Genomic DNA, 1087601 nt, shown 5'->3' on the forward strand with positions numbered 1-1087601 from the left:
TTAAAGCCTGAGTATAATTTTCTCTTAATCAACAAAACTTGAGCTAATTATGTTGAATTGTTCTCTCCTCATTCATATTCTTTCCTTTACTTACTGAGATGATGTTTCTTCTTTCTGCACTCCTCCCAGCAACCATTCTTCCTCTGGTCACTGCTATGGATGCACAACCTGATTGCCAGTCTTGAGAAGCTGCAGTCATCTGCAAAGGATTCCCACATGGCAGGGCTGATGTTGCCCGTCTTCATACCACATTCGCAGACATCTTTGTAATGCAGAGTTGGTCTGCCAGTGGGCCTGGTGCCTGAGGTCAGCTCCCCATAGAGCACATCTTTGGGGGTCATGCCATCATTTTAGCATCATAAAAGCATGTCAGATTATTCACATAACAAAATGCATTAACAATATCCATATCCATAAACATAATATCAAAAATAAATAAAATCAGAGAGCACCACAAGGCTGTATAATATAAAATTTTAGTCAATGTCATGCATCCACTACCTCAAACACCAGCTCTATCAATTACTCATACACAAACCGCTCACTTGACAATACATACAAAGGGTCACTGCAAAGCATGTAGGAGAACTCTCCTAAGTGGCAATACTAGGGCAAGATAGGCTGGGCTAAGCAGCTTAGGATGGAGCAGGTCGCCAGTGCAGTTGGTGTGAAGCCCCCAAGCTTTGCTTAGCCAAAGATATGCCAGTGCTAGTCCCCAGAAAAGGGCAGGGTGGAGGCAGGACCAGCTTGGTCACTTGACCTGGCAACACGACGTAGAACAACATTGGAAAGGCATGTTTTCCTTCTGCCAGGCTTACCAGAGCATCAGCCCTGGTGCAACTTTACACCAGCTTAATTTGCACCAGCATGCTTTATGCCAGCCTCTTGTGCACAGGATGGCTCCCTAAATTGCAACCTGCAGTAAATTTTGTAGATTTTAAAGTTTGCATTTCAAAGGGAGTTATGTTCAAACTAAATGTTCTGCTTAAACTAAAAAGCAAAACACCAGCAACAAAGTAGATAACAAGCATTATCATATGCTTGTTTCCTAAATCCCTGCTTTGGGGTGCATTTTCTGTTCAGTTGAATGGAAGTTAAGAACTCAGTAATGGACACAGTGTGACCCTCATTGGACTGACAAATTATGCCCCTTCTGTGCAGGTCAGGAGCAACCTGCTGTACAACATTAGCCAGATCACCGGCAACGTTCAGTAGAAAATATATGCATCCTTGCAATAACATTCACCTTCGCTTTGTGTGCATGTGGATACATTCCCAAGACAACTTCATTGGGACATTGCATAGGAACTTGGCTTTGTGTGAGCAGAAAATTAGAAAGACTATAGAGAACAACTCTCCTTCTCCTAAGGAAAATTCTGCCCAGTAGTATTTCAGATTAATTTGAAGAACCAAATAAGATGCATTGTGTAGAAATGTTTAAAAAGAAGGGTGGGGAGGGACCAGGTTACTCATTTCCTCTGAATATTAGGAATCCAGGTTAAATGGTTTCCTCCTGCAACTGCTTTCCTTCTTCACCGTATTTAACAAATTGCATTATATAGTTTCACAAAAATGGGTATCTCCCTTCTTTGGAGTAAGATATGTCTTTTCCTTCTGAATATCATGGAATAAAGCTTTATACATTCTGATTTGATATTAACAGAGTGTGCCTGGTGATACTGATGATTTTTAGAAACCAAAAAACACTGTGTTTTTTCAAATGGAAAGTGTAATTTGTGAGTTTGGACCCCTTACGCCAACAGTTAGATGAAGTCCTGCCAAATTCACATTTTGACCCACATCACAATGGTCCTTGGCATCCAAACAGCAACAAAGACCCCTGTCTCACCCCAGCAACTCTCATGCCATGTTTGGCAATTGCAACTCAAATGGCAGTTGAAAAAAGGTGAAATCATGGTGAAGTGATGCTTTTGTTGTCCATTTTGATTAAGAAAGGAGCCTGGCATTTCCAAGGCAACAATGTCCACCCCACTCCCCGGGCACCCTGAGAACCCTCATGCCAAGTTTGGTGATGATATTTTGAGAAGTGGCCAAAACTCTGCCAGTAAGGAGTTGAAGTCGCATCAAAGTCACATCAAAGAACCCTTGTACCCATTTTGGAGACAATATATTGAGAGGCAGCTGAAGCTATGTCCAAATGTGAGCAAAGTCACACCAGAGAATTCTTGTAGAACAGGTGAGGCTCTTCAGACTGATGAGCTACACTCAAGAGTATGAAAGGAGCTTGTGAATGCAATATCAGAGCCTCTGTCAATAATCTTTGAGATTTCTTGGAGAACAGGTAATTTCACTGCAGACTGGAGGTGGGCAAATGTTGTCCCCATCTTCAAGGGGGGGGGGAGACCTAGGTAACTACTGACCAGTGAGCTTGACATTGATCCCAGGAAATGTCCTAGAACAGATAATTCAACAGTCAGTCTGTGAGCACTTAGAAAAGGATGCTGTGATTACGAAGACCTAGCATAGGTTTCTCAAGAATATGTAATGCCAGATGAATCTCATTTCTTTTTTTGATGGCGTTACAAGCTTGATAGATCATGGGAATGCTGTGGACATAGTGTATCTAGATTTCAGTAAGACTTTGGATTAAGTCCCCCATGATATTCTTGTGGAGAAGCTGGTAAAATGTGGGAATGTGGGGGTGGTTGACTGACCAACCCCAAATAGTTCTCACTAATGATTCCTCATTATCCTGGAAAAAATGACAAGTGGGGTGCTGCAAGGTTTTGTGCTTGGCCCTTTGTTGTTCAATGTCTTTATAATTGACTTGAATGAAGAAATTGAGGGAATGCTCATCAAATTTACAGATGACACCAAACTGTGAAGGGTAGCTAATGCTGAAAAAGACAGAATTGGGATCCAAGATGACTTTATCAGATTGGGTAACTAGGCCAAAACTAACAAAATGAATTTCCATAGGGACAAAAGTCAGGTTCTGCACTTAGGCAGGAAGAACTAGCTGCACAGATATAGGATTTGGGACACCTGGCTTGCCAGTAGTACATCTGAAAAGAATCTAGGGACCTTAGTAGACCACAAGCTGCAAGCGAGTCAATGGTGTGATGCAGCAGCAAAATAAAAAATGTTATTCTAGCCTGCATCAACAGAGGTATAGTGTCTGGATACTGGCTTGGGGCTTGTTTCTTTCCAAACAAACCACAAGTGGGAACCAAGGCTTGTTTAGCAGCAGGAGTAAGAGAGGAGCATTGTGGAAACTTTTGAGCAGCATACATTAGCATTAGCATGCTGCTCATTCAGATTAAACTGTAGTTTAACTAGACATGAGAACTGGCCCAATGTCACACGCCATGGACTGTGAATGCAGACTGCCAATTGAAAAACTGGTAACTATAGTGAAGCTTTCCCACTTGCTATTTCCATGATATGTCGCCCTATGTTTAGAATGCATTCCCTACATTAATAAAAATTGCCCTTTGTTTGATTCACATTTACAACCAAGCAAGTGAAACCCTGATAGAAAATCTGACACTTGAAATGGTGATTTTTGTTGGGCTATTATGGCAGCATTGTATGTCCCCAAACTGATTTAGTTGTAGTTTGGGGACTACTACATGCAGATACAAAAATTAGCCAAATAAGTAAGGTACACGGTAATGGACCTTATATTTAGAAATAATACCTTAAACATTTAAGGAATTGGGTGGGGGGAGGTGCTTTTGTTTGTACTGCCCTTCAAGGATATTTGTCATCCACATATATTTTCTTTTCATTTCCCTATGCATACTGTATTATAAGTATTAAAATGTATTAAAATTCAAGGCAAAAATTATATACCGTAGTTATGACCTTCACTGTGATAGACCTCAAATATTGATAGGATAAGTTTTAGAAGAAGACAATGACAAGTACACCTTGAAAATAAGGCAGTAGACATGGATGCTATTAAGGTGTACAGAAGGCAGCTCAGAAATTGAATATGACACAGGGAGGTCAGATCATGCAAGTCTTGCTTTTGGCAAAAAGTAATAGATTTGACAGCAAGAGGTATTCAGTACGACAAGGTAAAAGAAGGTGATGTGTCCACAAATGCAGCCCTACTCCCCCAAATCCTTCAATGTGATGAGTGGATTTTCACCAACAACACAGAATCGTATAGTCACAAGAGTCAGAAGGGGCCTCGAGGGTCATCTAGTCCAACCCCCTGTGATGCAGGAATCTCAGCTAAAGCATCCATGACAGGTGGCCATCCAACCTCTGCTTAAAAACCTCCAAGGAAGGAGAGCCCACAGCCTCCCGAGAAAGACTGTTCTACTGTCGAAAAGCTCTCTCTAATGATTTTAATCACACTTCTAAAAGCTTGCAGAGAGAGGAACCTATGGAGCTCAACCCATCAACCCACATATACCTTTCCATCCCTGCACTTCAGAAGAACGGGAAGAAAGTAAGGAACTTGGAGAATGAGAAGAAAGTGGCTTTATTTACTGCTAGCCTACCTGTAGATTCCCAATATGGTCCCTGTATCACTCACCTTTGAAATGAATTATTATGTAATGATCATGTAACAGAATCAGACATGAACAAGAATGAAGGGGCATGGTCTTCTGCAGTCTCTAGGATGCCTTGCACAATCAACTAAGATGCTTGGTTGGTTAGTTAGATAGATAGATAGATAGATAGATGATAGACAGATTGTAATGTGCACACAAATAGACCCATCCACACATGCCCACCTCCTTCTTCCTGCTAGTTCTAATTCTACCAACCTCTCTGCAAGTTTTGGAGTTATGGTAGTGAGCAAAACTCACACTCTTCAAGGGATTTCTCCCAACCCATTCAAACATGATCCATAATTTCAGCAAATGCTCTTGGGCACTATTAAATAGTAATAATGAACTTCACCTAAAGCCCTTAGTAATTTTGTTCCACATTTCCTTCTCTAATTATCCACTATTCCCTATTTATTATTGCTTCATTCCCTGCCTTGAGGCCTTCTAAAAATACTAGGAATGATAAATTAAACAATACATTTTGGCACACAGTTAACCGGTGGGAAGGGTTATAATTTAACGGGTTGTCTTCTGAATTAATTATTTCTGAATTATTTAATTGCAGCTACTTTTTTTTTTTAATCAGAGTATGGCACTGGATGCTCAAGCTCCCTTGCATGTTCTCCTCAGAATTCACAGAATGATATTAAAAACATATATGTTTAAACCAAATTCAAAATGGTCCCTCCATGCATATCTTCAACGGTCTTCTGTTTGTAATTGTATTTATATTTTTCCTAATGAGCATTGTCTACTGCAGAGAGCCATAATGATATTTTCCAGTGTAATCTCAGAAGTGTAATCAGGAAGCAATTGGCATTGCAGAGGTAATGCCATGCCCTCCCCATCTTTTAAAAGGGAAAACTATCATTGACTACACAGTATGTTCTTATGGGTTTCATTTACAAGTGGTTCTTTTAGATTAAGCCCTGACTTATTTGACTGTTAGAATACAATGTTCACTGGTTGCTTCCTCCCTTCTGTCTAATTAACGCATGGAATAATTGGCATTTTGGCTGAGATGCTACACTATGGAGTGTTTTTGTGGCAGGGCAGGGGAGGTTGAATGTGTGTGAAGATTGTACCATTTTGCAGGATGTTGATTACAAAGAGAAAGGAAATATTAATGGGCCATTTCTCTTTGAGGCCACAATCAAGTGGAAGGTATTTTGCTTTGCTCAATCTGTTACTAGAATCCTTCTATTCATGTGTCCCATGATGTTTCAGCTAAATTTAGAAGAAGCTCTGATTTGTGAGTTAGGAAAATAAGATGATAAGATTTTATTTCATTTAGGTGCATATCTGGGGGCATCATCACTATTGCAGCTGTGTGATCTTTCTGTACTTTCAGCGCTCATCTGTTTTATCTGATAAGCTCCATGGCCACTTTCCACGCAGGAGGGATTCCCTGAGGGTTCAATAGAACAACCATGCAAGTAGGAAGCATCGTTGCACTTTAGGAGGAATGGAAGGAGGCCATCTGCCCTCAGCTTTCTTGGAGGATGCTGCTCTTGCCCCAGCGCTGAAGAAAGGCTCAACCACTAAATGAAACTTTACCTCACAGGTGCCCCCTTGACTGCTTTGATCAGAGGGATTGGCACAGCTACGGCTGCCACACAACACCTGTTCCACATTTATAAGAAATCTTATCATTTACTATGGCAGCAACTGCACTTTGGAACTCCCTACCTGTTGAGGTCAAGCAGGTGCCTTCACTGTACCCTTTTTGGCACCGAGACCTGGAGGGGAGGGAAAAAAACTGGGACATTCCAGGATCAAATCATGAACTAGGATGGCTTGTGTCATTCTGGGACTGTCCCTGGAAAATTGGGGCACTTGGCAAAAGGCCAAGGCTTAAACATAAGATACTTAATGATATAAAAGAAAGAGGAGGCTTTGCCCTCCCAGATCTTAAACTGTACTATGAGGCTGCATGTTTGGTCTGGATTAGGGACTGGGTTAAACTGGAAAAGGAGGAAGCACTAGATTTGGAAGGTCATGATAACAGATAACTTTGTTACTCAAATTGCTTGGCAAAAAAGGGAAGTGGCCTACATATAGAGATTTACTGAGGGATAAAGATGGAAAATGGATATTAAAAGATTATGAGGAAATTAAAGAACATTTTCAGAGTTGGCTGCATTATAGACAGTTATATGAGATGTACAAGGAAGATAACAAAAACGGGTTTAGCTATACAATCTCAAGATTTCAAAAGGAGGTTATAGAAGAAGAAGGGAAACTGCTGAAGAAAGCGTATAGTATTCAGCTGGAATGGGAAACGAAAGATGAGGAGGTCAAATCAGTTATGATCAAATGGGCACAAGATATAGGACATAATATACATAATATACAATTTGATGGTATATTTGAAATTTACAGACTGTTCACTTTTGAACGAAAATTATATGAAAATGATGTATAGATGGTTTTACACCAGTAAAAAAGGCAAAAATGTATAAAACCGGATTAAATACATGTTGGAAGTGTAAAGAAAAAGAAGGCACTCTGTATCATATGTGGTGGGAATGTAGAGAAATTTAAAATTTTGGGGACATGATATATAATGAACTGAAAAAAATGTTTAAAATGACATTTGTAAAAAAAAAACCCAGAAGCATTTCTGTTAGGGATTTTAGGACAAAACCTGCCAAAAACAAACAAACAAAGAACCTATTTATGTATGCTACAACAGCAGCAAGAGCCTTGTTAGCACAAGGATGGAAGAATGAGGAAACCCCGATGAAAGAACAATGGCAAGAAAAACTGATGAGCTATGCAAAGTGGACATATAAATTGCTTGAGAAGGACAATCTTGACTTCAAGGAAGAATGGGAACTGTTTACAAACTATTTAAAAAGACAACAAAATGATTTGGACTCCTTGGCAGGTTTCAAATAAACACCCACAAATACATTAGTAGAACATATGATAAATATGTACAATTTTATAACATGCAGAGAATAATATGTATAAACAAATCACAGAAAGGAGCTGAGGGAAGTTTTTGGAGGGTGGGAGTGAGAGGGAAATGGAAAAATGTAATTGGATAATTCCCCCCCCCATTTCCCCCCCTTGATTTTCCAAAATTTTAAACAAACAAACAAACAAAAATCATAACTGATCTTAATCCAATCTTAGTAACATTGTTAGGTGACTTCCTCGAATCCCCCTAGCTGAATTTCAGTGTATATCATTGTAACAGTTTTCCAAAACCAATTTTTCTCGTTATATTAACTTATTCACTTATCACCTTCCTTTCTTTTCATTTTACCTTTAAACATATTATTCTCTAACATCACCTATTTAAATCCTAGGCCTACCTGGTATTTGCAAGTTTTCCCAATTAAGTTTGTTGTTGTTGTTTAGTCGTGTCCGACTCTTTGTGACCCCATGGACCAGAGCACGCCAGGCACTTTTGTCTTCCACTGCCTCCCGCAGTTTGGTCAGACTCATGTTTGTAGCTTCAAGAACACTGTCCAACCATCTCGTCCTCTGTTGTCCCCTTCTCCTTGTGCCCTCCATCTTTCCCAACATCAGGGTCTTTTCCAGGGAGTCTTCTCTTCTCATGAGGTGGCCAAAGTACTGGATCCTCAGCTTCACAATCTGTCCTTCTAGTGAGCACTCAGGGCTGATTTCCTTAAGAATGGATAGGTTTGATCTTCTTGCAGTCCATGGGACTCTCAAAAGTCTCCTCCAGCACCATAGTTCAAAAGCATCAATTCTTCGGCGATCAGCCTTCTTTATGGTCCAGCTCTCACTTCCATACATCACTACTGGGAAAACCATAGCTTTAACTATACGGACCTTTGTTGGCAAGGTTTTTAAGATGGTGTCTAGGTTTGCCATCGCCTTTCTCCCAAGGAGCAGGCGTCTTTTAATTTCGTGACTGCTGTCACCATCTGCAGTGATCATGGAGCCCAAGAAAGTAAAATCTCTCACTGCCTCCATTTCTTTCCCTTCTATTTGCCAGGAGGTGATGGGACCAGTGGCCATGATCTTCGTTTTTTTGATGTTGAGTTTCAGACCATATTTTGCACTCTCCTCTTTCACCCTCATTAAAAGGTTCTTTAATTCCTCCTCACTTTCTGCCATCAAGGTTGTATCATCTGCATATCTGAGGTTGTTGATATTTCTTCTGGCGATCTTAATTCCAGGTTGTGATTCATCCAGCCCAGCCTTTAGCATGATGAATTCTGCATATAAGTTAAATAAGCAGGGAGACAATAGACAGAATTGCCGTACTCCTTTCCCAACTGTAGCTTCTTGTCCCACATAGAGATTTCTCAGGAGACAGATGAGGTGATCAGGCACCCAATTAAGTTATCTTAACATAGTTAACTAAATAGTCTTTAAATTTCCTCCATTCTTCCTGGTACTCCTCCTTTTCTGGTCACAGACTCTTCCAGTAAGGTCGGCTAGCTCCGAAAAGTCCATCATCTTCATCTGCCATTCTTCCACTGTTGGGACTTCTTGTGATTTCCAATTCTTAGCTAACAAAATTCTAGTTGCTGTTGTGGCATAAAAAAACAATCTAACATCTTTCTTGGGCAATTCCAAACCAATTATTCCAAGTAGAAAGGCTTCTGGTTTCTTAATAAATGTATTTTTCAACATTTTCTTCATAGAATCATAGAATCATAGAATCATAGAATCATAGAGTTGGAAGAGACCACAAGGGCCATCGAGTCCAACCCCCTGCCAAGCAGGAAACACCATCAGAGCACTCCTGACATATGGTTGTCAAGCCTCTGCTTAAAGACCTCCAAAGAAGAAGACTCCACCACACTCCTTGGCAGCAAATTCCACTGTCGAACAGCTCTTACTGTCAGGAAGTTCTTCCTAATGTTTAGATGGAATCTTCTTTCTTGTAGTTTGGATCCATTGCTCCGTGTCCGCTTCTCTGGAGCAGCAGAAAACAACCTTTCTCCCTCCTCTATGTGACATCCTTTTATATATTTGAACATGGCTATCATATCACCCCTTAACCTGCTCTTCTCCAGGCTAAACATGCCCAGCTCCCTTAGCCGTTCCTCATAAGGCATCGTTTCCAGGCCTTTGACTATTTTGGTTGCCCTTCTCTGGACACGTTCCAGTTTGTCTGTGTCCTTCTTGAACTGTGGTGCCCAGAACTGGACACAGTACTCCAGGTAAGGTCTGATCAGAGCAGAATACAGTGGCACTATTACTCCCCTTGATCTAGATTCTATACTCCTATTGATGCAGCCCAGAATTGCATTGGCTTTTTTAGCTGCCGCGTCACACTGTTGGCTCATGTCAAGTTTGTGGTCAACCAAGACTCCTAGATCCTTTTCACATGTACTGCTCTCAAGCCAGGTGTCACCCATCTTGTATTTGTGCCTCTCATTTTTTTGCCCAAGTGCAATACTTTACATTTCTCCAAGCCATTGATAAAGATGTTGAATAAGACCGGGTCCAAGACAGAACCCTGTGGCATCCCACTAGTCACTCTTCTCCAGGATGAAGAGGAACCATTGATGAGCACCCTTTGGGTTCGGTCAGTCAGCCAGTTACAAATCCACTGAGTGGTAGCATAGTCAAGACCACATTTTACCAGCTTCTTTACAAGAATATCATGGGGCACCTTGTCAAATGCCTTGCTGAAATCAAGGTAGGCTACATCCACTGCGTTCCCTTCATCTACCAGGCTTGTAATTCTGTCAAAAAACGAGATCAGGTTAGTCTGACATGACTTATATTTCAGAAATCCATGCTGACTATTGGTGATCACAGCATTCCTTTCTAGGTGCTCACAGACTGTTTGCTTAATGATCTGCTCCAGAATCTTCCCTGGTATTGATGTCAGACTGACTGGGCGATAATTATTTGGGTCCTCTCTTTTCCCCTTTTTGAAAATAGGGACAACATTTGCCCTCCTCCAGTCTGCCGGGACTTCCCCTGTTCTCCAGGAATTCTCAAAGATGACTGCCAGTGGTTCTGAGATCACATCTGCCAGTTCTTTTAATACTCTTGGATGCAGTTCATCTGGCCCTGGAGACTTGAATACATCTAAACTAGCCAGGTATTCTTGTACTCTCTCCTTAGTTATTCTGGGCTGTGTTTCCTCTGCTGAATCTTTTGCTCCAAATTCTTCAGGTCGGGCATTGTTTTCCTTATCGGAGAAGACTGAGGCAAAGAAGGCATTGAGGAGTTCAGCCCTTTCTGTGTCCCCTGTTTGCATTTCACCATCTTCTCCTCTGAGTGACCCCACTGTTTCTTTGTTCTTCCTTTTGCTACAGACATACCCATAAAAGCCTTTTTTGTTGCTTTTAACCTCTATAGCAAGCCTGAGTTCATTCTGTGCTTTAGCTTTTCTGACTTTGTGTCTACACGTGCTGGCTATTTGTTTGAATTCCTCTTTGGTGGTTTCCCCCCTTTTCCATTTTTTGTACACATCCTTTTTTAATCTTAACTCAGTTTAAAGTTCTTTAGATAGCCGCCCTGGCTTCTTTAGGCACCTTCCGTGTTTCCGTCTCATTGGTATTGCCTGAAGTTGTGCTTTTACTATCTCCCTCTTAACAAACTCCCAGCCATCATGAACTCCCTTTCCTTTTAGTATTACTGTCCATGGGATCTCACCCAGCACTTCCCTAAGTTTTATGAAGTCGGCTTTCTTAAAGCCAAGAAATTGAGTCCTAGTATGCTTGGCTGCTCCTTTCCGCTGTATAGTAAACTTCAGAACTGGGTGAGGACTGCAGGGCCTGCTCCCTTCCAGGGCCTTCTCCAACTGGCCCAGGGGGCGTGGCCCAGGCCCTCTCTCCCGGCTATAAAGGGACTCCTGCTGCAGGAAAGCCTTGGACCATCGGCTGGGTGAGGACTGCAGGGCCTGCTCCCTTCCAGGGCCTTTTCCAACTGGCCCAGGGGGCGTGGCCCAGGCCCTCTTTCCCAGCTATAAAGGGACTCCTGCTGCGGGGAAGCCTCGGACCATCGGCTGGGTGAGGACTGCAGAGGCTGCTCCCTTCCAGGGCCTTTTCCAACTGGCCCAGGGGGCGTGGCCCAGGCCCTTATCTGGAACAAACTTTTGGGGAAGTGTGGGAAGTTTTCTGCCATTGCTTCCCTGTTCCAGGTGGTTAATGTGCTTTAAAATGTCCTCAAGCAGTCGGTGGTAATATAATTTTTTTTCCTTTTTTCTTTTTTCCTTTGTTGGGGGTGGGTGGGCAGGATGGATAGTTGGTTGGGGATTAATTTTAGTATAATTGTTCTGTTCCTTTTTGTTGTTGTTTTATTGGTTCTGTATAGTTTGTGTTTTGTTTTTAAGGGGTGGGATCAGGGCTGCCTGGGAGTGGCTCCCCAGCCAACACAATGGCTGGGACAAGTTCCACAGGGGGGAAAGCACTGGGACATCCGATCTCAGTGATCATGGGCAGGAGGCGGAGTTACGCTAAAACCAGACCATGTCATTACCAAGGAGGCAGGTTTAGTCGTTGTTTGAAGACTATCCCTGCCTCCGGGTCTGGCCTTGACCGGATGGATACTGGAATCAACAGGGGAAACCCACATGACCTGAAAGTGTTGCTGTGCAATGCCAGGTCAATGATGAATAAAACCACTGCCATCCACGACTTGATTGTGGATGGAGGATTTGACCTGGCATGTGTGACAGAGACCTGGTTGGAGGAAGCAGATGGGCCTGTCCTTGCCGCTGCTTGCCCACCAGGTTTCTCTTACGCACAGCAACCCAGGTCATGTGGGCGGGGAGGGGGGGGGTTGCAGTGATTTTTAGGAAGTCACTAGCTTGCACCAGGCATCTTACTGGGAAGATCCAGCTCTCTGAGTGCATATTCTGGAAGTTGGGCAATAGGGGCAGTACAGGATTCCTTTTGGTGTACCAACCTCCCCGCTGCACCAAGGATTCCCTGTCCGAGCTGCTTCAGGTCGTGGCGGATTTTCTCCTGGAGACACCTAGTTTGGTTGTCCTAGGGGATTTTAACATCCATGCCGACACGACCTTACAAGGGGCTGCTCGGGACTTCGTGGAGTTTGGCCCAACTCATAGTCATGGACATGCCTTAGACCTGGTGTTCACTTCTAGTGACGTGGGTGATCTGACACTAAGTAAAAGTGAAACAAAAGAAGTGCCGTGATCAGATCACTTCCTGGTGCAACTGGACTTCTCCACGACCCTTCCCCTCTGCAGGGAGGTGGGACCAATTCGGATGGTCCGCCCCCGCCACTTAATGGATCCAAATGGTTTCCAGAGAGTGGTAGGGGATGCTTTATCCCATGTTGATGGCCTTTCAGCTGATTCCCTGGTGGCCCGCTGGAATGCGGAGTTAACCAGGGCTATCAACTGTCTGGCTCCGAAGCGCCCTCTCCGATTGCATGGAGCCCGGACAGCCCCGTGGTTTTCTTCGGAGCTGAGGGCAACGAAACAATCGTTGAGACGGTTAGAGCGTCGGTGGCAGAAAACTCACTCCGAATCTGACCGGACATAGGTTAGAGCTCAACGTCAAGCCTACCAAGTGGCGATAGCGACGGCGAAGAAGACTTTCTTCACCGCCTCTATTGCATCTGCAGAAAATAGTAGCAGGAGACTCTTTCAGGTGGTCCGTAATTTAACGGAACCACCTTTACCACCGGGGCCTTGTAAAGACCCCAAGATCTCCTGCAACGATTTTGCAAAGTTTTTTGCAGATAAAATCACTCATATTCGGAAGGAGCTAGACACCACCGTGGGAGCAGGGCCAGGGCGGGAGAGTGCTAGAGCTCTGTCTGGTCAAGTTGCATGGAATCAATTTCATTCCGTTACCCCCAAGGATGTGGACAGGCTGCTTGGACACGTGAAACCAACCACCTGTCTCCTTGATCCTTGCCCATCCTGGCTAATAAAAGCAAGCTGGGAAGGGCTGGGCGATGGGCTCTGCGGGGTGGTGAATGCTTCCCTCTGTGAGGGAACATTCCCAGATCCGCTGAAAGAGGCGGTCATTAAACCACTTCTTAAAAAACCATCTTTAGACCCGGCCAGTATGGCCAAATATCGACCAGTCTCAAATCTTCCATTCTTGGGCAAGGTGATTGAGCGCGTGGTTGCTGAACAACTCCAGGCACGCCTGGAGGATGCGGACCATTTGGATCCCTTCCAATCGGGATTCAGGCCTCACCATGGGACTGAAACTGCCTTGGTCGCGCTGGTTGATGATCTCCGGCGAGCTAGGGACAAAGGTGAGAGTTGTTTCCTGGTTCTGCTGGATCTCTCAGCGGCCTTTGATACAATCGACCATAACATCCTTCTGGACCGTCTAGAGGGGCTGGGAGCTTGGGGCACTGTTATACAGTGGTTTCGCTCCTTCCTCCTGGGCCGTGTTCAGAAAGTGGTGGGGGGGGATGAGTGTTCAGACCCCTGGGCCCTCACTTGTGGGGTGCCTCAGGGTTCCGTCCTCTCCCCCATGCTTTTTAACATCTATATGAAGCCGCTGGGAGAGATCATCAGGGGGTTTGGACTGGGTGTCCATCAATATGCAGATGATACCCAACTCTACCTCTCAAATCAGAACCAGTGAAGGCGTTGAAGGTCCTGTGTGAGTGCCTGGAGGCGGTTGGAGGATGGATGGCGGCTAATGGATTGAAGTTGAATCCTGACAAGACAGAAGTACTGCTTTTGGGGGACAGGGGGCAGGCTGGTGTGGAGGACTCCCTGGTCCTGAATAGGGTAACTGTGCCCCTGAAGGACCAGGTGCGCAGCCTGGGAGTCATTTTGGATTCACAGCTGTCCATGGAGGCGCAGGTCAATTCTGTATCCAGGGCAGCTGTCTACCAACTCCACCTGGTACGCAGGCTGAGACCCTACCTGCCCGCGGACTGTCTCGCCAGAGTGGTGCATGCTCTGGTTATCTCCCGCTTGGACTACTGCAATGCGCTCTACGTGGGGCTACCTTTGAAGGTGACTCGGAAACTACAACTAATCCAGAATGCGGCAGCTAGATGGGGACTGGGGGCGGCCGCCGAGACCACATAACACCAGTCTTGAAAGACCTACATTGGCTCCCAGTACGTTTCCGAGCACAATTCAAAGTGCTGGTGTTGACCTTTAAAGCCCTAAACGGCCTCGGCCCAGTATACCTGAAGGAGCGTCTCCACCCCCATCGTTCTGCCCGGACACTGAGGTCCAGCTCTGAGGGCCTTCTGGCGGTTCCCTCATTGCGAGAAGCAAAGCTACAGGGAACCAGGCAGAGGGCCTTCTCGGTAGTGGCGCCCGCCCTGTGGAACGCCCTCCCAGCAGATGTCAAAGCGATAAATAACTACCTGACATTTAGAAGACATCTTAAGGCAGGCCTGTTCAGGGAAGTTTTTAATCTGTGATATTTTACTGTATTTTTTGTTTCTATGGAAGCCGCCCAGAGTGGCTGGGGAAACCCAGCCAGATGGGCGGGGTACAAATAATAAATTATTATTATTATTATTATTATTATTATTATTATTATTATTATTATATTCAGAAGAGCATGATCACTCGCGCCTAATGATCCTTCCACTTCTACCCTACTAACCAGGTCATCAACATTGGTTAGGACCAGATCTAAAATGGCTGTTCCTCTTGTTGCTTCTCCCACTTTCTGGACAATGAAGTTGTCTGCAAGGCCAGTGAGGAATCTGTTTGACCTTATGCTCTTGGCTGAGTTTGACATCCAACAAATATCCGGGTAATTGAAGTCCCCCATTACTACTATCACCCTTCCTTTTGCTTGCTTGGCCATCTGTTCCAGGAAGGCATCATCTATGTCCTCCGTTTGGCTTGGGGATCTATAGTAAACCCCCACAATGAGGTCACTGTTATTCTTCTCTCCCTTAATTTTGATCCAAATGCTCTCACTTTGGCTTTGAGGTTCTAAATCTTGGATCTCTTCACAGGTATACACATCCCTGACATATAACGCCACTCCTCCTCCTTTCTTGTCTGGTCTGTTTCTCTGAAATAGCTTGTATCCCTCCATTATTACATTCCAATCGTGGGACTTATCCCACCAGGTTTCAGTGATGCCTATTATGTCATATTTAGTTTGCTGTACCAAGAGCTCAAGCTCATCTTGTTTATTTCCCATGCTTTGCGCATTAGTGTACAGACATTGAAGTCCATTAATCATTCCCCAGTGTCTCCTATTTAAGGATTTTTTCCTCCCACCACTAGGTCTGCTTGCTGTTTGCTCCATTTGGTCTATGACATTTGGATGATCATCTTCATCAATTGATAGACACCTACCTTCAGGAGCACTGTCTCCCTCCCCCACATTAGTCAGTTTAAAGCCCTCCTGATGGGGTTTCTGAGATTTTTGGCAAAAACATTCCTCCCAACCGTTGTGAGGTGCAGCCCATCGCTTGCCAGAAGTCCATCTTCAAGAAACTGCAGTCCGTGATCTAAGAATCCAAACCGTTCCTGTTTACACCATTTGCGAAGCCAGCTGTTCACTTCCACTATTTTTCCCTCTCTCCCTGGGCCACGTCGTTCAACTGGGAGGACAGATGAGATGACAATTTGTGCATTTAATTGCTTCAATTTCCTGCCCAGAGCCTCGTAGTCTCTTTTGATCTGCTGGAGGCTATTGCTTGCAGTGTCATTGGTTCCCACATGAACCAAGAGGAAGGGGTATTTGCCAGTGGGTTTTATGATTCCTTGCAGTCGTTCAGTTACATCTTGGATCTTAGCCCCGGGGAGACAGCACACCTCCCGAGACATCTTGTCAGGCCCACAGAGCACTGCTTATGTTCCCCTCAGTAGGGAATCCCCTATCACCACTACACGCCTCCTCTTAGGTTTGGTCGGGGGTCGGGGTTTTCAATTCATTATAAATCTTCTCCCAGAAGTCTTTCACCTTGGGGCAGGCCCACCACATATGATAAAATGTAGTCTCCTTTTCTTTACAATTTCAACATAAATTATCACTGTTGTGGTAAATCTTTGCTAATTTTACAGGAGTTAAGCACCATCTATACATCATTTTCATAATATTTTCCTTTAACACTGTACATGCAATGAACTTGACCCCTTTCTTCCACAACCTTTCCCAGTCTTCCATCGTTATATTATGTCCAAAATCTCTTGCTCAATCTATCATCACAGATTTAACTTGTTCATCCTTTGTATGCCATTCCAACAATAAATTATACATTTTAGACAATTTTTTAACTTTAGAGTCCAACAATTCCGTTTCCAACTTGGTTTTTTCTGAAGCAAAACCATTTTTCTTATCTAATTTATACAATTCATTAATCAGGTGATAATGTAACCAATTTATCTTATCCTTAATTTGATCAAATGTTTTTAACTTATAGCCCTCTTTATCTTCCAATAGCAGGTCTGAATATCTCAACCACTTGGTTTCCATACTTAGCTTTTTCTGGGCCTTTGCCTCCATTGGTGAGATCCATCTGGGTGTCTTCCTTTCTAAGAGATCTTTATATTTTACCCAAACATTATAAAGAGATTTCCTGGTTACATGATTTCTAAAAGCATTATGGGCCTTTATCATTCCATAAATATTCATGCTTTATCATTCCATAAATATTCATGCCATCCAAACACATTGTCAAATCCCTCCAAATCTAAAACATCAGTATCTTCTAGTTGTATCCATTCTTTGATCCAGCAAAATGCTGCTGCTTCAAAACAGATCTTCAAATTTGGCAGGGAAAATCCCCCTCTTTCTTTGTAATCTGTTAGTAGTTTATATTTAATTCTGGGTTTCCCCCCCTGCCAGATAAATCTAGATAAAGCTTTCTGCCATTCTTTAAAACATTTCACATTGCCAATAATTGGGAGGGCATGAAACAAAAATAACATCTTTGGAAATACATTCATCTTGACCACTGAAATCCGGCCCATTAATGACAATTTTAAGTTCGACCATATCTCCAGATCTCTCTTAATTTCGTTCCATAATTATCATAGTTATCTTTATATAAGTTCAAATTTCCCCTGACAAATTAACTTCCAGATATTTAACTTTTTTCACAAAGACTAGGCCTGTCTTTTCTTGTAATAATTTTCTTTCCTCATTTTTCTCTAATACTTTGGTTTTGCTCTCATTTAGCTTAAATCCCACTACCTGTCCGAACTCCTGTATCAACTCCAGTGCTTTTACTGCACTGGAGTCTGGGTCCTGTAATGTCAATACTAAATCATCAGCAAAGGCTTTTAATTTATACTGTTTGGATCCTACTACAATACCTTTAATTTGTTCATCTTTTCTTATCATACTTATCAAGACCTCTGGGACTGAAATAAATAGCAGAGGGGAAAGTGGGCACCCTTGCCTGGTTCCCTTCTCAATTCTAATTTCCTCTGATACCACATTATTTACTATAATTTTAGCTTTTTGTTCATGATAGATCACATTGATACCATTTAGAAACTCATGACCCACCCCCATACTTTCTAAATTATGTAACATAAAATTCCAAGATACATTGTCAAAGGCTTTCTCTGCATCAGTAAACATTAACATTGCTTTACAGTACTTTCTTGCTTCCAACTTTTACAAAGTGTCTACAGTATTCCTGATATTATCGTTCTTATGTCTTCCAGGCAGAAAACCTGCCTGGTCCTTATGGATATATTCAGACATAACCTTCTTTAGCCTGTTGGCCAATATATTTGCAAAAAAATTATAATCCACATTGAGTAGGGAGATTGCTCTGTAATTCTTGACATTGGATCTATCTTGATCTTGTTTTGGGATCAGAATAATATAGGTTTCCTTCCAGGTTTCAGGTGCTCTGCCCCTTCCTATAATCTTATTGCAAACTTCTAGCAATGGTTGAATAAGCCAGTCTTTCAGAGTCTTATAATATTTTGCTGATAGACCATCTGGTCCCAGGGCCTTGCCAAGTTGCATTGAATTTATTGTGTATTCCACTTCCTGTCTTGTAATTAGTCCATTTAGTAGGATCTTTTTATCCTCGGGAATCTTCTGCAGACCGTTAGTTCTAATAAATTGCTCAATTTTAACATGATCTTCTTTCTCCTTTTTATACAGTTGTTTGTAATACTTATGAAAACATCTTCTTATGTCCACAGGGTTCTCCACAGACTTTCCTTCCATTACAATACTTGTAATAGTACTTTGTTTTTCTCTCTTTTTAATTGCTAAGCTAAAAGTTTCCCACATTTATGTGCAGATTCAAAGTTCCTTTGTCTCATTCTCCGCAATTTCCATTCTATTTCTTGATTAATGATCTGTGAGTACTGAGTCTGTAAGGCTTTAATTTGCTTTTGTGTCTGCAAATTCTTTGGGTTGCCTCTAAGGATCTTCTCTTTATCTTTTAGTTGTTCCAAAATTTTATCTTTTTCTCGTTCTGTGTCTTTATCTTAATTGAATTTTGTTGAATGAGAAATCCTCTCATTACTGCTTTACTGGCATCCCAAATAACCCATGATTCCATTCCCTGGTTCATATTGATTTCAAAATAGTCTTTTAAGGCTTTTGGGGCTTTATTTACAATTTGGGTACTTCTCAACAAATCATCATTCATTCTCTATCTGAAAGAGCCCTATAAGGACATTTTCAATTCCATAAAAACTGCTTTGTGGTCTGAGCAAGTTTTAGGGCAAATTTCCATTTTTGATACTTTAGGGACCAAGTCTCTGGATATCCATAAATAATCGATTCTCAAGAGTGAATAGTTTGCATCTGTAAAAAAAGTGAAATCTTTTTCAGTTTGATTCCTAACTCTCCATATGTCTGACAGGTTGAATTTGTCAGTTATTTCAAAAAAAGTCTTAGGTAATCTGCCAGCATTCAGTATTTTCTGTCTCTGTGTTCTGTCCAAGGTAGATGCCACTCCATTCAAATCTCCCATTAAAATTAATTTGTAATTCAAGTGTTCCAAAAGACTTGTTTCCAAGTTCTTAAAAAAATCTGATTTGCCATCATTTGATGCATAGATTCCCAATAACAAATATTTAACGCCTTGTGCTGTAATTTCCACTGCAATGTATCTTCCCTCCTCATCTTTAAGGATCAGTTTTGGATTCCAGTTTTCTTTGACATAGAAAACCACTTCTCTTTTTTTCACTTTATCTGTTTTTTTTTTTATAAATGTTTATTAGGTTTTACATAAACAATAAAAAACAACATAAACAACACATAAAACAGAAAAAATACACAAACATAAAACACAAAAACAACAGTAATAAAAAATAAAAATAAAGAAAATTAAAAAATACCCTTTTTGTCTTCATAAAAACCTTGCATTTACTTGTTTCTGCGACTTCCCCCAACCTCCCTGCTCTGTATTCCAAATCAAGTGTTCTGTCTGCAAATTCTTTCCCTTTATCATAATTTAATTTTCTCATCATCTTAAATCCATATCCCATAGTTATATTTCCTTCAATCTAGATTTTGGATCTTTTTCTGTTCACCTTTCTTGCTAAAAACCAGTCACCTTCAGTCCGATATCTTCAAATATTCGTTATCTTACAGTATTTCTGTAAATAGTCTTTAAATTTCCTCCAATCTTCCCTCACCGTCTCTTCTCCCTGGTCTCTAATCCTGCCGGTCATTTCTGCTGATTCCATGTAGTCGATGACTTTCGTCTGCCATTCTTCCAGAGTGGGTAACTCTTCTGTCTTCCAATACTGTGCAATAAGTATTCTTGCTGCTGCTGTAGCATACATAAAAAAAGTCCTATCCTTCTTATGCACCTGTTGGCCAACCATACCCAAGAGAAAGGCTTCTTCGGAAATGTGTATTTAAACACTTTTTTCAGCTCATTGTAAATCATCTCCCAGAATGCCTTAATCTTTGGGCACGTTCACCAAAGGTGAAAGAATGTGCCTTCAACTTCTTTACATTTCCAACACTTATTATCGGGCAGATGGTAAATTTTCGCAAGCTTGACTGGTGTCATGTACCACCTATATATCATTTTCATAATATTCTCTCTTAGGGCATTAGATGCCGTAAATTTTATACCAGTGGTCCATAACCGTTCCCAGTCAGCAAACATTATGTTATGACCCAAATCTTGTGCCCATTTAATCATCACTGATTTCACTTCCTCATCCTGTGTGTTCCATTTTAGCAGCAAGTAATACATTCTTGACAAAATCTTAGTTTTGGGTTCTAACAATTCTGTCTCCAATTTTGATTTTTCCACCTGGAAGCCAATTTTTCTATCCATTTTAAATGCTTCCATTATTTGGTAATAATGGAGCCAATCTCGAACTTTACTTTTTAATTTATCGAAACTCTGTAGTTTCAATTTGTCTCCATCTTGTTCTAAAATCTCCCAATATTTTGGCCAGTTTGCCTCCATATTGAGCTTTTTTAGTGCTTTTGCTTCCATTGGGGACAACCACCTTGGGGTCTTGGTTTCAAGCAAATCTTTATACCTCATCCAAACTTTAAACAATGCACTCCTAACAATGTGGATTTTAACCATTCTATGCACTTTAACCTTGTCATACCATAAATATGCATGCCAACCAAAGACATTATTAAATCCTTCTAGACCCAACATGTCAGTGTTTTCAAGAAGTAGCCATTCTTTTAACCAACAAAAGGCTGCCGCCTCATAATAAAGTTTCAGGTCTGGCAGGGCAAAGCCCCCTCTTTCTTTTGCATCGGTCAGTATTTTAAATTTTATCCTTGGCTTTTTGCCCTGCCAGACAAATCTGGATATATCTCTTTGCCACCTCTTGAAACAATCAATCTTGTCTATAATTTGCAGTGTCTGAAATAAAAACAACATTCTTGGCAATACATTCATCTTTATCACAGCAATACGACCCATTAAGGAGAGTTTCAAATTAGACCATATGTCTAGATCTTTCTTTATCTCCGACCAACTTTTCTCATAATTATCTTTATATAAATTTCCATTTTTAGCAGTCATAGTAATACCCAAATATTTCACTTTTTTCACTACTGTCAATCCTGTCTCATTCTGAAACCTTTCTTTCTCAATTTCTGTTAGATTCTTTGTCAAAACTTTAGTTTTTGTTTTGTTCAATTTAAACCCTGCCAATCGACCAAACTCTTGGATCAGTTCTAAGGCTCTTTTCACACTGGATTCTGGCTCCTGTAATGTCAAAACTAGGTCATCTGCAAATGCTCTTAATTTATATTGTTTAGCTCCGACCTGAATCCCTCTAACCAGTTGGTCCTTTCTAATCATATTCAGCAACACCTCCAGGACTGATATAAACAGCAAAGGGGAAATTGGGCAACCTTGTCGTGTACCTTTCTCTATTCTGAACTCCTCAGTAATTACACTGTTTACAATTAGCTTAGCTTTTTGTTCAGAATAGATTGCACCTATACCGTTTTCAAATTCCTGGCCTACCCCCATGCCTTGGAGATTCTTCTTCATAAAACTCCAAGAAATATTATCGAAGGCCTTCTCCGCATCCACAAATATTAAAACCGCCTTAGTATTTATTTTTTCTTGTAAAGATTCCAAAATGTCTATTATATTCCTTACGTTATCTGATAAATGTCTTCCTGGGAGAAAGCCTGCTTGGTCCTTATGAATCTCCTCTATTAAAACCTTCTTGAATCTTCTAGCCAAAATATCTGCAAAAATTTTGTAATCCACATTAAGTAATGATATTGGGCGGTAGTCTTTGAGTTGGTGTTTCTGAGTCTCTACCTTTGGTATAAGTGTAACAAAAGCTTCTTTCCACGTATCTGGTGCCTTTTCCCCCTGAAATATTTTATTACAAACTTCTTTCAATGGCTGAATTAACCAGTCTTTCAGTGCTTTATAATATCTAGCAGTCAGTCCATCGGGTCCTGGAGACTTGCCCAGTTGCATATTCTGAATGGCACTCTCAACCTCTTGATCTGTTATTCTATAATTCAATTTCAATCTGTTCTCTTGAGATATTTTCGGTAGCCCATTCACTTTCAGGAATTTCTCTATGTCTACTTCCTTCTGGGGTTGCTGGGAGTAAAGCTGTTTAAAATATTTTTGAAAAGCGGTCCTTATTTCTGTAGGGTTCTGAATAGTTTTTCCTTCCACTTCTAAATTTGTTATTGTATTCAGTTTTTGTCTCTTCTTAATTTGCCAAGCCAATAATTTCCCACACTTGTTTGCCGATTCAAAAGTTCTCTGTCTCATTTGTCTGATCTTCCACTCAATCTCTTGATTTACCATTTGCATATATTCCACTTGATATAATTTAATCTCTCTTAGAATTTCCTTTGAATTTGGCTTTAATCTCAATCTCTTTTCTCCTTCATTAATCTTTTCCAAGATCTTTTCCCTTCTTTCCTTTTGTATTCTCTTTTTAAGCGTATTTTGTTGTATCAAGCACCCTCTCATAACAGCTTTACTTGCATCCCATACGATTCTTTTCTCCACCGTCGTATTCAAATTTATCTCAAAATAGTCCTTCAAAGTTTTCTGGGCCTTTTTGTTCACTTCTTCATCCCTAAAGAGAGAGTCATTCATTCTCCATCTGAAAGAACCAGTTGGTAGTAAATTCATTCCCATCTTTACTGCATTATGGTCGGAGCAAGTTTTTGGGCAGATTTCCACCTTTTTTATATTTGGTGCCAGTCCTCGGGTGATCCATATTTGGTCGATTCGTGTCCAAGTCATTTTAGCTTCAGAATAGAAGGTTCCCTCTCTTCCTAACGGGTTTTTGGTTCTCCAGATGTCGATCAAGTCCAAGTTATCAGTCAATTCAAAAAAGGTTTTCGGTAGTCTACCATCCTTGGTGACCACCTGTCGTTGCGCCTTGTCCATATTTGTTGAAACAACTCCATTCATATCTCCCATCAAAATCACACTGTATTCCAAATATTCATTCAGTGTCTCATGCAGCTTCTTAAAAAACTCGGATTTTCCCTCATTTGGTGCATACACTCCTACTATCAGATACTTCTGTCCATGATACTGTATTTCAATTGCCAAATATCTTCCATGTTCATCCTTAAACATAAATTTTGGTATAAGGCTCTCTTTGGCATATATTACTACTCCTCTTTTTTTGACTTTATCAGATGAGATAAATTCTTGACCCAATCTTTTGTTAATTAAAATTTTTCTATGGAGCCTGGTCACATGTGTTTCTTGTAAGCAAATCAAGTCCAATTGTTCTTTCTTTAAAATATGAAATATCGATTTCCTCCTTCGAACCGAGTTGAGGCCATTACAATTCCAGCTTAGAAGTTGCAGAGACATGATGAATTTATTCTGTTATGTTCCTCCAGATGCTCCCTCTGTCTTGTCTTTATCTGTCGAATCCGGCGTTGTCCTTTTCTTTCTGTTTCGTTTCGGCTTTGCTCCTGTCGTGTCTTCCTCTCCCTCCTCTGGTGACTCCAAGGAATCTGCTACTTTTAATGTTCCTTTCTGTAGGTCCTCTCCATAAACTTCTAAAAATGCGTTCTTGTCTTCCACTGATCTTACTTTTGTCTTTCTTCCCTTGATACTGAAAGAAAGTCCTTCCGGAAATTCCCACCTAAAAATGATATTGTTTTTTCTTAATTGGATGACTAGGTCTTTATAATTCGATCTAAGGTCCAGAAGATGCTTTGGAATATCCTTGAAAATCTCGACTTTGGATTGATTAATTACCAATGATTTTTGAAAGTGTAGTCCCAAAATCTTGTCTCTTTCTTCTTTAGTTCTAAACGTAACCAAGCAGTCTCTAATTTTAATCTTCTTGCTTGTTCTTCCCAAACGAAAGGCACTCAGGATCTTAAATTCCTCCTTCTCAGGCTCCAAAGTCCAAAATTTCTGAAATTCTTGTGTCAGAAGGTCCCGCAGGCTTCCTTCCTCGATCTCTGGAACGTTTCTAATTCTCAAATTCATTTGTTTATCTTTTAATTCCAGCATAGAAAATCTTGCTCTATACTCCTCCAATTGCTTGCTCATCGGTGGCAATTTCTCCTCTCTAGCAGCTGCAGCCCCCCTTGCCTCCTCAGCAATTTTTCTTGTCTCAACCGACGCCTCAAATAGTTCCTTAATTGAAGCTGTATTCTGTTTTATACTGGCAGAGTTTTGTTCTATCTTTTGGAAGGCCTCTGTTACCCCTTTGTTTCTTCAACTTGACTTTTTATTTCCGCAACTTGTCTTTTAGTTTCTGACACTTCTTGTGTCAGTTTGTCTAGGGATCCCTGTACCCTTGCAAATCCTGCAGTAATAAGGTCTTCTGTCCCAGACATTTCTTTTACTTTGGGTATAGCAGAGGCACTTCCTGTAGGTTCAGGGAAGGATCCCCTCCTTCCCGTGTAAAAAGATTTACCAGATCTTGTTGTTTTGTCTTGAAATTGCTGTAATTTTCCTTTTCCCTCTGCCATAAGCCACCAGTTTCAAGGTTACTCTGCAGCTGCAACTTGTTTACCAGTTCAAGGGAAGAGAGTGGAATTTTCCTCTGTTACTTTGTATCTCTGCAGTAATTTCAGTAGCCACCAGGGGGACCTCGGAAGTATTACTATTAAAAATACAGTATATCACCTTCTCTCTTTTCACAACCAATTCGAAACAGTAATGTCCACAATTCCAAATTTCAAATAAAATTCTCTTGTCCTGATAGACTGGCTCCTTCAAACATTTAAATATTCCTTTAAATACTTTCACAGTCTTTCACAGTCTTTTAAGACTTCACTTTCAATTTTAGCAATCCAAAACGGCAGTCCGCGCAGCTTCCCTGCTGCCTGGGGGGGATTTTCTATTGTCCTTTATCCAAATCCAAATCTATTCGCAATCAAACGTCTAGGCAATGTATCTTAATCTTATGAGTCTCTTCAATCAGACAGAATGTCCCTCCATCTTCCCCCTCCCCTTCTAATGCCGGGGGGGGGCCTTTTAACGTCCTTTGACGGCTCAGGGCGATATTTCTCAATCACAAAGACCTTTCATGCAGGCAGAAATATCTTTTCTATCTTTTCCCCTCTCCTCTCCTGCTTCCGGAGAGGGGGTCTTGTCTTAAGATTTTCGGATTTTGTATCCTTTCAAAGACGTCTTTAAAGGTTTTAGTCCACAGAGTCTTTGCTTTAAACTATTTACACAGCGGAAGGCTGGCTTCCTGTTTGGACCTTACCGCTTCGGGTTCAAATTACTTCTCTCTTTTACTTCAAGTCCCAATTCTACTCCAGCATTCAAAATCTTGCTTTTCTTTAAAATTTTTACTTCCCCTACTCACAGGTACTTCTTTTTTTGTAATCCGAATTGTCTCAGGAAAAAGCCGGCGCTCTCTCGGTAACAGCTGCGCGACGTCACTCCAGAGAAGTAGCGATCGACTCTCAGTGCCTCGCCACCCCCGCCCCGCTCAGGAGCCTTTACCGGGCTCCTTTTACGTTTTGGGGGGGCGCAAATGGCACCCACCGAGTCCCACGGCCGTAGGCTTCCTCCGCCTACGGTTTCAAGGGTCCACCGCGTCGCCGAAGCGGTAAGACCCCAGTTTCTCTGGAGCTCTTCCCTCCGCAGATCAAAGGGAAGCCGCCATTACCGCCGGCGCTTGACTCCGGAAGTCCTTGGTGGGAGCAGTTCTTTGCCAGGTTTAATTTCAGAGTGCAATACGTAGCCGGTAGTCAGAACCAGGGATGCCCTTTTCAGGATGCTGGAGTATCAAGGAGGAGAGCTGGCTCCCATGGTTCACCATATCTTGATGCCTGATCCTGACAACTGCAGTTAGCAGCCGTCACGGTGGCAGAGACGACTGAGTTCCAACAGGAGATGACAGAAGATGAGTTTAAGGATCAGTTTTGGATTCCAGTTTTCTTTGACATAGAAAACCACTTCTCTTTTTTTCACTTTATCTGAAGCAATAAATTCTTGACCAAGTTTTTCATTTGATAATATTTTTCTATGTAGTCTAGTAATGTGTGTTTCCTGTAAACAAATTACATCCAAATTCTGTTTTTCCAAAACGTGGTAAACCTATCTCCTTTTCTGAGGAGAATCTAAGCCTTTAACATTCCAAGAATAAATTCTCAAAGCCATGATGTTAAATTAAGGGGTCGCCGCTCCTGCCCCTGGCAGTTGCGGGCTTTCCAGTCCAAGTTCCACCAGGTACTTCTGCAGAAATCTGTCCTTCTCTCCAACAGTCTTAATTCTTTGCTTTCTTCCTCCAGATTTAAAGGAGAGGCCTTCTGGAAATTCCCACCTGAAAAAAATATTTCTCCTCCTCAAGATGTTTGCCAATTCTGTGAAGTTGGATCTCAGGTTCAGGAGATCTAACGCCTGCCATACTGGGTGACCAACCAGAAGTCTCTGGATAAATTAATTTATAATTAACTGGAGCGCTTGCAGGCCAGTGTTTCCCAGTTGTCAGTGCTTATACTACATTTTTTTTAGATTTGCCTTGAGACAGTCTTTAAACCTCTTTTGTTGACCACCAGCATTATGCTTTCCATTTTTAAGTTTGGAATAGAGTAGTTGCTTTGGAAGACAATCATCAGGCATCCGCACAACATGACCAGTCCAACAAAGTTGATGTTGAAGAATCATTGCTTCAACACTGGTGATCCTTGCTTCTTCCAGTACACTGATATTAGTTTGCCTGTCTTCCCAAGTTATGTGTAAAAAATTTTGGAGACACTGTTGATGGAATCTTTCAAGGAGTTAGAGATGGCGTTTGTAAGTGGTCCATGTTTCACAAGCAGACAGTAAGGTTGGTAGTACAATAGCTTTGTAAACAAGCATTTTGGTAGCAGTGCACATTTGGACCAAGGAGTTCAGGGACCGCCGGGTCTATTTCTGGTCCGATAAGCAGGCAGCGATGAGCATTCTGGCAAAGCAGTCTTCACACTCCAAGCAGAGTCTCTGCCCTGTTACGCGCTTTTGTACTGCGCTGTTTAAGGGTCAATATTGTGTTTTCTGTCTGGTTCATCCCAGGAGCTTCTAATGACATTGCTGATGCTCTGTCCCATTTTCAGATGGAGTGCTTCAGATCCCTGGCTCTGGATGCACAGCAGCTGCCAGAGTTTTTCCCGGATCATCTATGGAACCTTGGCAGCATTTAGTTTTACAGGGAGTAGTGGCTTTCGTTTTCCCTTCTACACTTAGGTCTTATAGGAAGGCGTGGACTGATTTTTTAGCCTTTCCCTCACAGTCCTTGGCTATGGATAAGAGTTTGCCCCCATCTACTGAGCAGGTGCTGCAGTATTTGGTGCACCTGTTGCAGCTCAGTCATGCTACTAAGACTATCAGGATTCAGTCTGCTGCAATTTCATTTTTTAGCAAATCACTATTGTCAGGGGACTGCCATTGGGACAGGGGAGGGAGGCAGGGATGCCGTTGGGATACAGGGAGCCGCAGAAACTTCTGAGGAGCAGTTCCTCATCCAGCAGTGGGGAAAGCCACACCTCCAGTGGAGAAGAGAGGGAAGGGGCCAGCCAAGTGAGGAGAGGGCTCGAAGATGCTGCTGAGAGCCCAAGCGCCTCACCTAGCCCGGCTGGCCAGGAGGCACACACGCCACTTCCGTCACCCAGCTTGTGCAGAGGGGTGAAATGCAAGGAGGGGAGGTGGAGGTTTGGGGTGTCTAAGTTCTTATGATGGGGCAGAAGCCGGAAGGGGCCACTCCCGGATTCTGCAAGTGACTAAGACGTGCATGAACTTTGTGTATCAGCACTGTAAATAGTTTGCACAATAAAACCTGTAAAAGACAGGTCGGAGTCCTGCCTAGGAGCAACCACCACACAGCATTTGACAACTATTTTCTAAAGACCCTTGCACTAAGTTTATCGTGCACAAGGCTTTGGAAGGCTGGAGTAAGCTCCAACCTCCCAGAGCATTAGGAAGGAATCCTGTTATATTTGACTTTCTGTGCAGCATTCGCAGTAAGTTAAGACTTATCTGCTGGACAAAATATGAGGCTAGACTGCATTCCATCACATTTTCTGGAGCACTAAGGTTTGGTGAAGTGGTGCTGGAATCTGCCCAGGATCGAGTTTCCAGGGGTCTATTGCTGAAGGATGTATTGTTATCAGCAGCGGAGCTAGTCATTACTGTCAGGAATTCCAAGACCGACCAATTGGGCAGAGTTGCCATGGTTCGGCTGACTGCTACTGGAAGGGAAGGCCCTTGCCCAGTTAAGGATACCAGGAAATACATGGCTCTTCATCCCCCTGGTGCTGGCCTATTCTTAGTGCATGAGAATGGGACCCCACTAGCTAGGCATCAGTTTACATGGGTGATACGTAAAGCTATCACAGCCTGTGGCTTGTTAGCTGCTGAGGTGCTGTTATCTGCCATGCGGGCATTTCCTTCCTTGTACAGGCCAGATGGTGTACATCTTTCCAACGCCGGAAATGATGTTAGGCTGACCGAGGTATCAGGGGGATTGAAGGGTTGGTTGCAGGTGTGAGTGGTTTGGTGGCGAGCGTGGGTGCTCATGTGACAGTTAGGCACTGGTTCATTGGTGGTGGAGGGGATGTGGATAGGCTGTGCCCACCCCTCCAATGCTAGGGTATTCTGTTAAAGGAATCCAGGGGCTCGCCTTGCTTTTGTCCGATCTCCTTCCAGGGGTTAGAGCCACGCAAGAGCCCCTGGTAGCATTTGGGGTGAGCTTGAGTCTGAGCCTGGTCCAATGCCCCCCAGGATGTTTTCCCTTACTGACCTCTGCCGGAGTCCAGTTGTCAGTGCTGCCCTGCCAAGGTCAGATGCAGCTAGTTGGGAATCAATGCCTAAGCATGCCACTCACAATCTGTAATCAATAAAGTTGTGGCCAAAATTATGCCAATAACCTTAAACTAAATTCTGTTTAAATTGTGTCTTTATTTATTGGGGAAGGTCTTGGGATCTTAACACGCAAATAAGGGTTTTTGAAAATCCTTGGGATGATCTGGTGGTATTCATTAAACAAATTGAACTGGAGACTGTACACTGACATCCTCCTCCTCCTATAGCTTTCCTCAATGCTTTTATTTTATCTTCTTTTAACTTTCAGAGCAAGATTCATGAACCATGTGCTATTTCTGCATTTTTCATTATCCAGCTGTCATGCACCTGACATCCTCATGTTAATATAGGGAATGACCTGTTCCATTCAGAGTAATTCAGAGATAACTACTGCAGTTATTTAAAGGGAAGTGAAAAATATGAAGTGCTATTTGTGGACTTGACACAGAGGATTTAGTTTGGAAAAGGGGACAGCGAGAGGGGGTGTGATAGCCACCTTCAAATATCTCAAGAGCAGTCTCCTGCTCCAGAGGGCAGGACTTGAACCAATGGCTTCAAGTTACAAGAAAGGCGCTTCCAACTGAACACCAGGAAGAACTTCTTCATGGTAAGAGCCGTTCAACGGTGGAACAGTCTCCCTAGGTAGATTATGGATTCTCCTTCCTTGGAAGTTTTTAAGCAGAGGTTGGGTGGCCATTTGTGCAGGATGCTTTCGCTGAGATTCCTGCATTGCAGAGGGTTAGACTAGAGAACCCTTGGGGTCCCTTCCAACTCTACAGTTCTATGATTCTAACTTCAAAACTTTGATATCTTTGATCTTTACAGTTTCTCATTACAGATTATTAGTATACTTATCAAAGATAATTTTTTTTAATATTCTCTACTCTGTATGAATTGACCTCACTGTTCTTTTGTTCAGCCTTGAAGCTTTGGCTTTATGTTTGATTCCTACCCTTTTTCTCCTCGTATCCCATCTGTCATTGAGAATTTATATAGATGTAGCATTTTAAGGACAATCATAGTGGCTTGTTCAGTTGTGGCGAGACCCCAGCTTTGCAACCTGTGTTATAGTCAGCAAGTCAAATGGTGACTGGGCTTCTTCTGCCTGGGATGTTGTCTAAACTCTCATAATCCACTTTTTTATTTTTTAAAGCAGAATGTGAATGCTCATCTATATATTTCTTATCTCACAAAAGGGGAAGGAACCAGAGGGACATTGCTGGAACAACTTTGTGGTTGGGCAACTGGCTAAAATGTTTCAGAGTGTTTTAAATGTTTGTTTTTTTAATTTGTGGAGTTTTAATTTTGGTTGCTCTGTTTTGTTTGTGGGGTTGAGGTTGGATAATTTTTTTGTTACGGTTGGCCATTGTTTCAATTTGGGTATAATTATAAACAACTTGTTGTTGTTGCTGCTGTTTCTATTGACTTATTGGTTTATTTATGATCTATATAAGATATTATATTCTTTAATGTTTGATGCTTTATTATGTTTCTATATATGCTGTAAGCTGCACAGAGTGACTGGGGATACCCAGCCAGATGGGCGACATATTATTATTATTATTATTATTATTATTATTACTACTACTACTACTACTACAACTACATTTTTTTTTAATGAAAAAAAGCACTTCAAAGCATTTGCATGGATTGCTCAGGTGTGCTGTGTGATACCTTGAGAGCTAGCCAGGAGACACCTCAGCCAGCTTTTCTGTGGTCTGAACTGAACTATGTTGGAAATCTGTACAACCAATCCTTGCTGGAAAATAGAAAATGTCTTGTGTTTTCAGAGATCAATAATTGCACCATCAAACATCCACTATTCCAAGAGAATGACATCAGTCTTCAACATGTCACATCATTTCCCCCTAATCAATATTTCAAAAATTTATTGCTTGTTTCCACCCATTGACTAAATCTCTGGTTCACGAATACGGCCCAATCGGCTTCTCAATCCAGCCCAGGGATGGTCCAGGAATCGGCATGTTTTTACATGAGTAGAATGTGCCCTTTTATTTAAAATGCATCTCTGGGTTATTTGTGGGGCATAGGAATTCGTTCATCCCCCCCCCAAAAAAAAAATATAGTTCAGTCCACCACATGGTCTGAGGGATGGTGGAACGCCCCATGGCTGAAAAAGGTTACTGACCCCTTTTCCACATCTTTGGTCTGGGTCCTCACCTCCTTGCTGGGGGGGGGGCAGGGTGGCTCTGTTGCAACAGAAAAATATCTTCCTTGCTTTCTTCTACTGGCTCCTGCCTCTACCCATTCTTCTGACCAAGAACGGACTTGGGGATACTGTGTCCTTTGGGGGAGTTGGGCTGTAAAAGCCCACTCCAAATTTTCATAGAACAGGCTATGCCCCTATTTCAGTGGGCCCTTCAAGCTTGCTCCTAGTTGAACTGTGATTTGGTCCTGCCTCCACCATTTGCAGTTGGAGTTTAACATCCCAGGTGCTGCCAGGGGTCATCACCTTAGCTGACAAGCCAGTCCACCTCAGCCTGGTGGTGGAGTCTCCTGAACTGAATGCAGGGCTGGCTGCTTTCTGCTATGGGAGAGCCCTATAGAAAAGTGGCTTCCACAGCACGACTGCAATATTTAAAACAGATGTGGGGAACCTGTGGCTCTCCAGTCATTGCTGGACCCAACTCCCCTCAGTCCAGCCAGCCTGGACAATGGTCAGGGATAGGATGTGGTCCTGCAATAATTGGAGGGCTACAGATTCCCCACCCCTGATTTAAAGAGTGTTACTGATTCAGTCATTTTGAATGCCTCTGAATATATAAAGAGGATACCACTGGGCCGGAGACAGAGCTAGAGGCATAATTGTTTCATTTGACTTTGTGGGTGGTTTTTCTAATACTTAAAAACTGGAATAATGAGACTCTGTTTCCTTTGTTGAATGCTTTTCTTTGTGAAAGAAAAGTACAACATAAAACCATGGAACAGGGTGGTTATTATGAACTTGTGGAATCTGAAAAGCAATTTTTCACATGCATATAAAAGAAGCAGATGGACTCCAAAGTATTTTTATTATTTAGTTGGAAGCAGCATGCTCCAACAGGATTTCCAGGATACCAGACATGCCTGCTATTGACACATCTGCAGCTCTTACTGTATCATCCAAAAGCATCTTTTTGTTTAGGCCCCCAAGGGATGGAATATAGAGAACAATGAAGAGCAAGTGACTTTGTGCCACTGAACCCAGGCACATCGCAGGAACACTGGCTGGCTTTGGCTGTAAGGAAGACCACAGAAGGATTGTTTTATTATCTTCATTCACACCAGATGTTGCTGTGAATGCTAATGAAGGGCAGCTGCAGTAAGTTAAAGAAAACAGGAGAGAAAGCAGAGGGTAAGGGAAAGTAAATTCCCTGTCTCAGTGGAGGCTCTTTCCAGCACTAGACAAACTAACTGCTGCAAAACTGCCATTTGTTGGGGGCTGGGGGAATAGAGCTGGGTCCAGGGATTAGCCAATGTCTCACTGCAGGAATGAATTATGCCCACTGCCTTGAATGAGGTGTGGTGTGACCCCCCTCTTAGTGGACTGGGACAGCTGAAAATAATCTGGCAAACAATGTGCCACTTTGGTATCAGATAGAACATGGGTAGACAAGTCTAAAAATGCCAGGGCACAAATTTTCACAGCCCTCTAGCGGCTATGGTGGCTCATTGACCAGAAGTAATGTATTTAGCATTGACTCTGGATGTGTATCCTCGATTCTGACCAAACTAAGCCTCCTAGAGCAAAATATACATCCGGAGTAAAGCCCCCACCCCACTCCAAAATATCATACATTTTCCCCAAAGCTCTGGATCTCTTAGTAGGAGTCTGGGGGTGATGGATCCTTGCAGTGAGGATAGATATTTGTTGTTTCCATTGCTAAGAGCTGGGAGAAAAGCTGCAACCATATTTTTCCTTTCATGAAATTTCAAGGCCAATGTGGCCAATTCTGCAATGTGGAACTAATTGGCACTGCCGTGGCTCCTACATCACCATCATAAAATGAACGCTCAGAGTGAGACCCTATGCAGTGTACAGCCCTGCTATTTCACATGCGGCAACTAGCAAACACCATTTAAAGCTGCTGATAATGTATCATCAGAACATTTGCAGGTTTTTTTAATACATATGTTTAAGCAAAAGCACAAGCTCATTTCTGCTATTGCAGAGTACTGTGTTTAAATGTGTGTCATTAAGGTTCCAGCAGTGATCCCCGGTGTGAGAAAAAGAGGCTCTAAAAATATGACATTTTAATCTGTGAAATACTGGTGAGTTTGAAGATCCATAAGCAAAAAAGTATAAAAATTTACAATGCCAGCTGTGGGATCAAGTCCTGAAAAATGCTTATCCTGTCCGGTGATATTCAGAGTAACCAAAAAGAAAAGAAAGACGTGTGTGTGACTTTCTTCTGCAACTTGCTATGTGAAGTGTCATTCTGGCCTTTGGAATGGATTTAGATCACAACAACCACGTCTCTCCCCTTATTAGTATTTTACGGAGTTCAGTCAACTTTTCCAGCAGGATACACAAGCTTTTGATTAATAAAAAGATTATCCATGTGTTACTTTTAAAGTATGGCAGCCCATGTGGTGTAGAGTTTTGCAGCTGTAATAGAAACATATTGAAATTGACAAAAGTAAATTATATAATGGCTGAGATGAAAGCTGTGATCTGAATCGCTGAAGAGGATTTCCAATCTACTTAATTATCTCTCAACAAAAGCTCACATCATAGCAATAAAACATCTTCACTGAACCGATCACAACCCAACATTGCAAGACATTGGGTGGGGGGTTGTTTTAAAAAGCAGTTTATAAAACAGTTGATGCAAACTCTCAAAAATAAAAGCAGCACTTCGAAGGCAAAATAAATATGAGTTTTCACAGATTAAAGGCTAGCAGGAGGACCCAGGTTAATCAATTGCATGTTCAGACTCACAAATTCCCCCCCTAAAATAAATTCACACATGACTCAAATTTTGGCTTGGTTTTTGGCAGAATTTAGGCCACAACTTTATTGATTACAGAAAGTAATTGGTTGCATAGGCTCTGGGTTGAGTAGCTCACTGCCATGCAGGTAGTGCTGACCCAGGGTTCCAGCATAGGTCAGCCAAGGGTGAACACCTAGATAAGCGGAAAGCCAGGAATGGGCTAACTCCGACACCCAAATGTCCCCCTGGACTCAGGCACGGGCACAACCCCCTCTCAGGGGTTGACCAAACCACTGAATCCCTGGGTTCCTTTAACAGAATACCGCAATATGTGCCCTCTTTAAGGGAGGACCCATATGCAACATCAAAGGACTCGGGATAATTAATTCCTTTGCACTCAATAGAAGTGCTATCATTATTTATTTGTGTTTATGTTGTGTTCTGCTACTTGCAAATGACAGTTTATTGTGGGATTATCAGTGCTTTTTTCTATTAAAAAAAAACGTTTAGGGGAACTCTCATTTTCCTACTCATATTGAAATACTGCTCCTCAATGAGACCAAACTTAGATTCACAAAATGTTTAGAGGTATGCGTACCCCTGCGTCCCCCCAGAAAAAAAGCACTGTGGATTATTAATGGAATTCTCACAGTGAATTTCTATAGTAGCAGTCCTCTGTTAGGAAAGGGTTGTGCTGAGTGCTAAAACAGGTCCCAGGAGGGGGTTGTGGTGGGTCCCTGCAGCTGAGAAGAGGGGAGATGGAAATAGATGCCTTTGTTTTTGAAAAACAGCGCGCGCACACACACACACACACACACACACAAATATCCAAACCACTGAATGTTGAGGTTTTTTGCCAGGGAGCTCAAGCAGGAGAGAAAGGCACAGGCAGAAACCTTTGGAGCTGATAGTTGAAAGAAAGAAAGTGACTTGTTCATTGCTTCCATGAGCCTGCGGGCTAATTTGGGGTGGGAGGGGGGCTGGTCCCACAGGAACTGCATTTATTTCAGTTACAGGTTTGCTATGAAAGAAAGAGAGTTCTACAATACATTATCAAGTGGTGGAGCAGTTCCATGGAGCCAAGCCATGTAAAATGGCAGCAGGGGTTAAGAGGGATTAGATTGAAGGAAGAAAGAAAGGGTTCATTCTTTTCGTCTTGCCCTTCTCTCCTTCTGCACTTCTTTTTATAGGTCCACACCTAATTCACATTTTAAATTATTACAAATGGAATTTTAGCTGAATGAATGAACCTGAAGCTCCAATGTTTAATAGCTTATGGGGCTACACCATCTTTTTCGGACATGCTAGTTTTAGTTTCTGTTGTGCACAGCAACAAACAAGGGGTGCAGAAGTAACATCCCTGTCAAGGCAGATGCACCATGATGTCATTTTGGCAGTGGTGTTACATGCCTACTTTCTTCCTGAAGAAACCTACACATGTCACATCTCATCCATCCCATAGGTATTCTTTGCATTCTGAAAATGCACCTGTGTCTTATGCAATCAGCTTCTCCTCTCTGGTTTCCTTTTCTGTTTCTTTGGGGACATGTATTCTGATAAAGTCAATGGGGATGCTAGCAGTGTCTACGGAGGTGCTTTATGGGTATGCTCTGATTTGTCTGGGCATCTCCTGGGTTCTTTAAAGTGGAGCCTCAGATGCCAGGGCAGATGTTCTGCTTTTAATGGAATCACAGTAAAACAACCCAGATGTTCAGCACCATTTACCAACTCTGCAGTGTGCTGAGGTGTATAAAGATCAAATGAGCAGCAGCCAAAGTTTATTGTAATGTTACAATTAGTGTAGGCATGATGATTGACTCGCCAAAGCAACAGAAAATAAAAGCATCACTTTAGGAGAGCATTGCAACAGAAGGCATGTGGAATTCCACTTCAAAAACATTGCTTATCTTTTAACAGAAATTGAGACACTAACATGATTAAGAGGTGATAATCTGATTATATGTATTTAATTGTAAGACTGCAACCATACCGTATGTTATCCATAATGTAGTTGTATACCACCCCAATCTCTGAGGGGTGTGGGATTTCAGGAGTTTCAGGCGCTTGTCCAGGATTCGGTTTCTTTGGCAGGAAGCCAAAGGCTGTATGGTTAGGCTGTATGGTTTATTAACACATATGCACACCCTCAGCCTACAGGGGAGGGGCTCACAGCATGGACACCCTAAGAAGGTCTTGCTTCTCCCATCGCCACAGCCTTGGATTCCAGCAGAAATCAAGCATGGCTCTCCCTCTCCGACTTCTGCCTGCTTCTAGCTTCCTGCCTAGCTCTCTCACACACCAGATCTGGCCTTTCTCCTTCTCACTACCAGCCAGGTGTCCTCCAGCACAAAGCAACGGCCTTTCTTAAACTAAGGACCCATATTACCAAGAAGCTGGTCTGGCTGCTTCAACAACTGAATCCTCCATTAAATGTTAACCCTTGCTGGATCCAGGGATTGTAAGGGACTTGGGCAAAAAGCCTAACAGATGCCCCCCCCCTTCAAGCTCACAACAATATGTTGCTGTGCTTAAGACGTCCAATGAAACTGCAAAATTCTCATCCAGTAGGTAGAACCAGCATTCACATTCAACACCTCATACTCTACCACAATAATCAATTCCTTTCACAATAGGAGCAATGACATTTATATAATTTACTGAGGAAATCTGGAAACCTCGGACACCATTTTCACCATTTTCCTGACTGGTAAAGGTAAAGGGACCTCTGACCGTTAGGTCCAGTCATGAATGGCTCTGGGGTTGTGGTGCTCATCTCGCATTACTGGCTGAGGGAGCCAGCATACAGCTTCCGGGTCATGTGGCCAGCATGACTAAGCCGCTTCTGGCAAACCAGAGCAGCGCATGGAAACGCCGTTTACCTTCCCGCCAGAGCGGTACCTATTTATCTACTTGCACTTTGATGTGCTTTTGAACTGCTGGTTGGCAGGAGCTGGGGCTGAGCAATGGGAGCTCACCCCATTGCAGGGATTCAAACCGCCGACCTTCTGATCAGCAAGTCCAAGGCTCAGTGGTCTAACCCACAGCACCACCCACGTCCCTGTCTGGTACTGCAATCTAAATCCCTTTTGTGCTGGACTCAGGAAGTCAGTGCTGGATTGGGCAGAGGGACAACTCTGTCCGTCCAGACTTGCCTTCACCAGTCCCAGTTTGCCTGCCAAATGGGTGGGCAAAAGCCACTGGTGGGAAGCTCCAAAGTGTGGCATTTTTGGAGAGGGAAAGGGCCGAGCCAGTGCAGGATCCACTAAAGCCCAATCAGGCCCCACTGCCATTCCATAATGGCATTCAGCCTGATTGCTGCTCCAGGGTGGCACACCTACTTGTCAGGTTGAGGGTATGCCCAGCTACATGTGTTGGACCATTGATGTACCACTGAGACAGCCCCATGGTAATCATGAAGGTAAAGGGTAGGGACGTGGGTGGCGCTGTGGTCTAAACCATTGAGCCTCTTGAGCTTTCTGTTTGGAAGGTCGGCAGTTCAAATCCGTGAAGAAGAGTGAGCTCCTGTTGCTCTGTCCCAGCTTCTGCCAACCTTAGCAGTTTGAAAGCACACCAGTGCAAGCATAAATAGGTACCGCTGAGACTGGAAGGTAAACGGTGTTTCTGTGTGCTCTGGTTTCTGTCACGGTGTCCCGTTGCACCAGAAGTGGTTTAGTCCTGCTGGCCACATGACCCGCAAAGCTGTCTGGGGACAAATGACGGCTCCCTCGGCCTGAAGCGAAATGAGCACCTATAGTTGCCTTTGACTGGACTTAACCGTCCAGGGGTCCTTTACCTTTACCTTTTTACTTTTAGTCATGAAGGTCATGAAGTCCCAAGGTGAACCATTTGAGGCAAGGATATTGAATTCCCCCAACACCACTGTGTCATACCCTCCAACATTTTTCCAATGAAAATAGGAGCGTCCTATATAATAATAATAGTATTAATAATTTTAATATTTATACCCCACCCATCTGAATGGGTTGCCCCAGCCACTCTGGGCGGCTTCCATTAACATTAAACAAAACCAAAAACCATCCTTTCCTCATTCTTCCATCCTTGTGCTATTAAGACTCTCGCCTCCATTGTCGCATACATGAAGATATTTTTCAGCTTCCTTGGCAGGTCTTTTCCTACAATCCCTAACAAAAATGCTTCAGTTTCTTAACAAATGTTAGATGGAACATTTACTTCAGTTCATTGTATATCATTTCCCCAAACTTTTTAATTTCATTACAATCCCACCACATATGGTAAAACGTCCCCTCCTTTTCCTTACACTTCCAGCACATATTCGAGCTGGTTTTACACATTTTTTCTAACTGCACTGGTGTCATATACCATCTATACATCATCTTCATATAATTTTCTTTCAACAAAGAACAATCTGTAAATTTTAAATCAATTTTCCATAACCTTTCCCAATCTTCCAGCATAATGTTATGACCTATATCTTGTGCCCATTTAATCATGACTGATTTTACTTCTTCATCTTTTGTCTCCCACTCTAGCAGTATGCTGTATGCGGCCTTCGGTAGTTTCACTTTCTGTTCAATCACTTCCGTTTGAAACCTAGATTTTGTGTAGCTGAATCCTTTCTTAATTTAGGATGGAAGAACGAGGAAACCCCGACAAAAGAACTATGGCAAGAGAAACTGATGGACTACGCAGAATTGGCAAAATTGACACATAAACTATGGGACAAGGATAACTGTGACTTTAAAGATGAATGGGAAACTTTTACAAAGTACTTAAAGAAACAACAAACTGAATTGGACTCCTTGGCAGGTTTTGAATAAACACTCACAAACTTTTTATTGACAATAACCAGTCAGATAAATTAAGGATCTATACAGTTTTGTAACATGCAGAGAATAGCATCTGTAGAGAAACCAGAGATTGGAGCTGAGGGAAGTTGGGGGGGGAGGGGGGTCATTTTATGGGGGGAGGGGGGAAATGGCAGGGGGGAATCAATGCTTTAAGATGATATGTTTTGTTTAAATTCTTAATAAAATGTTTTTTTAAAAAAACCTTCACTATGCAGGGCTCCCTTCTAAAGGTTGTCTAGTCACTCATCTTCTTGGCTCAGGGGTCACATAACCAATGAAAATAGAGACATCCTACCATACCCTCCAAAATTTATCTGATGAAAATAGGGATGTCATCCTAAGGAAAAGCAGGACATTCTGGTATCAAATCAGAAACTGGGCCAGCTTCTGTAAATCTGAGACTGTCCCTGGAAAATAGGGGTGCTTGGAGGGTCTGCTGTATGAGGGTTCTCCAGCTCCACATCCAAGTCTGCCTGCATCAGAACAGCCAGGGAGACTGATCTGCACAGGTTTTGAGGGTTTGTGGTCTTGAGCCAGAGACACAGAACAGGGATTTGCTAGTGTACAGACCCACAGTAGCAACTTCCCTGTTCTGTGTCTCCTAATAAGAGAGAAGGGGTTTTGTATGGATGACTGTAGCCCCCCCCCCTGCCCCTCTGACTTGGAATGGTGCTGCACCACCCAAGGCATAATTTTAAATGCCAGGCTTGCCCCTCATCCATGATCAAATTATGGATGACTGATGGGGGGGGAGGGCAAAGCAGAAACACAGTGGGTGAGGCAGAGGGGGCACGGGCTTTGATATAACTAGCCCTCCCATCCTCACTCGTGTTTCCCTTCAGCCACCTCTGTATCTCCCCCTACCCCCCCACCAGCACAGCAGTCCCACTGCCATCCTCCCCGCTTGACCCCTGACTCACCTCAAAAACAACAGACACGCAGCAGAGGCCAATGTCGGGGGGCATGAAGCCTTTTGATTTTCTGTTGGAAAATGTATGTTGGCTGAAATCAAGGCAAAAACTGCTATTCACCATTACACAAATTAAAGTCTACTTTAATTATTATTATTTTTTGCTCAGCTTTGTAGTTTAGATAGCTTAATCCTTGTTTCCCAAGCAGCTGACAACACCGAGTAAAAGAAAAAAGAAAAAAGAAAGGCATGACAGCAGTTGCTGAAGCAGATAATATAGTCAAAAATGTGCTGCATATTTGCAAGGAACTGAGGCAACGTTATGCATTTTTTTACTCACTGGACTGAGAGAGCAATTTGATTCTTCATTTAAATGCTACAAAATACAAAGCACAATGCAGAGAAGTGCATAAATTTGATACAGCCAGAAAAGTCTACACATGTTAAGAAATTCATGCAAATTTGAAGAAGTAACAACGCAAATATAATACAAATGAGCTTTGCAAACATTTTTTTTTTAAAAAAATGTTTGTTGATACTCACTTGCTTCCAGTTTCTGACAAGATACTCAGAAATGGGGTGTTTACGTGGCCTATATACCATTCCTATTTTGCTTCTTCCTTACGTCCTGCTTCTCAAAATGGGCCATGTGGATGAGTGAGTTTTGGATCTAGGTCTGTTCAACTAGTCTGGTGTCTCACTGCCCCACTTTAGGCAACCTACAGTAAGTTGTGGGCTATCTGCAGAGAAGTAAAGGCTACACAGATCCAGAGCGGAGTCCCTAAGACAGTTGGGTGGCACCTCATATGCCTCCTTCAATAAAACCCTGCAGCCAAGCTGTTGCCAAACATCTTGCTCTGCTTTCCTTTGGACCCATCAGTGAGGCTGATACAGGGCAGCCCAGGACCCACAGACACACTGCCCAGGCCCCAGAGAGGTCACTTCAGTGCTGCCATTGCAGCAAAAAAAAGTGGGGGAGGCAGCCATTACATTGCAGCTACAGCGGGTGCTGTGATTCTCCAGTGGTTTAACTTCACCACTGGAGGTGTACTCCATTGTCACTTGAGAAAGGCACTGCCAAAAACAATCTAACTATAATGCAAATTTGCGCCAAGCCAGCCAAAATAATAAAACAATGCCAAAAGCAACAACTAATTCAACATGAGAAGAACTAAAACTAATTTGAAAGCCAACTACCACCAAACTGTGGAGATAATACTAAAAATGATGATAAAAGATACTAAAGGTTGCCTCTAAGTTATTACAGAGCCTGGAAGGATTGAAAAATAAACATTTGCCTGGTACGAATATGAGATTCATGTGGATGCCAGACAAGCCTTCCCAGGGAGTAGGGGGACCACTGAAAGGTCCCACCACTAGAAAGGATTTGTTTTTTGTTTTTTGCCCGGTATCTGCCACTTTGATCTTACTCTGATGCTCATTTGCTATTTGGATGCTAAGCCATCCATTTTGGAGCAATTCTTTTAGAAGTTTTCACATTCTAACATCAGATGTGTGAAATCAAAATTGACATGCTCATCTCAAAAATTATCTGGACTTTGTGAATGCTCACCAATCTTCTAGGGATTTTTGCAATTGAAAGCAATGGTGGCAAAATCCATTAAAAAGCTTTCTGTTTGCGAAGTGAGAATGGTGCCTACCAAACTCCAACAGGCTGCTGGCCTTGGACATGACACAAATCTTCCCTTTCCATCTGGTCAGATAAGACCACCTCTTACAATTCCTGCGGGGAATTCTAATTTTGTGCATTCTCAGAGCATTTATTCCCTACAGGAACTGCAGGATTTTAAACCTTCCCTGGAGAGCGAAGCCAGCCCTAGCAGGATGGGAAGTTTCTGAGCACATCCCAAACAGGGCTAAATGCTCCTTGAAAGTTCTGTAGCATTCAAACAGCGAAATAAAGGAAGTACTTAGCATGGACTTAAAGATTTGTGCAGATGTAGCATTTGTTGTCCTGCATTTACAGATGTCCTAAAAAGAGCTGGAATGTCATAAATAATCATTCATTGCTGACTACTAAACACATGTGATGCAACATTTCACAGTGTGATTGCTACAGCTTCAAAATTAAACTTGCAATCAATGTTAATTGCTGATACTAATTTGCTTTTTAGAGGCAGTGATGGCTTTGCTTAGACCTGCTATCTGTTAAAAGTGGGTGATTAACACTGAAAGCGTATGTTTACCTACTCAGAAGTAAATGCCACTGTGTTCAGCAGGGCTAACGGCCAGGAATGTGCGCACAGGACTGCACTGCAATGGGAGTGAGGCCCATTAAATCTAGTGGGACTTACTTCTGGGTAAAATGCATAAAACACACAGAGACTTGTTCTCATCCTCTTTGTATGTGATATACTAAAATGCATCAATAGAGATAAGGGGGAAATGCTGAGTTGCTGGTTTGACCAAAGCTTGTGAGAGTAATATACAACTTCATATTTAATGCACCTTAGTGAGGAAGTTGCTGCTCTTGATCTGAGAATTTTTTTTTTAAAGTACAACTGCAAGATGGATATTCTGAAATCAAATCTAAAATAAAAGAGAGGTAGTTAATTCTGTCAGTGGATATATAGGCAGCATCGATGAACCCATGACTTCATATTTAATGACTTTCTGCAGATTTAAATAACAGACTTTAATATATACTTTCAAATATTCTGCCTGGTGAATGAGCTAAGGGACCTGCTTACCCTTGCATTATATATTTTTATTTTGTCAGGCTGGTTAGATGAGAGTCATTAAAATTCAAGGCATCTCTGTGAGGAAAGGTTCATTTTTTGAAGCTACATTATTTAGCCATATCCTCTTCGATTCTTCTGTGAAAGATGCCAGAGGTCTAAACCTGGGGATTTGGGCAGCAGGATTCAGGTGCCTTGCATTCTGGATTTCTGCTGTAGCTCTTTGGTCCATTGTGGTGGATAGCAATGGGGTGGCTTTGTAGCCTCAAGGGCCCAGCAGGATTCCACAAGGTCCCATGGGGCTTGGTCTCTTTCTCCTGGCTCCTCCGTCTTTCTGAGTAAGCCTGGCTTCTGGCTCTCAGAGTGCACCTGACCAGCCAATGCTATTTTCTGCTCCCTTGTTTTCTGCTCTGACAACCTGGCCAGCTTGCTTCAAGGCAGCAGCCCAACCCCTAGTTGCCTACATTTCAACTGTAAACTCTTCAGGGTAGGTACTTATCTGTTTTATGTATGGTGTCCTGCAAAGAACCCCATAGCTATTATTGCTTGGTTTGCAACCCTATTAAACCAAACAAAACAATTTAAAACACTCAAACAATTTCAATATCATATCTTTCATTCACTTGTTTCACCGACCTCCTCACACCTCCCTTTTTGTATTCCACTTCTGTCAAATGTTTCAGCAATTCCTTTCCATCTTCCTCTGTTATCTGTCAAATAATTATCTTAACACATTCTAATCTTATTTTACTTTTAAAATTCCATTAATCTATTTATACTTAAATCCTTATAACATTTCTACTAAAGCCATATAACTTCATTCCAACATTTTAACATTCATTAATTTTGCAGTATTTTGTAAATAATCTTTAAACTTTTTCCAGTCTTCTTCCACCGACCCCTCTCCCTGGTCTCGGATTCTGCCAGTCATTTCCGCCAGTTCCATGTAGTCCATCAACTTCATCTGCCATTCTTCCCGGGTGGGTAGATCTTGTGTCTTCCAATACTTCGCAATAAGTATTCTTGCTGCTGTTGTTGCATACATAAAGAAAGTTCTGTCCTTCTTTAACACCAATTGGCCGACCATGCCCAGGAGAAAGGCCTCTGGTTTCTTCAGAAAGGTATATTTAAATACCTTTTTCATTTCATTATAGATCATCTTCCAGAATGTCTTAATCCTTGGGCATGTCCACCAAAGGTGAAAGAATGTACCTTCAATCTCTTTGCATTTCCAACATTTATTGTCGGGCAAATGATAAATTTTTTCAAGCTTGACTGGTGTCATGTACCACCTATAAATCATTTTCATTATGTTTTCTCTTAAGGCATTACATGTGGTAAATTTCATACCTGTGGTCCATAACTGTTCCCCATCAGCCATCATTATATTATGTCCAACATCTTGTGCCCATTTAATCATAGCTGATTTCACCATTTCATCCTGAGTGTTCCATTTCAACAGCAAATTATACATTCTTGAGAAATTCTTGGTCTTTGGATCTAACAATTCTGTTTCCAATTTTGATTTTTCCACCTGGAAACCAACTTTTTTGTCCAGATTGTATGCCTCCATTATTTGGTAATAATGGAGCCAATCTCGCACTTTGTTTTTCAATTTTTCAAAGCTCTGTAATTTTATTCTGTCTCCCTCCTGTTCCAGAGTTTACCAATACTTCGGCCATTTGGCCTCCATATTGAGTTTTTTCAGAGCCTTCACTTCCATTGGAGACAACCATCTTGGGGTTTTCTTTTCTAACAAATCCTTATATCTTATCCAAACATTAAACAATGCTTTCCTGACAATATGATTTTTAAATGCTTTATGTACTTTTACCTTATCGTACCACAAATATGCATGCCAACCAAATGTGTTATTAAAACCTTCTAAGTCCAAGACTTCAGTGTCTTCAAGAAACAGCCATTCTCTCAGCCAGCAAAAAGCAGCTGATTCATAATAAAGTTTAAAGTCTGGCGGGCAAATCCACCTCTTTCTTTAGCATCAGTTAATATCTTAAATTTTATTCGAGGCTTTTTGCCTAGATGGACTCGCGTCACTAGGAAACGCACCTCAAGGACTAGGCTGGAAGAGAGTCTAGATGAAGGCAGCCTGCCAAGGGGTTGGGTGACTCCGGAACCACAATCTAGTGAAAGTGATGGAGAGCTAATTAATGCTCTGAGTCTGAAGTCCCGACTTTGGGCACACCTCCAGAAAGAACATAAACACAGAGGCAGGCTTAAGGGGTTCTGGCTCCGATCTTGTTGGGGGCGTAACCGAGAAGAATCAGATTAGACCATCTTTGATGTGTGATGGATGTGTGTGAAAGCAGCTCTGAAATATGCTTGTAAATAAAGCATAATTGAACTGATAACCATTCCTGTGCTTGCTGGACTGTTTGATGCTAACGATCATTATAGTATCCCAGCAGCAATCACAGTGAGGTAAAAAGGCATCATTTCCCATTCCTAATGTTCATCAAACCACTGTTTCATTTTTTAAAAAAACGCACAGTGCCTACTGCTCATGACTATAAACTGAATTTCCAGTGGCTTCTGAGGTTGACAGGAGTGTGCATGGCATGCACTTGACACAATCTGGAATATCCACTGGGCCTGTAATGCTTCCCTATGTCTGTCGAAACATTAGCCTGTGACAGGAATTGTGATATGGCTCTCTCTAAAGCTCACAAACATTTGGCAGGTGTAGTATATCTATTCTTTTCCACTGAAGAGCAGTGGGAGCATTTTAATTCAAATCCTGCTGCATTGTCTCTTATACCCTGCATTGTAATACGAACAAATTTCTGGCTAACAACATTGGAGCTCTTTGTTTCTGAGCATCTAAATTCAAAGGGGTTGAATTAAAAGGCTTTGGCCATCAACCACAAATAATTGTATGTATGTACGGCAATTATTTATATTCTTTCTTTCAGAATATAAATCCTACCAAGGCAGCTTACAAGTAATATTCAAATACAAATTCTAAAAACACAATGGACAGTGTTAAGATGTTCGACTGCATACCCTCCAACATTTCTCTGATGAAAATAGGGACATTCTATTCCATAATTATAATTTTACTATTTATACCCCATACATCTTACTGGGTTGTTCCAGACACTCTGGGCAGCTTCCAATATATATAAAAACATGATAAAATATTAAACGTTTTAATTTTTTTTTAAAAAAAAAACTAACCCTATGCAGGATTGCCTTCAGACAGCTCAGAGGTCAGATAACTCCATACCCTCCAACATTTTTCCAATGAAAATAGGGATGTTCGAAAGCATGTCAAAGTGCAAGTAGATAAATAGGTACCACTCCGGCAGGAAGGTAAACGGCGTTTCCGTGTGCTGCTCTGGTTCGCCAGAAGCGGCTTAGTCATGCTGGCCACATGACCCGGAAGCTGTACGCCGGCTCCCTCGGCCAGTAAACCAAGATGAGCGCCGCAACCCCAGAGTCGGTCACGACTGGACCTAATGGTCAGGGGTCCCTTTACCTTTACCTTTAAGGAAAAATGGGACATTCTGGGATCAAATCAGAAACTGGGATGGCTTCTCTAAATCAGGGACTTCCCTGAAAAATAGGAACACTTGGAGGGTCTGTAACTTGGGGCTGTGTCCCTGCTTGCTCTGTTCTCCAGCCCCTGCCATACCCCCCACATTCCTCCTAGAGCTTCTCTCTCCCACCCCATGCAACTGCAAGCACGCTTTTCACAGCCCTGTGTATGAAGAAGTCTGCATGCACACAAAAGCTTATACTCAGAACAAACTTACTTGGTCTTTAAGGTGCTACTGTACAATTTTTTTAAAAAAAAATTATATATAAAATCTGTTTAAAACATACCGATAATTGCAATAAAAACTGCAGTTTGCTAGCCCTTTCATTGAAAGCAGTCAATTCCCAAAGGCCTGTGGGAGCAAGAAAGTCTTCGCCAAAAGCTGACAAAAGCTGACAGAATATGCTGAAGATGGTTTATCAGAAAAAATAAAGAATAAATCAAAACAGGAATTTGTTTCTAAATGGGAGGTTTTCAAAGAATATCTGAAAAATAAATATAGTAGTTTAAATTCTGTTGCAGCATTCGAGGAACTTCAGTAATAGTTGTAAGGTAGATATAAGAAATTAGATTTAATGAGAATAAGTTTAATTATAAGAAAAAATGTGTATGGGCAATAAGTAATATGAATTTGAAGTATGGAATGGACGGGAGGTCGGGTCTTTAGTGTTAAGAAAAATAGATGTTTTATTGTCTGCTTGGAGTATTGTGTGTCTATGGTTGTTTTTGTGATTAGTGTATGGTTTGGTATTTGTGTTCGGTGTTTGTTTGTTTGTCTTTCTTGTTGTATAAATAAAAAACTTTATATATTAAAAAAAAAAAAAAAGAAAGTCTTCACCTGCCAGTGGAAGGACAAGAAGGAAGGAGACAGTTTGGCTTCTCCAGGGAGGGAGTTCCTGAGCCAAAGAGCAGGTACCACCGAGAAGACTCTCTTCTGCGTCCCCACCAAGAGTGCCTGTGAGGGTGGCAGGACCACTTTTCCCCCTATCAGTGTTATTCCATACCTGCCAATAAATTGACTATGCTACCACTCAGTGGATTTGTAACTGGCTGACTGACCGGACCCAAAGGGTGCTCATCAATGGTTCCTCTTCATCCTGGAGAAGAGTGACTAGTGGGGTGCCACAGGGTTCTGTCTTGGGCCCGGTCTTATTCAACATCTTTATCAACGACTTGGATGATGGACTCAAGGGCATCCTGATCAAATTTGCAGATGACACCAAACTGGGAGGGGTGGCTAACACCCCAGAAGACAGGATCACACTTCAAAACGACCTTGACAGATTAGAGAACTGGGCCAAAACAAACAAGATGAATTTTAACAGGGAGAAATGTAAAGTATTGCACTTGGGCAAAAAAAATGAGAGGCACAAATACAAGATGGGTGACACCTGGCTTGAGAGCAGTACATGTGAAAAGGATCTAGGAGTCTTGGTTGACCACAAACTTAACATGAGCCAACAGTGTGACGTGGCAGCTGAAAAAGCCAATGCAATTCTGGGCTGCATCAATAGGAGTATAGCATCTAGATCAAGGGAAGTTATAGTGCCACTGTATTCTGCTCTGGTCAGACCTCACCTGGAGTACTGTGTCCAGTTCTGGGCACCACAGTTCAAGAAGGACACTGACAAACTAGAACATGTACAGAGGAGGGCAACCAAAATGGTCAAAGGCCTGGAAACAATGCCTTATGAGGATCGGCTAAGGGAGCTGGGCATGTTTAGCCTGGAGAAGAGGAGGTTAAGGGGTGATATGATAGCCATGTTCAAATATATAAAAGGATGTCACATAGAGGAGGGAGAAAGGTTGTTTTCTGCTGCTCCAGAGAAGCGGACACGGAGCAATGGATCCAAACTACAAGAAAGAAGATTCCACCTAAACATTAGGAAGAACTTCCTGACAGTAAGAGCTGTTCGACAGTGGAATTTGCTGCCAAGGAGTGTGGTGGAGTCTCCTTCTTTGGAGGTCTTTAAGCAGAGGCTTGACAACCATATGTCAGGAGTGCTCTGATGGTGTTTCCTGCTTGGCAGGGGGTTGGACTCGATGACCCTTGTGGTCTCTTCCAACTCTATGATTCTATGATTCTATGATTCTATGCTTTACTCAAACCTCTGCTATTTATTTATTTATTTATTTCTATCTATACCACTTTATGTTTTTAATAAAAATCTTAAAGTGATTTACAGAATATTAAATCAATAAAACATTAGCTGGGCGATGTTCCTCCGGCTTCATGTGGGGCTGGTGAGTCTGGACCCTGCCCCCTTTTCACCTGGCCCAGGGAGCGGCCTCCACGCCTCACAGCCGGGCGATCCCCAAGAAGTAGAAAAGTCTACTTCAGGAGTAGACTTCAGGAGAAGTACAACCCAATCCCCTACTCCCTTACTACCATGTAAAAAGGAAAAAGAAGAAGCACATCAATCATTCTGTGTGATCCCAGGGCAAGGAGCTGCAGGTGGAAATGTGTAGTTTGTGCATGCAATAATTTTCACACCTGTACACACACTTATGCGTCCTTGTAGGGGGCAGCAGCAGGGTTCCCCACACCCCACCTGCCCCACACCCTCTCAGAGCTCTTGGTGGCCCTGCAAAGCTAACCCTGGGGAGGTGGAGATGTGGAAAGAAATCCTCACCCAGGGGGCTGTATATCCAAGGGCCAGCCTTGGTTCCCCCCACCCTGGCTGGTGTTGAGACAAGAAGAACATGCTGGAAAAATTGGGTGTTTAAAACCTTAGACTAGGGCTGAGCCTTCTGAACCCCAGCCACCATGTTCAGTGGTCAGGGGTGATGGGGGCTTTGGTCCAACAACATAGGAAGGTTCAGTGGTTTCAGAATCTTGATGAAATATCCAACTCAGTTTAGTAGGATTGCTGTTGAGCAAACTGGATTTGTGCAATGGAATGTTTCGGTCATTTCCCCACAATCCTCTGTTTAACTCTTGTATAAAATCTTGCAGAATTTCATGCCAGTTGCAGACAAGCAAGCAAGCCCCTTCAGTGTGTCTAAAGATACATCCTCATTCATGATCTGCCCCCCATTGAAGCCACACACACACACACACACACACAAAGAGGAAGCTGGGGGAACTCCTCCCAAGGGCATGATCCTCTATGGTGGGCTCAGTGAACCAATAAAATAAATGGAAAGCCTGAGGCCATGTAAACAGTCGCTGGGGAAGATCAGGCAGCAAGCCATTGGGGAGAGGAACAGAAAGGGTAATGTGGGCAGGGTGGGCAGAAGCAATAGCAGGATAAAAACAAAGAGCTGCCTTGCCTCCTTTGTCAAAGACATGAACTCTAGCAATAATAATAATAATAATAATAATAATAATAATAATAATAATAATAATAATTTATTTATATCCCGCCCTCCCCAGCCGAAGCCGGGCTCAGGGCGGCTAACAACAATCAAATAATCCAACATTCTAAAAACATTCCATTATAAAAATTAATTAAAATCAAATTGATGGCAACCGTTAAGCAAAATTCTGTGCAGATTGCCAGAGGAGGGAGTCAGGCTGTGCCCTGGCCAAAGGCCTGGTGGAACAGCTCTGTCTTGCAGGCCCTGAGGAAAGATGTCAGGTCCCCCAGGGCCCTAGTCTCTTGTGACAGAGCGTTCCACCAGATCGGAGTCACAGCCGAGAAAGCCCTGGCTCTAATTGAGGCCAGCCTAACCTCTCTGTGGCCTGGGACCTTCAGGATGTTTTTATTTGCAGACCGTAAGTTCCTCTGTGGGACATACCAGGAGAGGCGGTCCCGTAGGTATGAGGGTCCTAGGCTGTATAGGGCTTTAAAGGTTAAAACCAGCACCTTAAACCTGATCCTGTACTCCACCGGGAGCCAGTGCAGCTGGTATAGTATCGGATGAATGTGATCTCGCAGTGAAGACCCCATAAGGAGTCTCGCCGCGGCATTCTGCACCCGCTGGAGTTTCTGGGTCAGTCTCAAGGGCAGCACCACGTAGAGTGCGTTACAATAAGCATTGGACTACCCCCCAAGACAGGAGCCCAGCATTGGGCTCTTTTCTATGATAAGGCTGTAGCGGTAAAGGTAAAGGACCGCTGACCGTTAAGTCCAGTCATGAACGACTCTGGGTTTGCAGCGCTTATCTCACTTTACTGGCCAAGGGAGCCGACATTTGTCCGCAGACAGTTTTTCCGGGTCATGTGGCTAGTATGACTAAGCCTCTTCTGACAAACCAGAGCAGTGCAGAAAAAGACATAGCACCGCATTAGGACATGCAATAACACTGCAAAGGGTGAGAGATTCCCTATGAGGCTGCCCTTTTCAGTGGTTTTTCTGAATTGCGCCCAGCCTTGACATGGTACCAGACATTCCCCACAGATCAAGGAACATGAGGAGCAGGCAGGCTCCCCTGGAATGAGTGTGCAGAGGATTCCATTGAGGGGCCTGCCAAGACAACACCTTCTGAACAACCCTTGGAGCTGTCAGAGTTGGTGGGAGACTCGTTCTCTAGTCCTTGAAAACAATGTGGTGTAAAGGTCTCGGTCTGGGCTGAAGACCAATCCCATAACCTAGAGTTGTAGTCAGTGGCTCGTGAGTAAGCAATTCCTGGAAACTCTTTCTCCCTCAGTGGATGTGCTTCAGGTGTGGGGCAGATGCCAGGGTATTTAAGGTCTCCCTCATGATCCACTCCTGAGCAACACAGTTCCCTGGCTCATTGTTTTCTAGCACCTGTTACTCCTTGTCTCCACTCCCTGTGATGTTGCCTGACCTTGCCTCTGGATCATGTTTTGTCCCTTGGCTGTTTTTCTGTGCTTGACCTTGGTTTGGCTGGACTGCAGCTGTAAATCTGCCATTGTCAGTGAGTATTTTGGCTCTCATCTTCTGAGACAGAGGCCTTAGCCCCAGAGAGCCCAAACTGGAGTGTGATGCTCCCCTGAGAGGCAGAACTCTAAGCCAGAAGGAGCTGGGCACTCACTAGGTACCTTTAGACAACCCAGTGTCTCCCATTCCTCTCACCAAACTGTGGAGATAATATCCTGACGTAAGGTACAGGGTTGCTGTAAGGATTATAGATATGCCGCAGGTGAAGTGTTTTGAATACTCATTGTAAAGGTTATTAGCATTAACTCAAATCCTAATAACCACAATCGGGCATAATCAGGCAATGAAGACCATGTGGAAAGAGCCACTTAGCAGCCCTGGCCATCTTGTTTCTTGATTCATGCTTGTTCTTCTCAGCTGCAGTGACAAGGAAGTTCATCACTATAAAGAAGACATGGTGGGAGGGTGGGAGACATTTTTTTTAAAACCTCCTGGCTAGATCTGTTGCTTCCCTTGCCACTTGTTCCTCTTAGGGCTTGTCCACACTTGTCCTTTGCCTGGAAAGCATCTTTTTCATGCCATGGGGGCTTCTTTCGGACAATGTTTTATTCTGTTTTCCAGACCCTTTCTTGCCTGATAACTTTGCTTTTTATATTATCTTTCACACAACAGAAAACCACTTCTGGGAATCTAATGAAAGTTTAGCTCTCATTTCTGTGTTAATTGCCTCCAGGAAAAAAAATATGTCAGCAACCCCATTAAGTCAGAGAATTATGGAAGTTTTGCAGTGTAATTTTAATGTGCTTCCATGATGGTGCTATTGCCACTCACTTGGTGGCATCTGGAGCGGCATCCCAGCATGCATTACTTTCCCACCACTTAAAATTTAGTGTGGCATTGGCATCCCAAAATGGAGCAAGCACTGCAGTGTAAAAGAAATGTTACACATAGGGATAGAAGCCCTAGTCTTAAAACCAGTAAAAGGCTGACTTGATATGTTTTCCCATTAAGGTCCTCCATCCACAGTGCTGAAAAATCTGCATGGTACTCTCAGAGGAGTTCAGGTGAATGCTGTGAAGCTGGTCAGGAATGTTTTGGGCAGTGCCGGATTTACCTATAAGCTATTTACATATAAGCTATAGCTTAGGGCCCCACTCTCTTGGAGGCCCCCCAAAAAAGTAAAGGAAAAAAAGAACTGGATGTACATTTCCAATATATAAGATAAAAAAACAAATAAAAGAAAGCCTACATACAACAGTGTTTTGTGTTGTGTAGGTTCCTATGATGTAAATAATGGGCCCTGTCTGCTAGCCTGCTCCCTAAAATATCACTGGTTTGCTCATTTCTGTATATAGGGTGCCTATATTCTGCATGTGCAAATGGCTTTAGATACATATTAGGTCCATAAATTACCATATAGCATATATTCAACACAAAAAACCAGCGACAATTTATTGTTGACAAAGGACAGCTGGGCCTCATCAAACGTAAATCTGGCCCTGGTTTGGGGGGTCCCAGGGGTGCCCTCTCAAGGTTCAGGTGATGGGGAGACTGCTATGGCCCCAGCACTCTCCCTCCTCTCCTTGTCTATTTTTCCTGCATGAGATGTTCTGTACCATCTACTGATTTCAAACCTCCCTCCCTTAGGGAAGAATATATTCTCTGCACTGGAATCCTAAATTCCCAAGTAAATCCATTGTGGGTATAATTTTTCATCAGAGCAGATATAAAAAAGTGGGAAAGAGTCAATTTTCCCCATCCTGTCAACATGTTCTTAATTTCTCATGATTAAGCACAGCATATGCAGGAAAATATTGCACTTGTGTGATTTACACATTTTAGAATGTAAAAGGATTATGGGACTGTGACGATGCTATTTTTGTAAATGTCTTGCTTTATCTCTGCATGCTTTTCTATTCTTCAAATATTTTTTTTCTTTGTCAGCTCAGAAGAAGCCCCGTCATATCCTGGAGGTTTGATAGTCATGATCTGTGTTAATTTGTTTACTCTCTCTTGTCTCTGAGATTCCAAATTTATCCTGCTAATAGGTACATTGACACTGCCAGCAAGTTTGCTCTGAATGCCCTCAGAGTGAGATGTAGTCAGAAATGAATCACGGTTTGAGGATTGTCGCAGATACCCAATAGGACCTGCTTTTCACAAATTATACATTCCCCTAAATCTCAGCAAATCAGATCAGATACCTAGTGTTGAAACTGATGGCTAGTATCTGATTCAAAGTAGATTTCCTCCTAAGTTGTCCCTGTCACATCCATTTACATCGCATTATGTCATGTCACATCAGTACACCAGATGTCATGCAAGCTGCATAACCCACAATGGAGAAAATGCAAAGATAACAGGTGACCTGGCTGAAAGTATCTGCTGTTATGGCCAGACCAAAAATATCTGTGGAATTGCCTGCATTAATTTTGAGACACTTTCACTAGCTAGATTTTTTTGGGTGGGGGTGGGTGTTGAGACTTTTGCATTTGCAGTGGGATTGATGCTGCTCAGTGAGAGGTGAAAGTTTCCTCTTCTTTCTCTGAGAACCCCATTGAAATGGAAGGCTGAAAAATAATGTATGGGTTAAATCTATATTGTAACGAGATTTGTGACCACGTGGTGTATTATTGACTACCAACTTGGTTGGGTTTAAAAGTTGTTTAGACAAATTCATGGAGGATAAGGCTACCTGTGTCTTTAGGCCACAGTTGATATGTCCTGCCTCCAGGACCAGAGACGGTCTGTCTCCAAACGCCATTTTTAGGGAAGCACAAGTGAAGAGAGTGTTGTCGCATTCGTCTCCTGCTTTCAGGCTTCCACAGGCTTGGGTGCTGAGAACAGGATTCTGGACTAATGGGCCTTTGGTCGGGCAGGGAGAACTAGGAAAGGTTAGTGTCATGCTTAGCTGGCCAATGCGCCAATGCTCTTCTGTGGACCTGATCATGGTTCAGGTTTAACCCAGTGAGACAGGGCTAACCAGTATTAAAGACCAGAAACTAAAGAGTGTGACTGAAGCAAATGAATATGTTTATTAATGTGCAATCCTTCATCCAAAGCACGCTATTCTCTTCATATAGAATGTTAAACAGGGCCAAAGGACAAATCATTTTAGACTCTTTTCAGTATACCTTTAAATAAATGTTTAAGGCTTGATTGATGCTAGAATTGCATGGCAAATATTTAAGTCTTATTATAACATTCAAACTATATTTTTAGAGCAGTGCAAATAATAATCCATGTTTAGATTAATTCATAAAGTGAGGCTTGGGATCTCTGGCTGGCCTCACCTAGCCTGACCTCCACACTTTCAAATTCCCATCTGCCCAGCAGTCTACAAATATATACCCCAATGTTTTGTATGCAGTTCTGTATACATGCCCCATGATTTTTACTCTCCACCATTCACATGTTCATTTGTACACCAGTTATGCATCTGCACACGGCTTGTAATTTTTTGTATATTTTCTTATTCAGGTAACACACTATGGTAAAGAGGAAGACTTTTACTAGAAGCTACCGAGCCATGGAATGAGTGAAGCTAACAACTTGTTGACATCACATCCTATTTATTCAATGCAAACAGCATTGTTCAGGTCTAGCCCGTGCTAATTCAGCTTCCATTACTGAATCCTTAACTCTTGGATGAAGTAATGATAATAAAAAGGGCATACATATTTCTTCTGTAACTCTAAGGTACAATTCTTTGAAACAGCTACAGACAATAACAGTATCTGAAGAGAAGTCTGAACATTCAGTTAATCAAATGCAAGAGTTTCATTTGTGTATGTGTTTGTATGTGTATACACACAGAAACACAGCTGTTGTGCACATCATTTGTTTACTAGATTATATGCCACCTTTTCTCCAAGGAACTCAAAAGGATATACAAAGTTCTCCATTTTATCCCCACAAAAATACTGTGAAATAGGTGAGACTGAGAGACAGGGACTGACCAAAGGTCACTCGGTGAGCTTCAGTGGTGGCTTCTCTGTCCCCATAAATCATGATATTATTGCTTTTATTTTCCTGAAGTATGCTAAATTTATTTCCTTTTTCACATTTGCATCACGTTTTAGGAGTTGGCTGGAAAAGAAATCCACATTGTGCTTTATGTCACCAGTACTCTTCATTAAGGCTATCTTTTCAGCAGTCACAGTATGTATTATATGACTGCCATTTTGCAGAAGTAAAATGCCATTAAAACTATATTTATGCCATTTATCAGTATATCAGAAGATGGGAGATTGGGGTGCTTTAAATAATCACCCTGTACTCTACAGAACTTCATTTACAGTGTAGTCCTATGCATGTCTAATGTAGGAACACAAGAAGTGCCTGCAGGATCAGGCCAATGGCCCATCTAGTCCAGCATCCCGTTCTCACAGTGGCTAACTAAATGCAAGCAGGATTTGAACACAAGAGCCCTGTCCGCACTGTGGCTCCCAGCAACTGGTAATCAGAAGCATTGCTGCCTCTGGAGCATAGCCATCAAGGCTCCTGGCTCCATGAATTTGCCTAATCCTCTTTCAAACCCATCGAGGTTGGTGGCTCTCCCTGGCTCCTGGGCATGAAGAAGGACTTCCTTTTTTCTGTCCTGGATCCTCCAACATTCAGCTTCATTGGATGCCCATGAGCTCCAGTGTTATGAGAAACGGAGAAAAACTTTTCTCTATCCACTTTCTCGCTGCCATAAATCTCTATCATGTCACCAGGAAGAGGGCCTTCTCAGTAGTGCCGCCTGCTCTGTGGAACGCCCTCCCATCAGATGTCAAGGAAACAACAACTATATTTTAGAAGACATCTGAAGGCAGCCCTGTCAAGTTTTTAATTTTTGATGTTTTATTGTGTTTTTAATAGTCTGTTGGGAGCCACCCAGAGTGGCTGGTGAAACACAGCCAGATGGGTGGGGTAGAAATATTATTATTATTATTATTATTATTATTATTCCTCTTCCTCACCTTTTCTCTAAACTCAAAAAGAGTTGTACTGGAACTCTTTTTGGAAAAGGGTTTTCTTTTTCTTTTTTAAAGTGATTGTGCAATTCCCAAAGGATAATAAACTGTAGATAAAGTATGACATCTGAGTAAGTGTTGGCCAAAGGGTTATGAGTGTTTTTCTTTCTCCTAAAATAGGGTTGTCATATTTCAAACAGTGATAATCTGGACAGATTGATCTTTTTTCTTTACCCCCCTCTTTTTTTGCCCAAAGTTGTTAAGCTTTTTTGGCAAAATTGTAATAAAAGACAATTTTTGATCTATTTTATGGGAAATCGGCACTGCTGACATGGGCTGCCATACACCAAGATTTTCCAGGTCATATTTTCTTTTTGCCTATTTCCGCCCAGACACTGCTTCCTACTGCAGTATTCCAGATATGTCTGGGAAATTCCAGACGTATGGCAACCCTACCAAAGACTCATCCACACTTCCATTTGCTGTTCTTCTTCTCTCCCAGGAAAACCCATGACTTAGTGCTGAATCAGAGCAAATAGTGATAGGGTTTTCTGCGGATTGCTGTTTGTTCTGACTAAAGAGAGGGGTTTTTTAGGAGGAATGGTGGGGCAAAGGGAAAACCACTCGGACTCACACCTAGACAAGCAGCAAACCATCTGTGCTCTGCAGTCACAGGACAAGCAGAAGTGTGAGACATTTCTCCAGGGCTTTTCAGCCTCCCAGCTGCCCACACATCTTGATCTGAAAAATCTCCCTGGGAGAGTTAGTTGATGATGCCCAGGAAGCTGAGAGGCTGGCTGTAAGTGCCTGAGATAATGAGGCTGGTGCACTGATTTTCTTTTTAAAGGATGCCCTGCCTTTTACATTTAAAAGAAATCCATACTGATTTCTTTAGTCATAATCAGACTTCCCTTAAACAAACCAAGAAGCCACAATTAACAGACTTCAGGCGCATGATATGCTGCCTCTCTTGCTTCTTGCACTTAAAGGTCATTCTGGAGTTTTCAGGAAGTGTGATGTACAGGAAGATGATGAATTTGTAGAAGGTTTTCTCTTTCTGAATATATTTATTTTCTCATGTGGACAGATGACTACAAGATAGTAGCATATTTAGCACACTGCTTGGAAACATAGGCTCTCTTCAGATGTTTAAATAAATGTGTGCAGGATAGGGGCAGAGAGTGCAGTTTTGATGCATCCATTCTATCCACTCTGTAGGGTTCTATGTAGCTTTGTAGCATATGGAGTGATGAAGCCTTTGGCAACAATGGGCTGAGCTGCCCTAATGCCACAGATGGACAGAAATTGGTTGTCGTAGCGTCATCAAGACACGTACATGTACAGTCAATTAAAAGTTGGTTTTATCGCAGAAAAAACATCCCACTTGTCTGGAGCTCTCTGCACCTGTGACTTAAGGCTACCCTGATGATGACTCAACTAAATCCTCAGCATTGTTCCTCTTCCTCTGGAAACAACACGTGAAAATGAATCTCTTCCATCGCTTCTGTGATGTCAATTTCCCCTTTTCTTGTACCCCTCCTGTGTTCTTGCATGCTGAGAGGTTTGCCAACTGGCTCAGACAAGCTATCATCTACTAAGTCCTGTGTTTCTCTGGGCTGAGAACTCCCCCCTGTACCTTCCTCTGGTCTTCCCATAACAAACCTCCCTTCGTCCCCTGGGCTGCCATCCAAGTCTGGCAGCTGCTGTTGCTCGCTTGCTGGCTCCAGCCTGATAGTTGTCTAGGCATTGGTTGAGCTGCTCTGACTCCACTGAGGAGAGGGCTCAGCAAAGCAGGAGCTGAAGTGGCAATGGAGCTGAGGAATGGAGAACACAGAAGTCCGAGGAGGCAGCAAGTCCAGCAGGTGGAAAAGAAGTTTGTGAGAGAGGGTGCTCGACAGCAATGTGAGAAAGAGGGAAAAGGTAGAGTGGGAGTGGGAGAAAAGGAAAACTGGCACACAGGACATGAACACATTGGGAGTTGCGCATGATCTAGAAATGTGGACACGATGCATCACACACATTCATAATAAGCAGCCAAAACTTTGACCAGCCAAATCTAGATAATTTTCTTGGCCTTAATTGTGATGGATTGTGTCTGTGATTGATTGTGAGCTAGAAAGCTGGCGTGTTGTATGGCATGCATGATGGTGGTGGTGGGGCCATCCAAATTGTCTCATAAATAGATCTAGAGTGGGAAGCAGCCCCCCTCCATGTATTTGATCTGAGAAGGGTAGCCTAATCGACCCCTGCCCACTCAATCACTGCCCTATTTATAGCATATATGCTGTAGCAGCTCAATTCTGGATGCTATTGATTAAACTGTTGATTATTTCACTTTTCAGAGTTTTGTTTTGTTTTTTGTTTGTTTTTTAAAAAGGGGGGATCTGAACTTGTCTGTCATAAAACATCACCATCATCTCCCTGCTGTGTCTTGCTCTAGGCAATGGACAAGCTGTTAGCCTGTTACTAATTTTAGTTTGCTTTATTCAGCTTCGTTTGATTTCTTGGGTCACTTGACTGAAGGTCTCTCTCTTTCGGTCATGACTCAAAACCACGTTGTACTTGCAAACTTATGTTTCCTCCTGGGATGTGAGTGTCCCAGCTGCTAACGCATAGCTCAGTTACAGAGGACAATGGAAAGGAACAATAGCTATTTATACTTTGGGCAAATATCTGCAGCTGACCTGCATATTTATCAAAAGGACAGAAAATTAAAAATTAAGGATGCTTACAGAATTCATCCAAATTCACCAGATTGCCCAGGCTTCTTTGCAGAACAGTACTGATGCATTAATAATCTGCCTTTTGGGTATTGTTGTTGATTAAACATGTAAGTTGGTATTGTCTAGGGATGTCCCAAATCAAGTGACAGCAAGGATCCATGACCAAGAGGAAGGATCTCCAGGGCCAGGTAGGAGGCAGAGGCAGGTGGAATAGTCTAAAGCACATCAAAAGAGAGCATCTAATAAGCAGATGGAGCAGAGGCAAGTGCCAGAGCTAGAGGCAGCCAAGTTCTAGAGGCAGGGTGTATGGAGGGAGGCAGTGAAAGTGCTTTGTCTGGTAGGAGCTCCTACTGCAGGGTGCAGCCCAGAGCCAAGGCTTTGTAGTAGGGGCTGCTACCCTGTAACCCTCCAAAAGTTGCTGAACTACAACCTCAGCCAGAATGGTCAATGATGAAGGAAGTTGTAGCTCAGCAACACCTGGAGGGCTGCAAATGGAACTACATTGGGAGTGAAGTCACCTGGCAGGCTGAATCACTTGTGCAGGAAATAAGGCAATGGAGCCTGGCTGCGGAGTCCTATTTTCAAGAGTTTGCTTCAATTTGTTTCCTGAAACATTTTGAAATCAAACACGTCATTTGCGGAATTTGGAGGCTCTGCAAATGAGAAACGTGACCGGTTTCAATGGATGCAAAAGCATTTTGAGAAGAATTGTGATGCCGGTCATATTCCTACTCTAAAGTCGTGTACCTCCTCCACATTCAGATGGGGCTGGGACCATCAGCATGTGGGGCCAGGTGCCTAGTGAAAAAAATATTATTACAAATCCCTGGTAATTACTCTGAGGCACCATCTCACCCTGGCAGCCGGCTCAGGGAGTGGGAGCTGGGGCACTTGGGCCCTGGGAGGCTGTGCCCTTCTGGTGGCGTGGGGAGGATTAAAAGGAGCCCCTTCTCACTCACCTTTATGGTGGATTGACAATAAAGCCTTGCAGTAGACAAAAGCCTGTTGTAGGAGCTTGAGCTGCTAAGGTGGTTCACCTACCTGAAGAAAGATGGGGTAGGCATGAATTGCTATCACTTTAGAGTGTTCTCTCTCTCTCTCTCTCTCTCTCTCTCTCTCTCTCTCTCTCTGCAAGCAGGTAGCCAAGATTGAGTTCTCTAAACTGCAGGTTCTTAAGCAGTTAATAAAGATGCAATCATTTAAGCATTCTTCATTCCTGGTGTTGGGGCTGTGAATAATTATTTAAGGTATGTACATGGTTAAACACCAAGGGATGTTATTTTCAAAGAATGTGAGGAAGGAATCACAAATGTTTGAGGAGAAACAGAAAGGAATCACTCAGTTAGTGGCATGAAAACAAACAAAATACAAATATTTTTGAATTTCCATTAGGCCATAAGGAAGGGCTCCTTGCACATGTAAGATAAAAAAGGCCTTAAGTGTGAGGCGTGTGTGTGTGTGTGTGTAACCCCTCTGCAGCGCCACAAACCTAACTCAGTGGTGTAACGTTGGAAAATGTTGATCACTTCTCCTACCTAGGCAGTTATCTTTCCACAAGGGTCAACACTGATGCCGAAATCCAGCATCGCCTGAGCTCTGTGAGTGCAGCTTTCTCCCGATTGAAGTGCAGAGTGTTTGAGGACCGGGACATTCACAGGGAAATCAAAATGCTCAATTACAAAGCTATTGTACTACCAACCTTACCACATGCTTGTGAAACATGGACCACTTACAAACGCCATCTCCAACTCCTCGAAAGATTCCATCTACAGTGTCTCTGTAAAATCTTACACATCACTTGGGAAACAGGCGAACTAATATCAGTGTATTGGATGAAGCAAAGATCACCAGCGTTGAAGCAAAGATTCTTCAACATCAACTTCGTTGAACTGGTCATGTTGTGCGGATGCCTGATGATTGTCTTCCAAAGCAACTACTCTATTCTGAACTTAAAAATGGAAAGCATAATGCTGGTGGTCAACAAAAGAGGTTTAAAGACTGTCTCAAGACAAATCTAAAAAAATGTAGTATAAACATCGACAACTGGGAAACACGGGCCAGCGAGCACTCCAATTGGAGAACAGCCTTTACCAAAGGTGTCATGGGCTTTGAAGACACTCGAACTCAGGACGCAAGGGAGAAATGTGTTAAGATGAAGGCACGCTTGGCAAATCCACACTGTAATCAACTCCTGCCCGAAAACCAATATCCCCACTGTGGAAGGACGTGTGGATCCAGAATTGGCCTCCACAGTCACTTACGGACTCATTGTTAAAACTGTGTTGATGGAAGACAATCTTACTCGGCTATGAGTGATCGCCAAAGAAGTGTGTGTGTGTGTGTGTGTGTGTGTGTGTGTGTGTGTGTGAACAGTAAAGGAACTGGCTCAGAGAACCTTAAAAACATCAGCTGATCAAAATTGCAAATCTGAATGCAAACAGACATGTAATTGAGGCTTATTTATCCAATATAAATGCCAATAAGTAGACCAACCATACCACTGTTATTTGCTGTTGGGTAAATCTCTGGACTCTGCAATGAGATGCCTTTTCTAAGAAGAAGCAGAGAATCTAATTGATACTAAAGGTTTAATTCATTTTCATAAAAATCAATAGTATTCTTCAGGGGAATAAAGGTGAAGCAATTGATTTATCTAGATCTTTAAAACTTATGCATAGTATACCTGGAATTTCTCAGAAAGCTTAAAGATTGCTTGTCAAGTATTTCAGATTGGTGTCATCTTTTGATTTGTTTGATTTTCTAGTACCACTAGGATCACTTAAATAGAATGGTCATGGCATCTCTTCAAATTATCCCAGGTGATCTGGATGCTAATATCTTCAAATATGCTGTGTGATTTTCTTCCTTGAAGCACTATGGTTTCCCTGGCATGCTTCTCCCATAACACAATGAAAATCCAAATTCTTCAGTGTGAAAATAAAACCTTTGCTATGAATACAGGAACACATGCCCCCCAAATAAGGACGTTTAAATCCTGTTCAAAGACATACTTAACTCTTTTACTTCAATTAATGGGACACCAAGATGCTTAACTTTTGTGGTTTAATAAACAAATGGAAAACAGAAGGCATGGCCACCCCTTCCACAGCCCTGCTTGGAAATGGGCATGCCACACTCGGTCTTATTCATTTTGTTGTCCCTCACAGGCCACATTGCAGTGTCTGCCAGTGGGCATGAAAACTGCAGCATGGTGGCAGACCAGGACAGATACGATACATAGAGAAAGAATTGATCTAGGGGTCTGGGAGTGTGTGTGGTTGTTTTGTTTTGTTATTATGCTATGCACTTTTTTGTTTTTAAACCACCCTGTGGTCTTTGGATGGAAGGAGGTATATAAATTTAACAAATTATCATTATTATGTCTGAATCCTCTGGTTTTTCATTGTTGCATATGAAAATGGATAGCAACTGTCCCTTCTTGACAGGTAACTTTGAAGTGTCAAATCTTCCTGAAAACAAAAAAAAATCTGCTCTTGATTCTTTCTGATAGTAGCAATGAACTGGGGTGGGTGGGTGTGTCTGCCCCCCCCCCCGTACCAACTAGAGTGAGGTTTGTATATTGTCTTTAAATTTATTCCACAATTTTATCAACCAGCTGCTTTCCTTCCTGCATTCTCACATAGTTTGTAGGTTTAACCATATGAGCGACATCCTGTATTCCATCCTGTATGACACTTTGAAGAAAAAAGGCAATAGTTCTTAAGTATTCTCTGCTATAGATTTCTTGCTCTCTGCATGCATACATGCACAGAATTCTGAATTCTGCACAAGCAATGCTAATATTTGCCAGAAAACAAGAAGAGAGAATGGATTTCTCCAGAAATAAATGCGCTTACTGTATTCCACAATTAACACATAAAGCCAAGGTCCAGGGGTGTACCAGAGCAGAATCAGTTTGGAGATATCTCCAGATAAATTCCTCATGACCCTTTTTGGTGTTGTATCTGACCCTTCTGCTTATTTTAAAGACAGGGGTGGGATTTGTGTGAATTACAAGTGGACCTGTAAAAATATATTGTGTTATGGAGTGCTCTAGCCAGCCAGCCAGTCCTTCTTTCAGGATAGTATGTTCCATTCACTCTGTAGCCACTTTAGCACATTCAGGGCATTGCACACCAGTGCTCACACGCAGTAGCCATTGGACAGCCATTGCTGCAACCCTTGCAGCAGAGAAGTGTGGTGTAGTGGTTAGAGTGCTGGAGCAGGATCTGGGAAATCAGAGTTCAAATTCCTATTGAGGCATAAAGCTTCCTAGGTGACTTTGGGCCAGTGGAGAGAGGAAGACTTGTTTACCCTGCATTGAGTACCCTGAAGAAAAGTTGGGATGTAACTGTAACAACAAGTAAGTAAATAAATGCCAAGATGGTGATAATCTGCTCTAGTGAACAGCTTCAAAGCCAGCCCCACATAGAGCACATTGCAGTATTCCAGTCTGGAGGTTACCAGCCATTTGGCAACAGTGGTCAGACCGTTGATGAGGCAAATAATAGATGTTTGCACTGTGGGCTGGAGTTGGACTTCACCCCTGGGACTTCCCTTTGCTCTGCTTTTCAGTTTCTACTCAGGCGGAAATAAAGAAGCATGTCTGCTTTCCTTACAAGGTGGTCTGTCATGGGCCAGGAGTCAGCTTCACCTACTGAGCAGCAGCCTGAAAGAGCAGAAGGCAAAATGACTCTACCTGCTGCTGATCAGCCTTCTTGCTCCTGATGAGAACCAGCTGGCTCCAGCTTTGTGAAGCAGGGTTTCCAGCCTCAGTCAGCTGCTGGAAACAACATTCGTCATTCCTGGACAGACCTTGCTGCTTCTTGCTTCTCGTGACCTTGGACCCTCAGCTTTTTTGACCCCCGGATCATCTGACTACATGAACTGAGATACTCCAGGACCTTGTCCCCCCCCCCCCCCCGAGACGAGACTAGTTGGCCGGCTTCTCCCTCCACTGAGCTCTGCTGTGACTGAGCAGCACAGGACTATGACATGGGCCTGCATGGGAGGGTTTTAGTCAGCAGTTGGATGGCTACCCATCCACCCATCTGAAGTTTATTGGTTGTGATTCTTGCAGTGCAGGGGGTTGGACTAGATGGCCCTTGGTGTCCCTTCCAACTCTGCAGTTCTATGGGTCTGTAAAGCTTTGGACCAGGATATATAAGATCATATTGCCCCTTACATCCCCAACTGATTGCTGTGCTCTTTTATCAGGCAGTCTCTTCTGAATGATAGGGGAAGTGGAATACAGTGTGTTTCCCACCCTACCCTTTGGAATGACTTCTTGGTCCATATCCCACAGGTGCTGTCTCTGTTGTCTTTGGGGCATGCATTGAAGACCTTCCATTTTCAACAAGCCTTTTAAGTGGAGACCTTTATCCCAGTATGCATCTGTGTTGGATATGAAATTGTTTTTATGTATGAAATTGTTCTTAATTGTTTTACATAACGTGTTTTTAATTGTTTCTTAATTGTTATAATTGACTTTTTTATATGACAATTGCAAAAAGAAACAATTATGTCACTGTTTTTACTGCTTTTGTTTTTGTTGTGAAATCACTTTGGGATGCTTTATGGGAAGTGTTTCATAATTGGAAGTAAATAAATATATAAATTGTAGAAGTTTAATTTTAACAGTGGGGACACAGAGTTAAAAAAAAAGAAGCAGCTTCCCATAAATTGTGTACAGATTACTTTTAGAGGAGCCCAAACAGCAAGTGATAGATTAAAGGGCTGTTGGGCAAGATATCTGCAGAAATGCTCAGAGGAAGCAGAGATCAAATTTTGGACCAATGTTTTTTGCAACCCAACTGGCTACTCTGCAAAAGTTTATGCTTCCAGTTGCTGCTCTCCTCCTGGATTCATGATGATATTCTCAAACTTGCTGCCTGCTCACTTCTCTGCAAAAAGGGATATATATGTCTGTGTTTTGTGGAGAAAGATCTGTCAAAAAATTGCAAGATCACAAATATTAACAGCATCCCTACATTTTTTTTGGGGGGGGGGTTATTTTATTAAAATGCAAACTCAAGTGTAGAACAAAATCATCACAGAAAACTGGTATGAAATATTGAATCAGAGACAGAAAGGGGACCAGAGGCATCAGGAATATATTACAGACTTTTGATATAAATTATAACAAGTCTGTAAATATAGCATTAGCATGGATTTCCCTTATTTTCCAAGGGTGAGCTGCATTTCCATCCATTTAAAGGCTGCGCCGTGGGGGGGGGGGAGTTGGCTATGGTCTGCCCTCCTCTGCTGTCAGTGCCTGCAGGTCCTGTTTCTGCTTCTCACCATCTGGCCCAGGGTGGGACCTGCTCAGGAGATCTCACAACAGCTCAGAGTTCTTTTTAAAATGTTTTTTATTTTTATGCCTTTTTACCTTTTTAAATTCTTTTTGGTGTGGGGGTTGGGATGGATGTTTAGTTGGGTTTGGGAATTTGTTTAATTTTGGTATGGTTGTAATTTTTACTGTGTTTTTTTGGTGTTGTTTTGTTTTTATATAGGTTTTATTTTATTTTAAGGGGAGGGGTCAGGGCTGCCTGGGAGTGGGTCCCAGCCAACAAAATGGCTGGGGCAGGTTCCATGGGGAGGATGCACTGGGACAACCGATTTCAGTGATCACGGGTAGGAGGAGGAGTTACGCTAAGACCAGACCATGTCATTACTAAGGAGGCAGGTTTAGTCGTTATTTGAGGACTATCCCTGCCTCCAGGTCTGGTCTTGTCCAGACGGATACTGGAATCAGCAAGGGATACCCACATGACCTGAAGGTGCTGCTGTGCAGGAGTCCTATTGGGAAGACCCAGTTTTCTGAGTGCATGTTCTGGAAGTTGGGCAATAGTGGCAGTACAGGATTCCTTTTGGTGTACCAACCTCCCCGCTGCACCAAGGATTCCCTGCCCGAGCTGCTTCAGGTTGTGGCGGATGTTCTCCTGGAGACACCTAGTTTGGTTGTCCTGGGGGATTTTAACATCCACACCGACACAACCTTACAAGGGGCCGCTCGGGACTTTGTGGAAAGCATGGCCTCCATGGGGCTGTCCCTGAATAAGTCTGACCCAACTCATAGCTGCGGACATGCCGTAGTCCTGGTGTTCACCTCTATGGATGTTGGTGATCTGAAACTAAGTAAAAGCGAAACTAAAGAAGTGCCATGGTCAGATCACTTCCTGGTGCAACTGGACTTCTCTGCGACCCTTCCCCTCTGCAGGGAGGTGGGACTGATTAGGATGGTCCGCCTCCAGCACCTAATGAATCTAAATGGTTTCCAGAGAGTGGTAGGGGATGCTTTATCCCATGTTAATGGCCTTTCAGCTGATTCCCTGGTAGCCCACTGGAATGTGGAGTTAACCAGGGCTACTGACTGTTTGGCTCCAAAGCGAATTCTCCGATTGCATGGAGCCCGGACAGCCCCATGGTTTTCCATGGCTCTGAGGGCAATGAAACAATCGTTGAGATGGCTAGAGCGCCAGTGGCAGGTAACTCATTCTGAAGCTGACTGGACATGGGTTAGAGTTCAATATCGAGCCTACCAAGTGGCGATGGAAATGGCGAATAAGACTTTCTTCACCACCTCTATTGCATCTGCAGAAAACAGCAGCAGGAGACTCTTTCAGGTGGTTCACAATTTAGCGAAACCACCTGCTCCATCGGGGCCCAGTATGGGCCACCTGATCTCCTGCAATGCTTTTGCAAAGTTTTTTGCAGATAAAGTTGCTCAGATTCAGGAAGAGGTAGACTCCACTGTGGGAGCAGGGCCAGGGCAGGAGAGTGCTAGAGTCCTGCCTAGTCAAGTTGTGTGGGATCAATTCCAATCCGTTACCTCCAAGGATGTGGACAAGCTGCTTGAAGGAGTGAAACCTGTCTCCTTGATCCTTCCCCAAACTGGCTTATAAAAGCTAGCTGGGAAGGGCTGGGCGACAGGCTTCACGGGGTAGTGAATGCTTCTCTCTGTGAGGGAGCCTTCCCAGACCTGCTGAAAGAGGCAGTCATTAAACCGCTTCTTAAAAAAACAACTCTAGACCTGGCCAATATGGCCAACTATTGCCCAGTCGCTGAACAACTCCAGGCACACCTGGAAGAAGCAGACCATTTGGATCCCTTCCAGTCAGGATTCAGGTCTCATCATGAGACTGAAACTGCCTTGGTCGCACTGGTCAATGATCTCTGGCAGGCGGTTCCCTCAGTGCAAGAAGCCAAGTTACAGGGAACCAGGCAGAGGGCCTTCTCGGTAGTGGCACCCGCCCTGTGGAACACCCTCCCACCAGACGTCAAAGAGAAGAACAACTACCAGACTTTTAGAAGACATCTGAAGGCAGCTCCCTTTAGGGAAGCTTTTAATTTTTAACAGGCTACTGTATTTTAATACTTTGTTGGAAGCCGCCCAGAGTGGCTGTTGTTGTTGTTGTTGTTGTTGTTGTTGTTGTTATCAATAACATCATAGCAAACAGAAATATATCTGTCATTTCTTTTTTGACCACTAGAACTTCTCAGCCAATAAACTGTTTTTTGTTTTGTTTTCCTAGTAGGCTGATTCCCTTAACTTTGTGTACCAGTAAGAAATACCTGCTTTGGCTAAATCCCTTCAGAATTGAGCTATTAGTGTCATATTTTATCTTTCTTTTTTATAATTAGGGAAAATTGGTTTTATATTTATTTGGAGAATCTTTTTATTTTATATTATTTATTTAAAAGAAATAGTATCGATGTAGAATACACAACAGAGCAAAAGAAAAAAAAAATGTATACTGTACTTCACAAAAAAAAGTTATTGTAGTTAACCAGGCCTTAACCTAACACAATATTTATAAAAATGAATTCCAAATATCATTACATTTGTCCATGGCAAGTCTACCTTTGTACGCAACTTGTTCATGTGTAGCAAGTTTGTACATATATTCAATCCAATCATGGAAGTGAGCTGCATTTTGCATGTCTCTGTGGTCTCTGCGACTGTAAAAGCGGCTGGTCTGTAAATGGCAGTTGCCTGGTGCTTTATCTGAAGATATTGACACTGAGTATTTAGAGGTAATTTGTCTTTGTCTGAGTTGTCTGAATATGCATAACATTCATCCTTCTTCTCTATAAATTGATCTAAAGTTAATGTACCCAAATTCATCCAACTCTTCCATACCACAATTTCTTTGCATGGACAGGCGGCGTCCCCCAAACCCTGGGCGGCCCCCATGTGGAATAAAGACTCAAGACAAATTGGCCACAACTTTATTATGTTTCAGATGTGGGTAGACCTTGGCTCAGGCATTGGGCCTCCCAGTCTCCCGCCAGAGATTTGAGGAACATCAGGGTTATCCAGTGGGGGGTGGGGGGTGGGCTGGCTCTGGAGAACATATTTTCAAGCAGAGAGAGCCCACCCCCATTACGCTGCTGTCGCAGGAGATAGCAATGACAACCTATAGGCGTATGGCCAGAGCCTCCCCTCAAAACAACCCCTTTAACTGGGAACCCTGGTATCGCCGCCGCAGAGGAGGGGGCATGGGTCACCGCTACACACCCACCCCTATTTAGGGAAGATAGACTAAAAGATTCCGCCCAAGGCGTGATACTGCCAAAGTTGTGATGTTTTGCTATGGGAAAGGCAAATCTGCCAATGCAGGAGAATTCCTTTCCGGCCCTTCAACAGTGACCTTGACATAGCAGTGCCCGCGTACGTGTGGAAGAAAGGTTAACCTGCAAAATAAGTCTTAACTGAGGGTGGATAGGGTAGGAGAAGCTCTGGAGCCAACTGACATTTCCCAGGTAAGATCCTCCCCCTATTGTGTGGGCAGGTGGTCCCTCCCACTACTGGCCTGATCATCTTGGCAATGCTTCCCCAGGCGAGATTGGGCAACTGGCTGAGGTAGGTGGAGACCTCCAGGTATCCCACCTGGGGAAGGCGAAGCCAAGCCTGTGCTAATGGTGCTGCATAGGGTCCAGGGGGCTTCATGTGACCACGCAAAGGGCGCCCCCCATTTAATGTGGGGAGTGGTGATTCGCTGTTTTTAGACTCGGGTTTCCCCACAAAGTCATTTTATTGTGGGCTAAAAGGTCATTTTATTATTATTATTATTATTATTATTATTATTATTATTATTAGACACGTGGTGCCATATCATTCAAACTGATGAAACTGTTTCTGTAGCGTCTTGGGCATTAATATGTTTGGATCTGAGGGCTGCCCATCTTTCCAGAGAGGTGCTACATAAAAGTATTCCAAGGTAGCCCAATATGGACAGTTATTATCAGTTGTGGGTCTCCAGAATTGTGTACTTGACAGTAAATATGCATGCTGATATAGTTCTAATTCTGGGATACCGAATCCTCCTTCCTTTAGTTGTACTTGCCTTTTCTGCATAAATATGCTCAGGGTTGAAAAGCCCCAAAGGCATTTTCTAAATAAAGATATAGAATCATAGAATCATAGAGTTGGAAGAGACCACAAGGGTCATCGAGTCCAACCCCCTGCCAAGCAGGAAACACCATCAGAGCACTCCTGACATATGGTTGTCAAGCCTCTGCTTAAAGACCTCCAAAGAAGGAGACTCCACCACACTCCTTGGCAGCAAATTCCACTGTCGAACAGCTCTTACTGTCAGGAAGTTCTTCCTAATGTTTAGGTGGAATCTTCTTTCTTGTAGTTTGTATCCATTGCTCCGTGTCCGCTTCTCTGGAGCAGCAGAAAACAACCTTTCTCCCTCCTCTATGTGACATCCTTTTATATATTTGAACATGGCTATCATATCACCCCTTAACCTCCTCTTCTCCAGGCTAAACATGCCCAGCTCCCTTAGCCGATCCTCATAAGGCATTGTTTCCAGGCCTTTGACCATTTTGGTTGCCCTCCTCTGGACACGTTCTAGTTTGTCAGTGTCCTTCTTGAACTGTGGTGCCCAGAACTGGACACAGTACTCCAGGTGAGGTCTGACCAGAGCAGAATACAGTGGCACTATAACTTCCCTTGATCTAGATGCTATACTCCTATTGATGCAGCCCAGAATTGCATTGGCTTTTTTAGCTGCCGCGTCACACTGTTGGCTCAGTTTGTGGTCAACCAAGACTCCTAGATCCTTTTCACATGTACTGCTCTCAAGCCAGGTGTCACCCATCTTGTATTTGTGCCTCTCATTTTTTTTGCCCAAGTGCAATACTTTACATTTCTCCCTGTTAAAATTCATCTTGTTTGTTTTGGCCCAGTTCTCTAATCTGTCAAGGTCGTTTTGAAGTGTGATCCTGTCTTCTGGGGTGTTAGCCACCCCTCCCAGTTTGGTGTCATCTGCAAATTTGATCAGGATGCCCTTGAGTCCATCATCCAAGTCGTTGATAAAGATGTTGAATAAGACCGGGCCCAAGACAGAACCCTGTGGCACCCCACTAGTCACTCTTCTCCAGGATGAAGAGGAACCATTGATGAGCACCCTTTGGGTCCGGTCAGTCAGCCAGTTACAAATCCACTGAGTGGTAGCATAGTCAAGACCGCATTTTACCAGCTTCTTTACAAGAATATCATGGGGCACCTTGTCAAATGCCTTGCTGAAATCAAGGTAGACTACATCCACTGCGTTCCCTTCATCTACCAGGCTTGTAATTCTGTCAAAAAATGAGATCAGGTTAGTCTGACATGACTTATTTTTCAGAAATCCATGCTGACTATTGGTGATCACAGCATTCCTTTCGAGGTGCTCACAGATTGTTTGCTTAATGATCTGCTCCAGAATCTTCCCTGGTATTGATGTTAGACTGACTGGGCGGTAATTATTTGGGTCCTCTCTTTTCCCCTTTTTGAAAATAGGGACAACATTTGCCCTCCTCCAGTCTGCCGGGACTTCGCCTGTTCTCCAGGAATTCTCAAAGATGACTGCCAGTGGTTCTGAGATCACATCTGCCAGTTCTTTTAATACTCTTGGATGCAGTTCATCTGGCCCTGGAGACTTGAATACATCTAAACTAGCCAAGTATTCTTGTACTATCTCCTTAGTTATTCTGGGCTGTGTTTCCTCTGCTGAATCATTTCCTCCAAATTCTTCAGGTCGGGCATTGTTTTCTTTATCGGAGAAGACTGAGGCAAAGAAGGTATTGAGGAGTTCAGCCCTTTCTGTGTCCCCTGTTTGCATTTCACCATCTTCTCCTCTGAGTGACCCCACTGTTTCTTTGTTCTTCCTTTTGCTACGAACATACCCATAGAAGCCTTTTTTGTTGCTTTTAACCTCTCTAGCAAGCCTGAGTTCATTCTGTGCTTTAGCTTTTCTGACTTTGTGTCTACACGTGCTGGCTATTTGTTTGAATTCCTCTTTGGTGGTTTCCCCCCTTTTCCATTTTTTGTACACATCCTTTTTTAATCTTAACTCAGTTAAAAGTTCTTTAGATAGCCACCCTGGCTTCTTTAGGCACCTTCCATGTTTCCGTCTCACTGGTATTGCCTGAAGTTGTGCTTTTACTATCTCCCTCTTAACAAACTCCCAGCCATCATGAACTCCCTTTCCTTTTAGTATTACTGTCCATGGGATCTCACCCAGCACTTCCCTAAGTTTTATGAAGTCGGCTTTCTTAAAGTCAAGAAATTGAGTCCTAGTATGCTTGGCTGCTCCTTTCCGTTGTATAGTAAACTTCAGAAGAGCATGATCACTTGCGCCTAATGATCCTTCCACTTCTACCCCATTAACCAGGTCATCGACATTGGTTAGGACCAGATCTAAAATGGCTGTTCCTCTTGTTGCTTCTCCCACTTTCTGGACAATGAAGTTGTCTGCAAGGCCAGTGAGGAATCTGTTTGACCTTATGCTCTTGGCTGAGTTTGACATCCAACAAATATCTGGGTAATTGAAGTCCCCCATTACTACTATCTCCCTTCCTTTTGCATGCTTGGCCATCTGTTCCAGGAAGGCATCATCTATGTCCTCCGTTTGGCTTGGGGATCTATAGTAAACTCCCACAATGAGGTCACTATTATTCTTCTCTCCCTTAATTTTGACCCAAATGCTCTCACTTTGGCTTTGAGGTTCTAAATCTTGGATCTCTTCACAGGTATACACATCCCTGACATATAACGCCACTCCTCCTCCTTTCTTGTCTGGTCTGTTTCTCTGAAATAGATTGTATCCCTCCATTTTTACATTCCAATCGTGGGACTTATCCCACCAGGTTTCAGTGATGCCTATTATGTCATATTTAGTTTGCTGTACCAAGAGCTCAAGCTCATCTTGTTTATTTCCCATGCTTTGTGCATTAGTGTACAGACATTGAAGTCCATTAGTCATTCCCCCGTGTCTCTTATTTAAGGATTTTTTCCTCCCACCACTAGGTCTGCTTGCTGCTTGCTCCATTTGGTCTATGACATTTGGATGATCATCTTCATCAATTAATAGACTCCTACCTTCAGGAGCACTGTCTCCCTCCCCCACATTAGTCAGTTTAAAGCCCTCCTGATGAGGTTTCTTAGTTTTTTGGCAAAAACATTCCTCCCAACCGTTGTGAGGTGCAGCCCATCGCTTGCCAGAAGTCCATCCTCAAGAAACGGCAGTCCGTGATCTAAGAATCCAAACCGTTCCTGTTTACACCATTTGCGAAGCCAGCTGTTTACTTCCACTATTTTCCTCTCTCTCCCTGGGCCACGTCGTTCAACTGGGAGGACAGATGAGATGACGATTTGTGTATTTAATTGCTTCAATTTCCTGCCCAGAGCCTCGTAGTCTCTTTTGATCTTCTGGAGGCTATTGCTTGCAGTGTCATTGGTTCCCAACACTTTTTTTGAAAGTGTTTGTTAGGTATTCCTCTTAAGATATAAACCAGTCTAGGAATTATATTCATTTTGGGAGCATTGACCTTTCCCCACAGCCAAGGTTCAACGACTCCCATCTGTCAATATCCATAGATATCTCATGACATATTTGGTTGTTGTTCAATGAGGCTAATTTAGAGAGATCTCATGGTATTAGTATGCCTAGAAACATAATATTGTCTGTACAAATACGAAATTGGAATTGTTTAAACAATTGAACCAAAATTTTTTCCCCTATTAACATCAACTCTGATTTGGACCAATTTATAGTCTATCCTGAGATATTGCCAAAAACATCTATATTTTTCAACAATGAGATTTTGTGAAAAACAAAAAAATGCCACCTGCAAACATTACCCATTTGTATTTGAGTGAGTTATGAATTGCACCAAATAGAATCATAGAATCATAGAGTTGGAAGAGACCACAAGGGCCATTGAGTCCAACCCCCTGCCAAGCAGGAAACACCATCAGAGCACTCCTGACATATGGTTGTCAAGCCTCTGCTTAAAGACCTCCAAAGAAGGTGACTCCACCACACTCCTTGGCAGCAAATTCCACTGTCGAACAGCTCTTACTGTCAGGAAGTTCTTCCTAATGTTTAGGTGGAATCTTCTTTCTTGTAGTTTGGATCCATTGCTCCGTGTCTGCTTCTCTGGAGCAGCAGAAAACAACCTTTCTCCCTCCTGTATGTGACATCCTTTTATATATTTGAACATGGCTATCATATCCGCCCTTAACCTCCTCTTCTTCAGGCTAAACATGCCCAGCTCCCTTAGCCGTTCCTCATAAGGCATCGTTTCCAGGCCTTGGACCATTTTGGTTGCCCTCCTCTGGACACGTTCCAGTTTGTCAGTGTCCTTCTTGAACTGTGGTGCCCAGAACTGGACACAATACTCCAGGTGAGGTCTGACCAGAGCAGAATACAGTGGCACTATTACTTCCCTTGATCTAGATGCTATACTCCTATTGATGCAGCCCAGAATTGCATTGGCTTTTTTAGCTGCCGCGTCACACTGTTGGCTCATGTCAAGTTTGTGGTCAACCAAGACTCCTAGATCCTTTTCACATGTACTGCTCTCAAGCCAGGTGTCACCCATCTTGTATTTGCGCCTCTCATTTTTTATTTTATTTTTTTGCCCAAGTGCAATACTTTACATTTCTCCCTGTTAAAATTCATCTTGTTTGTTTTGGCCCAGTTCTTTAATCTGTCAAGGTCGTTTTGAAGTGTGATCCTGTCCTCTGGGGTGTTAGCCACCCCTCCCAATTTGGTGTCATCTGCAAATTTGACCAGGATGCCCTTGAGTCCATCATCCAAGTCGTTGATAAAGATGTTGAATAAGACCGGGCCCAAGACAGAACCCTGTGGCACCCCACTAGCCATTCTTCTCCAAGATGAAGAGGAACCATTGATGAGCACCCTTTGGGTTCGGTCAGTCAGCCAGTTACAAATCCACTGAGTGGTAGCATAGTCAAGACCGCATTTTACTAGCTTCTTTACAAGAATATCATGGGGCACCTTGTCAAATGCCTTGCTGAAATCAAGGTAGGCTACATCCACTGCATTCCCTTCATCTACCAGGCTTGTAATTCTGTCAAAAAACGAGATCAGGTTCGTCTGACATGACTTATTTTTCAGAAATCCATGCTGACTATTGGTGATCACAGCATTCCTTTCTAGGTGCTCACAGACTGTTTGCTTGATGATCTGCTCCAGAATCTTCCCTGGTATTGATGTCAGACTGACTGGGCGGTAATTATTTGGGTCCTCTCTTTTCCCCTTTTTGAAAATAGGGACAACATTTACCCTCCTCCAGTCTGCCGGGACTTCGCCTGTTCTCCAGGAATTCTCAAAGATGACTGCCAGTGGTTCTGAGATCACATCTGCCAGTTCTTTTAATACTCTTGGATGCAGTTCATCTGGCCCTGGAGCCTTGAATACATCTAAACTAGCCAAGTATTCTTGTACTTTCTCCTTAGTTATTCTGGGCTGTGTTTCCTCTGCTGAATCTTTTGCTCCAAATTCTTCAGGTCGGGCATTGTTTTCCTTATCGGAGAAGACTGAGGCAAAGAAGGCATTGAGGAGTTCAGCCCTTTCTGTGTCCCCTGTTTGCATTTCACCATCTTCTCCTCTGAGTGACCCCACTGTTTCTTTGTTCTTCCTTTTGCTACGGACATACCCATAAAAGCTTTTTTTGTTGCTTTTAACCTCTCTAGCAAGCCTGGGTTCATTCTGTGCTTTAGCTTTTCTGACTTTGTGCCTACACGTGCTGGCTATTTGTTTGAATTCCTCTTTGGTGGTTTCCCCCCTTTTCCATTTTTTGTACACATCCTTTTTTAATCTTAACTCAGTTAAAAGTTCTTTAGATAGCCACCCTGGCTTCTTTAGGCACCTTCCGTGTTTCCATCTCATTGGTATTGCCTGCAGTTGTGCTTTTACTATCTCCCTCTTAACAAACTCCCAGCCATCATGAACTCCCTTTCCTTTTAGTATTACTGTCCATGGGGTCTCACCCAGCACTTCCCTAAGTTTTATGAAGTCGGCTTTCTTAAAGTCAAGAAATTGAGTCCTAGTATGCTTGGCTGCTCCTTTCCGCTGTATAGTAAACTTCAGAAGAGCATGATCACTCGCGCCTAATGATCCTTCCACTTCTACCCCACTAACCAGGTCATCAACATTGGTTAGGACCAGATCTAAAATGGCTGTTCCTCTTGTTGCTTCTCCCACTTTCTGGACAATGAAGTTGTCTGCAAGGCCAGTTTGACCTTATGCTCTTGGCTGAGTTTGACATCCAACAGATATCCGGGTAATTGAAGTCCCCCATTACTACTATCTCCCTTCCTTTTGCATGCTTGGCCATCTGTTCCAGGAAGGCATCATCTATGTCCTCCGTTTGGCTTGGGAATCTATAGTAAACTCCCACAATGAGGTCATCGTGGGACTTATCCCACCAGGTTTCAGTGATGCCTATTATGTCATATTTAGTTTGCTGTACCAAGAGCTCAAGCTCATCTTGTTTATGCTTTGCGCATTAGTGTACAGACATTGAAGTCCATTAATCGTTCCCCCGTGTCTCTTATTTAAGGATTTTTTCCTCCCACCACTTTCCTCCCACTCCCAATACTGATTTTACTGTTTTGTTTTTGTAAAACAGAAGCAACCATATATATATATTTATATACAGAGGTACATGTAAAACAGATTTTCTTTAGCCTGTTTCCTTTACAAACTTCTACAGGACTTCTGTAATCCCAGTGAACTTGTTTTAAGCTTTAGAAAAGGGCAGCATGGGATCTCTGCAACTGTCTAGCATCAAACCATAAATTAAACACTAAACTCAATGTGTGGAAGGTTAATAGGGCCGGTTCCTATTTAGGTAGTGCAGAGATGGGAAGTCCTCTCTCACGCTGAAGACTCATCCACACTTGTCCTGTGATTATGAGGCACAGGTCGGAGAGGTTTTCCTTTTGTCCTGCCACTTTCCCTGGGAAAACCCAGTGTTTACCACTGAATTGAAACAAACAACAATCTGCAGAAAACTGACGGTAAACAGCAGGTTTTCCTGGGGAAAGTGTTGGGGCAAAAGAAAAATCTCATGGAAATCCTGGGTCAAATGGAAGTGTGATGAGCCCTGATTGTGCAAAGTGATTGCTATCATACAGCCATAACACTGAGAAGAAGTTGATTGATAACTCCACTGAATCCTCATTTGAGACAAGGTGTCTGATAGCCAGTTCTTATAGGCAAATGCTGCCTCTAGATCCATTCTGATCTGGATTGGGGCCCAGCCATGGAAGTCATTTGGCCTTGGTTGACCTGAAGGAGGACCTTTGCAGAGAGCAGGTCTGAGGGAGTGCAACTTTGCTCCTTCTTCTCAATCTCTCATCAGCTTTTGATACCATTGGCCATGGTATCCTCTTGGGCTAGCTCCAGGGAATGGGAATTGGGCACCCTGCAATACAGTGGTTCCAATCCTAGCTTCAGGACCAAGTCTAGAGAGTAGCATTGGGAGAGTGCCTTTCAGCCCCCTGGCAGCTACATTATGGGGTGCCACATGGGGACTCTTGAAAGTATCTCAGGTGCTATTCAATTGTTACGATATAGAAGCAATGCGAGCTGCTTGCTTGAAAACAACATCACATGATGTTGGAAGTGTCCGTGGGAAACAGAGGGCACCAGAATTAGCTCAGAGTGTAATATGAGCTTTACAGGAAGTGTTTGTTCTGTCGACTGCTGGAGTTTGAAGAGAGCAGACATGTTTTTTGTAACGCTGCAAAGATAGAAATAAAGGCATGTAAATACGTTTCTGTCTATCTCTTTCCCCTGCCGGGGGGGGGGCAGGAAAGAGGGTGTATGTTCTTCTCACGCTGAGAAGGATCGCCTATCGCGACCTCTGCCTGGATCCTGCCGGGAAAGCAGACCTCCCGGTCAACAGGAGACCAAGCCGGGTGCCTGGGAGAGTTGCCAGTTTCTCCTGATAAAGGCTTGGATTTCCAACATCTGGTAGCAAAGAGCTGATGGTTTCGATCCATGATAGCAGCAAGAGAGGTTGATGGATCATACTTCATCCTCTGCAAGGAGATAAAGGAAGATATGGTAGCGAGCGGATGGAGGCTACAAGAACGGCTGAGCACCAGAGGAATCATTTTTGCTGATAAGCTAACGAGCAACGGAACCCCTAAGGTATGCTGATTTTATGGGCTAAAAGGATGAACACAGAATGAATCTTCTCTGGTTCACAAAAGCTGCTTTTTGGGTAAAAAAACAGCACTGCGAGAGAGCCACATTCTTCGCATTCCTGGGAATGATAAGGTTTGCTGCTCATGCTTGGAATGTCCAGTTGCTAAGCATCGAGACGTCAGTCTTTTCAGCTACTTCGGAGATAGGGTTGTGGCACCACCTTCCCTCTTTTAGCCTGGTCCTGCTGGATTGTAGGGTGAGGAAGGGGCGTGTGCCGCCAACTACAGAGCTAATGTCACAAAATATCCCAGAATGGCTTAGGTGGGCCAACACAGCTCTATTTCACTCTGTGCTAGAGCTAATATTTTAAGAGGAGAGAAGGAAAAATTAAGGGGAAATCTCTTCTTTTTTTTTAACAAATGGTTTAGGCAAGAGACAAGCTGAGGAATGGAGCAGGCATCTTTTATATATTTGGAAAGGCATGGCTACATCAAATGTATTGGAATTATCCTTAAAGAAAAGTTTATGCTTGTGAAAATTTTGTTGCTATGTTGCTGGCAAGGTCATTGTCAGTTTGGATTATCTGCTGCCTAAGTATCACTCAGGCAAATTACCGGTAGTTCTGCCTAGGGGCTTGTCTAACCTGGATGCTTAGCATTCCTAAACCTGTTTCCATCATAAATCAGCAGCATATTTTGAAGTCCTGTTTCCATTTTTCTTTAGATGCATAAAACATAATAATAATACATTGCTTGAAAGTTACATATTATAGAAAATTTTGGACTACATTCAAGACTTAGAAAACAGTAATTTAAAATCTTGTACAGTGGTACCTCAGGTTACATACGCTTCCGGTTACAGACCCTGAAATAATACCTCGGGTTAAGAACTTTGATTCAGGATGAGAACAGAAATCGTGCTTTGGCGGCGCAGCGGCAGCAGAAGGAGGCCCCATTAGCTAAAGTGGTGCTTCAGGTTAAGAACAGTTTCCGGTTGAGAGCTGACCTCCGGAACAAATTAAGTACTTAACCCGAGGTACCACTGTAGTCCAAAAATCCCTCTAATATGTGTGCATACACATACACAACACTTCCTAATGTTTTTTCACTGGAATGTCCCTAGAAAGAAAATACGTGAGATCATTTCAGAATTAAATTAACATTGGAGCAGGCATCTTTTATATAAAGCTTGCTGTGTTCCAGCCGCATATGATTTTTGGAAACTCAAAAACTCACTTCACAGAAGCCCAAAAATTATTCTCTGGCTCATGATTAATATCCAGAGCAGAGGAGAATTCCCAGTTTCTCTCGCAGACTCACAACTGTTCTCTTTGATCCCCAACCCCATTGTTCTCCAGCCCTGACAATCTGCAACTCTTCTTCTCCTTAAATGCATTATCAGCCAACAGTAGCGGCAGCACTCAAGGAGAAGAAAAGGAGGAGGCCTGTCCCTTCAGCTGGGGCACTTAGCAGAACACCTGACAAAAGAGACAATGGCCCAGGAAAGATAGAGCTCCTCTGAAGCAACAGGAATTTCACCCTGCTAAGCTGCTACCCAACGTGCCAGGGCACCAGAGAGAGGAAGGAGAATGGATCGGGCTGCCGCCGCCACCACTGCCTGGTAAGATGGTTCACACCTGTCTGCTTTGGAAGACAATGGAGGAGTGTGCCTTTGGAGAGTTACAGCACCTGCTGCAGCTGTAGGGACCAATATGGGAGAGACATATTTTGTTGCAGCTGGACAGATGAAGCTTGTGCCGCTGCAGATGCACTATGGTGGTTCTTCTCTCTGTGCTCCTCCCAGCAGTCATTTCTCCTCTAGTCACTGCTGTAGATACACAACCTGTCTGTCTCCAGGCACTGCAGCTGTCTGCAAGAGATTCCCGCATGGCGGGATTAATGTTGCCAGCCTTCATGTCAGGTTTGCAGCATGTGAGACATACCTGTATGGTCTGAAGGCACATGAGGCCACTAGGCAGCTGGCACTATGCAGCATGAGATGGAGGGAAGAAAGTTCCATGGTGGAAGAAAGGTGGTCTATAAATGTCAGGGGCAGGAGAGGCATAACCAAATGCTGGTGCCAATTTTCCTCTTTCAATAAGCCTTTTAAAGTGGGTATTTTTTTTCTCTCACTCAACTTCTGTATTAGATTTGAAATTGTTAGTACTGTTTTTGTATATGTATATATAAGCAACTGTTTTAAATATGTTTTATTGTATTGTAAAAGCTTCAAGGGAAGTGATTCATAAATGATATAAATAACTAAAACATGCACATATTTACCATGCATAAAGCAATGGTTGTCTAACCACACAACTCTTCCCACATCAAAAACGAAAAGGGCGAGGGGTTCAAATTTTTTTATGCTCATTTGCAGATCAACTAAATATGCTTACCACAGCAAAAGTAACTCTCCACAAACATGTCCAAGTAAAACACATGTGGGTCAAAACTTATGCTTATCTCATAATTTCTGATATTTTAGAACACACTGCCATCATATGTATCCACTTTTTATGTAGAAGTAGGTTGGATTCTAATAAGAAGCCCAGGTTTGACTTGCCTCCCCCCCTCCAGCCGCATTTTGTATTATATCTTGAGCTACCTAAACAAAAGTATACCCAATGATCATGAGGTCATCAACATCTTTTCCCTTAATTTCCCTTTTATTGTCTGCCACTTATTTATTTCTTCCTTTTTATAACTGTGTCTAAATGTCTTAGGAGAACTGGTGGAGGCTCTGAGCCATATATGAACCCTGGAATCCAGATGTTGTAACCAGCTGGCAACCTGTGTGCCTCTTCCAAAATAGCAAGCCAAGGCATGGGCAGAGCTGAGGAAGAAGCTGAGGAAGGAATTTTGGCTTCCAAGGCAAGGGATAACTTGCCTGTAAGGCTGGGTCAGCCACAAGTCCAGGAACTTCATCAATCCAGGGAAGAGAAAGGACAGAAGAAACATTCCAGGTGGCATATTTTGCACTTCTGCTCTCTGCTGCTCATGATGTCAATCCCAGCTATCCTAACTATACCTAAAAAGAGGCACAAGCAGCTGACAGGTATCAGGGTGTGAACTAAATAAGACACAGCAGTCTACTTTCTGCATTCAAAAGTGCATGACTTTCCTAATGGAGTTTACTGAGGTTCAAATAAATTTGAATTCTGTAGAGGTGAAGGAAGGAAGGAAGGAGCAAGCTTTTCTCCACTTCACAGGACATTTTTTCTTAACAGTAGTCCACCATTAATCTCACAAGTCTGCTGTAAGGGACACTGGCTTTGTTTGAGGTACAAGAAAATGTTAGTAAAATATTTTTGGAGAGAAATAATATGGAAACACTTGAATATATGAATGGGAAGCATATAAATCTTTTATTAGAGGTTGAATTTAGCATACACATCATGTAAAAATAAACTTAGAAATAGTAAAGGAGGTGGAATGAAAGAGGAATTAAAAGATTTATGGACATTAATAGTTAACAATCCAACTGATGAATTGTATAGTAATATATGAAAGAAGAAATTTGAGCTAAATGATACTGTCAGAGCTGGCTCCGGGTCCCAGCTCACCAAGGACCAACGCTAGCCGATCGTACAGTATCAAAGTCTTTATTGAAGAATAGTCTCCATTTACAAGTCTCAGCGTCCCAGCCCTACGTCTGGACTTTAGACCGGCGAAGCTCTGTCTGGATCTCCACCCCCTGTGCACCAGTTTAATACTCTAATCTTACTCCACCTCTTCCTTCTCTCTCTCTTCCTCTGGGTCTTACTACCCCCCGGGGTCTCATTCCTCCTGGACTCTTCCGACGCAGAGCTTGACCCCTCTGACTCCTCCCCCTCTCTTCGGCGGGCTTTAGGACCTGGCTCCCTACCCGGGCTGCCCACCTTGCCGCCCTCCTGTACATTTGAACTTGGCGCGCGCGCGCGTTTTACTTTCCGGATGACCGTTTCCTCGCTCCCTGACGAGGGTGTGGTCAGTCCTGCCTCACGTTCTCCCTCTGCCTGCGCGCTCCCTGATCCCGATGCCTTGGACTCCTCCCCCCTACTGCACTCTGGGGGGGACGCTGGCCCGGATTTCCAGCTGCTACTCTCTGAGTCCCCTCCTTCCCGAGGTGTCCCCCTGGGCACTCCCCTTGCCCTGACCATGGGGGCCCCTTTCTGTGAATCCTCCGAGTCACTGGAGAGGCTCAGAGACCTCGGACTACTGTCGCCGCTGACATTTCCTTCCGACTCCTCCCCCTCGCTCTCCGTTTCTTCCCTCTCCTGTGACTCTGCTCCTGAACCCCTGACAGATACATTATCCCAAGAAGTAAAATTCATGCTCATCTGTATGGAACAAAAGTATTGGGAAACAGGCAAAAGAGTGGGGGAAATCTGGGGAATCGACTTAAGCAAAAGAAAGAAAAGTCAATAATCTCCAAAGTAGAGGTGAACTAGGTGGTGTGTGCAAACCTCCAACAGAAATTAACCAGTTTTTTTTAAAAAAAATCTTACCTGAATAGTAAACCAGAAGAGGTATAGGAAGAAGCTATGGATTTATTTACTTTTTAAAATAAAACTACCAGGGTTAGGGAATACGAAAAAACAAACATTAATGTCCCCAACATCAGAAACTGAGATTTGGGAAATAATCTCAAATATGGCAAATGGTAAAGCACCAGGGCTAGACCAATTTCCTGTGGAATGGTACGAAACATATATTGATCTTTTGGCACCTAGGTTACATCGCTTATATGATATATTTAGAGAAGGAATTAGCTCAACATTATTCAATCAGGCTTACATTACTGATAATATCAGGCTGGGAGTGGATATGATAAATTTAAAGAGGAACAAAGATGACTTACGTAGCTATATTATCTCTAGATGCGGAAAAAACCTTTTGATTAGGTCCACAAAGAATACACGGAAAAAGTACTACCAAAAATTGGCTTTCCACTAGACTTTATACAATGCTCACAAATGTGTAGAGTGAAGACAAATGGCATAATGTATGCACCTTTTGTATTATCCAGAGGTACTAGGCAAGGCTGCCCACTTTCGCTTTTGCTTTTTAATATCTGTTTGGAACCCTTGGTATGTACTATTAGAAAGCATAATGAAATATTTGAAAAGGAGTTCATGATGGCTGGGAGTTTGTTAAGAGGGAGATAGTAAAAGCACAACTTCAGGCAATACCAATGAGACGGAAACATGGAAGGTGCCTAAAGAAGCCAGGGTGGCTATCTAAAGAACTTTTAACTGAGTTAAGATTAAAAAAGGATGTGTACAAAAAATGGAAAAGGGGGGGGAAACCACCAAAGAGGAATTCAAACAAATAGCCAGCATGTGTAGACACAAAATCAGAAAAGAATTTGGAGCAAATGATTCAGCAGAGGAAACACAGCCCAGAATAACTAAGGAGATAGTACAAGAATACTTGGCTAGTCTAGATGTATTCAAGTCTCCAGGGCCAGATGAACTGCATCCAAGAGTATTAAAAGAACTGGCAGATGTGATCTCAGAACCACTGGCAGTCATCTTTGAGAATTCCTGGAGAACAGGGGAAGTCCCGGCAGACTGGAGGAGGGCAAATGTTGTCCCTATTTTCAAAAAGGGGAAAAGAGAGGACCCAAATAATTACCGCCCAGTCAGTCTGACATCAATACCAGGGAAGATTCTGGAGCAGATCATCAAGCAAACAGTCTGTGAGCACCTAGAAAGGAATGCTGTGATCACCAATAGTCAGCATGGATTTCTGAAAAATAAGTCATGTCAGGCGAACCTGATCTTGTTTTTTGACAGAATTACAAGCCTGGTAGATGAACGGAATGCAGTGGATGTAGCCTACCTTGATTTCAGCAAGGCATTTGACAAGGTGCCCCATGATATTCTTGTAAAGAAGCTGGTAAAATGCGGTCTTGACTATGCTACCACTCAGTGGATTTGTAACTGGCTGACTGACCGGACCCAAAGGGTGCTCATCAATGGTTCCTCTTCATCCTGGAGAAGAGTGACTAGTGGGGTGCCACAGGGTTCTGTCTTGGGCCCGGTCTTATTCAACATCTTTATCAACGACTTGGATGATGGACTCAAGGGTATCCTGATCAAATTTGCAGATGACACCAAACTGGGAGGGGTGGCTAACACCCCAGAGGACAGGATCACACTTCAAAACGACCTTGACAGATTAGAGAACTGGGCCAAAACAAACAAGATGAATTTTAACAGGGAGAAATGTAAAGTATTGCACTTGGGCAAAAAAAATGAGAGGCACAAATACAAGATGGGTGATACCTGGCTTGAGAGCAGTACATGTGAAAAGGATCTAGGAGTCTTGGTTGACCACAAACTTGACATGAGCCAACAGTGTGACGCGGCAGCTAAAAAAGCCAATGCAATTCTGGGCTGCATCAATAGGAGTATAGCATCTAGATCAAGGGAAGTTATAGTGCCACTGTATTCTGCTCTGGTCAGACCTCACCTGGAGTACTGTGTCCAGTTCTGGGCACCACAGTTCAAGAAGGACACTGACAAACTGGAACGTGTCCAGAGGAGGGCAACCAAAATGCTCAAAGGCCTGGAAACGATGCCTTATGAGGAACGGCTAAGGGAGCTGGGCATGTTTAGCCTGGAGAAGAGGAGGTTAAGGGGTGATATGATAGCCATGTTCAAATATATAAAAGGATGTCACATAGAGGAGGGAGAAAGGTTGTTTTCTGCTGCTCCAGAGAAGCGGACACGGAGCAATGGATCCAAACTACAAGAAAGAAGATTCCACCTAAACATTAGGAAGAACTTCTTGACAGTAAGAGCTGTTCGACAGTGGAATTTGCTGCCAAGGAGTGTGGTGGAGTCTCCTTCTTTGGAGGTCTTTAAGCAGAGGCTTGACAACCATATGTCAGGAGTGCTCTGATGGTGTTTCCTGCTTGGCAGGGGGTTGGACTCGATGGCCCTTGTGGTCTCTTCCAACTATATGATTCTATGATTCTATGAGTATACCTGCCAAGAGCCTACCTTTTAATATTCTTTTTTTTTAAATGATATTTTATTAAGTTTTACAATCAATAGACACACAATACAAATAAACAAATACAAAAAAAGAAAACAATACAATAACATGCATACAATACAACAACAAATATAAAAAGGAAAGTATAAGAAATAAAGAAAAAATTAAAATCAATCAGTGTGTCCTTGTATTTTTTAACATTAACCTGGTTCTGCGACTTCCCCAGACCTTCCCACTCTGTATTCCAGATCTTATATTCTGACAGTAAATTCCTTCCCTCTGTCATATCTTAAATTCAACATAATCTTAATGTCTTAATATAGTTACATTTCCATATATCTTAAAACGTTAGTCTTTCTTAATCTTAAATTTTTATGCTAATAATCTTTTAGGTTCAATCTGGTGTCACAAACATTCATTATCTTATAGTGTTTCTGTAGTAGTCTTTAAACTTCCTCCAGTCTTCCTTCACCGTCTCTTCTCCCTGGTCTCTGATTCTGCCAGTCATTTCTGCTAATTCCATGTAGTCAATGACTTTCATCTGCCATTCTTCCAGCGTGGGTAATTCTTGTGTCTTCCAATACTGTGCGATGAGTATTCTTGCTGCTGTTGTGGCGTACATAAAGAATGTCCTGTCCTTCACATGAACCTGTTGGTTGACCATACCCAGGAGAAAGGCTTCTGGTTTCTTCAGAAATGTATATTTAAACACTTTTTTCAGTTCATTATAGATCATCTCCCAGAAGGTCTTAATCCTTGGGCACGTCCACCAAAGGTGGAAAAAAGTACCTTCAGTTTCTTTACATTTCCAACATTTATTATCGGGCATATGATAAATTTTTGCTAGCTTGACTGGTGTCATGTACCATCTGTATATGATTTTCATTATATTCTCTCTTAGGGCATTGCATGCCGTGAATTTCATACCAGTGGTCCATAACCGTTCCCAGTCAGCTAGCATTATATTATGACCAACATCTTGTGCCCACTTAATCATTACTGATTTCACTTCCTCATCCTGTGTGTTCCATTTCAGCAGCAAATTATACATTCTTGACAATGTCTTAGTTTTGGGTTCTAACAGTTCTGTTTCCAATTTTGTTTTTTCCACCTGGAAGCCAATTTTTCTATCCAATTTATATGCCTCCATTATCTGATGGTAATGGAGCCAATCACGGACTTTTTAATATTCTAAACTAGCTATTACTATTCAACATTTAACAAGGTTGTAGGCACGTTTTTCACATTCCTCTATAACCTTAATTATGCCCTTGTGTCTTAATTCCTTTTCCATGAACTGTCACATGATTGATGTTCCAGCTTCCATCAATCAAAGATTGAATAATGTCTCCAGAAAGGAGGAACACTTCACAGACCTGCCCCTTTCCCAGCTGAATTTTGGGAGATATATCAGGTGCACTCACTTTGAAATGTGAACCAAAGGAATTCCTTAGCCATCTCTCTCTCTATAACTGCATTCAAGATGATGATGATAGCTTGAAGCTTTATTTGCTTGATTAAATAAAAGTTAAGAAGAAAAACAAGAGGAAGAAAATTGCAAAGGTCTTCAAGTCTTTGTGAAAGGCATAATTGCTAGTTTTACTATAAAACACAATCCAAATCAGTTTGGAAGATGTCAACATGTTCAGGTCAATGAGCAGAAAATCAGTTTTTAAAAGGTATTCCTTTTAAAAGGAATGAACAGAAAAAATAAGTTTGTGTTATGCTAGAGAGAGCTAAACTCATAGTTAAACTTCCCAAATAGTGTAGGAGGCAAGGCAACAGGCCACAACTCAGTTGGAAAACACGTACTCTGCATCAGAAGGTATCAGGTACCAGCCTTGACCTCTCCCTTTAGAAGAAGATCAGGCACCAGGACTAGAAAAGGGCCAGTTAAGCAGCCCAAGCCTCTGCTCTTTAACAATAAAGCCTCAAAGAAGACCTGCCAGAAGACCTTTTGGGAAATCCAAGTATATCTTATCTACTTGACCACCCTTATATTTGTTAACACTTGCAATGAATTTGTAAGTGCTGATTAGTCAAGGCTTCTTATTGTAAAAGCCATGTTTATTGTTCCTCAGCATGGTTTGTTCTTCTAGGTGTTTGATAATTGTAAGTAAATTTGTGCATATAGAGTTTCTAAATTGCTTGTTTAATATTTGTAGTAAGAATTCATTTTTTGTCTGCCTTCTTGCCAGAACACTTATTTTGCCATAATTTGTGCTGTAGCTTCTTTTGCACATTTGGTGCCAAAGAAAAAAGTCTTCAAAGGATGTCTTTTTTTGTCCTGTGCTCTGAACTCTGCTCATTAACCATATTGGTATCTTCTTGGATTTTTTTTTGTACTTTGCCTAATCTGTGGTATAACTTTTATCTCAGCTTCTCTCTAGAACCCTAGTGAGAGTAAATCCTTCTGACGCTCCCTTTGAACCTGCATTTAAATAGCCCCCTCACTATTTCAGAATTAAGTATGGTCACACCATTGAACCATTTGAAATGTATACCAATTTTAATGTTGCTATTGTTTAGGGGTTCGTTTTCAGTTCTTAGGTTTACACCTTAGGTTCTAGTAGCTTTAGTAGGAGCAACAATGTGTAATTTTAATGTTATTACTAAAAATAAAAAATAAAAATACTCTACTTTAACATTATCTGCTTAAAATAGTGATCGCAGCAAGTTCCTTCATTTGTCTTGGTAGCTGTATTTTATTTAATAAAGCCCCTGTGAGGCTTGAAGATCTTTTCTTTTCTTCCTTTCCTTTAGTGTATGTAAGCAGAAACAAATGCATTTACTGCCTGTGAATTGCTAGACATTTGCTGAAATGTGACAGGGATCATATGCTTGCTGGGCTCGATACACATAAATCATTTATCACTCTCCCATGACTTGTATTAATGGCTCAGCTATATCAGTCTCGCCATTCTAACGGTGTCATCTTCTGAAACAATTCTGCTTCACTCTCACCTATGTGATCTGGCTTTCTTTTCAATGTTACTTAAAAAGACAGCTTCTTGTCACCCTTTGCAGACAAGTATCATAAGGCTTCTGCTTGATGTTTCTACAAGGTTCTACATTCTTCTGGATGTTTCTGTTAAAGTGGCTTTGCAACTTGATATCTTTTATTCTTCTAATATTGTTTGTGGCGTATGGACAATTGGTACATTCCAAAATGCTCGATTGAAGGCCACTTCAGACATCACCATGGCACTGGGGGAACCACTTCCCTGAGCATGCAGGAACAGCTAGATGCAGGATCAGGGAAATGGTTCCTTCACAAATCAGGGTCGCCTGCAATGGTCAACTCTGCTCCAGCTGTGGCTAAACTGATGTGGAAGTAGATTCCACTCTGCCGAGATCATTTCTGCATTGGCCCAGAGAGACCCTGAGGCTACATGAGGTGATGGCTTCAAGACTATAACTGAATGTCTCATCAGTTGAGGAGGAAATTAGCACACTGCTTTGGGGAAACAGCATGAATTAAAAGGTAATGAAAAGTACAGGGGGCAATTAATAGGTTAAATTATGGGGAAATGTATACTGAGAGGGGAAATGATGAGTCACAGAGTATTTCTCCCTCTTGAATTGTGCTCAGAACTTACCTGGCCCACAGTGAAATATGTTGTGAAACTGAGATTGTTTTGTTTTCTTCTATATCCCCAAATTGGAGGCAACTAATGCCTAACATTTTCGGTCTTTTGCTTTTATAAAGGCATTGTTTTTCACAGAATGTAAGCAAAAATCACATCAAATTTGCAAATGTCTGAATTCCTATAGTGCACTCGTGGGGAGCTTTGAGCCTGTAGGCCTAATGAGGCCTGGCAGGGGACCCTAATTTGGCCAGTGTTGCCATTTCCCCCAGCCAGCACACCTGCCCCACACCTGACATCAGCTTGATGAGGAAAGCAAGGTTTGCAAACAACCAGTGATCACTGGCACCTGCAAATGGAACTGGGTTGTGCCAAGGATAGTGGCCTCCCCCAGATGCTAGCTGCCGAGGCAGCCATCCCCACCCCAGAATGCCACTGGAAGCTTTATGGTCCGACTGTCCCACACTTGGCTTCTACTAATGGAGCCCTCTAATGGATTGCACCTCTAATGGATTGCCCCTGAGATTGCACCTGCTTTAGATTGGGGTGATGCACCCCTTCACCCAAACCTGGATGACTAGGATTTCTTAACAGTGTCTTAACTGTGAAAAGTTGTGACATTTTGCTATGAGAAAAGCAAAACCTCCAAATGGGCCCAATCTGTTTGCAGGGAACTTCCTTCCCGGCTTCATATACACCAACCATTGGGAAACCCTAGTAAAGTCAAACACAGAGTGCACTGGAAGAAAAACATGGTTAAGTCAAAATTAATAAAAAGCAGCATGAAGGGAGGGAGGGAGGTTTTGCTCTTCAGTCAACTGCACTGCAAACTGTACTGCAAAGTCGGCTTTCATCCTCAGTCAGTGAACCAGGCTGCTCCTGATGGGCAGTTTGAACTTTAGCTTTGGCAGGTGGGGAATTGAGAACAGCCAGCCACTGGGACATGACTCCACACACCCTGTGAATGGAGGGTGGTCCAAAAAAAATCTAATTGCAAGCAGATAAAAAAACGTCAGGAATAACTTTCTGATGATAAGAGCTGTTTGACAGTGGAATGGTCTCCCTTGTGAGTTTGCGGACTCTCCTTTCTTGGAGGTTTTTAAGAAGAGGTTGGATGGCCATCTGTCTTGGATGATCAAGTTGAGATTCCTGCATTGCAGGGGGTTGGACCAGATGACCTCCGGGGTACGGGTGACTGACCAGGAAAGAGATTTGAGGGTCATGCTGCCATAGTTAAGAAACAGGCAAATTCTACATTACAAAAGGGATTAAAAATGAACTTGCCAATATCATAAGGTCATTATTAGGAATGCAGAATTCTATCCTGTTTCAGTCTGTGGATGTCCTAAAGTATGTCACACCCCATAGCTGAGCAGATTTGTCAGGGAAACAGCTCAGTTCTGTTCTGGCCTCTGAATAAACAAGAGCTGTTTGAAGAATCGCTGTGTCGTCTGATATGTTCACCCACAACTTAACACATCTACCCTGAATGTTCATGGCCTTAACCAATTAGAACTTGGCAGTTTTCAGTCCACAGTGTCTGTATATAAAGGCAGAAATCGCAGAACTATTTTTGTTTTGGCCAAAATAAAGCGATGTTTGGATGAAGGACGGTATGTATAAATAAAATATATAAATGAAATAAAACTAAATGTGGCAATTAATTGCACATTCCAGCTATCTGCAGCCTCCCCTTTGCTACTTGCAGAAAAGCAAGCCAGTTTATAGACACATAGCCTTTGCATTCAAGTGTGTGAATTCCCTGATAACACTCTTTTAAAATAAAATTTTACCTATGAAATAAGATCTGATTTCTCTGTGAGGTGTGAGGAGCAAAATGCTTCCTTCCATTTGGAGAAAGCATTTGCTCATGGGAGATTAAGAGCACAATATGTTTCAATAAGTTCATTGGGACTTACTCCTAGCTCAGTGGCTATAGGATTGCAGTCTGTGACCTAGCAGTTTAAAATCATACCAGTGCAAGTAGCTAAATAGGTACTGCTGTAGCAGGAAGGTAAATGGTGTTTTCGTGCACTCTGGCACTCATAACAGTGTCCCATTGCCCCAGAGGCGGTTTAGACCTGCTGGCCACATGACCCAGAAAGCTGTCTGTGGACAAAGGCCGGCTCCCTTGGCCTGTAAAGCGAGATGAGTGCCGCAACCCCAGAGTCGCCTTTGACTGGGCTTAACCATCCAGCGGTCCTTTACCTTTACCCTTTTACCTGCAGTCTGTGAAGTGAGTAGTTTTTAATTTACACTTGTTTCAATGATACCCCAACTATTTTCTCTAAAAAAAAATAGCCACTTTGAAGCTTCAGAAGAAATACATTTCCAGAATTTAAATAATCAAGCCGCTTGATAAAGAAACAGGCATGGAGATATATGGTGCTATGTTTGGCTTCTTGCTTACATTTTTCTTTTAACCTCTCTCTTGATTATCAACACTAATCAATACTAAAAGAGGAGAGAGAAATCACAGAAGAAGATGGACTATCTGCAGCTTTAACCCAAAGAGTCAGACACGACTAAACGACTAAACAACAACAACAAATGGCAGCATCAAAAACATAACTATGACCTCTCACGACATACAGGCATGCAGGGACCAGCTCTCTCACCTTATGCACCACTGGGGGTTAGGATAAGTTTCATCCACCTTGAATTATTTTTGTGAATGATCTACCCATTTTTCTTGGTCATCTTATGCTCATTATGATCCCTGAAATCATAGAAAATATATTAATATGTGACTAGAAGAGAGACTTTCAGGAGGTATTGATGGCACCCCTTTGTCTTGCGAGAGAATGGAGTGTGCCTCCTGGGGTGAAGTCAAACTGCTGCATTAGCAGAACTGAAGTGACCTCTCTGGGGTGCAAGCCTGGGCAGTGTGCATGGAGGTCCTGGGCTATCCAGACGACAAGACCCCACTCTCAGCCTCACTGATGTGGTCCAAAGGAAAGCAGAGCAAGACGCTGGGCACCAGCTTGGCTGCAGGAGTTGCCAGGAGAAGGCATACAAGGCAGCATCCAACCACCTTAGGGACTCTGCTTTAGATTTGTAGCCCTTTCTTCTTCTGAAGATATGCTGCAAGGCAGTGGACGTCATGAAATCCCCTCTTCTGTCCACCTTTGACAAGTGCCGAAGCCTTTCCTCTTCCATTTGGCCACCCTATCACATTGGATTCTGCATTCTGATATGCATCTGATCTACGGACTGATCTACTGGTATATCATGTGCAGAAATACTGTATGAACTGAGCAAAAAACCCTCTCTCCCACCTGCTCAGCCTAAAGATGGATGACAACTATTGCTTTCAATGGGAAGCATACCTGCATGCATCCAAGTGTAGATGCTGTTCTTTGATTTTAGTGGGATGCAAATCTGGTTGCATTTTCCCATTCTTAAACCCATGGAGTTGTGCTTCCAGCCCCCTTTTTAAACCTCCTTGATAGAATTAGATCACCTCTACTAGATTTACAATGTCTACTGAGAAAAAAGACTTAATGAATTCAATGGGACTTACTCCTGGGTTAGTGAGCATAGGACTGCACTACCTTGAAATTAAAACTGGATTACCACATCATCCTAACTAGGGATAAGATTGTAAATTTCATATTAGATGAAATATAGTGAAATATCTACATAATAGCACCCCCATAGTAATACACAAAGGACATGCTTTTAAAAGCAATCCGAAAGCTTGTGTTCTTGGACTTCTGTTTAATGTGCTTCAATTTATATTTGCCTCTGAGTGTTTAGTCCATTGAAAATAGTGCTCATTCTATGTTTTTATTTTCTATTTTATACTGTAATCTGACTCATTTATTGTTCCATATTTCTTCTTCCTTTTTTACATTTGGTACTGATGAACCAACTAATTTTAAACCACATTGCTGTTCCTGTTCCTCAACTTGGATAAATTGTAAGAGTTGTAAACAAAGCCTTCAGACTGAGAGCCCTACGCTCATTGCATCTAATGAAAGAGTCTGGGTTACAATGACCATGGACTCATGAGGTTTACTGTGCTTCTTTCACATCCTGAGGTGCTGCGTTCAGAACAAGGAAGATGGGGGGGGGGGGACATCAATCATAGACTGGTCAGCATCCCAGCTGTAATAGGGCCATAACATGCTGGGTTACGCTTTAGCAACTGCACCATCATAACCTTTTCCACTGTCAATAAAGTAGCCTTTTCTCTCTCACTGTGGTAATTCAGTGGTTTTCTTACCCTTTCATATATTAATTTGCCTTCCCCAGAACATTTATGTACTGCAAAGAATTCTGGGATGTGTTTCAGGGCACACTCAGCTTACTGGGGGCTCCAAGCAGTCCTGATGAGCACTTCCATTGCTCCCCGTAAATTTGGAAAATGCTCCCCACACTCTCCTGAGTATTGCTGGTGCAAGTCAGTCATGGGGAACCCTGATCAACCTCTCTGAGGAAAGCCTTGTAGCCCGGGGGCGGGGGGGAGGTGCTTTTCATGCAAGGGGAAACCTAGCCAGATGGGTGGGGTATAAATAATAAGTGGTGGTGGTGGTGGTGGTGGTGATGTTCAGTCCCTGATATCTCCAGGTGGATCTAGGAGAACTAGGTGAGTTACTGACAGTCAGTGGAGATAACACTGAGATGAGCCACTCAGCATAAGGCAGCTTCCTATGTTCCTAAGCTGTTCCTTAAGTAAACCTGTCACTTATTATTGATCTTATTAACCCATTTACCGTATTTTTCGCACCATAGGGCGCACCGGACCTTAGGACGCACCTAGTTTTTTGAGGGGGAAATAAAGGGGAAAAAAATTTATTTCCCCCCCAGGTGCGCTGCACCAATCCCGAAGCTTGGGGCGTGCAGAGCTCAGCGCGCCCCAAGCTTCTGGGTGCCGGCAAGGTCTCCGCTAGCTGTGGGAGAGCCGCGTGGCTCTTCCACGGCTAGCGGGGTGCTGCGCCAATCCCGAAGCTTGGGGCGTGCGGAGCTCAGCGCGCCCCAAGCTTCTGGGTGCCGGCAAGGTCTCCGCTAGCCGTGGGAGAGCCGTGCGGCTTCGTGCGGCTCTCCCACGGCTAGCGGAGCGCTGCGCCAATCCCGAAGCTTGGGGCGTGCGGAGCTCAGCGCGCCCCAAGCTTCTGGATGCCAGCAAGGTGGGAGAGACGCGCTGCGCCTCCCCGCTGTCCCTGGAGCTAGCGGGGCAGGCGGCAGCGAGAAGCGCTCTTCTCCCCACCGCCTGCCTTCAGACCAGGTCCAGGAACAGCGGGAAGACGCGCTGTGCCTCCCCGCTGTCCCCGGAGCTTGCGAGGCAGGCAGCGGGGAGAAGCGCTCTTCTCCCCACCGCCTGCCTTCAGACCAGGTCCGGGAACAGCGGGAAGATGCGCTGCGCCTCCCCGCTGTCCCCGGAGCTTGCGGGGCAGGCAGCGGGGAGAAGCGCTCTTCTCCCCGCCGCCAGCCTTCGGATCAGGTCCGGGGACAGCGGGATGGCGGCGTTCCGCCTCCCCGCTGTCCCCCGACCTTGTGGGGCTGGCGCTGGGGCTCTCCTGAAGCCTGGAGAGCGAGAGGGGTCGATGCGCACCGACCCCTCTCACTCTCCAGGCTTCAGCGAAAGCCTGCATTCGCTCCATAGGACGCACACACATTTCCCCTTCATTTTTGGAGGGGAAAAAGTGCGTTCTATGGAGCGAAAAATACGGTAATATATTAATTGAACATACAAAGGCTTAAACCAAGGGAGAACCTTGGTCTATCTAGGAAATATATAAATTAAAGGAACTGTAAGAAATAACTGAATGAATTCATTAAAGACTTCAGAGAATTCATTGCTATGACCTTGCCTCCTTTCAATCAGCCATGTTTCCTGCATTGGGTGTGGTTAGATCATTGAATGACTTTTGATGCCAGGAACTGTGCTAAATGATCTTTACTTAAGAGCACAAGAAACCTTGCTTAAGAGCCTTATTTCTGAAAAAATATATTTGCAAGCATTTCCATAATCAGCAAAAACTTGGGAATCTCTTGGGAATTGTTCAGTGGTCTACTAGAAGACCAAAATGCCCTCCTCATCTTTGGAGGAATAGTATCACAATTGCCTACTCTCACAGAAACAGAACATTCATACTGAAAAAATTACCTAGCAAATGTGCATTACTTATGGCAGGAGAAAGGCAGTTTGGAGTAATGGTGGAACTGTGTGACTAAACTCTAGTAAATCCCCAAGACTTTAGCTTTGCCCATTTTTCTTGTTGTTTAATTCCATTGATGAATAAAGCTGGCAAGAGGGCTGCCTGCCAGAAAGGGCATTTTCATAGTTGCACAACATGAACATTTCCTTGTCAAGACCCATTACAACAAAAAAGGTAAGTGGCATTTCAGTAAAATTGCTCATATTTTAAAATGTATAAATATATGGGGCTCAAGAGTCTGTTACTAAGCCAGGTATCAATTTGGAGCACATAAAAGCACCTGCCGATCATCAACACAGAGGTATATAGCTAACTTGTAGCATATCCAACCAGTGGGTTCCTTCTTTATATTAAAAAAGCTTCTAAATTTTTGATACAGACATTGCAAGATATATCAGCTTGCATTAGGTTAAACATGTCTTGCAATGTGACATAATATGATGTGACCTGACAGAACCAGATGAAAATGTCATGTTGCATCACATATTTAAAAGAGGAATGTGTGCATGTTTGAAACATTCTAATGTAGTGGGGCTTGTTTTTGTTTTTATCTTAAACCCTGTGGATGAGTTACTGTTGTTTCCCACTACTATGATGAATAAATGTAATTTACGTGTTGTATTAATGAAGAACTACTCTCACCTTCCTAGCCAATAATTTAACACTACCATAGCATAATAACAATCGTTTAATAAACAAGCAAAACCAATATTATATCAGGCAAGTATCGGTAACATTCAATGGGTGCAGACTTTTCTTCTATCGCTGCTATGCATGTCACAAGAGTTCAATGAGTAGCTCCAAAAAGTACACTTTAATCCCTGTCCCAGGATGGCTCTAACATATGCACATACAGGTCCAAGCATAGCTGGTAGGGAAGGGTGACTCTTATCAGGGTCTGGAGATTTAGGGAAGGATGTCTGAGGCTTCTTGCAGCCCCACCGCCACAAGGAAAGAACCATCCAAGGCTAAATTAAATTCTAGATCACACTTGAATCGTTTGTTCTTTTCAGGTGGAAATCAAGCCTACTGCATTGATTTAAAGTATAAAATAACTAGGATTTTATGTTACAGCAGATGCACACACTTTTGCATTTACTGTATCTAATATGCATTTATGCTGGAGGCGTCATATATTACAAAAAGGATTTATATAAGCGGCATTATATATATATATTTTTAAATAATATTTATTGAAATTTTCCAACAGCATAACACCAAAACAAAACATATCCACAAAAAACAGTGAAAAGAAAAAAAAGAAAAAAGAAAAGACATTAAATAAAAAAAGAGAGAAAAAAGAAAAGAGAGAAAAAGGAAAAAAAACAAAGAACCCTCTTCCCCATCCCCCAACACAAAAATCCCAAAAAACAAAACACAAAAATACCCCACACAACACAAAGTCTTACATTCCCTTTTTTCCTTTAACTTGTTTCCATGGCTTCCTCCCACCTCCCTCTTTATATTCCTGATTTTAATCTAATCGGCAAATTCCATCCAACTTTTAATACTTTTTCCCTTATTTACCTTTACCCCTTTTAAAAAGAACGATAATAATAGAAAAAGAGAATTTATCTTAAAACTTCTCATCTTAAATTCTATAGTTATATACTTAGTATATATCTTAGTTTTTCATTTTCCTTATCTTACTCCCTGGAACCAGTTAACTTCCTTCCGTCATCCCCTCAAAATGCTTATTAAAACCATATTTTGTCAAATTTTACTTAATAATCTCCAATTTCCCCCCCCCCCCCCATCTCATCCCCCCGGTTTCGGGTGCTGCCAATCCTTTTTACAAATTTTTAAAGTCTTTCCAATCCATAAATTCAATCCATCAGCCAGGTTGTCTGGTGTCCGAGGCCTTTAAATCATCTTTCTGGCCTGTCTGGAGAGTCTTTTTCGAGCCTAAAATTATGTCCCAAACCACATTCCCCTCAACATCTCCTTTAACCTTTGTGAACAAGCTTGCCCGAACTCTGTAATTCCTCTTGTAGACCAAAGAATTGTCCAAAGCTTGCTCTACACTCTCTTTAAGGTTGCTAAAATTCACTTCTTCAAGCTTTCTCAGAGTGCCAATTTCCAAGGTAAATCTTATCAAACCTGTATCTCTTAGTCCATACATGGCACTCCTTTTCCAGAACTGTCCTTTAAACTCTTTACTCTCATAGTCCACTTTTTGTCCATCAACTTGAGGCTCTATTACTGTATTTTCCACCAGAGATTCCTCTTGTAAAGACGAAACCTGTTCTGTTTGATCCATATTCTTCTCAGTTGTCCTTCCTTGTTGGTTTAATTCCAGTCCTTGGGCCGAGTTTAATAATTTTTTTCCTTCTTGAGCCAGGCTGTGCACATTTTCCTTCAGATCAGAAATGCCAAATTCCAAAATAGACAGTTTTTTTTGAAATTGCTCAAACAGAGCTGCTATTCTTCCCTCCATGTTCCCAAGTCTGTTCTTTCAATATTATCTTACTGTCAAGGTCAGATGCTTATATTTAGTCTGTAAAGTTGCAGCCTGTGTGAAAGTTTCTATCCAAAAGTGTAACAATTGTAACAATCCAACATGAGTTTCTGTAACTTTCCACAGCCGCCTGATTACAGTGTCCTTTAGTTATTTTTCATCCACCTTTCAAAAACAGTTGTCATTTAACTCCTTTTTTCCTTTCCAACAAACAGTAGGCAAAAGATTCAGTTCTCTCTTAATCCTTTTCTTCTTAATAATTCTTAGTAATTATTTCTTGTTATAAAGATTCTTTTTCTTGTTTTGGCCGCCCGGTCCCGGGCTCGAGATGGTAAAAAATAAGTTCAAAGTACCCTGCTCTGCAGGACTATAAACTGTTGAAACAATCTCCCCCTCTTCCCTGCTTCAGAGGGGGGGTTTAAAGGGCTTAGGTGGCAGATTTGTTTCCTTGTAAAGTACTTTTTAAAGGCTCCAGTTCTCACACTTTTGCCTTGATCTTTCTACAAAGTGGAAGGTGGGCTTCCTGTTTTAACCTTCCATCTGATGCCGAATTTCAGTAATTTGTAATCCAATTTCCATTTACTTACGAGAGTTTCTTTAGTCCAAATGTCCACAGGAAAAGTTAGCACTTCCTGACAGCAGCTGTGCGGCTTCACTCCCCGAAAACAGTGATCGATCCAAAGTGCCGCGCCACTCACCCCACGTCGCTCCGGAGCCCGTAACCGGGTCTCCCCGCGAGTAAGGGAGGCGCTACTGGCACCAGCCGGATCCCAGGTCCACGGTCTTCCTCCGACCGTGGTTTTTAACGGGTCTCCGCCTCGCCGTAGGCGGTCAGACCCTTCTTTTCGGAGAGCAGTCTCCTCCGAGACGAAGGAGGTCCGCCATTGCCAGGCGCGCCAACCCGGAAGCTGTATATAAGCGGCATTATAGAACCTGTAACATGCTGGGGTGGGTGGGGGAAAGGGGATTCATTTTCAACCAAAAGGAAAGCAGTGCCCAGCCTACTGATAAATAATAAATAATGTAAGGAGGGAGCTGCAGCCCAAGATAGGAAAAAAAGGTGGTAAGGGAACATCTAGCTACTTTAAGAAGAAGAAGAAGAGTTTGGATTTGATATCCCACTTTATCACTACCCGAAGGAGTCTCAAAGCGGCTGACATTCTTCTTTCCCTTCCTCCCCCACAACAAACACTCTGTGAGGTGAGTGAGGCTGAGAGACTTCAAAGAAGTGTGACAAGCCCAAGGTCACCCAGCAGCTGCCTGTGGAGGAGCAGAGACACAAACCTGGTTCACCAGATTACGAGTCGACTGCTCTTAACCACTACTGGAGTTCAAATCTACAGGGCCTGGTGAGCTGCACCCAAGGGTACCAAAGGACCTTGCTGGTGTAATCTTGGAGCCTCTGTCTACAATCTATGAGAATTCTTGGAGAACAGGGGAGGTCCCTGCAGACTGGAGGCAGGCAAAGTGTGATGCAATAGCCAAAGAATGCTAATGCTATTCTTGGCTGCATCAACAGAAGTAGAGTGTCCAGATCAAGGGAAGTCATAGTATTGCTGTATTCTGCCTTGGTCAGACCCCACCTGGAGTACTATGTCCAGGTCTAGGCTCCACAGTTTAAGAAGTATTTTGACAGGCTGGTACATGTTCCAAGGAAGGCAACCAAGATGCTAAAGGGTCTGGAATATAAGCCTTATGAGGAACATTTGATGGAGTTGGGGGTGTTTAGCTTGGAAAAGAGGAAGTGAGAAGAGATATGATAGCAATCTTAGATCTCTCAGGGGCTGTCACATGGAAAATGGCATCAGGAAGAATTATCTGACAGTGAGAGCTGTTCGACAGTGGAACAGGTTCCCAGAAGAAATGGTTGGCTCTCCTTCCTTGGAAGTTTTTAAGCAGAGGTTACAGGGCCATTCAAGGACATCTGTGCTCAAACCCTGAAAGTGTCTCAGTAATATTTATGGAAAGCGGTGGAGTTCTGCAAGTCATACTTAATACTCCTAAAAGTTGTCAAAGGTCCCTTGTCCCTTATATTTGACACTTATGAGAGGGCCACATATAATCCAGCAACTCTTTAGCTCCCACATACACAGAGACAAGATGAAGTGACACCAGAGTTACAGAGGTTAATTTCATCACCTCTTCTGTAGGAAAGAGTGACATAGCAGGCCCTTATTTCCAACGGAAGTAATGGCTTGCTGCTATGGAAACATGATGAAATCACTTGATGGGGAGAAAATAAGCCTGTGTCACCAAAGGAAATGTCACAATATGAGAAATTCTATGTTAATTTCAAATAGCATTGGGGATGGTGGAGACGAACTTACCAGTTATATAAATATAGCTATGAAAATGAAGATAATTAGAGTGCTGTGTGAGAAACAGGCAGTAAAGTGCATTAAATGCCTGTTGCAGAATACAGCTATGGCAGTCTCTCTCTCTTCATCGATGTGGGTAGTGACAAACTCCGGTAGCTACTGACCCATGCAAAATACAAGTAGCAGTTTACTCTCAGCCACTGGTAACTGCTCCTCAAATGCACATGTACCTGGAGGTGAACCTGACAGGTTTTGACACACACAAAATACACCTGCAGTAGGAACACCGCATGAATTTCTGTGACATTCACACAGACGTCCTGAGTTTGGCATCTATTTGGTACTGAGGGCCTATTATTTTTATGACATTTACAGAGTAGCCAGGACAGCTCCTCAATGAAGGTGACATCTTCTCATGCCAGGTAGAAATGTTAAGCTTCACACAAAAGTCATCCTTTTATAAAAGGTGCCTGTGGAACTTGGTGTGCCAGCAACATGCTCAAATTTGATAGACATAAAGCAAGGGCTTCCCAACCCTTTCTCTTTCTCTTTCAAGTTCTCCTTCAGGCATTCAAGCCCACTTTGAGCCCTTCTCCAACAGTAACCCAACACATTTGCTCTTAAAGAGGGGTGTTTATTCATTTAACAACAAATGAAAAATTGAAACAATTGCTTGGGCAAAGTATTCAGTTTAGCTGAATTTTGTAGCGGGGGCTGGAGGGAGAGGGAATGCCCCCAATTATGGCCTTAATCTAAGCGGGTGGGTGAATTTTTATTATTTTCAGGGAGGGGTTCTTATGCAGCCATCGACAATTTTTCTCCTTTCTTTTTAAAGTCACAACATAGCCTTGATGTTCCTATGGAGAATTCTGTTCAGGAATGCTGCCAGGTTCCTTCTGTGGGCAGCTATGCCATGCCCTTTAATGATTGCAAGCTTGCTTCTAAATAAATAAATAAAAGGTTGAGGGTGGGGGGAGAAGAGAAACGCCATCAACCACCTTGTATTAAATAGGAAGACACCCACACTCCTCACTGCCAAATCTTCACCCCTAGATAACAGGACCAGTGATCACCCCTAGATAACAGGACCAGTGATCAGGGATGATGGGAGTTGTAGTCCCAAAACAGCTGGAGGGCCTATGCATGGAATAGCCATTCCCCTGGCCAGCTGCATGGCTATGCAGAGGGGTGGCCTGAGGTGAAACAGGCGGGTGCTGCCCCTGCTGCTCCCCACCTCCCACCGAAGCCTTGCTCGTCAGGGCTGCGTGGTGATGCAGCTGAAAGAGAGCCCCATGGGATACCCATTGAAAACTGGATCCCATTGGAACCCCATAGGATTCTGCCACCCAAGGCGGCTACTTCATTCCACCTCATAGGTGGGCCTGCCCTGCCACACCTCCATGTGGGGAAAATGGTGCCATGAAAGGGGAAGGGGAAGCCATTGGGCCTGGCCGACAGAAGGAGATTTAGTCACATCCTCTGGTGTGCAGTGGCAAAAATGGTAACTTTTGCCACTAACGTTCCTAGAGACATTTGTGCTGACTCTTGTAAGGTTCAAGAAGGTAGGTGAGCTAGAAGCAGATGAACAGCCTTATGTGGTAATAAATATTACATCTATTTTGCAGCAGTCTGCCATTAATATATGTTTAATATATGAAGTGGAACTGTTTAAAGAATAGGCAAATGGGCTTGTACAGTTCAGCTGATTTTGTAATGTAAGTATTCTGAAAACATACTGCTTGCTGGCCTTTCTTATGCCCTGTAGAGCACAGATGGGCAGAAAGTAAATTATGGTCAATATCTAGTAAACCACTATGTACCAGAGTTGCTGATCAGTTTTAAGATTATTTACAAGCTGCCGCCTCCACTAAAAAAAAAATATATTATTTGCTTACTAAAAGACAATGTACTCCTTTGGGAGTCTGTGATAGTAATAAATTCCAGTGTTTATGAACAGTGTATTCTTCTAAATCCTAATATTTTAATTTAAATGAATGAATTTTTTTTATTGATGGGCATGCTACAATGTGGGTTTTGAATGAACTACGAATAAATGGATGAATGGGTTTTGAATCTCAGAAACCTCATCAGGAGGGCTTTAAACTGACTAATGTGGGGGAAGGAGACAGTGCTCCTGAAGGTAGGAGTCTATCAATTGATGAAGATGATCATCCAAATGTCATAGACCAAATGGAGCAAACAGCACGCAGACCTAGTGGTGGAAGGAAAAAATCCTTAAATAAGAGACACGGGGGAATGATTAATGGACTTCAATGTCTGTACACTAATGCGCAAAGCATGGGAAATAAACAAGATGAGCTTGAGCTCTTGGTACAGCAAACTAAATATGACATAATAGGCATCACTGAAACCTGGTGGGATAAGTCCCAGAGAAACAGACCAGACAAGAAAGAAGGAGGAGTGGCGTTATATGTCAGGGATGTGTATATCTGTGAAGAGATCCAAGCTTTAGAACCTCAAAGCCAAAGTGAGAGCATTTGGGTCAAAATTAAGGGAGAGAAGAATAACAGTGACCTCATTGTGGGAGTTTACTATAGATTCCCAAGCCAAATGGAGGACATAGATGATGCCTTCCTGGAACAGATGGCCAAGCATGCAAAAGGAAGGGAGATAGTAGTAATGGGGGACTTCAATTACCCGGATATTTGTTGGATGTCAAACTCAGCCAAGAGCATAAGGTCAAACAGATTCCTCACTGGCCTTGCAGACAACTTCCTTGTCCAGAAAGTGGGAGAAGCAACAAGAGAAACAGCCATTTTAGATCTGGTCCTAACCAATGTTGATGACCTGGTTAGTAGGGTAGAAGTGGAAGGACCATTAGGCACGAGTGATCATGCTCTTCTGAAGTTTACTATACAGCGGAAAGGAGCAGCCAAGCATACTAGGACTCAATTTCTTGACTTTAAGAAAGCCGACTTCATAAAACTTAGGGAAGTGCTGGGTGAGATCCCATGGACAGTAATACTAAAAGGAAAGGGAGTTCATGATGGCTGGGAGTTTGTTAAGAGGGAGATAGTAAAAGCACAACTTCAGGCAATACCAATGAGACGGAAACATGGAAGGTGCCTAAAGAAGCCAGGGTGGCTATCTAAAGAACTTTTAACTGAGTTAAGATTAAAAAAAGGATGTGTACAAAAAATGGAAAAGGGAGGAAACCACCAAAGAGGAATTCAAACAAATAGCCAGCATGTGTAGACACAAAATCAGAAAAGAATTTGGAGCAAATGATTCAGCAGAGGAAACACAGCCCAGAATAACTAAGGAGATAGTACAAGAATACTTGGCTAGTCTAGATGTATTCAAGTCTCCAGGGCCAGATGAACTGCATCCAAGAGTATTAAAAGAACTGGCAGATGTGATCTCAGAACCACTGGCAGTCATGTCAGACGAACCTGATCTCGTTTTTTGACAGAATTACAAGCCTGGTAGATGAAGGGAACGCAGTGGATGTAGCCTACCTTGATTTCAGCAAGGCATTTGACAAGGTACCCCATGATATTCTTGTAAAGAAGCTGGTAAAATGCGGTCTTGACTATGCTACCACTCAGTGGATTTGTAACTGGCTGACTGACCAAACCCAAAGGGTGCTCATCAATGGTTCCTCTTCATCCTGGAGAAGAATGACTAGTGGGGTGCCACAGGGTTCTGTCTTGGGCCCAGTCTTATTCAACATCTTTATCAACGACTTGGATGATGGACTCAAGGGCATCCTGATCAAATTTGCAGATGACACCAAACTGGGAGGGGTGGCTAACACCCCAGAGGACAGAATCACACTTCAAAACGACCTTGACAGATTAGAGAACTGGGCCAAAACAAACAAGATGAATTTTAACAGGGAGAAATGTAAAGTATTGCACTTGGGCAAAAAAAATGAGAGGCACAAATACAAGATGGGTGACACCTGGCTTGAGAGCAGTACATGTGAAAAGGATCTAGGAGTCTTGGTTGACCACAAACTTGACATGAGCCAACAGTGTGATGCGGCAGCTAAAAAAGCCAATGCAATTCTGAGCTGCATCAATAGAGTATAGCATCTAGATCAAGGGAAGTAATAGTGCCACTGTATTCTGCTCTGGTCAGACCTCACCTGGAGTACTGTGTCCAGTTCTGGGCACCACACTTCAAGAAGGACACTGACAAACTGGAACGTGTCCAGAGGAGGGCAACCCAAATGGTCAAAGGCTTCCTGTGAAGCTAAACTTAATGCTCTGACGTATTCACTCATAGATGTTGAATGCTTGTTGCAATTGTGTAAAGACATGAGACTGAATGTGTCTTGTCCTGTACAAATTTACCAGGACAACAAATATTTCTGGGGTTTTCTAAATTTTGATGGTTTTAAGCAAAGAACCAAATACTTGCAAATCAAGTTATTTCATGCAAGAGACTGTATCAAGAGAAGATTGATAAATGTATCTTATAGGACGGGGGGGGGAATTCTTGCTGATCTTTTGTCGAAGGTTGTTAACAAGGAACAACTAGATGTGTTTGTACATATGTTGCAGATGGGCTAAATGCCACTGCGATAGTTGCTATGAAAAAAGGGGAGGATGTCCGTATTTTTCACTGCTACTATCACAGAGGTCACATGACCAGATGATTTCATTTGTTATGAATGTCTGTGTGAACGGAAGTCAGGCTGATAAACTTCTGCTCTTTGTTCATTCTCTCCAACAGAGAGGATGTGTGAGAAAGCAGCTCACACAACAGTTGTTTTCTTTCTTTGCTGTAAATAAAATGCTTTATGCTACAATTCCACCACAACTCTGCTTCTGCTGATCTCTGCTGATTTTACATGAACATATCTTTCTGAATGTGTGTTGATGTATTTACGGGACTCCAACATCAAGAGAGCATTCCAATAAGACCAGGTGATGACTTAATACCCGCAGAGGCCATAAAAAACAATTTGGACTTTTGGGCCCCTACCCTCACATCACTTTTCACCGGCATAGACATCTATGGACATATTCCTGAGGACTGGCGACTTTCAATCATTGTCTCAATATATAAAAAAGGAAAGAAAGATGATCCCGCCAACTGCAGACCAATCAGTCTCATCAACATAATTAGTAAACTGTATGCAAGACACCTGCAACAGAAATTTCAAGACTGGCTACAAGAAAACATACTTGCAGATGAACAAGCAGGATTCAGAGAAGGACGCTCGACCATTGACCAATGCTTAGTTCTCTAACATTAAGAGAGAGATAGTAAAAGCACAACTTCAGGCAATACCAATGAGACGGAAACATGGAAGGTGCCTAAAGAAGCCTGGGTGGCTATCAAAGAACTTTTAACTGAGTTAAGATTAAAAAAGGATGTGTACAAAAAATGGAAAAGGGGGGAAACCACCAAAGAGGAATTCAAACAAATAGCCAGCACATGTAGACACAAAGTCAGAAAAGCTAAAGCACAGAATGAACTCAGGCTTGCTAGAGAGGTTAAAAGCAACAAAAAAGGCTTTTATGGGTATGTTCGTAGCAAAAGGAAGAACAAAGAAATAGTGGGGTCACTCAGAGGAGAAGATGGTGAAATGCAAACAGGGGACACAGAAAGGGCTGAACTCCTCAATGCCTTCTTTGCCTCAGTCTTCTCCAACAAAGAAAACAATGCCCGACTTGAAGAATTTGGAGCAAACGATTCAGCAGAAGAAACACAGCCCAGAATAACTAAGGAGATAGTACAAGAATACTTGGCTAGTCTAGATGTATTCAAGTCTCCAGGGCCAGATGAACTGCACCCAAGAGTATTAAAAGAACTGGCAGATGTGATCTCAGAACCACTGGCAGTCATCTTTGAGAATTCCTGGAGAACAGGGGAAGTCCCGGCAGACTGGAGGAGGGCAAATGTTGTCGCTATTTTTAAAAAGGGGGAAAGAGAGGACCCAAATAATTACCGCCCAGTCAGTCTGACATCAATACCAGGGAAGATTCTGGAGCAGATCATTAAGCAAACAGGCTGTGAGCACCTAGAAAGGAATGCTGTGATCACCAATAGTCAGCATGGATTTCTGAAAAATAAGTCATGTCAGACGAACCTGATCTCGTTTTTTGACAGAATTACAAGCCTGGTAGATGAAGGGAACGCAGTGGATGTAGCCTACCTTGATTTCAGCAAGGCATTTGACAAGGTGCCCCATGATATTCTTGTAAAGAAGCTGGTAAAATGTGGTCTTGACTATGCTACCACTCAGTGGATTTGTAACTGGCTGACTGACCAAACCCAAAGGGTGCTCATCAATGGTTCCTCTTCATCCTGGAGAAGAATGACTAGTGGGGTGCCACAGGGTTCTGTCTTGGGCCCGGTCTTATTCAACATCTTTATCAACGACTTGGATGATGGACTCAAGGGCATCCTGGTCAAATTTGCAGATGACACCAAACTGGGAGGGGTGGCTAACACCCCAGAGGACAGAATCACACTTCAAAACGACCTTGACAGATTAGAGAACTGGGCCAAAACAAACAAGATGAATTTTAACAGGGAGAAATGTAAAGTATTGCACTTGGGCAAAAAAAATGAGAGGCACAAATACAAGATGGGTGACACCTGGCTTGAGAGCAGTACATGTGAAAAGGATCTAGGAGTCTTGGTTGACCACAAACTTGACATGAGCCAACAGTGTGATGCGGCAGCTAAAAAAGCCAATGCAATTCTGAGCTGCATCAATAGAGTATAGCATCTAGATCAAGGGAAGTAATAGTGCCACTGTATTCTGCTCTGGTCAGACCTCACCTGGAGTACTGTGTCCAGTTCTGGGCACCACACTTCAAGAAGGACACTGACAAACTGGAACGTGTCCAGAGGAGGGCAACCCAAATGGTCAAAGGCCTGGAAACAATGCCTTATGAGGAACGGCTAAGGGAGCTGGGCATGTTTAGCCTGGAGAAGAGGAGGTTAAGGGGTGATATGATAGCCATGTTCAAATATATAAAAGGATGTCACATACAGGAGGGAGAAAGGTTGTTTTCTGCTGCTCCAGAGAAGCGGACACGGAGCAATGGATCCAAACTACAAGAAAGAAGATTCCACCTAAACATTAGGAAGAACTTCCTGACAGTAAGAGCCGCTCGACAGTGGAATTTGCTGCCAAGGAGTGTGGTGGAGTTTCCTTCTTTGGAGGTCTTTAAGCAGAGGCTTGACAACCATATGTCAGGAGTGCTCTGATGGTGTTTCCTGCTTGGCAGGGGGTGGAAGACACAGAACGCCAGGCAGATCTAGCCAGGTCCCCAAAATTTCTAATTAGTGAAACCAGAAGATGCCTCACCTCCCAAATGCCATATATAACCAACCTTGAAATCCCAAAACAGTGATGGGCTTTCATTCTGGCCTGCTGTCAGGCCCTCCCCTCAGCCATTCAGGAAGGCCGTTATAGGAAGACACCATATGAGGAGAGGAAATGTCCATGTGGCTCTGGGCAGCAGGAAACAATGGAACGTGCCTTTTCCCACTGTCAGTATTATATAGACATACGGGCCAGGTTTATCCTGCCTATCCTACATAAATTCCCAGGATGTACAGAACAACTCAACATCTCCTTCCTACTCCAGGATGAAAACCCAGATGTTACATACTCATAAACTAATTTTCAACATGTGAATAGAATACGAGATTAAATGTGGATAATGGATGGATAAAAAATGGATAATTAAAAAAGATAAGATTTAAAAGGCATGCAGTTAAAACAAGTATAAGAGGTAAAACTGAAGGGAATACAGGTCTTGCAAGATGGGCCTTCAATTTAGGACATTATGCCCAGCAGGAAGGCTTCAGGCTTCTTAGGGAAAGAACATTTAAACATTTTTAAGTTCATTATATATTGTTTTCCAAAATTCCCTGGTTTTTTGTTATTGTTTTTGCAGTTCTACCACATATGGATCATAGTGCCTTCCGCCTCCCTGTATCTCCAACAGATGTTTGACCTAGATTTATACATTTTGGCCAGTTTTACAGGCGTTAAGTACCATCTATAGAGCATTTTCATGAAATTCTCTTTCAAATCATAGCACACAGTTCCAAATCTGGCAGTGAACTGCCCTTAACATCAATTAATAGTTCGTGCTTAATCCTGGGCTTTTTGCCCCACCAGATAAATCTTGAGATGTCCCTCTGCCAATCCTTGAAACAGCTTGCTCCCCCAATCATTGGAATTGACTGGAACACAAAGGTAATTCTTGGAAGCACATTCATTTTTATTGTAGAGATTCTTCCCCAAAAGGAGATGTTTAACCAGCTCCAAATCTCCAAATCTTTTTTAATGTCCTTCCAGGTTTTGACATAATTGTCCTGCAATAGATTGATGTTCTTTGTTGTGAGCCAAATACTCAGATACTTTGCTTTGTTTTTACTAATTTCCAGCTCACAAATTTGTTGTAATTCACTTTTCTCCTGACTCCCCACTTTTTTTTGCCAGTAGTTTCATTTTTTTTCTATTTAGTTTGAATCCCACCACCTGTCCAAATTACTTTTTTAGTTCCAGCACTCTTGGTAGACTTTCTTTCAAATTTTCTGTGGTAATAATAAGGTCATCCGTGAAGGCCTTTAAAATATCTACTGTTTGGAATTTATGCCTCCAATGTCGGCAAAGCAGAATTTTTTTAGAACTTGAAAACAAGACTTTTGGACTATTTGGATTATAAATTGATTTTAATGGGAGACTTGAATGGAGTTACATCAACATTAATGGATAGAACACAGAGACATAAAATAATGAATGCTGGCAGATTACCAAAGACATTATTTGACATGGTAGACAAATTTGATCTGTCAGACATATGGAGAGTAAGAAATAAAATAGAAAAAGACTTCACATTCTAATCAGATACAAATCAATCATTTTCTCGAATTGATTATTTATGGATATCCAGAGACTTGGTTCCTAGAGTAACTAAAACTGAAATCTGCCCAAAAATCTTGCTCAGATCACAATGCAGTGTTTATGGAGATGAAATTGTCTCTGCAGGGATCTTACAGATGGAGAATGAATGATGACTTGTTGAGGAATGAGCAAATAATTAATAAGGCTCAAAAGACTCTAAAGGATTATTTTGAGATAAATATGAATTCAGAGATGGAAATAAGAGTCGTTTGGGATGCAAGTAAGGCTGTGATGATTGTATCAGAAGGAAAGTCTGTGGAGAACCCTGCGGAGATAAGATGTTTCCAGAGATATTATAAACAACTGTATAAAAATGGTAAGAAAGATGAAGACAATATTGAGCAGTTTATCAAAGTAAATGGACTGCAAAAAAATTCTGACAATAAAAGGATCCTACTTAATGGACTAATTACACAACAAGAGGTGGACAAGGCGATAAATCAGATGTAACTTGGCAAAGCCCCAGGACCAGATGGCCTGTCAGCAAAGTATTAGAAGACCATGAAAGACTGGCTTATTCTTCCATTGGTTGAAGTTTGCAATAAGATATTAAGAGGGGACAAAGCACCCGAAACCTGGAAGGAAGCCTTTATAACTCTGATACCAAAACAAGATCAAGATAGATCCAATTATAGACCAATTAGATCGATTATAGACCAATCTCATTACTCAATGTGGATTACAAATTTTTTGCTCATATTTTGGCCAATAGACTGAAGAAGGTATTGTCAGATTATATTCATAAGCACCAGGCAGGATTTCTGCCTGGAAGGCACATGAAAGACAACATTAGGAATATAATTGATGTTTTGGAAAGGTTGGAAGTTAAAAAAAAAAGTAAAGTGATGTTAATGTTTATTGATGCAGAGAAGGCCTTTGACAACGTGTCTTGGAGATTTATGATAAAATTTTTAGAAAGTATTGGGGTTGGACAAGATTTTCTAAATGGTATTAATGTGATCTACTTTGAATAAAAAGCAAAAAATATAATTAATGTGGTGTCAGATGAAATTAGAATTGAAAAAGGTATCAGGCAAGGGTGCCCACTTTCCCCACTGCTTTTTATATCTGTTCTGTTAAGTATGCTAAGGAAAGAGGAAGAAGTTAAAGGTATAACAGTAGGTTCTAAACAATATAAACTAACAGCCTTTGCTGATGATTTGGTGTTAATAATTCAAGATCCAGACTCTTGTGCAGTAAAAGCACTGGGGCTGATGCAAGAGTTCGGGCAAGAGGCATGATTCAAGCTAAACAAGAGCAAAACCAAAGTACTGGGGGGGGGGGAATTAGATATTGAGGAGAAAAAAATTCTCCAATAAAAAAACCGGGCCTAGTTTTTGTGAAAAAGGTTAAATATCTGGGTGTCAATTTATCGTTGAAAAATCTGAATCTATATAAAGATAATTATGAAAACTTGAATACATCTAGACTAGCCAAGTATTCTTGTACTATCTCCTTAGTTATTCTGGGCTGTGTTTCTTCTGCTGAATCGTTTGCTCCAAATTATTCAGGTCGGGCATTGTTTTCTTTGTTGGAGAAGACTGAGGCAAAGAAGGCATTGAGGAGTTCAGCCCTTTCTGTGTCCCCTGTTTGCATTTCACCATCTTCTCCTCTGAGTGACCCCACTATTTCTTTGTTCTTCCTTTTGCTACGAACATACCCATAAAAGCCTTTTTTGTTGCTTTTAACCTCTCTAGCAAGCCTGAGTTCATTCTGTGCTTTAGCTTTTCTGACTTTGTGTCTACATGTGCTGGCTATTTGTTTGAATTCCTCTTTGGTGGTTTCCCCCCTTTTCCATTTTTTGTACACATCCTTTTTTAATCTTAACTCAGTTAAAAGTTCTTTGATAGCCACCCAGGCTTCTTTAGGCACCTTCCATGTTTCCGTCTCATTGGTATTGCCTGAAGTTGTGCTTTTACTATCTCTCTCTTAATGTTAGAGAACTAAGCATTGGTCAATGGTCGAACGTCCTTCTCTGAATCCTGCTTGTTCATCTGCAAGTATGTTTTCTTGTAGCCAGTCTTGAAATTTCTGTTGCAGGTGTCTTGCATACAGTTTACTAATTATGTTGATGAGACTGATTGGTCTGCAGTTGGCGGGATCATCTTTCTTTCCTTTTTTATATATTGAGACAATGATTGAAAGTCCCCAGTCCTCAGGAATATGTCCATAGATGTCTATGCCGGTGAAAAGTGATGTGAGGGTAGGGGCCCAAAAGTCCAAATTGTTTTTTATGGCCTCTGCGGGTATTAAGTCATCACCTGGTCTTATTGGAATGCTGTCTTGATGTTGGAGTCCCGTAAATACATCAACACACATTCAGAAAGATATGTTCATGTAAAATCAGCAGAGATCAGCAGAAGCAGAGTTGTGGTGGAATTGTAGCATAAAGCATTTTATTTACAGCAAAGAAAGAAAACAACTGTTGTGTGAGCTGCTTTCTCACACATCCTCTCTGTTGGAGAGAATGAACAAAGAGCAGAAGTTTATCAGCCTGACTTCCGTTCACACAGACATTCATAACAAATGAAATCATCTGGTCATGTGACCTCTGTGATAGTAGCAGTGAAAAATACGGACATCCTCCCCTTTTTTCATAGCAACTATCGCAGTGGCATTTAGCCCATCTGCAACATATGTACAAACACATCTAGTTGTTCCTTGTTAACAACCTTCGACAAAAGATCAGCAAGAATTCCCCCCCCCCGTCCTATAGGATACATTTATCAATCTTCTCTTGATACAGTCTCTTGCATGAAATAACTTGATTTGCAAGTATTTGGTTCTTTGCTTAAAACCATCAAAATTTAGAAAACCCCAGAAATATTTGTTGTCCTGGTAAATCTGTACAGGACAAGACACATTCAGTCTCGTGTCTTTACACAATTGCAACAAGCATTCAACATCTATGAATGAATACGTCAGAGCATTAAGTTTAGCTTCACAGGAACTTAAACTTACAGTGGTTTGCTTCTTGCATGACAAGTCAAACAAACAGCTGTTGTACACATAGTACATACCAGAAGTGCTTTTACCATCTATGGGATCACTTCCAAAACTTGCATCGGCATATATTTCAAGCTCTCCAGACTTCTGATTAGTAAATTTCAGTCTGTAATGGATTCTACCTTTGAGGTAGTGAGCAACGCGTTTCAGCTCTTTCCAATCTTTAACAGTGGGCTTGGTAGCATGTCTGCTTAACAAATTCATGCTGACTGCAATGTCTGGTCTTGTACATCTGGCAATGAAACTCAGTTTGCCTAAAACACTTTGGAACAAAGTGACATCAGAAAAGGTATCATCAGTATCATAAATCTGAAAACCAGTAACCATAGGTGCATCAACAGAATTAAGTAAAGGTAAAGGTACCCCTGCCCGTACGGGCCAGTCTTGACAGACTCTAGGGTTGTGCGCCCATCTCACTTAAGAGGCCGGGGGCCAGCGCTGTCCGGAGACACTTCCAGGTCACGTGGCCAGCGTGACATCGCTGCTCTGGCGAGCCAGAGCCGCACACGGAAACGCCGTTTACCTTCCCGCTGGTAAGCGGTCCCTATTTATCTACTTGCACCCGGGAGTGCTTTTGAACTGCTAGGTTGGCAGGCGCTGGGACCGAACAACGGGAGCGCAACCCGCCGCGGGGATTCGAACCGCCGACCTTTCGATCGGCAAGCCCTAGGCACTGAGGCTTTTACCCACAGCGCCACCCGCGTCCCTATCAACAGAATTAGCATCAATCAAATTTAGTTTAGTTATTACATCATTGGTTTTCTTTGTCTGGTGTACCAGAATATCACCTTCCTGGTTTCTCTCTATCTTGAGAGAGATATAATTGGTTCCCTCACCAAGATTCTTTATGTCAAAAAGCTCCTGTAATTTAGCTAAGGTGGCCTTGTACATGGCTTCATCCTTCCATAGGAAAAGGATATCATCAACAGATACAAAAGAGCTTGTGTTGCTTTCCCTCTTTGACAAACACACAAGGGTCACCTTGGTGAAAACCCAAAGAAAATAATACTGTCAATTTTGAGTGCCAATGAGTCTTTTGCTTCAGTCCATACATGGATTTTTTAATTTTTTAAAAAATATTTATTAATATTAACAACAAAATATAACAATACGCTAAAACAAAAAGAAACAATTCCAAATCTTACAGATTAAAACACAAAACAAAGAATGAAAGAAAAGAAAAAGAAAAAAGAAAAGAGACAAAGATAAAAGACAAAGAAAAAAGAAAGACAGACATATTCGCAACACCGTATTCATCATTACAAAACCAAAGCTGATAAAACTAAGACTTCCACTGACCTCACAACAATTCATTTCAGTCTTTTTATATCTTTCTGTATTTCCTTATTATCTCAATCCTAATTTATTTATGTATATTTTGTTGTTGTTTAGTCATTTAGTCGTGTCCGACTCTTCATGACCCCATGGACCAGAGCACGCCAGGCACTCCTGTCTCCCACTGCCTCCCGCAGTTTGGTCAAACTCATGTTGATAGCATCGAGAATAATATCCAACCATCTCGTCCTCTGTTGTCCCCTTCTCCTTGTGCCCTCCATCTTTCCCAACGTCAGGGAGTCTTCTCTTCTCATGAGGTGGCCAAAGTATTGGAGTCTCAGCTTCACAATCTGTCCTTCCAGTGAGCACTCAGGGCTGATTTCCTTCAGAATGGATAGGTTTGATCTCCTTGCAGTCCATGGGACTCTCAAGAGTCTCATCCAGCACCACAATTCAAAAGCATCAATTCTTCGGCGATCAGCCTTCTTTATGGTCCAGCTCTCACTTCTATACATCACTACTAGGAAAACCATGGCTTTAACTATATGGACCTTTGTTGGCAAGGTGATGTCTCTGCTTTATAAGATGCTGTCTAGGTTTGTCATTGCTTTTCTCCCAAGAAGCAGGCGTCTTTTAATTTCGTGGCTGCTGTCACCATCTGCAGTGATCATGGAGCCCAAGAAAGTAAAATCTCTCACTGCCTCCATTTCTTCCCCTTCTATTTGCCAGGAGGTGATGGGCCCAGTGGCCATGATCTTCTTTTTTTTTTGATGTTGAGCTTCAGACCATATTTTGTGCTCTCCTCTTTCACCCTCATTAAAAGGTTCTTTAATTCCTCCTCACTTTATGCCATCAAGGTTGAGTCATCTGCATATCTGAGGTTGTTGATATTTCTTCCGGCAATCTTAATTCCGGCTTGGGATTCATCCAGCCCAGCCTTTCACATGATGAATTCTGCATATAAGTTAAATAAGCAGGGACATACAGCAGGGACATACAGCCTTGTCGTACTCCTTTCCCAATTTTGAACCAATCACTTGTTCCATATCCAGTTTCTAACTAGAAAGGGAAAGGAATATGTGTCAATATTCCTTTGCTTTTCTATTCATGAGGTCATTCTAAACTCAACCAGATTTTTACCCTTGAACCTTGTTTTTTGAAGTATTCATTCAAACAGTCCCACTCCTTCTTCAGTAAACTTTTTGGCATTTATCTTATTATGTACATCAGTTTGGCTAACTCCAAGTATTCACAAAATTTACATAGCCATTGGAAATTCTGGGGCATGATCCATGAAGAGATAAAGAAATTACTAAGAATAACTTATAGTAAAAGTCCAGAGGCATTCCTATTAGGAATATTAAATGATGACATTCCAAAAGATAAAGTTAAAATATTCTTATATGCCACATCAGCGACAAGAATCCTGGTAGCTAAGGACTGGAAAGGGAAACAAATACCTACCAGGGAAGAATGGCTTCATACATGGATTTCTTAAGACTACACACCATTCCCTGATTCACCTGTATACCAGCAGGTGGTGAAGGAATGGGTTTCCCAAATCCCCAAAATCCCATTTTCCTTCTCCAAGGGTGCATTAGCTAAAACCATTAACTTGAGCTCTTGAGCAAATGTATAACAGGAACACAGCTGTATAAACAAAGCTCTCTCCTTTATCAGTCTGTGACGCCTAATGAATGGCCTTGCCAGTTCCAAAGTGGAGCAGGGATGACACATCCTGACCACACTGACGCACAGACCTTGTCAGCCCCCCGGGAACGCCAGGAGTGCTCTTAGAGTTGGTGACCTTCTTACACCAAGATAAGGAATACAGGAACAGGAACACCCTTTTATGGTCAAGAGCACAGGAACAGGAAACCCTTTTATGGTTAATAGTACAGGAGCAGGAACATCTGTGACGTCAACTTACATGTATAAGCTTACGTGTCTGGATTCCTGGGGAAGGGGGGAGAGGGTGCTTGGAGGATATATATACTGTCTGCAATTTCTCTTGCTTTTGTGCTTGCTGTGAACCGATTCATGCAGTGCCTTCTGCTATCCGGAGAGCAGAATAAACTCTTTCTCTGAACCAAGCCTTGGTGTCATTTGACTCCTTCCTCCCTGTTCTGGGAGCAACGCTCACCCTACCAATCAGTAAAGTCTAATAAGGCTACATTGTTAGCGTGTAAATATTTTCAGACAGTTCCCTGTACAAAAAAGTTGTGTTAACATTGTGATGAGAAACAGTCATTTTCTCCTTAGCAGCAATTTTAAGCATTAACCTTATGCTTTCAAACTTCACAGTTGGTGAATATACCTTATGGTAATCTTGATCTGGAATCTGTGAAAATCCATGAGCGACAAGTCTCACCTTGTGCCGAATTACCTTTCCATGTTGGTCAGTTTTGGCCTTAAAGACCCAACGGCTATCAGTTAACTTCATGTTGGGGTTTATTGGAACCAATTCCCAAGTATTGTTCTTCCTTAAGGAATCAAGTTCAGACTTCATGGGATTAAGCCAAGGCTCAGCATCCTCTGAGGACAAACCTTGAACTTCTTGGAAATTTGCAGGTTCAAAAACCTGTTTTGAGTTGCTAGCAACAGCCATGTCAGCAACAGCTGCGTTAGCAAACTCATCAGCATACCTTTTAGGAGGTTTACCTTTAGTAACTCTCCGAGTCCTGCATACAATACATATATCCTCAGGGTCAGGTCTTTCATTCTTTGGGGGAATTTGCCCCATAGTGAAAAGGGGTACCTCCAATTCAGTATCAAACTGATCATCTGGTTTGAGAGATATTTTGGTGCTTTTGTAATCAGCTGTGTCTGTATCACTATCAGAGCCGGTAGCAGCACCATCATCACCATCATCACCTTCACCATCAGCATCAGATTCATTACCGGTATCATCTGAAGCTGGGTGACACTGAAAAATCCCCATATTGTCCCATTTTGCATTGCATTCAACACTCCTAGTCAGCCTTATAGCATTGGTATCAGAGATTAACACATGATATGCACCTTTCTCATAACCTAGAAATGTACCATGTAAACCTCTTTTCTTAATTTGTTGTCTTGAGGTGTATGAACTCAGACATCTGAACCAAAAATTCTGAGGTGCTTGATAAAAGGCTTTTTTCTGGAACAGCTTTTCATAAGGAGTGCAGTAAATAGGCAAGCAAATATCTTTTCAAAATGCATAATAAAAGTGTTTTCCTAGGCCATAAACATTCACTCTCTAGACATTTTATGCCTGTAAAGAACTGTCATTTCACAATCACCTCATGTGCATTTTCTCTTTTCCCTATTGACATACAATGGTTTGTTTGTTTTTGTCATTGTTAAATATAAAAGAATCCTTTCTCCAGGACTATTTCAACTGAAATCACTGAACTTTTCCCTTTACTTACTTTTCATGCCTTTCAGGTAGGCATTATAGTCAGAGATGCAGAAATTTCACAATGTTACATGGTTCATTAAATAACTAACACTTTATTTTTTATATATGAAATGCCCAGTTATTTTTGGACAACTCCATCTCAGGGAACTTTCTGTTCCCTAAGGACTGTTCTGAGTGTTGAGGAATGGAAGACTTTTCTTTTGCCAAGTATCCCAAACCAGCAGAAAAGCAAAGGCATTCACTGCATTTTGAGAATGTCTGAACCGACTCAGTTGTGTTAGGCCCAAAGCAAAGATGAATTAAGAGTGTTTAAGAATCCAGGATTCACACCAGAGAAGCACTTCATTTCATTCAAAGGATGAACTCAGATATTCTCTGACCTTTTGACACTCACATTCATAATACAATTAAAAAGGTCTCAGTTCTCCTCCTTTCTTTGTCAGGAGCTGTAAATGAGTTTTAAAAGCCAGCTTGAGAAGAATTAAGCATATCTGATGGCATTTTTAGATCCTCACTGCCAGAGGGCCCTGCTGTGTGCAACACAAATTGAAGGCAGCAGCGGATGCCAATGTGTGATGTCTTTGACAATAGCTTTTAAAAAATTTAATGCTTTCTTTTGTGACTGGCAGTCCCAGGAGAGGAGACCTCAGCATCCTTTGCCTCACCTAACCTACATAACTTACAACTCATGACTTTCACACTTTTTACTGGTGGTGACAAGAATTATGGGTAGTCAAATATACCACCTAGTTCAGCCAACCTGAATAAAGCTGATTTTGTCAAATGAGCTTCAGAGGGACAGGATCTATTGGTATCTAAAAACAATGCAATTCTTTGTACTTTCATTCCAATTTTGTCTCTGCCCCCACTTCTTTCTGCCTCTGCCACCAGTTCTGTTTTCTGAAGCATCCCTATACATGCCAGTTCTCTCCTTTTATGGCTTTCAGGCATATGCTGGGAAACTTTGTTAGTGGTTGTGTAAGAGATGTTTCGAAAACAGTGGCTCATATTTGTGTGGGACCTAAGCCAAACTGGGTTCTCTATGAATAAAAGATTACATCTTCAGCACTAGAGATCATCAGTGACTGAATATTTGCAGATTCTATGGGTAATAAGTATTCAGCTAAAATGAGGACCATGGCAGCAAGCTGAATTCTGTGCCAGAGCAATCTTCATTTCTACTTGTGTATGCATCTGCATACACAGACAAAGTTTGCAACAGGTAGAGAAAAATAATTTGGAGTGCTTTGCAAACCTGTGCAAAAATCCAAACCTTACTGCACAGCGTTTATTTTTTTCACTACTCTGATCACCTCTGACCGATTAGTCATTCTGTTTGGGGCTGATCAGAGCTGTTCTTGTTGTTGTTGTTAGAATTTATATACCATCCTATACCGGGGGCCTCAGGGTGGTTCACAGAGTAAAATTAAGATATAAAACCACAAAATACCTAATAAAAATAAAAATACACCCCTCCCAAAAACCCCACACATTTTCAGACCAACCAAAGGCCTCATTAAGAAGGGAACTAGGCAAGGGTAGCCACTTTCCCCTCTGCTGTTTATTTCAGTCCTAGAGGTCTTGCTAAGTATGATTAGAAAAGATGAACAAATTAAAAGTATTACAGTAGGATCCAAACAATATAAATTAAAAGCCTTTGCTGATGATTTAGTATTGACACTACAAGACCCAGACTCCAGTGCAGTAAAAGCACTGGAGCTGATATAGGAATTCGGACAGGTAGCGAGATTTAGGCTAAACAAGAGCAAAACCAAAGTATTAGAGAAAAATCTGGATAATGATGAAAGAAAACTACTATAAGATTTAGTGAAAAAATCCTAGATTTAGTGAAAAAAGTTAAATATTTGGGGATGAACCTGTCTGGGGAAAAATTGAATTTGTACAAAGATAATTATGAGAAATATGGAGTGAAATCAAGAGAGATTTGGAGATATGGTCAAATTTAAAATTGTCATTAATGGGCTGGATTTCAGTGGTTAAGATGAATGTGTTGCCAAAGATGCTTTTTTTGTTTCAAGCCCTCCCAATTATAGACAATGTGAAATGTTATAAAGAATGGCAGAAAGCTTTATCTAGATTTATCTGGTAGGGAAAAAAACCCCAGAACTAAACACAAATTACTTACAGATTCTAAAGAAAGAGGGGGATTTTCCCTGCTAGATTTGAAAATTTATTTTGTTTTTTTTAAAAAATGATATTTATTAAAAGTTTTATAGTTACAAAGATAGAAGGGGGAAAAACACTATATATATATGAAAAAAATATAAAGTTAAAAAATTAAAAAATACATCAAAAAGCCAAAAAAGAAAACAATACCTCCACCCAACCAAAGAAAAAACACAAACATTTAAAAACACATCTTTTTTTCACATCTCTATCCTTCAATGACTTATTTCCTCGACCTCCACCCACCTCCCCTTTTTGTATTCCAGTTGATAATTAGGTCAGCAAATCCTTTCCATCTTTCACTGCTTACTATCTTTTAATTATCTTAATCTGTTTTAACCTTATCTTCCCATCAAAATCTTAAAATTTATCTATACTTCAATCTAGTAAGAAAAAAAACCTTAAATCTTAAACCCTTAAATCCTAAAATCTTAAATCCTTATCATATTTCAACTAAAGTCATATAAATTCATTCCACCATCTCCCAACATTCCTTAATTATACAATATTATACTAAATAATGTTTTAAAAATTTCCAATCTTCTTCCACCGTCTCTTCTCCCTGGTGTCGGATTTTGTCAGTCTTTTCTATCAGTTTGATATAGTTCATCAACCTGGTGCTCTTGTGTCCGAGGCTCTTAACTCTTCTCCCTGTCCTAGCTGCAATTTTCTTTTAGTGCCAAAAATTAAGTCCCAAAGGGCTTCCTTCTTAGCAGCTCCTTGGTCCCATCTCAGCAAATTTGCCCATACTCCATATTCAAAGTTGTAATCCAAAAAATGTTCCAGGGCATACTCCACAGGCCCTTTGAGACTGAAGAGCGCCACTTTTCCAGTCTCTCCCTCAGTGCCTCCCTCCATCAGAAAATCTGCCCATCTTCCCTTCTTCAGTACAAACGGGGCACAGTCTCTCCGATTCTGACTCTCAAACTCCATCTCCTCAAAATTCAACTTATGTCCATCAATTTGTTTCTGTGGGGCCAGGGCCTCCACTTGAGTTTCTTGAGGAGCCGAGACAGTTTGTTCCATCTTCTTCTCCCGAACTTGCTGTTTCAAAGTTGGTTCCTGAGTCACATCCTGAGTGGTTCCTGTTAAAATGTTCACTTTTTGTTCCATATCCAATACACTTTGTCCCAAAATGTCCATTTTCTTTACCATCAATTCCGTCTTCTCATGTAATTGTTCCAACAGAGCAGTTATTTTTTCAAATGCATTCACTAGAGCTTCTTGTTTTTCCATTCTTATCCAGAAACTTTCCAAGGTTGCCTCTTTCACAGCCCTTGATTCTTTAGTGGAAAGTTCCACTTCGCAGTTACAAATTGCAACAGTTTCAGAGGCTCCCTCTATAGGCAACAGTTTCTATTTGTATCTATTCTTATTATTCCAAATCAAAATCTAGTATCAAAGTTACTGTTCAACTTCTCTCCTTTTTAAGTACCACAAGGATAATGCAAAAAATATATGTCTCTTATTCAACCGTACATCAGGATGTATTCCATTCCCAGCTATTAATTTTCTCAGAATGAAGCTTTTTGACAGCCCGATCCCAGGCTCGAAACAGTGGTAAATTATCTCTTTTCCCTCAGTCTCTCGCAGGTTTAAACCGTCCACAAAAGATTCCCCCCTCTTCTCCTGCTTCCAAGGGGGTATTCAGTATCTTAAATGGTGAAAATATAATACTTTACAGGGTATTTTCCCTGGGCTTTAGCTTGCGACGTCTTTGCTTTGATCTGTTTACAAAATGGAAGGCAGACTTTCTGTTTAGACCTTCACGTTCAAATGCCAAATTTAGATATTTAGTAGTCCAATTTTCTGTTTACTTACGAATATTTACTTATAGTCCAAATGTCCACGGGAAAAGTCGGCACTTTCTGGCAACAGCAATGCGGCTTCACTCCTTGAAATAAGCGGTTGATTCGATGTACCGCGCCGCTCACCCCACATCGCTCCGGAGCCCCGAAACTGGGTCTCCCCATGAGTAGGGGAGGTGCAAAAGGTACCTGCCAAATCCCAAGTCCACGAGTTTCTTCCGCTCGTGGTTTCTAGCAGGTCTCCGCCTCACCGTGGCGGTCAGACCCTGAATTCCAAGGAGCGGATTCCTCTGAGACGGAGGAAATCCGCCATTACCAGAAGCGCCAACCTGGAAGTCCCCCAGCACTTTGCTGGATTAAAGAGTGGTTACAACTAGAAGATGGCACGCGGGTGGCACTGTGGGTAAAACCTCAGCGTCTAGGGCTTGCTGATCGCATGGTCGGTGGTTCGAATCCCCGCGGCGGGGTGAGCTCCCGTCTTTCAGTCCTGCCCACCTAGCAGTTCGAATGCACCCCTAAGTGCAAGTAGATAAATAGGTACTGCTTTATAGCGGGAAGGTAAACGGCATTTCCGTGTGCTGCTCTGGTGCTGGCTCACCAGAGCAGCTTCGTCACGCTGGCCACGTGACCTGGAAGTGTCTCCGGACAGCGCTGGCCCCCGGCCTCTTAAGTGAGATGGGCGCACAACCCTAGAGTCGGACACGACTGGCCCGTACGGGCAGGGGGTACCTTTAACTTTAGCTTTTACAACTAGAAGATACTGATGTATTAGATTTGGAGGGATTCGACAATGTGTTTGGATGGCATGAATATTTATGGAATGATAAAGTAAAGGCCCATAATGCTTTTAAAAATCATGTAATTAGGAAATTGTTGTACAATGTTTGTATAAAATATAAAGATCTTTTAGAAAGGAAGACGCCCAGATAGCTTTCACCAATGAAGGCGAAGGCCCAGAAAAAGTTAAATATGGATACCAAATGGTTGAGATATTCAGATTTATTATTGGAGGATAAAGAAGGATATAAGCTAAAACCATTTGATCAAGTTAAAGATAAGTTAAATTGGCTACATTATCACCAGATTAATGAACAGTATAAATTAGATAAGAAAAATGGTTTTGCTTCTGAAAAATCTAAGTTGAAGACGGAATTGGTGGACACTAAAGTTAAAAATCTGTCTAAAATGTATAAGTTACTTTTGGAGTGGCATACAAAGGATGAACAAGTTAAATCAGTGATGATTGATTGGGCAAGAAGAAGAAGAGTTTGGATTTGATATCCCGCTTTATCACCACCCGAAGGAGTCTCAAAGCGGCTGACATTCTCCTTTCCCTTCCTCCCCCACAACAAACACTCTGTGAGGTGAGTGGGGCTGAGAGACTTAGGAGAAGTGTGACTTGCCCAAGGTCACCCAGCAGCTGCATGTGGAGGAGCGGAGACGCGAACCCGGTTCACCAGATTATGAGTTTACCGCTCTTAACCACTACACCACACTAGTGTAGGACATAATATAATGTTTGAGGATTGGGAAAGATTGTGGAAGAGAGGGGTCAAGTTCACTGCATGTACAATGTTAAAGGAAAATAAAATGAAAATGATGTATAGATGCTATTTGACTCCTGTTAAATTAGCAAAGATTTTTCATAACTGTGATAATCTATGTTGGAAATCTAAAGAAAAAGAAGGAACTTTTTATCACAATTGGTGGACCTGCCCCAAGGTGAAAGACTTCTGGGAAAAGATTTATAATGAATTGAAAAAAATGTTGAAATATACATTTATAAGGAAACCAGAGGCCTTTCTTCTCAGAATAACAGGTTTGGAATTGCCGAAGAAAGATGTTATATTATTTTTGTATGCCACAACTGCTGCTTGAAATTTACTAGCTAAGAAGTGGAAAACGCAAGAAGTACAAACTGTGGAAGAATGGCAGATGAAGATGATTGACTTTTTGGAGTTAGCCGCCCTGACCGGAAAAGTCCGCTACCAGAATGAGGAGGAGTACCAGGAAGAATGGACGAAATTTAATGATTATTTAGTTAAATACGTTAAGTTAAATTAATTGGAAAAAGCTTGCAATTACCAGTTAGGCTTATGAATTAAGTAAGCAATGTGATGAATTATTATGTTTAATGCTGAATTGGGAAGAAAGAGTGATGTTAAGTGATTAAGTTAAGATTATATGAACTTTGATTTGGAAAACCGTTAAAATGGTATGCATTGAAATTCAATTAGGGGGATACGAAGAAGACACTTAACAATGTTAAGATTAGTTTTAATAAGGTTATGATTTATGTTTGTCTATTTGTTAGTGTGTTTTTAATTTTGTGAAAATCAATAAATTTTTTGAAGAAGAAAAAAGGAATGTTCTTCCTGGCGCCTAAAGGTAAACTTCCCTAAACTTCCCTGGGGAGAGCGTTCCACAGACGGGGAGCTACTGTAGAGAAGGCCCATTCTCATGTTGCCCTGGGACCTTAGGGTGAAGGGTGGTTAATAAATAAACATATAAACAAACAAATAATTCAGCCACACCTGGATAGCCACAGCTTAGCTATCCCCGGGGGAGCTGTTAATGGTGCCACAAGCATTCAGGTATCCCCACAAGATGAATTTTAACAGGGAGAAATGTAAAGTATTGCACTTGGGCAAAAAAAATGAGAGGCACAAATACAAGATGGGTGACACCTGGCTTGAGAGCAGTACATGTGAAAAGGATCTAGGAGTCTTGGTTGACCACAAACTTGACATGAGCCAACAGTGTGAAGCGGCAGCTAAAAAAGCCAATGCAATTCTGGGCTGCATCAATAGGAGTATAGCATCTAGATCAAGGGAAGTCATAGTGCCACTGTATTCTGCTCTGGTCAGACCTCACCTGGAGTACTGTGTCCAGTTCTGGGCACCACAGTTCAAGAAGGACACTGACAAACAAGAATGTGTCCAGAGGAGGGCAACCAAAATGGTCAAAGGCCTGGAAATGATGCCTTATGAGGAACGGCTAAGGGAGCTGGGCATGTTTAGCCTGAAGAAGAGGAGGTTAAGGGGGGATATGATAGCCATGTTCAAATATATAAAAGGATGTCACATAGAGGAGGGAGAAAGGTTGTTTTCTGCTGCTCCAGAGAAGCAGACACAGAGCAATGGATCCAAACTACAAGAAAGAAGATTCCACCTAAACATTAGGAAGAACTTCCTGACAGTAAGAGCTGTTCGTCAGTGGAATTTGCTGCCAAGGAGTGTGGTGGAGTCTCCTTCTAGTCTCCTTCTTTGGAGGTCTTTAAGCAGAGGCTTGACAACCATATGTCAGGAGTGCTCTGATGGTGTTTCCTGCTTGGCAGGGGGTTGGACTCGATGACCCTTGTGGTCTCTTCCAACTCTATGATTCTATGATTCTATGACCTAGGCATGGGGTTGCAAAAAGATTGAGAAATTCTGGAGTGCTATACATGAAGAGATAAAAAAAAATGCTTAAAATCTCTATAGAATAGAAACCAGAGGCGTATTTATTAGGTATACTAGGGAAGGATATCCCACAGGGGGAGAAAGATTTTTTCTGTATGCTATGGCAGCCGCCAGAATACTCCTTGCCAGTAAATGGAAAGGTGATATAATACCTACAAAAGAAGATTGAATATGTAAATTAAGTGAATTTATAGAACTGGCAAAGTTAACAGCTGCCATAAGGCTTCAGACAAATCAAAAATTAAAATTAGAATGGCAATGTTTTGAGGACTATATGGAAAAACATTGTTCTAAAGAGAATATGTTGATATGCATGGACAAGAATTTTACACTGGGCAAGAATTTTTTACTTTTTGAATGTTGTCTAGATTTCTACAACTGATTTACGGTATTTTTGCACTGCTGAATCAGGAAATGGCATCCATTTCTCTCCATCAGGTCAGGTTTTTGTATTATGCTGATTTGAAAAAAAACAGATCTTGTGACAAAATCGATTACATTTTTGTGGCATTATCAGCTGATTTTTGTCAACACAAATCATCCTAAAAATGTTTTTAAGAGAAAAAAATGTTTTTCCAACAACATATATTGATTACCTGATAAAAACATTGATTACTGTAAACTGAATGGTGATAAAGGTAAGTACACGTAAATTGCATGTTGCTTCACCATTTTTCAAACTTCAGGGCTTGAACTTCCATTTTTGGAACTCCTGGAATGCTCAGCGGCAGGGAGGTCTCTCTTCAGAGTCCAACAGTAGTCAGCCATCATGACTGCCTCCCAGTAACCCTGATACCTGGTCTCCATCTCTTTCATGTCCTGATGGAATCTCTCCCCCTGCTCATCACTCATTGAACCCAGGTTCTCAGGAAACCGGTCCATATGTGAAAATAGGTAGTGCATCTTGACGCTCATGTTGCAGCCCAGGTTTCTGAAAGCAGTCAGCATGTTGTTGACAAGATCTGCATAGTTTCTGGCCTTATTGTTGCCAATAAAGTTCTTCACTACCAGAACAAATGCCTTCCACGCTTCCAGTTCCACTTTGTTCATTGAGTTTCCGAACTCTGGATCTCTGATGAGCTGACGGATCTGAGGACCATCAAAGATGCCAGCTTTCAACTTTTCCATGGTCAATCCTGGAAAGGCCTGGCACAAGTAAGTGAAGCAGTCACCATCCTTGTCCAGAGCCTTGGTGAACGCCTTGATTAAGCCGAGCTTGATGTGCAGCGGTGGGAAGAGTATTCTGTCTCTGTCCACCAGAGGGTCGTTGATGATGTTCCTTTCTTTGCAAGGCACCAATTCCTCCCACACAGGCCAGTCCCTTATATCCCACATGCACAGAAAACATGGGTACTTGGTGAAGCCAGACTGTTGTCCCAACAAAAAGTTCACCATCTTCAGGTCAACGCAAATAAACCACTTATGCTGATCATAACCAATTTTCTCCAGCACATACTTCACCGCTTCATAGTTCTCCTTCATTGTACTCGAGTGAGCCAGGGGTATAGAGGCAAACTGGTTGCCGTTGTGTAGCAGAACACATTTCAGTGATTGCTTGCTGCTGTCAATGAACAGTCTCCAATCTTTGGGTTTGTACTGTGGCACTCTAAGCTTGAGCAGAAACTGCACAATATCTGCACAGTACACCAAGTCCTTCTGTTCCGAGAAAAAACAGAGGTACTCTTGATGCCTGTTGTGGAAGAAGCTGATGTGAGCACTGTCAGAGAGGAGGTTTTTTCCCTTCAATCTGGATGCCAACAGTTCGGCAGAGTCCTTTGACAAGCTGAGGTCATGAACTAGATCATTCAACTCCTTTTGGGAAAATGGATGTGGAGCATCATCTTCAAGAACCACTTCTTCTTCATGTCCTTCAACACTGGAGGCATCTTCGTCACTAATGTCAGGAAGTTCTCCGAAGATAGGCACTGGAATTTCATCACAATGAGCTACAGGACGACGTGCTGATTGAAGATCATAGAATCATAGAATCATAGAATCATGAGTTGGAAGAGACCACAAGGGCCATCGAGTCCAACCACCTGCCAAGCAGGAAACACCATCAGAGCACTCCTGACATATGGTTGTCAAGCCTCTGCTTAAAGACCTCCAAAGAAGGAGACTCCACCACACTCCTTGGCAGCAAATTCCACTGTCGAACAGCTCTTACTGTCAGGAAGTTCTTCCTAATGTTTAGGTGGAATCTTCTTTCTTGTAGTTTGGATCCATTGCTCCGTGTCCGCTTCTCTGGAGCAGCAGAAAACAACCTTTCTCCCTCCTCTATGTGACATCCTTTTATATATTTGAACATGGCTATCATATCCCCCCTTAACCTCCTCTTCTCCAGGCTAAACATGCCCAGCTCCCTTAGCCGTTCCTCATAAGGCATCGTTTCCAGGCCTTTGACCATTTTGGTTGCCCTCCTCTGGACACGTTCCAGTTTGTCAGTGTCCTTCTTGAACTGTGGTGCCCAGAACTGGACACAGTACTCCAGGTGAGGTCTGACCAGAGCAGAATACAGTGGCACTATAACTTCCCTTGATCTAGATGCTATACTCCTATTGATGCAGCCCAGAATTGCATTGGCTTTTTTAGCTGCCGCTTCACACTGTTGGCTCATGTCAAGTTTGTGGTCAACCAAGACTCCTAGATCCTTTTCACATGTACTGCTCTCAAGCCAGGTGTCACCCATCTTGTATTTGTGCCTCTCATTTTTTTTGCCCAAGTGCAATACTTTACATTTCTCCCTGTTAAAATTCATCTTGTTTGTTTTGGCCCAGTTCTCTAATCTGTCAAGGTCGTTTTGAAGTGTGATCCTGTCCTCTGGGGTGTTAGCCACCCCTCCCAGTTTGGTGTCATCTGCAAATTTGATCAGGATGCCCTTGAGTCCATCATCCAAGTCGTTGATAAAGATGTTGAATAAGACCGGGCCCAAGACAGAACCCTGTGGCACCCCACTAGTCACTCTTCTCCAGGATGAAGAGGAACCATTGATGAGCACCCTTTGGGTCCGGTCAGTCAGCCAGTTACAAATCCACTGAGTGGTAGCATGGTCAAGACCGCATTTTACCAGCTTCTTTAGAAGAATATCATGGGGCACCTTGTCAAATGCCTTGCTGAAGATCAGGATATCTGAGGCTGCTCCGGTTCTTTCTGTTGATCCCAGTCACATCAACAGCACAGAAGTAGCAGTCAGTGACATGGTTTGTCAGCTCCCTCCAAACCATGGGAATTCCAAAGTTCAGACTCCTCTTGCCATTGGTCCACCCTCGTAGAGTCTTGGTGCATGCCTTGCACACCATGTGTGGCGCCCAAGCTTTATCCTGGTCACCAAGTTTAATACCAAAATAAGCATGGTAAGCAACTTTATGCTTTGCTGCACCAATTTATGGAATATTTCGAGGTTTTATGACTTCAAACTGATCCCTTTTCGACATAATCACCCAGAACTATCAGACCTGAATACTTCTTGTCATTAAAATAATCATTTCCAATCAAAACAATTATTCGACATGGCATTTTACCCCCACCAACTTCTTCTAAAATGCTCCACACAAGCATACATGTGAACAAAAACGTAAAAAAATGACATGTGGCCATAGCTCAAAAACTTGACCTGATTGAGCAAAACCAATGTGATTTTTGGATTCAGTGCATCAGATTCATCCTAAATCAACTGAAAAAACGCAGACAACAAATTTGTTGTTTACCAGTGAAATGAAAATAATAATAATTAGAAATGGTTGTAAGAGATATACTATCCAAAGAATGCAATGATAACATTCATTTTATAATTTAAGGAAGTTGAGTTTGTGGTGGAGGGAATTCACAGGGATGCACAGGGTTTATGTTTGCACTGTAGGGTATATACATATTTTTTGTTTAAATCAGTGTTAATGTTTGTCTTATTTCTTTTGGTATTATTGGCAAACAAACAAACAAACAATCCCACCTAAGCAAACAGCCCTTTCCAAATGGCCACAGGCATGGCCAAGGCAGACACAAGGGTAGCCATGTGGTGTTTGCCCCAGACCTTGGAAGAAGAATAACAATACTAACAATGTAGCCAAGCAGAAGAGAAAACAGAGGTTGTGGTGGCAGGGCTTGCAGAGTGCATTTTCCTACCAAGGGTGCTGGGACTGGCAGTGCTTAGTTCCCCTGCCATGCTTTGGTGGAAAACGACACTGTGCTGAGATCTAGAAGAATGCCACCAACACCACCTCATTGGAATGTTGTAATTCAATTTATTTGTATTCTTTTTTTACTAGTAAAAAATGTGAACTGCTTTCCTATCAAAAGCCCTGAAAGTGAAAGGTTGCACGGCACTGCAATCTCCAAGTGGTGTGAGATTCCAGGGGTCCCAGGCATTCCTCAGAATGAGAGACAGCAGAACCTGTGATAGGAACCCAGGAAGGGGAAGGCCCAGGAGACCCTCCTATACCAGGCATTAGTCAGAGACCACAACTTGGCTCAAACACCAGCCTTTAGCCTTTTTGGTTCAGGAAGCAGCCTTTTGCAAGCAAAGCATAACTTTGGTCTCCCCAGTAACCTTTTAACCCAGCTCGAATGGGGAATAGTGAAAATTTCAGATCTTTCTGTCACTTTTTAACCCTCCTGACTTATCACTCTTCAAAAATAACACCACACTGCAATGGTCAGCAAAGGCTAACAAGAGGCTGCTGACACCCAACTCCCCTCTCTTGTAAGTATAGACCTTGCCCTTTTTGCCTCTGTCCTACTTCCCTAAAAATTATACTGACCAGCAACTAATCAATAGACTAAGGTAGGAAAAAACTGCCAAACTCCCCAGATCTTCCATCATACCCCCACTGCTGGCTTTGCAAGATGAGATAAGAAATGTCAGGAGTGCTCTGATGGTGTTTCCTGCTTGGCAGGGGGTTGGACTCGATGACCCTTGTGGTCTCTTCCAACTCTATGATTCTATGATTCTATGAAAAGAAAGAAAATATTACTGAAAATTTGTACTGTCACCTCAACAACAGGACACTTGTCCAAAACAACAGTGGTGTCTTCGGGGCCTTTTTTCAGCCAAAGCTCACTAGAATTCCATTCTGGTACCTTCTCAGGTGGGTGCCATTGCCATTAGAAAAGAACAACAGAGCCGCTCTTGGTGAGTTCCGGCACCACTTCTTCTTTTTTAAAAAATAGCACTGGGTGTCTTTATGATATAGGGGTATTTACACCTATATGCTACTTGACCCTCTGATGGAGGGGTTCACAGCATGGACACCCCAAGAGGGTCCTGCTTCCCCTATAGGCACAGCCTTGTATTCAAACAGAAATCAAACACTGTTCTGATTCTCCCTGGCTTCCCAGTCTGAAGCTTTTCTTCCAGCTTCTAGCTGACACACACACAATGCACCTCTGGCCTTTGTCTTTCCTAACTAACTACCAGCAGGTCGAGGGACGGGGACCTACCCATTTGTAGCCTGGCACAGAGCCACATCCTACGTTGTCTTAATGACTCATAAAATCATTAGATTTTAGCTCTTTCTGGATCCAAGAATTAAAAGGAGAGGGTCTTGGCATACAGAATATTCCCCCCGCAACTCATAACAGATAGTATACAACAAGGGGGAAGCATTAAGTAGCTGTAAGAAGACATTAAAATAAAATAATAAATCAACCATACTCCATACAACCACACTGAAAAGGTTGTGTGAACCTGAGAGGTTTTATCTAAAATTAAATAGCGATGTAGCCAGTCTCTTGTGTTTCATGGTTGTAGAGAATGACCGCTCCCCGCTTAAAACGAGGGGTGCCCTTTGCGTGGACGCGCACAGCCCCTGGATCTGGAGCGGCTCCATCAGCATAGGCTTGGCTTTGACTTCCCTCAGGTGGGATACCTGGAGGTCTCCACCTACCTCAGTCAGTTGTCCAATCCCACCTGGGGGAAGCGTTGCCAAGGAGACCAGGCCAGGTAGGGGAGGGATTACTTGCCCACACAATAGATGGAGGATCTTACCTGGGAATCCTCACTTGGCTCCAGAGCTTCTCCCACCCTACCCACCCTCAGTTAATGTCTTATTTTGCAGGTTAACCTTCCTTCACAGGTTTTGCAGGTTAACTTTTCTTCACAGCTATGCGGGCGCTGCTACGTTAAGGTTGCTGTTAAAGGGCCGGAACGGAATTTCCCTGCATTGGCAGGTTCCGCCTTTCCCGTAGCAAAACGTCACAACTTTGGCAGTATCAGGCCTTGGGCGGAATCCTTTAGTCCATCTTCCTCTTTGCGGCGGTGATACCAGGGTTCCCCGTTAAAGGGGTTTCTGAAGGGAGGCTTTGACCGTACGCTGAAAGGTTGTCATTGCTCTCCCCTGCGGCGACGGCATAACGGGGGCGGCTATCTCTGCTTGAACATATGTTCTCCAGAGCCGGCCCATCCCCCCCCCCCACACACACACTGGATAACCCTGATGCTCCCTAGGTCCCCGGCTGGGGACTGGGGAGGGAGAACGCCCAATGCCTGAGCCAAGGTCTACCCACATTTGAAATTTAATAAAGTTGTGGCCAATTTAATCCCATAGCACGTTGTCTTGAGTCGTTATTCCACATGACGGGGGGGGGGGACCGCTCGGGATTTGGGGACTCCGCCTGTCCACGCAATGAGTGTCCCATAATTCCAAATGTGGACACAGAACTTTTTTTTTTTCTGCACAGGGTGGGAAGAACAGGGAATGGTCCGCAATGAAAGTTCCTAGGAGGTTTGTGGAGAAAACCTACCTTTCGTTATCAGCAGTGATTTCAGTGAGTCTGTTTAAAAACAAACCTACTTAAGTTTTGTTTTTGATGCACAGAGCAAAAGTGACACCAGAAGTCTTTAAACTGGCTGCTACCTGCAGGCTGCCACTCTATTCCTCCCCCCCCCAAAAAAAAGGCTAGGGGAAATTGGCCATACTTGCTGGTGGCAGTAACAGTGATGCTCTCTGTGGCTTGTAACCCCCACCGCAAGGAATCCTTTTATTTTATGGTGTTACAACACCATGCAGCATTTTTTTGAGTGGTTTTTAGTGGGAGTGGCATCCATCATCTGCTTAGAGAGGCATTCTTGCTGTGAAACAGAGATGCAGTAAAAAAGTAAAAAAGAAAAGTTAAAAAAAATTACTTGAGTCTGTGGCAATAGTTTCAAGCCCGTCCCCCTCACCATTCTATCTGCCAAATAAGCAACCAGTTAAGTAGCACTTTGAGTACACAAATCTGTTGGCCTAAATCTGCTGGCCTAAATCTGTAGCCCTTTGAATTTCCCTATGGTAAACTGTTGGCTTAGCAGTCAGCAATAACAGGAGCATCACTTTCAGGTGAAAGAAGGTCTCCTCTCTGCCCTGAGTCTGGGGGCAATAAGTTCTTATCGTAATGTTTCTGAGACACTTGAAGCAGCATGACTGTCAATCGAGCTTTGAACCTTTCCCCCCTTTTCTATTTATACCTCGCATCTTGAGAACAACTGGAGTTCATATGAAGCAGACAGTGAGCTTCGGGCTGAGTCTCCTCTTCCTTTGTGAGAAACACCCTGCCCTGTCCTGAAACTGACAGGATCAGCTCTTAAATAAAGGGCACATGCCACAACTCTTCCTGATGACAATACTGCTTTGCCATAATTTTGTTTGCAGTCCAAAAGAATCACATTTTCATTGTCCCTCGTTGCTTGTTACAAGTACAAAATTATCCTGCTTTTTAAAATGCACTTTGAGTGGAAGCGACAAGGCTTTCCAGCAGAATGTAGATGTAAATATTGTTCTTGAAAGCAGTAAGCATAAACAGGGAGCTGGGGTGGGGTAGGTTTGGTTTGAGCTATTCTTTTGTTTTGTAGTTCCAAATATAGATTTGTTGCTCTTCAGCTTAGAGTGTTTATGAAGTCCTAATGAGAGAGCCCACAGACCGATTAGCTTCCTGCACTCCCCTTGGCTTTAGAGGGGTTCAAACAGTTTAAACACATCTTCTGAACTACACAGCTAAGTTAAGCCTCTGCAAACGTATTTTCCTAATTTTATGCTTCTAATACAGATATATGCATCTGAGAACAAAAGGAGCTATAGGCTCACTGTTAAAGATAGGGAAGAAATGGGGTGGTCATTTGAAAAGAACACTGCTGAATTTAGGCAGCAACACACTTGAAACTGAACAGAAAGTCTATGGAGGGGGTGCAATGTGTATGGCAGTTAAGAGCATGACCTGTGTGGTCTGGGATGCTGTGGCCTTAAGTCTGGTCTTAATAGTAACACTTTGAAAACCCCTGGGAACAGCACTTCCGGGTTGGCGCCATTGGTAATGGTGGACTCTCTCTGATCTTCTGAGGGACCAGCTCCGCGGAAATTGGGTCTGCACCGCTGCGGCGAAGCGGGGACCCTTTAAAATCACAGGTGGGTGAAGCCTGCGAACGTGGGACTCGGCGGGCACCTTTTGCGCCCCCCCAATCTGCAAGGGAACCCAGTTACGGGCTCCGGAGCGAGGTGGGGAGTGTGGCGCGGTGCTGTGAGTCGACTGCTTCTTCCTCGGAGCGAAGCCCCACAGCTGTTATCGGAGAGCGCTGACTTCTTCTTGTGACAATTCGGACTTAAAAGCAACTACCCGTGAGTAGGAAAAAAAATGGAAATAAAGAAGGAAAAAAGGGATTAATTTGGAACCGAAGCGGGAAGGTATAAACAGGAAGTCCGCCTTCCGCTTTTTGTAAATAGATGAAAGCAAAGAGACTTTGAGCTAAAATCCTGAAAGATGTTTGAAAAGGACTAAAATCCTAACGTCAAATAAGTGATCTCCCCTCCTGGTTGCAGGAGAGGAGGGGGGAAAAGGTTGGAACGATATTTTCCCTGCAGAAAAGAAGATAAAAGTTTTAATCCACCGCTTAAAAACCTGGAAACGGGCTGCCAATGGACAATAGCAATGCCGTATTGTGAAAAGCGCTAAAGTACTTTTTTGACAGCTAACACTGCAAGAGTGATACAGTGTCTCTGGCGGGCCTCTCCTGGTATCAAAGTAACTGGAAATTAAGGGAAATTGATATTATCGTCCATTTGGTGAATGGGGGACTAAAAAGGCTACTTTTATTAAAGCAACAAGTTTTGATTGATACTGTGTCCCCCTAGTGGAAGTTGGAAACTGTGACAATAACAACTGGGCTGGGGAAAATTTCCACTGCAAAACAAACTCCAGCCGTGGGACCGACCTTCAGCTTTATCTAGAATGTTATGGCAGATGGAAAAGAAAAGATAGAATTGCTTCAAGAAAAAATAACGAGGTCTGGTAGATCTTTTCGCACAGATATTGGGCAACAGCGAAGAGCTTCAACATCTGGCCCTTCTGTACCATCAGGGGGTGCTCCTGCACAACCCAAACCAAAAGGCATGACAACTGAGGAAGTTTTAGCTGCGGGATTAGCTAAAATTAATGAATCTTTGGATAACTTAACTGCAGAAGTAGCTGAAACAAATAAACGAGTTGCGGAAGCATCAGTTAAAATTGACCAAAATACTACAAGTATTAATAACTTGGGACAGAAGGTGATTACTAATACGGAGACTATACAGAAATTATTACAGGAATCTACCACGACCCGAAAGACGGCTGAAGAAGCTAAGGAGATAGCAGTGGCCACAGAAGAAAAGATACCACCGATCCACAGACAATTGGAAGACCATAGGTTAATGTTGTCTATGATTGAACTGAAGGAGAAACAAACAAAGCTGAGGGATCAGGGCTGTACCTGAACTTGAGAAAGATAATTTGAGTGACTTTCTTATGCAGGAATTTGCAGACTTTTGGAATTTAGATTTGGAGAAGGAAGAGTTCAAAATAGTGAGTGCATTTAGGCTCGGAAGAGGGGGAAAGAAGAACAAGGTGAGAGATTGTTTGATTACCCTCAGATCAAAAGAGAAGAGAGACAAAATCTTGGGTCTGCATTTCCAGAAGGCCCTGAAAATACATCAGTCAAGAGTAGAGATATTTAAGGACATTCCGAAATATCTTTTGGAACTCAGGTCTAATTACGGAGATTTGGTTGCCCTGCTGAGAAGCAAGAGGATTATCTTTAGGTGGGAATTCCCCCAGGGCCTATCTTTTAGTATCAAAGGAAGGAAGATTAAAATAAGATCAGTGGATGACAAAGACAGATTTCTGAAAGACTACGGCGAAGATCTACAGAAAGAATTTGGAGAGGAGCGAAGAGCACCGGAAAGAGGAATAATAGACAAAGCAAAATTACCTTTTGATTTGGACAGCTTGGAGAAGGTGACACCACTGACAGAGCAAGAAGAAACACTGGGTGCAGTTGGAGGAAAAGCAAGGTAATTACATCATGTCTCTGCAACTATTAAGCTGGAATTGTAATGGTCTGAACTCCCCTCAGAAAAGGAGAAAGATCTTTCATTTATTAAAAAAGGAATAATTGGACTTGATTTGTCTACAAGAAACTCATGTGATAAGGCTACATAGGAAAGTATTGATTAATAAAAGACTGGGTCAGGAGTTTATTTCATCGGATAAAGTCAAAAAAAGAGGAGTAGTGATCTATGCAAAGGAGAGCCTATCACCGAAATTTATTTTTAAAGATGACCAAGGAAGATTTGTGGCAATTGAAATTCAAATGCATGGAGAGAAGTTTTTGATAGAAGGAGTATATGCACCAAATGAGGGGAAATCTGAATTTTTTAAGAAGTTGCACGAGGCATTGACAGACTATTTGGACTATAATGTGATTTTGATGGGGGACATGAACGGAGTGGTTTCTACAAATATGGACAAGGCACAAAGACAGGTAGTTACTAAAGATGGTAGACTACCGAAAACCTTCTTCGAGATGACAGACAATTTGGATTTAGTTGATATTTGGAGAACGAAGAAACCCTTGGGGAGAGAGGGAACCTTCTTCTCTGAAGCCAAAATGACATGGACAAGAATTGACCAAATATGGATAACTAGAGGTATGGCACCAAAGACAAGAAAAGTGGAAATCTGCCCCAAAACTTGCTCCGACCATAACGCCGTGAAGATGGAGATGAATTTAACACCAATTGGCTCCTTCAGATGGAGGATGAATGACACCCTATTTAGAGATGAAGAAGTGATTAAGAAGGCCCAAAAAAACCTTGAGAGATTACTTTGAGATAAATATGAATACCACAGTTGAAAAAAGAGTAATCTGGGACGCAAGTAAAGCAGTTATGAGAGGGTTCTTGATACAACAGAACACATTAAAGAAGAGAGCTCAAAATGAAAAGAAAGACAAAATTTTGGAGAAAATAAAGGAAAATGAGAAGAGATTGAGAGCAAAACCAAAGTCACAAGAAATTTTGAGAGAAATAAAGTTATATCAAGTACAATATATGCAAATGATAAATCAAGAGATAGAATGGAAAATTAGACAAATGAGACAAAAGACATTTGAGTCGGCAAATAAGTGTGGGAAACTGCTAGCTTGGCAAATGAGAAAAAGACAGAAACTAAACACCATCACTAATTTAGAAGTGGAAGGAAAGGCCATACAGAACCCAGCTGAGATTAGAAATTGTTTTCAGAGGTATTTTAAACAATTATATACACAAGGGCCACAGAAAGAGACTGATATAGATTGATTTTTGAAAATAAATGGATTACAAAAAAATCTCTCAAGAAAACAAATTAAGGTTGAACTACAAAATAACTGAACAAGAGGTAGAAAGTGCCATTCAGAACATGCAATTAGGCAAATCTCCAGGGCCGGATGGACTGACTTCTAGATACTACAAATCATTGAAAGAATGGCTGGTACAACCTTTGAAGGAAGTCTGTAATGGAATACTGGAAGGGAGAAGGGCACCAGAGTCGTGGAAGGAAGCGTACATCACACTTATACCGAAAACAGAGACTGAAAAGATGCAGCTCAAGAACTACCGCCCCATATCATTGCTAAATGTGGATTACAATTTTTTTGCAGATATTTTGGCCAAAAGATTAAAAAAAGTTTTAGTAGAAGAGATTCATAAAGACCAAGCAGGCTTTCTCCCGGGCAGACATTTATCTGACAATATGAGAAACATAATTAAAGTTTTGGAATTGCTACAAGAGAATATTAATACCAAGGCAGTTTTGATTTTTGTGGACGCGGAGAAAGCCTTTGACAATATTTCTTGGAGTTTTATGAAGAAGAAACTCCAGGGGATGGGGGTAGGACAAGAGTTTGAAAATGGTATAGGTGCAATTTACTCTGAACAAAAGGCCAAATTAATTGTTAATAATGTTGTGACGGAGGAATTTAGGATAGAAAAAGGAACACGACAAGGTTGCCCAATCTCCCCATTGCTTTTTATATCGGCCCTGGAGGTCCTTTTGAACATGATCAGAAGGGACCAACTGGTTAAAGGTATACAGGTCGGAGCCAAACAATATAAATTAAGAGCATTTGCGGATGACTTAGTTTTGACATTACAGGAGCCAGAATCTAGTACTAAAAGAGTTTTGGAACTAATTCAAGAATTTGGTCAAGTTGCAGGATTTAAATTGAAGAAGTTAAAAACAAAGGTTTTAGAAAAAAAATTAACAAGGACCGAGAGAGAGAGGTTTCAGAATGAGACAGGTTTAACAGTGGTTAAGAAAGTGAAATATTTGGGGATCAATATTACAGCTGAGAACGGGAACTTATTTAAAGACAACTATGAAAAATGTTGGATGGAAGTGAAAAAAGATTTAGAAATCTGGTCAAATTTGAAGCTTTCACTGCTAGGCCGTATTGCTGCGATAAAAATGAATGTTTTGCCTAGAATGTTGTTTTTATTTCAAACATTGCAAGTTATTGACAAAATGGATTGTTTCAAGAAGTGGCAGAGAGACATTTCTAAATTTGTCTGGCATGGCAAGAAGCCAAGAATAAAATTTAAAATACTAACTGATGCAAAGGAAAGAGGTGGATTTGCCCTGCCAGACCTTAAACTTTATTATGAATCAGCAACTTTCTGCTGGTTGAAAGAATGGCTGCTTCTTGAAAACACAGACATTTTGGATTTAGAAGGATTCAATAACGCATTTGGATGGCATGCATATTTGTGGTATGAAAAGGTCAAAGTGCATAAAGCATTTAAAAATCATATTGTCAGGAAAGCACTGTTTAATGTCTGGATAAGATATAAAGACATACTTGAAAATAAAGCCCCAAGGTGGTTGTCACCGATGGAAGCAAAGGCTGTGAAAAAGCTCAATATGGAGGCCAAATGGCCAAAATATTGGGAAATTTTGGAACAAGAGGGAGATAAATTTAAATTGCAGAGTTTTGAAAAGCTAAAAAACAAAGTGTGAGACTGGCTTCATTATTATCAGATAATGGAGGCATATAAATTGGATAAGAAAATTGGCTTCCAGGTGGAAAAATCAAAATTGGAAACAGAACTGTTAGATTCCAAAACTAAAAATTTGTCAAGAATGTATAATCTGCTGTTGAAATGAAATCTCAGGATGAAACGGTAAAATCTGTTATGATTAAATGGGCACAAGATGTTGAACATAACATTATGATAGCTGACTGGGAACGGTTATGGACCACAGGTATGAAGTTTACGGCATGTAATGCCTTAAGAGAGAATATTATGAAAATGATATACAGGTGGTACATGACACCAGTCAAGCTTGCAGAAATCTATCATTTGCCCGATAACAAATGTTGGAAATGTAAAGAAATTGAAGGTACATTCTTTCACCTTTGGTGGACGTGTCCAAGGATTAAGGCTTTCTGGGAGATGATATATAATGAAATGAAAAAGGTATTTAAATATAGCTTCCTGAAGAAACCAGAGGCCTTTCTCCTGGGCATGGTTGGCCAATTGGTGCTAAAGAAGTATAGAACTTTCTTTATGTACGCTACAACAGCAGCAAGAATACTCATCGTGAAGTATTGGAAGACACAAGAACTACCCACTCTGGAAGAATGGCAGATGAAGGTAGTGGATTATATGGAATTGGCGGAAATGACCGGCAGAATCCGAGACCAGGGAGAAGAGTTGGTGGAAGAAGATTGGAAGAAATTTAAAGACTATCTACAGAAATATTGTAAAATTAATGAATGTTAGAATGATGTTGGATTGAGGTTAAGGGGTTTTTAGTAATAATATTATGAAGGAATATGAAAAAATGGATTGTTAACAGGTGAAAATTTAAAGTTATAATATATTAAGACCAAGATAAGGATAAAGGTAAAGAGGGAAAGGATTTGCTGAATTAACAAATTGAACTGGTATACAAAGAGGGGAGGTGTGGGGAGGTCTGGGAAACAAGCGAATGTAAGATATGTTATGAAAGATTGAACTGTTTTTAATTGTTTTTTTTTTGTTTTTTGTTTTTGTTTTTTATCTTTTTCTTTTTGTAATGCTTTGGAAAAATTTAATAAAATATTATTAAAAAGAAAAAAGAAAACCCCTGGGAACAAACTGGTAGCCAGTGTAGATCTCCAAGAGTAGTAAAGGTGCTTTCCCTCCTGCCCATATCAGAATGATTATGGCCCTGATGTCACAGAAGCCATGTGACCTCTCTTCAACCATGTGATCCCACATCTGACCAACAGGGAGGGGATTTAGACCCCAAGACAAATTGGGGTGTGCCCTACAATGACATGTGACCCCTCTGTGGTTAGGTCATACCACAGCAGACCAATAGAAGAGGTGTCAGTAGGGGAAACGTACTGCAAAATCACAAAAAATGAAGTTTTTGAGCTATTCTTAAGGAAATCTGACAACATCTAAACTTCTGACATGGGTTGCCATATGTACAGATTTTCCCAGACATTTAAGTGATTTCTGCCCAGACACTGCTTACAGTTCCAGACATATGGCAGCTCTCCATTCCAGACATATGGCAGCTCTAGCTTTTTGGCTAGATTACTGCAATGCTTTATACGTAGGGCTACCTCTGAAGATGGTTCAAAAATGTCAGCTAGTACAGAATTCAGCGGCCAGGTTGCGCACCAGAGCAAGACAGTTTGAACATATTACACCAATCCTGATCCAACTGCACTGGCTACCAATTAGTTTCTGGGCCCAATTCAAAGTGCTGGTTTTGATCTATAAAGCCTTAACGGCTCAGGACCACCTCTTTCCATATGAACATACCCAGATCCTGAGATCATCTTCTGAGGTCCTTCTTTGTGTGTCTCCTCTTCAAGAGGTCCGGAGGGTGGCAACACGAGAACGGGCCTTCTCTGCAGTGGCTCCCTGTCTGTGGAATGCTCTCCCCAAGGAAGTTCGCCTGGCGCCTTCATTATATACCTTTAGGTGCTAGGAAAAAGCGTTCCTTTGTAACCAGGCCTTTAGATGATTTGATTGACATCCTATGCCCTTTTAAAAGGTGTAGGGGGATGGTTATTGGGTTGCTGTTGTTTTCGTTTTGATTGTGTATTTTGTGGTATTATATTCTGATTTTATTCTGTGAACTGTCCTAAGACCTGAGAGTATAGGGTGGAATATAAATTCAATCAATCAATCAATCAATCAATTTCAAGCCACTACAATCTGAGCTTGAGTTATGAAAATAACAATCACTAAAAGAACTGAGGAGTTAGTCTTGTCCTTAACTTTGAGTAAGACAGCTGTGTGTTTTAAGTTAAACATAGGAAACATCAAGACAAGACAAGACAATATACATGTTCCTGGCACTCACTATTGGACATATATTTAGGAAGTTATTGGAATGTAGATAGGCTATTGGCCAGAAGTGTTTTGATGTGTAGAAATCATTGGGCTTAATAGGATAAGAAGTCTCTTACATCTATTCTGTTAAATTTAAGATTTGGGCCAGTCTCAGATGAAACCATTAGACTGGCTTACAACCAGGCACATTTTTTTATAAAAAAAGATTGTTAAATCCCTTCACAACAGCAACCCTGTAAAGTAGACAGGCTTAATACTAGAGTGGACAACTTCAGATTAAAACAACAGGTTAACAACAACAACAACAACAACAACAACAACAACAACAACAATTTACTATTTGTACCCCGCCCATCTGGCTGGGTTTCCCCAGCCACTCTGGGTGGCTTCCACAGAGACCAAAAATATACTAAAATGTCACACATTAAAAAATTCCCTGAACAGGGCTGCCTTAAGGTGTCTTCTGAATGTCAGGTAGTTGTTTATCGCTGTGACATCTGATGGGAGGGCGTTCCACAGGGCGGGCGCTACTACCGAGAAGGCCCTCTGCCTGGTTCCCTGTAGCTTTGCTTCTCACAATGAGGGAACCACCAGAAGGCCCTCGGCGCTGGACCTCAGCATCCGGGCAGAACGATGGGGGTGGAGACGCTCCTTCAGGTATACTGGGCCGAGGCCATTTAGGGCTTTAAAGGTCAACACCAACACTTTGAATTGTGCTCGGAAACGTACTGGGAGCCAATGTAGGTCTTTCAAGACCGGTGTTATGTGGTCTTGGCGACCGCCCCCAGTCACCATAGCTGCCGCATTCTGGATTAGTTGTAGTTTCCGGGTCACCTTCAAAGGTAGCCCCACATAGAGCGCATTGCAGTAGTCCAAGCGGGAGATTACCAGAGCATGCACCACTCTGGCGAGACAGTCCGCAGGTAGGTAGGGCCTCAGCCTGCGTACCAGGTGGAGTTGGTAGACAGCTGCCCTGGATACAGAGTTGACCTGCGCTTCCAAATTGACTCCCAGGCTGTGCATCTGGTCCTTCAGGGGCACAGTTACCCCATTCAGGACAAGGGAGTCCTCCAAACTAGCCCACCCCCTGTACCCCAAAAACAGCACTTCTGTCTTGTCAGGATTCAACCTCAATCCATTAGCTGCCATCCATCCTCCAACCGCCTGCAGGCACTCACACAGGACCTTCACCGCCTTCACTGGTTCTGATTTGAAAGAGAGGTAGAGCTGGGTATCATCTGCATATTGATGGACACCCAGTCCAAACCCCCTGATGATCTCTCCCAGCGGCTTCATATAGATGTTAAAAAGCATGGGGGAGAGGATGGAACCCTGAGGCACACCACAAGTGAGGGCCCAGGGGTCTGAACACTCATCCCCCCACCACCACTTTCTGAACACAGCCCAGGAGGAAGGAGCAAAACCACTGTATAACAGTGCCCCCAGCTCCCAGCCCCTCTAGACGGTCCAGAAGGATGTTATGGTCGATTGTATCAAAGGCCGCTGAGAGATCCAGCAGAACTAGGAAACAGCTCTCACCTTTGTCCCTAGCTCGTTGGAGATCATCAAGCAGCGCAACCAAGGCAGTTTCAGTCCCATGATGAGGCCTGAATCCCGATTGGAAGGGATCCAAATGGTCCGCATCCTCCAGGCGTGCGTGGAGTTGTTCAGCAACCACTCGCTCAATCACCTTGCCCAAGAATGGAAGATTCGAGACTGGGCGATAGTTGGCCATACTGGCCGGGTCTAAATAAGTTTTTTTAAGAAGCGGTTTAATGACCGCCTCTTTCAGCGGATCTGGGAATGTTCCCTCACAAAGGAAAGCATTCACCACCCCACAAAGCCCAGGATGGGCAAGGATCATGGAGACAGGTGGTTGGTTTGACACATCCAAGCAGCCTGTCCACATCCTCGGGGGTAACGAATTGAAATTGATTCCATGCAACGTGACCAGACAGAGCTCTAGCACTCTCCCACCCCAGGCCTGCTCCCATGGTGGTCTCTACCTCCTTCCAAATATGAGCAACTTTATCTGCAAAAAACTTTGCAAAATCGTTGCAGGAGATCCTGGGGTCTTTACAAGGTCCCGGTGGTAAAGGTGGTTCCGTTAAATTGTGGACCACCTGAAAGAGTTTCCTGCTACTATTATCTGCAGATGCAATAGATGCGGTGAAGAAAGTGTCCTTCGCCATCGCTAACGCCACTTGGTAGGCTTGACGTTGAGCTCTTACCTATGTCTGGTCAGATTCGGAATGAGTTTTCTGCCACCAACACTCTAGCCATCTCAGCAATTGTTTCATTGCCCTCAGCTCCAAAGAAAACCACGGGGCTGTCCGGGCTCCATGCAATCGGTGAGGGCGCTTCGGAGCCAGACAGTCAATAGCCCTGGTTAACTCCGCATTCCAGCGGGCCATGAGGGAATCAGCTGAAAGGCCATTAACATGGGATAAAGCATCCCCTATCACTCTCTGGAAACCATTTGGATCCGTTATGTGGCAGGCGTGGACCATCCAAATTGGTCCCATCTCCCTGCAGAGGGGAAGGGTCACAGAGAAGTCCAGTTGCACCAGGAAGTGATCTGACCATGGCACTTCTTTTGTTTCGCTTTTACTTTCACCCCCGTCACTAGAGGTGAACACCAGGTCTAAGGCATGTCCATGACTATGAGTTGGGCCAAACTTATTCAGGGACAGCCCCATGGAGGCCATGCTTTCCACAAAGTCCCAAGCGGCCCCTTGTAAGGTCATGTCGACATGGATGTTAAAAGGTTCTGGTTTATTCGAAGATGACCAGGTTTTATTTTCCATTAGGGAAATTAAGGGACATCTCTGTAAAAATGATGAAACAGAGGATTAACTGTGATCTACAGCAGAAGCCAGAACTAGAATAATTGGTAAGTCATAATTAGCTAAAAACAAAAGGGTCCCTTTCCCGCAATCCTGTAAGGTTTTAAGATTGGGCCAATCTCAGATCAAGGCATTATCCTGATGTTCTGCCAGCAATTCCTTTCAGCTTTTTTTGCATGAGGGACTCTTGGACCTTGGGGTACAGTTAGTAATGGCCTGACAAAAGTGTCTCTAACCTTCCATTTTTGTAAAACACAGAAGTGTGAGAGAAAGAGAGTTTGCACATGTGTGTGTAAGCAAAGCACCCCAGAAAGTACATTATTTCAGTACACAGAATCTTAAAACATTTAATGTAAAGTTGCAAACAGATGTAATATATTCATGTGTTTCAACAAGTGAATTAAAATGATTCTATGAAATGATTAGAGGAGAAAGCAAATAATGGTGGTATCTCTTCTACAACCCAGTTAACAGGTTGACCCACCAACAGCTCTGAGGCTTGTTGAGTCTACAAAAAACAGCTCCTTTCCCCAAGAAAAGCTCTAGTCCTCTTCACTGCCTTTGATTTGCCATTTAAAGGGGAACGGTGTGTGTGTGTGTGTGTGTGTGTGTGTGTGTGTGTGTGAAACGCAGAGTGGCAAAAGATGCTTGGCTCAAAAAAAGGTAAAATATGTTATTACAGACTTCAGTAGCTAAGCACACAGTGCAGAAGAACATCTATATGCACAATTGTTATGTATCTGGTGCAGTGAGAGCCTGGAGGTTGGTCATGGTCTACATGCATTGTAAATGTTGATAATCACAGACAAGTTTGAGAATGTCATAATCTGGTAGGTGCTGACAGTCACCTAACCTGCATTCACTAGTGTATATTTGAAAATGTTTCAGAAATTCAGTCAGTTTATCCAGGATCATCAGTCTTCATCAAATTTTGGGCATATGCTGTAATGTAACACAATTTTTAACCTGGTTCTTGATTCTATAATCAGTCATTCAAGCCCACTCTTCAGAAATTAGAATAATAGAAGAGAACTATTGACTCTGTTTGCTTCATATAATTCCAGAATACCTTTGATAGCATATTTTTGCTGCTCAAGCCCCTGCCCTTGGTCAGACTTGTCGTCAGTGGAGTTCTGGGTGGCCAGGCTCTGTGCCAGGATGAGTTTAGATGGATGACCATTTGGCTGTGAGTCCTGGAAGACCTGTTCCCTGCCTTGCAGGCCTTTTCCCACCAGGCCTGGGCGGATGGTGCCCGGACTGACTCCAGCTACAAAAGCTGAGACTGCTGAGCAGACTCTTGGGCTGGGGGATTGCTTAGGGGTTTCATTGGGAGGGGGTTGTTGCTGGTATTGATGTTATTTTTTGTATCATTTTTCGTATCTTTTTTTGGTATCTTTATTATGATTTGTGTGGAAATTGTTCAATATGGTTGTGCACTTTTTGATGTTTTATTTATGACTACTTTTTCTGTTTCTGTTTATTATTTGTTGTTATTTCAACCATCATGGCCATATCAACCACTGGGGGGAAAAATACACATCCTATAAAGGTAAAGGTACCCCTGCCCGTACGGGCCAGTCTTGCCAGACTCTAGGGTTGTGCGCCCATCTCACTCAAGAGGCCGGGGGCCAGCGCTGTCCGAAGACACTTCCGGGTCACGTGGCCAGCGTGACATCGCTGCTCTGGCGAGCCAGAGCCACACACGGAAACACCGTTTACCTTCCCGCTAGTAAGCAGTCCCTATTTATCTACTTGCACCCAGGAGTGCTTTCGAACTGCTAGGTTGGCAGGCGCTGGGACCGAACAACGGGAGCGCACCCCGCCGCGGGGATTCGAACCGCCGACCTTTCGATCAGCAAGCCCTAGGCACTGAGGCTTTTACCCACAGCGCCACCCGCGTCCCTATACACATCCTATACACATCATTAAAGCACAATGTATATATACAAATAGGTTTACATTTCAAATTGGTTTTTATATTTCATTTCCAATTTAATCTTTACAGACAACCATGTTATCTTCAATGAATGTTCTCAGTTTTGGGCAACAACTGCAACTTTGTCTATCGTAACTTTGTCAAAACCAGCCCACAAATATGTGATTTTCATTTGGCCATCCATATCAAGTACCTTATGTAACAGATCAAGAATAAACGTAGCTCTTTGTTTTGAATTGTGCAACTTTTCTTCATGTTGTTAAGCCACCCTGAGCATGACTCTGTGTAAAAGGAGCATGTATGTATATATGTATGTATGCATGCATGCATAAGCAAACCCAAAGACCATCCACAGCCAACCCAGAATTGCCAAGTTACTCCCACCAAGGAGCTTGTCAAGGAAGGTGCCCACTACTATTATGTGATTCACTCTGGCCTGTTGGTGAAAGAGGATCCTTGCTGGTATGGCCAGGCTCCCTGAAGTTCATGTTTTTGGTGACAGGCAGGTGGTGACAGGGCACAGGTTGAATTCAGGTTACCAGTTCTGGACCCACTGTGGACTTGAATCTTGACATCCGGAAAATTTTACTAATGTTAGTGATGTATCTTAGACTTCCCTTGAAAAGTCTACAAGCTTTTCATCATAGAAAGTTCTTTCAAATTGACCCCCAATTTTGCTGTGAGCAAAATTTGATAATATCTGAATGTAAAATTATTTTTGTGCAGGGTTAAAGCTTGAGGCTGCTGCTGAGCTATGTGCAGCCTGAGAATCAGTTTTTATCATTAGCTAATGTTAGAGACCTCTAAAATCTTCCATGTGCTAAATGTGACTAAAATCCAATGTCCAAGAATGACATCTGCTCCCAGATGCTAGTGTTCTGGCCATTCAGTACAAAGGGGTTGGGATGCTTGCATGTTTAGTATTTGCATAATAATTTAAGTTTAAGGACTTCTATTTATATTGTTTAATAAATAGAGCAGTATTCATCTATTTTTAAAATGTTCTGCATAGTTGCATGATGCCTTCTTGTCACCTGTTCTTCCAAATCACCCTCTTCTTCCCCATATGCTGTGCTTGGCTGTTGTGATAAGACAAAGATCTCAGCATGCTTGCTTATTTATTTATTTATGAGACATCACATAAAATAAATTATCTAGGTGTGGCTAATGCACACCTAGCAACCTGACACAATAATGACATGGTTAGGTAGTGATGATCAGGCAGAAATAGGAGACTCCCATCACACTGATTATGTTAACGGCCTGGATTGCTTAGGTGTGAGAGCACAGTGTTGCCTGTTATTGGGTATGCTGACAAGAGAAGTATATCCATTGTGAAATTCTGGTTATGTTTAGTCTGAAACCACATTCCTTTCCCCGCTAGGGCCAACATTTTGCCCAAGTCTTGCTGCAATGTTCACACCTGGTTCCTCCCTTGATTTCTCCTCTCCTTGGGCTGCTGCCTAAAGTAGTTCACTTCACCTGTTGTCTGGCCAGACTAGACCAACCTGCTTTGAAAGTTTCCTACTTTACTTTCTAGGAAAGATCATTCATTCTTACTTTAAATATTGTTGGTGAAAAGTAACTGATGGAGCAAGGATCACTAACTTTTCTCTCCCATTCTCTGGAAAATGATACCTTCTATTTTGCGAAAACAAGTAATCATTGGTGGGAAGGAACAAAAGGGAAACTCAATCAGTTTTGACTTTCTAATCTGAAGTGTGCTGTTATCATTTTTGTGTGTGAAAATGCTCCTTCAAATAGCTTATGCACTATATATCACATTTCTAGAAATGCAAGAGAGAGAGAAATCCACAGTGCTACATAAGAGTGCCTCTGGGACCTCAGATATCGGTTACAGAAGAGAGATTGTTCAGTCTATAAATTCCTCTTTTGTAGTGCTGACATCTAAGGTCCCCAAGCCTTTTTCCATACCACTAAAGATTTCTTATGCAATTCCAAACATTGAGGGTATTCCATCCTTTACAGGAAGTGCTCAGCCATTCTTATTGTAGAATCTGCAGGTTATTTGTTTCCAGACATCATCAAGCATTAATAGAGGCCTTCATATTAGGTGCCTCATTATAGGCTGGATCAACCTCTTCAGGCTCTGCTTTAGTTCAGCTCCCCTATGGAGCTCCTTTTCCATGGACTGATCCCACAGCACAGCTGTAAGACTTACAGACAACCACATTGCTGAAGACCATCATGAGATTTTTCCTGTCAAGCCCAAGATGAGCCCATTGGAAAAAGCCGCTCCTGTGTACAAAAAATGGAAAAGGGGGGAAACCACCAAAGAGGAATTAAAACAAATAGCCAGCACGTGTAGACACAAAGTCAGAAAAGCTAAAGCACAGAATGAACTCAGGCTTGCTAGAGAGGTTAAAAGCAACAAAAAAGGCTTTTATGGGTATGTCCGTAGCAAAAGGAAGAACAAAGAAACAGTGGGGTCACTCAGAGGAGAAGATGGTGAAATGCAAACAGGGGACACAGAAAGGGCTGAACTCATCAATGCCTTCTTCGCCTCAGTCTTCTCCGATAATGAAAACAATGCCCGACCTGAAGAATTTGGAGCAAAAGATTCAGCAGAGGAAACACAGCCCAGAATAACTAAGGAGAGAGTACAAGAATATTTGGCTAGTTTAGATGTATTCAAGTCTCCAGGGCCAGATGAACTGCATCCAAGAGTATTAAAAGAACTGGCAGATGTGATCTCAGAACCACTGGCAGTCATCTTTGAGAATTCCTGGAGAACAGGCGAAGTCCCGGCAGACTGGAGGAGGGCAAATGTTGTCCCTATTTTCAAGAAGGGGAAAAGAGAGGACCCAAATAATTATCGCCCAGTCATTATGACATCAATACCAGGGAAGATTCTGGAGCAGATCATTAAGCAAACAGTCTGTGAGCACCTAGAAAGGAATGCTGTGATCACCAATAGTCAGCATGCATTTCTGAAAAATAAGTCATGTCAGACTAACCTGATCTCGTTTTTTGACAGAATTACAAGCCTGGTAGATGAAGGGAACGCAGTGGATGTAGCCTACCTTGATTTCAGCAAGGCATTTGACAAGGTGCCCCATGATATTCTTGTAAAGAAGCTGGTAAAATGTGGTCTTGACTATACTACCACTCAGTGGATTTGTAACTGGCTGACTGACCGAACCCAAAGGGTGCTCATCAATGGTTCCTCTTCATCCTGGAGAAGAGTGACTAGTGGGGTGCCACAGGGTTCTGTCTTGAACCCGGTCTTATTCAACATCTTTATCAATGGCTTGGAGAAATGTAAAGTATTGCACTTGGGCAAAAAAAATGAGAGGCACAAATACAAGATGGGTGACACCTGGCTTGAGAGCAGTACATGTGAAAAGGATCTAGGAGTCTTGGTTGACCACAAACTTGACATGAGCCAACAGTGTGACGCGGCAGCTAAAAAAGCCAATGCAATTCTGGGCTGCATCAATAGGAGTATAGCATCTAGATCAAGGGAAGTAATAGTGCCACTGTATTCTGCTCTGATCAGACCTCATCTGGAATACTGTGTCCAGTTCTGGGCACCACAGGTCAAGAAGGACACTGACAAACTGGAACGTGTCCAGAGGAGGGCAACCAAAATGGTCAAAGGCCTGGAAACGATGCCTTATGAGGAACGGCTAAGGGAGCTGGGCATGTTTAGCCTGGAGAAGAGGAGGTTAAGGGGTGATATGATAGCCATGTTCAAATATATAAAAGGATGTCACATAGAGGAGGGAGAAAGGTTGTTTTCTGCTGCTCCAGAGAAGCGGACACAGAGCAATGGATCCAAACTACAAGAAAGAAGATTCCATCTAAACATTAGGAAGAACTTCCTGACAGTAAGAGCTGTTCGTCAGTGGAATTTGCTGCCAAGGAGTGTGGTGGAGTCTTCTTCTTTGGAGGTCTTTAAGCAGAGGCTTGACAACCATATGTCAGGAGTGCTCTGATGGTGTTTCCTGCTTGGCAGGGGGTTGGACTCGATGGCCCTTGTGGTCTCTTCCAACTCTATGATTCTATGATTCTATGTTAAACGATAACCAATTGCCCCACTCCACTGACCTTTTTAAATATGCAATAGGCTTGTGAATGTGTTAGAACGCACCTTAGCTGCAGCTCAGTCTGCAGAAGTTCTGGATTCAAATCCACAGCAAATCTTGAACTGGTGACCTGAGCTTAAGCACTCACATAGTTTAATACAGCAAACATCTAGCTCTGGTTAAACAAGGGAACAGCAGAGATTGCATAGTGATAGCCTCCCAGGACACTTTCTTAAAATGACGTGACACTCCCGAACAAAACACTTTGAGTGCAGGCTTGTACTCTCCTGAGCAGCAAAAAGGATTCAGTCCAAATCTCCTACAGGCTCTGCCTTACCGCGATCTAGAGAGGAGGCAGGAAAATACAGACAAGCACTCAGTGGAGGTTGGTCCATTGGGGTGGGTGGGGAACTGCCCCTCTAACCTCAACCGGTGTTCCTCCTCTAGCTCATGGCTGCCTGCCTATATCCTGTCAGCCAGCCCAAGGGGTGGCCTATCATCCTCCTCCTTGTCGTCTCAGTGTTGCTGTGGTGGAACTCAGCAGGAATGAGAAGGGGGGCAAATGTAGAATTAGTTGGCCCTCTCTGTCATTGCCTCTGCCTTTATTTACAGCAGGTCTCCCTGCCTCCGACTCTACCAGTCTCGATGAGCAGCAGCCACTCCAGCCAGCCATTGTCTCCTTCTCCTAACTAGGTCCTTGCTGGATGCTGCAGCACACAAACTGAGTGGCTTCTGCAGGCTCCCGAGGATGCCACAACAAAGTGGCCTGTAAGCGTCACCTAAAGCAGCATTTCATGGCAGATTTGGGTGTCATCTTGGGCAAAGCGTCTAAGGAAATTTAACAACAGCAAAAAAAATAATCTTAAGTAGAGGTGAAATTTCTCAGAGATAGGTCTGTGCAACCCTATTTCACACACTTGTACAAATGTATCATGTAAACTTGATGACGCTTAATCAAGTTTACATGATACATTTGTACAAGTTGTTTGCCTTGCATTTCCTGTATCACTTCTTATGAAAGAAAACAACAACCCCATTCTACCCAAAACTCAAAAGGGAAGAAGTGCCTGTAAAATAAGAACACTGGCAAACACTTCATTGAACTGAAAAAAAGTTTTAGATATGGAATTGTATCAACTGGGGTGGCAGGGAGGGGGACAGAGGATGCACCACCCTTTCTTATATTTTGACATTTCATTTGCCATGCCTTCCTTTTCCTCTTTCTTCTCAAGTGTGCAAGCAGCATGATATATCTGCTGACTACCTAATTCATTTTTACATGAAGTTGAGTAAGCTATTTAAATAGAAAAAGGTGGGATGTGCCTGATTAGAAATAAAGAACTGCATTCGTTTTTTCAGAATAATTCACATTGATGGGCATAAACTCTAAGAAATTCAGTTCCTTTACAAAATATAAGGCTCCCTGCTGTCAAGCTGGATGAAGATTGTATGAGTAAATAGCACCAGGTAAAATGTGAGTAGGCAGCGGATCTGTTCCCTGAATCTCCTTAGCTTATAGGATTAACGCATGACAAGCGGTAAAGCACAGAGATCAGAGTTACACAGATCAATCTTCATTTTGGATTGTTACTTTGATGGGATCCAAGTAAATTCCTTTTAAGACGTTGGGATGTGGCTGCCACTTATGGTGATTAAGTATAATCTAATTTGATTCAATATGTTACAATTTAGCTTTCTTCTTGGATTCTTCTGACAAGAGTATTTGCATAAACTTAGATAACTAAGGATCAAAATGCCTCTTTGGGGAGTTTGTGCTCACCTCTACTTAAGAGTTTGTGCTCGTGCTGATTATTCAACCTCTGCAATGTCCTGGTCTAATGACCACATACTAGAACCTGTTTTAAAGTGGTATTATTTGAAAACACCAAATGTCTCCTAAGCTAAGGGAGCTGGGCATGTTTAGCCTGGAGAAGAGGAGGTTAAGGGGTGATATGATAGCCATGTTCAAATATATCAAAGGATGTCACATAGAGGAGGGAGAAAGGTTGTTTTCTGCTGCTCCAGAGAAGCGGACACGGAGCAATGGATACAAACTACAAGAAAGAAGATTCCACCTAAACATTAGGAAGAACTTCCTGACAGTAAGAGCTGTTCGACAGTGGAATTTGCTGCCAAGGAGTGTGGTGGAGTCTCCTTCTTTGGAGGTCTTTAAGCAGAGGCTTGACAACCATATGTCAGGAGTGCTCTGATGGTGTTTCCTGCTTGGCAGGGGGTTGGACTCGATGACCCTTGTGGTCTCTTCCAACTCTATGATTCTATGATTCTATGATTCTATGATTCTAAGAACTACTAAGAGTGGGTTAAATTAATGAGATTCCTTAAAGACAAACCAACTGAACTGCAAAACTACTTCCAGACTTTTGCAGCTCATGGATTTTCCCTATAACTTGTTTCCTTCACATCACATAAATGAATTCCTGGAATATACTGCAAGAAGTAATTTTAAATCAAGGGTGTCAAGAATGCAGTTCTCAGCACCCTTAACAACCACAATTTCCATGATTTCTTTTTAAGTGTATGGCATGTGCACAGCCTCCCAGTTATGTCTGTGACTACTTCTTCTTTACTGTAACTCCTGAGGAAGACAAATTCCAGGAGCTAAAAGCTAATTTTTCATGTGCAATGTAGGCAACTACTAGCTAATTTCCCAGTCACCACTGAGCAAATTCAGGCGGTTGCCCCCTATTTCCCCTTGGTTCAATTAAGAAAGAGTTTAGTCATTGTTTGAGGACTATCCCTGCCTCCAGGTCCGGTCCTGACCGGAAGAATACTGAAGGATACTGAAGTCATTAGTCAGCACCAGGCGTCCTATTGGGAAGACCCAGTTCTCTGAGTGCATGTTCTGGAAGCTGGGCAATAGGGGCAGTACAGGATTCCTATTGGTGTACTGACCTCCCCGCTGCACCAAGGATTCCCTGCCCGAGCTGCTTCAGTTCGTGGCGGATATGCTCCAGGAGACACCTAGCTTGGTTGTCCTGGGGGATTTTAACATCCATGCCAACACGACCCTACAAGGGACTTCATGGAAAGCATGGCCTCCATGGGGCTGTCCCTGAATAAGTTTGGCCCAACTCATAGCCGTGGACATGCCTTAGACCTGGTGTTCACCTCTACGGATGTTGGTGATCTGACACTAACTAAAAGCAAAATAAAAGAAGTGCCATGGTCAGATCACTTCCTGGTGCAACTGGACTTCTCCGCGACCCTTCCCGTCTGCAGGGTGGTGGGACCAATTCGGATGGTCCGCCCCCGCCACTTAATGGATCCAATTGGCTTCCAGAGAGTGGTAGGGGATGTTTTATCCCAAGCTGATGGCCTCTCAGTTGATTCCCTGGTGGCCCGCTGGAATGCGGAGTTAACCAGGGCTATTGACTGTCTGGCTCTGAAGTGCCCTCTCCGATTGCATGGAGCCCGGACAGCCCCATGGTTTTTCCCAGAGCTGAGGGCGATGAAACTATTGTTGAGACAGCTAGAGCACCAGTGGCGGAAAACTCATTCTGAATCAGACCGGACATGGGCTAGAGCTCAACGTCGAGCCTACCAAGTGGCCATGGCAACGGCGAAGAGGGCCTTCTTCGCCACCTCCATTGCATCTGCAGAAAACAGGAGCAGGAGACTTTTTCAGGTGGTTCGCAATCTATCGGAACAACCTGCACCACCGAGGCCTGGTAGGGACCCCAAGATCTCCTGCAATGCTTTTGCAAAGTTTTTTGCAGATAAAGTCGCTCAGATTCAGAAGGAGGGAGACTCCACTGTGGGAGCAGGTCCGGGGCGGGAGAGTGCTAGAGTTCTGTCTAGTCCTGTTACATGGGATCAATTCCAGTCTGTTGCCTCCGAGGATGTGGACAAGGCTGCTTGGACAAGTGAAACCGACCACCTGTCTTCTTGATCCTTGCCCATCCTGGCTGATAAAAGCGAGCTGGGAAGGGCTGGGCGGTGGGCTCTGCGGGGTGGTGAATGCTTCCCTCTGTGAGGCAGCCTTCCCAGACCTGCTGAAAGAGGCGGTCATTAAACCGCTTCTTAAAAAAACATCTTTAGACCTGGCCAATTTGGCCAACTATCGCCCAGTCTCAAATCTACCATTCTTGGGCAAGGTGATTGAGCGGGTGGTTGCCAAACAACTCCAAACACACCTGGAGGATGCGGACCATTTGGATCCCTACCAGTCAGGATTCAGGCTTCACCATGGGACAGAAACTGCCTTGGTTGCGCTGGTTAATGATCTCTGGCAGGCTAGGGTTAGGGTTAGAGCTGTTTCCTAGTTTTGCTGGATCTCTCAGCAGGCTTTGATACCATCGACCATAACATCCTTCTTTACCGTCTAGAGGGGCTGGGAGGTGGGGGCAGTTATACGGTGGTTCCGCTCCTTTCTCCTGGGCCGTGTCCAGAAAGTGGTATTGGGGGATGAGTGTTCAGACCCCTGGGCTCTCACTTGTGGGGTGCCTCAGGGTTCCGTCCTCTCCCTCATACTTTTTAATATCTATATGAAGCCGCTAGGATAGATCATCAGGGGATTTGGGCTGGGTGTTCATCAGTATGCAGAAGCTCTACCTGTCCTTTAAATCAGAACCAGTGAAGGCGGTGAAGGTCCTGTGTGAGTGTCTGCAGGCGGTTGGAGGATGGATGGCAGCTAATGGATTGAGGTTTAATCCTGACAAGGCAGAAGTACTGTTTTTGGGAGACAGGGGGAGAGCGGGTGGGGGGGATTCCCTCATCCTGAATGGGGTAACTGTGCCCCTGAAGGACCAGATGCGCAGCCTGGGAGTCATTTTAGACTCACAGCTGTCCATGGAGGTGCAGGTTAATTCTGTGTCCAGGGCAGCTGTCTACCAGCTCCACCTGGTATGCAGGCTAAGACCCTACCTGCCCACAGACTGTCTCGCCAGAGTGGTGCATCCTCTAGTTATCTCCAGCTTGGACTAATGCAACGTGCTCTACGTGGCGCTACCTTTGAAGGTTACCCAGAAACTGCAATTAATCCAGAATGCGGCAGCTAGACTGGTGACTGGGAGTGGCCGCCGGGACCACATAACACCAGTTCTGAGAGATCTGCATTGGCTCCCAGTACGTTTCCAAGCACAATTCAAATTGTTGGTGCTGACCTTTAAAGCCCTAAACGGCTTCGGTCCTGTATACTTGAAGGAGCGTCTCCACCCCTATCGTTCAGCCCGGACACTGAGATCCAGCGCCGAGGGCCTTCTGCCGGTTCCCTCCTTGCGAGAAGTGAGGTTACAGGGAACCAGACAGAGGGCCTTCTCGGTAGTGTCACCCTCCCTGTGGAACACCCTCCCTTCAGATCTGAAGGAAATAAGCAGCTTTCCTATCTTTAAAAGACATCTGAAGGCAGCTCTGTTTAGGGAAGTTTTTAATATTTAATGCTGTAATGTTTTTAACACTTGATTGGGAGCTGCCCAGAGTGGTTGGGGAAACTCAGCCAGATGGGTGGGGTATAAATAATATATTATTATTATTATTATTATTATTATTATTATTATTATTATTATTAGTGCTCTGGTGTGCAGGGCACAGCTATATTAAACCCCACGTTTTAAATTAAGAAGGAACAAAGGTGTGTACCTTATTTTTTTCAGTCCTGAATGACTTAAGATCCTAGAGGGCAGAGGTGTCACCAACATGCTCAATACACCTTAGCAGGGAGCTCAGCTCCCCCAATATGGAGGGGGCAGAGGAGGCCAAACTGTGCAGCATCGAAGGCAGGCACAACTATTGGCTGCCGAGCCAATTTTGCCTGCTTTCTCATAGACATCAAGTAATTGTGTTTGCATAAACATGCAGCGCTTTATTTGCAAAGGCACCTGCCACCTTCTTTTCTGCTTACTTAATTGCCCAAGTGTCAAGGCAACAGTTGGGGAGCCAGCTACAGCAACTCACTCAGTTCCATGTTTTTTGCAAATGCATGAATTTAAATACAGCACCTTCCATTTATCAAATTGCAATTTGCAAACTCTTCATCTTAGTCATTAATCAGGTGCACATGTACGGCGTAATTTGCAAAGAAGCCACGCACATTCCTGTCTCTTGTCATGCCGAATTATACAGTAATACCTCCGCGAACGTCTGCCTTGTCTAGCATACATTCCGGTGAACGTCCGTGGCAAACCCAGAAGTACCAGAATGGGTTACTTCCGGGTTTGCCGCTCATGCATGTGCAGAAGTGCTAAATTGGGCTTCGTGCATGCGCAGAAGTGCAAACCGCTCCGTGTGTGCGCACTGTGTCCTTTTTGGCTAGCGGCCGGGGCTCCAGAATGGATCCTGATCGCAAAACAGGGTACAACTGCATAGATTTGATTCCAATCTTTGCTGTAACTATTTTTGCCATTGGGTAATCTCTCTCATGCCATATCTAGGAAAGCAATTGAAAACACCCACTTGTCTTTTGGCATCTCCACAATTGTTTCAATAGCTTGATTCTAGTGTGGGCAACTTCTTCCTGGCCCTGTGCCTTTTGCAGTACAACAGCCTGTAGGCTTCTTTCTATGCCATGAAAAGCCCCACACCTGCTGATTTCTACAGAGCAAGCTGGTGTTTGTAGCAAACTTGATGACAAGCAAAAATAAACAAAAAAATTCTGGGCTGACACCGTTGAAAAGTATTGCAACTAAGGTTACATATCAAGTATGGCCAAGGTGAATGCACTAAGAGGGCTCACTGGAATGAGCTTTCCTAGTTGGATAAATGGGTCTTTACCAGCAGTGTCATCTTAGTGTGGTTTTAAAGATAAAGGGAACCGTGACCATTAGGTCCAGTCGTGGACGACTTTGGGGTTGCGGCGCTCATCTTGCTTTCTATTGGCCGAGGGAGCCAGCATACAGCTTCCGAGTCATGTGGCCAGCATGACTAAGCCACTTCTGGAAAACCAGAGCAGCACACAGAAATGCTGTCTACCTTCCCGCCAGAGTGTGGTACCTATTTATCTACTTGCACTTTGACGTGCTTTCGAACTGCTATGTGGGCAGGAGCAGGGACCAAGCAATGGGAGCTCACCCCGTCACAGGGATTCGAACCACTGACCTTCTGATCGGCAAGTCCTAGGCTCTGTGGTTTAGACCACAGTGCCACCCGCTGCCTTGTGTGGTTTTAGTTTTGTTTTAAAATTATTTGCTGTTTTTCTGCTTCTAACTGTTTTTAATTATCTGCGGTGCACATTGCCTTGAGACAGTCATTTTAGAAGGTGATACATTTTTGTGCATTATCGTGGGAGTTGGGCCATGCCAGCTGACCATCTCATGCCCCCACTGACCACACTTTCCTGAGCCAGTCATGATTTTCTCCAGTTTTGGCATAGGGCCCCTTCTCATGTTAATTGAATGTATGGAGGCAAGGCAACCCGCCCATGCCCATGACCCACCCCCATGCACTTCTTTAACACATGAGGATATTCATTAAGGGAAAACCCATATGGTGGGGAGAAACCTGCATGTGCAAAGCAGTACTAATCAGGAGTGGATCTAGTAAGAAATGAACGAAGCTTAAGCTTCTGGGCCCCGTATCCTCCAAGGGCCCCAGAAATCACTTTAGTCCACATAGCTTAAATATTGGGAGTCTAGATTATTTTTTTGTTCTATCTATTTTAATAATCCCAAAGTTTGAGAGCCAGTGGTGATCTGTTGAGGAAGAATCCACTGAAGGAGACAACAATAGTTACTCAGAGCTCGTTGCTCTAGCAACTGCAGAAAATTGGTGCTTACATGAGGGTCTGCTCATTATGAGCCAAAGTAGCCACTAGGCCAAATTCATATTCTGAATTATGGGTTCAGTGATATCATGAGTGATAGCCTAGCAATGGGTGAAACTTATTTGAGAAATCTCACTAGTCTTGTTGAAGCTCTTTGCTTACCACAAAATTCTTCAGATGTTTTAGTTGAGTAGGAATCAATTGAATCAATTGAAATTTTAACCAAACTGTTGCCCAAAAAATGTGCATGCACAAGAGAAAGAAGAACTGCAAATAATTTCGGGTCTGACAATAGTTAATAAGGTCAAATACCTGAGAATCTGCTTTACAAATAAAAACAGCAACATATTTAACGATAATTATATAAAGATATGGAAAGAAATAAAAAAGGATTTAGAAATATGGAACAGGCTGAACCTGTTGCTCTGGAGGAGAGTATCCGCAGTAAAAATCAGTGTGCTCCCTAAGATGATGTTAATGTTTCAGATGATCCCAGTAATTGGGGGGACGGGATGTTTCAAGTCTTGGCAGAAAGACTTACCAAGGTTTATTTGGCAGTATAAAAAACCTAGAATAAAACACATCTTTCCCAACATCAGGGTCTTTTCCAGGGAGTCTTCTCTTCTCATGAGGTGGCCAAAGTATTCTCAGCTTCACAATCTGTCCTTCCAGTGAGCACTCAGGGCTGATTTCCTTCAGAATGGAGAGGTTTGATCTTCTTGCAGTCCATGGGACTCTCAAGAGTCTCCTCCAGCACCATAATTCAAAAGCATCAATTCTTCGGCGATCAGCCTTCTTTGTGGTCCAGCTTTCACTTCCATACATCATTACTGGGAAAACCATAGCTTTTACTATATGGACCTTTGTTGGCAAGGTGATGTCTCTGCTTTTTAAGATGCTGTCTAGGTCTATGCTGTCTATTATTGGCTACAATAATATCAACTAAATGAAGTGATTGAGATAGACAAGAAAAAGGGTTTTGCAATGGAAGAATCAAAAGCAGACAAAGAATTACTACCAAATAAGAAAAAGGTAATATCTAGAATGTGTAGGCTTCTTCTAGAATGGGAGGTGAGAGATGTAGAGGTGAAAGAAGTAATGATTAAGTGGGTGAAAGGTTGTGGTAAAAATATCCAACTATCGGCATGGGAACAATTATGGGATAAAGAATAAAAATTTACGGCCTGTTATACACTAAAGGAAAATCTTTTGAAGATGTTTTACTCCCAGCAAACTATTCAAAATGTATAAAACTGGATCTAATACATGCTGGAGGTATAAACAGGCAGAAGGGACACTGTTTCATATGTGGTGGGGTTGCAAAAAAACAAAACAAAACAAAACTTTGGGGATATTATATATGAGAAATTGAAAAAAATGTTTAAGCAAACTTTCATAAAGAAACCTGAAGCCTTCCTCTTAGGCATTTTAGATTCTGATATTCCAAATAAAAAAAGAGAATATTCTTATATGCTACAACAGCAGTAAGAACATTAATTGCCAGAAATTGGAAAGGAGAATTAGTACCAACAAAAGAGGAATGGCAGGATAAATTATTTGAATATCTCAAACTCGCAAAAATGATGGAGGCAATTAGGAGACAAGAAAACCAAAAGTTCAAAATGGACTGCCATCAAGTTAAAACTTGGACATTCTTTGATTAATTTTCGCAAACCACAATATAGATTATAAGTATAATATTCAGATAACGGAAGAAATGGCGAAATGATTAAAGGAGCGGTTTTTTGTTGTTGTTGTTTTGTTTTTTTTGTTTGGGGGGGCATGGCTGATAGAATAACAGCTCTGTTGGAACAAATCATAAAGAAAGTGGGCACTCTTGAACAGGGCATCTCTGGTCTGAAACAAAATGTGTCTATTTTGGCACAGAAAGTGAGTAATTCAACAGGTGTGGTTCGGGAAGTGGAACCAACTTTGCAAGGACGAGCATTGGAGAAGAAGATGGGACAATCAAAACCTGTTCTATCTCTGCAAGAGGAATTTCATGTGGAAGCCCCAGTATTAGGGCCTCAAATTGATGGATATAAATTGAAGTTCGAGGTTATGGAGGTTGAAGGATTGACTTGGAGAGGCAGTGCCTCACTTGGACTGAGTAAGGCAGGATGGATGGTTTATATATTGGAGGGTGGCACTGCGGGAAAGCTTGGAAAAATGGATTTCCGCAACCCCAAAGAGACTGTGAAGTACGCTTTGGAATATCTTTTGGTTTATAAATTGAAACATGGAGCTTGGGCAAGTGTGTTGAAAAGGAGTAAAGGAGACGTTGGGAAAGAAGTTATTTGGGACTCAATTCTAGGCTTGGAAAGAAACTTGCAGGCAGTCCAGAGAGAAGATTTAAGAGCCTTGGACATAAGGGAACCGGGTTGATGGAACTAAAGGCTGACAGGAAAGACTGATAAAATTTATAGAAAAGACTGGCAGAATCCGAAACCAGGGGGAAGAGATGGTGGGAAAAATTGGGAACTTTTAAAAATAGCATTTAGCATAACATTGTATGATTAAGGACTTTTGGAATGAATCTATTTGGCTTTAGTGGAAATAAGATAAAGATTTGAGATATTAGGATTTAAGGGTATAAGATATTAGGATTTTTTTTAAAAAATATGCTTTTTAGCATATTGTCCAAACTCCAATCTACTCCACCCGCCCATCATCCTGGAAGATCTTGGGTTTGGATTGATCCACAACTTTCATGATGCTTTCCAGGAAGTGGAAAGTCTTCCCTGGTATTGGCTACTTTAGAAGAGATGGCTTGGGAATACTGAGACACGTTTGACACATAAATTATCAGCCCACACCAGCATAAATACCCACTGCAAGCCATTGTTATACACCAAATGGTGTAATCCCCATACCCCAAACAAAGGGGTATTCTTGGGGTATGGAGAGCCCAACATATCTCAGGTGTCAGTGAAGCTCAGATGCTGACAGGAGGAGAAGAAGCAGGCATAGGGAGAGAACAGTTAGCAGTGGAAAGCAGAGAGGAGGAGGAGAGCAGCTGTAACCTGAGCTGGACCAGGGCCAGAGTGACAGGCAGCTTTGTGAGAGCTCCAATAGTGAGCCAGATGTTGGAATGCAGGAAACGTTCTCTCCCAAATCTCATAGGATCTCAAAAGTGGCCGAGATGCGTGAAAGATACCTGAAGAGAAGGTGGGGCCTTCCGTGCTGGGGAAGGGGGAAGAGCTCAGTCCGGGCAACTCCATCTTCTGGGGAGGATGATGAGTAGAGGAGCTCCGTCCTAGTTTGTTGTTTTAGCAATAAATCTGAAATAATTAACAGCCAGAGTCTTCTTGCGTTTTTGGGACTGCAATCTCTGTGGCACCACAGAAGGAACTAAACATGGAAAAGCAGTGCTGGAGGCAACTGGGAATATCAGCAAAGCTGTATTTTGGGTCTTCCTTTGAATAAACAAACAAAGAAGAGGGATGTATAAGAAAAAAATATTGCTTAGCGTGACCCAATCTATTTTGAGTTGAAGACCCTACCTCAGGGGGTTCTAAACTTGTTCTTCCTGATTAACACTTTTAAAAATAGCCATTGGCTCTGTTTGCTAACACCAGAACATGTGACCACTTTCCTCAATTATTTCTGAGAGACAGGGACATTTGTCCTTGAGGAGAAGCTGCATATTTTCTTGTGCATCTTGCCAGGGGTATGGGGGTCTTCTCTTTGTTTCTTGAAGTGGTGACTTCCTGGTCTTTTCAGCTTCATTTGCAGAACATTCAGAACATTCAGAATGCATCTTCTCAGCTACTGAACCACATAAACTGTAGGATATTTATTGCATCTTTGGTTGACATTTGTTTCTGGATGCAGTTCCAACCAAGTGTGTTAAATTTAAACTATTCAACCCTGCATGGTCTGTCATCAGTCTTCTTTAGTGATCATTTTGGGTGACAGGCTCAAGTTCCCATCCTCAGGAAAGTGATATATTGCTCTTCAGATCCCAAGAACTCATTGTCATCCTGGTTTGTTGGCCTTCAAGAAATAGGGTGAGAGCTAACATTTTAGGATGTTTCCTTGGGCGTATAAGGGTCAGATCTCTGCAATTTTAATCTCACTGTTTTTGTTTTATGCTAATTACTTATTACATACCTTATTATTTGCATATGCCCTAGAGGCCTTTGTGCCTTTGTTGCATTTTAGATATATAAAACTAATAAAGAACAAATGTACAGTTTCAGTGGATTCTGGCATGATTCTAGTTGGATGGGAAAAGCTGGTGTGTAATAAATTAATTTCACTGTTCATATTAAGCAAAGTTTTGTGGTCAACAGAAATGATAATCAAAACGAATCTGTTGAGCCACAACTGAGCGTGCCTGAATAGAAATAATGAGAAAATCCTTTGCAAGTTATACAGCTTTGTTCAAATCACTGGAACGCCTTGCTTCCCCATTGTTTCAGAGGCTTCGCTCTAAAACATTTACCCATCTGGGAATCAAGAGATTCCATGTGATATTGTGGTTAGATTCACATCTCCACTTGAGTGACTTTGAGCCCATCACCATCTCTCAGCCTAACCTTCCTCATATGGTTGTTGTGAGAATAAAATGGGGAGCAGCCTCATTTGAGCACCAGCCCTGACTGCAAGGAAGGCTGCAATATTGTTTTCTGTGTCTGGTATTGGTGTTGAGGTGGAAATCAATGAGCTTGTTCAAAGATACAGATAAAAAAGCAGACAGATAAAGGCATGTGAGTAAAAATACTCCGTTATTTTGCAGTGGCACCTGTTTCTGATGTTGGCTTTGGCGATATATACACAATTTATGATCTGCTTGTTTAATGAAGTTTTGACACTAGTTTGTACTGACAGTCCAAATTATTGACTTTATGCAACTATTTTCATTTCCATTCAACTCATTACAAATACTTCAGATTCAGCTACCCACATGGCAAAGGAAAGAACAAGGTCAGTAGCATTTTAATAAACTTTTCCTGCTTCACAAAATCAGCTTCTAAGTTACAAAATAATTATTTCAGAGAGGACCACAGTCACATAATTTCACTAATATTGTGAATGCAATTGATCGATTGTGTGTTTGTGTGTGTACAAACAGACAAATGTGGAAGCGATGTGTATGCTTGACGCGTGCTGTTTTTCTCATATGCAACCATTTCCTCATTAATAAATCATAATTATAGACACAATGGTCAATATTAATTTTTCTCCCAGAGAATTTAGTAGCGTTTTCTATTTTAAACAGAAGAATGACTTCTCTTTTTTAAAAAAGATGGGGGAAATACTCATTAATAATGCGTGAATATTACTAATTCATAAATAAATTTAGTACTCGGGGATTATTTAAAAGAGCCAGTGTTGTGCTTTGGCAAAGAGCATGTGAATCTCGCCTCTGCCATGGACTCACTAGGTGGTCTTCACCAAAGCCCCATCTCTGAGTCTAACCCCTTTATCTCCAAAATATGGAGGGTCTGGGTGGCAGAAGCTGTGTGGGCCTTGCCAATGCTCCATGCAAGGAACAGCAGTTTTCTTGGGGTTTCTCCAGGGAGGACCACCACCACTCCACCATGCTGGGCTGATCTTATGGTGGTCTCCATGCCAAATGCACCACAACAGTGTTGGGGGCTGCTCTTTTTCATGGGGGCTGCTGCTGGATCTGTGTTAAGGAGTGAAGCTCGAAGGAGAAGCGTTTAGCATCAGTATTGTCCTCCCCTGTCATGAGGAAGCAAAATTTCCTCAGAGTGTGGTGTTTATGTGCCAAGTGGCCATGGTTTGTACTTGGTGCTTCCTAAAGTACAAAGTTTTCTTCCTTCATGGTGGTCCTTCCTCAGAGTGTGGGATGTGAAACACAAAGCAGTCAAGTACAACATTCCTAGAGTGGACATAAAAGGGGGTGTCTGGACCAGCCAGTTGGAACTTCTTGTTTCTCCTGGGCTGGGACAGACTTCCTCTGCATGTGACCAGAGGTGGGCATGGCCTCAACTGTGCAGGTAACAAAATACCTCAGCAAAGGCTGCCATCTCTCTCTCTGATTCCATTAATTGTGGAAGCAACATCTGCTTAGTCTGAGAGAGGACAAAGGAACTATCTCATGGGATAGATTCCAGGTGTATATGTTTTGTAAATTAAGTCTTCCTTCTGGGATCCATTTGTGAACAGAATGTGAGTAAACTCTTTTATATACTTTTATACAAGACTGTGTCGTGTCCATTCTTTTCATGAGGGACTAAAGGGGAAATTACCAGGTAACTTATTTTAGTGGCTTTAGCGAGCCTGAGCAAACGCATCCGCTGTGCAAGTTTAAAAAGGGGAATGTTACTCTGCTAAAATGTAGAACTTGTTAACACAAGTTGGAAAGGATATAATTAAACAATATATCCTCTCCTGCCTCCCTGAACATTCCCACACAGAGTCCATCTTCCAAGCTTAAAGTCCCCACACGAGGAGCATGTGTGACAGATAGCCACACTGTGAGAAGCATCATGTGATCTATGGCCAGTGCAGGCAGATTTATATTCTTGCTGGTGCTGTGTATTGTCAGACTGTGTAACTCAACCAGATCTGGACAGCTCTCTTCTGCTGGTGGGGTCAGTGGATGGGGGAAGGAGCCAATTTTGTGGGATTGAGCCCAGCCCTTTATTTCCTATAGGGCATGTCTCAACGTACCACCCATTTGGCTGGCCTAGACTCCACTTGGTTTTGGCTGTGGCCACCAAGCATTCTCCCTGTAAAAGGGAAAGGGAAAGGACCCCTGAACGGTTAAGGCAACTATGGGATGCAACGTTCATCTCTACTTTCAGGCCGGGGGAGCAGACAGCTTTGTCTGCAGACAGCTTTCCAGGTTATGTGGCCAGCAGGACTAAACCACTTCTGGTGCAACAGAATACTGTGACGGAAGTCAGAGCACATGGAAATGCCACTGCAGTACCTATTTATCTACTTGCTCTGGCATGCTTCCAGATTGTTAGGTTGGCATGAGCTGGGACAGAGCAATGGGAGCTCACCCTGTCACACAGAGTCAAACCACCGACCTTCCTCCCTGTATCCCACCCTGCCATGCCCCTGCCCCTGCCCCCAGCATGCTGCCTTGTTATGGGTTAGGGGCTGCCAGGTGAATCTCTGACAGGCTTAATTCCACCCTCCAGGTTGTCAGTAAAAGATATTCATGCTGGCATGGATTTTGGGCAATCAGTATTTTGCATTAGAAATAAAATGAAGAGTTGCCAGCCTGTTGGATATTAAGCCAGCCTAAGCAGGGGGAAAGGGGTTAGGGGGCAGGACCAGAGCGGAAGCTTAGGCTGAGTCAATAGGAGTATAGCATCTAGATCAAGGGAAGTTATAGTGCCACTGTATTCTGCTCTGGTCAGACCTCACCTGGAGTACTGTGTCCAGTTCTGGGCACCACAGTTCAAGAAGGACACTGACAAACTGGAACGTGTCCAGAGGAGGGCAACCAAAATGGTCAAAGGCCTGGAAACGATGCCTTATGAGGAACGGCTAAGGGAGCTGGGCATGTTTAGCCTGGAGAAGAGGAGGTTAAGGGGTGATATGATAGCCATGTTCAAATATATAAAAGGATGTCACATAGAGGAGGGAGAAAGGTTGTTTTCTGCTGCTCCAGAGAAGCGGACACGGAGCAATGGATCCAAACTACAAGAAAGAAGATTCCACCTAAACATTAGGAAGAACTTCCTGACAGTAAGAGCTGTTCGACAGTGGAATTTGCTGCCAAGGAGTGTGGTGGAGTCTCCTTCTTTGGACGTCTTTAAGCAGAGGCTTGACAGCCATATGTCAGGAGTGCTCTGATGGTGTTTCCTGCTTGGCAGGGGGTTGGACTCGATGACCCTTGTGGTCTCTTCCAACTCTATGATTCTATGATTCTATGAGTCCTAGGACTGGGCAACACAGCAAACACTGAGCTGGGGGAAAAGGTAGTGTATCTCAAAACACTATTTTAAAGGTTTGTTTTCCCTCTGCCCCCCTTGGGCTGGCTCAGCCACCAGTAAGCCTGTTCCTGAACAGTTTGGATCTGGCAAAACTTTATGCCGGCTTGCTTTTCACCAGTTTCTTGGGCATGAGATTGCTCCCTGGGTCTCACAGTGCTTAGCTTACAGGTGGCAACAGGAAGCTGAGAGAGAACAACCTGGAAAATGTCAAATAATTAAGGGAAATGAGGCAGGTATATCCAGCAGAAACAAGTAACACTGGAAAAATACACCAGAGAAAGAAAATGGTCGTTTAAACAAAGGTAATTTCTCTGTTGATTATTTGTGTAATGCAAGGAAGAAATACTTTAAAGGGCTTTTTCATGTCTGTTTTCTTTTGGAAAAATTAAATTGCCACCATGTAAGTAGTTTTAAGGCAAAAACTGAAGAGAGGAAAAAATGCTTATCAGAAGAACATAGCCCTCCAAATAACACAGTGTAAGTGTTTTTATTAGGCTAGCAGCAAGATGAAGGCAGTTACCAGGGTAGTGAATAACATGTGAATAATAGCTTAAGATATCAAAACAAAAGAAAAGCTGTGGTTTCTAAATCACACAATATTAACTTGCAATTAAAAATATAAAAATAATTTGACCAAACTAAGGGGAAAGTCCTTTTTGCAATGACCACCATTGCACTCAGATGAGGGCCTGGCCCCAAGTGTCCAGAGAGCCCTCTTCCCTCTCTCCCTCATCCCTGAGGACTTGCAGCTCCCAGGTCCCTGGCCACTACTGATATCTGAAGGCTAGTGCGTGCTTCCTACATACGAAACCATCCCATCTCCTTCTCTGCTCATGGCCAGTGTATTACTCCTTCTTTTTGTAAGCAAAACTTTTGTAAGCTGATATCCCCGTGTGTCCCTGTGTGGAATTGAGCTGTGGGTCTGCCCTCCTAGCTCTGGCAGTGAGGCAGAGGGAAGACTAAGGAAGGGTGGGCAGCCAGGGAGGTTGCAGAGCCCTAGAGAATTATCTGGTAGAAAGAAGCACACAGCTGCCTCAGGCACCTCAACACAGCACAGCAAACTCAACCCACATAAATTCTAAAACACCCCAAGAAAGTGGAGGAAGAAAAGAAATTTATTTCATAGGGGGAGAAAATCTGGAATAAAATGGGGCACAGTTTTTAGCACAAGACCTGTTGCTAGTGTTGCTATTCTTCAGAGTCCCTCAGAGTTGGTTCCTGGCCGGCTGCATCTTGTTGTCAAAGTGCAAGTAGATAAATAAGGTAAACGGCGTTTCCGTGAGCTGCTCTTGTTCGCCAGAATGACCCGGAAGCTGTATGCCGGCTCCCTCGGCCAATAAAGCAAGATGAGTGCCGTAACCCCAGAGTTGTGTGCAACTGGACCTAATGGCCAGGGGTCCCTTTGCCTTTACCTTTTAAGTATGTCTTTGGATTAAGCAGAAAGTACACTGTAATGCTGGATTTCTGAAACGGCACAATTTCAAAATAGCAGCATTTGAAACTTCTTGTTTTTACATGGCATTTCCTGTTCGGTGTATATCAATTTTGTAAACAAACATGGCGAACAACAAATATAGGTCCTTAAGCAAATGAAAATCAATTGGCATATTTCAAGGCAGGAGTGCTCTTCATTGAGGGTATAATGAAGTGTTCCCTGTTGTAAAATTGTCATTAAAGAGACTAGTTAACACATCAAAGGTCATTTTGAGTGGAATTCTAATTGCATCTTGTTTATCCTTTTTCACCAAAACCACATAAGAAGTGATGGAAGGGTGAGAAAAAAAACCAAATTGGCAAGTAATCTATCTAAATCCAACTAGAAAATAATTAATAAAACTGTTATTTCACAGCTAGTTAAAACTTCCAACAATGCTTTCAAACGTTAGTTGTAAGCTGATTCCAGCCATTTATTAGCTTTATAGTTGTGTGTGTGTTTGTGTGTACACACAAACACTACACACAAACTCACAAACACACACACAGCCTCCAGTCTTTATAACCCCATAGCAAGATCTTCTGGGATGAGCCAGGTTATGATAACACCAGATTAAGCAGCATCTTCTTAATAGGATTGCTCCCTTACTTGGGAATACAGGCAGAGGGCCTTCTCGGTAGTGGTGCCTGCCCTGTGGAACACCCTCCTAGCAGATGTCAAAGAAATAGGCAACTATCTTACTTTTAGAAGACATCTGTTTAGTGAAGTTTTTAATGTTTGATGCTGTATTGTGTTTTTCATATTCGGTTGGAAGCTGCCCAGAGTGGCTGGGGAAACCCAGCCAGATGGGTGGGGTATAAATAATAAATTATTATTATTATTATTATTATTATTATTATTATTATTAAACTCAGCAGGACTTACTTCCCAATAGACATGCCTAGTATACCTTCCAACATTTGTTTGATGAAAACAGGGGCATCCTCTTCTACATCAGGAAACTTCTCCTGTGTTTGATCTCGCCATCTGCACATCGACTTCGGTCACCTTAAGCCAATTGCAACCTCTCCACCAAACCTACCTCACAGGATTGTGGTAAAGAAAAATGTGCAAGGAAAGGGATCATCTACAACATCCCTTCCCTTGCACATTTCCCTTGCACAGATAAATGGAATGAAATAAAATTTAAGCTGTAAGTTTCCTTGAGTCCCTGTCAGGAAAAAAGGTGGGATGTAGTACTACTAGAAAATGTGAGAATGACAAGGGACCTACCAGAGAGTAAAAACTATTGAACTCAGTGGGACTTACTTCTGAGTAAAAATGCTGAGGATTGCAGTGTAAGGCTGCCCAGTCTTGAGCCAGTTACCTGGGAATAAGCTCCATTGAATACAGTGGGACTTACTTCTGAGTAGTCAGAGTAAGGCTGCATTTACAAGAAAGGGATCAACACTCCCCACATTTCCTAAGAAAAGGCTGGCTGAAGAAGCATTGCAATGAAAGAATTGAAAGCAGATTGGTGACCTTTTGCTTCAAATAAAAAAATAAAAAAATAGTCCAGTAGCACCTGGACTATTTTTTAATGTTTTATTTCGACTGTGTCAGACCAACATGGCTACCTACCTGAATCTTTTGCTTCAAAATTATACAAAGGACTTCATATGCCTGCTTCACTGTTTTCTTCATTTGGTATTTTATTTTCAGTATAAACAGGACTCCATTTTTGCTTTTTGAGACATGGAGGAGAGGGACAAGGAAAACTGGGTCATTGTGGATCAAATCATAAACCGGGATAGCTTCTGTAATTCCAGGACTTTCCCTAGAAAATAAGGACACCTGGAGGGTATAGCATAGGACTGTGTTGTAATTTTTTCTGGTAAAAATCGTACCGTGCATAAGGAGAATTTACTAGGAATAGAATATATGCTCTTGTTTATACAGTTCAATCAGAAAGATGACACATATCTTTTTTGAAGTTTTCTGAGCACGAAGCATGTGCTAGGTCTGATAGCTACTGCTAGTACAATGTCACTGTGGCCTAGTGAATATCTTAAATGTTGTGAACAAAAACAGACAAGAGAAGACAGATAAGGAAGATTAGAAAAGACATATTCTTCTAATCTGTTGTAAACAAGCTTGATAGAACATGGGAGCAAAACCATGTCTCCACTTTGGCGTAAAATAAATATGGAAACAGCTGTCGTAGAACCAGTAATAATGTATTAACTCTTTCTAAATACTGCATTTTTTAATGAACTTGGTTTTTCATTTTTGAATTCTGATAGGATTTTGCCCCAGTTAAATTTGTGATAATGTCAGAAGGTCCATCTTAAGCAAAACAGCTTGCAGGAATTTCCAAAGAAGTCAAATGAGTTTTCATAAAATTAATAACCGGTGTGGTGTAGTGGTTAGTGTTGGCCTAGAATTTGGAAGGTTCAAATTCTCACAGCTGTGAAGCTTCCTGGGTCATCTCAGGCTGGTCGACGACTCGCAGCCTAAACTGTGTGCAAGATTGTTGTAAGGCTATTGTGGAATCAGGAGAATCACGTGTGCTGCCTTGAATTCCTCAGAGGAAAGATGGGATATAATGTCAATAAAAATAAATAAATAAAGATGGGGAGGTATTTGATTTGTTATGTATATTTTTACAAACCCAGGTTCTCTTTTCAAGTATGCAAACATACACAAACACAGGTCCAGATCTCTCAGCATTCTGCTGATGGACTGACCTGACTGACCGGGGGGGGGGGGGGTTAGATGTCTTTATTCCTGTGCTCACCTCCATTTCTGACTCCAAGAAGCTCAGAAAGAGTTGCCTTAGTCAGTTTCCCCAAACCCAGGCAATCAAATGTGCACAATTGTGGTTTGTATGCTAGTTATGATTGGTTCAAATTTGGGAAAGGAGTACGACAAGGCTGTATAGTGTCTCCCTGCTTATTTAACTTACATGCAGAATTCATCATGCAAAAGGCTAGACTGGATGAATCCCAAGCCGGAATTAAGATTGCCGGAAGAAATATCAACAGCCTCAGGTATGCAGATGACACAACCTTGATGGCAGAAAGTGAGGAGGAATTAAAGAACCTTTTAATGAGGGTGAAAGAGGAGAGCACAAAATATGGTCTGAAGCTCAACATCAAAAAAGCAAAGATCATGGCCACAGGTCCCTGGATCCAGGGAAGTGGTAGGGTGGTACCAAAAAGCAGGTCCTTAGGCTGGATCCTCAGTCCATTCAGCTCAGTCTCATGACCTTGTAGAGCCCATCATAGAACACTTTTTCAATTATTGCTTTCCCTTTGCTGTGTTTATACAGAGCAGCAGTCCTTCTGCTGAGCAGCTTTTGGATTTGGTGTAACTTTGCATGGGCTTGCTTTACAACAGCATCTTGAGTATTAAGAGATTTCTCTCTTAATCAAGCAGGAACTTCCCTAACCCAGCAAAAGCTTATCTATGCAAGCAAGGAAGAGGTTTAACCAAGCACCTGGAGACTGGGAGAGAACTAGCCAGATGAATCTCACTGTGTATTTGCAAAGTTTTGAATCATATTTCCAACACTAGAAAGGTCTTTAGGGCTAATCTACCACAATTCAGATTGTAAGAAAGCCAGAGAATGGCCCCTTGCTGATCCTAAGACATGTAGATACTCTCTGCTGAGAAGTGGCAAGAGTCCGGGGGGGGGGGGTGTCCAAGCACTCACCAAGGCTCTGTGTTCCTTTGGAGAATTGAGATACAGCAGAGACTGTTGTAGCTAGAAGAAATGTGGTATATTTACACCTTCAGTCTCTATGGAGGGAGTCCAGATATCACAGCACAGTCCCTTGTAGCAGTGCAGCCAGCCTTTAGTCCGCCTGCCCAAGATGGATCCCCATCTTTCTTTTTCATTCTTCTTCCCAGCACACCTTGCTCCAGGGTCTCCTTTCCTGTCACCTCACACCCTGTTACCCTGGCAACCTTCCAAATTCCCAGTCTCTGTTCACACCTGAGGGCAGTGGGGAAGGAAAGTGATCTTGCATTGCCAATGGCTCTCAATGGCTCTGCATTGCTTTTTAATGGCTGTAGCTTGGCCAGGTCATTTTGCATGGGCTAGCCCAGGAACTTCTGCAGCTTGTATTTCTCCCTTTATATCCCAAATAATCAAAATGCTACCATTTATTAAGTTCTAAGATATAGGGAGTTTGCCCCAGCCTATGACACTATCTGATATTTAGATTTTGTGTGTGCGCGCACACAAGGTTATTGGCAAAAATATCAAATTCTGTCACAAACAACTACAGCAATGCAGATGTATCTGCCTTCATTTGGGAAAGAAAACTGAAGGTCAATATACCAAAAAACACACAGAAATATAGGGAGGAATTTTCGACACTAAATAAAGAAATAAGATGCTCCAACTACTGCAAAATTGCACTCATTTCACACGCTAGCAAGGTTATGCATAAAATTCTACAAATTAGGCTCAAGCTGTATGTGGACCGAGAACTCCCAGAAGTACAAGCTGGATTTAGAAGAGGCAGAGGAACCAGAGACCAAATTGCAAACATGTGCTGGATTATGGAGAAAGCTAGAGAGTTCCAGAAAAACATCTACTTCTGCTTCATTGACTACACAAAAGCCTTTAACTGTGTCGAGCACAGAAAACTATGGCAAGTTCTTAAAGAAATGGGAGTGCCTGATCACCTCACCTGTCTGCTGAGAAATCTCTATGTGGGACAAGAAGCTACAGTTAGAACTGGATATGGAACAACTGATTGGTTCAAAATTGGGAAAGGAGTACGACAAGGCTGTATATTGTCTCCCTGCTTATTTAACTTATATGCAGAATTCATCATGCGAAAGGCTGGATTGGATGAATCCCAAACCGGAATTAAGATTGCCGGAAGAAATATCAACAACCTCAGATATGCAGATGTCACAACCTTGATGTCAGAAAGTGAGGAGGAATTAAAGAACCTTTTAATGAGGGTGAAAGAGGAGAGTGCAAAATATGGTCTGAAGCTCAACATCAAAAAAACGAAGATCATGGCCACTGGTCCCATCACCTCCTGGGAAATAGAAGGGGAAGAAATGGAGGCAGTGAGAGATTTTACTTTCTTGGGCTCCATGATCACTGCAGATGGTGACAGCAGCCACGAAATTAAAAGACTCCTGCTTCTTGGGAGAAAAGCAATGACAAACCTAGACAGCATCTTAAAAAGTAGAGACATCACCTTGCCAACAAAGGTCCGTATAGTAAAAGCTATGGTTTTCCCAGTAGTGATGTATGCAGGTGAAAGCTGGACCATAAAGAAGGCTGATTGCTGAAGAATTGATGCTTTTGAATTATGGTGCTGGAGCAGACTCTTGAGAGTCCCATGGACTGCAAGAAGATCAAACCTATCCATTCTGAAGGAAATCAGCCCTGAGTGCTCACTGGAAGGACAGATCGTGAAGCTGAGACTCCAATACTTTGGCCACCTCATGAAAAGAGAAGACTTCCTGGAAAAGAACCTGATGTTGGGAAAGATGGAGGGCACAAGGAGAAGGGGATGACAGAGGACGAGATGGTTGGATAGTGTTGTTGAAGCTACCAGCATGAGTTGGACCAAACTGCGGGAGGCAGTGGAAGGAGTGCCTGGCATGCTCTGGTTCACGGGATCACGAAGAGTCGGACACAACTAAATGACTAAACAACAACAAAAGAAATAAGATCAAACAGAATTTGAAAAAATAATAATGGAAAACAAAGAAAACATACACAAGCATAAATCTATCATCCGTTCATTAAATATAATACAAAGCCTGAGCAAGTAAATTATTACATATTTAAGTGGGCCAGGATATGGCGGGGGGTGGGGTGGGGTGGGGAGGATTCCAGTGAATATATGGGAGCATTGATGGAAAACAGTACATAGGTTTTCTCTAAATTTGACAATCAGAGGAAGCTGTTACAAATTGATGAGCAGATGGTATATGACACCAGTTAAAATATATAAAATAAACAGAAATTATTCACCAATCTGCTGGAAATGTGAGAAGAAAACAGGTGATTTATATCACATGGGGTATAGATATGACAGTGGGGGGGGGGTGTCTGCAGAAAAATAACAAGGTTATCTTGATGATCTTGGCTGTGAGTCCTGCCCCACAGGCCTTTCCCAACCTGGCGTGTGAGCATGTCACCTCACACACTTAGGGGGGGAAATGAAAAGCACTGAAGCAAAGGGATTTGCAGACTTGAACATGAGTCAAAATCTCATGTGCATAGAGTTTATGCTTCATTTGACTTACTCAGTGAGTCAGTTATTACCCACCATGGCAGTTTTGTTTGCCAAGCATGTCGGCCCATTGTGCTTGTGTCTTCCTGTCCTTTTGACATGCATTTGTTCTTCCCTCCACTCCACTCTGCAACCTGCAGAGAGTCATAACCAAATGTTCTACCTCTCAGTTGATGAGAGACAATGAAGCCTATGAACCCAACCTCACCTTATGTTCCCTTCTCGCCTTAGAAGCAATAAATGTGTGAGTATCAAAGAGCACGGCTTCCATGACATGAAACTTGCATGCAGCAGTAAATTTTCTCAACACTTTGTAGAGTAACAAGCAAATATATTAAAGGGCCAAGTTCTTCAATGTATTCTAAAGCTTGTCCAAACAACAACAATACAGACTTCAAATAACCCTAAGGCAGACTCACAAGAATCCTGCAGCCTTAATTTTGATAATTTGACAGAGTCATTCTAATACAGCATCCGTTCCATCTATGTAATGCAGTGATATTGACATAATCTCACAAGGCATTTGTGGGAATGAATTACAGTGGTACCTCGGGTTAAGTACTTAATTTTTCTGGAGGTCCGTTCTTAACCTGAAACTGTTCTTAACCTGAAGCACCACTTTAGCTAATGGGACCTCCTGCTGCTGCCGCACCGCTGGAACACGATTTCTGTTCCCATCCTGAAGCAAAGTTCTTAACCCGAGGTACTATTTCTGGGTTGGTGGAGTCTATAACCTGAAGTGTATGTAACCTGAAGCATATGTAACCCGAGGTACCACTGTACTCAGAACTTAGCTACATGTTACATTCCTATGGACGGCTGCCCTGCTCTGCCAATTTACAACCCTGAAGAATCCCTCTCAGTGGGTAAAGAAATCTGGAGGATCCTGGGGCTTCCGGGTTGCCGCTTCTGGATAATGGCGGATTTCCTCCGTCTCAGAGTAAACCGCTCTCTGGAAACAAGGGTCTGACCGCCACGGCGAGGCGGAGACCCTGCAAAAAACCACGGTCGGAGGAAGACCGTGGGCTTGGGCTTCGGCACATACCTTTTGCGCCTCCCCTACTCGCGGGGAGACCCAGTTTCGGGGCTCTGGAGCGACGTGGGGTGAGTGGCGCGGTACATCGAATCGACCGCTATTTTCAGGGAGTGAAGCCGCACAGCTGTTACCAGAAAGCACCGACTTTTCCTGTGGACATTTGGACTTTAAATAAATTTCGTAAGTAAACTGAATTGGATTACAAAAGTATTTGGAATCGGCACTTGAACGTGAAGGTTAAACAGGAAGCCCACCTTCCGTTTTGTAGAAAGATCAAAGCAAAGCCACTGTAAGCTGAAGCTTTTGAAAAGTACTCTGTAAAGTATTAATTTTCATCATTTAAGATTTTGAGTACCCCCTTGGAAGCAGGGGAAGAGGGGGGAATTCTTTTGTGGACGATTGAGACCTGCAGGACAGTAAAAAGACGATCTAATTTACCACCGTCTCAAGCCTGGGATCGGGCTGTCAAAAGACTTTAGAACTTAAAAATAACAATAACGGAGGAATGGAGTACATTTGGATGGAAGGATGAACAGAGATATATATTTTTAGGTATTGATTTCGTGGTATTTGGAAGGAAAAGGAGCTGATTTGTGACTTTGTAACTAATTTTCGAATTGAAAATAACAAAAAGAAACTGTTGTCGATAGAGGGAGCTTCAGAAACTGCGACTGTTACTTTTTTGAGACGGAAAATTCCATGGAGGCTGTGAAACAAGTGGCCTTGAAGAGTGATGGATAACAGTGGAAAAACAAGAAAAGCCTGGGAACATGGCTGATAGAATAACAGCTCTGTTGGAACAAATCACAAAGAAAGTGGACACTCTTGAACAAAGCATCTCTGGTCTGAAACAAAATGTGTCTGTTTTGGTACAGAAAGTGAGTAATTCAACAGGTGCGGTTCGGGTAGTGGAACCAACTCTGCAAGGGCGAGTATTGGAGAAGAGGACGGGACAATCAAAACCTGTTCTGTCTCTGCAAGAGGAATTCCATGTGGAAGCCCTAGTATCAGGGCCTCAAATTGATGGATATAAATTGAAGGTTGAGGTTATGGAGGTTGAAGGACTGATTTGGAGAGGCAGTGCCCCACTTGGACTGAGTAAGGCAAGAGGGATGGTTTATATGCTGGGGGGTGGCACTGCGGGAAAGCTCGGAAAGATGGATTTCCCTAATCTCAAAGAGACTGTGGAGTACGCTTTGGAATATCTTCTGGACTATAAATTTAAAAATGGAGTTTGGGCAAGCGTGCTGAAAAGGAGTAAAGGAGATGTTGGGAAAGAAGCCCTTTGGGACTCAATTTTAGGCCTGGAAAGAAACTTGCAGGCAGTTCAGAGAGAAGACTTAAGAGCCTCAGACATAAGGGAACTGGGTTGATGGAATTAATGGCTGACAGAAAAGACTGATAAATTCTGTATAAAAGACTGGCAGAATCCGAAACCAGGGGGAAGAGATGGTGGGGGGAAATTGGGAATTTTTAAAAAACAGCATTTAGTATAACATTGTATGATTAAGGACTCTTGGGAGATGGTGGAATGAATTTATTTGGCTTTAGTGGAAATAATATAAAGATTTGAGATATTAGGGTTTAAGGGTATATGATATTAGGATTTAAGGGTATAAGATGTAAGGTTTTTCTTTCTTTCTTTTTTTGTCTATTAGACTGGAGCTTGGATAACTTTTTAGAGGTTGATGGGAGAATAAGGTTTAAATGGATTAAGCCAAATAAGTGAGTAAGCAGTGAAAGATGGAAAGAACTTGCTGATCTAATCAATAATTGGAATACAAAAAGGGAGGTGGGAGGAGGTCAAGGAAATAAGTTATCGAAAGTTGGAATTTGAAAAACGGAAGTGTTTTCTTTTTAAACGTCCTTTGTTTTTTTGATTCCTTTGTTGTTGGTGGGGTGGAGGGGTGGTGTTTTTATGTATTTTTAAATTTTTACTTTTTCTCTTTTTTTCTCCTCGTATCTTACTGTATTTGGTCTTTTTTAATTTTCTTTTTGTATTTGTGGAAAATGGAATAAATATTATTTTTTTTAAAAAAAAAAGAAAGCTGGAGGATCCTGAAGTGCTGGCTTCCCTTTCCTTGCACCACTAAGAAAGCTCTCCAAGTCTTTCTTAGTGCCAGTGTGGTGTGGTGGTTAAGAGCGGTAGTCACGTAATCTGGGTAACCGGGTTCGCATCTCCGCTCCTCCACATGCAGCTGCTGGGTGACCTTGGGCCAGTCACAGTCTCTCAGCCCCACTCACCTCACAGAGTGTTTGTTGTGGGGGAGGAAGGGAAAGGAGAATGTTAGCCGCTTTGAGACTCCTTAAAGGGAGTGAAAGGCGGGATATCAAATCCAAACTCTTCAAACTCTTCTTCAAGTCATGGCATAGAGAGGAAAGGAGGGAATGCTGCCTGGGAATGCTGGGAGGGAATGGAGGGAATGCTGCCTTTTCCTTCATTATTGGGTCTCATGAAGCTAATATTTCTTAATAGTTGGCACTAGAGGAAGGAAGGTTGCCTGTGAATGAGCAGCCTTCCAGCCACACCCACATATAAGGAGGGAATTGAGGTGGGAGGGAGTTCTTATTATGCTGCTTTATTTGTGCCGTTACTTTGTATTCTTATCTTGTGAATGGCCCTGAGATCTTGTGATGAAAGGTGGCATATAAATCTAATAAATAAATTGAGAGGTTTGGTGTTTATAGGGTTAACCTCTATGTGTCCTGCATCTGGGGAGGAGCTTCCTACATCCCGGAGCTGAGTTCTTTGTCTGTGAAGTTACTTTCACTTCTCAACGGAAAAGGAGCACAGACACATGGCTGCTATCTCTGATGGATTGCTGTTTGTTGTTTTATCTGTCTGATGTAAATAAAGCTGTTTAGATTAGAAACAGCGTCTGGACTCTCTCATCACTCACACATCAAGCACGCGCTGCCGCTCTGCTACTGACTGGGAATCCTGGAGCAGTGGAAGTGTACCGGACCCAGCCAGCTTATCAAATAGGTTATGGAAGGTTCCCAAGCTACGTTTGTGTTGAGTGTGAGGAAGGGAAGAAGCAAAGTCCAGCTCTGAGATCCTGTCTGCTGTTGTGAAAGGGCAGAGTGGGTGGGGCAAAATATATTCTGCTACTTTTGGATGATTTTTTGAGGAATTCTTGGGTCTTCTTGATTAAACACAAAGGGGAAGCTGTTGCATTGGTGAAAGACTGGATCTCTGCTGTAGAATTTCAATTCTCTATAAAGGTCCGCAGTGGTCCGCAGTGATAGAGGGGCAGAGTTTACTGGGTCTGCACTGCAAAATTTCTTCCACCAGAAGGGTATATGTCACAGGTTGACAGCACCACACTGTCCTCAACAGAATGGTGTTGCTGATCGCAAAAGCAGAACACTGCAAGAGGCCATGGCTACTATGCTGTTTGATTCTGGGCTCCCACAGTGCTTTTGGGCTGAAGCCTGGCGCCGCACGTCATTTTCTCAGAATCGCTCATTTTCGTCTGTTGTAGGGGACACGCCCTATTTTCTGCTGCATGGCAAGAAGCCCAAGGTGCATTTCTTACGTGTTTTTGGCTGTGAGGCTTGGGTTCTTATACCAAAGGCCAAACGCAGAAAGGGTGGACCAAGGTCCCGGAAGATTATCTTCATTGAAGAGTGACTAGTGGGGTGCCACAGGGTTCTGTCTTGGGCCCGGTCTTATTCAACATCTTTATCAACGACTTGGATGATGGACTCAAGGGCATCCTGATCAAATTTGCAGATGACACCAAACTGGGAGGGGTGGCTAACACCCCAGAGGACAGGATTACACTTCAAAACAACCTTGACAGATTAGAGAGCTGGGCCAAAACAAACAAGATGAATTTTAACAGGGAGAAATGTAAAGTATTGCACTTGGGCAAAAAAAAAAATGAGAGGCACAAATACAAGATGGGTGACACCTGGCTTGAGAGCAGTACATGAGAAAAGGATCTAGGAGTCTTGGTTGACCACAAACTTGACATGAGCCAACAGTGTGACGCGGCAGCTAAAAAAGCCAATGCAATTCTGGGCTGCATCAATAGGAGCATAGCATCTCGATCAAGGGAAGTAATAGTGCCACTGTATTCTGCTCTGGTCAGACCTCACCTGGAGTACTGTGTCCAGTTCTGGGCACCACAGGTCAAGAAGGACACTGACAAACTGGAACGTGTCCAGAGGAGGGCAACCAAAATGGTCAAAGGCCTGGAAACGATGCCTTATGAGGAACGGCTAAGGGAGCTGGGCATGTTTAGCCTGGAGAAGAGGAGGTTAAGGGGTGATATGATAGCCATGTTCAAATATATAAAAGGATGTCACATAGAGGAGGGTGAAAGGTTGTTTTCTGCTGCTCCAGAGAAGCGGACACGGAGCAATGGATCCAAACTACAAGAAAGAAGATTCCACCTAAACATTAGGAAGAACTTCCTGACAGTAAGAGCTGTTTGACAGTGGAATTTGCTGCCAAGGAGTGTGGTGGAGCCTCCTTCTTTGGAGGTCTTTAAGCAGAGGCTTGACAACCATATGTCAGGGGTGCTCTGATGGTGTTTCCTGCTTGGCAGGGGGTTGGACTCGATGGCCCTTGTGGTCTCTTCCAACTCTATGATTCTATGATTCTATGATTCATTGGGTATGAACCAGGGACCAAGGAGTGGAGATTTGCCTATCCAGAAGGCAATCAGCCCAGGCTGCTAGTAAGCAGCAGTGCTGAGTTCTGTGAGTTCTGTGGGTGGACATGCATACATGGTAACCCAGATGTTATTTCAGACAGTTTTCTTGACACAGATGATGATGATGAGGTGGAGACTGATCCTGCTGCTGAAGAACAGAGTCCAGAGCAGAAGCAGCCTAGAACCTCTCCAAAAGCTGTCAAGACAGAGCCAAAGAGTGAACCGTCCTCGCCCACAGGTCCAGGTGTAAGGTTCAAAAGGCACAGCAGATCGGGGGGGGGGCTCTCTGATGCTGGGGGCAGTTTAGGTGGCCCTAGTGGGTCAGAGGGAGTACCAGAGGTCACACCGAGGAGATCAACCTGAACCACGAAGGGTAAACCACCTGACAGGTTTGAGGCCACAAGTGTGTGGTTTGGGGTTGCTCAGTGTGAACCTGAAAGTTTTGAGGATGTTCAGAAAATTTCTCAAAAAGAAGCAAGTAAATGGGAAGAGGTGATGCAGAAGGAGATGAGCTCAATGGAGTCTCTAGGTGTGTTCTCCCTCACAATGTTGCCAGCTGGCAAACAGACCGTGAGCAGCAGGTGGGTTTATCGCCTTAAACCCACAGAATATGGAGAACCGTAGTACAAGGCTAGGCTGGTAGCCAGAGGGTTCATGCAGTTCAAGGGGCTGCATTACACTGAGGTGTTTGCTCGGCTAGGCTGGTAGCCAGAGGGTTCATGCAGTTCAAGGGGCTGCCTTACACTGAGGTGTTTGCTCCTACTTCCAGAAGTGAAACTCTGCACATGCTCTTAGCCATTGCTGCACAAAGAGGTTGGAAGGTGCATCACTTTGATGTGGATGTAGCCTACTTGAACCCAGACTTCCAGGAGGAACTGTACATGCTTCCTCCTCCAGGGTTTGAGGTCAAGGGGCAAGGCATCGTTTGGTGATTGCACAAATCGATTTATGTGCCGAGACTCACATGTGTGCATGAAAACAAGCCTTGACTGCCATGGCAATCAGAGGGGCAAAGGTGGAACAAACCGGAAGTTTCTCCTGAGTGGCTTTCATCGGAGACTACGGAGAGAATGAAAAGAAGCAGAGTAGAGCCTTACCTCTTCCATCCATTTGCATCTAATTTGATTAATGCAATAAGAAAAGATTTTAAATGAGGAGACAGGTATAATGATAGTATTTGCTCCTTCAATGCGTATTGCTTTTCCAAGAAAACAAAGTGGTGCTAGGTCTAACAACTGATCTAGGGAATAGAGGAGTAACAGAGACAGACCAGCTGTTTCCAAACACCATTCTTTTCTCCAGGGAAAAGCAGAATGGGCTAATTAGGTGTAATAAACCCATCTATCCATAGCGGCAGCTGCGTCTTTACAACTGGCTTCCAATGCTTACAAATGAATTCTTACAGGAAATAAATGCAATTTAAGATAAGGACCCAGGGAAAGTCTAATAGAAATATTATTATCCAGCACATATAAGAGCTTAGTGAAGCTTTTCCTTGGGAAAACCTCCACTCTGTAATGGGAAACAAATATTGGGCTTGAACTATCTAGGGAGGTGGGACTATTTTGAACAACGCTCAACCTTCTCTGAATACAAATTAAGAACACTGACATGGTAAAATTGACCAGCAATACATGTGGATTATAAATCAAAAGGAGAACTGGTTGGGCGGGCTGGCATGAGAATGGGAAGTGACAGACATGTGTTAGGCACAACTCTGTAGTAGCCAATGGTTCGATGGGATGGGACTGATGTCATGATCTCCACTCAGGGGCAGGCAGGTCTCCCTGAGAAGGAAATCTCCCCTTGTCTCACATAAGTCTCAAAGGTCCTCCTTGAGGTTCAGCAAGTGTACAGGAACTGCCACCTCACTTTAAAAGACCAAATGGTCACTGCACAGAGACCGAGGCTCTACTATGGCAGAGTCAGAGTCATGGCTGATGCTCACCTGTGGTGATTGGAGGGAGCCATCAGCTAGAGTTGCAATGTGAATGTCTAGCTCAGCAAGAATGAGGGGCACAGGGGGGTGTTAAGAGTGTGCTGCAGATAATGCCAAGGTTTCAGGTTCAGTCCCTGTATAGGACTGCTGCATATTCCTGCCTTACAGGGTCCCTTCCAACTCTACAGTTCTATGATCTCAGATGCCAGTCTTCAGCTTGTCAACCAGGACAAATGCCCAGAAGATAGCTGGGTCATGTTGACTGAACTGTATCACTAGGTTTTGGTACATTCGGGAGTGTGCTGTTTTCCAATCTGGCTGATTTTGGATGTGCAGTAAGTGGGCACTTCACCTTATTCATAAATATGTGATGCTTTTATTGTCCTTACCGTCACCTGCAAAATTTGCCTCTTAACTAAACTCTGTTTCCCTTCCAATTGCTTGGATGTTGACCAGAACAAAAATCTCTCCCTCTAAAGTTCCAACTAAATAAAAAAAATCCTTCCAGTAGCACCTTTGTTGTTGTTGTTTAGTCATTTAGTCGTGTCCGACTCTTCGTGACCCCATGGGCCAGAGCACGCCAGGCACTCAGCTCTGATGGTGTTTCCTGCTTGGCAGGGGGTTGGACTCAATGGCCCTTGTGGTCTCTTCCAACTCTATGATTCTATGATTCAAGATCTATCCTTCCAGTGAGCACTCAGGGCTGATTTCCTTCAGAATGGAACAGTTTGATCTCCTTGCAGTCCATGGGACTCTCAAGAGTCTCCTCCAGCACCAGAATTCAAAAGCATCAATTCTTCGGTGATCAGCCTTCTTCATGGTCCAGCTCTCACTTCCATACAACACTACTGGGAAAACCATAGCTTTAACTATATACGGACCTTTGCTGGCAAGGTGATGTCTCTGCTTTTTAAGATGCTGTCTAGGTTTGTCATTGCTTTTCTCCCAAGAAGCAGGCTTCTTTTAATTTTGTGACTGCTGTCACCATCTGTAGTGATCATGGAGCCCAAGAAAGTAAACTCTCTCACTGCCTCCATTTCTTCCCCTTCTGTTTGCCACGAGGTGATGGGCCCAGTGGCCATGATCTTCGTTTTTTTGATGTTAAGCTTCAGACTATATTTTGCACTCTTCTCTTTCACCCTCATTAAAAGGTTCTTTAATTCCTCCTCACTTTCTGCCATCAAGGTTGTGTCATCTGCATACCTGAGATCAATGATATTTCTTCCGGCAATCTTAATTCCAGCTTGGGATTCATCCAGTCCAGCCTTTCGCATGATGAATTCTGCATATAAGTTAAATAAGCAGGGAGACAATATACAGCCTTGTTGTACCCCTTTCCCAATTTTGAACCAATCAGTTGTTCCATATCCAGGTCCAACTGTAGCTTCTTGTCCCACATAGAGATTTCTCAGCAGACAGGTGAGGTGATCAGGCACTCCCATTTCTTTAAGAAGTTGCCATAGTTTGCTGTGGTCGACACAGTCAAAGGCTTTTGTGTAGTCAATGAAGCAGAAGTACCGTATTTTTCGCCCCATAGGACGCACTTTTTCCCCTCCAAAAATGAAGGGGAAATGTGTGTGCGTCCTATGGGGCGAATGTAGGCTTTCGCTGAAGCCTGGAGAGCGAGAGGCATCGGTGCGCACCGACCCCTCTTGCTCTCCAGGCTTCAGGAAGCTATCCGCAAACCTTGCAAGCCCTCTGGGAGTTCCCACGGGCTCACAAGGCTTGCGGGCAGCAGCCTGCCGCCCGAAGCACGGGGAGCCCTCCAGAGGACTCCCCGTGCTTTGGGCGAGTGTCGGTAAGCCTTGCGCGCCTGGCGGGAGGTCCCGCCGAGCGCACGAGGCTTGGGGCGGCGGCCTGCCGCCCAAAGCACGGGGAGCCCTCTGGAGGACTCCCCGTGCTTTGGGCTAGTGTCGCTAAGCCTTGCGCGCCTGGCGGGAGGTCCCGCCGAGCACGCGAGGCTTGGGGCTGCAGCCTGCCGCCCAAAGCACGGGGAGCCCTCTGGAGGACTCCCCGTGCTTTGGGCGAGTGTCGGTAAGCCTTGCGCGCCTGGCGGGAGGTCCCGCCGAGCGTGCGAGGCTTGGGGCGGCAGCCTGCCGCCCAAAGCACGGGGAGCCCTCAGGAGGACTCCCCGTGCTTTGGGCGAGTGTCCGCAAGCCTTGCGCACCCGACGGGAGGTCCCGATGGGTGCGCGAGGCTTGGGGCGGCACCCTGCCTCCCGAAGCACGGGGAGCCCTCCGGAGGGCTCCTCTTGCTTCTGGTGGGTGTCCGCAAGGCTTGGGGCGGCAGCCGCAGCTGGGGGGGGGGATAATTTTTTTTTATTCATTTCCCCCCCCAAAGAACGAGGTGCGTCCTATGGGCCGGTGTGCCCTATAGGACGAAAAATACGGTAGATGTTTTTCTGGAATTCTCTAGCTTTCTTCATAATCCAGCGCATGTTTGCTATTTGGTCTCTGGTTCCTCTGCCTTTTCTAAATCCAGCTTGCACTTCTGGGAGTTCTCGGTCCACATACTGCTTAAGCTTGCCTTGTAGAATTTTAAGCATAACCTTGCTAGCATGTGAAATGAGCGCAATTGTGCAGTAGTTGGAGCATTCTTTGGCACTGCCCTTCTTTGGGATTGGGATGTAGACTGATCTTCTCCAATCCTCTGGCCACTGCTGAGTTTTCCAGCATGCACACAAAAGTTCATACCAATAACAAACTTAGTTGGTCTCTAAGGTGCTACTGGAAGGAATTTTTTTATTTTGTTTCAACTACAGCAGACCAACACGGCTACCTACCTGTAACTGTCTCAAGTTCCAGATCACCATCAAATTTTACTCTGGATGAAATTCATTGTAACAGAGATGGATGGTGCTATGGAAGCTTGGGACAGGGGCCTGAAGGAACCATAGGTAGAAATCACTTCGCCTTCTGTAACGTTAGTGGACATCTGCACTGAGCTCCACCCAAGGCAGCATTGGATTTCATGCAGCTATTTCTGTAACTCTTACTTCAGTTCACTCTCCAGCTTCCTTTCATTAAAATAAAGTTCTCTATCTTCCTTAGCCCTTGTAGAAAAACAATTCATTAATGTAAGCATTATTTAGTTTTTATCTAAGTTGAGGATTTGCTGTCTTTTTGTAGTCTATGGGTCTGAATTACAATATTACCTTTGAGAAAACTCATAAGAAAATTTGCATGTTCTGTGTCTATGTTGTCGGGAGAAGTGAAGATCAGCTGGAAAACTCTAATTGGAATTGTGGCTATTCTGATAAAAAGTAGCTCTTTCAAGTGTGCTTTTACAAAATATACCAAATGCTTTGCAGTCCAAATTTGGGCAGTGATGTATATTTGCAGGATCTAATATCAAAATGTGAGGCAACATATAATTAACCTGTTTGATATATTCCTAATGCACAGGTGGAATCAGAAGTGGCCTTAAATATTTCCCCAAGATAAACCTGGCCAAGACTTTTTAATGAACCATTGATTTTGACAGCTTTCTTTTAAATATTGTGTAATAAATCATCTCATCAAAGGAGATCTTTCCAATACAGAGGCTTTCTAAATGATTTGAAAATATGTGTTATGATTTGGGCAAAACTTTGGAAACCAACCTAACATTTGTCCCAGCTGGCAGCCACTGCATTTTCTGGTGATATATAAAGCTCTTTGTGTGTGCATCCGGAGAAAGATGTGTGCCTTTCGTTGAAGTACCCCAGGCAGTTCATAATGTTGGCAGCATTCAGAGAGGCAGATGCTTACCTGTTCTCCAACCATGTACAAGATTGGCTCATTGACAAGGTGAAAAGAAGGACAAGTCGTCACAGAATGGGGGCATTAGGCAGCTGGCTCCCTGCGGTGGAAGGTAAGCTGGTCACCTAGGGATGCTTGCTAGACTGTAGCAGATCTCATTAATCCATGCCAACATATGCACCTGCCTTAAAAAGCACACAGTTATCTAAACTGGGGGAGCAAAACAATCAACAAAGCATCCAATATTTAAAAGTTGGCATTGCAACATTAAAATGTATTTTATGATTCCCTGTCAGAGTAGACAAACAAGCTGGTACCGTCTGATTGCGCAAAAAACTGTGATGAATGCTGAAGGTGTAACTCCGCCCCACTCCCTGCCTGTCCCTCCCTGAAAGGAGGCCGCCCTAAAGGGGGCCTAATAATAGGCATCTCTCTCAACCTTCATTCTAAATTTTCTCTAGTACAGGCCTTACCCCCTTACGCCCTTACCGGGCTGATAGTGGGGGAAAAGATCTCACTCCTAGTCACAAATGTTTATTTGCCTCCTGGGGGTTCCTCTCTTGAACTGGGCTCTAAATGGGGCTCGCTAGAAGATCACTTGCTCTCATGTTATGTTAAGTTTCCCAACACCCCGGCCATAATAGGTGGCGATTTTAATGCCCGCACAGCAGCAAACTGGGATTCGCTGACCAAAGCCAAATGGTGGGTTACCCCAAACCTTGATAATTATGATCTGGAACACATCATGAGGAGATCCTCTAAAGACCACAGAGTAAATGAGGCTGGTGTACTCCTATATCAAATGGCCATCCGTTTAAATCTGGCCCCCTTAAATGGCGCATGTCTCCCTGATATCCCAGGGGATTTCACTCACCTGAGCGTTAAGTCAAACAGCGTCCTCGATTACCTGTTGGTCTCCAGGGATCTACTTAAGTGTATTTCCACCTTTAAGATTGAGAATGTACAATCCAGTGATCATCTCCCCCTGGTAGCCAAGCTTTCCCTGAACTGGCAGCCAGAGACTGATAGACATGCGACCCAGATGGTAACCAACGAATCTTTCCAAATAAGAGGAATCAAATGGTCGGAGACCCAGGCTCAAAGGTATCAGGAATTCTTTCATAAAGAAATCCTTGGGCCTCATCCCAACATAGGCTCTGCCCCAGATGAGCATAGCATAGTGTTGAATCGCTTCCACCACCATACGACTGTTCTTACGTCCTTCTTCAGGTTACCACCCAAAAATTCAATTCGAAACGAGTATACTCACGGTGCCCCCTGGTACAATTCTCAGTGCAAACAAGCAAGACAGCGCCTCCGTGCTATATATAATGTATATAAGACCTCCGATGCATCTACTCTGCCAGCTAGCTACGCACAAGCCAAGCAAGTTTATAAACGCATGCAAAAAATTGCCAAACGTGAGTGGCAACATAATCGTTGGCAGGCCTTGATTACCGCTTCAAAACCACACAGATCCAGGGAATTCTGGTCTCTGATTAATAGAAGGGTGAGGAAATACCCAAGGGCAGTCATCTCTGCACCGACATGGGAACTATTCCTGAAGAAATGTTTCTCACAAGCAGATGCTCCCTCCGACCATCTGATGCACCTGTTTACCCACCTACCCATTTGGCCTCCCACCGATCCTGACGAAATAGTCAAGCTAATAGCTCAGCTGAAACCGGGCAAAGCCCCTGGGCCCGATCTGATCCCTGCCGAAGCCATTAAACTACACCCAAAATGGTGGGCTGGCATCTTGGCCAAAACCTTTGACGCAAGCAACGCCTCTGGTCTCATCCCCAAAATATGGAAGGAGGCCATCATAGTACCAATTCATAAAAAAGGTTCTCCAATGGAGCCGGAAAATTACCGTAACATCAGCCTCCTTTCGATTATAGGGAAAATTTATGCCAGCTTTTTGCTGACTAAACTATTGCGATGGGTAGATGAGACTAACCAGATTGGCCACGAACAAGCAGGGTTCAGAACTAAACGTTCTACAACCGATCATGCGATAGTGCTTTATCATCTGGCACGGAAGTACTCCTCCCCTCCTCGGGGCTACCTCTGTGCGGCCTTTTTAGATCTAAAGGCAGCCTTCGACAGCGTGCCTAGAAACATTCTTTGGGAGAAACTTGCGAAACAGGGCATTGATAGAAGACTCTTATGGCTTATAAGTCAACTCCACGAAGGTACCCTTGCCAGAGTAAGACTCACTCCTGCGGGCGACCTCACAAACCCGATACCAATAAACAAGGGAGTGCGCCAAGGTTGTATATTGGCTCCCTGCCTATTCAACCTATTCATCAGCGACATGCGAGCACCCCTAGTTAACTCATCTCCAAGTACACACGCGCCTAGACTAGCGGATTATCGTTGCCCACTCCTTTTATATGCGGACGACGCAGTAATTCTATCTTTTACACGTGTTGGACTAACCAGAGCTCTGAAGATCTTTGCCACGTATTGTCAACTCAACCAATTAACCATCAACTATGCCAAATCCAAGATTCTGATTTTCTCCAGAAGTCGGAGATTATATAAATGGAAGCTTGGTGGAGCAAAAATAGAGCAAGTCTTAAAATTTCAATACCTAGGAGTTATTTTTCAATACAATCTGGGGTGGAAAGCTCAAATCCAACACCTACTTAATAAGGCCAAAACTCTGTCATATGCGCTCCTCCGATTTTTCTTTTCGGATGGAGCTTTGCATGTTCCCTCGGCCCTAAAGGTGTTCAAGGCAAAAGTGGTGGCTGTGCTCGCTTATGCTGCCCCGCTCTGGGCCGTGTTGACAGATCTTGCCCCCCTTGAGACTCTGCAAAACCAATTCCTACGTCGGCTCCTAATGCTCCCTATGTGCGTTAGCAACGCAGCCATGCGACTAGAATTGAAGATCGCATCCTTAGAAACTTGCCTGTGGAAGCAAGCCTTCAATTACTGGTTATCATTGTGGCATAGATTACCAAACCATTACCTTGTCCAATGCCTATGGCGAGATGAATTCTCTAGCCTTTGGTCTAGTAGAATTCATGCCAAACTCTTGAGCTATGGAATCTCTCCCTCAGATTCCCTAAAATTAGATCAAATCACAGCTCAAAGACTGATCCGCCAAAGACTGGACGACATCGACTTACAGCGAAATTATATGCTGGGGGGAGGTGTTTGTTCGCCCCAGAGCATTGGTATCACTTTAACTTACTGCGTCCCATCACACCTTTCCTCCCTTTCGACTGTTGCCCATAGACTGGCCTTCACCAAAGCGAGGTTTAACGTTTTTCCCTCCAATGTCCTGAGACATAGATTCTCAAAGGGCCAAGTCCCCGCTATGTGCGAATGTGATAAGGTGACGCCGGAGTCGCTCCAGCACATTATGTTCTCTTGCCCCTTGTTTAATGTGCTACGGGCAAATTTGCTGGGATCAATCATTCAGAAACTAGTGGGTACCCCTCCAACATTCCACCTTGCCCAAATCTTGCAGGATAAGGATACCCATATGACCCTGAAAGTGGCTAGGTTCCTGGCCGCGGTCCTTACCCAAAAGCGACGCCAAGGAGCACTACAAGCTAATTAAGGTGTAGGATACCATTCCATCTTACAGTATTTTATTGTTATAGGGGTGTTTTAGCAGCTGTTTAATTTTTTTTTTTTTCCTTTCCCCACGTCCACAAGCTGTTATTTATGTTTTTTTTCTGTATGGGCCCATGGCCGTAATAAACTTGAACTTGAACTTGAACTTGAACTCCGCCCTCTGTTTAGGGAGAACAAGGTACAGAAGATTCATCCAGGCATAAGTGAGAACATTGAAGAGGAGGGATTGTGCGATTCTGCCCTCCTGCTCTTTCCTCTTCATCCTCTCTTGTTTGCCGTGCACCAAGAGCACTGCATAGCACAGTGGCAGGAGGAAGCTTATTCTACATAAATGATGGATTCATTCAGAAGCAGACAAAGGGAGCCTACAGATGCAGTTGCACTCTAAATGCCATCACTCTCAGCCATAGGTGCCGAGGGGCCCAGCTCTTTTCAGAAAAATCAGGGGGTTGAGGAGGCCAAGTGTGGCGCAGTTTCAGTGGCTGCTTCCTCCTCCTCCCCCTGTTGTGTAACGGAAAGATGGGGGAGAATCATAGAATAGAATCATAGAATCATAGAGTTGGAAGAGACCACATGGGCCATCGAGTCCAACCCCCTGCCAAGCAGGAAACACCATCAGAGCACTCCTGACATATGGTTGTCAAGCCTCTGCTTAAAGACCTCCAAAGAAGGAGACTCCACCACACTCCTTGGCAGCAAATTCCACTGTCGAACAGCTCTTACTGTCAGGAAGTTCTTCCTAATGTTTAGGTGGAATCTTCTTTCTTGTAGTTTGGATCCATTGCTCCGTGTCCGCTTCTCTGGAGCAGCAGAAAACAACCTTTCTCCCTCCTCTATGTGACATCCTTTTATATATTTGAACATGGCTATCATATCACCCCTTAACCTCCTCTTCTCCAGGCTAAACATGCCCAGCTCCCTTAGCCGATCCTCATAAGGCATTGTTTCCAGGCCTTTGACCATTTTGGTTGCCCTCCTCTGTACACGTTCTAGTTTGTCAGTGTCCTTCTTGAACTGTGGTGCCCAGAACTGGACACAGTACTCCAGGTGAGGTCTGACCAGAGCAGAATACAGTGGCACTATAACTTCCCTTGATCTAGATGCTATACTCCTATTGATGCAGCCCAGAATTGCATTGGCTTTTTTAGCTGCCGCGTCACACTGTTGGCTCATGTTAAGTTTGTGGTCAACCAAGACTCCTAGATCCTTTTCACATGTACTGCTCTCAAGCCAGGTGTCACCCATCTTGTATTTGTGCCTCTCATTTTTTTTGCCCAAGTGCAATACTTTACATTTCTCCCTGTTAAAATTCATCTTGTTTGTTTTGGCCCAGTTCTCTAATCTGTCAAGGTCGTTTTGAAGTGTGATCCTGTCTTCTGGGGTGTTAGCCACCCCTCCCAGTTTGGTGTCATCTGCAAATTTGATCAGGATGCCCTTGAGTCCATCATCCAAGTCGTTGATAAAGATGTTGAATAAGACCGGGCCCAAGACAGAACCCTGTGGCACCCCACTAGTCACTCTTCTCCAGGATAAAGAGGAACCATTGATGAGCACCCTTTGGGTTCGGTCAGTCAGCCAGTTACAAATCCACTGAGTGGTAGCATAGTCAAGACCGCATTTTACCAGCTTCTTTACAAGAATATCATGGGGCACCTTGTCAAATGCCTTGCTGAAATCAAGGTAGACTACATCCACTGCGTTCCCTTCATCTACCAGGCTTGTAATTCTGTCAAAAAATGAGATCAGGTTAGTCTGACATGACTTATTTTTCAGAAATCCATGCTGACTATTGGTGATCACAGCATTCCTTTCTAGGTGCTCACAGATTGTTTGCTTAATGATCTGCTCCAGAATCTTCCCTGGTATTGATGTTAGACTGACTGGGCGGTAATTATTTGGGTCCTCTCTTTTCTCCTTTTTGAAAATAGGGACAACATTTGCCCTCCTCCAGTCTGCCGGGACTTCGCCTGTTCTCCAGGAATTCTCAAAGATGACTGCCAGTGGTTCTGAGATCACATCTGCCAGTTCTTTTAATACTCTTGGATGCAGTTCATCTGGCCCTGGAGACTTGAATACATCTAAACTAGCCAAGTATTCTTGTACTATCTCCTTAGTTATTCTGGGCTGTGTTTTCTCTGCTGAATCATTTCCTCCAAATTCTTCAGGTCGGGCATTGTTTTCTTTATCTTCTCCTCTGAGTGACCCCACTGTTTCTTTGTTCTTCCTTTTGCTACGAACATACCCATAGAAGCCTTTTTTGTTGCTTTTAACCTCTCTAGCAAGCCTGAGTTCATTCTGTGCTTTAGCTTTTCTGACTTTGTGTCTACACGTGCTGGCTATTTGTTTGAATTCCTCTTTGGTGGTTTCCCCCCTTTTCCATTTTTTGTAAAATGGGAGAAGCAGCCCCCAGGCAGTGGCAGCAGCAGGAAAAGGCCGAGCACCAGAGAGGAGCAGCTGTTGGCCACTGAAGCTGCACTGCCGTCATGTTTGGCTCTGCCCACTGGATCCTCCTGACATCACGATGTCACATGTGCGATGTTGCGTGTGCGTCTTCAACACACACAATATCTCCCTCACAAGTTGGTGCTTCTGCTCCAAAATATACTTGGAGTTGAGTGTTGATTTCATGCTCTTTATTTCAGCTCATGATAAACAGTGAGTGAGTGCTTTCCTCCAAAACCTCTGGCTATATATACATTATTTACACAATAGGTCCTGTGTGATTGGCTGATTCAACTCCCCCCCCCCTGAAGCCTGATTGGACTGTTTCTGCAGACCAATCAGGTTGCCTCCTTCCTACCGGCCTATTGTTTTAGGATAAAAGCTCAGTACATAAAACCTCTCCTCTAAGTTCCAGTCGCACCCAGGAGGTTAGCATTCGTAATCCTCGAGGTACGCCAGCCCCCTACGTATGCATTGCGACCTGGGGTGTTCCTTGGTCAGGGGTTCTGGCTGTGGCTCATATTCCAGGGCTGCTGGCTGTGACAGGGCTGTTTGGTCTGGCGCAGCTGGCCCACTCGGTTGCGGCTCTGGTTCCTGTGGCTGCTTGGCCCCGGGGGTCACCTCTGTGCTTATTGGTTCTGCCCTCCCCCTGCTCTACAGGTCTCACCACCCAGCTATCCCCTTGGGACCCCTCTGTCAGGCCCTCCTCCCAGTTTTCTCCCGGGAACTGCCACCGTAGCTGATTGCAGTGGCAGTGCCAGCACAGCACCCCCCCCCCCGTTAGCATCTTGTATGACACGGGACCAGTCGCCTTGGTGACTGTCGCGGGTACCCATGCCGGGCCTGCCCCCAAATTCTTTGTGTACACAGGGTCCCAGGCCTCGAAGGTCCGCGGGTCCCTGCTTTCCCCCATTGCTACCTCATCCTGAGCTCTGTCAGGGTGAAGGTGGTCCACTCTAATTGCGAGGCGCTGGCCCATGAGTAGTTCCTCTGGGCTCCAGCCGGTCGTTGTGCTGAGGGTGCTGTGCTGGGCTAGAAGGAATGCTGTGAAGCCCTTGTGTCATGTGCTTTGCTTGGCCATTGGTGGCAGGGTGGAACGGCGCCGAGCAGACATGGCAGATGCCATTTTGCACTGTGAAGGTCTGGAACTTCTCTGACGTGAATGAGGTTCTGTTGTCCGAGATGAGGGTGTCAGGGAGCCCGTGCATTGTGAACAGCCTCCCTAGTACCCGGATGGCCGCAGCCGTAGAAGTGGACGGTACCCGGGTGACCTCCAGCCATTTGGTGTAAGAGTCCACCACTACGAAGAATGTTTTTCCCTGGAAGGGGCCAGCAAAATCCATGTGCAGTGCTCGGGCAGACTCCCAGGGCTTAACTCCTGGCAAGGGCCTTCATTCTCACTACCCCTGGATGTGTGTCACATAGGGCCGCGAGGACCCTTTGGCGGAGGGGCTGGGGAACAACCACCCTGCTTCCCCATAACAGGCAACTCTTGTGGGCCGACACTTCATGTTTGCGGGTCATGTAGGCGGCGATTTCTGACCCAGGGCTGCTACTGGGCCATCCCCGCAACACCCAGTCCAGGACTCGGGAGATGACCCTATCTCTCATGGAGTGGTGCACTATTTCCTGTGCCTGGATGGGGTGGTTAGGAAGCAGTTCCAGGCTCATAACATCTTCTCTGGGCACTTGGGTTGGGGCCTGCCTCTGGTAGTGGCAGCCGGCTGAGGGCATCCACTTTGCCCATCGCCTCCCTGGACCGGTGGACCAATGCATATTGGTAGCCGGCAAGGAAAATCAACCACCTGAGGACATGGGGGGTCTGCTTCTCGGGGGCGAAGAGGCTGAGCAGTGGCTTGTGTTCAGTCACCACAGTAAAGGGCCTCCCGTATAAGAAATCATGGAATTTTTTTACACCCTTCACGATTGCTAGACCCTCCTTGTCAATTTGTGAGTAGTTCCACTCGGCCGGGGTGAGCATCTGGGAAAAGTATGCCACTGGCACCTCTCTCCTGTCTGGGAGTTTGTGTCCCAGGATGGCGCCGATGCCATAGGGTGAGGCGTCGCATGGAGCACCACCGGCAGCCTCTCATCAAAGTGTGCCAGGACCGAGTTTGAGCTGAACAAGTCCTTGACTGCCTAGAATGCGGCCTCCTGGTGCTGCCCCCACACCCACAGGGCCCGCTTGTCTAGGAGGCTGTGAAGGGATTCCACTACCGCCGCTACGGCCGCCTTATGAGGAAGGAAGGCATGGTAAAAGTTCAATAGTCACAAGAAGGCTTGGAGTTCAGCCTTACCCTTGGGTGCCAGAGTATTGCAAATAGCCCACACCTTGTCACCAGTCAGTGGACCCCATCTGCATCCACCATAAATCCCAGAAAGTCCACCTGGAGCACTCCTAGTAGGCACTTTTCCTGCTTCACCTTGAGGCCAGCCATCTGGAAACGGTGCGGGACAGTGCGGAGGTGGTCCCTGAACTCCTCAAGCATGGGCCCGGTGATCAACACATCATCAAAGAAGGGGGTGACGCCAGTACTCCCTTTAAGAAGAGAATCCATTAGATTCTGGAATATGCCTAGTGCCACGCTGACTCCAAATTGTAGCTGATTGACCTGGAATGTGCCTATGTCCGTTACAATCGTTTGTGCCTCTGCTGTGGCCTCATCCACCAGCAACTGCTGATAGGCCTGGGCTAAGTCCAGCTTTCCAAAAAAATTAGGCCCTGCCAGGGGGGTGAGTATGCATGGGCCGTAAAGGCTTTGTTTATGGTACACTTGTAGTCCTACACAGATGTGGACCAAGCTGTTGGGCTTGATGTGCATGACAATTGGGGTTTCCCAGGGTGTGTTGGGCACTGGCTCTAGCACTCCTTGCTCCACGAGCAGGTCCAATTCCTCATCTATGCAGGGTTTCAGGGCAAATGGGACCTGGCTGGCCTTGAGCATAAAAATAACTAAGGGTACAAGACAAGGCTGTCCTTTATCACCATTGCTATTTATTGTGGTCCTGGAAGTTTTCTTAAGGGCTATTAGAAGTAATGATCAGATAAAAGGAGTAACGGTGGGTGTCAAAGAATATAAGGTTAAAGCTTTTGCGGACGATTTAGTATTAACTTTGGAAGACCCCATGAATACGGTAACAGAAGTGCTGAAAGAAATTGATCGGTTTGGTCAGCTGGCTGGATTTATTTTGAACAAGAAAAATGAAGTATTTGGGGATTAACATGACAGCCAAAAATGGGAATTTATTTAAAGACAACTATGATAAATGTTGGACCGAGATAAAGAAAGATTTAGAAATATGGTCAAATTTGAAGCTTTCACTGTTAGGCCGCATTGCTGCGATAAAGATGAATGTATTGCCTAGAATGTTGTTTTTATTCCAGACACTGCAAATTATTGACAAAATGGATTGTTTCAAGAAGTGGCAGAAAGATATATCCAGATTTGTCTGGCAGGGCAAAAAGCCCTGCTTTTTATTTGCAGACACTGCAAATTATTGACAAAATGGATTGTTTCAAGAAGTGGCAGAAAGATATATCCAGATTTGTCTGGCAGGGCAAAAAGCCAAGAATAAAATTTAAAATATTAACAGATGCAAAAGAAAGAGGAGGCTTTGCCCTGCCAGACCTAAAACTTTACTATGAATCAGCAGCTTTCTGCTGGTTGAAAGAATGGTTGCTTCTTGAAAATACAGACATTTTGGACTTAGAAGGATTCAACAACGTTTTTGGTTGGCATGCATATTTATGGTACAAAAAGGTTAAAGTGCATAGAATGTTCAAAAATCACATTGTCAGGAAAGCATTGTTTAATGTTTGGACAAGGTATAAAGATTTACTTGAAAATAAAACCCCAAGGTGGTTGTCACCAATGGAAGCAAAAGCTCTAAAAAAGCTCAATATGGAGGCCAAATGGCCAAAATATTGGGAAATTTTGGAGCAGGAGGGAGATAAACTAAAACTGCAGAGTTTTGAAAAACTAAAAAGTAAAGTGTGAGACTGGCTTCACTATCACCAGATAACGGAGGCATATAAATTGGATAGAAAAATTGGCTTCCAGGTGGAAAAATCAAAATTGGAAACAGAACTGCTAGAACCCAAAACTAAGATTTTGTCAAGAATGTATAACTTGCTGCTGAAATGGAATACTCAGGATGAAACAGTAAAATCTGCTATGATTAAGTGGGCACAAGATGTTGGACATAACATAATGATGGCTGACTGGGAACTGGTATGAAATTTACGGCATCTAATGCCTTATGAGAGAGTATTATGAAAATGATATACAGGTGGTACATGACACCAGGCAAGCTAGCAAAAATCTACCATTTGCCCGATAATAAATGTTGGAAATGTAAAGAAACTGAAGGTACATTTTTTCACCTTTGGTGGACGTGCCCAAGGATTAAGACCTTCTGGGAAATGATTTATAATGAAATGAAAAAGGTGTTTAAATACACCTTCCCGAAGAAACCAGAAGCCTTTCTCCTGGGCATGGTCGGCCAACAGGTGCGAAAGAAGGATAGAACGTTCTTTATGTATGCCACAACAGCAGCAAGAATATTTATTGCGCAGTATTGGAAGACACAAGAGCTACCCACTCTGGAAGAATGGCAGATGATGGCGATGGACTACATGGAATTGGCAGAAATGACCGGCAGAATCAGAGACCAGGGAGAACAGACGGTGGAAGAAGATTGGAAGAAATTTAAAGACTATCTACAGAAATATTATAAGATTAATGAATGCTAGAATGACATCAGATTCACTTCCGGGTTGAGCGCCATCGGTTATGGCAGCTTCCCTCTGAACAGCGGAGGGGAGAGCTCTGAGAAAGCCAGGGTTCTACCGCTACGGCGACGCGGTGAACCCGTGAAATCATAGGCAGAGGAAGCCTACGACCGTGGGACTCGGCGGGCACCATTAGTGCCTCCCCAAAACGTCTCTGGAGCCCAGTAAGGGTCCCGGAGTGTGGCGGGGGTTGGCGCGGTGCTGAGAGTCGATCGCTACTTCCTCGGAGCAACGTCGCACAGCTGTAATCGGAGAGCGCTCAGCTTCTTCTTGGGACAAATTGGATTACAAAAGAAGTACCCATGAGTAGGGGAAATATAGAAATTCTAAAGGACACAAGTATATAAATTTGGAAAAAGAATTGGGACTTAAAGCAAAGAACGTAAATTTGGAACCGAAGCGGTAAGGCTTATACAGGAAGTCAGCCTTCCGCCTGTAAATAGTTGAAAGCAAACACTTTGTGCGCTAAAACCTTAAAAGGGATTTAAAGGACTAAAATCTGACGTCTTGGGAAGGGTCTATCCCCCCTCGGGAGGCAGGGAAAGAGGGGGAAAAGTTTGAAATTTTTATTACCTGTGTGGAAAAGAGGCTTTTAATATCGGAAGCCACCGCTCGGACTCCCGGTCCTGAGCTGTCAAACTGAAAGCAAAGCCTTGGAAAGAGATCGCGGAAAGTGATTAAGGGAACTTTATTTCTGCAAATGGACTAACTTTTTTACTGAGGACTTTGGAAACTTTAGAAGGGACAATATTGCTACCAAGTTGCTGTGAGGGAAAGGATGGGAGACATTTTAACTTTCTCCTCTACGTGACTACTGTGTCCCCCTGGTGGGCATTGAGACTGTTACAAAGTAAACAAAAGTAACTGAGGAATTTTCCACTGTATCTCTTTTGAAGCTGATAATAAGTTGCAGCTGCAAAGTGGCCTTGAGACAATCTGGTATGTTATGGCAGAGGGAAAAGGGAAAATAGACCAGTTTCAAGAGAAAACTACGAGGTCTGGCAAATCTTTTCTCACGGGAAGGAGACGATCTATACCTGAACCAACAGGAGGTGCCTCTGCACAACCCAAATTAAAAGTGATGTCTTCAACAGAAGAACTTATAAATGCAGGATTTGCAAAACTTCAAGAATCAATAAATAAATTGACAGAAGAGGTTGCAGAAACAAATAAAAGGGTGGCAGAAGCATCATCTAAAATAGATCAGAATACTGTAAGCATTAAGCAAAATACAGACTCAATTCAACAATTGCTGGAGGAATCTGCCAAAACAAGGAAGATAGCAGAAGAAGCAAGGGAGGCCGTGGCTGCTACAGAGGAAAGAATACCACTGATTAACAGACAACTTGAGGACCATAGAGCAAGATTTTCTATGATCGAACTGAAAGACAAGCAAACCAATCTGAGAATCGGAGGAGTGCCGGAAATTGAAAAAGAGGGCTTAAGTGATCTTCTTACACAAGAATTTGCAAAAATTTGGGAACTGGATTTGGAAAAAGAGGAATTCAAAATAGTAAGTGCCTTTCTACTTGGCAAAACAAGTAGAAGAATAAAAATAAGAGACTGTTTGATTACGTTCAGATCCAAAGAAGAAAGGGATAAGATTTTGGGACTGCACTTCCAAAAACCGTTGGAAATAAACCAATCAAGAGCTGAAATTTTCAAAGATATCCCAAAACATCTTCTGGACCTCAGGTCCAACTACAGAGACTTGGTCACTCAGTTGAGAAAGAACAACATTATCTTCAGGTGGGAATTCCCCAAAGGACTTTCTTTCAGCATTAAAGGAAGAAAGATAAAAATAAGATCAGTGGAAGACAAAGACAAATTTCTGGAAGTCTACGAGGAGGATCTACAGAAAGAAACTTTAAAAGGAATAGACCCGTCGGACTCACTAGAGGAGAGAAGGAAAGACGTTGCAGAAGCAATATTGAAACTGAACTTGGAAAAGAAGACACCACCAGGATCGGAAGAGAAAGAGAAGACTTTGGGTGCATCCAGAGGAACATAACAGAATAAACACACCATGTCTCTGCAACTATTAAGTTGGAATTGTAACGGTTTGAACTCGGTTAGAAAGAGGAAATCGATCTTTCACATTCTAAAAAAAGAGCAATTGGACTTGATTTGTTTACAGGAAACACATGTGACTAGGCTCCACAGGAAAATTTTAATTAATAAAAGATTGGGCCAAGAATTTATCTCATCGGACAAGGTTAAAAAAAGCGGAGTTGTAATTTACGCTAAAGAGAGCTTGTCACCAAAGTTTATTTTTAAAGATGAACAAGGAAGATATCTGGCAATTGAAATTCAGCATCATGGACAGAAATATTTGATAGTAGGTGTATATGCACCAAATGAAGGAAAATCCGAGTTTTTTAAGAAGTTGCATGAGACATTGACAGACTACTTGGAGTACAATGTGATTTTGATGGGAGATATGAATGGAGTAGTTTCTACAAACATGGACAAGGCACAACGGCAGGTAGTCACCAAAGATGGGAGACTACCGAAAACTTTCTTTGAATTGACCGATAACTTGGACTTGGTTGACATCTGGAGAACTAAAAACCCTTTAGGAAGAGAGGGAACCTTCTTTTCTGAAGCCAAAATGACTTGGACACGAATTGACCAAATTTGGATCACTAGAGGACTGGCGCCGAAGACAAAAAAAGTGGAAATCTGCCCAAAGACTTGCTCCGACCATAATGCAGTAAAGATGGTGATGAACTTACTACCAACTGGTTCCTTTAGATGGAGGATGAATGACACTCTGTTTAGAGATGAGGAAATAACCAAGAAGGCCCAGAAAACCTTGAAAGATTATTTTGAGATAAATTTGAACACTACTGTGGAGAAAAGAACAGTTTGGGACGCAAGCAAAGCTGTTATGGGAGGGTTCTTGATACAACAGAATGCACTCAAGAAGAGACTACAACAGGAAAAGAGAGACAAGATTTTGGAAAAGATCAAAGAAGGAGAAAAGAGATTGAGAACAAAACCAAAATCACAGGAAATTTTAAGGGAGATAAAGTTATATCAAGTTCAATATATGCAAATGATAAACCAAGAGATTGAATGGAAGATTAGACAAATGAGGCAAAGAACTTTTGAGTCAGCAAATAAATGTGGAAAGTTATTGGCGTGGCAAATGAAGAAGAGACAGAAATTAAATACGATTACAAATTTGGAAGTGGAAGGAAGAATTATACAGAATCCAGTTGAAATTAGGAGTGCTTTTCAAAAATACTTTAAACAGCTATATTCTCAACAACCACAGAAGGAAGTGGATATAAAGGAATTTTTAAAAGTGAATGGGCTACCGAAAATATCTCAAGAAAATAGATCTAAATTGAGCTATAAAATAACAGAACAAGAGGTTGAGAGTGCCATTCAGAATATGCAATTGGGCAAATCTCCAGGACCTGATGGACTGACTTCGAGATACTATAAAATATTGAAAGACTGGCTGATTCAGCCCTTGAAAGAAGTCTGCAATGACATACTACAGGGGAAAAGGGCACCTGAAACGTGGAAAGAAGCTTTTGTGACACTTATACCAAAGACAGAATCTGAAAAGCACCAATTTAAGAACTACCGCCCTATATCATTGCTAAATGTGGATTATAAAATTTTTGCAGACATTTTGGCTAGAAGATTAAAGAAAGTCCTAGTAGAGGAGATTCATAAGGACCAAGCAGGCTTTCTCCCGGGAAGGCATTTATCTGATAATATGAGGAATGTAATAGACATTTTGGAACTTTTACAGGAAAATATAAACACAAAAGCAGTTTTGATATTTGTGGACGTGGAGAAAGCCTTCGATAATATTTCTTGGAGCTTTATGAAGAAGAATCTCCAAGGAATGGGGATAGGCCAAGAATTTGAAAATGGTATAGGTGCAATCTATCCTGAACAAAAAGCTAGACTAATTGTTAATAATGTTGTGACAGAGGAGTTCAGAATAGAAAAAGGAACACGACAAGGTTGCCCAATTTCCCCATTGCTTTTTATATCAGTCCTGGAGGTGCTGTTGAACATGATAAGAAAGGACCAATTGGTCAGAGGGATACAGGTCGGAGCCAAACAGTATAAATTAAGAGCATTTGCAGATGACCTAGTTTTGACATTACAGGAGCCAGAATCTAGTGTGAAAAGAGTTTTAGAACTGATTCAGGAGTTTGGTCGATTGGCAGGTTTTAAGCTCAACAAGACTAAAACAAAGGTTTTGGAAAAGAACTTAACAGAAATTGAGAAAGAGAGGTTTCAGAATGAGACAGGGTTGACAGTGGTTAAAAAAGTAAAGTACTTGGGAATTACTATGACAGCAAAAAATGGGAATTTATATAAAGATAATTATGATAAATGCTGGACGGAGATAAAGAAAGATCTAGAAATATGGTCGAATTTGAAACTCTCACTATTAGGCCGTATCGCTGCGATAAAGATGAATGTATTGCCAAGAATGTTATTTTTATTCCACACATTGCAGATTATTGACAAAACAGACTGTTTCAAGAAGTGGCAGAAAGACATATCCAGATTTGTCTGGCAGGGCAAAAAGCCAAGGATAAAATTTAAAATACTAACGGATGCAAAGGAAAGAGGAGGCTTTGCCCTGCCAGACTTAAAACTTTACTATGAAGCAGCAGCTTTCTGCTGGTTGAAGGAATGGCTACTTCTTGAAAATACAAATATATTGGATTTAGAAGGATTTAACAATGTCTTTGGTTGGCATGCATATCTATGGTATGACAAAGTTAAAGTGCATAGAATGTTTAAAATTCACATTGTCAGGAAAGCATTGTTTAATGTATGGACTAGATATAAAGACTTATTTGAAAATAAGACCCCAAGGTGGTTGTCACCAATGGAAGCAAAGGCTTTAAAAAGACCCAATATGAAGGCCAACTGGCCAAAATATTGGGAGATCCTAGAACAAGATGGAGATAAATTGAAACTGCAGAGTTTTGACAAACTAAAAAGTAGAGTCCATGATTGGCTTCATTATTATCAGATAATGGAGGCTTATAAATTGGATAGGAAAATTGGCTTCCAGGTGGAAAAATCAAAATTGGAAACAGAATTGCTAGAATCCAAAACTAAGACCTTGTCAAGAATGTATAACTTGCTGTTGAAATGGAATACACAGGATGAGACGGTGAAATCTGCAATGATTAAATGGGCACAAGATGTTGGTCACAATATAATGCTGGCTGACTGGGAACGGTTATGGACCACTGGCATGAAATTTACGGCATGTAATGCCTTAAGAGAGAATATTATGAAAATGATATACAGATGGTACATGACCCCAGTCAGGTTGGCAAAAATCTATCATTTGCCCGATAATAAATGTTGGAAATGTAGGCTTCCGGGTTGGTGCGCCCGGCAATGGCGGACTTCCTCCGTCTCGGAGGAGACTGCTCTCCGAAAAGAAGGGTCCGACCGCCTACGGCGAGGCGGAGACCCGCAAAAAACCACGGTCGGAGGAAGACCGTGGACATGGGATCCGGCTTGTGCCAGTAGCGCCTCCCTTACTTGCGGGGAGACCCGGTTACGGGCTCCGGAGCGAAGTGGGGTGAGCGGCGCGGCACTTTGGATCGACCGCTGTTTTCGGGGAGTGAAGCCGCACAGCTGCTGTCGGGAAGCGCTAACCTTTCCTGTTGACATTTGGACTAAAAGAACTTCTTGTAAGTAAATGGAAATTGGATTACAAATTATTGAAATTCGGCACCAGGTGGAAGGCTAAAACAGGAAGCCCACCTTCCACTTTGTAGAAAGACCAAGGCAAAAGTGTGAGAACTGGAGCCTCTAAAAGGTATTTTCTAAGGAATACAAATCTGTCACCTAAGCTCTTTAAACCCCCCCTCGGAAGCAGGGAAGAGGGGGAGATTGTCTCAACAGTTTATAGCCCTGCAAAGCAGTATACTTTGATCTTATTTTCCTTCATCTCGAGCCCGGGACCGGGTTGCCAAAACGAGAAAAAGAATCTTTATAATAAGGAATAATCATTAAGAAGAAATGGATTAAGAGAGAACTGAATCTTTTGCCTACTGTTGGGTGGAAAGGAAAAAAGGAGTTAAATGATAACTGTCTTTGAAAGGTGGATGAAAAATAACTAGAGGAAACTGTAACCAGTCGGCTGTGGAAAGTTACAGAAACATATATTGGATTGTTATATTTGTTACACTTTTGGATAGAAACTTTCACACAGGCTGCAACTTTACAGACTAAATATAAGCATCTGACCTTGACAGTAAGATAATACTGAAAGAACAGACTTGGGAACATGGAGGGAAAAATAACAGCTCTGTTTGAACAATTTCAAAAAAAAACTGTCTATTCTGGAATTTGGCATCTCTGATCTGAAGGAAAATTTACACAGGCTGGCACAAGAAGGGAAAAAATTAGTAAACTCGGCTCAAGGACTGGAATTAAACCAACAAGGAAGGATAACTGAGAAGAATATGGCTCAAACAGAACAGGATTTGTCTTTGCAAGAGGAACCTCTGGTGGAAAATACAGAAATAGAGCTTCAAGTCGATGGACAAAAAGTGGACTATGAGAGTAAAGAGTTCAAAGGACAGATTTGGAAAAGGAGTGCCATGGATGGACTAAAAGATACAGATTTGATAAGATATACTTTGGAAACTGGCACTCTGAGAAAGTTGGAAGAAGTGAAATCTAGCAACTCTAAAGCTTTGGACAATTCTTTGACTTACAAGAGGAATTACAGAGTTTGGGCAAGCTTGTTCAAAAAGGTTAAAGGAGATGCTGAGGGGAATGTGGTCTGGGACATAATTTTAGGTTCGAAAAAGAATTTGCAAACAGGTCAGAAAGATGATTTGAAGGCCTCGGACATAAGACAACCTGGCTGATGGATTGAATTCAGGGATTGGAAAGACTTTAAAAATTTGTAAAAAGGACTGGCAGTACCCGAAACCGGGGGGAAGAGATGGGGGGAAAAATTAGAGATTTTTAAATAAGATTTTTAAATAAAATTTGGCAAAATATGGTTCTAATAAGCATTTTGAGGGGATGACGGAAGGAATCTAATTGGTTCCAGGGACCAAATTAAGGAAGATGAAAAATTAGGATATAAGGGTATATAATCACAAGGTTTAAGTTTAGAAGTTTTAAGGTAAATCCTCTCTTTTTTTTCATTATTATTGTTTTCTTTAAAAAGGGTAAAGCTAAATGAATGAAAAAGCATTAAAAGTGGGATGGAATTTGCCGATTAGATTAAAAATTTGGCATACAAAGAGGGAGGTGGGGGGAAGTCATGGAAACAAGTTAAGGAAAAAAAGGGAATGTGAGACTTTGCATTGTATGGGGTATTTTTGTGTTTTGTTTTTTTGGGATTTTGGTGTTGGGGGATGGGGAAGAGGGTTTTCTTTTTTCTGTGGGGTATCTTTTTCTTTTTTTTTCTTTTTTTACTTTTTTATTCTATCTCTTTTTGATATTTAATGTCTCTCCTTTTTCATTTTTGTTTTTTGTGGATATGTTTTGTTTTGGTGTTATGCTATTGGAAAATCTCAATAAATATTACTTAAAAAAAAAAGATAATAAATGTTGGAAATGTAAAGAAGCTGAAGGAACTTTCTTCCACCTTTGGTGGACATGCCCAAGGATTAAGACATTCTGGGAGATGATCTATAATGAAATGAAAAAAGTGTTTAAATACACCTTTCTGAAGAAACCAGAAGCCTTTCTTCTGGGCATGGTCGGCCAACAGGTGCAAAAGAAAGATAGGACTTTTTTTATGTATGCTACAGCAGCAGCAAGAATACTCATCGCACAGCATTGGAAGACACAAGAACTACCCACTCTGGAAGAATGGCAGATGAAAGTAATTGACTATATGGAACTGGCTGAAATGACTGGCAGAATCAGAGACCAGGGAGAAGAGACGGTGAAAGAAGATTGGAAGAAGTTCAAAGATTATTTACAGAAATATTATAAGATTAATGAATGTTAGAGGACATCATATTGAATGTAATAAGGTTATTAGTTAAAAATTTAAAAAACTAAAAGACCCAACATTTTAAGATATAAGAATTGAACAAGTTAAATTAGGATATTTAAATTAAGATAAAAATTTATTTAAGACAGAGGGAAGGGATTTGCTGTCTGATGGTATGACCTGGAATACAGGGAAGGGAGGCTTGGGGAAGTCGGAGAAACAAGTTAATGCAAGGAACAGTATGAAGATAAAACTGTTTTTTATTCTTGTCGTTTTTATTCCTTTTCTTTTTTCTTTTTGTAATTGTGTATTTTCTTCTGTTCTGTTTATTGTTTATTGTACGCTTTTTTATTTTTTCTTATGTTAAACTTAATAAAAAATATTTATTAAAAAAAAATAGAATGACATCAGATTGAACGTAAAAGGTTATTAGCAATAAAGTGGTGAAGGAGTATAGAAAATTCAAAAGTTAAAAGGTGTAAAACCAAAAGGCTTAATTTGTTAAGATATTAAGGAGATTAAGACATATTAAGATATTAAGATTAAGATAAGATAGAGGGAAGGGATTTACTGATCAAATATATGAACTGGAATACAGTGAAGGGAGGTGTGGGGAAGTCTGGGAAATAAGTAAATGCAAGGAATATTATGAAAATGGAATTGTTTTTATCTGCTTCTCTTTTTCTTTTTCTTTTTTGTATTGTTCTTTTTGTCGTTTTGTGTTTTTGTATTTTTGTATTTTTGTATTTTTTCTGTTGTTTTTCTTGTTATGTAAAAACCTTAATAAAAAAATATCATAAAAAAATAAAATAAAATGACAGTGGCTTGCCTAAGTAAAAAAAAAAATATTTTGAACAAGAAAAAAACTAAAGCAATTATCAAAAATATGGATCAGGAGGCAATCAATAGATTACAGCAACAGACAGAGATAGAAGTGGTCAAGAAAGTTAAATATTTAGGAATATGGTTAACCCCCAGGAGTATTGATTTATATCAGAATAATTATGTTCCAACTTGGAATAAGATTAAAAGGGACCTAGAGGTGTGGGGAAGAATGAAATTGTCATTTTGGGGAAGAATCACAACGATTAAAATGAATGTGCTACCGAAGATGTTATTCTTATTTCAAAGAGTTCCAGTAATCAAAGGGGCAGCAATTTTTTAAAATTGGCAAAGAGAAATTTCAAGGTATGTCTGGCAGGGTAAGAAGCTGAGAATAAATTTAACATGTTGACAGATGTGAAAGCAAGAGGAGGCTTCGCCCTGCCAGACTTGAAATTGTATTATGAAGCATCTTGCCTCTGGTGGTTGAAGGAATGTGTGAAATTAGATGATACCGATTTGTTAGATTTGGAAGGTTTTGATAATAGATTCGGGTGGCATGCGTATTTGTGGTATGACAAGAAACGTGTACATAAAGGATTTGAAAACCATATCATAAGAAGGTCTCTGATTGAAGTGTGGGAAAGATATAAAAACTTGTTGGAACAAAAAACTCCATATTGGTTATCGCCGTTGGAGGCGATGAGTGTGAAGAAAGTCAATATGACTGGGGGATGGGCAACATATGAGAAGCTAATAAGTAAAAGAGAAGGTAAATGGAAAATGAGACCATTTGAAGAAATTAAGGAATATGTTAATGATTGGTTGCACTTTTTTCAAATTAATGAAATGTTTAAAAAAGATCTGAATCAAAGGGGGTTTGCTGATAAAGAATCAAAATTTCAGACAGAAATTTTGAACAATGATTTTAAAATTTTAGCTAAAATGTATAAGATATTGTTGGAATGGTGCACAAAGGATGAAGAGATAAAATCAGTTATGATTGATTGGGCCAAAGATTTAGGATATAATATACAAATGGAAGACTGGGAAAAATTATAGAAAGAAGGTTTAAGATTTACTGCATGTACAACTATAAAAGAGAATGTGATGAAAATGATGTATAGATGGTATGTAACACTGGTAAAATTAGCAAAAATGTATAAGACAAGTAATAGATGTTGGAAATGTAAAGAAAAAGAAGGTACATTTTATCATATGTGGTGGAAATGCAAGAAAGTAAAAAGCTTTTGGGAAATGGTTTATAATGAATTGAAGAAAATGTTGAAATATACATTTGTTAAGAAACCAGAAGCATTTTTATTAGGCATTACAGGTAATGAGATGAATAAGAAAGAAAAGAAGTTATTTTTATATGCAGTGACAGCAGCAAGAATACTGATGGCCCAGAAATGGAAACAGGAGGAGCTACCTACGATAGAAGAATGGAGAACAAAAATGATGGACTATGCAGAACTGGACAGAATGACAGGAAGGATCCGAAATTGACAAGATCAAAGATTTACAGAAGATTGAAAAAAAATTATTGAATATTTGCAAAAATTAAGTGATAATCAGATTACGTTTGTAAGTTTTAATGAAGCGCTGTGATGGGAAAATGTTATAATTAGTACTAAAAATGGGAGGAAGTTTATAGTAATATCGAAGAAATGTGTAAAAAATTAAAACATGAAGGATTGGCAGACAAATTGAGGGAAGTCAAAAAAAGAGAAATAAGATGTAATTAAGATGTATGGAATATATAATTTTGTTTTGTATTGGAATGTGTGTGTGTGTGTGTGTGTGTGTGTGTGTGTGTTTCTTCATCTTCAGAGGCAACCAGCATATTAAAGCCCTGCAACACAGCTACAGCCAAGGGCAGCCTTCCCCAACCAAATGCCCTCCAGTTGGCCAATGGGAGCACAACTCCCATTGGCCAACTCTCCTCAGCCCCGGGCTGGTGGAAGTTGCAGCCCAACACATCTGGAAAGCTTGGCTTAGAGTGGTTCATGTGCTGTAACATAAATGCGAAAAGAGGGTGGGGTCTCTCCCTTTCTCTCCGCCCTCTGTCTCCATGTGGGTGGGGTTTATATTTATGTTTTGTGTAATATGGCCAAGGCAGTGGGGTTGAACTTGTGGGGGAGTCAAGTCACGGAGGGTGGGTTTTTTGGGGGTGGGGTGGCAAGGGGCTGTGGGGGGAAGAGAAAGTAGAGCTTCCTGTAGCTGGATTTCTCATTTTTTTCCTTTCGTTTTTTAATAAAAGGAACAAAATGCACACACACACACGGGAGAGGAAAAAAAGCAATTCCACCCCTCCCCCCATGCTACTTCTCCATGCTGTTGTATCAATTGTATAAAAATCTTCCTGAGAATTTTGGGCTGCTTGTTCTTCCTCCGCCGCTGCCGCCACCAGCCTTTGCCCTCTCGGCAGCACCCTAGGTAGGCAGGGGGACGGGAGGGGCTGGGGGGAGAGAAGCCCCCTCTGCCGTGTGCGCATGTGCGTGCACACACACACACACATTCCGGTCCACCAGGAAGTTTGTGGTGTGGTGAACCGGCTTATACTCGAGTCAATAGGTTTTCCCAGTTTTTTTGTGGTAAAATTAGGTGCCTCGGCTTATATTCAGTCCAGCTTATACTTGAGTATATATGGTAGTTTGAAAAACAGATTTACTAACCATTAAGAGAATGAACAAAAAAGGCCCAATTAGACTCCACTTGGGACCGGAAAACTAATACAATGGTGCTGGAACATCATGGCTTGCGAAGGAGTTGTGCATTCAGGGAACAACCACAGAAAGGGCTGCTCTGTTTCCATTGACTGTCCACCTGATTTCCAAAGGCTGGAACACTCATGGAAGGGTCACGATGAAGATCCCTCAGTGTTCATAAGGGAAGCCCTGAAGATGCCCTGGCCCCTGACTGCTTAGGGCTTTATTTTGAACAAAACTGACAACTTGACTTGTGACCAGAAACTGGAAGCCAACGAGGATCTTCAAATACTGATTGAAGAGTAGGCCACATTTAACAGCCAATGCCAGCTGAAGTTTCCAGAGGCAGCCTCTCATAAGTTATAGTAGTCAAGGCTGGATGTTAGGAAAGCATGGATTACTGTGTAGTCCTGCATCACTTATTACAACTGGGAGGAGCTAGGAAGACAGAAATATGTGTATTTGAACAGCAGCATAGCAGACTTAACAGCATCACTGCAACTTTTGATTCACTCCAGGGCTGATTCATGGAGCACTGGAGTGATATATCATTTTGATTCTGGTGATGATGACGAAACCAGAAGTTTAGGTGATAAGAATATATTTTAATGGCTGGCCATGAACTTTATATTCTACTATTTTTTATTTTATTTACTTCCGGGTTAGCGCCATCGGCGATGGAGGAATTCCTCTGACAAGGAGGAACCCACTCCACAGGAATCGGGTCTGGCTGCCGCAGCGAAGGCAGAGACCCTTTAGAAATCACAGGCGGGTGAAGCCTGTGAGCCTGGGATTCGGCGGGCACCATTAGCGCCCCCCCAATGCAAGGAACCCCCCTTTTTTTAGAGGGTGATCCTTACCGGAGTGGGGGGGGGTGGCGCGGTGCTGTGAATCGACCGCTACTTCTGTGGAGTGAAGCCGCTAAGCCATCGCCGGACAGCGCTGACTTTTTCTTGGAGAATTTGGGACATTAAACAACAACCCGTGAGTAAAGTGGAATTTGGAACTATTTAAAAGGAGAAAAATTATTGAATTCGGCAACGAATGGGGGGAGGTTAGAAACAGGAAGTCCGCCTTCCCCTTTTGTAAATAGACGGAAGCAAAGAGACTGAGCTAAAGTTTTGGAAAATTAACAGTAAAATATACATTTCTAGCATTGAAAATAGTGAATCCTGTTAGGGTGTGAAACCTAAGACGCTGGCAAATTAGCAATGTCATGTGACTTTAAGTAGTCAAGCTCGTTAAGTTGTTAAGTTGCTCAGTATATAAAGAGTGTTTGTTTTCTCTGCCTGTTGGGGGAGTGCTGGGTGTGAAGCAAAAAATGTCTGAAAGCTCCAGAGGTGTTATCTTTCTGCAATAAACCTGTCTTTGGAAAGACAGGCTTCCCTGTGTCTTTTTTTTTTTTGCTGCTGAGACTTTGAAGCTTGTACTGCAACAAGAATCTCTGCACTGGACTTAATTAGCGCTCTGCAAAGAGAGCTGTTGCTGGTGGCGCAGCGGAAGCGCTTACTGGACCAGTACACAGACTCTCTTAGGTTATGGCTCCTTCTACGTTTCTACAGCTGTATTGTGTGCAGAGAAAGTGAAAGCAGCTTTCGGATGAGAGAAGACCGGCTTGGTCGTAAATCCAGCTCTTAAAGGAACTGAGAGGCTGGAGGCGTCTGAAAAGTGAGTAAAACAAATCCCAAGGGGAAAGAGAAGCAAGGGCACACAGAGGGAGTAGCAGCAGACCCCAAGAATGGCAGTGGGAAATTTCCAGGTTCCCTTTACAAAGTTGAACTCTGCTAATTGCGTGCAGTGGTCTAAGAGGGCTCAAGTCTGGTTGGAAGCCAAAGAAGTGTGGCCTGACTATGTCCAGAGGCGAAAGCCGTTTGTGGCTGTTGCAGCAGATGCTACAGCAGAGCAACAGGCTGCTGCACATGCTCAGAACAGGGAACATGATAAAATGGACACTAAAGCTAGATGCATGTTGATGGTATCGATAGACGATTCCCAATTACCTCATGTGGAAAATTTAAGGTCTGCATTTGAAATTTGGGAAGCTCTTAGGCGAATTCACCATAGAGCCACGCCCGGAGAGAAGGTGAACATTATACGTGCTTTGTATGAGTTGAAACTGAAGCCAGGGGATAGTGTGGTTGAACACACGTCACAGATGACTGAGTATTTCAACCAACTGTCATCTCTAGGTGTGAATTTTCCTGAAAATATTAAAGTTTATACTCTGCTTAGCAGCCTGCATGCAGGGTTTGAAAACTTAGTACTAACTTTACAAGTTTTGCCAGAGGACCAGCTGAATATGAATTATGTGACTGGTAGATTGTGTGAGCAAGAATATCAACATCATCGAAAACGTATTGATAATTCAAATACCCCAAGGGTTGGATGTTCAGATAATTCCCAGCGTGAGGGAACTAGCAGGCAGAGCTGTAAGGAAGCCTCACAAGTGTCTGCTATGGCCAGCAAATCATGTTTTCGATGTGGCAGCAGGTTTCATTTGATAGCAAAGTGTCCAGAAAAGCAACAGGAATTTCAACAGTCCAAGGCCAGTTTCCGGAGCTACAGGGGAAGACGACGTGAGAACTACAAGAATCAACGATCCAGAGGGGGAGCAGGTGCTGATAAGGGACTATCTGCAATGGCAGCACAACAGAGTCCTAAAAGGAGCCAACAAACCTTGAAGTGGATAATTGACAGTGGAGCAAGTCACAGTTTAGTTCCAGCGACATCTAGTGGCAGCTTGATGAACTGCAAGACATTGCCAGTTGCAAAAACCGTGACTATAGCAGACAATAGTAAACGAGAAATGAACCTTAAAGGCACAATTTATGTTAACTGTTTGCAATCTAACCTTCCTGTTTTTGTTCTTCCAGGAATGAAGAATGGACTTTTGAGTGTGTCATGCCTGGTAAAAAGTGGTTTTAAGGTTGAGTTTGAAAATGATGTGTGCACCATTTCGAAACAGGGGAAGGAGCTAGTTAAAATTCCCTGTGAGGATGGGCTTTTTGTTTTGGATGAAGAGCAGTTAGCAGTAGGTAGATGTTCAACAGGTGAAGCGCAAGCTAAGTGTGTAAATAAGGCTCCTCATACAGGTTGTGTACAACTACTACACAGAAGGTTAGCTCATATATGCTTTAAGTATGTAAGCAAGATGCCAGATTTAGCTGAGGAGTGTAACATTAAACCCTGTCCAAATTTTCTGGATTGTTGTGCTTGTAAACATGCTAAGGTTAAGACATGTAACTATCCTAGATCTGATAGAGTAAGCAAGAAACCCTTTGAACTTGTGCACACAGACGTGTGTGGCCCTATGCCAGTCAAATCGCTTGGAGGTGCGAGATTTATGCAAATCTTGGTGGATGATTTTTCAAGAGCTAGTTGGGTTTTCTTTCTGAAAGAAAAATCACAAGCAGCTTCCATCCTGATGGATTGGATTGAAGAAGTCGAATGTAAATTTGACACCAGGGTACGTAAAATACAATCAGATCGTGGTGGGGAATATGTGAACCACACGCTGGAGACGTGGTTAAAAAGGAAAGGTATAGTTCATAGACTTACCAATCCCTATTCACCACAGGAGAATGCAGTTGCCGAAAGAAAATTTCGAACATTACAGGAAGCCATTGCTGCTTTGCTGTTTGATTCTGGACTTCCACAGCGTTTTTGGGCTGAGGCTGCACTGTATGCGAATTATACTTTTAACAGAGTGTACAATAGCACAGTAGGCAACACTCCTTACTTCATGCTATTTGGGAAAAAAACCAAAAATTGATCATCTAAGAGTTTTTGGATGTCGTGCTTATGTGCTGGTGCCTAGGGCACAACGTAGGAAAGGCGATCCTAGGTCTAAAGAAATGTTTTTCTGTGGTTATCAAGCAAACACAAAAGGTTGGAGATTAGTGAATGTAGAAGGCAATCAAACGAAAATCACAATCAGCAGAAGTGCGGAATTTTGTGAACAGGATGGTTGGAATAAAATTCATGGAAATCCTGACATACTATTTGATGTGGTGAACAGTAACAATGAAACTCAGGCCCCAGCGCAGGTATTAGTTCCAGAACAGGCTGAGGAATTTGAGTCTGAGGATGAGGGTGAGAAATCGTCTAGTTCACCCAAGTCTGTAAAGTCAGAATCTTCTAGCTCTAAAAGTTCACCTGTACAGCAAGAGAGACATGTAAAGTCAGAATCAGAAAGTTCTTCAACTACTAGTGACAAACAGGTGACGACTAGTGATTCTGAGTCAGAGGGGGAAACTGAAGGAACATCGCAGGAACTGTTAAGGCGTTCCAAGCGTACCAACAAAGGTAAACCTCCTGAAAGGTACCAAGCTATTAGTGTTTGGGCTGGTTTGGCAAATTGCGAACCTGAAAGTTTTGAGGAGGTTGAGCAATTACCCCAGGAGGAGGCCAGTAGGTGGCGTGAGGCCATGCAAAAGGAGTTGAATTCTATGAAAGAACTGGGTGTGTTTTCCATCACCAAACTGCCAGAAGGTACCAAGGCAGTAAGTTGTAGGTGGGTGTACAGGATAAAGACAACAGCGATGGGGAAACCAGAGTACAAAGCAAGGCTTGTAGCTCGAGGTTTTACGCAAAGAAAGGGGTTACATTATTCCGAAGTCTATGCACCCACTTCAAGGAGTGAAACCCTACGGGCACTATTAGCAGTTGCTGCTCAGAAAGGGTTTAAAGTGAATCAATTTGATGTCTCTACAGCTTATCTTCATTCAGACTTGGCTGAAGAGCTCTATATGGAGCTACCGCCAGGATTGAAAGTTGGTAAATCAAATCAGGTATGGAAACTACATAAATCTATTTATGGACTCAAGCAATCTGCTCATAATTGGAATGAGTGTTTGAATGATGTTTTGGTAGGCATTGGTTTTAGCAGGAGCAAGGCTGACAATTGCTTATATTTCAGAGGTTCAGGAGATGCTCAAGAATCTTTGCTTGTTTATGTAGATGACCTGATTTATACTTCAAAGACACAAGAACAAGTAAAAAAACTAGCCAAAGAGTTAAATAAACACTTCAAAGTTAAGAATCTTGGTGATGTGAAGGTCTATCTTGGTGTTCAGATAGATAGGACCAAAAATGGCAGTTTTCTACTGAATCAAAAAGGCAAGATATTGCAAATGTTGAAAAAGTTTGGCATGACGGAATGTGCAGGTGTTAGAACACCAATGGAAATGGGTTTTGTAAAAGACAATGAGTTCAAGGATAGTGCTGAATTCAAGCGTGCTGAAATCTTTCAGTCAGCACTGGGAAGCTTACTTCATCTTTCACAATGGAGTAGACCAGATATTGCTTACGCTGTTAACTTACTCAGCAGAGAAGCTCCAAAACCTAGTGTAAATGCATGGAAAGGAATTCAAAGAGTATTAAGATATTTACAATACACCAAAGATTTTTGCCTTGGATTATCTTCGGAAGGACAAGCACAGATTACTTGTTGGGCAGATAGTGATTGGGCAAATTTAAAAGATAGAAAATCAGTGTCTGGCTGTGTAATAAAATTTGGTAACTCTCTGATTGGGTGGAGATCCAAGAAACAGAACCTGATTGCTTTGTCGTCAACAGAAGCTGAGTTCTGTGCCTTATCTGAGTTATGTAGAGATCTAGAATTTTACAAATGCTTGGCACAAGAGATGTATGAAAAGGCCATCACTCCAATCACTGTATGGGGTGATAATCAACCGTGTCTTGTTAGCACAAAATGGGCAGTTTAAAGGTCGTACAAAACATTTGGATATCCGCTTTCAAAATGTTTGTCAAACGGTAAAAGCAGGAATTGTTAAATTAAATTACTGTCCCAGTCATGAAAATCAAGCTGATGGTTTTACAAAACCGCTTGGAAGCAGGAGAAGGGGGGGGGGCTTTTTTGGGACTGAATTTGCCTGCGAAGAGGAAAGGGGCTAAAGCTCCATCACTCAGACCCTGAAATCGGGCTGCCATTGGAATGCGCATCGGCTGTACTTGAAATGTTCCCTGACAGCTATCTAAGCAAAAGTGATACATTGTTTCAACTATCTTTCTCTGCTATAAAAAAGGCAAAGGGACTAGAAACAATTGCAAAACCAGTCGTATTGTTGCAGTTATGTTTTTAAAAAAGAGATATTTTGATTCAATATAAATTCAATTAGTAACTTTGTCCCTCTAGAGGAAGTTTTTGAAACTGCTACAAGTGCCATAAGTGCTGGAATTTTCCAACTGTGTGTTTTGACTCTGGGACTGTGAGATTTAACCTTGAGCTGTTGAAGTGTTATGGCAGATGGGAAAGAAAAAATAAATCCATCAACAACAAGGTCTGGGAAGCCGTGGCAGCGAAGAGCCTCTGTATCTGGGCCTTCTACTCTACCTGCGGCTGTCCCATCTCAGCCTAAACCAAAAGGAATGGTAACAGACGAAGCTCTGGCAATTGCATTAAAGAAGATAAATGACTCATTGGAACAACTTACTAAAAAGGTAGATGATACAAATAAAAAAGTAGATGAGACAAATAAAAAAGCAGATGATGCAAATAAAAAAATTGATAAGAATACAGAAAGTTTAAATAATCTGGAACAAAAAGTTAATAGTAATACAGAATCTATTCAAAAATTGATTAAAGAACCTAATTTGACACGACAGACAGCAGAAGAGACCAAGGAAAAAGCTGCCGCCGTGGAAGCTAAGTTAACTCAATTGGAAACAGAAAGTGTTCCAGACCTGGCGAGAACTTGAGGATCATAAGTTGAAGCTTTCTATGATTGAGCTCAAGGAAAAACAGGTAAATCTGAGGATCAGGGCCGTACCTGAAGTGGAAAAGGATAGTCTGGCAGACTTCCTCACGCAAGAATTTGCAGATTTTTGGGAGTTGAACTCGAAACAGGAGGAATTTAGAATTGTGAGGGCCTTCAGGCTTGGAAGAGGAGGGAAGAAAGAGAAGAACAGAGTAAGAGACTGTCTGATTACCTTCAGAACCAAAGAAGAGAGAGATTTAATCTTGAGTCGGCATTAGCAGAAGACCTTAGTAATAAAACAGTCAAGAGTGGAAATATTTAAAGATATTCCGAAACATCTTTTGGATCTCAGATTTAACTACGGTGGACTGGCTGCCCTGTTGAGAAGGAATCAAATCATTTTCAGGTGGGAATTTCCTCAAGGTTTATCTTTCACTTTTAAAGGAAGAAAAATAAAAATTAGATCAGAAGAAGATAAAGAAATTAATGGACTACAAAAAATCTCTCAGGAAAATAAGTTAATGTTGAACCATAAAATCACAGTGCAGGAAGTAGAAGGGGCCATTCAGAACATGCAACTGGGTAAATCTCCAGGACCGGATGGACTGACTGCAAGATATTACAGATCTCTGAAAGAATGGTTAATACAACCTTTAAAGGAAGTCTGTAATGAAATATTGGAGGGGGAAAGGGCACCAGAGTCGTGGAAAGAAGCTTATATTACACTTATACCAAAGACAGAGACTGAAAAGACACAACTTAAGAATTACCGCCCCATATCACTGCTTAATGTGGACTACAAAATTTTTGCAGATATATTAGCCAAAAGACTAAAAAAAGTTTTAGCAGAAGTAATTCATAAAGATCAAGCAGGCTTTCTCCCGGGTAGACACTTGTCTGATAATACGAGGAACATAATTAATATTATTGAAAAACTACAAGTGAAGATCAATACTAAAGCAGTTTTGATATTTGTGGATGCAGAGAAAGCCTTTGACAACATTTCTTGGAGTTTTATGAAAAAGAATTTACAGGGGATGGGGGTGGGTGAAGGTTTTGGAAATGGTATAGGTGCAATTTATTCAGAACAGAAGGCTAAATTAATTGTGAATAATGTGGTGACGGAAGAATTTAAGATTGAAAAAGGAACATGACAAGGGTGCCCAATCTCTCCATTGCTTTTTATATCGGTCCTAGAGGTTTTGTTAAGCATGATAAGAAGGGACCAGTTGGTTAAAGGTATACAAGTGGGAGCTAAACAGTACAAATTGAAAGCATTTACTGATGATTTGGTATTGACTTTACAGGAGCCAGAATCAAGTAGTAAAAGAAATTAATTCAAGATTTTGGTCAGGTAGCAGGTTTTAAGTTAAACAAGATGAAAACCAAGGTCTTAGAGAAAAACTTAACTGCGATAGAGAAAAGTTTCAGAAGGAGACAGGATTAATACTGGCTAAGAAAGTGAAATACTTGGGGGTTAATATGACTGCGAAAAATGTAAATTTATTTAAGGATAATTATGAAAAATGCTGGTCTGAAGTGAAAAAGGATTTAGAAATATGGTCAAATTTGAAATTATCACTGTTAGGCCAAATTGCTGTTATAAAGATGAATGTATTGCCAAGGTTGTTATTTTTGTTTCAAACATTGCAAATCGTGGACAAAATGGACTGTTTCAAGAAGTGGCAGAAAGATATTTCTAGATTTGTCTGGCAGGGCAAGAAACCTCAAATAAAATTTAAGATATTAACAGGTGTGAAAGACAGAGGTGGATTTGCCCTGCCAGACTTTAAACTTTATTATGAATCAGCTGCATTTTGCTGGCTGAAAGAATTGATGCTTCTTGAAAATACTGATCTTTTAGATCTGGAAGGTTTTAACAATGTATTTGGTTGGCATGCATATTTGTGGTATGACAAGGTCAAAGTTCACAAAGCCTTTAAAAATCATATTATTAGAAAAGCATTGTTTAATGTTTGGATGAGATACAAGGATTTGTTAGAAAATAAAACCCCAAGATGGTTGTCACCAATGGAAGCAAAGGCATTGAAAAAACTCAATATGGAGGCCAAATGGCCGAAGTATTGGGAAATTCTGGAGCAAGGAGACAGGCTAAAATTGCAGAGCTTTGAAAAATTGAAAAACAGAGTGCGACTCTGTCTCCATTATTATCAAATAATGGAGGCATATAAATTGGATTAAAAAATTGGCTTCCAGGTGGAAAAATCAAAACTGGAAACAGAATTGCTAGAACCCAAAACTAAGAATTTGTCAAAAATGTATAACTTGCTGTTGAAATGGAATACTCAGGACGAAACAATAAAATCTGCTATGATTAAATGGGCACAAGATGTTGGACATAACATAATGATGGCTGACTGGGAACAGTTATGGACCACAGGTATGAAATTCATGGCATGTAATGCCCTAAGAGAGAATATTATGAAAATGATATACAGGTGGTACACGACACCAGTCAAGCTAGCAAAAATCTATCATTTGCCCGATAATAAATGTTGGAAATGTAAAGAAACGGAAGGCGCATTCTTTCACCTTTGGACTACATGGAACTGGCAAAAATGACTGGCAGAATCAGAGACCAGGGAGAAGAGACGGTGGAGGAAGATTGGAAGAAATTTAAAGACTATTTACAGAAATATTATAAAATCAATGAATGTTAGAATGATGTTGGATGGAGGTTAAAGGGTTATTAGTAATAATGTGGTGAAGGAGTACGGAAAATTCGAAAGTTAAAAAGATGAAGAAATAAAGGTATAATATACTAAGATAAAGATAAAGATAAGACAGAGGGAAGGGATTTGCTGATTAAATATTTGAATTGGAATACAGAGAGAGGAGGTGTGGGGAAGTCTGGGAAACAAGCAAATGTAAGAAATATTATGAAAATGGAATCGTTTTTACTTGTTTTTCTTGTTTTTGTACTTTTCTTTTTTTCTTTTTTCTCTTTCTTTTTTATGTGAAAGACTTAATAAAATATTATATATATATATATAAAATTAAAGTATATTTACAGAAACACTGTAAAATTAATGAATGTTAGAAGAATGCCGGAATGAAGCTATATGGTTTTAGCAGAAATGTTGTAAAGAAATAAGTAAAAACTGATTGTTAATGGGCTAAAGTGGAAAATTTAAAGTTAGATTGAGTTAAGATAATTTATAGAATAAAAATTGGGAAAGGATTTGCTGAATTAGCATTTGAACTAAAATACAAAAAGGGAGGTGTGAGGAAGTCGAGGAAACAAGTGAATGAAAGATAATGATATGGAATTTGGATGTGTTTACCTTTTTTTTTCTTTTTCTTTTTTTCCTTTCTTATTTTTGATGTATTGTCTGTTAATTTTTTTATTGTTTCTTTTTTCTGTTACACTTTTTTCTCTAACTATAAAACCTTTTAATAAATATCTTTAAAAAAAAATTTTTTTGTTTTATTTTATTTTAAAAACTTTATTTTAAAAGATAAGCAGTTATTACAAACACATGTATGTTCCCTAAAGCATGGAAATAGTAAGATAACTTCTGCCCTATGGACACAGTAATAATGTTTTAGAAACTCACATGCAGTTGTAACATATACAGTTGTTTAGTATTTCTTTTATTTATTTACTCTATTGTGAAATTGCTTTGAGATGCCTTGTTGAAAGTGATTCACAAATGAGATAACAGCAATACAGGGTTTGTAAAAGTATTTTTAAAATTGATTTTAAAAGATCCAGAGTTTGAAAATAACAATGCAATATAGTTTACAAAATATTAAAGGAACTTAGATGAATAATATGGAATTATGCAATGGACAAAGAAAAGGTCAGGATAGGGAGGGGAAGGCGGGCGGGCCTATGCATGATCCGCCACTGTGCACGGTGTGTCAGAATGCAACCCTCGTGCATATGGTGTGTTGCCTGTACATGGGAGCAGGGCCAGCCCACCCAGGGAGCAAGGTCAGGTGATCGCCTCAGGCAGCAGGATCCATAGGGGCAGCAGATCCCGGTGTCAAACTTTATTCCCACCATTCTAATCATATCTACTCAGAAGCAAGCCCCATTGAATACAGTTGTTCTTACTCCCAGGTAGGTGGGATTAGGACTGTAGCCCCTCTCGCTAGCTTGATTTCACAGTTCAGTCTCAACTTGTCTGCCTGTCTGCTTTTCCTGACTCAGCACCAGGAAGGGACACTTTAGCTGTCTGTGTCCTGGATTGGATGAATTGCTCCTTCACTCTGTGTAACCGTGTAAGTCCTTTTTTATTGTAACATTCCATTTAATAAATGTGTATTTTATTTAGAAAACAGTCGTTTGTGTGTGTATGTCTGCTGAAACATAATGCTCAAGCTAATTTACATTTTAAATGTTTGTAGCAAACATGATTTTTATGTTTGACAGCTTTGAATTCTTTTTGTGCCAACATATTCCTACCATGTGAACAAACAATAATGCATTATGAGTTCCATTGGCTTTTAAAGTCACAGAACAAAGGAAATTGAGTAGGTTGATATAGACTGTCTTCAGAAAATAACAACAAACAAGCCAACAAAACTTTTTTTGGAGGGGGAGGGAGCAAGCAATTGGGATTTGGCTGAGAGTGTGGCGAATACAGTGTGCAGCCATGAAGCTTGATGAATGCTGTTGGATTCTTTCTATGTAACCTACCTCGCAGGGTTGCTTTGAGGGGGGAAAGAAGAAAAACCCTATGCATGTCAATCTCAGCTCCTGAAAAGAAAATGTTGGGTGGGATTTAATAAATAAACTAACAATCACAACTCAAATTGAAAGAGCTTTGTCTCTCAACTTGCCCCAAATAATACATTTTTATGCATAAAAACAAATTTCTAATTTAGAGCTGTCAGAAATTGTGATCAAACTGGCATCTTGTAAAATTCTGAATAATTAAAAACCATGTTGTTCTATATCCAAGTACATTAAATCTGAATAGAAAATGCAGTGAATTTGACTATAGTTATCTAAAGAAACTTTGATAGTAAACTTTGATGGGACCACCCTAACTCTTCAACTGCCATGGTTTCTGACAGCTCCCAGCTGGTCAAAAATAGCAAGGGTGCTTTTTTTTTTTGGGGGGGGGGTGATCAGCAGGGTGGGTGGGTGGCAACTGCAGACATTCCTGAAGAAGACCAATTAGCTAGACCTCTTCCATTCTGAGGTCAGGCCTGTTTTGGGGACAGAATCTGTCTTGGTCACCCTTTAGTGAAAGAATGACAAGGGAAGTGTGGCCTTGGCTCCTCCTCAATCTCCGCGGATTTTGATACCATTGACCATGGTATCCTCCTGGAATGGCTTTGTGGGATAGATATTGACTCCCAGGCTGTGCACCTGGTCCTTCAGGGGCACAGTTATCCCATTCAGGACCAAGGAGTCCTCCACACCCGCCCACCTCCTGCCCCCCCCAAAACAGTACTTCTGTCATGTCAGGATTTAACCTCAATCTGTTAGGCGCCACCCATCCTCCAATTGCCTGCAGGCACTCACACAGGACCTTCACCGCACTGGTTCTGATTTGAAAGAGAGGTAGAGCTGGGTATCATCTCCCAGCCCAAACCCCCTGATGATCTCTCCCAGTGGCTGCATGTAGATGTTGAAAAGCATGGGAGAGAGGACAGAACCCTGAGGCACCCCACAAGTGAGAGCCCAGGGGTCTGAACACTCATACCCCACCACCACCTTCTGAACACAGCCCAGGAGGAAGGATCGGAACCACTGTATAACAGTGCCCCAGTTCCCAGCCCCTCTAGAAAGTCCAGAAGGATGCTACGTTGTTGGTGTCAAAGGCCACTGAGAGATCCAGCAGAACTAGGAAACAGCTCTCACCTTTGTTCCTAGCCCGCCGGAGATCATCGACCAGGATGACCAAGGCAGTTTCAGTCCCGTGGTGAGGCCTGAATCCCAACTGGAAGGGATCCAAATGGTCCGCTTCTTCCAGGCGTGCGTGGAGTTGTTCAGCAACTACTCGCTCAATCACCTTGCCCAAGAATGGAAGATTCAAGACTGGGTGATAGTTGGCAATATTGGTCAATCTATATGAAACCACTGGGAATGGGCAGGAAGGTATTTGGCAACAATGCCACTCAGTTTTCATTCATAAACTTTATTGCACTAGCCAAAGGCCATGGCATCATTCACAGGGGGATCAAAAGGGAAAACAGCAATAACCATAAAAACATTTAGAAAAAGATTTAGCACTACCTGTGCAATAAACCACAGACAAGTCTCCTAGAGGTTATTTGTTGCATAAATTAGAATAGCAGGGAAATCTCAGATAAAATATGCCAGCTTAAATGTCCGAATCCCCTTTGCAGTTGACTGCTATTTTATCTAGCTCTTTTCTCCTGATCTTCTTAGCTGCCAATGCATATAATGCTACTTTATAAGTTACAAAGTCATCAGTATCGCTCAGCAGCCATTTCACCCTTTCACCCTGTTTTAGTGTATTCCATTTGTAAGCAGGGGTTTTATAAATCGGTCTCTTGAAATTTGCTGCCAAGGAGTGTGGTGGAGTCTCCTTCTTTGGAGGTCTTTAAGCAGAGGCTTGACAACCATATGTCAGGAGTGCTCTGATGGTGTTTCCTGCTTGGCAGGGGGTTGGACTCGATGACCCTTGTGGTCTCTTCCAACTCTATGATTCTATGATTCTATGATATAGCAGGCATTGCAATAAATAATGGTACAGAACTTCTAGACAGCGTTGCCCACATATACCAAGTCTCTCCTTGTACTGTACTTTGCCATACCGACCATCCAACACCATCAAGGCATTGATTGGAATCGTAATTCTGTAAAAGCGATTCTTGGTATGGCAAGTGGGAATGCCACTCAGTTGCTCACATGCCAGGCAGGGGCAGGACATGCAGAGGGTGAAGATCACCCCCTGTGCTCCCCATCCCCCACCACCAGTGGGCGAGTGCATGGCATTGTGCCTATGATGGCACATGATGCTGGGTCCCCTCAATGTGGGGGGCAAGTTGGTACCCCGGTAGATGAATATGCCTTTATCATATAATGGAAGGCAAACTTAAATGTCAAAGAGAGACTAGAGGCTGATTCAGATTCCAACACAGAGGAAGGTTCTAACCCAGGGAGACGGACATCACCGAAACAGTCTGTGAAGGGTTGTGCCATGACAGCACTTAAATATATAGCAGTTTGCCTTAGTGACTATGCATGTGCATTTTATGTTTATGTAGCTAATAAATTTTGTAAACTTCACCCCAAAGTGTGCTTATTGCCTCCAAATCAACCTATCAGCTGCCCTTCAGTAAAAGAGAGGCAGTTTCCCCATGGCTTTCTTTGAGAGGTGATCCAGCTATGTTGGTAGATTAATATTATCGACAGGTTTGTGAATCTATTGTATGGCTGCAATTATATTGTTGAGTTTATGCTGTTCACTGCCATAATATTTTTTTTCTTAATGTTGAGGGTATAGGAAATTTTACAAATGGCTAAATCAAAACATTTTATGATGATGATACCATTCAACTCTATTGGCCCATTCTGGCACATTTGAATTGGCTGCCAAAAGGCTTCTGGGCCCACTTCAATGAGGTAATACCAAATGGGTTTTGTTCTGTGACACTCCTTCAAGATGCATTTCTGTATTCACTCAGCAGAAAAAGTTTTGTTCTGTGATCTTAGTGAGAATTATCAGCCACAGAACAGGACCTTCTCTGTGGCATCTCTGGACAGAATTGCTAGACTGTGGAACATCATCATCATCATCATCATCATTTTAAAATATACTTTTATTAAATATGTATTGGTTGACAAAGTATGTGCAATGTCTCTTTTTTCAAGTTACATTTTCTACGGATCAGTTTCATTTGTTGAGACATTAGTGTTACATTAGGAAGAAAAGGGGGAAAGAGGTGGAGGGGGGCATGGTGAGTGGGATGGGGTCGGGTGGCAATGCTTCTGTTCTACGTATTGTATGTGTGGGGTTTTGTGTCAGCATTTCTTATTTGTGTTAGTGTGCTGTTTGCTCCCCGTGTAGATCTTGTACAATGTGCCACCTTAAGAAAGACTGCAGGGTCAAGTTTTCACCCAGCAGTATTTATACTGTAAAGAACATTTTTAATTCAGGAAGCAGAGGAACTAACATGCAACACACTTGGCCGGAGGACATGGAGCCGAACATAAATTATTCCATTGCATCAAAGCCGTCTTGTCTAAGATCAGACCAAGCCACTAGGGCTTATATTACTTGGGCAGCTGCTATGACATCACAAAATGCAGACACAAATTATACATTTGAAAATGATAGATTAAGTCAGGGGACACCACTTTAAGAAAACAATATGAACTTACTCTGAAGGGGGTAGGTAACAATAAACTAGAGGTAGTTTATTAAGGAGAAAAAGAAGGAAAGAGAGATAAATGGATGATACAGCTCATTTCACTAATATTCCTGTAAGGCTGGGAACTGTCTCCTTTCCCTGTTATGTATCAGTGATAGATTTTTATATCATGAAAAGAAAGATGTTATTGTTCATATACAATTTTCACTCTGCATTATACCCAATGCAAATACATTGTCCAATACCAAACCAAGATGCAGAGTGCCAGATCTGCAGAGGCCCTGAGGCTCACGAATGGGAGCCTGAGAAGAAGCTCAAGGGAGGTACCATGAGAGCTGTGGGGGAGCCTGGTGCTGCCTGACAGTTTACCTCTAAGCGAGATCTCAATCTGTGCTGTTTAGTCCATCTCAGGGGGGAAAGTATTTTTTTTCCTGGGAGTTTCCAAAGCACATCTAGGGAGTAAACCTCAATCCTGCAGCAATGTCTCCTGACATGAGTGGCTTAGGATTCAGTGGATCTGTGGCTGAGCTGGGAGGTTCCTAATGAAGCTAGGTTATGCTACCTTAACTCCTTCATCCTTGGCTCAGATGGAGATATGCTGGCAATTTCCCCCCATCCTGGGACTCAGATGACTGAGCTGAGTCTGGCATTCCTGAAGCCAATGGAAGCCCTGAAAAAGGGCTGTTCTGGGGTTGTGGGACTAGAGGCGGCACTTGGGCTGGATCCTAAATCCATTCAGTTTGATTATGTGACCTGGCAACCCAGTGTCAGTTAAGCTGACAAAAAGGGGTGGCGTAAGTTAAACACTATTTTAAGGGCTTGTTTTCCCTCTGTCAGGTTTAGGCTGGCTTAGCTAGCCCCACCGAGGAATGGCATTTGGAGATGGTGTAACTTTACAGCCGTGTAACTTACACCAGCTTTTTGGGGTGTGGGATTGTTCCCTTAACATGCCTGTCTTGAATTCCACAATATCTCGCACAGAAACAGAGAAAAGTAATTAAGCCTAGAAATGCTGGGAAGAAGTGTTGGTTTGAATTTTAGAGCATAGGAGGGTAGCATTGGGCAGGGAGCTTTGGGGGCACCACAAGTATGATTTAAAAAGGAGCGTGACTGGTGGAGAGGTGCTGAATTTCGGCACAGCATAGGACACCGCTGAAATTTGAGACCCTAACCCTAACCCTAATCCTGCACCTGGAAGGATTAAAAGGATCAGGCTTTAAAGCTGCCACCATCCAACCAGCACACATTTACCTGAGGCAAGTGGGAGTGGAAGAAAAGCCCTCACCTGGCTGAACTCAGTAAGTCTTGCTCCCCAAGTTAACTTCCTCAGAGAATCTGGTGGAATCTAGACACATATAAATAATGCTGAGAAAATGCTTTTTTAAAATAACGTTTTGAAAAATATATTTAATTTGCCATAGCTCACCATCGCCATCTAGTGTCACATTTGTATAATGCACCTTGCAACACACTTAAAACGTTTTATTTGCAGCTGTATAGCTGAGTTTGGTTGGACAGTGTTCTCGAAGCTACCAGCATGAGTTTGACCAAACTGCAGGAGGCAGTGGAAGACAGAAGTGCCTGGCGTGCTCTGGTCCATGGGGTCACAAAGAGTCGGACATGACTAAACGACTAAACAACAACAAAAAGCTGAGTTTACTGTCTGTACAGCTGAAGCAAGGGAAAGGCTATCCCTGCTTCTTAGGGGTGGGGGAGCAGGGAGCTATAGGAACCCCAGGGACACTGGACCCTCAGTATCCTTCACAGGAATAGCTTGGGCAAGTTTAACTGGCATTTGTCCCACTGCTTCCCCTCACAACCCTTCTGTTCCAAGGATGTTGCCCCAGAAGCAGGTATAGAAGGCAGAGCTACTACTAGTTCTTGACTGAACTTTACCCCACATCACAGAAAGGAATGAACCATCTCACTTACCCATTCTAATCCTGCTTTGATCGTGAGAATGTGGAACCAGGAACTGGCTCATGAGAAATTATTTTCCATCCCTAATGAGCACTCTTCTCCAAGGGATTTAGTATCATTTAAATTCATTAGAATTTCAACTCGATTAAATCTTCTGAAGAACTTAAAAGTGAAAACAGCATGGTCCAATAAATGACAGCAGTATTTACACAGATAGTAGTAATGTGAAGAACTGAAGAATATGGTTATTGGAAAGTACTGTTAAGACAAAGTTTTTGTTAATAGGTCCCCCCCCCATTAAAAAAAACACTTGTAGAAGATAAGAAACCAATTTCCATACAGAGTGCAGTGGATAAAAACTTTCTTTTCTCTTCTTATTGCATATAGAAGTCACAAGTTAAATCTCAAGGGGCAATATTTGATAACCACAAATCTACCTCCCATACACATGAAATAATTATTCAGTGCTCTTGAAAAGAATGAAAATAAACATTTTGCTCCCTTCAGATATACCTCGGTGCTGGGATACAGAAAGACCTCTTCAGAAAACACAGGAGGAATGCAGCAGAGACAACTGCACTCTCTCCAATGAAGGCTTCCCTCACCATCAACTGACAGAGGGAAACGATGACATGGGCTTTGTGTGTGCAGGGAGACCTCTGGGGTCCATGGAGGCCTTAGGGATGGAGAAGAAATTCATGGCATCCCCTTTCTGCAGCAGAATGACCCACTTTGCCCTGAAGAGGGCCTTCTTCTGAAGAGATTCTGTTGCATTCCAGGGGACGTTGTTGGAAATAAGTTGTTTGGTGAACGACACAGAGCTACTGGCCAAGTTCCCACTGACTCTTATTCACAAGCCCCTCACCCAGGAAAATGAAAACTTTTGCCCCAAATAAGGCTTGCACAGATAGATGTGGCTGCATAGGGAAAAGGAGCAGCCTGGTAGTTGACAGGGGCAGGGGAAATAATAGTTAGGCGACCCATGTAAATTGCTTCCAGCAGAGGTTATAAGTTTCTTCTCCTGCACAAACTGCATTGATGTAAAAAGAATCCCTGCCAGAGCACAGGGCTTTCAGCCATAATGGCTTTGCTATACCAGAGACATAACATTTAGTGTGCAGAAGTATATCTAACAGAACTCTGTTATCAAAAACACTGTGATTAATTACATTTGCTGCAAATCACGCGCTGGAATGTGAAGCTGTGATGAAATGCCAATTTGTATTTAATTAATGTTCAAATAGTGCTATCGTTATTAGCATTAGACTGAGGCACGGGAATAATGAGAGAGAGAGAGAGAGAGAGAGAGAGAGAGAGAGAGAGAGAGAGAGAGAGAGAGAGAGAGAGAGAGAGAGAGAGAGAGAGAGAGAGATACCACTGCCCAGTTGGCACTGTCCTCCAAAATGACAGGTAGAGCAGTGAGAGCTCAAGAGCAAGATCAAAACAGCTGAAGCATTCAGAAATCCCTACACTGGGATTGGTAAAGACTCACAAGTCCTTGGACCAGGGATGGGTTGCCTGTGTTCCTCTGGATGTTACTGGGCTCCAGTTCCCACCCTCTCCAACCACTGGGCACAGCGGCTGCTGGGACTGATGGAAAAGGAGTCCAGAAACCTCTGGACCTCCCCACTCAGACATTCTCCCAAGACATGAACAGTTCCCATGCGTTGGGAAGAGCATTCAAAAGGGCCAGCTGTGTGGACAAGAACCGGCAGTGTGGGTCTTTCTGATAGAAATGGTACAGCTTCTCCCACTTTTGAAAACACCCATATGAACTGACTTGGATGCTTTGATCATCTTTGCAGGCCCTTCTTGGTGTGCCTCCTCGGCACGAGGTCGGGAGAGGGCAACACAGGAGCAGGCCTGCTGCCTCGGCAAAACATCCCTCTTCTCCCAGGCTTTTGGCTTTTTAAAACAAACTGTGGCCTTTTAAACTCTGTGTGTGTGTGTGTGTGTGTGTTGCTGTTTTGTTTGCTACTGCAGCATGCTATGTGATTTTGTGATTTTATATTGTAATGTGCCCTCCAATCCTTGGATGAAGGGTGGTATAGAAATTCAGTTACAAATAATAATCAAAGGAGCTGCATATGGTGTTTCCCCCATGGCTGTGTTATTCTGGCATCTAAATCCCACTCTTCCATTCAGTTCTGTTTCACATAACAGAGTTTTATTATTATGTATTCATAATTCTGACTCTGTGATCCATGTGTAAGAAGGGCCTATATGTTGCAAGAACTGGGGGGGGGGGGCACTTTCCCACAAACTTGTTCCTCAAGTGGCTCACAGCAGGCCAAATGTTCAGCAGGTATAATGATTCTTCATTTCAGTAAAGCTTTGGAAACAGACCATGATATTACAGTGGTACCTTGGGTTACATACACTTCAGGTTACATGTGCTTCAGTTTACAGACTCTGCTAACCCAGAAATAGTACCTCGGGTTAAGAACTTTGCTTCAGGATGAGAACAGAAATCGTGCTCTGGCGGCGCGGCTGCAGCGGGAGGCCCTATTAGCTAAAGTGGTGCTTCAGGTTAAAAACAGTTTCAGGTTAAGAACGGACCTCCAGAACGAATTAAGTACTTAACCCAAGGTACCACTGTATTGTGAAGATGGAGATGGTGTGTTCATTAGTGAGGAGGCTAGTTGTTCATTTCAGTTTCTCTTTGTTTCTCTGTTTTCTTAAGGTCAGTTCGCCACAGAGCTGGGGCTGTAGGTTGATCAGGGTCAGCAGGTGAATGTGGGACAGATTTCCAAGGATCAGGTCCTCCTCATTTCTTTCATTGTGCAGTCCGAGTTACGCTGCCACTGGTAGAACTTACTCATTGCCAGGTTACATGACAGAGCTGAGCGGGCCAAAAATGCAGCCTCAGCCCCCGCCATCTGGTCTCCCCCCCCCCCGCTCCCCATGTCCATTTCTCTCTCTTTTTAAAAAAATAATTTTTATTAACTGGCCAATCAAATCAAATTAAATCACATCACATAAATTCCGAATTACAAAGCCGAATTTTAAATTTTGTTGGGGGGACCCATATTTCAAGATCCGAAGGGGGATTCTGATCATCTTCTTGCTACTGCGTTAATGTCCAAATCAGTCCAAATCAGTCCAAACAGAGTTCATAATTCTATCCAGTCTTATCTTGCTGTTTCCACATCACATCTTGTTCATATATTTTCTCTTTTTTCTTTATGATCTCTTCTGATAGTCTCCTTAAGCCGATAAACACCAATAATAATCCTGTGTGAATTTTCCGTTCTTCCAATCCTCAAATCGAGATGGTTTCCATATATCATCGCCTTCATAGATAACATCACTCTTTCCATCGTTAATCTCGTAAAACTGTCACTCTTAAGTCCCTCTGAGGAGTTTCACCCACAATATAAAAACAGCTCTATTTCTCTCTTTCTCCTCCCAGACTCAAGACCTCTGACAGAACTTCCCAATATGGCGACGGCATTTTTAACTGCGTCATTCCAAAGCCCTTATACATTCCACGCTCTTCTTAAAACATGCTTTGGTTCGAAAGTTTATCTCCACACAGCCTTAAATCCACAGCTTAAGTCCTTAAAACAACATTTCTGACTTGTGAGGGGAGGGAATTCTCGTTTAATCACATAAAGAAAGAAAGGAAAGTTTCCCCCCTCCCCCATCAGTCATCAGTCCCTTTGCCATACCGAGTGTTGGCGTATCTTCTCATAATCTATACTTGTTCCTCTGACTCGTCTTGTTTTATCAGAGATCTCTTCTGTTAGCAGTCTTTACTCCCCCTCCTTCCTTGAAATATGTGCATTCCTTCATCCAAATTGTTTCTTTTGAAGTTTTTGCAGCTAGTGGTGCGAATCAGGGACGGCGTCCAGGAGCGCCGAAATCCCACAGGAGGGCTTTGTGCCTTGTGCCCCCATCCCCACAAATTCGGGGGTGGTATAGGGCACAGCAGGCAAGGGCAGTCCCCCGCCCCCATCCTGGGGGGGGGGTAGGGAGGCTAATTACTCCCATCATAGCCTCCAAATTACCTCGGGTCGGAGAGATGTTATTGTCAGCCATCTTCTGATGCGCCCCCTAGTGGCCCCCCATGTCCATTTCTCAGGGCTTATGCCAGCCTTGGTTCCACCAACTGATGGGACTTACACCAATTGGAGCCAAGCTGAGCCAGAAGCCAGCCATCTGAGAAAGAGATCTGCTGGGTCCCAAGTCTCTCATCCCAGCATTAATATTAACAACAACAACAACAACAACAATTTATTATTTATACCCCGCCCATCTGGCTGGGTTTTCCCAGCCACTCTGGGCGGCTTTCAACAGAGCATTAAAACAGAATAAAACTTCAAACATTAAAAACTTCCCTAAACATTAAAAACTTCCCTAAACTGCCTTCAGATGTCTTCTAAAAGTCAGATAGTTGTTTATTTCTTTGACATCTGATGGGAGGGCAGGCGCCAATACTGAGAAGGCCCTCTGCCTGGTTCCCTGTAACTTCACTTCTCGCAGTGAGGGAACCACCAGAAGGCCATCGGAGGTGGACCCCAATGTCCGGGCAGAATGATGAGGGTGGAGACGCTCCTTCAGGTATACTGGGCCGAGGCCATTTAGAGCTTTAAAGGTCAGCACCAGCACTTTGAATTGTGCCTGGAAACATATCTGAGCTCAGGCTTGCTTCCTTGGTCTGCAAACAGCCTCCTGCCTTTTCATTCTGCACATCACTGTTGTGGTTTCTAGTGCTGCAGCTGTGCAGGTGTCGTGTTTATGTAGGACAATGTCCTATAAAATCAGGGTGAGTAATGAATGGGACCACAAAAACTGCTCCTGCGCTCACTGAGGCAATGCGTCCCATAGTAAATGGAGGTTATATAGGTAGCAAAGCAGGGAATTAATGAAATGAAAGGCACATTTGATCAGGCCCCAGGGAGCTCATGTCATCCCGAGAAACATGAAATGAGCCAACTACCTTGGGTGGCTGAAAAGCAGCATTAAACTGAAGACTTAATTAGAATTGATATGAATATGTGCAGTAGAGAAAGAAAAGTACCTCTTGGTTTCCCCCAAGTGTCCAATGTGCTGAAATATTTATTTATCCCAAGTTTGTGGGTTGCTAAGTTACAACAGGATTACACTGTGAAAGGCTTGGATCATATATAGGCCGTGCTCCGGGGATCCTGTGATTCTGGAGCAGTATAGGGAAGCTGCAGGATGCCACCATGGGATGCTGAAACACAAGTATTTCACACACACACAGAGCAGCCAAGCAGGCACTGCAACCCTGCACCAACAAAGCACCTCACTGCTTAGTGCTGTCTGTGCCCAGTCCCCACAAAGAGAACAGGTGATGCTCATAGAATAAACAGAAAACCCTGTGCCGTTGTAATTCCACCAGGGGAAAAGAATACATTGGTTATCTTAATGTATCTTTCAGGGAAACTTGTTGAAAGCATTGTTAAAGGTAGAATTTCAAAGGATATATAAGAATTAGTCTTGCTGAAGTAGAGCCAGCATGGCTTCTGCGAAGGAAAATCCTGTCTCACTAACCATTTCAAGGTCATTAAGAGCGTCATACAACATATGGAGGTGCCCCAGCAGATACTGTGTACTTGTGCTTGGCAAAGCACCTCACCAAAGACTCCTTAGCTGCCATGGAATAAGAGGCGAGATCCTATTATGGATCAGTAACTTGTTAAGAATCAGGAAGCAGAGAGGAGGAATAAATGGGCAGTCCTTCCATTTCAAAATCAGATCACTAAATCAGGATGATGGTGATGTTTCTTACTGTCACAGAAAAAGTGAGGAAATGGTATTGAGCAGCAACAGGAGAAGTGCAGTGGCTGCTGAACTATGAAACAAGCGACAAAGAAAAGATACAAGGAGGACATCCGTGAACCCTTTTTGCTCCTGAAAGCTCATTTTTCATGCCAAAACATGTTCATTTTGGAACTTTTGGCTCAGTCATAATTATACATAAGGTAAGTAAGCTGCACTGAGTCCAAACGTTCTTACTCCCAGATTTCAGCAAATATTTACAATGATTTCTGCTCCATTGTGTTGGGTTTTTCTCTGCCTTTTCTCCAGAATAACCATTTGGCCAATATTTTAAGCTTAGAAGGAAATGCAGTCTTAATGACCATTTTTTAGTTGGATGGATAAGAGTTTGATGCAATCACCAAGAAGCAATTGCAGCTCTACTCCTTCCATCTATGTTTTTATGTTTAGGCATGCCCCGTGTGATCTGAAGCACAACTCATTCTGCCCATAGGATTGGATTGAAAAAATGTGTTCCATCAGGAATTTGATCTAATATCAGTACAACCAAATGCACACATTTGAAGGATAAGCTCATAGGGCTGTATTTATTATTTCTACAGCAATTTATGCCTCACCCCAGCAGTGGTGAGATGTTATACGAGATGATAATCCACAAAATTGGATATACTTTATGTTGAAGAGGGTGTGGTATTCTGAATACTTAGGCTAATACAAGAACTAAGTGAACATTGTATATTCCCATGCAACTGCTGACTAGCTTGCTCTTGGCTGTAGTGCTGGGCTCTGCCTCAAATTAGAAGAATCTTACCATATTCTTCAGGCTTACTCCAGATAACCATAGACTTGTAAAGTTGGAAGGGACCCGAGGTCATCTAGTCCACTGCGATGCACTTTCCTAGTCCACTAGGAATGCAATTTCGCCTACAGTTCCAAGCACACTTAAGAAGCAATCCAATGGCAAGATCTGCCTGGATGAGCATGTTAGAATCCAGCAGATCTTCAGTGCAGTAGATGTATCTCTTTCATTCTGACTTAGATGGATACTGTTGGGATCTGGTGCAACTTTACTCCAGCTTCTTGTCCATAAGGATTGCACCCTTACTTGGAAGTTCAACCCACTGAACCCAATGGGACTTACTTCTGAGTAGACAAGGATAGGAGTCTGCTGTTCACTGCACCTGCTATTATTTTCTTTTTTCATGGATCTTACAATAATGCTTTTGGGACACTTATCCATCACTTTAAATAAGTGAGTTTTGCTTGAGAAACAGGAAAGGAAGAATTAATTGTGTCTGTATATGCTGCTGTATTAGGTTTAAATTCAATATATACTAGCAACTACTGTGCATAGTAAGAACTCATTAGGCAGATAAAGCCAATACCCGTCATTCTAAACAAAAACAATTTTAGAAATGTAGAAGAATCTTCTCCAATTCATTTCAGTTTTGGTAGCTGATATATTAATAATATTTTACCTTGCTAGGTACAGGGCTTGCTAGGTACAGGATGTCACATAGAGGAGGGAGAAAGGTTGTTTTCTGCTGCTCCAGAGAAGCGGACACGGAGCAATGGATCCAAACTACAAGAAAGAAGATTCCACCTAAACATTAGGAAGAACTTCCTGACAGTAAGAGCTGTTCGACAGTGGAATTTGCTGCCAAGGAGTGTGGTGGAGTCTCCTTCTTTGGAGGTCTTTAAGCAGAGGCTTGACAACCATATGTCAGGAGTGCTCTGATGGTGTTTCCTGCTTGGCAGGGGGTTGGACTCGATGGCCCTTGTGGTCTCTTCCAACTCTATGATTCTATGATTCTATGATTCTAGGGCAGAAATATCACTTTCACTCAGCTCAAACAACAACATCTTTCAAGCCAGATAAAAATGACACTTGAACAGCTTGAACACAGACTTTGAAGGTGCTGGAATTGAATTTGAGTCTAATGTGACATTACTTTAGGATTTTAGAATAGTATAATTCATGCTCTCTTTATTAGCAACAGGCTTTTGAGCATTCAATGGAAACTTTTTACTACCATATTCTGCAGGTTTCATCAGCGTGACTCTTGAAACAAAGCCAAAGCTATAGACGAGAAGCTGGTGCAAAGCAAGCTGGTGTAACTTAAGTTGGCATAAAGTTACAACAAATCCAAATGCCATCAAGCAGCGTGGCTACTGCTGGCAGAGCCAACCTATGCCTCACAGAGGGAAATCAAACTGTTATACTTGCCTTTTTGCCAGTTTGACTTATGCTGGGCTGGCAAATCACATGACTGAGCTGAAGGGGCCTAGGACCAGCCAAATTCTCCCTTCCTCTGGAACTCCGTCCCCCTGAGTTTTCAGGGCTTACACTGGTATAAAATCTACCAGGCTCAGCTCGACTGGCTGGCAGTCCAATCTTGCTATAGGATTGCTCCTGAAGTATCTTAAGTCTGCTCTTCATTCCTACAGATATCAGCACGTAATGGGATACAGGTGACTCAACTTATGCTGGGGTTGCATTCTAGGAAGAGTGCCTGAAGCCAGAATCGCCCATAGTCAAAACACACTGGGTTCAAGGGCAGGTGGGATGGTCAAAGCATCCCCACCCCTGAGAAGCCATCCTCCTTTATATTTTTGTATTTTTGTAATTTTAAATTTTAAATTGAAGCTGAATGCACAGAAAATAAATGTTTGCAAGCTGTGAGTTACCATAACCTATGCATGGCACACCTGGGCAGCAGATGATCATTAAATGTTTCTGGATCCTTCTGGACATGTTGTGAACTGATGTGAGACAGCAGGGCAGGGGCAGTGGTACAGTTAAACCTATTGCACATAGTGGGGAAAGCAACAGCAATTGGCTTGTTTTCAGAAGGGAAGGAAGCACAACAGACTGCTCTGAATGTAGAGAAATGTGCAATGTAGCCATTTCTCTTCCCCATCTCCAGAACAGCTCTCATTTTTTTAAATGAAATTTTAATCCATAATGCACATAAAAGGGCACTATGCTAAAGAAGAGGCCTAAGATAGTACCTACAAAAAGAGGGGTGAGCATAGCCCTCCCCCCGGATGTCCCGCTTAAATCAGGGCAGAGTCATGAAACCTATTGGGCAACATTGGACCAGCCACTTTTTCTCAGGCTACCTCACAGGGTTCTTGAGAGGATAAAATTGGAAGGAGGGACCATATTTCAGCCATATTCTTGGCAAATATACTTTGCAAAATTCACAGTTAAATTAGCAGATTGACCAACTGGAGAAAAACTTTGAAAATACAACTGTTGCATGGAATCTGCTTGTCACCTATTTTACCAATATTTGGGATGCAACTTATTCTGTGATCCAAACTAATTTTTTTCTTTCTGATAACCACCAGTAAGGCAAGTTGAGTAGACTAAAGCCTTGTAAAAAAAAACCATGAAATACAGGATCATTTAGAAAAGGCACTCAAGAAAAAAGTTCATTTTTGTTTTTTCCAGACAGCCACTGACAACAAATAAGACAATTAGGTCGTAAGGGGGCAATAAATTTATATCCAAGGTCAAGACCACAGAGAGTTGATAAGGCTGCTTGAATTGCCACATCAGCTGTTGGCTTTGGGTTTCAAGGCATCCTAACGCTATTTCCTTCTGTTGTTTTTCACAAATCTAAAATCTGTCAGACCTTGATGGTAGGTTACTACTTATTTTAGAAGAATAGCTTTGCGGGCCCATATTTCTGTCCACTTTGCCTTGCTAAATATGTCTTTGTATTTATACAGTCCATAATTTGAAAAAAATGCTTATTCTGCCACAAACTCATTGATTTTTCTTCCTTGATCTTATAGTTCAATACCACAAATTTTATTCTTCCACAGCATCATTGATTTGTCTTCCTTGGTCTTATACCACAAATTTATACATCATTTCATTTCTATCCCTAGGTTGCTTCTGTAAAGTGTTTACTTGATGCTATCAACATGTAGATAGTGACAGCAGCCACGAAATTGATGCTTTTGAATTATGGTGCTGGAGGAGACTCTTGAGAGTCCCATGGACTGCAAGAAGAACAAACCTATCCATTCTGAAGGAAATCAGCCCTGAGTGCTCCCTGGAAGGACAGATCATGAAGCTGAGGCTCCAAGACTTTGGCCTCCTCATGAGAAGAGAAGACTCCCTGGAAAAGACCCTGATGTTGGGAAAGATGGAGGGCACAAGGAGAAGGGGACAACAGAGGACGAGATGGTTGGATAGTGTTCTTGAAGCTACCAGCATGAGTTGGACCAAACTGCGGGAGACAGTAGAAGACAGAAGTGCCTGGCGTGCTCTGGTCCGTGGGGTCACGAAGAGTCGGACATGACTAAACGACTAAACAACAACAACATCAACATGGCCAGCATTAACTGTACAGTGTATATCTATCAATATTTTCTAGTCTGTGGCAAAGTTTGTGAATGCTAAAGTATTTTTCAGCACCTAGAAATCATTTTATTATTCCTAGTGCTGTGAATTGTTTAGTTGTTTAATTTATAATATTTGGTATGACATTACATTTTGCTGTTTTCATAAAGCAATCTTATAGGGATGGAAGTTGGGAAATCTGTTAATGCTGAGTTTTCTGTCCATAGATAGATCATAAGATCAGGCCAATCACACACCAAGAACCATAGTGTTTTGGAGTAGCCCTTATTCCTCAAAAGTGAAGGGAACCCAAGAAACAAGAGAGAGTACCAGGATTTTTTCCAGTCAGAACTCACCAGAACTCAGTTCTGGCCCCTCTCAGATGGGCGTCATTGCAATTCTAAGAGAACGAGAAAGGCATTCATGGCAAGTTCCAGCACCTCTTTTTCTAGAAAAACAGCACTGGTGGGTACTTTGTGCAGTGCTGGATGGTTTGTGTGCTTTTGCTAAGGCTTTCCTCTTTCCTTTGAACAATGAGCTGCCCAACCAAGATTGTGAGATTTGATTGTTTGAGGAATTTGATCCTTCCAGATTCTTATTCATATCAACTTTGTCCTCCTGTTCTTTGGCACTTTGTGGCTCAGAACTTAGCTCTCCACTGGATTTCTTACTTCCTGAACAACCTTAACTCAAATAGCAATCAAACCATCAAAATACATTTTTAAAATCTGTATTTTATCTTACCTTGTATACTCTTTAGTCTGTAGAACTGTCACTTTGACAAGAGCCACACGATGTTAGCTCTGAGCGTGCAAGGAGTGGATCCTTCCATGAGGAACCCCCTGCCCATCCCCATCAAGCAGGCACCTCCATGGCACTGATTGGGTGCCTGCTAAAAGGCTGCTTTAAGTAAGCCTACCCAGATGTGCAAATCTGATATGTATTTTAATTTTTTTTTCTCCTAACATATATTTCTAAAACTGCTGATTTCATAAGAAAAATGTTTTAGGGTAACTTTTTAAATGTCTGATTGTATTGGTAATTTTAATGTAATCCACTTCGAGATTGTGATTATTAAGTAGTATATAAATCCTGTTAAATAAAAACATTTTGGGAAAAAAGACATTTAAAATTGTGTAGTTAAATCTTAGCTTTAAATATGGGAAGGCTACTGAACAGACCAGGAAGATTGAATCATTCATTTCTGTGCCAAGCCTGGGGAGATAAATTGACCTTTGAAACATTTTGATATTTCTGATAAGAAGTCATAGAATAATTCATTTATGAATTCTGGGGATCCAAATTACCAGCTTGTGTTTCCCAACTGAAACTAATGCATTAGTAATCCCCCGTTGTTTTGCCTTTACTTTCACATTTTCAATGTGCACATGTTTATTGATAAAGCACTGCAAAAATGATTTTGGTATGATTATACTGTATCTATTGGTGTTGTGTTTCACCACTGTGAATGGATAAAACACCAAAGAAATGTGAACATACAAAATTTGTATGTGATATTTTACTAAAGGACAGAAATGCTTATAGACACCAATAAAACACTGAATAAAAATATTGCAGACAAATCCCTTTTTATGGAAAGGAAGATGTTAATTTTGCATTTTGCTTTATTGAGAGAGAGAGAGAGAGAGAGAGAGAGAGAGAGAGAGACTCTATTGGCTCAAAACAGAGGGACTTGCTATTTTCCCTGCCACAGAAATAAAGGTGTTAATTTTGCTTAACTCCTGTCCAATATTGTTTGAAGTTACAGAGAGCTTGCAATTGTTTGCGGGTGAATACTATGCAACTGTGATGCTTAATGCTGGTTTGCGTCAAACCAATTAGCATTACAAAGCCCAGCTACGCATTTACGGTAATATGCATTTTTTTTAACACTTGTAAATTATGGTACTTTTGCTCATTTTTTTAATTGAATAAACCACTGTAAATCATGTGTGTCATTGTAATGGATTGCTTTGAAGTCATTTAAGCGCAGGTAAAAATAAATAAATAAATGCCCCCCCCTCCTATAATTTGCCCTACTAGAGGTGGCAACCCTACTTATAGGCCACCTGTACCCTGAGAAGAGAAATTACAAATTGGGGCACCCTGGGAAGCAGCAGGGGGAATTAAGTGTGCACACACAAGACAACTGTGCAAACAGCACCCTGGATTTGTGTGGGTCAGGGCTGCGGTCACTGAGTGTAACTAAGCATTCAATTGTTCATGAAAACAATGTATTGGTTTTGTGCTACTGAATAACATTAACAAAGCTGCTTCTAGCAGTCTCTTATTTGTAGAAAGGTCTCAGTAGATAATGAAGCACATCGTATGGAGTGCACAGTGTTACAACCACGATGTTACAGCGTGAGTCACAATGAGCTATAGTGACCCAAGGAGGCCACTTCCTGTGTGCATGTGAATCATTACATCAGCAGAAGCACTATCTGCCTGGTAAATCTTAAGGTTTTAGGTACATAATTCTTAATTATAAAAGAAAAATTATCAGTGGCTTAACACTCTGCTGGGAAATTAAGTCTTGCAGAGGAGAATCCCAATAGTAAAAGCCTGTTTTGTACAAATTAAATTGACTTCTGCTGCTGAAACAAACTAGATGATTTGGGAAAGCTGTGGTACTTAATTGCAGAATATGTCATCTTTATACAGGTCAGTTGAATCCCAATGCTTGCTAGTTCCTTCCCAAATCCATATTTGCCTGTTTTTCAAGATACTATGAGTTTATAGTCCTACACCCATCTGCTTTTGCTTCCAGGTGAAGCCCCTTGACCCAGATTTATTGCTCTAGGGGATTATTCCATTTGCCTGGGCCCACTTGTCTCATGTTCTTGGCTCTGCTGCCTTCTGGGCAGAGGGGACCTCTGACACTGGATAAAAATTTCCCATGCTCTTCAATTAAGAAGCACAAGTGTACCAGTGTATTGTGTCCTTCGTCTTCTCTTATGCTATGAATGATGCTCAGTTGCTGCTCCTGCTCTACCAGCTGTTCTCCAATTTTTCTTTTACTACTCCAAATGAGGGACCCAACCAAACTCAGTTGTAGATCCCCCGACGGAGTGAAATTAGGTGAAATTTGAGCATGTCACTGGGACAAAATATATGAAGAATTTCAAGGCAAGTAAAAAAAAAAAAGTTTAGATACATCTGGTGAAGTTTAGCAGGAGGTTCTTCACATCTCTTAACCTGTCACAGGATTTCACCTTGTCCAGATTGAGCCTTTTGGCCAAAAGTCATCTATTTACAAGCATCCTGGAGGCAGTAGATGTTGGTAACTAAAATTGGAGGTTCATGCAAAAGTTGGTGGAGTTTCAGTAAGTTCAAGAGATCTGCAGAACTTGGACAGCTTCAAGATAAGTTATTTGCATAGCCTCTGGAGCAGAACTAAGTCTTGCAAAGCACTGAAGACCTGAAAAGTGCTTGAAATGGGCAGTATCCAATGAATGTGTTTCATCAATGCAAGGATGGAACTTGACTTGTGCAATGGGACTTCCCTTTTTTTCCACACCCTGTCAATGCCACAATCTACCCAAAAGTATTCTAGAGGTAAAATTAAAAGTATTCTATCTTTCATTCACTTATTTCCACGACCTCCTCACGCCTCCCTTTTTGTATTCCACTTCCATTAATTATTTCAGCAATTCCTTTCCATCTTCCTCTGTTTTCTATCCTGTAATAATACCTTAATACCTTCTAACCTTATTTTTCCCTTTAATACTCTATTAATCTATTTACACTTAATTCCTTATAACATTTCTACTAAAGCCATGTTACTTCATTCCAACATTTTTCTAACATTCATAGTTTTACAATATTTCTATAAATAGTCTTTAAACTTTTTCCAATCTTCTTCCACCGACTCTTCTCCCTGGTCCCGGATTCTGCCAGTCCTTTCCGCCCATTCCATATAGTCCATCAACCTTCTTCATATTTAAAGAAGAACTTTACTTTGTCCTCTACTGATCTTATTTTTATTTTCCTTCTTTTAAAACTGAAAGATAGTCCTTGGGGGAACTTCCACCTGAAGATGATTTTATTCCTTCTCAGCAGGGCAATAATATCTCCATAGTTAGGCCAAGGATCCAAAAGATATTTTGAGGCATCTTTAGAAGTTTCCACTGTTGACTGTTGTACTTCCAGGTTCTTCTGATAATGCCAACCCAAAATTCTATCTCTCTCTTCTTTAGCATGAAGAGTGATCAAACAGTATCTTTGAGCCAAGTCCAAGTCCAAAGATTCAGCAAATTCCTGTATGGGAAAATCTATCAAGCTTTCCCCCTCCAATTCAAGTAGGGCTCCAACCCTCAAATTCATCTGTTTTTCTTTGAGTTCACTCATAGCAAGCGTCACTCTTTGTTCATCAAAATGCCACTGCAGGGCTGGGACTCTCTTTCTCTCCAATTGTACTACTTCGAATTCATCCGCAACAGCTTCCTCCTTGACTTCCTCCGCAATTTGCCGTGTCAGAGTAGATTCCTGTATCAATTTCTGAATAATTTCTATATTAGTGTTAACCTTTTGTCCCAGACTGTTTATACTTTCTGTATTTAAGTCAATTTTAATAGTTGTAGCATCAACTTTCCCATTTATCACATCTGTTTTTCTGTTTAGCTGTACCAATGAGTCATTTATCTTATTTAATACATCCACTAAGACTTCTTCTGTCGACATTCCTCTTGGTTTTGATTGTACTAATGGAGAGGCAAAAACAAAAACATTTGCCATAACACTTAGAATCATAGAATCATAGAGTTGGAAGAGACCACAAGGGCCATCGAGTCCAACCCCCTGCCAAGCAGGAAACACCATCAGAGCACTCCTGACATATGGTTGTCAAGCCTCTGCTTAAAGACCTCCAAAGAAGGAGACTCCACCACACTCCTTGGCAGCAAATTCCACTGTCAAACAGCTCTTACTGTCAGGAAGTTCTTCCTAATGTTTAGGTGGAATCTTCTTTCTTGTAGTTTGGATCCATTGCTCCGTGTCCGCTTCTCTGGAGCAGCAGAAAACAACCTTTCTCCCTCCTCTATGTGACATCCTTTTATATATTTGAACATGGTTATCATATCCCCCCTTAACCTCCTCTTCTCCAGGCTAAACATGCCCAGCTCCCTTAGCCGTTCCTCATAAGGCATCGTTTCCAGGCCTTTGACCATTTTGGTTGCCCTCCTCTGGACACGTTCCAGTTTCTCAGTGTCCTTCTTGAACTGTGGTGCCCAGAACTGGACACAGTACTCCAGGTGAGGTCTGACCAGAGCAGAATACAGTGGCACTATAACTTCCCTTGATCTAGATGCTATACTCCTATTGATGCAGCCCAGAATTGCATTGGCTTTTTTAGCTGCCGCGTCACACTGTTGGCTCATGTCAAGTTTGTGGTCAACCAAGACTCCTAGATCCTTTTCACATGTACTGCTCTCAAGCCAGGTGTCACCCATCTTGTATTTGTGCCTCTCATTTTTTTTGCCCAAGTGCAATACTTTACATTTCTCCCTGTTAAAATTCATCTTGTTTGTTTTGGCCCAGTTCTCTAATCTGTCAAGGTCGTTTTGAAGTGTGATCCTGTCCTCTGGGGTGTTAGCCACTTAAAGGATTCAAGGTCAGTCCCAGAGTCTCACAATTTTTTATCTTGCAGCTGGAAATTCTCTTAGCCCAGCTCTTGCAAAACAACCAGTTTCAAAGACTTCCACTAGAGGGAATCATTTTCTTTTTGTATTAGTCAATAATATCTTCTTTTAAACAAAGTTCAAACAATCCAAAGTTAGTTTCAGTTTTCAGTTACTTTTACTCCTTTTTCAGTTACTTTTTAAAAGCAGCCAAAGACAGTAGAAACAATGTAGAAACAATGTATCTCTTTTATTTAAGTAACTGTCAAATAATGTTCTAAGCACTGTCAATATGCATTCCAAAAGACGTCAGTCCTGCTGGCAGCCCGTTTCCAGGATCGGAGCGGCGGTATTTTAACTCTCCTCACTCTCTCCTGCAGGCATACTCGGTTCACAGCTTCCTCCCCTCTTCTCCTGCCTCCAAGGGGGGTTTAATATTCTTTACCAGTGGAAATTTATTCTTTTACAAAGGGCTTTCCAAGACTTCAGCTTGCAGCCTTGTTGCTTCAGTCTATTTACAAAAGGGGGAGGCGGACCTCCTGTGTTAGACCTCCCCGTTTTGATGCCAAATTACGTTAAATTTTAGAAATCCAATTTTCCCGATTCAGCTCTACTCACGGGTAATTACTTTGAAGTCAAATTGTCCACAAGAAAAGGTCAGTGCTCTCCGGCAACAGCTGTGCGGCTTCGCTCCGTGGAAGAAGCAGATGATTTGAAGCACCGCGCCACTCACCCCACGTTGCTCCGGATCCCCGAAACCGGGTTTCCCCGCGAGTAAGGGCGGCGCAAAAGGTGCCCGCTGAATCCCACGATCACAGGCTTCTCCTGTCTGTGATTTTTGACGGGTCTCCACCTTCACCGTGGCGGCCAGACCCAGATTTCCACGAGGCAAATTTCTCCCGATCAGAGGAATTCCGCCATTACCGGAGGCACCAAACCGGAAGTCTCGCCAGGGATGGCATCTCTGAACTACCACCCTTGATCTCTGTTGGCTCTAAAGCATCAGCATTCTGGTCCAGTTCTCCACTTGGTGGCCAGCTCCTCTGACTCTCAGCTTGAAACCACAACAAGGAATTTCTGGGACTGGCTCAGGTAAAACAAGCACACTTAAGGAGGCATGTAGAAGTCCATCTAGATTCTTTCTGCAAAGTGTTTTACCCATGCAGAGGAGTGTGCATTCAAATAAGAGGAAACAGAATTGCAGAGCTGGAAGGTACCCCAAGAGGAAGGTTGGAAGGAGGAGTGGTCCTGAATAATGAGGTGTAGCCATAAGTAGGAGTTTGGAAGGAGAACAAAAACTCTACAAGAAAAGCAGTAGAGAGGCAAGGAGCACACTGGCATGAAATGCAGAGATGGGCAAGGCTGGATTTCACCAGCTGATTTACAAGATATGGAGAGCCAGTGGGCTGCAGTGCTTAAGAGTGTGGGACCAGGAGTATCGGGAGAGGAGGGTTCAAATCCACATGAAGCTCACGGGTGACCTTGGGGCAGTCACTGCCTCTTACTTAGACCCACCCAACAGGTTTGTGGTTGGAATTGAACGAGGAGAGGGAGAACCATTTACTCTACCATGAGCTCCTAGGAGAAGAAGGTGGGATCTTAATGCAACAAATAAATGAAATGCAGCCAGAACCACTTAACTGGAAGTGTGTTGGGGATTATCTACCTAGCAACTGTGCTGATTGCATGAAATACATGAGTACATTAATCACTACAGATCTCTGAGACAGCGCACACTTGATAATAAGCCACTATATTTCTTTACATGAGTGGCTGAAGAAAATGTAACTCCACAGGAAAGCTGAAACTCGCTGAAAATTGTAAGCTGATGCTGAATTGATATGAAAATTATTTCTTGTGAATCAAGAGTTATATGTCTGATTCACAACCCCAAGTTACCACTTCATGCAAGCAACAAAGAAAGGATGAACCTACATGCCTGAACCCACCCTTGGCTGCCAGATTTTCCATTACACTGTTGCAGGATTAGCTCACTGACCCCCAGCAAAACTTTATTATATTGTGTCATTTTTATCTAGCCATAATCCAATCAGCAGAGGTACAAAATTATTCTTCACTGAGCATTTTTCACATAGACTTTTTATAAGTATATTTGTTCTTCATTGATTTCTTGAGTGCCAAATAAGCAGGAAGCCTCTTTGATACATGAAGGTTAACTTCCAGTATCTGTTGCTAAATATTGCTTTAGCTACGCCTCCCCCCCCCCCCGATGAATTTTTAAATGCTTCACTAATTTGTTCCTACTATAGTTTAACGGCTGGCAGGAGTAACTGTTCAGCTGCTAATTATGGAAAGTAATAATTGGTGTTTGGTAGTTAATTGGAAAGAATTTGTTTTAATATTTTAAATTATAAATGGTTCAAATAAAATTAACTTTATATTGCAGTGAATGCATTATGTAAATAAAAGCAAGAATGATCTAATTTGTGCATTAAAGGAAAAGTATGCAACCACTATTTTAGGAGCCTTGGGGGCGGGGGCTTGCAATGGGCCTGGATTTAAGCTGCAATGTGTGTGGTCAGCACTCAAGATCTAATAAGGTGTGCATAATTACAGTATAGGAAGATTCTGGTATCACGAAACTTTTGGGGCTTGTAGGCACATTTGAAATGTTAATGAAGTGTTGTGGGCACAATTACACAATGGTTGTAATGGAGGGGTGAGCACAAAATGGCAACTCTTCCCCCACTCTGCCACCATTTCACATAACACAAACTGTTTAGGTGGAAAGAAAATCCACCCCCACAGTAGGCATCTCACTGAAACCATAGATGCAGCACCCCAGGCACCCCAATCACCCCACACTGCAGTTGTACACAAGACAAACACCTCATTGCTCAGAGCTGCCTTCCCTCAGCCTCCACAGGAAAACTGCTGAAAATCACAGGTGTGTAGAACAATTTTCATTGCAGAGAGAGAGAGAGAGAGAGAGAGAGAGAAAGATTCCATTAAACCAAATGGGGCCTTCTTTTGGAATAGAAAGTGCAGGTGCAGAGGGTCTTAATTCAAATCAGGACCCTACCATGCAGGGGATAAGGTGGCTTCCTATGGTCCTGATCTAGATTGTCTGCTTGGGCAAGATGGCTGGGGATGCAGGACAGCAGCTTCATTCCAACCCAGGTCAGTTTCAACCATGTGCGAAAACAGATGTGTGCCTCCCTGTTTTCATGTGGATTGTGAAATAAAATGAAATCCACCAAGTTCTACTAAAGAAATAAAAATAAAGTACAAGAGCTGCCTTCTTTCTCTGTAAACACTCCTTAGGTCAGCTAGTAACTTTACTATGTCAGAACAATAAAAAAGTATTTTGAAATGCTCACAGGAAGTGACCATCCATCATTCTGTGCATGCTCTTCCTGGGCAATTGTACAGAATAAGAAACGGCTGCCCTCTGTACCTCTAGGGGCAGCCACCTTTTATTTGTACCGTAAGTGTGCCAGGGGCATTGTATGGGGAAAATATGGCTTAATAATAATAATAATAATAATAATAATAATAATAATAATAATAAAAAAAAATTTTATTTATACCCCGCCCTCCCCAGCCAAAGCCGGGCTCAGGGCGGCTAACAACAATAAAAACAATCCGACATTCTAAAAACTTTTCACCATAAAATCAATCAGAAACAAATTGATGGCAACCAGCAAGCAGGACCCTGTGCAGATTGCCAGAGGAGGGGGTCAGGCTGCGCCCTGACCAAAGGCCTGGTGGAACAGCTCTGTCTTACAGGCCCTGCGGAAAGATGTCAAGTCCCGCAGGGCCCTAGTCTCTTGTGACAGAGCGTTCCACCAGATTGGTGCCACAGCCGAGAAAGCTCTGGCTCTAGTTGAGGCCAGCCTTACTCCATAGATGCTTTCTCCATACAATTCTCCAGGAAGGGATCACACATGTTTTCCCCCCACAATGCAGACCTAGAGATGTTAGCTGCTCTAAGCAACTGCAAAGTGTTTCAAAAGGAAGAAGGCAGCCCTCAAACCAGCTCATGACTATTGTGTTGCTGGACCAGTTTGTGCATCCATTCTTTGATTATGTGCACTATTCCTCATATCTACTTTCCTATCTGTGCATGCCCACTTTCATAGCAGCTCAGTACAGCACTCATTCATATATGTGTTATTTAGTTAGTTATATACTATTTGAACAGAATTCTGTAGCCAAACCTATTCCAACAAAAGAGAATCAGTACCAATTCCACATTCAAAACAAAATAAAATTATTGCTAATAATAATTCCACATTTAAGTGATGCAATTAAGCAGCATCAAATATCTCAAAACAATGAAAATAAGTAAGAACCACAAAAGGAAATCATATACATCCCCTTTGGTCCAATGAATTGGAGAAAGAAACCAGGAAATCCTCATCTTTCCTTGTTTTCCTTGTTCCTTCTCACAAGCCGTGTGGTGCTGCAAAGGTGAATGGCAGCATCTGACTCCTGGCCCAAAGCACAGGGCAGTAGTCCTTCATCAAACAAAGGAACAGTGCGCATGTGAGAAGATTCCCTCTGGGACACTAACACAAGGGCCTGGCTCTCCAGCACTGCTACATGAAAAAAGCCATGAATTCCACAAATTTCCTGTGAAAGAGTAACACGGCAACCCTTCTGGATTATAAACAAGAGACCATGCTAGACCATGTTTAGAACTTGTTCCATTTGTGATGGCAAGATATCTGAAGGTTAGCCTTATGCGAATGTCTCACAGAGACCCAAAGCCCAATTTCACAACATGCTCATCTCACTTGGAGAACTGAACTTGGCTTTTGGGTCTGAAGGGAATATTTTTTAGAGCTAAAGAGGCATGCCACTTATCATGCACTGCTGTCTATTTTTCCCTAGTTGAGTGGAATTTCTCAATAATTACATGGCATGCCTCAGGCATCTGTGGTAATATAAACTTGCTGGGAAGGCAGAGCCTCAAAATGCCCCACTCGTATGACTGAGAGATATTTTATCCAACATTTCCAAAAGGTTCCAATTAATTCCCTCTTAAAATGTTCGGCAGAAATTGCTGTCCTTGGATGGCTGCCTCTAAAATCTTAATTAAATTGGCCTTGCTTCCAATTTTAAGCAAAAGTTGCCTGGCTTAGTAAATAAATAGCCATCAAGGTCTGATTGTGAGTAGCACTTAGTAAATCAGGACCCGAAAAAAGTGGAGCTCTTATGTGGTCTGAGCAGATGGTTAAACTTTTGGGTCACAACAGTCCAGAAACCAGAAAAAGACAATTAATAGGGCCAGAGGAACAAGAAACAAGGAGCCTGCTTGACCTGAGGTCTCCTGGACAGCCCCCATTTTCCAGGCTCAATCTGAATGGTGGGGGTGTGCAGTGGATTCGGATGAAGCGGGGAGCCTTGGAAGAAATGGGGGCTTGCTAGAGGCAGAGCTGGAGTTGTATGAAATGGCATGTGTTAAAGCAGAGGCCTCTGAAGTAGTTTGTGGTGCCTCAGCATTCCAGACGTTAAAGAAAACTACAGGAAAGCATCTGCTACAAGAAAGACTCTTGTGCCTAATATAAGGAATAATGCCAGGGTGGAGAGAACAGCAAGCAAACGCCTCATTGGGGAGGGGCTGGAGGAAGACCTGCTGCGACTGACAGGCCAAGCTTGTAATCATGGGAACATTGCAAAGGGTCTAGAATTCCTGGACCTATGTGCTTGTAATCCAGAAGAATCTGCCCACTCTGCAGGACTGACACTCCTGCAAATTTCAACTCAGTCCAGACAAAAGGGCCATACATTCAGCAACCATTTTAGGCACCCCCAATTGACATGTGATTGTCAATGTGTTGTTTTGAGCACGGTTTGGGCTGTGAAAAGGTGGCATACACATACAATGATGGATGGATGGATGACATGCGGGTCCTTTGGGAACTGGAAGAGGGCAGAGTGGGGGGTGGAATGGGGGGGACAGGCTCCGCCAGTATGTGTGAGGGCTGAGAACAGAACCCCACATGAAATGGTTGTTGCCTGTACCTGTTTTATTGAGTCCACAATATTGGTGGGTGGGTGTTTGGGCACAGGGCAAGCTAACTCAGACAAGCCCAGGAAACTCCTTGGACTGTTTGCCACAGTGCTGAATGGGGGTCTGAGCCAACTCGGTTGGTTGCTGCCCTGTTGTAAGTTCTGTTTCACTGCTGCTGTGCAGATGTAAAGGGCAATTTGCAGGGAAAATGTTGCCTTTCTCTACTTCTACTCCTTTGTTTCTTTGTTCTGCACTGCACTACCTGAACTGTTTTTTCCTGCCTTTATTCACCCTTTCCATTCCTCAATGTGCCATGTCAACTTGTTTTGTTTCCCAGTGAAAGTGTGTCCATATATGTGTTAATATGTGTTAGTATTCCATAATTTGGAATACTAACAGGAAAGCTTATAGGGCATATAATTTTATTAGACATATTTCATTTAATCAATAGTACATAATCCATTTACATTCACCAGTACATTTCTCATGTATGCCACTTGACTAACTTATATGAGAGAGACCATCACACAACCATCTGGCAGATCATCAATAATCTTGTCTTCAGTACATTCAAAAGGTTTTGCATTGATTCATTATTTTTTTGAAGACCATTATCCATTTCTGTAATGGTTTCTTCCATGGGACCAACTGCAGAAGCTGCTTTTGAATTCATCCACTTGCAATCATCCATTTTGCACTCCTGTCATCTGTTTTGCAAAGAAATTCACACAATTACATTGTGTTAAATGCATGTACAGGTGAAACTCGGAAAATTAGAATATCGTGGAAAAGTTCATTTATTTCAGTAATTCAACTTAAAAGGTGAAACTAATATATAAGATAGACTTATGACATACAAAGCGAGATATGTCAAGCCTTTATTTGTTATAATTGTGATGATTATGGGGTACAGCTGATAAAACCCCCAAATTAACAATCTCAGAAAATTAGAATATTGTGAAAAGGTGCAGTAGCTATTCAATCCATAACATCTGCAATGGGTTCAGTAGGAAGCACAATCGTGGGGAAGGCTGCTGACCTGACAGTTGTGCAGAAAGCCATCATTGAGACCCTCCATAAGGAAGGAAAGCCTCAAACGGTAATTGCAGAAGAAGTTGGATGTTTCCAAAGTGCTGTATCGAAATGGAAAGTTATGCGGAAGAGGAAAGTGTGGCAGAAAAAGGTGCAAAAGCAGCAGGGATGACCGCAGCCTGGAGAGGATTGTCAAGAAAAGACCATTCAAACGTGTTGGGGACTTTCACAAGGAGTGGACTGAGGCTGGAGTCAGTGCATCAAGAGCCACCACACACAGACGGCTCCTGGAGATGGGCTTCAAATGTCGTATTCCTCTTGTCAAGCCGTTCCTGAACAAGAAACAACGTCAGAAGAATCTTGCCTGGGCTAAAGGGGGGGGGGAGAACTAGTCTGTTGCTCAGTCCTCCCAAGTCCTCTTTCTGATGAGAGCAACTTTTGCATCTCATTTGGAAACCAAGGACCCAGAGTCTGACGAAGAATGGGGAGGTTATCAGACCTTGCAGGCCAGCGGCTGAAGAAGGAGCCAAAAGGGTTTTCTTGTGTGTGTGATTCTTTGTGGCTGATTAGCTGCTCTCCCTGTGCAAAGGTCAGAGGGGGCAGGGTTTCTGTTGAGGCAGGTGATTAGCTGTGGGAGGAGCTTATCAGACCTTGCAGGCCAGCGGCTGAAGAAGGAGCCAAAAGGGTTTTCTTGTGTGTGTGATTCTTTGTGGCTGATTAGCTGCTCTCCCTGTGCAAAGGTCAGAGGAGGCAGGGTTTCGGTTGAGGCAGGTGATTAGCTGTGGGAGGAGATTATCAGAGCTTGCAGGGCAGCAGTTTGATCCATCTTTTAGATTTAGGGGAGCTAGTCTCAAACGTTTCTTGGGGGAGACCTAGGTTTTTTGGGGGGGGGAGTTATTAGTCCTGTCTTCACACTTTTTATGATGCAGGACCGCTGTAGCCACCCCCAACGACACGTTCTCAAGATGGAGGGGGAGGGAACAGCTGCAGTCGCCTGCAGTTCCTGCGCAATGCTTGCCATCTTGCCAAAGGTTGCAGGCAGCTTTACATGCAGCAATTGCATGTTGATTGCCCTCCTAAAAGACAAAGTCCAGCAACTGGAGGAACGTGTAGCTACACTCCAAAGAATTAGAGAGCTGGAGCTCTTCTTGGAAGCAGCAGAGCACACCGTCTCCACCAAGGAGGAGACAGGAGACTCCCCTGGGAAGGAGGCTAGTTCACCAACACAGGAGCCCGATATGTGGAGAAACGTGACTCAAAGAAGTAGGAGGCCCAGGGTTCGCTCTGATTGTTTAGAAATACACAATCGCTTTGAGGTCCTCTCCCCTAGCATGGAAGACGAAGAGCAGACTCCATTTGAGGATCTCTCCCTCATTACAGTCGATCAGGTATATGAAGATGAGCAGCAAAGTCAGTCCTCAGGGAATGTGCAGGCGACCTTGGAACGGACCGCTCACGGAAGAACCCCGACCAAACCTAAGAGGAGGCGTGTAGTGGTGATAGGGGATTCCCTACAGAGGGGAACAGAAGCAGTGATCTGTGGGCCTGACAAGATGTCTCGGGAAGTGTGCTGTCTCCCCGGGGCTAAGATCCAAGATGTAACTGAACGACTGACATAAAACCCACTGACAAATACCCCTTCCTCTTGGTTCATGTGGGAACCAGTGACACTGCAAACAATAGGCTCCAGAAGACCAAAAGAGACTACGAGGCTCTGGGCAGGAAATTGAAGCAATTAAATGCACAAATCGTCATCTCATCTGTCCTCCCAGTTGAACGACGTGGCCCAGGGAGAGAGGGGAAAATAGTGGAAGTAAATAGTGGAAGTAAATAGTGGAAGTAGACTCGATGGCCCTTGTGGTCTCTTCCAACTCTATGATTCTATTCAATAAACAGCTGGCTTCGCAAATGGTGTAAACAGGAACGGTTTGGATTCTTAGATCACGGACTGCAGTTTCTTGAAGATGGACTTCTGGCAAGCGATGGGCTGCACCTCACAATGGTTGGGAGGAATGTTTTTGCCAAAAAACTCAGAAACCTCATCAGGAGGGCTTTAAACTGACTAATGTGGGGGAGGGAGACAGTGCTCCTGAAGGTAGGAGTCTATCAATTGATGAAGATGATCATCCAAATGTCATAGACCAAATGGAGCAAACAGCAAGCAGACCTAGTGGTGGGAGGAAAAAATCCTTAAATAAGAGACACGGGGGAATGACTAATGGACTTCAATGTCTGTACACTAATGCACAAAGCATGGGAAATAAACAAGATGAGCTTGAGCTCTTGGTACAGCAAACTAAATATGACATAATAGGCATCACTGAAACCTGGTGGGATAAGTCCCACGATTGGAATGCAAAAATGGAGGGATACAATCTATTTCAGAGAAACAGACCACACAAGAAAGGAGGAGGAGTGGCGTTATATGTCAGGGATGTGTATACCTGTGAAGAGATCCAAGATTTAGAACCTCAAAGCCAAAGTGAGAGCATTTGGGTCAAAATTAAGGGAGAGAAGAATAACAGCGACCTCATTGTGGGAGTTTACTATAGATCCCCAAGCCAAATGGAGGACATAGATGATGCCTTCCTGGAACAGATGGCCAAGCATGCAAAAGGAAGGGAGATAGTGGTAATGGGGGACTTCAATTACCCGGATATTTGTTGGATGTCAAACTCAGCCAAGAGCATAAGGTCAAACAGATTCCTCACTGGCCTTGCAGACAACTTCATTGTCCAGAAAGTGGGAGAAGCAACAAGAGGAACAGCCATTTTAGATCTGGTCCTAACCAATGTCGATGACCTGGTTAATGGGGTAGAAGTGGAAGGATCATTAGGCGCAAGTGATCATGCTCTTCTGAAGTTTACTATACAACGGAAAGGAGCAGCCAAGCATACTAGGACTCAATTTCTTGACTTTAAGACAGCCAACTTCATAAAACTTAGGGAAGTGCTGGGTGAGATCCCATGGACAGTAATACTAAAAGGAAAGGGAGTTCATGATGGCTGGGAGTTTGTTAAGAGGGAGATAGTAAAAGCACAACTTCAGGCAATACCAATGAGACGGAAACATGGAAGGTGCCTAAAGAAGCCAGGGTGGCTATCTAAAGAACTTTTAACTGAGTTAAGATTAAAAAAGGATGTGTACAAAAAATGGAAAAGGGGGGAAACCACCAAAGAGGAATTCAAACAAATAGCCAGCACGTGTAGACACAAAGTCAGAAAAGCTAAAGCACAGAATGAACTCAGGCTTGCTAGAGAGGTTAAAAGCAACAAAAAAGGCTTTTATGGGTATGTTCGTAGCAAAAGGAAGAACAAAGAAACAGTGGGGTCACTCAGAGGAGAAGATGGTGAAATGCAAACAGGGGACACAGAAAGGGCTGAACTCCTCAATGCCTTCTTTGCCTCAGTCTTCTCCGATAAAGAAAACAATGCCCGACCTGAAGAATTTGGAGCAAATGATTCAGCAGAGAAAACACAGCCCAGAATAACTAAGGAGATAGTACAAGAATACTTGGCTAGTTTAGATGTATTCAAGTCTCCAGGGCCAGATGAACTGCATCCAAGAGTATTAAAAGAACTGGCAGATGTGATCTCAGAACCACTGGCAATCATCTTTGAGAATTCCTGGAGAACAGGCGAAGTCCCAGCAGACTGGAGGAGGGCAAATGTTGTCCCTATTTTCAAAAAGGGGAAAAGAGAGGACCCAAATAATTACCGCCCAGTCAGTCTGACATCAATACCAGGGAAGATTCTGGAGCAGATCATTAAGCAAACAATCTGTGAGCACCTAGAAAGGAATGCTGTGATCACCAATAGTCAGCATGGATTTCTGAAAAATAAGTCATGTCAGACGAACCTGATCTCATTTTTTGACAGAATTACAAGCCTGGTAGATGAAGGGAATGCAGTGGATGTAGCCTACCTTGATTTCAGCAAGGCATTTGACAAGGTGCCCCATGATATTCTTGTAAAGAAGCTGGTAAAAAGCGGTCTTGACTATGCTACCACTCAGTGGATTTGTAACTGGCTGACTGACCGGACCCAAAGGGTGCTCATCAATGGTTCCTCTTCATCCTGGAGAAGAGTGACTAGTGGGGTGCCACAGGGTTCTGTCTTGGGCCCGGTCTTATTCAACATCTTTATCAACGACTTGGATGATGGACTCAAGGGCATCCTGATCAAATTTGCAGATGACACCAAACTGGGAGGGGTGGCTAACACCCCAGAGGACAGGATCACACTTCAAAACGACCTTGACAGATTAGAGAACTGGGCCAAAACAAACAAGATGAATTTTAACAGGGAGAAATGTAAAGTATTGCACTTGGGCAAAAAAAATGAGAGGCACAAATACAAGATGGGTGACACCTGGCTTGAGAGCAGTACATGTGAAAAGGATCTAGGAGTCTTGGTTGACCACAAACTTGACATGAGCCAACAGTGTGACGCGGCAGCTAAAAAAGCCAATGCAATTCTGGGCTGCATCAATAGGAGTATAGCATCTAGATCAAGGGAAGTTATAGTGCCACTGTATTCTGCTCTGGTCAGACCTCACCTGGAGTACTGTGTCCAGTTCTGGGCACCACAGTTCAAGAAGGACACTGAGAAACTGGAACGTGTCCAGAGGAGGGCAACCAAAATGGTCAAAGGCCTGGAAACGATGCCTTATGAGGAACGGCTAAGGGAGCTGGGCATGTTTAGCCTGGAGAAGAGGAGGTTAAGGGGGGATATGATAACCATGTTCAAATATATAAAAGGATGTCACATAGAGGAGGGAGAAAGGTTGTTTTCTGCTGCTCCAGAGAAGCGGACACGGAGCAATGGATCCAAACTACAAGAAAGAAGATTCCACCTAAACATTAGGAAGAACTTCCTGACAGTAAGAGCTGTTTGACAGTGGAATTTGCTGCCAAGGAGTGTGGTGGAGTCTCCTTCTTTGGAGGTCTTTAAGCAGAGGCTTGACAACCATATGTCAGGAGTGCTCTGATGGTGTTTCCTGCTTGGCAGGGGGTTGGACTCGATGGCCCTTGTGGTCTCTTCCAACTCTATGATTCTATGATTCTAAGTGTTATGGCAAATGTTTTTGTTTTTGCCTCTCCATTAGTACAATCAAAACCAAGAGGAATGTCGACAGAAGAAGTCTTAGTGGATGTATTAAATAAGATAAATGACTCATTGGTACAGCTAAACAGAAAAACAGATGTGATAAATGGGAAAGTTGATGCTACAACTATTAAAATTGACTTAAATACAGAAAGTATAAACAGTCTGGGACAAAAGGTTAACACTAATATAGAAATTATTCAGAAATTGATACAGGAATCTACTCTGACACGGCAAATTGCGGAGGAAGTCAAGGAGGAAGCTGTTGCGGATGAATTCGAAGTAGTACAATTGGAGAGAAAGAGAGTCCCAGCCCTGCAGTGGCATTTTGATGAACAAAGAGTGACGCTTGCTATGAGTGAACTCAAAGAAAAACAGATGAATTTGAGGGTTGGAGCCCTACTTGAATTGGAGGGGGAAAGCTTGATAGATTTTCCCATACAGGAATTTGCTGAATCTTTGGACTTGGACTTGGCTCAAAGATACTGTTTGATCACTCTTCATGCTAAAGAAGAGAGAGATAGAATTTTGGGTTGGCATTATCAGAAGAACCTGGAAGTACAACAGTCAACAGTGGAAACTTCTAAAGATGCCTCAAAATATCTTTTGGATCCTTGGCCTAACTATGGAGATATTATTGCCCTGCTGAGAAGGAATAAAATCATCTTCAGGTGGAAGTTCCCCCAAGGACTATCTTTCAGTTTTAAAAGAAGGAAAATAAAAATAAGATCAGTAGAGGACAAAGTAAAGTTCTTCTTTAAATATGAAGAAGGTTGATGGACTATATGGAATGGGCGGAAAGGACTGGCAGAATCCGGGACCAGGGAGAAGAGTCGGTGGAAGAAGATTGGAAAAAGTTTAAAGACTATTTATAGAAATATTGTAAAACTATGAATGTTAGAAAAATGTTGGAATGAAGTAACATGGCTTTAGTAGAAATGTTATAAGGAATTAAGTGTAAATAGATTAATAGAGTATTAAAGGGAAAAATAAGGTTAGAAGGTATTAAGGTATTATTACAGGATAGAAAACAGAGGAAGATGGAAAGGAATTGCTGAAATAATTAATGGAAGTGGAATACAAAAAGGGAGGCGTGAGGAGGTCGTGGAAATAAGTGAATGAAAGATAGAATACTTTTAATTTTACCTCTAGAATACTTTTGGGTAGATTGTGGCATTGACAGGGTGTGGAAAAAAAGGGAAGTCCCATTGCACAAGTCAAGTTCCATCCTTGCATTGATGAAACACATTCATTGGATACTGCCCATTTCAAGCACTTTTCAGGTCTTCAGTGCTTTGCAAGACTTAGTTCTGCTCCAGAGGCTATGCAAATAACTTATCTTGAAGCTGTCCAAGTTCTGCAGATCTCTTGAACTTACTGAAACTCCACCAACTTTTGCATGAACCTCCAATTTTAGTTACCAACATCTACTGCCTCCAGGATGCTTGTAAATAGATGACTTTTGGCCAAAAGGCTCAATCTGGACAAGGTGAAATCCTGTGACAGGTTAAGAGATGTGAAGAACCTCCTGCTAAACTTCACCAGATGTATCTAAACTTTTTTTTTTTTACTTGCCTTGAAATTCTTCATATATTTTGTCCCAGTGACATGCTCAAATTTCACCTAATTTCACTCCGTCGGGGGATCTACAACTGAGTTTGGTTGGGTCCCTCATTTGGAGTAGTAAAAGAAAAATTGGAGAACAGCTGGTAGAGCAGGAGCAGCAACTGAGCATCATTCATAGCATAAGAGAAGACGAAGGACACAATACACTGGTACACTTGTGCTTCTTAATTGAAGAGCATGGGAAATTTTTATCCAGTGTCAGAGGTCCCCTCTGCCCAGAAGGCAGCAGAGCCAAGAACATGAGACAAGTGGGCCCAGGCAAATGGAATAATCCCCTAGAGCAATAAATCTGGGTCAAGGGGCTTCACCTGGAAGCAAAAGCAGATGGGTGTAGGACTATAAACTCATAGTATCTTGAAAAACAGGCAAATATGGATTTGGGAAGGAACTAGCAAGCATTGGGATTCAACTGACCTGTATAAAGATGACATATTCTGCAATTAAGTACCACAGCTTTCCCAAATCATCTAGTTTGTTTCAGCAGCAGAAGTCAATTTAATTTGTACAAAACAGGCTTTTACTATTGGGATTCTCCTCTGCAAGACTTAATTTCCCAGCAGAGTGTTAAGCCACTGATAATTTTTCTTTTATAATTAAGAATTATGTACCTAAAACCTTAAGATTTACCAGGCAGATAGTGCTTCTGCTGATGTAATGATTCACATGCACACAGGAAGTGGCCTCCTTGGGTCACTATAGCTCATTGTGACTCCCCGGGCCACCCCCGGGGAGGCACAAAAAACATGCTCCGACCACAACGCTCTGAAATTAGATCTCAGACTTACTCAAACCGGTTCCTTCAGATGGAGAATGAATGACACTCTTTTAAGAGATCAAGAGATTGTGAAAAAGGCCCAAAAAACATTAAAGGACTATTTTGAGATAAATTTGAATACTACAGTAGAAAAAAGAACGATCTGGGACGCAAGCAAAGCTGTCATGAGGGGGTTTCTGATACAACAGAATACAATTAAGAAGAAGCTCTGGAATGGAAAGAAAGATAAAATACTGGAGAAAATACATCAAGGAGAGAAAAAATTGAGAACTAAACCAAAGTCAAAGGATCTGTTGAGAGAAATTAAATTCCATCAAGCAGAATATTCAAAATTGATTAATCAGGAGATTGAATGGAAAATAAAACAGATGAAGCAAAGATCCTTTGAATCAGCAAATAAATGTGGAAAGCTGCTAGCTTGGCAGCTGAAAAAAAGACAAAAGTTGAATACAGTTACAAATCTAGAGATTGAAGGAAGAACGGTGCAGAAACCAGAGGAAATTAGGAAGTGCTTCCACAGATATTTTAAAGAACTTTATGTACAGGGGCCTCAGAAAGAATCAGAGATAGATCATTTTTTAAAGACAAATGGACTATCAAAAATAACTCAAGATAAAAGATCAATCTTGAACTCTACAATAACCACCCAGGAAATTGAAAGTGCCATTCAGAACATGCAACTAGGCAAATCTCCAGGCCCGGATGGGCTTACCTCCAAATACTACAAGACTTTGAAAGACTATTTAACACAACCCTTGTTGGAGGTATGCAACCAGATCATGGATGGGAAGAGGGCACCAGAAACGTGGAAAGAAGCGTTCATCACATTGATACCTAAGATAGAATCTGAAAAGACTCAACTCAAGAACTACCGCCCCATCTCACTCCTGAATGTGGATTACAAAATATTTGCAGACATTTTGGCAAGTAGACTTAAAAAAGTTTTAATTGAAGTAATTCACAAAGACCAAGCAGGCTTTCTCCCTGGTAGACATTTATATGAGAATACCAGAAACATCATCGATATTTTGGAACTTTTACAAACTAACAGGAACACAAGGGCGGTGTTAATTTTTGTTGATGCGGAGAAAGCATTTGACAATATATCTTGGATGTTCATGAAGAAAAACTTGGAAGGGATGGGAGTGGGGCGGGGGTTTGAAAATGGGTTACGAGCAATTTATTCAGAGCAAAAGGCCAAATTAATAGTGAACAATGTGGTGACGGAGGAGTTCAAAATTGAAAAAGGGACACGACAAGGGTGCCCTCTATCCCCTCTTTTATTCATTTCAGTCCTGGAGGTGCTATTGAACATGATAAGGGAGGACCGGCTGGTACAAGGGATAGAGGTCGGAGTGAAACAATATAAACTTAAAGCTTTTGCAGATGACCTAGTTTTGACATTGCAGGAGCCAGAATCCAGTACAAAAAGAGTTCTTGAACTTATATCTGAGTTTGGTCAGGTGGCGGGGTTTAAGTTGAACAAACAAAAAACCAAGGTTTTGACCAAGAATTTGACACTTACAGAAACAGAGGGGTTTCAGAGAGAAACAGAATTAAATGTGGTAAAGAAAGTGAAATACCTAGGGATCTATTTGTCTTCCAAAAATTTGAATTTATTTAAGGACAATTATGAAAAATGTTGGTTGGAAGTAAAGAAGGATTTAGAAATTTGGTCAAGATTGAAACTTTCCTTGTTGGGAAGGATTGCAGCAATTAAAATGAATGTATTGCCGAAAATGTTATTCTTGTTTCAAACCCTACAGATCGTGGACAGAGAGGAATGTTTTGGAAAATGGCAGAAGGATATATCTAAGTTTGTCTGGCAGGGCAAAAAGCCCCGAATAAAGTATAAAATATTAACTGATTCAAAAGAAAGAGGGGGGTTTGCCCTGCCGGATTTGAGGTTGTACTATGAAGCTGCAGCCTTCTGCTGGCTGAAAGATTGGTTTTTGCTAGAAAACACCGACGTCCTAGATCTGGAAGGTTTTGATAATGCATTTGGTTGGCATGCATATCTATGGTATGACAAGGTTAAAGTTCACAAATTGTTTAAAAGCCATATTGTCAGAAAAGCGATTTTTGCAGTCTGGATGAAATATAAAGACTTATTAGAGAGTAAAACACCGAGGTGGCTATCACCGTTGGAGGCCAAAGCTCGAAAAAGACCCAATATGGAGGCCTATTGGCCGAAATATTGGGAATTAATTGAAAAAATTGGAGACGGTTGGAAGTTGCAGAGCCAGGACAAATTAAAAAACAAGGTGCGAGATTGGTTACATTATGCTCAAATTCAAGAGGTTTTTAAAATGGATAAAAAGGTTGGTTTCCAGGAGGGGAAATCGAAACTAGAGACAGAATTGTTAGAACCAAAGACCAAGATTTTATCTAGAATGTATAACTTGCTGCTTATGTGGAACACACAGGATGAGACAGTTAAATCTGCTATGATAAAATGGGCACAGGATGTTGGACATAATATTATGTTTGAAGACTGGGAAAGGTTATGGAACACCGGAATGAAATTCACGGCATCTAGTGCCTTGAAGGAAAACATTATGAAAATGATATACCGGTGGTACATGACCCCAGTCAGGCTAGCCAAGATGCATCACCTGTCTGACAACAAATGTTGGAAGTGTAAGGAAGCAGAGGGGACTTTCTTCCATCTCTGGTGGACCTGCCCAAAAGTGAAGGCCTTCTGGGAAATGATTTATAATGAATTGAAAAAGGTATTTAGGTATACCTTTCCTAAGAAACCAGAGGCCTTCCTGTTGGGCATGGTGGACCAGAAAATGTCAAAGAAAGATAGAACTTTGTTTATGTACGCTAGCACAGCAGCAAGAATACTCATTGCAAAGAGTTGGAAGACACAAGATTTGCCCACGCTGGAGGACTGGCAGACGCAGTTGATGGACTACATGGAGATAGCTGAACTGACCGGCAGAATCCGAGATTTGGATAAAGAAACAATTGAGGAGGACTGGGGAAAATTTAAAGATTATCTGAAAAAATATTATAAGCTGTATGAATCCTAAGAAAGTGCATGATTAGGAAACGTTAAGCTTCTGCGAATATGATTAAGTAAATGGTAAAATTAGTGACAAAAGAGAAAAGGAGACAATTTAAATTGAATATGTTATGTTTATTTTAAAGGTATTGAAATTGAGATATAATATATTGTATTTGGATACATAACATTCGAAAGTTACAACAAGGTATGAAATAAGGTAACAAAATGCTGACATTGTTAATGCAAAGAACGCAGAATCGGAAGGGGTGGGGAAGTCCAAGTTTTATTTTGTTTTTGTTGTTAAAAAAGAGAAAATTTGTTTCTTGTAACTACTTTATTTGTTTATAAACCTATAAAATTATGGAAAGAAACGCAATAAAAAAATTTATAAAAAAATAAAAAAAAAAAAAAAATGAGAGGCACAAATACAAGATGGGCGACACCTGGCTTGAGAGCAGTACATGTGAAAAGGATCTAGGAGTCTTGGTTGACCACAAACTTGACATGAGCCAACAGTGTGACGCGGCAGCTAAAAAAGCCAATGCAATTCTGGGCTGCATCAATAGGAGTATAGCATCTAGATCAAGGGAAGTTATAGTGCCACTGTATTCTGCTCTGGTCAGACCTCACCTGGAGTACTGTGTCCAGTTCTGGGCACCACAGTTCAAGAAGGACCCTGACAAACTGGAACGTGTCCAGAGGAGGGCAACCAAAATGGTCAAAGGCCTGGAAACGATGCCTTATGAGGAACGGCTAAGGGAGCTGGGCATGTTTAGCCTGGAGAAGAGGAGGTTAAGGGGTGATATGATAAAAAGGTAAAGATACCCCTGCCCGTATGGGCCAGTCTTGACAGACTCTAGGGTTGTGCGCCCATCTCACTCAAAGAGGCCGGGGGCCAGCGCTGTTCGAAGACACTTCCGGGTCACGTGGCCAGTGTGACATCGCTGCTCTGGCAAGCCAGAGCCGCACACGGAAACGCCGTTTACCTTCCCGCAAGTAAGCGGTCCCTATTTATCTACTTGCACCCGAGAGTGCTTTCGAACTGCTAGGTTGGCAGGCGCTGGGACCGAACAACGGGAGCGCACCCCGCGGCGGGGATTCGAACCGCCGACCTTTCGATCGGCAAGCCCTAGGCACTGAGGCTTTAACCCACAGCGCCACCCGCGTCCCGGGTGATATGATAGCCATGTTCAAATATATAAAAGGATGTCACATAGAGGAGGGAGAAAGGTTGTTTTCTGCTGCTCCAGAGAAGCGGACACGGAGCAATGGATCCAAACTACAAGAAAGAAGATTCCACTTAAACATTAGGAAGAACTTCCTGACTGCAAGAGCTTTTTGACAGTGGAATTTGCTGCCAAGGAGTGTGGTGGAGTCTCCTTCTTTGGAGGTCTTTAAGCAGAGGCTTGACAACCATATGTCAGGAGTGCTCTAATGGTGTTTCCTGCTTGGCAGGGGGTTGGACTCAATGACCCTTGTGGTCTCTATGATTCTATGATTCTATATCATAAACATGGAATTATCACAAAAAGAGACCACACACCTTGAATCTCCTCAGGCATGAGAACCAGCAAAAGGGCTCTCCTGCATATCTTAGAACTGAGTTCCCAGTATGACACAGCAACAAAAAAGGCTAATGCTATTCTAGACTGCATCAATAGAAGTATGGTGTCCAGATTAAGGAAGCAATCGTACCACTCTATTCTGCCCCACCTGCAGTTCAGTTCAGTTCTGGGTGCTACAATTTAAGAAGGATATTGACAGGCTGGAACTTGTGCAGAGCAGGGCAACCAAGATGATGAAGCGTCTGGGAACCAAGCCTTGGGAGGAATGGTTGAGGGAGTTGGGTGTGTTTAGTCTGGAAAAGAGGAGAGTGAGAGGAGACTGGCCAAGCCATCAGTTTCAGCTTTTGTCTGGCCTGACGTTCTATGGGACACTTAGTTCTCATGGCATATCAGACCTTTAAAATTTTAAATATCAGACCTCTTGGGCCGATGAAACACCCCACGGCGGGGCAGTGGAGGGGCCCTGCTCCCCTCCCATGCCACCACAAAAGAAACAGCTGCCGCCACCAAAAGAAAAGGCCGCAAATGCAGCCTAGCCGGGCTGAGGGCCCATGGCCCCCCCCCACGCAAAGAATACAGAAGGCCAGTTCCTTACCTCAGTCTGGCTGCCAGAACATGCTCCTGATGATCCTTGTGCCTGGAAGGAAGAAAACCAAGTGAGGCTTGGTCGAAAGGGTCAGCCTCTTTTCTTTGGCCTTAGCCCCACCCCTGGCCAGCCGTCCATTGTCCTTCCTGGCCAAGGGCGGGTCAAAGGCCAACCCAAGCATGTGGGAGGCACCTGTCCAGGTAAGCCCTCGCTTGGTGCCACAAACCCCACCCACCTGTAGGGAAGGGAGGTCGGAAATTCTAGACAGATTCACTATGCAGCTATTCTGGATAAGTAACACACCGAATGCTCCTTGATCTATGATAAGCCCACATGAGCTCCATCAACAAGATCAACAAGAGGAGACAGCTCTGGCTTTATTAGGCTTGAATCCTTGTTTCAGACTCCCACTCCCTTTCCCAGGAAATACATGTTCAAATCCCCAAAACACAGTCTAGGCGAGGGGGCTTGGTGAGTGAAAGTTCTGGCTGTGCTCTGGTTGTCTTAGGAGCCCTCCATCTGAGGTCACGCTCCCTGGAGGGCTGGGGTGGCAAGGGGAGCTGCAGCAGAGCTAACAGCCAGAGCACCAAGAGCTCTTTGCCCACCTTTTTTTTTTTTGCTAGCTAGTCTGATGTGCAGCCCATGGGGATGGGCCAGGGCCTTCTGAAAGGGGCGGTCGTGTTAGCAACCATTCTGCCTGAGGTAGTTCCCTGTGGATCTTCACACTTACAAAGAACTCTAGACACATTTTGGTGCTAAATGAAAACAGATTCAGATAATCCCAATGAACTCAATTCTTTCAATAATGCTGCATATTTTAAGGATTAATATACATTATATGGAAGTGAGCAACTATTCTGCAATTCTTATTAATCACTCTTGATTTCCTTAATTGAAGTTTCCTTTCATTTAACTTCTCTATTCTGTGTAATTCGATACCCCTATAATACAGCGATTTATCTTCTAGGTGCCTGACATTTCTAAAATTTTGTGAGTTACCATGTCATCTTGAGTTCTTAAATGAATTATAAACTTACAACCATTTCTGCTCTTTCTGCCTGCAAGAGACGATCATATAAAACCTGAAATCTTTAACTTCATGCCAGCCTTTTGTGGCATTCCAAATTTCTTTGTCTCTGGGTACAAGAAATGACTAGTCACAAGCCCTTTAAATGAGGGCAAAGTCTCTGTTCAATATTAATTGCCAAGTAAATTATAAGACTTTTTGTTTTTTCCTGGTTCATTGATGTTATTTGATTTCTTTCCTCTTTTGCTTATGTGACATACAATATTAAACATGAATACTATAGTTGTCTTGTGTGATCTCATGTTTCCCCCCCTTGTCTTAAATTCCAGTTTTTTCAATGCAGCTCTAAGTTGTTCCATTGGCCAAGCCTGACTAAATATTTTTTATTTATTTTTTACAGTGGAGCTACAGATAAAATACAGATAATATGATTGTAGTACTATCATTCAACAAGGACAGATTGCCTTTGAATTAGGACAGATTGCCTTATTGAATTAGTCTTTGCCTAATTAAACAATATATGGCATTTTAAACTGGGGGGGGGGGGTATTGTTTTTGTTTGTTACAACCTTATGTATTTTTGTGTTTTTCTATTGTAAACTGCCCTGTGATCCCCGGATCTTAGAATCATAGAATCTGAGTGTTGGAAGGGATCTCAAGGGTCATTTAGTTCCACCCCCTGTAATGCAGGAATCTCAGGAGAGGCGTCCATGGCATCTGCCTACAAACCTCCAGTGAAGGAGAATCCACAACCCTTCGACTGTCGAACAGCTCTGTCAGAAAGTTCTTACTGGTGTTTAATCAGAATCTCCTTTATTGCAACTTGACTCGATTGATTCAGGTCCATGAAAATTGGTATAGAAATTGAATAAATAAATCCATTAATTATTATTTTTTAAAAAAATTGGCTGTTTTTGTGAAACTAATTCCCATCACACTGTGACATTTGATAATGGTAATTTCTAAGTCAAGGTGGTTTATAATGGTGCAGCTGTAAATATGAGCTGTGGTCAACATGCTGTGTTGCCAAAAGCAAGCAGGGTTTCAGGCTGAATCCTGAAATCTGAAATCTTGTTTTCTAGTCTCCTCTGAGCCGCACTCTAACCTTCCACTAAAGCCCTGCTAAAGCACATCTAGACACAAATATTGCTAGCCTGCTAGTGGCATCAGTGAAGCAATGAGATGGTGCTATTGTTGCTGACTGTCAGGAACGTGGCCCCTCCGAGCACACCTGGAGAGTCAGCCTCGGAAATGGAGCTAAGTGAGGAAGAGGCTGACTCTGTAGGTGAGTGCTGTCTTTCTGATTTTAGAGAGAACAGCGTGAGGCCCCTCCTTTCCAGAGAAGAAATGGTTAGTTCCCAAGAGGAGTAAGAGCTAGACATCGGTCAAGGCGTTGTCAGGCAACCAGCAGATAAGATGTGTCAGATGCTGAGTATTCTGAGGAAGAGGTAGCTCAACCCTGCAGTCTTAAAATGAGGCATTTAGAGAGACCCCAAGGGCAACAGAAGGGAGAGAGACGAAAGGTGGGATTTTGGCGTTCTTCCTGTTGGGGGAGGAATGATGAGTCAGACTGAGCAACTAGATTAATAGGAGGAGCAGGCAGATTGCCAAGCTCTGAAGGTGTTTTTCTTTTAAATAAACTTGCATAAAACTGACAGAGAGTCTTTGCTGCTTTATCAGGCTGCTTGCCTGCCAGAGATCATTATAGTGACACGTGACACACAAAGTAGCACAAGAGCCTTGGTTCTGCTTCTGTCAAAACACAAATACAGTGGTGCCCCGCAAGACGAATGCCTCGCAAGACGGAAAACCCGCTAGACGAAAGGGTTTTCCGTTTTTCAATGTGCTTTGCAGGATGAATTTCTCTATGGGCTTGCTTCGCAAGATGAAAATGTCTTGCGATTCTTGCGATTTTTTTCCGCTCCCCACCCCCTTTTTCTAAGGCACTAAGCTGCTAATAGCCTTTTAGCAGCTAATCCGCTAATCCCTTAAACCTTTAATAGCCGCTAATAGCCACTAAACCGCTAATAGTGCTAATCCGCTAATCCGCTAATAGGGTTGCTTCGCAAGACGAAAAAACCGCTAGATGAAGAGACTAGCGGAACGGATTCTTTTCGTCTTGCGAGGCACCACTATATGTTGTTGTGTGAAGGCTGAGACCAGTTCACTATCCTCCAGATTCTCCTAGTTCCCCTTCTACCCTCGCCTGCTTCCATCCTGTTCAACCAATCTCCACCCTAGCCATAAGACACCATCCCTTATGTCCTAGGATCTGTTACCACAGAGTTTGAACTTGGTGAGGTGGGGGGGGGGGTAGTGTTGTTATGCCTGCTGGCCATATGCTTGCAGTTTTCAAGAATGTGTTTCAGTGGGATGTGAATTTATGGAAAGATCAACCATGTACAATGTCATGTGATGCATCTCACCTTGACTATACCTGTACTACATAAAACAAATCCATTCTCAGGGCCAGAAAGAGGAACAAAGGACTCCACCCTTCCCTGATTCTTAAGACTTCAGTTTTACAAAAGAAAACATTCTGATAGTTCTTTTGGATTCTCTTGCATGAAGATATCTGCAGTAATAATAATAATAATATTTAGATTTCTTATGAGTAGTTCACATTACCTGCCCTTTAATTACTGTTTCCCTTTCACTTGTCAGCAACATTCTGGCAGGTGAATTCTGCCTGCAGTCAGCACAAAATGTGCCTTCCAAAAAGGAAAACAATATCCTCAGTCCACTTTTCCTAATAAAGCAGTCATCTTCTATTTCTTCCCTGAGAAGGTAACTAATTTGCTTTCAGAACAAGCTATTGCAGGATTTTTTCAGTACAAAAGTAGCATGGTATGTGAGAAAGATATCAAGAGCTGTGAACAAATGAAAAACTTGTGTCAGAAGATCACGTTCTTTAGCCAAATTCGTTAGGGTCTGATGGAAAACAAAACCACTACAGGTCAGTTTTCTTCTCCTTTTCTGTGGTTAAGCCAAGTGTGGATCTCCTTTTTTGAGTTAGCAGCTGACCCATATTAGATAGTTATTCTAATAAATAGTAATCAAGATTCCTATCATAATTTACTACCAATATATTTGTTACACATTTGGCTTCCATCATTACCTACAAAGGAAATTCTTGGCAGATTATTTATGACAATGAATGTCAGTTTACAACCTGAGATTTCTTTAGTAACAAACCTGGGAGAGATATTAAAAAGCTACACTCATTAGTAGCTTCCAGTACAGAAGGCAAAAAGCCTGCATTCTGAAAATGGCTTATTAGCTGCGGAAGGAAGGAAGGAAGGAAGGAAGGAAGAAAGGAAGAAAGAAAGAAAGAAAGAAAGAAAGGAAGGAAGAAATGACTTTTCACTATGGAAGTACATTGGCGTGACAAAGAGAAGCACAAATGAGAACAGTGGGGTCTCCTCTTGAACTTATGTGTGGGCAGAACTGAGAATCAAAAGAAGCCTAATGGTCATCTGTTCATCATTCTGTGCATGCTGAGCAAAGACGGTATGGGCTACGCACAATGACAAAATCTTTGGATTTTGCACAATAAAGTAACAGCTTTGAAAGCAACAGTATAATACAACTGTGCTACAGTATAGTTGAATGGATTATCAAATGTGAAATTATCAGGATTCCAACAGAAAGAGGGGAGTGTATAAATAAAATGTAGACTATTCAAGAGGAAAGAGAGGTGGTTGTGTAGACATGAAACTTCAAAACCTAACACGTGGACTTGTCAAGAGAAACCAGCCGTGAGATCCTATACATGTCCACTCAGATGTCTGGCCCACTGAGTTCCATGTTGGCTTACTCCCAGGTAAGTGGCTACAGAATTGCAGCCTTAGACTGCATAACTTTCTGATCGGTGCCCACCTGTCCAACCAACAACAAGGTTTGGCTGGATAGCAGGATGCTTTGCATTTGGCAGGGAGGTGGGTGGCCTAAACTGTGCATCTCTCATGTTGCAGGGGCATTGAGTTGGATCCATAGTGCCAACCTGCACCCTGCTCTGCTCTTGCATGAGGGTGCCTAAAGGGCTTGGGGTGCTACTCAAAGGCCTTGGCTGGGCTTAGGGAACGGGCGCATCTCAAGTAGCAGAGAGTGGAAGGGCAGTTCTGTTGCACACAGCAAAGTCATTCCATGAATGCAACTATTTACCTGGATCCAGTCCTTTCTCTTGCACTACCCCCACAACTCCCACTATGGGGAGAGCAATTTGGATTATTTCTGGAGTGAGATCTAAGGGTGGGGGGTGGGGGCATATGCCCATTGCTATACAAAGGTTTTTAGACTGACTGGCATTGGTTCAACATTTTGAATAGCATCCACCTATAGCATCCAACTCTTAGTTTCTAATCTGTGCTTCATCTTGTTAAGATTTGTTCTTTCCAGTGCTTCCTGAGCCTGGGCCCTTTCCCAGCCAGCATCTAATGAGAGAACGGCTGTCGGAGCTTCAGACTGATTGCAATAGGTGGCAAAACAGTTTGAAAATGACAGGCTGCTAATGAAGACATAGGGGAAAAGTGAAGGCAATGTGTACAAATAGGTGTTGTGAGACAAAATGAATCTTTAATGATCGATTTCAGATTAAAACACTAAATGTTCAATTGTTATATAACGGTGGAATGTTCAACTTGGCCCCTGGACTAATAAAATGCAATTTTTAAAAAGAATATTGTATTGATTTTATGATGAAAAGTACTTAATATGTTGTGCAATTTATATAAGGCTAAAATCATGTTAAAATGGAAATCCATTAGATGCTGGCAAAATAAATGCTGCTGCCCCTGACTGCTCAAGTTACCATGGGGGGGGGGGTGTTGTTATTATTTTTTTCTAAAAAAATAAAAAGAAAGAAAAGCCATTAACAAGGCTATTAATGCATTTGTACTTCAAAAGCCAACAGAAGGTACCTTTGGCATGTATGCACCACAAAAGCTGATGTCAAGCCTACTGTGGTTGTGTGGTGTGGCAGGCATGAGACAAGCAGGGTCCACTAGCCTTGGAGGGCAGCCCCCAGTTTAACAAAACAAAAAACAAAACCTAATACTACACATGCTTGATAGGCTCCTTTCAATATCCTGTGTCCCAAATAGTGTGGTTCTGTAATGAAGAAAGACATGAGTGAGACCCTTCTAAAGTGATGGCTGTTTCTGTGGTTAATTTTCGAAAGAGCACTTTTATCCTGGCCTGGCGTGGTGATGGAGCCCATGGAACAAGGCAGCTTGCTCCAGCAAAGCCAAGAGGGAGGCGGAGGCCTTGAGCATCTCTGGTTCCATCTACACCATCCATTTAAAGCAGCATCATACTGTAGTTTGCAAAGGGTGCTGGGAATGGCTAGGACTTCCCCTCACAGAGCTACAGTTTTCAGAGGGGGTTAACAATAATCCCTCTTCCCGGGGAACTCTAGGAATTTTTGACACACAGAAATTGTGCAACACACAGGAACAAATCTGAGTCAAAGGGGAGTTATACTTTACTAGCAAAATATACTTATGGTAGCATAATGGTTAGATGGAATGTACACAGTAGAACCTAAAATGCAAAAATGAACAGGAATCAAGAGCAGACAATACTCGGATCAGGCAATGAGCTTCTCAGTGAGCAGGCTGGCTGGCTATGTGCAAAATCTGCCATTTTGGGGCACAGAGAATTACCTAAGGACATCTTTAACTTTTTGCCCACCACCCTAATCTCTGAGCGGTGCAAGATTTCTGGGGTTCCAGGCACTTACCCAGGGTCCATGTTTCTTCAGAATGAGGGGGAGCGGAGACTGTGGTGTCTTTAGGATATATGGTTGCTTTACACATATATACAACCTGAGTTTATGATGGAGGGGCTCACAGCATGGACACCCAAAAGGGTCTTGCTTCTCCCAGAGCTGCAGCCTTGGATTGAAGCAGAAAAGGAGGATTCCTCTCAAACATTGCTCTGACTCATATGGTTGTGGTAAGGATAAGATGGAGAGAGGAGACCCAGGCACACCACCTTGAGCTCCTTTCAGGAAAAGGTGGCATATAAATGTAATTAAAAAATAAAATGTTGAAGAGACAAGAGAACCAGTGGCATTAAGTATTGTTTAAATGAGGGTCAATTTGGCTGAGAAAAATTCCCCCAGTTTCATTTTGGGGTAGGAACTAAGAATTTTGTGGTAGGGGCATTTCTTGAAAAAGACTTTTATTGCATGTGTATCCATTTTCCAAACTATGCATTGCTGGATGTTTGGGGGCAGGAGTGAGAAGATCAGGGCTTCCCTTGCCTTTGTCTTGCTTCTCTTGGTCTGTGCTCCTAAAGAAGTTGGAGCACCCAAGCACCATGATCTTCCTCCTCTTCCTGGCATCTTTGCTCCCATTCGGACACAGAGGCCGTGGCAGACCCCTCCTTGCAACTCGCTGGCTTTCAATGCCTGTTGGCAGGCCCTACATCTTTGGTACTCCAGCATTTCCCACAGGATCTAAATCTTGGAATGGGCAGCATTTCCTTTGCCTGAGTGACAAAACTGTGGCTGCTACTGTCCCCATGGCTGTCCTTCTTGCCATGACAAATGCTGCAGCTTTGGCTATATTCTGCCCAGCCAGGCCTTTTCCCAGAGAAGCAGATGCCAGTTTAACCAGTTATCGGGAATCTTCCCCATTTCCTCAGCTGTCTGCTAGAAGACAGGTGCAAGTAAAAGAAGCCAGCTGCCTTCAATTCCAGCCAGGATGGGTTTTTTAAAAAATTGATGGAGCCAAATTACCAATGAAGGCAAGTATGTCATCATATATTAGGCTTGCCTAAATATTAGGGTTTCTCTTTCTGGGCAAAGTTGTTTAGCTTTTTAGGCAAAATCACTTTTTTAAAAATGCCATTCTTTTATATGGGAAAATGGCCATACGTCTGGATTTCCCCTGAACATTTTCCAGATTCCCACCCAGATACTACTGCTGAATGCAGCGTTCCATATAAGTCCGGGAAAATCCGGATTCATGGCAACTGTACCCTATATGCGCAATCCCTTTTCTGCTCCTGCAACATGTGCTTAGAATTTCTGCATTTGTGTGACTTGTACTATAGGAAGAGGAAGTGCCCATGTTTATTGTTCTTCCCCTGCAAAGGCACATTTTCTGTAATGGGAGAAACCTTTCTGAATCCATTAGTTATACTGACACATTTAGAAATAATTTGTCTGATAGATCCATTTTACAATGTGTTAAACTCTGGAACCAGTGAGCAGAATGGTAATGCAAAATATTATCAGTAGGGTGCATTTTACAATGCACAGAGGGCTAAGTGAAAGGATGCAGACTGAGGAGAAAATGGGAAATGTCCAAAAGGTACAATCAATGTAAGTGCAAGAATTATATAACAATCAGTCTAAAGTGTGTCACTATCAATATTTTCAATTAAGATGCTTTACTTGTTGTAATAAAGAGAACATATTTTGCCTATTTATTCTAAAAACTCTGTGGAGTCTTGTAACTAAAATGAAAGGCACTTCTTCAATAATTTTATGGAATCCCACTCAGTGGCGAAGTTAGCTGCATGGGTGCCTGGAGCTGCAGCCATGCTGTGCACCCAGGGGGGGCGAGCTGCCGGGGGGGGGAGATCTGCCACGCATGAGGTGACGGGGCAAGCCCCATGTGGTGTGCCCAGTCCAATCCCCATGCAGTGTGCCTTTTTGTCATCCCCCCTCAGGGATGACACCTGGGGTGCACTGTACCTACTGCACCCCCCTTCTCCACCAGTGATCCCACTCACTATAATTAAATTTTTGAAGGATAAGCAGGTGATTAGCTGTGGGAGGAGCTTATCAGACCTTGCAGGCCAGCGGCTGAAGAAGGAGCCAAAAGGGTTTTCTTCTGTGTGTGATTCTTTGTGGCTAATTAGCTGCTCTCCCTGTACAAAGGTCAGAGGGGGCAGGGTTTCTGTTGAGGCAGGTGATTAGCTGTGGGAGGAGCTTATCAGACCTTGCAGGCCAGCGGCTGAAGAAGGAGCCAAAAGGGTTTTCTTGTGTGTGTGATTCTTTGTGGCTGATTAGCTGCTCTCCCTGTGCAAAGGTCAGAGGGGGCAGGGTTTCTGTTGAGGCAGGTGATTAGCTGTGGGAGGAGCTTATCAGAGCTTGCAGGGCAGCAGTTTGATCCATCTTTTAGATTTAGGGGAGCTAGTCTCAAACGTTTCTTGGGGGAGACCTAGGTTTTTTTTGGGGGGGGGAGTTATTAGTCCTGTCTTCACACTTTTTATGATGCAGGACCGCTGTAGCCACCCCCAACGACACGTTCTCAAGATGGAGGGGGAGGGAACAGCTGCAGTCGCCTGCAGTTCCTGCGCAATGCTTGCCATCTTGCCAAAGGTTGCAGGCAGCTTTACATGCAGCAATTGCATGTTGATTGCCCTCCTAAAAGACAAAGTCCAGCAACTGGAGGAACGTGTAGCTACACTCCAAAGAATTAGAGAGCTGGAGCTCTTCTTGGAAGCAGCAGAGCACACCGTCTCCACCAAGGAGGAGACAGGAGACTCCCCTGGGAAGGAGGCTAGTTCACCAACACAGGAGCCCGATATGTGGAGAAACGTGACTCAAAGAAGTAGGAGGCCCAGGGTTCGCTCTGATTGTTTAGAAATACACAATCGCTTTGAGGTCCTCTCCCCTAGCATGGAAGACGAAGAGCAGACTCCATTTGAGGATCTCTCCCTCATTACAGTCGATCAGGTAATTTGACAGAATTACAAGCCTGGTAGATGAAGGGAACGCAGTGGATGTAGTCTACCTTGATTTCAGCAAGGCATTTGACAAGGTGCCCCATGATATTCTTGTAAAGAAGCTGGTAAAAAGCGGTCTTGACTATGCTACCACTCAGTGGATTTGTAACTGGCTGACTGACCGGACCCAAAGGGTGCTCATCAATGGTTCCTCTTCATCCTGGAGAAGAGTGACTAGTGGGGTGCCACAGGGTTCTGTCTTGGGCCCGGTCTTATTCAACATCTTTATCAACGACTTGGATGATGGACTCAAGGGCATCCTGATCAAATTTGCAGATGACACCAAACTGGGAGGGGTGGCTAACACCCCAGAGGACAGGATCACACTTCAAAACGACCTTGACAGATTAGAGAACTGGGCCAAAACAAACAAGATGAATTTTAACAGGGAGAAATGTAAAGTATTGCACTTGGGCAAAAAAAATGAGAGGCACAAATACAAGATGGGTGACACCTGGCTTGAGAGCAGTACATGTGAAAAGGATCTAGGAGTCTTGGTTGACCACAAACTTGACATGAGCCAACAGTGTGACGCGGCAGCTAAAAAAGCCAATGCAATTCTGGGCTGCATCAATAGGAGTATAGCATCTAGATCAAGGGAAGTTATAGTGCCACTGTATTCTGCTCTGGTCAGACCTCACCTGGAGTACTGTGTCCAGTTCTGGGCACCACAGTTCAAGAAGGACACTGACAAACTGGAACGTGTCCAGAGGAGGGCAACCAAAATGGTCAAAGGCCTGGAAACGATGCCTTATGAGGAACGGCTAAGGGAGCTGGGCATGTTTAGCCTGGAGAAGAGGAGGTTAAGGGGGGGATATGATAGCCATGTTCAAATATATAAAAGGATGTCACATAGAGGAGGGAGAAAGGTTGTTTTCTGCTGCTCCAGAGAAGCAGACACGGAGCAATGGATCCAAACTACAAGAAAGAAGATTCCACCTAAACATTAGGAAGAACTTCCTGACAGTAAGAGCTGTTCGACAGTGGAATTTGCTGCCAAGGAGTGTGGTGGAGTCTCCTTCTTTGGAGGTCTTTAAGCAGAGGCTTGACAGCCATATGTCAGGAGTGCTCTGATGGTGTTTCCTGCTTGGCAGGGGGTTGGACTCGATGACCCTTGTGGTCTCTTCCAACTCTATGATTCTATGATTCTATGATAAGCCTTGCTCCATGCCCAATAAGCGAGGGAAGCCTTTGCCTGGCAGCACTGGGGCCCAGAGATGGCAGCAAAACACTGGGCAAGGATTTACCCAGAATCTTGCTTGTGCAATAGGCTCCCATGAGCCCTTGTTGAAGAGGGGAGGGGAAAGCCTATATAAAGCTGCTTCCCTCGGAACTCACAGCCATTTGCTCTCAGAGCTTCCCGCCTGCCCACCCTCAGGTTAGAGCCTACACTGAGGAATTTTGGGTCCCTGGTTGACAGGGCCAGAAAAGATTTTTTTCTCTCAGCTTGATTGGCACTTGGTTGGAGGCTTTTTTTGCCTTTCCCTCAGTGAAATTATGGCTTTCTTTTGTTAGGCAGAAGAACATTGTTTGTATGAGGGTGGAAATGGCCTTGGGCAGGATCAACCTAGTACGATAGGTCTGAAGGGAGGATTGACCATGACAAACCCAAGCTTGTGTTAGGTATCTGCCTGCTAGGAATCTGCACCCTGGTCACCAGTGAGACCTTGCTTGCTTGGCTTCAACCATGGCAAGGTTAATCACTGGCCAACTCCCATGGAACAGGTTTGGGACAGTCCAAAGTCGCTGCTCTCATGGGTTACATAAAGGACCTGCCTGGACAATTATCCAAGAGTTCCAGGCAGAGATGCAAGTTGATTACGGTGCTGCCCCCCTCTTTGGGGATGTTGGCAGGTGGCCAGGGATTGGACTGAGCACTTTCTGCATACAAAACCAATGCTGTGCAACTGAGCCAGGGCACTTCCATGAATGAACAAGTGTTTCTTGATATGCGTTTGAGACAGAGCATGGCTAGTCTTGACACTAGGGATGGTGGTGAAGGTTGCCCCAGGCAGGCTTAGAAATCAGTTTTGGGGGTCCGTGAATCCCATCTCAGTGGAGAAGTGGGCAAAGCCACTGAACTCTTCTCCATATCAGATCAAAATTGGAGCCGGGGAACAATTCCCTTAACTCATCCACACTCCCTCCCCCCCCCCGAGTTGTGGGAGGTGTCGTTCTCTCCATGGCTGCTCAGCCACCCACTCCTTCCTTCCTTCCTTCCTTCCTTCCTTCCTTCCTTCCTTCCTTCCTTCCTTCCCTTGTGAATTTCAGATTCTTTTTTCCTAAAAAAGTCCAAACAATAACAATGAAACAATCTAGTTATGGCACCTCACTTGCAAAACAGATTTCCACTTGTGCAAATAGGACTTACCTAACTCCCTCCCCCCGCAGCACCCCCACATCTCCTGCACGATGCCAGGGGCTCCTCTAGAGCATATGGAGAGACAATGGGGGGGGGGGAATGGGAATCTCATTGCATCCACTGGTATGACCTTAGATCTCACCCTTTCACCTGACAGGTTGCTGCTGTTACCATCATCAAGGACAGTATTATCTCAACAAGTCAGCATGGGAATTCTCCCATACCTAAAAGTAGCTCTTTCTGTTTCCCCATTCTCCCCACTACTTCTCATAACATGTTTGCTTTTAAGCTGGAAGCCTTCAGTTGTGAATGTGGTTTTTATGAACCTTTTATGATCATTATATGGGGAATGAATACTGAATACTCTGTAAGCGGTAATGGGGTAAGTGTGGTTACAGATCCCCCTGCCTTGCACTCATGCCAACCTTACATATTTATGTAGTTTGGGGGGGGGCATTCTTAAAGAGTCTTTTAAAAACTGCAGTGAAATTAGCTCTCTCCTTAGGGGTTGCAACCCAGCTGTCATAAGAAAGGGGATGAAAGCCTTTTCATCATGCAGCTTCCTTTTATTCCGTGATTGTACTTTCTTATTATAAAATAAAAAGATTCTTCACATTACACATTTTCAGTATGCTTTGCTCTAATCCTCTCATATTCTTGTCTACTTAAGGATTTAAAAATTGGATTGAGCCTGAAGATAAGACTGGGATATCAAAGTGATGAATGGTTCTAGACATGTACACTCACCAGTGTAAAGCATAATAAAGAGCTCACATCAGGTTTGGTAAAACAATGGGTAAGAGATGGTCCCTGACCTTAAGATTTTCTAATCTTGAGAATCCATTTCCTTTAAATCTTACCTCTTGTAATCCTTATTCTCACTTAATACTGTATTATCATAGAAGGTTTCTTTTTCTTAGAAGCCCAACAGGGAAACATTAGCTGGGTCAACAAACTAGGAAATCATTATTATTTGTTTCCTACACCTCCTTGGAAGAGCTCAGGGAGCTGATAGTTCCCAGGTGGTTTCCCTGAGCAGACCCCCTTATTTTCAACAGGAGAACTACCGGTACATCGTGTGCCTTCTCTGAGCCATCATGTCATTCGTATAGACACGTATGGTGTCATTTGTATGGTGAAAGAGAGGGCTGTTCTGCAGCCAATCTCTCTGTGCCCCAACCATTTCTTCATTGCTTCATTTGCCACAACCACAAACTATATAACATCTGTTCCTGTTAAGTGGATGTCCATTTGTCAGGGATTCTTTAGCTGTGGTTCCTGCATCACAGGGGATTGGACTAGATGACTCTTGGGGACAGTTCCAACTCTTGGACTCTATGGTTCTATCTAGCCCCATGTTATCATGCACATATAACATGCACAGTCTCCTTGCTGTCCTGGATACCCCTTTCCATTCAGCAGTGCTAGAAGAAAATTTTGATGTAATAGAGAAGAATCCTAGGGCTCGATGTTTATGTTGGGGTTACCCCACCTGAAGAGCAGAAAGGAGCAGGGGGGCAAATGGCTCTGATGGCACAAGAGTTCAGGAAAGAGGATCCGCAGTGGAATATGTTCTCAGACTGGAGGGAGATCTTTTGGCTAGGACAGTAGTGTGGGAGCAGATTCATAACATTCTTCTCATGGAAGAATGTTAAAGTATTAAGGTGCAAATGACACGACAGTGATGCCACCCCAAACTCTAACCATTAAGAGGTTTCAAAGGTTTCTGAATGTGCTCTGGGTTGCTGCTGGCCCATGGTCCTCAGATGAAAGGGTATCCCCAGCTTCTGTTGCTTCTAATTCACTTCTCAGTAATAGACAGCCTACCTTGGTCTGGTCTCTGTTAATTCTCTTTAGCACTTCCATTTGATTGGTTGCTGTTTTACTAGGGGATTGTTGCTCTATTTATGGCACTTTAGGGAAATGATTTTTTAAAAACAGCATTTTTCTGCTTTGGCCAGCAGTCCTTCAAACTTAAATCCTTTAACCAGCTGCATTCTTTATGTGTCAGTGTGTTGGAAGACCAGAAAAACATCAAAGGAAAGTATAACTCACACACTCTTCATCTGCCACGACAGCTGTCAAGTCCTCTTTCAGATGCCAAAGGCTTTAGACCTGGTTGAAGCACTCCTGGTCAATGGTTTTCATGTGCAGGCATCAAAAAGGTATATTCATATCAACTTCAGTAAACATATTCATACCCATAAAGTAAGTACCACAATCATGCCATCCTAAAGACCTAAAACATTTATAAGCTTTTGTGGACTACAAAAACCCGTGAGCTGTACACTTCAGCAATAACCCTCAGCAAAACACCAATGCAAAACATTTTGCTAATCCCGATAAACAAAAAGAAACAAAAAGTTTCACATTTTAAACTCAATTAACACATTGTTGTCTCTTGCTGCCAAGAAAAATAACCTTGTGGCTGATGTAAAGATACAGAAGGAGAAATGGCTGAAAATGGGGATTTTTGGAGACTTCTGGGTTAGCGCCTCCGGCAATGGCGGATTCCCTCTAATCTGGAGGAACCCGCTCCATGAAAATCAGGGTCTGGACCACCACGGCGAGGCGGAGACCCACTAAAAACCACAGGCGGGAGAAGCCTGTGGACCTGGGATTCGGCTGGCACCTTTTGTGCCTCCCCTACTCGTGGGGAAACCCGGTTTCGGGGATCCGGAGCGACGTGGGGTGAGCGGCACGGTGCTTCGAATTGACTGCTTCTTTCACGGAGTGAAGCCGCATTGCTGTTGCCGGAGAGCGCTGACTTTTTCCTGTGGACAATTGGACTTTAAACAACTACTCATGAGTAGAACGGAAAATTGGATCTTTAAACATCATAATTCCGCACTGAAACGGGAAGGTTCTAAACAGGAAGTCCACCTTCCTCTTTGTAAATAGATCAAAGCAAAGACGTTGCAAGCTAAAGTCTGGGAAAAGCCTTTTGTAAAGGATTAAATTTTCATCATTTAAAAATACTAAACCCCCCTTGGAAGCAGGAGAAGAGGGAAAAAATTTTGGACTGTTTAAGCTTGCAGGAGAGAGAGTGAAGAGAGATAAATTACCACCGTTTTGAAACTGGGACCGGGCTGCCAATAAGACTGACGGTTTGGGAAAATTTATTGACTGTGAATAGAACATATGCTGACAGATAGCTAAATAAGAGATATACATTGTTTCCATTGTTTTCCTCTGCATTTAAAAAGGAGCAAAAGTAACTGAAAATTGAAAATTAACTTTGTTGCTGGATCTGTGTTTAAAAGGACAGATACAAATAGAAATTGTTTCCTCTAGAGGGAGCTTTTGAAACTGTTGCAGGAGTGGAGTGGAGCTGGGGAATTTTCCAGCTGTAGAGATCAAAGACCGCGAGAAATAGAGTGACCTTGGACAAGAATGTCAAAACAAGAAGCCCTAGTGAATGCATTTTGCAAGATAAGTGCTTTACTGGAACAGCTTCATGAGAAGACGGATGTGATGATTATTAAAATTGATAATTTGGGACAAAAAACAACTGATTTAGGACAAAAAGTGAATATTTGTACAGAAACTATTCAGGCATTGACTCAGGAATCCATTTTGACATGGCAAGCTGTGGAGAAGACGAAGGAAAAAGCTGCTCTTGAACCTCAAGTAATACAAGTGGAGGCCTCGTCTTCACAGAGGAAATTTGATGGATATAAGCTGATGCCTTTTGTGATTGATTTTGAAAGTCAGATTTGGAGAGATGGAGTCCTGCTTGGATTGGAGAAGGAAAGTTGGATAGATTCCCTTATGAAGGGATGTTCTGGACTTTGGGATTTGGATTTGGGTCAGGGGGAGATTGGAGTTGTGGAGGCCTTTAGCCTCGAAGGGACTTTGAAACATGCCCTGAAACATCTTTTGGACTTTAGTTCTGACTATGGAGTATGAGCTGACCTGTCGAGAAGGAATAAAGGAATTGTTAAGTTGGAGTTCCCCCGAGATCTACTTCTCGGTGCCAAAGGAAGGAAACTAAGAACAAGTTCAGCAGAAGATAAAGTAAAGTGTATGCATAAATATGAAGAAGACCTGCAGAAGGGACATGGAAAAGAGCTAAGAGCCTCAGATAGAAGATCACCAGGTTCATGAAACTGGAACTGGTAGAAAGGACTGACAGAATCCGAGACCAGGGAGAAGAGATGGTGGAAGAAGATTGGAAAAAAATTAAAAATCTATTTAGAGAAATATTGTAAAATTAATGAATGTTAGGAAATGTTGGAATGAAATTACATGACTTTAGTAGAAACATTATAAGGAGTTAAGTATAAATAAATTTTAAGGTTTTGATGGTAAGATAAAGTTAAAATAAATTAAGATAATTACCGTATTTTTCGCCCTATTGGACGCACCGGCCCATAGGACGCACCTAGTTTTCAGGGGGGGAAATCAAGGAAAAAAATATGATTTCCCCCCCGCAGCTCTGGGAGCAGCGGACAGGCTGCACGCAGCCTGTGCGCTACTCCAAGACCTTCTCCCTGCTTTTGCGGGAGGTGGCGGAATTCCCCCACCTCCCGCAAAAGCTCACAGGAGCCGTGCGTGACTCCTACGGGCTTTTCGACCAGGAGGGAAAAGGGACGGACTCGGCCAGGCAGTCCCTTCTCCCTCCTCGGGGAAAAGCCCCCAAGAGGGGCGCTCTTCAAAGGGTGTGCGGCTCCTGCGGGCTCCTAGAAAAGCCCGCAGAAGCTGCGGAGCCCCTTTAAAGAGCACGCGGCTTTTGCCTGCTTTTGCGGGAGGTGGGGGAATTCCCCCATCTCCTGCAAAAGCCCACAGGAGGGAGAAGGGACGGACTTGGCCAGTCAGTCCCTTCTCCCTCCTCAGGGAAAAGCCCCCAAGAGCGGCGCACGGCTTTTGCCTGCTTTTGTGGGAGGTGGGGGAATTCCCCCATCTCCCGCAAAAAGCCCACAGGATGGTTGGAGAGTAGCAGGAAGGCGTTGCGCGCCTTCCTGCTGCCCCCCATCCTTTGGGGCTGGTGAGGGGGGAAGCGCTGCTTTCCCCCCCGCCAGCCTCAATGCCGGGATGGAGAGTAGCAGGAAGGCGTCGCGCACCTTCCTGCTGCCCCCCATCCTCTGGGGCTGGCGAGGGGGGAAGCGCTGCTTTCCCCCCCGCCAGCCTCAATGCCGGGATGGAGAGTAGCAGGAAGGCGTTGCGCGCCTTCCTGCTGCCCACCATCCTCTGGGGCTGGCGAGGGGGGAAGCGCTGCCTTCCCCCACGGCCAGCCTCAAAGAGCAGACTCTCCTGGCTTCAGCGGAAGCAACGCAAAGCCTCCGGAGCGCAGGCTTCGGAGGCTTCGCGTTGCTATCGCTGAAGCCAAGGAGCCTGCATTCGCCCCATAAGACGCACATACATTTCCCCTTCATTTTTGGAGGGGGAAATGTGCGTCTTATAGGGCGAAAAATACGGTAAATGACAGAAAGCAGTGAAAGAGGGAAAGGATTTGCTGATATAGTTAATAACTGGAATAAAAAAAAGGGAGGTGTGAGGAGGTCGAGGAAATAAGTTAATGAAAGATAAGGATAAATATTGGATGTGTTTTTAATTGTTTTTGTTTTTCTTTGTGTTTTGATGTATTGTGTTTTTTGCTCTCTTTTTATGTATTGGCTTTTTTCTTCTTTTTTATTTTTTCTCTCTTCTTTTTCTTTTGCTTTTTTTCCTGTAACTTTTAAACTTCTAATAAATATTATTTTTTTAAAAAAAGAAAATGGGGATTTGGTGCTTGTTTCATAGGCATCAAATTTTGATTCGTATAACCAGAGTGAGACATCTTTGTGCTATACAGGGTTGTGGATTGGGCCAGTTCAGCTCATGAGACACGTGCTCATCTGTGGTGGGGGCGGGGCAGAGGTTCCTTCCCCAGCATCAGCCATAGTATGCACGGCAGGTCTGCTGAGGCTCCTTGGAGCTGTGCACATCCCTAAACTTTCTCAGACACCCCCCCCCCCCGCCATCATGCCCCCTGAACCCCTTGGGAAGTGGCATGTCCACCCTGTGTGCTAGGCTTCCCAGGAAGCAAGCGGGTTCCAGAGCACTCCTCAAGGCCATGGATCCTGGCTGCCCCTGATAAGGGATGGTGTGGAATGTGGCTCTTTCCTGCGACCAGAGCACCTTCTGTGTGGGATGTCTGAGTAGGGATACAAGGATTAGAGGCCCAGGGCACCACCACCCAGCAGAGAAGCAACTATGACAACAGGGACCACTTCTTAACCAAAGTAGGGAACTTTTCAATTTAGTTATGTGCTACATATTTGTACCACTGCAATACTTAAGTGTCTACAGTTTCTTTGCAAGAGAGTAGGATGGGGAGAAAACCAGAACTTGGTCCTGTCCTTGTGACCTCACTGGTCATGTAGCCATAATCTCCATCCGCTCAGTCAGGTATAGTGTCCACCAACTGCCACTTCTTTCTGGTTTACTACTTCCTCAAGAAAGAAAAAGAAAAAGAAATATAGTCCTGGTCCCCTTGCAAGCACAGCAATGTACAATAGTTCCAGTTGTATCCTTCTAATCATGTCCTGAGCTGAACCAGCTCTCTGGAGTTCTGCTGACTGACATACAATAGCTTAGTTGTTCCACTGATGTGTATATGTAAATACATCCAAACATTGCAGAGGCTATAAGTTTTTACTTCCATCCAAAAGCAATAACAACAAGCAGCGTTGCCCTAGAGTTCACCACTTGGGGAGCTATCCTAAGATGTCAGACTCTGTGCCTCTATTCCAGAGAGGTCAAAGTGGGTCAAACCTAATATGGATCTCAAAACCTTGAATGAGATATTTGGCAGAAGACCATGTGTGAGCCCGGCATGATCGGATTTTAAAGGGCAAAGAAAAGCCGGCATTGTGACTCATTAAACAAATTAAGCTGCCCATATTTTCTCAGTTCATTCAAACAAGTTGAATTTTATAAACCGGAGAAAAGGCCACATCTCCTGAGGTCGGATGAGGATGCTTTGGAGAAAAGTTGCATAAAAGTTCTGCTTTTTCAGCAAAATCTTCCTCCCATAACAGCGTTTGAGCAACAAATTCATGAGATGAGCATTTGATATATCTCTGTTAGACCATTGCAAAGGATTCCTGTGTCTTTGGATTGGCTTTAGTACTACAGAACCAGTGGATTTGGCATTCTTCTATGAGATATACAGTGAAACCAGTAGCTTCTTCCTGGTGGTATGTGCAGGTATGCAGTACTGGCACCCCCCAAATCAGAGCCTCACACCTTCTTCCCAAAGCTGGGGAAGCTTCTGCAGGGTCTGAGTGCCCTCCTTCCCCAAGCCAGGCAAGTGCTCCATTGCTTAGGGAAAGAGGCAGGAGGGCTGCAGGATCCTGTCAGAGGGCTCAAGCCTCCTTCCTAATAATAATAATTATTCATTCATTCATTCTCCGCCCATCTGGCTGGGTTTCCCCAGACGCTATGGGCAGCTCCCAACAGAATATTAAAAACATGATCAAACATCAACCACTAAAAACTTCCCTAAACAGGGCTGCCTTCAGATGTCTTCTAAAAGTCAGATAGTTGTTTATTTCCTTGACATCTGATGGGAGAGTGTTCCACAGGGCGGGTACCACTACTGAGAAGGCCCTCTGCCTGGTTCCCTATAACCTCGCTTCTCGCAGTTAGGGAACCACCAGAAGGCCCTTGGAGCTGGACCTCAGGGTCTAGGCTGAACAACGAGGGTGGAGACACTGGACCGAAGCCGAGCACCAAAACTTGTGCTCGGAAACCTACTGGGAGCCAATGTAGGTGTTTCAGGACCGGTGTTATATGGTCTTGGCAGCCACTCTCAGTCACCAGTCTAGCTGCCACATTCTGGATTAGTTGTACTTTCTGGGTCACCTTCCAATGTAGCCCCACATAGAGCGCATTGCAGTAGTCCAAGCGGAAGATAACTCGAGCATGCACCAGTCTGTCAAAACAGTCTGTGGGCAGGTAAGGTCTCCGTCTGCATACCAGATGGAGCTGGATAGCTGCTCTGTTAGACCATTGCAAAGGATTCCCTGGAGACAGAATTGATCTGCACCCCCATGGACAGCTGTGAGTCCAAAATGACTCCCAGGCTGTGCACCTGCTCCTTCAGGGGTACAGTTACTCCACTCAGGACCAGGGAGTCCTCCACACCAGCCCACCCCCTGTCCCCCCAAAACAGTACTTCTGTCTTGTCAGGATTCAACCTAAATCTATTAGCCACCATCCATCCTCCAACCACCTCCAGACACTCACATGGCACCTTCACTGGTTCTGATTAAAAAGAAAGGTAGAGCTGGGTACCATCCACATACTGATAAAAACTCAGCCAAATACCCCTGTTCTCTCCGAGCTGCTTCATAAAGATGTTAAAAAGCATGTTGGAAAGGACGGAACCCTGAGGCAACCCACAAGTGAGAACCTAGGAGTGTGAACACTCATCCCCCACACCACTTTCTGGACACGACCCAGGAGGAAGGAGTGGAAAAGACAATCAATGTTAGCATCATGAACACTTTTAACCTTATCACAAAACTCTTTAAACCTTGTTAAGGCTTCTTTTGGACTCTGCAATATGTATATCCACACATAATGAGAGAAATAATCCACACACACAAGATAGTATCTTGCATTGCCTCTAGATGGTACTAGAGGACCAATCACAGCAGCATACACTCGCTGAAATGCACTGTTAACTTTCGTTGCCTTCTGGACATCCTTCGTGACACCTGCAAGAGAAATCATGTTAGACTTAGATGCATTACAATTTTTGCAATCATTTTGATCAAAAGTTAACAAATACAGTCCATCTTTCTCTCTGGCAGAAAGATATAGCTCTCCATTTTTGAAGATTTTGCAGCTTTCCTTATCCTAGGACAAGACCAGTCCTTTCTTTGTGATCTGTGAAACACTTAGCAGATTGAACTTTAAATCAGGAACCAAATACACATTGTTAATAGTCAAGTTCAGACTTTCAAGATAAACAGTTCCAAATCCGATCGCTTGGATCTCCTGACCTATGGCCTGTTTCACATTGAAGCTTTGCTTCTCAAATGTAGAAAACAGTTCTCGGCGCGATGTCATGTGTTGCATCGCTCCAGTGTCCAAAACAAAAGCGTTTTCTGCTGAAAATGCAGCTTTTGTTGACAGCAATGCCTTAGCTGGTTTCACTAGGGACTTGGTACGACTTTTGCCTGATGCCTCAGGCTTTGCAGAGCTCCCCTTAGCTCCTTTCTGTTGACGTGGCTTCTTACAGTTCCGCTGAAGATGCCCAGTCTGTCCACAATTGTAACATCGGACAACGTTCAAAGCAACAGCCTGTTCTTCACTAGCAATAGCAGTGGGGGTGCCAGAACTCCGAGCTTCTCTCCCCGTCAGTGAGATCTATTGCAGCAAGTCTGTTTCTCTCATTCAGAACCACTGAACAAATTCTCTCCACCGTGAGATCAGCGGCAGGTAGAGAACCAAGTTGACTTGCAACTGTTTTATAAGTCCAATTAAGGCTGTTAATAATCATGAAACAGAATATCTCTTCCTGTAGAGGGAAATTGCGTTGCACCATCTGCTGGCGTAAGAATTTCATCTCTGTCAGATGCGCTTGTACATCTCCATCAGGTGCTAGCCTGATATTGGTCAGCTTTTCAAAATGCAGCAACGCTGAAGAACCAGCATCTCTTTGATGTATTCTACGCAGCGTTTCCCAAATCTCACGCGCATATTCCAAATCCTGAATGTGTATGAGTTGATCATCAAAGACACACAGAATTATGGCCGTCCTGGCTCTCATGTTCTGCGAATTCCACGCTTGCGTTGGTAAAATCCAAAAGTCTATTGGTTGTTTACTGCCTTGCACCTGGCAGCTAAAGCGCAGGCTGCTTTGGAAAGTCCCTCCAAGAGCAGTGAGATAAACAGACAAACCACCACTGTTTTTCCAGCCTCTCACAGTCCCAGCCTCTCTTGGCTTGTAATTTTCCTCTTTACTTTTCAAGGCTAACTAACTCAGAAGTAGCTGAAAAGTACTCCCGTCTCGTTGCTTAGCAACTGGACTTAGCAGGCTGCAGTAGCAGAGCTTATCAGTCCTAAGGAATTTGAAGAATGTGGCTCTCTCTCGGTGCTGTTTTTTATCCAAAAGCAGCTTCTGTGAACCAGAGAAAAATCAATCTGCGTTCACTCTTTTAGCCCATAAATCAGCATACCTTTAGGGGTTCCGTTGCTCGTAGCTTATCAGTAAAAACATCTCCACCGGTGCTCAGCCGTCCTTGTAGCTTCTATCCGCTCGCTACCATATCTTCTTTATCTCCTTGCAGAGGATGAATATGATCCATCGACCTTTTAGCTACTTTCATGTAGCAAAGCCATCGGCTCGTGCTACCAGATGTCGGAAATCAAGCCTTTATCGGGAGAAACTGGCAACTCTCCCAGGCACCCGGCTTCGTCTCCTGTTGACCTCCCTGGCTGCCTTCCCCAGCAAGATCCAGGCTAGGTCTCGATAGGCGATTCTTCCCAAACGTGGGAAGAACAACCCACTCCCCCCTGCTCCCCCGGCAGGGAAAAGGAGATAGAAACGTATTTACATGCTTTTATTTCTGTCTTTGCAGCATTACAGAAAACATGACTGCTCTCTTCAAACTCCAGCAGTCAAGTGACAAAGACTTCCTGTACTTCCTGTACAAGAGCAAGAGGAAGAGCTCATATTACACTCTGAGCTAATTCCGGTGCATTGCCCTGTGAATTGACTGTCCCTCTGTTTCCCACGGAACAGTCCCAACATTCCATCATGTGATGTTTTCAAGCTAGCAGTTTGCAGCTGCATTGCATCCATATCGTAACACTCTTTGCCATCGCTATTGCCACTTGGTAGGCCCGGCATTGATTTCTAACCTGTGTCTGGTCCGATTCAGCATGAGTTTTCCATCACCTGCACTCGAGCCATCTCAGCTATTGTTTCATTGCCCTGAGCTCTGGGGGAAACCACGGGGCTGTCTGGGCTCCATGCAATCAGAGAGAGCGCTTCGGAGCCAGACAGTCAATAGCCCTGGTTAACTCTGCATTTCAGTGAGCAACCAGGAAATCAGCTGAAAGGCCATCAACGTGGGATAAAACATCCCCTACCACCCACTCTCTGGAAACCATTTGGATCCATTAAGTGGTGGTGGTGGGCGCCATCCAAATCAGTCCCACCTCCCTGCAGAGGGGAAGGGTTGCCGAGAAGTACAGTTGCACCAGGAAGTGATCTGACCATGGCACTTCTTTTGTTTCACTTTTACTTAGTGTCAGATCACCCACATCCATAGAGTTGAAAACCAGGTCTAAGGAATGTCCGTGACTATGAGTTTTCACAAAGTCCTGAGTGGCCCCTTGTAAGGTCATGTTGGCATGGATGTTGAAATCCCCTAGGACAACCAAACTAGGTGTCTCCAGGACCTGAAGCAGCTCGGACAGGGAATCCTTTGTGCAGCGGGGATGTTGGTACACCAAAAGGAATCCTGTACTGCCCCTACTGCCTAACTTCCACAACATGCACTCAGAAAACTGGGTCTTCCCAATAGGATGCCTGTTGTAAGCTAATGACTTCTTAAAAATCAATGCAACCTCCCCCGCTTCCCTCCCATATGACCTGGGTTGCTGTGTGCAAGAGAAACCTGGTGGACAAGCAACGGTAAGAACCGGCCCATCTGCTTCATCCAACCAAGTCTCTGTTACACGTGCCAGGTTAAGTCCTCCTTCCACGATCAAGTCATGGATGGCAGTGGTCTTGTGAATCATTGATCTGGCATTGCACAGCAGCACCTTAAGGTCATGTGGGTCTCCCTTGTTGATTCCGATATCCTTCTGGTCAAGACCAGACCCAGAGGCAGGGATAGTCCTCAAACAACAACTAAACCTGCCTCCTTGGTTATGATATGGTCTGGTCTTAGCGTAACTCCTTCCTCCTGCCCGTGATCACTGAGATTTGGTGTCTCTTTTTTAAAAAAAAGTAATATTTATTAAAGGTTTAATAGTTACAGAAAAAGAAGGGGAAAAAACAAAAAAAAATTAACAGACAATACATCGAAAATAAAAAGAAAAACAAAACACAATACATCAGAACAACAAGAAAAACAAAAACATTTAAAAACACATCCAATATTTCCATATCTTTACCTTTCATTTACTTGTTTCATCGACCTCCTCACACCTCCCTTTTTTGTATTCTAGTTCAATTAGCTATTTCAGCAAATCCTTTCCATCTCTCTCAATTTTTTGTTCTATAATTTATCTTAACACAATCTAACTTTTAATTTTCCGCTTTGGCCCATTAACAATCAGTTTTTGCTTAATTCTTTATAACATTTCTGCTAAAACCATATAACTTCATTCCAGCATTCTTCTAACATTCATTAATTTTGCAACATTTCTGTAAATATACTTTGAATTTTTTCCAATCTTCTTCCACCGACTCTTCTCCCTGGTCTCGGAATCTGTCAGTCATTTCCGCCAATTCTATGTAGTCCATCAGCTTCATCTGCCATACTTCCCGGGTGGGTAGATCTTGTGTCTTCCAATACTTTGCGATAAGTATTCTTGCTGCTGTTGTGGCATACATAAAGAAAGTTCTATCCTTCTTTGACACCAATTGGCCGACCATGCCCAGGAGAAAGGCCTCTGGTTTCTTCAGGAAGGTATATTTAAATAAATTTTTCATTTCATTATAAATCATCTCCCAGAAATTCTTAATCCTTGGGCACGTCCACCAAAGGTGAAAGAATGTACCTTCAGTCTCATTACATTTGAGATTTGGTGTCTCAGTGCATCTCCCCCTGTGGAACCTGCCCCAGCCATTCTTATGGCTGGGGCCCACTCCCAGGCAGCACTGACCCTCTCCCCTTCAGAACAAAGTATAAACAATACAATAGCCAATAAAACAGTAGGGGGGAATACAATTATACCAAAACTAAACCAACGTAGAGCCCCACCCAAACACCCAACCCACCAACAGAGCAAGAAACAAAAAAACCCAAACCCCAAAACTTAGAACGCCACCATCTGCATAAGAACATTTCAAAACACATGGACACTTCCATGTGTTTTGAAATGTTCATATGCAGACGGTGGCATTTTAAGTTTTTTGGGGAGAAGCCACAGCAGAACACCCACGTGCCTCCCTATCACTTCCCCGGGAGTTCACTCCAGTGAGTCCAGCCCCACCCAATAGGCCCTGCAGTCCTCACTGCAGCAGATGGTCCCTTGGCTTCCCAGGAGCCTCAAAGTAAGTAGCTGGAAGTGTGAGGCCCTGGGCCACATCCCCTAGTCCACCTGGTAAAGGCCTTGGAAGGAAGCAGGCCCTGCAATCCTCACCAAAGCCCAAGAAGCTGGGCATAGAGCAATGGAAGGCTAATGCACGTGCAGAAAATAGGCAGGGAGGGCGATTTGGTGATGCCCGGTGGGGCAGCTTCAAAGGCACAGGAGGACATTGTGGTGCCCATTTGGGGGGAGCAGGGTGATCAGCAGGAGCACCACCAAGCTGGGAGCAGCCAACACAGAATGGCCTCAGGAGGACACCTTGTTGTTCTACTCACAAGTGCCCCTTGGCAGGCATTGACCCAGTCTCAATGCCAAGTGGCTCGTTCCTTGGCCAGACTGCTCCAACAGCCAGGAAGGAGTCTTTTCCTCCTCTTGTGAAATCTCTCCACAGTTAAAACCCCCCTCAAGGTGGCGTACAGCAGGAAAAGATTTGCATAATTACTGGGAATACTGGATATGGACATAACGAGGGAAAAAAAGAAAATATTTCTTTACGCTACAGTGGCAGCAAGAACATTAATTGCCAAAAATTGTGTGTGTGTATGGGGGGATTATACCGACAAAAAAAGAATGGCAAGATAAATTATTTGAATACAGTGGTGCCTCGCAAGACGAAAAGAATCCGTTCCGCGAGTCTCTTCGTCTTGCGGTTTTTTTCGTCTTGCGAAGCAAGCCCATTAGCGGATTAGCGCTATTAGCGCTATTAGCGGTTTAGCGGCTATTAGCGGCTATTAAGGGATTAGCCGCTATTAAGGGATTAGCGGCTATTAAGGGATTAGCGGATTAGCTGCTAAAAGGCTATTAACGCCTTAGTGGATCAGCTGATAAGCGGCTTAGCGAACAGCTGTTAAGCGGCTTAGGGGCTGGGGAAAAAGGGGGGGGGGGAACCCCGCAGAACTCGCAAGGCATTTTCGTCTTGCGAAGCAAGCCCATAGCAAATTCGTTTTGTGAAGCACCTCCAAAACGGAAAACCCTTTCGTCTAGCGGGTTTTTCGTCTTGCGAGGCATTCGTCTTGCGGGGCACCACTGTATATAGAATTGGCTAGAATGACAGACACTATTAGGGGTCAGACCAAACAAAAAATTCAAAAAGAATGGGGGAAATATAGAGATTCCTTTAAAAAGCAGTGCCCTCAATTTAATACTTGGACTTGTTTTGATTAACTTTTGCAAAATGAATTATGGGGTAAAAGCTAAAAACAGAAAGAAAAAGGGGTAAAAATGAAATGAGAAGGAAACAGTTTGCTAAAGATGAAAGTAGAACCACTCTGAGAATGAAGGAAGTCAAATGGAAGAAAAGAAGAATTGAAATATGGTATATACATATTGTTTAATATTTGTTTAGTATAGATTTTTGTATTTTCCTTTGATATTGCCTTTTCTTTCTTTTTTTCTTTTTTCATTTTTTATCTTTATCTTTTTATTAGTATGTGTGCTTGTGTTGCAAAATTAAAATTATATATATCGGTATATATGCATAATTGCATACCCTCCAACATTTCTCTGATTAAAATAGGGACATCCTATTCAACAACAACAACAACAACAACAATAATAATAATTTTATTATTTATACACCAGCCATTACACATTAAAAAACATCCCTATACAGGGCTGCCTTTAGATGTATTCTAAAGGTTGTATAGTTACTTATTTCCTTGGCTCAGGGGGTCACATAACTCCATACCCTCCAACATTTTTCCAATAAAAATAGGGACAATCCCAAGGAAAAGTAGAACATTCTGGGTTCAAATCAGAAGCTGGTATGGCTTCTGTAAATCCGGGACTGTCCCTGGAAAATAGGGACTCTTGGAGGGTCTGTATTTGCAAAAATATATAAAAAGCAAGAAATAAAAACATACCAGAACATATATGACAAATGTAAACCACCCTCACAAGTCATAATGAGATCTACAAATAAAGATTAAAAATCAATAGTAATAACAGCAAAGTTAACATATCTGAAATTAAATCTTCACCCCCCAATGAGAAGACTCCTAAGCAATACCCCACCTGAAGAGTCCACAGGCATCTCAAGACGTAGGTCTGAAAGGACTCTGAGCCAAGGGGCTCTCTGGCCTCTAAGCAGACCTCTGATTTTGCGGTTGGAGTCTGGGTTGGGGGGGCGCAGAGGGTCCTTGTGTGGTGAATATATATATTATATTGAGTGGGACATGAAGCATCATCTTACCAAATTTTCTTAAGAGGTTTAATATGAACCACATGTTTGCTATAGTTCTAATTGATCTCTGATGACTACAAAGCTCTTAAAAATCATAGGAACACTTTAAAATTCAGCTAATACATGTGCATTAAGAGGAAAAATACCCACATGCTAAAAGGACTTTGCCATCTGGCATTCAAAGAGCATCTGAGCACATCTGCATTACTAATTCTGTCAAGAAGATGAACACAGATCAATATGAAATGATCCGGCCCACAGCTTTACTTTCTCCAGACTCTTAAAAAGTGTGCAGGTGACTGGAGAAGAGTCTACAGAAGAGCACAGGTTTATGGAGCAGTGCTGATGGTTGCATCCATGACTGAATTGAGAATAGAAGACCAAATAATTCCTCTACTGAATCAGGCCATGAGTCTACCTAGCCCTGGACCAGCTGAAAGTGTTCTCCCTCCAACTTCAGTTACTGTTGCAACTGCAACCTTACCTGGAGAAGTCTGACCTTGCCTCAGTTGTCCATATACAGGTCACCTCTAATGCCATGCACTGTATTCAGGGGCAGCCTTTTAAAATGGACTCCCCAGCTACTGTCTAAGGGCCTACACAGTTTGGGTCCAAGATACTTAAAGGCCGCCAACAGCCGTATCAACCTGCCCATACTCTGAGCTCAATAGCAGAAGACTTGCTTGGAGCTCACATCATTGTGCCCAGAAGGCCAATTCCTCCCAAGTAATTTTTCATTGGTCTGATTGGCAGCCTCCTCTGACGATGCACTGAAGATGTAGCAATCCTATGACTGGCACTGGGAGAGCCTTCAAAGAGCCTCCCTGTCACCATCCATCAGTTGGCCATCAGTTACAGAAAAACCCTCTGAAATCTCTGCAGAAGGAGAAATGTGCCTAAGGACAGTTTATATTCCCTGTGGCAGAGAAAGGGCTTTGTTTTCCTTTTCGTATTTTAAAATTATATTTGTATATCATCCTTTGTGATAGGGTTTTAGGAAGATGGGCTGTATGTTTTAAATAAACAAACAAAAATAGTGCATATATTTATTAAGGGGAGTTTGTCGGTTTCCCTGCATCTAAGGGTGGCATACAGTAAGCTTTAAAATCACAATAGATAATTGAAATTTAAAACAAAATGAATCAGATAACGCCATGATATTAATGATGATCACAGATGAAAGGGCAGAAGAAGTGGGAATAAAATATCACCTTGTGCTTCGCCCCTCCCCCAAAGCCTGGCCAAAGAGGTGTGTCTTTAGAAGCAAAAGCCATAATGTGCACCAAGAACCTTGCAAGTACACACAACTTCTGAAAAGTCAACTCTGGCATTTCTAAACTTTGCAATAACCCACTGAACACAAGTTCCAGCTAATTGCAATAGGCTACAGTGTGAAGATAGTTCTTCCTTAACACAGGATTCAGTCTTATGCTAATCAAGGATATTTGTGTGCCATGGAATCATAGGGCAAGTGCACCTGTTTTGTGCATGAACATGACAAGCAATTGTGTTATTCTTGTTGTTTTCTATATTTTAAGTTTCTTTCTTGGGATTCCAGAGAAAGAATATTGGCAGCATGAAACATAATACTTAAAAAAAACACTTTAATAAGCAGTAGAACAGCTATTCAAGCAGCATTCAGAATTGGACATCTCCTGATGTTCTTTGGGAACATCATAGAGAGTGGCTGACTGAGATGAAAGAGTTGACAGAGCAGCCTCTCCAAAGGAAGACAAGATGCATTAATTAATGCCAAGCCAATAGCCTCTTTCCCCCAGAATGAAAGCACACCAAAACAAACAGAACAAAATGAGGTTATAATCGCCTCAATCCTTTTGCCTGGGCAATTCATTTGACTTATGTTAAATATTTCAAAGAGAAAAGGTTATTATGCCACATGCTGAATTGTCCATTAATGTGCTAGTCAAGGAGGTATGAGAATGACATCTGTGATATATACTTAATCTTTAGTACCACTTTTCTTCCAAAGTATACACACTTTTTCTCAGCTGAGTCCTTGTGTTAACAATTAGAGTGGATAAACAAAGTTTTTGACCTTTAAATGTGCAATGCAGATAGTAACACAGAAGCATCAGTGCTGGAAGGAAGTGCCCTGTGAGGTGGTGGTTCATATGTGAGACTGGGACTGGGGAGCTCCAGATTCAAATGCCCACTTCTCTATGAAGCTAACTGACTGACCTTTGGCCACTCACTCTCCTGATATCTAAGCCACCTCCCAGAGCTGCCCTGCTTATCGTATGGAGGGCAGGCTACAATACATATGGTGCTGTAGGTCCGTCGCCAGAGAATGGCAGTTTCTACAAAGGGCATCCTAGTTTGGGACTCTATGGGAGATCCTGTTTCAGCTCAGACAAGCCCCAGATGTCTCTAGAGAAGTGGCAAACCAACATTTTGGGGACTGTGAGTCTCAAATTGTTATGGGGACCCCTTTGCAACCAGCAACAAGGTTTGGTATTCCACTACAGCTCACCAGACCTTTACAACATCTGTACTATTGACTCTCAAACTTTGGGAAATATATACAACCAAAAATTAATCAATTTGAGTTGCGCCACTTCTATTGGGTCTACTAGATCCAAAGTTTTTAAGCAATGTAAACTAAAGACACTTCTGGGCCCCCTCCAGGATTAGGGACCCTGAAGCTTAAACTTTATTAGTTTCATAGTAGATCTGTCCCTGGTCTAGAGTGGCCCATTTTCAGTCCAAATCTGAACCTGTTGGCTTTTTGCAGTATGGTAGCGCTGCAGAGAGCTTGCTGGGGAGACCATGCATTAAAAAGGGACTGAAAAATAACTTAAACAAGGCTTTAATTACAAAAACAAAAACTCCTTTAACACTAAATACATTAACAAACAAACACAACACAACCACCAACCCATCCCCCAGGGTAATGGCAGAGCTAGGTGCTGCTCCTTATATACTACACCCAATTCCTGACACAGCTTAATCAATGCAACTCAGCAGCACCTGCTATGTTTCACAGCTGTAAAGCTGGATCTCGTTATTTTGCTCTGGCCCTTGCTCTGGCCCCTTAAAGATATACACATCAGGTGAAACAATGATGAACCTTTACATTTAAAAAAACAATTCAACAGAACCCACCCACCCCGCATTTTAGAGTCACCCGCTTATGGACTTGCTGCAGCCCTCTTCCCGCCTCCATAATGGCTCCTTGGGCTCCTGAACTTTTGTGCATTGTTAAACGATCTCCTCCCTCTGCTGCTTCCATGTGCCTTGCAATTGCTTACTGCTCACATAACAGGTTATCAGCAGCTGAGAATGAAATCCACCAGCTGTTCATGTGTATGGATTTACATGTACGGCATGTCAACAGAGATAAAAAATGAACTCCCAGTCAGCACCAGGCATTTTCACCTGGTCCATGAATAACTGTCAATCGGTTTGACTTCTAATAAAATTGCAACGTTGGTTCATGCAACTATGGAAGAATACGGGAAGTGAGCATATCCACAGACAGAAAGGCTGAGCCCATCAAAAGAGAGGAACTTGGTATGAATAGCACCAGTGAGACTCACAGTTACTGACACAGATGAATAATGATGGTGGTAGAGGGATGAACATCTGGATGCCTGAGGAATTTGATCTTTGGGAATTCTGATAGGAACTGACCTAATCCACAGTTAATGCATGAATTGGAATCTAGTTATCTACTGGCTTTTGTGTTTCCCAAATGTTCTCACACAATTCTCAGCTCAAAAAAATATAAATAAAATAAAACAAACATTCATGACTCCGGATATATTTGTCTGAAACACTGGGTAGATTTTGTGAGGGTATTGATTTGTAATACTTGGGTGGTTGATATATCCTGTTAATATAAATAAGCAGTTATCTGCTAGCTCAACCATCAGAGGGGGCTAAGGGAGATTAGATTATCTTCTGAAAGGATTGGCTAATTTTATTTCTTATATTTGCCATTTGAAGGTGAGTTTCTTTTGCATATTCTTGTTATCAGTTCAAGGAAACTTCTTCATAATGTAATTTACTCCTTCATTTGAGAAAAAGAAGAACAAGCAAAGAATTTCCCATCCCTACAAAACCAAAATAATAATTTGAGGATGTTCATTTCAGGGTAACAGTCTCTGTCAGATGATTTTTCATTTGTTTGAAAACAATACCAACAGAAAAAGTAACTAACGTAGAATGCATGCACAACTAATTTCATTTCTACATTATAATATGTTTATTTAATATGACCTGGTTGACCTGTCTCTTTCTTTCACTTTTGCTCAGGTTTTAAATCTGTAATATGAATGATGAGAGTAAAAATAAATTGCAAAATTTATCAGGCTTAAAGATTGAAAATAAGATGGGTGTGTGGTTAACAGCAAAGTATATAAATTTGTATAAAGATAACTATTTAAAACCTTGGGAGGATGTCAAAATAAATTTGCAAATATGGAGTAGAATGAAACTTTCATTACTGGGTAGGGTGTCGACCATTAAAATGAATGTATTACCAATGATGTTATTTTTGTTTCAATCAATACCAGGGAACAGCAAGACAGATTGATTCAACAAATGGCAAAAAGATATTTCTAAATATATCTGGCAAGGGGGAAAAACAGAGAATAAAATATAAAATATTGATAGATAGAGAGATTGAAAGAGAGAGGAGGTTTCTCCTTGCCAGATATGAGATTATATTATGAAGCATCTTGTCTGTGCTGGTTGAAGGAATGGTTGTTATTAAAGAATCCACATATTTTAGATTTGGAAGGTCTTGATAATATTTTTGGTTGGCACGCTTATTTGTGGTATGAAAAGGTGAAAGTACATAAATGTTTTACAAACCATATAATCAGGAATAAAATTGTATAGAGTATAAGATAAGTATAAAAAAACTTGTTGGAGACCCAAACACCACTATGACTTTCATCTTTGGAAGCCATTGCGATGAAAAAGAAAAATATGATGGGAAATTGAGCAAATTATAGAACTTTATTAAGAGAAAAAGAAGGAGAATTTAAATTAAAAGAATTTAAGGATTTACCAGAGATGTTAACAACATGGTTACAATATCATCATTTCAATGAAGCATTTAAAAAGGATATGAAGTGGGGTTTGGGGGAACAATTATAACAACTAGAAAGAGACCTGTTAAACTGTAATGTTAAAGTGATATCTAAAATGTATAAAGATGTAACTGGAATGGGAGGCAAACAAATGAAATCTACAGTGATACATTGGGCAATAGATATTTGTCATAATATAGAAACGGGTGCATGAGAACGTTTATGGAATGCGGAAATAAAATTTACAGCATGTTATAGTTTAAGAGAAAACTATATGAAAATGTTATATAGAGGTACCTAACACCTAAAATGTATAAATCCAAATTAAATATGTGCTGGAAATGTGAAGAGAAAGAAGATACCTTTTTCCATATGTGGTGGTCTTGCAATAAGGTCAAAGCTTAATGGGAAATGATTAAGAGATATTTAAGATAACATTTATTTAAAAAACCAAAAGCTTTTCTTTTGGGAATTATGGGATACCTAAACAGTATATAAATTTATTTATGTATGCAACCCCAGCTGCAAGAATGTTATTTGCCCCAAAATGGAAGGAAGAAGAGGTCCCGAAGAGAGAAGAATGGATACAGAAGTTAATGGACTACGCAGAAGTGGTGAAACTTACCAGGAGAATAAGATATCAAGATAACATTTTTTTTTAAAGAAAGGAATGTAAATGGGTTATTGAGGATTTACAAACTACCTGTAAACAGATAAAGACATTGGCATGATGTAAAAACCTGCAGATTCAAAATATATATGGGATATATGTGGGAATAGATATATAAAATATGTTGAGATAATCTGGAGTATGCAGGAAGATGAAAAGAAATGTAAAGAACCACAGAAAGAGGGGGAAGGGAGTCAGAGTTTGAAATGTTAAAATTATGATTGATTGTTGTAATATATATAAATGAAAATTATAAATAATTTTTTTAAAGGTTTTAAACTTGTACACTTCTTCAGTGCTTGTAACTCTAAAAATACAGAGCAGGTGCCAGATTTGGTAAGATGCCCTCAGTGGATGCCCTGACTTGATTAATCGACCTCATTGCCTCTGTCTAAACTGTCCATTTGTCTTTTCTGTCCCTCTGGGCCCAATCTGCACCACTGCTACTCCCTTTCCTTGCTCACTGTTTGCACACCTGGAGAAAACCGGTGAGCAGGTAACAGCCTCAAACACAGTGGAAGCATCAGGACCAGGAGGCTCTGGGCATCAGCCCTGTGGCCCCTGATGCCAACCTTACTTGAGAGGTTGAATAGCATGAAACTGCCTCTTTCCTGTCAACTGCCCCATCACACAAGCCAGGAGCTGAGCTTCCATGATGTCTCTGAATGTTCATGAACTTCCTATTTGCTGAAAGACTGAAACACTCCACAATATTTTAGCTAAAAGAAACTATACAGTAAAATATTATTCTAAAGGGAAAATGTTGGCAAGAAATGAAGAAAAAATACGGTTGATGGGCTGGCCAGCAAGCTCACAGATAGAAATGAAGAAACAAGTCTAGGAAGCAAGGATGCTTAAGGAAAGGGAATGAAAAAAGAGGAGGAAGGATGTGTTAGCAAATTCTAATATGCCCTGACAATCTAATTTTATTGTTTTAGCAAATTTCTCCAACAAATAAACCCAGATTTTCCCTCCTATAATGAAATGTACAAGAGATGGTAATAGTAATTGCCTGTGACATCCCATAATGTTCTACAATTTGTATTTTCCAAGCCTGCTGAGCATCTTTCATTTATATTAATTTTTTTACCTCATAGTTTGATTCTGACATTGCACATGATGTAGCGAAATACTACTGCAGTCCAGAACAGAAAGAGAAGTGTCATATTCATTTTGAGAAAAATATGCATCAAAATTATTTTTCTTACACATCAGTCATGTCCCATGCATTGCAGAAGTTCCTAAACACTCCACCAGTTACCTGGCTGTAATGGTATTGAGCCAGCAAAATAAATGGTAAGTTGGAGAATATTAAAAAGTTGACATCTCAAGCCCCACACCATGGATATAGGTTAGTGAGGGAGGGGCTTTTTATTTATTTTTTAACCAGACTTATCCATCCAAATGTTTACGATAAAGGCACTTATAACCTGATATATTAACATTGCCCAGACCTGTTCTATATGAACCTTATACTTAAACAAAATAAAAACCTACAAAAATGTGTTATCCTTTTTCAAAATTGTGAGATGCCTGCTTGAAGGGTTCATTAAAGAATACAGAGCACTAATGTGTTTGTGGTTATAATATCAATAAAACTAAAATTCATTCTGAAAAATGTGATGAATATCTACTATATATTTTACAAAGTGGTTGTCAGTCTGTTCTCTATGGATTCAGATGCTTCTTGAGAACTTGTCACCAAACTTGGCATGAGAGTCTCTGTGGTGGGTGAAGCATCTTCATCAGTGTTTGACTCTGGGCATCATTTTGAATCCAGATGGCAGAATGATGGATGGAGTTAAGGGTCCAAACTGCACAAATGTGGAAGTTTCTAAAGATGCCATTGCCCAGTTTGATGTTATTTTGACCACTTTGGCATCACAGGTCCACACTGCACAGATGTGGATGACTCTGAAGGTACTGTTGCCCAGTTTTACATGACCGGTTGCAACTGTGCCAGTCTGGATGCCACTAAGGATAGGCACAAAAGTTCCTGAGATGGAACTTGGTTTTTGTCTGTGTTTGAACATTGGACACCATTATAAATCTAGATAGCAGACAGAAATGTCACTTCGGTGTGATTTCACCCATGCTCTCTCTTTCAATCCTGCACTGGTCCCCCAGCTGCCCTGCAAGGAAAGGGAGGCAGAGTGTGGGGTGAGTGGCTGTGTCAGTGTGTGGGGTGTGCATCCTCTGCAGGCTGAGGGAGGAGGAAGAGAACATTTTCCTGAGTCCTTCCAGTGCTTTGCTGCTCTGGTCTGGGGCAGCATGGAAGCCTCTGACTGGCCCAGGTTCCATCTGACCCTTCCTTTTATTGCAGCCCCAAGGAGGAGAAGTCCTGAGCTTGCTGGCTGCTGCCACTGCCGCCATCTTTGCTCTGTAGAGACCCCACATGCCACAAACTGCCTCCCGTGCCATCCTCCACCCTCCAGTAGCACCCTTGCTTCTTCTCAGCAGCCGCCAAATGGCAGCCGCAGACTGTCGTGTGTGTGTGTGCAGTGCTTTTTTTCTAGAAAAAAAAGCAGCAGTAATGTGTTCCGGTACATTCGACAGAAAAAAGCACTGGGTATTATGCTAAAAAACAGCGGCAGCTCAAATACACGATACACTCAGAGCATGTACAAGTTGCTGCTGCTGGATTCCACCACCCACCCCTGAGCACTGGCCAAGCTGGCTGAATCTCATAGCAGGTTTTGGAGGTTCTTTCTGAGACAGAACAAGGTAAGACATGGAAATGAAGCTCAAAGAATGGCTGAGAGTAGAAGTGGGAAGAGAAAATTCACTACCTTGCATCTCATTCATAGGACAAAACGTTTCTTTTTTTAAAAAAACACACAACTGACATTGAACAAAAAAGGATTGTCTGACTTCGTATAATGAACTTCACCTGCAGGACAGCACAAGGTTGTGTGGTGCTCTGTTTTTTCTCTGCTACATTCTCCCATTATTTATTTTTCTATTCCACTTTAAAAAAGAGAAAGTGTTAACAGTTTCTATAAAAAGAAAGAATAAATTGCCAGCTGCTGCCTGAACTGGGCTTTGCAGGAGATCTTTAAGTGTCAGCTGGAAGCCTGTGCAACTGAGCAGCAGTCCTCTGTGGTAGAGACAAGGTCCTCTGGAAACTGTAAAATGAACAACAGGGTGTGAAAACATGGTTTTAGCACCTGTTTTATTGTAAGCACTTCATGCAATTAGTGTATTTAAACCAGCCATATGGTTGGTAAGCTTTTGCATAATGATAAGTGTACTGCTTTAGAGTGAAGCTTCAAACTTACTTTCCATTTGAAAATATATGAATAAGTTTCAAATTTCCTGCAGTTTGATATCACATTGCTAAAACAACTTTCTACAGAGTGCTAGAACCTGGTCTTTGCAGTCAGGACCAACTGGTTCAAAGAGAAAGATAACTTAGCAGTGCAGTCCTAGGCATGCCTCCCCCCTCCCTAAGTGGGACCCCCTCTCCTCCCTCTCCTTGACTTGTCCTCACAATCCCTGAATAGAAGGTGTGAGCAAAGGGGAGGCTGCAGTTCTTTCTCCTGGCCACAGCTTGCATCCCAGGAGAGGGCAAGTGAAAGAGACCACAAGAGTCTGGAGCAAGACCTGCAGCAAAGGTCTCTGGGGGTTAGCAGCAGGGGGGCGGGGTGGAAAGTTTTCCAGTGCTTTATTATGAAACTTGTTGTTTCATAAGTTCTCTGGTCACAATGAATGGATGCCAATTGTAAATAAATATCAGGTAAGCTTGCAAGGGCACCATCAGGGGCCAGGGGGCCAGGCCCCCCATATTTTCAAGGAGGGGGCTACCCCCCGAATTCCATATCAATCTTCAGAAGAACATGCCAGGGTGAAGCATCCGCACCCTTGCATGTCCCTTTGGCAATCACCAGGGTGCCTTCCAGGAAAGCACTCTGGCAAACTCCGCCAGTGGAATGCAATGCAGGAATCTCAACTAAAGCATCCCTGACAAATGGCCATCCAACCTCTGCTTAAAAGCCTGCAGTGAAAGGGAGTCCACCATCTTCTGAGGGAGTTCACTCCACTGTCAAACAGCTCTTGGCTTTGTTTGCCAAATGCAGTAAAATAAGCATGCTAAATTAGATCACACTCTAGGGCCCTGGGAAATTATTCTAACAGAAACTGATTTTTTTCTGATGCAAATTACCATATGGGAAATTGCCCTGAATTTCCAGTTCAGTTTTTTTTCAGAAAGCTCACATCCCTGGTCAGCCTGGCCTCCCTCCTGCTGGGATGGGGGCCTCAGGAGGTGCAAATAGGATTGTGCTTCCTTCAGTGATTTTCTAACATTGCAGCTATCTGCCTTTCTGATTCGAGGTTAACAAGATATGGGGGGGGGGGGCCTTCTGGGAGAAATGCGCTGGGAGAAACTGAGCGGAGAAGGGGACAGAACCTCCTGTTTCCATTGAGACTCCCTCCACATTTTAGAACGCCAATTTTCTGTGTTTCTTTCTTCTAAAAACACGGGGGGGGTGTGTGTGTATAATATAAAACATGTCATACCCACCACATATACAATGAAAACTAAAAATCTAAACAAATCATACTTATTCAGAAAAGCGGAGAAGAGAGACAGATAGGGGAAAGGTGTAAAAAGAAGAGACACAGTGAATGAAAAGGGAGTGTGACAGAGGATCAGAATATGTGGGTGGCTCCACGTCCTGATTTCCCGAGAAGGAAAATTTCTCAGGGGTCTAAAATGTAGGGGAACCTTCACAAGCCTGGAGGCTTACACCTTCGGAGGTTCACCCTCCAACTCATGGAGTGTAACAGGAACAGCAAGGGCAGAGGGCAGAGTGAAGCCCGTTCATTCCTGTGCCCTTTTTGCATGCTAAATGAACCACTAACCCTAGAAGTTGAATAGCAATCTTCTGTAATGAGAACAGGACTTTTTTTCAGCTAGAACTTGCCAGAACTCAAGTGGGCGCCATTGCCATTCTTAGAGAATGAGGGAGGCATTCGTGGTGAGTTCCAGCACCTTGTTTTCTAGAAAAATAGCACTGAATAAGGATTTATTCATATTTGCCAACTAGAGAGTCCCCTTTCCACCCCATGCTCAGCTCGCTTTTCACCTTCTTGGCCCCATTTCTGAAGCCAATTATATCTTACCTGCCATTATTTCAAATTGCCACTCTCCCCACTCCCCGATATCTCCCCACCCCCTCTGTTGAAAACAGACACCCTTTTAACTGTGAGTATCCCTCTCCTTTCACTGTATTGAAACTTATCCCACAAAATTCATTTCTCAGCTGCCTCTTGTGAGAGTATTGAACATTTCGTAGTTTTAAACAACCACTTTTCCCATTTCAGTGTCTCTCCCATCTCACTGCCATGTGATCCTCCAAATCCTCCAGTGGAGGATGTGCGATGAATCTTTAATTTGTATTATATCAAGAGAAAAGATGCTTCCTGCTGTAAGAAACTTATCTAAACTGCTTTGTGAGGTCTTCCTGGAAAGCATCCCATTCAATAAATAAACTAATAATAATAATGAAATCAGTTGTTATTTTGATTAGACAGGGTGGCAAACATTATTGCAGTTTCCTACAAGGCCTTCCTTAACAATATTCCGTGAGAGAGGGGTTGTATTCATAAATATATTGATATATACAACATATATCTGACGTTGTAATGGGAACAGTTCATCAAGGATCCAGCTAGAACCTTGCTTATGACAATTACTATTAGGACAAATGTATTCAAGAATAGGAAGATATTTTAAAGAATTTATTCCATTTCAATCATTCCCTGTTGGTAGCAGTCAGAAGACAGACTGATAATGAATTTTGTTCCTCCAAGTTATATGTGCTAATACCTGTTGATGACCCTATCCTATTCCCCCCCCCCCCAATTATTTCTTCAATTGCACCAGGACTGCAAAACATGCTTCCCACTATCCACTGCTTCAAGACTTTGAGTTCATCAATAACTTCTCAGTTAGTATTAATGGTGCACAACAAACAAAATGTGTGCAGACACATACACATTTACATACAAACATTGACACACACGCGCGCTAAGTTCCTAACTCCATTAGAGTGATGGTGTCTTATCAAATTTCCAGGCTCTGCAAAATTCTGACACTATGAAGTAATAAGATGTAATGTAATGCATGTACATTTGATACGAAGTTTACAGAAACTGACATTTTAATTTACAAGCATACACTTGAACCATGTCTGTTTGAAAGAAAGTCCCATTGCTTTGGGAAAGATTTACTCACAATAAATCACAGCCTTAGACTGAAGAAAAAAAACTTGCATATTTGACAGAATGTGGGTATTTTTTACAGTTCATTCCTATAGATATGTCTTCTCTGAAGTTTCATGCATATCTATTTATACTTCTGTTGGCAAGCTCCTTTGAGCACAGACTTCTCTGTTTTGCTTATGAGGATATTCTGTAAATCATGATGTACTTTGCTGGCTTTTGCCTTGGGCAGCCCAATCTGGTGGGGGTTCTGCCTGCCCCTGCTGCTGGAGAGCAAGGAGAAGCAGTGGCTTCCAGTGAGATCTCATTGCTGCTGCTGCTACTCCACAATTCCCCCTGGAAGGGGATGCCCTGCCATCACTGCCAGAGAAGTCGCTGTGGCTTCCAGGTTCCAGCAAGATCTTGTGGACCTCTTGCAAGATCTCAGAGGAACCCAGAAGCCACAACCAGATGACGACAGTAATCAAGACTTTGGCGGTGGGGGGGGTGGCACCTTCCCATTTTGACTGGTGGCAAAACATGCCTCGTCATCCCTCTTCCCGTATTAAAGTTGAGCCAATTTTCCGATTGACAGTTAATTGGAGGATTGGGGAACCCCCAGCCTTCAATACTAAGCTGGAACATTGCTGGATGGAAAAGTAAAAAATTAGATCTAGAATTCCAAAAATATATTAATTCCTTCCTTATCATACTATTGCAAGAAACCTGGGTGGAGGAAGAAATTGAGTTAAATGGCTTTGAGTTTATATGTTTGCCTGCTAGCCCGTCAGTGAATGGTGGCCGCCCAAAAGGCGGCCTTACAATTGGTATCTCCCTTAAACTTCGGGCCAAACTTTCACTAGTGCATGCACTTCCGCCTTATGCTATTACCGGACTGATCTCTGGTGGAAACTTCTCTTTATTGGTTACAAATGTCTATTTACCTCCGGGAGGGTTAGCAGCTGATCTTACTCCTAGATGGGAATCCCTAGAGGATTTTTTACTTTCCTGTTATCTTAAATATCCTAATGTCCCCTCCATTACTGGAGGTGATTTTAACGCTCGGATAGCCTCAAATTGGGAAGCTCTTAAAAAGTCTAAGTGGTGGGTTGACCCCGGCGCTCATATTTACGATCTAGCATACACCCCTTCTAGAATATCAAAGGATACAAAAGTTAATAAGGCAGGAGTGATGCTTTATCAGATGACTCTACGCCTTAATTTAATTATATTAAACGGCAGGTGTCCTCCAGACATACCAGGAGAGTTCACCCACCTGGGGTTAAAATCATACAGTGTTCTCGACTATGTTTTGGTTTCCCGGGATCTATTATTGTACGTCACCTCTTTTAAAATTGATAATGCCCAATTTAGTGACCATCTTCCCCTGACAACCAAGTTATGTGTAGACTGGCAAATGCTCAACCGCTCCCACCCAATCCCAGTGATTGTGGAGTCGTCCATTAAAATAAAGGGGATTAGATGGTCCCCTGCTCTTGCTCATAGATATACGGATTTTATCCGAGAAAAGTTTTCTGGTGATCAGTCAGACGTAGGAATAGTCCCGCATGATCCTATTACCTGTATGAATTTTTATTCTTGCCTGATAGAAGTTTTAACTTGCTTTTTTACTTCTCCATCCTACGGAGCTAAAAATGATCATTTCAAATTTGGCGCCCCTTGGTTTAACTCTGCTTGCAAACTAGCCGGACTCCATCTACATACAATATATAATGACTATAAACTTTCCGGCGCTCCGGCCTTACCTCCATCTTATTCCCTGGCTAAAAAAGCATACAAACAGGCCCAGAAATCAGCCAAAAGGGAATGGCATTTAAATCGTTGGCAGACTATAATTTCTGCCTCAAAATCTCATAACTCACGGAAATTTTGGTCTTTAATAAAGGGAAGAAACACGAAATATCCCCTAACGGTGATCCCGGCCCCTACATGGGAGCAGTTCCTGAGAAAATATTTCTCAGTGGCAGAAGCTCCGGCCACTCATTGGAGACCTTCTAAACCCCTTCCCGTTTGGCCCAATACCGACCCTGCTGAAATCCTAGAATTGATAGCTGAGCTGAAAACAGGTAAGGCCCCCGGGCCTGATTTGGTCCCTGTTGAGGCTATAAAGCTTCATTCTGCATGGTGGGCAGGGATTTTAGCTAAAACGTTTGACGCAGTAAATGCCACGGGCTTAATACCAGGAACGTGGAAGGAGGCCATTATAATTCCTATCTACAAAAAAGGCCCTCCCGGTGACCCAGGGAATTATCGCAATATCAGTCTGCTTTTGACCATTGGGAAAATATATGCCCGATTTTTGCTGGCAAGGTTGATGAAGTGGTCAGTAGAGGCTGACCTGATTGGACATGAGCAAGCCGGATTTAGATTAAACCGATCCACAACAGACCAGGCAATTATTCTTTATCACTTAGCCCAGAAATACTTGACACCTCGACGGGGCCAACTTTGCGCAGCTTTCATAGATTTGAAAGCTGCGTTTGATAGTATCCCGAGGAAATTACTATGGGACAAATTTGCCTGTTGGGGAATAGATAGAAGGCTCCTGTGGCTTATCTCCCAACTTCATGCCGGGTCCGTGGCCAGGGTGAGATTATCCCCTGCTGGAGACCTGACCAATCCAGTGCCAGTAAATAGGGGTGTACGCCAGGGTTGTATTCTAGCGCCTCTTCTTTTTAACTTATTTATCAGTGATATGAGGAACCCATTAGCCATCGCACAAAAATTTATCCACACCCCTCGTATAGCAGATTACCGTTGCCCTTTACTTCTTTACGCAGATGATGCGGTACTACTCTCTTACTCCAGAGTGGGTTTAAGGAGGGCACTAAAGATCTTTGCGACATATTGCCACTCTAATCATCTGTCTATTAACCACACCAAGTCCAAAGTACTGATATTTTCAAGGAGTCAAAAACTTTATTCATGGAAACTGGAGGGCATGAAAATCGAACAAGTACATAAATTTAAATATTTAGGAATTTATTTTCAATACAACTTAGGGTGGAAAGCGCACGTTGAATATCTTCAAAACAAGACAAAAGCCCTTTCATACTCCCTCCTCCGTTTTTTCTACTCTGAGGGGGCCCTATTCATCCCTGCGGCCTTGAAAGTGTATAGCATTAAAGTGATGGCCACAATAGCCTATGCTGCACCTTTATGGGCTGCCTTTGCAAACCTCTCACCTTTAGAGTCACTTCAAAGCCAATTCTTACGCCGACTTCTAAAATTACCAACATGCGTAAGTAATGCGGCTATTCGCCTAGAAATGAAGATCCCCTCAGTGGAGTTAGTTATATGGAGGAGAGTTCTGATTTATTGGATATCACTATGGCATAAACTCCCGAACCACTATCTCATTCAATGCATGTGGCGAGATGACTTCACAAATTTGTGGTCAGGAAAAATCCATGCCAAACTGCTATCCTATGAGATCTCGCCCACTGAATTGCTCAAACTGAATCTAAATGTGGCAAAAAGGTGTATAAACCAAAGGCTGGATGATGCGGAGCTATACAAAAATTTCGTAGCTGCTGGTGGAGTATGCTCACCGCTAAACTTTGGCATAACCCCTATCTACCGCGCTCCATCCTATTTAACATCGCTTATGGCCGCGTCTCACCGTTATGCCTTCATTAGAGCTAGGTTCAATGTATTTCCAACAAACGTGCTGAGACATAGATTTTCCAAGGGCCAAGTCTCTCCAATGTGTGCTTGTGAAATGAAAACATCTGAATCTCTTCATCATGTTATGTTTATCTGCCTTTTGTACAGCTCAGCTCGTGCCAGCATACTAAACTCCATAATCCAGCCTATGGCTGGCAAACTAGTAGACCTACAGCTTGCCTGGGTACTTCAAGATGTGGATCCTTATATTACCCTAAAGGTAAAGGTAAAGGTACCCCTGCCTGTACAGGCCAGTCTTGACAGACTCTAGGGTTGTGCGCCCATCTCACTCAAGAGGCTGGGGGCCAGCGCTGTCCGGAGACACTTCCGGGTCACGTGGCAAGTGTGACATCGCTGCTCTGGCGAGCCAGAGCCGCACACGGAAACGCCGTTTACCTTCCCGCTAGTAAGCGGTCCCTATTTATCTACTTGTACCCGGGAGTGCTTTTGAACTGCTAGGTTGGCAGGCGCTGGGACCGAACAACGGGAGCGCACCCCGCCATGGGGATTCGAACCACCGACCTTTCGATCAGCAAGCCCTAGGCGCTGAGGCTTTTACCCACAGCACCACCCGCGTCCCTACAATATTACCCTACAGGTAGCTAAATTCCTAACAGCCGTCCTCTCGTATAAGAGACGGAATGGAATGTTAGCTGATTATTGATAGCTATATGAACTTTTATAATGACATTAGATATTGATTTTAGTGTAGTGCTTAAAAATTTTAACCTTAATTTTAAACTTTTCTTATAATGGCTAATATATGTCCTTGTGTGTTGTGAACGGTGTTATACTATGTGTGATCTGTATGAGTCCGCTGTTTTTATTTGATTTGTTTTATTCTGTGTGTTGTGTTCCAATATGGGCGTAAAGCCGAATAAACATTTGATTGATTGATTGATGCCTCGTCATCTCCGTATATAAAAATAAATGTTGGTTGCCATTGTAGTGCCATGGAAAATGGCTAGGATGCAAATAGCTGTTTGGCAGAGCAACCCCAACTCCCCTTCTGCCATGCAGTGGCTGGGATAGGGGGCATGAGCAGAGCAGGGATGTCCCTCTGCTTGAATCTCCTGGCTGAGCTCCCCTCTGCCTGGCCACCTACCAACCTCATCTATGACAAGCTCCTGCAGGCAAGCAGCTTGATAAGCAGCAAGGACTCTCCGTCAGTTTTATATAAGTTTATTTACAAAAAAAACCCCAACAACATCCAGAGCATGGTGTTCTGCCTGCTCTCATTAACCTTAGTTGCTCAGTCTGACTCATTGTCCCTCCCCCAACAGGAAGGATGCCAAAATCCTGCCTTTCTTCTCCTTCCCTTCCATTGTTCTATGAGCTTCTCTAGCCTCCTCATATGAGGACTGCACAGCTGGCCTGTCTCTTCCGCAGAAGATACAGCCTCCGAATCTGGCTTATCTGCTGGTTGCCTAGCAGCACTTTGGCCAATTTACAACTCTTCCTCTCCTTGGGAGCTAACAGTGTCTTGCCCAGGAAGGAGGGGGGCTGGGCTGTCTTCTCTAAACTTAGACGGACAGCTCTCATATGCAGAGTCAGCCCCTTGCTCGCTCAGCTCAATTTCTGAGGATGACTCTTCCACAGTGCTCTGGGGGGCCACACAGTGGCAGAGAAAGGGGGTGCAGTGTGGGAGGCCCACCCCAGATGTCATCCCTGAGAGGGAGTGACATCACCATGCTGCCCCCCTGGGATGCTAGCTGTGGGTGGCAGCACCCCCCCCCCAGATGTTCACCACAGACGGTGCTGCCCCTGTGCTCACCACACCACCCCTGTGGGATGCTCACTGTGCCACCCCTGTGGGTGGCTCACCATGCCCCCACACAGCTCCAGGTGCTGGAGCAGCTAGCTTCGCCTCTGGGGCCACGTTTCTGACATCATCCTTCCCTTCACTATGTGACCTGCTGGTGGCATGTCTGCCAGCTGAGCCCAACAGAAAGCCCCCAAATGGGGTTTTCCGAGGGCAAGGAGAAACAGGGGCAGAGTTGAGGGATTTTTTTTATTTTAACTTTAACTCACCAAACCATTATTACCTGCTCTGTATGATTTATTTTATGTTGCCCTTTTAAGTTTTTAGCTTTCCATTGCTGCTTTCTGTATTTTAGGTATGTCCATATCTCTTAATTAAGGTGGGCTTCCTGTTTTAAAGCTCCGCCCCCACCCCATTCTGGAGGTGGAATTGTAGAGTACATGTCTGTAAACAAACAAGGAAGATCAATTCCACACCATGGACTATTTCTCCCTCTCTACCTCATACTAGCACACATTGGTATTAATTTCACTATTTGCCATAAGAAGCATCCTTCCATGGAGAGATTAAATGGTACATGCTATTAGCTTTGGAATTAAACTACTTATTCAGATTTACAAAATGCTGAAATTCCACATTTTCAACATTCTAGTCTTGTGCTAGCACCCCATCTGTGGGGCTGGTATTCTGTGGAAAGTGGAAGAGGTGTTAATTGGCTCATGCTGATGTGGGCTATCTCCCACTCTTCCTTTTTTAAAAAATGCCTTCCTTTTTAATCCTTCCCCCAGGGCAGTGCCCGTGCAATTAAAGGAAGAGAGAATAAATGTGGAAAAGATGGTGCCATCTTTATTTTCAGTAAAGGGAAACAGGCTAGGGGTGTGTGCTTGTAATACAATACTCTCATCCTGCACGTTGGACTAATGTCCTCCAAACACATCCTGACTCACACAAGGCATGTCATAAGCTCATTGTAGCTTATTCGGTGGGGAGGGCAGATCCAGCAGAGGCTCAGTAGGACATCTATTTTTGTGTCTGCTAAAGCAGCAAAAACAGGGAAGCTGATACAAACCAATGAGATTTTTCTTCAGCTCTGGAACAGTTCTGCCAGTCTGCTTTAGAATGGCATCCTTCAGAATTGAAGAGTAACTGGGTTTGTCACAAATTTTTTGTCCCCTCCTTGCATGTGAAAGAGAACTGAAAGTCAGCAGTGTGCTTCTGTCAGCACAGGCTGTTGAACAATTTCTTGCAAATGATATTGCACAATGTCTCAAGATATATGCTTCAGCTTAGTCTATGTCCTTAGCTAAGCTTCAGCCAGCCCTGGCACACCTGAGCCAGGTGTGTATCTCTAGATCCAACATGTTGCTGCTTTTCAGAACCGTCCAAGGGCAGAGTGATTTCATTGTGTATCAGTTTCCCTCCACAAGCCAAATGTTGATAGAGCACAAAAGAGTAATGCGAGAGCTCAGTTGGGAAGAAGGAAGTGACCAAAAAATGGTGGTGAGCAAATGCCGTTGATGGCAATAAGGTTAAATAATTTAGCATTTGCACCCCATCTTAATTACAAAAAAAGTTCAAAATCACCCAGAACTTTTACCACAGTCATAAGGACATTCAACATTTGCAAATTTCCACTCTCCTGAGTCTTTGGAGGCTTTTTGAAATTCTGATTCCAGACAAGTCATGTCAGTTTCAAAGAAATACTAGATCTGTAAGAGAGAAGAGTAGCGGGGATTTCATTCATATCAGGTAAATCTTAAAAAAACACAAAAAACCTCTAGCTCTGAATTAAGAAAAAAAGTTTTCCTATTTGAACTCTGCTTCCTCTTTGAAGCCTACCCTCAGTGCTTTTCATTTTTTAAAGAAAAGAATCTGTCAGCAAAGTCTGCTGGTCACTCTCTCTCTTCTAATCGTGCCGTGAAGATTCCTCTAGCCTGGACTTGGTTCCCAAATGAATGGGATAATTAATGCTCCTCTTCTCCAGGAAAGAACTCACTCACCCTACTAAAAGTGACGGGGGGGAGGGAGAGAAAAGGTGAAAGGGGCAAAGCTCAGAGGTATTACACATGCTTTGTGTAAAAAGGGTACCAGAATCAGTCCCTTGAATCCTCAAGCAGGACTGGGAAAGACTATTCTCCAAAACTCTAGAGCTCTTAGGCTGGATTTACACTTATCTGAAAAAAAAAACCTTTAAAAAACCCTGTAATATTGCTCTCGATGCAATTTCCCATTTACAATGGATCACTGCTCTACAGAGCCTTCTTGTGTCATATTTTTATAACACATTTTTAATGTTATAACTGACCAGTGGTAGGTTAGTCCTTGGTTAGATTTGTATCTGTACTCATCTACCTTTAAACAGAGAAGTTGAAGCAAGCAAATCTCCATCTGTTGGCATCAAATTGAAGATGAAAAATGGTTTGAAACTACTTTAAAAGAAAACACATTGGCTTTAATACAAAATGATTGTGCAATCTTTGGGTTAGAAAGGAAGCAGGCTTTAAGATTTCCATTTTATAGGGATTCCATTCACTTGAGGGGGCCTGCTAAGCCACACCCACTCTGGTAACTTAAGCACTGGGCTCAGGTTAACCTTTTTATGCATGCTAGTGTGGGTCAGTAATAGTATGTATATTACAACACAACTCACCATGAGTCAACTTTTAAAATGAAAAGCAGTGAAATAAACTGCAGTGGAAAATTAAGGAAACTGCCTTCAACGTGCACAGCTGAACATATAGAACATTGTTTAATCATCATGACCACAGAAGCCACATTCTCCCATGTGCTGACGTTAAGGTAGGTACTGATGTAGAAATCACAAGGCTGGTAGAGTTGCTGGCTCTTCCATTGGACTGTGGTGGAGCCCCCTTGGTGTGCTGTTCACTCTAAAATGAACTGAGCTTTTGAAAACATTTCAACTGAAATGCTTTTTACTAGCAAAATCTTGAGGGTCTTGGAAGTTCCGACCTGTTCCAGCTCTGTTCCAAGGCCTGGAAACTTATCTTTGAGGCAAGGGAAGATGGTTGCAGTGGTTGGTGCTCCAGGGAACATATATTCCTGCCATGGACTGAGGGCTAGGACAGCAGGCTATTCTCAGGACAGTGTTTGCCTTGATCCTACACACAAATATGTTGTCATGCTGGGTCCTGAGCCAACCTCAGGCAGTGAATCCTCCCAACAGCATCCAGATTTCCTAATGACTGTGTGAGCAGAGAGCTCCTGGTGCCTGCACTGAAGACCATGGTATACTAGAAACAAGTGTGCCAGCTTGCCCTCACATGCCTTGCGCTTATGCATGAGCACGCCATGCCTCATGCATGAGTAAAGTGAGCATGTGCGCATGGCTGCCACTGAATTTTGAGGGGCCTTGGCCCCTCCTTGAATATTTTTTGGGAGGCCTTGCCCTCTACCCCACCTCAGTGGCACCTCTGACTGGAAATGACTTCTTCTGGTTGCCTACTCAGGTCCCAGTTTTTCTCGCTAACATGCTTCAGAGCTGACATAATCTGTGCCATTGGGTGAGCAGGTGGAGATGAAGCTGGAAATGCCAGCCAACTCCAGTAGATGCCAAGCCAATCAGCTGCTAGGTGCTGACTTCAAACTCTCTGGAATCAGTTACACGATGAGTTCCCCAAGGGGAAATGGCTGCTGCTGCTGCTGCTGCACAGCCAGCCCTTGCACGAAGTGGTATGTTTGATTCACAACAATAGATTTCCTTCCCTGTTTGACAACCTGCCATGGGCTGCATACCAATGGTGGATGTGGCCAGAGTCCAAAGTGGGTGGATCAATGTTTGTCTTACTTTTGTACAACAGCCTACATTTCAGACATGCAGAAGTCAGAAGTTCCACCGCTGCCACTTCACATCTCCCCATCCTTCATTCAGGCAAGGAAGACACATCATCCCAGTTTGATGATACATTCCATCTAGGCAAAAGCACGTGAAGAGAACCTGGAGCTTGGCTAGTGAAGGTGTGACTTGGGCACCTCGAGGGCCAGATGCATTGGATTCCCAGGCAAAAGGGGAAAGCTGGGAAGCCTGGCTCTCACTGCAAGGAATCCTGCAAATGGTGCCATGTGCTTCTGTGCAGAGACATGCTTGCACTCTGCATGCAGAATCTGCAGATGGGCTATTCATGAATTCCAGGCACAATCATGAAATAATAATTATATCAACAAGAGTTATATAGTTAATCTACCCAATACTTATGCTCAACCTCAACATTTGACTATGATTAATAATCTGTGCCCAGTATTTGGATCTATATGAGTTCAATTGTAAATTCAGACGGAACATGAACTGCTTCAGCTAAAATATATGAATATTAGTATCTGTAAGATCTAAGCTTACCTCATCTGTACTGAAATGAGTAGCAAACATACTATATATATCATGCAGCCAGTGAGATCTAATAAGAATCTGCCAGAAAACTCTCTCTCACACACAAACTTCCATTAGCTATATGAATTTTTATACCCCCACACTTAAAGGGTACCTCAATGTCTATTTCAAAGCTGATTTGATGAATACAGAAAAGGTCAAACTAAAAATAACTCAACTGAATTGGTTATGAGTGTAGTAACATATGCCTCATTTAATAATGAACTCAAAATTTGCTCCACAGTTTAAGTAGTATCATGAATGCTAATTTTGACAGTGAAGGGTTATGAACTACCTGTCTGCTGAAGCCTGGCACAAGGTCAGGCAGTTGCAGAGCTAATGAAAACCCCAATGTACCAGATGGCAGATGACTGACATGAGAGTGCTAGCTGATGGGAACTCGAAGGGATCCTCATGCATTCAAAGTGACAGTGTCCTGAAACACACATGAGCACACCCTGTTTGCTTCCAAGTGTGAAAATGACTTCTGCTGTGCTTTGTTTTGTTTTCTCATAGAGATGAGCTGAACTATCTCAGAGGTGTTTTTGGGTTTTTTGCTGAAAGGTTTGAGATTTTTATTCTTTCTCACTCCACCAGAAAGGAAGGCTACTTCATAGAAATGTGTCTGAATATTCTTCAACTTTTGGGGGGCAGCCACCATTTGCCTCCTATGGTAGCCTGGAACAACAATATGTCTGACACATTGTGGAGGATGTATTATTGGGGCCTGCCAGACAATACAGTTGTTGTTGCTGCTGCTGCTGCTGCTGCTGCTGCTGCTGCTGCTGCTGTGTTGGGAGACCTCTGGAACAAAGATAGAATTGGTGCTATTGTCATGATTGCCGCTTCTAATGGTAAGATCCACCCTCCATTAAATTATCCTCCCTGTGGAGGATATTGGGAAAAATTATCCTCCCCGTGGAGAAATTCGGTGAAATTGTTGTTCCAATTTCTCTGTCCACAACTTTTATGAAAGATGATGTTGGTGCACATTTTTTATATTGCTGAAAAAGTTAGATTGTGGGGTGTCACTCAAAGTATTATTGCATGCCAAGCTGTCTTGCAAACATTTGTCCTGATTGGATACACTGTTACCAGTCCTGGGATCCTAATAAGGGATAATGGAATGTCTTTGATTTGTTTGGGAAAAGAATGGAGGACTTCTGGTTTAGCTGTGTCCCAAAACAGGTCATGCGTTCAAGCTCCTTAGAGATGAGCGTGATTGTGGGGGGGAGGTTGTGGGGGGGAGCGTGAGGGCAGCACACCCTCCAAAATGCTCAAGAGGGTGTCTTGAGCCCAAAGAAAGCAGCAACAGTGCAAATGCGGGTCCTCAATTCCATTTGTGAGAGTGAAAGGAGAAGATTCCCAGTGCAAAGAACAGCTTTCCACCCCCAGTGCGGGGCGACAGCGGTAAACTGAAATTAATGAATTAACATATAACTGATTAGCGTGAGGAGAATGAATTGACTAATGCTAGAATGCTTAAGAAATAAAGACAGGAGGGCTTTAAATCAAGCTAATCAGGCAACTGTATGAATTGAAATTGGAACTGATGGTGGGTGAGGAAAAAGAAGGTTTACCTCATCATGTTTTAAAGATTATTGCACAGGAAAACTGCAGAAACTAGATCAGAAAGGACTATCGTGGATATTAAATCTAGCCAATAGAATGTCTTTGGAACTTTTTGAGATATAAAACACTATTTAAAATGAGTCAAATAAGAGCCAACTTAACAGAGAATGGGGGGAGAAAAACAGAGCACATTAAAAATAACAGCCTGTCTTTCACATGTGGGAGGAGAGGAGAGAGAAGAAAAGGGATGGAGGCAGAAGGACTCCAGAGCTACAACAGGGGAAGGGGAGACAAAGAGATCTCTGGGGGAAAGCAAATTGTATGGATTAGACCTGGGAAGTGGTTGAAGACCACCCCCCTGTGCTCTGTCCCACATTCTACAGGAGATTCTATTTCCAAGACTGCATTTATCTACTGTATCTGTCTCCGCTGTGGATTAGGCTAAACAAGTGGCTGAAGAAGGAGAGGAACTAAACTACAAAACTGCAAACTCACTGTGCCAACATTTTTCCTGGCTTTCAAACAGAAGTGGGTTGAGACTAAAACTGCTTATGAGAGTGGAAGTTGAGAACACACCATACTTTCATTGAGACAGCAAACTCAAGCTATAAGACACATCTGGTGGACAAAAAGGGAACAGCGCCTGCCTACATTTTGAAACATTTCCCCTATTATTAGCATCACAACCTAGTATAACTCACCTCTGTGTTACATTTTCTATTATTATTTAAAAAAACAAAAACAAGTATATGGTTCTCTTCTGAAGGAGGGAATTTAAAACAGGGGGGGAGAAAGGGGAGGGAAGTGTAAGAAAAGAAATAAAGGGGAAAGTAAATTAAGAGGAAGGTATATAAAAAACAAAGTAAGAGGACTCAGCTAAACTGAACTGAGGTAGCATATCTAAGTGGACACCTGGTGGCCAAAAAGGGAATTGCACCTGATTATGTTTGAATATACTTTAATTAGTTAATTAACAATTAATTAGTTAATTGTGCTTGACTGGTATTGCTGATTATAGTCTAACCCCTCCATTGACCAAAAGAGACAAGGAAACAGAAATATTTGAAGGGAAAGTTAAAGGGAAATGGAGAAGTGAAAGTAGGGATAAGGGAGGGGAGGGCAAGAGAAGGAAGATAAGGAGCAAAGGGAAGAAAGGAAATAGACTGCAATTAGGAGACAGAAGTATGACAACAACAAAAAACAACAACCAGGTGGAATCACTACCTCTATTTCACAAGTATCTTATCTTATCTTAAGGAGATTCCCTCATGCCTGTTGAGAAAAAGAGTCAATTATAAATTTCTGGTTGAAACACTGAAAGCCAACTTTCAGTGGGTGGTAGTTTCTGGAAGGAATCTCCTTTTCTTCAAAGGGAAAAGGCGGAGCTGTGTGATAGCAGATGAAGCAGACAAATTTTGGAGGAAATATTGGAGAGAGCTAGGAGAGGAAAAAACAGCTAGTGGGAGGAGACAGGAACACAAAACCAACAACAGAAATAGAGGAGGGCTGGACTAGGAACTGATTGCCTGATCGATTTATAACCTGTAATTGTTTTAATACATTGAATTGCTATTAAACCATGAACTTAAAGATTATTACCTGGAACATGAATAGACTAAACAACAAAGTTAAAAGAAACAAAGTAAAACACATATTAACCAAACAAAAACTAGAAATAATATGTCTACAGGAAACGCACGTGGTGAGGAAACACAGGAGAGTGTTGATAAAGAAAAAGCTGGGATTAGAATTTATTTCATCGGATCTAACGAAAAAAGAGGGGTGATGCTTTATGTTAAACCAGAGCTAGAACCAAAGCTATTATATGAGGATGAAGAGGGAAGAATAGTGGCAGTTAAAATAACAGTACAAGGTGAAAAAAGAATGATAATAGGAGTCTATGTGCCCAATGGGGAAAAAGCAGATTTTTATAAAACACTAGAAAAAAAGATGATAGGTCATGCAGATGAAAAGATGATACTCCTGGGAGATTTAAATGGGGTCACTTTGCCTGAAATTGATAGAACTGTAAGAGGAACAGAGGTTAAAGAAGGGAAACTACCCCTCACCTTTTTTCAACTAACAGAAAATTTTGATCTGAAAGATGCATGGAGATTCCAACACCAGACAGAAAATAGCTTCTTGCAGTATTCAGACCCTAACCAGTCAGCGGGGAGAATTGATGCCATTTGGGTTTCAAATGAACTGATAATAAAGGTAAAAACACCCGAAATACAACCAAGAACCACCTCTGACCACAACCCAATGGCAATGGAGCTGAGGGGAGAAAGAAAAGGGAAAATACAGAGATGGAGAATAAATGAAAGCTTGCTAAACAATGAAAAGATTCTGCAAAAGCAACTGAGGCGCTAAAGGAATTCTTTAAATTCAATTAAAATCAAGGCATAGATATTAAAGTTGTTTGGGACACCAGCAAAGCGGTCCTAAAGGGATTCTTCATACAACAGAGTGTGATACAAAAAAAGATTGAAAGAAAAGGAAAAGATTGAGATTCTGGAGGAGATAAGCCAAAAGGAAAAAGAATTATTCAAAAACCCAAGCAGTGAAACAATCAAGCAGAATATTAAATTACCACAAACAAAATACTCAATACTTGTCAACCAAGAAGTTGAATGGAATATAAAAAGGCTTAAACATAGGTATTTTGAATTCAGGAATAAGCCAGGGAAATTGCTAGCATGGCAACTTTAAAAAAGGCAGAGTGAGAGGCCCATAAATAAATTGAAGATAGGAGAGAAAATAGATGACCCGAATGATATTTGTAAGAACTTTATAAAATACTATACAGAACTATATCAGAAGGGAGTGGAAAATCTAGAACATATAGAGGAATTCTTAAAACAAAACAACCTGCCAAAGATACCGAGCGAGAAAATCCGACACCTTAATGCACCAAGTACAGCTATGGAAATCCAACAAGCAATTAAAAATGCCAAATCCGGGAAGTCACGAGGATTAGATGGACTGTCAGCCTGCTACTATAAGAAATTGGAGGAAGTGATATCACAACCTATAAGAGATGTGATGAACAATGTACTAATTAATGGTAAAACACCAGAGACGTGGAAAGATTTAACAATTATCTCCAACTGTAGGCCAATATAACTACTCAATAATGATCACAAGCTTTTTGGCTATACTAGCGGAAAGATTGAAAAGGGCACGGAAGGAAATAATCCACGAGGATCAAGTGGGTTTTCTCACGGGACGGCAAATAAATGGCAATATCAGGAATCTTGTCAATATTTTGGAATATTTAGAAGACAGAAATGACAAACCAGCAGTATTTATGTTAGTAGACGCAGAAAAGACATTTGACCTCATATTCTGGGAGTTTATGAAGACACAAATTAAACATATGGGCCTGGGAGAGACTTTTTGCAGAGGAATAGAGGCAATATATTCGGAGCAAAGAATATATCTTATCATAAATAGCAACATCACGGAAAGCTGCGATATAAGGAAGGGGACAAAGCAAGGGTGCCCTTTGTCCCCACTCTTCCCCCCCCCCCTTCAAATAAATTTTTATTATTTTCATCATGTAGGTTCTTTTTCCAACAATCCTTATTATCACATTATAATCTCTTTGACTCTGCTGAGTCCTGACTTCCCTCCCTCCCAACCACTGGTATATGCATCACATACTTACTGCGTATATTATTGTAATAACTCTACTGTTTTACATTGGAGGTGTTATTCCAGCCCTGCTACTGTCTTAATATTTTTGTTGTTCTCCTTTATATATTCAATAAATTTGTTCCAATTGTTATTGTATCTCTGGTCCTCTTGGTCCCGGATCCTTCCTGTCAATTTGGCAAATTCCGCAAAATCTATCATCTTCACCTGCCACTCCTGGATGGTTGGTAAATCTTGTGTTTTCCACCTTTGGGCCAGTAAAGTTCTTGCGGCGGCTGTGGCGTACATGAACAAATTCTGGTCTTTTATTTTAATTTCTCTTCTCACCAGACGTAGCAAAACTGCCTTTGGTCTTTTAGGAAAAGTTCGTTATAGATTAACTCCCAGAATCTTTTTACCTTGCCACAAGTCCACCACATATGAAAGTAATCTCCATCTATTTCCTTACATTTCCAACATTTTCTGTCTCTTTTCCTATACATTTTAGCTAGTTTTATTGGCGTCAAATGCCATCTATACATCATTTTTAATACATTCTCCTTTAGAGCCATACATCCTGTAAATCTCAAACCAACATTCCATAATTTTATGCACTCTTCCAGCTCAATGTTATGCCCAATATCCATCACCCATTTTATCATTGATTCTTTAACCTCTTCATCTTTTGTGTACCATTCAAGCAATAAATCATACATTCTAGATAACAATTTTCCTTTACACTCTATTAATTAATTAATACACTCTATTTTCCTTTACACTCTATTAATTTTATCCTCAAACCCATTTCTCCTTTCATCCTCACTTACTAAATTATTAATCTGATGATATTGTAACCATCCCGTTAACTCAGTTTCAATTTGGTCATATGGTTTGAGTCTTACCCCTTTCTCCGTTTTCCTGGTAATGTCCTCATATGTTGCTCGTTTCCCTTCCATGTTGGTTTTCTTAATTGTCAATATATCTACTGGTGATATCCACCAAGGTGTCTTTCTCTCTAAGAGGGTTTTATTTCTCTCCCACACTTCATATAATGATCTCCTAAACACATGATTTGTGAAGCCCTTGTGTACCTTCCCTTTGTCGTGCCATAGATACGAGTGCCACCCATACCTATTATCATGCTCTTCTAGATCCAGGAGATCCGTGTTTTCCTTCAACCAGACCAAGCAAGCAGCCTCATAATATAAATTTAAGTCAGGCAGGGCAAAGCGCCCCCCTCTTTTTATCTACTAATATCTTCATCTTTATCCTTGCTTTCTTCCCCTGCCAGACAAATTTTGATAAAATTTTCTGCCAATCTCTCAGTTGTGCTGTCCCTTTGATTACCGGTATAGTTTGAAATAAAAATAACATTCTTGGTAAAATATTCATTTTTATCACAGATATTCTACCCAGAAATGACAATTTCAGTCTAGGCCATGTATCTAAGTCCTCCTTGATTTCTTTCCATACATTCTCGTAATTGTATTTAAACAGGTTTATATTTTTTGATATCAACCAAATTCCCAGGTATTTCACCTTTTTAACTACCATAATTCCTGATGTAGCTTGTAATTCTTCTATATCTTCTTTACTCATATTTTTTACTAACACTTTTGTTTTGTCTTTATTTAACTTAAATCTGGACATCTTTCCAAAGTCTTCTATTTTTTTTGAGGGCTTCTTTTACACTATGTTTTGGATCTTCCAGGGTTAAGGCTAAATCAACTGCAAAGGCTCTTATTTTAAACTCCTTTACCCCCACTTTCACCCCTTTAATTTCTGGGGATTCTCTCAGATTCTTATTTAATACATCCAGGTCAGTAATAAATAGTAGTGAAGACAGAGGGCACCCCTGTCTGGTACCTTTAGATATCTCCAAATTGTCTGATAAATTGTTGTTAATGATGAGTTTTGCTCTTTGATTCGAGTATATTGTGTTGATCCCTCTCAGAAACATCTCTCCCATACCTAGTGTCTTTAAATTCTCTTTCATAAAGTGCCAAGATACATTATCAAACACTTTCTCAGTGTCTACAAACATTAACACTGCCTCTTTCTCATTCCTTACTTCCAAATATTCAATTATATCTACAATATTTCTCACATTGTCCTTCAATTGTCTTTTTGGTAAAAAACCAGCTTGATCTTTATGGATTATTCTACTTAACACCTTTTTTACCCAGTCAGCCAAAATGTCTGCAAATAGTTTATAATCATTGTTAAGAAGCGAAATTGGTCTGAAATTCTTTATATCCAAGATTTCTGCTTCTTTCTTCGGGATCAATGTAATATAGGCCTCCTTTCAGGTGTTTGGAATTTTACCTTCTCTTAAAACTATATTCATAACTTCACTTAAAACTGGTGCTATATGTTCTGCCAAGCTTTATAGTACTTTGCTGAGATACCATCTAGACCTGGAGCTTTTCCTAATTTCATTCTTTTTATTGCCCTCTCAACTTCTTGTTCTGTTATTTTCTGATTTAACGCTTCTTTCTCTTCCTCCGTAATTCATTGCAATTGGTGGTCTTGTATGTTGTTTTCTATTCTCCGTCCTCCTTTTCTTTCCTGTAAATGTCCTTATAAAATCTGTCAGTGTTTGTAAAAAAAAGGGGGGTTCTGACCTCCCTTTGTCGCCTCAGCCTGGTCCTTGGACCCTTGTCAGCATAAAAGAGTCCACTAGAAAAGTATCCTTGCAGAGTACTTTCTGCTTTTATTCTTAAAAGTCTTTCTGCAAAAGAGACTGACCAACTGTACATACCACACTACCAGCTTTCACTAACCAACCAACCAACCCAACCCAACCAACAACAAACTAACATTTCTCACTCTATATATACAACCTGGTGCAGGCCGCTGACTCATGCTGACCCAGCTTTTAAAGCATTAAAGAAACAGCGGCCAATTTTTAGCCGTGACACCCCTTCTGTTTCTTAAATGAAAAAAACCCCAACAGAAACAATACATACATACTTAAAATACATACACTATATACATAAACCCAGTTTTTGTCAGTATATGGAAACATCACAGCTGCAGACACCCAGTTTGTTGACATCACATGATGTGCCTATCTGTGGGAAAGAAGAATTTCCCAGGACGTTCACAGGCTGGATAAGTCTTTGTGAAGAGTGTAACTTGAAACCTTCCGACTGCGCATGTTCAGGAAGTTTGTCAGAGACTTGCTGGAAGAACTGAACTGAAAGGACGTGTTTTCCTTTAGTGCTGTAATGTCAGAAATAAACATAATGTAAATAGATTTCTGACTTATTTTCTTTCCCCTGCGTAAGCAGGAGGGAGGGGGTTGTGCATTTTACCCACGCTTGGGAAAATGTCGCCTATCAAAATCTCCCTGGTCTGTCCGAGATATCAGCCAGAGGAGGTTACTGGTAAGCAAGCTCCGAGGACAGTGAGAGGGACCAGCCTCTATGGAGGGGGCTTGCAAACCAACAGTTTTGTCATCAATTCATTATGACATGTTGCTGGCAAAGGCTTGGTAAACAAATCAGCAATATTATCTTGTGATTGACAATACTCCAGTTTGATTACCCCATTCTGTACACAATCTCTAACATTTGCATGACGGATAGCAATAGGTTTTGATGCGGATTTCATTATTTCCAAGCCTGCTAATGCAATGCACGATTGGCTATCTTCATACACTTGGATTGGCAAATCTACTTTACAATCTAGATCTTTTAGTATCTGTATAAACCACATGATTTCATTGCATGCTAGCGACAGGCTCCCATATTCTGCCTCACAGGATGAGGTCGCAACAAATCCTTGTTTCTTTGACCTCCATTCAGTTATGGAATTGGCAAACATCATAACCATTCCACTTGTAGATTTTCTAGTAGCTACACAGCTTCCCCAGTCCGCATCAACAAATACTTCTAGTTTTTCTTCTTGTGTACTAGATATCTTCAAACATACATTTAATGTCCCCTTTAGTTATCTGATAAGCATTTTCAAAGCACACCAATTGGCAGTACTGGGTTTAGATACACGTTGGCTCAGAACATTTGTAGCATATGCAATGTCTGGCCTTAACCCCTGGCTTAAATACAACAGTGATCCTGTTTTTGACTGATACAATTCAGGCTGATCAAATCATCATCACACACTGTCTGGGAAATCTGGTGTCATGGGAGTCTGAACTGGCTTGCAGTTTTCCATGCCAAACTGCTGTATCAAATGGAGAATTTTCTCTTTCTGGCTCAATAGGAAGCTTCCATCAGCTTCCTGCCTTACTTCTACTCCCAAGTAATTGCTTACAGGCCCTAAGGCTTTAAGCTTAAACCTCTTTTCCAACTGACTTGTGAGCTTCTGGATCTCATCTGTGGAACTCCCTGCTACAAGCAAGGGAGACATCAACAAAGACTAAGAGCATTAGATATTTGCTGCCTGTCCCCTTGGTGTACAGGCATGGCTCAGCCACACTCCTTTTAAAACCAAGTTTTAAAAGGGCTTCATTTAAACACTGGTTCCAACACCTTCCACTTTGTTTGAGACCATAAACAGCCTTTTTAAAACACCAGACTGCACTATTCCCCTTTTCAAACCCAGAGGGTTGTCTCATTAACACTTCATGGTCTAAATTTGCATGCAGATATGCAGCATCAACATCAAAATGGTGCACTGCTAATTGTCTTACAGCAGCAATGGAAAGCATTAAACGAAAAGTTTCACTCTTTACAGTGGGAGAAAACACTTCATAACTCTCCCCTTTAATCTGAGTGAAGCCTCTGGCTACTAATCTGGCTCGAAAACATGGTTCCCCAGATGCAAGGGTTTTCCTTTTATAAACCCACTTGCATGACACCACTCTGCTACCAGGTGGTGGCATTATGACCTCAAACACTTTGTTACATTTGAAAGAGTCCATTTCTTCTTTCATGGCTTGTTGCCACAAAGCACGTTCTCCAGGGGGTAAGTCTAAGACTTTATTATGACTTTTTGGTTCCACACAACTCACATTGCATACTCTCACTCCTCCTAGGGTCAAACACTGAGGAGGTACACCCTTGTTTGAACACTGGGAGCGCTTAGGCACAACTACTTCTTCTTCCCCCCTTATCTCTGGCTCTTCTTCCTCTTCCTCTAGAGAAGAAGTATTATCTATTTCCACATCTTTTGGGGAAATCTGTACCTGCTCCTCATCCTGCTCCTGTGTTGCCAATGGCTGAGAAGAAGCCTCTTCTCTTACTTGCAGGGGCAATAGGCAGTCTGGGTTGGCATGGATCGTAGTCCATCTGTCCTGGTCAGCAAAGTCTGCGCTTCATGACAGAACCACGTGTCCTGGGTGTAAATTGAAACACCATCCTTTGCCATAGGGCTGATATCCCACAAACCGCAGTCTCTGCATTCTAGCACCCCCTTTCTGACGCTGAGCTTTGGGGATATTTACATGTGCCCAAGAACCCCAGTTATGAAGCATTGTCCACTCTGGTTCTTTCCCAAACAATACATGATAGGGAATATCATTTATAGAGCTAGACCAGGTTCTATTAATCAAAAAGTTTGCTGTGAGGAAAGCCTCACCCCACAGCCTATGGTTGTGACCCAATCCTGCATCCACTAGCAGGCAGTCCTTTACTGACTGTATTACAGCCCCACGTCTTTCACACAGACCATTTTCAGCAGGGCTATAAGGGTTAGTCAAACAGTGAGGGATCCCCTTACGTCACAACCATGCCCCAAATTGTTTGTTCAGAAATTCTCCACCCCTATCTGTTTGCAACTGCACAACAGGGCGAGCGAAGAGCTTTTCAGCTTGGGCAACCCATTCTCTGAATGTGGGGAAACACTCAGATTTCTGCTTTAACAAAAACAACCAACTAAAACGTGATTTATCATCTATTACCAGAAAAGCATATCTGGCACCCCCTTCAGTCTTCTGTGAAAAAGGGCTTATCACGTCACAATGGACAAGTTCTAAAACCTCTTTAGATACTCTGTCACTTTTAGAAGCCACAGGCTTCCTCTTAGATTTGGCCATTTTACATACATTGCAATCTAGGAAACAGTTACAGCTACAGTGGTGCCTCGCAAGACGAAAAGAATCCGTTCCGCGAGTCTCTTCGTCTTGCGGATTAGCGCTATTAGCGCTATTAGCGGTTTAGCGGCTATTAGCGGCTATTAAAGGCTTAAGGGATTAGCGGATTAGCTGCTAAAAGGCTATTAGCGGCTATTAAAGGTTTAAGGGATTAGCGGATAAGCTGCTAAAAGGCTATTAGCAGCTTAGATCAGCTGATAAGCGGCTTAGATCAGCTGTTAAGCGGCTTAGCGAACAGCTGTTAAGCGACTTAGGGGCTTGGGGAAAAGGGGGGGAGGGGGAAAAAACCCCAGGAATCGCAAGACATTTTCGTCTTGCGAAGCAAGCCCATAGCAAATTCATTTTGCGAAGCACCTCCAAAACGGAACACCCTTTCGTCTAGCAGGTTTTCCGTCTTGCGAGGCATTCGTCTTGCGGGGCACCACTGTATTTAGTTTTAGGTTCTTGCACACCTTTTGCATCTCTGAAAGCACACGGAAACTTGTGTGACCGAGTTTCCTGTGCAGTTCATGTACACACCCCTTATGAACTGGAAAATTGTCCTAAACCACCTGGGCTGCTTCAACAGGCTTGTCCTGCATTACATATAACCCATTTTCCATCTTTGCATGGCCACATACCTGAGTTCCATTCTTTATCAGACAACCATCCTGTGTGAACTTAACACTATACCCTGCATTTATCAAACAGCTTACAGAGAGTAAACAATAGTCCAAACTGTTGACAAACAGAGTCTCTGGTAGAGTAGTGTTCAAGCACTGCAGGAAACATGTTCCCTGGCCATCAATCTTCTATGACCATCAGCAAGATAGATTGAGTCCTGAGTGTTGAAGATAATCCTGCTGCTGCCAGAGTCCAGCAACCATGTTCCTCGAGGTATCTTCCTTTCCTCTCGAGAAAATGCAGACACAAACTGAGCAGAACGCATGTTCTTCCCTGAAGAGATCCCCTTCTGCTTATGTTTCTGCGTCGATTGCTGTCTCTGCTCTATGTCATCTCCTGGAAGTCTCGCCCTACATTGACGTTGGAGATGCCTAGGTTGGTTGCATCTATAGCACCTCCTCACCGCCATGGCTAAGTCCAAACCTTGGCATTGCTCCATTGGCAGATTCTGCTGCTGGCCCCCTCGGCTGTAACTCCTCCGCTCTTGGAGTTCAGCCTGTCTATCTGATCTTCTTTCTCGTTCTTCGGTCAATCTTCCAACCACATACTCAAGGGTCAGATCTCAGGGACACATACTCTCCATGCTGTTAATCACAGGCAACCAGCTTTCAGGCAAAATTGAAAAGATAATGTAGGTTTGGTCAGTCTCATCATAAAGCTTACCTCTCTGATGTAGTTGAAGAAACAGAGATTTCAGCATTTGAAGATGAGTTGCCAAACTCTCATCTTCTTTCATAACAGTCCTGAACAGCCTTCTGGTCAGAGAAATTATAGTTCCAGCACTTTCTCTGACATGCATTGCCCTTAATAAATTTCAGCACTCAAACGCTGTGCTGGCATTTGCTACATGCAATAACTGAGAGTTGCTCAAACACAGCATAATTTGGGCATGAGCCCTTTCATCCAGCTGTTTTTTCTCAGTAGAATCCAGTATTAAAACCTCAGTTTCAACACAGTCCCATAGCCCATCCCTCCTTAGCAACTGCTGCATTCTAATTGACTAACAGAGCCAGTTGCTTTCTGAGAGAAGTTCAAAAGGGATGCCTCCTCCAATATTTACAACTTGGGAAGACTGGAAATCTGCCATCTCTGCTGGTGCTTGCTGAGGCCCTTCTGTGGGGCCTCCAGCAATTTCTCCTGACTCTCTCTTTAGCGTCCAACTGGCTGGTCCTGGCTGGCACTCACCGGCTTCTAGCTGCTGCCTCTGTTGACCCTCAGGTCCCGCCTGGCTCTGAAACTGGTGTAGCCACTCTGTGTGTTGCCTACTGTGGTCCTCTAGCAGTTCAAACTGTTCCAGTAGCCAACGCTGAGTGCTTTCCTGATCCTCAGATCCTAGCTGCTCCAGCGTCGCTGCAGACAATTACAGCTTGCCTCCAACTGCTCTAACACACAGCCACTAGCTCCATGCACCACCAGGACTCACCAGCTCTCTGCTCAGATGCTGTCAGTCGTTTTGCACTCTGCACATGCTCAGAAACACTTGGCCCATATCCTGTCAGTGTTTGTAAAAAAAGGGGGGTTCTGACCTCCCTTTGTCGCCTCAGCCTGGTCCTTGGACCCTTGTCGGCATAAAAGAGTCCACGAGAAAAGTATCCTTGCAGAGTACTTTCTGCTTTTATTCTTAAAATCTTTCTGCAGAAGAGACTGACCAACTGTACACATCAACACTACCAGCTTTCACTAACCAACCAACCAACCAACCCAACCAACAACAAACTAACATTTCTCACTCTATATATACAACCCGGTGCAGGCCGCTGACTCATGCTGACCCAGCTTTTTAAGCATTAAAGAAACAGCGGCCAATTTTTAGCTGTGACAAAATCTCTGAAAAGCTCTCCTAATTTCCTTCAGATCTTCTATTATATTATCCCCGTCCTTTATTTTGTAGATTACATTTTGCTTTTGTCTTGCTTTTATTTGCCATACCAGAAATCTCCCAGTTTTATTGGCTGACTCAATTTTTTTTTTGTCTCATTGCTTTCATTTTCCATTCCACCTCCTGGCCCACCACCATGGAGAACTAAGTCTGCAGCATTTTAATATTTTGTTTTATTGTTAGCAGTCTCTCATTTTCCATGAGTTGAACCACGATTTCTTCTTCTTTCTCTCTCTTCCTCTTTTCTGGAAACTATTTTTTTGAATCAGAAAGCCCCTCATCACGGCTTTACTAGCATCCCATACTATTTCCAAAGGTGTTCCTTTATCTAAATTCAACTTGCTTTTTCCACTATTTTTTAATCATTAAATAAGATCTCATTCATTCTCCACCTAAATACCGAGGGGTCCTTTCCTTTTAATTCCAAAAACAGCGCATTATGGTCTGACAGGGTTCTTGGGAAGATATCAATTCCAGAGACTCTTGGAACCAAGTCTTTGGAAGTCCAGATATAGTCTATCCTACGTGAGCTTTTGATTTGGCTCTGAATGGAATGTAAACTGTATTGTTGTTGGGTTTTTAAGTCTCCAAATATCCGTTAGACCCCATGTATGGATCAAATCAAAGAAAGCTTTAGGCAGTTTACCTTCTGCCCTATCTCGTCTCTTTTTTGGTCTAAGTTTGGTACAACCACACCATTGATGTCTCCCATTAATAACATTTTCTGGTCTAAATATTCTAACATTATTTCATTTAGTTTGCCATAAAATTCTGCTTTCTTATCATTTAGCACATAAATCCCAACAAATATAAACTTTTCCCCTTGAAACACAATTTGCACCATCAATACTCTCCCCACATCATCTTTATATACTAATTTCGGATCATATTTATCCTTTACATACAATACCACACCTCTCTTTTTACTTTGATCAGACGCCACGAATTCTTTCCCCAATTTTTTATTACTTAGATTTCTTTTGTTTCTTTGCTATGTGTGTTTCTTGCAAACAGACTAAGTCTAAATTTCGTTTAATCAAGACATGATTAATTTTATGTCTTTTATTTTTATTGTTAATTCCATTCACATTCCAGGAAAGGGCTTTCAGAGTCATTGTTTCTTTTACCTAAAAGTTCTCAGTGACCTTCTTTTAAACTTGTAGGTTCCTGTTGTTACTTTCTTCTTCTAATTTTTCTCCTTCTTTTTCTTCTTCTTCCTCTTCCTGGTCCTCTGGTTCCTTTCTGTCCTCTGCCTCCTGGTCTTTCTTTGATCTCACCTTTTCTGTTTAGTTCCTTCTCGTATCTTCTGGTGAATTTTTCTAAATCCTTCATAGTTTAAACCTTTTGTCTTTATAGTAAAAGGAAATTCCTTTCAGCAATTCCCATCTGTGTTGAATCCCATTTTTCTTCAAGAGGCCCACCAGTTGTTTATAAATGTCCCTCTTTCACAAAAATCGTATGGGGACCTCATTAAAAACAATAATTTTTTTACCATCAATTTAGAGGTTCTTGTTGTAATTCAGTCTCAGTATTTCATTTCTTACACCCATTGAATTGAACATTACTAGAACATCCCCTGGGAGTTTCCTCCCTTTTGCTTTCACTGATCTAACTTTTATTCTGAACAAATTCACAATAGTTGGTTCAATATCTTCTTTTAAATCCACCCAGTTCGCCAATTCTCTTATGATTTTAGCTCTTATATTTTCATTCATTTCTTCAGGGACCCCCCCCCTAAATTTCAAATTTAGTTGTTTTTGCCTCATTTCTAGAAGAGCCATATTGTCTAGCATCTCTTCCTGCTGTTTATTCATTTCTAACATCTCTTCTCTGACCCGTTCTGTCTCCCTCTTTGTCTCCCTTAAATCTTTCTAAATACGCTTCACTCCATCCTCGACTGCTTTCGATCTCCCCTCCAAATCTTTTACTTTACTTGACAATTCACTCATCACCACCTCTAATTTCCTGTCTAGTGATTCTTGGACTCCAGTAATTTTTTCTCTATGTATTGTTCATTCATTTTAAATTCTTTCCTTATCTCTCCCAATAAACTCTCATAGTCTTTAATTTCCTTCCCCTCCTTTCCATTATCCTGCCTCGATGGATGTCTTTCTACTGGAGTGCCAATTGCCTTTTTCCCATTCCCCCCCGCCATCGTGGACAAATATTGTTAAGATTACACCTTTATAATGTCCATACAGGCCTCCAGAGGTCACAATTTCCAATGTTCTGTTTTTGAACTGCAGTTTTATTTCTGCCCACACAGTGGCAGCCTAAACCCAAATGTACGTCACTCCAGTTCCTTTCAGTTTCTTTGTCCTCTCCTCCAGCACTCTGCCCGCAAGTCCGCAGGAAGGTGGAAACGCAGGAAGCAAAGTTGTCAGAGAGAAAAGGAAAATGAGAATAGGCAAAATAAAGGACAATTTGTAATCCACTTATAGATATTTTCTCTTTTCTTCTGCCTCTTGTCAGCTCAGTCCAGTGGTTACTTTGGGAAGGCTCCACAAACCCCAGCGACAATGTTGCACGTAGTTTCTGGCTTCTTCTCCCTCCCGAAATCTGGGGGGGGGGGGAGCGGGCTCCCCTCTCTCCTCCTTCAACACTGTTCTTAACCCCCCCAAGAATCTGTCGTAAGTCCTTTCACCAGCTTTCCATCCAATATTCTTATATTTCCAGGAATAATTTTAAGTTCATCATCCAAGTCTTTTGTGTCAAGCTGAAACTGGCTGCAAACAAATAACTCCTTTAAAATGGAGGAGTGCGATGAATCAGCATTTATGCCTCAGACAGTTACTGTCCCGGCCAGTGCAAACAAGAGAAACAATCAATTCCTCCTCCAAATAGTTATTCTCACTGATAACATTGCCTTGACACTTTGTGAACGTTATTGGCACTTTGTAGCTTTTTAGTCTGTGATCAAGGTCTTGAAAGAAAAGTACTCACTCAGCAGATACTTTCTTGCAGCTCTCATTCCTCCAGCCTTTCACCATACGCCATCTTCTACCAGCCGCTGGGTCAGACTCCCTCTTTGCGCCCCACAGCTTGTCAAATTTTAATCCATTCAAATTTAAACCAATGGTCAGCTCCGCTCTGCCGATCTTAACTCCGAATTCGATTTAATTTTTGGAAGCTCACCACTTTCATGAAAAGCTTGAGACTACACAGACTACACAGGTTAAGAATGCTCCCCTTCATGCCTGCAGCTCTATCCTGTCTCCGGATCTTTTTATAAAAACCCAGAGAGCAGGAGAGCACATCAAGGCACCGCTGGGTACCAGGGCCCTCAAGATAGCCCTACTCTTATTTATATTAGTACTGGAAATTCTAAGTAAGAAAATAAGAGAAGACAAGAAGATAAGAGGCATAGTAATTTGGGAGGAAGCGTACAAACCTAAGGCATTTGCGGATGACTTGGTCATTACCACAGAAAAACCAAAAGAAAGTCTAATAAGAGTGCTGGAACTAATAAATGAATTTGGACAAGTGGAGGGATTCAAACTTAACAAGAAAAAAACAAAATTATTGGCAAAAAATCTGGGGAATCAGGAGAAAAATAAAATACAACAAACTTGAGGATTAGAAATTAGTAAAAAAGCAAAGTATTTAGGTATCTGGCTAACGACAAAAAACACCAACCTATTTCAGGACAATTATGTTCAGACATGGAAGGACATTTAAAAGAATTTGGAGAACTGGATTAGGTTGAACATATATTTCTGGGGCAAAATCTCCACATTAAGAATGAGTGTACTCCCAAGAATGATCTTCCTATTTCAATCTATTCCAATAACAGTGGGAAGAAGTTGCTTTAAAGCTTGACATAGGGACATCTCAAGATTTATATGGAGAGGCAAAAAGCCCAGGATTAAACATAAGTTATTGATTGATGTTAAAGAGTAGGGAGGTCTTGCCCTGCCAGACCTGCAATTACTGTTTATCATGAAGCAGCATGCCTGTCCTGGGTTAGGGAATGGATGACACTAAAAAACACAGACCTACTGGATCTGGAAGGATTTAACAACAAATATGGCTGGCACACCTACCTGGGATATGGAAAGGTTAAAGCCCACAAAGGATTCTTGAACCACGTGATTAGAAAACCTCTCTACACAGTATGGGCTAAATTCAAAGACTTGCTAGAACCAAAGATGCCATGGTGGCTGTCCTTGACAGAAGCATTCTCAGTTAAGAAAAAAAGAGAGAGAAGTAATTGGGCAATTTATAAAGATCTATTGGAGGAAAAAGAAAACAAATTAAGACTATTTTTTTAAAAAAAGAAATTAGGAAACATTTCACTGATTGACTGCAGTATTTTCAGCTAAATGAAACATTTCAAAGGGATAAACAGAAAGGTTTCTCCATGGAACCCTCAAGATTAGAAAACGACTTAATAAATACAAATAAGAAAACACTTTCTAATATGTATAAGCACCTTCTTGACTGGGAGGTCAAGGAGGAAGAAGTGAAATCTGTTAAGGGGGAATCAGTTGTTGTTGATTTCTATACAGTGGTGCCCCGCAAGACGAATGCCTCGCAAGATGGAAAACCCGCTAGACGAAAGGGTTTTCCGTTTTGGAGGTGCTTCTCAAAACGAATTTGCTATGGGCTTGCTTCGCAAGACGAAAATGTCTTGCGAGTTCCTGCGGGGTTTTTTCCCTCCCCCCCTTTTCCCCAAGCTGCTAAGCCGCTTAACAGCTGATCGCTAAGCTGCTTAACAGCTGATCGCTAAGCCGCTTAACAGCTGATCCACTAAGTTGTTAAGCCAATAGCCTTTTAGCAGCTAATCCGCTAATCCCTTAAACCTTTAATAGCCGCTAATAGTGCTAATAGCGCTAATCCGCTAAGCCGCTAACGGGCTTGCTTCGCAAGACGGAAAAAACCGCAAGACGAAGAGACTCGCGGAACGGATTCTTTTCGTCTTGCGAGGCACCACTGTACAGTCATACCTCATGTTACATTTGCATCATGATACCTTTTTTCAGGTTGCATCCCGCACCGACCTGGAAGTACCGGAAAGGGTTACCTTTGGGTTTTGCCGCTTGCACATGCGCACAAGCGCCAAATCGCACCACGCACCTGTGCAGATACAGCGCTTCAGGTTGCGGGCTTTTCTCGTTGCAAACGGGCCTCCAGAACGGATCCCGTTCACAACCAGAGGTACCACTATATATTGTTTGATTTGTTTTTTGTTTTGTTATGTTTTTAAACCAATAAAGCATTTTTTACTTTAAAAAAAAAAATATTTATTAAAAGTTTAATAGTTACAGAAGAAAGAAAGAAGAGAAAAGGTACAATAAAAAATAAAAATAGAAAAAAAATTAAAAATACATAAAACAGCACCTCCACCCCACTAGAAAAAGAACAAAAACATTTAAAAACCCTTCCATTTTTTCACAATTCTATCCTTCAATGACTTATTTCCTCGACTTCCTCCCACCTCCTTTTTTTGTATTCCAGTTAATAATTAAGTCAGCAGATTCTTTCCATCTTTCACTGCTTCATTTTAACCTTATCTTCCCATCAACATCTTAAAGATTATCTATACTTCCATCTAATAAAGGGGGGGGGGAAGACCCTTAAATCTTGAACCCTTAAATCTTAAAATCTTAAATCCTAAATCCTTATCATATTTCAACTAAAGTCATATAAATTCATTCCACCATCTCCCAACATTCCTTAATTATACAATATTAAACTAAATATTGTTTTGAAAATTTCCAATCTTCTTCCAACGTCTCTTCTCCTTGGTGTCGGATTTTGTCAGTCTTTTTCTTCAATTCAATATAATTCATCAACCTGGTGCTCTTGTGTCCGAGGCTCTTAACTCTTCTCCCTGGCCTGTCTGCCAGTTTCTTTCAATGCCAAAGATTAAGTCCCAAAAGGCTTTCTTCTCAACAGCTCCTTTATCCCATCTCAGCATGTTTACCCATGGTCCATATTCAAAGTTGTAATCCAAGAGATGTTCCAAGGCATACTCCACAGGCCCTTTGAGGTCCACTTTTCCAATCTTTCACACAGTGCCTCCCTCCAACAGAAAATCTACCCATCTTGCCTTATTCAGTCCAAGCGGGGCACCGTCTCTCCAATTCTGGCTCTCAAACTCCATCACCTCAGCATTCAACTTATGTCCATCAATTTGATTCAGTGGGGCCAGGGCCTCTACTTGAATTTCTTCTTGAGGAGCAGAAACAGTTTGTTCCATCTTCTTCTCCCAAACTTGCCATTTCAAAGTTGGTTCCTTCACATCCCAAACAGTTCCTGTCAAATTACTCACTTTTTGATCCAAGTCAGAAACACTTTGTCTGCAGGTGTCCAATTTCTTTATCGTCAAGACCATCTTTTCATATAATTGCTCCAACCGAGCATTTATTTTGGCCAATATGTTCCCTAGAGCTTCTTGTTTTTCCATTCTTATCAAAAGACTCTCCAAGGTCTCTTGTTTCTCAGCCTTTGTCTTTTCAGTGGAAATTTCCACCTCTCAGTTGTAACAGTTACAACAGTTTCAGAAGATCCCTCTATAGGCACCAGTTTAAATTTTTTGTTATTCCAAATCTAGATCCAGTAACAAAATTACTATTCAACTTTTCTTCTTTTTAAGTACCCAAGAGCAAGCAAAAAAAACCGTCCAGATGTATTCCAATCCCCATTGTTAGTTTTTTTTCCAATCGTAAAACTTTTTGACAGCCCGATCCCAGGCTCAAGACAGTGTTAAATTAACTCGTCTCCCTCACTCTCCTGCAGGTTTAAATCGTTCACAAAAAGTCCCCCCCCCTTCCCCTGCTTCCAAGGGGGTATTCAGTATCTTAAATGGTGAAAATTTAGTACTTTACAAAGTACTTTTCCCAGGCTTTAGCTTGCGATGTCTTTGCTTTGATCTTTTTACAAAACGGAAGGCGGACTTCCTGTTTAGACCTTCACGTTCAAATGCCAAATTTAAATATTTGGTAGTCCAATTTTCTGCTTACTTACGAATATTTACTTAGAGTCCAAATGTCCACAGGAAAAGTTGGCGCTTTCTGGCAACAGCAATGCGGCTTCACTCCTTGAAAGTAGCGGTTGATTCGATGTACCGCGCCGCTCACCCCACGTCGCTCCGGAGCCCCGAAACCGGGTCTCCCCGCGAGTAGGGGAGGCGCAAAAGGTACCTGCTGAATCCCAAGTCCACGGGCTTCTTCCGCCCGTGGTTTCTAGCGGGTCTCCACCTCGCCGTGGCGGTCAGACCCTAGTTTCCAAGGAACAGATTCCTCCGAGACGGAGGAAATCCGCCATTAACCAGAAGCGCCAACCCGGAAGTCCTCCAATAAAGCATTTTTTTAAAAGGGAAAAGAATGGAAGAAATGGAAATGGAAGGGCTTTTCTTTCTAAATTAGGATGGGAAATCATAGCCAACAGGAAATGGGATTGGAAAGTATAATTGGGTAATTATGTATTATTAACCTAATAAGGGGTAATGGAACTTCTTGGAGATAAAGTCGTCATACTGCTCTGGAGGAAGAATATTGATATTTAGCAATAATAGCAATTGAAAAGCACCTTTGGAACCTTTTGCAAGGAAAATAAATGAATTTGAGTAGGGTTACCAGACACCCCCGTTTCCTGGGAACAGTCCCTAGGTTTGCAAATAAATCCCCGGACAAATTCCATCCCCAGAATGTCCCTGGATCTCATCTAATGTCCCTGGGAAACGCAGCAGTGGGAGTCTCAGCAGCCCAGAGCAGTTGGCTCTGGCTGGCTTCAGGAGCTGCTCGGAAGTCCCCATATGATGGTAGTGCAGGGGCTCTAAGATGGACAACTAAGCTGTGAAGGGAGGCTTCACGCTGCCTATTGGAGCAGCCTCCCATCTTCTACTTGCGTGCAAGCAGTAGCAGGGAGGGGATCTCTCAGCTGTGAAGGGAGGCTTCATGCAGCATATCAGAGCTTGTGTGCAAGCAGGAGGGGGCAGGGATCTCTCAGTTAGGCAATGTGAAGCCTCCCTTCCCAGCTGCCTCACCACCACCGCTGCTCTCGACCCTCCTTCTCCGCCTTCCATGCCTGACCCACGGCACACAGCTTTCTCACCACCACCACTGAAGAACCAACAACTCAGAGGCTACCCAGGCTCATGGAGAAAGGAGATAGAAGCCTCAGGGAAGGGGGAACCTGGCTGTTGAGGTCAGGTCCTCTTTATTTATTTCTCTTAACTCTCTTTTCCTTTTTTATTTTTTGCAATCTTTTGCTTCTGTCTTTTTCTGTTAACTCTATTCTTCATTATGTTTTGTTTTATTTTTTGATGTCCTCTATTCTGGGGCCGTGAGGATGGATGGCGGCTAACAGATTGAGGTTGAATCCTGACAAGACAGAAGTACTGTTTTTGGGGGACAGGAGGTGGGCAGGTGTGGAGGATTCCCTGGTCCTGAATGGGGTAACTGTGCCCCTGAAGGACCAGGTGCGCAGCCTGGAAGTCATTTTGGACTCACGGCTGTCCATGGAGGCACAGGTCAAATCTGTGTCCAGGGCAGCTGTTTAACAGCTCCATCTGGTACGTAGGCTGAGACCCTATCTGCCTGTCTCGCCAGAGTGGTGCATGCTCTGGTTATCTCCCGCTTGGACTACTCCAATGCGCTCTACGTGGGGCTACCTTCGACGGTGTCTTGGAAACTGCAATTAATCCAGAATGCGGCAGCTAGACTGGTGACTGGGAGCAGCCGCCGAGACCATATAACACTGGTCTTGAAAGACCTACATTGGCTCCCAGGATGTTTCCGAGCACAATTCAAAGTGTTGGTGCTGACCTTTAAAGCCCTAAACGGCCTCGGTCCAGTATACCTGAAGGAGTGTCTCCACCCCCATCGTTCTGCCCGGATGCTGAGGTCCAGTGCCGAGGGCCTTCTGGCTGTTCCCTCATTGCGAGAAGCAAAGCTACAGGGAACCAGGCAGAGGGCCTTCTCGGTAGTGGCACCCGCCCTGTGGAACGCCCTTCCAGGAGATGTCAAAGCGATAAACAACTACCTGATATTCAGAAGACATCTTAAGGCAGCCCTGTTCAGGGAAGTTTTTAACGTGTGATATTTTAGTGTATTTTTGGTTTCTATGGAAGCCGCCCAGAATGGCTGGGGAGGCCCAGCCAGATGGGCGGGGTATAAATAATAAATTATTATTATTATTATTATTATTATTATTATTATTATTCTCACAGGAAGGTGATGGATGGCTGGCAAAGGACCCTGTGTGAGAGGCAGGAAAGGGAGATCTTCCAAGGTGTGAGGCTGGGAGAAGAAAGGTGAGCTCCCAGGTGAGAGCTGGGAGGGTCCATCCCCTTTTGTATGAGGGTTAAGATCTGCCCATCATAGAGGGCTCTGCATTCCCCCCTTCCTCCCCCTTCTCTCTTTGTTTTCTTTGATTTTTCTCTTTTATTTTTATGTAGATTAGTTTGGTTTTTATTGCACTGTATGTTGAAATGGGTCAATAAAAAAGAAAAGGGGGAAAAGAAACAAAAGAGCATGACTAAGTTAATGTTTCACCACCAACAATTATGGAAGGTTGGTTTATCCAGGTTGCCTGGGCACCAAAGAGTTTGTTGTTGCAAATGTTTTCCTTTCCCCCCATAATTTCTTCATATAAGGATATACAAGATCCCACCGGGGACGCGGGTGGCACTGTGGGTAAAACCACAGTGCCTAGGACTTGCCGATTCCATGGTCGGCGGTTCGAATCCCCGTGGCGGGGTGAGCTCCCGTCTTTCGGTCCCAGCTCCTGCCCACCTAGCAGTTTAAAAGCACTTCTAAGTGCAAATAGATAAATAGCAGGAAGGTAAACGGCATTTCCATGTGCTGTGCTGGTGCTGGCTCGCCAGAGCAGCTTCGTCATGCTGGCCATGTGACCCGGAAGTGTCTCTGGACAGCGCTGGCCCCCGGCCTCTTAAGTGAGATGGGCGCACAACCCTAGAATCGGACACGACTGGCCCATACGGGCAGGGGTACCTTTACCTTTACCTTTTATACAAGATCCCAACATATTCTTCCCAATACTTTCTATATGCTTGGAGAATTGTATGTTTCAGTTTTAATGGCAGACTCCAACCCAGCAGAACTAAAATCAGCCTGCAAATTGCTTAAATGCTCCCCAACCAAATTTCTCCACTGAACTTTAAATTCTAAATTATCTAGTCTTACTTGCAAAGTGGCAGCAATGCAATAGAAATTTGCCTCCCCCCCCCCCCCGGCAGCTCAAATTCAATAGGATCAGATGAAAGGATCCTCAGCCTTCAAATTTGGAGAGCAGCTGCCCTTCAAATAAACAATAATGGGAAAAAGGAACTAATAACTTAACCTAGTATAACACATCTTCCGGTGTTTCCTACTTCTGACTTCTGTGCTTGCATAATTTTCCCCAGTTCATTTGTAACACCTTATCCCAACACAAAAACATGGCACACTCTAAAACATGGGCTGGGGCAGGGACAATATTGATGCAATATATGCATTATTATATGTGTGTGTGAGAGAGTGATCGGGGGTGAGCATAGCATATTGGGCTTGGGTTGTAAAGAAAAAAAAATGTGAGGGAAGGAATCATGTGCAACACCTCCAACAGATAAATGGAATGAAATACAATTTTAGCTGTAAGCTGCCTTGAGTCCCTGTCAGGGGAAAAGACAGGAGGAAAGTGCAAAGCTGCAATCCTAGTGTACAGTGGTACCTCTAGTTATGTACTTAATTCGTTCCGGAGGTCCGTTCTTAACCTGAAACTGTTCTTAACCTGAAGCACCACTTTAGCTAATGGGGCCTCCCGCTGCCACCGCACTGCCACCACATGATTTCTGTTCTCATCCTGAAGCAAAGTTCTTAACCTGAGCTACTATTTCTGGGTTAGCGGAGTCTGTAACCTGAAGCGTATGTAAACTGAAGTGTATGTAACCTGAGGTACCACTGTATGGACAACATTTATTCCCACCCTAGCAAAACCCAGGTGAGCAAGCCCCAAATTTTGACAGCAACTGCAAGGGTTAGGGAAGGAGCAGGAGGAAGCAGGGCCCCTGCTGAAGCCCCCAGTGCACTCGCATGTGCTGCTAGGTCAGAAGCAAAGCTATCTTAGCTTTCCTTGCAGACCTCATTTGCATAAACAAACAACAAATCTTTCTTTTTTTAAAAAAAAGGTGTTGGGTTTTTTGGGGTGGGCATTATCCCCAAACACAACGACATAGAGGAATGTTTGGATTGAAACCTCAGTGGAATTATCCATTTGTTACAAGAACAGACATTTGCAGCCTGTAATTTAAGCAGCTACATAGAAAAGCCAACAAAGCAGAAAGTAAAACATGATGCACTGGATTCAGAAAGTAAAATGTATCAAATATAAAGTAGTGGATGGATGCATATTGCTGGAGCTCACTTAAATTGATATTTACAGGTGAAAATCTAGGGTGGAGCCCTAGAGGCCTCTTCAGCTGTTAATCTTTGTGTGTGGAAACATCCCTTTCGCCAAAGAAATGGATACATGTTCATAGGAGGACATGAATCAGGGCTACTTGCTCAGCAAAAGAAAGTTATGTACAGGTACTGCTATTATTCAAGGTGCATTTATTCTAATTATGAATACAAATTGCCAATTATAGAAGTAGTTAGGTGTTTGCATACTCAGTTAGACTGCAGCATGGGGACACATTTTCATGGAAATATGGGCCTGTATCTGAATTTCAAAGAGAAATGCAATAGAAAGAGCCTGGCTGAACAATAGCACCACCTGCAAGAAACTGAAGAGGAATGCATACCTTGCAGATCTTGTAAAATCAAAACAAACAACCCTCAAACATTTTGAAAGATAATTTAATTTCAAAAGCAAAGATCACTTAAGCAGTAAAGTGTTTCCAAGATCTGATAATGATAAGGATTCCTTTTGGTGTACCGACCTCCCCGTTGCACCAAGGATTCCCTGTCCGAGCTGCTTCAGGTTGTGGCGGATGTTCTCCTGGAGACACCTAGTTTGGTTGTCCTAGGGGATTTTAACATCCATGCCAACACGACCTTACAAGGGGCCGCTCGGGACTTCATGGAAAGCATGGCCTCCATGGGGCTGTCCCTGAATAAGTTGGGCCCAACTCATAGTCATGGACATGCCTTAGACCTGGTGTTCACCTCTAGTGACGTGGGTGATCTGACACTAAGTAAAAGTGAAACAAAAGAAGTGCCATGGTCAGATCACTTCCTGGTGCAACTGGACTTCTCCGCGACCCTTCCCCTCTGCAGGGAGGTGGGACCAATTCAGATGGTCCGCCCCCGCCACTTAATGGATCCAAATGGTTTCCAGAGAGTGGTAGGGGATGCTTTATCCCATGTTGATGGCCTTTCAGCTGATTCCCTGTGGCCCGCTGGAAGGCGGAGATAGCCAGGGCTATTGACTGTCTGGCTCCGAAGCACCCTCTCCGATTGCATGGAGCCCGGACAGCCCCGTGGTTTTCTTCGGAGCTGAGGGCGATGAAACAATCGCTGAGACGGCTAGAGCATCGGTGGCAGAAAACTCATTCCGAATCTGACCGGACACAGGTTAGAGCTCAACATCGAGCCTACCAAGTGGCGATAGCGATGGCGAAGAAGACTTTCTTCACCGCCTCTATTGCATCTGCAGAAAATATTAGCAGGAGACTCTTTCAGGTGGTCCACAATATAACGGAACCACCTTTACCACCGGGGCCTTGTAAAGACCCCAAGATCTCCTGCAACGATTTTGCAAAGTTTTTTGCAGATAAAATCATAGAATCATAGAAATATAGAATCATAGAATCATAGAGTTGGAAGAGACCACAAGGGCCATCGAGTCCAACCCCCTGCCAGGCAGGTAACAGCCTCAGAGCACTCCTGACATATGGTTGTTAAGCCTCTGCTTAAAGATCTCCAAAGAAGGAGACTCCACCACACTCCTTGGCAGCAAATTCCACTGTCGAACAGCTCTTACTGTCAGGAAGTTCTTCCTAATGTTTAGGTGAAATCTTCTTTCTTGTAGTTTGGATCCATTGCTCCGTGTCCGCTTCTCTGGAGCAGCAGAAAACAACCTTTCTCCCTCCTCTGTGTGACATCCTTTTATATATTTGAACATGGCTATCATATCACCCCTTAACCTCCTCTTCTCCAGGCTAAACATGCCCAGCTCCCTTAGCCGTTCCTCATAAGGCATCGTTTCCAGGCCTTTGACCATTTTGGTTGCCCTCCTCTGGACACCTTCCAGTTTGTCAGTGTCCTTCTTGAACTGTGGTGCCCAGAACTGGACACAGTACTCCAGGTGAGGTCTGACCAGAGCAGAATACAGTGGCACTATAACTTCCCTTGATCTAGATGCTATACTCCTATTGATGCAGCCCAGAATTGCATTGGCTTTTTTAGCTGCAGCGTCACACTGTTGGCTCATGTCAAGTTTGTGGTCAACCAAGACTCCTAGATCCTTTTCACATGTACTGCTCTCTCTCTCTCTTTTTTAAAGATATTTATTAAAGTTTTCAATATATTACAAAAAATTAGAAAAAAGAAGAAAAAATAAAAAATAAAATAAAAAATTAAAAGAAGTAAAAAGAGAAGATACAAAATAGAAACAGTTAAAAGCAAATCAATCTTTCCATATCATATCTTTCATTTACTTGTTTCCCTGACCTCCTCACACCTCCCTTTCTTGCATTCCAGTTCAATTGGTTAATTCAGCAAATCCTTTCCCTCTTTAATTATATCTTAATCTTTTACCTTAACATATTACAGCTTTAAATTATCACCTGTTAATAATCCATTTTTACGTATTCCTTAACATTGCTGCTAAAAAATCCAACTTAACTTCAATCCAGCATCATTCTAACATTCATTAATTTTACAATGTTTCTGTAAGTAGTCTTTAAATTTCTTCCAATCGTCTTCCACTAACCCTTCTCACTGGTCTGGGATTCTGCCGGTCATTTCCGCCAATTCTATATAGTCCATCACCTTCATCTGCCATTCTTCCAGAGTGGATAATTCTTGTGTCTTCCAATACTTCGCGATAAGTATTCTTGCTGCCATTGTAGCATACATAAAGAAAGTTATATCCTTCTTTAACACCAGTTGGCCAACCATGCCCAGGAGGAATGCCTCTGGTTTCTTCAGAAAGGTATATTTAAATACCTTTTTCATTTCATTGTAAATCATCTCCCAGAAAGCCTTAATCCTTGGGCACGTCCACCAAAGGTGAAAAAAAAGTACCTTCAGTTTCTTTACATTTCCAGCATTTATTATTGGGCAAATGATAGATTTTTGCTAGCTTGACTGGTGTCATGTACCACCTGTATATCATTTTCATAATATTCTCTCTTAAGGCATTACATGCCGTAAATTTCATACCTGTGGTCCATAACTGCTCCCAGTCAGCCATCATTATATTATGTCCAACATCTTGTGCCCATTTAATCATAGCAGATTTTACTGTTTCATCCTGAGTATTCCATTTCATCAGCAAGTTATACATTTTTGACAAGACCTTAGTTTTGGGTTCTAACAATTCTGTTTCCAATTTTGATTTTTCCACCTGGAAGCCAATTTTCTTATCCAATTTATATGCCTCCATTATCTGATAATAATGAAGCCAGTCTCGCACTTTGTTTTTTAGTTTTTCAAAACTCTGCAATTTCAATTTATCTTCACATGTACTGCTCTCAAGCCAGGTGTCACCCATCTTGTATTTGTGCCTCTCATTTTTTTTTTGCCCAAGTGCAATACTTTACATTTCTCCCTGTTAAAATTCATCTTGTTTGTTTTGGCCCAGTTCTCTAATCTGTCAAGGTCGTTTTGAAGTGTGATCCTGTCCTCTGGGGTGTTAGCCACCCCTCCCAGTTTGGTGTCATCTGCAAATTTGATCAGGATGCCCTTGAGTCCATCATCCAAGTCGTTCATAAAGATGTTGAATAAGACCGAGCCCAAGACAGAACCCTGTGGCACCCCACTAGTCACTCTTCTCGAGGATGAAGAGGAACCATTGATGAGCACCCTTTGGGTTCGGCCAGACAGCCAGTTACAAATCCACTGAGTGGTAGCATAGTCAAGACCGCATTTTACATTTTACAAGAATATCATTTTACAAGAATATCATGGGGCACCTTGTCAAATGCCTTGCTGAAATCAAGGTAGGCTACATCCACTGCATCCCCTTCATCTACCAGGCTTCCCTTCATCTACCAGGCTTGTAATTCTGTCAAAAAATGAGATCAGGTTAGTCTGACATGACTTATTTTTCAGAAATCCATGATGACTATTGGTGATCATAGCATTCCTTTCTAGGTGCTCACAGACTGTTTGCTTAATGATCTGCTCCAGAATCTTCCCTGGTATTGATGTCAGACTGACTGGGCAGTAATTATTTGGGTCCTCTCTTTTCCCCTTTTTGAAAATAGGGACAACATTTGCCCTCCTCCAGTCTGCCGGGACTTTGCCTGTTCTCCAGGAATTCTCAAAGATGACTGCCAGTGGTTCTGAGATCACATCTGCCAGTTCTTTTAATACTCTTGGATGCAGTTCATCTGGCCCTGGAGACTTGAATACATCTAAACTAGCCAAGTATTCTTGTACTATCTCCTTAGTTATTCTGGGCTGTGTTTTCTCTGCTGAATCATTTCCTCCAAATTCTTCAGGTCGGGCATTGTTTTCTTTATCGGAGAAGACTGAGGCAAAGAAGGCATTGAGGAGTTCAGCCCTTTCTGAGTCCCCTGTTTGCATTTCACCATCTTCTCCTCTGAGTGACCCCACTGTTTCTTTGTTCTTCCTTTTGCTATGAACATACCCATAAAAGCCTTTTTTGTTGCTTTTAACCTCTCTAGCAAGCCTGAGTTCATTCTGTGCTTTAGCTTTTCTGACTTTGTGTCTACACGTGCTGGCTATTTGTTTGAATTCCTCTTTGGTGGTTTCCCCCCTTTTCCATTTTTTGTACACATCCTTTTTTAATCTTAACTCAGTTAAAAGTTCTTTAGATAGCCACCCTGGCTTCTTTAGGCACCTTCCATGTTTCTATCTCATTGGTATTGCCTGAAGTTGTGCTTTTACTATCTCCCTCTTAACAAACTCCCAGCCATCATGAACTCCCTTTCCTTTTAGTATTACTGTCCATGGGGTCTCAGCACTTCCCTAAGTTTTATGAAGTCGGCTTTCTTAAAGTCAAGAAATTGAGTCCTAGTATGCTTGGCTGCTCCTTTCCACTGTATAGTAAACTTCAGAAGAGGATGATCACTCGTGCCTAATGATCCTTCCACTTCTACCCCACTGACCAGGTCATCGACATTGGTTACGACCAGATCTAAAATGGCTGTTCCTCTTGTTGCTTCTCCCACTTTCTGGACAATGAAGTTGTCTGCAAGGCCAGTGAGGAATCTCTTTGACCTTATGCTCTTGGCTGAGTTTGACATCCAACAAATATCCGGGTAATTGAAGTCCCCCATTACTACTATCTCCCTTCCTTTTGCATGCTTGGCCATCTGTTCCAGGAAGGCATCATCTATGTCCTCTGTTTGGCTTGGGGATCTATAGTAAACTCCCACAATGAGGTCACTGTTATTCTTCTCTCCCTTAATTTTGACCCAAATGCTCTGACTTTGGCTTTGAGGTTCTAAATCTTGGATCTCTTCACAGGTATACACATCCCTGACATATAACGCAACTCCTCCTTTATTGTCTGGTCTGTTTCTCTGAAATAGATTGTATCCCTCCATTATTACATTCCAATCATGGGACTTATCCCACCAGGTTTCAGTGATGCCTATTATGTCATATTTAGTTTGCTGTACCAAGAGCTCCAGCTCATCTTGTTTATTTCCCATGATTTGCGCATTAGTGTACAGACATTGAAGTCCATTAATCACTCCCCCGTCTCTCTTATTTAAGGATTTTTTCCTCCCACCACTAGGTCTGCGTGCTGTTTGCTCCATTTGGTCTATGACATTTGGATGATCATCTTCATCAATTGATAGACTCCTACCTTCAGGAGCACTGTCTCCCTCCCCCACACTTATCACTTATAATCACTCATATTCGGAAGGAGCTAGACACCACCGTGGAAGCAGGGCTGGGGCGCGAGAGTGCTGGAGCCCTGTCTGGTCAAGTTGCATGGAATCAATTTCAATCTGTTACCTCTGAGGATGTGGACAGGCTGCTTGGACGCGTGAAACCAACCACCTGTCTCCTTGATCCTTGCCCATCCTGGCTAATAAAAGCAAGCCGGGAAGGGCTGGGCGATGGGCTCTGCGGGGTGGTGAATGCTTCCCTCTGTGAGGGAACATTCCCAGATCCGCCTAAAGAGGCGGTCATTAAACCACTTCTTAATAAACCATCTTTAGACCCGGCCAGTATGGCCAACTATCGCCCAGTCTCAAATCTTCCATTCTTGGGCAAGGTGATTGAGCGAGTGGTTGCTGAACAACTCCAGGCACGCCTGGAGGATGCAGACCATTTGGATCCCTTCCAATCGGGATTCAGGCCTCAGCATGGGACTGAAACTGCCTTGGTCGCGCTGGTTGATGATCTCTGGCGAGCTAGGGACAAAGGTGAGAGCTGTTTCCTAGTTCTGCTGGATCTCTCAGCGGCCTTTGATACCATCGACCATAACATCCTTCTGGACCGTCTAGAGGGGCTGGGAGCTGGGGGCACTGTTATACAGTGGTTTTGCTCCTTCCTCCTGGGCCGTGTTCAGAAAGTGGTGGGGGGGGTGAGTGTTCAGACCCCTGGACCCTCACTTGTGGGGTGCCTCAGAGTTCTGTCCTCTCCCTCATGCTTTTTAACATCTAAGAAGAAGAAGAAGAAGAAGAAGAGTTTGGATTTGATATCCCGCCTTTCACTCCCTTTTTAAGGAGTCTCAAAGCGGCTAACAGTCTCCTTTCCCTTCCTCCCCCACAACAAACACTCTGTGAGGTGAGTGGGGCTGAGAGACTTCACAGAAGTGTGACTAGCCCAAGGTCACCCAGCAGCTGCAGGTGGAGGAGCGGAGACGTGAACCCGGTTCCCCAGATTACGAGACTACCGCTCCTAACCACTACACCACACTGGCTCTCTATCTATATGAAGCCGCTGGGAGAGATCATCAGGGGGTTTGGACTGGGTGTCCATCAATATGCAGATGATACCCAGCTCTACCTCTCTTTTAAATCAGAACCAGTGAAGGCGGTGAAGGTCCTGTGTGAGTGCCTGGAGGCGGTTGGAGGATGGATGGCAGCTAATGGATTGAGGTTGAATCCTGACAAGACAGAAGTACTGTTTTGGGGGGACAGGGGGCGGGCTGGTGTGGAGGACTCCCTGGTCCTGAATGGGGTAACTGTGCCCCTGAAGGACCAGGTGCGCAGCCTGGGAGTCATTTTGGACTCACAGCTGTCCATGGAGGCGCAGATCAATTCTGTATCCAGGGCAGCTGTCTACCAAGTCCACCTGGTACGCAGGCTGAGACCCTACCTGCCCACGGACTGTCTCGCCAGAGTGGTGCATGCTCTAGTTATCTCCTGCTTGGACTACTGCAATGCGCTCTACGTGGGGCTACCTTTGAAGGTGACCCGGAAACTACAACTAATCCAGAATGCGGCAGCTAGACTGGTGACTGGGGGCAGCCGCCAAGACCACATAACACCGGTCTTGAAAGACCTACATTGGCTCCCAGTACGTTTCTGAGCACAATTCAAAGTGATGGTGTTGACCTTTAAAGCCCTAAACGACCTCGGCCCAGTATACCTGAAGGAGCGTCTCCACCCGCATTGTTCTGCCTGGACGCTGAGATCCAGCGCCGAGGGCCTTCTGGCAGTTCCCTCATTGCGAGAAGCAAAGCTACAGGGAACCAGGCAGAGGGCCTTCTCGGTAGTGGCGCTCGCCCTGTGGAATGCCCTCCCATTAGATGTCAAAGTGATAAACAACTACCTGACATTCAGAAGACATCTGAAGGCAGTGCTGTTCAGGGAAGTTTTTAATGTGTCATTTTACTGTATTTTTGGTTTCTGTGGAAGCCGCCCAGAGTGGCTGGGGAAACCCAGCCAGATGGGCGGGGTACAAATAAATTATTATTATTATTATTATTATTATTATTATTATTATTATTATTATTATTATATTATTATTGTTATTATTATTATTGTTATTATTATTATTATTATTATTATTATTATTATTATTATGTTCCTGAGAGTTCAGCATCATGCACAGAAAAGGATCAGAGGAGAAAGAATTATCTGGATCCCTGCAATTCCAGAGAGGGTTTGCCATTCCTGATCCTGAGATTACAGGGCCCAAACCTGAGACTGGGGTGGCCTCCGGTGATGCTATTAAGCATAATACATTAAACATTAACCACAGTTGCTGAGAGCAAATAAAAAACACAAAGTCTGGCAAATGAGAAAAACATCACTGGTTGAAATGATGGGCTAAGTGGGTGTTCCTATGCTTGTGGTGTTTTAATGTTTTCATGATGCAACTGAACTCCAACCTCAACAAGACTTCTGCCATTATACAATAAACTTCAGAAAAAACTAGATTTTAAAAATCAAGTAGGATCATTTAAATCCAGTAGACAAAATTACGTACACAACCTTCTTGATCTTGAGGTTCAGATACATGGGTATTTTCCTATACATGTACATTAAGACAGATGCCAATAGCCTCTCAAATTAAACTCCGCTTAATGTATAATGACACACATTTCATGTCAATTGAATTCAGTTTTTTCTGAGTACATTTATGACATGAATGAGGTGGGCATCTTTTTCTATTTTACGTGAATAAACAGTTGTCTTGCCTGGAGCATGTCTTTTTTTCAAATTTTATATTCAAAAAGCTGACCTTTAAAATAAAATAAAAATAACTTACATAATGAATTGTAGAGTACATGCATTAATATTGTATGAGTGGCACAGAAATAAATATTAGCTCATACAATTTTATGGGTGAGAGTCTGAAGGCAAAGAAATTTCACATTAAAATTTTGTTAAAGAACTACAATAATCCACTAAGGGTTGTATCCTTACAAAACACAGCAGTGTTATAAACTACTTCCTAAAGCTCCATATTAGCAAAATTTGATGTGTCCTTTACACTTTGAAATTAGACAGAACTAAAAGTGATTTATGTTACAAATCTGTGAAGCATTTAAGAGAGCAATAATGTAACCATGCAACAGCTTCCAAAAACCTGGATGCAACCTCAACATTTTACAGCTAGAAACAAAGTTTTTTCAAATTTACCAGGTATGACTGAATGCTAATCAATACTGAACAAAATTAATAAATGCATCAATGTACATAGAAAACTTGATTCCGGGAAAAGAGCAAACGTTTATGACAGCAAAACAAAACTATCTCAAACTCTAATGGATGCCCCAAACCCACAGAGACCAAGCAAAATGATTGGTGACATAGAACACCAGGCATTTGTGACTGTGGGGGGGGGGCACCCTTCAAGTATTTTCTAAACTTAAAATCCCCAGACGTATTGAGAATACCCCTAAGCCTTTGTCCCCCCACCCAGGCCAACCAACCTACCCTTGGGGGTCTTTCTAGAGACCTCACTGCCAAGTTATGACACAGAACTATACCAGCACACATGCACCCCACCAGCAGGAGACACACAGAAGGCAGGCCAACGGACAAGCAGGCAAAGCTTTTGCTACCATCTTCCTGCTTTGCCTTGCTACTGCATAAGGAAGCAGATTGAGACAGGGCATCCCATTTCACCATCTGAAGTGATACAGGAAGGCGCTGCCCTGCCCCTACCTCACCTGGGTTGTGCGGTGGTGGCCAGATCTCATGAGATTTTGGCAAGATTTCAGGTGGAGACGGCAGGGTGGTTGGGGCAGCCGCAGGGACGCTGGAATTTTTGAATTGGAGAGAATGCATTGAAGATGGGTGGCAATTGGTGCCCACTGGACATGGTGAGACTCAGCCCCTGAGAGGTCCTGGAGGTGTAGCCGTGCTGGTTTGGACACTTTGGATGCTTAAGCACCTCACCAAAATGCAAAGCATCTTCCTTGGGTTCAGAAGGGATCCTTGCTTTCTCAGTTGCTTCTCTCTGCTGAGAGAAAAGTTTTGCAATCTCCACCTGATCTAGTTCTCTCCCTATCACCCTCCTTTGCAAAGAAATAACAAGGCACTTAAACATTTCAGTTTTGTCAGCACTTAGCCCTTTGGTTCAGAAGGGGCTACTGCTGTACAATTTCTAAAATGGGTTCCTGCCGCAGTGACTACCTTACTCAGAAGTAAGCACCACTGAATTCCATGGAGATTACTCCCTGATATGTATCTACAGGATTGCAGCCTAAATGGGTTAGCCTTAAAGGTGCCTCGCAGAGCTGTTCATTAGGAGCCACACAAATTTCCAGACCTGTGAGGAAAATGATTTCCATCCCTCAGTGCATGTCAGGGGCTGGTCAGAATCAGATGCCAGAGACTGCTCTGACTCTGAAGATGAAGGAATGCAGACACAGACAGAGCAGCCTCTGACAGAAGAAGAAGGGGAGAGTTCCCCCCATCACCACTTCCTTCAACTTTCCCAGCAGCCGATTTAGAGACGGCACAGTCGGGGGAAGAGCTAGATAACTCTGAGTCAGAAACTAGGCAACCAGGAGAGAGCCACCACTTGGGAGACTCTTCCTTCGAGAGTGGCAGGGACCTCCCTCCCTCCCCTTGTACTAGGAGGTCTGAAATGGTGAAGGCTCAACAGAAGCACCAGGCAGGAGAGCTTCTTGCTGTGGAAGGGGCGGGGATTCAGCGTGAGCAACTGAGATCCTGAAGGAGGGTGGCTCCATGCCGCTCTCTCAGTGTTGCTGTAAATAAAATGGTCTATAAACCTGTCAGAGGCTTGTTAATTATTATCGGAAGCTCCCAGAGAGAAGGGGAAACTCCCGTGCCTGCCAGCGTATCTCACAGTTGATTAACCTTTTGTCCAGGTGTTGTGGACAAGGGTGTGGGAGACCAGGGTTAAATCAGCCACAAAACACACTGTGTAGCCTTATGCCATTCACTGTCTTTCTAGAGACACATATGCAAAATAGATAAATAAGGAACAATAATAATTTTCTTTTAAACAATCTCCAGCCTGTCTGTTTCTGATTTTGCATTGTTGGAGGGGTCGGCAAGGCAGGTTTGGAATAATGAGAAAACCAACCTCAAGAGTCTGGGACACTCTTGTGGAAACAAAATAAAAAAAATCCTTCCAGTAGCACCTTAGAGACCAACTAAGTTTGTTATTGGTATGAACTTCCATGTGCATGCACACTTATTAAGATGCGGAAGCATTTCATTATGTCTCATGCCCATTGTCACCACTGTTGTCTTTAGGAGCTGGTGTTTATGCTTGCCTGTAGCCAGGCATTTCTTGTTACATCTTTGTGATATGTTTTGGTTCTTCTACACCAAGCCACCCCCCTGTCATCTCATCAAACCCCAAGATTCCAATGCCACACTCTTTTACATTTTTAGCTTCTCCCCCACAATTTGCTCCTATGCCATTTCTGATCAGAGAAGCAGAAGGCACTCAAAACCCATGACAGGAACACTGCAGCCAAGATATATTAAAAATGCATTCTTGCACAAAGAAAACTGTCACAGGCTCCCTGTGTGTCATCCAACAACTGTAGTGATTCCAAGATTTTGTAGTGATTAAAGGAGTGCTGTTGATTTGTGTGACAAGATCACTCATATCTGTTTTTCAGTTCACTTTAAGATACTTCATGGGCATAAAAATATTCAGAATTATATGGGAAAAGGCAAGACTCACAGGTGCTGAGTGCCCAGTAAATAGCTGGACTCAAGGATGCCATGTGGGCCTCCTCTTCCCATGTTTCAGAACATGCATCATACATTTAAAGCACATGGCTTTCCTCAAAGATTCCTGGGAACGGTAATTCACCCACCGCAGAGTTGCCATTTCCACCAGCCTTAGCAGACTACAGTTCCCAGGAGTTTTTGTGGGAAGACGTGCTTTAAAGGAATCGGAAGGGTGCTGTGGGAGGATGTGGGAGGGGAGGGTACCACATGAAGGGCTTAATCTGGCATTTGTGGCCTCTTTTAGCGCAACAGGATCTACAAGGTCTATCTTCTATCTGTAAAGGTGTGTTTGGGGACTTTTATTGGTTGTGTTTATTTTAATTGGTTTTAATGTAAGTTATTTTGGGTCAATTCTGATGATAGAAATTAAAATGATTTGTTTTCATTTAAGCATTATGTTCCCCAAGATCATATGAAAGAAATATTTCTTTTACACAAAATAATTTTTTCTTCTTCCTGCCATAGGAAAGACAGAAAGGGGAAAATGGAAATCAGCCTAGGCCTTATTTTCCTAGGTCTTTACCTTTGCCAAAAGGATCTGTCATATAAGGTCGAAATGGATCCTTACCAGCGACTTCCTCATTAATAATGAGAAGAAACAGATCATAGAATCATAGAATCATAGAGTTGGAAGAGACCACAAGGGCCATCGAGTCCAACCCCCTGCCAAGCAGGAAACACCATCAGAGCACTCCTGACATATGGTTGTCAAGCCTCTGCTTAAAGACCTCCAAAGAAGGAGACTCCACCACACTCCTTGGCAGCAAATTCCACTGTCGAACAGCTCTTACTGTCAGGAAGTTCTTCCTAATGTTTAGGTGGAATCTTCTTTCTTGTAGTTTGGATCCATTGCTCCGTGTCCACTTCTCTGGAGCAGCAGAAAACAACCTTTCTCCCTCCTCTATGTGACATCCTTTTATATATTTGAACATGGCTATCATATCACCCCTTAACCTCCTCTTCTCCAGGCTAAACATGCCCAGCTCCCTTAGCCGTTCCCCATAAGGCATCATTTCCAGGCCTTTGACCATTTTGGTTGCCCTCCTCTGTACACGTTCTAGTTTGTCAGTGTCCTTCTTGAACTGTGGTGCCCAGAACTGGACACAGTACTCCAGGTGAGGTCTGACCAGAGCAGAATACAGTGGCACTATAACTTCTCTTGATCTAGACGCTATGCTCCTATTGATGCAGCCCAGAATTGCATTGGCTTTTTTAGCTGCCGCGTCACACTGTTGGCTCATGTCAAGTTTGTGGTCAACCAAGACTCCTAGATCCTTTTCACATGTACTGCTCTCAAGCCAGGTGTCACCCATCTTGTATTTGTGCCTCTCATTTTTTTTGCCCAAGTGCAATACTTTACATTTCTCCCTGTTAAAATTCATCTTGTTTGTTTTGGCCCAGTTCTCTAATCTGTCAAGGTCGTTTTTGAAGATCTTGGAGGTGCCTCCTCCCGCCCCCCAACCATTGGATTTGGATTTGGATTTGATATCCCGCTTTATCACTACCCGAAGGAGTCTCAAAGTGGATAACATTCTCCTTTCCGCTCCTCCCCCACAACAAACACTCTGTGAGGTGAGTGGGGCTGAGAGACTTCAGAGAAGTGTGACTGGCCCAAGGTCATCCAGCAGCTGCATGTGGAGGAGCGCGGAAGCGAACCCAGTTCCCTAGATTACAAGTCTACTGCTCTTAACCACTACACCATGAAAAGATACTGACCTGTATGCACGTTCAGCACCTTAACTATATGTATATGTGTCTGATGAACAAAATAAATTTGGGACCTAATTTGCAAAGCCAGAGTCCCCTGAAATCACACATCATGGAATAAACAGTTGAAATTGCATTCATTTTCTCCCGGCAAATGTATCTTGAACAAAGTCCCAACGACCACCTTGTGACAGCTGGTTGCTGCACCAAGTGACATCCACATCTTGAATGCTCCCAGGCTGCTGCTGATTCTCCTCTTCCCTGTCAAGGTGCTGTTTAGCTTACCTACCACCAGATCTGTATGACACATGGGCTCCTGGGAGGGTCTGCTCTGTAAGGTCAAAGCTTAGCTCCTCCAGCAGCTTTTCCACTCTGGAGACTTGGGAGCTGATGTTTTTGGTACAACTGTAGAAAAGGCAAGGAGGGGACAGTATAAATGTGCCATCTGAACGATGGAGCACATCATCCCAAGGGAAGAAAGGAAGGTTGAAACTAAAATGTTCTGAAGAGGTAGCAAGGCTGGGGAATTCATTTAATGTTGCAAGGCATTTTTCCCCATAAAAATATACTGTAATTTTACATCTTGCAAATTCATTTATGTGGCAATCAAACATCTGGAGGATCTACATGTTGGAAGCTTGCTTATCCCCATAACAAGCACATTATGTTTGTTCGCTGATGCATGAGCATTCTGGAAACTCAGCAGAAAGTAAATACACGGCAAGGAACTGATCAGTATGAGAGCTTAAGAGTAAAACTATACATGCAACATGTTGCTATTATCTCTCATGCATGAAGTGGAATAAATGCTACAGATAATCACCCAATATGATTGTGAATAAGAGCCATAAACTTCCATAAACTTTATCTTATTTTAACTATTTGCAAGTGTTTAGTCAAAGTCTGCCAATGTTTCTACTTGTTTACAATATTTTTGTACATATACAATAAATGCCTCCCATTCTTTTTTTGAATTTCTCAATGTCATTGACTCTGAGCTTTTCTGTAAGTTTTGCCATGTCTGCATAGTCCATCATTTTCAATAGCCATTCTTCTATAGTTGGTATCTTATCTTCCTCCCACCTTTGGGCTAGTAAGGTCCGGGATGCTGTTGTTGCATACATAAACAGTTTTTTTCTTTTCCTTCAGGATTTGATTTTCTGTTATTCCTAATAAAAACACTTCTGGTTTTTTGGTAAGTCATTTTTAAACATTTTCTTCAGTTCATTATATATCCCAGAAATTTTAAACCATTTTACACTCCCACCACATATGGTAAAAAGTATCCTCTTTTTCTTCACATTTCCAACACTTATTAGAACTTCTTCTATACATTTTTGCAAGTTTTACCAGTGTTATGTACCACTGATACATCGTTTTCATGTAGTTCTCTTTCAGTGTTGTACATGCAGTAAATTTCAGATCCACCTTCCAAAGTTTTTCCCAATCACACATTTGGCTATTATGTTCCAGATCTCTCACCCGCTTTATCATCACACACCATCGCACCTCTTCATCCTTTGTTTCCCATTCTAGCAACAAACTATACATTTTCTTCAATAGTTTGGTATTGTCCTCTACAATTTCTCTTTGAAATTTAGATATTGTATAACTGAATCCTATTTTTTGTTTTCTTTAAATGTCTCATTTAATTGAAAATATTGTAGCCAGTCTGATACCTATTCTCTTATTTTGTCAAATTTTCTTAATTTCAGTTGATTTTCCACTTCCACTAGGAGCTCTCTATATGTTGGCCAATTTGTCCTTATATTTATCTTTTTAAGGGATATTGCTTCCATGGGTGACAGCCATCAACGTGTCTTTTGTTCACCTTGAACAAAAGAACAAAAGATGCTTGTTAATTCTTATTGGTGAGCTACTAGAAGGGAGAGGGGAACTCCTGTACTCGACAGAGCCTTTGTTAAAGATTCAAACCACCTTACCATAGAGGCTCTCAGAATTGTCTGAATGCTCTAAAACGGGACAGGGGGATTTCTTGGGCCCAGTGGGCCAGTTCATTATCTGACACCAATACTGTGCACCAACTTTGGTAGGTGGGTGTGACAATCCACTCTTTGATCACTGGATGTCATTATGATATCAGATGATTGACAGGTGGGTTGTCTCACCCATCTGTCAAAGTTCCTTGCACAACAATGGTTGTCAGTTGCTTGGGAGCTGCAGAGCAGGAGTTTGCTGAGTTCAGGGCTGGCAAAGCTACTGCTTGCCTGGATCAGCTTTGCCAATGAATTTCCCACGGAGAACTCGGACACACTGCCAAGGCAGCAGAGCCGAACTCATGGTGTAGCAGATGACATCTGCCCTGCTTTCTGTAAGGATTGGCTCCACCTGGGAACTCGGTGGCACAGCTGACCCAGCTGCCTCTCCACCTGCCCCCATCACATGTAACATCAGATGTGGCTCAGGTGGCTTTGGTTTGGGGGAAATCGTTTTGCAGGTCAAATTGGGCCCTAAACCAGGCCAAGTTTGACCTGAGGGCCAGAAGTTCCCCACCCCCACATACTAGAACTTATTCCAATACATTATCTATTCTTAGCAATATTTGCAACAATCCTGCCTGTACTGAAGATGGGAAGTTGTAGCTCCATTATCTGCAGGTCCATTAGGAATACAAAACAGATCATGTGATTATTATTTTATGGTAGGTTCCAGGGTTTAGAGCGAGAGAGTACATCAACTACCCTAAACCTCAACTTCCAAGACATAAGACTAACCTGGCGAACACTTGACTTGCCACTTCTTAGAAGACTTTCACTGAATACCACAGAAACAGTTATTCGCACGTGCAACAAGCTCACATAATATAACCTTTAGCAGCTTACCATACACATGGGAAAATCACACCTTTAAAAGTGTTCTCCACATCAAATTCTTCCTTCACAAGGAAAGACAGAACCTAATACTGTGGATCCTCAAGTGCTGAACCATCCAGAGAAGAGCCATTGAGTGATACGCATTCTTGACAATTACATCTAGGGGCATATTGTGGCACAGCTGAATTGCGCTGATGGATTTCAAACATACACTTTTAATACGGAAGAACTACTTACACCTGTTCAGGAATGTGAACATTTTCACAATTCTATTTATGGTGAGCAGATCATTGACGCATTGGATCACAAATCTCATATTACCCTTGCAATAAGCAGCCAGGAGCATGTACACAAAGAAAGTGATTCAAATTGAACAATGGAAAATCTGGAAGCTGATTATATAGCAGAAAATCACTTAGCACCAGGAAGCATATCAGGAGTGTTTTTAATCAAGGGAAATTCTATAAAAAGTCAGTGGTGATTTCTTTTAATGAGCTTTAATAAGGGGAGAAAGTGCCACAGGCACCGTTGGCAATAAGCAGAGGTGGATTAGCAAGAAAATCCCCGAGCCTCAAGAAGATGAGAGCTTCACACACCTTTGTCTTACCCTGATTATGAGCCAAAGCACCAGAGCAGCACAGGCGCTAAGAGCATGAGCTCTGAGCCAGGAAGTCTCTGGATCAAATCTCTTCTCCACCACTAAACACTCTAGATGGCCTTAGGCAAGTGACCATTCCACCAAACAGCAAAAATCCAAATGACAAAAACCAATGTTACAGTTTTGTGGTAATGATTACAGAAATTATATATGTAAAGCACCATTATATCCCCAGTTGTCGCCAAATTTTAAGCATATGTGACAACCTAGGCTCACATTTACCCTTGCTGTTATTCTTTATCTTTCTTCCTTCTGTTGTTTTCCTCAGTGGCTGTGTTTGCTGCTAAGCCATGGTTTGGCTAAAAAAACAACAACACTACTATTAAAGCTCAAGGCATCCCAAAAACAACCAAGCAACTTACTTTCTCTGCCTGCTGCTTCACCACACCTCCAGTTCATTATCACAAATGCTTTTGTGTCACTCTGCTACTGGCATTGCCTCACCCTTACCACTGGCAAGATGTTTCAAAGGGCAAGGAAACCTCCTTTGGGTCTCCCCAGTCTCTCTTTTTCTCCATTATAGGAACATTGCATGTTCTTTCCAGCAGTGGAGGTCTGCCAACTCCAAAAACCAAAGCTCAAATGCAAATGCAAAGCAAACATTTGGGAAACACTGGTTGGTTGGTTGGTTGGAGACAATGGAAGTGTGTGCCTACAGGGGTGAAGTCAAACCACTGGAGAGTTACAGCGCCTGCTGTGGATCCTTGGTGGGGAGCAAATCCCTTCTCCAGCCAAAGAAGACCCATAGCACAAAGCAGAAGTGCAGCCATGAATCAACAGTGCCAGAACAGCCATACCTGAACTTTGTGAATGCTTCTCTGATTCTATTGAACAAGCTCCACGGAACTGCCCCAAAGACAGCATCAAAGCAAGGTGGAACCACATCAGAGAGGCAACCTACAACACAGCTAGGTCCTCCTTTGGCAAAAGAGAGCAGCAAATCTTTGACAGGTTTGAGGCTGGCATTAAGGATATGAGGCCTGTTATTGCCACAAAGCACGAAGTTCCTATGAACTGTAAGCATGTTCCTTGCAAGAAGACACTTGTTGAACTGAGACAGGTTCAGATTCCCAGGTGGTGGATCAAGCTAAAGCTGTGCCAGAGCATCCAACTCAATGCTGACAACAGCAACACTCATAAAATGTATGAAGGCATAAAGAAAGCCTTTGGACCAACAGTCAGGATAACTGCACTACTGAAACCAAAAACTACTCATGGAAAAACATGGTCTCTGACACAGCAATCGACAGTATCCAGACCCTGCCTGTCTTGGAAGAGCTGGATGTCCCTCCTTCCTGTGACAAACTGAAGAATACCATCAACGCTCAGGCATGTGGTAAAGCCCCAGGAAAGGACAGAATCCCAAGAGGAGAGCTAGAAGCCAGCCTCAACTTCTCCTTCATGACATACCTCCATGGTCTCCTCTTGCAGTGTTGGGAACAAGGATCCATGCCACAAGACATGCACAACTTCAGCATTGTGATCCTCTACAACAACAAAGGTGACCACCATGACTATAACAACTATCATGGGATCTCCCTGCTGAGTACCATGGGGAAAGCCTTCACCCATGTAGTTCCCAACAGATCAGAATCACTCACAGACAAGGTCTATCCCAAGTCACAATGCAGCTTCGGAGCTCAGAGGTCAACAGTCAACATGATGTTCTCACTGCACCCACCGCAGGAGAAATGCTGACAGCAGAGACACCCCTTGTCTGTTGCCTTCATAGACCTGGCAAAGGCCTTTGATCCCGTCAGCCAAAAAGGACTCTTAACACTGCTTCACAAGATAGGTTGCCCACCTAAGTGCCACAAGATGATCCTGTCCTTCCACAAGAATATGTGTGGACCATCCATTATGATGGCTCATCCATGGGCACCTTCTCTGTATAGGGCAGCGTGAAATAGGACTGTGTTCTTCCACAACCCTCTTTGGCGTATTCTTCTCCCTGTTGCTCTCCTGAAGGTAGTGAGTATTTCCATTCAAGGAGCAACAGGGGTCTGTTCAACCTGGCACATCTCCACACCAAGACAAAAGTGTGGCAGGTTCTTATCCAACACATGTTGTTGCAGCGTACTCCAAGGAAGCTCTACAGAGGCTCATCAACTGTTTTGCCCAAGTCTGAAGGGAGTTCGGCCTCACCATCTGCCTGACGAAGACCAACATCCTGGGAAACAAAAGTCTGCTACCTGTGATCCTTTTGAACAGTAGACAGCAGGGATTCATGAAAATATTATGCTCTACCATTGGCCACAGGGTCTCACAGAACAGCAGTTGTTATACGATCTCCAAATATTTTCAGAGATACCAATTAAAAATACACCTGGGTGGTGCTATTATTGTCCAAGCAATATGTCTGCCTTCTAAGCATCATTTGTTACAATCCTGAGTCAAGAAGCATGTTAAGTCTCACTGAGATTGTTAGGTATGTATGATGTGCAGTGAAATCTGAGGCAACTTGAGTCCAGCATGAGCTCCCCTGTGTTCAAGAAGGGTGCACAGGAGAGCAGCCCAAGGGCAAGATCACTGCATGAGTTTTTTTGCATTGCCCAGCACCTATCTGAACCTGTGTAGCCAGCCTTTATGTTATATCTCAAAGATATGTGCAGCTCTTCTTTAAACAAAAATATAATTTATCCAGGAAGCAAGATGACATTTCTGTTTCCTTACAAAATAACAGATAACTAGAAAAAGAGAGAAAACATCATCTGTTTTACTACATTAAATTTTTTTTAAGAAGCTAGATGTTTGGGAAAACCTTATCTGAGCAAAACAAATAACCTTCTCCTTCAGCGGTGAACAATGGCAGGAGAGGAAGTCTTAACACTCCACTTCAGATTCTGAGAAAAGAAAAATGTTTTACAAGCACTGAAAACAAGAATACGTGGTGACTGAAACTCAGGCCCCATATGAATTGCCATTTAAAAAGCATATCCCAACAGCCAAGTTTAATTGTGCTTTGTAAACTTGAAATGCCACTTAAATGTGAAATCCTTATCCCCTGGATTTGCTATATGTATTTCATAAAAGTTGTTTTCTTCTCCCTCAGATAAAATCCACAAAAGCTCCTAGCACTGGGCTGGTCCAAAGACCTTGCTTGCAGACCTGGCCTCTGTACTTTTTGCTCACTCAACCAGGTTTGCCTCCAGGAGAGAATCTGTCCTCTCCACACACCCAGCACATGAACACACCTTCCCTTCAGTGGATAAAGATGCTCACTGTCTTTATGTGGAGGGGGAGGGGGTGCATTTCTTTCTTTGTGCCAGCTGCCTTTCCAGGTTTCTTCCTACAACCTTTTAATTCCATTTTTGTGAGTGTTCTTATCAGTTTCACACATTCCCCTCTTCATCTTTAAGCTATTTCTTTCCAAAGGATTGTGATATCTCTCAAAATAAGTGCTTGATTCATCTTTTGGAAAGACTGAGACTAAGAAAATGTAAAGTGGAACTGCAATCCTCACACCCTTTCCACATTGGGCAGTCAACAGAAGTATTTCAAAAGTAGTCTGAATACAAATATAGAGAGACACACTGAATAGTTTAAAAGTGTTAATATTGTCTCTGAATGAGGAGAACTCTTGTTTCAGCTGAAGAGAAAACAATCTTAGTAATACAGACATTTTCAATTTTTCAGATTTAAAGTTTCTAGGACTGAGTGAAAATGACCTCTCAAGATTCTCCAGCTTTCTACAACATTGTAGAAGCTTTTCTTATCACATGTGCTACAAGTAGTATAGCCCATCTTTTGGCAGTCATAGTAAGTCTTATATGTGGAAAAAGCTGTTTGGGATTCTGTACTTCGTCAAAAAATCATACAAGTGAATTATATACAGTGGTACCTCAGGTTACAGACACTTCAGGTTACAGACATTTCAGGTTACAGACTCCGCTAACCCAGAAATAGTACCTTGGCTTAAGAACTTTGCTTCAGGATGTGAACAAAAATTGCATGGCGGTGGTGCGGTGGCAGCGGGAGGCCCCATTAGCTAAAGTGGTGCTTCAGGTTAAGAACAGTTTCAAGTTCAGAACGGACCTCCAGAACGAATTAAGTTCTTAACCCGAGGTACCACTGAATAACAACAACAACAACAACAACAATGTGAAAACGAGGCTTTAAATCTATGTGTATTGTGTTTCAAGAATTTCCCATAGCACCCAGACTCATGTCATATAATGGAGCCTTGTACATGTGATGAATTTCTTTTTGCTCACTGCCCTGGCTTTTGCTCCTGTTGCTTTGCCTCCTTGAGAGAATCTCGCCTCTGGACACACATCCCAAATGGACCATGCACCACCTTTAGTGGACAAAGATGCTCTTAGTGACTCCTAACGAAAATATTGGGTATGTATATTTCTGCATCGAATATTCTCTGAGGGGAAGTGGGCCTTTTCTATGAGTGGAGAAACTGAGAGGGTTATTCCAGCAATTGGAGGGGGGCAGCCATTCTGAGAGGAAATTCATAGTGAGTGTTTCAGAATATTTTTTCCTGAGATACTGTACTTCAGCCCTTTCCTAGTGAAAAGTAAACAGAAACACTCTAAATTTGACTAAAGTTGAATACAATCACATGATTTTTGATGTAATGGAACCTTATTCTAGAACACACTAATGACCAGACAATTTTCCTTCTTATATTTTGTTTGGTGCCACTTACTCTGCGTTGTTGCTTCTGCTCCACTTCCCTTTCTGGCTGCTTATTCTTCCTCCATCCCCAGTTAGTCACAGAGCTGAATTCTCCTAGTCAAGAATCATGTAGTAAAAGGGATGGTGCAATATGGCTGCATCGCCAATCTGGCTTGGCTATGTGATGAATCACTGAGAGGCAAAGCAGCCATTCCTACCTCAGAACTGGCATGGATGTGGAAGTTCTGCGACACTGGAACCCAAAATTTGACCAAGAATGCTTCATGGGTTCTGTCATCTTGCAGTCTTCTGTGTGCTTATCTCTACATGGATCCTTAGGATACTTCTAAGGCCTCTCAGTGTGCCATGCTCATTTCCAGGGCATTTTTTTCAGCTGGAACTCGCTGGAACTCAGTTCCGGCACCTCACAGGTGGGCGCCATTGCCATTATAAGAAACAACAAGGGAGGCATTCATGGTGAGTTTCCAGAAAAATGGCACTGCTCATTTCTAAAATAAGAATAACTTTGAACAACTCAGCATACTTCACTCTGAAATGTTCTCCATATGCACTACAGCTTTAGATGTTTTTAGAGGAGGGTTTCCCAAACTGCTAGCTAGTGTCCTGCTAGCTAGGGGTGGGAATTGTAGTCCAAAAACAGCTGTAGACCCATGTTTGGGAAACCCTGCTTTTGGGTATCTCCATTTTTTTGGACCCTCCCTTCTTTCCCTTTGTTTGGTGAATAAATTTTAGGTTTAGGTGTGTTCTGGTGCTGAAAGTTAAGCAGAGGACCAGCATATCTGTGGGCCAGACAAAGGCAGAATAATATCATCTTCCTGTTTATACTGGATGTGGCCAAACGAGAAGCTGCAAGTTGCCTCCCAAGCATAGGCGCCAATGTTGCATATGCTTGTTGTTATCTTGTGAGGGAGAAGGCCTGAGCACACATATATTCCTTGATCCTGCATGCAGACTTTGAGGTTTCTGGTTCCCAACAACCAGGGCTGAGGAACTTCTTGTTGTTGTTGTTTAGTCATTTAGTTGTGTCCGACTCTCCGTGATCCCATGGACCAGAGCACACCAGGCACCCCTGTCCTCCACTGCCTCCCGCAGCTTGGTCTAACTCATGTTGGTAGCCTCAAGAACACCGTCCGACCATCTCGTCCTCTGTCATCCCCTTCTCCTTGCGCCCTCTATCTTTCCCAACATCAGGGTCTTTTCCAGGGAGTCTTCTCTTCTCATGAAGTGGGTAAAGTATTGAAGCCTCAGCTTCAGGATCAGTCCTTCCAGTGAGCACTCAGGGCTGATTTCCTTAAGAATGGAGAGGTTTGAAGAGGTCCATGGGACTCTCAAGAGTCTCCTCCAGCACCAGAATTCAAAAGCATCAGTTCTTCGGCGATCAGCCTTCTTTATGGTCCAGCTCTCACTTCCATACATCACTATTGGGAAAACCATAGCTTTAACTATATGGACCTTTGCCGGCAAGGTGATGTCTCTACTTTTTAAGATGCTGCCTAGGTTTGTCATTGCTTTTCTCCCAGAAAGCAGGCATATTTTGATTTCGTGACTGCTGTCACCATCTGCAGTGATCATGGAGCCCAAGAAAGTACTGTCTCTCACTGCCTCCATTTCTTTCCCTTCTATTTGCAAGGAGGTGATGGGACCAGTGGCCATGATCTTGGTTTTTTTGACGTTGAGCTTCAGACCATATTTTGCGCTCTCTTCTCTTTCACTCTCATTAAAAGGTTCTTTAATTCCTCCTCACTTTCTGCCATCAAGGTTGTGTCATCTGCATATCTGAGGTTGTTGATATTTCTTCTGGCAATCTTAATTTTGGTTTGGAATTCATCCAGCCCAGCCTTTTGCATGATGAATTCTGCATATAAGTTAAATAAGCAGGGAGACAATATACAGCCTTGTTGTACTCGCTGAGGAACTAGATCCAGACTAATTCCCCATCATGTGGGCCAACACAGACAGAAGAGGCGGAGCTGCCCACCTGTCAACCACCTGGTATCATAATGATTTCAGGTTATTGACACCTCCTCTGAAGACACACTTTCCGCACCGATCAGCTGATTGTGCTGGGAGCACAGTCTGCATTCAAACCTCTTCCTTTGCAGAGGGGAAAATGCTCCCTTTTTTGTTTTGTTTTCAATTTTAACTAGCCTTCTTCTTCCTCCAGTATTTGTTTATATGTTTTTTCTCATATTCTTTTTCTTTAACGAAATCACCTCTAGAGGCAATAGTCACCAGGGCATTTTTTGCTCCAGCAGGTTTTTGTATTTGTCCCACACCACATAGAGTGGTTGTTTTGTTTTTGTTTTAGTAACAATAAAGCATCATAATCCAGTCATTTCCAGGATTGTTGCAATGCCCTTTCTGATTATATGCACCTTTCTTCCTTTAAAAATTGCACTTTTTATTATGTGGACTTTTCTTTCTACATTTTTTTAAAAAGTATTTTGAAAGGATGACTCTATTTGGGGCGTGCAGAATTGAAGAAAACCCCATGAAGTTTCCTATCCTTCACACAGGTAAAAGTAAAATGTTAAATGAAGTTAAAAGTAACTGACAGTAATCCAGGGTCAGATAAAGTGCATCACATTTCAAGGTTGTAAACTGGATGATTTTATAATACAGTTCATAAGGAAGGCACCAGCTGATTTTTACTACCCAGCCCTTGAGAGTTGTTACTTCCTGTTCTTTATATGTTTTAATAAAGATGGTTCATTAGTGGGTGACTGGAGTAAACATACACTGAGACGCTGCATTTCTGTGAGAAGGAAGGGCAGGGTTACACAGTGTTTACCATTTTTATGCCTCTGTGGCTCTCCATTACCTTGAGTTCATCACTCCCTTGACACCATCCCTTATTTTCTAAGTTAAACAAAAGGCACTTGCGGAAAACTACAAAGTGTTCTCGTCTCCTGACCCCCACACTGACAGCTCAATATATTTTAGAGCAACTAAAGATATGGAAGAAGGATTATGAAACAAGCAGGAACTTCAGAAGACTGTATTTTTGTAAATTTATAGCTTAACTGTGTCGTGCAGAGTGTGGTAGTTTTGGGAGAGCAAATACATACATCTGGAATATAAAACAATGTTAGTGGCTCATAGGAATGAAAAGATAAAAACATCTGTCACATACAACTCCACAGCAAATGTGAGATTATTAGTTTCATAGGGATTTATTAATTTGATATATTCCAGCTACATGGGGGAACATTCCCTCACAGCAGAGGACTTGCAATCATTTTGTAAAGTGTTCTGATCTTCTTTTTCACCTGAACCTAAAATGTATCCACCTAACTAAGGGAAGGAGGGAGGGTAAAAAATAATAATAAAATGCAAACATCCTCACAACTCATTTCACTCAACAGGCAGTCAGCTTGCTGCCAGAACTGCTTGACCCTCTCTTCCAGTGAATGGCTGCAATCACACACACACCCCACCCAGTTGCTAGTGGTGCTTAAAATTGCTTCTGGACTCCATGGTTCAAAATGCATTGTCCTTAGGAAAAACATTTCCAAAACTGAAGTGACCTTTACGAAAATGGCATTTGCACTTGCTGTATATGTTGCATATAAAAACTTATCTAGTTAAGCAGTTGTGGAAGAGGACAGGAAAGCCTGAAAAAGGGGGTTCCAGATCATTTTTGGATAGCAGAGGAAAAAGGAGAGGGGGAAGCTAGTCAGATCCACATAGCTGTGGTTGGTGTCCAGGGATTGTGTGGACCTGCTGTAATTTTTGATAAATAATGGGATAAATAAAGAGCTGCTCTTCAGGAGAGATGTCCACACTTCCCTTGGAAGCACGGAATTGTGTTTCTTTGGATCCCAGCCTTAGATGGTTAAGTTGCTCCAATGAAATATTTTCAGGAAACAGAATAGGGAGCCCAACAAATTCCTCCCCAAGCCCTTTTTACAGTGGTTGTTTTCTGGCTCCCTTGAAAAAAGGAGTGGGAATAGAGCTAGTCTTCAAACTTGAAGCATGCTATGATATCCTGAATGGGCTCACTGAGAAAGAGGGGAGGATACTGAGCAGTCGGGTACCATAAAAGGCCTCACTTTGCTCTGCCACAATGTGGATGTCGTTAGAATAAGGATCCGTATATCATAATTAGATTAATCCACCAACCATGGGCTATTAAAAGAGAATACAATGGAAACTCTATTTGTGGCCATAATCTGTTCCAGAGGTCCATCCGGAAGTTGAAACGGGTCACTGGGAGAGGCGCCATTGTGCGCATGCACGAACAGCAGCAAACCCACCGGTTACTTCCAGGTTTGCCACAGTCGTAACTTGGAATGACCATAAGAAGAGGCGGTGGTAAGTAGAGGTTTGACTGTACCCACATCCAGATAGGAAGCTTCAAGTAGAAATTGGGCTTTGGTTAGCAACCTCTGCATAGTTTTTCCTTCTCCTGCAACTGCTAGCTGGCAGTATGGCTGGTAGCTGATAGTAGTTGTTAGCTGATATTGTAACCTCTGGTGAATTTCCACAATGAGCACAGATTTAAAATGTCAGGATCAGGGTAGGGAGATAACCAGGAAAGCAGAAGGAGATGAAGACCCCCCCCCAGTGTGTTTGTGTGTGTGTGTGTGTGTGTGTGTGTGTGTAGGTAGGTAGTAGAAGAGATGGTATAAAGCCTTTTAGCTGACATGAGAAAGTTTAGATAGAAATTTGGATAAGGAAGGTAGCCTGGCTGTTTGCTGATACAGCTACAGATCTCTTGGGCAGCAAAAGAAAACAGATAAGGCAACACACTTTCAGATCAGAGAGGTCTATCAAAAACCTTCTTTGGATCTCTGCAATGGGGTATCAAATTAACTTGGCCGTTGGTTTTGAAAACAACTATACAAAATCAAGGAATAAGGTTGTTGATAGAGGTGTTGTTGGGCTGCTTAATTTTTAATACACACTTTTGTAAACTAGTATTGTCATTACAAATAATTCTGCATCTAATCCAAAGAGCTAGAAAAATGTAATAAAATTTGATGTTAAGTACACAGTTTCTACTGAACATACTACCTTTAAATTTCAGAACTTGAGGCTTTGCAGTTGGGGAAGGAGATATATATTGGCAGGGGGTATGAAATGCTCAGCAGAGATAATGGAACTATTAAGAAGCATTCAGAGATGAACAAGGCGGTTTCACAAGGGGCTTTCACAGATATCTCTGTGCATATCTGACCCCAGAAAATGCACTCCTTACCCTGATTTCCAGGGACCAAAGGGCCACAAAACTGTGTGGCATGAAGGGAAAAGGTAAATGAAAGCATCCAATACACATCCCATGATGCACTTAGATAAGCAGGAGAATCTACCTCTGAATATGGAGAGGTGTTTGAATGCACAGGTAAATGTGAGGCTCACAAATTGTAGCCAAATCTAATTAGATGTCTTGCACAATGGTATCAGAATTTTCACTACATGCCGGGGAGCGCACAGTGCAAAAAAGGAGAGACTGTGAAGAGATGAATAGAAAAGTAAGACTTTTTTTATTTAACCAGAACATTTTGTTTCCATTGAAATAAAGCAGGTGGTTTTTGCCCCAAAATTGTTCTCTGACAAAAATTCAGTATAAAGATCTCAGGCAAGCAAGCATCAATAAGAATTAATAACTCTCTAGCAGTTTTATGGTACGTTTATTTACAAAAACACATCCAGAGTACGGCTTCTAGCCTGCTCTCATTGAAGGAGTTGGTCAGTCTGAATCTCTGCCCGTCTCACAGCAGGAAGGATGCCAGAGCCCCACCCCGCCCTCTTGCCCTTCCATTGCACTCTGACCTTCTCCAGTCACTGAGAACAGGGACTGAGGGGGTGGAATCCCCCCCCCCACTTCCACTAGATGAACTTCCCATTCACTGACTCTCTGCTGGTTGCCTAGCAACCCTCTGACTGCCTTTTAACTCTCCCCCTTCTTGGGAGTTATCTGTGTCTGTGATTGGCTCCCCCTCCCCATCTCTGGCAGCAAGCTCTCTGTCTCTCTCTGTTCATTTTCCGAGCCCAACTCTTCCCCTATGCTCAGTTCAGTCATGTCCCTAACTTTGGAGGTCTGCTGCAGAAACTGAATTTGTCCAAGAAACAGACAAATTCTGTGAGCAGAAAAATCATAAGGGGGGGATTCACGAGTGAAAGAAGCAGGGGCATCAGCCTTCCATATTCACCCAATATCTTATGATGTCTTCAATTAATACCCAGTGATATTTGATTTCATTATTTGATATTTGGCATTCAGTGGAATTCAGTATTTAACTGTATTGGTAGCTCAAGCAAAATCACAGCTTGTCTTCCAAATTGCATATGATTCTTATGTATGCTCTAGGATGCACACTCAATAAACATGGGGCACCTTTGTGTGTTCCCATCACTCATTGTGAACCCAAGACACCCCATCATTCCTCATGCCTGTGCATTGCCAAAGAAAAGCAGCAGCATCCAGCAAACTGTCTTCTAGGGAAGAAGCCCACCACCGCTGACCTTCTCACATAGGAACCCTACTAAGCTTCTAGAGAACCTTATCAACACTGATATACCAAATCTGAAAATGCCTGATGGAGCACATCCAGCAATATTTAGTACTGTGGTACCTCGGAAGTTGAACAGAATCCATTCTGGACGTCCGTTCAACTTCCAAAATGTTTGGAAACCAAGGCACGTGTCAGCCGCATCAGACGTTCAGGTTCCAAAGAAGGTTCGCCGGAACACTCCCAGGTTTGCGGTGTTCAGGAGCCAAAACGTTCGACTCGCAAAGCATTCAGGATCCAAGGTACGGCTGTATTTGATAGTTAGCCCTGGTACTTGGTAAGGTATTAAAGCATTGCAAAATCAAAGGGATGAAGAGAAGTAAACAAACATTCATATTTTTAAAAATAGATTTTTAAATTCAAAGTTGAAATTAGAAAATTCAGATGCTTGCTTTGTCCCAGAGTAAGAGACAGAACAATTTGGCTTCCTCCACCAGACTCCCTAATAACAAATAAGCAGAGCATCATATATATATATATATATGTATCTGAAGTTGGAATACATTTGCCATGTCAAATAGCTTTCTGCTTGAAAGGGTTAGTCTGAGAAATTTAGATGTTGATGTGTTAGCCAGTGTCAATTTTACTTTAAAATGAGCTGGATCTACATGGATTGTCATTTACCATACAAAACCTTTGTTTAAATATATCTCAGTTTTAGCATTAAATCTTTAAGAAGTTGTATTAAAAATTTACAGGGCTTTAGTGCAAAGCATTTGCATATTTGCATAGATCATTTTCTATTCCAGAGGCTGTTTTCAAGCTCTCTTTGTGGAGAAAGGGCATGGAATTCGGGCTTATCCTGAAGTGAGGGTCACCCATCATATCTGCCATGGAAGAACAATTATTGGCATGGGTTAAAATAATTTATACCCACTCCCCACAAAATAAAGAGAACAGACTCAGGATTTTGGTTTTAAATAAGCAATAATGTTACTGCAGCTTTCCAGAGATCTGCAACACATTCTGACTTAACAGGACACAAAACTAGAGGCCAGGGAGCTTTTGTTCTCCCTCCTGAGTCTTTTCTGGACAAGCTCCTTTGGCTCAGAGCCAAGAGCTGGACTTCCTCCTTCTCCTGGCCTGCTTGCATCACTTGGACCTTGCATGGCTTTATGGGGGTGATGGGCAGGCCACCCAGGAAAACCCTGCCCCCTTTCTTTAAGCAGGTCTTTAAGGAGGTCTTTAAGCAGAGGCTTGACAACCATATGTCAGGAGTGCTCTGATGGTGTTTCCTGCTTGGCAGGGGGTTGGACTCGATGGCCCTTGTGGTCTCTTGCAACTCTATGATTCTATGATTCTTTCCTTCTCGCCTTGTGGGGGGGGGGTCGAGGAAGGTCACTTGGGGGTGAATGAGAAATGTCCCTCTTTTCATCTGAGGAACATTGGAGGGTATGAGTTTCCCATGCCTGACATCATCTACCAGGCCCCCTCTAAGCCCCGACGGACTGCACTCCTCACCCCCTTGCCTTGTTTTTGGCTGGCTGCTGTGTGTCCTTGAACTCTGACCATGGATGGGAGGATACAGAGCAAGGTGGAGAAAGTAGAAAGGCAGAAAGGTGAAATCCACACTCTTTGCTTTGCCCACTTTTGCCTCCAGCCTCACCCACCACTGACATGTAGTCTCTGGCAGGTGGCCCAGATGGGAATTGTCCTTGGGATGAGAAAGGTCCCCCCACCCACACCATCATATCTTATGTCAGAGCCAGGAGAGGCAGGTGTGGTTTGACCCCAATGGTGGGCCTGGTGGGCCTGAGTAGAGGAATTAATATTGTCTCCTTCTAACCTCCTCCAGCCCATGTAGTTGTAAAGCAGAAATGCTTTGTTTCCTTGCTTATTGACATTTTGGAATTAAGCTTGTATTTCCCTATCCAGAACTGTGGGTCAGGATCTGGGGGTCTTCAGATGGATGAAAGTATGTGAGGCAAAGCTGGACAGACAGAAGAGAGAGACGGACAGACAGACAGATAAATAGACAAACAAACAAACAAAAACAAACAAACAGAGAAATGGTTCGTTAAACATCTTTCATATTGATAAGGAGCTGGCCAAGGACACAAAATTTGCCATCTTTCATATCAATTTCATTTCTTACATAGGTGAACCCACGTAAAATATATAGGTTGAATTACCATAATCTATACATCGTGTCCTCCCTAAAAGAGACTAAAAGAGGGAGACTGACCTCCTGGTTGTGGGTGGGTCTATTAGATGGCCACAACACCAGATTGGTAAGTCTAAGCGAATCAAGGGACCTATATAAACCCATGCACGTGTCCCAGAGCTTCCTTTTTCGGCTCGTGCATCAGAACAGTGAGCAGCATGTCCTGTGTGCAGCTGAGAGACTTGCCTTCGACGATCGTCATTTGGTGATATTGCTTCTTTTTCCCCTCCTTCCTTTTCCCCGCTTAATTTAATTTAATTCTCCCTCGATTTAAGTTAAATCCCCACCCCTATCCCTTCTCCTTTCTCTACAGAGGGACTTTCGCCCCATGGGGCTGCAAGCCCCTGAGTGCTCCTTCTTGTATATTGCTGCCCACAGGGCTTACTTTTAGCAGCAGCTGCAATTTTGGCTTAGTTTTAGCAGCGGCTGCGACTTTGGGTTTTCTAGCCATAGCACAGCCTTGGGATCTTGGGATTGTTACTGCCTTGTTTGGCTTCATCCAGACAATCACATTGCTTTAAAATTCTCTGAGAGTGCCCTCTCCCCTAAAGCAGTGATTTCTGTTTTAATTATTGTCTGGAGTAGGCTGGTGGGAGATTTCTAGACGGCAGGAAATGCCCCCCCTTCCACCCAGGTCACCATTTTGGGCTTCTTTTTGCATTGGGAGAGGCGCAATGCCCTCTTGTTTTGGAGGGAGCACCATTTTGCTTTGGTGGGAGTGCCATTTAGTTTTGGTGGGAGCTCCATCTTGTTACAACGGGAGTGCTAATTTAATCCCCCCCCCCCCATCCAGAAAGGAAGGAATTGAGATGCCTGTTAAAAGGAATCCCAGTCCTGCTCTCCCTTCTAAGAGGGTGATCAGGGGCCCATCGCAATCCTTACGTTCAGCGCAGGCCTCCGAAGTACCCCAGCATACTTTGTATCGCTTGGGGGCAATTGTGGCTAATATTGGTTCAGATCCTGCTGCTGTTACAAGATTCAATGCTGAACTTGAGACACTTATGCAGCATTTTGGGGAGTCAACAAACAATTTTGAGGTTCACGGTCCTTCCGATGTGAGCCAAGAGAGTGAGGGATATGACCCTTCGGGAGCCTTGCTTCTACATTTCCAACCTTCCAGAATTCCATTGCCATTCAGTCCTAGGGGTCATCCTAGGAGTCTGGGGTGCAGTGGGCCTTTTGGCCAGGCTGCCTCATTCGTCTAGTCCTTGTGCAGTGCGCCTTTTGGCCCAGGCTGCCTCATTCGTCTAGTCCTTGTGCAGCCAAACACCTCACATGTTTTTAGTTCTGCACAGGTTGGGCCAGCCCCATCAAAGGAGGTGCTTGGTGTCCAGTCATCAGAAGAGGATCTCTCAGTGCCTAGAGTCCCTTCCTCCTGGGGCAAACGGCAACATAGTCGTCACTCCAGGCGCAGGGCCAAGAGGTGTAGGGATGGCGATTCTACTTCTTCTATCGGTACATCCTCTCATAGCTCTGATGATGATTCAGATGCGGTTTTAGGTCTGTATTGGGGCCTCCCCAGGTAGGCGTGGCAGCTCAGGGCTAACACGCACAGGGCCAGATATGGCCTTCCTTTGGAGTATATTGATGGTGAGCTGGTCAAGCAAGCAGTTTTCCACATTTATTTGCAGATTCAAAATTTCTCTGTCTCATCATTTTTATTTTCCTTTCTATTTCCTGATTTATAATCTGGGAATATTGAATCTGTAGTGCTTTAATTTCCTTTTGGATCTGCTGATTTTTCAGGTTGGATCTTAAATTCTTCTCTTTATCTTTTAACTGAGACAAAATATTGTCTTTTTTCTCATTCTGTATCTTTTTCTTAATCAAATTTTGTTGTATGAGGAATCCTCTCATTACTGCTTTACTTGCGTCCCAAACGACTCTTGTTTCCACCTCTGAATTCATATTTGTCTCAAAATAATCGTTTAGAGACTTTTGGGCCTTCTTAATCGTCGGTTCAAGACGCGGGTGGCGCTGTGGGGAAAAGCCTCAGCACCCAGGGCTTGCTGATCGAAAGGTCGGCAGTTCGAATCCCCGCTGCGGGGTGCGCTCCCGTTGTTCAGTCCCAGCGCCTGCCAACCTAGCAGTTCGAAAGCACTCCCGGGTGCAAGTAGATAAATAGGGGCCGCTTACTAGCGGGAAGGTAAACGGCATTTCCGTGTGCGGCTCTGGCTCGCCAGATGCAGCTTGTCACGCTGGCCACGTGACCCGGAAGTGTCTGCGGACAGCGCTGGCTCCCGGCCTATAGAGTGAGATGAGCGCACAACCCTAGAGTCTGTCAAGACTGGCCCGTACGGGCAGGGGTACCTTTACCTTTACCTTAATCGTCAGTTCATTCTTCAATAAATCATCATTCATTCTCCATCTGTAAGATCCCTGCAGAAACAATTTCATTTCCAAAAGCACTGCATTATGATCTGAGCAAGTCTTTGGGCAAACCTTTGGAGTGTACTGATGGTGAGCCGGTCAAGGATGTTAAAGTTTCAACCAATGCAGTTAGAGACATCATTCCTGGTGCGCATTTGCCATCAAGAATGTGAAACAGAATACTTAATGGTCATTATGTCAACATCTTTAAGCTCCTTCCCCCTAATGAATGCCCAGATAGGGATAAGCAGGTATCAGCGGGCAGGGGTAAGGCCGGCTCTCACAAGTTGGAGAGAACTTTTGAAAAATGGCTCAATGCTTCTCAAGTATTTGCTGGAGTCATTTCTGCAGCTTATCCCAAGAGAAGTTTGCGCCTGTGGATTTAGCAATCTTTGGTGTGTAAGGTTTTCACATCGCCTGGAGAGGCGGCAGCTATAAACTATGATGAGAGCTTTAGATGTCGGGCCGCCAGGATCCCTTCTATTCGATGGGATCAAAAGGATCTCAATGTGTGGACTACTTATGTCTCTCCTAATTTTGGGCATAAGTCCACTGAGCAGCAGAAACCAAGGGATGCTAAGAAGTCAGGGAGGCGTCTCTTTTGCTGGGAATACCATAAAGGGTCCTGTCAGCGTCAGGGCTGTAAGTATTCCTATGCATGCGACAAGTGTTTTGGGGGCCACCCTGCTGCATCATGTGTGGCCAAACGGCCCTTTTGGGGAGCAAAGAGAGGCTTCCAGCAGGAACCAAAGGGAGCCTCTCCTCAAGCAGCCCGCAATGCTTAGTAATGACTTATTGACCCTAGCTCGCACTCTCATTAAGTTGCCCACCTTGAGGGCGTGGCTACTCAGGTACGCTGACATGGTTGCTGCCTCATATTTGTGGCTTGGATTTTCAAAAGGCTTTTGTATCCCAGTGGCATTCCCTCCCAGGGCCAGGAAAGTTGAAAATCAAAATGCCCTCCTTATCCTGATTTGCACCTCTCCCCTTTGGGTGTGGTACCCAAGAAGGCTCCAGGTGAATTTTGTTTGATTCACAATTTATCTTACCCAAAGGGTCCATCAGTAAATGATGCTATCCCTCCTGAGATATGTTCAGTCAGGTATGCCACCTTTGCTCAAGCGTCAAGTTAATTAGGAGCTCTGGGAAGGGGGCACTTTTTGGCAAAGTGGAATCTGCATTCCGTTTACTTCCAGTTCATCCACATGATTTTAAGTTTTTTGGATTCCAGTTGGATGGAGCTTATGTGGATAAGGCCATGCCTATGGGCTGCTCAATATCTTGTGCAGCTTTTGAAGCCTTCAGTACATTTTTGAACTGGGCCCTGCGTGCCAAGACTTGTTTAAGTGGCGTGTCCCATTACCTTGATGATTTTTTATTATTATTTTCAGCCAATTCTGATGAATTCTTGCTGTTGTTGCATGCACGCAATGACCTAACCAAGGAATTGGGTGTTCCGTTGGCGGCTGATAAGACTGAAGGTCCAGTTACGAGGCTGTCTTACCTTGGGATCCAGTTGGATACTGTTGAATACACAGACTTCCTCATTGCCTGAAGGAAAATTGGTGGCCCTCTGGGACATTATTATGGAATTTTTGCCCTGGGAGAAGGTTACCTTGAGACAGATTCAGTCCCTATTGGGTCATTTGAATTTCACTTGCAGAGTGGTCACTCCTGATCGCCCCTACTGTGCACGCTTAACAAGACTCTACAGATAGCTCAATCAGTAGAGCAAGAGACTCTTAATTTCAAGGTTGTGGGTTCAAGCCCCATGTTGGACAAATGTTTCCTGCATTGCAGGGGGGTTGGACTAGATGACCCTCGTGGTCCCTTCCAACTCTACAATTCTATGATTCTATGATTCTATGACTCTGCAGGCCTGAGGTCACCCCATCATCAGGTGTGCTTGCCTAGCGAGGTCAGGGCAGACCTCGAGATGTGGCTTGAATTCCTGAAGGAATTTAATGGGGTTTCTTTTTTTTTCTTTTTTAAAAATAATATTTATTAGTTTTCCAAAAAACACGAAGTTACAAAAACAAAAAAGTCAAATACAACAAGATAAAAAAATGAAAAAGAAAGGAGAAAGAGGCAAAAACCAAAGTATACACAAAAAAGAGTAATAAAAACCCCACACCCTCCCTCTACCCTTCCCACCAGCACAAAAAAAAGAAAAGCAAAAAGCAAAAACATTCAAGAAAAGAATAAATCTCCATCCTTCAACATCTATTTTTCAATAACTTATTTCCTCGGCCTCCTCCCACCTCCCCTTCTGTATTCCAGTTATTAATCAGGTCAGCAAATTCTTTCCATCTTTTACTGCTTACTCACTTATTTACCATTTATATCTTATTCTCTTATCAACATCACAATTTAAGTAAGCATCTAAAGAGAAATTATCTAAACTCCAATTCCCTAATTAAAAAGAAAAAAAGGAAAGAAAGCAAAAAACCTTAAATCTTACACTTTTAAATCATATACCTTTATATCTTAATATCTTATATCTTTATGTTGTTTCCACTAAAGCCAAATAAAATCATTCCACCATCTCCCAATTATTCTTAATCATACCATGTTATATAAATACTATTTTTAAAAATTCCCAATTTTCCCCACCATCTCATCCCCCTGGTGTCGGGTTCTGCCAGTCTTTTTTACCATTTTTTTTAGTCTTTTCTGTCAGAATTAATTCCCTAACCCAGTTCCCTTATGTCCGAGGCTCTCAAATCGTCTCCCTGGACTGCCTGCAAATTTCTTTTCCGGCCTAAAGTTAAGTCCCAAAGAGCTTCTTTCCCAACGTCTTCTTTAATTCTCTTCAGCACGCTTGCCCAAACTTCATATTTCAGTTAATAAGCCAAAAAGTATTCGAAAGCGTACTCCACAGTCTCTTTGGGATTACAATTGTCCATCCTTCCAAACTTTCCCGCAGTGTCACCCTCCAGCATATTAATCATCCATCTTGCATCACTCAATCCACAAGGGCCACTGCCTTTCCAACTCTGTCCTTCAGCTTCAGTGTCCTCAGACTCAAATTTGTCTCCATCAATTTGAGGCTCTATTGCTGAGGCTTCCACATAAAAATCCTCTTGCAAAATCAGATCCGGTTTTGATTGCTTCATCCTCTTCTCCAGTGCTTGACTTTGTAAATTTGGTTCCTTTTCTCGAGCCACACTTGTTAAGTTGTTCCCGTTCTGTACCAAAGTCAATACATTTTTCCTCAGATCAGAGACACCCTGTTCAAGAATGCTCACTTTGTTTAGAATGTCATCCAACAGAGCTGTTATTCTTTCGGCCATGTCCTTAAGCTTATTTTCCCAGTATTGTCTGCTGCCCCTCAAGGTCACTTTGAAGCCTCTTATCTACCGTCTGGTCAGAATTTTCCGTCCACTGTAACGATGTAACAATCCCAGTTCCCAGACAGGCAACATTTAGCAACAGTTTACTCTAGTTATTTTCCATTCACTTCAGTTACAAATGTTTGCCGTTCCGCTCCTTTTTTCTTTCAAAAACCACAAGTCAGTACCTAAAAATATATGTCTCTGATCCTCTTTCCATTAAAATATAGTCCATTCCTCCGTTGTTATTATTTTTAAGTTGTAAAGGCTGACAACCCGGTCCCAGGGTCCGAGACGGCAGTAAATTAAGTCAATTTTTACTATCCTGCAGGGCTCGATAATCCATCAAAAGAATCTCCCCCCTTCCCCTGCTTCCGAGGGGGGGTTCAGGAAACCTAAATGGTAAAATTCTTCACTTTGCAGAGCGCATTTCAAAAGCTCCGGTTTGTAGCGGCTTTGCTTTAATCTTTCTACAGAATGGAAGGTGGGCTTCCTGTTTATACCTTCACGTTCAAATGCCAAATTCAAATAATTTGTAGTCCAATTCTGTTACTTACAAAGTTTATTTAAGTCCAAATGTCCACAGGAAAAGTTGGCGCTTTCTGGCAACAGCTGTGCGGCTTCACTCCCTGAAAACAGCGATTGATTCGATGTGCCGTGCCGCTCACCCCACGTCGCTCTGGAGCCCCGAAACCGGGGTCTCCCCACAAGTAGGGGGGCACTAAAGGCACGTGCCAACCCCCAAGCCCACGGTCTTCCTCCGACCGTGGTTTTTAACGGGTCTCCGCCTCACCGTGGCGGTTAGACCCTTCTTTCCAGGGAGCGGTCTCCTCCGCAGCGGAGGAAATCCGCCATTAGCCAGCCGCGCCAACCCGGAAGCCCGGAATTTAATGGGGTTTCACTGTGGCAGGATACTTTGAACCTGCACTTTGATTTCCAGGTCCATTTGGACGCTGCTGGATCCTTGGGTTTCAGGCTTTTTTTCTGGGGCCATTGGTGGGCACAGCCGTGGCCTGAGCACTGGCAGGGCACAGCCATAACTTTTGATTTAACATTTCTTGAGTTTTTCCCCATTGTAGTAGCTGTGCACACCTGGACCATGATGTTCAAGGACTGGTGGGTCTGTTTCTGGTCCGATAATCAGGCCGTTGTGAGCATTTTGGCAAGGCAGTTGTCATGCTCCAGCAGAGTCTCTGCCCTTTTGCGCACGTTTGTGCTGTAGTGCCTCAGGTTCAACATTTTGTTTTCTGCTCGATTCATTCCTGCCGCTTCTAATGATATTACTGACACTTGACCCTGTTTTCAGATGGAGCGCTTCAGATCACTGACTCTGGATGCCCAGCAACTTCCAGAATATTTCCCGGTTCAGCTTTGGAACCTTGGCAGCAGCTAGTCCTTCAGGGAGTAGTAGCTTCTGTTTCTCCTTCTACATTGAGGTCTTATAAGAAGGCCTGGGTGGATTTTTTAGTGTTCAGATCACAGCACTTGACAACTGACAGTACCATGTCGGCATCCACATATAAGGAGTTGCAATATTTGGCTCACCTGTGGTATATGGGTTGTGCTGTGAAGTCCATTAGAATTCAGTCTTCTGCCATTTCATTTTTCTGTAAATCCCTTTATTCTAGAGACCCTTGTGCAAAGTTTGTAGTGCGCAAGGCTCTTGAGGGTTGGGGTAGATTGCAGCCACCTAAGGCGCCAGGCAGGAAGCCTGTCACCTTTGACCTTTTATCCCAGATGCGCAGCCAGTTAAGACTTGTCTGCTGATCCATTTATGAGGTGAGACTCTTTTGGGCAGCTTATTCCATAGCATTTTTGGTGCACTGCGTGTGGGTGAAGTGGTGCTGGAATCAGCACAGGGAAGGGCACCCAGGGGCCTGTTATTGCAGCATGTTCAGCTTTCTGATGCTGAGCTGGTTCTCACCATCAGGAATTCCAAAACAGACCAGTTGGGCAGATGTGCCTTAATGAGGCTGCCTGCCACTGGCAAGCCAGGCCCTTGTCCAGTGAAAGATGCCAAGAGATATTTGTCACTTTGCCTGCCTGGGGATGGTCCCTTCCTGGTTCACGAGGTTGGGACCATGTTAGGGAGGCATCAATTTGCTGCAGTGATGTATAAGGCGATGACAGCATGTGGCTTGCTGGCCAGTGATTTTGCACCTCATTCCTCCATGCACTGGGGCCTGTCCGTTGACAGGATTAAGGATCTAGGCCGCTGAAGGTCTGACATATACAGGGATTATATGCGGAAGCAGCGCTGAGGTGCAGTTATTAATATTGTTTTGTTCATTCCTAGGTCCGCCTGCCCTGCACATCTGGATAGTTGGGCACAGCATTGTCCACTGAGCTGGCAGGAGGGCAGCAGAGTCTGGAATCGGTCACAGGCTCAGATTCCCCGACTACCTGTATTTCTCCTGCCACCAAGAGGGCCAGGAAGCGCAGTGGCCAGAGCGCAGTGGCCAAGAAGGTTCTGGTTTGGGGTGGGACAGTGATCCGTCACCCAGGCATTACCTTTTGTGATGTGTCCCTTTACAGGCTTGATGGGGTTCAATTGTCTGTGATTGGGAATGATTTGTGGCTGACCTCCATGTCAGCAGGGTTAAGGGATTGGTTACAGGAGTGAATGGTTGGTGCAGTGCTCGTGTGGTGGATAAGCGCTGGTTCATGTGATAGGGATGAGAGAATGGCCTTGCCATTCTTATGTGAAGGGTATTCCGTTAAAGGAATCCAGGGACTCAACTTAGTTTGGTTAACCCCTGAGAGGGGGTTGTGCCCATGCCTCAGGTACCTCAGGTGTTCACCCTTGGCTGACCTATGATAGAGCTCTGGGTCAGCACTACCTGCAAGGGTGCAGGGAGCTGGCCGAACAGAGCCTATGCAACCACTCACTTTTCTGTAATCCATAAAGTTGTGGCCTAAATTCTGCCAAAAACCAAAACTAAAATTTGAATCAAATGTGTCTTTATTTAGGGGGAGGTCTCTGGGTCTGAACATGCAAATGGGATAAAGCATAACTGAGACCCCAGCTTCTCCAGTACATTCCTTTGAAATGTGCCAGCAATGTTTCTTATTTCATCTCTATTGTGTGCTCTAATTACAGCTGGTTTGGATAACCTAACTGTTCCTAAATACTGTCTGGTCTTTTCTAGGGCTAGATTTGTTTTCCTTCTGATGTACTTGATGACTATTTTTGGGGTACTCAGCATAAAAAAAAAATAGTTGCGCCCCTGCAGGCATATAGCAATAGAAGCATTCAGACATATTGTTTTTGTATATAACTTCTATAGATATGAGTGAAATAGATTTACTCCCAGCCTGCTAAAATACCCACAAAGGACTTTTGAATGGTATTTGGCCTGTTTATTGGCTTACATGCGCAAAATAATAGCAGCAACAGTTGCTAGGTTTTTCTCTTTTTTTGCTGCAACGATCCGTACAGAGGCCTGCACAGAGCTCCTGGAGGCATTCCACACCCTGAACAGGGAATGAGGTTTTCCATGAGCTCAGAAAACTTGGAGAGCCCACCTCGCATGTCACCAACCTCAGTTTCATTTCGTAGCATGAATATCAAACCTGCCAGATGATAAGCTGTAGGTTTTACATGGTTTGTAAAGATGGTGGAGATTCCTAGACTCTTCTCCCCAGATAGTCACTAACCAGGCACTTATGAATGAACAAGATGCACACTTGCCAACTGCCCCACTTTGAGACGCACATCCCCAATTCATACTTTGAACTGAATTTGAAGTTCAGGGCAGCTTTTCCAACAGCCTTTTCTAGACCTTGAGGGTGGAGGAAGTGAACGGGGCATCCCAGAAGGGAATATTGACCAGAGCCCTGGCCACTGGAGACAGTCTGAGACAAGAGAAGCTTTTCTCCTATGTATCTGCTGCCTTAAGCCTGACCACCTTGCTAGGCATGCGACATCCACTTAAGGGCATCTCCAGTAAAGGCACATTTCTGACTACAGATCTAAGACATCTCCTTGGAGATATGGATGGATTTCAATTACTTAGTCCGTCTAAGTGGAGCTCTGCTCCCACAGGGTACTATTTACTGTGGTATTTCGCCATGGCCATTTAAGCTTTGGGTTGGGCCCATGTGAATATGGGGCTCACTCTTTCTTAACAGGAGACACAACATTGGCTTATGTTGGGGGCTGCTAACCCGACTAGAACAAGCCATTTGCCGATGCTGCATATCAAGACTACATCTGCCCTAATCAGATTCTGTGTTCAGGTCACCATTTCTGATCTGCCATTCCTTAACTGTGGGTTTCTAGACACAGCACCATTATTTGGATTGAAAAAACTGAGCATAAAGAGTTATTGTTTTGTCCACTAGCAGGGGCTCCTTTGTAACTGGTAACTGAGTGGCAACAAGTAGACATCTTAAAGGTATCACTTGGGTCAAAATGCAGATACAGAGTTGGAGAAAACTTTCCTGCTGAATTGCAGTTGAACAGGCACCTGGGAAGCTTTCTTAAAGAAAATACTGGCAAGCTAATTCAAACATGTCTGCAGAACCATGGGGGTCTAGGAACTTGTCTTCTCTTTAAAAAGAAATGAATTTGAAAATGAGATTATCGAAAATCTTTTTTAACCCCAGATACAGTATTGTGCATACAGTTCAGTCCTTGAATTATACAATATGAACTCTTTTGTTGATATAATCACAGTGATTAGTGAATGAAAAAAGAAACTCTCTCTGGACACATAGTAATGCAAGATTATTTGTGAAAGAGCACTCTAATCCACGTTAGTGATTTTGATCACAGAACAAGAGGTTGTTAGCTGTTCTGCAATAATTAAATTGAAAATTGAAAATTTTGATCTTGCATACATGCTATTAGCGTTGGGCTAAAAAAACACACCACAGCCTAGAAGAAATGTGGCTGGAGAAATTAAAGATGCTGAATTCCTTTCTGGGCTGATGAGGAAGCTTGGCCATTGCTGCTTTCCCAGTCAATAATTTACTCATTCATGTAGTAGGTAGGATTGCATCTGGTTGAATGAGTTATAGATGTAGACGTTTATTTATCTAGCTTTAAGTAAAATGCTTGCAGCCTTTGGCAGAGTAATTAACGTGGGTGCAGTTTCTTCTCTTCTCAAGTCTCTTTAAGCAGGGATCCATTATGCCATTGAACGCACAGCCTTTGGTCGCGTACGTTTACACTGAAACAAGTGAGGCAGAATTAAAATCATGTCAAAACTGCAGCCCCCTCTGACCCCATTCTCTCCTCCTCGGTGATGATACTCGCAGGAGCGGGAGAGCGGAGTCTGCTCACCAGCCCCTCTCCCACACCCCCTGTTGCCTAGGCTTCTGTCATGTCAGATCATGTGGGGAGCCCACCCACAGAGTGAGGCTTCCAGCTCCAGACCTTTGGCTCTAACATGTGGGTGGAGAAGGTTGGTTGCCAACCAAGACTAAAAAATAATAATATTTGGAAGTCATCTCTAGTGTGTTTGATGAGGTTTGTTTCCAGATGCCTATGCAAAGCATTCGATAGCGTGCATCTTCCCAGTGACAATATTGCTGTGCAGTAAAATGGAGGGGAAAGAGATTCACAAATGCCCATTGTTAACACTGCAACTCTTTCATTAGACTCTCACAGGGCAATCCTATGAATGTAAACTCAGACACATGACACATTATTTTCAGTGGGCTTATTCCAAAGTCCTTATGCAGCCCATGTCACTTTTGTGTACCCTCAACATCTTGGTTGCCAACTCCTTTGTGCTAGTTCCCCTGGCATGGTAAACATTGAGAAAAACCTCTGCCCTTCTGGTTCTTCTTGATATGTTGTGGCACTTCTTCCCTTCCCTTCCCAGCTTTCAGCTGCCCCCTGATCTTAAAAAAAAAAAAACCCTCTAGAGAAAATACAAGTGAACTAACACCTACAGTGTCCTCATCTCAGTGCCCTGTTCAAGACCTATTCTTTCTGTATTTCTTTGGATGGTGTGCTCACAGCAGTCTAGACTAAGGCATGTTACTCTTTAACATATTGGCTGGAGAAGATTACTTTTTAAATTCCAATTGAATGGGGAAGTAGGCTGTATGTAGAGATCCTGCTAATCCCTGGATCCAGCAAGTGTTAATATTTAACCAAGGCTTCTAATTCTTGAGGTGATAGGCTGGGTGATGAGCCAATAAGGGGAACAAAGGAAGGTGCTCTGTGTGAGATGGCCCATGGGTGGGATCCAGTACAGAAACCAGAGTTGAGATCTGAGGGTTTGTAGTGATGTGACCTAGAAGCAAAGCAGCAAGCTAGTGAGTGAGTGAGTGAGTGAGAGAGAGAGAGAAATAATTCATTTCAGTTTGAATCCAAGGCTGCGACCATGGAAGTAACAATGCCCTCTTGGGGTCTTCGTGGTGTGAAACTCTCCATCGTAGATTCAGGTTGTATAGCTCCTATATCTTGTATATTGTATAATCCCTATATCTGAAGGATGCCACAGTCTGTGCTGTCCCTCATTCTGATGAAACCAAACCCTGGGTAAGTAGACAACAATAGGCATACCCTCCAACATTTCTCTCATGAAAATAGGGATGTCCCATTCCATAATGATAATTTATACCCCACACATCTTGCTAGGTTGCCCCAGCCACTCTGGGCAGCTTCCAACATATGTAAAAACATAATAAAACATTAAACGTTTTTTTTAAAAAACAAAAAACTTCCCTATACAGGGCTGCCTTCAGACGGCTTGGGGGTTGGATAACTGCATACCCTCCAACATTTCTCCAATGAAACTCCAATGAAAAGTGGGACATTCCGGGATCAAATCAGAAACCAGGACGGCTTCTCTAAATCAGGGATGTCCTTGGAACCTAGGGACACTTGGAAGGTCTGCAGTATGTTTACAGCATATTGGCTGGGGAAGGATACTTTTAAAATCCCAATTAAATCTTTAAAATGAAATAAAACCAACATTTTCTGCAGTGGACACCTAGTGGCTCAGATAGCACACAACACTTGGATTGTTCTGAATGTGTTTAGTATTGGCTTTTGAGTTGAAGCCACTAATAAACTTTTCACTTTAAAAATCTAATTACTCTAACTTTGACATACTTCTATGGCAGGTTCAGCACTTTCCAGCACAACACATATTTGCAGCATTGCTTAAGATAACACATGCATAAATATTAGCATTCTTCCCAACATTACCACCCTTAGAGATCCTAGGAATCAAGTGAAACTTAAATGGGTCATTTATTTCTTAACTGTAAGACTAATTTGGGAAGAATTGAAGTAAAGATGCAATTAATGCGTATGAGCAACCCATGACAAGAGATGCTGATTCACTTTGAGATATGAAATCTTGACTCTTGAGGGTGTTGGATATGTCTAGCCTGGTAAAAAGGAGACTGTGAAAATATATGATAGCCATCTTCAAAAATCTCAAGGGCTGTCACATGGAAGAGGAAGCAAACTCATTTTCTCCTGCTCTGGAGGTAGGATCCAAACTAATGGATTCAAGCTACAATGACTGCTTCCCACATCAATTGGGGGCGGCCTTTTGTGTGGTCACGTGCATCGCCCGGATCCCAGTGTGGCTCCTGGTAGTAAGGGCTGGCTTTGCCCTCCCCAGGCTGGATACCTGGAGGTCTCCACCTACCTCAGCCAATCGCCCAATCCCGCCTGGGGAGGCGTTGCCAAGGGATCGGCCAGGTGTTACGATATAGAAACAATGCTGCTACGAGCTGCTTGCTTGAAAACAATGTCACATGATGTTGGGAGTGTCCGTGGGAAACAGAGGGCACCATAATTAGCTCAGAGTGTAATATGAGCTGTATAGGAAGTGTTTTTCCCCAGTCGTCTGCTGGAGTTTGAAGACAGCAGACATGTTTTTTGTAACACTGCAAAGACAGAAATAAAGCCATGTAAATACGTTTCTGTCTATCTCTTTCCCCTGCCGGGGGGGGGCAGGAAAGAGGGGTGTGTTCTTCTCACGCTGAGAAGGATCGCCTATCGCGACCTCTGCCTGGATCCTGCCGGGAAAGCAGACCGGGAGGTCAACAGGAGACCAAGCCGGGTGCCTGGGAGAGTTGCCAGTTTCTCCTGATAAAGGCTTGGAATCCAACATCTGGTAGCAAAAAGCCGATGGTTTAGATCCATGAAAGCAGCAAGAGAGGTTGATGGATCGTACTTCATCCTCTGCAAGGAGATAAAGGAAGATATGGTAGCGAGCGGATGGGAAGCTACAAGACCGGCAGAGCACCGGAGGAATCATTTTTGCTGATAAGCTAACGAGCAACGGAACCCCCAAGGTATGCTGATTTTATGGGCTAAAAGGGTGAACGCAGAATGAATCTTCTCTGGTTCACAAAAGCTGTTTTTTGGATGAAAAAAAGCACTGAGAGAGAGCCACATTCTTCGCATTCTTGGGAATGATAAGGTGTTTGTTGCTCAAGCTTGGAATGTCCAGTTGCTAAGCAACGAGACGTCAATCTTTTCAGCTACTTCGGAGATAGTTAGCTTGAAAAGGAAGTGGAAATTTACTAGCCAACGCAAGAGAGGCTGGGACTGTAAAAGGCTGGAAAAACACTGGTAAACATTCCAGCGTTTGTTTTGTCTGTTGTAACACTGCTCTTGGAGGGACTTTCCAGAGCTGCCTGCGTTGAGCTGCCAGGTGCCAATAGACTCTTGGATTTTACAGGCTCGAGAGTGAGAGCTGAGGCTTGGATTCAAAATGGATACCAAGAAGGGGGGAGGCTTACCTTACCCACCTCCACTGACTAATGAGAATTATTCCTCCTGGTCTGTAAAGATGAAAGCCCTGCTTCAGAATCAGAGGATTTATAGGGTGATTGAGAACCCCATCCCTGCTGCACCAACGCCAGGTTGGAATTCACAGAATGTGAGAGCCAGGACGGCCATAATTCTGTGTATCTCAGATGATCAACTCGTGCATATTCAGGATTTGGAATACGCGCGTGAGATTTGGGAAACGCTGCGTAGAATACATCAAAGAGATGCTGGTTCTTCAGCGTTGCTGCATTTTGAAAAGCTGACCAATATCAGGCTAGCACCTGATGGAGATGTACAAGCGCATCTGACAGAGATGAAATTCTTACGCCAGCAGATGGTGCAACGCAATTTCCCTCTACAGGAAGAGATATTCTGTTTCATGATTATTAACAGCCTTAATCGGACTTATAAAACAGTTGCAAGTCAACTTGGTTCTCTACCTGTCGCTGATCTTACGGTAGAGAGAATTTGTTCAGTTGTTTTGAATGAGAGAGACAGACTTGCTGCAATAGATGTCAAAGACAGGGGGAGAGAAGCTCGGAGTTCTGACACCCCCACTGCTATTGCAAGTGAAGAACAGGCTGTTGCTTTGAACGTTGTCCGTTGTAACAATTGTGGACAGACTGGGCATCTTCAGCGGAATTGTAAGAAGCCACGTCAACAGAAAGGAGAAAAGGGGAGCTCTGCAAAGCCTGAGGCATCAGGCAAAAGTCGTACCAAGTCCCAGATGAAACCTGAAAAGGCATTGCTGTCAACAAAAGCCGAGTTTTCAACGGAGAACGCTTTTGTTCTTGACACGGGTTGCACGCAACACATGACGTCGCGCCGAGGACTGTTATCAACGTTTAAGAAGCAAAGCTTCACTGTGAAACAGGCCAATGGCCAGGAGCTGAGGGCGATCGGGTTTGGAACTGTGTATCTTGAAAGTCTGAACTTGACTATTAACAATGTGTATTTGGTTCCTGATTTAAAGTTCAATCTGCTGAGTGTTTCGCAGATCACAAAGAAAGGACTGATTTTGTCCTATGATGAAGAAAGCTGCAAAATCTTCAAAGATGGAGAGCTGTATCTTTCTGTCAGAGAGAAAGATGGACTGTATTTGTTGACTTTTGATCAAAGTGATTGCAAAAATTGTAATGCATCTGAATCTAACATGATCTCTCTTGCAGGTATGACGAAAAACGTCCAGAAGACGGCGAGAGTAACCAAAGCTTTTCAGCGAGTATATGCTGATGTGATTGGTCCTCTAACACCATCTAGAGGCAATGCAAGATTTTATCTTGTGTGTGTGGATTATTTCTCTCATTATGTGTGGATTTACATGTTGCGCAAACCACAAGAAGCCTTAGAAAGGTTTAAAGAGTTTTGTGGCAAGGTTAAGGATATTCATGATGCTAACATTGATTGTCTTTTCACAGATGAAAAGCCAGTTTTTCTTTTATAGGATTTTCAGGATTTCCTGGATAAGAAAGGAATAAGGCACAAGATTGCTGTTTCAGCAGATGCATGGAACAAAAGTGTCTGTGTGCAAGTGAACAAAGAATTGCAAAATGGCATGAAGGCGCAATTGCTGAGTTCACATTTGCCACAAGAGTTTTGGGCTGAATCTTTATCATGTTTTTGTTACTCTTGGGTGGGAAAAGTTTCAAAAGGTATGGAATGTTCTCCTTTTGAGAAGCTGTTCCACAGAAAACCTTCTGTTGCGCATTTTAAGGTTTTTGGCTCTCAAATGAGGACAGAAACTCCAGATGGGGTCAAGAATGCTAGAGGCATTTTTGTGGGTTATGAAAAGGGTCTCTACAGAGTAATTTTGTCTGAATCTGGTCAGGTGATTCTCACAAAATTTCTAGAGAGTGCTCCTGAACAGGAGAGAGTAATTGTTCACACATTTCCCACTGAGGACAGTTCAGATGATGATGATGATTTTACTGATTACAGTGGTACTGAGAGTGACAGTGATAGCTCGAAGAGCTCACTTGACACAGTCATTGAGAGGAAATCTCACGCAAAGTCTAGACCTTCACAGGTGAAGGATGAACCACTGTTTACTATTGGAACTGGTTCTCCAAAGAGTCCTGAGACTGAACCAGTGAGCAGAGAGGATCAGCACCTCATACGCAGGTCCGAGAGAGTTACAAAGGGTGTACCACCCAAGAGGTATTCAAAAGAGTTTGCTAACTCTGCTGTAGCATGTGTTACTATTGTTGACAACTCAAGACTGGTTAAAGCTGTGTCTAGGTCAGAGACAGAGACACAACAGGGAGTTGCTAAGCGTAACGCTACATTCCCTAGCCAAGGAAATGCAGATGCACTCATTCCTTGGAAGTCAGACAACCAGAGAGGTACACTGGGGAAACCAGTGGCGGGTAGTTCCAAGGGTGGAACTGAAACAACAGAGGAGGGTTATATGTATAACAACTGTTTGTTTTCTTCTCTGGATCAAGCTATGCTCGCAGCACACATTGATTCATATGGGGGAGTATGTTACGATATAGAAACAATGCTGCTATGAGCTGCTTGCTTGAAAACAATGTCACATGATGTTGGGAGTGTCCGTGGGAAACAGAGGGCACCGGAATTAGCTCAGAGTGTAATATGAGCTGTACAGGAAGTGTTTTTCCCCAGTCGTCTGCTGGAGTTTGAAGACAGCAGACATGTTTTTTGTAACACTGCAAAGACAGAAATAAAGCCATGTAAATACGTTTCTGTCTATCTCTTTCCCCTGCCGGGGGGGGGGCAGGAAAGAGGGGTGTGTTCTTCTCACGCTGAGAAGGATCGCCTATCGCGACCTCTGCCTGGATCCTGCCGGGAAAGCAGACCAGGAGGTCAACAGGAGACCAAGCCGGGTGCCTGGGAGAGTTGCCAGTTTCTCCTGATAAAGGCTTGGAATCCAACACCAGGTAGGGGGAGGGACCGCCCTGCCCACACGACAGAAGGTGACTCTTACCTGTGAGGTGTCAGTTGGCTCCAGAGCTTCTCCTATCCTGCCCTCCCTCAATTAAGCCTTCTTTTGCAGGTTAACCTCTTCTCTACAGGTACTACATCATTGTCACTGTTAAAAGGGCCGCAAAGGAATTTTCCTGTTTGGGCAGGTTTTACCTTTCCCGGAGCATTGGCCATATGCTGAGAGGTTGTCATTGCTCTCCCCTGCTACGACGGTGAAATGGGGGGTGGGCTCTCTGCTTGAACATATGTTCTCCAGAGCCAGCCCAATCCCCACACATTCTGGATAACCCTGATGTCTCCCTGATCCCCGGCTGGGGACTGGGAAGGATAAATGCCCAGTGCTTGAGCCAAGGTCTCCCTACATCTGAAACTTAATAAAGTTGTGGCCAATTTTAATCCCATAGCACGTTGTCTTGAGTCATTATTCCACTCGGGGGTCACCTGGGGTTGGGGGGACTCCATTGCCTGTCCATGCAAAAGAGATTGTGACTAAACATAGGAAGAACTATCTGACTGTTAGAGCTCTTTGACAGTGGAATGGACTCCCTTGGAAGGTGGTGGGATCTCCTTCATTGGAGGGTTTAAAGCAGAGGTTGGGTGGCCATCTGTCACAATTGCTTTAGTTGCGATTTCTGCATTTCTGGGGGTTGGACTAGACAACCCTTGGGACCCCTTCCAACTCTACAGTTCTATGAATCTGTGACTCAGTTTAGTTTCAGTGGAGGTGAAGAAGGCATACTAGTTCTGGTCTGATTTAACTTTCAACTTCCTGGAAGATTTGAGGCTGCCTTCACTGAGTTGTACATATAAATATGAGCTTGTACAGGCAATGGTGTACTGTTACTGCATGAGAAAAGCCCCGCCCCCAAATTATATTCTTGAAGGATGTTGGGAGCCTTTAAATGTGAAAGGATTAAAGGCATACAAGTGAGACCTGTAACAAAATGTTGCCGTTTGGTGTGTCCTTCTCTTAAGAGTGCCAGCCAATCACAAGCTCTTCCAGGACATTTGATTCTCTGCTTATTGTCTCTCTCTCCCACAGCTATGGACCTTTAAGAGAGTAGTTCTGCATATGGTTAATCAGAGGTTACTTCCACTTTCCCACATTCATAAAGTCCCTTCCTCTCCATTTGAGGAAAACTATTTATGAAATTAATGTCTTCATTTTTTATTTTTAAAAAATGCTTCTTGCTAAAATTTGCTAGGAACGATTTCAATACTTCCAGCCCTCTTTATTTGTGTATAAATAAAATATCCCACATTGTACAATCTTGAGTCCCCTTCTGATGTTAATTTTAGGTAATGGAAGTCCTTGCAGCATGTCTTCCTCCTGTACTGTTGGAAGACCTATCATGTGCAATAGCTCCTGACAATGCTTGAGGCACCTACTGGAGCAACATTGGTGTGAGAAGGAGTTGTTCTATGGATTCCTCCAATGGTTGCTTCCATGCCCTGAAGGTTATGTCAGAAGCAACCCTTAAACTTCTGCTCTGGATCATAAGTTTATGCCAAGCAGGGAAGTAAAGAAAGAAATATGAAAAAGGATCAGTGTCAAAACATAGCTTTAGGTTTTAAGAGAGCAGTGTTAGCAACAACATTATCCAGCAGCAATCATGCATGGCTTGGGAAAATTCCCCTTTAATATGTCTTATCTGATTGCTTTTACTACACTCATTTCCTTTAGTCTGTAATAACCAACTATGATAATTATGTTTTCAACAGGATTTTATGTTCCTGTAAGTGTTGTGATCTATCAATTTGGGTATTTATATTGTCAACTGCATGCCTTTCATGTTCATGTTTTTCCTTTTGCTACCCTTTTTGTTCTCCTTGTTTATGAAAGCTGGCATGTACAATTAAGTGGTTGCCTATTTCCTCAAGGGAACTGCACCATCAGATGCCAGAGATTGCTACACTTCAGAAAATATTTCTTTCCCCCATATATATATATATATATATATATGGTGAACATTACATAATACCAAACAATAAACACATATGCTTGCATGAACAGGCAGGGGGATTTCTAAGTTAAGTCTCCAGATCCTCTTGGTATGCTTGTTTTCTAAAGGTATAAAGACAAGGACCTGCTTGCCACTTGACTTACTGAATATTCTACCCAACCAAAGTGTGATACAGCCTCAGGGGTTTAACTATTAGCACTGCCAATTGCCTCTTGAAAACAACAGCTTCCTGTCACAGACTTGAGAAGGAGATACATTATTAGGAACTATACGTCTCAAAAATACAAGTGCATCTGCCTCACAAATAAGGAACATCTGTTTGTATTTAACAAGGTGATTCCCATCTAGTCAACCTTTCTCTTTACACACACACACCATTTTAATCATAAAAAATAATAATGCAAAACTTTCATAATTCTCTGAAACTTAGAAGACAGACTTCCAAATGGCTATTTGCAATGGGCTGTAGGAAATGCTATTGCAGGCATGCCCTAAAAGAAAATGTGATGAAAATGATGTATAGATGGTATATAACACCTGTTAAGTTAGCAAAAATGTATAAAGTTAGTAATAAATGTTGGAAATGTAAAGAAAAAGAGGGAACATTTTATCACATGTGGTGGGAATGTAAAAAGGTGAAATGCTTCTGTCAGATGATATATAATGAGTTGAAAATAATGTTGAAATATACATTTATAAAGAAACCAGAAGCATTTCTATTGGGCATTGTGGGGAGTTATATAAATAGAAAGGAATGTAAGCTCTTTTTATATGCAGTAACAGCAGCAAGAATATTATTGGCCCAAAAATGGAAGCAAGAAGAGTTACCGTTGATTGAAGAATGGAGGATGAAGTTAATGGACTATGCAGAATTAGATAAACTAACAGGAAGGATTCGAAACTGGCGAGACCAGAAATTCACGGAAGACTGGAGTAAATTTATGGACTATTTGAAAAGAAATTGTGAAGAACGGACGACGTTTGTAAGGTTGCAAGACGTTTTGTGAGGAGTATTATTAGAAGTATTGTAAAAATGGATAAGGGGGAGGATGATTTGTTAAGAGATGTAAAGGCAATATAAAGTTAAGAAATGCATAAGAAGTGGTGAAAACGGTGGATCATCAGAGGTGCTGATGGAAGTCCGAAAAGATTGTATAAGTGATAAGTTTTGTGGTACATTTTATAATTTATATGTTAAAATTAATAAAAAATATTATTTTTTTAAAAAAGGAAATGCTATTGCAGGCATAGGCAAACTCCGGCCCTCCAGATGTTTGGGACTACAATTCCCATCATCCCTAGCTAACAGGAACAGTGGTCAGGGATGATGGGAACTGTAGTCCCAAACATCTGGAGGGCCAGAGTTTGCCTATGCCTGCTGCTATTGTGACAAGAAGGGACACTTAGACAAGGCGATTTGCTTCCTGTATGCAGCCATTTTAGACAAAAGGCAGGTGAGGGGAGCCATCCTAAAGGTGCAAAAGTCTGCATGGTTTGGAGAACATGAGATGATTTTCTTTTTCTCTTGTAACACTAGAACTCAAAGACATCCAGTGAGGTGGAATGTTGGAAGATTTAGTAGTTCTTTGGCATGTGCTTAGCTAAACCATGGAATTGGCTCCCACAATAAGTCATGATGGAAACCAACTGAGATGGCTTAAAAGAGCATTAGAGAAATTCATGGAGGTTAAGGCTATTAATGGCTACTAGCCACCCGGGCTATGTTGTGCCTCCACTGTTGGAGACAGTAAGCCTCTGGATGCCATTTTCTGGGAATTCCGCATTGCACTCAGATCCTGCTTGTGGCATCTCATGGGCATCTGGTCAGCCACAGCATGCTAGATGCTGCATCTGCTGGGCCATTGGCGTGATCCAGCAGGCTGCTTTTATATTCTCCCTGCTACACTTTATTCACCCCTGAAAATCCTCCCCTGAAGCTCAGGGGATCCTTGGCAAAAGCCAGGGATGTGGTGTAAGAGTAGCTTGAGGAGGAGGAATTGCTAAAAATGTGTTGACGGTGCCTTCTCTGGGCGTTGCTGATGGTCCTCTCTTCTCACGTGAGGCTTTTCAGAGGATGCAGGCAGGGCTACCATGAGGTAAAGTGAACCAGATGATTTGGGGTGCCATAAAAGGGCAACAAGTTGTTACTTGCTTTGTTATTATTGATTTTTTTTTGCCAACCGGGATATGGAGAGGCCATTTGGGGTTTTGTTTTTCTGCCTTAGGTGGCACAACAACCTGACTGGCTATGACTTGGGGACAGGGTGTGATTTGCTGCACCAGGGCTGATCCAAGATCTTCTGCTGCCTAAAACAGAGGACCAAATGGTCCCCCACTCCCAAGTCTCTGGGATATTTAAAATGTGGTCAAACCAACCATTCATGTTTTGCTGGACAGGCACATGAGAGGAGCTGACACTCACAAAGTTTTGTTGTAAGTTTGCTAGAGAGACACTCCTTCTGTGCCCTGAGAGGAGGAAGGCGTAGCTAGATAATTGCCTGCCTGCCTGGGTATGGGCTCCATCTCCCTTTCCACCTCCTGCATCCCTGTAAAGTAAAAGGCAAAGGTAAAGGACCCCTCCCCATGCCAACAATGTGACAACATCATTTCCAGATAGACTTAAGTAGGTGTTTGCAACTGAATTACCATTTTAAACGTACCTGAAGAGTATCTTCATCCTGGATTATTTAAACTAAAAGGTGAAAATTAGCCTATCTAAGCTTTCCTTTTAAGCTGCAAAGGGTTGCACTCTGCTGTACTACCAATGTGAGGAAGGAAGGATAATATCTAATAAGTAAATCCTCTCCTAGCACCTGTTCACATCCCAACAAAGTCAAAGCCAGTCCAGTTCTAATGGCACTTGAAGCAACAAGTAAACAAACAACCCCCAAAGTATCTCTTCCACCCTGGTGTAAACAGCCACTGTATTTGAAGCAACACTGGTTACAATCCATTCATTTTGCTTTATCTGTGACAACTTTGCCTCATATTGTTTTTAGCCAGATTAAGGTTGCAATCCTTAATAAACTTGCAGAGTAAGCCCCTTTAAACACAACTTCTGAATAGCAGATATAAAATGCCATTGTTAAGACCGCAGTGTATAACTTTATTACAACTGGGAATCTTTTATTTCTTATAGGAAAAGTAAATTCATATCAAAATATGTAAGCCCAAGTATTGTTCGTTTTTGTTGTAAATCTATTCCAATCAATCTCCAGATCAAGGAGAGGTATTCAGCGCTGCGCTGTTCCTGTTGTTCTGCCCATGCATGCCTTTCCACTTGCCACTTGCCTGGCAGATCTCTCCTCCTCCCCGCCCCATGAGGGTTCTGGGGGTTCTCCATCCCTCTGCTTGTTGGGAGTGTTGGGATTCATGGCAGAGGAGAGGAGAGGGAACCCCATTGCACTGGCAGCACTTGTGCTGGTTCCCAGTAGATCATCGGTTTAGTTGAATCCACCCCTTGGTATATGACAGGGATTGAGTTTTTCTTTAACAAAATGCAATTTATTATTAATTACATTTCTATGCCGTCCTATCAAGTGATATGCTATCTGAACACCATGTATTGACATTTTTAAGAGTTCTTCCTTTGGTCATGTAACTCAATGAATTTATTTTCTTAGTTAGGGTCTTTCTCCTATTCCTTTACTCCATGTGTGTTGTTTTATGGAAATGCTTTTTTAAATGAGAGAAGCATAACTTCTGGGTCCAAAGTGCTGCACTCACAGATTTATCACAGAGCAGACATGGCCGCTCTGTGGCTCTGCAGAGGTTGTTGGACTCCAGCTTCCATCCACCCTGACCATTGGCCATGCAGAGCAGGGCTGATGGGAGTTGGAGTCCTGTGACTTCCAGAGGATCTCAGGTTCCCCATCCATCCCTGTTACTGACATCAGAGCGATGCTGTTTTGCCACCGAGTGCAGGGAAAAGAACTTCAGCCATTATCTAAATATAATCTTACGCTGCCCTGTGGCTAAGGAACATATCACAGCTTGTATGCAGCCACCAAGTGCTCCATCTTTTCATCCCACACTAGCAAAATTACTCCCTTTGACGATAAAATGCAAAGAGCTTAAACGACTACATTATAAAAATGTCAAATATTAAAATTAGAAATATTTAAATAAATTATTCAAGCCTCACTATTAAAACAAGATCCTCTCTTTCCCTTGTGGGGATGTGTGTTTGTGAGAAGGACCACTTTGTCTCCCATGTAAAGTAATATATTTAATGATACTAAATAAAACCACAGAATAGGTCTTAATAGCTAGTCAAGCTGAATTTAGGGGTATTTTTGTAATTTAATATATTTTTCAACCCCTCAAAAAGTCTGTCCTAATCCTCTTTAATACTTTTTAACATGGTAATTAAATCATAAACATCAATTAGATTATTCAACACGCAGTTGGAAAATCATTAATCCCCATTTCGTTGTTTTATGGCACTCTGGAGCATGACTTGTTAGTTCAAACTGAGGAGATCAAGTTTTGAGATGTCTGTTTTGCTTGAATAGCATGTTCCCCCTTCCTTATATATTCTATTTATGTATCTTCTAACAAATTAAAAAGAAACCAAGCACCACTGATCCCATGCCATACTTCTGCATTGCAGTTTCTTCTGTGGTTATTAATTTCTGGCCAGAGTCTTATAGAGTTTTTATTTTGATGTTGTTGCTGAAGGCTGCAAATCCACTCTGCCGTTTGCTGGGAGGATGGTTGTTTTGATGAGCAATAATGCCTGGAGGCTATCGTTGCCACCTCCAGACTGACAATTGATCAAGCAACATTTTGAATACTTGACTTAAAAACACACATTTCCCAAGCACTGAAAAGTTTATCTCTGTGCCCAAACCAAGCAACTTCATATTTTCAAAGTACTAACCCTACACCTAAAGCATATCCTAAATGTTCAAAACAGTCCCAATCAGACAAAGTATAGACCACACATGGAGAACTTACAAAAACAGATTTTGCACAAAAATCAACCCCTAAAGTCAGGCAAATGACCTCCCTGAAGACATTGAGGACATTCATTTTACCCCTTGAAAACAGCACACTAAGCCCCTGGCACACCCTTTCATGGCAGATGAATGACTGGGGAAATGAGGAAAAGCTGTCTATAATAATAACCACCAGGAGTTACAGGACTGACATTTGCATCTCCAGACAGGTTTCTCATTGGCTTCAGCAACTGCAGATTGAAAGGGTTCAGAAGCGTATCTCGAGGACTGCTCATTCCTAGAGATCTGCTCAAAACCATAGATCATATTCAAAGGCTATTGCCTGGGTTCCCTCTGATACAAGGGTGATCCAAAACAGTGATGGGGCCACCTCTCTTCTGGAGTACTAGACTCGGGAAGGCAAACTGCCTACCAACCTTTTTAGTTTTTCAGCACCACGTTTAACACGATTTTCAATTTCTGGGTTCTTCAGTTACTTTGTGTTCTTATTTGTTGGTCTAGTTAGTTTTAAAGCCTATGTGGTTTTCTAATTTCTCCCCATTGGTATTTGTGCTTCTATTAATTGTAAAAGGATTATTTTAAATGCATTGATTGTCAGCTGCTCTGGGAACCTTCCATGTTGAAGACAACGATTTATAGAGCTTTCAGTGAGGGCAAGTGGGTGACCACCAGCCTTTATTTATTTATTTATTTATTTATTTATTTATTTATTTAATTGATTTATATACTGCCCTTCATCCTAAGATCTCGGGGTGGTTCACAGGAGGTTGGACTAGATTACCCTTGGAGTCCCTTCCAACTCTACAATTCTATGATCAACAAAATATATTGCCTGCCACTGAGAGATGTTTTGTAGACATTTCTGAAGCACAAACTTTGTACTGATAGAGAGCTTGAAATATATTTCTTTTCCCAAGCTGTGTTCAGAGAATCTGTCCTTTCTAAATATATGGTCTGCATTCTTGTAAATCTCTGCAGGGACACCATCTGCCCTTCCCCATTGCTACCAGCTTGATGTCAAGTTGATTTCAGCTATGTTCTCCAATCCTAAACACATGAAGGGGCCCTTTTAGCGTTCACCCAGTTCACGAGCAGCTCCCACCCTTCCATCAGAACATTTAAATAACCCAACGACATTGGCAGGGCCTGATCCTAAGGGTTTTCATGAAGCAATTGGCATGTGCACATGCATTAATTTTCATGTGCATCTGTACACACACAAACACACACACACACACACACACTGCTGATTCTGTGAGAAAGATCTATGGAATCAGAAAAATCCACTTAGCTGGATTATTTCACCATCCTCCCAGGTGTGTTGAAGCTGGTACTAATGGACATATGATTCCCCTAAAGATCACCTTACTTAGAAGCAAGTCCTATTGGGTTCAAAGGCACTTACTCCAAGACAAATGTGCTGAGGAACACAGTAATAACATGGCAAATGGTCATTGCAAGTGAAATTGTGGCAATGTGGCATTTGAAATGGAAGTAGCTAATGGAAGAAGCAATTAAGTATAGAATGAAGAAACTAGGCTACAACCCAGCCAAAGCTGAGTACATTTAAGTCTTTCTTCTCCGATAAAGAAAACAATGCCCGACCTGAAGAATTTGGAGGAAATGATTCAGCAGAGGAAACACAGCCCAGAATAACTAAGGAGATAGTACAAGAATACTTGGCTAGTTTAGATGTATTCAAGTCTCCAGGGCCAGAAGAACTGCATCCAAGAGTATTAAAAGAACTGGCAGATGTGATCTCAGAACCACTGGCAGTCATCTTTGAGAATTCCTGGAGAACAGGCGAAGTCCCAGCAGACTGGAGGAGGGCAAATGTTGTCCCTATTTTCAAAAAGGGGGAAAGAGAGGACCCAAGCAGTCAGTGGTGGTATCTCTCAATGACTATAGACCAATAGCCCTAACATCTGTCGTTATGAAATGTTTCGAGAGATTGGTGCTAGATCATATTAAGGCTGGTCTTCCATCCACTCTAGACCCGTTCCAGTTTGCATACAGAAGAAATAGATCTACTGATGATGCTATTTCCATCGTTGTCCACACTGTACTGAGTCATTTAGAACGACAGGGAACCTACGCAAGGCTGTTGTTTGTGGACTACAGTTCTGCCTTCAATACAATTTTGCCAGACAGGTTATTTCTTAAAATGATCAATTTGGGTATACATCAGAAGATCTGTCTGTGGGTAAGGAATTTCCTGACTGACAGGCCGCAGACGGTGAGAATGGGACCTTACTATTCTTCTACTCTAGTATTAGGCACAGGAGCTCCTCAGGGATATGTGCTAAGTCCCTTTCTCTATTCCCTGTACACATCTGATTGCACCCCACTGTATAAGTCCAACACAATCATTAAATTTGCGGATGATACAACAGTGGTGGGGCTCATTAGTGAGAACGATGAGACTGCTTATAGGAAAGAAGTACAGGGGTTAATTCAATGGTGTAAAGAAAACAATCTTATGCTTAACACCAAAAAAACCAAAGAACTCATAGTTGATTTTAGGAGAAAGAAAAGTGTATTTTTACCATTGCACATAAATGGCGAGGAGGTGGAGAGGGTTGGTAGTTTTAAATACCTGGGCATTTATATCTCTGAGGACCTCTCATGGACTGCAAATATTAACATGGTTGTGAGGAAGGTGCAGGGGAGGTTGTATTTCCTGAGAATGCTCAGGGGACTGAATCTATCTCAGCACCTACTCCTGTCCTATTATCACAGTACCATCGAGAGTGTCTTAACCTATAGTATATTATCGAGGTATGGAAGCAGCTCTGAAACGGATAAAAAAGCTTTACTGAGAATAACTAAAATTGCCCAGAATGTTATAGGGCTCCAGCTACCAACCCTGGATGAGATCTTCACGTCTCGCACTTTGAAGAAGTCACATAATATCCTGAGAGATCCCACCCATCCTGCTCACAACTTCTTTGAACTGTTGCCTTCGGGCAGAAGATATAGGACAATGAAAACACGAACCACACGCCTTCTGAATAGTTTCTATCCAAGAGCTCTGATTGCACTAAATAATGATCTCAGGGCCAGTTGTAAGAAATAGCAAGCAGGGAGTAGGAAGGAATGAGATAGGGTTTAGGTTATGTTATGCTTCTAATAGGTCATGTCATATTCTGGATTATGTATGTTTTATAGACTATGTCTGAATGGGATGAGAGTGTTGGAGGTACGTGCAAATGTGTATGTGAAGCCGGTCTTTGGGTGGGTGTTTGATTTTCGTTGTTGTGTATACTGTGTATATACGGACAATGACAAATAAATAATCTAATCTAAATAATTACCGCCCAGTCAGTCTGACATCAATACCAGGGAAGATTCTGGAGCAGATCATTAAGCAAACAGTCTGTGAGCACCTAGAAAGGAATGCTGTGATCACCAATAGTCAGCATGGATTTCTGAAAAATAAGTCATGTCAGACTAACCTGATCTCGTTTTTTGACAGAATTACAACCCTGGTAGATGAAGGGAATGCAGTGGATGTAGCCTACCTTGATTTCAGCAAGGCATTTGACAAGGTGTCCCATGATATTCTTGTAAAGAAGCTGGTAAAATGCGGTCTTGACTATGCTACCACTCAGTGGATTTGTAACTGGCTGACTGGCCGAACCCAAAGGGTGCTCATCAATGGTTCCTCTTCATCCTGGAGAAGAGTGACTAGTGGGGTGCCACAGGGTTCTGTCTTGGGCCCGGTCTTATTCAACATCTTTATCAACAACTTGGATGATGGACTCAAGGGCATCCTGATCAAATTTGCAGATGACACCAAACTGGGAGGGGTGGCTAACACCCCAGAGGACAGGACAGGATCACACTTCAAAACGACCTTGACAGATTAGAGAACAGGGAGAAATGTAAAGTATTGCACTTGGGCAAAAAAAAAATGAGAGGCACAAATACAAGATGGGTGACACCTGGCTTGAGAGCAGTACATGTGAAAAGGATCTAGGAGTCTTGGTTGACCACAAACTTGACATGAGCCAACAGTGTGACGCGGCAGCTAAAAAAGCCAATGCAATTCTGGGCTGCATCAATAGGAGTATAGCATCTAGATCAAGGGAAGTAATAGTGCCACTGTATTCTGCTCTGGTCAGACCTCACCTGGAGTACTGTGTCCAGTTCTGGGCACCACAGGTCAAGAAGGACACTGACAAACTGGAACGTGTCCAGAGGAGGGCAACCAAAATGATCAAAGGCCTGGAAACGATGCCTTATGTGGAACAGCTAAGGGAGCTGGGCATGTTTAGCCTGGAGAAGAGGAGGTTAAGGGGTGATATGATAGCCATGTTCAAATATCTAAAAGGATGTCACATAGAGGAGGGAGAAAGGTTGTTTTCTGCTGCTCCAGAGAAGCGGACACGGAGCAATGGATCCAAACTACAAGAAAGAAGATACAAGAAAGAAGATTTCAAGAAAGAAGATTTCACCTAAACATTAGGAAGAACTTCCTGACAGTAAGAGCTGTTTGACAGTGGAATTTGCTGCCAAGGAGTGTGGTGGAGTCTCCTTCTTTGGAGGTCTTTAAGCAGAGGCTTGACAACCATATGTCAGGAGTGCTCTGATGGTGTTTCCTGCTTGGCAGGGGGTTGGACTCGGTGGCCCTTGTGGTCTCTTCCAACTCTATGATTCTATGATTCTAAGTCTTAATGGTTTCAAATGGAAAGCTAAGTACCTGCTTAAATCTCTCTGAATGACACCAGTGGGGGTCAAAATACTTTAACTTCATTTTAATCATGTACTTCATTTTCAAGACTCTCCAAATCCAAATTGGAGCTCATGTCTACTTTGAGTGTCTATCCATCGAAAACATTTCTTAGCTGACATTCCATGGAGTTCTCAGGATAATACAAATTGTGAAAAGCACTATCAGAATAACTAAAGCCACATAAACTAGACTAAAATAGGGAGTAGCAGCTATAAGTTAGCTATTAGAAGTCAAACTGGTAAAAACAAAAAGCGTGAACTGGGAAGGTTTTAGAAAACAGTAGGTCTTCATCCACTAGTGGAACACTAATAACGATGGGACTGGCAGATCTTTCTGAGAAGACAAATTCCATGATGTACTTGCCATGATCAAGAAGGTCCTCAGTCTGAGTGCAACCTATTCACCATGCACGGCAGCCCACCGTTGGTTATGCTGGTTATGCTGAGTTTTCCTGTGACTGCAAAAACATGAAGGAATCAAGCATGATAAATGTTTAGGGGGCTGCTCTTTGTTTGGTAAGTCATGAGATGGACAGGCCTGTTTAGAGTAGGGGATTATGGAATTGTTTGGAAACTACCTATTGGCAAATGTCATCTGATGATCCCCGAGTCACCAACCCACACCACATGACAGTCAGTGGATCCTAGCATCTTGGCAGTAGCAAAGTTTCCCACCAGCTCAAGGGCACATCCAGGTCATTTCTATGCTTTGTGCCAGCTATGACCAGTTGATGTTGTAAGCAGAAAGTGTGAGGTGAGAGCAAAGGTTAAATCCAAGCATTCACTGCCTCTGCTCTTCCATGCCCAGAAACTAAATAATCAGTTGCCATTGACTGAGGATACTGGTGTCTCTTTGTTTGGTGTGGACATTGTATAGGCAATATGGAGGGCAGAGGAATGCCTGCTGGGAGTCTGAGGGTCCTGCCCTGTCTCTCTCCACCTGGCTTGGGGCAGGGCCTGACAGGCTTCACAAGGACTGCAACTGCTACACTGCAGAGAGGGCTCCTCTTTTTAACTGTTTTTTAAATTATATTTTATCTGTGGAATTTTAAATGGTAGGTTTTCTGTGTTTTTTTATTTCTGTTGGGGAGTAGGATGGGTGTTGGGTTGGGGATTGGTTTAATTTTAGTATAGTTGTAAAAAAAAAATTTATTAGTTTCTATTTTTATTATTTGTACAGTTGGTATAGTTTGTATAGTTCTGTTCTTAAGGGGAGAGGGTCAGGGCTGTCTGGGAGTGGGCCCCAGCCAACAGAATAGCTGGGACAGGTTCCACAGGGGGGTATGCACTGGGACACCCAATCTCAGTGATCACGGGCAGGAGTAGGAAGAGGTCCAGACTATGTCATCACCAAGGAGGCAGATTTAGTCAATGTTTGAGGACTGTCCCTGCCTCCGGGTCTCTGGTCTTGACCAGAAGGATACTGCAATCAACAAGACCCACATGACCTTAAGGTGCTGCTGTGCAATGCCAGGTCAATGATTCACAAGACCACTGCCATCCACAACTTGATCATGGATGGAGGACTTGACCTGGCATGTGTGACAGAGAATTGGTTGGATGAAGCAGATGGGCCTGTCCTTGCTGCTGCTTGTCCACCAGGTGTCTCTTGCACACAGCAACCCAGGTCATATGGGCAGGGGGTGTGGTTGCAGTGATTTGGATGGTCCGCCCCTGGCACTTAATGGATCCAAATGGTTTCCAGAGAGTGGTAGGGGATGTTTTATCCCATGTTGATGGCCTTTAAGCTGATTCCCTGGTGACCTGTTGGAATACGGAGTTAACCAGGGCTATTGACTGTTTGGCTCCAAAGCTCCCTCTCCGATTGCATGGAGCCCGGACAGTCCTGTGGTTTTCCCTGGAGCTGAGGGTGATGAAACAATGCCGGTGGCAGAAAACTCACTCTGAATCAGACTGGACACGAGTTAGAGCTCAACGTCGATCCTACCAAGTGGTGATAGCAATGGCGAAGAAGATCTTCTTCACCGCCTCTCTTGCATCTGCAGGAGACTCAGGTGGTCTATAATATGAAGCCACTGGGAGAAATCATCAGGGGTTTGGGCTGGGTGTTCATCACTCAATGCACTGAGGACATGGGATACCATACAACGTTTGTGAGGCTATCCAAATAGACAACAGCACTCTGGTGTTTATAAAGCCATATATTGACAGATGCATAAACACGGTATAGCAATTGTATTTCACCTATTTGTCTTTGCAACCTGGTAAAGTTCCCTCTTATCCGCTCCTTTTTTCCTTTTCTTCTACCAGTTTTACATGTTGCCTGTAATGTTTGAAAACGAAAAATGGAAGAAGCAAATGCATACATTTTAAAAGTCCATCTAGTTTATATTGTCTCCATGGACTGGCAGCAGCTCTCGAGGGTCATGAATTATAGTCTCATACATTTGTAAGGAACCCCAAGTTTCATTTAGTCCAACCCCCTGCAATGCATGAATCTCAGCTAAAGCATCCATGACAGATGGCCATCCAACCTCTGCTTAGAAACCTCATGGGAGGTTTCCTAGAAACCTCCAAGGATTCCTTGGCATCTACAACCTCTCATGGGAGTCTGTTCCAGTGCTGAACAGCTTTTACTGTCAGAAATTTCTTCCTCATGTTGAGTCAGAATCTCCTTTCTTGTAACGTGAAGCCATTGGTTTGGACAAAACAAGCTTGCTTCATCTTCCATGTGACAGCCTTTAAGATATTTGAAGATGGCTATCATATCTCTTCTCAGTGTCCTCTTTTCCAGGCTAAACATATGCAGCTCCTTGTAAGGTTTGGCTTCCAGGCCCTTCATCACCTTGAGCAGAGGTCTTTCTCAGCCCTACCTGGAGATGATGGGCTTGAACCTGGGGACATTTGCCTGAAAAGCCTCTGCATTTCCCTTTGGCAAGTCAGCCTGTGGAACCTGTTCCTCTTGTGCACTGTGTTCATTGGGTTGGGAGTGTAGATGTTTGGCCTCTGATTTGACTGGCATTTGAATGCCATTGGAGACACAGGGATAAACTGGGCGTGGCCTGGTTTTCAAAAGAAGGCGGAAATGTATAGAATGAGATGTGAACCATTTTTGTGTTGAGAAATGGGAAGAGATCTGGAACTAACTTGTATTGGGGAAACATAATATCTTCCATCTCTTTTACATGTTTAACATTTTGCAGAGTTTCCAAGAGAAAGTTAAGCCTAAGAGCTTCTCTTTGGCATAAATAAATGTTTGCTATGATGCCTTTCCAAGGTCATCCAAGACGGCAGATTGTTTTTCAATTTTGAAAATAGCATTAAATATTTCAGAAACCAATATTTTCTAGCAGAAAACTTTTAAAACATCTGCTCTGAAAACACTCCAAGGAGGAGAACACAAAAGGCTTTACATCTTCTGACTCTCTGGAAATGCAACATTATCCCAAGACATGAGGTGCTTTGCTTTACAATTCTGATCAGCTTTTTGCCTTGTGAGAGATTGTTTCCCTTATTTTTATTTTTAAGCAAACTAAATAGAGGAGCAGAATGGCAGATTTATTTGCATGTTAGCAAACACAATAAATGGCATATGTCATTCTCTTTCTTCAAAGGTCTGCTTATGTTCTGGACATCCTATTTTAACTGTAAGAAATAAAGACATTGCAAGAGAAATGTTGTGTGAGATGTGAGGAGAAGGGCATCTTTTATCTTGAGCATTGATGCTTAGCTGGTGATTAACTGCAGATGCTTGCTCAGTACCTGATGGCAGCAGATGATAGGAAGTGCAGAGAGGGTTGGGGACAACTGTCTAGGACTGACTCCACATACACAGAATGGCCTGTGGAAAATGTCTAGAGCTCCTGTGTAGTCAACAAAAAGAACGCAAGATTCTGGCCTGTGGGGTGTTGCTAGTACTGCCGGGCAGGGTGGTTCCTTGTTTCTCCTTCCTCAGTATATATGTGTGTGTAAGCAAACATATTTCACAAGTATGATGATATAAGCTTTATAAGGGCTTTCTTTCATCCAGGTCAAAGACTCAGTTTGGCACCCCCACGTGTGATCACACACACAGAGAGAGATACATGCACCCCTCAACACATTTGTTCTTAAAGGACATAAAAAGTAGGCAACCTTAAGTAGATTTCCTTAAGTAGAGTAATAGATCATTTGATGAATCCTAAGGTCTGAGGTTGGGTTTTGAGTTGGATTTATTTGGTCATGGGCCCAGGCCCCACAAACAAACAAACAAACAAAAACAGCAGGGGGGAGGCTGAAAGTGCTTCGACCCCTAGGAGCTTTGTCTGAGTAGTGCAAGAACTACCAACTAAATACTGCCTCCATGGTGGCCCATCAGGGCCTTGATAAATTATTATTATTATTGCTATTTATTCAATTTATACACCACCCTATGCCCGGAGGTCTCAGGGCAGTTCACAAATCTATTTTGACTGCTGCCTGTTTGTCACAACAAAAGCAAAGCAGAAAACTCCAGTGCTGAGCTGATGTCCTCATTTTGGTCCATTAGACCAAAGGTGTGCAAGCCAAGAATATTGCCATTGTGTGATGATTTGGATTTATTCACCCTTAGCTCTATGGTTGTATGATTGTATTATATTTGGGGAAACATATGAGATATAACTTTACAGCAGTTTTCAAACTTTGGCACAATGAGTCCAACAAACTTTCTGAGCTTCCAAGAATGTAACTAGGAAAAAGCCACACCTTTTGAATAGGAACTTCCTCAAGGGAGTTTATGGTGTCCCTTAAGGTTGCTTTGGAGAGAGGCTCTAGGGAAGGAGAACAACTTTCAAAAAGCAAGGAGTTGCTCTATTATCTTCCACACTGTCAATCAGTATGTCAAGCAGAGCAGGCTGCAGCTGCCCACTTTGCAGCGACTTTTCATGGCCTCATCCTCAAATATAGGTCTGCAGGAGGAGGCACAGCCTAACTCTGCCGTATGACTAGCTGAGAAGCTGCATCCAGTTCCGGATACAGAACCTGTGGTCCTCATGGACACCTTCATCTCTGCCCAATTTGCAGATAGCACATCCATGGCGGAAGTGCGCCAGGATACCGGCCACAGAAAGGAAAAGAGGCCCCCCTCTCCAAACCACTATTTGAGGTCATATTGTAAATTAATTAAAACATTAGTGGGGTTGATATAAACACATTCAGTAAGAGATAATTAAGGGAAGGATAAGAAAAAAATTATAAGCATATTTGAATTGAAAATGCAGTAATAAAAAGATATGAAATAAATAACCACAGAAGGGAGAGGAGGGAAGTCGAGGGGAAGGTAAAGTAGATTTGTAAAGACTTTGTTTCTCTGGCTAAAATGTTTGTAAATGTTGTGGGGGAGGAAAACATGTTGGTGCACATCCAGGCTCTGTTAGAGGAATTTGCTCACTTGGAGCTTCCTAGGTTTTTGGCCTGCTTCACTGGCTCTTGCTGGATTAAAGCATGACTGAGAGGTGAGTGACCATGCAGTTGTTTGGACACAATAACCACCTTGCACTCTAAAAAGCCTCACTTTAGAAGCATGCTGGACCGTCGTAAAGGAAACAGGTATTATCTCCAGCTTGAGACCTGGAATTTCTATTAATGTAAATTAATGTAAATATAAATTAATGTAAAATGCATTATTATTTCTTGACAGCTTTTCCAGTCCAAGTAAAAATTTCAGGTCTCAAGCTGGAGGTAATATCTGTAGCCTGAGATCCCCAAGGAGGTAAAAGGCATGGCTGCTCTCACACTCCTTCCCTGGTGCCATCTTCTTGTGCTGCCTCTTGAAGCAGGCAAAACAATAAAAACAGCCATGTGTTCTTGCCCTCCCACTCATCTCCATATTCCTCCTTGTGGAAGTATTCAGAAAACCAAGGAACAGATAAAACACACTCTCCAAATGTCCATCGATGAGGAATGTGCTAGGTACCTACAGAGATCTACCAATGAGGTCTGTGACCTTTTCCCTTGCCCTGGGCATAAGCTGTTAAATTGACCAGTAGTGTGAAAAAATATGTGGCTAACTCAAGATCGCAAAGCTCATTTTCACTTTTTATATGGGTTATGATCAGGACAGGAAAGATGCTGAGGTCAGGAGAGATCATAATCTGACACCTTAACAAAAGTAGCGACATCTCACTCCACTTGTTTAATTGTGTATAGCTTTCTGGGTCAAATTTGATTCACCTCATGCATTTCAGTATTATAGCTGTGAAGGTTTTGCTAACAGAAATCCACATTTTAAGGCTGTTGGAAGATGAGAATCAGTGAGTGCTAAATAATTGACACATATTGACATGAGAGTAATAGCACATCACTGGTTTATTCCCAAGGCAGCCTCATATCTGGGTGAATCAGAACGCTAACCAGAGAAGCAATCGACTGTGAAAACCTGTACTCTCCTTATCTAAACCAGCTAATTTAGCAAGCAACAACACACACTCCTCACTGACATAAATGGTAAATGCTGTTCCAGTTCCCTGTTGTAGGCTTTTTCTTTTTCCTTTTTGGTTCGTTTTCTCTTCCATTTCATTCTAACACAAAAATAAGTCTACTAAATAGGCTTTGAGAGATCTCCAGTGGCATTCCTTTCTCCACCCTGTGCAAGCTACATAGTTGCCTGGCCTCCTTCCATATATTTAACCATGTCATTCAGAGTCTGCACCAGAGAGTTTATAGTTGAGTCAGAGATGGCACTGCCGATGCTCCCCAAGCAGGAGATGCCTGATACACGGCACTTTGAAATGTCCAGCTTGGAAAAGAGCAACTCCAGATTGGAGCTGCAGAAAACATTCCTATGGGATTCAGCTGTGAACTCTCTCAAAGAAAGGAATCAAATATGGAGAGACCCTCCTGCTGCCCTAGTCCCTCGCACTCCTTGAGGGCACTGCCTCAGTCATCCAGGGCCACGGGATCAGGGTGTTACTCACTTCAGTTTTGGAGAAAATCTGTATGCACAGGGAAGGTGACTCCTTGAGAAGCTGTGGAGTGAAATGGAAGCAAACTTTGGTCAATAATTCTCTAGCTAACGACTGAAACAGGCCTTAATGGTGGAAATGTCTCTGTCTGCTGGAACCCTGCTGGAATGTGAGGAACAGAAGGCTTGGCAAGGCTTTATTCCAGCTCAGGTGAGCTTCACCGCCATGAAGACAACTTGACTCCTTAGCAGCTCTAAGTGACCATCAGGAGACTGCTTGGACCCAAATAAGGTTTGGGAATATGCCATGCCCCCCAAATTATTAATTTAAAATTTACGCAAGCCTTTCCCAGTGCTTTGAAAGTTCATTTTAAAAAGGAACTAGTTCTAGTTCAGATTTCTCTTTTTACAAAACTAATTCAGATTCATCCAAATGTGCTTTCCAGTTCATAAAAAGTTCATCATTTGCAAAAGAAAAATAAAACACTCACTGCAATACAAGGAAGAGGGGATAAAAGTAAATCAGGGGCCCACACAAATAATAGGGTGTCTGACAGGATGTCAACAGGTGAAGCTTTCCCCATGATTGTGTTTACATATGAGAAAAGGCTTCTCTTAGAATCAGAGAATCCTAGCTGAGAATCCAGTAGAAGTGGCCTTTACATGAATTTGAAACTTCCCCAAGACTACAGGGGAGTTTTGCAAGACCACCAAGGGCAGGGAAGCCATTGAGTGGTGGGGTCAGGGTAATGGTGGTGCATCAACACCAGAAAGAAACCCTCAGATCTAGTCCTAAAGAAGATAGATTTTGGGCAAGAACAACTGAAGTCCCAAGGGTTGCAGTGACTCTGCCCCCTGTGACTCTCATCTGGATTAGTGCTGGGTCTAAAACAGGGGCAGCTAATCTTGAACTTTCTAGGTGTTATTGGACTTTAAACCCCATCATTTCTGTCATTTGGCTCTGCTGACAGGAGTTGGGAGTCCACCAACATCTGGAATGGCGCATGTTAAGACTCCCCACACCATTACTCAGGTGGGCCTGTACAAAAATGTTGCTGTGTGGAGTGCGGCCATTCACTGGTCCAGGCATTGTTCCATTGTTGTGCCATCCACAACAATACTTCCACCCATTTCCCATTCCACCACAACAATTAGTCAGCATTTCATAGCCACTTAATTTTGGCTGGTTTGGGGTCTTCTCTGTAGGATCCACCACAAAACTTTTTTAAAAAAATCTTCTGCAAATATTAGAGTGCCACCAGGTCTGTTGATATCACCCTCTTTTGTGTTTTAGCTGTACAAGTAACATCACTCATGTCAAAATATGTCTTAAAAATAGATGATTTTAAAAAAAATATTGTGTTCATTTATTTGGAATTGAAACATTATCTTGTGCTTCAGTACTGAACTATATAAAAGCTTACCTTTGATCCAGAGCAAAGGCTTGTTCTTTAGAGACAGTTATTTCCACTAATGAAGCCTTTCTCCCCCCCCCCCCAAGAGCTTCCAATTATATTTTCCCTCTTATTGCTAGATATTAAGAAAGAGACTGTATTAATATCTGATGCAGGTTCACACTGGAAGAGCATTTATGCTATGAAGGTCACCATGCTTACTTAAAGAAATCAGTAGAGTATATTAATTTAAAAATTAATTAAATGCCAATGCTGAGGAGCTTATTTCTTGTACTGTTAAGATACAAGACTTCATGAGTATATCTGTATTAAACTTTCTGGAAATGATTTCTCCCTTTTCTCCTTTTGATTTTATATATTGTGGACCATATGGAATCCAGATTTAACAACAACAGCAGCAACAACAAAAGTGGATTTGTGTGACAAATTATTTTTCCAGAATTAGAATTGTCCCATCTTAAATGGCATAGCCCTACCTTTGTGTCTTCACTTCATGCTTCAACATAAGAAAGACCTTTTAAAATTACTTGTTAAGTATTATATTTTATTTTTTTCTAGCTTTCTGTGCTTTATCCATGTTTGCTTTAATATTTGAGAGTTTCCCTTTTTAAAATTGAATTTATTAATTTTCCTTGAGTTCTGTTTTTGGGAAAAGATGGGATGGTAATAATTATCACCATCACAATTATTGGTAGAGCTCATTTATTTTAGTTTAGACCTCCACAAAATGTAACTCACAAAGACAAATTCAACTCAACTCATCTTTTCTCCCCTGATCATTATAGTGGGACCCTGGTTAAGAGCAGTGGACTCGTAATCTGGGGAACCGGGTTCGATTCCTCGCTCCTTCACATGCAGCTGCTGGGTGACCTTGGGCTAGTCACACTTCTCTGAAGTCTCTCAGCCCCACTCACATCACAGAGTGTTTGCTGTGGGGGAGGAAGGGAAAGGAGATTATTAACCGCTTTGAGACTCCTTAGGGTAGTGATAAAGTGGGATATCAAATCCAAACTCTTCTTCTTCTTCTTCTTCTACTTGGGGGGAAGGAACCATGGATGCCATTTTGAGCTGCTTGGAGGAAAGACAATATACGAGCACAGCAAACAAATTAATAAATACTCTCCCACCACCCAGACACTTGCAGCCCATTTGTGCCCTGTCATTTCAAATTATTTGGGGCGTATAAACAGTAACTGGGATCCTCATTCCATCAGACATCTACTTGCCAAATTAATCTGACTGATCAGTGAAGTTAATTTAAAAGAGATAATTATCATTTGATTCATAAGCCTGATGGGAATAATATGTGCATTTGTGAGAATGACGATTCACTGTGACATTTTAAGTGCCATTAGTTTTCTAATGTGTACTCCCCCCCCCCCTTAATCTTTCCCACTGCAGCAAGAAACAGAAAATGTTTGGGGCTGGCCGTCTAAAACAAACACATTCTGCTTTACGTAGAGTTAAAATAATGCGGAGTGACATTGTGCTTATTGTTCCATCAGTGTCAGTGGCAGGAGCCAGAAGCAGGTCAGCAATAACTCACATGGTATCAGTGAAGTTAAATCTTTATTCAAGGAAACAAACAGCTCAGGAGGCCAGGCCTAGTGAGTACAGCAACTCTCCCTGGTAGCTCTTGCCCCTATGACACAGTTGTGAGGACTGAAGGTCCCTGCCTTCCCACATCTCTCTGTGTCTCCTCACCAGCCTGACTCATGGCTGCCTCTCCAGCCTCTTCTTCTGCCCTGATTCTGCACTGCTGTCTGCCCCAGCCTCTTTCTGCTCACGGAACCCTGTTACCTCTTCAGCTTCTGGCATCTTCTCCTCCCAGTCTGCTTCTCTTCTCCGTCTGTCCACATATTGTGGTCCTGCCACTTCTTTCCCTGTAGTTCCCCAGCCGGTAGCTCCCACCAGTGCTCTGCATCCAGCCAGTCCATGGCAATCATTCTGCGTGGAGGAGGCAGCAGGCTGGAACTCTTGTGAATCCAAAGTCTGCTGAGGAAAGTACATGAATGCAGAATTCAGGGTAACTGTTCTTCAGATTTACAGGCCTGTTTTCACAGGTGGAAACTTCCTCAGTTCAAAGCTTAAATGGGGGGGGGGGAATAAAGGCTCTGACTTCAGTGCTTCCTGTGAGCCAGAGGAGGAGTCTCCTCATGAGCCAGGAGGACTATCCAGGGTGCTCCCAATATACAGTGGTACCTCGGGTTAAGTACTTAATTTGTTCCGGAGGTCCGTTCTTAACCTGAAATTGTTCTTAAACTGAAACCTGAAGCACCACTTTAGCTAATGGGGCCTCCTGCTGCCGCTGCGCCGCTGGAGCACGATTTCTGTTCTCATCCTGAAGCAAAGTTCTTAACCCGAGGTACTATTTCTGGGTTAGCAGAGTCTGTAACTTGAAGCGTATGTAACCTGAAGTGTACATAACCCGAGGTACCACTGTACACAATTTCAGTTACATGAATGGAGGCCTGGAATGTAACACTAGTAAATTGGGAGTTGTCTGTATATGCAATTGCAAATTGAAATGGACATGTAAAGAACTGACCTTAAGAAAAATGAGGAACACAGAGAAACTTAAATTGACAGATAGCCTCAGCCCTAGTGGGCACACCATCTCCTAACACAATTCTCTGAACCTATCTCCCTAGGTGAGAGTGCAACCACTGCAAGACAGTGCCGCCAACTCAAGGAAATAATAGAATCATAGAACTGTAGTTGGAAAGGACTATTAGAGGTTACTGTACACAAACTTTCACTGTGCAGATACTGGTGGTTAGGTAAAAACCTCTTTTAAACTGTTTAGCAGAGATCATCTTTTTCTCTCTCATGGCAGTGGTGAACAATGACAAAGTTGTTGTTTCAAAGATGACTCACAAACTCTGTGAAGTCTCGGTCAAAAGATTTTATTTTATTCCCTGACAGCAAAGGTATTTTCAACTGTTAACATAAACAGCAATTAACAGCACACTTTCAAACAAAAGTATTATCTTATCTGCCACACCCTGCACATTACAGCAACAGTCCTTCAGCAGATTTTACAGGCAACACTCTTCAGACAGACATTTGCTATCAAGTGTCTGCAAAAAGGAAGCTGAGTGGTCTTCTTCTTCTTCTTCTTAGCACTTCCAGCTGATGATAATTAAGCTCAGAGTGCCTCTCCCATATAGAAAGGGAAACTCTGGAACCTTTTAGAAACTTTCTACTTGTTTCTGGCAGAATGATTCCCTAACAACAACCCCAAGGGTCATCCAGTCCAACCCCTTGTAATGCAGAAATCTCAACTAGATCATACATGACAGATGGCCATCCAACGTCTGCTTAAAAACCTCCAAGGAAGGACAGGCCACCACGTTCCAAGGAAGTCCGTTCCACTGTCAAACAACATCAGAAAGTTCTTCCTGATGTTTAGTCAAAATCTTCTTCTTGTAATTTGAAGCCATTGGTTTGACTCCTACCCTCCAGAGCAGGAGAAAACAAACTTGCTCCATCCTCCGTGTGACAGCCCTTTAGATATTTGAACATGGTTATCATATCTCCTCTCAGTCGCCTCTTTTCCAGTCTAAACATCTTGGTTGCTCTCCTCTGCTCACATTGCAACTTATCAACATCCTTCTTAAATTTTGTCACCCAGAACTGGACACAGTATTCCAGGTGTGGTCTGACCAAGGCAGAATAGAGTGGGACTATTAGTTCCAGACACAAGACTTCTGTTGATACAGCCTAGAATGGTGTTAGCTTTTTTTGCTGCTGCTTCATGCTGCTGACTCATGTTCAGCCTCTGGTCCACCATGACCCCTAGATCCTTTTCATATGTACTGCTAATAAGCCAGGTGTCCCCCATCCTATTTTTGTGCATCTTCTTGCCTAAGTGCAGAAACTTACATTTGCCCCTATTGAAATTCATTTTTTTAGTTTGGGCCCCATTCTCCAACCTGTTAAGGTCACACAAATCCCTCTGGTTTTTCTTGTTTTTATTTTTTGCAGAATGTGAAGGTACTGAATACTGGGAACCAAATTGGTCAATTTTACAATAAATTTTCTTTTGGGTGAAATTTGATGGCTACTCTAAGTGTAATGTTTTCATGCAGGTATGGAAAAGAGATGGGGTAGCAAAGACAACATTGACATGCCTAGTTCAAAAGCAGCTGGGAGCTGATTCTTATGGTATCACTTCATCCAGAGGGTCTAAGGATTCTCCAATATTATCAACTTAAGTTCCTTGTTTCTTCCCTCCATTCCCTGCCTCATTTCTCTCATCTTAGATCTAATTATACGGTCAGAGAAACTCAAGAATATGGTTTTAGCCTGCTTCCCTTTCCAGTGGTTCCAGACATGATATTATTTGGCAAGAGAGTCAAACTCACCATCTGTGTTCCAAGATCACACGAGGGAGCCATGAGGCTAAGTAGGGAAATGTTCCCACCACTTTCCCAGAGCTTCCCAGAGTCAAACTCACCATCTGTGTTCCAAGATCACATGAGGGAGCCATGAGGCTAAGTAGGGAAATGTTCCCACCACTTTCCCAGAGCTTCCCAGAGTCAAACTCACCATCTGTGTTCCAAGATCACATGAGGGAGCCATGAGGCTAAGTAGGGAAATGTTCCCACCACTTTCCCAGAGCAGCCACATTCCCTCCACCAGTGAGGTCCACCATGAGTTCCCCACCACCACCTTCAGTTGGAAGATGTGAGAGCCAGATACAGCTTTGCCATTTCATCAGTGATCAGGCCCCTGTCTCTTAACCTAAAGTGCCAGGGACCATGCTAACTGAAATTCTGACTGCTGGAAAAAGCTCAAGCAATTGTTGAGATTTCCCCAGACCATGCCAGCTATTGCTCTTGTGGAATAAGCTTGCTTAATGAAGCGGAAATGTTTTTATCTTCCATCATTTTTCTCTCTTTAGATTTCAAGTCACCTGGCATATGCTACGAGTTTGAATCCAAACCCAAAGGCTCCCAGGATTAGAACAGTAGCCATGAACTGGAATTACCTCATATGTGATGTGCAAATACCTCTGTTTGTCTTAATAACACAACAAATGGTCTGCTTTAACAAATGCACCACCACCACCTGTCGCTGGAACATCTCATCTGCAACACAGTCACTGTCCGAAAAGCATGCATGAAGCACAGATTTTAATGTCTTCAGCAGAAGGAAGAGAGGAAGTGATACCGTTGGAAAATCCTGCCTCCTTTCTTGTCTCACACACATAACAAAGAAGGAAGCAAAGGACCTGACTATTATGTAAATCAAATCAATGTGGAATATTAGCAATAAATGAGAGCTCTTTGTGCCCTTTCTCTGTTGGCATTCAGGAGGAGGGGGACATCAAGGCCCAAAATGGCCTGAAATAAAAGAACAGCCACCGCAAAAATAGATGCTTCACAAATAATAGGAAGAATGAACTGAATCACAATCTCGGGTGAAGACAGCAACCATGTGTAGATCAGTGTCACATAGGAGGAATATTCAGGGTAGAAATGATTACTTGCTGGAATATCATCTTCAGAGAAGGGCCAGTTTACAGAGCAAACACTGGTGTATGCAAATAAAAACAAAACAAACCATTTACAACCTTTGGGTTGCTTAGGGACATTTCCTCTTGTGACATTTTAACTTCCCCCCTGACTTAAGACACAAGGTGAAATCCTGAGTCTGGTCTAGCCCATCTTCAAGGACATTGCCCCAGGCTTGCACCCCGCCCCACTGTTTGCTCCCCAAAAGGCTGCATCATTTGAGCATTTGAGATTGTTGGGGGCTTTTCTGTGCTTCATGCGAGTCCATGCAAACTGTGAGGCTGTTCGAAGCACCCTGTCCCTTCCATGGAGGAGAGTCTGATGCCCTGGGTAGGAAGTGAAGCTGCACAGCAACCCTCTCTGGTAACCAGAGCCTTGCCTGTGAGAAAGGGGGGGGGGGGGCTTCGCAATCCTTGGGTTGGCTCTCCCAGGCTCTCCCTCTGGGGCTCTTCCCTTCTGTACTTTCTCCCCCATTATTTCTCCCACTCTAGACTTCTGGGCCTGGTCACTGAGGCCACCATGCACTAGAGTCAGCCTTTGCCTGTCCCCTTTGCCTCTGGGTTGCCTTACAGCTAACCCAGGATGGTTCTGCTTGAGAGTCTCTCATGGTGTTGCTCAGGGCAGCAAGTAAGGATGGGTGGAAGTAGGCTGATAAATATTGCTTGGCTCAGCAAATCACCTTGGGTTTCCCTATTTTTTCCTCAAGTGTCTCACCTGAGCAAGTGAAATTTAGAGGCAGCTTTGGGATCAAAGAAGCACAGCCTGAGAATTTTTGCATGCCTTTCTTTAAGTGGGGACCCATTGCCTCATGGTATAGAACATGCTTTTCATACATTATGGGCCCTGGTGCAGTCTCTGTCCTTTCCAGTGGAAGAATCTCAGGTGAGAATATTTTGGAGAGTAACAACCTGTCAAAGCAAGCAGTTCTAGGCTGGGTGGTCCCGGTTATCTGACTGAATGCAAGGAAGCTTGAAATTCCACAAATCTTTCACCAGAACAAGAACCTCCAATTCACTTTTAATATTTACTGTAGCAGAAATTTGGTGGCAACTCTTATAGATGGAAAGTCATTACACTGGTGTATTTTCCTGTAAGAAAGTCTGTTGTTGTTGTTGTTGTTGTTGTTGTTGTTTAGTCGTTTAGTCGTGTCCGACTCTTAATGACCCCATGGACCAGAGCACGCCAGGCACTCCTGTATTCCACTGCCTCCCGCAGTTTAGTCAAACTCATGCTGGTACCTTCGAGAAAAATATCCAACCATCTCGTCCTCTGTCGTCCCCTTCTCCTTGTGCCCTCCATCTTTCCCAGCATCAGGGTCTTTTCCAGGGAGTCTTCTCTTCTCATGAAGTGGCCAAAGTATTAGAGTCTCAGCTTCAGGATCTGTCCTTCCAGTGAGCACTCACGGCTGATTTCCTTCAGAATGGATAGGTTTGTTCTTCTTGTAGTCCATGGGACTCTCAAGAGTCTCCTCCAGCACCATAATTCAAAAGCATCAATTATTCGGTGATCAGCCTTCTTTATAGTCCAGCTCTCACTTCCATACATCACTACTGGGAAAACCATAGCTTTTACTATACAGACCCTTGTTGACAAGGTTATGTCTCTGCTTTTTAAGATGCATTCGCCCCATAGGATGCACACACATTTCCCCTTCATTTTTGGAGGGGGAAAAGTGCGTCCTATAGGGCGAAAAATATGGTATTTAAAATTTTAAAAGATGATGCTATTAAGGTGCTACACTCAATATGCCAGCAAGTTTGGAAAACTCAGCAGTTGGCCAGAGGATTGGAGAAGATCAGTCTACATCCCAATCCCAAAGAAGGGCAGTGCCAAAGAATGCTCCAACTACTGCACAATTGCACTCATTTCACATGCTACCAAGGTTATGCTTAAAATTCTACAAGGCAGGCTCAAGCAGTATGTGGACAGAGAACTCCCAGAAGTGCAAGCTGGATTTAGAAAGAGGCAGAGGAACCAGATACCAAATTGCAAACATGCACTGGATTATGGAGAAAGCTAGAGAGTTCCAGAAAGACATCTACTTCTGCTTCATTGATTATGCAAAAGCCTTGGACTGTGTCGACCACAGAAAACTATGTCAGGTTCTTAAAGAAATGGGAGTGCCTGATCACCTCATCTGTCTCCTGAGAAATCTCTATGTGGCACAAGAAGCTACAGTTAGAACTGGATATTCAACAACTGATTGGTTCAAAATTGGGAAAATTGGGAAAGGAGTACGACAGGGGTGTATATTGTCTATTGTCTCCCTGCTTATTTAACTGCAGAATTCATCATGTGAAAGGCTGGGCTGGATGAATCCCAAACCGGAATTGCCAGAAGAAATATCAACAACCTTAGATATGCAGATGATACATCCTTGATGGAAGAAAGTGAGGAGAGCGAGAGGCATTGGTGCGCACCGACCCCTCTCGCTCTCCAGGCTTCAGGAAGCTATCCGCAAGCCTTGCGAGCCTGGGGGAGTTCCCGCGGGTGCGCGAGGCTTGGGGCGGCAGCCTGCATCCCGAAGGACAGGGTGCCCTCCAGAGGATGCCTCGTGCTTCGGGAAGGTGTCTGCATGCAATATTACAGGTTCCTATGCAATATTTTTCTTTACAGCATTGGACTTTCCTTTCGCTTCCAGGCAAATCCGCAACTGAGCGACCTTTTGGCTTTGGCCCAGCCACTTCATCAGCTCTGAATCTACTTGTACTTATCCTCCGCTCTTCCTCAGTAGCATGTTGGACGCCTTCCGGCCTGAGGGGCTCATCTTCCAGTGTCATAAATTTTATATGCCTGTTGTCTTTGTCCATGGTGTTTTCTTGGATACTGGAGTGGCATGCTGGTTCCTGCTCCAGGTGGATCACGTTTGGTTAAAACTCTCCACTATGACCTGTCCATCTTGGGTGGTCCTGCACGGCATAGTTCATGGCTTCTCTGAGTTATTCAAGCCTCTTCACCACAGCAAGGCAGTGATCCATGAAGGGGGTCAGAAAGTCTACAGCCACACATTTCAGGGCTGCAAAGGGGACACAATCACTGCGCAGCTCTCCTATTTAGTGAATGCAAATAGACTAATGTTCTGACATAGCTCTCATCATTGCTCTTGTTCTCTTGTACAGCAAGGTGGGGAAATGAGACCAGGTCTTAATGCCCTTTGACCCACCAAGAAACGGCAGGGGAAAATAATCTAAACTGTACAGAGCCTGAGAAAGACTCAAACTATTGGAAGTCAAGTTATGCCTTTGAAAATTACAAGAAGCCTGAAACTTGAACTTACCAGGTTGAATTGTTCAACTCCTGCTCTGTACGTGAGGTCCAGGAAACTAACTCTGTGCAGAACTTTGAAAAATCTCGTAGTAAAATTGACTAAGCCCAGCACTGGCACTTAATCGAGTATTTTAAGCATTCTGTATTTCACTCTCCAGATTTTCTTCCAAACTGTGCTGCATTTCCTCTCATTCTGAGAGCTCCCCATTGTGAGGCAGAATGCTGTTTGCGTAGGGATTAGATGCAGCTCACTCCAATATAAGTGGGAAAGTTAAATTAAGGTGTCTGCCTTCAGTTCTCCCACCGTTCTCCATGAAGCATTCATTGGAGAGGAGACTAATGAGCATATAGGCTGCAAAGCACAAGACAAAAATATATATATTTGATCCCTGCTGCCTGGCCCTTCTCACCTCCCTATTCCCTACCAAGCACTCACAATTCTTCTAGGTTGAGAAGCATAATTCATATTTGAAAACACGTTAAAAATAAAACACTCAGAAACAAGTTTGTTGGTGCAATCCAGTGTATGGAAACTAAATATTTTTACTGAATGACTGGGTTTCCTACAGCTCCTTTACCCACAGCTGTTTCACCCAAACTCAGCTGGAGGCTGCAACCAAGTTTTCTATGTGCAGGGAATAATCATGCTGGGGATATTTTAGCCCATGGACCGCATTCACCAATCCTGGAGGAGGGGGAAAAATTAAATCCTTGGGCATGCTGAATACCAAAATGGGTGCTCCAAAAGTGGGCATGATCACAAGACACCTTTAACACAGAGACACAATCTCACATCAGAGACACAAATCCTAAACACACAAACCATTAGTTCAGCTTGTGGTCCATCATGACCTCTAGATCCTCTTCACATGTACTGCTAGCAAGTCAGGTGTCCCCCATCCTATATTTGTGCATCTGGTTCCTCCTGCTTAAGTGCAGAACCTGACATTTGTCCCTACTGAAATTCATTTTTTGTGTGAAAGTGAAGTACAAAAAAGAATGGGAGTGCCTAAATGAATACCTTAAAAGTCAAGGTTCTTGGACAGAAATCTGGCTGAGTCTGGAATAACCTTGTGAAGTGAAAGGATAAGAAAGAGGGATTTATATTTAGTTGTTAGGATAGAGATAATAAGGAAAACAGGAAGACAGGAAAACACAATGAGAGATAAAGGAGGTGCTGTGGGATTGGTGGAAGTCAATGTTTGTTTTTGTTTTTAGTGTTTATATTATTAACTTGTAAGATATGGATTTGTGTGTGTTTTTGTTTTTTGAATGTTAGTTTTGTGTTTTGTGTATTGTTATTATTCGATATCTTTTGTGTTGTTGTTGGGTGGAAAAATAATAATAATTTTTTAAAAAAAATAAATTCATTTTTTGTGAGTGTTTTCTTAGTACAATAATAGTGCATTAGCAGTGGATTTATTCTGCTTTGTTAGTTGTTCTGTACTGCTTCCCCAAGGCCTACCACAATACAGAAGTGGGCCACACACACACACACATTTGTGAAATGAAAAATTACGGTATCTGAACAGGAAGTTACAGCATACACAGTGACTAGAAATAAGGTGGTATGCATACATAGTATTGAAAACTGGACTGCCTAGGATTGTCCAAATGGCATCATAAGCACAAATCATCATGGATGAGAAATAAAAGTGATGTCTAGCGAGGCCCTTTGCTCAGCCATTCAATCCTTGTATTTGAAAATTAACACGTAAATTTAAAAATAAAACAACCAATAGGTCTCCTGTGAACTTGCCTCCGAAAACCCTGCAGCACCAACTCTGGAATGTCTCAGTGCTTGCAGAACTGAAGAACAGAAAACAAATGTCTCCTTAATACATGGCACCACCATATTCTCTTAATTCCCTGCACACCGCACACTAGCTTTTTTTAAAAAAAAAAATGCTGCTTTTCAGAACCAAAGGTCCTCACACATTCAGGAAGTTGCATACAGAAATCATGGACTTAATTCAATGCCATCCCTGCCCCAGCTCTCCTGCTCCTTAAAGCTGTACCCGAGGGTTGGGGGATCCTTCAGAGAAGATCAGGAGAGGAAGGTGAAGTCCTGTTGGATGAGTGAAAGGGCACTTGTCCAATGTTAGATTTCACCCACAGATCTCCCCCCGTTGCTAACCTATTCCACTTTGCACAGCTTGAATTTATCATCTTGGGAAAAGGTTTTACATGCTCTCATTGATTCCACCCTTATACGCCCTTATCGTTATACTCTCTTCTTCTTCTTTTTTAAAAAATATACTTTAGAGATATATACATTTCACTGATTTCACAATCATTTTGACATTTTAAAACTTGACTTCCTTCCCCCTCTTTCTGCGGTTCCTTAAATTTATTTTTAATATCTTCCGCATATCCAATTTAACTTATTTATCTTCTTTATATATGTGCTCTTATGTAGCTGCAGGTTATTACAAGAATCCTGCCAGTGTTTTTATCTGTTTACAATTTATCTCTAAACATTCAATAAACCATTTGCATTGTATTATAAAAAGTTTGTTATCTTGATTTCTTATTCTTCCAGTAAGTTTTCCCATTTTTGCATATTCCGTAAGTTTTTTGTATCCATTCTTCCTTTGCTGGGACTTCTTCTTTTTTCCATTTTTGGGCAAGTAACATTCTTGCTGCTGTAATCACATACATGAACAAATTTCTACACAATTTAGGTAGTTCTATCCCTATAATTCCCAAGAAAAAGGCTTCTGGTGTGTTTTTCTTTACAAACGTTATTTTAAACATCATTTTCATTTCATTGTATATCATTTCCCAGTAAGCCTTAACCTTACTACAAGACCGTCACATATGATAAAAAGAACCTTCTTTCTCTTTACATTTACAACATTTCTAAATTTAGTTTTATACATTTTTGCCAGTTTACTTGGTGTTAGATACCATCAATGTATCATTTTCATATAATTTTCTCTTAAACCATAGCATGCTGTATATGTTATATCCCTATTCCACAGTTGTTCCCATGCTTCCATGACTATAATATGACCAGTATCTATTGCCCAGTGTATCATTGAGGATTTTACTCACTCATCCTTTGTCTCCCATTCCAACAATATTTTATACATTTTAGACAGCATGTTTATATTACATTCCAACAGGTCAAAGCACAATATCCTCATCTTTATGTCCGTTTCCTCAACAATCCCTTATTTGGCTCTCTTTTCCCCCTTTCCTAGTTGTTGATTTCCTCCAATATTTCTCTTGCTTTGTAACGTCAGACAGCCCAATTTCATTTTTACAAATAATATATAGAAAGCTGAACGTATAACTTCAGCCTAAATCACATCAAATGGTTCCAGAAGCAATATAATTTTCTTAAAACTTCTAAGAAGGTAGCATTTTCACTGGAATGAAGTAAACATCTATGAACCATTTTAAAAAGACGAATAGCCACTCAAACAAACATTGGACTCTCTTCAAATAGCTTTTGCACCCTCTTGTGCTTTATTTCACATTAATATTACAGCAGCACAAATGGTCATAACAGAGCATTATAATCAAATCTGTTATCTGAATGATTATGTGGAATTTGCTGGTTACAAATGCAGAGTAATGATGTGATACATATAAATCTGTGTAACTTGTCCTTCTACTTTCATGGAATTTTATGTATCCCACCCTTCCACCCACCCCACTCCTGCCCAAGGTTTTTGATATCCACATAATACTCAGCTTTATCATATAGTGGTAAAACAACAAAAAGTACATGTGATGCAAGAAGGAGTAAATGGCAGTAGTGGTGGTGGGGAGTGGGTGGTGGTCTGGTGAGAGGAGGAGCCCTGTCCAGAATGGAAACTATTGATCCCCCCCCCCCCCCATAATATACAATGATAACAGAGAATGAACAGATGGAAGTGAAGGCCCAAATGCCCTCAGTCCATCTGCCAGGCAGATGCAATGCCTTCTATCATACTGCTTTCACTGTCTCATAGCCCATCAGCAGCACAAAATGAAATTATAAATTGGTCCATCTTTATAATGTGATTGAGTAGCCACAGATTACGCAACATTATATTAATGTTTCTTGATATCTGGGGATCTCCATGGAGCTTTGAGAATGCAATGCGCATTGGAATTTTCCCCTTCCTGCTATCTTAAAATGTATCCGAAACTAACTGTTTGGAGTCCCTTTGCTAGTTTGAGTTTAGGAAGGAAGGTTTGAGTTCACTGATGCAAAAATTAGGACTAACATAAGGCAAAACAAGGGTTTTGACTGAAGGCATGTAGGAATCCTCTTTCTAAGGATGTTGCCTGCTTTGAGATGTCTGCTTGTTTCCACTGTGCTCTGCTTTTATATTTGTAAATTAAAATAAGATTTCTTACATCTCCATTCTACCTATTTGACTTACCCAGAATATTTAATTCACAGGGAAAATGCATTGTCTCATTAGAATTAATGCTACTCTGCATCTGACAGAAAGACCATCGTGACGGAATATTGACTAGTCCCAGATATGGGTGGATTTCCTAAGTCTGATCTATTATTACTTTGGATCTCCTAAATTAATTATTGATTGGCTTTTACATGTCTAGAGGTCTGCAAACCTCTTATTCCAGGGACTCTCCCTCCCACTCTCAGTGTTCTCAGGAGCTGGAGGGTCTCAATCATATCACCTTCTGGGGAGTATTCCCCTTAAATTCCTGAAATGAGACTGAAAAGTTCAAACTCTGACAAAACCCAAGCAAATCCAGCCAGTCTTTCCTGGATCCAAGTATAAGCATGGTCATCATTAATGGGATGCTACTCAGATAAGAAGGGTCATTCATTTAGAGCTGGTCTTTCGAGCCAGAAACAGAAACACTGCATGAACCAGACATCATGGCTGACTCGAATTTGGATTAGCAGTGGGCTTCTTGTAGTCAATTGACACATGAAAAATTACTCCCTGGAAGTTATATTTTGAAAGTTTAAAGAGTGAATAATAAATAAGTTAACATTTGCAGGCTCTTTGCAGACAGCTCCAGAGCATGATATGGCCAAAGGTTGCCAAATAAATCTTCAGTTCCCAATAAATCAAAGCTTTAGTGAGATGATTTAGATTCAAGAAGTTCAAGAATATTTAGAATCAAGAAGTTCTCAGGAACAAGAACTTGAAGGACAGTGGGAGAAACCAGGGGCAGAAGAAGGGGGTGTGGTGGGTGCTGTCCGCCCCAGGTGTCACCACTGGGGGGTGTGACAAAATGCTGGGTGGCACTCACCGCATGAGCTGCAGTGTGCCCAAGCCATGTGTCTCTCCTGGGAGAGACATGGTGGCTTGGGCGCACGCAGGATCTGCGCTGCTGAAACGGTCCAGCCGCTGCCTCCCCCCAGCTGTAGGGCAGCTGAGTGGGAGGAGTCAGGCAGACTCCGGAGGCTCTGTGGTGCGCCCCATCCCTATGGGTGGCTCACCCCACCCCTGGGTGTGCTGCACAGGTGCACAAGCAGCTTCCTCCACTACTGGGAGAAACCACACGGTTTGGTAAATTATCACATTATAGGATTGAGAGAGGGAAAACCACACCCACACAATTGACACAATCAAACAGCAACAACATGACAGCCACAACAATACAGGGCAACTTTGCATGGGCTCCAGGAATGGCATTTTTGCTGTTAGACAGGCAACTCTCACATGATGCCAGGTTGGAAACAAAAAGACTGCAGCAGGCCAAAGCAAGACTCCTTTTACCTCTGGACCCCCAACCTCTCACAATGCCAGTTACACACACACACACACACACACACACACACAAAGGACCTAGCCACATGATGCTGACACAAACCCCTCCACTAACTCTATGCAACAGAATGGAAGAACAACACCTTCCCCCATCTCCTCTCTTTTCCCCCAACTGCAAAATGTCTATGACAAAAGTGTCTCTCACTACATGTAAACAAACCACGAAAAAGACTCTATGAATTGAAAGTGGAGACAAAATATGTATTTTCTCCGTCTCCTTTGGTTTGTTTTTTAGCACAAGATAATCTTTAATAAAAAATATTTTTTAAAACACGAGGTCATAGAGCAGTTGTGTGCATTTTATAGCAGATCCAGTTGCTGTTGCCTGGAGAACCCATCTGCTGAATGCTGCCTCCTGATCAGCTGAAGACTCTTTCAGAGCGAGGGGACTTTCAGTTGAAGGACCTCTCCACATGGCTGTCTTGATCACCAGGAGGGTCTGTGTATCAGCCCTTGAGGTCTGGGGGGGAGTGATGTCTCCTTCGGGTTCAGAGGAGGCTCTGAGCAACAGAAATGCATTTTAGCTGGACCAGGGAGTGGCTCAGTCTGCTCCTCACAGCTGCAGTTTCCAGAGGACTCTGCCTATGAGAAGTCCTATTCCAGGTCATAACACCCAGCTTCACAGTACCAACACACTGGCCTTTCCTCTAGGCCTACCCTACCCTCTAGGCCTACCCTACCCTCTAGGCCTACCCTCCTACCATCCCAAAGTAGAGAAAAATCTAGTAGATGATTTTGGGATGCTAATGTAAGCGGCACTTGATAACACACAAGTCTGTTTCAGGTGGGAGCTCTCTCTCCAAGCAGCTTCCATCACAGTCATGATGACTCGACTGAAGTTTCACTTTCTTTCTTCTTCCTTCTCGAGCAAAAACGGAAGTGTGTCCTTTTCTTATGACGCTGCTTTTCCCGCTCTCTCCCGCTCTTTTTCCTAACCCTCCCTACCTGTGGGTTGGGAAGCTCACAGACTCCCCTCCTCCCCCTTTGACAAGCTGTCACTTCCTGTGCATTCCCTCTCTAGCACATTAACTTTCACCACTGAATGCCTGCTTGCTTCTTTGGCTGTTTGCATTCCATTGTCTCCCTCCCTGCTTTCCTCCATCTCTGCTGGCATGTCTTCAACACACAACTTCCTATTCTTCACTGGGGGTTCTTTGATCCTGACAGCTAATCAATATTCCATTCCATTGAGACTTTCATTCAAATTGCCAATGGCCAGCCTTCTAGGCAAGCCTGATAAACTTTGGCATTCATTCCTGCGGCCTAGACTTATTTTGCTGCCTCAGCCCATCCCAGACAGTTGCAACTACTATTAGAGAGGCTGTCACAGGATGGTGGGGCCAGAGAGCAGCACTTGCTGGGTGTCTGCAATGTCCCTCTTGCAGCAGGGCACTTAGATCACAAGGCTACACCCTCCCCATGCAATAATAATAAAAAAGTAGTGTCAAACTACATGTGTTATTGATGTGCATTGTGTACCTAAGTTTCTTAGGTTTCTTACATTAATGGCATCTTTAGGGGAGGGGTGTTACTGTTATTATGGTCACAGATTGCAGGAGGTTTTTTTCTTTCTGACCCATTTCCAGAGATGGCTAAGAGGTTTGAAGTCTCATAGCCATGATTTTCCTGGGTGGTCACAGCTAGAGAAGGAAGGGATAAACTTTCCTTTGTAGTTGTAATTAATTTAAGAAAAACAAGTGATGTAGCTGCATGCTATACATTGAGTAGTGTGTAGTATGTCTTTTTGTATCCCAATTCACTGCCCATGTTGAACCTGAAAAATGGAGGCCTTGGTTTTCTACCATCTTTGCTCAGGAAAGTTGGACTCATGGCCTCCCTGCCCAGTTTCATCACTGACATCAACGAAGAGGCAAGTTTTGATTTGTTTTTATTTAGTTTGAACTTTCAGGGGAGGAGCAGTCAGTGAGGCAAATATATGGGTTTTCTTGAGGCAGAGCTACAGTGGTTGTAGCCCAGTGGTCAACTCAGTGTTGCCTGACTTGGGTAAATCTTGGCTGAACTTGTATCAATGTGGGCAGGAGGGACATTCTGAACAGTCAGCTTTTGATCAATGCATTCCTCTGATAAGATTTTACTTGACAAAGCTGTCTAAATGGTTTTATTTGACACAATGTGGGGATTAATGAGAGACACAGGGTATTTAGACAAATTAAGCAAAAGACCAAAGTGAAAAGTGAGTGGTTGTATTTATTTGATTTGAAAGTTTCATTGCAGATCCCTGCAGAGATATTAAGGGCAGATAACTTCCCACTGAGACACAAAGTCCTCTTGTTATCTGACGTGGATGAGGTTTCAACACTTTGCAAGTTGTTTCTTGCTGATAGGATACATGCATGACATGCTACTAAGAATTTGGGCAAAATTCTGCAGCATCTCCCTACTTCTTCTGTCCTGGCTCTTGACAGCCCTGCCCTGCCCCTGTTCATCTGGGGAGATTCCCATCCCATGCCAGGCTTGAATGTATTTCCAGGGCCAGCCTCCATGATCTTGATAGGCCCACTGGTGGAAAGGATATGATGGAGCAGCTTGGCTCACTGCGACTCACCATACAAGTTCTCTCAACTTTCCTTTTATGTAATTATTGTGGATACTTCCATCATCTGAATACACTTTATTTGATTCCAACTAAAAAGAATGTTTCTTTAAAAGAAAAGAAAGAAGATTAAGGCTTTTCTAACACTGATGTTCCAACTTCATTGTCTGTCAGATGAAAATCTGCTTGATTTGTTGTCAAGGATGCTGCACCTTGAATAGAGATAAAGCTACAATGGAAAAGGATTAGATCATTCTGGTAATACATTTGAGTTATCCATGTAAGCATTTTATTTGGTGTTCATAATATGCATATTTTAAATCTTCAATCCAATTAAAAAACTGGGTTCTTTACTATCAATTTGGTTCTGGTTAATTTACTTACAGTACTTTTACTGATGTTTATTATTGAGATGTTTGATTTAATTTACAACTACTTTGTTTTCACAGATGAATTCTTCTTAATGTAAAATCATTAGAACATTCATTAAAGTTTATAATTTCATTCCAAGCAACCCATACTTTTTTTTCTGAAGAAAGACTCAAATGTTTGTCTTTAATTAATAATTTTCATTTTACTAATACCTCTAATTCTATATTCTCCCAAGCCAATCCAAAGTATATGGACAATGAGAGAATAAAAGCATCATTATATCAGCTTTTTCCTCCTCTCCCTGGGTTAAGAGTTGCATGACACAGGTAGCACAAACAACAATTGTCTCCTTTTCTCCTTAGAAAGAGTGTGGATAAGAATTCAGAAGCTATTCTGGCCTTAGTAAAAGTATAAACTTGTAGACCACTGGAAACACCTCCTCAGCAGAAATAAACACTGTCTTTAACTCCTCTAGAGGATTGGGAACAAATCCATTTAAACAATTATATATATATATGAATTATATATAAGAAATAAACTAAATTAAACAAACATGAGCATAATGGCAGGTGACCCTGTACTCATTATGGAATTTGTTTGGGCAAAATGACTTTCACAAGCATGAAATAAAGATGGATGACTTGGGGAAACTAGCCCATTGGCAAGGGCTTAAATGGAAGAGCTAAATATATAGAATGGCAGAACAGGCAACTGTTGGAGAGTCATGGAAACAATTGAGGGAGTTTATATAAGGTTTCCATTCATGAAGAGTTCTGTTTATGGTGCCTCATCGACCAAGGGCTCTTCTGAAATGAAGGACTACTGACCTGGAACCAAAATCCAATGCCAACTGAGATTTGATGCTCTATAAGGTGAATTCAATTAAACACCACAAACTATTTGAAAGACATTTCTTATCACAAGGCCAAGTGGAATTTGTACAGCTCCATGACCACACAAGACATCAGTAAGCAGGCAAGACTATGTATCAGAGGTTTTTTATGATCTAAGAAACATTGCTAAATAAAAAGTTCCAGCTGAACTGGAAGTTTCCCTAGTTGCTCCTAATATAGGGAGGAAAGCATAGTAGGACCCCTTTGTTGGAAAAATGCCCTGGGGTGATCCTGCAAGCCCTCCAGTATGCACAGCACTTCTCCAGGGGGCTCCAGCGACATAAATCATATGATTTATGCACACCAATCTTCTGGCAAAACACAGAAAGAAGAGCGAGACATTGTAGATCTAATCTATTATTTATTTACACACTATGTACAGACAAAGGCATAATGGCGTCCGTTCTCTCCAGCTCTGAGAAAACAAACAGACAGAAATAAAAGCGAAAGTACATTGTAATAGTACCCGCAGCGGAAGAGATAAGACCGTCTTCCTTTCTCAGACTCGTTCCAGACAGGCATGTGATTTACAACAATCTCATCTGCAGCATCGGAGGCATGAAATACTAACAGCCTTTTCGCCAATGAACTACACTATGGGCCTACCCTGACACCAAGGGGACAGCTTATTTCACTGCCACAACACAGGCACAAATGTGAACTTGCTGTATTGTGGAGTGAGCTCAATTTAGCGCATAACTTTAGGTGCATAATGTAGGAGGTGGAAAAGCTATTTGACCCACATGTGAGTAATTAATAAAAAGAATTGGCTGGGTGCCTGGATTCAAAACACAGGGCTTTGCACACTGTCCAGTGGAAGAAAGCCCTAGCAGAGTTAAAAACACTCTCCAAGTTAACCAGCAGCATAGTGTGGAATATAGGTTGTTAAACCCTTTTGCACATCCCATTTAGTCTGCCTTAAAATACTTGCCCCCTCTCTCTAGCTCTCTAGCAATGATCAGACATTGTTAAGTAGGTTTAAAAGCCTTACTTACTGAATCCAAAGTTCTGATTCATACCTTGTTCCATGTAGCAACAAGGAGAACACAAGTAGATTTCCCTTGCATGAAAAATGCAGCATATAGTTTCAAACCATGTAATCATTGTCAATTACATGGCACAAAGAGAGTGTGAGGAGGAAAGAAAAGCAGCTTCACTTCCTCCCTTATGGAAGTAAGGGGCATGACCCAGCTGAGACTAGGAACAGAGCTCTCTGGTCTTAACCCCTTTGTGCACTAACTAGCACTCCTGCATAGTCATGTTTCCCACACATACAACCAGCAAGGATTATCACTAAACTGAAATTTCAAGATGAACCTGAAATTTCAAGATGAACTCCTCAGAACCAAATCAATGTCAATGTCAAGAATAGACTATGTTTGGATAGCCAGCGAATTAACACCAAGAGTGACAAAAACAGAAATACAACCAAAAATACTTTCGGATCATAATGCAATAAAATGTGAGATAAAAGAAAGGAAAAAACCTTTCGATGGAGGTTAAATGAGAACTTATTGGATGATCAAAAAATAAATGAGAAAGCGCAGAAGATGTTTTGTACATAATGGTAACAAAGAAACAAAAATGAGTGTGGTATGGGATGCTAGCAAAGCAGTAATGTGAGGCATCTTCATACAACAGAACAGCATCAGAAATAAATTCGGAGAAAAAGGAAAGAAAGAAATACTAAAACAAATAATGGAAAATGAGAAGAAGCTAGTTAAAAACCCAAATAATGTGAAAATAAATCAGAATATTCTTACCAAAAGTGTGGAAGGAAGTCTATGGCTCGGCGGAGCCTAAAATAATTTTGTGTTCTATTTTTGATCTGTTGTGATACGCGCAAGTTATGGTATAAATTTTGTATTTGTTCTTATGTATAAATGAGCAATATTAATAAAAATTTACTTGCAAAAAAAAAAGAAAATAAATCAGAATATTAAAATACTACAAAGTCAATTTGCAATAATAATAAATCAAGAAGTAGAATGGAATATTAAAAGACTGAGACAGAAAAATTTTGAGTATGCTAATAAATCTGGAAAATGGCTGGCATGGCAGATTAAAAAGAGAAAGGAACAGAATACAATTAACAAGATCACAGTGGAAGGAAAAGAAGCAGACAATCCGAAAGAAATGAGGAAAGGATTTGTGAACTTTTATAAACAATTATATAAAAAGCTGGAAAAAATGATGTAAAGAAGATAGAAGATTTCTTGAGACAGAAAAGGGGTGCAACAAATTCCGACAGAAAAGAAAGACCAACTGAATGACTCAATTCGAACAGAAGAAATTAAGGCTGCTATAAAATAACTGAAAAGTGGAAGTGGGAAGACACCAGGACCAGATGGATTTACAGCAAAATATTATAAAGAAATGAAGTACACTCTACTTGTACCGTTGAAGGAAGTTATGAACAATATATTAAGAAAAGGAGAATTACCAGAAACATGGAAAGAAGCATATATTACATTAATACCAAAACAGGATTCGGATTTAACACAAGTAAAGAATTATAGGCCGATCTCACTGTTAAATAATGATTATAAATTATTTGCAAGTATATTGGCAAACAGTTGAAAAAAATATTGAATGAAATAATTCATAAGAATCAAGCAGGTTTTTTACCTGGCAGACAGATGAAAGATAACATAAGGAATCTCGTAAATATAATTGAATATCTGCTAGGAATGAAAAACAAGATATGTTAATTTTTGTCGATAAGGAGAAAGGCCTTTGACAATATATCTTGGGAATTTATGTTAAAGAATCTGGAATTAATGGACATTGGACAATCCTTCTTAAAAGGAATAAAAGCCATATATTTGGAACAGAGTGCAAAACTGATAGTAAACAATATAGTAACAAAGTATTGAAATTACGAAAGGTACAAGACAGGGGTGTCCACTATCACCATTATTATTCGTATCGGTACTGGAAGTCTTTCTAAGGACTATAAGGAGAAATGAAAAAATAAAGGGAATTTCAGTTGGCCGGAAGGAGTATAAAGTGAAAGCCTTTGCCGATGACTTGGTACTAACAATAAAGGATGCAACTCTTGGCTTTTTGCAGTTTAGCAGTGCTGCAGAGAACTTGCTGGGGAGACTATGCATAACAAGGAACTCAAAAATAACTTTAATCAGGTTTTAACAACAAAACAAAAACTCCTTTACACTAAAGATAACAACAACAACAAACACAACCCAACCACCAACCCATCCCCCAGGGTAATGAGAGAGCTAGATGCTGCTCCTTATATACTATGCCCAAATGCTGACACAGCTTAATTAACACAACCTAGCAGCACCTGCTATGTTTCACAGCTGTAAGGCTGGGTCTCGTTATTTGCCCTGGCCCTGGCCCTTAAAGACATACACAACTTGTGAAACAATAATGAACCTTCACATTTTACAGTAACCATTCAACACCAACAACAAATGCTAAAGAGGTGTTAGAGGAGATAGAACAGTTTGGGCAAGTAGCAGGTTTTAAATTGAATAAAAAGAAAGCTAAAATGATACTTAAAAATATGAAACAGGACTTGGTGGAAATGTTGCAGCAACAAATTGGTATAGAATCAGTAAAAAAATAATAATTTAGGAATTTGGTTATCGTAAAAAAATATAGATCTCTTTCAGAATAATTATCGTATTTTTCACTCTTATACGGCGCACTGGACCATAGGGCGCACCTAGGGTTTTTTTTTGGGGGGGGGGGAATAAAGAAAAAAAACCTATCCATTCTTAAGGAAATCAGCCCTGAGTGCTCACTGGAAGAACAGATCCTGAAGCTGAGACTCTAATACTTTGGCCACCTCCTGAGAAGAGAAGACTCCCTAGAAAAGACCCTGATGTTGGGAAAGATGGAGGGCACAAGGAGAAGGGGATGACAGAAGACGAGATGGTTGGATATTGTTCTCGAGGCTACAAACATGAGTTTGACCAAACTGTGGGAGACAGTGGAAGACAGAAGTGCCTGGCGTGCTCTGGTCCATGGGGTCACAAAGAGTTGGACACGACTAAACGACTAAACAGCAACAACAAGTTCAAAAAGTATGATTTATTTGAAAAGAAGGGGAAATTAATATTATTTTAGGATATCTTCCACAATCAACACTCCTCACAATATTTTTGTGGGCTGTTGTTAAAACTGTTTTAATAAGTAGTATTCCTATTTTACAGAATGGCTTTTGTAGATTAACAGATTAAATTTAAGCATACATAACATGCTGCTGTCACTCAAACACAAACTCCCTGTCTAATCCTGTGGGTTTTCCTTTGCCACTGCACTGAGGCAATTAAAGAAGTTTCCTTTAGTTTGGAAACTTTTCTCCCCCTGATTGAAGTTGCTAACATAAATTAGAGGTGAAACAGATTACAGATATAGATGAAGAGCAAGTGCAGTGTGGTGGTTAAAGAAATTAATTTGGATGTGGGAAACCCAGGTTCAATAGCGATTCAGCCATGACACCTGGAGTCGCTCAGCCTCACATCTGATGGAATTGTTGGGAGGCCAACATGAGCTGTGGAAGCTGCCCTCTTTTCTGCATTTTTTCTATTTTTCTACCCTCTCCTTTCCCCATAAATTCTGCCGTGTTCCTTATTTTAGGAACTAACAACATAATCAAATGTACTTCTAGTTTTAATGTGATGTGCATCTGAAGGCAGAAGCTGTCCTTTTTTAATGGGATGTGCATTTAGATAAACACCCTCATTCTTAAGCCATCCAGCTTGCATAAGAGTTTCCACTTTCAGTTCAGTTCAGTTCAGTCTATATATCTCATTATGGTAAGTATATCAATACCTTCAAACAGAAAGTGGACAATTCTACACTAATGGAACTTCTCTGGAAACTCAACGTGCCCTATTACCACAGCATTCTTAAGAAACATCATGTATGGCACATTGATCACTTTGTGGAAAGGATGGGGTACAAAATAATTTCAAAATAAAAAAAATTAAAGTTAAAAATAATTTTAGCTCATGCCTTCAGAAGATGCAAGCAAGTGACAGAGAATTCATTGCAAGAAAACTACAACTGGATAGATTAATTTGCAGGTTTTTAAAAACCTGCCTTATGCCCTCTGGCTACAATGTGCCACTGGCATGGCAAGCCAAAGAGAGCCAACAAGGCCCCGGAATTAGTGCTGTGGCACCTTGGACTGATTCTCTGGCAGGAGCTACTCCTGGACTTCATTCCAAGTTGAGAGGATGGTACCTGGGAGTGGAAAGGGTGAAAAGTGAAAAGTGTCCTCCTGCTGCCTGCTACGTGGATGTGTTCTCAAAGGTGGAAGTGCATAAGGAAATCATAACTGTAGCAATAATTGCACCCTTTAAGTCACATAATTAAATAAATATCCCTAAACAGTGTACATAAAACTAAGGGCCCAGGTGCCCAATCTATATCTGAGGCACCATGCCGGGTTTCCCGTTTCATAGCCTTTCATAGGATGGAAGAACAGGAAACTTTTTAAAAAATAAAGAACAGGTTATACCCATTCTTGATTCTCTGGAGACATAAAACACAGACATTCCTATTATAAACTGATGGAAAATAGGTCATATTACTAGCAACAGGGTCCAGGAATCCATTATGGAAGTACCATTCTTGCAGCCTGAGAAATTCTTTGACAGTAAGAACCTATGCTAACAAAAAGGGAGGGGGGTTCATTAAACACACTGTGCAATTCATCTGACTTTCCTGAAGGCAATATTGGTTTCCTCAATTCATCTCCATAAAAAAATAAGAGCCCAGCAGAAATAACTTTATTGAATTTCATTTTCCACTACAATTAAATAATGAAAATGTATCCCAAACTAATTGGCTATTTTATGAAGGGGAAGAAAACATGATATGCAAATATTTCTTAACTACCAATTTGTATGGGTACACACAGTTTATTTTCTGTCTTATGGGTTTTTTTTCAGATTCTGCATGCATAAAAGAGATCTGCATAGGATACAGAATTTAAAGTTTGCAACATATTTAGAAACTTTAGTGAAACATATCTAACATGAATACATAAAATTCTGATGTTCTGAACAATAACTATGGTGTTATGATCTATTTTAAAAAAACGCTCGAACAAGAGTTGTAATTTCTAAAACCTCTGAAATTATATTTGACTTTCAAATGATGTTAAAATGCAGCTTTCTTATTTCATTTTGTATCATTTAATTGTTTTAGTATTTTAAAATTTTCTGGCAGTTCCCTCACTGCGAGAGGCCAAGTTACAGGGAACCAGGCAGAGGGCCTTCTCGGTAGTGGCGCCCGCCCTGTGGAATGCCCTCCCATCAGATGTCAAAGAGATAAACAACTACCTGACATTCAGAAGACATCTGAAGGCAGTGCTGTTCAGGGAAGTTTTTAATATGTGACATTTTAGTGTATTTTTCATCTTTGTTGGAAGCCGCCCAGAGTGGCTGGGGAAACCCAGCCAGATGGGCGGGGTACAAATAAATTATTATTATTATTATTATTATTATTATTATTATTATTATTATTATTATTATTATTATTAAAATTGACAATGGCCTTGGGTGTCTTGGCAGAAATGCAGGAGATAAGGACAACCAGTCAATCCATGTTCCACCATAGTGTACAGTTTAAAGTCGCCAACTTGCTTTGGGGAAGTCTTGGGCTGGATCAAAACCCTTGATTTCTCCAGGGGCACTTCTTATGTACCCACCCACACAGCCTTCTCCTTTCAGAGCTGCTGGTATGACAGATCTAGCTGATCCTCCTCATCCAAGCTGGAGCCAGATCCCAGGCTGCTGCTCAGGGTGAGCATCCCAACAGTCTATCAGCCATGTATTTAATCCTGCTAACTCAGGATTTCTAAGCTACTTGAAGAATGGTATCTTTCAGCTACAGGCTTACCAGGAGAGAGAGGTCACCTGCCTCTGTGTGCAGGCAACACATGTGGATTCTCCCAGGAGCACAGCTGGAAAGAGGGTGCCTTACAGATACAGAGGCATGAACTTCCAGAATTTTCTGCCACAAGATGTGGGGATGACAACATGGAATCCACCACCCCAAGCTGTGCTGGCGGCCATTAGCTTAAGGGTCCTTTTCAAAAGGATTGGATAAATTCCTCTAGGGTTCTATCAACATCTATTAAAGACGATAATAAAATGGAACTTCCATATTCAGAGGCAGGATACCTCAAATAACTTTATCCTGGCTGTTGCCTCTGAGCCTCAGTTGCAAGTTATCCAACAAATGTCTGCCTGGCCATTGCTGGCCACAGAACACTGGACTACATGGACTTTAGTTCTTATGCTGCTGCCATCATGAGTGTTGGGGAAGGCTGCTCCCTCCTGCAGGCCAATTCCACCGGGCCTAGGGGGCGGGGCACACAATCACCAAAACAGCTCTAAGAAGCTCCAGGGAGGCCCTGCGACACTGATTCTGCTGCTGCTACTGCTGCAGCAAATGTCGAAAATGGTTTTACATATTTTAAAATGTTTAAAAAGTGTTTTTGCTTTGTTGCACTGTGAATGGTGGTTTTTATTTATTTATATTTATTTTAGTTTATTTTTGTTTGGGTTGGGTTGGGATAAATGCTGAGTTGGGGTGGGGATTAGTTTTATTTTAGTATAAGTGTTTTTGGCTTTGTTCTTACTTTTACTATTTTGTTAGACTATTGTATAGTTTGTATTTTGCTTTTTAAGGGGGAAGGGTCAGGGCTGCCGGTGAATGGGTCCCAGCCAACAGAATGGCTGGAGCAGGTTCCACACGGGCAGAAGCACCGGGACACCCGATCTCAGTGATCACGGGCAGGAGGAGGAGCAACGCTCAGACCAGACCATGTCATTACCGAGGAGGCAGGTTTAGTCATTGTCTGAGGACTATCCCTGCCTCCGGGTCTGGTCCTAAATGGAAGGATACTGGAATCAGCAAGGGAAACCCACATGACCTGAAAGTGTTGCTGTGCAATGCCAGGTCAATGATAAATAAAACCACTGCCATCCACGATCTGATTGTGGATGGAGGATTTGACCTGGCATGTGTGACTGAGACCTGGTTGGATGAAGCAGATGGGCCTGTCCTTGCCGCTGCTTGCCCAGCAGGTTTCTCTTACGCACAGCAACCCAGGTCATGTGGGCGGGGAGGGGGGGGTTGCACTGATTTTTAGGAAGTCATTAATTTGTATTGGGAAGACCCAGTTTTCTGAGTGCATGTTCTGGATTCCTTTTGGTGTACCGACCTCCCCGCTGTGCCAAGGATTCCCTGTCCGAGCCGCTTCAGGTTGTGGCAGTTGTTCTCCTGGAGACTCCTAGTTGGTTGCCCTAGGGATTTTAACATCCATGCTGACATGACCTTACAAGGGACCGCTCAGGATTCGTGGAAAGCATGGCCTCCATGGGGCTGTCCCTGAATAAGTCTGGCCCAACCATAGCCACAGACATACCTTAGACCTGGTGTTCACCTCTATGGATGTTGGTGATCTGACATTGAGTAAAAGTGAAACAAAAGAAGTGCCATGGTCAGATCACTTCCTGGTGCAACTGGACTTCTCCACGACCTTTCCCCTCTGCAGGGAGGTGGGACCGATTCGGATGGTCCACCCCCACCACTTAATGGATCCAAATGGTTTCCAGACAGTGGTTGGGGATGTTTTATCCCATGTTGATGGCCTTTCAGCTGATTCCCTGGTGACCTGTTGGAATACGGAGTTAACCAGGGCTATTGATTGTTTGGCTCCGAAGTTTTCTCTCCGATTGCATGGAGCCTGGACAGTCCCATGGTTTTCCCTGGAGCTGAGGGTGATGAAACAATCGTTGGGATGGCTACAATGCCGGTGGCAGAAAACTCACTCTGAATCAGACTGGACACGAGTTAGAGCTCAACGTCGAGCCTAACAAGTGGCGATGGGAACAGCGAAGAGGAACTTCTTCGCCGCCTCTATTGCACCTGCAGAAAACAGCAGCAGGAGACTCTTTCAGGTGGTTCGCAATCTATCGGAACTACCTTTGTCATCAGGGCCAAGTAGGGACCCCAAGATCTCCTGCAATGCTTTTGCAAATTTTTTTGCAGATAAAGTCACTCAGATTCGGAAGGAGGGAGACTCCACTGTGGGAGCAGGGCTGGTGCGGGAGAGTGCTAGAGTCCTGTTTAGTCATGTTATATGGGATCAGATTCAATCTGTTACCTCTGAGGATGTGGACAGGCTGCTTGGACGAGTGAAACCAACCACCTGTCTTCTTGATCCTTGTCCATCCTGGCTGATAAAAGCAAGCCAGGAAGGGCTGGGCGGTGGGCTCTGTGGGGTGGTGAAGGCTTTCCTCTGTGAGGGAGCCTTCCCAGACCTGCTGAAAGAAGCAGTCATTAAACCGCTTCTTTAAAAACCATCTTTCGACCCGGCCAATATGGCCAACTATCGCCCAGTCTCAAATCTTCCATTCTTGGGCAAGGTGATTGAGCGGGTGGTTGCTGAACAACTCCTTGGAGGATGCAGACCATTTGGATCTCAGGTCTCATCATGGGACTGAAACTGCCTTGGCCGCGCTGGTTGATGATCTCCGGAGGGCTAGGGACAAAAGTGAGAGCTGTTTCCTAGTTCTGCTGGATCTCTCAGTGGCCTGACCATAACATCTGTCTAGAGGGGCTGGGAGCTGGAAGCACTGTTATACAGTGGTTCCGCTGCTTCCTCCTAGGCTGTGTCCGGAAAGTAGTGTTGGGGGATGAGTGTCCAGACCCCTGGACCCTCACTTGTGGGGTGCCTCAGGGTTCCATCCTCTCCCCCATGCTTTTTAATATCTATATGAAGCTGCTGGGAGAGATCATCAGGGGTTTGGGCTGGGTGTTCATCGGTATGCAGATGACAACCAGCTCTACCTCTCTTTTTAATTAGAACCAGTAAAGGCAGTGAAGGTCCTGTGTGAGGATGGATGGTGGCCAACAGATTGAGGTTGAATCCTGACAAGACAGAAGTACTGTTTTGGGGGGACAGGAGGTGGGCAGGTGTGGGGGACTCCCTGGTCCTGAATGGGGTAACTGTGCCCCTGAAGGACCAGATGCGCAGCCTGGGAGTCATTTTGGACTCACAGCTGTCCATGGAGGCACAGGTTAATTCTGTGTCCAGGGCGGCTGTCTACAAGCTCCACCTGGTACGCACGCTGAGACCCTACCTGCCTGCGGACTGTCTTGCCAGAGTGGTGCATGCTCTAGTTATCTCCCGCTTGGACTACTGCAATGCGCTCTATGTGGGGCTACCTTTGAAGCTGACCCAGAAACTGCAATTAATCCAGAATGCGGCAGCTAAACTAGTGACTGGGAGTGGCCACCGGGACCATATAACACCGGTCCTGAGATATCTGCATTGGCTCCCAGTACATTTCCGAGCACAATTTAAAGTTTTGGTGCTGACCTCGGCCTCGGTCCTGTATACCTGAAGGAACGTCTCCACCCCCATCGTTCAGCCTGGACACTGAGATCCAGCGCCGAGGGCCTTCTGGGGGTTCCCTCATTGCAAGAAGTGAGATTACAGGGAACCAGACAGAGGGCCTTCTCGGTAGTGGCGCCCGCCCTGTGGAACGCCCTCCCTTCAGATGTGAAGGAAATAAGTAGCTATCTTATCTTTAAAAGACATCTGAAGGCAGCCCTGTTTAGGGAAGTTTTAATATTTAATGCTGTATTGTTTTTAACACTTGATTGGGAGCTGCCCAGAGTGGCTGGGGAAACTCAGCTAGATGGGCGGGGTATAAATTATTATTATTATTATTATTATTATTATTATTATTATTATTATTAATTATTATTATGCAACAGGACTATTCTGTTGTTCTAGGAATATGGTTCATTAGAGAATAGTAAAATCTGTTGCTGTTTTTTGGAAACATTCACACGCAGATGGCAGCTTGCCATTGACTGTGGATTGTTTTGCTTAAAAGTCTAAAGGATCCATAAAGAAAATAAACCCTCTCCCTCTCTTTCCAAAATAAGCTGAAGGAAGATGGAGTGACCTCCTAATTTTGACAGATGGTTCAGCCTTTTGTCAGCTGATTTCTTCCCTGCCTCGTTGTATTGTAGTGGAACCAAATGGATTTTGCATTGTTTGACAGCTGAATTCTACCCAAACTCGCTGCCTCCAGTAAAAACAGAACCACAAAAAGGCCATTTCGGCAGTTGCTGGTACTGCTACTGGCTAGAATTCTGAGTACTCGCTATTCATTCCTGACCATTCATTTTTGGGAAGAAGAGGCTACAAAGAGAGCCAATGGCTTTTTGCCTCCCGCAGTAATGAGAAAGGAAACATACCTGAGGCCTTTGGAAAGACAAATCCAGACTGGTTTTTCAATTAGCGACAGTCTCTCACACAAGGTCTTTGGCAACTAAACTGCACAGGGATGTATTTTTGGCACCAATATTGATAAAAATATAAGAGCATAAGAAGAGTCTATTCAGTCAGGCATTTTGGAGTTTTGGGCAGTCTTTTTGCTTTAACCAGGGACGCGGGTGGCGCTGTGGGTAAAACCTCAGCGCCTAGGACTTGCCGATCGTCAGGTCGGCAGTTCGAATCCCCGCGGTGGGGTGCGCTCCCATTGCTCGGTCCCAGCGCATGCCAACCTAGCAGTTCGAAAGCACCCCCGGGTATAAGTAGATAAATAGGGACCGCTTACTAGCGGGAAGGTAAATGGCGTTTCCGTGTGCTGCGCTAGCTCACCAGATGCAGCTTGTCATGCTGGCCATGTGACCTGGAAGTGTCTTCGGACAGCGCTGGCCCCCGGCCTCTTAAGCGAGATGGGCGCGCAACCCCAGAGTCGGACACAACTGGCCCGTACGGGCAGGGGTACCTTTACCTTTACCTTTTGCTTTAACCACCATGGATAATTCTGTATCTTTAGCAGGATTGGCTACCTCAGCGCTTACTCCTAACTTTAAATCATCTATGATCAAGTTTAAAAGCACTGATCTCAGGAGACTCTCCTTTCTAGATCCCTCCGTTGGGAGAACTGTCCATTCTCAGACAGCAGTCTGCCCAGGGTCTCTTTGGGTTTGAACACACACACACACACACACGGCACCACCTCAGGTGGCAGGATCCACGGGGGCAGCAGATTCTGAAATAGAGCTTCATTGTCCCATTGTTCATGAAGTAGATCTTCACTCACTCCTTCTTCCCTGCATTTTGTTCATCTCAGGTGCCAAAATGTCTTTGGCCAGCTCTACACATGCACACCCTCCCTCCCAACAAAGAACAGAATCATAGAAGTCTGTGCAATGTATAGTCTGAGTCTTAATGCAACTGAATCTAAATCAATGGATTCAATAGCTAAATCAATAGCATTGATTTTGTTATTAACTGTAACTTCCAACATGTTTCTTAATGCTGCTCCCTAACCATTTATATTTGCCATCTTAATAATTCGTATTAGTTTTTTTCCAATGTGCAAGTCTTTACATATGTCCTTGTTTATTTAGATTTTACTGTTAATATTTGCTCCTGCAGGGTTTGTAATGAACAACACTCCTGAACCAAATGCACTGCCGTGTTTTCTTATACCTGAGAAGACATTAGCTCTGTGGTAAATATGGTGAAGATTTGTGGTGAAGATGCAGATGAATATGTGTAAGCATTCTAAATTATTTCTTCAGTTAAAGTTTTTATGCATCACAAAACTTTCTAAAAGTAATTATGAAATCATATTTCAGTCTCAAACTCTTTTTTGTCTTTTTTTAAAATTGTATCAGTTTTTAAATAAACAAATATTAAAACCAACAACCTTCCCCAGATCCCCTCCTGCCATGCTAGTACCCAGATGAGAATTATGTTAACTTTCCCCCCTCAATTTCCCCTCTGCAATACTGTAATTCAACAACTTATGTGCAGTTCAGGAGAATCCCTGGATACTTCAATATGTCCACACAGATGGTCAAGGGAATGATTGAGGAATACAGAATCAAGAAGATCAAATTTGTAATGATGCAGCTGGCAGAGCATTTTTCAGTCGTGTGTCACTGGTATGTACAATACATTTCTACCACATGGCATAAAATATTTTGTGTGTTTTTTCAGCTCCTTTTAATATTTTTCTTTCATGTCTTATCTGTTCTTTATAGCTTCATGACAGTTCAGCACTCAAATCCTGAAAGTCCTTCTATTTTTGAGCAAGAGAAAAGCCCTTTCAAAGGTTTGGTCCCTTCTGCTACCTCAGCAATCTGTCACCTCAGTCTGTTGGCATGCGGAGACCGAGTAGTGGCATAGGGGAGCTGGAAATAAGGCCAATATATTTCACATTTGGCAACCAATGTGCCCCTTGAGTTTCAGATATTACCGTATTTTTCGCTACATAAGGCGCACCTAGTTTTTAGAGGAGGAAAACACACACACAAAATATTCTGAATCAAATGTTGTACTAAACTATTTAAAGCAGCAAAGCAGGTGGCTCCTGTCCGCTTTGCTGCTTTAAAGCGAGCCTCAGAGGAGGGAAGGAAGGGAAACCATGGCTTATCTAAGTCCAGTTAATAATGCTGAGCCTGACTTTATATGCATCTCAAAGCCCTTGACATTTATATATTATAATAACAGGCCGAGATAGGCCTCCTGCAGAGGAGGAGGGGAGGGAGCCATCATAGCTCAATGGGGAGAGCATGGAGAAGATCCCAAGTTCAGTCTTTGAAAGCTTCTCCGGGTAGGGCTGAGGGTGGGTCTCCTGAAACCCTGGTGAGCTCAGACAAAACAGAGCTAAATGGGCTCAAGGGGTCCTGACGTGGTACAGGGAAGGTCCCTCTGTTCCTGTTTAAATTAGCCCTTTCTTCAGAATCATGAGGACTACAATCTTAGTTTGTTTTTAAAGGGAACAGCTGTAACCTCAGTGGCTTTGCATGCAGAACACCACACGCTCAATCCCCGGCTTCTCCAGGCCTGAAACTCTGGCAAACTGCTGCCAGTCAGTGTTGCCATTACTAAGCTAGATGGAGTAGTGGGTCCGACTCCTTATAAGGCAGCTTCCTAGGTTCCCATTTATGCTTCAGATCTGAGTGTAAGGCTTGCTGTCATGTTTAGTGTGGCGAGGGTGGTTCTTTGCACATCTGGAAGACGACTGTGTCACCTCCCATCACCCTATTGAAGGTGCTTTTACAGCTCAGGGGAAAGGGCAGCCAGCCACAGCATCTGTAGACTGTAGCATCCTGAATTAAGGGAGGGAGGGATTCCCGTTGCAGCCAAAGGATTGTTTGAGGCCACCATGAAAGAGCTGATCTTCAGCTTGAAACCAGGACTCTTTAACCATGCTGCTCCTCCAGTTGCCAATGCCATCCATGTAACCTGTGTGAATATCAAGCGTGGGTTGTGTCCAGGAACCTGGGAGGAATTCTTTCATGTGTGTGCATGTTTTCGTCTTTAAATAAACAGCCCGTGCAAGTTTCCAGCTCTTATGGCCATCGATATTAGCCTGGCCGTCTCAGTGGAAATCTGGGGAGGCGAGTGTAAGCTGCTCCCCTCCCACTTTGCTGCTTCTAAGGGAGCCCGGGAGGAGGGAGGGACGGACAGAATCCCCTTCCCTCCCTCCTCCCCAGCTCAGCTCAGCAGCGGCGGCTCTTGCTGGCTTTACAATGAGCCGGGAGAGCTGCGCAGAGCGTGTCAGCAGCAGCGGCTCTTGCTGGCTTCTCTCCATAAGACGCACAGACATTTCCCCTTACTTTTTAGGGGAGGAAAAGTGCATCCTATGGAGCGAAAAATATGGTACCTGGCTAGATGAGTCTAAAAAGCCCCGGACACAAATTTTCACGGGCCTTTAGCGGCGATAGTGGGTCATTGACCAGAAGTAATGTATTTAGTGTTGACTCTGAAAGTACATGCTTGATTCTGACCAAACTAAGCCTCCTGATGTATATTTTTAAAATACTACTGAGAAATCAGAAAGAATGGTTGCAGCCCAGTTATTTGTCTCCTGTGCTGAGCTTCTTTCTATAAGGAGCTTTTAATGACTGGGAACAGACAGAATTCGCACCCTCTACTCAAAGTCCATTTTACCACCTGAGCATTTTACCTCCTCATTCTGTCAAAAGTATTTACCAGGCCCATAATACTAAATGAATCCTGTACTTGTCAATTTGCTGGATATTGTTCCCCACCTTTTTTTTTGTATAGAGCCAAGTTTTTATGTCTCTTCCATCTAACAATGACCTCTGTGTGTCTTCTTTTCTTTTTACTGCTCTTTCCAAACATGGCGACACCTGTGAATTTCATTATCCCATTAACTTGCTTTTTACGGCTGTTGCCAGATAATTAATGCAGTTGTTAAGTTCAATCTAAACTAACACTTATCCCTACTGTAAAACATAAACTCAAGTTTATTATAAACTCCATTTATGTTTAGCTTTTTCTGTTCACCCAATGGAAGTTTTCTGAAAGATTCTGCATATTTTGTAAGTAGTGCATTATTCAACAAACAGAAAAACCTTATCAGCATAATAATAATAATAATAATAATAATAATAATAATAATAATTTATTATTTGTACCCCGCCCATCTGGCTGGGTTTCCCCAGCCACTCTGGGCGGCTTCCAACAAAGATGAAAAATACACTAAAATGTCACATATTAAAAACTTCCCTGAACAGGGCTGCCTTCAGATGTCTTCTGAATGTTAGGTAGTTGTTTATTGCTTTGACATCTGATGGGAGGGCATTCCACAGGGCGGGCGCCACTACCGAGAAGGCCCTCTGCCTGGTTCCCTGTAACTTGGCCTCTCGCAGTGAGGGAACCGCCAGAAGGCCCTCGGAGCTGGACCTCAGTGTTCAGGCAGAACAATGGGGGTGGAGACGCTCCTTCAGATATACTGGACCGAGGCCGTTTAGGGCTTTAAAGGTCAGCACCAACACTTTGAATTGTGCTCGGAAACGTACTGGGAGCCAATGTAGGTCTTTCAAGACTGGTGTTATATGGTCTCGGCGGCCGCTCCCAGTCACCAGTTTAGCTGCCGCATTCTGGATTAGTTGTAGTTTCCAGGTCACCTTCAAAGGTAGCCCCACGTAGAGCGCATTGCAGCAGTCCAAGCGGGAGATAACCAGAGCATGCACCACTCTGGCGAGACAGTCTGCAGGCAGATAGGGGCTCAGCCTACGTACCAGATGGAGCTGGTAAACAGCTGCCCTGGATACAGATTTGACCTATGCCTCCATGGACAGCTGTGAGTCCAAAATGACTCCCAGGCTGTGCACCTGGTCCTTCAGGGGCACAGTTACCCCATTCAGGACCAGGGAATCCACCACACCTGCCTGCCTCCTGTCCCCCAAAAACAGTACTTCTGTCTTGTCAGGATTCAACCTCAATCTGTTAGCTGCCATCCATCCTCCAACTGCCTCCAGACACTCACACAGGACCTTCACCACCTTCACTGGTTCTGATTTAAAAGAGAGGTAGAGCTGGGTATCATCCGCATACTGATGAACACCCAGCCCAAACCTCCTGATGATCTCTCCCAGTGGCTGCATGTAAATGTTGAAAAGCATGGGGGAGAGGACAGAACCCTGAGGCACCCCACAAGTGAGAGCCCAGGGGTCTGAACACTCATCCCCCACCATCACTTTCTGAACACGGCCCAGGAGGAAGGAACGGAACCACTGTATGACAGAGCCCCCAGCTCCCAGCCCCTCAAGACAGTCCAGAAGGATGTTATGGTCGATGGTATCAAACGCCGCTGAGAGATCCAGCAGAACTAGGAATCAGCTCTCACCTTTGTCCCTAGCCCGCCAGAGATCATCGACCAGTGCGACCAAGGCAGTTTCAGTCCCATGATGAGGCCTGAATCCCGACTGGAAGGGATCCAAATGGTCCACCTCTTCCAGGTGTGCCTGGAGTTGTTCAGCAACCACTCGCTCAATCACCTTGCCCAAGAATGGAAGATTTGAGACTGGGCAATAATTGGCCATCATGGCCGCATCTAAAGATGGTTTTTAAAGAAGCGGTTTAATAACCGCCTCTTTCAGCGGGTTTTGGGAAGGCTCCCTCATGGAGGGAAGCATTCACCACCCCACGAAGCCCATCGCCCAATCCTTCCCGGCTAGCTTTTATAAGCCAGCTTGGGCAAGGATCCAGGAGACAGGTGGTTGGCTTCACTCGTCCAAGCAGCCTGTCCAAATCCTCGGAGGTAACAGGTTGGAATTGATTCCACGCAACTTGACTAGACAGGACTCTAGCACTCTCCCGCCCTGGCCCTGCTCCCACGGTGGAGTCTGCTTCTTCCCAAATCTGAGCGATTTTATCTGCAAAAAAACTTTGCAAAATCATTGCAGGAGATCATGTGGCCCGTACTGGGCCCAGATGTTGCAGTGGTTCCGCTAAATTGTGAACCACCTGAAAAAGTCTCCTGCTGCTGTTTTCTGCAGATGCAATAGAGGCGGCGAAGAAAGTAGCCTCGACGTTGAGCTCTAACCTGTGTCCGGTCAGATTCGGAATGAATTATCCGCCACCGACGCTCTAGCCATCTCAACGATTGTTTCATTGCCCTCAGACCCGTGGAAAACCACGGGGCTGTCCGGGGGCTGTGCAATCGGAGAGGGCGCTTCGGAGCCAAACAGTCAATAGCCCTGGTTAACTCCACATTCCAGCGGGCCACCAGGGAATCGGCTGGAAGGCCATCAACATGGGATAAAGCATCCCCTACCACTCTCTGGAAACCATTTGGATCCATTAAGTGGCGGGGGCGGACCATCCGAATTGGTCCCACCTCCCTGCAGAGGGGATGGGTCGCAGAGAAGTCCAGTTGCACCAGAAAGTGATCTGACCATGGCATTTCTTTCGTTTCGCTTTTACTTAGTGTCAGATCACCAACATCCATAGAGGTAAGCACCAGGTCCAAGGCATGTTCGCGGCTATGGGTTGGGCCAGACTTATTCAGGGACAGCCCCATGGAGGCCATGCTTTCCACGAAGTCCTGAGCGGCCCCTTGTAAGGTCGTGTCGGCATGGATGTTAAAATCCCCTAGGACAACCAAGCTAGGTATCTCCAGGAGAACATCCGCCACAACCTGAAGCAGCTTGGGCAGGGAATCCTTGGTGCAGCGGGGAGGTCAGTACACCAAAAGGAATCCTGTACTGCCCCTATTGCCCAACTTCCAGAACATGCACTCGGAAAACTGGGTCTTCCCAATAGGACACCTGGTGCAAACTAATGACTTCCTAAAAATCACTGCAACCCCCCCTCCCCACCCACATGACCTGGGTTGCTGTGTGTAAGAGAAACCTGGTGGACAAGCAGCGGCAAGGACAGGCCCATCTGCTTCATCCAACCAAGTCTCTGTCACACATGCTAGGTCAATTCCTCCATCCATAATCAAGTCATGGATGGCAGTGGTCTTATGAATCATTGACCTGGCATTGCACAGCAGCACCTTCAGGTCATGTGGGTATCCCTTGCTGATTCTAGTATCCATCTGGTCAGGACCAGACCCGGAGGCAGGGATAGTCCTCAGACAACGGCTAAACCTGCTTCCTCTGTAATGACATGGTCTGGTCTTAGCGTAACTCCTCCTCCTACCCGTGATCACTGAGATCGGTTGTCCCAGTGCACCCCCCCCCCCTGTGGAACATGCCCCAGCCACTTTGTTGGCTGGGAGCCACTCCCCGGCAGCCCTGACCCCTCCCCTTAAGAACAAAATAACACCTTTAAAAAAACAACCAATAAAACAATACAAACAAAAAACAGTAAAAATTACAAAAACATAAAATAAAACAAATTCCCAGGCCCAATAAACATCCATCCCACCCCCACCACCCCCTTACAAAAAATTCAAAAGAAATTTTTAAAAAACATTTTAAAAGCACTCTGCACCTCTCCAGCAGTAACAGCAACTGTCCTAGTGAGGCCCGTCAGGCCCTGCCCTGGGTCATGTGGTAAGTGGCAGGAAGGATCAGGGCCCCCAGACACTCACACAGGGGAGTCCTCCTGGGCAGCAGAGCGCAGCAGTCCCTGGGCCAGGTAGGTGGTAAGCGGCAAGAGCAGGGCCCTGATCACCAGGTAGGTGGTAAGCGGCAAGAGCAGGGCCCTCAGGCACTCACACAGGAGAGTCCTCCTGGGCAGCAGAGCACAGCAGTCCTTATGAGGCTTCAGGCCCCGCCCCAGGCCAGATGGTGAGTGGCAGGAAGGAGCAGGGCCCTCAGACACCCACACAGGAGAATCCTCCTGGGCAGCAGAGCGCAGCAGTCCCTGTGAGGCTTCAGGCCCCGCCCTGGGCCAGGTGGGTGGTAAGCGGCAAGAGCAGGGCCCTCAGACACTCACACAGGAGAGTCCTCCTGGGCAGCAGAGCACAGCAGTCCTTATGAGGCTTCAGGCCCCGCCCCGGGCCAGGTGGTAAGTGGCAGGAAGGAGCAGGGCCCTCAGACACTCACACAGGAGAATCCTCCTGGTCATCAGAACCCAGCAGTCCCTGTGAGGCTTCAGGCCCCGCCCTGGGCCAGGTGGGTGGTAAGCGGCAAGAGCAGGGCCCTCAGACACTCACACAGGAGAGTCCTCCTGGGCAGCGGAGCACAGCAGTCCTTGTGAGGCTTCAGGCCCCGCCCCGGGCCAGGTGGTAAGTGGCAGGAAGGAGCAGGGCCCTCAGACACTCACACAGGAGAGTCCTCCTGGGCAGCAGAGCGCAGCAGTCCCTGTGAGGCTTCAGACCCCACCCTGGGCCAGGAAGGTGGTAAGCGGCAAAAGCAGGGCCCTCAGGCACTCACACAGGAGAGCATCTGTTTGTTTGTTTGTTTGTTTGTTTTAATGCTGTTTGTGGCCAGAAAATGACAATGAAAGCTTCATGAAAGAAGGTTAGTAATAGACATGGAAGACCGGAAATAAGTGTTGATTAAACTGTATATGCAAAGAGATTTTAGTCATTCTGTAGCGCTGAGTATATTTTGTTATGCTGTTTAAACAAATACTTAAAATAAAAACCCACTGATGTTTTTTGCCTTCCACATAAGGCCTTCTCCATGGGTGCACCAAACCCGTGGAGGAGAATCATACCACATGTGTCTGCTGGCCCCATCCCTAACCTCTACATCATTCCCAACCCCAAATATGATGACCCTTAGATCTAAAGTAGATGAGCAGTTGTTGCATGGTTCCATCATTTTGTAGTGCAGATCACAAATCATATGATGGAATGGTCTCTCCCACATAAAAATACACTTAACACAGAAAAATAAATAACCTAGAACTTCCTCCTTCATTGGTTAGCTTTGTACATGGGGGAAACTTGCAGGCAATCTCCCACCTGCGGTAAAATACAAATGGTACAGCCCCCAAACAGATATATCATATGAGCTTCCTATTTCATGGAGTTAGGCCCTGAGACATTCACCCCACAGACAAAGCATTTGGCTGTCATGGACTGGCTGGACGCAGAGGAACTGTGGGAGAAACCAACTGGTGAACCCTCAAGCGAAGAAGACTCAGAGCCTAGGGACTGGTGGCGGGATGATGATGAATGGTCAGAGGGAGAAGACTGGGAAGAGGGGGTAACAGAAGTTGAAAAGGTAAAGGGTTGGTGAACTGGGAGAGTGTAGCAGAGAGAAGTCCAGAAGCAGAGGCAGAAGCAGAAACAGGAGAGGAGGGAGGCCAAGAGGCAGAGATGGTGAAGAGTCACGGGTGTTTCCTCCTGCTGCAACCAGCTCCCCTCCCTCCATCTCCCAGGACCAGAAGAGGGCTGTGACAGACAGACACAGTATCTGATTGCTTTGGGGAAAGCCCTGGAGAAGAGGGGAGTTAGACAGCTGTGGGGAGGTGGGAACTTTCAGTCTCAGCAACTGATTCATGGAGTAAGGAAAGAGCTGCTGGGCTCATCAGGCCTGAAACCCAGCCAAGTATGTGAAGATTGTCTTTTTGCTAACAGATAGTTAATGCCAACTTTGAACGATGTGATTTACTGCTGGCTAACTCTTTGCCATTGGCCTTATTTGTGTTCCACACAGTGTGACATTCAAAATCCACCAATCTCTCAAGCCAGCCCATACGTGAGCTGTGTTCGCACACCAACAATCTGTGGTCCTGAAAGAGACCACTGTACGTGAATATCACCCTGTACATACTATACTGGCTGTGAGAAGCATCTATACAGCTATGTATTTAGTCCATGGGTGCACCTTATTTAAATCAGGTGGGTGTCATTCTAGAAGAATATTGCGGAATGCCCATTCTAAATTCACCAGCTCTCATCATAACCATTCCATGTCTCACCATGACTACTCTGCCATGAAATCTATATATGGTGGCATTTGCTGGAATAAATACTGAAAGCTTGAAAGTGAGATAAAAGGGAGGAGTAACTGATTGTTGCTGCCCCTTGTGTCTCTCCTTCACACTTTATTATGTGATTACCACTGCAGATGCGGGTGTATTTCACAGTTGCCTGTAAAATGTAATGTGGCATTTATGTTTCACAGCAGCAAGGTGAGCTGATAGATGAAGTTTGCAGGGCATTAATTTGTCAATTTGTCCCACTTATGATCAGAGCTGATTATTTATGGTTTTTCCACAGCTAATGACAAAATGTTTTCTGGAACAGATCCTGGGCCTGGCGCTGCAGTCAAGCAAAGGTTCTGCTGGAAGTTTGTCACATGGAGAAGTCACCCCTGCCTGTGGAACAAGGATCTCAGCCGGATGGCTTTCAAAGAAGCGTAGCATGAAGTTCTCACTTGTGTTCTAGTGGCATAATGCCAGAGGCCCTGCCAGGTTGAAAATTACTTGTGATTCACCACATCTCCAGTGTAGAACTGATGACAAAATACCTGGGACCTATAGGAGGTTTCTTCACTCTAGAAAAATGACTGCATCAGCTTCTGGATATACAACCAAGTCATGAATTTAACTAACTCTGCTGGATAACTCCTAATTCTGCAAAAGATGGCCTAGGGATGTTTGCAAGATGGCTTTCAAACACCCCCGCACCACACTTTGACTGCATGGACTGTCGGGATGTCCGCTCAGCCAAGCTGATAAAGCTCATTTTCCTCCGGCCGAGTCCTTCGGAATCGCCTCCGACGATAATTAACGACCTGAGCCTTTGATGAGGCCTCAGGCACATTTCCATTCAGCAGAGTTTCCAGCACAGGAAAGAGACGAGAGGTTTGGGCTACATTGCTAGGAGTTTTATTACTAAGCTACGCAGGCAGCAAAGAAAAATGCATCCTCTCTCTGTGAAAGCAGAGAGCAACTGAAACAAAGGAACAGGAAAACAGTACATCAAATCTGTCTCCTGTCTCCTGTGAGACTTCCAACAGTATGGAATGTGTGAAATGTAAACAGAGTCCTGTGACACCAAAGCACTGCTCAGTGGCAAACAGAAACTAACATGGACCTGTTCCATTTTAAAATCTTAATATTTCTTTGTTTCTTGGAATACCCAAGCAATGCTGGGCACTTTCATATAGAAGACTATGCTTAAGTGCTGACTCACATGACTTGCCTTCTGATGCTTGAGGTTTCAAATAGCAATGCCAGTCTGTTTTCAATGTTTTCTGTCTAGCCAGGGGAGCCCAAATATCTTGAAGGCCCTTAGAGATTGCCACATGAAACATTATCCATCACTGTTAGCTGTAGGTCATCCACTACTTGTTGGAATGGAACAAAGTGGTTTGAAGTGGTAAAAATCACACTTCCAGTACAGCAAAAGATGGCTGAGCGCAGGAGAGCAGTCACTTGGGTATACAAAGCAGCTATTAATTTGTAATCTTGGCATTTGCATCCCTCCCACCCGATAAAACAATAAACAATGTAATTATCTATATAGAACTATGTGATAATAAGTTCATGGGGCACCCTGTTGCATTTCACTGTTCTGCACCTTGATTTCATGGGCAACTCTTTTCCGTTCGGCATTATTTATTCAGCCTGTTTAGTTTGCTTTACAGGCTGTGGCAGCACTCACAGGGTGGACCTATTGAACCAAGCCATAATAGATGTAATACATCAATACATTTGAGCTGAACAGCTTTAATTAGGCTTTCCTGGTCATTTCATCGATTCGCTCAAGTACCGTTGGGATTTGGATAAGACCAGACCTCCTGTAGTGCATGAGAATTACTCTGCTCCAGCAGTTCTCTGCCTTCACATGGCAAGAGGAGACAATCAACATTAATTCACAGACTTAATGCTGCAATTCTGTGCACATTTTCTTAGGGGTAAGTCCCATTGGACTTACAGTATACTGTTGGCCTGGCGGTGTCTGAATTCAAAAATATAAATTGCATCTTTAAAATGGTAGATTAAAGAAAGTGAAATCCATCTTAATGTAAAATGTCAATGTAAATTTTCTGGAGACTTAAGGAGGAACCACTTTGCTTGATGGGCAACAGGGCTTGTATTGCTGTTTTAAGATTCAGTGATGTACAGGCAACTCCCCATTTCTGCATGATCGGCATGTGCAGAACCACCGGTGCACACCTTGTTTTGGGCACAGTAAGGGGGCTTAGGCATGTCCCACTGGCGCAGGCAGTGCCTCAGAACCCAACCCCCAGGTATATGGGGAGCTGCCTGTACTCTTCTTGGGAGAAAGGGGCCCTTGTTTGCTTTGTTAATATCTGCAAGACAATAAATTAAACTTTTTTTTAAGGAAATGTAAATTATCCTCATAGGAAGTTGAACTTACAGGAGAAAACACCAGCACAAATTTCTGAAGTGAAACACCAAGCAGCTATTGCATCTATATACTTTTGGCCTTCACGTAGTCCAAATCATATAAGAGAGGAACTGAAAAATCCAAATTCAGAACTACTATGTTGAGCTTATCCTATGTATAATATGCTCTCCTCCAAACTTTCAAAATAATAATATCCAACCAGAAAAACAATGTTGACTTACAGTATATGCCTGGGGTTTTTTTAATGGCAAGATTTAATGTTTCACTAACGTAGTTCACTTTGTTGAGCCAAGTCAGAGATGGGGCTCTTGTTCCCCCTCCCCTGATGTTGTTAGACTTCAACCCTTATCTGCCCCAGTCAGCATAGGCAGAGCAGGAGCTATAGGGCCCCTGATCTAGGCATTGTAACCATCTACATGAAAACTTATTTTGGACCAGGGTTATCTATAGCCCACAAGTCTCCACCATGGAGTAATTGTAGTACAAACCTGCCTTTATATCCTTCTGGAGTTCATTTTACCTGGATCTTCAGCGAAAAGGATCTCAAGTAGCAAGAAGAAAAAGGCTCTTGCTTTGTAAACATGAGCTAGTTTGTAGACTGAGCAAGATGAGCTACTGTCTCTTATCTCACCCAATTGTTTCCTTAGAGTAGATCACCTCTTTAAACTTTGACCTTGCCTATCATAATTCTGTGTTTGTATACTGTACTTGATTTGGGCTTTCAGGAGAAATGCAATACACAGCCACATGTAGAAAAACCCCGAGGACTCCCCCGCCCCCCAAAAAGCAGTGTTGGGAAAGACGGAGTTTCAGCACAGAAATGGCAAAGGGAGGCTGTGCTTAACCCTCTCTGCAATCAATTTTTCCTCTGCAGCACCTTTCTCTCCAATCTCTTTCCCTCTTGTGGCTTTCTACATTTGTGGAAATGGCAGACATGCAACTGGAACCCTGCAAGCTGAAACAGCACCTGGTGAGGAGTGGCAACAGAAAATTGGCTGTGTGTGTGTAAGGATCACACATCTCCTCTCACTATTTCTCCATAAACAATCATCTCCCACATGTGTGTCTGAGACACACACACACAGCTTTTCAGGGCTTCCTTTCATGCAATGGCATGGAATGCATAGTTTGGTTTGTCACGGGACCTGAGTCTGGGATGTGTCAACACAGAAACCTCTCTGGCTACTGTCTGCAGTGACTTGTCTACTCACACTTTCTGATCTACATTGCTGCAGTCTAGGACAACTGCTGCAACAGCAAAGTGGGAAATTATTCTCTTACAGCCGCTTGGAAAGATTTGAACTGACATGTGCAGATTTCAATCAGACTGTGAAAATGGAAAGTTCAAACTGGGAGGTCTCTTCTTTTTAAGCTTTGATGTGTAATATGATTTTTCTCTCATGGCTGAATGTGTGTGCCAAGACATGGGTTTCTGTAAGAAAATGTTGCAACAGCCCCATCATGAGTCCCGCCTGCCTTTATCAATATGCATGTAGTTCTGACATCACTGTACTTCACATTGGCCCAGCCCATCTTCCCACCATGGGTTGGCAATGCTGGAGAAATGCATCTCATAAAGGAATGAGGATGCAGAATATGTTCTACTCAACTTTCCCCTGTTCTTCCCCCGCCCCCCTTTGGTCCTGTTCTCTGTGCGCATGTCCGCAGGAGTGTGCATGCTGATTGTGTGCAAGATCTCGGGGCAGTTCACAGTGTAACTGCATGAGCAATAGTCCTGCCCTGACTGTTGAGCATCTTAGAACACATGTTTCACTAGAGCACTCTATAGCTGCTCATTTTAAGATAATCATAGAACGGTAGAGCTGGGAGACACCCTGAGGCTCATCTTGTGCAATCCCTTCCAATGCAGGACTCTCAACTAAAGCACATTTCAATTGAGTGGGGAGTGCACTGCCCCCTTCCACCCGGCCCCCAGCACATCACTCTGTTGACAGCTCTCCACATGTTTAAGAGTGAAGATCTGAAGCAAGGAGCCTCCTCTGCTCATGATTTCGAGGTCTGATTGTGCAGGGAGCCTCCAAGAGTAGAGGAGATGACTCACCCCAGTTCATGACTCTTGAACACATGGAAGGCTATAAACTGGATGTGAGCAGTGTGACAGAAGTGGGGGGTAGGGGTGTGTGGTGGGGGTGCACCTGCCCCTCACTTCACACTCAAGTAAAATGGGCAACTTAAACAGCCAAGGGTCTGAGCCTCCTTGGAGTGCAGCAAGACCAGCACAAGGAACTTTATTATCTGTTAATGTTATTTTTGTGCTATACTCATGCATTTAAGTCTAGACTATTTCTTTTGTGATATTCAATTTATTCTATGTTTGCTAAATTGCTGGACTTTGTTATATTTGAATTTACTGATATGTTTTTGTAAAGTGATCCCCCCATTGAACACTTTGTATTTGGATAGTAAGTGGAAATTCATTGTAAATTGCTTTGGACACAACTCACTATGGAAAGACAGCATAGAAATAAACCAAATCAATCAATAAGTCTTGAGCTGCTGTTATAGCACTCAGTGTCTGTAATGCATTAGGCTAGGAAAGTATTATTGCATGAAGTTCTGCATTCCGCAAAGTCATTTTACCGGCATTCTTACATGCATATTCTAAGCAAATTTATTTGGGATTAAGTACTATTGATTTTAATAGGATTAACTTCCAAGTAATGTGTTTAGGATCAGCGTGTTAGAAATGAAAATCTGTCACTTGCACTTTACTGCACAACTAGCTGCAATTACACATCCCGGGTCCCCCGTTAGTTCATATACCCCCCCCAACTATTTTCACAACATTAATGGCATCTAAAGTTCAAATGCCAGAGTTAATCTGAGGAGTGGCGAAGGCAGTATATCCTCTGCATATTCTGTGCAAGAGCCAATTTCCCCAAAACTTGCTTCTATTTAAGTGGAAGCGCATATATTGGGATTGATATCAGCTAAACACCCAAGTTAATCACACTTCTAGCTATCACAGTGGGATGGCGTGCTGAAGCCAAAGTGGGGTTTTGCATTTAATAGACAAAATTCTATTTGCTCCCAACTGATAGTGAGTTTTGGCAGCTGAATGATGTATTTCCAGAAAGAAGATGTCCTAGAAGTAACTTGTGGCTGTTTCGAAAGATTTATTAAAACTAAGTTGACACTTGCATCGCTGATAGAGGTAATTTCAGAGCTCTTGAAATTCTACTGACCCTAAGATAATGAAACCACCACCTCTCGCACATTTGTATTCTGTGGCATGTAACTTGGCTCGTGGCTACGAATGCGAAACACTGTCATTATCTGCTAGAAAAATTCACAATACTAACTGAGGGCAAATGCATCAGCTGGGAGATAGAGCAAGGGAAGGTAGATACAGTAAGCAGGATGCCATGGGTTGCTCAGTGCATAAACAATAATGATAACAGGCTATTTAGACAGTTAATAAAACTTGGGGCTTTATGAGATGAGGACAGTCATGCAACGAGAGCAAGTTTCTTAAAAGCACATTTTTTAATCCTGTATCATAGCCAAAAAAAAAAAAAAAAAAGGGTGAGGGAGAAGTATATTATGCCCTAAAACAAATCCAATCTGGCTCCTATGAATGAAAAGTACCATGAAATGCTCTTGGAAAAGTCTTGCTGTGGCAGAGATCTGTGCATATTTATGACACTGACAGCCATAGGCTGTACAAATGAAAGCTTTGATTATGATCCAAATAACATCTTCCATATTATTTCAGATAAGAAGGATGTGTGTTAAACTCTGATCAAACGTATCCAGTCTGTCAGCTGATTCAAAATGCAGATCACCCTACAAAATGAGGAAGAGAAGGGAAGGAGGGATTGACTTATGGTTAAATTTGTCCAAAATGTTAAGCAAAATCAAGAGGAATTACAGAAACACTTTACTGCTTTTGCAAAAAGAATAATTCCTCAGATACTTCAATTATATTTGCATTTACGGATTTCTGAAATATACCATTTAAATAGAAATGGGATGTTGCAGTGTGGTTTGGTAGTTGGTGTCAGGGAGAAGAGGGTTTGAATCCCCCCTGGGTGGCCCTGGGGGCCAGTCCCTGCCTCTCAGTCTGACCTACCTCACAGGGTCCTTGTGGGAAATATATGAGGAGCAGGAAGCTCCTTGGAGAAAAAGGTGGGATATGAAAGGAATAAATAAACAATTGTAAAGCACATTAGAAAGAAATGGGATGACTGGGAGATTTGGCAATATTTACTTGGTTTTTAAGGTACCAATTGTGCACAAGGCATTCTAATTAATTGTTAAAGGTGAGAAATTCCCATTAAGAGGACAAAGCCAAAGGAAAGTCAGCTTGCTCTTCCTACATGTGACCATCTATTCCAGTTTGCTGCCTACTTTAGGAATCTACATCATGTTAAATATTGCAGAGCTTTTTTTCTTGCCAAATCTCATGTTCCTCCCTCTCAAGTGCATGGGGGCAAGAAGGCTGGCAACCCTCTTTTCTTAAGGGTAGAACCACAAAATCATAGAGTTGGAAGAGACCACAAGGGCCATCAAGTCCAACCCCCTGCCAAGCAGGAAACACCATAAGAGCACTCCTGGCATATGGTTGTCAAGCCTCTGCTTAAAGACCTCCAAAGAAGGAGACTCCACCACACTCCTTGGCAGCAAATTCCACTGACGAACAGCTCTTACTGTCAGGAAGTTCTTCCTAATGTTTAGGTGGAATCTTCTTTCTTGTAGTTTGGATCCATTGCTCCGTGTCCGCTTCTCTGGAGCAGCAGAAAACAACCTTTCTCCCTCCTCTATGTGACATCCTTTTAGATATTTGAACATGGCTATCATATCACCCCTTAACCTCCTCTTCTCCAGGCTAAACATGCCCAGCTCCCTTAGCCGTTCCTCATAAGGCATCGTTTCCAGGCCTTTGACCATTTTGGTTGCGCTCCTCTGGACACGTTCCAGTTTGTCAGTGTCCTTCTTGAACTGTGGTGCCCAGAACTGGACACAGTACTCCAGGTGAGGTCTGACCAGAGCAGAATACAGTGGCACTATTACTTCCCTTGATCTAGATGCTATACTCCTATTGATGCAGCCCAGAATTGCATTCGCTTTTTTAGCTGCTGCGTCACACTAAAATGATTTGGAGATGGAATCCTTCTGTTGTTTCACTTCTGTGCTGGAGGTCAGCAGGAGACAGTTGGCCTTTTGCTGATTAAATGACCAGGAAGGTCGGTGGAATTTTATGTTAAACCCCAATATATCACTGGTAGTTCTTTAATTTCTGTCAGTAGCAATGACAGCAAATGACCAGCTCACCAGTTGCAACTGCAAGGACCAACTTCAGTGATGAACTTGAAATTATTGTAGCTTTATAGGATTGCTCTTACACTACACTTTACAATCTGCTTTGCTCTGAGAATCTTGTGTACTCTATGCCTTTTATTTTTGGTCTATTGACTGTAATAAATTGATTGATTGATATATGAAAATAAGTTTAATTAATTAATGAAACAACAGCACATAAATAAAATCAATTAAAATCCAATATAGTGGTACCTCGGGTTACAGACACTTCAGTTTATGTGTTTTCGGGTTGCGCACCATGCCAAACCTGGAAGTACCGGAACGGGTTACTTCTGGGTTTTGGCTCTCACGCATGCGTAGGAGCACCAAATCGCGACCCGTGCATGTGCAGACATGGTGCTGCGGGTTGCGAACGTGCCTCCCGCACAGATCATGTTCACAACCTGAGGTTCCACTGTACAGATATCAGTTGCCAGATACCTGATTTTTTGCTGCTGCATTGTGAGAGCCAGTGTGGTGTAGTGGTTAAGAGCAGTGGACTCGTAATCTGGTGAACCAGGTTCGTGTCTCCGCTCCTCCACATGCAGCTGCTGGGTGACCTGGGGCTAGTCACACTTCTCTGACGTCTCTCAGCCCCATTCACCTCACAAAGTGTTTGTTGTGGGGGAGGAAGGGAAAGGAGAATGTTAGCCGCTTTGAGACTCCATAAAGGGAGTGAAAGGTGGGATATCAAATCCAAACTCTTGTTCTTCTTCTTCTTCATTGCATTTGTTGTTTTTCTAATTATTTATTGTGAACTGATTTATTGCAAATATTGTAAGATATTTTTATGATGGTTAGTATAAAAGGATTTTAAATTAATGAAAATAAAATATACACCAAATTCCAACAGAGTCGGTGGTTAGACATACCACTACCATTTTGAGACTCCTGTTTTGAGACAGTTTCAGAAACAAAACAAAGTTTTTTTCCCTAACTTGCAAAGAATCTTAAAAATGGGAAAATGCAAGCAAAAGGTGTTTACTTCAAAGTGTACAAAAATTATTCAAGTTGCATAATCTGAATTAATATAATATTATAAATTATAATATATTCAAATCACTATACATTCAAATAAGAAAGAAAACCTAGCTGAGGACAACTTGTTGGTATAGGTGATATTTATTCAATAGGATGTTTTGACTACATGCTTTAAATAATGTGTGTACTTTCAAAGCATAAACCTATTTTAAGTAGTAGGGAGAGACAGAAGTCACAGCTGCATTGAGCACATTTGACACAGAAACACACACAGGGATTTATTTTATCTATTTATAAAAATATTGATATACCGGTGCATCATAATAATAGAACACAGCAGTTTACAACAATATAAAAACAAAGCCAAACAATAAAATCATAAGAAGTTAAAAACAAGTTAAAAGCAAAAATAAAGTAAAAGCAAACATCATCAAGCCATTGTGGGGGCTGCACTCTTAACTGCCTGCATCAGCCTGGCATAACAGAAATGTTTTCAGCAGACATTTAAAAGTATAATAGATCGTACTAGAGTCACTGAAATTTTGGTATTAGCATCTTTAGACTTAGCCTCCCTCTACACCAATATTCCTCTAGATGAAGTACAGTTCATCATCGGCCATCTCTGGCAATCACGGTCAGACCCCTCTCCCCCTTCTGAATTCTTGCTTGATTTATTGGACATAGTGTTCGAAAAGACTTATTTTCGGTTCATGGATCAATTTTATTTTCAATCACAGGGAGTAGCGATGGGATCTCCTTTAGTAGTGAATATTTTCATGAATTCCTTTGAAAATGCTCACATTCTACATAATAACTCCTACTCTTCATCTTTGTTTATCACAGATACATAGATTATTTATTTTTTCTTTTCAGTAACGAACATGATTTCTTACAGTTCTCAGCATGGATTAATTCCATACATTCCTCTTTATCTTTTTCTGGACATCACCGTTCCATTTCATGTACTTTCCTAGATGTTGAAGTCATCAAACAGGATGGTTATCTGTCTGTTAAACAGACTGCAACTCTTTACTACATTACTCTTCCTTTCATCCTAGACGTCTTAAGGACAATCTACTGTATGGACAATTTCATCTCATCATGATTTCCTCAATAGTGCGGATGCTGTTTTGGATTCTCTCCACTCGGGGGGTTATCCAATTTCAGTCATTAATATGTCTAAACAAAGATCCTTATTAAAGGATCGTTCAACACTTCTCACCATGAACCCATCTTCAGTGTCCAATACCCGCATCACAGGATTGTTAGAATTCACCTCTTACTCAGATAGAATTATTAGGATCATTCGTAAGCACTGGCACATTCTGTGGCATGTCCCAGGATGTACCGACTTTCCCCTCATTGACCTTAGGAGGACCAAGTCTATTAAGAACATATTGGTGCATACTGAGATGATTTTCACTCATTCTATTGTCAATACCAGCCCTACGGATCATTATAAATGTGGCAGATGTTCATCCTGCCCCTTCTCGTTACAGATCAAAGAGATTTATGATGAAAATTCTAACTTTAGGTTCACCATTCGTCAATTTAGTACATGTCAAACTGAAGATGTGTATCTCATCAGATGTCCGTGTAACTTACTGTACATTGGTTCCACAACACAAGCAGTCGGGGTTCGCATTGGAAAACATCATTCCCGTATAAGGAACGCAGTAATGGAGGCACCTCTGGTTGAACACTTCATCACACATCACCATTCGGAAACTGATATATTATTTACAGTACTATGGATAAACCAGAAGAAATGTGAGGTTAGGCAAGATTCTGAATGTCTATTGCATCAACAAGAAACCCGTTTAATTTATTTGTTTAAATCTATATATCCGGGGCGGTTGAATTCAGAACTTGACTTCAATTGTTTCACTTAAAATCTGTTTTATGTAAAATTCGCCATATGTAAATAATTTTTTACAAGTATCCAAATCTGTGCTACTTTAAGTCTGTCACTTTATGGGTTGTCTTTGCATTATGATACCATATTGACGTACTGTCCCTTTAAGTTTATTTACATTGTCCTCAATTTATTGTTATTTGAAACACCTGTGGCTAACTTTATATATCCTATGCATTTGTGTTGCGTGCTGAGGTCCCCCAAAACACCCCTACCCCAATAACTCACACATCACACATAACTTTTTGTTTAAGGTTTTTGGCATAATTTTGGCCACAACTTTATTAAACATACAAATTGTGAGTGGTTGCTTAGGCATTGGTTAAGACTATCTGCCCCCCCCCCCCCCGCCTTGGGGGACAGCACTGACTCCCGGATTCCAGCGAAAGCCAGTGTGGAGGAACAAGATCAGGGATAACTGGAGCTGCGGCACAGACCCTCAGCTACTCCCCGCTTGCTCCCAGGGGCTTACGCGGCCCAAACCCGATTCCAGGAGTTTGGACAAAAGGATGGTAAGCCCCTGAATTCCTTTAATGGAATTCCCATGCAGCAGCAGCATTGGAGGGGCAGGCACAGCCAATCCATACCCCTCCACCAACCAATTTAAACCAATGACTAACCGCCACTCGAGCCCTTACGCTCGCCGCCAACCACTCACAAACTAAACCACACCCTCAACTTAGCCACCACTGCATTCAACCAAGCATCATTCCCAACTGAGGAAAAATGAACCCTATCCATCCTGTATAATTCAGTGGCTTTGAAAGTAATAAAAGGGTGAGGAATCACAAACCAACCCAAACCAACCACCAACTTGCTCACCGCAGAATTAATCAGCTTCCTAACTCGTTCGGTGGCAGCTGGGCAGGGACTACCCCGCCATATGCAGCGTTGAAGCAACTGTGACTAAATTATTTTAGTTGCAGGCACCATGGTTGCCAATTCCCTCAAATCTTGTAAGATAGCAACACGCAATATCATTCTCCCCAAGCTGCACCATGATCGCTGTAGGAGGGCCATCCAGGAGAACGCGCCTCTGCATAAGTGGTAAAAATTCCTTCCACCGCATCCCCCTTCTGGCGATCCAGGACACTTGTACGTGCTGCAGAAGGCCAAGGCCAACTCCCAATCCGGACTGACGAGCTCTGTCAGCAGCCCAATGCACAGTGCTGTGCCCCACTATCCAGATGCGGATAGCGGCTAGACCTAGGGTTAAAACAAGAAACGTAAGTACGCAAAGTCATTTCCGCACATACCCTCTAAACGCGTCCGACTTCCACCGGCCCAGGTCTTTAATCGTATCCACCGATAAACCCCAATGGGCAGCTGTTGTTGCAGCCCCAATCCGGAAGGAATGAGGAACAAATTCAGAACCCGCATGGCCACATGCAGCAATAACTTTGCGCAACACCTTGGTGAACTGATGACGCGTCAATGGATGCCCGCTCTCATGAATAAACAAAGGGCCCTCACCTGTAGGTCGCAAGGCCAAATATTTCTTGAGATCCTTAACCGGGCAAGGGCCCCCCAACCCCGTAGCCTGGGATGGGCCTCTTATAGGCCGCTTTGCAGAGGACGCAGGGCCAGGCCTCTTTGTTGCCTTCTTTGGAGCCATTCCTACTACCAGTATAAAACAAAATTTAAAATTAAATTAAAATATGATATATAGCTAACAAGTAATTAAATCAAACAAAATAAATAAAGGAAGAAAATTAAACCAGTAAAGTAAGCAGCCACCCAACCGTACAATTAATGACCCACCAACAAAATTATTTAATATAATTTGGCAACCAATATAGGTAGCTGCAGGAATACAGGTGGGACACCAGGAACACCAGGTGGCAGCGCAAGCAATCTAAATTACAGTGCAATTACCCAGAATAGCCACTAGAGGCCACCACTTAGAACTAGATATACCTTGCAGTTACCCCAAATGGCCACTAGAGGCCACCACTCAATTCAAGAAAACCCTGCAGTTACGCAGCTTGGCCGCTAGAGGCCGCCCTTGAGACAGAAGGGAGGCAAAATGGCGCTCCCGCCAAAACGCCTCAAAATGGAGGGGTCTCTGAGCACCCTCCCACCCAATGCCCCCTGAAGCCCCAGAGATGGAAAGGGGGGCTCACAAGGCAATATACAGCGCCAAAAACGGCACCGCGCAGATCGGCTGCGCTAAATACACTCACGCAGCGCCGCTGGCCTGCAAATTAAAACTCGGAGGCACCGCGCGCTGGCGTGAGCCAGCACCCACCGCTTGCGGCGGCAATGAAGAGGATGGCCCGCGAGGCCCACCACCGAGCGAGGTAAGTCACCCCGCACCGACGGCCTCCCCGGCCACCTCTGGCAGCTCGGGACTAGCGTGGGGGGAAGGGGTGGGAGAGGGGAGAAAGGCCCAAGCAGGGCTGAACCAGGCCGTGGGGCGATCCCCCGGCGCCCGCGGACCGCTGAATGGAGGGCGGGCAAGCCGTGACCAGCTCCCTTCCCGAGGTGCCCTTTGGGATCTCCGGCGTGGCATGGCCTGCAGCAGCACACCAGCGGCCCCCCGAGACGCCCAGCCACACAGGGGTAGAGTGTCAGCTGCCGCCGATGTCCAGAGCAGGCTAGGTGAAATTCCCAGCCCGGGCCTTTAAAGCTCACCTGAGAATCGGGCCATAAGTCCAGGAGCCCCTTCCGCCAAGGGGCGGCAGGTTAAAAATTAAACCAGGGCCAATAATAGGGGTTGATAGAAGGCAAGGATGAATTAAAGAAGGAATAATAACAAAAAGAATGGAGGGGGGAAAGAAGAAGGGAAAAGGAGTATACAACCAATCTCCAGCTGAATTCGCTCCGGTGCTGATCCTGTGCCCACAGCGAAAGAGAAAGCAGCTCGCTGTGCACCCTGTTTAAATAACCTCTGTCCCCACCCCCAAATTGGCAACATCAAATTTACCCCAGCAACACCGACCACCAATCCAGCAAGGCCCCCTTCAATCTATCCTGCCTGGCAGCTACGGGGTGCTTTGTCTGGCCCCATCCACAACACGTGCTCTCCTTTAAAGAGAACATGCTTTGTAAGGATCAGCAGCTACACTATCCAGTGAGCACTGATCCACTAGCAAGATTCCCACTAGTATGAAAATTTTTCATTGATAATTATTCGGTATGTACCTCTTTATATATTTTGTTTTATTGTATAATATACATGCAGGTTGCTCAGTTCTGTTGTCATTCATTGCTAGCAATGCCTTCTTTTCCATTTTCAGCTGATGAAGACTTTATTCCGAAACAGTGAATTATTCCGGACACACTGTCCTCTTGAGACTTCCTTTTAAGATTTCTGAGAGATGTTTTCCTTTGAGACTTTTATAGGATTTCTTCCTTTGAGTGATGGCTTGGTATTCCTCGCCATTCATTGATTTGTTTGACTCTTCATTTGACTCTTATATATACAACAACTTACAGTCACTTGCATATTTTGTGAGATGTACTGTATGATAAATACATTACTTTGAAGTGGCGTATTTGTATTTTTTGAATGACATTTTAATTAATTATATATTCACTACCAGTTATTAGCCAGCATGTTGCATTTGCATTTGCTTTGTTTGTGGCATTTAAAAGTTGGCACAGAAAGTGCTTTCTGAACCTCCATTGGCCACGAGTTCCACAGGACAGAGCAGATGACACAGAAGGCTCAATTTCTTGTTGTTGTCAAACAAACCTCACCAACCCAGGGAATGACCACTGTTGCTCCTACAGATCTTGATGACTGAGCTGGACCATAAGGATCCAAGCAATCCCTGAGGCACCCAGTGCTTTGTAAGGCAAGACAAGAACTGCAAATCTGGCTCGGTAGCAGATGAGCAGCCAGAGCAGCTGCTTTAATGATGGTTCCACATCTTCTCAACCAGAAGCTCCCACCTGCAATCTGGCTGCAGCCTTCTGCACTGGCTGGAACTTCTGAGCCAGGCCCAAGGGCCACTGGCGGAGGAAGAGGAGTGTGGGGGGAGCATACCGCCCCTGGCAGTGCAATCCCGGTGAGAGGCCATCGCTGCTGCCCCCTGCCTGCACTGGCACGTCATGCCTCAGGATGTGCGCCACGCCCCTGCAGGTGCCACACCATGCCCCCGGGTCACATGCCAGCCCCACACCCACCTGCTCTCCGCCCCCCAGTGCCGGAGCATGAAGCTCCGCCACTGCCAAGGGCAACCCCACATAGAGCGCCTTACAGTAATCTAGCCTTGAAGGTACCTCCAGAGGAAGGGCAACCCCTTTGAAGCAAAGTTCTTGCCAATTTCCCAAGCATGGGAACCACCCACCCAAAGAGCCTCCATGTTCCAAAAGTTCAGGCACAGTTTCTTGGCCCTCAGAATACACTTGACAGAAAAAGCTTGAGTGAGAAGAGCAAGAGCAAGGATGAGTCTCAGAGGGAGCAGAAATAGCATGGATGAAGAGAAAGAAAGTGTGAGGCAAGCAGGTGGGGTGGGGAGAAACTGGGGCACCAGAAGGGGGGAAAAGGGCTGGGGGCTGGGAGGGCAGAAATAAACAGGTAAGGGGCTGAGAAGAGAAGAATCTAGAGGTGAGTGGAGAGCTTTTCTGAGCTGCAATAAAGGAAGCCCCTTTCTCCCACTGGAACACAGATGCCAGGTGACCTTGTGATGGTTCCCTGTCCGTCCACTGTGCCAGAGCAACACAACCTGCCTGCTCCTTCTGCTGCATCTTGCCCAGCCTCCAAAGTCGCGTTTTGATCAAATTCTTTTCTCTCAGCACAGAACTGTGGTGGCAGCAGAAGCAATGGGATCAGTTTCCAGCATCCTGAAAGAATTTTGATGGGTGAATAAATCAGAGTTACATAGGGGAAATGTTTTCAAGTGCTTTCTGTGGGTTGCTTTGTGTCATTCTTGAACAAATGATGTTCTGCAAATTGCAGCAAATAACTGTCCTGATTAGCTAGGTGCTTCCAATCCTACGGGAATAAGGTTATCTGCAGTCTTGTTGCCCTACCTGGACACTATTTTTCTATGGGAAATTACTTGCAAAATCTGTTCTCTCTTTCTCTCTCCTGTTGGAGGGTTATGGATGCGAGACTATGTCACACCAATACAGCCTCCAAGAAGCAAGATGGGCAAAGAGAGGGAGGGAGCACACAATCCTAAAATGGCAGAAGAGAAAGGTTTTTCCTCCTTTGTGGATGAACACAAGAAAACAAATGGTAGCAACAACAACAACAACAATTTATACTCTGCCCATCTGGCTGGGTTTCCCCAGCCACTCTGGGCACCTCCCAACAGAACACTAAAAACAGAATAAAACTTCAAACATTAAAAACTTTCCTAAACAGGGCTGCCTTCAGATGTCTTTTTAAAGTCCTTGATATCTGAAGGGAGGGTGTTCCACAGGGTGGGTGCCACTTCTGAAAAGGCCCTCTAGCTCCCTGTAACTTCACTTCTCACAGTGAGGGAACCGTCAGAAGGCCCCTCGGCACTGGACCTCAGTGTCCGAGCAGAATGATGAGGGTGGAGATATTCCTTCAGGTATACTGGGCCGAGGCCATTTAGGGCTTTCAAGGTCAACACCAACACTTTGAATTGTGCTCAGAAATGTACTGGGAGCTAATGTAGGTCTCCTAGGACCGGTGTTATATGGTCTCAGCAGCCACTTCTGGTCACCAGTCTAGCTGCCGCATTCTGGATTAGTTGCCGTTTCCAGGTCACCTTCAAAGGTAGCCCCACATAGAGCGCTTTGAAGTAGTCCAAGTGGGAGATAACTAGAGCATGCACCACTCTGGCAAGACAGTCCACGGGCAGATAGGGTCTCAGCCTGCATGCCAGATGGAGCTGGTAGATAGCTGCCCTGGACACAGAATTAACCTGCGCCTCCATGGACAGCTGTGAGTCCATAATGATTCCCAGGCTGCGCACCTGCTCCTTCAGGGGCACAGTTACCCCATTCAGGACCAGAGAGTCCCCCACACCCACCTACCTCTTGTCCCCCCAAAACAGTACTTCTGTCTTGTCAGGATTCAACTTTAATCTGTTAGCCACCATCCATCCTCCAACTGCCTCCAGGCACTCACACAGGACCTTCAATCATTTCACTGGTTCTGAGTTAAAAGAGAGGTAGAGCTGGGTATCATCCACATACTGATGAACACCCAACCCAAACCTGATGATCTCTCCCAGCAGCTTTATGTAGATGTTAAAAAGCATGGCTTAGAGGACAAAACCCTGAGGCAGCCCACAAGTGAGAGCCCAGGGGTCTGAACACTCATTGCCCAACACCACTTTATAACAGTGCCCTCAGCTCCCAGCTCCTCTAGACATTCCAGAAGGATATTGTGGTCAATGGTATCAAAGGTCCAGCAAAACTAGGAAATAGCTTTCACCTTTGTCCCTAGTCCACCAGTGATCATCAACCAGTGCGACCAAGGCAGTTTCAGTCCCATGATGAGGCCTGAATCCCAACTGGAAGAGATGCAAATGGTCCGTATCCTCCAGGCATGCCTGCAGTTGTTCAACAATCACCCGCTCAATCACCTTGCCCAAGAATGGAAGATTTGAGACTGGGCGATAGTTGGCTATATTGGCTGGTTCTAAAGATGTTTTTTTAAGAAGCAGTTTAATGATCGCCTCTTCCAGTGGGTCTGAGAAAGCTTCCCCACAGAGAGAAGCATTCACCACCCCCGCAAAGTCCATTGGCTAGCCCTTCTCAGCTCGCTTTTATGAGCCAGGATGGGCAAGGATCAAGGAGATAGGTAGTTGGTTTCACTCATCAGCGATTGTTTAATTGCCCTCAGCCCTAGAGAAAAACACAGGGCTGTCCAGGCTTCATGCAATCAGAGAGGGTTGGAGGGTCGGAGCCAGACAGTCAATAGTCCTGGTTAATCCGCATTCCAGTGGGCCACCAGGCAATCAACTGAAAGGCCATTAACATGGGACAAAATATCCCCTACCACTCTCTGGAAACCATTGGATCCATTAAGTGGTGGGGGAGCACCATCCAAATCGGTCCCACCTCCCTGCAGAGGGGAAGGGTTGTGAAGAAGTCCAGTTGCACCAGGAAGTGATCAGACCATGGCACTTCTTTTATTTCACTTTTGCTCAATGTCAGATCACAACATCCATAGAAGTGAACACCAGGTCTAAGGCATGTCTGTAACTATGAGTTGGGCCAAACTTATTCAGGGACAGCTCCATGGACGCCATGCTTTCCATGAAGTCTCGAGCGGCCCCTTGTAAGGTCGTGTTGGCATGGATATTAAAATCCCCTACGACAACCAAACTAGATGTCTCCAGAAGAACATCTGCCATGACCTGAAGCAGCTTGGGCAGGGAATCCTTGGTGCAGTGGGGAGGTCAGTACACAAAGAGGAATCCTGTACTGCCCCTATTGCCCAACTTCCAGAACATGCACTCAGAAAACTGGGTCTTCCCAATAGGACACCTGATGCTAGCTAATGACTTCCTAAAAATCACTGCAACCCCCCCCCCCCGCCGCCCATATGACCTGGATTGCTGTGCATAAAAGAAACCTGGTGGACAAGCAGCAACAAGAACAGGCCCATTTGCTTCATCTAACTATTACACATGCCGGGTCAAGTCCTCCATCCATGGATGGCAGTGGTCTTATGAATCATTGACCTGGCCACCTTCAGGTCATGTGGGTCTCCCTTGTTGATTCCAGTATCCATCTGGTCAAGACCAGACCCGGACACAGAAATAGTTTTCAAACAACGACTAAACCTGCTCCTTGGGTCTGGTCTTAGTGTAACTCCTCCTCCTGCCCGTGATCACTGAGGTCCCAGTGCATCTCCCCACTGTGGAATCGGCTCCAGCCATTCTGTTGACTGGGGCCACTCCTCGGCAGTCCTGACCCTCTCCCCTTAAAAACAAAATACAGTCATACCTTGGGATAAATACGCTTTAGGGTCAGCGCTTTCGGGTTGCACTCCGCGGCGACCCGGAAGTAACAGAGTGCATTACTTCCGGGTTTTACCGCTTGCGCATGTGCAGACTGTCAAAATGACATCACGTGCATGCACGGAAGTGGCAAAAAGTGACCCACACACGTGCTGACGCACTGTCGCGCTGTCGCGTCTTACGTTCTGTTCGGGATGCAAACGGGGTTCCTGAACAGATCCCGTTTGCATCCCAAGGTACCACTGTACAGACTATACAACAAACCACTAAAACAATAGAAACTAAATCAATCAATCATTCAATCAATAAAATCAATTTACAATTATACTAAAAATAAACTGATCCCCAGCACCAACTAAATGTTTATCCTACCCCCAACAGAGCAAAAACAAAACAAAAAACAAAACTTAAAATTCTACTGACTGCTTAAGAACATTTTAAAGGACATTAGTCACTTGGAGCAGGGAAGCGATAGCAGAACAATGCCCCCCCCCCCCACTTCCCCAAGAGTTTGTTCCAGTGAGTCCAGTCCCACCTTCTAAACCCTGCAGTCTTCACTGCACCAGGAGTCTCTTTATAGCTGGGGATGTGAGGGCCTGGGCCTCACCCCCTAGGCCAGCTGGTGAAGGCCTTGTAAGGGAGCAGGCCCTGCAGTCCTCACTGCAGCCGATGGTAAGGAAGAATTTGTATAGAGAGCCTTATGCCAGACATTGGAAGGAGGAGAGTGTATTGATATGAAATATGCAACACATTCCTTTCTTCCCCTTTGCAAACCAAACTGCTTCTGCTGGTGATAGGATCTAGGGGCTCTTCCACACTTTTGTTTGACCCATATATTGATTGTCTTCTGTGCAGATTGGTTCTCCTGGGTCCAAGAGCTTTTCTCATTGTTCCACAGCTGTGCCTTTTGAAAATCCGATCTTACACGCTGAAATTAATCAGTTAAGCAAAATCACGCATCAGGTTTTCTACAGATCTGAAAAGATCCAATTCAGCAGGTAAAATCAGAATTTTGCAAGGCACAGCTGTGGAGCGATTTGGTGGACAGAGTGCCTGAAGAACTATGTGTCAGAAACTTAATGCTGGCCAGCTGGCATAGATAAGGCTCTGGGCTCCCAGCCAGTTTCCAAACTATTTGATTTATTAGACAAAGTTCAAACGTACATCTCCAGCGTTACGATTATGCGTCCTTCCCTTGTGGGCAGTTGTTCCCTCTAATCTTACTTCCTCTTTCTTCTTACCCAGCATCCCCATCGGCTAAGGCTCCTCCTTCTGTTTACTCTGTGTGCAGCTTGACTTGTGCCTGGCTCGTCCTCCTCCCCCTCTACGTCAGACTGACTATCTGATGACAGGCTGCTTATAATCTTTTTCGGCTCTCTATAACTGCTGGTTTCTGTCCTTTCATCTTTTCCCGTTTGCCTCTCCCTGACATCCACCCCCTCCTCAAAGGCCCCCTCCCGCTCGGGAGACCCGACTATGTCCCCTTCTCTTTCCTCAGAGGTGGTTGGAGAGAACCCCGCAAAACTACCCTCTTCCTCATTTGTCTCTTCAAACACACTCCTCCAACCCCCAAGTCCTGGTGTTCCCCAGTCTATGCCTTCGTCTTCTTCCTCCTCCTCATCCGATGCTGGGAAACCTTCGAATTCCTCTTCGTCGTCTGTTGTTTCAAACACCTCTTGTAAGGACCTCACCTTGCTTCTTGGTTTGTCCGGGAAGAAATAGTGGAAGTCCTCTACCAGTTCATTGTTAGACATACTATCTTCCGGGACCCAGGTATTCTCCGATGCCGGGGCCCCTTCCCAAGCCACCAAATATTCCACATTCCCCCCTCTCCAATGAGAGTCCAGTATTTCCGTGACCTCGTTCCCCTGCTCCCTTTCCTCCATTTCGGGCGGTGAGCCTTCCACTCCCCCACTACCCGCTCTCCTTCCCTCCTCCCTGTAGGGAAACAGCAGTGACCTATGGAACACCGGATGGATTCTCATGCTTTCTGGCAACCTGAGCTTAAATGCCACCAGGTTTATTTGCTGGATGACCTCAAAGGGCCCCACCTTCCTGGGCTTGAGTTTCTTATAGCCCCCTTTCCAAGGCAATCCTTGCGTGGACAACCACACCTTGTCCCCAACCCTGATGACCTCCCCTGATCGCCGATGTTTGTCGGCTTCCTTTTTGTATATCTCCTTAGCCCTTTCCAAATTTACCTGCAGCTGTCTGTGGATCGCTTCCATTTCCTCCACAAATTGTTCGGCCGCTGGAACACTCCACGACTCCTCCCCCCTCCCGGGGAAGGCCCTTGGATGAAGCCCATGATTGGCAAAGAATGGTGTCATCCCGGTGGATACATTCTCTGCGTTGTTGTAAGCAAACTCTGCCAGGGCTAGTTGGTCCACCCAATCGTTCTGCTTCTGACTTACATAACACCTCAAATACTGTTGTAAAACCGCATTCGCCCTCTCCGCTTGCCCATTGGTCTTGGGGTGTCTCGCCGTGGTAAAGCTCACTTCCACCTGGAGCAGCCCCATGAGCTTGCGCCAAAATCGCGAGGTAAATTGAGCCCCCCGATCCGACACCACCCTGGCAGGTACCCCATGTAACCTAAACACGTGCTCTACAAACAGCCTAGCTGTTTCCTCCGCCGTTACGGCGTGCGAACAGGGCACAAAATGGCACATTTTGGTCAAGTGATCAACCACCACCATGACCGCTGTCTTCCCCTTACATCTGGGCAGATCAGTGATAAAATCTACACCCACCACCTCCCACGGCTTCCCAGGTGTGGGCAATGGTTCCAGCAACCCCGCTGGTGCCGCCCTTTCCCCTTTGGCCCTCTGACACGTGTCACATCCTCGCACATATTCCTTTACATCCTCTCTCACCCTCGGCCACCAAAATTCCCTCGTGACTTGTAGCTGTAGGTCTTATGCTGTCCAAAATGCCCCGCCGTACAACTGTCATGGAGTTGCTTGAGGATCCGGCCCCGAAGGTCTTCTCCTGGAACATACAAGGCCCCTTTGTGGTACAGTAACCCCCCTTTCACCTCAAAACCACCCTCGGCACCCCCTCTCCCTCTTAACTCCCCCATCTTTTGTCTGGCAAAGGCATCGTCTCTGAGCATTTGCATCAGTTCGTCATCCTTGATCAACATTCCCGCACACAACCATTTGCTCTCTAGAAACATCAGTCTTGCTACAGGTGGCCCTTCCCCCATCATATACTCAGGTTTCCGGGAGAGCGCATCCGCCCTTACATTCTGCTCTCCCGGCACGTATTGGATCTTGAAGTTGAAGTTGGCAAAGAACTCTGCCCATCTTATCTGTCTCTGGCACAACACTCGTGCTGTACGCCAATACTCCAAGTTCTTGTGGTCAGTGCACACCAAAATTTGGTGCTTTGCCCCAACCAGGAAATGCCTCCATTGTTTAAAAGCCGCCACGATCGAAAGCAATTCCTTATCGTAGATGGTGTAGTTATGCTCTGATTTGTTGAGCTTCCGTGAAAAGAAGGCACACGGACGCCATTCCCCTTTTTGATCTGGCTGCAGCAGCACCGCCCCAATCGCCCGATCCGACGCATCTGTTTCCACCCGTAGTGGTTGAGCCGGGTCGACGTGGATCAGTTGCTCCTCTGAAGCGAAAGCCCTCTTTAGTTTCTCAAACCCCTCTTGGGCCACTGCGTCCACTGAAACTTCTTCTTAACACTGAGACAGTCCGTGATTGGCGTCGTCAATTCTGCAAAGTTCTTTATGAATTTCCTGTAGAAAATGCTGAAACCCAGGAAACGCTGCACATCTTTCCTGGTTTTAGGACTCTCCCATTCCACCACTGCCTTCACCTTCCCCGGGTCCATGGCCAACCCCTGGTCAGACAGCCGGTACCCCAGGAACTCGACTTCCCTTGCGTGGAACTGACACTTCTCCAGCTTGACCCACAAGCGGTTCTCCTTGAGTTTGCTCAGTACCTGACGTACATCCTCCACGTGCTGCTGTTCGTCTTCCGAGAACACAAGGAGATCATCTAAAAAACAGATGCAGTTTTTGTAGAGCAAGGGTCCTAACACGTGGTGCATGAATGCTTGGAAACAGTGACTTCTGGACTGCAAACCGAACAGCATGACTAAATACTCAAACGCCCCCATCGGGGTGAACATGGTGGTCTTCCACTCATTGCCTTCTCGTACTCTTATAAGGTTGTAAGCCCCTCGGAGATCCAGTTTGGTGAAAATCTTCCCCTTTCGCACCCGTGCCAAAACGTCATCGATTCTCGGCATCGGGAAGGCCGCCGGTTCTGTCTGGCTGTTCAAATTTCTGTAATCAACAACTAAGCGTCTCTCTTTCGTCGATCTCTTGTTGACGAAAAACACGGGACTCCCTGATAAAACCCCTTCTCAGGTTTTTCTCAATAAACTCTTTTAGGTCCTTGAGCTCTCCCTCCGACATGGAGTAGGTTTTCCCCACCGGCAACGTGGCCCCCGGTACCAGGTTGATCTGACAGTCATACGGCCGATGGGGTGGCAATGCATCCGCTTCTCTCTCACTGAACACCTCCTGTAGATCCCTGTAACACGACGGAATCTCACTCGCCCCTACTCTGCATGCTGCTGCCCTCCTGCCCTCGCTTTGTCGATCTAGCCCCTGGGCTAGGCAGTTCTCCATGCAGTGCATCGAGCCAAACGTCAGGGACCGTTGGTGCCAGGAGACCATCGGATCGTGCAACGCCAACCAGCTCATGCCCAATATGATAGGCGGCCCCGCCAATGTGGCCACGTGAAAAGCGATGACCTCAGAGTGTGTGGCCACACGCATACGCATTGGGGGTGTTCGATGCGTCACTTCACCCCCCAGCAGTTCTCTTCCATCAATTGTTGTCACCTGCAGCGGAAAGTCCAAAGGCAGCAGGTTCAGTTTGTGTTGCTCCGCAAACTCCTTGCTGAAAAAGGATGCTGACGCCCCAGAATCAACTAGCGCCATCTCCTCCACCGTCTGTCCATTCGGGAGTTCCAGCCGCACTCTCAGCATTATGCTTGCTTTGGGGTGACCAAGCCGGGGACTTTCTGTGTTGCTCCCGCCTGGCTGTTGCCCCGGATTCCCACCAGCCAGGCCTCTTCGTTTCCCGAATGCTGGGGCTCCTCTCCCTCTGCCTTCTGGGCGGCCCCCAGCATTCCCTGCCAGTTCCGACGCTCTGGACACGCTTTGGCAAAGTGCCCAGTTTTCTGACACACAAAACATCTTTTTCCCGCTTGCCAGTCTTTTTTTCCCTTCCAGCCAGACCGTTGGGCTTTCAAACTCTCCCGTGCCCTGGCTGTGCCTATCTCCATAGGCTCTTGCGTTTGTTGACATTCTGAGGCAGCTGCAAGCATTTCAAGAATGCGGTCACCATGGAAACTCCGCTCTCTGCCTTGCTTCCTTTCCCGCCATCTGGCTTCTTGTCTCAAACCCACTCCAAGAGCAGCCTTTGTTAATTCGTCCATGTTTTTAGGTCTTGGCCCCCTTGCCAGTTTGTCCTTTATTTCTGGATTAAGTCCATTCTTAAATATTACCTGAACTGGTAGATCCTCTAAATTCCAACCCAGTTTCTGGACTAGCATAGCAAACTCAGACCAGTAACTGCGTACCGTGTATTTGCCTTGTCTCAAAGCCAGCAGCTCCTCCTGCGTTCTGTCAATTAAACTTTGATCTGCATAGATAAAATCCATTGCTTCCCAAAACTTGGCTTCATTTCTGAGGGCTTCATTCCCCGAAGCTATTAACGGCCTGATCCAGCTTCTAGCCCCTCCACCCAGATGCCTAATGATGTGGGCAACCTTTGCCGCACCATTCTGAAACTTATCTGCTTCCAGTTCCAGAAAATATTTCATCTCTGTCTTGAAATCCAAGTAACTTTCCGTGTCTCCCTGGAACCGTTCCACCCACAAACACCTGCCCCCATCTGCCGATAGCCCACCTTGGGTTACTCTCTGGGCAGTCCGGGCTTCTTCCAAACGACTCTGCAGGTCTTGTGATCTTTGCTGCAGAGCGACATTGCGCTTCTTTAATTCCAACAGCTCTTTCTCCATGTTGTAGCTCTTTCCAGCCTTCCAGCACAATAAGATGAGAGGGAACAAGCTGTCAGAAACTTAATGCTGGCATGCTGGCATAGATAAGGCTCCGGGCTCCCAGCCAGTTTCCAAACTATTTGATTTATTAGACAAAGTTCAAACGTACATCTCCAGCATTACGATTATGCGTCCTTCCCTTGTGGGCAGTTGTTCCCTCTAATCTTACTTCCTCTTTCTTCTTACCCAGCATCCCCATCGGCTAAGGCTCCTCCTTCTGTTTACTCTGTGTGCAGCTTGACTTGTACCTGGCTCGTCCTCCTCCCCCTCTACATCAGACTGACTATCTGATGACAGGCTGCTTATAATCTCTTTCGGCTCTCTATAACTGCTGGTTTCTGTCCTTTCATCTTTTCCCGTTTGCCTCTCCCTGACACTATGGATGGAGGCTTGCAACATTATACAGGAGGCAGCAATGAAAACCTTCCCAATGAAAAGGAAATGCAAGAAAGCAAAGTGGCTGTCCAACGGGGCCTTACAAATAGTGGAGGATAGAAGGCAAGCAAAATGTGAGGGAGATAGTGAAAGATACAGGAAACTGAATGCAGATTTCCAAAGAATAGCAAGGAGATACAAGAGGGCCTCCTTAAATGAGTAATGCAAAGAAATAGAGGGGAAACATTAGAATGGGAAAAACCAGAGATCTGTTCAAGAAAATTGGAGATATGAAAGGAACATTTTGTGCAATTATTACCAGAATAAAGGACAAAAGTGATAAGGTCCTAACAGAAGCAGAAGGCATCAAGAAGAGGTGGCAAGAATACACAGAGTAATTATACCAGAAAGATATGGATGTCTTGTACACCCCAGGTAGTGTGGTTGCTGACCTTGAGCCAGACCTCCTGGAGAGTGAAGTCAAATGGGCCTTAGAAAGCACTGCTAATAACAAGGCCAGTGGACGTGATGGTATTCCAGCTGAACTATTTAAAATTTTAAAAGATGATGCTGTTAAGGTGCTAGACTCAATGTGCCAACAAGTTTGGAAAACTCAGCAGTGGCCAGAGAATTGGAGAAGATCAGTCTACATCCCAATCCCAAAGAAGGGCAGTGCCAAAGAATGCTCCAACTACCACACAACTGCGCTCATTTAACATGCTAGCAAGGTTATGCTTAAAATTCTACAAGGCAGGCTTAAGCAGTATGTGGACCGAGAACTCCCAGAAGTGCAAGCTGGATTTAGAAGAGGCAGAGGAACCAGAGACCAAATTGTAAACATGCCTGAATTATGGATAAAGCTAGAGAATTCCAGGGAAAAAACTACTTCTGCTTCATTTACTACGCGAAAGCCTTTAACTGTGCCGACCACAGCAAACTATGGCAAGTTCTTAAAGAAATGGGAGTGCCTGATCACCTCATCTGTCTCCTGAGAAAGCTCTACCTGGGACAAGAAACTACAGTTAGAACTGGATACGGAACAACTGATTGGTTCAAAATTGGGAAAGGAGTACGACAAGGCTGTATATTGTCTCCCTGCTTATTTAACTTATATGCAGAATTCATCATGCGAAAGGCTGGACTGGATGAATCCCAAACTGGAATTAAGTTTGTCAGAAGAAATATCAACAACCTCAGATATGCAGATGACACAACCTTGATGGCAGAAAGTGAGGATGAATTAAAGAACCTCTTAATTAGGCTGAAAGAGAAGAGTGCAAAATATGGTCTGAAGCTCAACATCAAAAAAACTAAGATCATGGCCACTGGTACCATCACCTCCTAGCAAATAGAAGGGGGGGGGACGGAGGCAATGAGAGATTTTACTTTCTTGGGTTCCATAATGACTACAGATGGTGGCAGCAGTCACAAAATTAAAAGACACCTGATTCTTGGAAGAAAAGCAATGACAAATCTAGACAGCATCTTAAAAAGCAGAGACATCACCTTGCCGACAAAGGTCCATATAGTTAAAGCTATGGTTTTCCCAGTAGTGATGTATGGAATGAGAGCTGGATCACAAAGAAGGCTGACCACCAAAGTATTGATGCTTTTGAATTCTGGTGCTGGAGGAGACTCTTGAGATCAAACCTCTCCATTCTAAGGAAATCAGCCCTGAATGCTCACTGGAAGGACAGATCGTGAAGCTGAGGCTCCAACACTTTGGCCACCTCATGAGAAGAGAAGACTCCCTGGAAAAGACCCTGATGTTGGGAAAGATGGAGGGCACAAGGAGAAGGGGACGACAAAGGATCAGATGGTTGGACAGTGTTCTCGAAGCTACCAACATGAGTTTGACCAAACCGTGGGAGGCAGTGGAAGACAGGAGTGCCTGGCGTGCTCTGGTCCATGGGGTCATGAAGAGTCGGACATGACTAAATGACTAACCAACAACAACAAAGTTGGGAATTATAAACCAGAGTAGAAAAACTAAGCAAACTCATCCCAACTCTATGCATGCTGTACCAGTTGTCATCCATGGCATAGAAAACATGATCTCCCAGGTGTTGCAAAGAAACCAGGTAAGAAATATTGAGAGACCCAAAGTGCAATAATAGGCTAGTTTTGTGGGATGTAAACATAGGAGCAGTCAATGACAACATTCCTAGAGTGTACATGTTAGAACATGGGGAGGGATGTCAGTCCAGCAAGCAGGTAAACTTCCTGGGGACAGACTTCCTCCGCATGTGACCAGAGGTGGGTGTGGCCTCACCTGTGCAGGTAAATGATAAAAGCACAGGGCAGCCTGTTGGGATTTGCAGGATACTGAGTAAGTCTGCAGGCTTCAACAGGATGATGCAATACTCTGTAAAGTGCTGGGTCAGAGTGACTCAGCAGGAATGGGGTTAATGTGATTGGCAATCACCTGTTTTAAAAGGAAAGCCTGTTTAACAGTGGGTGTGGTGGTTGTGCTGTGGTATGGTGGTGCTGTGGTGGAGAGTATTCGTTTGCCTTAAGGAGCAGGTACTCTGTATGGACTGTTTTTGTATATACGTGTATATAGCTCACATTAAAAAGACTGCACTGGAAAAACCTGGGACTCAGAGCGTTTCTGCTAAAAACGCCGCGAGGAATCGTGACAGGGTTATGGGCCCAGCACGCTTCCGCTGCGCAAGAGTACAGGTGGCAGTTATCTAGCCGTGGGTGCTGGAGGTGAGCTGCAGGGATGGAGCAGTCCAGAACTGGCGTGTTGCTGGAGAAGCTGACGGCCACGAACTACAGCACCTGGTCGGTCCGCATGCAACACTTCCTCAAGCGTGAGGGCCTGTGGAAGGTGGTGGAAACTCCACCGCAGCCCCTTGAGGAGGAGGAGGACGACGATGAAAAGCTGGCACTAGCAGAGGCCCAGCTAGAAAAGGATGAGAAAGCTTTGGCTACGATCATCCTTGCAGTGGACGACAGCCAGCTAGTCTACGTAGCTGATAAGGTGACGGCAAGTGAGGCGTGGAATGCGCTCAAGGCTGTCCATGTGCGAGAGACAGCTGGCTCACTGATAACATTGACCAGGAGACTGTACCGGTGTCGGAAGAAACCGGGGGACTCCCTGGTAAACCACCTAAAATTCCTAACAGGCTGTTTCCAGGAGCTAGCCTTAAGAGGGAGGCCTGTGGGGGAAGAGGACAAAGTCTTTATAGTCCTGAGTTCCCTTGACGACAGCTATGATATGCTGGTCAACTCCCTCGAGTCTGTAGAGACTGATAAGCTGACTCTGGAATACGTTACTGGACGCTTGTATGCAGAGGAGGACAGGCGTGCAGAGCGAAAGATGACCTCAGCCCAGCTGTTGGAGCATCCCAGAGGGAACAACAGCCGGGAAGAGCAGAGGTGTCGAGAGCCGGAGAAACAGCCAGGAGGAGCTGCTGCAGACCAGCCGGCGGTCAACAAAGTAAAAAGGTGTTTTTGCTGCAAGTCCAGTGGACATCTGCTGCGGGACTGCCCAAGAAAACAACAAAAACAGCAGAAGCACAGGAGGCAGCAGAGAGAGTCTACCGCTTGGGTGTCTGCAGATGGTCAAGAAAATGAAGAGCTGTTGGTTCTGGACAGTGGAGCTTCTCAAACCTTTTGTAAAAGAAAAGGATTGCTAACTGATGCTAGGGCTTCAAACAAAAAACATGTAAGTCTTGCTACGGGCCAGAAAGCTAATGTGGTTTGTGAGGGGGGAGGTTGTGTTCCCACAGCTGGGACACACATTCAGGAATGTGTTGTGTGTGCCTAGTTTGCAAAACAATCTCCTGAGCATTCCTGACTTGGCAAAAGCAGGCTTTGAAGTAAACTTTGTGGGAGATCAGTGCCAGATAAAGCAAAATGGGGCAGTGTTGGCAAATGCTAACCTTAGAACTAATATGTATGTACTGCAGTGTGAGTCTAAGGTTGCGAATGTGCAAAATGTCCCAACCCATGATATGTGTATTCATCTCCTGCACAGGCGTCTGGCTCATGCTAGCTATAAGGTGCTAAACAAAACTTTGAAGTTGTGTGGGGGGATGAAAAACATTAAAAGTTGTGATAATTACTTAGATTGTAATATCTGCAAGGAGGTTAAAAGCAGGGCTTGCCCAGTAGCAAGAGCAAGCCAGAGAGAAACTAAAAAACCACTGGAGTTGATTCATGCTGATGTAACTGGTCCTTTTCCACCAAGTGTCTCCCATAACAAGTACTGTTTGATCCTAGTGGATGACTATTCTAGATTTGGCTGGGTCTATCCATTAAAGCAAAAGTCTGACGTTGCCCAAACTTTGAAGTTCTGGGTAAGAAGGGTAGAAAGGCAACTTGGCGAAAAGGTGTGCTCCATTCAGTCAGACAGGGGAGGAGAGTTTATGGCAAACTCCCTAAGAAACTGGTTGCGTTCCCAAGGGATTAAACATAGACTTACCAATGTGGCAACGCCTCAGGAGAACGGAGTAGCAGAGCGTAGGGGAGGTGTCTTGCAGACACAAATGAAAGCATTGTTAGCAGATGCAAATCTTCCAATTAAGTACTGGGCTGAGAGTATTAAGACCGCGAATTATATTGGGAATCGCTTGTGGTCAAGGGTACTAGATGACATACCCTATAAAATTCTGTATAACAAAAGTCCTAGTTTGCAACATTTGAGAATCTTTGGGACAAAGGCATGGGTTGACATACCTGTAAAGAACCGAAGAAAAGGTGGGAAAAGGGCACAGCAGTTGCTATTTCTTGGGTATGAAAGTGGTACGAAAGCCTACAGGTTTGAAGATGATAAAAATCTTTTGAGTTATAGTCGATCAGCCAGCTTTAATGAGCAAAGAAATTGGCCCAAGATACATGCAAACCTGCTGCCAGAAAAAGTTTTACTGCCGAGCATACCTGATAAGGCAGTTGAAACAAAGCTAAGAATTGGCAGCTCTCCCAAAGAAACTGAAAGGGAGGAGGTAAAGACTGAGCATTTTTCTCCAGCTGCTAGCATGGAGCAGGGGGGGAAAGAAAGTGCAACAGGGACAGGAGGAGGTAAATCTCCAGAATCAATCCACCCCAAAAGCAGTCCTGAAGGTAGCCCAGGGGGTGAGATTAATGAACCAAGGAGGTCTGCAAGAAGTAATAGAGGTCAACCTCCAGACCGTTATGGGTTCCCAGCCACCATAAACCAGGTTTGTGTAACTGAGCCAGAAAACTTTGAAGAAGTGCAAGAGTTACCTACTCTAGAGAAAGAGGCGTGGTTAAAGGCAATGCAGACAGAGTATAAGTCTCTGCTAAACAACAATGTGTTTGTACCTACAGAATTGCCTGAAGGTAAAAAGCCCATAAGCTGTAAGTGGGTTTTTAAAGTGAAAAAGCTGGCTGATGGTAGTTATCAGAGGAAAGCCAGGTTGGTTGCAAGGGGCTTTACACAAAGGAAAATGATACATTATGATGAAGTGTTTGCCCCAACAGCAAAGGCTGAAACAGTAAAATCAGTTTTAGCAATGGCAAGTCTGAGAGGGTTAAAAGTTAATCATTTTGATGTTGCCTCAGCATATTTAAATGCTCCTATTGACGCCGAGGTGTATTTACAGCAAATACCAGGTTATGAGCTGGAAAAAGACAGCATGGTGTTAAAGCTCCAAAGGGCACTATACGGTTTACACCAAAGTGCACGTCTATGGCATGAATGCATAGACACAACTTTGAAAAAGATGGGATTCAAACAAAGCCTGGCTGATTCCTGTTTATATTCAGCAATGGTGCAAGGAAGTGTTTGTTATTTACTTTTGTATGTTGACGATATCTGTCTAATAACAACTGCACAAAAGCAAGTGTCTTGGTTTATAAACAGCCTAGGTAACAAATACAAACTGAAGTATTTGGGAGAGATTCAGAATTACTTAGGAGTAGAGGTTCAGAGAAATGAAGAGGGTGTCTACTCTCTGAGTCAGAAGGAAAAAATCGAAAAGTTACTGAAGATATATGGAATGGAGAGGGCAAATGAGGTGGACACTCCTATAACTACCCAGTACAAAAATGAACCAGAAGGGCAAAAATGTGAGAATGCAACAGCGTTTCATTCTCTGTTGGGTTCTCTGTTATATTTAAGTTGTTGGACAAGACCCGACATAACATTGGCAGTGCACATGTTAAGCCAAAGAAGGGCAGACCCGGCTCAGAGAGATTGGGTAGCACTTAAAAGAATCCTAAGGTATCTGAAAGGCACAAAAGATTACAAACTGATGCTGGATACAGGATATGATCAGCAAGTATATGCATACGCTGATGCCAGCTGGGGGGACAGAGAAAATGGAAAGTCTACCACTGGCTATGCCATATATATTGGAAATGCCCTGGTTCAGTGGAAATCCCAGAAACAAACATTTGTTGCCACAAGTACTTGTGAAGCAGAGTACTCAGCCATAAGCGAATGTGTGTCACAAATAGAGTGGTTTGCCTGCCTAACAAAAGAGCTTGGAATACCTTCTGAAATGCCAATCACTGTGCTAAGTGACAACATGGCTGCACAACAGCTTGCTAACCAACAGAACTTTAAGAGCAAGAGTAAACATATAGCGATAAGATACGGAAATGTGAAAAATGCTTTGGAAAGAAATGTGTTAAAGGTACAGCACTGTAACACAAAATGTAATGTGGCGGATTTGTATACAAAATGTTTGGATGCTCCTAAATTTCGAGTCTTAAGAGAATTATTGGGTCTCAAGCCTTTGACTTAAGGAGGAGTGTTGGGATTTGCAGGATACTGAGTAAGTCTGCAGGCTTCAACAGGATGATGCAATACTCTGTAAAGTGCTGGGTCAGAGTGACTCAGCAGGAATGGGGTTAATGTGATTGGCAATCACCTGTTTTAAAAGGAAAGCCTGTTTAACAGTGGGTGTGGTGGTTGTGCTGTGGTATGGTGGTGCTGTGGTGGAGAGTATTCGTTTGCCTTAAGGAGCAGGTACTCTGTATGGACTGTTTTTGTATATACGTGTATATAGCTCACATTAAAAAGACTGCACTGGAAAAACCTGGGACTCAGAGCGTTTCTGCTAAAAACGCCGCGAGGAATCGCGACACAGCCAGCCATTCTCTCTCTCTGCCATTTTCCTTCAATGAAGAAACATCTAAGGATGTTCTCTTGGCTCCCAGCCAAGAGAGGAGATAAGGACTATCTTGCTACAAGATAGATTCTGAATGTATGTAACCTTTTTAAAGCTGTCTGCCTTCTGGGATCACATTGTGAACAGAACGTGAGTAAACTCTTTTATACTTTTATAAAGACTGTGTCGTGTCTTGTATTTTAAGAGGAAACAAAAGGGGAAATTACCGGAGTAATTATAATAGAGGTTCTAGTGAACCTGTGCACACGTTACCGTTGCGAACTTAAAGGGGAATGTCTTTAAACTCTGCTGATATTTTGGGAACTTGTTAGCACAAGTTGGATAAGGATATAATTAGTCAATATATCCTCTCCTGCACCCCAGTACATTCCCACAAGTTTTCCAGTAAAAAGCATAGTAACTTGGGTGCGTTCCCTGAATCAATCAGAAGGCTTTGAAGGTAGAACCTTCTGGTGCATTGGTGGATGTGTATCCCACTGCTGAGCCTCCTTGACAATGTGCCAGCCTCAGCCCTGGCCTTGAAGCAGAGAACCAAGGTAGCCCAGGTGCCTAGGACCAATGAGATCCTTCAAATTGCTGAGAAACCTCACTCATGCTCAATAAGCAAGGGAAGCCTTTGCCCAGCAGCACTGGGGCCCAGCGATGCCAGCAAAATACAGGGCAAGGATTTTCCCAGAATCTTGCCTGTGCAATGGGCTCATGGGGAAAAGCTGTGCCCACAAGCCCTTGCTGAAGAGGGGAGGGGAAAGCCTATACAGTGGTGCCTCGCAAGACGAAAAGAATCCGTTCCGCGAGTCTTTTCGTCTTGCGGTTTTTTCGTCTTGCAAAGCAAGCCCATTAGCGGATTAGCGCTATTAGCGCTATTGGCAGTTTAAGGGCTAAAAACGGCTTTTTAAGGCTTAAGGGATTAGCGGTTTTGCTGCTAAAAGGCTTTTAGCAGCTTAGCGCTTCAGAAAAAGGGGTTTTGGAGCGGGGGAAAAACTCAAAAATTTTCGTCAATTTTCGTCTTGCGAAGCAAGCCCATAGGGAAATTTGTCTTGCGAAGCGCCTCTGCAAATGGAAAACCCTTTCGTCTTGCGGGTTTTCCGTCTTGCGAGGCATTCGTCTTGTGGGGCACCACTGTATAAAACTTTGGTTTGAGAGCTTCTCGTCTGCCCGCCCTCAGGTTAAAGCCTACACTGAGGAATTTTGGGTCGCTGGTTGACAGGGCCAGAAAGGAATATTTTTCTCTCAACCTGATTGACACTTGGTTTGGGGGATTTTTTCACCTTTCACTCAGTGAAATTATGGCTTTCCTTTGTTAGGCAGAAGAACATTGTTTGTATGAGGGCGGAAATGGCCTTGGGCTGGATCAACCTAGTATGATAGGTCTGAAGGGAGGATTGACCATGACAAACCCAAGCTTGTGTTAGGTATCTGCCTGCTAGGAATCTGCACCCTGGTCCCCAGTGAGACCTTGCTTGCTTGGCTTGAACCATGGCAAGGTTAATCACTGGCCAACTCCTGTCATACAATCCAAACCCAGCAGATCCATTCCATCAACTTGTGGAATGATGAACTGATCCTGGGACCCAATGCTGTGCCAACCCTTGTCCTGCCTGCTGCTGTCAATAAAGATTTGGCCTGATTTTATCCCATCATTGTTGTATGGTCTGGTTATTCTGCTGCTCTCATGGGTCACATATGAGTTGCCTGGGCAACTCACCTCCACCCAAAGGCCTAGGGGAGGGAAGCATTTTCTCCTTGACACAAAGCATGTACTACTGCTGCTGCTGCTGCTTTCTGAAACATACATAATGGATATAGCTCCCATGTCCTTAGGTTTCAGAAATGCATATCAAGTTCCTTTAGCCTTACCTTTGCAGGCAGGGAATGCTTTTAGTAAGACTTCTTTCTAAGTCTGTCCATGTCGCTTTTCAGCCTAAAGCACAAGTTACTGCAGTAGAATTATTCCTTAAGAACTTTGTCCAGCATGGCCAAAATCTAGCCCCACCATACAAACAACCCCTCCAAGAATCAGAGTTGCTTCTTGTTGGAGGAACCACAGTCAGAGTCTGTGAATCAGAATAGATAAGACAATGATTTTTGTAGTACCTGCAGAAGAAAAATGAAACCTCTGTTAGCAAATGTGAGCCCCACTGACACACCAGCTTTATTGCCAGAAGCATTCAGATGGAATCCAAACAAGGAAATCTCTGAATTGCTTTATAGCGTTCTCTTTTTTTCCACTTTCACTTATAGACTTCATTTTATTCACTGTGGGAAGAAAGTATCAATATTGTGCCAAACAATACAGTCAGGTTTTGATTTTCTTTAAAAACAGAAATTACAGACAAAAAAGTCTCTGATAAAGCTGCAGAGCTCCACTCAGACCATAAGTCCATGGGCTCAGCAGACAGAGAGATGTTTGCTCAAACAGAGACACTGCCCTAGAGAAAAATAGAACATCTGGCCAGAAAGCAAGCTTTACTTTTTCTTGACTGCCTGCTGTTCAGACAGTTGAATTCCAAAGGGAAAGAACTAGAGCAGGTAGGAGAAACTAGCTCCAGGAAAGATCAGGTAAACTCTACAGGAAATAATAAAATTATACTTAATATTTTTAATTGGAACAGAAAAGCATTCAGAAAAGATACAGCCTTTTTGGGATGAGATAGTCTAATGAAAAAATGGCTCATCCTCATTATGTATTAGAATAAATTAACATTTATTTGCATCTGTTATGTGTGCTTAGCAAAAACAGATTTGCAACTACTTTAAAAAGGCAAAGGGCACATCCAACCAGAGGTTCTCCTGCACAAGCTCTCTTAAAATGACTGAAGGGCACCAGTGTATGTTAGAATACTCTTCCAGCCTAAGTCTGCCACATTAGTGATTCATTATTTCTTTACAACTTTCACCAAATGCAAATATAAAGAAGGTTCTAACTGTTGGTATTCCATAAAAGGAAAAGTGGTAGAGTGAAAGGAGAATTCCCTGGAGCCCAAAAATAGATCCCACACTCACCTGATGATCTAAAATGTATATGTTTTTGCACCTTCTGTTTATTTTGCATTACTTGCATTACTAGGCTGACTCTGCCTCTTTCAAAAGTATCTGTGGGAGCAATCCTTCGCACAAAAAGCTGGCATAAAGCAAGTTTCCTCAGGCTGCTGTACCTAAGCCTGGAACAGAGAAAACAAGCCTTTAATACCATATTCTGTGCTGAGTGAGCTGAATTAGCTTCGGATGCAGTCTAAGTCGCCTCTCTCTGCTCCTGTCCCTGCCCCACCCCCAAAATGCTCCTTTAGGGAGACCAACAACCAACTTTGGCTCAGCTGGCTGGGTGCTGGCTCAGTGGGGAGGAACAAGCTACACAAAGTGGATCTTGGAGTTCGGGACTTAACACCAGCTGAGCTGGAGATCTGCTGCCTCCTAAACTGTTCATCCTGGTGGATCTTGCCACACGATTGCCCCCTGTTCCTTTTCTCAAGTAGCTTATATTCCAGCTGGGCAAAAGTCAGCGGTTTCTCTCCACACATGTTGGAAGTGCATGCCCTGGCCAAACGTGGTCCTGCCAGTTTCAAGAGACCCAGTTTTGGTTGCTGTTTCCCATATTTCCAAATATGCTTACAAGTCCTAAAAGGCTGGTCAGTCCTTGGTTTAACCACAGATGCCTCTGTGGGGCTGTCTGATTCCTACTAGGAAACCTCATAGTGCCAATATATATAATCCAATACATATAATGCCAAATTAAGTCTGGAGTGGGCTCTGCCCATAGCAAGATCCACTAGTAGGAGCAGCTTTAGATGCAACTGATCTTGGGCTCTGCCAGCTGATTCCTGACTCAGCCAGCAGGAGCCCCCCCCCCCCCCCCGCTCAGCTGAAGGTACCCTGGGGTAACACATGCATCCTGGTTCGGCTGAAGCTGGCTGAGCTGAGGCCAGTGAAGGTTCCCCAAAAGGGGCATTCCAGGGGGCAGGACTGAGGGGTGGGCAGACTTAGGCTGGATCCTAAACCTGTGACCTAGCAATCCAGGATAGAATACTATTTTAAAGGCTTGTTTCCCCTCTGCCAGGCTTAGGGAAACTGATGAATGGGGAGTTGACTCTCATGTAATTTATACCCACATGCTTACTTCCAGATTCTTGTGCATAGGATTACTCCCTAAGACTATTTTTTTCTATATATCAATATAGATATGATATGATATGCACATACAGACTGCTATTTAAGAACCTTTGGCCGTCATTTCATTGCCCCCTCCCCCCACAAACTTCTCTAGTCTGCAGCCACATTTACCTGAGCAACTTTCAAATCTATTTCATTTCTTCTTTTAAAATTTCCATCAGAAATATTTCTATAATGATAAAGTCATGTGTAAATGCTACATGAAAGCACTCACTTTGCTGTTATTAGGGGAACATAATGATGGTTAATTACTTTCATGAAAAAAGGCACATACCTAATTAGTTACCTTTATCTTAATTTGCACCTGGGGATATTATTGTGAAAGAGGAACATCATGCACAATTCAGCTTATGAAAGTATGCACTTAAAATCAGAAAAAGAAGTAAAATGACGCACATAGATGCAGCCTACTATAGGATGAATCAAGATTATGGTCTGTAATTGGTGTTGCTTCACTGTTTTTTAATAATGAGCTTATCAAATTGACCTTTATAGGCAATAGCGAAAAATATTACACTGCAGATTTTGAGGGAAATGCATTCAGTTAAATATAAACATGAGAAATTGGGGTGTGGGGAGGCATCAAATCATTTTGTTATAAGTCAGCAGAGGAAAGTGTAGCTGGAAAATGTTTTAAATTTTCTGCAAGCAGAAATGATTTGAAGGCCAACTGATGGAAAATTCAGGGACACCCTTCCAGAGAGAATGTTTATCATAGAGGTGTTGACCTTGGTCTAGTGGGAAGAGGAACAAAGAGCTTGATTTGTTCTATTCATATTATACTCCCTTGACAGATGATCTATGGATCAATAAGAACCATATCTTCAGAGAGAGTCATATGACCTGCCACAATCCCAAGACAAATTCATGCAGCGGAGAAAAGGGACTTGGGTTAAGAGAAGGTCAAGCCTTTGCTAGAAAGAAGGTATTTAGCACACTGCAATTTGAGACATGTGGCTTCACAAAAACAGCACAGAATGACTTCAAATTGGGCAGCAACATTATGGGGCTACTTAATATTTTACAATAGCTTAGTCCCATATTTCAAACTGTGCCTATGAACACAGTGTTGAATGATGCAGGTGAGGTACTGAACCCAAGTTTAAACTTGGCAATGGACCAGATGAGGGCCAATAAATGGAAACTGCTTTGTGACAATAGGGAGGGGTTTTGGTGCCTGGCTGGTGTGTCCAGGCTGATGGAGTTCAACATCTTCTGAAGAGGGTTGTGCTCTAACAATAGAAGCAAGATCGAAGGTTTGGGATACTCCTGGGTCTACTAGCAGTTACTGGTGTGTGTGTGTGTGTGTGTGTGAGAGAGAGAGAGAGAGAGAGAGAGAGAGGGAGTAGGATCTCTACCATGGAGGCCTTCTGCCAGCTTTTTGCTTGCCTGCCTGCTGTATCACAGAGCTTTCTTATTTGAGGGCAATCTGAGTTCTCCATGCCTCTGAGTCAGGGTGTTGTAATATGCCACATGGGGGACGGGGGATTGGTGCCTTTCAAGATGGTTTAGGGTAAAGTACACTTAATTACAAGACAACTGCAAGGTGGCTAACTCAGAGCCTGTGTTGAGAATGAAACAATTGCAGTCACTCCTGGGCTCAGTTCAAAATGCTGGTGTGTTTTTCAAAGCCCCTGACAGTTTGGCACCAGAGTAGGATCACCTATCTCCACCTGGGCGCAGACTTTCATGGATGCACATCTTCAGGGCAATTTGCCCACTCAAAAGATGCCGGAGATGTGACTCCCAAGAAGCAGCTTTTTTTTTTTTACTTCACATATGGTGAAATTAGTGTGTGTATCACACAATACTATGTCATATAAATGGATTAAAATGTTTCATAACATTTCAATGCCATCTAAGCACATGTGCAATTTATGTGTTTTAAAGAGAAAAGAATCAGACTAGTGGACATGAATAAAATTAAAAATTACTATGCAAGCTCTTAGGGTAACAATTCTATATAAACTTACACTGAACACAATAAGACTGCTTTCAAATATATAAGACTCCTGCCTCTTACTTAGGTCCTCTATTTCCCCCTTGTTTTTGTCTTGGATTTTTTTTCAGGTCTTTTTGCTCAGCCCCCATCTTTTTGGTTATTTGCTCTTGCTTCAATGTCTTTGCCTTCACTTCTTGCACTGTTCTATCAATTTCTTTATTCTTCATTGTCAATTGGTTCATTTGATGTGTAAGGTCCATTATAAGAGCTGAGTTTTTTTCAATTTTATTGCTCATAGTTACTACTTTCTCTTCCAGTGATTTTATCTGGCTACTGAGTTTATTCTGTACCCTAAGTCTTTCTGCATGGCAATAATCAAATCCTTTACATCCATACTTGCTTCACCTTCCTTGCTTGGCTGGCAATTAAGGTTTGGCCAATTGTTGATTGCGTTCTCTTTGAACCCATTTGGGTATTTGTATATTTTTGGATGGCTGGTTATTTCGAGATTGAGTTCAATTGTCTTTCGATTCCACTTCTCCGCTTCGGATTCTATATAGTCTCCAAAGATTAAAACTATTGGGAGTTCCCCTGTGGGAAGTTTAATTGGATCCAATTTTCATGGGTAATTAATTTTATCTTTATGCTGGATATATTTGAAATTTTATTTTTTCCCTTTATTTATATCTGATGTTTATGCTTTACAGTTCCTCTAAGCAAGTATTGGCGTTATGGGTATGGCTATATACTTTCCCTCTTGGCTGTTATATCTTTTCCTTCCACAAGTGGCTGCTGTGTTGCTCTTCCTACTATTCTTGAATATTATGTCTCTTGGCTGTTATGTCTTCTTCCACTAGTGGCCGCTGTATAGCTCTTCCTACGGTTCTTGACTATTATGTCTCTTGGCTGTTATGTTTTTTTCTTCCGCTAGTGGCCGCTGGGTTGCTCTTCCTGCTGTTCCTCACTCTATCTTTCTCTGGTGTTAAAGCGGCTCTTTGAAGTCTTTTCCAGTGTAGTCTTTCAGTAATGGCTGCCGCCCACCCCACTCAATCTGCTGACTCACTTCCCCAGCCTTCTCTTCACCTCTCCAGATCTCCACAAGTCTCTGGTAAAGGGGTCTCCTTATTTCTGTCATCTGTTTAGCTGGTCTAAACTGTTCCCCCGCTCCAAACTCCAGTGACACTTCTTGGGTTGACTGTGCTATTTTGGGAGTGCAGAGAAGCCCCTCAAGATCTCTACCGCACTGCCCATTCTGCAGCGTTAATTTCTGTTGTGAGGAATGACCCTCTTTTAGCATTCCACTCACAACTTCTTAATTTTATCTGTTTGTTAGTCCCCCCCTTTTTTTTGTTTCTGATGTATTGTTGGGGCTTAAATAACCCCTTTCTCACTGTATATATGGGGGGGGGGGGACGCTCCTTGAATTTGTGTCAATATCTTACTGGAGAGTCCAGCACTAGCTCATGGGGTCTGGAGCAGTCAGGCACCGGAGGGCAGTCTCGCTCCTTTGCGCTGAGGTTTCCCCCTAAATTTCTTCTTTTTAAAGTGTCTTAAAGTCTAGTTCTAGGGTCAGGAAACCCCTTTTTGCGCTGCTGAGCCTCTGCTCCTGGGAAATCCACCCGAGTAGGGGCAACTTACGCCTCCTGTTGCTCCTGCTTCGCCTCTCCAGGTGCCGAGTCTGTTTCGAGCAGCTCAGAGCTCAAACTCTGACCCGACACTGAGCGCGCTGTTCCAGAAGCTGTGACTCTGCATTATTAATTTACGTTGAGAGTCACAGTCATCTGCTGAGTCATTTACAAGAGCTATAGGAAGTTACATATCCCCCGTCTCTGTACACTCTAGGAAGTAAAGCATGTTGTAATTGACTGTACTGATGTAATACATCCCACAATCTGAGGCTGTGGCTCAGGAGATGCAAGGCCCACTGGGGGGGGGGGGTAATGCTGTGAGTCCCTCCAGCATAGGCTAAGATTGTATATATGTGTAAATAAACCATATGTCCTAAAGACACCACAGTCACTGCTGTCCCTCACTCCAAAGGAAACTGAACTCCAGGTAAGTGGCTGGGCCCCTGGAATCCTGCATTGCTCAGAGTTTGGAGTGGCGTGCAACACCACCTTCCAATAGGTCCACTTGAGGTGCTCTAGTGTCTGCTCCCAACAAGATTTGTGGGACAAACAACAATCTTGATGGCTGTTGTTGAAAGCAGAAAACCAATCCATGTTGACTTTGGTGTCAGTAATCATGATTTCAGCACACAAAGCTCCATGCCCCTGCGAGTGGCACGCCCTGCCCCTGGGATGCACGCCAGCCCCGCCTCCTCCTGCTCTCCAGCACTGCCTGTTGGACATCCTTCCAATAGTTTGTAGAATACTGAGGAGGAGATGCATGAACTGAAAAACAGGGCAAATGAAACTGATTTTTTCAGTCCTTGTTCATCATAAGAAGAATAGTCAAGGAGCAAGCAGTTCCAATGGCAGTTAAAGATGCTATGCATTTGGCACCATTTCATGCTTCTATTACCAAAGAAAAGAAAAGAAAGATTCCCCAGCAGAGCATTTGGGTCCAATGGCTGGACTACAAGGAAAATGGAAGGTGAGGGTGAGCAGGGGGAAATCGCCCATCTTATATTTGGATGAGATGGTGAAACAGGCAAAATTTAATGACAAAATGAAATGCCATTCTAAAAAATGAAAAGTAAAGGCATGGAGGTTTCAATAACAAATATGAAATGGAAAACGAAAGCAAAATATAACTGTTTGCACAGTTGTGGGCTTAATAGATTAAACTATGTGCAGATCTTATTGGGCAAGTCTTGTCCATCTCCCTGTCTTTTTAATGTTTACCATGGTCAGTGTACACATTTGATAGCATTAATAAGAAATCATCTGCTTTTATTTAATTACAAATAAATAGGGGAAAGCATGCAGCATATTACAAACAAAGGAGGGAAGGCTGGCCACTCTGGGATGTTGCTCCTGCTGTTCCTGGTCTCTCTTGCTCTGACTTAATGAATGAGTGCTGGAAAGAGGGGTGAAATTAGAGCTGTCAATATTGCATTCCAAATGTGCATGGCGCACTCCCGTTTTAATTTAAGTATCTTGATTCCCCAATCCTCCCTCCCTATGGCCACTGGGAGCAAACAGAAGCACTTGGCTGCTGCTAAGGAAAATTGGGTCCTAATGAGTATGAGCCTTTACTGCATCTTGTTTTTGATAAGACACAACTGTGGTATTTCATGAGGTCTCACCTGGGCATTAATTCTACAAGAAATGCTGCTATGAGTATTATGTTTTTCCCCTTTCAATATTGTGCTGAATGACTTGCATAAAAAAAGGTCTGGCAGCTGTTTTGTGTCAATGGCTTGACTCTTGTCATATCGTGACTCAGAACTGGCTGATCTCAACCTTTGACAGACTTCAGGAATTGCATGTTCAGACCCAGAGACCTTCCCCCTAAATAAATACACACTTGACTCAAATGTTAGTTTTGGTTTTCGGCAGAATTTAGGCCAAACTTTATTGATTACAGAAAAAGTGGGTGGTTGCATACTCTGGTTCAACTAGCTTCCTACACCGTTCCAGGTAGCGCTGACCCAGAGCTCTATCATAGGTCAGCCAAGGGTGAACACCTGAGGCAGGTGAAAAGCCCGGGAACAGACTTGTTCACTCCCCCAACTGCTCCCCTGGATTCAGGCATGGGCACAACCCCCTCTCAGGGGTTAACCAAACTAAGTTGAGTCCCTGGATTCCTTTAACGGAATACCCTTCACATAGGGCTGGCGAGAATGTTATCCCATCCCTATCACATGAACCAGTGCCTATCTGCCACACAAGCACCATACTCACCGCCAACCACTCACACCTGTAACCAATCCCTTAACCCCGCTGACATGGAGGTCAGCCACAAATCATTCCCAATCAGACAATTGAACCCCATCAAGCCTGTAAAGGGACTCATCACAGAAGGTAATGTCTGGGTGACAGATCACTGTCCCACACAAGGTCAGAACCTTCTTGGCCACTGCGCTCTGGACGCACTTCCTGGTCTTCTCAGTGGCAGCTGGGCATTGGCTACCTTGCCACACACATCACTGCAACAGCTGCGACCAAAGAAATTTGAGTCCAGGAAGAGCTGCCTTCAACTCTTCCAAGTCCTCCTGCATGCGGATCCACAAGCTCAAGCCGGGAGCTTCCAGCAAATCATTCTCACCCAGCTGCACCACCATCACCGCAGGTGCGCCTTCCGCAGACACCTTTGCCCGCACCGTCAGGAGAAGCTCCTCCCAACGCATTCCTTGTCTGGATACCCAAGAGAGACACACATGGACAGGGAGTCCTAGCCTGTGTCCGAATCCAGACTCTGCTGCCCTTCTGCTGGCCCAGTGGACAATGCTGTGCTCGACTACCCAGACGTGCAGGGTAGGCAGACCTAGGAATAAACAAAATAATATTAATAACTGCACCTCAGCGCCGCTTCTGCACATAACCCCTGTATGCGTCAGACTTCCAGTGGCCCAAAATCTTTAATCCTGTCAATGGACAGGCCCCAGTGCACAGCAGAAGGAATGAGGTGCATAATCGCTGGCCAGCAGGCCACGTGATCCAATCGCCTTACGTATCACTGCAGCAAATTGATGCATCTTTAACGAGGACCCATCCTCGTGAACCAGGAAGGGACCATCCCCAGACAGGCAAAGTGACAAATATCTCTTGGCATCTTTCACTGGACAAGGGCCTGGCTTGCCAGTGGCAGGCAGCCTCATTAAGGCACCTCTGCCCAACTGGTCTGTTTTGGAATTCCTGATGGTGAGAACCAGCTCAGCATCAGAAAGCTGAACATACTGCAATAACAGGCCCCTGGGTGCCCTTCCCTGTGCTGATTCCAGCACCACCTTGCCCACACGCAGTGCACCAAAAATGAAATGGAATAAGCTGCCAAAAAGAGTCTCACCTCATAAATGGACCAGCAGACAAGTCTTAACTTTCTGCATATCTGGGAATAAAAGGTCAAATGTGACCGGCCTCCTACCTGGCAACTTATGCCGCTGCAACCTGGCCCAACTCTCAAGAGCCTTGTGCACTACAAACTTTGCACAAGGGTCTCTAGAATAAAGGGATTTACAGAAAAATGAAATGGCAGAAGATTGAATTCTAATGAACTTCACAGCATGACCCATATACCACAGGTGAGCCAAATATTGCAACACCTTATATGTGGATGCCGACATGATACTGTCAGTTGTCAAGTGCTGTGACCAAAACTCTAAAACGTCCACCCAGGCCTTCTTATAAGACCTCAATGTGGAAGGAGAAACAGAAGCTACTACTCCCTGAAGGACTAGCTGCTGCCACGGTTGCAAAGCTGAACTGGAAAATATTATGGAAGTTGCTGGGCATCCGAAGCCAGTGATCTGAAGCGCTCCATCTGAAAATGGGATAGAGTGTTAGAAATATCATTAGAAGCACCAGGAATGAATCGGGCAGAAAACACAAGGCATGCAACAATAGCAGGCATTCGTCAGAATTGGCTGCAGAGCTTAATAAAAAGTCATTGAAGTAATAGGACACACCCCTTAAACCCGTCTTGGCATGCAAGGCCCAGTCCAAAAATGTACTGAAGGCTTCGAAAGCTGCAAAGGATATTTAGGAGCCCAGAGGCATGGCCTTATCCTCATAATAAGCTCCATTCCCGCCCTGACCTGGCCACAGTGATCCATGCGACGGTCACCTCCAGGCTTGACTACTGTAATTCGTTCTACGTGGGGCTGCCCTTGAAGCTGTCCCAGAAACTCCAGTGGGTACAGAATGCTGCAGCGAGCAGCCAAGCATACTAGGAATCAATTTCTTGACTTTAAGAAAGCCGACTTCATAAAACTTAGGGAAGTGCTGGGTGAGATCCCATGGACAGTAATACTAAAAGGAAAGGGAGTTCATGATGGCTGGGAGTTTGTTAAGAGGGAGATAGTAAAAGCACAACTTCAGGCAATACCAATGAGACGGAAACATGGAAGGTGCCTAAAGAAGCCAGGGTGGCTATCTAAAGAACTTTTAACTGAGTTAAGATTAAAAAAGGATGTGTACAAAAAATGGAAAAGGGGGGAACCCCCAAAGAGGAATTCAAACAAATAGCCAGCACGTGTAGACACAAAGTCAGAAAAGCTAAAGCACAGAATGAACTCAGGCTTGCTAGAGAGGTTAAAAGCAACAAAAAAAGCTTTTATGGGTATGTTCGTAGCAAAAGGAAGAACAAAGAAACAGTGGGGTCACTTAGAGGAGAAGATGGTGAAATGCAAACAGGGGACACAGAAAGGGCTGAACTCCTCAATGCCTTCTTTGCCTCAGTCTTCTCCGATAAAGAAAACAATGCCCGACCTGAAGAATTTGGAGCAAATGATTCAGCAGAGGAAACACAGCCCAGAATAACTAAGGAGATAGTACAAGAATACTTGGCTAGTTTAGATGTATTCAAGTCTCCAGGGCCAGATGAACTGCATCCAAGAGTATTAAAAGAACTGGCAGATGTGATCTCAGAACCACTGGCAGTCATCTTTGAGAATTCCTGGAGAACAGGCGAAGTCCCGGCAGACTGGAGGAGGGCAAATGTTGTCCCTATTTTCAAAAAGGGGAAAAGAGAGGACCCAAATAATTACCGCCCAGTCAGTCTGACATCAATACCAGGGAAGATTCTGGAGCAGATCATTAAGCAAACAGTCTGTGAGCACCTAGAAAGGAATGCTGTGATCATCAATAGTCAGCATGGATTTCTGAAAAATAAGTCATGTCAGACTAACCTGATCTCGTTTTTTGACAGAATTACAAGCCTGGTAGATGAAGGGAACGCAGTGGATGTAGCCTACCTTGATTTCAGCAAGGCATTTGACAAGCTGCCCCATGATATTCTTGTAAAGAAGCTGGTAAAATGCTGTCTTGACTATGCTACCACTCAGTGGATTTGTAACTGGCTGACTGACCGTACCCAAAGGGTGCTCATCAATGGTTCCTCTTCAAACAAGATGAATTTTAACAGGGAGAAATGTAAAGTATTGCACTTGGGCAAAAAAAAATGAGAGGCACAAATACAAGATGGGTGACACCTGGCTTGAGAGCAGTACATGTGAAAAGGATCTAGGAGTCTTGGTTGACCACAAACTTGACATGAGCCAACAGTGTGACGCAGCAGCTAAAAGAGCCAATGGAATTCTGGGCTGCATCAATAGGAGTATAGCATCTAGATCAAGGGAAGTAATAGTGCCACTGTATTTTGCTCTGGTCAGACCTCACCTGGAGTACTGTGTCCAGTTCTGGGCACCACAGTTCAAGAAGGACACTGAAAAACTGGAACTTGTCCAGAGGAGGGCAACCAAAATGGTCAAAGGCCTGGAAACAACGCCTTATGAGGAACGGCTAAGGGAGCTGGGCATGTTTAGCCTGGAGAAGAGGAGGTTAAGGGGTGATATGATAGCCATGTTCAAATATATAAAAGGATGTCACATAGAGGAGGGAGAAAGGTTGTTTTCTGCTGCTCCAGAGAAGCGGACATGGAGCAATGGATCCAAACTACAAGTAAGAAGATTCCACCTAAACATTAGGAATTTCCTGACAGTAAGAGCTGTTCGACAGTGGAATTTGCTGCCAAGGAGTGTGGTGGAGTCTCCTTCTTTGGAGGTCTTTAAGCAGAGGCTTGACAACCATATGTCAATGAGTGCTCTGATTGTGTTTCCTGCTTGGCAGGGGGTTGGACTCGATGGCCCTTGTGGTCTCTTCCAACTCTATATTCTATATTCACAAGGTCCAGGCAGGATTTCTGCCTGGAAGACATATGAAAGATAATATTAGGAATATAATTGATGTGTTGGAAAGGTTGGAAGTGAAAAAAAATTGTAAAGTGATGTTAATGTTCATTGATGTAGAGAAGGCCTTTGATAATGTATCTTGGAGCTTTATGAAAAAGAATTTAGAAAGTATCGGGGTTGGACAAGATTTCTTAAATGGTATTAATACGATCTATTTTGAACAAAAAGCAAAAATTATAGTTAATAATGTGGTTTCAGAAGAAATTAGAATTGAAAAAGGAACCAGACAAGGGTGCCCACTTCCCCCTCTACTTTTTATTTCAGTCCTGGGGGTTTTGTTAAACATGCTAAGGAAGGAGGAAGAAGTTAAAGGTATAACAGTAGGATCTAAACAATAAGTTAAAAGCCTTTGCTGATGATTTGGTGTTAACTTTACAAGATCCAGACTCCAGTACAGTAAAAGCACTGGAGCTGATTCAGGAGTTCGGGCAAGTAGCAGGATTCAAGTTAAATAAGAACAAACCCAAAGTGTTGGGGAGGGGAAAATTAGATAATGAGGAGAGAAAAATCCTTCTAGAAAAGACAGACCTTGTTTTTGTGAAGAAAGTGAAATATTTGGGTGTGAATTTATCAGCGAAAATTTTGAATTTATATAAAGATAATTATGAGAAATTATGGAATGAAATTAAGAGAGATCTTGAGATCTGGTCAAATTTAAAATTGTCATTAATGGGCCAAATATCAGTGGTTAAGATGAATGTATTGCCAAAGATGTTGTTTTTATTCCAAGCTTTACCAATTATTGATAATGTTAGATGTTTTAAAGAATGGCAGAAAGCTGAAACAACAAAAAAATAAACAACAACAAAAACACAGAAAATGTAAAACTTAATAAAATATTTTATATATATATAAAAAATAAAGAATGGCAGAAAGCATAGTCAAAATTTATCTGGCGGGGGGGGGGGGGGACCAAGAATTAAATATAAATTACTAACAGATTCAAAAGAAAGAGGGGGATTTTCCCTGCCAGACTTGAAGATATATTTTGAAGCTGCAGCTTTCTGCTGGATTAAGGAATGGATTCAACTAGATAATGTTGATTTGCTAAATTTGGAGGGATTTGACAATGTATTTGGTTGGCATGCATACTTATGGTACGACAAGATAAAGGCCCACAAAGGTTTTAAAAACCATGTAATTAGAAAATCTTTATATAATGTTTGGATAAGATATAAAGATCTCCTAGAAAAGAAAACACCTAGGTGGCTCTCACCAATGGAAGCAAAGGCCCAGAAAAAGTTGAATATGGAGACTAAATGGTTGCAATATGCTGATTTATTGTTGGAAGATAATGAAGGATTTAAATTAAGATCATTTGATCAAATCAAAGATAAATTGGATGGTTGGCTACAATATTATCAGATCAATGAGGTGTATAAGCTTGATAAGAAAAATGGTTTTACAAACCAGAAGCCTTTCTACTTGGAATAATAGGATAGGAATTGCTCAAAAAAGATGTTAGATTGTTTCTGTATGCCACTATAGCGGCAAGACTGCTATTAGCTAAAAACTGGAAATCTCAAGAAATACCAGCAGTAGAAGAATGGCAGATGAAGATGTTGGACTTTTTGGAGCTGGCTGACCTGACTGGAAGAATCCGCGACCAGAAAGAAGAGGAGTATCATGATTGATTGGGCAAGAGATGTGGGACATAATATAATGTTGGAGGATTGGGAGAGGTTATGGAAGAAAGGGGTTAAGTTTACCACATGTACGATGTTAAAGGAAAATATTATTAAAATGATGTATAGATGGTATTTAACCCCTGTAAAATTAGCAAAGATTTATCACAATAATGATAATCTCTGTTGGAAATGTAAAGAAAAAGAAGGTACTTTTTTCCATATGTGGTGGACCTGTCCAAAGGTGAAAGACTTCTGGGAGAAGATTTATAATGAATTGGAAAAAAATGTTGAGATATACATTTATTAAGAAACCAGAGGCCTTTCTTCTTGTAATAACAGGTTTGGAACTGCCAAAGAAAGATGTTAAATTATTTTTGTATGCCACTACGGCGACTCGAATTTTATTAGCTAAGAAATGGAAAACACAAGAAATACCAACAGTGGAAGATTGGCAGAGGAAGATGATGGATTTTTTGGAGCTAGCTGACCTGACTGGAAGAATCCACGATCAGAAAGAGGAGGAATAACAAAAAAATTGGAAGAAATTCAAGGATTATATGAATAAATATTGTAATGCAGTGGGAAAAGAAGAAGAGTTAGGATTTGATATTCTGCTTTATCACTACCTGAAGGAGTCTCAAAGCGGCTAACACCCTCCTTTCCCTTCCTGCCCCACAACAAACACTCTGTGAGTTGAGTGGGACCGAGAGACTTCAGAGAAGTGTGACTGGCCCAAATTCACCCAGCAGCTGCATGTGGAAGAGCGGAGACGCGAACCCAGTTCACCAGATTACGAGACTACCACTCTTAACCACTACACCAAACTGGCTCTGCCTGGCACTGCCTGGCGTGCTCTGGTCCATGGGGTCACAAAGAGTTGGACACGACTAAACAACTAAACGACTAAACAACAACATCACCCAATGAGATCATCGAAGGCACGTCTCTTGGCTGCACACAGGAGAGCTGTTCCATTTGCACATATAGGGAAATATTAGAGGATGCAGACAGAAATATTAAATTAAAAACTTACAAACAATTACAAACATTTGGAATAAATTGGTTACAATATTATCAATTAAAAGAAACATATGAAAAAGACATAAAAAGGGGGGATTTGAAAATAAAACCCCAAAATTAGAAAAGGAAATATTGCAAGGCGATCAAAAAATACTTGCAAAAATGTATAGATTATTAATGAAAACCACCTTAGAACAAGAGACGAAAGGGGAAAACATGTTAAAATGGGAGCACGATTTGGGATATGAGATAGATCTGGAAAGATGGAAAACTTTTTGGGAGGAAAACATAAATTTTACTGTGTGTGATTTATTAAGGGAGAATTTCAGAAAAATTCACCACAGATGGTACCTAACCCCTGACAGATTGTCAAAAATAAAAAAAGGAACAACGACAAATGTTGGAAATGTAACAGAACAAAAGGTACGTTATACCACATGTGGTCGACTTGCCCAAAGATTAAAACCTTTTGGGACATGATCCACGACGAAATAAAAAAAATTTGATAAGGACATCACACACAAAAAAAGGCAGAGGCATATCTATTAGGAATTCTAGATAAAGATATCCCAAAAGATAAAACTAACTTATTTCTATACGCGACAACAGCGGCAAGAATTTTGATTGCTAGCTATTGGAAAGAAGACAGCATCCCAACAAAAAGAGAATGATTGGGGAAACTTTGCGAGTACCTGGAATTAGCAAAACTGATGGAAAACCGATGGATATAATAAGGAGAAAATCCAAAACTATGGTTATGAAGCAATGGGAGTTCTTAAATGATCATTTACAAAACCAGGGCTCAGCTACAAAAATCTGGTTGTGTTTAGAATAATCTTTTGCGTAATATAAAAAATACAAAGTGAGACATTAAGGAAATCCAAAGGGAAAATATGAAGAACAGAGGTTCTGACGAATGAATTATTAAAAACGCGTGAGGTAAATGGTGGAAGTCTTTTTTTCCCTTTTTAAAAAAAACCCCACTTTATTTAAGGTAGATAAGGACAAGATGAAATTATACAATTGAATATAAATATAGATGGGAAACAGTTATGTATTGTGAGTACTTATCTACTTTTTAAAATTTTCACTTATGATCTTTTTCTTTTACTTCTTTATTCTTTCTTTGTTCTTTTTTCCTTTTTTCTGATATCTTTCATTTCACTGCTTTATTGTGAATAGCATTTTATAGAGGTATAAATAACTGTAAATATGAAAAGAGACAAAATATTCTCTAATTTTCTTTCCTTGGTTAGATGTATTTTCTTTTTCTTTTGTATTTTCTTTTGTTGTGAATATGTATGTTTTCTACTTTGTACTTAATAAAAATATTATTAATAAAAAAAGAGAATCTCTGGGTCACGTGCAAGGGATTAAATAGGTCCCTTGAACCATTTAGACTGCACCCCATTGGCCAGATTACACCCAGCAACGAGGGACCTACCAATTGGGCATTGTGGCTATCCAATAGACCCACCCACAACCAGGAGGTCAGTCTCCAGGTCTCACCACAACACGTGCCCTCTTTTAGGGAGGACATGATTTAAAGTATTTGCCTCATTGTTTCCTATTATTTTGAAAATGTAACAAGCAAGCAATTATGAAAAAGGACTCCCTCAAATGGGCTGCTGTATTTGATGGAACTGCTGTTGCCACATGTAACTGGCATGGGGGTTTGAGGGAGAACAGTGTCTGCACTCCTGGATCTGGCTGACAAACCCAGAGCAAGCCAAGGGAGATTAAATGGAGGATTAGGGTACATTAACGCTTGGCTGTTGTTGTTTTCCTGTGCTTGAAGCCCATAGAGAAAAAATCAGCCTGGGGCAGCTTTCATCAACTTTCCCCATCCTTCAACTCCTCCCATCTAGAAGTGAAACTAAATGAAAGTTGTCAACTTTTAGAACAGATATAAGGGATATCAATAAATATATCCATTCCTCTCCTGCCCCAAACAAGAAACATGTGGCTTAGAGCAGCCTTTGCTGACTTGGGGGCCACCAGATTTTTTGCAGGGCAGCTCCCATCAGTCCCAGCCAGTACTGGGAACTGCAGGCCAAACATTGGAAGAGTATCAGGTTGGTTAAAACTGAGGGAGAAAAATCTGGAATGCCAGTGTCACCCTTGCCCATCCTTTGCCATATTTGATCCATTCATCGTGTGTTGAAGGAACTGCCTCTCTTGCTTCCCTTCATGTCTGTAGTTCCTCCTCTTAACTCCTGCTTCTTAAAAAAAAAGGGGGGGGAGAAAATCTAAACATTCACATAGCCCCCAACATTCCTCAGATGGACATAGGGACATTTCTCACTCCCAACTGGACCTGCCATCCCCCCCCCCCCGCCCGCACGGAGCATTTCCTATCAGAAGAAGGGCAAGTGTCCCCACCACCACACCACTCCCACCACCTCCCGATAAAACCCCTTAATCCCTGGGTGGGTGGGAAACCGCAGCTGCTGAAAGAAAAGAAAGGGTCGAGCATGGGCTGCCCCGACCTTAAATGCCCCCTACTAATCCCGCCCCCGGCGCCAGCCAATTGGCTGGCGCAGAGAATGATGAATATTTATGACTCCCGGGAATCCCCCAGTCTCGAGGGGCTGCAGCCAGCCCCGCGAGGATGTAGATGGGAGCGTGAACCCGCAACCCCCCTTCCTTATGTTGGGAGTGGCATTCACAGCACAATCCTAGCTAAATCTACTCAGCAGCAAACCCTATAGATTTCAATGGGACTTACACCCAGGTATCTGGGGTTAGGGAGCAATCCTATGCCTAAGCCTGGGGATGTGGGGGTGAGGCCAGACCGGGTTCTAGATCCCCAGTGGCAGACAGGGAAGGGCAGGAAGCCAGGGATGGGGTCTGCCAGACTGTGCCTGGGTGTAACGGGGTTCCCCCAGAAGCCAGCGCCTGTGTGGGGGTGCTTGGTTTATCTCCCCTCAAAATTGTGCACCTGGGGCCTCAGCCCTCTAGCCCCCCCCCCGCCAGTGTGGTGTAGTGGTTAAGAGTGGTAGTCTCGTAATCTGGTGAACCGAGTTCACGTCTCCGCTCCTCCACATGCAGCTGCTGGGTGACCTTGGGCCAGTCACACTTTTTTGAAGTCTCTCAGCCCCACTCACCTCACAGAGTGTTTGTTGTGGGGAGCAAGGGAAAGGAGAATGTTAGCCACTTTCAGACTCCTTAAAGGGAGTGAAAGGCGGGATATCAAATCCAAACTCTTCCTTGTCTATGGAAGGTCATGTGACTGAGCTGAATGGGCTTGGGATCCAGCCTAACGCAGCTTCCTGGTTTTGCCCTGCAAACACCCCTTTCTTGGGACTTTTGCTCAGCTAGAATCATAGAATCGTAGAATCATAGAATCATAGAATCATAGAGTTGGAAGAGACCACAAGGGTCATCGAGTCCAACCCCCTGCCAAGCAGGAAACGCCATCAGAGCACTCCTGACATATGGTTGTCAAGCCTCTGCTTAAAGACCTCCAAAGAAGGAGACTCCACCACACTCCTTGGCAGCAAATTCCACTGTCGAACAGCTCTTACTGTCAGGAAGTTCTTCCTAATGTTTAGGTGGAATCTTCTTTCTTGTAGTTTGGATCCATTGCTCCGTGTCCGCTTCTCTGGAGCAGCAGAAAACAACCTTTCTCCCTCCTCTATGTGACATCCTTTTATATATTTGAACATGGCTATCATATCACCCCTTAGCCTCCTCTTCTCCAGGCTAAACATGCCCAGCTCCCTTAGCCGTTCCTCATAAGGCATCGTTTCCAGGCCTTTGACCATTTTGGTTGCCCTCCTCTGTACACGTTCTAGTTTGTCAGTGTCCTTCTTGAACTGTGGTGCCCAGAACTGGACACAGTACTCCAGGTGAGGTCTGACCAGAGCAGAATACAGTGGCACTATAACTTCCCTTGATCTAGATGCTATACTCCTATTGATGCAGCCCAGAATTGCATTGGCTTTTTTAGCTGCCGCGTCACACTGTTGGCTCATGTTAAGTTTGTGGTCAACCAAGACTCCTAGATCCTTTTCACATGTACTGCTCTCAAGCCAGGTGTCACCCATCTTGTATTTGTGCCTCTCATTTTTTTTGCCCAAGTGCAATACTTTACATTTCTCCCTGTTAAAATTCATCTTGTTTGTTTTGGCCCAGTTCTCTAATCTGTCAAGGTCGTTTTGAAGTGTGATCCTGTCTTCTGGGGTGTTAGCCACCCCTCCCAGTTTGGTGTCATCTGCAAATTTGATCAGGATGCCCTTGAGTCCATCATCCAAGTCGTTGATAAAGATGTTGAATAAGACCGGGCCCAAGACAGAACCCTGTGGCACCCCACTAGTCACTCTTCTCCAGGATGAAGAGGAACCATTGATGAGCACCCTTTGGGTCCGGTCAGTCAGCCAGTTACAAATCCACTGAGTGGTAGCATAGTCAAGACCGCATTTTACCAGCTTCTTTACAAGAATATCATGGGGCACCTTGTCAAATGCCTTGCTGAAATCAAGGTAGACTACATCCACTGCGTTCCCTTCATCTACCAGGCTTGTAATTCTGTCAAAAAATGAGATCAGGTTAGTCTGACATGACTTATTTTTCAGAAATCCATGCTGACTATTGGTGATCACAGCATTCCTTTCTAGGTGCTCACAGATTGTTTGCTTAATGATCTGCTCCAGAATCTTCCCTGGTATTGATGTTAGACTGACTGGGCGGTAATTATTTGGGTCCTCTCTTTTCCCCTTTTTGAAAATAGGGACATTTGCCCTCCTCCAGTCTGCCGGGACTTCGCCTGTTCTCCAGGAATTCTCAAAGATGACTGCCAGTGGTTCTGAGATCACATCTGCCAGTTCTTTTAATACTCTTGGATGCAGTTCATCTGGCCCTGGAGATTTGAATACATCTAAACTAGCCAAGTATTCTTGTACTATCTCCTTAGTTATTCTGGGCTGTGTTTCCTCTGCTGAATCATTTCCTCCAAATTCTTCAGGTCGGGCATTGTTTTCTTTATCGGAGAAGACTGAGGCAAAGAAGGCATTGAGGAGTTCAGCCCTTTCTGTGTCCCCTGTTTGCATTTCACCATCTTCTCCTCTGAGCGACCCCACTGTTTCTTTGTTCTTCCTTTTGCTACGAACATACCCATAGAAGCCTTTTTTGTTGCTTTTAACCTCTCTAGCAAGCCTGAGTTCATTCTGTGCTTTAGCTTTTCTGACTTTGTGTCTACACGTGCTGGCTATTTGTTTGAATTCCTCTTTGGTGGTTTCCCCCCTTTTCCATTTTTTGTACACATCCTTTTTTAATCTTAACTCAGTTAAAAGTTCTTTAGATAGCCACCCTGGCTTCTTTAGGCACCTTCCATGTTTCCGTCTCATTGGTATTGCCTGAAGTTGTGCTTTTACTATCTCCCTCTTAACAAACTCCCAGCCATCATGAACTCCCTTTCCTTTTAGTATTACTGTCCATGGGATCTCACCCAGCACTTCCCTAAGTTTTATGAAGTCGGCTTTCTTAAAGTCAAGAACTTGAGTCCTAGTATGCTTGGCTGCTCCTTTCCGTTGTATAGTAAACTTCAGAAGAGCATGATCACTTGCGCCTAATGATCCTTCCACTTCTACCCCACTAACCAGGTCATCGACATTGGTTAGGACCAGATCTAAAATGGCTGTTCCTCTTGTTGCTTCTCCCACTTTCTGGACAATGAAGTTGTCTGCAAGGCCAGTGAGGAATCTGTTTGACCTTATGCTCTTGGCTGAGTTTGACCTCCAACAAATATCTGGGTAATTGAAGTCCCCCATTACTACTATCTCCCTTCCTTTTGCATGCTTGGCCATCTGTTCCAGGAAGGCATCATCTATGTCCTCCGTTTGGCTTGGGGATCTATAGTAAACTCCCACAATGAGGTCTCTGTTATTCTTCTCTCCCTTAATTTTGACCCAAATGCTCTCACTTTGGCTTTGAGGTTCTAAATCTTGGATCTCTTCACAGGTATACACATCCCTGACATATAACGCCACTCCTCCTCCTTTCTTGTCTGGTCTGTTTCTCTGAAATAGATTGTATCCCTCCATTTTTACATTCCAGTCGTGGGACTTATCCCACCAGGTTTCAGTGATGCCTATTATGTCATATTTAGTTTGCTGTACCAAGAGCTCAAGCTCATCTTGTTTATTTCCCATGCTTTGTGCATTAGTGTACAGACATTGAAGTCCATTAGTCATTCCCCCGTGTCTCTTATTTAAGGATTTTTTCTTCCCACCACTAGGTCTGCTTGCTGTTTGCTCCATTTGGGCTATGACATTTGGATGATCATCTTCATCAATTAATAGACTCCTACCTTCAGGAGCACTGTCTCCCTCCCCCACATTAGTCAGTTTAAAGCCCTCCTGATGAGGTTTCTTAGTTTTTTGGCAAAAACATTCCTCCCAACCGTTGTGAGGTGCAGCCCATCGCTTGCCAGAAGTCCATCCTCAAGAAACTGCAGTCCGTGATCTAAGAATCCAAACTGTTCCTGTTTACACCATTTGCGAAGCCAGCTGTTTACTTCCACTATTTTCCTCTCTCTCCCTGGGCCACGTCGTTCAACTGGGAGGACAGATGAGATGACGATTTGTGCATTTAATTGCTTCAATTTCCTGCCCAGAGCCTCGTAGTCTCTTTTGATCTTCTGGAGGCTATTGCTTGCAGTGTCATTGGTTCCCACATGAACCAAGAGGAAGGGGTATTTGTCAGTGGGTTTTATGATTCCTTGCAGTCGTTCAGTTACATCTTGGATCTTAGCCCCGGGGAGACAGCACACTTCCCGAGACATCTTGTCAGGCCCACAGATCACTGCTTCTGTTCCCCTCAGTAGGGAATCCCCTATCACCACTACACGCCTTCTCTTAGGTTTGGTCGGGGTTCTTCCGTGAGCGGTCCGTTCCAAGGTCGCCTGCACATTCCCTGAGGACTGACTTTGCTGCTCATCTTCATATACGTGATCGACTGTAATGAGGGAGAGATCCTCAAATGGAGTCTGCTCTTCGTCTTCCATGCTAGGGGAGAGGACCTCAAAGTGATTGTGTATTTCTAGACAATCAGAGCGAACCCTGGGCCTCCTACTTCTTTGAGTCACGTTTCTCCACATATCGGGCTCCTGTGTTGGTGAACTAGCCTCCTTCTCAGGGGAGTCCCCTGTCTCCTCCTTGGTGGAGACGGTGTGCTCTGTTGCTTCCAAGAAGAGCTCCAGCTCTCTAATTCTTTGGAGCGTAGCTACACGTTCCTCCAGTTGCTGGACTTTGTCTTTTAGGAGGGCAATCAACATGCAATTGCTGCACGTAAAGCTGCCTGCAACCTTTGGCAAGATGGCAAACATTGAGCAGGAACCGCAGGCGACTGCAGCTGTTCCCTCCCCCTCCATCTTGAGAATGTGTCGTTGGGCTTGAGACTAGCTCCCCTAAATCTAAAAGATGGTTCAAACTGCGCGCGCCGATAGGCGCGCGCCGCTGCCCTGCAAACACTGATAAGCTCCTCCCACAGCTAATCACCTGCCTCAAGAGAAACCCTGCCCCCTCTGACCTTTGACCAGGGAAATCAGCTAATCAGCCACAAGAATCACACACACAAGAAACCCCTTTTGGCTCCTTCTTCAGCCGCTGCCCTGCAAACACTGATAAGCTCCTCCCACAGCTAATCACCTGCCTCAAGAGAAACCCTGCCCCCTCTGACCTTTGACCAGGGAAATCAGCTAATCAGCCACAAGAATCACACACACAAGAAACCCCTTTTGGCTCCTTCTTCAGCCGCTGCCCTGCAAACACTGATAAGCTCCTCCCACAGCTAATCACCTGCCTCAAGAGAAACCCTGCCCCCTCTGACCTTTGACCAGGGAAATCAGCTAATCAGCCACAAGAATCACACACACAAGAAACCCCTTTTGGCTCCTTCTTCAGCCGCTGCCCTGCAAACACTGATAAGCTCCTCCCACAGCTAATCACCTGCCTCAAGAGAAACCCTGCCCCCTCTGACCTTTGACCAGGGAAATCAGCTAATCAGCCACAAGAATCACACACACAAGAAACCCCTTTTGGCTCCTTCTTCAGCCGCTGCCCTGCAAACACTGATAAGCTCCTCCCACAGCTAATCACCTGCCTCAAGAGAAACCCTGCCCCCTCTGACCTTTGACCAGGGAAATCAGCTAATCAGCCACAAGAATCACACACACAAGAAACCCCTTTTGGCTCCTTCTTCAGCCGCTGCCCTGCAAACACTGATAAGCTCCTCCCACAGCTAATCACCTGCCTCAAGAGAAACCCTGCCCCCTCTGACCTTTGACCAGGGAAATCAGCTAATCAGCCACAAGAATCACACACACAAGAAACCCCTTTTGGCTCCTTCTTCAGCCGCTGCCCTGCAAACACTGATAAGCTCCTCCCACAGCTAATCACCTGCCTCAAGAGAAACCCTGCCCCCTCTGACCTTTGACCAGGGAAATCAGCTAATCAGCCACAAGAATCACACACACAAGAAACCCCTTTTGGCTCCTTCTTCAGCCGCTGCCCTGCAAACACTGATAAGCTCCTCCCACAGCTAATCACCTGCCTCAAGAGAAACCCTGCCCCCTCTGACCTTTGACCAGGGAAATCAGCTAATCAGCCACAAGAATCACACACACAAGAAACCCCTTTTGGCTCCTTCTTCAGCCGCTGCCCTGCAAACACTGATAAGCTCCTCCCACAGCTAATCACCTGCCTCAAGAGAAACCCTGCCCCCTCTGACCTTTGACCAGGGAAATCAGCTAATCAGCCACAAGAATCACACACACAAGAAACCCCTTTTGGCTCCTTCTTCAGCCGCTGCCCTGCAAACACTGATAAGCTCCTCCCACAGCTAATCACCTGCCTCAAGAGAAACCCTGCCCCCTCTGACCTTTGACCAGGGAAATCAGCTAATCAGCCACAAGAATCACACACACAAGAAACCCCTTTTGGCTCCTTCTTCAGCCGCTGCCCTGCAAACACTGATAAGCTCCTCCCACAGCTAATCACCTGCCTCAAGAGAAACCCTGCCCCCTCTGACCTTTGACCAGGGAAATCAGCTAATCAGCCACAAGAATCACACACACAAGAAACCCCTTTTGGCTCCTTCTTCAGCCGCTGCCCTGCAAACACTGATAAGCTCCTCCCACAGCTAATCACCTGCCTCAAGAGAAACCCTGCCCCCTCTGACCTTTGACCAGGGAAATCAGCTAATCAGCCACAAGAATCACACACACAAGAAACCCCTTTTGGCTCCTTCTTCAGCCGCTGCCCTGCAAACACTGATAAGCTCCTCCCACAGCTAATCACCTGCCTCAAGAGAAACCCTGCCCCCTCTGACCTTTGACCAGGGAAATCAGCTAATCAGCCACAAGAATCACACACACAAGAAACCCCTTTTGGCTCCTTCTTCAGCCGCTGCCCTGCAAACACTGATAAGCTCCTCCCACAGCTAATCACCTGCCTCAAGAGAAACCCTGCCCCCTCTGACCTTTGACCAGGGAAATCAGCTAATCAGCCACAAGAATCACACACACAAGAAACCCCTTTTGGCTCCTTCTTCAGCCGCTGCCCTGCAAACACTGATAAGCTCCTCCCACAGCTAATCACCTGCCTCAAGAGAAACCCTGCCCCCTCTGACCTTTGACCAGGGAAATCAGCTAATCAGCCACAAGAATCACACACACAAGAAACCCCTTTTGGCTCCTTCTTCAGCCGCTGCCCTGCAAACACTGATAAGCTCCTCCCACAGCTAATCACCTGCCTCAAGAGAAACCCTGCCCCCTCTGACCTTTGACCAGGGAAATCAGCTAATCAGCCACAAGAATCACACACACAAGAAACCCCTTTTGGCTCCTTCTTCAGCCGCTGCCCTGCAAACACTGATAAGCTCCTCCCACAGCTAATCACCTGCCTCAAGAGAAACCCTGCCCCCTCTGACCTTTGACCAGGGAAATCAGCTAATCAGCCACAAGAATCACACACACAAGAAACCCCTTTTGGCTCCTTCTTCAGCCGCTGCCCTGCAAACACTGATAAGCTCCTCCCACAGCTAATCACCTGCCTCAAGAGAAACCCTGCCCCCTCTGACCTTTGACCAGGGAAATCAGCTAATCAGCCACAAGAATCACACACACAAGAAACCCCTTTTGGCTCCTTCTTCAGCCGCTGCCCTGCAAACACTGATAAGCTCCTCCCACAGCTAATCACCTGCCTCAAGAGAAACCCTGCCCCCTCTGACCTTTGACCAGGGAAATCAGCTAATCAGCCACAAGAATCACACACACAAGAAACCCCTTTTGGCTCCTTCTTCAGCCGCTGCCCTGCAAACACTGATAAGCTCCTCCCACAGCTAATCACCTGCCTCAAGAGAAACCCTGCCCCCTCTGACCTTTGACCAGGGAAATCAGCTAATCAGCCACAAGAATCACACACACAAGAAACCCCTTTTGGCTCCTTCTTCAGCCGCTGCCCTGCAAACACTGATAAGCTCCTCCCACAGCTAATCACCTGCCTCAAGAGAAACCCTGCCCCCTCTGACCTTTGACCAGGGAAATCAGCTAATCAGCCACAAGAATCACACACACAAGAAACCCCTTTTGGCTCCTTCTTCAGCCGCTGCCCTGCAAACACTGATAAGCTCCTCCCACAGCTAATCACCTGCCTCAAGAGAAACCCTGCCCCCTCTGACCTTTGACCAGGGAAATCAGCTAATCAGCCACAAGAATCACACACACAAGAAACCCCTTTTGGCTCCTTCTTCAGCCGCTGCCCTGCAAACACTGATAAGCTCCTCCCACAGCTAATCACCTGCCTCAAGAGAAACCCTGCCCCCTCTGACCTTTGACCAGGGAAATCAGCTAATCAGCCACAAGAATCACACACACAAGAAACCCCTTTTGGCTCCTTCTTCAGCCGCTGCCCTGCAAACACTGATAAGCTCCTCCCACAGCTAATCACCTGCCTCAAGAGAAACCCTGCCCCCTCTGACCTTTGACCAGGGAAATCAGCTAATCAGCCACAAGAATCACACACACAAGAAACCCCTTTTGGCTCCTTCTTCAGCCGCTGCCCTGCAAACACTGATAAGCTCCTCCCACAGCTAATCACCTGCCTCAAGAGAAACCCTGCCCCCTCTGACCTTTGACCAGGGAAATCAGCTAATCAGCCACAAGAATCACACACACAAGAAACCCCTTTTGGCTCCTTCTTCAGCCGCTGCCCTGCAAACACTGATAAGCTCCTCCCACAGCTAATCACCTGCCTCAAGAGAAACCCTGCCCCCTCTGACCTTTGACCAGGGAAATCAGCTAATCAGCCACAAGAATCACACACACAAGAAACCCCTTTTGGCTCCTTCTTCAGCCGCTGCCCTGCAAACACTGATAAGCTCCTCCCACAGCTAATCACCTGCCTCAAGAGAAACCCTGCCCCCTCTGACCTTTGACCAGGGAAATCAGCTAATCAGCCACAAGAATCACACACACAAGAAACCCCTTTTGGCTCCTTCTTCAGCCGCTGCCCTGCAAACACTGATAAGCTCCTCCCACAGCTAATCACCTGCCTCAAGAGAAACCCTGCCCCCTCTGACCTTTGACCAGGGAAATCAGCTAATCAGCCACAAGAATCACACACACAAGAAACCCCTTTTGGCTCCTTCTTCAGCCGCTGCCCTGCAAACACTGATAAGCTCCTCCCACAGCTAATCACCTGCCTCAAGAGAAACCCTGCCCCCTCTGACCTTTGACCAGGGAAATCAGCTAATCAGCCACAAGAATCACACACACAAGAAACCCCTTTTGGCTCCTTCTTCAGCCGCTGCCCTGCAAACACTGATAAGCTCCTCCCACAGCTAATCACCTGCCTCAAGAGAAACCCTGCCCCCTCTGACCTTTGACCAGGGAAATCAGCTAATCAGCCACAAGAATCACACACACAAGAAACCCCTTTTGGCTCCTTCTTCAGCCGCTGCCCTGCAAACACTGATAAGCTCCTCCCACAGCTAATCACCTGCCTCAAGAGAAACCCTGCCCCCTCTGACCTTTGACCAGGGAAATCAGCTAATCAGCCACAAGAATCACACACACAAGAAACCCCTTTTGGCTCCTTCTTCAGCCGCTGCCCTGCAAACACTGATAAGCTCCTCCCACAGCTAATCACCTGCCTCAAGAGAAACCCTGCCCCCTCTGACCTTTGACCAGGGAAATCAGCTAATCAGCCACAAGAATCACACACACAAGAAACCCCTTTTGGCTCCTTCTTCAGCCGCTGCCCTGCAAACACTGATAAGCTCCTCCCACAGCTAATCACCTGCCTCAAGAGAAACCCTGCCCCCTCTGACCTTTGACCAGGGAAATCAGCTAATCAGCCACAAGAATCACACACACAAGAAACCCCTTTTGGCTCCTTCTTCAGCCGCTGCCCTGCAAACACTGATAAGCTCCTCCCACAGCTAATCACCTGCCTCAAGAGAAACCCTGCCCCCTCTGACCTTTGACCAGGGAAATCAGCTAATCAGCCACAAGAATCACACACACAAGAAACCCCTTTTGGCTCCTTCTTCAGCCGCTGCCCTGCAAACACTGATAAGCTCCTCCCACAGCTAATCACCTGCCTCAAGAGAAACCCTGCCCCCTCTGACCTTTGACCAGGGAAATCAGCTAATCAGCCACAAGAATCACACACACAAGAAACCCCTTTTGGCTCCTTCTTCAGCCGCTGCCCTGCAAACACTGATAAGCTCCTCCCACAGCTAATCACCTGCCTCAAGAGAAACCCTGCCCCCTCTGACCTTTGACCAGGGAAATCAGCTAATCAGCCACAAGAATCACACACACAAGAAACCCCTTTTGGCTCCTTCTTCAGCCGCTGCCCTGCAAACACTGATAAGCTCCTCCCACAGCTAATCACCTGCCTCAAGAGAAACCCTGCCCCCTCTGACCTTTGACCAGGGAAATCAGCTAATCAGCCACAAGAATCACACACACAAGAAACCCCTTTTGGCTCCTTCTTCAGCCGCTGCCCTGCAAACACTGATAAGCTCCTCCCACAGCTAATCACCTGCCTCAAGAGAAACCCTGCCCCCTCTGACCTTTGACCAGGGAAATCAGCTAATCAGCCACAAGAATCACACACACAAGAAACCCCTTTTGGCTCCTTCTTCAGCCGCTGCCCTGCAAACACTGATAAGCTCCTCCCACAGCTAATCACCTGCCTCAAGAGAAACCCTGCCCCCTCTGACCTTTGACCAGGGAAATCAGCTAATCAGCCACAAGAATCACACACACAAGAAACCCCTTTTGGCTCCTTCTTCAGCCGCTGCCCTGCAAACACTGATAAGCTCCTCCCACAGCTAATCACCTGCCTCAAGAGAAACCCTGCCCCCTCTGACCTTTGACCAGGGAAATCAGCTAATCAGCCACAAGAATCACACACACAAGAAACCCCTTTTGGCTCCTTCTTCAGCCGCTGCCCTGCAAACACTGATAAGCTCCTCCCACAGCTAATCACCTGCCTCAAGAGAAACCCTGCCCCCTCTGACCTTTGACCAGGGAAATCAGCTAATCAGCCACAAGAATCACACACACAAGAAACCCCTTTTGGCTCCTTCTTCAGCCGCTGCCCTGCAAACACTGATAAGCTCCTCCCACAGCTAATCACCTGCCTCAAGAGAAACCCTGCCCCCTCTGACCTTTGACCAGGGAAATCAGCTAATCAGCCACAAGAATCACACACACAAGAAACCCCTTTTGGCTCCTTCTTCAGCCGCTGCCCTGCAAACACTGATAAGCTCCTCCCACAGCTAATCACCTGCCTCAAGAGAAACCCTGCCCCCTCTGACCTTTGACCAGGGAAATCAGCTAATCAGCCACAAGAATCACACACACAAGAAACCCCTTTTGGCTCCTTCTTCAGCCGCTGCCCTGCAAACACTGATAAGCTCCTCCCACAGCTAATCACCTGCCTCAAGAGAAACCCTGCCCCCTCTGACCTTTGACCAGGGAAATCAGCTAATCAGCCACAAGAATCACACACACAAGAAACCCCTTTTGGCTCCTTCTTCAGCCGCTGCCCTGCAAACACTGATAAGCTCCTCCCACAGCTAATCACCTGCCTCAAGAGAAACCCTGCCCCCTCTGACCTTTGACCAGGGAAATCAGCTAATCAGCCACAAGAATCACACACACAAGAAACCCCTTTTGGCTCCTTCTTCAGCCGCTGCCCTGCAAACACTGATAAGCTCCTCCCACAGCTAATCACCTGCCTCAAGAGAAACCCTGCCCCCTCTGACCTTTGACCAGGGAAATCAGCTAATCAGCCACAAGAATCACACACACAAGAAACCCCTTTTGGCTCCTTCTTCAGCCGCTGCCCTGCAAACACTGATAAGCTCCTCCCACAGCTAATCACCTGCCTCAAGAGAAACCCTGCCCCCTCTGACCTTTGACCAGGGAAATCAGCTAATCAGCCACAAGAATCACACACACAAGAAACCCCTTTTGGCTCCTTCTTCAGCCGCTGCCCTGCAAACACTGATAAGCTCCTCCCACAGCTAATCACCTGCCTCAAGAGAAACCCTGCCCCCTCTGACCTTTGACCAGGGAAATCAGCTAATCAGCCACAAGAATCACACACACAAGAAACCCCTTTTGGCTCCTTCTTCAGCCGCTGCCCTGCAAACACTGATAAGCTCCTCCCACAGCTAATCACCTGCCTCAAGAGAAACCCTGCCCCCTCTGACCTTTGACCAGGGAAATCAGCTAATCAGCCACAAGAATCACACACACAAGAAACCCCTTTTGGCTCCTTCTTCAGCCGCTGCCCTGCAAACACTGATAAGCTCCTCCCACAGCTAATCACCTGCCTCAAGAGAAACCCTGCCCCCTCTGACCTTTGACCAGGGAAATCAGCTAATCAGCCACAAGAATCACACACACAAGAAACCCCTTTTGGCTCCTTCTTCAGCCGCTGCCCTGCAAACACTGATAAGCTCCTCCCACAGCTAATCACCTGCCTCAAGAGAAACCCTGCCCCCTCTGACCTTTGACCAGGGAAATCAGCTAATCAGCCACAAGAATCACACACACAAGAAACCCCTTTTGGCTCCTTCTTCAGCCGCTGCCCTGCAAACACTGATAAGCTCCTCCCACAGCTAATCACCTGCCTCAAGAGAAACCCTGCCCCCTCTGACCTTTGACCAGGGAAATCAGCTAATCAGCCACAAGAATCACACACACAAGAAACCCCTTTTGGCTCCTTCTTCAGCCGCTGCCCTGCAAACACTGATAAGCTCCTCCCACAGCTAATCACCTGCCTCAAGAGAAACCCTGCCCCCTCTGACCTTTGACCAGGGAAATCAGCTAATCAGCCACAAGAATCACACACACAAGAAACCCCTTTTGGCTCCTTCTTCAGCCGCTGCCCTGCAAACACTGATAAGCTCCTCCCACAGCTAATCACCTGCCTCAAGAGAAACCCTGCCCCCTCTGACCTTTGACCAGGGAAATCAGCTAATCAGCCACAAGAATCACACACACAAGAAACCCCTTTTGGCTCCTTCTTCAGCCGCTGCCCTGCAAACACTGATAAGCTCCTCCCACAGCTAATCACCTGCCTCAAGAGAAACCCTGCCCCCTCTGACCTTTGACCAGGGAAATCAGCTAATCAGCCACAAGAATCACACACACAAGAAACCCCTTTTGGCTCCTTCTTCAGCCGCTGCCCTGCAAACACTGATAAGCTCCTCCCACAGCTAATCACCTGCCTCAAGAGAAACCCTGCCCCCTCTGACCTTTGACCAGGGAAATCAGCTAATCAGCCACAAGAATCACACACACAAGAAACCCCTTTTGGCTCCTTCTTCAGCCGCTGCCCTGCAAACACTGATAAGCTCCTCCCACAGCTAATCACCTGCCTCAAGAGAAACCCTGCCCCCTCTGACCTTTGACCAGGGAAATCAGCTAATCAGCCACAAGAATCACACACACAAGAAACCCCTTTTGGCTCCTTCTTCAGCCGCTGCCCTGCAAACACTGATAAGCTCCTCCCACAGCTAATCACCTGCCTCAAGAGAAACCCTGCCCCCTCTGACCTTTGACCAGGGAAATCAGCTAATCAGCCACAAGAATCACACACACAAGAAACCCCTTTTGGCTCCTTCTTCAGCCGCTGCCCTGCAAACACTGATAAGCTCCTCCCACAGCTAATCACCTGCCTCAAGAGAAACCCTGCCCCCTCTGACCTTTGACCAGGGAAATCAGCTAATCAGCCACAAGAATCACACACACAAGAAACCCCTTTTGGCTCCTTCTTCAGCCGCTGCCCTGCAAACACTGATAAGCTCCTCCCACAGCTAATCACCTGCCTCAAGAGAAACCCTGCCCCCTCTGACCTTTGACCAGGGAAATCAGCTAATCAGCCACAAGAATCACACACACAAGAAACCCCTTTTGGCTCCTTCTTCAGCCGCTGCCCTGCAAACACTGATAAGCTCCTCCCACAGCTAATCACCTGCCTCAAGAGAAACCCTGCCCCCTCTGACCTTTGACCAGGGAAATCAGCTAATCAGCCACAAGAATCACACACACAAGAAACCCCTTTTGGCTCCTTCTTCAGCCGCTGCCCTGCAAACACTGATAAGCTCCTCCCACAGCTAATCACCTGCCTCAAGAGAAACCCTGCCCCCTCTGACCTTTGACCAGGGAAATCAGCTAATCAGCCACAAGAATCACACACACAAGAAACCCCTTTTGGCTCCTTCTTCAGCCGCTGCCCTGCAAACACTGATAAGCTCCTCCCACAGCTAATCACCTGCCTCAAGAGAAACCCTGCCCCCTCTGACCTTTGACCAGGGAAATCAGCTAATCAGCCACAAGAATCACACACACAAGAAACCCCTTTTGGCTCCTTCTTCAGCCGCTGCCCTGCAAACACTGATAAGCTCCTCCCACAGCTAATCACCTGCCTCAAGAGAAACCCTGCCCCCTCTGACCTTTGACCAGGGAAATCAGCTAATCAGCCACAAGAATCACACACACAAGAAACCCCTTTTGGCTCCTTCTTCAGCCGCTGCCCTGCAAACACTGATAAGCTCCTCCCACAGCTAATCACCTGCCTCAAGAGAAACCCTGCCCCCTCTGACCTTTGACCAGGGAAATCAGCTAATCAGCCACAAGAATCACACACACAAGAAACCCCTTTTGGCTCCTTCTTCAGCCGCTGCCCTGCAAACACTGATAAGCTCCTCCCACAGCTAATCACCTGCCTCAAGAGAAACCCTGCCCCCTCTGACCTTTGACCAGGGAAATCAGCTAATCAGCCACAAGAATCACACACACAAGAAACCCCTTTTGGCTCCTTCTTCAGCCGCTGCCCTGCAAACACTGATAAGCTCCTCCCACAGCTAATCACCTGCCTCAAGAGAAACCCTGCCCCCTCTGACCTTTGACCAGGGAAATCAGCTAATCAGCCACAAGAATCACACACACAAGAAACCCCTTTTGGCTCCTTCTTCAGCCGCTGCCCTGCAAACACTGATAAGCTCCTCCCACAGCTAATCACCTGCCTCAAGAGAAACCCTGCCCCCTCTGACCTTTGACCAGGGAAATCAGCTAATCAGCCACAAGAATCACACACACAAGAAACCCCTTTTGGCTCCTTCTTCAGCCGCTGCCCTGCAAACACTGATAAGCTCCTCCCACAGCTAATCACCTGCCTCAAGAGAAACCCTGCCCCCTCTGACCTTTGACCAGGGAAATCAGCTAATCAGCCACAAGAATCACACACACAAGAAACCCCTTTTGGCTCCTTCTTCAGCCGCTGCCCTGCAAACACTGATAAGCTCCTCCCACAGCTAATCACCTGCCTCAAGAGAAACCCTGCCCCCTCTGACCTTTGACCAGGGAAATCAGCTAATCAGCCACAAGAATCACACACACAAGAAACCCCTTTTGGCTCCTTCTTCAGCCGCTGCCCTGCAAACACTGATAAGCTCCTCCCACAGCTAATCACCTGCCTCAAGAGAAACCCTGCCCCCTCTGACCTTTGACCAGGGAAATCAGCTAATCAGCCACAAGAATCACACACACAAGAAACCCCTTTTGGCTCCTTCTTCAGCCGCTGCCCTGCAAACACTGATAAGCTCCTCCCACAGCTAATCACCTGCCTCAAGAGAAACCCTGCCCCCTCTGACCTTTGACCAGGGAAATCAGCTAATCAGCCACAAGAATCACACACACAAGAAACCCCTTTTGGCTCCTTCTTCAGCCGCTGCCCTGCAAACACTGATAAGCTCCTCCCACAGCTAATCACCTGCCTCAAGAGAAACCCTGCCCCCTCTGACCTTTGACCAGGGAAATCAGCTAATCAGCCACAAGAATCACACACACAAGAAACCCCTTTTGGCTCCTTCTTCAGCCGCTGCCCTGCAAACACTGATAAGCTCCTCCCACAGCTAATCACCTGCCTCAAGAGAAACCCTGCCCCCTCTGACCTTTGACCAGGGAAATCAGCTAATCAGCCACAAGAATCACACACACAAGAAACCCCTTTTGGCTCCTTCTTCAGCCGCTGCCCTGCAAACACTGATAAGCTCCTCCCACAGCTAATCACCTGCCTCAAGAGAAACCCTGCCCCCTCTGACCTTTGACCAGGGAAATCAGCTAATCAGCCACAAGAATCACACACACAAGAAACCCCTTTTGGCTCCTTCTTCAGCCGCTGCCCTGCAAACACTGATAAGCTCCTCCCACAGCTAATCACCTGCCTCAAGAGAAACCCTGCCCCCTCTGACCTTTGACCAGGGAAATCAGCTAATCAGCCACAAGAATCACACACACAAGAAACCCCTTTTGGCTCCTTCTTCAGCCGCTGCCCTGCAAACACTGATAAGCTCCTCCCACAGCTAATCACCTGCCTCAAGAGAAACCCTGCCCCCTCTGACCTTTGACCAGGGAAATCAGCTAATCAGCCACAAGAATCACACACACAAGAAACCCCTTTTGGCTCCTTCTTCAGCCGCTGCCCTGCAAACACAATCCTATGCCTAAGCTAGCTTTGGTCCGACTGAGATGAGCAAGTTAACACCAGTATATCTTTAGCTAAGCTGGGGCTGGGGCTTTCATGCCAGCTGATCTGGAAATTAGCCATTGAGCCAGAGATCTGTTACATCATAAACTGCTCATCCTGGGACATCTTGCCATAAGATTTCTCCCTTAGTGTTGGATGAAACAAATAGTCCCGTTCATTCACCCACTCATTTTTAGTCTAAATATAAGGTCAATATAACAGTAAAAAGGAGATCCACTCTATAAAAATAGGTTTCTGAATTTTAGGTGGAAGTTTTTATGGACCAAGAACTTGCTGAAAGAGAGTTAGGTGTGCAAATGTATGCATATATATTTGTGTATATATACATTCTTAAACTATCTACTATATATATCAGCTGTTTCCCCCAGGTGATGTTTTAAATTGGACTCACTGTGCATTTATATTTCAGTATGTTTGTGTGCTTACATTTTGGAAGAAGAGAAATTGCTGCACGCTGCCTGAGCCCTACATGAGATGGGAACATTTTCTCCCACGTAAGACCGAGTCCAACTGCTCCATCCCAAGACATTTTCAAATTACTCTGATATAGTTTCCATATTACTATTTCCCCCAGCTGCAGAACGACAGGTAAGCGTTGGGTGGTGACAGAATGGAGCTGCTCAGAGTCTGAAAGCACCTCGGTTTAATCGGAATGACATTGCTTTTATAACATCTTGACATCCAGCACTTGCTGTCACGTGGCTTAGAGATCCCTGGTGTCTGGGGACTGTGAAACCTGAACTATGAGCCATGGAAGGAAAATCATTGCGCAGAATATGATAGACCAAGGGTGCTTGGTTCTCCAGATGGCATTATGGTGCTGAATATCATCTCACAAGAGAGCCATTGTATCACTGACGGCCAGAGGTGCTAGATTCCGAAGGGAGAGTTGAATCTCAGGAATTTTAATTATCTTTAGAACTCATTTCTATACAGTCGCACCTCAGAAGTCAAACGCTTTACGAGTCAAACATTTTGGCTCCTGAACGCCACAAACCCAGAAGTCAGTGTTCCAATTTGCAAACGTTCTTTGGAACCTGAACGTCCGACGGGGCTTCCACGGCTTCCAATTGGCTGCAGGAGCTTCCTGCAGCCAATCAGAAGCTGCACTTTGGCTTCCGAATGTTTTGGAAGTCAAATGGACTTCCAGAATGGATTCCATTTGACTTCCATTTGACTTCCAAGGTACGACTGTACTTTGTTCCTCTTTACTCATCCCTTTCATTAATGGGATGGTGGATTTTTATTCACTAACATCATGTAAAAATCTTACCAGAAGTGACAACAGAAACATATGCAAATACTCCAGACTTCAGTCTGGAATTATAATGTGCTAGTGTGCAATGTTTTGATCTGAGATGTTTTACTTCTAAAATCTTCATTTTTATTTTGATAGATTTACAAAATATTTTGTTTGAGGTTGGAGGAAAAGTAGACATTCAGAGAATTTGGAGATGGAGAACATCAAACCGTGCTGAAACTGCATGTCCAGATCAAGAAATAATTGCTATGTTATCAAAGTTCCTTTTAACAAACTGGTAGTATTAAAAATTAGCAAGGTACAGAAAGTCAGTCTCCTCCATTAACCACCTCCAGTGCTTTTATGACTTCCCATACCCACAGAGACGATTGAAGGCAAAAGGTTTAATCCATTTTCTGCTAGATTTTTCAATTTCCCTTTTGATTGAGCAACACTCATTTTAACTGTGATGCTGTGGAGCAGGTGGTTATCAGTTTACTTTTGTGATTTCAATGACCAATGCAATCTCTGGATAAACATAACCACTATGCTAGTTCTTTGCATCATTGCAACTGTTTTTAGTCCCTAGGTGACTCACTTAAATCTATTTCTAGTCGGGAGGCTGGGAAAACCAGATGAGGAAAATGCCTACTGTTCTTGGTCAAATCCAGGACATATTTAAATGGGGTCAGCTGAAATTACTCACCTCACTTTGCATTTGTTTTCATGTTAAAAAGCACCTTCCATTGTCAGCTATTTTGGGCACTTGTTTCTAACACACTCATAGTCTTCTGAAGTTGCACAAGGCCCATGCTCTTCTTTTTGCCCTCACAGTGCTCATTCTCATTGATCCATGCAGTGATTTATCCCTTTGGTGCCAGTGATGTGTCAGCAGCAGGATGGGGCGGCAGCGGCAGGTGTGAGTGTGTGTTTCAAGATTTGACATTTGCAAGTTGTTTACCAAAGAGGAAGAAAATTCTTCTCCTGCCTAAAACTAATGGTGATCTAGACTCCTGGGACCAGATGCCCTCCAATGCATGAACAAGCTGTGGTATCTGAAGAAGTGTGCATGCACATGAAAGCTTATATGCAGAACAAACTTAATTGGTTTCTAAGGTGTTACTGGACAATTTCTTATTTATTTTGACTGTGTCAGACCAATACGGCTACATACCTAAAGTTGTGGCCAGTATTGGGATGCTTAGATTGTTTTGAAGATTGTTTTGAAGCTGAGCAACCACAATGGGACGAACCTTCTAAAAAACATCTCTTTCCACGTGTCCAAAGGCTTATTCACACTTCCTCTTGAACTGCTTCTTCTTTAGTGTTCAGTTAGAGCAAACGGCAGTTTGAGTTTTTCCAGATTGCTCTTGGCTTCCATTTAGAGCTAAAGAACAGGTTTTCCCCAGACTAGGAAAGGAGCAGGCCAAAGGGGAAAGGATGGGGACTAGCAGAGTTAGTTTGGCCTTCCTCTCTCTGGCTCTGGCTCAGCCTCCTGCTTGGGCTCCCTGCCTTCATCCCTCCCAGTGCCAATGGGCACCAGCCTCCAGTGCTGATGGGGAGAGCAGAAGAACAGAGCACATCTGGTGCTGGCAGCAAAGGAGGTAACTTATGACAGGAGAAAGACTTTCACCTTTTAATTCCATGGATCTTTGCCAAGCCTTTCTCTAAAACATAAAGTAGCTCCACTGTATTATCCCTGCATTGTGATCTTTTGTCATCATTTCTGAGATTTCTTATAGTAATTTCAGTAAGCAGTATTCCTGTGATCACTGGGAGCTGTTTTCAGCATGGCTGAAAATAATAACATTTTCCCCTGGTTAATTTTGAAACAGACAACAAGGCTTTACTCTGTGGATTTTCTTGTATGTCTGTTTTCTCAGTCTTAGGGGTAGGGAATATTTTATGTATGTTATTTGTTTTCCTAAGTCTTCCAAGCATTGTTAGATAGTTTGTGTAATAATAAAGAAATATTTTACATAAGAAGAGCCTGCAGGCCTTCAGGCCAATGGCCCATCTAGTACAGCATCCTGTTCTCACAGAAGCCAACCAGATGGCTATAGGAACTTCAGAAGCAGGATCCAAGCACAAGAGCACACTGCCCCACCTGTGGTTTTCAGCAACTGGTCTTGAGAAGCATGCTGTTCATGACTGTGGAGACAGAACATAGCTATTGTGGAGAGACTTCTGGGTTGGTGCCTCCGGTAATGGCGGAATTCTTCTGATCGTGAGGAATTTGCCTCGTGGAAATCTGGGTCTGGCCGCCACGGCGAAGGCGGAGACTCATTAAAAATCACAGGCGGGAGAAGCCTGTGATCGTGGGATTCGGTGGGCACCTTTTGCGCCTCCCTTACTCGCGGGGAAACCTGGTTTCGGGGATCCGGAGCGACGTGGGGTGAGTGGTGCGGTGCTTTGAATCGTCTGCTTCTTCCACGGAGCAAAGCCGCACAGCTGTTGCCGGAGAGCACTGACTTTTTCTTGTGGACAATTTGACTTCAAAGTAATTACCCATGAGTAGAGCTGAATCGGGAAAATTGGATTTCTAAAGTTTAACGTAATTTGGCATCGAAACGGGGGGGGGGGGGGCTAACACAGGAAGTCCGCATCCCCCTTTTGTAAATAGACTGAAGCAACGAGGCTGCAAGCTGAAGTCTTGGAAAGCCCTTTGTAAAAGAATAAATTTCCACCGGTAAAGAATATTAAACCCCCCTTGGAGGCAGGAGAAGAGGGGAGGAAGCTGTGAACCGAGTATGCCTGCAGGAGAGAGTGAGGAGAGTTAAAATACCACCGCTCCGATCCTGGAAACGGGCTGCTAGCAGGACTGATGTCTTTTGGAATGCGTATTGACAGTGCTCAGAACGTTCTGACAGTTACTTAAATACATTGTTTCTACATTGTTTCTACTGTCTTTGGCTGCTTTTAAAAAGGAGTAAAAGTAACTGAAAAAGGAGTAAAAGAAGTAAAAATAACTGAAAACTGAAACTAACTTTGGATTGCTTGAACTTTGTTTAAAAGAAGACATTATTGACTAATACAAAAAGAAAATGATTCCCTCTAGTGGAAGTTTTTGAAACCGGTTGTTTTGTAAGAGCTGGCCTAAGGGAATTTCCAGCTGCAAGATAAAAAATTGTGAGACTCTGGGACTGACCTTGAACAATCAAAACCAAGAGGAACATTGACATAAGAAGTCTTAGTGGATGTATTAAATAAGATAAATGACTCATTCATACAGCTAACCAGAAAAACAGATGTGATAAATGCGAAAGTTGATGCTACAACAATTAAAATTAACTTAAATACAGAAAGTATAAACAGTCTGGGACAAAAGGTTAATACTAATACAGAAATTATTCAGAAATTGATACAGGAATCTATTCTGACATGGCAAACTGCGGAGGAAGTCAAGGAGGAAGCTGTTGCGGATGAATTCGAAGTAGTACAATTGGAGAGAAAGAGAGTCCCAGCCCTGCAGTGGCATTTTGATGAACAAAGAGTGACGCTTGCTAAGAGTGAACTTAAAGAAAAACAGATGAATTTGAGGATTGGAGCCCTACTTGAACTGGACGGGGGAAGCTTGATAGATTTTCCCATACAGGAATTTGCTGAATCTTTGGACTTGGCTCAAAGAGACTGTTTGATCACCCTTCATACTAAAGAAGAGAGAGATAGAATTTTGGGTTGGCCTAACCAGAAGAACTTGGAAGTACAACAGTCAACAGTGGAAACTTCTAAAGATGCCTCAAAATATCTTTTGGATCCTTGGCCTAACTATGGAGATATTGTTGCCCTGCTGAGAAGGAATAAAATCATCCTCAGGTGGAAGTTCCCCCAAGGACTATCTTTCAGTTTTAAAAGAAGGAAAATAAAAATAAAATCATTAGAGGACAAAGTAAAGTTCTTCTTTAAATACAAAGAAGGTTGATGGACTATATGGAATGGGCGGAAAGGACTGGCAGAATCCGGGACCAGGGAGAAGAGTCGGTGGAAGAAGATTGGAAAAAGTTTAAAGACTATTTATAGAAATATTGTAAAACTATGAATGTTAGAAAAATGTTGGAATGAAGTAACATGGCTTTAGTAGAAATATTATAAGGAATTAAGTGTAAATAGATTAATAGAGTATTAAAGGGAAAAATAAGGTTAGAAGGTATTAAGATGATTACAGGATAGAAAACAGAAGAAGATGGAAAGGAATTGCTGAAATAATTAATGGAACTGGAATACAAAAAGGGAGGCGTGAGGAGGTCGTGGAAATAAGTGAATGAAAGATAAGATATTGAAATTATTGAAATTGGATGTTTTTGATGTATTTTAAATTGTTTTTGTATTGTATTGTATTGTATTGTTCTTTTTTCTCTTCTTTTTTCTTTTCTCTCTCTCTTTTCTTTTACTTCTTCTTTGTATTTGTTGGAAAAGCAATAAACATTATTTTTTTAAAAAAACAGAACATAGCTATTGGGGCTAGTCGCCACTGATAACTTTATTCTCCATGAATTTGTCTAATCCTGTTAGAACTCATGGATACCCAATGAAGCTGAATGTTGGAAGATTCAGGGCAGACAAAAGAGAGGATTTCTTCGTATAGCACACTTGCTCCTACAGGGAGCGGTAATAGCCACCAACTTGGAGGGCTTTCAAAGAGGATTAGACACATTCACAGAGGAGGTTATCAATGGCTATTAGGCTCTGTGATGGTCCTCTGCTGCCACCTTCATATGTGCTTCTGAATACCAGCTGCTGGAAACTGCAGGAGGAGAGAGTGCTGCTGTGGTCGGTTCCTGCTTGTGAGCTCCCATTGGGTGATCTTGGGGGCCAGACAACTCCTGATGCTGAGGCTCCCCCCCCCCTTGATTTACGCTATCCCTAAAGGACTGAGGACTTTTGGCATGTCAAGAAGTCAATGTCCACTTTTGTACAAACAGGTTTTTGCTTGTGATGGAAAACACTGAAGCAGGTTCCAGGTGGCCATGGAACCCAAATGAGGGTGTGTTGATTTCATGTAGGTAGTGAATGAGAAATTGAAACTAATAGGCATCATTTGTTTCATACGTTACTAGTAAAGAAATCAATGTCAGAAATTATTTCAGAATATTATGTATTCTTTCATTTTCATTTAGTCAGCTTTGATTTCACTTATTATCTAGAATATATAAGATGAAAGGATGGGTTGGGGGACCGTTTCAGTTATATCTATTTTATGTCTAAGACTTTGACACCAATTACTGCTCACAAAGTGGGAAACAAAAGAAAATCAATGGGATTTTTCAGGCCGTAGGGACTAGGGAGGTGTTTTTGAAAAGCTGTAAAGCTGTAATGTTTGTCTAACCATCTATGAGGGGTTTCTGTTTGGTTGTTTGGTTGTGTTGCATTGTGTTGCCTTGGGCAATATAAAGCAACTAACAAATTTAATAAATAATAGTAATAATAACCAAGCTTTGGCAAGCTTTGTAGCCCAATGTAAGGCAGAAACAAATCCTATTAGAGTTCATTCTCCATCCATGTTTCCCTTGACTTATTTATCTTATGGTGGGATTTTGGAGAGTAAAAGATGTCTTCTCAAAATGTCATGGACTAGTTGGAGGCAGAGGAGTGGTGGGAGGCACCAGCTGGGGAACTCCCAGGGGAAGAAGGCTCAGAGCCCAGGGATAGGTAGTAGGACAGCAATGAGTGGTCAGAGGGACAAGAGGGAGCTGACTGGGAGAAGGAGATGTCAGAAGCTGAAGAGATAAGAGGACTTAGTAAGCATGAGGACTCTGTGGCAGAGAGAAGGTCAGAAACAGAGTCAGAAGCTGAAAGCAGGAAAGGAGGGGAGGCCAAGAAGCAGAGATGGGTGTGGATGGTGAAGAGGCATGGGGTTTCCCCCTCCTGCAGTGACCAGCTCCCCACCCCACCCCGTCTCCCAGATCACAAAGAGGTATGAAGTGTTAAGTATAATTGTTTCAATTCACACTGAAATGTATTGCTGATAGAATTTAATTGGAAGATTCCACTGGAGCTAAATTAAGAGCGAAAAGTGCTCTCTGCACTGCCTTGATGGGTTGATAAATAACTGTTATTGTTTTCAGGTAGCTCTGACATGGTGTTCTAACCTTACATCACATGAGAGGTATTGAATTGCAAATTTGCCATCTGGGAAGGGTAATGGCTGAGTTCTTTATTCTCAGACTCTGGAAGTGGAAGGTTGTAACTCTCCAGGAGCTGCATTTCCTAAGCCAGGATGCAGGCTGGAAGGCAGGCAGTAGGGAGAGACAGGCCTCTGCTTCTAGGTCAGTGGAAGTTATTTCATACTTTGTAAGATGCTGAGTCTACGTCTTGGACTGGTACAAGTCTTATGGAATGGTATCATTTGATGTTTAAGTTCTGTTTTGAAGAAAGTAAAGTTTTGAACAATCTAATAGGTCTGGATGATGCTTCATTTCAAAATAAGTCAGTTTTTATGCATCCAGTTGTTTCAAACTGCGCAATATTAATATCTGCAATATAAAGAGGGCAGAGAAACGACAGACAAGATGAAGAAGCCTCAGAGTGCTTGAGAAGGAACTGGGAGGAGAGGGGACCTTCAGTCCTCGCATCGGCCTCATAGGGGCAAGTTGCACCAGGATGAGTTGCTGTTCTCACTAGGCCTGGCCTCCTGGGCTGCCTTGTTTCCTTGAATAAAGAGTCAGCATCACTGAAACCATGTGAGTTATGGCTGACCTGATTCTGGCACCTGCCCCTGTCACAAATGGGTGCTCAGGGCACATTGCAACAGTTTAATTGTCTGGGGCATCTAGGAGGAAGAGCAGACCACGAAATAAGCCTCCATTACGTAAAAGTGTCAGAAGAAGGAGGCAAGAAAACACCAGGCACCTGCTCCACTCAGACTGTCCTTCTCACCGCCTCCCCTTGCCAACTTGCCACGCAGGGATTCTGTGATGACATGTGGCCGATGCAGGCCAACAAATGGGCCCAGCACCTTCATAGCCCAGTGCCTTCTAATTATGTGGATATGGGGAATAAGGTTTGATTCTTATCAGTTTAAAAAGTAGATGTGGAACCCTGACAAATCCTAAATCTAACCTAAATCTTTTAAGGAATGTGTGACGCAGGAAGAGAGCCGACTGGAACAAAACATACCAAGCCAAAAATGTTCATGGGAAAAGAAATAGCCAAGTACAGTGGTACCTCGGGTTAAGTACTTAATTCGTTCCGGAGGTCCGTTCTTAACCTGAAACTGTTCTTAACCTGAAGCACCAGCTAATGGGGCCTCCTGCTGCTGCTGTGCCACCAGAACATGGTTTCTGTTGTCATCCTGAAGCACCCTCTTAACCCGAGGTACTATTTCTGGGTTAGCGGAGTCTGTAACCTGAAGCGTATGTAACCTGAAGTGTATGTAACCTGAGGTGCCATAATAATAATAATAATAATAATAATAATATTAATAATAATACATATTTGATTAATCCCTGTACACAGTGTACCTATGTATTTATTTTCTGTAATAAAATAAGTTTTCAGCAGTACCTTTTTTTTTTTAAAGAAACCCTGTGATGTTATTCTGGGATTATAGCAAAACTTTTGCCTTTAATTCAACTGCCCATTTTTGTTTTCCACATCTGGGTGAAGTACTGTAGGGACTATCATCAGGGTTTCATATGCCATCATAATCTTTCTGTATGTGCTGCGTAGTCTTGAGGAGACATCAAACAATGTATTCTACCTAGGTGATCAGGAAGTATCTTTTCTCCTCTTTGAGAGGATAAAAATAACATAGATAAAAGGAGCATCCTCTTTAGAAGGCAGAATTCAAGTAATTTCAGGTGGAAGTCCAAAAAAAAAGTGTATTGTTGAAATGATGAATCACCTCAGAAGCATAATCTATTTATCTGCATGTTTTGTGATTCCTTTGAAGCCTTGTATCTTAGGAAATAATATATATTAGAGTCCTTTGAAATAAGCTCACTTTTCCTTTGTGATCATTGTACTGATTCTCTCTTCCTAGCAGACACATATTGCCTCCCCCCCCCCCCCACTTTATACCTGTAGCTCTACTTTGACTGTGTATAACACGGGATAAACTTCTGTGCGGTAAGGGTGACCTAGTTTTCAGGGCCAAACTAGACAGCATGTTGTGATCCATTGAGTGGATCTCCTAAGGTCTTTTTCTATGAGTTATGTGAAAGGGGCATCCAGGGATTATGAGGAGCAGGAGCTGCACAGCTCACCCCAAGCATCGGACTTCAGGCACCAGACATCGCAGGGTGGAGGCAGAAGCATCTCTGATTCCAGGGACAGGGTGACCATCACAGCCCCACTCTCAGCAATCACACAGTGCCCCCCCCACCTTCCCAAAAAGCTTAAGTTATACCATCATGGCTGATTTTTTCTAATAAACAGAGCAAAGAAAGGAAGTTAGGAAGGATAATTTAAGGAAAGCAGAGGGTTAACATTATGCCTGAACCATTTCCTGATCAAAATAGACCCTAGTGACTGCTAATAGCCTCACAGTATATATAGAATCATAGAATCATAGAATCATAGAGTTGGAAGAGACCACAAGGGCCATCGAGTCCAACCCCCTGCCAAGCAGAACACACCATCAGAGCACTCCTGACATATGGTTGTCAAGCCTCTGCTTAAAGACCTCCAAAGAAGGAGACTCCACCACACTCCTTGGCAGCAAATTCCACTGTCGAACAGCTCTTACTGTCAGGAAGTTCTTCCTAATGTTTAGGTGGAATCTTCTTTCTTGTAGTTTGGATCCATTGCTCCGTGTCCGCTTCTCTGGAGCAGCAGAAAACAACCTTTGTCCCTCCTCTATGTGACATCCTTTTATATATTTGAACATGGCTATCATATCACCCCTTAACCTCCTCTTCTCCAGGCTAAACATGCCCAGCTCCCTTAGCCGTTCCTCATAAGGCATCGTTTCCAGGCCTTTGACCATTTTGATTGCCATCCTCTGGACACGTTCCAGTTTGTCAGTGTCCTTCTTGAACTGTGGTGCCCAGAACTGGAAACAGTACTCCAGGTGAGGTCTGACCAGAGCAGAATACAATGGCACTATAACTTCCCTTGATCTAGACGCTATACTCCTATTGATGCAGCCCAGAATTGCATTGGCTTTTTTAGCTGCCGCGTCACACTGTTGACTCATGTCAAGTTTGTGGTCAACCAAGACTCCTAGATCCTTTTCACATGTACTGCTCTCAAGCCAGGTGTCACCCATCTTGTATTTGTGCCTCTCATTTTTTTTGCCCAAGTGCAATACTTTACATTTCTCCCTGTTAAAATTCATCTTGTTTGTTTTGGCCCAGTTCTCTAATCTGTCAAGGTCGTTTTGAAGTGTGATCCTGTCCTCTGGGGTGTTAGCCACCGCTCCCAGTTTGGTGTCATCTGCAAATTTGATCAGGATGCCCTTGAGTCCATCATCCAAGTCGTTGATAAAGATGTTGAATAAGACCGGGCCCAAGACAGAACCCTGTGGCACCCCACTAGTCACTCTTCTCCAGGATGAAGAGGAACCATTGATGAGCACCCTTTGGGTCCGGTCAGTCAGCCAGTTACAAATCCACTGAGTGGTAGCATAGTCAAGACCGCATTTTACCAGCTTCTTTACAAGAATATCATGGGGCACCTTGTCAAATGCCTTGCTGAAATCAAGGTAGGCTACATCCACTGCGTTCCCTTCATCTACCAGGCTTGTAATTCTGTCAAAAAACGAGATCAGGTTAGTCTGACATGACTTATTTTTCAGAAATCCATGCTGACTATTGGTGATCACAGCATTCCTTTCTAGGTGCTCACAGATTGTTTGCTTAATGATCTGCTCCAGAATCTTCCCTGGTATTGATGTCAGACTGACTGGGCGGTAATTATTTGGGTCCTCTCTTTTCCCCTTTTTGAAAATAGGGACAACATTTGCCCTCCTCCAGTCTGCCGGGACTTCGCCTGTTCTCCAGGAATTCTCAAAGATGATTGCCAGTGGTTCTGAGATCACATCTGCCAGTTCTTTTAATACTCTTGGATGCAGTTCATCTGGCCCTGGAGACTTGAATACATCTAAACTAGCTAAGTATTCTTGTACTATCTCCTTAGTTATTCTGGGCTGTGTTTTCTCTGCTGAATCATTTGCTCCAAATTCTTCAGGTCGGGCATTGTTTTCTTTATCGGAGAAGACTGAGGCAAAGAAGGCATTGAGGAGTTCAGCCCTTTCTGTGTCCCCTGTTTGCATTTCACCATCTTCTCCTCTAAGTGACCCCACTGTTTCTTTGTTCTTCCTTTTGCTACGAACATACCCATAAAAGCCTTTTTTGTTGTTTTTAACCTCTCTAGCAAGCCTGAGTTCATTCTGTGCTTTAGCTTTTCTGACTTTGTGTCTACACGTGCTGGCTATTTGTTTGAATTCCTCTTTGGTGGTTTCCCCCCTTTTCCATTTTTTCTACACATCCTTTTTTAATCTTAACTCAGTTAAAAGTTCTTTAGATGGCTACCCTGGCTTCTTTAGGCACCTTCCATGTTTCCGTCTCATTGGTATTGCCTGAAGTTGTGCCTTTACTATCTCCCTCTTAACAAACTCCCAGCCATCATGAACTCCCTTTCCTTTTAGTATTACTGTCCATGGGATCTCACCCAGCACTTCCCTAAGTTTTATGAAGTCGGCTTTCTTAAAGTCAAGAAATTGAGTCCTAGTATGCTTGGCTGCTCTTTTCCGCTGTATAGTAAACTTCAGAAGAGCATGATCACTTGCGCCTAATGATCCTTCCACTTCTACCCCATTAACCAGGTCATCGACATTGGTTAGGACCAGATCTAAAATGGCTGTTCCTCTTGTTGCTTCTCCCACTTTCTGGACAATAAAGTTGTCTGCAAGGCCAGTGAGGAATCTCTTTGACCTTATGCTCTTGGCTGAGTTTGACATCCAACAAATATCTGGGTAATTGAAGTCCCCCATTACTACTATCTCCCTTCCTTTTGCATGCTTGGCCATCTGTTCCAGGAAGGCATCATCTATGTCCTCTGTTTGGCTTGGGGATCTATAGTAAACTCCCACAATGAGGTCACTGTTATTCTTCTCTCCCTTAATTTTGACCCAGATGCTCTCACTTTGGCTTTGAGGTTCTAAATCTTGGATCTCTTCACAGGTATACACATCCCTGACATATAACGCCACTCCTCCTCCTTTCTTGTCTGGTCTGTTTCTCTGAAATAGATTGTATCCCTCCATTATTACATTCCAATCATGAGACTTATCCCACCAGGTTTCAGTGATGCCTATTATGTCATATTTAGTTTGCTGTACCAAGAGCTCAAGCTCATCTTGTTTATTTCCCATGCTTTGTGCATTAGTGTACAGACATTGAAGTCCATTAGTCATTCCCCCGTGTCTCTTATTTAAGGATTTTTTCCTCCCACCACTAGGTCTGCTTGCTGTTTGCTCCATTTGGTCTATGACATTTGGATGATCATCTTCATCAATTGATAGACTCCTACCTTCAGGAGCACTGTCTCCCTCCCCCACATTAGTCAGTTTAAAGCCCTCCTGATGAGGTTTCTTAGTTTTTTGGCAAAAACATTCCTCCCAACCGTTGTGAGGTGCAGCCCATCGCTTGCCAGAAGTCCATCTTCAAGAAACTGCAGTCCGTGATCTAAGAATCCAAACCGTTCCTGTTTACACCATTTGCGAAGCCAGCTGTTTACTTCCACTATTTTCCCCTCTCTCCCTGGGCCACGTCGTTCAACTGGGAGGACAGATGAGATGACAATTTGTGCATTTAATTGCTTCAATTTCCTGCCCAGAGCCTCGTAGTCTCTTTTGATCTTCTGGAGGCTATTGCTTGCAGTGTCATTGGTTCCCACATGAACCAAGAGGAAGGGGTATTTGTCAGTGGGTTTTATGATTCCTTGCAGTCGTTCTATATTGTATCTATATCTATATTGTATTATATCTATATTGTATATCTATATCAATATCTATACTGTATTATATTTTACCCCAAGTGATTAATGGTGGTGGGGATTTTGTTTCAGAAAAAGATGCAATGATTGGTCCTCTGACTCTAAGCATCACAGTCCTGATCCAGTCAGATCTTCCACGTGGCTGAACTGTTCATGTGAACTGTTGTGCAGACAAAGGCTTGCATGCAGTCAGAGTTCCAGAAAACCCAAAAACTTTTGCCTGTAGTGCATACGTACAAAGGCTCTACTCACCATTTGCACGTTCCTCTGTGCATGAGTAATAGCTTCTGAACAGGGCTATTGCACTAGCCACTCATCGATCTCCACATAGTATCTAATTTTTGTCCTTAATAAATAGTAAATCTGTATGAGGGGCACTGCTCTTGACCTGCTGATGGATATTTCAGATGTCTGAATGACTATCTCTTAAAAAAATAAAAATCCCTCCGCACTGCTGTCACATGGAAGATGGAACAAGCTTGTTTTCTCCTACTCTGGAGGGTAGAATTCAAACCCGTGGTTTTAAGTTGCAAAAAAGGAGATTCTGACTAAACATACAAAAAATAAATAAATCTCACAGTAAGAGCTGTTTGACAGTGGAAAGGACTCCCTCGAAAGGTATGGAGTCTCTTTCATGGGAGTTTTTAACACAGAGGTTGGATGGCCATCTGTCGGGAATGAGATTCCTGCATTGCAGAGGGTTAGACTAGAGGACCCTTGGGGTCCCTTCCAACTCTACAATTCTCTAATTCTATGAATCCTGCAGATCAGAGAATCAAACCTTACTTTATGTGATGATATGGTTTGCGAAAACAGTTCCAAACATCCTTCTTTTAGGGAAACCAAATACATTAAATGTAGACTTCAACATACTGGCATATAAACATATGCCATACGTGCCTTAATAAACAATAAACACAACCATGTGAAACTTCTACTACTCCTATTAATTCTTTCAGATATTTAAGTAAGTAATGAAAGAGGGCTGTGTTCAAAGCAGTGTTTACTCACAGTCCCAGGAGCACCATGATTTTCAGTTGTGCAACAGGAACTCCCCCTGCGCATCTGCTAAATCTGTCCCAGGGGTTTCCCCAATCCTCTGGAGGGCATGGGATGCACACAGGGGGAGGTGTGTATGTGTGTGAGTGTGCATGAAATGTTGGTTGTGTGAAAACCTTGCCCTTTCATGACATTTCAGCTGGATACTGCCTAGTGTGTTGGTCAGCACAAAGCCTCACTAAGACGTATTACTTCAACATGCTTCTTATTTGTATTTCATAGATCCATAGAAACAGAGTTGCAAAGTTGGAAGGGTTGGTGATCCCGTTGGTCATCTAGTCCAACCCCCTGCAGTGCAATTAGATCATACATGATAGATGGTCATCCAACCTCTGCTTAAAAACCTCCAAGGAAACCTGATCTCGACACTCGGCTTCTGTTGATGCAGCCTAGAATAGCATTAGCTTTTTTTTTGCTGCTGCATCACACTGTGGACTCATATTAAGCTTATGGTCTACTAAGACCCCTAGACCCTTTTCACAACTGACAAGCTGGGGTCTCCCATCTTCTCTTTGTGCAGCTGATTATTCTTGCCTAAGTGTAGAACCTGACATTTGTTCCTGTGGAAATTCATTTTGCTGGTTTGGGCCCAGTGCTCCAATCTTATAATCACTGGTCTTGTGTTTGTTTTCTGCAAGGACAAACACATATGTTAGACTTGTAGCATGAACATTTATTCATTTCCTTTGACCACATGTACTCCATGTATTTGGAAACATCTTTGAGCAGACTATTTATTTATTTATTTGAAACATTGGTATCCTACCTTTGTATCTTGCTGCGCATTCTCGTCTTAATGAGAAATTTTGCTCCTGTTAATTTAGTAGTAGTTAGATAGATCACTATAGTCCTGTAGAGGCATGAGGTTACTCAAACAATACCAGAGGCAATTGTTGCACCCTAGAAAAACTTTCAGAAGTTTAGCCTATCCATTGCATGTCATGGAATAAATCTGAAGATCTTATGATGTTCTGAAAGGTGTTACCTGTCCACGCTCTTATATGTGTGTCCCTGGGGGGAAACACTTGTATATCCGACATTACTAATTCTTATTGAATAGCTTGTTTCTGCTAACTTATTTATGTGATTTACCATCTACTTCTGAAAACCTTCCTCTCTGGGATTTCCTTGAGCTGAAATTTCAGAGGAACATATTTATTGGGCTGATTAAAGACCTATCCTTGCAACCTTCTGAGAGCTGATGGAGCCGGTTGGCATCCCTGTGGCAAATTTCACACCTCCCAGGCAGATCATCTAGGAGAATTTACTGCATGAGTTGCGACCATCGATGTGGATTGAAGGTACAGAGACTCACTGTTTGAAGTTCCCAGCATAGGAAATAAATTTTACCAAACAATTCATCCAGTGAGTGGGAGTAAGAACTATAGGGATGCTAATTGCCATAGTGAATCTAATGCCTCACTCAGCACTTCAGATGTTTTGTTGGCATCCACCTGTCTCGAAAGACAAAGAGGTGCACCTGCAGGGGCAAAGTCCAACTGCTGGAGAATCACAGCAACTGCTCTGGCTGCAGAGACCGATAAGACAGGTCGCTGCTGCCTCCCATACTGTTTTTGCTGTGTTAGCAGCACCAAAATGACCTTCCCAGGGTGCAAGCCTGGGCAGTGCATATGGAAGGCCTGGGCTGCCCAGATGACAAGACCTCTTGGCCTCACTGAGGTGGCCCAAAGGAAAGCAGAGCAAGACGTTTGGCACCAGTTTGGCTGCAGGAGTTGCCGGAAGGAGGCATAAAAGGTATCATCCAACTATCTCAGCGACTCTGCTCTGGATTTGTGGAGGGTTTACTCCTCAGCCTTTTCTTCTCCTGAAGTGACAAGCTGGTTATATGCAAATTGGTAGGATTAGACCATGCCAAACTTCTGGGCACTCAGTACAGCATCAACATAGACTTGAGGGTTGGGGACTGGTTTGCCATGACCTACAGAAATTCTGTCTTCCCCTCTAGGGCTCCTGGGTGACCATCTTGAATGTGTTTGGGCTCTCAGGGCAAACTGTGCCTGCCAGAGCTGGCAGAGCTGGTGTTGATATTTCACTAATGACGTGCCTAAATTTATCCCATTTTTTTTCTTCCATTCTCCATCAACTAATGAGGAAAGAAATTAAGTACAAATATTAGTCAAAGGGGGAGAAATTCTCATGTGTGGGGGGGCTACAGGGTTTTTTCTTTCTACCTATCAGGCCATGCTCACCTTATTTATGAGGAGATTGAGAGTTTCATGAGTGTCCTTGGTTTCATTCTTCAAATCTGCAGCCTTCCTAGATGCCTGTGCTTCAGGGAAAGCCAGGATAATAATAATATTTTTTTTGTATCCTGCCATCCCCAGCTGAGGCCAGGCTCAGAGCAGCTAACATCATGCTGCTACCATCATAAGACCTAATAACTGTGGGATGTAATCCACTAGAGCAGTCAAATACAACATTCCTTGTTTTGCTAGAGTGGACATGCAAGCGGATGTTTGGTCCAGCCAGCTGAAACTTCCTGTTCCTCCTGGGCTGGAGCATCCTTCCTTGCATGTGACTAGTGGGTGGGCATGACCTTTCCAGACCTGCTAAAAGGCCAAGGAATGCTGCCACTCTCTCTCTTTTCCATCTTCCTTTAGTCCTGCGAACTTGCTGATTCACCTGGACTGGAGGTTGTTTCCCATATGGGGTAAACCTGTTTGTACATGTTTGTAAGTTTAAGCCTAAAGCCTGCCATCAGGGATCACACTGTGCTCTGCCTGATCATGAGTAAACTTTCTTTTTATTGCTTATGTGGTGTCTTTATTCTTTTAGGAGGGATTCAAGGGGTTTTACCAGGAAAATATTAGAACATATCTCAATCTGGACAAGCCGGATTGAATTGCTCATTGTTTTAAGAAACTCACATGAGTTTGCAACCAGAGTTCTGCTGTGTAAGAAGGGGAATGCACTCTGCTAAGTGAAGAAACTTGCTAGCACAAATTAGGAAGGATATTAATAAACAATATATCCTCTCCTGCCACCCTGAACATTCCCACAATAACAACTATTTCCACGGGCCTTTTCCAGAACAAAAAACGTGGTCAGCCAGGGAGGTTGCAGAGTGCTGGAAATAAAAAACAGAAGCCCCATCCTCAGACACCTTTCAGCTGTGAGGGAATCTCAAAACCTCACACAGAAATGCTGAAATGCCCTGAGAAAGGCAGCCACCCCAAGCCAGATCTTGTGTGCGCCTCCTCCTGCCATTGCTAGCTACTGATATCAACAACTATTTAAATTAGAGTCACAGATTGACTTGCCTGGAGGTAAGCACTGCAAAAATTGGAGAAGTGGTGAATTTCAAAGAATGTTTTGGTTCATGTGCTGTTACAGGGACAACTGCTTTATGTAACTTCACCTTCAGATATGACCTTAATCAAGTTCTCACCCCCCACAACTGCCCCTGGACCGTTCATAAAATCTAGGCAGAGTTGACCCTTTGACATTTAGGAGCAGCCCTCCTGAAATTACAAATTCCCGTGGCTTAATAGACTTCGGCTGTTCTGCAATAAATCAGCTCAGAAGTAGGCTGACTAGGATGGGGCCTCCTCTGCTCTTCCAGTCATCTTCAGTGGCTCTGTGTTTGGCTGTAGGCAATGAACTGCGGAGAACATACACATCTCTCATCCTACCTGCAGTGCTGTCTTTACTAAGCCTCAAAGCAAACAGTTATCTGGCTCTTATTGTGTGCCTAGTTGCAGAGACCCCCGTCCTGGTGCACCTGAATCTAGAAGCAAAGGTGAAATGAATGGACACAACAACTGTCTGCTATTTAAAAGGCCACAACTTTATTGATTTCAGAAGTAGGTAAACTTTGGCATAGGCATTGGGAATGTATCCCTCTCAGCCCCTTGCTGGGGGTCTGAGGCATGACAGGGTCTATTTGGGAAGGTGGGTTTACACAGATGGCCCGCCCAAATGCTGACAGAAGCTCTATGGTCTGCTAGCCCTACACAACTTGCTCTTTAGACAGAGACTTCCCTCCAGACCACTCTAACAGGGTACCCTGTTGTTTCTACCGCAATAGAAAAAGGGGTGAGAGGTGAGTCACCACTTCACCCGCACTCCAAAAGGATTCCACTCAAGGCCTAAATCATCAGAGTTGTGACAATTGCTACGGGAAGGCAAAACCTTCAGAGCAGGGAAAATTCCTTTCCGGCCCTGAATACAGCAACCGTCAAAAGACCACAGCAAAGGCCTCTAAGCTGAAAAGGAAAGGGCTAGAGCAATGAAAAATTGGCAAAGAAGGGGGGCAATGAGGGTGATGCTCCCGGCCGACTGAGCTGCAGTGTGCAGACTGCTTCAGCCAGGTCCGCTCCCCAAGCTATGCCCCCCAATTCTCTGCAGATTGGCTCAATTGAATAGTTGTGTTTGGCGGTAATCTGAGAGCCTCCACAATGGCCAAGGGGATGTGGCAACAGACCAAACATGGCACAGCACAGGAGGGCAATCAGGGAGGTGCCAGGCTGGGCCATGACCACCGCTCACCACTCATATGTTAAGTGGCCAATCTTGACTAGCTGGAAAAAGAAAACTTGCAGCAATGTCATTCAGGGGGCTGGGGTCATGTGCTGTGTGCATGCTGTGTATACACACCACAGGGCATTCTGACATCACTTGCACATGCCACGTGGCATGCTGATGGCATGTGCACACAGCTGCCACCAAATTTTGAGGGGACCCAGCATTGCTGAGATGCAGCGACGTATGTAATTTTAGTAACTGTCTGCCTATTCCATAGTTTCAGTTACCCATTTTAAATATCTAGCTCGGTTCTAACCAGAAGTGGTGCTCTTATTTGCCCCATTTTCAATAGACTCTATAGACTCCTGCCCAGAAGTGGGTCCCTTGGTTTAGCTAAGCAAGTATAACAAGTATAACATTTGACATTTACAGATATAAAAGTCCTCTCCACATACTTTCTTCCACCCATGTTAGAGATGTGACTATGTCTATTCTTGCTTTAAATAAGAACTTTTACATGCAGTTTATGAACTGTGTTTCCTCCAAAGTAATTATTCTGAAACCTGCAGAAGTTTCTGTCACTTTGAGCCTCTGGAAATGAAATCTTCTCCACCCAGAAGGGAGGGAATTTTCCTTTGCAAGAGGCATTTGATTTATATGAGAAGTACATGGGCAGGGATTAATTCAGTTTTCATCAAAAATTCATCAAAGGGGTGGCAACTCTACATAATCTTTTTCCTTACGATACAGATCAGTCCATTTCATTAGCATTTTTTAAAAAATTAAATGGTGGTTGCTTTCTATTTATGCTGCTCCAAGTCAAGACAGGCAAAATTTATACATCTCCACAGTAAGTGCTGAAAATTGCTCCCAGTCTGAATCAAGCAGGAGTCCTTGTTTCCATGCATACACAATCTGAGTAACTGCATGTGATGAGATGCTCAGGGCCACGTGCCACATGATGATTTAATGACAAGAGAGTGTTCCTCCCATTGACTCTGACATGGCAAAAGATATAGGATCTGACCAACTGACCAAAATAAGGGTGTATACACCATGGTTTTCATGAGAGCATATAAAAAGTAAAAGTATGGTGCTAGATGAAGAATTGAAGAAAGAAAGAAAGAAAGAAAGAAAGAAAGAAAGAAAGAAAGAACCTTTCTACTCTTTATGGCAATACACAGATGTAACCCTTGAGTCAGAGTCTTGGGGTCCTTCTTTTGCTCTGTTTTAATTTGAGCCCTTAGCCAGAAATCTCAATTTGGATGTCTGTGTATTCTCCACCCCACCCCATTAACAAGCAGCAACAATAGAATAAACGGGCCTGTGGGATGTAGTCCACTAGAGCAGTCAAATACAACATTCCTTGTTTTGCTAGAGTGGACATGCAAGGGGATGTTTGGTCCAGCCAGTTGAAACTTCCTGTTCCTCCTGAGCTGGAGCATCCTTCCTTGCATGTGACTAGTGGGTGCGCATGACCTTCCCAGACCTGGTAAAAGGCCAAGGCATGCTGCTCACTCTCTTTTCCGTCTTCCTTTAGTCCTGCGAACTTCCTGATTCACCTGGACTGGACTGCTGGCTGCCAGCCAAGCAGTCCCCCAGGTTGTCTCCCATATGGGCTAAGCCTGTTTGTGGGATCACACTGTGCTCTGCCTGATTGTGAGTAAACTTTATTTTTATTGCGTATGAAGAAGATTGTGGTGTCTTTATTCTTTTAGGAGGGATTCAAGGAGTCTTACCAGGAAAATATTAGAACACATTTCAATTGTGACAAGCCAGATTGAATTGCTTATTGTCTTAAGAAACTCACACAAGTCTGCAACCAGAGTTCTGCTGTGCATGAGAAGTGGAATGTAAACTCTGCCACATAAGGAACTTGTTAGTGCAAGTTAGGAAGGGTATTAATAAACAATATATCCTCTCCTACCACCCTGAACATTCCCACACGGCCCACGAAGAGAATTCCTTAGTTCAAAGCTCCCCCCTTTCTCCCTGCACCTTTTGATCCCTGGCCATCCAGGATCACGTTGATAAGGCAGCCAGCAGGTAGCAGTAGCAAAGGGTCTCCTATATGTCATTTAGCCACCACCCACGAAGCCCAAAGGAACCTAAGCAAAGCAATGGGGCTCCTGAGATTGAGAAATCGTTCTTCCTCTTGGGGACTCAGCAAGCAAGCAAGAGCCCAATTGTACCTGTTTAAACATGAGATGATGCACAACTCAGGAGGAGGAGGCGAGTCTGGCATTTATGATGATTAGACCTGCCCAGGACTGTCCCTTGCAACAACATGCTGGCTCTAGTCTTGTGCATGAATGCTAAAGATACAATCCATATTAAATTATATCTTTAGCATGAATTACATCTTTAGCATTTATACATCAGACTAGAGAAAATCTGCAAGTCTAATTATTTGATTATATTGGAACAACTACTATGCTATGTTTACTTTTGTTTTATCCTATGGGTAGGCAAGCTAAGCTCCGGAGGCCAGCTCCAGCCCAATCGCCTTCTCAATCGGGCCCACGGACGGTCCAGGAATCAGCTTGTTTTTACATGAGTAGAATGTGTGCTTTTATTTAAAATGCATCTCTGGGTTATTTATGGGGCATAGGAATTCATTCATTTTTTCCCCCTCCTAAACATAGTCTGGCCCCCCACAAGGTCTGAGGGACAGTGGACCGGCCCCCTGCTGAAAAATTTTGCTGACCCCTGGTTTAACCTCATGTTCAACTTTGCAGCTTTAAGATCAGTTCTGCAAAAAGCTGTGAGAATTCAGAGTTTATAATTTAAAACATAACTTACTAAAGATTGACATACCCCAAACCCTAACAACAACAACAACAACAACAACAACATTTTATTTATATCCCGCCCTCCCCAGCTGAAGCCGGGCTCAGAGCGGCTAACAACAATAAAAGTAACACAGCATTCTAAAATCAATTCATTTTAAAATCAATTCAAAATCAAATTAAATTGATGGCTACCATTGGGCTAGAGTTCTGTGAATATTACCAAAAGGAGGGGGTCAGACTATGCCTTGGGCAAAGGCCTGGTGGAACAGCTCTGTCTTGCAGGCCCTGCGGAAAGATGTCAAGTCCTACAGGGCCCTAGTCTCTTGTGACAGAGCGTTCCACCAGATCGGAGCCACAGCCAAAAAAGCCCTGGCTCTGGTTGATGCCAGCCTAACCTCTCTGTGGCCTGGGACCTCCAAGATGTTTTTGTTTGAAGACCGTAAGGTCCTCTGTGGGACATACCAGGAGAGGCGGTCCTGTAGGTACGAGGGTCCTAGGTCGTATAGGGCTTTAAAGGTCAAAACCAGCACCTTAAACCTGACCCTGTACTCCACCAGGAGCCAGTGCAGCTGGTAAAGCACTGGATGAATGTGATCCCATGGCAAGGACCCCGTAAGGAGCCTCGCCGTGGCATTCTGCACTTGCTGGAGTTTCTGGCTCAGTCTCAAGGGCAGCCCCACGTACAGTGAGTTACAATAATCAACTCTGGAGGTGACCGCATGGATCACAGTGGCTAGGTCAGGGCGAGAGAGGTAAGGAGCCAACTGCTTAGCTTGGCAGAGATGAAAAAATGCCGCCTTTGTTATAGCTGCAATCTGCGCCTCCATGGAAAGGGAGGTGTCAAAGATTACACCCAAACTTTTAACGGTCGGTGCTGGCACTAATTGCGCCCCCGCAAGAGATGGGAGTTGCCCCCCCAATCCCATATTGTCCCAACCCAGCCAAAGGACCTCTGTCTTCGAAGGATTTAACTTCAGCTGGCTCCCATGAAACCATCCAGCCACAGCTTCCAAACATCTGATCAGTGTGTCTGGGGCTGAGTCAGGATGGCCATCCAGCAACAGATAGTGTTGGGTATCATCAGCATACTGATGGCAGCCCAGCCCAAAACTCTGGACAAGCTGGGCGAGGAGGCGCATAAAAATGTTGAAAAGCATAGGGGAGAGTATCGCACCCTGTGGCACTCCACACACCAAGGAGAGCCGCGATGACAGTTCCCCCCCCCCCAAGTGCCACCTTCTGTACCCGACCAGAGAGAAACACATGCAGCCATTGAAAGACTGTGCCTGGTTCCCCACGTCGGTGAGGTGGTGGTCCAGGAGTTCATGATCAAACCATGTTGAAGGATGCTGACAGGTCTAAAAGAATCAGCACCCCCACCCCGCTTCGATCCAGCTGCCTGTGGAGATCATCGGTTAGGGCGACCAGAGCCGTCTCGGTCCCATGACCAGAGTGGAAGCTGGATTGGAATGGATCCAGAGCAGATGTTTCATCGAGAAACCCACCAAGTTGTTCAGCAACCGCTCTCTCAATCACCTTACCCAGGAATGGAAGATTTGAAACCAGGTGGTAATTGGATAGGATCTAATGATGTTTTCTTTAAGAGCGGGTGCACCACTGCCTCCTTCAATTTCCCTGGGAATGTCCCGGTGCCTCAGCCTCAAGAGGAAGAGGCTGAGGTTTGAAAGATCAAGGGAAAGTGAGGGTGTGTTGTGGTGAACTGGCAGTAGCTGAGATACTGGAACATGCATACACGCTTCTTACACAAGATGTGTAAGAAAATTACCGTATTTTTCGCCCTATAGGACGCACCGTCCCATAAGGCGCACCTAGTTTTTTTGGGGGGAAATAAAGGGAAAAAATTATTTTCCCCCCAGGCGCGGGGTTGGGGAAGCCCGAGCTTCCCCCGACCCCAGCCCCCAAACAGACAGCTCTCTGCAAGCCGTGGGAGCCCAGTGCTGGCTCCCGCTGCTAGCGGAGAGGTCCGCGAAGCCTGGACGCGCTGAGCTCAGCGCGCGCAGGCTTCGGCATGCAGGCACCTCTCCGCCAGCAGCGGGAGCGCTCCCGCTGCTGGCGGAGAGGTCCGCGAAGCCTGGACGCGCTGAGCTCAACGCGCGCAGGCTTCGGCATGCAGGCACCTCTCCGCCAGCAGCGGGAGCGCTCCCGCTGCTGGCGGAGAGGTCCGGGAAGCCTGGACGCGCTGAGCTCAGCGCGCGCAGGCTTCGGCATGCAGGCACCTCTCCGCCAGCAGCGGGAGCGCTCCTGCTGTTTGCGGAGAGGTCCGCGAAGCCTGCATTCGCCCCATAGGACGCACACTGGGCTAGAGATTTTGGATATAACATCCAACTTTCATCCTGGAAAAAATTATGGAACGCACACTGGGCTAGAGATTTTGGATATAACATCCAACTTTCATCCTGGAAAAAATTATGGAAAGAGGAAATAACATTTATTGCATGCCATTTGTTGAAAGAAAACTATATGAAAATGATGTATCATTGGTATCTAACACCAAGTAAAATTGCAAAAATGTACAAAACAAGTTCAAATCTGTGTTGGAAATGCAAAGGGATAGAAGGTACTTCTTACCATATGTGGTGGGCATGTTCAGTGGTAAAGCTTTCTGGGAAATGATATAAATGAATTAAAGAAAATGTTTGAAAACACATTTGTTAAAATACCAGAAGCTTTTTTGTTTGGTACAACAGATGCAGAGATACCATAAGAGGATGAAAGACTTTTTTATGTATGCAAAGACAGCAGCAAGAATGCTACTAGCCCAGAGGAAGGAGAAGTACCAACAAGAGAAGAATGGCAGACAAAACTGATGGAGTATGCAGAGATGGTGAAATTGACAGGGAAGATCCAAAACCAGGAAGATCAAGTATTTTTAAAAGACTGGAGTAAATTTATAATTTATTTAAAAGACTACTGTAAACAGTTAAAATAATTGGCAGGGATGTAATGACACTTGTAATGTGAAACTATGGTAACTATGGATATATAACAGATGGATAATGGTAAGAGATGCAGAAAACTTTATCTTAAATATGGAACCCGTGGAGTGAGGGAAGGAGGTTTGAGGGTTCAAAAGAACCTTTTATTGTAAGGTTTGAAATGGTTAAATTTAAAATGTATAAAATTATGTAAAACTAATAAAAATGTTATATATAGCTTACATTCTATGTCTGACATAAGGTCAGTTTAGTGGAAGGACAGGTATAAATAAGAATGAATAAAGTTAAATGGTGCACAATAAAACTGAGTGACATTTTCTAAATGTTTTTAGAAAACTACATTTTCTAAATCAGTTCCCAAAACCACGGGAAACATTGAAGTTTATGCGATGATGTAACACTGTAATATGTGTGTAATTAGATGGCTGACCATTAGAAGTTTTTGACTGTAACTTCTGGATGACCAAGATCAGACCTAATAAATAACTAGGTGTGCTTTTCCTGAAACTCTAGATTTCCCCATGCAGTTATATTTTAGAAAGGGCCCCTCTAACAATATTTCAAGTAGTCTAATCCCTGGAAAACTCTGTCACATCGTCTTACTAAAATTCCTCTAAAACAAAGAATCGGCAGAGATCCAGCGCCATCTGCCCTGGCTCAGAAATAGAGCGGGTTGAGGAAGCCGAGAAAATGGAGCAAATAGAACAACAGTGAGTAACAACGTTGGGGGAACCTTAAGGAGGATGACAATGACCCAACCCCCCTCCTCCCAGAGAAAGCTAATCCGTCCAAGAGGGCAAGAGCAGGAGCAGGAGGGATTCCTCCCACACCTAACGCTGACCCACGCATGCCTCTAGAACAAGATATCAGAGGAGCCTGCTTTCAACCAATCCGGGATACGCACCCCTACCAAGAGATTTGCATGTTGTCTGCAGAAACTATGGTTCTGGTTCTCCAAAGACTGGATGAAATCCTCACCAGAATAGTTAACATTGAGAAACAATTGGATACTAGTTCCTCCCCTTTAAATGCCCAAGGGCTTAAAAGGATGATAAGAAATGACTCTGTTAATAACTCACCAACTCAAACTATGGATGAAGTGAAGTCCTGTCAAGTCTTGCAAACGAACCAGATAATGCTTGAGATTCACCGATACACTCATAGGTGGATGAACCGCAGACAAATTACTATGTCCTTGTCTCAGCTCCTGAATTACCATTACCGAAATGTAGATCTAGAAAATTTCCACTTCCTGCCTACCTTGAGAAACACCATGCGCCTATTTATGACCTTTAGGTCATCAACCCTCCCATCTCGACTCATGGAGATAAAGGATACCCTATGGTGGCTCCATTCTCTCCGCCCAGTGAGGGTATTTAAGGACGAAACTAGGAGGCAATTGGTCCCTTGCATAGAGTCAAAGCTAATGCGGATAAAGGAAACCAAGCTCAACACTAGAAATACTAATTGCCCGAAGGAAGAAAAGAACTTTGTAAGCCTAGAATTACAAGACCTGAAGAAGAGGCTAATGAGTATAACGACTGAGATTTCTACCCAAAATATAAGGACAGTAGAGCCTAGAGCACAATATTTAAAGATGTCCAACAGCTCTTTATCCCATAGAAAGACATCAGTGCAACTTCCTGTTCCCTTTTTAAACGACATCAAATTAGATGAGGAATTTGGCGCCTCCGACATTTCTATGGCAACAACACCTAAAGAACTCTATGTTGCTGACAATCTGGAGATATCCAGCACCAAATCTACATCTGGACCTTTGCCTAATGTTCCAAAAACTTATCAGAATGATCAGCCTTCTCTACTGTACTCCTGGCGAGACAGGATGGACAGATCTTTTGAATTTGAATCTGGCTCTTTGTTGGCCAGTGATCCACATTTTATAACACATACCTCATTAATACTTCCACAGCCACAGATAGAACCAACAATCCTCCAATTAAGCCAGGAGGGAGAGGGGGATTGACAGTTAATGAAACACTATGGGACTGCCCCCCCCCCCCCGCTTGGGGTGCGGTTGGTTGGGTTTTATCTTCTAGGGATACTTACCCTATCAGACCTCCACCTCTTTCCCATACCATTTTGACCCAGGAGTCCTGGCCCAAGGATGATTTGTTATTGAGGGGATGTTACCCATCTATTGGGGAGGCTAGTATGGGATCTGGGATTTCCACAATTGAAGGGCTAGGCAGGAATGGCGGTGGGGCTAGATATCTCTATCGGTGGAAGGTTTCGAGATGCAGTGATCCTCGAACCCCTTCCAATCTACGCCCCATCCCAAGGGAGAGCAAGGATTACACACTTCCGTCATTGGTGCTGTGCAATGCCAGGTCCATAGGCAACAAAACCGCCACCATGCGTGACTTTTTTGTCTCGCAGGGGTTTGACCTGGCTTGCATGACAGAGACCTGGGTAGGGGAAGGTGAAGTAGTCTCCCTATATGAGATAACACCCCCAGGTTTCTCTGTCCTCCATCAATCGCGGACTGTGGGTCGGGGGGGAGGAGTAGCATTGTTATTCCGGGAGGATTGCTCTTTCAGAGCTCTGCCATCACCGGCGATCTCCGGCATTGAATGTGTTGGTCTCGTGTGGGGCACCAAGGAGAGCTTGGCTGTCTGGCTGGTGTACCGACCACCCAGCACACCTGCAGCCACCCTGTCAGACCTGCTGGAGGTGGTGGCGGGCTGGGCCTTGGAGTTCCCAAACCTACTGGTTTTGGGAGACTTCAACGTCCATGCCGATGCCGCTCCCTCCTCACAGGCTCTGGACCTAGTGACTTCCATGGCAACACTAGGGCTCTCCCAGTTTGTTTTGGGCCCCACTCATCAAGCAGGCCACATGCTGGATCTGATCTTTGGGGCTAGCATAGATGTGATCATGCTCCCCGCTGTGGAAGTGCCATGGTCTGATCACTACGCTCTGAAAGCCAAGATTGACTTCCCGCTCCTCCCTGGCTCGGGTGGCGAACCCATTTGGGCTCGTCAGCGAAAACTGATGGATCCTGGCAGCCATTGATGAGATCGCGCCTAAGCACCCTCTGCAACCCCGTCGAAACCGGGCACCTTGGTTTACTGACGAGCTCCAGAAAATGAAGCGGGATCTCAGACGGCTAGAGTGAGTATGGCGACGGACTTGTGACGGAGCCTCAAGAACATCTTATAGGACGCTTATGAAAGCCTATGAGATCGCTATGAAAGCTGCTAAGAAATCTTACTTTGCAGCTTCCATTGCATCCGCTAGCTCTCACCCGGCACAACTTTTTAGAATAATTAGGTCAATAACGTCCTTAGGAGGACAACCAAATTTAAGCACAAATTCGACCCACAGCTGTGAGGCATTCGCGAGCTTTTTTGCGGAGAAAGTCCTGTTGCTCCGCCGTGACCTCCCTGCCAATTTAGTTACAGTGACTGAACTGGAGGCCCCTCGACTGACTTCAGGCCCAGTGTTGGACCATTTCGATCGGATACTCCCTACTGATGTGGATAGATTCCTCCAAGTTACTAGGCCCACCACCTGCCTCCTTGATCCGTGCCCGTCTTGGCTGATTAGGGAGTGTCCAGATGTTGTGTGGACCCCCCTGGTTGAAATTATCAATTTGTCCCTTGACACAGGGAAATTCCCAGGGGAACTGAAGGAAGCAGTGGTGTGTCCACTGTTAAAGAAAACTTCATTAGATCCCTTAGACCTATCCAATTACCGCCCAGTTTCAAATCTTCCATACCTGGGTAAGGTAATTGAGAGAGTGGTTGCTGAACAGCTTGGTAGGTTTCTGGAGGAAACATCGGCATTAGATCCATTTCAGTCTGGTTTTCGTCCTGGTTTTGGGACGGAGACGGCTCTGGTTGCCCTAACAGATGATCTCCGTAGACAACTAGATCGAGGCGGGTCAGGACTGCTGATCCTTTTAGATTTGTCAGCAGCCTTTGACATGGTCGATCATGATCTTCTGGATCACCGCCTCGCAGACGTGGGGATACAGGGCATAGCCCGTAACTGGTTGTGCTCTTTTATCTCTGGTCGGGGACAGAGGGTGCACTAGGGAGGGAAATGTCGTCGCGCCACTCCTTGGTGTGTGGAGTGCCGCAGGGTGCAATTCTCTCCCCGATGCTTTTTAACATCTTTATGCGCCCCCTTGCCCAGATTATCCGGAGCTTTGGGCTGGGCTGTCACCAATATGCTGATGACACTCAGCTCTATCTGTTGATGGATGGCCACACCGACTCGGCCCCGCACACTGACCAGATGCTTGGAAGCTGTGGCTGGATGGTTTCGTGGGAGCCGATTGAAACTAAATCCTTTGAAGACAGAGGTCCTATGGCTAGGTTGGGATGGCATGGGGATGAGGGACCAACTCCCTTCTTTTGCGGGGGCCCAATTAGTGCCATTGCCTTCCGTTAAGAGTTTGGGTGTAATCCTTGACGCCTCCCTTTCCAGGGAGGAGCAAGTTACAGCAACAGCCAAGGCGACATTTTTCCACCTTCGCCGCATCAAGCAGTTGGTCCCTTACCTTTCCCGCCCCGACCTGGCCACAGTGATCCATGCGACGGTCATCTCCAGGCTTGACTACTGTAATTCGTTCTACGCAGGGCTGCCCTTGAAGCTGTCCCAGAAACTCCAGCGGGTACAGAATGCTGCAGCGAAGCTCCTCACGGGGTCTCTGCCATGGGAGCATATTCACCCAGTGCTTTTCAAGCTGCACTGGCTCCCGGTGGAGTACAGGGTCAGATTTAAGGTGCTGCTTTTGACCTTTAAAGCCCTTCACGGCCTAGGACCCTCATACCTACGGGACCGCCTCTCCTGGTATGCCCCACGGAGAGTCTCAAGGTACATAAATAACAATACCCTAGTGGCCCCAGGCCCTAAGGAAGTTAGATTGGCTTCAACCAGAGCCAGGGCCTTTTCAGCTCTGGCTCCGGCCTGGTGGAACGCTCTGCCTCATGAGACCAGGGCCCTGCAGGATATGATTTCTTTCTGCAGGGCCTGTAAAACAGAGTTGTTCCACCTGGCCTTTGGCTTGGAGCCAATTTGATTCCCTCCCTCCCTCTCTTTCTTTTTTCTTTTCCTTCTCCTCCTGCGATGAGGCTACATTTTAATATTTTAATGTTCCATTATTTTAATGTTGTATTTTACTTTTGTTTTTAAGTTGTAATCATTCATCTTGTTTTTATTATTGCTTGTAAGCCGCTCTGAGCCCAGCCTTGGCTGGGGAGGGCGGGGTATAAATAAAAATTATTATTATTATTATTATTATTATTATTATTATTATTATTATTATTACTGAATGTGTCAATAGGTAGCTCTAGATGTGTGAAGAAAAGACTAATTACACAAAAGTGTATTTGATTGTAAAAATGACTTTATATACCCCAAAAGTAACTTTTGAAATGCTTTGAACTCCTGATACCTTCACATTTTTCAACTCTGGAATCCATGTTTATGAAACTTTGTAGCAAAACCCATTTCACTTCCAAAAAGTATTTTCTCTTTCACAAAGTACCATCATGGGATAGAATCATCTCTCTGCTATAGTCTCTGACAAAACCGCAGTTGCACATATGTTTTGCTATGGTATAGCCAATCATTTCAGCAGAATTACTACTGAAAAGAGGGGGAGAGCAAAAAGCCACAAAATATGAAAAAGGCAGCCCATTTCAGAGTCTAAAAACAACACTGGATTTCCTGCTGTGTGTAATGTATAAGATCGCAATACACACTAACACTGTTGCAGCTGAAACCAACCATGGTGGATGTAACTACAAGCCTTCTATGCAGTTCCCCCTCTCTTTAATTTTACGCGTTTTGCTGGCGAAATGTTAACAGCACCATGATGGGCTCTAAATGAAAGCACTACGTTATAGTGATATGTACTTGCAATAAGACCCAATACCAAAGCTCCATTGGCCTGTGATTCGCTGCTGTAATGGGAGCTTTCTCCTACTGGCAATAAAGGACAGTGCTCTGATGAATCATTGCTGTTTTAGCTTTCTAATTTGATCACAGCTTCATGCTATATAAGCCCTTTTAGGTTAGCTAGCTTGTAGGATCGAGAAACAGAAAGGATATTGATTATTGTACTGTGTTTTCAAAGTCAAAGGAATATTCATGGCGGTGCTTGAATCTTTAATCCTTCCTGAGACTAGAATTGTCACCCAAATCTCATTTTAAGTAAAATTTGAAGTGAATTTTGAGGTTTTTCCTCAGAAAACCCATCAGACGATTTTCTAAGCAAGCAAAAATAAATCCAGGAAAACTAGTAGAGCTTGTCAAGTCTAGCTGCAGTAGTCATTCTTCCTACAGCGAAAGTGAGAGAAAAACAGACTGCACAACTTAATACTGCAGGTTGGGGATGCCCTTTCTGAATACATTAAAATGTTTCTGCCCAGGGCTGGCCCAAGACATTTTGGCACCTGAGGCCACCCACAAAATGGCACACACACATCCCCTCCAGGGAAGAAGGAGTGAGTAAAGATCTACACCAGGAACAAGGGGGGAATAAAGATCAACATCGGGATCGGCTGCCCCTGGGAATCCTGCTACCTGAGACGCTCACCTCAAAGCGCCAAGTGGGTGGGCCAGCCTTGGTTTCTGCATATAGAAAACCAGCACAAAAGGCTGGCCTAGAACTTATTTCCCCAGTATGCTAGTTTTCTGTCTGAAGGCCTTTTTGTACCTAAGTGTTTTCTCTTACCTGTAGCCTAGAATTGGTTCTGACTGCCACTTCCTCCCCTCTCCCCATCACATTCCCATATGTATCAGATTCGACCTGCTATCAAATGCAGTACTGTGAAGTCTGGACTCCTGATTTGTTTGTTTGTTTTTGTTTGGTTGGTTTACTTTAAATTGCCCTTTTATTTTTGGAGATGTAAAGGAAAACATGGCTCTGGTCTTCTATTCAACATCTTAGTAAAATCAAACAAGCCTGTGCCCACCTTTTAGAGCCAATGTGTGAAAAGCATTAGACTGACTGACAAGAAACTTCCCTCCCTGTTACCGGAAAAATCCGAGGGCTCCCTTGGACAAAAACTAAAGACACCAACCAGAGTAAATTGGAGCAAATCAGCAGCCTGTAGGCTTGGCCTTTATCGAACTGTTGCAACAGGGTGTTCCCCTCACTTGCAGGAGAGAGGAAAAGACACAGAAAATGGTGTGCAAGACTTTATAAAAACTTTTGAAATTCCCATCCTCTAGGTCAAGCCCACCCCCAGAAACATCATGCATACATTACAGAAAGCAGGGGTTGAGGGAGGAGTTGTGGTGGTAACCTGAGTGTCCTGTCACCTGGCTGGTTCCCTTCTACCCCTCCCTATGAGTCATTTTCTGAAGACAAAAGGTAGTCGCAGTTTCTGCCCCCTGAGGGAAGATCTGATCATTGTCCTTTGTTCCAGTCCATGCTGAATCCACTCCCATATGCAAGTTCTTTGTGATCTTGATTGTCTTCTGTCTGGGATCATCAGGGTTGGCATAGCAACTGGGCAGGGCTCCTGTGGATGTGCTGGTATGGTGAAGGGATTATGGTGCCCTGTATCAAACCTTCCCCATTTGGTAGTCTTTCCTTCATGGAGTAAAATAAAAGTGGAACAGTGCAAATCCGATGTATGGTTGATTTTCTATGAATTTATAACAGAAGCGTAGCGTATGAAGTGTGTGAGTGCGAGTGTGTGTGAAGTTTGTACAAACTGAATAATGGGGGGGGGGGTTCCTGCTACACTGTCAATTACACCAATAATTTTTCTCCAGTTGGCTATTTTATTTTTTCCTGGATTATATAAGAGGTCTGTCAAAGAGGCTCACAACCCTTAATGTAATGCCAGGGAGGTCCTGGGGTTGCAACCTACCAGAAGCAGCTTTATGCAGGGGACCTTTCTTTGTTGGAGAATGTTGCATGATTATATTAATACAAACCAGTAATAATCAGATTTGTTCTCATGGTTATGTGTACATAAATGAATGAAATGGAACTGCATTGTAAGGTTTTCAAATTGAAAGAGAGAGCAAAGCCTATTGGAATTTCAGTTACTCTGCTAAAGAATGCTACTCGCTTTCTGCAACCAGCCCGGCTTACAATGGGGAACATAGCTCCCCAGTCCTCTTCATGTTTTTGTTCCCTTACCTGAGACAGGAGCAGATGGTGCTGCGTAGTCTCAGGTTAATCACTGTGTGAGAGACCTGGGCTGGATGCCAGCCCCTCTTCACAATCCACAGTGAGAACAAGAGAAGCTGAACCTTACATAAGATTCACAAGCCAAGTCTTTGCATTTTAAGCAGACATCTGTTAGGACATTGAAAATTTGCCTGTTATCAGAATTCGGACTAAGCTGCTCAGATGGCAGCCTGCCATGTCTCTCTCCTCTGGTGGGCCTATCAGTTCCTACGGAATTTAAACTTGCATGAGGAACACAATGTGTCCCATTGTAAAGCAATTGTTCTAATCCTGTACCAAGTCTTCAGAGGAACTGACAGATTGCTAATTCTTATTCTTCGCCTCAGCTTCATTCTATTATCTTAGGAAACTCTATTCACAAGTCCTGGGCAATGCAACACTCAGGATACATGTTCTTCCCTGTACCCACAGCTTCATTAGCCCCGTTGAGGCACTCTGAGAGCAGGTCTTGATGGGACAAATTTGACAGGTGGGCAGAGCCACTCATTTGACATCATTATGACATCACATGATGCTGCACTTGGAAGCACCAAGTGATGAGACTTCATACGACACCATGGTGCTGTCTGAAAGCCTTTTTGCAAAACAGTCCCATGCTGCTCTTTACATCTCCAAAAAGCAGAGATTCATACAGTGGCTCACGGTTGTTATAGATGCTTCTAAGTTCAGACCAAGACTTACTCAATATTCAGAAAGATTTTCTGATTTAACAATTTCCCACAATTTTTATTATGCACTTGTCTGTAAGATTTTATGATTTAACAGTTTCTCACAATTTTTATTATGCACTTGTCTGTCAGCCAGTAAAATAATTGTTGCATTTGCAAAGTAAAGGAATGTAGAGTATGTATTTCTGGAGATGCTGCGAGTCCTGTTCTTTCTGTACATCCCCTTCGCTTAGAAGGGGATGTACAGAAAGAACAGGACTCGCAGCATCTCCAGAAATACATGTAGAGTATGTATTTCATAATCATGGTATGAAATACATACTCTACAAAGGAAGGATTGAACTCTGGTTAATAAGAATACACACAGAGACTTGAACCAGCAAGACTCTGGGAAGGGTGCGTATAATCGTCCGATCTGCAGCCCCCTGGCCCAGGCTGTTTTTATTCACACAAAAAAGCTTTTTACAGGGCGTTCAAAAGAACCAATCAGATTTCTTCTGAGCATTTCCACAAACCCATGTGGGGAGAAAGTTAATCTATAAACACTAGTTATCCATGCATACTTTTGGGGTAAATAAGTTGAGAACTACAAAGGGGAGCATCTGGCAACCCCGGTGGTAATAAACAATCAGTACACATGATAAGGAGGATGGCCAGGAGGATAGCAATCAGTATCACCTTCATGTGAGATCTGTTTCCTGGCCTTACGATTAATACCCTAAGATTAATATACATTAGAGAGCTACTTCAAATAAGCTTGCCCACAATCTTTACGGCCCAGGATGCATGCCTGACGAAGCAACTGCTGAGCTGCTGTGTACGTGACATGTGAGGGGAGAGAAATGGGCAGTAGAGAAAATGGCCAGAGATGCTGAGGTGTAGATTGAACAAGAATCATATCAAAATAGTTTAAACCCAGTCAACGCAATGCTTTCATTGCTGAGACAGATGGCTTACTCTATATCTGTTATAATTCCTCATAGCAATCCCACCTGATCACTACATCTCTGGATATTTGCACTCCTACATCAATAAATACCTCAAGAATGCTAAACCATGAAAAAAGATGGCGTGAATTTGTCTACTAGATGCCATGAGTTCAATATGACAATATCTCATGCTATTTCTCCTTCACCCAAGAGACCACTTTTAAATTTATTTAAAGTGAATATTCACACTTGCTGGCTGCCCTACAGTGTTTTGAGAAAAACACACATCCTGCTGACAGGGCCATGTTCACAACTCATTAGGTCCTAGACATGGAAGCCATGCTTGGGAGCCTTTCTTGTAAGCAGCTTCAGGATGTTGGCCTTGAATAAGAAAAACCAACCAAATTACGGGCTGCATTTACTGCAACATTTTGTGGTACTTACGACAGAAAATGCAACCCTATTTCCTCCTGTAACTTGTCATAACTGGAATACATACAACAGTAAAATTATTTAAAAGGCAGGGAAACACATGTAGGTGGTAAGTTGCATGTCTGAATGAGCCAACGTCATCTGTTGTCACCAGACCTCAGAGACAAGGCTTTTCAACATGGCCACTTCATACAATTTTCTGCTTCCAGGCATCAAGGGTGGAGAAATCAGATGAACATGAACCAATGTTATTTTGCATGCTATAATATGGATTCAAATTAAAATTTAAATAGTAACGCTTGCTTCCCTCTGTTATTTCTCTTTGTTAAAACTTTTAAAACAAACCAACTCTCTATCCCCCATCTTTTCCTAACTTTCCCACCATGCCCCACTCTCGGTGTCCTTCCCTTCAAGCTCCCATGCCATGGTCACTGCTGTTGTGCAATCCACTGTCTCTTTTGCTCTTCAACCTGGCCCTGACTTCATGCAAATCCAGGTTTGTGATTTGGCACTACAAATCCTCCAATGGGGATTTGGGCAATAACAGCTTTACATTTGAAGATTTGTGGGGGGAAATAGTTGGTTATTACTATTATTATTTTGAAAATAGGAAACAGTAATGTTTCACCAATATCCCACTGGAATTGAAAATTTAAACTTATGAAAATTTGGCAAAGAACTAAGTAAATCTATATTGCTCACGTGTACAGAAAAAGCTCTTACAGTGCTGCAATGCACAAACTTGGTTATAAAGACAAATAGCCGTCAGACATTCTGAATTTGACAGTGAAAGGGGTATCACACTGCTTGAGCTGGCCACACCCACTCATGTTGTGTGGAAAGATCTGAAGGGGAATTGTAAGCAGGTTCAGCTGGAAGAATTGCAACCAGTCAGCACCTGAAGACTAGACTGACCATTTGCTATAATGACCAAGTGAGACATCTGCAGCTAATGGACCTAACTTACTTAGTTGCAGAGGACATTTTGTTTACATGTAATATAACAGGCAGAAATCAGTATGCCACTTCACAATGGAAGGCGAACTACTTTTATTTGGGGGGGGGGGGATAAATAAATACAGTGGTACCTCTGGTTATGTACTTAATTCATTCCGGAGGTCCATTCTTAATCTGAAACTGTTCTTAACATGAGGTGTGCTTTCTCTAATGGGGCCTCCCGCTGCTGCCACGCCACCACTGCACGATTTCTGTTCTCATCCTGAAGCAAAGTTCTTAACCAGAGGTACTATTTCTGGGTTAGCGGAGTCTGTAAACTGAAGCGTATGTAACCCAAGGTACCACTGTATCAGTAACTTTAAAGAGGAATCAGCTTCCCTGAAGGGGAATCTTTGTAAACTGAGCAATCCTGGTCATATCTATACTAAAACCAGACATTTCAGAGCATGTTGTGTGTATTTTTATAAGAGGACATGCCAGCTGTAGTCATTAATCCTGTATTCAGCCCTCAGCCGTGTCTTTGCTTCAGGGATCTGGGAAGGGATGCTTTGATGAACTCTTGAAGGACCATGCCTGAGGCCAGTTTCCATTTCTCAAGGACCAAGTGAATTCACATGACACTTAATCAGCACAGAGAAATTTCCGGTTGAACAAGGGGCCTTAGGCTAATTTTGTGATGTTTCCGCATACACAAAATAGATCAGGTGATGTCTTTATCCTACTGACCTATGCCTGAAAGCTTCCTTGTAAAGGATAAAGAAACTTAAAAAATGTACTCTGGGAGCTTATTCTTGTGTATAAGTTCAGAGTCATGTTGTTAATTTGCTCCATTTGCAGTGCTGGGAAGGTGGTACCTTCTCACCCAGAGAGATGGTGAACTTCTAGCTAAATGGCAAACTCAATTGGTTTGGTCTGTGGACCCAAGATCACCTTTGAGCCTGCCCTCCTTCCTTAAGGCAAGGGGGGGGGGAGAACTTGATTCAATAGCAAACTTCCTATGAAAATTTAGCCCTCTCCAAAATAAACAAAGAAAAAAGGTAAAGGTAAAGGACCCCTGGATGGTTAAGTCCAGTCAAAGGCGACTGTGGGCGCTCATCTCACTTTCAGGCTGAGGGAGCCGGCATTTGTCCACAGACAGCTTTGCGGGTCATGTGGCCAGCAATACTAAACCACTTCTGGCGCAATGGGACACCGTGACGGAAACCAGAGCACACAGAAATGCTGTTTACCTTCCAGCTTCAGCGGTACCTATTTATCTGCTTGCACTGGTGTGCTTTCAAATTATTAGGTTGGTAAGCCCCCCCTCCATATTATTACCATGCATAATTATGTATTTCATTGTATTTAAAATATTTTTATCTCATCATACTACATACATTGGGATCATACGATATACATTGGGATAAGTATATTCTGGGAGTTCTAAGTGGTACCAGCACTCCCCCCCCCCAATGTTACTGTAACAACTTCACAGTGAGTACAGGCACCCTTTTCTCTTTTTTAAAAAAAGAAAAGCACTGACTATATTATTATGCACAAACTCCCTCTCAGACTTTTTCTCTCTCCTCCCCCCACTGGACCCACCCTCTGCCTGTGCAGTTTTGAGGAAGAGGATGAGCTCAAAAACGTGAAAAGAAGGCATCTGGCTTGAAGTCCAAACAGGACCGGGGACACTTTTCTCCCCCCAAAAAGGACCATCACATTTTTCTAGGGATGAATGGCAACCGTACTCTATGCACTTCTCAGCCACCATTTCATAAAGTTGTAGTAAATGAGAGACTGTTTTGTTTTATATTTTGCTCCAATTTTCAAGTGCATTTCATTGATTACTAATTGATTCAGAAACCACTTTGCAGTTGAACCCAGTGTCATTTTCCTAAGGAATCATGGTCACGAGGGAGCGTCTACACTCCTGTATATTTCTTTAAGGCCTCCTGTCAACAATAGTCCTTTTGCGCTCCTGCCCTTGCCTAGGAGGACACAGAACCAGAAGTTGGGTTCTTTTTATGCACAGCTGTGTAACAAATTAATTTTTGGATTGCAGATATTCCTGAGGGCTTGCGATGCTTGTGGCAGGAGGACTTACCCTCCTGGCTTTTGTCACAAGGCGTTCTCTCGCCACAGGTAAATAGAAGCAGTGACATGCAGGCTGTTGACAAATCTGTCCTGTTTCCACCTGCCGTTGCTTTGCAGTGACACCTTGCTGCTCTGCTGCTCTGGGCTTCAGTCACAGACCTGATCTCAGCAAAGCGTAACTTTCACAGAGAAAATGTAATTTTAAGCCAGCTTGTTGATGGGAAGACACAGCAGGGAGGCTAAGCAAGGAATCCAAATGCAGGAGCAATGTTCCCCAGTATTCTTCTGTTTTCCTGGCTAGTTCAGGAGTCTGGTTATCAAATAAAAGCTCTCTGTGCTGGTGATGGTAATAAGGGTAATAAGGGTAGAGAACCCTTAAACATTTGCTATGAAGCAAAAAGAACAGCCTTGAATGTGTCTGGTTCAGCCAACACTTTCCATCTCTTCCACACAGTGGTGCTGCCACATATGTGAGGCACCTGGGCAGGGGGCCATCTGGAGGCCCCTCACACCAGCTTTGCTCCCTGCCCCACTGCCCTACCTGCAGTCACTCCAGGGTCCTGTGACACCTTCAAAACTAACACAAAGTTCTGCCCATGAAGAAGGCGTGCCCAAAACAGTGACTCCCAAAGAAACACAGGGAACCTGGAGGCCTAGGGGCTGCCAACTTGGACTGGGGAGAGCCAGGTTCAAATAAGCACTCACCCACGAGGCTCCCTTTGAGCCAAACTGGTGACAGCATCCAACAGGATTGCATTTGAATAATGCCTGAGGAGGTCTATTCTCCGACCTCTGACAACAGCAGTTTTCTATAGGTCAACAGTCAGCAAATAAATTACATGTATCAGGGCACTGTTCTGGATTGTGTGTGTGTGTGTGTGTGTTGGGGGCATTACTTATTAAGAGCTTGCTGTGGTCATTTTCTTGTTTTAGCAACTATAGGCAATCCTCCATTTACGCACGTTCAATATGTGCGTCTAGGCGCATACACACATCCCGCCAAACATGGGAGTGAATTTTGAAATTGCACCAAGACTGGTGTCATTTGAGGGCAATGTGCACTACACAAATTAAATGAGAATGAAAACACACAGTAAACTGTAGCACAGACAAGCTCTTAGATAGAAGTGATCCTTTGTGTCCCAACAATCCTGAAGTACATTTGGATGTGTCCCAGCTGTGCCTCTGCTCTGGAACTCATTATTCATGTTCCAAATAACTTGTGCAGGTGAAATGTTCTGGCCCCACTAAATGTCACCCTCTTAACTGACCCCATTGTGCCAAAGGACCGCAGTGACTGTCAATGCATTGCAATTCAGCCCCCTTGCAATATGATTAATATGTGTTAAAGTGTGTGTCCAAAATCTTGTACTAATCTCTCTGTGTTTGGCCTCTGATCTCGAGTGTGTATAATCTGGCTCCACCTCTTGGAAGGGTGATGCAGATGACCAGTCCACCCCAGAATTAGAAAACTGACCCCAGGGCCACCGAGACCTGCTCTCCGTTTAGGTCTTCCAGGGACTGACAAACAGCACCTTCCCATTTCATAAAAAGCATTTGTGGTGAATTGAGGAAAATTTCAATGGCATCATGATGGTTGTTACCTAAAAAGTGCTAGAATTTGGCATGGTTGGCAGCATTTATTAAAAAAAAAAACTTCTACAGAGAAGAGAAATGATATACTGTTTTCACCTCTTTTGCCTTTTTGCTGCTTCATCTGAGTGTGCAATATAATTTAACTTTCTGATTTTTTTTTAAAAAGGCAACTGTTAAAATGCTAAGAATATTTATTGTTCTCATACATTGGCTATAAAAGTCCCAGTAACTTGAGGCAACTTACAGAATGAGAATAGAAAAACAGCAGCCAGAGACTTTCACTGAACTGAGCATCCACAGTACAGTTACCAGAGGCATCCCAAAGGCAGCTGGGGGAGGGGGTCATTCCTAAGCCCACATAGCACAGAACTAGCACAGGGTTGTAAAGCATGGGCAGACAAAGGGACTAGATGCAAAGGGAACCAGGACTCCTGCTTCTTTAAGGACATATTCGGCGGCTGCCAAAATGTCATGTAGGGGGCAGAAAAGCTGTCTCAGTTGAATTTTCTATTTTTCACAACAATTAGGGTCCAGGGGTGTATGGGTGTTAGGGGAGGGGTGGTACCTCTGGTGGGGGGCACATTGTGCTCCTTCTGGGGTAGTTTGTCCACCTTTAGTCCCCACCTGCACTCAGCCCCCACTTGCGACTCCGAGAAACTGTTAGCAGGCGACAGCAGCCGCTCTCCAGGAAACGGCTTCAACTGGCCAATTAAACTAGGTGAGGAGAGCTGATGGATCTCAAACCTTCTGTGAGTGAGGGACTTTCCCTGCTTGTGAAGACAGGCTCTGGCAGATTGAGCACAAGAGACTAAGAGTGGGTCCAAAGGTCAAGAAGGCGGCCTCTGCACATGCTGCCAAGGGACATGAGGGGCAAATGAGGCTTGTCAACCTGAGAAGGGAATCCATCTAGGAGAAGGAAAATGCTGATCCTAAACTACCACTGCCTTGCAAGACATCTTTGGGAAAAAGACATCTTTGGGAAAAGAAAAGGCAACACAAATCTGGAGTGCAATCCCTAAGAGGGTTGGATGGCACCTTGTACAACTCCTTCGGGCAACTCCTGCAGCCAAGCTGAAGCCAAACATCTTGCTCTCCTTCCTTTGGACCTCATCAGTGAAGTCTGAGAGTGGACTCTTCTAGTCTGGGCACACGGCCCAGGCTTGCGCCCTGGGGAGGTCACTTGGCTGCTGCTAGCACAACGGTTTGACTTCACCCCTGGAGGTGCACTCCAAACAGATGCCAACAACATTAGGGTCAAACTATTTGTGCAGTGAGAGGCAAATAAAGTGTCCATTTGTTTCCCTTGCAGCTCTCCCAGATGAAAGGAATGCTCCTTTCAGGTCACTTGACTCCCCCAATCCTATCTATCAATTGAATTCATATCTCCCGCCTTGATTCCTGAAGGAGTCTCCACCCCAAGATGTTTTTCAACCACCCAAAGAAAGATAGGAATTCCCAGTATCTTTTCCTCTAAGCGCAAGAAAGCAACTTGTTTAGAGGGTGGTTTTTATTGAAAAAACTCCACACGGAATAGAGGTTATGTGTCCCTTCCCTTGACTGCTAAGGTTATATTACATTTTTTTAAATGACAGGGGAAACATTATATACCTCCTGGGTATATGAAGAGGTGCACCATGGATACAGCTCACATACCCGTCATACTGTACGTGGCAACACCGCCTGCCCCCTTTGAGTCTGTATTGCCCCAAAGAGAAGCATTATGTGGCTCTTGTGCTGCATTTGACTTGGTGCAGACCTGCTCTTTTGGGAAAAGGTCAAACTGCCTCCCCCTCTTTCTATACATGCTTCTGATTCTGCAGTTCTGATTCTGATTTGCATTGACAACCAGAAACACAAAGCAATGGATTCTAGTTATTATGGATCAATGTATCTGGAGTAAAAATTGATGTAACACACCTCAGAATTACGTAAATCCAGGATGGCTTTCAGGAGCAGAGCCAATGACTTATTGTTTCCTGCTTTCACTGAGGCCTGATGGTGATTTTACTTTCTTGTGCTTTGTCCTTTAGATGCGGGGTGTATGGTGGATGTATGAAAATAAGTTCATCATTAGCATTAAAAGAAGAAGGAAGGGGTTGGCTACAGTAACAAACACGAGTAATTGATATTTTAAAAATACTGTTTTAGAAAGGCATCCGGAAAGATCAGAGCTTTTAAAGGATTTATTTAATCTGTGAAATATTACTTCCCTTCCAGTGTGCTAGAATGAATACTTGTCTCTGTTCAGTAAGACAGCTATAAGTATTTCACTGCTGGCAAAGATTTGTAAACTTTATTTACAAATCCCTCAGGAGGTGGTGGACTCTCTTTCCTTGGAGGTTTTTAAGCAGAGGTTGGAAGACCATCTCTCATGGATGCTTTAGCTGAGATTCCTGCATTGCAGGGGGTTGGACTAGATGGCCCTTGGATCCCTTCCAACTCTACAATTTTACAGTTCTATAATCCTATTGACTGGAGGATGTACAAAATACAGCTCAGATACCCACATTCACCAAGGCTTATTGAAGATCATGCATATTGGCTGAGGAACATACAAATGCAGCTGAGATGAGCATATTTGCCTAGGCTTGTTGGAGATTATGCATAGAGACTGGGAAATGTGCACATTTCATGAGTATGCATTCTGCATGAAGCCTGGAGAATGTGCACAATGGCTGGTTGTTATGCACATTAACCACTCAAATTAAATTACCTTTAACATCTATAAAAAGGTAAAGGGACCCCAGACCACTACGTCCAGTAGTGACTGACTCTGGGGTTGTGGCGCTCATCTCGCTTTACTGGCCGCGGGAGCTGGCGTACAGCTTCTGGGTCATGTGGCCAGCATGACTAAGCCGCTTCTGGTGAACCAGAGCAGCGCACGGAAACGCCATTTAGCTTCCCACCAGAACAGTACCTATTTATCTACTTGCACTTGACATGCTTTCGAACTGCTAGGTTGGCAGGAGCAGGGACCGAGCAACAGGAGCTCACCCCGTTGTGGGGATTCGAACCACTGGCCTTCTGATCGGCAAGTCCTAAGCTCTGTGGTTTAACCCACAGTGCCACCCGCATCCCCAAACATGTATATGAATGTGTTATTATTATTACTTATTAAATTTGTATACCGCCCTTCACCCGAAGATCTCAGGGTGGTTCACAGAATAAAAATAAAAGTTAAAAACACAAATAAAAGTAGAATGATGGTGGTGATTTTATGTCAATCCATATAAATGGGCACTTAAATTCAAACTTGACTGGTTTTCGGAGGTGTGTCTCAGAGATAATTACTTCCACCAGATGAATATTCATAGGATAGAAGTATTGCCTTGGGGACATTTGGCTATTTTAACACATAGCTAGTGTAATATATTCAACTGTTTCAGTCCTTTAGGAAGGAAAACTAGACTTATCCAAACTTCTGAGTCAACACCGCCTCTCCCCCCACCCCGCTCTAGAGATGAACAACTATGTTAAAAGAGAAGTATATAAAACAAGAATCCCAATTAAAGAAACTTAATCAAATGGACATCACCAGTACTCACACAACAAATATGGGATTTATCTCTAGCTTGATAGGTAGACGTCTGTTAATTTCCTCTCTGTGCCACAATATTATGTAAATCGGTTGCTACAAAAATAATTATATTCTATGCAGGGAGTCTGGGGAATTATTATTTTTTTCTCAGCTATGGTGTGAATTTCATAACACGTAGCATAGATTTTATTGCAAACCATTTTGCAGTTCATTTATTATGGGACCAACTTTTAAACGTTTGATATGGCGCTAACACAACATGTGGTTGTCTTGTTTCCTGGCATGTTCCATGCGGTATCCTTCTGCCCTGCATGTTTCATCCCAATTCTTTCTTGTGAGCTTCAGTGGAGCATTTTTGATTACTATCGGTTTGGACAACCCTGTCAAAGGCCAGTCAATGACAATGCATATCAGAACAGTCAGAAGTTTACAACATGTAATAAAAACTGAGCTAAAGACAAGCCAGCCATCCTCTTGTGGCCTGAGGAGGCCTCTAGGCAACCAGTGATTTGTAGGCTCCATTACATCCCAAATGTTCTTTGCATCTAGCCCTTGGCAGCGTGTCAAGGACAAGGCTTCATCCATCTTCAGAGATCACTCTTGAAATGTCATGCCCTCTGCTCCCTTCTGGTGACTCATTTTTCCCCCATGTTGTCAGGGCCTGTTGATGAAAACTGACAACGGTCAAAGGCCCTGTGACAAGCGAAGCATCCCAATACATGGAGGAAATTATTCTGTGCAGTCGATTCTCACAAATCTCACAAAACTCTGTGTGGCTGATGGATGAGCCTCATGCTCAGCAAACAAATGCTCTTACCCCCAAAGAGTTAAAAAAGTAAAGCCAGGAAGACAACACCTACGCATCTGAGAGCACCATTTGCCAGTGCTGAAGTTAACATTCACCAGGTTCAATTTTCACCTCAAAGTAGTTGTTTGGGCAGCTGAAAGCCCTCCCCACAAAGACCTTAGTCCTCCCTTTTCACTGGCAGTTTGCCATGATTTGTGGTGAACATGTTCCCTTTTTGCTGCTGATTTGTCTGGCATTTCACCCTTTTTCATTCCTCTTCAAGCGACTCTTGTTTCCCTGACGGGACTCAAGGTGGCTTAAAAATGAAAACAAAAACTGCTAAAAAACCACAGAAAAATCAGTCATGAGATTATTTCCCCAGACTGGGCAAGTGGCCACTCAACCAACTGTGGAGATATTATGGGAGGCTGGAACTGCCACCACTTGGGTAGCCATGTGCCTCAGTGCTGCCTCCACAGCAGCCCCTCGGCAAGAAGGAGACAAAGCTGGTCTCCTCCTGCCCTCGTTCCCAATGTCAATCTTCATTGCCTCCTTGCTCCAGATGTATATCTTCACTCACCGCTCCTTCCCTGGTGAGGGATGAGGTGCCATTTTGTGGTTTGCCTCAGGTACCAAAATGTCTTGGGCTGGCCTTTAGGATCTTTTGGCTTGGTGAGGACTGGTGTTCCCAGACCTTGGAACAAAGATTGCTTTGCCACATTTTAGTTCTGGAATCATTTTGGTTTCCCCCTTTATTCTTTATGCTACCTTGTGCTGATTTCATGAGGTTTTGCTGGTCTTGTACTGTTGATATGCATCTGTATTGATTGTTTTAGTTGTGAATTGTGATTGACTTAACTTATTAAAAAAATGTGAACTGCCCAAAGGTCTCTATTGATTGGATGGTATATGAATGCCATACATAAATAAATAAATAAATAAATAAATAAACAAACAAACAAACAAACAAACAAATAAATGAGGCATGGAATATCCTCTCCCCCCGCCCCTGAGATAGTTTTACTTGAATAAAGCCTGCAATTTCAAGTTTGTGTGATTAAACTCCCTTTTTAATGTCCTACATATTGTCTATCTTACTTTTTTGTTCAAACATGCTCATGAAGTTCCCTGTCAGGAAGTCTGCACAGCAGAGTGAGTGCTGGACAGGATGCGACACACGGCTAATGGCGTCATTCAGCTTGGTAGCACACAAGTTGACAAAAGTTTTCATTTGCATAGAATCATAGAATCATAGAGTTGGAAGAGACCACAAGGGCCATCGAGTCCAACCCCCTGCCAAGCAGGAAACACCATCAGAGCACTCCTGACATATGGTTGTCAAGCCTCTGCTTAAAGACCTCCAAAGAAGAAGACTCCACCACACTCCTTGGCAGCAAATTCCACTGTCGAACAGCTCTTACTGTCAGGAAGTTCTTCCTAATGTTTAGGTGGAATCTTCTTTCTTGTAGTTTGGATCCATTGCTCCGTGTCCGCTTCTCTGGAGCACCAGAAAAGAACCTTTCTCCCTCCTCTATGTGACATCCTTTTATATATTTGAACATGGCTATCATATCACCCCTTAACTCCTCTTCTCCAGGCTAAACATGCCCAGCTCCCTTAGCCGTTCCTCATAAGGCATTGTTTCCAGGCCTTTGACCATTTTGGTTGCCCTCCTCTGGACACGTTCCAGTTTGTCAGTGTCCTTCTTGAACTGTGGTGTCCAGAACTGGACACAGTACTCCAGGTGAGGTCTGACCAGAGCAGAATACAGTGGCAGTATTACTTCCCTTGATCTAGATGATATACTCCTATTGATGCAGCCCAGAATTGCATTGGCTTTTTTAGCTGCCGCGTCACACTGTTGGCTCATGTCAAGTTTGTGGTCAACCAAGACTCCTAGATCCTTTTCACATGAACTACTCTCAAGCCAGGTGTCACCCATCTTGTATTTGTGCCTCTCATTTTTTTTGCCCAAGTGCAATACTTTACATTTCTCCCTGTTAAAATTCATCTTGTTTGTTTTGGCCCAGTTCTCTAATCTGTCAAGGTCGTTTTGAAGTGTGATCCTGTCCTCTGGATGGATCACACACTTATAGAATCATAGAATCATAGAATCATAGAGTTGGAAGAGACCACAAGGGCCATCGAGTCCAACCCCCTGCCAAGCAGGAAACACCATCAGAGCACTCCTGACATATGGTTGTCAAGCCTCTGCTTAAAGACCTCCAAAGAAGAAGACTCCACCACACTCCTTGGCAGCAAATTCCACTGTCGAACAGCTCTTACTGTCAGGAAGTTCTTCCTAATGTTTAGGTGGAATCTTCTTTCTTGTAGTTTGGATCCATTGCTCCGTGTCCGCTTCTCTGGAGCACCAGAAAAGAACCTTTCTCCCTCCTCTATGTGACATCCTTTTATATATTTGAACATGGCTATCATATCCCCCCTTAACCTCCTCTTCTCCAGGCTAAACATGCCCAGCTCCCTTAGCCGTTCCTCATAAGGCATCGTTTCCAGGCCTTTGACCATTTTGGTTGCCCTCCTCTGGACACGTTCCAGTTTGTCAGTGTCCTTCTTGAACTGTGGTGCCCAGAACTGGACACAGTACTCCAGGTGAGGTCTGACCAGAGCAGAATACAGTGGCACTATAACTTCCCTTGATCTAGATGCTATACTCCTATTGATGCAGCCCAGAATTGCATTGGCTTTTTTAGCTGCCGCGTCACACTGTTGGCTCATGTCAAGTTTGTGGTCAACCAAGACTCCTAGATCCTTTTCACATGTACTGCTCTCAAGCCAGGTGTCACCCATCTTGTATTTGTGCCTCTCATTTTTTTTGCCCAAGTGCAATACTTTACATTTCTCCCTGTTAAAATTCATCTTGTTTGTTTTGGCCCAGTTCTCTAATCTGTCAATGTCTTTTTGAAGTGTGATCCTGTCCTCTGGGGTGTTAGCCACCCCTCCCAGTTTGGTGTCATCTGCAAATTTGATCAGGATGCCCTTGAGTCCATCATCCAAGTCGTTGATAAAGATGTTAAATAAGACCGGGCCCAAGACAGAACCCTGTGGCACCCCACTAGTCACTCTTCTCCAGGATGAAGAGGAACCATTGATGAGCACCCTTTGGGTCCGGTCAGTCAGCCAGTTACAAATCCACTGAGTGGTAGCATAGTCAAGACCGCATTTTACCAGCTTCTTTACAAGAATATCATGGGGCACCTTGTCAAATGCCTTGCTGAAATCAAGGTAGGCTACATCCACTGCGTTCCCTTCATCTACCAGGCTTGTAATTCTGTCAAAAAACGAGATCAGGTTAGTCTGACATGACTTATTTTTCAGAAATCCATGCTGACTATTGGTGATCACATCATTCCTTTCTAGGTGCTCACAGATTGTTTGCTTGATGATCTGCTCCAGAATCTTCCCTGGTATTGATGTCAGACTGACTGGGCGGTAATTATTTGGGTCCTCTCTTTTCCCCTTTTTGAAAATAGGGACAACATTTGCCCTCCTCCAGTCTGCTGGGACTTCGCCTGTTCTCCAGGAATTCTCAAAGATGATTGCCAGTGGTTCTGAGATCACATCTGCCAGTTCTTTTAATACTCATGAAGTCGGCTTTCTTAAAATCAAGAAATTGAGCCCTAGTATGCTTGGCTGCTCCTTTCCGCTGTATAGTAAACTTCAGAAGAGCATGATCACTCGCGCCAAATGACCCTTCCACTTCTACCCCACTAACCAGGTCATCAACATTGGTTAGGACCAGATCTAAAATGGCTGTTCCTCTTGTTGCTTCTCCCACTTTCTGGACAATGAAGTTGTCTGCAAGGCCAGTGAGGAATCTGTTTGACCTTATGCTCTTGGCTGAGTTTGACATCCAACAAATATCCGGGTAATTGAAGTCCCCCATTACTACTATCTCCCTTCCTTTTGCTTGCTTGGCCATCTGTTCCAGGAAGGCATCATCTATGTCCTCCGTTTGGCTTGGGGATCTATAATAAACTCCTACAATGAGGTCTCTGTTATTCTTCTCTCCCTTAATTTTGACCCAAATGCTCTCACTTTGGCTTTGAGGTTCTAAATCTTGGATCTCTTCACAGGTATACACATCCCTGACATATAACGCCACTCCTCCTCCTTTCTTGTCTGGTCTGTTTCTCTGAAATAGATTGTATCCCTCCATTATTACATTCCAATCGTGAGACTTATCCCACCAGGTTTCAGTGATGGCTATTATGTCATATTTAGTTTGCTGTACCAAGAGCTCAGGGACGCGGGTGGCGCTGTGGGTTAAAGCCTCAGCGCCTAGGGCTTGCCGATTGAAAGGTCGGCGGTTCGAATACCCGCGGCGGGGTGCGCTCCCGCTGTTCGGTCCCAGCGCCTGTCAACCTAGCAGTTCGAAAGCACTCTCGGGTGCAAGTAGATAAATAGGGACCACTTACTAGCGGGAAGGTAAACGGCGTTCTGTGTGCGGCTCTGGCTCACCAGAGCAGCGATGTCACACTGGCCACGTGACCCGGAAGTGTCTTCGGACAGCGCGGGCCCTCGGCCTCTTTGAGTGAGATGGGCGCACAACCCTAGAGTCTGTCAAGACTGGCCCGTATGGGCAGGGGTACCTTTACCTTTACCAAGAGCTCAAGCTCATCTTGTTTATTTCCCATGCTTTGCGCATTAGAGTACAGACATTGAAGTCCATTAATCATTCCCCCATGTCTCTTATTTAAGGATTTTTTCCTCCCACCACTAGGTCTGCTTGCTGTTTACTCCATTTGGTCTATGACATTTGGATGATCATCTTCATCAATTGATAGACACCTACCTTCAGGAGCACTGTCTCCCTCCCCCACATTAGTCAGTTTAAAGCCCTCCTGATGAGGTTTCTGATATTTTTGGCAAAAACATTCCTCCCAACCGTTGTGAGGTGCAGCCCATCGCTTGCCAGAAGTCCATCTTCAAGAAACTGCAGTCCGTGATCTAAGAATCCAAACCGTTCCTGTTTACACCATTTGCGAAGCCAGCTGTTCACTTCCACTATTTTTTCCTCTCTTCCTGGGCCCCGTCCTTCAACTGGGAGGACAGATGAGATAACAATTTGTGCATTTAATTGCTTCAATTTCCTGCCCAGAGCCTCGTAGTCTCTTTTGATCTTCTGGAGGCTATTGCTTGCAGTGTCATTTGTTCCCACATGAACCAAGAGAAAGGGGTATTTGTCAGTGGGTTTTTAGGATTCCTTGCAGTCGTTCAGTTACATCTTGGATCTTAGCCCCGGGGAGACAGCACACCTCCCGAGACATCATGTCAGGCCCACAGATCACTGCTTCTGTTCCCCTCAGTAGGGAATCCCCTTTCACCACTACACGCCTTCTCTTAGGTTTGGTCGGGGTTCTTCCGTGAGCTGTCCATTCCAAGGTCGCCTGCACATTCCCTGAGGACTGACTTTGCTGCTCGTCTTCATATACCTGATTGACTGTAATGAGGGAGAGATCCTCAAATGGAGTCTGCTCTTCATCTTCCATGCTAGGGGAGAGGACTTCAAAGTGACTGTGTATTTCTAAACAATCAGAGCGAACCCTGGGCCTCCTACTTCTTTGAGTCACGTTTCCCCATATATCTGGCTCCTGTGTTGGTGAACTAGCCTCCTTCTCATGGGTGTCCCCTGTCTCCACCTTGGTGGAGACGGTGTTCTCTGTTGCTTCCAAGAAGAGCTCCAGCTCTCTAATTCTTTGGAGTGTAGCTACACATTCCTCCAGTTGCTGGACTTTGTCTTTTAAGAGGGCAATCAACATACAATTGCTGCAGGTAAAGCTGCCTGCAACCTTTGGCAAGATGGCAAACATTGCGCAGGAACTGCAGGCAACTGCAGCTGTTCCCTCACCCTCCATCTTGAGAATGTTGTCGTTGGGGGTGGCTACAGTGGTCCTCCATATTAAAAGGCATGAAGACAGAGACCTTATTTTCATTTTCAGGGACTGCCACACTCATTCAATTTATTGCATTAAAGAAAACCAGGTGAATGAAAGCATTCCATGCAACAGACAGTCATCGCACCTTACCTCATGGGCAGGCTAGTCCTGGGGCAGAGGCTGCAATCCTGTATGCCTTTATCTAGGAGTAAGCTCAGCTGAACAAAGTCAGACTTCCTTCTGAGGAGACATGGGCACGATTGCACTGGAAGTGGCATTTAAAGGTGATGCACTGAGCATTTCCGGGAATGTATCCTGTTTTGTTTTTGTTTGTTTTTTAAAAAAGAATTTTTATTAAAGATTTTTATGGTTCAGAAAAAAATGTGCATTGTCTTTTTTCAAGTTGTATAGCCCTTTTTATATGTGATGTGAGACATTATACAGAATAAGGTGGGGAAGAAGAAGAGTGGGAGAGAGAAGGGGCAGAGGGGGTTGGGGTGGTGATATTTAGTCTGTTTGTGGGGTTTTATGCCAGTGTCACTTGAGTAGGTTCTATATTTCATACGTATATGTACGCACAGAGAGAGAGAGAGAGAGAGAGAGAGAGATGGGGGGGGAGGCCTGGTTGGTTATCTTTTGTTGGCTGCAGTGAGGTCTGTTGGGGGGGGGGGTTGTTGAATCAACATTATTGATTCAAATGCTGTCTGTGGGTCCTTCTTGTAGTCTTGTTGGGCTGTGTATGTGTTAAAGGGGAACCATACTGGAGTGAAGGTGTCCTCTTCTATTTGTCCCTGTGTCCATTTCAATCTATTGGTTAATTTTTCTAATTTTCTGTTTCCCATACTATTTGATACCATTGGTCCATGTTTACTCCTGACAAGTGTCTGACTATGATGCTTCTGGCTGCTGACAGTAGGTGAGTTATAAGCTCTTTATAGTGTGTGGGGATGTTATTATCTTGGAAGATGTTCAGTAGGGCCTGTCCTGGGGTGACTTCTAGTACCTGTTTAGTTATTATGCTTATTTCCTGTAGAACTGTTGTCCAGAAGGGTTGAATTTGGGGGCATTCCACCACATGTGGTGGTACGTGCCTGTGGAACTGCAGCCTCTCCAGCATTTTGGTGAGGTTCCTGGGCATATCAGCACTAGTTTCCATGGTGTTAGATACCATCTGTAAGTGAGTTTCAAAGTGAGTTCTTTTCTTTTGGCTGATATGGATTTAAAGGGAGGTTTAGACCACATTCTAATCCATTGGGTGGGATTAATTTCATTGTTTTTGTCATCGTCCCATTGTATTTTGATTTTGTCAAGGGGGGTTGTGGGGTTTGGAAGCAGTATTTTGTAGATTGTGGACACCATTCTCTCGCCATGTCCCTTTGCCATTAGAAGATTTTCGAAGGTGATCAATGGTCTAGTGGCTGCTGATTTTCCCACTGGATTATTTAAGAAAGCATGTAGCTGGTGGTGTGTTAGCCAGGGTATTTAGATGTCCCCTAGTTTGTCTTGTATTTCTTGTGTCGTTATGGGTTTGCTATTTTTGTAGAAGTCTTTTAGGCGGTGTAGGCCTTTGGCTTGCCAGGGTTTTGGCTACCCCTTCTTAATCTGCTCCTGCCAACCTAGCAGTTCAAATAATAATAATAATAAATAATTTTAATTTATACCCCACCCTCCCCACTCAGGGCGGCTAACCCCAAATATAAATTACAATAAAATGTAATAGAAAACAAAAACAGGAAGAAACAAACAGTTAATTAAAATAAAGCTTAAAATGCAGCCTCATTTTAGTAGTAGCCCATAAATCAAGACCATAAAGGGAGGAAACATCAGATATTCACCCAAGCCAGCTATCTATGGTGGTCCTACATGGGCCAGAAAAAGGGCAAGGGAAAATTTATATACCAAATCCCATATAAGGGGTCAGAGTGAGTCTAAGCGAAGGCCAGGTGGAACAGCTCCATCTTGCAGGCCCTGTGGAAAGATGTCAAATCCTGCAGGACCCTAGTCTCTTGTGACAGAGTGTTCCACCAAGTTGGGGCCAGTGCTGAAAAGGCCCCGGCCCTAGTTGCGACCAATCTAACCACCTTGTGACCTGGGACCTCCAAAATGTTGTCATTTGTGGACCTTAAGGTCCTCCGCAGGGCATAGCAGGAGAGGCAGTCCCGTAGGTACGTGGGTCCTAGGCCGCATAGGGCTTTAAAGGTCAAAACCAGCACCTTAAACCTGACCCTGTACCCCACCAGGAGCCAGTGCAGCTGGTAAATGTGATCCCGTGGCGAGGACCCCGTAAGGAGCCTTGCCGTGGCATTCTGCACCCACTGGAGTTTCTGGGTCAGCTTCAAGGGCAGCCCCGCATAGAGCAAGTTACAATAATCAAGCCTGGAAGTGACCATCACATGGATCACTGTGGCCAGATCATGGCAAGAAAGGTAAAGGACCAACTGCTTAATACAGCAGAGATGGAAAAATGGCACCTTCGCTGTGGCTGCAACCTGCACCTCCATAGAAAGCATCCCAGTGCAAGTAGATAAATAGGTACCGCTCCGGCGGGAAGGTAAACGGCATTTCTGTGCACTGCTCTGGTTTCAGTGTTCCATTGTACCAGAAGCAGTTTAGTCCTGCTGGCCACATGTCCCAGAAAGCCATCTGTTGACAAATGCTAGCTCCCTCGGCCTGTAAAGCGAGATGAGTGCCACAACCCCAGAGTCGTCTGTGACTGGACTTAACTGTCAGGGGTCCTTTACCTTTTTCTTAATCTGCACTCAAAGTCTGCACAACAACTACACACACACACACACACACAACATAACCTGATCTCAGGATCTCAGAGACCCTATTAATCTATCTGCTGCCTCATGCCTGGAGACAACATTCTGTCCTGACCATGCATCTGTGCATTTCAGGCAGGCACATGAAAACAATGTGAAGAATCGATTGCACTAATGCAGGGCAGTGCACACAAGGCAATGGCTATTAAGCAGCCATTTCACTTTTAATATGTTTTTTAATCCTTTGTATAAATAATGAATGCAGTGCAATAAAACATCGCTAACAAAGGGGGATTTAAGATGTCTGGCTCCGAAGCGCCCTCTCCGATTGCATGGAGCCCGCACAGCCCCGTGGTTTTTTTCAGAGCTGAGGGCAATGAAACAATTGCTGAGGCGGCTATAGCGTTGGTGGCAGAAAACTCATTCCGAATCTGACCGGACACATGTTAGAGCTCAACGTCGAGCCTACCAAGTGGCGATAGCGATGGCGAATAAGACTTTCTTCACCGCCTCTATTGCATCTGCAGAAAATAGTAGCAGGAGACTATTTCAGGTGGTCCTCAATTTAACGGAACCACCTTTACCACGGGGTCCTGCAAAGACCCCAAGATCTCCTGCAACAATTTTGCAAAGTTTTTTGCAGATAAAATCACTCATATTCGGAAGGAGCTAGACACCACCATGGGAGCAGGGCTGGGGTGGGAGAGTGCTGGAGCCCTGTCTGGTCAAGTTGCATGGAATCAATTTCAATCTGTTACCCCCGAGGATGTGGACAGGCTGCTTGGACGCAGGAAACCAACCACCTGTCTCCTTGATCCTTGCCCATCCTGGCTAATAAAAGCAAGCCGGGAAGGGCTGGGTGATGGGCTCTGCAGGGTGGTGAATGCTTCCCTCTGTGAGGGAACATTCCCAGATCCACTGAAAGAGGCGGTCATTAAACCGCTTCTTAAAAAACCATCTTTAGACCCAGCCATTATGGCCAACTATCACCCAGTCTCAAATCTTCCATTCTTGGGCAAGGTGATTGAGCGAGTGGTTGCTGAACAACGCCTGGAGGATGTGGACCATTTGAATCCCTTCCAATCGGGATTCAGGCCTCATCATGGGACTGAAACTGCCTTGGTCGCGCTGGTTGATGATCTCCGGTGAGCTAGGGACAAAGGTGAGAGCTGTTTCCTAGGTCTGCTGGATCTCTCAGCGGCCTTTGATACAATCGACCATAACATCCTTCTGGACCGTCTAGAGGGGCTTTTTAATGGAAAGGTTGTTTTCTTTTTAGAATTCATCATTCAGCCTTTACATTTATTCGGGATGTGTGTATCTTACTGAATATTTCTGCACTCAGGGTAGAAAGCATAGACTGCTTTTCAAAATTGTATGTGCTACAGTCCATTTTCATGCTGCCTTGTCCAAAATCATCATCATCATTATCATCATCAACTTTGCTCTTAGCCACACTCCTGTAAGACCCAGATTCTACCCAGGGCCATAAAGATTCCTCAGGAACAATTGCATCAATGGCCCCATGAGTCTCACCATTCCATAGGACCCCAGGGCCTCAACAAGATCAGTTGCTCTTCACTGCAAAATCCCCCAGAGCAGTCAGGAATCCATCCATCTCTTGGGGCAGAGCATCTTAACTGGTCCTCCAGCCTTGCAAGGGAGAAGCGTTGCTGCAACTTCAAACGTCACCAGGAAGTGGTCTGACCAGGGTCCACCCACACCCACACCCCAGGCCATCCTCCTCCACCACATGGATTGAAGGCTCAAGCAAAGGTATGTCCTGTTGGGTGTGTTGAATCAACTACCATTTGAGACAGGCCCATGACTAGCAAGAAAACCAAGAACTTCCAAAAATAGTAGGGGGAGACTGCATAGAAAAATGCGTATAAGAGGAGAAATCCATAATCAAAAGTTGATGATTTTATAAAAAAAAAAAATGCAAACAGGAAATGTGTGGAACTGAATTTAAGATTGGAATAGTGAGAAATAGAGAGAAATGAAATTGACAGATTATCCCAGGGAAAGCCCTCGTCACACAAACCCCTCTACACACACACACAAATACAGCCTCTGGCCCAAGGTGCCCCCACAACTGAGAGCCACCACTGTTCTATCACAAGGACCCCAGAGAGGAGGAGGCTGGGCAGTCTGGTATTGGCCAAGGTCTAAGGACTTCCCATTCAATCTTATGGGGCAGAGTAAACCTGCTGCAATCTGATACTACTAGGGCAGAATTACCGTATTTTTGACAGGGTCTCTTCCTCTCTCTCTCTTTCTCAACATTAATGTAAGGAATAAGTGAAAAGAAATTGCCTGTGGGGGAAAAGAGGCTGACGAGAGAATTTAGAAGCAAGTTTTGAAAACAAATGGAACAGGGATTTCAGTCTTACTCTGACTGCATAGTCTGTGTGTATATATCCAAGTTTCACAAGAAGCAAATAAATTAGCAAAAAATGGGCAGGGAGGGAGGTGGGGAGAAAGCAACTCAGTACTGCCCAGTCCAGGGATCATTCTAGTATTGTAAAAGCCATGATAGAAAAGGTAGGTGTTCCGCTTGCGCCTGAGACAGAACTGTATGTGTGGAAGCCAACCTTCCAGAGGGGAAGCATTATAGAGCTGGGATGGAGAAGAAGGTTAGTTGGGGGGTGATGGACCCCCAGCTTTCCTTAAAGTGGACATTACCAGTGGGGCCTCCCCCAGGCAGCTGCTTTGTCCAACAGGATAACACCACAGAAGATTAGGAAGGTCACTCATTCAATTATAAAATGAACCTGTAAAGCATAGTAATGATTACTTTTTTAAAAATGTTGTATACACAGTCTGCATTTGCAAACTGAAGATAAAACCATATGTCAGCATTTGCCTTAATACGCCCCTCAAGGCAGTCTACCTAAGACATTACAAAACATTTCCAAATATACACCCACCCATTATATTTTCAGCAATTACCTGTGCACAGTAGTAGGTAGCTATTTATATAACTTGCCTTTTTCATGCTGAACATATTTTGGTATACAAATTAACGCTTATTGTGCTAGTTTTTAGAGGACTGTCTAGAGGGGTTGGGAGCTGGGGGCACTGTTATACAGTGGTTCTGCTCCTTCCTCCTGGGCCATGTCCAGAAAGTGGTGGGGGGTGAGTGTTCAGACCCCTGGGCTCTCATTTGTGGGGTGTCTCAGGGTTCCATCCTCTCCCCCATGCTTTTTAATAGCTATATGAAGCAACTGGGAAAGCAGCTGTTCATCAGTATGATGATACCCAGCTCTTCCTCTCTTTTAAATTGGAACTAGTGAATGTCCTGTGTGAGTGTCTGGAGGTGGTTGGAGGATGGATTGAGGTTGAATCCTGACAAGACAGAAGTAATGTTTTTGGGGGACAGAAGGTGGCTGGATGTGGGGGACTCCCTGGTCCTGAATGGGGTAACTGTGCCCCTGAAGGACCAGGTATGCAGCCTGGGAGTCATTTTGGACTCACAGCTGTCCATGGAGGCACAAGCCAATTCTGTGTCCAGGGCAGCTGTTTATCAGCTCTCATTCTCTCTCATTCACTTTGCATGCCAGTACATAACTGAGGCACTGCTATTCAGTCTAAGAAATATATCTTAATTATTGTTCACACTGTCCAAGCACCTGTTTCTGTGACCTTTGACTAATGCTTATGGAACCTGCCCAGTGGCTGAAGCTCATTGTGATGGCCTGGGAATCTGATTCAGAATCTGAACCTGAGGAGTCCCAGCCTGCACAGGAGCCCCCGCCTCCAGGGCCGGCTGAGCTGGGGCAGGTACTTGGATCTGAAGGGCCTGCACCTGTGCCGGATCCTCAGGAGCAGACACCAGATGTATCCACTCTGGCTCCGGAGGTGATTGAGGGCCCATTGCCTGCAGGTGCGCCTCTCCCAGCCCTGTCAGGGGAAGGTGAAGCTGCCCCTGGGTCCAATAACCCTCCAGCCTCTCCTGAGCTGTAGAGGCTCAGGGCAGAGAGGCGGAGGGAACTAAGTTCTCTGAGGAGGAGTGCTCGCCTTAAGGCCATGAGAGGTGGGTCACCTGGGGGCCAGGACCGCCCCTGGCCTCAGGAAATAAAGGCCAGTCAGCCCAGTCCCAGGTTGCGGGAGCAACGTCGTTGGAAACCTGTTTCTGCCAGCACCCAGACCTGTTCTTCCAGAGTTCTCGACCATGCCCGGCTTCTTGCTTTGGACCCCGCTTCGCCCTTGCTGGACAGTCTCCAGTCCCTCGACCCAGGACCAGACTCTGACCTCGCCTCACGGTAACCTCCCCCCGGGACCAGCACACTCATTGAAAATTGCTACCTCATTCCTGGCTGCTTGATGGATCTGTTCATCCTTTCTAAGGCTCAACAGTCATGAAGCAGGTGCAGAAAGAACAGCATAGTTCTCTTCACAACGCCACCACCCATCAACACTGCCACCTCTGCCCCAAGTCAACGTTTTCATCACTTTCCAAATCAAGGAGACTTTTCTGTCTGCAAAGGCTCTCCGTCCCCTGGCTGATTCCTTCATTGGTCTACTCCCTCCCACTATTTCCCAATATGGGACACTCCCCCCACTCAAAGCTTCCACATGCCCATAAGACCCACCGGCATTTTATGTCCTTGGTATACCCCATTTTGTGGGAGATTTGCAGTGAAACTAAACAATGCTAGTTAGCATATGAAGGGGTTAAGGAGCACAGAGTTCTAATTGCTCAGTGTGGTCACGTCCACTTGTCTCCTAAGAGGATGGAAGCCAAATATATAATGACGAGGATTTTCTTCTTTTTTTATTATATGCTTTTTATTAGTTTTCTTACCTAACAAACGCACATTGGAAATTAACAAAAATAACAAAATAATAACAACAGAAAAAACACCCATCCATCCATAAATCCCTAAATTACAAAAGAACTTATGCCACCATGTTCTTAATTCCCAATTCTTAATTCCCAATAGACTTCCATCTTCCTCAAAGCAGGTCCGTCTTATCTATTTGTTAATCTGCTTCTTTAATAATTTCATCATTTCTTCTGTTATCTGAATACTTATAATCCATATTGTAATTGCGAAAATTAATCAAAGCATGTCCAGGTTTTAATCTGAGGGCACTGTTTTTTAAAACATTCTTTCCAGCTGTTTCCTAGTTCTGCTGGATCTCTCAGCGGCGTTTGATACCATCAACCATAACATCCTTCTGGACCGTCTAGAGGGGCTGGGAGCTGGGGCACTGTTATACAGTGGTTTCACTCCCTCCTGGGCCATGTTCAGAAAGTGGGGGGGGGGGGTGAGTGTTCAGACCCCTGGACCCTCACTTGTGGGGTGCCTCAGGGTTCCGTCCTCTCCCCCATGCTTTTTAACATCTATATGAAGCCGCTGGGAGAGATCATCAGGGGGTTTGGACTGGGTGTCCATCAATATGCAGATGATACCCAGCTCTACCTCTCTTTCAAATCAGAACCAGTGAAGGCGATGAAGGTCCTGTGTGAGTGCCTGGAGGCCTTTGGAGGGTGAATGGCAGCTAATGGATTGAGGTTGAATCCTGACAAGACGGGGGGACAGGGGGCTTTATGTTAACAGAGTGCTCTTACTTGGAGAGATGGGAAGGCTAGGAAGGCAGGAAAGAGATGAACGGAGGACATAGATGATGCCTTCCTGGAACAGATGGCCAAGCATGCAAAAGGAAGGGAGATAGTAGTAATGGGGGACTTCAATTACCCAGATATTTGTTGGATGTCAAACTCAGCCAAGAGCATAAGGTCAAACAGATTCCTCACTGGCCTTGCAGACAACTTCATTGTCCAGAAAGTGGGAGAAGCAACAAGAGGAACAGCCATTTTAGATCTGGTCCTAACCAATGTCGATGACCTGGTTAATGGGGTAGAAGTGGAAGGATCATTAGGCGCAAGTGATCATGCTCTTCTGAAGTTTACTATACAACGGAAAGGAGCAGCCAAGCATACTAGGACTCAATTTCTTGACTTTAAGAAAGCCGACTTCATAAAACTTAGGGAAGTGCTGGGTGAGATCCCATGGACAGTAATGCTAAAAGGAAAGGGAGTTCATGATGGCTGGGAGTTTGTTAAGAGGGAGATAGTAAAAGCACAACTTCAGGCAATACCAATGAGACGGAAACATGGAAGGTGCCTAAAGAAGCCAGGGTGGCTATCTAAAGAACTTTTAACTGAGTTAAGATTAAAAAAGGATGTGTACAAAAAATGGAAAAGGGGGGAAACCACCAAAGAGGAATTCAAACAAATAGCCAGCACGTGTAGACACAAAGTCAGAAAAGCTAAAGCACAGAATGAACTCAGGCTTGCTAGAGAGGTTAAAAGCAACAAAAAAGGCTTCTATGGGTATGTTCGTAGCAAAAGGAAGAACAAAGAAACAGTGGGGTCACTCAGAGGAGAAGATGGTGAAATGCAAACAGGGGACACAGAAAGGGCTGAACTCCTCAATGCCTTCTTTGCCTCAGTCTTCTCCGATAAAGAAAACAATGCCCGACCTGAAGAATTTGGAGGAAATGATTCAGCAGAGAAAACACAGCCCAGAATAACTAAGGAGATAGTACAAGAATACTTGGCTAGTTTAGATGTATTCAAGTCTCCAGGGCCAGATGAACTGCATCCAAGAGTATTAAAAGAACTGGCAGATGTGATCTCAGAACCACTGGCAGTCATCTTTGAGAATTCCTGGAGAACAGGCGAAGTCCCGGCAGACTGGAGGAGGGCAAATGTTGTCCCTATTTTCAAAAAGGGGAAAAGAGAGGACCCAAATAATTACCGCCCAGTCAGTCTAACATCAATACCAGGGAAGATTCTGGAGCAGATCATTAAGCAAACAATCTGTGAGCACCTAGAAAGGAATGCTGTGATCACCAATAGTCAGCATGGATTTCTGAAAAATAAGTCATGTCAGACTAACCTGATCTCATTTTTTGACAGAATTACAAGCCTGGTAGATGAAGGGAACGCAGTGGATGTAGTCTACCTTGATTTCAGCAAGGCATTTGACAAGGTGCCCCATGATATTCTTGTAAAGAAGCTGGTAAAATGCGGTCTTGACTATGCTACCACTCAGTGGATTTGTAACTGGCTGACTGACCGGACCCAAAGGGTGCTCATCAATGGTTCCTCTTCATCCTGGAGAAGAGTGACTAGTGGGGTGCCACAGGGTTCTGTCTTGGGCCCGGTCTTATTCAACATCTTTATCAACGACTTGGATGATGGACTCAAGGGCATCCTGATCAAATTTGCAGATGACACCAAACTGGGAGGGGTGGCTAACACCCCAGAAGACAGGATCACACTTCAAAACGACCTTGACAGATTAGAGAACTGGGCCAAAACAAACAAGATGAATTTTAACAGGGAGAAATGTAAAGTATTGCACTTGGGCAAAAAAAATGAGAGGCACAAATACAAGATGGGTGACACCTGGCTTGAGAGCAGTACATGTGAAAAGGATCTAGGAGTCTTGGTTGACCACAAACTTAACATGAGCCAACAGTGTGACGCGGCAGCTAAAAAAGCCAATGCAATTCTGGGCTGCATCAATAGGAGTATAGCATCTAGATCAAGGGAAGTTATAGTGCCACTGTATTCTGCTCTGGTCAGACCTCACCTGGAGTACTGTGTCCAGTTCTGGGCACCACAGTTCAAGAAGGACACTGACAAACTAGAACGTGTACAGAGGAGGGCAACCAAAATGGTCAAAGGCCTGGAAACAATGCCTTATGAGGATCGGCTAAGGGAGCTGGGCATGTTTAGCCTGGAGAAGAGGAGGTTAAGGGGTGATATGATAGCCATGTTCAAATATATAAAAGGATGTCACATAGAGGAGGGAGAAAGGTTGTTTTCTGCTGCTCCAGAGAAGCGGACACGGAGCAATGGATCCAAACTACAAGAAAGAAGATTCCACCTCAACATTAGGAAGAACTTCCTGACAGTAAGAGCTGTTCGACAGTGGAATTTGCTGCCAAGGAGTGTGGTGGAGTCTCCTTCTTTGGAGGTCTTTAAGCAGAGGCTTGACAACCATATGTCAGGAGTGCTCTGATGGTGTTTCCTACTTGGCAGGGGGTTGGACTCAATGACCCTTGTGGTCTCTTCCAACTCTATGATTCTATGATTCTATGATTCTATGGTTGTCACCGCCTCCTGGGCTTCAACATCATCTTGGTCTTCTTTTCCACCACCACTCAGGCTAGGTGTCAGAGTCGGCCGGGAAAAGCAGCAGAGGGTGAGAGAAGTAGGAGGTCACCTCACCTCACCCACCTCCAGGGAAACATGCATAGAAGAGCCAGAAAAGAAAAGAAAAACCATCCCATTCCCAACCACAGCGGTTTTGCTTGCCCTTCCCTGCCACCAACTGACAGAATGCCCTGCTTGATGAAAGGTGGGAAAAGAGGAATCGGATGGCAACACTCCAGTGTGCTTATTATATAGTAAGAAATCGTGGAGAAGAAAGAATAATCCACATTCACAGCATAAGCTTGCTGGCCCCAGGGTCTTCTGGTAACTAGAGAGGGAGGGAATCATGATAGCACAGGATTTTTTATTATTATTACTTTGCCAAATGTTGTTTTGAGGCCAACCAAACATCCAGGCATTGCTTGTGAATAAGCTCTATAAACTCTGTAAACTCATCTGCGAGCAGAAGGCTTCCAATGCAGCAGAGTCATCCACAAAGTCATTTGATGAGTAATGGGCGGCTCAAGCTGCCTGGTACTGGAGCCATCTGCCCAGCCATGTTGCATCTCCAACAGCATGGCTTCCTCATAGCTCTTCAGAGACTCATGACTGTCTCATCACTTACACCATGAACATAAAAGTGGAGATCACTCTCCTACCTACCAACCTACCTATAAATGGCAGGTTCTAACATTCTGTCCCCTTTCTCAAAGGCTCTGTAGCTTTTGTCCCACATGTGGATGTACAAGCAACATGCAACCAACCTGATGTACAGCAACCAGCATCAGACACAGTTCCTGCTCCTTTGTGTGTGTGTGTGCGCGCGTGCGTGCGTGCGTGCTCTCTCTCTTAATGCAATTTTCCCTGGAAGAAAGCTGCCTGCCTGATCAAGCAAAGATAAATTTGCATGTACAAGTAAAGGATCCCCAGCTACAGAACCAATCTAAATTTGGAAGCCAACAGGTATAATCCTCCTTCATCTCCACATGTTAAGCATTCACAGAATCTGGAGGTCTGGTTGTGGTTGTGGAGAAAGCAGCAGGATTAAATGTCTATACTATCCTTCCGAGGATCAAAGGGCAGTTTATAATATAAAAAACCACAAAAATACATTACACTGGTACATTGGTTTGCGAACAGTCTGGTTTGCATATGTTTTGGATTACAAACATGTCAAACACAGAAGTGTGTGTCCCGGTTTGTGAACTTTTTTTGGATTACAGCCTTTTATTATTATTATTATTATTACTACGAACAAATTTTTTTGGTAGGCCCCATTGGCGAAAGCCTGCCTTGGGTTACAACCTATTTTGGTTTACAAACAGACATAAAGTGAAACAAGAAAGCTTTTTCTGGATAATCTTATGCAGGGAAGGTACTGTTTGTGAAATTTAGGATGCTTATGAAATTTCCCTATGGAAACTGATTCCAAACTACAGTGGTACCTCTGGATACGAACGGGATCCGTTCTGGAGCCCTGTTCACATCCTGAAGTAAACACATGCACGAGTCACATTTTGCCACTTCCATGTATGCACGTGATGTCATTTTGAGCATCTGCGCATGCGCAAGCGGTGAAGTAACACACTCTGTTACATCCAGGTCGCCACGGAGCACAACCCGAAAATACTTAACCTGAAGCTACTTCAACCCGAGGTATGACTGTACCTGATCTTGTCTTCCTTCCTTTTCTCTCTCTTACTCTTGCTTCCACCTCTCCCTCCCTCTCTCTCTCTTCCATCTCTCTCTCTCTCTCTCTCTCTCCCCCTTACTTTTCTCTCTCTTTTTCTCTCGCTTTCCCTTCCTTCTCTCTCTCTACCTCTCCCTTCCTCCTCTCTCTCTCTCCCTTCCTTTTTGTTCTCTTTCTCTCCCTTCTTTCTTTCTCTCTCCCCTTCCTTCTCTCTCTCTCTCAACCCCTTCCTTCCTTCCTGGTGCACATTGATAACTTATGAGGGGTGGTAGACCAGCTGGAAACAGCAGCAAATGTCTTTATATGAATCTCCAAATTAATTTTAGAACATTTCCAAGTTTGAGATACAGAGAGCAGACCACAGGCAGAAACAATGATATGAAATGAAACTGAGACATTTGCTCATCTCTTATCGATACCACAAATCTGGAATAAACATCCAAACCAGATACTGGTCTCACTGACCCTTGCTTGAACTTCAGGTCCATTGAGTTAGAGGGGTTTCAGTTTAATGTGGTGTAACAAAAACTGGAACCTGCTTCTGCTTTAAAGTTTTCAAACTGTGCTTTGTCTATACAGTATATGTTCATTGAGCTTTACTGCCAAGTTGGCAGGATTTTTGTTGCTGGACTCACTGAGGTTGTATTTACTGTTTACTGCTCCCAAAATAAAAGTGGCTACATCATTTCTATCCAAACAGGAATATCGCCAGCCATCATTTCTCTCCTTTGTGAAACCGCCTTAATGAAAATATCATTGTCGCCTGAACTGTGTGTATGCTGCAAATCACCAGAAGCACAGGAAGCAATGCAGAAAGTGGAATTGCTCTTCCTTTGCTTTAAAAGGAAAAAGCCACTTGGGCCAAGGCAGCAGAGCAGAGTGGCAGCTGCAGCTGTGGGATTTGCTTCTCTGCCCACCCCACCTGCTTCCAGCCAAGTTCAAGGGGAGCCCACTGAGGATGTCAGCAGCATCCTCGGAAGAGAGCAGATAGCCTTTGATACAGACTCTCCCCTGATGTTCTGGATGATGGCTTCATCAAGGTGTTAGCATTTTGGCAGCCGTATGTTAGCAGGTCCAGCAGGCTGTTGCGATCACATCGGGACTCTTTTTGTGTTTACTGTATTTTGACAGTTGCAAAGTACTGAGAAATGGACTTGTGTGCCTTATTTACAGATAAGAAGGGGGGCTGCTTCTAATCAGTACTGTTCTATCTTCTGATCCAAGCATCTTAGTAGGAACTGGAGCAGGCAGGGTTTATTACTAGTAAATCAATACAGTGTTTTTTTCTTTGCCGTGCAACCCTTTGGGGAATCCATTCAGCATAATGATTATCATTATATAATTAAGTCTAGGTTCTCTTTTGCTATCTGTAGCTTTTGATCTTGTAAAACCAAGAATTGATTTTTCCTTTTTAAAAAAAAATCAATGTTGGGTTTCCACTGTGTGGCAGATATGCCACTTAACAATGGCTCTGGATGCTGGTCCTTGAGTGTGGTTTGTGAACACAAGCAAGCTGCAGGGAGAAGCTGCTGGTAATTTTCAAGATCAGCACCTTGAGTCTAAAGAGCTATTTAGTTTCTCTGTCTTGGATGCAACCTAGCAACCTTCAGTGATGATGCACATTTCTCATTGATTCCCCCCCCCCCCCAGTGGAATTAACTGTCAAGTAGAAAGGTCTTCACTTCTAATAATGGGTTTACTGCAGGGTGAATAAACCAATCTAACAAGTGTGAAAGTATTGGGGTGGCAGATAACTAGCCCTTAAGACTTCTTTTCATAGAGTCATAGAGTTGGAAGAGACCACAAGGGTCATCGAGTCCAACCCCCTGCCAAGCAGGAAACACCATCAGAGCACTCCTGACATATGGTTGTCAAGCCTCTGCCTAAAGACCTCCAAAGAAGGAGACTCCACCACACTCCTTGGCAGCAAATTCCACTGTCGAACAGCTCTTACTGTCAGGAAGTTCTTCCTAATGTTTGGTGGAATCTTCTTTCTTGTAGTTTGGATCCATTGCTCCGTGTCCGCTTCTCTGGAGAGCCTTCTTTTAAAGAGCCTTCCCATTTGCTAGTGATAACATTTGACACTTTCAAGTGCTGCTGTATTATGAGTTGTTTAGCTCAGATCCAGGAATAGGCACACTGAGCCACATTTTGATTTTTGATCAGATACTCAAAAACAGATGTGGTAGGAGAGCAAAATGGATAGATTTGTCTCCAAGCTATTCTACCTTTTTGAAATATCATAAGGATCTAAATCTGTTATGGCAAGTTGAAAACAAAAGTAAAGAATTGAATCTGTATGTTTCTGGACAACTTGTATATTTCATAAAGACACTGTGCCCTCAAAAACAGGGTATGCTTTGTCTTTGTTATTTCTGTTCTCATTTAGCAGCCATGATAATGAGTCCTTCACAATGCCAGTTTCACAATGCTAAATACTCTCTCTCTCAACAAAAAAAAAAAGGTAACTGAAATAAGATATGAAAAACGATTTCGTGAAAAGTTGTTATGTGTTTTAAGCCAAAGAAATTCTTCAGGGAAACAGATATCAAAAGACCAAAACAGATTTCATGCTAGTGTTCATTTGCCTCCTGAAAGAGAGTTGTTTTGGTTTTGGTTTGAAATGCATTGCTTTGCTGTTTTGCACAATTTTGGATTTCTTGCCTTCCTGTCTTGTATCTGTATTCTGTGGCCCATAAAACTATAAATGCAGGAAACTTGCCAATAGTTGCTTGGCATCATATCACTTGCTATATACCGGGGGCCTCTGTACAGAAGTGGATTGCCTCATGGCTAGTGGATTGCAGCTAGCATGGAGAAGGTCCTAAAACAAGGAATACAGCAGCTTAGCTTCACCTCCAGAAGCACACTCCATTGTCTCTTGAGACTGATGGATGCCAACCACCACAACAACTGTACCCACATGTTTGCCTCATCCATAGTCTTATTTAATTCACACAGACACCCCCCCCCCCCGATACAGGAAGTGACTCCTGCAGGGCTGTAGGTGGGCAGCTGAAGGCTCCCCAAATCTTTCTACTGGAATCAGACATACAGATCAAACTTAAACTTATAGCTGAATTAAACTCATACAAACTGTAATGAATCTTATCATGGTCCCCCCCCCCCAATCTTGTATTGTTTTGCCTTAGATATTATGGTTAAAATTGTTCTTGGGAAAGCATTCAAGCTGCTTTCAAGTAGGTTATTGTCTAGTCACTCATTTATCATCCTCATTACTCACCATGTGCTCACTCACTCAATTTCCAACCCATGGAGTTTATACTAATGTTCTCCATCTAACAAGTCACCCTGTAAGTCACAGTCTAACAACTTCATTATCTTGTGAACTGCACATGAATAATTCTAGGGGTAGGCTTGCTCCTTGTTTTAGAAATGGTGGGAAAATTCTGCAGATGCTTAGCATCATCTTTATTTATAGGAGGCCAGCATGTGGCAATCACGACAGGAGAGATTAACAGCCCTTCAACACTCCCATAATTTCTCTTTCAGAATTCTAAGCCATAGCTCCTCCGTGGATGTTCTTCAGACTTCCACTTAAGAAGCAATGCAAAGTGTTCCTAGGAGGTCCAGGAAGAATTTACAGCTAGATTCATCCTCGTTGTGCTTTCTTGTATTTCATTAATAGTCAGTGTGTAAGACTACCTTTTCTTTCTTTCTTTGAATAACTTTTTATCGTATAAACAAGGATGATAGGAATAATAAATGATACCAAGAAATAGACCAATTACACTCATGTCATTTGTATATCACAAAAATAGCACCATAAATATATACAACATATCATTCATTATTAGTGGTCAGTGGTCTTGGTTGGTGAATGGGTTTAAGCAAAAACAAAAATAAGGGGAAAACAGGATAGAGCAGGGTTAGCAGATAACATCATCATCATCAACAACAACAACAACATTTTATTATTTATACCCCAACCATCTGACTGGGTTTTCCCAGCCACTCTGGGCGGCTCCAAACAGAATACTAAAAACAGAGTAAAACTTCAATCATTAAAAACTTCCTTAAAAACAGGGCTGCCTTCAGATGTCTTCTAAAAGTTAAATAGTTGTTTCCTTCCTTGACATCTGATGGGAGGGCATTCCACAGGTACTATTTCTGGGTTAGCGGAGTCTGTAACCTGAAGCATCTGTAACCCGAGGTACCACTGTATAAGCCCCTCTGGAGAGTCTATGCAACAATATTCAGAGATGGAGGTTAATTGAGAGAGGAAGGAGGGAAGGAAGGGGGATAGACCATCCGGTGGTGGAATCTACACACACAAAATGCTATGAAAATGCTTTTTAAAAAACAAAAACATTTTGAAAAAATATATATTGAATTTGCCATAGCTCACAATCGCAAATCTACTGTCACATTTGTATATTGCACTTTTCAACACACTTAAAACGTTTTATTTGCAGCTGTATAGCTGAGACCAGAGACTCTACAAAAGTCTCCTTAACTTTTGTAAAGGCACTGTCACCTGGGAATTCCAGCGCTCCTCCGCCACCTGAGGCACAAGACAAACCTGGGATCTTCAGGTTGCTCTGGGGGGTCTGGCAAGCCTACTAGAATCACATCCTTTCATCAGATCCCCCATAATTAGCTCACCAAATGGATCCCCCTCACTGAGGAATACCTAATATGTTATTGAGGAACCATGGCGTTCCTTGAAACACAGTTTGTGAAGATCAGGAGGGTTGCTAGGTCAGTCTGTCATAACAAAAATGGCAGAGTCTGATCCACATTTCAAAGACTAACAAATTTATCATAGCATAAGCTTTCATGAGCCAGGGTGTCTACTTTGTGTTCTCAGTTGGAAAATTACCTGCACACGAACATAGACAAACAGGGGAAACACCATTACAACATGAATCCAGGAGCCCAGAAATGCAAGAGATAGTCATGTGACCAACTAAGCAAATCACAAATAAAAATGAAATCAAGGCCGAAAAAGTAAAGATCCAAATCAGAGAGTCTGTGACCCACAACAACTTTTAAAACAAATCACCAAAGAAGATGCACACAGATCTAATTAATCTAATGAAAGCAATACTGCAACACAAAAGGAGGAGCTTGTAGGTTCTGCACATGAAGCACACATTCAATATCAGTTTGGTTCTGTATACTATTGAAAAATGCATTATTGAGTGGAAAAAGCAAGGTGCCTTGGGGAAGTTATAAGTCATGTTCTGACAGGTAACATGTGTTTAATGCATCTATTTACTTTTTATTCATGAGGAATGACTAGTTTTTCTATTAATTGCCCAATCCTCTAGAGATCTGGCTCCCTCTTGGTCATATCCTCAACACAGTTCATCAAAATGCCATGTTATCACCATCCTTTTGAAAACAAAGAAATGCTGGTCATGTGTGTGTGTGTGAGAGAGAGAGAGAGAGAGAGAGAGTTTGAGGGATAACTCAATACTTACTACTTCCCCTTTCCTTTTTCTAAAATTAATTTGAGGGATTATAATGCTAATCAGGTGTGGTTGCAAGTTCTTTCCACCCAAAAAAAACCCTTCCCAAATAACGTTGGTTAAACTTTACATGACCTTTTAGGAGCAAAACTTAAAAAGTCAATCATTTTGCTGGAGGAAAAATTCTATGCGGTTCAGTTCAGATCAACATCAGAAATGTTATTTTTTCCCCTCTTAATACCAAAAAAGGATATGTCTCATTCACACTAGAGCTGAACCAATACACTTTTCTCTCAAAGCACTGCAGGGGTGCTGCAGTGTATCATGTAGGATGCAATTTTGCCCCTATTTTGCCTTGTCCATCCTGAGCCACAGCGTGGGATGTTGAAGCTAACAAGAAGAGAAGAAGCAGAGCGGCATCTGCCATTAGGCATCCATTCTGTGCCACCTCAGGAGTACCTCAGCTCAAAACATCCCCATCTTGAAAGATTGGCAAGATCTAGCAAGACAGAACAAATACACTTATGTTTCTCTCCAAAACCCTCTGTTCAAATGGACAGGGGGAGTGACTTCACCCTCTATAAACTAGCATGGGAAGCCCCAAAATCACGAATGCTCCGTCTTCCTCCTGTTCCTAATCCAATTTAAGCATCACTGTAACCCTCTCCAGGCATTCAGCCAAAGACTTGGGGGAATGGAGAGCAATGTGGCTCTGTGTGGCAGAGTGTGCCATGTGCTGGCCCTGCCCCAGCATCTCCACACCCCATGGCTCCATCCCCTGTGCTCCCAGCCATTGCTCAGATTCGAAGGGATTCTCATCACAAGGTTCCCAATCTCTGGGGGTCCTCTAAACACACTCAGCTGAATCTGCTTAAAATCTGTGTTCCCTACATAGTTTCTGCTTTCATGAGTTCAGCTCAATCCCTCAATTGGCTATGGCAGGTATATTTAACCTTTTCAGACTCAGGAACCCCTTCTAACCAAAACATGCATTTATGGACCCATTTCTCAATCTTTTATCATATATTTGCATGGTGGCAGTGCTCCTGCTGTGACCCACCAATTGAAGACCGTTGGACTATGGAGTGTCCTGATATTTTGAGTGTTCTTTAAATTCCACCTAAAACCCAGGATCCCAACCTCCAATTAAGTAAGCAAAAATAAAAATAAAAATTATTTTATGAATCTGGAAATAGCAATTCCGGGACCATCTTATTTTTTAAACCCTTTGTTTTTATTACTATATTGGTTCTTCTAGAAGGTCTTTCAGTAGAGCAGCCTTGATGGGCTATGTTCAGTCTAGCTGGTATTTCAGCTGGGTGTTCACGGTTGTTCCTTTGAACTCCTGAACTCTAGGAGATTCCAGGGATAAACTCGGCCTAAGAGAGCCTTGAATCCTGGTTTTGGGTGGCCTTATTCTGGACTCCCACTTCCACCTGGTAAAGCCATGCCACAGACAAGGAATACCTGTGTTTTGAACAGAGCATGAGGAAGGGAAAAGTCTCTTCCCTCCCGCCAACACTCTCTTCCTCCAAATTTCCAGTTCCTACAGCAACTGTCCTCTCATTCTCTTGAAAGCCAAAACAGTCCCAGCACAGTCTCCTTGGCAGGGCAGGCACACCCTTTCCCCTCCTTTCTCTGGGACAACTTTAACAGTTAACCAGCAAAATGGCTATGTATTATGCTTTCTCAATAAAACCTCAGCTTCTGGGATTTCCTTGACTTCTTTGCCTCCACTGCTCCCCCAGGCCCTTATATGCCTTCCATTTTTGACTTGAATTCCCACCCAGAGCTTAGAGAAGAATGCCTGGTAAGCAAGCATGGTACTTTTCATGCCTTCACTGTATATCCACAGCTGAAGATTTCCCAGCGAAACAGAGATGTGTGACATGACAAAGGTCAATGGACAATTGCTGTGATCACAAAAGAGCCTTTCTGGATCAGAGCAAAGGTTCGTCCAGCACAGCATTCTCTTTCCCCTTCACTCTTCCCAGAAGTGAACAGCCACATGGAACTGGACATTAACAAGCAAAGCTTCCCTTTTGTTTGTCCCCAGCATTCAATATTTAAAAGTCCACTACCTCTAAACATGACACGTCCATCAGGCTGTCATGGCTCCACACAAACCAATCCAGTTTATAGCATCTCAGCCATTCTCTTGTTGTCAAGCTTGCAACACTCTGCCTATAGCATGCTGTTTGTGGGGGGGCAGGAATGACAACCTAGAGAGAGGGAAGAAAGAAGGGAAGGAGGGAGGGAGGAAGATTATAATAAGATAGTGATGGATCAGAAAAAATGAGAAGTGACAATGCAGGTTGTAAACACCTGCTGCTTCGTAACGCTAGCAACCAGCTCAAAGAAAGTCCTGACACAACTTAAGATCTGCCACAAGCTGAATGTGCTGATATGCGCATAGTGATGGACTTGCTTGTCACTGAATTTTGCCTCAAGTGAAATTTGAAGTAAATTTGGAGGTTGAGCAGAATTAAGTGGTAAAGCTTTTCCTAGAACCTTCAAACCTGCTCTCCCCATCTTGACTCCCAGAAGATCTATAAGGCCTAGGTACTCCACTAGCAACCGAAGAATTGAGACTGAAAGAGAAGATGAAGGCATAAGATGGCAACAAATGCATAGATTGCCATGAGTCATTTGTGCTTTGGGTGTTTGGCTCCTGACAAATGGTCTCGTTCGCTGCATTTTCCAATTTGCCACAAAATGAATGGAAACCCCTTGCAGGCTTATAGGGTTGGTGGACTGAGTTTTGCCTTTGCGGTTTCAGACTGAGCTCTGAATTGTCCTTCTGCAATCTAATGTCCAGTCCAAGAATGAAATACAAAGAAGCTTGCAAATTAAAATTAATGGCCTACATTTGCGCATTAGTAGTGGTAAGGATTTTCATAACTTACCGAAGGTTTTGCTGGAAATGAACTGAAGACAAGGTTTCAGTTCATGATTTTTTGGCCAGCTGAGAATTATCCGTCACATTCCATTTGATTACTTGAGGTCTGAAGTTGCTCAACAGGTTTTTTGATATATTATAAAATATAATATATAATTGATATATTATATACATAATTATATATAAGACAGTTGCCACTGTCTTATAGATGTGCAGCTATTATTGTATTAACAGTGTGAGACTAACTAATTTTAGGTCTGTGTCACTGCAAACAGTAAGGGTAAATGGTCCATTGCAAACAGTAAGGGTAAGTAGGAAAGTATGTAAAATGATGTCAAACCTTTGCTTAGAAATGAACCCATATCCAATTAGCTTTAACAAGGACTTGCTCATGTTATGAGCAACGGCAATATGTACTGAGCTCAAATGAGCAAAGGCAATTTCATGAAGAGCTTCATCAGAACCAAAAAGAGGGCTTCTTGTGTTTCAGTTATTTTTAATCATTGTGAGATTGGCAGTCTGGCTAGTATTGGAAGCATGGGCTGTGTTCTAATGGGTTTCATTTGCCCTCCGTGATGCCACCACACTACGTCTAAATTAGAGATTTTTTATAGGAAAAAGGGTGCCAGAACTCACTGCCTCTGTTGCCAACCCAGATGACGACACCACCACCATTTGAAACCAAAACTATGTGGCAAGATGTTGCACTTGCTCTGCCCAACCACGCTCAGGCCGCTTTGACCACCATCCTGTGCATCTCACCATTTGGGGACTTCCTTTGCTGGGTGAGCGGACAGAGCAGAACCAAAAAAAGGTGCTGGAACTTCTGTTTCTTGGGAGTCCCCCTCCCCATGGAGCAGATTTTATGGGGAAATGGCAGGCTATGGAGGAAAGAGAAAAGGAAGAACATGACCTTTCCCCCTTTCTCCCCATGGCAGCATCTATTCAACGGAGCTCTGCTATCTGCAAGTTTGGATGCAGTCCAGGGTGTCTAATGGAACACCATCCGCTTCTGCCTATTTTTATATCTGTGTGTGTGATGTGACATATATTTTAGGGAGTAAACAAGAAGTGCTCAATCTTGGAAATTTTGTCAGGTAAATTTTTCTGTTGCTGCCATGCAGAACTATGACAAAAATACTGTGACAAAGTCAATAAGGATTTTTATTTGGGTGCCAGGTTTTCCTGATCTCCACTATACATTTTTTAATCAACTTTTTAGAAATGTATATAGTACATTGCTATGGGAAATCTGTCATAATAACACTGTCATTTGGTTATTTTAGAGGAGTGTAAATACCAGTTCATACTAATACATAAATTATTGCTCAGTCTCAAAAACCTGTTCCTAAGCAACTCAGTTTCATCCACAGGTATAACTGGCTTTTCCTCCAAAGGTCTCTAGGGATATCTGAAACCTTAATAAAATCCTCAGCTTATAAAAATGATGGTTGTCTTTAATACAAATTTCAGTTAACAGGATAAAAAATATGCATTGTAAGTTTATGGAGTTCAATAATTTTCTTTCTTTTTCAGCACGATGGCTTTTGCCATCATGAGGTGTACTTTTCTTTTATGAGTTTGGGTTCAACTCAGCACAATAAGTTGGTCTTATTAATTAGATGACAGAAGACCATTCACTGCTGGTTGTCCAGTAAAAACAAAGCACTGTCCAATGGCTGCTATAACAGTTTGCTGTAGGGCAAAAAAGGTAGGAAATTAGAGTCTAACTTAAGATTGATGGCATTAGCAACTGCCTTAGAAGTAGGCAGTTGCAAAAGTTATGAATATCTGCTATGACTATGGCATTAAATCTAACCAGCTCTATCCCTAGGCTATTCACTAGTAAATTAGCATTGGTAATAACAATTTCGTAGGAACCAGCACTTAATTATGCATATCACCCCAGTTCAATTTCCTTAAATGAAAATACATGTACCTCTAATTAGAAATCTACTAAACCCTGTTCTTGGGCTTTAAGCTGAGTGATTCTGACCCCCCCCCCCCCCGTCTCTCTCTTTCTTCAGCAACCTGATATAATTATATTGGGTTTTTATTTTATTTTAGTGGAGGAAAAACTACATGTTACCTTTCAAGCACTTTGAAAAGGGACCAGGATATTCCTCTTAGCAAAATAAAATAGTGGTGGGTGGAAAAGGAGGGTTAGCTCACTGCTCATTGTAGCAAAGGCTACTCCTGGTGGACATGAAATTTCAATCATAGTAAATAACTGATATTTCCTTCATTACCGCCTTATAATTAAAGTTCAATGTTGAGAATTAAGATATGTCTTCAAGCTCTTAATTAATCAGGGGAAAGAAGCTCACAGGATTTTAAAATTCTAATAAATAAAACAGTATGCCTTTTACAACATTTCTAAGACTTGTGACCTAATTCAAACTCTTGTACAAAATAGCCGAGATTTGGAGGAAGTGGGGATTGACTGTTCTTTCCTGGTGCTTAATTTTTAGAGAAGCAAATGTTATTCCTCTGTTGAGCTGTTCTCTCAAAGAAGTATCAGGGGCCGTTCCAGGGTCTTTGGCTGCTCCAAAAGGAGTCGGTTCTTGGGCCTCCAGTCATTTCAAACTGCACAATATCTGCAACAGGAGAAGGGAATGAAGTCTCATTAGGGACTCAAGTTGCAGGGCTGCAATTGTGATGGGACTGGAATCAGTAGGAAGCAGCCCTAGAAATGAAATGCAGCTATGGGGAAGAAGCGGATTAGGAATGCCCTGGTGAAAAACATGTGTCTTCTATGTGTATAAAGATAAAGGAAATCATTAATAGTGAAAGTATTTTTATCTTTGTTATGGGTTGAAGCTAAACAAATAAAAGAATTGCTACAACATTAATAGCATGCTGATTTAATATGGAGTTTCCCTTCAAGTTGTCTTTTAAGATAGCTGGAAGTAACAGGAAGCTGAAGGGAGTCTGCTGATAAACAGAGATGAGAAGGAGCAATGGAGAACTGCTGCACAGTTGTGGTTCACTTCTGCTGTGGTTGCTACTGCAGATTTTAGGATAACATGCTTGTGATTTACTTATCCCTTCATTCTTGGACACAACAAATGGCAAAATAAAAGATAAGAAAAAACAACCCGGACAGGCAGCCAGATTATGTTTGGGTTAAAATAATGACGGAAGCTTGAATGTTAAGCGTAGGAAGAACCCTCATAGAAACAAAATACAGTGGTACTTCAGGTTACAGACACTTCCGGTTACAGACTCCGCTAACCCAGAAATAGTACCTCTGGTTAAGAACTCTGCTTCAGGATGAGAACAGAAATAGCACGGTGGCAGCGCTGCAGCAGCGGGAGGCCCCATTAGCTAAAGTGGTGCTTCAGGTTAAGAACAGTTTCAGGTTAAGAATGGACCTCCGGAACGCATTAAGTTCTTAACCCGAGGTACCACTGTAAAAGGAAGCTCGGGGGGGGGGGGGGACTTTTCCCTCACAGGAAATCCAGGAGTAGGATGTATGACCATTGCCCAGTTCCCAGCACTACCAAATACACTTTAACCACCATTCTATCATTTCAAAATGTCCAGTGGGAAGTGTCTATGTACATGGGGCATCTCTTGTTGATATCAGGTCCATCAACAGTCTTGTGGCAGTTCATCAATATCTGTGTTGGCGGCATCAGAACTCAAGATGGTGGTGTCAGCAATCACTCACTATAAATTCTTGTGAGATCTCTGCAGTTCAATCTGCATGGTATGTTCCAAGGGGCTCATCTACAGAGGGCAAATGCAGAAAGGGCTGTCCATCTTCGGCATCTGAGCAGCTGAGCATCCGAGCATCCTAAGCTATTAGACTGAAAGCTGGAACTTGAAAGCAGAGTATATGTGGGAAGCAAATTTAGGACTCTTATTAATTCTGTGGATGGGTGAGCTGTCCCTTCACTAAGATGAATGTGTAATATGCAATATTCATAGTATGACGGTTACTCAACTGTTGTTAATTTGCAAACCATGCAGTTGCATGAGGGTGATTAACATTTTAAGATCTCTCCTTGGAATGAGCCAGGGGTCTGCCTTATCACAAGAGCTACTGGCATTCCAGTTCAGAACAAACCAATGAAGGGGGGGCGGTTTTTGTTTTGTTTTGTTTTGTTCTTGTTTTATTATGTGTTTTTATCTTGTATTTTTATGCTGTGAACTGCCCTGAGATCTGCTTATGAAGGATGGTGTACAAATTTAATAAATAAATAATAATAAATAATAAACATTGTGTGTATGTGTGTGTGTGTTACAGTAAGTGATTTTATTCTGCACCGTAAGTGACTTTATTCTGCACCGTTAAATGGATTCTCAGCTGCCTGCGAGAATCTTGTACTCCAGATAGCATTTTTATTACTGATAGCTTTATATTTTGGCCCCTTATTAGCACACCCTATCACCCTCTGTCTAATAAACATTGAAAATTATGATGACGTCTAAGAATTATCAACCATTTCTGGTACAATTTGTATGTTACCTTTTCTCTGAGGACAGTCTATGCTGTGTATAGAGAGCTATCTCATTCTATCCTCGCAATGCTGTATGGAAGATAAATGGAGATATAACAAGTGGCCCAAAGTCATGTTTCATGGCAAGGTGGGGATTTGAAACTACAAGCAGACGTATCATCTGATGAGAATCCTGGCAGTAGCTGCCATCATACAAAATGTAGGTATAGCCCTCGTGGCACATATTGACTTTTATTTATTTAATTTCATAAAATTTATATACCACTTGATTTTTTAAAAGCAAGCAAGCAAACAAGCAAGCAAGCAAACAAACAAACAAACCCCAAATCAGTTTTATAGCCCCTGCATAACAAGCATAACTTTGGTCTCCCCAGTAATCTTTCAGCCCAGCTCAAATGGGGAAGAGCGTAATCTTTAGAGCTTTCTGCCACTTTTTAGCCCTCCTGACTCATCCCCCATGAACCTTAAAAGTAACACTACATTGCAATGGTCAGCAAAAGCTGTCAAGAGGCTGCTAATACTCGTCACACCCTAACTTGTACCAAATGAGACTTCGTCCTTTTTAATTCTCTTCTACTTCCCTAAAAATTGTGCTGACCAGCAAAATAAGCTAGAAAAACTCCCAAACTCCCAGACATCACCCCCTTGCCCTGGTAACCAAGTTGTAACTGCTGGCTTTGTGAGATGAGATAAGGAAAGAGAAGACAACAGCACATTGCCATAGGGATTTCTGGTGCTAAATGCTGGTGGACAATAGGATCATAAGAAAGTCTAACTGATGTACTTGAAATGGACAAACCTGTGTGACACCTGCCGTTTAACATGTACAGGATTTGGAACTGTATTTCCCCATTCCTTCCTACTGCAGTCTGAATAAACCTTTTATTTTTCCACCACTGGAAATTATTAGTAATAAATTTATAATACAGTGGTACCTTGAGTTATAGATGCTTCAGGTTACAGACACTTCAGGTTACAGACTCCGCTAATCCAGAAATAGTACCTCGGGTTAAGACCTTTGCTTCAGGATGAGAACAGAAATTGCATGATGGTGGCACGGTGGCAGTGGGAGGCCCCATTAGCTAAAGTGGTGCTTCAAAAACAGTTTCAGGTTAAGAACGGACTTCCAGATGAATTAAGTTCTTAACCCGACGTACCACTGTATATTTATATAAGCACAATCCAACCCAGATTAAGCCATTTTAAGTCCCATTCCTTCAGTTAAAGAATTTGAATACTTTTGTGTGTGTTGGGTTGAGGTCAATGAGATGTAAAAGTGCTTATATTTTGCTGGCTGAACTCGTCTGTATGTGTTTCCCTTATGTGTATAGGGGGAAATGCATAGGGAATTCTGATACACACACAAAAAAAAGTTAAAGCAAACCACATAGTTCGGCTTTTATAGTAATGAACCATAAATGTTTTCCACTTAGAAAGAGGGATGGTTTTTTTTGCTAATATTCAAGCCAAAATTGTAATTTATCTACTGTTCTGTGCTTTCCTAGGTATACTTACTTATGTGTAAGCTTTTCTACTTAGGATTTTCTATACATGGAAATAAGTCATACAGACAGTGGGGCTGACTTTTTAGGATCATACTGTACAAATACTGTTTCTCTCTCCCCAATCCACTCATATTTTTTTCTTCTGCTTTGCTGCTGTGGCTCCATTATCACAGATGAATTATAATAAGCGACACTAAATATGCACAGTTCACAGATACTGCAATTTACCTGCAGCAAATAAAGAATAAACGTATTTGTCCAACTCAAATTACATCATTTTAAATTCAAAAGTAACTTCTCATAAGCAGGCCTAATAAATAAATTTGCAGTTTTGAATCTAATTAAACCTGGACAATCGAATTTGCCTTCCATGGGAATTGTATGGGTATAGATTGAAACAGAAATGCTGGAGACTGTGAACAGTACTATCACTAGACAAATTGTGATTAGTCAATGTCACTGTTCCCTATATTGCAGAGGATGCTTGTCTTAATTTCCCAGAATCCTTCTCCAACCTTTGGGAGGTGGCACTTTCTGACTAGTGGGGCAGGCAGAGAAACAGCTTGGATTTAATTTTTAGTTTGTATTAGGAGAGAAAAGGCTGTGAGCATATATGTACTGGGAAATAAGCTTGCTACTTATTTTTTGTATTTTTTTGTATTTTTTGTATTTTCATGGAGTGGTTCCTTATTTAGCAATACTAAAGAGTTCCTTTGGTTGAGAAAACACAGGAGACTTGCGGCATAAGGCATTGCCTTTGGTAATTCCGCATTGGTATCTGAGACTTTTAGGAGAAAAAGTAGAAAACACTACAATAATGGAAGTTCAGGGCTGGTAAATCGTTCCTTCTCCCATTGAAATCAATGGGATTTATAAATAGTGTGACATCAAATAGGTTGACTGAGCTGTGAACTGCAAACTGTGATCTCTACAAGGATTTCACAATTCTTATTATTTTCTTGTTTTTGAGTGTTACAAGAAATAACTGATTGCTTCCTTTAACGCATAATTAGGAATAAGAGGAAAATTTGATCCATCTCTCAAATGTGTTCACAGGTAATAGCAAAGAGTTACAAACACACACACACACATTAACATAATGTGTTTTGGGGATGAGATGGACTTGTCACACTCTCTGCTTTCTGCCAGTCATCCAGTGTGTTGTGAGCTTAGCAAGGATGCTAAACATGCTGAAAAAAAATTCTGTTATTGGGTGCAAAGATAAACCTTTAAAATCCAGAGAGCTCATTCAGTAAGGATACTGTCTGGTGTTCCTTTCATTATGCACATCCAAAAATAGGCATCAGAAAGACCCCTCTCTTGTTATAAGCGGATGACGCAGCCATTTTCTCCCACTCTAGACCTGGCTTGAGGAGGGAGAAAGATTGTTTTCTGCTGCTCCAGAGAAGCGGACACGGAGCAATGGATCCAAACTACAAGAAAGAAGATTCCACCTAAACATTAGGAAGAACTTCTTGACAGTAAGAGCTGTTCGACAGTGGAATTTGCTGCCAAGGAGTGTGGTGGAGTCTCCTTCTTTGGAGGTCTTTAAGCAGAGGCTTGACAACCATATGTCAGGAGTGCTCTGATGGTGTTTCCTGCTTGGCAGGGGGTTGGACTTGATGGCCCTTGTGGTCTATTCCAACTCTATGATTCTATGATTCTAAGTTTTCAGATTATTGTTCTGTTAATGGTTTATACATCAATTATGAAAAATCAAAAATTTTATTCTTCAAAAAAAGATTCTCCCTGAGTAAATGAGTACTGGATGGCCACAATCTAGAGCAGCCCAAATGCTTCCGGTACCACTCAAAATCCTGGAATTGCCACAGGCAGACTGCATACCAAAAGGTGGAGATAAGCAAACTTGCTATACTTCGATTCTTCTTTACAAGGGATGGACATTATGTTCCATCAGCCATAAGGGTTTTTAATACAAAATCTGTCTCCCAACTTCTCTACGCTTCAAAGATCTGGTTGTTGTTGTTTTGTTGTTTAGTTATGTCCGACTCTTTGTGACCCCATGGACCAGAGCACGCCAGGCACTTTTGTCTTCCACTGCCTCCCGCAGTTTGGCGAAACTCATGTTGATAGCTTCAATAACACTGTCCAACTATCTCGTCCTCTGTCGTCCCCTTCTCTTTGTGCCCTCCATCTTTCCCAACATCAGGGTCTTTTCCAGGGAGTCTTCTCTTCTCATGAGGTGGCCAAAGTATTGGAGCCTCAGCTTCAGGATCTGTCCTTCCAGTGAACACTCAGGGCTGATTTCCTTAAGAATGGATAGGTTTGATCTTTTTGCCGTCCATGCGACTCTCAAGAGTCTCCTCCAGCACTATAATTCAAAAGCATCAATTCTTCGGCGATCAGCCTTCTTTATGGTCCAGCTCTCACTTCCATACATCACTACTGGGAAAACCATAGCTTTAACTATACGGTTCTTTGTTGGGAAGGTGATGTCTCTGCTTTTTAAGATGCTGTCTAGGTTTGTCATTGCTTTTCTCCCAAGAAGCAGGTGTTTGTGACTGTGGTTGTGATCTGCAGTGATCATGGAGCCCAAGAAAGTAAAATCTCTCACTGCTTCCATTTCTTCCCCTTCTATTTGCCAGGAGATGATGGGCCATATTTGATGTTGACCATATTTTGCACTCTCTTAAATTCCTCATCACCTTCTGCCATCAAGGTTGTGTCATCTGCATATCTGAGGTTGTTGATACTTATTCCAGCAATCTTAATTCCGGCTTGGGATTTATCCAGCCCAGCCTTTCACATGATGAATTCTGCATATAAGTTAACTAAGCAGGGAGACAATATACAGCCTTGTCGTACTCCTTTCCCAATTTTGAACCAATCAGTTGTTCCATATCCAGTTCTAACTGTAGCTTCTTGTCCCACATAGAGATTTCTCAGGAGACAGATGAGGTGATCAGGCACTCCCATTTCTTTAAGAACTTGCCATAGTTTGCTGTTGTCGACACAGTCAAAGGCTTTTGCATAGTCAATGAAGGAGAACTAGATGAAGCAGAAGTCTTTCTGGAACTCTCTAACTTTCTCCATAATCCAGTGCATGTTTCCAATTTGGTCTCTGGTTCCTCTGCCCCTTCGAAATACAGCTTGCACTTCTGGGAGTTCTCGGTCCACATACTGCTTAAGTCTGCCTTGTAGCATTTTAAGCATAACCTTGCTAGCGTGTGAAATGAGTGCAATTGTGCGGTAGTTGGAGCATTCTTTGGCACTTCAATCTTTGGGATTGGGATGTAGACTGATCTTCCCCAATCCTCTGGCCACTACTGAGTTTTCCAGATTTGCTGGCATATTGAGTGTAGCACCTTAACAGCATCATCTTTTAAAATTTTAAATAGTTCAGCTGGAATATCATCACTTCCACTGGCCTTGTTATTAGCAGTGCTTTCTAAGGCCCATTTGACTTCACTCTCCAGGATGTCTGGCTCAAGGTCAGCAACCACACTACCTGGGGTATACAAGACATCCATTTCTTTCTGGTATAGTTCCTCTGTGTATTCTTGCCACCTCTTCTTGGTGTCTTCTGCTTCTGTTAGGTCCTTTCCAATTTTGTCCTTGCACGAAATTTTGCTTTCATATATCCAATTTTCTTGAACAGATCTCTGGTTTTTCCCATTCTATTGTTTTCCTCTATTTCTTTGCATTGCTCACTTAAGGAGGCCCTCTTGTCTCTCCTTGCTATTTTTTGGAAATCTGCATTCAATTTCCTGTATCTTTCACTATCTCCCTCGCATTTTGCTTGCCTCCTCTCCCCCGCTATTTGTAAGGCCTCGTTGGACAGCCACTTTGCTTTCTTGCACTTCCTTTTCATTGGGATGGTTTTAGTTGCTGCCTCTTGTATAATGTTACGAGCCTCCATCCATAGTTCTTCAGGCACTCTGTCCACCAAATCTAAATCCTTAAACCTGTTCCTCACTTCCACTGTGTATTCACTGTGTATTTAAAATTTTAAAAGATAAGCTTGAATTTTGCTATAAGAAGCTGATGATCTGAAACACAGTCAGCTCCAGGTCTTGTTTTTTGCTGACTTTATAGAGCTTCTCCATCTTTGGCTGCAGAGACTATAATCAATCTGATTTTGATGCTGCCCATCTGGTGTTGTCCATGAGTAGAGTCATCTCTTGTGTTGTTGGAAAAGAGTGTTTGTAATGACCAGCCTTTGCCCTGCTTCATTTTGAACTCCACGGCCAAATTTGCCAGTTGTTCCTTTTATCTCTTGACTCCCTACTTTAGCATTCCAATCCCCTATAATGAGAAGAACATCCTTCTTTGGTGTCATTTCTAGAAGGTGTTGTAAGTCTTCATAGAATTTGTCAATTTCAGTTTGTTCAGCACCAGTAGGTGGTGCATAAACTTGGATTACTGTGATGTTAAAAGGTCTGCCTTGGATTCGTATCGAGATCATTCTATCATTTTTGAGATTGCATCCCAGTATAACTTTCGCCACTCTTTTGTTGACTATGAGGGCCACTCCATTTCTTTTACGGGATTCTTACCCACAGTAGCAAATATGATGGTCATCCAAACTGAATTCGCCCATTCCCATGCATTTTAATTCACTGATGCCCAGAATGTCAATATTTATTCTTGCCATCTCATTTTTGACCACATCCAACTTACCAAGGTTCATGGTTCTTTCATTCTAGATTCCTATGCAATATTTTTCTTTACAGCATTGGACTTTCCTTTCGCTTCCAGGCATATCCGCAACTGAGCGACCTTTCGGCTTTGGCCCAACCACTTCATCAGCTCTGAATCTACTTGTACTTGTCCTGTGCTCTTCCTCAGTAGCATGTTGGACGCGTTCCGACCTGAGGGGCTCATCTTCCAGCATCATAACTTTTATATGCCTGTTGTCTTTGTCCATGGAGTTTTCTTGGCAGGGATACTGGAATGGCTTGCCGGTTCCTGCTCCAGGTGGATCACATTTGGTCAAAACTCTCCACTAGGACCTGTCCATCTTGGGTGGCCCTGCACGGCATAGCTCATAGCTTCTCTGAGTTATTCAAGCCCCTTCGCCACGACAAGGCAGTGATCCATGAGGGGGCAAGCATCTGGTGCAACGGCTTATTTCCGTTTGATGGGTTCCAGGCAAAGTTTATCTGGTCCTTACTACAGGTCCCAAATTGTGTCCCAAATCCAATCTTTTTTCTGGAAACAGGTGAATGCCCACTTTCCACCAAAGCTTGGTGGGCTGCCTTGAAATACTGGCTTAAGATCTCAGTATTTGGCCTGGGGAAGGGATTACTTGTCCATCTAACCAACAAGGAGTTTATCAGTCCATGGCTGAAAACTATGGCCAGAAAAGACACCTCGATTGGAATGTCACCATCCTTTTTGTATCAACTGGGCTACGATACTGCCCTTGTATCCCTGAGGCAAAGGCATTGGGACATCTCACATAGTGATCCAGATCCAGATCCAGATCTAATGCAATCTGTGGCCTGATTGCAGCTGGAATCCAATACAGGCATGACTTTCAGTTAGCCTCATATCTTAGGAATTTGTCCGGGCCCACCTATCGGCGTTTATTTACCAAAGCTGGATTAAATGTATTTCCATTGGAAGTTCTAAATGGTAGAGTGAGAGGCAATCCCTATCAGAATAGGCTTTGTTTATGTTCTCAGGATGTCAAATGCATGAACCCTATCCTACTGCATTGTAGGCAGTATGAGCAAGCAACTCATCAAACCCTTACTAGCAAATTTGCTGGGAAAATGTGAAGCCTCCCATATTAACTGCCTTCTGGAGGATAGGTCAAATGATATTACACTGACCGTGGCAAAGTTTCTTTCAGAGGTCGCAAGAATCATAGAATCATAGAGTTGGAAGAGACCACAAGGGTCATCGAGTCCAACCCCCTGCCAAGCAGGAAACACCATCAGAGCACTCCTGACATATGGTTGTCAAGCCTCTGCTTAAAGACCTCCAAAGAAGAAGACTCCACCACACTCCTTGGCAGCAAATTCCACTGTCGAACAGCTCTTACTGTCAGGAAGTTCTTCCTAATGTTTAGGTGGAATCTTATTTCTTGTAGTTTGGATCCATTGCTCCGTGTCCGCTTCTCTGGAGCAGCAGAAAACAACCTTTCTCCCTCCTCTATGTGACATCCTTTTATATATTTGAACATGGCTATCATATCACCCCTTAACCTCCTCTTCAAAGAAACAAAGACCATCGTGCTCTAGACATAACAAAATGACTACCTCAGTCTCTTTCGTCTTTTGTTTGGTTGTCTTACCTGTCTCTTGTTTTGAAACTGTTTTGTGGGTCTATAGACCGCAATAAAGATATATTATGCACATAATATTCTAAAAAGCAGCAAACACAAGATGATCCATGCTAGGACAAGGCTGTACAGATTGCCATCAAAGGGCATCGAAAGTGAAAGTGAGCCAAATTGCTTTGCCAGTTGCTGCCATGCTTCGCACAATCCCAATCTATCATTGTGCAGTGGCTTTAGCACCTCTTATTGTATAAACCTGTCAAAGAATTATAACATGAAAACAACACAATATGCCCAGGCTGCAAAACAGTTATTGGAAGAGTCCATTTAGTTTCATACTTTTTTTCCTGCACCAACTGCCTGACTTCTTAAGAAAAAAATATGACAGGAGTTTTATTATTTATAAGAAATATCACTAAAGGGTAGTACAAAGCAATATTATATATTGTCTATGCCAATGAAGAGAGGTGAGGCTAAAACAACAGAAAGCTGAAAATATTGTTTAAAATTATTCTTGAGGCACACCATTCAGGCCACGATCCCCTTGGCCTATTGTATCTGCATCTTTTTGCAGGTACTCACTTATTTTCAATGTTTGGTTTTGATTTGATTTATTTTTTTATTTTTTATTTTTTAAATTATTTTCAATGCAAAATCATAACAAAAATTACAAACATTGAATCCAAAATAATACCATACAAACAAACAAAACGGAACATACAAAAAAAAGCAGAAAAGAAAAAAGAAAAAAAGGGAACAAAACAAAACTAAACGAAAACAAAAAAGCACACATTTGCAGAAAAAAAAATATATCATTACGTACATTTACACATATTGACTTCCTTCTTTTGTTCTAAGACCTCAATAAATTTACTCTTACTGTATTGCTGTGTCTGGTTAGATTACTTTCATCTTTGTACTATATATATATATATATATATATATATATACACACCATTTTTTTTCCTTTAACCCTGTAAAGCATCATTCATTACATACCAATATACTTACTCCAGAACAATGTTTTTTCATATACTCTTTTGCACAACCCCATTCTTTTAATAATTTCTGGTCCGATTGTCCCCTTATGAATGCTGTGAGTCTTGCCAGATTTATTTATTCACAAAATTTAATTTGCCAATCTTTCACTGATGGAATTTTCCTCCCTTTCCAGTTTTTTGCTATAAGCATCCTGGCAGCTGTTGTTGCATAAAGGAATACTTTCCTTTGATTTTCGGGAATATCGTTTGTAATTAAACCTAAAAGGAATGCCTCCGGTTTTTTACTGAAAGATATTTTAAACATCTTTTTGAGTTCTTCGTAAATTTCGTTCCAGAATTGTTTAATAGGTCGGCATTCCCACCACATGTGAAACATTGTTCCTATTTCTTTTTTACATCTCCAACAGGTATTCGAATTTAATTTATAAATTTTTGCCAATTTTACTGGAGTTAAGTACCATTGGTACACCATTTTCATAAAGTTTTCTCTTATTGTGTAACATGCCGTGAACTTAATATCATATTTCCATAATTTCTCCCATTGTTCTAGCCGAATCGCATATCCTATATCACATGCCCATTTAATCATAACTTCTTTTACTTCTTCATCCTTTAATTCCCATTCTAATAAAAAATTATACATTTTGGATATATTCTTTTTTGAGTTTTGTAATAATACTTTTTGTAATTTTGATTCATCTTTTTCAAATCCTATTGTTTTATCCTGATTAAATATTTGTGCAATTTGGTGATATTGAAACCATGTAGTACAGTATTGGGTCACCTCTTCATATGGTCTTAATTTTAATTGGCCCTGTTTTTCCTTTAGGAGCTGCTGGTATGTCGCCATTTTTCCTATAGTATTTTTCTTTTTAACAGATGTTACTTCTAACGGTGAGACCCACCATGGGGTTTTCGGTTCTAACAACCTTCTATATCTCACCCAGACCTTGTATAATGCATTTCTAATTACGTGGTTTAGAAATTCTTTATGTACTGCCACTTTGTTATAAATTAGATAGGCATGCCAACCATATCTGTTGTTCCATCCCTCCAAGTCCAAAATGTCACTGTTATCCAATTTGATCCAATCCTTGATCCAAGTAAAGCATGCCGCATCGTGATATAGTCTCAGGTCTGGGAGTCCAAAACCTCCCCTCTCTTTTATGTCGGTTAGTAATTTATATTTGATCCGTGGCTTTTTGCCTTGCCATATAAACTTTGTTAGGTCTGTTTTCCATTTTTTAAAACAATCATCTTTACCTATTATGGGAATCATTTGAAAAAGGAACAAGAGTTTTGGTAAAATATTCATTTTAATAGCCGAAATTCTACCCCAGAGTGTTAAATTCAATCTTGTCCAAGTTTCCATTTCTCTTTTTGTTTCTTCCCAGTTTTTTTTATAATTATCTTCAAACAAAATTATATTTTTCATTGTTATTTGTATTCCTAAATATTTCTTTTTTTACAATTTGTAATCCAAATTTTTCTATCAGTTCCTTTTTCTCTTGATCTCCCATGTTTTTTACCATTAGTTTCGTTTTTTCTTTATTCAAAGCAAAACCTGAGACCCTTCCAAAGTTTCCCATTTTTTCTAGAGCCTTTGCTATGCTTTCCTTTGGGTTTTCCACCATTAAGACTAAATCATCTGCAAATGCCCTTATTTTGTATATTTTCTCTCCTAGGGATATTCCATTTATTTCTTGATCCAGCCTGATTTCTTGATTTAATATTTCCAAAACCAAAATGAATAATAATGGTGAAAGTGGGCACCCTTGTCTGGTGCCCTTCTGTATTTTAAAATAATCAGTTGTATCATTATTTATTATTATATTTGCTTCTTGTTGTTCATAAATTGCTTTTAGCCCTCTTGTAATTTGGTCTCCCATGTCCATCTGGTCTAATAATATTTTTAGAAATTTCCATGATACTTTGTCAAACGCCTTTTTCCGCGTCCACAAAAACAAAGGCTACCTTCTTACTCGGTTTCATGTCTAAATACTCGATCATATCTGTCAGGGGTTCAGGAGCAGAGGCACAAGAAAGGGAGGAAATAGAGAGCGAGGGGGAGGAGTCCGAAGGAAATGTTAGCGATGACAGCGGTCCGAGGTCTCTGAGTCTTTCCAGCGAATCGGAAGATTCACAGAAAGGGGCGCCCATGGTCAGAGCAAGGGGGGTGCCTAGGGGGGCACCCCAGGAAGAAGGGGCCAGAGGGGACTCAGAGAGCAGCAGTCGGAAATCAGGACCAGCGTCCACACCAGAGTGCAGTAGGGGGGAGGAGTCCCAGGCATCGGGATCAGGCGGCACACTGCCAGCGGGAGGACATGAGTCAGGATTGGCCACGCCTCCATCGGGGAGCGAGGAAACGGTCGAGAGGAAGGTTGAAGGCTGGGCGCGCGCGCCAAGTTCAAATGTACAGGAGGGCGGCGCAGTTGGCAGCCCGGATAGGGAGCCAGGTCCCAAAGCCCGCCGAAGAGAGAGGGAGGAATCAGGGGGGTCAACGTCTGCGTCAGAAGAATCCAGGAAGGAAGGGACCTCGGGGGGTAGCAGAACCCAGAGGAGAAAGGAGAGACGGAAGAGGTGGAGTAAGGCTAGAGTCTTAAACTGGTGTACAGGGGGCGGAGATTCAGATGGAGCTTCGCCGATCTAAACCCTAGACGTAGAGCTGGGGCGCTCCGGCTTGAAAATGGAAACTGTACTTCAATAAAGACCTTTGTACATTACTACCGGCTAGCGTTGGTCCTCTGTGAGCTGGGACCTGGAGCCAGCTCTGACAATATCAATCACTGTTCTTATATTATCACTCATTTTCCTGCCCGGCAAGAACCCTGCCTGCTCTTTATTTATGCAATCCTGCAAAACTGTCTTTAATCTTGTTGCCAATATTTGTGCATAGATCTTGTAATCATTATTTAGTAATGATATTGGTCTATAATTGGTTATAAACTCTTTATTTCATCCTTGTTTTGGGATTACTACTATGTGAGCCTGTTTCCAGGTGTTGGGAATCTTCCCATCTTCTAGTATTCTATTTAAGAGTGTCTTCATAGGTGATAATAATGGTTCCTCTATTTTTTTGTAGTGTATTGCGGTAAGACCATCTGGACCTGGGGATTTTCCCAGTTTCATCTTAATTATCGCTTGATGAAGCTCTGTCGTGGTTATTGGGGAGTTTAGATCTTGAATCTTTTCTTTCTTAATTTTAAGTATATCCTTTCCACATAAATACTCTTTTATTTCATCCTCTGTCTCATTTCCTGCTTTATATAGCTTGTTATAATATTTTATAAAGCACTTTTTAACTTCTTCAGGATTATCTAAAGTTCTCCCTTCTTCCACTATTTTATCAATCAGTTTTTCCTTTTGTCTTTTTTTCAATTGCCAGGCTAGCATCTTTCCAGGTTTATTTGCAAATTCGAACGACCTTTGTTTCATCCATTTAATATTGTCCTCAATTTCACTATTTAATATTGCTGAAGCCTGGGTTTGTAATATTTTTAGTTTTTGGTTTATTAGTTCATTTTTTGGTTTTGTTAATAATTTTTCATTTATTCCTATTTCTTTCCTTATTTGTTCTAGTTTTTGCTCTCTGTTTCTTTTCCTTATTGCACTTTGTTGTATGTAAAAGCCTCTTATGAAAGCTTTACTTGCATCCCATATTGTTCTGATGTCTGTATCCTGTTCTTTATTTAATTCAAAAAATTCTTTCATTAGTTCTTGCGCTTTTTTCACAATCTTTTTGTCATTTAATATTCTTTCATTAAGTCTCCATCTTTTATTCGTTTTCTTGTATTCCTTTAATTCTAATGTGACTGGGTTGTGATCTGTAATAATTTTGGTCTGTATTTCTGCTTTTTTAATTTTAGTTGTTAAATTATTTGATACCCATATGCTGTCAATTCTGCCGGCTGATTTTTTTACTTCCGAGAAATTTGTATACTGTCTTTCTCCTGGGTTTTTATATCTCCATGTGTCAATCAAATTTAAGTTTTCTACCATCTGAAAGAAGGTATCTGGGAGTCTGCCTTTTTTTGATTTTCTTTCCCTCTTTGTCCTATCTAATTCTATTGATGTGACACCATTTAGGTCTCCCATCAGAATAATTTCCTCTTCTATAAATTCCAGTAAATTAGCTTCTACTTTCCTGAAGAATTCTGTTTTGTTACCATTCGGTGCATAAACTCCTACTATACTTAAATGTTCTTTACCTTTTGTTATTTTTACCCCTAATAATCTACCTTCATCATCCTTAAAAAAATTTTTTGCGTCTAGTTTAGGGTTCACATAGATCACAATTCTCCTTTTCTTTTTTACATCTGAGGATATAAATTCTTGACCCAATCTCTTGTTTTCTAAAACCCTTCTGTGATTTCTAGTCACATGGGTCTCCTGCAAGCATATGATATCCCATTGATCTTTCCTCAATACATATTCCTATTTTATTTCTCTTCCTCTTATCATTTAAACCGTTAACATTCCAAGATATAATTTTTAGGTTCATTAATCTTTATTTATTATCTACAAAGGTTTCATTGAGTAAATAAAAGAAAAAAGAAAAGAAAAAGAAAAAAACTCAAACATTTTTAGGATTTTGATATTATGTTTCTTCCAATCTCTCCCCCCCCCCCTTGATACCCGCTTGTCTCTCTATGCTTCTTGTGGTGTCTGCGTTGCTTCCTCTCAGTCCAATGTCAGATCTCCAGTTAGTTCTTTTTTATACTTCCTCCAGAATTTTCCCAGCTCATCTACTGATCTAAAAGTTTTTCTTCTGTCCTTGTATGTGAAGGTGATGTCCTCAGGGAATTCCCACCGGAATCTAATCGAATTCTTCTTCAGTGCTTCTGTTACTGTCTTATAGTTCTGCCTTTTCTTCAAAATTCTTTTTGGGATTTCCTTGAATATTTTGATAGGCCTATCTTCTATTATTAACTTTGCTTGTCCTTTTTGATGTAATATTTTGTCCTTTAAAAGTCTTGAGTTGAAAAAGACTAAGCAATCTCCTGGCCCTTTATAAGTGTCCGATCTTTCTGATTTGATCCTGAAAATTTTATCAATATCCAATAGCATCTCTTCTACTTCTACTCCCAACCAGTTTGCAATCTCCTGTGATAGTTTCTCTTGAATTTGTTCATCATAAGTTTGTGGTACGCCTCGGAAGCGGAGGACCATCTCCTTCTGACGCATCTCCATCAATGATAAATCATCTAACAGCTCTTCATGGGCTCTCTTTAAGTCGTTAATTTCTTCCTTCGTTGAATCTTGTGACTTTTTAATGTCCTTATTTTCAGTTTGCAATTTCTTCATCATTTCCTCTTGTTTGGTGGATTTACTCTTAAGTTCTTGTACAGATTTATCCAGTTCTTTATTTTTAAGTGAGAGGTCACTTATTTGTGTTGTTAAGTCTATTATTAGCTTTGAGTTTTGTTGGATGTTGCCAGCTAATATGTCCAGCTTATCATTCAGGCTCTTTTCCATCCCCATTATAAGATCTTTTATGTCAGCATTGGGGTCTGTTTCAGCTGTTGATTGTCTTCTCACTTGTAGACCCGACCCAGATGTCAGTGTAGTTTGGTATTTTTTAGAACCCATAATTGTCTTCTTCCTTTTAGTTCTGATCTAGGATGTCTTTATTTCAGTCAAGAATATATATATTCCTAAAACTTTGAAAATGCTCTGTTTATAGTCTATAATTTGGTCCTTTTATTCCATCTGTTGGGATTGAAAGTCAGTTACGATTCCAGTGGTTTACACTATATCATTACCAGTTCATCTCAAATATTTTAAAAAAATAATTAAAAAAAATCAAAGTTTTAATATAAATTTAGTTAAATATTTTGTTTTATTTTAATTATATTGGCAAGTGTCAGAGAAAAATTCCTTCACAGTACTTAACATCCATCTTAAGAACTTATTTTCTAGAAGCTGAACTTGGTATTTCAGGTATCCTTTCATGTATAGCTAATTTTCTTTATGGTTGTGCTTTAAGCCTGTGTCTTAGCAGCGTTTTTTTTAAATTATGGGAGTAATTTTATTTTCTGCCACTAGGTGACGCGATTTTCCAATTTACTTGTGAGGTTGTCCTTCTTGTTTTGTTTCTCTGTCCTCTCTTTGTTGCAGTGACTGTTTCCGCCACTATTCTTCTTCCGGCTTTTTCCCTTCTGAGGGCAATGACTCACACTCCCCCCCCCCAGCGCCATTTTCGCCAACTGCTTTCTTCCTTATTACCGTCTTTCCCCTTCTTTTTCCTCCTTCTTTCTCTCCCTTCGTATATCTCTTCTTCTTCCCTTTCACTTCCTTATCTTAATCCTTATCTTCCCACCACTGCCTGGTCTTCAAATCTTTTCCATTCCTTCTCTTTTCCACTGTCTCCTCCACGTTCCTCCCCCTCCTTTTTCTTTTCCACTCACCCTTTGTTTAACGCTGATCTCCTTCTTAGCAGCCGCTGCTTTGTTGTCCCCGCTGCTGCTGCTGCTGCTTGTTATTTCAGCTCCTTGTCTCTCTCAACAGAACGCCCCCCTGTAGAAGCAGGTACTCAGTATGTCTCAGTTTTTATTTTCTGCCTCTTTACAAGGCTTATTTTCCACAACTTGATAAGTCTCAGAACGCTGAAGCTCCTCTCTCCATTAGCTTTACTGTCCTTTATAATATTAAGTTAGTCCGTGCTCCTTTTATTTTAATTTAAGCCAGTGTTATTGCCTTCTTGCTTCAGGAGTACTCTTAATTTTACAGTTTTAGTTTGGAGCAGCCTGGTGCTTTCTCATTCGGGTCTAAAGGGCGTTTCACGGTCGGGTGTGCGATCTTTGTGCGCTGAGTTCTTCCACCTTCCTCCACTTTTTGTGCCGGAACAGCAGAAAAACCCTTTATGTGCTGCTTGGATCTGTCTTCTTCAGTCTGGAACCTCCTCTCAGACCTCTTCAGGGTTTGCGTCGCCCTCGCTTCCCCGTCTTTTTCCCCCTTAACCGCGATTGGGAGCGTTCTTACTGCAGCAAAGCGCTTTCCCTGACCCGACGCTGAGCGCACCAAGCCAGGAAAAATGATTTATTGTATTTCTATGCCACTTATTCAAATTAAAGTGGCTTACAAACAATAAATGATAATAATGTTAAGTTGTGGGTGAAATATCAGACAACACAGCAATTCTTCAAACAGCTCTTGTTTATTCACAGGCCAGAACAGAACTGAACTGAAGGGTTCAGCCAGCCTGTTTATATAGAGCTCCACTAGAACGCAACAGTAACCATTTTCTGTAACTATTCAATCACTGAACATCACTTTCAATCCCTTATTTGCATATGTGGACCTGAGTGAAAACTATCTACAGTATCCCCCTGCTGGCCCAGGGTGAGAACTTCAGTAAATAACAAATAACATAATAGAACATCACAAATATAGCATAAATCATACAAAATAATTAACATATCATCAATAAAACAATTGCAATCTATAAAACACTATTAACAAAATAGTAACTAAAAGGTAAGCTAAATATCACAATTACAGCAAAAATCATATTATAGCATTAAGAAATCAATAGCAAATCAAGCTGCTTTAAAAATTATTTTTTTAAAATTCCATTGTTGGAAATGTAAAAACATGAAGGGGCAATTTAACCTGCTTGGTAGACATGTAAAAAAAGCCAAAAAGTATTGAATACAAATGCACACACTGATACAGAAAATCTTGAAGATTAACTTTCAAATGAAACCAGAGTTCTTCCTGTTGGGACTTATGGATATATACTTAGAAAGGCTATTGAACTTCGCTTCAGTATTTGATTATGGTGGCAAGACTTTTATATGCACAAAGAAGGAAAGACTCATCATTACCAACAATGGAGGTGTGGTTTTTAAATTAATGGACTTAGCTGAGATGTTTAATCAGAGAAAAGTCATTGTTAACTTTTACTAAAGATTGGAAACTTTTATTGACTTTTTGCATGAAAAAGAAATAATGGCTTTGAGGATTGAAGATAATGGTGTTATACTGGAGTGGATAAAATTCAGAGTTCTGGGTTCCACACCCGGAGGGCCAAAGGTTCCACATCTCTGATTTACACTCAGTGACATCAGTGCCCCTGTGCGTGGAATATACCAGAAAGAAAATCCCTGTCCTAAGAGACCTTACCATTTCACAAAGAGGGTTTCTTCCCATATAAAAGAGCAGCACCAGGTGAGCATTTTCTGTTGTTAAATAATTTTATTAATTTTCAGTTACAAAAGTCCACTATACCCCATAGTATACCCATACCAAATAGTAATAGCAATTCAAATACAAATCAATCACATAGCCAATTATAAAATTCATGTGGCCTCCCATGTGCTGTACTTCAAGGTCTACCGATTCCCTTTTATTCTGCCTTCAGATAATAGCTCAAATGAAGTACAATCCACTCTTGATAAAATCCCTTATACCACAGCTACAACGATTGACTTCAATTTGTATCAACACATTTTGTATTTTATAAGTTCGCTAATGAAGTTCTCCTTTCTTCTTCCTGTGTGAGGTACTAATTTTAATCAATTGTTCCTTTATGTCTTTATCAAATATGATGTCCATCTTAATTAATCCTGGTCTCCATTGTGTCTTATGGCATTAGATAAGATAAACTTTATTCGCATTGGCCGACGGCCATGGCAACATAAAACAAGCAATATATACAAATAAAAAGACAGCAATGGGTAAAAAGGGCAATCAAATGACCAAGATTATTGTTCGGATAGTGACCCGTAATCTTATTGCACCCTTGATAAACCTAGCAACCTTTGCTGCTGTCTGATCATTTTGATATGATAAAAGAAAGAACAGTGTGGTCTCAGATGGGCGGCCTGGGATGGTAAGTAAGGGTGGGGTAATGATCTCATTCCTCAGATCTTTATAAAGGGGACAGGACAGGAGAATATGAGCCACTGTTTCCAGACTGCCATCCACAGGGGCAGAATCATTTCTCAGTTGGAATCTTTTGGTATCTGCCCTCAAGTATGGCAGAGGGCATCAGATCCAATCTGGCCAGTGTGAAGGCACATCAGTGTTTTGGGATAGTTGCTCCATAGCACGCGTTTTTTTCCTCCTAGAAAGTAAGGGGAAATGTCTGTGCGTGTTACGGAGCGAATGCTTCCCTCCTCCGTGGTTTCCAGCGGGGAAAAGAGCTGCTGAATCCCCATCCTCAGGAGGAGAGAGGGACAGAGTGCATGCTTCTTTAAAGGAGCAAAGAGGGAGGGGAGAGGAGCCGCTTACACAAGTGTAAGCAGCTCCTGTATGGTTGGCTCCTTTAAAGCGAGCAGGCTCTCTGTATCTCTCAGGAAAGATTTTCAGCTCGCTAAGGGGGGGGGGGGAGAGAAGTAGAGCCTGCTCCACGCGTGCTCCTTGTCCCTTGAGTGCTTTTCCTTCCCTCCCCACTTAAAACGTGGTTACAAAGCACAGATCCACATGGATCCTCAGGATTTTTGCACTGGGTCACCCCAAATTCACCATCAGATCACATAACATGTCCATGGCTACAGTTTGCACCAAAAAAATCACGCACTCACTGTTGCCTGGGGCTGCAGTGGTGCAAAAACGTACTTACAAACATGGATCCACATTTGCATTGGGCTACCCCAAACTCACCGTCAGATCACATGTCTGTGGCCACAGCATGAACCACAAAAATCATACATCCACTGTTTCGTTTAGAATATTTTTTTTCTTGTTTTCCTCCTCTAAAAACTGCATGCGTGTTATGGTTGGGTGCGTGTTATCGAGCGAAAAATACGGTAATTTATACAAATATGGTGCCAGGGAATCAAACTGAGAAGGGGGGGGGGGGAGACATTCCCAGGAAAGAATTTCTTTATAATGGCCAGATTGTTCTGTTGCTCTAAGTCCTTCAGACGCTGTCCAATTAGCCCTTTTGCTTTAATAAAGCCCATCATGATAAGTTGATGTGGGTGGAGTCCACAGGAGAGGAGTTTTCGGTGCACAATTTTAAACCATGCACTTTTATGGGGGTCCTGTGTCACTAAGGGCAGTAGACCGGGTGGATTTAAATTTAGACGGAGCCAATAATTAAAAGTTCTTCACCAGGACCAAGCTTCTACAGACAGAAGACTTGCCTCCAGTCATAATGCTGCATTCAGGACACAGGGTGGTACAAAAAAAATCTGCCTTAAAATTTTGGATTGGACAGTTTCAAGTATACTACATTACCCATCCAAATTTGGGCCCTGTAAAGTATCTGAGGCTTGAAAAATTTCTAGGGCTGCTGGGATGTATTTGCCGCCCTTCGTATGGAAAAATGGGACAACATCTTAGCACTTTGGGCTACTTTTTCTTTAACACATTTTTGGTGTACATCCCATGACCCCGATGCCTGGAAGACTATGCCCAGGTATTTAAAGGCTTTAAACTGCTCAACTGGGTGATTGTTCATGCTCCAGCTATGTGATCTATGTTTCCTTGTGAAAATCATGACTTTGGTTTTCTGATAGTTTACCACCAGCTGTTCTCTTCTGCAGTATGCTGAGAATTCACCTATCAACCTTTTTAACCCCATTTTTGGGATAGGAGACCACATCATCAGCATATAAGAGCACTGAGATTGGTTTTGTAGCTAATTCGGGAGCATGAAACTCCAGAGATGTTAAGCTGTTAACCATGTCATTGATATATAGTTTAAATAAAGCTGGGACTAGAATGCAGCCTTGCTTAACCCCCTTAGTGGCTGGTACAGGGCCTATGAGTTGGCCATTTGTGGAAGATCTTACATACAGTACAGTATCTTTATATAGCCCATTAATCAAAAATAATAAACTTTTATCTATACTGGATGTATTCAATTAGGCCCAGCATCTTACAGTGGTGCCCCGCAAGACGAATGCCTCGCAAGACGGAAAACCCGCTAGACGAAAGGGTTTTCCATTTTGGAGGTGCTTCACAAAACGAATTTGCTATGGGCTTGCTTCACAAGACGAAAATGTCTTGCGATTCCTGGGGTGTGTTTTTTTCGCTCCTCACCCCCTTTTTCTAAGGCACTAAGCTGCTAATAGCCTTTTAGCAGCTAATCCGCTAATCCCTTAATAGCCGCTAATAGCCGCTAAACCGCTAATAGCGCTAATCCGCTAATGGGCTTGCTTCGCAAGACGAAAAAACCGCTAGACGAAGAGACTCACGGAACGGATTCTTTTCGTCTTGCGAGGCACCACTGTACTTGTGAAATTGAATCAAAGGCAGCCTTCAAATCAATGAAAGCTGCATATAAGACCCCACGGGTTTTCTTGGCGTATTTATCGATAAGATGTGCTAAGACAAAACAGTGATCTATGGTAGATCTGCCTTGCCTAAATCCAGCTTGCTCCTCTGCCAAGATAGCCTCAGCGTCCATCCAACTAGTTAGTTTGATATACAGGTGTTTTGCATATAATTTGCTAGGTATAGGTAAAAGACTAATAGGGTGTAACTCGCCGGGTCCGATGTGGGGCCCTTTTTATAAATTGGGATGATTATCGCATCAGCCCACCCTTTGGAAAATAGGCCTGTTGAATCAATGTGGGAGAATATTGTCACCAGCAGGGGGACCCACCACCCCATGTTGGTTTTGTTCTGTGGGAATATAATCTATTCCAGGGGCCTTGTTGTTCTTTAGCTGTGTGATCAAATTCTCTACCCCCTCTGTGGTTACAGGTGGCCAGTGAGGTGAAACCTCTGGTTGAATACTTGGCTTCATAAAACAATGATTAAAAGTATCTGATCCACTCTTGGGGTTCAACAGTACAAATGAGTCCATTACACTCCTGGTCCAGCCTTATGGCATTGTTGACTCAGTGTCCCTCTAGAGAGATCTGTTGTCTTTTGTTGTCCAGCTCCTCTGATTGCAGCTTTAAAACTCCATCATCATACTTTCAATCCCAAATGGGGAGTTGCTTGGCGTCCTGCCAAAGCCTTGGCAAGCCACCTCTGCATCCAACCAAAGCAATTAATTATAATTATTCGTAGAAGAGTGATCTGGGGCCCCATCAAAGCCTTGGCCAACCCTGAAAGTCCAAAACCGCCCTCCCCTCCATCAGGGGGAGAAATAAAAATTAACTCTGTAGAGTTTCCAAGTCTTTTTATTATTCCATACTTTTAATTTTCCTCACACAGGAAATTGTAATCAGTCATTGTAATCAGTATCTATATTCCCTTCTCCTTTCATCTTCACTTTCTTTCTTTTTTAAAAAAAGAAGAGGTTGGTTTTTTTTGCATTCTCAGAGGGTGCTGAGTCATTTATGTAACAAAGGATTTATAATGAAGTCATAGGCTCCACCCCCCAAACACATACCATCTTTTAGGTCAAATGAAGTCATCTTTCCAATTTAAATCTGTAGAACCTTGTAACTGTTTCAATTCGGCAGTTCTTGATCTTGTCCCGTCATTACCAACACGTGTCTGTACATTAATCTTAATTAAACTTTTAATGAACAGCAGTACTGCTGCTTCTTAATGGCGGCATTGGAGGGTTACCAACAGGTGAATTGCTTTTGCACTCAGTACCTCCCTGCCTCTCTGATTCCATGAAAGAGCAAAAGCCAGGTACCAAGATGATCTGCTAGTGAAGCTCGTTCCCCCCGACTGAGGGGGGAGTTTACAAAGATAATTACCCTCTATCATCTTTGTTTATTCCTTCGCCAATGATCTCCCGTTGTCAAGGGAGCTGCGCCATTAAGGCAACCAGAACCAGAAGCAAAATGGGCATTTTTCATCAGAATCACAGTAGGAGATGAAAGGGTTAAACTATCCCTCTTCCCCTGAGCAATCCAACACAACCTTTGGCTCAAATGATAGATAGATAGATAGATAGATAGATAGATGATAGATAGATGATAGATGATAGATGGATAGATAGAGATAGATGATAGATAGATGATAGATGATAGATTGATATAGATAGATAGATGATAGATAGATGATAGATAGATGATAGATAGATAGATTAGATAGATAGACAGATGATAGATAGATAGATGATATAGATAGATAGATAGATGATAGATAGATAGATAGATAGATAGATGATAGATAGATAGATAGATAGATAGATAGATATAGATGAAAAAAATGTGTGTTAAGATGCAAAGATGCACTTAAAGCCACATTTAGTTTTGTCTTCTGGAGGGAGACAAACAAAGACAAGCAATGGTATTATTATGGGATCAATGCAAGGCAATACTTATTTCCTATCCATTTGGAACAAGAGCTAAAGGGATTACCCAAGCCTGCACAGAAGAAATGGAACTAGAACTAATGGTTATAGGAAGGGATTTTGTCCAAGGAATGTGAAACCAAATCTGTACAAAATGATATGGCCAGCTAGTCTGGAGAGAAAGAGAAAGAGGTATCAAAATCTGCAGCTGAGGGCAAATAGGGTCCTCCCTTAAAGAGGACACGTATTGTGGTGAGACCTGGAAAACTGACACCCAGTGTTGTGGGTGGGTACAGTTGGTCAGCCACGACACCCAATGGTAGGTACCTCAAAGCTGGGTACAATCTGGCCAATGGGACGCAGTCCAAACAGTTTGAGCGACCTTTTAAAGCTCATGCACATGACCCTTTGGGCACGTGCATTCAGAACACCCACCCACCTCTCCCTGCTTTTAGGGCTTTGCGCTTGACTTTGCTATGCCGTCATGTGTCGTCTGTAATTGGGACAGGGGCACAGCAGGAATTTCCCCCACTTGGCTGATTGGCTGTTGCCTTTTGGGTTTCGCCTGCCGCGTAGCAAATCGTCACAACTTGTAAGGTTGCAGATAGGCTCTGGTTCAGTGATAGGGATGGGAGAATGCTCTTGCCATCCCTATGTGAAGGCTATTCTGTTAAAGGAATCCAGGGACTCGATGGTTTGGTCAACCCCTGAGAGGGGGTTGTGCCCATGCCTGAGTCCAGGGGGACATCAGGGTGGTGGACATAGTCCATTCTCGACACTCTCCAGGTGTTCACCCTTGGCTGACCTATGCTGGAACCCTGGGTCAGCGCTACCTGCATGGCAGGGAGCTAGTCAACCCAGAGCCTATGCAACCAGTCACTTTCTGTAATCAATAAAGTTGTGGCCTAAATTCTGCCAAAAACCAAAACCAAAATTTGAGTCATGTGTGAATTTATTTAAGTGGGGGGGGGGGTTCTGGGTCTGAACATGCAAAATTGTACCAAGTTCACATATGTCTGTTTTTTGCAAAGTAATTCCCCTGCTTAAACCACTGTTTCCCAACTGATACAGGCCTCCAGCAAGCTTGGGGTGTATAGGCCTTGTGCTTTTGAGAACTGGACCACATTTCCTAAAAGCCCCAAACCCTATTAAGAAGTCTTCCTGAGTACGGATCTGGTGAGGAGCCGTTGCCTCAGACCCTTTCACAATATTCAGATAGGAAGAGAGAGCAAGCAAGGGGGATGCTTTCAAGAGACCAAGATCTGAAATATTGATTCAGTCACATTAATTGAATTTTTGCCTCAAGAAGTGATTACAAAAATGTTGCTCCAATATTAATTTGTATCTGCTTTGGATAAGATTAACATTAATTTCTTTGCCAGTCCCCATTACGCCTTTATTATTCATTAGCATCTCTTGTTGCAAGTGTAAGAGACCTTGATGAAGCATGTTTATTCATAGACTAACCTTTTTAAATAATTCCAACAGCTCTCTAACAGAAACCTTCCTGGCATGCTGAATATCTCGGCTTTGTTTCATTATTCACTCCTTGCGCTCTGTCCTCCATTTGAGATGCGGAACATGAATCATCCTTCTTTCCCCATTGCTCTTTTCTTCCTCCCGAAATGTCCTCTGCAGTCTGATCCCAAAGGAGGCTGTGCATTGCAAGCAAGAATAATCGTCTCTAGTATAATATACACATATCTAATTTCTACCTATGTTGGGATGCAATTATTGATTCACACCAAGATTTCATCCTATCTGGTGCTGTGTTTTAGTTCATTGCTGCCTTGCTTTTTATTTGAATATTTGGTGGTAGCCTCTCTGATAGATGCTGTAGAGGTGACATTTTATCTCTTCACGGTGCATGTAAACTTGTGAGCTCATTTTGCAAGGAAACAATGGACAGTGAAGAAATGAGCTTAATAAATGATTCTCTTGCTACCACAGGTTCTGTATCTAAACACTGGGTCCTATATCTAACCACTGACACATTTCATTTGTGTTAAATGCACATCTTTCTGAAATAGTGGATTGAAACATTATTTCTATTATACTTTAATGTTTTCACAGAAACATTTTGTTCCGTGCTTAGATATAAAACCTATTAGCTAATATCATAAGAGAACCATTCACAAATGCCTTTTTTGATACATTTTGTTAAAAATGCACGTTAAAACTATGCAATCCAGCATGAGAGTCTCCTGCACAAACCCCATTGAAACGAATAGAACCACCACAAGGGCAAGATAATGATTTCACACAATCCCCACTTGAGACTTTGTTCTGTATTGTATCATGGATTTCCTGCCAGATGAGTTAGGAAAATAAAGCCTTAATACACTGGCCTTTTCCTTTTACCCAAGAGGATTGTTTTCCTGCATGCCAAACGAAGCAAAAGCAGTGTTGGTGTGTCATTGCTCATGAACTGCAGCTCACAGCCTCCCTCCCGATCTGTATCCCATTCCAATCTAACAGCCTGTAGATGCACCTGCCTTTAGCATTTCAACTGACAGGTGAAGAATGATAATAGATTGGGCTGAAATGTGCAACTGGCTGAGGGAACTGTGCCAGAGTTATCAATATTAGTATTCATTAAGGAGTGATTGATTCCTATCACTTGAAATTGCCTCCTATAAAATCATGTTGGTAACATTTCAAAGGAGAGCAGGCATTTTTATTAAATATGAGAATGATCTATGGCAATAAAGCAGTATTCATCCTCGGCTACGCACCTGGAACTATAATTTTCAAATTCTTGCCTTGCCTTCTTCTCTCTTGCTCTGCCAAAGCACATGTCAGTTCTTAGGCTTTGCCCTCACCAAGAAATATCTTAGGTCAGTGTCTGGAGTCCAGCAAACACAAAGTGTGCTTTGCTCCTTGCTCCCACCCTGTATCAAGGGCTGCTTTTGTGCATGCAATGGAAGTTTGCTTGTGTCCTCAAAATCACTTCTGGGGGATTAGGAGTTTACAGGTGTATGCATAGGCCTTTTTCATACTCAGACAGAATGTGTGGCTGTCAGGGGGCAAATTCCTCTCTACCTCCACACATTCCATCTATGAGTTTCCTTTCTTAAGAGACCAATGAATATAATAAAGAAATAAATATTATGTGAGCGAAGAGCCTTCGACCTTTGCTTAATCTGTTTGTTAAACCACTAAATGCTTTTGGAGAATTGGTTGCATTGTGAAAGCAAACAGTGAGGGGGATATTCTCTCCCTCTCTCAGTTGAACATGCAGCTCTCACTGTCTCAAAGTGCTGAGACTTATATTCGTAATCCCTATTAATGCTACTATAAATTCTGGCTTTGACTACAAGCCTCCCACAGTCTTCAGAACACATACACTTTTCTTCCCACTGTCTTTGCCTTCCATGACAGCCAACAAAGATAGATAAAAATGCAAAGCAGTTTTACCCCCATTTGCACAGAAAACCAATCTTTTCAAAAATATAAGTGAACAGACAGGAAACAAAAGCACATGGCTTATCAAATGAATTATGCCAGCCTCTTTGGCTTTATTGTAGTTATTAATATAGCAATGCATCCAATATACAGATCTAATAAAAATATTAAATCTGTTGGCTTCTGATTTCTAAAATTATATAACATGCCATTCATTTTCTTTTTATTGTATATATTCTTTATTGACAATCCCATGAGAATGCATAAAGTTAGTGCATCAGCAGCAGAAGTGCTTGAAGCAAATAATTAATAATGCCGGATGCAGAGCAGCATTAATGGTTATGTTATGCCCAGTGTTACCTTGATATATCACCAGATTTGTTTTGCAGTGCCCGTTTATAGCCTGAGCCGTGAAGCAATAATTATTAGATGACCTTTGAGCATGTGCAGAGTGCCATTCCCTGACCAAGAAGCAGTAAACATCTCCATCTTCAGGCATATATGTACACACAGATTACTTGCATTAAACTCACCAAGGACAGACGACATCAACATCCATGTCAGAAGGATTCTTTTCAGGGATATTGTTCATGGTGCGTTCAAACCTCAATTATAGTGAGAATAACATAAAAAGAGCCTGGCTGGATCAGACCAAAGGCCTGTCTAGCTGAGCATCCCAATCTCACAGTGACCACCCAGATGTCTGTGGGAAGACAGCAAACACAACCGGAGGACCATCAGCCTCCCACTCTTCAGTTCCTGCTCATGCACAGTCACACAGTGGGAGTAAGCAGGAACTTCAAAGCTTGTGATTCCTGTTATTGCTATTGTTTATGGAAGAGAAATAAAATTACATAGGACCATCTTTTTCCTGGGCTCCTTTCGATCCCTATATGCCTTATTCTTATGGAGGAGGAGTGCTGTTGATCAATTGCAAAGAAAGCAGCACATCCTTTGCAGAGATACAGCCTGGCTTCACTGTGCCTGATGCCTTGGGGAACAGCTGCTCATCAGAGTCTGTGGGCAATGGCAGGGGCACATTTAGGTGAGCATGACCAATTTGGCCGAACTGGGCACTGAGCCGAGAGGGCGCTGCAGGGACCCCCCACAACTATGACTTTGAACAGAAAGTAAGAGGCAGAGGAACATGGTGCCACTGAAATTTGAAAGCCCAACATCTGACACTGGCCAGGGTCTAACTCTGTATAAAGCAGTTTCATGTGTTCTAATATGCTCTCTGCAATTGTGCTTCCTATGCTCCATAACCCTTGTAATAAATACACTCTGTGCTACAATAGGGAGAGTCTGCATTGCCTGCATTTGTGCCCTTTTCATCTTCCTTGATTCTGCTCCTTCTATGAAGTTTCATGGGTCTTCATCCATGCTGGCATCTCCCCCATCCTGAACCTGGGTCACCTTTTCAAATTGCAGCCTCCTTTCTCTCAGTCTCTCTGGCATCACCACTCAGACTTGAGCCAGTTCTCATTGTTTGGATGAGCTGCATCTCTGGGGCGCTGAGAAGGGCCTCCTAACTTCACAACGTCACCAACCTTCCCCAACTTGCAAAAGCCAGAATCTAAACCACCTGTACAATGCAAAAAAGATTAAGATTAAGCCAGTAAGTCAGTTATATATAGGGAAACTTCCTTAACATGTATAAAGCTAAGATGCTGAGCTTCCTGGTTCCACAGGACTCCATGAGGCTTTCTTCTTAGAAACTGTGTCTGGAACTGCTCTGTCATTTCATAGGGTTGCCGTATTTCAAAAAGTAAAACTGGTTCAGCAAAGTTGCTGTTTCCACAGCTTTTTCCATCACATTGCCATACATCCTCCTATACCATTTTTACACCCAAAAACTAGGACATGCCAGGAATAGCAGGAGTCATAGCAGGAGTCATGGATTCTCAGTGCAAAATCAGAGACTCCATCCATACCTTTCTATGCTAAATTATTATTTGTATTTTGACTAACTATGCTGTCAGGTGGGCACTTTCTGCCCCCCAAAGGCCTGCTTCCATGTCATTTCTCTCCAAAGTGTATGCCCAAGTTACTGAATTTTGCTAATAAAGAAAATGCAGACAGACCTTTGAAGCGGTGGGATGGAGGGGTTGGTACTAGTTCTAACTTCCTGTTTAGTACATATGAAGTTGCCAGATCTACTTTTTATCCCCTTCTGTTGAGGCAATTGCACAGGCATGTTGTCAATCAAGTTTATGATATGATGAAACAGACATTAATCAAAATGTGCTTCAGTTAAACTGTTAAGCTACTCTATATATCTACAGCAATTAATGCCCTTGATTAATGTACATTAATCAAGTAATTAATGTACACTCATCCAAGGCAAAGGATGAATTAAAAATACTTTAAAAATGTATACATATACTAAGTGTTTTTTTAAAAAGAAAAAAGGTATTGGCACTCACCATGTAGTTGCTACAGTAAGTGCCACACTTTTCAGACACTTTTTTTTTTGGGGGGGGGGGAAGGTGCTGGTGCTGCATACCCTTTCGTACCCCCAGAAAACAGCACTGAGAAAACAGCACTATTCCACTCACAACCCCTGGCTTCTCCTTTAATTTCCACTTTTACAGTGTCTGATGGAAATTATTTTAGCATTTCATTTAATCTTGGGGAAAGTGATGGTTCACACATCTGGTCCAGATAATCTTCTAATGTGTTTGCTTATGTAAATTAAAAGTGAGATTTATATCTGCTGTAAATCGGTGCAATTTGTTTGTGCTCACAGCTGAGGCTAACAAAGGTTGCATTTTCAAATCTGTATAATTCAATTTCCACTTTACCTCTAATTCATGTCATATTAGCATATAGAGGGTACAGGCTGAACTGTCACCTTATTTGAAGATTTAGCTATGCCTGTTCCTTTTGACATAGACCTGCACCTGAGTATGTTCAGTGAAAAATATCACAAACAGATGAGAAGCACATACGTCCATCGAGGTGACCTCATAGATTCTGGTTTTGGTGAAAGAACGGAGATGTGAAAGAGGAAGACTAGAGTGTGCCATTGCCCATGCAAGGACATGGGCCAGAATTTAAGGTGACGGGACAGAGGTTGAGCAAGATTTTTGCAGTGCTATGCAAGAAGAAGTGTCATGATCTGGGCATCAATAATGTCCATGCAAACAGAAATATCAAATCAGTGTCACACACATATATTTCAAGCTCTGTCAGTTCTGGCTTTTGCTATTTGTCTAGAATCAAAACATGGCAAATGCTCAGATGGCAGATAACGGGGGGGGGGGGAGAGGCAACAGCGCCCTTGGGGTCTCCCCATCACTTTCACCCAAGTCAGCTGCTCCTCCACCAGCCCCAGCACAGCTGCTGATCTGAATGGGAGAAAGGCAGAGATTGGGCAAGTCACTGGATGCTTAGGAGGGGGCTGCTGCTGTGTTTGTACAGATTAAAACCCAACTGAAACTTTCAGCAGCAAGCAGGATGTGTGGATAGGTGAGAGGTGACTTTGCCATAACAGAAGCTAAATGTTAACTTTCTCCAGCTATCTGATGTCCTTCTTTTAATGCAAATCAGGGCTAAATTCTGATTACCTGTGATCTAACACTTCAGCATTGTTGTTTGTATGAGGCTTTTCCCAGAGGCAGCTGGCTTAACTTACTTGGCTTAATTGAAAAGCTCAGCCTTGGCATTTGAGTAATTGGAAATATTTTGTTTCACCAAATATTAAATCCCTCAGTTGAAGAGCAGGATGCAGGACATTTGTTTGTTTGTTTTTTAGTTTGGACATCTGAACAGCAGCAGATGCTAAGTTGTTTTTGCATCTTCTACATATTTTCAGCAGTTTGAGTTTCAATGCAGTGTTGAATTTTATGACCCTTACATGTAGAATGTTAAGGACTGTTTAAAGCCTTGAGTGTCTGAGCAGTTATTTCTAAATTTGCTTAATATGCATAGAAATCATCATAAGCAATTTTTAGTATCCTGTTTTTGGTGGTTCTTGTGTAACTGCACACTTACTGCTTGATCTGATGAACTAAGAGAGCCAAGGGATCAGGAAAAAGGGGCATATTTGTGCAATTCCTCCAGCAGCATAGAATTATACCAGCCACTGGGCACCTCCAAAGACCGAACAATTTTTTCTTCTCAGGGTGCTTTGTAAATGTATTCATGGATTATTAACATTCCCAGTTGGGCCAGATTTCTGTAGGATAGGACCAGACCAACTTTGAAAGGCTCCGCTGGATAGCTCTGAGAGGAAGTATCAGAGAAGAATCATCCTCATCCTCATTGCCACAGAATGATGAACTCTTGCTCATTTTCAGTCAGACCCAGGGAGACTTTTAAGCCACTTGTGCTTCAGTGTAAATTGCATGGAGAATATTTGCATGCCAAAATCTAAATATGCTGAGCTGAAGATAATAGTATTGCCACGGAGTGCTGAAAGAGATGGGGGAAGGCAGGAGAGAAGCAGGTAGCATCTAATTGTCTGGCATGCCTATTTCATGCAACTGGCAGCGCAGAAATGGATTTGAAAAGATGGATTTGCAGAACATTTCTGCATGACTGTGCAGCTTTCAATAAAAACTCTATTCATCTGGAACTTGAAGATCTATACGTTCAAATGAGGATCACCATAAAAGAGGTGACCCGTACAATACTCAGATTGTCTCTCTTCATCTCTGTTAGCTGATGCAGGCCCTCCAGCACAAAGGGCATTTCTGGAGTGGCCACGACCCACATCAGAAATAGTCGAAGAAGGACCTCGCTTCATACAAGAGCCATGTTCTGGACTATTTCATTGGAATCAGCACTATCTAGTAAAATTAAGGAAAACTTTAGATCATTTAGTTATAAAGCCTTGACAGTAGAAAATGACAAGCTTTGGATTACCTCATGTGAGCAAGTGTATCTCCATGTGGGAAAGAATGAGTTGTGTGTACACTTTGCTTCACAACACCATCAAGAATGCACATCATGCATGGCTATTGTGAGGGAAACCTGCACAAGACTGGTGCAGAAACTTGGCTGGTTTGGCTGCTCACAAGCTGCATAGGCCAATGGCAGAGGACTTCTGTTCCATCGCTAAGTAAAAGTGATTCTTTCAGCCACTTCCAACCACTTTGTAGCAGCCAATAAAGCTTCAATTGCCTCTGGGTGCAGGAGCAATTTGGGCAGAAGCATCTGATAAGCAAGAGGAAAACTTCAGAACATTGTAAATGGCAGGCTGCATGGACTCAGCCCACAGCATTACTACCAGAGGAAAATCAGACTTCTGAAAGATTTATTGGCTGGGTGCAAAATCTCAATTTGATTGTATTCCCAGCTACTATCAGGGCATCTGAACCCTTTCCCACCAGGTTTAAGAATCTCATTTTTAATGTTCTAATATGGAGATTTGGGGAGAGATACTTCTTCCTACACTTTGCATTATATAACATTCTATTGTTACTACAAACATTTCAGATTATTTCACTCAACGGATGGGTTAATGTAGTGCAACAAATTTTTCCATAAAGTTAACTATGAAGTAGGCTGGCCATATGTGCACCCTCACAATGATACACCCCCCTATTCTAGCTTTAGAAGTTGCTTAATTTCATGCTCCTCAGATGCTTTAGATGCCAATTTTGGATCATTACTTTGGGACAGAGGGATTTCTATTTTCAGGTTGCATAAAAGATAAATGAGATGGCCATGGCATGCCAACATTAATGGAAGAAATATGCATTTGATTGTCTGCTTACGTGATGCCATGAGAGATCTTCCTGTACATGTGTCATTTATATGACTATGGAAGCACAAGTAATTTGATATGTTGGGTATGTTTAGCCTGGAAAGCTGAGAGGAAATATGATAGCTTCAAATAGTTAAAGGGCTGCTACATGGAGGATGGAGCAAGTTTGTTTTCTCCTGCTCTGGAGGGGAGGACCCAAACCAATGGCTTCAATGTTACAAGAAGATTCCAACTGAACATCAGGAAGAACTTTTTGATAGGCTTGCCATATTTCAAAAAGTAAAATTCCTGACATGCCCAAAGTTGTTGAGGAAACAACCAAAATTGTTGAGCTTAGAATTCCTTTCCCAGCAGATGTGGAACATTTCAACCCGACCCCAGAGTGAGATCCCAGCATTCTGCAGAAGGAATAGGAATGGCAAGTTCACCTTTCCTTCACACAGACAGGAAGCAGAGCTAGGTGGTAGGTGATCATGCACCCCTGGCAGAACCGTCCAGATGATGCCCCCTAGCCATGGACAAATTAGCTCTTCTTTCTGCCTCTCCTCCAACCCCTGCCCCCATTCAATGTTTGGTTGCTTTTGTTTTGTTTTGTTTTGTTTAAAAAGGAAAAAAATGGGGGGCAGAAAACTGGGGGAAAGGAAAGAAAAATGGGTTGCCATACATCCTGGAAATTCCTGACATCTCTTAGGTTTTTTTTTTTTTTTTTTAATCTCCCCAGACACCATTTTAGGTGTCCGATTTCCTGGCATGTCCAGAATTTTCCAGACATATGGCAAGCCTATTTTTGATAGTAAGCGCCTTTTGACAGTGGACTGGTCTCCCTTGGGAGGCTGTACATTTTCCTTCCTTGGAAGTTTTTAGGCAGGGGTTGGATGGCCATCTGTCATGGATGATTAAGGTGAGATTCCTGCATTGCAGGGGTTGGACTGGAGGACCTTCAGGGTCCCTTTCTACTCTAATAGTCTATATTTCTATACCTATATTGCAAGAAGCAGAAAGTAACAACTATGGAGTTGTTGATCTAAAGATTTACACGATAGATCACACAACGTATATTTCGTATGCCAGGGAGGTGTATATTTCCAAAAGGATAAATGAGACTCCCTTTCTGTGCATCACCACTCTAATCTGGCAAGGCTGCTGTTCATTTCCAGTGCCCTTGACACAGGCATGCTCAGTAACAAAAGTTTTTATGTGCAAAATCAATTTCAGAATAAGGCCCATTGATTTCAGTTTATACAACCTGCAAATGCTTCCTATTGGGAAGAATGTATACGAAGTAGCTCTTTAGTTACGTTTATTTTCAACTTTTCTTATAAAATTAAAACACATTAAAAGCTATCACATTCACAAGCTTAGAGTGAAGACTTGCTGTAGTAACTGGAGCTTTTGTTTTCCTCCATGTGACATAAAAACCAGCTCTGTTTTGTTCCCTGTAAAGTGCTTTTTCGGTTCTTTCCAGAACTCTCTTAAAAAGGGGAATTACTTTTGTATGTTAAAGAATGCTGGTGTGCATTGTGTGTATTGTGGAAGACAATGGAGCCATAAAAATGGCTACAGTTCAGCAGGGGCTATAACACTGGAAAAGAGGTGAGAAATATAAAGAAACATTGTGAAGGGAACCATAAGGGATTGCTAACAATCTCAGGTTGCAGCAGAGCTGCAGCTTTGCCATAAAATGCCTATCTGGCAAATCTGCAGTGGGTACATTTTAAAATAAGTACATTTTCTTACTTTTTGCAGAAAACACAGATGTTTTCTGATGTGGTGAAACAGTTAAGAGATTGCACTCAAAATAAGGGAGTTCTTCCTTGGAATCTCACTTCTGCCAAGAGGAAAGCTGCTCACTCTCTCCGCTTTCACCTCACAACTGCAATATGAGATGAATGAAACTAGCCTACCTTATAAAATTGTTATAAGGAAGTCAAATACTGTAAGTAGCAGTAATAGGATGCCAGGCTTTGAAATAAAAGTGTTTATTTTGTCCAACTTAGAAAGGAATGAGTACTTTGCTCTTCCTCTCATTTGCAAGTTTTCCATTTTCTGAAGCTTGCAGAAGGCAGGGAGGGAAGCACCTGTCATCATCCGAGAGTCTTCCTTACCATAAAACAATAGATACTGTTGAAGGCTGCATGCCAATTGAAACAGTGCAGATGCTGAATCCATGCGGGATCTAATAAATCAAGTCTTTGGTAAGCAGCCTTTTGTAAGTAATAAATCAAAGGTAAGCAACCCATTCTTACGGCAGACCTGTAGCCTCCTGTCTCTGTGATCATGGCAGGATTAGTACCTTTGCTTTGCCACAGGTGAGTTCTTGGTTTTTGTCAGCAGCGCCTGCTGTTAATCAAATGAAGATATTATTTTCACCCAACAGTATCAAGCTATGTTGATAAAGCAACAAGCACAGAGCCCATTCTGCAACGTGGGTTGTTTGTCCTGCACTGTGATATTTCTCTTGTTAGGGTTGTCTTTCCTTTGGCCACGTATGCTTCCCACATATTTAAATCAAAATCTGAGTATTAAGCAACACTCATCATTGGCACATAAGCTTATTAACTGAAGAGTAATTAGAATGTCACTGAAGGATTACAGGAAAGCACACAAGCGGGTGTCACAAATGTTTACTTCTGCACACCACATTGTTTGCTCACAGATAATAGCTCGCCTCAAAGCAAACAATTTCCTCTTCAGCATTATAGGCAGGACAGGGTGGAGGACCAGCTTCACCAATTAGTCCATCTTTGAATATTGAAGAGCCATGTTGTTCTTAAAAGGAGACTTTGTAGCCAGAATGCATTGCAGGTCATAAAAACTTGTTGTGTTTGAGCACAGCACCCAAGAGCCCTACACCTGCCAGAGAGAGATTCCTCTGGAATCTTGACGGCTTGGGTGTCTGAATCCTTCACAAAGGCCAAATACTGTTAATTTTGTTTATACCACCTGTATCCCCCCCCCATGGTCTTGTAAAACTTAGATCAGCAGCTTAGGTGAAACAGCAATCCTGTGAGGTAGATTAGACCACAAAGGAACCGATTATCACCTTAAGACACCTCTGTCTGTGAAGTTCAGAATCTTTGGGAGGCGTCCTGTCCTATAGGAATGGTCAACCCCCCTGGAAATGTTTGAATTGAAGGGTGACGTAGAAATGTTACATAGATGTCCTGGTGTAGCAACAAAACTGCCAGCACATTTGCAAAGCTAAGCAGGGTCTGGTCTGGTTTCAAACTGGATGCGTGTTCTGATTCCTGCCTTGCAGGGGCTTGGCCCTGGCAGCCTTCAAGATCCCTCCCAACTCTACAGTTGGAACTCCCAGGCCTCAGCATGGTCAGCTGCAAAGAGCCTCCCATGTGGTGGGGTCCTCTCATGGGCCTCTGAACGGCCTCTGGGAGAAGCAGGGTGTTGCACTCGAGGAATTTTTCATCTGATCCAGCAGGGATCTTCTGATGTTCTTGTTAGACTAATCAAAGGCAATGCTCTCCTTTACACGGTTAGCAGTCATCCTGACCCCACAATCATATAGCATTACAAAGAATTTCGCATAACAGCTTTCTTTCTGTGTTTTGAAGGGGGAAATTTTTAAAGCCAATTTACTAACTTCTTTATAGTCTGAGGTGATGTAATGAGGGTTTAATCCTCAAAAGGAAAGTGCCCATTGTCTTCCTCATACATACTTATTCTCTTATATTTTACTGCTAGTAACATAACCAAATCAAGTCTTAATTGTAACTACTTCGCTTGTGCAAAACAGATCAATCCGTTCCATCAAGAATGTCACCCGGCAAAGCAGTCAAGTCTAATTGATTCTGCAGGCTGCACAAGGGCCATTATAGCATTTTTCGTAAGAGAGTCTGAATCAATACAACAAGCCCCTCCTGAAAAATGTGTGTCCAGCCAGCAAGATCACTTTATTCCGTTGTCATCATAGGAGCTTCCAGGAGCTGGCTTACCATGAGGAATACCTAGTGTGTGTGGGGGGGGGGGATAGGAGAGAAAGGACACGATCCAGTCGTCGAGGCCACTGAATATTAGTCCAGGGTTCAGAGGCATGGCAGGCAGAAAAAGCAGAAAAAGCAAGGAGCTATTTGCCCATTTGCATGGTTCCCCCTCCTTGCCCCACTGAAATAAACTTTGTGCACAGCGTGATTTTGGTGGCCAGTGAAGAATCGAGTTCCACATGTACACTTCAATCTGTTTTTAGAGATCAGGAAATATCTGGCTGAAAACAACCAGCGGGTGGCTGGTGATCTATGTCTGTGATAGAGCTCCACATCCCACTAACCTGTTGCATAAAGCTTTGCTTCTGGCTAAGGGTGCTATTCTTAAGATTGTAATCACCTTTATCATGCTTAAGCAACCTTAACATATCAACCTTTCAGCTGCTATTGCTATAAGTATGACAGAGTGCTTTCAAAAAACCAACAAAAAAATCTCTGTATAAAAAAAATAGATGTCAAGGAGACATTCAGGCTTAACTTCCCTGATGTGCTAGTTTTCTAGATGCATGATAAGGATAAGGTCTAAAAGAAAGGGAGTGGAACTGAGAGTGAGGAAAGCAGAATAAAATAAAGCATAGAAAAGTGGTACATGAAGAATCTCTGTAGGGAAGAGCACTTTAAAGATCAAATCAGTGTAAATAAGTTATAAGAATAAATATTATCTTCAACTTTCTCATTCCAAAAGCTTATGAATAAATCCCAGTGCTCTATAAACTTATTCTCTTGTTGATTTCTGACTCCTTTTAATATATATTACTACTTGCCCTGGGTAGCAGCAGGCATGCAACGTTCATGGCAATTGAATGGAAAACACAGAAATTACAGGCATCGAAAAAGGAACTGGAGGTTCCATTGCCACAGGAAATTTAAACTAATGAAACAGGAAGAATGAAGAATGTCTGATATAATAATGTCTGAATTAATAATCAAAGAAATACAACATGAACCAATGAATGAGGTTGTCCATAATGACAATGAATGGAACAATGAAACAAAATACATTTATTGCACACATCCACTCCCAGGTTCATGCAGATTTTGAAGGAGTCCCTTCTGTAATAATCCTGTGCCCCTCACATCATGGGTGTTCTTTGGACATCTGGATATATAGCAATCTCCAGTTCTGTAAATGTGATCATTTTAGTATGACCAGGTTCTTTATTCACCACACAATTCAGGCCAGATGACCTGTTTGCAGAAGTCCCTTCTGCTTAGTTATGCCAAACGCAGCCCACCCCCAATTTGTGGTGGCTCAGCAGGAGCTCAGGGCATCTTGTCTTTGCTGCCTGCATGGGATTGTCCACATGGGGGCAGGGGGACTGTCCAGGGGCTGGCAGGCTAGAACTCACTGTTACTTGACTGCATTTGACTTAGTGGGTCATCATTTGTGCAGATGATGAAGAAATCATTGAAAAGAGTACATTGTGGACAAATACTACTGTATGGTCCAAAACTTGCTTTTGCACTATATAATTTTAGTAAACTTTTTCAAAACTTATTCAGGTTTTCTCCTCTCTCGTTCTTGCACAGATTCTATCTGCACATATCGGCAATAGAATTGCTTCCTATGGGACAGCTTTGATTAAACTCTGACTTAATGATCCATATTTTAAATCAGAAATCCTTTAGTGACTTGCATGATCAAGGTATTAATATTTTGACCAAAATTATTAACTCCCAAGCAGCTTAAACAGCACTTCTGCCAAGACCAAATGTGCTCTGGTGAAGTGATTCAATCATTATAGCAATGGATCTGAAAATCCTTGTGGGCTGGGAATGCAGGAAGGTTAGCTCAAAGTAAACCATGAGCCCCAATTTCAGCTGACATTTGATCACTGACACACCTTACAGTGGCATCTTATGGAGTCCGAGGTAGGCAAATCAAGCCAAGGAAAGAGATAATGGAGCCAGTTTTGCTGGGGGAGCCAAGCCTTTTCATTTCAAAATGCTGTGATGATATGATCTATGATCACCAAGCATGGTGAATGGGGCTTTCTGTTCCAACACAGCAGGTCTGTATTTTTCCTTTAAACTGGTTTTTATTTCTCTGCTCTTTTCAGCTTCTGTAAATACCAACACTGCATAAAAACTGGAAGCTTCAACAGAGCAAAGTGTAACTCTGGTTCCTCGAGTGATGTCAGTGCAGACATAATTATCATCTTTAACTGAGATAGACTTTTAGATTAAAAGATTTAAGAAAAGGTATTCAAAGCATCCTGCCTATGCATTTCACAGTAGCATGGTTAGCCTTGAGAAAGACAGAAATTTTGCACCAGGCCCACTTTGAGTCCCACCTTCCAGTGGTGTGTAATCCCTGGAAGAGTGAATAATGTGACACACACACACACCTGCAAAAATAGATTAGCTTCCTCTGCTTTGCCCCTTTCTTCTCTGATTCTGATGTGGTATCTATGCCCTGTTATTTAGAAATAACCAAATATTGCCACAGTTTTTCAAGGGATAATATGTTGAAGAGGCACCCATGGTTAATTTTAATGCGATTCCACATGGTTCATTTCGGGCTTCCTCTGTGTGTGTCAGGGAACTGCCAACGGAGCAGGAGGAGGTGAGAGGGCTCCCGGATGATGGTGGAGAGGGTCCCAGTAGGAGGAGGGATAGCCCATACGCTGGGGAAGGAAATCAGCGTTAACACCAGTGGAGAAGGGGAGGAGATAGAGGAAGCGGGGAGTTGGCTCCAGGACTCTTCACAGGAGACAAGCGGAGAGGGGACAAGTGCTCCGTTGCCCACACCCACAGTGCGCAAAAAACTTTCGCGCAGGCAATGGGGGAGGAGACTGGGCGTCAAGCAGCTTTTATGTTGGAAAAGGTTTAAGAAACGCCCACTGACGGATTCTGCCAGCGACTGAGGCAGCCACGAGATAGAGGCTGCTCTGTCAGAAAGGGTTCAACCATGCAAGATAGCCACGAGTAAAGGCAACTTACGCACAAGCAATCCCTAGAACCATTACAGTGTGGGACTGAAGAGCCTTGCAGTGCGTAGCCCAAAACTGACCTGCAGATGGGGCAGAATTGCATCCACGTCTTGGATCCCATGGAGACCCACAGGAGAAAGCTGTCCCCTCGGCCCTTAAAAGGTGAGGAGGCTTCATAAGGCTTCACCCTTCAGAGTTTGGGGGCATTTTGCTGTGCAAGCTTCTCTCCTGTCCACCCTCAGATTAGAGCCTTCACTGGGCAATCTGGCTGAGAGGGCCAGAAAGAAATCTTTTCTCTCAGTCTGATTGGCCCTTGCTTGGGAGTTTTCACCCTTCCCCTCAGTGAAACTTATGGCTTTCCTCTGTTAGGCAAAATAACATTTTGTACATTCAAGGGTGGAAATGGCACTGGGCAGGATCAACACAGAAAGGGGGAGCTCACAAGGGACTTGAAGGGTCTCTGCCTGGCTGGAATCCTCATCTGGGGTGCAAATGAGACCTTGCAAGCTTGGCCTGCACCATGGCAAGGTTCAACCCTGGCCAATTTCCACAGAAGGGATTTGGTGTGGTCCTACCCCAGCAGATCCCAGAATATAATTATTAATGAATCTGAAATCAAATAATGAATATTTTAATGAGTATAATAAATGAATTTTTCACAATCTGCAAAATAATTGTTAATAGTCTTTCGGATCTCTTAGTCATCACTTTCATCGCTGTCACTACCGTATGCGTCCTCTTCTTCACTTTCTAAGCCTTCTTCAATAACCACATCAAGGTACTCAGGGCACATGGGTCCTTCAGACCACTGAGTTTTGTAATTCCTATGACATCAATACCACCCATGTTTCACCGGATCAATTCCATGGTATGGGTTTTGCTGGTTAGCTTTCTTCCATATTAGTGCAACAGCATTGCTTCTTTTTAACTTTTCACAAATAGCAGCTCTTGGCGGGGGAAGAAATGTGGCATCAATGCATTGAATATTCTGTAAAGGTTGTCGCTCCAGTCTCGGAGCACATTCTATTTTGAAAAAACTATATCTTGCTTGTGTGACTGATGTGCAAACAGACTGTCCAAACAGGGAACACACGTATTGCTCAGCACCAGTAAATAACTCCCTTGTGAGTTCCACTTCCTCTCCTACACTTGCAAGAAACTTCATATGTGCTGTACTATTGCACATTATCCTGAAAGGTTTAATCTTTCCTTGTCTAGCAAAAGCTGCAGTAAAGTCCAATCTAGTAAATGCATGGAAGCCGGGTAGTGTCATAGAATCATAGAGTTGGAAGAGACCACAAGGGCCATCGAGTCCAACCCCCTGCCAAGCAGGAAACACCATCAGAGCACTCCTGACATATGGTTGTCAAGCCTCTGCTTAAAGACCTCCAAAGAAGGAGACTCCACCACACTCCTTGGTAGCAAATTCCACTGTCGAACAGCTCTTACTGTCAGGAAGTTCTTCCTAATGTTTAGGTGGAATCTTCTTTCTTGTAGTTTGGATCCATTGCTCCGTGTCCGCTTCTTTGGAGCAGCGAAAACAACCTTTCTCCCTCCTCTATGTGACATCCTTTTATATATTTGAACATGGCTATCATATCACCTGCTTGCAGGGCAGCAGCTGAAGAAGGAGCAAAAAGGGTTTTCTTGTGTGTGTGTTTCTTTGTGGCCGATTAGCTGCTCTCCCTGTGCAAAGGTCAGAGGGGGCAGGGTTTCTGTTGAGGCAGGTGATTAGCTGTGGGAGGAGCTGTGGGAGGAGCTTATCAGAGCTTGCAGGGCAGCGGCGCGCACAGTTTGATCCATCTTTTAGATTTAGGGGAGCTAGTCTCAAACGTTTGTTGGGGGAGACCTAGGTTTTTTTGGTGGGGAGTTATTTGTCCTGTCTTCACGCTTTTTATGATGGAGGACCGCTGTAGCCACCCCCAACGACACATTCTCAAGATGGAGGGGGAGGGAACAGCTGCAGTCGCCTGCGGTTCCTGCGCAATGTTTGCCATCTTGCCAAAGGTTGCAGGCAGCTTTACCTGCAGCAATTGCATGTTGATTGCCCTCTTAGAAGACAAAGTCCAGCAACTGGAGGAACGTGTAGCTACGCTCCAAAGAATTAGAGAGCTGGAGCTCTTCTTGGAAGCAACAGAGCACACCGTCTCCACCAAGGTGGAGACAGTGGACTCCCCTGAGAAGGAGGCTAGTTCACCAACACAGGAGCCAGATATATGGAGAAACGTGACTCAAAGAAGTAGGAGGCCCAGGGTTCGCTCTGATTGTTTAGAAATACACAATCGCTTTGAAGTCCTCTCCCCTAGCATGGAAGACGAAGAACAGACTCCATTTGAGGATCTCTCCCTCATTACAGTCAATCAGGTATATGAAGATGAGCAGCAAAGTCAGTCCTCAGGGAATGTGCAGGCGACCTTGGAACGGACAGCTCATGGAAGAACCCCGACCAAACCTAAGAGGAGGCGTGTAGTGGTGATAGGGGATTCCCTACTGAGGGGAACAGAAGCAGTGATCTGTGGGCCTGACAAGATGTCTCGGGAAGTGTGCTGTCTCCCCGGGGCTAAGATCCAAGATGTAACTGAACGACTGCAAGGAATCATAAAACCCACTGACAAATACCCCTTCCTCTTGGTTCATGTGGGAATCAATGACACTGCAAGCAATAGCCTCCAGAAGATCAAAAGAGACTACGAGGCTCTGGGCAGGAAATTGAAGCAATTAAATGCACAAATTGTCATCTCATCTGTCCTCCCAGTTGAACAACGTGGCCTAGGGAGAGAGGGAAAAATAGTGGAAGTGAACAGCTGGCTTCGCAAATGGTGTAAACAGGAACGGTTTGGATTCTTAGATCACGGACTGCAGTTTCTTGAAGATGGACTTCTGGCAAGCGATGGGCTGCACCTCACAACAGTTGGGAGGAATATTTTTGCCAAAAATCTCAGAAACCTCATCAGGAGGGCTTTAAACTGAGTAATGTGGGGGAGGGAGACAGTGCTCCTGAAGGTAGGTGTCTATCAATTGATGAAGATGACCATCCAAATTTTATAGACCAAATGGAGCAAACAGCACGCAGACCTAGTGATGGGAGGAAAAAATCCTTAAATAAGAGACACGGGGGAATGATTAATGGACTTCAATGTCTGTACACTAATGCGCAAAGCATGGGAAATAAACAAGATGAGCTTGAGCTCTTGGTACAGCAAACTAAATATGACATAATAGGCATCACTGAAACCTGGTGGGATAAGTCCCACGATTGGAATGTAATAATGGAGGGATACAATCTATTTCAGAGAAACAGACCAGACCAGACAAGAAAGGAGGAGGAGTGGCGTTATATGTCAGGGATGTGTATACCTGTGAAGAGATCCAAGATTTAGAACCTCAAAGCCAAAGTGAGAGCATTTGGGTCAAAATTAAGGGAGAGAAGAATAACAGTGACCTCATTGTGGGAGTTTACTATAGATCCCCAAGCCAAACGGAGGTCATAGATGATGCCTTCCTGGAACAGATGGCCAAGCATGCAAAAGGAAGGGAGATAGTAGTAATGGGGGACTTCAATTACCCGGATATTTGTTGGATGTCAAACTCAGCCAAGAGCATAAGGTCAAACAGATTCCTCACTGGCCTTGCAGACAACTTCATTGTCCAGAAAGTGGAAGAAGCAACAAGAGGAACAGCCATTTTAGATCTGGTCCTAACCAATGTTGATGACCTGGTTAGTGGGGTAGAAGTGGAAGGATCATTAGGCGCGAGTCATCATGCTCTTCTGAAGTTTACTATACAGCGGAAAGGAGCAGCCAAGCATACTAGGGCTCAATTTCTTGACTTTAAGAAAGCCGACTTCATAAAACTTAGGGAAGTGCTGGGTGAGATCCCATGGACAGTAATACTAAAAGGAAAGGGAGTTCATGATGGCTAGGAGTTTGTTAAGAGGGAGATAGTAAAAGCACAACTTCAGGCATTACCAATGAGATGGAAACATGGAAGGTGCCTAAAGAAGCCAGGGTGGCTATCTAAAGAACTTTTAACTGAGTTAAGATTAAAAAGGATGTGTACAAAAAATGGAAAAGGGGGGAAACCACCAAAGAGGAATTCAAACAAATAGCCAGCACGTGTAGACACAAAGTCAGAAAAGCTAAAGCACAGAATGAACTCAGGCTTGCTAGAGAGGTTAAAAGCAACAAAAAAGGCTTTTATGGGTATGTTTGTAGCAAAAGGAAGAACAAAGAAACAGTGGGGTCACTCAGAGGAGAAGATGGTGAAACGCAAACAGGGGACACAGAAAGGGCTGAACTCGTCAATGTTGGCTTTTTGCAGTATGGTAGTGCTGCAGAGAGCTTGCTGGGGAGACCATGCATTAAAAAGGGACTCAAAAATAACTTAAACAAGGTTTTAATTACAAAAACAAAAACTCCTTTTACACTAAATACATTAACAAACAAACATGACCCAACCACCAACCCATCCCCCAGGGTAATGGCAGAGCTAGGTGCTGCTCCTTATTTACTACACCCAATTCCTAACACAGCTTAATCAATGCAACTCAGCAGCACCTGCTATGTTTCACAACTGTAAAGCTGGATCTCGTTATTTTGCTCTGGCTCTTGCTCTGGCCCCTTAAAGATATACACATCGGGTGAAACAATGATGAACCTTTACATTTAAAGAAACAATTCAACACTCAATGCCTTCTTTGCCTCAGTCTTCTCCGATAAAGAAAACAATGCCCGACCTGAAGAATTTGGAGCAAATGATTCAGCAGAGGAAACACAGCCCAGAATAACTAAGGAGATAGTACAAGAATACTTGGCTAGTTTAGATGTATTCAAGTCTCCAGGGCCAGATGAACTGCATCCAAGAGTATTAAAAGAACTGGCAGATGTGATCTCAGAACCACTGGCAGTCATCTTTGAGAATTCCTGGAGAACAGGCGAAGTCCCGGCAGACTGGAGGAGGGCAAATGTTGTCCCTATTTTCAAAAAGGGGAAAAGAGAGGACCCATATAATTACCGCCCAGTCAGTCTGACATCAATACCAGGGAAGATTCTGGAGCAGATCATTAAGCAAACAGTCTATGAGCACCTAGAGAGGAATGCTGTGATCACCAATAGTCAGCATGGATTTCTGAAAAATAAGTCATGTCAGACTAACCTGATCTCGTTTTTTGACAGAATTACAAGCCTGGTAGATGAAGGGAACGCAGTGGATGCAGCCTACCTTGATTTCAGCAAGGCATTTGACAAGGTACCCCATGATATTCTTGTAAAGAAGCTGGTAAAATGCGGTCTTGACTATGCTACCACTCAGTGGATTTGTAACTGGCTGACTGACCGAACCCAAAGGGTGCTCATCAATGGTTCCTCTTCATCCTGGAGTGACTAGTGGGGTGCCACAGGGTTCTGTCTTGGGCCCGGTCTTATTCAACATCTTTATCAAAGACTTGGATGATGGACTCAAGGGCATCCTGATCAAATTTGCAGATGACACCAAACCCCAGAGGACAGGATCACACTTCAAAACGACCTTGACGGATTAGAAAACAAACAAGATGAATTTTAACAGGGAGAAATGTAAAGTATTGCACTTGGGCAAAAAAAATGAGAGGCACAAATACAAGGTGGGTGACACCTGGCTTGAGAGCAGTACATGTGAAAAGGATCTAGGAGTCTTGGTTGACCACAAACTTGACATGAGCCAACAGTGTGACACGGCAGCTAAACAAGCCAATGCAATTCTGGGCTTCATCAATAGGAGTATAGCATCTAGATCAAGGGAAGTAATAGTGCCACTGTATTATGCTCTGGTCAGACCTCACCTTGAGTACTGTGTGCAGTTCTGGGCACCACAGTTCAAGAAGGACACTGACAAACTGGAACGTGTCCAGAGGAGGGCAACCAAAATGGTCAAAGCCCTGGAAACAATGCCTTATGAGGAACGGCTAAGGGAGCTGGGCATGTTTAGCCTGGAGAAGAGGAGGTTAAGGGGTGATATGATAGCCATGTTCAAATATATAAAAGGATGTCACATAGAGGAGGGAGAAAGGTTGTTTTCTGCTGCTCCAGAGAAGCGGACACGGAGCAATGGATCCAAACTACAAGAAAGAAGTTTCCACCTAAACATTAGGAAGAACTTTCTGACAGTAAGAGCTGTTCGACAGTGGAATTTTCTGCCAAGGAGTGTGGTGGAGTCTCCTTCTTTGGAGGTCTTTAAGCAGAGGCCTGACAACCATATGTCAGGAGTGCTCTGATGGTGTTTCCTGCTTGGCAGGGGGTTGGACTCGATGGCCCTTGTGGTCTCTTCCAACTCTATGATTCTAGAATCATATTCTATTCTATGATTCCTCTTCTCCAGGCTAAACATGCCATATCCATATCCAAATCGTGTCATATCCAAATCGTTACGAAGTTCTTCTGTAATATTGGTAACATCTATAAAACGTCTTGTGTTATTTGTCACTAATCCACTTTCCATCCACACATTACAGTTCTGGAAGTGCCTTTGATGGTACACGAGCAAAACAAGAATGTCCGTGTCATTGGCTCGAACCACAATTTTTCTTTTTGAATTTTTCTTTTTGAGTTGCTGAGCCAAGTATTTGATATGGGAAATTATGTGCGTATCAGCTTCCTGATGATGACACTTAAGTTCAGGAATTTGTATGCAGTTCTGTCTTTTGTATTGATATCCAATACAAAAGACAGAACTGCATACAAATTCCTGAACTTAAGTGTCATCATCAGGAAGCTGATACGCACATAATTTCCCATATCAAATACTTGGCTCAGCAACTCAAAGAATGTCTGTGTCATTGGACATCATGTATCTATTGATATCATGTATCTTCCGGGACGCGGGTGGCGCTGTGGGTTAAAGCCTCAGCGCCTAGGGCTTGCCGATCAAGAGGTCGGCGGTTCGAATCCCCGTGGCGGGGTGCGCTCCCGTTGTTCGGTCCCAGCGCCTGCCAACCTAGCAGTTCGAAAGCACTCTCAGGTGCAAGTAGATAAATAGGGACCGCTTACCAGCGGGAAGGTAAACGGCGTTTCCGTGTGCGGCTCTGGCTTGCCAGAGCAGCGATGTCACGCTGGCCACGTGACCCGGAAGTGTCTTCGGACAGCGCTGGCCCTCGGCCTCTTTGAGTGAGATGGGCGCACAACCCTAGAGTCTGTCAAGACTGGCCTGTACGGGCAGGGGTACCTTTACCTTTACATGTATCTTCAATAGCAACAGAAAGTGTTCTTTCACCTGGAAACTTTATGTACTTTTTCCATTCATTGCAAAAGAAAGCAACAAGAGAAGGACTTAAATGAATTGTTCTGCAAGACTTCTTGAGGTTGTTTTTGGTTTTGGTTTTTAAGTTTTCTATTCTGGTCCTGTCAATATTATGTTGCCCAATAATGTTGGCCAATAGCGATTGTCATGTTCAATATCTTTTATGCTAGGTGTCACGTATGTATCGCAAATCAGGTGAAACTCTTGGGTGGATGTGCTGCAAATGTTTTCTAGTAGTTTGTATGCTACATCTCCATAGGTTGTAGGAAACTTCATGCTATGTACCATAAACATTGCATCATATATAACAGGGCATGGATTTTCTTTACTTGAGTTTTGATACTCTTCTAATTTATGCATAAGTTTTATTGGTTTTATTCAGAGATCCTCCAATTTGGCCCAAAGGCAGGGGAACTGGTGTAAATGGAAATTCAATCACTTTTCCAATGTCCCATTGATGAACTGCTGCAAGATAAAGGAGTCTTCTAAAGAGATCTCTTGTGCATTTAATAGCCTCAAACTTTGACTCTTGGTAGGTTTTGAGCTAAAATGCTTGAACAGTTTTTAACAATGTTTTTTGTTATTGGTTTCTCCATAATTTTAGGATCCACTGCATACAAACCTTTAAACATTTCAAATGCAGATTGTCCTTTTTCATAAGTTTGTATTAATCCATCGGCCAGCTGAGCCATAATAGCTTGTCCAGTACATTATGAGAGGAGTATTTGGCTCAATGTCATTAAAAGGATTCATAAAATTGTCCATTTTACTCATGATTTCAAGAACATCCTTGTTGTCTCTGTTTATCCTAGGGACTTGAAGTTCTGCTTTTGTATCTTTAACATTTAATAATCCACTTAACTCCATCAAATGAGTCAGTTTTGCTCCTGATATACCTTCTTTTCATCCATCTTGCTTTGGTGGAATCGGAATTAGCAAATGCTATGATGCCACCAAACCTTGATGCAGCGTCTTTATTTACTGTTTGTTCTAATGCCATGTCCACAGGGACATGAGAAAAAGAGCGGCTTGAGTGCTTGATAGATAATCCTCCATTAGAAAGAGCTCTTTTTGCCGCTGGACATATCTCTTCGATGTTAAGAAGGTTTAGGAGGTATACAGTCATCCAACAAACATATTTGGGTCTGTTACAGGCAAAGAAAATGGGACACATTTTTTCTAAGGCCTGTGTATACATGTCAACATTGCAGGTTGTGTATGCTCTGCAGGAAAAACTGTAAATTCCACAAAATCTATATACTTTTGGAATAATTGTGCTGTTTTACCATGCAAGCCTTTTCTTGTTTTATCTATGAAAATCTTATATTCAGCTTACAACTGCATTAGGTCAGGCTCAATCAAAATTTATAATAGTCAAATATAATAGTCTAAGCTAAGTGTTTCAGTAAATGAATACATTTTACTCATTTGTTTTGTGCTCATTTTTTAGTTACACTGAATGACGTGTGGGTTAAAAATACATTTCTGGAGTTCTAAACTAAAAAACAGTAAAAGCTTACATGTTATGTAAACTATTGATATAACAAGCTTTTTATTATTAAATTATCTTGATTTTTTTAAAAAAAATTAAGCCTCTACGACAGATCATTGATAAGTTACAACCGTTTCAATGCCTTGAAGTAAAAATGACATGGCGGCCATATTGATTATGTTATATTTCATACCCCCACTACGGATATTTACTAAGACTGCCATATTTTGTTTGTATAGGTAGTAGGCTTTCAAAAAAACAACACCATGACACTTTTGCCATTCAAAGGTAAATAAAATCTGGTCTAGCTCTTGGACTAATGAGACATGTAACTGATCCACTATTGTTGGCCCTTCACCAAATGGCTGAATGAAGAAAAGGGGTGTACTGTTGCATACTTGTCAACTGCCCTGGAAAAAGCGGGACATCCCATTTCCCCCCAAAAGGCTACAGTGGCCATTTTGGGCGCCTTGTTCTTGCATGATTTCAGGCCAAGATCTCAGCCTCCCCCCCCCCCCAAGTACGCTTTTCTGGGTCCACAAACTTGTGTGAGTCACATAACTTGTGCAGGATTTCAGACTTAGACGATAGTGCCCTGGATTTGGGCTGCATTGTGTTGGAGAGTATGCTTGCAGTAGGCAGGTGCAGAATACTCTGTTGTTGTTTTTTTAAGAACTGCACTGGCATATTTAACAAATATATTCCTGCCAACCAAAGTGGAAGCCCTTGCCAGCAATTTTTTGTTGAGAGGAGGGAGGTGTTTGAGTTCAAAAATGCCTTGGTTGGCAAGCGTCTGGACCTCACACCTAGCTGGAATGTTTGCTGAAATAATGGGACCTTCAGAAAGGATTTGTAAGTATTAGTATTAGTATTTCTAGTCACCAAAAGGTGAAGACATGCCCTAATTTTATCATTAGTAACAGAGCCATAGAAATTGTGTATTCAGGTAGGTAGCCGTGTTGGTCTGACACAGTCGAAATAAATTAAAAAATTTAAAAAAATGTCCAGTAGCACCAAGTAAGGACTTCCGGGTTGGCGCTTCTGGCAATGGCGGATTCCCTCTGAGCGGGAGGAATCCGCTCCTTGGAAATTAGGGTCTGACCGCCACGGCAAGGCGGAGACCCATTAGAAACCACGGGCGGAAGAAGCTCGTGGACTTGGGATTCAGCTGGTACCTTTTGCGCCTCCCCTACTCGCGGGGAAACCCAGTTTCGGGGTTCCGGAGCGACGTGGGGTGAGCGGCGTGGTACATCGAATCAACCGCTTCTTTCAAGGAGTGAAGCCGCATTGCTGTTGCCAGAAAGCGTCGACTTTTTCCTGTGGACATTCGGACTCTAAATAACCACTTGTAAGTAAAACAGAAAATTGGATTTTTTAAACATCGTAATTTGGCATTGAAACAGGAAGGTCTAAACAGGAAGTCCGCCTTCCATTTTGTAAACAGATCAAAGCAAAGACGTCGTAAGCTAAAGCCTGGGAAAAGTATTTTGTAAAACATTAAACTTTCATCATTTAAGACATCGAACCCCCCTTGGAATCAGGAGAAGAGGGGGGAATTCTTTGTGGATTGTTTAAACCTGCAGGAGAGTGAGCGACGAGATAATTTACCACTGTTTCGAGCCTGGGATCGGGCTGTTAATAAGATTGACGATTTGAGAAAATTATTTACTGGGAATGGAATACATCCTGATGGACAGTTGAATAAGAGATATATATCCTTTTCATTGTTTCCTCTGCACTTAAAAAGGAGAAAGGTAACTGAAAGTTGAATGGTAACTTTGTTATTGGACCTGGATTTATAAGGACAGATACAAATAGAAATTGTTTCCTATAGAGGGAGCCTTTGAAACTGTTGTAACTGCAAAGTGGAATCAAGGAATTTTCCACTAAGAACTAAGGAGTGTGTGAAATAAGTGACCTTGGATAAGACCTTGGATAAGAATGGCAAAACAAGAAGTTCTAGTGAATGCATTTTACAAAATAAGTGCTCTGTTGGAACAACTACATGAGAAGACAGACTTGATGGTAAAGAAAATTGACAATTTGGGACAAAATATAACTGATTTGGAACAAAAAGTGAACATTTTTACAGGAATTACTCGGGAAGCGACTCAGGAACCCACTTTGAAATGGCAAGCTCTGGAGAAGATGATGGAACAAACTGCTTCTGTATCTCAAGAAACTCAAATGGAGGTTTTGGCCCCACAGAAACAATTTGATGGACATAAGCTGAAGTCAGAGGTGATGGAGAGTCAGATTTGGAGAGACGGTGTCCCGCTTGGACCGAAGAAGGCAAGATGGGTAGATTTCCCTATGGAGGGAGGTATTGGAGATGCGGAGCCCTTAAGCCTCAAAAAGTCTTTGGAGTATGTCCTGGAACATCTTTTGGACTACAGCTTCGAATATGGAGCATGGGCAAACTTGCTGAGACGGAATCAAGGAGCTGCTAAGATGGAAACCCTTTGGGACCTAATCTTTGGCATCAAAAGAAATCTGCAGACAGGACAGGGAGAAGAGTTAAGAGCCTCAGATAGAAGAGCACCAGGCTGATGGACTATATGGAACTGATAGAAAAGACTGACAAAATCCGAGACCAGGGAGAAGAGACGGTGGAAGAAGATTGGGAAAATTTTTTAAATTTTATTCAGAGAAATATAGCATAATTAAGGAATATTGGGAAATGGTGAAATGAAATTATATGACTTTAGTAGAAATATGATAAGGATTTAAGTATAGATAAATTTTAAGATGTTGATGGTAAGATAAGGTTAAAATAAATTAAGACAACTTAACGATAGAAAGCAGTGAAAGACGGAAAGGATTTGCTGATTTAATTATTAACTGGAATACAAAAATGGGAGGTGTGAGGAGGTCGAGGAAATAAGTCAATGAAAGATAAGCTTAAAGATCGGAGGAGTTTTTCTTTTCTTTTTTTTGTTTTTAATTGTGTTGGTGTTTTTTGTGTTTTGATGTATTGTGACTTTGTTTCTGCTCTTTATTATGTAATTTTGTATCTTTCTATCTTTCTTTTTTTCTTATCTCTTCTCTTTTCTCTCTTTCCCTCTTTTTTCTCTTTTCTATGTAATTCTTAAAAGTTCAATAAATATTACTTTTTTTAAAAAAAGTAAGTTTGTTCTGGGTATCAGCTTTTGTGTGCATGCACACTTCTTCAGATAGAAATTGTGTGATCTTTTTACAATTCTAAGGCTTCCCACAGTCTGAAACCTTAAAGCTGTCTCTCCTTCTCTGCCTGTCTGTGCCTCTCTCTGTCTTTTTTTCCTCTCTCTCTCTGATCACAAATATGCAAGATATTTACATTTTTCTATGGTTTAATCAATTCCATAATACACCGTAGCTTGTTGCAAGTGGTTAGAGGTTAATAGCAGTCATCTGAAAACATTTTTATGTGAGGATCTTCCCTGGGGAGCCTAGAGGCTTCCTTGAACCTCACTGTTATTTGTTCTTAAGAAACGGGTTAAAAACATTCATTTCTCCCAGATCCATTCCAAAATAAGTCTGGCAAACAATGTACCTGACTGTGCGCCACAGAGAATTAAATATAGGGAATCATAAATACTTTTAAAGTTTGCATGCGTGACTCACGCTCTGATGGCAAAAATCATTTCACCTCTTTGAAAAGGCTTTCATGGGAATAGAAGAATAGAGAGCTCAAATGACTTACTGTCTGGCATGTACCTTTGCTGATGACAAACAGAACTAGAACTGACAACACAAAACACAATTTGTGAGTTAAAATAAGCCCCATTTCCTATGTTTTTCTCTCATCTTATTGAGAACCACAGCCCTCGTTTTCAAAATTAGATGTGCAGCATCGTACATTTGATATTACTAGTACAATTATTGAAGACTCAAAATACTCTTTTAATATGGAGTGGTGAAGTTCAGAGGCAGTGGGACTGAGAAATCTCTGTTTGCACTTATATTTCCCTGGGACTCAGTATACGTGTAGCAGGAAAAAATGTGTAGATGGAAAAAGTAGCACCTTCCCCCTGGCTGCTTCCCCATGCAAATCACCCCCTCTCAAAACTTAGGTGCCTCTTTAAAAATAGTGTCACATCTGCGGCCACATTCACACAATAAATTTAATGTACGATGGTGCCACTTTAGACTGTCATGGCTTCCCCCAAAGGACCCCTGGATAGTTTGCTAAGAGTGCTGAGAGTTGTTAGGAGAACCCTCTTCTCTCAAAGCTACAATTTCCAGAATGGTTTGGCTCTCAATCCCTCTGTGCTTGCTGCCAGAGTTAGGCCTGCTCCAGAGGGTCCAGCTGAGGCCTGGCCAGCAGGCAGGAGCATGTTTTATCCGATTCCATTCCTTCATCAACTCTGGCACAATTGCCGACTGTCATCTATGTGGGGTTGCCTTTGGGAAGCGGCAACTAGTCCAAGGGCTGCAGCAGAATGGCCTACATTTAGGAGAATGGCATTTCCCAGGGCTCATGGAGCCTGAGAGGTGCAGCAGTGATCCAGCACATCAGGATGGGGTGGGGGGAAGCCCCTTATTCTCTCTTCCGGTCACTGCTTCTCCCATGGTTGCCACCCACATGGGTAATGCTGGATATAGGAGAGGAGGATGTCTGGGAAGTGGGAGGCATGTCTCTTCTTTGGCTTGCATTTTAAAGTGGATCTTTTCTAGTTTGAAACTGGTATTGAAGAGTGCCCAGCGTCACTTCCAAGCCTGCCTTGGAGACATTCACCAGCAAAAACAGTCCCATCACTTGTGGATATTGGTTTCCTTTCCACAAAAACCTTTTGACCACACAACTGATCATTCCCCTATGGATTTATTTAGACTCGCATCATTAACATTTGGTTACCAATATCACCTCTCAGTTCTGTTTGACCCTCTGGGGAATATGCAGCTTTAGAAAACAATGGAAAAGGAGATTGCTTCTGCATTTTGGAACCCTAAGACTTCACAACATGAGATTACTTCCAAAGGGTTTCAGAAGTTGCTGTATCAAACACCCTAGAAATGGATCCTGTTGATAATTCTTTCCAAGGGCAAAAATCCTCCCAGAGCATTTCAAGTCCCCCCTGCCCTGAATCCATATTTTCCGAATAAGCTCCAAAGTGGCATGTTTTGATTTTAAAAATGCTATTTGGAATTATATGCCTTTGTGGGTGTAGGTGTGGGGGTGTATGAACACACACACACACACCTCTAAGTCTCCCCTTTATGTATGGCCCACTAGTCTGCCGGACATTGACGGGCAACTGGTGGCAGCAAAGCCACCTGCCAAACTGGCTTCCTGCAACTTGCTTGACTTGGGTAAAAAAAAAAAAAAGAAGTAGAAACAAGAGAAGTATTCCCAGAACAGTGGAGACAATTGTCTTCCTCTGCCATTTTGCCTGAGCAACAATAAAATTTTGCTACAGGTTAAGTTCGGTTTTATCTCAGGGCACGTTTTGTAGGACGGTGACCATAGTGTGCGCAGGGTTGACCTACAGCCATGGAATTACAAAGCCCGAAAAATCCCGATGACCACAGGCCCAGGAAAAAAAAGATGAATGGGAAGAAGAGGCCTGTGATCTGAGTCAAGGCAATGCTGGGATATGGTCACATCAACACCCTATGTTTAAGCTATGGATTCCCCCAGAGAATCCTGGGAACTGTAGTTTTAAAAGGAACTGTAGCTCTGTGAGGGGTAAACTGCAGTTGCCAAGATTCGTTGGGAGAAGCCACATGCTTTGAATGTGCCGCAAATGAATGGTGCCTGCTAGGCTCACTGAGAAGATTGAATCAGCTCACAGAATGCAGACCAGGAGTTGGGTGGGAACTGCAGCTTGACAGAGGAAGCCAACATTGAAATGGCTGCCGAGGGTTTGCCACAGTCTTCGTTTTGACCTCCTAGAAAATTCAGGAACACAGGTTGGCTGCAAGCAATTGTTTTCTCAATATTTTTATTGCCTGTTGGCTCTTTTTCTTTTTTTGTAAAGTTTTTTATTTGTTTTTTTCACAATTAATTTCCACAGTTAGCTACAAAAGTCAAATCCCCCCCCCCCATCCCCATTCACAAACACATTTCAAAACCTTATCTTTGAGGTTCTTTAAACCTCATTCTTTAAACCCTCCATTCCCTCTTCTGGTTCCTTATATTAACAAAAATCTTCTGCATTTCCATAAACATACTTTATCCATTCTTCTTCTTCTAATTTTATCCAAATTTTGCTGATTGCAAATGTGCAGTCAAAGCCTGCCAATGTATCAATTTAGTTATATTATTTTACACATGTACAATAATTATTTCCCTTTCGTTTTCCCAACTTTGGCATATTTAAATTTCACTGGAAGGCGGCTATCAGTTAAATCAGATTTAAAATCCTGCTCACCTTCCTCACAATCTCCTCTTACTCTCAGAGGCTGTGATTTCTGCCTCATTTCAGCCACCAAGGCATTCCCACATACCGTATTTCCTGCCTACCCCCCCCCCCCATGCCACCCATATCTGCCCTGAGTTTCTCCTGGTGTTTCTTTTTCCCCGAATTGTTCCTCCAGCCCTTGCATCGGGGCCTGCACTGCTTCTGTTTTCTTTATCACTGGTTCTATCTTAATATTCAATTTTGTCACCATTTCAATATTTTTGTCCATTCGGGCTATAAGTTTATATGCCGTCTTATCCAAATTTCCCTTTTTCCCTAATCAACTTATCTTTCCACCCATTCACCATAAGGCTTATCCCCTGTGTCCTGTACAGAAGTCCTTCTATCCGAACCTGGGGTTGGTTGCTTTTTAATTGCCATATTCAATAAGTTACTATTAACGCAATCCAAAATGGTCCGAACAGAGTGAAAATATCCAATACTCCTTCTGCTCGATTCACTCTGCCCTTGTCAGATTTCTCTTTCCCTTGTTCTCAAAACGACCTATTTTCCAGCTGTCTTATCATTTTGTCAAGGCCACCAAGTAGCACTTTCCCAAAGAACACAGTCTTTTGTACTTTTCCACTCCCTCCAGCCTGATTGCCCGTTACACATATACAATTTGAAATAAAATCCAGCTTTCAAATTAACATTCAAATTAAACCAATATCTACTTTAAAAAGAAAACAAAAACCATTTGTCCACACAAATTCACAATTTAATAATTTAATAATTCAGAGGCTAGGAAAAGACTCTCACTGATCCAGTTCTTTAAAAATGTCTTGAAGTAAAATGAAGAGTTACAAACAGTGGAATATCATTATAATTCCACTTTTCTGGCAAAGTCCAAACGCCCTTCTTTCCTTCCCACAACCAGGGAGAGATTTACCAGGCTTCCAGCTCCAAAAAGGCAGTGTCGGGATTCTCAGATGTTGTCCGATTCCTGGCACTGCCTTCCCTGTCAATGTGCAGCCTCTTTGGCCACTTCCAAGCTTTACACTTCTAGTTTGTCTTTTAAAAAGAAACTTTAGAGACAAGTTCAGTCTTCTTTAAATCACTCCAACCAAAATGTGCCTTGCAAAGCCCACAGATGCTTCCATACACTCACCCAACAGAGTACTTCAATAATCTTGTTTCAAGTTTTCTCTGCTGGGCTCAAATTCACCTTCAGCTTTAGTTCAAGGTCATCTCCACAATTCTTCATTGTAAATAAAAGGTAGTAAAGAATGGGTTTCAGTTGCTTTTAATCCAACTTTCCCATTGACAGACATATATCTAATAGAGTCAAGTAAAACTAAGAACATGCAAATTGTTTCCATGCAGTGATAATTACCCAGAAGATAGGGATGGACTTCCTTTTTACTCCTCCATCTAGTGCCGAATTCAGCCTAATTAGATCCAATAATTAATCTTCTTTACATTTCCACTGGCTTAAATGTAGTTTTCAGAAGATCTCTGCTTCAGGGAGGAGATTGAGGCTTCACTCCCGTGGAGTTGCGACACTGCCATGTCTGCAGGCTTAGTCACTGGCTCCCCCCCCACACACTCCCCATTCCTTTCGGAACAGGGGTTTGAGGGTCGCGGGAGAGCTCTTTTGCGGACTGCTGGGCCGCTCAATGTGGGAATGTTCAGGGAGGCAGGAGAGGATATATTGTTTAATAATATCCTTCCTAACTTGCACTAGCAAGTTCTATAACTTAGCAGAGTTTTAACATTTCCCTTTTAAACGCACAGAGGGTCGCTGGTTGCAAGCTTTTTTAAGCTTCTCAATATAGATTCCTGGTAAGATCCCTTATTTCCCTCTTAAAAGAATAAACACTCCACAATCTTATTTAAGGTATATAAAAGTAGTTTACTCACAGCAGCAGCAGCAGTTCACAGTTGGATCCCTGAAGGCAGACTTAGTTACAGATGTGAGTCTTGTTAGAAAAACGTTCTTGGGGAGATGGCGACCCCCCCTCCCAGGACCTCTGAGCGTCTCCCGGTAGGCACGTCTCTGGAATGGCATGTCCTTTCATCTCCAGACTGCCTTTCTGCAACACTTTTCATATGAAAAGTGCACACAAGTCTTCTAGCATCATACAGCAAGAAGAAAGAAACATCCATAGATCTAAACTTCATTTTATTTACATTCTATACAGACAATCCATAATCACGTCTGTGTTCTCCAGTCTCTGGAAGAACAACTGTTGCATACTGCAAAAGTGAAAGTACAGTACAAAAACACGCTCAGACAGAAGAGATAAGACAGTTTTCCATTCCCACACTCTTCTGAGACATCTCATGTGATTTATACTAATCACACTAATAGTTTTGGTTACATAAAATCCCAACAAGTCTTTCCCATAAGGAGATAGTCTCTTTGTCCTCTGTTGGCTGATGATCAGACTGGCACTCCTTTTCTCCATTTGCTTGAGACTGGAAATCCCCTGTTGCCTCTTTTCATCTTTATAGAAATCTATAAAGATGCAGTAGATGTCTTACAAAGCACATTTTCCTCCTTTTGTCATCAATGTAATATGATTTCACAAAGGTAGCTCCTAATTGTTTTAGTATATTATATGCTACCTTTCCAAAGTGAAACCATTATGTTGCACTTTTTACAAAAAATATTGTTTTAACTTGTGGTCTCTTCCAACTCTATGATTCTATGATTCTATGATTCTATGAACACTGGGCAGCAGTGAAACCAGCATCACAGCCTGGTCTTATAGCATTCCCCATTTCACATGGTTTCCTTTTTAGTGTTTTCTTGAAATAATGTGTCATCTCCAAATGAATGGAGAGAGCATTAAGTGAAAGTTAATTGAATTCTTTCAAAACATCCCTAATGAACCCTTATCTTAATTTACCAAACAATTAATATTAACTTCTTTTTAGAAGATATGATTCACATGGGGCATCAAGGCAGTGACTGTCAAAGTATCTCTCCATATATATATTTTAAAATGTTTTATGAATCTGAAAATACATTTCTCCTGCCCCTGTTAACAGTACATTAGTATTTGCCATTGTAGAAGCTGAGATAACGGTAATAGATTGTGCGCCCTCCATAAAACAGAGCAGTTTCAAATATCTCACATTTCAAATACTGATGGATTACAGAGCTGAAATGCCTGCTTCCTGATTAAATTAAATGACCGGACTCTGTTTTGTCAGGAGTAAGGTTTATTATAGAGATTATGGTTCAAAACTGAAACCCACAATGCAAATGGAACTCCTAAGGTACCAAAGTGCCACAATCTGTTGCAACCTTTATCCACACTTCCATCGCGTGTTTTTTGTTCAGGGGTTGCTTTGTGCAAGATGGCCTTGGGAGGTTGTGGGCTCTCCTTCATTGGAGGTTTTTAGGCATTTCAGGGGGTCGGACGGGATGACCCTTGGGATCCCTTCCAAAGATACAATTCTATGATTCTGTGATCTGGTGATGCATATATATTATATGCATGCATATCTCACCAGCTATTTATAAATCAATTACCTTTGTTGTGTGTGTTCCCTTTCACATTTAATTTCCATGTTTGTATTTCTAGCAAAAACAACAAAGATTCTTCTACAGATAAAGACAAAGTTAATGAAGTGGCAAATGGCCCATCAGAAAGCCATCTAGGGCTGCCATTCCAACCATGCCTACTCAGAAGTAAGTCCCATTCAGTTCAGTGGGTTTTACTCCCAGGAAAGTGGGGTTAGGATTGCTGTCTATTTTGGTAGTTTAACAACCTGTAACTCCATTTTAATGGCAGTATTTAATACCTAAATGAGTATTTAATACAGAAAATGGATATGTGAATTCGCCAGCTTTTAGTAGGCTGCCTGTGGGGGAGAATTCACTAGAAATATATCCTGGAGATCAGCATATGGAAAATGTGGAAACATTTACCTATGACACTTGGCTGTAATTTCACCATGAGGTGTCTCAGTGCTCTCGCACCAGAGCCCCAGCAGAGCCTTGCTCAGGTGACTCAGACTCTTGCAGGTACCAGTTCATTACGAATCAGGAGATGCAAAGAGCCAGGAAGGTTCCATCTGGTCCTACACGGTTTCTAGTCCCAGTCCAGTCATTGAAAGCAAAGGGACTTAATTGACTAATAGGTTCTATTGCTCTCACTGGATCTCATTTACAGCCAGCTTTCAGTGAATGGGGGCCTCTTGCTCTGGACTGGCTTCTTGGTCTGAACCACAGACAGGTGCAGGTTCAGATGCTGCCATATTGCCTGTTCTTCTTTACTCGCCTTTCAGATTGGTTATTGTTAAATACAGTGGGAATGGTAATTTTGTGTGGAGAAGGAGGGGTGGTTTTAGATTTCCTCACTGACCCCAAAATGACATTGTGCCCCAAAATGACTTTCATGTTTACTGTGGGCAAGGGAAATCAGCTGTTGGGGGAGAGAACATGGAAAGAGAAATGAGAAGCAAAGAAGGGCTGGGGTGCTCCCTGCCCTCTTGCTGCCTCTTTGTATTACTTTAGAAATGGGTGTTATAAATTGGGGTGGTTTGTTTTTTTTTACATGCAATTGTATGTGCCATTAATTAGACCCTCACTCTGCTGGTAAGCTGAACTACTGGGAAGTATTCCTAAGAAGGTCTTGATGCAGAAAAGAATTGGAATGGTGATTTATTTCATTTTTTAAAACAAGAAGCCCTCCCTGGAAAATGAATAGATTGTCATGGAAGCTGCTGATGGATGAAATGTCAGGAATGGTGTGTTAGTCCATAAAACAGTAATAAGATTGAATGACAGCATCCCAAACTGAACAGTAGCATGGCAGTCTAAAGAGCCAAATGACAGCTTGTGAGCTAGACTGAAAACATGTTCGGGATGGAATGACAGTTTCCATAGTGAAATATTGGTGGCAAAACTGTACGAAGAGCAATCTGGCAGCAGGCAGTGACAATGGCATGATGATGTTCACAGCAAAGTACCAAAAGGTAATATGACAGTGCGAAGAAGAGAGTCACAGTTCCTGTGGTAGCCTAAATGAAATAACAGATCCACGAGGGTTTGGGGTGACATCTGCTGCTGCACAACCTTGTGACTCCACTCAGTTCCTCATAACGCAACTGCCAAGTCCCCTCCTTCCAGTCATCAAATCATCCCAGCTACTTCTGTTCCTTTCTCTTTGGAGTTCCCCTAACAGCCTCCTGTTAATTTCTCTAGGGCCAAAGATAAAATTCCTTCATTTTTAACCACAGGAGTTGGGAAGACCTTAGTGCCTTTCTCTCCACTGCCACAAATTCACTGGGTGCCCTCAGACAAGCCATGACAGATCAATCTACTCTCTGGTTTGTGGGGGTGATAATACTACTGGCCTGCCATATTGTAGTCCAGTCTTATTAACCTGGCGATTTGGGGGTTTTCTTAAGGGAAATGCAGGGAGGAGGAAGCTGTGAAGTTGATTGTAGCAGATGTGCCATTATTTAAAGACTGGAACCAGGGAAAGAACTGAGGGTTTCAGTGGGGAGCGGAAATATGTTGTCCGGACATCAGGTCCACACATGGATGGAGAACAGGTGTACCTGTTGGGAACCCACAAAGGAGCAGACATGGAATGCAAGTTTCCTTAAAGCCAGGCCTCATCCCTGCACATCAGATCTAACAGAAATGCCAGACCTGTTCCTTAATGCTAGTTGTGTGTGTGTTTGGGGTATTTAATTGTAATAGTGGGTAAAACTTAAACATAGAGTCAACTACGAAGTACAGAACCAGTGAAGGCGATGAAGGTCCTGTGTGAGTGCCTGGAGGCGGTTGGAGGACGAAGGGCGGCTAACAGATTGAGGCTGAATCCTGACAAGACAGAAGTACTGTTTTGGGGGGACAGGGGGCAGGCAGGTATGGGGGACTCCCTGGTCCTGAATGGGGTAACTGTGCCCCTGAAGGACCAGATGTGCAGCCTGGGAGTCATTTTGGACTCACAGCTGTCCATGGAGGTGCAGGTCAATTCTGTGTCCAGGGCAGCTGTCCAGTCCAGCTCCATTTGGTACTCCCTGACAAACATAAACACGTAGGCTAACAGTATGCTAACAATATTTATATAACACTATCGAACTGTTTCTTAATTCACAGTCAGAAAACATACAATATGTACATGGAGTCACAAACTAATAAGAGTCAAGTAGATATTCCATGAAAGGAAATTATCAGATTAGTAGTTGACCATAAAGAATCATTGAATATTGAGGCTAACGCCTTCCAAAGTTAATATCCTATACAGAATTTTGCCAAGAGTGAGCTGGAGCGAGATGGTGCTATAAGCACAGCAACACAGAAGAATGATGGTAGTTACTCCAAACACAGCAACAGCAACAGAACAGTCCTTCCGGGATAAAAGACTGTTTTAATAAATGTTCTTCATCAGCTGGCAATGATATAAAATAAAATCCATTACAATAAAATACAGTGATTGAAATGACATACCTGCACATTCTATAACAGGTTGTGATACAATAACAGATACATTACCAAGTCAAATGTCCACAAAGGTACACCAAATAACCGTGGATCAGCTGTCACTCAAAAGTGTAGCAAGCTGACACTGTTGGCTAAAACCTAGTAGCATTATAAAGACCACCAGCAGGTGCACTGAATTACATAGAATTACCTAGAATTTAAAGGTACAGCATCCAATATATAGCAAGGAGAATACAACAACAGCCACCTACAAAGAAAATTAAACAAAACAATTAAAGTCTAATTCAGTATTTAATCTCCCCTGGGTGCAGGGATTTAAATAGGAAAATCAACTTGGCTTCTTGTTGGTGTAATAGTTTGACATGATCCCTCATCATTCCATGTTTTCTCTGACTGACCCATAGGACTGTGCAGAATAAGTCTATATCCAAATGGTGATGCTTTACGAAGTGATCACCCAAAGGTGCCTCCAAGGGCATCTTATTAAATACACAGCATCTTTGGTTTGACAAATACTGAAACTGCGGAGGGTAAATCTGGTATACCGGCAGAGACCCTACCTGCCCGCAAACTGTTTCACCAGAGTGGTGCATGCCCTAGTTATCTCCCGCTTGGACTACGGCAATGCACTCTACATGGGGCTACCTTTAAAGGTGACCTGGAAACTACAACTAATCCAGAATGTGGCAGCTAGACTGGTGACTGGGAGTGGCCGCCAAAACCATATAACACTGGTCCTAAAGGATTTACATTGGTCCCCAGTACATTTACAAGCACAATTCAAAGTGTTGGTGCTGACCTTTAAAGCCCTAAACAGCCTTGGTTCTGTATACCTGAAGGAGCGTCTCCACCCCCCCATTCTGCCCGGACACTGAGGTCCAGCTCCGAGGGCCTTCTGGCGGTTCCCTCATTGCGAGAATTATTATTGCTGTTCATAATTTGAAAATTAGCTCCTTGGTTTTCTTGATTATATTTGATCAGTTTCTGCTGGGAGCTGATCTCAGCTTTGCTATTCCAGCACTCCCCCCTCCCCCCCCCCCACCCTTAGCCAACAAGTCTGTCTTCTTAGCAGACTTTTCAGCTCAGCTGCTCTTTACTGGATGCCAGCAGTTGGAGCTGGTTGAATGCATTACTATTTAATGTTTGTAGTTTCTGCAAATATTGTAACGAAAACTGTGGCTTATTACCAGTGCTCCCTCCCTGCCCAGTTAGTCAACTGACCACATTGCATGCCCAGGTGGAGACCCCCCCCCCAGGTTACAGCCAGGTGGAATAATGACTCATGACAATGTGTTATGGGATTCAATTGCCCACAACTTTATTAAGCTTTCAGATGTAGGGAGACCTTGGCTTAGGCATTGGGCATTTATCCCTCCCAACCCCCAGCTGTGGAGCTGGGGAACATCAGGGCTATCCAAAAAGTGTGGGTTTGGGCTGGCTCTGGAAGACATATTTTTAAGCAGAAAGCCCACCCCCCATTTTACTACAACACAGCGGAGTGCACTGACAATCTTTCACCATATGGCCAGTGACTCCCCTCAACACAACCCCTTTAATGGGGAACCCTGGGGTTGCCACTGGGGGGGGGGCGTGTGTCACCGCTTCATCCCCCCACCCATTGAGGGAAGATAGACTAAAGGATTCCTCCCAAGGTCTACAACCGCCAAAGTTGTGACATTTTGCTACGGGGAAGGTGAAACCTGCCAACGCAGGGAAATTCCTTCCTGGTCCTTCAACAGCAACCATTGTAAGACTGTAGCAGCGCCAGCATACCTGTAAATAAGAAATTAACCTGCAATAAAAGGCCTAAGCAAAGGAAGGGTAGGGCAGGTGAAGCTATGAAGCTGACTGAGAGCTGCCATGTAGGCTCCACTCCCTCTTATGCTTAAAGAGCGGACCCAACCCTTACTTGGTCCGCTCCCCTAGCTACGCCTCCCCAGTCTCAATTGGTTCTTTGAACTGAGGTTTGGCGGGAACCTCAAGGCTTGTGACTTGGGGAGGCGGTCCAGGAGTGTTCTGCCAGGAGTCATGTAGGATCCAGGGTGCTGCATGTGGGCACGCAAAGGGTGCCCTCCATTTGATGTGGAGAGCGGTCATTCTAACCTCTCTCTCTATTTAAAATTTGCTACACTATAAAGTTATTCATGCATTATTCTTTTGAATGATTCAGATCATTACTATTTCATAAGTTACTTGGGCAAATGTTGTTACCAGACTTTCTAACAGTTTTTACCTTCCAGCTGCTGTGTTGCAGGCATCTGACTTACATTTGTTCTCCATTTGCTTTTCAGATTAATACTCTGTTCTGGTGCCTGATGAGCGGGATGCATGTCATTGGTGTTGCATCTAAAATTTATCACACCAACCAATATCAGAATGAAGCATAGGTGCCAACTACTAGGGGCAGAGGCAGTCCCCCCCATGTTTTGTTTAGGGGGTTGCTCCCCCCATTTTTCAGAGAGCAGAGAAGGGCAAATGCAGAGCTGGGTACAGCATGACTTTGTTGGCTGGCAGCTCCTGCTGGGGGAGGACAGGGGCTGCCAGCCACTGGGGCTATGCTGCCGCCATGTTCAGCCATGTTCAGCTCCACCCCTGGCTCATTGCGATGTCACACATGGGACATTGGGATGTCATGTCAGCCACTCTGCAATCTTTTCCAGAACTTGGTGACCCTGGAATGAAAGAAGCCCTCTACAGCAGGACTTTAACTTTTCAGATGCCCGAGGTCTCAAACTGTGGAGTCTGAAAGGAGGATCCAGACACTTTGCTCACAGAACCACCATCGTCAGAGGACAAAGGATGGACCTGATGAGATGCCCTCAGAGGCACAAGTGCAGAGGTGCACTGGGCTGTCAGATTAGCTTCCTGAAGCAGAGTCCAAATGGCCATTTTGTCTGCTAGGGAACACACTGGGAAACTGGGGTCACCCTCATATCACACATTCACCCACCAAGCCCTTCCTAAGTGCCCCCACTCCTCTCTCTCTTCCCACTGCAATTAGGCTTGAAAGAAGCCTTTTATTGGAGCCAGTAGAAAGCTTTTGTCGAGCTGAATTGCAATGTTGGGGTGGGGAGTTAAACCTTCCTTCCCCATCTGTGAAATGCATACCCTGCTGAAAACCCACCAGCTGCCCACCTGCTGCTAATTTGGATTCTCTGTCTGGTTAGTACATAACAACACAACACAGAGATATCTTCCCACAGGTTCACAGTCCAAAGGGAATCATGGATGAGAAAAGAAGAAATGGAGGAATGGAAGTGCCTAGAAGCGGAGCTCAGAACTTCAGGAGGCCGATGCCTAAATCCATGGAGGTCAAGGTGCAAAGGACATGCTAGGGCAACCAGACCAATTTATCACTTTCTGCTATTTTACTCTGCTTGCCATTCAGCAACATAAGCCTGTCTCTAGCCTAGTCTGCAACCTGAGACCACCATATACCTAGAAGGTCCCTCCATTCTGCAGGAGACCCCAGAATGTCAGAGGTTCATTGCAGAACTTTCTGTGTGGCTTCCCCTGTTCCATCAAACAGCCTCCCCACTGAGATACAGCAGGAGGAGCCTGCTATCCTTATGGAAGACATTCTTGTTATGACAAGCTCGTCCATTTGGATGAAACGGTGTTCATGCTGTCTTGTTTTTAAACCTATTTTTGGTTGCTCTGGTACAGTTGTGCTCTTGGTTTTAACTATTGTAGCTACTTTGATTATATGACTGTAGATTGCCTACAGACATATATGCAAAAGGTGATTTGTAAATTCATAAATAATAATTGTGATTATGAGATAGTAATGAAATAATGCAACACTTTCCACATTCACACTCAGATTTGAAACACAATGCAAAACATGTTTAAATGAGAAAACAAGACCCACTGCTGAGCTGAGTGTTCTCCAGGTTTGATTTCTTCAGCGTAGTGATTAAAACCTGGTGTTTGTGTCTAAATTATTGGTTGGAGCAGAACAATCCCTCTGGGAAATGAATTAGTCCTATATTTCTGTGACTCTTTGTACCACCTTGATATTTTTTATGAGTTGGTGGTGTATACATATTTTTGTATGTAAATAAAAACAATTGGTTTTTCTTGGGGACTGCTTGACTGGCCCATTTTCCCTTCAGTTTTATTCCTTCTGAAGTCATCACTTTCACATATTGGGGTGATGACATCACAAAGGTCAAAATAAGGCTGTTATTTGTGCTTCTTATTAAGGTCTTTTAGTCCTGATGCTTTTTAAAATGAATTATTCCACTTTTCATCACAGAAATAGTACTGAACAAAGACTGTCAGGGTGTAGTTTCAAATGTTCAAACTATGGCCACGGCAACAAGAGATAAAATAATAATTTTTATTCCTGCAGAAAACAATAAAGGGGAGAGGTGGTTATCCTGTAACTCGGCGGTCTCAGTGAGACTGGTGTGCCACTTTAAGTCACACCATTGTCCTCTTTCCAGTGCGGAATAAGTAGAGCAAGTAGCACTGCTTCGTATTTCAAAGAGTTTTTAAAAATATTTCTAATTGCAAAACATTTGGAGGTTCAAATTCCATTAGCAACAGGCAGCATAGTGGAGCAGAGAAAGGGTCATTATGCATTAGGTAGCATCAGGTTCTAAGCCATCACCTGTAACCTGCTTTGACAGCTGTACCATTATGCAAATTAATGCAACATTTTATGAATTTAAAGGGGAGAAATCTTCCAGTTGAAGATGGGGGGGGGGGGATTCCATCTGTATTTCCTTTAGACATTTATCAGACTTGGGAACTACTAAAAGCAATTATCTGAATTATTCATATGTATTTCAATAATTTAGCATGTACGTATCTTTAATAAAAAACACAATTAGGTTATACCTGTCTAAAATAAATATGTTCAAATCTAATGTATAGGTGTATGTTAAGTGGGCATGAAGACTATGAAAACATATTTCCTTTTTATTTTCCCTCAGTAAGCACACTTATCATATGTCATCGCATATGTCATCAGGATTCTGAACTGCAGATTTCGTTGCACACATTTCAGTCCATCATGATTCTATTTTGGAATTATTGCAATTAACAATCCTCCTGTTTATACTCTTGCACTTGTTTCTATCTAAACAAGACTTTGCCAAATTAAATTTAATGATATCACTGGATAATGGGCTTGGGAGGAAAAGCGAACACGTTGTTCCAAACATTGGCCACATAAAGAAGCTTTAATCATTGAGTGAGGCCTTGCTCAGAGCAGATTAGCATTTTGCTAGATCAACTCCCTGAAGGCAAAACAGCTTCAAGAGACTTCATTATCCTGCCTTTAAGAAATTGATCCAGGAAGGAGATCAGCATATTAGGCAGATCATGAATATGAATGCAGAACAAGGCCCTTCAATAGGAAGGGAGTCTGGACATTGCTAAAAGTCATTTAAACATATTTAGCTTCTTGGCCACTTTTTTGAAAATACTTTCATCGGCAATTAAATCTATTTTTACATATTTACCTTGGAGTAACTGATATTTGCCTACTCCTTGGGTTGCTTGTCTTAATAACCATATGCATGCACCTAACTATAAAGAGTCTTTGCAGGGCCTTTGCCTGTGCTCCCATCCCAGTGGGTGGCTCCAGCTCTGCCCTCTCATCAATTTGGGTGGATGGGGAGAACCCATAGCTGTCAACTTTCAGATTTGAAAATAAGGGATCAGCAGCTTCGAAAATAACGGATCAGCAGCCTCACCTGTCCCGGCGAAAGTTTACGGGATATCTAACAATCCGGGATAGCAGTGGCAAGCTGCGGGAAACAGCGCTGGAATAAGGGAATTTCCCACAAAAAAAGGAAAGGTTGACAGCTATGGCAGAACCTCCTCTCAAATGACAGGTAGGACACAGAGGAGGCAGGGGAGCCAAGGCAAGAGCAGGGAAGGAAGCCGAAGCTGTGATGCCCCCAGACGTGGGTCTTTCTGGTAGGCTTGCACAGCTTGTGAGCCACCAGCACAAAGGTATCCCTACAACTATATATGATCACGCTCTCAAGTGACCAACATCCTGGATTTTGCTAGCCAGCTACAGGCTCATCCACACTGCTGCTTGTCCTGTGTCCAGGAAGCACAGGACAAGCAGATCTGCACTTTCTAGGCACAGATTCGAGTGTCCCCCCCATTTTCAAAAATGCAGTAAATTCTAAAATATAAAGCTATCCATTTGCAGAATTATAGTCATGGATAGCAAGGTGTGCTTTAACTACATTTCACTGAAATCAGTGAGATGTGAGTAAATAATGATGACTCTTTTCCTGTTGATTTCAGTTATATATAGGCATGAGCAGGGCTGCAATAACCCAACTGAACTCCATGGGTGTTACTTGAGAGGTGAACATTCATAGCATGAGTAGGTGTGCAATCTCTTGCACATTGACCATGGATTAAAGACCAGTGATATTAATGGGACTGTTACGAGTTTGAGGGGAGGACGTAGGCTGCGTGTGAGAGCCTTCTAACCACTGGATCCAGCAGGTGTTAAAATATAAGCCAGGCTTGCCCCCTGTGTTGAGGTGATAGCCTTGGTGATGGGCCTACAACAGGGGCTTCCTTCCATTCATAGGATCAGTCTTTCTCTAAACCAAACTGTATAGCAGAATTCATTCAAATTCAATAAATGCATAGATTGCAAGCTTCTAGGATTCTAGCAAAAAATGTGGAATGTGGTAGGCTTTCATCAATTATATTCTGACAAAGCATTTCTCTTAGCTCCTTAAACAAGAATTGATACTCAGGTTACTTAACACAGTTATAACTTACATGAAAAACTCTCTTTTTTTAGCAATTCACCAAGCATTTGAGGCCTGATCCAGCAAACTCATCTTATGTTTTTAGAATATAGAACATAGAGAAATTTGTAGAGTCAATTAGATTCTCCTAAGCAGAGCTTCCCTGGCTCAGGGATGAGCGGAGATCCTAATAATTGTAGTATGGCTTCCTCTATTGTCCACTGGGACAGCTCAAAAGATCGTTCGGGGTTGGACTCTTTATGGAAAGGCAAAATTAATTTCGAGAGTTTCAAGAAAGCTTCTTAAAAGCCCTTTGGTTTATACCATGTCTTTTTGTCTTGTGTTCTATGTATTGGTATTTTGTGTTTGTTTCTAATTGGTTTAAAAGAATACAAGAAAAATTCCCTGGATGCCTAGATCCAGGTTGGGGCAAATACTGTCTTGGCAAGAGAGCCCCAGCAGAAGTTCAAAACCACAAAACATGCAGCAAAGTAAAGTGTGGGAATTAAGCCTTAGACCTTTAAAATATCTTCATCTTCTTTTATCTTCTTTTCAAAGTTCCCCATTCTTCTCTTTGCATTAAAAGAGACCACACGTTTGGTAAGTTTAAAATGGTTTACTAACAAACTCTCTTCAAAGGTCACATTCATATGCTATTCTACACAGCAGCAAGAAGAGACAGGCATTTTAACTTAGTTTTTTAAAGGTAAGAGTTTCTAAATCATTTGTACAGAAACACAAAGGTGGCTTGCGGTCTAAGCTCTGACATGCCTTCCGCTAGAAGAGAATAAGGAAAGGCTTTAGTAACACTTTCCCAAATCACCCAAGTGAAGGGGTGTGACCTAGTTATGTCTTCCAGTACTGCTTACTCTATGGTCTTAACCCCTTCATGCATTGTTGTTGTTGTTGTTTAGTGGTGTCTGACCCAATGGACCAGAGCACGCCAGGCACTCCTGTCTTCCACTGCCTCCAACAGTTTGAAGAAGAAGAAGAAGAAGAAGAGTTTGGATTTGATATCCCGCCTTTCACTCCCTTTAAGGAGTCTCAAAGCGGCTAACATTCTCCTTTCCCTTCCTCCCCCACAACAAACACTCTGTGAGGTGAGTGGGGCTGAGAGACTGTGACTGGCCCAAGGTCACCCAGCAGCTGCATGTGGAGGAGCGGAGACGCGAACCCGGTTACCCAGATTACGTGACTACCGCTCTTAACCACTACACCACACTGGCTCTCCTGGTCAAACTCATGCTAGTAGCTTGAAGAACACTGTCCAACCATCTCGTCCTCTGTCGTCCCCTTCTCCTTGTGCCCTCCATCTTTCCCAACATCAGGGTCTTTTCCAGGGAGTCTTCTCTTCTCATGAGGTGGCCAAAGTATTGGAGCCTCAGCTTCACGATCTGTCCTTCCAGGGAGCACTCAGGGCTGATTTCCTTCAGAATGGATAGGTTTGATCTTCTTGCAGTCCATGGGACTCTCAAGAGTCTCTTCCAGCACCATAATTCAAAAGCATCAATTCTTCGGTGATTAGCCTTCTTTATGGTCCAGCTCTCACTTCCATACATCACTACTGGGAAAACCATAGCTTTAACTATATGGACCTTTGTCGGCAAGGTGATGGGTCTGCTTTTTAAGATGCTGTCTAGGTTTGTCATTGCTTTTCTCCCAAGAAGCAGGCATCTTTTAATTTTGTGGCTGCTGTCACCATCTGCAGTGATCATGGAGCCCAAGAAAGTAAAATCTCTCACTGTCTCCATTCCTTCCCCTTCTATTTGTCAGGAGGTGATTGGACCAGTGCCCATGATCTTTTTTTTTTTTTTTTTGGCGGAGCTTGGGGGGCAGAGGGCATCTTACCCAGGGTCTCCTCAAACCTTTTGCTATCCCTGCTCAGCACATGTCCACTGTGCTTTGCCTGCCTTTAAATAAAAACAAGTATTACAAAGACACCACAAGTGTCCAGTGCTCTTTGTCCAAAGGGAAATTAAGTTTTGTAGTGCCATTCCTGGCCTTGTGAACTGCCCTGACTGTGAACCGCCCTGAGACCTACAGGTATAGGGCAGAATATCAATACAATTAATTATTGTTATTATTGTTGTTATTATTATTAATAATACTCCCCCCAGATTAAAAAAATGACTAAATTTAGAAAGGATACAATTTAGAAAGGATTTAGAAAGGATGCAATTTTCAGCACAAGAAGTACAATTGACAGGGGACTCACTGGTATATTTCAGTTTTGAGTGCCAAATCACAAAAAATTAATTAGTTCCATTTTGGGATAGAAACCCTAACTTTTGTTTTGTAGCTCATTCAAAACACACGCACACACACACACACACACACACTTCTTGCAAGTTGGTCAAATATATTTTAAAATAAATGTCAGTTCACTATAGATATTTGCTGCAAAATCAGCCTGAAATTCTTTCCTGCACTTTAGGACCTTCCTTTCCTTTGTTCTTTCTTAGTTTCTGGGCACACTGAGGTGGCATCTAGAAGTCTGCGTCTGATAATCTAATTTACATTCTCTCTCCTTTCCGCTTGGCAAAGGTGCTGCGCTCTCTGTCATATGCTGCATGTGCTTCCTTCTTAAACTAGTCATTTTTGACTAACTGACAAAACTTCTGATTCATCCACTTTCATTAGGACATTTTCAGCAACCAAGCTCCAATTTCCTCCCTATTCCAATTCACCCCCAAAGGTGTTCCCACTTCCACCAGCTCATCTCCTGGGTCTGCATCAGCCATTTAGGCCGCTGCAAGCACAGACCTGTTGAGCGATCCATCAAAAAGCAAGAAAGAATTCCTCACAGCAGATCAGTTTTGACAGTGGAAATTAAAGGATTTGTACACCTCACCTCACTGCTGCTATTGCCTGAAGGTATGTTTGTCAGAAATAAATAAAAATACAGTTTCAGAGGTAAAAGCTTTGAGGGGCAAAATAAAGCACCATCTGCGTCAAAGGAAGAATTGGAGAAATTAAGAGCCCAATGCCAGGCCTCTAAACATCCAGCACTTCCTGCAAATACACAGCCACCTGTCACAGTTGCATTTGAGGCTGCTCAGAAACTAGGGGAATGCATTGTAAAAATGGGTTGTGTAGAATTTAAATTACATGAAGGCAGGGAGCCTCTGTCAAATAACAGTGATGTTTTTGCACAGAGATCTGTACAGCAATTCAAATCTCTCCCTCTCTATGGATACACAACAGAAGCATTTAACAAGCTACTTCACATGGGTGTCTTACACTGTTTGCAAGTTCTAAGATCACAGAATTACAGAACAATTGCATACCACACCCAAATTTATTACCCATCCAGACAAACAGATGCCCTCCCAAACCAGCCACAGGATTTCCCTAACATGTACAGGAGAGAAGACTGGCCATTGCAAGTCTGTTGCAACCAAAAATAACAAAAATGACAGTCTTGTAGTGTCAAATACTGACAAACATATTGTTGTGAGTGCTTTGGGGGCAGGATGTATGCTTTATGCCAAGACCCTTCTAACCTCTCAGAGTGGAACTCTGTTGCTGGTTCAGACAGTGCTGCTAGGGCTGAACCTTTGCAGTTTGGTGGATCTTATTTCCACTATTCAGAATGTATCTTTAAAATAATCTGACACAGATTTTTGCTCGCTGCTTCAGAGACCAACATGGTCTAGTTGTTACATGGAAGCAGCAAATGAGAAGGAAAGGTCTCATTAGAGGCTGTCTCAGACTAGTATAAATATAGCCAAATCTGAAGCATTGTCTCTCTTGATTGCAAGTGGAAATACATGGAAAGTTGTTTCCCTTCAGAATATCTTTGTTTGCTAGGGTATTCCATCTGCTGCCTCTATATATCTATTTGTACATTTGCAATTGTCTTCCCAGTTTTTCTTCTTGTGTATTTGTTTTTGTCTTGGATGTTTTCCCTTAAGCAATATTTATACAATGACATCAGTGTATTCCAGTGATACATGCACAATTTAATTATGGCTCCTATCATGCAAATACCAAGTATAACAATAGTCAGAAATGATAAGGAAGTCCCTGCAGATTTCCTGCAAATTCTAGGCATAATGCCACAGCATTGTTTATCTGTTTTTCACTAATGAAAATTCAGCACTGTTAAAACTTTCTTAACAGCAGAGCTCCAAGTATATGATACCCAAATTGTAATTCAGCACCTGGGTAGCTACGATGCTTCTATTTGAATGATGAATTTTCTTTGTGACTTTTTCCCATTTGATATAATAATAATAATAATAATAATAATAATAATAATAATAATTACTTATACCCCACCCATCTGGCCGGATATCCCCAGCCACTCTGGGCAGCTTCCAACAGGATATTAAAAACACAATAAAACATCTCCAGACCTTCAGAACAGGGAAGGCTACATACCTGAGTCTTAGAATCTTAGAATTGTAGAGTTGGGAGGGACCCTGAGGATCACCTAGTAAAACCCCCAGAAACGCAGGAATATGCAGCTGCCCCATATGGGGTTCAGACCTATAACCTTGGTGTTATTAACACCACTCTTTAACCAATCCAGGCCTCTACTGTTGTCAGGTCCCTGATTCTCAAGCCAGAAGCTTTGCGGATCAGGCACTTGCTCCCTGTACTCCTAGGATGGCTGGCAAAAGGTGCTGACTGCAGGCAATTTTAGCTATGAGGCTCCCATGAGCATCTTCCTTCCTCCTTGTCCAGCAAGTGAGGAGAAACCAGAGGCCCAATAAAGTGTCGCTGACAGATGTATAGACTTGCGGGGCTCCTGATTCAATCATGTTGTTCTTTGCAGCCCAAACTCCTGTTTGTTTGCTGATCTCCAAGCCACCTGTCCACACATGAACCCAAATGCCCGGCTGCTTTGTGGTTCACATGTGTTCAATTTGTGGTCCACAAAAAGCCCCTAATGCTTAGAGAAGCTGACCATATGGATCAATACCCATCAAATGGAGAATCTCCACATTTTCCACAAACTTTCCTGGCAGGGACTAGAGGTATGAGGACTGTCTACCTGATGGCAGTAGCCCCCATGATAAATTGCTCAAGATGGAATAGACGTGCCATGGGGCATTTACCGGAGGCTAAGCTGAGCAGGCAAGCCTTGGAAAGCGCCAATTGTGTCCTGTTTCTCCGGTGTCTGGATTTGCCTTTATTGACTCACCCTGTACTGGTCTCCCACTGTGGTCACACACTGCTTAATCCAGAGATGGAGAACCTTTGCCTCCCCATCTGCCTCAGGCAGCAGGTGCAATGGCCCAAGAGGGCAGGAGTTGCAGATTCACAACATCTGGAGAGCCACAGGTTCCACATCCCTGGCTGGCCTTGCTGCCTTATTTAGGCGACATTCTTCTTAACTCCAGAAGCTGCAAAGCAGAGACCTTCTTCCCTGCCACACCCATGTCATCCCTGTTGAAGTTCTCTGATATGAACCAAATGGTGCTGCATTCAGAGAATGGTAGCAGTTCCATGGGTTTTTTGGTCCTGCCCAGTGACTTGTTACAGAATGGTCAGATAAACTAAACTTTTATGTCGAGTAGTTATCAGTTAGCTTATAACAGCTTGTGTTGGTTTCCAAATTTTGTTCCAATTTATTTAAACCATGACATTTTAATGCACATTTTCTCAGTTAAAATATTGCATTTCCTCAGTTATTAGTATTTTAAAAGATTAATGTTAAATATAAACCCTTTATAGCTAGCAGGACTAGTTGATAAAGTTTTTATCCTCTGTTTTGATGAAACATTATTTTCTGGTGTCAAGTTAAGTAGCAGAATGTTCTACAGCTGCTATTGTTACGTGGTGATGGGATAATGCATGGAAAACAATGGAAGTTATTTCAATATCATCAAAGGGAGCAAAAGCAAATGTATAGGGTTATTTGAGGCCTGTTCAGCTGACATATTTGGCAAAACACATTAAAGCAAGACAATCTTCACTGTGCCAGACAAGTTCACTTTTCCTCTCACCCTCCTACTGTTGTTGGTACATCCTGCTTCTGGGACCTCAACAGGGAGGGGAACTTCAGTCTTGGCTAGCAACTTACGGCTAAGATTTAGTTCAAATGGCGGTTCTGCATTTGCACTCGTTCTTAGCCCATGTCTGGCTTAACTGGAGGTGTATAGGGAAAAGGAGCAGCTTCCCTTTCTCGTGGCTCCAAATGCTGCTTCTCCTGGTTGGTTCTCTGTCCCTCCCTTAATCCCCCTCTGCCAACATTTCTGCTTTCCTTTATACTGTGATAGTTGCAACAACAACAAAGTCAAGTCTCTGCCGGCTGCCATGTTCCCTCTGCATGCCCAACATCTCACCCAAGCCTCTTCTCCAGGCTTGCTCCACAGTAGCTGAGCCCAGCAGAAGTGCTTCTGCATTTCGAAATAAATAATTTTGTAGTATTAGGTGGAGAAACATGTCACATATTTTTCTTCACCAACTGTGTGTTGCCTGCAGTTGTCTGCAAAGAAATTAAAACGTGTGAGCACCTCTTAGCATACACAATTAGGAAAGCCTAATATGCTGTTGTACCAATCATGTGTCGTACCTGCATGCAAGTAAGTGCTCAAGCATTTGAATTTCTCTGCAGACAACCAGGCACAATGCATAGTTGGTGCAGAAAGAAGGGGATAAAAGTGTGGCCCTGTTCCTACATGAGAGTAACAAAAGATCAAACCTATCCATTCTTAAGGAAATCAGCCCTGAGAGCTCACTGGAAGGACAGATCGTGAAGCTGAGGCTCCAATATTTGGCTACCTCATGAGAAGAGAAGACTCCCTGGAAAAGACCCTGATGTTGGGAAAGATGGAGGGCACAAGGAGAAGGGGACGACAGAGGATGAGATGGTTGGACAGTGTTCTCGAAGCTACCAGCATGAGTTTGACCAAACTGCGGGAGGCAGTGGAAGACAGGAGTGCCTGGTGTGCTCTGATCCATGGGGTCAGAAAGATTCAGACATGACTAAATGACTAAACAACAACAACACTTACATCAAAGTATTATTTTGCAGAACATAATCAGCTATTGAAAAACAGCCTGTCTAAAAAAGATACGGTAACTGCATCAATATATTCAGTATTCAGCCTCACTTCTGAAAACATGATTTGGCAATCTTTCCTTGGTCATGTGTCCTTAACGTGTCTGTGAGAAGGAGGTACCTTTTTTTTGTTAAGATATAAAATCTTCCAGGCATCAAAAATACTTTTGCTGTCACTGATGAGGACTTAAGGGATACATTGAACTCCTGGTTTGTAAAGACAAATGTCCTGAGATGTTAAAGACAGCCTAGAGAATCTTTGACAAAGCAAAAGGAAAGGAGCTCCGCCTGTCTCATCATATTACTTAGGAGACATCAGATCTAACAGCCTCGTCTTCAGTATGAGATGCTGACAATGGAGATTTCCTGTCATTTTGAAAAACGAATGAAGAACAGACCTTGACTTCTAGCCAGATCCCATTCTTAATTGTTAGGTATACAATAAAGGAAACTTTTCTGTAAATACATTCAAAGTTGCATATAAGTGCAAGAATTGCCCATCTTGGGAGGACTTCCGGGTTGGCGCTTCTGGTAATGGCAGATTTCCTCCGTCTCGGAGGAATCCGCTCCTTGGAAACTAGGGTCTGACCGCCACGGCGAGGTGGAGACCCGCTAAAAACCACGGGCGGAAGAAGCCCGTGGACTTGGGATTTGGCAGGTACCTTTTGTGCCTCCCCTACTCGCGGGGAGACCCGGTTTCCGGGCTCTGGAGCGACGTGGGGTGAGCGGCACATTACATCGAATCAACCACTACTTTCAAGGAGTGAAGCCGCATTGCTGTTGCCAGAAAGCGCTGACTTTTCCTGTGGACATTTGGACTCTAAGTAAATATTCGTAAGTAAACAGAAAATTGGATTACCAAACATTTAAATTTGGCATTTGAACGTGAAGGTCTAAACAGGAAGTCCGCCTTCCGTTTTGTAAAAAGATCAAAGCAAAGACATCGCAAGCTAAAGTCTGGGAAAAGTACTTTGTAAAGTACTAAACTTTCACCATTTAAGATATTGAATACCCCCTTGGAAGCAGGGGAAGAGGGGGAAACTTTTTTGTGGACGATTTAAACCTGCAGGAGAGTGAGGGAGATGAGTTAACTCACCGCTGTCTCGAGCCTGGGATCGGGCTGTCAAAAAGCTTTACGATCTGAAAAAACTAACAACGGGGAATGGAATACATCTTGAAGGATGGTTGAATAGAGATATATACTTTTTTGCATTGTTTTTGTGGTATTTAAAAAGAAGAAAAGTTGAATAGTAATTTTGTTACTGGAGGTTGATTTGGAATAACAAAAAATAGAAACTGTTGCCGATAGATGGAGCTTCAGAAACTGTTGCAACTGTTACAATTGAGAGGTGGAATTTTCCACCAAAAAACAAAGGCTGAGAATTAAGTGACCTTGAAAAGTCCTTGGATAAGAATGGAAAAACAAGAAGCTCTAGGGAACATGTTTGACAAAATAAATGCTCTGCTGGAGCAATTGCATGAAAAGACGGACTTGACGATAAAGAAATTGGACACCTGTGGACAAAGTGTTTCTGACTTGGAACAAAATGTATCTGACTTGGAACAAAAAGTGAGTAACTTATCAGGAACTGCTCGGGATGTGGAACCAACTTTGAAATGGCAAGTTTTGGAGAAGAAGATGGAACAAATTGTTTTTGCTCCCCAAGAAGAAACTCAAGTGGAGGCCCTGGCCCCATTGAATCAAATTGATGGATATAAGTTGAATTTCGAGGTGATGGAGTTTGAGAGCCAGAATTGGAGAGACAGTGCCCCGCTTGGACTGAATAAGGCAAGATGGGTGGATTTTCTGTTGGAAGGAGGCACTGTGGGAAAGTTTGGAAAAGTGGAGCTCCTTAACCTCAAAGGGACTGTGGAGTATGCTATGGAACATCTTTTGGATTACAATTTTCAATATGGAGTATGGGCAAACATGCTGAAATGGGATAAATAGGATAAAGGAGCTGCTGAGAAAAAAACCCTTTGGGACTTAATCTCTGGCACTAAAAGAAATTTGCAGATAGGACAGGGAGAAGAGTTAAGAGCCTCGGACATAAGAGCACCAGGTTGATGAACTATATTGAATTGATAAAAAAGACTGATAAAATTGGCAGAAAAGACTGTTAAAATCTGAAACCAGGGAGAAGAGATGGTGGAAGAAGATTGGAAATTTTTAAAACATTATTTAGTATAATATTGTATAACTAAGGAATGTTGAGAGATGGTGGAATGATTATATATGACTTTAGTTGAAATATGATAAGGATTTAAGATTTTAGGATTTAAGGGTATAAGATTTAAGGTTCTTTTCCCCCCCTCTTTACTAGATTGAAGTATAGAAAATTTTTAAGATGTCGATGGGAAGATAAGGCTTGAATGGATTAAGATAACTAAGTGATAGTAAGCAGTGAAAGATGGAAAGAATTTGCTGACTTAATTATTAACTGGAGTACAAAAAGGGAGGTGGGAGGAAGTCGAGGAAACAAGTCACTGAAGGATAGAATTGTGAAAAATGGAAGGGTTTTTTTAAAAATTGGTTTTTTTTTGTTTTTTTCATTAGTGGGGTGGAGGTGTGGTTTTATGTATTTTTTAATTTTTCTCTATTCTTATTTCTCTTCTTTTTTACTGTGTATTGTTTTTTTCTATTTCTTCTGTATCTGTTAAAATTTTAATAAATATCATTTAAAAAAAAAAAAAGAATTGACCATCTTGTCCAGAATTCCATTTCCAACGCTGGCCAGAGATGGGCCTCTGGGAAGAGCACAAAGGTGATGCCATCCCTCTCTTGTCTGTCCTCTGAACACAGAGATTCCATTTAGCTCTCGCCATGGCTCATAGTTCATGGCAGAACTATATTTCACAACTTGATCGATTGTGGCATTTTTTATTGTTTATTAACACTTACGGGCCTACTTCAATGCCAACGTGGTAACCATGTGAGGGGCTGCAAACTTAGCTACTTCCCAGGCCAGTATTGCCCCTCCAGGGAACTCTTTACCTGTGATCTTAGGTTTCCAATTGCAATGGACTACCCACAGTGTAATTGCTCCAATGCTGTTGAAAAAAATGTGGGAACATACTCCCTAAGCTAAAGACTATCATTGCATCCTGTGGTGACAAATTCCAAAGGATAATTTTGCATTATTTGAATAATGAGTTCCATTTGTGTGCCCTAAACCTGCTAACATTTTATTGGGAATTCTGCTATTATGGAAAAGAAATTTGCCTTTATTCACCCTCCACACATCCAAATCGTATATTTTATCATGTCCTACTTTAGTTATCCTGTCCTGCCCCCCCACATTAAATAGCCCCATATGGTCTTTCCAACTGATTCTTTGGCAGTTACAATGTGTCTGCACAAAGAGTATCTTGTGCTAGGTGATATTGTTAGCAACGAGAAAAAGGCTGACAAGTCATCCTTATTAAGTATAGTGTTTTAATTAACTGAAATTGGGAGTGCTTAAATGCATTACTGGGTGTTTAATTCTGGTATGTTCCACAGCAACTCTCTTGCGATTGGTTAGCTTTGGTCACCTGGAAAGTATCATATTACAGTCTCCATTTTGTTTTGTGTGAGTGACTTGACTATAATGTCTGCATCTCCATGGACACTGAAGAAGAGACGTGTTAGTTAACTCTCTCCCTCCCTCTCTCTCTCTCTGCAATAGAGGAGAGGAGTGCTCATGTTTATGTTTAAATATACCGTATTTTTCGCCCTATAGGACGCACCGGCCCATAGGACGCACCTAGTTTTTTTTTGGGGGGGGAATAAAGGGGGAAAATTATCCCCCCCCAGCCGCGGGGCTGGGGCGGTTGAAGCCCGAGCTTTTAAAAACGCACCTACCGTAGTTTTTAGAGGAGAAAAACAAGTAAAAAATATTCTGAATCAAATGTTGTATAAACTACTGCATTTAATAAACAACCAGTATATCAGAATCATATTACAGCCATGTAAAGTGAACAGCAGTCAACAGTGGCATTAAGAACCATCATCACTCATTAAAAAATGAAGAGAGACTTTAAGGTTTGAGTACTCTTCTAGTCTTCTGTGAACCCCAAAAACTCATCACTGCTAGAGTCAGAATTTATGAAGCTCAGTTGCTCACAATCACTGACATCACTTTCTTCGCTATCTTCATGTAAAATATCATCTTCGTTTCCATCCAAAGCAATGCTAATGCCACATTTTTTGAATGACCGGACAACGATTTCCTCCTTCACCGAGTGCCATGATGTTTTCACCCATTCACAAACTTGAGTGATAGTGGGCCTCTTCATTCGTCCAGTGGGTGTTAGATCATGATTACCAGCAGCCATCCATTTGTTCCACTCTTCTCGCATAAAGATCTTAAATGGCTTGTTGATGGAAACGTCAAGAGGTTGCAACTGGCTGGTTAGACCTCCAGGAATTACAGCTAGATGAGTCTTCACTTCTTTAAAGCGCTTTTTTGTAGTTTTGCTAATATGTGCTCTAAACTGGTCAAGTACTAATAAGGCAGGTTTTTTCAAAAGCCCTCCAGGACGTTTGGACTACACTTTTTCAACCCATACTCTCATTCCATTTTCGTCCATCCATCCTTTCTCATGAACATGTACAACAACTCCTTGTGGAATCACTTCTTTTGGAAATGTTTTCCTTTTGAAAATTAACATGGGTGGCAATTTGGTGCCATCTGCACAGCAAGACAACACAACAGTGTAATGGGTTTTCTCATGTCCAGAGGTTTTCACGGCGATAGTTTTGGCACCTTTCCGATCAACAGTCCTATTTGATGGCACATCAAAGGTTAGAGGGACTTCATCCATATTCCCAATCTGGCCAATTTCAAATCCATTTCTCTTCCTAGCATCAATTACAAAGTTATGAAAAGACATAATCTTAGATTCATATTCTTCTGGCATTTTTTGTGCGGTTCTAGTTTTGGTGCGCATAGCAAGGCCACATCGCTTCATAAATCTGTAGCACCATGATGGTGAGCCAGTAGAATCATGAATGCCCGACCTCCCGCAGGGCTGCCTAGGTTGCGGATGTCTTCCTGAAGCCTGGAGAGCGAGAGAGGTTGGTGCGCACCTACCCCTCTTGCTCTCCAAGCTTCAGCAAAAGCCTGCAATCGCCCCATAGGACGCACCCAGATTTCCCCTTCATTTTTGGAGGGGGAAAAGTGCGTCCTATGGGGCGAAAAATATGGTATGTGACAGAAAGAAGCACAGAAGTTATGTTCTCCCCAAGAAGCAGGAAGGAGAAAGAGGAAACCTCTCAGAAGGAGCTGCATGGCTTGGCTGGGTCATGTGCAGAAGGCTGAGTTCAAGGACTGGAGTGAGATAAATCACTGTTTGTCTGAACGTTTAAGGAAGAAGCTGTAATCTTCAACTAAGAAAAACTAAGCCCATGCTTGGATAAGCAAGTGAATGTAAATATTTTTCATATATTCCTTTCTGCAAGTAACAGCTTTTGAATATTTTTGCAGGTGTTCAGACATTGTTTTAATTTCAAGAAAAGAGTTAGTATTGTAAGTGATTTGGCTTCCTAGCTGCAATTTAGCTACTCTTCCGGCAGTCCTGTGATCTGACCCCTACAACATAGGATGGCTGCCTTAGCTTGAGTCTTTTCTCCATCCAGTCCAGGGCTGACTACTCTTGCAGTGGTTGGGGGCTTTCCAGCCCTGAGATCTCTTTCTGCAGAGATGCTAACAACTGAAGCTTGAACTTTCTGTATGCAAACCATATGTGCTACCAATAGGCTTTGCTCCTCATTCCCCTTCCAAAGACCCAGTGGTGGCTGTGCATTGTCACCCATTCAAATTTGGTGAGTAGATGCATTGTCTTGCTTTTAGTAGATTACCTAGTTCAGTGCTTTACATGCTGTATTCCTGGGAATTTTAGGGTTCCTGGAAAAATTATAAGGGATCTGTCCATAAAAATATCAGTAATATTAAACAAGATCTTGGGACGGTTACGGCTCATCCACAGTTCCCTTTGCCCCACAATTTTGCCTCCACTTTCCCTGGGAAAACCTGCTGTTTACTGCTGAATCAAAACAAACAAACATCCACAGAAAACCTGACTGGTGTTTATTCCAATTCCAATTCAGCAGTAGACGGAGGGCTTTCCTGAGGAGAGTCATGGAACAGAAGAGAATCCTTTTAGGCCACTGCGTAGAAAGCTCAAGACCAATGTCTGAGCCCTGAGTTCCTGTGCAGCAACAGGCCTCCTGCTTGACACCGCCTGTGAACTTAGTATGTGTGCAAATGCTCAAGGGAGTAAGGTTGATAAGCACTGCAACAGCAAAATGATGGATGTAAATATTGCAGTATTGCAACAGACATATTTGGGTTCTTTAGCAATAATAAGTTTCTCTCAATTAATTCATATAAAATATGTGTTTGGCAAATAAGCTTAAAAGCACTGGCCAATTTAAAATGCACATTTTAATCTGTTGTTGATAAATGCATTCCTTGCTCTAATAGTGAAACTGATTAATAACTTCAAGCTTAATTTTAGAATATACTATTTGTCATCTGGATATAGTTAATGGCATTATGAACACTGCTAAAGCTATTGACTCTAAAGCAAGATGTAAAGGGATGAAAATATTTGCTTGTCTACTAAAGCTGTCTAACACTCAGCTTTTATCGTGCCCTATTACAGGCCCCAGAGTTTAATGTATTGTGAACTGGCTTTGTGCAAGGTCAAGTACCCTGAATTACAGAAGCCATCCTGGCTTCCGAATTGATCCTAGAATGTCCCATTTTCCTTTCTCCTCCCCTCCATATCACAGAGAACAATGAAAAGTGCTGTAGAGATCAGACCCCCACCTCCTCTCCTTTTTGGAAACAGGAGCTTTTGTCATGATTAAACAATTTAAATGGAGAGAGAGAGGGAGGGATTTTCAATTAAATACTGCAGACTAATGTGGAAACAGAATGGAATTGTGGGTAAAATATGTGAAAGTGACACAGACCAGAAATAGATTTGTCCTCCTTAGTCCTCCCATCCAAGTACCACCTGCTTCTTACCTATAGAGTTTAAGACCCAGTTATCAAAAGGGGGCTGCCTGTTCCCCAATAAACCTGCCCCTGCAGTTAAGAGTGTCCTGGGAGGCCTGTGACCCCGCTTGACCCCCAGAGTCAAGGGAGGGGGCCGCCAAAAAGAGGGCCTCTTCTCTGCTTGCACACCATTTCTGGAAGGGATTTTACCTGGGCACCTACTTCGTTTATCTTTATATGTGGTGTCAAATTTGCACAAGCTTTCCATTGAGTATTGGAATTTTCTTTTTGTTTCTGAAGAACGTGTGATTGTGTTGTTTCTGCTTATAAATATATTGTGTTATTGTGTATTGAATTTTATGGTGTTTGCCAATTTCAAAAAAAGCTTAGAAAATATTGAAAGGCTGGGTAGAATTCATTTTAAATAAAATACGCCATTTTGATCTAAACAGAAACAATTTATACAAATATCTGTGTCTGATCACCAGAAGGTGATTCTTTCTGGACACAGACAAGGAGCTTCATAAGCTCTTGATAAATTGCCCTATTGACCACCATCCTCTTTCTTCTGTTATTACTCCACAAACTATATGCCGATTTCATCCTGCCAAGCCCACATCCCACCAGGTTCTCTATCACTCTGTTCTCTAATTACTTTCCCCCAGTCCACTTTGGATTTTTATCTTCTACTGCAGACTATCCAAGTGTCCCTATTTTCCAGGGACAGTCACAGATTTACAGATGCCATACCAGGTTCTGATTTGATCCTGGAATGCCCCACTTTTCCTTAGGATGTCCTTATTTTCATCATAGAAGTGTTGGAGGGTGTGAAGTTAAGCAACCCCTGAACCAAGGAAATACCTAACTATGCAACCTTTAGAAGACATCTGAAGGCAGCCCTGTATGGGGAAGTTGTTAAGTGTTTAATGTTTTATTATGTTTTTATATATGTTGGAAGTCACCCAGAGTGGCTGGGGCAACCCAATCTGATGATCAAGGTACCGTTGTTGTTGTTGTTGTTGTTGTTAAATAGAACATCCCTATGTTGGAGGGTATGCTACAGTCATAATATATTCCACAACACAGGTCACCTTTTCAGTGCACAACATAGGATTTTTCATTCTCTTAGACTTATGCACAGGCTTATTCCTGATGTTTAAGTGAAGAGATTTTTTCAAAGTATACCAATCTCATTATGTGAAATGATTAAACATGGATGGTTAACTCTGGAGATGAATTTGAAAGGAATACTAAAGCAGTTAAGTATTTACCTCCAGATAATCAAGCCTGGAAAACAGAAATGTAGATATAATTCACCTCCATCCTAAGCAGCCCTTCTTTTTCTTCATGTGCAGCCCTCCTCCATGCTTCACTAACAACCAATAGATCATCCTTAATTGAGTATGAAACGATTTTAGACCAGTGAGGCAGGGCAAGCAAAATAGTCACATCAAAATTCATATGCCATTTAGCTGGTTTGAATAACTCTCTAAAAAGTATAAAATACTCTTATTGAGGAATAGGTAGAAGGTAGCTCTGAATCTGCTGGTAGATCTCTAGCTGTTTCGCAGGAGATCGACAAGGATTATGGACTCCCAATTGTTCAACAATAACAACTCAATATTCCCCTCTCCACCCTGAGTAATACGGGTGAAATTTAAGAAGCTGGGGGAGATCAGGAAAGACTCTTTGTTCTGCAGGACTGAGCTTCATCCACATCTAGAGGAGGACTGCCTGCTGAGGGCCTGAAGGACACTGCCCTTGCCTCTTCTACCTGGCTGAAAAGACTTCACAAGGACTGTGGCTGCTGTTTTTAATTTTTATCTGTGTTGTTTTAAATGAGACCATCTTAGCTGTGAGCCCTGGAAGACCTGCAGCCTGCCTTGCTGGTCTTTTGCGTGTTCAGACCCAGAAACCACCCCCCTAAATAAATTCACACTTGACTCAAATTTTAGTTTTGGTTTTTGGCAGAATTTAGGCCACAACTTTATTGATTACAGAAAGTGACTGGTTGCAAAGGCTCTGGTTCGACTAGCTCCCTGCCATACAGGTAGCGCTGACCCAGGGTTCCAGCATAGGTCAGCCAAGGGTGAACACCTGGAGAGTGTCGAGAATGGACTATGTCCACCACCCTGATGTCCCCCTGGACTCTGGCATGGGCACAACCCATGACCAACTGGTTGACCAAACCAGTTGAGTCCCTGGAGCGTTCTCCCATCCCTATCACCTGAACCAGAGCCTATCTGCCACACGAGCACCCACTCTTGCTGCCAACCACTCACACCTGTAACCAATCCCTTAACCCCACTGACACAGAGTTCAGCCACAAATCATTCCCAGTCACAGACAGATGAACCCCATCAAGCCTGTAAAGGGACGCATCTCGGAAGGTAATGCCCGGGTGATGGATCACTGTCCCGCCCAAGGCCAGAACCTTCTTGGCCACTGTGCTCTGGATGTGCCTCCTGGCCTTCTCAGTGGCAGCTGGGCATCGGCTACCTCACCACACACGTTGCTGCAGCAGCTGCGACCAAAATATTTTGAGTTCGGGAAGAGCTGCCTTCAACTCTTCCAAGTCCTCCTGCATGCAGGTCCGCAGACTCAAGCCAGGAGCTTCTGGCAAATCATTCTCGCCCAGCTGCACCACCATCGCCACAGGCATGCCTTCTGCAGACACCTGCACCTGCACCGTCGGGAGAAGCTCCTCCCAACGCATTCCTCGTCTGGATATCCAGGAGACACACACGAGCCTGAGTCCAAATCCAGACTTTGCCACCCTCCTGCTGGCCCAGTGGACAATGCTGTGCCCAGGCGTGCAGGGTAGGCGAACCTAGGAATGAACAAAATAACATTAGCAACTTCACCTCAGCGCTGCGTTTGAACATAACCCCTGTGTCTGAACATAACCCCTCCAGATTTCCAGCGGCCCAGATCCTTAATCCTGTCAAGGAGCAGTCCCCAATGGGCAGTGGTGGTAGCTGCCCCAATGCGAAAGGAATGAGGTGCAAACTCACTGGCCAACAGGCCACATGCTGCCAGCGCCTTGCGCATTACTGCAGCAAATTGATGCCATCTTAACATCCTTATGGACCAGGAAAGGACCATCCCCAGGCAGGCAAAGTGACAGGTATTTCTTGGCATCCTTAACCGGACACGGGTCGGGCTTACCAGTCGCAGGCAGCCTCATCAAGGCACCTCTGCCCAACTGGTCCATTTTGGAATTATGAATAGTGAGCACCAGCTCCGCATCGGACAGCTAAATGTCCTGCAAAAGAAAGCCCCTGCCCTGGGAGTCCTTCCCTGCACTGATTCCAGCACCCACACACAATGTACCAAAAATTACAATTGAAAAGGTCATCAAAAAGAGTCTTGCCTCATAAATAGACCTGCAAACTAGCCTTAGCTTGCTGCGGACAGCACATAAAATGTTGAAAGTGACAGGCCTCCTACCTGGCGATTTAGGTGGCTACAGCCTGGCCCAGCCCTCAAGAACCTTGTGCACCACAAACTTTGCGCAAGAGTCTCTAGAATAAAGGGACTTACAGAAAAAATGAAATGGCAGAAGACTGAATTCTGATGAACTTCACAGCACAACCCATAAACCATAGGTGAGCCAAATACTGCAACACCTGATGTGTGGATGGTGACTCTGTACTGTCACTTGTCGGATGCTACACTCTGAAAGTTAAAAAGTCCATCCAGGCCTTCTTACAAGACCTCAACGTAGAAGGAGAAACGGATGTTACTACTCCTTGAAGGAGTCGCTGTTGTCAAGCTTCCAAAGCTGAACCGGGAAATAGTCCGGAAGCTGCTGGGCCTCCAGAGCCAGTGATCTGAAGCGCTCCATCTGAAAACGGGATAAGGCATCTGCAATGTCATTTTATTAACCATGGCATACTCCTAGGATGACCCCTAGGGCTAGCTGGGACTGGGCTCCTGGAAGGCTGAAACTGGGAGAGTAAGACTGCAGAAGGATCGTAAGCCTCGCTCACTTCGCTTGCATCAGATGGACCATGGGCCTCATAAACTGTGGTAGATGTGGAGGAGCCAGGCTGAGAATCAGGCTGCCGCCCAAATTGCTGAGCCAATAACTCAAGATCTGTATTAAACCTGGTCAAGGCCGCAGGGTCAGAACCAGTATCAGCCATAATAGCACCCAAATGATCCAGCAAATTTTGAGGAACTGCTGGGGCCTGCGCTGAACGCCTCTAATCACCCTCTTTGAAGGGAGAGCAGGACTAGGATTTCTCTTAACAGTCATTACGACCACTTCTGAACAAGTGGGGAGTAATAAAACAGAAAGACCAAATTAAAAGGAACACTCAGGCAATAAAAAATTGGTGCTCCCGCCAAAACAAGATGGCGCTCCTGCCAAATGAGCTGTGCTACCGGCCAAAGCGAGGGGGGGGGGATTCCCAATCCTAGGAAATTCCCCCCACCAGCCTTAATAGAAAGAGGGGCTGCGAAACTTGCCGAGCTAATAGAGAGGGAGCTCTCAATAGGACAATCGGCTAGGAAAAACAATCAACAATAAACTTATAAAATGCCCCAACAATACTTAATTCCAAGGCACTTGAAGCTGCAGCCAGAGCTGGACCCGGTTCAAAAAGCCGCTGCTCGAAGAGACTGAGGGAAAGCGGGAAGCTCCACACACAGGGAGCGCTCGGAGACAGAAGCCCATGAGCGAAAAAACCCTTCCAAGAAAATTGATAAAAGCCGCTGCACCAGGGGTGATGTTAAACAGGCAGGACAAGCTCCACGAACTGGGAGCACTCAGGGGCAACCGCCCCGTGGGTGAAGGCCCTTCTGAAGGAAGGAAACTGAAGGAAACTGACTCAAGAACCGCTGCACAAGGTAAGCCAAAATTGCAATTAACAGGCAGCAAACAGGGGGCTCTCTGGGGCAACGAGCCCCAAGGGCGAAAGCCCTTTTTGTAATCAATCAAAAAGGCCGCTGTGCAAATAATCCGATTAAACTCTGCAAATGAGAGCACTCAGGGGCCAAAGGCCCTATGGGGCGAAAGCCCCTCCAAGGGAAGGAAAGGGAAAGGACCACAAATTTAACAAAAGGAGGGTAAAAGGAATAAATAACTTGGGTTTGGAGAATAAGATATCACCAGGAAGATCTGTCGAAGCTGATGCTGTTCTGAATGCGCGCACCGAAAGAGGAAGCTCTGGATCACGTGCATGGACATAAATAGGTCCCTCGATCCATTTGGACTGCGCTCCATTGGCCAGATTAAACCCAGCATCGAGGGACCTACCAAACGGGTGTTGTGGCTGACCAATCTTACCCACTCACAAGGGATTGTTTCCAGGTCTCACTGCAACACATGCCCTCTTTTAGGGAGGACCTGATTTCCCATCTGGCTTGGGAGAGTGGAGTGCTTTAGTTTTAGATCTTATGATTTACGTGGAAATTGTTTCATGTGGTTGTGTGCTTTTTGATGTGTTTTATTTGTTGTTTATGACTTCTGTTATGTTTGTAATTATCTAAATCTTGTCATGTAGTAAGCCGTCTTGAGCATAGTTTCAACTATGGAAAGGCGGCATACAAATAAAATGATGATGATGGTGGTGGTGATCTAGTATTCCAAACAGATCCCTGCCTCAGCTCATCATTATTTATTGCAGCCCCACTCAGAGGGACCTTCTTCGAGCAAAGCCTGGGGTGAACAAACTGGATAGGACAACATTCTGGGATTTAAAATATTTTAACTATTTTATCACATTCTATGCTTTGCGAATACAATCTTCTCTCTTTAGGAATCTAACAAATCAACTGAGCCACCCCAATGAAAATGGTTTAAATCTTCAATGATTAAAGGATACATACCTAGCCGCTCTGAGCCCGGCCTTGGCTGGGGAGGGCGGGGTATAAATAAAAATTATTATTATTATTATTATTATTATTATTATTATTATTAGTTAGGCATTTTGAGTAATACTAGTATGAATACGTCAGGTCATGTATTATCAGAACATGACCATAACAACAATATTCTATTAAGCTATTGCAATCCTCCCTCCTCTTTGCACAAATATCAAATCCTTTAAATCATAAAATCATAGAATTGTAGAGTTGGAAGGGACCCAAAGGGTCATCTAGTGCAACCCCCTGCAATGCAGCAATCTCAGCTAAAGGATTCCTGACAGAGCGACTACCTCATTCTGTTCAAAAACCTCTGATGAGGTAGTCCATCCCACTGTCAAACAACTCTCACCATCAGAAAGTTTTTCCTAATATTTAGTTGGAATCTGTAACTGGAATCCATTGGTCCAATTCTTTCCCTGTGAAGCAGCAGAAAACAAGCTTGCTTTATTTTCCATTTGATGGCCCTTCAGATCTTTGAAGATGGCTCTCATATTCCGCTCCCTTCCTTTTGGCTATCAATTCAAAATCAGCTGGGAAACAAGAAACCTCCTTCAATTTTCTTGGTGCATCTAGTAAGCAATCAGTTCTGTCCTTAGAAACATTTCTGATGGACCCACAAGAGAAAGTATTTTTTACTTGGCTATTTCATACAATTTATACATTTCTTGATTGTAAAGATAAAATAAAATCCTCAAAGAGGTTTACAAAAAGATAAAACAAGAAAGATTTGCAAGAATACTTGAACACATACAAAATTAAAATACTAAAACAGATTCTAATTACCTGAATGTTCTAAGCATCTTGATAGGCTTGTCTAAGCAATAGAGTTTTTAGCAGGTGCCCGAAAAGGTACAGTGAAGGGTCACCCAAAGTGACTGTGCCCTTACTTCTTGCAGACCAAGATTACCAGGGAACAGCAAACAGGGCAAAATATTTAGCTGGGGCAATTAGGATTAGATCTACCATCTGACTAACCTGTGTAATGCCTAGTAAAGAAAGCTCACTCATTCATACATTTTATTTGTGGACAAGGACAGTTATTAACTCTTTCATTTGTATAGTTGTAAATATTCAGAATGTATTTTGTATTGCCAACCATCTAGCTAGATCTGTATTTGATTTCTTTGCTATGGCTTGTGGCTGATGCAAATAAAGATTCTATTTATCATCTGTCTATCTATCATCTATCATCTATCTATCTATCTATCTATCTATCTATCATTTATCTATCTATCATCTATCATCTATCTGTCATCATCTATCTATATCTCTCTATCTACAGTGAAGGCACCTGCTTGACCTCAATAGGCAGGGAGTTCCAAAGTGTGCGAGCAACCAAACAAAACAAGTTCTTACAACTGTGGCACCTGCAGGAGCTGCATCTGTACATTAAGGTTTAAGTAGAGATCTTTCTATGACCTGTACATGTATTGTGAAGAAAACAAAATGGCAAATGCAATAAATTTAACCTCAGTTCATTAAGTCCTGTACAACTTTTTTTTTTATTATTCCATTCTGCCTTTTCTTTATAGATAAGCTCTGCCTGTTGTCTTGAAAGAAAAGAGTTATGCCAACCTTCCAACCAATGCTATTTTTTCACTGGCATAACTCTGCATTTCTGTGTTTGATGGCTTAGATGCCTGCCTGCTGTTCTGACAGAAGCTGTCATGCAATGTCATGTTGCCCACCAGGGCCAACTCTAAAGTCAACTACAAATTGCAGAGGAAGCAAAATCATGAACTATTAACTTTTAATTAGCTGGTCAAAGATACTTCTTCTCTGAAATATTCATGAATGTCACTTTCTGTTCCTTCTTTACTCTGGAGAGTTGCTGTGTCTATTTTTATGACTGCTATTTAGTTTTAGATATATCATTTGAAATACATTCTTTCTATCTCAAGAGAGAGAGGCGGGAGAATTATAGCTGCAAGTACTTCACCACAAACCTGTATAAACCATGAAATGCTGACATGGTCTAGCAGGGTTTCTGTAATAGCCATGTGTTTCCGTTCTCACTGTGAAAACTGCATATTTGCTATCACAGATAAATGTCCCAAACAAGCAGCCAGTTTAACAGTATTATGACAGGAATCAGAAATGATTATTCAGCATGTCTGTATTTTCTGATTGTCTTGAAGGTATGATGCCTTGGGGTGGAACAGTTAGACTCTGTTCAGCTGTAACATGAGACCATTTCGTGAGAACAGACTCATCCATCCCAAACTCTGTTGTTTCCATGCATTGAATGGTCATGCAAATTTTCCACTAGGGGAACTCTGTGTGTGTCTTAAATTTTGGTTTGAAGTCAAGCCAGGTATTTTTGATGCATCTCGGCTTCTTCTCCCCAACCACAGTTTTAAAAGAACACCCCCCCCCCAAGTTCAGTTGTTGTCAGGAACTATGTTTCATTTAAACTTGAGAGCAGAAGCTTTCACTCTCCTCATGGGTAAGAGGGAGAGGGGGCTCCTCAAGTCAGTGAGCCTCATTCGTTCCATGGGCAACACAGCTGAACTGACTTGGTTTTTATGACATGATTGCTTAATTATTTCACCTTTGTTGTTTTTAGTGCTGTTATCTCAAGAGAATGACCCATATATAAAAACAAGGAATTCCAGGATGCTATGGCCACATATCTTGAATGATCCTGTCATTTTGGGGTCAGTGTTGTCACACCTGGTCAGGACATGCAATTCTAGCTGCATCTGAAGACTCCTTCTCTGTGTCACAATGTGATGGACTGGAGGAACTTAGCTCACCTCAGTTCCCATGACCACCCTGCTTCTATTATGGAAGACTGAGGACTGCTAACATATTTTAACCAAAATAAAAGAAAGGTGATCATGAGTACCGTACTTTTTCCATGTATGAGATGAGCTTTTTTTATTCAAAAATAAAGTTTAAAATGGGGGGGCGGTCATCTTATACATGGGTAGTGCAGAGGGGGGATGGGCGATTGGTTGCAGCCGCGAGCAGGATCTTGCGATTGGGTGGGTGAATGGTGTCTGCTGCAAGGGCTGCTTTGGATTGGCTGCCGCTTTGGCAGTTCCCCCGCCCCCCCAAAAAAGCTCAACAGTGCTGGTCAATCCAGGAACCTCGAAGAGGCAGCGCTTGTCAGTCCAACCCCTGCACAATCTCATCAGGGCTGGCCTCAAGGCAATTGGAGCAATTTTGCCAAATTGGGCCCCACAGACTGCTCCTAAACCCCACCACCAGGGCAATCTAGATGGATTTTATTTATATCTCTAAGATTCTGCAGATTTTGGCTGTTAACTGAGGCCCCACAAAAAAAATTCAAGTTGGGCCCCGGAGTTTCAAATTGGGCCCCACTGGCTCATAGCTGTCAACTTTTCCCTTTTCTTGCGAGGAATCCTATTCGGAAGAAGAGAATTTCCCTTTTTAAAAAGGAAAACGTTGATAGCTATGCACTGGCTGGCCCCGAGTCTCATAGTTGCTAGGCCCAAGTTGCCCTGCCCTTGCATGAAGTCTTGGGTTTGTAATTTTGGGAGAGGGCAGACTGCCCGCTGGGGGGGTGGGCTCAGCTGAGGAGGCCTCCTAGATTTAAAGGCCCTAGGCTTCAGCCTACTTAGCCCGTACATAAATCTGACACTGATCCTTCCCCCCAAAAGCTCAACAACTTAGGGAAATCTTCCCGCATTTTCTTTAATTATGGTCCCCCAAAATACATGGAGGCGCGTTATACACAGAAAAGTATGGTAACTGGGGTTGTTTAAGTGTCCAAATAAGCAACAGATTTAAGATAAGAGATTTTCAAGAAATGAAGTTTCTTGAAAAAAAGATGACAAAATAGCAGTTAAATGGTTAGCTATTGGAGACTTCAAGAAGAACAAAGAGGATGAGTTCAGGATGTGTTCATTTATGATGTGATTATGCAGTGTGACAATGGTTTAAAATTGTCTTTGGAAGGACATGGGTGGGGGTTTGAAGCCACAATGAGGGGAAGGATCAGACCTGGGTCCCTCCTGGTAACATTATTGGGGCACGTCAGACTCAAATTTGGCTCAAAAATGAACTTAGAATAAACCACATTTATTTCCTGAATGTTGAAAAAAAATATTGGTTTCCTAAGCCAAATTCCAAATAACTGGGGATGTTCACTCCTTCACTTTTTAGCCGGCTGTCAGGCTTCAGGGAATCTGATCCCTCCCACGGTGGCAGCCAAGAAGCAGATAAACCAAAAAACAGTTTTACCAATTAATTTATTCACTATGCAGAGAGAAGAGAGAGAGAGAGACGAAGAAATGCCGTCTACCTAGGATAATAGTGTTGCTCTGAGTAAAGTCCCACCCCGTCCATCTCTCCTAATCTAAGTCATCCCTGCCTTGGTTAATCTGAGCTTTCTGCCTCTGAGCTTTCTGTTCTACTACCCTTGATGCTCACCTGGTCCTGGGAGAGGGGTGGTCAGGAATGCTTTCCAAAGACACTGAGTCTGTCAGCTGTCCCTCCCCTGGTTCTGCTTCTTCCTGCTGTTCCTCTTCCAATAATTCCCAGCTTCTCCCCTCTGCAGCCTCTGAACTATGACCTTTTGCAAACCACTGTTCTAAATCTATAGTGTCCTCCTGTTCTCGGGAAGGTTCAGGAGAAGGGGAGGGGCTCCCACCATTCCTCCTCAGTCCAGTCCCTGACACTGGCACAGGTATGGAGACCAGAAAACACCACATGTCGAGGTCTTCCAGCCAAAACCGCTGCTTTATGTTGCTTGATGGGAAGATCTTATCCTTCTATTAATTGGTCTGAAATGTATCTGTGCAACAGAACAAGATGAGTGATTGTAGCTGCAGTGTACACTTTGAACCTCTTGTCCTGGGATACTACTGGGAGAACATGAACCAGAGACAAGCAAAGCATCTACTCTGTAAGTCTACCAGGCCCTCACTGAAGGGGAAAAAAATCATTTTCTTAGCAAAGGATCACATCAATTAGAATTCTTAGACTCAATCAGAAAAGGTCAATGTGCTTGGCACTGACAGAGCAAAATTTTGAGGAGGGAAAACATTCAGAGACCTTTCAGCCAGAATGTCTCCAAAATGATATTTTGCACTGACCCCTGGGAATAAAACAAATACCAATCTATACTACAGAAGGAAGTTCATCTTGAGATGTACAGTATCTTCAGCTCATAGGTCATAAATAAGTAAGACTGAATACTCTTATCTGTAGCCTTCCTATTGCCATCACCACCACTAGCACAAATTTAAACAGATCTCTGAAAAAAACAATTATGATTTTTATTCATAATTTTCACCATTCCAGTCCCATGTATCTGTCACTGTGAGACTTGGGACAAAGTCCTTCAGCGCCAGTAAACAGAACTGATTAAAACACTTACTTGCTAGGCAACTTTCAAGATGCAGAGTTACCACAAGACATTGTCTTCTTGTTTCTAACTTCCCGCAAGAACTTCTCTGGTTTCACTCACTTTCCTAAACTACCAGAAGGACCATATTACTAACATTTGGGATTTCATAATAATAATACAGTAATATTTTTTTATTTATTTATACCCCACCCTTCCCAGTTCAGAAAACCGGGCTCAGGGCGGCTAACAACAAATTTAAAACACTTAATTGTAGAAGCAACATAAAATACAGTATAAAAACATGAATAACAATAAAATTCAAAGTTCAAAAATCAATTTGGGGGAAATCCATCCAATAAGCATTAGTCACCAGGGTTAGCTGACTAAATTAGTCCTACTTGGGCCAGTGAGGAGGCCAGGGGAGAATTAGCTGTGGGGTCTCAGAGCAGGTAATCTTCATAAAAGGGGAGGGGGGGGAGAGAAGGGAAGGGAAATAAATGATCAGGCTGAATTCAAATTAAAGGCCAGGCGGAATAGCTCTTTCTTACAGGCCCGGCAGAAGGAGGTCAAATCCTGCAAGGCCCTAGTCTCCTGGGAAAGAGCATTCCACCAGGTCGGAGCCATCACTGAAAAGGCCCTGGCCCTGGTGGAGGATAGTCTGCTTAGGGCTTGGGACCTCTAAACTATGGTTATTCATGGACCTTAAAGTCCTCTGTGTGGCATACCAGGTGAGGCGGTCCCGTAAATATGAACAAAATCTTCTGCCACCTCCTCGACCTTACATCAAAATACTCAGCCAAGGATCAATAAGCCTAGACATGTGGCAAGAATTATTTTGCTTTTGCTTTCCATGTATCCCTTATGAAAGATTCTGTAGGTTACTTTGAATACTGCAAGACTACATTCCTCACAATATATCAAGTCAGATTTTAGGACTGCCCCCCCCCCAGCTCTTGAAACCTAAGTGGGGAGATAAACTTTATGCAAAACAGTAGAGAAGGAGAATGAATTCTGGATTATACCTCTTCAAACTGCAGGTATGTATTCCCCCCCCCCATTACAGAGAACACGCTGTATGTAATATTTGAAAAGCTGAAATTCAAGCCCCCTTCACATCAAGCTGTGTGGGATATGGATTGAGCAGAGGAGTCCCTCTGGCCACTTCCATTGGCTCAACCGCGATAGAGTGATGCCAGCCGATGACTGCCATTCACTAGCCAAACAGGTGGGGGGAGGCTGGCCAGGACTTTCCTTGCCAACAGAGCCTAGTGGAAAGCCCCCAAACAGGGTGTTACGAAGGTTGGGCAGGGCTGAGCCAGTTTGGTATCTACTGTATCCCTAGATGCTCTGGCAGCTGCCAGGGGCTGCCAGGTGGCCTGACTCAGGCCTGATCTCAGCACCAGCTTCAGCAGACACAGGGTTGCCTCCCCGCCCCGCCCCCTCAAGCACTTCTATGGACGTTTGTGTTTGGTCATATAATCGTAGAATTATACAGTTGGAAAGGACCACAAGGGTCATCTATTGACCCCTGTGATGCAGGAATGGTCATCCTCATTCTGCTTACCCTTGAGATAAATGGATGACAGAAGTCTTCACAAATGCAGCAGTTGAACCATGTAGAATTGTGCTACGAAGATTTTTTAAAAATAGGGTATAATGATTATTATTATTATTATTATTATTATTATTATTATTTCTACCCTGCCCATCTGGCTGGGTTTCCCCAGCCACTCTGGGCACCTCCCGAAAGAACACTAAAAACAGAATAAAAATTCAAACGTTAAAAACTTCCCTAAACAGGGCTGCCTTCAGATCGTCTTCAAAAAGTTGGGTAGTTGTTTATTTCTTTGACATCTGATGGGAGGGCATTCCACAGGGCAGGCACCACTACTGAGAAGGCCCTCTGCCTGGTTCACTCTAACTTCACTTCTCACAGTGAGGGAACTGCCAGAAGGCCCTCTGTGCTGAACCTCAGTGTCCGGGCAGAACGATGGGGGTGGAGACGCTCCTTCAGGTATACTGGGCCGAGGCCATTTAGGGCTTTAAAGGTCAGCATCAACACTTTGAATTGTGCTCGGAAACATCCTGGGAGCCAATGCAGATCTCTCAGGACCAGTGTTATGTGGTCCCGGTGGCCGCTCCCAGTCACCAGTCTAGCTGCCACATTCTGGATTAATTGCAGTTTCCAGGTCACCTTCAAAGGTAGCCCCACGTAGAGCGCATTGCAGTAGTCCAAGCGGGAGATAACCAGAGCATGCACCACACTGGCAAGACAGTCTTGCAGGCAGGTAGGGTCTCAGTCTGTGTACCAGATGGAGATGGTATACACACAATTAACCTGCGCCTCCATAGACAGCTGTGAGTACAGAATGACTCCCAGGCTGCGCACCTGGTCCTTCAGGGCCACAGTTACACCATTCAGGGCCAGGGAGTCCCCCACACCAGCCTGCCCCCGTGCCCCAAAAACAGTACTTCTGTCTTGTCAGGATTCAACCTCAATCTGTTAGCCGCCATCCATCCTGCAAAGGCCTCCCAGAACCTTTTGGCAGTCTTTAGCCTAATAATAATAATAATAATAATAATAATACGCAGACACTCTGGGTGGCTTACAACTAATCTAAAAACATGATAATAACATTGATCCTTAAAAACTTCCCTAAGCAGGGCTGCCTTCAGATGTCTTCTAAAAATCAGATAGTTGCATCAGATTAAAGTTTACAGCAACTCTGAAGAATTCAAGAGGATGTGGTAATAAAGATATAGAAGTAAGTGTTGAAACAAAGCTAAAGAACCAAAGGTTACAAAAGAAGAGCCTGGCTAAGAGAGTTGAGGCACAGTCCTGCAGGAAGGGCTCCACCACAAGCCCCAGTGAAATGAATGCGCTGCCATTTTTATAGGAACTTGCTCAGGAAAAGTTCTCCGTGGGTTGCTATTTTACAGGCCCTCTCTAAATGTATTCAGAATGGAAAAGGTAACAGCCAACCTCATTAACTTATGCAAAGTTCTGAAGTGTGGGGGGAAATCTAGTACCTGACTTTTGGAGTTTTATCAAAATAACCAGCGTGCGTGAACTGAAAGCTAAGGGAAACATCAAAGTTGGGAAGTCTTAAAAAACACAGTGGCAAACCCAACAGCATAGTTGACACCCTGCACTGAATACAAACTATCTTGTAAGCAGCTACAAATGGAGTTAGAAATCTATTGGAGGAAAATATATTGTGGGTTATGTGGAGTAAACAGAGCTGGTTCCATCGCAAGACAATTTATTCATAGACAAGCACATGAAACCAGACTGGGGATCGACTTTGGCCGCGACCAGGCCCTTTAAGTTCATCTCTCCTGAAGATGCATTTTTATTCTTTGAAAAATGAAAGCAGTTTTTCTTATGGTAGTGATTAGGCTGAAAATGTACCATGCCCTTACTCAAACCAATTCAATACATTCCTTAACAAGAATTTAGTGGAAAGGAGTTATGGGGGGAAAGTCAAAGGGGATTCTCAGTTGTTGGCAAATGCCCTCAATAGGCATCAGGGCAGTAGGTTTGAGAATACGTTTTTATCATTAAAAATGATAGAAAGCTGTGAATGGATGAGCAAGATGTGACATGATTCAGCTAACCATGCATATAATGTGCAATCCTGTTTCAAATCTGCATACATTTCTAATTCAAATTCCAAAGCAAATGCCATTCATTATTTCCCTCCCACAGGTTGGAAGGGGCTCTGGCAAGGAAAGAATGCTGGATATTGCAAGTGAGCTGACCAGAAGTGGCGCTGAGGCCAGTTTGGATTCCTAGTCAAAAATTCCTCATATCTTTCAGGTTTCAAGAAAAGGTTGGTCTGCTTAAATTACCCCCTCAAGCTTCCTTCCAGGTCAAGTCTAGTACTCGGATGTTGAAGCTGCAGCTCCATTGACCTGCCTAGTGACTGGCAATATTTCTCAATCTCCAAAAGCTGAACAAACAAACATTGCGCAGGAAGCAAGGTCCCGGAGACTTTTCAGCCCCCGTAGCCACAGGACAAGTCTTCACAGCACAAGTCTTCAATATATGGTTGTGAGGCCTTGCTTGTTTTGCAGCATTTTGACTTGTATCCAAGTAACATTTGCCAACCAAGAAGCGTGGTTGGCACACCAATGAAGCAACCTGCCTCAGGTGGTATGCTGGGGGGGGGGGGGTTTGAGATCCCAATTTACCCCCTGCCGCCATACCACCACTTTTCTTCTTCTTAATTAACAATACTGCAAGAAGCTGAAAGAGATATCAAATGCTCAAGCATTGTGCATTTTAGAAAAATATGTAGAAATTATAACTTATTTTTAAGTTCCACATTGTTAAAATGAATACAGCAACCTGTAAAATTTAGAGGGACAGGATCATAGGCTATATTTCTGCATGTCCACTGAAAACCCACTTGCAGTGGCAAAATATTTTTGAGATGTTTAAGTGGTGGAAACGAAAAGTGTGCCTCAGCATTCCCAGAGTGCATAAGAACTGCTACAGGGCTCCTATACAAGGACAATTATAGCTGCTGCAATCAGGAACACATCCGAAGAACAATTTTTGTTGAAATATCTTACTATGCCATCCTCACTAACACACTAAAACAAAAAAAGTTAAAAAGAGGCTGTGAAATCCTGGTTTAAAAAGTAACTAAGAAAAGCAAATGAAAAACCAATTATAGGAGAACTTCAACGGTGTGTGGTATGTGTAACAGCCTGAAATTCAAATTGGTCAATGTTCTGGTTTCAAATTAGAGTCATTAGTAGAAGGCCTTAAATGATGGAAGAAAGAGAAAGAGGGGATTTTTGATGACAAGGCATGGATATCCCTTAAAGGAACACCTCAAAGGTTATGCATTTTGAACCAGCAGTGAATGAATGCTTGACACTGCGCATAAGTACTTTGAAAATCAAGTCTTTGATCTGCCATTCTTTGGGAGCCCTATTATAAAAAGCAACACCTAAACCTACCTCATGTACCGCTGAGACCAGCCAATTTTTCTCCCAACATAAATGATGATAAATTTCCAGCTGATATCCCTGGCAAAAAAAAACCAGTTACCGCTCGTTCATGTCTCAAATGTCCCAAACTGCATTAGAAAGACTAGCCATTGCAATGCAGCAAAGAGTTCCTATTAGCAGCATTAAAATATTCTTGGGTGGTTAAACTGGAAATACGTTGTCTTTTTTGCTATTGTTAATTAGTTTTCCAAACAAAACTAAATTCATCTCAGAGGTGAAAGGGGCCAAGAGCACATGGATATGACTTATTGGAGTTAGTTAAAACATCAATTATACAGTATATAAATAGGAAAACGAAAGATGTTTAATTAATACATCTGTTAATGGAGTCATTATAGATCAGGCTTCTGAGGAATGATTACTGTATATAATTACTAGTAAGAATAAATCAAAACTAAATGCCAATTTTTCATTTTCATGAGTGTTAAAAAGCACCTCACATCTGGGGAACTCTTTCTGCAGTTCCATGGTCTTTTGTTCTTGGAGGGACAAGTGTTGTGCAGAGAAGTCCAACCTGTATGGGCACAGCTGATGGCTGCAGCAATGGCAAGAGACATCAAAGCAGCATTATGCAGAAAACATGGGTGACTGAGCAAGGAAGTGGGGAGTCTGTCACCATCCTGAAGGAATGTCAGCCCCCTTGTAGTTATTTGTGCTGCGCTAAGCCAGCATATTTACCATGGGGCATGGTCCATTGGGGCTAAGGGGGCCCTGCCTTGCCAGCCTCAGTCTCACCTCCTCTTGCCTTTCTTCTCAGTGATTTAAATAATGTTCTGCTGATTAGCCATTTAAATCAGCCTTCTCTAACTTGGCACCCTCCACCAGCAAGGCCAATGATCAGAGAATATGGCAGCTTCAGTCCAATACATTGGGGGGGGGGTACCAGGTTGAAGAAATGTTTGGTTCATTTATTGACTGATTAAACTAATGCAGATGATTGCAGATGATTAAAAGCAAAGCTAAAACAGGAAATCTATTCAATAGAAACAGGTAAAATGAAGAAACTGAATTTTAAGGCAGAAGTGAAAAGTCTTCTGATTTTTTAAATAAAATTCTAATGTAGTTTGAAAGTTTGTCAAGTTGGACAGCAGGAGACTTTTCTACTAACCCACAAAACTAGTTCAGAGAAAGCACTGCTCCTGCTCCCGACCGATGGCATGTCACTAGGTGAGGAGGTCCAGAAAAGATTCTTCCACATGAAGAGAGGGGCTCTTAAAGCTTAAATTAATTAAGATACTGGGATTGATCGCTGAAGTCTTGAGTTTTGCCTGGAAGCTGGTTGGCAGCTAATACAGTTGACAGGAAGTCAAAGTCGTGTCATCTTGACTTCCCTCTTGGGGCAGGAGAAAGATTGCCTTGCAGTTGATCTTCCTGCGCACCTTCCAAAGCCAACCTTCACTTGAGTCTCTTATGAAAAGAGGTTATGAAAACATGGGTGAAAGTCCCCAAAGGCTGTTTTTCCAGGTTGCCGTTTTGGTATCAAAATGCAGTGGTGGATGAACTTCCGGTTCAGCGCGATCGCGATCGCAAGCGGGGATTTTTCCGAGCGGAGAATCCCGAGTTTTCTGGAGGAAATAAGGGGTTCCACAGGGCGCCGTGGTCCCCGGAAAAAGTACCTGGAGGGTGTCCAGATACACTGGTTCCCGCGGAGCCGAAACGCGGACCTCCCGGCTGTCAGGTAACTCCCGTAAGGGAGCGAAGAGCACAGCGGGGGGGGAGACGCGGGCTGAGGGAAGCCATAGCTGACTCCGGAAAACGAAGCCCCGAGCTTGCAGGGTGAGCGCTGGATTCTCAAAAAAAAAGAAATTCGATCCTAAAGAGCTTATTAAAATTAGATTGGAGACAAAGGAAGGACTCGGAACAAAAAGGAAAAGATAAAAGAGCTCAGCTGTCATCTGGAATCAGCACAGACGCAGCGATATAAGCAAAGCTGACTAAAGAGTGAGTGTCGCTAGCGGCTAAAGTTCTTCTCTCCCTCCCAACTTCTAAAGGAATTTAAGAAGATACAAAATAACTAAAAGAAGGAGAAAGTTGGGGAGGAGGGCAAAGGGACTAATATTTTGATACTTTAAGGTCTCTTTGTAACGGTGAGACGAAAGAAGAAGATAGAAAGTATTTTAGTTCTGTTTTTTGAAAAAAAGGAAAAAAGCTCTGCGCAACGGAAGTGAAGCTTCCGACTCCATTTTGGTTACTTTTTTCTCGGTTATACATGTCGGATCTTATAGAGGTGAAGAAGATTAAATAATTTGGAACTTCTGCTTTGATTTGTCGCCCTTTTGGGAGTTTTTGATACAAAACAAAACCTGTATGAACTAGTTATAATTATTCTTGACTATTTAAAAAGTCAGAACTGTCTGGGAAAGTGAAGATTTAAAACTTTGGACTTTTTGAACTATTGTAGACCCCTGGTGGATGGAAAAGAAATAACATTTCTTCTTTTTTTTAATTTTTTTTTCCTGCCTTTTTTTTTGTACTTTTGTATTTTTTATAACTAAGAGCCCTAATGTAAGACTGTTGGTTGGACTTTTAATTTTTGGGGCTGCCAATCACTGCAAGAAGGAACCTGCTTAAATCTTGAGATATTTATAACATATGGACTAATTTTGGATCTAATTTTGGATCTAATTTTGGATCTAATTCCTTTTTTGCTCTTTTTTTTGTTTTTTTTTTTTGTTTTGTTTTCTTGGTTTTTTTTTTGAGTGGCTCTGTGGGTCACTGTTTAATTTTAACTTATTTTTACTATTTTCATTATTATTATTCATTGGTGGCAGGAAGATAAAGCTGAAGAAGTGGGAAGAGTAATCTTTCCTTCCTTTTTTTTCTATTTTTGGTATTTTTATTTCTTATTTTTTATTTTTACTTCTTTTTTCCTCTTTTTTTTTTCCTCTTTTCTTTTTTTTTGGGGGGGTGACTGGAGTATTGAGGGCCTAATTTGTACAGAAGAGCATAAAGAGGATTGGTTTAACTGGGGGCAGGAGGTTGCAATAGGGACCTAAATTGGGATCTTATTTGGACTTCATACCAGAATTTCCCGAAAAGAGTCTTGTGAAGGGTTAACCTACCGAGCGGCAAGAGGATTGAGTTGAAAAGGAGGGGAGGAGGGGAAGGGAGTGAAGGAGAAAAAATAAAAAATATGTATATATAAAAAAATAAAAAAGGGAAAATAAGGAAAAGTAGAAACTTAAATATAGGTTCACAATAAGACTGAACTGTATTAATTGATCAGTATTAACTGAACTGTATAAATATTGAGACTGTATTCTGCTATTAACATTGAGTCATTTTGGTCTGTGTTCCTTAGAAGTGATTTCTCAAATTGTGAAAACATTAATATAATTGGGGAAAATGTCTCATCAACAAAAGAAAGGAGGTAATGGGGGGACCCCGGCAGAGAGAAAGGGGTCAAAGCAAGAATCAGATTTCAAATCAGAAATATTAAAGATGTTTGCAGATATTAGACAAAGTGAAAAGAATTTGGAATCAAAATTAGAACAAGTAGATACAAAGATTGGAAAATTGGATAGGAAAATAGATGAGACAGTTAATGAATTGAAGGGGCAGATTAAAGAGGTTTCTAAGAGAACACAGGCGCTGGAGGAAGGAATGAAGAGGACACGGTTGGAAATGAAAGAACTGAAAAAAGAAGATGAAAAGATCAAAGTGGGGCTCTCAGAAACAAACAAATCACAGGAAGAGATGTGGGATGCGATCTCTATGAACGAATTACGACAGCGAGAAGTGAATTTAAGATTGAGAGCTATACCAGAGACTCAGGGAGAAGATATTAGACAAAAACTAATAACAGAATTAGCACAATGGTTGGAATTACAAATTGAAGAAGTGAAAAACGCAGTACAAAACGCCTTCAGGATGAGAGCAAGAACGACCAAATCAAAGAAATTTCCAGGCGATTGCCTCATAACTTTCAAGGACAGAGAAATGAGAAATTTGATTCTTCAGAGAAATAGAGTAAAAAGATTATATATAGATGGCAGTTACATAATCATCTTTAAAGATATCCCAATCAGACTGTTAAAGCGAAGACTCCCTTATAAACCCCTGGCACAAATTCTTAAGAAGAACAACATTGAATTTAAATGGGAATACCCAGAAGGGATTTCCTTTGTTTACAAAAGTAAGAGGCATAGGCTGAATAGACCAGAGGAGATAGGCAAATTTCAGAGGAAATATAAGGAATTGATAACAGAAGAGGAAGAAGATAAAGACAAAGGAGTATCCGAAGAAGTTGGAGCTACCGGTGGAGCAGACTCAGAAGAAAAAGAGAAGAAAGGGGAAAGGACGGACGAAGAAGAAGAGGAAGAAGAGGAAGAACAAGAAGAAGAAGAAGAGGAAACAGACAGATTATAAGAAAGCAATCTATAACAATTTTTTTTTTTTTATCTTAACCAGGAAGTACAATGGCGTTAAAAATATGGAACTGGAATATTAATGGGATGAACGAAAAGAAAAAACGGAACAAAGTGGAACAATATTTAAAAAAGAAAAACCTGGACATCATCTGTTTACAAGAGACGCACGTAGCAAGAAGACATAGAAAAATTTTGATTAACAAAAGACTTGGGAATGAATTTATATCATCTGATAAAGAAAAGAAAAGAGGAGTAGTCTTGTATATTAAAAATAAAATTGAAGCCCAACAAATCTTTAAAGACGAAGAAGGAAGAATCATTGCTGTACAGATCAACTGGCAAGGCGACAAATTGATAATAGTCGGGATTTACGCACCTAATGGAAACAAGACTGATTTTTACAAAAAGTTGGAAGAAAAACTGTTTGAATATATGGACCAAAAGATAATCGTGATGGGAGACATGAATGGGGTTGTCTCAACAGAAATGGATAGACTAAGAGACAAAGGGACAAAAGAAGGTAAACTACCCAAAACTTTTTTTGAAATGGCAAAAAACTGTAACCTAATTGACATCTGGAGACTGAGACATCCACTCGAAAAACAGTTTACGTTTTATTCAGAACCAAATCAGTCAATGTCTAGAATCGACCAAATTTGGATTTCCAACGAATTAACCCCAAGAATCTTACAAATTGAAATCCAACCTAAAGTAATTTCAGATCACAGTCCAATTAAATTGGAGATAAAAGGTTGGGAAGAAAGAATTTTTAGATGGAGAATGAATGATTACCTATTAGATGACCAAAAAACTTTACAAGATGCACAAAAGAAATTGATGGAATATTTCGAGGATAACTGTAATAAGGGTACGAAGATGAGTATAGTCTGGGACGCAAGCAAGGCAGTGATGAGAGGGTTCTTCATACAACGGAATTCAATTAAAAAGAAAAACAGAGAGAAAGAAAAGAAAGAGATCCTTAAACAAATAATGGACAATGAGCAAAAATTAATTAAAAAACCAAATAATTCCAAAATTAAACAAAGTATTAAGGTGCTCCAAACACAATTTGCTATGATAATAAATAGAGAAGTGGAGTGGAATATCAAAAGGTTAAGACAGAAAAATTTTGAATTTGCTAATAAATCTGGGAAGTGGCTGGCTTGGCAAATTAAGAAGAGAAAAGAACAAAATACAATAAATAAAATTATAGTAGATGGAGAAGAGATAACTAATCCGAAAGGAATTAGAGACGGATTCTTGGATTTTTACAGACAATTGTATAAAAGCAAAGAAAAAAACAACATGAGGAAAATAGAGAGATATTTAAAAGAAAAAGAGGTGCAAAAGATCCCGACAGAAAAGAAAGACAAGCTGAACACCCCGATAGATAATGAGGAGATAACAGAGATTATAAAAGAGTTGAAAAAAGGGAAAGCCCCAGGACCAGATGGATTCACAGCAAGCTATTATAAAGAACTGAGACAAACTCTGACGGTACCATTGACAGAAGTAATGAACAATATTTTGAAAGAAAGGGAAATACCGGAGACGTGGAAAGAAGCCTTCATAACGTTTATCCCAAAGCAAGATGCAGACCTAACACAAGTAAAGAACTATAGGCCAATCTCTTTATTGAAGACTATAAAATCTTTGCGGGAGTAATGGCGAAAAGGCTGAAAAAGGTCCTACAAGAAATTATCCATGATGATCAAGCAGGCTTCCTTCCTGGCAGGCAGATGAGGGACAACGTTAGGAATATAATTAATATTCTAGAATATCTGACAGCCAGGAATGAGAAACAGGCAATTATGATGTTTGTAGATGCCGAAAAGGCATTTGACAACATATCATGGGATTTCATGTTAAAAAATTTAGAATATATGGAGATGGGGAAGGACTTTTACAATGGAATAAAGGCAATTTACACGGAACAAAGAGCAAAATTGATGGTGAATAATGTAATTACGGAAGAGGTAAAAATATCGAAAGGTACAAGGCAGGGATGCCCTCTCTCGCCTCTGCTGTTTATAATGGTTCTGGAAGTCTTTTTAAACTCTATAAGGAAAAACGAAATGATAAAAGGGGTGTCAGTGGGACAAAGCGAATATAAAGTCAAAGCCTTTGCGGATGATCTGGTAATAATGATGGAAAATCCGACAGAGAGTGCAAATAAAGTGTTAGAAGAGATCGAACAATTTGGTATGGTGGCAGGTTTCATATTAAATAAGAAAAAAACCAAAATCATAGTTAAAAATATGGAACAAACTCTGAAAGAAGGTCTGCAACAACAAACTGGCATTGAAGTTGTGAAAAAAGTAAAATACTTGGGAATATGGCTAACTCCAAAAAACATTGATTTGTTTCAGAATAATTATATACCAGTATGGAACGGAATTAAGAAGGACTTAGAGGTGTGGGGAAGATTGAAGCTATCTTTTTGGGGCAGAATATCAACGATTAAGATGTGTGTACTCCCAAAGATGTTATTTCTATTTCAGATGATACCAATACTGAAAGGGACGAGGATATTTAAAGAGTGGCAAAGAGGTATCTCGAGATACATCTGGCAGGGCAAAAAGCCGAGGATCCAATTTAAACTGTTAACGGATGCGAGAGAAAGGGGAGGATTTGCTCTGCCAGACTTGAAACTATATTATGAGGCCTCGTGTCTCTGTTGGATAAAAGAGTGGATAAAACTAAAGAATACAAAATTGTTAGATCTGGAGGGATTTGATAACAGATTTGGGTGGCACGCGTACTTATGGCGGGAGAACAAGAAGGGCCACAAAACTTTTGAAGATCACATTTTTCGGAAATCGCTAAAAGAAGTATGGGAGAGATATAAAAATTTGTTGGAATCAGGGGTCCCACACTGGCTGTCCCCACTGGAGGTTATGTGTGTCAAAAGGATTAATATGAGAGGTAATTGGATTACTTATGGAGATTTAGTGGTTAAAGATGGAGAAAAATGGAGACTGAAGCCATATGAACATGTAAAAGAATATGTATTTGACTGGTTTAATTATTATCAGATAAATGATATGTTTAAAAAAGATTTGAAAGAGAAAGGCTATAAAGAGAAAGACTCAAGATTTCAAACGGAAATAGTAAATAGTGATTGCAAAATAATTTCAAAAATGTACAAAATGTTATTGGAATGGTATACGATGGACGAGGAAGTTAAGTCGGTAATGATCCATTGGGCTAGGGATTTTGGGTACAACATATATTGGGAAGAGTGGGTGAAAATATGGAATAATAACTTGAAGTTTACAGCATGCACCACGCTAAAGGAAAACACGATGAAAATGGTATACAGATGGTATATCACACCAGTTAAATTAGCAAAAATGTTTAAAACAAACAATAAGTGCTGGAAATGTAAAGAGAAAGAGGGGACTTTCATTCATATGTGGTGGGAATGCAAAAAAGTGAAGGGGTTCTGGGAGTTGATATACAATGAGTTAAAAAAGATGTTAAAATACAGTTTTGCAAAAAAACCAGAAACTTTCCTTCTAGGAATAACGAGAAATGAAATTAATAAAAAAGACTGTAAACTTTTTCAGTACGCGATAACAGCTGCGAGATTATTAATAGCCCAAAAATGGAAACAGGAAGATCTACCAACTTTGGAGGAATGGAGAATGAAGTTAACGGATTACGCAGAACTGGACAAGCTAACAGGGAAAATTAGATACCAAAAAGATCACAAATTCATTGAGGACTGGGAAAAATTTTCGGAGTATTTGAAGAGGGTATGTGAGGAGCAAACAACGCTAGTAGGGTTTAAAGAAGCTTTGTGAAAAGAAAATAAGGAATATCGCAAAAATGTAAACAAATTTGTTGAGATATATTTTTTATTTATTTACTTATTGACTTTATTACTTAATTACTTACTTAAAGGTGATACAAAATTGAGGAATGTGCAGATAAAATTTTAAATACGGACGATTGTCAGAGAAGTCGAGGGAAGTCCATAAAATTGTAAATATGTTAATTGGAAATTTGTATGACTGTAAATATTTATGAAAAAATGGAATAAAAATTATATCGCAAAATAAAAATAAAAATGCAGTGGTGGATACTGTTACAACTTCATCCAGTAACAAAGCAGAGTCTGGCACTACTCTGTGGTGGCTAACTTGCTTGACTATTTGGGGTAGGAGCAGATATCATCAGCAAGAAGAGGCTCCTTACTCTCCAGAGAGCGGGAATATCCAACCTCCAGTTTCATCTTGTCTCTGTTCATTTCCTTACATTACTCCAGCAACAGACATGCATCACAATAGTCAATTCTACTTGTGTTCCTTCATGGATCACTGCCTTGCCATGGTGAAGGGGCTTGAATAACTCAGAGAAGCTGTAAGCTATGCCATGCAGGGCCACCCAAGACGGACAGGTCATAGTACAGAGTTTTGACTAAACATGATGCACCTGGAGCAGGAACCGGCAAGCCACTCCAGTATCCCTACCAAGAAAACTCCATGGACAAAGACAACAGCCATATAAAAGTTATGACGCTGGAAGATGAGCCCCTCAGGTCGGAACGCATCCAACATGCTACTGAGGAAGAGTGGAGGACAATTTCAAGCATATTCAGAGCTGATGAAGCGGCTGGGCCAAAGCCGAAAGGACGCTCAGTGCGGATGTGCCTGGAAGTGAAAGGAAAGTCCCGTTCTGTAAAGAAAAATATTGCATAGGAACCTGGAATGTAAGATCCATGAACCTTGGTAACTTGGATGTGGTCAAAAATGAGATGGCAAGAATCCTGGGCATCAGTGAACTAAAATAGACAGGAATAGGCCAATTCAGTTTGGGTAATCATCATATCTACTATTGTGGGCAAGAATCCCGTAAAAGAAATGGAGTGGCCCTCATGGTCAACAAAAGAGTGGCAAATGCTATACTGGGATGCAATCTCAAAAATGATAGAATGATCTCGATACGAATCCAAGGCAGACCTTTTAACATCACAGTAATCCAAGTTTATGCACCAATTACCAGTGAAGAAACTGAAATTGAATAATTTTATGAAGACTAAAAACACCTTTTAGAAACGACACCAAAGAAGGATGTTGTTCTCATTATAGGAGATTGGAATGCTAAAGTAGGGAGTCAAGAGATAAAAGGAACAACTGGCAAGTTTGGCCTTGGAGTTCAAAACGAAGCAGGGCAAAGGCTTATAGAGTTCTGTCAAGAGAACAAGCTGGTCATCACAAACACTCTTTTCCAACAACACAAGAGATGACTCTACACATAGACATCATCAGATGGGCAGCATTGAAATCAGATTGATTACAGTGGTACCTCAGGTTACAGACGCTTCAGGTTACAGACAATGCTAACCCAGAAATAGTACTTTAAGAACTTTGCTTCTGGATGAGAACAGAAATCGTGCTCCGGCGGCGTGGCAGCAGCAGGAGGTCCCATTGGCTAAAGTGGTGCTTCAGGTTAAGAACAGTTTCAGGTTAAGAACAGACCTTCAGAACGAATCAAGTTCTTAACCTGAGGTACCACTGTATATTCTCTGCAGCCAAAGATGAAGAAGCTCTATACAATCAGCAAAAACAATACCTGGAGCTGACTGTGGCTCAGATCATCAACTTCTTATAGTAAAATTCAAACTTAAACAGAAGAAAGTAGGGAAAACTACTGGGTCAGTAAGATACAATCTAAATCAAATGCCTTATGAATACACAGTGGAAGAGAGGAACAGGTTTAAGGATTTAGATTTGGTGGACAGAGTGCCTGAAAAACTATGGATGGAGGCTCGTAACATTATACAGCAGGCAGCAATGAAAACCATCCAATGAAAAGGAAATGTAAGAAAACAAAGTGGCTGTCCAACGAGGCCTTACAAATAGTGTGGGAGAGAAGGCAAGCAAAATGTGAGGGAGATAGTGAAAGATACAGGAAACTGAATGCAGATTTCCAAAGAATAGCAAGGAGAGACAAGAGGGCCTCCTTAAGTGAGCAATGCAAAGAAATAGAGGAAAACAATAGAATGGGAAAAACCAGAGATCTGTTCAAGAAAATTGGATATATGAAAGCAAAATTTCGTGCAAGGATTACCATAATAAAGGACAAAAGTAGTAAGGACCTAACAGAAGCAGAAGACATCAAGAAGAGGTGACAAGAATACACAGAGGAATTATACCAGAAATATATGGATGTCTCATACACCCCAGGCAGTGTGGCTGCTGACCTTGAGCCAAACATCCTGGAGAGTGAAGTCAAATTGGCCTTAGAAAGCATTGCTAATAACAAGGCTAGTGGAAATGATGACATTCCAGCTGAACTATTTAAAATTTTAAAAGATAATGCTGTTAAGGTGCTGCACGCAATATGCCAGCAACTTTGAAAAACTCAGCAGTGGCCAGAGGATTGGAGAATATCAGTCTACATCCCAATCCCTTTTTTAAAAAAATAATTTTTATTAAATTTTCCATTTTAACAATCCAATCAAATCACATTAAGTATTCCAAATTATACAAATACATATCATATAGTCCAAATGTTCTGCCAAATTATAATTTTTTGTTGGGGCTTCCCATGCTTCAAGTTCAGTGGGGTTCTCATCATGTTATGTTTCTACTGCCTTGAGTTTCCAATAGTTCTTTCTTTAAATCTTCCTGTTGTTATCCTTCCTTCTTTCATAGCCTCTGAGTTGTTTCCACAGGCGAGTTGAAATAAACAATAATGTGCTTCTGTGTGAAGTTTGTATGACTCTCCTTTTTTTTTTTTTTTTTTTTGCAGCTGGTAAGTCTGTTGTTTGCAGAATGTCCTCACACACTGGTGTTTATGCCGAATCAATCCAAAAGTCCTTCTCTGGTGGCAGACGCCATCTTCACTCAGTTCCGATGAAAAAATCTGGGCGTTTGCTCATTAATTTTCTCAGACAGGTTGCATCAAATCTTTCTAGGGGAGATTTGCCAAATCGGACTTGAAGTACAGATATAATAACTCTTTTTTATCCCTAATGGCGGATCCCAATTAAAGAGTGAGTCACATCACCCTTCTCAGAATCCGTCCAAAGTTTTTGGGTGTCTCTCCAGTGGCTAACGAGATCCTGCTTCTTTCTAATATCAATATTTGGAGAGTCTTTTATCTTCCAAATGTTTCAAAAAAGAAAAGCTTTAGTTATATAGTATTATTATTTCCACACAGTTTATATTTTCCCATCTCACTTGCTGTAAATAATGTAAACGGTTCTTCGGGGGGGGGGGGGTTGTTAGGTATTATCGTAGTAGAAAAAGGAAAAGTTTTATCCCCCCTCCTTTCCATTCCGTTCCAACATACCGGCTTAGATGTTATTCTTAGATGTTATCTTTCTTCTTCTCTGTCACTCTTGGCACCTTAGTGCCTGGCTTAATTGGCAGATTAATTACCCCTTCTTCGCTTGAAGTATGTCCAAGAACTTAAATCCAATTTTTTATCTTAAGAAATGGAACTAGGTGCGTTCACGGAGACAGCATCCAGGAGATCCCAACTCCCTTGGGGGCTTTCCATCCAGTGCCCCCACCCCCTCCTTCTTTACGAACTCAGGGGTGGTTTGTTGGTGTGATGGCCTGGGAGTCTGATTCAGAAGCTGAACCTGAGGAGTCCCAGCCTGCACAGGAGTCCCCGCCTCCAGGGCCGGCTGAGCCGGGGCAGGGGCTTGGATCTGAAGGGCCTGCACCTGTGCCGGATCCTCAGGAGCAGACACCAGATGTATCCACTCTGGCTCCGGAGGTGATTGAGGGCCCATTGCCTGCAGGTGCGCCTCTCCCAGCCCTGTCAGGGGAAGGTGAAGCTGCTTCTGGGTCCATTAACCCTCCAGCCTCTCCTGAGCTGCAGAGGCTCAGGGCAGAGAGGCGGAGGGAACTAAGTTCTCTGAGGAGGAGTGCTCACCTTAAGGCCAGGAGAGGCGGGTCACCTGTGGGCCAGGACTGCCCCTGGCCTCAAAGGAAATAAAGGCCAGTCAGCCCAGTCCCAGGTTGCAGGAGCAATGTCGTTGGAAACCTGTTTCTGCCAGCACCCAGACCTGTTCTTCCAGAGTTCTTGACCCCACCTGGCTTCTCGCTTTGGACCCCGCTTCACCCTTGGTGGACAGTCTCCAGACCCTTGATCCAGGACCGAACTCTGACCATGCCTCACGGTAACCTCCCCCCGGGACCAGCACAGTTTGCTCCTGCCACACCCGCACTCCGCCTTCATTGGGGTGCATCCGGGAAGAGCCAGAAGCCATGGCCGACAAGGCAGCTGTGCTGGTGGCATTAGCCCAGGAGAACCAGGCCTTGACTCACACCGTTCAGCAGCTAAGCGATGCGGTGACGGCGCTTCAGCAGCGGTTGGACGCCCTACCGGCTCCTGGGGCCGACGCCCCAGCTCCTGGCAAGTACCCAGTGGCTCTGCCAGAGAAATTTGATGGGGCTCCAGCCAGCTTTCCCATGTTCCTCACCCAGGCCCAGTTGTATATTCAGGGGCGAGCCCGGAGCTTCCCTGACGACTGCACCAAGGTGCACTTTTTGATCAGTTTGTTAAAGGACCAGGCAGCCAAGTGGGCTCAAGCAAGACTCCCCCTTGCTGACAGACTATACGGGGTTTTGCAACCATCTGGAGGCTGCTTTCGGCAACCCCCAGAAGGGGAGTCAACCGACTTCCGGGTTGGCGCTTCTGGTAATGGCAGATTTCCTCCATCTCGGAGGAATCTGCTCCCTGGAAATTAGGGTCTGACCGCCACGGCGAGACGGAGACCCGCTAAAAACCATGGGCGGAAGAAGCCCGTGGACTTGGGATTCGGCAGGTACCTTTTGCGCCTCCCCTACTCACGGGGAGACCCGGTTTCGGGGCTCCAGAGCGACGTGGGGTGAGTGGCACAGTACATCGAATCAACCGCTACTTTCAGGGAGTGAAGCTGCATAGCTGTTGCCAGAAAGCGCCGACTTTTCCTGTGGACATTTGGACTTTAAGTAAATATTCGTAAGTAAATTGAAAATTAGACTACTAAACATTTTAATTTGGCATTTGAACGTGAAGGTCTAAACAGGAAGTCCGCCTTCTGTTTTGTAAAAAGATCAAAGCTAAGCTGTCGTAAGCTAAAGCCTGGGGAAAGTATTTTGTAAAGTATTAATTTTTCATCATTTAAGTTATTGAGTACCCCCTTGGAAGCAGGGGAAGAGGGGGAACTTTTTTGTGGATGATTTAAACCTGCAGGAGAGTGAGGAAGATGACTTAATTCATCACTGTCTCGAGCCTGGGATCGGGCTGTCAAAAAGTTTTACGATTTGAAAAAATCAACAACAGGGAATGGAACACATCTTGATGGACGGTTGAATAGAGATATATATTTTTGGTTTTGTGCATTGGTTTTGTGGTATTTAAAAAGAAAAGTTGAATTGTAATTTTGTTACTGGATTCTGATTTGAAATAACAAAAAATAGAGACTGTTGCCGATAGAGGGAGCTTCAGAAACTGTTGCAACTGTTACATTTGAGAGGTGGAACTTTCCACCAAAAAACAGAGGCTGAGAAATAAGCGGCCTTGAAGAGTTTTAAGAATGGAAAAACAAGAAGCTCTAGGGAACATGTTTCCTGCTTGGCAGGGGGTTGGACTCGATGGCCCTTGTGGTCTCTTCCAGCTCTATGATTCTATGATTCTATGATTCTATGTTTGACAAAATAAATGCTCTGTTGGAGAAATTGCATGAAACGACAGACTTGATGATAAAGAAATTGGACACTTGTGAACAAAGTGTTTCTGACTTATAACAGAATGTATTTGTCTTGGAACAAAAAGTGAGTAATTCGACAGGAACTGCTCGGGATGTGGAACCAACTTTTAAATGGCAAGCATTGGAGAAGAAGACGGAACAAACTGTCTCGGCTCTGCAAGAAGAAATTTAAGTGGAGGCCCTGGCTCCAGTGAACCAAATTGATGGATACAAATTGAAGTTTGAGGTGATGGACTTTGAGAGCCAGAATTGGAGGGACAGTGCCCCGCTTGGACTGAATAAGGCAAGATGGGTGGACTTTCTGTTGGAGGGAGGCACTGTAGGAAAGCTCGGAAAAGTGGAGCTCTGTAACCTCAAAGGGACTGTGGAGTATGCCTTGGAACACCTTTTGGATTACAATTTTGAATATGGAGTATAGGCAAATATGTTGAAATGGGATAAAGGAGCTGCTGAGAAGAAAGCCTTTTGGGATTTAATTTTAGGTACTGAAAGAAATCTGCAGACAGAACAGGGAGAAGAGTTAAGAGCCTCGGACATAAGAGCACCAGGTTGATGAATTTTAATGGAACTGACAGAAAAGACTGATAAAATTGGCAGAAAAGACTGATAAAATCCGAAACCAGGGAGAAGAGATGGTCGAAAAAGATTGGGAATTTTTAAAACAGTATTTAGTATAACATTGCATAATTAAGGAATGTTGGGAGATGGTGGAATGAATTTATATGACTTTAGTGGAAGCATGATAAGGATTTGAGATTTCAGGATTTAAGGGTATAAGATTTAAGGTTTTTTATTTCTCTTTTTATTAGATTGGAGTATAGATAATTTTTTAGATATTGAAGGAGGATAAGGTTTAAATGGATTAAGATAAATAAGTGAGTAAGCAGTGAAAGATGGAAAGAATTTGCTGATTTAATTATTAACTGGAATACAAAAAGGGAGGTGGGAGGAGGTCGAGGAAATAAGTCATTGCAAATAATATTTTATTAAGTTTTACAGAAAATATAAAACAACAAAAATAAACAACAGCACAACAAAAATAGAAAAATACAATAACACACATACACAAAACAGCGAAAAATATCAAAAAATAAAAACAGTTTTATCCTCATTATATTCCTTGCATTAACTTATTTCTCCGACCTCCCCAGACCTCCCATCTCTGTATTCCAAATCATATATTCAATCAGCAAATTCCTTCCCTCTGTCTTGATTTAATTTTGTCTTAATTTTAATATCTTAATATACCTAATTTTCTTATGTCTTAAAATATTGGGTCTTTTTTGATCTTTAAACTTTTTACTAATAACCTTATACATTCAGTCTGGTGTCATCAAACATTCATTATCTTATGATGTTTCTGTAAATAATCTTTGAACTTCCTCCAATCTTCTTTCACCTCGAGGAAATAAGTCATTGAAGGATGGAATCGTGAAAAAAGAAAGGGTTTCTTTTTTAAATGTTTTTGTTTTTTCTCCTGTTGGTGGGATAGAGGTGTGGTTTTTATGTACTTTTTAATTTTTCTCTATTCTTGTTTCTTTCTTTATTTTTACTGTATTTTGTCTTTTTAAAAATTTTCTGTATTTGTTAAAATTGGAATAAATATCATTTAAAAAACAACACAGAAGGGGAGTCAAGCCAACTGGGCAATTAGGTGGTTGAAACAGGGCAGTTGGGCACCGTGGATGAGACTGCATCTTCCCTTCCACCGGGAAGAATTTGGGAGGCTGATTACTCCCATCTCGGCCTCTAAATTACCTCGTGGGAGCTGGAGCCTGTCTACATCCCAATCCCAAAGAAGGGCAGTGCCAAAGAATGATCCAACTACCGCACAATTGTGCTCATTTCACATGCTAGCAAGGTTATGCTTAAAATTCTACAAGGCAGGCTTAAGCAGTATGTGGACCGAGAACTCCCGGAAGTGCAAGGTGGATTTTGAAGGGCAGAGGAACCAGAGACCAAACTGCAAACGTGCTGGATTATGGAGAAAGCAAGAGAGTTCCAGAAAAACATCTACTTCTGTTTCATTGACTACACAAAAGCCTTTGAGCTTTGGTAGATTCGTAATTTGGGGAACCGGGTTCGTGTCTCCGCTCCTCTACATGCAGCTGCTGGGTGACATTGGGCTAGTCACACTTCTTTGAAGTCTCTCACAGAGTGTTTGTTGTGGGGGAGGAAGGGAAAGGAGAATGTTAGCCACTTTGAGACTCCTTAGGGTAGTGATAAAGCAAGATATCAAATTGAAACTCTACTTCTCTTCTTCTTCAACCACAGCAAACTATGGCAAGTTCTTAAAGAAACGGGAGTGCCTGATCACCTCATGTGCCTCCTGAGAAACCTAGACAGCATCTTAAAAAGCAGAGACATCACCTTGCCGCCAAAGGTCCTTATAGTTAAAGCTACGGTTTTCCCAGTAGTGATGTATGGAAGTGAGAGCTGGACTATAAAGAAGGCTGACCGCCAAAGAATTGATGCTTTTGAATTCTGGTGCTGGAGGAGACTCTTGAGAGTCCCATCGACTGCAAGAAGATCAAACCTGACTTCCGGTGGAGCACGATCTCACCGCAAGCGGGGATTCAGCCGTGAGGGGAATCCCGGGCTATTTTGGAGGAAAAGGGGTGCTACAGGGCGCAGTAGCCCCCTTCAAAAACCCCTGGTGGGAGTCCAGAGGGTCAGGTTCCCGGCGGTACCAGAAGCGGTCCGCCCGGCCATCAGGTAGCTTCATAGAAGCGAAGAGAACGGTGGAGCGGATCGGCGGGTCGAGGGACGCCATTATCTACCTCCGAATAGCGAAGCCCCGAGTTTGCCGAGGAGAGCGCTTCATTCTCAAAATACTGAAACCCAGCACCAAATTCAAGAGTGGGAATTCGGACTAAAATAAGGAAGTCCCGGGTGAGAAAAAGACTGTTTTCGAGTTCAGCAGCTGCCGAAATCGGCCAAGACGCAGCACCACCGGCAGAGCGACAACAAAGGAAGTGAGTTGCCCTAGCGGCTAATGTTTCTTTTCCCCCATATATTTCTATAACGGGACAGAGTAAACCTGCAAGAAGTTTTAATACTTCAAGCATTTATAATAAGGGGGAAACAGAGGAGGACTATGATTAAAAAATGAAGCTTTCTGTGTAACAGAGGGGGCCATTTAAACAAGAAGAGCTTCCTTACTTTCATTTTTGAAAAGAACAAAGGATTGAGAAATGGAAGAGAAGCCTTCGACGCCATTACGAACTACTAAGCATGGTCTACAACTAAAATATAGAAACTAAGAGTTAAATAACATCTCGAGTACTGGAAGTTGGGATAAGGGTTTGTTTTTGATATTTTTGTATCGGATTTTTGTGCTTTTTCTTTTGTGTGCGCTCAGTTACAACCTCAGATACTTGGATTTAAAATTTTTTAAAACTGCGTCATATCATTAATCACACCCCCTAGTGGAAGACAAAGGATATACAGTTTATTTTTTCCTGTTTTCAGGCCACAAATTCAGTTAACAGGACTTTGTTTAAGAATAATATCATGATATAACCCCCCTACTTGGGAGAGGGGGTTTGAATTACATTTGGTTCCCTACTGGATCTCTTTTTGTTTTTACCTTTCTCTCTGTGCTTTTGGACAGACTGGAAAGCTCCGTTATTTTGGATAGACTGGAAAGCTCCGTTACTGTCTTCAATTATTTCATTTGGACCCCAAACTTTGAAATTACTATAATTGGATTACAATACATAATTGGAATATAATTTAAATAACCCAAAAATTGGATTAGCCTGATTGGAGGCAAGAAGAGGATGGACTATGTTTTCAAAATTGGATTAGCCTGATTGGAGGCAAGAAGAGGATTAATCTTTGATAATCAAGGACTAAGTACTGAGGTGTAAAGACTGTTGAGATATTTATGGATTGTTAAATACTTAATAATTTATTGGAAATAAATGAAAGATGTTAAAAAGGAGGAAGAGAGAATTAAAATGGAGATGAGAGAATTAAGTAAAGCACAAGAAGATATGAAGGATTTAATAGCTATGAATGAACTCAGACAGAGGGAAGTGAATTTGAGACTCAGGGCAGTACCAGAGGCACAGGGAGAGAATATCAAGGAGAAGCTGATCTTGGAACTAGCACAGTGGTTGGAGATACCAACTGAAGAGATGGCTAAAACGGTACAAAGCGCATTTAGAATGAGAGTGAGATCAACAAAAGCAAGGAAATTTACTGGAGATTGTTTGATTACATTTAAAGATAGAGAAATGAGGAATATAATTCTACAGAAGAACAGAGAAAAGAGATTGAATATAAACGGGAACTACATAATTATCTTTAAAGATGTCCCGATTCGATTACTTAAACGAAGAGACCCATATAAACCATTGGTCCAAACGCTGAAAAAGAACAAGATTGAATTCAGATGGGAGTTTCCGGAAGGAATAACTTTTGCATACAGAGGGAAGAGACACAGATTGACAAGTCCGGAAGAGACTGGGAAATTTTTGAGAAAATACAAGGAACTGAGATCAGAAAAAGAAGAGGATAAAGGAGCAGAGGGAGGAGCGTCAGGTGGATCAGAAGAAGAGGAAGAGAAAGAGAAGGAGAGGAAGACAGACGAAGAAGAAGAAGAAGAAGAAGAAGAAGAAGAAGAAGAAGAAGAAGAAGAAGAAGAAGAGGAGGAGGAGGAGGAAGAAGCCAAATTATAAAATTATTTAATAAAAATTATTTAATTTAAAAATTTGGAAGATATGGTGCTAAAAATTTGGAATTGGAACATCAATGGGATGAATGACAAAAAGAAGAGAAATAGAATTGAACAATTTTTAAAAAAGAAACATTTAGACATAATTTGTTTACAAGAAACACATGTGGCAAGAAGACAGAAAAAAATATTGATAAATAAAAGATTGGGGAATGAATTCATATCTTCAGATAAACAAAAGAAAAGAGGAGTGGTCATCTATATAAACAAGAAAATCGAAGCCCAACAGATATTTAAGGATGAAGACGGAAGGATAATCGCGGTTCGAATCAAGTGGCAAGGAGAAAATTTAATCATAGTCGGGATCTACGCACCTAATGGAAATAAGACTGAGTTCTACAAAACTTTGGAAGAACAATTATTCGAATACATGGATCAGAAAATAATAATGATGGGGGATATGAATGGAGTGGTATCACTAGAAATGGACAGACTTAGAGATGGAGTAAGTAAGGAAGGGAAACTACCGAAGTCATTTTTCTCGATGAAGAACTACAACCTGATAGACATTTGGAGACTAAGACACCCACTGGACAAACAGTTCACCTACTATTCAGAACCGAACCAGTCAATGTCAAGGATAGATCAAATTTGGATTTCGACGGAACTCACTCCAAGAACCCAACAAATAGAAATTGAACCGAAGGTGATTTCGGACCATAACCCAATAAAATTTGAATTGAAAGGATACGAAGAAAGAACCTTCAGATGGAGGATGAATGACTATCTACTAGACGATCAGGAAATTGTAGAAAAAGCAGAGAAGAAATTGACGGAATATTTTGTGGACAACTGCAATAAGGGTACAAAAATGAAAATAGTTTGGGACGCGAGCAAAGCAGTGATGAGAGGATTCTTTATTCAACAGAATTCAATTAAGAATAAAAAAAGAGAAAAAGGGAAAAAAATACTGAAGCAAACAATGGACAATGAACAAAAACTAATTAAGCATCCAAACAACAGAAAAGTGAAAGAAAACATAAAAATTTACAAAGTCAATTTGCAATGATCATAAATAAAGAAGTGGAATGGAACATCAAAAGATTGAGACAAAATAACTTTGAACATGCGAACAAATCGGGAAAATGGCTTGCTTGGCAAATAAAAAAAAGGAAAGAACAGAATACAATAAACAAAATTATGGTTGAAGGAGAAGAGATAGTCAATCCGAAAGAGATAAGAAAAGGGTTCCTGGACTATTACAGAGGATTATATAAGAAAAAAGAAAGAAACAACATGAGGAAAATAGAGAGATATCTAAAAGAGAAAAAGGTGCAAACGATCCCGACTGAGAAAAAGCAATTACTAAATACCCCAATAGAAATTGAAGAGATAAAAGAAGTGATAAAAGATCTGAAAAGGGGAAAAGCTCCTGGGCCAGATGGATTCACCGCAAGATACTATAAAGAAATGAAGTCAATTGTATTGACACCGTTGAAGGAAGTTATGAATAACATCTTAAAAGAAAGAGACAACCCAGAAACTTGGAAAGATGCATATATCACATTTATACCAAAACAAGAATCAGATTTAACCCAAGTCAAATTGTTGAATATTGACTATAAAATATTTGCAGGAATACTTGCAAAGAGACTGAAAAGAATATTACAAGATTATATCCATAAGGACCAAGCTGGTTTTCTTCCAGGCAGGCAAATGAAAGATAATATAAGAAATGTAATTAATATTATGGAATATTTGTCTGTCAGGATTGACAAACAAGCTATGATGATGTTTGTGGATGCAGAAAAGGCATTCGACAATATAGCTTGGGACTTTATGCTTAAAAACTTGGAACATATGGAAATCGGTGAAGAGTTTTTCAATGGAATTAAGGCAATTTATACGGAACAGAGAGCCAAACTTATAATAAATAACGTAATCACAGAAGAATTGAAAATCTCTAAAGGAACAAGACAAGGGTGTCCACTTTCGCCACTATTATTTATAACGGTGTTAGAGGTCCTTCTGAATTCAATAAGACAAAATGGAAATATAAAAGGGGTAACGATAGGTCAAAATCAATACAAAGTTAAAGCATTTGCAGATGACCTAGTGGTAACAATAGAAGAACCTACAGTTACTGCTAAAGAAGTTATAGAAGAAATGGATAAGTTTGGAGAAATGGCAGGTTTCAAATTAAATAAGAAAAAAACTAAAATGATTGTGAAGAATATGGATCAAAGTGCAATCGAAACAATGCAACAACAAATTGAAATAGAGGCGGTTAAAAAGGTTAAATACTTGGGAATATGGCTAACACCAAAGAATATTGATTTGTTCCAAAATAACTATGTACCAGTGTGGAATGCAATAAGAAAGGACCTGGAAGTGTGGGGAAGAATGAAATTTTCATTCTGGGGAAGAATATCTACAATTAAGATGAACGTATTGCCAAGAATGTTATTTTTGTTCCAAACTATCCCTATAATTAAAGGGATCAGTCTTTTCAAAGAATGGCAAAGAGTGATTTCAAGATATATATGGCAGGGCAAAAAGCCAAGAATTCAATTCAAATTATTAACAGATGTAGGAGAAAGAGGAGGCCTTGCCCTGCCTGATATGAAGTTATACTACGAAGCATCATGCCTTTGCTGGTTGAAAGAATGGATAAAACTAGACAATAAGGAACTTTTAGACTTAGAAGGATACGATAATAGATTTGGATGGCATGCGTACTTATGGAAGGATAAAAAGAAGGTACATAAAGGCTTTGGGGACCACATCTTTCGAGGTCCACTAATTGAAGTTTGGGATAGGTATAAAAACCTATTAGAACCTAAATTACCACACTGGTTATCACCACTAGAAGTTATGAGTGTAAAGAAAACCAATATGAGAAGTGATTGGGCAACATATAGTCAATTGTTGTCCAAAGAGGGTGGAAAGTGGAAAGTGAAACCATATGAACAAGTTAAAAAATATGTATATGATTGGTTGCACTATTACCAAATAAATGAAATGTTTAGGAAGGATGTTAAAGAATATGGCTATGCAGATAAAGATTCAACATTCCAGTCAGAGATAGTGAATAAGGAGGTAAAAAACCTGTCGAAAATGTATAATTTGCTATTGGAGTGGAATTTGAAAGATGAGGAAGTAAAGTCGGTCATGATACATTGGGCCAGAGACATAGGCTATAATATACAATTTGAAGACTGGGAAAAACTTTGGAAGGAGAATTTAAAGTTCACCGCATGTATGGCACTGAAAGAGAATGTTATGAAAATGTTTTACAGGTGGTACATTACACCTGTAAAATTAGCAAAAATGTACAAGACTTGTAATAAGTGTTGGAAATGTAAAGAAAAAGATGGTACATTCTATCATATGTGGTGGGAATGCAAAGGAGTGAAAGGTTTTTGGGAAATGATATACAATGAGTTGAAAAAGATTTTAAAGTATACGTTTACAAAGAAACCAGAAGCCTTTCTGTTAGGTATTACAGGAAAAGAGATTAAAAGAAAGGACAGTAAGTTTTTCCAGTATGCAACGACGGCTGCAAGGACGTTACTGGGACAGAAATGGAAACAACAAGAAATACCGACAATGGAAGATTGGAGAGCAAAGTTGTTAGACTATGCTGAATTGGATAAGATGACGGGAAAGATTAGATACCTAAGAGACCAAAAGTTTACAGAAAACTCGGGAAAATTTGTTGATTATCTGGAAAGTATAAGTGAGGGTCAAATAACGCTAGAAGGTTTTAAAAGAGCACTGTGAAAAAGTGAGAGATATTGTTAAAAGGAAAATAAGGGAAAAAGACTTAAATAATGACAATATAAAGCAAAAGAAATGTGTAAACTAATAAAGACTACGAAAGATTTATGGAAAAGCTGAAGGAAGTCCAAAAAGAAAGACTATGAATATTTGAATGTGAAAATAATGTATGCTTTGTTCTATTTTGATGTAAACTAATAAAAAAATATTTATTATAAAAAAGAAGATCAAACCTATCCATTCTGAAGGAAATCAGCCCTGAGTGCTCACTGGAAGGACAGATCGTGAAGCTGAGGCTCCAATACTTTGACCACCTCATGAGAAGAGAAGACTCCCTGGAAAAGACCCTGATGTTGTGAAAGATGGAGGGCACAAGGAGAAGGGACAACAGAGGACGAGATGGTTGGACAGTGGTCTTGAAGCTACCAGCATGAATTTGAGCAAACTGCGGGAGGAAGTGGAAGACAGGAGTGCCTGGTGTGCTGTGGTCCATGGGGTCTGACACGACTAAACAACATGGGGTCATAGAATCATAGAATCATAGAGTTGGAAGAGACCACAAGGGTCATCGAGTCCAACCCCCTGCCAAGCAGGAAACACCATCAGAGCACTCCTGACATATGGCTGTCAAGCCTCTGCTTAAAGACCTCCAAAGAAGGAGACTCCACCACACTCCTTGGCAGCAAATTCCACTGTCGAACAGCTCTTACTGTCAGGAAGTTCTTCCTAATGTTTAGGTGGAATCTTCTTTCTTGTAGTTTGGATCCATTGCTCCGTGTCCGCTTCTCTGGAGCAGCAGAAAACAACCTTTCTCCCTCCTCTATGTGACATCCTTTTATATATTTGAACATGGCTATCATATCACCCCTTAACCTCCTCTTCTCCAGACTAAACATGCCCAGCTCCCTTAGCCGTTCCTCATAAGGCATCGTTTCCAGGCCTTTGACCATTTTGGTTGCCCTCCTCTGGACACGTTCCAGTTTGTCAGTGTCCTTCTTGAACTGTGGTGCCCAGAACTGGACACAGTACTCAAGGTGAGATCTGACCAGAGCAGAATACAGTGGCACTATTACTTCCCTTGATCTAGATGCTATACTCCTATTGATGCAGCCCAGAATTGCATTGGCTTTTTTAGCTGCCGCGTCACACTGTCGGCTCATGTCAAGTTTGTGGTCAACCAAGACTCCTAGATCCTTTTCACATGTACTGCTCTCAAGCCAGGTGTCACCCATCTTGTATTTGTGCCTCTCATTTTTTTTGCCCAAGTGCAATACTTTACATTTCTCCCTGTTAAAATTCATCTTGTTTGTTTTGGCCCAGTTCTCTAATCTGTCAAGGTCGTTTTGAAGTGTGATCCTGTCCTCTGGGGTGTTAGCCACCCCTCCCAGTTTGGTGTCATCTGCAAATTTGATCAGGATGCCCTTGAGTCCATCATCCAAGTCGTTGATAAAGATGTTGAATAAGACCGGGCCCAAGACAGAACCCTGTGGCACCCCACTAGTCACTCTTCTCCAGGATGAAGAGGAACCATTGATGAGCACCCTTTGGGTCCGGTCAGTCAGCCAGTTACAAATCCACTGAGTGGTAGCATAGTCAAGACCGCATTTTACTAGCTTCTTTACAAGAATATCATGGGGCACCTTGTCAAATGCCTTGCTGAAATCAAGGTAGACTACATCCACTGTGTTCCCTTCATCTACCAGGCTTGTAATTCTGTCAAAAAATGAGATCAGGTTAGTCTGACATGATTTATTTTTCAGAAATCCATGCTGACTATTGGTGATCACAGCATTCCTTTCTAGGTGCTCACAGATTGTTTGCTTAATGATCTGCTCCAGAATCTTCCCTGGTATTGATGTCAGACTGACTGGGCGGTAATTATTTGGGTCCTCTCTTTTCCCCTTTTTGAAAAGGGGTCGGACATGACTAAACAACAACAACAACTTGTGTTCCCACAATCATATGTAATTACACCCGTATGCAGCACTTTCTGACTAACAAAGCGATGGCCCATTTCACACTTCTGCTTCTGGAAGCGAAAGAGGGAGTCGCTTAGGGAAGAGAGCCAATGGAGAGCATCTTGCCCAAGGACTGACCTCCCAAAATCTGGAACTAGCACATTTCGGTGTTAAGAACTGGACTTTGAAAAGTTTATTCCCATTTTTATATTCACTTATTTAGTGGAAATATTGTAACAAACTTAATTAGAGGATTACCCCATTGTATCACCAGTTAGAGTAAGTATGCATGGACTTGGTGACCATAAAAATGTGTCACTTGTGCTTAATTGGAAGGGAAAGGGAGATAGATGCAAGTGCTAAAGAATTAGAGTTCAATTAACTTAAAAGTCTTCTAGGCATTATAAATGCCATCTGCCATGTCAGGCTCTGCACCCTGGTAAAAGAACTTCATGATACCTTCAGAATCAATAACAAATAAACCCCGTGATATGCTTAACAGCTCAATGGAGGGCATCCTTTGCCCTTCCCAGATATTAAGATCAGGCCTTTGGAAGTAAAGGATACTTTGGTACAAATGCTGACTAATCTCTTTAAAATTAAGCCTTTCTAGTAGCAAAGCAGTTCTGTTGAACAAGGTGACATCTATTACCCAGTCAAATCTCAAGTGCGTATTTCTCATACGTTGTTAATTAAGCAGTTCAGGAGATAGAATTTGATATGCATCAAGCGAATTATTTACTTTTCATACCTCTGAGCATGTAGATTCACTGCACTGATGCGCATTGCTAATGTTTTGATCTGTGATACATTTGTAGTGGTCCTCTATGAAGACTTTGCCCTTTTGAAAACTTCTGCAATTGCAAAGCAGGTGGATTTAGGACTGAGGTGGCATGGGCATGTGTTAGGATACAAGCCTCAGGACCGCTCATCTCTGGGTCTCCTTCACACACCCATGGACAGGTGGGGCCAAGGTGCTATCCCACATGGCTATAGTATAGGTGTGGATGCCATAGACACATCTCTGTGGCGCAACAACCAGGAGGAACAAGGGAAGTAGCTTCCAAGCTATTGACGTTTATGTGCAGAGGGATGGACAGCACCAAGGGTGAACCTCCTTCATTACCTACATGAATAAATGCATGTTAATGTTGTTTGTTATTATTTATATGATGAATGTGTTGTTTTTTCCATGTGTTATATTAGACAATATATTAATGTATTATGTCACACACACACACATTTTTGTCCCTGGAATCAAATAGAGTTGGAAGGGACCTAAGGATCATCTAGTCCAACCCCCTGCAATGCAGGAAATTCAGATAAAGCATCGCAGGCAATGGCCATCCAACATCATCTTAAAAACCTCCAAGGAAGGAGAGTCCACAACTTCAGAGGGAGCCCATTCCAATGTTGAACAGCTCTTACCATCAGAAAGTTCTTCCTGATGTTTAGTCAGAATCTCCTTTCTTGTAACTTGAAGCCAAGGGTTTGGGTCCTACCCTCCAGAGCTGGAGAAAACAAGCTTGTGTTTCTGTGCATTTAGTGTAAGTGACTTGGACTTTGGGTGACAAGCAACTAAGTTTAAAATAAATTTAAAATTAAATGTACACGTAGGTCCCAATCATGGGTCACAGTTCACATTAAAGGTGCTAGCATGAGATATAACATGATGACTATCTTCACTGGCAATATACTGCTGCCCACCAACCCAATCTCTGAACAGCATGAGATTCCAGGGGTCCCAGGGTCTGTGTTTCCTTTTGGGAATGAGGCCCAGCAGAAACTGTGACATCTTTTTGGTACATGGCCTTTTGACACATATATACAACCTGAGCCTATGATGGAGGGGTTCACAATGTTAACCCTCCAAGAAGGTCTTGCTCCTGCCATAGGGGCAGCCTTGGATTCCTGGACAGAAACCAACCATCATGCTCTAATCCTTTCCCCCAGATGTCCAACCTGCAACCTTTTCCCCCTTTGGGTCACATCACAGCCAACCCTCCTAAGGAATTCTGAGCTGCTGGGACGGTTCCCCTTTGCTTAATGGCTCAACTGCCAGGCGATTGTCTTTTTAAGAAACTGGCCTGTCTTATAGTTTAATCATTGGATCTAAGGGCTCAGGAGAATAGATTAAAGATTTAATTTTAACATTCCACTGCAGGGGTGTCCTACTTCCAAGAGACTGCAATCTACTCCCACTATAAATAAACTGGCAGTGATCTACCCATTGGATTGACCAGAGACCAGAGTTGTTGAGATCAGAGTTGAGCTGGGGGGGGGGGGGCAATCACTGGAGATCACACAATCGACCAAGATCGATGAGGGGCAGCCTACGATTGACCCATAGATAGTGATCGACCTGTTGGACACCCCTGCTCTAATGGATCCAGGAATTAGGGAAGTCTGGCACCCACAAACTCTTAATATTATTTGAGCCTCAGCATCTCAAAGAAAAAATAGACTCATCTTATTGCTCTGACTATAATAAAAACCATTTATTATATTTACTCTGCCCATTGGACTGGCTTGCCCAACTGCTTTGACCTTAATTATGTTATTATCCTGTGTTTAGCTCAAACTTCTAATCTTCCCTGTCCAATCCTCAATAAAACAATGACCAAGACAATGATTTCCCTAAGAAGCCATTGCCATGAGTTTGATATTCTGGGTTCCCCGTTTTCAGGAGTGCATGGAATGTAAGGAGTGAGTGCCATGTTCAAATCAGTGTATTTTGGAGCTGGCAGCAGAGAATTTATTCTAGAACAGGCATGTCCAACACCTCGATCTTGATCGACTCATGGATCTCAGGACTGATTTTCGTCGATCGCAGGCTGAGAAAGAAAAGCCTTTCTCTGCAGCCTCGGATGCAGTTTCGTGCAAGCCTGAGCTCCTCCTCCTCCAGCCAAGGAAGACAGCTTAGCTTCCTTCCCTGTCTCCTGCTCTGCACTGCAATGGGGGGGGGGGTAGAGCACCAGCGGGGGGTTGAGGGGGATGCAGTGCCTTGAGGGAGGGCTGGGGGTGGGGGGGGTGTTTCCGCAGGGCATTAACTTAGGGGTGGGAGTGAAAACATGATTGGACTCAAAACGAAAAGCTCCCTGCCTGCTTGCCCAGTAGAAAGGAATAAAAAAGGAACCCCCCCCCCCCGCCCACATAAACAGCGAGGAAGGCAAATACCTGGAAAACAGCCCCCTTAGCGCTCCATGAGTTTAAGCGAGGGAAAGGCTTTAACGCAACAGAAGGAGAAAGACTGAGGTGGGGGGGGGGGAGGGAGGGAGAGAGAGAAGGAGAATCACCGAGCAAGGAAGGAAGCAACTCGGAAGGGAAAAAGCTAGCACACACAGAGAGAGAAGCTGGTTCCTCAGATTGGTGTAAACTAATATAAAAACATAGTTCGACTTTTCTCACTTCTTTAGTTAATTGTCCATCTAGTAACTATTTGGATCTGTCATGATGATATCCAAACATAACTACTGTATCTGTGAAATAAAGATGCATTTATTTACTTGTAAACTTAAATGACTTCAGAGGGTGGTAGATCACTGCCAGTTTTTGATAATTGTTGGTAGATAGCAGCCTACTTGAAGTTGGAGGTGCCTGTTCTAGAACAAACATCTGTTTCAGAGAAGGGGTTTCCCTCAGAACTGCAGCAAGGGAAGAAAGGGCTAGATCCAGTGGCGTAGCATGGGGGGTGCAGGGGGGCCGGGCGCAACATCTGGGGGTTAGGATTAGGGGGCGCAAATCCACGGGTTAGGGGGCGCAAATCCACGGGTTAGGGGGCGAAAATTACTTGCCTTGCCCCGGGTGCTGACAACCCACGCTACGCCACTGGCTAGATCCCTGTGTGTGCCTGCTGTGAGCCCAACAGAAAAACCTGGACATTAAAGGCAAATACACACACATAAGATCCAAGTCACATCTAGTCTGGCCCTCTGCACAGACAGTTGTGGGAGGGAGCTTTCGGCAGAATGGAGCCGCGCATCATGCAGCTAGATAGCCGAGGCTGATCCACCAAAGAGGAATCTTTGGCAAACAAGTTCAGGGCTGAGTTTTGTTAATGCGTGTTTAAAACTGGATGTATAAAAGTCCTGCTGCACATTTTCCAATTAATTAATTAATTTAATAATAATTATTATTTATTTATACCCCGCCCACTCTGGGCTGCTTGCAACAAAATACGAAAATACAATAACCTGTTAAACATTAAAAGCTTCCCTAAACAGGGCTGCCTTCAGATGTCTTCTAAAAGTTTGGTAGTTATTTTTCTCTACCGAGAAGGCCCTCTGCCTGGTTCGCTGGTTCTCACAGGGAGGGAACCGCCAAAAGGCCCTCGGCGCTGGATCTCAGTGTCCCAGCAGAACAATGGAGGTGGAGACGCTCCTTCAGGTATATTGGACCAAGGCTGTTTAGGGCTTTAAAGGTCAGCATCAACACTTTGAATTGTGCTCGGAAACGTACTGGGAGCCAGTGTAGGTCTTTCAAGACTGGTGTTATATGGTCTCAGCGGCTGCTCCCAGTCACCAGTCTAGCTGCTGCATTCTGGATTAGTTGTAGTTTCTGTGGGAATGTTCTGCCCCCCCCCAATAATATTTTTTTATTAATTTTTAGCGTACAAATTTTTTTAAGACATACCACACAAATTATTATACATATGTCCTTGTTTGGACTTCCTTCAGCATCTCTGATAGTCTTCCGTCTTGATTAATTCTCCTGCAATTCTTAACTTAATATTGCCTTTACCTTTTCTAACAAATCATTTCTCCCTTTCCATTTTTATAATGTTTCTTAAATTACTCCTCACAGAACTTCTTGTAGTCCTACAAACGTAATCTGATCATCACAAATACCTTTCAAATACTCAGTAAATTTAGTCCAGTCTTCGGTAAACCTCTGGTCCCGCCGGTCTTGGATCCTTCCTGTTAGCTTGTCTAATTCTGCATAGTCCATCAATTTCATCCTCCATTCTTCTAATGTTGGTAGTTCTTCTTGCTTCCATTTTTGGGCCAATAATATTTCTGTGGGAATGTTCAGGGATGCAGGAGAGGATATATTGTCTGATTCTATCCTTATCCAACTTGTGTTAACAAGTTCCACAATTTCAGCAGAGTAATAGTCCCCTTATTTTAAACTTTGCAACGGATGCGTTTGCTCAGGCTCGCTAAAGCCTCTATAATAACTGTTCTGGTATTTCCCCCTTATTCCCTCATAAAATATAAGAGACAACACAGTCTTTTACAAAAGTATAAAAAGAGTTTACTCACATTCTGTTCACAATCAGATCCCAGAAGGCAGACTTAGCTTAATGAAGTAACATACACTTGGAATCTATCTCATAAGAAGACAGTCCCTTTGTCCTCTCTTGGCTGGAAGCCAAGAGGGCATCTTTGGCTTAGTAGATGTTGTTTCTTCAATGCATGTGGAGAAAGAGAGAGAGATGGCTGCCCTGCCCTGTGCTTTTGCACAGGTGAGGCCACACCCACCTCCAGTCACATGCAGAGAAAGTCTTTCCCAGCCCAGAAGGAAACAGGATGTTTACCTGCTGGCTGGACAAACATTCCTCCCCATGTGTAAACATGTTCACTCTAGGAATGTTGTACTTGACTGCTCTTGTGTTTCACATCCCACAGTTTCCGGGTCACCTTCAAAGGTAGCCCCACATAGAGCGCATTGCAGTAGTCCAAGCGAGAGATAACCAGAGCATGTACCACTCTGGCGAGAATCTGCGGGCAGGTAGGGTCTCAGCCTGCGTACCAGATGGTAAACAGCTGCCCTGGACACAGAATTGACCTGTGCCTCCATGGACAGCTGTGAGTCCAGAATGACTCCCAGTCTGCTCACCTGGTCCTTCAGGGGCAGTTACCCCATTCAGGAACAGGGAGTCCTCCACACCAACCCGCCCCCTGTCCCCCCAAAATAGTACTTCTGTCTTGTCAGGATTCCACCTCAAATCTGTTAGCCGCCATCCATCCTCCAACCGCCTCCAAACACTCACACAGGACCTTCACTGCCTTCACTGGTTCTGATTTGAAAGAGAGGTAGAGCTGGGTATCATCCGCATACTGATGAACACCCAGCCCAAACCCCTGATGATGTCTCCCAGCGGCTGCATGTAGATGTTGAAAAGCATGGGGGAGAGGACAGAACCCCGAGGCACCCCACAAGTGAGAGCCCAGGGGTCTGAACACTCATCCCCCCCCCACCACTTTCTGAATACGGCCCAGGAGGAAGGAGCGGAACTACTGTATAACAGTGCCCCAGCTCCCAGCCCCTCTAGACGGTAACAGACTGTAGGTAACAGAAGGATGTTACAGTCGATGATGTCAAAAGCCGCTGAGAGATCCAGCAGAACTAGGAAACAGCTCTCACCTTTGTCCCTAGCCCACTGGAGATCATCGACCAGTGTGACCAAGGCAGTTTCAGTCCCATGATTGGGCCTGAATCCTGACGGGAAGGTCTGCTTCTTCCAGGCGTGCCTGGAGCTTTTCAGCAACCACTCGCTCAATCACCTTGCCCAAGAATAGAAGATTTGAGACTGGGCGATAGTTGGCCATATTGGCATCATCTAAAGATGGTTTTTTAAGAAGTGGTTTGATAACCACCTCTTTCACCCCGCGAAGCCCATTGCCCAGCCCTTCCCGGCTAGCTTTTATTAGGAGACAGGTGGTTGGTTTCACTTGTCCAAGCAGCCTGTCCACAACCTCGGAGGTAACAGATTGGAATTGATCCCATGTAACAGGACCAGACAGAACTCTAGCACTCTCCCGCCCCAGCCCTGCTCCCACAGTGGAGTCTACCTCTTCCCGAATCTGAGCAACTTTATCTGCAAAAAAAACTTTGCAAAATCATTGCAGGAGATCGTGTGGCCCATGCTGGGCCCTGGTGTAGAAGGTGGTTCCGCTAAATTGTGAACCACCTGAAAAAGTCTCCTGCTGCTGTTTTATGCAGATGCAATAGAGGTGGTGAAGAAAGTCTTCTTCGCCGTCGCTACCGCCACTTGGTAGGCTCGACATTGAGCTCTAACCTGTGTCTGGTCAGCTTCAGAATGAGTTATCCACCACCGGCGCTCTAGCTGTCTCAAATATTGTTTCATTGCCCTCAGATCCGTGGAAAACCACGGGGCTGTCCGGGCTGCATGCAATCGGAGAGGGCGCTTCGGAGCCAAATAGTCAATAGCCCTGGTTAACTCCACATTCCAGCAGGCCACCAGGAAATCAGCTGAAAGGCCATCAACATGGGATAAAGCATCCCCTACCACTCTCTGGAAACCCTTTGGATCCATTAAGTGGGGGGGGGGGCGGACCATCCGAATCGGTCCCACCTCCCTGCAGAGGGGAAGGGTCGTGGAGAAATCCAGTTGCACCAAGAAGTGATCTGACCATGACACTTCTTTCGTTTCACTTTTACTTCATGTCAGATCACCAACATCCATAGAGGTGAACACCAGGTCCAAGGTATGTCTGTGGCTATGGGTTGGGCCAGACTTATTCAGGGATAGCCCCATGGAGGCCATGCTTTCCAGAAAGTCCCGAGCTGCCCCTTGTAAGGTCGTGTCGGCATGGATGTTGAAATCCCCTAGGACAACCAAACTAGGTGTCTCCAGGAGAACATCTGCCACGACCAGAAGCAGCTCAGGCAGGGAATCCTTGGTGCAGCGGGGAGGTCGGTACACCCAAAGGAATCCTGTACTGCCCCTATTGCCCAACTTCCAGAACATGTACTCAGAGAACTGGGTCTTCCCAATAGGACGCCTGGTGCAAACTAGTGACTTTCTGAAAATCACTGCAACCCCCCCTTCCCGCCCACAAGGCCTGGGTTGCTGTGCATAAGAGAAACCTGGTGGACAAGCAGCGGCAAGGACAGGCCCATCTGCTTCATCCAACCAGGTCTCTGTCACACATGCCAGGTCAAATCCTCCATCCACAATCAGGTTGTGGATGGCATTGGTTTTACTCATCATTGACCTGGCATTGCACAGCAACACTTTCAGGTCATGTGGGTTTCCCTTGCTGATTCCAGTATCTGTCCAGTCAGGACCAGACCTGGACACAGGAATAGTCTTCAAACAACGATTAAGCCTGCCTCCTCGGTAATTACATGGTCTGGTCTTAGCGTATCTCCTCCTCCCCGTGATCACTGAGATCGGTTTAAAAAGAACTCTGCGCTGTTCTGAGTCCTCCAAGGCAGCAACAGCAGCAATCTTCCTTGTAAGGCCTGTCAGGCCCCGCCCTGGGCCAGGTGGTGAGTGGCAGGAGCGAGGCCCTCAGGCACACACACAGGATCCGAGTTTAGCCACCTAAACAAACAAAATCATTGTTGAGTGTTTCTAATGCCCCCACAAAGCCAATTTGTATTAAAATTTGCTTATTTATTCAAATGTTTAATCTGGGGACTCAAGAGTGAGAAAGGTGGCCCTAGATCTTTCTCACATTTTGGCATTGTTGAATATGTGATCTGATAGTGATCCTAGACAACACATCCTAGCATTTTGTTCCCCTGCAAATAGATACTTGATTCAGAATTTGAAACCTGAGGAAAGCAATATCTGAAACAATATCTAACTGAAAAGAAGGTAGATGGTTCACAAATTCATTATGAGAAAACACTCACAATACAACTATGGTTTAAATAAGTTTATTCTGAACAACAGCAGCAATGGGGGGCTTCCATATGTGAATGAGCAACGACAAACCTCTTGCCACAAACTGAACTTCAATATTGTCCCCAGCTTTTTAATGGTGCAAATTGTTCCCTTCAATTGATGTGTGCTGGGACCTGGCTCAGTTCCATCTGATAATGACTTTGATTCAGGATTAACTTTCTGGAGGTTAAACAGATACTAGAAAAACAGGCCCCCATTGCAGAAGGCAACATGACTATATACCCCACAATAGTGCTGCCAGAGTAGATATTGGGACATAGTTGGCACCTGAGTCTGGCTCTCCTATTGTATGGCTGGCATTGCTGGGGAGTAGCTGCTTTGTGAGGGATTTGTTTGTTCTACCACCTCCAAACTATAAAATCCTGTTCTACTTCATGTGTAGGTTGGGCCTGGAAACTAGCTCACACTACTAGATTCAGATTCAAATACTACGTAAACACACATAAATATGAATGCAGCCATCACTCACAAAAGAGGCAAGAAGAAGCAAAAAAGGAGGTCACAGTTCAATGAAGATTCTGAATGGATTAGAAGGCCCACAATTGTCGGAAGGCACAGGAAGAATCAATTAAAGGCTAGATATGAGTTTTGGCAAAGGCAAAGACCAAACTCAATTGTAATGAGATGAAGAATGCAAAATGAAATTAAAAAGAAGCATAGCATTGCTAAGTAGAAAGGTAGAAAGGTTATTTGTGCATTTCACTATCAATTGTTTTCCAGCTTTCCTCTGCATTTCATGTCACGATTTTCAAGATTCTTATTTTCATTGGTAATTAAGCACAACATTAAATAATGACTGCATTTTAAAATGGTCATCCCCCTCAAAGATGTCTGAAATGAGAGCTTTGCACTGTTTAAGGCCAACAGGTGAAACTCAGAAAATTAGAATATCGTGGAAAAGTTCATTTATTTCAGTAATTCAACTTAAAAGGTGAAACTAATATATGAGATAGACTCATAACATACAAAGCGAGATATGTCAAGCCTTTATTTCTTATAATTGTGGTAATTATGGGGTACAGCTGATAAAAGCCCCTAGAAAGGAATGCTGTGATCACCAATAGTCAGCATGGATTTCTGAAAAATATGTCATGTCAGACTAACCTGATCTCGTTTTTTGACAGAATTACAAGCCTGGTAGATGAAGGGAACGCAGTGGATGTAGCCTACCTTGATTTCAGCAAGGCATTTGACAAGGTGCCCCATGATATTCTTGTAAAGAAGCTGGTAAAATGCGGTCTTGACTATGCTACCACTCAGTGGATTTGTAACTGGCTGACTGACCGGACCCAAAGGGTGCTCATCAATGGTTCCTCTTCATCCTGGAGAAGAGTGACTAGTGGGGTGCCACAGGGTTCTGTCTTGGGCCCGGTCTTATTCAACATCTTTATCAACGACTTGGATGATGGACTCAAGGGCATCCTGATCAAATCTGCAGATGACACCAAACTGGGAGGGGTGGCTAACACCCCAGAGGACAGGATCACACTTCAAAACGACCTTGACAGATTAGAGAACTGGGCAAAAACAAACAAGATGAATTTTAACAGGGAGAAATGTAAAGTATTGCACTTGGGCAAAAAAAATGAGAGTCACAAATACAAGATCATAGAATAGAACAATTCTTGGTTCCATCTCAACATTTTCCCAATGAAAATAGAGATTATAGAATCATAGAGTTGGAAGAGACCACAAGGGCCATCGAGTCCAACCCCAAGCAGGAAACACCATCAGAGCACTCCTGACATATGGTTGTCAAGCCTCTGCTTAAAGACCTCCAAAGAAGGAGACTCCACCACACTCCTTGGCAGCAAATTCCACTGTCGAACAGCTCTTACTGTCAGGACTCTTGGCTTCCTGACTCCTGGACTGCTGATTCCTGCTTCCTGACCTCTACCCCGGTCCCGATGTACTGAGCTGCGACTCTGGCTGCCTGTAACTTGGACCATGAAATCAGTCCACAAATCAGGAAGCCAAGAGTCCACGAATCAGGAAACCAGAAGTCAGGAAGCCAAGAGTCTGAGGGTTAGGAATCTAGGAGTCAGGAAGCAAAGGGTCCAAGAGTCAGGATACCAGGAGTCAGGAAGCAGAAGCACAGCTAGGTGGGTAGTGTGTTGCTGTGGCAAAGAGCCAGAGGGAAATGCTAATCTTATATACCCCTCCCGGCCCTTGCCACCAGGTGCTACGAGCCTTCTGTCAAGGCTCACCTTGCCCTTCCAGGCCAAACTCAGGAAGGCCCCAGTCCTGCAAGGCCCTACCAGTCACAGGGCCTGGCTCCTGCACGCACTCCTGACACATGACTTCCATGTATTTATTTAGCATTTATTGACCACTTAATCAAAAAACATAAATTTCTAAGCGGTTTACATAAAAGAATGGCCAAAAATGTCAAAGGATTTGCTTATGCCATGTAAAATAGAAATTTCATATAAGAAGAAATGTCACTTAGACATCCATGTGTATACAAAGGACATCATCTATTATTATTATTTTAATATGATAGATGCTTGGTTATTGGTTAGACTCTATATAAACCCTTTTATTAATTACAGTTTGAGATAAAGACCTAATTTTCCCAGTTTTTTGTTCAACCACTTTTAAAAACTCAGGGATCCCATATATCAGCTATATGATTATGTCACTTTCTTATATTGTCTACTTATGTAAGATTTATTATGATTATATACTATTTTTGCACACCTATTCGCACATTCTTTCCATGGTCTCTTGAGGATGCTGCCTTGGATTGGATCCCAGGGAAAGTACCGTCACATAACCCAGGACCCCTTCAAACTCAGACACTGCTTGATGTGTCTGAGGACTGAGACATTGCTTGCCAATGAGAAACTGAGGTTGAATATCTCTGTTGTCTTTTGAAAAGAGCTTAAGGGCCCAGCAATGGGAGGCACAGGGCACTGAAGTGAGAAGATCCATTGGGGTGCCAAATTTTGGCCTTACACAGAGTGCCTTATTACAAAAGATGACTGAAATCTGCCCCAAAGGTCCTAAGCGCACACAGGCCAGGAGACATTCCTGCCTGAGATGATGACATTTCCAGTTCAAGTTTGAGATCCTCTGAAAATGATGTGTCCGTCTCAGTTAAGATAGAAGAAACCTTCCTAAAATGTGAGCACTCGTAGCATTTTAGTATCTTCATATAATGCTTCAGAGACTGGTCTCTTCAGACACTGACTACTGTCTATTTGAGTTGCAGGAACTTTCAAAGATCTCAGATAAAGGCATTTTCCTGTCCAAAGTTGGGGACTCATGTTCAAGCCACTTTTCTCCACTAAGCCATAGTGTGCTGGTCCCGGGGGGAAGGTTACCGTTGGCGTAGTCAAAGTCCGGTCCTGGGTCACTGGTCTGGAAACAGTTCACAAGGAGCGAGGCAAGGTCTGAAGCAGGAAGCTGGGTGGGGACAGGAACACTGGAAGGTCAGGTCTGGATCCAGGCAAGAGCAGGTACTCAACGACGTTGCTCCCACAACCCAGCAATGGGCCGTCTGGCTTTTATCTTCTCTGAGGCCAGGGGCGGTCCCGGCGCCCAGGAGACCCGCCTCTCCTGGCCTTAAGGCGAGCACTCCTCCTGGGAGAAAGCAGTTCCCTCCGCCTCTCTGCCCTAAGCCTCTGCAGTTAAGGAGAGGCTGGGGAGTTACTGGACCCAGGGGGAGACTCACCTTCCTCTGGCAGGGCCGGGAGAGGCGCACCTGTAGGCACTGTGTCCTTAATCACCTCTGGAGCTAGAGTGGAATCACCTGGTGCCTGCTCCTGAGGATCCGGCACAGGTGCAGGCACTTCAGATCCAAGGCCCCGCCCCAGCTCAGCTGGCCCTGGAGGTGGGGACTCTTGTGCAGGCTGGGGTTCCTCCGGTTCAGCCTCTGAATCAGATTCCCAGGCATCACACATAGGAAGCTGCCATTGGCTTCCCCAGCTTAATCCTGTCCCCTTTGATGGGAAGTGGCTCCTCATCCTTTAGACTTTCCTGGTCCTCCTGCTTGGGAACCTTTAGCTGGAGATGCCAGGAACAAATGGGAGACTGTCAACCTGCTGAGCATGTGCTCAGTCTGTCGCTGTGCTGCGACTCTTCCTCGTATATGTAGTACTTTAACACGGGCAGAGTGGGACCCCCCACCCAATCTTTGCTCTCTTTCTCCCACTCACCCACCTGATTTCCACGCTGCTGTGAGGCCTCCACCAAAGCCCATTGCTGCTGCTGCCATCCTTCCAGAAGCACAGCTTCCTGAAGTACCGTACATGCATGGTGTTGGAAAGCCTTGGCAGAGACCTGGTGGTGGCCTCAACGCGGAGGAAGCACAACATCCAGGATTTCACACAGAAGCCCGGGCGGCTTCTGTAAATCCGAGGTGTCCTGCTCAAAGGGGGCAGTTGGCAGTTGTGCTGTAAGTGTACAGAACATGAGTGTACGTGTGTAAATATATGTGTATAACTTGCAGGCAGCTCTCTCGAGAATGATGTGCTTTTCAGTAACTAAAGGAAAAGAAAAAAGTTCAATTACATTTCATTTTATTTTCAATCTTTGGCTCAGTTGGATGGCTAAAATTTCTGCTTGTGAAATGAATTGCAATCTCAAACTCAGCACACACTCCCTACCCCTTCGAAAAATAAAACTTCCATTATTTCTTTATTTACTGATATGCCTAGATATCCTGCTGTTCAAGGTTTTTTCTAAGTATAACAGGAAATGTTCTCTAGTTCACTAACATTTTCCATTTGACTGCCAAAGTGTGTATGTTTCCCAATTTATTCCTTATTTGCTGCATTTGCTCAAGGAATAGAGAATAAGAGAGAAACAAAAATCTCTGACCAAATAAGAGATAAACTAGAAAAACAACTAAGACAATATGTACTAGGTAACTAAAGGAGCGCCGAAGAATTGATGCTTTTGAATTATGGTGCTGGAGGAGACTCTTGAGAGTCCCATGGACTGCAAGAAGATCAAATGCATCCATTCTTAAGGAAATTAGCTCTGAGTGCTCACTGGAAGGACAGATCCGTGAAGCTGAGGCTCCAGTACTTTGGCCACCTCATGAGAAGAGAAGACTCCCTGCAAAAGACCCTGATGTTGGGAAAGATTGAGGGCACAAGGAGAAGAGGACGACAGAGGATGAGATGGTTGGACAGTGTTCTCGAAGCTACAAACATGAGTCTGACCAAACTACGGGAGACAGTAGAAGACAGAAGTGCCGAGCTTCCGGAGCCGAGCGCCGGCGGTGATGGCGGCTTCCCTTTGATCCTCGGAGGGAAGAGCTCCAGAGAAACTGGGGTCTTACCGCTTCGGCGACGCGGTGGACCCTTGAAACCGTAGGCGGAGGAAGCCTACGGCCGTGGGACTCGGTGGGTGCCATTTGCGCCCCCCCCAAACGTAAAAGGAGTCTGGTAAAGGCTCCTGAGCGGGGCGGGGGTGGCGAGGCACTGAGAGTCGATCGCTACTTCTCTGGAGTGACGTCGCGCAGCTGTTGCCGAGAGAGCGCTGGCTTTTTCCTGAGACAATTTGGATTACAAAAGAAAAGAAGTACCCGTGAGTAGGGGAAGTTAAAACTTCAAAGAAAAGCAAGATTTTGAATGTTGGATTAGAATTGGGACTTGAAGTAAAAGAGAGAAGTAATTTGAACCCGAAGCGGTAAGGTCTAAACAGGAAGCCAGCCTTCCGCTGTGTAAATAGTTTAAAGCAAAGACTCTGTGGACTAAAACCTTTAAAGACGTCTTTGAAAGGATAAAAAATCCGAAAATCTTAAGACAAGACCCCCTCTCCGGAAGCAGGAGAGGAGAGGGGAAAAGATAGGAAAGATATTTTTGCCTGCATGAAAGGTCTCTGTGATTGAGAAATATCGTCCTGAGCCGTCAAAGGACGTTAAAAGTCCCCCCCCCACTGTTATTAGAAGGGGAGGGGGAAAATGGAGGGACATTCTGTCTGATCAAAGAGACTTATAAGACTAAGATATACTGCCTAGACGTTTGATTGTGAATAGATTTGGATTTGGCTAAAGGACAATAGAAAATCCCCCCCCCAGGCAGCAGGGAAGCTGTCCGGACTGCCGTTTTGGTTTGCCAAAAGTGAAAGTGAAGTCTTAAAAGACTGTGAAAGACTGTGAAGCATTCAAAAGAATATTTAAGTGTTTGAAGGAGCCAGCCTACCAGGACAAGAGAATTCTACTTGAAACTTGGTATTGTGGACATTACTGTTTCGAATCGGTTGTGAAAAGAGAGAAGGTGATACATTGTATTTTTTTAATAGTAATATTTCCGAGGTCCCCCTGGTGGCTACTGAAATTACTGCAGGGATACAAAGTAAATAGAGGAAAATTCCACTCTCTTCCCTTGAACTGGTAAATAAGTTGCAGCTGCAGAGTAACCTTGAAACTGGTGGCTTATGGCAGAGGGAAAAGGAAAATTACAGCAATTTCAAGACAAAACAACAAGATCTGGTAAATCTTTTCACACGGGAAGGAGGGGATCCTTCCCTGAACCTACAGGAAGTGCCTCTGTTATACCCAAAGTAAAAGAAATGTCTGGGACAGAAGACCTTATTACTGCAGGATTTGCAAGGGTACAGGGATCCCTAGACAAACTGACACAAGAAGTGTCAGAAACTAAAAAACAAGTTGTGGAAGTAAAAAGTCAAGTTGAAGAAACAAACAAAGGGGTAACAGAGGCCTTCCAAAAGATAGAACAGAACTCTGCCAGTATAAAACAGAATACAGCCTCAATTAAGGAATTATTTGAGGCGTCGGTTGAGACAAGAAAAATTGCTGAGGAGGCAAGGGGGGTTGCAGCTGCTACAGAGGAGAAATTGCCACCGATGAGCAAGCAATTGGAGGAGTATAGAGCAAGATTTTCTATGCTGGAATTAAAAGATAAACAAACTAATCTGAGAATTAGAAACGTTCCAGAGATCAAGGAAGGAAGCCTGCGGGACCTTCTGACACAAGAATTTCAGAAATTTTGGACTTTGGAGCCTGAGAAGGAGGAATTTAAGATCCTGAGTGCCTTTCGTCTGGGAAGAACAAGCAAGAAGATCAAAATTAGAGACTGTTTGGTTACATTTAGAACCAAAGAAGAAAGAGACAAGATTTTGGGACTACATTTTCAAAAATCATTGATAATTAATCAATCCAAAGTCGAGATCTTCAAGGATATTCCAAAGCATCTTCTGGACCTTAGATCGAATTATAAAGATCTAGTTATTCAATTAAGAAAAAACAACATTATTTTCAGGTGGGAATTTCCGGAAGGACTCTCCTTCAGTATCAAGGGAAGAAAGACAAAAGTAAGATCAGTGGAAGACAAGAACGCCTTTTTAGAAGTTTATGGAGAGGACCTACAGAAAGGAACATTAAAAGTAGCAGATTCCTTGGAGTCATCAGAGGAGGGAGAGGAAGACAAGACAGGAGCAAGGCCGAAACGAAACAGAAAGAAGAGGACAACGCCGGACTTGACAGATAAAGACAAGACAGAGGGAGCATCTGGAGGAATATAACAGAATAAATTCATCATGTCTCTGCAACTTCTAAGCTGGAATTGTAATGGCCTCAACTCAGTTCGAAAGAGGAAATCGATATTCCATATTTTAAAGAAAGAACAATTGGACTTGATCTGCTTACAAGAAACACATGTGACCAGGCTCCATAGGAAAATTTTAATTAACAAAAGATTGGGTCAAGAATTTATCTCATCTGACAAAGTCAAAAAAAGAGGAGTAGTAATATATGCCAAAGAGAGCCTTACACCAAAATTTATGTTTAAGGATGAACATGGAAGATATTTGGCAATTGAAATACAGTACCATGGACAGAAGTATCTGATAGTAGGAGTGTATGCACCAAACGAGGGAAAATCCGAGTTTTTTAAGAAGCTGCATGAGACACTGAATGAATATTTGGAATACAGTGTGATTTTGATGGGAGATATGAATGGAGTTGTTTCAACAAATATGGACAAGGCGCAACGACAGGTGGTCACCAAGGATGGTAGACTACCGAAAACCTTTTTTGATTTGACTGATAACCTGGACTTGATTGACATCTGGAGAACCAAAAACCCGTTAGGAAGAGAGGGAACCTTCTATTCTGAAGCTAAAATGACTTGGACACGAATCGACCAAATATGGATCACCCGAGGACTGGCACCAAATATAAAAAAGGTGGAAATCTGCCCAAAAACTTGCTCCGACCATAATGCAGTAAAGATGGGAATGAATTTACTACCAACTGGTTCTTTCAGATGGAGAATGAACGACTCTCTCTTCAGGGATGAGGAAGTGAACAAAAAGGCCCAGAAAACTTTGAAAGACTATTTCGAGATAAATTTGAACACGACGGTGGAGAAAAGAATCGTATGGGATGCAAGTAAAGCTGTTATGAGAGGGTTCTTGATACAACAAAATACGCTTAAAAAGAGATTACAAAAGGAAAGAAGGGAAAAGATCTTGGAAAAGATCAATGAAGGAGAAAAGAGATTGAGATTAAAGCCAAATTCAAAGGAAACTCTAAGAGAGATTAAATTATATCAAGTGGAATATATGCAAATGGTAAATCAAGAGATTGAGTGGAAGATCAGACAAATGAGACAGAGAACTTTTGAATCTGCAAACAAGTGTGGGAAATTATTGGCTTGGCAAATTAAGAAGAGACAAAAGTTGAATACAATAACAAATCTAGAAGTGGAAGGAAAAACTATTCAGAACCCTACAGAAATAAGGACCGCTTTTCAAAAATACTTTAAACAGCTTTATTCTCAACAACCCCAGAAGGAAGTAGACATAGAGAAATTCTTGAAAGCGAATGGGCTACCGAAAATATCTCAAGAGAATAGATTGAAATTGAATTATAGCATAACAGACCAAGAGGTCGAGAGTGCCATTCAAAATATGCAACTGGGCAAGTCTCCAGGACCCGATGGACTGACTGCTAGATATTATAAAGCACTGAAAGACTGGCTAATTCAGCCATTGAAAGAAGTTTGTAACAAAATACTTCAGGGGGAGAAGGCACCAGATACGTGGAAAGAAGCTTTTGTTACACTTATACCAAAGGTAGAGACTCAGAAACACCAACTCAAAGACTACCGCCCAATATCATTACTTAATGTGGATTACAAAATTTTTGCAGATATTCTGGCTAGAAGATTCAAGAAGGTTTTAATAGAGGAGATTCATAAGGACCAAGCAGGCTTTCTCCCAGGAAGACATCTATCAGATAATGTAAGGAATATAATAGACATTCTGGAATTTTTACAAGAAAAAATAAATACTAAGGCGGTTCTAATATTTGTGGATGCGGAGAAGGCCTTCGATAATATTTCTTGGAGTTTTATGAAGAAAAATCTCCAAAGTATGGGGGTAGGTCAGGAATTTGAAAATGGTATAGGTGCAATCTATTCTGAACAAAAAGCTAAGTTAATTGTAAACAGTGTAATCACTGAGGAGTTCAGAATAGAGAAAGGTACGCGACAAGGTTGCCCAATTTCTCCTTTGCTGTTTATATCAGTCCTGGAGGTGTTGCTGAATATGATTAGAAAGGACCAATTGGTCAGAGGGATTCAGGTCGGAGCTAAACAATATAAATTAAGAGCATTTGCAGATGACCTAGTTCTGACATTACAGGAGCCAGAATCCAGTGTGAAAAGAGCCTTAGAACTGATCCAAGAGTTTGGTCGACTGGCAGGGTTTAAATTGAACAAAACAAAAACCAAAGTTTTGACAAAGAATCTAACAGAAATTGAGAAAGAAAGATTTCAGAATGAGACAGGATTGGCAGTAGTGAAAAAAGTGAAATATTTGGGTATTACTATGACTGCGAAAAATGGAAATTTATATAAAGACAATTATGGGAAAAGTTGGTCGGAGATAAAGAAAGATCTAGATATATGGTCTAATTTGAAACTCTCCTTAATGGGTCGTATTGCTGTGATAAAGATGAATGTATTGCCAAGAATGTTGTTTTTGTTTCAAACACTGCAAATTATAGATAAGATTGATTGTTTCAAGAGGTGGCAAAGAGATATATCCAGATTTGTCTGGCAGGGCAAAAAGCCAAGGATAAAATTTAAAATATTGACCGACGCAAAAGAAAGAGGGGGCTTTGCCCTGCCAGACCTGAAACTTTATTATGAGGCGGCAGCCTTTTGTTGGTTAAAAGAATGGCTACTTCTTGAAAACACTGACATGTTGGATTTAGAAGGATTTAACAATGTTTTTGGTTGGCATGCATATCTATGGTATGACAAGGTTAAAGTGCATAGAATGTTTAAAATCCACATTGTTAGGAATGCATTGTTTAAAGTTTGGATGAGGTATAAAGACTTGCTTGAAACCAAGACCCCAAGGTGGTTGTCCCCAATGGAAGCAAAAGCACTAAAAAAGCTCAATATGGAGGCAAACTGGCCAAAATATTGGGAGATTTTAGAACAAGATGGAGACAAATTGAAACTACAGAGTTTTGATAAATTAAAAAGTAAAGTCCGAGATTGGCTCCATTATCATCAAATAATGGAAGCATTTAAAATGGATAGAAAAATTGGCTTCCAGGTGGAAAAATCAAAATTGGAGACAGAATTGTTAGAACCCAAAACTAAGATTTTGTCAAGAATGTATAACTTGCTACTAAAATGGAATACACAGGATGAGGAAGTGAAATCAGTGATGATTAAATGGGCACAAGACTTGGGCCATAATATAATGTTTGCTGACTGGGAACGGTTATGGACCACCGGTATAAAATTTACGGCATCTAATGCCCTAAGAGAGAATGTAATGAAAATGATATATAGGTGGTACATGACACCAGTCAAGCTTGCGAAAATTTACCATTTGCCCGATAATAAGTGTTGGAAATGTAAAGAAGTTGAAGGCACATTCTTTCACCTTTGGTGGACGTGCCCTAAGATTAAGGCATTCTGGGAGATGATTTATAATGAGCTGAAAAAAGTGTTTAAATACACATTTTCGAAGAAGCCAGAAGCCTTTCTCCTGGGCATGGTTGGCCAACAGGTGCACAAGAAAGATAGGATTTTCTTTATGTATGCTACAGCAGCAGCAAGAATACTTATTGCACAGTATTGGAAGACAGAAGAATTACCCACTCTGGAAGAATGGCAGATGAAAGTCATCGACTACATGGAATCAGCAGAAATGACCGGCAGGATTAGAGACCAGGGAGAAGAGACGGTGAGGGAAGATTGGAGGAAATTTAAAGACTATTTACAGAAATACTGCAAGATAACGAACATTTGAAGATATCGGACTGAAGGTGACTGGTTTTTAGCAAGAAAGGTGAACAGAAAAAGATCTAAAATCTAGACTGAAGGAAATATAATTATGGGATATGGATTTAAGATGATGAGAAATTTAAATTATGATAGAGGGAAAGAATTTGCAGACAGAACATTTGATTTGGAATACAGAGTAGGGAGGTTGGGGGAAGTCGCAGAAACAAGTAAATGCAAGGTCATTATGAAGATAAAAAGGGTATTTTTTTTTTTTTAATTTTCTCTATTTTTATTGTTTATTACTGTTGTTTTCGTGTTTTATGTTTGCGTATTTTTTCTGTGTTATGTGTTGTTTATGTTGTTCTTTATTGTTTATGTAAAACTTAATAAATATTTATAAAAAAAAAAAAAAAATAGAAGACAGAAGTGCCTGGCGTGCTCTGGTCCATGGGGTCACGAAGAGTCGGACACGACTAAATGACTAAACAACAACAACTAAAGGAGAGGAGGAGGGATTCAGTATTTGCAACACTTACTAATATTGATTATGAAAATTATCGTTGAAAAGCTATTGCAGTCTTTGCTACATTTTTTTATTTCCTTGTTCCTTTAGCCATGAAGCCATTTCCAAATATTGTACATATAACTTGTAAAAAAACAAAAACACTCAACCCTCCTGGGATAACTCCTTTAGGTATTTGCATGCTTCTTCAGAATCTTGGTAACAGCATACAATGGGTGAGGCATGGGCCTGAACATCATCATCGTTGTTGTTGTTGTTGTTGTTGTTATGTTTTACAGCAGTGGATACAGGAACTACAATGTGGTCTGGGCATAAGCACATACCAGTGTACTCACTATTAATCTGATTTTCATGGTATTCCACCAAAAAGCATACAAGTCAGACTATCATTCCATTTAGTTTGATTGCATTGGCAGCCTGCTGTTCTGGACCACAGATTTGATTTCATAATTTCTACATGATCAAAAAGGATAATTAAGTGGACATTTTTCTAAGGCCATTCATGAATCTCAACAGGTCGTTCATGACTCTGTTCCTCTTTATACAATGTGATGAAATGTTTAACTTATAAACATCATTCCATTCCAAAGAAATGCAAGATTTCTCTTCTCTTCAGTACGGTAAATATATAAACACATAGGGATGTGATGTGATTTCTGAACCTGTCGTAGATATGCTAGTAGTAGAACACCAAAGTAGGTCAAAGATCAAGAAGCTGAATCATCTAAGGTTTCACACCAAGGAAAGGACTGAAGTCTTGGCTGAGTCCAAAACAAAGGCAGAGCCTCCCAAACAACTCCTTTTATCCAGATCTTATTATTCTATTATTTGCAGTGATTGTGGTAAAAATATTAATATGGTGATCTCTGTTTTTGTCACTAGAAAATATTGCAACACATTGCACTTTGCTCAGTTTTATACAAAACTGCATAGCCACCATTAATCTGTTAAGACACACATTAAATTTTGTTTTAAAAATATTTAAAGGTGATACAACTTTTTATTGGGAAAATAGGAGCTGGAAATATTGCGCAACCAGCCAGCCACCCAAAGTCTTGTTGGTGTCAGGAGCTCATGTGTGTGATGAACCTTCTCCTTATCTGCAGCTCCTGATGAGTGCTCCAGTTCTAGTCAATTTCAACTGAAAGCACATTCAGCCTGTCAGCAAACATCCTCAGTACAATAGATGAAAATAAAAGGAAAGAAAAAGGAGGGAGGGAGAAGAGGAGTTCGGAAATTCCAGTATCAAGTACATAGTAGATCATGAACTTTGCTTGATTGCAATGATTCTGACTCAAATTTAATAAAAGAAGTGCCATCTCCCCTCTGAAAATGATTACCAATGTGATTTCATAAAAGGCAAGATCAAGTGATGAGAGTACACCATTCACTAATAAATTGTAATATTGATGACTCCAGAGGCAAATTGCATTTTTTACTCCTTGGCTGGGCCAGCTGAACCTGTCAGCCCTTGACTAACAATCTATTATCAGGCTGCACCTGTCAGTTGAAAACTTCCAGGCAGGTGTAATCTGCAGGCTGAAATGAAGAGGAGACATAGGAAGACTGGAATAGCAAACAGGTTGCAGGAAAGGCTGCAAAATGCCATTCAAACGCAGTGACAAAGCAATGCTGCTATTGCTTCATTTGCCATGGGAACATGGACAAGGTACCACTAAGGTAAAAAGGGAATGGGGAGGTCAGTAGATCAAGGCTGGTTTTTTCTATTATAATCATTAATGTGTTGATCTTTTTGCAAAATTACAAAAACAATGCACCAGCAGGCGAACCCTCCTAGTCCCCCCCTCCCCACCTGTTGGTCTCTGTTATAACCACTGCTATTTTTCTAGAAAAAGAGGCGCTGGAACTGAGTTTCAGCAAATTCCGACTGAAAAAAGGCCTGGTTATAACCAGACACTTAAACAGTGCTAAACTGAGGCAATGGAGGGGATGTTCTGCTCATTTTGGGGTATCAGCAAATTTCACTCCTCCTGCTCCACCCTCTTAGCCAGGGAACAGGCTGTCTCAGTGTGGTGTAGTGGTTAAGAGAGGTAGTCTCGCAATCTGGGGAACCGGGTTCGCGTCTCCGCTTCTCCACATGCAGCTGCTGGGTGACCTTGGGCCAGTCACACTTCTTTGAAGTGTCTCAGCCCCACTCACCTCACAGAGTGTTTGTTGTGGGGGAGGAAGGGAAAGGAGAATGTTAGCCGCTTTGAGACTCCTTAGGGCAGTGATAAAGCGGGATATCAAATCCAAACTCTTCTTCTTCTTCTTCTTCTTCTTCTTCTTCACGGTGGACATCTTGGGACCAGCAACAACCGTTTGCCCCACTGTGTCATCTCATTTGTCACTAGCAGAACACTGAGCAGGTCAGTCCCATGGCTTCATGTACAGGTATGCTAAGTGGCTACAGAGTTAGGAAAAGACTGATGTCTTTCCCTCTTGGGTGTTTTCTCAATAATCCCTTTGTTTCCAGTTGCCTGCTCTGTATGTTTGTTTTTTAAGTGTTGTCAAGAGTGAGCCAACTAAACTTATACTAGAGCCATCCATATGACCGGGTTTTGCTGGAAGTAAATGGAAAACAACAGGTAGGCAAGGTTTGTGGGTGTATTTTCTGTCCAATGTGCACCGATGACTGTGCTAATTGCACATTTCTGACTTTGCCCCAATTTACAGATCCATTGAGATTTGCCATCCTCAAAAGGGGTAGCAGAGCAGGCTCACCACAGCCACCCACCTCAAAGATAAAGAGTGAGTGAGACTCTTCCTGCAGGTGCCCAGCCGTAAAGAGCCAGGCTGTGTTTAATTCTTCCATCTCAAAAAAGAGAGAGATTATGCAAAGCGCACCTCCATGGAATCAGAGAGGAACATAAAATGTGCAAAAAGTGTGGTGTGTCCTCCACTATATGCACAACACTAATCTCACTGAATAAAATTGTTTAAGGGTCTACTTTTGGGAGGGGTGGGGGAGGCTTGTAGTATTGTGGCACTGTAGTAATTCTGAGTAATCCCAGATTAGTTACAGAAAGGGCAAAACAGGAAGCTGATGGCTTCTTTGCTACTTCACTGGCCCCCATGTCCCTTCCCTTTTGGAACTTCACCTGAAGACTGTCCATATTGCTAGTTAGAGCAAGGGAAGGGTTAAACGTGCTGGTTTTTGACTGCTGTGTCTGCAACACTGTCAAAGTCTATGCCAATTCTATGCCAATGTTGTGGACTCAACTGGATTCCTGAAAGGATGAAGTGAAAACACCAAAGTTGTTGTTAAAAGAGAATTCAGTTCAAGCTTTGCTATCTTCAATAATTAGTAGTACTAGCAAGGGGAATACAATTACAGGAAGAGCAAATTGCTTTTTATTTAAATGTTCTCATTTTTCCCAATACATCCCACTGTGCAAGTCCCTCTTTAAATTAGAGAGAGCATGTATAATCTCAGTTCCTCCACTGAGGCTTGTAAGAATATATGTTCCTTAGTTGCTTAGTTGTGTGCTTGAGAGATTAAACAGCCATAGGTATTTTGTAATGACAGATATCAATAGCAATTTAGTTAATTGAGTGTATTCCAGTTCTCTTTTAATTTGCTTGTGCTTCAAAGTTTTCCCTATTTAATTCTCCTTTTTCCCCTTGAAGGCAGGAAAATGGTCAATTCTGCCATGGTCTTGCCCACGGTCAGGGGAAAAGGCAAGAAGCCCAATAAGGCACATGAGGCAAGATATTCCTTCAGTTCTCAAACACCAGTGCTTTTTTTTTTCTGAGGGGATGCAGGGGTACACATACCCCTAAACATTTTGTGAATCTAAGTTTGGCCTCATTGCGGGGCAGTATTTCAATATGAGTAGGAAAATGGGAGTACCCCTAAACTTTTTTTTAGAAAAAAAGCACTGTCAAACACAATCAATTTCCTGTGGTTTCTCTTAGAATTTTGCCGTGGCCCACGGTACATACACACACACACACACACAGAGAGAGAGAGAGAGAGAGAGAGAGAGAGAGAGAGAGAGAGATTTCCATATTCACATGTGCATCTAGCTATGCCATTCTATAGCCGAGTTGAGTGAATGTATGAGGGCAGCAGCTGCAGGGACAAACATGTGAGCTCCCCCCCTCATCATTCTGGCTGCACTTTGTGAGTTGGAAGATGCACTTCTGAGGCAGGAACCCTCCAGGAGCACCCCCCCACACACACACCTATTTTAGGCAACAAGCTCCCCACCTCAGAAACTGGCAGCAGGTGGGGGGGGGCTCAACGTTCATTGCCACTGCAGCCCTCCGGGGTGTGTTTCTCTAACTTGGGGCTCATCCACACGGCCATTAGTTGTGTGATTTCTAGGCAAGGGTCTTGATGGGCATGATTTCAGCTTCTTATCAAGCACCCTTGGCACATGCATTGTGGAAGAAGGCAGCCCCTCAGCATTTCCAGGGGTGGGATTGTGCTGCTGGCCCTCCCCCCAACCTTTGCAGCGTGTTCTGCCTGCCTTGATAAAGCTGAAGCTTTGTCTTGATGTCTGCTGGGGTGAGGAAAGGAGTGTGGCCTGGGGAGGATCCCCAAACAGAGAAGCCTGGAGGTCTGCATTTGCCCCTCAGGCCCGAGGTTTCCCCACCTCTAGGGTGGGTATGGCGTTCAACTGAGCTGCAAGAAAAATTAAGTTGTGAGGATCTCAATGAAGACAGTGCCAGATTTAGAAACCATGTGAGTGGTTGCCCCACACAGGGGAACAGAAAAAATAAAAACAGAAATATTATAAAAATGAGAAATATTTAGGTGGGGGTGCCAAATGTTGTCCTCGCTCAGGACTCTGTATTGCCAAAGTCTGCCCCTGATGAAGGCACCACTGATGCAGGTGCACCTCATGTGCACACCTGCAGATGCAGCTGCCCCTTCATGCAATGCAGTTCCTATTGGTGCGCATGATCTAGAGACATGCACATGGCCGCCTGGTTCTACATGCGTATGGTTCTATATTACTGTACGCTTGTGAAACATGGACCACTTACAAACACCATCTCCAACTCCTCAAAATATTCCCTCAACGGTATCTCCAAAAAATCTTACACATCACTTGGGAAGACAGACGAACTAATATCAGTGTACTGGATGAAGCAAAGATCACCAGTGTTGAAGCAATAATTCTTCAACATCAACTTCATTGGACTGGTAATGTTGTCTTCCAAAGCAACTACTCTATTCCGAACTTAAAAACGGAAAGCGTAATGCTGATGGTCAACAAAAGAGGTTTAAAGACTGTCTGAAGGCAAATCTAAAAAAAAGTAGTATAAACACCGACAACTGGGAAACACTGGCCTGTGAGCGCTCCAGTTGGAGAACAGCCTTGACCAAAGGTGTCCTGGGCTTTGAAGACACTCGAACTCGGAATGCAAGGGAGAAACGTGCTAAGAGGAAGGCATGCTTGGCAAATCCACACTGTGATCAACTTCAGCCTGTGGAAGGACATGTGGGTCCAAAATTGGCCTCCACAGTCACTTACGGACTCATTGTTAAAACCGTGTTCATGGAAGACAATCTTACTCAGCTATGAGTGATTGCCAAAGAAAAAAAGACATACGTCTGCCTGGATCCGGGAAAATAAAGTTGGATATTTTTATTTCCAGCATTTGAAATTTAAGTGGACTGGTCAATAAACTGAAATCAAATTAGTGTGAAAGATCTTTTCAATAAGAGAGAGTCAGGCTTGTGTTTCGAGGTGACACCTCAAAAGTCCACTGAATCTCACTGTAAGCAAGGGCTGATATGACAGACTTCCAGTGAGCATCTAGTTGTTTCAGTGCAGTCTTGAGCTTTTGGCTGAGTAACTTTAATTTATTCTGACAGTGATATATGATGCTGACATTCTGCTTATTTGTTAAACCCAGTCCAAATTACTTAATATTTTTGGGGGCATTTTATTTTTTCGTGAGTGGAAGCCCTCCCCCCCCCTTAGGGGCTGAACAGGCTGAGCAATCAAATGTGGATTCTACATTTGATATAATTAAGTACAGAATTGGTCAAAGCAAAGTGACACAGCTAGTCCTATTTACTGTGATGATTAAGGAAGATCCAAAGTGGCTGAGCCAGACAACCAATTGTTGTAGCTTAGGAACCACAATATTTCCCTAATTGTCTTTTACAGAGCTCTGGTATCAGTTGTCCCCATTATTCCAATTTCAGCATCTCCTGGTTATATTTGTTAAATTTGGTAAGGATAGGTTTTATTAGATTTGATTTAGTTCCTTTTGGAAAAGCAGTTGCCCTTAGGGTTGTAATTGGAGCAAGCCAAATACGTGCACAGACTCTCCACCGCTTGCCCTTGGCCTGAATCTCATTAAGGAATAAAAATTGCCAGCATAATTGGCAAAAAGGGAATATGGCAAGCTTTATTCTTATTTACACTGATAATGCAAAAGACATTGCCTTATTCCCTGTGCCTTCAAATTGCTTTAATAGCACATAACTCCATTTTTTTAGTACTTCCAGTTTTACAGGAAGACCAAAATAGCATTACAGAAATTAGGTGTTGAGAATATGTATGTCCCTCCATATATAAAAGGTATCACAATTAGTCATGATTGTGTGTGTTGTAAAAGTAAACAAAATAGATGTTTTTGGTTAAAGGATGTTGAATGCTATATAGCAGCCGCCAGATTTTTAAAAGAGAAACTGACTTGAGCAACAACAAAAAATCCTATCCTCTGAAGCAAGTGATGCTTCGTCAGATCCTATCATCTAGGTCAGTTAAATTTTGCATGCAGGGTGGTTGCTCCAGGCTACCCCTTCCGTTCCTGCTTGGCCACGTTGTCTCATGGCCTGGGGTCCCTTCATCATCATGTACACTAACCAAGTGAGGTAAAGGCAGATATCAGGCTGTGGTTGCAATTCCGATGTGAATGCAATGATATTTCACCATAGCAGGATACCTTGAACCTGCAATGTTATTTTCAGGTTCATTCTGCTGCTGCCTTTGGTTTTGGTTTATGTTTCAGGGGCTGCCAGTGTGCAAAGCCATGGCCTTGAGCCTGGCGTGGTGAGGCAATCACATGTGACCTAACTTTTCTTGAGTTTTCCCCATTATAGTGGCAGCGCACATTTGTACTGAGGAGTTCAGGGACAGGTGGGTCTGTCTTGGTCTGATAACCAGGCAGTGGTGAGCGTCTTGGCAAAACGGTCCTCATGCTCTGGCAGAGTCTCTCCCCCCCCCCCCCCTTTTATGCACTTTCCAGCTGCACTGCTTAAGGTTTAATATTGTGTTTTCTGCTTGCTTTATTATGGGATCATCTGATGTTTTCACTGATGCTCTACCCCATTTTTTCAGATGGAGAGCTTCAGATCATGGGCTCTGGATGCCCAGCTATAGCCCGACTTTTTCTGGAACTCCTGTGGCACTTAGGCAACAATTAATTATTACGGGGAGTAGCAGCTTCCGTTTCCCCTTCCACTTTTAGGTCTTATGAGAAGGCCTGGACTGATTTCTTACCCTTTTGCTGGGAGTCCTCGGCCATTTAAAGGAACTTGCCCCGATCCTCTGAGCAGGTGCTGCAGTACTTGGCTCACCTGCTTCAGATCGGACGTGCTATTAAAATCATCAGGATTCAGTCCAATACAATTTCCTGCTTTGGTTAAGCTTATTTTTCCAGAGACCTTTGCACAAAGTATGTCGTGCACAGGGGCTTGGGAAGTTGGAGTAGACTCCAACCTCCCAGGACAGCGGGCAGGGAGCAGGTCACTTTGACCTTCTATGCATTATCTGCAGAAAGTTAAGACTTGTCTGCTGGTCAAAGATCGAGGTGAGACTCCTTTCTGCTGTGTATTCCATTGCAATTTTGTGCGCTGTGGGTTGGGGAAGTTGTGTTCCAGGGCCCATCATTCCAGGGCCTATCAGTGGACAAGATTCAGAATATGGGACATTGGAAGTCTGACACTTACAAGGGTTATGTCAGGAAGCGACACCAATGATGCCTGTCTGTTATTTCCTTTTTCATAGGAGCAGCTGTGCGCATTTGGATTGTCGGCCACAGCATCGTGCACTGGGCTGGCAAGCGTGCTGACGAGTCTGGACTGGGGCACCACCTCGGCCTTCCTGCCCTTGTGAGCATATCCTGGATGTCTAGACGGGGAAATGCTTTGGGAGGAGTTCCTCCCTTGTTTGAGTGTGACCTGTGAAGGTACTCCTGCAGCACTGGTGGTGCAGCTGGGCGAAAATGTTTTGCCGTCTTCCCCCAGCATAAGTTTGCGTTCCTGCATGCGAGAGGACTTGGATGAGTTGATAGCAGCTCTCCCTGGACTAAAAATATTTTGGTCACAATTGCTTCAGCGACATGCGTGGCGAGGTAGCGTCTGCCCAGCTGCCATCGAGAAGGCCAGAAAGCACATGGATGGTGCAGTGGCCAAGAAGGTCCTTGCCTTGGGAGGTGCAGTTATCCACCATGTAGGCATTTCCTTCAAGGATGAGGTCTTGTACAGGCCAGATGGAGTACATCTTTCTGATCCCGGAAATGATGTTTGGCTGACCAAGGTGTCAGTGGGGTTAAGGGATTGGTTGCAGGTGTGAGTGGTTTATGGCAGCGAGTGTGGGTACTCATCTGGCAGTTAGACATTGGTTCAAGGTGGTCTGGAGGGAGGGATGGAGCACCTGTCCCCTCCAATGTGCAAAGGTATTCCATTAAAGGAATCCAGGGATTCGCCATGCTTTTGTCAACTCCTTTTGAGGGGTAGGGCCACACAAGAGTCCCTGGGAGCATTTGAGGTGAGCTTGAGTCTGATCCTGGACCAATGTTCCCCCATTATGTTTACCTGTACTGACAATATGGTGGGGCCCAGTCGTGAGTGCTGCCCTGCTGAGGTCAGGTGCAGCTAGTCAGGAAACAATGCCTAAACAAACCACTCACTATCTGCAATCAATAAAGTTGTGGCCAAAATTATGCCAATAACCTAAAACTAAATTCCATGTCAATTGTGTCGTTATTTATTGGGAAGCTCCTGGGGATCTTAACACGCAAAGTGTATGATAGTCGCCTTCGTGTTGGGACACAACAGAGGTTTATGGAGTTATGCATGAAGTGGAGAAAGTGGATAGAAATGTATTTGTTTAATATATTTATATGCTGCTTAATACTTAACAATCTCTAAGTGGTTTACAAAATAACAAAAATGATATATAGAAGAAGCAATGAAGAGAAACTACAATATCATGCAATACAAGACAATATTAAAGAAAACTACAATAGAAAGCACATTATGGAGAATAATGGGGCCACGCTCCTTGCTTTGATTTGGGATCAAGATCCTGCTTGAAATTTTGTCTCGACTAAAATAATTGATAGAACGATAAAAAAAAGAGGAGAGATTATTAATGTCAAATTTTATTTTCTTTTAGCATTCTCCCCCAGATGAGAGTTGTTAGAATTTCTAAGCACACAGAGTACTATGTGCAAATGTTACCACTTCAGTTGAGTGTGTTTCTCACCCATTCCAAAGCTGAAAATTGCAATATTTCTTTTTGTCAGGCTGATAATATTCCTGCTATTTTTTCTCTTTAAGAAAAAAAAGGCTTTAATTATAGTTGCAGGCCTGCCTTTGAGAAAGAATAGATGTTAAACTTAAGAAAAGCAAGTTAAGATGGATTGTTTTCACCTAAGTCATAAGACTCTTGTATATATTTTTCACATACGTTATGTGAGAATAAAAAATACTTTGTTATTAAAATAAGAGATTATAGCTACAACCCAATACACTCCTACCTTGGGAGTAAAACTCGTTGAAGGCTGCATCACTTATCTCTGAGTAGAAAACATAAAGGATTGCACTGGGTTTGTTTGTTTGTTTTTTAAGTGTTAAAAGTTTAGCCATTTAAAGCTATTCAACTATTACTGGTACCACAATTAAAATAATAATAATAATAATAATAATAATAATAATAATAATAATAATAATAAGGTGCCCATCTGACTTGGTTCCCCCAAGCAGTTCTCTGGGCCGCTCCCCCCAAAAATAGTAAAAATGCAATACAACATGGGGCTCTCCTGCCACAGCCAGCAGGTGCTGCAACATCCCAATAGTTTGACTTCACCCATAAAGGCGCCCTCCTCCATTGTCTCCCCAAACAGATGGCAGATGTATGCCAACAACAACAGGTCAGAAACAGGCATTTCCTGAGGGGGGGCATTGAGGGTGACCAAGGGTGTTTGTCCGTCTCTCACACATGGACTTGGAACTAGGCCACCCCTGGCGTTGGCATAGTTAATGAGGGGGAAGTCAATCTGCTCCACACCAAGCAGGTGGGGCAGAGGAAGTAGAGAGGAAGTGCTCATCAATGGTTCCTCTTCATCCTGGAGAAGAGTGACTAGTGGGGTGCCACAGGGTTCTGTCTTGGGCCCGGTCTTATTCAACATCTTTATCAACGACTTGGATGATGGACTCAAGGGCATCCTGATCAAATTTGCAGATGACACCAAACTGGGAGGGGTGGCTAACACCCCAGAGGACAGGATCACACTTCAAAACGACCTTGACAGATTAGAGAACTGGGCAAAAACAAATAAGATGAATTTTAACAGCGAGAAATGTAAAGTATTGCACTTGGGCAAAAAAAATGAGAGGCACAAATACAAGATGGGTGGCACCTGGCTTGAGAGCAGTACTTGTGAAAAGGATCTAGGAGTCTTGGTTGACCACAGACTTGACATGAGCCAACAGTGTGACGCGGCAGCTAAAAAAGCCAATGCAATTCTGGGCTGCATCAATAGGAGTATAGCATCTAGATCAAGGGAAGTAATAGTGGCTCTGGTCAGACCTCACCTGGAGTACTGTGTCCAGTTCTGGGCACCACAGTTCAAGAAGGACACTGACAAACTGGAATGTGTCCAGAGGAGGGCAACCAAAATGGTCAAAGGCCTGGAAACGATGCCTTATGAGGAACGACTAAGGGAGCTGGGCATGTTTAGCCTGGAGAAGAGGAGGTTAAGGGGTGATATGATAGCCATGTTCAAGTATATAAAGGGATGTCACATGGAGGAGGGAGAAAGGTTGTTTTCTGCTGCTCCAGAGAAGCGGACACGGAGCAATGGATCCAAACTACAAGAAAGAAGATTCCACCTAAACATTAGGAAGAACTTCCTGACAGTAAGAGCTGTTTGACAGTGGAATTTGCTGCCAAGGAGTGTGGTGGAGTCTCCTTCTTTGGAGGTCTTTAAGCAGAGGCTTGACAACCATATGTCAGGAGTCCTCTGATGGTGTTTCCTGCTTGGCAGGGGGTTGGACTCGATGGCCCTTGTGGTCTCTTCCAGCTCTATGATTCTATGATTCCATTCTATGATTCTACTGAGGCAAGCTCACTCCTGACTGAGGCGAGCTCACTCTCATTCTGGTCCCCTGGGAAGAGGGTGTCCCTCTTCCCCCTTCCTGGCTGGCTGATGAAGGGGAGTTGACCTCCCATCCTCTTCAAGATGCTGCTGTTTCCTACCTGAGTCCCTTTTGTTGGGTCCTTTACTTTTCCCTCTTCTGTCAGGGATCCTGCTCCTGCATCTGGAGGCTTCAGAAGACAGACCTTAAACCACTGACATATTTCATCCATTGATTAGAAACAGGTCAGTCCATCCTACAATACAAATTATCCTGCCTAATTAATGGCTTCAGGAAGAAAAGATAATTGTCACTGTGATAGTTGCAAATATACAGCACCACTGGTTAAAATGGGATCGTGCAGAATATCACAAGCAAAAGAAAGATAAATCTGTGCCTTGGATTTCTTATCATCTAGACTGTGACAGTGCAGGAGATAACAAAGGAAAGGGAGCGATGGGACAGAGTCAGGGAGAAAAAGTTATGTATATGGTTGCATTCAATGTCGTGCTAAAGCGGATTGTTTTGTCAGCCTAAGAATTTCTCTTTGCAGAATGGAATGATCTGCCTTTCTTCTTCTCCCTTCCCCCTAAATCTTTTGTGGGGGTTCTCCCAACACTCCACATCTATCCTGTAGCTATTTTGTAGTTTATCATGAAACGCTGTGTACTGATGTGCCCCCAACTTCACTGAACTGAGAAAAAGAATGCCTAATAATGAGTACCCAGCCTTGATCTGAAAGAATGAGGACGGTGGAGATTTGTTCCAAAGAAAGTCTTCTCTGTACACTTGCATTCCACTTGAATTTTATATCAGTGTTGGGTTCAGGTTACCATTCTTTATTGCAGTAACCATGGACCATTGGCACAAATACAGTTACATATAATTAGAAACAAGTGAACAAATACAAGACAGATTTGAAACCAAGTGGCACCACAGAAGGAGATGTTGCAGTCGGATAATTGTTTGACAAAACCATTTCTTCAGATTTTTAAAAGCTTCCAAATGTACAGTATCTGTCAAATCCAATGGGGTGCTTCTATCCAAAGTGGCATTTTTTTGTTGTTGTTGTTCTGCTTCTCATAGCCAAGGGCGTGAGCCAATTTGAAAGTGAAGGCTTTAGAGCCTCATAGCGACACATTTTCCTCTTGGTGTGGCACATTTTAGCAAGCACAAATGGGAAAGTGGGATTAGAAGGCAGTGAGGTTGCAAATTGGAGAGGGTCTCTATCTCCCACCATATGGCATGTGTTGTGTGTGTGTTTGTATTTGTCATCCTCTTTGGAACAAAGGGTTAGCAGTTTCCTCCTTGTTTTCTTTCATGCTAATTCCTGTTCTTCAGAAGCTATAAATGGCTCACTTGATTCCCAAAAGTGCCATAACTTTCCCCCTCCAACTTCCCCTTTACCCAACATTCACATCTCCAAAGCTGTTTAAAATACCCCATTTGTAATTAAGTTTAACCTTTGTAAAGCCTCTGGGTAAAGTCTGCTCATTAATCTTTCACCTGACAAGCTTTTGGGGCTGCAGAGTTGCAAAGGCTTGTATTAGAGGAACACTGACTGCCGAGGAGAAGTACAAAAGGGGTAATTAGGCAAAGGTGTTAGCTGGAACAGAACAGAACTAGAGGGATTTGATTATATTACAATTCATGTCAGACAGCAGTGGGGACAATGAAAGGCAAAGGACTGCAGAATGACTGTCAGAACCAAACCCGACTATTCTTTTTTTTTTTTTTTTTTTTTTTTTGGTACAAAATCAGGTTAATTCACATCTGATCATGGCACACAACTTCAGCTAAATTAGTACTGTTATGAGTTTGTGGGTGCCAAACCTCTCTAATTCCTGGATGTAGTAAGTGTTAGAATTTAATCAAGTCTTGGGGTATTAAGCAGAGTGCTAGACTTCTAATCCCTGGATTCAGCAAGTGTTACAAGTAATCAAGCAAGTGTTACACTAATCAAGCCAGGCTAGCTTCCTGGGTAATGGGCCATGAAGAGAACAAAGCATCAAAGGGCTTGTGCTACATAGCAAATGGGTGATGTCCCCCTCCATCAACAGACAGAGCCGGGTTTTAGAGTGGTCAGGAGTTATGTGGCCGATCAGCAAGGCAGCAAGCGGGAAAGCCAGAGAGGCAGAGATTTCTGCTTGATTCCAAGGTTGCAAGATATGAGAGAAGCAAGACCCTGTGGCATGTCCGTGTTGTGAACCCTCCAACAGAAGCTCAGGTTCTATATGTGTGTAAATAAATCAGGTATCATAAAGATACCACAGTCTCTGCTGTGCCTTATTCCCAAAGAAAACGCGTAAGAGATGTTTGACACAGGAACGTTCTCCCTTGGAGGTTGTGGACTCTCCTTCCTTAGAATCATAGAATCATAGAATCATAGAGTTGGAAGAGACCACAAGGGTCATCGAGTCCAACCCCCTGCCAAGCAGGAAACACCATCAGAGCACTCCTGACATATGGTTGTCAAGCCTCTGCTTAAAGACCTCCAAAGAAGGAGACTCCACCACACTCCTTGGCAGCAAATTCCACTGTCGAACAGCTCTTACTGTCAGGAAGTTCTTCCTAATGTTTAGGTGGAATCTTCTTTCTTGTAGTTTGTATCCATTGCTCCGTGTCCGCTTCTCTGGAGCAGCAGAAAACAACCTTTCTCCCTCCTCTATGTAACATCCTTTTATATATTTGAACATGGCTATCATATCACCCCTTAACCTCCTCTTCTCCAGGCTAAACATGCCCAGCTCCCTTAGCCGATCCTCATAAGGCATTGTTTCCAGGCCTTTGACCATTTTGGTTGCCCTCCTCTGTACACGTTCTAGTTTGTCAGTGTCCTTCTTGAACTGTGGTGCCCAGAACTGGACACAGTACTCCAGGTGAGGTCTGACCAGAGCAGAATACAGTGGCACTATAACTTCCCTTGATCTAGATGCTATACTCCTATTGATGCAGCCCAGAATTGCATTGGCTTTTTTAGCTGCCGCGTCACACTGTTGGCTCATGTCAAGTTTGTGGTCAACCAAGACTCCTAGATCCTTTTCACATGTACTGCTCTCAAGCCAGGTGTCACCCATCTTGTATTTGTGCCTCTCATTTTTTTTGCCCAAGTGCAATACTTTACATTTCTCCCTGTTAAAATTCATCTTGTTTGTTTTGGCCCAGTTCTCTAATCTGTCAAGGTCGTTTTGAAGTGTGATCCTGTCTTCTGGGGTGTTAGCCACCCCTCCCAGTTTGGTGTCATCTCCTTGGAGGGTTCTAAGCAGAGGTTGGATGGTCAAATGTCTATTTAGCCATGAAATTGGTCAATTACGATTTGTCAGCTTAATCTATTTTCTAGGGTAGGGTTAAAGTGGAAAAAATTATGTATGGGCTTCCTTATATGTGATAAGTAAAATCTCTAGACACATTAAGAAAACTATTTATTTTTTTCCTGAAAAAGTGGAACTGAAGCAGAAGCAAATGGAAGAAACAATGACAACCAATTGCATAGAAAAAGGTTGGATATTATGAGGTTTGGAGTTTTATATCCCAAAACACTATTTTCAGTAATCAAAATGGAATACAATTTAGTTCATCTCTAGTATGCTGTTTAGTTCTCAGTTGATTAAATCCACTTTGGAAATGAAGGTGCAGATGTTATAGATACAGATATCAATGATGTATATCATCACTTTACCGAATGTTAATGTTATGGAAAACTAGAATTATCACATGATGATACTGCATTAAATAGTATGCTTAATTTTGAGAAATCCTCTCAGTGTAATTATTATAAAGCAAAGTTTATGCAAATTCAGTGGTCATTTCCCATGGTACTAAGAGAAGGTGATTAAAATTATTAAGTTGATATCTCATATTTCAAATTATCTGAACAATTTTGTTATGAGATGGGGAAATTAATGCTTAGTTTATTGGTAGTTGCATATTTGCTGATCACTTAATTTCAGAAACAGACTGGCATCATCTATTGATCTCTCATCGAATAAGAGATGTTGCTAATGCTCCTCTGTTGGCTAGCAAGCCTGATCTCACACCTTAATAACTGTTGCTATTTACTATGCTGTATTTTGTAAGTTTGTAATAATAATAATAATAATAATAATAATAATAATAATAATAATAATTTATTAATAATTTATTATTTATACCCCACCCATCTGGCTGTTTCCCCAGCCACTCTGGGCGGCTCCCAATCAAGTATTAAAAACAATACAGCGTTAAATATTAAAAACTTCCCTGAACAGGGCCTCCTTCAAATGTCTTTTAAAGATAGGATAGCTACTTATTTCCTTCACAACTGAAGGGAGGGTGTTCCACAGGGTGGGCGCCACTACCAAGAAGGCCCTCTGTCTGGTTCCCTGTAACCTTACTTTTCGCAATGAGGGAACTGCCAGAAGGCCCTTGGTGCTGGATCTCAGTGTCTGGGCTGAACGATGGGGGTGGAGATGCTCCTTCAGGTATACAGGACCGAGGCTGTTTAGGGCTTTAAAGGTCAGCACCAGCACTTTGAATTGTGCTTGGAAACCTACTTTAGAACCAGTGTCATGTGGTCCCGGCGGCCACTCCCAGTCACCAGTCTAGCTGCCACATTCTGGATTAATTGCAGTTTACAGGTCACCTTCAAAGGTAGCCCCACGTAGAGCACATTGCAGTAGTCCAAGCGGGAGATAACTAGAGCATGCACCACTCTGGTGAGACAGTCCGTGGGCAGGTAGGGTCTTAGCCTGTGTACCCGGTGGAGCTGGTAGACAGCTGCCCTGGACACAGAATTAACCTGTGCCTCCATGGACAGCTGTGAGTCCAAAATGACTCCCAGGCTGTGCACCTGGTCCTTCAGGGGCACAGTTACCCCATTCAGGACCAGGGAATCCCCCACACCCACCCGCCCCCTGTCCCCCCAAAACAGTACTTCTGTCTTGTCAGGATTCAACCTCAATCTGTTAGCCACCATCCATCCTCCAACCACCTCCAGGCACTCACACAGGACGGAAGTAGGCCTGAAATATTTGAGCCTTGCCCCAAAGCCAAAAATCCATTGGTTGTCAAATGATCTCATTCAGGAAAGTTCAGTCCAAATTGGATTTGATCCAGATTTGCAAATTAGGACAGCAAATCAGACTGGAGTGTCCATGTACATAGTTAGTTTTTGTTAAGGAATAGTGAGTTGGAACGCGGGTGGTGCCGATCGAAAGGTCGGCGGTTCGAATCCCCGCGGCGTGGTGCGCTCCCGCTGTTCGGTCCCAGCGCCTGCCAACCTAGCAGTTCGAAAGCACTCCTGTGTGCAAGTAGATAAATAGGGATCGCTTACTAGCGGGAAGGTAAACGGCGTTTCTGTTTGCGGCTCTGGCTCGCCAGAGCAGCGATGTCACGCTGGCCACGTGACCCGGAAGTGTCTTCGGACAGCGTTGGCCCTTGGCCTCTTTGAGTGAGATGGGCGCACAACCCTAGAGTCTGTCAAGACTGGCCCGTACGGGCAGGGGTACCTTTACCTTTACCTAGTGAGTTGGAAATCTAAAAAGCATTGCCAGAATTGAGACATGCAGATCTCTACTTAGAATCATAGGATCATAGAATTGTAGAGTTGTAAGTGAGGACAGGTCCAATTAAGATTAACTCCAAATGTCATCTTCAAATATTGTTAATTATTGCAGCCTAAGAATACAGGGGGCACGTGGGTAACACTGTGGTCTAAACCACTGAGCCTAGGGCTTGTCAATCAGAAGGTTGGTGGTTCGAATCCCTGCAATGGGGTGAGCGCCCATTGTTCGATCCCAGCTCCTGCCCACCTAGCAGTTTGAAAGCATGTCAAAGTGCATGTAGATAAATAGGTACTGCTCCAGTGGGAAGGTAAATGGCATTTCTGTGCACTGCTCTGGTTCGCCAGAAGCGGCTTAGACATGCTGGCCACATGACCCGGAAGCTGTCTGTGGACAAATGCCGGCTCCTTCGGCCAGCAAAGTGAGATGAGCACGCAACCCCAGTTAGGGGGATACCTTTATCTTTACCTTTAAGAATACAGAAGACTGGATCACATCTTACTCATATTCTGCGCTACGATAAATTTGAGGGCAATTTGTAATCTTGATTTAAAATAAATTTAACAACAGATAAGAATTTCCCTTTGTCTATTTACATGTGCCCTCATCACACACCTTCATATTCCTCTTTGTAATTAAAACATTGTAATTAGAACATATTCAATAAGAAAAAGTATTGTCTTCAGTCCCCTTCAGGGATCACTGCCTTGCCGTGGCGAAGGGGCTTGAATAACTCAGAGAAGCTATGAGCTATGCCGTGCAGGGCCACCCAAGATGGACAGGTCATAGTGGAGAGTTTTGACCAAACGTGATCCACCTGGAGCAGGAACTGGCAAGCCACTCCAGTATCCCTGCCAAGAAAACTCCATGGACAAAGACAACAGGCATATACAAGTTATGACGCTGGAAGATGAGCCCCTCAGGTCGGAAGGCGTCCAACATGCTACTGAGGAAGAGCGGAGGACAAGTACAAGTAGATTCAGAGCTGATGAAGCGGCTGGGCCAAAGCCGAAAGGACGCTCAGTTGCGGATATGCCTGGAAGCGAAAGGAAAGTCCAATGCTGTAAAGAAAAATATTGCATAGGAACCTGGAATGTAAGAACCATGAACCTTGGTAAGTTGGATGTGGTCAAAAATGAGATGGCAAGAATAAATATTGACATCCTGGGCATCAATGAACTAAAATGGATGGGAATGGGCAAATTCAGTTCGGATGACCATCATATCTGCTACTGTGGGTAAGAATCCCATAAAAGAAATGGAGTGGCCCTCATAGTCAACAAAAGAGTGGCGAAAGCTATACTAGGATACAATCTCAAAAATGATGGAATGATCTCGATACAAATCCAAGACAGACCTTTTAATATCACAGTAATCCAAGTTTATGCACCAACCCTGGCAATCAATGGGGTAACAGATGTCGCAGCCAGATCGCCCTCACATTTGAAAAACTAAAAAACAAAGTGTGAGACTGGCTTCATTATTACCAGATAATGGAGGCATACAAATTGGATAGAAAAATTGGCTTCCAGGTGGAAAAATCAAAATTGGAAACAGAACTGTTAGAACCCAAAACTAAGATTCTGTCAAGAATGTATAACTTGCTGTTGAAATGGAATACTCAGGATGAAACAGTAAAATCTGCTATGATTAAATGGGCACAAGATGTTGGACATAACATAATGATGGCTGACTGGGAACAGTTATGAAATGTAATGCCTTAAGAGAGAATATTATGAAAATGATATACAAGTGGTACATGACACCAGTCAACCTAGCAAAAATCTATCACTGCCCGATAATAAATGCTGCCCGATAATAAATGCTGGAAATGTAAAGAAACTGAAGGTACATTCTTTCACCTTTGGTGGACGTGCCCAAGGATTAAGACCTTCTGGGAAATGATCTATAATGAAATGAAAAAGGTGTTTAAATACACCTTCCCGAAGAAACCAGAGGCCTTTCTCCTGGGCATGGTCGGCCAATTGGTGTTAAAGAAGGATAGAACTTTCTTTATGTATGCCACAACAGCAGCAAGAACACTCATCGCGCAGTATTGGAAGACGCAAGAACTACCCACTCTGGAAGAATGGCAGATGAAGGTGATGGACTACATGGAACTGGCAAAAATGACTGGCAGAATCAGAGACCAGGGAGAAGAGACGGTGGAAGAAGATTGGAAGAAGTTTAAAGACTATTTACAGAAATATTATAAAATTAATGAATGTTAGAATGACATCGGATGGAGGTTAAAAGGTTATTAGTAATAATGCGGTGAAGGAGTATGGAAAATTTGAAGGTTAAAAGATGCAAAATTAAAGGTATGCAAAAATACATTAAGATATTAAGATAAAGATTAAGATAAGATAGAGGGAAAGGATTTGCTGATTAAACATTTGGACTGGAATACAGTGAGGGGAGGTGTGGGGAAGTCTGGGAAATAAGCAAATGCAAGAAATATTATGAAAATGGAATTGTTTTTATTTGTTTTTCTTTTTCTTTTTGTATTTTTGTACTTTTCTCTTTTTTTCTATATAAAAGTCTTAATAAAAATATTATTAAAAAAAAAAAAACAAGTTTATGCACCAACGACTGGTGCTGAAGAAACTGAAATTGACCAGTTCTATGAAGACTTACAACACCTTATAGAAATGACACCAAAGAAGGATGTTCTTCTCATTAGAGGGGATTGGAATGCTAAAATAGGGAGTCAAGAGATAAAAGGAACAACTGGCAAGTTTGGCCTTGGAGTTCAAAACGAAGCAGGGCAAAGGCTAATAGAGTTCTGCCAATAGAACAAGCTGGTCATCACAAACACTCTTTTCCAACAACACAAGAGACGACTCTACTCATGGACAACACCAGATGGGCAGCATTGAAATCAGATTGATTATATTCTCTGCAGCCAAAGATGGAGAAGCTCTATAAAGTCAGCAAAAAACAAGACCTGGAGCTGACTGCGTTTCAGATCATCAGCTTCTTATAGCAAAATTCAAGCTTATCTTTTAAAATTTTAAATACACAGTGAATACACAGTGGAAGTGAGGAACAGGTTTAAGGATTTAGATTTGGTGGACAGAGTGCCTGAAGAACTATGGATGGAGGCTCGTAACATTATACAAGAGGCAGCAACTAAAACCATCCCAATGAAAAGGAAGTGCAAGAAAGCAAAGTGGCTGTCCAACGAGGCCTTACAAATAGCGGGGGAGAGGAGGCAAGCAAAATGCGAGGGAGGGAGTGAAAGATACAGGAAATTGAATGCAGATTTCCAAAAAATAGCAAGGAGAGACAAGAGGACCTCCTTAAGTGAGCAATGCAAAGAAATAGAGGAAAACAATAGAATGGGAAAAACCAGAGATCTGTTCAAGAAAATTGGATATATGAAAGCAAAATTTCGTGCAAGGACAAAATTGGAAAGGACCTAACAGAAGCAGAAGACATCAAGAAGAGGTGGCAAGAATACACAGAGGAACTATACCAGAAAGAAATGGATGTCTTGTATACCCCAGGTAGTGTGGTTGCTGACCTTGAGCCAGACATCCTGGAGAGTGAAGTCAAATGGGCCTTAGAAAGCACTGCTAATAACAAGGCCAGTGGAAGTGATGATATTCCAGCTGAACTATTTAAAATTGCTGTTAAGGTGCTATACTCAATATGCCGTCAAATTTGGAAAACTCAGTAGTGGCCAGAGGATTGGAGAAGATCAGTCTACATCCCAATCCCAAAGAAGGAAAGTGTCTAAGAATGCTCCAACTACCGCACAATTGCACTCATTTCACACGCTAGCAAGGTTATGCTTAAAATTCTACAAGGAATGCTCAAGCAGTATGTGGACCAAGAACTCCCAGAAGTGCAAGCTGGATTTCGAAGGGGCAGAGGAACCAGAGACCAAATTGCAAACATGCACTGGATTATGGAGAAAGTTAGAGAGTTCCAGAAAGACTTCTAGTTCATCTAGTTCTCCTTCATTGACTGTGCAAAAGTCTTTGACTGTGTCGACCACAGCAAACTATGGCAAGTTCTTAAAGAAATGGGAGTGCCTGATCACCTCATCTGTCTCCTAAGAAAGCTCTATCTGGTCCCATCACCTCCTGGCAAATAGAAGGGGAAGAAATGGAGGCAGCTAAAAAATTCTGGGCTGCATCAATAGGAGTATAGCATCTAGATCAAGGGAAGTAATAGTGCCACTGTATTCTGCTCTGGTCAGACCTCACCTGGAGTACTGTGTCCAGTTCTGGGCACCACAGTTCAAGAAGGACACTGACAAACTGGAACGTATCCAGAGGAGGGCAACCAAAATGGCCAAAGGCCTGGAAACGATGCCTTATGAGGAACGGCTAAGGGAGCTGGGCATGTTTAGCCTGGAGAAGAGGAGGTTAACGGGTGATATGATAGCCATGTTCAAATATATAAAAGGATGTCACATAGAGGAGGGAGAAAGGTTGTTTTCTGCTGCTCCAGAGAAGTGGACACGGAGCAATGGATCCAAACTACAAGAAAGAAGATTCCACCTAAACATTAGGAAGAACTTCCTGACAGTAAGAGCTGTTCGACAGTGGAATTTGCTGCCAAGGAGTGTGGTGGAGTCTCCTTCTTTGGAGGTCTTTAAGCAGAGGCTTGACAACCATATGTCAGGAGTGCTCTGATGGTGTTTCCTGCTTGGCAGGGGGTTGGACTCGATGGCCCTTGTGGTCTCTTCCAACTCTATGATTCTATGGAGGCAGTGAGAGATTTTACTTTCTTGGGCTCCATGATCACTGCAGATGGCAACAGCAGTCACGAAATTAAAAGACGCCTGCTCCTTGGGAGAAAGGCGATGGCAAACCTAGACAGCATCTTAAAAAGCAGAGACATTACCTTGCCAACAAAGGTCCGTATAGTTAAAGCCATGGTTTTCCCAGAAGTGATGTATGGAAGTGAGAGCTGGACCATCAACAAGGCTGATCGCCGAAGAATTGATGCTTTTGAATTATGGTGCTGGAGGAGACTCTTGAGAGTCCCACGGACTGCAAGAAGATCAAACGTATCCATTCTGAAGGACATCAGCCCTGAGTGCTCACTGGAAGGACAGATCCTGAAGCTGAGGCTCCAATACTTTGGACACCTCATGAGAAGAGAAGACTCCCTGGAAAAGACCCTGATGTTGGGAAAGATTGAGGGCAGAAGGAGAAGGGGACGACAGAGGACGAGATGGTTGGATGGTGTTCTCGAAGCCACAAACATGAGTCTGACCAAACTGCGGGAGGCAGTGGAAGACAGGAGTGCCTGGCGTGCTCTGGTCCATGGGGTCACGAAGAGTCGGACATGACTAAACAACTAAACAACAACAATTGTCTGCAGTGGAAACAGTGAACAGTACATTTGCTGTACTGTGAGGTAACACAACAATGCAGTATTGCTGTTTTTGTCCAGTGTTCTGTCATCTGTAAATGTGGTAAGGAAAATACAACATATTGCTGATTTCTGTGTTCACACCTGATTCATTTACTTACATGTATTTCTTAAAATACAAGGAGAAGGGGACGACAGAGGACGAGATGGTTAGACATTGTTCTCGAAGCTACAAACATGAATCTGACCAAACTGCGGGTGGCAGTGGAAGACAGGAGTGCCTGGCATGCTCTGGTCCATGGGGTCACGAAGAGTCGGACACGACTGAACGACTAAACAACAATTTCTTAAAATATTTATAAACTCCACTTTTGTAGGAAATATAACAAGACAGTGTACAACATAAAAACACAATGCTACAATGATAACATCAGTAAAAACTTCAATAGCATATTAGGAAACCGGTTAGAGAGAAAAAATCAAGTTCGAAAGGTCTGCCTAAATATTACATGTTTTCAAAGATTTATAAAAGAAAGTAGGGGCTTTTGCTGGAATGAAGTTCAGCTACATGGGAAACACACAGGGTGTCCTGAAGGTACTGTATTTTTCGCTCTATTGGTTGCACCGGACCATAGGACGCACCGGACCATAGGAGGGGGAGAACAGGAATTTTTTCTTTCTTTCTTGTTCTCCCCCTCTAAGTCAAGGTGCATTATGTGTGTTCAAGGTGCGTTCACCCGAAGCCTCCGGAGGCTTTGGGTTCCTTTTGACCTGCTCTTTGGGGCTGGAGGGGGGGAGCGCTGCTTTCCCCCCCGCCAGCCCCAAACACCAGGTCGGGGAACAGCGGGAAGGTGGCGCTCCGCCTCCCCACTGTCCCCCCAGCTTGTGGGGGTGGTGGTGGGGAGAAGCGCTGCTTTCCCCACCGCCAGCCTCCAAACCAGGTCGGGTTTGGAGGCTTGCAGATATCTACCTGAAGCCCGGGGCGCACTGCTCTGCGCACCCCAGGCTTTGGGATGCAGGCTGCTATCCGCAAGCCTTGGGAGCCCGGCGGGAGCTCCTGCCGGGCTCCCCAGGCTTGCAGATAGCTTCCTGAATCCTGGAGAGCGAGAGGGGTCAGTGCGCACCGACCCCTCTCGCTCTCCAGGCTTCAGCGAAAGCCTGCATTCACTCCATAGGACGCACACACATTTCCCCTTCATTTTTGGAGGGGAAATGTGCGTCCTATAGAGCGAAAAATGCAGTACTTTGGGCCAAAATTATTCCGGGCTTTTGGAACACAAAAACCTGAAAAATCAACAGCCAGTGCAGCTCTCTCAGCAAATAAGAGACCCCGGTTGGCACTGGGCATGACACCCCAGCAGCCCTACACCAAGTTGCCACCCCCATGAAAGCCTGGAGCTGGTTCTATTTCTAGATGCAAGTGCTCTGTCCAGTGCTGTCATAAGCACTCTTAAGCCAACTAAGAATGAACAACACATTTGTGGGCCATGGAGATTGTAGTGTTTTTAAAAAGTATAAAATGCAAGACCAAACAGCTTATCCCAGGTCTAGAGACATTCAGAGACAGAGCGAAGAGTGGGTATGAAACAGAACTCTTGCTGATCTTAGGGCTTGGCCCCATGTCACTGAGCCCTGAGAAGGAGTCCTGAGCAGGATAACTTATTGTTGTTCATACTTTCTCACGCTACTAACAGATCACTCTTGTACCTGTCTGACTTTTCTCCAAGAGGAGGGGGAAGTTCTCTTCTTGTTCAACTAGATACTCACAAACTCAGAGGACCTTTGTTAAGAGAAGAGCACAGGGAGGGGAGATCCTGCTATTCTTCGTAGATATCTTAGCAGCTTTAGAGACCATGCTGTCCTCTTGAACCAGCTCTGTGAGGCGGGCATTCTGTGTTTCTGTAGTTCCAGTGCTAGCTCCACCATCAGTTTTAGAGAATAGAATCAAGTGATTATCTCTCAGCCTCCTGTGAATTTTGGTGTGGGTGTAGCAGAGCACCATCCTGTCCACAGTGCTATTTAACATCTATATGAAGCTGTTGGGAATGGTCATAAAGAGATTTGGGGTGAGGTATCATGATACCCAGTTCCATTTCTCCCTAACATCTGAATCAGTAGAGGCTGTGCAAGCCCTGGACCTGTCCCTGGACGAGGCACAGGGACCTGACTCTAAATCCTGGTAAGATGTTGTGGGTGACTGGCACCAAACTCCAGAGAACTGGTCAATTACCTGCTTTTATTATTGCACATCACTTTAAGATGCCTCCTGAGAAGTGGTAGAATAATGGAATAATGAAATAGCTGGCTCATCATCATCCTTCTTCCTTCTTTGGAGAAAGTCAAGCAAGCTCTTGGTCCTACCAAGAAACAGAGAGGCATTCTTCCCAACTGCTAAGTGCTCCATCCCAAGGCACTTGGCATGTGACAAAATGACTAGACTGTTTCTTTACAGCCCAGTTCTCCCATCTATGAACTGACTCATCGGCCTGACCACACAGAGGTCCCCTGTGGACTTAGTACACTACCCAGCATATTGTTCAGTGGCTGCGGCAGGAATATGACTATCATGTCAGATTTGATCAGCCCTATTTCAAGGTGATTTCAATGCCACCTGAGCAGACATACCTGTTCTAGTTTACCTATGAACTCTTGAGAAGATATGCACAATATCATAGCAAGTCATGATATCCTAGGGCTAGAATCAATCTTTGTTTTGGCTAATCCCACTGTATTTTTCAAACCACAAAAAGAACAAAGAACAGTGGTACATTTCTTAGCAGATAGCCTACAGATTGCCTTGCAAACTCAGAAGAGTTTTCAGCCACTTATTTGTCTGGCCTGAAAATGTAGACTCCAGCCCAATTTCCTGACCTATTCTTCCAGTATGGATTATTTGGTGAAGATTTATTTAGCATGCAGAATGCAGGTCGGAAACATCTAATGAGATGCTTTTCTATTTTCAGAATCATATTAGAAACTGCAGAATGTTATGTATGCAGGATGAAGTAATGGGCTCACATAGACTTTTCTACCAACCAAAGCAATTTATTTTGTCCAATAAATAAATTATTGGCAGATAATTAGGATACCTTCCAAATCTGAATAAATAGCCATATGCATTGCAATATTACACACTTGAGCTAGACGATCCAAACATTGGGTGGCATGCAGTTTGCAAAATGAACTTATGCCAAGGACTAGATCATTAGCTGCAAACAGTAGGCTGTAGCATTGCGGGGGGGGGGGGTTGGAAATGGGGCATTTTCAGTTTACAAGCAATATTTCTATATTTGAACACTTTTAATGAATTCAACATCCTCAAGAGCATTTTTAAATTATTTTGACTCAATTCACTTGTCCCCTCTCATCTGCCCTGCAGTTTGGTCTGACATTAAATAGTATAGACACACAATTATAGTCCAATCAGAAGTACTTTTTGGGTTATGGCGAGTCATAGACCTAGTTCCTTCCAAGGTGGTCAAGCTTTATCTGAGCCATGTCACATCCCGCTGCACATGAAACAGCCTCTTCCCTACAAATGCTTCTCCATATGGAAAAAAATCTGTCCTTAACTATCAGGTTAGGAACAAGGAAGGCTGGAACTCTGCTCCCAAACATCTAGATTGCCAGTATCAAATCAAGGATTTGATTTGACTTGATTGTAGGAAAGAGCTTTTACTTCTGTCAGCAGCTAACCACCTACAGCCTGAAACAACACAACTCAGACATGCATTTAACACTTTAATGATAATGTTATATATCTGTGTGTACTTTTTGCTTTGGGAGTGAAAAATCACAAGCATTTCCTATATCCTGCTTCTTTATGTCCTCTGCCTTACCAACGGAAAGATAAACTTTGATAAAAAGTATAGCATGTTTTTGTCTCAACAGCCATACAGTCTCCCACAGAAGCGGCAACTTCTCAAGATGATTGAGGGGGCCTGACAGAACGCCCTGTCGCAAGGAGCTGGGGGTGGGGCCGAATGCCTTCTGAGCATTGAGGCAACCTCAACAAACAAACAAACATTGGGGAGGCAAAAGTGCCTTAGCCCCTAGGAGCCGGCGCCTGTGGTCTCCCACATGATAAGGATGCCATGTGCTCCTTTGGGAGACTCAGAGTAAGGAAGGGGGTGGCTTAGTGGTGCAAACCTTGTTGGAGGAGAGGGGTCTCTCCTTTGGGAGGCAAGCTGAGATACTTGCTCTCCCTCTGAGGGGGGTCTGGGCTTTGATCATCGGGGTAGGGAGAGTCTGAACAGGAATATGCAGCCATTTAACAGGGGGAGTCTGAATAGGAGGATGCAGCCTTTGCAGATGGAAGCAGACCCCCCAATGGAGCATGCACTTGCAAGCTTGACATTCCTCCACAGCCCAGCTCACCTTTAAAAGCTTGTTGCGGGTGGGGTGGGGTGGAGAATAGTTGGGACAACTCTATCCACTTCTGATCTTCTTGCCCTGCCCGTAAACCATGGCCCCTGAGCACTGGGGCTGCTGCTGAGCTTGTACCATTCCTTGTCCAAATAAAGATCTTTCTTACAGGTAAGAGCCTCTATGTGTGTTTGAATGATAGCAAGGACGATGGAGCACATTTTGTGGATGAATCTGTATGATAAAAAAGCACTGAAGGAGGTATCTGTTATCAGCAAGGAATAAAAGAGCTGCATTAAAAGGATATAGCTACAGAATATATTTTTACTAAAAGCCAAAATATAGAGAGTGAAATCCAGCACGTGAGGAAGACAAGTTTTCACAAGGGCAAGAGATGTGGGTCTTCTGGGGGCCACTAGGGGGCGCATCGGAAGATGGCTGACAATAACATCTCTCCAACCCACACGAGCTAATTTGGAGGCTATGATAGGAGTAATTAGCCTCCCTACACCCCCCCCCCCAGGATGGGGGGGGGGGACTGCCTTGCCTGCTGTGCCCTATACCACCCCCGAATTTGTGGGGATGGGGGCACTAGGCACAAAGCCCTCCTGTGGGATTCCGGTGCTCCTGGACGCCATCCCTGATCCGCGCCACTAGCTGCAAGAACTTCAAAAAGAAACAATTTGGATTAAGGAATGCACATATTTCAAGGAAGGAGGGGGAGTAAAGACTGCTAACAGAAGAGATCTCTGGTAAAACAAGACAAGAATAAATCATGAGAAGATACGCCAAGATTCGGTATGGCAAATGACTGATGGGGGAGGGGAGAAACTTTCCTTTCTTTTCTTATGTGATTAAACAAGAATCCCCTCCCCTTACGAGTCAGAAATGTCGTTTTAAGGACTTAAGCTGTGGATTTAAGGCTGTGTGGAGATAAATTTTCGAACCAAAGCATGTTTTAAGAAGAGCGTGGAATGTATAAGAGCTTTGAAATGACGCAGTTAAAAATGCCGTCGCCATATTGGGAAGATCTGTCGGAGGTCTTGAGTCTGGGAGGAGAAAGAGAGAAATAGAGCTGTTTTTATATTGTGGGTGAAACTCCTCAGAGGGACTTAAGAGCGACAGTTTTACGAGATTAACGATGGAAAGAGCGATGTTATCTATGAAGGCGATGATATATGGAAACCATCTCGATTTGAGGATTGGAAGAACGGAAAATTCACACAGGATCATTATTGGTGTTTATCGGCTTAAGGAGACTATCAGAAGAGATCATGAAGAAAAAAAGAGAAAATATATGAACAAGATGTGATGTGGAAACAGCAAGATAAGACTTGATAGAATTATGAACTCTGTTTGGACTGATTTGGACATTAACACAGTAGCAAGAAGATGATCAGAATCCCCCTTCGGATCTTGAAATATGGGTCCCCCCAACAAAATTTAAAATTTGGCTTTGTAATTCGGAATTTATGTGATGTGATTTAATTTGATTTGATTGGCCGGTTAATAAAAATTATTTTAAAAAGAGAGAGAGAGATGTGGGTCTTCTAACTCTTCCTTAGGAAAAAAGAAAGAAGGGGAATTTGTCTCTGCACACCTATAACACATTTCAAACAGCCTTGTTCTGTAGAGCAGGAAATCCCACTTATTAAATACATTCTGTAAAATAAAGTCTTCATTTTTCCTGGGTCAGTTAGTGTTTAGCTGATTGATTGGAAGGAGAGAGAAAAAGCACAGTGGAAGCCCAAGACTTCTCAAGTAACTTCAATTCACACCTACACTAACTATTCAAAAGTTTAATCTACTATAACAATGTTTTATAGCCTTTCATTTCACCAGCCTGGCATTCCCTAATGGCAGCAGCTGCTACAGCAACATTCTTGTATAAAAGGTTTTCCTTCTAATAGGCATGGTTAGAGCAGCTCCTTGATTATCCTTCCCCTTAGTTCTGCTGCAAGTCTTTCCCCCTTTATTAAACATTGACAGGAAGACTGCATTCAGGTTCCATAAGCAGGATATCTTGCACTACTCAGGCAATTCAGAGTCAAGGATCTTGCTGAATTCAACATTCAGTCACCTTAATTGAATTACTGGCATTCAGGGTTGATACCTCCTCCCACTTGGTTTTGACTGTTAACATTCCTGAAATGAAATCTGCTTCAGTCTCTGGCTCACTTGCACACTTGTGGACTCAGGGCCAATTGATATAATGAATCTGCCTTGCATACAGTGTGAGCTCAAGGTGCACTGCAGCCAGCTATGCAATGAAGCAATTTTTGTTTGCTTCATTGGCCACATCAATTTTCAGCATAAGGTAGCAGGTGTGCAGCCATTTCTAGCATGCTTTAAATTCTTCTCATGTTGAGGGCTGAGATGGGGGACATGCAAGAGAAGGAATGAAAACCAATGGCTGAACAGCAATTGTCATGGTGTGACCAGGTCAGTCTCCATTCTCATGGGAACAGAAAATAGTCAAGAGGCTCCTTTTAGATACTCCCACGTATCTTAGGTGACCTGAAGCTGGGTAGACCCATCGCCAAAGAGCCTACCAAACCTAGGTGGACAAGCTGCTGGGGGGAAATGCATTGCAAAAATGCAAAAATGAGAGAGTAATATGGAACAATGAACAGAACAGTTACTCTGTGTCTGCTAAACAAGAGCAGTTAATTGGTTTTATCATTCCTAATTTAAAAGTCATTCTCTGGTTCCTTATAAACATACAACTTGTTGTGGCATGAGCATGAGCTGTTGTAACTGAAAGCTTACTTCATCAGATGAAATTGACTGAGATAGTGGCAAGAGCATGTATGGATATTTTGGATGTATCTTTGATTCCTAAGTTCTGCTTCTGAAGAAAGTTCTGCAAGTAAACTTTGAATAGTATTTTAATGGGTCTGGACAATGCTTTATTCAAAAAATACTCATTAATATTGCACAGTCTGAAGCGAGTGGATGCATGAAAACTAACTGCTATAAATCTTATGTTTTCAGTAAAGGATAGACTCTATATCCTTGCACATTTGATTGCTTGGAGGCCTTTGTCACACTGAAATTTTGTTTATAAATGCACGCCTTCCTTGCCAGGGCCCAGGAGAGTGAGGTGCAGGGTGTGCAGACAGAAATTTCTTGGAACCTCAGAAAACATTGGCATATATTGTGTGAAGATGAGCATCAACATTTTGTGTAAGCTGACATAAGAGCCATGATGTTTCCTTCCCTGCCAGCTTCTTCTTCTGCCAACATGCCCCGCCTACTTCTCCCAGCCAATCCAGAGAGGCGATGCTTGCCTTGCCCATCCTACAGGGGATGCTCTCTGCCTACTGAGGGGGTCTGCCCTCTGCCAGTGAAAGGCAGTGGGTTTCAGCACTGACCATGGCCCACCTTCAGGGAGAAGAAGGCAAAGCACCTCATTGCCACTATCACCATCACAAACAGCTGAAGAGTAACCACATCTGGTGAAATTATCTTTTCCAAACAACTCTCACAGGAATCAGGAGATCATGAATGTTTGCATTGATTCAAATTATATTTGTAGAGGTAGAATAAAAGCAAAAGCAAAAAAAGACATTCAACCAAGCACCTAAGAGATTTTCTGCTATATTAATACTATGAATAGAAGACTTGTCTCTGTGTGATTTAATTTGGGCTCTTTCTGACAAAAGGTGGTGTTAATTTGGTATTATTGGTTAACCTGAGAAACAGTGTTGCTCATATATATTGAGCAAGGAACTGTAAAGTATTTTTACAACTGAGCTCAACTCTAGCTGAAATGTCTGCAGGGGAGACAATGACTGCCTTGTTGTTGTTTTGATCAAGCAAAACACAGCCACGTGCTGCAATTTTTATTTATATTTATAATATTGCTTACAAATACAGCTGAAACTGACAGAAAGAATGATGAAGCCTGGAGGATATTTTTAAAAATTGAACAGAGGGAAATCAATGCAGTATTTTACTACAGAGGAAAGGGGCAGCTTTAGATAGTCCTGTCCCAACAATATTACTGTATGTCAAACACAGCCTCTTAATTTTATCTTTTCTAAATAAACTACATTTGGAAACAGTGGGCAGAAAAGCTCACACGATTTTCCACTCCTGGTTTAGGAGCAAATTTAATAGCTGCCTCTACTAAAATTAAAATTATTGCCCAGCATCAACTTAGCACTGGAAGACTTCCTAGAACTAAAGTTGAGGCCAAAGCAAGAAATGAGGTCCATGGAGTTTTATTATATGTGACATCTTTTGCCTGTGTGTTAATGTCAACCATTGGTACAAAATAATAGCTCCCATAGATATTTGCAACAAGATCATCCAAGCAACACCGGCTGTTGAAGTAGCAAACAGAAACTTCTCACAGAGCTGAGAAAATTTCAAAACAATTGGGATGCATGTGGGATGAATCCAAATTTAGTAAATATGGAAATAAAACACTGCCATAGATGTGATGGAGTTAGGCACAATGGGGCAGGTGTCAGGATGCTATCAGCGGCTCCCAGGTTGTTGCCCAGGAAAGCATATATATATATATATATATATATATATATATATATGGGAAATTATACATATAACACAAAGCGATTTCAAACATTTCGAACCCTTAGACCTCCTTCCCTCCCTCCATGGTTTCCATCTTTAAGATTAAATTTACTGCATCTTTTTACCCTTAAGTAGCTATTATATAACCATAATTACCATTATTATTATTTTTAAAAACTTTTTTTATTCAAAATTAAAACAAAACATATTATCCAGAAACATATCATCCTTATCCCCCCCCCCCATTTTTCGATCTCATTGTATCAAAACCTTTATTTTTGTCAGCCTTAAAAAAACATCATTTAATTGGTAATGCTGCAACCAATCCGTTAACAGTTCTCTAATATCCCCTTTTCCCCCCAATTTTAATTGGTCTCCTGCCTCTTTTAACAAATCTTTATAGGTGGCCCATTTGCCTCTCATATTTACTTTTTTAAACTGAAATTGCTTCCAATGGAGAGAGCCACCATGGTGTTCTTCATTCCAATAGATTCTTGTACCTATCCCATACCTCATAGATTGATTTTCTTATCAAATGGTTCAGGAATCCTTTATGTACTTTCGTTTATCATACCAAAAATACGTGTGCCACTTATTATCATGACCCTCCAAGTCTAGTAAATCTGAAGAGAAGAGAAGACTCCCTGGAAAAGACCCTGATGTTGGGAAAGATTGAGGGCAGAAGGAGAAGGGGACGACAGAGGACGAGATGGTTGGATGGTGTTCTCGAAGCCACAAACATGAGTCTGACCAAACTGCGGGAGGCAGTGGAAGACAGGAGTGCCTGGCGTGCTCTGGTCCATGGGGTCACGAAGAGTCGGACATGACTAAACAACAACAACAACAACAACATATGGAATCAAACTTTGCCAGAACGATTAATTTTCATGCTGTGATTTGAAATGATTCGCAAAAAGAGAGAAAAGCTCTTTTAAAAAGTAAATAGTAAGTTTGTCTACTTTTTTTTGTTTACTAACACTGGTATATTTTGATCTGCATTGCAATCTAAAAGGATGTTTCGATGTGAATTCTTTCTCCTTACCTGCATTGTAGCATAAACAAAGATGTTCAAATCAAGGGGTGCTTTCTTATCTCTGATCTTCTTTTATTTTATTTATGTGTATTTATTGTGGCAAGAGTAAGAGCCTAAGGCCTTAAATGCAGAAGACTAACAGAGCCTTCCTCTCCATCCCTCTCTCGTCTTCCAAACCCCTTTTGACCTTATTGGCTGGATAAAAACAGAACAACTAATGCAGAAGTGAAGGGGCCCCAATCACATTCCTCTCAGAGGAATCACCTTCATTTTCCCCAGAAGCAAGAAACATTTGTTTCAGCAGATGAATTGAGCAGATAACATTTGGCTTACTTGGGTTTTTTACAGGCAGTGTTTGTTTCTTCTTCGTATCTCTTGTAAAAATGGCTTTCCCCAACCCCCTTTAGACCAGAAAGGTGCTGGTCCGGCGTACCATTGGGCATTGCCAGGAAAAGGTACCGTCCTCAGTAATTGCTTCACAGAGCCAAATCTGATTGGTCAAATGCTATTGGGACATAGAATCATAGAATCATAGAGTTGGAAGAGACCACAAGGGCCATCGAGTCCAACCCCCTGCCAAGCAGAACACACCATCAGAGCACTCCTGACATATGGTTGTCAAGCCTCTGCTTAAAGACCTCCAAAGAAGGAGACTCCACCACACTCCTTGGCAGCAAATTCCACTGTCGAACAGCTCGTACTGTCAGGAAGTTCTTCCTAATGTTTAGGTGGAATCTTCTTTCTTGTAGTTTGGATCCCTTGCTCCGTGTCTGCTTCTCTGGAGCAGCAGAAAACAACCTTTCTCCCTCCTGTATGTGACATCCTTTTATATATTTGAACATGGCTATCATATCACCCGTTAACCTCCTCTTCTCCAGGCTAAACATGCCCAGCTCCCTTAGCCGTTCCTCATAAGGCATCGTTTCCAGGCCTTTGACCATTTTGGTTGCCCTCCTCTGGACACATTCCAGTTTGTCAGTGTCCTTCTTAACTGTGGTGCCCAGAACTGCACACAGTACTCCAGGTGAGGTCTGACCAGAGCAGAATACAGTGGCACTATTACTTCCCTTGATCTAGATGCTATACTCCTATTGATGCAGCCCAGAATTGCATTGGCTTTTTTAGCTGCTGCGTCACACTGTTGGCTCATGTCAAGTTTGTTGTCAACCAAGACTCCTAGATCCTTTTCACATGTACTGCTCTCAAGCCAGGTGTCACCCATCTTGTATTTGTGCCTCTCATTTTTTTTGCCCAAGTGCAAGACTTTACATTTCTCCCTGTTAAAATTCATCTTGTTTGTTTTTGCCCAGTTCTCTAATCTGTCAAGGTCGTTTTGAAGTGTGATCCTGTCCTCTGGGGTGTTAGCCACCCCTCCCAGTTTGGTGTCATCTGCAAATTTGATCAGGATGCCCTTGAGTCCATCATCCAAGTCGTTGATAAAGATGTTGAATAAGACCGGGCCCAAGACAGAACCCTGTGGCACCCCACTAGTCACTCTTCTCCAGGATGAAGAGGAACCATTGATGAGCACCCTTTGGGTTCGGTCAGTCAGCCAGTTACAAATCCACTGAGTGATAGCATAGTCAAGACCACATTTTAGCAGCTCTTTACAAGAATATCATGGGGCACCTTGTCAAATGCCTTGCTGAAATCAAGGTAGACTACATCCACTGCGTTCCCTTCATCTACCAGGCTTGTAATTCTGTCAAAAAATGAGATCAGGTTAGTCTGACATGACTTATTTTTCAGAAATCCATGCTGACTATTGGTGATCACAGTATTCCTTTCTAGGTGCTCACAGATTGTTTGCTTAATGATCTGCTCCAGAATCTTCCCTGGTATTGATGTCAGACTGACTGGGCGGTAATTATTTGGGTCTTCTTTTTTCCCCTTTTTGAAAATAGGGACAACATTTGCCCTCATCCAGTCTGTCGGGACTTCGTCTGTTCTCCAGGAATTCTCAAAGATGACTGCCAGTGGTTCTGAGATCACATCTGCCAGTTCTTTTAATACTCTTGGATGCAGTTCATCTGGCCCTGGAGACTTGAATACATCTAAACTAGCCAAGTATTCTTGTACTATCTCCTTAGTTATTCTGGGCTGTGTTTCCTCTGCTGAATCATTTGCTCCAAATTCTTCAGGTCGGGCAATGTTTACTTTATCGGAGAAGACTGAGGCAAAGAAGGCATTGAGGAGTTCAGCCCTTTCTGTGTCCCCTGTTTGCATTTCACCATCTTCTCCTCTGAGTGACCCCACTGTTTCTTTGTTCTGCCTTTTGCTATGAACATACCCATAGAAGCCTTTTTTGTTGCTTTTAACCTCTCTAGCAAGCCTGAGTTCATTCTGTGCTTTAGCTTTTCTGACTTTGTGTCTACACGTGCTGGCTATTTGTTTGAATTCCTCTTTGGTGGTTTCCCCCCTTTCCCATTTTTTGTACACATCCTTTTTTAATCTTAACTCAGTTAAAAGTTCTTTAGATAGCCACCCTGGCTTCTTTAGGCACCTTCCATGTTTCCGTCTCATTGGTATTGCCTGAAGTTGTGCTTTTACTATCTCCTTCTTAACAAACTCCCAGCCATCATGAACTCCCTTTCCTTTTAGTATTACTGTCCATGGGATCTCACCCAGCACTTCCCTAAGTTTTATGAAGTCGGCTTTCTTAAAGTCAAGAAATTGAGTCCTAGTATGCTTGGCTGCTCTTTTCCGCTGAAGTAAACTTCAGAAGAGCATGATCACTTGCGCCTAATGATCCTTCCACTTCTACCCCATTAACCAGGTCATCAACATTGGTTAGGACCAGATCTAAAATGGCTGTTCCTCTTATTCCTTCTCCCACTTTCTGGACAATGAAGTTGTCTGCAAGGCCAGTGAGGAATCTGTTTTACCTTATGCTCTTGGCTGAGTTTGACATCCAACAAATATCCGGGTAATTGAAGTCCCCCATTACTACTATCTCCCTTCCTTTTGCATGCTTGGCCATCTGTTCCAGGAAGGCATCATCTATGTCCTCCGTTTGGCTTGGGGATCTATAGTAAACTCCCACAATGGGGTCTCTGTTATTCTTCTCTCCCTTAATTTTGACCCAAATGCTCTCACTTTGGCTTTGAGGTTCTAAATCTTGGATCTCTTCACAGGTATACACATCCCTGACATATAACGCCACTCCTCCTCCTTTCTTGTCTGGTCTGTTTCTCTGAAATAGATTGTATCCCTCCATTTTTACATTCCAATCGTGGGACTTATCCCACCAGTTTTCAGTGATGCCTATTGTGTCATATTTAGTTTGCTGTACCAAGAGCTCAAGCTCATCTTGTTTATTTCCCATGCTTTGTGCATTAGTGTACAGACATTGAAGTCCATTAATCATTCCCTCGTGTCTCTTATTTAAGGATTTTTTCCTCCCACCACTAGGTCTGCTTGCTGTTTGCTCCATTTGGTCTATGACATTTGGATGATCATCTTCATCAATTGATAGACTCCTACCTTCAGGAGCACTGTCTCCCTCCCCCACATTAGTCAGTTTAAAGCCCTCCTGATGAGGTTTCTGAGTTTTTTGGCAAAAACATTCCTCCCAACCGTTGTGAGGTGCAGCCCATCGCTTGCCAGAAGTCCATCTTCAAGAAACTGCAGTCCATGATCTAAGAATCCAAACCGTTCCTGTTTACACCATTTGCGAAGCCAGCTGTTTACTTCCACTATTTTCCCCTCTCTCCCTGGGCCATGTCATTCAACTGGGAGGACAGATGAGATGACAATTTGTGCATTTAATTGCTTCAATTTCCTGCCCAGAGCCTCGTAGTCTCTTTTGATCTTCTGGAGGCTATTGCTTGCAGTGTCATTGGTTCCCACATGAACCAAGAGGAAGGGGTATTTGTCAGTGGGTTTTATGATTCCTTGCAGTCTTTCAGTTACATCTTGGATCTTAGCCCCGGGGAGACAGCACACTTCCCGAGACATCTTGTCAGGCCCACAGATCACTGCTTCTGTTCCCCTCAGTAGGGAATCCCCTATCACCACCACACGCCTCCTCTTAGGCTTGGTCGGGGTTCTTCCGTGAGCGGTCCGTTCCAAGGTCGCCTGCACATTCCCTGAGGACTGACTTTGCTGCTCATCTTCATATACCTGATCGACTGTAATGAGGGAGAGATCCTCAAATGGAGTCTGCTCTTCGTCTTCCATGCTAGGGGAGAGGACCTCAAAACGATTGTGTATTTCTAAACAATCAGAGCGAACCCTGGGCCTCCTACTTCTTTGAGTCATGTTTCTCCATATATCGGGCTCCTGTGTTGGTGAACTAGCCTCCTTCCCAGGGGAGTCTCCTGTCTCCTCCTTGGTGGAGACGGTGTGCTCTGCTGCTTCCAAGAAGAGCTCCAGCTCTCTAATTCTTTGGAGCATAGCTACACGTTCCTCCAGTTGCTGGACTTTGTCTTTTAGGAGGGCAATCAACATGCAATTGCTGCAGGTAAAGCTGCCCGCAACCTTTGGCAAGATGGCAAACATTGCGCAGGAACCGCAGGCGACTGCAGCTGTTCCCTCCCCCTCCATCTTGAGAACGTGTCGTTGGGGGTGGCTACTGCTGTCCTGCATCATAAAAAGCGTGAAGACAGGACAAATAACTCCCCCCCCAAAAAAAACCTAGGTCTCCCCCAACAAACGTTTGAGACTAGCTCCCCTAAATCTAAAAGATAGAACAGCTAATCAGCCACAAAGAATCACACACACAAGAGAACCCTTTTGGCTCCTTCTTCAGCCGCTGCCCTGCAAGGTCTGATAAGCTCCTCCCACAGCTAATCACCTGCCTCAACAGAAACCCTGCCCCCTCTGACCTTTGCACAGGGAGAGCAGCTAATCAGCCACAAAGAATCACACACACAAGAGAACCCTTTTGGCTCCTTCTTCAGCCGCTGCCCTGCAAGGACATCATTCTGATCATTCCTAGGTTTCTGATGGAGAGACTCCAGGAAGAAAAAAAGATAGTCGCAGTTTCCCACGGAAAGTGACACTGAGCAGGATTGAGAAAAAGGTAAATATTTGCATGGAAATTATTTCTGATCTGAATATTCAATATAGGCCTACTATTTATTTCTTCTGGCTAACAATGGGGTTAAATTCATGAGAGAGTGGTAACAGACACAAATTTCACATAACCAAGCTTTGCTCTTCTTCACAGTTTGAATCCTTCTGCTTTTCTATTTGGGAATTAATATTTCTTGTCGTTGCTGTTCAATTTATTATTGTCTGCCTGCTGTGAGCTATGAACTGGGGGCACTTTATTTAGACTGAGTTCTTTCACTTCTAATTTTTGTAACAGAACATTGCCCATCCTTTGTCAGAAATATTGGCACTACTTGAGGAAAGAACAGCTGATGCTTTTTCCTTTCTTTTTTGACAGAAAAGATGAACTGGGGTTGTTAGCATTCTTCCATTCTCTTGTCAGGAAGAGCCTGTCCATTGTAGCAGAATGGGAAATCGGGAAGCATCTTAGTCCAAAGGCTGATGCTTCCAGCACCCAAAGGCAGATTGTGCCACATTGAGAATCCAGTACTTATTCAGACTCTGCTACAGTGGCATGGCAACCAATTCCATTTCAAATTCTGCTTTAGGCAAAGCACTACAGCAGCTCTAACCCCTGGGTTAAGGCTTAGAAGGGTCCTGCTGACTTACGCATGGTTACCTTCAACAGAGGGACGCCGGTGGCACTGTGGTCTAAACCACTGAGCCTATTGGGCTTGCTGTTTGGAAAGTCGGCGGTTCGAATGCCCGCGATGGACTGAGATCCTGTTGCTCTGTCCCAGCTCCTGCCAATCTAGCAGTTCGAAAGCATGCCAGTGCAAGTAGATAAATAGGTCCGTGCGCTCTGTCACTCATCACGGTCCTCTGTGCGCCAGTAGTGGTTTAGTCATGCTGGCCACATGACCTGGAAAACTGTCTGTGGACAAACAGTGGCTCCCTTCGCCTGAAATCGAGATGCGCGGCGCAACCCCATAAGTTGCCTTTGACCATCCAGGGGTCCTTTACCTTTCACCGTACCTTACCGTCAACAGAAAACTTCCCTGAGTTAGGGTTTTTAAAATAAAATAAAATAAAAATCCCGAATGAAGTGGATATTGTGCTATTTGTGTAGCATACTTGGTCCCATCTGCACTATATGTTTAAAGCAGTCTCGTTCCACCTTTTTTTTGGGGGGGGGGGGGTTATTGATTATTTCCACATAACAAATTATTTCAGCAAATATATTTCCCCCCATTTTCCCCCGCCCACCCCCGCATACTCACTCCCCCCTACGATTTCCCTCAGCTCCTCTCTCTGATTTATCAACACATATTGTTCTCTGCATGTTATAAAAATGTAAAAATCTCTAAATTATCCATCTATTATGTTAACAAATAAATTTGTGTATGTTTATTCAAAACCTGCCAAGGAGTCCAATTCATTTTGTTGTTTCTTTAAGTACTTTGTAAAAGGTTCCCATTCTTCTTTAAAGTCACAGTTGTCCTTGTCACGTAGTTTATGCGTCAATTTTGCCAGTTCCACATAGTCCATCAATTTTTCTTCCCACTGTCCTTTTGTCGGGGTTTCTTCATTCTTCCATCCTTGTGCTATTAAGACTCTTGCCACCATTGTCACATACATAAATATATTCTTCATTTTCCTTGGCAGGTGTTTTCCTACAATCCCTAACAAAAATGCTTCAGGCCAGTCTCATTTCACCTCAGACAGTTGTGTCTTCCTTCAAAGAAAGCTGGGAGGAGTTGTTTGTCAAGTGTGCTGAGAGTTGCTCTTACCCTCCCAGAGCTGTTCTCAGAGTGGTTTAACAATCAATACCTCTTCCCAGGGAACTCTGAGAATTGTAGCTCTATGAGAGGAAGACGATCTCCTAGCAACTCTCAGATCCCTTAAGAAACTACACTTTCCAGGATTATGGGGGGAAGTCATGATGGTTTAAATTGGTATGATGCTTGCAGCCTTAGACCTCTAACAGCTCAGGTGTACAGTGTTTCATCCTATCTAGTACTTCTCTCTCACTCACTCACTCACTCACTCACTCTCACACCTTTTAAATAAATTTTACCCAGACAGGTAAATTTGTTGCCACAAGGCAACAAAATACCTCAGAACTATTTATTGTTTCGTGGTGGGAATATTTCTGGCATAGGTTTAAGTACCTGTTGAAAGCAGTTTGAGTCCCCAATTCATAGTAAGGTTAAAGAGGAAGCTTGTTCAAGAAGTTCTTGCAAGTGCTGCTTCTGATGGGCTGTGAATTTCTTTCCTGGACATCTATTTGCCAGGCACCTGGCTGGCTCAGAAAGAATGGTGGGCTGGAGGGTCTGATCTGGCAGAGCAACGCCTATGTTCTTAAGTCATTCTTGTGACTGAGTTTGCCAACAGGAACATTTAATACACAAATTGAATCATGTTTATGTCTTGCACTCAAAATAGCTAAGTAAACATCCAGTAATAGAGAGAAAGCAGCCAGTTTCTAGGCAGTTTCCATCACATTTTGCAATGATCAAGAACCAGAACTGAAGTCACGGGGGTTTGCAGAGGGAGGGGGAGAGGTAGCAGGTTCATTCCTACCCTGAAAGCAGCTCTGCACTTTCTCCTTTGTGTATGTGAATGACTGGGAATCCTTCTTGTTGGGAAGGGGAGCATTGCAGGTGGGGAGCATGGTTGGAAAGAGCTCTTCTGCCCATGCTCCATTCATTTTAATATTTCGATGAGAGACATGGAGGGAACCTTCATGCCAGGGGAATAATTCCACCCCTGGTATTTTATTTGCCCATTCTCTTTATACTACAGTGTTTTTGAAGTTGGGGTACCAAAATGGCACATGGAATAAGCCCTGGATAACCTGGCCCAGCATAAGCACCAGGGGCTCCTGCACTCTGTGAATCACCACAGCACATGGCACATGATTATCTGTGTTGCGGCCAGTATGGAGGGAGGCTTGCACTTGGTGCTGGTCCCCTTGGGCAGGACAATACCCTTTATTTGAGATTGTGCCCCCTGCTGGCCTCACATAGCTCAGTATCAGATCCCCACTGTGTTTGCTTTTGCTATACTTCATCTCCTTTGCTCAGCATTGAGGGGAACTTTGGGAGATTTGGCTGGCAGGACAACAGCATCCTGCTCACAGCACAGCATTTCTGCTGCCTCAAAGATATGAATTTAGGGCCAGTACCAGGTTCAGTGGGGCCTGGACAAAGCACCCTCTGTGGTCCCTATACCCCTCCCCCTGAGGTTTCCCAGTAAGCATATCCCTTTTGCATAAACATAATTGGTGCCCTTTGAAGGGAACCACCAGCCAAGGCAGCAGCTACCAACCATCTTATTTTACCAAAATGCCTCTGGCTCTGGGTTTAGTCGGGATTAGGGGTATTTGGGCAGTGGTGGATCTGGGTGGCTTTTGGCTCTGGACTTCGTTGCCTTTTGGGATGAAGGAAGTCAGCTTTGGGGTCCTCCTGCTGAGTGGCTTTCTGGACACCTGCCCCTACAGATGGCACGGCAGCATTCTGGGGAAACAAGGACTGTGGTGGGCAGCTGCAGCCTCAGCTGGTGCTTTGCCATGTACACCTGCTGAGTATAGAGGATCAAGGAGAGAAAAGGTGATGCCAGCCCCTGGCAGCTGCCCTGATGCGCTCTGCTGGAGCCCAGCATTTGCCTAAGCAAAGTGGATGCTGAGAACGGCATTCGGTGTGGATGTTTTCCTGGAGTTGCAATGAAGATGGTCAGCACTTTGAGCAGAGCTGGGCATCCAGTGAAGCTGAATGTTGGAAGATTCCGGACAGAAAAAAGCAAGCTGCACACAGACACTGACCAGAGATTTGTTGCATGTGCTTTAGTGGCCAATCCATTGGGGGCTCTTTTTCTCCTACTGTAGTCACCTCTTTCTTCCTCTCCCTGCTCCACAAGCTTATTTCATCTGTCTCATACTATTGTGTGAATTTTTACTAACCAAAGAAGGTACCCAACAGCACATAGAAAATTATATGAGGAAACTGACAACTTTACAATACAAACCAGCTGCAGAAAACTGGTTTTAATATTCACTCAGGTTGTTATTGGTATCTCTCCCCCTTCCTCATCCCCACTTTCTAGGAGATGCTTTACTTTTGGTGGAAAATATATTACAATGTTGTCTGCCAACTTAGCATAATCAGGAGTCGACGTGGAACTTATTCATGCAGAGTGAGCATGTTGCTCCTAGGAAGGGGCTAATATACAAGGAGGCTGCTGTAGATCTTAGGCAGAAACAGCATCTGAGGAAATATGTGAAGCCTGAGAAGTTTTGCAGCATGCTGCTGATTTCCACGAGTGTATTTTCCCCCCTATGCCCTTGGAGGAAAAGAGAGGAAGAAAATAAAAAATTGAAACTGTTTGGTTTAACTTGACTGGTCTCTGGTGTTATCCAGTGAAGAGAAAAGTGAATGCCTCAGCCTCTGCTGTTTACCTGCACAGTGAGAAGTTATCTAGAAATTCTAGTCACCTACTCTATTGCTGAAAAGATCATTGAGCTCAGCTGCCAATGTAGCAGCATGGCATTGCATCCAGCAATTTGAACAGAAAGTTCAAAGGAAAGGTCAATTTCTTTGAATTTGCTAAACTCACAATGTATATATTTTGAATTGCTCATTCATTTTGCAAATCCTGCCTCTAAAGTAATGGGGATGCTGGTGTATTTGCTTCCTTCAAGACTCACAATTTGCTGCTTATTATTTCTGAATTTGTAATCTGTTGTTGTTGTTGAATTTGTAATTTTTCATTTGTTATTCAGGATTCATTACTTCTAGTTTGCAAATGCCTAGTTTTTACTTACTTAGTTGCATCTAGGAATTCATTATTGAGGAACTGAATATTTTCCAGTTGTTCAGGGTTGGTTTAGAGTATTGTGCTTTAAGGCAAGTAGGACAATATTTGTTCAATTTTGTTTTCAAAATTTCAGAAAGAAAAATGCTAATAAATCTGGAACAGTAGAGCTGATTGTTCTTGTTTTTTCCCAGGTAGCAAAAATGTCTCCCTGGATACTGGGAGCATCTCTGACTCAACAATCTTGCCCACCCACTTCAAATGGGTTTTTAATGTATAGTTATAGAATCAGAGGGACCCCTGAGGGTCATTGAGTTCAGCTCATGCAATGCAGGAATCTCAACTAAAACATCCAGGACAGATAGCCATACCATTATGTGCAAATGTCTATAATTCATGAACAGCAACGAGGCTTCATCCCATTGCAGTGCTGATAACCAACAGCAAATCCTTTTCTTTCTTCCTTTTTTGTTCCGGAATAAGGTTCTGTGTGATTAGAAAGCACCTGACTAGATGGAGTTCTGGCACTCTCCCGCTCTAGTTCTGCTATCATAGTGGAGTCTGTTGTTTAGTTGTTTAGTCGTGTCCGACTCTTCGTGACCCCATGGACCAGAGCACGCCAGTGGAGTCTACCTTCTTCCAAATTTGAGAGATTTTATCTGCAAATAACTTTGCAAAATCATTGCAGGAGATCTTGGAGTCCTTATTGGACCCTGATTGTAAAGGTGGTTCCGTTACTGCAAATAAAGTAAATACTACAAAAGTATTTAGTGTCTCACTCAAAGGAAACCAATGGGATAACTCTGCCCTGAAACCTTTCAGCAATAGGGGAAGTGGGGAGCAGAAAACATGACTGTTGGGGCAGAATGTGCCAATGGAGCAGACAAATGCCAGGTGGTTGGGGTAGGGTCAGTTCCTATATTGACAGTACAATGCAGTTTCACAGCTTAGCAGTTACATATAGTTGTGGCACCCTGTAGTGCCCTGCACCACCCATCTTTATTTTTTATAGTATCTCAGCAATACCACCACCGTTGTTTTCAACAATGGCCCAGGCTTCATTCAGCTTCAGGCTTGGAGCTGGCCCTAGCTCAGCTTGACTGCAGTTCAATTTCTGGTGTATGATTTGCTTGCTTGTTTTGCAATATGGAGTCTGCTTTGAGTATTGAGGCACCAGAATGAAATTAACTGTACACACACAGGACACGAAGGGCTAGAAAGAAATGTTCCAAAACAATTGTACTATATCTGCCTTGAAGAATGAGGCACTGGAATAAAAGCTGGACTTCACATTTAGGTCAAAGTTCTATATGTTAAGGTGTCAACACCACCTGGTCGCCTGCACGCATTTTACAGGAAGGCAGGGAGGTGATGGCAGACACTATTCCCCGTAAACACTGAGATATCACAATGAAACTTAGCATGTATGTTTGCAATTTAATTCTCCAGGAGATCAAACGCCAACTTGATCTTTGTTCTCATTTTTAAGGTAAGATGCATTCATCTTGAACAACATAATGTGATGAAGTACATTGTAAATGTGCTATTGAAAGCATGTCCTCTTGAGCATTGTGATTTGTTATTTAGTTGAGCATTGCACGATAAGAAAAATCACACAGTGGTTGCAAGGAGACCAACAGTAGACATAATATTATGAATCGGCTCGGAGAGCACCAAGCACAAACCCTCAACAAACGAAGAGCAATAATTTATTCTCGGAGAAGGGACAGAGATGGCATTTATGTCCAGGACTTTGTTCTTGGTCAGACCAAGTTGACAACTGGGGAAATAGAAAGCAATGGATCCTTGTACACATAGCAAGTTCAGAAATTGTCTGGTCAGCTCCAGCCATGGAGATATAGTCAGAATTTGGATATATACACTTAGCAAATGCTGTGTTAATGGTCCTCAGCCTAAGGATCTGTAAAACAACTCCTTGAAAAATTTCACTAGTCATAATGAAGCTTTTTCAGCAGCAATTTCTGTAAAGATACAGAAACAGCAGGATAACAAGAAGAAACTGAAGCATTTCACTTTTTTGTTTTATTGACTTTCTTTTTCTCTGTTATTTCATCTCACTGTCACTGCGCTCTTTTATTTTTCAGAAGAATTGTGTTCGTATCTGAAATAAATCATCCAAGATTTTTTAAAGTCACTTAAAACCAGAAAATATTGTTTGAACAATTTGATTTGGTCCTCTGCCTCCATCTGGGGCTTTGCAGGTTTGCAGGATTGCTGTTTGCTGAGATGCTAACGGCATGGCAGGGCAGCCCTGCTCACCTGCCCTGAGTCACTGCTGCTTACTGGGTAGAGGAGCAGCGATTTGGGAGCAACAGGGTGTGTGTGTGTTTGGGGGGGGGGTGCAAACACATGGGCAGAGACAGTTCCTGATTGTGCATTTGTACAATTCTGACCTCCCTGTCCCTCCCCGCCTTCTCCCTAGTAAGCAGCAGTGAGTCAGCTATCAGAAGAGCAGGTAAGCCCTGCTGCCCAACCAGACTGCCCACTACTGGCTGCTAGTTAAAGCTACCACATTTGGCTTTTATTGCATTTTAAAATCTGTTTTTTTATCTGAGATATTTTATCTGAGATAATCTAGCATATTACCTAAAATTAATTACCCACCTTTGTTAATATAAAAACTGCCTAATTTCTTTGCATTCCTGTTTTCTACCTACTAAGGAACCTATGTGCAGCATCACAGGATTGAGATAGATCTGGGTAGCACCTGGATTTTATTTTTTCCAAAACATGGAGATTCAACCATGTTTCTCCTTCCAAGCAGCCCTGGGCGCAACCTCATTTGAAAAGCCTGCAGCTACCTCCAACATTGCATGAAGTGGAAGGGGAAAATAAGGAATTGTTTATACTGTACCAAAACAGTTTGCTTCATTTTAACTGATGGTATGACAATTGAGGAAGTAGTTTCAGGAGAGAAGGAGCTAAATGGCAGTTGGTCCCAGTCAAGTGGGTAGAGTGGACTATCCTTTTTCTCCTCTTCCCCAATATAGCCAGTGGAAATGGATAATATATGACAGTTCTGCCAGGAGGGATCATGACAGTTGATCCTAATGCCAACCGAGCAGTTTGAAAGCATGCCAGTGCAAGTAAATAAATAAGCACTGCTGCGGTGGGAAGGTGTTTCTGTGTGCTGCTCTGATTCACCAGAAGTGGCTTAGTCATGCTGGCCACATGACCCGGAAGCTGTCTGCGGACAAACACCGGCTCCCTTGGCCTATAGAGCAAGATGAGCGTGCAACCCCAGAATCGTCCGTGACTGGACCTAATGGTCAGGGGTACCATTATCTTTACCTTTAAGAATACAGGAGACTGGGTCACATCATACTCATATTCTGTGCTACGATAAATTTGAGGGCAATTTGTAATCTTGATTTAAAATAAATTTAGCAACAGATAAGAATTTCCCTTTGTCCATTTACATGTGCCCTCATCACACACATTCATATTCCTCTTTATAATTAAAACTTTGTAATTAAAACTTATTCAATAAGAACAAGTATTGTCTGCAGTGGTACTGCTGTGGCGGGAAGGTAAATTGTGTTTCTGTGCGCTCTGGTTTCCGTCACGGTGTCCCGTTGCACCAGAAGCAGTTTAGTCATGCTGGCCACATGACCTGGAAAGCTGTCTGTGGACAAAGGCTGGCTCCCTTTGCCTGAAAAGTGAGATCAGTGCCCCATAGTCACCTTTGACTGGACTTAATCGTCCAGGAGTCCTTTACCTTTACCTTTTATAATGTGTACAATATGGAGCACTGTGTTGGAACATGGGAAACTGAGGACACTGCCTTGGAGAAGCCACTGATGTTTGAGCAGGTCTGCCATTTGTGACCTGCTCAACAAAATACCACCTCAGCCAGTGATGTCTAAGGGGCCGTCAGCCACTACTGGTTTTTCTGCGTGCCTTGAACAGCAACAGCAAGAGGGGCTGCAAAGCCCCTGGCAGACATGCATGGAAGATATAATCAGATAGGGAGGTCCTAAGTTGTTCAGGCCTGAGAAATATGAGTTAAATGAAATGTTATGCTGTTGTGTCCAAAGATATTTTTCTCTCTGAAACCGAATTAGGAAATATATAAAAAGGCAGTATGTTTTTACACTCTAGACTGCAGTTGCACATATTTTAACATAATTTATAGTAACAGAAAATTGTTTTGACAGTTACTTTCACATGAGGATTGTTTAGAGTGCAAAAGTGTTTACAAGTGCTTACAGAGTTACCTGAGATAACTGTCAGCAAGACAGGTGTAACTAAAATAGTCATATAAACTACCCATTTCCAGAAATCATTTGTAAGAGATCAACAAGGCTCCCTTACAATAAGAAAAGTTCCTAGCCACTTTGAAAGGGGGGATTATGAGGCCACTGCTGAAAGATCCCAAGTACTGTAACACCTGTTAGCTGCTCACAAATGTCACCTTTTGGCACCAGGTGCTTGAGCAGGTGGCTGCTGCACCACTCCAAGCACTAATAATAATAATAATAATAATAATAATTTTATTTATACCATGCTCATCTGGCTGGGTTTCCTCAGCTACTCTGGGCGGCTTATAGCATATATAAAAACATAAAACATCATGGGTGGGACTGATGATCTAGGTCCATTTCAGTCTCGTTTCAAACCTGTTTTCATCACAGAAACTTTATATCTGTGATGGATTTCCTGAACCTCTCAGTGACTTTTGATAGCATCAACTCTTTCTGCATAAGGCTGTCCTGTTGGTTTCTAATATTTATTTTTTAAATGTCTATACCACCTACATCCAAGGATTACAGGGCTGTTGACAGTATAAGAATGCAAAACTGTGTAGCATAGTAACAAACAGAATTCAATATCCCTGCCCTCCATTTAAAAGGCCTGTTTAATTAGCCAAAGGCCTGAGAGAAGATAAATGTGGTGCCTGATATGTAACGAACGTGCCAGGCAAGCCTCTCGGAGATGAGCCTTCGACAAGTGGGAGCCACTGCAGAAAAGGCCCGTTCTCATGTTGCTGCACAAGAAGAAGGGGGATCACAAGAAGAGCTGAGGATCACAGAGTCTGGGTTGGTTCATATGGAGAGAGGTGGTCCTTGAGGTATAGAAGTCCTGAGCTGTTAAAGGCTTTTTAGGTCAAAACCAGCACTTTGAATTGGGCCCAGAAACTAATAGTAGTGGTTCCTTTCGTACCTAGACAGCCAGCATGAGAAGGTGGTCACAGAAATGAGCAACAAAAGTAATGCTTAAGATAAATATAGAAGAACATAAAAATGAATGTGAATAATGAATAAATTGCAAGATGGATGTGATTTTAATTGGGATGCTGCAAGCTACTCCCCCTCCCCTGGGTTTCAATTTGGATCAATTTCGATCCGAAATCCACATTTGGAAAACTGACTCTTTGGTCTTCCCATGGATTTGCACTGGGAAACCAAAATTATCACAACTTGTTTCTTTTTCACATAGGTGCATTGCATATGGGGGCATGGGAGCCTCTCAAAAGGGGATTAACCCTGCAGAATTTCAAACAGGTAGATCCAGGTTTTTTGTGCTAGTCACCTTAAAGTTTGCTTTTCCAAACAAATATTATTATTATTACTATTTGTTGTTGTTGTTGTTGTTGTTTTTTAAAGAAGTATTTACAGCTAGTTCTCAATCCTTCCTGTTCCATTTATGAAAAGAAACTGATTGGAGGGTGTAACTCCTTCTCCAGGATAACCAAGCCACAGAAAGACTCTCCAGGCATGCAGGGAGGCAGGCAGGCAGGCAGACAGACACATGAAAGGTTGAGTAGAGTACTCAAGGACCAACAAAAGACAAACAGAACAAATGCCACCAACGTGCACCAAAGACTTGCAGGAGGTTGAAAGGCAGTGGAAGTGAACTGGTCATTCTCATACTTCTCCTTCCCTCCCTTCAAGTGCTGTTGGATGAGATTCTAACACTGAATTGTAAACTAGTGCTGTCCATGTGCAAAATCCAGCCCTCTTCCTCCCCCTGCCCTCCTTCCCTGGCATCCTCCTTAGTTGGGGCTGTTTTGCAACACTTTGGAGATTGTCAGTCTGGCTTCCTTAGGGAGTATTTTGCGTTCTGTCTCAGTCTGATGCACTCTGGATTGGTTCAGTTTCTGAACTGCCTCTACCCACTTCGGACTGCATGGATCCAATTTTGTTCAAAATTTGGGACTCATTCAAAGTGGTTGAAGAGCCCTAATTTTAATGATTTCATAACAAAAGAAAAGTAGTAGAGGAACTAAAAAAATTGCACTCCTGTTGTGTTTCTTTATTGTATTTGCAATAATTTCTATTGCTTTGTTATAATCCTTGTGTTCTTGTGAGACCTTTGCAAGTGGCTCTGAACAGCTGCTCCCCTCCCCCTTCAGCTTATGGTGAAGTTGTCCTGTAAAAACCCCTCATTTTTCTGGAACATTGGTCAGGTCCCCTTCCTCCTCCTCCACCTGCTGCTGCTGGGGGCCCCAGGAAGAGTTTGCTCCTCCCTCTCTTTACTGTGCTTTCTGTTATTTAAAAAAGGATTGTTAATTACAGAATCTGTGTTTTAATATAAACGTTGTAGTTGAACAGAGGCAACTGCACCCCTCAGTAGTTTCTAATTTTCCTTTTAAAGAGTGTGCAAAACTTTATACTGCACGTGAGCCTGAAAACGATGCATATGTATCTGCTGTTACCAGAGCAGAAACTCTGTTTTCACAGAGGGAAAGGTCTATTTATTTGTCCCTGGTAAGGATCCGATTGAGAGGGTGTGTCACATAGATGGCTGTTCTCTATGTTCACAGAACTGTGGTGCTGGATGTTTTTTTTTTCCTTTGCTCCCGTACACAGCCAAATAGCAATGGCAGCAGAACGCAGGGATGGGAACTCACTCCTGGCCCTCTTGAAAAGGATTGCAGGAGAGCTTGAATTTGGACATGAATTGCATAGTTCATAGACCCAAATGTGCAGATCAACTCTTACTCAAATTATTAAGAGCAATATCACATTGCAAGCCTCATTGAAAGCCAGTATGAGAATCAAACCCAGGAGATTGTGCTTCATCATACACACCAATGTTTATTTATTTTAAAGTATTTGTTAAGCTTGCATCCTGCTGTTGTATGTGACTCCTGACAGGTCTCTTCTGTTTGTCTCTCCGGGTCAAACAAGTGTGACAAACAAGTATGACAAACAAGTGTGGGCTGGAAGAAAATGGAATGAATACTGCACAGCGATGAGAACCCCCAAGCAGCAAGTGAATGCACCATCATCCAGAACGAGGCATCACGGCTCATCAGCAGGAGTTGAACTGGAACAGTGAGGCACCCTTGACCACCCCAAAGCCTTGTTACCTCCTAGGGCTACTGACCACCTCCTTGCGCCTTCTGCTGTGTGACAGGGAAGAACAAATGTCACTTATGTCCCAGATTTGATGAAGGGTGGAGGGGCAGAAATAGGAAGGCTGCTATTAACCAGTACATGATAAGTTAGTATGTCATAGAATCATTTCATAAAATCATGCCTGTTTCAGGGATGGGCAGGGATGGGCCGCCCTAAAGACCCCTGTGGTGCCCTGTGAACCCCCTGCCCCTCCCTAGCTATGCTACTGCCCCCTAGAGCATTCACTGGTCCCCCACTATTTTTAATGTGGGTGACATAAACTTCAAAGATGTTGTTTCATTCCATTTTATGGTATTAGGTTTTTAACCTTTTTATTACTTTATTATATTAAAGAGCATGGAAATAAACATAACATCACAATAACAGGTACCCCCCCCCCCCCGTTAATGTGAAGATTAGGTTCCAAGGCACCACACACTTAAGTGAAATTGTGTATATTTGAAACACCATTGGAAAAGCCTGCAAACACCCTGTTCTGTTTCGTCCCCTCCCTGCTCCCGGCCAACATGCCTAACCTTATTTGCCTGAACCCCAGCTGGGCGGGGTATAAATAAATTATTTATGATGATGATTGAAATATACTCAGAGTCGCAAAGTGATTTCATGCTCTTTATTCAGCTCATAGTGGTGAGGAGGAATGAATGAAAGTCCCCTCAAAGTATCTGCTTTATATACATTATTTACACAATGGGCTGCACATGATTGGCTAATTCTGGAATTCTACTGTAAGCCAATCAGGTTGTGGATTCACTTATATCTGGAGCATGATTGGGTGGTTCCTGCCAACCAATCAGACTGCTGCATTGTTCTAGGACCAATCAGACTGATGCATTCTGAATCCTATTGTTCTAGGACCAATCAGACTGCAGCGATTTGGATCCTATTGTTCTAGGACCAATCAGACTGCTGCAGTTTGGATCCTATTCAACTCAGTACATAACACCCCTCCCCTCTAAGTTCCAGTCCTGCCCGGGAGGTCACATTCATAGTCCTCGAGGTACGCCGGCGGCCTACGTGTGCGTTGCGGCCTGTGGTGTTCCCTGGTCCGGGGTTCAGGTTCTGGCTCGTGTTCCAAGGATGCTGGCTGTGATGGGCCTGTTTGGTCTGGCGCAACCTGCTCGCTCAGTCGTGGTTCTGGTTCCGGTGTCCTTTCGGCCTCGCGGGTCCTCTCTGTATTTACTGATTCTGCCTCTCCTGCTGGCCCCTCCTGCTCTATGGGCCTCACTGCCGCTCTGTTCCCTCGGGACTCCTCTGACCTTTCCTCCTCCTGGTTTTCTCCCGGGAATCGTCGCCGTATCTGGTCGCAGTGGCGGCGCCAGCATTGCCCCCCATCCGTTAGCACCTCGTATGACACGGGGCCAGTGACCCTGGTGACTGTGGCGGGTACCCATGCTGGGCCTGCCCCAAAATTCTTTGCGTACACTGGGTCCTGGGCCTCGAAGGTCCGGGGGTTCCTGCCTTCCTCCACCACTACCTCATCCTGAGCTCTATCGGGGTGAAGGCGGTCCAATCTGATTGCAAGGCGCCGCCCCATTAGTAGTTCAGCGGGGCTCCGGCCAGTCGTTGAGCTGGGGGTGCTGTGCTGTGCTAGGAGGAATGTGGCAAGGCGGTACTCCCAATCCCCTTGCGTCATGCGGCGAAGGGTGTCCTTGGTGGTCCGCACCATGCGTTCTGCTTGGCCATTGGTGGCAGGGTGGAATGGCGCCGAACGGATGTGGCGGATGGCGTTCTGCGCTGTGAAGGTTTGGAATTCTCCTGACGTGAATGCAGTCCCGTTGTCTGAGACGAGAGTGTCAGGGAGCCCGTGGGTTGCAAACAGCCTGCGTAGTACCCGGATGGCTGCGGATGTAGAAGTGGACGGTACCAGTGCGACTTCCAGCCATTTGGTGTAGGAGTCCACCACTATGAAGAATGTTTTCCCCTGAAAGGGGCCAGCGAAGTCCACATGCAGGCGTGACCATGGTGCTCGGGCGGACTCCCAGGACTGGACTGGGGCCCTTGGGGGATCTGGGCGGGATTCTTGGCAGGCCTGGCAGTGTTTGACCCAGGCCTCTATCTCTCCGTCGATCCCCGGCCACCACACATAACTCATGGCCAGGGCCTTCATTCTTACTACCCCTGGGTGTGTCTCGTGTAGGGCTGTGAGGACCCTTTTGCGGAGGGGCTGGGGAACAACGACCCTGCTTCCCCATAACAGGCACCCCTTGTGGGCCGACAGTTCATGTTTGCGGGTTGTGTAGCCAGCGAATTCTGGCCCAGGGCTGTTGCTGGGCCATCCCCTCCACACCCAGTCCAGGACCCGGGAGATGACCCTGTCTTTCTTGGAATGGTGTGCAACTTCTTGTGCCTGAATGGGGCGGTCGGGAAGCAGCTCCAGGCTCATAACCTCTTGTGCAGGTGCTGGGTCGGGGCCTGTTTCCGGTAGTGGTAGCCTGCTGAGGGCGTCCGCATGGCCCATCGGCTTCCCAGGTCGGTGAATCAGTGCATACTGGTAGCTGGCAAGGAAAATTGACCACCTGAGGACGCGAGGAGACAGCACTTGGGGGGTCTGCTTTTCGGGGGCAAACAAGCCAAGCAACGGCTTGTGGTCAGTCACCACGGTGAAGGGCCGCCCGTACAAGAAATCATGGAATTTTTTTACTCCCTTCACAATTGCCAGCCCCTCCTTGTCTATTTGTGAGTAGTTCCGTTCGGTTGCGCTGAGTGTCTGGGAAAAGTATGCTACTGGTATCTCTCTTCCATCCGGGAGTTGGTGTCCCAGGACAGCGCCAATGCCATAGGGTGAGGCGTCGCATGCTAGCACCACTGGCAGCCTCTCGTCGAAGTGTGCCAAGACCGAGTTTGAGACAAGCAAGTCCTTGACTGCCTGGAATGCAGCCTCTTGGCGCTGGCCCCACACCCAAGGGGCCCGCTTGTCCAGAAGTCTGTGTAGGGGCTCTGCTACCGCCGCTTTGTGGGGAAGGAAGGAATGGTAAAAGTTCAATAGTCCCAAGAAGGCCTGAAGTTCAGTCTTGTTCTTGGGCGCTGGGGCATCACAAATGGCCCGTACCTTGTCCCCAGTCGGGTGGACCCCTTCTGCGTCCACCATAAATCCCAGAAAGTCCACCTGAGGCACTCCTAGTAGACATTTTTCCCGCTTCACCTTGAGACCCGCTGTCTGGAAACGGTGCAGAACGGTGCGGAGGCGGTCCTCAAACTCCTCTGGTGTGGGCCCGGCAATCAACACATCATCGAAGAAGGGGGTGACGCCAGGAATTCCTTTAAGGAGAGAGTCCATTAGGTTCTGGAATATGCCTGGTGCCACGCTGACGCCGAATTGCAGCCGCTTTACCCTGAATGCTCCTCTGTGCGTCACAATCGTCTGTGCCTCTGCTGTGGCCTCATCTACTGGTAGCTGTTGATATGCTTGGGCCAAGTCCAGCTTGCCAAAAATTTTCGACCCAGCCAGGGTGGCAAGGACATGGCTGACCACTGGCACTGGGTATGCATGGGCCGTGAGGGCCTTGTTTATGGTACATTTGTAGTCTGCGCAGATGCGGACCGAACCATTAGGCTTGACGGGTGTGACGATTGGGGTTTCCCAGGGGGCATTAGGCACCGGCTCCAGCACTCCTTGCTCCATGAGCCGGTCCAATTCCTCGTCTATACGGGGTTTCAGGGCGAACGGGACCCGGCGGGCCTTGAGCCTGACTGGTCGTACTGCGGGGTCAAGCTGTAGAGCAATGGGGGGGCCCGTATACTGTCCCAATTTCCCATCAAAAACCCCCGGAAATTCCTTGCATATGGCGTCCACGTCCACTTGTAAGCTAGTGTTGTTCACCCCGGTGACGGCTAGCCCCAGGGGTCCAAACCATGCCAATCCCAGTAAGCTAATGTAGGGGCCCTTGACCACAAGCAAGTCCAGTTGCCGCGTCCGCCCTCGGTATTGCACCCTGAAGGTCCCCACCCCCATTGTGGGGACCTTACGTTTCTGGAAGTCCCGGAGGGTGAATGGGGCCGGCCTGAGTTTGGGACCCCCAGTAGGACACAGTTTCCTTAAGGTCCTTGCCGAGATTATGGATAGATTTGAACCCGTGTCAAGCTCCATGCGGCATGGGGCCCCCTCTATCTGTACCTCTACATAAATTTTCTCTACGTTGGGGTGGGGCAACTGGTATACCTGGAAGTCCGTGAGCTCCGTTGAGTTGCCTTGGTGCGTTAGGCCCCGGGACCTGGGGCTCTTGGAGTGGTCATCTGATGCCTGGCGTCGGGTGGGCCGAGCTCGACACACCCGGGCGATGTGTCCCGATTTTCTGCACTGCCTGCACTCTGCGTTGCGGAAACGGCAGGTCCTCCTCTCGTGACTTTCCCCGCAGCTTGCGCAGTTCCCTCCTTCTCGTCGAGGCAGCTGCGGTATGTGGGCTGCTTGAGTGCGCTGCTGTACACGGTGCACCTCCTCCCTGTTGGATCCTGAGTCGTCGGTGAGGTCTTCGTGGTGGACCCTCGGTTGGGACGGCTGGCTCGGCCGTGCCTCTTGCGTCGACCTCTCGGCAGCTTCCGTCGCCAGGGCCTCCTCCAGAGCGACCTGGAACGTTAGGTCCTTCTTGGCGTAGAGGCGTCGTTGCAGCTTCTCATCCTTCAGGCCACCGACGAGGCGGTCACGAAGCATGTTCTCCAGCTCTGAGAAGTTGCAGAACCGGGCGGCTTGGCGGAGAGAGGTCACAAACCCAGTTATGGTTTCCCCAGGGGCTTGCCGCTTTGCGTAGAAGGCATTTCGACGAGCCACCACTGAGGGCTGTGGCGAAAAGTGCCCCTTCAGCTGTTCCATTATTGCTTTGTATGGAACTATAGCGACGTCTTCAGGCGCAAGGAGAGCCCGGGCGATTTCAAACGTCTCCTCTCCGCAGACGCTGAAGAATATTGCCCTCTTCTTGGCGTCTTCTTCATCGGTGACCCCTTTGGCTTCTAGGAGGAAGGTGAAACGAGAGGCGTACGCTTCCCAGTCTCCAGATGCTGGGTTGAACGGCGAGAAGCTGCTGTTGGTTGCCATTCTGAGTTCCTTGTGTCCCGGAGCTGAAGCCTAGATACACGGTGCGAGGCAGCGGTGCGGCAGGTGGCGGTGCTGCGGTGCGGTGTGTGGCAGTCAGCTCAGCGGGATCCCACCTTCGTCGCCAGTGAAATATACTCAGAGTCGCAAAGTGATTTCATGCTCTTTATTCAGCTCATAGTGGTGAGGAGGAATGAATGAAAGTCCCCTCAAAGTATCTGCTTTATATACATTATTTACACAATGGGCTGCACATGATTGGCTAATTCTGGAATTCTACTGTAAGCCAATCAGGTTGTGGATTCACTTATATCTGGAGCATGATTGGGTGGTTCCTGCCAACCAATCAGACTGCTGCATTGTTCTAGGACCAATCAGACTGATGCATTCTGAATCCTATTGTTCTAGGACCAATCAGACTGCTGTGATTTGGATCCTATTGTTCTAGGACCAATCAGACTGCTGCAGTTTGGATCCTATTCAACTCAGTACATAACAATGATGATGAACTATTTCCAAGCAGGACCTGTGATCGTTGGCCCATCTCAGCCTTTCCTCCCCCATAGGACTACCTGGAGGAAATCACTCTGTGCTTGTAGTGCACTAACCTTTCTTTCCAAATTTAACAGCCAACCTAACGCTAATGTTGTTTGCGGCTCCTTTGGAAATTATTCATGTGCAAATATGCATACATCCAACATCATTCCTCTGATATCAATTTATGCTAAACAAGGTCTCTTTGCTTCCCAAAATTATGTTTGCCTCTGAACTCATGTATTCTTTGATCATTCTGAGTGGGGGTGAGCCCGTTGTTCTTGTTTATTAACGCAGCAAATTTCCCGTAGCCCATGGGTGGAAGGAAACCCTTCAGCATGGTAATTATACATTCACACTAGGGGGGCTTCTTTGTGTTCTGAAAGAATACAATTCTCTGATTACACTCGACCTAACTGGCATTTAGAATAGGAGTATTAATAACTCATTCTTACTGATGCATCAGGTAGAATGAAAATTAGATAGAAAGGTTATAACCTGTCAAACTATGGGTTTAATTACGGAAGCTATTATGTTTCAGCTGAAGTTTCCCTTCACATTCACAGCTGTGAGCAAATCCAATACTGCATTTGTGATCTCATAGACATTCCTATGGCAACAACCTATGACTTCATAGGCTGATTTTACTCGTATAATTCAGCAGAAATAAATGAAACACGCTATATCATGATAGGCACAGAGTGGTGACGCTGTTGCTACTCTAGGATGGCTCTCCATCAAATGAGCTGATTTCCATAATACCAGAGCAGGGGGAGGGGGGATCCAGAGGCCTGGGCAGGTTGCTCTTAGCCTCTCACAGCTCTGCTGTACTTTGTGCTGTTAGGTAAGTGTCATTATATAAACTATGCACAAACTTTCCAAATGACTCTTTGTTGTGATTTGGGAAGGCCCAGCTCCATTTGCTCGGCAATGCTGACTTGAGATCTTGAGGCTCAGACCAACCGAGCAACAGCCACAGAAGCTCCCTTGCTCCCCACCCAGCTGTCTGCCATTGCTAATACCAAGTGTCTCTCTTGTCTTGGAGCCCTCCCTAAATTTTGCAGGGTGATGCTGATTGGCTGAGGTTGGTGCTTCAGTCTTCTTCCAATCAAAGCATCTCACTTTTTTCCACCAGGCAAGGTGCCACAACTGGGCCTTGGAGTAGCAGAGTTGCCATTAGTGCCTATTTGGCGTTTCCACCTCCTTCGCTTGTTGAGCCTTGTGTTTTCGTTCTATTTCTATCACTCTCTTCCTTCAAGGAGTTCAGAAGAGTGTAGGTGCTTCCCCTCTCTCCTTCACAAAAGCCCCAGGAGGCAGCTTAGGCTGAAAGAGGCTGGACGTAAGTTGCTGAGTAAGAGTCCTACCCAAGGAGGAATTCATTGTTAATATCACTTTTATTGAGTTTTATTATACATAAATATAAACACAAACTAAACAAATATTAAATTGTAAAAGTACTCCTGGGGAGGCAACATTAAATCTCATTTGACATTTTCCATATTAATAAAAATACAGAAACAAAATAATGAGTAATATTTGTGAGGAGCGGGGAGTAAGGCGAGAATATCTGTAGAAACTTTCAAAGCCAGAGCACAGTCATGAGTTCCAGCCTCCCAGAGATACCGCTGAAAACCAGAATTGAAAAGTGGCATTGATAATATAATTAATGACATACCACCAAGTCGCATAAAAAGCTTGTTCATAATTTAACGCTTAAATTCTGTGTTATGTTTTCATAAATTGTTAGGTTCTATACCTTCTTATACCACTATGAAAGGTCCAAAGTTTCCAAGATTCTTCATTTTTAAGCCATTGAAAGCAGTACAACCATTAGTATTAAAAAAACCCCCAGAAGTCCCTTAGCTTTGATGTCTACATTTATGTCTTCAAATAAAGATAATAATGACAGCTGTGGTGTAACTTGCAATGATTCTTTCACAATATCCACCAAATCAAATCAAATCAAATCAAAACTTTATTAGCAAAGCCAACAGACCACAGCTGTACAAGAGGTAAAAGTGAAAATAGGGATAAAAGGAAGAAAAGAACAGGCAAAAGGAGGTCCGTCTGATGAACAAGTCTGTCACTCAGATGGTGGTCCTCAATTTCGCAGCTCTCTCAATGTACCTCGCGACCTTCTCTGTTATCTGACTATCCGTATCAGATAATAGAAAATACAGTGTAATGTCTGGTGAACGGCCGGGGTTGGAGAGAATGAGTGGAGTAATAATCTCATTCCTTAGGTCTTTGTAAAGGGGGCAAGAAAGAAGGACGTGGGACACTGTTTCCGTGTTACCATCTCCACATGGGCAGAGTCGTTTTTCAAATGGAGTCTTTTGGTAACGACCTTCGAGTACAGCAGAGGGAAGAACATCCCATCTAGCCAATGTAAAGGCACGTCTGTATTTTGGGATGGTTAGTTTAGACAAATATGAGGCTGGAGAGTCAAAATGAGAAGGGGGGAAGTAGGTATACCATGGGCACAGTTTCTTTAGGATAGTCAGGTTGTTTTGTCGTTCAATGTCTTTCAGGCGCTGGCCTATTAGACTCTTTGCTTTAATGAGGCCCATTGATAGTAGGGACTGTGGATGCAGACCGCATGTAAGGAGTTTTTGATGCACAGTTTTGAACCACTTGCTTTTGTAAGGGTCTTGCATTACTAGAGGCAGTAGACCAGGTGGATTCAGATTAAGACGAAGCCAAAAGTTGAATGTTCTCTGCCAGGTCCGAGTTTCCACAGATGGAAGGCAGGCCTCAAGTCGTAATGCTGCGTTTGGAACACAGGAGGGGACGCCGAATATCTGCCTTAGAAATTTAGACTGGACAGTTTCAAGACTGGAGCAGTGGTTCCCCGTCCAGATTTGCGCCCCGTACAGTAACTGCGCCAGAGGTTTTGCTTGAAAAACTTCAAGGGCTGCTGGGATGTATCTGCCCCCCTTCGTGTAGAAGAAGCGGGACAGCATCTTGGTACTTTGAGCTGCTTTTTCTTTGGCACATTTTTGATGGACATCCCAGGACCCGGTCGACTGGAAAACGATACCCAGATATTTGAAGGCTTTGACTTGTTGAATTGTCTGGTTATCCATCCTCCAGCTGTACTGTCTGTGTTTCCTTGCAAAAACCATAATTTTGGTTTTCTGATAGTTTATTGCAAGTTGCTCTCTCCTACAGTATGCTGAGAATTCACCTATGAGCCTATTTAAGCCTATTCTTGTTCGAGATAGGAGTATCGCATCGTCAGCGTACAAAAGCACTGATATTGCTTTGTCAGCCAGTTTGGGGGCGTGGAAGTCCGGAGATGACAAACAGTTAACCATATCATTGGTGTAGATGTTGAATAGAACTGGGGCCAGGATGCAACCTTGCTTGACCCCCTTACTGACAGGAACTGGTCCTATAAGATGGCCATTTAACGAGGTTCTTACATGCAGCACCGTGTCTTTATATAAGCAGCTGATCAGAAATAATAGTCTTTTGTCTATACTTGATGTGCTCAATTTATCCCAGAGTCTTACACGTGGAATTGAATCGAAAGCAGCCTTTAGATCGATAAAGGCTGCATATAACACCCCACGGGATTTTTTGGCATATTTGTCAATTAAATAGGCTAGGGTGAAGCAATGGTCTATGGTGGATCTGCCTTGCCTGAAACCCGCTTGCTCTTCCGCTAGAATAGCTTCAGTTTCCAGCCAGCTAGTTAGCTTGGTATAAAGATGTTTGGCATATAGTTTGCTGGGTATAGGCAGAAGGCTGATTGGTCTATAACTCGCCGGGTCTGTCATGGGTCCTTTTTTATAGATTGGGATAATTATTGCCTCAGTCCAACCATCTGGGAGTAAACCCGTTGAGTCGATCCAAGAAAATAAAGACGCCAGCAGGGGGGCCCACCAGCCAATGTTGGACTTCAGAAGTTCGGCAGGGATATAATCATTCCCTGGGGCCTTGTTGTTCTTTAATTGTGCGATTAAATTCTCAACTTCCTTCGCAGTTACTGGTGGCCAATGGGGTAGGTCCTCCAATTGAATGCATAGTTTGTAATGTTGGGCTTCCTGGTCATAGAACAAAGATTGAAAATGGCGCAACCACTCCATTGGTTCCACTGTACAGATGGGATTAGTACGCTCCTGGTCCAGTAGACCAGATATGGTTCGCCAAAAGCAAGTAGTATCTTTCTCGTGCGATGCCTTAACCAAACTGTGCCATGCGGCTCTTTCAGCTTCCAGTTTCTTTCTCCTTAGTAATTGTTTGTAAGACCGTCTCAGATAAATATAAGCATTAAGTAGGAGGGCAGTCCCTGATTTCCTGTATCTCCGGTAGGCTGTTCTCGTTTGTCTCCTTGTTTGCCTGCACTCCAGGTCAAACCAGCTAGCTCCGTCCTTTGCCCTCTTTGTAGCGGAGCTATGTATCACTGTTGTTAAATGGGGTTTCAATCTTTCCAAAAGTAATTTAAAGCGTTCCATAATCACAGCTACTGAATTGCCTGATACAATAGCGGAGCGAATAAGCTTTAACTCCACTGACTGAAGAAGGAGGGTTAGATTTTCATTCAGTATTGGGGACCATTTGAGTCTTTTGGGGGCAGGTATATCCAAATTTACAGAAGGTATATATTGTGGCTCGGCAATAGAATAGTCAAAAGGCCGACCTGCAAGCTCTAAAATTAGAGGTAGGTGATCACTCAGAGTATTGTGGCCCACTTGGAACTTCCTTACAAAGCTGTGAGCAAATCTTGAGATTAGGATATAATCTATAACGCTTCCCCCAGCCTTGGAGAAATGGGTATATTCCCCGGGGCGGTCCCCCTCTATATTGCCGTTTAGTATCAGCAGTTCCCTCCGTCTGGCAGCCTGCACTAAGCAGAGACCTGGGAAATTACTTCTACTATCTTTGGACAGTCGTGTCGCGCCAATATCCGTCTGTTCTTCAGGGTCCATAAATTGGTTGAAATGAGTGTATAGGCTGTTGTCATCTGTTCCTATACGAGCGTTAAAGTCTCCACACACAATAGTCAGGGCAGACGGGTAAGTAGATTCGAGAGGCTCTAAAAACGCCTCTAGCTCAGCCCATGTAGCCTTGACAACGGGGTTTTTTTGACCTGGGGGAATATAGACATTGACCAGCAAGAGAGTAGTTCTCTTGAAGCTAAGTAGAGCGGCTGTTGCTAAAGAATTGCAGCTGGGTAGGGCTGTTAAAGAATGCGCCAGCTCCGTGGAAATGAAGCAAGCTAGGCCACCACTAGATCTGCCGCCCCTTAGAGATGGAGAGGCAGGCAGGTAGTGGCAGTTATACCCATTAAGAAGTATAGGGTCATTCTGCCATGTCTCCTGAAAGAAGATGATGTCAAATTGCTTAAGGTAACACAAAAATTGTTGATTATTTTTCTTGGCGTGCCAACCCGCGATATTCCAGGACAGCACTTTTAGGCCCCGGGCCCTTCGGGGAGCTGGATCTATGTTACCACCATGTCCAGCAATTCTTTGGTGTCTAAAAAAACACACCCGTTGGCTCTTTTCGAGGCTGACTGCTTGGAGAGAGTGTAGTGATCCTCTTTTCTTGGTGATTTGGGGCTAGATTTTGGAGTTGGGGGGGAAGCTAATTCATTCGGAGACAATTTAAGATAGCTGTGCCAGGAGCTTTGAGGTTTCACACCTTGATTTGGTCTTACTTTATTGTACATCACAGGGGGCTCAGATTGTAATTCCACGTCTACACATTTAAAGGTGCCTCCCACTGTCTTCTTATCCACCAGACATTTGGGAGATATGGGCTGCACATAAGGGTCCTTCATTGTCTCACCTTGATCATCCTTTTTTTCTAGTCTGCTTCGAAGTAAATCCAGTCTTTTCAGGATCTCAGTTTGAGCTGGAGAATGCAATGACCAGAATCGCTTTATCAGCGAGAGTTCTTCCTCCCAAGCGGAGTCCTCACTATCCCACGTGAGAGGCCCGACGCCAGTTGGATGTGAGGCTTCCTTTTTTTCATTTGGTGCTGTTTGGTGGGGATGATCCTGCTGGAACTTATGCTTTCTATTTCGATGGTTTTGGTGGTTGGTTTTTTCCCTATTGTGAACTTCCATTCCTATGCTCTTGGGCCCCATCAGAGAGGTTGCAGGTGCTCTATTTTCAAATATTCTTAATAGGACTATTCTTTCTTTTTTGAATAGGTTTTTAGCTCTAAAAATGAAACTAGCCAGATTATGATCTAAAAAAGTAATCAATGCTCGTACCGAGCAATCATCTTGATGTAGATACTCTATAGCGGCTATATCAGTTGCTTTTACTACCCCCGGTAAAATGCCACTTATAATGGACAAAAAGTGGTCTATACGGTCCAACCCTGCATAAAATCTAGGCGGTTTAGGGTAATTAGCAAAGACAAGCTTTTGTGGGATTAGGACTAAACTCCATTCTCTTTTGGGACACAACATCTGTCGAACTTGGGAAGAGTGGTTCCCCTCAATAGTTTGGGTCGCCTGCTCACCTCTGTCTACAGATTCTGTGCTGGCCATAAGAGGACTCTGGGGCGGTATAACTGCAGATGGATTAGTTCCTTTGTCCCAGCTCGGTGTTGATTCTTCAAAACTTGATTTAGATTCTTTTATGGGTGTATCTACTTTACGTGTCTCTTTGATGGCACTCGAGTTGGATTTGTTTGTTCCACTTGTAGAAAGGGATGGAAGAAGGTTAAAGAGCTTCTGCCAATATTTTTTACAGGTACGGTGAGTTGTCTTGAGCCGCCTTAGATTTCTCATGTTTTTGCTTTTCTTCATCTTAGGCTCAGCTTTTTTTCTCCGGGGTTTGCTGGGGAGTGGTGGGTCCGGGCTGGCTAGGGGATTTGTATTCTGGTCTGAAGCGCTCACATGTTGTTTGAAATTATCCACTAGGGTCAGGAGCAGCCCGTTTGTTATCGCTAAAAATTTTTTAACGTTAAGGAGATCCTTAGAAATCTGGTATATCTGCTCCTGAAGATAATCACCCCACATTTCTGTTCCGCAGTCATTGGCTTTCAACCAATGGGTTGAAAGATTACCTCCAAGTTCCAGCGGTGACAAATGAGGATTGACATCAGGTGTGTTGGCTGTGTTAGCCTTTGTAGCGTTCTCTGCTATGGCAAGTTCTTGGGCCAGATTTGTTGGATGGTTTGTCCTCTTGTTGTTTGTTTGCAAGTCCTTTAGCTGTGTTGACCAATCCAACACTGTGAGTGGCAAAGGCATAGCTACATCTAGGATACTCTCATTCTGAGTTCTCTTGCTCGAGTCTTTTTGAGGAAAGTAGCTGGTAATTTTACTTTGTCTCCTTCGTCGCTCCAACGGGCTCTGTGGTGACCCAGGCAAAATTCCTTGGTCCTTGTATTTTTTCCTGGTGAGGACCATAGTGGGTATAGTGGGTATATGGGTATATATGGGTGTATGGTAGGGGGTGCTTGCTTAACGGCGGCTTATCTTTTGTTCTAAGCTGGAGTAAACAGTAGCAGAAGTGCCGATTTGTGGAAATTGCCTCCTAAACCTCTCCAACCTCTCCAACTTGTTAGTTTCTCCGGCAATTTACATCGGGGCTTGTGGAGTATCAGTCATTTAAAGTGTTAGAAAATATTACTGGTCTTAAGCTTTCATACTGTGCCTTGTTTAGTTTAAAATTCAGCTAGGTCTTTCTCCCTCATTCAACAGCCTCACGACGTAACCAGTAAAGTAGCTAGGCAGAATGACGAAGCAGAAAAAAGAAAACAAAAGCCCCTTGGAATAATTATCGGGTTGAACTTGCCTTGTGTTTCTTGGGGTTATAGCAGCTTCAATTCCTTCCTTTTTTATAGATAAAAAGCTCGGCGTCCTTCCAGAGGAGTAGCTGGCCTCCCCCGTCTGCTAGTTACCAGCTTCGTGAAGATAGGGCGGCTTGCTGAGCTTCTTTTGGATAAAAATAGGCCTTTGGCACTTAATAAAAGAGAGTGATAATTTAAAACTGCTAAGCTCGATTAAAAAAGAGGAAAAAAAAAAAAAGGCTTTAAAAGTGCTGATAGATACTGATAAAACTATATATCAACGCGGAGCACAGAATAGAGCTACCACTAACGACGCCATCTTAGCTCGCACCACACACATATATATATACAAACTACATTGAGATTTAGACATTCCTTTTAAAAAAGGAGGAGTTTATGATAAGGAGGGGTTGGAATCTATGTCTAAAATATGTAATAGATTGGGGTGGGTGCAATGGAGAAAAGAACAGGAAGAGAAAAGGAGGAAGCTACCACATTTACCAACAAGCAGAGTCCAAGCAGAGTCCAATCCACCATTTCTTTATACGCATTGTTCCAAAAACCATCACTGGGCATTCTCACCCCAGGTGGTAGTACATGCCACTCCTCTTGCAACCTTGTCACCACATGGCTGGCATTGGTTGGATGAGAGCTGAACGGGCGTCCTGTACCACCTATTAAATTCCTTTAGGGCATGCTCCCAAACAGAAGCTGGTTCATGTATTATTCTATTGTGCGTCGCCAATATTTTCATTTATATCCCCCTCCTATACAACTATCATCTCAGGCAGTGGATCTAAGGTTACAGTCAACATCTCCTGATATAATTTGGAAATGATGCCTTTGCCCCTGTATCCCACACCCAACAATCTGGGAACTGTAAGGTCTGGAGAATTGTATCTCCGTGAGGGGTAAACTGTAGTTCCCAGGGGTCTTGGGGGAAATGCCTGTTAAGTGTATGGTGTGTGCACAGCCATGAGCAAGCTGAGCTTCCAGGCAGCCTCTCTCCAATTTGAATATCACTTGGCTTATGCCAGCTTTTCAAAAGATTCTTCTAATAAAAACTGAGTTGTACAGTTCCTTTCCATAATCTCCCTTTATCACTAATTATATTCAACTTCTACAGATTTTGCTTTGGTCTCATCAGTAATCTCACAATCTCCAGATCGGTGAAAGTGGATGTTTAGTCAGTGTATAAATTGAGGACAATTATCATTAGGACCACACACAGTAATATGAAAATAATTAGGCCATTGCTGCCAGCAAAAATATAAATCAAATCAGTTTACAGTAGCAGCATTAATAAATTGTAAGAGATACAATCTATTATTTTACATGAAGATGGAAAAGCTGCTAAACTGCCTTGCTAGGAGGCTTCATTGCAATGAAATACAGAGAACAAAGTTCAGAAAATGTGTAGGTTTGGCTCTCTGTGGGCAATTGTGCCATGGGAAATAACAGACCCACTACAAGCGCATATGCAAAGCAGAAAAAGAGCATGGTTCTGTTTCTCAGGCTGTTCTCCTCCTGCCCCACAGTGGGGGAAACTGTTGCAGAGTTCATCTTGCCTCCAGGTATCCAGTAAACACAGGTCCTGCTATCCAAACATGAGGAATTAGTCCCAAAACTTTGCTAGACACACTGCAGATTCAGATCTCCAAACAGCTGGACCTGCATGTAATACTGCAAACAAATAAGACATGAGAGCAGAACAGGACTGCAATCCTAGAGATGCTCACCTGTGTCCAACTGGGATGGGTGGGGGCAAATGGTTAAGCACCCTCCCCCATTTCTGATCAGAACTGGGGGGCTTACAGCTGACTGGTAAGGCATCCACCAATTTTAAGAAGGTTAATTAAAACAATTTTTGAGGTATTGTCAGCAAATAGTGTCTTTCACAAGTAGTAAGTTTAGTAATACTTTAAAAGGGGGTGGTTATCTTTGACGTTTCAGAAGCAACTGAACAAGCCATTTCAAGCACGCTAACCTGGAACCACTTCAGAACAATATGGTGCAGCAAGGTTTCTAACTGCCGGGTGAGGTGATACAGACATGGAATTTCAAAAGCCCAGTTCTCCAAGTCTATTTTGAAGTGGGCCCAGACACACCTAAGGACTGCTCCCTTCTGTGAGTCCTCCCTACTCGTACGAGACTAAGGTGAGGGTCAAGTGGATTAAGCATGCAGCAACTATAATCCTTGGAATTTGGATGGGGCCACAAGGCACCCATCCAGGCATTCTAGGATGCCATGGGAAATAATTTCCCAGGCTTCCTGGCATAAATGGATAGGCGGATATTTACTCAGCAGGATGCCTTGATCTTGGGATGCATGGCAACCACATTTCTGATGCTTCCCAGTGCCCCCGGATATTGCTATATGCACTAATGGTGTAGCACCCTGCTTGTGGTTAACACTTAGCTGGAATGAAATATTCAACGCAGCAATATAGAAATTAAAATAATAATTTATTTGTCAGACAAATAGTCAACTGAGATTGAAGATCTACGCAGTTCAGATGACATAGGCTCACACGAACGTGTGTCAAAATTAGAAAAAAGAAAAGAAAAAAGAAAGCATAACAAGAAAAAATTGGCTCAGAAGGGGAGACAGAGCATTACCAGATCAGTTAATTAGCCATTTTATCATTTTAAAATATGTTTGTTGCAATTTGGATTTTCTTTTTAAATATTTCAGTTTTGTCTACTGGTAGGTTTTGTTGTTGCTGGGTGGAAACAGAAAGAGAAGGTTAGCTAACAAACAGGAAGAATACCCTTGTATAAAATCTGCCTTTTCTTCTATTGCGACAGCAGAAGCACTCTACCTTTCAACCTCATCTGCTCAATAAATAATTTGTTCTGTAAATATGGCTTCACAGTTTAAAATTAATTTTTGATGTCTGATATTCAAATAGATCCGTTTGCATATTTATTGCTTTGCAGCGTAGATCTTTGCCATAACCCCTGATACACTTCTTTTCATGGGATTGCTAGAGGAGACTGCAATGATAGATAGCATTTCTCTTTTTAGAACTATTAAATAAGCCGATACTGTTGGCATAACATGCACTGGAGGATGTGTACGGTGCTCACAGGCATGGTTTAGCATGAGATTGTTCCACTGTTCGAAGGCATATCACTGTTGAACCAGAAATATTCCCTGCTGTGAACTGAATTGTGTCAATATACTGATTCACTGGGGAGATCTTGTACATCATTAGGAAAGATTTGCCACAGAGAGTATTTCAGAATTTCACCAGCTGCTGTAAGGAGACTTGAAAGTAACAAACTCATTAATTAGTAAATTATATAGATATACAAAATAAATATATTAATCAATTTGACAATACTCAAAATAGCTGTCTTCAGGATTGAGAGTAGAACAAGACTGCAATCCTTTAGCTGCTTACATGAAAGTAAATCTCACTGAAATCAATTAGACTTACTTCTGAGTAGCTAAGCATAGGATTACACTGTTAGCTGCCTTCCCTGGGTCTAGGATTTAACTATGGCACTTTTGTCATCCAGTTAAGAACATAATTAAAGCAACGTCATGACTAAAAAATCCGCATTTCATTTCATGGCTACAAATGACAGATGACACTGTGAGATGCTACCATTTTCAGGGACATATTGAAACACCACACACACAATTGTAAGAGTGGTTATCACTGTCAGGTGAAAATGTGGGCAGCTTTTGAGAGCTTTGTTTTAGTTTGAAACTGTGATACTCTTGGCACACCTACACTACAACTTGGTACAAAGTTCATCTGGGATCAGATCTGGCTTGCGGCCAAATCCAAGTTAGTTCCTCCAATCATTATTTCAGGTAATTGCATCTAAAGAACATCTTTTCTTTCTTTGCCTGCTAACTGCTCAGAAGCATCTTCTTTGAAATCAAATCCAGCCCCCCCCCCCTTTTCACTTTTATTTTTTAAAGTTCAGCCTCAGTGTGATGCAATAGGCAACTGGAGAAGCATAGGAGGACATGAAGCTGCCCTGGATCTATCTTGCTCAGTGTAACCTAGACCAGATGCACAAACTGACGAAGCAGATGGGAGGCCGATGTCACACACACGTGCTGAGTGCCAAGCACCCCCAGCACCAGCTTCTCCTCTCCCTTCTGTTGTTGCTGCTGCTGCTGTGGCTCCTGCTGATGTTGTGCCCAGCACCAACAGGTGAAGCCCTGGTCCAGACTGACTGGATGCAGAGCTCTAGGACTTTGGGCAGGAGTCTTTCCCATCCCTACCTGGAGATGCCAGGAATGAGCTGAAACTTAAAATATGCATACCTTTTTGTCATTTGGAGGAAGGGTAGGAGGAAAAGTTAATAATAAATCAGCATAGATGTATTCACAAAAATTCTAGGAGAAAATGGGAGCTCTTGGGTCAGCTCTTGGGTCTTCAGCATGCAGACAAGGGCTTGACATTTCCAGCGCCAATGCCTGTTTCTGTTTTTTAAATGCATAATGCCACACTGCAGAACATCAGAAATAAACTACACAGCAAAATGGACTGTAGACCACCAAGCATGCACTCAGCTCTTTCAAGGTGTTTATGACCATGCATGTTGGTGACTTCACACACCTGTTTGAGCATTTATCATCGTGTTGATTGCATATCCATTTTCTGTTCCTCACAAACTCCGAAGGCAAATGCAAGGGAGTTCTGCCACCTACTGGTTCGCAGAGAGAGAATCCAGAGAAGCAGAAATCCCTTTCATTTGGACAGGAATCATTTTTAAATGAAAATGGGATTCAATTAAAAGCTTGTCCTTCATAGATACCAACTTGTTAAACCCTGACTTCAGTTTTTGAGGGACTCAATTAGAATTCCTGCCCCTGTCTGGAAAACAGTGTAATTAAACCAACCCCGAAGGTGATCTCATAATGGAGCCGATTTCTCAGACTAAACAAATATAGTATCTTTTTTGCTAACTATGTTGCCTTAATTTGTTCATTTTATAAACTCCAGTGTCCTGAGCAAATAACATCATCATGCTGGATTTTTTTCTTCTTCCCTGTATTTTCTGCTTCAGGCCATCTGCTGCTTAACAATGTCGTTTCCTGGGTGGGGTTATGTGAATAAATAACAGTTTGAGGCATTCCTTCTGCAAAAAAGAAACACTTCCATTTCTGCTTTTACATCACAACCAAACACCAGAGGACTTGCATTAGTAAGAGGGGTTGTTGTGTGTGACTTTATATATTCTGCTTTCCCTACACAAACTAATTTCAAATGGTGAGGAAATTGCTTAATTATGGGATAGAAACCAGCTCAGGTTTTTGTCTCTTAAAAATCACCATTCATTTATTTCGGTTTTATTGGCAAGCTTTATCCTCCCTTCACATCCACAAATCATTCTGGTTCCTTATATTGTGAAATTTGGCATACGTAGATCTTGGAATACCAGTCAGAATGTAAAATCTGGACAATCTCAGTTTTTATTATAATATGTCATGTTGCAGCCCCTCGTGCATATGAAGTGTTTTTGTTTGGTTTTCACTGTCACCCAAAAAGCCTCAGGATTCAGGATTTTTCTGCAACCTCATGACTTCCATGTATCCATATATTGCCTGCCTGTACATGTTACTAAATGCAAATAGTGGGTTTGAGCAAGTACAAAGAAATGAAGCACATTTATTTAGGAAAAGCAAACAGTATATCCATAATTGATCTGCTGTCTTTGCAATATTTTGGCTAAATACTTGGATTTTCTTGATTCAGAATTGGACCTTCTTTTAATGGCCACTATTTTCATATTCATGACCATCTTCCATGTTAAATTTCCAAGCAACTTTTTCTCTTCTCTTCTCTTTAAAAAGAAAGAATGAAAGAAACCTCCAGAAAACAAATGCATCTTTAAAGATGCCTCAGGACAGCTTTGAATTATGCAACTTATAGTTACGTGAGTTGTTGCTTAAGGATTACTCTGACTTCATGGTGACATTGATCAATCCCTTGCAGATTTTACTTAACTGTCAGTTCCAATCACTGAAGCATTCAGAACACATTGCTTGCATCATGCCCTCCCAGTCTGCATGGGGGGACGGGAATCACACATGCCACTTGGACTGAAATTAGTGCTACAGTTCTCTGTCGTTAATTGGATTGCCTTGGCAGAATAATTACAGGGAAGACTAACAGGAGTGCAAATGGATTCACTGGATCCAAATCTGCTGAGAAAAAATGAGGATCTTTGTCTTAGTTGTTGGCAAAGAGAGAAAAGGTCAGCTGGGACCATTTTTGGCTGGAGTTGGGGTGGGATATATTTCTTACTAGAGTGCTATGTGTTGTCTGCTAAATATTACCCTATCATAGTTCCCGTTTCTTGCAAATGAGGAACCTAGGAGAAGCGTATTATAGAAGTTTAGGTGACAGGTTCATTTTTTTCTAATTCCAGGCCACAGAAGCAAAAGACACCCCAGATCTTTCTCTTTGACAGAGCCTCCATTTCCCACTGGCAAGTCTCACCCCATAGCCCCAGCAGAAAAGGGTGGCCGCTTCGGCCATTGCCTTCCCTGCCCCAAAGTTAAGTATTGTGGCCCTACTTGGTTCAGCAGAAGATGGGGCTTTGAGCTGTTGCTTGTGTTAGAACTGAAACTGGGGAGCTTGTGCAGGAGCAAGTGGCTGCAGCGAGTATTTGCTCATGAATGTGAGCTGATCCTTAATTTCTCACTGACTATGGTAATCTACTCAAGGTAGATTGCATTTTGTAAGCTGAAAAGAGCCTTCCAAAGCAGAAAGAGAAAATAAGTTATTCAGACAACATAGGTTTGAGTAAAATGATTTTACATGATGCAGATTAAAATTTGGTGTACCTATCCTGCCACAGACGCTTCTCATCTCAGAATCCTTGCCAACCACAGCAATTTGTTTAACACAGCTAGCCAATTTTCTTCTATCGCAATGTATTTTTTCCTGTGTTTGAACTTAACTCATTTGTTTTGGCCACGCTAGACAACAGGTACTGTTTTTAAACTACAGTGGTGCCTCGCAAGATGAAAAGAATCCGTTCCGTGAGTCTCTTCGTCTAGCGGTTTTTTCGTCTTGCGAAGCAAGCCCATTAGCGGATTAGCGCTATTAGCGGTTTAGCGGCTATTAGCGGCTATTAAAGGCTTAAGGTATTAGCGGATTAACTGCTAAAAGGCTATTAGCAGCTTAGTGCCTTAGAAAAAGGGGGTGGAGAGCGGAAAAAAAACCCCAGGAATCGCAAGACATTTTCGTCTTGCGAAGCAAGCCCATAGAGAAATTCGTCCTGCGAAGCACCTCCAAAACGGAAAACCCTTTCGTCTAGCGGGTTTTCCGTCTTGCGAGGCATTCGTCTTGCGGGGCACCACTGTATATGTTTTAAACTGACAGCAAGATCTGAATTGGAAAGGAAGGATTGGTTGGTTGGCTGCCTTGCCATACTGCAGACCATGGAAATGTGAAGGGACTGTCTCTCATTTTCTATAAACTTTAATGAGGGTTGCTTTTATTCTGGAAATTTCTTAGTTATAAAAAGGAAGAAAATCAATCAAAACAACTGAGCACACTTCCCAGAGTACAAAATATCCCCCGTTAGAGTTACAGAGCTGCATTAAACTGCAATAGGAATGGAGCCAAGAGCACCAAGTGAAGCTCTCCGTTTAATGGAAGAATTCAAGGCTGCTAACAAAGCAAAAGAACACAGCACAGCACAACACAACACAACAAAAAAGGAACAACACTTCCTCCATAGCTTGTAAACAAATCCCGTTCTTAAATTCCCAGCTACAAAGCTGCAGGTTCATGGGTGACATTGTACTCAATAATTTCCCTTTCTTTTCTTTGCCCAAATACTACATGTAGGGCCTATGACATTTGTCTGTGAGCCTTTCTCAGGGCTGCTTTGTTACCCTTAGAGTGTTAGTAAATGAAGGGAAATGGGTGGTGGTGGACCCCTTTTCCATTTGTGAAGAGACAGTTTGTCTCTCTCTCACACACACACACACTTTTAATCATGTATCTTATGGTATTTTCCTTTTATTTGGTTATTATTACAATATAAAAATGAGTGATTTAAATAACTAAACTGGGCATGAACACACAGAGAGAGCTTATAGACCTATCTGGTTTCTCCCTGCTTCTGCACACTAAATGACTATTGTTGTAAAGAAGTAAATATTGAGTGGATAATTTATAATTAGATGAACCTATGTATGTACTAGCTATGCACACCAAAGGCACAAGTTCCCTTTGGTCCAGTAGAAAGATGCCTCTTTGTCATGATAATATATTGCTATGGTTATTGAAATGAAAAAGAATTACAAATAAGTCTCTTACACAGCTTCCCCCCCATCCTTTTTACAGCAAAACACAAATGCATCCACTAGTGAATCTTTGGAAGAAGCTTACAGATCCAGGGAAGGGGAGAGATCCAGCCCAGACCTTCAAATGTTTCTTAGAACAACTCCAATTTATTGAGATAGGAAATAGCAAGAGTGCCTCTTGCCATTCACATTTATGATCTGGTGACAGACCCCAAACTCAAGTGCATGCATAGGCTTTCAATCATATATTAGGCTGTCTGTTAGTATGTATTTTAATATGTATTTATTATGTTTTTATAACTGATGTTCTGTAATGTGTTTTTAATGTAGTACATCAAACTGGGATCTTTTGATAAAAGGTGGTATATACAATGAATTATTATTATTATTATTATTATTATTATTATTATTATTATCATCATCATCATCATCATCATCAAATCATCAAACACCTCTGCCCAACTTGAATGGATTTTGCAGAAATGAAAATTGTATGGAGGCTGAATGAATAATTGAGACCCAATTCTGATTGCGCTAAACTGCACAGAGGATGGGAAAGGATCTGTAGCATCACACAAAATCTTGAGTTGGCTGTATTCATAGAAGTGCCCCATTGGTATTCTATTCAAAATTGTTGCAGATCATGACTTCACAATGCCAGCTGATGGAAACTCCACACAGCTGTTGTTAACATAGCAGGTTTATGATCCTGGTTTCTGAAAGCTCCCTACCGGGGCTCCAAATCCACATTTGCAGCCAAGGTTCTCCAAATACAAGAGGTTGAGGTTTGTAATATACACAGGCAAGACTGAACATCTTTGACTTGAGGAGAACACAGAAAGGAGGTACATTTAACTGTTTTCTCTGGCAGCAAAAGGTCACCCCAGTCTCAGCGACTGGCTAGATGAGGAGGAATAGTGGGAAGCTACCACCAGGGAACCCCCAGGGAAGCATCAGAGCGGGAAGCATCTGAGCCAGGAGAATAGTAGGAGGGGGATGCAGGAGACAGGTCAGAGGAAGAGGGGGTGCAGATGGGCTGGAAGCTGGGTAAGCAACAGGTTTAAGTAAGACAGAGGCAGTGGAGGAGGAGGAGGAAGCTGACCAGTTCCTCTGTTTCCCTCTCCCCTCCTCCTCAGAGGGTGTTACTGTCATGTAACAAAGACACATGAGAGCAGAAGCAGCAAAGCAGGCTGGGAAGTGCTGGGACTGCACAATCATTTGGGTCTACTAAAGTTATTCAGGCCTAACTGGTAACTGTGGAGTCACTCTGACATGTGACTTAGCAGCCATTTTCTCTCTGTTCTCTAAAATTTCAGTCAGAGTCAGTCTGCCTCAGTTGTGAGCAGTACGTAATCTCAGTCAAACTGTTTGGAACCATGTTGTTTATGAAGAAGTTTATTTTAACTCAGTTGTTGTTGTTGTTGTTTAGTCGTTCAGTCGTGTCCGACTCTTCGTGACCCCATGGACCAGAGCATGCCAGGCACTTCTGTCTTCCACTGCCACCCACAGTTTGGTCAGATTCATGTTTGTAGCTTCGAGAACACTGTCTAGCCATCTCGTCCTCTGTCGTCCTCTTCTCCTTGTGCCCTCCATCTTTCCCAACATCAGGGTCTTTTCCAGTGAGTCTTTGCTTCTCATGAGGTGGCCAAAATATTGGAGCCTCAGCTTCACGATCTGTCCTTCCAGTGAGCACTCAGGGCTGATTTCCTTAAGAATAGATGCGTTTGATCTTCTTGCAGTCCATGGGACTCTCAAGAGTCTCCTCCAGCACCATAATTCAAAAGCGTCAATTCTTCGGCGATCAGCCTTCTTTATGGTCCAGCTCTCACTTCCATACATCACTACTGGGAAAACCATAGCTTTTACTATACGGACCTTTGTTGGCAAGGTGATGTCTCTACTTTTTAAAATGCTATCTAGGTTTGCCATTGCTTTCCTCCCAAGAAGCAGGCGTCTCTTAATTTCGTGGCTGCTGTCACCATCTGCAGTGATCATGGAGCCCAAGAAAGTAAAATCTCTCACTGCCTCCATTTCCTCCCCTTCTATTTGCCAGGAGGTGATGGGACCAGTGGCCATGATCTTCGTTTTTTTGATGTTGAGCTTCAGACCATATTTTGTGCTCTCCTCTTTCACCCTCAATAAAAGGTTTTTTAATTCCTCCTCACTTTCTGCCATCAAGGTTGTGTCATCTGCATATCTGAGGTTGTTGATATTTCTGAGGGTATCTGCATATCTGAGGGTGTTTGATTTTCGTTGTTGTGTATACTGTGTATATACGGACAATGACAATAAATTCTATTCTATTCTATTCTATTCTATTCTATTCTTCCAGCAATCTTAATTCCGGCTAGGGATTCATCCAGCCCAGCCTTTCGCATGATGAATTCTGCATATAAGTTAAATAAGCAGGGAGACAAAATACAGCCTTGTCGTACTCCTTTCCCAATTTTGAACCAATCAGTTGTTCCATATCCAGTTCTAACTGTAGCTTCTTGTCCCACATAGAGATTTCTCAGGAGACAGATGAGGTGATCAGGCACTCCCATTTCTTTAAGAACTTGCCATAGTTTGCTGTGGTCAACACAGTCAAAGGCTTTTGCATAGTCAATGAAGCAGAAGTAGATGTCTTTCTGGAACTCACTAGCTTTCTCCATAATCCAGCGCATGCTTGCAATTTGGTCTCTGGTTCCCCTGCCTCTTCTAAATCCAGCTTGCACTTCTGGGAGTTCTCGGTCCACATACTGCTTGAGCCTTCCTTGAAGAATTTTAAGCATAACCTTGCTAGCGTGTGAAATGAGTGCAATTGTGCGGTAGTTGGAACATTCTTTAGCACTGCCCTTCTTTGGGATTGGGATGTAGACTGACCTTCTCCAATCTTCTGGCCACTGCTGAGTTTTCCAAACTTGCTGGCATATTGAGTGTGGCACCTTAACAGCATCATCTTTTAAAACTTTAAATAGTTCAGCTGGAATACCATCACTTCCACTGGCCTTGTTATTTGCAATGCTTTCTAAGGCCCATTTGACTTCACTCTCCAGGATGTCTGGCTCAAGGTCAGCAACCACACTACCTGGGGTGTACGAGACATCCATATCTTTCTGGTATAGTGTGTATTCTTGCCACCTCTTCTTGATGTCTTCTGCTTCTGTTAGGTCCTTACCACTTTTGTCCTTTATTATGGTAATCTTTGAACGAAATGTTCCTTTCATATCTCCAATTTTCTTGAACAGATCTCTGGTTCTTCCCATTCTGTTGTTTTCCTCTATTTCTTTGCATTGCTCATTTAAGAAGGCCTTCTTGTCTCTCCTTGCTATTTTTTGGAATTCTGCATTCAATTTCCTGTATCTTTCTCTATCTCCCTCGCATTTTGCTTGCCTTCTCTCCTCCGCTATTTGTAAGGCCTCATTGGACAGCCACTTTGCTTTCTTGCATTTCCTTTTCATTGGGATGGTTTTCGTTGCTGCCTCCTGTATAATGTTTCGAGCCTCCATCCATAGTTCTTCAGGCACTCTGTCCAGCAAATCTAAATCCTTAAACCTGTTCCTCACTTCCACTGTGTATTCATAAGGGATTTGGTTTAGATTGTATCTTACCGGCCCAGTGGTTTTTCCTACTTTCTTCAGTTTAAGCTTGAATTTTGCTATAAGAAGCTGATGATCTGAGCCACAGTCAGCTCCAGGTCTTGTTTTTGCTGACTGTATAGAGCTTCTCCATCTTTGGCTGCAGAGAATATAATCAATCTGATTTTGATGCTGCCCATCTGGTGATGTCCATGTGTAGAGTCGTCTCTTGTGTTGTTGGAAAAGAGTGTTTGTGATGACCAGCTTGTTCTCTTGACAGAACTCTATTAGCCTTTGCCCTGCTTCGTTTTGAATTCCAAGACCAAATTTGCCAGTTGTTCCTTTTATCTCTTGATTCCCTACTTTAGCATTCCAATCCCCTATAATGAGAAGAACATCCTTCTTTGGTGTCACTTCTATAAGGTGTTGTAAGTCTTCATAGAATTGGTCAATTTCAGTTTCTTCAGCACCAGTAGTTGGTGCATAAACTTGGATTACTGTGATGTTAAAAGGTCTGCCTTGGATTCGTATCGAGATCATTCTATCATTTTTGAGATTGCATCCCAGTACAGCTTTCGCCACTCTTTTGTTGACTATGAGGGCCACCCCATTTCTTTTACGGGTTTCTTGCCCACAGTAGTAGATATGATAGTCATCCGAACTGAATTCGCCCATTCCCGTCCATTTTAGTTCACTGATGCCCAGGATGTCAATGTTTATTCTTGCCATCTCATTTTTGACCACATCCAACTTACCCAGGTTCATGGTTCTTACATTCCAGGTTCCTATGCAATATTTTTCTTTACAGCATTGGACTTTCCTTTCGCTTCCATGCATATCCGCAACTGAGCGTCCTTTCGGCTTTGGCCCAGCCGCTTCATCAGCTCTGGATCTACTTGTACTTGTCCTCCGCTCTTCCCCAGTAGCATGTTGGACGCCTTCCTACCTGAGGGGCTCATCTTCCAGCGTCATAACTTTTATATACCTGTTGTCTTTGTCCATGGAGTTTTCTTGGCAGGGATACTGGAGTGGCTTGCCAATTCCTGCTCCAGGTGGATCACGTTTGGTCAAAACTCTCCACTATGACCTGTTCATCTTGGGTGCCCTGCTCGGCATAGTTCATAGCTTCCCTGAGTTCTTCAAGCCCCTTCGCCACGGCAAGGCAGTGATCCATGAAGGGGTTTAACTCAGTAAAGCCCTTATTCTTTAAAACTCTGCATTATTAATTTACGCTGCGTGTAAGTTACATGTAGCAGAACAAAATGCACTAAGGAACCATCCTCAAAGGAGTTGGAAACTGTTGGGAGGGCAGCTGCCTGGGAAGGAGTCTTAGGAGGAAGGGGGATGCTCAGATCCTCAGTTCTGGCAACTCCCTTACCACAGCTAGTCCTCCTGCAGAGCTCTCTGTTGGGTTGCGTTTCTCTCAATAAGCAATAAAGCTCACTGTTCATCTCTGTTTTTTTTTATTATTATTATTATTTAATAAATATTTTATTCGGTTTTACATAAAAACGACAAAGCAAAACAAAAACAACAAACAATACACCAAAAACATACAAAATTACACAAACATCACATACTACAGACAACAGAAATAAAAACAATCTTATCTTCATATTGATCTTGCATTAACTTGTTTCTCTGACTTCCCCAAGTCTCCCTTCCCTGTATTCCAATTCATACATTTAAACAACAAATCCCTTCCCTCTGTCATAGTTAACCTCCTTTCTTAATTTCTGAGCTTCTGTGCTGAACTGCAACTAAACCAGCCCTGACATCCTCTTTCATCCACCTACATCATGGGAGCCAACTCCTAGGGGCCGAGGGATCTTCAAATCCCCCCAATAAAATAGTTGAGGGCCCCTCCCCCCAAAGTTAATGGGCATTGCCATTCAAAGGGTGTGCGTCCACCGTGATATGCGATCGATTGTGCAGGGCAGGGCTTACCTGCCCCCCTGTTTTATTCAAGTTGTCACCCCTATACACACGCATATTTAAAACATTGCAATAGCAAAATGGTAGAGGAGAGGGCACGTTCTGTGGGTATATTGCTGAGTATATTGTGACTTTTTGGTTTTTTTTCAAAAAAATTATTAATTTTCCGAATTTATAACAAATAAGACACACAAATAGAGAAAAAAACAACATTACAATACTAATACTAAAACAGAAAGCTAGAAAAACAAACATATAAATGCCTAATACTTTAAAGCCTAATTGAAACTTCATTGTTAACTGACTTCCTCAAATCCCTCCTTACTGAATTTCATTGAAACACTTTTTAACAGCTTTCCAATATCCTCTTTCTAATCAAATTTACAATGTTCTTCTCTTTTCATAATTATCCAAATCCATAGTATTTTACAATTCACTCTTATTCTAGTCCTAGGCCCATTTAGTACTTTCAAGTAATTTCTACTTATTGTATGTTACAATATTTAGCTAAATAGTCTTTAAATTTCTTCCACTCTTCTTGGTATTCCTCTTCTTTCTGATCGTGGATTCTTCCAGTCAGGTCAGCTAGCTCCAAAAAATCTAACATCTTCATCTGCCATTCTTCTACTGTTGGTATTTCTTGTGATTTCCAATTTTTGGCCAATAAAAGTCTTACCGCTGTAATGGCATACAAAAACAATCTAACATCTTTTGGGGGCAATTCCAATCCTATTATTCCAAGCAGAAAGGCCTCTGGTTTCTTAATAAATGTATTTTTCAACATTTTTTTCCCAACTCATTTTAAATCTTTTCCCAAAAGTCTTTCACATGTCCACCACATGTGATAAAAGGTACCTTCTTTTTGTCTACACTTCCAGCATAAATTATCATTGATATGGTAGATCTTTGCTAATTTTACTGGGGTTAAATACCATCTATACATCATTTTCATGATTTTTTTCTTTTAACGCAATACATGCAATAAATTTAACCCCTTTCTTTCACAACCTTTCCCAATCTTCCAACATTGTATTGTGTCCAACATCTCTTGCCCAATCAATCATCACAGATTTAACTTGTTCATCCTTTGTATGCCACTCCAACAATAAATTATACATTTTGGATAAATTTTTAACATTAGTATCTAAAAACTCTGTTTCCAATTTGTTCCCCCCCCCCCCATGCAAAACCATTTTTCTTGTCAAGCTTATACAATTCATTGACCTGATAATATTGTAGCCAATCCAATTTGTCTTTAATTTGATCAAATGGTCTTAATTTAAATCCTTCATTATCTTCCAACAATAAATCATAATGCCTCAACCTTTTACTCTCCATGTTTAACTTTTTCTGGGCCTTCGCTTCCATTGGAGAAAGCCACCTGGGTGTTTTCCTTTCTAAGAGATCTTTATATCTTATGCAAACATTATATAAAGATTTTCTGATTACATGGATTTTAAAACCTTTGTGGGCCTTCATCTTGTCATACTATAAATATGCATGCCATCCAAATAAATTACCGAATCCCTCCAAATCCAAGACATCAACATTGTCTAGCTGAATCCATTCCTTAATCCAGCATAAAGCTGTAGCTTCAAAATATATCTTCAAATGTGGCAGGGATAAACCCCCTCTTTCTTTTGAATCTGTAAGTAATTTATATTTAATTCTGGGTTTCTCCCCCCCCCCCACCAGATAAATTTAGACAATGCTTTCTGCCATTCTTTGAAACATTTAACATTATCAATAATTGGTAAGGATTGAAATAAAAACATCTTTGGCAATACATTCATCTTAACCACCGATATTTGGCCCATTAAAGACAATTTTAAGTTTGACCAAATCTCAAGATCGCTCTTGATTTCATTCCATAGTTTCTCATAATTATCTTTATATAAATTCAAATTTCTCACCGATAAATTCACACCCAGATATTTAACTTTTTTCACAAAAACTAAACCTGTCTTTTCCTGAAGGATTTTTCTCTCCTCATTATCTAGATTTTTCTTCAACTCTTTGGTTTTGCTCTTATTTAACTTAAATCCTGCTACTTGCCCGAACTCTTGAATTCTTGAACTCTTGAACTCCAGTGCTTTTACTGCACTGGAGTCTGGATCTTGTAAAGTTAACACCAAATCATCAGCAAAGACTTTTAACTTGTATTGTTTGGATCCTACTGTTATACCTTTGACTTCTTCCTCCTTCCTTAACATACTTTAAGTTATAGTGCCACTGTATTCTGCTCTGGTCAGACCTCACCTGGAGTACTGTGTCCAGTTCTGGGCACCACAGTTCAAGAAGGACACTGACAAACTAGAACGTGTACAGAGGAGGGCAACCAAAATGGTCAAAGGCCTGGAAACAATGCCTTATGAGGATCGGCTAAGGGAGCTGGGCATGTTTAGCCTGGAGAAGAGGAGGTTAAGGGGTGATATGATAGCCATGTTCAAATATATAAAAGGATGTCACATAGAGGAGGGAGAAAGGTTGTTTTCTGCTGCTCCAGAGAAGCGGACACGGAGCAATGGATACAAACTACAAGAAAGAAGATTCCACCTAAACATTAGGAAGAACTTCCTGACAGTAAGAGCTGTTCGACAGTAGAATTTGCTGCCAAGGAGTGTGGTGGAGTCTCCTTCTTTGGAGGTCTTTAAGCAGAGGCTTGACAACCATATGTCAGGAGTGCTCTGATGGTGTTTCCTGCTTGGCAGGGGGTTGGACTCGATGACCCTTGTGGTCTCTTCCAACTCTATGATTCTATGATTCTATGATTCTATGACTTAGCAAAACCTCCAGAACCGAAATAAAAAGCAGAGGGGTGAGTGGGCACCCTTGCCTGGTTCCTTTTTCAATTCTAATTTCTTCTGAAACCACATTCTTAACTATAATTTTGGCTTTTTGTTCAACGTAAATCACATTAATACCATTTAGAAAATCTTGACCAACCCCAATACAGTGGTGCCTCACAAGACGAAATTAATCCGTTCCACGAGTCTCTTCGTCTAGCGGTTTTTTCGTCTTGCGAAGCAACCCTATTAGCAGATTAGCGCTATTAGCGGTTTAGCGGCTATTAGCAGCTATTAAAGACTTAAGGGATTAGCGGATTAGCTGCTAAAAGGCTATTAGCAGCTTAGCGCCTTAGAAAATGGGGGTGGGGAGCGAAAAAAAACCTCAAGAATCGCAAGACATTTTCGTCTTGCAAAGCAAGCCCATAGAGAAATTCGTCCTGCGAAGCACCTCTGAAAATGGAAAACCCTTTCGTCTAGCGGGTTTTCCGTCTTGCGAGGCATTCGTCTTGCGGGGCACCACTGTATTTTCTAAATTCTTTTTCATAAAACTCCAAGACACATTATCAATGGCCTTCTCTGCATCAAGAAACATTAACATCGCTGTACAATTTTTTCTAACTTCCAATCTTTCCAATATATCAATTATATTCCTAATATTATCTTTCATATGTCTTCCAGGCAGAAACCCTGCCTGGTCCTTGTGGATGTAATCTGCTAAAACCTTCTTCAACCTGTTGGCCAAAATGTTAGCAAAAAAATTATAATCCACATTTAGTAGTGTGATTGGTCTGTAATTTTTAACATTGGATTTATCTTGATCTTGTTTTGGTATCAGAGTTATAAAAGCTTCCTTTGAGGTTTTGGGTGCTTTACCCCCTCTTAATATCTTATTACACACTTCAACAAATGGCTGAATGAGCCAATCTTTCATAGTCTTATAATACTTTGCAGACAAACAATCTGGTCCTGGGGCTTTGCCAAGTTGCATCTGACTTACTGCCTTTTCAGCCTCTTGCCTTGTAATCAATCCATTGAGTAAAATCTTTTTGTTTTCAGGAATTTTTTGCAGTCCATTTACAGTGGTACCTCTGAGTATATACTTAATTCGTTCCGGAGGTCCGTTCTTAACCTGAAACTGTTCTTAACCTGAAGCACCACTTTAGCTAATTGGTCCTCCCACTGCTGTCGCATCGCCGGAGCACAATTTCTTGAATGATACAGGAAGTTTTAAAACTATGGAGGCATCTAACTTATACTCATGGCATGCATTTTTGTGATAAGGCCCTGCCATTTCTTAGTATTTCTTGCATAGATCAATGCCCTGTCATTTCTTAGTACAGTGGTACCTCAGGTTAAGAACTTAATTCGTTCTGGAGGTCTGTTCTTAACCTGAAACTGTTCTTAACCTGAAGACCACTTTAGTTTATGGGGCCTCCTGCTGCTGCCACGCCGCTGGAGCACGATTTCTGTTCTCATCCTGAAGCAAAGTTCTTAACCCGAGGTACTATTTCTGGGTTAGCGGAGTCTGTAACCTGAAGCATATGTAACCTGAAGCGAATGTGGTACCTGAAGGTACCACTGTACTTTAATAAATTGCTCAATTTTATCTTTATCTTCCTTATCCTTTTTGTACAGCTGTTTGTAGTATTTGTGGAAACATTTTCTTATCTCCGCAGGTTTCTCCACAGACTTTCCTTCTGACACAATATTGGTTATAGTACTTTTTCTGTCTCTTTTTTAATTGCCAAGTGTCAGGGAACTGCCATCGGAAGGACAGGAGGTGCAAAGGCTCTCTGAGGTTGAGAGAGACGCAGCAGCTGAAGAGGGAACCAGTAGGGGGAGAGCAGGAACTTCAAGGGAAGGGGAGTCGGAGGAATGGCTCAGAGACGCTTCCAGCGAAAACAGCGGGGAGGTCTCAGGACCTCCTATAGGGACACCCATTCCTCGCCGGAAACTGTCACGCCGAGAGTCCAGAAGACGTGTTTCTGTTAAGGAGCTTTTATGTTGGAAACGATTCCGAAAGCAACCACTTTCGGATTCTGCTAGCGACTGACGCAGCCATGCTGGAGGGGCTCCGTCACAGGCAGAGGTTTGAGAACTTGATCAAACTCTGAGGGACTTGCGTTTTACGCACAAGCAGCTCATCATCCCATCACAGCAATCCGAAAGTCACCGAAAGCTAGCTTGTGCAGGGAGAGGCATCATGAGCGAACCAGCCGGAACCGGAGGAGCAGGAGCAGCTGGAGGAGGTCCAAGCCTGGAGGAAAGGTACAGAGCGTTGGAGATCCAGCTTGCCTTGCAAACGGCGAGGCTTGAGGAGAGGAGGGCTCAGGATGCAGAAAAGGGGAAGGAGAAAACCACCCCGCTCGCCAGAAAGATGCCAGGATTGGTGCAGAAATTCGGGGGGGACCCCAGAAACTATCATGCCTTTAGAACAGAGATGCAATACGCTCTCAACCTGCAGTTTGATGACTTCCCCGACGAGGAGTCGCGAGTGGCTTTTGTAATTGGCCATCTCGAATCAAGGGCGAAGGACTGGGTTAGACCCCTGATGGCAGTGAATAATGAGATCCTAAAGGACACGATGAAGTTTTTTCGTGCCATGGACCTGATGTTTTCCAGTGACATTGAGCAGGGAGTGGTGCGAAGGCAGTTAATGGCTTGCAAACAGGGGAGCCGGTCTGTCCGTGAGTACTGGACTGAGTTTACTATGTTGATTCATAGATTGGGGTGGGACCTATCGGCGGAACCCATCCAGATGCTTTTCGAAGAGGGGCTTTCTTCGGTCCTGAAAGATGAACTTTCCCGGGGCCCCAGGGCGGAGTCTATGGACCAGCTGACCAAATCCGCGCTGGCCATAGGAGCGCGCCAGGAAGCGAGGGCTTTGGAAAAGCGGGAAGGGAAAGGAGAACGTTGGAGGGAGCTCCGCATTCCAGACATTCCAGAGCCGCCTTTCCCGCCGGCAGAGCCGATGGAAGTTGGAACAGCGCGGGCGCGCGCAGTTTCAAACCTCAGTGAAGGGCGGAAGAAGGAGGGAAAGAGCGCCAAGAAATGTTATCTCTGCCAACAGCCAGGGCACTTTGCCAAAGTCTGTCCACAAAGAAAGGAATGGCAAGGGATGGCAGGAGCTGTTGGGGGAGAAGAGGAGGAAAGCAAGGAGCAAGTAAAAGCCAACGCCTGGCTGCCACCGTCGGGGCACAGCAGCCAGGCCAAAGAGCAGTGAAAGTGCCCACGCCAGAACCTCCCAGACCTGCTTTAGTGATAGAGGTGTTGCTAGAGCTGCCAAACGGACACCCACTACAGATCAAGGCGCTTTTGGATTCAGGCAGCTCCTGTAATTTCATGAGTAAGGAGTTTGCAGCTGAGCACCAGATACAGACCATCCCTTTAAGTAACCCCTTGCAGGTGACCACAATTGACGGCAGAGAGCTGTTGGGAGGAGAAGTGAACCAACAGACAGTCCCGATGATAATGAGGGTGGCAAGGCACACCGAAAGGATAGCGTTTAATGTGGCCACCTTGGGAGGAGCTCCCATCATTTTGGGGATGAGCTGGCTGGCACTACACGATCCTCTAGTGGGCTGGCATCAGAGGGTGGTCTCCTTTGGGTCAGCACATTGCCTAGAACACTGCAAGCAGGGGAAGGTTCCAGGAGGAGCCAGAGTCACCCTAGCCGGGATGGAGGTAATGAATAAAGGGAAGGTGCCTCCGCAATACGCAGATCTGAGCAACGTATTTAGCGAAAGGGAAGCAGACAAACTGCCGCCGCATAGACCCTTTGACTGTCAAATCAACCTACTCCCTGGGGCCCAACTCCCAGTGGGCAAGCTGTACGCCATGTCAGACAGGGAGATGCAGGAGTTGAGGGAGTTTATTGACAAAAACCTGAAGCGAGGTTTCATCAGAGAGTCCCGAGCGGTGGGGGGCAGCCCAGTGTTTTTTGTGGACAAAAAGAACACAGATAAGCCGAGACTTGTAGTGGACTTCAGGGCCCTAAATGCCGTGTCGGAACCCCTGGCTTTTCCTATGCCCTGAATTGATGACATTCTGACCAGGGTGAGGAAGGGGAAGATTTTTACAAAACTGGACCTGCGGGGGGCGTACAATCTGATACGCATAAGGAAGGGGGACGAATGGAAGACCACCATGTTCACCCCTTTGGGAGCGTTTGAATACCTCGTTATGCCCTTCGGTCTACAAGCAGGCTCGGCGTGTTTTCAAAGTTTTATGAACCACGTTTTGGGCCCTTTGCTCTACAAGAATTGTGTGGCCTTTTTAGATGACGTGTTGGTGTATTCGGAAGATGAAGAGCAGCATGTGAGGGACGTGCGAGAAGTGTTGGGCCGGCTGCAAGCCAATCAGCTGTGGGTGAAACTGGAGAAGTGCCAGTTTCATACCAAGGAGGTGGAATTCCTGGGGTACCGCTTGTCAGACAAAGGATTGGCCATGGATCCAGGCAAGGTCCAAGCGGTACTGGAATGGAAGACACCGAAGACCAAGAAGGATGTGCAAAGATTCCTGGGGTTTGGGAACTTTTATCGGAAGTTCATCAAGAACTTCGCACACTTGACGGCGCCCATCACCGACTGTCTCAGCAGCAAGAAGAAATTTGTTTGGACGGCGGAGGCGGAGCGAGCTTTTGAAGAACTGAAAAGGGCTTTCGCCTCGGAAGAACAACTTCTGCATGTGGACTTACGGAAACCCATGAGAGTGGAAACAGACGCGTCAGACCGGGCGGTAGGGGCGGTACTTCTTCAACCGGGAAGGAATACGTCGGAGTGGAGACCGTGTGCCTTCTTCTCGAGGAAGCTGAATAAGTCCGAGCAGAACTACACGGTGTATGACAGGGAACTACTCGCCATTCACGAAGCGTTCCGGAGGTGGAGACATTTATTAATTGGGGCACAACACAAGGTGCAAGTGTGCACCGACCACAAGAATTTGGAGTATTGGAGAACAGCTCGAGTACTCAACCAACGACAAGTGAGATGGGCACAGGAATTCTCCAAATTCCACTTTGAGATTTGTTATGTGCCAGGCCCAGAAAACGTCAGGGCGGACGCTCTCTCACGCAAACCAGAGTATCTGGAGGGGGAGGGGGCAATCGAAGAAAGACATGTCATCCCTGAGGACCGCTGGGTGTGTGGGGCGGCGCTGGTGGGGCGACGAGAACTGGTAGAGGAAACGGAAAATGATGAGTATGCCCAGGATAAACTCAGAGGTCTCAGGGGAGAGGGTGAGGGCCCCGAAGGTTTTGAGGAAAGAAATGGGGCATTGTATTACAAAGGGGCACTGTATATACCAGAAGGTGAATTGAGGGGAAGAGTACTCAAGCAGTTGCACGATAGCCCCACGGCGGGACATTTTGGACAACACAAGACCATGTGGATGGTCACCAGGGAATTTTGGTGGCCCAAGGTGAGGGAAGATGTAAAGGAGTATGTAAGAGGGTGTGACCAATGTCAGAGAGCCAAGGGGGAAAGAAGGGCGCCGGCAGGGTTATTAGAACCATTACCCACACCAGAACGGCCTTGGGAAGCGGTATCAATATATTTTATGACGGATCTGCCTAAATCCAAGGGGAAAACAGCCATCATGGTAGTAGTAGACCTGTTAACTAAGATGTGCCACTTTGTAGCATGCTCACATGCAGTCACAGCGGAAGAAACGGCGAAGTTGTTTGTAGAACACATCTTTAGGCTGCACGGCGCCCCCTTGAGGGTGATCTCAGACCGCGGCAAACAATTTACTTCCAGGTTCTGGAGGAAGCTCATGAGCTTGCTGCACGTGGAAGTCAATTTTTCGACTGCCCGGCACCCTGAAACCAACGGGCAGGCGGAAAGAGCAAATGGCATCCTCCAACAATATCTGAGGTGTTATGTCAATGACAGAGAGAACGATTGGGTCGAAAAGTTGGCGCTGGCAGAATTTGCCTACAACAATGCGGAGAATGTGTCCACAGGGATGAGCCCCTTTTTGGCTAATTACGGGTGTCACCCCAGGGCATTTCCAGGGGAGGGAGGCGAGAGATGGAGCGTCCCAGCGGCCGAACATTTTGTAGAAGAGATGGAAGCGATCCATCGTCAGCTCCAGCTTAACTTAGAAAGGGCCAAGGCACAATATAAGAAGCAGGCAGACAGACAAGAACAGAAGGGAAGGTGAAACTATAAGGGTGGGGGATCAGGTGTGGCTGTCAACCCAAGGGTTGCCGTTCAAAGGGGGTTGTAAAAAATTAAGACCCAAGAGATTGGGACCCTTTGAGGTCATTCAGCAGGTCAACCCAGTGGCTTTCAAACTCCGGTTACCCAACCACATGAAATTGCACCCAGTGTTCCACAGGTCGTTACTGTCACCGTACAAGGGGGGACGTGAAGGGGAGCACACCAGGGGACCAGTCTTGGAAGAAAGGGAAAGCAGCAACCATGTAGCGGAAATCCTCGATTCCAGGTGGAAGGGTAATCAGGTGGAGTATTTGGTGGCGTGGGAAGGGGAACCGGAGTCAGAAAACACCTGGGTGACTGCAGGGGAGGTCAATGACGAGGTTTTAACAGAAACGTTCCACCAAAGATTCCCGAGGAAACCACAGCCGGTAGCAAGGTTTAGGAGGGAGTATTTCGGCACCACCGACGAGGAAGAGGAACTGGAAGGATTCGCGGAGTCGGAGTTGGAAGAGGGAATGGACTCCGATGACGAGGAGTACCGAGAGACCAGGAACAGCAACAAGTGGAGGAAAGTGTTCGAAACTTCGGACTATGAGGAAGGTTCTTTCAGGGGTTTTACCTCCTCACAACCCGTAGGGGAGGAGACAGGAGGGGGTGAAGAGGGCCCTGGAGGGGAGGTGGATGTCAGGGAACTGCCATCGGAAGGACAGGAGGTGCAAAGGCTCTCTGAGGTTGAGAGAGACGCAGCAGCTGAAGAGGGAACCAATAGGGGGAGAGCAGGAACTTCAAGGGAAGGGGAGTCGGAGGAATGGCTCAGAGACGCTTCCAGCGAAAACAGCGGGAAGGTCTCAGGACCTCCTATAGGGACACCCATTCCTCGCCGGAAACTGTCACGCCGAGAGTCCAGAAGACGTGTTTCCGTTAAGGAGCTTTTATGTTGGAAACGATTCCGAAAGCAACCACTTTCGGATTCTGCTAGCGACTGACGCAGCCATGCTGGAGGGGCTCCGTCACAGGCAGAGGTTTGAGAACTTGATCAAACTCTGAGGGACTTGCGTTTTACGCACAAGCAGCTCATCATCCCATCACACCAAGCAAGCAATTTTCAATATTTATTTGCAGATTCAAAATTTCTTTGTTTCATCATTTTTATTTTCCATTCTATTTACTGATTTATAATCTGAGAATATTGAGTCTGTAAAGCCTTAATCTCCGTTTGAATCCGCTGGTTCTTAGAATTGGATCTTAAGTTCTTCTCTTTATCCTTTATTTGAGACAAAATATCTTTTTTCTCATTTTGTGTCTTTTTCTTAATCAAATTTTGTTGTATGAGGAATCCTCTCATTACTACCTTGCTTGGGTCCCAAACGACTTTTGTTTCCATCTCTGACTTCATATTTATCTCAAAATAGTCCTTTAGGGTCTTTTGGGCCTTACTAATTGTTTGCTCATTTCTCAACAAATCATCATTCATTCTCCATCCGTAGGATCCCTGCAGAAACAATTTCATCTCCTAAAACACTGCATTGTGGTCTGAGCAAGTCTTAGGGCATATTTCCGTTTTAATTACTCTAGGAGCCAAAGTCTCTGGATATCCATAGGTAGTCAATCCGTGAGAATGATTGATTTGTATCTGAAAAGAATATAAAATTTCTTTTTGTTGGATTTCGAATTCTCCATATATCTGACAGATCAAATTTATCTAATATTTCAAAAAATGACTTTGGTAGTCTGCCAGCATTCATCAATTTCTGTCTCGCAATTTCTGTGTTCTATCCATAAATGTTGATGCTACTCTATTCAAGTCTCACATCAGAATCAGTTTGTAATCCAAATAGTCCAGAAGTCTTGATTCCAAATTCTTAAAGAATGCTTTGCCATCATGTGGTGCATAAATTCCCAGCAACAAATATTTTTTGCCTTGTGCTTTAATTTCAACTGCAATATATATTCCCTCCTCATCTTTGAATATCATTCTGGGGTTCCATTTTTCTTTTACGTAGAAAACCACTCCTCTTTTTTTGACTTTATCTGAAGAAATAAATTCCTGTCCAAGTTTCTTATTTTGAAGGATTTTTCTATGTAATCTAATAACATGAGTTTCTTGTAAGCAGATTATATCCAAATTCTGTTTTGCTAGTACATGATAAACTTGGTTCCTTTTTCAACGTGAGTTTAGTCCATTCACATTCCATGAGTAAATTTTCAGAGCCATCTTGTTGTGTTAGGGAGCCCCTGCCCCTGCCCCTGCCCCCAGTGGGTGTGAACTTTCCAGCCCAAGTTCCTCTGTGTTGTTTTCCAGGAATCTTTCCTTCTCTCCAACAGTCTTAATTCTTTGTTTTCTCCCTTGAAATTTAAAAGAAAGGCCTTCTGGGAATTCCCACCTGAAAAATATGTTCTTCCTTCTTAAGGCGCTAGCAAGATCTGTGTAATTACTCCTCAAACTCAAAACATGCTTTGGGATCTCCTTAAACAGAACAATTGACTTATCTTTAATCTTTAAACCTTTTTTTTTATAATGTAGACCCAAACTAGTATCTCTTTGTTCCTTGGTCTTGAAGACTGCTATACAATCATGTGTAATTTTGAGTCTTTTTTAGGCCCTTTCTGTAGGCCCTTTCAATCCAGGAATTTAACTCTTCTTTTTGGAGATCCCAGCATGCTGCAAATTCATCAATTAGCCAATCTTTAAGACTATCCTGTTCCAGTTGCGGTGCACCTCTCAATCTCAATTGATTTTCACATTCTTTCATCTGAAGAAAAGCAATGGTGTTAGACGCCTCCTGTTGTGTTCTCTCTAAGTCTGAGACTCTGTTTCCAGTTGAGTCAATCTCACTTCATGGCCTGAAACGTCTGTCTTAACCTCTTTCAATTCTTGTTTCAAATCAACAAATTCTTGTTTCAGTTCTTTTATGCTGTGCTGATTTCCTCTTACCTCTGTTTTAATCTCATTCAGCAATTGCATCACCGATTCTTCAGAGGTTTGAGCCCTGGAACCTCTTCTTGGCTTGCTTTTGTCTGCCTTCTCTCCCTTCTCTCCCCCATTAGCCATAACTATTCTGCAGTTTCAAGGTCAATCACAATCTTAGTCCAGAGAGAGAAGGAAGAAGGCAGTTTCCCACCACACATCCCTGCAGGCAGTTCAGTAGTTCCCCCTTTCCTTTTTACTTTCTTTTTACTCTTTTAAGACTTGCCAAATGCACCTCCAAAATTTATTTGCACTTTTAAATTGTTCCAGGAAGGTAAGAGATACCTTTAGCAACGTTTTATCCAGTTCACTTTGTATTTCCCCAAAGAAGAAAACAAAAGTATCCTCTCCCTTTATGACATCACAATGGAGTCTAGCCTTTCCCTGCTGGGAGGTCTGCTTCAGAAAACAAGAATACATTTTGCACAGATCTAACATATGCAGGGTTTATTCAATCGGAAATTCCACCCCCCCTTCCCCCTGCAAAAAAGGGGGCTTGGAAGTTTTACTTGGAAGTTTCTAAAAGTCTTATTCAGCTCGCGGCTTCGGTCAGCGGTAGCAAGGGCATAATTTATGCAGGTTGGCTTTTTCACACCCTGCCACACAGAAGGAGCTCCGACCATAAGATGGCAGTGCCTGGATGCACAGTGCACAGGCTCTCTAGATCAGAAATTTCTATCAAGATCAGGTACACACAATTTCAGATGATGAGGTCATTCTCACCCAGCTGCAGGACCAACACATCTGGAAGACCACACCTTGCAACCTTGCCCTTCAACTTGGGTATAAGAGCATCCCAATTGCCTGCTGGCTCATCCAGATGAAATTCGCTTCAGGCTGTAGACCCAGATGTGCACCTCAATGCATTGCCCCTGCATGCACTTCTGCCCTGTGCATACTATGACCACAAATCCAGATGTGCCTGTCAGGGGTATGAAAGGGATTGAAGATCTTTGAGGAGGAAGCTTGCCGATTCAGCAGAAGGGTAGGACATACTGGGCAGGTGGGTGGCGAGCACCCAAAACAAAGCATGATTGCAATAAGGAAGGTGAGGTGCCACCTTTGCAATTTCAACTCGTTCTCAAAATGTGCCACTCCAGCATGGCAGCTGTCACCAGCTACGCCTTAGGCAATTCACTCACCAAGTTGTCTCCTTGATGGTGCAAGGCTCCTGCTTCCCCTGTTCTCTGTTCTTTTGTTCTTTCTTGCTGTTCTGCAGCCAACGGCAGACCCAAGATTGGGCACAGCTGGCCTTTATAGGCTGGGGGTGGAACAGACTGAAGCCTGCTCCACTCTGGTCTGCTCCCAAGCCCTACCCACTCAGAATGGCGAGTTTCAAACAACTTGATCCAAGCAGGGGATTTCCCAATGGCCAGCTGACCAGCCCAGCATTGATCTCTGGGCTGAGGGCCTGCTGCATTGGGCTGCAACCCCCCCCCCCCCCGGACTGCTTAAGCAGCCATTTTTTTGTTAATTTTGCTATAATGTGCTATAATGCTAATGTGGGGGAGGGAGACATTGCACCTGAAGATGATCATCCAAATGTCATAGACCAAATGGAGCAAACAGCAAGCAGACGTAGTAGTGGTGGGAGGAAAAAATCCTTAAATAAGAGACACGGGGGAATGACTAATGGACTTCAATGTCTGTACACTAATGCACAAAGCATGGGAAATAAACAAGATGAGCTTGAGCTCTTGGTACAGCAAACTAAATATGACATAATAGGCATCACTGAAACCTGGTGGGATAAGTCCCACGATTGGAATGTAAAAAATGGAGGGATACAATCTATTTCAGAGAAACAGACCAGACAAGAAAGGAGGACGAGTGGCGTTATATGTCAGGGATGTGTATACCTGTGAAGAGATCCAAGATTTAGAACCTCAAAGCCAAAGTGAGAGCATTTGGGTCAAAATTAAGGGAGAGAAGAATAACAGAGACCTCATTGTGGGAGTTTATTATAGATCCCCAAGCCAAACGGAGGACATAGATGATGCCTTCCTGGAACAGATGGCCAAGCATGCAAAAGGAAGGGAGATAGTAGTAATGGGGGACTTCAATTACCCAGATATTTGTTGGATGTCAAACTCAGCCAAGAGCATAAGGTCAAACAGATTCCTCACTGGCCTTGCAGACAACTTCATTGTCCAGAAAGTGGGAGAAGCAACAAGAGGAACAGCCATTTTAGATCTGGTCCTAACCAATGTTGATGACCTGGTTAATGGGGTAGAAGTGGAAGGATCATTAGGCGCAAGTGATCATGTTCTTCTGAAGTTGAATACAGCGGAAAGGAGCAGCCAAGCATACTAGGACTCAATTTCTTGACTTTAAGAAAGCCGACTTCATAAAACTTAGGGAAGTGCTGGGTGAGATCCCATGGACAGTAATACTAAAAGGAAAGGGAGTTCATGATGGCTGGGAGTTTGTTAAGAGGGAGATAGTAAAAGCACAATTCAGGCAATACCAATGAGACGGGAACATGGAAGGTGCCTAAAGAAGCCAGGGTGGCTATCTAAAGAACTTTTAACTGAGTTAAGATTAAAAAAGGATGTGTACAAAAAATGGAAAAGGGGGGAAACCACCAAAGAGGAATTCAAACAAATATCCAGCACATGTAGACACAAAGTCAGAAAAGCTAAAGCACAGAATGAACTCAGGCTTGCTAGAGAGGTTAAAAGCAACAAAAAAGGCTTTTATGGGTATGTTCGTAGCAAAAGGAAGAACAACGAAACAGTGGGGTCACTCAGAGGAGAAGATGGTGAAATGCAAACAGGGGAAACAGAAAGGGCTGAACTCCTCAATGCCTTCTTTGCCTCAGTCTTCTCCGATAAAGAAAACAATGCCCGACCTGAAGAATTTGGAGCAAATGATTCAGCAGAGAAAACACAGCCCAGAATAACTAAGGAGATAGTACAAGAATACTTGGCTAGTTTAGATGTATTCAAGTCTCCAGGGCCAGATGAACTGCATCCAAGAGTATTAAAAGAACTGGCAGATGTGATCTCAGAACCACTGGCAATCATCTTTGAGAATTCCTGGAGAACAGGCGAAGTCCCGGCAGACTGGAGGAGGGCAAATGTTGTCCCTATTTTCAAAAAGGGGAAAAGAGAGGACCCAAATAATTACCACCCAGTCAGTCTGACATCAATACCAGGGAAGATTCTGGAGCAGATAATTAAGCAAACAATCTGTGAGCACCTAGAAAGGAATGCTGTGATCACCAATAGTCAGCATGGATTTCTGAAAAATAAGTCATGTCAGACTAACCTGATCTCGTTTTTTGACAGAATTACAAGCCTGGTAGATGAAGGGAACGCAGTGGATGTAGTCTACCTTGATTTCAGCAAGGCATTTGGCAAGGTGCCCCATGATATTCTTGTAAAGAAGCTGGTAAAATGCGGTCTTGACTATGCTACCACTCAGTGGATTTGTAACTGGCTGACTGACCAGACCCAAAGGGTGCTCATCAATGGTTCCTCTTCATCCTGGAGAAGAGTGACTAGTGGGGTGCCACAGGGTTCTGTCTTGGGCCCGGTCTTATTCAACATCTTTATCAACGACTTGGATGATGGACTCAAGGGCATCCTGATCAAATTTGCAGATGACACCAAACTGGGAGGGGTGGCTAACACCCCAGAGGACAGGATCACACTTCAAAACGACCTTGACAGATTAGAGAACTGGGCCAAAACAAAACAAGATGAATTTTAACAGGGAGAAATGTAAAGTATTGCACTTGGGCAAAAAAAATGAGAGGCACAAATACAAGATGGGTGACACCTGGCTTGAGAGCAGTACATGTGAAAAGGATCTAGGAGTCTTGGTTGACCACAAACTTGACATGAGTCAACAGTGTGACGCGGCAGCTAAAAAAGCCAATGCAATTCTGGGCTGCATCAATAGGAGTATAGCATCTAGATCAAGGGAAGTAATAGTGCCACTGTATTCTGCTCTGGTCAGACCTCACCTGGAGTACTGTGTCCAGTTCTGGGCACCACAGTTCAAGAAGGACACTGACAAACTGGAACTTGTCCAGAGGAGGGCAACCAAAATGGTCAAAGGCCTGGAAACGATGCCTTATGAGGAACGGCTAAGGGAGCTGGGCATGTTTAGCCTGGAGAAGAGGAGGTTAAGGGGTGATATGATAGCCATGTTCAAATATATAAAAGGATGTCACATACAGGAGGGAGAAAGGTTGTTTTCTGCTGCTCCAGAGAAGCAGACACGGAGCAATGGATCCAAACTACAAGAAAGAAGATTCCACCTAAACATTAGGAAGAACTTCCTGACAGTAAGAGCTGTTCGACAGTGGAATTTGCTGCCAGGGAGTGTGGTGGAGTCTCCTTCTTTGGAGGTCTTTAAGCAGAGGCTTGACAACCATATGTCAGGAGTGCCCTGATGGTGTTTCCTGCTTGGCAGGGGGTTGGACTCGATGACCCTTGTGGTCTCTTCCAACTCTATGATTCTATAAGTTTTGTGATTACATTATTTTAATGTACCATAATTTTCGCTCCATAACACGCACTTTTTTGCTCCTAGAAAGTAAGGGAAAATGCCTGTGCGTGTTATGGAGCGAATGCACTGGTTCGGAGCCGTGTCTGCTGTCAGTCAAGCAAAGCGGGAGCTGCTTGCAGGGCTTTGCACAGCTTTAGCTTTGCTTGCTTTACAGCCAGGAGGAGGGGCTCCTTTGCTTGCTTTAAAGCGACCTATGGAGGAGGAGTAGGGGGGAGGAGGAGAGAGGGGGAGGAGGGAGGGAAGGAGAGCCATGGCAGCAAAGTGGGCAGCAGCCGATTACACGGGAGGAGGGACAGACGGGAGCCATAGCGAGCCGGGAGGAGGCAGGCGGTTAAAAGCCAGCAGGCGCTTTCAAAGTAGCCAGCAACAGCTGCTGCAGCCTCAGCTAGCACAGGTCCGCGCTCTCTCTAAATGGAGCAATGAGGCTGCAGAGGGACAGCAGGTCACAGGAGGGCTTGGATCAGGATGGATAAAATTTAAGCAACCAGCACGCTCTGAGCCACGAGCACAGTGAAAACCAGGAAGTAAAAGAAAAGGCTGGGGAGGGCACGGATGAGGGAGAGGGGAAAGCTAGGCAAATCCCCCTGCTTCTCAGCTTTTTTCAGGCAGGAAAGATTTGAGCATTGTCTGGTTCCTAGTGCCCCTACCACTTTTTTGTGCTCCATTCTATTGCTGCTGGTGGCTGCTTATCACTCAAACTGAACCTGATACCAGTAGCCACTTGTACAAACAAAGTAGAAGGCTGCAAGGAGGAGCGCTTTTACACAGCTAATGGCGAATCCCCTGCAATGCAAGTCCTCCTCACTTGCTCAAATCTATTCTGCCTCAAAACAAGGAGCGGAAGGAAAAGGCTGCAAACTGTTAAATGGAAAAAAAACCCAGGCACAGGGCAAATACCTTAAGTATACCTTTAAAGCAACAGTGCTCTTTCCCTCCCTCCTCCCCGCTCAGCTCGCAGAAAAGCTCCTTCTCCACACGCCCCACGCGTGCTCCTTGTCCCTTGAGTGCTTTTCCTTCCCTCCCCACTTAAAACGTGGTTACAAAGCATGGATCCACATGGATCCTCAGGATTTTTGCACTGGGTCACCCCAAACTCACCGTCAGATCACATGTCTGTGGCCACAGCATGAACCACAAAAATCATACATCCACTGTTTCGTTTAGAATATTTTTTTCTTGTTTTCTTCCTCTAAAAACTACGTGCGTGTTATGGTCAGGTGCGTGTTATCGAGCGAAAAGTACGGTACTTGCTTTTTATTGTGATGTTTTTGCAACTTGCCCTTGGTGAAGGGTGAGCGGTAAGTGAAATCAGGATAAAACAACTATCTTAGATTGGCACCTAATCCTCACAATAACTCCATGAGAATGCATTTCACAAGAATGCACAAATGGGGACAGAGGGTGAAAGATGGGCTGAGAGGCAGCTTAACACACACCATGAATCTATTGCTGAGCTACAACTTGAACTCCAGCTCACCAGCTTTGGGGGGGGGGGGGAATGCCTAGCAAGACCAGCGGCACGTTTACTTCATTGCTTGCTCCTTCATTCTGCAACTATTTGCAAGTCATTTCAGGTACATCTTCCTTACTCGAAGACAACTTTTGTCTACCTGTGTTATGCTTTTCACTTTATATTCACAGAATTGCATTTTTAAAAGGGGAGCAAAAATGTCTTAAACATCTGCTGTTTGAAACAGAATGACTGGGCTGTCAAACAAGCATCTGCTTTCTTGAAAGCATTAAATAAGACCTTAAAATGAAAAGGATACCAACAAGATGAAAATGAATATTCAGGTGTCTCCCAAGAGAAATCTCTGTAAACTGGCAATTCCCCAAGGATTCCTCAATAGAAAAATGGATTGAAATGTTTGCCCCAGCAGAAAATATTATGAATCAGGATTTGGAAAATTTACTCAAATGAATCTGTTGGAGCCCTTGCACTGAGGCTCAGGCATCACATGTGAATTAAGAAGGAGGGTAGAGAGATGACTTAAAAAAATTGGAAAGAGCTTGCATTGGGGAGTCACATCTTTACCCACAAACAAATGTGTTGTGCTTTTACTATGAAGGTGTTGTGTTTTTACTATTCCCACTGGAAGCAAGTTGTTTCTCTGAATGCAAAGGTTTGTTCCACAGCTTTTGCCTTTTTCTTCTTTTCTGCCTCAAGGCCCCCCAAACCCACTCCCCAGAAAAAAGACAAGATGACACAGTAATTAAGGTTAATGTTAATGTGTGTAATTTAAACTACAACTTTATTGATTACAGAATGTGAGCGGTATTGGCTTAGGCCTTAGCAAACAAGACTATATCTGACTTCCAGCCTGCTTTGCTGGAAATCTGCTAAGGGTAAACCCCAAAGGGGGAGCCCTGCCGACGTCAACCGACTCGAGCATCCCCTGGGTTCCTTGGGGTTGTGGCATGGCCCTAGCCCCTCCACGGGCTTCGGACAAGATCCAGACCCCTTGATTCCTTTAATGGAATACCCTAGAGCATGGAGGGGCTGGTGATGGCCGCACCTCCCTCCCCCCCACCGCTATACCAATGCCTAACCACCAATCGAGCCCTAAGCTCGCTGCCAATACCCTCACACCTGCAACCAACACTTTATGCCCTTAATGATATTGGCCAACCAAATGTCATTCCCACCATTGGTAAGATGAACGCCATCTACTCGATATAAGGCCTCATTGCTGTGCACAATTTCTGGGTGGCAAATCGCCTGGCCACCCAAGGCCAACACTTTCCGTGTCACAGCCCGGTCCAATTTTTTCCTAGCCTTATTTGTGGCAGCTGGGCAATGACTGTCCTGCCATATACGCCTTTCGAGGAGCTGTGACCATAAACTGGTAGCTTTTGGGAAGGTCCTTTTCAATGCTTAAATGCAGATTGAGACCTTTCTGGGAAGGCAAGTCGTTCCCACCCAGCTGCACTACCAGTGCACATGGCAGCCCCCAGGATGCTGCTTTAGCCTTCACCAAAGGCAGGAATTCTTCCCCACACATCCCGCGCCTCACCTGCCAGGAAACTCATGCGTAGTCAGAAAGACCGAGGTGATGTCCCTGTCAGCATCGCCCTTGAGCCAGTGTCACCAACTGGACTCATCCACCTCAGCCCCGACTGGGCTAGGTGAGCTGGATAGCACTTCCAGAGACCACCTTCCTCACAGGAACAGGTCCAAGTGCCGTGGACTCACAACTCAGAGCTGTGAGCACCGCAAATCACTCCAAAAAGAAGACAGTCGTTGTACAGCAGAGTACAGCAGAGCATAAATCACTCGGACGACAGCGCTGAAGAATATCTTCTTTTATTCACTAACAGCTACTGTACTATACAAACTATATACAAATGGAGATGCTAGAGTGCACTGAGCGTTACAGCTGCTTTCTGCAGCGACCTTATCTACACAGAGATAACACTCAGTCTTTCCGACACACTGACTGGCTGACTAACTCTCTCACTGACCGACTCTCTCTCTGATGTGGTGCTGGAGCAGAATAAGTAGATATAAGAACACGCCTCCTCCTCTCTGCAGAATCAGCAGACTGCTCAGGAGATTCTTGGGTATGGGAGGGGTGAAATCTCCTCATCCTCCCCCATTTCATCCGACCATTTCAAGAATCTTTAACATAACTGTAATTTACACACACACTCCAAAAGTTGTTCTCTGCTTACAACCTTGGTTAACATATTTGCAGGTACCTCTCTCCCCCTTTATCTAAGACACTTTAACAATACCATCTAACCACTCTGTGTCCATTAGGAAGGAGTTAAAGCATAAATCTCAATCTGCAGTTTACACAAAATACACATTGTGAATACTCAAATGAATAAGCAGCTTCTAGAAAAATCTTCATACACGTTTCTCTTTCTCACATGCAAATTAACATTGCTCATTTAGGCAGATTTAAACAAAACACCTTTTGTACTCAAACACACTTGCTCCTTCAATCCTGATCCTTTTAACGTATTATACATGAACCACTTTAGGTCAGGTAAGGAAATAAGTAAAGCGTTTTGTACTATTACTCTCAGCACACTTCATGCCTGGTTTAAAAACCCCACCAGAGTTGCTTGTGACCGCAGCCTTTGCAAACTCTTCAGAAAACCTTTTCGGTGGTACACCCTTGGTTGCTCTCTCGGATCTGCGCAAAACTCTCTGATCCTCTTGTTCTGGTGCTTCCTCCTCTTTGGGAGAATGGGGAGCTAAAGTATATGAAGCTGCTAAGTCTGAATCTGTGTCAGACTTTCCTGAGGCTTTGGGGCTCTGATAATCTGTGCCACTATCCGAAACTACATTGGCATCAGGATTATCAATCACATCAGAACTTACCTCCCTCTTAACTGTCTTTGCCCCTTTTGCACCATCATCACAAATGGGATGGCACTGAAAAACGCCTACTCTGTCCCATTGTGGATTGTCCTCAATACTCCTGGTCAGCCTTATTGTTTTCGTGCCTGTGATTAGGACACGATAAGACCCTTTCTCATATCCTAGGAAAACACCATGTTCTCCACGCTTGCTCAGTTTGTCACCCTGCGAGGTGTGCACCCAAACCTCTGACCCAAAAATTTTAAAATGCTTTACATATGGCTTCCTTCCATGAAGCATCTCATATGGGGTGCAATTTACTGCGGACTGGTACCTCCTGTTATACACGTGACAGAAAAACGAAAGAGCTTCGGCCCAATAGGGATTGGGCAGCCCCGAATCATGTAACAGTGTTCTAATTCCTTGCTGCAGGGTCTGGTTTACTCTCTCACATAAACCATTCTGCCAGGGTGATCTGGGCGTGGCAGTCCTATGCTCAATGCCCTTTTCAGAAAGAAAACTCTCAAACTCCTCTGAACAAAACTCACCTCCCCTGTCAGTGAAAAGACAACGTACGTTCTCATTATGTACATTTCTGAGCCATTTACAAAACTGGCGAAACTTGGTAAAGGCTTCAGACTTTTTCTGCAGCATATAGACCCATACATATCTAGAATAGGCATCTATCAAAACCATGAAAAACCTTGAATTGCCTCTAGAAAGTGCTAGAGGCCCCACTAAGTCTGCATGAATGACTTCATATGGTTTCTTGGCCTCTCTCCCAGACTCTGCACCTTTGGGAGCTTGCCTTGCCTTACTCTCAGCACAAGAAACACATTTCATGTGGTAGGGACATTCTTTCAACTTCATACCCTGAACCATATCAGGCATTTTTGCCACGGCCTGGAAATTCAAATGACCATAAACATGGTGGTAAAAATGAATACATTGGCCATGCAACTTCTCATTCTTATCAACAGATAAATTGCAACACTCTTTCTTAGTTGCTTCTGCAGTACCTGTACCTGAAATAAAAGGCAATTGGTACAAACCATTAACACATTTTGCATACAGAATGAGCTTGCCATCTCGACGAATTTCACAGCGAGATTTAGCAAACACCACCTTAAACCCCTGACGATCAAGCTGGGAAACACTCAACAAATTGTCCTGAATATCAGGCGCATACAGGACATTCTTAATTGTTGCATTCAGGCTCTTTAAAAACACAGTTCCCTTAGCCAAACTCGTGAGAACAGTCCCATCTGCTTGATGAATTTCTTTCTCTTGCTTCTCAAGCTGAACAAAGAGATCCTTATCTTTAGCTACGTGGTTGGTATAGCCAGAGTCGATCACGAAGAAACTCTGCCCACGTTGATTGGAGCAGCGAGAGATCAAAGCCTTTGAAGTAGCAGGTGCTTGGGGATTTCGTCCTCCTCCCCCTCTGCCTCTGAAGTTTCCCTTCTTCTTTGAAGTTTTCTTGCTGCACTGAAAACTCAAATGGCCTTGTGCTCCACATGAAAAGCACCGCTTCAACTTTAACAGCTTTAACAGCTTTTAACAGTGCTTTAACAGCAGCAGTTTCACTTTCACTTTCCCCTGCTGGAGACTTAGGAACATTTTCAAGCACATTTTTAACAGCACCATTTCCCCGGCTTTCTCTAACAGCCTGTCTGCAATCCCACTCATTCAGGAGCACGCTAGACACATAATCTTCGGTTAGCCGGTCAGAAGGCATGGTAGAGATCTGGGCAGCTACTCCATCGTAAGAATCGTCTAGGCTATTTATCATCAGCATTGCAAACACAGCCTCTGAAATAGCCAGGTCTCGCTGAACAAGGTCCTGTCTGAGACGCTTTAACTAAGATAGATGGCTAGGCAAATCACCACCTTTCTCCAACTGCAGCCTGCACAGCTTCTTGAAGAAAATCACACTGGAACCAGCATTCTGCCTCAAACGCATATCTCTCAGCTTATGCCAAACAGCTCGTGCAGACTCTTGACCCTCTAAGTTTACCAGCAAGTGGTCTGAAACACTCAAAACAATTGTCCCTCGGGCTCTCATGTCTGCAGCATGCCACTCAGGCCATTCATCATCATCCTTATCGGGAGGGTCATCTTCTATTGTGTGAAATAGCTTTTCCCTCTGTAAAAGCGCTTTCATCTTCACTTGCCATACTGCATAGGTTTCAGGCGTCAGGAGAGGAAAGGACAGAGCCATCTGGCCAGAATGTGCACAGGCCATGTCTGCTATTACTTAGAGCAAGACACTTCCCTCGTGCAACACAGATAAAGCCTTGACTCCTTCAGCCACTCTCTCTCCCACTCAGAGCGCAATTAACAGGCAAACAGGGATGCTATCTTCTTTCTTTTGCAGTCAGCAACATACCTCCATAAATCAAGCAACAGCAACAGCGGCAGCTTGAACACTCTGCTCCAAAACAGCTCTGCTTCTGGGCACCGCAAATCAGTCCAGCACGCAGCCTCCGTTCCGCCGTCCGGCAATCAGCAACAGAAACCTCTGGCAACTAGGACGACTGGGATGACTGGTACAACTGGAACAACACCTGGTCAGACGACTGGAACAACGACTGGGCCCATAACCAATGTCAGCATCGCCCTTGAGCCAGTGTCACCAACTGGACTCATCCACCTCAGCCCCGACTGGGCTAGGCGAGCTGGATAGCACTTCCAGAGACCACCTTCCTCACAGGAACAGGTCCAAGTGCCGTGGACTCACAACTCAGAGCTGTGAGCACCGCAAATCACTCCAAAAAGAAGACAGTCGTTGTACAGCAGAGTACAGCAGAGCATAAATCACTCGGACGACAGCGCTGAAGAATATCTTCTTTTATTCACTAACAGCTACTGTACTATACAAACTATATACAAATGGAGATGCTAGAGTGCACTGAGCGTTACAGCTGCTTTCTGCAGCGACCTTATCTACACAGAGATAACACTCAGTCTTTCCGACACACTGACTGGCTGACTAACTCTCTCACTGACCGACTCTCTCTCTGATGTGGTGCTGGAGCAGAATAAGTAGATATAAGAACACGCCTCCTCCTCTCTGCAGAATCAGCAGACTGCTCAGGAGATTCTTGGGTATGGGAGGGGTGAAATCTCCTCAGTCCCAAGCCAGTGTCAAGTGTGCACCTGCTGGCCCAATGTGCAATGCTATGGCCCACAATCCAAACATGAGGGTGGGGTGTCTGTTGAAAGAAAGAAAAGACAGTGAAAGGTCAGAGGGGTGACATTACTGCCTGTTCTTGATGTAAGCCTTGTATGTGTACAACCGCCACTGCCCCATGTTCTTTATCTTCTTCACCGACAAGCCCCAGTGTGCTGCCGTTGTGGCGGCACCAATCCTGAAGGAGTGGGCTGCATATTCCCTGGCAGGGAAACCACATGCCCCAATAGCCTTCCGCAATACGTGTGTAAACGGATGTCTCGCTAGGTGGATAACGAATGGACCTGGACCCAGGGGCCTTTGCTGAAAGTACCTCCTAGCATCCTTAACAGGGCAGGGGCCTTTTGCCCAGTGGCTGGTACCCTGAGAAGGATGCCTCTTCCCTTCTGGTCTGTTTTGGAGTTCCTAATGTATACTACTAACTTTGCTTCGGCTAGTATAATATTGTCTAGACGCAGGCCTCTGGGTCAGGCCCCCTGGGGCCATCTCCAGGACAACCTCCCCCACCCTTAAAAGACCAAAAAAATGTGATGGAGAAAGCAGTGGGGAAAAGCCTGGCTTTGAACTTTGACCAACAAATGGATCTTAGTTTCCTATGTATTTTTGAGAGTAGGTCTGAAGTGACTGGTCTCTGACAAAGCCCGGTGGCTGGCTGCAACCTGCCCCACCCTTCCAACACTCTACATACTATAAATTCCGTGCAGAGATCTTTGATGAAAATGGAGTTACTGAAAAATGTTATTGCAGCAGACTATCTTAAGAGTCTTAGCTGCCTGACCATGTTCGAAAAAATGGGCTAGGTATTTAAGTGCATGGACTGTAGTAGGTGGCTGTGAGGCTGTAATTTGCAAAAATTGTGTATGGAATTTAATAAAGTCTGCCCAGGCTTTTTTATGTGATCTAAGGGTGGAGGGGGCAACTGAAGCGATTACTCCCTGCAGCACTACTCGCTTCCAGTGCTCCAAAGGTACTCTGAGAAAGGCTCTGGCAATTGCTGTGCCTCCAGTGCCAGCGGTTGATCTTTAAACAAGACAGTGCATTGGCAATATTGTTATTAACCCCGGGAATGAATCTAGCCAAAAACTAAATGTTAAATCGGAGGCATTGCAGCACAAAAAGTTGAAGGCGTGCAACCCTCTGCTTAGCTAGAACGTTAACCACCAATTGGTTATCTGACCAGAAGCAAACGTGCCGCTCTCTGAACTCCTCTGTCCAAATATGCATGGCCACTAGTATAGGGAAGAATTCCAAGAACATTAGATCGTGAATGATGGACTTACTGCACACCATCGGCTCTTGAAATATACGCCAAAGCCTAAGGATCCTGCCGCGTCGAAATGTACCTGGAAATCCGAAGAAAGGTTTAGCACATCCTGCCAAAGGAAACACCATTGTACTCGTTCAAAAATTGCAGCCAAATCCTCAGGTCTGCTTCCCGGTGCTTGGAAGACGTACCCAGTGATGGGATGACCGTAGGCTGGCAGACAACCTTGCCAGCCACGAGCAAAATGGGCTCCTAGAAGCGACTACTCGGCAAGCAAAATTCAAATGCCCAAGCAGGGATTGAATTTGATGCAGTGCTACCTTTCTCAGGGGAATTAATTGAGAAATTAATGCCTTAAGGGCTGACAATTTCTCCATTGGCAAGTGGAATGTTTGGCTGACTGTATCCAATTCTATGCCTACGTAAGTCAGTGTTATAGTAAGACCCTCTGTCTTTTCTGCTGCGAGCAGGAACCCAAGTTCCTTTGCCAAATCGGCCAGTCCTTGTAACAGCGTGACACATGAGGCTCTGTCAGGAGGGCCCAGATAGAAAAAAAGTCATCTAAGTAATGGGTAACTCCTGGGAAACCTGTCCTGAAGCGTAGAGTCCAGCCCAGAAATGTGCAAAACGACTCAAACTCTGCACAGGTCACTGAGCAGCCCATTGGCATAGCCTTGTCCACATAAAAGGCCCCCTCAAATTTAAATCCCAGCCATTGGAAGTCCTGAGGGTGTACTGGCAGAAGGCGGAAGGCTGATTCAACATCACATTTTGCCAGCAGGGCCCCTTTTCCAAATCTGCAAATGAGCTTAATAGCTCGGTCGAAGGAGACATAGCACACCAAACAGAATTCCTCTGGGATGGCGTCATTTACTGAGCTTCCCTTTGGGTAAGATAGATTGTGAATAAGGCTGTACTCACCAGGCACTTTCTTAGGCACTATCCCTAAAGGTGGAAGGTGTAGGTTAGGAAATGATGGGCTTGTGAAGGGTCCAGCCACCCGTCCTGCATTCAGTTCCTTAGTAATCTTTTTCCTAGCTACTTTGGGCATTTCTCTAACTGATTCTTGATTAGGTGGATCTTTTGCGCTTAGGGGGGAAAAGACTGGGATCCTGAATCCAGAGGAGAAGTCTTCCCATAAGTACTGGGTGGCCTCCCTGTTTGGATAAATATCCAACAGAGTTTTTAAGGCGGGCAATATAATGGGGGTAAAGGCCAAAGTCAGGGATTTATTGCCTATGGGGACCTTGGTTTGCGGAGGAGTACCCACCCCTTGAGTTCTGATGATGAGCCCCCCTGCCCCTTCAAAAGGAACTGCCTGCCCTTGTAACATGAAACCAAGGGGTGGTTTCCAAGGCATCTGTTGCACTCGTGAGAGTACTTACAAGCCTGCCTTGTACATAAACCTTTGTTGTACTCCCAACAAACCCTGTGGCGAGGGTCTTTCTTTGATACTGATTTACTATGCTTAGGTTGCTCCTGGGGTTTTTTCTCAAACAGTGGTGCAACAAAGGTGGTCCACACATCTAGGTCCTGGTGTTCCCAATGTGCATTGGGCACCTTGGCAGCTTTCCTGCGAAAAAATCTCATCATATGATATGGCTGCCTCCTCCCCCGCCATTGTGTAAGCTTTCCTGACCTGGGACTGGTACACAATCAAATGCAGCGCTCTCTTGGGATATACTGCAGACACCACACCTGCAAACACCTGGAAGCAGTCTAGCCTGTTCTCAAATGACCTTTCTACCTTGGGCGCACTGTATTTATGTTTCCCAAAGTTTGATATTTTTCCCACCTTCCCGGGGCATTCATTAGGCATCAATTTGAAAATGTCCACGTAGCGACCATTCAATATCTTATTTCTGAGTTTGGAAGAAAGGTGACTCCTTGGTATAATGTCCCTGGTAGAATTAGTGGCAATTTTAATGTCTTCCACCAGGGCACTATCTTTGCACTCTAATGTGGCACCAAACTTACTCCTATGGAAGTTGGCCCTCCTGGCATGAGCCCAACTGGACAGGCCTGGGACCCCTTCACCCTGGCCCCAATAAAATTCCATGGGAGCATCACTATCACTATCAGAACTTGAAGAGGAGGTACCTGAACTGGATGTTGTGCCCTCATCTCTGTCCTTCTTGTGCTTCTTACTGGAGCACGTCTTGTGGTGCCTCTTCTTAGTGGAGGCCATCACACAGGGGAGAGGCAAATCATCATCATCTGACGACCCCAGGGCTGCAGCCACCAGAGATGGTCCCTTTGATACCTGCAAAAGGCTAGAGGAGGCTGATTTAGTGATCACCGTCATTTGATATTGCAGTGGTATTGCTGCCAGCCGGTGTCCCACTGACCTGGTAACCCTGGTTTTCCCTGTTTGGGGCTGAGATTCCTCCCCTTGCTGCAGGCCAGCTGTGACCCCATGAGGAGGCAGAAGTGGTGCCAGCAACTCGCTACCACCTGCATTAGAAACCTGGGAATTAGAGAACAGGGCTGCGGAAGAAGAGGGCAGATCTTCCAACTCATCACTAGTTACCGATAAGCTGGATGCACTAGCCCCTGTGTCAGGAATGAGGTTCATAGAATCATAGAATCATAGAGTTGGAAGAGACCACAAGGGTCATCGAGTCCAACCCCCTGCCAAGCAGGAAACACCATCAGAGCACTCCTGACATATGGTTGTCAAGCCTCTGCTTAAAGACCTCCAAAGAAGGAGACTCCACCACACTCCTTGGCAGCAAATTCCACTGTCGAACAGCTCTTACTGTCAGGAAGTTCTTCCTAATGTTTAGGTGGAATCTTCTTTCTTGTAGTTTGTATCCATTGCTCCGTGTCCGCTTCTCTGGAGCAGCAGAAAACAACCTTTCTCCCTCCTCTATGTGACATCCTTTTATATATTTGAACATGGCTATCATATCACCCCTTAACCTCCTCTTCTCCAGGCTAAACATGCCCAGCTCCCTTAGCCGATCCTCATAAGGCATTGTTTCCAGGCCTTTGACCATTTTGGTTGCCCTCCTCTGTACACGTTCTAGTTTGTCAGTGTCCTTCTTGAACTGTGGTGCCCAGAACTGGACACAGTACTCCAGGTGAGGTCTGACCAGAGCAGAATACAGTGGCACTATAACTTCCCTTGATCTAGATGCTATACTCCTATTGATGCAGCCCAGAATTGCATTGGCTTTTTTAGGGGAGAGGTGTCTGGCTCTGGTTCTGGAGGTACTGGTCCTTGTAACAGGAATGTGGCTAGATCTAGGCTGGAGAGGTCTAGGTCTGGCTCTGGCTTGGTTCTCAGCCTGTGGTCTGAAACATTGAAAGAAGGCATCAAATTCATTGGCAAACTGATATAAAGCTTGTGGGTCATCTGACATACCAGCCAGAATGGACCCTAATTGCCCCACTGGTTGGCCTGATATTGCAGTGGCGCCTTGGCTCCCAGTTGCCAACCTAGGCCCTGGTGGGTGTTTCGCACCCAGAACATCCACTCCAGCCACTGGTTTCCTTTTTGGGACCATGCTAAAGCATACAAACTACAACAATATAGAATTAAACATAGATGACTAAAACCCCACAAACTTCCAATGGACCAGTAATGTTATCGAGGTTAAGCCACTAATTAAAGGTAAGCAAGGCTTACTATGCCCCCCAACCAACAAAACCCATGCACCAAAATGAACTGAAATGATTTCCTTTAAATGCACTTTAAAGGAAGAGGAGAGACCAAATTAATTCCAGGCAGTATCCAAATCATTAATAAGCAACAAGCCTCCCTATAATACTCTAAAAAAAAAAAAAAAAGATTTGGTTAAATTAAGTATTTATATATATTTATTAATATGCTTGGGGGGTCATCAAAGTCAGACCATAAATTGATTTAAACCAGCAATATATGTACAGTGGAAATGAATCACTACTTTAGGAAAAACAGCAAAACTTAGCTGTTGGTCTCCCAATCAACTTGAAACCACAGCAGACCCAGCTTAGCTTTGCAAGCATCCTAGCAGCTTTGTTGCTGCATCACTAGGAGGAGACTGCAGCAAAAAACCTGCAGAAAGCCTATTAACAACCAATGCAATGAATTATAAATGAGTAGAAAGGGAGAAATGCAAGCTTTTCGATTATGAAAGCAGCAGCACACATGTAATGTTTGCAGGGCAGCGGCTGAAGAAGGAGCCAAAAGGGGTTTCTTGTGTGTGTGATTCTTGTGGCTGATTAGCTGCTTTCCCTGGTCAAAGGTCAGAGGGGGCAGGGTTTCTGTTGAGGCAGGTGATTAGCTGTGGGAGGAGCTTATCAGTGTTTGCAGGGCAGCGGCTGAAGAAGGAGCCAAAAGGGGTTTCTTGTGTGTGTGATTCTTGTGGCTGATTAGCTGCTTTCCCTGGTCAAAGGTCAGAGGGGGCAGGGTTTCTGTTGAGGCAGGTGATTAGCTGTGGGAGGAGCTTATCAGTGTTTGCAGGGCAGCGGCTGAAGAAGGAGCCAAAAGGGGTTTCTTGTGTGTGTGATTCTTGTGGCTGATTAGCTGCTTTCCCTGGTCAAAGGTCAGAGGGGGCAGGGTTTCTGTTGAGGCAGGTGATTAGCTGTGGGAGGAGCTTATCAGTGTTTGCAGGGCACCATCTTTTAGATTTAGGGGAGCTAGTCTCAAGCCCAACGACACATTCTCAAGATGGAGGGGGAGGGAACAGCTGCAGTCGCCTGCGGTTCCTGCGCAATGTTTGCCATCTTGCCAAAGGTTGCAGGCAGCTTTACGTGCAGCAATTGCATGTTGATTGCCCTCCTAAAAGACAAAGTCCAGCAACTGGAGGAACGTGTAGCTACGCTCCAAAGAATTAGAGAGCTGGAGCTCTTCTTGGAAGCAACAGAGCACACCGTCTCCACCAAGGAGGAGACAGGGGACTCCCCTGAGGAGGCGGCTAGTTCACCAACACAGGAGCCCAATATGTGGAGAAACGTGACTCAAAGAAGTAGGAGGCCCAGGGTTCGCTCTGATTGTCTAGAAATACACAATCGCTTTGAGGTCCTCTCCCCTAGCATGGAAGACGAAGAGCAGACTCCATTTGAGGATCTCTCCCTTATTACAGTCGATCACGTATATGAAGATGAGCAGCAAAGTCAGTCCTCAGGGAATGTGCAGGCGACCTTGGAACGGACCGCTCACGGAAGAACCCTGACCAAACCTAAGAAAAGGCGTGTAGTGGTGATAGGGGATTCCTTACTGAGGGGAACAGAAGCAGTGATCTGTGGGCCTGACAAGATGTCTCGGGAAGTGTGCTGTCTCCCCGGGGCTAAGATCCAAGATGTAACTGAACGACTGCAAGGAATCATAAAACCCACTGACAAATACCCCTTCCTCTTGGTTCATGTGGGAACCAATGACACTGCAAGCAATAGCCTCCAGAAGATCAAAAGAGACTACGAGGCTCTGGGCAGGAAATTGAAGCAATTAAATGCACAAATCGTCATCTCATCTGTCCTCCCAGTTGAACGACGTGGCCCAGGGAGAGAGAGGAAAATAGTGGAAGTAAACAGCTGGCTTCGCAAATGGTGTAAACAGGAACGGTTTGGATTCTTAGATCACGGACTGCAGTTTCTTGAGGATGGACTTCTGGCAAGCGATGGGCTGCACCTCACAACGGTTGGGAGGAATGTTTTTGCCAAAAAACTAAGAAACCTCATCAGGAGGGCTTTAAACTGACTAATGCGGGGGAGGGACACAGTGCTCCCGAAGGTAGGAGTCTATTAATTGATGAAGATGATCATCCAAATGTCATAGACCAAATGGAGCAAACAGCAAGCAGACCTAGTGGTGGGAGGAAAAAATCCTTAAATAAGAGACACGGGGGAATGACTAATGGACTTCAATGTCTGTACACTAATGCACAAAGCATGGGAAATAAACAAGATGAGCTTGAGCTCTTGGTACAGCAAACTAAATATGACATAATAGGCATCACTGAAACCTGGTGGGATAAGTCCCACGATTGGAATGTAAAAATGGAGGGATACAATCTATTTCAGAGAAACAGACCAGACAAGAAAGGAGGAGGAGTGGCGTTATATGTCAGGGATGTGTATACCTGTGAAGAGATCCAAGATTTAGAACCTCAAAGCCAAAGTGAGAGCATTTGGGTCAAAATTAAGGGAGAGAAGAATAATAGTGACCTCATTGTGGGAGTTTACTATAGATCCCCAAGCCAAACGGAGGACATAGATGATGCCTTCCTGGAACAGATGGCCAAGCATGCAAAAGGAAGGGAGATAGTAGTAATGGGGGACTTCAATTACCCAGATATTTGTTGGATGTCAAACTCAGCCAAGAGCATAAGGTCAAACAGATTCCTCACTGGCCTTGCAGACAACTTCATTGTCCAGAAAGTGGGAGAAGCAACAAGAGGAACAGCCATTTTAGATCTGGTCCTAACCAATGTCGATGACCTGGTTAATGGGGTAGAAGTGGAAGGATCATTAGGCGCAAGTGATCATGCTCTTCTGAAGTTTACTATACAACGGAAAGGAGCAGCCAAGCATACTAGGACTCAATTTCTTGACTTTAAGAAAGCCGACTTCATAAAACTTAGGGAAGTGCTGGGTGAGATCCCATGGACAGTAATACTAAAAGGAAAGGGAGTTCATGATGGCTGGGAGTTTGTTAAGAGGGAGATAGTAAAAGCACAACTTCAGGCAATACCAATGAGACGGAAACATGGAAGGTGCCTAAAGAAGCCAGGGTGGTTATCTAAAGAACTTTTAACTGAGTTAAGATTAAAAAAGGATGTGTACAAAAAATGGAAAAGGGGGGAAACCACCAAAGAGGAATTCAAACAAATAGCCAGCACGTGTAGACACAAAGTCAGAAAAGCTAAAGCACAGAATGAACTCAGGCTTGCTAGAGAGGTTAAAAGCAACAAAAAAGGCTTCTATGGGTATGTTCGTAGCAAAAGGAAGAACAAAGAAACAGTGGGGTCACTCAGAGGAGAAGATGGTGAAATGCAAACAGGGGACACAGAAAGGGCTGAACTCCTCAATGCCTTCTTTGCCTCAGTCTTCTCCGATAAAGAAAACAATGCCCTACCTGAAGAATTTGGAGGAAATGATTCAGCAGAGGAAACACAGCCCAGAATAACTAAGGAGATACTACAAGAATACTTGGCTAGTTTAGATGTATTCAAGTCTCCAGGGCCAGATGAACTGCATCCAAGAGTATTAAAAGAACTGGCAGATGTGATCTCAGAACCACTGGCAGTCATCTTTGAGAATTCCTGGAGAACAGGCAAAGTCCCGGCAGACTGGAGGAGGGCAAATGTTGTCCCTATTTTCAAAAAGGGGAAAAGAGAGGACCCAAATAATTACCGCCCAGTCAGTCTAACATCAATACCTGGGAAGATTCTGGAGCAGATCATTAAGCAAACAATCTGTGAGCACCTAGAAAGGAATGCTGTGATCACCAATAGTCAGCATGGATTTCTGAAAAATAAGTCATGTCAGACTAACCTGATCTCATTTTTCGACAGAATTACAAGCCTGGTAGATGAAGGGAACGCAGTGGATATAGTCTACCTTGATTTTCAGCAAGGCATTTGACAAGGTGCCCCATGATATTCTTGTAAAGAAGCTGGTAAAATGCGGTCTTGACTATGCTACCACTCAGTGGATTTGTAACTGGCTGACTGACCGGACCCAAAGGGTGCTCATCAATGGTTCCTCTTCATCCTGGAGAAGAGTGACTAGTGGGGTGCCACAGGGTTCTGTCTTGGGCCCGGTCTTATTCAACATCTTTATCAACGACTTGGATGATGGACTCAAGGGCATCCTGATCAAATTTGCAGATGACACCAAACTGGGAGGGGTGGCTAACACCCCAGAAGACAGGATCACACTTCAAAACGACCTTGACAGATTAGAGAACTGGGCCAAAACAAACAAGATGAACTTTAACAGGGAGAAATGTAAAGTATTGCACTTGGGCAAAAAAAATGAGAGGCACAAATACAAGATGGGTGACACCTGGCTTGAGAGCAGTACATGTGAAAAGGATCTAGGAGTCTTGGTTGACCACAAACTTAACATGAGCCAACAGTGTGACGCGGCAGCTAAAAAAGCCAATGCAATTCTGGGCTGCATCAATAGGAGTATAGCATCTAGATCAAGGGAAGTTATAGTGCCACTGTATTCTGCTCTGGTCAGACCTCACCTGGAGTACTGTGTCCAGTTCTGGGCACCACAGTTCAAGAAGGACACTGACAAACTAGAACGTGTACAGAGGAGGGCAACCAAAATGGTCAAAGGCCTGGAAACAATGCCTTATGAGGATCGGCTAAGGGAGCTGGGCATGTTTAGCCTGGAGAAGAGGAGGTTAAGGGGTGATATGATAGCCATGTTCAAATATATAAAAGGATGTCACATAGAGGAGGGAGAAAGGTTGTTTTCTGCTGCTCCAGAGAAGCGGACACGGAGCAATGGATACAAACTACAAGAAAGAAGATTCCACCTAAACATTAGGAAGAACTTCCTGACAGTAAGAGCTGTTCGACAGTGGAATTTGCTGCCAAGGAGTGTGGTGGAGTCTCCTTCTTTGGAGGTCTTTAAGCAGAGGCTTGACAACCATATGTCAGGAGTGCTCTGATGGTGTTTCCTGCTTGGCAGGGGGTTGGACTCGATGACCCTTGTGGTCTCTTCCAACTCTATGATTCTATGATTCTATTCTATGATTCTATGAATGCCAATTAAAGAAAACAGCCAGTAATACAATTAGAAATGATTTTAAAATAGCTTCCTAAAGCCACCAACCCCTTCATGGATCACTGCCTTGCCGTGGTGAAGGGGCTTGAATAAGTCAGAGAAGCTATGAACTATGCCTTGCAGGGCACCCAAGATGAACAGGTCATAGTGGAGAGTTTTGACTAAGCGTGATCCACCTGGAGGAGGAACCGGCAAGCCACTCCAGTATCCCTGCCAAGAAAACTCCATGGACAAAGACAACAGGCATATTGAAGTTATGACACTGGAAGATGAGCCCCACAGGTCGGAACGCATCCAACATGCTACTGAGGAAGAGTGGAAGTCAAGTACAAGTAGATTCAGAGCTGATGAAGCGGCTGAGCCAAAGCCTAAAGGTCGCTCAGCTGTGGCTATGCCTGGAAGCGAAAGGAAAGTCCAATGCTATAAAGAAAAATATTGCATAGGAACCTGGAATGTAAGAACCATGAACATTGGTAAGTTGGATGTGGTCAAAAATGAGATGGCAAGAATAAATATTGACATCCTGGGCATCAGTGAACTAAAATGGATGGGAATGGGCGAATTCAGTTCGCATGGCCATCATATCTACTACTGTGAGCAAGAATCCGGTAAAAGTAATGGAGTGACCCTCATAGTCAACAAAAGAGTGGTGAAAGCTGTACTGGGATGCAATCTCAAAAATGATAGAATGATCTTGATACGAATCGAAGACCTTTTAACATCACAGTAATCCAAGTTTATGCACCAACTACTGGTGCTGAAGAAACTGAAATTGACCAGTTCTATGAAGACTTACAACACCTTCTAGAAATGACACCAAAGAAGGATGTTCTTCTCATTAGAGGGGATTGGAATGCTAAAGTAGGTAATCAAGAGATAAAAGGAACAACTGGCAAGTTTGGCCTTGGAGATCAAAATGAAGCAGGGCAAAGGCTAATAGAGTTCTGTCAAGAGAACAAGCTGGCCATCACAAACATGCTTTTCCAACAACACAAAAGACGACTCTACACGTGGACATCACCAGATGGGCAGCATCAAAATCAGATTGATTATATTCTCTGCAGCCAAAGATGGAGAAGCTCTATACAGTCAGCAAAAACAAGATCTGGAGCTGACTGTCATCAGCTTCTTATAGCAAAATTCAAGCTTAAATTAAAGAAAGTAGGAAAAACCACTGGGCCAGGAAGATACAATCTAAATCAAATCCCTTATGAATACACAGTGGAAGTGAGGAACAGGTTTAATGATTTAGATTTGGTGGACAGAGTGCCTGAAGAACTGTGGATGGAGGCTCGTAACATTATACACGAGGCAGCAAAGAAAACCATCCCAATGAAAAGGAAATGCAAGAAAGCAAAGGGGCTGTCCAACGAGGCCTTACAAATAGCAGGGGAGAAAAGGCAAGCAAAATGCAAGGGAGATAGTGAAAGATACAGGAAATTGAATGCAGATTTCCACAGAATAGCAAGAAGAGACAAGAAGGGGGGGGGGAGGAAAGCAAATGTTCAATGGGGGTGGGGAGAAGAACTCAGGACTACTCGCAGCTGCAAACAACACCGAGGCAAGGAGGAGGAAACACAAAGACAAAATTGCAGGATTAAGGCAAAGCGCCCAAAAACCTCAAAGGGCAACACAGCAGCGTACAATCTTGCCGCCCTTTTCCTTCAGCCTGAGACCTTAACAAAGTAAACCACCAATGCTGCGCAGCTTGGCCCAAGCTCCTTCACAAGCCCCTAAACTCTGAGCTAAACTGCACACACACACACACACGCAAAGCCAAGCACACACGCACACGACTCAGGCCCTGAAAACACCAGTACCCAAGCAATGTCGCTCGGCTTGGCCTGCAATCCCCCAACACCCCCCTCGCTCCTCCACTCTCCGGCCTCAAAAATAGAACCTAATGATTGGCACTGAAGTGCACGATCCTCCAATAGTCTTCCGCAGGAACCTGCAAAGGGACTGGAGCCACGTGGAGAAGATGCGAGGAGGAAGTCCAGGGAAGCCTGCAGAACTGCAGCGTGAGGCAAAAGGGAGCAAAACGGCATTGTGCCAGGGTTTAAATCGTCCAGGCCACGTCTCCAAGCCTCCTGATTGGGCGCTCGGTGCTGTGACGTCCCGCCCACACAGAGGTGGGAGGAAGTGTGCCCGGGAGGACAGAGCGCAACATGCCCCCGCTGTGAAGTGGAAGCGATTTCTGAAACATTGCTTTCTCAATTCCTTTTAAATACTTCCTGTCTAGTATGGGAGTTGCAACTAATTTATTCTGCATGATACATGAAACGCTGAATGCAAAATGAAGCCACCCTTTGTGCAAGCAGGACAGTGGGAGCAGAGAGAGGAACTCCAATTCTCCCCTTGCCAATAACAAACCTCCAGGCTGTGGGGAACCTGCTGAACTTTAGCCAAACAACTTCTCGTGACTTTTCTTTGCCTCCTTGCTGCCATCTTAGCAGCAACAGGTCTGCTGCAATTTTTGTATTCTATAAAATTATATAAGCTGCAGCTAGTTTTTAATGGCTACTTCATAGGTTTCCTACACCAACAAGGTGGTTCACCTGGCTTGGAAACTGCAGCTTGAGTATCATACATGCTTGTCCTCCTTGTCTACACATGTATTTGGAATTGAATTTACACAACAACTTCACAAACTCATCGAAAAAAATCTGGGAAAGAGAAGTAATCCCAACAGACTTTAGGGAGGCCAAAATTATCAATCTCTAAAAAAGGTGACAAAACTGATTGCGGAAACTACCAAGGCTGGTTAAATTCTTGCAAGGATCTTAGCAAACCGGCTCTTAACAATATCCGAGGTGACACTTCTTGAATCCCAAAATGTTTTTTCAGCCTTCTAGGGGGGCAGTGGACATGATTTTCACCACTCAACAGCTTCAGGAAAAGTGCAGAGAGCAAAACCAACCCCTGTATATGGTGTTTATCGACCTGACTAAGGCTTTCGACACTGTAAATCGTAATGCCCTGTGGACTGTCCTTATGAAAATTGGCTGCCCGGATAAATTTGTAAACATCATTTGGCCCCTCCCTGATAATATGACAGCAACAATCACAGATAACAATGGCTCTCAAAGTGAACCATTCACAGTGGGATCAGGTGTTAAACAGGGTTGTGTTATTGCCCCAACTCTATTCATTATTTTCATTGCCATGATCCTACACTTTGTCAAAGAGAAACTCCCCACTGGGTTAGAAATCTTATATTAAACAGATGGAAAGCTCTTCAATCTGAGCAGGCTGAAAGCAAAGAGTAAGGTTACCGTAACTTCCGTCATAGAGCTTCAGTATGCTGATGACAACGTAGTGTGTGCATGCTCAGAGGATGACCTCCAAACCATCCTAAATATATTCGCAGAAGCTTACAAAAAGCTTGTCCTGTCGCTCAACATCCAAAAAAAAACAAAGTGCTACACCAAAAAGTACAAAGTAACCCCTCTGCAGTGCCACAAATCCAACTCAATGGTGTAACATTGGAAAATGTTGATCACTTCTCCTACCTAGGTACAGTGGTACCTCTAGATGCGAACGGGATCCATTCTGTCTGCGTGTGCGCAGGTCACGTTTCGGCGCTTCTGCGCATGCATGTGACATAATTTTAAGCGTCTGTTCATGCGCAAGAGGCGAAACCCGGAAGTAGCGTGCTCCGTTACTTCCGGGTTGCCGCAGAGCGCAACTCAAACGTGCTCATCCTGAAGCACATTCAACCCGAGGTATGACTAGTTATCTTTCCACAAGGGTCAATATTGATGCCGAAATCCAGCATCGCCTGAGTATAGCTTTCTCCAAGTTGAAGTGCGGAGTGTTTGAGGACTGGGACATTTGCAGGAAAACCAAAATGCTTGTTTACAAAGCTATTGTACTACCAATGCCATCTCCAACACCTCGAAATATTCCATCAACATTTCTCTGAAAAATCTTACACATCACTTGGGAAGACAGGCGAACTAATATCAGTGTACTGGATGAAGCAAAGATCACCAGTGCTGAAGCAATGATTCTTCAACATAAATTTCGTTGGACTGGTCATGTTGTGCGGATGCCTGATGATAGTCTTCCAAAGCAACTACTCTATTCCGAACTTAAAAATGGAAAACGTAATACTGGTGGTCAACAAAAGAGGTTTAAAGACTGTCTAAAGGCAAATCTTAAAAAATATAGTATAAACACCAACAACTAGGAAACACTGGCCTGCAAGTGCTCCAGTTGGAGAAAAGCCTTTACCAAAGGTGCCATGGACTTTGAAGACACTCAAACTCAGAACACAAGGGAGAAACGTGGTAAGAGGAAGGCACGCTTGGCAAATCCACACTGTGATCAACTCCCACCCGGGAACCAATGTCCCCACTGTGGAAGGATGTGTGGGTCCAGAATTGGCCTCCACAGTCATTTACGTATTCATTGTTAAAACTGTGTTTATGGAAGACAATCTTACTCAGCTATGAGTGATTGCCAAAGAAAAAAAGACATACGTCTGCCTGGATCCGGGAAAATAAAGTTGGATATTTTTATTTCCAGCATTTGAAATTTAAGTGGACTGGTCAATAAACTGAGCTGGGCTATTATTTTCTGGGCTATCATTCCAGAAAAAGAGGTGCCGGAACTCACCATCAACACTTCCCTTGGTCTCTTAGAAAGGCAATGGAGCCCACCTGAGAGGGGCCGAAACTGAGTTCCGGCTGGAAAAAAAATTCCGCTCACAACAACCCTTTGGAGAAGGTCAGGCTCTGCTGGTGATTAGCCTGAGGTCACCCCTTGAGCTTCAGGATCAAGTAGGGAACTGAACTCTCTATCCCCAGAACCATTACACCACATGGACTCAAGGGACCCAAGGAGCAGCTTTTGGTCTACAGAGCAACCCAGATGTCCTCCAAGTGAGGCTGAGGTAGAAAGCAGCCCAACATAATCATGATGCTTCCCCTGGAGCTGGAGCTCATTCTGCAGGCCCGCTGCTACCGGGCACCACCAGCACAGAAGCAGGCAGGAACAAGGCGGTGAAGTGAAGTGAAGTGGGAAATAACCGCATCACTGCTTTTCATGCTGTCTTCCCCTTCTTCAAAAGCTCTTCTGCCCACAACCAAAATCCCACCAACACATGGCTGAGTGAGCTTGACAAGGCAAAGCCAGGAAGGAAGCCACCATCACTGCCTTTATTTCTTCTCCCCCTCTGCTCAAAAGCCCTTCTGAGAAAACACTACCCCATTGCTGTTTTTTGCCCCCAAACACCCTTCAATACCCACCCCCCAAAAATCCATACCTCTTGCTACCATATCTTGGTATCCATACCTTTGGCCCAAATTCTCAGAGTTCCCTCCAAAGAGTTGTCTGACAGGCCCTACCAGCTCCTGAAACTGCTTGGTAAGACTAAGACCTGCTTTGCAGAGCTACATGAAACCTGGGTCCCTGACTCCATGGAAATCTTATCTCCAATGAGACGGGCACTCCCACAGAGTTGTGTTGCTTGCACAGTTTGCACCACAACTGCCCTTCCTAGAGAGTCAGAAACTTGCTTTTCTTTTTTAAAAAAATATAATGTTCCAGTTGCACTATTATAATCTGGCTTTGGTGCTGCACAAGTTCCTTCTTCTCACCTTATAGTGCTTACACAAAGGAGCAACTATCTGGGGGCTCCAAGCCAGTGCAGGTGTCATCTAAATGTGCCACTGAGTGACCCAGCCAAATGGGCAGGATATAAATAAAATTATTGTTATTGTCATTGTTATAATACCTTCATTTCATGCACACCGTGGGCTCATCTCAAACCAATGGTGCCTTTATGGAAATCATATATTTTTGTAAATAAATCTCAGCTGGACAATTCTATGATTCTACAGTCCTAATAATAAAGAGAAGGTCTTATTGCTATATAAAATCCTGGTGTACATAGACATAGGTATGACTAAAACACTAACATCTGAATGGGAAGATGACTTCAAATGCACAAAAGAGGAAACACATTGGAAAGCTATTTGCTTTGTTCTCGGCACACACCAGAAGTCAGAACCTTCAACTGGCTCCACAGCTCATATCACCCCCTCAAAAATTATCCTGCATGGAGGCTAAACTCTCTAATTTATGCTGGAGGGAACGCAGAACAGCAGGCGTATGCATACTCATGTGGTGGGAATGCACCCCCAAACAGGAATTTGGGATAGCAGGTTTTAGGGAAATGCAATTTAATAGTGAAAGAAAATTAAGACAAGCCCATAGCCAACCCTTATTAACATACTTAATGATGAAAAAAATGTACAAAACAAAGGATTAATGTGTTATTTATTAACTACTGCAGTGGTAGGGTGAACTTGGAAAACTTTAGAAGGAGTTAGTAATGACTGGTGGTATGCTCAGATTTGGCAAGTAGCGCTCCTAGAAAAGTTAGTGGGAAAGTGTAGTTTAACAACCACACAAAAGAAAATGGACACATTAATGCATATCTGGAATTATTTATAGTTTACCCTAATCAGCACCATTATTACTAAGGTAAACAGGAAAGGTAAAGGACCCCTGGATGGTTATGTTCAGTCAAAGGCAATTATGGGGTGTGGCGCTCATTTCGCTTTAGGCTGAGGGAGCTGGTGGCCAACATGACTAAACTGCTTCTGGCACAACGGGACATCATGATGGACGCCAGAGCACACAGAAACACTGTTTACCTTTCTGCCACAGCAGTACCTATTTATCTACTTGCACTGGCATGTTTTCAAACTGCTAGGTTGGCAGGAGCTGGGACAGTGCGACAGGAGCTACTCCGTTGCACAGATTCGAACTGCTGACCTTACAATCAGCAAGCCCAAGAAACTCAGTGGCTTAGACCACAGCACCACCCGCGTCCCATTATTATTATTATTATTATTATTATTACTACTACTACTACTACTACTTTGAAATCACATTCTCAAATAACTATATATATATATATATATATATATATATATATATATATATATGGCATAAAATTAAGAAGCCCAAGCCTACTTAATCATTTAATCTTTTATTTTGCCTGGCTGTAAATCTTAATTTTTATGTCAATTCACTCTTTCTATTAAACAAAATAATATGAACAGAAGAGGAAGCTTAAATATATGTACTTTCTTTTCTTTTCATTGTTTTCTCCTTTTCTTTTTTAATGTTTTTGTTACTTCTTTTCTTTACTGAGGTGCAAGTTATACAAAATGAGAGTTTATGTTAACTTTCCCTATAGAATCTATGTATGCGAACTCTGTATATGCCAACTTGACATTTAACATTTAATATTGCTGTACCATTCAGGTTCCGATGCCTGTCTTTCTCAACCCATCCCTAATGCGATCCAAAACTAGAAGAGTGACTAGGGGGGTGCCACAGGGTTCTGTCTTGGGCCCGGTCTTATTCAACATCTTTATCAACGACTTGGATGATGGACTCAAGGGCATCCTGATCAAATTTGCAGATGACACCAAACTGGGAGGGGTGGCTAACACCCCAGAGGACAGGATCACACTTCAAAACGACCTTGACAGATTAGAGAACTGGGCAAAAACAAACAAGATGAATTTAAACAGCGAGAAATGTAAAGTATTGCACTTGGGCAAAAAAAATGAGAGGCACAAATACAAGATGGGTGACACCTGGCTTGAGAGCAGTACATGTGAAAAGGATCTAGGAGTCTTGGTTGACCACAAACTTGACATGAGCCAACAGTGTGACGCGGCAGCTAAAAAAGCCAATGCAATTCTGGGCTGCATCAATAGGAGTATAGCATCTAGATCAAGGGAAGTAATAGTGCCACTGTATTCTGCTCTGGTCAGACCTCACCTGGAGTACTGTGTCCAGTTCTGGGCACCACAGTTCAAGAAGGACACTGACAAACTGGAACTTGTCCAGAGGAGGGCAACCAAAATGGTCAAAGGCCTGGAAACGATGCCTTATGAGGAACGGCTAAGGGAGCTGGGCATGTTTAGCCTGGAGAAGAGGAGGTTAAGGGGTGATATGATAGCCATGTTCAAATATATAAAAGGATGTCACATAGAGGAGGGAGAAAGGTTGTTTTCTGCTGCTCCAGAGAAGCGGACACGAAGCAATGGATCCAAACTACAAGAAAGAAGATTCCACCTAAACATTAGGAAGAACTTCCTGACAGTAAGAGCTGTTTGACAGTGGAATTTGCTGCCAAGGAGTGTGGTGGAGTCTCCTTCTTTGGAGGTCTTTAAGCAGAGGCTTGACAACCATATGTCAGGAGTGCTCTGATGGTGTTTCCTGCTTGGCAGGGGGTTGGACTCGATGGCCCTGGTGGTCTCTTCCAACTCTATGATTCTATGATTCTAGTCATTTCACCCAGGTGCATGGGTGGTCTGGCTCTATACACCTACGTGGCAGCAGACACACCGACTGCCTTTATTTGAGCACCTTATAGACAGAACTGCCATTAAGAGGATATGCCATTTATAGGTAGAGGAAAGTCAGCTGCAAGAGCTGTGACAAATCACCTTCTTCCTCCCATTTATTCCACAAAAGTGAATCATTTGTAAACAGGCCTTGGACTGGCACTTCATCAGAGAAGCAGAACGATGATGTGATTTCAAGGCTAAGCTGCTTCTTGCAGGGCATCCTCATAACTTTCCATGTTGAGGCAGAATGTATTAGGAAGCGCAGGACGTGGTGGCCTGCCATGTCAGAAGTCCAGCAGTTTAATCTAAAAGGATGTCACACTTGACAGCTGTGAGTCATGCAGCAGTAACATGGGACAATTTTGATTTTCCTTTCATTACCTACCAGTATTTTTGCAAAATTCTGTCTGGACATGATCCAGTATATGTTTTCATCTTACATACATGAAGAAACTCCCACATAAAGGATTCAGTTGTTAACCCACAGACATACAGTCTCTTGCTATGGGTTGAGAATGTTTCACTGAACAATTTTGCTCTTAAAAATACACTAGCATATAAATATATAAATATTACTGTATCATGCAGAATAAATGGTCACACTTGCATGCAAAGCAGTGTCAGCTGAGTTCAGCTGGAGCAGTGGCACGGTTGTTTCCTCTCCCCTCCCTCAAAGTCTCCTCTGAAGAGTTTCCCAACCATGCAAGGCAGAGGAGGTGAAATGCCCATTTAGCAAGCACAGGTCTCTTGTGCTAGTGGAAGGGGAGCACTGGATGCCACCCGTGGAGACGGGGGTGACTTGTATGAATTGCACCAGCTGGCAAATCTCCCAAAGCAAACAAAAATCATGTTAACTCACCCGAATATCACCATGGCCTGATTATAAGCTACCTCATGAGCCTTGTTGCATAGAAAAATTGTGCCCATCATGTTCCAATTGATGAATATGTGACATGTGAAAACAGAGGTGGGAAATGATGTTGAGAGTGATTTAAGTCACTCTTCTCCTGAATCTGAATAGCCACACTCTTATCTCTTTCCCCAGTTCTCCAGATGCCGCTGCAATGACTGTTGGCCTCAGCCACAGACCCTGGGCTCTGCTGGGCTCACAGACCTTGTGAGAGGAATGCTCCTCTTCACAGTAGTGGAGAGAGAACTTCGGCTGAGCATCCACTCCCCTGAAGGCCATGGGGAGCCATTTTCAGGTGGAGGACTCAGGAAGACTCCTCTCTGAATTGGCTGACTTGTCAATTCCCTAATTACATTTCCATTATGCCTGCTTCAAAGAATGTAGTTTGAAGAATCAAGTATAAAATGGAAAACGATCTTATCAAAAACCAGGCAAAAGAAAAAGGTCTGGCAAGTCCCTATTATTTTCACAATAGAGCTGTGAAAACAGAAAAGCTGCATTTCTTGTGGAGACTAACAATGTGGTACCACTTGAGAAAAGCATACTGCTCCAGCATCATCACAAGGAAAAATAGTTAATAGACCTGACCTTTTGCTGTGTCCAAATGAAAAATGGCAACAGAACAGCAAAGGAGGCCCCTGTATGGAGAGCCATTTCAAAGTCTGAGGGCAGGATTCCTACTGCCCTGCCCCCCACCCCTGGAAGTCAGGACAGAAACCTTCCAAGCAAATAATAATTAGAAAAACCCTTGGAAATATGACAATTTACAATGCAGTGATTTCTTGAATGATACAGGAAGTTTTAAAACTATGGAGGCATCTAACTTATACTCATGGCATGCATTTTTGTGATAAGGCCCTACCATTTCTTAGTATTTCTTGCATAGATCAATGCCCTGCCATTTCTTAGTACAGTGGTACCTCAGGTTAAGAACTTAATTCGTTCTGGAGGTCTGTTCTTAACCTGAAACTATTCTTAACCTGAAGCACCACTTTAGCTTATTGGGGCCTCCTGCTGCTGCCACGTCGCTGGAGCACGATTTCTGTTCTCATCCTGAAGCAAAATTCTTAACTCGAGGTACTATTTCTGGGTTAGCGGAGTCTGTAACTTGAAGCGTATGTAACCTGAAGCATCTGTAACGCGAGGTACCACTGTATTGCCAGGTGGGGAAGGGTGTTGTTGGATTCTAATTTACTGAACGAGTTCCTCCATAGCTGCGTGGAGTTCTTTCCTTCAGGCAATGCTGGAAACAAGCCTCTGGCCTGAATTTAGGCATGATTCCATGTGGGCTACCATAGTAGACAACATTTTCTGTACTCAGAGCCTCATTTAAACTGGGCTGCCCCTTGCAGTCTGAGCAAGTTATGAACTGCTCTCTGGGTTGCACAGGTGTGGCAGTGGAAGGATCCATTTAAAGGATAGGTCAGGTGTATTGATTTATTCCTGTCCAATGAATATTTTCAATCCCTGGGCAGGGAAGAAAGTAATAAAAATAAACACGTGAAAACTACTATACAAAATTTACAGAATCATTTAAACAGGTCCAATAAACAACATATTAGCTTTTCTGCCATAAGGCAAAGCAAAACTACAATGGCAAAAAAATAAAATTCCCACTCTAACTGGATGCTTATGCAAAAATCAAAAGCAAGGCATTCCAATAGATTAAACTGCCCTTGGCCTCAGCAACCGTTCCAACCCCACTTTCCACCTATGGCAAAGTCTGTCTTTCAAACAAGGAGGGGACCTTCCACACCCCTCCATTCAGATTGGCCCAGGATCTGCTTATATTTTAACCTCAGAGAACCTATAACCATAAGCATAGCTATTCCCTTGTGCTCAGTGTATTTTACTTCCTTGTACATTCCCGCGTTCCTTGGGACGCGGGTGGCGCTGTGGGTTAAAGCCTCAGCGCCTAGGGCTTGCCGATCGAAAGGTCGGCGGTTCAAATCCCCGCGGCGGGGTGCGCTCCCGTTGTTCGGTCCCAGCGCCTGCCAACCTAGCAGTTCGAAAGCACTCTCGGGTGCAAGTAGATAAATAGGGACCGCTTACTAGCGGGAAGGTAAACGGCGTTTCCGTGTGCGGCTCTGGCTTGCCAGAGCAGCGATGTCACGCTGGCCACGTGACCCGGAAGTGTCTTCGGACAGCGCTGGCCCCCGGCCTCTTTGAGTGAGATGGGCGCACAACCCTAGAGTCTGTCAAGACTGGCCCGTACGGGCAGGGGTACCTTTACCTTTACCTTACATGTGCTGAGGATTGCACTCTGTGTGCTCAGAAGCAGAGGTGGCCGGTGAGATGATTTGCTAAGTGACCATGGCATTGTGATAGATGGGGGTGAGGCATTCCAGGCCTGCCAATTATGTGCCTGTCAGGAGGTGTCAGAGGAGGTGGGGGTTGTAGCTGCCCCATGCACCCCACCAGGTGCAGGCTTCTGGCATCCCTGGGGGAGTCCATCCCCACAGCAGCCATGTGCTTATCTGGTGGTGGCTGCAGAAGTCCACTAGCACCTCCCAGGACCCAGAGATCAGAGCAGGAGCACTCCTCCCCACTCTGTGGCCAGGCAGTGGCTTGAATCAGTTTTGAACCGAGCAGCTGCTGCTCAGGAGCCACAAAGTACACGCTCACTCTCCAGAACCATCACCTGCCATTTCCAAGTTCACAGTTTTACAGACATGTTTTACAAATGTTGTTTTTACAAAAAGAATCTAGAGGAGGAAAAAAATAAACGTTCTTAGTCCAGTTGCTATCCAGAATCCTCCTGTCACTTGCAAAATACAACAGGCAAAGCCAAGTTGTGAACATAAAGAAAGATGAGGCAGCTCTTTGTTAATGTCACTTAGGCTTATGGGGGGAAACAACAATGCCAAAATAAATATCTCTGTAAGAAATAGCAAGCAACTTAGTTTATACCTCAGAGATATTTTTTTTTGAATGTGCAAAGTCTGTTTCAGGACATATACCCAGCAAGGCTCAACATTAATTGTAGCCTATTGTTGTCTATGGGACGCGGGTGGCACTGTGAGTAAAACCTCAGTGCCTAGGGCTTGCCGATTGCATGGTCGGCGGTTCGAATCCCTGTGGCGGGGTGAGCTCCCATCTTTCGGTCCCAGCTCCTGCCCACCTAGCAGTTCGAAAGCACCCCTAAGTGCAAGTAGATAAATAGGTACCGCTTTATAGCGGGAAGGTAAATGGTGTTTCTGTGTGCTGCGCTGGTGCTGGCTCGCCAGAGCAGCTTCGTCACACTGGCCACGTGACCCGGATGTGTCTCCGGACAGCGCTGGCCCCCAGCCTCTTAAGTGAGATGGGCGCACAACCCTAGAGTCGGACACGACTGGCCCGTATGGGCAGGGGTACCTTTACCTTTACCTATTGTTGCCTGTAATCATTTTTTCCCTCTATTAAAGATAACAAAGGTCTATTCACAAACTGCCTGGCCGCATGGTCCCAGAAAAAAGCAGGCCACTCTTCTGACCAAAAAGGCAGGCCACTCTTCTGACCAAACTGTGAGAGGCAGTGAAAGACAGGAGTGCCTGGCATGTTCTGGTCCATGGGAACACGAAGAGTCAGACATGATTAAACGACTAAACAACAACAACACTCTTCTGTATGGCCACTGACCGTTTTGCACACTGATTGGTGAAGGGGATAAAATGTGAACAACCACTTCTCTTGTGTGGTGGGACCTGAAAATAGAAGGTCCTGGGTTCAGTCTATGCCACGAAAGGTACTTGCTCAACTATTAACCAAGCACTATGCTTTGTCTGGTCTTTTTATAGCCAGTGTCTTTATGAGAGACAGAGTTTTATAGCCTCAGACTTCAGCAGCATCGCCTGTCCTCTGTTGAGCTGAAAGAAGCAATGCCACCCTATACCTTTTTTAACCCTTTATTAACATTATTAACAGCCCAGAAGTGCAATAGAAGGTTATTAGGCCATATATGAAGTGAACAAGCCATTAATACTAAGAAAACAAAATAGTGGCAGGCCAATATAAATCAAGACATCCCTATTTCACCAGCTAGTACAGATGGCCAATGCTTTGTTTTTGTTTTAAAAATAATTTTTATTAAATATTTTCTTGGTTTAAAAGTACATGCATAGTCTCTTTTTTCAGTATCTACGTCTAAACTGAGCTCCTGCCTCTATCTATCTGCAGTGGCATGCTGACCTGCAGCAGAGGATCAGCTGACAATCCCTCTTCTGGCCAGTGAACCCCCTGGGGCAGAGAGTGAAATGATTGGCTCCAGTGGGCCTTGCCAGACTTGCAAGACGGAAACTCCTCTCACCTTACAGCAGCCTTTCCCAACGTTGTGCCTGTTAAGTTGTGGGTGAACATATCAGACGACACAGCAATTCTTCAAACAGCTCTTGTTTATTCACAGGCCAGAACACGACTGAACTGAAGGGTTCAGCCAGCCTGCTTATATAGAGCTCCACTAGAATGTAACAGTAACCACTTTCTGTAACTATCCAATCACTGAACGTCACTTTCAATCCCTTATTTGCATATGTGGACCTGAGTGAAAACTATCTACAGTATTCCCCTGCTGGCCCATGGTGAGAACTTCAGTACATAACAGTGCCCTCCAGATGTTTTGAACTGCCACTCTCATTAGCCCTGACCAGCATGGTTAGGGATAGCGAGAGTTGCAATTCAAAGCTGGGAAGGAAGAGGCTGCGCTGTCATTCCCTCTTCCAATATTCACACCAATCTAGTTTTATGTCATGGCTATGGAACGCCATAGCATGGGATAAAAGAAAGACTCTGTCTCTCCATGTCAGTTTCTCTGCCTGCCTGTGCAGGTTTTCAGACCAAATGAAGGGCCAGGCCTGAGGTGTCTCCCTGACACACATGGCTGCGAGTCTGAGGACTCACCTGCAGCCCCAGCATGATCCACTTGTCCTCACAAGCACTCTCCCAATCCACCAGCACCTGCTACCATATATAGATATAGATATAATAAACCAAGAAAGTATATTGATGGTAAAAGGATGCATTGAATGATGTTCAGATTTGGAAATTAATATCTGATATTAGCATTTGCTGCTGATATTGCAGCTAGAAGATTTGACTTTTAGAAAGGAAGAAAGAGCATTGTTCCTCATATCGTTTGATTTCATGTAAGTAGCGTGGAAAATCAACAGTGAATTCAACCATACTTCTGCTGAGAAATTCAAAAGGTGTTTCCCCCCTAATAGGCTCTGAATGAAAAACAAGCCATAAAGAAGTGTTGATCAGTTCACACATGTGTGCTAAGGAGATACAGCTCAGAATTTTAGCACTTCATATATCTTTTGTTTTTAAAAAAGTTTTCCCCACCCAAAAAATAAGTTTAACCAACACAGCTGCCTTTCTGAAAATTAATGCTGCAGATATGAAGGTAGATAATTCTCTGAGAAATTATTTCTCATGTTGGGCAATTATCATTAATGAAGGAAATTTTCTTAAATCTTAATAAATCAGCGGTTGAATTGACTGGCCATGCATCCAAATTGCTGCATTATTCACACTGGAATTACTCCAAAGATTAGCTGTAAATTGCCCTCTAAATTGAATTTATAGTTCCATTTTTCATAACTACTGTGTTGTGACAGACGAGAAGAATCTTCAGGAAAAACGACAGAAAAGGAACTAATTTCTTAGTGCCCTGCCTTCAAGACAGGACTGAACAAGCTCTGTTTACCTTTATGTTTTTAACAATCTGTTTTGGCAAGCATAAAAACCTGTTAGGAAGGAAAGTCTATCCTATTTTATGCAATTCTCCATGCAAGACCCGTAAACAAAACTTTAGCACTGTCCTGAAAATGCAAAGTAACCATATTAAAGACAAGCTACAGCAACAGCAGCACCACAAATAGAATGATCATTTTAGCTAAGTTGGAAAGCTTGAGGGTGTTGATTTACTCTGTCTGCTGTCAGGAATGGGCAAAATTTTATCTATTTATGATATCTATGAGTCACATCCTAACATATGTTCTCTGGACAATGAGCAATTTAAAAATAGGCCACCTTAAAACTGACCATTCAAAACAAAATAATAAAATGCAATGACCAGAAATCAGTTAGTGCCAGACATTCTTGCCTCAGGATTTCTTCCCAACCTTTTGGCAGACCAACGCAAGAGGATGTACAGAGAAAGAGAACGAGACATGGCAGGTGGGGAAGAAAGCTGTGAAAGAGTTGTAGTTTAAGGGGTTTGGGGTGGTCTGGAGGAAAATCCAAGATACCTGGTTGCCTATGGAACTGGCAGCTTGAAATTGGAAGCAACTTTGCTAATCCAGGCCTTGTAATAGACCTTCATGGAATCTCATTCTGAAAAGCAATTTTCATCTATATCTAATGTAGAAGATGTGTTGGCATGAGAAAACCTGGACTAGACATGAGCCGGTTGGCATAAGTCTGCAGACACCATTTTCTAAAAACAGCCTCCAGTCATTCTCCTACAGTACCTGTCTGTATCTGTAAAATGTACATTGTAAAATGTACAAATTTTACCAGTTGTACTTAACTCAGCATAAACAAAGCTCCATCTACCCAAACATACAACATATTTGTTGGAGGTGTCAGTTTTCTTCTACTGGCTTCTTGCATATTTTGCTGGCATTTTAATGTTACTGAAATTGTTACCTTTGTTTAAGCTTTGAATTTGAATATGCTGGCATTTTACTGTTTTATTGTGATGTTAATATATGGAGATTCTTGAACAAAAGGTGCTATAAAACATTTTATAAAAAATATATATTCTCCCCTCTTTGCAGTGTGGACAAGTATTGTGGCCGTTCATTGGGGGCAGGAGTGCCAGCTTGGCCCTGCGACCATGGGTGCCTGGGGCCATGGGTGCCATGCAGCGTGCATGGTCCTGGTGCCAAAATTTGTGGGGAGCCAGCTCCTGCATAGGGAATTTTGTGGGGGCTCGGGCACCCAGGGCCACAGGGAGCTGGCCCCTATGATTGGGGAAAATGTCACTCCATTTAGAACCAGGTGGAATCCGTTTAAATTTTGCTCCCAGCTGAGACTGGAACAGGAACTTATGAGCAACATCAAGAAGCCCCAGTTGAGGCCATCATAGCTCACATTTGGAGTTCCATGCAGCTTTGGCTACTAGCTTAGATGGCTCCATTACAAACACACATCATTTACCTAAGCAGCTACACGCACAGAGAAAAGGAATTGTGATTAGGTTCCACAAGAAATTAATTGAATCACCTACCTCCAATTCCATATCAGGAACGGCTTAAAAGTTTGGCATGTTTAGCCTGAAAAGGAGGAGGTTGAGAAGGGATGTAACAGCCACCTTCTAATATCTCAAGGGTGACCACATGGAAGAGGGAGCAAGCTTGTTTTCTCGTGCTTTGGAGGGTAGGACTCGAACTACTGGCTTCAAGTTACAAGAAAGATGATTCCATCTAAACATCAGGAAGAACTTTCTGAGGGCAAGAGCTGTTTGACAGTGGAATGGTCTCCCTCAGGACGTTGTGGACTCCTTCCTTGGAGGTTTTTAAGCAGAGGTGGGATAGTCATCTGTTGGATTCTTTAGCTGAGATTACTGCATGGCAGGGTGTTAGACTAGATGACCCTTGGGGTCCCTCCCAACTCTACGGTTCTATAGTTCTCTGATTGTGTTTTTTCTCTGCCTCAAAGCATGATCTGGAGACCCATCCAGCTGTGTTCATTCCTCTTTCTCCATTTGCTCTAGACCAAAGATGAGACAGTGCTGTTGAATTAATTGTTTGAGAGGCTTAAACCCGTTTGGTTTTGGCTTATGGAGAAACCTGATATGAATAATGAGTCTCTATTTATGTATGTCTGCATAGTGTGTTTTTGTGTTTCATTTATCACCTTAAGCGTGTGCCATTTAATCCCACAACCTTTTCCAGAAGCAGAGACACCAACTCCTTTCACCTACAGTGAATTGGAAAAAATGAATTTCTGTGCTATTGTGACCCTGAATGGTTTATTATGGTTGTGCCGTAATTGAAACTAATGTTCACTTAGAGCAAGGTTTCACAGCAGAACAGTGATAACAGATCTCTAAAAGTCAGGAACAAGTTATTTATCGAGTATGACTTTATAAAAGAAATAGCTTGCTCTGCTATGCAGAGGAGGACAAATATATAGCAGTTACTTTGTATAATAGTTGTGGCTTAATAATATCTTCATTTCAAATTAGGAATTTGAATCCACATTGCAACCACACTATGCAAAGGGTATATTGACATATAGAGGCACTGCAAAGTAAGACATATTATAATAATTAGCAGAATTATTTTTGGCATGCCACGAGCAATTACAGGATTAATAACTACCCAAGCACTTCATCCTGCTATGTTGGAATAAATTGACCGACAAGGTTTTTCAGTTCGGAAATGAAGCTTAGATGGGTCATCAATAAAAAAGACTGTGGAGAGGAGATTTTTGAGCGCATATATTTTACATTTACAAAATATGGATGTGATAATTCTGCTTAATGACTGGAAGGATGTATTTAAAAATTCATTTAAAATATTTTGCCCCTTTTTTAATTGCCTAGCTCAAGCTAGCATCTTAGATAGTCACACTAATGTACCATGTAACCTGTATTTAATTTTGTGTTCTGATCAAAAAGAATGCTCATAATAACTTCCTAATTAGCCGTCTGCACATGGCAAAGGAAAGCTTTCTCCTCTGTGTTCAAATTAACTACCTTAGATGTTACACTGATGTGCATGTATAGAGTGCGGTGGGCTGATTAGCATGAAATTACGCAACAGCCTATGAAGTTGGACGTCGGTGATGGGAAGAATGGCTTCCCTCCCTCCACTGCCAGCTGGAAAGCACAGTTAGGTACTCAATGGTGGGCCGAGCAATATGTCCCTGCCCTGGCAGTGTGAGCCAGAGTGGTGTAGTGGTTAAGAGCGGTAGACTCGTAATCTGGTGAACCGGGTTCAATTCCCCGCTCCTCCACATGCAGCTTGATTTCAGCAAGGCATTTCACAAGGTGCCCCATGATATTCTTGTAAAGAAGCTGGTAAAATGCGGTCTTGACTATGCTACTACTCAGTGAATTTGTAACTGGCTGACTGACTGGACCCAAAGGGTGCTCATCAATGGTTCCTCTTCATCCTGGAGAAGAGTGACTAGTGGGGTGCCACAGGGTTCTGTCTTGGGCCCGGTCTTATTCAACATCTTTATCAACGACTTGGATGATGGACTCAAGGGCATCCTGATCAAATTTGCAGATGACACCAAACTGGGAGGGGTGGCTAACACCCCAGAGGACAGGATCACACTTCAAAACGACCTTGACAGATTAGAGAACTGGGCAAAAACAAACAAGATGAATTTTAACAGCGAGAAATGTAAAGTATTGCACTTGGGCAAAAAAAATGAGAGGCACAAATACAAGATGGGTGGCACCTGGCTTGAGAGCAGTACTTGTGAAAAGGATCTAGGAGTCTTGGTTGACCACAAACTTGCCATGAGTCAACAGTCTGACGCGGCAGCTAAAAAAGCCAATGCAATTCTGGGCTGCATCAATAGGAGTATAGCATCTAGATCAAGGGAAGTAATAGTGCCACTGTATTCTGCTCTGGTCAGACCTCACCTGGAGTACTGTGTCCAGTTCTGGGCACCACCGTTCAAGAAGGACACTGACAAACTGGAACGTGTCCAGAGGAGGGCAACCAAAGTGGTCAAAGGCCTCCAAACGATGCCTTATGAGGAATGGCTAAGGGAGCTGGGCATGTTTAGCCTGGAGAAGAGGAGGTTAAGGGGTGATATGATAGCCATGTTCAAATATATAAAAGGATGTCACATAGAGGAGGGAGAAAGGTTGTTTTCTGCTGCTCCAGAGAAGCGGACACGGAGCAATGGATCCAAACTACAAGAAAGAAGATTCCACCAAAACATTAGGAAGGACTTCCTGACAGTAAGAGCTGTTTGACAGTGGAATTTGCTGCCAAGGAGTGTGGTGGAGTCTCCTTCTTTGGAGGTCTTTAAGCAGAGGCTTGACAACCATATGTCAGGAGTGCTCTGATGGTGTTTCCTGCTTGGCAGGGGGTTGGACTTGATGGCCCTTGTGGTCTCTTCCAACTCTATGATTCTATGACCTTGGGCTGGTCACACTTCTCTGAAGTCTCTCAGCCTCACTTACCTCATAGAGTGTTTGTTGTGGGGGAGGAAGGGAAAGGAGATTGTTAGTCGCTTTGAGACTCCTTAGGGTAGTGATAAAGCTTGATATCAAGTCCAAACTCTTCAACTCTCTTCTGGCAGCCCTTCCGTGCCAGCCAGGATAGAAAAGAAGCAGCTTTCTCTGCAGTCAGCACAGAAACTGAATGAGCTGCTGGAGGAGGGATGAGATGGTCTGTTTCTCCTTAAGCCACTGCATGTTTGTGCTTGGGTGCATACGCTGGAAAAGAGATACAACGAGAAATGGGAAAGCCAGAAAAAGTAGAGATTCAACCAGCCTGCTGCTGACAAAGAATCATAGAATTGTACAGTTGGAAGGGACCACAAGGGTAATCTAGCCCAACCCCTGGCAAAGCAGGAATCTCGACTAAATCATCCAAGACAGGTGGTCATCCAACCTCTGCTTTTAAAACATTCCCCAATGGAGGAGAGTCCACCACCTTCCAAGGAGTTTATTTCATTGTCAAACAGCTCCTACCATCAGAAGGTTCTTCCTGGTGTTCAGTCAGAATCGCCTTTCCTTGCAACTTGAAACTACTGGTATAGATCCTAACCTTCAGAGCAGGAGAAAACAAGCTTGCTCCATCTTCCCTGTAACAGCCCTTGAGATATTAGAAGATGGCTTTCCTATCTCCTCTCAGTCACCTCTTTCCTAGGCTAAACAAACCCCGTCCCTCAATCATTCTTCATAAGGCTTAGTTTCCAGACCTTTGATCAATTTGGTCGTTGTCCTCTGCACACGTTCCAGCTTGTCAACATCCTTCTTAAATTGTGGTGCCCAGAATTGGACACAATATCCCAGGTGTACTCTGACTAAGACAAAATAGAGAGGTAATATTGCTTGACCTGGGCACTAGACTTCTGCTGAGGCAGCTTAGAATTTGCTTTTTTTGCTGCTGCTGCTGCTGCATCACATTATTGACTCATGTTAAGCTTGTGGTCCACTAATATTTTTTTCACTTAACTGCTGGCAAACAGATGTCCCCCATCTTAGATTTTTGCAACTAGTTATGCCTACCTAAGTACAGAAGCTTACATTTGTTCCTATGGAAAATCATTTTGTTAGTTTGGGCCCAGTTCTGCAATCTGTTAAGGTCATTTTGAATCCCGATTCTGTCTTCTGGGGCATCAGCTACCCCTTCAGCTTGATTTCAACTGCACATTTGATGAGCATCCCCTTCATTCAAGTTGTTTATAAAGCTGTTGAACAACAACGGGCCAAGCACAGAACCCTGCAATTCCTCATTAGTCACTCCCTGAGATGATGCAGACTCCTATAGATTGCAAGGGATGAGGCATCAAAAGAACAGTTTCCCTGCCTCTGTCTGGATTTCTATCCTGAGCCAACCTGAGTCCCTAGACCAGGGCTGGCGCAAGACATTTTGAGGTAAATCACAAAATGGTGCCTCCCGCCCTGACTGGGAAGAAGGGGTGAATGAAGATATACATCAGGAACAAGAGGAAGTAAATATTTGTATCGGTTTCTGCTGCCCCTGTGGATCCTGCTGCCTGAGGCAGCACCTGAGGCAGTCGCCACACCTTGCCTCATGGATGTGCTGGCCGTGCTTTGGACTTATTGATGGGCAGTTCTCTCTCTTTCCGTATATCTCAGTTCCTCACCTTTCCAGTTGGGTTCTTTGCATTCCACTTTGGTTTGGTTTGTTGCTGCATCTAAGGTCCTTGTGAAGATCTACCAGCATTTTAGTGCAAAATTATTCTAATACACATTTTCATGCAGGTTTGCCTTTAATATATTTTTCGCTCATAGCTTTTAGAGGAACACATAGCTTTTAGAGGAGGAAAACAAGAAAAAAATATTCTGAACAAAACAGTGGATGTATGATATTTGTGGTTCATGCTGTGGCCACAGACATGTCATTTGATGGTGAGTTTGGGGTAGCAGAATGCAAAAATCGTGAGAATCCATTTGGATCAGTGCTTTGTAACCACGTTTTAAGTGGTGAGGGAAGGAAAAACACTGAAGGGACAAGGAGCATGTGTGGGGTGTGTGGAGAAAGAGCTTTTCAGCGAGCTGAGTGGGGAGGAGGGAGGGAGAGAGCACGGTTGCTTTAAAGGAGCCAACTGGACAGGAGTCGCTTACACCTATGTAAGCAGCTCCTCTCCTCTCCCGCTTTGCTCTTTTAAAGCGAGCCGGCTCTCCTTCTCTCCCTCCTCCCCAGCTCAGCTCGCTGAAAAGCTTTGCTGCTTTGAGCGGGGAGGAGGGACGGAAAGAGCACACTCGCTTTAAAGCATCCAACTGGACAGGAGCCGCTTACACCCATGTAAGCGACTCCTCTCCCACTTTGCTGCTTCAAAGCGAGCCATGGAGGAGGAAAGGAAGGGGAACCATGGCTCCTCTGCTCGTGGCTGCAGCAGGATCCCCCGCCATCCGTAGGCATTCACTCCATAAGACACACAGAAATCTCCCCTTACTTTTTAGGAGGAAAAAAGTGCGTCTTATGGAGCGAAAAATACGGTGCCACTTTTCGCAAGGCATTTCCTCAAATATAATGCAGCTTAGCCTTACCCTACTATTTGCAGTTTTGTCCACAAAATGTGCTCAAACGGCATTGAAAAATTCAAAGAAGTGCAAATTTCAAAGCATGTTTTGTTTTTTGTAATGTGTGCATTACAAAGATCTGCCTTTAAATGTGATTTAAATTAAATTTGTCTCTCATCTGCATTCTAGACTAGTGCCAGATTTGATATAGCTTCAAAACACAGGTCCAGTCAATATATTAAATTTATGATTATGAAGATCCCTTCAATGACTTTGACCCATAGGAGAAAAAACAGCAGCACTTCTGCTATTTGTACATCTCCACTTTTTTCTTTCTCTGTACCATTTTGTGAAATAGAAGATAATGCAGTTAGCTTCATATTTTGGGGTTTGCATTTCTTACAGATTAAGTAATTAAAAATCATGAAAAATTAATTGAAATTAGCTGATTGTTGATGAGCTTTCTGACAGTAATATTAATGCAATTATTTTACGAGTGAAGAGCTGCAATAGCTTATTAATATTAATATGCTGAAGGGAGCACAAAAAGATATTTGCCTTTAATAAAGGGAATATTCTGAGATAAGCTTTTTAAATGCAATAGTGTTGTATCAAGGGCAATTTTGGCTTATGAATGTCAACAGAAATAGCCCAAACAAGGTCTGAGCCAAAATGGAGGCTATTTGCTGAAGTACTGTTCTGCGTTTCACATTCAGCAAATATTTAGTGGTGTTTCCCAGTGTTATTAGCACAGATTCAGGCCACACGCACACTCCCCTACTCATCCAGGCAGCCCACACTCCTCACTCATTCCTGGCATTCAAGTGCTGGTTCCCCTGTGAATCCCTCTGCATCCCAGATTGGCTCCAGCTTGTCTTCTGCAAATCCTCATTTGTCCTCCAACTAAGAGTGACGTCACCATATAGTAGAGTTGACAGCATGGCGGACTTCAATGAGAGCAAATGAAGCTGATTCTGAGTTGAAGGCAATGCTTGCTCAAAAGGCACTCTACTCTGGCTTCATTTGCCCTTGGTGAGGTTGGCATGCAGAGCATTCTAATTCTAAGCAAGGAAGCTAAAACTGATAGGTGCAATATCAGAACCACCAGCTTTGGGTGGTCTTTTTAGAAACTTTCCAGACCTTCCCCTGAAGTTTGTTTTACCACCAAAAATGTTCCCTGAAGAACATATGCCCCTCTCCCATTTGTGTGGTTGAAATACAATGTTCACTTGGAAACAAGTGACATGTGGAGTTACATGTGCAGTGAAATACTTCTTCAGGGAAATAAATTCTCAGATTAATCAAAAGCGAAATGAACAAAGGAGATTATTTGAAATGTCACAGCTTTCAATATTCACTAGAATTATAGCACTGCTATAATTGTGGCAGGCATAGCGTAGCCTTCCTGAACAAAAGAAGCCCAGACTATGAAATAGAAAACAGTACACAGATGTAAATCAGTGTAAGGAACCAACATTGATGCAAGAAAAGCATAGATTTGGCCATCATTAAGGGCTGTATCCAATGATACCTTTGCCTTGTCAGAAAGTGCTTCTGCTCTCACAGGTCAGGAAGTTTTTTTGCCAGTCCTCCAGTCCCTTGCAAAGTTTGACTTTGCAGAACTGAAATAGATTGGGATTACTATAAATTATTGCAAGAAATTAAAAATTGTACTTCCTATATTGAAAATATCATGAATAATATAATGGAAGGAAGGAAAACTCCAGATTCATGGAGGGGTGCATTAATAACAATAATTCCAAAAAAGGCACAGATCTCAAAATGACAAAAAATATATATAAACCAATCTCGTTATTGAATTCAGATTATAAAATCTTTGCCGGAATATTAGCAAACAGATTGAAAAACTTCCTGAACAGAATAATAAATAGAGACCAAGCAGGCTTCCTGCCGGGAAGGCAGATAAATAACACAAGAATAATAATCGATTTACTGGAATACAGTGAAATGAAACCTAGCAAAAAAAAGCAGCAATCCTGCTAGTAGATGCTGAAAAAGCCTTTGATAGTGTTTCATGGGACTTCCTACTGAAAACTATCAAAGTGATAGTGAAAACTATCAAAAATGAGAGGCACAAATACAAGATGGGTGACACCTGGCTTGAGAGCAGTACATGTGAAAAGGATCTAGGAGTCTTGGTTGACATGAGCCAACAGTGTGACACGGCAGCTAAAAAAGCCAATGCAATTCTGGGCTGCATCAATAGGAGTATAGCATCTAGATCAAGGGAAGTAATAGTGCCACTGTATTCTGCTCTGGTCAGACCTCACCTGGAGTACTGTGTCCAGTTCTGGGCACCACAGTTCAAGAAGGACACTGACAAAACTGGAACGTGTCCAGAGGAGGGCAACCAAAATGGTCAAAGGCCTGGAAACGATGCCTTATGAGGAACGGCTAAGGGAGCTGGGCATGTTTAGCCTGGAGAAGAGGAGGTTAAGGGGTGATATGATAGCCATGTTCAAATATATAAAAGGATGTCACATAGAGGAGGGAGAAAGGTTGTTTTCTGCTGCTCCAGAGAAGCGGACATAGAGCAATGGATCCAAACTACAAGAAAGAAGATTCCACCTAAACATTAGGAAGAACTTCCTGACAGTAAGAGCTGTTTGACAGTGGAATTTGCTGCCAAGGAGTGTGGTGGAGTCTCCTTCTTTGGAGGTCTTTAAGCAGAGGCTTGACAACCATATGTCAGGAGTGCCCTGATGGTGTTTCCTGCTTGGCAGGGGGTTGGACTCGATGGCCCTTGTGGTCTCTTCCAACTCTATGATTTTATGATGTGAATAGGGAACAAAATAATAAATGGAATTAAAGCTATTTATACTAGCTATTTATACTAGCCAAAAGGCAAGGTTAATTATAAATAATGAAATCACGGAGGAGTTTAATATTGAAAAGGGAACAAGAGAAGGGTGCCCACTGTCACCACTCCTATTTATCAAAAAAATTCACTGCATGCTATCAAATTAGAGAAAATTGGATGAAAATGCCGTATAGGTGGTATCTAACTCCCACAAAATTGGCCAAAATCAATAAAAACCATAATAATAAATGTTGGAAATGTAAAATACAAGTGGGAACCTTCTTCCATATGTGGTGGTTGTGCCTAGAAATAAAATATTCTGGGACACAATCTATGAGGAAATGAAAAATTACTAAAAATTACATTCCACACAAAAACAGAATCATTCCTTCTTGGAATTCTAACTGATAATATTCCAAAAGAAAGATTAAAATTATTTTTCTATGCAGTGATGGTGGCTAGAGTATTAATAGCCAAGTATTGGAAGGGAGACCATATACCAAATAAAGAAGAATGGCTACAAAAATTGAGCAAGTACTTGGAACTCACTAAGTTGACTGAAGCCTTAAGGAACAAGTCAAATAAAATAGTCCAGAAGGAATGGGATTGTCTAAATACCTACCTATTGAGTCAAGGTTCAACAACCAATTTTTGGTTGTGTTTAGAATAAACCCTTATACCAAGATAAGGAATATATTGAAATACGGAGAAAAGGTACTAGTTATAGGAAATGAACCACCGTGAGGTCATAGAATCATAGAATCATAGAGCTGGAAGAGACCACAAGGGCTATCTAGTCCAACCGCCTGCCAAGCAGGAAACACCATCAGAGCACTCCTGACATATGGTTGTCAAGCCTCTGCTTAAAGACTTCCAAAGAAGGAGACTCCACCACACTCCTTGGCAGCAAATTCCACTGTCGAACAGTGTCTGTCGACGGAAGTCAAAATCAAAAACCAAAAGTATAATAGAAAGAGATTCACCTGAGAAGGGTCAGTATTCAGGTAAAGAAATGACATTCTGGGATGACTATTATAATTGTTGTTGTTTAGTCGTTTAGTCGTGTCCAACTCTTCGTGACCCCATGGACCAGAGCACGTCAGGCACTCCTGTCTTCCACTGCTTCCCGCAGTTTGGTCAAACTCATGCTGGTAGCTTTGAGAACACTGTCCAACCATCTTTTCCTCTGTCGTCCCCTTCTCCTTGTGCCCTCAGTCTTTCCCAACATCAGGGTCTTTTCCAGGGAATCTTCTCTTCTCATGAGGTGGCCAAAGTATTGGAGTCTCAGCTTCAGGATCTGTCCTTCCAGTGAGCACTCAGGGCTGATTTTCTTAAGAATAGATAGATTTGATCTTCTTGCAGTCCATGGGACTCCAGTTCTGGGCACCACAGTTCAAGAAGGACACTGACAAACTGGAATGTGTCCAGAGGAGGGCAACCAAAATGGTCAAAGGCCTGGAAACGATGCCTTATGAGGAACGGCTAAGGGAGCTGGGCATGTTTAGCCTGGAGAAGAGGAGGTTAAGGGGTTAGGGTTAGGGATAGCCATGTTCAAGTATATAAAAGGATGTCACATAGAGGAGGGAGAAAGGTTGTTTTCTGCTGCTCCAGAGAAGCGGACACGGATCAATGGATCCAAACTACAAGAAAGAAGTTTCCACCTAAACATTAGGAAGAACTTGATTTCCGGGCTGAGCGCCATCGATCATGGCTGCCTTCTTCTGAACAGCGGAGGGAGAGCTCCGAGAAAGACGGGGTTTTGCCGCAACGGCGACACGGTAAACCCATAAAACCATAGGCGGAGGAAGCCTACGGCCGTGGGACTCGGCGGGCACCATTAACGCGACTCCAGAATGTCTCTGGAGCTTAAAAAAGGCTCCGGAGAGTGGCGGGGGTTCAGCGCGGTGCTGAGAGTCAATCGCTACTTCCTCGGAGCGACGTCGCATCGCTGGGATAGGAGAGCGTTTAGCTTCTTCTTGAGACAATTTGGATTACAAAGAAGAAGTACCCGTGAGTAGGGGAGATATAAAAATTTAAAGAAACCAAGCTTTTAAATACGGAAACGATTTGGGACTTTAAATTTCTTTCAAAAGATTCGGATTTGAAGCGGAAAGGCTTAAACAGGAAGTCAGCCTTCCGACTGTAAATAGAAGAAAGCAAAGACTGTGTTCGCTAATACCTGGAAAAAGGGGACTGAAAATAGCTAATCTGAAGTCTTGAGAAAGATCAGTCCCCCCCTCGGGAGGCAGGGAACGAGGGGGGGGGACTTAAAAGACTTTTACTGCCTGTGTGAAAGAGGCTTTAAGCATCGGAAACCACTGCTCAGACTCCTAGGTCCTGAGCTGTCAAAACTGAAAGTAAGCCTCGGAAAGGGATCGCGGAAAGCTTTTAAAGGAAAATATAGTTACAACAGGACTAAATTTGTTACAGATTGAATTTGTATTTCAAAACATCGATACAATATTGCTATAAAGTTGAAGTAAAAGACGGAAGATTTCAAACTCCGGTTACCCAACCACATGAAATTGCACCCAGTGTTCCACAGGTCGTTACTGTCACCATACAGAGGGGGACGTGAAGGGGAGCACGCCAGGGGACCAGCCTTAGAAGAAAAGGAGAGCAGCAACAATGTAGCGGAAATCCTCGATTCCAGGTGGAAGGGTAATCAGGTGGAGTATTTGGTGGCGTGGGAAGGGGAACCGGAGTCAGAAAACACCTGGGTGACTGCAGGGGAGGTCAATGACGAGGTGTTAATAGAAACGTTCCACCAAAGATTCCCGAGGAAACCACAGCCGGTAGCAAGGTTTAGGAGGAAGTATTTCAGCACCACCGACGAGGAGGAGGAACTGGAAGGATTCGCGGAGTCGGAGTTGGAAGAGGGAATGGACTCCGATGACGAGGAGTACCGAGAGACCGGGGACAGCAACAAGTGGAGGGAAGTGTTCGAAACTTCGGACGATGAGGAAGGTTCTTTCAGGGGTTTTACCTCCTCACAGCCCGTAGGGGAGGAGACGGGAGGGGGTGAAGGGGGCCCTGGAGGGGAGGTGGATGTCAGGGAACTGCCATCGGAAGGACAGGAGGTGCAAAGGCTCACTGAGGTTGAGAGAGACGTAGCAGCAGAAGAGGGAACCAGTAGGGGGAGAGCAGGAACTCCAAGGGAAGGTGAGCCGGAGGGATGGCTCAGAGACGCTTCCAGCGAAAACAGCGGGGAGGTCTCAGGACCTCCTATAGGGACACCCATTCCTCGCCAGAAACTGTCACGCCGAGAGTCCAGAAGACGTGTTTCCGTTAAGGAGCTTTTATGTTGGAAACGATTCCGAAAGCAACCACTTTCGGATTCTGCTAGCGACTGACGCAGCCATGCCAGAGGGGCTCCGTCACAGGGAGAGGTTTGAAAACCTGATCAAACTCTGAGGGACTTCTCTTTTACGCACAAGCAGCTCATCATCCCATCACATTTAACTTTCTTAACCACTTCTATACCTGTTTGTTGCTGCAATGTTTCAACTGATTCCTGTTCCATATTTTTGGCAATTATCTTAGTTTTCTTTTTATTCAGCTTAAAACCTGCCACTTGACCAAACTGTTCTATTTCCTCTAATACTTCTTTAATACTTAATGATGAATGAATGAATGAATGAATGAATGAATGAATGAATAAGTTTATTACGGTCATAGACCAGAAGAAAAGAAAAAAGCATAAAAACAACAGTAGTTTACGAGGGAATGATGGTGTCAATTAAAAATTGTAAAATTATACATAAAAACAATACACATATGCACACACACCCACACACACGCACATATATACTCATATATGCGCTACAATATATGTGTAGACTTTAAAAAAGGGGGGGGGCTTGTCCAAGGGTCAGATCTTTTACTTTTTTACAACTAATGCCCTCCGCTTGATCGCGGCCGCAGAAAACTTGGCCACTTTCAGTGTTACTTCTGGGTTTTTATCTCCTAGTAGGATTTTCAGCCGCTGAGATTCAGATCGACCTGGGAATTTCTGAACGATAGGGGAGATAAACAGTGACCTGATATCCCCGTAGAGGTCGCAGTGTAACAACACATGTGAAGCCGTTTCCACCTCCTTCAGACCACATGGGCAAACTCGTTCGGCATAGGGTGTGCCCTCGTATCTGCCCTTTAGTAAGGCAGATGGCAGTACATCAAATCTGGTAAGGGTAAACGCCCGCCTATATTTTGCGATTTGTAGATCCAGCAGATATGGGGTTAGATTAAACCCTTTTCCATAATCTTGGATAGCTGGATATTTATCTATCTTGCTCATATGGTCCTGAAGCTCTATATCTCCTATTCGCTGGCTCACCATCATTTTAGCCTTTTCAAAACCTGCGGCTATAAGTTCCTGTGGGGAAAGCCCCAGGCCCTTCAATTTTTCATAAAGCGACAATCTCCATTTAGACTGGAACGGGTCTAGTAAAGTCAGTGGAGCCACTCCCACTGGGAAAAATATGAGTTTTAGCCAGAAGTGAATCTTCAGGATCCATATCCTGGCATTAATAGGGAGTTGACCTACCTCCAGCCTAATGGCAGTGTTGGAGACACAGGTAGGTAACCCTAGTAGGGAGCGGTAAAATTTAGTTTGTACAGATTCCAGGGACTTGAGTTTTTGGCAATTAAATATCTGGGTGCCATACATCAGTTGTGGAAGTATTTTTGCAACAAAGACCTGGGAGGCGGCAGGAATATATTGACCTCCTTTTCTGTAAAAGAATCTTATGATAGCTCTAAAAGATCTTTGCGCATTTACAATGGAATTCTTAATCTGATGGCACCAAGATCCCTTCTCATCAAAAATTATTCCAAGATATCTAAAAGATGTTACTTGCTCAATAGGTTGGTTATTAATTTTCCATTTATGTCGGAGTTTTCTCTTGGGGAACACCATAATTTTTGATTTAGTGTAATTTATTATTAGGTGTTCAGCTTCGCAGTACTCTGTAAGAGCTCGTAAAAGTTTTCTTAGACCCACACAAGAGAAGGAAATAAGTGCCGCATCATCTGCGTACAAAAGGACTGGGATTGGTATATTGTTTAGGTTTGGGGAATGAGTACTTGCTTCCTCCATCTTTCCGACTAAGGAGTTTATATAGAAGTTGAATAGAATAGGGGCAAGAACACAGCCTTGCTTGACACCATGGAAACTTTGGATTTCCTTTGATAGGTTCCCATAACGGTCGCATCTAACACGGATCCGAGTATTTTCATGTAGTCTACGGATAAGAAGCAAAAGACGTCTATCGATGTTTGTGGCATTTAATTTTTCCCAAAGTCTGTGCCGGGGTATCGAATCGAAAGCTGATTTGAAATCTATAAAGGCTACATAGAGAGAGCCTCCTTTCTTTGAGGTGTATTTCTCCACTAGATGTTGCAATACCAGTCCTTGGTCTAGAGTTGATCTATGTGCCCTGAAACCAGCCTGGGCTTCCTTTAGGACGTGCTCCTGTTCCAGCCAGTCCGCAAACTTTTCACGTAAGTGAGTTGCATAAAGTTTGCTGATGATGCTTAAGAGACTGATTGGTCTGTAATTGGCTGGATCAAGTTTACAGCCTTTCTTAAATATGGGAACGATGATTGCCAATCCCCAGTCCTCTGGTATTATTGCTGTTTGATCTATGCTGGTGAAAAGGGTGGCAAGGACTGGGGCCCACCAGTCAATATTGGCTTTGAGAAGCTCAGGAGAGATATTATCTGCTCCCGGGGCTTTTCTATGTTTGAGTGCCTGAATAAGCCTCCTAATCTCCGCAACCGACACCGGGGGCCACTCATCGCCTGCCGCACACTGTATTAGTGGCTGTGTCAAAGGCAGAGCTGGATATAAAGATTGGAAAAATGCCTCCCAAGTCCCTGCAGGTATAGTATACTCCACTTCTGAGGAAGTAGATCGCACTCCATTTGCTACCAGTCTCCAGAAGGTGGCCGAATCTCTCTCTCTGGATGCATCTATTAGGCATTTCCATTCTCTTTTCTGTGCCAGGAGTTTTTTGTTTTTGATCAGAATTTTATAGTTTCGTTTATCTTCAAACCAGCCCGTGGGGAGTTGGGGTAAATTGGCAGATCTATAATTCTTGTATTTTTTCAGTAAGTTTAGCTTCATGTCCTGACATTCTTGATCAAACCAGGGTTTGGAGTTTTTATATACTGAAGATTGCCTACTTGGCCTGTTCCTTTTTTCCTTCAGGGAATCTTGAAGGAGTGAAATTAACTCCTGAAATAAATTTATCTTTAGTTCATGGCTAGAGGAAGTTATGAGGTTTTCTCTCTTAGTGAGGAATTCCTTTGAGCATAGCCTACTTGAAATTTCCTTATGCAGTTCATCTGTCCATCTGATACGCGAATATCTGAGCTCCAAAGCTGTAGGGCTCGAATGCTCGATTTTCTCAGCGCAGGATAAATCCTTTCCCGCAGCTACGAGTGCACTTAATGGCAGATGGTCACTGTCTAAGCGCTCCTCCACTTTGCATTCCAGAACTTTGTTTTGAAGATCATACGACACGATTATATAGTCAATTGTGGAGGCGCCATTGTTAGATATAAATGTGAATTCTCCGACCTTCTCCCCCTCTGTACGGCCATTTAGTATAACCAAGTCCAACTTGTTGACCAAGTGTAGTAGGCATAAGCCGGCATAATTGCAGCCTTTATCCTTTGAGACTCTAGCTGGTATTGGGTGGGTTTCCTCTATAATGGGGACTGTTTCGTGGAAATGGGCATACAAAGCCTCATCAGATTGTCCAGTTCTGGCATTTAAGTCGCCTGCCACCACTACAGAGGCATCAGGAAATTGATTTGATAGTTTGTCAAGATACTGTTCTAACTGAGCCCAATTGTTTCTTATCAATCTTTTCTCTCTTTGTGGGGGTAGGTATACGTTAATCAGCAGCAAGCTGTGGGTTCTCCACTGTACTTGCACAGCTGTGGCCAGATGGTCTAGTGGGTCTAGTTTTTTAAATATGGCCCTTAGCCTTGTTGAGATTAGGGTAACTAACCCACCTTTAACTCGCCCCCCTCTAGTACTTAAAAGACCTGGGAGGGAGAACGCAGAAAACCTGCCACTTGACCAAACTGTTCTATTTCCTCTAATACTTCTTTAATACTTAATGATGGTTCTTCAATTGTTAATACCAAGTCATCAGCAAAGGCTTTTACCTTATATTCATTTCGACCGACTGTCACACCCTTTACTAACTCATTTCTTCTTATTGATCTTAAAAAAACTTCCAGTACTGATATGAATAATAATGGTGAAAGGGGACACCCTTGTCTAGTGCCTTTAATAATTGCAATATTCTCTGTTGTTATATTATTTACAATCAATTTTGCTCTTTGCTCTGCATATATGGCTTTTAGTCCATTTAGGAAGAATTGACCCATACCCATAAATTCCAAATTTTTTGACATAAATTCCCAAGATATGTTATCAAAGGCCTTTTCCGCATCCACAAAAATTAACATTTCTTGTTTTATCATTCCTGGTTGTCAGATATTCAATTATATTAACTATATTTCTTATATTATCTTTCATCTGCTTCCAGGTAGAAAACCTGCTTGGTCTTTATGTATAATTTCTTTCAATATTTTTTTCATCCTGCTCACTAATATGCTTGCAAATAGTTTATAATCGTTGTTTAACAGCGAGATTGGCCTATAATTTTTTACTTGCATTAAATCTGAGTCCTGCTTCAGAATGAACGTAATATATGCTTCTTTCCATGTTTCCGGTAATTCTCCCTTCTTTAAAATATTATTCATAACTTCTTTCAATGGCACGAGTAGGATGTGTTTCATTTCTTTGTAATATCTTGCAGTGAATCCATCCGGTCCCGGTGTCTTCCCACTTTTCAATTCCTTTATAGCATCTTTAATTTCCTCTACCTCAATTGGTTCATTCAGTCTATCTATTTTATCAGTTGGGATTTTCTGCACTGCCTTTTTCCTCAATAATTACTCTATTTTTTTAATATTACTCTTCTCAGTTCTTTTATATAAATGTCTATAAAAACCCACAAACCCTTTTCTGATTCCTTTCGGATTATCTATTTCATTACCTTCTACAATGATTTTATTAATTGTATTCTGTTCCTTTCTTTTCCTAATTTGCCATGCCAGCCATTTTCCAGATTTATTTGCGAATTCAAAATTTTTCTATTTCATTCTTTTGATATTCCATTCTACTTCTTTATTTATTATCATTGCAAATTGGGTTTGTAATATTTTAATATTTTGCTTTATTTTCAAATTGTTTGGTTTTTTAATCAAATTCTTCTCATTTTCCATTATTTGTTTTAAGATTTCTTTTCTCCCTTTCCCCCTAAATTTATTTTTAATCGTATTCTGCTGTATAAAGAAGCCTCGCATAACAGCTTTGCTGGCATCCCATACTGTACTCATTTTCGTACCCTTGTTACAATTGTTCACAAAATAGTCAAGTTCTTTGTGCCTTTTCTATTATTTTCTGGTCGTCAAAAGGATTCTCATTTATTCTCCATTGAAAGGATTTTTCTTCAATTCCTTTTATTGCACACTTTATTGCATTATGATCCGAAAGTACCTTTGGTTGTATTTCAATTTTTAAAATTCTTGATGTTAATTCACTAGAAATCCATAGCTGATCAATTCTTGACATTGACTGATTTGCTTCTGGATGAAAAGTAAATTGTTTTTCTAATGGGTGTCTTAATCTCCAGATTTCTATCAAATTACAATTCTCAATCATAGAGAAAAAAGTCTTAGGCAGTTTCCCTTCCTTAACCTTCCCACTTGTTCTTTGTCTATCCATTTCCATTGACACCACTCCATTCATATTACCCATTATTATAATCTTCTGATCCATAAAATCAAATAACTTTTCCTTCAAGTCTTTGTAGAAGTCAGTTTTGTTTCCATTTGGTGCATATACCCCAACTATTATCAATTTTTTGCCTTGCCATTTGACTTGAACTGCAATAACTCTACCTTCCTCATTTTTAAAAATCTGCTGAGCTTCCAGCTTGTTTTTTATATACAAAACCACCCCCCTCTTCTTGCTTCTGTCTGATGAAATAAATTTGTTTCCTAATTTTTTATTAATTAATACTTTTCTGTGTCTCCTTGCCACACGAGTCTCTTGCAAACAAATAATATCCAAATTCTTCCTCTTCAAAAAATGTTCAATTTTATTGCGTTTTTTCTTATCGTTCTTCCCATTAATATTCCAAGTCCATAATTTCAGTGCCATCTTGTACTCTTTTTATAATCAAAATAATATAAAGTCTTAAATCTGTTCTTCTTCCTTTTACTCTTCTTCTTCCTCTTCCTCTTCTTCTTCATCCCCTTCTCCTTGATCCTTTTTATGGTCCTTCTCCCCCTCTCCTGATCCCACTGGACCTCCAGCCCCTGCTCCCACTCCTGCTCCAGCTACCTCTTCTTCTCCCCTTCCCAGTTAGTTATATCTTCTCAAAAACTTCTGTGTTTTGTCTGGATTTGTAAATTTAAACTATGAAAGAAGGAAATCCCTTCTGGGAATTCCCTTTTTTATTCAATTTGATTTTTCCCCAAGGTCTGTGTCAATGGTTTGTAAGGGTCCCATTTTTTCAATAAACGGAGTGGAATGTCCTTAAAGTCATGTTTTCGATGTGGCAGCAGGCTTCATTTGATAGCAAAGTGTCCAGAAATGCAACAGGAATTTCAACAGTCCAAGGCCAGTTTCCGGAGCTACAGGGGAATACGACGTGAGAACTACAAGAATCAACGATCCAGAGCAGGAGCAAGGCTGACAATTGCTTATATTTCAGAGGTTCAGGAGATGCTCAAGAATCTTTGCTTGTTTATGTAGATGACCTGATTTATACTTCAAAGACACAAGAACAAGTAAAAAAACTAGCCAAAGAGTAAAATAAACACTTCAAAGTTAAGAATCTTGGTGATGTGAAGGTCTATCTTGGTGTTCAGATAGATAGGACCAAAAATGGCAGTTTTCTACTGAATCAAAAAGGCAAGATATTGCAAATGTTGAAAAAGTTTGGCATGACGGGGTGTGCAGGTGTTAGAACACCAATGGAAATGGGTTTTGTAAAAGACAATGAGTTCAAGGATAGTGCTGAATTCAAGCATGCTGAAATCTTTCAGTCAGCACTGGGAAGCTTACTTCATCTTTCGCAATGGAGTAGACCAGATATTGCTTACGCTGTTAACTTACTCAGCAGAGAAGGCCCAAAACCTAATGTAAATGCATGGAAAGGAATTCAAACAGTGTTAAGATATTTACAATACACCAAAGATTTTTGCCTTGAATTATCTTCGGAAGGACAAGCACAGATTACTTGTTGGGCAGATAGTGATTGGGCAAATTTAAAAGATAGAAAATCAGTGTCTGGCTGTGGAATAAAATTTGGTAACTCTCTGATTGGGTGGAGATCCAAGAAACAGAACCTGATTGCTTTGTCGTCAACAGAAGCTGAGTTCTGTGCCTTATCTGAGTTATGTAGAGATCTAGAATTTTACAAATGCTTGGCACAAGAGATGTATGAAAAGGCCATCACTCCAATCACTGTATGGGGTGATAATCAACCGTGTCTTAAGTTAGCACAAAATGGGCAGTTTAAAGGTCGTACAAAACATTTGGATATCCGCTTTCAAAATGTTTGTCAAAAGGTAAAAGCAGGAATTGTTAAATTAAATTACTGTCCCAGTCATGAAAATCAAGCTGATGGTTTTACAAAACCGCTTGGGTTTCAATGGCATGAAAACTTTTGTGAAGAAATGGGTCTGAAGTAATTTTTGTTTTTGTATTGCCAGCGAGAGGGGGTGTTAGGGTGTGAAACCTAAGACGCTGGCAAATTAGCAATGTCATGTGACTTTAAGTAGTTGTTAAGTTGCTCAGTATATAAAGAGTGTTTGTTTTTCTCTGCCTGGCGGGAGAGAGGGCGTGAAGCAAAATGTCTGAAAGCTCTGGAGGTGTTTCTGTTATCTTTCTGCAATAAACCTGTCTTTGGAAAGACAGGCTTCCCTGTGTCATTATTTTTTTTGCTGCTGAGACTTTGAAGCTTGTACGGCAACAAGAATCTCTGCACTGGACTTAATTAATGCTCTGCAAAGAGAGCTGTTGCTGGTGGCGCAGCGGAAGCGCTTACTGGACCAGTACACAGACTCTCTTATCATATACCATCGATACATCATCTTCATTACATTTTCTTTTATAGCAGTGCACGCCATAAATCTTATTCCATCTTTCCACAATTTTAACCAATCATCTATTTGTATATTATATCCAAAATCTTGGGCGCAGTCAATCATAACCAATTTCACCTCTTCATCCTTTGTATACCATTCCAACAATAATTTATACATTCTTGCTAAACTTTTGAATCATTATTCAATATTTCTTTCTGAAATTTAGACTATCAGCAAAACCTCTTTGTAGCATATCTTTCTTAAACATTTCATCAATTTGAAAATAATGCAGCCAATCACTAACATATTCTTTAACCTCTTCAAATGGTCTTATTTTCCATTTACTTCTTTCTCTTTCAATTAACTTCTTATATGTTGCCTATCCCCCCTTATATTAATTTTCTTTACACTCATTGCCTCCAATGGCGATAACCAATATGGAATTTTTGGCTCCAATAAATTTGTATACCTCTCCCAGACTTCTATAAGAGACCTTCGTATTACATGATTTTCAAAACCTTTATGTACACGTTTCTTGTCATACCACAAATATGCATGCCACCCAAATCTGTTATCAAAACCTTCCAAATCTAACAATTCTGTATTTTCTAATTTCATCCATTCCTTCAACCAACAGAGGCATGACGCTTCATAATATAATTTCAAGTCTGGCAGGGCGAAGCCTCCTCTTTCTTTTGCATCTGTCAGTAACTTAAACTTTATTCTCGGCTTCTTACCCTGCCAGATATACCTTGAAATTACTCTTTGCCATTCTTTAAAAATTGCTGCCCCTTTGATTATTGGAATTGTTTGAAACAGAAATAGTAATTTCGGTAGCACATTCATCTTAATTGTTGCAATTCTTCTCCAAAATGACAGTTTCATTTTCCCCCACACCTCAAGGTCTCTTTTAATCTTGTTCCAAATTAGGGTATAATTATTCTGAAATAAATCAATACTCTTGGGGGTCAACCACACTCCTAAATATTTCACTTCTTTAACTACTTCCATCTTGTTGCTGCATTTTATCCGTTATTTCTTGGTCCATATTTTTGACAATTATTTTGGTTTTTTTCTTATTCAGTTTAAATCCTGCCACTTGACCAAACTGATCTCTTGCAACACTTCTATTACTGAATTTATGGGATCCTCCACAGTAATAACCAAGTCATCGGCAAAAGCCTTGACTTTATATTCCTTACATCCCACTGACACACCTTTTATTTGTTCATTATTTCTTATCATCTTAAGTAAAACCTCCAGCACCATGATGAATAACAACGGTGAAAGAGGACACCCCTGTCTTGTACCTTTTGTTATTGCAATGTTTTCAGTTGTCACATTGTTAACTATTAATTTTGCTCTTTGCTCCGTATATATTGCCTTAATACCATTTAAAAACGTTTGTCCCATGTCCATCATTTCTAGATTCTTTAACATAAATTCCCATGAAATATTATCAAAAGACTTTTCTGCATCCACAAATATTTACATTGCTTGTTTATCACTCCTGGCAGTCAGATATTCAATTATATTGATTAGGTTCCTTATGTTATCTTTCATCTGTCTGCCTGGAAGAAACCCTGCTTGATCCTTATGTATTAATTATTTTAAAACCTTTTTCATTCTGTTTGCTAGTATACTTGCAAATAGTTTATAATCATTGTTTAAAAGCGAATAGGCCTATAATTTTTAACTTGCGACAAATCGGAATCTTGTTTAGGAATAAAAGTTATATAAGCTTCCTTCCACGTTTCTGGTATTTCCTTTCTTATTAATATGTTGTTCATTACTTCTTTCAATGGTGCAAGTAGGGTGTCCTTCATTTCTTTATAAAATCTCGCACTAAAACCATCCAGTCCTGGTGTTTTACCACTTCTCAATTCTTTAATTGCACAATTTATTTCCTCTATCTCAATCATCTTGTTTAATGTATTCTTTTTTTCTGTCGGAATTTTCTGCACCCCTTTTTCTTTTAAAAAATCTTCAATTTTTTTCTTATTTACTTTTTCTTTTCTTTTATACAATTGTCTATAGAAATCCACAAATCCTTTTCTAATTCCTTTCGGATCTTCAAACTCTTGATCTTCTACTATAATTTTTTGTATAGTATTTTACTCTTTCCTCTTTTTAATCTGCCAGGCCAGAAGTTTTCCTGATTTATTTGAATGCTCAAAGTTCCTCTGCTTCATTTTTTTGATGTTCCATTCTACTTCCTTACTTATTATCATAGAAAATTGTGATTGTAATGTTTTGATGTTCGATTTCAATTTCTTATCCTGGGGTCTGGTAATTAGCTTTTTCTCATTCTCCATTATTTGTTTTAAGATTTCTTTTTTCCCTTTTTCTCTAAATTTATTTTTAATTGTATTTTGTTGGATAAAGAAACCTCTCATTACTACCTTTCCAGCATCCCAGACTGTACTCATTTTTGTTCCTTGGTTCATGATTTTAATAAAATAATCCTTCAAACACTTTTGTGCATTTGCTACTATTTCCTGGTCATCAAAAAGATTTTCATTTATTCTCCACCAGAAAGATTTTTCCTCAAATCCTTTTAATATACATTTAATCACATTATGATCCAAAAGTACCTTAGGTTGGATTTCAATCTTTGATATTCTTGGTGTTAATTCATTAGATATCCATATCTGATCAATTCTGGACATTGATTCATTTGCCTCTGAATGGAAGGTGAATTGTTTTTCTAATGGGTGCCTTAGTCTCCAAATGTCAATTAAATTGCAGTTCTCTATCATTGAGAAAAATGTTTTTGGTAACTTCCCTTCCTTTGTTTTTCCTGTTACTCTTAATCTGTCCATTTCCAATGACACTACTGCATTCATACCTCCCATTATTATTATCTTTTGATCCAAATATTCAAATAATTTATCTTCCAATTCTTTGAAAAAGTCCAATTTGTTATCATTGGGTGCATATACTCTGACTATTATTATTTTTTCACCTTGCCATTTGACTTGTACTGCCGCTATTCTACCTTCTTCATCTTTAAAAATCTGTTGAGCCTCTAATTTATTTTTAATATATAATACCACTCCTCCCTTTTTGCTTTAATCAGATGAAATGCATTCATTTCCTAATTTTTTGTTCATTAGAATTTTTCTGTGTCTTCTCATCACGTGTGTCTCCTGTAAACAAATAATGTCCAAATTCTTTTTTTAAAAAATATTGTTGAATTTTATTTCTTTTTTCCCTATCATTCATCCCATTGACATTCCAAGTCCATAATTTCAACGCCATGATGATTCCGAATTAATTTTAATAATAAATTTTGATTCTATTTCTCCTCTTCCTCTTTTTTCTCTTCTTTATCTTCTTCAGATTCTTGTGAACCTCCACCTTCCGCCCCTGCTCCCATTGCTTCTGCTTCTTCTTCTCTTTCTAACTCTCTATATCTTCTCAGGAATTTATCCATTTCATCCGGTCTTGTAAACCTGTGTCTTTTTCCTTTATAAGCAAATGATAGCCCCTCTGGAAATTCCCACCTGAATTCAATTTTGTTTTTCCTCAGTATTTGCACCAGCTGTTGGTAATGGTCACGTTTCTTCAATAAGCGAAGTGGGACGTCTTTAAAAATAATTATATAATTTCATCAATATTTAATCTTTTTTCTCTATTCTTTTGCAAAATTAGATTTCTTATTTCTCTATCTTTGAAAATAACTAAGCAATCTCCAGGAAATTTCTTTGCTTTGGTTGTCCTGACTTTAATTCTTAACGCGTTTTGTATTGTCTTTGCAACATCTTCTTCCTGCATCTCTAACCATTGGGCAATCTCTTTAATGAGTTTCTCCTTTATTTCTTCTTGAACCTCTGGTACCAATCTAAATCTCAAATTATTTTCTCTTTGTCTCAGTTCATTCATAGCAATAGTGTCCCACAGTTCTTCTTGAGCTCTATTCACCTCTGACACCTCTGCTTTAATTTTTTCTTCCTCCTTCTTAATTTCCCTGAGATCTAATTTCGTCTTCTTCATCCCTTCTTCCAAATTTTGTGTCCTTTTTGTCATTTCCTTCATCTGTCCTTTTATCTCATTAACTGATTCATCAATATTTTTTACAGTCACATCTATTTTTTTATCCATTTGTTCCAATTTTGATTCAATATTTTTCTCACTTTTCCTTATTTCCGATTTCAAATCTGATTTAAGTTCTGTAAACATCTTTATTAAGTCTCCTTTAATTTCAGATTCTTGCCTAGAACCCTATCTTTCTGCAGGTGTCCCTCCTTCCCCTTTCTTCTGTGTGTGAGACATTCTAATAAGCTGTTCCAAAACAACTCCAATAAAGATATCCACCAGGGGGAGCCAAATTAAAACAATAGTTCCCGGCCACAAGATCAAAAATTGAGTTCAATAAAAGTCCCAAAAATTTCCAAAAATTATTTCACTTCTTTCATGCCACTTGAATGGCCACATCCAATATTTATGATTGTATTCCAAAAAGCCACCGATGTAAAATAAATGTAAAACTTTCCAAAGCCAAGTCCTTTAAAAAACTTCAACCAAATCCCTCAGAGAAAGCAGAAGAAAGACAAAAATATAATCCATATACACCAAATAAGAAGAGCAGAGTTCAATTGAGAGAGGAAAAAAATTAAGTCCACAACCCGCAGCTTTATAAAGGGGAGAAAGTTAAATCCACAGTCCACAGTCTTATAAAGGGGAGAGATTGCGCTTCATCTATTCCGAAAATCAAAATGGCGATTCCCAACAAAAGAGTGGGGGTGCAATCTCCAGTAAATCCAATCCGTTTAAAAAAGCACTTTGAGTATGTCCCTTAAATACTTAGACTCCATCACAAAAGAAAGGAAAGAAAAATAACAAATTATATCTTCTTCTCTATGGTAAAACAAGGTGGAGAGGGTGAATACAGTTCCAAGAGTTTTAATCAGTCTTACTTGTTGCGTAGCTCCTTTTAAAATCAAAAGTAAATAACCATCCAAAGATCCTTTCCCGACGTTTAATCCAGCCACACAAATAAAAACATTTATCTCATCTCTCCCCTCCATCCGTTTTACTCCTTACTTGGAGCCTGTTAAAAGTTAAAAATCCACGAGAGAGAGAAATCCTATCGCCAAAACAACCCCCGTTTGTCTTTACTCACTGTTCCGTTCCATTCTGAGAATAGTCCCTGTGTAGTCTTGGGAATCCAGACAAGGCTGACCTCCTATTTTCACGTTATCTGTATCGAATTAGGTCCAAATTAATAATATTTTAGTCCGTTTAAAAGTTTCCAATTCGATTTCTTTTTTTTTTTTTGGAGAGCCGATCGCTCCAGTGCACAAGCTCGGGGCTTTGCTTCTGGGGGCTAGCAATGGCGTCCCGCTGCCAGCCTTTTTACCCCGTCGCTCTTGTCTCCTCTAAAAAAGAGGATACCTGGTGACTGGGGGAACTGCTCGTCGGCAGCGCCGGGATCCTGGCCCCTGAATCTCCTTTCAGGGGATTGTTGGGGGCTACAGTGCCCTTGTAGCACCCCCTTTTGCCTCCTAGAAGCTGATCTCCCTCTCCGGAGGGTAAACCCGCTTGCTTCCACCTCACGATCTGACCAGAAGTCACATTGTATATCTAAATCATTGAGGATTTGAACATAATATTTTATTTCATTACACAACTCTGATAAAGCACAATATTCAGCCTCTGTTGAAGATGTGGCCCCGATTCCTTGCTTTTTGGACTTCCAACCTATCAAGGAATCCCCAAATTGAAACACCATGCCAGAAATGGATTTTCTATCAGGCAGGCTGGCCCAATCGCTGTCAACGTAACACACTGCAATTTTGTAGACCCTGAAGATGGTAATCTTAAACAATAATCAAGTGTATGTTTTAAATACCGGAAAATATGTTTTAAGCCCTTCCAGACATTTCCTGTGGGGTAGCTTACTAGTCTGCTCAGTATTCCAACTGCATAACTCAAATCTGGTCTGCTCCACAATGAAATGTATAATAAACTTTATAATAAACCAACTACTGAATGGTACATTTCAGGATTCACTGGTTCTGTGCATTCTCCTTCATTCTTGAAAAAACCTATTTCCATTGGGGTTTTTACTCCCTTGCTATTTTGCATATTGTTTGTTTCAAGTAATTCCATTATTTTATCTTTTTGACTCAACAAAAAACTTCCATCGTTTGTCCTTTGAATTTCTAGACCGAGATAATTTTTTACGAGTTGTTCTGCAAATTGTTCCACTTGCTTGTCATTTTTTGTAGAATAAAGCAAATCATCAACATAAGACAAACATAATTCTTGTTTATCACCCTTTCCTTTAATGTATCCTTGCAGGTATTGCAGTCCAGAAAAACTGAACATTTTTTCATTTTAATTCCCTTACTTAATTATGGCATTTTTGCAATACTGCGGAAATTGGCATGCCCCAAACGATGATGCCACAGATGCTGGCACTCATCATGCAAGGCTATATTACAGGCTTTAACACATGCCCCAGACTCACTTATTTGCTGGTCTTTTAAAACAAAGAAACCATTTTTAGTGACGCTGTAACCACTTTTCCAGCTTTCTCTATTTTACAACCTGAACCAGAGAAGGTTACCTTAAACCCCTGCTTAACAAGACTTGCAACTGAAAGCAAATTATTTTCTAAACTTGGTACATGGCTTGGCTCTCCCACAGAAACGAGACACCGGCAGTAATTATCTCAGGTTCATTGCTCAAACACACAAATCACTCCGGAGCTCCTTCACTCCGTGTCTGACTCCAAGTTTGCAGTTGCCGAGTCTAAACTCCGCCCCTTCCTCTTCTTCCAACGGGGAAAAAATCCTTTCACTTCCACTCTTTCCCCCTCCTCTCACTGACCTTTTCGTGCCTTCGAGTTTTTGGGCTAGCTATTCTTGGCCTCTCCCCTTCTGTTTCTGAGCTAAGATTGGTATTTTGTGGATCTTTGCTATCTGCTGCCTGTTCTCTGAAGCTATGCCACTAGGCTGCCCCTCCTCCCTCTTACATTCCAGCTCACATCCCAGTGTCCTTATCTCTCTTTGCCTGCTTTCATTCCCAGCCTCTGTCAGCTCCGGAACGAAGCTGACAGTAGACATAGAATATTGGTAAATTTGGTGCTTAAACAGTTAATATTCGCACTACCCTTTCCAGCTGACTCATGCACTGTTCCATCAGCTGGTACTACATTTACAGATTTACAAGGTTGCTTTTCTACAAGGGCTTGTGCAGACTTAACAAAAATGTCGCTGCTGAGCCTAAAATCCAGTCCTGTCCAACATTGTGACTGGTGCCTCGAACTGCTGCAGAAACATACTGGATTCGACTCTTCCCATCTCCTTGCTTCCCATCAATCGCAGGCCGCCCTTTTCTTGTGTTTTCCCTCACAGACACAACGCACTGACGTGCTTTGTTTACCCACAACGATAGCATCTTCTGAGTGTGAAAGCTGCTTCCTCTGCATAGTCAACAACCTTTTTAGGTTGCCGCTCCTCATCAGTTGCATATCTTTTCCTCCCATTTCCAGAGTTATGGTGAGGGGTTGTCGCTTTCCTCTCATGGCGTCTTTCCTCCTCATCAAGCAAACGCCCAGTTAAGAAATACATTGTTAATTGGCTATCTGGAATTGCCTTCAGCACCATCAGGACATGAAGACAGCACAATAGAAACCTTTCTCTGCTCAGAAAAAATGTTCCCCAAGTTCATTTAACTGTGAAAATAAATCACACATTCTTTGAAGGTGTTTTGAAACACATTCACCCAGATAAACGCCTTATGGAATGAACATAAAAAGATAGGAATAAATGAGAAAAAATCGAAATTCCAGGTGGAAATAGTAGAAGGAAACACCAAACTTCTATCCAAAATGTACGGTCAATTACTGGATTGGGATACCAAAGATGAGGAGGAGAAGGAGGTTATGATTAAATGGGCGATAGACTTAGGACACAACCTAGAATACGATAGATGGATACAACTTTGGAAGATAGACATGAAATTTACAGCTTGTGTGGGACTTCGGGAGAATATGGAAAAAATGATGTATCGCTGGTACATTACTCCAGTAAAGTTGCAGAAAATGTATAAGACCGGAGACAAGAAGTGCTGGAAGTGTAAAATAAAAGAGGGTGATTTCTACCATATGTGGTGGACATGTGTAGAGGTGAAAAGGTTTTGGGGACTCATTCATGAGGAACTAAAAAAGATTTTGAAATACAATTTCACCAAGAAACCGGAGGCTTTCCTGTTAGGGATGGTCGGGGAGGATATCAAAAAAGAGGATAAGATAATGTTTCAGTATGCAACGGCAGCAGCTAGAATATTGTTGGCGCAGAATTGGAAAACTACTACTATCCCAACAATTAATGAATGGCAGATTAAATTATTTGAATACATAGAATTAGACAAGTTGACACAAAGAATCAGGCATCAAAAAAGTAAAAAGTTTATTAACGTTTGGAATAAATTTATAGCATATACAGAAACAAATTTAGGTAATATCAAAATTACAGTAGGCGAAATATAAAATCCGTGAAGTGAAGATACAGAGAGAACATAGAGACCGCAGAAAGGAAGGATGGCTATACAACCCAGACCGAGATGAAGGGAAGTACTCTCTTGGGTTATCTATTGATGGTTTACTATCTTGTTTGTTGTTTGTTTTTTGCTTTTCGTTGTTTTTTGTTCCCAATGAATGTGGTGTGTATGTTATGTTTTTCTTTTGGATTTCTTGTTAGCTGTGAATGATATGAAAAAACTTAATAAAAAGAATTTAAAAAAAAAAAAAGAAACACATTCACCCTCACTTAGTCTAGCTCGGTACAGAGCTCTCAGAGTAATTTTGCTGCCAGCAGTATCTCTAATGTGTATCACTCTCGGTGCTTTCCAAATCTCACTTGCTGTTTCAAGGTCTTGCACATGAGATAACTGATACTTCTCTAAACTCAAAATTAAATTGGCATATGCTTTGTCCTCCAGTCTTTGGTCTTCTTCATCTACTTCTTCATCTTCATCTTTTACAGGAGGGTTAACAATAACAGTCCAACATTGTTCTTTCTTTAAACATGCCTGCATCTGGAAACTCCATGACATATAATTGGATTCTCCCAGTTTCTCTACTGGAAAATATGAAGCTCCCCCTTGAGCTCCAGCTCCAAGTCCAGCCATGGCTCCACCCAGCTTTCAGCTTTCCACTCAGCCTTTACTCACACGTGGCTTGAATAAATTGTTTGGCTCCTGGTCTCAAACAGACACTCTCTGCTGATGCCTTCACACAGCCAGCTACTTGAGAAACGCTGAGTTGCTTCCAGTCTCTGGGTTCTTTTCACACAATCTGTCTCTGCCCACTCAGGACTGGTGCCCATAACCTGTTAGGGGTGTTTTTTTATTCAGGTGCAGAGGACAGAAACTACGACACTGGTGTAAAAACAAATCAAATAAATGTTTTATTACAAAACAACAAACAACAAAGCTTGTGGGTGTTTTCTCCCTGCAGGCAAATTCAAACTGCAATTTTTCCTTCTTTTGTAGTTATGATCAGCTGTATCTAATCTGCCCAGAGCTCACACCCAGAACTTACAGAAACAGTTCTTAAAGTTACAAACATCTTTAATGTTTCTTTGCAGAAAGACTCCCAACATTTTCACCTTCCCAGGTGTTCACCCTTGGCTGACCTATGCTGGTGCCCTGGGTCAGCACTGCCTACAAGGATGCAGGGAGCTAATGGAACCAGAGCCTATGCAACCACTCACCTTCTATAATCAATAAAGTTGTGGCCTAAATTCTGCCAAAAACCAAAACTAAAATTTGAGTCATGTGTCAATTTATTTAGGGGGGGGGGTCTCTGGGTCTGAACACACAAAGGCTGTTTACCTTTCCACCTCAGCAGTAGCTATATTTATCTACTTACACTGGCATGTTTTCGAACTGCTAGGTGGGCAGGAGCTGGGACAAAGCAACAGGAGCTCACTCTGTCATGCAGATTTGAACTGCTGACCTTCCAATCATCAAGCCCAGGAGGCTCAGTGGTTTAGACCCCAGCACCACCTGAATCCCACATGTAGCATAACTGTGGCCTAGATTGTGTAAACTGGATCTGTGGGATGGTATTGGAGCAGGTGGTCTTCCCTTACAGCTAAGGGCTTTTGTCCTATAATCCTATGTTCTGATCATCAAACCATTCAGATCCACTCACACAGGAGCCATTCACTTGTATGGAACTTCTACCATCACAGAACTAGATAAATTCAAAGCAGGACATGAGGCAGTGGAGCAGACTCCCATGCGAGGTGGTGGACTCTCCTTCCTTGGAGGTTTTTAAGCAGAGGTTAGATGGGCTATCTGTCATGTATGATCCAGGTGAGATTCCTGCATTGCAGGGGGTTGGACTAGATGACCCTTGTCGTCCCTTCTAACTCTGCAATTTATGACTAGGAAGTAGAGCAAGCATTAGGCAATTGGAGGCTGGAAAATAGCTGGGCAGAGATTCCTGAAGAATTGGACAGAGTCCAGCAAAGAACCTGTGACCTGGAACCATTTAAAGCCTGGCTGGGGGGTTGGGCAAGGTGAATCAATGAACTGGGGAACTGAAGCCATACAAAGACTTGGGGGCACAATGCTGCCCCATTTCCACTTTAGGCTGGTTTGCCACAGCCCCTAGTTTCTGACACTCCTTGTTTGCTAACATGGCAATTAGTTCAGATCTTAACACACAAGAAGTTTAGTTTTTGCTTTTTTAAAGCACATTTTCAACCTTGAAACCTATATGAGTAAGCTTGAAGACATTGTGAAATACTTGAAGTTGACAATAACTTAAATTTTAAAGCTGAAAATCAACGGGATGTAGTAGTAGTAGACTTTATTTGCGTAGCCGACAGGCCATGGCATCACAGGACAAACACCAACAAAAATACATTACAAATATAGTTACCATAAAATCTTGTGACCTATTAAAACCCTAGTTAAATTAATAATCTCAGTACTTAAAACTTGGCAGAGGTAATAAAATAATAATAATAAAACATAATGATAATAATCATAAGATCCTAGGCGAGGAATCCGGGTGACGACACTGGTGTCATTCAGATAACAGCTCTCGGTCTCATTGCTCTCTCGATAAATTTGGCAACCTTCTCTGTTGTCAAGCTGTTCTGGTCGGCTAGGAGTGAGAACAATTTGGCTTCACAAGAGCGGCCCGGGATGGCAAATAGGAGTGGTGTAATGGTCTCGTCCCTGAGATCTTTATATAGGGAGCAAGACAAGAGAACGTGTGACACCGTCTCTACATAGCCAGCTCCACAGGGGCAGAGCCAGTTCTCAAATGGAGTTTTTTGATATCTACCTTCAAGAACAGCTGAGGGTAACATATTTAGTCTGGCCAGTGTAAAGGCCCGCCTGAGTTTTGGAATGGTTAAGGTAGACAAATAAGGTGCCCGAAAATCAAAGTGGGAGGGGGGCAGATAAGCATACCAAGCACTAAATTTCTTAATATAGGCCAGATTATTCTGCTGCTCAATATCCTTCATGCGCTGATCAATAATGGTTTTTGCCTTGGGGAGACCCATTTTCAGTAGATGCTGTGCTTGTAGGCCACATGTAAGTAGTTTTTGATGCACTACTTTGGACCACCGACTTCTATGAGCATCTCGTGCTACTAGAGGTAGTAGTCCGGATGGGTTTAAATTTAGGCGGAGCCAATAGTTGAATGTTCTTAACCAGGTCCGGGTTTCGACGGAGAGGAGGCCAGTCTCCAGCCGTAGGGCCGCATTTGGTACGCATGGTGGAACGGCTAGAATCTGTCTTAAGAATTTAGACTGGATCGTTTCAAGTGTGCGGCAATGATTTCCCGTCCAGATTTGGGCCCCGTAGAGTAATTGCACCAAGGGTTTTGCTTGAAAGACCTCTAGAGCTGCTGGGATATGTCTGCCCCCCTTCATAAAGTAAAAGCGAGACAGTATTCTGGTGCTTTGAGATGCTGTTTCCCTAGCATATTTATGATGGGCCTCCCAGGCCCCTGTTGACTGGAAAACTACTCCGAGGTATTTGAAAATTTTGACCTGTTCTATTGGCTGATTGTCCATCTCCCATCTGGGATGTCTGTGTCTCCTAGCGAAGACCATGACTTTAGTTTTTTGGTGATTAACCACCAATTGATCTCTCCTGCAGTAGGCTGAGAATTCTCTTAGTAGCCTTTTGAGGCCTACTTTAGTTCGTGATAAGAGAACCGTGTCGTCCGCATAGAGGAGCGCTGAAATTGATTTTTCGGCCAGTTTGGGGGCATGAAACTCCAGGGATGTTAGGTATTTGACCATGTCATTTATATATAAGTTAAATAAGGCCGGGGCTAAAATGCAGCCCTGCTTGATGCCTTTGGTGGCTGGTACAGGGCCAATTAGTTGCCCATTTAAAATCAATGGGATTTTAAATGCTACACTGTGGCTTGGTCAGACCTTTAGTCAGAATCATAGAATTGTAGTTGGAAGGGACCACAAGGGTAATCTAGTCCAACCCTTTGCAATGCAGGAATATTTTTCCTGGATTTTATCACAGTGATCTGATTAAGTGGTCCATCCAAGAACACCAAGAATTGCTGTCAATGACAATTTACCTGATCTTGAAATATAAAAAGGCTGCAAAGCAGCTTCTGCAAATAGTGCAACAAATTAAGCAGACCCCAAATTATATGCTTGTTTTGAATGTTTATTTCAGCTTTGGAGATTCCTTCAGTATCAATTAATGGAATAAATCATCATCAGTTGTACACCATTCCTTTCTGTGGTTGTAAGTGGTGCCAGACTAGTTTATATTAGGTGGGGCTTATATTGAGGCATCTGATCAAGGCCTGTATTTTAAAATGAGCTTAAAAATATGTTTGCAAATGTTTGTATGTTTCATGCCAGGCAAAATCCAGCTGGGTAAGTACTCTGGCAGCTGTTTATCTTCCTGCTCTCCTGGACAAGGGCCCCCTTGATTTATAGCAGTAGCAGGAGACACGTTTCTCAAAGTTGTAAAAGGGAATTACAGGCTGGGAGCAAAGGTTATACTGACCCTACATATTACAGAATACAATCAAGCTACAAAAACACTAATTAAGAGTTGGTAAATAGTAAGATTTATTGTTTAACAGAAAATAATACCATGTGCCTCCCATCAGATTCTAGCCATATTTTCCCAAGGTTTGAGGTATCTTGAGAAGGTTAAAGGGCAAAGAGCTAATGGGAAAAGCAGCTGGCTGGAAAAGGGGGTGCAATCGCAAAGTATTGGAAGACACAAGATTTACCCACTCTGGAAGAATGGCAGATGAAGGTGATGGACTATATGGAACTGGCAAAAATGACCGGCAGAATCTGAGACCAGGGAGAAGAGCTGGTGGAGAAAGATTGGAAGAAATTTAAAGACTATTTACAGAAATATTATAAAATTAATGAATGTTAGAATGATGTTGGATTGAGGTTAAAGGGTTATTCGTAATAATGTGGTGAAGGAGTATGGAAAAATGGAAGGTTAAAAAGATGAAAAACTAAAGGTATAATATACTAAGATAAATACAAGGATAAGATAGAGGGAAGGGATTTGCTGACTAAATAATTGAACTGGAATACAGAGAGGGGAGGTGTGGGGAAGTCCAGGAAACAAGCAAATGTAAGAAATACTATGAAAATTGAATTGTTTTTATTTGTTTTTTATTTTTGTATTTTTCTTTTTCTTCTTTTATGTGGAAATCTTAATAAAAGTATTTTTAAAAAAGGAAAAGGGGGGTGCAAATTAAAGAGGCTTCCTTTTGAAGCTGTTTTTTACTGAGTTCCTTTTTACTCTGAAAAGGCCTTTTTTTCTAAAAAGCTATCTATTATTATTGGCTTAATGTAATTATGCAAAGGATTTAGAAAGTAAGAAATGTTAGATTCTTATGTTAGATTCTTATTTCATTGATGGTGTGTGAGAATGTGAACCCAAGATCTCTGTTTAAGATAGAATTTAATACCATGAGCCATCTGTTTTAGCCATTTGTTTTGGAATGAAGGGGCAACAAGGGCAAAAGGTGATCTGGTAATTAAGGTGCCTTGTCGAGGCAAATGTAAGATATATGCCTACTTGTCTGCCATTTATGGATAGAAGGAAATATAGCTCTTTGTCTCCCATAAAAGGTAATAGGAAATGGGTGTATCTTTTATGATTGGTTCTAAGCAAACAGCCAATAGGAATTTCAACCAGGCTGATTGGACAGAGGCAGCCAAAGGAGGAGCAGGGGGCTGGGCTGAGGAAATATAAGTGCTGGCCATCAGGGCTGGAGTGGGCAGAGCTTTGGTAACCATATACCACTGTGCCTATCATTTATTTGTCTGACAAATAAATTATTATTTTAATTTCTATATTGCTGCGTTGAATATTTCATTCCAGCTAAGCGTTAACCACAAGCAGGGTGCTACAATATCAAGCTTTTTGTTTAAAAGCTGTTTTCTGCTATACCTTTCATCTTGTTCTTTCGCTCCTTTTTAATTAAATCAATGTTGCTTTTTCTCCTTAGAGCCATTCTCAGGATTCCCCCCTCGGTAGCGGGTGTGGTTATGAGATTAGAGGTCGGCTGGCAAGCTCTACGGTATGTGGCCTTGAAGACGAAGCTCTGGCTATGGCTCAAGCTTTGTTTTAAACCAGTGGGTATTGCCCCCTTGATATTGAGGGACGATTTCCAATCATCGTGGGAAAGGGAGGTCATTAATGAGGTTCAATCCTGCGGATTGTCTCACCTTTACCTTGAGTCTACGACGTACAATCAAGCTAGAGCTGTGATTTCCTGGAGACTGAGTGACATTGCCAGGCAAGAGGACATAGCCCAGGTAAAACCAGGGATGATCCTAGGGGACCAGATTTACCGGACCATACCAGCCCCTACCTTGCAGAAATCTACTATGTGGAATACCGCAGACTTTTTACAGCGGCTAGATTAAATGTCCTTGACTCTGCGATATTGTGGGGAAGGTACAGGGGAGTACCATACGCCCAGAGAACCTGTCATTGTGCCATGGGTGTGGTTGAGTCCACCGAACACATTCTCTTGACTTGCCCTTCTTATGCAGAGCTTAGACAAAATTTTATAGCCCCACTTCTACGTCAATTTAGCTTCCTACCCGGAGAAAACCAGGTTTTACACTTGCTAAATAATGTCACTAGAGCTACACCTTCCTTGGTGGCCAAATTTCTTTTTTTAGCTTTTAAGCGTCGCAAGACTATAATTGACTGTATTGATACAGGGCTATCTGTTTAACCCATTTTAGTGTTGGTTAAGTTTTAAAATCTTTTTCGATGTTTTTAACTGTGTACTGACAAATGTTTCTTTTTCTGAATGACGGTCGAATAAAAGGTTGATTGATTGATGTTGCTTTTTCATCAGTGACTCAATCAGCATTTACTTGAAAGTCTACTCTGTGTGTCACAGGGTGACTTGCACCTACTATGAACTATTTAGTACAAAGCTCAAGATGCTTATTTTTCTTTGATCTCCAGTTTTCATAAGAAACTAGCAAAGTGCCTTATTATAGCAAGCAGTAGTTCCAGTGTTGAGAATGGCTGCTTTAAAAAGGTGTTTCTTTTAGCATACCTTAGGGAATGCTCTATGTTCCCATGGGCTGCCTGTTTCTAGAAGGGTCACCCCTGCAATGTTTCCTCTCCTCACTACATTGTGGCTGTGGGGTGTGTGTGTGTGTTTCTAGTGATGAAGAAATGCAGGTTGTCAATATCAGTCAACTGCTCTTGTTGTCATTTGTTCTTGTTGGGTTTTTTTAAAAAAACCATTTAAACTTTAAGTATAGCACTGTACGAAGATTTTAAACCACAATATAAACATACACCAGACAATTTTAAAAGCCAAAAGCAACTAACAGAGCCAAAGGAGTAAGCTTCATGGAGTGGGAGAAGATCAGGACCAACACTTGACCAAGGGGTGCTCAGCATGGTCCAGCCAGTGGGTCTACCACCACAGATCTTCCTCCTGCTGCACCTGGTCCATCTCCTGCTTTGGAGGAAAAAAAAACACCTTCACTATTGCAATACCACTAATGCAAAGCCAAATGGTGGCTTCTCTAGCCCCTCTGTCAGTGCCTGGGCTCTGAGGATGGGCCTGGGTGGTCCTTCTCAGAGCCAAGCAGTCTGGGCAAGGTGACCAAGAGAATTACTGTGCCACCGTGATGGTTTGCTACGAAGGTGGGGGGGGGAGGAATTAAACTTATACATTTCTTAAAGTTTATCCAAGTCTATCTAAGTTTTCAAAGCCTTTTTAACCTCTTTGGCAAATCATGACTGTGGCACATGCAATGCTTGGCCAGCTTGGCATGGAGAAAATGGGTGGAAATAAGATCATTTCCCCTCTACCATAATGCTAGAATTCATACCTTCCTGAAGAAACCAGAGGCCTTTCTCCTGGGCATGGTTGGCCAATTGGTGCCAAAGAAGGATAGAACTTTTTTTATGTACGCCACAACAGCAGCAAGAATACTCATCGCAAAGTATTGGAAGACACAAGATCTACCCACCCGGGAAGAATGGCAGATGAAGCTGATGGACTATATGGAAATGGCGGAAATGACTGGCAGAATCCGAGACCAGGGAGAAGAGTCGGTGGAAGAAGATTGGAAAAAAATTTAAAGTATATTTACAGAAATACTGCAAAATTAATGAATGTTAGAAGAATGCTGGAATGAAGTTATACGGTTTTAGCAGAAATGTTATAAAGAATTAAGTAGAAACTGATTGTTAATGGGCCAAAGTGGAAAATTTAAAGTTAGATTGTGTTAAGATAAATTATAAAACAAAAATTGAGAAAGAGGGAAAGGATTTGCTGAAATAGCTAATTGAACTAGAATGCAAAAAAAGGGAGGTGTGAGGAGGTCAAGGAAACAAGTAAATGAAAGGTAAAGATATGGAAAAATTGGATGTGTTTTTAAATGTTTTTGTTTTTCATGTTGTTTGGTTGTAATGTTTTTTTTTTACTTTTTCCTTGTTCTTTTTTCTTTTTATTTTTGATGTATTGTCTGTTAATTTTTTTATTGTTCCCCCCCTTTTTTTTCTGTAACTACTAAACTTTTAATAAATATTATTATAAAAAAAAAACCATAATGCTAGAATTCAGGGACATCCAAAGCAGCTGTTTGTTGCGAAATTTAGAATAGACAAAAGGAAGTATTTCTTAGCACAGTGTGTTGCTAAACTCTGGAAATCTTCACCATGAAATGTAGCAATACAATAGCCACTCACTTGGATGGCTTTAAAGGGGGGTTAGATAAATTCATGGGGGGGGGGGGTAAAGTTATCAATGGCTACCAGCCATGATGGCTCTCTGCAATCTGCAGTATTGAAGGTGATAGACTTCTGTAGACTACTTGCTAGAAATCACAAGTGGGGAGGCTGCTGTTGTGCACATGCCCAGCTTGGGGGCTTTCCATCAGGCAGCTAGTTGGCCACCGTGAGAACAATATGAATCATAGAATCATAGAGTTGGAAGAGACCACAAGTGCCATCAAGTCCAACCCCCTGCCAAGCAGGAAACACCACCAGAGCACTCCTGACATATGGTTGTCAAGCCTCTACTTAAAGACCTCCAAAGAAGGAGACTCCACCACACTCCTTGGCAGCAAATTCCACTGTCGAACAGCTCTTACTGTCAGGAAGTTCTTCCTAATGTTTAGGTGGAATCTTCTTTCTTGTAGTTTGGATCCATTGCTCCGTGTCCGCTTCTCTGGAGCAGCAGAAAACAACCTTTCTCCCTCCTCTATGTGACATCCTTTTATATATTTGAACATGGCTATCATATCTTAGCTAGACTTTGAGCTTTGGTTTGATCCAGCAAGACTCTTGTGTTGTTTCTGAATTCATGAGGAAATTGTCCCACTTGCATGACTGAGGTCCAATGGTTCTTGGTCAGAAATCTTTCTAAAGATTGTTTCCATTGAGTGTGGATATAAGGAGAGTCAGAAGAACAAAATCCAGTAGTCAAACCATCTTGGAGCTCATTATTCTTCATTTCTCATACAAATGTGGCAGAGGTTTTTGCCAGTCAAGCAGGGACACAGACAGCTGAGGAGCTTTGGGAGGGGGTGTGGGACCCATTCCAAAGAGGAGTGCTAAAATTCTCTAGATTGCTCCTTAAATGTCAGAGTGTTACCTAATGAATTATTCCTGACACTAGTTAACATCTTCAGCTCACTGAACTTTCACCTTAGGGAGTCTAAAGCAAATGTCAGATTGGAAATTGGCGCACCCTGGAAATGTATGCTAGTGTCATCAATCATCTGTTGACAACCTAGGCATTTCATACAGAACCAATTGCCCATATTCCATCTTGTTCAGGTATCCCGTCTCCGACAGTGACCGAATCCAGAATAGCATTTCCTCCTTAAAATGCCTCCTTCTAGAATAATTGTCAAGATAGCTGCAGGTCTTTCCACTTTTCTCCTCCTGAACTATTTCAGCAGTGCAGAAAATTGTGAAACCATAAGAAAGATAAGACAGATGGTAGAGTGATAACTGTTTCGGGAATCTATGAGAAACAGTCTCTGAAATGGCTCCCCAAACACACACACACCAAAGAACACCAACAGGAAACAAGTTCAAGGCAGCATGAATGGCATTTGTGGCATCAGCACTCAACAGATGAACCCATTTTTCTCTGGCCACTCCTTTATTTGTACATTGACCTAATGTACATTGAACTCATGGTACATGGAACATTTCTGAGCTCTGGCTGTTAAAAGTAGTTATAGTCTTGACTGACAGGAAGGTGGTGGAAAGTGGGATACATGGAAGATCTAAGGAAAATGGCGATAAGCAAACCATTCTGATCCTCAACCCTGCACGCACGCACGCACTGGAACAATAGTATCCCCAGATCCAGGGACAAATTTATGTCCTTTAATGGTGTTCCTATCTCTTGCCTTGGAATGTCAAGACTCTGCTTCCACATCCCCCTCGTCCAGTATAACGATTCTCCAAGAATATGATACACAACAGTGTTAATTTATACAGGTGGGCATAGGTTTGTGAGTGGTCTGGTGGTTCAACAGTATCAATGGCAATATAAGTAGTTTTCAAATTCTTCCCACATTTTAAAATTACATCCCTTTCTAACCTGCTCTAAATAATTGTATCATTTTATAAACCCTCCTTAAATGAAATGTCTCCATTTTCTTACACACCACTTGTTCTTAATTATCCATGCCTTTTCTGTTTGAATAACTTCTGGTGGCTTCCGGGGTTACAAAAATGAATGAAGAATTGTGGTTAAACATATATTGCCCTCAAACTCTCAAACACATTGCTTGACGTTCCTCTTTATTTTGATGTCTGTTTCTACTAACCATGTGAATAGGAAAATTTTGAGAAGGAGAAAGTTGCTTCCAGAAGGTTGGAAACCATAAAGCAATAACAATGATATCAACAACTGGACTGGCTCTGGGGGTTCTCTGAGAGCCAAACTAGACATGATATCCTAAATAAGGATCAAGACCAGAGTACATGATAGGGGCAGGCGAGAACCCAGAGATGATCTAAAAATATATATGTTCAAATGCATATTTTCTCTCAAACTACATATATAAGTATGCACTTTGATACATTTAACCTGCCAAGAACTTCATAACAAAAAGTGTGAAATCCAATGGATAGCTACATTCCCATCTGCTCATTCATCTAAGTGGTGTGGATCAGGTAATCCAATATAGGAATTCACAAAGATGATCTTTCCCTGCTTTGCTGTGGTTCCAGTAAATATCCCCTTCTCCGGAGCTGCTATTAGTCCCAGAAAGGAAAATTCTATTGGTGCCATTGCGTTTAAGATTATCCGATTTGACCCTGAGGAAGGGCAAAATCCACCCGTTGTTTTAGTGCATAAACACAGTTAAAAATCAGAAAGAGCTGGGCAAGAGCTTTCCTGTGTTCTTACATTGCTCCCATTGATCTCAAAGAGATTTCTGATGAATTGCTCGTACAAATAATAATAATAATAATAATAATAATAATAATAATAATAATTTATTTGTACCCCGCCCATCTGGCTGGGTTTCCCCAGCCACTCTGGGCGGCTTCCAACAAAGATGAAAAATACACTAAAATGTCACATATTAAAAACTTCCCTGAACAGGGCTGCCTTCAGATGTCTTCTGAATGTCAGGTTGTTATCGCTTTGACATCTGATGGGAGGGCGTTCCACAGGGTGGGCGCCACTACCGAGAAGGCCCTCTGCCTGGTTCCCTGTAACTTGGCCTCTTGCAGTGAGGGAACCGCCAGAAGGCCCTCAGAGCTGGACCTCAGTGTCCGGGCAGAACGATGGGAGGAGACGCTCCTTCAGATATACTGGACCGAGGCTGTTTAGGGCTTTAAAGGTCAGCACCAACACTTTGAATTCTGCTCGGAACGTAATGGGAGCCAATGTAGGTCTTTCAAGACGGGTGTTATATGGTCTCGGCGGCCGCTCCCAGTCACCAGTCTAGCTGCCGCATTCTGGATTAGTTGTAGTTTCCGGGTCACCTTCAAAGGTAGCCCCACATAGAGTGCATTGCAGTAGTCCAAGCGGGAGATAACCAGAGCATGCACCACTCTGGCGAGACAGTCTGCAGGCAGATAGGGTCTCAGCCTACGTACCAGATGGAGTTGGTAAACAGCTGCCCTGGATACAGATTTGACCTGTGCCTCCATGGACAGCTGTGAGTCCAAAATGACTCTCAGGCTGCGCACCTGGTCCTTCGGGGCACAGTTACCCCATTCAGGACGAGGGAATCTTCCACACCTGCCTGCCTCCTGTCCCCCCAAAACAGTACTTCTGTCTTGTCAGGATTCAACCTCAATCTGTTAGCCGCCATCCATCCTCCAACCGCCTCCAGACACTCACACAGGACCTTCACTGCCTTCACTGGTTCTGATTTAAAAGAGAGGTAGAGCTGGGTATCATCCGCATACTGATGAACACCCAGCCCAAACCTCCTGATGATCTCTCCCAGTGGCTGCATGTAAATGTTGAAAAGCATGGGGGAGAGGACAGAACCCTGAGGCACCCCACAGGTGAGAGCCCAGGGGTCTGAACACTCATCCCCCCACCACCACTTTCTGAACACGGCCCAGGAGGAAGGAGCGGAACCACTGTATGACAGTGCCCCCAGCTCCCAGCCCCTCAAGACGGTCCAGAAGAATGTTATGGTCGACGGTATCAAACACCGCTGAGAGATGCAGCAGAACTAGGAAACAGCTCTCACCTTTGTCCCTAGCCCGCCGGAGATCATCAACCAGTGCGACCAAGGCAGTTTCAGTCCCATGATGAGGCCTGAATCCCGACTGGAAGGGATCCAAATGGTCCGCTTATTCCAGGCGTGCCTGGAGTTGTTCAGCAACCACTCGCTCAATCACCTTGCCCAAGAATGGAAGATTTGAGACTGGGCGATAATTGGCCATCGTGGCTGCATCTAAAGATGGTTTTTTAAGAAGCGGTTTAATAACCGCCTCTTTCAGGGGGTCTGGGAAGGCTCCCTCACGGAGGGAAGCATTCACCACCCCACGAAGCCCATCGCCCAGTCCTTCCCGGCTAGCTTTTATAAGCCAGGATGGGCAAGGATCCAGGAGAGAGGTGCTTCACTCGTCCAAGCAGCCTGTCCACATCCTCGGAGGTAACAGATTGGAATCGATCCCACACAACTTGACTAGACAGGACTCTAGCACTCTCCTGCCCTGGCCCTGCTCCCACGGTGGAGTCTACTTCTTCCCGAATCTGAGCGATTTTATCTGCAAAAAACTTTGCGAAATCATTGCAGGAGATCCTGTGGCCCGTACTGGGCCCCGATGTCGCAGGTGGTTCCACTAAATTGTGAACCATCTGAAAAAGTCTCCTGCTGCTGTTTTCTGCAGATGCAATAGAGGCGGCGAAGAAAGTCTTCTTCGCTGTCGCTATCGCCACTTGGTAGGCTCGACGCTGAGCTCTAACCTGTGTCCGGTCAGATTCGGAATGAGTTATCCACCACCGGCGCTCTAGCCGTCTCAACGATTGTTTCATTGCCCTCAGATCCGTGGAAAACCACGGGGCTGCCCGGGCTCCATGCAATCGGAGAGGGTACTTCGGAGCCAAACAGTCAATAGCCCTGGTTAACTCCACATTCCAGCAGGCCACCAGGGAATCGGTTGAAAGGCCATCAACATGGGATAAAGCAACACACACACACACACAGTGGACTACTGTGTCTTGGGGGTTATAAAAAGCAAAGGGAGCCAGGTTGGTCCATAAAAAAATCCACTCAAATCCAGAGTTGACCAATACCTCTGGCTTTTGTTAATCTTGTCATGAAATGCAAAGGAGCTTTCAAATTTTGCTGTTTCTTCAAGTATATGCATTCAAAGCACTAAAAAGTCCCCTAGCGAGAGCACTACAAAAGCTTTCTGTTAAATATGTTTCTACATTACATTTGAAGCATATAAGGAATTAGCAAGGTGGGAAGTATCACATTAAGGAACACCAAATATTTCCATTTAAATCATTATTATTACAATAAAGAAAAAAATACTTATGGCAAATCATTTTTTGCATTTTTAGCTAATATTATATTAAACCATAGAAATTTGGTGTCATTCAAAGGGTTTTGATGCCTTCTGAGAAGCGCCAGGCTGGAGCACCTGCTGGTTCCACTTGAAACCTTTTGAATTTGCACATCATGTCAAAAAACAAAACGAAAAAGCCCAGTCTGGAGATTTACAGCCAAATGGATGCTTCTGGGTGTTCCTTTGTGTTTTATAGCTAAAGAAAGAAAGAAAATGAAACACTGTGGTTATGTTAAGGATTGAAAAAGAAAAAGTGAAACTGAGGTTGAGGAGTGCCATAGCATGGAGAGAATCCCCTGGATTGCACAGTGAGTTATGGGACGACATGTGGAGATAGTCATGGAAGGATGCCATGGTTCCCACTTTAGAGACTCTGAGGGAAAAATGATGCCATGGGAAGACAATTTTCAGTTTGGTTGCAGGATTAAGTATCTGTGTCAGCCTGCCCTATTCAAGCCCATGAGGTGCTGAACAAGGACTGGAACAGATTGATCTAGGGATTAAGTTATCAGACAGGAAGAAGAAGGTGGTCCTCAGGGGTGTCCTCTCTCCCTGTTATTATTATTCTAACCCTAGAAATTCTCAATCAAGAGATAAGGGAGGAGAAAGAAAGAAAAGGCATATCCATAAATCTTTTAAGTTGCGAGCATTCGCAAATGATGCAGTCTTAATGGTGAAAGACTCAGAAATGAGTGTTAAAAAAGTTCTAGAAAAAATGGAATGTTATGGAAGAGTTTCTGGTTTCAAACTCAATATGTCCAAAACATAATTAATGGTGAAAAATATGGATGAACAACAGAAAAAGAAGAATCAGGTTTAGAAATTGTCAATAAAATAAGGTATCTAGGAATACAAACCACAATGAAGAATATCAATCTATTCGAAGATAATTATAATAAATTATGGAAACAGATTAAAAAGGATTTGGAAATTTGGCATAGATTAAAATTATCGTTCGGGGGGAAATTTCAGCAATAAAAATGAACATCCTCCCAAAAATATTATTTTTGTTTCAAATGATTCCTGTATTGGAAAGATGGAATGCTTTGAAAAATGGAGAAGAAATTTATTAAAATTTATATGGCAGGGTGTGTGTGTGTGTGTGTGTGTGTGTGTATATATATATATTACTTACAGTCATACTTCGGGTAAAAGACACTTCAGGTTGAGTGTTTTCAGGTTGCGTCCCACAGCAACCCAGAAGTACCGGAAAGGGTTACTTCCAGGTTTCGCCGCTCTCGCATGCGCCAACACTCAAAATGACGTCACGTGCATGTGCAGAAGTGGCGAATCGCGGGTTGCGTTATGCTCAGGTTGCGAACAGGGCTCCGGAATGGATCCCATTCACAACCAGAGGTACCACTGCACTGACAAATGAGAAAGGGGAGGATTTAGTCTCCCGGATTTAAAATTATATTATGAGGCCTGTTGTCTCTGTTGGACTAAATATTGGATACTATTAGAAAATACTGATTTATTGGATTTAGAGCAGGGGTAGGCAACCTAAGGCCCAGAGGCCAGATGCAGCCCAATCGCCTTCTCAATCCAGCCCGCAGACGGTCCGAGAATCAGCGTGTTTTTACATTAGTAGAATGTGTCCTTTTATTTAAAATGCATCTCTGGGTTATTTGTGGAGTATAGGAATTCTTTTTTTTTTTTTTTCAAAATATAGTTCGGCCCACCACATAGTCTGAGGCCCACGGCTGACCGGCCCACGGTTGAAAAAGGTTGCTGACCCCTGATTTAGAGGGACAGAATAATGGATATGGTTGGCATGCATAGCTCCTAGACAATAAGACAAAGGTCCATCAAGGATTTATGAACCATATAATAAGATACTCTCATATTAAAGTATGGAGGAAATATCATAGGTTACTAGAACCAAAGACCAGGTGGGCAGCCCCACTTGAAATGATATCGATAAAAAAGAAAAATATGGAAAAACTAGGGGTAACGTACAAACAACTATTAAAGGAAGAGCAAGGACAATTAAAACTGAAACCTTATGAAGAACTTAAACAGGTTTGTACCACTTGGCTACAACATCATCAATTATATGACAAATTTAACTCTGATAATAAAATTGGTTTCTGTTATGTACTGAAGTTCTCACCCTGGACCAGCAGGGGGATACTGTAGATAGTTATGCAAATGAAGGATCGAAAGTGATGTTCAGTGATTGCATAGTTTGTATGCAAATGAAGGATCGAAAGTGACGTTCAGTGATTGGATAGTTTTAGAAAATGGCAACAGTTACATTGTTCTGGAGCTCTATATAAGCAGGCTGACTGAGCTCCTCAGTCAGTTCTGTTCTAGCTTGCAAATAAAGAGCTGCTTCGGAAGAATCGCTGTGTTGTCTGCTATGTCTACCCACAACTTAACACTGGCGACGAAGGTGGGATCGATGGACATCAGAGCACAGCCAGATGCGGCCATCCTCTGAACTGAGCTGAATCACTGAGCTGAATCACTGAGCGAAATCACTGAACAGAACCAATTCAGAGCTGACTGTTCTGGCTAGAGCATTGTGTTCCATCCATCGCCCTTCACGCCAGCATCGGAATCATGGTTTCACTTGTACCTCTACCGCCGTTTGCACCAGCCTCTGAATCATGGGACTCCTACCTCACTCAGTTCGACTGCTACCTCCAAGCCAACGAGCTGACAGAAGTATCAAAGGAACAGAAGCGGGGACTATTCCGCAACCACTATGCGCCAAAGCCATCCAAGATTGCTGCCCGCCATGCGTTCTACCACTGGAACCAGGCAGAGGGGGAGCCAATCAACAACTACCGCCCTGCGACAGGCTGCAATGCACTGTGAGTTCCGAGACTTAGATGATACCCTGATGGATCGAATCGTCTGCTGGGTCCGGGACATCCATCTGCAACGGCGTCTCCTCGCCAAGCCAGACCTCATGCTACAGAAAGCCATTGAGGAGGCTGTGGCCTCAGAAGCTGCTGAAGGAGATCCGCAAGTCCAGCAGCCCGCGTCTTGCTAGGAAGCCAATTCCAGTGCATCACGAAGAGGCCAGCAGTGATGAGGCATCCTCCAGTGAAGACGATGACGTGCACCAGACAAAGCGGGAGCGCAGGAAATTCCAACAGAAGTCCAAGGGCCAACCAGAATGTGCCGGCTGCGGAGGCAACCATTCCCATGCCAAGTGTTGATTCAGAGATGCCATCTGTCAGAGGTGTTCCAGAAGGGGCCACATCGCTAAAGTCTGCCGATTGGCTCCGTCTGACACTCCCCCCCTCACCGACTCGCAAGTCCAAGTCTTCACTCCAGTCTGCCAAGGAAAGCTGTTTTGCTCTCACCAACTGCCGCTGCCCGTCTGGAACCACGATTGGCCAAACCGACTCACCTACGCGACGCAAGCTGAACGTCACGATGCTCAATGAAGGAGCTCCATGTGACATGGAGATCGACACCGGGTCTGGCCTGTCCATCGTGTCTTGGAGCATCATCAAAAGACTGGTACCCAGTGTCCAAAAGGCAACTTGGCTCTCACTGCGTACACCTGAGAGACTACCAGGGAAACGACATTCCCGTGGTAGGCGTTGGCCGGTTCCGGATCGCCTTCAAGGATTTTTGGGGCCTGCTCCGACTGGTGGTGGTCGAAGGTCAGCGGCCAAGCCTCCTAGGGCTAGACTGGTTTGATTCCCTCGGCCTGGAAGTCACCGGCATCAACTGCATCTCTAACGCAGAGACTGAGAGCCTGGTCAAAGACTTTGCCGAGGTTTTTGATGGCACTTTGGGGCAATATACAGGTACGCCCATCTCCTTTAGCCTTGATCCACAAGTTGCCCCCATCAAGCTAAAGCCACGCCGGGTTCCCTTTGCTCTCAAGGCTAAGGTGGACGAACAACTGGACAAGCTGATCGCCCAAGGAGTTTTGGAGCCGGTTGACCATGCCAAGTGGGAAACCCCCATCATCACGCCTGTCAAGCCAGATGGGTTGTTGAGAATCTACACTGACTACAAGTGCACGATCAACAAGGCACTTCAGCAGCACGCTTATCCGGTTCCTGTTATCCAACACCTGCTGCATTCCCTGGGTGAGGGTAAGGTCTTCACTAAGCTGGACCTTGCCCAAGCCTATCAACAACTGCCTGTTGATGATGCCACCGCTGAAGCCCAGACGATAATCACCCACTGAGGGGCATTCCGTTGCCACCGTTTGCAGTTCAGGGTGAGTGTGGCTCCTGGCATTTTCCAAAGCCTTATGGAGCGTCTCCTGCAAGGGCTTCCAGACGTGGTATCATATTTTGACGACGTCTTGGTGTCCGCAGACTCACACCAGCAGCTGTTCGAGCGCCTCCGTGCCATGCTGACCAGGTTCCAGGAAACTGGACTCAAGGTAAAGAGGGAGAAGTGCCAGATCGTCGTTCCACAGGTGGAGTTCCTGGGCTATTTTATTGACGCCTCTGGCCTTCACTCGACCACATCCAAGATCCGCGCTATCCAGCAGGCCTCCATCCCAAAGAACAAGACGGAGTTGCAGGCGTTCCTGGGACTGCTGAACTTTTATAACATGTTCCTGCCCCACAAAGCCACGGTGGCTGAGCCTCTTCACCGACTCCTCAGTACAAAGACGCCTTGGTCCTGGGGACATCGGGAGACGGCGGCCTTCAACGCGGTCAAGGCTCTCCTTTCATCAGACAGAGTGCTGGTACAGTACAGTGAAGCCAGGCCGCTGGTCCTTGCCTGCAACGCCTCACCTTTTGGCATCGGCGCTGTCCTTAGTCACCGTTTTCCAGGCAGAAGAGAAGCACTGCTCGCCTACTTTTCCAGGACGCTGTCTCTGACTGAACGGAATTACAGCCAGCTCGACAAAGAGGCACTGGCACTTGTGGCTGGAGTGAAGAGGTTCCATGAATACCTCTACGGCAGGACTTTTGACCTCATCACTGACCATAAGCCGCTCCTGGGCCTCCTCACCGGTGATCGTCCAACTCCACCTGTCCTCTCGCTGTGCATGCTGCGATGGACTGTTTTCCTGGTTGCCTACCACTACCGGCTCGGGCATCGCCCAGGGAAATCGATGGGCCATGCCGACGCCCTCAGTCGTTGCCCTCTTCCAGCATTTGTGGAAGACCCGGCTCCTGCTTCATCGCTCCTCCTGCCTGAGGATCTTCCAGAACTGCCTGTATCGGCTGCCACTGTGGCCTCCACATCTGCCAGGATCGCACCATCAGCCGTGTGCTCAACTGGGTGTGGAGGGGGTGGCCACAAGGGCCTTTTGCATCGGAGTTCCAACTGTTCGCAACCAGACAACATGAACTCTCAGCTCATCGCGGCTGTCTGCTGTGGGGAGACCACGTCATGATTCCCCAAAGACTCCGTCAACGTGTCCTGGAGGCTCTGCACGTTGGCCACCCGGGAATCGTCAAAATGAAGGCGTTGGTGGCCTAACATGGACGATGCCATCACTGCATCACTGCCTGGGTGTCTGCCTGTCAAGCGTGCCAAGAATCAAGGCCTGCACCACCGGCAGCTAAGGAACACACCTGGGAGACGCCCAAGACACCCTGGTCGAGGATGCACATCGATCTGGCCGGCCCCTTTCATGGCCGGACCTTTATGGTAGTGGTGGACGCCTATTCCAAATGGCTGGAGGTGGCCCTGATGCCCTCCACCACTACCGAGGCCGTCATCCAGGTGCTGCGAGGCCTCTTTGCGACGCATGGGTGTCCTGATGTCCTTGTCTCCGACAACGGACTGCAGTTCACATCAGGCACTTTTGAGCGGTATCTTTTGGGACTGGGCACCCGCCATGCCCTAATGGCACCATTTCATCCATCCAGCAATGGGCAAGCAGAGAGAATGCTGCGCTTGGCAAAAGAGGCACTGGCGCGCCTGGACCGGGGAGATTGGCACGAGCGGGTCGCCAAATACTTGTTCGTGCAACACATCACCCCTCATGCGGCCACAGGGCGGAGTCCTGCTGAACTGCTTATGGGCTGCCGCCTCAGGTCCCTGCTCGATTGGCTGCACCCAGACTTTGCCGTGGCCGAACCCCCAGGCTGTGCCAACGCGCCACAGTCATTTGTTCCAGGAAACCAGGTCTTTGCCCGGAACTATGTGGGGGACATTCCTTGGGTGCCAGCCACAGTAGTGGGAGTCACTGGACCTTGCTCATACCAGGTGGCACTCGAAGACGGACGCTTGTGGTGCCGGCACATAGACCAGCTTAGGCGCAGGCTTGGGGACTTGGACACTACCGTGGTGCCCCCAACTGTGCTCATGGCTCCAGAAGAGACACTTACAGATGGTGAGGCTCCACCTCTCTCGCAAACTGCCAGTGTGGAGCCGAACCAAGTCACTTCAGAGGGTCAGCCAGACTTACCACAGGCCCAGACCACTCCACTTGTGGAGGCTCCACCCACAGCAGCGGATCCAGGGGACTTGGTTTCAACGCCACCTAGGGTCGCACCACAGCCTCAGCAAGAATTGTGTGGCCCCCTGGACTTGGCTACCAGTCCCCGGCGGTCTGGCAGAGTTTCCAAGCGCCCAACTTATTTAAAGGACTATGTTGTTGGACATGTATCACTGTTGGTCTAAGTATGTGAAATGTAATCGATATGCTTTTGTGCCTAATTGAACCATTACGTGTATTGCAGTATATAAGGAAACCATTACGATTGTAACTAATGCCTTATCTTGGTGTGGAGGGGTGTTATGTAATGAAGTTCTCACCCTGGGCCAGCAGGGGAATACTGTAGATAGTTATGCAAATGAAGGATCGAAAGTGATGTTCAGTGATTGGATAGTTTGTATGCAAATGAAGGATTGAAAGTGACGTTCATTGATTGGATAGTTTTAGAAAATGGCAACAGTTACATTGTTCTGGAGCTCTATATAAGCAGGCTGACTGAGCTCCTCAGTCAGTTCTGTTCCAGCTTCCAAATAAAGAGCTGCTTTGGAAGAATCGCTGTGTTGTCTGCTATGTCTACCCACAACTTAACAGTTTCCAAAAAGAAGAATCAAAATTCCAGCTAGAACTCTTGAATAATCCCAAAAGGAATCTGTCAAAAATGTATAATTTATTACTCGAATGGGAACTCAAAGATGAACAAATTAAAGAAGTAATGATCAAGTGGGGACAGGACTTTGGATACGCGATTCCATTAGACCTATGGGAAAAACTATCAGATACTAATTTCACTGCATGTAACTCTATCAAAGAAAATACTATGAAGATGTTTTATAGGTGGTATTTAACCCCTCTAAAACTAGCCACAATTTACAAATTACCATCGAATTTATGTTGAAGGAGTAAGGTATCAGGGGGATCTTTGTATCACATTTGGTGGGGATGTGAGAAAATAAATAAATAAATAAATGTGGAAATATACATGAGGAATTGCCAAACGCATTCCTTCTAGGAATCGTATCAAATGACATCCCCAAAGACATGAAGAGAATTTTTCTATCTGCAACAGCGGCCGCTAGGTTACTGGTTGCCAAAAATTGGAAATCTGAAGAGTACCATCAGTGGCAGATTGGCAATGTAATTTTTTTTGAATTGTTTGAATTAGCAAAATTGACGACAACAATTAGAATGCAATCTAACCAAAATCTCAAACAGGAATGGAAGTGTGTAGACGAATACATGGTTAAAAGATGCTCCAACAAAAATTTATTGATATGTATAGATTGATCTCACAGTTAATATAAACAGAAATACAAGAATGTATGTTTAAATTATTAAGATATAAGAGTACAATCACAATAATAAAGTTATAATATAAAAATTAGGAAGTCATGCACGGGTGGAGGGAAGACACAGGGTTATGATATAGGGGAAAGATAAAATGCAAGTAAGAAATGACTAAATGTTTATAAATAATGAAATGAAAAATGTGAATTTACAAGTATAATGCACATGTAATATTATGTAAACATTTTGTATATGTATTTGTATATGCAATTAAAAAACAAAAAGAAGAAGAAGGTGGTCCTGTGCAGGATCTAGCCAGTCTGCAGGAAAGATGGACCAGGTTCAATCTGGGTCTAAATTTAAATAAGCAACTCAGTGGCAAAGCAGGCCTTTTGAGTACTCGCCTCCTGGACCTTCACAGAGAGTTTAAAGGACAGTGAGGGTCCTTGACTGGTTAGTAAAGGGGTTCCTCACTTTAAAAGTATTGCAGCCCTGTGCAAGTGAAGCCCCTGTACAGGGCATGAAAAAAATGTGTTTATTTGACCCCAGTGAAAATCATAGGAAAAGGGAAATTGGTGGTTCTGAGGAGAAGGTGAAAGAATGTGGGGCAAAGAGTCAGCTTTGGAAGAGTTCCTGAGGGAGGGAGAGGTGGTTGTTTATGGGATAAAGTTGAAAGAGGTCAAACCTGAATCTCATCCTGGATATTGTTGTTAATCCTCCCTCCCACTCAGTGCTTCCAAGAGTGACCTTTTACTGTATCTAACATAATTGAAGAGCTCCCATTCACCCCCCCCTCCCGCCCCCGAATGATGCAGACCTCAACCACCTTGTGACAGGCCAACCCCTCCCTGCACCATCTCTGGCTTGGCTTCCAAGAGGGATCCCATAGAGGGAGTGCAATTTGCTTCTGTGTCCTATCTGTCACAATGATGGACATTTTTCTAATACAGATGGAAATGAATCTAGGAAGGCAAAATGACTGGGTGCAACAATATCATATGGCAATAACTGAATAAATGATATTACATGTTCAGCATAAAAGACTGAGTACAAACATCAAGACATGCAGTGCACAGCAGATGTCACTAACCAAAGTATATATGCCTGGCATGTACAAGATAAGAGGCAACAGTGAGCTGGGGAAGGGCAGACAGAGACCTCTTTTGAGCAAGAGGACTTTCCAGCCTCATAGGTACCCTTCAGTGCTCTGATCCAGGGCCTGGCAATGCCTTTTAGCATGTCCATGACACACATTAATAAAGAAGAGCATTATGTTTGCCTTCAGGGGTGACAAGCTGTGATGCTGTCAATCTCCTGTTCCTCTTGATATAGTCTCTGCTCTGTTTTTTAAATATGACATCCTGTTTCACATTGCCATAATATCAAGACAGGGAGCGTTGTATGATTTTATGAAGAAATTCAAAATGTGGTAGGAGCACAGAACAGATAAACTGGTTCCTGCTGAGTAAGAAATAGAAATGGAAGACTCAGTCATGCTGCATTTCAATAATAATAATAATAAAAAATATAAATGCCTCTGAATTTTTGTCAAGTGCTCTTTGCAGGAACAGAAATATAATTTCATAAGCAATAAAATTATTGCACAAAGTAGCAGTGAATCCATTCAGAATTATTAATAATGATAATAATCAACCCTTACTAAGTGGCAATGAAGGCAGTCAGAGGTGAGAGTGATTTTGTAGTTACATGAGCAGCCAGTAGTAGCTTTGGGGTTATTGTGACTTAAGCTGCATCTACACAGTTATAAAAAACACTCTGAAATGCTCTGAAAACCGTTTTAAAGCTCATAATGATTTCAGCTCTACAATGCCATCTGGTGTCACAGTGTTATACAGTGGTACCTTGGTTCTCAAACTTAATCTGTTCTGGAAGTCCATTTCAAAACCAAAGCATTCCAAAACCAAGGCACACTTTCCCATAGAAAGTAATGCAAAATGGATTAATCCTTTCCAGACTTTTAAAAACAACCCCTAAAGCAGTGATTTAATATAAATTTTACTATCTAACAAGACCATTGATCCATAAAATGAAAGCTATAAGGTATGTCCAACTTCAAATAGGCTGCAATCTACAGTACTACCCAGTATCAAAAACTGTCAGTGAACTACCCATTGCCATTGGAGGGATGAAGAGCACGGGGGGGGGGGGGGAGGGTTCATGTGTGGAAGGAGGTGGCTAACTGGATGCGGGAGGGGAAGTTTACATGGCGGGGAAGGAAAGGGAGGCACTGCTGGGGCCGAGCCACTCGGCGTTGCTCTGGTGCCTGAAGCTGCAGTCACAGGCGTCACCTGGTACCAGAGGATGTGGCGGCGGCGGTGGCAGACCCAGTGACATCCCTTGCCTGCTTGCTTGCTGCCCAGCCTGGCCTTCCCTCACTCAGAAAAGGGAAGTGTGGCACCGAAAATGGAAGTGTAACACTCAGAATGGAGCAAGTTCGACTTCCAAAAAAAGTTCACAAACTGGAACACTGACTTCTGGGTTTGCAGTGTGTGGATTCCAAGTTGTTCGGGAACTAAGCTGTTCGAAAACTGAGGTACCACTGTAATGCATTGACAATGTTTTATTTCTACTAATGTAGCTGAGTCCTTGGAGGGATTAAATAATGTATTTTTAATCTTTGTTGGAAGCCGCCCAGAGTGGCTGGGGAAACCCAGCCCGATGGGCAGGGTACAAATAATAAATTATTATTATTATTATTATTATTATTATTATTATTATTATTATCATTCAGGAGATAAGGAGGATCCACAGCATTTCTTCTCTGTACCCCTCTCTACTACATGAATCCACCTGCTGTACATGCAGTTCTTGGGAAACTTTTTTTTTTGGGGTACTTTTACGAATGTGGACAATCAACCATCTAATCCAAAAATTATCATATTTTTTCACCTTTTTTCCTTAGAAAAATCGGCAAAAATTGCGAGTCATCTTATACATGGATAGCAGTGGTGGGATGGGCGATTGGTGGCAGCAGCCAGCAGGCGATTGACAGCAGTAATTATGCGGGAGATTTACAGGAGTGGCAAGTCATGTGTGCAATTTGCTGTGTTTGCATCGAGCGGGCAAGTGGGCTTTTGGCAGTGAGTGTGCAGATGACTGGTGGCTGCAGCAATCTCCCCCCCCTCCCCCCCCCCAAAAAGCTCGCTCAACAACTCTGGGCAATCTCCCCCCAAATTTTTGTTGCAGGCCAAATAAATAGGGGTCATCTTATACATGGGGGACGTGTTATACACGGAAAAATAGGGTGATATATTTCTAGTTGAATGCAAACAGTCACAATAGATTTTCTATATCAACACATCAACAACTGCTGCACCTCAAATGCAGCATTACACTTCACCAAAATAAAAGATTAGGGAATCCATGCACTAAATAAGAACTGCAATCTGGTTTACATTTTTGTATAACAGAAGGCAGAGGGGAAAGTACAAATTAGGAAGCTGATACCAACAACTCACAAATAAACACTCCCCCCCCCAAAAAAAGAGCCCCCCCCCCATCTATTTTCTTTATTTCTCATACCAGTTTGCTATTTGATTACTTCTTTCTTTTGCGATAGGCTTTTTTAAAAAAATTATTCTTCGGTAAGAAATTAAAAGCAATCTAATTTTGAATTCTAAAGAGAACAATGCTTTAAAGCCAAATTATCTCTATTTTGTTTTTATTTTGAGATGACATTTTGCATGCAACTTTTGCATTTCTTTAAAAAAGGTATTCATTCTTTTTATTTATTTTTCTTTGATCTGTTGGCAACATCTACAAATTTTAATTATATGGAAATTAATAGAGCAAGGCATTTTCAATATTTGAAGGCTCCAGCTCATCCTCACCAGCAAAGCTTCACGTTAGTTGACGATGAGGCCGGCAATTTCTAGTCCATGTTATTTAAAGAGGATTTAGCGGTTATTTTTTTTGCCATTTTCTGATGTGCTACAGACCATGCAAACAAAGCCTTTAAAGTTCAAACATCCAAATTTGGCAACAACTACAAATAACAAATGGATGACTCTTAGCAATGAAATGTTAATTGGTGTCTCAGCAGTTTCACTTACAGTACAGAAGTTGCCAACGTTCAATCCTTGCCAAATAAAAAATTTAAACAGAGACTTACATGAAAAGAAGGAGGAGAATGGAATCACAGTGCCAGCAGTCATTTGGTGTACTCTTGAACAGACCTGTACGCTCCTGTCGCAGCCGAGGCATGGACAGTTTACCAAAGTTACGAGACCAGATGTCAGTTCTGGCAGGAGCAGATTCAATCATATAGAGAATGCCCAACAGAACAGCTGTGGCACAAACCAAAGGGTCAAAACCAGGAATGTCCAGCCAAGCGGAAGGTCGGTGCCAAAGGGCTGAGGCAGAAGAGCAACACAATTTCAAGAAGGACAGCCATTGCCAGGGAAACCATCTGTGAGGGGATGTGGCAGGCTGATATGCTGGGAGATTTAGCACCAACAGGAAGAGGAGCTGGTCTGGAATAGCAAGGGAAGAATCAAGGGTCACAGGACAGTTGCCACCAAATGTCATAGGTGCTTAGAAAGTTGAGGTAATTTTATCTGTTTTAGCATTTTAACTTTTCTATGTTTTAAAGCAGCATTGCAAAATTTTTGTGATTTTGTTGTTTTATCTTTTTGTAAACCGCTTTGAGGCTTTTAAAAAAATAATCAAGCATAATAAATATTATGAGATAAACAAACAAATAAATGAGAGCATTTGGGTCAAAATTAAGGGAGAGAAGAATAACAGAGACCTCATTGTGGGAGTTTACTATAGATCCCCAAGCCAAACAGAGGACATAGATGATTCCTTCCTGGAACAGATGGCCAAACATGCAAAAGGAAGGGAGATAGTAGTAATGGGGGACTTCAATTACCCGGATATTTGTTGGATGTCAAACTCAGCCAAGAGCATAAGGTCAAACAGATTCCTCACTGGCCTTGCAGACAACTTCATTGTCCAGAAAGTGGGAGAAGCAACAAGAGGAACAGCCATTTTAGATCTGGTCCTAACCAATGCTGATGACCTGGTTAGTGGGGTAGAAGTGGAAGGATCATTAGGCGCGAGTGATCATGCTCTTCTGAAGTTTACTATACAGCGGAAAGGAGCAGCCAAGCATACTAGGACTCAATTTCTTGACTTTAAGAAAGCCGACTTCATAAAACTTAGGGAAGTGCTGGGTGAGATCCCATGGACAGTAATACTAAAAGGAAAGGGAGTTCATGATGGCTGGGAGTTTGTTAAGAGGGAGATAGTAAAAGCATAACTTCAGGCAATACCAATGAGACGGAAACATGGAAGGTGCCTAAAGAAGCCAGGGTGGCTATCTAAAGAACTTCTAACTGAGTTAAGATTAAAAAAGGATGTATACAAAAAATGGAAAAGGGGGGAAACCACCAAAGAGGAATTCAAACAAATAGCCAGCACGTGTAGACACAAAGTCAGAAAAGCTAAGGCACAGAATGAACTCAGGCTTGCTAGAGAGGTTAAAAGCAACAAAAAAGGCTTTTATGGGTATGTTCGTAGCAAAAGGAGGAACAAAGAAACAGTGGGGTCACTCAGAGGAGAAGATGGAGAAATGCAAACAGGGGACACAGAAAGGGCTGAACTCCTCAATGCCTTCTTTGCCTCAGTCTTCTCCGATAAAGAAAACAATGCCCGACCTGAAGAATTTGGAGGAAATGATTCAGCAGAGGAAACACAGCCCAGAATAACTAAGGAGATAGTACAAGAATACTTGGCTAGTTTAGATGTATTCAAGTCTCCAGGGCCAGATGAACTGCATCCAAGAGTATTAAAAGAACTGGCAGATGTGATCTCAGAACCACTGGCAGTCATCTTTGAGAATTCCTGGAGAACAGGCAAAGTCCCGGCAGACTGGAGGAGGGCAAATGTTGTCCCAATTTTCAAAAAGGGGGAAAGAGAGGACCCAAATAATTACCGCCCAGTCAGTCTGACATCAATACCAGGGAAGATTCTGGAGCAGATCATTAAGCAAACAGTCTGTGAGCACCTAAAAAGGAATGCTGTGATCACCAATAGTCAGCATGGATTTCTGAAAAATAAGTCATGTCAGACTAACCTGATCTCGTTTTATGACAGAATTACAAGCCTGGTAGATGAAGGGAACGCAGTGGATGTAGCCTACCTTGATTTCAGCAAGGCATTTGACAAGGTGCCCCATGATATTCTTGTAAAGAAGCTGGTAAAATGCGGTCTTGACTATGCTACCACTCAGTGGATTTGTAACTGGCTGACTGACCGGACCCAAAGGGTGCTCATCAATGGTTCCTCTTCATCCTGCAGAAGAGTGACTAGTGGGGTGCCACAGGGTTCTGTCTTGGGCCCGGTCTTATTCAACATCTTTATCAACGACTTGGAGGATGGACTCAAGGGCATCCTGATCAAATTTGCAGATGACACCAAACTGGGAGGGGTGGCTAACACCCCAGAGGACAGGATCACACTTCAAAACGACCTTGACAGATTAGAGAACTGGGCCAAAACAAACAAGATGAATTTTAACAGGGAGAAATGTAAAGTATTGCACTTGGGCAAAAAAAATGAGAGGCACAAATACAAGATGGGTGACACCTGGCTTGAGAGCAGTACATGTGAAAAGGATCTAGGAGTCTTGGTTGACCACAAACTTGACATGAGCCAACAGTGTGACGCGGCAGCTAAAAAAGCCAATGCAATTCTGGGCTGCATCAATAGGAGTATAGCATCTAGATCAAGGGAAGTAATAGTGCCACTGTATTCTGCTCTGGTCAGACCTCACCTGGAGTACTGTGTCCAGTTCTGGGCACCACAGTTCAAGAAGGACACTGACAAACTGGAACGTGTCCAGAGGAGGGCAACCAAAATGGTCAAAGGCCTGGAAACGATGCCTTATGAGGAACGGCTAAGGGAGCTGGGCATGTTTAGCCTGGAGAAGAGGAGGTTAAGGGGTGATATGATAGCCATGTTCAAATATATAAAAGGATGTCACATACAGGAGGGAGAAAGGTTGTTTTCTGCTGCTCCAGAGAAGCAGACACGGAGCAATGGATCCAAACTACAAGAAAGAAGATTCCACCTAAACATTAGGAAGAACTTCCTGACAGTAAGAGCTGTTCGACAGTGGAATTTGCTGCCAAGGAGTGTGGTAGAGTCTCCTTCTTTGGAGGTCTTTAAGCAGAGGCTTGACAACCATATGTCAGGAGTGCTCTGATGGTGTTTCCTGCTTGGCAGGGGGTTGGACTCGATGGCCCTTGTGGTCTCTTCCAACTCTATGATTCTATGATTCTATGAAATAATGCCATTTTGAAAAAAGACATTACAGCTCATACAAAATGCAGCAGCTAGGCTGATGAGCAAAGCCAGGTTTCAGGAGCAATTTGTTCCACCACTGAAACATCTGCACTGGCTCCCTATTTGTTTCTGAGAACAATTAAAGCGTTGTTTTGCACACTAGAGCAGAGTTGCATCTGGGTTCTGAAGTCAGTGCATAAGGCAAAAATCATGCATAGGCCAAATTACCTTAAATTTTCTATAAAGTATACTCCCCTTCCCAGTGGAAGGTGATCCTGGGATCCAGGGAGTCTTCTGACTCACTATCACTTGTCCGCTGAGCTGCAAAGGAGCCTGCACTTTCTGTTGGTGCCTCCCTCTCCATCTTTGTGTGGCCAGAAAGCCAGCGCTGAATGAATCAGGGCTTCCCCACCTTCTCCTCCAGCTGGTGGGGCCTTGGAAAGTGCTGGCAGGCAAAGGGCAAAGTCTTCCCCATCTTTCAGGCAGGTCCTAGAGAGGCAGAAGAAGAAAAAGGGTCCGACAGTTCCTTAAACTGGCAGCAGGGTCCTAGTAGAGAAGAAAAGTGTTTCTCACCACCTTTGCAGAATCTGCCTCCGAGTGCCTCTACTTGAAGTTGCGTAAGTTAAAGGCATGCATGATGCAAACTGCACTGCAACGTGCAACCTGAACCAGGGCTCCTCTCATAATGGATCACCTGCACATTCAGAGCACCCACAGAGGTGAATGAAGAAGAATGCCTTAGGTTCTTTTTAAAAATATATTGTTTTAGCATGTTTAATCACAGAGCCCCTTCACAGGACTCTCAGCTGACCACCCCTAGCTTCCACCCAGATGCCTGTTCTTCGCTGAGGTGGCTGAGCAGAGCCTTTTCTGCTGCTGCTCCCAGACTCTGCAACTCCCTGTGCAGGGAAACCTACTTTGCTCTCTTCACACTGGCTGTCTGCAAAGTTGTTCTATTCAGTCACGGCTTTGGCCTTTAAAGCTCAGCTTTACCACATGACCTGGCCTACGATGCTCTGGTGGGGCAGGGTGTAACGTGGTCTTATGATATCTTATTGCTTCTGTCACTGAGATTTAACAAAGACTCTTCAGCCAGATGAAATTAAGCCTTTTAGTTTTTAATTTGAAATGCAAAGAAGCTTGCAAATAAGCTATTACCATTTCCAGAGCTTGTGTAAAATAGGAACCCATCAAACAAAAGAAAGACATTTCCAGCATCTGCTTGATTATTTCTCTCAGTCTTTGAGTTTCTCTCTGCTAAGCTGTCACAAACAAACTTGAAGGCTGCATTATCAAGTACCGTATTTTTCGCACCATTGGACGCACTTTTTCCCTCCTAAAAAGCAAGGGAAAATGTGTGTGCGTCCTATGGAGCGAATGCAAGGGGGAGGCAGGCGGGAAAAGCCCCCAAGAGCGGCACACAAGCTTCGTGCGCTCTTGCGGGCTTTTCTCCAGGAGGGAGAAGGGACTGACTGGCCGCATCGGTCCGTTCTCCCTCCTCGGGGAAAAGCCCCAAAGAGCAGCGCCCTCTTTAAAGGCTGCGCGGCTCCTGCGGGCTTTTCTACGAGGTGGGGGAGTCCCCGCACCTTCCAGAAAAGCCAGGAGAAGCCGCGCAGCCCCTTTAAAGAGCGCACGGCTTCTGCGGGAGGTGGGGGAAGCTGCAGCAGATTCCCTCCTCCCGCGCTCCCTTTGAAGCGGCAATGTGGGAGGGGAGCAGCTTACATTTGTGTAAGCAGCTCCTCTCCCACTTTCCTCCTTCAAAGCAACTAAGGAGGAGGGAAGGAAGGGGACCATGGATCCTCCGCTGCTCACGGCTGCAGCGGATTCCTCCTCCGTGATTGCTTTAAAGCGGCAAAGTGGGAGGGGGAGCAGCTTACACTCGTGTAAGCAGCTCCTCTCCCACTTTCCTGCTTCAAAGCAACTACGGAGGAGGGAAGGAAGGGGACCATGGATCCTCCGCTGCTCACGGCTGCAGTGGATTCCTCCTCCGTGATTGCTTTGAATCAGGAAAGTGGGAGGGGAGCAGCTTACACTCGTGTAAGCAGCTCCTCTCCCACTTTCCTCCTTCAAAGCAACTGCGGAGGAGGGAAGGAAGGGGACCATGGATCCTCCGCTGCTCACAGGGATTTCTCCGTGATTGCTTTGAAGCAGGAAAGTGGGAGGGGAGCAGCTTACACTCGTGTAAGCAGCTCCTCTCCCACTTTCCTCCTTCAAAGCAACTACGGAGGAGAGAAGGAAGGGGACCATGGATCCTCCGCTGCTCACGGCTGCAGTGGATTCCTCCTCCGTGATTGCTTTGAAGCAGGAAAGTGGGAGGGGAGCAGCTTACACTCGTGTAAGCAACTCCTCTCCCACTTTCCTCCTTCAAAGCAACTACGGAGTAGGGAAGGAAGGGGACCATGCATCCTCTGCTGGCGAATGCAGCAGATTCCCTTCTCCCGGGCTCCCTTTGAAGCAGCAAAGTGGGAGGGGAGCAGCTTACACTTGTGTAAGCAGCTCCTCTCCTGCTTTCCTGCTTCAAAGCAATCACGGAGGAGGGAAGGAAAGGGACCATGGATCCTCCACAGCTTGCGGCTGCAGCGGATTCCCTTCTCCTGGGCTCCCTTTGAAGCAGAAAAGTGGGAGGGGAGCAGCTCCTCTCCCACTTTCCTGCTTCAAAGTGGAGGGAATCCACTGCAGTTGCGAGCAGAGGATCCATGGCTCCGCTTCCTTCCCTCAAAGCAGGGTGCGGGGGTGCAGGGGGGAAAGAGGGCAGGAAATAGAGGCCGGGCAGGAAGACACAACCACACTTTGACCACTGAAAGTCCACCTCAGCCTCCCCAGATTTCCACTGGAATGGCCAGGCTAATCTCGATGGCCATAAGTCAGGCTCAGCATTATTAACTGGACTTAGATAAGCCATGGTTCCCCTTCCTACCCTCCACTGAGGCTCAATTTAAAGCAGCAAAGTGGACAGGAGCCGCCCGCTTTGCTGCTTTAAATAGTTTAGTGCAACATTTGATTCAGAATATTTTTTTCCGTATTTTCCTCCTCTAAAAACTAGGTGCGCCCTATGGTCAGGTGCGCCCTATGGAGCGAAAAATACGGTAATTAGCTTGCCAGAGCAAGCAAGATCTGTCCTTTGCTCTTCTTCGGGGGCAGGACACTCCTCTCCACTACTCCACGGAATAGGTCTAGTGAAAATCCCTATCAGAGTTTGGTGCATTCCCATAAAAAATATAATAATGCATGTTACTAGCATGCAAAGAAGCACTCCATGCAGTGAGCAAAGTTGACACGACTTGGCACCAGTGCAGCCTCTAAATTGTACCTGAAGCAAAATGCTGAGGCACATGTGGAGTTTTCCACTCAAGAGAAACATTGTTATGTACTGAGTTGAATAGGATCCAAAATGTAGCAGTCTGCAACCTGCTTGGCCTTCAGGAGAATCCCAGAATTAGCCAATCACATGGGGCCCATTCTATAAATAATGTATATAAAGCAGACATTCTGGGGGAACTTCCATTCCTCCTCACCACTATGAGCTGAATAAAGAGCATGAAATCCACTCTCGACTCCGAGTATATTTCACTGGCAACAAAGGTGGGATCCCACTGAGTTGACCGCCATACACAGCACCACAGCACCACCACCTGCCACACCACTGCCTCGCACCATGTACCCAGACTTCAGCTCCAGACCGCAAGGAACTCAGAATGGCAACCGACAGCAGCTTCTCACCGTTCAACCCAGCATTATTGAGGCTGGGAAGCGTACGCCTCCCATTTCACCTTCCTCCTAGAAGCCAAAGGGGTCACCAATGAAGAAGACGCCAAGAAGAGGGCAATATTCTTCAGCATCTGCAGAGAGGAGACGTTTTAAATCGCCCGGGCTCTCCTTGCGCCTGAAGATGTCGCTACTGTTCTTTACAAAACAATAATTGAACGGCTGAAGGGGCACTTCTCGCCGCAGCCCTCGGTGGTGTCTCGTCAAAATGCCTCCTATGCAAAGTGGCAAGCCCCTGGGGAAACCATAACTGGGTTTGTGACCTCCCTCCGTCAAGCCGCCCGGGCCCAGGACCCACCTGCAACTTCTCAGAGTTGGAGAACATGCTTCATGACCACCTCGTTGGTGGCCTGAAGGATGAGAAGCTGCAACGACGCCACTAAGCCAAGAAGGACCTAACGTTCCAGGTCGCTCTGGAGGAGGCCCTAGCAACTGAAGCTGCTGAGAGGTTGACGCAAGAAGCACGACAGAGCCTGCCACCCCAACTGAGGGTCCATCATGAAGACCTCGCTGACAACTCAGGATCCGACAGGGAGGAGGTGCACCGAGTTCAGCGACGCACTCAAGCAGCGCACAGACCACAGCTGCCTCAACGAGAAGGAGGGAACTACGCAAGCTGCGGGGAGAGTCAAGAGAGGAGGACCTGCTGTTTCCACAATGTAGAGTGCAGGCAGTGCAGAAAATTGGGACACATTGCCCAGATGTGTCTGGCTCGGCCCACCCGACGCCAGGCATCGGATGACCGATCCAAGAGCCCTAGGTCCCAGGGCCCAACGTACCAAGGCAACTCGACGGAGATCACATTGCCAGGTATACCAGTTGCCCCACCCCAACATAGAGAAAATTCATGCAGAGGTACAGAGAGAGGGGGCCCCATGCCACATGGAGCTTGACACGGGTTCAACTCTATCCATAATCTTGGCAAGGACCTTAAGGCAACTGTGCCTTAGTGGGGGTCCCAGACTCAGGCCAGCCCCATTCACCCTTCGGGACTTCCAGAAATGTAAGGTCCCCACAATGGCGGTGGGGACCTTCAGGGTGCAATATCAAGGGTGGGCGCGGCAACTGAACTTGCTTGTGGTCAAGGGCCCCTACATTAGCTTACTGGGATTGCCATGGTTTGGACCACTGGGGCTAGCCATCACCGGGGTGAACCGCACTAGCTTACAAATGGATGTGGACACCATATACAAGGAATTTCCAGGGGTTTTCGATGGGAAATTGGGACAGTATACAGGCCCCCCCATTGCCCTACAGCTTGACCTCACAGTACGACCTGTCAGGCTCAAGGCCCGCTGGGTCCCGTTCACCCTGAAACCCCGTATAGACAAGGAATTGGACCAGCTCGTGGAGCAAGGAGTGCTGGAGCCTGTGCCTAATGCCCCCGGAAAACCCCGATCATCACACCCATCAAGCCTAATGGTTCAGTCCGCATCTGCACAGACTACAAATGTACCATAAACAAGGCCCTCACGGCCCACACATACCCAGTGCCAGTGGTCAGCCATGTCATCACCACCCTGGCTGGGTCAAAAAAAATTGGCAAGCTGGACTTGGCCCAAGCCTATCAACAGCTGCTGGTGGATGAGGCCACAGCAGAGGCACAGACGAGTGTGACGCACAGAGGAGCGTTCAAGGTAAAGCGGCTGCAATTCGGTGTCAGTGTGGCACCAGGCATATTCCAGAATCTAATGGACTCTCTCCTTAAAGGGATTCCTGGCGTCACCCCCTTCTTCGATGATGTGTTGATTGCTGGGCCCACGCCAGAGGAGTTTGAGGACTGCCTCCGCACTGTTCTGCACCGTTTCCAGATGGAGGGTCTCAAGGTGAAGTGGGAAAAGTGTCTACAAGGAGTGTTTCAGGTGGACTTTCTGGGATTCATGGTGGACGCAGAAGGGGTCCACCCGACTGGGGACAAGGTACGGGCCATTTGTGATGCCCCAGAACCCAAGGGCAAGACTGAACTTCAGGCCTTCTTGGGACTATTGAACTTTTACCATGCCTTCCTCCCCCATAAGGAAGGTAGCGGAGCCCCTACACAGACTCCTGGACAAGCAGGCCCCTTTGGTCACATTCCAGGCAGTCAAGGACTTGCTCATCTCAAACTCAGTCTTGGCACACTTCGACGAGAGGTTGCCGGTGGTGCTAGCATGCAATGCCTCGCCCTACGGAATCAGCACTGACCTGGGACACCAACTCCCGGATGGAAGAGAGGTGCCGGTAGCATACTTTCCCCAGACACTCGCCGCAGCCGAGCAGAACTACTCACAAATTGACAAGGAGGGTCTGGCAATCGTGAAGGGAGTAAAAAAAAATCCATGGTTTCTTGTACGGGCAGCCCTTTATCTTGGTGACTGACCAAGACTGACTGCTTGGTTTGTTTGCCCCTGAAAAGCAGACGCCCCAAGTGCTGTCTCCTCACGTCCTCAGGTGGTCAATTTTCCTTGCCGGCTACCAGTTTGCACTGATTCACCACCCTGGGAAGGCGATGGGCCACGTGGACGCCCTCAGTAGGCTAGCACTACTAGAAACAGACCCTGACCCAGTGCCCGCACAAGAGGTTATGAGCCTGGAGCTGCTTCCCGACTGCCCCATTCAGGCACAAGATGTTACACACCATTCCACGAAAAATAAGGCCATCTGGCCTGGGGCGGGGCCTGAAGCCTCACAAGGACTGCTTGCTGCCTGCTGCCCAGGAGGACTCCCCTGTGTGAGTGCCTGAGGGCCCTGCTCTTGCCACTTACCATCTGGCCCAGGGCGGGGCCTGACAGGCCTCACTAGGACAGTTGCTGTTACTGCTAGACAGGCACAGAGTGTTTTTTAAATGTTTTTAAAAATTTCTTTTGAATTGTTTGTATGTGGGGGGTGGGGGTGGGGTGGATGTTTGGTTGGGCTTGGGGAATTTTTTTGATTTTGTTGTTTTTGTAATTTTTACAGTTTTTTGTTTGTATTGTTTTATTGGTTTTGTTTGTTTGTTTGTTTAAGGTGTTATTTTGTTCTTAAGGGGAGGGGTCAGGGCTGGGGCATGTTCCACGGGGGGGGGGTGCACTGGGACAACCGATCTCAGTGATCACGGGTAGGAGGAGGAGTTACGCTAAGACTAGACCATGTCATTACAGAGGGGGCAGGTTTAGTCGTTGTCTGAGGACACTCTCGATTCCGAGTACATTTCAAACATGAACTTCCCATTTGTCTTTTGAAAGAAAGCAGCAAAGAACTAAAGAGAGACATGAGCAGAACCAGAGATAGTGATGGATGGCTCAGATTTTTCCTGGTCTGTATCATCATTAAGAAGTCTGTTCAGTCCTGTTTCTGCTTTGAATGTTTGGTTTTGACTCAATCTGCACAAAATAGATATTTAAATACTTATTTTGAATGCTTTCCTACAAAGTATGCATTTTAAAATGTAAAAACATAAATTTTGATATGGTTTCTGAGAGGAGAAAACTACACCGCAAAATTTGGAGACATGTGACATTCAAAGGATAATTATGTTCAGATCCAGACATTAGACTAAGAGAAGTACCTATGGTTCTGGTAGGTTCACATCAGAATTTCCTAAGATCACATTTCTCAAACATTTCTAGCCAGAGATAAGGGGATGGAGCACACATTAAGAGCCATACTAGACAAGGGAAGCACAAGGGAAGAACATTCACACACACAAACCATTTTCCTAAAGAAAGCCAGCTCCTCTAGCAGAGCTGTGTGCCCCATTAGCAAAAACCTATACATATAAAACTTACCCTAGTTTAGCCCTCAAAACCCATGTAAACAAATTAATTCACAACTAAGTACATTGGATGAAGAAGTGGGTGAAACTAATGGGAACACTTTTATCATCAGTTTCATTTTTTCATTCCATGGAATTATTATTATTATTATTATTATTATTATTATTATTATTACCTCACCCATCTGGGCAGCTAATAGCATATATAAAAAATTGAAAAACATCAGACATCTTGACAACTGAAGGGAGGGTACTCCACATTCTGTATTAGTTGTAGCTTCCAAGTCACCTTCAAAGGTAGCCCCCCTGTAGAGCGCATTGCAGTAGTCCAAGAGAAATTAATTTCTGTAGGAAAACTATACATTATCTCAAATGTGCTCCCTCATATTCTTGTCTCTTTTATTATTTACTGCTTCTCCATCATGTGGTTTGATTATTGTTGCATAAACATGTTGACCTGCAAATCACACTAGACAAAGAACTTGGAAGTGCAAGAACATCTGCTTTCCTAGAGGCCTCTGTTCCACCCAAGGGCAGAAGTGCTTTGGGGATTCTGACAGGGCAACAAAGCACACCTGGTCTGTTATTTGATAAACAGCTTTTATTAATATGATGGAGTAACAAAGAGCAAAGCCAAGCAAAGGCAGACAGGTTATGTCCCTTTCTTGGGTGCTGGGGACCCCTCTGAACAACAATGGACATGACTCCTAGCACCTGGCTGGCTAACAGAGATGTTCTTGGGACTTCTGTATTATTACAGTTACATAAATCACACATCAGCGGCCTTGACAATGTTGATGTATCGTTGCAAGGTTGAAGGAGCAATTTGTATATGTGAAGCTGCCAGCACAGATAACTCTGAGACTAGTGGGTACTCCCAGCAGGTGTCAATAGAGGACCCTGCTAAGGCTTATCTGAAGATTAGAATTGCCATACATCCTCTCCCACAACCTCTCCCACATGCTCTGCTACAGAACTCCCGTCTGTCAGTTTTCCTCTCACAGCCTTGGCCAGAACAGAGCTCAACTGCACAACTTCCAATGACTCTTAGAAAACCAACATAAAGTCAGATTTGAATTCAAACACAGCACACAGATCTCCCCTTCCAGTCACCCCCACCCTGATTAAATCCCTAACCTTATGGCACTCTTCATTTCCTGAATCTTGTTTGAGAGCAAACTATGAAGTCCCTCCACATGAAACAGGAGTCTAAGAGGAGAGGTAGCTGTGATGGAGAGATTATCTTCCAAGATAAATGGGAAAGAAGAGAAGCAAAAGTGTTCGCCTTCATCACACTGTAAGACTCGGCCTTAAGGTTCTGTGCTGCCTGAAGCAAAGGGATTTATTATTCTCCCCATTCTTCATTTGAAATAGGGCAATAATTATTGGGATCATTGAAGTCTTTTACATGCATTTGGTTGCTTATAATCATGTTCATTTGGCATGGAGAAAGAGGGGGCAGGAAGAGGTCAGCTGTCTCCCCAGATGGTGTTCCTGCTGTGTTTAAGTGGATTTCTTTTGAGTTGAACTTGAGGCACTATTGGCTGCTCAACTGTGTCTACTAGATCCACAAGCACATGACAAGTGTGCTTCCCATGGTGAACAGTGAGAAGAGGAGGTTCCCAGTTACTGTCTGCACCATTCTGCGGGGTAGGTATCTTTCCCTTTGTCCTGCTCAGATTTATGGCCATGCAGGTTAGAATCCCTTTCCTAAGTGAGACCCTTATTCTGAGTATGATCTCATGCCTCGGTCCAGTATACCTGAAGGAGCATCTCCACCCCCATCGTTCTGCCCGGACACTGAGGTCCAGCTCTCAGGGCCTTCTGGCGGTTCCCTCCCTGTGAGAAGCCAAGTTACAGGGAACCAGGCAGAGGGCCTTCTCAGTAGTGGCACCTGCCCTGTGGAACGCCCTCCCACCAGATGTGAAAGAGAAGAACAACTACCAGACTTTTAGAAGACTTCTGAAGGCAGCCCTGCTTAGGGAAGCTTTTAATGTTTAACAGACCACTGTATTTTAATACTTTGTTGGAAGAATTTACCATCCCAAATTATTTAACATGTTAAATCACACTTAATTGTGTGAATGTGTGTACTTTCCCCAGCAAGATAAAAAGGATGATCAAGAAGTCCTCATTCCCTGAGGGCTGCCAACCTTTCTGGGCCAGTGGGCACACTGGGAATTTGTGAAAGTGTCAGAGTGCCAGTCACAAAATGGCTTTGTGGGGGGGGGGGTAACACAAATAGCTGCCATGGAAGTGGCATAAAACAAAAGAACCGCCACATCTAAAGGAGCAGAAAAAGAGAGAGAAACGCAAAATGGTGGGGACGTGGCTCCTTATCTTATATATTATGGATATAGAATCATAGAATCATAGAATCATAGAATCATAGAGTTGGAAGAGACCACAAGGGCCATCGAGTCCAACCCCCTGCCAAGCAGGAAACACCATCAGAGGACTCCTGACATATGGTTGTCAAGCCTCTGCTTAAAGACCTCCAAAGAAGGAGACTCCACCACACTCCTTGGCAGCAAATTCCACTGTCGAACAGCTCTTACTGTCAGGAAGTTCTTCCTAATGTTTTGGTGGAATCTTCTTTCTTGTAGTTTGGATCCATTGCACCGTGTCCACTTCTCTGGAGCAGAAGAAAACAACCTTTCTCCCTTCTCTATGTGACATCCTTTTATATATTTGAACATGGCTATCATATCACCCCTTAACCTCCTCTTCTCCAGGCTAAACATACCCAGCTCCCTTAGCCGTTCCTCATAAGGCATCGTTTCCAGGCCTTTGACCATTTTGGTTGCCCTCCTCTGGACACGTTCCAGTTTGTCAGTGTCCTTCTTGAACTGTGGTGCCCAGAACTGGACACAGTACTCCAGGTGAGGTCTGACCAGAGCAGAATACAGTGGCACTATAACTTCCCTTGATCTAGATGCTATACTCCTATTGATGCAGCCCAGAATTGCATTGGCTTTTTTAGCTGCCGCGTCACACTGTTGGCTCATGTCAAGTTTGTGGTCAACCAAGACTCCTAGATCCTTTTCACATGTACTGCTCTCAAGCCAGGTGTCACCCATCTTGTATTTGTGCCTCTCATTTTTTTTGCCCAAGTGCAATACTTTACATTTCTCCCTGTTAAAACTCATCTTGTTTGTTTTTGCCCAGTTCTCTAATCTGTCAAGGTTGTTTTGAAGTGTGATCCTGTCCTCTGGGGTGTTAGCCACCCCTCCCAGTTTGGTGTCATCTGCAAATTTGATCAGGATGCCCTTGAGTCCATCATCCAAGTCGTTGATAAAGATGTTGAATAAGACCGGGCCCAAGACAGAACCCTGTGGCACCCCACTAGTCACTCTTCTCCAGGATGAAGAGGAACCATTGATGAGCATCCTTTGGGTCCGGTCAGTCAGCCAGTTACAAATCCACTGAGTGGTAGCATAGTCAAGACCGCATTTTACCAGCTTCTTTACAAGAATATCATGGGGCACCTTGTCAAATGCCTTGCTGAAATCAAGGTAGACTACATCCACTGCATTCCCTTCATCTACCAGGCTTGTAATTCTGTCAAAAAACGAGATCAGGTTAGTCTGACATGACTTATTTTTCAGAAATCCATGCTGACTATTGGTGATCACAGCATTCCTTTCTAGGTGCTCACAGATTGTTTGCTTAATGATCTGCTCCAGAATCTTCCCTGGTATTGATGTCAGACTGACTGGGCGGTAATTATTTGGGTCCTCTCTTTTCCCCTTTTTGATAATAGGGACAACATTTGCCCTCCTCCAGTCTGCCGGGACTTCGCCTGTTCTCCAGGAAGGTTCTGAGATCACATCTGCCAGTTCTTTTAATACTCGTGGATGCAGTTCATCTGGCCCTGGAGACTTGAATACATCTAAACTAGCCAAGTATTCTTGTACTATCTCCTTAGTTATTCTGGGCTGTGTTTTCTCTGCTGAATCATTTGCTCCAAATTCTTCAGGTCGGGCATTGTTTTCCTTATCGGAGAAGACTGAGGCAAAGAAGGCATTGAGGAGTTCAGCCCTTTCTGTGTCCCCTGTTTGCATTTCTCCATCTTCTCCTCTGAGTGACCCCACTGTTTCTTTGTTCTTCCTTTTGCTACGAACATACCCATAAAAGCCTTTTTTGTTGCTTTTAACCTCTCTAGCAAGCCTGAGTTCATTCTGTGCTTTAGCTTTTCTGACTTTGTGTCTACACGTGCTGGCTATTTGTTTGAATTCCTCTTTGGTGGTTTCCCCCCTTTTCCATTTTTTGTACACATCCTTTTTTAATCTTAACTCTGTTAAAAGTTCTTTAGATAGCCACCCTGGCTTCTTTAGGCACCTTCCATGTTTCCGTCTCATTGGTATTGCCTGAAGTTGTGCTTTTACTATCTCCCTCTTAACAAACTCCCAGCCATCATGAACTCCCTTTCCTTTTAGTATTACTGTCCATGGGATCTCACCCAGCACTTCCCTAAGTTTTATGAAGTCAGCTTTCTTAAAGTCAAGAAATTGAGTCCTAGTATGCTTGGCTGCTCCTTTCCGCGGTATAGTAAACTTCAGAAGAGCATGATCACTTGCGCCTAATGATCCTTCCACTTCTACCCCATTAACCAGGTCATCAACATTGGTTAGGACCAGATCTAAAATGGCTGTTCCTCTTGTTGCTTCTCCCACTTTCTGGACAATGAAGTTGTCTGCAAGGCCAGTGAGGAATCTGTTTGACCTTATGCTCTTGGCTGAGTTTGACATCCAACAAATATCCGGGTAATTGAAGTCCCCCATTACTACTATCTCCCTTCCTTTTGCATGCTTGGCCATCTGTTCCAGGAAGGCATCATCTATGTCCTCCGTTTGGCTTGGGGATCTATAGTAAACTCCCACAATGAGGTCTCTGTTATTCTTCTCTCCCTTAATTTTGACCCAAATGCTCTCACTTTGGCTTTGAGGTTCTAAATCTTGGATCTCTTCACAGGTATACACATCCCTGACATATAACGCCACTCGTCCTCCTTTCTTGTCTGGTCTGTTTCTCTGAAATAGATTGTATCCCTCCATTTTTACATTCCAATTGTGGGACTTATCCCACCAGGTTTCAGTGATGCCTATTACGTCATATTTAGTTTGCTGTACCAAGAGCTCAAGCTCATCTTGTTTATTTCCCATGCTTTGTGCATTAGTGTACAGACATTGAAGTCCATTAGTCATTCCCCCGTGTCTCTTATTTAAGGATTTTTTCCTCCCACCACTACTACGTCTGCTTGCTGTTTGCTCCATTTGGTCTATGACATTTGGATGATCATCTTCAGGAGCACTGTCTCCCTCCCCCACATTAGTCAGTTTAAAGCCCTCCTGATGAGGTTTCTGAGTTTTTTGGCAAAAACATTCCTCTCAACCGTTGTGAGGTGCAGCCCATTGCTTGCCAGAAGTCCATCTTCAAGAAACTGCCGTCCGTGATCCGTTTATTTAAATCCTACCATCAGATCAATATTCTGTCTTTCTTTCTGTGAATATAATATAAAAAGTTCCCACTCTTTTTCAAAATCCCTATTGTCCTTTTCCCAAAGTCTGTGTGTCAGCTTCGCCATCTCCACATAGCTCATCAGTTTTTCTTGCCATTGTTCTTTTGTTGGAATTTATCCAGTCTTCCAATTTTGTGCTAGCAGTATTCTCGCTGCCGTCATCGCATACTTAAATAGTGTCCTTTTCTCTTTTGGCAGGTCTTGCCCTAAAATACCCAACAGGAAGGCTTCTGGTTGTTTAACAAATATTATTTTAAACATTTTTTTAAAAAATTCATTGTATATCATTTCCCAATATATCTTAACACTTTTACAATCACACCACATATGATAAAAAGTCCTTTCAATCTCTTTACACCTCCAACATTCCTTCTGTTCATTTTATATATATATATATATATATTGGCCAGTTTCAGGAGTGAGATATGCCATCTATACATCATCTTCATGTAATTTTCCTTTAGTAATATACAGTCCGTAAATTTCAGATTTACTTTCCAAAGTTTTATCCAAACTTCAAATTGTATATCATGGCCTATGTCTTGTGCCCATTTGATCATTACTGATTTCACTTCCTCATCTTTCATTTCTCATTCCAAAAGGATGTTGTACATTTTCTTTAATAATTTTGAGTTCTCTTCTATTACTTCCTTTTGGAATTTTGAAACCATGTATGAAAAGCCTTTCTTAAACTCCATCTTCGCTAAATTGTTCCTCTGGGTCTAAATCTTAATTTAAAGCAAGTCTATTATCAATTGGCTATAAATACCTTGTTTGGAAAGTCTGCTGCTTCAGGTGGCGATCGTGGCTTCAGCTATCGGACTGCAATTTAGCCGTGAGCGAACTCCAGCCGCTCTCTCACACACACCCCACTCACTGCCAATTCAACGGCAGGGTTCCAGGAGTGTTGCGAGTTTCATAGCGCTCAGGTGGTCCCCTCGAGACCCCACACATCCATGGGGCTTTTTCAGGGGGGTGCTTAGCCCTAGCACACACCCCTAAGGTCCTGATAGCTTGGAAACAGTCGTCCCTTAAGCAGAAGATCCGTTCCGCGCCACCATTTCCCTTTGCAGGCAAACCGGAAGCTTGTCGTTTCTTTTCTGTTCCTTCTTTCTTTAGTTTATTTCCTTTCTTTCCTATAGGTGAGTCTACAGAAAGGTACAGAACTTTCTTGTATGTTTGAATGTTGAATGTGTAAGTGTATGTCTAGAGACAATGAATAAAATAAAGACCACTAGATGTATTGCTGGTTGAGTGTTTAATGGTTATTGTTATTGTATTTGTATTTGTTTAAAAACCAATAAAAATTGTTAAAAAGAGAGAATAGGATTGGCAGTCATAGAATCCTAGAATTGTGGAGTTGGAAGGAACCACAAGGGTCAACTAGTCCAACCCCTTGCAATGCAAGAATCTTCTGCCCAACTTGGGATTCGAGCCCATGACCCTGAGATTAATAAGCATCTCAACTGAGCTATTAATAAGCATAACAACTGAGCTATCCTGACTGTTGAAGCCTATGAATGTGTCACCCTGTATCTGACAGCGACTGCACACTGAGTCCCATATTGCAGGGATGTCCAACAGATCGGTTGGGATTGACTGGTCGATTCCCGGGAGGAGCAGTCGATCGCTGTCAATCACAGACTCATTTTCCTTTGCTTTTGCCTAAGAGCACCCGGCCCCGGCCCCTCTCCCCTGCCTTGATTTTCTCCTGATATCTGTAACGTAAGATGGAGTTTTTGCTATGAGGCAAAATGCTTTCACAGCACTGTTTTGGTGAGTGACTAATCCCATTCACCCTTAAAAGTCCCCCCCCCCCAAAAAAAAACACCCCCGGAACCCTAACAAAATGGGCATAATACGGGGTATTTCATACCTCTAAAAAATGTCAGATTTTAATTCTGAAAGTAGATCGCAGTCCCTCGGGAGTTGGCCACCCCTGCCATATAGGAACAGGGATAGCTAAAGAAACTCATGGAGGATAAGACAAGTGGCTACTAATCCTGATGCCTACATTGCTTCCAGCATTGAGGCAGCTGCTCCTCCAGGCCTTGGATCTGATCTGACAGAGCTCTTCTTATTTAGCAGTATATAAATTGAAATAATAATAATAATAATAATAATAATAATAATAATAATAATAATAATAATACAAGAAAGAAGATTCCACCTAAACATTAGGAAGAACTTCCTGACAGTAAGAGCTGTTCGACAGTGGAATTTGCTGCCAAGGAGTGTGGTGGAGTCTCCTTCTTTGGAGGTCTTTAAGCGGAGGCTTGACAACCATATGTCGGGAGTGCTCTGATGGTGTTTCCTGCTTGGCAGGGGGTTGGACTCGATGGCCCTTGTGGTCTATTCCAACTCTATGATTCTATGATTCTAATAATAATAGAGTTGGAAGGGGCTGTAAAGCAGGAACGTGAAGAAGAAGAAGAAGAAGAAGAAGAAGAAGAAGAAGAAGAAGAAGAAGAATGTGAACAGTGCTGGGCTTCTGAGTGTGATAGAAGGAGTTTACAATCATGTCCTGTGGCTTGACAACAAAGGAGGCCTCAGTCTGCAGCAAGAGGGACACCCACACACAATATTGCACCACCTTGTCTGCCTGTATATAGTTCAAATATAGTTTTGTTTATTCGATTTATATGTTTTTTTATATTGGTTTGTTTGGCAGGGTTTTTTTTTTAAGGATTTTGTTTTGTCACAACAGAGTGGAACACAAGTGTGACAGACAGCTTTGGACACCAGGCCATGCCTCTCTCCCAAACAGAACCTAAAACAGCTCTGCCTTACAACACTTTCTCTCTTGTCTCTAGCTCATTCTTCCACATGTCCCCGAGCAAGGATTAATGCTCAATAAATTTAGTAAGCTTATTCACTTTGATTGTTATTGATACAAGTGCTACAATGAATGATGAACTGGGTTAGTCCTCTGGTGCTACAAACCATTTTCATGTGAATTCCATCCGCAATTCCTCCATGAAGAATAATTTCTGCCACATCAAGCACCTTTTCATTTATAAAAATAAAGTCTCATTGTAGGTCATTGTTTTTCTGGGCATAAATGTTGGTGGGCAAGGAAAAGATAGCCACAAAAAGAGAATTTCTGGATGCCAAGATCCAAGTTTGGGGCAAGTACTCTTTGGTGAGTACAGTCAGCAAAAACAAGACCTGGAGCTAACTGTCAGCAAAAACAAGACTGTCAGCAAAAACAAGACTGTCAGCAAAAACAATACAGTCAGCAAAAACAAGACCTGGAGCTGACTGTGGCTCAGCTTCTTATAGCAAAATTCAAGCTTAAACTGAAGAAAGTAGGAAAAACCACTGGGCCGGTAAGATACAATCTAAGTCAAATCCCTTATGAATACACAGTGGAAGTGAGGAACAGGTTTAAAGATTTAGATTTGGTGGACAGAGTGCCTGCAGAACTATGGATGGAGGCTCGCAACATTATACAGGAGGCAGCAACAAAAACCATCCCAATGAAAAGGAAATGCAAGAAAGCAAAGTGGCTGTCCAACGAGGCCTTACAAATAGCAGGGGACAGAAGGCAAGCAAAATGCGAGGGAGATAGAGAAAGATACAGGAAATTGAATGTAGATTTCCAAAAAATAGCAAGGAGAGACAAGAAGGCCTTCTTAAACGAGCAATGCAAAGAAATAGAGGAAAACAACAGAATGGGAAGAACCAGAGATCTGTTCAAGAAAATTGGAGATCTGAAAGGAACATTTCTTTCAAAGATTACCATAATAAAGGACAAAAGTGGTAAGGACCTAACAGAAGCAGAAGAAATTAAGAAGAGGTGGCAAGAATACACAGAGGAATTATACCAGAAAGATATGGATGGCTCGTACACCTCAGGTAGTGTGGTTGCTGACCTTGAGTCAGACATCCTGGAGAGTGAAGTCAAATGGGCCTTAGAAAGCACTGCAAATAACAAGGCCAGTGGAAGTGATGGTATTCCAGCTGAACAATTTAAAATTTTAAAAGATGATGCTGTTAAGGTGCTACACTCAATATGCCAGCAAGTTTGGAAAACTCAGCAGTGGCCAGAGGATTGGAGAAGATCAATCTACATCCCAATCCCAAAGAAGGGCAGTGCTAAAGAATGCTCCCACTATCGCACAATTGCACTCATTTCACACGCTAGCAAGGTTATGCTTAAAATTCTACAAGGAAGGCTCAAGCAGTATGTGGACCAAGAACTCCCAGAAGTGCAAGCTGGATTTAGAAGAGGCAGAGGAACCAGAGACCAAATTGCAAACATGCGCTGGATTATGGAGAAAGCTAGAGAGTTCCAGAAAGACATCTACTTCTGCTTCATTGACTATGCAAAAGCCTTTGACTGTGTTGACCACAGCAAACTATGGCAAGTTCTTAAAGAAATGGGAGTGCCTGATCACCTCATCTGTCTCCTGAGAAATCTCTATGTGGGACAAGAAGCTACAGTTAGAACTGGATATGGAACAACTGATTGGTTCAAAATTGGGAAAGGAGTATGACAAGGCTGTATTTTGTCTCCCTGCATATTTAACTTATATGCAGAATTCATCATGCGAAAGGCTGGGCTGGATGAATCCCCAGCCACAATTAAAATTGCCGGAACAAATATCAACAACCTCAGATATGCAGATGACACAACCTTGATGGCAGAAAGTGAGGAGGAATTAAAGAACCTTTTATTGAGGGTGAAAGAGGAGAGTTCAAAATATGGTCTGAAGCGCAACATCAAAAAAAAGAAGATCATGGCCACTGGTCCCATCACCTCCTGGCAAATAGAAGGGGAAGAAATAGAGGCAGTGAGAGATTTTACTTTCTTGGGCTCCATGATCACTGCAGATGTTGACAGCAGCCGCGAAATTAAGAGACGCCTGCTTCTTGGGAGAAAAGCGATGGCAAACCTAGACAGCATCTTAAAAAGTTGAGACATCACCTTGCCAACAAAGGTCCATATAGTAAAAGCTATGGTTTTACAAAATACATGTATGGACGTGAGAGCTGGACCATAAAGAAGGCTGATCGCCGAAGAATTGACGCTTTTGAATTATGGTGCTGGAGGAGACTCTTGAGAGTCCCATGGACTGCAAGAAGATCAAACCTCTCAATTGTTAAGGAAATCAGCCCTGAGTGCTCACTGGAAGGACAGATTGTGAAGCTGAGGCTCCAATACTTTGGCCACCTCATGAGAAGAGAAGACTCCCTGGAAAAGACCCTGATGCTGGGAAAGATGGAGGGCACAAGGAGAAGGGGACGACAGAGGATGAGATGGTTGGATAGTGTCTTCTAAGCTACCAGCATGAGTTTGACCAAACTGCGGGAGGCAGTGGAAGACAGAAGTGCCTGGCGTGCTCTGGTCTATGGGGTCATGAAGAGTCGGACACGACTAAACGACTAAACAACAACAACAACTCTTTGGTGAAGGAACCCCAGCAGAGGTTTAAAATCACAAAATATGCAGCAAAGTAAGACATGGAAATATGGGACCTTCTGTATGTCTCTACTATTGAGCTATACCTCCTCCCCTAAAACAATGCAGTTTGCTAACAATGTAAGCGAAGCACACCATTATCCATTTTTCATTGAATGGCATAAAACACCACTCAGGCTGTTACAAATTGAAACAATCGCTTCTCACATTTGCTTCGTGATCAAGGCCAATTATTTACTGTTATACGTTGAAGAGTTTCGGAGCCAAGAAACTTCCTTTGTGTTTTATTTTCAATAAGAGGGGTGGAAAAGAAGATGAAATGTTAGTGGCTTCAAAACCATTCCCCACTTTTCTCTTATCAAAGAATTGGTTTCCATGCACTGTAGTCTTCTCAGTGGTTTAATAAAATTATCTATGAGTGGTTGCAATTTTGGAAGACCCTGTAGCGTTAGACATTTATATAACAGAATGTATTGATTGTAAAATACTTCTAGCTATTAGGACTGGGGAGAATGGTAGCCACCTTTCGTGTGAATTTTTGTCTGTCTATTGTTGCAATGTGAGACCAGACAGGAGAGTTAGGATGGGTATATTTTCTCCAGAAAATCAATGAATATGACAGGTTCACAGATGACTAGTGTCAAAGAGAAAGAGAGTTGCAATAGCAACCAAGGACCACAATTTATGTATCTTGTTATGAGTTAATGAGTGCCCTAAATTCCTGGTTCCAGTAGGTATTAGAATTTAATTAAGGCTTGGGTTGCTAAATTGTGCTAGAACCTGCAATTAAACCAGGCTAGTTTCCTTTGGAGCTGGGAGCCTGGATGATGGATCAAAAGTGACTCCATGTCAGATGGCAAAGTGATGGGGCCCTTTCCCTCCACAGATGAAGCCAGAGCTTAGAGAGGTTAGAGTAAGGAGTTATTTAATAATAATAACAATAACAACAACAACAACAACAACAACAACAATAATAATAATAATAATAATAATAATAATAATTTTATTTATACCCCGCCCTCCCCAGCCAAGGCCAGGCTCAGAGCGGCTTACAAGCAATAATAAAAACAAGTTGAATGATAACAACTTAAAATTAAAATACAACATTAAAATATTGAGACATTAAAATATTAAAATGTAGCCTCATCGCAGGAGGAGAAGGAAAGGAAAAAAGAAAGAGAGGGAAGGAATCAAATTGGCTCCAAGCCAAAGGCCAGGCAGAACAACTCTGTCTTACAGGCCCTGCGGAAAGAAATCAGAGCGTTCCACCAGGCCGGAGCCAGAGTTGAAAAGGCCCTGGCTCTGGTTGAAGCCAATCTAACTTCCTTAGGGCCTGGGACCACTAGGGTGTTGCTATTTATGGACCTTGAAGCTCTCCGTGGGGCATACCGGGAGAGGCGGTCCCGTAGGTACGAGGGTCCTAGGCCGTGAAGGGCTTTAAAGGTCAAAAGCAGCACCCTGTACTCTACCAGGAGCCAGTGCAGTTTGAAAAGCACTGGGTGAATATGCTCCCATGGCAGAGACCCCATGAGGAGCCTCACTGCAGCATTCTGCACCCTCTGGAGTTTCTGGGTCAGCTTCAAGGGCAGCCCCGCGTAGAGCGAATTACAGTAGTCAAGCCTGGAGATGACCGTCGCATGGATCACTGTGGCCAGGTCGGGGCGGGAAAGGTAAGGGACCAACTGCGAAGGTGGAAAAATGTCGCCTTGGCTGTTGCTGTAACTTGCGCCTCCATGGAAAGGGAGGCGTCAAAGATTACACCCAAACGCTTAACAGAAGGCAATGGCACTAATTGGGCCCCCGCAAGAGAAGGGAGTTGGTCCCTCATCCCCATGCCATCCCGACCCAGCCATATGACCTCTGTCTTCGAAGGATTTAGTTTCAATCGGCTCCCATGAAACCATCCAGCCACAGCTTCCAAGCATCTGGTCAGTGTGTTCGGGGCCGAGTCGGTGTGGCCATCCATCAGCAGATAGAGCTGAGTGTCATCAGCATATTGGTGACAGCCCAGCCCAAAGCTCCGGATAATCTGGGCAAGGGGGCGCATAAAGATGTTAAAAAGCATTGGGGAGAGAATTGCGCCCTGCGGCACTCCACACACCAAGGAATGGCGCAACGACATTTCCCTCCCTAGTGCCACCCTCTGTCCCCGACCAGAGATAAAAGAGCACAGCCAGTTATGGGCTATGCCCTGTATCCCCACGTCTGCAAGGCAGTGGTCCAGAAGATCATGATCGACCATGTCAAAGGCTGCTGACAAATCTAAAAGGATCAGCAGTCCTGACCCGCCTCAATCCAGTTGTCTACGGAGATCATCTGTTAGGGCAACCAGAGCCGTCTTGGTCCCAAAACCAGGACGGAAACCGGACTGAAATGGATCTAAAGCCGATGTTTCCTCCAGAAACCTACCAAGCTATTCAGCAACCACTCTCTCAATTACCTTACCCAGATATGGAAGATTTGAAACTGGGCGGTAATTGGATAGGTCTAAGGGATCTAATGAACTTTTTTTTAAGAGTGGACACACTACTGCTTCCTTCAGTTCCCCTGGGAATGTCCCTGTGCCAAGGGACAAATTGATAATTTCAACCAGGGGGGTCTGCGCAACATCTGGACACTTCCTAATCAGCCAAGATGGGCATGGATCAAGGAGGCAGGTGGTGGGCCTACCAACTTGGAGGAATCTATCCACATCAGCAGGGAGTATCCAATCGAAATGGTCCAACACCGGACCTGAAGTCAGTCGAGGGGCCTCCAGTTCAGTCACTGTATCTAAATTGGCAGGGAGGTCACGGCGGAGCAGTAGGACTTTCTCCGCAAAAAAGCTCGTGAATGCCTCATAGCTGTGGGTCAAATTTGAGCTTAAATTTAGTTGTCCTCTTAAGGACGTTATTGACCTAATTATTCTAAAAAATGTGGATCACTAGCGGATGCAATGGAAGCTGCAAAGTAAGATTTCTTAGCAGCTTTCATAGCCATCTCATAGGCTTTCATAAGCGTCCTATAAGATGTTCTTGAGGCTCCGTCATGAGTCCGTCGCCATACTCACTCTAGCTGTCTGAGATCCCGCTTCATTTTCCGGAGCTCCTCAGTAAACCAAGGGGCCCGGTTTCGACGGGGTTGCAGAGGCCGCTTAGGCGTGATCTCATCAATGGCTGCCAAGAGTCGGTTATTCCAGTCCTCAACAAGGTCATCTAATGAGTTGCCAGGAGGAGCAGGGTCCCGCAAGGCTTGTCGGAATCTATCAGGATCCATCTGTTTTCGCGGATGAGCCCAACAGGGGAGGAGCGGGAAGTCAACCTTGGCTTTCAGAGCATAGTGATCAGACCATGGCACTTCCACAGGGGGGAGCATGATCACATCTATGCCAGCCCCAAAGATCAGATCCAGTGTGTGGCCTGCTTGATGAGTGGGGCCCAAAACAAACTGGGAGAGCCCTAGTGTTGCCATGGAAGTCACTAGGTCCAGAGCCTGTGAGGAGGGAGCGGCATCGGCATGAACGTTGAAGTCTCCCAAAACCAGTAGGTTTGGGAACTCAAAGGCCCAGCCTGCCACCACCTCCAGCAGGTCTGACAGGGTGGCTGCCGGTGTGCTGGGTGGTCGGTACACCAGCCAGACAGCCAAGCTCTCCTTGGTGCCCAACACGAGACCAACACATTCAATGCCGGAGATCACCAGTGATGGCAGAGGTCTGAAAGAGCAATCCTCCCTGATTAACAACGCTACTCCTCCCCCCCCCCCCGACCCCCAGTCCGCGATTGATAGAGGACAGAGAAACCTGGGGGTGTTATCTCATGTAGGGAGACTACTTCGCCTTCCCGTACCCAGGTCTCTGTCACGCAAGCCAGGTCAATCCTCTGCGAGACAATAAAGTCACGCATGGTGGTGGTTTTGTTGCCTACGGACCTGGCATTGCACAGCACCAATGACGGAGGTGGGTAATCCTTGCTCTCCCTACCCTCATCCCTTGGGATGGGGCGTAGATTGGAAGGGGTTCGAGGATCACTGCATCTTGAAACCCTTTGCCCATAGAGATATCTAACCCCACCGCCATTCCTCCCTAGCCCTTTAATAGTGGAAATCCCAGACCCCATACTAGCCTCCCCAATAGAGGGGTAACATCCCATCAATAACAAGTCATCCTTGGGCCTGGACTCCTGGGTCAAAATGGTATGGGGAAGAGGTAGAGGTTTGATAGGGTAAGTATCCCTAGAAGATAAGACCCAACCAACCTCACCCCAAGCGGGGAGGACAGTCCCATGGTGTTTCGTTAACTGTCAATCCCCCTCTCCCTCCTGGGTTGATTGAAGGATTGTTGGTTCTATCTGTGGCTGTGGGAGTATTAATGAGGTATGCGCTATAAAATGTGGATCACTGGCCAACAAAGAGACAGCTTCAGAAGATCTGTCCATCCTGTCTCGCCAGGAGTACAGTAGAGAAGGTTGATCGTTCTGATAAGTTTTTGGAACATTAGGCAAAGGTCCAGGTGTAGATTTGGTGCTGGATATCTCCAGATTGTCAGCAACGTAGAGTTCTTTAGGTGTTGTTGTCATAGAAATGTCAGAGGTGCCAAATTCCTCATCTAATTCGGTGTCGTTTGAAAAGGGAACAGGGAGTTGCACTGATGTCTTTCTACGGGATAAAGAGCTGTTGGATGTCTTTAAATATTGTGCTCTAGGCTCTACTGTCCTTATATTTTGGGTAGAAATCTCAGTCTTTATCCTCATTAGCCTCTTCTTCAGGTCTTGTAATTCTAGGCTTACAGAGTTCTTTTTTTCCTTCGGGCAATTAGTGTTTCTAGTGTTGAGCTTGGTTTCCCTTATCCGCATTAGCTTTGACTCTATGCAAGGGACCAATTGCCTCCTTGTTTCATCCTTAAATACCCTCACTGGGCGCAGAGAATGGAACCACCATAGAGTATCCTTTATCTCCATGAGTTGAGATGGGAGGGCTGATGACCTAAAGGTCATAAATAGGCACGTTGTGTTTCTCACGGTAGGCAGGAAGTGGAAATTTTCTAGATCTATATTTCGGTAATGGTAATTCAGGAGCTGAGACAAGGACATAGTAATTTGTCTGTGGTTCATCCACCTATGAGTGTATTGGTGAATCTCAAGCATTATCTGGTTCGTTTGCAAGACTTGACAGAACCTCACTTCATCCATAGACTGAGTTGGTGAGTTGTTAACAAAGTCATTTCTTATCATCCTTTTAAGCCCTTGGGCATTTAAAGGGGAGGAGCTAGTATCCAATTGTTTACTATTTTGGTGAGGATTTCATTCAGTCTTTGGAGAACCAGAACCATAGTTTCTGCAGACAACATGCAGATCTCTTGGTAGGGGTGAGTATTCCGGAATCAGTTGAAAGCAGGCTCCTCTGATATCTTGTTCTAGAGGCATGGGTGGGTCAGCGTTAGGAGTGGGAGGAATCCCTCCTGCTCCTGCTCTTGCCCTCTTGGACGGATTAGCTTTTTCTGGGAGGAGGGGGGTCGGGTCATTGTCATCCTCCTTAAGGGGGGGTAAGGTTCCCCCAACGTTGTTACTCACTGTTTGTTCTATTTGCTCCGTTTTCTTGGCTTCCTCAACCCGCTCTGTTTCTGAGCCAGGGAAGATGGCGTTGGCTCTCTGCCGATTCTTTTAGAGGAATTGTAAGTCCCAATAATGATCTTCTGGCTCTTTGCACCTTGTTTTCTCCTTCCAGCAGGCATTCTCATTTGGCAGAAAAACAAAGCAGCAGGCAGAGCACAAGGCTGGATGTCTGTTTGGATCCAAGGCTGTGGCCAAGGGAGAAGCACCTCTTGGGGGTGTTAATGCTGTGAACCCCTCCATCATAGGCTCAGGTAGTATACAGGTGTGAATAAATCATATATTATAAAGATACCGTCTCTTCTGTGCCTTATTCCTCAAAGGAAACACAATCCCTGGGGAAGTGCCTGGAACCTCTTACCACTGGGAGATTAGGGTGGCAAGCAGCAATATATTTCAAAATAGAAAGCAAATATTATTTCTTTTCCAAAGGCCATTAGAATGACTTTAAAAACAACAACAACCCTGCCCTTTTATACTCCAAGACCAAACCTCTTCACAGCAGGGGCGGACTTCACAATTTCAAATTTCCACAGCACCCTGTGCAAGCCCACCATCTCCCTGCCTTCCATCTGCTCAAATCACTACATCATAGTTGTCAACACATGGCATAGCAGCAGAATGAAATAGTTAGAATATTCAGGACATTCCCTTATGAGAAAGCAAACATCAAGCCTCAGTGAGCACATAGGCCTTGGGTGGTCAAGAGGTGGCCCTTCCATACCTCACCCTGATTCTGCATGCCCTCCGCCCCTTTCTTCTCCAAAAGTCTCCAGTGGTGGTCATCATGCTCATGGTGCCTGGCACGTGCTTTTCTTCTCCACAGTGCCCCAAGCTGAGGACAGAAAGCATGGCCATCACCCACATAGAACCCACATAGCATTATTGTGAAGTGAAACATGGCCCAGACCAGCAATGGGCTTTCCAATTTAAATTACATGTCTCCATAGGATGCGCCCAATTGTGTGGGTCTTGCACTTGAAATTGACATACATGCACACACAAGCTGGAAATCTGCCCATATGTTGTTCATGGGCAAGCAACTTTTGTATGGTTCTATCTCAAGGATTATAATACAGTGGTACCTGTGTTTAGGAATAGCCCTGTTTACGAACTATTTGTTTTACAAACTCTGCAAAACCAGAAGTTGTGTCCCAGTTTGCGAACTTTACCTCGGTCTAAGAACAGAATCTGAACGGTGGAAGGGCACCAGTGGTGGGAGGCCTCATTAGGAAAAGCGCACCTCGGTTTAAGAACAGTTTCGGTTTAATAATGGACTTCCGGAACGTATTAAGTTTGCAAACCGAGGTACTACTGTAATGATAAGAGCTGGGCATGAAAAGACCAGATGTGCGCCCCCTCACCCAGCTTGTCCGGAGTTTTGGGTTGGGCGGCTATCAGTATGCTGATGACACCCAACTATAACTGTTGATGGATGGCCATCCTGACTCGGCCCCAGACACACTGATCAGATGTTTGGAAGCTGTGGCTGGATGGTTACGTGGGAGCCAGTTGAAGTTAAATCCTTCGAAGACAGAGGTCCTTTGGCTGGGAAGGGACGATGTGGGATTGGGGGGGGGCAACTCCAATCTCTTGTGGGGGTGCAATTAATGCCAGCACCATCCGTTAAGAGTTTGGGTGTAATCTTCCACACCTCCCTTTCCATGGAGGCGCAGATTGCAGCTACAACAAAGGTGGCATTTTTTCATCTCTGCCAAGCTAAGCAGTTGGCTCCTTACATCTCTCGCCCTGACCTAGCCACTGTGATCCACGCGACGGTCACCTCCAGACTGGATTATTGTAACTCGCTCTACGTGGGGCTGCCCTTGAGACTGACCCAGAAACTCGAGCGGGTGCAGAATGCCGCGGCGAGACTCCTTACGGGGTCCTCGCTGCAAGATCACATTCACCTGGTGCTATACCAGCTGCACTGGCTCTCGGTGGGGTACAGGATCAGGTTTAAGGTGCTGGTTTTAACCTTTAAAGCCCTATACGGCCTAGGACCCTCGTACCTACGGGACCGCCTCTCCTGGTATGTCCCACAGAGGAACTTACGGTCTTCAAATAAAAACATCCTGAAGGTCCCAGGCCACAGAGAGGTTAGGCTGGCCTCAACTAGAGCCAGAGCTTTTTCAGCTGTTGCTCCAATCTGGTGGAACGCTCTGTCACAAGAGACTAGGGCCCTGCAGGACTTGACATCTTTCCGCAGGGCCTGCAAGACGGAGCTGTTCTGCCAGGCCTTTGGTCGGGGTTCAGTCTGACTCCCTCTCCCCTTTCATAAGAACTTGCATGAGTTTTCCTTTATGGCATAGCACGTAGTAAATTTCCAGCTATTCTTCCACAGGTTCTCCCATTGGGACATTGTTATAACATACCCAAAGTTATAACATGACCACTTTATCATGGCTGATGTAACTTCTTTCTCCTCGACTTTCCAGTCGAGGAGGAAATGATAAGCGATAAGAGGGTTTTACTTTTGGAATTTATTACATCAGAAATGCAGCAACGGCAGTCTCAGCAGTCTGGAGCAGTTGGCTCTGGCTGGCTTCAGGAGCTGCTCGGAGGTCCCCATATGATGGTGGTGCAGGGGCTCTAAGATGCAGCTTCCGGGCTGCCTCCACCTTCCCTGACCCCAGCAACTAAGCTGTGAAGGGAGGCTTCATGCTGCCTATTGGAGCTTGTGTGCAAGCAGGAGGGGGCAGGGATCTCTCAGTTAGGCAACAGGAAGCCTCCCTTCCCAGCTGAGAGATCCCCGCCCCTCCTGCTTGCAAGCAAGTAGGAATGGGATTGGGGCTGCTCTGATGGGAAGGGAGGCATCGTGCTGCAAGAGCCTTGCCACCGCCACTCTCGACCCTCCTTCTCCACCTTCCATGCCTGACCCATCACCTCCACCAAAGAACCAACAACTCAGGGGCTGCCTAGGCTCATGGAGAAAGGAGATAGAAGCCTCGGAGGAAGGGGAAACATGGTGGTTGAGGTCAAGGCGGTAGCCGCCCCTCTGCCACCGCCATCACTGCAGCATCAGCGTTCTGAACGTGTAGTAAAGGTAAAGGGACCCCTGACAATTAGGTCCAGTTGTGACCGACTCTGGGCTTGCGGCACTCATCTCGCTTTATTGGCCAAGGGAGCCGGCATACAGCTTCCGGGCTATGTGGCCAGCATGACTAAGCCGCTTCTGGCGAACCAGAGCAGCGCATGGAAACACCATTTACCTTTCTGCCGGAGTGGTACCTATTTATCTACTTGCACTTTGATGTGCTTTCGAACTGCTAGGTGGGCAGGAGCTGGGTCCGAGCAATGGGGGCTCACCCTGTCATGGGGATTCGAACCGCCAACCTTCTGATCGGCAGGTCCTAGGCTCTGTGATTTAACCCACAGCGCCACCCGTGTCCCGAACATGTAGTATTTATTTATTTAAAGTGTCCCCGGATACATTGGGGGAAAAGAAAGAAAGAAAGAAAGAAAGAAAGAAAGAAAGAAAGAAAGAAAGAAAGAAAGAAATCTGGTATCCTTACACTAAACCAGAATTCTGTCCTCTAAAGCCAAGGAAAAACAACTAATAAAAGCCTTGCAAAATACACTTACCAAAGTTGGGAAAACACATAACACCATGAATTTAAAACTCCCTAAACCTGGTTTAATCACAATCACAACTAATTTATTATCTCGGAAGAGACAGTTTGAAATGTGAAGTTAATGTGGGTTCAAAAATGTGAGAGATGACCCCTTGAGTGCTGAAAAAGAAGAGAAAGAATCTTCAGCCCTGATGAAGCCCCTGTGTTTGGATATTTATGTTTCATTTTATATTACATGAGCAGCGGCAGCTAAAAAAAACAAAACTGGTGAAAAGTATATTAGGTGGGCACTACAAAAGGACATTTCTTTTTTTAAAAAAAATCCTTAGAGTTCTTTGAGCAAGGAGGGATGAGTACGATAGGAAAAGGTACATTTAAAAATAAAGCAAGCTTTCTATCTAATGAGAAAGGACGACATACACAGAAATGTAAAGAAGACTCCTTATAAATTCTGGTAGACCTTGGCATATAAATCAAGCTCCAGGTGCATCTTTTATAATGCACAAATAGAAACCGAACGGGGAAAGTTTTTTAAAACAAGTTCACCAGCAATGGATGCAACATGTAGGTGGGAGAATCTCTCTTACCTAGAATGTAAAATAGAAGTGTCATTTTATCTGCCATGCAAAACTATAGGTTAGAAAATATTCCATCTGTTGTTATTTCTTTTTGGAGCAGGGCTGAGAAACACCTTAAGAATAACCAAATAAAAGATACAATATTTGTACCATATATGCTGCAGAAATCTAGAGGTATAAATCGAGAACCGCCCTGCTTTATTATTTTTGCTAAAATTTATTTTATTAAGCTAAAACATTTGCATACTGGAATGAAAGGATGGCTTTGCTGCATCATGCCAAGAGCTGCTGAATCCAGCACTCTCTTTCCGGCAGCATCCAGCCACAACCCTAACCTACCTACCTTCCTTCCTTCCTTCCTTCCTTCCTTCCTTCCTTCCTTCCTTATTCATAGCTTATGTACCCACTCTTCAGCCAAAAAGACTTCCACAGTGATTTACCTGCAAAGATAGTTCCTGCCCAATATAAAAGATGTAACACAGAAGGAAAGCAGGTCAGGGAAGGTAAGGGAAACTCAGGCACAAATTCCAAAATAATAGTTCTTATAATGACCAGCTGGAAATTGTTCAGGTGGTAAGAGATCCCTGATGCAGAACACACCTGTGGGGGTGGCCTTAACACCTCTAATTTTCCTGCATTTTGGAGTTTTAGTGGACACAGAAAGCCCTTAACACAGCACATTAAACCAAATGATTATTTGTTAAACTGAATTCTTTACTTGTATAATAGTTGAGATTTGTTGTTGTTGTTTAGTCGTTCAGTCGTGTCCGACTCTTCGTGACCCCATGGACCAGAGCACGCCAGGCACTCCTGTCTTCCACTGCCACCCGCAGTTTGGTCAGATTCATGTTTGTAGCTTCGAGAACACTGTCTAACCATCTCGTCCTCTGTCGTCCCCTTCTCCTTGTGCCCTCCATCTTTCCCAACATCAGGGTCTTTTTGAATTATGTTTTTCCAAAGTTTCTTTTTTCTGAGCTCAGTGTTTGTTTTTCTTTTTTCTCACTTCTGGTGTGTGTCAAATGGGTAAGAATCTTCTGAGTCAATCTCCAGGAACGAAGACAAGTAATATAAACCTCCAATCTAAGCCCATCATTTGATCCGAAGTGCTGGGAAAGGATGCCGTGGACCAGAGGTCTTTTTGGCTTTGGGAAAGAGGTCCTTGGAAAGCTTGTACAATGCCCTGAGGAATTTTTGATTGGCATTCTGTAATGTATGAGAAGAGTCTTCTAACGCAAAGCAGGAAATATAATATTTAAGAAACAGCTCAGGAGAGAAACAGCAATTGAAATTCATCCCAAGCAGCTAGTCTTTGTGCTTGAATAAAAAACCCTGAAAAGCTGGATGAACTACATAATAATAGCCAAAATGAGATCTGCAGTCCTTGGTAAGGATGGTTATAAAAAGCTAATGGAGCCAGACAAAGGTCAGCCTTGCAGGTCTTATTCTAGATACCCTCAGATATTAAACATTTTTCCCCAACAGTGCAGTTTTTCTTATGAGAAAGAGCAGTGAACATAGGAGCAGCACCAGTAAATGAAAAATTCTCAGTAAATTATTTTTGTTATTTATTTATTACATTGCATGTTAAGATCCCAAGACCTCCCCCAATAAATAAAGACACAATTGACACATTGGCATAATTTTGGCCCCAACTTTATTGATTACAGATTGTGAGTGGTTTGGTTAGCATTGGTTCCCGACTACCTGCACCTGACCTTGGCAGGGCAGCACTGACAACTGGACTCCAGCAGAGGTCAGTAAGGGAAAACATTGTGGGGGAGCATTGGACCTGGCTCAGACTCAAGCTCACCCCAAATGCTCCCAGGGACTCTAACGTGGCGCTAACCCCTGGAAGGGGATCAGACAAAAACAAGGTAAGCTGTTGGATTCCTTTAACGGAATACCCTTCCGCGCATTGGAGGGGCAGGTGTGACAACCTCCCCTCCCCTCCCCTCCACATTGAACCACTGCCACACGAGCACCAGTGCTCACCGCCAAACCACTCACACCTGCAACCAACCCTTTGTGGTGTTCATATGGAGCCCCCGGTCGTCTCACGAACTATTGACCCGTACACCACTAATCCGCTGCCACCAACCAGGTCCTCCCTGGTAAAATCTCTTCAGTCTCAGTCAGCTTTTCAATTCATAAAGAAGAGTGTATTTTATTTCAGACTTGAAACAAAACTATTACAGCATTCCAAGCAGTGTTCCTCTTTACTTCCTTAGTCTTATGTTCCTCTCTCTATCTCTGCTACCACCCCACACTCAAGGACCAACTGCCCTAACTGTCTCTCTATTACCAACTGCCTTTCCCAACCAGCCAACCCATGAAATCCAACCAACTACCCACCCACAACTCCCAACGAACTAACTCCCAGACTCTTCCCAGAACTCCTTTATAGACCCACTGACTCCACCCCCTGGGTCCTGTCTGTGCAACCTATTTAACTATTTCCCCTCCAGCACTCTCTCATATATGGTAACGTCACACCCTTCAATCCCCCTGACACCTCAGTCAGCCAAACAACGTTTCCAGCATCAGAAAGATGTACACCATTTGGCCTGTACAAGGCCACATGGCAGATAACAGCTCCTCCCTTGGCAACCGCGCTATCCACACACTTCCTGGCCTTTTCGGTGGCAGTTGGGCAGTGGCTACCACGCCATGCACGTTGCTGTAGCAATTGTGACCAAAATATTTTGAGTCCAGGGAGAGTGGCCACCAGCTCTTCCAAGTCCTCTCGCATGCAGGAATGCAAACTTAAGCTGTTTACCAACAGCAAATCATTTTTGCCCAGCTGCACCACCAGCACTGCGGGAGGTCCTTTACAAGACACCTTCAACCACACCATTGAGAGAAATTCATCCCATTGCATTCCACGTCTGGACATCCAAGAAACACTCACATGGTTGGGAAGGCCAACACAGCACCCCAGTCCACTCTCTACAGCCCGCAGACTGGCCCAGCGCACAGTACTGTAGCTGACAATCCAAATAGGCATGGCTGCTAGGCCTGAAAAGAAAGAAATAACAGGCAACATCAAAACATGCACTGCTGGTGATGCTTCCTGACATATCCTTTGTAAGTGTCAGGCTTCCAGCGTCCCATATTTTTTATCCTATCTACCAACAGGCCCCAATGAACTGCCATTGTAGCAGCACCTATGCGGAACGAATGGGATGCATATTCAGACGCTAACAAGCCACAGGCTGCAATAGCTTTGTGCATCACCTGCATAAACTGATGCCTAGCTAACAGGGTCCCATTCTCATACACAAAGAACAGGCCAGCCCAAGGGGGACAAAGAGCCATATATTTCCTGGTATCCTTAACAGGGCAAGAGCCTTCCCTACCAGTGGCAGGCAGCCTAACTGTAGCGCCTCTGCCCAATTAGTCAGTCTTAGAATTCCTGACAGTAATGATGAGTTTTGCTGCTAATAATGATACATCTTGCAGCAAAAGACCTCTGGAAACTTGACCCTGGGCAGATTCTAGCACCACTTCACCAACCCATAGTGCTCCAAAAAATGCAATGGAATATGCAGCTGAAAAAAGTCTAGCTTCGTATTTTGTCCAGCAGATAAGTCTTAACTTGCTGTGAATGCTGCACAGAAGGTCAAATGTAATAGGCTTCCTCCCTAACACTCTGGGAAGTTGGAGCTTACTCCAGCCCTCCAAGGCTTTGCACACTATAAACCTAGCACAAGGTTTTTTTTTAGAAAATAATGATTTGTTTAAAAAAGGAATTGCAGCAGATTGAATCCTGATAGTCTTAGTAGCACAACTAAGCTGCAACAGGTGCACCAAATACTGCAGCACCTGCTCGGTAGATGGGGGCAAACTCTTATTGATGGCCAAGGACTGCAAGCAAAAGGCTAAAAAAATCAGTCCAGGCCTTCCTATAAGACCTAAGTGTAGAAGGGAAAATGGAAGCCACTACTCCCTGTAAAACTAAATGCTGCCAAGGTTCCATAGATGATCTGGGGAAAACTCCAACAGCTGCTGTGCATCCAGAGCCAGGGATCTGAAGTGCTCCATCTGAAAACGGGACAGAGCATCAACAATGTCATTAAAAGTTCCCAGCATGAACCAGGCAGAAAACACATTATTGAACCTCAAGCGGCGCAGTACAAAAGTGCGTAAGAGAGCAGAGACTCTACTGGAGCATGAAGACTGCTTTGCCAGAACACTCACCACTGCCTGGTTATTGGACCAGAAGCAGACCCGGCAGTCCCTGAACTCCTCAGTCGAAATGTGCACTGCTACTACAATGGGAAAAAAACTCAAGAAAATTAGGTCATGGGTAATTGCCTTGCCACACCAAGCTTGCAGCCATGGCTTTGCACACCAACGGCTTCTAAAATACAGCCCCAAACCCAGGGACCTGGCTGCATAAGAATGAACGTGAAAATTGCTGTGAAGGTTCAAAGTGTCCTGCCACAGCGCAACACCATTAAATTCCCCCAGAAATTCCAACCAAAGCTTAAGGTCTGCTTTTACCTCGCACGGTAAGTGGACCCAATGATGCGGGGACACCAAGCCGGCTGAGAGCAAGGCCAGGCGGAAACAAAATGGGTGACCGGGGCGACCACTCTACACACAAAATTTAGGTGGCCCAACAAAGCCTGGATTTGTCGAAGCGTCACTTACCTAAGGGGATGTGATGGCCTGGGATTTGGATTTGGATGCTGAACCTGAAGAATCCCAGCCTGCACAGGCTTCCCCATCTCCAGAACCAGCTGAGCCAGGCCTGGGGCATGAGCCTGAAGGGTCCTCACCTGTGCTGGATCCTCAGGTGCAGGCACCAGCTGAGTCTGCTCGGGCTCCTGAGGGGGTGGAGGACCCATTGCCTTCAGGTGCTCCACTCTCAGCCACAGCAGAGGAAACTGAGGTTGCCTCTGGGTCCAGTAACCTTTCAGCCTCTCCTGAGCTGCAGAGGCTCAGGCGAGAGAGGCAGAGGGAACTAAGTTCTCGCAGGAGGAGTGCTCACCTCCAGGCCAGGAGAGACGAGTCACCTGAGGATTGGGGCTGCCCTGTGCCTCGGGGCAGGTAAAAGCCAGCCAGACCCAGTCCCAAGTTGCAGGAGCAACTTCGTTAGTTGTCAATTCCTGCCTGAACCGTGTTCTGCTATCCTGTCGGAGCTCCTGACCTCACCCGACTACCTGCCCTGCATCCAGCTTCAACTTTTACGGACTGCCTCCATACTGCACCCTCAACCTCAGAGCATTTGGGAAGAACCAGAAGCCATGGCTGACCAGGCGGCTGCACGGGTGGCATTGGCCTAGGAAAACCAGGTCTTGACCCACACCGTTCAGCAGCTAAGCAATACAGTTACAACGCTTCAGCAGCGTTTGGACGCCTTACTGGCTCCTGGTGCCAACGCCCCAGCTTCTGAAAAGTACCCAGTGGCCCTGCCAGAGAAGTTTGATGGGTCCCCAGCCAGCTTTCCCATGTTTCTCGCCCAGGCCAAGCTGTATATTCAGGAGCAAGCCCGGAATTTCCCTGATGACTGCACCAAGGTGTACTTCTTGATCAGCTTGCTGAAGGATCAGGTGGCCAAGTGGGCATTGGCGCTGCTCAGGCAAGACTCCCCCTTGCTGACAGATTATACGGGGTTTTGCAACCATCTGGTGACTGCATTCAGTCAAGCCAATCGGGCAATTCGGTGGTTGAAACAGGACAAGCCCACAGTGGACTACGTGACTGAATTTTGGCTGTTGGCACAGGACTTGTCCTGGAATGACTCTGCACTTCGGGACCAGTATCTTGAGGGGCTCTCAGACGAGATACTGGACCAGGTGGCCACAATGGATCGCCCTGCCATGCTGGATGCCCTCATTCAACGGACCCTGCAGATAGACGATCAGTTGGAGGACTGTTGTCAGGCCCGGGGCCACCAGTGCTCCTAGCTCCGGTCCTTCCCAGCAGTTCCACGGCCACAGCCGAGTTACCAGAAGAGCCAATGTAGCTCGGGGCAGAGCGGCCTTGCCTCTCCCCCTTGGAGAAGATGCAGCGATGGGAGGGGAACCTGTGTCTCTACTGCAGCGGGAATGGACACTACGTCCGAACCTGTCCCAAGAAACGCCGGCCCCAGGAAACTGCCAACCCGAGTAGCCGATGGGCCCTCACCAGTGGAATTGCAACACCCAGTGCGTCCATACCCCCATGGCGGGCCCTGGAATCTCACCCATGCTCTGGTGGATTCCGGGGCAACCCGCTCCTACATGGACTCTGCCTTTGCCGCCTATTATCAGGTGCCACTCCAGAGCAAGCCAGAGCCAGTACAGGTGGAGGCAATTGTCGGACGGCTCCTGTGTTCGGGTGCTGTTACTCAGGAGTCCCAGCTCTTGGTTCTGTGTCACCAGCAGCACCGAGAGGTGCGAACCTTGGACATTGCTATCATGCCCCGGTTTCCCCTGGTGCTCGGGATGGACTGGCTGGAGTCTCACAATGTTCAGATCGTCTGGGTCAATCGGACTGTGCGCTTCCCAGACCCGTGTCCCTATGCTCGGTCTAAGATGCTAGCGCCCGCCGCCACGGGGGAGGTTGCGTCAACTCTTCCCGCTGTTTACCAGGACTACCAAGACGTGTTCTAGGAACAGGAGGCAGGCAGAGGTGGCGTTTCAGGGGTTGAAAGCCTGTTTCCAGAGGGCGCTGATTTTATAGCATCCTAATCCCTCTCGACCCTTCATGATGGAGACCGACGCCTTCAGCACAGCTCTCTGTGCCGTCTTGTCCCAGCAGCATGGACCTGATGAGACTCGGTTGCCCTGTGCCTACTATACCCGCCAGCTCCTTCCAGCAGAGCATAACTATACCATGTGGGAAAGGGAACTACTGGCCATCAAGGTGGACTTTGAGGTCTGGCACCATCATCTTGAGGGGGCACGACACCCGGTGGAAGTGAGGTGATGATGGACTCAAGGGCATCCTGATCAAATTTGCAGATGACACCAAACTGGGAGGGGTGGCTAACACCCCAGAGGACAGGATCACACTTCAAAACGACCTTGACAGATTAGAGAACTGGGCAAAAACAAACAAGATGAACTTTATAATGTTTTTATAATGTTGCACTATTTTAGTGTTGTTAGCCGCCCTGAGCCCGGCTTCGGCTGGGGAGGGCGGGATATAAATAAAATTTATTATTATTATTATTATTATTATTATTATTATTATTTAACAGGGAGAAATGTAAAGTATTGCACTTGGGCAAAAAAAATGAGAGGCACAAATACAAGATGGGTGACACCTGGCTTGAGAGCAGTACATGTGAAAAGGATCTAGGACTCTTGTTGTTGTTGTTGTTTAGTCGTTCAGTCGTGTCCGACTCTTCGTGACCCCATGGACCAGAGCACGCCAGGCACTTCTGTCTTCCACTGCCTCCCGCAGTTTGGTCAGATTCATGTTTGTAGCTTCGAGAACACTGTCTAACCATCTCGTCCTCTGTCGTCCCCTTCTCCTTGTGCCCTCCATCTTTCCCAGCATCAGGGTCTTTTCCAGGGAGTCTTCTCTTTTCATGAGGTGGCCATTGGAGCCTCAGCTTCACAATCTGTCTTTCCAGTGAGCACGCAGGGCTGATTTCCTTAAGAATGGATGCGTTTGATCTTCTTGCAGTCCATGGGACTCTCAAGAGTCTCCTCCAGCACCATAATTCAAAAGCGTCAATTCTTCGGCGATCAGCCTTCTTTATGGTCTAGCTCTCACTTCCATACATCACTACTGGGAAAACCATAGCTTTTACTATACGGACCTTTGCTGGCAAGGTGATGTCTCTACTTTTTAAAATGCTGTCTAGGTTGGTCATTGCTTTCCTCCCAAGAAGCAGGCGTCTCTTAATTTCGTGGCTGCTGTCAACATCTGCAGTGATCATGGAGCCCAAGAAAGTAAAATCTCTCACTGCCTCCATTTCTTCCCCTTCTATTTGCCAGGAGGTGATGGGACCAGTGGCCATGATCTTCATTTTTTTGATGTTGAGCTTCAGACCATATTTTGCGCTCTCCTCTTTCACCCTCAATAAAAGGTTCTTTAATTCCTCCTCACTTTCTGCCATCAAGGTTGTGTCATCTGCATATCTGAGGTTGTTGATATTTCTTCCAGCAATCTTAAGGGATTCATCCAGCCCAGCCTTTCGCATGATGAATTCTGCATATAAGTTAAATAAGCAGGGAGACAAAATACAGCCTTGTCATACTCCTTTCCCAATTTTGATCCAATCAGTTGTTCCATATCCAGTTCTAACTGTAGCTTCTTGTCCCACATAGAGATTTCTCAGGAGACAGATGAGGTGATCAGGCACTCCCATTTCTTTAAGAACTTGCCATAGTTTGCTGTGGTCGACACAGTCAAAGGCTTTTGCATAGTCAATGAAGCAGAAGTAGATGTCTTTCTGGAACTCTCTAGCTTTCTCCATAATCCAGTGCATGTTTGCAATTTGGTCTCTGGTTCCTCTGCCTCTTCTAAATCCAGCTTGCACTTCTGGGAGTTCTCGGTCCACATACTGCTTGAGCCTTCCTTGTAGAATTTTAAGCATAACCTTGCTAGCGTGTGAAATGAGTGCAATTGTGCGGTAGTTGGAGCATTCTTTAGCACTGCCCTTCTTTGGGATTGGGATGTAGACTGACCTTCTCCAATCCTCTGGCCACTGCTGAGTTTTCCAAACTTGCTGGCATATTGAGTGTAGCACCTTAACAGCATCATCTTTTAAAATTTTAAATAGTTCAGCTGGAATACCATCACTTCCACTGGCCTTGTTATTTGCAATGCTTTCTAAGGCCCATTTGACTTCACTCTCCAGGATGTCTGGCTCAAGGTCAGCAACCACACTACCTGGGGTGTACGAGACATCCATATCTTTCTGGTACAATTCCTCTGTGCATTCTTGCCACCTCTTCTTGATGTCTTCTGCTTCTGTTAGGTCCTTACCACTTTTGTCCTTTATTATGGTAACATTTGAAAGAAATGTTCCTTTCATATCTCCAATTTTCTTGAACAGATCTCTGGTTCTTCCCATTCTGTTGTTTTCCTCTATTTCTTTGCATTGCTCGTTTAAGAAGGCCTTCTTGTCTCTCCTTGCTATTTTTTGGAATTCTGCATTCAATTTCCTGTATCTTTCTCTATCTCCCTCGCATTTTGCTTGCCTTCTCTCCCCCGCTATTTGTAAGGCCTCATTGGACAGCCACTTTGCTTTCTTGCATTTCCTTTTCATTGGGATGGTTTTCGTTGCTGCCTCCTGTATAATGTTGCGAGCCTCCATCCATAGTTCTTCAGGCACTCTGTCCACCAAATCTAAATCCTTAAACCTGTTCCTCACTTCCACTGTGTATTCATAAGGGATTTGATTTAGATTGTATCTTACTGGCCCAGTGGTATTTCCTACTTTCTTCAGTTTAAGCTTGAATTTTGCTATATAGGAGTCTTGGTTGACCACAAACTTGACATGAGCCAACAGTGTGACGCGGCAGCTAAAAAAGCCAATGCAATTCTGGGCTGCATCAATAGGAGTATAGCATCTAGATCAAGGGAAGTAATAGTGGCTCTGTATTCTGCTCTGGTCAGACCTCACCTGGAGTACTGTGTCCAGTTCTGGGCACCACAGTTCAAGAAAGACACTGACAAACTGGAACGTGTCCAGAGGAGGGCAACCAAAATGGTCAAAGGCCTGAAAACGATGCCTTATGAGGAACGGCTAAGGGAGCTGGGCATGTTTAGCCTGGAGAAGAGGAGGCTAAGGGGTGATATGACAGCCATGTTCAAATATATAAAAGGATGTCACATAGAGGAGGGAGAAAGGTTGTTTTCTGCTGCTCCAGAGAAGCGGACACGGAGCAATGGATCCAAACTACAAGAAAGAAGATTCCACCTAAACATTAGGAAGAACTTCCTGACAGTAAGAGCTGTTCGACAGTGGAATTTGCTGCCAAGGAGTGTGGTGGAGTCTCCTTCTTTGGAGGTCTTTAAGCAGAGGCTTGACAACCATATGTCAGGAGTGCTCTGATGGTGTTTCCTGCTTGGCAGGGGGTTGGACTCGATGGCCCTTGTGGTCTCTTCCAACTCTATGAGTTCTATGAGAACCTACCACCTGAACCTGGAGTACCTTCAGACCACTCGCAAGTTGAACCAAAGACAGATCTGGTGGGCGCTGTTAACCAGACAATGAGAAGATCGCTCCGTTGAGCTCCAAATGGTCCACATGATCCGATGCACGAGGCAAAAAGAGGAAGCTCAGCACAATATGCAGCGGTAGATATAGGTCCCTCAGTTAATGTATGAAACGATCCCATTGGCCAAAATTACCCCAGCAACCAAGGGACCACCAATCAGGTTGTTGTGGCTATCCAATCACTCCCACCCTCAACAGCAGTGAGGTCAGTCCTGATGATCTCACCGCAATGTGTGCTCTTTGGGAGGAGGGCACGATTTGTGAACCCACCTTTCCTTCCAAAGGAGACCAGGGTGGCATGGGAGAATGCAATAGTCATGTCGAACGTGTGGAGGAAAACACTTAAACGCATAGCAGAGTTTCCCCAAAATAGACCAGAGGCAATAGTACTTCATTCAGTGGAGCTTTACTTGCTACTGAAGGCAAATAAGCATAATGGTCACAAATCCAGTACATTCAGGCTTGGCACAGTCCATAAAAAATCCAGTTGCAGCACTTACAAAACTTATAAACTTATAACAAGACCTTAACACTAAGCATACTATGTACAGAACACCACACCAAAAGGAAGAGAGATAGAAAAAGAAAGCAAAACCCAGGCTCCTTCTGGTCTGTATTTATAGTCAGCATGACCTTAATTAGAAGGTCATGCTGACTATAAATACATATAAATATAAAATATAAATAAGAGAAATACATATTGTCAGGGCTGGCTCCTGGTCCCAGCTCACAGAGGACCAACGCTGGCTGGATTTATGTACAAAAGTCTTTATTGAAGTACAGTTTCCATTTCCACGCCGCAGCGCTCCAGCTCTACGTCTAGACTTTAGACCGGCGAAGCTCCATCTGAGTCCCCGCCCCCTGTACACCAGTTTAAGACTCTAGCTTTACTCCATCTCTTCTTTCTCCTCTGGGTCCTGCTGCCCTCCGGGGCCCCTGTCTCCCTGGATTCCTCTGAGGCTGACGATGACGACCCCCCTGACTCCTCCCGCTCTCTTCGGCGGGCTTTAGGACCTGGCTCTCTTCCCGGGCTGCCCACTGTGCCTCCCTCCTGTACATTTGAACTTGGCGCGCGCGCGCGCGTTTAACTTTCCTGATGACCGTTTCCTCACTCCCCGACGGAGGTGTGGTCAATCCTGCCTCATGTTCTCCCGCTGGCAGCGCTCCACCTGATCCCGATGCCTGGGACTCCTCCCCCCTACTGCACTCTGGGGGGGACGTGGGCCCTGATTTCCAACTGCTACTCTCTGAGTCCCCTCTGCCCCCTTCTTCCCGAGGTGTCCCCCTGGGCACTCCCCTTGCCCTGACCATGGGAGCTCCTTTCTGTGAATCGTCCGATTCACTGGAAAGACTCAGAGACCTCGGATCGCTGTCATCGCTGACATTTCCTTCGGACTCCTCCCCCTCACTCTCCATTTCCTCCTTATCCTGTGCCTCTGCTCCTGAACCCCTGACATCCATCCCCCCCTCGAAGCCCCCCTTCCCCCCTCCCCTCCTTCAGGCGCGGGTGCCGGGTGCTCCGTCGTTGTGGGGGTGGTTGGCGTATACAGTTCGTCCCCCTTGTCGTGCATCCAACCGGATAAGTCCAGCTCGTCCTCCGTGCTCTCGCCGACCTCGATTTCCTCTGCTTCCATCTCTGTGCCGCCGTGCTCGAACCCAAGGTCCTCCCCCAGCACGTCCGTGTCCATCTCTCCCCCGTTGACCTCTGGGGCCGTTGCCTGCCAGGGACCCCCCATCCACCTCCTGCTCCACCGCTCCTCTGGTCGATCGTCCCACCACAAAGATTGGCCTGAGGCAGACCCTGAGGGCGATCCCTCCGGGGAGCGTGTGTCCAGTGTCGGTTCGTCGTCCGAGGTGAACCCCTGGAACGTGCTGGCTGAAAGCGTGGGTGTGAAAAGCCAGTCATCGAAATACTCGGCTGGCATGGGTCTGTGCGGGAACAAGGCATGAAACTCTTCCTTGAGAAGAGGCTCGTCCAAGGCATAGTCCGGCACCCAACTGTTGGCGCTGGGCGGGGTACCTTCTTTGGCGAGGAAATATTCTACCCCCTCTTCCCCCCATCTCGAGTCTAAAATCTCTGTGACCTGGTTGATGGGTTCCCCCCGTGGCGACCCCCTCCTTGTGTGCGTCTCCCTATACTGGTCTGGTGCCGTGCCCTGCGCCTGAAATCTGTGAGGTGCTTTGTAGGGCGTGAGCACTGACCTATGGAACACTGGGTGCATTCTGGACCCCTCCGGAAGTGTCAACCGGAAGGCCACTGGATTGATCTGTGCCTCGACTTGGTAAGGTCCTAGCTGCTTATGCCCGAGCTTCTTCTTCGCTAACGATCTGGTCGGCACTGCCTGGGCTGCTAACCAAACCCAGTCTCCCACTTGTATGTCCTCCCCAACCCGTCTGTGCTTATCCGCCTGCAGTTTGTATGCGTGCTTTGCTAATTCTAACTGCCTCCGAAGCTGTTCATGCACCTCCTGCAATTCTGACGCTAAGACTTCCGCTGCCTGTGGCTCCCCCTCCCCCAGTCTCTCTAATCCCGGGAAGGTTCTGGGATGTCTCCCGTTGTTGGCGAAGAACGGTGTCACGCCCGTGGACACGTGCTTCGTGTTGTTGTAGGCGAACTCAGCGAGCGGCAGGTAGTCCACCCATGTTGCCGGCTGCTGATTTGCATAGCATCTCAGGTACTGCTGCATGATGGCGTTGACTCGCTCCGCTTGTCCGTTGGTCTGCGGGTGTCTCGCCGACGCTAGGTTGATCTTGACGTTTAGGAACCCCATCAGCTTCTGCCAGAAGTTCGAGATGAACTGCCGCCCCCTGTCGGACAAGATAGACCGTGGCAGACCGTGCACCCGGAAGACGTGGTCTATAAACAGTTTGGCGGTCTGTTCCGCCGTGGCCACCTTCGCGCACGGAATGAAGTGGGCCATTTTGGTGAACATGTCGACCACCACTAGCACTGCCGTCTTGCCCCTCGAGCTGGGTAAATCCGTGACAAAGTCTAGGGCCACCCTCTCCCACGGTGCACTCGGGGTTTGCAGCGGTTCGAGCAGCCCCGCCGGAGGTCTGTGCACTGACTTGGCCCTTTGGCAGGTGTCGCACCTCGCGACGTACTCCGCGACTTCCACCCTCATCTTGGGCCACCAAAAATCTCTGGCAACTAATTCTGCCGTCTTCTCCTTGCCAAAGTGCCCAGCGGTGGGCGCATCGTGCAACTGCTGCAGTACTTTCGCGCGGAGGTCGTCTCCCGGTACGTAGAGGGCCCCTCTGCGGATGAGCAACCCGTCGCGTATCTGGAACTCATCGTCCTTCGCCGTGCCCTTGTGCACCTCCTCCATCTTGGCTTTTGCAAAGGGGTCTTCCTGCAGCGCTCGACGTACAGCTTCCAGGTCCACGGTTGCTGAAGCGCACGCCCACGCTTCCGGTGCGAAAATGTGCTTGGCCGCTGCTGGTGCCGCCTCCTCGAGGTATTGCGGCTTCCTGGACAGTGCATCTGCCATGATGTTGTTGTCGCCTGGGATGTACTCTATCCGGAAGTCGAAATCTGCAAAGAACTCCGCCCACCGTATGTGCCGCTGGTTCAGGAACCTTGCCGTGCACCAGTACTCCAGGTTCTTATGGTCCGTGCGAACCTGCACTGTGTGTTTGGCTCCGATAAGGAAGTGCCGCCACGCCTTGAATGCTGCATGAATGGCCAGCAACTCCCTGTCCCAGATGGTGTAGTTCTGCTCGGACTTGCTGAGCTTTCGAGAGTAGAAGGCGCACGGTCTCCAGTTCCCCTGCGGGTCCTGCTGCAACAGTACAGCTCCCACGGCTCTGTCCGAGGCGTCCGTTTCAACCCTCATCGGTCTGCTGGGATTCACGTGCAGTAGCTGCTCTTCGGAGGAGAAGAGACGCTTGAGGTTCTGAAAGGACTGCTCCGCTTGCTCCGTCCAGATGAATTTCTTCTTCTTGGAGCTGAGTGTGTCTGTAATGGCCGCCGTCTGCATCGCGAACCCCTTGATGAACTTGCGGTAAAAGTTGGCGAAACCCACAAAGCGCTGGACCTCCTTCCGGTTGCGCGGGCTCTTCCAGTCCAACACTGCTCGAACCTTGGCGCTGTCCATGGCTAGCCCCTTGTCCGACAACTTGTAGCCCAGGAAATCTACCTCCTTCCTGTCGAACTGGCACTTCTCCAGCTTGGCGTACAGCCTATGCTCCTGCAGTCGCTGCAGAACTTCCTTGACGTCTCCCTCGTGGGTCTCCTCCGATTCTGAGAATATCAGGATGTCGTCCAGGAAGCAGACGCATTTCTTGTAGAGGAGACCCGCCAGTACGTGATGCATGAAGGCTTGAAAACAGTGAGAGCCATTTTGTAATCCAAAGGGCATAACTCTGTATTCATAGGTGCCCAGGGGCGTGAACATGGCAGTCTTCCACTCGTCGCCCTCCCGTATGCGGATCAAGTTGTACGCCCCACGCAGATCCAACTTTGTGAAAACGCGTCCTTTCCTCACCGTTGCCAGCAGGTCGTCTATTTTGGGCATGGGAAAGGCCGTGGGCTTGGTTCTGGAATTTAAAATTCTGAAGTCTACCACAAGTCTTTTTTGGGGCGTGTCCTTCTTCTTCACAAAGAATACCGGACTGCCCCCCACTGCCTTCGACTCCCGGATGAATCCGCGCTTCAAGTTGAGGTCTATGAACTCCCTGAGTTCCTGCATCTCGTCTTCAGACATGGAATACAGTTTCCCTGTTGGCAGCGTCGCCCCAGGCAGGAGGTCAATCTTGCAGTCATAGGGCCGGTGGGGAGGCAGCTTGTCCGCTTCTTTCTCGCAGAAAACCTCCAAAAACGCTGCATACTTGAGTGGCACTGCTTGCAGCGTTCCCAATTGTAGCTGCGGGTCATCTTCTCCCCCTTCCTGGTCAGGCAGAATGCAGTGTTCCGCACAGTAGGAGGAGCCGAAGGTCAGTTAGCGCTGGTACCACGCCAGCGCTGGACTGTGCCTGTGCAGCCAACTCATGCCCAATACTACAGGCGTGTCTGACAGGTGGGTGACATTGAAGCTGATGATTTCTCGGTGATTGCCAATTTGCATCACCATGGGAGGCGTTTGGTGCACCACTTGCCCCCCCAGCAATTCCCTGCCATCCACCGTGACCACCTGCAAAGACAGCGTGGCCGGCAGTAGTGCTACTTTGTGCTTTTGAATGAAATCCAGTCCTATAAAGTCCGCGTTACTCCCAGAGTCAATGGTAATTGGCACTTCCATAGTGAGTCCATTGGGCAGTTGAAGCAACGCTGTAAGCTGCACCACTGGTTTGGGTGGGAGGGGGTCTGTGGGCTGCAAAATCTCTGGGGATTGCTTCACTGACTTGTCTGGCTGGACCCCAGTGCTTCTTCCTCCAGCCAGACTCTGTCGTTTCCCTGCAGTGGTTCTCCCTGGTAAGCTGGGTTTGATACTGTTGCAGAGGCTGCAGTGTGCTTATGGAGCCTCTGGGGACACTCTTTCGCCATGTGCTGGGCACTGTCACAGATGTAGCACTTCCTGTTCCCTCTAGGAAGCTTCGCTTTGGCTGCTCCCGGTGGTAAGGCTCTGGTAGCTGACTGAGCCCTGGCACCTCCAATCTCCATCGGTTCTTCCCCCCCTCCTTGGGGGGGTGTGGATTGCGCACGCGCTGCATCTCTGGGAAAAAGGGGAGGTGCTTTCGCTGGTGTACGTCCCCAACGCCCTTCATCTCTGTTCCATGGACGTTCTTCCAAACGCACGCCGATTTCCAGCGCCCTCTGAACCACTTGTTGAGTGGTCTTAGGTCTCTCTCCTCTTGCAATCTCATCTTTCACATTTGCATTCAATCCTTCCCAGAAAAGGTCTCTGACTGGAGCAGAATTCTTCTCCCACCCCAGCGCGTGGACTAATGCAAAAAAGCGGGCATGATACTGCCTTACACTGGCTTTGCCTTGTTTGAGACCATGTATGTCTCTTCTGGCAATATCAACGTCTATCTTTGATAAAAAACATGAATCCATCGCTTTAATGAACGCATCCGCATCTTGGAGCGCCGGATCATTATCTCTCCATAAATTTCTCAGCCACGCTTTGGCTTCCCCATGCAAATGGGATAGGATAAACCCCACTTTTTCTCTTTCATCTCTAAAGTCCTTTTCCAGCAGATTCAGCGCAAAGAGCAAGTCTGCTCGGAAATTAGGGTACTGTGGTAAACTCCCGTCGAAATGCGATACCAGGCTGCCTCCCCTTTTCCCCAGCCCTATGCCCTCTGGTCTGGGTCCCGGTTGCCCTTGTCTAGTAAGCATGTCCAACCTGGCTTGGAGACCCTTGCAGACTGTATCCATTTCCTCTTCCCTTTTTCTGGAGGCACGCACCTCTGCGTTGAGTTGAACCACAGCATTTCGCAGGTCTGTCCATTCCTGTTCTGTAGTCATCTTGTCTGATTCTTGTGAGCTCGCAAAGCACCACTTCTCTCCCCTCGCTACGTAGACTCACGTTGCGAGGTTCTTGGTGGAAAATCTTTCGTGAGATGGAGCTTACTGTCAGGGCTGGCTCCTGGTCCCAGCTCACAGAGGACCAACGCTGGCTGGATTTATGTACAGAAGTCTTTATTGAAGTACAGTTTCCATTTCCACGCCCCAGCGCTCCAGCTCTACGTCTAGACTTTAGACCGGCGAAGCTCCATCTGAGTCCCCGCCCCCTGTACACCAGTTTAAGACTCTAGCTTTACTCCACCTCTTCTTTCTCCTCTGGGTCCTGCTGCCCTCCGGGGCCCCTGTCTCCCTGGATTCCTCTGAGGCTGACGATGACGACCCCCCTGACTCCTCCCGCTCTCTTCGGCGGGCTTTAGGACCTGGCTCTCTTCCCGGGCTGCCCACTGTGCCTCCCTCCTGTACATTTGAACTTGGCGCGCGCGCGCGTTTAACTTTCCTGATGACCGTTTCCTCACTCCCCGACGGAGGTGTGGTCAATCCTGCCTCATGTTCTCCCGCTGGCAGCGCTCCACCTGATCCCGATGCCTGGGACTCCTCCCCCCTACTGCACTCTGGGGGGGACGTGGGCCCTGATTTCCAACTGCTACTCTCTGAGTCCCCTCTGCCCCCTTCTTCCCGAGGTGTCCCCCTGGGCACTCCCCTTGCCCTGACCATGGGAGCTCCTTTCTGTGAATCGTCCGATTCACTGGAAAGACTCAGAGACCTCGGATCGCTGTCATCGCTGACATTTCCTTCGGACTCCTCCCCCTCACTCTCCATTTCCTCCTTATCCTGTGCCTCTGCTCCTGAACCCCTGACACATATAAATATAAATAAGAGAACCAGTTCAAAGAAGCTTCCCAGAAGGTATAACCCAAAGAATCATGAAGCTTATTTCATACAGAGAAGCTTCCAATAGCTTCCAAAATCCTCTACATCAGATCAATACTTTCTGCACTAAGAAATGCAAACTGACATTCTTCATTCTCTTTTCAACACCATCTTTCCATTTAAAACAGTGCAAAAGAAGGAGGCAACTTCTTTATACATCTCCAGGTGCCAGGCAAATGCGTTCCTCTTCAACCAGGCCTTGGGCTGATTTACATGCTCCATCCTTTAAATGTGTTTGTTGGAGGGAAGCTTATGGGTTTTCTTTGTTCTTGTTTTTATTATGTATTTTGTGGTTTTTAGTTGCATTTTTATGCTGTGAACTGCACTTAGGATGAAGGGTGAATCTTCAGATGAAGAACAGTATAACACATTTAATTAAAAAATACTTAAATATATAAAGATGACACTACAGAAAAAACACAATCAGAAATCTAGACAAGTAGCATCTTAAAAAACCAATAAATAATTTTAGGAGCATTATTATGAAAGCAAACTTTGGTCTGGTACCTGTAAAGCAGCCATGATGGCACAAAGTGAATTTATGCTTTTACACATGGGCTACTTTATTGCATGGATTTTGTTTTCCAAATTTCAAGTCTAATACTGTACATGTACTGTACTGTACTGTACTGTACTGTACATGTTACATTAAATGTGTGGTTTGCACATCTGTCATGTGTGTCATGCTATTTTCCTTGAAAGTTCACACTGATACAGTTGAGATCTGCAAAGCACCTGAAAGAGACCCTAGTGGACAGGGACTGTGCTTTCTCTCTTACAGAGAACAGAAGAACCAGTGCAGTGAATAAGAGAGTGTCACATGAGGACCAGAGACGCCCTGGGCTCATCCAGATTTCCTTTGTGCCACCTTTCTAGGCACAGCTCCCTGCTCTATAGCACTGTCTCTGAGCACCTTTTCTTTTGCCCTGATGCTTTCCCCGTGAAAGCCCACTCTGTATTGCTGAATTGGAGCAAACAGAAATCCGTGGAAAACCTGCATTGCCATTCGTTCCGATTCAGCATTAAAGAGCAAGGGGGTGGGGAGGAGGAAGCTCTCAGCCATGGCACTTTAAACCATGGGGCTGTGCCTAGAACGGGGCGTATGGGTTAAGTCCCCTGCTTCAAGTTTGCCCTCCAGCTCTGGAGCTCAGCACACTGGGGAACTCACTTATGTCACACACTGTTGTGGGGAAAGATGTAGCAACCTGCCTCTCAGCCTAACTTACCAGCAAAGAGTTGCTGTGGGGGGAGGAATACTTATGCCCCCTTGAGCCCCTTGAAGGAAGGGCAGGATCCAAATCAGGGTCCTCAAACTTTTTTAACAGGGGGCTGATTCACTGTCCCTCAAACCTTTTGTGGGGGGCCAGACTATAGTTTGAAAAAAAATATGAATTCCTATGCACACTGCACATATTTTATTTGTAGTGTACAAAAAAACAGGAAAAACAATAAAATATTCAAAATGAAGAATGATTTTAATCAACATAAACCTATAAGCTAATGAGATGGTCAATATCCAGTTCCATATTTGTCACTGCTAGTCGTAGCAAGTGATGCAAGTGTTCATCAGTTAGTCTGATATATAAAGAGACCCGGGGAGGGGGATTTGTAACCACACCGGGTGATGTCAGCTCTTGCCTAAAAGAGAGAGGGATAGACTGCAAATCCAAAAGCCTTCCAATGCAGCCTCAGCCAACCACACCATGACAATGTGAAGTCACGCACCACCTCTTCCACATACTCACAATCCCTTTCACCTCTCTCTCTCTCACACACACACACATACACTGCACTCCCTCGCCAGGCAGCCCTCCAAATGAGCGCAGAAAGCCAAGGATCGTAGCGCAGGTGCACACCAGCACACAGCCTTGGAGCCCTTGCCTGTCATTTGCAATTGACCATCTTCTCTCTTCTCCCCCCCTCCCCTATTTCATCTTCTCTCTTTCTCTCTCTCTTTCCACTACTACCCTTCTCTCCTGAAGACATTCAAGCTTCGGTGTCCTTTTGGGAAGTGCTATGCAACAGAATTATTGGCAGCACCAATCCTCTGGGAAGGACCTTCTGTGCTTCAAAGAACTGAAGAGAACTGCGTAAGTTGTAGTGCTCAACTGCCATTCATTTTAAGGGTGCTTTTGAGAACTTTACAGTGCATTATACTCAGATATATCTAATGGAGCTATACATGTTGAGCAAATTGTGAGGAATCCAGAGCCCTTTTCAATCCCAGCAATTTCAGCCAGAATAAAATAAAGGGTACAAAATTGAAGAAGACCTGTAGTATTTCCTCTTTTCTTTGAATACAGTGGTACCTCTGATTACGTACTTAATTCGTTCCGGAGGTCCGTTCTTAACCTGAAACCGTTCTTAACCTAAAGCACCTCTTTAGCTACCTCCTGCTGCTGCTGCACCGCTGGAGCATGGTTTCTGTTCTCATTCTGAAGCAAAGTTCTTAACCCGAGGTAATATTTTTTGGGTTAGCGGAGTCTGTATCCTGAAGCGTATGTAACCTGAAGCGTATGTAACCTGAGGTACCACTGTATATTGTTTCAGTGAGCAATTATCTTTTTTTTAAAAAATTAACTTTTTTGCTAGTAAATCAATGGCAAACTTCTTGCAAAATCTATCTACAACTTACAAAGGTTTTATTTCATGTCTCACTGCACAATACATGCAGGGGGACATCTGTGTTATCAGCCAAGGCTGTTAAATGTCATGCATTTAATAACATGAAAGGGCAAGAAGTTTTCAAGGGTTTGGATTGCCTAGTTAATCTTTGAAAAGCTCTGCAATTCATTCATTTGAGAACTGGCTCTTAGAAAGTACAAATTCTGCCGCCTTAAGTCCAAACTCAAGCCAAATCCTTTCTGCAGTACCTTTTATTTTTATCAGTAACAGGATACAAGTGGGATCTACAACAAAATGTTGTCCTGTGGATTGCTCCTGTCGCCATGCCCTCCTCCATGTCTTAGCAGTGGCAGCAGAGGCAACAAGAACAAAAGCCCTGTCATGGCGATTGCTGATAAGAAGCCCCACCCCAAATGACCGCATGCCTTTGACTCAAAAGGTATTCTGAGAAGAACTGCAGTGCTTTCCTCACTGTTGTTCTTGACATTTTAAAAAACAACAACAAACATTCTGGTTCAGGAAACAGAATATCGTGTTCTAGTCATGTGAAAAAGAAACCACAAATAAATACATATATCTTTATGGATGTGAACACCTGCTCTCTTTGTTAAGTATTTTTGCTCAAGTGCTTTTGTATAAAATAATTTTCTATTTGATTACTTTCCCACTGAGAAAATGCATTCTTCTTTTTTATTTTTTATTTTTTTATAATAATTTTTTATTCATTTCCCAAACATTTTTATACAATCAACTCATATTAACTCTCACATTCATCAATTTTTGACTTCCCTTAGTTTCTCTGCCAATCTTTCATTAAAATTTCTATTGTTAACACATTTCTGAACTTATTATTGCCTTTAACCATTCCTCTTCCTTTCTCCTACTTTCTTTTTTACAATATTTCTTAATTTTTCACAGAGACTCTTCAAAACCAACAAGCGTTGTCTGTGCATCACATATGCTTTTCAGATAATCTGTAAATTTCCCCCAGTCCTTGATAAACTTTTGGTTTTTCTGATATCGAATCTTCCCAGTCAGTTTATCCAATTCCGCATATTCAGTCAGTTTCATTCTCTATTCTTCCACAGTTGGAATTTCTTCCTGCTTCCGTCTTTGCACCAGAAGTATTCTTGCAGCTGTTACAGCATATTGGAAAAGTTTACAATCTTTTCTATTAATTTCATTACCTACCAATCCTAGTAAGAAGGCTTCTGGTTTTCTAACAAATGTATATCTCAACATCTTTTTCAATTCCTTATATATCGTTTCCCAGAAGCCTTTCACCTTTTTGCATTCCCACCACATATGATAGAAAGTTCCTTCTTTTTCTTTACATTTCCAACACTTGTTACATGTTTTATACATTTTACCTAATTTAACTGGTGTTATGTACCATCTATATACCATTTTCATTACATTTTCCTTCAATGCGGTACACGCCGTAAATTTTAACCTTTCATTCCATAATTTCGTCCAATCATCATATTGTATATTATAACCAAAGTCTCTGGCCCAATGTATCATTACTGATTTCACCTCTTCATCTTTTGTATGCCATTCCAACAACATTCTATACATTTTAGACAAATTTTTATACTCATTATTCAATACCTCTATTTGAAATTTTGATTCTTTTCCTTCATATCCACACGTTTTAGAGTCTTTTTTAAACATTTCACTAATCTGGTAGTAGTGCAACCAATCATAAACAAATTCTTTCACCTCTTCATAAGTCTTCATCTTCCATTCCCCCCCCCTCTTACTATCAATTCTCCATAAGTTATCCACCTCCCCCTCATGTTTATCTTTTTCACACTCATCACTTCCAATGGTGAAAGCCAATGGGAGTCTTGGTTCCAACAAATTTTTATACCTCTCCTACACCTCTATCAATGATCTTCAGAAGATGTGGTTTTCAAATCCTTTATGAATTTTTTTCTTTTCATACCACAGATATGCATGCCACTCACATCTATTATCAAATCCTTCTAAATCTAACAACTCTCCATTCACTAATTTAATCCATTCCTTTAACCAACAGAGGCATGATGCTTCATAATATAGTTTCAAGCCTTGCAGGGTGAAGCCACCCCTTTCTCTCACATCTGTTAATAACTTAAACTGAATCCTTGGCTTCTTGCCCTGCCAGATGTATCTTGAAACTATTTTTTGCCATTCTTTGAAAATTGATGCCCCTTTAATTATCGGTGGTGATTGGAATAGAAATAACATCCTTGGCAGCACACTCATCTTTATCGTAGATATCCTTCCCCAAAAAGACAGCTTCAATCTTCCCCACACCTCCAGATCCCTTTTTATCCCATTCCAAACAGGTACATAGTTATTTTGAAACAAATCAATATTCTTGGGGGTTAACCATACTCCTAAATATTTCACTTTGTTCACCACTTCCAGCCCTGTACTTTGTTGCATTTCCTCTATTAATTCTTGGTCCATATTTTTCACAATAATTTTGGTCTTTCTCTTGTTTAAATAAAAACCTGCCACTTGACCAAATTGTTCTATTTCTTCTAGGATTCTTTTAACACTTCCCGCTGGCTCTTCTACCATCATTACAAGATCGTCCACAAATGCTTTGACTTTATACTCATACAGACACCCCTTTTATTTCTTCATTTTTTCTTATTGATTTTAGCAGAACCTCCAGCACCAAGATGAATAATAATGGTGATAATGGGCATCCTTGTCTTGTACCCTTTGTTATTTTAATGTCTTCCGTTGTATAATTGTTTACTATCAACTTCGCTTTTTGCTCTGTATATATTGCCTTTATTCCATTAAAAAATTCTGTACCTACGTCCATATGTTCCAATTTTTTTAACATAAAGTTCCATGATATATTGTCAAAGCCCTTTTCCGCATCCACAAAGATTAACATGGCTTGTTTCTCATTCCTGGCATTCAGATATTCTATTATATTTATTATATTTATTATATTATCTTTCATCTGTCTGCCAGGAAGGAAACCCGCCTGATCCTTATGTATAAGGTCTTGCAGTACTTTTTTCATTCTCTTTGCTAATATACTTGCAAAGATTTTGTAATCAGTGTTCAACAGCAAAATAGGCCTATAATTTTTAACTTGCGTTAAGTCCGATTCTTGTTTTGGGATAAGTGTAATAAAGGCTTCTTTCCAAGTTTCCGGTATTTCCCTATTCTTCAAGATATTGTTTACAACTTCTTTCAGTGGTACAAGTAGGGTGCTTCTCATTTCCTTATAGTATCTAGCTGTGAATCCATCTGGTCCTGGGGCTTTCCCTTTTTTCAATTCGCTTATCACCTCTTTAATTTCTTCAATTTCAATTGGGGCATTCAAGTTATATTTTTTCTCCGTCGGGATCTTCTGCACTTCTTTTTCCTTTAAGAATCTTTCTATCTTCCTCATATTATTCTTTTCTTTGTTTTTGTACAGTTGTCTATAAAAGTCCAGGAATCCTTTTCTAATTTCTTTCGGGTCTTCTATTTCCGTACCTTCAATGATGATTTTGTTTACTGTATTCTGCTCTTTTCTTTTCTTTATCTGCCACGCCAGCCATTTTCCTGATTTATTCGCAAATTCAAAACTTCTTTGTTTCATTCTTTTTATATTCCCTTCTACTTCCTTATTTATTATCATTGCAAACTGTGTTTGTAAAATATTTATGTTTTGTCTTATCTTTTCGTTATTTGGTTTTTTTATCAATTTTTGTTCATTCTCCATTATTTGTCTTAATAATTCCTTTTTATTCTTTTCCCTATTTTTATTTTTCAGGGCATTTTGTTGAATGAAAAAGCCCCTCATCACAGCTTTGCTGGCGTCCCAGACCGTACTCATTTTTGTTCCCTTATTACAGTTATTTACAAAATATTCCGACAGGTTCTTTTGAGCATTTTCTACTACTTTCTGATCATCTAGAAGATAGTCGTTTATTCTCCATCTAAACGTTCTTCAAAACCCTTTAGTTCAAATTTTATTGCACTATGGTCCGAAATCACTCTTGGTTGAATTTCAATTTTCGAGATTCTTGGAGTTAATTCATTTGAGACCCACACCTGGTCTATTCTTGACATGGATTGGTTTTGTTCTGAATAAAACGTGAATTGTTTCTCCAGTGGGTGTCTAAGTCTCCAAATGTCAATCAAATTACAATTCTTAGTCATTGAGAAAAAAGTCTTAGGTAATTTCCCATCTTTGCTCACCCCTGTTGTTCTCAGCCTGTCCATTTCCATTGACACCACTCCATTCAGGTCTCCCATTATTATAATTTTCTGATCCATATATTCGAACAATCTTTCTTCTAAATTTTTATAAAATTCTGTCTTGTTTCCATTTGGTGCATAGATCCCGACAATTTTTATTTTTTCTCCTTGCCACTTAATTTGAACTGCCATAACTCTGCCTTCTTCATCTTTAAAAATTTGTTGAGCTTCAATTTTTTTCCTGATGTACAAAACTACTCCTCTTTTTTTACTCCTATCCGAAGATATAAATTCATTTCCCAGTCTTTTATTAATTAAAAATTTTTTATGTCTTCTTGCCACGTGAGTTTCTTGTAGACAAATGATATCCAAATTTTTCTTTTTTAAATGTTGTTCGACTTTATTTCATTGTTTTTATCGTTAATCCCATTAATATTCCAAGTCCATAATTTTAGCTCCATTTTCGCCATTTTGAATTCTTTATTACAAATTTTATAATTCGTCTACCTCTTCTTCTTCTTCTTCTTTCTCTTCTTCTTCCCTCTTTCTTTCTTCTTCTTGTTCATCCGGGTCCACTCCTCCTGCCGCCTCCATTCCTGGTTCCACTTCTCTTGTTTCTTCCTCATCACTTCGCAGCTCTTTATATTTTCTTTAAAAATTTCCTATTTCTTCTGGGCTCGTGAGTCTATGTCTTTTACTTTTGTAAATAAAAGAGATTCCTTCCGGGTATTCCCATCTGAATTCTATATTATTCTTCCTTAAAATCTGAACTGTTGGTTTATATGGGTCTCTCCATTTAAGTAGCCTGATCGGGATGTCTTTAAAAATGATTATATAGTTTCCTTCAATGTTCAGCCTGTTCTCTCTATTTTTCTGGAGTATCAAATTTCTCATCTCTCTGTCCTTAAAGGTAATCAGGCAGTCCCCCGGAAATTTTCTTGCCTTAGCCGATCTTATCTTAATTCGAAAAGCACTTTGCACCAATCTTGCCACCTCATCTACATTCATCTCCATCCATTGTGCAATCTCTTTTATTAACTTCTCTTTAATATTTTCTCCTTGCACCTCTGGAACGATCTTAAATTCACTTCTCTCTGCCTGAGTTCGTTCATAGAAATCGCATCCCAGACTTCCTCTTGTGTTTTATTAATTTCCGACATTCCCGTCCTTAATTTTTCTTCCTCCTTCTTCACTTCCCTCATTTCCCATCTTGTCTTTTTCAACCCCTCTTCCAAATTCTGTGTCCTCTTACTCACATCCTTCAATTGCCCTTTCAGTTCATTAACTGTAACATCAATTTTTTTGTCCATTTGGCCCATTCTCTTGTCCATTTGCTCTAATTTTGCTTCTATATTTTTTTCACTCTGCTTAATATTGGAATTGATCTCTGCAAACATTTTCAAAATCTCTCCTTTAAAATCCGCTTCTTGTTTTGATCCTCTCCTTTCTACCGGTGTTCCTCCCTCCCCCCCCCCTTTCTTTTGTGTATGAGACATTGTAATTAATTTCCGAACACCTGATATGATATACAGTCAAAGACAATCAATATATATACGATCAATAACAATCAATATTCAATCTTAATATAAATCATAAAATCACTTCTTTTCAAATAAAAGGCGTTGAAAGAAAAAAATAAGAATTTTTACCCTTCCCAATTCTCATGCACTTAAACCTAAATATTACTCAATTTATGTATATCAGTTTTTCCAAAATAGTTTTCACAAATATATACTTATAGGGGGGAACACCAATAAATTTTTAAGATTCACACTTTTCAAAGATCAATCTCCCACTGCAAAAAAGAAATTAACTTCAATTTCTTCTTTCTTCTTGCCACCACTTAGGCTATATCCATACCAACTTCTTATTGAAGAAATACCCTCCGAATAATGCTGCTTTACTGTCTATTTTTTTGTAATCCATTGGTTATATATTGTATTCCCAAAATTATAATCCAATTATGTGGCCAAAGTTATTAAAAATGCTGATAGCTGTTCCAATTATATCCAGAAATGTCCAAGGGGCACCAAGTGTATTCAGAGGTAGGAAATAAAGAAGAAGTATCTAAAGGAGTCTGGCCACCAATAATTGTAAAGGCTGCCAGTCTCCTTATTTTGGAGTGATATTTGAGTTCAAATGTGAAAACAGTAATATTTTTAAGTTCAGATGTAAAAACAGAGGGAGAAGAGAAAAAGAAGAGTGATCTTTAGTTTGACATTCCAGACTAATCCGATAATGGGAAATGAAAAATAAAAATGAAAATGAAACACGGAGGAGTGATTAGTTCAGCTCCAATTTTCCTTAGCTCCAAACAAAAATATAGTACTGTCTAGCTAAGCTGTTCTTTCTCAGTTCATTCCGCGGACTCACAAAAAAACAAAAAAACAAACAAAAACAACTTGGGTAGATAGCCTCATTCCAACATAGTCCTTTTTTCTTTCCTTTTATATTTAAACGTTCAAATTTAATTTAATTAAATGCAGAGGTATCCAATCATATAAGAAAAAAATTTACTGTTCAATATAGTCTTTCCATCCCTTTATTATATTTTTTGTCGCTGGATGACTTCCTTCAACTTAAAATGGAGAAACAAAAGTTCTATTTCGTTGCGCAGTTTTTTTTCCAAAGCCGAAAGTACCAAGAAGTAACTTTCTTTCTTTCTAACTTCGCTCAGACCGTTCGTTGTATCAAAGACCTTTTAAAGTCACAAAGTCACCCTCTGCTCCCTCTTTTAGTTATCCTCTTTTTCTTCAACTTTTTGTTACTTTTGCAACAATTTATCTCACTTTTAACAAGTTCTCTAAGAGGGAGAAGCTCAAACCGCTTGCCATTTTACCAACCTCCGCTCCACGCTCCGCTCGTAGTCTTGCGCTCCTCTCCGATTGCAGTCAAAACTGACCTCTTTTTTATCTCCTTCTTCTTTTTTCAAAGCCTTTCTTTCATATTCCAATTGTAATCCAAATTAGGCTCCGATTGATTGCTTTTGAGAATCGGTCACTCGCCCTGCAAGCCTGGGGCTGTGTTCTAGAGGGTGAGACAATGGCTTCCTGGGGCCTGCTTTCTCCGCCCGCTGCTCTCTTCGCTCCTATTACAGAGTTACCTGGCGGTCGGGCGATCTGCAAATGGCTCCGCTGGGATCCTGACCCTCTGGTTTCCCTCCAGAGGGGTTTGGGGGGGGGCTATCGCACCCTGTAGCACCCCTTTTTACCCTCAAGAACCTGGACTTTCTCTTCCTGAGAAAATCCCACTTGCGATGGGTCCGTGGCTCGACCGGAAGTGAAAAATTCATTCTTCTTAACTAGAATAAGGTGTTCAAGCCTGCTCATCCTTGTACCAAAACCAAATTCCTATTTAATGCCAAGACTTCACAATCCATGACAGCAGATGCCTGAATGTGCAGATTCCAGCGGCTGTTTTTAGGCCACTGTGGTCAGCAGAGCCATGTGAGTAGCTTAAGTTTTTGGAGAGAGGCCTGTGTTACCACATAGCATCCCTTGGGCAGCTGCCAGGGTTCCTGTACCCAAGCAGGCGCCACCCAGACACATGCCCTGGCTTGTCTGGGGAGTTGCCATTTTAATTTCTCACAGTACCCCAACATTATATCAGGGGCCTGTTGCAAAATTAAAATGGCAGCTGCAAGGTACCCACCACTGCCTGTTGCCAACCACCAACAATGTAGGCCTGGGCCCACCAAGGGGCACTTTGCGCCTTCAAAGCTGGAGCCAGCCCTGTATTGAGGGTCGTAATATAGAGAACAGACCACTACAGTGGGCGTCCTCTTCCCACGTTGGGAAGGGTGCAGCTTGGTAAGAAGCTGTTGCTCTAGCAATGAAGCAGCTCAGCCTAGGGGCTTATGGAAGAGCTGACGTGTCTGTGCCTTCCTGGCTCTCAGCCTGGCCCTGATCTGAGTAGATGCTTCCACCCTTCCTGGGTAGCTTCACATCACAGGAGCCAACTCCAGGGAGCCATGGGTGCTTGGGCATCCACAATAATATATGTGAGGCTTGGGCACCCACAAAGTCAACCAAAAAAGCCAGCATGCAGCAGTGGTGCTGCCTCTGAGAGAAAAGCAGTTCAGCTCCACCCTCCGCAGCCAGCAAGCAAGGCACCCTTGTCTGCGGGGTGGGGCTCGGATGCAGAGGCAAAGTCTCTCTGCCTCTGAGTCCAAGCCCCTCCACACAGAAAAGGGTGCCTTGCTGGCTGTGGATAAGGAGGAGGGAGAGGAATTGCTGCCAGGAGTGCAGGTGTGTGGGTGGGTGTGACATCGCACTTCCGTGTTGCAGTGGCAGCCACCCACAATCCTGAGGAAGAGATGGCACCCCTGCTTCACATGTCTGACTTGCAGTCTCCTCTGCTCCTGTGGAAAATGAAGGGGCTCCAAGTTAGCCAGGAATGCCTTGTGGGACCCCCTTTCACAGCCAGCTGGACACATGAGCACCATGTCTCCTATGGGGCTTGGCTTCTATGAGATGTTTAAATGGAGCTTTAAACAATATTTAAGACATTATTTAAGCTTTTTTGTTAAAAGTTGGTCTCAGGGCTGTGAGTTCGAGCCCCATGTTGGGTAAAAGATTCCTGCATTGCAGGGAGTTGGACCAGATGGCCCTTGTGGTCCCTTCCAACTCTATGATTCTATGATTCTATGATTCTATAAAAGGGTAAGAAAGATTTCTAAATACTCAGAAAATTAGCTGACATTTTCTAGCAGAGGGTAAAAGGAACACAAAACTACCATTAGGCGGGCATATTTCATTATGCCTTTAAATTCACATCCATACAGCAAAAAAAAAACCACAAAACAAAGAAAGAAGGTGAGGGAGTGAAGGAAAGAAAAGAATTTGAATGTGTATCAGAATAGGAAGTTCTAGTCACAATCCTTCAAAAGCAATCTGAAACACTTAGAATAATATTCATTCCTGCTTAACTTGATATCAATAAAAATAAATTCAGGATTTTACCTACTTCTAACACCTCCCCCTGCAATTATGCGAGAAACTGCATTTCCCCAAAACAAATCTCAGAGTCTTTGGCATGAAAACATATTTTCATATTTGATTAAATCAGGCACACACTGGTACTACTTACTCACATAGTTTCATGATGTGAAGGATCAGTAAACACTGGGCAAGGTGGCATTCAGAATTCATAGATCATAGAATCATAGAGTTGGAAGAGACCACAAGGGTCATCGAGTCCAACCCCCTGCCAAGCAGGAAACACCATCAGAGCACGCCTGACATATGGTTGTCAAGCCTCTGCTTAAAGACCTCCAAAGAAGGAGACTCCACCACACTCCTTGGCAGCAAATTCCACTGTCGAACAGCTCTTACTGTCAGGAAGTTCTTCCTAATGTTTAGGTGGAATCTTCTTTCTTGTAGTTTGTATCCATTGCTCCGTGTCCGCTTCTCTGGAGCAGCAGAAAACAACCTTTCTCCCTCCTCTATGTGACATCCTTTTATATATTTGAACATGGCTATCATATCACCCCTTAACCTCCTCTTCTCCAGGCTAAACATGCCCAGCTCCCTTAGCCGATCCTCATAAGGCATTGTTTCCAGGCCTTTGACCATTTTGGTTGCCCTCCTCTGTACACGTTCTAGTTTGTCAGTGTCCTTCTTGAACTGTGGTGCCCAGAACTGGACACAGTACTCCAGGTGAGGTCTGACCAGAGCAGAATACAGTGGCACTATAACTTCCCTTGATCTAGATGCTATACTCCTATTGATGCAGCCCAGAGTTGCATTGGCTTTTTTAGCTGCCGCGTCACACTGTTGGCTCATGTTAAGTTTGTGGTCAACCAAGACTCCTAGATCCTTTTCACATGTACTGCTCTCAAGCCAGGTGTCACCCATCTTGTATTTGTGCCTCTCATTTTTTTTGCCCAAGTGCAATACTTTACATTTCTCCCTGTTAAAATTCATCTTGTTTGTTTTGGCCCAGTTCTCTAATCTGTCAAGGTCGTTTTGAAGTGTGATCCTGTCTTCTGGGGTGTTAGCCACCCCTCCCAGTTTGGTGTCATCTGCAAATTTGATCAGGATGCCCTTGAGTCCATCATCCAAGTCGTTGATAAAGATGTTGAATAAGACCGGGCCCAAGACAGAACCCTGTGGCACCCCACTAGTCACTCTTCTCCAGGATGAAGAGGAACCATTGATGAGCACCCTTTGGGTCCGGTCAGTCAGCCAGTTACAAATCCACTGAGTGGTAGCATAGTCAAGACCGCATTTTACCAGCTTCTTTACAAGAATATCATGGGGCACCTTGTCAAATGCCTTGCTGAAATCAAGGTAGACTACATCCACTGCGTTCCCTTCATCTACCAGGCTTGTAATTCTGTCAAAAAATGAGATCAGGTTAGTCTGACATGACTTATTTTTCAGAAATCCATGCTGACTATTGGTGATCACAGCATTCCTTTCTAGGTGCTCACAGATTGTTTGCTTAATGATCTGCTCCAGAATCTTCCCTGGTATTGATGTTAGACTGACTCTTCAGGTGAAGAGGCAGCACTTAAATCAGCCCTATCCACTACCTGTGCGAACCAAACTTCTCAGTTTAATGCTACCTTTCACTGCACACTGGGAGCCAGTGTGGTGTAGTGGTTAAGAGTGGTAGACTTGTAATCTGGTGAACCGGGTTCGCATCTCCACTCCTCCACATGCAGCCTCTGGGTGACCTTGGGCTAGTCACACTTCTTTGAAGTCTCTCAGCCCCACTCACCTCACAGAGTGTTTGTTGTGGGGAAGGAAGGGAAAGGAGATTGTTAGCCGCTTTGAGACTCCTTCGAGTAGTGATAAAGTGGGGTATCAAATCCAAACTCTTCTTCTTCAGTACCAAAGCTGCTTATGCCTTTGTTTTTCCAGCAAAGCTCAGGCTGCCCTCTTTGCCACCTGCACACTATCCAAATGCCACATTTCCCTGTTTATTGGATTTATAAAAATCACCTCTGGAAGCCACTGTACTAAGCCAATCAAGGCCAAATTCAGGATGTGCAAAAACACTGAACTCCAGCTGTATCTGAACTACCAGGAGCCTGGAATTAGAACTTGGTACCCCGAGTTGACGCTCCCAGCTGAAGGAGGCAGGCAGGCACTGGCCGGCAGGGGAGAGGACAAGCTGCACAGCTGCGCTGCTTTGCATAAAACATGGTGCGGGAGGAGGGGGAGGTGGTGGGCAACCACACTGAGCCCAGCAGAGCTGCCTGTCCCCCATCACTGGCTTCTCCAGAGCTGCTGGTGGTGGTGGGCCCCAAGCCCCACCAGCCAGAGAGGAAACTGGGTGGCCTCGCTTCCCTCTGGGCCCGCGCCCCTTCGGCACGTGGATTTACACAGCAGTTTGCGTGCTGCTTCGGCCACCACCACCACCATCACTTTGAGCCGCGGCCTCTCATGACCATGGAGCTCCCTCTGCACCTGAATTGCTGCTGCCTGCTGAGGAACCAGATTTGGAAGCGCAAGACCAAGCACAGGCCTTTCAGGAGTAAGTGCGCCTGCGAGGTGGGCACTTTCGGCTTGGCCTGCGAGGCCCCAAAGAAAGAGTGCATGCCCAATTTCTCCTTCCTCTTCTGCTGCCTTGCCTCCCTTTGCCTCCCTCTCGACCAGAAACCTGTTCCAAGTTTGTGAGGGGGCGAACATGCCTATAAGGGGACTCCCATCTTTCTCACCAGTGTTGGAAGTCTTAGAGGAAAGTTGGCGCGCACGCTTTAATGGCACCTACAAACTCCACTCTAATTTTAATCATATCAACTCCAGTGATGGACCTACATTTTGGAGGGCCCTGAAGCTTGAACTCATATGGGGCACCCTTCACAACCAGGTCTTGGCAACCACTGCTATCATCTTCAGTGGGTTTGCTCCCACTGAAGATCATCACTATATCTATCATCTATCTATCATAGCTACTACATATTAGATTTGCTTAAAATGGTTGTACTGGATTATCTCACTTGTCAAAGTCACTGGTGTGAATGAAAATTTCCAGTGCCTTATAGTTTTCGAGTTATAGCTCTATTGGTAGAGCATGAGAGTCTTAATCTCAGGATTATGGGTTCGAGCCCCATGTGGGGTGAAATATTTGGACTAGATCAGTGGTTCCCAACCTTTTTTTGGCATCTCTAAAATCCTGATGCCCACCCCCAGGGACATATAATTCTTATTATTCAAAAAGTGAACTCCTATTCATGTGGAGGAAGCTAAAAGGCCATTAACTTGGTCTAGCTCATTCTTGAATTGCCCCCCTTAAAAATCATATTGCCCCCCTGTGAGCCGTGGGCCCCACATTGGGAACCACAGGACTAGATGATCCTTGTGGTCCCTTCAAACTATTCTGTGATTCTGTGAAAGGGAGATGAAAATTTGGGAAATGCTATATACATGCATGAAGTACTTTTTAAAGCAAAATTGTTAAGCAATGTGGATTAAAGTTGATTCTGACTGGGCCCCTTCCGGGAGTAGGGACCCTGAAGCTTAAACTTCATTAGTTTCATAGTAGATCTGCCTCAAACAACCCCCATTGTTAGCTGCCTTTTTCTCTGCACAATGAAATTTAATTCCATTAGCGAACTTGATAAAGTGGCTCAGCTTCTTTATGGCATGAAAGAACATGCTGAGTAGTCACACAATTAATTGAATATCTATTAATTAAATGCCCATTCCCTGCCCCTCACTAACTTTACAAGGAAGACAATCGAATCAAGGAAACATTTTCAGACAACTGCCCACAAACACGCTTTCTGGGTCATGTGGCCAGCAGGACTAAACCACTTCTGGTGCAATGGAACACAGTGACAGAAACCAGAGCACATGAAAATGCTGTTTACCTTCCCACCACAACGGTACCTATTTACAGTATCTACTTGCACTGGCATGTTTTCGAACTGCTAGGTTGGCAGGAGCTGGGACATAGCAACGGAAGCTCACCCCATTGTGCAGATTCAAACCTTCTGATTGGCAAACCCAAGAGGCTCAGTGGTTTAGGCCAAAAAGGCACCTGCATTCCTATAAATAAAATAAAACAAGCCAAAACACAATCCATCCTGTAGATTTAGGTATCTGCCCACAGTCGCCTGCTTGTTATCAGAGGCCCAGAATCCACATACCTTTGTAAGAAATTATGAAATAAAGTCAAACCATTTTTGCAGGCAAAAAAATAATAATAAAAAATTCAATGGGGGGGGGGGATGACAAGAAATTTTCTGCACTGGGTACCACCTGACCATGCCACGCAAGGACCTTGCCTAAGGTTCACCACATCTGTTTTACATCATGCAGAAATCCTATGTTTTCCTGAAAGGAAGCAGGTAACCTTTTCCAGGAGCGGGACTGCTCCCTCCAAGGCTTGTGCTGCAGCTGTTGCTGCCACTGCAGCAGAGGCAGCAACAGTGGGCAATGCCTTCCTTGCAGGCTGCCCCTGTGGATCCTGTCACTTGATTGTTCGCACAAGCCAGCAGGTATACCCCAGTATGAATGGTTCAGTTTATTTTATGTGACAATAATAGTTTCGTAATACACAGATTTGCCCTCCATGCACTGGCTGGGAAAAGAAAACAGGAAAATAGAGTTAGATAAAATTGCTCTAAGTCAGTGGCTTTCAACCTTTTTGAACCCATGGCTCCCTTGACCAACCTCACTCTTTCTGTGACTCTCCTGTGGGATACAGGAGAATTCCCACTTCCATGGGGTTCCGTTCTGGGCCGCTGTGTGAATGACCAGGATGAACATAAGTGGAACGTCCCCATTCTGCCCCTTTTAAGCACTATTAAAAAAAAAAATTATATTTTTATGCGTGTGTAAGCAGAACTGCACATGCCCATTGCACATGTGGGGATTCCCCTGTACCTTGTAAAAACTTGTGTTGTTTCATCATTTAGCAGTTTTGCCTATCATTTCTAAAGCATAAAATTTAAGCGGTAGAGCCTGGAAAAACTTGTGAGTCATTCCCTGCCCTGCTAAATACAGGGGGGCGGGGGGGGTTAAGTTGGGAAAAAATTAAAACAAATTTAAATAATAAACAAATTAATCAGATAATCTGCAAATGATTATTGCCCACTCCAATTCTCCCCCCCCCCTCCTGCAACTTTGCCCTTTGTGTCCTGCTTGTGTCCTCCATTCTGTCCTACTATCTGTCAGCCCATGGCAGGGCTCCAACCCATTTGCATCAAGAAGTCTTTGCCTTATTGATGGCTTCCTTGATGGATCATCTCCCAACAAGAAGATAGGCAGACTCTCTGTGGTCCATGCTGCGTGTTTTGCAGGGAGAAACCCTGTCTTGTGAAGATCCAAATTTGTCCAGCCTTCTCAGATACCTAGGGAAGCCCATTGTTCCAAATCCCACCCTTTCCAACTCCTTCTACTAACTCCAGATCCCTCCCTGCATTTTTCTCCTCCCCTATCTCCTCATTAATCCCTGCTGGCACTTTTAGGGTCTGTCCATAAAGGGAATGCAGGCTTAAAATAAATGTTGTCGCAAAATTGTGTCAGCACTGGCTGCATGACTGACCTGCTAATTTTTGTGTGCTGAGGGTTTTTGTTTTGTTTTGTATGGAGATAATCTGACTGTTATTTCCAGTCTCCTGTGGTTCAATATACACACTTAGCTATTTCCTACATCCCTGTAAAGAGCAGGAGTGAGGATTGTTGAAAATAATTAAATGACATAGGTTCTGTGCACATGTGCCAAAGTCAGAAATCCCTTTCCTTTTTTTAAAAAATATAACTTTCATATGTTGCTATAGTTATTAAGTGGTATAAAATGAAATACATGGCTTCTTTTGTAGTTTAACTTTGAATGTACCTGAAGACGAGGCTCTCTCACTACTCTCCTCCCCCAATTTCTTTCCAGCTCAAATGCCCTAGCAGGTAGCTACATGGATTAGACATAGAGATAGAGAGGCAAAATATATTTGGAGCAGCCGTTCAATTACCAATATTTCCCAGAGCAAGCGTTAAGTGTCAGAACAACAGGGCTAACAAAGAATGTGCTTTAGAGTCTCTTAGGGAGAAAAAACAGACTTTGTAACAAAAAAGAATGATTAAAAATAAATTTGGAAATCACTTCTATCTGGCTGGTGCTACTTAAATAGACTATAACTTTATCAATCAAAATGAAGGTTGAGTAAAAATATTTCATGACAAAATATATTAACCAATTTTCACTGTTTGGAACCTTCATAAATCAGTAATAGATACTATTTACTCACTTCTGCTGGGGTGGTTTTTTATGCTTTCAGTAGAATACCCTGAATGTGGGTTGTCATAGTTACAGCAGAATTTCAGACTGAGTTTTGTTTTATCATAATTGCTGCATATTAGTTTATAAACAGCTGAGCTGTATCTTCCACTTGTAGCACTAATTTGTGCCGAGAGACAATTCTCTCCCCTCAGGAAACTCAGAAACAATATCCAATACACTGCAAGTTTTGTTGCTCTCCCCAGAGAAAGGAAAAGGTTTTGCAACTTAAGCTGTTTCTCCTCTTTATCCCCCTCCTTTTTAAAGAAGTATTATGGCAGCAGGGGTTGGGGAGGAGAAGCATTTAGGATAAGAAACAAAAACTGCAATAGGAGCAACACAGAAGGAAAAATAAATCATGTTTATAATGAAACACATCCGACTGCCTAAGGCCTTCTCACATGTGCATTTGGGTGAAAGTGTGTGGGGGGCGATGGGGCATTCATACAAGTCCCACTCCACCCCTGTGCACACTGGCTCCACACCACTTCTGACCTTTGTGTGTTGAGAGCCAAAGTTGATGTGCAATTGCTAGAGTTGTATTGGTTTTCCTGACCATGGGGGGCAGACGAGGTACTTCTAAGCAATTAATGAGCTGGGCTGTCTTTATCCTTGATTCACATCTTGGCTAGAGACAAATCAGAAATGGCTTAAAGACTCTGACTGATGTTAAGCTGGTTTCAGAAGCAACACACCCAGCAATACTATTATACAACAAAATGTGTTTTGGGTAATGTCACCCATCTGTCATGGAAGCTTTAGCTGAGATTCCTGCATCGCAGAGGGTTGCACTAGATTACCCCAGGATCCCTTCCAACTCTACAGTACTATGATTCTATGATTTTATTGAGTATTTAATGACTTGAAAAAGCAAGTCATTAAAAAAAGTCATCACAGTGAAGGTGCAGTTATACAAGCCCTTTATAACTGTAACTTAAGATGACTCTGATGAACCATTGCTAAATGAAAAATAAAAGACATGGGATAAGACAGCAAAATCTGCAGACAGGCTTAAACAAGAGTACTTTGCTCCTTATCTTCTCCAACAAATATCCCTCAAATTTCTACTCTGCAAATGGTGTTTTCCAATGCTCTCTTAAAGTGTCTGTATTTAGTGAAGTGTCAATATTTGCTATTCAGCATTTGAAAGCTATCACTTGGGCTGGCAGCTGGCATGCAGTAGCAGTTAATATATAATAATTTATTATTTTTACTCTGCCCATCTGACTGGGTTGCCCTAACCACTCTGACACATTTATAAAATATTTGTTTATAAATGACTTTAAGTCAAATTTTGCCATTTGTTTGAATTGATCTGTTTATAATCAGAAAACGTATCCTTAAATAGACGAACAGCTATAAACAGCCAGATTTGACAGTTTAGTTCTAAAACTTGCCTGTTGTATTTTGAGGTCAAATTTCAACATCCAAATCTTAATTTCAGTTTCAAATTTCTTCCTTTCTTCTTTCCCAAAATTTCATTTCCACTCATATGTTTGGAGGCAGTTCTAGAGTATTCAGTCTGCTTTTACATATATTATATCAGCATGAAAACCCCCAAGGCATCTAAAAGTCTCTCCACCCTGCCCTGCCCCACCCAGAGAAGTCTCCTAAGCACAACAGGATAGCTGTTCATCCCACAATAAATTCCCTTCTAAGGGAATGTTTTCCTCTTCCTCCAAGCAAAGCTCTCTTTTCCCAAGACTCTCCAGTCTCCCAACGGTAGTTGGGAGCTGTCATTGTGGAAGTGAGACACAACTAGAAGGTCACCAAAGGGATCTTTCACCAATATCTCTGCCTGTCTTACAATTTCCTGGGCTGCCATCTTGGCCTCGAGGGAACAAGCTTGTTCTCAGAGAGTCAGGAGCAAATTGCACCTAGGACACCCACAACTTCTGACCAACAGGCAGATAGTTACACCTGTGGCAGACAGTGCCCCCAAACCCACCCTTTTTTTGTTACTTCATTGAGCATTTGGGATTTCATTGGGCAGAGTTGTGTATCCTGATGCCAAACTCACATGTCTGCTTATTTGAAGAAGTCTTTTGTCGGGTATGTGAAGAAGCATTTTGTCAAAAAACCTTTCTGGAAATTTCTAATTTTATTTGTCTTGGTTGCAAAGTGGAAAGTGTTCTAACTTGCTCCCTATTTAACATGCTCAAACTGCTTTGTTACTCACTCATGTTCACAACCCACCTATTTGCTTGACCACACACATACATAAATGAATTTTTTGCTCTTGTTTACAAGATTGTCTCAGAAATTGTTATTCTCCTCATGAATGCTTTTGTGGTAAGCTGCATGCTAACAAAGGCATTGCTGCTGTTGCTTTATATGTCTGGATGCTCCTCTCCCATCCTGCTTCTTCAACCAACCATTCTCCTCTTTGAAGATGAACATCCCATGATGCCAAGGGCAGCAAAAAGAGGCAAAAGAGAGGCCAGCCCTTGTAATGGCCATCCTGCCCTCAGGTCCCATTGGGCTGCTTTTAAATTAGTGGCCACGGCTAACCTTGTAATTTCAGTGGCTCTACTCTGAGTAAAAGTTAGTTGCACACAACCCAGAGTATCACTTATGGCTCTTGGATTGCATTAAGGTAATAATAATTCTGGTCTACCTTACAGGTAAAGAACCTTTTAATGAGGGTGAAAGAGGAGAGCGACCTCATTGTGACTTCATTGTGGGAGTTAACTATAGATCCCCAAGCCAAACAGAGGACATAGATGATGCCTTCCTGGAACAGATGGCCAAGCATGCAAAAGGAAGGGAGATGGTAGTAATGGGGGACTTCAATTACCCGGATATTTGTTGGATGTCAAACTCAGCCAAGAGCATAAGGTCAAAGAGATTCCTCACTGGCCTTGCAGACAACTTCATTGTCCAGAAAGTGGGAGAAGGAACAAGAGGAACAGCCATTTTAGATCTGGTCCTAACCAATGTTGATGACCTGGTTAGTGGGGTAGAAGTGGAAGGATCATTAGGCGCGAGTGATCATGCTCTTCTGAAGTTTACTATACAGCAGAAAGGTGCAGCCAAGCATACTAGGACTCAATTTCTTGACTTTAAGAAAGCCGACTTCATAAAACTTAGGGAAGTGCTGGGTGAGACCCCATGGACAGTAATACTAAAAGGAAAGGGAGTTCATGATGGCTGGGAGTTTGTTAAGATGGAGATAGTAAAAGCAAAACTTCAGGCAATACCAATGAGACAGAAACATGGAAGGTGCCTAAAGAAGCCAGGGTGGCTATCTAAATAACTTTTAACTGAGTTAAGATTAAAAAAGGATGTGTACAAAAAATGGAAAAGGGGGGAAACCACCAAAGAGGAATTCAAACAAATAGCCAGCATGTGTAGACACAAAGTCAGAAGAGCTAAAGCACAGAATGAACAGTGTGATCCTGTCCTCTGGGGTGTTAGCCACCCCTCCCAGTTTAGTGTCATCTGCAAATTTGATCAGGATGCCCTTGAGTCCATCATCCAAGTCGTTGATAAAGATGTTGAATAAGACCGGGCCCAAGACAGAACCCTGTGGCACCCCACTAGTCACTCTTCTCCAGGATGAAGAGGAACCATTGATGAGCACTCTTTGGGTTCGGTCAGTCAGCCAGTTACAAATCCACTGAGTGATACCATAGTCAAGACCACATTTTAGCAGCTCTTTACAAGAATATCATGGGGCACCTTGACAAATGCCTTGCTGAAATCAAGATAGGCTACATCCCCTCCATTCCTTTCATCTACCGGGCTTGTAATTCTGTCAGAAAACGAGATCAGGTTAGTCTGACGTGACTTATTTTTCAGAAATCCATGCTGACTATTGGTGATCACAGCATTCCTTTCTAGGTGCTCACAGACTGTTCACTTAATGATCTGCTCCAGAATCTTCCCTGGTATTGATGTCAGACTGACTGGGCGGTAATTATTTGGGTCCTCTCTTTCCCCCTTTTTGAAAATAGGGACAACATTTGCCCTCCTCCAGTCTGCCGGGACTTCGCCTGTTCTCCAAGGATTCTCAAAGATGACTGCCAGTGGTTCTGAGATCACATCTGCCAGTTCTTTTAATACTCTTGGATGCAGTTCATCTGGCCCTAGAGACTTGAATACATCTAAACTAGCCAAGTATTCTTGTACTATCTCCTTAGTTATTCTGCTGAATCATTTGCTCCAAATTCTTCAGGTCGGGCATTGTTTTCTTTATCGGAGAAGACTGAGGCAAAGAAGGCATTGAGGAGTTCAGCCCTTTCTGTGTCCCCTGTTTGCATTTCACCATCTTCTCCTCTGAGTGACCCCACTGTTTCTTTGTTCTTCCTTTTGCTACGAACATACCCATAAAAGCCTTTTTTGTTGCTTTTAACCTCTCTAGCAAGCCTGAGTTCATTCTGTGCTTTAGCTTTTCTGACTTTGTGTCTACACGTGCTGGCTATTTGTTTGAGTTCCTCTTTGGTGGTTTCCCCCCTTTTCCATTTTTTGTACACATCATTTTAATCTTAACTCAGTTAAAAGTTCTTTAGATAGCCACCCTGGCTTCTTTAGGCACCTTCCATGTTTCCGTCTCATTGGTATTGCCTGAAGTTGTGCTTTTACTATCTCTCTCTTAACAAACTCCCAGCCATCATGAACTCCCTTTCCTTTTAGTATTACTGTCCATGGGATCTCACCCAGCACTTCCCTAAGTTTTATGAAGTCGGCTTTCTTAAAGTCAAGAAATTGAGTCTGAGTATGCTTGGCTGCTCCTTTCTGCTGTATAGAAGAGGAGCATGATCACTCGCGCCTAATGATCCTTCCACTTCTACCCCACTAACCAGGTCATCAACATTGGTTAGGACCAGATTTAAAATGGCTGTTCCTCTTGTTGCTTCTCCCACTTTCTGGACAATGAAGTTGTCTGCAAGGCCAGTGAGGAATCTCTTTGACCTTATGCTCTTGGCCGAGTTTGACATCCAACAAATATCCGGGTAATTGAAGTCCCTGATTACTACCATCTCCCTTCCTTTTGCATGCTTGGCCATCTGTTCCAGGAAGGCATCATCTATGTCCTCCGTTTGGCTTGGGGATCTATAGTAAACTCCCACAATGAGGTCACTGTTATTCTTCTCTCCCTTAATTTTGACCCAAATGCTCTCACTTTGGCTTTGAGGTTCTAAATCTTGGATCTCTTCACAGGTATACACATCCCTGACATATAACGCCACTCGTCCTCCTTTCTTGTCTGGTCTGTTTCTCTGAAATAGATTGTATCCCTCCATTATTACATTCCAATCGTGGGACTTATCCCACCAGGTTTCAGTGATGCCTATTATGTCATATTTGACATTTGGATGATCATCTTCATCAATTGATAGACTCCTACCTTCAGGAGCACTGTCTCCCTCACCCACATTAGTCAGTTTAAAGCCCTCCTGATGAGGTTTCTGAGATTTTTGGCAAAAACATTCCTCCCAACCGTTGTGAGGTGCAGCCCATCACTTGCCAGAAGTCCATCTTCAAGAAACTGCAGTCTGTGATCTAAGAATCCAAACCGTTCCTGTTTACACCATTTGCGAAGCCAATGTCACGAAGAGTTACACCTTACAAGTGCATTGTATGGTTTCCTGAGATAACTCATGGGAGGATTTGTGCTATATAAATGCTGTGTTAGTAAAAAAAAAACCTAAATATGACATAAATATGAAATTTGTCTACTTTGATGTCCAGAGGAGGACTTGGAGGGAGACACACACTGCTTCTCTATATGGTTCACTACATCTTATGTAGGGATGTTGCCACAGAGCACATTTCCTTGGCAGGTAGACATCTGTGTCCCAGCCTGGTGTCTCCACTTAATGGTGCCATGGGCAGCAGGCTGAGAAGGAAAGCCACTGAGACCTTACAGGGATATTACCAGTTGAGTCCATAGTATGAAACCATACGATCTAGTTATCCATCTGAGTACAAAACAGCTTCTGTTCTGAAGGGGAGTGATTTGGATTTAACTGAAGTGCTTGGGGGCCATGAGTAAGACTGAAATGAAGTTTGTGTTGGGCTTATTAGCAAAAGTGGAAATGAAGCAAGTCATTTAGGGACTAATAACCAAGATATTCCACAGTATTAAAATCATTTCTGCTGTGGTACAAGTGAAGCTGTTTTCTTGTGTGCTTTATTTGAAAACTGAATATACTAATCTGAGGATTTCGTAGGTTTAAGAACCATTGAACACCATAAACTTTCTCAATGCGTCACAATTATGGAGACACCTGTGCTAAGTAACTTTCAGGTGCTTTGCTGTGAGAATTCACAGTGTTCAATAGCCCTCAAAATTTCTCATTTCTTCCCTGTGGTGAAGTAGCTTCGTACTTCCACATCGGACTGCAATATAAATCATTTGAGGTCAGTAGTTCAATACCTCTTCAAGCCCTCCCCTCCTTTAAACAATGCCTGTAAGGCATGTTTTGTGCCTCTTTACTTATCAATGTGGCGCTTACTTATCACGGGTGGCGCTGTGGGTAAAAGCCTCAGCACCTAGGGCTTGCCGATCGAAAGGTCGGCGGTTCGAATCCCCGCGGCGGGGTGCGCTCCCATTGTTCGGTCCCAGCGCCTGCCAACCTAGCAGTTCGAAAGCACTCCCGGGTGCAAGTAGATAAATAGGGACCGCTTACTAGCGGGAAGGTAAACGGCGTTTCCGTGTGCAGCTCTGGCTCGCCAGAGCAGCAATGTCACGCTGGCCACGTGACCCAGAAGTGTCTTCGGACAGCGCTGGCCCCCGGCCTCTTGAGTGAGATGGGCGCGCAACCCTAGAGTCTGTCAAGACTGGCCCGTACGGGCAGGGGTACCTTTACCTTTACCTTTACTTATCAATGTCTGCTTCTTGGTTTCTGTGCTACTCTCTTGGCACAACTGAAAAACAGAGGAAAATAGGCTGTAAAGAGCCTATTGAAGTTCCCTGCTTATAAAAATACACAAGGCATGAAATGTCAGGATAAAACTCCTATGAGGTAATAAAATGAGAGTGAATGTCACAACTGCTCCGAAGTTTCTGAGATGCAGAGAACTGCCAAGTCCCAGTGCAGTTGTTGGAAGCAGTGAGGATCTCCTGTGAACCCCAGTTCTCTTCAGGATTCTGCTCCCTTAGTTCAAGCATCTGCTAGTTGTCACAGTCAATAAGTTTCCTGAAATTCCGGCACACTTACCCAAGGGACAGCCATCGTACAATTGAGAGAAAGCCTCACATGCCTTATGGCTCGCCAAACTGAACTCTGCCCACCAGGAATGTATGGCAGCTTCACATGGATCCTCCTCTTCTGAGGGTGTCAGGCATGGAGGATCCTCTCCTCCTCCAGTAGCATCAAAGGCAAGAAGAACAAGCAAGCTGTATTTATGGTTTTTATTCAGTCATCTGGGTGCAAGAGAAACGAATCCATGTCTCCACAGAAAGGTGACGTTGCCTACTCAGAGTTCCTCTTCCTCCCCAACAACATCCTGGGTACCTACAGAAAGTCCCATGAGTCACACGCCTCTGCAATCTCTGTTCTTGAATGCGGAGTGATCGGCGAGCCCTTGGAGAAGGAAGATCTCCCAGACTATCCAGGGAGGTCTCTGCTGGCTGCTCTTTCACTTCCCCCTCCTCCTCTGTGTTGGCAAGATGGCAAACTGTGCTGGATGACATTGTTAGGTCAATCCACAACTGGCTGAACACAGATACCCAACAAACATGCATTAATGGCCTTGAGTGGAGTGCTATGGGGCTCTGCCCTAGTCCTTTTGCTATTCAACTTTTTTATAAGTGACTTGACTGAAGGAGTTGAAGGGATGCTTATCAAATTGTAGATGACATGAAGCAGGGAGGGATAGCTAACCCATAGAGACAAAATCAAAATTCAAAGTTGTATTGACAGTCTTGTACACTGGTCTGAAACCAACAAAAATGAAACAACTTCCGGTGGAGCGCAAGCCCATCGCAAGTGAGGGATTTTTCCGCGAGAGGATCCCGGCTATTTCGGACAGAAAAGAGGGGTTACAGGGCGCAGTAACCCCCCTATTAATCCTCTGGAGGGTGTCCAGAGAGTCAGGTTCCTGGCAGTGCCAAAAAGCTAGCCGCCTGGCCGTCAGGTAACCCCGAAAAGGGGCGAAGAGTACGGCGGAACGGGATAGCGGGCTATCGGAAAGCCATTGCTATGTCCGAATAGCAAAGCCCCGAGCTTGCAAGGAACAGCGCTCCGCTCTCAAATATAAGAAATTCGGACCCAATTTATTTATAATTTGGATGATGTGGTACTGAGGAAGGCCCCGTAAATAAAAAGGATAAATATAGAGTTCAGCTGTCATCTGGAATCAGCGCAGATGCAGCATCACAAGCAGAGCTGGAAAATGAAAGTGAGAACCAATTTTTGAGGAATTTTGAATTTAGAGGATATAAATTGAGGCTATTTGGATTATAATTCGAATCACTTGGAAAATATTTACATTTGGATAATTCACCTGGATTACAATTCGAATTATTTGGATTACAATTTTATCTGGATTTTAAAGGGCGCAGGAGGATGTCTAGAAAAAGAGCCTAATTGAGGATTAGCCCTATTGGGGGCAAGAAGATTGGTTTCTACTTGGGCCTTGGTTTCTGATTTGGTTTTTTACTCTTCGAAGCTACCAAGGAGGGAAAACAGACAACTCACCTCTCTGGGCACAAAAGATACCGCCCTCGCTTCTCTTCTTCATTTTTTCAACACTATTCAATCTTATCTTACTCTTTTCCTTTTTGAAAGTGATACATTACAAATTAAAATTGAAAACCGTTTAAATTATACCAACTAAATTGGATATATATTAATTGATCATTTTGTTAAATTGGGATACTTGTTTCTGTATGATATTTGTATTGTATTGTTTTGAATGATTGGGGAGTGTTGTTACAGAAGTTGGTGTTAGTAAGATTTTATCAGAAATGACACATCAACAGAAGAAAGGGATGGAGGGGGGGACACCGACAGATAGGAGAGCATCTAAGCAAGAAGCAGATTTCAAAGCAGAAATATTGAAAATGTTTGCAGAAATTAAACAAAGTGAAAAGAATCTGGAAACAAAACTAGAACAAGTGGATAGCAAAATTGGGAAAATGGATAAAAAAATTGATGAGACAGTTAATGAACTGAAAGGGCAGATAAGAGAGGTATCTAAAAGAACCCAATCACTGGAGGAGGGGATGAAGAGGACAAAACTGGAAATGAAGGAGGTGAAATGAGAGGAAGAGAGGATTAAGGTGGAGATGTTGGAAATAAACAAATCACAGGAGGAAATTAAAGATGTGATTGCTATGAATGAGTTGAGACAGAGGGAAGCGAATCTGAGGCTGAGATCTGTGCCGGAGATACAGAATGAAAATATCAAAGAGAGATTGATAATGGAAATAGCGCAGTGGTTGGAGTTATCAGTAGAAGAAGTTGCAAAAACAGTACAAAATGCATCAGAATGAGAGTAAGAACAAGCAAAGCAAGAAAGTTTCCAGGAGATTGTTTAATTACCTATAAGGATAGAGAGATGAGAAATCTGATATTACAGAAAAATAGAGAGAAAAGATTATACATAATGGAAATTACATAATCATCTTTAAAGATATACCAATAAGACTGTTGAAACGAAGAGACCCATATAAGCCACTGGTGCAGATTCTTTAGAAAAACAAAATTGATTTCAAATGGGAATTTCCAGAGGGAATTTCGTTCTTTTAAAAATTAAAGAAATTAAGACTCTACAAACTCAATTTGCAATGATAATAAACAAAGAAGTGGAGTGGAATATCAAAAGGTTAAGACAGAAGAATTTTGAGTTTGCTAATAAATCAGGTAAATGGCTTGCGTGGCAAATCAAAAAGAGAAAGGAGCAGAACACAATTAATAAAATCAATGTGAATGGTGAAGAGACAGCCAATCTGAAAGAAATTAGAAAAGGATTCTTGGACTTTTACAGACTATATAGAAATAAAGAAAGGAACAATATGAAGAAAATAGAAAGATTTCTAAAAGAAAAAAAGGTGCAGAAGATCCCGACAGAACAAAAAGACCAGCTAAATGCCCCAATAGAAAATGATGAGATAAAAGAGGTTATAAAAGAATTGAAGAGGGGGAAGGACCAGATGGATTCACATCAGGTTATTATAAAGAAATGAGGAATGTTCTGATGACACCATTGAAAGAAGTTATGAATAATATATGAAAAGTAAGAGAGATCCCAGAAACATGGAAAGAAGCATTTATTACTTTGATTCCAAAACAAGACTCGGACTTAACACAAGTTAAAAATTACAGGCCTATCTCATTGTTGAACACGGATTATAAAATATTTGCGGGGATTTTAGCGAAGAGAATGAAAAAGATATTGATAAGAATTATCCATAAAGACCAAGCAGGTTTCCTGCCAGCCAGACAAATGAAAGATAATATAAGGAATGTAATTAATATTTTGGAATATCTGACTGCCAGGAATGAGAAACAAGTGATACTAATGTTTGTGGATGCAGAAAAGGCCTTCGATAACATAGTACGGGATTTTATGTTGAAAAATTTGGAGTATATGGATGTGGGGAAAGAGTTTTTTAATGGAATTAAGGCAATATATACAGAACAGAGAGCTAAACTGATAGTCAATAATGTAATTACGGAAGATATAAAAATATCTAAAGGAACAAGACAGGGTTGTCCACTTTCGCCACTGTTATTTATAATGGTTCTGGAGGTCTTTTTAAGTGCGATTAGACAAAATAGATCAATAAAAGGGGTGACAGTAGGTCAGAATGAATATAAAGTTAAAGCCTTTGCTGATGATCTGGTAATAACGATTGAAGAACCAATGGAAAGTGTAAAAGAAGTATTGGAGGAGATTGAACAATTTGGAAATGTGGCCGGGTTTAGATTGAATAAGAAAAAAACTAAAATAATTGCCAAAAATATGGAGCAAAGTACGATAGAAATAATGCAACAACAGACAGAGATAGAGGTGGTGAAAAAGGTAAAATATCTGGGAATTTGGTTAACTCCTAAAAATATCGACCTGTTTCAGAACAATAAGGGAATGGAATAAGGAGTGATCTGGAGATGTGGGGTAGAATGAAACTCTCTTTTTGGGGTAGAATTTCTACAATAAAGATGAGCGTGCTTCCAAAGATGTTATTTTTATTTCAGACTATCCCCATTATAAAGGGGGTAGGGATTTTCAAAGAGTGGCAAAGAGTGATTTCAAGGTATATCTGGCAGGGGAAGAAGCCAAGAATAAAATATAAGTTATTAACAGATGTGAAAGAAAGAGGAGGCTTCGCCCTGCCCGATATGAAATTATACTATGAAGCAGCATGCCTATGTTGGTTAAAGAAATTGAAAAAACTAGAAAATAAGGAATTATTGGATCTTGAAGGTTTTGATAACAGATTTGGATGGCACGCATACTTATGGTGTGACAAGAGGAAAATTCATAAAGGTTTTGGGAACCACTAACTGGGAAAATTAGATATGTGTGAGACCAAAAGTTCATCGAAGACTGGGGAAAGTTTGTAGAATATCTGAAAAGTGTATGTGATGTGCAAACAACGCTAGTGGGGTTCCAAGAAGCACTGTAAAAACTGAGATGTATTGTTAAAAGGAAATAGAAGGGGGAGGGAAGACAAATGGCAATACAAATGAAGGGAATGCGTACTGAAGAGATAAATATGGATGATTGCCACAGAAGCTGAAGGAAGTCCAAAAAAGAGATAATTTGTTAAAATTTGGATAAAATTGTATAATTGTGTTGGAAAATTAATAAAAAAATTAAGGGGGGGGGAGAAACAAAAAAGATGAAATTCAGTTGATACAATGGAACCTCAGTTGTCGAACGTATTCCGTTCCGGAAGATCCATTCGACTTCCAAAACATTCAACAACTGAGGCAGTTGGCAAATTCCTTTTTTTAAAAATGGAGAAATGCATCTCGGAAGCCGTTCGACTTCTGAGGTGCATTTGAAAATGGAAACATTCATGTTCAGGTTGTCGGCATTTGGGTTCCGAATTGTTCAGCTTCCGAAGCATTCAACAACCGAGGTTCCACTGTATAAAAGTAAAGTCTTGGATTTAGATACAAATAATCAAAGGAATAAGTGAGTTTGTGGAGAACTGGTCTGGAAATCGCATGCATGCAAAGGATTGCGTGTTTTGGTTGATCACAAACTGAACATGAGTCAACAGCAAGGCAGCTGCTAAAAAATGCTAATGCAATTTTAAGGCATATATTTAAAAATAGTGTCCACATCACAAAAATAAGCTATATAAATTATGCATTTCTAATTTATAGGACATTTTCATGTTGAAGCAGGAGTGGTACGGAGATTTTAGTCCAGCCCTAACATACCTCCTTCCCATGAAATCCACACATTTATAATAATAATAATAATAATAATAATAATAATAATAATAATAATTCTTAATAATTTTATTATTTATATTCTCACCCATTTGGCTGGATTTCCGCAGTCACTCTGGGCAGCTTCCAGCAGAATATAGAAACATAATACAGTGGTACCTCGTGTTACATATGCTTCAGGTTACAGACTCCGCTAACCCAGAAATATTACCTCAGGTTAAGAACTTTGCTTCAGGATGAGAACAGAAATCGTGCTGTGGCAGCACAGCTAAAGTGGTGCTTCAGGTTAAGAACAGTTTCAGGTTAAGAACAGACCTCCAGAATGAATTAAGGTCTTAATCCGAGGTACCACTGTAAAACATCAAATGATATACAGGGCTGCCTTCAGATGCCTTCTAAAAGTTGTGTAGTTCTTTATCTCCTTGACATCTGAATGGAGGGCGTTCCACAGGGAGGGCTCCCCCCTCCATACAGCTATGTTCCAGGAGGTGAAGCACAGCATCCCAATAGGGGCACCTATCACGGTCCGGTCTACGGGCGATAGAAGTCCGGGCTGAGGACATCAGGACCGGGGGCAAGATGGTAGGGTGGGAGCAGGAACAAGAGTCCAGAAGCCAGGGGTCCGAGTAGAAGCCCTACTGGTCACAGGGCCTGGCTCCTGCATGCACTCCTGACAGTACTCCCCCCACAGAAATATGGGGTTCCACTCCCGGTCATGGCTTGTCTGGGAACCTCCAATGGAAGGCCTGAACCTTGGCGGGCATGTGCATGAAGTTGGCCGGTTCCCACGATTGTTCCTCTGGCCCATAACTGACCCCATCAATTAGGTAGTGGAGATTGCCACAGAGTTGTTTCGAGTCTAGGACCTGGGTGACCTGGAACTCCTCATGGCCGTCAAACTGGACCAGGGGTGGCGGTGGGGCGATGCGACCCGGAAAATGGTCCGCATGGCAAGGCTTCAGCAGGGATACGTGAAACATGGGGTAGATCTTCAGAGAGGGGGGAAGCTCCAACTTGTAGGCAACTGGATTGATCTGCTGCAGGATGGTGAATGGTCCCTGCTGCTTGTAGTCCAGTTTAGCTGAGGGACGTCCAGTGTGGTGGTGTTCAAAGGACAGCCAGACCTTACCCCTGACCTGGAAAGCGGGCCCCTGCTGGCGCCTTCGATCCGTTTGTGCCTTATAATCTTTCTTGGCTCTCTAGGTGCCGTACCATATCAGCTTGTGTCTCCTGGAAGTGGGAGACCCGATTATTGGCGGAAGGTATGAAAAATGCCGCTGGTGTGAAGGGATGGTTGCATGGGTGGTACCCAAAGTTGGTGTAGAAAGGGCTCTTTCCCATGGAGGCATGGCAGGAGTTGTTATAGGCAAACTCAGCCAGTGGCATCAGGTCCAACCAATCGTCCTGATGGTAGCTCAGGAAGCAGCAGAGATATTGCTCCAGGACTTGATTAACCCTCTCCATCTGACCGTCTGTTTGAGGGTGGTATGCGGAAGAGAGGCGTCTCTCAATACCCAGTCCCTTGAGGAAGGCCACCCAGAACCAGGACATGAACTGGGGGCCCCTATCGGAGATCACTGCATCCGGGAGCCCATGTAGCCGAAATACGTGTTCAAGAAACAAGTTGGCTATCTGTTGCACTGTGGGGAGACTTTGAGCCGGGATGAAGTGTGCCATCTTAGTGAGTGAATCCACCACCACCAGAATGGCCGACTGTCCTTTGGAAAGCGTTGACCATGGCCTGCGGGGGGGGGGGGTAACGGCTGGAAGAGCCCCAGGGGTCTCTGCCATGGCACCTTGGTCTGAGCACAAGTCTCACAGGACCACACATAACTCTTAATGTCCGCCCGAACCCCTGGCCACTAGAAAGCTTGAGCCAGTAGCTGCAGTGTCTTTGCATATCCCCCATAGAATCATAGAGTTGGAAGAGACCACAAGGGCCATCGAGTCCAACCCCCTGCCAAGCAGGAAACACCATCAGAGCACTCCTGACATATGGTTGTCAAGCCTCTGCTTAAAGACCTCCAAAGAAGGAGACTCCACCACACTCCTTGGCAGCAAATTCCACTGTCGAACAGCTCTTACTGTCAGGAAGTTCTTCCTAATGTTTAGGTGGAATCTTCTTTCTTGTAGTTTGGATCCATTGCTCCGTGTCCGCTTCTCTGGAGCAGCAGAAAACAACCTTTCTCCCTCCTCTATGTGACATCCTTTTATATATTTGAACATGGCTATCATATCACCCCTTAACCTCCTCTTCTCCAGGCTAAACATGCCCAGCTCCCTTAGCCATTCCTCATAAGGCATCGTTTCCAGGCCTTTGACCATTTTGGTTGCCCTCCTCTGGACACGTTCCAGTTTGTCAGTGTCCTTCTTGAACTGTGGTGCCCAGAACTGCACACAGTACTCCAGGTGAGGTCTGACCAGAGCAGAATACAGTGGCACTATTATTTCCCTTGATCTAGATGCTATACTCCTATTGATGCAGCCCAGAATTGCATTGGCTTTTTTAGCTGCCACTGGTGTGCTAGACTACATACATTGACTAACTTCTTGGAGGAAAGGTGAGATATGGAAGAATGAATAAATTTAAAAATAATTGTTCATTTATTGCATAGCCAGCTGTCAAACTCTAGGAAAACTTGAAATGCTCAGAGCTTCTTCCCCAGAAGAGTACAATGGCTTACAGCTCAATCCTGCACAGGTGCACACTGGAGGTTTCTCTCAGCTCAGTTGTCAAGCTGATACAGAAGGGCTGTAGATGTTTGTTTTAAAAAGGAAGCCCAACAGAGATTTCCATGCATGCCAGCTTTTAGGTGACAGTGCTACAGCATTTTTAAAAGAGGCATGCTGCCATTGTGCATCTACTCACACACCAGCTGCCCTCCTAACACCACCCCTGTGAGCACCTCTCCCTGTGGCTGAGACTCATGTGCCCAGCCTCTCTTTGGATTACAGGCAGCTCTGCTCTGGCCATAAGGATATTTCAGTGGGGATCAGGTTCATAGCAAGCTTCAAAAACCTGTGGAATTGATCTAGTTTTGGATATATTAAACTGTAAAAAGCAATAAATTATAGGAGCATTCGTTGTGGTTACCTTTTCAGACTTTCTAATAAACAGGAATATGCTACTTTTGATGAATACATGAACCTGGTGGTTCATCCTTGCCCTTTCCCCCAAATGGGTCAGAGCCTGTTCTTTTCTGTTCTGTCTATGTGCAGCACTTAGCAATAGTAGGTTCCTTTGACTGACATGGGCAAATGACTTGAGGGTCATAACATTTTGGGGATTTCTCAACTGCTTAAAACATTAGTCAAACACGTCATTTCTTTTAATTCCTTGCTAAAGTACTGTGGTCAAAGGTGAGTTTTTTAATTAATAAGCTATAAGGTCCATTGTAATTAAACTTAATTTTCCAGAACACTTCACCAATGAATGCATAATCTTCCTGATTATGTTGAGCCTGAAAGGTTTCGTTTAACTAAAGTGCAGTTAAACACACAGAGCTATGCCCTTTTTTGAAGAAAATCGTGCAATAAAAAAAAATTCATCCTCAATGAACATAAAATTCACAACAAAATTGGAAATGCATAGTATATCTGTACTAAAAGTGGCATCCTCTCATTGTTGAATACATACAAACTTTTTTCCACATGGTTCTGCAAATTTATAGCCAGGTTATAATGGTGCAACCGGAGCAGTTTTGCTGGGACCACCAGGGGGGCTAAACTCTGAGCTTTCATTTGGGGGGGGAGTAAGTTTCTAGTCCTTCTGGAAAGAAGCAAACTTTGTAGGCAAGCTTCTATGTGATTTTTGTGAGCAGCATCTTGGCTGCTCCTCCTTTTCAATGTTTTTAGCCAGTAGTTTTGCTATTGGGGCAGAACATTATAATGTGGGGCAAGTTTAAAAAAAATTCTGAGCAATGAAGAAAAATACTGTCTGTATGCTTTTTCTCACTATTTTAGTTAGTGTAAAATTTAAAACTTTCCACAGTATCCTCATCCTCAGTGGTTACAGGCCTAAGAAAACACCTTGTATGAATCTGTCCCCTATGTATATTAACATGAGAGAAAGCTCAGTTGAACACATGTGACATTTACACATTTGAAACATGCAATAATTAGGTCAGATTAGGATTGGTATACGGTGTAATGGTTCTAGGGGTTGCTCGTGCGTAAGTTGCCTTTACTCCTGGCTAAGTTACATGGTTGAACCCTTTCTGTCAGGACAGCCTCAAGTTCCGTGGCTGCCTCAGTCGCTGGCAGTATCCGTCAGTGGGCATTTCTTAAACCGCTTCCAGCATAGAAGCTGTTTGACGCCCAGTCTCCTCCCCCGTTGCCTGCGCGAAAGTTTTTGGCGCAAGGTGGGTGTGGGCAACGGAGTACTAGTACCCTCTCCGCTGGTCTCCTGCAAAGAGTCCTGGAGCCACCTCTCCGATTCCTCCATCTCCTCCCCTTCTCCACTGGTGTTGCGCTGATTACCTTCCCCAGCGGATGGGCTATCCCTCCTCCTACTAGGACCTTCTCCACCATCGTCCGGGAGCCTCCTCTCCGCCTTCCGCTCCGATGGCAGTTCCCTGACATAAGGTAAGCAGTAAATGTTGGAAATGTAAAGAAAAAGAAGGAACATTTTACCATATGTGGTGGAAATGTAAAAAGTTTAAAAACTTCTGGAAATGATATATAATGAAATGAAGAAAATGTTGAAATATACATTTATTAAAAAACCAGAAGCATTTTTATTAGGCATTGTAGGAACTGATATAAATAGAAGTGATTGTAAGTTGTTTTTGTATGCCATGACGGCAGCACCAATTTTATTGGCACAAAAATGGAAGCAAGAAGAATTACCGATGAAAGAAGAGTGGGGGATGAAATTGATGGACTATGCAGAACTGGACAAATTAACAGGAAGAATCCGAAACCGGCGGGACCAGAGATTCACAGAAGATTGGCGTAAATTTACGGACTATATGAAAAGTAATTGTGATGATTCGATTACATTTGTAGGTTTGCAGGAAGTTTTGTAACGGGAATAATTTGAATTATTGCCTTATTGAATGAAAGGGATGATATCGGTTATGAGGTAAAAGGTAATATAAATTTAAGAAACGCAGGAGAAATCTTAAAGATGGGAGATCATCAGAGGAGCTGATGGAAGTCCAAAAGATTGTATAAGAGCTGGAAATTTGTAAAATGTATGACAATATAAATGTGTTTAAAACAATTTTAAAAGTATATATATATAAAAAAAGGATTGGTTGAAGCCTTGGAATTGGAGTAGTTTTGGGGAGGTGGGGAAGAATAATAGAATCTTATAGTTGGAAAGGAGCCAAGGGTCAGCTAAAGCATCCATCTGCACTATAAACATGACTGTTTATAGTGCAGAGAGGCATCACTAAGCACTAAGTCCCATTTGCAGACATTTTACATCGCTTTCTATATCTTCACAGCAGCCATGTAAGGTAGGGAAGACTGAGTGCTGGTGTCTGGTCAAAGGCAGGAAGTGAGCAAAAACAATAATACATTAAGTAAATGCTCAGAGCACTTATACAGGTTCTAGTTACAGGTAGGTAGCCGTGTTGGTCTGCCATAGTCGAAACAAAATTAAAAAATTCCTTCCAGTAGCATCATAGAGACCAACTAAGTTTGTTATTAGTTTGAGCTTTCGTGTGCATGCAGACGACTCTGGGATTGCGGCGCTCATCTCGCTTCACTGGCCGAGGGAGCCGGTGTTTGTCCGCAGACACTTTTTCTGGGTTATGTGGCTAGCATGACTAAGCCGCTTCTGGCACAATGGAACACCGAAACCAGAGCAGCGCATGGAAACTCCATTTATCTTCCCGCCGGAGCAGTACCTATTTATCTACTTGCACTTTGGGGCATTCTTTCGAACTGCTATGTTGGCAGGAGCTGAGACAGAGCAACGGGAGCTCACCCCGTCACGGGGATTTGAACCACCGACATTCTGATCAGCAAGCCCTAGGCTCAGTGATTTAGACCACAGTGCCACCTGCATCCCGTTCGCTAACCTATTGGGTGTTAAATACTAATGATATATCATCTTCATATAATTTTATTTCAGCGTATAGCATGCTGTAAATTTTAGATAGTATTTCCATAATTTTCCCCATGCTGCCAATTGTATATTATATCCAAAATCTCTTGCCCAATGAATCATTACGGACTTAACTTCTTCATCTTTTACCTCCCATTCCAACATCAATTTATACGTTTTCGAAAGTAAGTTTCACCTTATTCTGTAACAATTATCTCTCAAAGCTCAATATTTCAGTAGCGAAACCCCTTCTTTTATCCATCTTAAATACATCATTCAGCTGGTGATATTGTAGCCAATCTGTTAAAAGGTCTCTTATGTCATCAATTTTTTTTCAATTTTAGCTGATTTCCTTCTTTTTTAAGTAATTCTTTATATGTTGCCCAATCTTTTCTCATATTCAAATTCTTTACAGAAATCGCCTCTAGTGGCAATATCCACCATGGTGCTTTTGGTTCTAACAAACTTTGATATTTATCCATACCACGTATAAGGGCTTTCTTATTGCATGGTTCAGGAATCCTCTGTGTACCTTAACTTTTTCATCCCATAAATATGCATGCCATCCAAATCTATTGTCATGACCCTCTAGGTCTAATATATCTGTATTTAGTAATGTTATCCATTCCCAGAGCCAGCAGAGACAGAACGCCTCATAATATATTTTTAAATCTGGCAGGGAGAAGCCACCTAGAATCATAGAATCATAGAATCATAGAGTTGGAAGAGACCACAAGGGCCATCGAGTCCAACCCCCTGCGAAGCAGGAAACACCATCAGAGCACTCCTGACATATGGTTGCCAAGCCTCTGCTTAAAGACCTCCAAAGAAGGAGACTCCACCACACTCCTTGGCAGCAAATTCCACTGTCGAACAGCTCTTACTGTCAGGAAGTTCTTCCTAATGTTTAGATGGAATCTTCTTTCTTGTAGTTTGGATCCATTGCTCCGTGTCCGCTTCTCTGGAGCAGCAGAAAACAACCTTTCTCCCTCCTGTATGTGACATCCTTTTATATATTTGAAGATGGCTATCATATCACCCGTTAACCTCCTCTTCTCCAGGCTAAACATGCCCAGCTCCCTTAGCCGTTCCTCATAAGGCATCGTTTCCAGGCCTTTGACCATTTTGGTTGCCCTCCTCTGGACACGTTCCAGTTTGTCAGTGTCCTTCTTGAACTGTGGTGCCCAGAACTGGACACAGTACTCCAGGTGAGGTCTGACCAGAGCAGAATACAGTGGCACTATTAGTTCCCTTGATCTAGATGCTATACTCCTATTGATGCAGCCCAGAATTGCATTGGCTTTTTTAGCTGCCGCGTTGCACTGTTGGCTCATGTCAAGTTTGTGGTCAACCAAGACTCCTAGATCCTTTTCACATGTACTGCTCTCAAGCCAGGTGTCACCCATCTTGTATTTGTGCCTCTCATTTTTTTTGCCCAAGTGCAATACTTTACATTTCTCCCTCTTAAAATTCATCTTGTTTCTTTTGGCCCAGTTCTCTAATCTGTCAAGGTCGTTTTGAAGTGTGATCCTGTCCTCTGGGGTGTTAGCCACCCCTCCCAGTTTGGTGTCATCTGCAAATTTGATCAGGATGCCCTTGAGTCCATCATCCAAGTCGTTGATAAAGATGTTGAATAAGACCGGGCCCAAGACAGAACCCTGTGGCACCCCACTAGTCACTCTTCTCCAGGATGAAGAGGAACCATTGATGAGCACCCTTTGGGTCCGGTCAGTCAGCCAGTTACAAATCCACTGAGTGGTAGCATAGTCAAGACCGCATTTTACCAGCTTCTTTACAAGAATATCATGGGGCACCTTGTCAAATGTCTTGCTGAAATCAAGGTAGGCTACATCCACTGCATTCCCTTCATCTACCAGGCTTGTAATTCTGTCAAAAAATGAGATCAGGTTCGTCTGACATGACTTATTTTTCAGAAATCCATGCTGACTATTGGTGATCACAGCATTCCTTTCTAGGTGCTCACAGATTGTTTGCTTAATGATCTGCTCCAGAATCTTCCCTGGTATTGATGTCAGACTGACTGGGCGGTAATTATTTGGGTCCTCTCTTTTCCCCTTTTTGAAAATAGGGACAACATTTGCCCTCCTCCAGTCTGCTGGGACTTCGCCTGTTCTCCAGGAATTCTCAAAGATGATTGCCAGTGGTTCTGAGATCACATCTGCCAGTTCTTTTAATACTCTTGGATGCAGTTCATCTGGCCCTGGAGACTTGAATACATCTAAACTAGCCAGGTGTTCTTGTACTATCTCCTTAGTTATTCTGGGCTGTGTTTTCTCTGCTGAATCATTTGCTCCAAATTCTTCAGGTCGGGCATTATTTTCTTTATCGGAGAAGACTGAGGCAAAGAAGGCATTGAGGAGTTCAGCCCTTTCTGTGTCCCCTGTTTGCATTTCACCATCTTCTCCTCTGAGTGACCCCACTGTTACTTTGTTCTTCCTTTTGCTACGAACATACCCATAAAAGCCTTTTTAACCTCTCTAGCAAGCCTGAGTTCATTCTGTGCTTTAGCTTTTCTGACTTTGTGTGTACACGTGCTGGCTATTTGTTTGAATTCCTCTTTGGTGGTTTCCCCCCTTTTCCATTTTTTGTACACATCCTTTTTTAATCTTAACTCAGTTAAAAGTTCTTTAGATAGCCACCCTGGCTTCTTTAGGCACCTTCCATGTTTCCGTCTCATTGGTATTGCCTGAAGTTGTGCTTTTACTATCTCCCTCTTAACAAACTCCCAGCCATCATGAACTCCCTTTCCTTTTAGTATTACTGTCCATGGGATCTCACCCAGCACTTCCCTAAGTTTTATGAAGTCGGCCTTCTTAAAGTCAAGAAATTGAGTCCTAGTATGCTTGGCTGCTCCTTTCCGTTGTATAGTAAACTTCAGAAGAGCGTGATCACTTGCGCCTAATGATCCTTCCACTTCTACCCCATTAACCAGGTCATCGACATTGGTTAGGACCAGATCTAAAATGGCTGTTCCTCTTGTTGCTTCTCCCACTTTCTGGACAATGAAGTTGTCTGCAAGGCCAGTGAGGAATCTGTTTGACCTTATGCTCTTGGCTGAGTTTGACATCCAACAAATATCTGGGTGATTGAAGTCCCCCATTACTACTATCTCCCTTCCTTTTGCATGCTTGGCCATCTGTTCCAGGAAGGCATCATCTATGTCCTCCGTTTGGCTTGGGGATCTATAGTAAACTCCCACAATGAGGTCACTGTTATTCTTCTCTCCCTTAATTTTGACCCAAATGCTCTCACTTTGGCTTTGAGGTTCTAAATCTTGGATCTCTTCACAGGTATACACATCCCTGACATATAACGCCACTCCTCCTCCTTTCTTGTCTGGTCTGTTTCTCTGAAATAGATTGTATCCCTCCATTTTTACATTCCAATCGTGGGACTTATCCCACCAGGTTTCAGTGATGCCTATTATGTCATATTTAGTTTGCTGTACCAAGAGCTCAAGCTCATCTTGTTTATTTCCCATGCTTTGTGCATTAGTGTACAGACATTGAAGTCCATTAGTCATTCCCCCGTGTCTCTTATTTAAGGATTTTTTCCTCCCACCACTAGGTCTGCTTGCTGTTTGCTCCATTTGGTCTATGACATTTGGATGATCATCTTCATCAATTGATAGACTCCTTCCTTCAGGAGCACTGTCTCCCTCCCCCACATTAGTCAGTTTAAAGCCCTCCTGATGAGGTTTCTGAGATTTTTGGCAAAAACATTCCTCCCAACCGTTGTGAGGTGCAGCCCATCGCTTGCCAGAAGTCCATCTTCAAGAAACTGCAGTCCGTGATCTAAGAATCCAAACCGTTCCTGTTTACACCATTTGCGAAGCCAGCTGTTTACTTCCACTATTTTCCCCTCTCTCCCTGGGCCACGTCGTTCAACTGGGAGGACAGATGAGATGACGATTTGTGCATTTAATTGCTTCAATTTCCTGCCCAGAGCCTCGTAGTCTCTTTTGATCTTCTGGAGGCTATTGCTTGCAGTGTCATTGGTTCCCACATGAACCAAGAGGAAGGGGTATTTGTCAGTGGGTTTTATGATTCGTGGCAGTCGTTCAGTTACATCTTGGATCTTAGCCCCGGGGAGACAGCACACTTCCCGAGACATCTTGTCAGGCCCACAGATCACTGCTTCTGTTCCCCTCAGTAGGGAATCCCCTATCACCACTACACGCCTCCTCTTAGGTTTGGTTGGGGTTCTTCCGTGAGCAGTCCGTTCCAAGGTCGCCTGCACATTCCCTGAGGACTGACTTTGCTGCTCATCTTCATATACCTGATCGACTGTAATGAGGGAGAGATCCTCAAATGGAGTCTGCTCTTCGTCTTCCATGCTAGGGGAGAGGACCTCAAAGCGATTGTGTATTTCTAAACAATCAGAGCGAACCCTGGGCCTCCTACTTCTTTGAGTCACGTTTCTCCACATATCGGGCTCCTGTGTTGGTGAACTAGCCTCCTTCCCAGGGGAGTCTCCTGTCTCCTCCTTGGTGGAGACGGTGTGCTCTGCTGCTTCCAAGAAGAGCTCCAGCTCTCTAATTCTTTGGAGTGTAGCTACACGTTCCTCCAGTTGCTGGACTTTGTCTTTTAGGAGGGCAATCAACATGCAATTGCTGCATGTAAAGCTGCCTGCAACCTTTGGCAAGATGGCAAGCATTGCGCAGGAACTGCAGGCGACTGCAGCTGTTCCCTCCCCCTCCATCTTGAGAACGTGTCGTTGGGGGTGGCTACAGCGGTCCTGCATCATAAAAAGTGTGAAGACAGGACTAATAACTCCCCCCCAAAAAACCTAGGTCTCCCCAACAAACGTTTGAGACTAGCTCCCCTAAATTTAAAAGATGGATCAAACTGCGCACGCGGCTAGGCGCGCGCCGCTGACCTGCAAGGTCTGATAAGCTCCTCCCACAGCTAATCACCTGCCTCAACAGAAACCCTGCCCCCTCTGACCTTTGTACAGGGAGAGCAGCTAATTAGCCACAAAGAATCACACACAGGAGAAAACCCTTTTGGCTCCTTCTTCAGCCGCTGGCCTGCAAGGTCTGATAAGCTCCTCCCACAGCTAATCACCTGCCTCAACAGAAACCCTGCCCCCTCTGACCTTTGTACAGGGAGAGCAGCTAATTAGCCACAAAGAATCACACACAGGAGAAAACCCTTTTGGCTCCTTCTTCAGCCGCTGGCCTGCAAGGTCTGATAAGCTCCTCCCACAGCTAATCACCTGCCTCAACAGAAACCCTGCCCCCTCTGACCTTTGCTGCCCCCTCTGACCTTTAGAATCTGTTAACAGCTTCTGTTTCCCCCCCTGCCATATAAATCTTGAAATATCTCTTTGCCATCCCTTGAAGGTCCCTGTTCCACCAACCACTGAGATTGCTGGAAAAAGAAATAGCATTCTTGGTAATACATTCATTTTTATCGTGGATATCCTTCCCCAGAAAGATAAATTCAACTTCCCCTAAATCTTTTTACTTTTTTCCACGCAGTTAGGTAGTTATCCTTATATAAATTAATATTGACCTTTGATTTATTGCCAATTCAGTAACTTTTTGAAACTCATTTTTATTTTGTTCTGTCATATTTTTCACCAACAACTTAGTTTTATTTTTATTCAATTTGAAACCTGCCACCTGACCAAACTCATTAATCATCTCCAAAACCCTAGGTAAGCACACCATCAGGCTTCCTGTTGTTATCACAAGGTCATCTGCAAATGCTTTATGTTTCCCACCAATATTCCTTTTATTTATTTTTCTGCTCTTATTTTCCTTGCCAGTATTTCTAATACCAATATAAACTACTGTTGTGGTGACAGGGGGCATTCCTGTCTTGTCACTTTCCTTATTTTACAGCTTTCTGTTATTTCATTATTAACAATTAGCTTGCTGCTCTGAATGAATTGCGTTGATTCCTCTACAAAACATCTTTCCAAAATCCATCATTTCCAATGGTTTTTTTTTTTTTTTCATAAAAATCCATGAAACTTTATCAGAGGCCTTTTCGACATCAATAAACATTAATACTGCCTGTCCAGGCCTCCAAATATTCTATTATATCAATTACATTCCTTATATTATCTTTCATCTGGCAACCAGATTGAAAGCCGGCTTGATCTTGATGTAGCAAATCTTTTAAAATCATTTTCAGTCTGTTTGCTAAAGCCTTTCCTCCTCCCAGGAGGGGAGGGGTTGTGATTGGGAGATGATTCCCACCCCCTGCTTCAACTCCAGGGGTGGCGCCATGCCCCTCCCCAGTTGGGCACCCAATAGGGAAGCTCGACGGGGGTGTGGCTTGCTGCTCAAATGCAGCCGCACCAGCGATCCCCACCATTGCACACACATTTTCTTCGAGTCAGGAGTCATCGCAGTGAAGTGCTCAGCCACAAGGTTTGGAGTCGGGGGTGTTTGTGTGTGTGGAGGCTGTCCGGTTCCTGGCTTGCCTTTTTAAATTTAGGAGGCTTGCGTGCGCTCATTGCTTTACTGCTTTTAAAAACCTAGGCACCCAAGTTTGCCTTGCTGTGTCCTCTTTTCTGTGTAAAAACCTACATTTAACCTTTTATTTTCCCCCACTCCTGGTGCTGGATTTGTTTGGGTGGTTTAAGTGCAAATTACCTTTCTTAAGCTGCAGCTTGTTTCTTTGCCCAGCATATGGTCTCTCCACCCCCAGCGAGGTCTGAGTGTCAATCAATCAATCAAGTTTATTACGGCCATGGGCCCATACAGGAAAAAACATAAATAACAGCTTGTGCACGTGGGGAAGGAAAAAAGAGAAGAAGAAAAAAGAGAAGAAATAAACAACCGCTAAAACGCCACTATAACAATAAAATACTATAAGGGAGCCAATATACAACCTTGGCGCACTCCCTTGTTTATTGGTATCGGGTTTGTGAGGTCGCCCGCAGGAGTGAGTCTCACTCTGGCAAGGGTACCTTCGTGGAGTTGACTTATAAGCCATAAGAGTCTTCTATCAATGCCCTGTTTCGCAAGTTTCTCCCAAAGAATATTTCTAGGCACGCTGTCGAAGGCTGCCTTTAGATCTAAAAAGGCCGCACAGAGGTAGCCCCGAGGAGGGGAGGAGTACTTCCGTGCCAGATGATAAAGCACTATCGCATGGTCGGTTGTAGAACGTTTAGTTCTAAACCCTGCTTGTTCGTGGCCAATCTGGTTAGTCTCATCTACCCATCGCAATAGTTTAGTCAGCAAAAAGCTGGCATAAATTTTCCCTATAATCGAAAGGAGGCTGATGTTACGGTAATTTTCCGGCTCCATTGGAGAACCTTTTTTATGGATTGGTACTATGATGGCCTCCTTCCATATTTTGGGGATGAGACCAGAGGCGTTGATTGCGTTGAAGGTTTTGGCCAAGATGCCAGCCCACCATTTTGGGTGTAGTTTGATGGCTTCGGCAGGGATCAGATCGGGCCCAGGGGCTTTGCCCGGTTTCAGCTGAGCTATTAGCTTGACTATTTCGTCAGGATCGATGGGAGGCCAAATGGGTAGGTGGGTAAACAGGTGCATCAGATGGTCGGAGGGAGCATCTGCTTGTGAGAAACATTTCTTCAGGAATAGTTCCCATGTCGGTGCAGGGATGACTGCCCTTGGGTATTTCCTCACCCTTCTATTAATCAAAGACCAGAATTCCCTGGCTCTGTGTGGTTTTGAAGCAGTAATCAAGGCCTGCCAACGATTATGTTGCCACTCACGTTTGGCAATTTTTTGCATGCGTTTATAAACTTGCTTGGCTTGTGCGTAGCTAGCTGGCAGAGTAGATGCATCGGAGGTCTTATATACATTATATATCGCACGAAGGCGCTGTCTTGCTTGCTTGCACTGAGAATTGTACCAGGGGGCACCGTGAGTATACTCGTTTCGATTTGAATTTTTGGGTGGTAACCTGAAGAAGGACGTAAGAACAGTCGTATGGTGGTGGAAGCGATTCAACACTATGCTATGCTCGTCAGGGGCAGAGCCTATGTTGGAATGAGGCCCAAGGATTTCTTTTTGAAAGAATTCCTGATACCTTTGAGCCTGGGTCTCCGACCATTTGATTCCTCTTATTTGAAAAGATTCGTTGGTTACCATCTGGGTCGCATGTCTATCAGTCTCTGACTGCCAGTTCAAGGAAAGCTTGGCTACCAGGGGGAGATGGTCACTGGATTGTACATTCTCAATCTTAAAGGTGGAAATACACTTAAGTAGATCCCTGGAGACCAACAGGTAATCGAGGACGCTGTTTGACTTAACGCTCAGGTGAGTGAAATCCCCTGGGATATCAGGGAGACATGCGCCATTTAAGGGGGCCAGATTTAGACGGATGGCCATTTGATATAGGAGTACTCCAGCCTCATTTACTCTGTGGTCTTTAGAGGTTCTCCTCATGATGTGTTCCAGATCGTAATTATCAAGGTTTGGGGTAACCCACCATTTGGCTTTGGTCAGCGAATCCCAGTTTCCTGCTGTGCGGGCATTAAAATCGCCACCTATTATGGCCGGGGTGTTGGGGAACTTAACATAACATGAGAGCAAGTGATCTTCTAGGGAGCCCCATTTAGAGCCCAGTTCAAGAGAGGAACCCCCAGGAGGCAAATAAACATTTGTGACTAGGAGTGAGATCTTTTCCCCCACTATCAGCCCGGTAAGGGCGTAAGGGGGCAAGGCCTGTACTAGAGAAAATTTAGAATGAAGGTTGAGAGAGATGCCTATTATTAGGCCCCCTTTAGGGCGGCCTCCTTTCAGGGAGGAACAGGCAGGGAGTTCTAGAAGCTCAAAGCCATTTAGGACAATTTTCTCTACTTCCCACGATTCTTGGAGCAAGATGATATGAAATGGGTTAATAAACTCCAGGAATTCTGGGTCAAGTTTTTTTCCCCTCCAGCCCGCAATGTTCCAGCTCAGAACTGATAGGGGGGAGTTCCTGTTGAGTCCGATTCGCTGTCATTTCAGGGGGGGATGTGAGTCCTTTGGGGGCAGGGCAGGCCCCACAAAGAAGTCAGTTATTTTACTTTGCATAGCAGGCACCTGCTGAAGGGACCTGGTCTTGAAGTTGGTGTTGAGGTATTCTGACTGGGATGACAGAGCGGGTCTCCCGCTAACTAACCCAAGGGCGGACACTTCAGTGGGAAGCACCACAGGATTAGCTGAGACTGCCCCGCCGCGAGGTCTAAAGGTCGCCGATGAAACCATTTGGTTTATATGTCCAGCCGGATCTTCAGTCAAATCCGGGCCATTTTTTGATGTAGGTGGAACACTCCCCTGACCAGCTGCCAGCAAAGGTGCTGGGGATGCTCGGCGTGCAGGTACCGTTTGTATGACGGGTCTATGCCTCTCAGGGGAATATGAGGACTCCAGTTCCGGCATTGATGGATTGGATGGTAAGGAATTGTTTTGGTGGGAGGCACTCTGAGTTACACTCTTTGGCGGGGGACTCTTGGAGGGCGAGTCAAAATTTATCAAGAGTTGGGGTGAGAGGCCAACTTGTGTGGCAAAACCTGGTTCTACCCGGCGTCGGTGGGATTTACCCGCAAGTGGGGGAGGCATGGTTTTAGGAGCTGGACTGAGGTATGGGAGACTTCCTACTTCCTTAAAACACGACTCCGCAAAGCTGGCAAGGTTATCCTGAACAGTGGACAGGACTTTTCCATTCTTCTGGACGTGTATGAGCTGATGATTAAGTACTTCTAGTCTATCAATTATTTCTTGTTGTTCCCTCGGTGGAAGGTCGCCAAAGGTGGCTAAAAGCTCTCTTTCCTCCGGTGGGGTCAGAGAATTACTTGCGCCAGTGGGATCCTTTAAGACTCGTGGGGACGTGGGATAAGTCCAGTTTCGAAGTGGATGGATATCCTCCGGAAAAGGAGGCTCGATGTCCCGAGGTGCTTCCGGCCTCTCCGACAGGGTCCGCTCCGTGTCGTAACCGGCAAGTAGGAGGGGATGAATCATGCTATCCATAAAAACTCTTGTTGGGATGATATCGTATCTAGCCAAGAGTGATTTCTGCCTGATAATAGCTGAAGGGATCCTTGGAGAGTAAAACGCAAGCATCACTTTCTGTTGCCTGAGATGCTGGTTCAAAGGTAATACTGCGATGAGATCGCATTGTGAGATTTCTATGTTTAGGAGATTGCTTATATGCTTTTTGGCCCCATCCAGAGTGAGCCACCTTGCTGACCCTACCCCGATATTTAGGCAGATTTTCTTAGGTTGCAGAGACAATGCTTGATGTTTCAGTGCGGGATTTGGTTTATATTTAGGGATCCCACTTCCTTTTTTTATTGAGGGTAAGGTTCTCTGACACTTCATTTCCCTCGAAACTACAGTTGGTTCAGACTTTGGCCAGAGGTTATCAATTTTCTGTTCAAGGTTACATAGCTGGGAGGATAGCACATCAATCTTCTTGAATATGCAATTTAGGGTTCTGACCACAAGGTGGAGATGTTCATGTTGTTCTTGTCTTGCGCAGTCCTCGGCTCCGGCGTCCTGCACCGCCCCCAGTGGGACACTCCCTCTTCCTCCGAGCTTGCCATCCACAGCTTTAATCTGGGGTAAAAGTAAAGATAATTCCTCTGGTGTTGACGTTATTTCTGGTGACATTAGAGGGTGAAAACGGTTCTGAGTTTTCACCCTATAGCAGTGATCAGTGGGGACACTCCATTTGCCAGACACAGGGGGGTCGATTTTTGATTGTTTGGCTCTTGGGGAGGACAGAGCCTCGTCACAGTCCCTTAGGCGTTTGCCTTGGCCCATCGTTGTGAGTCTTTTAAAATAGCAGTACTAAAAGGTGATAAAAGGTAATAAAAATAGAAATACAACCTAATGTGAGCTGGCGAAAAAACCAGTGTGTCGAAGGCTGCCGAAGGATACAGTTATCTGCTCGTTAAAGCTGATTTGCAATGCAGGCTTTGCAGGTTATCAGCAATGTGAACTCCTGGCATGGGCTCCAACACCCTGGTGCAACCTTCGGCAAGAACTTGAAAGGCTGGGAGCCGCAACACAAATTTTAGGGAGGGTTCGAAATGAACTCCAACAGATGTGTCTTACCTTGTCGTCATTTCTACAGCAGCATCCCCAGATCAATCCAAAGCAATCCTCCTTCGTCAGACTTAATTAAAATCTGGCATCACATCAGTGGAAAGTCCAGCGATTACTTGTCTGGCAAAATGCAAAACTAAAGTAAATAGTTTACTCCAGTGGTTGTAAGATCCAAATCAGGAGAAAAGGTCGGAGAGAACTGGAAGGAGGAACCTTACACGGTGGCCATCTTGGGAGCGGTCTTACCAATCGAGGTCTAAGTGTGAGTGCCGTCTTTCTATCTCCCTTGTCTCCTCACTTTCACTTTTAGACTGTGCGCTAAAACCTCACCCCTCTTACTTTATCTAAGCCACACACACCCCTTTGCTTGATGTTTGGGGGATAGAAATAAGGCAGGGCTTGGGGCGGACAATTCAGGGTTTCTGATCAGGGAACCATTCCTCAGCATTGCACATTTATACGTTTAGAACCTTTGAAGGTGTACCTTTGCCTGGTTCTTGTCATTGGCTTCACTTGCCAGTACAGGGTCCCTAAAGAAAACTGCTTTTAAACAAAAAAAACAAAACAAAACAAAAAAAAAGGTTGCAGCTTATAGAACCTTACTGAAAAGTCCAGGCTAACCCACGGTTTATATTTCCACTTCATTTTGGCTCACTGTAAAGGACAGCTATTTTCCTTTTCTTCTAAACTTTTTCTTGCCCGGCGTGTTCATTTTACCCCCTCCTCCCCCCCAACTCCCCCCAGGCTTTCCTTCTCCTCCCTCCACCCCTCCTCCCTCCCAACACCCCCACCCTTTCAGAGTTCCCTTTGCTTCTTGCCTGAGTCATCACAGTTACCAGACAGGTTTTTCAACTGCTGGGGCAGGCTTGATTGCTCTCTGAGTGACCGGCAGTTTGTTAGGCATTGTCTTTAAGCACCTGGCAGTTCAGCAGCTCTAGTTGCATTGTCCAGGAGGCAGCAATGAAAACCATCCCAATGAAAAAGAAATGCAAGAAAGCAAAGTGGCTGTCCAATGAGGCCTTACAAATAGCAGAAGAGAGAAGGCAAGCAAAATGCGAGGGAGATAGTGAAAGATATAAGAAATTGAATGCAGATTTCCAAAAAATAGCAAGGAGAGACAAGAAGGCCTTCTTAAATGAGCAATGCAAAGAAATAGAGGAAAACAACAGAATGGGAAGAACCAGAGATCTGTTCAAGAAAATTGGAGATATGAAAGGAACATTTCGTTCAAAGATTGCCATAATAAAGGACAAAAGTGGTAAGGACCTAACAGAAGCAGAAGACATCAAGAAGAGGTGGCAAGAATACACAGAGGAATTGTACCAGAAAGATATGGATGTCTCGTACACCCCAGGTAGTGTGGTTGCTGACCTTGAGCCAGACATCCTGGAGAGTGAAGTCAAATGGGCCTTAGAAAGCACTGCAAATAACAAGGCCAGTGGAAGTGATGGTATTCCAGCTGAACTATTTAAAATTTTAAAAGATGATGCTGTTAAGGTGCTACACTCAATATGCCAGCAAATTTGGAAAACTCAGCAGTGGCCAGAGGATTGGAGAAGATCAGTCTACATCCCAATCCCAAAGAAGGGCAGTGCTAAAGAATGCTCCAACTACCGCACAATTGCACTCATTTCACACACTAGCAAGGTTATGCTTAAAATTCTACAAGGAAGGCTCAAGCAGTATGTGGACTGAGAACTCCCAGAAGTGCAAGCTGGATTTAGAAGAGGCAGAGGAACCAGAGACCAAATTGCAAACATGCGCTGGATTATGGAGAAAGCTAGAGAGTTCCAGAAAGACATCTACTTCTGCTTCATTGACTATGCAAAAGCCTTTGACTGTGTTGACCACAGCAAACTATGGCAAGTCCTTAAAGAAATGGGAGTGCCTGATCACCTCATCTGTCTCCTGAGAAATCTCTATGTGGGACAAGAAGCTACAGTTAGAACTGGATATGGAACAACTGATTGGTTCAAAATTGGGAAAGGAGTACGACAAGGCTGTATATTGTCTCCCTGCTTATTTAACTTATATGCAGAATTCATCATGCGAAAGGCTGGGCTGGATGAATCCCTAGCCGGAATTAAGATTGCTGGAAGAAATATCAACAACCTCAGATATGCAGATGACACAACCTTGATGGCAGAAAGTGAGGAGGAATTAAAGAACCTTTTATTGAGGGTGAAAGAGGAGAGCGCAAAATATGGTCTGAAGCTCAACATAAAAAAAACGAAGATCATGGCCACTGGTCCCATCACCTCCTGGCAAATAGAAGGAGAAGAAATGGAGGCAGTGAGAGATTTTACTTACTTGGGCTCCATGATCACTGCAGATGGTGACAGTGTTGGGAGTCGCAGGATACTGAATAAGTCTGCAGGCTTCAACAGGCTGATGCAATACTCTGTAAAGTGCTGGGTCAGAGTGACTCAGCAGGAATGGGGTTAATGTGATTGGCTATCACCTGTTTTAAAAAGGAAAGCCTGTTCAACTGTGGTGGTTGTGCTGTGGTATGGTGGTGCTGTGGTGGAGAGTATTCGTTTGCCTTATGGAGCAGGTACTCTGTATGGACTGTTTTTGTAAATACCTGTATATAGCTCACATTAAAAAGACTGCACTGGAAAAACCTGGGACTCAGAGCGTTTCTGCTAAAAGCGCCGTGAGGAATTCGTGACAGGGTTATGGGCCCAGCACGCTTCCGCTGCGCAAGAGTACAGGTGGCAGTTATCTAGCCGTGGGTGCTGGAGGTGAGCTGCAGGGATGGAGCAGTCCAAAACTGGTGTGTTGCTGGAGAAGCTGACAGCCACGAACTACAGCATCTGGTTGGTCCGCATGCAACACTTACTCAAGCGTGAGGGCCTGTGGAAGGTGGTGGAAACTCCACCGCAGCCCCCTGAGGAGGATGAGGACGATGAAAAGCTGGCACTAGCAGAGGCCCAGCTAGAAAAGGATGAGAAAGCTTTGGCTACGATCATTCTTGGAGTGGACGACAGCCAGCTAGTCTACGTAGCTGATAAGGTGACGGCAAGTGAGGCGTGGAATGCGCTCAAGGCTGTCCATGTGCAAGAGACAGCTGGCTCACTGATAACATTGACCAGGAGACAGTACCGGTGTCGGAAGAAACCGGGGGACTCCCTGGTAAACCACCTAAAATTCCTAACAGGCTGTTTCCAGGAGTTAGCCTTAAGAGGGAGGCCTGTGGGGGAAGAGGACAAAGTCTTTATAGTCCTGAGTTCCCTTGATGACAGCTATGATATGCTGGTCAACTCCCTCGACTCGGTAGAGACTGATAAGCTGACTCTGGAATACGTTACTGGACGGTTGTATGCAGAGGAGGACAGGCGTGCAGAGTGACCTCAAAGATGACCTCAGCCCAGCTGTTGGAGCATCCCAGAGGGAACAACAGCCGGGAAGAACAGAGGTGTCGAGAGCTGGAGAAACAGCCAGGAGGAGCTGCTGCAGACCAGCCAGTGGTCAACAAAGTAAAAAGGTGTTTTTGCTGCAAGTCCAGTGGACATCTGCTGTGGGACTGCCCAAGAAAACAACAAAAACAGCAGAAGCACAGGAGGCAGCAGAGAGAGTCTACCGCTTGGGTGTCTGCAGATGGTCAAGAAAATGAAGAGCTGTGGGTTCTGGACAGTGGAGCTTCTCAAACCTTTTGTAAAAGAAAAGGATTGCTAACTGATGCTAGGGTTTCAAACAAAAAGCATGTAAGTCTTGCTACGGGCCAGAAAGCTAATGTGGTTTGTGAGGGGGAGGTTGTGTTCCCACAGCTGGGACACACATTCAGGAATGTGTTGTGTGTGCCTAGTTTGCAAAACAATCTCCTGAGCATTCCTGACTTGGCAAAAGCAGGCTTTGAAGTAAACTTTGTGGGAGATCAGTGCCAGATAAAGCAAAATGGGGCAGTGTTGGCAAATGCTAACCTTAGAACTAATATGTATGTACTGCAGTGTGAGTCTAAGGTTGCGAATGTGCAAAATGTCCCCACCCATGATATGTGTATTCATCTCCTGCACAGGCGTCTGGCTCATGCTAGCTATAAGGTGCTAAACAAAACATTGGAGTTGTGTGGGGGGATGAAAAACATTAAAAGTTGTGATAATTACTTAGACTGTAATATCTGCAAGGAGGTTAAAAGCAGGGCTTGCCCAGTAGCAAGAGCAAGCCAGAGAGAAACCAAAAAACCACTGGAGTTGATTCATGCTGATGTAACTGGTCCTTTCCCACCAAGTGTCTCCCATAACAAGTACTGTTTGATCCTAGTGGATGACTATTCTAGATTTGGCTGGGTCTATCCATTAAAGCAAAAGTCTGACGTTGCCCAAACTTTGAAGTTCTGGGTAAGAAGGGTAGAAAGGCAACTTGGCGAAAAGGTGTGTTCTATTCAGACAGACAGGGGAGGAGAGTTTATGGCAAGCTCCCTAAGAAACTGGTTGCGTTCCCAAGGGATTAAACATAGACTTACCAATGTGGCAACGCCTCAGGAGAACGGAGTAGCAGAGCGTAGGGGAGGTGTCTTGCAGACACAAATGAAAGCATTGTTAGCAGATGCAAATCTTCCAATTAAATACTGGGCTGAGAGTATTAAGACCGCGAATTATATTGGGAATCGCTTGTGGTCAAGGGTACTAGATGACATACCCTATAAAATTCTCTATAACAAAAGTCCCAGTTTGCAACATTTGAGAATCTTTGGGACAAAGGCGTGGGTTGACATACCTGTAAAGAACCGAAGAAAAGGTGGGGAAAGGGCACAGCAGTTGCTATTTCTTGGGTATGAAAGTGGTACGAAAGCCTACAGGTTTGAAGATGATAAAAATCTTTTGAGTTATAGTCGATCAGCCAGCTTTAATGAGCAAAGAAATTGGCCCAAGATACATGCAAACCTGCTGCCAGAAAAAGTTTTACTACCGAGCATACCTGATAAGGCAGTTGAAACAAAGCTAAGAATTGGCAGCTCTCCCAGAGAAACTGAAAGGGAGGAGGTAAAGACTGAGCATTTTTCTCCTGCTGCTAGCATGGAGCAGGGGGGGAAAGAAAGTGCAACAGGGACAGGAGGAGGTAGATCTACAGAGTCAATCCACCCCAAAAGCAGTCCTGAAGGTAGCCCAGGGGGTGAGATTAATGAACCTAGGAGGTCTGCAAGAAGTAATAAAGGTCAACCTCCAGACCATTATGGATTCCCAGCCACCATAAACCAGGTTTGTGTAACTGAGCCAGAAAACTTTGAAGAAGTACAAGAGTTACCTACTCTAGAGAAAGAGGCGTGGTTAAAGGCAATGCAGGCAGAGTATAACTCTCTGCTAAACAACAATGTGTTTGTACCTACAGAATTGCCTGAAGGTAAAAAGCCCATAAGTTGTAAGTGGGTTTTTAAAGTGAAAAAGCTGGCTGATGGTAGTTATCAGAGGAAAGCCAGGTTGGTTGCAAGGGGCTTTACACAAAGAAAAATGATACATTATGATGAAGTGTTTGCCCCAACAGCAAAGGCTGAAACAGTAAAATCAGTTTTAGCAATGGCAAGTCTGAGAGGGTTAAAAGTTAATCATTTTGATGTTGGCTCAGCATATTTAAATGCTCCTGTTGACGCTGAGGTGTATTTACAGCAAATACCAGGTTATGAGCTGGAAAAAGACAGCATGGTGTTAAAGCTGCAAAGGGCACTATACGGTTGCACCAAAGTGCACGTCTATGGCATGAATGCATAGACACAACTTTGAAAAAGATGGGATTCAAACAAAGCCTGGCTGATTCCTGTTTATATTCAGCAATGGTGCAAGGAAGTGTTTGTTATTTACTTTTGTATGTTGATGATATCTGTCTAATAACAACTACACAAAAGCAAGTGTCTTGGTTTATAAACAGCCTAGGTAACAAATACAAACTGAAGTATTTGGGAGAGATTCAGAATTACTTAGGAGTAGAGGTTCAGAGAAATGAAAAGGGCATCTACTCTCTGAGTCAGAAGGAAAAAATCGAAAAGTTACTGAAGACATATGGAATGGAGAGGGCAAATGAGGTTGACACTCCCATAACTACCCAGTACAAAAATGAACCAGAAGGGCAAAAGTGTGAGAATGCAACAGCGTTTCATTCTCTGTTGGGTTCTCTGTTATATTTAAGTTGTTGGACAAGACCCGACATAACATTGGCAGTGCACATGTTAAGCCAAAGAAGTGCAGACCCGGCTCAGAGAGATTGGGTAGCACTTAAAAGAATCCTAAGGTATCTGAAAGGCACAAAAGATTACAAACTGGTGCTGGATACAGGATATGATCAGCAAGTGTATGCATACGCTGATGCCAGCTGGGGGGACAGAGAAAATGGAAAGTCTACCACTGGCTATGCCATATATATTGGAAATGCCCTGGTTCAGTGGAAATCCCAGAAACAAACATTTGTTGCCACAAGTACTTGTGAAGCAGAGTACTCAGCCATAAGCGAATGTGTGTCACAAATAGAGTGGTTTGCTTGCCTAACAAAAGAGCTTGGAATACCTTCTGAAATGCCAATCACTGTGCTAAGTGACAACATGGCTGCACAACAGCTTGCTAACCAACAAAACTTTAAGAGCAAGAGTAAACATATAGCTATAAGATACGGAAATGTGAAAAATGCTTTGGAAAGAAATGTGTTAAAGGTACAGCATTGTAACACAAAATGTAATGTGGCGGATTTGTATACAAAATGTTTAGATGCTCCTAAATTTCAAGACTTAAGAAAATTATTAGGTCTCAAGCCTTTGACTTAAGGAGGAGTGTTGGGATTCGCAGGATACTGAATAAGTCTGCAGGCTTCAACAGGCTGATGCAATACTCTGTAAAGTGCTGGGTCAGAGTGACTCAGCAGGAATGGGGTTAATGTGATTGGCTATCACCTGTTTTAAAAAGGAAAGCCTGTTCAACTGTGGTGGTTGTGCTGTGGTATGGTGGTGCTGTAGTGGAGAGTATTCGTTTGCCTTAAGGAGCAGGTACTCTGTATGGACTGTTTTTGTAAATACCTGTATATAGCTCACATTAAAAAGACTGCACTGGAAAAACCTGGGACTCAGAGCGTTTCTGCTAAAAGCGCCGCGAGGAATTCGCGACAGACAGCACCCACGAAATTAAGAGACGCCTGCTTCTTGGGAGGAAAGCAATGACCAACCTAGACAGCATCTTAAAAAGTAGAGACATCACCTTGCCAACAAAGGTCCGTATAGTAAAAGCTATGGTTTTCCCAGTAGTGATGTATGGAAGTGAGAGCTGGACCATAAAGAAGGCTGATCGCCGAAGAATTGACGCTTTTGAATTATGGTGCTGGAGGAGACTCTTGAGAGTCCCATGGACTGCAAGAAGATCAAACCTATCCATTCTGAAGGAAATCAGCCCTGAGGTCTCACTGGAAGGACAGATCGTGAAGCTGAGGCTCCAATACTTTGGCCACCTCATGAGAAGAGAAGACTCCCTGGAAAAGACCCTGATGTTGGGAAAGATGGAGGGCACAAGGAGAAGGGGACGACAGAGGACGAGATGGTTGGATAGTGTCTTCGAAGCTACAAACATGAGTCTGACCAAACTGCGGGAGGCAGTGGAAGACAGAAGTGCCTGGTGTGCTCTGGTCCATGGGGTCACGAAGAGTCAGACACGACTAAAAGACTAAACAACAACAAGTTGCATTGTCAGTTTAACTAACCAGCAGTTTGACCATTTGCAGTCTTTTGTCTGTTTAAGCACCCTTATAGAGCTGACCTTGTGGGCAAAGATTTACTTTTCTTTGTTTGGCAAAGTTTCCTTTGTTTGGTAGAAGTTTTCCCAGTAGTGAGATATTCCCCTTAAGAGCCAACTCACCCCTCCTTTTCAGAGGGCCACTGGTGTGGGCCTGGAATCTTGTTGATTTCCTTTTCTCTTAATTTGGCTGCAGCTTCTGGGCATTTCCTAGTAAGCAGTTATTTTCAATTCTGTTTGATTAACTTGGTGTTGCTTTGCGGCTAGATTTGCCTATCATAGAATCATAGAATCATAGAGTTGGAAGAGACCACAAGGGCCATCGAGTCCAACCCCCTGCCAAGCAGGAAACACCATCAGAGCACTCCTGACATATGGTTGTCAAGCCTCTGCTTAAAGACCTCCAAAGAAGGAGACTCCACCACACTCCTTGGCAGCAAATTCCACTGTCGAACAGCTCTTACTGTCAGGAAGTTCTTCCTAATGTTTAGGTGGAATCTTCTTTCTTGTAGTTTGTATCCATTGCTCCGTGTCCGCTTCTCTGGAGCAGCAGAAAACAACCTTTCTCCCTCCTCTATGTGACATCCTTTTATATATTTGAACATGGCTATCATATCACCCCTTAACCTCCTCTTCTCCAGGCTAAACATGCCCAGCTCCCTTAGCCGATCCTCATAAGGCATTGTTTCCAGGCCTTTGAGCATTTTGGTTGCCCTCCTCTGGACACGTTCCAGTTTGTCAGTGTCCTTCTTGAACTGTGGTGCCCAGAACTGGACACAGTACTCCAGGTGAGGTCTGACCAGAGCAGAATACAGTGGCACTATAACTTCCCTTGATCTAGATGCTATACTCCTATTGATGCAGCCCAGAATTGCATTGGCTTTTTTAGCTGCCGCGTCACACTGTTGGCTCATGTTAAGTTTGTGGTCAACCAAGACTCCTAGATCCTTTTCACATGTACTGCTCTCAAGCCAGGTGTCACCCATCTTGTATTTGTGCCTCTCATTTTTTTTGCCCAAGTGCAATACTTTACATTTCTCCCTGTTAAAATTCATCTTGTTTGTTTTGGTCCAGTTCTCTAATCTGTCAAGGTCGTTTTGAAGTGTGATCCTGTCTTCTGGGGTGTTAGCCACCCCTCCCAGTTTGGTGTCATCTGCAAATTTGATCAGGATGCCCTTGAGTCCATCATCCAAGTCGTTGATAAAGATGTTGAATAAGACCGGGCCCAAGACAGAACCCTGTGGCACCCCACTAGTCACTCTTCTCCAGGATGAAGAGGAACCATTGATGAGCACCCTTTGGGTCCGGTCAGTCAGCCAGTTACAAATCCACTGAGTGGTAGCATGGTCAAGACCGCATTTTACCAGCTTCTTTACAATAATATCATGGGGCACCTTGTCAAATGCCTTGCTGAAATCAAGGTAGAGTACATCCACTGCGTTCCCTTCATCTACCAGGTTTGTAATTCTGTCAAAAAATGAGATCAGGTTAGTCTGACATGACTTATTTTTCAGAAATCCATGCTGACTATTGGTGATCACAGCATTCCTTTCTAGGTGCTCACAGATTGTTTGCTTAATGATCTGCTCCAGAATCTTCCCTGGTATTGATGTTAGACTGACTGGGCGGTAATTATTTGGGTCCTCTCTTTCCCCCTTTTTGAAAATAGGGACAACATTTGCCCTCCTCCAGTCTGCCGGGACTTCGCCTGTTCTCCAGGAATTCTCAAAAATGACTGCCAGTGGTTCTGAGATCACATCTGCCAGTTCTTTTAATACTCTTGGATGCAGTTCATCTGGCCCTGGAGACTTGAATACATCTAAACTAGCCAAGTATTCTTGTACTATTTCCTTAGTTATTCTGGGCTGTGTTTCCTCTGCTGAATCATTTCCTCCAAATTCTTCAGGTCGGGCATCGTTTTCTTTATCGGAGAAGACTGAGGCAAAGAAGGCATTGAGGAGTTCAGCCCTTTCTGTGTCCCCTGTTTGCATTTCACCATCTTCTCCTCTGAGTGACCTCATTTAAAAGGGGCAACATTTAATTGTAGGCAATTATCTTCCAATTCTGTCTGACTGCAGTTGGGGTTTCTTTGTGTATGGGTCTGTTCCTTGGAGCCAGGTGCTAACAACTAGCTGAGCGCTGCTGCTTGAACTCTTGCTGGGTTGTGATTTAATAAATATAAATAAGTACAAGTGGTGCATTTAAGTGACGTATAGCTTATTCTGTATGGGACCCCGTGCATATTCCTGCATTGCAGAGGATTGAATGAGATTTTATTTATTTATTTATTTATTTATTTATTTATTTATTTAAAAGGCTCACTGTTCTGCTGAAGTGCTGGTAGAAGGACCATTTCCTTAAGTGTATTTTTCCTACATTTTCATTTGATAGCAGTTCCTGTGTCTGTTGTTCTCTGATTTTCTATTGTACCATCCCTCTAAATCACTAGGAGTTTTACCTGAGGAAGCAGCTCTATATAATTGATTGTGTGCATCTGCCTGAATTGTATATTGACTAACAGATGCATAAATTAATAAGGAAATACGTTCTGAGCATACTATTGCATGGAATTTGCATAGTGTAGTTAATTCAGCTGAAGTTAAGAATTTATATAGCCAAGCGTTAATAATCAACTCAAGGAAACATTGTCTTTGGCAGCATTTTCCTTCTGCTGGGCCTCCAGCATTTCCTTTTGTTTTGCAAAGTGTTCGTTAAAGGACATTTCCCTGAGAGCGATTTTCTTTGATTCCATTTGATTGCAGTGGGGGGGGGGCTGCGTTGCTCTACTGTTCCTATTGTTTCATCACTACATGCTTGTGAGTTGCTCCTCAGGAAGCAGGTTTGAATATTTAGCTGTGTCTATCCACCTGACCCATTTGTTTGATGGCAAATAAATAAATTTATAGACAAATACAAACGGAACAGTCAAGTGATGAATAATTATTTCATATCATCGTCAGTTACGGTAGACAATTGATAGTATCAGCAATTAATTCTACTTACAGTGGTAATTGATTGAACAAATAATACTGGATTAGATTTTAATGAATAACAATAATAATAAATAATAACAATAAATAAATAAATAAATAAAAATAATAGATAAATAATAATAATAATAAAATAAATGGATAAATAAAAAATAAAATAAAGAATATTAATAATAATAATATAAAAAATAAAGAGAATAAGTGGAATGGCATCGCATACCAAGATTAAATTGATTAATTAAATAAATAAATCTAAAGATAAATATATAAATAGACAAATAAAATTAATAAAAATAAAATTAAAATTAATAACGAGTGTGAGAGGTGTGCAGGGGTACTCCCAGCCGTAGCATGTTACAAAGGGAAGCAGCCCTATCAGGGAGGCAGGGTTCCAATTCCAGAGAAGCCCCCGCAGTAGGGAACAGACAATAGGGACCCTCCGGGTCTAGCATTTTCCCTGATCCAGCTCCCTCCTCTCCACATTCTTCGATTGAATTCTTCGATCGGGCACTAAGACTTATCCGGAATTTTGGTCACGAGGCACTCTTGGCAAAATGTGACATAGAGTCAGCCTTCTGTCTATTGCCTGTTCATCCCAATGACTTCCATTTGCTGGGATTTAAATTTCAAGGGAAATATTACATTGTCAAGGCTATGCCGATGGGTTGTTCTGTAGCCGGCTCGGCCTTTGAGACATTTAGCACCTTTTGGGACTGGGCCTTGCGCTACAGAACCAACTCACCTGGGGTGACACGTTACCTCGGTGACTTTCTACTCGTTGGGAAGCCCAGTACCGGCGAATGTGCCTCCCTTCTGGAGGCCTTTTCAGCTTTGGCCCAGGAGCTGGGAGTTCCCCACACGGCAGATAAGACGGACCCTCAACGCATCTTACTTACCTGGGTATAGAGCTTGACACAGCAGCTCAATCCGCCCACCTGCCAGAGGGGAAAATAGTTGCCCTTAAGGAAACAATTCATCAAACCCTTCCCATAATAATAATAATAATAATAATAATAATAATAATAATAAGTCGCTCTTAGACAGGTCCAGTCCTTGCTAGATCATTTCAACTTCGCATGTAGAGTAGTTTCACCAGGCCGCCCATTTTGCTCCCACTTAGCCAGGCTGTCAGCGGGCCTCAAGCATCCGCACCATAGAGTAAGACTCCCAAAGTCGGTCAAGGCGGATTTTGAGATGTGGATCAGATTTCTGGTACACTACAACAGAGTCTCCCTATGGCAGGAAATCCTTAATTTGGCCTCTGATTTCCAGGTCCACTCCAATGCGGCAGGGTCCCTGGGCTTTGGTCTGTTCTTTAAGGGACGTTGGTGCGCGCAACAATGGCCAGCAGAGTGGCATGCGGGATCTCACTTTTCTGGAGGTTTTTTTTTCTCATAGTTGTGGCGGTTCACATATGGACCGAGGAGTTCCGGAATAGCCGGGTGTGCTTCAGAACTAATAACCAGGCCGTGGTTAACATACTGGCTAGCAGTTATTGCGTTCTGAGAGGGGTCTCGCTTACTTCGATCATTTGTGCTCCGATGCCTTGCTTCTGGTCGTTAGCACCTTGGGCTCAGCTGCTGCCAGAACCCTTTCCGGATCACCTACGGAACCTTGGAGACACGAAGTGATCAAGGGAGTATTATCGTCTGTTGCACCCTCTACCCTCAGGTCTTATAAGAAAGTATGGTGCGACTTCACAGGTTTCAGGTCCAAAGTATCGTCCCTTTCCCCTATTGTATGAAACTTAGGTCAATTTGCTGGTCCAAGTTTGAGGCCAGGCTGTTCTCTGTGGCATACGCTATAGCCTTCTTTGGTGCCTTGTGGGTTGGCGAGGTGGTAGCAGAAGCTACCTCGTGGAACAACGCGCAGCCTCCTCCTGGAGGACGTACAGGTGTCCAGTTCAGGCGTGATGGTGTGGGTGCATCAGTCTAAGATGGACCAGGGTGGTAAGGGCACCGTAATACAACTCACGGCCTCCGGTCAGAAGGGCCCATGCCCAGTAAAGGACACCAGGTGATACCTTTACCTCAGACGTCCCGGCCTTGGCCCGCTCTTCATTCATGAGGATGGATCCCGATTGATGAGGCACCAATTCACCAGGGTACTTTGCAAAGCGATAGATGCCTGCGCTTTCCCTTCCAAAGACTACGCGGTACATTCATTTAGGATTGGTGTGGCCACAACGGCCTCATGGGCCTTCCGGCAGACAGGATCAAGGAGATGGGCCACTGGAAATCTAATGCCTACAAAAGTATTCTGAGAACACTCCGTTTACCTGCCTTTTCTTTCTTTATTCTTAGCTGAGTTCGGTAGTCCAGTGTGGATTTGCGGCCACAGTATCGTGCATTGGGCCCGCCTCCAGTCAGCAAGTTCCGGCTTCATGCCTAATCTGGGGCTACCATCGTGGGTGTGAGTTTCCTGGTTGTCGAGAAGAGGCATGCGCTGGCAAGAACTCATGCCACTGCTGAAGGCAAAAGCTGCGCTGTTGGGCCCCCCTAACATTCTAATCATTCAGCTGGGTGAGAGCGACCTGGCTAGCAGGAAGAGTGTGGACTTGCTGTGGAACATGAGAAAGGTCTTGGATGAGTTGGCTGCCTTATTTCCCAGAACAGCACTGTTCTGGTCCTCTCTATTGAAGAGAAAGGTTTGGCGCGGTGCGCATAACATTATGGCCTTTGAGAAATCCAGGGAACTCTTGAATCGTGCGGTAGCGCGCAAAGTGTGTTTTATGAATGGCCTAGTTATATCTCATGATGATATCCAGATTGGCGACCAGACCCTATTCCGGGATGACGGTGTTCATCTTTCGGATCGTGGAAACAACATATGGCTGGCTAACATATCCAATAGTCTTAGGGTTCGGTTGCAGCTGTGAGGGTATTGGCGGCGAGCCTTTTGGCTCGGGTGGCGGTTAGGCATTGGAATGTGTTGTTGGTGTTTCGGGTGGCAAGGTGTAGCCATCGCCTTCCCCGACAATTTTGGGTATTCTGCTAAAGGAATCCGGCGGTCGTGGATCCTGTCCGATGCCCGTGTGGCCATGGCATGACCCTCAACTCCAGGGCTGGCGCCACGCCCCTCCCCTGTTGGGCACCTAATAGGGAAGCTTGACGGGGGTGTGGCTTGCTGCTCAAATGCAGCCGCACCAGCGATCCCCACCATTGCACACACATTTTCTTTGAGTCACCCCCCCCCCCCCACTCCCTTTAGATTAGCTGTTCCTGAGACTTTGCTATGGATCTCTGGTTGGTCACCCTGTTTAACCAGGGGGCCTGGTAGGAGTTTTTTCCATTTGGCTAAATTGGCCCGGCCTCTTGGTTTTTTTCGCCTACCTCGTAGTAACCGTCACAACATTCGTGGTATTTGGCGGTTAGGCATTGGAATGTGTTGTTGGTGTTTCGGGTGGCAAGGTGTGGCCATCACCTTCCCCGACAATTTTGGGTATTCCGCTAAAGGAATCCGGCGGTCGTGGATCCTGTCCGATGCCCGTGTGGCGGGGGGCAATGGCACGACCCTCGGTGACATCAGGAAGAGAGCCTATAGTTGGATTAGCATCAACAGGCTTCCCCTACTGGTGGTTAACCCCTCCTCAGACTCACCCCTCTACGAGTGGGTGGAGTCTAATGTTCCGTGGTCCAATGCCTAAGCCAATACCATCTCACATGCTGTAATCAATAAAGTTGTGGCCTTTACCTTACCCATTAACCTTACATTCTGTGTCCACGTGTCTTTATTCCCCAAGCGGGGATCGGGTCCTCGAATCACAATACCGTATACTTGCAAACAGTTTGTAGTCATTATTTAATAGGGAGATGGGCCTATAGTTCATAACTGTTAAATCTGTGTCTTGTATAGGAATCAATATATCTTTCTGGTAATTTTCCTGTACCTATTATTCCATTCATTACATGCTTAAGTGGTTGTATCAGAAAGTCCTGCAGTTTCTTATAGGGCTTAGCTGGTAGTCCATCAGGTCCTGGCAATTTACCTGCTTTGGCCTGAATTATTGCCTGTTGTATCTACATCATAGTGACTGGTGAGTTCAAATTCTTTCAGAATTTTTGGTAGGTTAGTTTTCAATTTTATGTACATGTTCCTCTCCGGCTCTATATAATTCCATATAAAAGGTAAAGGGACCCCTGAGGTTGTGGCGCTCATCTCACTTTACTGGCTGAGGGAGCCGGTGTACAGCATCTGGGTCATGTGGCCAGCATGACTAAGCCACTTCTGGTGAACCAGAGCAGCACACGGAAATGCTGTTTACCTTCCCACCAGAACAGTACCTATTTATCTACTTGCACTTGACATGCTTTCGAACTGCTAGGTGGGCAGGAGCAGGGACCGAGCAACGGGAGCTCACCCCATTGCGGGGATTCGAACCGTCAACCTTCTGATCAGCAAGCCCTAGGCTCTGTGGTTTAGACCACAGCACCACCCACATCCCTATATAATTCCGTATAGTATCTTATAAATTGCTTCCTTATCTGTTTTGGATCATCTATTACTTTACCATCCATTTTCAACTTATTTATTAGATTTTTGCTTTGTTTTCTCTTTAATTGCCATGCTAGTAATTTCACTAGTTTGTTTGCAAATTCAAAATTTCTTTGTTTCATCATTTTGATTTTCCACTCAATTTCTTGGCTCAATAACATTGAAAATTGTGATTGTAACATTTTGGTATTTTGTTTTGCATATTCTACTCTTGCTTTTTGATTAAATCTTTCTCATTTTTAATTATCTCCTCTAAAATAATAATAATAGTAATGATGATGATGATTATTTATTTCTACCCCGCCCTTCTGGCTGGACCTCCCCAGCCACTCTGGGCAGCTTCCAGCAAAAAACTAAAAATACATTAAAACATAAGTCATTAAAAGCTTCCCTAACAGGGCTGCCTTCAAGTGTCTTCTAAATGTCAGATAGTTGTTTATTTCTTTGACATCTGATGGGAAGGCATTCCACAGGATGGGCACCACTACTGAGAAGGCCCTCTGCCTGGTTCCCTGTAACCTCACTTCTCACAGGGAGGGAACTGCCAGAAGGCCCTTCGTGCTGGACCTCAGCGTCTGAGCAGAACGATGGGGGTGGAGACGCTCCTTCAGGTATACTGGACCGAGGCCATTTAGGGCTTTAAAGGTCAGCACCAACACTTTGAATTGTGCTCGGAAACACACCCACCTGCCCCCTGCCCCTCAAAAATAGTACTTCTGTCTTGCCAGGATTCAACCTCAATCCATTAGCCGCTATCCATCCTCCAACCGCCTCCAGGCACTCACACAGGACCTTCACCGCCTTCACTGGTTCCGATTTGAAAGACAGGTAGAGCTGGGTGTCCTCTGCATACTGATGAACACCCAGCCCAACCCCCTGATGATCTCTCCCAGCGGCTTCATGTAAATGTTAAAAAGCATGGGGGAGAGGATGGGTCCCTGAGGCATCAAACAAGTGAGAGCCCACACACCTGAACACTCATCCCCCAACACTGCTTTCTGGACACGGCCCAGGAGGAAGGAGCAGAACCACTGCATAACAGTGCCCCCAGCTCCCAGCTGCTCTAGACTGTCTAGAAGGATGTTATGGCCGATATTATCAAAGGCTGCTGAGAGATCCAGCAGAACTAGGAAACAGCTTTCACCTTTGTCCCTAGCCCACTGGAGATCATCAACCAGCACAACCGAGGCAGTTTCAGTCCCATGATGAGGCCTGAATCCCGATTGGAAGGGATCCAAATGGTCCGCATCCTCCAGGTGTGCTTGGAGTTATTCAGCAACTACCCACTCAATCACCTTGCCCAAGAATGGAAGATTTGAGGCTGGGTGACAGTTGGCCATATTCACCGGGTCTAAAGATTTTTTAAAAGAAGCAGTTTAATGACCACCTCTTTCAGCGGGGCTGGGAAGACTCCCTCACAGAGGGAAGCATTCACCACCCTGCAGAGCCCATCGCCCAGCCTTTCCTGGCTCGCTTCTATTAGCCAGGGTGGGCAAAGATCAAGGAGACAGGTGGTCAGTTTCACTTGTCCAAGCAGCCTGTCCACATCCTCAGAGGTAACAGATTTGAATTGATCCCATGCAAGTTGACTAGACAGGACTCTAGCACTCTCCTGCCCCAGCCCTGCTCCCACAGTGGAATATACATCTTTCCGAATCTGAGCAACTTTATTTGCAAAAAAACTTTGCAGAATAGTTGCAGGAACTCTTGGGGTCTTTACCAGGCACCGATGTCAAAGGTGGTTCCGTTAAATTGTGAACCACCTGAAAGAGTCTCCTGCTGCTATTTTCTGCAGATACAATAGAGGTCCTCTTTGTCATTGCTATCGCCACTTGGTTGGCTTGACGTTAAGCTCTAACCCGTGTCTGGTCTGATTCAAAATGTGTTTTCTGCCACTGGCACTCTAGCCATCTCAGTTTCATTGCCCTCAGCTCCGGGGAAAACCATGGGGCTATCCGGGCTCCATGCAATCAGAGAGAGCGCTTAGGAGCCAGGCAGTCAATAGCCTTGGTTAACTCCACATTCCAGTGGGCCACCAGGAAATCAGCTGAAAGGCCATCAACATGGGATAAAACATCCCCTACCATACCATTCTCTGGAAACCATTTGGCTCCATTAAGTGGCAGGGGCAGACCATCCAAATCGGTCCCACCTCCCTGCAGAGGTCATGAAGAAGTCCAGTTGCACCAGGCAGTGATCCGACCATGGCACTTCTGTTTCACTTTTACTTATTGTCAGATCACTCACATCCATAGAGGTGAACACCAGGTCTAAGGCATGCCCACATAACATTATGATGGCTGACTGGGAACAGTTATGGACCACTGGTATGAAGTTTACGGCATGTAATGCCTTAAAGGAGAATTTAATGAAAATGATTTATATGTGGTACATAACACCAGTCAAGCTGGCAAAAATCTATCATTTGCCCAATAACAAATGTTGGAAATGTAAAGACACGGAAGGTACCTTTTTTCACCTTTGGTGGACGTGCCCAAGGATTAAGACCTTCTGGGAAATGATATATAATGAAATGAAAAAGGTCTTTAAGTATACCTTCTTGAAGAAACCAGAGGCCTTTCTCCTGGGCATGGTAGGCCAATTGGTGTTAAAGAAAGACAGAACTTTTTTTATGTACGCCACAACAGCAGCAAGAATACTCATCACAAAGTATTGGAAGACACAAGAGCTACCCACCCGGGAAGAATGGCAGATGAAGCTGATGGACTACATGGAAATGACAGAAATGACTGGCAGAATCCGAGACCAGGGAGAAGAGTCGATGGAAGAAGATTGGAAAAAATTTAAAGTATATTTACAGAAATATTGCAAAATTAATGAATGTTAGAAGAATACTGGAATGAAGTTACATGGTTTTAGCAGAAGAGTTATTAAGAATTATATGAATATTAATTGTTAATGTGCTAAAGTGGAAAATTTAAAGTTAAATTATGTTAAGATAAATTATAGAACAAAAATTGAGAAAGAGGGAAAGGATTTGTTGAATTAGCTTTTGAACTAGAATACAAAAAAGGGAGGTGCGAGGAAGTCGAGGAAATAAGCATATGAAAGATAATGAATCGAAAACTGGATGTGTATTTTTTTAAAAAATGTTTTAATTTTTTTCTTGGTGTTTTGTGGTATTGTTTTTTCTTTCTATTTTTGTTGTACTGTTTGTTAAATTTTCACTGTTTCTTTATCTTTTTTCCTTTTTTCTTTTTTTCTTTTTTCTTTTTGTAACTATTAAACTCTTAATAAATATCATTTAAAAAAAAAGGCATGTCCACGACTATGAGTTGGGCCAAACTTATTCAGGGACCGCCCCACGGAGGACATGCTTTCCACGAAATCCCGAGCAGCCCCTTGTAAGGTCATGTTGGCATGGATGTTAAAATCCCCTTGGACAACCAAACTATGTGTCTCCAGAGAACATCCGCCACAACATGAAGCAGTTTGGGCAGGGAATCCTTGGTGCAGCAGGGAGGAAAGGAATCCTGTACTGCCCCTACTGCCCAACTTCCAGAACATGCACTCAGAAAACTGGGTCTTCCCAATATGATGCCTGGTGTAAACCAGTGACTTCCTAAAAATCACTGCAACCCCCCCTCCCCGCCCATATGACCTGAGTTGCTGTGCATAAAAGAAACCTGGTGGACAAGCAGCAGCAAAGACAGGCCCATCTGCTTCATTCAACCAAGTCTCTGTCACACATGCCAGGCCAAGTCCTCCATCCACGATCAAGTCGTGGATGACAGTGGTCTTATGAATCATTGACCTGGCATTGCACAGCAGCACCTTCAGGCCATGTGGGTCTCCCTTGTTGATTCCAGTAGCCATCTGGTCAAGACCAGACCCGGAGGCAGGGATAGTCTTCAGATGACTAAACCTGCCACCTCAGTAATGACGTGGTCTGGTCTTAGCATAACTCCTCCTCCTACCAGTGATCACTGAGATCAGGTGTCCCAGCACATGCTCCCCCCCCCCCGGAACCTGCCCCAGCCATTCTGTTGACTGGGGCCCACTCCCCGGCAGCTCTGACCCCCTCCCCTTAAGAACCAGATACTATATAAAACAATAGGGGAAAAAACCCCAACAAACCAAAGAACCAAAAAGAAAAACAATTTACAGTTATATTTAAAATTAACTAACCCCCAGCCCCAGCCCCTCTGAGATAACTCGCTCACTTATCCATATCAGGTCAATTCTTCCCACAAATTTATTTGGTTCTGAGAAAAATGTAAATTATCTGTCCATTGGGTGTTTAAATCTCCATAAGTCAATTAAATTTAAAAAATTCCACCCATTGAAAAAAAGGTAATGGTAGTCTCCCTCGTTTTCAGATTTTCTTAATGTCCTGTCCATCTCTAGGGAGACTACACCATTAGTTTCTCCAAGTAAAATTATCCTCTGGTCCATATAGTCAAATATGTTTTCCTCATATACTTTGAAATTTTTTGATTTTCTCTTATTTGGCTCGTAAATTCCTACTATTACCATTTTCTCTCCTTGTGATATCACCTATATTGTGATATTCCTCCGTCCTCATCTTTGAACAATAGTTTTGGGTCAAGCTTGGTTTTTGCATAGATTACAACTCCTCTTCTTTTTGTTTTATCCGGTACAATACATGCCATTCCTAATTTTTTGTTCATCAAGACTCTTTTGTGTTTCCTTGCTACATGTGTTTCTTGTAAGCAAATTCTATCCAGATTTTGTTTCAGTAGTATATGCTCTATTTTATTTTATTTTTTGTTTTATTATTTACATTCCACATTAAAATTTTCAAATCCATCCTCAATTATATTTTAATACAAAAATATAGCTACTCAAGAGTCTTATTCTTAAAAAGAGAGACTTTTCTTCTTCCCGTTATATATATATTTTTAAGGTGCTTTTGTATGAGAGTTCCTGTCGGGCTACAGTGGCTGCTTTTGGGCTGACTGTGCCCACCATTTGGAGACAGGCCCACTATTTCCCTTGCCAGAAAGAGCTTGGATCTCTTGGTAGTGACCACAACAGCAGCAGCAGGAATAACTGGCAGAGCATGAGGCACCATCACTACTTGTTTATGCACCCAGGATATTGCAGCCACCTCAAGATCGCTGGCCCTGGTGTTGTACTGTAGCACCCTGCTTGTGGTTAACGCTTAGCTGGAATGAAATATTCAACGCAGCAATAGAGAAATTAAAATAATAATTTATTTGTCAGACAAATAAATGATTGGCACAGTGGTATATTTACCAAAAGCTCTGCACCACCCCAGCCCTGGTGGCCAGCACTTATATTCCCTCAGCCCAGCCTCCTTACTCCTCCTTTGGCTGCCTCTGTCCAATCAGCCTGGTTGAAATTCCTATTGGCTGTTTGCTAGAACCAATCATAAAAGATACACCCATTTCCTATTACCTTTTATGGGAGACAAAGAGCTATATTTCCTTCTATCAATATCTTACATTTGCCTTGACAAGGCGTCTTAAATATCAGATCACCCTATGCCCTTTGCTCTTCTGCTCTTTGCTCTTCTGCCCTTGGCAACAGGGGCAAATGGCTAAAACAGATGGCTCATGGTTTCAAATTTTGTCATATAAACAGAGGTCTTGGGTTCACCTTCTCACACACCATCAATGAAATAAGAATCTAACATAAGAATCTAACATCTCTTACTTTCTACATTCTTTTGTATAGTTACATTAAAGTCCGTACATATATATAGATTGATTTTTAGAAGGGAAGAACTTATTAAAAATCAAGTTTCTAAAATGACCAAAAACAACCTCAGAGCAGTTTCTCTTCCTCACCAGGCAGCAGCTGTTGTTGCTTTTAGCTCTTTGCCTTTTAACCTTCTCAGGATACCTTAAACCTTGAGAAGATGTTTGATGGGAGGCATTATTTACCAACTCTAATTAATGTTTTTGCAGCTTGGATTGTATTCTGTAATTCGTATGACCTTTTGTTCCCAGCTTTTGCTCCTTTTTACAACTTTGAGGTACTGCAACAAATCAATGAGGGGCCCTTGTTCAGGAGAATAAACAAAAAGACTCTCAGCCAGGTGGTTTCTGCCTGGCCTGGAGCAAGCATTTGGAGCAAGCATTTGGAGCAAGCATCTACAAATATATTTTTAAGCTTATTTTAAAATACAGATCTTTGATCAGATGCCTCAGTACCACCTGCAGAAAAAGGACAAGGAGCAGGCAGCTGCAGCCCTGGACGAGCCAGAGAGTTGCAATGACGTGGTGAGTGGCATGGCCATCTTCCCGGTGTTCCAGCAAGCAAATACCACCTGCTACTGGATTGACACATGCCATGAGACAGGGGTGGTTGTGGGGTGGCATGCTCTTGCTGCAGGGCCCCATGGCCCCGCTTCAGCTACTCTGTAATGGCTGGGTCCAGAGGGCACTGCGACTGCCCAAGCTTATGAGGGCAGAATCCCACATAAATAAATGTGCGTATTTCTTTTCCAAATGGCTGACAATCAGCCCAACAAAATATGGTTGGCAAGCTTACTTTTTTGGCTAGTTGTGTGTAGAGGCTTTCCTGTTTGTTTTTATTATCATTCCAGCCCTTCAGTATTTTGGTCAACCTCATCACTGACGAATTCCAAATGCCAAAATCAGGATGGGATGACTCCATCACTTGATACTCTTCCATTCTCATTTGTACTGTGATATTTGAAATATTTGTAAAGGCCTGGTTCTATGAAGTACCAAGCACAAAAAGCACACATGCTGTAACTGACATAACATGCTGTACACACACAAGTGTTATTACTGCTGTCATCCTCACCATTTAAGTGCCTGTAATACATACTACTACTACTACTAATAATAATAATAATATGAGAGGGTTGTGCACATGTGGTGGCAAGCTAAAAAAGCCATTTGATAGCTAAAAAAGATGAACATTTAAATACTGTGTATGCCAATAAGGCGGTTTTTGAGCCAAAAAGCTACAATGATGTTCAGAATTTACCTAAGCACCAAGCTATAAATTGGTATAAAACTATGAACTCTGAGATAGCTTCTTTAAAAGAGCATAACACTTGGTCTCTTGTACCACAAACCCCCAATATGAGACTTATTGATTCAAAATGGGTTTATAGAGTTAAAACGAATGACAAAAATGAAGTTGTAAGGCACAAGCCTAGATTAGTTGCTAGGGGGTTTTAACAAATTCCAGGTGAAGATTATGATTTCTGTTATTCACCAAGTGTAAAATATGAAACAGTTAAGCATTTGTTAAAAGATGCATCACAATGTGAAAAAGCCCACTATGCAATGTTTCTCTGCTCTTAAGAGAGTGGTTGTTGTTGTTGTTTAGTCGTTCAGTCGTGTCCGACTGTTCGTGACCCCATGGACCAGAGCACGCCAGGCACTCCTGTCTTCCACTGCCACCCGCAGTTTGGTCAGATTCATGTTTGTAGCTTCGAGAACACTGTCTAACCATCTCGTCCTCTGTCGTCCCCTTCTCCTTGTGCCCTCCATCTTTCCCAGCATCAGGGTCTTTTCCAGTGAGTCTTCTCTTCTCATGAGGTGGCCAAAGTATTGGAGCCTCAGCTTCACGATCTGTCCTTCCAGAGAGTGGAAGAGTGGTAATGTACCTTAAGTAAGAGAGTGGTAATGTACCTTAAACATACCAAACATTATAGGTTGCAGTTTACATCAAGTATTGACAAAGGTTTTGAAATTTTCTGCGATGCATCTCATGCAGTGGAACAAAATAATTGCAGGGGTGTGTCTGGTATGGGGTTTTGTTATAACGGTTGTCCTTCTGAATGGAAGTCCCAGACACAAACCATTATTTGTCACTCCACAACAGAGAGTGAATTATGTGCAATGCGTTCAGGCCACTCGTGATGTAGAATGGTATCTGCAAGTATTTGCAGACCTACAGATGCAAGTAACACTACCAGTAAAAGTTTACCTTGATTCCCAGAGTGGACTCACCATCCTATGTTCAGAAACCAATACGCAGCGCACTAGAGTCTTAAGATTATGTTTATAGTTTGTACAGAAACTAATTGCTGACGAAAGGATTGTATTCCAATATGTTCCAGGTGACAATCAAATTGCAGACATTTTTACAAAAGCACTTCCAAAGGTTACACATGAAAGACATGTACAAAATATGCTTTATGTTTTTGTTCCACAATGATGAACCGCAGGGGAAATGTTGAATTGTTTCTTTAAATCTAAAGATTCATCATTGTTCCACCCAATGTGTATGTCATTAAGGGGCCAGAGCAAGGGCCAGAGCAAAATAATGAGACCCAAATAATTATTGCCCAGTCAGTCTGACATCAATACCCGGGAAGATTCTGGAGCAGATCATTAAGCAAACAGTCTGTGAGCACCTAGAAAGGAATGCTGTGATCACCAATAGTCAGCATGGATTTCTGAAAAATAAGTCATGTCAGACTAACCTGATCTCGTTTTTTGACAGAATTACAAGCCTGGTAGATGAAGGGAATGCAGTGGATGTAGCCTACCTTGATTTCAGCAAGACATTTGACAAGGTGCCCCATGATATTCTTGTAAAGAAGCTGGTAAAATGCGGTCTTGACTATGCTACCACTCAGTGGATTTGTAACTGGCTGACTGACCGGACCCAAAGGGTACTCATCAATGGTTCCTCTTCATCCTGGAGAAGAGTGATTAGTGGGGTGCCACAGGGTGATCAAATTTGCATATGACACCAAACTGGGAGGGGTGGCTAACACCCCAGAGGACAGGATCACACTTCAAAACGACCTTGAAAGATTAGAGAACTGGGCCAAAACAAACAAGATGAATTTTAACAGGGAGAAATGTAAAGTATTGCACTTGGGCAAAAAAAAATGAGAGGCACAAATACAAGATGGGTGACACCTGGCTTGAGAGCAGTACATGTGAAAAGGATCTAGGAGTCTTGGTTGACCACAAACTTGACATGAGCCAACAGTGTGACGCGGCAGCTAAAAAAGCCAATGCAATTCTGGGCTGCATCAATAGGAGTATAGCATCTAGATCAAGGGAAGTTATAGTGCCACTGTATTCTGCTCTGGTCAGACCTCACCTGGAGTACTGTGTCCAGTTCTGGGCACCACAGTTCAAGAAGGACACTGACAAACTGGAACGTGTCCAGAGGAGGGCAACCAAAATGGTCAAAGGCCTGGAAACGATGCCTTATGAGGAACGGCTAAGGAAGCTGGGCATGTTTAGCCTGGAGAAGAGGAGGTTAAGGGGTGATATGATAGCCATGTTCAAATATATAAAAGGATGTCACATAGAGGAGGGAGAAAGGTTGTTTTCTACTGCTCCAGAGAAGCGGACACGGAGCAATGGATCCAAACTACAAGAAAGAAGATTCCACCTAAACATTAGGAAGAACTTCCTGACAGTAAGAGCTGTTCGACAGTGGAATTTGCTGCCAAGGAGTGTGGTGGAGTCTCCTTCTTTGGAGGTCTTTAAGCAGAGGCTTGACAACCATATGTCAGGAGTGCTCTGATGGTGTTTCCTGCTTGGCAGGGGGTTGGACTCGATGGCCCTTGTGGTCTATTCCAACTCTATGATTCTATGATCACAAGTCAAGATGAGTGAGCCTTACAAAACTTTTATTCTCTAGCTAAAACTGGATGAATGAAAAGAATATAAGAGATATATAGCCAAAGCTGAAATGTTGAAATTCAAAGAATGCCCAGTCCTCCTTTGTAATGTTAAATGAACATTCTGAAAGCACCCTTTGTTGTATCATAGGAGAATCTGAAATCAAGAGAGAGAAAGCAGGCAGTGGGGAAGGTGATAGCTTTGAGGAGCCAGAAAGATGGAGGGTGGAGAGTGAATGAAAAAGGGACTTGGGGTAGGGAGGAAAGCAGGAGGTCACATTCTGTGCTGAGAAGGGGGTAGCTAGCAAATGAAAGTGAGTTCACACCATTTATTCTGACCCAATCCTTGATGCCAGGGTAGAAACATTGGCTTTTTTCCTACCCTGGTGCTTTTAACTAGAGAGAACTTCTGGGTTCAAGCCATGTGCTCTGCAATGAAACTATGGTCCTTCTTCTCCTTCTACTTGGTGGGAGGGGGAATGGAGGAAGAGACACTGGTTAGCAGAGGCAGTAACTAGGCTTTTAATTTATATTGTTTGGATCCTACTGTTATACCTTTAACTTGTTCATCCTTCTTTATCATACTTAACAAAACCTCCAGGAACGAAATAAAAAGCAGAGGGGAAAGTGGGCACCCTTGCCTGGTACCCTTCTCGATTCTAATTTCCTCTGATACCACATTATTTATTATGATTTTAGCTTTTTGTTCGTGATAAATTGCATTAATACCATTTAAAAACTCCTGTCCAACCCCAACACTTTCTAAATTTTGTATCATAAAACTCCAAGATACATTGTCGAAGGCCTTCTCCGCATCAGTCAACATTGCTTTACAGTTTTTCCTTGCTTCCAACTTTTCCAAGATGTCAACTATATTCCTAATATTATCTTTCATATGTCTTCCGGGCAGAAATCCTGCCTGGTCCTTATAAATATCATCTGACAGGACCTTCTTCTGCCTATTGGCCAAGATATTAGCAAAGATTTTGTAATCCACATTAAGTAATGAGATTGACCTATAGTTTTTAACATTAGATCAATCTTGATCTTGTTTTGGAATCAGGGTTCTATAAGCTTCCTTCCAGGTTTCGGGTGCTGTGTCCCCTCCTATTATCTTATTGCAAACTTCTACCAATGCTTGAATAAGCCAGTCTATGTGTAGTATTTTGCTGACATCTGGTCCCGGGGCTTTGCCAAGTTGCATTTAATTTATTGCATTTTCAACCACCTGCCGTGCGATTAAATCATTTAGTAGGATCTTTTTACCTTCGGGAATCTTCTGCAAACCATTAGTTTTAATAAAATGCTCAATTTTAACCTTATCTTCTTTACCATTTTTATACAGTTGTTTATAGTACTTCTGAAAACATCTTCTTATCTCCACAGGGTTCTCTACAGACTTTCCTTCTGATACAATATTTGTAATCGTACTTTGTTTTTGCCTCTTTTTTAACTGCCGAGCTAAGAGTTTCCCACATTTATTTGCAGACTCAAAATTCCTTTGTCTCATCCTTAATTTCCATTCTATTTCTTGATTTATGATCTGTGAATACTGAGTTTGTAAAGCTTTAATTTCCTTTCATATCTGCAAATTCTTTGAATTCCTTCTGAGGTTCTTCTCTTTATCTTTTAGTTGATCCAGGATTTTATCTTTCTTTTCATTCTGTATCTTTCTTTTTATTGAATATTGTTGAATGAGGAATCCTCTCATTACTGCTTTACTTGTGTCCCAAAAGACTCTTGTTTCCATTCCAGAGTCATATTAATCTCAATATAATCTTTTAGAATCTTTTGGGCCTTATTGATTATTTGCTCATTCCTCAACAAATCGCCATTCATTCTCCATCTGAAAGATCCCTGTAGAGACAATTTTACTTCCATAAATACTGCATTATGGTCTGAGCAAGTTTTAGGGCAAATTTCTGTTTTTGTTACTCTGGGAACTAAGTCTCTGGATATCCATAGGTAGTTGATTCTCAAGAATGATTTATTTGCATCTGAATAGAATGTGAAGTCTTTTTTCAGTTGGATTTCTAATTCTCCATGTCTGACAAATCAAGTTTGTCTGTTATATCAAAAAAAGTCCTAGGCAATCTGCCAGCATTCAATATTTTTTGCCTCTGGGTCCTATCCATTAAAGTTGATGCAACTCCATTCAAATCTCCCATTAAAATTTATTTATAGTCCAAATAGTCCAGAAGTCTTGTTTCCAGATTCTTAAAAAAATCCTCTTTGCCATCATTAGGTGAATAAATTCCCAATAATAAATGTTTTTTGCCTTGTGCTGTAATTTCTACTGCTATGTATCTTCCCTCCTCATCTTTAAAAATCAATTTTGGGTTCCATTGTTCTTTAACATAAAACAACACTCCTCTTTTTTTAACTTTATCTGAAGAAATAAATTCTTGGCCAAGTTTATTCCAAAGAATTTTTCTGTGTAGGCTTGTAATGTGTGTTTCCTGTAAACAAATTACATCCAAATTCTGCTTTGACAAAACATGATAAATCTGGTTGCGTTTTTGTGGGGAGTTTAAACCATTGACATTCCAATAACAGATTCTCAGAGCCATCTTGATAAATTAGGGAGCTGCTGCCCCTGCCCCTGGCGGTCGTGGGTTTTCCAACCTGAGTTCAACTGAGTGTTTTTGCAGAAACCTGTCCTTCTCTCCAACAGTCTTAATTCTTTGTTTTCTCTCATTTGAAGAAATGCGATCGAATTTGAGTTTTCATATTGTAACCTTTCTAAATCAGTCACTCTAATTGTCTCAAGTTGTGTCAGTCTCGTGTCATGGGTTGTAACCTCTGTCTTCACCTCTCTCAGTTCCACTCTCAAGTCCTCAAAATCTTTACCCAATTTTTCAGTGCCCTGTGTATTTCCCTTTATGAAAGTCCAGTCTTTGAGGGGAAAGGGTTTATTGCACAACCATAAGCATGCAACCTGAATCTGTCAGTACGTGATTGGCTCTCAGTATGTGAAGCATCCTTAATCCCACAGGCCTTGGGGCTAAGCTTGTCTGCTAGAAGATCCTATAGAAGAAGAGTTTGGATTTGATATCCCGCCTTTCACTCCCCTTCAGGAGTCTCAAAGCGGCTAACATTCTCCTTTCCCTTCCTCCCCCACAACAAACACTCTGTGAGGTGAGTGGGGCTGAGAGACTTCAAAGAAGTGTGACTGGCCCAAGGTCACCCAGCAGCTGCATGTGGAGGAGCGGAGACGCGAACCCGGTTCCCCAGATTATGAGAATACCGCTCTTAACCACTACACCACACTGGCTCTATAACCTGCAAGCTCTCCTCACTTCCCATTATTCTCTCCCTGCTTGACTCTGCTGCCTCAGCCTGGTTCTTTGTTGGCCAAGCACTCTCACAAACCACAGCAAGGGTACCATTTTACTTGTGGATCTATAACTGCTAGGCTAGACATACTTAGTATTGGCTTTCAGAAGAAGCCAGCAATGTCATTTACAGCCAAGCCTCCCTCTTCTATGGCAGCCTGCATGAACTTGCATCCTGCATAGGGGAGGTGAAAAGGTGGCTGTCATGTATTCTAAAGGTAGATTGAACTCAGCAAGCTGACCTTTTCCTGGCTCACATATTAATTCCCCAACTGTGGCTGTTTAATGCTGCTTCTCTCCCTGCAGGTTTTCAAAAGAAAGAGAGGAGGGAAAATGGAAGTCTCTTGGAAATTAATAGTCCACTTCTCCAACTACACAGGAATTCAGTGTAATCTGTAGGAGTGCAAATATCCAGAGATGTAGTGATCAGGTGGGATTGCTATGAGGAATTATAACAAATATAGAGTAAGCCATCTGTGTCAGCAATGAAAGCATTGCGTTGACTGGGTTTAAACTATTTTGATATGATTCTTGATCAATCTACACCTCTGCATCTCTGGCCATTTCCTCTACTGCCCATTTCTCTCTCCTCACATGTCACGTACACAGCAGTTGCTTCACCAGGCAAGCATCCTGGGCCATAAAGATAGTGGGCAAGTTTCTTTGATGTAGGATGTTGATCTAACTTTCTCCCCACGTGGGTTTGTGGAAATGCTCAGAAGAAATCTGATTGGTTCTTACGAACACTCTGTAAAAAGCTCTTTTGTGAATAAAACTACCTGGGCCATGGGCTGCACACGGGAGAGGCACAGAGACAAATGATTATACACACCCTTCCCAAAGTCTTGCTGGTTCAAGCCTCTGTGTGTATTCTTATTAATCAGAGTTCAATCCTTCCTTTACTTTGCAAATGCAACAGTAATCTCTTCCTGTGTGACAGTCTTTTCTTTGTGCTTGAGACTGGAATGGATGGTCCAACACCAGGCTAGCAGAATGACTTTGTAAACAGAGCCCAAGATAGTGAAAAAGCTGAGGCATGACCTCAATGGGGCCAGTGCTGGTTTGAACAAAGAGACTATCAAAGTTTAATCAGGTCAAGTCATCTCTGAACTCCTGCAATAGATCCAAGCCAGGCAGCTGGGCATTCACTTCAGGGATGCTGCCCAAATAGCTTTCATTATATACCTTTTGGAGGAGCCACAAAGGAAGCCAGCCTCATTCTTTGTTCACCCATAGCAGCTGTGCCAGTACTATTCCAGTGGCTGCCATCGTGGGGCCTGTAATAAAGGGCATTGAACTTCCTGCTTTCATGTTATGGGGAAAATACCTTTTTGGTATTATGTTGGCCACTCGAAAATATCAAGATATAATGGGGTATGCAAAGCATCATAGCTTGCAGTTGTATAGGAAGAAAGGGAAGTTACCCAGCCAGATCAGTGGATAATAATAATAATAATAATAATAATAATAATAATAATAATAATTCTGTGTAAGAGGGAAGCATTGTTTCCATATGCACACATTTCCAGGTAACAACACTACTGGAGATCTTGGGTAGGTATGCCGATGATTCAGCATACCCAGAGCACAGATTCTGCTCATGTGTAAAATGTGCACATGAGCAAGCAAGCAGAAACAAATATGTTAAGCTCCCATTAGCCTGCACTGACTCCTGGAGGGTGAAGGTCTGAAGCAGGGAGCCTCCTGTATTCATGGACTATGAAAGCCTCCATTACAATCTCTATGGAAAGGAAGGGGAGATGGACCAGAGACATTCCTGTTGGACTATAACCATGGTTTCTAGTACCTGAATTCTCAAGTTTTGTGAAAAACACTATGGAAAATGATGGTGTTTCCTGCTTGGCAGGGGGTTGGACTCGATGGCCCTTTTGGTCTATTCCAACTCTATGATTCTATGATTCTATGAAAATTAAGTTACACGATATAGTCTTTGCCTTAAGTAATTCTGATTCTTAACTGTTGCCCCCAGACTTCACATATAATCTAACTATATTACAAGGCTACTTTGAAATGGCAAGAACCAAAGAAGACCCATTCTCTGAATCTTGGTTGCCTGAACCTTCCAGTTATTGAGATTCCTTTTGTACTACCCCTATCACTGCATCTCCTTCAGTAGACATTCCCATTATCCCACACACAGTTTACGAAAACCAAATATGCTGGGTGCTCCTTTTCTGCTTCCTGCTCACCTCCAGTAGCCAGATAAAGAACACCTAATCAATCAATAGCTGTTTTCTGGACACAATAGTTTTAGTAGTATTTGCATTGGAGTGCTTAAATTACTCATGAGTCTTTGCAGGAGAAAATGCTACATTTTGTAAATGCTTTCCTCTCAGGAAAATAATCAAAAGTGAGTGACTGAAAGAACAGTACTATCATTGCCTGTGCTTCTCTCATCAAGAATAAAAGTACCCAGGGAGTACATACTATTCATCTCCTGAAGGAAGCTGAAAAGATTTTTGCTTCATCTTGTTCATTACTGCCTTCCGTCTGAAATTAAACTAACAGAATAGTCTGCTAACAGTGAGCAGATAAAACAAAAATTAAGAAAGTGTCACTTTTACTGAAGGGTACAAATCCTCTGTAAACTGATTGATGTAATGGTGTCAACTGACAGCTAGTTTTGCACTGGCTGGTTTGATGCATAAAAGGCAATGATTCCAAAACTATCACTCAAGGTGCATTGATTGTGAATGTGCAGAGGTGTTCATCCTTTCCATATCAGAGGTTCTGTTGTGAAAGGTATAAACACATGTCAGATGAAGAAAATCAGAAGAGAACGTGCAATTCTAAGGGGTAAATATGCCGATTTATTTTATGCTGATATTTCCTTTATGCCAAACTTGGGAGTTGGGGGCACAGTAGAGGACAGATAAAGGGGGAAAAATATTCCCACATTAAGTAACAATTACCATACTTTGCATAAAATGTGCAAACGAGTTGGGGGGGGCAGGAATTGATCAAACCAAGAGATTATGCAGCCCAGCATTCTGTTTCCAAGCCTCTGAAAAAGCTTCCAAGCCTCTGAAAAAGCTCTGAAAATGATCAAGAGGTTATGATCATATGGTTATCAGCAGCAGCCCACAGCGAGGGGCACCTCTGTGCAATGGGCTTCCCATCAGCAGTGTTGCTACACTTGAGGTGTTGCTACCCTGAGGTACTTGAAAAATGCCACATGATCACAAATACCCCTTTTGAGAGCTAAATTGCTTGAGATGGTTGTGACAGTCCAACTGCAGACATTCTTGGAGGAAGCCAATATCTTGGCCCATTTCAGTCTTGGTTCAGACCCAGTTTTGGAACAGAACTGGCTTTGGTCAGCCTGATGGATGTCCCATTTCAGGAGAGGGACAAGAGAGTGCAACCTTGTTGTTCTTGTTTGATCTCTCAGCAGCTTTTATTACCTATATTCTCCTGGGTCGCTGACTCAACTTAGGAGTTGCTGGCAGCACTGCAGTAGTTCTGCCCCAACTTACAGAGTTGGGTTCAGAGAATAGCATTGGGAGATTATGCTAAAGGGCTGTTAAATATGTACATGAAGGTGCTGGGAGATTTGGAGCATGGTAGCATCAGTATGTGCATCTCTATTTCTCTGTTGCCTCTGTAGCAAAAAAAGACTAAAACTGTTTTAAACTGGTGCCTGGATGCATGGGTGGGCTGCGCAGTGGCAAAGAAACTGAATTCTGGAAATACGGAAATTCTGTGGACAAGAGGAGCAGATGTGAAGTTTGGGGGATCAGATTACCTCTGTAAGGAGGAGCGCCTGTTATCGGCTTAGGTTCGTATATGTCCTGGACACAGGTGGCCTGGTCACTGTGATTCATGCATTAGTAACTTCACAATGGGTTTGTTGTAATGGCTAGGGAAACCCAGCCAGATGGGAAGGGTATAAATAATAAAATTATTACTACTACTACTATTATTAATGGGATCCATGTGGGACTTCCTTTGGGATTTTCCCAGAAGTTGCAGCTGATGCAGTGCTGCAGCCAGGTTGTTAAGTGGAGCCATTGGGCATGCCCATATTACACCCGGGCTGAAGTCCAACAGACACATTTGAAAAGCTGTGCCCACCTCAACTATATTCGCTCCCAGAGTCTGCCATTTTATCTCCAGTGTATTGTGTTGTACCTTCTACCTCCTAGACTAGATTTCCTCTGAATAGTAGTTAATAGGACATTTAAAAGTTTTCACATATCACTTTACATTTTTGAAGTATTAATGCATACATTAATTAAATTACATCTTAAGATGAACAAAGAACAATAAACAAAGGCATTTTAAAACAGGCAGTCAGATTATCAAATTCTAGTACATCAGGAAGAAATTAATAAGTGGTTTTGATGATTATTCAAATAGCTTCACTTCTCATTCAAATAAGTAAGGTTGTATGAAACTGCCACTTTATATCTTGCCTCTTTATGCTTGCCTTGGTAATGGATTGGGTGAGAGCCAACAAACTGAAGCTCAATCCAGATAAGACTGTTAGTAGTTGGCTCCCTGGACCGGATGGCTGGGAGGTGGCCTGCTCTGGTGAGGTTATGCTCCCTCTGATGGAACAAGTATGTAGCTGGGGGGACTCGGGATCCTCTGCTGTAGCTTAAGGCTCAGGTAGCCTCAGTGGCATGACTTCCATCAGCTTCACCCCCGTCTGGACAGGGATAGCTTTACTTCTGTTGTCTATGCTCAGACTCTCCAAGTGTCACTATTTCCCAGGGACATCCCTGATTTAGAGAAGCCGTCCCGGTTTCTGATTTGATCCCGGAATGTCTCACTTTTCCTTAGGATGTCCCTATTTTCATTGGAGAAATGTTGAAGGGTATGCAGTTTTCCAATACCCAAGCCATCTGAAGGCAATCCTGTATAGGGAAGGTTTTTTTAAATGTTGTCAGGGCTGGCTCCGGGTCCCAGCTCACCAAGGACCAACGCTAGCCGGTAGTAACATATCAAAGTCTTTATTGAAGAATAGTTTCCATTTCAAAGCCTCAGCGTCCCAGCTCTACATCTGGACTCTAGACCGGCGAAGCTCCGTCTGAGTCTCCGCCCCCTGCGCACCAGTTTAAGACTCTAATCTTACTCCACCTCTTCCTTCTCTCTCTCTTCCTCTGGGTCCTACTACCCCCTGGGGTCTCCTCCCTCCTGGACTCTTCTGAGGCAGACGTTGACCCCTCTGACTCCTCCCCCTCTCTTCGGCGGGCTTTAGGACCTGGCTCCCTACCCGGGCTGCCCACCTTGCCACCCTCCTGTACATTTGAACTTGGCGCGCGCGCGCGTTTAACTTTCCTGATGACCGTTTCCTCGCTCCCTGACGAGGGTGTGGTCCCTCCTGCCTCACGTTCTCCCGCTGCCCGCGCGCCCCCTGATCCCGATGCCTGGGACTCCTCCCCCCTACTGTGCTCTGGGGGGGACGCTGGTCCGGATTTCCAGCTGCTACTCTCTGAGTCCCCTCTGGCCCCTTCTTCCCGAGGTGCCCCCCTGGGCACTCCCCTTGCCCTGACTATGGGGGCCCCTTTCTGTGAATCTTCCGAGTCACTGGAGAGACTCAGAGACCTCGGACTGCTGTCCTCGCTGACATTTCCTTCGGACTCTTCCCCCTCGCTCTCCACTTCCTCCCTCTCCTGTGACTCTGCTCCTGAACCCCTGACATCCATCCCCCCCTCGAAGCCCCCCGTTCCCCCCTCCCCCTCCTCCGGCGGGGCTGCTGGGTGCTCCGTCGTTGTGGGGGTGAATGGCGGATACAGTTCGTCCCCCGTGGCGTGCATCCATCCGGATAAGTCCGGCTCGTCCTCCTTGTCTTCACCGACCTCGATCTCCTCTGCTTCCATCTCCGTGCCGCCATGCTCGAACCCAACGTCCTCCCCCAGCATGTCCATGTCCATCTCACCCTCCGTCTCCTCTGGGCCCGTTGCCTGCCAAGGACCCCTCAGCCACCTCCTGCTCCACCGCTCCTCTCCTCGATCGTCCCACCAAAACGAGCGGTCTGAGGCAAACCCCGAGGGCGAGCCCTCCGGGGAACGTGTTTCCGTTGCTGGTTCCTCGTCCGAGGTGAACCCCTGGACAGTGCTGGTTGAAAGCGTGGGTGTGAAAAGCCAGTCGTCGAAATACTCGGCTGGCATGGGCCTGTGTGGGAACAAGGCATGAAACTCCTCCTTGAGAAGAGGCTCGTTCAGGGCATAGTCCGGCACCCAACGGTTGGCGCTGGCCGGGGTACCTTCACTGGCGAGAAAGTATTCTACTCCCTCTTCCCCCCATCTCGAGTCTAAAATCTCTGTGACCTGGTTGATGGGTTCCCTTCTTGGCGACTCCCTCCTTGGGGGGGGGTCTCCCCATACGGGTCTGGTGCCGTGTCCTGCGCCTGAAATCGGTGAGGTGCTTTGTAGGGCGTGAGCACCGACCTATGGAATACTGGGTGCATTCTGGATCCCTCCGGAAGTGTCAACCGGAAAGCCACCGGATTGATCCATGCTTCAACTTGGTAAGGTCCTAGCTGCTTATGTCCGAGTTTATTCTTAGCTAGTGATCTGGTCGGCACTGCGTGGGCCGCTAACCACACCCAGTCTCCCACCTCTATGTCCTCCCCAACCCTTCTGTGCTTGTCAGCCTGCAGTTTGTATGCGTGCTTTGCAAGCTCTAACTGCCTCCTAAGCTGTTCGTGAACCTCCTGCAATTCTGCCGCCAAGACTTCCGCTGCCTGTGGCTCTCCCTCCCCCAGTCTCTCTAATCCCGGGAAGGTTCTAGGATGCCTCCCGTTGTTGGCGAAGAACGGTGTCACCCCCGTGGACACGTGCTTCGTGTTGTTGTAGGCGAACTCAGCGAGCGGCAGGTAGTCCACCCAGGTTGTCGGCTGCTGATTTGCATAGCATCTCAGGTACTGCTGCATGATGGCGTTGACGCGCTCCGCTTGGCCGTTGGTCTGCGGGTGTCTCGCCGACGCTAGGTTGATCTTGACGTTCAGGAAACCCATCAGCTTCTGCCAGAAGTTCAAAATGAACTGGCGCCCCCTGTCTGACAAGATAGACCGTGGCAGACCGTGCACCCTGAAGACGTGGTCTATGAACAGTTTGGCAGTCTGTTCTGCCGTGGCCACCTTCGCGCATGGAATGAAGTGTGCCATTTTAGTGAACATGTCCACCACCACTAGCACTGCCGTTTTACCCCTTGAGCTGGGTAAATCCGTGACAAAGTCCAGGGCCACCCTCTCCCACGGTTCGCTCGGGGTCTGCAGCGGTTCGAGCAGTCCCGCCGGAGGTTTGTGCACGGACTTGGCCCTTTGGCAGGTGTCGCACCTCGAAACGTACTCCGCGACTTCCCCCCGCATCTTGGGCCACCAAAAATCTCTGGCAACTAGTTCTGCCGTCTTCTCCTTGCCAAAGTGCCCGGCGGTGGGTGCGTCGTGCAACTGCTGCAGTACTTTCGCACGGAGGTCGTCTCCCGGTACATAGAGTGCTCCTCTACGGATGAGCAATCCGTCCCGTACTTGGAACTCGCCGTCCTTCACCGTGCCCTTGTGCACCTCCTCCATTTTGGCTTGTGCGAAGGGGTCCTCCTGCAGTGCTCGACGGACCGCCTCCAGGTCCACGGTTGCTGAAGCGCACGCCCACGCTTTCGGAGCGAAAATGTGCTTGGCCGCTGCTGGTGCCGCCTCTTCGAGGTATTGCGGCTTTCTGGACAGTGCATCCGCCATGATGTTGTTGTCGCCTGGGATGTATTCTATCCTGAAGTCGAAATCCGCAAAGAATTCCGCCCATCTGATGTGCCTCTGGTTCAGGAACCTTGCCGTGCGCCAGTACTCCAGGTTCTTATGATCCGTGCGAACCTGCACTGTGTGTTTGGCTCCGACGAGGAAGTGCCGCCACGCCTTGAATGCTGCATGAATGGCCAGCAACTCCCTGTCCCAGATGGTGTAGTTCTGCTCCGACTTGCTGAGCTTCCTAGAGTAGAAGGCACACGGTCTCCAGTCCCCATGCGGGTCCTCCTGCAACAGTACGGCACCCACGGCTCTGTCTGATGCGTCTGTTTCAACCCTCATCGGTTTGCTGGGATTCACATGCAGTAGCTGCCCTTCGGACGAGAAGAGACGCTTAAGGTTCTGGAAGGACTGCTCCGCTTGCTCCGTCCAGATGAACTTCTTCTTCTTGGAGCTGAGCGTGTCGGTAATGGCCGCCGTCTGCATCGCGAACCCCTTGATGAACTTGCGGTAAAAGTTGGCGAACCCCACAAACCGCTGGACCTCCTTCCGATTGCGCGGGCTCTTCCAGTCCAACACTGCGCGAACCTTGGCGCTGTCCATGGCGAGCCCCTTGTCCGACAGCTTGTAGCCTAGGAAATCCACCTCCTTCCTGTCGAACTGGCACTTCTCCAGCTTGGCGTACAGCCGATGCTCCTGCAGTCTCTGCAGAACTTCCTTGACGTCTCCTTCGTGGGTCTCCTCGGATTCTGAGAATATCAGGATGTCGTCTAAGAAGCAGACGCATTTCTTGTAGAGGAGACCCGCCAGGACGTGATGCATGAAGGCTTGAAAACAGTGAGCGCCATTTTGTAAACCGAAGGGCATAACTCTGTATTCATATGTGCCCAGGGGCGTGAACATGGCAGTCTTCCACTCGTCTCCTTCCCGTATGCGAATCAGGTTGTACGCCCCTCGCAGATCCAATTTTGTAAAAACTCGTCCTTTCCTCACCGTTGCAAGCAGGTCATCTATTTTGGGCATGGGAAAGGCCGTGGGCTTGGTCTTGGAATTTAAGAGCCTGAAATCAACTACAAGCCTCTTTTGGGGCGTGTCCTTTTTCTTCACAAAGAATACAGGACTGCCCCCCGCTGCTTTCGACTCCCGGATGAAACCGCGCTTCAAGTTGAGGTCTATGAACTCCTTGAGCTCCTGCAGCTCGTCTTCAGACATGGAATACAGTTTCCCGGCTGGCAGCGTCGCTCCTGGCAGGAGGTCAATCTTGCAGTCATAGGGCCTGTGGGGAGGCAGCTTGTCCGCTTCCTTCTCGCAGAAAACCTCCAAAAACGCTGCGTACTTGCGCGGCACTGCTTGCAGCGTGCCTAATTGTAGCTGCGGGTCGTCCCCTCCTTCTTCCGGGCTAGGAAGGATGCAATGTTCCGCGCAATAGGAGGAGCCGAAGGTCAGTTGGCGCTGGTACCACGCCAATGCTGGGCTGTGCCTGTGCAGCCAACTCATGCCCAAGACTACCGGCGTGTCCGACAGGTGGGTGACATTGAAGCTGATGACTTCTTGGTGATTTCCAATCCGCATCACCATTGGCTGCGTTTGTTGCACCACCTGCCCCCCTAACAAGTCTCTGCCATCCACCGTGACCACGTTCAGGGGCAGTGTGGCTGGTAGCAGTGGTATATTGTGTTGCTGAATGAATTCCAGTCCTATAAAGTCAGCGTTACTGCCGGAGTCAATGGTGATCGGCACCTCCAGAGTGCGTCCATTGGGCAGTTGGAGATACGCTGTAAGCTGCACCACTGGTTTGGGTGGGAGGGGGTCTGTGGGTTGCAAAAGTGCTGGGGATTGCTTCATTGACTTGTCTGGCTGGACCCCAGTGCCTCTTCCTCCAGCCAGACTCCGTCGTTTAACTGTTGCTGTGTTTTCAATTGAGTTGCTTCTGTGACTGTTGCCGAGGCTGCAGTGTGCTTGTGGAGCCTCTGGGGACACTCTTTCGCCATGTGTTGAGCACTCTCGCAGATGTAGCACTTCCTGTTCCCTCTAGGAGGCTTCGTTTTGGCTGCTCCCGGTGTTAGGGCTCTGGTAGCTGACTGAGCCCTGGCACCTCCGATCTCCATCGGTTCTTCTCCCCCTCCCTGCGAGGGTGTGGAGTGCGCACGCGCTGCTTCTCTGGGAGAGAAGGGAGGTGCTCTGGCTGGTGCCCTTCCCCAACGTCCTTCTTCCCTGTTGCAAGGACGTTCCTCCAGATGCACCCCGATTTCCAGAGCCCTCTGGACTACTTGCTGGGTGCTCCTTGGCCTCTCCCCCCTTCCAATCTCCGCTTTTACGTCTGCATTCAAGCCCTCCCAGAAGAGGTCTCTCACTGGCTCAGAATCTTTTTGCCATCCCAGTGCATGAACTAGTCCGAAAAAGCGTGCATGGTATTGCCTCACGCTGGCTTTGCCCTGTTTAAGTCCATGTATGTCCCTCCGGGCAATGTCGATGTCTATCTTTGATAAAAAACACGAATCCATTGCTTTAATGAAAGCCTTCGCATCTTGGAGCGCCGGATCATTATCTCTCCACAAATTCCTCAGCCACGTTTTGGCCTCCCCATGCAAATGGGACAAGATAAACCCCACTTTCTCTCTTTCATCTCTAAAGTCTTTGTCAAGCAGATCCAGCGCAAACAGCAGGTCTGCTCTGAAGTTGGGGTACTGCTGTAGACTCCCGTCAAAATGAGATACAAGGCTGCCTCCCCTTATCCCCAAGCCAATGCCCTCTGCTCTGGGTCCCGGTTGCCCCTGTTTAGAAAGCACGTCCAACCTGACTTGGAGATCCCGGCAGGCGTTAACCATTTCCTCCTCTCTTTTCCTGGATGCAAGTACCTCGGTGCTGAGTTGTGTCACCGCTTCTTGTAGGGCTGTTAGTTGCTCTTCCGTAGTCATCTTGCCTGAGTTTTGTGAGCTCTGGAAGCACCCCTCTTCTTCCCTCGCTGCGTCAACTCACGTGGCGAGGTTCTTGGTGCCAAAATCTTGGAGACGGAGCTTACTGTCAGGGCTGGCTCCGGGTCCCAGCTCACCAAGGACCAACGCTAGCCGGTAGTAACATATCAAAGTCTTTATTGAAGAATAGTTTCCATTTCAAAGCCTCAGCGTCCCAGCTCTACATCTGGACTCTAGACCGGCGAAGCTCCGTCTGAGTCTCCGCCCCCTGCGCACCAGTTTAAGACTCTAATCTTACTCCACCTCTTCCTTCTCTCTCTCTTCCTCTGGGTCCTACTACCCCCTGGGGTCTCCTCCCTCCTGGACTCTTCTGAGGCAGACGTTGACCCCTCTGACTCCTCCCCCTCTCTTCGGCGGGCTTTAGGACCTGGCTCCCTACCCGGGCTGCCCACCTTGCCACCCTCCTGTACATTTGAACTTGGCGCGCGCGCGCGTTTAACTTTCCTGATGACCGTTTCCTCGCTCCCTGACGAGGGTGTGGTCCCTCCTGCCTCACATTCTCCCGCTGCCCGCGCGCCCCCTGATCCCGATGCCTGGGACTCCTCCCCCCTACTGTGCTCTGGGGGGGACGCTGGTCCGGATTTCCAGCTGCTACTCTCTGAGTCCCCTCTGGCCCCTTCTTCCCGAGGTGCCCCCCTGGGCACTCCCCTTGCCCTGACTATGGGGGCCCCTTTCTGTGAATCTTCCGAGTCACTGGAGAGACTCAGAGACCTCGGACTGCTGTCCTCGCTGACATTTCCTTCGGACTCTTCCCCCTCGCTCTCCACTTCCTCCCTCTCCTGTGACTCTGCTCCTGAACCCCTGACAAATGTTTAATGTTTTATTATGTTTTTATATATGTTGGAAGCTGTCCAAAGTGGCTGGGGGTATAAATAGTAAAATTATCATTATGGAATGGGATGTCCTTATTTTCATTGGTGAAATGTTGGAGGGTATGTATGCTCTGGTAACCTCTAGGCTGACTGCTGCAACACGTTATACATAGGGCTGCCTCTGAAGATGCATCAGAAGCTTCAGATGGTGCAGAATTTGGCTGCCAGGTTGCTCACTGGGCCAAGATGGTTTGGTCATATTACATCAATCCTGGCCCAACTGGCTGGCTGCCAATTAGCTTCTGGACCCAATTCAGAGTGCTAGTTTTGATGTATAAAGCCTTAAACGGCTCAGGGCCACAATACCTCAAGGACTGGCTCTCCCCATATAAACCGTCCTGGACTCTGCGAACATCAACTGAGGCCCTTCTTTATTTGCCTTCACGTGAGGTTCAGAGGGTGGCAACACGAGAATGGGCCTTTTCTGCAGTGGCTTCCTGTTTGTGGAATGCTTTCCCCAGGGAGGTTCGCCTGGCACCTTCATTTTATATTTTTAGTCACCAAGTGAAAACATTTCTCTTCAACCAGGCCTTTGGCTGATTAATATTCTACAGCCTTTTAAATGGGTATGTGGGAAGTAGGAGGTTTCTGTTTTGTTGTTTTTGTTTTGTTTATTTATTTACTTATATTTTTATATTGTATTTCATTCTGCGAACCACCCTGAGATCTTGTGATGAAGATATATACCGTATTTTTCGCCATATAGGACACACTTTTCCCCCTCCAAAAATGAAGGGGAAATGTGTGTGCGTCCTATGGGGCGAATGCAGGCTTTCGCTGAAGCCTGGAGAGTGAGAGGGATCGGTGCACACCGACCCCTCTTGCTCCCCAGGCTTCAGGAAGCTATCCGCAAGCCTGCGGAGCCCAGCGGGAGTTCCCGCCGGGCGCCGCAGGCTTGCAGATAGCTGCCCAAAGACCGGGGTGCGCAGCGGGCTACAGCACCGCGCTCCCCGGGCTTCGGATAGCAGCAAGCTCTGGGAGCGATGGCGAGGTTCAGCGCAACCTCGCCATCACTCCCGGACCCGTTCTGGGGGTCCTGGGGTCGGGGGAAGCTCGGGCTTCCCCCGCCCCCAGCCCCGCAAGCTCCGGGAGCAATGGCGAGGTTCAGCGCAACCTCGGCTTCGCTCCCAGACCCCCAGCCCCGAGGCTAAAAACGAAGCCAAGACAGCTAGCGGGATCCATCCCGCTCGCTGTCATGGCTTCTTTGCTCTTTGGGGCTCGGGGGGGGGGAATATTTTTTTCCCCTTTATTTCCCCCAACCCCCAAAAATAAGTGCGCCCTATGGGCCGGTGCACCCAATGGGGCGAAAAATAAGGTAAATGTTCATCATCTACGAGTTTTCTCAATTTTCAGCCTCATTATTTTGGATATGCATGGAGACTCCATGGCTTATAGAGACTGCAGATGTAAACTGGTTAACATCAACATGGATATTCAAATTCAGAAGCTGTGCATTTCTTTCAATGTCGCTTATACCTCTTGACAAGCTGTGCAAAGAATTTGCTCATCTAGCTCCAATAATCCTTTTCCTGATGGAAAGTATATTGGAAAGAGGTGGGTTCAAAATAATTGTCCACACCAGCAGAACTACACAACTTCATTCTGCATCAAAAATCAAGTCATTCAGATTATCTTGGTATCCCAAATGCAGTTGGTTTTGTGCAAAATCTATTTCCACTACCATTTTATATTGCATTTCCAAGAAAAACTGATTGGCCAATTCAAACAGGTTGACTGAACTAAAGCTTGAATACTTCAATGGTTTATTTTCATTGAAGTCTCCAGAAACATTGTTTTGCATGCCATATTCACTACAGGTGAAATGAATGGTGACTTCTCATCCTCTAGTGGTTCCATAAACACTTGGGGGCAGTGTTGCTTTCTTACAGCTGAAGCCCTTTCCTGCTTTTTAAGAAAATACATTACTTTGATTTTATTTTTATTTATATGTATATATATATATTGTATATATATATATAGATCACTCTTCAGTCCATGTGGTCTCCCAACACAGCATAGTCATAACTAACACATGAATTCAAAACAAGGAACAATGTAAGCAATTCCAATGTATAGAAACAAAAATGACACACTCAAAAAAGCAGGGAGTGGTGTGAGGAAATCATCCAGTGCTGAAGGCCCATCAAAACAGAACAGTTTCCACAATCTTCCTAACTGCTAACAAGCTTGTCTTCCAAGGGGAAGACATTCCCAAGGCTGGCTGCCACAGCTAAGAAAACCCTGTCCCCCATTCCCACTGGCCTTAATCAAGATGGTGGTAGAACATGGAGAAAGGCTCCCAATGAAGATATCAATGACTGGTCAGAATCATGTGTTAGCAGGCATTCTATCCATTATCCTGGTTCCACACTGCTTAGGGAAGCCTTGCCCAACCTGATGCCCCCCATCACTCCCAACCAGCATTACCAATAGCCAGGGATCATGGGAGTTGTGGTTCAGCAACATATTGAGGGAACAAGGTTGAAGAAGGCTGGTTTAAGGCTTCAAATATTCTAGTTTACAAGCTACTCTTTTCACTGTGCTCAGCACTGGGGTAATGTGCTCTGAATAACGGGCTCCTATGAACAGCCTGGTAGCAGCATTCTGCCTCAGCTGTTGCAGTTATGGTCCCCACTTATTTCAAGCTTTGACTCCAGCATCCAAATGTACAGTACAGCCTCCTCTAATGTTCAGACTATCCAATGTGCTATTAAGAATGAACCACAACTGCTGTCATGTTTGGAGTCCAGTGTGTGGATGCACAATTCCCACCTCCACCAACCCTTGCATGCTTCATCCCAGTTGAGTGGAAATGCCCGGGGGGCGGGGGGAGAGAACAGTGCTGGGAGTTTGGCTCTCAGCTTTGCCATTGCATTATTATTGGGATTCTCAGTAGCATGCACAGGTGGGAGCCTTTTCCCACAGTGTAGGAAGAGAGAAAACCCCAGAAAGGGACTCAGTGAAGGGGGAGGGAAATAATATGAGAACTATGTGTGACCCAACTTCACAGATCTGGGTAGAAGGGAGGATAGAGAGAAAGCAGAGAACAATTATTTTTAAAAAACAAAACACATTATTATTAAGTTTTACACGATGAATTTAAATGCAAACAAATCATCCACATCATTATTTAGGATTCCCTGAATCTTTTGACTTCCTTCCGCCCTTCCATTGTTACCATTCTCAAACTTTCCCCCCCAACTGCTTCCCTTATTTACTCTAATTTTTTAAGAAATGTAATCCATTTTTACCATAGCTTTTCATACATTACATTACATGCATTACTCAAATCCTGCCAAAGTTTTTAGTTGTTTACAGTGTTCTCTTAAATACATTATATTTTTTCCCATTTCCTCTTAAAATTCTTCTCTTCCTGGTTTCTGATTTTCCCAGTCAGTTTCACCATTTCGGCATAGTCCATCATCTTCATCAACCATTCGTCTCTGGTTGGAACTTTATCTTCTTCACATCTTTGGGCCAGTAGTATCCGTGCTGCTGTCATCGCATACACGAATAGTCGTTTCTGCTCCTTTGGAATCTCTGTACCTAGAATACCTAGTAAAAAAAAGCCTCTGTTTTTTTCACAAATGTTATTTTAAACATTTTTTTTTCAACTCATTGTAAATCATTTCCCTGAATGCTTTTGTTATCTTGCACATCCACCACATATGGTAGAATGTGCCTTCTTTCTCCTTACATTTCAAAAAAATAATTTAAGCAGTTCTATACATTTTTGCTAATTTTACAGGTATTAAATACCACCGATACATCATTTTCATATAATTCTCCTTCAACGCACAGCATGCTATAAATTTTAAATCCTCCCTCCATAACTTTTCCCAAGATGAAAATTGGATGTTGTGCCCAATATCTATAATAATTGTTAGCAGCGAACAGTCCAGCAAGCAGGGCCGTCTTACCCATAGGTGCTAGGGGTACAGGGCACCTGGGCCCCAGGCTCTCAGGGGCGCCAGGCCGAGAGTCCGGGGCCCGACAGTTGAGTCTGGGGAAGAGCCCGCCCATTAGTCGGAGCACTGTAGTGGGCTCTTCTGCTGCAGGTGGCTCTGTGCCACAAGTTCGGGGGCAACCGAGTCAGCAAGACGCTGAGGCAGCCAGCTAGCTCCACCGTCCTGCATGCCTGGGACTGGGCAACCTGGGGGGGGGGGGGAACGCTGGGTGGATCTTTACACCCTGGCGCCACATTTGCTTAAGACAGTCCTGCCAGCAAGCATGTGAACGGTTATCAATTCAATTAAGCTTTATTTACAAGCATATTCACAGAGCTGCTCTCACACATATCCATCATATATCAAAGATGTCCTAATCGGAGTATTTGCGGTTACGTTTCCAACAAGATCGGCGCCAAAACCCCTTAAGTCTGCCTCTGTGCTTACGTTCTTCCTGTAGGTTTGCCCAACGTCAGGACTTCGGACTGAAAGTGTTAATTGGCTCTCAATCACTGTTGCTAGAGAGTGCTTCCGGAGTCATGAGAGTCACCCTTGGCAGACTGCTTTCTGGGCTTTCTTCCAGCCCTCTCCCCTCCACCGGTAATGGAGTGCCAGGTCTAGAAAGGGAGGGTTGTGGAATCTGCGGGGGGGGGGTGGAAAGCCAAGCCTTCTATCTCTTCTGCCAGCTGACTCTCCTCTCCTGCCCTGTCTCCTGCCTCGTTTGCTAGATCCTGAAGAGCCAGGTTTCTGACAATATCTTGTGCCCAATGTATCATTACCGATTTAACTACTTCGTCTTTGGTACGCCATTCTAGCAACAATTTACCGTATTTTTCGCTCTATAAAATGCACTCTACCATAAGACACACCTAGATTTAGAGGAGAACAAGAAAAAAAACATTCTCTCCCTCTCTGTGCAGCGCCCCTTCAGCAAAGCAGCAGGAGAAGTGGGGCCCCTTACATTTCTCCTCCAGCTTCGCTGAAGGGGTGCTGCGCAGAGAGGGAAAGATGCACAGCGCCTCTCCAGCGAAGCAAAGCCAGGAGAGCAAGAGGGATTGGTGCGCACCTATCCCTCTTGCTCTCCTGGCTTCAGCGAAAGCAACGTGAAGCCTTTGAAGCGCAGCAGGAGCTCCCACTGTGCTCCAGAGGCTTCGCGTTGCTTTCGCTGAAGCCATGGAGCCTGCATTCACTCCACAAGACGCACACACATTTCCCCTTACTTTTTAGGAGGGGGAAAGTGTGTCTTATAGAGCGAAAAATACGGTATACATTTTAGAAAGTAACTTCATGTTATCTTCCATTAAATATTTTTCAAACCATGACATTTCTTTACTGAATCCAATTTTCTTATCTACAGTGGTGCCTCGCAAGACGAAAAGAATCCGTTCCGTGAGTCTCTTCGTCTAGCGGTTTTTTCGTCTTGCGAAGCAAGCCCATTAGCGGATTAGCGGATTAGCGCTATTAGCGGTTTAGCGGCTATTAGCGGCTATTAAAGGCTTAAGGGATTAGCAGATTAGCTGCTAAAAGGCTATTAGCAGCTTAGTGCCTTAGAAAAAGGGGGTGAGGAGCGGGGGGGAAACCCCAGGAATCGCAAGACATTTTCGTCTTGCGAAGCAAGCCCATAGCAAATTCGTTTTGCGAAGCACCTCCAAAACGGAAAACCCTTTCATCTAGCGGGTTTTCCGTCTTGCGAGGCATTCGTCTTGCGGGGCACCACTGTATTTTAAACACATCATTTAATGGATGATATTGCAACCAGTCTGTTACTGTCTTATATCCTCAAATCTTTTCGATTTCAATTGTTGCTCTACTTCCATGAGCAACTCTCTATAGGTTGCCCATTCACCTTTTGCATTAGTCTTTTTCAGGGATATCGCTTCCACTGGTGAAAGCCACCATGATGTCTTCTTCTCTAACAGGTTTTTATATTTTCCCCATAGTTCATAAATTGTTTTTTTACCAAATAATTCAAAAACACTTTATGCACTTTGGTCTTCTCATACCATAAATATGCATGCCAACCAAATCTGTTATCATGACCCTCAAGGTCTAAGATATCTGTATTTTTAAAAGTTATCCACTCCCATAGTCAGCAGAGAAATGACGCTTCATAGTATAATTTCAAATCCAGCAGAGAGAAGCCACCTCTTTTGGGGGGCACAGGTATCTGTTAATAGTTTATATTTAATCCTTGGTTTCTTTCCCTGCCAGATAAATTTGGAAATATCTTTTTGCCATTGTTTGAAGTGTCCCTCTCCGCTGAGCACGGGTATTGTTTGAAATAAAAATAACATTCTTGGCAATACAGTCATTTTCATGACTGAAATTCTTCCCCATTTAAAGTCTTATCAGACTGGATGGCCCCAAAAAAACAAACCAACAGTTTGAAGCTGGGAGTCTTGGAGATGATGAGGGTCCCAGGGTTCCTGAAAAAAGAGATAAAGGATACCCCCAGGTCTCCTCTAAAAGCCAGAGTCAGACTTGGGGTTCTGAAGGAATCTAAGCCATTGCAGTTCAGTCCCTAGTTTCTCAGTTTATTCAGTTGCAGCATTTGGAAAATTTTTGAAGCTTTGCCTACCTTCAGTGTCTCTCACAAAGGCATTTGAAGTGTATGATCAAGAGCGCTTAAGGAGACAGACTTCTGAGGAGGCAACAGAACTGGTCAGCTGCACCTGTCAAAAGCTCTGATGTAATTAAGTGGTGGATTTATGATAGTTTATCTGTCATTATTATCTCTTAGGACAGAGATAACGTTGTGATGAACTTCCAAAAGCTCTAAAAAGGATCATTATCTGTTGCGAGATCAAGAAATCTTCACAGACAGGTGAGTCTGGAGTGGAAGTAAATACAGCCCTCCCAAACATCATTTAATAGCATTAGAGTTTATCTCTAGGGCAAAGACCCACCAAGCCTCCTTTATTTAATTATCTTTGAAACTATTATAAATTACTAAAGCAAACTAAAGAAACTACTCCCCTGACAGTAAAAATGTTCATTTAAAATATGACCCAAAAGCAGGCTTAAAAAGAGAGTCTAGTTAGGGGGCTGGAAATAAACAAAGCATGAAGTATGACTAAGTTATATTTGTATTAAAGAAAATTATCCATGGCTGGTAGACTTCTCTTCATGTTTTAGCATCTTTTCCTTGAACTTCTGTCCTTTTGATTTGTGAAATTCCATTGCATGGCCATCTGTGGCTCAGGTGGAATCTTAGGAATGTGAGCTATGCATTATCCGGCTGCATAGAAAAGCAGGAACTGTGTGAACTTATAAGATTCTTTAAGGAGACCACAAATGTATCTATAAAAGAACAACAGCTGGTGGGAATGAAGCCTGTTATATGTTGCTCACACTTTGGACTAATTCATACATACCGGCAGCAATCATTGTTGTCAAAGTCACTTTTGCATTGCTGGAGTTCCATGCAGTGCTGTAAGAATCACTGTTTGATTTCTGGTGTGGCATACTTTTCTGAGCTCCAGAGAGTGCAGTGTGCTTGTGGACAGAGGGTGAGCATGCGCTGCATTCTCAGCGGTGATGCTATCTCTCTTCATTGAGTGATTGCCAAGGATCCAGACAAGCTTTGCCAAGTGCCTCCTCTTATGCTGCTTAGCAACCATATTGGGTACACTTTGCTTGTAGGTCCCTAATGAGGGGAGACCTAAAGCTTGTCTACAATAAGTCCAGATTTAAGAGCTTCTAATGAGTGGAGGTTAATTGTATTTCCTATGTATACCAACAGTCTTTCAAAATTCCTTGTACTTGCTCATCATTAGAATTTTGTTAGAGAAATGACCTCATCCTAATCTTTCTGATGCACAAAATCATATCTATTATTCACAGCCCTTTTCCCTCTGGTAGCAATATTGGGAAAGGTTTGCCATAAAGAAAACATACAGATTTCTTCCCATCTTCCCTCTCTCTGTCACTGTCTAAGCAGCTGCCTCTCTTTCTCTCTCTGTAAAAAACAATCAGCTATCCTTGCTCAGGGAGCTGCTCCAAGTCTGAAGTGTAACCTTTTGAAGATGAACTAATTAGTGGTTTTTACTTGGAAGGAGAAAAAGAGGCAAAAGGTAATTGTGGGCAATGACATGGGTTGGGCTGTCATCCCAGAGAGCTTCTTGGTCCCATGAATTCCATTGAAGCCGCCTTTCAATTTGTCTTTGAATCAAGGATCAAGTCAGGTCAGCAGAACAGATCTTTTGTATTTGGCTTCTCTCTTTTCCCCCCTATTGTCTAAGTACAACTTGTGAGTCTCTAGTCAGTGTAACTGAAGTTTCCTGGGTTTCAGATGATATGTGCATTTCACTATACTCTGTTATCTTTTGTGAAGTAATGTAATGGGAGTATAATATTGAAGAATGCACTATGACAGAATAAATATTTCTTGGAGAGACACACACTTTCTACAAGAGACTGAATTCATTGACATTTTCAAGAAATGTGTCATATTTACTTACAAAATTTACTTACCTTCAAGAAAACAGTGATATATTTACTTATCAAATTTCTGTACTACATATTGATGTGTCCTCAAGACGCATTTTAAAATGAATCTATACTTAACAAACAAACAAATCACATATCAAATTAAGAAACAACAAAAAGTGCAAGAGATAAAGCACTATAAATGAATCACCACACTGGAAGTGCGTCTTGGAGTAACGAGACTTACCAAATGCAGTTCAACAGCTATTGATGGGACCACAAGGTAGAATTATAGGAGGAGGCAGGGCTGGATCAAGCAAAATAAGCACAAGCTTAGGGCATCAAGGGATGTGGGGTGCCACAGAAGTGGGGCACCTCTGAACATTCATTTTCTCAGTTGACATATATTAAAATGCCCAACAAAACAGTTATGCAACAAGGCCGGCTGGATGCTTTAGTAAGTATAGAAGCAGATTAGTTCTGGGACTTTGCAAAAAGTAAGAGTCTTAGAAAAAGTAGGAGATTTTTTTCCAAATATAAATAAAGTCAAAGTATACAAAATAAATATTATTTTCTATCTTACTATAGGTTTTGTTTATCAACCACTACAGTTATAATATTCACATTCTTTCCCCCTTGCTGTCTTTTCCATTTTGGAGTTTTAGACATACAATCTGTTCTCATTCTCACATATTTTGCACTGAAATTTCCTGCCTGTATTTTAAATTCTCTTCCTACTCCAAATCACTGGAGTTGGTAATGTTCACTACAGTTCAGTGTTTACTACTAAATAGGGATGACTTTTTGGAAAGTGAATTATCTACTGCTCACTGGAGCCTTTATGTTCTCCATAACAAAGATTCTCTATCAACACTTCATAACTAGGCATGGAAATGTTGACAATGGCACCCATTTGCCAGCTTTTATATATTCCCTGAGTATGGCTTGCAGAGCAGGAAGTAATTCTTGTAAAATCAATATTCTAGTCCTTAAAAAAACCTAGTACAATAAGCTTAATAAAATAAACTATAAAACTATAATTTTACCCCCCAAAATAGCCTGCTGTTTAATACCAAAGCCAACAGGGAAAGTTGGAATTTCAGGGCACTCTGCTGTATTCCTTAAGAAAACTGAAAGCATGAAAATAAGGGTTGTGCGTGAAGAATGAGCAGGGCAATAGTTGCATTCCAAGGCAATAGTTTCCTAAATGACGAACTGTGAGAGGCTCTTTGCTGCCAAGCATGGAAGTCAAGGATCTTCAATGGTGTAAGAGGCAAAGAACTGGATGTGGTGATGAAAAGATTAAATTCACATCCCGAATTGGCAATAGGTTCTGTATTGGCCATTGGCAAGCCTTGTTTCTCTACCTGTAAAATGGGAATTACATTGACAGGCCACACAGTCATTGTGGAGAAAAATCATAGAATCATAGAATAGAATCATAGAGTTGGAAGAGACCACAAGGGCCATTGAGTCCAACCCCCTGCCAAGCAGGAAACACCATCAGAGCACTCCTGACATATGGTTGTCAAGCCTCTGCTTAAAGACCTCCAAAGAAGGAGACTCCACCACACTCCTTGGCAGCAAATTCCACTGTCGAACAGCTCTTACTGTCAGGAAGTTCTTCCTAATGTTTAGGTGGAATCTTCTTTCTTGTAGTTTGGATCCATTGCTCCGTGTCCGCTTCTCTGGAGCAGCAGAAAACAACCTTTCTCCCTCCTCTATGTGACATCCTTTTATATATTTGAACATGGCTATCATATCCCCCCTTAACCTCCTCTTCTCCAGGCTAAACATGCCCAGCTCCCTTAGCCGTTCCTCATAAGGCATCGTTTCCAGGCCTTTGACCATTTTGGTTGCCCTCCTCTGGACACGTTCCAGTTTGTCAGTGTCCTTCTTGAACTGTGGTGCCCAGAACTGGACACAGTACTCCAGGTGAGGTCTGACCAGAGCAGAATACAGTGGCACTATAACTTCCCTTGATCTAGATGCTATACTCCTATTGATGCAGCCCAGAATTGCATTGGCTTTTTTAGCTGCCGCGTCACACTGTTGGCTCATGTCAAGTTTGTGGTCAACCAAGACTCCTAGATCCTTTTCACATATACTGCTCTCAAGCCAGGTGTCACCCATCTTGTATTTGTGCCTCTCATTTTTTTTGCCCAAGTGCAATACTTTACATTTCTCCCTCTTAAAATTCATCTTGTTTGTTTTGGCCCAGTTCTCTAATCTGTCAAGGTCGTTTTGAAGTGTGATCCTGTCCTCTGGGGTGTTAGCCACCCCTCCCAGTTTGGTGTCATCTGCAAATTTGATCAGGATGCCCTTGAGTCCATCATCCAAGTCGTTGATAAAGATGTTGAATAAGACCGGGCCCAAGACAGAACCCTGTGGCACCCCACTAGTCACTCTTCTCCAGGATGAAGAGGAACCATTGATGAGCACCCTTTGGGTCCGGTCAGTCAGTCAGTTACAAATCCACTGAGTGGTAGCATAGTCAAGACCGCATTTTACCAGCTTCTTTACAAGAATATCATGGGGCACCTTGTCAAATGCCTTGCTGAAATCAAGGTAGGAAAACATGCTCTTCTGCTGAAACAAGGTGGACAGTAAATAACAATGACAACTTTAAGAGAGTCAATTCCAAGTCAATGATTTAGCAGCAGTTGTGTTTTTCTTCCTAAAAAACAACACTGTGCAGGCAAGGAAAAATCTTTTTAAACCCCTCAACAGCTCAAAACTGTAAATGTTTTGTGTAGAAATGCAGACTCCAGGACATTGGTTTCTCTTGTGCTCATTTTGCCAAACTGCTCTCCAACTTTGTCTCATGATCCAAAGCCTCCTTGCCTTTAAGTGCCTATTTAAAATTGCCTGTTTCAGGACTGAAAGTCTACAGAGTAGTCCAAGTGTCACAAGCATTTATTCTTGATTTTAATCACTAGTTTCTATTGCATATGCTTCAAACATGTTTGCCATTCTTGCTTAAAAACAATCCTGATTTATAAATACTGTTTGATGGGGACATGAATAACTGGGAGATATGCTCCCAGTTGAAAGTTGTGTAGTAGAGGGAAAACTGAATTAATATACCTAAAATTGTTGAAGGGAAATTTTAAACTGTGCAGGATCTTAATTTATGCTGATGGTTATGCCTGCATGCAGAACTCATGTGCACCACATTCCTAAACACATCTTGATGCATATGCATGTACTAAGTGTAAAAAAGGAATGGAACAGTGTTAAACAAGAGCTTGATGTTTAGGGTAATGAGAAAATACAGAATTCTGTATTACTATTTTATGCCCCTCTCCATTATTAACGAGATGATTCCTGAAAAGAGTCAACATCAATGCTGGTTGTGCAGCTGCTTATTACTTCTAAGGATGTGGCCCATGTTTAATTAATTATTGCTGCTCTATCACATCAGCATTGTGTTCATTGCTCAATATAGCTGCAAACCGTGAAATTGTGGCCACATTAAATTGATGGGACTTTCCCCACCGGGTCATTTCCTGCTTATATAAACAGGCAACTGGGGCAATTTTGGCAAGTGTGCCAAAAACCACCAAGAGTTGGGTCACTTACTCTTCCTCTGCATCAAACAAACCCTTAAAGCTACAGCAGCATCTTTAAGCTTCCAGACATGTGAGGAATTAATTCTTTGCACATTCCTATATGCACTTAAGTCTGCAGTTCCCAGACTTTTGTTCAGATTACAATTTAGCTGTTCACCAGATTTAGCATTTCTCAACAGTTTAAGCATATCAAAATGGACATTTAAATACTATATTGAGACAAAATACACATTTAAATATGTGTTGAGATGCTTACTTAAATACATATTTTCAGAGGGTTTTTAAACGGCAGTTTAATGTGAAAAGTGAAAAGAACAGAATTATGAGTGAAAAGATATGGAATTGACATGATCCAGAAACAGACAGATTTGTTCACCTAAACCTGTGGCACATATCATTAAAAAGTGTGAATCACTAAATAGTTTTTATATCAGCATCAAACTCCTAGATTCCTGCTCCCTCCTGCTAAAAAGCCAGATTGTATATGTTCTCACTGTGTTAATTCTATACACTGGTGGTGATTGGAGAGATCCTGGTAGAAATTTTAGAATCATAGAATTGTAGAATTGAAGAGTTAGAAGGGCATCTGGAAGCAATCTAGTCCAACCCCCTGAAAAACCCAGAAATAGTACCTCGGGTTAAGAACTTTGCTTCAGGATGAGAACAGAAATTGCACGGCGGCGGCGCAGTGGCAGCAGGAGGCCCCATTATCTAAAGTGATGCTTCAGGTTAAGAACAGTTTCAGGTTTCCTCCTGGATGGGACATACTTCCTTTGCATGTGACTAGAGGTGGACATGACCTTACCCGTCCAGGTAACAAAAGGACAAGTACACTCTCTCTTTCTGACTTCCTCCCTCGTTGGAGCAGTTCTTTTTAGCTAGAAATGCTCTGTTGGCTCTCAGCCAACAGAGGATACTAGGATTATCTCCATATGGAATAGACCCACATGTATATACTTTGTAACTAAATCTGCCATTCAGGGATCCAACTGTGAACTGATGATGTGAGTAAACTTCTTTTATATGCTTTACACAAGATGGTGGCGTGTTTATTCTTTTAAGAGGGATATAAGGGAATTTACCAGGGATCTAATATTAAGAGGCTTAAACAAGCCTGCTGTGCGTTTAAAAGGGGTATGTAACTCTGATAAGTTATAGAACTCGCTAGCGCAAGTTAGGAAGGATATTAATAAACAATATATCCTCTCCCTCCCTGAACATTCCCACATTGTCTACACTGACCAGAAGGGGCGCTCCAAGGTTTGAGGCAGGGGTCTCTCCCAGCCTGACCTGGAGATGCTGGGGATTGAGCTTGGGACCTTCTGCAGGCAAGGCAGATGTTCTGCCATGAGAAACTACCCTTCCCCATATGAACCAAAACCATAGGATCCGCTTTACAAAAAAGAGAGGTGAGTTCTATGTACATAATTGAATGGATTGGTGCAATCATGAGCCATATTCCCAGACTCTGCAGCAGGGATAAAATATGCACTGGGATTTACCTTGGCTTCATTCCAAACTATAGATCTGTTTTATACACAGATGTGGTTTTACTGTATAACTCCTATGTCTTCCCACCCTGCAAAAAATCCAGTGTTGTAGCTTGGTGAGGGTGCTAAGAATTTTTGGATACTTTTGCATAAGTACAATTTTCTCATTTCATGGGGAAAGTATGATTTCTCATTGAATATTTCCCATTGTGAGTAGGGGAGGGTAACATACAGGAGAAAAATGCTTTTCCTAAACCTCCTTTTTATCATCTATCCAACAGTCATGCTTGTCTCCTAATCAGCTGCTGCCAGCTGCCATATTTGCTGGTTGTCTTCTTCCTGGAAATGTGATCCGAGGCAAAGAAAGAATACACGAGACCTATTTTGCTATTTGTAAAGGTAAAGGTACCCCTGACCATTAGATCCAGTCATGGACAACTCTGGGGTTGCGGCGCTCATCTCGCTTTATTGGCCGAGGGAGCCAGCGTACAGCTTCCGGGTCATGTGGCCAGCATGACTAAGCTGCTTCTGGTGAACCAGAGCAGTGCACAGAAATGCCGTTTACCTTCCTGCCGGAGCGGTACCTATTTAACTACTTGCACTTAGATGTGCTTTCAAACTGTTAGGTGGGCAGGATCTGGGACCGAGCAACGGGAGCTTACCCCGTCGTGGGGATTCAAACCACCGACCTTCCAATTGGCAAGCCCTAGGCTCTGTGGTTTAACCCACAGCGCCACCTGCTGAAGGTTGTACAAACCTTCAATTAAAATGCCAAGGTTGGTGATGGAATAGTAAAAGGAATGTCGTGCTGGGGACAGAGCTAGAATCCTGGCTCCACTCCCTGCTGTTGCTATGCATGAGGGCACTACATGCATGAAGTGGGCCCAAGTGATGGCATTTCTGGTTGAAGCCACTTATCCTTTATTCACACAGACGAGATGGCCATCCTTGACATCACTGCACCTGTTCATTGTTATTGTTTTAAGGCAATACTGGTTTCATATAAACTTTGTTTCTTGTGTACTATATTATTGTATGCTACAATATAGTACTCTGGGATATTTTTAATAAAAATGACTTAGAAATAAATACATAAAGCTGCATAACTGATCATATTCGGTCATAGGCTAGAATCACAAAGCCCATTAAGATCATAGGGCATTGTTCTTAGGTCAGTATTGCCCTTACTCTGAAAGTTCCTGTTCAACTCTCCTCAAAAACCAAGAAAAACAGAGGGACAGTTTGGTGATTTCTGAAAGTTTTCCTGACAAGTGCTGAAACTTAATCATTGACTTAGCTCTATAACTCAGTAAATTTAAATCTGCTGTAGATACTGTATGCTGTCAAATGACCAGAAACCTTTTAGTCGCCTCTTAGAAGCATCAGCTGCTATCCCAACCCTGTTTGCTCAGAAGTCAGCTCTGATTACTCCATGAGACCTACAATGGAATTGGGGAGGCAGTGGGGAAGTGGGTGAGAAATGAGAGGACAATAATACTTTTTTCCCCATTGACTGTTATAATAATACTTTTTTCCCCATTGACTGAGCATTATATGCTCAAGATGGCATATAATTATCACTGGGCTTGAAAAACCTTCCATTCCTACAGACATACCTGGGACCAAGACTCACTGAGCAGAGTAGGACTGGCTTTTGAATAAACACTCATATAGGATTGCTCTGTAAACTGGAGAACAAAACCTAACTTTTTCAAGATTTCATGAACTCCTGCGAAGAGATTGTGCATGCATTTTCAGAAGTCTGTTTCTCCCTACTTGCATTTTATTTAAGTTGTTCATAAATATCAGAGAGACTTGGGTGTATTAAAAAGAGTTGTAGCTGCAGTTCCAGTGTTGCACACATTGGAGCCTGGCTACACATTGCACTCGACAGCTCTGGCCATGTAGAACACTAAAGATTCCCTCCTGACAGAAAACTGGAAAGGTTTCATTTTTCATTTCATTTTTGTTATTTGTATGCCGCCTTTCCACAGTTAAAAACACTGCTCAAGGCGGCTTACATGACAAGATTTACATAATTACAAAAGTCATAAACAATAAATAAACCACATAAAAAAACACCAAAACTAAATGGAAAACAATTTCCACATAAATCGAAATCTAAAACTATGAATACAGCATTAATACCACAGCTTAAAACAAGATAGGTAAAAAGTAACAGCAATTTAAGCAAAAAACAAAATGGAGACCTCTCTGCTCAGCAGCAGCAGTCCTTTATAGAGCCCATCAGGCCCCGCCCTAGGCCAGATGGTGAGTGGCAGGACTGGGGCTCTTAGGCACTGAACAGGGGAGTCCTCAATTCAGGCTTGTCTTCAATTCATTTTTTTTAAAAAAAATTATTAGTTGAATATAAGAACAACATATAATCAAATATAAGCTATCAAATACATTTTCCCCCAACCCACCCGCCCCCCCAAAAACAGCCCCAACTACGCCCAGGTAATTACATTAGTAATATAATCAAATAAAAATTATTTCTATAGTTGCTAGTTTAAAAAATCATTCCACATGCTCCCATGTACCTTAGGTGGTTTAAATGCATGTTCTGTCTTTGATGCATATGTAATAAAGGAGGACCACATTATGTAGAAGCTATGTAGTTTCTCACGTTTTCTTTCACGTACCCTTTCTGTTAACTTTTCCATCAAAATTAATTCCCAGACATAAGCATACCAGACGTCATATAGGTTCAAGTTTAATGTCCACCAGTGTCTAGCAACAGCAAGACGTGCTGCAGTTCTAAGATGCACAATCTTTGTCTCTAAGATTTTGTGCTCCATCTGCAAATATAGAAAGCAATGCTATTTTGGGATCTAAATTGATCGATTGAGATGTAACTTGTTCCATTTCCTGAAAAAAAATTAATCATTTTTATTGATTTTCCAATAAAAACAGCCAATCAACATATCCACATCACAATCCAATTAAAAACAAGAAACTAAAGACTTCCGGGTCGGCGCCATCGGTAATGGCAGATTCCCTCTGATCTCCGGAGGGACGAGCTCCGAAGAAATTGGGTCTACACCGCTGCGGCGAAGCGGGGACCCCTAAAATCGCAGGCGGGTGAAGCTTGCGACCGTGGGACTCGGCGGGCACCTTTTGCGCCCCCCCAAATCGGCAAAGGAACCCAGTTACGGGCTCCGGAGCGTGGCGGGGAGTGTGGCGCGGTGCTGTGAGTCAACTGCTTCTTCTTCGGATCGAAGCCGCACAGCTGTTATCGGAGAGCACTGACTTCTTCCTGTGACAATTTGGACTTAAAAGCATCTACCCGTGAGTAGGGGGAAAAAATGGGAAAAAAGAAAGGGGGGGAAAGGGAGTAATTCCGAACCGAAGCGGCAAGGTACAAACAGGAAGTCCGCCTTCCGCCTTTTGTAAATAGATTAAAGCAAAGAGACTTTGAGCTAAAATCCGGAAAGAAGTTGAAAAGGACTAAAATCCTAACATCAAATAAGAGATCTCCCCTCCTGGCTGTAGGAGAGGAGGGGGGAAAAGATGGGAATGATATATTTCCTGCAGAAAAGAAGATAAAGTTTAAATTCCACAGCTTAAAAACCTGTGAACGGGCTGCCAACGGACAATAGCATGCCGTACTGCGAAAAGCGCTAAAGTACCCTTTTTGACAGCTAACTTTGCAAAGAGAGATACAATGTTTCTGTTGGGTCTCTTCTGGTATTAAAGTAACTGGGACTAAGGGAAAATTGATACTTTCGTCCATTTGGAGAAAGGGGGACCAAGGGAAAGAAAGGACATATTTATTAAAGTAACAAGCTGATTGATACTGTATCCCCCTAGTGGATGTTGGAACTGTTACAAAAATAACTGGGCAAGGGGAAATTTCCACTGCAAAACAGACTCCAGCCGTGGGATCGACCTTGAGTTTTATCTAGAGTGGTATGGCAGATGGGAAAGAAAAGATAGATTTGCTTCAAGAAAAAACAACGAGGTCTGGCAAATCTTTTCGCTCAGACATTGGACACCAGAGAAGAGCCTCAGCATCTAGCCCATCAGGGGGTGCTCCTGCACAACCTAAATCAAAACGCATGTCAACTGAAGAAGTTTTAGCTGCGGGACTAGCCAAAATTCAGGAATCTTTGAACAATTTAACTGCAGAAGTAGCTGAAACAAATAAGCGGGTTGCAGAAGCATCAAATAAAATTGACCAAAATACTACAAGCATCAATAACCTGGGTTAGAAGGTCACTACTAATACGGAGACCATACAGAAATTATTACAGGAATCTACCACGACCCAAAAAACGGCTGAAGAAGCTAAAGAGATAGCAGTGGCCACAGGGGAAAAATACCACCGATACATAGACAATTGGAAGACCATAGGTCAATGTTGTCTATGATTGAACTGAAGGAGAAACAAACCAACCTGAGGATCAGGGCTGTACCTGAAATTGAAAAAGACAAGCTAAGTGATTTTCTTATGCAGGAATTTGCAGACTTTTGGGATTTAGATCTGGGGAAGGAAGAATTCAAGATAGTGAGTGCATTCAGGCTTGGAAGAGAGGGAAAGAAGACTAAGGTGAGAGACTGTTTGATTACCCTCAGATCAAAAGAGGAAAGAGATAAAATCTTGGGTCTGCATTTCCAGAAGGCCCTGAAAATACATCAGTCAAGAGTGGAGATATTTAAGGACATTCCAAAACATCTTTGGGAACTTAGATCAAATTACGGAGATTTGGTTGCCCTGCTGAGAAGCAATAGAATTATCTTCAGGTGGGAATTCCCCCAGGGCCTATCTTTCAGTATCAAAGGAAGAAAGATTAAAATAAGATCAGTGGACGACAAAGACAGATTCTTAAAAGACTACGGGGAAGATCTACAGAAAGGACTTGGAAAGGAGCAAAGAGTACCGGAAAGAGGAGCAATAGACAACTTAGATCAAATTACGGAGATTTGGTTGCCCTGCTGAGAAGCAATAGCATTATCTTCAGGTGGGAATTCCCCCAGGGCCTATCTTTCAGTATCAAAGGAAGAAAGATTAAAATAAGATCAGTGGACGACAAAGACAGATTCTTAAAAGACTACGGGGAAGATCTACAGAAAGGACTTGGAAAGGAGCAAAGAGTACCGGAAAGAGGAGCAATAGACAAGGCAAAAACACTTCTTGACATAGACAGCTTGGAGAAGGTGGCACCACCGACAGAACAGGAAGAAGCATTGGGAGCTGATGGAAAAGCAAGGTAATTACACTATGTCTCTGCAACTATTAAGTTGGAATTGTAACGGTTTGAACTCTCCTCAGAAAAGGAAACAGATTTTTCATTTGTTAAAAAAGGAACAATTGGACTTGATTTCTTTACAGGAAACTCATGTGATAAGGCTACATAGAAAAGTGTTGATTAATAAGAGATTGGGTCAGGAGTTCATTTCATCAGATAGAGTTAAAAAAAGAGGAGTTGTGATTTATGTAAAGGAGAGCCTATCACCGAAATTCATTTTTAAAGATGATCAAGGAAGATATGTGGCAGTTGAAATTCAAATACATGGAGAGAAGTTCTTGATAGTAGGCGTATATGCACCAAATGAGGGGAAATCTGAATTTTTTAAGAAGTTGCATGAGATATTGACAGACTACTTGGACTATAATGTGATTTTGATGGGGGATATGAACGGAGTGGTATCTACAAATATGGATAAGGCACAAAGACAGGTAGTTACTAAAGATGGCAGACTATCGAAAACCTTTTTTGAGATGACAGATAATCTGGATTTAGTGGACATCTGGAGAACGAATAACCCTTTGGGAAGAGAGGGAACCTTCTTTTCTGAAGCCAAAATGACATGGACAAGAATTGACCAAATATGGATTACTAGAGGCATGGCACCAAAGACTAAAAAAGTGGAAATCTGCCCCAAAACTTGCTCCGACCATAACGCTGCGAAGATGGAGATGAACTTAACACCAATTGGCTCCTTCAGATGGAGGATGAATGACAACCTATTTAGAGATGAAGAAGTAACTAAGAAGGCCCAAAAAACCTTGAGAGATTACTTTGAGATAAATATGAATACCTCAGTTGAAAAAAGAGTAATCTGGGATGCAAGTAAAGCCGTTATGAGAGGATTCCTGATACAACAGAACGCATTAAAGAGGAGAACCCAAAATGAAAAGAAAGAGAAAATTTTGGAGAAAATAAAGGAAAGTGAGAAGAGATTGAGAGTAAAACCAAAGTCACAAGAAATTTTGAGAGAAATAAAGTTATACCAAGTACAATATATGCAAATAATAAATCAAGAGATAGAATGGAAAATTAGACAAATGAGACAAAAGACTTTTGAGTCGGCTAATAAATGTGGGAAATTGTTAGCTTGGCAAATGAGAAAAAGACAAAAATTAAACACCATTACCAATTTAGAAGTGGATGGAAAGATTATTCAAAATCCAGCTGAGATTAGAAAATGTTTTCAGAGGTATTTTAAACAATTATACACACAACGGTCACAGAAAGAGACTGACATAGACCAATTTTTGAAAATAAACGGATTACAAAGAATCTCTCAAGAAAACAAATTGAGGATGAACTATAAAATAACTGAACAAGAGGTTGAAAGTGCCATTCAGAACATTTGTTGTTGTTTAGTCGTTCAGTCGTGTCCAACTCTTCGTGACCCCATGGACCAGAGCACGCCAGGCACTCCTGTCTTCCACTGCCACCCACAGTTTGGTCAGATTTATGTTTGCAGCTTCAAGAACACTGTCTAACCATCTCGTCCTCTGTCGTCCCCTTCTCCTTGTGCCCTCCATCTTTCCCAGCATCAGGGTCTTTTCCAGTGAGTCTTCTCTTCTCATGAGGTGGCCAAAGTATTGGAGCCTCAGCTTCACGATCTGTCCTTCCAGTGAGCACTCAGGGCTGATTTCCTTAAGAATGGATGCATTTGATCTTCTTGCAGTCCATGGGACTCTCAAGAGTTTCCTCCAGCACCATAATTCAAAAGCGTCAATTCTTCGGCGATCAGCCTTCTTTATGGTCCAGCTCTCACTTCCATACATCACTACTGGGAAAACCATAGCTTTTACTATACGGACCTTTGTTGGCAAGGTGATGTCTCTACTTTTTAAAATGCTGTCTAGGTTTGTCATTGCTTTCCTCCCAAGAAGCAGGCGTCTCTTAATTTCGTGGCTGCTGTCACCATCTGCAGTGATCATGGAGCCCAAGAACATGCAACTAGGTAAATCTCCAGGGCCAGATGGATTGACTTCCAGATATTACAAATCTCTGAAAGAATGGTTGGTGCAACCCTTGAAGGAAGTCTGTAATGAAATATTGGAAGGGAGAATGGCACCAGAGTCATGGAAAGAAGCGTACATCACACTTATACCGAAAACAGAGACTGAAAAGACACAGCTCAAGAACTACCGTCCTATATCATTGCTAAATGTGGATTACAAAATTTGTGCATATATTTTGGCTAAAAGATTAAAAAAAGTTTTAATAGAAGAGATTCATAAGGGCCAAGCAGGCTTTCTCCCGGGTAGACATTTATCTGACAATATGAGAAACATAATTAACATTTTGGAATTGTTACAAGAGAATATTAATACTAAGGCAGTTTTGATTTTTGTGGACGCGGAGAAAGCCTTTGACAATATTTCTTGGAGTTTTATGAAGAAGAATCTCCAGTGGATGGGGGTAGGACAAGGGTTTGAAAATGGTATAGGTGCAATTTATTCTGAACAAAAGGCTAAGCTAATTGTTAATAACATTGTGACGGAGGAATTCAGGATAGAAAAAGGAACACAACAAGGTTGCCCAATCTCTCCATTGCTTTTTATATTGGTCCTGGAAGTCCTTTTGAATATGATAAGAAGGGACCAATTGGTTAAAGGGATACAGGTCGGAGCCAAACAATATAAACTAAGAACATTTGCAGACGACTTAGTTTTGACTTTGCAGGAGCCAGAATCTATTACTAAAAGAGTTTTAGAACTGATTGAAGAATTTGGTCCAGTGGCAGGATTTAAATTGAATAAGTTAAAAACAAAGGTTTTGGAAAAGAATTTAACAGGAATTGAAAGAGAGAGGTTTCATAATGAGACAGGTTTAACAGTGGTTAAGAAAGTGAAATATTTGGGGATTAATATGACAGCTAAGAATGGGAACTTATTTAAAGACAACTATGAAAAATGTTGGACGGAGGTGAAAAAAGATTTGGAAACTTGGTCAAATTTGAAGCTTTCACTGCTAGGCCATATTGCAGCGATAAAAATGAATGTATTGCCTAGAATGTTATATTTGTTTCAAACATTGCAAGTTATTGACAAAATGGATTGCTTCAAGAAGTGGCAGAAAGATATTTCTAGATTTGTCTGGCAGGGCAAGAAGCCAAGAATAAAATTTAAAATATTAACTGATGCAAAGGAAAGAGGTGGATTTGCCCTGCCAGACTTTAAACTTTACTATGAATCAGCAGCTTTTTGCTGGTTGAAAGAATGGCTGCTTCTTGAAAATACAGACAATTTGGATTTAGAAGGTTTCAACAACGCATTTGGATGGCATGCATATCTATGGTATGAAAAGGCTAAAGTGCATAAAACATTTAAAAATCACATTGTCAGGAAAGCATTGTTTAATGTCTGGATAATGTATAAAGACCTACTTGAAAATAAAACCCCAAGGTGGTTGTCACCAATGGAAGCGAAGCTTCATTATTATCAGATAATGGAGGCATATAAATTGGACAAGAAAATTGGCTTCCAGGTGGAAAAATCAAAATTGGAAACAGAATTGTTAGAACCCAAAACTAAGATCTTGTCAAAAATGTATAACTTGCTGTTGAAATGGAATACTCAGGATAAAACAGTAAAATCTGCTATGATTAAATGGGCACAAGATGTTGGACGTAACATTATGATGGCTGACTGGGAACAGTTATGGACCACAGGTATGAAGTTTACGGCATGTAATGCCCTAAGAGAGAATATTATGAAAATGATATACAGGTGGTACATGACACCAGTCAAGCTTGCAAAAATCTATCATTTGCCCGATAATAAATGTTGGAAATGTAAAGAAACTGAAGGTACATTCTTTCACCTTTGGTGGACGTGCCCAAGGATTAAGGCTTTCTGGGAGATGATATATAATGAAATGAAAAAGGTATTTAAATATACCTTCCAGAAGAAACCAGAGGCCTTTCTCCTGGGCATGGTTGGCCAATTGGTGTTAAAGAAGGATAGAACTTTCTTTATGTATACCAAATTGACCAAATTTGGATCACTAGAGGACTGGCACCGAAGACAAAAAAAGTGGAAATCTGCCCAAAGACTTGCTCCGACCATAATGCAGTAAAGATGGTGATGAACTTACTACCAACTGGTTCCTTTAAATGGAGGATGAATGACACTTTGTTTAGAGACGAGGAAATAATTAAGAAGGCCCAAAAAACTTTGAAAGATTATTTTGAGATAAATTTGAACACTACAGTGGAGAAAAGAACAGTTTGGGACGCAAGCAAAGCTGTTATGAGAGGGTTTCTGATACAACAGAATGCACTCAAGAAGAGACTACAACAGGAAAAGAGAGATAAGATTTTGGAAAAGATTAAAGAAGGAGAAAAGAGATTGAGAGCAAAACCAAAATCACAGGAAATTTTAAGAGAGACAAAACTACATCAAGTTCAATATATGCAAATGATAAATCAAGAGATCGAATGGAAGATTAGACAAATGAGACAGAGAACTTTCGAGTCAGCAAATAAATGTGGGAAGTTATTGGCGTGGCAAATGAGGAAGAGACAGAAATTAAATACGATCACAAATCTGGAAGTGGAAGGAAGAACTATACAGAATCCAGTTGAAATCAGGAGTGCTTTTCAAAAATACTTTAAACTATATTCTCAACAACCACAGAAGGAATCGGACATAGAGGAATTTCTGAAAGTGGATGGGCTACCGAAAATATCTCAAGAAAATAAATCTAAATTGAGCTATAAAATAACAGAACATGAGGTGGAAAGTGCCATTCAGAATATGCAACTAGGCAAATCTCCGGGACCCGATGGACTGACTTCGAGATATTATAAAATATTGAAAGACTGGTTGATTCAGCCCTTGAAAGAAGTCTGCAATGACATACTACAGGGGAAAAAGGCACCTGAAACGTGGAAAGAAGCTTTTGTTACACTTATACCAAAGACATAATCTGAAAAGCATCAACTTAAGAACTACTGCCCTATATCATTGCTTAATGTGGATTACAAAATATTTGCAGACATTTTGGCAAGAAGATTAAAGAAAGTTTTAGTAGAGGAGATTCATAAGGACCAAGTAGGCTTTCTCCCGGGTAGGCATTTATCTGATACTGTGAGGAATGTAATAGACATTTTGGAACTTTTACAGGAAAATATAAACACAAAAGCAGTTTTAATATTTGTGGACACGGAGAAAGCCTTTGATAATATTTCTTGGAGTTTTATGAAGAAGAATCTCCAAGGAATGGGGGTAGGCCAAGAATTTGAAAACGGTATAGGTGCAATCTATTCTGAACAAAAAGCTAGACTAATTGTTAATAATGTTGTGACAGAGGAGTTAAGAATAGAAAAAGGAACACGACAAGGTTGCCCAATTTCCCCATTGCTTTTTATATCAGTCCTGGAGGTGTTGCTGAACATGATTAGAAAGGACCAATTGGTTAGAGGGATACAGGTCGGAGCTAAACAATATAAATTAAGAGCATTTGCAGATGACCTAGTTTTGACATTACAGGAGCCAGAATCTAGTGTGAAAAGAGTTTTAGAATTGATTCAGGAGTTTGGTCGATTGGCAGGTTTTAAACTGAACAAAACTAAAACAAAGGTTTTGGAAAAGAACTTAACAGAAACTGAGAAAGAGAGGTTTCAGAATGAGACAGGGTTGACAGTGGTTAAAAAAGTAAAGTACTTGGGAATTACCATGACAGCTAAAAATGGGAATCTATACAAAGACAATTATGACAAATGTTGGACGGAGATAAAGAAAGACTTAGAAATATGGTCAAATTTGAAACTCTCATTATTAGGCCGTATTGCTGCGATAAAGATGAATGTATTGCCAAGAATGTTGTTTTTATTCCAGACATTGCAGATTATCAATAAAACTGACTGTTTCAAGAAGTGGCAGGAAGATATATCCAGATTTGTCTGGCAGGGCAAAAAGCCAAGAATAAAATTTAAAATATTAACGGATGCAAAAGAAAGAGGAGGCTTTGCCCTGCCAGACTTAAAACTTTACTATGAAGCAGCAGCTTTCTGCTGGCTGAAGGAATGGCTACTTCTTGAAAATACAGATATACTGGACTTAGAAGGATTTAATAATGCTTTTGGTTGGCATGCATATCTATGGTATGACAAGGTTAAAGTGCATAGAATGTTCAAAAATCACATTGTCAGGAGAGCACTGTTTAATGTTTGGACTAGGTATAAAGATTTACTTGAAAATAAAACCCCAAGGTGGTTGTCACCAATGGAAGCAAAAGCTGTAAAAAGGCTCAATATGGAGGCCAATTGACCAAAATATTGGGAGATTTTGGAGCAAGAGGGAGATAAATTAAAACTGCAGAGTTTTGATAAACTAAAAAGCAAAGTCCGTGATTGGCTTCATTACCACCAGATAATGGAGGCTTACAAATTGGATAGGAAAATTGGTTTCCAGGTGGAAAAATCAAAACTAGAAACAGAACTGTTAGAACCCAAAACTAAGACTCTGTCAAGAATGTATAACTTGCTGTTGAAATGGAATACACAGGATGAGGCAGTGAAATCTGCAATGATTAAATGGGCACAGGATGTTGCTCACAATATAATGCTGGCTGACTGGGAACGGTTATGGACCACTGGCATGAAATTTACGGCATGTAATGCCCTTAGAGAGAATATTATGAAAATGATATATAGATGGTACATGACCCCAGTCAGGTTAGCAAAAATTTATCACTTGCCTGACAATAAATGTTGGAAATGTAAAGAAGCTGAAGGTACTTTTTTCCACCTTTGGTGGACATGCCCGAGGATTAAGACCTTCTGGGAGATGATCTATAATGAAATGAAAAAAGGGTTTAAATACACCTTTCTGAAGAAACCAGAGGCTTTTCTCCTGGGCATGGTCAGCCAACAGGTGCAAAAGAAGGATAGGACTTTTTTTATGTATGCCACAACAGCAGCAAGAATACTCATTGCACAGTATTGGAAGACACAAGAGCTACCCACTCTGGAAGAATGGCAGATGATAGTAATGGACTATATGGAATTGGCTGAAATGACCGGCAGAATCAGAGACCAGGGAGAAGAGACGGTGAAAGAAGATTGGAGGAAGTTTAAAGATTATTTACAGAAATACTATAAGATTAATGAATGTTAGAATGACATCAGATTGAATGTAAAAGGTTATTAGTAAAAAGTTTAAAAATTAAAAGATCCAATATTTTAAGATACAAGAAGATTAAGCTATATTAAGATACTAAAATTAAGATAAAAATTAATTAAGACAGAGGGAAGGGATTTGTTGTTTGAATACATGATTTGGAATACAGGGAAGGGAGGTCTGGGGGAGTCGGAGAAATAAGTTAATGCAAGAAGATAAGACTGTTTTTATTTTTGTTTTTTTCTTTGATACTTTTTGTTGTTGTGTGTTTGTGCAATTTTGTATTTTTTCTGTTTTTGTTGTTATTTGTTTTTTCCTGCTTTGTTGTTTCATCTTTTATGTAAAACTTAATAAAAATATTTATTAAAAAAAAGATTGGAAGAAATTTAAAGATTATTTACAGAAATATTGCAAAATTTTAGAATGATGCTGGATTGAGTTTAAGGGGTTTTTAGCAATAATGTTATGAAAGAATATGCAAAAAGGGAATGTTAACAGGTGGAAAGTTAAAGCTAAAATATATTAAGATCAAGATTAAGATAAAGGTAAAGAGGGAAAGGATTTGCTGAATATATAAATTGAATTGGAATACAAAGAGGGGAGGTGTGGGGAGGTCCGAGAAACAAGCAAATGCAAGACATGTAATGAAAGATCGAATTGTTTTTAATCGCTTTTTATTTATTTTTTGTATTTTTTTCTTTTTTCTTTTTGTGAAAATCTTAATAAAATATTATTATTAAAAAAACAAAACAAGAAACTAAAATTTAAAAAAGACCAAATTGTAATACAAATTGTAATTATTAATTTTTCGGGCTCCCCATAGTCTGGACCTCTGAAGCATTTCTCCAAATCTTCAGTCCTGCCTCTTTTCATTGTTTTCATATTTTCCACCTTCTGGTCTTAATGCTTTAAAGTTCTCCCTCCCTGGCTATGCGATTCTCAATCATGTCAAAAATCATATGTCCTTTCATCCACCGAATACAGCTTTATTTGTAAATATATATTTTTTCAATTGTCTATTTACCAGCGCAGCTTTTCCTGACTTCATTCCAATCTTCCAATCCGGGCTGTTGTCCAAGTTTATCCTTTGAAGTTTAAAGACGCAGCAACCTTTCTTTTGAGATTTAGTGACACAGTGCCTTCCATGTTGTTGAGTTGTTGCTATAGATTGTTGGGTGAAACTGTTTGCAATATTGCAATGTAAATGAACTGTGTTCCACAGATATAAGTCATTTGGCGATCAATCAGCTTCTCGGAGACCACACAATCTCCCCCCTCTAGGTCCTAGAGGGGGGGCTGTTAGACTTCCATTCAGCCTTTTCTCTTGCTCATAATGAAAAACTTCTGAAAAACCTGCACTATATGTTATCCCAAATTGTTATCTCAAAACATTACAATGTCAGCCAGCAAATATTTCCTACTTCCCTCGAAAAAGGGAGGAATTCTCATCTTTCCGTGCTGCATCATATTAACAAATGCCATCTTGTTTCTTCTTTTATATTTATCACGTCCTTCAAATTTGAGTAAAGCTGCGCAGTTGAATACTTAATTATTACTAGAAGTCCATCTGTACTCTTAAAAAAAAAAATAGGTTTCTTAATGAGGCTTGGCATAGAAAACCAACTGTAGATGTTAAGAAGAGAAAAAAGACTTACCAAACACCTCTGTAATCCAAACGCCATGATGAGAATCTCTTTGGAGTCCGAGCTTAAACACCAGGGACTGTGCAATTCTGCAGATTTTTTTCTCAATCTTCTTCGGTCTAGACTATGTCTGTTTATTGTCCAAATCTAATTATTTTATCAAACAGACATGTCCGGCTTGTGAGAGTGACTTCAGAGAGTGCCAGACGTACCCAGAGTCCTTGCCACTTGCACCTTGATGCCAGCTGACATCATCCAAGATCTGCGGGTCTACGAGACAGTCCTCCCCCACCCTGGGGAGTCTGCCAGGGCTGATTACCCCCATATCAGCCCTGAATTACCGGCACGGCTGGGATCTGATTGTATGGGAGTCAGCCATTTCCCACCGCCAGAAACAGGAAGCATTTCCTGAAATATTTTTAACCAGAAGTTTTAAATCAATGGGCATTTCCACCACATGTGTATAAATGTTCCTTCATTCCCACCATTTCTCCAACATTGCAGAGAAATATTTTTGTCTATTTTGCTTAGCAATGTGGGGTGCAAGTTAGCTTTGGGTTAGCTTTAAGGTGTTTTCTCTTATTCAGGCAGAAATGGCTCGAAAGGGGGCTTGTTGACACATTCCTTCCCACAAACCATCATCAATCCCTTCTCCCAAGTCTCTTTCCCATCTAGTCTTCAACAAGGAGGGTTTGAGGTTGAGAAATTTACAATTGCTTTATAGATTAAAGCAATTAGACCTTTACCTCTAGGGTCTGTGGTATATGAAATATTTTCAAATGCAGTTAGTGACTCTCCCTTGTTTGTGAATATCTGTGCTACTTATAAAATGGACGACTTTATGGATTACAATCCAATTATGGGGAAAGTTTTGAACCATTTCTTGTAGTATTAATCCAGACAATGGGGTGTTTTCTTTGTAAAAGTCTTTAAACCAAAACAGGCCCACATTTCCCCATTTTTCATAGGGGAATGTTCTGTCTCTATTATAGAAAGTAGGGTGAAATGCCAATGGTACTACAGGAGAAGGCTGAGAGGTCATCCATGGGAACCATTTCTTCCAAAATTTTAGATTAGATAAAAAAAAGGCCATTATTAATTAATTATTAATTTGCCAAAATGGGACCCCTCTTATTGAATTCTGTTCTTTTGGGTTTTCCATATTTAGCCAAGCTATGTGTTGAGATCCTTGAATTACCAGCAAAATGCTATGTAGATGGGCTGCTGCATGCAGGATATTAGGTACTGCCACGCCACCTCCTCTGGCTGGTTGATATAACGCTTTGGCCTTTTATTCTGGTGTATAAATTTTAGAAGCATGTTTTGCCAAATTTGTAATTTTTTGTCTTCTATGGCTATTGGTAAGACTCTAAAGAGATAGAGGAGGTGCGGCAGCACCATCATTTTTATAGTGGCGATTCGGCCCAACCATGACAGCGAACCCTTGCTCCAAGTTTTCAATTTTTGTCTAATCTCTCGGATCATTGGACCAAAATTAATTTTCCAAATTATGAAGGTTCTTGGGGATAATAACTCCTAAATATTTAAAATATTTCTGGCAAAGTTTTATTCCAGTGGAGTGCTGAAATTGTAGTTGTACTTCAGGTGGCATATGAATGCATAGCAGGTCTGATTTGCTATAGTTAACATGAAAACCAGAAACCTTTCCGTAAGCATCAAGAATTTTCATTACTGCCGGGAGACTTGTTCCAGGGCGAGACAGCATCAAGGCTACATCATCTGCAAACATGTTCACCAGATGACTCTGTCCATTAATTTGTATTCCAGACACCTCAGGGTCTCCCCTAAGTGCTAGAACCAAGGGTTCCATGGCCAGGGCAAAAAGCAGGAGCGACAATGGGCAGCCCTGCTTCGCACCCTGGCCCATCAATATAGGCTCAGAGTGTATACCATTTATCAAAATATTTGTGGTACAATCCTGCTATAAGGTAGTCAGAAGTGCAATGAATGGGGCTCCCATGCCAAAACCTCACAAGGTTTCAAAAAGAAAATTCCATTCAAGACAGTCAAATGCCTTTATTGCATCCAATGTAAGGATGGCTGTTGGTGCCGGTTGGTTTGATCCCCAGTATATTGCACTGAGGATCCTCCTAATTGGGGTAGTTATTGACCTTTGCCTAATAAAACCTGTCTGATCCAAATGTATATAATTTGGTACAATCATCGCTAACCTGTGTGTAATAATGTTTGTAAGTAATTTTAAATCAACATTTATTAATAAGATAGGCCTCATTTATTCTTGTAAAGAAGCTGGTAAAATGCGGTCTTGACTATGCTACCACTCAGTAGATTTGTAACTGGCTGACTGACCGGACCCAAAGGGTGCTCATCAATGGTTCCTCTTCATCCTGGAGAAGAGTATGATTAGTACGTCATAGGAGCGCATGGAAAACATTATATCTAAAAGGCAATTATTGGCAACTTGCAATAGTTTAAGAGCTGGATGGAGAACAAACCCCAAACTTCCCCTCCCCCCCTTTCCCCTCCCACCTACAACAAGAAAATATCCTCCTACTGTTGGAACCATTGTGGTATCCACAGAGTAGTAAATTCTACTCTTTCAGTAGTGTTAACAATAGGGTATGACCAAAATCACCGTTTACTTTATGACAGTAAAGTTACAAAGTATGTCATAAAAACTAAGACAAAACTATCTCACAAAGAGCAGAAGCCATCTTGTGGGATTCTCTGTCCATTTTTCTTCTGCATTGGGTTTTTTCCCCCCTTTAATTTTCTTCACTGTCTTCCCCCCTTGTTGTTGCCATCCAAAGGGGTCTTTTTCTGTCTCTTCATCGGCACTTTCCTCCACTCCTTCTGTTGTCATGTCTTCAATCTGTACATTGAGCTGTTTCAATAATTTTTTAGCTTCTACATGCGAGGCTGCTACCTTGGTTATTCCATTATGAGTGATGATCAGCTTAAAGGGGAATCCCCATTTGTATTTTATCCCTGCATTGCGAAGTAATGTGGTGTATGCTTTGAATTCACAACGTCGCTGCAAGGTCCCAGGAGAAAGGTCTTGGAAGATAGCTATAACAGAGTCCTCATGTTCTATTTTTCCCAGTTTTCTGAAACGTTGCATTAAATCATTTTTCACTAAGAACGTGTTAAAGCGGACAATCACATCTCTGGGGGGTTCCCGTTTTTTAGGTTTTGGTCTCAGGGCTCTGTGTATGCGTTCTATATTTTCTGCACTAATTTTGCAGTCAGGAAATAATTCTTGAATCCACATGAGGAAGGCCACTTTTAGATCTGAGTCTTCAAAATTTTCAGGTAGGCCCCTGGCCCTCAAGTTAAGTTTCCTTTCCCAATCTTGAGAGTCTTCCAGTTGGATTCTAAGGTCTGCTTGCACGCGTTTCAGAGTCCAAATATATGTTTTATTTTTCAAGCTTACTCCATTGCTGTGTTAGCTGTAGTTTTAACATCATTCACAGTCTCAGTTAATTTAGCAGTGCCTTCCCTCAGTGGGAGGAGTGCTTCTGCCCAGTCCTGATTAGGGCTACTAGGCCTTGTGCATTTTTAAGGCCTATCAGTTTCCCTGCTTCTGCTTTGTCATTTTTGGAAGCCTTGGCAACCATTTTTGGGCCTGCTAGTGCTTGGCCTGTGCCTGAGGGAGATTCTTTTGAAGGTAGTGAAATCCACGAATCTAAGGTCCCTTTTAGCAATCCAGGCTTCCTAAAGCTCATCACCTAACAGGGGGAATTATTTTTTAAATGCTTACTCATCATTGTCTCAGTTTGTGCTGGTTATTGTTCTCAGGAAGAAGCTTAGCGGCAATTTAAGTAACCATCTTGGTTGATGATGTCACCATCCCCCCCCCCCCCATCTTCAGTTCATATTGAGAGGGGAAGAATTGGTGGTTATATAGGTCATTTTGGGAACACCACCAACAAAGCAAAGCAACACAAAACTTCAATCAATCATCTGTTTCAATAAGTTTACTCTAGTACACAGGTTTATTGGTTATGTGTTCCTGGTGTGGAATAGAGGGGGAAAGTTATCTTGCCTTTTTGTTTAATGTGAAATTCATGATGTCATTAAGTTTTTTGTCTCCTATACTGTGGAGTGCAGCATTAAAAAAAAAAAAAAACCTGAACAATGTTTTCATTTTAAGGACAGGTAATAAATAGAATTATTACAATTTCTGAAAACCTCAAGAAAGAATAATTGGCTAGATGCATCCAGCTGACTGTCCTGAGGCTCTTTAAAAATCGAAGAAAAGAATCTGTAGGATTTGCATTCCTGGCACTGCCTATGTGTTAGTGATTGGTTATGTAGCTAATAAATTCAGAGACTGGAAATAGGAAGAGGGAATATAATGGAGGTTACTGAAGACAGTGTTGAGGTAAAAGAAAATAGATGCACAGTCCTTTGGATACCAGAATAAATAGACTATTTTAAAATGCTTCACAAAGCAACTTATTCCTGAAATGCATTCTATAGAGAGAGGTATAAACCAGCATTTAGGAAATACTCGTGTGAAGGGATTTTCCAGGCTTCCTGCAGGATTTTTTCCAGCAGTCGGGTGACAAAGTAAATAGGCAAAATAAATATACTAGTAGCACAGAAAATGTCATAATTTATTGTAGATCTGATTACTAAGCAGCAACAAGGTCTGGGGAGATCTGGACACTGAGAAACTGGTATTTGAGGTTTATTCCTCTGTTGTTTCCCAGTAGATCTGCAGTCCAGCATCTATAGACAGACCTGGCATCTAAACAGTGCCTTCCACTGCCATTGAAATCCCCAATTCTTTTCTGGACTCTCTTCACCCTCTGCAGCTCTTAATTGTACAACTGCTACAGTCAATTTTACAGCTCCCACTGTATGTTTACATCTCACCCCCTGCCAAAAATACCCCAAACACATCAGGACAACAGCACTTCAAGGTTGTCTCCAACAACTCCCTCCACTCAGCAAACTAGGTACAACAACAGTGGGTTACTTTGCATAACTCACACTTTCTCAGCTACGGTCCAATGGACTTTATATGCCTTCGCCCAGTAGTTTTTAAAATTTTTTTTAAAAAACTCAAATGGAAGAGAACTTTTTTTTGGGGGGGGGGTATGAAGTTAGATCTAAGAAAGGTCTCTGCTGCTACATTTTGCTTCTGGGTAGATGGACAACTGCCCAATCATAGCAGCACTAAAATCCTGCATACGTATGTCACAGTGATTATTTTCCTAGCGGGCAGGAATTGCCTTCTCCCTAAGGAAAGACCAAACTAATATTGCAGATATTAATATTGCACATCTTGAAGTGACTAGATACATGAAAACTTACTCCTTTTGGAAATGAAGCATTATCCAGACCCATAAGACATTCAAAAACTTTACTTACAGAACTTTCTTCATATCAGAACAGGAACACCAAATGATACATCCAAACAGTTCCATAACATATGGCATAGGCTCAGCATCTTGCAAAATATGAAACAATTCCAACAGTCCTAGAAGCAGAGGTCTGTCTCTCCCAACTGCCTGCATTCCAACCTCCACTGGCCTTAGGGAATGCAGATCCTGGAGAGTCGTTTACCGTATTTTTCGCCCTATAGGACGCACCGGCCCATAGGACGCACCTAGATTTTGGGGGGGGGGAATAAAGGGGGAAAAAAATTTTCCCCAGGCGCGGGGCTGGGGCGGGGGAAGCCCGAGCTTCCCCCTCCCCCAGCTCCCAGAACGGGACCCAGAGCGAGGCCTCGCTCTGGGAGCTTGCGGGGCTGGAGGAGGGGGAAGCCCTCCGCCAGCCTTCTAAGCAAGTCGGGGGACAGCGGGAAAGGCGCGCTGCGTCTCTCCCGCTCTCCCCCGAGTTTGCGGGGCTGGCGATGGGGAGGAGCAGGCTTCTCCCCCCGCCAGCCTTCTAACCAAGTCGGGGGACAGCGGGAAAGGCGCGCTGCGTCTCTCCCGCTCTCCCCCGAGTTTGCGGGGCTGGCGACGGGGAGGAGCAGGCTTCTCCCCCCGCCAGCCTTCTAACCAAGTCGGGGGACAGCGGGAAAGGCGCGCTGCGTCTCTCCCGCTCTCCCCCGAGTTTGCGGGGCTGGCGACGGGGAGGAGCAGGCTTCTCCCCCCGCCAGCCTTCTAACCAAGTCGGGGGACAGCGGGAAAGGCGCGCTGCGTCTCTCCCGCTCTCCCCCGAGTTTGCGGGGCTGGCGACGGGGAGGAGCAGGCTTCTCCCCCCTCCAGCCTTCTAACCAAGTCAGGCTTCTCCCCCCCAGTTTGTGGGGCTGGCGGTGGGGCTCTCCTGAAGCCTGGAGAGCAAGAGGGGTTGGTGCGCACCGACTCCTCTCGCTCTCCAGGCTTCAGCGAAAGCCTGCATTCGCCCCATAGGACACACACACATTTCCCCTTCATTTTTGGAGGGGAAAAAGTGCGTCCTATAGGGCGAAAAATACGGTACATCCTTCCTCTCACAGTCTGAGAACAAAGATGTCCAGCAACCACCCTTCCGAAACCTTAACATGTACACCGGAGCGACTTGAGAACAATAAGTTTTCAACTCAGATCAGCTCAGAGAGCACTTCTTTAGCTTTAAGCTTTTAGCCTTTTCTACATTTAGGCATTTCCCATTGCAGTGTGAATTGAATAATTATACTTAACAACTAAAAGGCTAAGCAATGGGTTGTCACTTGAACCTTTTATTTCTTTAAATTGGGTAGATCTCTTTTCCTAGATGTCAGTCTTTGCTATGCCTTCGTACAATAATGAAATCACTGAAAGGTAGGAGTGGGCCCGTAATTCTGTTTTTTATATAGCGTTCTGCAATAGCTAGAGAATTTTAAAAAATGAAAGCTTAGGTTCCATTTGCCTCTTGGCTCAGCAGTAGTTTCCAGTAACTCTTTCAAAGGCCACCCCATTTTACAGTAATCTGATCTGGATGTCAATGCCTGAATCACTGCAGCTAGGTAAGTCAAGGTGGTAAAAGGACCCCTGGCATGTACCCAGTAGGTCCCGACTTGTGGTTGAAAGTGTAGAGAGACTCACAAATCTGTTTTTCATGGTGCAAAATTTGAGCTACTTTTTTTTGGGGGGGGGGGTATTTTTTTAGTAAAACTACCAGTACAGTTATTATCTAGAATGCATAACACTTGTACAGAGTATACATAATTCTGATCTCAGTCCAACTATCTGAATCCTGCAAAGTAGTTACTGGTTTTATTTTTACACTTTCTGGCTATTTCCTTTACAAGATCAGTCATGCCCCTCTCACTTAAAAAAAAACCCCACCAGCACCCTTCCTTGAAATGGCAAGTATACTACGGGGACATAATGTTTAAGATTCAATGCACATGTTTCTCTCTCTCCCCTCTCATCAGAATGTGCTGTTCTTTATTTCACACTGGGAGAAACAAAAAAGCATAGCAACATAACCTGCTATGAACTTCAATCTTTCACTTGCTGTGTTTGTTACCTTTTTGGTGGCAGGTTACCTGACTCCATTGCCCAGCCTTGCTCTGTATTTTGTGTGCAGCCATTCAATTTTATGATATGGCAACAGTGCTAAATCCTGTGTTTTTAAATGAGTCCTTGTGGGAAAATTGTATAATCTTATCAAAATGGCCTAAGAGCTGCTTAATGCTATTCTGGTCAGTGTGCTGTCATTCTACTGGCACTTTCTGTTGCTTGCTCTACTTTGTGGAGCCCTGTGTCACACACATTGTCTCCAGGCTGTCAGACTTTTAGTATAAATCCCTGTCTGGGTTGTATAATAAACCTACAAAATCTGTTGTTGAAGCTTCCTGCTCTTCATTTGGATAGTTTCATTGATTTTGCTTGAGTTACTCACTTTTGCTTAGAAGTGTTGTCCTTCTTGTCTGAATATATATGTGGAAAAGGTTATTCTGAGATCATCAGTATTCTGAGAATTCAGCAGAAATTATCTTGTCTAAAACATCTACAGCCTTGGGTCCTCAAAGCAGAGGAATCCCACTGACATAAGAACATGCATTTTCAGATGGCTACTGATAGTCTCTAGGACAGTTTTATCTGGCTGGCCCCAATGACTTGCAATATTTTAATCAAGATGTGATAGACAGGATGTGATAGACAGACAGAGAAGAGGTAGGCAAGGAGGATGAATAGAATAGTGCAATAAACCGAAGAAACCCAACCCTGAAGCCATATGTCTGTTGTGGGCAGAGGTGCCAAGAGGATTTGGTCAAGCAGGCGAGACACTTGCACAAGCCTCTCCTTGCTTGGATCTTCATCAAGGAAGAATTGAGTCCTGTCAGGGAAAAAGGCAGAGTTGATATAGTTGATATAGCCATCTATCTATTGATATTTATCTATATCTACTTAGTACTAAAGAAATTCAAGGTATCTAAAAATTCAAGATATCTAAAGAAATTCAAGATACCTAATGGTAAAGCACATGAGAAAAGAACAAGAATGGTGACCTTGCAGACTGCCAGGTGCCCAAGAGGCATGATCATTTTGCCAAGAATAAATAAATATCTGAGTGGAAGACAAGAAAGAGGAAACAGCAAAATGCCACCTGGTTCCTACACTCTAAAATATTTAAATTTTAATTAAGGAAAAAACCCTTCTCCAATAAGCCAAATAATTATGGCAGGCATAAATAAGGTGGCATCAGAGGAAATGTATTTCTAAGGCCCTGCATTTTCTGGTAGTAATAAAAAAGAAAGAAAGAAAAATGAAGGTGGCTGAAAGCAAAGAATCATTATGAGACTATTGCCTCCCCGGGGTTGTCAAAATCCCAACCTGTAAAAAGAAACATTTTTAGCATTTCCTAAAACGTCCAATGCCAAATTAAATTTGAGCGGAGGGTGTGGGGGGAGGGTGTGGTTAATGGTGTCAACACATAAACTCATAAACTGCTGCTAAGAAGAACCACTGATGGCATTCCTTTATTAAGAGGATTAAGTAAGTGTTTACAATAAATGAGATCTATTATTTATTTCTGTTTTCAGTGTGTAGCCTGTTTAGCCCAATAACTTCACGGGGAAAGTCAACATGCTGAACTGGGAAGGAAGCAGAGTGGCAGAGAGCAGACTTTGTAAATCAACAGGCTCAGGTTAAGGAAGCAATCCTTTAGGGCTGGGACTGGGGAGGGGAGGTGGGCTAGATCCTAAACCCATTCCTAAGCCCAGCCAACAGCAGCCCTGCTGTTGAATGGAGTTTGGATTTGGTGCAACTTTATTCTGATTTACTTTACACTAACTTCAAATATTTGAGAAGTTAGCAGCAAACCCTCCAACATTCCTCAGATGAAAATGGGGACATTTCTCACTCCCTGCCTCCAACTAACCCTCCTTTACCCCCCATTTTTTGTTGTCCGTCCCCCACCACAAAACATTTCCTCCACCACTACATCATTGGGACACCCCTTAATCCAGATTTTACTTAATTTTATTCTAGATTTACAAAAAGAAAAGCACACACCAGTAAATAAATTTTAGAAAGGGGCAAGATTAGACACAGTCTGACAAAGCAATCTTAAATAATAAAAAAACCAATTTTCCTTGCCCTCTGCTCCACTTCCCATTTCTTTTCACCCAGAGCAGCCGTGCCCTCTGCCTGCCCCTCAAGGCCAGCCTGGCACATGGGGCTGGGCCTGGGCCACAGCAGCCCCGCTCGCAGCTGCTGTCACTCAGGACAAGTCACAGCTCATCCCGCTCCCTGAGCTCAGCAGCAGCACTGGCGGGGGAAAGAGGAACTTTCTGGCTTTCATAATTCTGGGACTGTCCCTGGAAAATTGGGGTACTTGGAGGAAATTTGTTGAAATAATACTAAACTTGTGCTTCCGGGTTTCATACTTCTACAACATTTCCCCACTTCTGATCTCAGACACCTTTCCATTCTGTTACCATTTCAGGTGTGAACAGAAGGTCAAGCATGTAACCATGAGCTAACTTTCATCTTGTGTTTGCCCAGCTTATCGAACCACCAAAGCTTCTCACAGGACAGAGTTACCATGTTTTAGCAAAATGCATTATTTTGAACCTCACTGAACTTCTTTTCAGAAATTCAATAATTCTCCAGGAGTGATAATAACTCCTGAAAATCAAACTAATTTGTAAATGCAATTTGTAAATAAAAGCCAAACTAATTTGTAAATGCAAAATATTTTTGGACTTTTGCACATTTTTGACAGAATTACAAGCCTGGTAGATGAAGGGAACGCAGTGGATGTAGCCTACCTTGATTTCAGCAAGGCATTTGACAAGGTGCCCCATGATATTCTTGTAAAGAAGCTGGTAAAATGTAGTCTTGACTATGCTACCACTCAGTGGATTTGTAACTGGCTGACTGACCGAACCCAAAGGGTGCTCATCAATGGTTCCTCTTCATCCTGGAGAAGAGTGACTAGTGGGGTGCCACAGGGTTCTGTCTTGGGCCCGGTCTTATTCAACATCTTTATCAACGACTTGGATGATGGACTCAAGGGCATCCTGATCAAATTTGCAGATGACACCAAACTGGGAGGGGTGGCTAACACCCCAGAGGACAGGATCACACTTCAAAACGACCTTGACAGATTAGAGAACTGGGCAAAAATAAACAAGATGAATTTTAACAGGGAGAAATGTAAAGTATTGCACTTCGGCAAAAAAAATGAGAGGCACAAATACAAGATGGGTGACACCTGGCTTGAGAGCAGTACATGTGAAAAGGATCTAGGAGTCTTGGTTGACCACAAACTTGACATGAGCCAACAGTGTGACGCGACAGTTAAAAAAGCCAATGCAATTCTGGGCTGCATCAATAGGAGTATAGCATCTAGATCAAGGGAAGTAATAGTGCCACTGTATTCTGCTCTGGTCAGACCTCACCTGGAGTACTGTGTCCAGTTCTGGGCACCACAGTTCAAGAAGGACACTGACAAACTGGAACGTGTCCAGAGGAGGGCAACCAAAATGCTCAAAGGCCTGGAAACAATGCCTTATGAGGAACGGCTAAGGGAGCTGGGCATGTTTAGCCTGGAGAAGAGGAGGTTAAGGGGTGATATGATAGCCATGTTCAAATATATAAAAGGATGTCACATAGAGGAGGGAGAAAGGTTGTTTTCTGCTGCTCCAGAGAAGCGGACACGGAGCAATGGATCCAAACTACAAGAAAGAAGATTCCACCTAAACATTAGGAAGAACTTCCTGACAGTAAGAGCTGTTTGACAATGGAATTTGCTGCCAAGGAGTGTGGTGGAGTCTCCTTCTTTGGAGGTCTTTAAGCAGAGGCTTGACAACCATATGTCAGGAGTGCTCTGATGGTGTTTCCTGCTTGGCAGGGGGTTGGACTCGATAGCCCTTGTGGTCTCTTCCAACTCTATGATTCTATGATTCTACATGTAGGAGATTGATTATTAGTTCATGAAGGCTCTAAGGGACCGTACACATTTTTGTTTGTCCTGTTATTTCAAGTCTTGGGCCTAAGAGGGTTTTGGGGTTTTTTTGTCCCACTGCTTTCTCTCAGGGAAATGCATTGTTTACTGCTTAATCAGAATAAACATAAATCCGCAGAAAACCTGATTGACATTTGTTCTGATTCAGCGGTTAACAAGTTTTTACGGGGAAAGTGTTGGAACAAAAAAAGCCCTTCTCAGGCATGTGACTTGAAATCATGGGGCAACCAGACATATGTGTGGGCCCCAAGTCTCCTTGCATGCCTGTCTCACAGTTATTGAATTCAGCCAATTTTAGACAGAAATTTTAAACAGCTAATGCAGAAAAAATAATAATTGCTGGAACATTGCTGAGATAAAGACTTGAGAACGTGGCCAGGGTCTCCACCAGTGTGACATGTGATGCTGCACTGCCCCCACACTGTGGCGGGAGTCTAGGTGGCCTGTCTGCAACCCGGCCCCATCCGGAAGTGAAGCCGATTTTCTGGGTGTAAGTTTTGGGAGCACTTGCAGTTGACTGTTAACATGACTTTAACCTTGTATTATAATTCCAGAAGATCTGTGTTTCCTTCCCATGATATCCTGTATCATGGGTAATGAACTGAATGTAGTCAGATCCTTACTCTTCAAGTGCCGAAACTTAGAGCTACAGTATATTCAGAAGTACAAATGAACATTTCTTGCCTTCTAGTCTCCAATGTAATTAGCACCACTGATTATTTTCATGAGGGACTCTCTGTTCTTGTCAAAATCTTTACCATAACAACTTCTGAATTATAATACAGCTGTAACTGCCTGTACTACAGTGTTCAGTGGAGGAAGAAAAGCAGAAGGAACATCTCAAAAATGAAATTAATTAAACTGGCTAATGTTCTCAAAGTTCTCTGAAGATGAAAAGCTCTACAGTAGTTTCAAATTATGATAATTAAATCACCAAAACACTGTACTTGAGATTTTACTCAGTGAACCTCACAATAACTGTATAAGATGGGTCAGTAACTGATGAGGAAGCTAAACATGAGAAAAAGGCTTATTTAGGACTCCTTAGAATAATAGCCGTTATGCATGCAGGCACTGTAAGCGGAAGCCAGGCTGCATGCATGACTTTGCAGGTCCCGGCCTTCATGCCTCCTGAAGCTCAGGAACTTCATCTGCATAACAAAAGGCAGAGAGGATTCAAAAACCCTTCAATGGATTTGCTGGTTGCTGGCAGACAGCCAATCCCTGCTGCGATAGGGCCAGTGTTGTGATTCGCCAGTCACAGCATAAGGTGACCTATCACAGGCAGGGAGGTGTGTTGCCTGGGCTGCCTTAAGATGTTTATATCCTGGGCTGAATGCCCCTGTTTGCCATTATTGTTCTTTGTGTTCCTGATGTTACAATAAATCCACTGATGTTACAATAAATCCATTTTGAGCTGAAATCTGGTCTTGGGTCATGCCTGAACCCACCTACACTTCAAAAACCTTCGACCTTTTTCAAAAATAACACCCACCTTTAGTCCCAATCAACAACACGGCATCCACTTTTCACTGTTTGCTGTGTGTTCTCCCTTTCTTTGTTCTCCCTTTCTAGACTGAGCAAAGGAAGCAACATGGCTGCTGTGCCTTTAGAAGGAGATCTTAGTCTGTCAGGTGCAGCTCAAATGGCAGATGTAGGAAAAATGTGAAATTCCCTACTGAAATTCCCAGTTCAATATAGTCTCTCTCCATCTCTTAACACAGGGAGGGAAGGAGGAACTTGCAAGTCTCCAGATGTTGGTCTTCAACTCCAACTCCCATCAGCCCCAGCAAGCATAGCAAATGGTCAGGCTGGAGCTGGAGTCTAGTAACATCTGGAGGACCACAGGATCATGCTTATTGTCAGAATAATTTGGTGCTGGTGCAACTATTGAAATGCACCTTAGTTCATGGTGAAAGATCAATGCTGACTGAGATACCCGTTAAGAACTGATTGCTCAGGTGAGATCAAGGCTCATGGCTCACATTCTTAGCCACAACTAAACCATCCCTGAAATACTGGCAGCCTTAGGGAAAGCTCAGCTTGCCATGCGATGCCCCTTACTGCTCTCTTTCTTCAGATGTATTACACTGTTTCTTTCACGTAGGTTTTTTTTTTTTTTTTTTGCAAGTAAATTTTTATTAATATTGCTCATTTATACATAAGAACAAATACAAAATTTATACCATAACTCGCGCGTATCACAACAAGTCAAAAATACAACACAAAATTCTTTTAGGCTCCGCCGAGCCGTAGACTTCCTTCCACACTTTTGGTAAGTATCAGATAAATTTGTATTCACGTATTTTATCGTTTTAATCTGTATCATTTACTGTTAGATTTAATTCAGCCCCGCCAGTGTCGTCTGAAAATTAGTTCCAAGATAAGTCAAATATTTATTCCAATTGTCATGAAATTTCTGTTCGTCTTGGTCCCTTAATCTTCCTGTTATTCTAGCGAGCTCGGCATAATTTATCAATTTAACCTGCCAATCACTTATACTGGGTATAACTTCTGTTTTCCAGTTTTGCGCTAGCAAAATTCTTGCGGCTGTAGTGGCATATAAGAATAGTATCTTATCTTCTTTTTTAATTTCTTTACCCATCATTCCTAACAGAAAGGCTTCAGGCTTTTTGGGAAAGGTATATTTGAGAATTTTTTAAAGTTCATTGTAAATCATTTCCCAAAACCCCTTCACCTTACTGCATGCCCACCACATGTGGTAGAGGTCTCCCTCTGCCTCTCCACATTTCCAACATTTCTTATTTTTCAGCCTATAGATTTTGGCTAACTTCACTGGTGTATGGTACCATCTATATATCATTTTCCATAGATTTTCCTTTAGTACCGTACACGCCGTAAACTTCATATTGATGTTCCACAATTCCAGCCACTTCTCAAACTCAATATTATACCCAATATCCATTGCCCATTTAGTCATAGCCTCCTTTACCTCCTCGTCTTTTGTATACCACTCAAGTAAAATATCATATATCTTTGCCAATATTTTATTTTTACCTTCTATGATTTCTATACTAAATTTAGATTTTTTATCTTCAAACCCTAGGTTCTTTTTATCTTCTTTCAACAAATCATTTACCTGGTGGTATTGTATCCACCCAGTAAATGAATTTTTTATCTCTTCATATGGTCTGAGTTTGATGCCTTGATCAGTTTTCCGTATAAGTTCTTCATAGGTGAATCTTTGAATGAATCTTTCACGTAGTTCTTTATGGGTTAGTGCTGTTATTCTACATCCTGTGTTCGGTTTCCTATCAGATTTGTTCATGGATGCTAGTAGGCCTAAAATGAATACACTGACCCAGACTGCATTGTTCCATTCCAACAGACACCTCAGATTCCTAATCCCAAACTCTCACACACACACGTTTTCTTCCACTTCAAACAATGAGGAAGAAAGTACCGTCATTCTAAACCTTATGGATTTTGTGCTGCTCAGTCGAGATAAAAGCAATTCTTGTTGTAACAGTAATACGCACCCTTCTCTTTCATATCTATATTGAGATATTCCCCAGCAGGGAAAACACATCGAATTGTGAGCTACAGTAATGTCCAACCTTATTCCATCTTTTCGATAGCCTAGCAATTCATCCATTCCCCCCAGAAAATTGTACAGTTGTAAACAGGATACAACTATCCTGAATGCTGTAAGAAGAAATCATAAATTTAAAATAAAGCTGCCTTCAGTTTTCTTAGAGACATGTACTCACAGAAGAACAGTGTGAAGTTGAAATCTCTGTTTGAAGGGGGGAAATGCAGGCTTCACATAGAGAATTTAAAATATTTGCTAGCAGCATTCAAATGTTCCTGTTGGATTTGAATAATAATGCTGTAGCCCAAAGAGTTGGTGGCACTTACAGAAAAGAAAGTTTACAGTTCATATTCAGTACTCCTCACAGATTTGTAGTGCAATAAATTCCCTTTAAAGTAGAAAACATTGTGTTTTCTATATGCCTGAGTAAATGTGATTAGACAAAGACACTCTCATTAACAGATGACGAAACTGAAGTTCTAGATAATGACTTTGCTTCTGCTCTGAACATTCAGTCAGAGCTGGAGACAAGCATAGCAATTGTCATTCATTTCCTTGGGCATAATGCTAAACACAGAACACAGAAATGGGTCTTGGAGAAGTGTGAGCAATTAGGTTTAATAGTGTAACTGTAATGGATGCTGATTAAGGATAGAAATGGGGTGGTCAGGTATTTTTAAATGCAGTTCCCAAGGGAGAGGAAATTTGGGAGGGCTTCAGGTGAATATTTGTAGGTTCTCAAATACTGTTTAATGTAATACTTCTCCTTCCCTTCCTATCTGAAGCAAAGGGCAAAAGCAGGGACACAGGCCTCGTTCACTCTCGCATGGACACTGAACTTCTGCAGGGGGGAACCTGAGGTGTTCATGGAGGCTCCGTGCACAATCTATAACCTTGATCTTCCTGGGTGCAGACTCAGGAGACTACTCAGGTAGAAGTCTCCTTGGTGCAGATGTGCAAGGCTGAAGCTCCACCATGTGGATGACTTTGCCCTCACTCTCCCCCTAATGCCATGGTCATCAGAGGTGGTGGCCGAATGACTGCGATTTATAGCAAAATGGGACATTTTTTCTAGAAGAGAGCTATAGTCTCTTGACACCTAAAACAGAATAGCATCAGCATGTTTCCAAAGCAACTGGAACACTTTAAAAACAAGGTGGTGTGCTTTATTGAAATTTTAAAAATTATAACAAACAAATGTATGAAAAGTAAAAATGATAGTACAAAAAGATAACAATATTCGCGCCACCCCACCATGTATTTATAGCTTAACTTATCTGATACACTATTAATCTCTATTTTCTTTTAAATAATATTTGTTAATATTATATTCTCTTATATTTGTTCATCATTACACAGAAGTTATTCAAATGCTGCCACTGATGTCATATTGCTACAATAATCTTCTAAATATTTTTATACACGTCTCATTTTCGAATAAAGGTCTGTATTACCTCTCAGCTTTCCTGTCATTTTTGCCAATTCGGTGTACTCCAACAGCTTACTTTCCCGCTCTAGCTTTGTTGGGATTTTCTCCCCCTTCCAATTCATTGCAATATAATATATATATACTGTATATATTTAAAAACAAGGTGGTGTGTTATCACTTGCTTTGGATTAATCTCAGTGCTTTCAATTGTGTTTCTCCAGAGTAAGCAGCCTCCTAATGGGCAAAACCAAAACAGGAATGCATACAAAGTTTCTTGAAACAATGCAAAGCTACTTATTTCCTTTGCTGAAAAGTTTATCTTTACCAGTTCCGTAAAGGCACAGAAAAAAGACACATATATTCATCTTAAATAATGCAGTAGAAACAAAAGAATAAATGTAATGAACTGTCAGGCATAAAAAATCTTTTAACATTTTCTTTTCAAGTTGCAAATCTTTATTGTTTCGGAGTGCCTGTAATAAAGTCTTAGGGGCTGATGCAATTCTGTCAGTTTATGTTTCTGATGAAAGAAGCACCTTTCCCCCCTCCAAATATAAGTTTGGACTAAAAAAAAAAACTCATTCCCAATCTAGTGAGAAGTAAAGTTGGCTAAACACCATAATACAAATGTCAAATGAATAATGCAATGAAAAGGTGGCTCCTTTCCAGGAATAGTGTGTTGAAACAAATAGTGTCTGATTAGAAGAGGAAAGCAGGGCAATATGTTCTTTTTCTCACCTAAAATGTTATGTTAATGTATAATGTCGTTATCACTAACTTTAGCTTAATGTTATAGAATTAGCTTTCCCATTCAACATGAGACTCATAGAATCATATAGCTGGAAGGGACCCAAGGCTCATCTAGTGCAACCCCCTGCAATGCAGAAATCCTGCCTAAAGTCATCTCCAGGGGGGCTTGAACCCCCAGCTTTCTGGTTAACAGCCAGACATACTGATCCATTGTGCCACAATAACAACAACCACTAAGGCAGATATGGAGTAGAGAAGGGTGAACTCATCCAAACTCACTTCACTCCAATTATTCCAATTAAACTTTTTATTGCACTAGCCATAGGCCATGGCATCATTCAGAAGCTGAACAAAAAGAAAAAACAAGAAAACAACAACAACAATAACCATAAAAATAATCAGGCACAGACATACAATAAAACCACGGTCACGGGTACTAAAATTATTTGCTGCATTAAATAGAATAGAATAGCAGAAGATTCTCAGGTAAGATGTGCCAAATTAAATATCCAAATCCCCTTTGTAGTTGACCACTATTTTGTCTAGTTCCTTCCTCCTGATCTTCTTAGCTGCCAGCACATAGAGTGCTACTTTATAAGTAATAAAGTCATCGGTGTTGTTCAGCAGCCATTTCACCCTTTCCACCCTATTCAAATGTGTTCCACTCGTAAACAGGGGTTTTATAAATCGGTCTCTTGGGTCTATGTATAACGGGCACTGCAATAAATGCACAGGTCCTCAACGCAAGGTTGTCCACACAGATAGAGACTCTCTTCGTAATGTACTTTGCTGTACCGCCCATCCAACACTGCCGAGGGCATCAATTGGAATCGTAGTTCTGTAAAAGTGATTCTTAGTACGGCAAGTGGAAGCTTTGTCAGGTATCTGGCTCGGGCATGCTCCATTTTGCTAAGTGGGAACCATGGTGAGCTCTTAGTAGAAGCAATCATGGTTCTTTCTGCATCGAACCTAAAGAGACATAGAATCATAGAGTTGGAAGAGACCACAAGGTCCATCGAGTCCAACCCCCTGCCAAGCAGGAAACACCATCAGAGCACTCCTGACATATGGTTGTCAAGCCTCTGCTTAAAGACCTCCAAAGAAGGAGACTCCACCACACTCCTTGGCAGCAAATTCCACTGTCGAACAGCTCTTACTGTCAGGAAGTTCTTCCTAATGTTTAGGTGGAATCTTCTTTCTTGTAGTTTGGATCCATTGCTCCGTGTCCGCTTCTCTGGAGCAGCAGAAAACAACCTTTCTCCCTCCTCTATGTGACATCCTTGTATATATTTGAACATGGCTATCATATCACCCCTTAACCTCCTCTTCTCCAGGCTAAACATGCCCAGCTCCCTTAGCCGTTCCTCATAAGGCATCGTTTTCAGGCCTTTGAGCATTTTGGTTGCCCTCCTCTGGACACGTTCCAGTTTGTCAGTGTCCTTCTTGAACTGTGGTGCCCAGAACTGGACACAGTACTCCAGGTGAGGTCTGACCAGAGCGAATACAGTGGCACTATTACTTCCCTTGATCTAGATGCTATACTCCTATTGATGCAGCCTAGAATGGGGCTTCTTTAGCTGCCGCGTCTCTTAAGTGCCTCTTATGTGTCTTCATGGTCAGCTGAAGATCTTGTAATTGATATTGGGACAAGAGGTGTTGGATGCCAGTCTTCCAGCATTTGGTCTGTTCCCGTTCTGTATAAGACATAGTGGGAAATCTCTCCTCCGAAATAGATTGAAGTCTTTTCACATAATTTAGGCACAGGTTAAGACGTGGGTGGCGCTGTTGGTTAAACCACAGAGCCTAGGACTTGCTGATCAGAAGGTCGGCGGTTCGAATCCCCGTGACGGGGTGAGCTCCCGTTGCTCGGTCCCTGCTCCTGCCAACTTAGCAGTTCGAAAAGATGTCAAAGTAGATAAATAGGTACCTGTCTGGCGGGAAGGTAAACGGCGTTTCCGTGCGCTGCTCTGGTTCACCAGAAGAGGCTTAGTCATGCTGGCCACATGACCCGGAAGCTGTGTGCGGACAAACACTGGCTCCCTCGGCCTATAGAGCAAGATGAGCACCGCAACCCCAAAGTCGGTCACGACTGGACATAATGATCCTTTACCTTTTAAGACGTGGGTGGCGCTGTGGGTTAAACCACAGAGCCTAGAACCTGCCAATCAGAAGGTCGGCAGTTTGAATCCCCACGACGGGGTGAGCTCCCGTTGCTCGGTCCCTGCTCCTGCCAAGCTAGCAGTTTGGAAGCACGTCAAAGTACAAGTAGATAAATAGGTACAGCTCCAATGGGAAGGTAAACGGTGTTTCCGTGCGCTTCTCTGGGTCACCAGAAGCAGCTTAGTCATGCTAGCCACATGACCCAGATGCCGGCTCCCTCAGCCTATAAAGCAAGATGAGCGCCACAACCCCAGAGTCGGCCACGACTGGACCTAATAGTCAGGGGTCCCTTTACCTTTTACCTTTTTAATCAATTCTAGCCTTTGTTGTCATGTCAGCTTCAGCATGAGAAGAGCAGCTGTGGTCCCAACCTCACTCATTACTCAAGGTCTTCTCCAAAAAACCCACCTCAAGGACATCTGCTCCACAATCACAGTCTCCAAAAGCATCCCCCTTCTTCTCTTACATCATCAATGGCAGGAAATGCAAAACGGAACAGAGAACCAGGGCATCTTGTCCCCATCTTGTCACTCTGGCTGCTAAGAGTGCATCTGACATGCTCCTGCAGGAGCCCTGGGAGAACTACATCTTTCATAGCCTCCAACGATCCAGTGCCCTATTGGTTAAGAATCTGCTTTCAGCCACAGTCACTGAGAGGATCCCATAGAATTTTCCAACGTACATATTATCTTTCCACTCATCATTGTGGGTATTTTGATTTTCCTTATTACAAATTCAGCTACTATCTTGAGAGTTAATATCAAAGAGTTGATATCAAACAGTTGTTGCAAACCAGCTAGCTAAGTGCAGAGCCATTAAGAAACAATGGAGTGCTGTTAGGGGCCACTGGCAATGCAAAAGAAGTGTCCTTCCCCCAGATCTGAGGAGTGGCCAGATGCATGAGAATTGCCAGGTTGCCAAGGTGGGTCATGATGTCAAAGGAAAATTTGTCCTTTTTGAAAAGATAAGAGCGTGTGCTGGGAAGGAGAACAAAGGCCAGACCAGGAACCATGACTGACTGCTGCCTTGAACCCAAGCTTGCTGAAAATGTTTTAGCTGAGATTCCTGCATTGCAGGGGTTGGGCTAGATGACCCTTGGGGTCTCTTCCAACTCTACAGTTCTATGATTCTATGATCTCCTAACTAAACTTTTGTTTGCTCAAGAGCCTCAAAAGAATGTTAGATTACATGTTTAAAAGAAATAACATCTTTGTCTGGCTTGTACTCATCATCTCAGTGTAATTTTAAATTTTGATGCCTCTTTCAGAACAATGCCCTTTATTTCTGGAGCTCTTCATCCTATTTTATTAATTTCACAGAGGAGAGGAGGAACCTACAGTCTTCCTAGGCATCCAAGGAAGTAGTGTTGACTATGATGAGATGGGATGTCAGTGTCTGCAACATTTGAAGAGTGTTTCCTTCCTCTTAATGGAAGGAAATCTTTATCCTATTTCCACATTTAGGCTTTCTGTGTGGATGGCTTTTAAGGGCACTTACCTTGGTTGAGACATTATGAATCAAGGGTCATAGTCAAACACAGAACATATAAATTTGCTGGAAAACAAGTTTTGTTGTTTGAATGAATAAGCAAGGAACAAAAGCAAATAGCTGACAGCAGATGATTCTCCTTCTAGGATCCACCACAGCAGTCATGATTGCTTGCTCACTTACCAAGCAGTTCTTAAATATTTATTTATTACCTATGGTATCATGTCTACCTGGGATTTATCTAATGTTATCCACACAAAAATCCTTTGAGATACAGGTATTGTCATCTGTCAGAGACATAATGCCTTATTTCCTCATATGGTCTTATTCTAAGTTTACCTTGATCTTCCATTATCAAATCTCTATAGGTTGCCCATTCCTTATTCATGTTTAGTTTTTTCATGGCATGGGCTTCTAGAGGTAAGAGCCACCTTGGTGTCCTTGGCTCCAGTTTCGTTTTGTACTTACTCCAGACTTTAAATAACACGTTTCTAATTAGTTGGCTGTCAGGGGTTCAGGAGCAGAGTCACAGGAGAGGGAGGAAGTGGAGAGCGAGGGGGAGGAGTCCGAAGGAAATGTCAGCGAGGACAGCAGTCCGAGGTCTCTGAGTCTCTCCAGTGACTCGGAAGATTCACAGAAAGGGGCCCCCATAGTCAGGGCAAGGGGAGTGCCCAGGGGGGCACCTCGAGAAGAAGGGGCCAGAGGGGACTCAGAGAGTAGCAGCTGGAAATCCGGACCAGCGTCCCCCCCAGAGCGCAGTAGGGGGGAGGAGTCCCAGGCATCGGGATCAGGGGGCGCGCGGGCAGCGGGAGAACGTGACTCAGGAGGGACCACACCCTCGTCAGGGAGCGAGGAAACGGTCATCAGGAAAGTTAAACGCGCGCGCGCGCCAAGTTCAAATGTACAGGAGGGCGGCAAGGTG

General features: G+C 43.3%; 2 protein-coding genes and 5 long non-coding RNA genes across 9 annotated transcripts; 6 read left to right on the forward strand and 1 right to left on the reverse strand.

Annotated features, from left to right (window-relative positions):
- Positions 1 to 6241: 6241 nt before the first annotated feature.
- On the reverse strand, positions 6242 to 71904 carry LOC310676851 (uncharacterized protein; the record flags this gene model as incomplete). Its single annotated transcript, XM_083439028.1, has 3 exons — positions 70723 to 71904; positions 10585 to 10824; positions 6242 to 6268 (listed from the first exon to the last, which is right to left on the reverse strand). Exons 1-3 carry the CDS (start codon positions 71836 to 71838, stop codon positions 6242 to 6244), a joined length of 1383 nt encoding a protein of 460 aa, XP_083295154.1. The 5' UTR covers positions 71839 to 71904.
- Positions 71905 to 136001: 64097 nt separating this feature from the next.
- LOC310675438 lies at positions 136002 to 136584 on the forward strand. Its single transcript, XR_014510154.1, has 2 exons — positions 136002 to 136164; positions 136501 to 136584. It is a non-coding gene; the product is annotated as an uncharacterized lncRNA (long non-coding RNA).
- A 107620-nt stretch (positions 136585 to 244204) lies between these two features.
- LOC310675370 (uncharacterized protein) lies at positions 244205 to 972711 on the forward strand. 2 transcript variants are annotated; one of them, XR_014510076.1, is made up of 4 exons: positions 244205 to 244438; positions 265287 to 265512; positions 619994 to 622318; positions 972538 to 972711. XR_014510076.1 is itself a non-coding variant. In XM_083435886.1 (3 exons), the coding sequence occupies exon 3, from the start codon at positions 620272 to 620274 to the stop codon at positions 621343 to 621345; it is 1074 nt and encodes a 357-aa protein (XP_083292012.1). In that variant the 5' UTR covers positions 244205 to 244438; positions 265287 to 265512; positions 619994 to 620271; the 3' UTR covers positions 621346 to 622440. The 2 variants fall into 2 exon arrangements, 1 of the variants encoding a protein (XP_083292012.1); XM_083435886.1 differs by lacking the exon at positions 972538 to 972711 and having other exon boundaries at positions 619994 to 622440.
- LOC310676753 lies at positions 632831 to 642448 on the forward strand. Its single transcript, XR_014510717.1, has 3 exons — positions 632831 to 633031; positions 637056 to 637162; positions 642223 to 642448. It is a non-coding gene; the product is annotated as an uncharacterized lncRNA (long non-coding RNA).
- Positions 777398 to 786572, forward strand: LOC310676591. The gene is made up of 3 exons (XR_014510636.1): positions 777398 to 777523; positions 777939 to 778018; positions 786388 to 786572. It is a non-coding gene; the product is annotated as an uncharacterized lncRNA (long non-coding RNA).
- An 80397-nt stretch (positions 972712 to 1053108) lies between the features above and the next one.
- LOC310675402 lies at positions 1053109 to 1076039 on the forward strand. Of its 2 annotated transcripts, none has more exons than XR_014510111.1 (3): positions 1053109 to 1053219; positions 1074871 to 1074974; positions 1075776 to 1076039. It is a non-coding gene; the product is annotated as an uncharacterized lncRNA (long non-coding RNA). The 2 variants fall into 2 exon arrangements; XR_014510112.1 differs by lacking the exon at positions 1053109 to 1053219 and adding an exon at positions 1068556 to 1069284.
- A 1208-nt stretch (positions 1076040 to 1077247) lies between these two features.
- Positions 1077248 to 1082312, forward strand: LOC310675426. Its single transcript, XR_014510140.1, has 3 exons — positions 1077248 to 1079045; positions 1079140 to 1079406; positions 1080526 to 1082312. It is a non-coding gene; the product is annotated as an uncharacterized lncRNA (long non-coding RNA).
- The last annotated feature ends 5289 nt before the right edge of the window (positions 1082313 to 1087601 follow it).

Source organism: Podarcis tiliguerta (genome assembly GCF_965153285.1).
Source record: "Podarcis tiliguerta genome assembly, chromosome: 4".
Taxonomy (NCBI): domain Eukaryota; kingdom Metazoa; phylum Chordata; class Lepidosauria; order Squamata; family Lacertidae; genus Podarcis; species Podarcis tiliguerta.

Bases quoted from the DNA above. Each gene is read 5' to 3' on its own strand.
- LOC310675370 (XM_083435886.1), top strand. From the start codon at position 620,272: ATGATGGAGGACCGCTGTAGCCACCCCCAACGACACATTCTCAAGATG.